Genomic DNA, 1,153,433 nt, shown 5'->3' on the forward strand with positions numbered 1-1,153,433 from the left:
GAGGCTTGGAAGTGTTAAGAAAACTTCTAAAATCTGCGTATTTTTTGTAATTGTTTGTGACACTACACAGAATTCGTTAAAGCACAAGGCACAAGGAATGTCTGACTTCATATTTTATTAAAACAGTAACCAACTCATATTGTTCACTTATTACAAGAACAATTCATTGATACCAACGTGGCCTTACATTAACAGGCACCTATTGCTTTTGTTTACTAAACTCTTTTTCTTTAAATCTCAACACATTCCCTTAAACAAAAGAATACTTTGCTATCTCACAAAACATTTGTAAACATCTTCTTCTACCTGTGGCTTTACAACACTGTGTGGATCATCACCTCTTTAACATTTTCCTTCCATTCTGCCCATTCATTTATTTTCCCTCTCCGTTCTCCGATTCATAGGATTGTGATGTTTTCTTCCACGTCATCATTTACTTAGTCTTACTATCAATTTTCTTCCTGTTGGTTTCCACTGGAAGTTTTTTGGAGGTCTTGTGTCCTCCATCATCTGGGTGTGCCACAGCCAGGCTCTTCGTTTGCTTTTAATTAGCTTTATACAGTATCAGCTCCTTGTATGGTTAACATCCAAGATCTTTTTGAGCTGTCTCATTTACCATCTAAGATGTCATTAGCTTTGTGAGTGTGTGATAACACCTCTGAAAATATATCTATTAAACAAATAAAAGATTTTAGTTTCAATTAAACATAAACTTTTCTTTCAGTCTTTTAAAAGACTCTTTTGGAGATGTTTGTTTAGAATGTCAGAAAGTTGTTCTTGAGTTCGGCAATATTGTACGAGGGTAATCCTGAAAGTAAGGTCTTCTATTTTTTTTTATAAGTACATAGACCTGTTTATTTCTACAATGGTTTACATCAGTTTACAGCTTGAACATTTAGCTATTTTTCGACATAATCACCATTTCTGTCGATGCATTTTTGTAGATGCTGTGGCAGTTTTTGTATGCCCATGTCATACCAGCTCACCGACATGCTGTTTAGAAAGTTATGAACCTCTTCTTTCACTTCATCGTCAAAGCTGAATCGCTTGGACCACAATTAACGCTGACAGGTACTATGAGACTCTGAGAAAGCTCAAACGGGCAATTCAGAACCAGAGAAGAGGAATGTTGAGCACAAGAGCATACACATTCTCCATGACAACACTCGCCCACACATTGCTTGGCAAACCGTTGCTCTCCTGCAACAGTTTCTGTGGAACATAATCACCCACCCACCCTATAGTCCTGACTTGGCACCCAGTGACTACCACCTGTTCCCTAGGTTAAAAGAACATTTGGCCAGAAAGCGATTCAGCTCCGATGACGAGGTGAAAGCAGAGATTCATAGCTTTCTGAACAGCATGGTGGTGAACTGGTATGACACGGGCATACAAAAACTGCCACAGCATCTACAAAAATGCATCGACAGAAATGGTGATTATGTCTAAAAATAGCTAAATGTTCAAGTGGTACACTGATGTAAACCATTGTAGAAAGAAACAGGTCTATGTACTTATAAAAAAAATAGGAGACCTTACTTTTGGGATTACCCTCATATGTTGAATCAGCCATATTTCAATTCATCATTAATAGAATGATAACTTCACATCAATGTGCATGCTTTTTCTTGCAATTTGAAATGATTTTATCGTTTCCATTGCACAATGGTTATCCACACAAAGTGTCATTTCCAAGTTTTTATTCAGCAATTCTTCAGTGCAAGTCTTCAATACCTTCATCTGTTGACAACATTGAGCTGCAGATATGTATGTCTACATCTACATCTACATTTATACTCCGCAAGCCACCCAACGGTGTGTGGCGGAGGGCACTTTACATGCCACTGTCATTACCTCCCTTTACTGTTCCAGTCGCGTATGGTTCGCGGGAAGAACGGCTGTCTGAAAGCCTCCGTGCGCGCTCTAATCTCTCTAATTTTACATTCGTGATCTCCTCGGGAGGTATAAGTAGGGGGAAGCAATATATTCGATACCTCATCCAGAAACGCACCCTCTCAAAACCTGGCGAGCAAGCTACACCGCGATGCAGAGCGCCTCTCTTGCAGAGTCTGCCACTTGAGTTCATTAAACATCACCGTAACGCTATCACGGTTACCAAATAACCCTGTGACGAAACGCGCCGCTCTTCTTTGGATCTTCTCTATCTCCTCCGTCAACCCGATCTGGTACGGATCCCACACTGATGAGCAATACCCAAGTATAGGTCGAACGAGTGTTTTGTAAGCCACCTCCTTTGTTGATGGACTACATTTTCTAAGCACTCTCCCAATGAATCTCAACCTGGTACCCGCCTTACCAACAATTAATTTTATATGATCATTCCACTTCAAATCGTTCCGCACGCATACTCCCAGATATTTTACAGAAGTAACTGCTACCAGTGTTTGTTCCGCTATCATATAATCATACAATAAAGGATCCTTCTTTCTATGTATTCGCAATACATTACATTTGTCTATGTTAAGGGACAGTTGCCACTCCCTGCACCAAGTGCCTATCCGCTGCAGATCTTCCTGCATTTCGCTACAATTTTCTAATGCTGCAACTTCTCTGTATACTACAGCATGGAACTTCCGACACTATCTACTAGGTCATTTATATATATTGTGAAAAGCAATGGTCCCATAACACTCCCCTGTGGCACGCCAGAGGTTACTTTAACGTCTGTAGACATCTCTCCATTGATAACAACATGCTGTGTTCTGTTTGCTAAAAATTCTTCAATCCAGCCACACAGCTGGTCTGATATTCCGTAGGCTCTTACTTTGTTTATCAGGCGACAGTGCGGAACTGTATCGAATGCCTTCCAGAAGTCAAGAAAAATAGCATCTACCTGGGAGCCTGTATCTAATATTTTCTGGGTCTCACTCATGAACAAATAAAGCGAGTTGGGTCTCACACGATCGCTGCTTCCGGAATCCATGTTGATTCCTACATAGTAGATTCTGGGTTTCCAAAAACGACATGATACTCGAGCAAAAAACATGTTCTAAAATTCTACAACAGATCGACGTCAGAGATATAGGTCTATAGTTTTGCGCATCTGCTTGACGACCCTTCTTGAAGACTGGGACTACCTGTGCTCTTTTCCAATCATTTGGAACCCTCCGTTCCTCTAGAGACTTGCGGTACACAGCTGTTAGAAGGGGGGCAAGTTCTTTCGCGTACTCTGTGTAGAATCGAATTGGTATCCCATCAGGTCCAGTGGACTTTCCTCTGTTGAATGATTCCAGTTGCTTTTCTATTCATTGGAGGATTTAGAGAAGGAACTGCAGTGCGGTCTTCCTCTGTGAAACAGCTTTGGAAAAAGGTGTTTAGTATTTCAGCTTTACGCGTGTCATCCTCTGTTTCAATGCCATCATCATCCCGGAGTGTCTCGATATGCTGTTTCGGGCCACTTACTGATTTAACGTAAGACCAGAACTTCCTAGGATTTTCTGTCAAGTCGGTACATAGAATTTTACTTTCGAATTCACTGAGCACTTCATGCATAGCCCTCCTTACGCTCACTTTGACATCGTTTAGCTTCTGTTTGTCTGAGAGGTTTTGGCTGCATTTAAACTTGGAGTGAAGCTCTCTTTGCTTTCACAGTAGTTTCCTAACTTTGTTGTTGTACCACGGTGGGTTTTTCCCATCCCTCACAGTTTTACTCAGCACATACCTGTCTAAAACGCATTTTACGATTGCCTTGAACTTTTTCCATAAACACTCAACATTGTCAGTGTCGGAACAGAAATTTTCATTTTGATCTGTTAGGTAGTCTGAAATCTGCCTTCTATTACTCTTGCTAAACAGATAAACCTTCCTCCCTTTTTTTGTATTCCTATTAACTTCCATATTCAGGGATGCTGCAACGGCCTTATGATCACTGATTCCCTGTTCTGCACTTACAGAGTCGAAAAGTTCGGGTCTGTTTGTTATCAGTAGGTCCAAGATGTTATCTCCACGAGTCAGTTCTCTGTTTAATTGCTCGATGTAATTTTCGGATAGTGCACTCAGTATAATGTCACTCGATGCTCTGTCCCTACCACCCGTCCTAAACATTGAGTGTCCCAGTCTATATCTGGTAAATTGAAATCTCCACCTAAGACTATAACATGCTGAGAAAATTTATGTGAAATGTATTCCAAATTTTCTCTCAGTTGTTCTGCCACTAATGCTGCTGAGTCGGGAGGTCGGTAAAAGGAGCCAATTATTAACCTAGCTCGGTTGTTGAGTGTAACCTCCACCCATAATAATTCACAGGAACTATCCACTTCTACTTCACTACAGGATAAACTACTACTAACAGCGACAAACACTCCACCACCGGTTGCATGCAATCTATCCTTTCTAAACACCGTCTGTACCTTTGTAAAAATTTCGGCAGAATTTATCTCTGGCTTCAGCCGGCTTTCTGTACCTATAATGATTTCAGCTTCGGTGCTTTCTATCAGCGCTTGAAGTTCCGGTACTTTACCAACGCAGCTTCGACAGTTGACAATTAAAATACCGATTGCTGTTTGGTCCCCGCATGTCCTGACTTTGCCCCGCACCCGTTGAGGCTGTTGCTCTTTCTGTACTTGCCCAAGGCCATCTAACCTAAAAAACCGCCCAGCCCACGCCACACAACCCCTGCTACCCGTGTAGCCACTTGTTGCGTGTAGTGGACTCCTGACCTATCCAGCAGAACCCAAAACCCCACCACCCTATGGCGCAAGTCGAGGAATCTGCAGCCCACACGGTTGCAGAACTGTCTCAGCCTCTGATTCAACCCTCCACTCGGCTCTGTACCAAAGGTCCGCAGTCAGTCCTGTCGACGATGCTGCAGATGGTGAGCTCTGCTTTCATCCCGCTAGCGAGACTGGCAGTCTTCACCAAATCAGGTAGCCGCCAGAAGCCAGAGAGGATTTCCTCCGATCCATAGCGACACACATCATTGGTGCCGACATGAGTGACCACCTGCAGATGGGTGCACCCTGTACCCTTCATGGCATCCGGAAGGACCCTTTCCACATCTGGAATGCCTCCCCCCGGTATGCACACAGAGTGCACATTGGTTTTCTTCCCCTCTCTTGCTGCCATTTCCCTAAGGGGCCCCATTACGCACCTGACGTTGGAGCTCCCAACTACCAGTAAGCCCACCCTCTGTGACCGCCCGGATCTTGCAGACTGAGGGGCAACCTCTGGAACAGGACAAGCAGCCATGTCAGGCCGAAGATCAGGATCAGCCTGAGACAGAGCCTGAAACCGGTTCGTCAGACAAACTGGAGAGGCCTTCCGTTCAGCCCTCTGGTGCAACCACTCACCATTTCTTGCAACACCAAGTGACTGGAGCATTATTGTACAGAAATCCACTATATATCCTGCAGTACTTTTCCCGTCTTTCCTGTTCCCTGTAAAATCTGTATCAAGTAAGCCACTGTTTCATGTTCTTATTTTTCTGATGAGTAGAATATTCCATTCCCCATTGTTGAATTCAGGTATCCTAAAGTTCTCTTCAGATGATATGTGTCTGTGTGATTTAGATTACAAATTGATCTGCTTTCCTAGTTCACTTTAAATGTCAGGTTCAATCTGTTTTACATTCTAAATTCAATAAACTGCCTATCACTTCTCAATGTTGAAAGCCTGACTTTCTCCTTGTGGTGAAAATGGAGTTGTTACGGTTTTTGATCTTTCTATTCAGTACCTTTTCATCATTTTCTTAGCATATTTTTGTTGGTGAATATAGATAACTGCTATTATTCTTTTGATTCAAGTCCAAGACTTCCTGGATGGTAAATATCCCCCTGACCCATGGTTATGGACAACTTTTCCATAATTCTGTCCATTTCCTAAACCTCACTGGTCCTTTGCCTTCATCCCTCTTCCTTGCCCATCAACTCTTCTGCCAGAAGAAGGAGCCACTGCATATTTCCTTAACTTTTGTATGTGTTTGCTCCTGCCAGCTCTTGTGAGTAGATTTTTGTCCATCCAACTGTACTATATTTTGAAAAATTGTTTTTTTTTCCATTGACATACATTGTTGGTTCTCCATCAATTGTCAAAATTTTTCTTCAATTTTTGCTGGAAATTTTTTTCTTTGACAGATGTCTTCTCCAAATAGAATACCATCATCAACGTATACAGTAAGATATATTTTCTGCTCGGTATCTGGTCTGTAAACACATTGGTCAGATTTCAGTTGGATGAGGTTTTCATTCTTAAGAAATTCACACAGTTTTTTATTCCACTGCAAAGGAGCTTGTTTTTTAATCCTAACAGTGCCTTTTTGAGATGCCTCTGGAACTTCCATAAAAAACTTGTTCTTTCAGATCACCATTAAGAAAGGCTGCTTTGACATCAAATGTTGTGATTATCAAATCTTCTTGTGCAGCAAGCGTAAATAGGAATTTCAGGCTATTAATTCATACAATAGAAAAAAAGTATCTTTAAAATCCAGTTTTCCTTTATCCTCTTGACATCCTTTGGCAACTAGGCTAGCTTTTGTACTTTCCACTGTCTTTTTTTCTTCAAAATCAATTTTCCTATAGTTATTTCTCTTCCATGAGCAGTTCTTTTATTTACCATAGATCACATTTCATTGTTCTTCAATAATGCTTTCTCTTTATTTGTGCCTTAATCCACCTTTCATTGTCTTCGTCTTCAATGCATTCCTTGTACATGAGCTTGACTAAATATCGCATCACTTTGGCAAATTTATATGATGTCTTGATTTCTGATATGTTTTTTGACTTCCTGGAATTTATCTACCTTCTTCTTGTGGATTTTCTGTTCTTCTTTCTCCTCCTCCTCCTTCCAAATCTTCTCATCTTTCTTCTTCTTCTTCTTCAAATATTTAGTTTTCTACAGTTATATTTATTCCTTATTCTTTGGTCTTCATATTAATGAATAAACTCACCATCTCATGCTTCAGGAAATTTACAAATCTTAGGATTCCATATGACATGGCCACTGTCCAGGTATTGTGCAAGAACACCTCTGTCACCTCTTACCATTAGTTTTTGAAATACTCAACTTTTTTGTGAACACCACAGATCCTAAGATCCTTCTTCTGTACCACATGTGAACTGGAGTCACACCGACAGCTGTACTAGGAATTTTGTTCACGAGACAAATTGCTGTCAAGACTGTAGAGACTCACCTTTTGTTTCCAACTTTTGAATCAAACAACATGGTCCTTAATTTGTTCATGATAGTAAGATGTATTCTTTTTACCAAGAAGACTCATTAATTGTGTAGTCAATTACTATACCTCTATTTTTATACCATACCTTAAAGTCAGTCCTTCTGTGCAGTTCTCCTATGTCACATATTATTTTTTGTTTTTAGGTTGAAGTGAGCTCCACTTTCATTTAAATTTTCCTTGGAGTGGTAATCTGTTTCATTTTTGTGCATGGTAAAATTTCAAGAAAAGTGTACACTCATGAAGACTTTAAAAATATTCTTCATTGAGATAAGATAGTGAACTTATCTTACCACATATATTAGTGTTTTAATCTCAAGGGGTCTATTGCTCTGTGCTGTACAGTGTTGAATGATATTTGAATAAATTCTAGTGTCAGATTCCACCCATTGGCTTTGACCGATGAAATCATTGCTACTCCAAAGATGCTACAGAGAGGAAATATTTGATAATAATGATGCTTATTCAGGAACAAACAAATGTAGCACAGAATATATATATATAATATATATATATACACACAACAGTTCTCTGCATTGTAAACTCATGACATTACAGAATCATGATTAGTCTTATTAACAAATATTGAATCTAATAGGAATACCACAGGAAACTACTTACCTATGAATTACATCACAAAGAATATAATAAAGACAAATAGACAGAAAAAAAGGAAACATACATACATGTAATATATCACAGTTTACATGAGTAAGTAAAAAAACTACAGACAACCTTCAACATACACTACAACACTCAGCATTGCAAACTCATGAGATTACAGAAACCTGATATTTCTAATTAATAAATACTGAATCTAATGGGACTACTGCAGAAAGCGGGAGTTTTGGGTGGGGACAAACCAAAATGTAACACAACTGCAAAGTCAAACAAATAGTAACATACACAAAATGCAAAAATGACAGTACAGAAAATAGCAAAATTAATTGAACGTGAAATTGACAAGTATAACTCACCTATGAAGCTCAATTCTAGTTGATTATTCCAAGGTTTGTTATTTTTTGTATTTTTGCCATAGGTGTGTATCATGCTTTCTTTTTGAATTTTGTTTCTTGGTACCATTTTATTATGAAAACATCATTAATTCTTCAAATGTTATAAACCCTTTTTTGTGTAAATTTTGTAGTGTGTAATGGAACAAGTATTTTGCTCACAGAATTGCTTCTTCAGGAATTATTGTCAATGGTATTGGTTCAATGAGATTATTTTCTGTATTAGTTTGCTTGTAATATACAAGAACGTCTCTCAAATATAATCTTGAAACTCCACTGCATAAGGAGTCTTCAACATCATCTTCTTGTGTTGTCAAAGGACCAAGAAAATTGCTGTTGTCCATGTCCAAACATTACAATATTTTTTCATTCTGTCACATTAGAAGATTTTCACCCACAATGCCACAAAACACTATTTCCTGCTTCAGCATCAAATGCTGAAAAGCTACTACAACCACATCTATCCCTTCAAACTATTGTTGAATTCACCAGAATCTTTTGTCGCAAAGTAGCTGTGTCCTCCTCCACAGGTAATTCTACTAATGTAAACACTGGACCAGTGGCATGAGATTTTGGTTTCAGCAACTGATGTCAACTACGAAGTTGGTAAACACATGCAAATAACATGTAGTGTTAACTTTCTCTACAAAAAGGTAATGTCACTCAGAGAACTTCAAAGCTGATTTTCTCGATAATTTTTGAGAGACACATGGAACTGCTTTCACTGGTTGATGTTTGAGTTCTGAACTCCAAATACCATAAATATTTAAAAAATTACAGAAATCCAAGTGCCCTGTGGTCACCTAGTAAGACACTGACTTTTCGCACAAAAAAATTCAAAAAATGAAGGTTCCTCAGTGAGCAAAGGAGCCCCATGTTAGAAATTGCTATTACAGAGAAACTGACCTGAAAAGAGAATTGAATGGAGAATGAAATGATAGTAATGAAAATGAAATGGAGGCAGAGAGACATGCAGCCCTGTGAGTGAATGGTAAATAGATAAGAAATTTCTTTGCTATATTGCATGAGACAAAGAAAGATAATATGACAACATAACTGAAGATGGGTTAGATGACATTAAAAAGCCTGCACAATCAGAATGAATTGTATTGCTGAAGAAAGCAATGAAAGGAAAAGTTTAGAGGATACCTTTAGCCAGCGGTGGATGTCAAATGGCTGATGATGATAATTAATTAACACACAAATTACCATTTCCAGCCTTTAGTGCCCATATAAACCCAGTGCTTATCTTTGGTGTGACCAAAGTCTTTCTGAACATCCAGTGGGTTCATCATATAATGTTACATTATGGTGCATGTTTTCTGTCAGTAGATGACGGCATAGGATGGATGGTGCAAACAAACTAGTCTTATGACATACAAAAAGTCACAAGTGTGCTTTATGATCTGACCTACATCTGAGGGTATAAATTTTGGGTTTTAAGTGGACCCATTGGAAGAAAGTGTGTGTAAATTGAGGTTATATCAGAAGAAATACATAATATTTATATTACGTCCAGATGTCTGGTTTATGAGATGAAGTGATACTATATTGGCTGAATGGTAACATCCTTTTATTTCTCTATATCTTTTAAAACACAATCACACAAACATTTCACAATGCTGTATGTGGTTTCAACCAGTCATTGGTCATCTTCAGACTACAGGCATTTCCTACATGTGGCTTCTGTTGTATTGTTAACAATGTATCAAAACTGGTTACATCACTTTGAAATTATCATGGGACTGTGTACAAAAAAATATAAAAAACAAATTGACACTAGTCAGTCACTGATCCACCAAGAAAGAATGTCAATTTTTTTCCAAAATGAAAGCAGTGTTCTGATGAAGGCCTCTATTTTTGGATATTTAAGATAAAATGACTCAAAAATTAATATTATAGAGGGAAACATTCCACATGGGAGATACACACAAAATTCTAGCTTTCGCAACAAACGGTTGCTTCGTCAGGAAAGAGGGAAGGAGAGGGAAAGATGAAAGGAAGTGGGTTTTAAGGGAGAGGGTAAGGAGTCATTCCAATCCCGGGAGCGGAAAGACTTACCTTAGGGGGGAAAAAGGACGGGTATACACTCGCACACACACACATATCCATCCGCATATACACAGACACAAGCAGACATTTGTAAAGGCAAAGAGTTTGGGCAGAGATGTCAGTCGAGGCGGAAGTACAGAGGCAAAGGTGATGTTGAAAGACAGGTGAGGTACGAGCGGCGGCAAATAGAAATTGGAGATTAGCGGAGATTGAGGCCTGGCGGATAGCGAGAAGAGAGGATATGCTGAAGGGCAAGTTCCCATCTCCGGAATTCGGATAGGTTGGTGTTGGTGGGAAGTATCCAGATAACCCGGACGGTGTAACACTGTGCCAAGATGTGCTGGCCGTGCACCAAGGCATGTTTAGCCACAGGGTGATCCTCATTACCAACAAACACTGTCTGCCTGTGTCCATTCATGCGAATGGACAGTTTGTTGCCAGTCATTCCCACATACGAGGCTTCACAGTGTAGGCAGGACAGTTGGTAAATCACGTGGGTGCTTTCACACGTGGCTCTGCCTCTGATCGTGTACACCTTCCGGGTTACAGGACTGGAGTAGGTGGTGGTGGGAGGGTGCATGGGCAGGTTTTACACCGGGGGCGGTTACAAGGGTAGGAGCCAGAGGGTAGGGAAGGTGGTTTGGGGATTTCATAGGGATGAACTAAGAGGTTACGAAGGTTAGGTGGACGGCGGAAAGACACTCTAGGTGGAGTGGGGAGGATTTCATGAAGGATGGATCTCATTTCAGGGCAGGATTTGAGGAAGTCGTATCCCTGCTGGAGAGCCACATTCAGAATCTGATCCAGTACCGGAAAGTATCCTGTCACAAGTGGGGCACTTTTGGGGTTCTTCTGTGGAAGGTTCTGGGTTTGAGGAGATGAGGAAGTGGCTCTGGTTATTTGCTTCTGTACCAGGTCGGGAGGGTAGTTACGGGATGCGAAAGCTGTTTTCAGGTTGTTGGTGTAATGGTTCAAGGGTTCCGGACTGGAGCAGATTCGTTTGCCACGAAGACCTAGGCTGTAGGGAAGGGACCGTTTGATGTGGAATGGGTGGCAGCTGTCATAATGGAGGTACTGTTGCTTGTTGGTGGGTTTGATGTGGACGGACGTGTGAAGCTGGCCATTGGACAGGTGGAGATCAACGTCAAGGAAAGTGGCATGGGATTTAGAGTAGGACCAGGTGAATCTGATGGAACCATAGGAGTTGAGGTTGGAGAGGAAGTTCTGGAGTTCTTCTTCACTGTGAGTCCAGATCATGAAAATGTCATCAATAAATCTGTACCAAACTTTGGGTTGGCAGGCCTGGGTAACCAAGAAGGCTTCCTCTAAGCGACCCATGAATAGGTTGGCGTACGAGGGGGCCATCCTGGTACCCATGGCTGTTCCCTTTAATTGTTGGTATATATATATATATATATATATATATATATATATATATATATATATATATATATATATATATATATATATATATATATATCAAATGTGGGTTTTAAGAGAGAGGGTGAGGAGTCATTCCAATCCCGGGAGCAGAAAGACTTACATTAGGGGGAAAAAAGGACAGGTATACACTCGCTTACACACACATATCCATCCGCACATCTACGTTAACCTCTTGGTTCATCCCTATGAAATCCCCAAACCACCTTCCCTACCCTCTGGCTCCTACCCTTGTAACCGGCCCCGGTGTAAAACCTGTCCCATGCACCCTCCCACCACCACCTACTCCAATCCTGTAACCCGGAAGGTGTACACGATCAAAGGCAGAGCCACGTGTGGAAGCACCCACGTGATTTACCAACTGACATGCCATACTGTGAAGCCTTCTATGTGGGAATGACCGGCAACAAACTGTCCATTCGCATGAACGGACCCAGGCAGACAGTGTTTGTTGGTAATGAGGATCACCCTGTGGCTAAACATGCCTTGGTGCATGGCCAGCACATCTTGGCACAATGTTACACCGTCCGGGTTATCTGGATACTTCCCACTGGCACCAACCTATTACAACTCTGGAGATGGGAACTTGCCCTTCAATATATTCTCTCTTCTCGTTACCCACCAGGCTTCAACCTCCGCTAATTTCAAGTTGCCGCCCCTCGTACCTCAACTGTCATTCAGCAACATCTTTGCCTCTGTACTTCCATCTCAACTGACATCTCTGCCCAACATCTTTGCATTTACATATGTCTGCCTGTGTCTGTAGATGTGCGGATGGATATGTGTGTGTGTGCGCAAGTGTATACCTGTCCTTTTTTCCCCCTAAGGTAAGTCTTTCCGCTCCCAGGATTGGAATGAGTCCTTACCCTCTCCCTTAAAACCCACATCCTTTCGTCTTTCCCTCTCCTTCCCTCTTTCCTGATGAAGCAACCTTGGGTTGCGAAAGCTTGAAATTTGTGTGTGTTTTTTATTGTGTATATCAACATACCAATGCTTTCTCGTTTGGTAAGTTACAGCATATTTGTTTTTTATATATAAAAATTAATATTAGATAGAAGTGGTACCGATGAAACTGAGATTAACTTTGTCATGAAACAAAACCTCACATCTACAAGTTTTTGATCCTACTATCAGTTACTAACCTGCTGGACAAAGAGCTTATAATTATACTACTGATTCAGATGATTTCTGGTATTTTTTTTCTATTGAACAAGAAACAGATTGTATAAACTCTGAATCTACAATCATTTTGTAAACCATGTCAGTCTTATCTACTAAGAGATGGCCCAAACTGTGACAGGCTATTCAGTATTTGTCACTGTACTGAAGTAAAATCTTAAGAACACAGAAATCAAGTAACATCTGTTTGTAGCAGTTACTTATTCCCTTCAAAGTATGTTCTTCACGCAAGCAATTCAAGTGGTACTGGTGGTGGTGGTGGGGGGGGGGGGGAGGAGGGAAATAGTGAGGAAGAAAAGTATCTACACTAATAAGTAGCCGCAGAGTTCTGCACGATTTTGAAATACATTTTGGTAAAACGTATGAATCAAGGGTTGTGCGATTCTAAGATTGACAGAAACAATACCAGGCCACAAAATACAGAAAATTACATTTGGAAATTGGTTGTTCTCACATATTCTCTAACACTCTCTTAATGGATTTTGAACCTGTTCTTCCTTTTCAGTTAGACCCTTTAGGATGCGCTCTGAATTTGGATGAAGGTCTCGACGGGAAACAAGCAACCAGTGATGTGAAAGTTGATGAAGGTAACAATGTAGCCTTTGTTTTACTGTTTGACAATAAGACAGAACACTTCACATCCACTTCTGCTGGTGTTGTACCCTCTGGCAATTTGAGAAGCTGGTCAGTGGAGGAGAAACAATACATAGACAAACAAACTATACAGAATAAATATGAGGACTAAATGGCATTACCTGAAAATACATTCCACCTCACAAACTTATGTAAAATCAATGCTTGGCTCCCAATAAGTGACCTAAACAGCAGAAAGAGTAGCATAACTTTAGATGGAAATAGCCAATGCAGTCTTCAGACCAGGAAACTCATCAAGAGAAAATGTAGTTGTTAGTCTAATGAACCAGGTGATGTATTCTATGTCTAATAACGTGTACTATTCACTCAGCATAAGTCAGTGTTGTAATGTTTGGCTATCTTTGACAATGGCTTTTGCATAGTAACAATAAATAGTGGAGAAAGAAATGTTATCAATAATGTGCTCAAAATGTAATGCTGCATCAGGTTTAAACGACATAAAGAAATGTTAGAATGGAGTTTTCCACAGTAACGTTCTTGGATAAAACTTTGAACAGATTTCTAGTCACACCAGATTTGTATGTAAACTTAAGCTTCCAATGACTTCTTCTGTTATCATCGTCCGTACTTATCTATAGACCACATGGGACTTTACTTAGTTGGCTGAATTATGTCATGCAGACATCACAGAACTTCCACGTATCATTAGAGATTGCTGACATCTGTGATGGGGGAACATTAGTATCAATTGTATTGGTGGATACCTCTGCTTATTTCCCTGTAATCTTTCTGTGCCAAGTGACACTTTTCATGCACCATTGGGGGTATAGCCCCTGTCCTTATTGTTGCAGACCAAGATCTCAATGGCTTCTTTGATAACAGAATCCCACCAAGCAGATGTAGTTGTTGTTGTAGTCTACAGTCCAAGGACTAGTTTGATGTAGTTCTCCATGATACTTTTTCCTGTGAAAGTTTCTTCATCTCTGAATAACTACTGCAACTTACATCCTTCTGAATATGCTTTGTTCTATCAGTGGATGGAACACCACTTTAGGTCTGGTGGGAAATATCTCGGATAGGATGTCCCTCATTTCAGGGCATTGTGATATGTTATCAAAGCCCTGATGAAGGTTGTGGTTCAGTTGTTCCAGTCTGGAGTGGTACTGGGTGACGAAAAAGATATTTTTTTGTGGCTTGGTCTTAGGGGTGGTTGGAGAATTGGAGGTGTGAGGGGAAATGGCATGGCAGATCTGTTTACGGACTAGGTCTGGGGGATAGTAGCTGTATGTGACTGTCTTTGTGAGAGCCACAGCATACTGAGCAAGGGAGTTATGTCACTGCAGACATGCTGACCCCAGGTGGCCAGGCTGTATGTGAAGGATTTTTTGGTGTGCAAGGGATGACAGCTGTCGAAATGCAGGTACTGTTGGTGGTTGGTGGGTTTAATGTGGACGCAGGTGTGGATGCAGCCGTCAGGGAGGAGGAAGTTAACATCTAGGAAGGTGGCAGACAAGGTTGAGAAGGACCACATGAAGTAAATGGGACAGAAGTTATTGAGGTCGTGAAGCAGTGGAGATAGGGTGCCTTGGCCCTTGTGTCCAGATCATGAAAATATCCTGAATGAGCCTCAACCAGACCAGGGATTTGGCATTTTGGAAGGCTAGGAAGGTCTCTCCTAGATGGCCCATAAACAGGTTGGTATAGGAGGATGCCATGCAGGTGGGCATGGCTGTGCCACAAATTTGTTTCTATACCTTCCCTTCAAAGTAGAAGTAATTGTGGCTTATGATAAAGTTAGTAAGGTGAATGAGGAATCAGGTAATGGGTTTGGAGTGTGAGGGACATTCGGAAAGGTAGTGCTCAATGGCAGTAAGACTTTGGGCATTTGGGATGTTGGTGTATAGGGAGGTGACATCAACAGTGATGAATAGGGATCTAGGAGGTAAAGGAGTGGGGATGGTGGAGAGTTGGAGAAGGTAGTGGTTGGTGTCTTTGATGTGGGAGGCTAGATTATCGGAAATTGATTCAAGGTGTTGGTCAATGAGGGCTGAAATTCACTCGGAGGGAGTGTAATAACCAGCCACAATGGAACATCCAAGCTTGTTGGATTTGTGGAGGATGTAGAAAGTGTGTGTGTGTGAGGAGTCATACAGGTGAGGAGGGAAATGGATTCAGGGGAGGTTACAAATAACAGTGATTACCTGGCAGAAGGCATCTGCCGATTATCAGAATCCTCCAGCTATGAATTCTGCCCATGAGATCCCATCCCAGAAGTCTAACAAATCTCCTATACCTACTTAAAGCCTTAGGCCTTCCCAGAATCTCTGCCCTGAAGACACCATCATTTCCATCAGCAACTCTCCACCATCCCCACCCCTTTACCTCCTGGATCCCTACTTGTCACTCATGATGCCACCTTCCTATACAACCAACATCCCTCAAGCCCATGATCTTACTACTACCGAACACTACCTTTCCCAATGTCCATTAGACGTTTCCCAACGTCCTTCAGACACCAAACTCGCTACCTCATTCCTCATACATCTTACTAACTTTATCCCAATCCACAATTACTTTTCATTTGAAGGGAAGGTATATAAACAAATCTGCGGCACAGCCGTGGGCGTCCGCATGGCACCCTCCTTTGCCAATCTTTTTATAGGCCATCTAGAGGAGGCCTTCCTAGCCTCCTTAAACACCAAAGCCCTAGTCTGCTTCAGGTTCATTCATGATACCTTCATGACCTGGACTCAGGGCCAAGACACCCTACCTTTGCTCCTTCACAGCCACACCACCTTCTATCCCACTTCACATGGTCCTCCTCAACACAGCATGTCACCTTCCTAGATGTTGATCTCCTCCTCTCTGATGGCTCCATCCGCACCTGTGTCCACATTAAACCCATCAACCATACCTGCATTTCGCCAGCTGCCATTCCTTTCACACCAAAAAATCCCTCCCGTACAAGAAGGCCACCTGGTGGCAGTGTACCGGCTGTGACAAGAACTCTTTTTCTCTGTGTACTGAGGGTCTCACCAAGGCCTTCACAGACAGGCACTATCCCCCAGATCTAGCCTGCAAAACAGATCTCCCATGCCATTTCCCCTCATACTCCCAATCCTCTCACCACCTCAAGAAGAAGCCAAAAAAAGTGTCCCATACATCACCCAGTACCACCCTGAACTGGAACAACTGAACCACGTCCTTTGTCAGGGCTTTGACTCCCTATCATCATGCCCTGAAATGAGGGACATACTGCCAGAAATACTTCCCATCCCTCCTAAAGTGGTGTTCCATCACCCACCCAACCCCCACAATATCCTAGTCCATCCCTCTGCCACTCCCAATCCCAACTCAAGACTTGCACAATTCACCCAGTCAGCAATTCCTATTCCAGGTGTGTCACAGATTTATCCTACCTCATCAGGGGCTGGGCCACCTGTGAAAGCAGCCACATTATTTACCAACTCTGCTGCAGTCATTTCACAGCTTTTTATGTTGGTTTGACCATCAGCTAGTTGAGCACAAGGGTGAATGGCCACCCCCAAACTTTGGCCAAGAGCCAAGAAGCAGACTATCCTGTGGCACAACATGCAGCTAAACATAACATGCTTAATTTCATAGCTGCTCCACCACCAGAGCCACCTGAATCCTCCCCTCCACCACCAGCTTTTCTGAAGTGAATAGATGTGAGTTATTCTTACAATACATTCTCTGCTCCCATAATTATCCCGGCCTTAACCTATGGTGACATACTGTTCCCACGCCTCTGAAGTTTCCATAGTTTGATTTTGCCAGACCTAGCCTTAATTCCTGACAATGTAATCTGGAACACAGCATTGCATGGCAGTAGATCCAGACAGGGGAAAAACTGAAAAAGAAGAGAATCGAAGTAGTTGACATTTAATGTTACACAAGTAGGCTGAGAATTAATTGGAGCAATAAGGTAAGAAATTAGGATCAGCATGGAAAGAAATGTGAAAAGCATTAAGCAGAAGAATGCACAGAATGATAGGATGTATTAAGACATCAGGGAATAACTGTAGGGAAGGACAGACAGTGGAATGTATTCAACAAATAATTGAGGACACTGTGTGTAAGTGTTGCTCTGAGAAGAGGAGGGGGAGGAGAGGAGGAAGACAAGCAAAACAAACAATCATCCAGTCTCTTTGGACTGAGAGAGATTCACCATGGATGTGCTGTAGTGTTAATAACCCAGTCACCTTCATTCTACTGATGCATGACTCACCTTCTCTAGATCTGTACTTTAGAGTACAATGGAAGAGTAGTGAAAAAGTGAGTATAGCTTTCTCATACTGACACACACACACACACACACACACACACACACACACACACACATGCACATGTGCCAGTTGCACAGAATGAATTCTTGCTTCACAACAATATAAGAATTCTAACACAAAGAGAAGCTCCAACGAAATTGAAGTTGTTCCACTGAGTATTGAATACCAAAATTAGATAAAGCTGATATGGTATTCTTCCTTTTGTTATTCATTATCTTCTTCACCTCAATTCAAAGGCTTTTGTCTCACCAAAAGCAAAAATAAAAACTAGTCAGGTATCGCTCCCTGACAGTCTTCTTTTTCTTTTTTTCCATCACAGAGCCAGCTATCATCACATAATACTATTATTTCCAACAGCTATTATTTTCACAATTCTGCTATTTACTTCTATAACAATGATACTTGATTCGCATTATTAAAGGAAGTGGCACAGTGATTCAAGTGCTAGAATTATACTTATGTTTTCTATGATTCCCTTAAACTGACTATTGTAAATGCTGGGATGGACCTTTGAGAAGGATGTGTACGAATTTGTTCTCCATCCTTATCCTAGCCAAGCTTGTGCAGCACTTCTAATGACTTCATCACTGATGAGATGTTAAATCCTAAACTTTTTTCCTTTGGATCTTGTTGATCTGTTCAGAATATAATTTTAGGGCAAACACTGTTTTTGTGATTTTTTTTTTTGCTACTGCGATTGTTTCAGAATTTGCTTGTTCAGGTAACTGTAATCTTTGTTTAATTTACAGTTAACGGAAAAAAGTATCTTAAAAACATACACCTTCTGTATAATGATAGTAACATTTATATACAAAAATATTTTACATATTACAAAACAATTTATATGAATACAAAATAATTCACAGCACATAAATAGTACACCACTCTACTAAACATAAAAGTCAAAACATTGGTAGGATGAGCAACAACAAAATGTACAGCATCATTTTGTAAGAATGTGTAAAGTTTAAAAATTGTATGTCGTTTGGGAAAATTATGCCTATAATAAAATATGGCAAAGGATTCACCTTGGTTATGGTCTTCAACATTGAAGACACTACAATGTCAACATCTTCCAAAAGATATGGATTTATGTTTCTCTTGGTGTTTTGTCCTTTGTAGGTCTTTAGTGAGGTAACTATTGTATTAAACATTTCAAAACACACTCCTCATTCACACAGAATTACTTATATAAATTCATATTTTGTTACAGCAGATATTGTATTGACAGGTCTGTGAAATCAACTCTTCTTTTGACACTGACATGTACTAACTCATTTACATTTTAATACAAACAGGAAGAGTTGTTTTATACACATACAAAAAGATTGCCTGCTTCAGTGGTGCAGTAGCTAGTGTCACTGCCTACTAAAATCAAGATCTCCGTTTCAATTCTTAGAGATCCCATCAGATTCTTCTGAAAATGAGTAGTTTAGGAGAGGGTCTATGCATTTGCTTCAGGCTCATAATAAAGCAGCAGTGTCACTTGCCTTGAAACCCACTGAATTAGTAACAAGCCAATGGGTCTGCACAGGGCCGTGAGTCACATGACATTTCTTTATTACAAAAATAAAAAGCAGTATCTGCATATAAAATTTTTCAGATGTAGTTTTGGTATTTCAATGTAATCAGCAAGATGAATGGAAATTTATATACAATGTAAGTCTGTTATAAGAACTCAAAATATATACAATGTGTTTCAATTCTTAACATTACATCACTATACACACAACACACACACGGAACATTAACTTCTGATCAAAAAATACATATAGATCAGTGAATCATTGGAAGTGAATCACCTCTCTCTCTCTCTCTCTCACACACACACACACACACACACACACACACACACCACACACATTCTTCCTGACACTCACTCACTGAGATGCTCATCAAATGCTGATTTTTGCCCAGTCTTTTCATAATAATGCATAGTCAGATAGTCAGTTTGGTTTATGCGATATGTAAAAGCTATTAATACATCTTGAAACCTCATACTTGGCCCTATATGTGCAACCATTTTTCACTTGCTCTTAGAGAACATCTCACTTGATTCAAGTAAAATCCCCTGATTATGCATTCAATACTGCGAAAAACAACATGCAAAATGTACTCTCATATACATAATACTTATTTATAAGTGTGATTAAAGCTTTATTTGTAACAAAATTGGGTGTTCAGTAAAGCAGAATGACAATATATGTCACTGATATGTTGTTGATATGGCACAGAAATGATGTTGCCTAGTGAACATATAATGGATAGAGTTTTGCACAATGTAAACAGCAGCTTCCATAGTTATGTGAAATGAAGATAATTTCAACAATGTACTTTAAAGTTATTTGTCAGTATTTTTTTGAACTGATTTGTCGAATGCTGTCCTCCATGGAACACTCTAAATAAATTCAAAACACAGAATATTACCTTATAATTTCAATGGAACAGTGAGTTGGTACACATATTTTCACTTCTTGTCTTTCAGTTTCGACAGTGACTTATCCCCTCCTAAGGGACAAGAATTACTGATAATACGGACAGTCAAGGCTGATCAATAGGAAACAAACAGAAATAATTTTATCTCCTCTTTCTGAGCTACTATCAGAAATTGGAAGAGAACATGCTGATGCCATACATACAACACATATGGTGCTGCTTATAATTACTGCATGAAAATGAGAGCATCATGACCGGTGGCAAGAGTGCTGAGATGTATTCGGTATACCAAAAGTAGTTAAAGCTAATATTCAACATTTGTTCACTGTGCCAGTTAAGACAGAGTATTATTTTAGGACATATGCTTTTGGTTTTGGAAAGTGAATTTCAGTTAAAAATGTTCACAGCTTATAGCTTTTCTCTGCTTTCAGCTGCTAACAGATGAGAATCCTTGGTGTATTCATCATTATGGAGTAACCCTGTTTTCTCTTCACTTGCAGCAGTGCCTGGTTCTATACCAGTGCTGCTGTACATTGAGTCATATACCGGATTTGCAAAATTGCCAGTCTGTAAAAAAAGAGACAAAATTTGAAAAAAAGAAAATTTACATAAGATGAATGGTTTTGCAAATTTACACTAGATAATAATTAAATGAGAGTAGGAATACACACACACACACACACACACACACACACACACACACACACACTCTACCCCTGCCGAGAGAGAGAGAGAGAGAGAGAGAGAGAGAGGTGGTGGTGGCTTGATTAGGGGTCAATTTCACAAGATGCAACTCCCACTATGGCTCATAGAAACATATGTGGAACAATCAAACACTTCTAGCTTTTTCAGCCACAAATCTGCTCTCTGGGAAGAAAGGAGGAAAAGAGTTAGGGTGGAGTAGGAAATAAGAGTAGAGGGTCACTCTCTCATAAACTGTATTAAGAGAGATGTAAGTTTATTTTATCAGCTTTGGTGGAAAAAAAATGAAGAACACATTACTTTTATCTCTGATAGCAGTGTCAAGCTTTAAATACCTACAGCTATAAGTGGAACACTAATAAAAGAGCAAAAGAACTACAAAAGAAAGGTTTACAAATGAAGAATGGAAAATTATAATGAAGTCTGCTAAGGAAATAAACAGCTTATTTTTATCAATACAGCTTTGGACAAGTTATATTTTATATACATGAATAATTATAAATGAGATGTTGTTTCAATAAAAATGCAACAGAGCCAAAGGTTTTTCACAAAACTGACATGGCAAGAAATCTGTTGAATCTACAGTATAACCAGCTTTCATGTTCCCAGAATTAATGTTTTCCTGCTGCTTATGACATTTATTATCATTCTTGCCAAATTTCCTATGCCCACAATGTTAATTTGCAACAAATTTTGCGTCAACATATTTATAATTTTCCCACAATTTACGCATTATGAAAAAGTGTTTGTGGAGACAAAATTATGCTGGCATGATGTTAGACATCCAATAGTGTTTATAAAGATTACATGGTTAAGCTTCTTTACACCAGAGTGCTATACTCAGCGAATATTAAATGGTAAACGTGTAACAGTTGGAACAATTTGTGCCGTATCTCCTGCCGCTGCCAAGCTCTATTTGGCACCAAGGCTGATGGAAGTAACTAGATTCGTTTGAATAAAGATATTATGACCAATCACTACCATTTCCAAACTGTCTTTACTGTGCAAACACATTTTTGTAATGGTTGTGATAACCATGACACCTTTATTGAATCATATTTAGCGTGTTTCAGCTTTTGGCCACTTGCAGTGCTAGCTGACACCGTCATTCACTTTTGCATTGCTCAAATGTTTGTACTTTATAGTATAAACACAATGCCGGTTAAGTAATGTTTTCATGCTGACCAAAATGTGTTTCGAGAATTTGTTGTCAAGTACAGTATTTATGTATGATTTTTTTTTCTTTTTTTTTGTGATTTTACATAGACAAGGTGGGCGATAGTTTGTGAGTGTGTGGTTTTCTACATAACTGAGGAGGCACAGTACCTGATAACCTAAAAAAGAAGACTACAGGAGAGAAGCAGAACAACACATGCAAATACAATACAAAACACTTATCTACAATATTTGCACTTGATAATAAGAAAAAATTCTCGAAATGCGCCATGCAAAGCATGAAAAACTACATAAATAGAGCAGTATTTCATTATTTAAATGACAAAAGACAGCTACAGGCTTTCAAAAACATTGATTATAATGTATGAAACTGAGTCAAACATTCCTACTTTCCAGACAATTATCAATTCTAGTTACATCAGCGGTAGATAATAAACCTTTATTAGGTAATAAATAAGTCCCTGACAAGTCTTTTGATGCATGTTATGTATGTATATCACACATAAAGTGCAAAAATGCAAGGGGGTATCCTATATATAACTTCTACAGCTTAAAACATTATTTCCCACATTTTACATTTTCTCCCATTTTACACCATTTTTTTGAAGCCCCTTGAAAAGTGTAAAGACGGGATTTCAGTGTGTTAATCATACTGAAAGAAATGCTTGTGTCACAGAAACTGACAATGGCCAAGAGAGTGGTGTGCTAACTACATGGCCCTCTATATTTGCATCTGGTGACTCCATGTGATGCAGATGTCACAATGATCAATTGGCTCCTTTAGGCCTTCCAAGGCCTCAGTTTAGTTTAATTTAGAAAGAGCTGCAAAAGGGTCCAAGAATCCATACATATTGTAAAAATGTACATACATAAGTCTGTGTTTTCCACATCTCCTCCTAAATCACTGGACCGATTTTCAACCAAATTTGGTACACATATCACTTATTGTCCTGAAAGAATTGCTGTGGGGTAACAACCATCTTCCTATCAAATGGGTGGTGGTGATTAAGCAGTGTAGCCCACAACACACTTCATTCATCCATCCAATATTGCAGAATGAGAGCACATATTAACTTCCAACAAAATTTATACATAATTTCACACCTTTACTAAAATTTTTCTTGCTAACAACCACCCACTCCCCCCCCCCCCAAAAAAAAAAAAAAAAAAAAAAGGATGAAAGAAAAAAAGTTTATCACACGCTCCTTTTTCCTGTTCATGCAGTAAAACTGCTGCATGAAGCATGACACTTTTACTTATTATGTCTTTACTACTAACTTTATTTGCCACACACTTTGCAGACAGTATCCACATACATGACTGAATTTATCTACAAAAATATGTCAATGTACAACATATAGTTCAGTTGATATGACATCATAAACATTGAGCTATGTGAAAATCAAACCACAGGGCAAAATTCAATAGAGATACAAGTGAAATTTGTGTACAAATATGTGAAATATATTTGACTTTGTGTACACTGTCAAGGGCATGGATAAAAAGCTCATCCTGAACCCCTGTAACAGTTTCAACCACATTTGGTACATATATTTGTTATGATCTGTAAAGAAATACTGTGGGGGTAAGAACCACCAGCTTCTTATTGTGGTGGGGTGGTAACTTGGAGAGACAAGGGTGGGGGGAGGATGTGATAAGAGAGAGAGAGAGAGAGAGAGAGAGAGAGAGAGAGAGTGGGGACAAAGAGAGGTGGGGGGAGGAGATGGACAGAGAAAGGAAAGAGGAGGAGACAAACAGAGAGAGGAGGCAGGAGAAGCTAAACAGTGAGAGAAGAGAGGAGGAGATGCAAAGAGAGAGAGGGCAGGAGGAGATGGACAGAGAAAGTCGGAGAGGAAGAGATGGAGAGAGAGAGGGGGAAGGAGTAGATGGACTGTAGGAAGATTGGAATACATATATATGCCAGGTACTCAGCTAGTATGTATATAAAATTCAGACATTTTGGACTAAGGAAAGGGGGAAATTGCTACAACTGATGTGGGAGCAATGTTGTAAAATATGTGGTGGAAAGCAATGGTGGAACACAAAAAGGTTGAAGGAAAGTCAGGAAAAAACACCATAAATAAAATACCTTTAAAGGAACTGAATAATGCTTAAGACAAGTTGAAGAAGAATCAGCGTAGATAACACCAAATCCTGGAATATGAAGCTCCGATTTAAAAGACATTTCTTTGTTTCAGTGACGTGTTTTGGAGGAACATGTAGAATTATAGTAGACAGGAATTTTGGCCTGTTTGTACCATGCTGTCACTCATAAAAATATGAATGAGAAATTGTGCTATTAACAAGCATATACATCTTCTGATTCTAATTATAAAATGTTAAAATAAGGACTGATAATTATTGATCTCTCATATAGCAGCACCATAGCTTGCAAGACAGGGGGGTGAACCAGATCCAGATCGAAGTGATGTGGTAGATTAATGAATGTTGGCCCGGTACACCAGCCAGCCTGAGAGTGGTTTCTAGGCAGTTTTCCACATTCACAGAGGTCTCCAATCCTCACCTCAGAAAATAGGATGTATAAACAATTAAAATACAATAACAGAGAGAGGGAAAGAGAGAACGCAGTTTCCATCGCTTAGGTTAACTGACAGTTCTGGCGACAAGGAGAGCTCCCAGCCACAACATAAAATAAAATAAATTTGCCAAATAATGAAAACAGCAGATCACCTATGACAGGATAAATCCTAGGAAATGAAGAGTACAGGCAATAGTTAACATCAAGCTTGAAAAGCAGCAAAATGGCTTCTGAAAATTCATGTTGAATATTGATAAGGCCTATACAACAACAAATAATAGATAAATAACAAGGATATAGCTTAAAAGTAGTGCATTAAGTACATCAATTCTTGATTTTGAAGCTACAGAGGCAGTAGGTGCTAACCACATATGTATGTGAATCATGTTTATTTACATTCCTCCTACTGTTTGGCCAACACACCTTCATCAAATTATAAAACCAACTAATATAGATTACAATAGTATGGACACACTTAAAAATGGAAGACCACATATTTGTCAATGCTAACTCCTGAGAATTCATCAGAGTGAATTTGAAAATTTTGGCAAATGAGAAATTGGTATAACAATGAACCAAAACATAAAAATTGCCTAATTATGGTATGGTTACAGTGGTGAAGAAAGGTAGACTAAGAATGTTTGAAGCCAAGGTATGGGACAGTTGGACAGGGTAGAAAAGAAAAATGGAAGAGAGGAGGAAAAATGGAGAGAGGAGATTGGAAAGATTGTACAAATTTGGGACTAATAGATTTTCAAACCAAAGGCTTCAGAGGGCCATAAAATGTATGAGGGACATTTTTTGATGGACATTTCAAAAGTCAGTTTTGTGATTGTCTCTGTAGGAGAAGATGGTAAACTAGGTATCATGAACAAATGCCATATTAATCCACATCCATTGCTGGTTCAACAAAATGAGAGGTGCCAGTGAAGGAGGACTGGCACATGTGCAGAGTGCCGAAGAAGAAGAGTACCAGGAGACTGGCATGCCCAAGGCTATTCAATTACATGTCACAATGGCAGACGACATGGGCTAACAATGACATTTTGAAAAAACAGGACTTCTGCTGGATTTTCGCGTTGTTCTCACACGATATTTTGATGGCATAACTCACTGTCTTCTTCAGGTGCTACCTGTGAATGGCACTTACGCAGATCGAGTCCAGTATTCATGCCTGTGAAGTGCTGGGCATAAATACAGGACTCGATCCACCCAAGGACCATTCACGGGTAGCATCTGAAGAAGACAGCAAGCTATGCCATCAAAATGTCATGCGAGAACAATGCGAACATCCAGCAGAAGTCTCGTTTTTTAAAAATGTCAACAGATCGCCGGGAAAGCCTGAAGAATTACATGTACTAACAATATGATAACCAATGGTAGTGCATGCTGTTATCCAGTATGAATGGGCTAGAGTGGAACTAGTGTGACCACCATCCATAAATGACTACAAACTGTGCATGGTGAAGAGGTCATGTCTCGCCAAATGGTTGGTCGCTGTTGTTGCACATTCAGAGAAGAAAGGAAGCTGTTGAGGATGAAGACTGAAGTTGGCGTCCCTCCACATCCATAAATGAAAACAACACCACTACAATACAGGACACTGCTTTAGAGGACCAGCACAGAATAGTGTCAGATGTGGTATCCACACTGCATATTGGCCATGCTCAGGCCCATCGCATGCTCCATGGTAAGGTGAGTCCTGAGAAACCTGACCCTGGATTACAACAGTGCAAGAATTAGAATCAGCATCAAACATTTGATGCAGTATGTATGAGAGGAAAATGAGTTCCTTTTCAGAATCATCACAAGTGATGAGACATGGGTGCACCACTATTCCCAGAATCCAGGGCCGCCTCAATAATGTGGAAGTATCCCATTTCATCAGTGAGGGAAAAATTCTAAGTGTCGGCCTTTGCAGGAAATGTTATGGTCGCAATGTTCAGGGATGTGGAAGGTGTGATTTTCCTTGATTTCCTCCAGCAAGGAACCATCGATAAGGCACCCTACTATGACAATCACACCAATCTTAGGTCCGCCATTTGAAGAAAGAGACAAGGGCTCTTGAGTGAAGGTGTTGTGCTCTTCGACATCAACACAAAACCACACACTGCAAGGCTCACACAAGATCAGATTTATCGCTTTGGATGGCAGAGTTTGGGTCACCTGGCCTACAGCCCCAATCATGGCCCATTGGACTTTCACTTGTTCCCTGCATTGAAAGCTGCGCTATTGGGACTTCACTTCCACACCAATGCAGAGGTAGAGCAAGCTGTGTAACAATTCTTTGCATTGCAGAGCACTAAAGTTTTACCAGAGTGGTTTCTTCAAACTGATTGCATGCTGTTACAAATGTCTTAATGTCAGTGGTGAATATATCAAAAAATAGTGCAAGGTGTATAGCTCATGATGCCATTGTGTATTTGTTTTTGGCAATAAAGCTTCCATGTGAAAAATGATGACAAAACTTACTTTTGGAATATTCTTTGCACTTGGAGGAAAAGTATCTATTGACCTATTCAGTTAATAGGAACTGTTTATTTATTTATTATGGGTTGGTGTGGGGGATGTCCTTGCGGAAAGAGTCACAAAGTATTTTTAAACTGTGTTGTGTTGAGCAGTATGTTCCCAACTTAGTTGACTATGGTTGCTAGTCAGCAGAGTTTGCAATTTTGATTCATACTATTGGCACCTATTTGGTGACTGAGTTCCACAGAATACTGCATTATAACAACAGCAGAGTTCATAGGTGATATGGCTGTTTTCACAGATGACTCCATTTGTGGTCCAGTATAAATTACCTAAAACAGGTAGAAGGTAGAGGAAGGTTGATACTTGGTGTAGTTCCTACACCTGAGCTGCATACAGGATTATCATCCGTGGGATATCAAGTAAGAGAAGCACAATAATACACAGATTATGTGAATGGCAGAATAAAATTTTGATATCCTGTATCTTGAAAACTATAGTCTGAATTTGAAGTTAGCAAGCAGTATCATTAGCTTTATTATGAGACTGCCACACACACAGCACTTCACTTTGAAGGTGTGTAGCAGTTTTTCCTTGTAATTACTGTGATATACTTCTTTTTCTCTTAAATAATTTATAATGGTAAAACTGCTTACCTTATCTGCATCAAGTGTAAAACTCCTATCCAGAACATCTCCTTCATCTTCAGCATCTTCACGCAAGTACATAGGATTACTTATTTCCACATTCTCCTGCATCCTAGTGTGCATGAATGGCTTTCCGCTATGAGTAACAGAAATCATAATCATTATTTGTATGCTTCATTATTTGTTAAAGATGAGATTACTTAAAAGAATATGTTAATTTCAATGCTGCTAAAATTAGACAATGAATATTTATCATTTATCATAGGACATCAGTGAGCAGTCTGTCCATTCTATTTTGCCATATCCATGCAAATGTGGAGAGGAGAAGTATCTAATTATTACTAAGAGTTACAAATCATGGCCTCACATGCAGTAAAAACACTGCCAGTTGTCAGCAACTGGGAACCTAACACAAACAATGTAAAATAAGACAATAACAGGAGGTAAATTAACTAGTGAGTAAATTAAAATGTATGCAGTGGGAAATACCAACCTAACAGCAGTAACACAGGTGACAAAACCCTCATAAATCAAAACACAATTACAAGAAATATGGCAGGGGAATGCTTAATGGTATAGTTTTCTCTTGATACATCCACAGGTGTCACTGAATGCGGTTATGGAGGGGCATGTGGCCAGCATACCACTCTTCCGGCTGTATGTCAGTTTACAAGACTGGAACTGCTTCATCTCAATCAAGTAGCTTCTCAATGAGATTTCCACTCTGCAGCAGTGTGTGTGATGATATGAAACTTCCTGGCAGATTAAAACTGTGTGCCCGACCGAGACTCGAACTCGGGGCCTTTGCCTTTCGTGGGCAAGTGCTCTATCAACTGAGCTACCCAAGCACGATTCACGCCCCGTCCTCACAGCTTTACTTCTGCCAGTACCTCGTCTCCTACCTCCCAAACTTCACAGAAGCTCTTCTGCAAATCCTGCAGAACTAGCACTCCTGGAAGAAAGGATATTGCGGAGACATGGCTTAGCCACAGTGTGGAGGATGTTTCCAGAATGAGATGAGTTCTGCAGGATTCGCAGAAGAGCTTCTGTGAAGTTTGGGAGGTAGTAGACATGGTACTGGCAGAAGTAAAAGTAGCTTCTCAGTTTACCTCACAAGGGCTGAGTGCACCCAACTTCCTAACAGTACTTAGCAGATGGAATAGTCACCCACCCAAGTGCTAGCCCAGCCCAACAATGCTTAACTTTGGTGATCTGATTGGAACCGATGTTACCACTGTGGCAAGGCCATTGGTTTTTGCAGTAATGTAGTCATATATATTAATGACACAGTGTGGTCCCAATTTAAAAGATTTTCATAGTCTGCAGTACATCCTGTTCTGTTCATAAATCACTGATTATCTTCACAAGAAGCTTAGGCCTACTGTTTCATACGTTACAGCTTTTTTACATAATCATTTTATTTGCCAATATTAAATTATATTTTTTTGTGGCTTTTATCAATGGTAGCTATGAAACAGTACACTATCTATATGAGTTGGGAAGTTCACAATTGTTGAATATTTCTGTTATCAAATTCTGAAGAGATTATCTACACAATGGTGCAATGCTGGACTGATTATTATATTGCTGCTGTACTCCCTTTTGTCTCTAATGATCTCATTGTTAACAACATGTTCAATATTAACCTTCATTCTTTTTACTATTTCCTTCTTTTGGCTCCTTACATTTCTTGCTTGTAGCATTACCAAAGCAATGACATAACTTTTGTTGGTTACAACAAAATTAAGTTCCCATTAATATAAACAAACTTTTGAAGGCTAAAGCACCTTTAGTTTCCAATTGAGTAGTACAAGCAACCACAATTGTGATTCTTACTGGAAACCATATTTCAGCAAGTGTCTTGCCTACATATGTATGAATGAAATTTATTCCCGATCCTCAAAAAATATTTATGAAATATATATTCAGCAGTTCTTTCTCTGGTTATTGGTGATCAAGCTTCAAGCTTTCTATCAGCAAGAGAAGTTTGTTGCAAGAAAGTAATCTGGACTTTGCTTCAGCTAAAGCTTTGCTCTTTTTCCATCAACAGATTCTGTAGCCACTGGGGTACAATCCACCACCAATAAGCAATAGATTGACATTGTTACAATTCATGTAAGTAAAATATCACAAAAGCAATCAAACCAATGTTGGATATTCTACAGTGCCTACAAAATCATCAGAGGGTTTATTTATAAAATAGTTTTTTGTAGCTCTATTTTGGCTTAAAAAGACTTGAAAATAAATTGTGGGATCCTTTTGTGATCCTTGGAACACTCCTTTCCAACCAACCACACTGTTGCTTCTCCACAGTGGACACACAATATTGATTTTTCATTGGATTTTACAAGCATATTATTTACTCTAGCTAATTTACACTTGTTTTTAGTGATATCTTTAAAGAGAATGGTGATCTCGATATTTTTGTTGGTAATAAATAGCTTCAATTATCTACTGTTGAACTTGATGTCAAAATTTTACTGTTTTACAAAACAAGTTTTTCTTAGAAAGGCAGAAAAAATGTATGTAAATAGTTCCTACATTTCAAATTTTTACAGGCTCTAAAGCCTCTCTCCATACATATCTATTGACATCTAATTCAGCTGAGGCCTTGTGCTGTGGCCGACTGGATTGCCTTGAGATGAAATATCTAAAACGCCTCAGAAATTAACCATAATACCTTCTGGCGTCATTACAGAAAACTACTCTTCAGTTATGAATGACTGAGGGAGATGGTCTGACACTTTTTACTGTCTTTTAATTTTTATATATTTTTATTAAATTGGGCTTTTAATTTTTACATAAGGTTATTTCTTCTCCTTGATCATTTATCAACTTCTGTAGAAGTTTATTTCAGTTTCTCTCATGTAGCTAACATTTTGGTAAAGTCTAACGCCATACTGATAACGGGACCATCACAGGTCAAGCAACAGTTCAGTTGAAAACTGAAAAATTATTTGAAACCTAAAACAAAGGGGACTGATTTGAACCTTGCACCTCCTAGATAAGAGTAGAATATATCTATGCCACTGTGACATCTTCATTTGTGATAAGGCAGAGCATGCAACTTGATGTTTCATTTGTTTGTAAATTAAGCAGTATCATTTCAATAGTGGAATAATTTAATTAAAGCTATGATGTTTTAACAGCTGAACCGCATCTTTATATTAAAGAATTCACTGTTTAGGATAACTGGGCTTTCTAGATACTATTCTTTGCAAACACCTGATATTTCACTGTTTTACAACAACACAGTTCAACTAAAATTACAAATTAATTTCTGTTTCATTTTTGGGTGAACATTTTAATTCAACACTTACAGTCCTATATTCTCCAAGAGAAGAAGCTTGTACAGCTGTCACAATGAGACATATAATCCTAACTTAAATGTTATAGGGACTGTGAACAAAGTAAATGGTGCGAATTTATAAATTATTGACAGCTAAACTAGACTACTCAGCTAGCTTTGATGTTACAAATAAGAATTTGTACAAAATGTATCGGAAATGCAGCATTGAAATGTATAATATTTTCCTTTGTTTCATGCAAATGATGGGCTGCAAAGTTTTGAACATAATAGTTTCATTTCCAAATACAACAAATTTTTTTATGCCAAGGTACAATATGTTATGACAGGAAATTTGAAGCCCAAAAGTCTAAAGCAATTAAAATAAATAATAAAATTCTCTACATGAAAGAGTAGTAATTGCAGCATCTCTTGAACATTAAAGTGAAGCAGATTCTAAATTAGTAATTTTTTTTAAAAAAATACTTTATTACTAATATACATTATAATATCTTTTGGACAAAACCTCTTAAAATGCCAAAAGCTCTACAGCACAGAAATCTTCACTTACCCACGTCGTCCTCGGAAAACAAAAAATGCAGCTGCGGCAGCAATTAATACCAACAGTGTCACTACAACAATCACAATCACAATAATAACAGGCTGCCTACTGTCCTCTGCCTTGCCTGCTGTGGCTGTACCTAAGCTGACTGGCGTCTCACAACGTGCACCTCCAAATTCTGGTGGGCACCTGCAAAATATTAATTGTTCTGGATATAAATGCTGTACAATAATATATTAGCAGCAAACATGTACTTTTAAAAGGTGAAAGAGAACTAAATTTGTCACTATCAAAATGCAATCCTAAAAAATGGAGTGCTGAGGTTACTACAAATATGTAAGGTATCCATCTAGCATATTTCCATGTGTCTACTCTTTGAATGAGTGAAACTTCCTGGCAGATTAAAACTGTGTGCCCGACCGAGACTCAAACTCGGGACCTTTGCCTTTCGCGGGCAAGTGCTCTACCATCTGAGCTACCGAAGCACGACTCACGCCCGGTACTCACAGCTTTACTTCTGCCAGTATCTCGCCTCCTACCTTCCAAACTTTACAGAAGTTCTCCTGCGAACCTTGCAGAACTAGCACTCCTGAAAGAAAGGATATAGCGGAGACATGGCTTAGCCACAGCCTGGGGGATGTTTCCAGAATGAGATTTTCACTCTGCAGCGGAGTGTGCGCTGATATGAAACTTCCTGGCAGATTAAAACTGTGTGCCCGACCGAGACTCGAACTCGGGACCTTTGCCTTTTGCGGGCAGAGATACTGGCAGAAGTAAAGCTGTGAGTACCGGGTGTGAGTCGTGCTTCGGTAGCTCAGATGGTAGAGCACTTGCCCGCGAAAGGCAAAGGTCCCGAGTTCGAGTCTCGGTCGGGCACACAGTTTTAATCTGCCAGGAAGTTTCATATCAGCGTACACTCTGCTGCAGAGTGAAAATCTCATTCTGGAAACATCCCCCAGGCTGTGGCTAAGCCATGTCTCCGCTATATCCTTTCTTTCAGGAGTGCTAGTTCTGCAAGGTTCGCAGGAGACTTCTGTAAAGTTTGGAAGGTAGGAGGTGAGATACTGGCAGAAGTTAAGCTGTGAGTACCAGGCGTGAGTTGTGCTTCGGTAGCTCAGATGGTAGAGCACTTGCCCGCGAAAGGCAAAGGTCCCGAGTTCTAGTCTCGGTCGGGCACACAGTTTTAATCTGCCAGGAAGTTTCATATCAGCGCACACTCCGCTGCAGAGTGAAAATCTCATTCTGGAAACATCCCCCAGGCTGTGGCTAAGCCATGTCTCCACTATATCCTTTCTTTCTGGAGTGCTAGTTCTGCAAGGTTCGCAGGAGAACTTCTGTAAAGTTTGGAAGGTAGGAGGAGAGATACTGGCAGAAGTTAAGCTGTGAGTACCGGGCGTGAGTCGTGCTTCGGTAGCCCGCGAAAGGCAAAGGTCCTGAGTTCGAGTCTTGGTCGGGCACACAGTTTTAATCTGCCAGGAAGTTTCATATCAGTGCACACTCTGCTGCAGAGTGAAAATCTCATTCTTTGAATGAGTGTTTAACACAGGATGTGTGATTTACGACAGTTGCTAGTACGGGTAGTGCTTGAAGCTTGCACTGAGACAGGTTAATTAATATGGATTTATTAGATGCAGTAAGAATAGTGAACCTGCTACACAACTCAAAACAGAAATGATGAGGCAAAAAATGCTTGCATGCTTGTGTGTGATAGGCCATCCAGCTTCATGCCAACTGTCACAGCAAAAATAATTTGCTGCACCTAACAACAGTTTAAAATCAGAGATGGAATAACAATAATACAAAATAGATAGTTTCTTACTCACCACACACAGTAGACATTGTGTGGCAGACAGGCAGTGTGTGTGTGTTTTATTCACTTGAAGGGGAACTGTGTCTGATACTTTATAATATCGAACAGTCTTCTTTTGATATGTCTGTCTGCCACTCAATGCCTCCTCTACGTGGTGACTAGCAATCTGCCCTATTTCACATTGTTGTAATCTACAAATAATTCCAATAACAACCAACAAGAATAGATTAGCACTAGTTGTAATTTGCTGCTAGTATTCTTCACAGAACGAACCTGCAACGGGAGCTTCTGCCCGTTAATATGCACACTGGAGAAGAAAACTGGTCTCCCCCAGGAAACACCATGCCAATACAGTGTCATACAGCCTCCTATGCTTAATAAGGCCTGAATTCGGTGAAGAAGGGAGACTAAGGCCAAACACTGATGATGAGATCCTATTAAGACAGCAAATCGCAGGGATTTAGATTGCTACATTTCACCTGCTGTTCCAAATAGTCCCTCATATTGTCTAGGGGATTAAGTTCAGGTAATCCAGTGGACAATTTGAGCTGTGATAAGCTGCTCAAGTTTTCGTTAGACCAGGAACGTAGTAGTGTGCAGTCCTTTGAACACATCTGATGTCACATTGGAAGACAGTGCAACCCTCAATTTCCCTATTTATATAAGTGTTATCCAGAAAGTAACAGACATTTTGGTCTGTCATGGTGGTGGGCAGAGCTATGTCCACAATCGCGGCACCATAAAGTTCCTCCACTCAGTACGCATCCAGCGGTGGTAGTGTGTGGTCTGTGGCTCTGCTACTTTGCTTTGTGTGACATGTTAAAATCTGCGCTGCAACAGAAAACCCCACCACTTGTGAGGTGCATTCTGTGATTAGGTTTTTGTTGGCAAAAACTCCAAATCAATTGAAATTTATCATGACCTTTTGTCATGATAAATGTTCGGTGTGTGTACAGATGTGGAATAATGAGTGAGAGCCAAGTGAGACAATGGTGCATTGGTTTTAAACATTGCTGTACCAATGTTCTTGATGACTGCAGTGGTAGGTCTGACTTTGAGACTGACAAACTGGTGATGAAAATCAATGACAAAATTCATGAAAATCATCCTTTCATGATTATGGGGCTTTTGCAATATTTACCCCAAATTTCACATAGTTTGATGCATGAAACTGAGGTTACTTGGTTACCACAAATTTTGTGCTAGGTGGGTTCCCTAAATCCTAGAGGAAGACCACAGAAAATGGAGACTGGCTGCAGCACTGACCTTCCTCACAGATTACAAGAAAAATGGCAATGAAGTTATCAATTGTATCATAACTGGGGATGAGACTTGGGTGAATCATGTCAATTGTCAAACAAACAGGCAATCGACAGAATGAGGGCACACAAATTCTCCCAAGAAACCAAAGAAGTGATTGCAAACACTGTCAGCAGAAAGATCATGGCTGCCATGTTTTGGGACTTTTAGGCAGTGATTCTGGTTGATTTCCTGGAATGTGGCACAACAATTAACTCAGAGGGGTACTGTCAGCCACTGACAACATTAACATGGGCGACACAAAATAAGCATTGATGAAAACTTAGCACAAAAGTTTTGTTTTTTCGTGACAACACACGTCCATACACTGCCAACTGTATCCCAAGAGCTCATATGGGGTTTTGGATGGGAAGTGTTTGATCGTCCACCATACAGCCTGGATTTGACACAGTGCAACTATCATATCTTCTCAGCAATGAAGACATGGATTGCTACACAACACTTTGACACTTAAGCCTAACTGCAAGCCAGTATAAACCAGTGGTTGCAGTCGCATGTGGCAGATTTCTACAGATTGAAAAACTAGTGCCATGGTATGATATTGAATGGCTCCTATTTGAATGACATTTATGTATAAAAATAGCTGAGAGTTTACCTTTAGAAAGTATATAACAACATTTGGTTTTTCCATACCATTATTTTTTATTTCAAAACATTCATTACTTTCTGGATAGCTCTCGCAGTTCAATGATCAGATGTGGGCATGGAATTTTATTCATTCTTGTATCAGAAGCATACATATTATACACAATTATGATGATTACTTTTGCCAGTTCCAATGCATTTCTGTTCCTTGATAAAGTTCATCTTCTGTGCAGGAGGCTGGGAACAAACATCACTTAAGCATACGATAAACAGTCTGGTCTTCTCCACAGTCACACTGAATATCATCTTGATCAGTGTTGATCCATCTTGCCAAATTAACCTTTGATCCACCAACTCCAGATCTGATGCATATTCAAGGACTTCCAACTGTCCATACAGGAAGTTACTGCTAATGGGTGCTATGGATTGGTCATTCGTGTATTGGATGGTTAACAGAGAGGGCAGACTTCATTGCAAAATGGACCTAACCATGTTGCCTAACATACAAATGTCTCTCTTTATTTCAAGAATATTGAAGTTACTCAAATTCAAGTGGAAAATGTATTCCACTTTTGCACCAAACTTTGGCACTGCTGTATTGCTCCTGTAAATTAATCTTTAAGATAATGACTGTCCACAGTAGTATTTCCCAGCTTACGCCTTGTTCACTGAAGAGGCCACATTCACTAGGGATGGCACATTCAGTCATCACAATGAGCATTTGTGGGCACCAGAAAATCTGCACTGTGTGCAGCACCACACAGCACATTGCTTCGCAGTTAATGTGTGGGCAGTTTTGGTTGTCAACTGCTTAGTCAGACCATAGCTTTTACCATCCCACTTGGCCGCCATGAACAATCAGATGTTTCTGGCACAGCATATGGTTCCAGCATGATGACGTGTCTGCTTATTTTGGACTGGCTGTTCGTAGGCATTGACTGTTTGGGCATGGTGGCTCATAAACTCACCAGACTTAACGAGCCTAGAGTTCTTTCCGTAGGGTCCCATGAAGCCTCTAATGTATCGCAATCCTGTGGAGTCTGAAATGGATCCCATCACAAGAATCATCTATGCAGCTCCTACAATAAAAGAAAATTCCAGAATGTTCGAGCATGTCCAGCAGTCAGTGCTCTGTCAGTGTCACATACATGTGGTGTCTGATGGTGCAAACGTCGAGCATCTGTTGTATCACTCTAGCTGTATATTTATGTCATGACGGGGTCCAAAAAATATTTCAAATGAATAATTCCTTTCTGATCTCCAACCTCTGCTACCACTTAGCTACATCTGCATCTACATCTAGAGCTAGATCTATACTCTGCAAACCATGGTGCGGTGCATGGCAGAGGGTACATCCCATTATACCACTTATTAGGGTTTTTTTCCTGTTCCATTCACATGTGCAGGAAGAATGATTGTTTGAATGCTTTTGTGCGTGCACTAATTATTCTAATCATCCTCACACTCCATATGTTGTTAACAGACTTACTAAGGATAGTTTACGTCCATCTTGAAGGGTCTTCCACTTCAGTTTCTTCAATTTTTCTGTGACACTCTGCATGGGATCAGACAAACCTGAGGCCATTAATGCTGCCCTTCTCTGTATACATTTAGTATCCCCTTTTAGTCATATTTGGTATGGGTCCTACACACTTGAGCAACATTCTAGAACTGGCCAGACAAGTGATTTGTAAGCAATCTCCTTTGTAGACTGACGGCAGTTCTCCAGCATTCTACCAATAAACTGAAGTCTACAACCGGCTTTATCCACAACTGAACCTATGTGATCATTTCTTTTCATATCCCTACAAAGTGTTACACACAGGTATTTGTATGGGTTGGCTGATTCCAACAGTGACTCACTGATATTATGGTCATGGGATACTACTTTTTTCATTTTGTAAAGTGCACAATTTTAGATTTCTGAATGTTTGAAGCAAGTTGCCAATCTTCGCACCACTTTGAAATCTTATCAAGATCTGATTCGAGATATATGCAGCTTCTTTCATACACTACTGGACCATACATGGAGCTTCAAAGTGACCAGTGTGCTCTTTCACAGGACTGACTAATATCCATTCCACATATCTGAGTGCTTTCCTTTGTAAAGGGATTTATGGAACAAAAAATGTGCAAATGAAAAGATGACATAAGTAATAACCTACATACTACTTAAAACAATTTGATATTTATTTAACAATATTATGAAAAGAAAAGTTCCCGTTCACCATATAGTGGAGATGCTGAGTTGCAGATAGGGACAACAAAAAGACAGTCACAAATAAATCTTTCGGCCAGTAAGGCCTTCACCAAAAATAGATGACAGGCACACCACAGTGACTACAGTTGCCTGAGACTGTAGTCATGCGTTTGCGAGTTGCATTTGCATTTGCATTTGCATGAGCATGTGTGTGTGTGTGTGTGTGTGTGTGTGTGTGTGTGTGTGTGTGTGTGTCCTTACTAGTCGAAAGCTTTATTTGTGACAGTCTTTTTGTTGTGCCTATCTGCGACTCAGCATCTCTGCTACATGATGAGTGGCAACTTTCCTTTTCAAATATTGTTACATTCCATCCTGGATTTTACATTGTTTGATATTTATATATACATTTGTAAAGCCAAGTAACATATTTCTTTGTACTCACAAACACGCATGCTGAACGCTGCCTGCCTGAAGATTGCAGGTACCACCATTTAAGCAAAGTCCACGACACGCAGTTGTTATTTTGATTTCACACCGTAGACCTGTCCATCCAAGTGGACAGATGCATGTTACAGGATGTGATACCTCTTCCTTTTGACAAGTGCCACCATTATGGCAAAATTCACTGCAGGGATCAACTTCACGACAGTCTGCCCCTCTGTAGCCTTCGCGACACCTGAAATGCAGTGTTGGTTTATGCAGCAGGAAACCACAAATGACGACTGCTAGTATAGCTAAAGATACTATAACTTTTTACAGCAGCTGTTTTCTGTCTGGGTTCTTTTATATGTGCACTTCAGCCTATGCAACTACAAATGGTATATATCAGAGTAGTGAAAGTTTATTGAAACCAAACTGTACAAATTTTGTTTCTAACAGCTGCTGCTCTTTGTTAATGTATACCTTGACCTGTTTCACATCCTTAAAGATGGGATCTACAGAACATTATGGAAGAATATTAGGTGTGTGTGTGTGTGTGTGTGTGTGTGTGTGTGTGTGTGTGTGTGTGAGCGCGCACACGCACTCTCTGAACCCTACATGACAAGAAAGCCCTTGCAAATACTTGTACACTGTAACAGACATACCTTTTTATTTCCCTGTCATGGCTTCTATTTATCTTTTTAAACTTTCTAACCTACCTGCCCAATTAAGGGCAGTATAGTGGGAATTAGTCACATTTGGTGGTAGGAGGAACAGGAGTTCTGGTAAGGTGCATACAGGGGTTATCAATGCAAAGTCCAATAGGGGTAATGCAGGAGTGGGTTTTATAATGAATAAGAAAAAAGGAATGCAGGCAAGCTACTAAGATCAGCACAGCGAAAACATAACTGCATCCAAGACAGACATGAAGTCCACATCTACAACAGAAGTATAAGTTAATATGCCAGCTAGCTCCACAGATGATGAAGAGAATGAAGAAATGTATGTTGAGATAAAAGAAATTATTCACATAGTTAAGGGAGATGCAAATTTAATTCTGTTGGGGGGGGGGGGGGGGGGCAGAAATTCAATAGCTGGAATAGGAAGAGAAGGAAAAATTGTAGATGACTATGGATTGGGGGAAAGGAATGCCTGGTAGAATTTTGCACAGAACATAATTTAATCATAGCTCCTACTTGGTTTAAGTATCATGAAAGAAGGCTGCATATATGGAAGAGACTTAGAAACACTGGAATGTTGCAGATTGATTACTTAATCACAAGACAGAGATTTTGGAATCACATTTTAAATTTTAAGGCTTTTCCTGGGGCAGATTTGAACTCTGACCACAATTAATTGGTTGTGAACTGTAGATTAAAGCTAAAGAAATTGCAAAAAGTTACGACATTAAGGAGATGGGACTTTGATAGGTTGAAAGAACCAGAGGTTGTTGAGAGTTTCAGAGAGAGTATTAGCCAATGACTGACTAGAAAAGAGAAAAGGAATACAGTTTAAGATGAATGAGTAGCTTTTACAGATGAAATAGGGAACGCAGCAGAGGAACAAATAGGTAAAAAGACATGGCCTAACAGAAATCCTTGGATAACACAGCAGATATTGAAACAAATTGACAAAAGGAGAAAATGTAAAAATATTGCAAATAAAGTAATCAAAAGGGAATACAAATGTCTAAAAAAATGAGATGACAGGAAGAACAAAAAAGCTAAGCAGGAATGGCTAGAGAACAAATACAAGGATTTAGAAACATATTTCACTAGGGGAAAGATAGATACCACCTAGAGGAAAATTAAAGAGGGCCTTGGAGAAAAGAGAAGCAGATGTATGAATATCAAGAGCTCAGATGAAAAGCCAGTCCTGAGCAGAGAAATGACAGCTGAAAGTGGAAGGAGTATGTACAGGGTCTATAATTATACAAATGCAAGAGGATGTGAATGGAGATGAGATGGAAGATATGTTGCCGTGAGAAGAACTTGACATAGCACTGAAAGACCTATGTCAAAGCAAGGCACCGGGAGCAGTCGACATGCTGTCAAAACTACTGATAGCCATGGGAGAGCCAGCCATGACAAAACTCTTACATCTGGTGTGCAAGATGTATGACACTTCAAAAAGAATTTAAAAAGTCCAATTCCTAAGAACGCAGTAGCTGACAGATGTGAAAATTACTGAACTCTCAGTTTAATAAGCCACAGACACAAAATACTAACATGAATTCCTTGTAGAAGAATGAAAAAAGTGATTGAAGCCGACCTCAGTCAAGATTAGCTTGGATTCCAGAGAAATGTAGCAATACAACAGGCAATACTGACACTACAATTTATTTTAGAAGATAAGTTATTTGAACAGCAAAGATTTGTTTATAATGTTTGTAGGCTTAGAGAAAGCTCTAAACAATGCTGACTGGAACATTCTCTTCGGAATTCTGAATGTTGAAGGGGTAAAATACAGGGAGCGAAAGGTTATTTACAACTTGTGCTAAAACCAGGCAGCAGTTATAAGAGTAGAGGGGTATGAAAGGGAAGCAGTGATTGAGAATGGAATGAGACAGAATTGTAGCTTATCCCTAATATCACTCACAATACTGGAATGTAGCTGAATTAAATCACGTGATATTGAGGGAATTAGATAAGGAAACAAGACACTTAAAGTAGTATATCAGTTTTGTTATTTGGGCAGCAAAATACTGATGATGGCAGCAGAAGGGAGGATATAAAATGTAGACTGGCAATGGCACGAGAAAGGTTTCGGAAGAAGAGAAATTTTTTAACATTGAATAAAGACTCAAGTGTTAGCAAGTCTTTTCTGAAGGTATTTGTCTGGAGTGTAGCCATGTATGGAAGTGAAACATGGACAATACACAGTTCAGACAAGAGGAAAATAGAAACTTTTGAAATGTAGTGCTTCAGAAGAATGCCAGAGATTGGATGGGTAGAGCACATAATTAATGGGGAAGTACTGAATAGAAATGAGGTGGTAAGAAATTTGTGGCACACTTGAGTGAAAGAAGGGATCTTCTGTGGCCACCCACTTCATACATTGTAGTGCCTACTGTATCAACATCCCACTTCACATCCAATCAACGCGGGATGCCTGCATCGCAGGGCATACTTTCACCAGGAAAACCTATGTAGGCTGTGTTGTCACATAAATATTTACTGGCAGACACAACACAAAACAACACCACGTCTCCACCAAACCAATGGCCACCAGGGACCACTAACCATTTGCAGAGCCCGCAGAACACCTTCATCAGAGGTCACAGCTAGCCCAGGAACTACTTTGACACACCATGCACGTGATCGCAAATAGATTCGGCAGATACATCCACCAAACAGGCTTTACAGGGCAGCACACTGATAGCAAAGGAAGTCTACAGAGCTGCCCCCCCCCCCCCCCCCCCGCCCGGCAGCCCCGGCCAGACACCTCTTCTAGGTGGCCAATCTCTTGCAGATGGACTTAGTATAGTCGACAAACCTCTTGACATTGTAGAATTGTTTCATTGTGATCTCTCCCTGTCCTGTGAAGAGACAGACCTTTTCTATTATTATTATTATTATTATTATTATTATTATTATTATTTTCTTTTCTTCGGGATCAGTTGCTAGGACACATTTTGAGACATCAAGGGATGACCAATTTAGTAACCAAGAGATGAATACAGTAAAAAAATTCAGAAGGATGTAGGTTGCAGTAGTTACTCGGAGATGAAGATACTTGTACAGGATGGAGTTGATGGAGGGATGCATTAAACCAGTTTTCAGATTGAAAACCACAACAGCAACAACATGACTTCTATGCATAAAAATGGTAAATACGTTGGTCACTACTGTTGCATATTTTACTCAGGAATCCTTTCGCTCTGTATTTTTATTTTTCTATCTCTCTTTTCTTATCACTGCTCTGAAGAGTCAAATCTATCTACCTCATATTGATTCATGCTATTTTTCTCTTTCTCTTTCTTTCAATCTTTTATGGGTCTTTCTTTCTTTAAAAGCGTGTATGAAAATTTACATCATCCACTCTTTTGACATTATTCAGTTCCACCTTAAACCAACTGAGTTCTTTACAACTTGGAATCGGAGCGATTTGCCTCCAGCAGCCCCCCTCCGCCTAACCATTTTTCCAACCTACCTAACTAATCCTTCTTTCATCTCTGAAGCTGTTCTGAAAGCTGGGAGTATTATTTTCTACTTGTAGATTGTATTTTATTGGTCCTGTTGTCTACATAGCAAATGGCTCTGAGCACTATGGGACTCAACATCTTAGGTCATAAGTCCCCTAGAACTTAGAACTACTTAAACCTAACTAACCTAAGGACATCACACACACCCATGCCCGAGGCAGGATTCGAACCTGCGACCGTAGCAGTCCCGCGGTTCCGGACTGCAGCGCCAGAACCGCTAGACCACCGCGGCCGGCGTGTCTACATAGCAGATTATGTGTAAGACATTGGACAAGTCAAGTTATAAATATACAGGCTGAAAGTAATTTCAAGGCATACATATTTAAGCTTACAATAATACACTTTACACGTAAGTATTTATATAACACATTTCATAAATTTAAATATTCTTCAATGGAGTAAAAGCAGTAATGCTGTAAATATGACTTTAGAGATTTTCCAAATGTATTGACCTCAGTGATAGCTTTTATGTTTTCAGGAAGTTTGTTATAAAGCTTAACTCCCATGTGAAAAGTACCTTTTTGGCACAGTGCTGTGCTGATTTGAGTCATATGTAAGTTTCTGTTTTGTCTGGTAAAGTGCTCATGTATATCATAGTTTTTATGTAGTCTCTGGTCCTTGCCTATTACATTTAATTTAAAGAACAAAAGGGTTTCCATAATGTATACACACGGTAATGGGGGAATACCAGATTTCTTAAACAGGGGTTTATTATATTGCTTTCATCAGCAATATTATGAATTGTACCATCTGAAGGTGAGTAAAAGGCAGCCTCTCTATCTCTCTCTCTCTTTCACTGTCTATTTTACTTTCCTCTCTCGCTATATTGACACTATTAAGAACCATTGAATCCATTACTATCCATGGATATCATTTTTTTAGCTCTTTAGATAAAATCTGCTACTGTATTTCTTGGTCTCACTGGCACAGCAGCAACATTTTTAAAGAGTTTTGTTCCCATTATTAATACAGACTATCACATTCATAAATGAGGAATTTGAGAAGATAATTATTGACCTAAGACTTTGCAGAGGAGTCTTCCTTTATTGTTAAATTTTCTTTCCTACTCTAAATACCATTATGTCATGCAGTTTATGCCATCAGTTAATCTCTCAAAGACAGGAATGGCTCAATATGCATATAAGATTTAGCAAGTCTTGTTACTGCTCTTCAGTGTCTTGGGTATGCTATTGTAATTATCTCTTGCATCAGTCAAACTTTTCAAACCAGGTTTAGTTCAGTAGTATTTACATCTGAGACAGGCACCTCCAACCCCCCCCCCCCCTCCTCTCACCACACTCCTACCAACTTTTAAATGATATCAAGACACTGCAAACATCTATGAGTGTGGAAAAAGTATATTTCTAAGGAGGTAACACTGTATTGGTATTGTTACTTGTTACTTCAGTGAAGGAAATTAGTCAGTTGTGTCACTTATTGATTTGTGTTATGACTAGCTGTATTGTGATGATGCAAAATGTCAGTTATTTTCTGGGAAAGCAGAGAGACTCCAAAACCAGCAACAAGTTCTAGACTCTGCTCATTAAATGGTTGACGTCCTGGACAAACATTGTAGGCATTCCAGTTGCAGACAGCACATTGTGCATACCAGATACCATCATTTAAGAACATTAAGTAAGCAGTGGATATAGGAAAAAACAATGATGTAATTTAAAAGTACTAATTAACTGAACAAATATTTATCAGCAATAGAGCAAATATTTCACACTCAGGAAATAAATTGTGCTGCTGGCTAACAAGGGATATGCCATAGTTATACTTAATGTTGCAATTATACCACAGTGGCATTTCTGTTTGAGAAAAATATGTACAGATGTCTAAAACATGATCCTAATCTGTCATACAGTAAGAGGCATTGAAGTTTTTGAAAAACTCTGGCCTATCTGGCAATTTTGTGAAGAAACTTACAGCCTGAACTCCTAGACCTCCCAAGCTGCAAGGCTTGCTTCAATCTATAAAAAGGAGTTCCATTATGGTCAGCATCAATTTGATTTCTCTTTCTGCTAAACTCCTTTTTGAAGGAACTTCTAGGCAGACTACTTCCCTCCTCAGACTATAAAGTTGTTTTCACCAGACTTTGATGATCACCTACTTTTTACAAGGTGGAATATTTAATGAAATGACTAATGATATGGTCACTGCTTCTACAGTTTCTCCAACTCTTGCTAACTCCTTCATATAGTGACAAACTGCCTATTGGCTTCTGTCTCGGGTTCTTCGGCCGACGTTCATCTAATGATTTTTCTGACGTTTCGCCAGCACGAGTGGCTGGCATTGTCAAAGCTTCACCCTCCATTGCCGGTGGTGAACTGGAGCCGAGCTCGCGGGCGCAGGCTATATGTACCTGGCGCGCCAACGTTCGAGGGCTTCTCCGCGGTCATTTCCGGTGCGGTTTTCCTCTTGCTACCTGCGACGGTCGTTCGCTGCAGTACGAAGCCAGGATCCGTTGACCTTAAGGCTTTCCTCTTTCTTGTTCAAACTGTTCGCGTGTTTTTGTATTTCTACAGCTTCTCTGAACAAGCGCGTGTGATAGTGCTTCTCTACAGCCAGAACTTCCGTGTTGGCGAATTTAATTACATGGTCGGTCTCATTCAGTGCGTGCTCTGCCACGGCCGATTTCTCCACCTGCCCCAACCTGCAATGTCGCTTATGCTCTTTGATCCTGGTGTTAATGGATCGTCCAGTCATTCCAACATAAACTTTTCCGCATGTGCATGGTATGCGGTATATTCCCGACATTGCAAGTGGGTCTCTTTTCTCCTTCGCCGATCTAAGACACTCTTTGATCTTCCTTGTCGGTTTGAAAATCGTCTTTACGCCATGTTTGCGCAATATACGGCCGATTCTGTCCGTCACTCTGGGAATGTATGGCAGAAAGGCCGTACCCGACAATTCTTTTTCCGGTTCCTTACTTCGCCGAGGGTTGGGCTCTGTTACACTTCTAATATAATTTGTGGAGTAACCATTGCTCCTCAGGACAGTTTCCAGGTGTTGCATTTCTCGTTTGAGGTGTTGCGGCTCACATATTCGTCCTGCTCTCGTTACGAGCGTACTAATCATGCCTCTTTTCTGGCTCGGGTGGTGGTTTGACAGTTTGTGCACAAACCCGAGCCAGAAAAGAGGCATGATTAGTACGCTCGTAACGAGAGCAGGACGAATATGTGAGCCGCAACACCTCAAACGAGAAATGCAACACCTGGAAACTGTCCTGAGGAGCAATGGTTACTCCACAAATTATATTAGAAGTGTAACAGAGCCCAACCCTCGGCGAAGTAAGGAACCGGAAAAAGAATTGTCGGGTACGGCCTTTCTGCCATACATTCCCAGAGTGACGGACAGAATCGGCCGTATATTGCGCAAACATGGCGTAAAGACGATTTTCAAACCGACAAGGAAGATCAAAGAGTGTCTTAGATCGGCGAAGGAGAAAAGAGACCCACTTGCAATGTCGGGAATATACCGCATACCATGCACATGCGGAAAAGTTTATGTTGGAATGACTGGACGATCCATTAACACCAGGATCAAAGAGCATAAGCGACATTGCAGGTTGGGGCAGGTGGAGAAATCGGCCGTGGCAGAGCACGCACTGAATGAGACCGACCATGTAATTAAATTCGCCGACACGGAAGTTCTGGCTGTAGAGAAGCACTATCACACGCGCTTGTTCAGAGAAGCTGTAGAAATACAAAAACACGCGAACAGTTTGAACAAGAAAGAGGAAAGCCTTAAGGTCAACGGATCCTGGCTTCGTACTGCAGCGAACGACCGTCGCAGGTAGCAAGAGGAAAACCGCACCGGAAATGACCGCGGAGAAGCCCTCGGACGTTGGCGCGCCAGGTACATATAGCCTGCGCCCGCGAGCTCGGCTCCAGTTCACCACCGGCAATGGAGGGTGAAGCTTTGACAATGCCAGCCACTCGTGCTGGCGAAACGTCAGAAAAATCATTAGATGAACGTCGGCCGAAGAACCCGAGACAGAAGCCAATAGGCAGTTTGTCAACAAGTGGCCACGAAAGCCTCAACAATCCTTCATATAGTATCGTAAGGAGCATACCTTAAATCTGGCTCCATTTAGCCCATAACCATTCTATTGTTATGACAATGATACATTTATGAACTGGCCACATAATGTCAAAGATCTTCACCAGTTTTTTGATAACATGAATAATATGCACTTTAACATCCAGTTCAGTGTTGAGATGGACATAAAAGGAAATCTGCCATTTTTAGATGCATTAATGGGCACATGACTCAGTTACTCAGTAAACCATTGGCCAACAACACTGACATATATCTCACTAAGCAGAGCTTCCACCATCCAGTCTAGAATAACGTGTTTTCAAATAAGTTCAAACATAGAGCTACAGCTCCTTGGGTTCTGAGGTAAAACATATCTTTTCAGTGTGAATATAACTATATTGCTCAACAATTTGTGTAATTGTCAAATGCTGCAAAGAACACAAACTGTGCATTAAAAAATACAGATTTAATTTAGCAAAATCAGCTACTGTTGAACACTGCCTCACAATCATGTAATTATGTTTGGTGAATCAAGTTACTCTCATATATCAATCTATTGGGACTGTTGCCAAAGGGACCATAGAGATCAGAAAATGCTACAATGCTTTAAACTTGGACAATGGCCAGGATCTCAGAGGAGGTTGAGGAAATAAAGGAAAGGAAGATCAGGGTGTAAGGTTCATTGACAATTAGGTCATTAGAGATGGGGCATAAGCTCAGGATGTTTCAAGAATTGAAAAGGGAAACTGCGGTGCCCTTTCAGAGGAACCATCCTGGCATTTTCTAGGAGTAATGTATGGAAATTGTGGAAAAACCTAAATCTGGATGGCTGGATAGTTGAGAAACTAAAGAGACATGCATGGGAAAACAGGTTGTTACAATGCCACTGTGGTAAAAATTATGACAGTCAGCTGCCCTGATGAAGACAATGGAGGTTACTGGCAAAAGCCCAAGCTTTTAGTCTGATTTGACGAGCAAGAAGATTGAGAAGATTTTATACAATGTTGATGACAGGAGAAACTATGCTCGCAAACCATATTTGTTTAAAATTAAAGATTTAAACTCTTCATTTTTTTAGTATTGCATATCATGGAGGGCAAGACAAACTGGCACATGACGCAAATGCTCGCACACAACTAACAGTCAGATGACACCCACAGACAGCCCATAGATAAAACTTTAGTTTTAACTGAGAAAACATTATTTAACACAGCTATTCCTTCTTAACATCAAGCTGAAATTTTCCAGTCACCTTATTACATTTCTGGTATTTCTATAGGGGTCCATTAGCGTCTGTTTTGCTTCTGTTGCTTACAGGTGAACAGTAGTAGGAAGATAGCTCTCACAGCGTATGTTGGCTAACATTTCTTCATTCATTTGTTAGCGTATACTAAGAAGCTTCAGTAAGAGTAAAATGTATCAAAATATTAAAAAAGAAAGTGTTAAAACAGACATTCATACACAGTGCCTCAGAGAAAGATGTTATGACAAAAAAACATGTTGCCAATATATAATTTACCAAAAGTGGTATAAGACTGGGTTGCAAAATGAAGAACCTTAAAGTAAATTGCATTGCTTTTGCAGATGATATGGCCCTGTTTGCTGAAAAAATGGAAGAAGCACCGGGAGCAAATCCTTGAACTAAAGAAACAAGCAGCTAAAATTGGCCTTCACATCTCCTCTGAAAAAACTAAGATATTGACAAACATCAAGCACTCATGTAAATACCTCAAAGTTCAAGAACAGAAGATTGAAATATTAAAAGAATTCAAATATCTCGGAGAATGGATTACTTGGAATGCTGGGGAAAGCAAAGCAATGGAATCCAGAAAAAATAAACTTGAATTGGCCTTCCAACTAACAAAAAATACATACAACAAAAAATCCCTTTCATGGGGGTCCAAAATTACACATTACAAGACAGTGATTAAGCCAGAAGCACCGTATGCAGCAGAAACACTTAACATGAATTTCAAAGGCCAAATGGAGAAACTTGAGGTAAAGGAAAGAAAAATTTTAAGAAAAATCATTGGGCCAAAATTTCAAGACAATAAGATTATATACATCAAAAATGAAACACTCTACAAGAAAATTGAAAAACTTTCAGATTCTATGCGAAAAAGGAGAATAAATTTTTATGGTCATCTTCTCAGAATGAATTCCAACAGATTAACTAAACAAATCTTTGACTTCTTCCGTAACCGAAAAACGAAGCCCAACTGGTTTAAAGAAACTGAGAAAGACCTAGTGGAATTAAATATTTCAGAAAATTCACTTATTGATCGAACTGCTAAATTAATTACTAAAGATGAAAACATAAGGTTCCAAGACAAATCCACACAAAAGTCCAAATCCTTCATCTCGGAAGAAGAGAGGAGAAGAAGATCAGAAAGAATGAAGAAATACTGGGCCCTAAGAAAGGAACAACGCACAAAGAAATGATTGATCCAGCGTACCCCAAAGAGGGTGAAACGAAAGAAGAAGATATAATTTACCACGGAATGGCATCATGCATATTCAAGATATAAATGACAACAATACGAAATAATGTACGTCCAACATAAATTGCTACTCAGAAGACTAAAAATGTATAGATGAAAGAAAAAGAAACTTGTGTTTTCAAAAAGTACATTTGTAGTCTAAAAACATTCTTACTCTACAAATAATGTACAAGGGGTGATCAAAACCTAGAGTTACATGGCTGATATACCTGGAGATTCATCTGTTACAGGGACATTAGTAATGTGCAGAAATTCTGATGCATGAGGTTGGCATTTGTGCGGAGTTTCTTCAGCCACCCACCACCTACAGTGCTAGTTGTAGGTAAACATATATGGCAGCCAATTTGGAAAACTGGTCTCGCAATGAAATCTACATCCACATATATATTCTGCAAACTGCTATGAAGTGTATGGCAGAGGATACATCCTGTTGTTGTACCAGTTATTAGGGTTCTCCCCGTTCCATTCAAGTAGAGAGTTGCAGGAGTGTTTAAATGTCTCTGGTCATGCTGTAATTAATCTAATCCTGTCCTCATGATTCTTATGGAATAGGTATGTAGGGGGCTGTAGAAAATTCCTAGAGTCATCATTTAAAACCAAATCTTGAAAGTTTATAAATAGTCTTGCTCGAAATAGTTTCCGTCATCTTCAAGAGTCTGCCAGTTCAGTTTCCCTGCTCAGTTATTCAATTTCTGTGGGTGAAATATGTAACAGCAATGGAAATTCTCTGGCAGCTGGTAGAGGATTACAAAGAGACTAATGTCTTGTAAGCATGTTGCAGAATGACATCTTGAAGATTTTGGCCAGTAGAGAAAATGTCATCAACAAGGATCGCAGTTGTCAATCCAGCATGGCATCAACAGATGTGAATACAGCTCACAGGAGTAGCTGATTGAGGGTGCCAGATGGATCACATTATGGGGTATGATGCTAGAATTTTGTCTGGAAGCATACGTGTCATTGTTCACAATCTTCTGCAGTATTGGAAAGTTCATTCCTGACAGGTTCCAAGAAGACTATCCAACCAACATAAGCAGAAGTACAAGGGGGCAAGTCTGCAAATTTCCAACAGTTCTGCACAGAAGGGCACAGTTTTTCGAACTGCATTGTCACAACTGACAAAACATGGATTTACCACTACATTCCCAGCAGTAAGCAGTTGTCAGTAGAGTGAAAACACCCCTTCTCTCAAATGACAAAGAAGTGTAAGGTGATGCCACCTGCCAGGAAGATGATGGTCTCAACATTTTGTCAAACTCATGGAGTTTTTGGAAAGAGGAAAGACAGTGACCAATATTGCAAAACCTTGACACAATTTCATGAAGCAGTCAGGAGAAAATGGATAGGATTTTTCAAGATGACATCATCTTCCTTCATGTCAATAGATGGCCTCATACAGCCAAGGAGACCACCATACTGTTGAAGCAGCTTCGCTGGGACATCATTGACCACCTTCCCTGCAGCTTGCATCTCGCCCCAAGTGTCTTTCATTTTTGTCCTTACTTGAACAAGCAACTAGGGGGCCAGCATTTTGTTTCAAATGAGGATGGCTGAACACATAAGGACAGGATTTTTACCAGGAGGATATATTCACAACTTATCCCATGAATAAACAAGTGCCTAAACCAACATGGAGATAGTGTTGAAAAAGAAATCATTGTGTGTACTATCAGTTGGCTTTATTGGTTGTATGAAATTAAAAATACACATTTTGCTGCAGGCTTTGTAACTTTAGTTTCTAATCACCCCTCATAGTAACAAAATCCACAGTGTGTGTTTCCATGCTCATATGCGGACTTGCAGTTCCAGATAGTTTGAAAAAGTCCTTCAATTGACATGACAGTTACAAGCCATTCACAATCAGATGGGTCCCTGCGCAAATTGCTTCTGATAAGTAATAAATAGTTTTAGTTTATTAAATTCACTACTTTATAACTCCTTTCAATGTGAACATGCACATGATGACTGGAAATTGTTGCTTGAACAAAGTTCTTGTTTAATTACACTATCAGTGTTCAGTCACCAGAATGTCATAGCTATCAAGGTTTAGGAGCATTCACTGAGGACATTTTAAGATGAAACAACTACAAAAATCTGATTTGCTGGAAAGGTATATGTTGACATTCACAGGAAGAACACTAAAAAAGTATTATTCATTCAAAGGTGACTTAATGAGAAAAATCAGAAAAGATGTACATTTTATCATGGGGTTGTTTAGTCACTGCAAGAGAATAACAAAAATGCTCCATAAACTTCAGTGGCAGATGTCAGAGTAAAAAAACAAATGTAGTGTCATTGAAAGGGTCACTATAAGCAGCCATTTTAAGAGGAGTTAGAAAAATAATACTGCCTGTAATACATCTTTAATAATGATAATGCCAGTGAAATAAAAGAAATTACGGGTTGTACAGAAGAGTATTAACGGCCACTATTCCTGTCAATTATCTGTAAATTGAACAGATAGGGACGAAAAAAAGACTAGTACACCATGTTCTGACTATCACAAGTCATACACTGTGTTTTAGAGTACAAGTGTAAATACAGAGACTGGGGAAAAAATAAAATAAAACAGGTGGGCTCACATTCTATGACTTGATTGCTTAATGCAATGCCACGAGAGCTACTGCAATTTCTTTTGAGTAAGCAATGTTCAAAGCTTAATGCTTCTGAGAAATGCAAGTGACCAAAATTGCAGATTTGCTGGAGTCTTTTAGTTACACATTTGGCTATGCCATAAATTCAATAAAAGCTTTACCTCTATCATGCAGTGCAAAGTCCAGGAAGGAATAACAACAGTGTGGGAAAGGATAGACTGCTACTCACCTCACAGAGGAGGCATTGAGCTGCAGACAGTGTACTGACTGCTTCCCACTTCCCACTTCTCCTTATTGATGACAACAAACAGCCAATTCTGCAAGGCTATTTGATTTCACGCACACAGCCACTCTTCGGCATGATAAAATTAGTTGCACGAAAACTCACGTGAAAGTATTCATAGCAATAGGTGGTTAACAACAGCGAAGAATAATAATCATTCATTACAAAGGCAACAAAAATTCTTTCAAGTTGTTAATGTGTGTGACAATATTTGCAAGCTGTGTGCCCAACACTATTAATCACAGTGCGTAATAAGCACTATGCTTTTCCTGGCATAAACTTTCATGCTACGGAAGAAGCCAACATTACAACACATCTATGTAACTAAACAAATTTATAGGGAACATATGCTGACCTTTGTCTGAAAATACTACTTTATGTTTTCAGATGGTTCAGTAATCCATTAGTTTATCACACAGGTTTGTTCAGAGATTATTTTACAAGATCAGAGCATTATGTATTCTCATCACAGCAACTATTTCAATTAATAGTCTGTCTGTCAAAAAATGATCGGTCTAACTTTCTCTCTCAAATAACACAAACTCTCCAGCTTTATTTATTGGGTGGAGCTTGTAATATTTGAAGTTAAGCTGTTCTGGTGTAATAGCAGCTGATGGCCACTAACCAACGATGCTTTAATGGCAGAGCTTTGCAAAGCTAGAAAAATTCTTATTATTCGATTCAATATCACAGGAGGGAAATGAAGGTAAAGGAAACCATGAAAGCTTGAAATTAACAGTTGTATTATTTGAACACATTCCATAATACATATAGCTTCAACAAGATGATAATTCCATCACTTAGTCAGATATGCTAGTACAGCGATGATCTCTGTCTTTCTCGAGAGCAGCAGCCGAATCAGAATGAACAAAAGTTAACACATAAAAGAGAAGGTTTCGCTGACATTACTTTTGATGTTCTGTGATACTACTATCACTTTAACACACCCTTTTTCAGCACAACAATTTACACTGCATTTTATTCAATATTTATCAAATTACCAGGGGACAATACGACAGGTACAATGAAAAAGAGCACTAGAAATTTTTACCTTTAAGACTACGCCCTTCATCACAAGAAGAAAATACACACACATTCACACAAGTCACACACATCACCTTAGTACCCATAGAAGGCTGTGTCCATGTGGGTGTCACTTGTGTGAATGTGTGTGTGTGTGTGTGTGTGTGTGTGTGTGTGTGTGTTTTCTATTTCTGGCACTGTTTTTCATAGTGTCTGTCCATGAAGCAATAGCTCCTCTAGGTGGTGAATAGCAACCTATTATTTCCATGTTGTTATTACCTCTATCAAGATCATATGTAACTACTCTGCACATGTCTGATAATTATTTATTATCTAATTTAATAGAGGGAAACATTCCACGTGGGAAAAATATATCTAAAAACAAAGATGATGTGACTTACCAAACGAAAGTGCTGGCACGTCGATAGACACACAAACAAACACAAACATACACACAAAATTCAAGCTTTCGCAACAAACTGTTGCCTCATCAGGAAAGAGGGAAGGAGAGGGAAAGACGAAAGGATGTGGGTTTTAAGGGAGAGGGTAAGGAGTCATTCCAATCCCGGGAGCGGAAAGACTTACCTTAGGGGGAAAAAAGGACAGGTATACACTCGCACACACACACATATCCATCCACACATTACAGACACAAGCAGACATATTTAAAGTTTGGGCAGAGATCTCTATCGACGTGCCAGCGCTTTTGTTTGGTAAGTCACATCATCTTTGTTTTTAGATATAATTATTTATTATCTGAAGATATAATCGAAAGCTCTAAAATGAAACTCATTATGTACTGTGAACTGTAAAATAAGTGTAAAATACAAACCGACAGACAGTGCGATCATTCACAACAGAACATGTTCCACCATTGGCACATGTACTGGAAGTACACTGTGATACTGTGTTGAATTCACATTCTGGGGGGCATACACAGTTTTCTTCACCAGGTGAGCAATTGCAGTCGCATACAGCTTTTTCACATCGCCGCCCTGTGTACCCTGGCTTGCATTCACAGACACTTTCCTTTGCATAAGCACGGCATACCCCTGGAAAATAAATAAATAAATAAATAAAATAAAATTTGATATTACACACCATTCACAGAGTGGGCTCTTAATATTACAAATATTATAAAATTAATGACACTGACATTTTCCTCCAAGTTATTTTCTCCATTAGATATAATGGATGTACGTCTATAAGTTACAATATTACTTGCTTAAGACATTTTTCAGTTAAATTTACGCAAAGGAGGCAGATTTATAGGGAATTTAATTCTTACATTTTTGTTCTGTTTCAAAGGACTGGGAACATCCTTTATATTACATGCACTATTTTGATGTATAAAATATTTTACAGTGACTTTGTTTTATCTAAAATAGGGTAATTTTCAAGTGGTTCAATATCACAGGAATTCAGTTTCAAAATATTGGAGAAAGTGTCTTAAGTGCTTTTGAAAATAGCTCACACTGCAGCAAAAGTATCAGAGACACTTTCTCACTGTAGTGATGGTAAACATTTGTTTCTTAGTTTGATCATGTTAGTATAATATTTACAGCGTACAGTGCAGCAATCATAAATATTTTAGGCTTGGGATTTCAATTTCCTTCATTGCCTGTTTGACAAATTTTGAACAAGTCCTTCTGATTGCTATTTTAACTTTTACTTTTTAAGTATCGCTATGGAAAAATACAGCTATATAGTCTGAACAGTGGCTGAACCATACTAATAGATCTGTTCAATAATGAAAATGAAAAATGGAGACTAACACATACAAAACTGTAGAGGAGTTGCTTCAAACTAGTTGTTGTTCGATTTCATTTGGTAGAAAAGTGGAAAGAAATTTAAAAAAGACAAAACACTGGGAAGTGAGGAGAAAGGGACATGTGTGATGAAAATAAATAACGGAAAGAATTTCATAAGGAATTATCACAGACAAGGCAGAAGCTGATGGTAATGGAAAAGAAACTAAACTTTAATGAAACTAAACTTTAATGTTTGGCTGACTTAATATTACAAGCTGTTAAAGAAAATGAGAAATTAATATTACATTTGCAAGTCAAGTGTATATTTACATCTCCTGCAAATTTCTGTGGGGGTCTACAGACAGCATAGTTTCTACTGTGACTGCTAGGTGTCAGCAGCAACCAACATAGGGGTGAAAATTTGTAATTACTGAAAATGTTTGTTGTTGTTACTTCATAGACATTAACTAGCATATGTGGGCACTATACTGCACTATGAATGTTGAATTTCATAATGATCTTGTGTTTTATGTGTTTGCTTGTCATGTAAATTGGACATGAAAGTAATTTAAATAAAAATATCAAAAGCTTACTTATGTATTTGAATATAACTATTATTTTTCAATTTATTTTCTTCAATAAATATTATTGAACTGATATTTCATCTCTGTGTCTAGTTTTAACACTACAAATACCAATATTGGTGTGTTTACAGAAGGATGTACAAAAAGAATAACAATATTTTGGAAATCCAACTACAGATTTGTACAAAAAAGTTACAACTTCTGAAAAAACACAGAATTTATAAAGGTGATGGCATATACCTACAAGACCAGCACTAAAAGTGTTAAGTCTGGATGGATGGCAAATGCCATGAACATGTTGGAAAGCATGTTTCTATACTCAAAATCAGAAGAAGTGTTGTCACAGAAAGTGAGGTGGGACAGGGATTTTAACAATGCAAATGATGAAGTGCTGTCCCTATAAACTGTGCATCCAATGAAATTTGTTTTAACTGAGACATCAGTCTTGATTTTGCCAATAAATAAAGGTAGTAAAATTTGAATCTTTTGACAGATGATGTGCAAACTGCGGCTGGTTGTTTCCCTTTATAATAAGGAAACTATAAGAGTTTTGCAGATTACTTATGATGTGGATATTTTGTTTACATTCTATTCCATCAAAATCTTAATTATAATTAATTGCTATGGGCAGTCTGCCTGCACACAACTAAACTTATAAACAATTGTAGCACATTTGTCTCAAAGGGCACACCAGCACACTTCTGCTGACCAAAAGCAACTCCATCCTAAACCTAAGGTTCACTGAACAGTAGTATTGTAAGAATATGTGTTCACCACAGCTCTCTCCCATCTGTTAAAGCAGTTCTTTGAAACCCGGCCCACCAATTATGTGGCAAGCAGATCATTAACTATTGTTGTGAGGGACAACAAAATTTGTTCCAGTCCTCCAGCCAAAGGAAATTCCTTGTCAATATCAATGATAATCCTTGAATCTCGCGGAGGCTGTCAGAAAAGCTGATGACTGCTACACAGGAGAATAACACAATTGCAGATTTAATACCTTGTTGCTGGGCATTGTCTTGTGTATAACAGAAGCTACCTGGCTAATACATCTTGCCAGCTGATTTATGTGGACCCCAGTCACAATACCTCCAGTTACAGATTTTTAGGACGGGAACAGGGTCCCAAACAAACAGCTGGCTATCAACATCTACCTGCTCCTAATTTCTTCTCTCTCTCCACTTCTCAGCTTTATTCCACACCTTCACTTCCACACATTTTCTAATTACTTGATAACGGTCGTGCTGAGGTAGGTACTTTTGTTCCTGTCAGAGGACTGAAGTTAAGTACTGTCAACAGTGGCCAGTACTTGGGTGGGTGGCTGTCAGGGTGTGCTGCATGCTTTGAGAAATTTGTGGTAGGCCACGCAAAACAAGTCCCTCCATTGTAACATCTGCTTCCACTGGTACCATGATTTCCTACCACTTGTTATCTCTCATCTTCTGTATTAAGATAGCCTATATTTCAGTATCAATGCCCTGGAATTCTCAACTGCTCAAAAAAACATTTTGGACTATCCTCAAGATTACTATAGCCTTTTTCTTTATTTTTAATCATAAACTTATAAATATTCTTTCGACCACAGGAAACTGCTATGTACAGCCACTTGTGTAATGGAGATAACACACTGTCCAGGGACATTAAGATGACGACCTGCCGAAAGCCTGAATAACCACCTTTTGCAGCATGGGCATGCAGGAACAGAGTCAATGATGTTCTGGAACATACTGTGGAGCCATGCTGATTCCAGTGCTGTGGCCAGCTGTGCAATGTTTCTCGGCTGAGGATCCATGGCACAAACAGCCCTATTGAGGTAGTATCACAGATTCTCAACTGGGTTTAAATAAGGGGCATTTGGTGGTTTTGGAAGTATGGTAAACTCATCCTGGTGCTCTTTGAACCATGCATATTCACTGTGAGCTGTGTGACATGTTGCACTGTCCTACTGGTAGATGCCATTCGCCCATGTACATATCCATGCCATCATTCATGCCTTTCATCCATGGCCCGTGATGCGCTAGCATTGCCTCAGCATTGGTTTCAGATAGTACCATTTTACCACGCACAGTATATTTTAACCACAGTGGCACGCAGACGATTTTTAACTTAGACATTTCAGAAATGTCTCCACCCTAGGCCCTACACCAATGATCATCCCCTTTTGGATGTCAGATAAGTCACTCTATTTACAATCACTCTGTTTCTACATTACAACAATGGCTACACTGTTTTCTGCATCCTCACCACTTGCTTTATATGTCCTCTGTGGTCGTTGCAAGTTGATGTTGAACATAGGTGGTGGTCACACTAATGTGACTGGACTGTATAGTAAACATGATTTCTCAGTGCAGTGACCGCCTGCTTAGTTGAGTGGTAACATACTTACCTACCATGCAGCAGGCCCAGGTTTGATTCCCAGTCAGGTTGGAGATTTTCTCCACTCGCAGGCTGGGTGTTGTGCTAGCATCATCCTCACTGACATGCAAGTTGCCCAATGTGGTGTCATCTGCAGTAAGACTTGCAACTCCCCCGGAAGGGGCCTCCTGGCCATCAATGTTATACGATCATTTCATTTTTTTCTCAGTGTGATTTGGCAGAGGATACTGCCTGAATGGTGAAGGGATGCTCCACCTTGTGTACATTGTTCTGTCTGCTAGCCAGCCGCGTAGGGTTCTTTCAAACTTAGTGTGAGCACACATTGTCATGTTACAGCAAGAAGGGTTGTGAGCATGGAAAGTTGGCTGCTGAATTGGAAAATACCACAGCAATGTCGTTTCAACATTCAGTCACTACTGTGAGAGGCAAAACTCACTAGACCTGCTTCACAGTGGTTACCTGCAGTCAGCAGCTTCCTCTGATGACTGGTACTACTAGAGATCAGAAATAAGCTCTGTATACTCACTTTAAACTCACTAGTGGGTCTTTCGATGTTATCTCTGAACTCGCTGTCACCTTAAGCGAATGTCTAAAAGCTATATTGACATAGATGCACTTTTAAGTCCATGATGACAGAACAAGAAAACAGAGCGTAAGTATGTAGTGTATTCTCTAAAAGGTGATTAATAATTAAATTAAATTTACACTCATGTTCAAAAAGATACACAAATTAATGATAAGCTATGCATCTCACTACTAGCCCATAAACATAAGTTGCCATGACCAAAACAACACACAAACTGTGTACTTATTAGTCATGGGACATAACAGTGATTTTGCTCTGTGTCCTTTTTCATTTCTTGGAGTACATGTTTCCTCATGGTGGAGGTGGAATAAACAAGAATACTACCATTTTGTTTGCAATAGATAAACTTTTTTAGTTTTTTGACTGAAGTGTGGATGATAGCTCTGAACTTTTTGCAGACATCACTGCTCCTCTTATGGAGCAAACCTACAATTGTATACACTGCTTCACTTAATCTTTGTCTTACATAATTCACAGGCTCACAAAAAATAGTTTCTTTGGAGGCCATCTGATGCTGACAATTGATTTTTACTCTGTAAGTGGTTTTTGTACTAAGCACTTTTGTACAAAGTCACAACTAGCCTCACATTGCTGCCTGCTTTAGTTAGAGCGAACAAGATGATGAGAAGAATGCAACCATAGCACTACCATTCTCAGACTCATCAGACATGTATATTGTAGTGGGAAGGAAGCAAGCCAATATAGTACTGATATAAATGGCACCTCCATTTCTAATGTACGCGATGCTCTACATTAGACTCATACTTGCTCTGTTTCTGATCTCTAGCATCTACAAATTATGGCTTCTAGGAATCCTGATTGCAACAGAACTGCATGCTGCCTTTTGGATGGAGGTAACTGGGAGAGCCGTGTTGACAAGATGATGTAACAGTCTTCGCACGATCAACATGGCCTCTAGACATCCATTATGAACAATAGTACGATCTCTCCATTCCCCTCCTCTTACCCAAAGATGTACGAAGAAAACAGGTACGAATATACTTTCACTAAACCTGTCTCTGAGGTGTCATGATCTCTTCACCCATAAGTGCAGGTTTATATGATGCATGGTGATCATCATAGAAGTGGGTAGGGCAGCAAGGAGCCAGTTTACAACTCAACCAAGTGGTTTCATGAGTTTAGCAGGGAGGTAGGTCACTCATACTTTGGGCAGTATAAATTACAAATGTTAAGTGCAATATTTGTAACATCAGCTTGACTGAGCTTGCTTTGAACAAGCTAAAACTTGCCATGTATCATCACTGGAATCCTCCTCACATACTATACAACCTAAGGAGGATTGCCATTAAAGAGTGCAAAAGGCTTGCGCAGCAACACCTTAAGCATCTCATGGTCAGTTTAACAGGGTGTTCCAAATAGAATATATGTATTCTGAATGCATATATTTATTAAACAATATAAGGAAAAGGATAGATTGCTACTCACAATAAAGATGACATGCTATGTTGCAGAAAGCACAACAAAAGGACTTCAAGATTTAGCTTTTGGGCAAAGCCTTCTTCAGCAAAGAAAACACACACACATTCATTTGCAGATGCAAGCACACCTCATGCACACATAACTGCCATATCCAGCAGCTAGGACCAGTCCGAGCTGCCAGAGATGGCAGTCCTGCATGTGAGGTGTGCTTGCTTGTGTGAATGAATGTGTGTGTTTTCTTTGAAAGTTAAATCATGGTAGTGTTTTCACTGTGTCTGTCTGCAACACATCATCCTTAGGGTGAGTAGCAGTCTGTCCTTTTCCTTACATTGTTGATATTCCAACCTGGAGCTTCCATTGTTGTATTTATTAAAGTGTACAACATACAATTATGAAACTTGGAACACATATTTACGAATCTCCAAGTTTAGACTATAGATGTTCAATATGTCCTCCACCAGTGACATGAACAATATCACATTGATACTCAAATTCCTTCCATACTCGGGTAAGCATGTCCATCAGCATGACCATTATCACTGATGTTATGACAGTACAGATTCAACTTTTCTACGTGCTTTGGTAATGTTGGTGCATAAACATTGTCCTTAATTAAACCCCACAGGAAAAAGTCACAGGACACCAAATCTGGTTAGCGTGGAGACCAGCTGAGAAGTACTAAGTAACCAACTCAATAGCTAGGTAGAGTTTCATTCAGATATTTACACACTTGGCAACTCAAGTGAGGGGGTGCCCTGTGTAGTTGAAAAATAAAGTTATTCTCATTCAGCCTTGGAAACAACCAGTTTTATAATACATTATGAAAAGGATAGTTGTTACTCATCATGTAGCACAGATGCTGAGTCACACATAGGTACAACAAAAAGACTATCAGAAAATGAGCTTTCGGCCAACAAGGCCTTTGTCAGAGATACGCTCACGTAAATGTAACTCGCATACACATGACCACAATCTCTGGCTGCATAGGCTTACATTCCATCCTCAATTTTCCACTGTTGAGTTAGTAACATAGGGTTAAATCACACTGACGTTGTGTGAATCTTGTACATGATCAATGTGTGCATGTGAGTTCTGTAGTCCCCAAATTTGACCACTATGTTTCTTTACTTTCCCACTAAGGTGGAAAGTCACTTCATCACTGAACACAATGCATTGTGTGGAAGTGTTATCATTGTCAATAGCATTCTGAAGCTTGTCAGAAAATGCCACACGTTTGTGTCCATCATCGTGATGTAGAGCTGATAACAGCTGCAACTTGAATGGCTTCATAACCAACTGACATTTCCAAGCAAGCCAATTGATTTTGTAGGAATAAGCTGGCAAGAGTTCGAATTCAAGTGGCATTTTCATCAGAAGTATGAGGGCAGCCAGCACACTTTCCTTTACATATACATCCTGTGTCTACAAGCTGTCAATACCATCTGTGAATGTTCCATCAATTCGGAGGATCAGTTTGGTACCTCAACCTGAAACATCTGTGCATTGTCATCTTGGAATTACATTTTGCAAACTTGAGAACACAAGATGATTTCTGCTCCAGAGTAGCCATTTTGCAACATGAGACCACAGTCAAGCAAGCAGAAGACAACTGAGATCTAGTGATGATACATATAAACTAGACAATGTATTAGTTCCTGCAGACATGGCAATCGATATGTTTGACAGCATTATACTTCGTAATACACTCTGTATTTTATAAAGGAAACGGTGGAGCAATAGGAATTGAATGATACCCAGCAAATTTTGATTTCACTTATGTGCACTTACAAACAGACAGTCTCAATTTTTGTGATTTTTTTTTTTTTTGGCTTTAATAAACAGGTATCACTTCTGAGTTCATATTTGCATGTTGTCTATCTGTGATTACTCCAATCTCTTTTCCCATATTTTATATGTCATTTATTTCTGACACATGTGTTGTGTTTGTTTGTACTTTATCTAATTACTTTAATTTCAGCTGTGTAATTATTAATCTTCTACTTCAGCAAGTGTAAAATCATAATTATGACTGTACTTACCTCCATTCAGACAGACACCTTCACAATTAGGGATTTCACATCTTCTGCCAATACGACTTGGTGGACATACACAGCGAGGTTCACTTTTGTTGATAATACATATACCCTGAAAATAAATTGAAAAATTTATTGATAGAAATTTTGTCAGTATTGTGGATGGGGGCAAAATCACGTTTTTCTAATCTCAGAGTTAATAGGTTTGAACTGAAATGTTTGCTAATTAGATTATATTTTTAATTTTTTGTACGGGCTTATTATTCAAAATTCATATTCTGACAAAGGCACTGAAGATCTGTGGATGAACGAAAAAGGAAAAGGGAGAAAAAGGGGACTGTGCTTAGGTGAAAACTTGTTCTTCCAACAGGAGACTAGGCTGAAACATTTATTTGGATATGGATGGACCAGAGAAGAAATGTTGGGTACCAGTAGACATACAGTTACATCACAATTAGGTTCTTACCTGAAGCCCATTTAGAAAGACTCTGATTTTTCAACATCGGATAAGGAGGAAGCACATTTATGGCAGCTTGACACTCCATGCCCATGAAAACTGCAGCTTCTGTATGTACCTCTGCCTTGCAGTGTTGCAACAGCAAAGGCCCTTTTCATACCTGTGTCTGAGTGATATGTTCTTCCTTTTTAACCATGCTTGAACTATTATGTTCCACTTTTTTGTATCTATCATCAACTGTGTCTTAAATGTGCCGTCATTTTTTTATGTTGATCATTCTCATTACCACAGCTTTTGTGTAACTACAGCATATATGCACTTGAAGGCTTCTGTTCCTCCACAGTGATGACACATTCTTCACATAATGAAATTTTGTGAATATTGTGAAAAAGACAGATTGCTACTCACCATATGAAGGAGCTACTCAGTCACAGATAGCCACAATGAAATGCCTGCTATACATTAAAGCTTTTGGCCAAAAGGCCTTCTTCTAAAGTAGAAAACACAAAAACACAATCACACAAGCACAACTCACACAAACAAATATGGTCACTGGCTGCTGATTCCAAAGACAGTGACTCTGTGTGTGAGTTGTGCTTGTGTGAATGTGTATGTATTTTTTACTTTAGAAGAAGGCCTTTTGGCCAAAAGCTCAAATGTACAGCAGTCTGTTGTGCCTGTCTGCAACTCTTAAGTCTCCTCTACATGGTGAGTAGCAATCTACCCTTTTCATAATATTCTCACTATTTCAACCTGGATTTTTCATTGTTTGACAATTCTAAATTTGTAAACAAAATCTTGATTAAAATGCCTTATTTTTCAAATTGTTGAAGTAATTACCCCATTATAGCAGTGAGCACTGCTTGTTATATTTTCTCTGCTACTGACAAATGGACTCTTACAAAGCTCCAAAATAGTACAACAGAAAATTCTGCCAGTTACAATTAGTTTTTGTTTCCTGTAGTATGTGTTGCTCTTTACCTATGCTGTTTTCTTTATGCTACTTCCACATAATCCACAGATTTCTACTTTTATGCTCAACTAATACCATTGACTTTTCCAACAAAAGAATATACATGTCTGAATAAACACTATATGTATTTATATTTTTTATTTTCTGCCTTACATGTTCACAAAATCCAGTACAAGCAGACATCTCACAGCGTGTTCCATTGTATCCTGGTGGGCATATGCAGTGTGGGGCACCACCTTCCAATGAGCAGACACCAGTGTTCATGCACCTCAAGTTTTCACAGTGTTGACAGTTTGTACCTGTTTAATAACAAATAAAAGGCGTGGGAAATGACTGCCACTCACACAAGAACATCAGAAAACAATACAGTAGTGATAAAAAATTAAAAAATAAACAACATAGAAGCAGAGCACTTATGTACCACTTGCTGAAACAGAAAATAGGATACAAGAAATATTTAATACAGGGAGGTGCTGGTGGCAATAAAAAGTCTTTCCATAACACTTGATCAACAGAGATATAAGGTGCAGGGAAGGACAACTGACATTTAAAAAAGTCCTGTCCTATATTTTGCCCCTCTTCATCATCCAGAGTTTGGAGACACAATCCTTCACTCCAAGAAATTACATATTCTTTTTCTTTGCCATTCTATTTTCTCTACTGCTGACTAACAGGCTCTTTAAAAGTTACAAATACTATAGAAAGGAAGAAGAAGAAGAAAAAGAAGACAGGTGTTTACTTACCAACAAATGATGTGGATGCCAGATAGATAATGAGCTTTTGAACTTTCATACTTTATGTGCGGACAACCAGGTGCTTACCTCTATGATTTATGCATCACTTGATGCACCTTCCCCCCAATCTCTCTCTCTCTCTCTCTCTCTCTCTCTCTCTCTCTCTCTCTCTCTCTCTCTCTCTCTATCTCTGTGTGTGTGTGGGTGGGTGGGGGTGGGGTGGGGGATGTGCACTCATGTGTGGCTGTGGGTGTGCAATGTATCTGTGCACATGCCACAAAAGGAAAGAGAATGAAACTTTAAATCTAGCAGATATCTGGTCCAAATGTTGTTGTATAGCCATGTGGTATTCACATTTCATGTTTAGGAGAGTTATTTCTTGTCCTCTTTTGTTGTTGGCAAAAATTAAACTGTTGACCACGTTCTATAGTTTGTTGACCTATATGCCCTGTTCCATTTGCTCTTGTATGGTGACAGTTAATAGACACTAGATTCTTCTCAAATAGTGACAATAGAGCCCTCTGGAAATGTCATCAACAAAAGAAGTGTATATTAAAATATATTTCTTTTTAACATATCACAATTATGTATATTTGAGCATCGTTAACAGAAATGTGGTGGAGGGGTGGTCTCCATTTCATACACAATAAATTTCATAATATTATAAGTACTGTATTTTACGGACTATAAGATGCACCTTAATTTTTAGGCCTATCAGGACATATGACATGTAGGTTCAGGAGACACATGTCAATATCTAGACTGTAACTAACTTCTTATAATATTTAGGTTATTATGGTGTTTTTACTATGCTTGTTGACAAGTTATATTTTCACATTATTTAACTTCCATTTTACATATCCATTTTCATAATAGATGAAATCATACTAATTATTTTATTTTCATTGCTCTGATGAAGTTTGAGGACAAACTGTTTCTGAACATTTATGTTTTTTAATTGTTGCTAATGATACTTATTGCTACAGTTTGACTAATTCTGCTGTATCTTGATGTCGGATACTACGTAGATACCACTAGATACTGACCTTGGCACCAAAACTACTCGTGGTTATAAATAAAGAGACAAGGGCAGACGGTGCTGACTTTTTATTCAAAATTTAACAATTATTTATAAAATTGTTAAGGCTTTCGTGGCCACTTGTTGACAAACTGCCTATTGGCTTCTGTCTCGGGTTCTTCGGCCGACGTTCATCTAATGATTTTTCTGACGTTTCGCCAGCACGAGTGGCTGGCATTGTCAAAGCTTCATCCTCCATTGCCGGTGGTGAACTGGCGAGCTCGGTTCCAGTTCACCAGCCACTCGTGCTGGCGAAACGTCAGAAAAATCATTAGATGAACGTCAGCCGAAGAACCCGAGACAGAAGCCAATAGGCAGTTTGTCAATTATTTATAACCTTGAAAAGTATTTATTAATGACCTGTAATAACAAAAAACAGTTTTACAATAGGGTTGGTGGAAATAAGCAACTAAATAATGTTTTTTCAGAGAGACACAGCGATGCAAGCTCCTCCTACATGGCAGTAGTGTTTTTTTCAAAAATCTTTTCCAAGTTTGCAGTAAACAGCTATGGGAAAATAAAGGAGTCACTCAAATTTCAATTTTTGACTGGTTTATGAATCAATTTTGTCTAAACACAAAATCAGTAACTCTCATATAAAATGTAACTCCTCTTAACTAAAGCTTTTTATAAACTCTGATATATTGTGTGTGATCCTACTTTCTGTTATACTCAGATATGAAATAAGCTGGGTCTCTGTTCTGTTGAAGATCTATATCTTTTCTCCAAAACAGCCAATGAATATTTTGGTAAACATCATGAATTCTACAAACAAATGACTACACCTTCTGATTCCAGCATAGAATGTTAGAGGCTTAGTGTTCTTCCCAGATACACTAAAACTAACATAAAAAAGATTTTAACGTAATGTTGAAAAGTGTATTTTTGCTTATTGTTCCTTATTTCATAGGGTCAATGAAAATTACTTAAGCCATTGGTTTAGCCAACAAACAGTATGAACGAGCACTGAGTGATAACCACTATAGTCAAATTCAAATTACAAAGTAAATATTACTGAACCTATAGATTAAAATTCATGCTGTTACCAGTTCTGTTACTGGAAAGAAAATGAGACAGAGAAGAAGCACTGCTGACCTGCATATCCTTTGGGGCATCGGCACCCAACAAATCCCGTGATGCTCCATTGGCAAGTCCCGTTGTTCAGACAGTGTCCATCACAAGCATTAGCTGGTGTTTCACAACGGTCACCAGTCCACTGAGGTGGGCAGTTGCACTGAAAGTAGAGAATAATATAAAATAACATGAGGCATACTTTTTTTACTCAAATAAACACACATTACAATCCAGAATGAGATTTTCACTCTTCGGCGGAGTGTGCGCTGATATGAAACTTCCTGACAGATTAAAACTGTGTGCTGGACCGAGACTCGAACTCAGGACCTTTGCCTTTCGCGAGCAAGTGGTGTACCAACTGAGCTACCCAAGCACGTCTCACGACCCACTCTCACAAGCAGAATTGAAGCTGTGAGAGCAGGTCGTGAGTCGTGTTTGGGGGTAGCTCAGTAGCTCAGTTGGTAAGGCAATGCTTCTATGTCCAGTCACAGAACAGCTTTATATATATAAAAACAAAGATGCTGTGACTTACCAAACGAGAAAGCGCTGGTAGATAGACACAATAAAAAACACACAAACACACACACAAATTTCAAGCTTTCGCAACCCATGGTTGCTTCATCAGGAAAGAGGGAAGGAGAGGAAAAGACGAAAGGATGTGGGTTTTAAGGGAGAGGGTAAGGAGTCATTCCAATCCCAGGAGCGGAAAGACTTACCTTAGGGGGAAAAAGGGACAGGTACACACTCACACACACACACACACACACACACACATAGCCATCCGCACATATACAGACACAAGCAGACATATGTAAAGGCAAAGAGTTTGGGCAGAGATGTCAGTCAAAGCGGAAGTACAGAGGCAAAGATGTTGTTGAGTGACAAGTGATGTACGAGGGGCGGCAACTTGAAATTAGCGGAGGTTGAGGTCTGGTGGGTAATAGGAAGAGAGGATATATTGAAGGGCAAGTTCCCATCTCCGGAGTTCTGATAGGTTGGTGTCAGTGGGAAGTATCCAGATAATCCGGATGGTGTGACACTGTGCCAAGATGTGCTGGCCGTGCACCAAGACATGTTTAGCTACAGAGTGATCCTCATTACCAACAAACACTGTCTGCCAGAGTCCGTTCATGCGAATGGACAGTTTGTTGCCAGTCATTCCCACATACGAGGCTTCACAGTGTAGGCAGGACAGTTGGTAAATCACGTGGGTGCTTTCACACGTGGCTCTGCCTCTGATCGTGTACACCTTCCGGGTTACAGGACTGGAGTAGGTGGTGGTGGGAGGGTGCATGGGACAGGTTTTACACCGGGGGCAGTTATAAGGGTAGGAGCCAGAGGGTAGGGAATGTGGTTTGGGGATTTCATAGGGATGAACCAAGAGGTTACGAAGGTTAGGTGGACGGCGGAAAGACATTCTTGGTGGAGTGGGGAGGATTTCATGAAGGATGGATCTCATTTCAGGGCAGGATTTAAGGAAGTTGTATCCCTGCTGGAGAGCCACATTCAGAGTCTGATCCAGTCCTGGAAAGTGTCCTGTCACAAGTGGGGCACTTTTGGTGTTCTTCTGTGGGAGGTTCTGGGTTTGAGGGAATGAGGAAGTGGCTCTGGATATTTGCTTCTGTACCAGGTTGGGAGGGTAGTTGTGGGATGCGAAAGCTGTTTTCAGGTTGTTGGTGGAATGGTTCAGGGATTCAGGACTGGAGCAGATTCGTTTGCCATGAAGACCTAGGCTGTAGGGAAGGGACTGTTTGATGTGGAATGGGTGGCAGCTGTCATAATGGAGGTACTGTTGCTTGTTGGTGGGTTTGATGTGGATGGATGTGTGAAGCTGGCCATTGGACAGATGGAGGTCAATGTCGAGGAAAGTGGCATGGGATTTGGTGTAGGACCAGGTGAATCTGATGGAACCAAAGGAGTTGAGGTTGGAGAGGAAATTTTGGAGTTCTTCTTCACTGTGAGTCCAGATCATAAAGATGTCATCAATAAATCTGTACTAAACTTTGGGTTGACAGGCCTGGGTAACCCAGAAGGCTTCCTCTAAGCGACCCATAAATAGGTTGGCGTATGAGGGGGCCATCCTCGTGCCCATGGCTGTTCCCTTTAATTGAAGGCCAGACATGCCAACAATTAACCGACTCTGACATTCTCTTATGCAGTCACAGCACCTGAGCAATGAAGAAGGGCCAAACAGAGCTAGTGAAGATTAATAAGTTTAAGACACTCCTAGACACTGCTGAGGAGTGAGGCATATGGTAACCTCCTCTCTCTATGGCCTTTGTGAATGAACTGATATGGTGTGTATGTATCTGCCCAATATAACCCAATATTTCTCCCTGTGTCAGCACTTAAAGGCATCATAGTATTAGCAGTTCCTTTGATTAAATAGAAGGTCATAGGAATTAAGTGTGCAGCTTCGCAGATGACAATGAACACACAGGATGCTGTGGGTAGAAGCCAGACATCTATAAAACATATTGTTCTTAGAGAAACTGGCAAATTCAGTGGAGACTTTGGTGATCTTTCACCTACCAGGGTTATGCATTTGGTTTATGTGCAATATGATATTGTATTCTGGCCTGCAAACATTATGATATAATCGCGACTGTGTAACCTGTATAATGATGCTACAATCTTGGTCATTGATATCTAATTGCTGGTATATGTTCCATCTTGATGAAATATCACATTGCATTTTATGATTATTTTGCATAGTGTGTGCACATTTATGTATGCCTTATGTACGTTGCATGACGGTGAAGCCAATGTGATGTCATTTTGATTACGTACATTTCGTCTTTGGTATGACAAACAATCAATCTTTATCTTATGGACATCAAGGAGCTCCTCATTGGTTTAGCAGTATTGATGTCCATCACTTTACTAATTTTATAGCAGATAAGGTCATTAAAATAACAAAGTCAGTGATTTGATCAGAAGAGGGAAGGGAGTAAGATTATGAGTTTAACATCCTGTTGTCAGAGGGGGGGGGGGGGGGGGGGAAGGGAATGGGGGAGCATTAGACACAGGGCTTGATCAGCAAAGAAAGTTTGCTGTGTTCTTTTAATTATAGTGCATATCCTATTAAAATCTATGTTTACTACAGGGTACAACATGTATGGCACAGTTCTCTCAGTAAACAGTTCATGAAAAGTTAGCAGCAAAGTTAATAAGTAGTAATAGCAAAGCCATGACAAGTGTTCTCTTGCCTTTGGTTGTGGTGTCGATGACAAGAGATCAAAATAGCACATGCCCTTGTTGTGGCAGTACTGTGAGCATCGATAATGCTGGCAATGATCTCCATCATACTGTGGAGGACATACACATTTTGGACCATCAATACCTATCTCGCATCTTCCCTTGTGACAGTTCAGATCACAAGCCTTGTTCCTTGTTCCATTTGATTTGCAGACAGTCTGAAACACAGAGCAAATGTTTGCACAATGTCACTATAACAGATGCAAGTATAATTATTAAACAATAAAGCAAAATTTATCCAAAAATGAGGAACGGTAACCAATCACTTTCAGATGATAAATGAACTGCATTCAAACTTTTGTAACGGCAAAGAAAATTTCAGTTTCTCTACAGCAAACCAAATCCTTGCTTTATAGTTTAAATATCTCTCTCTCTCTCTCTCTCTCTCTCTCTCTCTCTCTCTCTCTCTGTGTGTGTGTGTGTGTGTGTGTGTGTGTGTGTGTGTGTATGCGTGTGTGCATAAGAAAAAAAAAAAAAACTGGAAAAAGAGGAGCAGCTTGCTAGAGAACTTTCCTATGCTGTTATCACTGTATAAGTGACACACATCAATTAACTGCAAGTGGGTGGCTGCTTTTCCTCATTTTTATCTATCATTCCATCCTGGAACATCCATTACTCTAATTTAAAACTTTCTATTATTTCAGTAATACTAAGGACAAATTTTCTTGTTTTTTGCATTTCACTCATTCTCTGATTACCATTGATTATCACAACTTGGTAAATTTTTTATTAAATTTAGATACATAGAAAAATAATGATGTGATATGGAGATCCAGAATGTTGTGGGCTACTGACCAAGCTTATGCTGCCATCAATGAGTTCAAACTGGTACCTGCATATGATCAATGATGTAGTTTACAGATGAAAAATTGGCTAAAGCCTTCTTCAGAAAACATAACTCACACACACACACACACACACACACACACACACACACACACACACATTCAACAGCCCAAAACCGAACGCAAAAGCCACATTGGACAGCAATCTGTAATGGTACAGTGAGGGGGAGGAATAGCAGGATATGGTTGGGGAGAGAGAAGAGTGCTGTCTGGTGAAATTTTCAGGGACACATGGAGGCACGAGAAGACTGACAGATGCAGCATCAGAAGGTTGTATGGCAGAGTGTAGGGAGGAAGGTGGGGTGAGGGCCTCTCCATTCTTCCCCAGGTCCCTATCTTAGAACACCAACCTTTCATCAGAAGAAATGACAGCCATACAGAACCTCAAGACAAATCCTGACCTAATCATGCTACCTGTAAACAAAGTTTCCAACACTATCATGAATTGCAGAGACTATCAGGCAGAAGGCCTCTGTGAATTATTTGTCTACTCCACCTATAAACTCTGCCAGACTAATCTACCAGAAGCACAATTGAAAGTGCTGGGTGAGTTTGACAGGACTGGAACATGAAATTCTGGGTGTGTGGCATGGGCAGGTCTTGCACCTGGGTCTTCCACAGCGATATGATCCCTGTTGGCAAGGGGCTGGGATTGAGAGTGGCATAGCGATGGACTAGGATGTCGTGGAGGTTGGGTGGGTGATGGAACACCACTTTAGCAGGGGTGGGAAGGATCTTGGATAAGATTTCCCTCATTTCAGGGCAAGATGAGAGATAATCAAAGCCCAGGCAAAGGATACGGTTTAGCTGTTTCATTACAGGATGGTACTGGGTGATGAAGTGAGCATCCCTTTTAGCTGGTTTTAGGGATGGTGGGATGATAGGGTGTGTGTGGTGAAATGGCACTGGAGACCTGTTTGCAGACTACGTATGGGGGGATAGTGCCTGTCTGTGAAAGCTTTGGTCAGAGCCTCAGCATACTGGGAAAGGGAGTTCTTGTCACTGCTGATACACTGTCTGAAGGTGACACTCCCCAGGAGGGATTTTTTGGTGTAGAAGGGATGACAGCTGTTGAAATGCAGCTACTGATGGTGGTTGGTCAGTTTACCATGCACACAGGTGTGGATGGGGTCATGAGAGAGGAGGAGGTCAGTGTGTAGGAAGGTGGTCCACTGAGTTGAGGACGACGAACTGAAGCAGATGGGAGAGAAGGTGTTGAGGTTGTGAAAGAATGAGGGCTGGTTATCTTCACCGTAAGTCCAGATCATGACATTACCATCAATGAAACTGAACCACTACAGAGGTTTGGAGTTTTTGGAGGCTAGGAAGGTTTCTTCTAGAAGACCCATAAACAGATTGGATTAGGTGGGTGTCACTTGGGTGCCCACTGCTGTGCGCAGATTTATTTGTACACCTTCCCTTCAAAGGAGAAGTAGTTTTGGGTTAGGATAACGTTAGTAAGGTATATGGGGAATAAGGTAAGTTAGTAAGGTGTATGAGGAATAAAGTAAGTTAGTAAGGTGTTAAGGAATAAGGTAAGTTAGTAAGTTGTTAAGGAATAAGGTAAGTTACTAAGGTGTATGAGGAAAAGGTTAGTGGGTTTGCAGTCTGAAGGACATTGGGAACATTAAGTGTTCAACAGTTGCAAGTCCATGGGCATGAGAGATGTTGGTATATAGGGAAATGGCATAGGCAGTGACGAGCAGGGATTCAGAAGGTAAAGGGGTAGGGATGGCAGAGAGTCTGTGAAGGAAGTGGTTGGCATCTTTGGCATGGGAGGCTAGATTTCGGGTAATTGGTTGAAGATGTCGGTCAAAGAGGATCGAAATTCTTTCTCTGGGGGCAAAGTCACCAGCTACAATGGTCTGTCCAGGATTGTTGGGTTTGTGGATTTTGGGGAGCATGTAGAAGATAGGTGTGTGGGGTGTCATCCCAGCCCCTTGCCAACAAGGATCATATGCCTGTGGAAGACCCAGTTGCAAGGCCTGCCCAATCCACCCACACAGCCCTTCCTGTTCCAGTCCTGTCACAGGCTTGTCCTATTCCACCAGAGGCTGGGCCACATATGAAAGCAGCCATGTCATACACCAGCTTTGCTGCAATCATTGTTCAGCTTTTTACATTGTTATGACTACCAGCTAGCTGTCCACAATAATGAATGGCCACTGCCAAACTGTGACTAAGAGCATGGCAGACCACCCCATGTCACAACATTGCAGGTGAACAAAGCGTAGCGTATTTAAATGGCTGCTTCACTTTCTGCAGCATTCAGATCCTCCCATACACCACCAGCTTATGTGAACCGCGAAAATGGGAGTTACCCTTACGACACATCCTCCGCTCCCGAAATTATCCCGGCCTCAACCTACAAAAAACTTACTGCTGCCGCACCATCCGACCAACAGTTTCTGCCCTATCAGCTCTATCTTCACATCCCCTCACCCTCATTGTGTGCTGGCCTCTTCCAACACAGAGCTCCCCCCCTCCCCTGCCACACAGCCCCCCAACGCTGCACCTGTCAGTCTTTTCATGCCTCCACCTAGTCACTGCACACTCTGTCAGACAGCACAATCCATACTCCATTAATTCTTCCCCCACCCTACCCACTACAGATTGCTGCTCAACATGACAGCTGCATTTCAATCCAAACTGATGAACTGATGGAGATGGCGGCCATGTGGGTGCGAGGTGTGCTTGCTTGTGTCAATGTGTTTTCTTTTTTGAAGAAGGCTTTGGCTGAGAGCTAGATGTGTAACAATCTTTTCATTGTGTCTCTCTGCAACTCAACATGTCATCTGTATGATGAGTAGCATTCTTCATATTGTTGATATTTCAACCTGGAGCTTCCATTGTTATAGAAGTTTTCATAGCACATCTATATTTCTGACTGGCTCAGATATTTTACACAATTATATAAATGAGCTGGCAAGCCACATTCCAAATCATAAGAGCAAGATGCCAGCGTGTATTGTTGACTAACAAATTAATACACTGTGACACAAGAAAAATGTTAAGAATAAATGAAAGTTAAATTTGCAGCCAGTTCAGGCAAAAACAAGTTCATCTGGTATCTTTTACAAAGCTTTGTTTATGGCATCAGAAAATTATAACATTCTACATGAACTAATGTGGACTGTCACGTATTTTCTGAAAAATGCATACACACTGCTGGCTGCCAGAATAGTGTATATTGCAGAAGTATTTTACAGCAGTAAGGTGTAGTATAATAACTGCTATCAGTCACAATAGAAGGTGATTTTATTTAATGCATGACTGTTACAAAAATATCTTGACTTTTTACATGTTAACTGTTGTATTGGAACTTATGCTGGTTTACCTATGTTGGTATGGTTTTATTTTTTTCTGTCTATTTTTATCCACTCATTCATCTAAGTAGTATACAGCAAAGATTAAAACTTAGTATGCCCGCAGCAGTCAAGCCTGTGGAGTTAACATGGAAAGATGAAGAATATTACTTTTCTTATGTTTGTAAAAACTCCTATTGGATGTTTTATCAGTCTTGTACCATCTGCCTTTTCCCTGCCATGATAGAGAGAGGACATAGATTTCTGCTTAGTTCACTAACAATGTGGAATATATTAATTCTTGTTGTTCTAGTTCCTTATTTCACCTAATCTATCTACATGCATTGTCAGTACCTGTAATACTTCGGAGAAGCAAGAAATTTAAACAGAGCAAGCTGGACACCACAAAATCGTTTTAAACAAAGAAGAGGAAGTAAATGAACTGTCATCTAATAATCGAATATATATGTTTCAGACTTTTCATGCATACAAAAAATCATAATCCTGACAGTCTGGAGTGTGTGTCACTGTGTGTAAATTAGCTGAGACAAACACTCCTGAGCAAACTCACTATTGTTGCACCTCTTGTGCAGTGCCAACAAGTTCCCATCATAATTATTATTCTTAAAATTATTAATTAATCAGTAGACTATATTAGTCACCACTGTAATTATTGGTTACAATGGTGACTAGGTACAATGTTAATTGACACTGCAATTCATATTCACCATCGAACTTTGCTGTGTTTAATTCATCTCACTTCAAGGCCTCAAGGCCTTCTAGTTTAGTAAAAACTGTGGAACCCCATTCAGATTCAGACATGTCTGGTCAAAATTTAAGCACAACACCTAAACTGAAACAACTTTGATCTAAACATGCATCTAACAAAAATATTTTATCTTCTATACTGTGACATTTGACACATTACCTCTTTTCTTCATCCAAGCCTCTTAGTAACAACAAGAAACATGTATCCTGAAGCAACAGTAGTAAAACTGTTTGCAGACATAGCTGCTTGAATACTGGTTTGCGTGTTATTGTTCAGTGCAGTAACACACACACACACACACACACACACACACACACACTCTCTCTAAATACATCTGAGCAGCAGATTTTTCCACATATTAAGTTCAGCTACAACAATAATTGTTTCACTTACATAGCCACTTGTATCATTTACAGTAGTTTTTGTGAATCCATCAGGACAAAGGCATGACGGCTGAGGCTCCATAGTTGTTTGATTCATTCCAATCACACAAAGTGCACTTTTATGGCAAACGAATTGGAAGGCACAAATGTCAGAAACTGAAACAAATTAATTATATGTAAGTTTCAAATACTGACACTGAATGAAGAATTTCAGTTTAGCAACAAATTTCTTCCATTCATAAGAACAGAAGTAAAGGTGGCACGCATTGACACACTTACTGTTGTGATCCTGTTTGATCTTGTGGGCAATTATTATGTCAGTAATTCTAAACATGCTCTGCACCATAAATGTTGGGTCCCCATGGCCAAACTTATTCAGACGAACCACACTGAATGGACGGTACATGCTGACATACAGCGTGTCCTCGAACACATCCACTTTATATGGTTTCATTTCTGAAATACAATCAATAAGAATAGAACTGTAAACAATTAATAAGATCAAATTAATAGTTAGACTAAATTAAAATAGAAAAATTATTCAATTTGGTACACTGATAATGGTTCATCAGCTGTTTCAGCAGAGACTCCTAGCTGGGAGTCAATGCAAACATGTTGTAGAAAATGCTAAGGTGTGAAAGTAAACATGAGTGCTCTAAAAATGAAAGTCACAACAGAGCCACAAAGTATCGATGAAACAATAATAAAATAACAAGGAACAACAGAAGAGATCCATGTTTTCAGTGAACAAGGTACACACACTAACACAAGACAAGAAAATCTTAACAACTGAAGCTGTGTACTGTATTGATCACTACACTGCTTTGTACTTCACAGTCCACTCACATTAATAATGCCACTGCCTATGTTCAATGTTAACATGCAATAATCGCTCACAGATGGCAGGTGGCAGTACTGGCAGTGGAGGGTATATAAAGCCTGTCAGGGAGAGAGGGGGGGGGGGGGTGGAATACAATGAGGGATTTATCTGATTGCAAAAGGGTTAAGGGTGGATGCATTTCCAAACCAGCTAATTTTATAAAGTATTTGCATGCGGCAATAGTTTATACTGTGCATGGCAACTGTGGGGCAACTGTGATGCTCACAGGCCATAGATGACAGGGATGAATGATGGCAGCCAAGATGTGTACAGGTAAATAGACATGCAACTGTTGAGCAACTGACTGAACAGATGAACTGAGGGGCTACCAACAGTGTCTCTTCAGTGACTGTTCAGCTCGTGTATATGGGCCTTAGGAGCAGATGCCTGATCATGAACACTTGCTGATTGCTGTTCATTGGCTACGAAGACTGGAATTTGCACACCAGTACCACTGGAATTTGCACACCAGTACCAAAGCTGGATGTCCATTGAGTGGCGACACATGACCATTTCAAATGAATCACATTTCACGCTCCATCAAACTGGAAGCGAACACCTTGCAATGATTACTGGAAGGGTCCAGGCCAAAGTACAGAGCGTTGTCGTCTGGGGAATGTTTTCATGGCATTCCTTGGGTGATCTTGTCATTCTGGAAGGCACAATGGATCAATACAAATACACTTCTATCCTTGGGGACCATGTCCACCCCTACATGCAATTTGCTTTTTCTTTTTCCTCATCACAATGCCATTTACCATAAGAACAAGAAAATGTGTCACACTTCTCACAGTGTATGTGCATGGTTTGAAGAGCTACAGTATGAGTTTAATGTACTCCTCAGATTTAAATTTCATCAAGAACCTGTGTGATCACCTCGATTGGGCTGTCTGTGCCATAGAACTTCAACCGAGAAACCTAGTGCAGTTGACCATGGCACTGGAATCGCCAAGGCTCCAAATCTCTATCGGTCCCTTCCAGAACCTCACTGACACTCTTCCAGCATGTCCACACTGCAAAAGGTGGTTATTCAGGCTTCTGACAAGTGATTACATTAATATGACTGGACTGTGTATTTATGCTCATGTCGGCTACATATAACACCATGTTTCCATAAAGTCTCTCTGCAGCAGCAAGCCTCACATGCCCCAACTTGTGGGGTGCATAAGGTTGGCAGCACATTCATGACTCATCTGGTCATGTGCCATGGGCCTGCAGTGGTAGAGTGGGTGTAGTATTGTTGCATGTGCATTGTGGCTATTAGTTATGTTATTGTTTAGTTCTTGTGTGATCTGAGTGTAGTGAGAATGGTTAGTATTGCAGAGGGGGCATTTTCAGTGGAAGAGGTTTTACGTGCAGCAAGAAACTTTATGAAGCATTTGAGGTGGCAATTTAGTTTGGGTTTTCTTGTTTCAAAGTGTCCACATTGTGGCAATGTATATTATTTGATTTGCAAATGAGTGACACCAGGGTCAGTTCATGATGCAACATGAACTGGTAGGCCCACAATTTTAAGAGAATAGAAACCTGATGACATTTCAGATGTCATGTTGCAGGGTCCAACAAAATCAGCGAGGAGATTATCTCTAGAAGCTAAAGTCTCTTGTACGAGAGCACATAAGGCAGAAACCAAACTGGGGATGTATGCATACAAAATTACTGCTGTGCAACAATTACATTTTATGGCCCATGCAAAACAAATAGCATACTGTGAATGGTTTCAGCAATTTGTTAACTGACATGGAGTTGGTGTTTCAGATTGAACCTTTTTCACAGATAAACTTGGTTTCACCTATCTGGCTGCATTCATTCCTAAAATTCACGAATTTGGTCTTCAGAAAATCCACATGCATTAAGAGAAAAGCCATTGCACACAGAGAAAATTAGAGTGTTGGTTGCCATAATGCAAGCATGAACTATAGGGCTGATCTTTTTTGATACTACCATCACTTCTGATGTGTATTGTTCCCAGATAATTAATCCATTTATTGCCTTGATAAATGAAAATGATATGAGTCATTCATTTTTCCAACAAGACAACATTAGTGCTCATGTGACTCACAAGCCCCCATGTCTTTTAGATGAAATCTTTGGAGACAGAGTAACTACAAAAGGTCTTTCACCCTGGCACTCACCTGATCCATCTACACCTACTGCTTTAGCATGCGGCTACGACATTTATGTATCAAAATAATCCAAAGTCACTAGATGAACTGAAGACAGTGATAATTTATTGTCTACATTTGATTACAAGTGAAATATGGGTAAATGTGTTCAGAAATAAATGTAAATGTGTTGAACTATGCCTTCAGGAAAGAGGAAAACATTTCCAGCACCTAATGTTATTTTGATGAGTACAGAGTATTTAATTACAATTAATATAATTAATTAATTTCATTGTTTTAATTGCAATACATTGAATCTCATCACCCGTCATAATTGTAGCTACCAGCAGTGAATCCTGGCCCCTAGCTTACGCTGCAACACGAGTGCACTGCCAATCTTCTGCAGCCCACAGGGCGAAACATGTGGAGCTCACTGCAAGAGACTTTGTGGATGCACTGTAAACTAGCAGATATGTGGCTATTCTGTAATAGGTGGGAGTGGGAAGAGGGAGAAGCTGCTGCCTTTCCAATTATATTACACAACTGCTGTTTAGCATCTACTGACAGCTTAATATTCACCTGATCACACTGGTAGTTTTCAAAGAAACGTTATTTATTTCTGTAATAACAGAGACTTGTTTACAATACAATACTACTTGTCACGTGTCTTTACAATAAATGCTCCCAAAAGGCTAACGTAGCTTCTCAGTTCTTGAATTTAAATACTCAAAAAATTTTGTGATATGCTACACACAGTATTCTTACTGCTCACCTCTCAAAAACCAATATTTTAATCAAGCAATGGAAAATCCAGGATGGAATGTAACAATATCAGAGAAGCAAAGTTGCTACTCACCATATAGCGGAGATGCTAAGTAGCGATAGGCACAACAAAAAGATTCACACAATTAAGGCTTTTGGCCATTAAGGGCTTTGTCAGCAGTACACACACACACACACACACACACACACACACACACTAACGCAAACACAACTTGCACACATGCCTGCAGTCTCAGAGAGCTGAAACCACACTGCGAGCAGCAGCACCAGTCCATGATAGGAGTGGCAACTGGGTGGGGGTAAGGAGGAGGCTGGGACGGGGATGGGGAGGGATAGTATGGTGGGAGTGGCGGACAGTGAAGTGTTGCAGTTTAGATAAAGGGCAGAAGAGAAGGTGCAGAGGGGGTAAGTAGTGGAAAGGAGAGAAATAAAATGAAATCAAAAGACTACGTGTGGCGATGAAATGACGGCTGTGTAGTGCTGGAATGGGAACAGGGAGGGGTCTGGATGGGTGAGGACAGTGACTAATGAAGGTTGAGGCCAGGAGGGTTACGGGAATGTAGGATGTATTGCAGGGAAAGTTCCCATCTACGCAATTTAGAAAAGCTGGTGTTGGTGGGAAGGATCCATATGGCACAGGCTGTGAAGCAGTCATTGAGATGAGGGATATCATGTTTGGCAGCGTGTTCAGCAACAGGGTGGTCCACTTGTTTTTTGGCCACAGTTTGGCGGTGGCCGGTCATGTGGACAGACAGCTTGTTGATTGTCATGTCTACATAGATGCAGCACAGTGGTTGCAGGTCAGCTTGTAAATCACGATTGGTTTCACAGGTAACCCTGCCTTTAATGGGATAGGTGATGTTAGCGACCGGACTGGAGTAGGTGGTGGTATGAGGATGTATGGGACAGGTCTTGCAGCTAGGTCTATTACAGGGGTATGAGCCATGAGGTAAGGGATTGGGAGCAGGGGTTGTGTAAGGATAGACGAGAATATTGTGTAGGTTCAGTGGACGGCGGAATACCACGGTGGGAGGGGTGGTAAGGATAGTGGGCAGGACATTTCTCATTTCAGGGAACGATGAGAGGTAATCGAAACCCTTGCGGAGAATGTAATTCAGTTGCTCCAGTCCTGGATGGTACTGAGTGACAAGGGGAATGCTCCTCTGTGGCCGGAATGTGGGACTTTGGGAGGTGGTGGGAAACTGGAAAGATAAGGCACGGAAGATTTGTTTTTGTACAGGGATGGAAGGATAATTATTGTCAGTGAAGGCTTCAGTGAGACCCATGGTATATATATTTTGAGAGGGACTGCTCATCACTGCAGATGTGACGACCACAGGTGGCTAGGCTGTACGGAAGGGACTTCTTGGTATGGAATGGGTGGCAGCTGTTGAAGTGGAGGTGTTGCTGGTGGTTAGTAGGTTTGATGTGGATGGAGGTACTGATTTAGCCATCTCTGAGGTGAAGGTCAACATCTAGGAAGGTGGCTTGTTAGGTTGAGTACGAACAGGTGAAGCAAATGGGGGAGAAGTTGTTGAGGTTCTGGAGGAATGTGAATAAGGTGTCCACATCTTCAATCCAGATAGCAAAGAGGTCATCAACGAATCTGAATCAGGTGAGGGGTTTAGGATTCTGGGTTTTTAGGAATGATTTCTCAAGATGGCCCATGAACAGGTTAGCATAGGATGGTGCCATGTGGGTGCCCATAGCTGTACTGCAGATTTTTTGTAGCTAATGTCTACAAAGGAGAAGTAATTGTGGGTGAGGATATAGTTGGTCATGGAAACTAGGAAGGAGGTTGTTGGTTTGGAATCCATAGGGCATCTGGAAAGCTAGTGTTTGATAGCAGTAAGGCTATGGGCATTAGGAATGTCAGTGTACAGGGAGGTGGCATCAATAGTGATGAGCAGGGCACCGTGTGGTACATGGACAGGAACTGTGGAGAGTTGATTGAGGAAATGGTTGATATCTTTTATATAGGAGGATAGGTTCCGGGTAATAGGTTGAAGGTGTTGGTCTATGAGAGCAGAGATTCTCTCAGTGGGGGCACAGTAACCGGCCACAATGGGGCTTCCTGGGTGGTTGGGTTTATGGACTTTAGGAAGCATGTAGAAGGTGGGAGAGCAGGGAGCTGTAGGGGTAAATAGAGAGATGGACTCTGGGGAAAGGATCTGGGATGGGCCTAAGGATTTGAGTAGTGACTGGAGATCCTGCTGGATTACTGGAATGGGATCACTGTGGCATGGTTAGTAGGTGGAAGTATCTGACAGCTGGCGGAGCCCATCCACCAGGTAATCTTTGTGGAGTGGTGGAGCCTTTGTCCGCAAATAGGATTATAAGGTCAGGATCAGTTTTTAGATGGTGGATTGCAGTTCTTTCTGTGGATGTAAGGTTAGTTTGCATGTTGAGGGATTTGGGGAATGATGTTGAGGCAAGGTTCGAGGTTAAGAAATTCTGGAAAGTTAACAGAGGGTGGTTTGGAGGCAGTGGGGATGTTTCATGGTTGGATGGAAGAGTGAAATGAGTTAGGCAAGGTTCAATATTGGTCTTTGGTTGAATCTGATTGGTCAGGTTGGTGGCGAAAAAGGGTTTCCACTGGAGGGACTGGGAGAAGGAGAGGTGGAGCCTCTGTCTGCAGGTAGGATTATAAAGCTGGGATCAGTTTTTAGATGGTGGACTGTGATTCTTTCTGTGGATGAAAGGTTAGTTGGCATGTTGAGGGATTTGTGGAATGATGGTCAGGCAGGGTTTGAGGTTAAGAAATTCTGGAAAGTTAACAGGGGGTGGTTTGGGGGCAGTGGGGAATGGTCACAGTTGGAAGGAGGAATGAACTGAGTTAGGCAAGTTTCAGTATTGGTCTTTGGCTGAGTCTGATTGGTAGGGCTGGTTGCGAAAAAACGTTTCCACTGTACGGACCGGTAGAAGGTGAGAAAGTCTTCAACAAGTCCTGCATGGTTGAATTTGGGAGTGGGGCAAAAGGTGAGGCCTTTGGAAAGGACTGTTGCTTCTGTGGGACTAAGGCTTCTGGAGGATAGGTCCACAACTGTGTTGCGAGTGTGTTTAGGTTCTGGGTTCTGTGTGGTGGTGGGGGGGAGTTTTGGAGGGTGGGGTAAGTGTAGTAGGTCTGCAAGACAGAGTTTGTCAGCTATGATGGGGCGAGGGGGAGGTTTGGAGGTTGTTGTAGAAGTGGTAGACAGTGGTACTCTGAAGTGGGAGTAGGAAGTGAGTAGGATGGAGAGGTTTTTGAGGTGGTGTTAAGGATTGGCGGAATCTGAACACGTGGAGATCATTGTGGAAAGAGGGGTGGCAACCAGAGATGGGTAATTTGATGGTAAGTCCATTAGGGGGGATTTCATGAGCCAAGCAAACAATGCAGGAACAGTATGTGTGACTGGGATCTGGCTGGGGATAAGGAAATTTTTCTGTATTGACGCACATGGAAGGAGCAAGGATCCATGGTGGTGCACAAAATGCGAAAAATTACGTAAGAAAGTAGAATTACGTCCGAAAAATTATGCTAAAATACATCCAAATATGTGTGAAAAGTCATGCCCTGAAATGAGAAATGTCCTGACCACTATCCTTCCCACCCCTCCTACCATGCTATTCCGCCATCCATGGAACCTACACAATATACTTGTCCATCCTTACACAACCCCTGCTCCCAATCCCTTACCTCATGGCTCATACCCCTGTAATAGACCTAGATGCAAGACCTGTCCCATACATCCTCCTACCACCACCTACTCCAGTCCGGTCACTAAAATCACCTATCCCATCAAAGGCAGGGCTACCTGTGAAACCAGTCACGTGATTTACAAGCTAACCTGTAACCACTGTGCTGCATTCTATGTAGGCATGACAACCGACAAGCTGTCTCTCAGCATGAACGGCCACCGCCAAACTGTGGCCAAAAAACAAGTGGACCACCCTGTTGCTGAACACGCTGCCAAACATGATATCCCTCATCTCAATGACTGCTTCACAGCCTGTGCCATATGGATCCTTCCCACCAACACCAGCTTTTCTGAATTGCGTAGATGGGAACTTTCCCTGCAATACATCCTACATTCCCGTAACCCTCCTGGCCTCAACCTTCATTAGTCACTGTCCTCACCCATCCAGACCCCTCCCTGTTCCCATTCCAGCACTACACAGCCGTCATTTCATCACCACACGTAGTCTTTTGATTTCATTTTATTTCTTTTTATTTCTCTCCTTTCCGCTACTTACCCCCTCTGCACCTTCTCTTCTGCCCTTTATCTAAACTGCAACACTTCACTGTCCACCACTCCCACCATACTATCCCTCCCCCTCCTAGCCTCCTCCTTACCCCCACCCAGTTGCCACTCCCATCATGCACTGGTGCTGCTGCTCGCAGTGTGGTTTCAGCTCTCTGAGACTGCAGGCATGTGTGCAAGTTGTGTTTGCGTTAGTGTGTGTGTGTGTGTGTGTGTGTGTGTGTGTGTGTGTGTGTGTGTGTGTACTGCTGACAAAGGCCTTAATGGCCGAAAACTATAATTGTGTGAATCTTTTTGCTGTGCCTATCGTGACTCAGCATCTCCAAAATCAATATTTTATTTATTTTAAATTTACGGCTCTGGAAGACAGTTCCATGTGACGATGGGGAGTGAAAATATTCCAAATAAGCCAGAATCTTGTCTTTAGGCCAACACAATGTGAAATACTTTTAAAAGCAAACTATGGGGGGCAGAGCTTCTTGATAAGTTTTCTATCTTTTGATTCAATTTTGATTTGCTATGCAATTCTACCCCAAGGAAATTTTACACACAATGTTTCATTCATGTACAAGCTGCTGCTAGTTAATGAAGCCCTGGTCTGAAAAGAAGATGATGAATCAGACAGAAGACGACTGCTAAGGAATATATGCTATAAATAATAAACAAACATACTGAAAAGAATATTAGAGATGCATTAGTTATTGGACTACAGAAAGGCAAAGTTCAGGAAAAGATAACATAAATGAAAAGTAAAGAAAAGGAAAACTCAGAACTATGGTACACAAATGCTGTAGAGTACAAAAGGAGAACCAACACAAGTGAAAACGATAAAAATGGAACACTGTAATTGAAGAGATATAACCAAACTAATACAACAAAAATACTGGATGCATAATTGTATACCTGTGTAATGAGTTGTGATGTATTAAAACACTACATAGTGACAGATGCATCCAGGTCCTTGTTATTTTAATGTACAGGACACTGAAAGCTGCATGAGAATAATGCTAATATAAAAACTTAATACAGTACTTGAACAAAAATGGAGAAGTACATGAGATACTCTATCTCTCTTGATGGTTTATGTTCTTCCCAAGACGTATGAATGAGATGGTAGGGAAGTAGATATGACAAACTTTCTTGGAAGCCACAAAACTGAATCTCAAAATATGGAACGCCTCACTGTAATAATTACCGTACATGTCACAAAAGAATACCTGAGGGAAATATATGGACAATTCGTCGATCGTGGCCATACAGATCAACACTTTCTACAGTAAGAGCTTTTGGGTCACTCCAGTAGAGGCGACGAGCTGGATAATCAATTGCTAATCCAGCTGGCCATTGCCCAGATGCATCAATAAGAGTGTGGCGGTTTGTTCCATCCATTGCAGCAACTTCTATTCGAGCCTTTTTTCCACAGTCGGACCAGAACATAAGTCTAAAAAATAAGAAACAAAATAAGAATAAGCAATAAAAATATCTTCAAAGTACCACAGCACCTCTACATGGGAAATACATACCCAGATTGTGGATCAACAACAATATCATGTGGCTGGTCCAGATCTGTACTGATGAGTGTTGTTCGCTCAAGACCATCAAGTTTTGAAACCATAACAGTGTCAGCTCCTGCATCTACCCAGTATAATCGTTTTGTAACCCAGTCAATTGCAAGACCTTTTGGATCTTGCAAATTCTCAAGCTGTACAAATATTTAAGAAATTTTTTTATAATTATCTCATAAACAAATTTTCAATAACTATACATAAGCTATACTAAATAAAAAAATTCTCATAATTTTCTCGTCAACAAAATCAGGGAGGAACAGAAAACAGTCATAAAAGCAATTTGTTGTGACTCACAAGACAACATTGTGAGGTTTTAGCTGAAGAACCTGTAGACTTTTGTGTTACAGTACTTGTTCATTCGTACACTGTTTTCTACACATTCAATCAGCAAAGGAAACGTTCAGATACATGGAATGATGGCCAGAAGAAGTTTCCACAATGTACTGTTGACTGTACTACAAATTAACTGTAATTTATTTGTTACAGTCAGTTCATGTTTAAAACTGCTATAAATGTGAATCTAGGAGAAAAAAAGTATTTGTTATTTTAGTATTGAGAATCAATATTTCTCTGTGGCAGATTTTTATTATTATGGAAAAATTTTGTAAGGGATGAAGATCAGCAAAATAGATCTCAGCAATATTTGTACTTATCAATTTTACACAATATTTTTATTGCTCACTATTTTAGGATAAACACTTTATTTACTTTGTCTCCATCATTCAGAAAATAATTCAATACAGCTACTGAAAACATGTTGTTTGCAGATAACAAATGGACATATATTTTTAGGTGTGTAACGCATCATATTTAGCTTCTTGACCAGATCATCAAGGAGCTGATTTTGTTGTCTCTTGTAGTCTATCTGTAAATCAATATTTTTTCACTTAGGATGTCAGTTGTCTAATTGCATCTATTACTGGTACTTATGATCATTTTATTTGTTGAGGCTGCCTAATATGAGATGTGTGAGAAAGAGATTTTAACTGTTTACTGTGAATATTTAAGCTAATACCATCACCCAAACATTACAATTTTCAAACTATTCTTTTTGTTTTTTGGATGAAGAATTCTGAGGAACATGTCAATGCACTACTTGGAAAATCACTCAGGGGAAAAGACACTGACACATGGATGTGTAACTGATGCAGTACCACGCACTCAGTCACATTATTCACAGATTTAGAGAAAATTCATTTAGTGCCTTCTACCAAAACCGAAGACATCTTAACAGTAAAAATGATGATATTCTCATATCCATATGGGAAAATGAAAGTACATGGTGAGTCAAAGCATCCTTCATAATTTAAAGTTCAAATGGGGGAAAAAACTATATTAAAATGGATGATATACATCGAAGCACAAAGAAACTGGCAAAGGCATGCATGCTCAAATACAGAGATATGTAAACAGGCAGAATACAGTGCTGCGGCAGGCAATGCCTATATAAGATATCAAGTGTCTGGCGCAGTTGTTAGATTGGTTACTGCTGCTAAAATGGCAGGTTATCAAGATTTAAGTGAGTCTGAATGTAGTGTTATAGTAGGCGTATGACTGAAGGGATTTGGCATCTCCGAGGTAGTGATGAAGTGAGGATTTTACCGTATGACCATTCCGCAAGTGTACCTCGAATATTACGAATCTGGTAAAACATCAAATATCCTGCAAGAACGGGACTAACGATGACTGAAGAGAATCGTTCAATGTGACCGAAGTGCAACCCTTCCACAAATTGCTGCAGATTTTAATGCTGGGCCATCAACAAGTGTGAGCGTGCAATCCATTCAATGAAACATCATTGATAAGGGCTTTTGGAGCCAAAGGCCCACTTGTGTACCGTTGACGACTGCACAACACAAAGCTTTATGCCTTGCCTGGGCCCTTCAACACCGACATTGGACTGTTGATGACTGGAAACATGTTACCTGGTCAGACAAGTCTCATCTAAAATTTTATCAAGCAGATGAACATGTACAGGTATGGAGACAACACCATGAATCCATGGACACTCCACATCAGCAGGAGGCTGTTGAAGTTGGTGGGCACTCTGTAATGGTGTGAGACATCTGCAATTTGAGTGACATGGGGCCCCTGATATGTCTAGATATGACTCTGACAGGTGATACATACGTAAGCATCCTGTCTGATCACCTGCACCCATTCATGTACATTGCACATTCTGACGGACTTGGGCAATTCCAGCAGGACAATGTGACACCCCACACATCCAGAATTGCTACAGAGTGGCTCCAGGAACACTCTTCTGAGTTTAAACACTTCCACTGGCTACCAAACTCCCCAGACATGAACATTATTGAGCATATTTGGGATGCCTTGAAGCGTGTTGTTCAGAAGAGATCTCCACCCCCTCATACTCTTATGAATTTATGGACAGCCCTGCATATAATTTTTGCCTTAAATCACAGTTTAAACATAGGGGTCCCAGAGACCCCACCTCATGGCATACGCAACAGAAATGTCAACAAGTTAACATAGCAATAGGCTGACATCACGATATCAGAACAACAGCAGCAAAGATTGAATAGGACATTTAACACACATAACTGACATTCAGGTAGTGCAAATTACAATCTGTAATGAATTCCAACCATACTGTGGATGGGTAAGGAAAGAGCTCGCACTGAGGAATCATTTACGGTAAAAGGTTAATCTGTTGTTGCTGCTGAGCAAAATTTTTGGAGTCCTTCCAGATTCACTCTCATCATGTAGTTCCAGATCAGAAAACCATTAGCTTGTGTTTATCACGCTTTAGTGCAACTGGGATGCATTAATCAACAAAATGTCTGATATTTGAGTGCACGGAAACCTCATGAACTTCATGAAAAACCACTACATAATGATTGTGTTACTGTATGGTAAGCATTTGGAAGAGCCAGGATAATTGGTCCTTTCTTTTTTGAGTACTTTTTTTGTACAAAGACTCAATGTGCTGCAGATTGACCAAGTCTGTTTCAGCAGGGCAGAGCTACCATTCACACGACTCAGATTTCTCTCCAAATGCTCACATAGATGTTTCCTGGACACTTAATTTTTCACGTGGCAACATCCTCTTCTGGCTAGCACAATCACCAGGCCTTACCCCCTGCAATTTTTTCTCTGGGGTCCGCCCCCAGTAGCTGAGTGGTCAGCGCGACGGAACGTCAATCCTAAGGGCCCGGGTTCGATTCCCGTCTGAGTCAGAGATTTTCTCCTCTCAGGGACTGGGTGTTGTGTTGTCCTAATCATCAACATTTCATCCCCATCGACGCGCAAATCGCTGAAGTGGCGTCAAATCAAAAGACTTGCACCTGGCGAACGGTCTACCCAATGGGAGGCCCGAGTCACACGACATTTATTTATTTTTTTTTTTTCTATGGGGATCAGGTGTCCAAACACTATCCGAGATCTGTGCCAGCCCAAAGAAATGCAATACATGAAGAAAATTGGTCTTATTCCTCAAGAAATGCTCATTAGAGTGGTACAGAATTTCTGATGTCACATTGATAGTGGAGGACACCTCTTGAGTGACACATTGTTTAATAAATGAAGAATTCCCACCACATACACTGAAGAGCCATAGAAACTGGTACACCTGCCTAATATGGATTAAGAGAAAGTTTTGATCTGTTGGAAGTTTATCCCATTTCTGTCAAATTGTTCGTGTTGCACTCTGGTGCCAGATTTTAACTTGTCACACAAAATATATACAGTGTAGCTCTGCAATAGAAAAGAAGAACTCCACCTCTAGGTATTTTAGTTTTTCATGTTTTAGCTAAACTAGGTTCATCCAGTCAGTCAGTTTGTGAGTTCTTGTATGCGAAAGCTTCTGTCTTTTTATCCCATAAAAGGTGTAGTGAGAAATAAAATCATGCATCAGTGGGTTTTATGGATACTATATGAACCAGACTTAATGCTTCTGCTAATTAGCTGTGACAGTAACCCAGTATCAGAACCATTAGACAGTGTCATGCATGGGGTATGGCCAACTGAGAAGCAATGCATCAGTTGTATGAATGTGTGAATGACACTTATCTTCCAAGTGAATCTCTAAGATTCACATCAACACATTCCACAGCACACTACATTGAGGGATCATTATACAGTTTACAGAGTGACATTATGTCCTCACTGTTATCCATTTCATAAAGACTGATCCCTGGCTTCAGGCTCCTATTCTGGCTACATCACACGTTGTTGTACCTTGTGGGCTCGTGACAATGTCTACTATATGTGAATATTACACACAGATTGAAAAGGGGGTAACATACACAGAAATATTCAAGAGAAAGCGTCCAATTTCAGGCATTTTTGGCAAGTGTCAACTTTGAAGAGTCACAGATGCCAGATTGTAATTACATGAACAATTTTCTTTGCACGAGTTTGAAGTTACGACTATTCTCTATTTACAGGCAGATTTTCATTATTTTCTAATTAGTTGTTTCATTGCAAATTAAAGAAGCTGCAATGAGCTTACCTATATAGCTCTTATGGAATAGAAAACAGTGATGTAAAGTTTGAACTTTTGTTGGGCACATCATACATCATTACTAACAAATAGTACCGATGTTTGTTAGTTACGAGAGTGTAAAGCAGTTGCATAAGTAGTTGCAGTCTATATGAGGCTATGCTAGAACACATTTGTCACACCAATATCTTGCCACTGTAATACATAATAAGTGCCTATTCCATCTGCAAAGAGCGACTTTGTTTTCATGTTCCAATACAACAATGTCATCACAGCTAGCAGCTGTGTGTGTGTGTGTGTGTGTGTGTGTGTGTGTGTGTGTGTGTGTGTGTGTGTGTAGTGCAAGAATCTGGCTTTTCAGAAGCAATAAAACTGAAAATTGTGCATAAGCACTAGATATACATACAACTATGAATAAATGAATGGTGAAATTTGTTGCATATTTGTAATAATAAATGAAAATTCTATCTATTGTATGCACTGATAAACTCGAGTAAAGGGTTGTTGCATGAAAAACAGGAATTCCTGCACTTCATTTCTCCACTTTTCCATAATGCCCACTGCCACTGAAAACTGTCTTTCCACATAGGTTTTCCTCCTTAAGGTCTTGATTGAAATCTGATTATTGTACCTGTCCTAATACTGAGGTAACAAACAGTTGTCTTTACTGAGTGTAACTCACAACTGTTAGTGCCATGTTCCTTTTCAGACCCATGATAAGCAAGTGCCCTGATAAGTATGGAGCTCTCTCTATTCAGATCTGGACTTTCAATTGTTTGAAATGTCAAATTTTTTTAAACTATAATGGTAAATGCTATGTTTTGACAAGTATTTATTGTTACTAGCATACAAAATATAGCCACATAAACTACATGGTGAATCTGACACCAATATCACAGCATTTGTATTGTAGAGCATGACCTTTGATGCAGAACTGTTTATTACCAGTGTAAACTCACTGTACATGTATTCATCTTTACTGGCAACTCTATTGATCCTCAAGCTGGCATAAAGGAGTGAAGCATGCAGACAGCATATATAGATGTAACTTGATGTATCCATTAAGTAACAGGGCAAATGTGGCCTCAAGGATATAAATCACATGGCACACAAATGGGCTGAAAAGCAGCACAGAATCTGGCCATGGTATTGTAGAACTACAGGGAGTAGTTAGTAGAATGGACCTTAATTTGACGTACGATTTCAGAAAAACAGAACCCTGGCAGACAAAGTGATTATGCATTGCAAATTATTATGAGATAGAGGATTTACAAGCAAGAAATGATTAGAAGAGAACAATCAACTAAACATACAAGATTAAAATTCCTGATTACTGCTAATAAGCAGTTGTTGGTAACTGACAGATAAGAGATGAGGACTCACTTAAAAGAAAGAGCAGCAACTAAATGCCTATCTTTCATTTACATTTGCACAAATACTTACTAGTGTTCGTATATGATCTTCTCTTCGTGTTCTCCTGTGACCTGTAGTAGTAGAATCACTACTGCCAGCAGGTGGGGATGGGAGAAGTAAAGGCATGCTTTGTATATGATGGTGTTGATAATCAGACCAGAAAATTGTGCTCTCATGGCCCTCCCATAGAATAGCCACTGATTCAAGCTTGTAAGCATTTAATGTGCCACCATTAGCCTGCTTGACAGTCAAACTATTGCTCCATTCTTCACTTGGTTTATATGCATTTAGAAGACGTAGCTCAGCATCGTTAGCTACAATTAATGTGGGTGGTCCTCCTGTCAAAAACAAGAAAAAGACATTTTTGAACCAAACATATAACAATAATGATGTTACAATGTTTGAAATTTCAAGTACAATGCACAAAGTTCCATATACACATATGCAAATATTTTAACATGTTGTTCTACAACTAAAACTAAAGCAAAAAGTTCATATAAACATAGGTCTGCAAATGTTTAGTTACGGAGTTACAGTTAATAAATGATTCTGCCTGAAATCTAGCAACTTAGCTAATATGAAGCAATTGCAAAACTGTACGAGGTTAAACTAAAACACGATTTCCATTTATTTTGTTGTTATTGATCTGGTGAATATAATAAAACATGTCCCAGACATTTATCTGCAGTAGTTTCCCAGAACATCCAGAGAAGCAAAGAATTTCGTAAAATTCTCAATTTATTAACTGTTGTTGTTGTATTTGTAGTCTTCAGTACTGAGACTGGTTTGACGCAGCTCTCCATTCTACTCTATCCCATGCAAACTTCTTCATCTCCAAGTAAGTACTACAACCTACATCCTTCTGAATCTGCTTAGAGTATTCTCTCTGTGATTTTTACCATCCATGCTGCCCACCAGTACTAAACTGGTGATAGCTTGTTGGCTCAGAACATGTCCTACCAACTACTTGGCCCATTTTTTGATTCCAGGCAATTGCACTAAATTTTCAACAGAAGTTGTAGAGAATTTAAGTTTGGAAAAATGATGGTAATAATGTTAACTTAAACTGTATGAACGTGTCAAAAAATGTCTCCATCGAGTTGTACATGTATGAACAGATTTTGTTGCTCATTCAGTTTTACAGGGTTGTTCTTAATTTTGTCTGTTGCTTTCATAATGCTAGCAAGTGATACCTCACTTGTATTGACTTTGTCCTCATAAACTATGTCTTTCATCCATCCCCATATACAAAAATCCATTGGTGTTAAATCGATCGATCTGTGCGGCCACAGATGTATAGCACCATGACTAATCCATTTCTGGAGAAAATGTTCATTTAAATGTGTAGTAATGGCATTGGTGGAATGTGGAGGTGCGCCGTCATGTTGAAAATACATTTGCAATCGCGTAGCAAGTGGAACATCTTCGAGCAAGCAGGGCAGTTCTTCTTGAAGGAATTGTAAGTACGTCTTGCCAGTTAGATGTCCTGGGAAAATGAATAGTCCAATAAAGTGTGTGTTGAATATACCACACCACACATTTACACTAAATCACAGCTGTAAATTGTGTTGTACTATTGCATGTGGGTTTGCTTCAGACCATACGTGCTTGTTATGTAAATTGTTTATACCATCTCAAGTAAACTGTGCCACATCAGTAAATAAAATGTATTTGTGTAACTGCCGATTAGTATTTAACCAGTTGCACAACTCCAAGCAAAGGGGAGGATCTCCCAGATGTAAATGATGTACTTTTTGTTTATAGTAAGGATACAGATTATTGTACTTCAGTGTACGCCATGCCTTAGATTGTGTAATGCCTAATCGTTGAGATATATGTCGTGTGCTGGTACCCAGGCTACGTGGAACAGCGTCCAAAACATCCTCATCATCATCTTCATGTATCAAATGCTCGTACTGATTATGAATACAAGGTAGAGGACCTGTCTCCCATAAGATTCGAAATACTCCACTAATGGTCGTACATTTAGAATCCTCCAAGATGGGTAACGTAAGTGATATTCATTAACTGCAGCTGTAGCATCACCACCACATTTGCCATAAAAAAACACCATATCGGCATATTCCTCTGCCATAAATTTGAAAGGCTACCTATTTCATAAATAATCCACAAACTAAAACAGTTACTATGTGGTTTCACTTAAATACACTGTTGTTATTATGTTCTTTCACTAAACAATACAGAAAACTAGCTCACTTGGAGATTAGGAAATGACTGAAACACTTCACTAATGGTTGCCAACAATGACATAAATGTTTCTACATTTTTAATAGAAAGTAAACAAAATTCCTTGTATAATAATCTTTGCTTCTCTAGATGTTCTGCCAATACATGCCTGGGACATGTTTTATTAGATTCCTGGGACATGCTTTATTAGATTCATCAGACGAATAACAACAAAATAAATGAAAATCGTGCTTTACTTTAACCTCGTACAGTTTTGTAATGGCTTCATATTAGCAAAGTTCTTAAATTTCAGGCAAAATCTTTTATTAGCCATAACTCCGCAACTAAACATTTGTGGACCTATGTTTATATGCACTTTTTTCTTTAGTTTTACTTGTAGAATAACATATTAAAATACTTGCATATCTTCATGAATCACCCTGTATTTTTGCAACAATTAAGCCACCATAATTGATGAAAGATATGACTACAATGTGCATTTACTGGCATCTATAATAAAATATGAATACATCTGTGCTTACCCAAAATCACAGAGGTAGTGCTGCAAATAAAAAAGTTGGTTCTCAAATATGTCAATCTATGCTCAATGGTACAAACTTGATCTCTCCACAATGATAACCATCCTGTGCAGCTTCAAAGTATGCAACAATTATCTGATTGGAAATAATGAACCACTGTTTCCTTAGTAAAGGATTCTCTCCACGTGAAGAATGTGCTAAACAATGAGACAGTTTCTTAACAGAAAGGACCTTACAATCTCAAATGATGATGTTGTCCAGCTCCTTGGTAAAACGTGGAAAAGTTACCTTGACAATGAGTTTCAACCTTTTTAGAGAGAGTGTGCGAGTTACTAGCTGCCTTTTCAACCAGTGGAGCATCTTCCACATACTTACTTTTCTTAAAACTATATAGACGAAACACCCAATTAATCAGCTGTTACTGGTACTCAAGAAAAAATGTTATCCTATTGCAAATCAAACAGAAGATAACAATATAAATACCTTCTGCTAAGCAGGTTCGGTTCTTCTCTAATGGGTTTCCAGTGGCCATTGTGTAGCCAGCAGCACAATGGCAGCTGTAATTTCCTGATTTCTTCTCAACACACATTTGCGAACAGGTGCCAAATGTACATGGTGGCTCATCACACCCTCTTTCATCAGAATTATCACCACAATCATTCATACCATCACAACGAAGCACATTGCTTATACAAAATCCATTGTCACAAGCAAACTGCTGTTCCTTACAAATACCAAAAAATTTACCTGAAAAGTTTCAGAACAAATTTTTTAGAATCAGATAGGATTAATTAATTAGAATACAAGTTGATCTGGGAATTTTGTAAGCAATATAATGTCCAATTAATTTTAAAAAATAATAAAAAATATTGATTAGATATTAAAGACCATCTGTACATGCAAAGAAACACTGCATATTTCTGTTCAAGCATTGGAAAATCCAGAATGGAATAACAATATGAATTAGGGCAGACTTCTACTCATGACATAGAGGAAGTGTTGAGCAGCAGACAGACATATACAGAAGGAGACTGTTGGAGGTTAGCTTTCAAACAAAGTTCTTCATCAGATGAAGAAGAAACATCTGCACACATTCATGCACAGACAGCTTACACACCCAACTCACACACATATGACCACTGTCACTGCTTGAGGGGTCACAGGTCACAACAACCAGACACAATGGTGGCCATGTGTGTGTGTGTGTGTGTGTGTGTGAGAGAGAGAGAGAGAGAGAGAGAGAGAGAGAGAGAGAGAGAGAGAGAGAGAGCTATGTATTTATAAATGAGTGAATATGTGTTTCTTCTTTATCTGATGAAGGACTTTGTCAAAAGCAAACCTCCAGCAGTCCACTTTTAAATGTGTCTGTCGGCTGCACTCAACACCTTCTCTATGTGGTGAGTAGCAATCTATCTTAATTCATGTTAATATCTGTGATCTTGTAATATGTTTCATTACTAAATTCATTTATTGATCTCATGTAAATTGTACTGCAAGAAGATACTACAAACATCTGTATAGCTGCCAGCAGTACCTTTCTTTGCAGCATCAATAAATACAAAAACACAAATATTTTTTACAATGTTAGTTGTGGATTATGGACCTGGTATGTGATGGCAGTCCGCTGATAAGTGCTTGATATGTGCATCATTGCAGACTCTCATGTTTTTGTCTAGGAAGTTCCGTGTTGCTATATAACACTTTGTTAACTATTAGCAGTTACTGTTATTTCTAATTCCAGTCCCTGTGGTTCACAGCATCTTGGAAAATGTGAAGAGTCTATAAATTGTTCCTCAGTTACTATTTTATATAAGAATAAATATTAGCCATCTTTTGTAACTTTTGCAACAAAATCTAATTGAACATTCAGTTGTACACGACGGATAATATTTGGTCCTTACCTATGTGATAAACATAAAACTTGTGGTTCTGTGTGTTCTTTAAACTAATTTACTTGAAAATCAAAGATCAGAAAATTGCATAAGCTTTTGTTCTTTCACACACACACACACACACACACACACACACACACACAGAGCCCCATATGTTCAACCTCAAATTCTCCTGTGTATCCTTCCCAAAGAACTTGGCATTTATTACTACTTGACTCTCAGCAATCTTTCCATAAAGACCAACACCTTTTGAATTCTATTGATTCATAATCCTCGTGAGCCTGGTCCTGCATCATCTCACCCCTGCCTGGGAATAACACTATCCACGAAAGAACCCATCTCTCTCATTCTCAGCCACGTCAGTTTAGGCTTGAATATGTGAGGATTATGGCTAAGATTTTTTAATTCTTATGGTAGCATACTGAAAATGGATGCAGCATAATACTGCACCCCTTTCTTCACAAGAGTCACAGAGGTGTGATCCAATGCAGATTTGATTTCTGCTACACATTAATTACTAGGTGAAAAACTACTAATTCGTAGGAATAAGCTCATACTGTCATTCTGTCAACAACATTTTTATTTTTTAAAGGTCAACGTCAGAATTATCCGACTCCTGAAAAGGGGTCACATATTACTTGAACTGCCCTTTCCTAGACAGGATTACCCTCTGTGAATGGGAAGAGTTACCCCAAAATATAATGCCTCATTTCATAAGTCAATGAAAAGCAGTATAAATTCTACTAAATTCTGTTTGTACTTTCACTTATTGCTGACACTATTCTAGCAGCAGATACAGCAACAGTCAGTTTTTGAATAAGCCCCTGGACATGGGCTTTCCCTGACCGCTTAACTTATAAATGAACTGCTGGAAATTTGGATTGTTCAGATCAATCAATCATAAACTCATTCTATTAGTTGAACTGTGTGTTAGAAACTGTAGAAACTGAAACTTACAATGATTTAGCATCAATTTATTTTCTACAAGTTATGAACTAATGTCCTGAACTGCACTGTTTGATACATTGCACTCAGTATCCTTCACTAACAAGTAGTATTATCAACAAACAGAAATATTTTAGAATCGCCCGTCACATTCGACAGCATAGCATTCTTACATAGTAGAAACAGTAGTGGTTCCAGCACTGACCCTTAAGGCAACCTCCACTTAACCGTGCCCCAATCGGACACTATCTCATAGCCATTCTCATTACTGTGGTGAATGACCTTTCACCATCTGTTCTTAAAGAGTGAGAAAAACCAACTGTGAGATACTCCTATCATTCCATAATGCTAATAGACAGTCATAAAAGGAAAAGTGATAACACTGCCTAGCTTTTGAAACTAATAGTACCTTTCTCAGGGAGGAGAGAGCTTTAAGTTGAGGAGGCTGAAAAGGAAGGGTAGGTTCTTCTTATCACGGTGTCTACGTGACCTGCCTTTCCTTTTCAACCTTCCCCAAACTATGCCTCTCTCTTACCCATGAAAGGAACTAAAAGTTCCAAAAGTTAGGAAGTGTATCACTCTTACCTTTTTTATGTGTCTATCAGCAGTACTACACATTTTGCTTTCTGAAAGTAAGTGCTAGCCATCAATTCTATCTTACAATTTGTTAGTTTTATCAATAAACCATTCTTTATTCAACTTAAGTTTACAGTGTCTGCATTTTTTCTTTTAATTATAACCAAGTTCTGTACAAATCTCTAAGTGATCATTCAATTTTTTAAAGAGCAGTAAGGATCACAATGGAGTGGAAGCATTAACATGTTTTTATAACAACACAGTATACTAAGTAAAATAAAAATAATAATTTCCTAAAGGATATGCAAATGTTCAGTTTTTGCGAGAGTATGATTTGTCAGCTAAAGTTAAAATTTTAATTTCATTTACTTTATTAAATTAGAGGCTTTTGTAACCACTTGATGACATATTGCCTTTTGGCTTCTGTCTTGGGTTTTTCAGCCAACATTAATTTTACAATTTTCTGGACTTCACGCTTTGTATAACCAAGGTGGGGTACAGATTCATTGACAATACCTTCATCATTGTGCAGCCATGGTGAGGAACTACTCAGTGACTTCCTAAGACACCTGAACAGTCTGCATGTCAACATAAAATTTGCTACGGAGGTAGAAAAGGTGTGTGTCTCGAAAACTGACACACATAGACCAATATCTGCACAAACTGTCGAATTATCAACCGAGCTAGGAAAGAGAAATGATTAACACACTCTTAATATGTACAAGATGAATAAGTGTGCTGCAGAACCTCAAAGTGAGGCACAGCACCTGGAAAGTGTTCTGAGGAGCAATGGGTACGCCACCAGTTGCATAATAAATGCACAGAATGGGCTGTATATGGTGCAAATATTGTTTAAAGATTATTTACAAACCAACCAGTAAGATCAAAAAGTTTCTCAGACTGGCAAAAAATGAAAGAAACCCACTTGCAGTGTAGGAAATATGAATACCCTGCGGAAAAGTCAATGCAGATGGGACGGATGGAGAAATCGGTCATCGTGGAGCATGCGCCATGTGAGACGAAACAAGAAGTAAGATTCACTGACAAGGAACCTCTTGGTGTCGTGAATAGCTAAAATTCCCACTTGTTCAGGAAAGCCAATGAAATCCACAAACTTGACAAGAAAGAGGAAAGTGTCAGATAAATGGACCCTGAATTCCCACCATGCCGTGAACGACCATTGCAGGTAGCAATGGGGAAACCATATCAGCAATGACCAGTGAAAAGCACTCAGGCCTTGGCGTGACAGGTACGTTTAACCTCTGACCGTGGGCTCAATTCCAGTGTGCCACGAGCAATGGAGGGTGAAGCTTTGACAGCACCAGCCACTCATGCTAGAGAAACCCAGAAAATTCATCGAGCAAACATCAGCCAAAGAACCAGAGACAGGAGCCAACACACAATATGTTCCTTCACCTTCTTAACTTATACCAAACAACTTAGGAGACTTTATTTCCATTTCCTAATGCTATGTTGTACAAATTATGAAATGTGAGGAATGATACCACAAGCTGCTGTATTTTCCTGTCATACCTATTATTTTCCCTTAAAAGTTGTCTGCATTTAACAAAATTCAACATTTTATTTGGAGGTGACATCAGCAGAAAGCAGCTCTGTATATTCATGGTGTGTTTAATAAACTAAACACCAGATCATAACATGTAAGCTATTATTGCAGGGAAATAGTTCATTCAAGTTACTGCTTATGGGTAGCATTACAGATAAAAATGAGTGATTTCTCACTTACATATTTCAATATCTTCATCAGAATTGTCACCACAATTATCATGACCATCACAAACACTTGTTGCAGGAATGCAGACATGATTTTTGCACCTGATAAGTAACAGAGATAACCACATTAATAAAACTTGCATTGCTACAGTTATGCAATTTAATAAAGGTGGACTGAGCATTTTAATTGGTTATAATGTTGATTATGTACATTTTAAATGATACAACTTGAGTAGGTTATTGTGACTATTTCTTTCTTACAACTGCACGTAATAGCCCACTACACAAAAAAAAAAAAAAAAAAAAAAAAAAAAAAAAAAAAAAAAAAAAAAAAAGACAGTTTACATCAGTGGAATCATTTAATATAACAGGTATGTGCTCTTAACAATTTGTACATGTAATATGCGGCTAAATACACCAGCTACTTCTCTGCCTGACATACTGACCTGTGTCTTCCTGGAGGGCATGGAACATTTGCACAAAGGGTCTTGGATTCATCAGAACTATCACCACAGTCATCGTCACCATCACAACGCCACCTCAGGTTAATGCACTGTTTATTGTGGCAGGTGAACTGCCATGGTGGACAGGTGTCACTACAATTCATTTCATCTGATGCATCACTACAGTCAGCATCACCATCACATTTCCATTCACTAACAAGCAAAGAATACAATTACATATTAATATGATAGTCCACAAAGAGTAATAAAGCACTGAAGACAACAGCTGACTTACTTTTACTAAGGTTTTACAACATAAATTATGAGATTTATGGTTCAAAAACATCCTTCATGTAATACAAATAATGGAAGGAGTAAAAGTAACCACTCATCATATAACTGAGACACTGAGCAGTCCACAAGCACATAAACAAGATTGGAAACAATGGTGAGATTTTGGACAATGTCCTCCTTCAGAACTAACTTACACAAAACACACACACACACACACACACACACACACACACACACACACACACACGCACGCACGCACACAAAACCAAAGTGGCAGCCTTGCAGATTCCTTTCTAATTACATCTGTGTTCAAGTTTCCATACTTTTACTATTCTGATCTATATATGTGTTAGAAAGAAATATGTTATGATGCAGAATGAGTTAGAAGACTGCAAAGAACGACATCTCTGGCTCAAGTCTTCCTGCTGATGATTAAAGATTTATCTTTTCATACAGAACTGTTTCTATTCCACATATAATTTCTACATTTGTACATACTTGGTTGTAATTACATTTTTAAGTATTCCTTTATTTATAGAAAGTTTAATTTGCACTATTTCATCTTGCTTTATTATATAAAATATTTTTTATAAGGGAATTTAGAAGGCTATATGATAACCTGAGCAGAAACAATACTACAATTTTTATGAAAAAATTATGTTGAATGGAGTGAATGGTAAAAACAAACAAATACATTACACAACTATTACACCTGTTCATAATGGTTCACCACAGAAGTACCAACAGAGAGTAAAAACGAAGACAAGATATAATCTCATCTCTCTTACTGTAAATGGGAGAGTTATTCCTCCTTCGTTTCATTCTATGACTTCCTGAACAGATGCAGTGCCACATTCAAAAGCTTTACAGTATTATTTTTTTCTTGTCAGGTTTCAAAAACAAAATGAAAAATTTTCATTTCCCATCATCAATTAACTGGAATAGTGTAGATAGTCAATAATTTTCACCACTGTTCTAATCTCAAATTTACTGTCCTACAGAAAGGGCACAAGCAGATGGTGAACCACATGTAGCAGAAATATTAAAACAATGCCGTCATTCTGAAGCTTTTAAGGAATTCTTTGGTACAGAGCATGTATGCAGACAAGTTATAACAAATGTATGGGAAAAAAGTGAATTTCAGGGTGGGTACTCAAACTTATGGGGAAAAAATCCTTGAGAAATACAGGCATGAGGAGACAGATGGTGTCAAGAAGCTCCTGATAAATTAATGGCGAGCAGGGGTTGGTGGGTGGGGGCAGCATACTACAATAATGACTTTTCTTTCCTCTCAGCTGAGCTTTGCACCAGCCATATGTAGTTATTTAACCACAGTTTTCAAAATCAATAATTTATGTGGAATAATATTCAAATAATTAACACATTTTGAGATATTAAGTATTTTAAAATTTGTAATTTATGAAATTCAATAAAATTCAATTACAATACTTGGTTAAAAACACAGAAGTCCCTGGGATTTTGTGAAACTGTGGATTTCACTGAGATTTCCCTGATTTTTCCAGGTAAAATGCAATTCCCAGAATTCCTGGTTTTCCAGGAGAATTGTCACCCTGCATTTACAATTATTACAATACCACAACAAAATAGGATAAAAGCACATCTTAAATTTGAAGGACCTGCAGAAGAAGGTACCATATACTGTGAGACTGTTGATGGAATATGTATTCAAATCACAAAAAGATGTGATTTTTGTGCTAAGAGATACTAAGAAGAAGAGAAGAATGGTGAATTTTTTGAACCACTCTTCTGTTACTAACAAGCTGTTGAAAGCATCTGTAGGTAATAATTTGTGGATGTTACTATACCATACTTAAATTGTTTTTCCCACTGTCATTTCCCTATTCTCCTCCTCTCACCTTCCCATCAGATTTTAGTAACTTTTAACTATTTAAGTACAACTTTCTCTATGGCTGAGCTTCATGTTTAACTATTTAAATCAACTGTTATTTTGCTTACATGTAGATGCAGTAGTGAGGATTTGCACACTGGAATTCAACACTACTGCAAGTGTTATTGCAGTCAACTTCATCACTATGGTCTTCACAGTGGAACTCCCCATCACATCGCTGACTGCCACGTATGCATCGGCCATTGTGACATTGAAATTCTGATTCACTGCAGTTTCGTGGTTTGCAGTCCCTCTCATCAGAATTGTCTCCACAGTCATTATCGTAGTCACAGCGCCATCGTCCAGGAATACAACTGCAAAGAAAAAAATAATTTGTATCAATAGAAGTGGACTATTTTTAAAAATGTGTTCTTCACAAAAACAGTATTGGATTTAAGTCATAGGGAAATATTATTCAGTCCCCCACCCCCCAACTCCCCCTCCTACCACACTGACAATACTGCTAAATAACGTCAATAATTATAACTTCGTGCTGGAATTCAGTTTGCATTGAGTCCAGACATGTTACAATTGCTATATTCAAGGCCCTCAGGCAACAAATGCATGAAAAAATCTAAACCAAAAACTTCACATGAAGCCTTAACGATGCGAAGTACAGTAATGTACTGAATTCAAACTAACATTTGATAACAGACTTCAGTACACAAAATAAGCTGGAGATTGAAAAGAATTTTCCAGATATCTGTAGTTATTAATGAAATATTTATTTTTTCTTCAGAGAAAATGATAAAGATTATACCTATTTAAATGATCAAAATCCGCTGTAGAACGTGTAGTCTGATACACTACATTGCGAAATTTGTTTGCTATGAAGATATCATGACCATCCAAATCCAATGGATCTCGTGTGGCATCCTACACTGCGAGATCCAGCAAGTGGTTACAAAAAGGTGTGTAAACAACGGCACATACTCGTAATCAGGAAAATTATGACATGCTCTTCCACTTGAATTCAGCAACTGTCTATGAGTAGCCATGCATGGAACTGCCAGAACATCTGTTGAAGTCATGTCTCTTAAGAGATAAAGATCTCCCATGCACATGGAACACTAATAACTGAAACTGATAAAAAGTAGCGGTCTGAAGTCACAGGAAGGAGCAATGACAAGCTGTAGTGTTTCGTGAATTTCCGCATAAATTCTAGAACCACTCAGCCTTCTACCATCTCGAACACATGATATTTTACAGGTGAGTGTGGGATGACAGAATCCTACATACTGCGCGTCACTTGTTTGTGTGTGCATGTTTGAAATTCAGTCGTGAGAGGAATCTAGACGTGGCAGTTGAACGGCAATGACAAGTATATGTCGGGTAATCCATGGAAGTTTTAGTGAAAGTGCACAGAAGAACCATGGAGCTTCTATGTTATTCTTATTTTATAAGTAGAAAGAGTCTTAAGAGATTCCTGTGAGCACTCCAAACACCTAAACCCACCACTAATGAGATCTAGACAACAGTTAAAAAAGAGAAATTTTCCACAATGCTGTGAACACAAATGAAGTTGTCATTAGTGACACTAGACCATGGACAAGGTTTGTGAGCTTTATTTTCAAGAGTTTCATGATCACAGCAATATTTTTTTGCTTATTTTTTTGCTCGTTCAAACTCTCAGGTGATTGAGATATTAGCACACATAAACCTTGCCTGCAATCTAACCAGAAACTCATAAGGCTTGACACCTTCTTTCATGAGAAAACAAATTATACTGTTTTGAACAACAGAGGATTTGTGATCTGCTTTTAGTACTGTACAATATGATGTCAATTTGGATGATAAATCTTTTGGATGATACTGCTGTCTGATGTTTACAACTGATGAGTGAACAGATACTACAGCAAGTTATGAGTGCTGAGGCCTTCTATATAGTGTCACCATTTCTAGCATACCACTCTACCACTGGAATGAATGGAATAAAAGTCCACTTTAAACTGGAATGACCATCTAACGTGGACCACATGACAGTGACAACTGGAAGTTTTACAGATATAATCAAATAGGAATGGGAGATGACAAGAGAGGTTAGTTCTTAAATAAATGTATGTGACATTATGAATCGTATCAATTCCTAGCTTTCGCTCATGTCCGCCAATAATGCATATATGTTTCCTGCCTAGGGGGCTTTAGGTTCACATGCAAAAGAATTGTGTACCAATATAAAACAGAATGAAACTCGTTACACAGACAGGACACCATAGCATACAAAGCACTGTAATATCATATGTTCAGTTTAATGTGAAGATTTAGAGAGGTAATTATGGAATAATCCTCCTGCTGATCTAGTTACTTAAAGTTGGATGATGGCTTAAGTTACCATATCATCTGGTCAAGAACATGTTTGCTGGTTGATACTTTATAGATTTTTCAGAATAAGGTAACAAATAACCACATTCAATGCATTAAAACAATACTAATCTTGCATAAGGACAGACATTATCCTTCTGAAATATGGGTTTCAGGAACGAGTCTAGGAAGAGGAAAATAGAGTTGAAAAAATTCTGAATTTGCCACTGTGTTATAGCTGAAGGCAATACTTTAACTTGCAGTGATATATACGCAATGACACCATGCATTCTGAAGACACTTTGTAATGAGAATTTGGTTCTCATGCAACACTGGACATTTATATGCTTGGATTTCTCAGTAATGTGTACGCAGAGGATTCGGTTTGTCTACCAAGCACACAGCATCATTCTGCTTGGTAAGTTGCTAAACACTCAAGACTGAACTGCCAACAAACCTGATTCTGTGCTGGTATTAATGGGAAACGATGTATATGGTGAGTGAAGAACATCTTTTGTAGTTGATGGTACTGTTACAATGATTCTGTCAACATACAATTTTGCACTGATGTTACGCCATGGTCAGGAAGGGAGGATATCAATGACCTGCTATTAGTACAGAGATGATTTTATAGGCACCTTTCAGATTTTGATACTGCTGATTTTCTTCATATTCTCTAGCATGCACTGGTACTACAGAGTAGCCAGGACTGTCCAAGAGGTAACTAATTTACTTAAGTGATCACCTTGCATCACTGTATTGAACTAGCATTTTCTTTCAAACTTTCATGGCTATTATAAACTACATAAAATACTTGACCAAAGTGGGCTGACATGTCTTCACCCAGTTACATGACTAAATACCCATCTGCCATGGCAACTATAAATCATCTAGTACATGTTGAACAACACGACTGAAATGTTTAACTCTCATCATGCATAAATGATATGCTCCCTCTTATTTGCAGGGGTACATCCTGCAGTAATATGAAAGATTGTCCTGAATAAAATCTTTGTAAACAGCACCTGTAAAGTGATGTTGGAAGAACACGTGGACCAAAAAACTGCTGCTGGTGACTAGCTCAAATTCTGTCAGAAGTGCAAGTGCATTCTCTTGTTGTTTCTTGCTAGAAAAACATAATTATACATAAAAAGCACTATATTGTGTACATTCTAATGGATCAATTTATTCAGTTAATCAGTTTTCAGCTTATGAGGCCATTATCATGCTTTAACTCACTACTGTCAAAGAAGTTACAATGATTGTAAACTACCTTGGAAAATATGTTACTCATCTAGACCAAGGCACAAACACGCAGTAAATGTCATCTTTGAGAGTGCAGCTGTATAAAAGGTAAAAGTTGAATAATAAAAGAAGCAAACCAGGGTAAGATACCTAAAGTAAAAAACAGTGTCTATATAACACCATTAAATCAGAAATCCCAGTAAAATAAAATTACTATCTGACAAGACTTGTTGAAGAGGGATTACGTACGGAAAGTGATACACAATCTGTTACACAAAGAGATATGAAGAAATTCCTTGACCTAATTTTTCTGTTGTTGTTGTGGTCTTCAGTCCAGAGACTGGTTTGATGCAGCTCTCCATGCTACACTATCCTGTGCAAGCTTCTTCATCTCCCAGTACTTACTGCAACCTAGATCCTTCTGAGTCTGTTTAGTGTAATCACCTCTTGGTCTCCCTCTACAATTTTTACCCTCAAAGCTGCCCTCCAATACTAAACTGGTGATCCCTTGATGCCTCAGAATACGTCCTACCAAGCGATCCCTTGTTCTAGTCAAGTTGTGCCACAAATTTCTCTTCTCCCCAGTTCCATTCAATACCTCCTCGTTAGTTATGTGATCTACCCATCTAATCTTCAGCATTCTTCTGTAGCACCACATTTCGAAAGCTTCTATTCTCTTCTTGTCTAAACTATTTTTCGTCCACGTTTCACTTCCATACTCCATGCAAATACTTTCAGAAACGACTTCCTGACACTTAAATCTATACTCGATGTTAACAAATTTCTCTTCTTCAGAAACCCTTTCCTTGCCATTGCCAGTCTACATTTTATATCCTCTCTACTTCGGCCATCATCAGTTATTTTGCTCCCCAAATAGCAAAACTCATTTACTACTTTAAGCATTTCATTTCCTAATCTAATTCCCTCAGCATCATCTGATTTAATTTGACTATATTCCATTATCCTCATTTGCTTTTGTTGATGTTCACCTTATATCCTCCTTTCAAGACGCTGTCCATTCCATTCAGCTGCTCTTCCAGATCCTTTGCTGTCTCTGACAGAATTACAATGTCATCGGCGAACCTCAAAGTTTTTATTTCTTCTCCATGGATTTTAATTCCTACTCTGAATTTTTCTTTTGTTTCCTTTACTGCTTGCTCAATATACAGATTGAATAACATTGGGGATAGGCTGCAACCCTGTCTCACTCCTTTCCCTAACACTGCTTCCCTTTCATGCCCCTCGACTCTTTCCAACATTTCTACAGAATCCTAACCGATCTTCCCCGAGGTCGGCTTCTACCAGTTTTTCCATTCGTCTGTAAATAATTCGTTAATTTTTCTAGTAGAACAAGAAAGAAACGATAGATGGAAAGATTATTCAAGTAGCAAATGAATTACTGTCATTAACTGCCAGTGGGTATTGATTTAAATCAATGGGGAAAGTTGAAAATTTGTGCTGGACTGAGATTTCAAACTGGGTCTCCTGCTTACAAGGCAGATACACTGATCACTACACCATTCGGACACCGTAGCCATCTGGCCATTGCAACTGCATGGACTACCCTAGCGAGCCTCCCGTCAGACTCAAATTCTCAGTCTATCCACATACTACTGATGTAGTGCCCCTTGTCCTGATCCTCATTACTCATGGCGTTTCACTGATTTTCATAAGAGTTTGAGTGTGGAAATCAAACAACATGCAATTCCCGGCCATTGCAGTACATTAGAACAAAAATAACCAGATCTTAATGTGTTAACTTATATTATCAACGCAATTCTATAATTGAAGTGATCACTTGATCCTACATACTATGTGGTGTCAGTTCTTTCAGACATGTCCAAAAGAACAGACATCATATATATGGAAATATTATTGGTCAACAGATCATCCAATAGCTACCCAAAATTTTCACATATTATGAATTGCAATGGGTTTGAACAGATCTGGAAATTTTGAATAAATCTGGAGATTCTGACATTCTTCAAAGTTCAACCTGCATTGGATTATTTCCTCAGTAAATTCGGGATACTTTACAAACCAAAACAACAGTTGTCTTTGGACATAGGGATGATTCCTTGGAGAGGATGCCTGAGGTTTTGAACATACAACCCAACAAAGATTATGATTTATGAGTTAGTTGTTACTATAGCGTGCAAGAGGGAACAGACTATATCTGCAATATGGAGATTTATACCAATGAAGGGTAGAAATAGGAAGAATCTGTTTTCATACAGTTATTGGCCCTTATCTTGGTATGTCGCACCATATCTATCATGATAATTATTACAGCTGTTCCTCTACTGCAGAGTTACTACTGCAAAACAAACCCAAAATTTTGTGGTACTATCAGGGTGAACAAAGGTTTATCACAAACTCTGAAAGCCAAAGCATCAAAGTGACACACTTTTCTGTAGAAAAGGTGACATCCTTCTCCTCATATGGAAAGACAAGCAGGAGGTCAGAATTATATCAACAATTCATGATACTTCTGTCCCAAATACAGAAAATAAAAAGGGAAAAACTAAAGGGAACAATGAAATGGACAAAAAAATAATAACCTATGAACTTTTCAATCTGTTTAGAATTTACAAGTCCTTGAAACCAGAGAAAAAAGAGTATATGTAGTTTCTCCTTTTGGAGGCAATATATGGGATAACTGATGATGATAATGAAGGCTCTCTGGACCCAGAGAGAGATATGCCCAGCCCACCAGCCCATCCCCTAGTGCAACAGGGAGAGCACAACTTAAAGATCCAGCTGGAAGGCTGTCAGGTGACATGATGCACCATGAACCAGTGTCCATTTCAAACAACGGAAAAAAGAAATTTCCTATCAGTGCCTGTACAATTTCTGCTGCCTGTCGGGAAAGAAGTGAAACGAGATATATTTGCAAATTTTGTATGGTTCTGCTTCACAGAGAGAAATGTTTTACACAATACCATACATTAAAAAAGTACAAGCAAATTTTGTTTGTATATAGGCTCTAAGCCAAATACATTATAGGAAACAATAGTAGCTGCAAAGGATAAGGTCTTCTCAACAAATCAAACCAAAAGATTCAGTGATAATATCTGCAGACTGTCTCTGTGCCTCGATGCATTGCTATATGTATAGCAACTATACTAAATTTTATAACAAAGGAACAGGTCAACAAACAGACACTGCAGAAACAGATGTATTTTTGTGCATGTGATAAAAAGCATGTATTGTTATGACCACTAATGTGATGGATTGTGACAATTATTTTTACATGCGGTTTACAATTACATCATGATTACAGTTTATAAGATGTGTTACTCTTATGCATGCATTAAAAATTATTGTTTCATAATGTGGATATGTTCAAACACTGAAAGTTTAAAGTACAAATGATGCAAAGTTGATGAAATATAAATTTGTTTATGGTTGCAAGCAAAAACAAAACAGTTATAGTTAAGATGGCATAAGTCAATCCCTGAAAGCTGCAGAGGACTGAGCATGCCAGCTGCCTTAACCAATAAAGTAATATTTGGAAACCACATCTGCGGCAACTGGTCAAGTGTTGTCACAGCTCTGTAGATGACTACTACTTTTGCCAGCAGCCATTAGTGCTTGCAACTATGCTGCAATCTGTCAGGTATGTTCTTATGCCATTTCTACTCAGCCAAAAAAATACCATTTTGTATAGTCAAATGACTGTACCGAAAAGAGACAGATGACCTGCAAGACGGTTACATCGTGCAGACTGCATTGAAATCAAACAACGTGCAATTCCCCGCCACTGCAGTACATTAGAACAAAAATAACCAGTTCTTAATGTGTTAACTTATATTATCAATGCAATTCTATAACATTCAATTATTGGTTGCAAACTGCAACTGCTGGATTTTACCTTGAAAGTGATCAATAATTTCAAAAAAATTAGGAACTTTTCCATTTGGATGAAAGGAATCTGCTAAATGTACTTTAGTACATTTTGTACTTAAATGGTGCCACGATACTTACGTCCCACTTGTGCATTTAAAGTAAGTTGGGTCACAGCTTCTTGAGAAATGTGTCAAACATGATTCTGGTTCATCTTCTCCTGAAGAGCAGTCCGTATCTCCATCACAGCGCCACGTATTTGGTATGCAGCGTCCTGAATTGCACCTGTGCAAAGTAGGTTCTATGTTTTATTAACTCGGAAATCATAACAACATTTATAGATAATAGGTTTGTTGTCATTAAACAATTTATGTCACCTGAAATGGTTGCTAGGACATACTCTATCCTTGCAATTAACTTTTTCGTCTGAGTTGTCACCACAGTCATCATCTCCATCACAGACCCAGACTGATGGGATGCATTTTAAATTGCTGCAGAGAAACTGAAAAGTAATTTTGTATTACAGAAATATTTTCATATGAAACAGATATTGAATGTTGCAAACTTCCTGTATCAGCAACACTACTGATTAATTATGAACATAGTTTCAACATGATTTGATGTACTCTTCAGCAAGCAGTTTGAGCCAACTGAGTTATGATTACCTGGTTATGTGGACATGTTTTTGGGGGGCAGTTCTGTTCATCTTCACCAGCTAGACAATCAGGATAGTCATCACATTTTCTTGTGAGTGGAATGCAGTGATCGCTGACAGTTTCATTGCCTTTACATTTGAACTGGGTGCTTAAGCATGTGTACTGGAAGAAAACAAATCTCACAGTCACAGTAAGTGAAAACAACTTTAGTTTATAATTAACATAGTTCCCCTTTTAAATTAACTAACTTTTAAAAGGTATAGAGCAAAAAACAATAAAATGAGATCAATACCAAATAAATACAAAGTATATATATTACTGAAATACACTTCACAAATTTAGACACATGAAAAAACTAAAAATGAAATGAATTAATAAGTGAGGAGATTTTCATAAATCAAATGGAAGTGAGGCTTAAATTCCACACCTCTGTGATCAACTCCCCCCCCCCTCCTCCTCCTCTGTTTCTCTCTCACTGACTGACACACACACACACACACACACACACACACATTCTGCATTAAAACGCAGAGCAACATAAGTTTTTAAACTGGCCGTTATTCAGCCTGTTTCACTTTACATTATGCCTGAAATAGTTTGCAGTTCTATTTGTTACTCCAGGCTTTAACGTTCAACAAAAACAGATTTTTACATGTAACAGAAAATGACTATTTTGTAAGGTGTAAATACATCCGTAAGTAGTTCATGAAGGGAAATAGATGTCAACAAGTTTTGTAACTTACATTATTGCAATCTTTTTCATCTGAGCTGTCACCACAGTCATCTTCACCATTGCACAAATATGATGGATGAATACAGCGAGAATTGGCACACTGGTACTGCCCTGGACGACATGAAAACTTTGGGCAGCCTTTGGGTTCATCAGAGCTGTCACCACAGTCATCCTGCAAAGAAGAAATTTTAGAGAACCACAGTTTCAGATAGCTTTATCTTAAAATACAGTATTAACATAAAGAATATGAAAATTTCTGAATTTTTCTGTGACATAAAATGCAGTTTCTTTATACCACTTTTGTGTAACATCCTTACACACCATAATATTGTGTGCTGGTAAGTGCACTCCTCCAATCAAATATGTTTACCTTATGTCACTGATACATTTGTAACTGTTGGCTGAGCCTCCTAATTTGTAAGTCTGTATGTTTCTCTCCTTGCCTAATAAGCCTTACATGAAATGTGTTGGGACTTGCAAGCCAGCATACTGTGTATTACTCTATATGCCTATGTTAAATTAATATACATTAGTACACATATAGAATTACAAGACTGTGATATACTGTAAAGAGTTGCAGAATTGTAACAAATTAGAAACTGCATGAGCCATACTGATTCCTGTTTGTCTGTGCCTTCGATGAAAATGTAGTTATATGTTTATGGCTGAAACCAGTCATATGAAATTATTAATGCAAATATTCTTATAGTTTGTAAGGGCATAGCTCTATGGATTTCGGATTTTTGCCCTCATCCAGCACCTTATTTGCTACAGTCTAACAGCACAAAATAAAATAAAACCTTTCCTATCCTTAACAATATTATGAAAAGGATGAAGAGCCTTTGTGGTGAGCAGTACTATTCTTTTCATAATATTGTTGGTACCCCAATGTGGACTTTCCACTGTTTGATCTTCCGTAACAATACTTAAAGTAGTAATCTGTTTGCTATTGCTGGTGCCTCTTCTTTGTTTAACAACTGCAGGGTAAATTCATCTCATGTTGCATATTCAGTATCACAAAAATGAAGTCACATTTTGCAGCAATGTCTGTAAAAGACATCAGAAAAAGCATCTGTCACCACAAATCATGCGGTAGCAGTATCTGGTGTTGTAGCAATGGATCGTTTTTCATCTTGTGATGCGATGTGATAGCATGACACAAACTCTTTTGTATAACATCCATCACTTTTGCAGACTTAAGTATTACAACTTGTTTTTTGCAAACATGTCTTGTTTTACATATATCCACACTTTCCACACAGCACTGTTTTATATTTTGCCCCAAAGACACACACTTTCCTAAACTATGGTTATCAAAGATGTGATATCTGACAGTGTGAGTTAGGTCTTTTTTGGCGTTCTCCTAGAAACACCCATTTATGATCAATAGAAAAATGTATTTAACAATATTTGAAGTCAGGGTTTTTTTACTGATGTAGATTTTTGTTTACACAGAAAGGTCCTTAAAATTGCTGAAGAAATGACTGCTGCAGAAACTGACTGTTTCATTTACTGTTTTCCCTTTACAAGAATTATTAGGTACATATATTGCAAGTTCCTCTATCAGATCTAATTTCTTCCCCCTTTATAATAATGTGAAGTGGCTGGAGGTCATTTATCAAAAGTAGGTGGCTTATGTTTTGGATGTAGGTAGTTACTGAAAATTTGTGTGCTTTATCGTGTCTGAAGCAGTCAACATGATCTAAGAAGACACCACCATTAAAATATGACTTCAGTCTCATTATCCTGAATTTGCAGCATCAGTTGAATGCATCCAGATTCTGTGAAACAAACAACAGACATAAGCAACAACAAATAGACAGCTAAAATTAGGACTGATTTCATTTAATTTTATATTGTGGCATGTAGATTTGCTGTGTTAGATTTAAGCAAGTAAGCCAAAAAACCAAGGTGCATATAGCTACAAACAAATTTCAAATTCAGGCAAAGAAATTTTTTTACAAAATCGGAAATACACAACTCTATTTTAGTTCTCTTACCAAGAAGAAATCCTTAGCAGTACTGGGGATCACTCAGTCATTCAGACAATGATTCTCCACATAACAGGTATGCTGAGTTCTTAGTTATGGCTGAAATTGTTATTTTCTTTTTCTAATAGATTTTGAGGTGTGTAGGGGTAACTATTACACTAATTTTACGAATTACTAAAGTGACTATGTGATGACATGGTTTTCCGTAGAGACAAAAGCCACACATACTCAAATATTTAACACACCTGTGTGTCACATCGCCACCAAAATGGAATACACTTGTATGTTGTAGCACATACAAACTGAGCTGATGTGCAATTGGCAATGCAACTATATCCATCCTCTGCAAGGACAAAATGCTCAGGGCAAGAACAGCGACGACCTCCATTTGGCGTCAATAAACAAAGGGTGCTGCATCCACCATTGTCTTCACATGGATTATGTTCTACTGCAATATTTCAAAATAAAATTAATAATATTTATCTGAAGGCAACATCTATAGATTATCTAACATACACAATTTTATACATGAACTAATCAAAACTTTAAACTAAAATTTTAATATGTTTGTAGATAATAATTCATTTCTTTGGATCCTTTTAGTTTTCTATATCCTTTATTTTCTGACCTGTCTATTTTTCATCGACCTCCACCTCTACCACATACAATGCACTTAACTTTTTCCTCTTATTAACTTTTGCACCATGTTTTGTCAGTAATCCCTGTCTTGCTTATTATCCTACCTTCCACACCTAAGCTCTCAGGTTTCCACGTCTTATCTGGCACAGTTCCCAATAATTAGTCTTTCCTTCTCATCCAGTACAGTAAGTCTCCCCCCCCCCCCCCCCCCCTCCGACCCGACATTGTGGGTGACTTTTCTGAACCCTCCCCATTTCCTAAACCTTGTAAGTCCTTTTACTTCGTCAGTCTTCCTGCCCCTTCAACCCTTCTGCCAGAAAAAGGAGCCACTGGCTTCAAAAGCTTGCACATTAACTTAACCTTTTATTTTCCGCTGTTGCTGTTTGATAAGTAGATATTTTTTGTTTATTGAATTACACCATATGTTCAAAAATTGATTATATTCATTGATATACATGCCTACCATGCAATTCACACATAAGTGCCAGGATTAGGGTTCCTCGAACCACTTTCAGAATATTTCTCTATCGTTCCACTCTCTAACTCTGCACTGGAAAACTGAACACTTAAATCTTTCTGTACGAGCTCTGATTTCTATTATTTTATTATGATGATCATTTCTCCAAGTGTATATTTTGGGTGCAATAACAGATTTTTGCATTCAGTCAATAAAGCTGGTGACTGAAACACTGTGAAAAGATCTTGCTGCAATGAAAAATGCCTCTGTTTTAATGATTACCAGCACAGTTCGCTTGTTGTATCCACGACACTTTTTTCCCTATTTTGCAATAACACAAAACAAGCTGGCCTCCTTTGAACTTTTCTTATGTCCTCCATCAATCCTGTCTGCTAAGGATCGCATACTACACAGCAACAGTCTAGAAGAGGATGGAGGAGAGTAGTGTAGGCAGTCTCTTAAATAGAACTATTGCAACTTCTACGTATTCTGCCAATTAAATGCAGTCTTAGGTTTGTCCTTCACACAACATTACCTATATGATCTCTCCAAGTTGTTTGTAATTGTAATTCATAAGTATTTAGTTGAATTGAGAGCCTGTAAATTTGTGTGATTTATCATGTAACAGGAATTTACAAGATTTCTTTTCGAACTCATGTGGATGATCTCACACTTTTCCTTATTCAGAGACAATTGCCACTATTCGCAGCCAGCAAGTATCATTTTGCAATTGGTTTTGATGTTCTGTTGACTTTACTAGAGGATAAATGACAGCATCAACTGCAGACGGTCTAAGAGAGCTTCTCAGATTGTCCCCCAAATCGTATACAGATAAGGAACAGCTGAGGACCTACAACACTTCATTTGGAATTGCCAGATATCACTTGTGTTTTACTCAATGATTTTCCATTGACTACTGTGTACCACGACCTTTCTGACAGGAAATCACAATTTCCTGTCAGAAAGGTCACAGTATGCAGCAGTCAATGGAAAATCATTGCGTCTCTTGTGAGGAATAATGTCAAAAGCCGTCTGGAAATTTAGATATATGGAATCAATTTGAGATCCCATGCTGATAGCACTTATTACTTTGTGTGAAGAAAGAGCTACTCGTGTTTCACAAAAGCGATATTTTCTGAATCTGTGCTGACACTGTGTCGACAGACCACTACCTTCGAGTTGGTTCTTTATGTTGGAACACAGTACATGTTCCAAAAACCAACTGCAAATCAGTATCAGTGATATGGGTCTGTAATTCATTGAATTACTCCTATTTCCTTGTGTGCTGGTGTGACCTACATAACTTTTCAGTCTTTTGGTGTGAATCTTTCACTGAGTGAGCAACTGTCTATGATCACTATGTATACCATCTGGACTGAAATACTTGCTTCTATTAAGTGATTTAAGTTGCTTTGCTACAGCAAGGTACCATTTCTAAATTACTGATGTTGGCAGCTGTTCTAGATTTGAATTCTGCAATATTTACTGCATCTTCTTTTGTTAAGGAATTCCAGAGAACTGTGTTTAACAAATCTACTTTAGTGGCACTATCATCAGTAATATTACCTTTGGTATTGCGCAGTGAAGGTATTGATTGTGTCTTACCACTGGTGTTCTTTACAAGCAAGCAGAATCTCTTTGGATTTTTTGTGAGATTTCATGACAGAGTTTTATTGTGGAAGTTACTAAAAGCATATTGCAATCCTATTGAGATAGCTAGCTTCAACCTGGTTCCTAACTGAGAATTCATTAAACTTCTGATTGCTTCATGACAGGATATATTCTTCATACCTTCTTGCCCTTGTTCTGTTCTTGTACTCATATTATGAGGGATCATTTGGTTACTGTCCAGTGACATAGATATTGGGTTACAGTCTTTCATATTGAATCTGTTGAGAATCTGCTCTAGATAGTGTGTCAAGCCTATGGACAACCTTCTTTGCAGTTCCTATTAACTGGGATACCCAAACAGTTAGTAGCTTCACCATTATCTTTGTATTAGAATTTTTCTCTTGGTCTGTTTTTGAAGATATCTTTCTCTTGTGGATTGTTACTGAATATTAGTATGTCATCCACATAAACAGGTACTATTAAAATATTTGAAATCTAGGTTTTTGCAATCCTACAGTAGAGAGAGAGTACTGTCCAGCAGTGGCCACCGTGCTTCAATCCGTATAATGTCTCTTTAAGTCAATTAACACCAGTGATATGAACATTTATTTGTGTGGCTTTTACAAGCACCTACAAAATATAAAAACCTACAAAATGGAAAACTGTTTTTCAGTGTAAAATGCTTTGCAACAGAGGCATTTTGGCATTACAAAAGTTTTACATGGTGGAACACGCATCTTTAGGTAAAATGACCATAAAAGCTAAATATATTTAGGGTCTTGTGAACAAAGACAAAAGAGAACCAAATAGTTCCTGCAAAGAAACTCTACAAAATGATACAAAATAAAACATTTACATGAACTGAAATGCATAAGAGACTAAAGATGGTCACAATTAATGGGAAGGATATTGGTAAACTGAAGTTTATCTTTGAGGGAGCCTAACAACAAACTATTTGAATTGCTTGTTCTAGATAAAGCTGCATGTTGGATGTTTAATGGCAAATTTTACAAACGGGCGATAATCAGATGGCAGAAAATTAGGACTCTGATGAAATAACAGATCTTTTTGTCATTTTCTTTTTTGTTTTTGCTTCAGTCTCCTATAAGAAGCTTTTACACAGTGTCTATTCTGAATACAAATAAAAAATACCAACAAAGTTGTAATGTTTTTCATTCAGTTCAAATACACAACAGCATCTTATATTTTTTCACAATTCAATTAATTTTCAGGTTAACTTTTATAGTTAATAAGGAAAGTAAAACAATTTTACTTACAAGGTTGCTGTCTGAATGGATGAAAAACATGAATGTCCATTGGTCGATGTATTAGTGTTTTTAATGTCTTTGTATCATTTCCAAAATATTTATGAGCACGTTCAACTGACTTTGTTTCCCAGTCTGTCCAATATAAGTAATCTTCAAATACAGTAATAGCAAATATATGATGTGGAAGGTTCTTGGAATTACTGTCTGAAAAAGAAATTAAGGTACATGACAAAAAATGACTAATATTTTGTGAGGAGACAAGATTATTTTTATTCCACAACAAAACAAATGGCACTAAAAGATTTATCTCATGCTTTTTGTACATACGTAATTTTAATAGTGTATACGCTTTAGAATTATAGGTGTTATTGGTGTATTAGTTCCTTTAAACTTCTCGTTTAAAATTTTGTATCTTATAATAGTCATCTTAACAGCTAACTATCACTGTTTTCTACATCTACATCTACATGGATACTCTGCAAATCACATTTAAGTGCCTGACATAGGGCTCATCGAACCACTTTCACAATTCTCTATTATTCCAATCTTGAATAGCGTGCAGAAACAATGAACACCTATATCTTTCCGTACGAGCTCTGATTTCCATTATTTTATCGTGGTGATCATTCCTCCCTATGTAGGTCGGTGTCAACAAAATATTTTCGCATTCGGAGGAGAAAGTTGGTGATTGGAGTTTTGTGAGAAGATTCTGTCGCAACGAAAAACGCCTTTCTTTTAATGATGTCCAGCCCAAATCCTGTATCATTTCTGTGACACTTTCTCCCATATTTCACAATAATACAAAATGTGCTGCCTTTCTTTGAACTTTTTCGATGTACTCCGTCAGTCCTATCTGGTAAGGATCCCACACCGCGCACCAGTATTCTAAAAGAGGACGGACAAGCGTAGTGTAGGCCGTCTCCTTAGTAGGTCTGTTACATTTTCTAAGTGCCCTGCCAATAAAACACAGTCTTTGGTTAGCCTTTCCCACAACATTTTCTATGTGTTAATTCCAATTTAAGTTGTTCGTAATTGTAATACCTAGGTATTTAGTTGAATTTACGGCTTTTAGATTAGACTGATCTATTGTGTAACGTTTCAGATATAATTATTATATAGCATTAGTTGTATTTCATAGATCCCACAGAGTGTTGTCTCTTGGATGTGGAAAGAAGTCAAGGATGTGCATTTAATGTAACTACAGTATAGTGAAATGACATGACATTACATATGAGGATAAGAAAGAGGTATTCCGATTTTTACTGGTTAAAAATACATTTTTTTCCTGGGTGAAAATGAACTTTTTCTGGGTAAACGTACACAATAATCTGCACGAAAAGTAAATTTTTCCCTTAGGACTGTAAAACACATCAAGCCTTTGGATGGTAAAGGTTTTATACACTGGTGCAGGACTTCCCAGCAAAGAACAACACATTTTGGAAAGATCTCTAATGTACGGAAACACGTACATTGCATTTTTTGGTATTATGTAAGTATAAATATGAATTCACAAAATACAGCATTATAGTTTCCTACCACAGAACACAAAAATATAAGAAATGTGATACCCATGGTACGATGCAAAAACAGAGCTGTAAACTTTGAAATCAGGAAAATATGGTGTGATTATATGTATTATAACTTTGAGAAGTATGACTACTAGACAATATTTTTCACTGAAATTTGCTAAGCTTTCACATATAATACTGGTCATCAAAAATTTTTTGCTGCTTTTTCCGAATGTGTGGTTAGGCAGGATCCTAAGTGCACAGCTAGCTTAAATTGTAGAAGCTCAATATTTTGACAGGCTCGTTTGTAAATTTCACTGTTGCGCAATGAACATTTTGTGGGTTATCTTGTTGAATACATGTTGTTTGTCGAGCACTTTCCCACAGAAAAACTGAACACATGTGAAATTGCTCAAGAACTTACCTTGCACTTTTTCTTGAAGGACAATTATACTTTTGCCACCATTATTATGTGATCTGTAATATATGACAGAACTAAAATAGATATGAGAAACTAACCTTGAAGATTGAACTTATTTAGTATGTGTTACCCTCTACGATATATCAAACACAAATGTGCCAGTAAAATTTTAAATAACAGCATACATGGCAGTTCTTCTGGGTGCAACATTTTTCTAAGTGGTTGCCTTCAAAATGTTTTGAATGATTTGAGAAATTTGTCACACATTCTCACATGTAACATAATTAGTCTTGTGCAAAATAAAATTTACTTTGAAAGTAACACTTCTCAGTCCTTATTCACAATATTTTATTACCATGACCTGCTAGAAATGTAAACAGTTGTGATGTCATTGAAAACAGCTTGTTGTTACAAAGTGTTGCACAGCCTTCATCTTAAAGCCCTAGACATATTTTGGTGTTGGTAAACGCTTGTATGGGCACTGTGTTTTGTTGTTGTAAACAGTGCATTTTCTCTGCAACCTAAGTTTTTGATGTTATCCTCTCGTTTATGTTTTCCTGCTGCAGTATTATTCTGTGGAAGTGGGCTTAAGTCAAATTATTTGTTGGAGCCAGTCACAGTCACAGAAATTTGACTGAAAATGAAAATAATGAAAAATTCCTGGAATCCTAAGAAATTCCCAGAATTCTAAAAAAACTCCTAGATATTTCCTGGATTTCCCAGTTGTCCCAGGGAGTATACACCCTGATTAATGTATTATAGTGCAGATTTAAGTGTCAGGAAATCGTTTCTGAAAGTATTTGTATGGAATGTAGCCATGTATGGAAGTGAAACATGGACGATAAATAGTTTGGACAAGAAGAGAATAGAAGCTTTCGAAATGTGGTGCTACAGAAGAATGCTGAAGATTAGATGGGTAGATTACATAACTAAAGAGGAGGTATTGAATAGAATTGGGGAGAAGAGGAGTTTGTGGCACAACTTGACCAGAAGAAGGGATCGCTTGGTAGGATATGTTCTGAGGCATCAAGGGATCACCAATTTAGTATTGGAGGGCAGCGTGGAGGGTAAAAATCGTAGAGGGAGACCAAGAGATAAATACATTAAGCAGATTCAGAAGGATGTAGGCTGCAGTAGGTACTGGGAGATGAAGAAGCTTGCACAGGATAGAGTAGCATGGAGAGCTGCATCAAACCAGTCTCAGGACTGAAGACCACAACAACAACAGTGCTAATTCTAATTACACATCAACATGAAACATTAAATTAGAGTTTCTGTGACGATACTCTTCAATGAAGTAGAAGAAGTTGCCCAATAGAAAGTTCTTTAATTAAGTTTCGAACTCCGCTACATTATCCACATGACATTGGTAGGATGTTGAATACATGTGTACCAATGTATCTGGCTCCTTTTTAAACTAATGTTAAACTCTTGGGTTCTTTATGGACATTGTTTATTGTCCTTGCTATGTTCAGGCTTTTTACTTTTTGAAGACAAGAATATTGGTTAAGACAAAGGACATTAATGAATATACGTATTGTAAAATAGTTATCAAAATACCCAGTTTTTTTTAAAAGGTCTCTGCAGAATGTTCCTGCATTAACATGAGACATAACTCTTATAACATGCTTCTGAATTCTCAGAATACTATCTCTGTAATTTAAATTTCCCCATAAAATCATTCTGTACCTCAGTAGCGAATGGAATTATGTAGGTTAAAACAATTTCTTCATTTTTAAATCGCCTGTAGAAGTAATGATTTGTACTATAAACATAGCTGAACTAAGGCACTTCATTAATTCTTGGCAGTGGGTTTTGCAATATTGTGTTTGTGATCTATATGTACCATAAAATGAGGTGAATCCGATCAAAAATGGCAGTTTTTTTAAATGTTGTCCATTTACTGTTGTGATATTAGAATAAAAATTCAGTAGGCCTATGTTAATTTCAAAACATTGATAATGATATATTCATGTATTATGTTATTTTTATTTTATAATTGCAGTTATAATTTTAAGTTAATTTTTGATAGGTTCCACCTCCTCAGTTGGCGTGGATACGATCACCATTGTATTTTGCATGCAGGAACGGAATCAGACCTCCAGTGGAGTGAGTCCAATCACTATTTTCATTTTTAAAAAGTATATTGCTGTATTTGTAACAAAATTTTACAATTTCTAGACTTAATAAATTTTTACAAGCACATTAAACTTGAGATTTTTGCTATAAAAACACTTGCATTCACGAAATTTGGCAAACAAATATTAATTTTTAGTTATTCAATGTCATAACCAATGTGAAAATTATTTAGTCAATGTCATAATCATCCATCCCTTCAAAAATAAATTTTCAATAATTTGGGCTCTTTCAACCTCAGTTGCATTGTCAATTTCTGGAAAGACAAAATAAACATTACCATCAAGAACTTTCATTCTCATAAATGTCATTTCATAGGTGTCATTAGAGATGCTTTCAATTTTACCAATAAAAAACTTGAACCTCTTTTTCATAGGAAATTTTACTATGGTGAAATCATTTTCTTTAAATTCGTGCCAATCTTTATCCTTCTCCTTGTCCATTTCTTCATTTCCTTTGACTCGTGCTGTTCTAGATCACGGTTAGATGTTCCAGATAGGGACTTCCTGCTTGCAGCCCCATCACCATCGTTTTCACTGAAGTCGCTGATAACAATTCCTTTTCCTGGAGTTAAGGCTAAATGCTTTGCTTGGTGTGGCCTTCCGTTTGTTTCATTAGAGCAAACCTGTTTCAACTTCATTCCGAAGGCTGCCGCCCAAGAAACTTCTGATGAGCTGGTGCCATGTGCATTGTTATCGATTGCTTTTGGAATCTATGAAATGACTTTATCAGAACAGAAAGGAAAAATTCCTGCTTTTCTGAACACAAATATTACATTTGATTTAGATGTGATAGCTATATTTTCAAAGATTTTTTTCAACAGCCTAGGAAATTCGGATTTTGGCATAACTCCTCTATTTTTATCACTCCTGTATCCTTCCTTTTCCAATCATCTAGCACATTTCTTCAAGCAAGTTTTAAAGGTCTAAAAAAGGTTACATGAAGTGGCTGACACAAATGAGTAGAATTAGGTACCAGAAGCACACACTTAATGTCCTGTTCCTGGCACAGTTTAATCACATTATATGACAGATGACTCGAGAGATTGTCACCTATAATCACTTTAGGTCCTTCTAATTGCTACGCATAAGGCAAGACAAACCATGATTCAAACATTGTTAGGTCAAACCAACCACTGTGATTCCTATTATAAACTGCACCAGTTATGCCCCCTTTGGTCCAAGTATCGTAGAGATCAAATGTTGGTGTTGGGACAGCAACCAAGCACAAATTTACTTTCAGTGCTTTTATTATATATATATATATATATATATATATATATATATATATATATATATAGAAAGATGATGAGACTTACCAAACAAAAGCGCTGGCAGGTCGATAGACACACAAACAAACACAAATATACACACAAAATTCAAGCTTTCGCAACAAACTGTTGCCTCATCAGGAAAGAGAAAGGAGAGGGAAAGACGAAAGGATGTGGGTTTTAAGGGAGAAGGTAAGGAGTCATTCCAATCCCGGGAGCGGAAAGACTTACCTTAGGGGGAAAAAAGGACGGTTACACACTCGCACACTCACACACACACATATCCATCCACACATATACAGACACAAGCAGACATATTCGAAGACAAAGAGTTTGGGCAGAGAAGTCAGTGGAGGCGGAAGTGCAGAGGCAAAGATGTTGTTGAAAGACAGGTGAGGTATGAGCGGCGGCAACTTGAAATTAGCGGAGGTTGAGGCCTGGCGGATAATGAGAAGAGAGGGTATACTGAAGGGCAAGTTCCCATCTCCGGAGTTCTGACAGGTTGGTGTTAGTGGGAAGTATCCAGGTAACCCGGACGGTGTAACACTGTGCAAGATGTGCTGGCCTTGCACCAAGGCATGTTTAGCCACAGGGTGATCCTCATTACCAAGGCAAATGTCTGCTTGTGTCTGTGTATGTGCGGATGGATATGTGTGTGTGTGCGAGTGTATACCTGTCCTTTTTTTACCCTAAGGTAAGTCTTTCCGCTCCCGGGATTGGAATGACTCCTTACCCTCTCCCTTAAAACCCACATCCTTTCGTCTTTCCCTCTCCTTCCCTCTTTCCTGATGAAGCAACCGTTGGTTGCGAAAGCTAGAATTTTGTGTTTGTTTGTGTGTCTATCAACCTGCCAGCGCTTTCGTTTGGTAAGTCACATCATCTTTGTTTATATATATATATATATATATATATATATATATATATATATATATATATATATATATATATATATATATATATATATATATATATATAAAGATGATGTGACTTACCATACGAAAGCGCTGGCAGGTCGATAGACACACAAACAAACACAATCATACACACAAAATTCTAGCTTTCGCAACCAACGGTTGCTTCGTCAGGAAAGTGGGAAGGAGAGGGAAAGACGAAAGGATGTGGGTTTTTTAAGGGAGAGGGTAAGGATGACCTTGCAGACAATATTAATAGTAAAGTCAGTCTTTTTGCAGATGATGCAGTTATCTATAACAAAGTATTGTCTGAAAGAAGCTGCATATTCAATCAGATATTGATAACATTTCAACGGGATGCAGAGATTGGCAACTAGCTCTAAATGTTCAAAAATGTTAAAGTTAGCACTTCACGGAATGAAAAAAATGTAGAATTCTATGACTACAATATCAGTGAGCCACTGCTGGAATCAGTCAACTCCTACAAATACCTGGGTGTAGCACTTTGTAGGGATATGAAATGGCATGATCACATAGGTTCAGTTGTGGGTAAAGCAGGTGGTAGACTTCGGTTTATTGCTCGAATACTGGAGAAGTGTGCTCAGTCTACAAAGGAGTTTGCTTACAAATCAGTTGTGCGACCCATCCTAGAATGTTGTTCAAGAATGTGGGACCTGTACCGGATAGGACTGATAGGAGACATTGAATGTATACAGAGAAGGACAGTACGAATGGTCACAGGTTTGTTTGATCCATAGGAGAGTGTCACAGAGATACTGAAGGAACTGAACTGGAAGACACTTGAAGAAAGACGTGAGCTATTCCAAGAAAGTTTATTAACAAAGTTTCAAGAACCGGCTTTAAATGATTGCTTTAGGAAAATACTACAACCCCTTACATATCGCTCACATAGGGATCGTGAGGATAAGATTAGAATAATTACTGCATCCACAGAGACATTCAAACAATCATTCTTCCCATGCTCCATATGTGAATGGAACAGGAAGAAACCCTTATAACTGGCACAATGGGGTGTACCCTCTGCCATGCACTTCATAGTGGTTTGCAGACTACTTGTGTAGATGTAGACTTCTTGCAAATTGTATGAGGGGAGCTAGATTATATGAAACATAGCTCTAGAATAGGTATGCTCTAAAATTTTAAACTTAAACCTCCACTTAATATTGCCTCATTCTGCGTGGGAGTCGATAATGCACTAAGAAGCTTCATAAATAGCCCAAAATTAGCAGATTGACCCCCGTGTAATGTGATTATTATTATTAACTTTGCATGAAAATGCTGAACACTGCAAAATCTATGAGTATCAATGTACTGTATTCACATTTATATCCCTTCCTAATGTAAGTGAGAACACCTCCTTTCTCCAAGCCTCACCTGCAGTAAACGGATGCTAAATCACATCCATCCATAATTAGTATTCCTGTGTCTACTGCTGATTTATTTTTAGAAACACATATTGTAGCTGCATGATTCATAAGCTGCAGTTCATCTACATGAGTGTCAGTGCCCCCTTTAAACATACTGCTATCAACCCACCAATTTCACTTGCCCACTCCTGCTCAAATGTAAGCCATGGCTTGTAAATATCCACCTGTTCATTGCATCAATAGAAATTAAACTTATGTTTGATCTGGCAGCTGACAGTTGATAATTCCATGTTTACATGACTCACAGTGCTGTTAAAATGGAGCCGATTGTAACCTCTCAAAAAACAGGCACAATGTGTACATTTTTATAGCTTATTTATGAAGCTATCCTCACCAGGTCACTCTTGATAGTGTAACCACAGTCCCTGTCAATATTGTTTCTGCTCCAGCCACTGCAAAAACATGACTGTCATTTCCAAAATGTTTGTACAAAGGATCTGTACCCTCTATTACAGGACTTGACTTGAAGGAATTTGTGACCTGTTACTTATTTCCTAGTTCTAGCTTCGTGGGTAAATCAGATGGCAGACTTTGGTTTAGTGGTAGAATACTGGTGAAAAGCAATCAGTCTACAAAAGAGATTGCCTACAAATCACTTATGCAACACATCTCAGAATATTGCTGAAGAGTGTGAAACCATGTACCAAATAGGACTAGCAAGGGACATTGAATGTTTCCAGAGAAGGGCAGTACAAATGGTCACAGGTTTGTTTGAGCTGCAGGAGAGTGTCACAGAGATGTTGAAAGAACTGAATGAGCAGACTCTTGAAGAAAGATGTAAACTATACTGAGAAAGCATATTTATAAAGTTTCAAGAGCCCGCTTTAACACTTTGGTGACGAGTGGCATAGGAACTATGTTGCATGGATTATACACACAACATGTGATTTGTTGTACATTGGCTGCTTCTCAACTCTGTAAATGTACTCCAACATTTATACTACTTCTGTTGCCTGTATAAAGATACTCCATGACACTTCTATTACACACACACAAACAAACACACATGCGCACAAAGAGAGAGAGAGAGAGAGAGAGAGAGAGAGAGAGAGAGAGAGATTCAGATGACATCGTTTTTCACATCTACTGGCATAAAAGGAATACATACACTATCGGGTGTTACTTGTTTTGTGGAGTTCACATTCCCCTTCGTTGCCATATGCCATACAAGGGGTTACACAAAGTGCAAATGACAATTGTTGTTTTCTACACACCTTACATTTATTTTCAAGATGGGCTTACAATATTTTATTGAAAAATAGGAAAGGGCTAGCTAAAGATCTAACTGCTCAGAAGCTGGATAAAAATGAACTTTCATTCTGCAGATGAGACTATTTGCTGTTTGTGAAATGGGAAGATTCTAAGAGTGTATTTCTTCTGAGGACAAAACACAAAATGATTGCATCCAATGTCAATCTCAGAACAAGATTAGAAATGACAAGAGAGAATGAAACCTACTTGTACTTTGGATTATAATAAAAACAAAGCTGATGAGGGCCACATTTACCCGCTAATGGGCTACTATCGGTCTGAGAGGAAGCAAAGATAGTGGTGGAAGAAAACTTTTTTTCACATTTTCATGATGTTGATTGCAAATACATATGTTTTATATAAAAAGTCCAAGCCTACTAGCAAACATTTTGTTGAATTTGTCACTGAATTGGCAGTGGCTCTGATGAACAAATACACTTGGTTGAATGAGTTTGCACTCAATATAGTTCTTCTGTAAACTGAATCTGAAAAAAAATTCTTAAATTTTTTCAGCTACAGAAATATCAAAATGCCCTCTGAGGAGAAATAACGTTTGTGTAGAACGAACCAAGGCAAACTTGGGAAAATGACAAGAAAAGATACCAGGCACTATTGTGAAGAATGTGACATACGACTTTGTTTTACAAATTAAGACGAAATTTTTCACACTAAAGCAAATATTTAACTATGTAATTTTCAGTAAGAAATTACAATTTTCCAACAGTATTGTTTATAGTACCAACCCATTTTTATTCTACATTCATTTAGCAAATGAAACATAAACAAGTTTTTGTTGCTGCAAAAATAACACATTTTCATTTCTATGTAAAAACATGGCCACTGACATATTTCTGTGTTTCTTCTCCACATGCAAAGGAAAAAGACCACTCTTCCAAATGGAAAAAAACTGACTTAAATCCTGTGCAGTAGAACTTACAACACAAAATTCAGAAAAACTACGAAAAACCACAGTCTCCGCCATATGAGCTACAACCTAGCTGCCCAACTCTCAAAGTGTTAAATGATGACTCTATGAATATACTCACTACATATCACAGGTTGTATACGTGGACACGGAAAACAAAAACTCCTGGATTTTTCCTGGATTTCTCGGTTAAAAAAATACACTTTCTCCTGAGTGAAAATACACTTTTTCCTTGTTAAGTGCAGTGGCGGATACATATGGGGGCGTGCATCCCTCCCTTGTGAGGCTGCCCACATTGCCCCCACTGCTCATGTGCAACTCAACTGGATATGTGTATAAGCCCGCCAACAACTACTCAAACGAACCAAATGAAACCATTGTGACGTAACGCCCACTGGAAGCAGTTTCTTGTTATGAAGTACTGCATTGTCTTTGTCCTACAGCTTTTGACACATTTTGCTGTTGGCAGACGCTTGTGTGTGACGTGTGTTTTGTTACTGTAAATGGCACATTTCCTTTGCAACTTAGGTTCTATTTTGTTTTCCTCGTTTATGTTTTATTGCTGCAGTAGCAGGCTAAAGTAAAATTATTTGTTAGAGTATCAGTTCTTACCAGTCAAAACTACAAAAATTTAACTGAAAACTAAAATAACAAAAAGTTCCCCAAATTGTAAAAAATTCCCATGTTTTTCCCAGTTTTCTCCCAGATGAAAAGATTCCCGGGTTTTTCCAAGGATTTTCCAGTTGTATATGAGCATATACACCCTGTATCAGTTCCATACGGATTGTGAGGACAAGGTTAGATTAATTACAGCACACACAGAGGCATTTAAACAATCATTCTTCCCATGCTCCATGTGTGAATGGAAAGGAAAACACCCTAATAACTGGTAAAATGGAGCATAACCACTTCGCAGTGGTTTGCAGAGTACATATGTATATGTAGGTGTAACAACTGATGTACACCTCTTCCACAGCTATTACCTAACAGAAGGAATTTCCTCCTGTTCCCCAGTTTTTCTGAAAGCACTGGTTTCCCACTGAAAGTCGGCTGTGAATTAGCTACACTTCATCTACAGGGGACTCTTCCTTAGTTATGGATAGAGTGGGCCTACATTACTTTTTTTTGCCAGTGACAAAGCTGTCTGGTAATGTTCTCTTCCTGTGGTCCCTGTTCCCTGCTACCACTTCCCATTACCCTTCACCATCCTTAACCTTCCCAATTCTTTTCTAGCACTGTTAAGTTCTGCCTTAAGAGCTTTAATTTTTCCTTCTTGTCCAGCTGTTTTTCTGTCTTGTACATGGACTCTCCAATACCTGGCAAATGTCACTTATGTCACCCCTTCCCAGACCACTACATTCTCCCAATGAAGCCATCTATCACCACAGCTGCACTGTAACCCAGAAGTAACTTTTCTATGGAAACTAAGGCACTTCACAGTCAAGTCTGTTTACAGACAGAACTGAACCTGGGCCATCTAAAAAAAATAAACCATTAAACACTATGGTTATAAACATAAGCAATTTAGTATCTTACATGTACAGCTACCCAGTCACAAGATAAATAAAATGTGGGATATGGAAATTGATGGGTCTCTGAGCAGTGTAAAATTAGGCCTATTGATGTGTATACTACAGATGAAATTTAAAAGATATTTTAAAAAATACACCCCAGAGGAAGAAATCTTTGATCACTCAACTAAAAAGGATGCTTATGTATGTATAGAAAGCCAAATCTCTTTACATATTACACTTATTAAAAATCCATTTTTAGTGCAGATAAAATCACAGTGCAGACAGTCAAAGGTATCAAATTTCACATAATCATTATTGCTACAACTAAAAAGAAAAGATATGAATGACAGATGAACAAGTTTTTCACAAAAGTGTTTTCTAAGACACAGAAACTTACTGCGACTTATAATAACTCTTCTTTTGTTTCCATTCAGATCTGATACTGCTATATAATCTTCTCTAGCATCAGCCCAGAATAATTCATCTGTTTCAAAGGAGATTGTTATAGCATTTGGCCATCCAAGAGAATCATTTATTAAAACACGTGGAGATGAGCCATCCATTCCTGCCTTCCCAATGTGTCTTTGGTCGCCCCAGTCAGTCCAATACATATATCTGGGAAAAGAAATTAACTCATTGAGACTGCAGAACATCAGCACAAAAAATCTTTTTACATCATCTTGAACATAATGGAGCACCTTTTTACTCCATCCTCATCATCAGGTACAAATGCATTTGATATTTACTAAATATCACTGTTTTCAAAATGTATGTTTCTACATTTTGTATGGTTACAGATTGTGGATAACAATAGTAAGTCATGTTGAGGACAAAAATAGTTTTTGTATTTATAAATTATAGATAAAATCCTTAATAGCAATCTGAAGTCCATGTTGAAGACGAAAATAGTTTTAAAAACAATGGAAAGTCCAAGTAGGAATATCAACAGTAATATGAAAAGGGCAGATTGATATTCACCATAAAAATGACATGTTGAGTTAAAACAGGCACAATGAAAAGACTGCTACACATTCAGCTTTTGGCCAGAGCTTTCTTCAAAAAAGAAAACATACACACATTCACACAAGCAAGGACACCTCACACACACATGATTGCTACCTCTAGCTGTGTAGTAGCCACCAGACAGATCGCGGGAGGCGCACATTGGCACGGCGCGTCACGGGCGGTAGTTGCCGCAAGTAGAGTCCCGTCCACCAGAGGGCACGCGAGAATTCGGACGCGACCTCTGCCGGCGTAACAACAAGAACAATAACAACTCCAGCAGCACGGGCCGTGCCCATTCAGTCAACATCGGGCATGCCTAGGACACAGTCCCGGTCTACACTAAGTGAAGTGCGACGTAAACGTGAACAGTGTTATTACACAATTGGCGACGAGTAGGGTCGTTCTTTCGCGTGTTGCGTCGTTGTTCCGGTTTCGCAGTTTCTCCACGGCATGGAGGATTTGGTGCGAGTTTTAGTTGCGCAGCAGACGGAACTCATGGCCACCATGAAACAAGTGCTTCCGGCGTTGCTCTCCAAGACGTCTGCTCCGGCGCAGTTCCCTCCTCCCTTTCCCCCGTATGACGAGACGGCGGAGGATTGGGACGCATATGAACATCGCCTTCGGCAGCATTTCCAGGCGTTTCATGTTGCCGATGCGGAGGTATGTCGTGCTCTCTTCTTGTCTTGGATTTCTCCCTCACTGCATCAAGTTTTGCGGCAGCTAGCGCCGTTGCAGGAACCCTCGGCCTTGTCTTTTGACGCATTGTGTTCGTTGCTGTCTTCATATTATTGCCGCCGCACGCATGTTGTGGCGGCTAGGGTCGAGTTCTATCAATGCAAGAAACAGCCCCATCAGTCTTACCGGGCGTGGGCCGCAACCCTGCACGGTCTTAGTCGCAAGTGTCATTTTGTCACGGAGCAGTCGCGAGAGTCGTATGCCCACGTTATGGTACGCGACGTCATTGTTCGTTCGGCCCCTGATAGGGAGGTCCGGCAACGGCCCCTGCAGTTAGAAGACCCTTCCCTCGAGGAAGTTCTGTCCATCGCTCAATCGTATGAAGTCTCTCACGTGGCAGGTCAACAGCTGGAAGCGTGGTGCGACGTTGCGGAGGTTCAGGGTGGCGCGGCCGCGTCCACTGTGTCCGGGGTGGACGACATGCAAGCGGTACAATCCGGCCGTTACGGCCGCTCCCGCACGGCGTGTAAACAGAATTCCGGCCGCCGGCCCCTGTTGCCGTCCTGTGCGTCGTGCTATATACATCACGATCGGTCAGAGTGCCCCCAGCGTTGGGCCGTTTGTCGCAAATGTAATAAGAAAGGTCACATTGCTAAAGTTTGCCGCTCAGCCTCCAAAGCATCGAAGGAAGCAAATACAGCGGACATGGACGTGGACATTCAGGAAGTTTCATCGGGCCAGGCTCCCGACGCATCGGCCCACAAACTCTTTATCGAGGTGTCGGTTTGGTCGCGACGGTTACAACTGCAAGTCGATACGGGCGCGGCAGTTTCGTTGTTGAATGCACAAACTTATTCCGACCTTGGATCGCCCCCGTTGGAGCCAGTTTACGCGGGTACGCGTCTACGCGGGTATGGTAAACAGTTCATTCCCCTACTGGGTCAATTCACTACCGACGTGACTTACAAATCAGTCACTCGGCCTATTACTTTTATTGTTGTCAGTGATGCGAGCTCCGCTAACCTTTTTGGCCTGGATGTCTTTCAAGCTTTTGGTTTTTCTATTGCTGACACCATACAGTTGGTCTCCGAAGACGTTCCCTATCACTCATTGGAATCTTTGATCTCAGACTTTCCAGATATTTTTGAGGAGGGCCTGGGGCGTGTTTCCGATTTTGAAGCTCACTTAATGTTGAAGGCGTCGGCTCGCCCGCGTTTTCTGCACATGAGACAGATCCCCTTGGCTCTCCGACCTCAGGTAAAGGAAGAGCTAGACCGGCTGACAGCCCTAGGGGTCGTTCTTCCCGTTTCTTCTAGTGAGTGGGCTTCGCCCCTCGTTATTGTCAAGAAGCCCTCGGGAAACTTACGTCTTTGTGGCGATTTCAAGGCCACCATTAATTCCCAATTGGTGGTGGACACCTATCCTTTGCCTCGTGCTGATGAATTGTTCTCCGCCGTGGCGGGAGGCCAATATTTTTCGAAAATCGATCTGTCGGAGGCTTATCATCAGATACCACTTGATGAGGACTCCAAACGGCTGGCGGTCGTCAACACCCCGTTTGGCCTTTACCAATACCAGCGGTTGGCTTTTGGAATATCCAGTGCCCCGGCGATATTCCAGCGTTATCTTGAGCATGTCACGTCGACAATCCCTCGTTGTATTAATTACCTGGATGACATAATTGTCACAGGCCGCAGCACAAAGGAACACTTGCAAAACCTTCGCACCCTCTTTCTCAAATTCAGGTGTGTGGGCTTGCGTTGCAACCTGCATAAGTCAACCTTCTTCCAACCGTCCATTGAGTATGTGGGCTACACCATATCTCGGCATGGCATCCAGCCACTAGGAAGTTTGGTCCAAGGTATCGTCAACCTTCCTCGGCCCACTTCGCTGAAAGAGTTACAAGCTTTTTTAGGCAAGATAGCCTATTACCACCGGTTCATTCCCAGGGCTTCCTCTATAGCCCACCCCCTGTACGGCCTTCTGCACAAGGGTGTTTCTTTTGATTGGTCGCCTGCATGCGAGCGAGCGTTCACCGCGTTGAAGGGCCTCCTCACTTCAGCCCCTTGTTTGGCTACTTTTGATCCCCGTAAGCCGTTGGTCCTGGCTACAGATGCTTCGCAGTATGGGGTGGGGGTGGTCCTGGCCCATCGCAACGCAGACGGTTCCGAGCAACCACTGGCGTTTGCGTCTAAAACGCTTAGTCCCACGCAGGCCCATTACTCCCAGGTGGAAAAAGAGGCTTTGGCCATTGTCTACGCTGTTACCAAGTTTCACCCTTTCTTGTATGGCATGAAGTTTCAGTTAATCACTGACCATAAGTCGTTAATATCGTTATTTGGCCCCGCCTCTCAGATTCCGGATAGGGCGGCCCACAGACTACAGCGCTGGGCCTTGTTCCTCTCTAAGTACCATTATGACATTCATTTTCGCCCTACAGGACAGCATGCCAACGCCGACGCTCTTTCCCGTCTTCCAGTGGGCCCGGATCCTACGTTTGATCGAGTGGAGATTATGTGTTTTCATTTGGATGTGGCATCCCGCCAAGCAGTTGATGGCTTTCCGATCACTAGTTCTAGAGTCGCCAGAGAAACGGCGGCTGACCCAGTTCTCCGGCAAGTAGTTCGCCTCATTCAGCAGGGGTGGTCATCCCGCCCTCCGGGCCGGGCCTCGGACCCTCTTCGTAATTATTTTTTTCTACGAGACCGCCTCTCGGTCTTGGAAGGAGTTCTCCTTCTGGCTACCGATGATACAGCTCCTCGAGTTGTTGTTCCTGCAGGTTTACGAAGGGAGGTCCTCACGTTATTACATGCGGGGCACTGGGGTGTTTCTCGTACTAAAACCTTGGCTCGCAGACATGTGTACTGGCCCGGTATTGACAGAGAAATTGAGCACTTGGTGGCCGCCTGTTCCCAGTGTGCGAGCCAACAAGCATCTCCCAGGGCAGTGTTCTCTTCATGGCCGCCGGCAACCCAAGCATGGGAACGTGTTCACATCGATTTTGCGGGCCCGTTTCTCAATGGCTTTTGGCTCATTGTCATTGATGCTTATTCCCGATTCCCATATGTGGTTCGCTGCTCCTAAACCACTTCAGAAGTTGCAATCCAGGCACTAGCAAAAATCTTTTCTGTGGAAGGTCTGCCAATCACCCTGGTCTCAGACAATGGACCGCAGTTTATTTTGCAGACCTTCCAGGATTTTTGTAGGCGCTCCGGTATTCGGCACGTTTGCTCTCCCCCCTTCCATCCACAATCGAATGGGGAAGCCGAGCGCATGGTGCGCACATTTAAGACGCAGATGAAAAAGTATGTGCACGAATTTCCTGCAGAGGAAGCCTTGACGTTTTTCTTGACGGCATACCGGACCACACCAATGGGCGACCGCAGCCCCGCAGAGCTCCTCCATGGGCGTCAACCTCGGACTCTGCTGCACCTCCTCCGGCCTGGTCCTCGCCAGTCTTCACAAAACGGAGTACCTGGTTTTCCACTGGGTATGTCAGTCTGGGCCCGTGGGTTTGGTCGCAATCCACGTTGGATACCGGCGGTGGTCCTGCGCCGAAATGGCCGCCGGCTCTATACCTTGCAGGCGGGGGATCGGGTGGTACGTCGTCACCAAAATCAGCTACGTCCACGTTCGGGCACCCACCCTCCGACCTCTCGGACACCGGCTTCCCCATTGCCGGCACCTGTATTGGTTTCACAGGGGACGTTACCTCCTCTCCCCGCTGTGACTCTGCCGCACTGCGATGGTTCTCAGCCTTGGCAGCCTCCAGCAGCTCCAGCACCGGCATCGCCGTCGTTCGAGATGCCCCAGCGAGAGCCGGTCCCCCTAGCAGGCTCGGTTTCTCAGGGGGCTAGTTCACCTGTGGTCGTCCCTTCCCCTTCGTCCCCGCCACTGGGTCTTGCCCCTCCTGAGGTGGAACAGGATCCGGAGTTCGACAGCTTGTCACCCATTCTGTCCCGAGCTCCGGTTGTGGGACGACGGGGGCCTCTTCGTGTGGGTCACTTCCAGCCGTATTCGAAGGTTCCAGCTCGAGGGTTGGCAGATCCCCTCGACTCCGGCCATCCAATGGATGTGGAGGTCATCGCTCCTGCCCGACGCTCCACCTTCCGATGCAGTGGATCACAGTGGCTTCACCCCCCGAAGGAGGAGGAGTGTAGTAGCCACCAGACAGATCGCGGGAGGCGCACATTGGCACGGCGCGTCACGGGCGGTAGTTGCCGCAAGTAGAGTCCCGTCCACCAGAGGGCACGCGAGAATTCGGACGCGACCTCTGCCGGCGTAACAACAAGAACAACAACAACTCCAGCAGCACGGGCCGTGCCCATTCAGTCAACATCGGGCATGCCTAGGACACAGTCCCGGTCTACGCTAAGTGAAGTGCGACGTAAACGTGAACAGTGTTATTACAAGCTGCTCTGGCCAAATTCCTATTGTATATTAATGACTTGGCACACAACATTAATAGTGACCTTAGCCTTTTTGCAGATGATGCAGTTGTCTATAATAAGGTACCAACTTAAAAGATGCATAAATATCCATTCAGATCCTGGTATGATTTCATAGTGGACCAAAAATTGGTAACTTCCTTTAAATGCACAGAAGTGTAAAATTTTGTGCTTCACAAAAAACAGGAAAGCAGTATCCTATGGACTATAACATCACTGAGTCAGAGGTAGAATAGGTCAACTCAAACAAATTCTTGTGTGTAACAATTTGTACAGGTGTTAAATATAATGACCACAGAGGCACATCTGCAGGGTAAGCATGTAGCAGATTTCAGTTAATTGACATGATACGGGGAGAATACAAAAAGTAAATTGCTTACAAAACACTTCTGCATCCCATAATAGAATACTGCTCTTATGCATGGGATCCACATCAAATAGGAATAGCAGGGAGTACTGAACGTATATAAAGAAGTGCAGCAAAAATGGTCACAGATTTGTTTGACTCCGAGAGAGCATCAAGCAAATGTTGAAAGACCTGAACTGACTGACTCTTGGAGAGAGACACCAGTTATCCCACATGTAAACCTACTATAAAAGTTTCACAAACCTGTTTTGAGTGAAGAATCTACAGATGTTCTTCAACCCATGAAGAGAAGATTAGACTAATTACAATATATCCAAAGGCATTTAAGAAGACATTCTTCCCATGCTCCATATGCAACCGAAATGGGAAGAAATCTTAACAAGTAGTACCATGCTAAGCACCCTCTACCATGTTGTTCACAGTTATTTGCAGAGTATTTATGTAAAAGTAGAAAGCTGCAAAAAATTAATTTCTCTCATCTGTAAGGCCAGTGCCTGTTATCAGGTTCCAAAAATTCTGCTATTTCACAGCACACTTTATAGCTAAAATCACCAGTTTTTAGGACAAACAAACTTGAGGCAGTGAAGTTCACTGTGCATCAGATGAGCTGTCAGGTCCGACAGTGCTATAGGTAGTCAATGTTGGGTGGTTGTACGAGACAGCCACTGAATGAGATCCTACAAAAGTAGTGCCAGATGGTACATTTACAAGTGATCTGATAATGCTCCTCACCACACCAAATCTTCCTGACAAAAAATGACCATTTGTAAACATGTTAACTCTATAGGGGAATAAACATAGCATCTTACAAATTGTGACATGTATCTGGGCCAATTTATGTAAGGATTTTTGGATCTAAATGCTACAGCATTTGACATGCCTTGCAGTTTTTCTTAATTGAGTATTAGTGGTTAACCACTTGCCCTTGTATTCAATACTGGTCCCAAACGGAAATTTTATGGGGAACTGATCTTTCATTATTATTGTGTATTGATTATGCTCATGAAAGACATAAACAATTAGAAATAATGTTAATACTTGTGTGCAGGGTTGCCAACACTTGCAAATACAGTATTTGAAGTACCAACTGAATGAATACCACATTCAAAGATGCCATATAGCTATACCAATATTTTACTTATCAACACCGGGAAATGTTTACGGATGAATCAGTTATTGAAAATCAGCGGAATTAATAGTGTTTACATATGGACATCATAGCACAAGTACTTCTTATTTGTTAAATTTTTACTATGACATCTGTATGTAAACATTTAATTCTGCATATTTTCACATCAGATATTTGACAATAAGTTTATCCCAGATGATGTTCAGGTGTTGACAAAATAAAATATTGATGCACATGTACTGTGTCTGTCAGTATTACGTAAGTCAAGAAATGTTCGTTCACTCCAAGGGGTTGAGTACAGAAAATGCTTAAGTATTTGTAGCCACACACTCCCCTGGTTAACACGTATTTGTGTTTTTATGTGTGTATAGTTATTTCCTAAATGCACTGAAAACAGAATGTAAATTACATTAAAAAACATTATTATTCAATTATGTACAAATGAATGGGATGAGGCAAAAGATTTGGCACCATGTATTATTACACTTCAACTAATCAGAAAATTGTATTACAACCCCTTTACGTGGTAATTCCATTCTTTTTCATCACTGTTATTTCCACTACAAACTGTGATTTATCATATATATGATATATGCTTATAAATCATTTGGTTCAGTCAATGCAGATAAAAAAAGTAATCAAAGTTGATCCTTAATAAAGCACACTGGATAAATCTAGAGTAATAAAGTCCTCTGTGTACAGAAACAGTTACATAACACAAAGTCACATCCTGGCAATATAATTAATTCAATGGTCATAAATTCTTCCTCTTAAAGTATTATTTTGGTACCAGAACATCCCATAATATTATTTTTTTGTCTTTCAAAGGAAATTAGATATAATTTTGCCTATTAATTTATTGTAGATCTTCTTACCTAAACAAGGTGATTCAGAATTCCTATTACACTGTTATAGGTATTGTACATGCGACTCAGAACAGCAATACTTCGTAATAAACCCACGTACAGAAATGCATCTTTGAAAGATAAATGACTCTGAATGATCAAAGTAAATATACATGACAGAGATCAGTGTCTCATGACAGGTGATGTGCTGTGTGACATCATGACACATCATCAGAGAACAACACAATGAATTGAAGTGCTTATACATCAGCTGCCATTGAATGATAGAGAAAGACAGAGCAGTACAGAATGGCAGAGTACACGTTCTCCAAGTATACCAATATGTTGCTCATCTATGGTGAAAATGGACGAAATGGTCAACTAGCACAACGCCTGCATCATGAACGATATCCATGTTGTGCCCATCAATCACATGCTATTTTTGTAAGATTGGAACAATGGCTTTGGGAAACCAGCACTTCAAGACTAATAGGGCTTAATGAGGTCATCCTCAGATGTGCTGCACTGTTGACATGGAAGAGGGAAGTCCTTCAACCGGTCAACCAGAATCCATCAATGTGTATCTACTACATCACAGATTTCATGGAGGTATCCCAACGCATCATCTGGCAAGTTCTCCATGAATGGCAACTTCAGCCATACCACCTCCAGAGACTGCAGCAAAGAGCCCATGTAATTTTGTGTCACATGCCAATTAATTTTCATGGTTTCCTCCACGCTGTGTCAACATTTGAGACTTTCCTTGGATCGTTATTTTCATAGGTGAAGTGTATTTTGCAAACAAATATTTCCTCAACCATCATAACAGCCACATTTGTGATGAGGAAAACCCTAAGGACACACATCCCTACAGATTTCTACATCGTTTCTGTATTAATGTGTCTGCTGGTATACCCATGATCATCTGATTGACCCATGTATTCTACTGCACCACCTAATGGGTCAAAGCTACTTGCCCTTCCTGCAAGACATCCTTGTGCAGTATTTGGAGGATGTGCCAGTGCTTATCCATCACACAATGTGGTTCCAGCATGATGGTGTGCTAGCCCACTTCTGATGCAATGTCTACCAGTGCCTTCACCAAACATTCAGACACAGTTGGATAGGTCATGGAGGGCCGATTCATAGGCCACCACAAGCACCCAATTTAACACCTCATGACTCTTTTCTGCAGGCCTACATGAAGAGTATTCTTCACTAGACTCCTGTCAAGTCACAGTATGATCTCTTTGCACATGTTTAATGGTTGCAGTGGAGGTCTTTCAGGACACTCCAGGACTTTTGGGCCATGTATATGTGACTACTGTTCACAAGTATGATTTGTGCAATGAAACTCATGTTCACCACTTTTGAGCATATGCTGTAGTTCACACAGGTACGAGTTGGTCAATGCATGTGCTGTGTTTCATTTCATGTTTTTTTAAAGTTGTTTATCTTCCCAACTACACATTTTTGGACATGAGTTTATTACCAAATATTGCTGTCCTGTGTTCCCTCTACAACACCTATAACTGCATAGTACAAATTCTGAATCGCCTTGTATAAAGTGAAGTCTGAGCATGTAACTTAAAATAGGGAAGCATAAAATTTTTGTTGTTTTTTGTACTGCAATTACAATGAAAATTATTCTCCTCAAGCAATTCCAGGTTCCTGAGTAAAAAGATTATGATTTCAAAGTTGTGTAGTGAGTGGTCAGCTAAAAGATATAGATTTTTATTAAATAATGGACAACAGAAATCTTCCAAACAGTGAAAAGAATAAAAGTAACTAGTCATCATCATATAGTTGAGGATTAAACAGACGCATAAACATACTTGAACTTGTACCTATGATTCCAGACAATAACCTTTTTCAGAACAAACAAACCCATGCAACACCCCCCCCCCCCCCCCCATACACACATATCCACATAGACCTTGAACTGAAGGCTGGGGTGAGGTGTTGCAGCAGTTGGAGGGGATGAAAAGAACAAAGAGAGGAGAGGAAGGGGGCTGCAAAAGGACAGAAGACAGAGTGTTATGTAAAGCGAGGGGAAGTAAAGAAACAGGATGGGATGGGGTGCCTGAAAACTTACCTCTTTCTGCAAGCAGGGAAAGTCATGTAGCATGGCTTTTCTTATTTAAAAAATAATTGGTTTTGGCATTTTAGTGAATAATTTTGTAAGCTCTGATATTCCTGAACTTAAGAAAAATTAATACACATCTTGCCCTATTAGCTTTTCATATTATTTCCAGCCTGAATATGTTCCTTAAATATGAGGGACAGTCAATAAGTAATGCAATACATTTTTTTCTGAAAGTAGGTTGGTTTTATTCAGTATTCCAATACATCATACCCACTCTTTTGGCTACAACATCCAATTTTTCAACAGAATCTCTACTGAATGTGACAGAACTTCACGAAGCTGTAGGGGCTGAAGTGGGAATATTCCATGATGTCCCACAACAAATTACACATTTTTTTCAACTGAAATTACCTGGGAAAAATAATTTGTGGCATTACTTATTGAATGACCCTTGTATTATGAGCTGAACTTTTGTTTTGGAGTTTTTTGGTTCAATGTAGGTTAGCATATAACAACAAGAAGAAATTAAAAAAAGAGAGGGAGGAGGGGGGGGGGAGGGAGGGAGAGAGAGAGAGAGAGAGAGAGAGAGAGAGAGAGAGAGATAACTGCTTACCCATTCCTCGGATCAAGAGCAATAGCTCTAGGTTCTTGTAGACCACTGTTTATTAAGACTTTACGATATCGCCCATCAAGTCGTGATACTTCAATTGTGTCAAAACCTTTGTCACACCAATATAAATTATGTGCAACCCAGTCAACAGCCAGACCATCAGCATTTCTGAGTGTTGCTGAATGTAAAACCTGAAAGAAGCACAGCAATGTGCAAGAAACATTGAGCTTAGTTAACACTGTGTACATAAAAAACTGACAAAGTAAGGAAAGTGCAAGAAAACATGAAGATTTGGAAGAATTATTTTCATTTGTGGTAATTTATTTTTAATCTGTGGATTTTCCCAATCAATTTTAAAATAAACTATTAAAACCCACATGGAACATAAGAAATATAAAACTGAACTGTAATAAGCAAGGATCTTACAGACCACTAGTGTTGGTACAATTATTCATAGACTAAAAATTTCAAGCAGATCATCTTGCTAGTTTTTAAATCTTAATTACTTTTCTCTTTGTTTAAATGTTCTGTACTGAAGAAAACTGCATCACAGATTCAAAAGAATTCTCAAGACCTCAGACCAGAAACAGTTGAAACCCAAGGACCAGCCTTCACTGGAATTCCTGGCTGTGGCACATTTAAGGTTACAGTTTCCTAGAAAATATCTGGGGTAACTATGTGTTTATTACATAAGGCTACATGACAGGCTTCTGACCTATGCAGGTGAAAAATTCATTATACAAAACTATCAAAGACCACAAGAGCTTTTGGTGACGTGTAAAAGAAAATGTTTGTCAACTGCTAACAGAAACAGCCTGCACTGAAGCCAGTGATAGAAAGATGAGAGATGAAATTACAAATTCTGCTTAACAGAATGCTTTCAGTAATGGAGACTGTGCTACAGTTTCTCTGTTACATGGCCTCTGATGTGAAACTGTAGAACTATCTTTCCACAGAATTATAAAAAATGGAATTGGAAGATAAAAGTATGAAAACTGGATGAGCTGGATTGTCAAATTTTATTTGGGCTATGCTCTAGAGCCATCCCCACATCCTGTTTGCAACAGGTTACTCCAGTAGAAAAGACTGTAATAAACTAAAGAGACAACATTTAATTACATATTTGCATTACTGTTAGCCACAGCCCATAGAAACTGTGCACATCCCTAGTATTCCTTTGTAGTATTGCAATTTCCTCAAACAGGAATGCAGTAAAAGCATCATTCAAATACAAATATTTACATTATAATTACCTCATGAGTGGCGTTTCCTCCAGGACACAATCGCTTTAGACTGGACCCAAGTGGTGTAACATCACTCCAATATATACACTGTGTAGACCACTCAAAATCAAGAGCAACTGCATTTGTCATGTTGTGAACCAGTAGTGATGCGTGTCCAACAAGGTCCATTTCCCGTATGTAATAGCGGTTTGAGAATATCAGTTTTGGCTCAAAAGCTGTGCAATATTAAAATCATTGTTATAAATCGAGAATGTTACTATAACAGTACAATGGTCATTAATTTCAATGTAACTGATGCGTGAAATATACCGATATACCACTAATAGCCACCAACCAACATACACCCTTCCATTTTTCACCTATGTTACACTCTAAGCAATGATTTAATTATAGATACTACAGCTGCAATTCACAGCCATCACAAACTGTCTCTGTCTTAAGAGAATGCCTGGACATAGGCAGGGAGGGTCAGGAGAGTGGTGGGAGAAGGCGATACACTATCTGGATGGGGAAGGAGTTGTGTGGGCAGAAGAGAGAATGGAAAAGGTAAGGTGAGGCAATGGGAAACAGGATAGTGGAGGTGTAGGCAAGAGGCATTGCAAGAGCACAGAATAGGCTGTAGAGACAAGTCCCACCTGCATAGTTCAGAGAAACCTGGTCTACCTTCCAGCACAAGTTGATTGTTGATACTATCACTATAGATGGTTTGACTTTGTTGATAGAGCCACAACTTCACCTCTGTGTGCACCACTTTACCACTCTCAAACTGAAGCCCTTGGATGTGTTCAAATGGAAATCAGATGTGGCCAAGTCAGGACTGTATGGAGGATGATCAACAACAGTGAATGCAAGGTATCAGATTGTTGCAGATGTCATAGTGCTAGTGTGTGCTCTGCCAGCATCATACATCATGCTGATGGAGAGGGTGCTCCATGTGTGGATGAACTCTTCAATTATAAACTCGGCAACAGCATGCTGTTTCTCATACACCAACATAGTTACTTTACCCCCCCCCCCATGTTACATGCTACCATTCGGAGCCTTCTTGTGGCAGAGGGTTGCAGCTTGGTTCAGAGAAGCTGAAAAGTCAACCAAGTAAAAAGCATTACTTTTCAGCTCACTCACAACATATATCATTTGTCATATGAAGTAACAGGTTGCTTTTGACTACAAAAATACCACAAAGGAAACCTGTATCACTGATAGCCTTCATCCCTCATGCACAATGAAACAATATACTCCGCACATCAACAGAAAGCAGTCAGCTATGTGTGATCTAAAAATATCTACATAGCTAAAATCAAATAGTTTATTTCTTCATTTAGTAGAGTGAAGAATACGTGCAGTACACTAGGTATTGTGGAGGTTTAGCTACAAGGAAGCACTGAAAACTGATGTACAGTGAAAGTGACATATAACTTTTGAATGGGTTACCAACATGGAACCATAAGCTATTCAAGGAAAAGCCATCTTCACATGTCTGCAGATTTGTAACAACCATTAATTCACAGACAAGCCTCACAGTCAGACACTAATTTTTACACCTACAATAATGTTCATCCGCACAAGATAAATGACACAAGGAGGCACTGAAGAAAGCACTTCATAAATATTCTGTACAGTGTGAGGCAACCCACATGGGTAACCTTGGCCTACGTATAAGATTAAACGCAGGCTACTTAGTTCAGTTAGATGCAGTAGACAAAAATGATGTAGTACACAACTTACAACTTGGCATGTGGCAAGCACATCTGCAGCATTCAATCAGTTAATCACTTCCATTTCCACACTGACTGGACACTAAATAGAACAAAAACAGTGTGGTGTGTACGTGTGCCACTCATAGTTTCTAAGCCTCAAATATTATCATCCGTTAAAAGTAAAATTTAACTTATATTTTGGCCTGTCTGTGATGTAATGGTCTAAGTAAAAACAAGACCATAAAAGTGACTAATTGAATATGAATCTTTGAAGTCCAAAACTAGTCCTGTAGCATCTTTAAACAAAGATTTACTCAAATTTGTGAATGGATACTGTTACTAAAGTTAAATCTTTTATATATTGTATACAGCAACATTTCTCAGCATACCACAAGCTACAACATGATGTGTATTGATGCACTGCTCTTTTTAACTTTATTGGCCACTAACTTTTCCGTTCCACTCCAACCCATTACTTTCAACTGATAACTTTAAAAACAAATTGACTTCCAGTATCAAATGGATGACAATTCGTATTACCACCAATTTTGTTTTAAAGTCAGGAAGAAACAATTCACTTACACTGATCAGCCAGAACATTATGACCACCAACCTAACAATAGTATGTCCACCTTCAGCACGGGTAATAGCAGCGACACATTATGGCATGGAAGCAAAGAGGCCTTGGTAGGTCACTGGAGGGAGTTGGCACCACATCTGCACACACAAGTCACCTAATTCCCGTAAATTCAGAGACGGGGTGATGAGCTCTGACGTCACGTTCAATCACATCACTTGTATTCTGACTAGCATTAAAGTTTGAGGTTAGTTCTGCCACAGTTTGCGACCTGTTCTATTTTACCAGACTGTCCAGCTTACAACATATGAAATATGTAATGAGGGATGGCCGCCCAGCTCCACAACATCTGGACATGCTAAATTTTTAATCAATAAATTTACTTAATAACAAAATTTTAAGTGCTATTATATAAATGAGGATTTTAGCACCCAAGGTACCCTCCGCCACACACCGTCAGGTGGCTTGAGGAGTATGGATGTAGATGTAGATGTAGACGTGGTTTCATCTTGGTTTGCCATGTGTTGAGGACACTCACCACAGCACTCCTTGAACACCCAACAGGTTGTGCAGTTTCTGAAATGCTTACACTGAGCCTTTGGGCCATCACAATCTGCACTTGGTCAAACTTAGATAGACGGAGTTCGTTCCCCATTCTGCACATGCACAGCACACTCACTAATATTACATGCTCCACGTGCTTGTCTGACAAACAGTCATTCCTCACTAGATTATGCTACCATTGCCTGGACGAGTTTATACAGATAGTGAGTAAGTGGTCATAATGTCCTGGATGGTAAGTGTACTGGGTAACAACCTACAACTTTCGTCTTGTATATATTTCTTCACTTTGTTCCTTGACAGCAGACAATAAAAAATTAAATTTTTAATCAATAATTTTACTTAATAACAAAATGTTAAGTGCTATTATATAAATGAGGATTTTAGCACTGAAAATTCATGACAGATAAAAGTATGGAAGAGCACTGTACTGTAAATGCATACATCTGAGTTCCAGTTCAGCACAGAACATTAAAGTGTCATTAAACTGTTAGCATTTTTAAACTTATAGTTGTTTTGAATCATGGTTTTTGTTAGCCTTAAATGTAAGTTACTTACTAGTATTGGCTTTGCAAGAGTGTTTATCACTGCGTAATATGTAACCATCAGCACAGGAACAGATATACGAGCCCATTGTGTTACGGCATATCTGACTACAAGGACGATCTGCACATTCATCAACATCTGCACAGAGGTGCCAATCTTTTTGATTTACTCTGAAGCCTGGGCGACAAGTACATGCATAGCCAACTTTAAGATCAACACAATCATGCATGCAAACTTTAGAATTGGCACACTCATTGATATCTGTAAAAGAATAAAAGAAAAATCTTCATTAATGACACCACATCCATTCTCATTTTATGGTACTAAAAGAAATAAGCTTACTTCTACATCTAAGAAACCCATTTTTATACATAACTGTGTCACAAGTAGGACGATGAATACCTGTTGTCATATTGTTATTGTTAAATATCATATTCCATGCACAAAAGATTGAGAGGAAAAACTAGATACAATCTTCATTTAGAGCCTTCACAATCTTACATAACTAAGTTTATTGGGTCATGGAATGATAACAAGAATATAAGTACACAGAGAGTAATCATGACTGGAATGCATTCGACAACTGAGTTTGTTTTGTGCTCTATTTACAACAGGGAAAGATCAGAAAGCTGAACATAAGGAATATAAATGAACATCCACCAATATTCTGGGGGCCAGGGAAGATGTATAACACTAAGAATACAAGAGCCAGTCCATTTGAAAACAAATTTTAAATTCCAGTTCCTTTTCTCTCCCTGTAACTTTGCTGATGGTAGCAAAGAAAACACATGTACATTGTCATCACAAGGCTTCCTTAGAAATCTTTCTTTCATATTATTAAAATTACAAGTAATGTTCATACTTGTAAAACCTTTAAACTTCTACCAATGTTTGTTGTGTTTGACATGGTGGCATGAACAGTGGTGTTTCTTTTATAAGCTATTAGCGAAAAGACATAAAATTAGTAGAGACAGAATCAGAAATGAAATCTACAAAAACAATACATGGAGAATTTTGTTTTAGTACAATTGGTCATTACTGCCAATTACTTTCTTTGGGTTAATAATGTAATACACATCACAAAACAGATTAAGTGAATCAAACAAGGAATTTAGCTGTAATTTTCTGAACTTACTGCACATCTCTTCATCACTATAATCTCCACAGTTGTCCTGGCCGTCACACAGCAAGGATTCATTCACACAGATGCCATTTGTACATGAGAATAATCCATGATCCTTACATGATATTTCTGTTTCATTTGCTGTAAGAAAAAAAAATTGTGATAACTGGATGAAAATTACACAACTTAAGTCAGAGGAGAAAAACAAAAGACTATTTAAACAGTTGAATATCTTACAGCATGCCTTTTCTGTCTCGTCTGAATTATCTCCACAGTCATCTGCACCATTGCAGGCCCACGTTGAAAGAATACAGTTACCATTGTCACAGCGAAACTCATTATTCAAGCAAGTTTTTAAACAGTGCTCATGTTCGTCACTGCCATCTCCACAGTCATCATCACCATCACAGTAAAAAATCTGTACAAAAGAGGACCAATAATATAAATTAACAGAATCTTAACTTAATAGCAGAAAAATAAATGCACAAAAATCTTGTTTATCTGAACCAGGTGGGATGGGATGTCATCCAGATTATCAAAAACCCAGATAATCTAGATATATTCTACTAAATCTAATGATTCTAATATGTACTAGAACATACAAACCTTTTATTTTGACATTAATAAGAAAAACTTTTTGGCACTTATATATACTTTAGTCTAAATAGTGTATGTTTCTTTTGTTTCAAAAATGGGTGGCATTTGAGGGCAGCATTATTGTGTAGATACCTCACTAACACCAGTTCAGCAGGAGTTGTTTCTGGCTGACATTCTACATAAACCATTAGGTTTTCCAGCTGAGCCATTGCCTCTGCATGCTCTCTTTTCTCACTGAACCAAACAAATAATGCTCCATCCAATGTTTCATTGTTGCTTTCTTCATTATACCGTGGTTCTGCAAATAGTCTTCAGTCACAGTTTAAAAACAGAAGTGTTCAATTTCTTTTCGGTTCTTCTTCCTGTCTGACACAGCTGCTGCCCCTACACCATATGCTGCAGCTGTGTTTTTCAGCATTTCTACCTTGTCTATTGCATTTAGTATTTCCAACTTTTTGGTCATCGAAGAAACCACTTTCTTTCACTTCGAAACTATTTCACACATGCATACTCAAAACACAAGAACACAAGAACACAAGTAGTACTGCAGTAGCCACCAGAAAGATCGCGGGAGGCGCACATAAGCACGGCGCGACACGGACAGTAGTTGCCGCAAGTAGAGTCCCGTCCACCAGAGGGCACGCGAGAATTCGGACGCGACCTCTGCCGGCGTAACAACAACAACAACAACAACTCAGGCAGCACGGGCCATGCCCAGTCAGTTAACATCGAGCATGCCTAGGGCACAGTCCCGGTCTGCGCCAAGTGAAGTGCGACGTAAACGTGAACAGTGTTACTATACAATTGGCGACGAGTAGGGTCGTTCTTTCGCGTGTTGCGTTGTTGTTCCGGTTTCGCAGCTTCTCCACGGCATGGAGGATTTAGTGCGGGTTTTGGTTGAGCAGCAGACGGAGCTCATCGCCACCATGATACAAGTGCTTCCGGCGTTGCTCTCCACGCAGTCTGCTCCAGCGCCGTTCCCTCCTCCCTTTCCCCCGTATGACGAGACGGCGGAGGATTGGGACGCATATAACATTGCCTTCGGCAGCATTTCCAGGCGTTTCATGTTGCCGATGCGGAGGTATGTCGTGCTCTCTTCTTGTCTTGGATATCTCCCACGCTGTATTAAGTTTTGCGGCAGCTAGTGCCGTTGCAGGAACCCTCGTCCTTGTCTTTTGATGCACTGTGTTCATTGCTGTCTTCATATTATCGCCGCCGCACGCATGTTGTGGTGGCTAGGGTCGAGTTCTATCAATGCAAGAAACAGCCCCATCAGTCTTACCGGGCGTGGGCCACTACCCTGCACGGTCTTAGTCGCAAGTGTCATTTTGTCACGGAGCAGTCGCGAGAGTCGTATGCCCACGTTATGGTACGCGACGTCATTGTTCGTTCGGCCCCTGATAGGGAGGTCCGGCAACGGGCCCTGCAGTTAGAAGACCCTTCCCTCGAGGAAGACCTGTCCATTGCTCAATTGTATGAAGTCTCTCACGCCGCAGGTCAACAGCTGGAAGCGTGGTACAACGTCGCGGCGGTTCAGGGCGGTGCGGCCGCGTCCACTGCGTCTGGGGTGGACGACGTGCGAGCCGTACAATCCGGCCGTTACGGCCGCTCCCGCACGGGGCGTAAACAGAATTCCGGCCGCCGGCCCCTGTTGCCGTCCTGTGCGTCGTGCTATATACATCATGATCGGTCAGAGTGCCCCCAGCGTTGGGCCGTTTGTCGCAAATGTAATAAAAAAGGTCACATTGCTAAAGTTAGCCGCTCAGCCTCAAACGAATCGAAGGAAGCAGGTACAGAGGACATGGACGTTGACATTGAGGAAGTTTCATCGGGCCAGGCTCCCGACGCATCGGCACGCAATCTCTTTATCGAGGTGTCGGTTCTGTCGCGCCGGTTACAACTGCAAGTAGATACGGGCGCGGCAGTTTCGTTGTTGAATGCACAAACTTATTCCGACCTTGGATCGCCCCCGTTGGCGCCAGTTTACCGGCGTCTACGCGGTTATGGTAAACAGTTCATTCCCCTACTGGGTCAATTCACTACCGACGTGACTTACTCGGCCTATTACTTTTATTGTTGTCAGTGACGTGAGCTCTGCTAACCTTTTTGGCCTGGATGCCTTTCAAGCTTTCGGTTTTTCTATCACAGACACCATACAGTTGGTCTCCGTAGACGTTCCCTATCACTCATTGGAATCTTTGATCTCAGACTTCCCAGATATCTTTGAGGAGGGCCTGGGGCGTGTTTCAGATTTTGAAGCTCACTTAACGTTGAAGGCGTCGGCTCGCCCGTGTTTTCTACGCGCAAGGCAGATCCCCTTGGCTCTCTGCCCTCAGGTAAAGGAAGAGCTAGACCGGCTGACAGCCCTAGGGGTCGTTCTTCGCATTTCTTCTAGTGAGTGGGCTTCGCCCCTCGTTATTGTAAGGAAGCCCTTGGGAAAATTACGTCTTTGTGGCGATTTCAAGGCCACCATTAATTCCCAATTGGTGGTGGACACCTATCCTTTGCCTCGTGCTGATGAATTGTTCTTCGCCGTGGCGGGAGGCCAATATTTTTCGAAAATCGATCTTTCGGAGGCTTATCATCAGATACCGTTTGATGAGGACTCCAAACGGCTGGCGGTCGTCAACACCCCGTTTGGCCTTTACCAATATCAGCGGATGGCCTTCGGAATATCCAGTGCCCCGGCGATATTCCAGCGTTATCTTGAGCATGTCACGTCGACAATCCCTCATTGTATTAATTACCTAGATAACATAATTGTCACAGGCCACAGCACGAAGGAACACTTGCACAACCTTCGCACCCTCTTTCTCAAATTCTGGTCTGTGGGCTTGCGTTGCAACCTGCATAAGCCAAACTTCTTCCAACCGTCCATTGAGTATGTGGGCTACACCATCTCTCAGCATGGCATCCAGCCACTAGGAAGTTGGGTCCAAGGTATCGTCGACCTTCCTCGGCCCGCTTTGCTGAAAGAGTTACAAGCTTTTTTAGGCAAGATAGCCTATTACCACTGGTTCATTCCCAGGGCTTCCACCATAGCCCACCCCTTGTACTGCCTTCTGCGCAAGGGTGTTCCTTTTGATTGGTCACCTGCATGCGAGCGAGCGTTCAACTCGTTGAAGGGCCTCCTCACGTCAGCGCCTTGTTTGGCTACTTTTGACCCCCGTAAGCCGTTGGTCCTGGCTACAGATGCTTCGCAGTATGGGGTGGGAGCGGTCCTGGCCCATCGCAATGCAGATGGTTCTGAGCAACCACTGGCGTTTGCGTCTAAAACTCTTAGTCCCGCGCAGGCCCATTACTCCCAGGTGGAAAAAGAGGCTTTGGCCATTGTCTACGCTGTTACCAAGTTTCACCCTTTCTTGTATGGCATGAAGTTTCAGTTAATCACTGACCATAAGTCGTTAATATCGTTATTTGGCCCCACCTCTAAGATTCCGGATAGGACGGCCCACAGACGACAGCGCTGGGTCTTGTTCCTCTCTAAGTACCATTATGACATTCATTTTTGCCCTACCGGACAGCATGCCAATGCCAACGCTCTTTCCCATCTTCAGGTGGGCCCGGATCCTAAGTTCGATCGAGAAGAGATTATGTGTTTTCATTTGGATGTGGCATCCCACCAAGTGGTTGATGGCTTCCCGATCACTAGTTCTAGAGTCGCCAGGGAAACGGCAGCTGACCCGGTTCACCGGCAAGTAGTTCACCTCATTCAGCAGGGGTGGTCATCCCGCCCTCCCGGCCAGGCCTCAGACCCTCTTCGTAATTATTTTATTCTACGAGACCGCCTCTCGGTCTTGGAAGGAGTTCTCCTTCTGGCTACTGATGATACAGCTCCTCACGTGGTTGTTCCTGCCAGTTTACGAAGGGAGGTCCTCACGTTATTACATGCGGGGCACTGGGGTGTTTCCCGTACTAAAACCTTGGCTCGCAAACACATGTGTACTGGCCTGGTATTGACAGAGAAATTAAGCACTTGGTGGCCGCCTGTTCCCAGTGTGCGAGCCAACAGGCATCTCCCAGGGCAGCGTTCTCTTCCTGGCCGCCGGCAACCCAAGCATGGGAACGTGTTCACATCGATTTTGCGGGCCCGTTTCTCAATGGCTTTTGGCTCATTGTCATTGATGCTTATTCCCGATTCCCATATGTGGTTCGCTGCTCCTCAACCACTTCAGAAGTTGCAATCCAGGCACTAGCAAAAATCTTTTCTGAGGAAGGTCTGCCAATCACCCTGGTCTCGGACAATGGACCGCAGTTTATTTCGCAGACCTTCCAGGATTTTTGTAGGCGCTTCGGTATTCGGCACGTTTGCTCTCCCCCCTTCCATCCACAATCGAATGGGGAAGCCGAGCGCATGGTGCGCACATTTAAGATGCAGATGAAAAAGTATGTGCACAAATTTCCTGCGGAGGAGGCATTGACGTTTTTCCTGACGGCATACCGCACCACACCAATGGGCGAACGCAGCCCCGCAGAGCTCCTCCATGGGTGCCAACCTAGGACTCTGCTGCACCTCCTCCGGCCTTGTCCTTGCCAGTCTTCATAAAACGGAGTACCTGGCTTTCCACTGGGTATGTCAGTCTGGGCATGTGGGTTTGGTCGCAATCCATGTTGGATACCGGCGGTGGTCCTGCGCCGAAATGGCCGCCGGCTCTATACCAGGCAGGCAGGGGACCGGGTGGTACGTCGTCACCAAAATCAGCTACGTCCACATTTGGGCACCCACCCTCCGACCTCTCAGACACTGGCTTCCCCATTGCTGGCACCCGTGTTGGTTTCTAAGGGATCTTCCCCGCCACTGGATCTTGCCCCTCCCGAGGTGGCACAGGATCCGGAGTTCGACAGCTTGTCGCCCGTTCTGTCCCGGGCTCCGGTGGTGGGACGACGGGGGCCTCTTCGTGTGGGTCACTTCCAGTCGTATTCGAAGGTTCCGGCTCGAGGATTGGCAGATCCCCTCGACTCCGGCCTTCCAATGGATGTGGAGGTCATCGCTCCTGCCCGATGCTCCACCTTCCGATGCAGTGGATCACAGTGGCTTCACCCCCCGAAGGAGGAGGAGTGCAGTAGCCACCAGAAAGATCGCGGGAGGCGCACATCAGCACGGCGCGTCACGGACGGTAGTTGCCGCAAGTAGAGTCCCGTCCACCAGAGGGCACGCGAGAATTCGGACGCGACCTCTGCCGGTGTAACAACAAGAACAACAACAACTCCAGCAGCACGGGCCGTGCCCATTCAGTCAACATCGAGCATGCCTAGGGCACAGTCCCGGTCTACGCCAAGTGAAGTGCGATGTAAACGTGAACAGTGTTACTACAAGTACAGTTTCTTAACTCTGTAAGGACGAGATCTACACCGACCATAACAATGGCAGCTGGAAATGGGGGATTGGCAATCCTTATGCTGCTTGTGGTGCCAAAATAACAACTGTATACATACTGTACCACACCAACTGCATACTGCACCTTTTCTGGTTAAAAAACAGGAAAGGAAAGAAAAAAAATTGGATGAATCAGAAAAACTTATTAATGAAGGGCCAGGTGAATGAGGCTCATGTGTAGTGCTAATTTCAAAATAAAAGTTTGCTGAATTATAGTAAACTAACGAAGTGTCAAAAAACAGGCAAATATTGCATATTGCAGTCCCACAGACAACAAAGTAGACTGTAAAATAGCAAGAGTTTAGAACTATGGTATCCTAGGCAGTGAGACAAGGATATGGAGAAAAAGGTTGTTAACACTTAACAAATTGAAAAACCTGGACAAGAGAAAGATGTCCATTTCTCCCCACTCTGTGATGAATCTGGCATCTACACCATAATGACACTTACCTACTTTGAGATTCTTCTTGTCAACCACATATATTTGGTAACATCCTTGTGTGGCACTCCATACTCCTCAAATAGCCACAAAGACATTGCTTTATGACATTGTTGTCATACTTCAGCGCAGCTCTTTAACACTAAAGACTATAGCCAAATGATTGATAAGATTTACTCCATTGAAAAGGGCAACCAGAATAAATGTTGCCATATGAAAGTTGCCTACTAATTTCTCAACATTTCCTGCTGTTTGTCTCTTTTTAAATTTCTCACCTCCTCTGCTATAATATTATCATGCAAATGTAAAATTCTGAGAATACTACAAACAAAAGTGTGAGAGAAACCATTTGTCTCTCCATGTAGTGGAATCTGTAAGGACGAGATGGGTGAGTAAACAACAGCTTCAGAACTTGGGTTCTTCATCTCACCTTGATGGCAGATAGAAAATTCTGTTTTAATTATTCTTTGTTTCCCATCTTTATATCTTTTTTTTTTTAATTTTATGATCTGTTACCTTTTCTTGTTTCAAACTTCTGCTGTCAACTTTTGATCCTCTCTCCTGTACTGACTCTGTTGCCTCTTGTTCCTATTTGCCTTTCTCTCCTAACTTCACACTCTATTACCTATCCCCTCTAATACATCTCTTTTTCCAAATTCTCAGGTTTTTGAGCATTCAACTCTCTCTCTCCTCTCTACCTAGTGCCACAAACTGCAGCTGACAACCATGCGATATTAAAATAAAATCTCCAACTATTTTATTTGTTTGTAGTAATACCATTTAATGTTGGGCAGTAATAAGAAAAAAGTCAAGTTTCATTTCGTAAAAATATATATGTGTATATATAGTTTAATTGACCTTCTTCTAAACAGTTGTGTACTGACTTCTGGAGATGAAGCGTATACACTTGGCAGTGCTTGATGGGCACTGCATTAATTTATTGTCACATTTGCATCAATAATTAATTTAGTAACTGGAGAATAATCATCATATTTTTATTTTGTCAATGATAAGTAATATAAAACAAATAATGCTATAAATATTTGATATCTTCCATATGATTTTATATAATTCAGCTAACACAGTAGTTATTCTTCTTATTTTTGTTTTAAGCATTAGGTCTCCAGTATTAGTGTCCTTGATGCATTAAACTTACCATGGATATACATTGCTGATTAAGACACTGGAACTCCTGTGATAAACAGGGTGCCTGTAAGCAACCCTGCTCTATGCTTTCATCAGACTGGTCCTTACAATCATCTTCATGATCACATACCCAAGCAAGAGGAATGCAACGTCCAGTTGAATTACATTTATGATCTGTCTCTGGACATTTCCTGTGCCCTGTGTAAACATTATAAATTCATTTGTTAGTGCAGTGTACATAATGCATTTGCAAATGATGACCCAAATTGAAGGCGTGTAATAACATATAAGATATTAAAAACATGCTTGAAACTTTAAGGCACAGGTTGTCAAAAAACTGTATAGTCAGCACACATTTCATGCCTGGGTACTGTTGATACTAAAAATTATCTTTCATCAGAAACAAAAATAGCCTTAAGGATACTGCTTGGTACTACAGAATGCAGATTCTGAAGCTCAAACTGTGCAACATACTGGCTGTGGTCTGCACTGTAACTGACTTTTAAGTCAAATTTTGGATACCAAGTCATCACTGTAGGTTACAATTACTGTAAACTCCTAAACGGTGATAGGTACCTTTCACAAGCTAGTCTGAAAACTGTTTTTTATGTTATATGTCTTAATATTACTCCAAAAATTACTAAGACAACATCAGTGGGCAATTATGTGTGTGCTCTAACAAAGCAAGCCAACAGGTAATGCTAGTAGTGGCATATCTAAACCAACCCAGATGGACAGACTACATCAGAGGGACCACATGTCCAATATCTTGTGGCAGTCAGGACTTTGCAGTGTGATCAGGCCAGTTTCCAAAAGGGTGAAAACTTTCAGATCAGAGAGAATCAAGTGAAAGCCCTACTATTGGGTTTACCATGAACATCTGATATGCAGTCATGTGGCAGTTTTCCTACTGGAAATCCTCAGAAAGCCTTGGACAGTAGGACTGATTATGAGAAGTTTAACAGCCCTTTTAAACTATTACAGATTTTTTGAACAGATTTCATTCTCTTTCTGGTCTTAATTATATCTCCAACTGCAGTCTGTCCCCTTATACATCTGTTTGCTTTATGCCTTTCCTACTAATTTCCAAAATGCATCTCTCTATTGCCCACTGAACAAGCCTCTCATACTGAGTGGTTTTAGCATAAAAAATCCATGTTTCAATGCCAAAATTAAAAACTAGTAATACACATAGATTGTAAACTCCCCTTTTCAGATACATAAGAAGCTTAGTTTGGAAACCTCTATCTACTTTACTGTCTGACCACACTAGAAATATATTTTAGGTGAATCTAGAGGCAATCTTCAACAGGGGTTTATGATAGTGGCACATGTGTACAAAATTAAATATATTTACAAAAAAGATAATACTTATGGCATTTACAGAAGTGAGTTAGTTGTTATTAAAGAAAATGAAAATATTGAGAAATTGTTTTATGGTTATGTTAAGATTTCAATAACACATTAAATGATGACTTCAGCAAATAGGTCCCTAAATTTCAGTGTTTCTATGGGACAATGGAAATAGAAGCAAGAGATAGGAAACAATGCATTAATTCTAAAGAATAATGGCTGTGGGACCACTGTGTGTGACTGTAAATGTTGAATACTGACGAATTAAAAAGCTAATAAAATAGAGATAATAGAAGGAGATAAAAAATACATATGCCTAAGAAAGTTAAACAATACTAGCAATTTTAAATATAACTGACAGAATAGTAAAATACAGAAACAAATGAAAGAAACATGCCGCAAGAATAAATGAAGTCAGAATACCAAAGTCAATGCTGAACAACAGGCTGAAACAAGGAGAAAGTAAAGATGGACAACCTAATAAATAGGAAGCTGAAAAATTTACATTTGCAATAAATGCAAATATAGACGCAAATTCTTCCTCAAAATGCATATTTATGTAATAATTTCTGTTTCACAGACTACTGTATCCATATGAACAATTTTATCAGAGATTGCTGCAATAATTTTTTTTTAATATGAGGTTACTGGTTTTGGTCTATTTTAGACCATCTTCTGACTTTGCACAATTATGGTAGGTGGTCACTGTGAATGGAGCAGGTGCTACACCTCCACCAATACTATCTGCTAACTGTTAGCATTTGTGGAGGCATGGTGCCTGCTCCGTTCACAGCCACCGTCTGCCATCACGGTGCAAGGTCTGAAGATGGTCTGAAACAGCCCAAAGCCAGTAACCTCATATTAAAAAAAAGTTTACTGTAATTGTGACTGTTCATATTCACTTTTAAGTAATAAATTAACCACTGTACTACAGAGAGACATATTCTCAAATATTGCTGAGATACCGTATTTATTCGAATCTAAGCCGCACTCGAATCTAAGCCGCACCTGAAAAATGAGACTCGAAATTAAAGGAAAAAAAATTTCCAGAATCTAAGCCGCACCTGAAATTTTAGACTCGAAATTCAAGGGGAGAGAAAAGTTTTAGGCCGCACCTCCAAATCGAAACAAAGCTGGTCCATTGTAATATGAGACCCAATTTAGGTCGAATGAATGATGATACAACTACAGTAGTTTGGTTCTAGTCGTAAGCTTAGCAGTTAAGCTTTACCAGGTAGCCACTGCTATGTGTCAGGCCCTCCATCTGTATTTATATGGGTACCCTTCCTTTTTCACGTGCTTCATCTAGTTTGAATTGATTGCTTATTTTTCTTTGATCTGATAAGTGCCGTTCTCTTTGTTATAGGTGTTAACGTCATTCTAAGCTGAAAATGCATTACTGTACTGTGTCATGCATTGTTTGTCGCATTCTGATAGTGAGTGTTTCAGACTGTCGCCACTCGCGGCATGGCTTGCTTTTGTGCGAGCTACCGTGCTTACAATAAAAAAAAAAGTTGAATTGCCTCATTAGCGAAACAATGGCAAGAAACTGCTATTTGTTGTTACTTACACTGCTGCCTTCTTTGATAATGATTAACAAGGACCAAATAATAGACTGCGTACGACAGAAGATGTTCTGAACGAGAGCTTAGCGAAAATTTTTCTCCGTTTGAAAATTTTTGCAGACGCCTCTTTAGTACATTACATTCTGCACAGAAATTAGAGTCATCATAGATTTAAAAATCTAGTCAATTGTCGTGCTTCATTTCTGACTGTATCACTATTAGGCATAAGACTAATACGAATATAAACATGACATGATATGTATATTCTTCCGCGTTTGCTGTTGTCTCTAGTTTCGTAGTTTATTAGGTAAACAGAATTTAAATGACCTAGCAGCAAACACAAAAGAATACATGGCAAAATGTTTATATTCCTATTATTCTTATGGTGAAGAGAATACTGCATGTGATTCACAATTCATAAAAGTTCCTATTAGCAACCATCTCTTCTCAGAGGTAGGAAAAATTTTATTTTATTTTATTTTTTTTTTTAAATGACGCAGAGGTTTTGGCACCAGTATTTATCTTTGTGCCTGCAAAGCATGCCTGTGTTGCCCTACATATAATCGACGGCAGAAGTTAGTTGTGGTCGCACCTACCAACATTTTTCAGAATTTCCGCTTACTTAGCACTCAATTCTAAGCCGCAGGCAGTTTTTTGGATTACAAAAACCGGAAAAAAAGTGCGGCTTAGATTCGAGTAAATACGGTACATTTTGATTTCTGGTACTGTGCAACGACTGGTGAAGCTCAACTTGGAAAGAGAATGTGCATAAGAATGCATTTACAAAATAAAGAGTGTACCTGTGCATGAATGCAACAATGTATCAAAGTGCTTGTACATTATGCTTTGGTACCACGTCAAACAGCAGCTGAATGGTCTCTATGAGATACATACTGCATATGACAGTGTAGGACTCAGCTGGAAGTCCTAGCATCTTAGAACAAAGAAATGCATACATTTGAGTACTAGCTAAACATGGTACTATGTGAAATCGTGGATACTATAACATAGTGCAGGTTGTTCTGAACTACGGTTGCATGAGATACTGTAGATGTCAGGCCTGATCTACATCATTTATGACACTGCCAATTTCTGCAAGCAACTGTGTAGTAGCCACTAACAAATGCTTTGTGCACTCCACCTTGCTTTACATTATGCATAGCTTGTTGTATTCGTTTCTTATTTTGAAATGAGGGTGTGTATATATCATGCTTATTTTGCCAAAATTTCTTGCTTATTACGCCACCAAAGGTAGATTCGAATTTTTCCCAATGTTAATGATAATGTCACCAAAAATGCATTCTTTTTCACCAAAAATATGTGTTAAATTTTCAGGTGCTACAAAAAAGGCCAGGAATGGTTTAACCCCAGTTGCTACTGCTATACATATTTTCCACAGTTCATCTTGTCAATATCCATATTTTAAAACATGAACTTTTATTAAAAAAGACCTCTCTTAGACTCAGTTAGGAAAGATAACTCTGTCCTAATGAGGTTTCTAAGGACTGATAACTTTTTGTTCAAATGGTCATTTAATAAAAATCAACAAACTTACACACAGGGCAAACAAATACCTCCTACAATGAATAATCTGTTAAAAATAAATAATTGAGTAAACACCATTTGTATATGAAAATGAATGCAAAATACTGCAGCTAATAGTACATCATATTTTCAATGATGGTAATATAGTGTATATGTCAATGTCCGAAAACTGTACACTTGTGTGGACTGTGTGTAAATTAATGAGAAAGCAAGGAACTAATCTATAAAGGGGTGTGCTAGAGAATCAGATGTATACTCCAGAAAAACAACTGTGTTAATACCTAGTCACTATTTGCGAAACAGATTATACTTGCAAAATGAAATATCTCATTTGTCAACATTGAACAAACTAGACAGCCTCTTAATACGATGAATTCATCAGGCACTGAAAACTTGAGAATATTGGATCCTCTGTCTCTATTCATGAACAATATCATCATATAAAATCTTAAGCAATGACAATGTCATTCATTTTATATTTTCCAAATTTAAAAAGAAATGATAAATATCAAAGTTTAATGTAGGCTGCTCTCTTTTATTTAGTATGTCAAGGGGAGGCACCTTTAAAATGTCTTATGGTCTTTTCTTCTCACAAATGTTTTCCTTCTGACAAAGATCATATTTTTAGATAAAAAAATTTATGTAATGCAGGGATTAAAAATATTTTCTGAGAATGTTCTTCAATATGTGTCAGATATAGCTTTTCGACTTTAGTCACAAATTAGTTAAATAAAAGAACAAATAACAGCTTACTATGAAAGTCTTTATTGTTCACTGTATGCCCACTTGTGAAATACTCATTTCTTCTTTTGTCTTCTGAGGTTTACTAAAATATGTTTGAAAGTAAGAAGGTTACGGAAATGATCTAGAAATAGAAAATGCACAACTATTATAGTATTTGTTTCCATAAAATTATAGACTTACGGCAAAGTTCAGATTCATCTGAATTGTCCAGGCAGTCTGGCAAACCATCACATTCCCATGAAGATGGGATACATTCGGAGTTGTTGCATCGAAACTGATGTGAAGGGCAGATTTGCTGTGCTGCAATAAAAAAATATCAGAATTACGATTCATCCCGATAATGATAATAAAAGTAGGTCTCACATTACCAGAACACTTTTACTCACAATTAAGCACATTAAATTAAATTATTTTCTGGATTCATATTGAAGAACCAGTTTTGGGAGGTAACTGAAAAGTAAAACACCAGAAACTTGATTCTGTTCTACTTTCAGCAATACTGAAATACTTTTTGGTCTTTCTTAGAAATATTTAATTCTTTTGATGAGTACATGCTACTGAGTATGATAGTTAGATGGTATTTCAAAACCATTTTCTAAAGCTACTTGTTTATAAGAAACCTAAGATTGTCTCATAATATTCTCCACAGAGCATGAAGTGCCATTTTGGTTCCATATATAGCAGTTTGCTTGGTTATTAGTTGTACCTGCAGCAGCCTATCAACATCTTAATTTTAAAACTAAATTATCCACAAGATCACGAAAAACTTTTGATTCTTTTTTTAAATCCACAGTTACTCATATTTTCCTGTTCTTAACCTCAGTTTTCATTGCTAACAGCAAGGACAAAATTGTAACTTGATAATGGGGTAGGTGGTTTGATTGGAGATATCCTGTTACGGATTCTTGGTAATTTGTTTAGTTAGTGTAGTCTAGAGTTTGGAAGTAAATACCTTAGGAAATCAGGGCAATTATTGTGCTTAATACTTTCCTGACATTTCCACTTCATAATAATATCTCTATCAGTGGCCCCAAATACTGTGAAATCAGTCTAAATGATGTATCAGAAATTGTAAGCTTATACAATCATTACCCATTTAAACTCATTCAGTTCTTTATTGAACTCTAACAAGAAATAGGTTGATGTGTTAACACACTATGTCTACACTTATATAGGCCTACTCTAGGTTCGAAACTTGACATAACACAGAATCGATTCAGGGAGTGTCAGATGCTTTTCACATACAGAGTGCACGTGTAATGGCCATGATGGTCTAGCAGGTGGAGTGTTTGACATCAGCCCCTGAGGTCCCACCTAGGAGAAGGGATTTTTTTCTCATTTCAGTCCCTCTGGCATAGCCCCAGGTCCATTCAGCCTGCTATCAAACTGAGTATAGGAGATCCTTTCCAGAGGTAAAACACATACAGGATGATGACTGACTTGCCACATTCCCCCTAGTAGAGTCGCAGGAAACACAAAGACTATGCTCTATGTGCAGTCAGGTCAGAAGTCAATTCACAGGTTGAGTACCACAGACTTTACCTTACCTTTTTAGTGTATTTGCCTTACCTTTTTAGTGTAAGTATGATTTGACAGTCTACAGCAAGAATTATGCTGTTAAAGGAATTCATGTAATAGGTACACAGATGTTTGATGGTAGAACACGGGGAGCGTGCTAGGGATAAGTCCCTGCAGACGCACTATCCTCTGTGCCCGCGGTGGCTCAGATGGATAGAGCATCTGCCATGTAAGCAGGAGATCCCAGGTTCGAGTCCCGGTCGGGGCACACATTTTCAACATGTCCCCAATGAAGTACATCAACACCTGTTTGCAGCTATGGTGTCCATTTAATAATCATTATCATTTCAGAACTATAACAGTTCATTTTTATCTTTTGTAACTAAATAAGATATTTTGGTCTCTTTGTATGATTTCTTTGTAAATGCAGCTCACTGATAGTATGAGATTCAGTTGGCTACTTGTATAGTCAACATCAACATCATGAAGAATATCTGCATGGCCCATGCCATAAAGGTTATTTGTATAGCCCATGTCATAGGACAGACAACAAAACAGAAAATATCAGCAACCATGAAACTGATCCAGCTAAGAATCAAATTTCAAACAGTTATTTTCTATTGTCAAGTAGTTTCTGATACCACCATTTTACTGTCACAAATTGCAAAAACATTTACATTGAAAGAGAATAATAAAGACCGATTATTTATATATATTTTATGAAATTTGAGTCATCAAGTGAGCAGAAAAGACTAAAAAGTCAATGCTGATTTATCCATTATTCTTGTGGTTGACCTGCTTTGGCTGCGGATTGTTGCTGGAAATACCACAACCAGCCAACTGGTCACTATAGTTCTACAAGTATTTTAAAAAGTTCTTTTTTGTCACTGGAAAGAAATAATATCATAACTTGGAAGAAACACTCCGAAGTGTAAATCGAAATGCATATTTCTTTCATGGAATGAAATGAGTACAAACAACCATTCATTATACTGTGGAAGTGTTGAGAAATATATACATACACTAAGAAGAAGCTAAGGAATGAGTGTGTGTGTGTGTGTGCGCGCGCTCGCGTGTGCGCATGAGTGTGAAAGACGTATGCGGATGAGTGAGTGTATGCTCGAGCTTCTTGTTGTTGTAGCTACTCACTGCACAGTGTCACCATTATATCACAGGTGGTTGGTTGTCTTTACTCATTGCATTAGTTGGTGTCCATCGAGACACTTCAATTGTATTTTTTATGCATAGAAAGAAACAGGCACAATTTACTTCTTAAATAAAAAGAAGTGACTAAAAACAGACTGATACTCTTACTTCCTCTTGTATCATATCAGTGATGTGTGATCCACTTGTCACCCATGATTTCATCTGCAACAACTATGATTACCAGCCATTAACAGAATAGGGTCTCTGATTTCATACTTTATCCCACTGAGGTTCCTCAGACAAATGGAAAGTAGGTAAATTCCAGAATCAATACTTACCACAGTTCCTCTCATCTGAACTTAAATTATCTTCACCAACATCATCACAGTCATTAGCATTATCACAGCGCCACTGCAGACTGATACATTTTCCATTTTGGCATCGGAACTGATCATCTCTGCATGCGGAGGTTGTCACTAGAATGTATAAAAAATCTCACATTCTTCTTTGCACAGATGTTTAAAATTTCACTACAAGATAAATCCCCCAATTTTTATCACTCAGATTGTCTGTTTCTCTATTTTTGTTTGAGGATGAGGTCTTTTTGTGATGAACATACTGAATAAAAAGTACTAAGTTAACTTCCCACAGCACGTTAACTAAGAAACTTTTATTCATTACTTTTGTTGGCTTGAATTTGAATACTATGCAACATCTACAGTACCAAATTAAGTAAGTATTTGTATGTGACTTCATCTTGCCCCTTTCAAATTTATGCTTTCCAGTTCATTTTTATAAATATGAATGCTGGGAGATATCTTACAGGTAACTTTGAAGATGACATTGCATTATGAGAAACCAAACAGATTGAATAATATAGGTCATTGCTCTAACATCAACCAGTTATTAATAAATTTTTGAGGGAGACAGTGTCAATTTTCTATTTCTACAAAGTGCTTGCTTATTGTTCAACAAAATGTCATTTTACAGGCTGGGATGGGGAAGGGGATTGGAAGATTGGACACAGAAGATGATTCCATTTAAAACACAAGGAGAGTGATAACAGCAGCTTGGGTGGTAGGGTGGAGGAGAGTAATGAAATGTGGGAACTGAGATACATAATATAGCCTGTACGACAAAAGCGTGAAATACATAGGATGCAAAGAATAAGGACTGCAGAAAAATGGATTGAGGAATAAAAAGACATTAAATCTAGCTTGTATTTCAGAAGCTGAATCTCCAAATACTGCCAGCACAAACACATTTAAAAAAGAATCAAAACAGCTGTTAGCTTTCAGAACAATATATAGGGTATAAAAACTGTATGTTTTAATTTTATAAAATTTATGGGAGATAAAAAGAAACATATTTTTATTGGACAAAATGTCACAGAAGTGTCATTTCCCCACTAGTAGGTTTTTACACTACCGATTTCATGGACTGTTCAAACTGCCATGTGATGAATATTGTTTTAGAGATGTTGCTGATGTCCTATGCATTTCTTTTTGTATGGGGAAATGAAACGTTTTCTGTATGAGACACTGGTAAAAACTCCAGATGAGCTGACTGCCCATTTGGCTGAAGCTGCAGCCATCGTTCATGACACATCTGGTTGTTTTGAGTGTGTTAGACAATCATTAGCATGCAGATGCTAGATGTGCATTAATATAAATTGACAATATTTTCAACAACATCTCTAAAAAACTATCCATCACATGGCAGTTTGAACATCATCTCTGAACATTACTAGTGTCACAACCTCCATGTACCCTAATGGGTACCGGTGTTCCTGTGACATTTCTGTCACATAAAAAATGTTTCTTTTTATCTCCTCTAAACATTCTTAAAATTTTGTACACATGATTTTTTATATACTGTATATCTTCTACTGGGAAGTAAGAGGAATGGCTTGTGGGAGGTTCCTTCTCACAATAAATGAATCATACTTAACTTGCATTTTGAGTGCCCCACACTTGTTAACTAAGGGACGTTATACAGATAACAAGCACTAGTGGTTCACCAATGTATTTTTTCTGCCAAATAGCTTCCTTATTAAAACTGTTGGTAGGAAAATGTAGTCACCACATTCATAATTTCATGGATTTTATTCAGAGACTTAGCAACGCCAGGCTAAATAGTATGGATGGTCTCGTTAGTTTTGACATTGGTATCATTACATACCAAAGTACCTTTAAAGGACTCTACACCCCCCCCCCCCCCCCCCCCCCCGCCAACATTTTGATAAGAACATCACGGCCTTATTGGAACATGTGCTTTTGTCATCTATTTTCAGTTTAATGGTGAATTTTATGAGCAGATTGATGGAAGTTGCTATAGAAAGCCCCCTCTCCCCTCTGGTAGCTAATTTATTCCATGGAAGACTTTGAAGACATGACACTGGACACAGCATGTTTTAAACCAACAGTCTTCTGGAGGTATGTGGATGACACATTTGTAATATGGCCACATGGGATGCATGAATTACATCAATTTCTTGAGCATTTGAATTCTATCCATGCTAGTATCAAATTTACTATGGAAATAGAAAAAGAATGGCTGCCTCTCCTTTTTGGATGGCCGGCCGAAGTGGCCGTGCGGTTAAAGGCGCTGCAGTCTGGAACCGCAAGACCGCTACGGTCGCAGGTTCGAATCCTGCCTCGGGCATGGATGTTTGTGATGTCCTTAGGTTAGTTGAGTCCCATAGTGCTCAGAGCCATTTTTTTCTTTTTGGATGTTGTCATTCACCTTAAAGTTGATGGTACATTAGGACATGCTGTATATCATAAACTAACATGTACAGTCTATAGCTACATGCCTTTAGCTGCCATCACCCTGCTCAGACCACAGGTGTCCTCAAAACCTTAGAGCATAGGGCGCACTGTATATCCGATAAAGATAATTTGCAAGAAGAGCTCACATACCTCAAGAGCATTTTTAAAATGAATGGATTTTCTCTGCAACAAATTTGTTGAGCATTCAATGTAAAACCTAGAATGCAGGTATATGATGGAGAAGAAGATAGTAATTCCTTCAGATCAAGGGTGTTTTTGCCCTATGTGGCTGCTCTTTCCTCAAAGATAGGCCGTATTCTCGAGAAACACTGTGTTAATGTGATCTTCTGGCTCCCATGAAGATTGCAGCTTTACTTGGCTCTATAAAGGATGATTTATTGCTTCATAAAGTGGGTGTATATCAGATTTCTTGCGGAAATTGTGAGAAATCATACATAGGCCAAACAACATGCACCGTTCATGAGATATGTGTGGAACATTGAAGACACACGCTTATCACAGACAGAGAAGTCAGATGTGGCTGAACATTGTACTGATACTGATAATGTAGTTCAATGAACTACAGTGATGTGACGATTCTAACATCCACCTCTTCCTTTTGGGATTCTGTCTTTAAGGAAGCTATAGAGATTAGGTTAGCTAATAATTTAATAAATAGAGATAATGGTTTTAATTTGGACACAGTGTGGAATCCAGCTCTTGGGGTAATTAAACTGCAGAGAAGTCATCATGGTATCACCACCACTCAACATAAATCGATGAACGAATCGAATGTCTGTATGCCTTTGCTACAGGTGGTGTGTGTCTAAGTGTATCTCTTTGCTGCTGACCAGTGACTGTGACCTGCATGCGCAATACCGTCGTGGTGGAGGATATAAGGTTGCACTTGGCACCTTGTCATCAGTTTTGCGACTCACTCTGGGGATGGCCAGACAATATGCATCTGAAATATCAGTGGAAGAAATTTTATTTGAGTGGCTGCATGCCCAAAATTTAATGGACTATTCATTATGCCATGAGAAGTTGAAAATGCAGATCAAGTGTGGTTTGGTAGCTCAGTGAGAAAGTGACAGATGACTAACTCAAAGTCTAGAGTTCAGTTCCTAATCTGTCGTAAGAGATTTTCCTGTCATTCATGACTGTGTTGCAGCAATTATCACTTTGCAATACGCTCAGAGGCATACAGACAAGCTGCCTACAAAATTCTGTTGTTGTGTGCCAAAATACTGCTGGCACAATACTCTACAACAGTGTGTGTCTGCCACAGTGGTGGGCTGGATTTTCACATCCCGTGGCACAACACTGTGCTTCTGTGGTCACATCTGTGACCTAGGATGCACTCCAGTCACAACATAGCTGGACACAATTGTGCCCTTAGCAGCACTTGTATTCATACTACAACTGGTACCTGGACTTCCACCTACAGTAAACACTGTAACAGTCTCCATGTCACCCAATGGCCAAATTTAGGCACTTCAGCTTCACTTGACAGTGTAATCAGCCTAGCTAGTGGACAACAAGACATTGCCAGATCTGATGGGTTCTGGGTCTTTAGCCAGTGTCACTGAGGGTAGACCTGCCCTAGGGTCTCTTTGTCAGGCACTCCAAGTGACTCCAAGACTCCTGGGTTTGGCACAGGGCATCTTCATGCCAGGCTTGCTATGCGCTGCCACTGCAGGGTAAGCCCACAGGCCACCAGAGGTGCCTACCTCATGTGAATACAGCCAACACGCTGACCTGGGCCTTCTGCTGAGGCAGCACCACTGTCACAGTGTGAATGTGTCACAAACCTGGGAGTCATGCACAGGTAGCAACTATTGCCTGGATTACTACACATGCCCCTGAAACGCCGTCATCAATCTCTGTATGGAAGTCTTGCACGATAAAGTGTGTTATTACTAATTGACCTCTCCTGATTCTGCACTCAATGCAACTCACCACACTACTCACACCATTCTGAGGTAGAATAGACCATTCTGAGGCAGTGTATGGCAATCCCTCCAGCTGTTATTGCCAGTAGATGAATCTTGCTTGTGCTGTTTCCTCTTTATTCAAGCAGCTCCTCATGTGGACTCACAAGGTTCAAGCAGAGAGCATTCCGGGACTCTAAACCGGTCCTTCTGCACTGAAGGTAGCAATGCTAACCATCTGATAATGAAGTGCTGCTGTCAATATAAACAATACTAATCTACAAAACATCAGTCATGAATAAAACTGTGTGCCCGACCGAGACTCGAACTCGGGACCTTTGCCTTTCATGGGCAAGTGCTTTACCATCTGAGCAGGAGGTTCGCAGGAGAGCTTCTGTAAAGTTTGGAAGGTAGGAGATGAGATACTGGCAGAAGTAAAGCTGTGAGTACCGGGCGTGAGTCGTGCTTCGGTAGCTCAGATGGTAGAGCACTTGCCCGCGAAAGGCAAAGGTCCCGAGTTCGAGTCTCGGTTGGGCACACAGTTTTAATCTGCCAGGAAGTTTCGTATCAGCGCACACTCTGCTGCAGAGTGAAGATCTCATTCTGGATCAGTCATGAAATTTAATGCTTACAGCCAGACAGTTGACTTCTTGCATTAATATTCCAATTACATAACCTCAGACTTCAAGAAGAATATAATAATTCCAATCCCAAAGGAAGCAGGTGTTGACAGATGTGAAAATTACCAAACTATCAGCTTAATAAGTCACAGTTACAAAATACTAACGTGAATTCTTTACAGATGAATCGAAAAACTGGTAGAAGCCGACCTCGGGGAAGATCAGTTTTGATTCCGTAGAAATGCTAGAACACATGTGGCAAAACTGACCCTACGACTTATCTTAAAAGAAAGATTAAAGAAAGGCAAACCTACATTTCCAGCATTTGTAGACTTAGAGAAAGCTTTTGACAATGTTGACTGGAATACTCTCTTTCAAATTCTAAAGGTGGCAGGAGTAAAATACAGGGAGCGAAAGGCTATTTACAATTTGTACAGAAACCAGATGGCAGTTATAAGGGTAGAGGGACATGAAAGGGTAGCAGTGGTTGGGAAGGGAGTGAGACAGGGTTGTAGCCTCTCCTCCGATGTTATTCAATCTGTATATAGAGCAAGCAGTAAAGGAAACAAAAGAAAATTTCGGAGTAGGTATTAAAGTCCATGGAGAAGAAATAAAAATTTTGAGGTTCACCGATGACATTCTAATTCTGAAACAGCAAAAGACTTGGAAGAGCAGTTGAACGGAATGGACATTGTCTTGAAAGGAGGATATAAGATGAACATCAACAAAAGCAAAACGAGGATAATGGAATGTGGTCAAGTTAAGTCGGGTGATGCTGAGGGAATTAGATTAGGGAATGAGACACTTAAAGTATTAAAGGAGTTTTGCTATTTGGGGAGCAAAATAACTGATGATGGTTGAAGTTGTTGTTGTTGTGGTCTTCAGTCCTGAGACTGGTTTGATGCAGCTCTCCATGCTACTCTATCCTGTGCAAGCTTCTTCATCTCCCAGTACCTACTGCAACCTACATCCTTCTGAATCTGCTTAGTGTATGCATCTCTTGGTCTCCCCCTACGATTTTTACCCTCCACGCTGCCCTCCAATACTAAATTGGTGATCCCTTGATGCCTCAGAACATGTCCTACCAACCGATCCCTTCTTCTGGTCAAGTTGTGCCACAAACTCCTCTTCTCCCCAATCCTATTCAGTACCTCCTCATTAGTTATGTGATCTACCCATCTAATCTTCAGCATTCTTCTGTAGCACCACATTTCGAAAGCTTCTATTCTCTTCTTGTCCAAACTATTTATCGTCCATGTTTCACTTCCATACATGGCTACACTCCATACAAATACTTTCAGAAAAGACTTCCTGACACTTAAATCTATACTCGATGTTAACAAATTTCTCTTCTTCAGAAACGCTTTCCTTGCCATTGCCAGTCTACATTTTATATCCTCTCTACTTCGACCATCATCAGTTATTTTGCTCCCCAAATAGCAAAACTCCTTTACTACTTTAAGTGTCTCATTTCCTAATCTAATACCCTCAACATCACCCGACTTAATTCGACTACATTCCATTATCCTCGTTTTGCTTTTGTTGATGTTCATCTTATATCCTCCCTTCAAGACACCATCCATTCCGTTCAACTGCCCTTCCAAGTCCTTTGCTGTCTCTGACAGAATTACAATGTCATCGGCGAACCTCAAAGTTTTTATTTCTTCTCCATGGATTTTAATACCTACTCCGAATTTTTCTTTTGTTTCCTTTACTGCTTGCTCAATATACAGATTGAATAACATCGGGGAGAGGCTACAACCCTGTCTTACTCCCTTCCCAACCGCTGCTTCCCTTTCATGTCCCTCGACTCTTATAACTGCCATCTGGTTTCTGTACAAATTGTAAATAGCCTTTCGCTCCCTGTATTTTACCCCTGCCACCTTTAGAATTTGAAAAAGAGCATTCCAGTCAACATTGTCAAAAGCTTTCTCTAAGTCTACAAATGCTAGAAATGTAGGTTTGCCTTTCCTTAATCTTTCTTCTAAGATAAGTCGTAAGGTCAGTATTGCCTCACGTGTTCCAACATTTCTACGGAATCCAAACTGATCTTCCCCGAGGTCGGCTTCTACTAGTTTTTCCATTCGTCTGTAAAGAATTCGTGTTAGTATTTTGCAGCTGTGGCTTATTAAACTGATTGTTCTGTAATTCTCACATCTGTCAACACCTGCTTTCTTTGGGATTGGAATTATTATATTCTTCTTGAAGTCTGTGGGTATTTCACCTGTTTCATACATCTTGCTCACCAGATGGTAGAGTTTTGTCAGGACTGGCTCTCCCAAGGCCGTCAGTAGTTCCAATGGAATGTTGTCTACTCCGGGGGCCTTGTTTCGACTCAGGTCTTTCAGTGCTCTGTCAAACTCTTCACGCAGTATCGCATCTCCCATTTCATCTTCATCTACATCCTCTTCCATTTCCATAATATTGTCCTCAAGTACATCGCCCTTGTATAGACCCTCTATATACTCCTTCCACCTTTCTGCTTTCCCTTCTTTGCTTAGAACTGGGTTTCCATCTGAGCTCATGATGTTCATACAAGTGGTTCTCTTATCTCCAAAGGTCTCTTTAATTTTCCTGTAGGCAGTATCTATCTTACCCCTAGTGAGATAAGCCTCTACATCCTCACATTTGTCCTCTAGCCATCCCTGCTTAGCCATTTTGCACTTCCTGTCGATTTCATTTTTGAGACGTTTGTATTCCTTTTTGCCTGCTTCATTTAATGCATTTTTATATTTTCTCCTTTCATCAATTAAATTCAATATTTCTTCTGTTACCCAAGGATTTCTACTAGCCCTCGTCTTTTTACCTACTTGATCCTCTGCTGCCTTCACTACTTCATCCCTCAAAGCTACCCATTCTTCTTCTACTATATTTCTTTCCCCCATTCCTGTCAATTGTTCCCTTATGCTCTCCCTGAAACTTTGTACAACCTCTGGTTCTTTCAGTTTATCCAGGTCCCATCTCCTTAAATTCCCACCTTTTTGCAGTTTCTTCAGTTTTAATCTACAGGTCATAACCAATAGATTGTGGTCAGAGTCCACATCTGCCCCTGGAAATGTCTTACAATTTAAAACCTGGTTCCTAAATCTCTGTCTTACCATTATATAATCTATCTGATACCTTTTAGTATCTCCAGGGTTCTTCCACGTATACAACCTTCTATCATGATTCTTAAACCAAGTGTTAGCTATGATTAAGTTGTGCTCTGTGCAAAATTCTACCAGGCGGCTTCCTCTTTCATTTCTTAGCCCCAATCCATATTCACCTACTACGTTTCCTTCTCTCCCTTTTCCTATTATCGAATTCCAGTCACCCATGACTATTAAATTTTCGTCTCCCTTCACTATCTGAATAATTTCTTTTATTTCATCATACATTTCTTCAATTTCTTCGTCATCTGCAGAGCTAGTTGGCATATAAACTTGTACTACTGTAGTAGGTGTGGGCTTCGTATCTATCTTGGCCACAATAATGCGTTCACTAAGCTGTTTGTAGTAGCTTACCCGCATTCCTATTTTCCTATTCATTATTAAACCTACTCCTGCATTACCCCTATTTGACTTTGTGTTTATAACCCTGTAGTCACCTGACCAGAAGTCTTGTTCCTCCTGCCACCGAACTTCACTAATTCCCACTATATCTAACTTTAACCTATCCATTTCCCTTTTCAAATTTTCTAACCTACCTGCCCGATTAAGGGACCTGACATTCCACGCTCCGATCCGTAGAACGCCAGTTTTCTTTCTCCTGATAACGACATTCTCTTGAGTAGTCCCCGCCCGGAGATCCGAATGGGGGACTATTTTACCTCCGGAATATTTTACCCAAGAGGATGCCATCATCATTTAATCATACAGTAAAGCTGCATGCCCTCGGGAAAAATTACGGCCGTAGTTTCCCCTTGCTTTCAGCCGTTCGCAGTACCAGCACAGCAAGGCCGTTTTGGTTATTGTTACAAGGCCAGATCAGTCAATCATCCAGACTGTTGCCCTTGCAACTACTGAAAAGGCTGCTGCCCCTCTTCAGGAACCACACGTTTGTCTGGCCTCTCAACAGATACCCCTCCGTTGTGGTTGTACCTACGGTACGGCTATCTGTATCGCTGAGGCACGCAAGCCTCCCCACCAACGGCAAGGTCCATGGTTCATGGGGGTTAAGGATGGTTGAAGTAGAGAGGATATAAAATGTAGACTGGCAATGGCAAGGAAAGCGTTTCTGAAGAAGAGAAATTTGTTAACATCGAATATAGATTTAAGTGTGAGGAAGTCGTTTCTGAAAGTATTTGTATGGAGTGTAGCCATGTATGGAAGTGAAACATGGATGATAAATAGTTTGGACAAGAAGAGAATAGAAGCTTTCGAAATGTTTAGATAGGTAGGTCATATAACTAATGAGGAGATATTGAATAGAATTGGGGAGAAGAGGAGTTTGTGGCACAACTTGACTAGAAGAAGGGATCGGTTGGTAGGACATGTTCTGAGGCATCAAGGGATCACCAATTTAGCATTGGAGGGCAGCATGGAGGGTAAAAATCGTAGAGGGAGACCAAGAGATGAATACACTAAGCAGATTCAGAAGGATGTAGGTTGCAGTAGGTACTGGGACATGAAGAAGCTTGCACAGGATAGAGTAGCAACAACAAACAACATACTTTGTAACCACCTTCTGAGTAGAAGACTGTTACTGTATCCCAGGCATTGTAAGTGACTACACCCAATAAAAAAAATTTAATTGTAACAGTTATCTTAAAAACAGTGAGATGATAATGAGAATTAAGCATACTAAAAGTGCAAGATTTTGTTACTAAGACCATAGCACCACAAAATAATCTATATCTCTGATACACCACTTAAATAGGTGAGTGGTGGGACAATGCACAGCAGCAAGGAGTAATGTATGGCAAGATGCTTCAGTCAATAGCATCATTCTGCAGTGTCTGTCTGTAGTGCGCGCTTTGGGTCTTGTATAACATTTAGTGTTGATTTTCACGTATGTTCAAGTGGGTGAGAGCACTCAGCCACTTTAGTGTTCATTATGGGGGTCATAAGGCAAACACAATAAGTATTACATTAAGAAGTGGCAGCGAGAGTTTTCTAAGCATATAATTTTTTCTAGAGAGAGAGAGAGAGAGAGAGAGAGAAGCACAGACAGTGGTCTCACCCCACCATTGTCAGTTAACAGAGTAAGAAATGACTGGAGCATGAGAAAGAGAAAAAGTGTATACTGAAGCTGCTACAGGGTATTCTGTACTCCTCTCTATGTAGAATGCATAATGCAGAGGCGTCTTTACTTGCACACCACCATAAAAGACGACTGTGTCAAAATCCTATATTTCTGGGACTTAATTATTAAGGAACGTGAGAAAATAGGCCTGTTGGTCAATGTAAATCATTGTTATTGTGATATCTGCCTTGATAAATCTGTGTACCTGACCCTGAACATAATTCACTATCACAGAAAAAACTGTAGTGTAGTTACACAGATCAACAATATGGCGTTATTTATGGTGGTGGACACATATGTTTCTAAGGGCTGCAGCCTATGTCATAGAAAGTCACACTTTTAAAATATTTGGGTCTAAGGATTAATTTCTATGAGTTTCTCATATCTGTGAGATATATGCTATCTCACTTAATGAGAGCATAAACTTCCAATGTGTGGATACAGCAGCAGTCCCCGCATCATTCAGTACATGACTGCAAGAAATGCATGATACAGAGTATACAACAGAGAAAGTAAGACCAATAAACAGGGAAAATTTAGGAGAGAACTGCTACAGAGTCAATAATTATGATAATATGTGAAACACAAGGATTTTTGCACAAAACAGCCGCACTTACCTTCTGGACAGTTTGCTTCATCACTAGAATCCCAGCAGTCATTTTCACCATCACATATCCATTTTGGATGAATACATGCAGTTGTTGTATTGCAAGGAATTGTAGGAGCTATAACACCTAATCCACTGCAGTCACGTGGAGCTGAAACAAATTTGTACACACTATCAGTTTTCTTGTACAGATGCTGAAATGACAACTACAAGAATAACAAATCATGTAATAGTATCTATATCTTAATTAAACAATGTAATATCCAGGATGGAATGTAACAATATTATGAGAAGATGCTGAGTCGCAAATAGGCACAGCAAAAAGACACTCTCAATTAGAGTGTTCAGACATTACAGCCTTCGACAACAATTGGCACACACACACACACACACACACACACACACACACTCAAGCAAACGCACCTCACACACACGATTGCAGCCTCAGGAAACTGAAACCACACTGCAAGCAGCAGCAGCAGTGTATGATGGGTTTGGCAACTGGGTGGGGGTACGGAGGAGGCTGGGGCAGGGAGGGGGAGGGATAGTATGGTGGGGGTAGTGGACAGTGAACTGCTGCAGGTTAGACCAAGAACAGGGGAGTGGCAGGGAGGAGGGTGAGGTGGGGGGAAGTAGCGAAAGAGAAGATAAGTAAAAAGACTGGGTGTGATTGTGGAATGACGGCTATGCAGTGCTGGAATGGGAACAGGGAAGGGGCTGGATGGGTGAGGACAGTGACTAACGAAGGTTGAGGTCAGGAGGGTTATTGCAGGGAAAGTTTCCACCTGCGCAATTCAGAAAAGCTGGTGTTGGTGGGAAGGATCCATATGTCACAGGCTGTGAAGCAGTCACTGAAATGAAGGATACCATGTTTTCAGTGTGTTCAACAACAAAGGTGGTCCACTTGTTTCTAAGCCACAGTTTATCAGTGGCCATTAGTGCGGACATACAGCTTGTTGGTTGATATGTCTACATAGAATGCAGCACAGTGGTTGCACCTTAGCTTGTAGATCACACAGGTAGCCCTGCCTTTGATGGGATAGGTGATGTTAGTGACCAGACTGGAGTACATGGTGGTGGGAGGATGTATGCAACAGGTCTTGCATCTATGTCTCTTATAGGGGTATGAGCCATGTGGTAAGGGATTGGGAGCAGGAGTTGTATAAGGATGGACGAGTATATTGTGTAGGTTCGGCGGGCAGAGGAATACCACTCTGGAATGGGTGGGAAGGATAGTGGGCAGGACATTTCTCATTTCAGGGCGCGAGGAGAGGTAATTGAAACCCTGGCGGAGAATGTAATTCAGTTGCTCCAGTCCTGGTTGGTATTGAGGTACGAGGGGAATGATCCTCTGTGGCCGGATAGTGGGTCTTTTGGAGGTGGTGGGAGACTGGAAAGATAAGGCACAGGAGATTTGTTTTTGTACAAGGTCTGGGGGATAATTACGATCAGTGAAGGCTTTAGTGAGACCCTCGGTATATTTTGAGAGCGACTGCTCATCACTGCACATGCGACTACCATGGGTGGTTAGGCTATATCGAAGGGACTCTTTGGTATGGAATGGGTGGCAGCTGTCGAAGTGGAGGTATTGCTGGCAGTTAGTAGGTTTGATATGTATGGAGGTACTGATGTAGCCATCTTTGACGTGGAGGTCAATATCTAAGAAGGTGGCTTGTTGGGTTGAGTACGACCAGGTGAAGCAAATGGGGAAGAAATTGTTGAGGGTCTGGAGGAATGTGGTTAGGGTGTCCTCACCTTCGATCCAGATAGTAAAGATATCATCAGTGAATCTGAACCAGGTGAGGGGTTTAGGATTCCGGGTTTTTAGGAAGGATTCCTCTAGATGGCCCATGAATAGGTTGTCTTAGTATGTTGCCATGCAGGTGCCCATAGCCGTAACCTGGATTTGTTTGTAGATAATTCCTTCAAATGAGAAGTAATTTTGAGTAAGGATATAGTTGGTCATGGCACTAGGAAGTAAGTTGTTGGGTTGGAATCCATCGGGCATCGGGAAAAATAGTGTTCAACAGCGGTAGGTCCATGGACATTAGGAATGTAAGTGTGCTTGGAGATAGCATCAATAGTGATGAGCAGGGCACCATGTGGTTAAGGCACAGGAACTGTAGAGAGTCGATTGAGGAAATGGTTGGTATCTTTTATATAGGAACTTCCAGGTAACAGGCTGAAGGTGTTGCTCTAGAAGAGCAGAGCAGCGGCACAGTAATCGGCCACAGCGGCTTGTTCTGGGTGGTTAGGTTTATGGACTTTAGGAAGCATGTAGCAGGCAGGAGTGTGGGGAGTGATAGGGGTGACTAGAGAGATGGACTTAGGGGAGAGGTCCTAGGATGGGCCTAAGGATTTGATTAGTGGTTGGAGATCCTGCTGGATTACTGGAATGGGGTCACTGTGGCAAGGTTTGTAGGTGGAAGTATCTGACAGCTGGCAGAACCCTTCCATCAGGTAATCCTTGTGGAGAGGTGGAGCCTTTGTCTGCAGGTAGGATTATAAAGCTGGGATCAGTTTTTAGATGGAGGACTGTGATTCTTTCTGTGGATGAAAGGTTAGTTGGCATGTTGAGGGATTTGTGGAATGATGGTCAGGCAGGGTTTGAGGTTAAGAAATTCTGGAAAGTTAACAGGGGGTGGTTTGGGGGCAGTGGGGAAAGGTCACAGTTGGAAGGAGGAATGAACTGAGTTAGGCAAGTTTCAGTATTGGTCTTTGGCTGAGTCTGATTGGTAGGGCTGGTTGCGAAAAAACGTTTCCACTGTACGGACTGGTAGAAGGTGAGAAAGTCTTCAACAAGTCCTGCATGACTGAATTTGGGAGTGGGGCAAAAGGTGAGGCCTTTGGTAAGGACCGACATTTCTGTGGTGCTGTGGTTTTTGGAGGAAAAGTTCATAACTGTGTTGCAAGTCTATTTAGCTTCTGCATTCTGTATGTGGTGGGAGGGAGTTTTGGAGGTTGGGGTTATTAGTAGATCTACAAAACAGGGTTTGTCAGCTATGAGGGGATGTGGGGGAGGTTTGGAGGTTGTTGTAGAGGTGGTGGACAGTGGTACTCCAAGGCAGGAGTAGGAAGTGAGCAGGATGGAGAGTTTTTTGAGGTGGCATTGTACATATTGCTCAAGTTCCTGCAGGGCAAGAGTTTCAATCTGTGTGTGGATGGATATGTGTGTGTGCGAGTGTATACCCGTCCTTTTTTTCCCCTAAGGTAAGTCTTTCCGCTCCCGGGATTGGAATGACTCCTCACCCTCTCCCTTAAAACCCACATCCTTTCGTCTTTCCCTCTCCTTCCCTCTTTCCTGATGAGGCAACAGTTTGTTACGAAAGCTTGAATTTTGTGTGTATGTTTGTGTGTCTGTCGACCTGCCAGCACTTTCATTTGGTAAGTCACATCATCTTTGTTTTTAGATATATTTTTCCTACGTGGAATGTTTCCCTCTATTATAACCATATATATATATATATATATATATATATATATATATATATATATATATAAAAAGAAAGATGATGAGACTTACCAAACAAAAGCGCTGGCAGGTCGATAGACACACAAACAAACACAAATATACACACAAAATTCAAGCTTTCGCAACAAACTGTTGCCTCATCAGGAAAGAGGGAAGGAGAGGGAAAGACGAAAGGATGTGGGTTTTAAGGGAGAGGGTAAGGAGTCATTCCAATCCCGGGAGCGGAAAGACTTACCTTAGGGGGAAAAAAGGACAGATATACACTCGCACACACACACACATATCCATCCACACATACAGACACAAGCAGACATATTTAAAGACAAAGAGTTGTCAGCTATGAGGGGATGTGGGGGAGGTTTGGAGGTTGTTGTAGAGGTGGTGGACAGTGGTACTCCAAGGCAGGAGTAGGAAGTGAGCAGGATGGAGAGTTTTTTGAGGTGGCATTGTACATATTGCTCAAGTTCCTGCAGGGCAAGAGTTTCAATCTGTCCACCACCTCTCTTGAAACTCTTTGTCTTTAAATATGTCTGCTTGTGTCTGTATGTGTGGATGGATATGTGTGTGTGTGTGTGCGAGTGTATACCTGTCCTTTTTTCCCCCTAAGGTAAGTCTTTCCGCTCCCGGGATTGGAATGACTCCTTACCCTCTCCCTTAAAACCACATCCTTTCGTCTTTCCCTCTCCTTCCCTCTTTCCTGATGAGGCAACAGTTTGTTGCGAAAGCTTGAATTTTGTGTGTATATTTGTGTTTGTTTGTGTGTCTATCGACCTGCCAGCGCTTTTGTTTGGTAAGTCTCATCATCTTTCTTTTTAGATATATTTTTTCCACGTGGAATGTTTCCCTCTGTTATATTCATATCATTAATTTGAACCCAACAATGACGTTTGTTATTGTCACTGTTACATTTCGAAGTCTTTTCTGTCGTCTTATTTCCTCCTTCTGTTTTTGCCAGTAGTTTCCCTTTGTATTCACCTTCTGCTTTTTACTGTAATCCACTATACAATTTTATCCCGCCGATATATACTCAACAATACGTAATAATACGTAACCCACTTCCAAACCATAACCAAAAAAATTTTTTCTTCCGCTACTGCTATAAAATCCACCGTTTCTAGTTCACAAAGAGTTCCTTTCAGCTATTAAACAACCTTTTCGGCTAGTTTTAATAACTTTTGCTTTATTTCGATTTCCGTTTTTTCACATCACCGATCATTTTTAGCCGCTTCCCACAGGTAGAAACTCTTTGTCTTTAAATATGTCTGCTTGTGTCTGTATGTGTGGATGGATATGTGTGTGTGTGTGCGCGAGTGTATACCTGTCCTTTTTTCCCCCTAAGGTAAGTCTTTCCGCTCCTGGGATTGGAATGACTCCTTGCCCTCTCCCTTAAAACCCACATCCTTTCGTCTTTCCCTCTCCTTCCCTCTTTCCTGATGAGGCAACAGTTTGTTGCGAAAGCTTGAATTTTGTGTGTATATTTGTGTTTGTTTGTGTGTCTATCGACCTGCCAGCGCTTTTGTTTGGTAAGTCTCATCATCTTTCTTTTTAGATATATTTTTTCCACGTGGAATGTTTCCCTCTGTTATATATATATATATATATATATATATATATATATATATATATATATATATATATATATATTGGTTATTCTTTACTTCGATACATGTGACTTCTCACCAATTTTGGTGAGTTTTTGCCTTCTGCTATCGTCAACTCTTGCTTGGTTCATGGAATCACCCCTAAAGGACTTAGCCATCACTGGCATTACCCATCTCTGGCTGCAGCCCCTCTTTCCACAATGACCTCCACCTGTACAATTATGCCAATCCTTAGCCCTCACCTACATAGTTCTGCAAAACCATATCATCCAAGCCCAAACCTCCTTGCAGTACCTTTTCTCCATCCGCAAAATTCTCCTGCTATGCAATCCTAAATTCCTGGAACCTATAACACAGATTGAAACTCTTGCCCTGCAGGAACTTGAGCAATATGTACAATGCCACCTCAAAAAACTCTCCATCCTGCTCACTTCCTACTCCTGCCTTGGAGTACCACTGTCCACCACCTCTACAACAACCTCCAAACCTCCCCCACATCCCCTCATAGCTGACAAACCCTGTTTTGTAGATCTACTAATAACCCCAACCTCCAAAACTCCCTCCCACCATCATACAGAATGCAGAAGCTAAATAGACTTGCAACACGGTCATGAACTTTTCCTCCAGAAACCACAGCACCACAGAAATGTCGGTCCTTACCAAAGGCCTCACCTTTTGCCCCACTCCCAAATTCAGTCATGCAGGACTTGTTGAAAACTTTCTCACCTTCTACCAGTCCGTACAGTGGAAACGTTTTTTCGCCACCAGCCCTACCAATCAGACTCAGCCAAAGACCAATACTGAAACTTGCCTAACTCAGTTCATCCCTCCTTCCAACTGTGACCATTCCCCACTGCCCCCAAACCACCCCCTGTTAACTTTCCAGAATTTCTTAACCTCAAACCCTGCCTGACCATCATTCCACAAATCCCTCAACATGCCAACTAACCTTTCATCCACAGAAAGAATCACAGTCCACCATCTAAAAATTGATCCCAGCCTTATAATCCTACCTGCAGACAAAGGCTCCACCTCTCCACAAGGATTACCTGATGGAAGGGTTCCGCCAGCTGTCAGATACTTCCACCTACAAACCTTGCCACAGTGACCCCATTCCAGTAATCCAGCAGGATCTCCAGCCACTACTCAAATCCTTAGGCCCATCCTAGGACCTCTCCCCTAAGTCCATCTCTCTAGTCACCCCTATCACTCCCCACATTCCTGCCTGCTAAATGCTTCCTAAAGTCCATAAACCTAACCACCCAGGACACCCCACTGTGGCCAGTTACTGTGCCACTGCTGAGAGAATCTCCGCTCTTGTAGAACAACAAATTCAGCCTATTACCTAGAACCTACCGTCCAATATAAAAGATAGCAACCAGTTCCTCCATCAAATCTCCACAGTTCATGTGCCTTAACAACATGGTGCCCTGCTCATCACTATTGAGCTATCTCCTCGCACACTAACATTCCTAATGCCCATGGCATTACCACTATTGAACACTACCTTTCCCAACACCCGATTGATTACAAATCAACAACTTACTTCCTAGTGCCATGACCATCTATTATATCCTCACCCACAATTACTTCTCATTTGAAGGAATTATCTACAAACAAATCTGGGTTAGAGCTATGGGCACCTGCACGGCACCATCCTAAGCCAACCTATTCATGGGCCATTTAGAGGAATCCATCCTAAAAACCCAGAATCTTAAACCCTTCACCTGGTTCAGATTCACTGATGACATCTTTGCTATCTGGATCGAAGGTGAGGACACCCTATCCTCATTCGTCCAGAACCTCAACAACTTGTCCCCCATTCATTTCACCTGGTCTCACTCAACCCAACAAGCTACCTTCTTAGATGTTGATCTCCACCTCGAAGATGGCTACATTAGAACCTCCATACATATCAAACCTACTAACCGCCAGCAATACTTACACTTCGACAAATGCCACCAGTTCTGTACCAAGAAGTCCGTTCCATTCAGCCTAGCCACCCATGGTAGTCGCAAGTGGAGGGAGAAGCATTCGCTCTCAAAATATACCGAGGGTCTCACTGCAGCCTTAACTGATCGTAATTATCCTCCCAACCTTGTACAAAAACAAATCTCCTGTGCCTTTTCTTTTCAGTTTCCCACCACCTCCCACAGACCAACCATCCGGCCACAGAGGATCATTCCTCTCGTACATCAGTACAACCTAGGACTGGAGCAACTGAATTACATTCTCCACCAGGGTTTCAATTACCTCTCGTCATGCCCTGAATCTGCTCCCAATCCCTTGCCACATGGCTCATACCAATGTAATAGATCTAGATGCAATATACTCATTCATCCTCACACTAAATCTGCTCCCAATCCCTTGCCACATAGCTCATACCCCTGTAATAGATCCAGATGCAAGATCTGTTGCATACATTCTCCCACTATCACCTACTCCAGTCTGGTCACTAACATCACCTATCCCAACAAAGGCAGGGCTACCTGTGAAAACACTCATGTGGTCTACAAGCTAAGGTGCAACCACTGTGCTGCATTCTATGAAAGCATGACAACCAACAAGCTGTTTGTCCACATGAATAGCCACCGATAAACTATGGCCTAGAAATAATTGGATCACCCTGTTGCTGAATACAATGAAAACATGATATCCTTCATTTCAGTGACTGCTTCATAGCCTGTGCCATATGGATCCTTCCCACCAACACCAGCTTTTCTGAATTGGGCAGGTGGGAGGTTTCCCTGGTATAACCCTCCTGGCCCCAACCTTCGTTAGTCACTGTCCTCACCCATCCTCGCCTTCCCTGTTCCCATTACAGCACTGTACAGCCGTCATTCCACCATCACACCCAGTCTTTTTACTTCTCTCCTTTTCGCTACTCCCCCCTCCCCCCACCCCAAATCCCTCTGGGCCAATCCCCTTGCCTTCGTCTAACCTGCAGCAGTTCACTGTCCGCCACCCCCACCACACTATCCTTCCCCCTCCCTATCTGAGCCTCCACCTTACCCCCACCCAGTCGTCAATCCCATCATGCACTGGTGCTGCTGCCTGCAGTGTGGTTTCAGTTTCCTGAGACTGCACTCGTGTGTGTGAGTTGTGTTTGCATGAGTGTGTGTGTGTGTGTGTGTGATGTGTATCGTTGATGAAGGCCTTAATGGCCAAATTGTGAGAGTCTTTTTGTTGTGCCTATCTGCAACTTAGCATCTCCACTATATGGTGAGTAGCAACTTCCCTTCTCATAATATTATCTATATCTTAATTAACATAAAATCTTCATTTGATGAAAAATAGGTTGTGAAGTACAGATAAATGTGCTTTATATTCCACAGGTTCACTTAGAATATTAATATTTCAAAAAATGTAAAATCCCATCCCACATAGAAATAACACTTATGATATAAGACTAGAGTTTAATTTCCTAGTGGCAACAAGGTCATTAGATCATCATCATCATCACCATCCCACATCATTCCATCTTATTTGGTGGGTCAGCAAAGAAGGCTTCTCCGCCAGTTATGGTCCTCAAACTTCTCTCCTCCTTCAGTGCTATTCCTGATATGTCCTCTGTTCGATGTCAGATTTCACCATATTCTTTTTTTTTTTCTTTCGTTCTTCTTCTTCGCCTTCTTTTTCTTGTGCCTTTGTCTCATATCAGCACATGTTCAGCATAGTTATTACTGAATTTGGCATTATTAGTTGAAGAGGTGGTCAGATGCCTTTCCTGCCATCACCCTATTACCCTCTGGCATAGAACACACATATCTCAACTGTCTGTGTGTAGTGCTATTCATGTAAAAGCAAGTGAAAGTTTTCTAAATGTTTGTGAATCATATAACTGGGACAGGACTTTAGTACCATCTGAATATTCACCTAATGAAAGTGGGAAACCGGCTAAGAACTACATCCAGGCTGGCCAACTCACTGTCCCCCATTGTTAATCTACCTGGCAGATTCAATCTGGAGCTGGCGTACCTCCTTGTCCCAAAAGTGGTGCTCTAACATGCAAAATTACCTGGGCACGTTACTCTTGGGCCTTTATCTATTCCACATTACTACTGGTAGCTTGTTAGCATCTATGTGTCACATGTCAGTAGAAAATGCTGGACAAAATATGTAGGTCAGTTGATGGACCGCATTTTACATGCGCACGCGCTCGTGCACACGCACAAGCACACAGACAGACACACACACTAGCCTCTGAACTCCTTTGGCATTATTGCGGAGCCACTGAGTCATCTGTCAAACTACCTGCCTCACTCTATCCCACTATCGTCTCCTTGCCTTCTGCACCCTCCCTACCCCATTTCCACCTCCATCAGTCCACACAACCACTTCCAGTAATTGATAAGCAATAAGCTGTCATGCTGCAGCCACAGAAGTGTACACTTAAGCCCATCTCACACAGAGCAAGGTTCGCCGCAAGTTTGCTAGACGGCGTGCATGCCTGCCGGCTTGCAGGCAAAGGAGCCAGCTATCTTCCATGCCGAAGCTCTCCCACGGTGCAAGATCGTCAGCTAGTTGTGTTGTGATCGGCTGCATGTTGTATCCAACGAAGATGGCTGCTTCAGGTACAGATGTTCAGAGCAATCTGGCGTTTTTAGCTGTTTTGGTGCTAAACGATGCAGAAATGCATGCTAATGAGAGAAGAAGAAAGAAAGAATGGACGAAAAACTGGATTAAGGGGCTCCGGAACGCCCTATACTTGCAATGTTAAAATAACGCTTATAAATTACATCTTTCCTCACAAAGTATTTGAGGCAGGAAGTTGAACTTCTTACAGATTATTTATTGGAATATGGGCTACAACTTAACACAGGGATTTCACAAAATTTTAGTTCAGTTATTAAAGATGATTTTTTTTTCAATTGTAATGAAAATTCACAACATTTTTTTGCAATTTTTTATTTATATATTCAAAAATATACAGTTTTTTGGAAAAAGGCTGTGTTAAGTTATGCAGAAGGTACTGTGTAACATTTACTGAAAGTTTGAAACAAATATGTTTGGAAGATCCTTAGAAAACATGTAATTAGTATGAGAAAATAAAAGTTTTGGGAATCGGGCGACAAAGATTGGATTAACTTTTTAGTGCATTCCAGGTCCATAGGATGGATTATCTTCATCCTCTGCAAACTCCTCCTCCAGCTTCCTCTTGTTCCTCCTCCTGTTTACTCTTGCTTGTATTTCTAGACTCTTTACAGCCCTGTCTGCAGCCCGAAGGCGTTCCTTGTCTAAAGCAAGCATCGCTCGTACCATGTTAGAACCTATCTTCATTCCCATATTTCTAAATACCTTCGGCTTTCCAACATTTCTCCTTTTCTTAAAAGCCTTCAGAGGATTTCTAATAACTTTACTTTTACTCATTATTATACTTCAACAAAACAGAGACTCAAGAAACAGAATTAATTACAAATATTTTCGAGATAACGACAGAGTATATAAACATGAAACAATCGACAATCACACCAGCGATATATATTGAACCATCACAGGTTAGCCACAACACACAATTTATCTCACATCACTAAAATGTACCTGATGAACACGGACGTTAATAATGACACCATTTGACAGCAGTTTAACAGCGCCACATTGGGTCACGCCCATGTAGAACACATTTCAAAAAAAATTTAAAAATAGTTGTAGCCTTCAGAATTGAATAAATTATATATCTATTAAAAGGTAATAGTCTGCAGATTCAGAAAACGCAAAAAAGTAAAAATTGAACTTTTCATGATTTTGAGCCTTTCCGGAGCCCCTTAAGAGGAGAAACGCTGGAAAAGATGTGCTCTCCATGCTTCATAAAGAGTTGAGGTTAATTCGCATAACACCTACTTTTGTTTGAAAAGTATCACCATTTCATTACTGTTTGATTTTATAAATATACCAATAATGACTGTTATATACGACTTTATTTTATAGGATAGAAGATCGTAAATCCTTTGCAAATTTTATACAAATGGATGTATTGGTATTTGCAAAACGAGTGCCTCTGCAAGCAAGTGTTTATTATAATAGTTTGCGCTTTTCACGACGTACAGACACTGTTCTTCCCTATAAGTACATATCAGTGCTTCAATCGCTTCCTTGGACCACTGCAGTGCCATTATTTAATAATTATAAGAACTTCCTACCGCACCTCACAACAGCAGAAAAGCGACTATCAACAAAGGCTTCCCGCCCAAGCTTTCCGCGTCTGACGTCACAAACGAAATGCCTCATGATCGGCCACGCAGGTAGCACGCAGGGAACCTTGCAAGAAAAATAGCACCGGACCTATCCTGGAAATCTTGCAAGGTTCCCAGCAAGGTAGCCCGCTAGCAGACGACGGAACCCGCACGGTAGCCACCGCGCGAGCCAGCAAGGAAACTTACAGCGAATCTTGCTCCGTGTGAAACGGGCTTTAGGTGTCTGTGTGTGGAAATCTGTGTACTTTTTACTAGAAAAAGAGCAAAAGCTCAGAAGCTAATGTGAATACCATTTTCTGTTACATGTTTGTATATCCCACACACATCAGTCCACTATAGGTGAGTGATTGCCTTTCCCTTGTATACGGTATAGTTGAATTTGCCATTTAAAATAGTAAATATAGATATTTCAGTATAATGAAAAAGGACAGTTGCTGCTCAGCAAATAGTGGAGATGCTGAGTCGCAAAAAGGCACACCAAAAAGACTGTCACACAATTAGCTTTCAGCCAACAAGGCCTTTGTCAAAATTAGACAACATATACACACACACACACAGACTCAAGCAAACACAACTCACATGCACATGACCACAGTCTCCGGCAGCTGGAGCCAGAGACTGGTCATGTGCGTGTGAGTTGTGCTTGCGTGAGTGTGTGTATGTTGTCTAATTTTGACAAAGGCCTTGTAAGCTGAAAGCTAATTGTGTGACAGTCTTTTTGTTGTGCCTTTCTACAACCCAGCATCTCTGCTGTATGGCGAGTAGCAACTATCCTTATAATTATATTGTTACATTCCATCCTGGATTTTCCATTGTTGGAAATACAGATGTTATGATTTTTTGTGTAGTATGATGAATGATATGTTTGCAGTAGATGGTGTTTACCTTAAGATGGTGAACTGCACTGCTGTAACTGGTCAGAAAGATACGAAGCCTAATACACATAGCTAAATGTATTATGTATTTGTATACCTCCAGGGATATCCTATCAATCATCCCACACAACATTCACATTTACCCACTATCTAAATGATACTGCAACATCCTGGATGTAACATAAATGATAATTTGAAACAAAAAAGTCCATTTAAACATCTATCGACTCCAAATAGTTCCCCAGATAAACCATTGTAAATATTTATTTGAATTATAAATGGTTCCGTTTTCTTATATTTTTTGGTTTCATTACTATTATTTAGGGCACCAACTCAGTAGCGGACATACTACAGTTTGTTGACTTAATGTGGACAATTGTGTGTATATTCATTTCCACCTCCCATATTTATTTGAAATTAAAGATCTATTCTTCTGAAACTAAGGAGTTAGGAAGATAGGAGATGCAATTAAGGAACAGAATGTAAATACTAGAATACGTCAAATGCTAACTCAAAAGTTTCTGACTGAATTAGTCTTCTCCATACACTGTGTCTCCTTTAGTATTTCTATGTTTCTCTGACAAGAGAAAACGTAAATATTGTTTTTATTTTACAAGAAACAACATTCTGTTTGCAGATACGGTGACTGACTTATTGCAAAGTATTATTTTTTTTATTTTTGACTCAATAACTTTTTAATTATCACTCATAACTTGTTTTGGCTTTCAAAGGCCATCTTCAGATGCTATGGGCAGCATTTGATGAAAACTGTTCATGCATTATAACACATAAGCACTTGTTCATCAAACACTGCCTGTAGTGTCTGAAGATGGGTTTTGAACGCCAAAGCTGGTTACAATTGTGCCATAAAAAAGTGAAAGAGTCAAAAATACAAAAATAAAGCCTTATAAATTTTTGCCTGTACTTAATTGTACAATAAAATTACATTAAAATAGAAAGGTTAATCTTCCACAAACAATGACTGAAAGACTTACGACAACCAATCTCATCACTGACATCTGGACAATCCGGATCGTGGTCACATCGGAAGTCACCAAGAATGCAATGACCTGAGTTACATCGGAAATAATGATCACCAGAGCAAAGGCAATTTACTTCATCACTTGCATCACCACAGTCATCCTTATTGTTGCACGTCTGGTTACGGAAGATGCACCTATTATTTCCACATTGGAAATAATCTTCGGGACAAGTGCGAAACTCTGTTGAAAGTTTAAAAAATTGGTTTTTGTTAGGTTATTATAATTATATTTGCTTTTATTGATACCATTATGTAATTGCTTTGCATTAAGCTAAAATAATTGGTAAAAGAACTACTAACCATTAGTGGCAGATTGAAACTGTGTCTAAGGAAAAAATCAAGCTGAATATCTGTTCTGGTCTGCCAGTGTTATTAAGCAGAGAGTTATCTGAGCACCTTCATGGCCTATAACATACATTCAGTCTCCATAAATTTCTCATCACTTATGTTATCACTTCAGAGCATAGGCCTTTACTTATTGAGAAACTGAAGCTGTGTCCATGGCTATGAAGTGCAGCACTTATTCATAATGGCTGGGCTGTTGACAGCAGTACACAGTTTAAACCTGCTGCTAATGGTTGATTTCAGTATTCACTTTATTCTTGACTGAAAGGCACATCATTCATATCAGAGAATATTTATTGTAAGCACAGAACAACAGAATAATCACAAAGTCCTTATATTATTCCCAAAAATTTGAAACATATCAACTGTTTGCATGGAAAAGGGTCACAAGAAATGTATGCAAAGTGAAGAAAAATTAAAAGTATACTACATTGTGAGTTTTTTACTTACCACACACGGCTGAGTCCTCATCAGATCCATCTTCACAATGAGGAACTTCATCACAAGTTAAATGAAATGGTATGCAGCCTCCAGAAGCACAACTAAACATGTTAGTGTTACATTCAGATTCTGTTACTAAGCAGCTGGCATTGTCAGCCTGCAGTTTCCGGCCAGAAAAACAACTGCATATGACAGACCCTGCCTCATTTAGATCACATTTGTCTTCACAACCACCATTCCTATTGCGGCAGGCATTAGATGTACCTGTTAAAATCACATATAGTTGTACTAAAACTGTATTCCTCACACATAAAATAAATCAGAGAAATATTGTATCTATAAGCTATACTGTATTTCCCTGAGCAGAAGGCAACCCTGAATTTAAGATGGCCTCTTTTTTACATATTTCGACTAATAAAATTTACAAACTGTTTTATTGACATAAGCCAGTGGCCTTGCCACAGTGGTAACAGCAGTTCCCATCAGATCACTGATGTTAAAGTGCTGTTGGACTTGGCTAGCACTTGGATGGGTGACTGTCCAGTGTACCAAACACTGTAGGGAAATGAGGTGCACTCAGTCCTTGTGAGGACAATTGAAGAACTACTTGACTGGGAAGTATTGGCTCCAGTCACGAAAACTGACAAGAGCCGGGAGAGCGGTGTGCCCCTCAATATCTGCATTCAGTGATGTTTGTAGGGTGAGGATGACAGCAGTCGGTCAGTACCATTGGGCCTTTAAGGCAACTGGACGTAATTTAGATTTAGTTTTATTGACATGAAGTATCTGCCTAACAAGTTAACATTATACCTAACCTAAACATATGCCATTTATTAGTTGTCTACATTTTGATAACAGAAAGAGAAAAAAAATGATGAAAAGAGATGGTTTACATTACTTTTTATCTTCACTACCTTTTCTGCTTACTATGCCTGTCATCTGTGGTATCACTATTATTAATCATCACCATTGTCATAATAGCAGAGTTATGAAATTTATATCTCTGTGGTCACAAATATTTGGCTTTTTGTTTAATATAATTACAATTTCTGAGGTAGCAGTGGAAACTGAGAACACAGTTTCTTTTTCTGAATACATAGCAGATTTTAGTTCTGTGCTGACATGAGAATGTTACAATGTCTCTCACTTACAAGCATATCATCTGCTCGCTACTCTCTTATTGGCTGTGTAGAACCGGTAGTTGACGCACCCCCTTTCTTTCCTGTCATACCTCACCTTGAGCGTTGCCAACATTGCTGGAAGAAACATGTAAGTGCACTCCTGGTCCCTATCCACGCTTCTACAATCTCCTGCAGAAATATATGCTATTGTTGAGCATGTGTCCAATTCAAACTACAAATGAATTCATGCAAACTGCAGTTTAAACATAGTAGATGTTCACAAAAAGCCAAAGTATGTGGTATATATTCCCATGGTTGGCAGCATGATGACATTTTTTGTCTACTCACCACTCCCTTCCCTGCTCTCATCTTCATTCTTCACTAAGCTAGTGTCACTGTTCTCCCTTCGACCCTCCCATAGTGTTGTGCTTGAACAACTGTGAAGTATGAACTGCAATATCTTCTAGGATGCATATCATATGTAACACCAGAAACTAAGACATAAATAAAAGATTGCTGTCATGATTTAATCCTATTCTCGAACTTTAGTGATGTCTGTTAGCACTATTTTCATGATAGGTCTTACTGCCATAATTTACTCTCATGACAACAATTAGTTACTTTAGTATGATTTATTTTGTTTATTAGACATTTAATTCTGGATTAAATTTGATTTCTTATGTCATCTGAATGTCACCATCTTGTTCTAAAGTTGATAAAAATTTTGTTATTGTTTTTACCCAGTATTTTAATAGCGGTTCATAAACAGAAAGCAAATTTCTCTTTTGCCATGGTCTCTCCTAACCAAATAAAATATTGATGTGGGTTCAGAATCAAGTAATGCTTTTTGAAGGTCATTATCTCCTTTGAATGTTACTCTTACATAAAAAAATAGCATAAATGTTTGTGTCCGGTATCAATACATGTATGAGAACTTTATTACAAACCTGTTCAACTACAACATGAGCTTGTAAGATGATGGAATTTCATGCTATTTCCTCTTGTGTGAACAACTAAATTGTCAGATTGTAAGGAGAGAAACATTGCTGTAGTGTCTAGCTCACAGTTACTCACATATCCCCTAGACTATTACTGCATAAGTCAAATGTCACGTGACTGTTCAAGCAAAGTCAACACTGTGTGTAGTGCTTAGGCACAACAGGAAATTTGGAGTTTGTTCAAATGTATCTTTTTTCCAGCCCTACCTTTCTCAATTCTTCAAAATAAATCTACATGTGACTTGAATATCCAAAGATTTATGTAAGATGAACCCTACAGTAACCAAACAATCAATGCAAAAATGTTGGCCTCAGTAGCAATAGTTTGATCTTTGAATATGACAATCCTGTATTTTTAGAATGAAAAATTTGGGAAAGAAGCTCTTCTTGTAATTGGGTAAATACAGTAAGTCTTGAAAGTAAAAATTTAAGATCATTAAACTCTATTATAATGACTTTAGTGCTCAAATGTCTGCACAGAATACAAATTTTAAATATCTTTGCTGCACTTTACTTATCAGCTACACCAAGACAATGAAGATATGAAAATATCATCAAGTGCAGGGTATGGCACTGCAGAAGCAAGAGACAAATTTTGGGAAGCAATGGCTGTTCCCACTTTGTGATACGACATCATCACAACCTCAGTAGTGAAGCATTAAAGGTTGTATGGTTGGGGAATAACTATATCTTTAACACAATAAAATCAACTGACAATATTTTCTGCAGTTATATATTTCATGTAATTTTTACGGGTGTATTAACTGTGAATCTGAGGTAGTTTCTTAGAAATCACGAAAATTGTGAGTTCCAAGATGTAAATGGATGTGTACCCAATCTTAAGTTCTGTTTGGAAAGTACATTCTGATTTATTGGTAAGAGAACAAACTGCCAAATGCTGCAAACATGGAAATAATATTTATCCATGAATCTTTGCAATGCCTTCAATTGTAGTTCAAATATAAATGATTGGTAGTGGGTTTACTTCAAGATTATTCTCTAGTTTCTGCTCGCAACACATAATTTTAATTCATGGGGAATGTTGACAAAGTACAATTACACCATTACTTGTACATACAGGAGTTTTTTATGCTATTGTGCAATTATTTAATTCACACAATATGACAATAATTCACTTCACAGTGAGCAGTTGATTTTATATGCAATTTAGTTCTACACTTATAGCTGGGCCAGGGCAGTTGCTAATATTATCATTCATGTTAGTTCCAAGTTATACATGCATTTAGGGATAAGCCACCACTTAATTTGTTTTCAAAAGGTATCTCCAGGCAACATTTTAACATAATTTGGTAGCAAATTATGAAAATCAGCTCCTTTGATGTAAGGACTTTCAGCTGTTAACTTCAACCTTCTATTACCATATGTAAAACTGTATTATGCCTTGCATCATTACTCTGAATTTGCATTTTTCTGTTTCTGGCATTAGTGCCTTCTTTCACTAACAGAACGGTTTCAAACAATAGATAGCATAAAGTGCGAAAATATTAAATCCAGTAAATAGGTTTTGAGAAGATGTTCCTGGTTTCACTTTTACTTCATTCCTCAAGCCTCTCATTTACAGTAAGAAAACCCTTTTCATATTTGTTTTGCAGGTCCTGCCCCATGCTACAATTCCATAAGACCAGAAAAGACGTACATGGTTTGTCTATAAAGTAATATCACCAATTGTATTCCGACACTCCTGCTGTTTTGTCTATCCACCAGGACATGTTGGCAGGGTCTGCTAACTTCCCAATGCAACCAAGTTTCCTTCAAGCTCCTTCAGAATAAAGACATGTTCCTGCATGATCCTCCGTTTGGTGGTCTGGTTCCAGCTGTGATGCAATGTTCACTTGAACAGCGTGTAATGGATCTGGGAGATGTGTTATTTTCTACCGGATTTGTCAATACCAAATTTAATGAGGGAGGTTGTAAATGTTTTCTTATATTTTTGTCAGAATATTTTTTGTGAATTGTAATTTGCCTTATTTTATGCTAATTTGCTTATATGTTCAAGAGTGACAGCATATTGATTAATATTAGTAGATGTGATGAGTAATATCAAAGAGACTGGTTACAAGTGGAAGCTTGTGTGCTGTGTGAAATGTCTTTGATGCTGGAGTCGTCTTTGACCGTAGTCAGTCGGCAGTGAACACTCGGTGTGTGACGGTGGAACAATGTACAGGTCCCTGTTATAATAATTTGCATGTGACCAGAAAAAATGAGTTATTCTATCTACTTTTTTATATAAACATCAAGAAGGAAGCATATTTGGAAAAATGGTATTTGAAGCACCAAAAATGAGGCAAACGCATTGAACCAGACATTTCCGCAGCCGACAAAACAGCATTATGGAATCATACTTTCACTAGACGACTGAAGCCAACACAGAAAAGTCAAATATCATCTTATAAACATCCACGGAAAAGTGAGTACTGTCACGAAATCTGCTAAATTGCAGTATATAAAAATAGTGAACATATTTCAAGTGGTACACAATCAAATTTTTCGTGAAACTTTGGAACTCTATGGCCAAAACATTTCCAGTGATTGAGCAGGCATTTGGGAATAAATGTCTGTCACAATAGCTGGAACAAGACATTTTGGAAGGCCAAGATGGGTCGACAATGAGATTCATTCCAGATGTCCTTCAAAGCTGAAAGGTGACAGTGAGACTCATGTGTTCAAAATTTTGAACACAGACGATAGAAGGAGTGTATCGTCTGATATTTAAGACTTTGGATATACCCAAGACCACCTTCCACGAGACTGTAGCTGAAGAACTGCAGATGACGAAAGCGTGTACAAAACTTGACCCAAAAATTCTGACTACAGACCACAAGAACACTGGGTCAGCATTTGTGAAGAACTTCTGGAATTGTACAGAAATGATGCTCCTGTTTTGGACAATGTTTTACTCAACACCAGTTTTGAGTTTTTACATGACCCTGAAATAGAGAGACAGCCCCAAATGGCACAGATCACAGTCACCACACCATGAGAATGCTTATATGAACAGATCTAAAGTGAAGGTAATACTCATTGACTTTTTTGCTGCTAGTGGTATAATCCACCACTAGTTTGTACCACCTACACAGACTGTCAATATTGCCTTTTATGTGAAAGTGATAAAAAAAGGGCACTTGCATCAGACCACACATCACTGATTCTTCGAAGTTCCACAAAGACAATGTGCCTAAACCATGTCAGCTTGTTCTATATTTTTACATGTTTGCTTACTGGCGTGATCCATCTCTGTCTAGTCACAGGCTGGTGCTTTGGTCACCTGTTAGTTGACTCTTTGGTTGTAGTTTCTTGGGGCACATTGCTGACCACATGGGCAGGCAGTCGGTCGCCGTCACTGAGTTAGAGACAAGAGGTACATGTGACATATGGTGAGCTGTTCATGGAGCTTACGGATGCATGGTTGTCTAAGTGGCCGGGGGTTAGTAGAGTTGTGTCAGACGGCAGTACTTGGGCCTACTGTCAATGCAGTCAGTTTACCCTGGATTCAGAAGGCATAGTTGCTGATGTGGGTGTTGGGGTGCTTTTCATTTTCTGGTGCTGTCTGTTCTGCTCTTTGGGGGTAAGGTTACTTGATTGACATATGTGCTCCCATGTTGAAGGTACTCCCGCTACACTGGATTGCCTGTGGTTCTCTATCACTCTGTCTCAAGCATTAAATTTACCTTTTGTGCCTCTGTTTGAAATTATCTGACTGCCATAATTGATGTGTTTTAAAATTTCTTTTAATTGCAACTAGTTCAATGTCGGCTTATCTTGTCATTTGGGCCTGAAATCAATTGTGTCATGTTCTAGGCCACCACATGTATTAGTGACCACTGAGGTAAACATTGAGTGTTATTTGTATTGGAAGGTGTTGTTTCCCTGCCTGAGGTAATGACTATAAAACTGCCTATGGCCTTGGTGAGCAAACACTAGCAGTCCAGTGAATCTTGGCTCATTTGGGTAGTTAAGTTCCATAGCTCTGGCGAGATTTTCCCCCTTAAAAAATTAATATTTATTGTTCTAAATACAATTACTATTGTAGTAGTTTGAGTGTTAGCCCTCAAGATCTACCTGTTGCCTTTTAAGTTACTAAGTTTATGTGTTTGGGTAGCCCTGTGATTTCTTGGGTATTAGATTAACTTGTTGTAATATTTTATGTAAGATTAACTGGTTACTCCTCTTAGTAATTTTTATCATAATATTCTTCTTGCAATACATAAGGTTTGGTTGGAGCTTTGAGCCACCCTTGCACTGAGTTTCTTGATTGTTTTGAGTATTTTTATAAGTTCTATGATTATTATGCATGAAATTATGTGTCTGCTTGTTTGCTCTTGGTTATCTGAGCTGTTTGTTGCATTTGGAGGTGCTGCCCTGGCATGTTATCAGTCACCCACCAGTTCAGTGGGCATATCCTGTCCACATTGGCTATGTACGTGCATGTTGGCAGTGCGCTGCTTCCCATCTCACTGTAGCCTCTGAGATGTTGTAGCCTCCAAGCTTGCTGCGGCATCCCTCATATGTTGACATTCTATCTCGTAGCAATCGGCTGTTAACATGAAGGGTCCGTTATTCTAAACTGTCTTACTCAAGAGCTGGCCAGCCGTATCTGCCCCTTCCATGTTTTACCTGTTTGAAGTCTGGTTTTAATGTAATAGTTTTAATATTAGTGTAATGCTCAATTTTTTACATGGTATTTCATTATTTTCCATAGCAGTATCTCAATTAAGTCCAAGGAGCTTCTCTGATTATCAAATATTGGATATTTGCCTTGCAAATGGTTCATGTGCTTGTTGCATAAAATAATAGTAACTAACGAGCCTCAGCTTGTCATTTACTAGACTTGCATAATTTTATGTTACTACACTTCCTGTAATGATGATGAAAATGATGATGATGATTGGTTGCCTGGCCGCAGCCCACTGGAAGACTGACTAGCCGTTCTACGAATGCAACAGCAGCGACTTATGAACTGAATTGTTTCACTTGTTTTAGGAGTTGTATATACTGAAGAGACTTCTTATTTAACTATAGCCAAGTGCTTGCGACATACCATTGTAAATTCCCAAAGTTATCATTCATCTTACTGTAATAAAAATTCATTAATACAATTTGCTTGAATTGTTGTCAAGCAATCCTAGAAAGTAGGTTTCCTAGGCACCCCATATTAGATGAGTGGACAGAACAGAACATATACTATTATATAAAGACAAGTTACTGTTTGTCTTTGTCACCAAAAATCTTGAAAGTTATTGATTGATTAATATCAAATTTTTATATGAGACATACTGCAGGCTATGTATTTTTGTAAATGAGTATGTTGCATTTATGGCTTATCAGTTAATGCTTATACTACTACTACTACTACTACTACTACTATTACTACGGAATTTGAAACTTTGTAATCCTACCCATTCACAGATTAAAAATATGCCAAATACCGCTGTTGAAATTACTATGCTCACAGATCCAGCAGCTTGAGAGGACTCTCTCATACCCTGGCAATGATCCCAACCAATTTGCCCATCCATTTGAAGCAACTTCAATTTCCTATCAAGGTTTTGTTTGCAATAACAATAAACAAGGCTCAGAGCCGCAGATGGGCAGAGAGAGGGGGCAGGAGGTGACGCACAAACAGAAAGGGGGGCAGGGAAAGATGGACAAAGAGAGAGGGAGGAGGAGATGGACACAGAGGGGGCAGAGGGGGGAGAGGAATTATGAAGTATATCCAATTCCCTTAGATACTTATAACTTGCAATGCATTGCAGGATTTATTGTATACTGAATTTACTCGAATCTAAGCCACACTCGAATCTAAGCCGCACTCGAATCTAAGCCCCACCTGAAAAATAAGACTCAAAATCAAGGAAAAAAGAGTTTCCCAAATCAGTTGCCATGCTTCATTGCTGACTGTATCACTATTCAGCATAAGAATAATAGGAATATAAACACGACATGATATTTATATTTCTCCGCATTTGCTGTTGTCTCATTCTAGTTTCGTAGTTTATTAGGCAGACAGGATTTAAATGAGATAGCAGCAAACACGAAAGAATACATGGCACAATGTTTACATTCTTCTACCTTTTCTTTTAATTTATTTACTGACGCAAAGGTTTTGGCGCCAGAATTTATCTTTGTGCCTAAAAAGCATGCCTGTGTAGTGCTACATATATTCGACAGCAAAAGTTAGTTGTGGCGGCACCTACCAACATTTTTCAGAACTTCCACTTACTTTGCACTCGATTCTAAGCTGCAGGCGGTTTTTTGGATTACAAAAACTGGAAAAAAAGTGCGGCTCAGAGTCGAGCAAATATATCCAAGTTGTTACTCTCGAAGTGAGCTCTTGCCTTATCAAGAAAGTTTTGAACCCCTTCAGTAAGGCTGACCTCACTGCCTACACAGAAGACACTAGATGTGTCATCAGCATACAGTGATTAGATGCTTATTACCTACAGAACTTGACAAAACGTGTACATAACATATGAATAGTACTGGATCTAATATTTATCTTTGTCACAAAAGAATTGCCTTTTTATAGCAGAACCTGTAAGAAAGAATATTACTATGTTAAAAATATCTATTTACAAACTAGATTCATGTTCTGCCATCTATTTTGGAAAAAAATTGAGGTTAATGACAGATACAGTTATATCATTCATAATTATGACATTTCCAAAAGTCATCAGTTGATAATTCTGCCATGAGGCCAATGTTGCTGTTCAATTTAACTACTTTTACTGAATTACTGTATGATACAAGCAAGTGTAATTATACTTGTTGAACTGAAAACTCACAGTCATTTGTATCATTTGCAACTGCAATAATGCCCATTGGCCGAGGTACATCTCTCCTTAGCCATACTACATCATCTCCAGTGTATTTGTTAGCTCTAATGACAGCATGCAATACCCAGTCCGTCCAGAATATGTAATCCCCATACACAGCTATATCAAATGTGTGTTGAGGCTTTACCCTGCTTAAAACCTGTGAACAAACAATTCTGCTACACAAAAACATAGTATCAAATTGCATGAATGCAATGCAAGAAAAGACAAAATTATAAGTGGCATTCAAAAAGAAACAAGCCGGAGGCATAATTACATAAACCAGTACCTCAGTGTTAGAAGTATTGACCCTGGCTGTTGAGACACTGTCCCACTGTGACACAAGGTGGTGAATGGCTATATCATAAAATTCCCAGGGCTGCGATGTTAACCAGTTCTGCACCTGCAGCTGGACGTTGTCATCCAAGGTGAATCGTATGCCCCTCAGAGACTTTTTAAGGGGACCAAAAATGGCGTAATCACAAGGAGGGTGGCCGAGAACCTACCATTTGAATTTCTGCAGGAGTGCCGCGACTATGTTGGCTGTACGAGACTTTGCATTGTCATGGAGCAGAATCACCTCAAGTGTGAGATTGCCTGGTCGGTTTGTTTTGATTGCTTGGCGAAGAGTGGTCCAGATTTGCGAGTAATGCTGGGCATTCACTGTTGTCCCGTGCTGCAGGAAGTGAATCAGAAGGGGCCCATCTTGGTCAAAGAAGAGTGTCAGCATAAGGACAAACGATTCACCTCAGATGACAACATCCAGCTGGACGTGGGGAACTGGTTAACATCACAGCCCTGGAAATTTTGACAGCTGTTCACTGCCTTGTGTCATAGTGGGACACGTGTCTCAACAGCCAGGGTCAATACTTCTAACATACAGGTACTGGTTTCTGTAATTATGCCTCTGGCTCACTTCTTTTTGAATGCCCCTTACACTTCTGAAATTATTACAGTACATAGTTCTTGTTCTTGGATATCTCTTCCACATAAAATTGTTACAAAGAACATGTTTAATGAACATAGGTAATTTATCTACCAGCACTTTTAAAGAATTATTAATTATTAAACAAACCTCATTTCAAAATACTGCTTCCTATTTCATGCTCCTTTGGGATGAAGTGACACTCTTAATATACTATGTAATACCTTACAAGGCAGCACTGTAAATTAGACTATTACTGTAGGTATTTCTACGTACAAAACATAACATCAGACTCTCATTTTGCTCTACAGAATGAAGTTGCTCTTTACCACTCTGTTCGTGCCATCATAGTTTGCTCTTTCAATCTTGTCAAATCGTGCATCACTCCAGTACAGCTTCTGTGCCTTGTGGTCCAAGGCAAGAGCATTGGGCATCCGAATGTCTTTTGTAATGATTGATTCAAGACCTTGTCCATTTACAAAAGCCCTTTGTATCGATGGATTGTGCGAATTCCAGTTTGTCCAGTATATACGTCTGCAAAGAAGTGATGGCAGTCAGCACACAAAGAGAAGACTGACTTCATGGATTATTATTATTGCTATTATGAAGAGTACACAAATGCTACTTCAAAATTTCTATAAAATAAATTTAGAAAACCACCGACAGTAAATACTTACGCTTCACAGCTGTCTACATCAATACCTCTAGGTTTATCTGTCTGCTCTAATTTAATTACTGTTTTGATAACATTGTTTGTTAGATTGATCTTGCTAATAGTTGGATCATTGTTACAAGTCCAGTACAGCATGTTGTCAAATGCCTCATATGCCAGGCCTTCAACTAACCCCTGACCTGAAGAAAAATTAAAGTGAAACACTGAATTCGAGAATGAATACAGGGAAATAAAATAAAAAAAATAATAAATAAAAAATACATTGCAACATCTATAATTCAAGAAAAAACACTCTTGGAAAACTGTGAGGCAAAGATATTGACATATACTACAAAGAACCCTTCACTTTGCAGTAAAATGTGTACTATGTCTCTTGACATTAAAACTAACTTTTTGTGTCTGTGTTTGCTTTTAAATAAATGTGTTTTGGAAAAGGAATCTGCCTTGAACAACACAGTTTTCTTCTTTTTCGACCCAGACATGTTTGAGTGAACAGCGTAGATTGTTCAAATAATGACAATATCATGAAAAGGACACATAGCTAATGAAAAGGACACATAGCTACTCACCGTATAGTGGAGATGTTGAGTTGCACACAGGCACAATAAAAGACTAAACAAGTAAGCTTTCAGACAAAAGGCCTTCTTCCGAAATAGACAACACACATACACATTCATGCAAACACAGCTCTCAAACACATGATCACTGTCTCTATTTGATTTTGCATACGTTGTTCAGCTACATGATCAACAGTATGTATGATTGAGGTACATAATTTGGTAATACAACATGAATAAAGTAACCACTCTCCCAAACCTATAGTATTATTATGCAACATTTTACTTGTTATTTGACAGATAACAAAGAGAAGCCACTGAAATTTCACTGAAACATGTATAGGTGAAGAAATTAAAAAGATGTTTGCTAAAGACAGAATGCTTTTCCAAACCATATTTATGTGTAATATTTAGAAACTTCCTGACAGAATGAAACTTTGTCCCAGCCGAGAACTAAAATCCAGCTGCTTCTTACAGACTGAGCTATCTATGCATAACTCACAACAGCCCCTCACAGCCTCATTCCTGCCAGTACCTCTTTCCTACTTCATAGAAGCCCAGTCACATAACCTGCTGAACCAGCATTGCCTGTGAATGGTTGGGTTCTGGTTTGCAGTTCAGATCAGACACACAGACTTAATCCATTAGGAATTTTCATATTGTAATATTAATTAATCTGGTAGATCATAGAGTTATCTCTGACCATCTTATCTTTCTCAGTGTTACTTTTATCTTCTATCAGAATATAAATAAAGTGTGGTGGGTAAACAGAGGACGTTCAAAAAAGCAGATAAAAATTTGCTTGATGCCTTCCTGTAAGACAATCTCCAATCCTTCCAAGCTAACATTGTAACTGTAGACCAGATGTGGCTTGAATTGAAAGAATGAGTATTGACCGCAGTTGGGTGATTTATAGTAAATAAGTTGACAAACGATGGAGCTGATCCCCCATGGTACACAAAACAGGATACAACAGTGTTGCAGAAACAATGAAAAAAGCGTGCCAAATTTAAACAAATGCAGAACCCCAAGACTGGCAATCTTGTACAGAAGCTTGAAATTTAGCTCAGACTTCAATCTGAGATGCTTATGATAGTTTCCATGATGAAACGGTGTCTCAAAACCTGGGAGAAAATCCTAAGAGATGCTGGTTGTATGTAATGTATGCTAGTGGAAAGACATAATCAGTGCCTGTCCGGGGCAATAGCAATGGAAATACTATTGATGACAGTGCTGCTAAAGCAGAGGTACTAACACAGCATTCCAAAATTTCTTCAGCAGATGGGATGAAGTTAATATTCCAGATTTGAATCAAGAACAGCTACCAACATGAGTAATTTACAAGATGATATCCTCGGCATACTGAAGTGACTTAGATCACTTAATAAATGCAAGTCTTCAAGTCCACATTGTATATCTATTAGGTTCCTTCCAGAGTATACTGATGTAATAGCTTCATACTTAAGAATCATATACAACTGCTTGCTCGATGAAACATCTGTACCCAAAGTCTGGAAAGTTGCACATGTTACTCCAATATTCCAGAAAGGCTATAGGAGTAATCCCCTAAATTACAGGTCCATATCATTAATACTAAATTACTGGCCCATATCATTAACATCAACATGCAGCAGGATTTTGGAACATATATTGTGTTCAAACATTATAAATTACCCTGTCTATTGACACAAAATCAACAAAGATTTCAAAAACATCATTCTTGTGAAACACAACTAGCTCTTTTCTCATATGAAGTTTTGAGTACTATCGACAAGGGATTTCAAACTGATTGCATATTTCTAGATTTCCAGAAGGCTTTTGACACCATACCTCACAAGCAGCCTGTGTGCTTATGGAATATCATCTTATTACGTGACTGGATCCATGATCTCCTGTCAGAGAGGTCACAATTCGTAGTAACTGACGGAAAGTCTTCAACTAAAACAGAAGTGATTTCTGGCATTCCCCAAGGTAGTGTTATATGCCCTCTGCTGTTCCTTATCAATATAAGAGACAATCTGAGCAGCTGTCTTAGGTTATTTGCAGATACTGCTGTCATTTATCGTCTAATAAAGTCATTAGAAGATCAAAACCAATTGCAAAAAATTTACATAAGATACCTGTATAGTGTGAATATTGGCAACTGACTCTCAATAATGAAAAGTGTGAGGTCATCCTCATAAGTGGATTCCAAGGAATCCATTACACTTTAGTTACACAATACCTAGGAATTCCAATTGCATAGAACTTAAATAGGAAAGAATACACATAAAATGTTGTGGGGAAAGTAAAGCAAAGATTGCATTTTATTGGCAGAACACTTAGCAGATGCAACAGATTTACTAAAGAGACTGCCTACACTATGCGTACCTGTCATCTTTTGGAATACTGCTGTGCAGTGTGGGATCTTTTCCAGATAGGATTGATGGAGAACATCAAGAAAGTTCACAGAAGGGTAGCAAGCTTTGAATTATTGAGAAAAAGGAGAACAAGTGTCACAGACGTGATACAGTATTTCGGGTGGAAATCATTAAAACAAAGGTGTTTCTCATTGTGGTGTCATTTTTTCACGAAATTTCAATCATTACTTTTCTCCTTTGAATGCGAAAATATTTTGCTGAGGCTGATCTGCTTATGGAGAAACAATAACAGTAAAAAAATAAGGGAAATTGGAGCTTGCACAGAAAGAATATAGTTGTTCATTTTTTCTCATGTGTTGTTCAAGAGTGGGACAATAGAGAATTAGTGTGAACCCTCTCACGGCACTTAAGTGTGATTTGCAGAGTAGCCATGTAGATTTAGACGTAATGTAGATTTATTATCTTTGTGCCATAATCAAAGACACTTTGTAAAATAATAATAGAAATTTCTGGATGGAGCAATATGTAAAATAAGGAAAAATCAGTCACTTACTTATTATGAATCGATCAGTGGAGCACAGTAATACATAACAGAAAAGAGCATTCATGCTAGTTTTTGAGCACTAGCTCTTTTCCAGCAATAGTACACACCTTCACACACACAACCTCACAGGTGCTGTGTCTGTGTGGTTGTGTGTGTGGATGTGTGTACTACTGCTGGAAAAGATCTAGTGCTTGAAAGCTAGTGTGAGTGCTGTTTTCTATTATATGTTACTGTGCTCCACACAGTGGTTGCCTTTTATTTTATTTTACACTTTGTAAAATGATACTCTTGTGCTGCTCATATGCTTACTCCTTTACAGCTCCTTATATTCTACGCAAAAATATGCTTAATATGGCATTTATCATACTTACTGCTTACAATGACTGTATGATTCGTTCCATTGAAGTAAACTGAATTAATGCTCCCTTTATGAATATCAGAGTAAAATATCTTCTTTCTATTGTAATCAAAAGATAATCCTATAGCATTGTGCATATAATCTTGTGACTGAATGCTTGGAAATGGAGCATTCAAGTTGCTTTCATCAAACATATGAATACTGTCAATTCGTACAACACGTGAGTACACCAAAAAGCTGTCATAATCTGAAAAGCAAAATACTTATTAGTATGACGGAAACAAATAAGAAAAATCAGGTGTATGGTACATATCTTCACTTTAGTCCACTGGTATACATTTAACAGGAGAAACGACCGCAGAATAAAACTTTTTCACACAGAATGCAAGGATTTCAAATACATGTTTCTTGGAAGTAAGCAAACACACAAGTCAGTACAATTTCCATTTCAACTGTTACATGTTAAAAATTGATACAGGAGGGGGGGAAAAAAAAATTAATGAGGAAAGGTAATCACCCATGCGTAACATTCACAACATAAGGGTTATATTTAATGGTATTATTTTCTGCTACTATGAAGTATTATTTATGGTGAAAATGAAGAAAGCTCTTCTTTATAATGAAATGCCAACTCTGGTAAATGACTGTGCTGAAACGTTTCTTACTGTGGAAAAAATGACATACTGTTCATGGTGATTAAACGATAGACTGATTACATTCTTTTATATCTTTTGTGACATAATCACAATGCTGCAAATGGTTTCAAACAGCCAGTGATGATATTCAGACTGAAGATGACCACTGGCTGACTGAAACCAATAACGGCATTCTCTCATAAAAAAATATAAAAAATACAAGAACATGAGTCTACTGAATACAAGATGTTGTTAAACTGTTAAGTTTTAGACAAAGTAATTCTTCAAAACTAACACACACACACACACACACACACACACACACACACACACACACACACACACACCACAGTGTCCTGGGACTGCGCTTCAAATTACATGAGTAGCAATAATGACTGAAGTGGGGTGGGATGACATGAGGAATGGCAGTGAAAGAGGTTAGGAAAGAATGTGCCAGGGTAGAATATGTGCCAGGGTGGAATGTGGATGTGTTTGGAAGGAATGTGAAAGGTACTGACACAGGGAGATAAGGGGACCTTGTAGTCAGGTACACGTAATACACTGAAGAGCCAAAGAAGCTGGTACACCTGCCTAATATTGTGTAGGGCCCCTGGGAGCATGCAGAAATGCCGCAACACAGTATGGCGTGTACTCAAGTAATGTCTGGAAAAGTGCTGTAGGGAATTGACACCGTGAATCCTGCAGGACTGTCCATAAATCCGTAACGGTACGAGGTGTGTGTGTGTGTGTGTGTGTGTGTGTTTGTTTGTTTGAGGTTTACGGGCTCTAAACAGCATGGTCATCAGCGCCCAAACGCATAAAAACAGGAATAGATGCAGTGAAGGGACTAAGACCGACAGCAAACAAGGAGAACGGCTAAAAGACACAGACCTGACGCAGTTCCACATCCTCACAGACAGAAGCAAAACAAGAGGAGAAGAAACGCCCTAAAAAAGGAAAGGAAACACAAGGAAAAGAGAACAGAAACCAAAGGGAAACTAGGAGGTAATCGTGACTGGCAGACCTCTTACCTAAAACCTGGGTGAGCCAGTCACCCAGCACCACATTAAAACCCTCTCCCTAAAATCCGAGGCAACAAATTGGACAGGACACAAAACCGTAAGACCTTAACCACAGTTGTTGCGTCGTCTTGCAAAATAGAGGGCAAATCCGGTGGCAAAGAAACCACCGACCTCTGGTCAGAGAATAAAAGACAGTCAAGTAAAATGTGACGGATAGTAATCTGGATGCCACAAGCACTGCAGATTGAGGGGTCCTCCCGCCAGAGTAAAAAACCATGTGTTAAGGGACTGTGCCCGATGCGGAGGCGAGTGAGGAGAACCTCATCCCGCCTGCATGACTGGTAGGACGTACACCATGGCCGCGTGGTGGCCTTGACCAGACACAGCTTATTGTCACTGACTGCCAGCCACTCCTCTTCCCATTGACGCATAACACGAAAACGCAGGAGGGAGGTAACAGCATGGAGGGGGACGGCACATTCAACAACGTGAGGGAGGGAACATGCATCTTTGGCAGCCACATCCGCCAGTTCGTTTCCCTTATACCCACGTGCTCCGGCACCCAGCAGAAAGAAACCTCCTTCCCCTGCCGTTGCAGGTAGAGTAGGGCATCATGGATGTTCTGGACGACCGTATGACCGTATCCGCTGGGTACAAGTGTTGCATGGTCTGAAGGGCACTCAGGGAGTCAGAACAGATGAGAAACTTAAGACTGGGAACACATCTCATCTGCTCCAATGCCCGCAAGATCGCAAACAATTCGGCATCAAGGATGGTAAACACCGCAGGAAGTCTTAACTTGACGACTGGATCAGGGAAAACAACAGCACAACCAACAGAGTCCCCCTGTTTAGAGCCATCCGTAAATACTGGTACATGGTCGGGATGCTGGTGTAAAATATCGGAAAATAAGGAGGTAAAAACAAATGCAGGAGTGCAGCTCCTCCGGTACTCCGACAAGTCCAAAAGGATGCTGGGCTTCTGGAGCAACCAGGGAGGCAGGCGGGTAAAACCTTGTTGTTGGGGGGCCACACACTCCACACCAAGGGACTCAAGCAAATGCTTGGCAAGAATCACAAATGGTCTCGTTGCCCTGGGATGACTGGAAAAAGAGACGTTCCATAGGCGGTAGAGCAACAGTAGGGTACGCAGGGGAGGTAGGACAGGCAAGGAATTGACACAACCAGTGCACCATGAGGAGTTTCCACCGGATGGCGAGCGGCGGTTCTCCTGCCTCAGCACACAGGCTGGGGATGGGACTGGTACGGAAGGCACCAGTGGTCAGCCTGATACCCTCATGGTGTACTGCGTCAAGGATCTTCAGATACGAAGGCCTTGCTGACCCATACACGGTGCAACCATAGTCAAGACGCGATCGGACGAAAGCCCTATAAAACTGCAGCAGACGTGCCCGATCTGCTCCCCAGGACCGATGGCTCAGACACTTCAAAATATTCAGTGCCTTCAGGGCCCACACCTTGAGGTCTTTAAGGTGAGGCAACCACGACAACTTGGAATCAAAAGTGAGGCCCAGGAACCTCACAGTGTCTCTAAAAGGAAGAACGGTGACCCTTAGACGCAATTCAGGGGAGGTAAAAAGACGTCGAGAACGATTAAAATGAACATACACACATTTGTCTGCAGAAAAGGTAAAACCCGTCTTCGCAGTCCATGCCTCTAAGCGCTTTATCGTAAGCTGCAACTGCCGACTAGCAGTGACAAGACTGGAGGAAGAACAGAAAACAGCAAAATCGTCCACAAACAAACAGCACTGGGTGCAGGACTCCGGATAGTGGACGTGATACTGTTAATGGTGACGGCAAAGAGGCTGACACTTAAAATGCTTCCCTGAGGAACACCATTCTCCTGCACGTACAAATCAGAAATCACATTACCAACCCGATATCGAAAGAGGCGGTGGGAAAGAAAGGACCGAATGAAGATGGGGAGACAGCCACAAAAGCCCCACTCATGGAGTTGATTGAGGATAAGGCGGCGCCAAGTAGTGTCATACGCCTTATTAATGTCAAAGAATACACTAGACAATGCTGGTTACGTAGGAAGGCCTGCTGGATGGCCGCCTCAAGCAGGGTCAAGTTGTCTATAGTGGAACGACATCTTCGAAAGCCACACTGAGAGGGGCTAAGGAGCTGCCTGGTCTCGAGCAGCCAAACCAGGCGACGGTTGACCATGCGTTCCAACGTCTTCCCAACACAGCTTGTCAATGCAATACTTCGATAACTACTGGGATGCATTCGGTCCTTCCCCGGTTTGAGGAGGGGAATCAAAATCGCCTCCCTCCACGAGTCAGGGTACGTGCCGGATAACCATATCTTATTAAAACAATTCAGGAGAACTTTCTTGGATGGCAGCAACAAGTGCTTCAGCATGCTGTACCGGATTTGATCATGACCAGGTGCAGTATCATGAGCCACAGACAGCGCCGAATCCAGTTCCCACATTGTGAAGGGGCAGTTGTAGGGTTCAGAATTTGGAGACCGGAAGTCCAAGTGGCCCCTCTCGATGGCAGTGTGGTAGCGGCAGAAATCTGGATCACAGTTAATAGTGGCGGTAGATTCCTCAAAATGCATGGCCAGTGTCTGGGCAATGTCTCTTGGCACCGTGAGGAGACATCCTTGATGCAGCAATGCCGTGACAGGTAGTTGGCCGAGTTTCCCGGAAATCCTCCTGATGGCTTCCCATACTTTCGTAGAACTAGTGGAGCGGGATATGGAGTTCAAGAACGATTGCCATAACCGTCGTTTGCTCTCTTTAATCACTCGCCGCACTTTGGCCCTTGCCACCCGAAAGGCCGCAAGATTGTCAGCTGAGGGACGGCACTTAAAGCGGCGCAGAGCTGCACGGCGGGCTCGGATGGCTGAGCAGCACTCAGTGGTCCACCAAGGGACAGGACGCCTCTTGGGATGACCGGATGACTGTGGGATTGACAATTCAGCAGCATGGTAGATCACGGCTGTAACATGGTCTACCAATTTGTGGATGCTGGCACGGTGTTCCAAAACAGCCAGTTGACTGAAAAGTGTCCAGTCAGCTCTGCAGAGGTGCCACCGGGGCAGCACTGGTAATGCCACAGCCTCATCCAGGAGGCGAATCCAAAGGGGGAAGTGGTCACTAGAATGGAGGTCAGCAGCAACTTCCCACAGAGCAGAATCCGCGAGTGCTGGAGAGCAAAAGGAAAGGTCAATAGCCGATGACGACCCAGAAGCAGTACAGAAATGAGTGGGAGCACCAGAGTTGAGGATGCACAGCTCTTCAGACATCATGAGGCCTTCCAGAATGCGACCCCTGGGGCAAGTAGTCGGAGAGCCCCATAAGACATTATGAGCATTGAAGTCCCCCAGAAGAAGAAATGGGCGGGGGAGTTGGCTAATAAGGTCTGTGAGAGCCGCAGAGTCTATCGCATCCTGAGGTGGTAAGTAAAATGAACAGACTGTGAGCCTCCGACCCACAAGAAGGTCAACTGCAACTGCTTGCAAGTCTGTAACGAGAGGGAGCTCAGATGAGGGGTGCATGTCACGGGCAAAAATCGCAACACCACCCTCTGCCCTTCCCCCCGTCAGATCATCCTTTCGATATACAGTATAGCCCCGTAAAGAAGGAGCATCAGTGGCCCGAAAATGTGTCTCTTGGAGACATAAGCACAAAGGGCACTCTCGTACAAGGAGTTTTAATTCGGCCACATGCGTCCTGAACCCATTCAGGTTCCACTGTAATATGGGAGCCAGTGATCACGATGGCTGAACTTTCACCCTGCCTCTGTGCTTTGGAGGAGAGCCCGTACTGGCCGGAGATTTATTCCTGGGGCGAGAAGATCGCCCCCGGTCGACATCAATGCCCATCAGCTCCGATGACGACCCACGGGAGATGTCAGACAGTACGATGGCCTCGTCATCGGACCGACCCTGACTAGTGTCCTCAGGTGGCAAAACCTTCACCTTTGGCATCTTTGCCTTGGGGGGCTTAGAAAGCAGAGCCTTTTCAACAGTGGGAGCTTTACTCGCCTGGGCAGAAGGCGCCATATGGGGAGAGGCAGGAAGTACCCCAATGTCAGCAACCACGGCCTTGTCCGACGTTGTGGGGAGAGCCACAGGTTGCAAAACAACCGCAGCAGCACAAGTGCACTGGCAAACGCAGGTATTAGTGCTAACACTAGCAACCTCCGTTTGCGTAACAACAGTGGCCATTTGTACCCGTTTTTTCAGAGCGGAAGCGAAAGATGTTTTAAACACAGGAGGCTGCATGGCCTTAAATAGCTTCTTGGCCTCACCATAGGGGATGCGCTTCGATGTTTTAATCTCCTGTATCTTCCGTTCTTCGAGATAGATGGGGCAGACCCGGCTCCAGACAGGGTGACTCCCAGAGCAATGCACGCACTTCACAGGCGATAAACAATCGGCTCCTTCATGGGCAGGCTGAGCAGGCTGACCACATTTACCACAAGTGGCTATCCCATTGCACCCCAATGTAGTATGCCCAAAGCGCTGACATTTGAAACACCGCATTGGGTTGGGGAAATATGGCTGTACTGGCAAACGTAAGAACTCCGCTTTAACATGCTCTGGGAGTCTCGGGCAACTGAACGTGAGAATAATCGAGTCGGATTTGACTAGGTCCCCATCGACTCGCTTCATAGTATGCTGCACGTCAACAATACCGTCATCAGCCCACTCAGATTTCAACTCGTCTGTGGGGATATCCACCAAGTGCCTACATGTCACAACACCTGTACTATAGTTCAGAGTGGAGAGGAGCTTGGTCTCGATAGCGTACTCTCCGAGACAGGTTGCTTTCCGAAGAGAAGCGACTTGACGGGAACTAGAAGTCTCAACTAACAGAGTACCATTGCGCAGTCGCTTAACAGATTTCAGTGTACCTGCAATTCCCTCAAGACCCTTGTGGATGTAAAAGGGAGAAACCCTCTCAAAGCTACCCTCCTTCCGTTTAATAATCAAAAACACATTCTGATTATCAGCATGTGCTCTGTTACAACAGTCTGATAAATCTCTAGCAACACCAGGAGCTGGAGGACTCGCAGCACGGAGTCACTTTTTCGATGGGGTGTGTTATCCTACCAGTGGCCCACCCAACCCACTGGTAGGGAGAAATGTAGAGGTCAAAGGGTCCATTGCGGTCCCACGAGCAGCTAGGGAAATAAAGGTCCACTCAGACAGAGCCCCGCGTGCCTGAGTAAGCCTTATACAACTGGGGTGCGGCAGGTGCCCCAGAGGTTGCCCGCTTGCGACTGTTCCACCCCAACAGCCATGCATCTTATAGGCGTGCAGCACACCGTAAGATTGTGGGGTTTTTATAGAGATTTACCTTCCTCGCAATCCAGGTGGTCAAGCCAAGATTACCATTCCCCGCAGCACACAACATTCCACCGCCGCACCATACAGTGGTTGCTGAAGCATGTCTGGGGGTTACGGTGACAGGAGACTGGCGGCGCTGACCAGTCCCCAGCTCAGGACCCTGGGGTCGCCAAGCCCATACTCAGCAAATGAATGCTGAGCCCCTGGGGGCCCGTAACAGTACGAGCGGTTGGAGATCTCTTCTGAACAGCGTGTTGCAATGCATCCGAAATATGTTCAATAACGTTCATGTCTGAGGAGTTTGGTGGAGAGCATAAATGTTTAAACTGAGAAGAGCATTCCTGGAACCACTCTGTAGCAATTCTGGACGTATGGAGTGTCATATTGTCCTGCTGGAATTGCCCAAGTCTGTTGGAATGCACAATGGCCATGAATGGATGTAGGTGATCAGACAGGATGCTTTGGTACGTGTCAGCTCTCAGCGTCGTATTGGGAGTCCCATGTCACTCCAACTGCACATGCCCCACACATTACAGAGCCTCCACCAACTTGAACAGTCCCCTGCTGACATGCAGGGTCCATGGACTCATGAGGTTGTTTCCACACCCCTACACTTACATCTGCTTGATTCAATTTGAAATGAGACTTGTCCTACTAGGCAACATGTTTCCAGTCATCAACAGTCCAATGTCAGTGTTGGCGGCCCCAGGTGAGGCATAAAGCTTTTGTGTTGTGCAGTCATCAAGGGTACACGAGTGGGCCTTCAGCTCCAAAAGCCCATATCAATGATGTTTTGTTGAATGATTCACACATTGGCAATTGTTGATGGCCCAGCATTGAAATCTGCAGCAATTTGTGGAAGGTTGCACTTCTGTCGCACTGAACAATTTTTGTCAGTTGTTGTCGGTCCCGTTCTTGCAGGACCTTTTTCTGGTCGCAGCGATGTTGGAGATTTGATGTTTTGCACGATTCCTGATATCCACGTTACACTCATGAAATGGTGTACAGGTAAATCCTCACTTCATCACTACCTCAGAGATGCTGTGACCCATAGCTCATGTGCCAACTATAACACCATGTTCAAATTCACTTAAATCTTGATAACCTGGCATTGTAGCAGCAGTAACTGATCTAACAACTGTGCCAGGCATTTGTTTCTTATATAGGTGTTGCTGACCGCAGCGCCATATTCTACCGTTTACATCTCTCTGCATTTGAATAGGCATGCTTAAATCAGTTTCTTTGGCACTTCAGTCAATGTCAAATTTTATGATTACTCTGATGTATAATTTTAACCAGTCACTGAAATTTGAATGAAGCATGTATTTTACTGCTGGGAAACAATATTTGTTTGTTTGTTGTAAACTGTTTTCTTCCTGGTGATGTGTGACTCTAATAGCCTAACAGTTGTCTTATGCATTTCAGTGAATATACAACTGCACCTTGCAATAGAACTAGTTATGGAGTAGTTAATGAATGCTTTGACACCACTAAAAGTTTAGTAGATTGTATGTTACCTGATCCACAATATGTAATGGATAAAAGTTAGAAAGTATGGTTTTTCTTAATTTCTATCAGCAAATTAAAATGTATGGTTCACTTATATACTGAATAAACATCATTAACACTATTCCAGATCATTTAACTGTAATTAACATTAAGTTATAATTAGTTAAAAAAACCTGATGTTGTGAATTAGCTTACTGTCGTAAATTTCAGAAAATTTATAATTTCATTTTTAAGATTGCATTATTACATTCCCGTAGAAATGTTAGGAGAAATATCTATGTTGTAATTAAACCAACAATTAATTAGAAAAATTCATAAATTTCAATTTACCTACAGACTTTTTTGAATATTTATCAGTCATCTGATGTATTTAACATGACTTGGGCACTTATATGTATTAAGTCAATAATGAAAAACCAATTAGATCAGTTGTAATTAACTTTTTCATCAACAATGCTCGAACATTCTGATGTAAACGCTATTGATTTTCAGTCATTTTGATACTATGAAATTATCATACAGAACTTTAACATAAAATTCTGTTTTTGCATTTCTTACTGTACCTCAGTAGTTGTTAGGAATAAAATCCGACATGAAATAAGATGTAACTAATGATTTTACAATAGCTAATGTAAGTTTTTGTAACATGAGAAAAAAATCTCCTCACACAAAGGTCAAAAGAACAATAATTATAAATGTACCTAGAATGAATGATCACTTATTGTCTTTAAAACTGTAGTAACAGTTTGTTGTAAATCATCAACTTTGCATTGTAAAATCAGTAAATATAATTATTTATAAGCCAAAGAACAAACACTGTTAAGACATGGTAGGTAATGAGCAGTGCAAAGCACTTGCAGTCTGTCACAGTTTGGCTGAGGTAATAATGCAAAGCCTGTAACAGTTGCTGTTTTGTCAGTCATGTTGGTAGAAGACAGTTTATGTGTGAACATCTTTGTAAATGCTCATGGAAAATACATCTGTGGTTAAAAGGATACATCAGTGTGTTAGAAAATATTATTTCAATATCTAAGGCAAATCTACAATATACATCCCCTAATGGACTTTACTGGTAGAGGAGATACAACAGTTCAAAGCTAAGTATTGCACTGCAAAAAACTACATCACTCTCATCCTACAATGAAGCTTTCGTAATGAGAAGTATTTTAAGGGGAAACTGCAGTTAAGCAACATTAAAACCTCCATGAAAATTTTGATAATAATTTTAAATAAAAATATCTTTCAAACTTTTTATTATTCATAAGAACCACTTCATTCAAAACACATCAAAGGACATTAGAAGATCCATTCTTTTGTGATTCTGTATTACATGGTTTTAATAAATAATGCAAATGACTAATGTTTTTGGTTTTATTCTACATGCTTGATGATCTGCTGTCTGTGTGTCTTTGGAGTGAAAAGTAACTCAATCCTTCTATATGGGACAGTTTTGGAGCTGAGTGGGTGATCTCTTAGAGTGTATTTTCTTTCTCATGATTGTTAATTCTGAGGAAGATGCACGAGTAGTTTCAAGAATTTGAAACTAATATTTCAGGTTAATTCAGCAAGTCTTGCCCCCCCCCCCCCCCCCCGCCCCCTCCACAACCAAAATGGGGGGGGGGGGGGGAATACTATACCTCTTGGATTTGTCACTCTGTTATATTGTGTAAGTATCACAATATTTCATTGAAGCAATTGTTTGACATCTCCAGATGTTGCAGCAATTACTGCTGCAAAACACAAGTAGAGATATTCACATGGTGACATCTAAATCTGACAGAGCCTGAACAGGAATTATGCATGCACGAAAAATTTCTTACACTTTGATGGAAATACTGCTCATTGTGGCCTCTGTCAGGAGCAGAAAATAAGCCTATCTACATGTGCACCATGGGCAGAGATTGTGCTGACGTACAATGAAGTGCTTATATGCACAGCAGACAATCAAATCAATATGGACACAGGATTTCAATTGGAATGCAATGCTAGCTGCTCTTAAATTCAAATGGGGAAACATGAATCTCCACTTACAGGTCTGACACAGTGCATTACATGGTTTTTATTAAGCTTTTAACTACGGAAACTTCGGCAGCACAGTCACTGCCGACAGCACATGCACAGAAGGCCTCTCTTTTCCTCCCCGCAAGGAGGCACTATGAGCACTATTTTTGTCCAACTATGAAAGCTTTTCAGTCTCTATGTGATTCTTGCTTCTGGCCTCAATAATTTGGATGCTGCCATACCAATATTCCTGCTCATACCTTGCAGGAGTAGCTATCACAGGCACCTTACGATCTCTTAACAGTTTGTTTGATGAAATATTATGAGACTTACACAATGTTACCTGGTGTCAAATGCAACAAGAGTATACATAGATCCTCTGAGAAAACCTGAAAAGTTAAATGTGAAAACTATTTCTCTATGTTTGCTTCATATTCACACAATATGGTTCCTCCAGCAATACTATGGTCAAAAATGAGGTATTTCAAAATGCCAGTCAATGCTAAAACAGAATGGTGGCTTGTGTAGTCATACTTAAGTAAAATAGTTTGCAGCAAAACACAAAGATAGTTTGATAACAAAGCACTTACAAATCTAATGCTCATAATATTCACTACATTACAATAGCCAACAAGAAAAAGTGCAAAAAACAAACACAATGGGCAGATAGGATTTTTCTATCCTATACGTCGTCTTCAGTACTACAATAACATAAAATCAATAAACTAGCAGTGATCACTGCATGCTGGAGAATTAGATATGGAACTTACATTCTTTGGTATAGACAAGTTTACTTGATTTTGAACACGTTGTCACTGTAACTACAGGAAATAGTAGGATTATCACAGTAACCAATTAATATACTGTGATTAAAATTCTGTAAAACAGAGTCGATCACAACAGATGTTTATTTTGGTTGGCAACTGGTTTCAGTCTATCATTTACATCATCTTCAGACTGTAAGCACCATGACCCAGCTACTATCATGGTGCTAACATCCTGAAGATGGTCTAAATCACAGATTAAAACTGGTTGCCAACCAAAATAAACATCTGTTGTGATTGAGACTATTTTAATGAATTTTAATATTTCACACTGATCGCTATTCATTCTCTGTGAAAGAATGTTTTCTAAAATTTTAATATACCTTCACAAGTTTTCCCATCTGCAGAAACTTTACCATGTGCACATGCACAAACTGGATGTGTACCATTAAACAAACAAAGTTCTGCACATCCTCCATTATTTTCAGCACATGGATTTGTTCCCTGCTGCTTATATTTTGAAAAAACTTCAATATCCTTTAGTGAATCACCAAGCCCACGCATGAGCACTGTGTAATCTGAAAGATTTGATACTTGTGCTGATTTGACACTACCACCTTCATGTGTTCTGGAAAGAAAAGAATTTCATTAGATAATGTCCAAATAAATAAGATAATATATTTAATATTGAGGATTTCCTTAGTATAATTAAAGCACAATATTGCCAAATAATTAACACAGAAGGGAAAGAAGTTCACACCAAAAAAACCCACATCCTTTCATCTTTCCCTCTCCTTCCCTCTTTCCTGATGAGGCAACAGTTTGTTGCGAAAGCTTGAATTTCGTGTGTATGTTTGTGTGTCTATCGACCTGCCAGCACTTTCGTTCGGTAAGTCACATCATCTGTGTTTTTTATATATTTAAAAACAAAGATGATGTGACTTACCATACAAAAGCGCTGCAGGTCGATAGAAACACAAACAAACACATTCATACACACAAAATTCTAGCTTTTGCAACCAATGGTTGCTTCGTCAGGAAAGAGGGAAGGAGAGGGAAAGACGAAAGGATCTAGGTTTTAAGGGGGAGGGTAAGGAGTCATTCCAATCCCGGGAGTGGAAAGACTTACCTTAGGGGGAAAAAAGGACAGGTATACACTCGCACACACACACATATCCATCCGCACACACACAGACACAAGCAGACATTTGTAAAGGCAAAGAGTTTGGGCAGAGATGTCAGTCGAGGCGGAAGTAAACAGGCAAAGATGTTGTTGAAAGACAGGTGAGGTATGAGCGGCGGCAACTTGAAATTAGCGGAGATTGAGGCCTGGCGGATAATGAGAAGAGAGGATATACTGAAGGGCAAGTTCCTACCTCCGGAGTTCTGACGGGTTGGTGTTAGTGGGAAGTATCCAGATAACCGGGATGGTGTAACACTGTGCCAAGATGTGCTGGCCGTGCACCAAGGCATGTTTAGCCACAGGGTGATCCTCATTACCAACAAACACTGTCTGCCTGTGTCCATTCATGCGAATGGACAGTTTGTTGCTGGTCATTCCCACACAGAAAGCTTCACAGTGTAGGCAGGTCAGTTGGTAAATCACGTGGGTGCTTTCACACGTGGCTCTGCCTTTGATCGTGTACACCTTCCGGGTTACAGGACTGGAGTAGGTGGTGGTGGGAGGTGCATTGGACAGGTTTTACACCGGGGGTGGTTACAAGGGTAGGAGCCAGAGGGTAAGGAAGGTGGTTTGGGGATTTCATAGGGATGAACTAAGAGGTTACGAAGGTTAGGTGGACGGCGGAAAGACACTCTTGGTGGAGTGGGAAGGATTTCATGAAGGATGGATCTCATTTCAGGGCAGGATTTGAGGAAGTCGTATCCCTGCTGGAGAGCCACATTCAGAGTCTGATCCAGTCCCGGAAAGTATCCTGTCACAAGTGGGGCACTTTTGTGGTTCTTCTGTGGGAGGTTCTGGGTTTGATGGGATGAGGAAGTGGCTCTGGTTATTTGCTTCTGTACCAGGTCGGGAGGGTAGTTGCGGGATGTGAAGGCTGTTTTCAGGTTGTTGGTGTAATGGTTCAGGGATTCCGGACTGGAGCAGATTCGTTTGCCACGAAGACCTAGGCTGTAGGGAAGGGACCGTTTGATGTGGAATGGGTGGCAGCTGTCATAATGGAGGTACTGTTGCTTGTTGGTGCGTTTGATGTGGATGGACGTGTGAAGGTGGCCATTGGACAGATGGAGGTCAACGTCAAGGAAAGTGGCATGGGATTTGGAGTAGGACCAGGTGAATCTGATAGAACCAAAGGAGTTGAGGTTGGAGAGGAAATTCTGGAGTTCTTCTTCACTGTGAGTCCAGATCATGAAGATGTCATCAATAAATCTGTACCAAACTTTGGGTTGGCAGGCCTGGGTAACCAAGAAGGCTTCCTCTAAGTGACCCATGGATAGGCTGGCATACGAGGGGACCATCCTGGTACCCATGGCTGTTTCCTTTAATTGTTGGTTTGTCTGGCCTTCAAAAGTGAAGAAGTTGTGGGTCAGGATGAAGCTGGCTAAGGTAATGAGGAAAGAGGTTTTAGGTAGGGTGGCAGGTGATTGGTATGAAAGGACGTGCTCCATCGCAGCGAGGCCCTGGACGTGCGGAATATTTGTGTATAAGGAAGTGGCATCAATGGTTACAAGGATGGTTTCCGGGGGTAATAGATTGGGTAAGGATTCCAGGCGTTCAAGAAAGTGGTTGGTGTCTTTGATGAAGGATGGGAGACTGCATGTAATGGGTTGAAGGCGTTGATCTTCGTAGGCAGAGATACGTTCTGTGGGGGCTTGGTAACCAGCTACAATGAGGCGGCCGGGATGATTGGGTTTGTGAATTTTAGGAAGAAGGTAGAAGGTAGGGGTGCCGCTATAAAATCCACAGTTTCTAGTTCACAAACAGTTCCTTTCACCTATTAAACAACCATTTCGGCGAGTTCTAATAACTTTCGCTTTATTTCCATTTCCGTTTTTTCACACATCATTGATCATTTTTAGCCACTTCCCACAGGTTTTAACGTCATTATTTCTTCGTCAGACAATTGTTATCCTCATTCTCACTGCTTGTGTCTGTATATGTGTGGATGGATATGTGTGTGTGCGCGTGAGTGTATACCTGTCCTTTTTTCCCCCTAAGGTAAGTCTTTCCGCTCCCGGGATTGGAAGTGTCTGTATATGTGTGGATGGATATGTGTGTGTGTGTGAGTGTATACCTGTCCTTTTTTCCCCCTAAGGTAAGTCTTTCCGCTCCTGGGATTGGAATGACTCCTTACCCTCTCCCTTAAAACCCACATCCTTTCGTCTTTCCCTCTCCTTCCCCTCTTTCCTGATGAGGCAACAGTTTGTTGCGAAAGCTTGAATTTTGTGTGTATGTTTGTGTTTGTTTCTGTGTCTATCAACCTGCCAGCGGTTTCGTTCGGTAAGTCACATTCCCACGTGGAATGTTTCCCTCTATTATATTGATATCAGTAATTTGAACCCAACAATTACGTTTGTTATTGTCACTGTTGCATTTCGAAATCTTTTCTGTTGTCTTATTTTCTCTTTCTGTTTTTGCCAGTAGTTTCACTTTGTATTCACCGTCTCCTTTTTACTGTAAACTGCTATACAATTTTATCCCGCCTATATATACTTAATAATACATAACCCACTTCCAAACCATAACCAAAAAAATTTTTTTACCGCTTTCAACACTACCGCCGCTATAAAATCCACCACTTCTAGTTCACAAACAGTTCCTTTCACCTTTTAAACAACCATTTCGACTAGTTCTAATAACTTTCGCTTTATTTCCATTTCTGTTTTTCCCACATCACTGATAATTTTTATCCGCTTCCCACAGGTTTTAACGTCACTATTTCTTCGTCAGACAATTGTTAGCCTCATTTTCATAATCTGCCACCACAAAACCACTCCTTTTAATATAATACACACAGTTTTTTCGAAATTTTCCCGAATTTCTCCGTCCTTTAACGTGTTTTGGCGGCAACACAACCACCTAACCTTTGCGCACATCGTTGTCTACCAACCCAAGTCCAACATAGCCCAGCTGTAACCAACACCTTCTCATTTTTTTTCACACCAGATCTCCAGTTACTTTCCAGTCCACCTTCATCTCTCCCCATATATTTTTATTTTTATTTTCATTTTCATTTCAGCCTCATGTTACACTTTCCACCTTCTAATACCATGTCACCCTCACAACACCCCCACAACGACCCCATTAAGTTTTATTTACATTCCCTCCGCAAACATGCCTTCACCCTAGCCAGATTACGCTCGCATATTTTATTTTCTCAGCTTGTCTGACATTTGGCATAGCCCCCAAAGGCCTCACACTTAAAGTTCCCATCTCTGGCTGCAACCCTTCTTTCCATCAGTCCCTATACCAGTTCCAAACTGAACAATCCATTGCCCTCACCCACCTAATCCTTCACCTACACATCAACTCAGCCAATGAACACACCCGTCAACTCCTATCCTTAATAAAAGTCCTTAATCTTTCCTTTCCCACATCCACACCGGCTGTTCAGAGCATCCGCCTACAGGCCAACCGTAAATTATAACAGCATGCCACCCTCCACCTCAAAAAACTATCCAATCTCCTGGTTTCCCACCTCTGGAAAGGCAACTCACTCACCCTTCACAACCTTTCCAGCAAACCTCAACCTCCTCTCATTGCACACCAACCCAGTCTCTCCCATCTACTCAATCTCCCACTTCCAGCTCCACTCCCTCCAAAACCTCAAAATTCCAATCAACACAACCTGGAACCACAACACCCTAATTCAGTAGTTAACCTTTCCTCCAAACCTCTCTCTCAATCCGAAACCTCTGTCCTATCCAAAGGCCTCACCTTCAGCCCCACTCCCAGATTCAACCAAACAGCCCTCGTCAAAGATTTACTGTCCTACACTCGCACTCTCTGCTGGAAATACCACTTTGCCACGAAGAAAAATGATCCTAATCCTACTCCTAATGGTCCAACTACCCAAGACACCATCCAAATTGAACCCTGCCTGGAACAGTTCCGTCCTCCGTCGCAGCGGGACCCACCTCCTCTTCCTCAAAATCACCCTCTCCAAACCTTCCAGGAATTTCTGACTTCCAGCCTTGCATCTCAATCCTTCTTAAAAAACCTTAATCCTACTCCCAACATCACCACTGCTGAAGCCCAGGCTATCCATGATCTGAAGGCTGACCGATCCATCGTCATTCTTCCGGCGGACAAGGGTTCCACGACCGTGGTACTTGATCGTCGGGAGTATGTGGCTGAGGGAGTGCATCAGCTTTCAGACAACATCACATACAAAGTTTGCCAAGGTAACCCCATTCCCGATGTCTAGGTGGAGCTTCAAGGAATCCTCAGAACCTTAGGCCCCCTGCAAAACCTTTCACCTGACTCCATCAACCTCCTGACCCCACAAACACCCCGCACCCCTACCTTCTACCTTCTTCCTAAAATCCACAAACCCAATCATCCCAGCCGCCCCATTGTAGCTGGTTACCAAGCCCCCACAGAACGTATCTCTGCCTACGTAGATCAACACCTTCAACCCATTACATGCAGTCTCCCATCCTTCATCAAAGACACCAACCACTTTCTCGAACGCCTGGAATCCTTACCCAATCTGTTACCCCCGGAAACCATCCTTGTAACCATTGACTTCCTTATACACAAATATTCCGCACGTCCAGGGCCTCGCTGCGATGGAGCACTTCCTTTCACGCCGATCACCTGCCACCCTACCTAAAACCTCTTTCCTCCTCACCTTAGCCAGCTTCATCCTGACCCACAACTTCTTCACTTTTGAAGGCCAGACATACCAACAATTAAAGGGAACAGCCATGGGTACCAGGATGGCCCCCTCATACGCCAACCTATTCATGGGTCACTTAGAGGAAGCCTTCTTGGTTACCCAGGCCTGCCAACCCAAAGTTTGGTACAGATTTATTGATGACATCTTCATGATCTGGATTCACAGTGAAGAAGAACTCCAGAATTTCCTCTCCAACCTCAACTCCTTTGGTTCCATCAGATTCACCTGGTCCTACTCCAAATCCCATGCCACTTTCCTTGACGTTGACCTCCACCTGTCCAATGGCCAGCTTCACACGTCCGTCCACATCAAACCCACCAACAAGCAACAGTACCTCCATTATGACAGCTGCCACCCATTCCACATCAAACGGTCCCTTCCCTACAGCCTAGGTCTTCGTGGCAAACGAATCTGCTCCAGTCCGGAATCCCTGAACCATTACACCAACAACCTGACAACAGCTTTCGCATCTCGCAACTACCCTCCCGACCTGGTACAGAAGCAAATAACCAGAGCCACTTCCTCATCCCCTCGAACCCAGAATCCCCCACAGAAGAACCACAAAAGTGCCCCACTTGTGACAAGATACTTTCCGGGACTGGACCAGACTCTGAATGTGGCTCTCCAGCAGGGATACGACTTCCTCAAATCCTGCCCTGAAATGAGATCCATCCTTCATTAAATCCTCCCCACTCCACCAAGAGTGTCTTTCCGCCGTCCACCTAACCTTCGTAACCTGTTAGTTAATCCATATGAAATCCCCAAACCACCTTCCCTACCCTCTGGCTCCTATCCTTGTAACTGCCCCCGGTGTAAAACCTGTCCCACGCACCCTCCCACCACCACCTACTCCAGTCCTGTAACTCGGAGGGTGTACACGATCAAAGGCAGAGCCACATGTGAAAGCACCCACGTGATTTACCAACTGACCTGCCTACACTGTGATGCATTCTATGTGGGAATGACCAGCAACAAACTGTCCATTCGCATGAATGGACACAGGCAGACAGTGTTTGTTGGTAATGAGGATCACCCTGTGGCTAAACATGCCTTGGTGCACAGCCAGCACATCTTGGCACAGTGTTACACCGTCCGGGTTATCTGGATACTTCCCACCAACACCAACCTATCCGAACTCCGGAGATGGGAACTTGCTCTTCAATATATCCTCTCTTCCCGTTACCCACCAGGCCTCAATCTCCGCTAATTTCAAGTTGCCGCCACTCATACCTCACCTGTCATTCGACATCATCTTTGCCTCTTCACTTAAAAAGATGTCTGCTTGTGGATGGATGGATGGATATGTGTGTGTGTGCGAGTGTATACCTGTCCTTTTTTCCCCCTAAGGTAAGTCTTTCCGCTCCTGGGATTTGAATGACTCCTTACCCTCTCCCTTAAAACCCACATCCTTTCGTCTTTCCCTCTCCTTCCCCTCTTTCCTGATGAGGCAACAGTTTGTTGCGAAAGCTTGAATTTTGTGTGTATGTTTGTGTTTGTGTTTGTTTGTGTGTCTATCGACCTGCCAGCGCTTTCGTTCGGTAAGTCACATTATCTTCATATATATATATATATATATATATATATATATATATATATATATATATATATATATATATATATATATATAAATTTGCAAAACACAATCTAAACAAAATACTGAGTCTTTGAGAGTGATATAAATATTGTTGTTGTCGATCTTCACGTAAATTAGTGATACAAAGCTAATACTAAACATTTCTTTCCATTACAAATAAAATTTAAGTGGGAATGTTAGTATCTTCTTCATATGCTAGCACAGCATGACATAATTTCATACATGAAGTTTAATTCTTCAGTGGACATGGTAGTGTTGTGTTGTATGGGATAAAAATATCATAACAAGTGCATATTTCTTCTTGTTCCAGCAGATATATTTTTAGGCTTAGTTTCACACACAATAAATGATAACAAATTATTATATAAGTTTGTCTTGTGGCTACATGTTAACATTTTATAAAAACTGATTATCCTTGTTTGACAAGTGTGGACCTTGCAACAGGTTAATTAAACTTGGAGCTTTTTTCCAAGCATTCTAAATTGTGGTTCCCTTGGCAAGTTTTCAGTGGGAAAGATAATGGTACGCTTAAATAGTACATTTGTGGCTCCAGGCGAAATTACAATATGTTAAATTTGAATTACATCTCTCAAAGCAACAAGAGCTGAGAAAAAGTTAAGAAGCAAAAGGTGAATGGGAGATAATAAGTTATTAGCATATCTGAACTTTAGTTTACCAACAGATTTTGTTTGTCATGAGTGCTGGAGAAGGATGAGCATCATATATATGTTGAGAATATAGGATGCAGCAACCAACAGCACAAATTGTAAAAATAAACTGGTAGAGAAGCAGCATAGGCAAAGAAGAGTTTTGCTGCCAGTCAGAATTCATGGTGGTGGCAGCAGGCTCAGTGTACCAGTTTGTAAAACTTAACACTGGTATCAGACAGGTATTGTCACTTGTGATATATGTGTATGTATTTTAGAAAAGAGGACAATATGCTGGTAGTTGTGGAAGCTCTAAAAAGTATTATGGCTTTTGGGGTCAGGTGAAATATCTCTTTTTCATTAAATTCAGTTGGTTTTATTTATTTATTTATTGTTCCATGGGACCAAATTAAGGAGAAGTCTCCATGGTCATGGAACGAGTCAATACATTAAATTATAACACGATATTAGAAACAGATAAAATGAAATATAAAAAAAACATATTCAGGTGACAAGTCGTAAGTTTAAATAAAGAAAATCAGCAATGTAACACTGGAATTTGCTTAATTTGTTAGCTCTTCCAGGAGCTCCTCGACAGAATAGGAGTGAGCCATGAGGAAACTTTTCAGTTTAGACTTAAAAGAGTTTGGACTACTGCTAAGATTTTTGAGTTCTTGTGGTAGCTTATTGAAAATGGATGCAGCAGAATACTGCACTCCTTTCTGCACAAGAGTCAAGGAAGTGCATTCCACATGCAGATTGCTTTTCTGCCTAGTATTAACTGAGTGAAAGCTGCTAACTCTTAGGAATAGGCTAATATTGCTAACAACAAACGACATTAAAGAAAATATATACTGTGAGGGCAATGTTAGAATTCCCAGACTATTGAATAGGGGTCGACAAGAGGTTCTCGAACTTACACCATATATAGCTCGAACAGCCCGTTTTTGAGCCAAAAATACCCTTTTTGAATCAGAAGAATTACCCCAAAAAATAATACCATACGACATAAGCGTACGAAAATATGCGAAGTAGACTACTTTTCGTGTTGAAGTGTCACTTATTTCAGATACTGTTCTAATGGTAAATAAAACAGCATTTAGTTTCTGAACAAGATCCTGGACATGGGCTTTCCACAACAGCTTACTATCTATCCGAACGCCTAGGAACTTGAACTGTTCTGTCTCGCTTATAATATGACCATTCTGTCTGATCAAAATATCGGTTGTTGTTGAATTGTGAGTTAGAAACTGTAAAAACTGAGTCTTACTGTGATTTAGCATCAAATTATTTTCTACAAGCCACGAACGTATTTCATGAACTACATTATTTGATACTGTTTCAATATTACACACAAGATCCTTCACTATCAAGCTGGTGTCATCAGCAAACAGAAATATTTTTGAATCACCTGTAATACTATAAGGCATATCATTTATATAAATAAGAAACAGCAGTGGCCCCAGCACCGACCCTTGGGGAACGCCCCACTTAACAGTGCCCCATTGGGACTGAACATCACTATCACTCTCAATATTGCAGAGAATTACCTTCTGCTTTCTGTTCTTAAAGTAAGAGGCGAACCAATTGTAAACTATTCTCCTTACTCCATAATGGTCCAACTTCTGCAGTAATATTTTGTGGTCAACACAGTCAAAAGCCTTCATTAAATCAAAGAAAACACCTAGCGCTCGCAACCTTTTATTTAATCCATCGAAAACCTCACAGAGAAAAGAGAATATAGCATTTTCAGTTGTTAAACCATTTCTAAAACCAAACTGAACATGTGACAGCAAATTATGTGAATTTAAATACTCCAGTAACCTTGTATATACAACCTTCTCCATAACTTTAGCAAACGCCGATGGCATAGAAATAGGTCTAAAATTGTCAACATTATCAATGTCTCCCTTTTTATAAAGTGGCTTCACTACCGAGTACTTTAATCGGTCAGGAAACTGACCATTCCTAAAGGAAAAGTTACAGATATGGCTAAGTACTGGGCTAACATACATAGAACAATACTTCAGTATTCTGCTAGATACCCCGTCATATCCATGAGAGTTCTTGGTCTCTAGTGATTTAATTATTAACTCCATCTCCCTCTTGTCAGTATCATGGAGGAGCATTTCAGGTAACAGTCTCGGAACACTTTTTTCTAAGAGCGCTATATGATTCCCTGTTGGGACTAGGTTTCTATTTAGTTCACCTGCTATATTCAGAAAGTGATTATTAAATACTGTACATATATGCGACTTATCAGTAACATGGACATTCCGACTACGCACTGATTCTATATCCTCTACCTGTCTCTGCAGACCAGCCACTTCCTTTATGACTGACCATATGGTTTTAATTTTATCCTGAGACTTAGCTATTCTATCTGCATACCACATACTTTTTGCCTTCCTAATAACATTTTTAAGCACCTTACAATACTGTTTGTAATGGGCTGCTGCATTTAGATTTTGACTGTTTCTAACATTTTGATATAATTGCCACTTTGTTCTACAAGATATTCTTATCCCTCTAGTCAGCCACCCAGGCTGCCTGTTTGTGCTAGTACCCTGTTTTGAACGTTCTAACGGAAAGCAACTTTCAAAGAGAATGAGAAAAGTCTTGAGAAAAGCATTATATTTATCATCTACTGTATCAGCGCTATAAACATCTTGCCACTCTTGTTCCTTGATGAGGTTTACAAAGGTCTCTACAGCAACTGGATCAACTTTCCTAAACAGCTGATGACTATATTTAACACCTGATGCAGCACAAAAATCTTTTAGAGTTAAAATTTGTGCATCATGATCTGAAAGGCCATTCACCTTTTTGCTAACAGAATGCCCTTCTAGTAATGAGGAATGAACAAAAATGTTGTCTATGGTTGTTCTACTGTTCCCTTGCACTCTCGTTGGAAATAATACGGTTTGCATAAGATTATATGAATTAAGGAGGTCTACCAGCATCCTCTTCCTTGCACAATCACTTATACAATTAATATTGAAGTCACCACATATAACTAACTTTTTGTATTTCCTATAAAGTGAACCAAGAACCTCCTCTAGCTTTAGCAAAAATGTTGTGAAATCGGAGTCTGGGGATCTATAAATAACAACAGTTAGAAGTTTAGCAGCGTTAAATTTAACCACACCTGCACAACATTCAAACACCTTTTCAGTGCAGTACTTTGAAACATCAATTGACTCAAATGGGATGCCGTTTTTCACATACATGGCTACTCCCCCACACCGCAAAGAGCTCCTCGAAAAGCTGCCAGCCAACCTGTATCCTGGTTAATTCAGTATTGCAGAAAATTAAACTGACAGACTGCAAATAAAACCTAGCAAGTTTTAAATCTCTATGGAGTGAGTCTGTCAAGGTTTCAATGCTTTTGCTATTCAGTGAGTGGTCTTCTTTACTCCTAAAACATTTACATTATGGAATATTTTTGGGAAAGAGATGAGGAAAGTACCCATAGAAAATATCACTCTTCCCATTAAAGAGAAAGCAAACATTACAGAAGACAGTTTATGTGCAAAGATATTTACAAAGGATACGTTCTAAAAGCAGATGAGAAAACTGATGCTGGTGATTCTGAACATACAACAAAACAATCTATGAAGAAATAACGCACAGAAAACTTGGTGAAATAAAAGTTTCAGAAGGTGAAATTGTAAACACTGATGACAGGCTCATTTAAAAACAGAAAAAAACTACGGTTAGCTTGTGTAGCTGTTAGTTACTTCCTCAGGGAGGAAAGATGAAAAGGTCAGAGAAGGTTAAAAAGTATTGATGGGTCATTCAAATCCAAAGTTGAGATACAACAGGTGAACCTGGAGATCTGACAGACCTGCTCCTCCTTTCCTAATTTCCTCAACCTATCACTCTTTCCTCTGTCAGAAAGGAACAAACCATCCAAAAGCCAAGGATAGATTCCAGGCTTTAGGAATCAGAGACCCTTTGGCTGCACTGAGACTGCTACAACCACAACTGTTCCTGTATTTACAGGGTGTACACGCAGACAAGGAGAAAAAATTCCCGGATTTGTCCCACGTTTGTTCCAGGTTAAAAATACGCTTTCTCCCGGGTGAAAACAAACTTTTTCACTGTTTACTGAAAGTATATTTTCTCTCGGAACTGTATAACTTATCAGTCCTTTGAATGGTTATGGTTTTCTACACGGGTGTAGAATTTCCTGGCCCTTTAGAAAACTAAACACAGGGAAAAGAACATGTTTTGGAAAGATTTTTGATGTGCAGCAACATGTATGCTGCATATTTTTGTATTACAAAAGTATACATTTGAATTCCACCAAACATTGCATGTTACTTTCTGAAGCACTGAAATCGAGATTGCGACGCATATTTGTAAGTGAGTCATAGCTCATGTCACTTGATCTTGCCAGCTGATGACAGCGGGTATTCAGAGCTTAGGACACGTGATGTAGTCAGCAAATAGCAACATCACTGTTGATAGCTTTCACATATAATATTGGTCTGTAAGATTAATACACTGCAAGAGAAGATAAGCTTTCACATATAATGTTGTCTTTCATTTGCGTATTACAATTTAAGATATATGACACAAATGTGCCAGTAAAATTTTTAATAACGGCATAAATGTCTGATCTTCTGGGCTCAAAATTCATCTAAATGGCTCGTTATCAAAGAGTTGATTCTTTAATGAGAGTCAAACACTCTGTGATTTAAGAAATTCATCGTACATTCTCGCACATAGTTCAACTTGCGTAAAAGGAAATTTACTTTAATGGTAACGCTTTTCAAACCACTATTCAGAATATTTTCCCGCAACCTGTTACAAATAGGTTCATTTCTGCAGTTGCCAGAGACCGCCAGATGACAGGCATCACCACACTTGAGCAGCCATTTTGTAATTACAGAACATAATTCACAAAGTACCAATATCAAATGCTTATTTGGCCTACTACAAGCAAAAAGATTTACATTAGGAAATAGTTTCACACTTCATTCATACACTCCAGTTTCTCAAGCATGAGGTCGATAAGTAGTAGTACAAAATTTTTATACAAACTTGGAGTCGTCATATTGTTCCTTAATTTGTGTGATGTCCCCATTTCTTCTCTACCTCGTTCTAACAAAGAGTCTTGTTATCACTAATTCTGTAACTATTCCTCCCAATGTCAAAGCTTATTCACGGGTTAACTTCACTAACTCTGCCAGAATCACCGGTTTACTTACCCGTGATTATTCTCTAGCTAGGCATTGTTACATATCCATACAACGCGTTTTCTGCCCTTCTTCCAGAATAGAACTTAAAGCGGCTGCTAGCCGGGGACTGTACAACTGGCCCTGACTAGTATTTTCTGTCAAAATTTCATTTTCTTGGATACTCTGAGAACGTAATACGTAATCTTTCTTACCTGTTATTCATTTATTTGCACTCCTGTAGTCTTGAATCTATGGATTTCGCTAGTAATTATAACAAAGCTCATCATTCGCAAACCCAATCAGCCACACAATCAGACAGTGGTTGGCATTAATCAGTTTGGCCTTACTCCGCTCAGCTCATACAGACCAGTCCCCTTTTGTCTGTAGGAAAGTTTGTTTCTACATGCAACGAGGATTCCCCTGACAGAGACATCTTGTACACTATGCACGCATTCACAAATCAGCTTACGATTCTTTCAGAAGTCAACTTTGTTCAAAAACGTGACAGGGATGCATTTCAAAGTCAAATGAATAATTGATATACTAACATACGCTGGATGCTAGGCGCTTTGTGAAACAAGGTTTTTTCCCTCAAGAAAATGAAACTGCCCCCCCACTCCTAGATGTGGGCCTGCTGCGCATGCATGAATCTGGCAGCTTGGGCGTGGGCACTCCAGTAAGATTTTTCCCGGTAGAATCTAACTGCTTGCTGTGACTGCTTACACAGCCAACAGTCACATTTCTGTAGCCAGAAGCAGGAGAAGGCACTACTCAACTGCGCATGCACATGATCCCACTCGTAACTGCTAAAACAAATCTAATGTAAACAGTTGTGACGGCATGCTCATTGGAGGCAATTTGTTGTTACAAAGCATTGCACAGTCTTCCTAAGGCCTTTGACAAATTTTACTGTTGGCAGGTGCTTGTATGAGCACTGTGTTTTGTTGCTGTATATGGCGCATTTCCTTTGCAATTTAAGTTTTATTTTCGTTTTTTCTCTCGTTCACTTTTTATTGCTGCAGTATTATTAAAATGAAAACAATGAAAAATTCCCGGGTTTTTTCCCAGTTTTCTCCCAGTTGAAAAAATTCCCGGGTTTTTCCCAGATCTCCCAGTTGTCCCGGGTCGTATACACCCTGATTTAGCACCGTTTGAGTACCCTGTCAAACTCTTTGGGTGCTGGTACGCAATTGTACAGATCAGTTGCACTCCCAGCCACTTCTGCAATTCTGGTGCACAAAGTTTGGCTAAACAGACACCAACATGGACATTAGAAATCCAACTACTTTACCACTTGTTGTTTTGAGACAGTAAATTTAAGAAGTTTAGGACCCAAAGATAGGCCAGCAGATTTGGTAGAAAAATTAAAAAGGTCAAATGGAATTTAGTACAGTTATAAGAAGTGTGGCAAAAAATGCAGAGCAAACGTAATTAATCTTCCTACCACACGGCGGCGTCAGATTTGACATATCTCATTTGTTTTCATTCAACTGTAAACAGTGCTAGTGTGCAGTAGTGTGTGTTATGTATGTAAACCAAATGAACTTGATTTATAAGGGAAAAAAAAAAACAGATTTTTAGTCAAGTGTCATATATGATACAGCCTTGTGACATTTGTCCTATTCCACCTTGTGGCAGGAAGATTAAAATAAAGACAAATGTTTTGCTAGGAAGGAACAGAACATGGAGAAAATTCAGGTTTAGAATTTACTGTAAAAATAAAAAAAATACATAAATAAATAAGTAAGTAAGAAAAATTATTGCAAGTATTGAGTAAAACTTGAACAGAATAGCAGGACTCATTTCAAACATAAACAAAAGATATTCCACAGAAATATTCTAGCCTATGGCCCAATGTTCTATCATTCTGATGACGATTCAGGAGACCTCTGTGAAGAGTTATAAAAGCTGAGAAAAGACAACAAATCCCACTACAAAATCTGCTGGCTTGGTAAATTGTCACTTACCCATTCATTCATGTAAAAAGATGATAGATTGTTAACACATGAGCTATAAATAAGAGGCCAAATATTTAGTTTTAACCTTCATCATGAAACGAGGAGAAACAAAGAAGAGATGGAAGAATATTAAGATTTAATATCTTTTTGATAATGAGGTCACTGATATGGTGCAGCAAAGAAGAAGAAACAAGAAACATCATTTGCAATGTTCTCTTTCTGCATCTGATCTTTGGATATGAGTAAGTTTTCCCTTGCCCTCCAAATTATTCTTCACTTTTCTTTGCTCTTCATCTTTTGACATAAAACTTAAATGAGTTTCATCTTATTTTCATTTCTGGTGAAGCTGATGGTTCTTAATTTTTTTTTCTTTTTTTTCCCCTCTCTGATTTGCAGTTTCAATTTTGATTCTCTTACTTGTCTCATGACAAACTGGAAGTTGCATCATTTAAAGGAAAATTACCAGAGCCCCGTCAACAGGACTATGTTTCCCCACTATTACATACAGATTCAAGGCAAGTTTGATGAACATATTGCTTGTGGTAACGTGAAACCTCACTTTCAAAAATAATTTCAGAAGTTCTTTGTGGCCTAGTGTAGTAAGTTATTATCTACAGGAAAGACTGGCTGAGTGGTGGGGGGAAGCTTCTACTAAAAACAGAGAGCAAATTCACAACAAAAAGGAAAATTTACTTGTTCCTCAATTTAGATGGCAGCTTGCACCAACAGATAAACATTTTGCAGCTTGATCAAATAAAAACTCTCAAAAATTATCCGATTATTTTTGTTTCCCCATGTTGCATTTAAAAGATTTATATCTTCTAGTTTAGGTGGAGATCTTCCTTTTCTTAGAAGTCATGATGCACTACAATATGTAAGTGTGAAACTTTTACTTCTGTATGAGAACCACAGTTGTTACAGTCAGCAGAAAACAACTATAATTTTGTAATATTATAAACATACAAAACTTTAGTTCTGAAACAAATACTAACAAAGAGATAGAGGGGCTGGCCAGAACTTACCTCAGCTCAGTATATGCCTCCATCTTTGCTACCCTCCCTGTTTACCTTTCCCTGTTGCTTCATAACCTGGGTTGTGAGTAACTGAATCCACTTTCCCTTCTTCCTCTTTTTCCCCCTCTCTCCTCCCTGACGAAGGAACAAAGTTCCGAAAGCTAGGAACGTAAATTTTCTGTTCTGTTTTGTGTATCTATCGGCTGTACAGAGCTGAGGTAAGTACTGGCCAGCCCCTCTATCTCATTGTTAGTATTTGTTTCACATCTTTATATGAGATTTTCCATTGATCATTTAAAACTTTGGTTCTAGTCTACTCAAGTTTTTCAAAAACTGTCACTTTAATTCTTGCTGTATAGTAATCAATAGTTGCCCTTCAACATAATGATATGTTTACTCAGACAAACCTTGTATATTTCATGACTTAACAATATCTCCAACTGAGAATGAAGGTATGTTCCAGAAATACATAACTGGGGATAAATAATACTGAAGTGAGTAATGAAAGTTCTTTTATGACCCAACACCAGTGAGAAAACTACTTTTTTCTTTGAATATCCCTTAAATTAATTATACTTACATATCAATCCAATAAACTGTGTTGTTGTAAACACTAATGGCAAAAGGATTATCCAATGAGTGCTCCAGCAGAACTTCTTTTTCACTTCCATCATAGTTCATTCTTTGAATGACATTTGTTATAGACTCACACCAGTACAATTTCTTTGCCTAGAATGATCAAACAGATGAAGAGTCAAATTTCAAAAACCCTTCGCATGTACTAAGTAACTAAAATCAATAAATGGTATACAGTTCACAGGCTGAAATAAGTCATTGGTACTGTGAGTGACTGAAAGAAAAAATTGATAAATGCCTCAATTTTATGAGAATAAATACAAGATTACAAGTGAAAGAACCAGAAGACTGAGGTATTGCAAGTTTACATCTATGTAAGATAAATGTTGGAAGGCTATGAGGCAAATATATCCCTTATGCTCTTCTATTCAGAATCAGTTATCAAGTTCAGTCCAGGACCCTGGAGGAACCATCACATCAGTCCTTGAGTCTCTATTTTCAAATCATATTCTACTTACCAGCTTCATTGCTAGGAACAAGAGGAGCATGGCTGACAAAGCCACAAATTACAAAATATTGTTGAAACTCTATCTCCCAGAACCCCCCAAAATCTTGTCATTAGCCAAAGGAAATATATTAGCAACAGAAAATAGAAAGACGGTTATGTGCATATACTGGAAGAACCAATAGCCAGGATTTCAATTCTCTTCAACTAACAATGAGCTGTTAGTAATCAATAGACCAAATGTGAATGTTAAACTCTAAGCAAATCATATGGGACAAACAGAAAAGGAAGGGCCCATGAAAAAAGCATGGGCAAGTGAAATGAGTCAGTGACAGGGGATGAGGGCAGTGTTCTGCTTTGCTGTGTTGTGAGACAGAGCAATGAGAGTATTCAGCACAAATGGAAATGGAACAATAACAACCACCATTCAAACTAATATTATGCTCCCCTGCGTAGAAGAAATTGCTTACTATCCCTTCCTCCAAAAACAGTAGTTATGCTGTAATGTTAATATAACTATTGGGTTTTAAGTAAATTCAGATTCAGATTGTTTATTAGCCTTCACCACATGTAATGGAATGGGCTTCATATCAATGGCATGATCCTATGTCATCCTATATTAACCAGTTGCACAGAATTCCAAAAATCAATTTCTACACTACTAGCATCCAAGAATTCTCTAAAACTGTAGAATGGATTGTTTATTAACCAGTTATATAATTTACTTTTTAAAGTTTTGACTGCAGAGTGTGACAATTTATTAAAAATCTTCAAACAGTTCACTTCGTGAGGATTGCCTGCTTGAATGTCAATACTCCTTTTGTTTCTAATGTCATGACAGTGTATGTTCTCTTTGGTGTCAAACTCTGCTTTGTTGTTTTTAACATATATCAATGATGAATGGCTATAAAGATTTATCACTGTCATAATTTTGATATCAGTGAATATACGGACTGACTGATGTTACGCATTTTTCACAGCATCTTTTTCTGAATCACTAGTACATCATGGACAGAACTGAGTGACCCCATAACAACAGCCTATAAAGCAGAAAAAGTAAAAAATAAGCTGTCCTAAGAAATTTATTTCTCACTGGATCAGATAGTTTTCATACGAAATAGGACATCCTTAGTACCTTTCTGCAGACAGGATTAACAATGGGTTTCACAGTTTAGTTTGTAATCAATATGTGTTCCAAGCAGTTTTACAGTTTTTGCTTCTATGTCTTTAGCTAGTCCCACCTGCAGGTGTTGAGTTTTCTCTGGATTCCACAGTAGTTTATTTGATGAAAACCAGTTTAGTGTTAAGAAGAGAGTGTCCTGTGATTTCTGGTGTGCCCTAAACATATCTCAATCTGTGGTGATTAAAGTTGTGTTGTATTCACAACAGATAACTAATTGAAGTGAAACATAATGTGGCAAATTGTTGATTGCAATAATGAACCAGAATGGTCCAAGGTCCAATGATGTAGCCCTGAGGCACACAAAATGTGACTTTCTTCAGGAAAGAATGCCTAATATGAGTTGACACAAATTGCCTGTGGCAACTCCTATAGTCTCCGCTTGTATCAGGAGATGACGAACTGTGCAGACCAGAAACCAGACCCCAACACCCTCAACGATCACTTACACCAGAGGGATAGTTTAGATGTCTACACTTTCCAGATGCCACACATAATGAACAATTGCTAGAGAAGTCTCTTGTTCCGATCTAATGAGGCAACACCTCTTGAACTTGCTCTTGGCAACTTGGCCACACGACGACATGTAGCTCACGTGTTGTCTGCCACACTTCACCAGGGAATGCACAAACAGCAGAATTATTACCCCATGTTTAGGGTCAGTGTTTTTTTTCTGGTTCATTTAACAAGAGGAGAGCTACCACGTTTTTCCACGCCGACTTTCCGAGCTGCATTCCCTTGAGGTTCTTCTATTGACTATGGGTGTACAAAGCCTGATGCCAGAAGCCTGGTTCTTCCTTCCAAAATACTGCGAGCAGTGTGGTGTAAATATTTCAGTGAATGCAGTATGTGCCAGGAGTACCAGGTGGGTTTATTATCATTCCATCCTCTGCCATTTTGGTACCGCTTTTGCTCCCAAGTGCGCCACTGAAGCAGGTTTTCCCACGCCTCCATACAACGCCAAACAAAGGCTGTAAGCCATTCATGGTCCACCTGTCCAGAGACTCCGCCCTGGGTGAGGGGGCTCCTTTATTAAGATATATTAACTTGCTAAATTTTACTGTAGCTGTCAGCTTTCAGGAATACTATCTCAGAACCAGTTCAAATGGCTCTTAAAGTATGCCCCATTATTCATTGTCATAATTCTTAATTAGTGCGCCACTTACCTACGTATGCCCCTTAGGAGTATAGAAGAGAACCTAAATTGTTCCTTCATTGGTGACCCCTCTAAACCAAAGTGCCAAGTCTCTTTACCAAAACATGTTGGTTTTTCTTTTTTATTATTCTGACAGCACTACCCATATGGTTGCAAACTCAATTCCCGTTAGCTCAGCCAGATGCATCCCGCTTGCAGCCTCACTCCCCCCTTGCCTTCTCCACTCCTCCCACACCCCTCCACACATGCCATATCACTGCATGCATCACTGCTACCCTCCTGCACCCCTCCACCATGCCCTTCCTTTGAGCACAACTCACCTCTCCTGCATCCCTTCCCACACCCCTCTGCATGCGATATCCCCCCACTCATACCACCATGCCCCTCTATGCCCCAGCCACAACTGACAGCTGCACACCCAAAAAAGCCACAGTGTTATCGTGTGGCTTACTGAACTCTGTTTCCCATAACAACATGTGGTGAAGATTGTATTGTTTGGTCCACACCATGCACGTCCCGCCTACCTTCTTCTCTGCAATATTGCTTGCCAGCACCACCCTGCTCACCGCAACATGCTGGCCGCACTGTTAAATCGCAATGTTGCTGCCACAGATTTCCAAACCTACAGCAGTCACACCAAACGGACCTGTAACCAGCAGCTTCCCATTACCCCTCCTGCCCCAGACCTATGAGCACTTTGGAGGTGTTGGACCTCTGCACGCAACTGTCAGCACTACAGAATTGCTTGATTCAGCTGACCAATGGGGCAGTAGGCCCAGCACAAGCCGACTGTTCAGACCACTCCCCACTGTTACACTGCTACCCACTTGCTCCCCTTCAATGTGAGACTCACACCTGTGGCGCGCTTCCATTGAGGCAGTTTTCACAGGTTACTGTATAACGAGTGATGTAACAAAACTTGGGATGGTTGTCAGCCACCTCAACCCATTCGCTGCCACCCAAGTGTGGGGCGTTATTTCACATCCGCATCTCTATGGCAGCTACACTAAACTAAAATAACACATCATACCTAGCTTTGTGATTCAGGAGCTGCAATGAGCGCATAATTTGTTATCATTAAAGCAGTGCAATGAAATGCGCCTGTCCCTGTTGCTGGATCACATCTGAACACTCACCAAACCACACACCCTCCATGAAAGCCCGCTCCTAAACTGCTGACTCATGTCCCTTCCCACCCCCATATATTCTGTCCTGGCCTCCCAAGCCCATTTATCGTAAGGTGTCACAATGGTCTTGTCCAATAATCTGTACGAAACCCTGAACTCCTTACCCGCTAGGGCTGCAGCACACAATGCTGCCTAACCCTGTGGCTCTGGCCGGGTATTCACCCAGCCATCCCAACCCACTCCAAGCCGCCACATGCATGATGTTACTCACGTCACCTGTGCGCTAACAAGTCTCCACCCAGCATGCAGGGCCCCAACCTCTACCACATTCTGATCCACCTGAGCTCCAAAATGGCTGCACTTATCGCTAGTGTTGCCCACCTACACCTCACACACCCACCACCAGGCGCTGACTGCCCTACACACGCGATAACAGCTCAGGCGAAAATAGCCACCCTCACTTGCGCGGTCCTAACCCCCCCCTGATGATCACAACCACTGTGAACTAGGCATAGCTGGCTGGTACCACCAAAGGTTTGGTGAGAATGTCACCAACTGCAGACTTCTGTGCTTCTGGTCCCCAAATCCTGGCAGTCACTGGCAGTAGGCATGCCTGGTTGCTGTACCACTTCACAGCACCTATTCGTATGGGATGTGAATCCAATAACTCGGCCATCCCTACTTATGTCGTATATACCCTCTCATTTGATCTACGTTTCTAGCTTGAATTACCATGGACCTTCATGGTTGCAGACATTACCAACCCCATTTTGGGCACCAACTTCCTCGGTCATAACAGCCTACAGGCCGATGAAGCAAAGCGCTGTTCAATTGATGGCACCTCCGGTAGGATCGTCCAATGCAGCTCCCAGCCGACCACATGTTTTGCTGTTAAACAGCAGGCAGTTTCAGGCCCATATGCCCAGCTCCTTGCAGAATTCCCCCTTCTCACCCAGCCCCCCCCCCCCCCCCCCCCAGAATGTTCAGTATGACACTATGCATCACATTGCCACTACACGTGCTATCCCCTCCCCCCTTACAAGCGCAACATCGCACAAAAGGAGTTCCAAGAGCTGCTTGCCAGTGGCGTACTTCACCCTTCTGAAAGCCCTGGGCTTCAGCTCATCACCTCGCCCCCGAGAAGGATGGTTCCCGATGACCTTACAGCAACTACCGTAAACTCACACCCACATAATCCCTGACCACTATTCTGCCCCACACCTCCACACCTAAGATTGCCATCTCAGGAGCTACTACCTTCAGTAAGATAGACTGCACTAAATCCCACACATAAATTCCAGTTGCTCTGCTTTCACCTACTTAGATAATATATTCATCTACTCCAGCGACCCCACTGAACACCACCTACACATCACAAAATTTTTTCCCACCTACAGAAAGCTGGAGTGATCCTCAATATGGCATAACGCATTTCTGGATCAAGCAAGGTCAAATTCCTCAGACATTTAGTCTCTGCTGTCGGCTCCTGCCCCCTTCCCAAGACAGTACGGGCAGTAGCAGAGTTTCCACACACTACTATCTTCAAAGGCCACTGGCATTTCATTGGCATGGTCACCTTTTTCTGTTGCAATCTTAAGGATGCCTCTGCCACCCAAAAGCCCTTACCACAGAACTCCTTGGTATTAATAACGAAGGCAACAAGTTGGTCCCTTGGATTCAGGGCATGATTGAGAGCTTCAAAAAAACAAAACGGGACCTCACCAATGCAGCCCTTTTGCCCCACCCTCACCCTAATGCCCCCCTTGCAATAGTGGTGGACATGGGCCATAAGGCTCTCGGGGCCATCTTACAACAATAAGTGGACAACATCTGAATGTCCGGCAACCACTCTCCTTCTTTTCATTGAAACGCACTGATGCACAATGCTGCTTGGGCGCATATGACCATGAGCTGCCCCAATCCATGAAGCAGTCTGCTGTTTCCAATCTTCAGCTGAGGGAAGCTCTTTATGATCTTCAGAGACCACCAACTCATGGCCTCTGGTTTTTGCACATTGACAGTTTACACTCAAGGAGTATATTGCACAATTCACTACTAAAATCCAGCATGTTGCCAGCATCGATAAAATTCTGGCAGAGTGCTTAGTTGCTCCTGTGCCATCAACCAACCCTTAGACTACAATGCCCTGGCCGTTGCTCAAGAGGGAGAAACAGACCTAGCCCATGCCCTTCAGAATGCAGACTCTGGCCTCAACCTCCAGCTAAGATCTGTACCTGACTTCAACCGTAAGATCTGGTGTGATGTTCTCGTGGATCCTTCACAACTTGACAGTTGCAAAGATGGCTCCCACCCTTTCCTCTCTTCTGCCTTCTAAAACCGGCATTTGACCACGTCCACAGCCTCGCACACCTAGACATCCGCGCTTCCACCACTCTCATGAACAACGCTTCGTCTGGCCGGGCATCCAACATGACTGCAGCAACTGGGCACAGTCCTGTGTTCTGTGCCAGCATGCCAAGGTCGGACGGCGTGTTCACTCGCCTGTGGCCGCCTTTCCCCCACACAACACCGGTTCCCATGTGTTCACCTTGACATTTTCAGTCCACTACCCACCTCCAATGGATATAAGGCCAACACCGTCCCCTCCACTGTACCCAATGTGCCACCAGCTGATGATACTCCCGACACCACGTCCAACATGCCATCAGCTGAAACTGCCTCTGATCCATCACCAAATGACTATGTGACTGACCCACATTTCAGTGCCTTGGACCCTGATATTGCCATCACACTCCCCTTTTCACAGCCTCCAGCCAAGCAGACAGTGCCCCACCCCACAGGCACCCACCACCACCACCACCAACAGAGTATTGCCACCACTGTATTAGCACCTGCACCATGGAAGCAGTGATGCTATTTCATATGCTCCCAATGCTGTGCACAGGAGCTGCCCATGTTCCTCCTCTCACTGGAAAGCACTGGAAAGCACAGCACAAGCACAGCAGCAACAACCTGTGAATGCCACCCAGCAAGCATCCTATCAGCTTCAAATGCCCCGCTGTGCAGTTGGCACCGGTGTCTTCCTCTCAAAAGGGGGAACTGTGTGCTGAGTCCCTTCATTGCCTCCACTTGTAGCAGCACATGATATGCTGTGCAGACTGGAAACGCAGCCCCCAACACCCTCAATGGTCACTTTCGCCAGAGGGAGAGCTTGGATGGCCACACTTTCCAGATCCACGTATGCCAAACTGTGGCTTGAGGCATCTCTTGTGCCACTCTGATGAGGCAACACCTCTTGGCCATGCTCTTGGGAACTCACCCATGCAACGACACATGGCTTGCATCGTAGTCTGTTGCACTTCGCGATGGTATGTGTGTACAGCAGAATTCCTACCCTGTGCTCAGTGTCAGTGTTCTGTCATGGTTCATTTAATGAGAGGTTGGATGGTGTGGAGAGGGGACCAAACAGCGAGGTCGTCGGACTCATTGGATTAGGGAAGAATATGGAAGAAAGTCAGCTGCGCCCTTTCAAAGGAATCATCCTGGCATTTGCCTGAAACGATTTAGGGAAGTCACAGAAAATCTAAATCAGGATGGTTGGATGCGGGTTTGAACCATCATCCTCCTGAATGTGAGTCAAATGTTTTTACAGGAGGAGTGCTAGCACATTTTTCCACATCGCCTTCCCAAGCTGGGTCCCCTTGAGGTGGTTCTATTGACTACGGGTATACAAAGCATACAAAGCCTGATGATAGACACCTGTTTCATCATCAGCACTTGGAATATTGTATGCAGTGTGGCGTAAATAGTGCACTGTGTGCCAGGAGTACCAGGTGGTTTATTATGATTCCATCCCCGGCCATTTTAGCACCCTCTTTGCCGCCAAGCATGCCACTGAAGCAGGTTTTCCAGTGCCACCAGATGACACTGAACAAAGGCTGTAAGCCATTCATAGTACACCCTGTCCAGAGACTCCACCCTGGGTGAGGGTTCCTTGATTAAGAGATATTAACTCATTAAATTTTACTGTAGTTGTTAAGCCTTTGGGAATAATATCTTAGAACCAGCTCACATGGCTCTTCCACCATACCCCATTATTTATTATCTTCCATAATTAGCACACTGCTCAAGAATGTATGCCCCTTAGTGGTGTAGAAGGGAACCTAAATCATTCCTTCAGCCTCCATGTTATTTAGGAAACAATTAATTATTTCTAATGTTGTATTACTTACTCCATAATACTGTAGTTTGGCTAGTAAGAGGTCAAAGAGGATACAGTTAAATGCCACACTAAAACTGCATAGCTCAAGAGAGACCACATGTTTATTTACAAATGCAGTTAATGTGTGGATGATGGCCGGCCGGAGTGGCCGAGTGGTTCTAGGCGCTACAGTCTGGAACCGTGCAACGACTACAGTCGCAGGTTCGAATCCTGCCTCGGGCATGGATGTGTGTGATGTCCTTAGGTTAGTTAGGTTTAAGTAGTCCTAAGTTCTAGGGGACTAGAAGTTAAGTCCCATAGTGCTCAGAGCCATTTGAACCAATGTGTGGATGTCGTCTGTCTCCCTTCTTGTGAAGGAGAATAAGTAGAGGGTCTCAGTTTGGAGAAATTGTCTTCTTTCGTAATCATTCTATGGAAAATTTTGGTAGTTCCTTTTATATAGTACTAAAGGGAAGGTACCTTGAGATGATGGTGTTTCAAAAGAAATTATGGGAGTGGAGAGAGAGGGGGCTGTAATATCAAAGGAACTAGCAAAAATTTTCACAGAATGTTTGCAAAAGAAGACAATTTCCCTGAACCAGAAGTCTTTAATTATTCTTCTTCACAAGAAGGGAGACAGATAAGACATGAAAAGCAATAGACTTACCAGCCTCCTCCCTGTTATGTACAAGATATACGTAAAGGCCATCAACAATAGTACAAAATACACATTAGATTTCAATTAGGGAAGGAACAAGCTGGCTTTAGAAGTGAATTTAACACAATGAACCCTTTGCAAATCATGAATGAAATTAGAAAATGGAGCAATGAATGTGAATTACTACTTTGTATGGGATTCATGTATTTCAAGACAGAATTTTGGCCCTGTTTTAACAAAATCCATAAAACTCACATTGATAAAAAGGAATACAAGGAAATGGAACATACATGAACCACCTCTGTTTTTATGTTGTGTACTGTTTGCCTCTGGTTCAGATAAACTTCAACAATGAATCGAAGAAATGAATAGAGCAAGTCTGAAAGTCAATTACAATAAGACTAAAATAATGTATAATCAATATATTGAAAAGAAATTAACAATGTCATATAACTGGCTGACAAGTTAGTGCATTTTGCACAGCTGAATACAATAATTTGATGGACAACGTAAGAAATCAATACAGGAATAAAACAGACCTTTCAGTGCTTTTGGTAAAATAACTGAGGTTTTCATAACTAGGCTTCCATTGTGTCTGAATGTAAAGTTTAAAAACGTATAAATTACTGGTTTTGGTTTGTAACAGTGTGGCAAGAAATCTGAATGTGAAAACCAGTGAGTAATGAGGTGTGTGTTGCAACTGCTAGGAGAAACAGGAAAACAAGCAAAATACATCTGGGAATAGCCTGTAAGGAAAGACATTAGGTTTTTAATATAAATGAAAACGAATGGGCAGGATTTGCACTCAGGTAAATGTATGATAAAAGCACCAAAGCAGTTCTCTGCTAGATTCCAAGAAATAAGAAAAGACTGAAACAACAACATAGTAGAAGGTGGGTGGATGACATCAGAAAATATGCAAGAGTGACAGGCTGTAATACTTGTAAAAGTCTAGAGGTGGCCCTTATCCAACAGTGGATGTCAAACTGCTGCAGCTGTTCATTGTTCATGATTTCTATTCAATAAACATCCTTAAAGATTATTCAGAGAAATCTAAGTGATATAAAGGGTATTGAAAAATAAGTATTTCATATTATTAGAGGAGATAGTACTGAACAAAATCAGACAAAAAAGTCCTATACACACATCTGGAAACAAATGCGCCTTTTTGTTTTATGATAGCCATCTCTCTGTTGACACTACAAAATGTGTTCATTGAGGTTATCACTCATTCTTGCCTATCTTTTACTGCTCCTCCTCAAGGAACCAAGAACTTGTGCAAAAACACCTGGCTGCCCATGGATTTGGTTACATGCATGGAACACATGCTCTGATAATGTGTACATTTTGTTGATGGTTGTGGAATATATAAAAGTCTTGAAATGTCCCCACAGCTTGAAATCTTACAGGATTATGGTCAGATGAATAGTGAGACCAGAACATTGCTCATTAAATGTTTTTTTTTTTTTTTTTTTTTTTTTTTTTTTTTTTTTTTTTTTCTTCCAGTATTCAAAACTGGGGTGCACATAAGATTCAATGGTGCATTAGATTGAGTACAAACTTGAATCTATTGTTCATCAGCAACATTATTGAAATTTAGGTGTTGTTCCTTACATCACAATGCATTGTTGTGATTTTCAACTTTGTTACATTACCACTGGCTTATACTGCATAGTGTGCTTATATAAGGTGTCACAAAATCAAAGGCAAGCAGAGAACATTGCATGATGCTACTTTCAAATGTAAAGTAATTCTTTATATAAAAAATGCTAACAGGAGGGTGGGACAAGAGTTCAATGTAGCTAAGGGTAACGTCCACTTATGGGAGATACGGAAATTGATATAATTTGCAACTGCTGCTACTAGAAAAAAATTCACTGGCCCTCACAAAGGAATACATCCCGATGTTGAAGTAAAAGTTTCGAAATTTGTCTATGAAAGGAGGAAGAATGGGAAACCTATGACCAGCGACACCATAAGAAACAAAGCAAAAGAGGTGGCTGTAGTTCTTAATATACCAAGGTAAGAGTTTAAGGCTAGACACGGATGGGTTGATCACTTTATGAAATGGGCAGGCTTATTTCTACGATGCTGTACAGACAGTATGCCAAAAGCTTCCACAGGGTTTTGAGAAAACACTGGAAAGAGAAGATTTTTTTCGATGGACCAAATAGGCAATGTCGATAAGCTGCCAATTTGATTTGATATTCTACATAATTACATGACTGATGTGAAGGAGACATAACAAGTTGCTGTCAAAATATCAGGGAGTGAAAACACTGCTTAACTGTAATGCTGGCAGTCACAGCAGATGCTGCAAACTTTCCAATTTCTTAATCTTCAAGCAGAAAATAAGCCTCAAGACCTCCAAAAACTGCTCCCTGATGATGCCATTTTTCGAAATCCAAGGAGGGTATGGATGACTGAAACTTTAATGATTGACTTGCTCTGAAACATATGGGAACTCCATCCTCGTAGGCTTTCCAAATTACCACCAATGCTTTATCTTTATGCATTTCATGGACATCTCCCTGACAATGTAAAAAACAAGATCCACAGCCTACCCAATGATCTTGTTATTATTTCTGGAGGAATGACTTCTGTGTTAGAATCCCCAGGCATTAGTACAAATAAACCTTTTAAAGGTTATGGTCAGGAACAGTGCAACAAATGGCTTTGCAAACCAAACCATGAACTGACACCGACATGAAAAATTAAGCATGCTGCACCCCACATTCTTGCATAATGAGTTTCAGCTGCCTGGAAAAGCATAAAAGCACCAATGGTCATAAAATCATTCAAGAAATGTTGTATTTTAAATTCCCTAGATGGCAGTGTAGATGGTGTACTCTGGAATAACACCGAGGATGATGCGGAAAGAGGAAATGAATCTGTTTCTGATGCAGACTCCTCAGAGGACATTAGTAATGGTGACATTTTGAATAAAAATGTGTAATGCCTGAAAATTACAGCAGGTTTGTTTGCATGCCATGTAGGTAACCAAGTTGGGCATTGTTTTATGACTTTGTCACTTAACAATAGGTCACCAAAAATTGTTGTTGTTTTGACTGTTGTGTAAAATAAATGTAGCATACCAGTGATGTGCCAACAAGCTCTTTATTAATGATTTTAATTTCTAAAATTGGGGTGCATAATACATTTGATTGTGCATCAGATTTGTGTAAATACATTAGTAACTGCCATATGAGGTGTAGAGAATGAGGTGGTACCCCCACTGTGGACAAACCACATCAGTTGTCTTTCTGCAAGGATAGTGTTCCACCAATAGTGTGAGCAATCTGTCACACAGAAATTGGTTACAACCAGCACATGTTAATTTGTTTGGTAAACTGTGTGGCCTTATGAATCTTTCGCCTACAATTCCTGCATACACATTTAAAATAAATCGAACCTGATGCTTTGTACTTATGATTGCTTGAGGGATCTGAATTGCCCATACATGATTTGACATGAATAAAATGTCTGCCCTTACAGAACTGACCAACCACAAGAATGTGGTTTGCATCTTCAGCAACTCAAATTCTTTACAGACTTGCTTCACGAATTTCTTCTACTTAATGCAACACTTACTCCATCATATGTGACTTGCAAACTGTGCAAAGGCTATCATGATCCCTTGTGCTTTTGTGAATAAGCAGGTGTCTGCAAGTCACTCGAATATGCCAAAAATTCCTTCAGATGGAATGTGATATAGTGGATGCTGTTAGGGATGTATGGAATGTGACTATTAATCAATGCCATTAGCTAAACCACAGCAGAATACCATGCCTGTCATTTCCCACATGAAATAATAGGACTCCATTTCACAGTTTACTTTGTTCACCCTCCACAGAAACACTAATCTTGTTCTGAGGGCAGCACATCTCGTAACAATAGATATGGAATGCCTGAAGTATGAGACATTTGTTAAGAGCTATGATAACACAATAACAGTTACAGAACTAAACACAGAGAGAAACACACACAATAAGAAATGTGTGATTAACACCAACAGGAAGACAGCCCACACCATTCAGTATTGTCAAATCTTGACTAAAGCACATTAGCTCCGAGTTCAACAACTATTTGTTTTCACACATATGTTTACACGACTTTTTATGCCAGGTTTGACCAGTAGTATCTCTTGTAAGAATATTGGACATTTCTCTTAAATTTGCTTTATAAGCTAAAGACATAATCCTCCAAATATTTTAAAATAGCAGGTTGTAATTATCTTATTATAGACCCTTTGAATACATGACAGAGCTTATGAACGAAAGAAGTAACTACATTATAATAAGTTGATTAACTGTTGGCCTATGAGGTTTGCATGTTTCTCAGATATTATGTAGAATAATTAACAAGATAGTATGAAGAGGATATTGCTATTTGAAAAGATGCCTCTTCAGACAGCTCCTCAAAGAAGCCTTCATAAGTGGACAACTTACTGATCTGAGGACCTAAAAATCACCTACTTCTTATTTTATTTATTCTTGGTAATGTAGTGATTTGACTCCTTCTTCAAAAAGCTAATAACTGTTAGTCTTATTGTAGCAACTGTTAGCAACTACTTACAGAAGAACTATTCCAATTCATAAACCAAAATACATAACAGAACACATTAACACACCTGATAATCAATAGCAATATCGTTGACATGGATGGTAGTGTCATTTAAGAGAATTGTTCGATCAGAACCATCAAGTCTGGAACGTTCCAATCTTGGTTCTTTGCCTATATCACTCCAGAAAAGGAATCCTGCAACTGGGTCAACAGCAATGGCTGCTGGCCTTGACAGATTTCCATTTATCAAAACATAGCGACATGAGCCATTTAGTCGGGCCACTTCAATTATATTGAATTTTGGATCAGTCCAGTAAAGGTTTTTGCCAATCCAGTCAACTGCCAAACCTAAAACCAAAGGGAATAACTTGTATTACCAGTAAAAGAGAGGGCAATCACCAAGAGCAAATGTCTTAAAAGAGACAATGAAACACAGTGTTATCTGAAAATACATATAAAAGAGAGAGAGAGAGAACAGGAGTGTCATGATAGAGTGTGGATTTACAGATTGTGGTAGCTAAACATTGTCAAGAAGCAATTGCAAAAACAAAAAGTTGTGAAAAAATTGTTTAACAACAATTGTTCCAAAACAGTACACTTTCATGTAGCTATTCTCCATTTTTAAAATTACTATTCATAAGAGAAACACCCAATTATAAAAAATAAGGCAGAACAAAATTATTTGAGTGAAAACTTTCTATATTCCAAGAATTTTTACTACTGAATAATTTATTCTTAGCCTGTTTCTGAATGATTTAAGATTATTTAATACAATGCACATGATTAAACATAAAGCCTTGAGCCTTCCAAGAGCATTTTGCATTTTAGGATACTGAAAAAAAAGCTGGAGAAGAAAAAGTGCAGGAAAGTACCAGAACAATAAACTCTAAACAGGTGTGGAGTGTCACAAAAACATGTGATGAATGCCTCAACAAAATTCTAAAAACTTGAATGTTTAGGTAGGTTCTGTTATGAAGAACAGATAGAAATTCCTCCTGATGCCACTTGATAAGTGCTCACTGTTTCAATAAACTTGCTAAGTGTTCAATACACAACTTTAGAAAAGTAAGTAGCAAAACTAAGTCACCTTAGCTTAAGACTTATCAGGCCTTTTAGCTTCAGTGAGTGCCTTCATTGGGATGACAGTACCTGATTGTCTGTGTCTATCTTGACTGTCATTATAACTCTATAGAGAGTATAATAATGACAGTTCCCAATAGCAACTAAATGATTTCAAACTGAGTATGGTCTTACCTTTGGTTATGATGCTTTGGGAAAACTTTACTGATCTCCATTGTGAGTCATCCATCTACTTATCAGGAGATTATCTTGCATTAAAAATATTCTGTTTCTTGAATAGCTTTGGTGTCATGAATAATCAATAGCCTTCATATATGTTTCAAACTCAACTGACTTAAAACACCAATGAACTATCTAGATCACCAAATATGTGCTGGCTATTGTATTGCTTCAGTCCAATATTCTCAACCTTTGCTCTCACTTCTTTACAAATAGGATGAAACTTACACTGACCAATCTGCACCAAATTTACACACACACACACACACTCACTCAGATACAGAGGATGCAAAAACTAGGTTTCAAACCAGAGATTCTCTCACCTGCCATGTAGTTTCTTCTTTTGTAGATGAGAAAGCCTTAGGTTCTAAAACCTGGTATCGGCATTGCCTTTTTGTAAGTGTAATTTTTTATGCTACTTAATGAAACCTATGATTTTCCGACTTTATTTAAATGGCTTGATACTACAATAACAACGAAAACATTTACAAATACTGTGCAACTGTGCACACTTTTCTTCCGCAGCACCTCCACTCCAGTCCGACTGAATTATTCTCTCTCTCTCTCTCTCTCTTTATTCTTCTCCATAATTATCTTTCACCCATTTGTACAACATTTAACAGGGCATGAGCCTTTATATCCAATTGTCTATAAATCCATGACTCTTTTCTCTTAGTATCTGCAGATCAAAATTCTTATTACTGCTGGTTTGAAATCTATGAAGTTTAAGGGGCTGCAATGAATCCACAACAGTGCTGCACCAAGTTCTCTTTTTGTAAATAGTAAACTCAAGCTTACAGAAGCTAAATTATTAGTATAGCATTACACTTTTTGCTCAGAAAATTTTTACCATAGTCACTATTTCAGTGCACAAAATACTGACTACAATACATCTTCAGTTAGGAAAGAAATACTATTTAAATCTATAAATAAAAATTCTTTTCTGAAGAACTGTTATTTAATGAACTCGTATATGGCATCTTTCAGAAAAGCAGAAACAAATCCACACAACTAATAGTTTTATAAAGTGAATCATAAAATTAGATAAAGTTGTAAATGCTGATTAAAACAGCTTACCTGATATCCAGTCAATAGGAATATTCTCAATAGATTCAAAGTGTTCCACAACTTCTTCTCTGCCTGTGCCATCACGACGGATTCTTGTAACTGTTCCATGGTCACTGTCAGCCCAGTACAGGTAATCTTCAGCTGTGAAAATTGAAAAATTATTAACTGTAAACAAACGCCCTCAAAAATGTTTTGTTACAAAATGTCTTCAGATACTAATCATGGAATAGTACTGAACAATATGGATAGCATTTTATTGTTACTTCATCACTGGTTTCAGTTTTTACATCATCATGAGACACTTTAACCACTTAGGAGCAACAATGTCACAATAAGTGGGCCAAAGGCACCAGTCAACACTATGTACATTTTAAGCAATTGTCCATTATGTATTTTAAACTGTCACATGAGTACAGAACCAAAAGGCTGTTTGCTGAAATAGTTTTCTGGTAGACATAAAGGAAATGTGGTCACTGGGAATACTTAACCGGTCATCTCAGTTAGATAAAAAGATGAACAAGATGGTGGAAGAAATCAAATTATTATTTGAGTGGTTGGAGGAAGTAAAAATTGAAACAAAATAGAGGAATGACCACAGTTTGAAGTAAAGACCCTAATAAAATTCCCTGTGCAGTACTAATAGCATCATTAAATTTTGAACATATCTACACTGAAGAGCCAAAGAAACTGGAAGATTTGCCTAATATCTTGTAGGGCCACTATGAGCATGCAGAAGTGCCGCAACAAGATGTGGCATGGACTCGACTAATGTCTGAAGTAGTACTACAAGGGGGTGGAGATCTCTTCTGAATAGCATGTTGCAAGGCATCTCACATGGATTGATGAGGCAACATGTTTCCAGTCATCAACAGTTCAATGTCAGTGTTGACGAGCCCAGGTGAGACGTAAAGTTTTGTGTCGTACAGTCATCAAGGGTACACAAGTGGGCCTTTGGCTCCAAAAGCCCATATCGATGATTTTTCGTTGAATGGTTCACACGCTGATGCTTGTTGATGGCCCAGCATGGAAATCTGCAGCAATCTGCAGAAGGATTGCACTTCTGTCATGTTGAATGATTCTCTTCAGTTGTCGTTGGTCCCGTTCTTGCAGGATCTTTTTCCGGCCACAATGTGTCGGAGATTTGATGTTTTACTGGATTCCTGATATTCACAGTAAACTCATGAAATGATCATATAGGAAAATCCCCACTTCATCACTAACTCCAAGATGCTGTGGTCCATCACTTGTGTGCCAACTGTAACACCACATTCAAACTCACTTTAATCTTTGTTGTTGTTCTCGTCTTCAGTCTAGAGACTGGTTTGATGCAGCTCTCCATGTTACTCTATCCTTTGCAAGGTTCTTCATCTCCCAGTACCTACTGCAACCTACATACTTCTGTATCTGTTTAGTGTATTCATCTCTTGGTATCCCTCTGTGATTTTTACCCTCCACGCTGCCCTCCAATGCTAAATTGGTGATCCCTTGATGCCTCAGAATATGCCCTACCAACCGATCCCTTCTTCTAGTCAAGTTGTGCCACAAATTCCTCTTCTCTCCAATTCTATTCATTACCTCTGCATTAGTTATGTGATCTACCCATCTAATCTTCAGCATTCTTCTGTAGCACCACATTTCGAAAGCTTCTATTCTCTTCTTGTCTAAATTATTTATCGTCCATGTTTCACTTCCATACATGGCTACACTCCATGCAAATACTTTCAGAAACAACTTCCTGACACTTAAATCTATACTCGATGTTAACAAATTTCTCTTCTTCAGAAACCCTTTCCTTGCCATTGCCAATCTACTTTTTTATATCCTCTCTACTTCGATCATCAGTTATTTTGCTCCCCAAATAGCAATACTCATTTACTACTTTAAGCGTCTCATCCTGCAATTGTAGCAGCAGTAACTGATCTAACAACTGTGCCAGACACTTGTTGACTTATAAAGGGTTTGCCAACCACAGTGCCACATTCTGCCTGTTTTCGTATCTCTGTATTTGAATATGCATGCCTATATCAGTTTCTTTGGTGCTTCAGAGTAAATCTCAAAAGAAATTACGTGAAATAATACAGGATCTATTCTGCCTTTTGCAACTGTAATAAAAACTTAATTGGACCAGATATGTTTTGCTGTTTGAAAGCATCTTCAGTGGTCTATTTTGTGGCTCCTACTGACCACTGAAGACGCATTAATTAAAACGAAATGTTTCTGGTCCAAATAAGGCTTTATTAAAATTTCAAAAGACCAGATAATGCCAATATTACTTTAAAACTGTGACTGTGGAAGAGAGGCCTTGAAAACAAAAGAAATTATAAAGTAGACAGGTATGGCTGTTACAACTTGACTATTTTTAAACTAAGAAAATAATAACATAGACAGTATGCCAGTGGATCACAACTCAAAAAGATATACTTCATATTTGCTTCTACATCTATGTCTACATATACATCTATCAATGTGTGTGTGAGTTGCGTTTGCATGAGTGTGTATGTGTGTGTTTGTCATCTAATTTTGACGAAGGCCTTACTGGCCGAAAGTTATACTTGTGGCAGTCTTTTTGTTGTGCCCATCTGTGACTCAGTATCTTCGCTATATGGTGAGTGGCAACTTTCCTTTTCACAAATATTGTTGCATATACATCTAAATACATACTCCACAAACCACTATATTGTGTGTGGCAAAGGGTATCCTGTATCAGTCCTAGTTTTGTCCTTTCCTGTTCCACTCGCAGGCATAGCAAGGGGCAAGTCTGTACGCCTCCGTATGAGCCCTAATTTCTTGTATCTTACCTTTGTGGCCTTTATGCAAAATGTATGTTAGCAGGAGCAGGACCATTATGCAGTAAGCTTCAAATGCTGGTCCTCTCAATTTTCCCAACAGTGTTCCTTGAAAAGAATGTCGTCTTCCATCCAGGGTGAGTTCCTAAGCATCTCCGTAGCACTTGCATGTTGTTCGAACCTACCAGTAACAACTCTAGCAGGCTGCCTCTGAACTGCTTCGATGTCTCCCTTTAATCTGACATAGTGTGGATCCCAAACACTTAAGCTGTACTCAAGAATAGGTCATACTAGTGTCCTATATGCAGCCTCCTTTACAGATGAACCACACTTTCCTAAAATTCTGCCAATAAACCCAAGCCGACAATTCATCTTCTGAATCACAATCTTCACATGCTATTCCATTTCGCTTTGCAGTGTTATGTCCAGATATTTGTATGACATGATTACATCAGGCAGGACACTACTAATGCTGTATCCAAATATATGGATTTGTTTTTCCTATACATCTGCATTCATTACATTTTTCTACATTTAGAGCTGGCTGCCATTCATCATACCAACCAGAAATTTTGTCTCCACAGCACCATCAGCAAACAACCACAGATTCCTGCCCACCCTGTCTGCCAGATAATTTATGCATATAAAAAATATAGCAATATTCTATCACGCTCCCCTGGGGCACTCCTGATGATACGCTTCTCTCTGATGAACACTTGCCATTGAGGACAACATACTGGGTCCTATTACTTAAGAAGTTTGCAGCCTCTCGCACATCTGTGTATCTATTCTGTATGGTCATATCTTCATTAACAGTCTGCACTGGGATACCATGTCAAATGCTTTTTGGAAATTTAGAAGTATGGAATCTGCCTATGCCCTTCATCCACAGTTCACTCTATATCATGTGAGAAAAGGGCAAGCTTGAGTTTCACACAAGCAATGCTTTCAAAAAACAATGCTCATTCATGGACATAAGTTTTTCAGTCTCTGAGATATTTATTATGATCAAACTCTAAATATGTTCTAGAATTCTGCAGCAAATTTTTGACAGAGTCTCAAACGAATTATGAAAAATACACAGGACATTTAAGAAGCTTCTCATACACATGTCCATACCTACACATATTGTATTCAAGTAGAACTATCACTATACTTACAGAAATATAGTACAAGAGCACATCAGATGCAAACTAACATGTTTTTACTAATGTCAATGTAATATGTTATCAGTCTCTCATAATGAGATGGAAAAATTTGCAATCTTATTCATGTGCTATGAAACTACAGAATCTGCCTCACTAGCTTATCTTAACATATTTATTAAGGGAAAAGTCAACCACTCCCTACATTAGATTGAATATGGAAGGCCAATTTATATTGTCTTTCATCTTTATTTTTCAACGCATCTCATTAACAATAGTACATGGATGGTGTGCTAGATGTTGGCTATTCTGTCTAGCATTCTATCAAAGACTTGCACATAAAGTGAAACTCTTTTTGTAGAATTTCTTCAGCTGTGGATGTAAGTACCCACAATTTCAGCATGCACTACAGTTTAGGACAACTGTAATAACAGAAGTAATTGAAACATAACAGAAAAGACCAAGAACTGCATTACATCTACCGGTAACTTGCAAAAGGTATAATCTACAAAAATGAAAGCCAAATGAAACATTCAGTATCTGCATTTTGCAATGTACTATCTAACTTTCTTTGGTCACCAGTTCAAACCCTGAAACCAGCAATTATTTACTGTTTAGAATTTATCATTTCTAGAAGATTCCTGAAATGTCTCACATTTGTAATGTTTATATTTTCTGGAATATCTTATGTTTGTATAAATAACAAGATTCTGAATATTCGGTGTTTGTATAAATAACTGCACTCTCTGCCCGTGAAGTCAGTTCGGTTTTGGCTGTACGTTGGTGTCAGCAATAAATGTGCTTTCAGTTCTAAGTGTCATACTTCATTCACAACGTTGTCTTTGAATTTGGATCTGATCATGGTTTTGACAAGACACTGGTGGCTCCATTTAGGGAATGTAGGGGCAGTTGCCTACATAGACAGCAGCCAGAATACAAGCAGTACATTGTTCCTAAGATCCATTTATTCAGGAGACAGATGGATACCAAAACAACAAGTCAGTTGTGCACCAGGCATGCATCCGTTTCTCTGGAGACACTGGTCAGGGGCCAACAAAATGGCTGAAAGGAATCAACTGAGTTGCTAAATACAACAAGTGGGATGACTTGATGTGTTTGGCAAATGTGTACATTTACTTCAATGGCACAGCCAAACAGTGGTTCAATAGCTCAATTATTGGGACAAATCACAGGGCAAACTTACGTAAACATTTGGCAACAATTGGCTGCAAGTCCACTTAGCAGAATAACAATTGAAGAACAGAGCCTACCTTAATAACATGACAAAAGCTGATAAAATCACACAATGATTAAAGAAGTCAAAGAAGACATGTTCCAAGCTCTTCTCATCCAGAATGCCACAATAACAGAATAATTAGTCAAATGGTGCTACAAAGTCATGAAAAAGCAACAAAAAGAGTAAGATGAAAGAGGTATGGCTGACTCATGAATGTGGTCAATATAGCTGACATTCATGCTCTCACCTCTCTCATAAGTCACAAAGTAAGACAAGAGTACACAAGAGAAAGCAGCCTCGAAAGTGAAACTGATACATCAGGAGACAACAGAGAACACCGAAGAAGATGTGAATCAACCTCTACCACGAATCTGTGCCACAAGCTGAATGTGCCTGGAAGAATGGACTCTGTCAACTTGGACTTACGCTGTGAATGTGAAACAACAACCCAGCTTCTGGCCAATGCAAGTACAACCAAATTCTGTGCAAAGTAGAATGCCCAACAGAAGAAAAGGCATTTGGAGGACAAAGAATAACCTGCCAATGTGTTTTCACTGTAGATGCCCTGGACACACTGAATGCTACTGCAGAGAAAGTTCTATTCATGTCAGTCAGCCACAGTTGATTATAATTTAACTCTGGGACAAGCTCATTGCCACACCCTGGACAAACTCGCTCCCCAATGCTCCGCAGCAATTTCCCGTTGCCCTACAGAGGTACCAGCCACTTGCTTGGACCCAGACTTCAGGAAAACTACGTGAGGCGACCACCTATGGAGGTGAGGTCATCACAGATGCAAATCCTCCATGGATGACAGTCACAAAGAAGTCAGGATATCTCACTGACACCATCATCGATGGCCAACATGACAGGGTGCTAGTCGGCTCAAGGGCTTCTGTTTCTGTAATGTTGGGTGCTTATCATCCAACTAAAGAAGCGTAAGTTATGTAATACAAAGGTGATGGAGCTGAAAGTCGCAAATGGAAAATATGTCTAGCCAACAGGAACATGTACTGCTAGAGCAACTATCAATGACAGAACACAGCGGTTCAAATTTTCTAACTTATTGAATTTGTAGTTATAATGTAGTTCTTAGATGGGACTTCTTGTATACATCGAAAGCATCATAGACTGTGGAAGATCAGAACTCCAGACTTATAAACTACTTCAATGAGCACACATAATAGTGATTGTTCTGGGCAGCTGTTAGCTGTTGCACACATTGTTATCATGCCATCATCAGCGAGAAGAGTTTCAGTGATCAACTGAGGTGTTTGGTTCAACTGTGAAGCTTCTGTCAATTTCAGAAAGCTACTCAGGCTTACAAAGAAATTCTGTATACCAATAATGATCATAAGCATTGTACATGGTCAAGTAGAACTTTTGATCACTTAGTGTCATGAGCAGCCACAACTCATCCCTTAAGGTATGATCATAGGGACAGCTGAACCATTCAAGAAAGCGCAGCTAAGTGTTACTGATGGAGACTCATATTCCGCTGCCACTATGGACAACACAGAGCAGAAAGCTACTATTAAACTGCCACTAGGATTTAGCTTGATCGAGGAACACCATCAGTGAATTATAGCCATTCCATGTCAATTTTGGATGCTTTCTGATCCAGAGTGGGGAAAAGTCAGATGAAATAGCCCATGGTAAAACACCATATCAATACTGGGGATCATCCATCAATCAACCAGCATTCATATAGTTTTGCCAACTAAATGATGGATAATCCGGAAGGAAGTGGCAAGATGCTGCATGATGATGTCACTGACCCTTTAGAGAGTTCTTGGTCCTTCCTTACAGTCCTTATAATGAAGAAGGACTGCCTTTATAACTCCTGACAGCCTTTATGAACTCAAAGTTATGTCGTTTTCACTGTCACCTTTGAATGTATTAGTACAGCCTGCTTCAACACCTTAAATGTACGATATGTCATTGCTATCTGGAAGACATTCTTTTGAACACATTTGAAGAATATCTCAGCCTTGCAACAACCATGTTGAAGTGTGTTGAGACTGCAGGCCTCCACCCAAATCTGAGAAGTGCCTTTCATCACCCATGAAATAAAGACCCAATGGCATCTAGTGAATGGTGACTCAGTCTGTCCCAATCCAAAGAAAATAAGAGCAGTCACAGACTTTCTGATTCCTCAGCACATTCATGATGTGAGACATTTTCTTGGAAAGTGCTCATACCACCAACAACTCATAAATGATTTCTGTATCAAGGCACATCCTTTGCAAGAACTACAGTGGGGTAACACCAAATTTTCCTGGAACAATGTGTAACAAAGATCTTTACTTGTCCTTAAGGTGATGCTATCATCATCTTCAGTCCCAGCACTGTATCACGAGAATGCTGAGGCAGGACCTCACACTGACACTAGAGGATATGGGATAGGTGCAGTTAAGTGCATATTCAGGAGGGTGTTGAAACGATGACAGTTCATGCTTTCAGGGAACTCTCTAAGCCCAAGAAGAACTATTTCACAAGCAAGAAAGAGTGCCTCGCAGTGGTTTGGCCAATTAACAAGTTCTGACTGTACTTATTTGGCAAACCATTCACTGTTTAGAGGGACCACCTTTCTTTATGGTGGCTAACTAGCATGAAGGATCCGTTGAGATGACTGGCACAGATCCGTTGTGTCGACTGGCAAGTCGGGCACTGAGGCTTAAGCAGTACGATGTCACAGTGGTATACAAAAGTGAATGCTAGCACAATGATACCAATGGACTTTCAAAGAATCCTTTGGCAGAACACAGGAGCGTGGATGAAATCTCGGTCATTACTGCATAAAAAGACATCCTTCTTGAAGAGAGGGAGTACTGAAAACTAGAGGAGGACGAGGAACCAACCAAAGGAAAATTTCAATTATTTAATGGAGCAGCATATAAGAGGAACTATGATCCTATGGGGAAGAAATGGTTGCTCATCCCAGTCCATCTACAACCAGCTATTCTGGACTATTTCCACAACACTCTAACATCTGGTCACCTGGGATTTATGGAGACTCTAGACAGAATCAGACGCATGTATTACAGACCAGATCTGTACCAGTCACTTATGACACTATGTGAGCCATTTTAAGGAATGTAAATGATGGAAGCAAGAGCCAAAGTTATCTCTGGGGCATCTGATACCAATTCTGCCTACAGCAACACCATTCAACTGAACTGTATTCGACCTCTTGGAGAGGTTACTGAAGAGGGCAAATAACAATCAATAGATAATAGTGTGGACCCACTACCTCACCTGCTATGCTGTCGCCAAAGCTGTGCTGACCGCTGAGGCTCCAGAAACTGTAGAAGACCATCATTTTGACACATGGAGCATCCTGCATGATGAGCTCTGATCCCAGAAAAACTTCGAAGTCAGAACTAGTATCAGAGGTAATTTCACATTGTTACATCACCCATAGGATGACAACTACCTACCATTTGCAAATAAATGGCCTCACAGGATACTTCAATAAGACTTTGGCAGGTATTCTATCGATGAACATTGATGTTGAACAGAAAGACTGGGGTAAAATATTGCCTCCTGTGACATTCACTCACAGCAGAGTGGAGCAAGACAATATGGGCTTCACACTGTTTTTTCTGCTTCTTGGTCACAAGACTGAAATGACAATGGGTACTTTGTTCACATTTTGACTGGGCAGTACTGGGGATGACTAAGTGAAATATCTTGTCACCAGGATCAAAGAAACAAGGTAGCTAGCTCATATATGGATCTTTATCATCAAGGAGGAAAACTGTTGTTGTTGTTGTTGTTGTTGTTGTGGTCTTCAGTCCTGAGACTGGTTTGATGCAGCTCTCCATGCTACCCTATCCTGTGCAAGTTTCTTCATCTCCCAGTACTTACTGCAACCTACATCCTTCTGAATCTATTTAGTGTATTCATCTCTTGGTCTCCCTCTACTATTTTTACCCTCCATGCTCCCCTCCAATGCTAAATTTGTGATCCCTTGATGCCTCAGAACATGTCCTACAAACCGGTCCCTTCTTTTTGCCAAGTTGTGCCACAAACTCCTCTTCTCCCCAATTCTATTCAATACTTCATCATTAGTTATGTGATCTACCCATCTAATCTTCAGCATTCTTCTGTAGCACCACATTTCGAAAGCTTCTATTCTCTTCTTGTCCAAAATATTTATCGTCCATGTTTCACTTCCATACATGGCTACACTCCATACAAATACTTTCAGAAATGCGTTCCTGACACTTAAATCTATACTCAATGTTAACAAATTTCTCTTGTTCAGAAACGCTTTCCTTGCCATTGCCAGTCTACATTTTATATCTTCTCTACTTCGACCATCATCAGTTATTTTGCTCCCCGAATAGCAAAACTCCTTTAATACTTTAAGTGACTCATTTCCTAATCTAATTCTCTCAGCATCACCCGACTTAATTCGACTACATTCCATTATCCTCATTTTGCTTTTGTTGATGTTCATCTTATATCCTCCTTTCAAGACACTGTCCATTCCGTTCAACTGCTCTTCCAAGTCCTTTGCTGTCTCTGATAGAATTACAATGTCATCGGTGAACCTCAAAGTTTTTATTTCTTCTCCATGGATTTTAATACCTACTCTGAATTTTTCTTTTGTTTCCTTTACTGCTTGCTCTATATACAGATTGAATAACATTGGGGAGAGGCTACAACCCTGTCTCACTCCCTTCCCAACCACTGCTTCTCTTTCATGCCCCTCGACTCTTTATAACTGCCATCTGGTTTCTGCAGAAATTGTAAATAGTCTTTCGCTCCCTGTATTTTACCCCTGCCACCTTTAGAATTTGAAAGAGAGTATTCCAGACAACATTGTCAAAAGCTTTCCCTAAGTCTACAAATGCTAGAAACGTAGATTTGCCTTTCCTTAATCTTTCTTTTAAGATAAGCCGTAAGGTCAGTATTGCCTCACGTGTTCCAATATTTCTACGGAATCCAAACTGATCTTCCCCGAGGTCCGCTTCTACCACTTTTTCCATTCATCTGTAAAGAATTCGTGTTGGTATTTTGCAGCTGTGACTTATTAAACTGATAGTTCGGTAATTTTCACATCTGTCAACACCTGCTTTCTTTGGGATTGGAATTATTATATTCTTCTTGAAGTCTGAGGGTATTTTGCCTGTCTCATACATTTTGCTCACCAGATGGTAGAGTTTTGTCAGGACTGGCTCTCCCAAGGCCGTCAGTAGTTCTAATGGAATGTTGTCTACTCCCAGAGCCTTGTTTCGACTAAGGTCTTTCAGAGCTCTGTCAAACTCTTCACGCAGTGTCATATCTCCCATTTCATCTTCATCTACATCCTCTTCCACTTCCATAATATTATCCTCAAGTACATCACCCTTGTATAGACCCTCTATATACTCCTTCCACCTTTCTGCTTTCCCTTCTTTGCTTAGAACTGGGTTTCCATCTGAGCTCTTGATATTCATACAAGTGGTTCTCTTTTCTCCAAAGGTCTCTTTAATTTTCCTGTAGGCAGTATCTATCTTACCCCTAGTGAGATAAGCCTCTACATCCTTACATTTGTCCTCTAGCCATCCCTGCTTAGCAATTTTGCACTTCTTGTCGATCTCATTTTTGAGATGTTTGTATTCCTTTTTGCCTGCTACATTTACTGCATCTTTATATTTTCTCCTTTCATCAATTAAATTCAATATTTCTTCTGTTACCCAAGGATTTCTACTAGCCCTCGTCTTTTTATCTACTTGATCCTCTGCTTCCTTTACTACTTCATCCCTCAGAGCTACCCATTCTTCTTCTACTGTACTTCTTTCCCCAATTCCTGTCAATTGTTCCCTTATGCTCTCCCTGAAACTCTTTACAACCTCTGGTTTAGTCAGTTTATCCAGGTCCCATCTCCTTAAATTCCCACCTTTTTGCAGTTTCTTCAGTTTTAATCAACAGTTCATAACCAATAGATTGTGGTCAGATTCCACACCTGCCCATGGAAATGTCTTACAATTTAAAACCTGGTTCCTAAATCTCTGTCTTACCATTATATAATCTATCTGATACCTTCTAGTATCTCCAGGATTCTTCCATGTATACAACCTTCTTTCATGATTCTTGAACCAAGTGTTAGCTATGTTTAAGTTATGCTCTATGCAAAACTCTACCAGGCGGCTTCCTCTTTCATTTCTTAGCCCCCCCCCCATGAACCACAGATCTTGCCGTTGGTGGGGAGGCTTGCATGCCTCAGCGATACAGATGGCCGTACAACAGGTGCAACCACAAGAGAGGGGTATCTGTTGAGAGGCCAGACAAACATGTGGTTCCTGACGAGGGGCAGCAGCCTTTTCAGTAGTTGCAGGGCCAACAGTCTGGATGATTGACTGATATGGCCTTGTAACACTAACCAAAACGGCCTTGCTGTGCTGGTACTGCGAACGGCTGAAAGCAAGGGGAAACTACAGCTGTAATTTTTTCCGAGGACATGCAGCTTTACTGTATGGTTAAATGATGATGGCGTCCTCTTGGGTAAAATATTCCGGATGTAAAATAGTCTCCCATTCGGATCTCTGGGCGGGGACTACTCAAGAGGACGTCATTATCATGAAAAAGAAAACTGGCGTTCTACGGATCGGAGCATGGAATGTCAGATCCCTTAATTGGGCAGGTAGGTTAGAAAATTTAAAAAGGGAAATGGATAGGTTAAAGTTAGATATAGTGGGAATTAGTGAAGTTCGGTGGCAGGAGGAACAAGACTTTTGGTCAGGTGAATTCAGGGTTATAAATACAAAATAAAATAGGGGTAATGCAGTAGTAGGTTTAATAATGAATAATAATAGGAGTGCAGGTAAGATACTACAAACAGCATAGTGAACGCATTATTGTGGCCAAGATAGACACGAAGCCCATGCCTACTACAGAAGTACACGTTTATATGCCAACCAGCTCTGCAGATGATGAAGAAATTGATGAAATGTATGATGAGATAAAAGAAATTATTCAGGTAGTGAAGGGAGACGAAAATTTAATAGTCATGGGTGACTGGAATTCGAGAGTAGGAAAAGGGAGAGAAGGAAACATAGTAGGTGAATATGGATTGGAGGAAAACTATTGGTGCTATAAGCTATAATGCCAAGTAACAGTTGGGAGGCAGGGTATGGATTTTTGCCTATGCAGAAAGCAGGATTATCAGAAAAGATTTTGGGCTATTATTGAATCCTTTGGTAATTGTCAGCTATCACATATAAAGCTGAGCATTATGAGCTTTCATAAAGATGACAAAAGAGCAAAATGTTGTCCACGTCCTCCATATGAAGCCCTACTATAGTCCAAAGATGCAGATCGATGATGGGAGGTTCAAGGAAACTGAAGACCCACTCAGTTATCACGAAGCTTCAACGGGGAGGTTACATTCAACATTCACCACACTGAAGAGAATGTAACAACATGACTAGAACACATGGATAGACCAGCACTGTCACACAGAGAACCACTGCCAAGATGTAGATCCAGAGTGTTGTAGTCAGCTCCAATGAGAACTCCTGAAACACCTAGTTGCTGTTTCTTCAGGAGAGGGAGCAAATCCACGAGCTGTGGTGTGTACAGTGGGCTTACAGGATAGCAGTGCTGGCTGGTATGCTGTGAATCACCAGTTCAAACCGTACCACCATCAATTATTTGTTATTTAGAATTTATCATTTCTGGAAACTTCTTTAAATGTCTTACATTTGTTATGTTTGTATATTCCATAATATACAATGTTTGTGTAAATAACAGCAGTCAGGAATATTTGGTGTTTGCATAAATAGCTGCATTCTCCATCCAGTTCTGTTCTGGCTGTATGTTGTGTCAGTAAGAAACATGCTATTAGTTCCAACAGTTGTGCTTCACTGGACCCTGCCTTCGGATTTGGACTTGATCGGGATTTCGAGATGACAATATTCTGTTTCATTTTCCATTAATAGAAAAGTAAAAGTATTAGGCATTGTTACCATACCAATCACTTGGTTGCAAATGCAATAAGTTTTATCGCTCAGTCACCAACTAACTGATCTGGTGACAATGCCAATATTTTCCTATAGCTCGGAAAATGTATGTTTTCAGTCATGAGTTCTCATTCATTATTACTACTCCAAGTACAAGGCCTCAAAGCGTGTAATGGGAAGAAGAAATAAGTATTAAAGTAGTGAAGTTTGATGATGCTTATAAGCTTTCTAAGCCGACACGTCAATGTTCCATGTTCTGGCTCTGGCTCTACTTGGGCCAGTTGGGCCCACTGATCACTGTGTCATCCACTGCCAACAGCATTATTGGATGTAGTTTGAACGGACATGTGATCAGCATACCAGTCCCCCATCATTGTTGGTTTCTTGTCCTTGGAACCTCTACTAATTGGTCAAGTAGATCCTCAGTTATCATCACAAAGCTGAATACCAGTCCTCTGACAAAGAAAAAATCCCTGGCAGTACCAGTAATTGAACCTGGCTGCCAAGTGCATGGCAGACAGCCACACTAACTACTTAGCTATGGAGGTGGACAACCATATTAAATACCCAAGACATATCGACATACTTACCGCATATATTGTTCTCAATGTGAGACTCATTCCTAATAAATGCATTACATGTGGCACATTCATACAAATGAAATGCTGTTATCATCTACAGCAATAGTAGAATGGTCAGGATATCTGACTGCGATGCAAAGAACATGGGTTCAGTTCCTTACGTTACATATGATTTTTCCTTTGTGGGAACACTGGAACAGTTTACAATCAGACTCAAAGACAATGGTACAGCAGATTGTTTACAGTACATGGTCTGCAAGATCTGTTTGAAGAGATGTAAATTAAGTGTGTGAAGAAGGAAGGAACAGTAGTAATGAAATTGAGAGGAAAAACCAGGCAACATAGCCCCGAACTTCACTGAGAAAGAACTGAAAGTGTAGAAAGCTTCAGTCATGTTGAAACTACTGTATCAAACCAGGGAAATGGTGAGTTAGAAATCCAAAACAGAGGGTCAAAAACTTGCATGTTCTTTTACCAAGTGGGAAATCTAGTTGAGATAAAGCAGTTCCCATAAAAATGCAAACAAACAAACAATGCTCAAATCATAGCTTCTGCCAATCATGACATAAGGCTTAGAGACCTGCATGTTACCATGAAGAGACATCAACAAACAATAAAACTAAACCCCGTCCAAACAGGCCTTGGAAGGCCCAATGGTACTGACCTACTGTCATGTCATTCCCAGCCGACAGGCTTCACTGGATACAGGGGAGGGAAGGGGAGGGGGGGGGGGCATGTGGTCAACACACTGCTCTCAGCTTCTGTGACTGGAACCTACTTCTCAATAAAGTAGCTGCTCATTTGGCTTCACAAGGGCTGAGCAGCAAACTATAAGCATGCAAAATTAAATTGAACAATCTGCTATGCAAAAGTGAGATGAAACTGAATTAGAAATGAGTGAATTAAGAGTGACATGCAAGTGACTAGCACAATGGAGGAAAGATTATACATTACACAGCTGAAATGGTTTGGATATGTGCAAAAGATGCAAGAGACTAGAACCTCTATACATTACTTGGACATTCCAGAAAAAGATATCGAGACCAAATAATTGAACACCTTTTCCATGAAGGAGCAACACTGCAAGATGTAAAAAGAGAGGAAGTTTACAGAAACAGATGGAGGCAAATTGTCCACAATACAGCAGAGCCTCCCCCCCCCCCCCCCCCCCCCCCCCACAATTCAGTACTCGATAACTTGGCAGTCCACATAATTCGACCATCTGCTCACAGGGTAGAAAAACCTTTTGTCTTGCATCACACTTCCATTCCTCCACTACATGACTGGCACTGGCACATGCTCAGTATGTCTGGAAGAAGGATATGACAAGTGTGTTAAGTGAATTTGCACAGAAACATTGAAAGAAAGGAAAAGTATGAAGGAAAGCAAATTTCATGAGGTAAATGAAGCATTTTACATTTAGTTTTGCCAAACATGAGAGAAGGGAATGCCAATTAGTGGGTCAATCTTGCAAGAGAAGACCTTGAAATTTTATGAATAGTTAAAAAAAAAACATGATGATCCTGAATTTGTCACAAGGACTGGCTGGCTTGATCATCCAACAATATAGTGTCTGTGGGGGGAAAAGTATCTGGTGACACCAAGGGTATGTCTCAGTTTAAGGAGAAGTTTCAGAAAATTATTGAAACTGAAGGTTTGAACAAAGAGCAATTGTACAACTGTGATGAAACAGGGTTGAATTATAAACTGTTACCAGCTACAAGTCTTCCTTTTAAGGAAGAATTGTAGTCCCTGGTTTTACGAGGAGCAAGGAGAGGGTTACAATCCTAGCATGTAGTAACGCAACAGGTGACCACAAACTAAAACTTAGTCTCATTGGAAAATCAAACAACTCATATGCTTTTAAGCATATTGAAGTGAATAAACTTTCAGTTTGGCACCAAAACCAATCAAATGCCTGGATGAGTGGTGCACTTTTCAAAGAATGGTTTCATAAAGTATTTGTCCAATTGCTTGAGCAATTTTTAACATCTAAAAATCTGCCAAGGAAGGCTATTCTGATTTTGGGCAATGTGTCTTCACACCCAGACACTGAGCAATATTTCTACCACCCAATGTCACAGTGCTATGCCAACCCATAGACCAAGAAGTTTGGGTTAGTCTCAAGAGAAGATATAGGCACAAGCCATTATCCTCCTCCTCTCTTTCTGCAAATGATGATTGCCAAGGTCCTATCCAGAAATTAAAGAAAATTGACCTATTGGATGTTGTTGGATAGGAAGCAGACTCCTGGAATGAATTAGAGTGTCACTATAACTGGTTTGTTTCTGAAGAAAACTTCCTGATCACGAGGGGCATGAGTCCATTGAACATCATGATGAAGAAAATGTGAACTTAATCAACCTCATGAACAAAGTTCCTGGATGTGAAGAGGGCAATGAAACTGAAGTTGAAGAGTGGTTCCAGAATGATACCGAACAAGACATTATGTTCTATGCAGAAATTATTGGGGCTGTTAAAGTTCATGAAGAAATTCACAAAAGTGATGAAGACACTGATGTTGAGTACTCCACCGTACAAGACCCTAAAATATCACATAGTGTAAATCTGCCTTTCAGTATTTTGAACAAGAATGTGCATTAGTAACTGACTTACTGTTCCTTCATTGCCTTCATGATGAAGCACCAAGACACAGAGTGCAATGTGGAAAACAACAAGACATTACAACTTTTTAAAAGTTGGATTTTTTATTTTCATTAGAGAAAACTTCATGCCTTTGTAAAGTAATTTTCTGAACTCAGTCTTATCAGGTAAATTACCATATTCATTAACTTTTATTAGTAAAGTCTCTGTGCCCTCATAAAGTAACATTCCTTCACTTTAAGGGTAAACTGAAATATTTGTAAGTTACATTTATATACAGTTCAAGTATCAGGTATTTTCTTAAGTTTATTCGGACAATTTGAGTTTTGACTAATAGCATTCTGCATAAACTGTTGTATTCCCAGGCAACAAATAAAAGTTTTTTATGATGAAAAATATTATTTATTCTTTTTTTAACAGCTTTCCTGATAACCCAGCATTTTCACAAATTTGGCCCCCTTCCGTCCACCTTAGGCCTGCCTGACTTGCTTGAGATACCCAGATGATGATGATGATTATGATGATAATGAAGGAAGGACAAGGTCTGTCTTCTATAGATTACTTGGGATAGTTATTTGTGCCAGTGTTTGTGTGTTTGTAAATCATAGCCAGCAATATGATGAATGACAGACACAATGATGTCCAACACCATTGCCTAAATTGTTAATTTATTACAATGGCCAAGAATACATGCTAAAATGACATAAAATCTTGAGTAACTCAAGCATATGGAAAATACAGATCAGTCACAGGTTTTATTTTAATAACACATTCATTTTAATACTGAGTAAAATGACAGCAGCATTTACCTTAGATTATGCAGACTGTAATCACCAACTTCTACCTGTGTGTGCCACAGCTACTAATGTAAGCCCTTCCTTTAGAATACTGTGTTTTGTGTGTGTGTGTGTGTGTGTGTGTGTGTGTGTGTACAACACACAAATTTCATTGCCAGGTAGCCACTCTGTTACCACTAGACAGTATGCCTACTTTGAATGGAAAGTCCGCTTTTCTACCACAATCTATCAGATGACAATTCCAGCCATAATACAATATGACACACAAATTCATCATTGTTATCTTTATTATCAACACAATCTCTAGCAAATTAAAATCCACTGGTAATAAAAGCCTCCTCTCAACTTTTTTGTGCATTACTGTCTGTAGAGATATATATTGTTGATTCTTCAGCATGTTTCCTAACACCACCTACCTAAATTCCATTATGTCACTGTCTCAACCTACACTTATCTCTTGGAATCTACGAAGGGGAATTTTTGGTCCATCAATCATCCATGAAGTTAAATGTATGTCTTGTTTCCCCTGGGCAGCTGGTGAAAATTTTGCTGAAACAGTCTAAAGCTTTCTCAAACCTATGTGCCCTAGATGACAGAATTATACTCATTGCTCCTCTCTATAATTTTATTCACAACTTGCAAATGGCCCACTGCACTAGATCCACTTCTAACACCAGTCTGTTACTTTGCCTAATTAAAATTTAACGTTTTTATACTCAATTGGTGACAACTTCTGTAAGATCTTTTACATCACAGAGATGAAACTTACAGGTCTACAGTTTTGTCTTGTGTGGTATTGTACAATGATTTCATTGCCAACCAAAGCTGGCAACACATTTTTATACTACAGACATCAGTAATGCCTCATTTGCAATCTGTGATGATGAATGGAAGGTGCTCCTGAAAACACACACACTCTCTCTCAGCACTGCTGCATCATCACATGGAGGTTGACACAGAGCCGAGCATGGACTCGCTCTGACCAGTTCGTGACCACTGCTGAAGCAGTCGACATCCTCTAGTCATGACACCAGTGCTATTCAAGTCTCAGATGGAACTGTACCTTTGTAAATGTTGAACTTTTACTTCAAGAGAGGAGTTTGTAACAGTGCGTATTAATTGACCCTTTACTGTTCAAAGACAGATGTAAACATTTGACACACCCCTACAGCAAGGGATTGTATAAACTCCTCTCCCAGAGCAACCAAACAACCCACAGTTATGACTGGATGATTGTAGTTTTGTCGGGTCATAACATCTTGTCTGTCTGTGTTCTAGTAAAGGGCACATTTACAGTTTCATCCCAGTTTTAAATAGTCTTCATTCACAAAAAATCAGTAAAACCTTTTGCAACTCAGTTTAGTACAAATTTTCCTCAAACTTTAAACATTTCTTTAGAAATACCATTATCTCCAGGTGCCTTTCCTTTCTTCATACCTAGAATAGCTTGTATAAACATAATCAGGCATTAATTCTGGAATCTCAATATTTTCATTATTATCCATGTTTCTGACTCATCTCTTGAGCAAGACAAACCCTTAAAAAATCTTGGAATTCTTGTACAACTTCTTTTATGTAGCTGTTCCAAGTGACGAAATGAAGTGCCTGCCCAACATAAGATTCTTTTTCCCTTCCCTTAACCTTCATTGTTTTCAACTGTTTCTCTAACCAAACCTTCACTACAAATAATCTGAAATGAAAGTGACAAATCACTAAAAAAGTCGAGGTGTTGAGTAGTTAATAGGCACAAACATACGATTGAAAACTTCGCTAGCATTAGGACAAATCCTTAATAGATTTAAGAATGTCCACCCCCCCCCCCCCACCACCACACACACACACACACACACACACACACCTTAAAAACACATTGGGCCTGATGAATAAACAATTATTTACATTTTTCCAGAACTTACAACACCATAACAAAATGTCATGTCAATTGTACCTTCTCGACTGGAATACTCTCTTTAAAATTCTGAAGGTGGCAGGGGCAAAATACAGAGAGTGAAAGGCTATTTACAATTTGTACAGAAAGCAGATGGCAGTTATAAGAGTACAGGGGCATGAAAGTAAGCAGAAGGAAATGAGACAGGGTTGTAGCCCATCCCTGATGTTATTCAGTCTGTGCATTGAGCAACCAGTAAACAATAAAAAAGAAAATTTTGGAGTAGGAATTAAAATCCGTGGAGAAGAAATAAAAACTTTGAGGTTTGCCGAGGATAGCTTAATTCTGTCAGAGACAGCAAAGGACCTGGTAGACCAGTTGAACGGAATGGACAGTGTCTTGAAAGGAGGATGTAAGACGAACATCAACAAAAACAAAACAAGGATAATGGAATGTAGTCGAATGAAATCAGTTGATGCTGAGGGAGTTAGTAGATGACAGTTGCTATTTGGGGAGCAAAATAACTGATGATGGTCGAAGTAGAGAGGATATAGACTGGCCATAGCAAGAAAAGCGTTTCTGAAGAGGAGAAATTTGTTGATATCGAGTATAGATTTAGGTGTCATGAAGTCTTTTATGAAAGTATATGTGTGGAGTGTAGCACTGACAATAAATAGTTTAGACAAGAAGAGAATAGAAGCTTTCAAAATGTGGTGCTACAGAAGAATGCTGAAGATTAGATGGTTAGATCATGTAACTAATGAGGAGATACTGAACAGAATTGGGGAGGAGAGGAAATCATGGCACAACCTCACTAAAAGAAGGGTCTGGTTGGTAGAACACATTCTGACGCATGAAGGGACCACCAATTAAGTACTGGAGGGAATAGTGGAGGGTAAAAATCATAGAGGTAGACCAAGAGATGAATGCACTATGCAGATCCATGAGGATGTAGGTTGAAACAGTTACTCAAAGATGAAGAAGCTTGCACAGAATAGAGTAGGATGGAGAGCTGCATCAAACCAGTCTCTGGACTAAAGACCACAACAACAACAACAATAACAACAACCTCCTCACACCCTCTCTAAGGCAGCTGCAAATAGTATCGTCTAATTCAGCACACTTTCATCATGTTCCTATTATTACTTGCTTTAATCTTTTGCTTTCTCTACATCTACAGGGTGTACATAAAGTCCAGGAACACTTTCAATTACTTATTGCACAAGAACCAAACATAGTACAAATACCACTGTGTGTCATTTTGACGTGAAACCCTGCAAGTTTTTTTCATGTATACCACCACAGCGTAGTTTGGTAATTTGCTGATAGACAGCGCTAGTTGCAAACATGGCAAGTTCAGGTTCGGAGTGAGCTTTCTGTGTGCTGGAGTTCGACAAAAACAAGTGTGCTACAGCTGTTCAACGGACGTTTAGAACCAAGTGCAGTACGAAGCCATCAACAAGGAAGGCCATTTACCACTGGCTCAACAAATTCATTATGACGGACTGCTTTTGCCCGGCAAAGCGAAGTGGATGTCCCAGTGTGAGTGAAGTGAATGTAGAGCGCGTATGAGAGACATTCATAAGAGTCACTCATGGTTCGCATATCGAATGTTTGTAAAATAACTTTAAGAGTTTCTCGTCAACATGCAATATGTATGACATCTGTACAATGTTCTTGTGCAATAAATAACTGAAAGTGATCCCGGGCTTTATGTACACCCTGTACATCTAAACTCTGCACATCACCATGACATGCATGGCAGAGCATACATCCCATTTCACCAGTTATTAGGGTTTCTTCCTGTTCCATTCACTTAGGAAGTGTGGATGAATGATTGTTTGAATGCCTGTGTGTGTGCAGTAATTATTCTAATCTTATTTTCACAATCCCTAAGCGAGCGATACATAGGGGATTGTAGTATATTCATAGGGTAACCATTTCAAGATAGTTCTTGAAACTTTGTTAACAGACTTTCTCAGAATAGTTTATATCTATCTTCAAGAGTCTTCCAGTTCAGTTCCTTCAGTATCTCTATGACTCTCTCCCACATACTAAACAAACCTATGACCTCTTGTGCTGCCCTTCTCTGCATATTTTTAATACTTCCTGTTAGTCCTATCTGGTATGGATTCCACACCCTTGAGCAATATTCCAGGATGGGTCACACGAGTGATTTGTAAGCTATCTCCTTTGTAGACTGATTGCATTTTTCCAGCATTCTACCAATAAACCAAAGTCTGCCTTCTGTTTTACCCACAACTGAGCCAATATGATGATTCCATTTCATATCCCTGCAGAGTGTTACACCCAGGTATTTGTATGAGTTGGCCGATTCCAATAATGACTCGTTGATATTATGGTCATAGGATATATTTCTGAACACTTAAAGCAAGTTGCCAATCTTTGCATCACTTTGAAGTCTTCTCAAGGTCAGACTGAATATTTATGCAGCTTCTTTCAGATAGTACTTAATTACAGGTAACTGCATCAGGTGCAAAATGCCTGATGTTACTATTAACGCTGTCTGCAAGGTCATTAATATGCAACATGAACAGCAAGGGTCCTAACACACTTCCCCTGGGTTGCCTCATCCAACCTGAGTTTCCCTCTTCTTTTGCATTTTTCATCAACATCTTGTGCTTGTTACATATGTACCACTGTTAAATAACTGCCTCATTCTTTTATTTCCATATAATCTACATTTTTAATATCCTGACTTTGTGGCTTTTAATCTGATACACCTCCCTATTTTTTGACAAATTCTATGAATCGAAATTTCTGACTTATTGCCTGATGAATCTGTTTCTTTCTAGCTCTCTATCTATTTTTACTCTAACAAGCCTACTGCCACCTGCAATTCAAAAATGGTTTAAGACTGTCACCTCCTATGCAATTACTTTATTATTTGATGAAATTTAGTCAGTTTCATATTTAGATCCATTTGATCCTAAAATTATTTTACTTTGATGAATAAACATAGATACAATTTTACATACACTGGCTGTTCATTTTAACTGAAGTTATTGAAATATCTTGAAAACTACACATCGGATCATAAAAAGTTAGAATTCCAATTTGTTTGTCTTGGAGGGGGACATTCAATGATGCCACACTCAACCCCCAGCCCACCCAATACATGGGTGGCTGGGTGTATCTTTGAAATCATCAATGGGAAGCCCCCTTTTTTTTATATCAAATTATGATTCTATGGCAAAATCTGCATATGTTTTGTCTGAAGCATTTTCTTTTTCATTTCACCACAGATGGTGCTGTAATTGGAGGAACAGAAATAGATACACAATCGTAAGTTATAAAATGCTACTCAAAGACCCTTGAATATCCAATGGCACTTCAGATCCCACCGCCATGTTGCGATGATAGGACAGCCCAGTATTTCATAACTTCTAAAAATTGGAAACCCCATTCGCAATGTTCTGTTCCTCCAACATATTGGACAGAGGACACTTGGTGCGTCACTGTGGCCATGTAGCGAACTATGACGTATCATAACTGGCAGTACACTGAGACTGGAGCTCACATGTTGTGCACAAGTAAAACTGATTGCGGCTCTAAATGTTATGATATGTGCACAGTGTTTATTGCCTGCACATCTACCTATCATATGGAGAACAGTTGTGCAAGTGAATGATGAATATTGCAACCAAAAAAGACAATGCTGAAATGATCCTGATTTATGGAGAATGTAGGAGAAATGTTGAGGCTGCTGTTGCCTTGTATGCCAAGTGTCTTCCACAGGAAGTTTGCTCTCATTTGTTCTTTTACAAGGCTGTGAACACCTTTAAGTCAGATGGCAGCAAATAGAACAGCAAAAGGAAATGAAGCAAACATGTACAAGAGAAGCCAGTGAAATAGCCGTACTAGCAGCAGTGCACCGCAACCCACGGATAAGCGCCTGTCAATGCAATTATACCGTGACTCCAGTACGTCTGTAGGTACAGTGAAGAGCCAAAGAAACTGGTACACCTGCCTAATACCGTGTAGGTCCTCTGCAAGCGTGCAGAAGTGCCACAAAATGATTTTGCAAAGACTCGACTTGTGTCTGAAGTAATGTTGGAGGGAACTGACACCATGAATCCTGCAGGGCTGTCCATAAATCCATAAGAGTACGAGGGGTTGAAGATCTCTTCTGAACAGCATGCTACATGGCATCCCAGATATGCTCAATAATGTTCATATCTGGGGAGTTTGGTGGCCTGCGGAAGTGTTTAAACTCAAGAGTACTATTGGAGCCATTCTGTAGCAACTCTGGACATGTGGGGTGTTGCATTGTCCTTCTGGAATTGCCCAAGTCCTGCTGACATGCAGGGTCCATGGATTCACAAGGTTGTCTCCATATCCGTACATGTCCATCCGCTCGATACAATTTGAAACAAGACTCTTCTGACCAGGCAACATGTTTCCAGTTGTCAACAGTCCAGTGTCAGTGTTGATGGGCCCAGGCTTTGTGTTGTGCATTCATCAAGGGTACGTGAGTGGGTCTTTGGCTCCAAAAGCCCTCATCGAAGATGTTTCATTGAATGGCTCACACACTGACACTTGTTGATGGCCCAGCATTGAAGTCTGCAGCAATTTGTGGAAGGGTTGCACTTCTGTCATGTTGAATGAATCTCTCCAGTCGTCATTGGTCCCATTCTTGCAGCATCTTTTTCTGGCTGCAGCAATTTATCAGATTTGATGTTCTACCGGATTCCTGATATTCACAGTTCACTCGTGACATGGTCGTACAGGAAAATCCCTACCTCATCGCTACCTCAGAGCTGCTGTGTCCCATCCCTCATGCACCAACTGTAATAAATCATGTTCAAACTCAGTTAAATCTTTATATCCTGCCATTGTAGGAGCAGTAACCAATCTAACAACTGTGCCAGACACTTGTCTTATATATGGGTTGCCGACCACAGTACCGTATTCTGCCTGTTTACATATCTCTGAATTTGAATACGCATGATTTTACTAGTTCCTTTGATGCTTCAGTATAGTATTGCCACAATATTGCATCACCTTAAGTATCATCCATACCAAGTGCCACTGCATCAAGAACTTCATGGCACTGATTTCCATAAGCCGGTGGTGTTTTATGAATGGGCATATCAACAAATACAAATAACCCCCATGTTCTTTGCCAAGGACCTATTACTGATGAGTCTACAGTCACAAACCATGGTAGCATTAACTGGCACATTATGCATTACTGGAGTGCAGACAATCCCACTGGTTAAGGTAAGTTCGCCTTTAAAATCCTTTTTTGGTTAACATATGGGGTGGCATCACGAGGAACAAACTCGCTGGTCCATATTTTATTGACGGCACACTGAATTGATGCAAATACAGAACAGTTTTGGATCAGGAACTACTAGCACTACTGCATGATGTTGCCCTTGACATCTGATAACATATGTGGTTTCAGCATGACGACTGCACAGCACATTACACAGTTGAAACACAGTAGATATTAGTCTGTGTTTACACTGGCTGGTGGATTGGCAAAGCTGGCCCTGTTACTTGGCCCACTAGGTTGCTGTATTTGGCATCACAAGATTTCTTTCTGTGGGGATATTTAAAAGATAAGGTGTGCCAGCAAGTGCCAACATACGGTGATGACATGGTTGACTGCATCAGAAACTCCAGTGTTGACATTCCAACATATATGCTTCTGCCCTGTGCATGGTCATTTGAAAAGCAGACCACTAAGTGTTTTGAAGTTGGCAGTATTACGTTTGCACACTTACTCTAACTGGAAAAGTAGAGCAGCATTCGCCTCAAGCCACAGCCACAAGCCTGTATGTCGAGTAGTCCCCTGTTCAATATGTCAGAGGAATACCACATTGCAAATTGAGTTTCCCATTAGAAGTTATGAAATACTGGCCTATCCTATCCTCACAGCATGGAGGTGGAGTCTCAAGTGTCATTGGATGTTCAAATGCCATTGAGTAGCACATCATAAATTATGATTGTGTACCCATTTCTATTCCTCTGATTACAACACCATCTGTGGCAAAACAAACATTGTGAATTTTTCCACGAAATTATAACCTGCAACAAAAAATGGGGGTTCCCATTGAAGATTTCAATGTTGCCTCACCACTAATGCATAGGGTAGTGGGGAGGGGGGGAGGGGGGTTCGAGTGTGGTATCATTCAACGTTGCCCTCCAAAACAAACAAACTGGAATTACAACTTTTTTTATCCAATGTGTAGTTGCCGAGATATTTCATTGTCTTCAGTTACAGTGAACATCCTGTATATCTTCAGGTTTACAACTGTTTAGAAGACCAACCTGCATAGAAGTCAATGCTTGTTGCAATTGAAACTCGAGAAATTGGTCCCAGTATATCAGTTGTGTTGTCCTCAGAAAGGAGCATCCCTTTGATTTCTGATGTCATTGAGTAGAACAGAAATTCTTCAATGCCTGGAACATAATATAACCAACATAAACAAATAAGTAAGAATTTCACAATTTCTCTATATAGGGTACTAAAGACGAAAATCTGTTAAAATTATTTACCTCAAAATTTTCTGTTTAATTAAAGGATGTAAAGAGCAACCACTAATAATAGAACTTGATAGTAATACCACGATTTGGAGGAACAGCAGATACATAACTACTATCTGTCCATGATGTACAAATCTGTTTTTCCCTGTTACAATTTTTAGTATATTGTATACAAACAGCAGTACAGGAAAGAAGCCTGATATTCCTTGAAAGGACATGAAACATTGACTAAATGCTGCACCAAGACTAGCTAACCGGAGAAGAAATATTAGAAATGTGTCTAGGTTCAAGACTTAGTCTGCCACATTGTTTCAAGTTGTTATAAACATTTGAAACATAATATGCTCTTAGATGTTTAAAAATGTGTAACACACTACATGGCAGGAACATAATTCAACAAGGTGCTGGGTTATAAAAATATTTCACTGTAAACCTTGACATATCTCCTGTACAATGAATCAAACAATTTGAAAATTGTATGTAACGGGATGAATAAATCACTTTGTACATTTTATTTCATTGCAGTAATATTACTGAGTCAAGTGCGAGTATCTACTATTTCTTCCTCACTATGGTCTTAGCATCACAGTATTTTGGCAGAGGATCTTTAGAGGTTGGAGGAAACTAGTGGAAATTTAAAGCTTTATTATTCAGTCTGTGGAATGTGTCAAGCCAGATCAATTAATAAGAACACTGTCTGTGAAAGTATGCATCCAGGACTAAATCCAATTCTGGTAGGCAATTTTAACTAGTAACAAATATTCAACACAGTACATAAACTGCTAAAATCTGCAGATTCAGTTTCAGCAAAAGCACTGAACTGTGGCTAATACAAACTCTCTGTTTTATTTCTTTTCACATAGCATGGCAGGAAAGCCACTGTGGAGTGCCAAATATACCTGGGTTCATGAGTATTGCCCTGCTGGCTCATTTTAGAAGAAGGAAGAGTAGGGTTTAACATGCTGTTTGCAATGATGTGGAGATGGAGCACAAACTCAGAATGATGAAGGAAATTAACTGTGTCATTTTCAAAGGTGTTCAGATTTGTACATCATGGACAGATAGTAGTTATATATCTGCTGTTCCTCCAAATTGTGGTATTACTATCAACAAGGGTCTCCATAATGCTCATAAACTACTGCTAAACCTTCTGTGGTGGTAATTTCCTATGGGACCAAACTGCTGAGGTCATGAGTCTAAATCTTTTGTCCTAAGGCATCAGTGAACAACAGTATTAAAGGGTCATATGATCAGCACATGCTGGGCAGACCACTATTTTAAACATAAGGTTCTGAGCAAGAAGAGAGAGGGAGAGGGGAGGGTAGAAGGGGCAGAGAGAGAGAGAGAGAGAGAGAGAGAGAGAGAGAGAGGGCAGGGAGGCAGACAGAACCAATAATTTTTCAGCATTAGCTAATTTAAAAAAATAATAAAGTCTAAGACTAATTGTTGTAACACATTATATGGTGTGGTTTCCAATCAGTTTGTTAATCATAATTGATACATGAAGCAGAATGCAGTCATGCTCTAGTTCAGACACCCTAACATTTTTATTGAGTTATTTAGCATTTGAAATAATAACATTTCATTTTTTCTCCTCTCATGTAGACTAAACCACTGACAAAAATATGTCAGTTTCATAAGTTGAAATTACTACACTAAAAAAAGGAGAAAATGTCTTGTTTAATGATCTGAAAACTTTGAATTTATTTTACAAGAAGTGGAGACTCTGACCAAATCTAATGTGCATTTCACTTGAGTGACAGAACAGCAACACAACAGCACTATGTGAACTTTTGTCAGGAAAAGATAGAGCACACTCTTAAGTCTAAATACTTTGCCATAAAGCTGGATTGGTCACTGATCTGTATAAAGATTTTAAGAAACACCAAGCAGAAACTGAATAAAAAGAATGTTTTGAATAAATTAGCTAGTGCTTCATGGGGAGCTGATGCACCTGTTCTCTAGGCCAGTCCTCCTTGTGCTCTAACATCAATGTACCCAATGATAAGATTGATTTCCACCTTAATGAACACATGATAGCCATTATAGTAACACTGAAGTTAACTCTTATACCATGGCTGCATAACAGGAGTGACATTGTCAGTAATAAAGGTAGCTACAAATACTTACATCTAAAACTTATAGTTATGACACACCATATAGTGGAGATACTGAGTCACAGATAGGCACAACAAAAAGGCTATGAAACAAAGCTTTCAGCCAAACAGGCCTTCATCAGAATTACACAAAACACGCGCACACACACACACACACACACACACACACACACACACACACACACACACATTCTGATGATTTGTTTGGCTGAAAGCTTTGTCTGACAGCCTTTCGTTCTGCCTATACAACTAAGCATATCTGTTATATGGTGAGTAGCAACTATTCTTTTCAAAATATTTTCATTATTCCATCCCGAATTTTCCATTGTTTGCTTATAGTTATAAAATACATATCAGTAATATTACAAACCAACACACTCTTCAGGCCGTTCTGAATGAGCAGTGTACCCAGTAGCACACTTGCAAGCTCGCTCTGTTTCTGACACTGGTAGGCAAAGATGAGCACAACCACCTTTATTATCAGAGCATGGATTTTTGCCGACTTGTTCATTTGGGTCATAGATCCGCAGAGATAAGACATTGGCTGTAATAATGAAAGAAAAATGTTACAAAAAAGTGGGGTGAAACCTTTGTCTTACATGTGAAACTAATACAATAACAAAATAAATCAAGTTGAGTCCCATTTCCACCTATATATGAGTGTTCATGTGACCTTAAGAATAATATTATCATGTTTCAGCTCCTGTTGATGAACCCTCCTCCCCATATTAATGCCTCAACTACTCAAATACGTACTTAGCAGTCTCTTTGTGCATTTCATTGTTTCTATTCCACCAGTATTTTCCTGTTTTGTACTGACGTATAGAATTTTGTATCATTATTCATGCTAGAATATACTATTGAATTTGTAGTTTCTGTCATATGAACTACTACTTGCAAGGTGCAGGAAAAACACTTACACGAACAAATGACTAACAAACGTCATGATTACATCCATCTTAAGAAATGGCACATTAGGAACAAGTGGGACTATTAAGGGACTAAGTAGGATAGTTACTTGGTCCTACTTGCAAAGGAGACACACCACGGCAAGATAAGAAAATGAATGCCCAACAACAGAAAAGACTAGAAAATGCAAAAAATTACAAATAGAATTAATGACAGTTGGCAAGTCAAGAGATGAAGAAATTAAGTACTTCGACATAAATGGAAAACAATCAGAACAAAATTATGATGTAAAGCAAACAGAAATAGAATTCAATAAAATACGGGGAAAATTCATGAGAATAGCTAAAATCATGTAATATACTATTCCAAATAAATTATTTTTGGAAAAAATATTCAAGTCTAACAAGCAGGAGAATAATATTTCAAATTTAAAAGGCTAATGGTGATTAATGAACTGCAAACAGCCACTGTTACCTGTTAATTTGTCACCATGAAAAACAAGCAGGATTTTTTCCCCATTTCATAGATATTTGCCTATATGAGAAAACTGAAATTACCTATAATTTGAAATATTACTGTATCTCATTGCTACCTATCAGAACCCCTCTGAGAGCATTAAAGATAAACACCAGTCCTAATTGTCCAACTGTAAAGTGACCCGTTTCCAAATTACATACAAAAATAACCACTATTTCATTATACATATAATTCAAAAACGATGCTTTGCTGATTTACATTGTTCTTATGTGAGAAACATAATATAAATGTGAAATTAATACTGTAACTAATCGAAAGAAATGTAGCACATGGTCAGGATGTACCAGTAAACCTATCATTATATAATTACTACAGCAATTTAAATAGAACATATAAATAAAGCACATTAATTGAATCTCCAATATATGTTAGCACTAAAACTCAGGCACTAGTTGATTTGTTATAAACAAATTTAGAAATGTAATTGTTACCTGTAACATAATTGGTCAGAAAATGTTATATTAACTCGTAACTAAGCTGAAAATAGCTTCACCTTGTTCAGCACTGAGATTGTAAATTTTTAGCAATGTGTAGCTCATATTCGGTTTAACTTTTAATTGTGATTTTACATAAAATTGTAAATTTCATTGTAGGTAATTGTTGACAAAAGTATAAATAGAGGTCACGCAGACAGCTTGGGGCACTCGTTTTTTGGCTAGGGTTCCGAGCAAATGTATTGTAGGCTCACTCGTTTGCTGATTGTTGTGAACTCTTGTGTCGTTTGATGTCAACTTTTGGTACATGTGATGTAACCTGTACAGTTCACCAGGCTCAGACACCAGAGTCCTGGAAATATATTGGTATTAAAACTGCACTGTACTTTGGAATTTATTTGGGAGTCTTCCACAATCCTTTTCATAGGCTGCGCAGCGACGAGACATGAATCCAGGAATTTTTCAAAACCCCCAGAACTAAACAACTCTCAATGTTGGTAGAATTGACGTGAAAACAACAGCGCATCGACTGGGCATTTCACTCAAAACATTTGCAATGCGGAGGTGGGAAAATATAAACATCTCAAATTCAAAGCAATTACTGTGACCTTACATTTCCTTACTTAAAGATAGATTCAACTGAATTGGTGTTCTTATAGTGAATAAGAAAAACAATAATACGGAAAGGACAGACTGCTACTCACCACAGAGGAGGCACTAACAGAAAGGCACAATGCAAAAGTATGCTAGAAATATTTAAGCTTACAAACAAACCCCTTCCTAAGTAGAAAACTCAAATACATTCACACAAGCATAAGTCACACACACATGGCCAGTGTCTATGGACAATAATGGCTGGAGACAGTGGCCATTTTGAGTTATGCTTCTGTGAATGTGTGTCTCTTGTCTATTTCTGAAGAAGAACTTCCCCTGAAAGCTTAAATATTTATAATATTCTTTTTCATTGTGCATGTCCATGACTCAATACCCCCTCTGTGTAGTGAGAAGTAATCTATCCTTTCCATATTATTGTTATTACATTTTGGAATTTCCATTGTTTGAATAAGCAAAACATATAGAACTGCTTAATTTTAGGGATCACAACAATAAACAGAGATTAACAGTTAACTGAGAGTAATAGAATAAAAGCCACTGAAAAATGAAAAGAACTTTTATTTTTAAGCTATGTCTGTATTGTACAACTTAAGAAAACTGGAGACTTAAATTTCTTCTAGTTATTTAGTTAACCCCAGCAAAGACAGTGATTCTGAGGCAAAAAGACAGTGAATGATGACAGAGAACAGAAGAAACTTCAAAAAATCAACTAATTCTAAAATCTTTGTTGACAGAAGTGAATGACTAGACACGGAAATTTATGAAGCTTAATATAGTCCTAAAACATGAAATTATTCCATCATAAATATGGTTTTACCTACATCTTGGACCCCTTTACTTATATACCACTTTTTCAGATTAACAACAAAAATAATCAGTTTTTGACAATGTAATGTAATTAGAAAGATAAAAAATCTACTTACCAGGACAACACACATATAAAAAAGGTATTATGTATGCAAGCTTTCGGAGCCAGTGGCTCCTTCCTCTGGCAGAAGAGTTGAAGGGGAAGGCAGAGGGGTTGAAGGAAAACAACTGGAGAGGTTTAGGACAAGGGGTAGAGTTCGGTAAAGTCACCCAGAACCTCAGGTCAGGGGATACATACTGGACGGGACGAGAAGGAAAGACTAATTGTTGAGGACTGCACCAAATGAGATTTGGAAACCTGAGAGCTTGAAGGTGGAAGACTAGATAATATGCAAGACAGAGATTACCGCTAAAACAATGGGCATGAGTTAATAAGAGTGAAAAGCTCAATGCATAGTATGCATTAGAGGTGTGGTGGGAAGGGGCGATGAGGGAGGCAGAGTTCCGAGAAACTGGTGCCTGGGGGAATAATAAAAATGCCACACGTGGTGAAACAGGCAACAAGGTCCTGACTATCATGTTGTAGACATGCTCTGCAACAGGATTTTGTGTGTTGCCAGTGTACACCCTCTGCCTATGGCCATTCAGCTTAACTGATAACTTGGTGATAGTCACGCTGACGTAAAAGTCTGAACAATGTTTATATAACAGTTGATGCACGACATGTGTCGTTTCACAGGTGGTTCTTCCTTTGATAATCTATGTTTTGCCAGTTACAGGGCTGGTATAGGTGGTGGTAGGAGAGAGTACAGAGTAAGTCTTGAAGTGGGAATGGTCACAGGGGTAGGAACCAAAGGGTAGGGAAATGGGTGCAAAAGGAGCACAGGGTCTGACAAGGATATTGGAGAGATTAGGAGGATGATGAAACATTATTCTGATTTTAGGAATCTTGAATACTTGAGTGTATTAATCAGCTACTTCAACAAGGCTGTTACTTCCTAAAATCATGCCCTGAAATGAGGTTCATTACGTCTGCAATTTTGCCCACCACCTCTAGAACAGCTTTTGTCACCCTCCCAATCTCCGCAACATCCTTGTTAGATCCTATGCTCCTTCTGTACCCATCTCCCCACCCTATTGGCTACTATCCATGTGACCACCCTGCTGTAAGATTTGCCCTATGCACCCTCTTACCACCACCTATACCAGCCCTGTCACTGGCAAACATATACTGTCAAAGGGAGAGCCACCTGTGAAACAAAACGTTATATACCAGCTGCCATGTAAACACTGTTCAGCCTTTTATATCGGTATGACTACCCTCAAGTTATCAGCTAGGAAGAATGGGCAGAGGCAGAGGGTTTATATCAACAACACATGAAATCCTCTACAAGATGAAATCCTCTACAAGATGACTGACATGACTTCGGTGCTGGTTTCACCACATGCGCCATCTGGATTCTTCCATCAGGCAGCAGTTTCTTGGAGCTCCGCGGATGGGACTAGCACTACAACATGTCCTTGGTTCTCGCAACCCACCTGGCCTTAATTTACATTAATTTCTCCTGCCTCGAAATTTATTCACAGTAACTACTCCTTTCTTCACTCTGTTTTAGTTTTCTAGACCTTTCATTTTCTGAGCTGTCTATAGTTCATCAACCTCCCCCACCCCACCCTCCACCATTATTACATACAACACACTTAGCTTTTCACTCTTATTAACTCATGCACAATATTTTAACAGTAATCTCTGTCTTTTATATTACCCTGTCTTCCATCTTTAGGTCCTCAGGTTTTCAAATCTCATCTGATGCAATCCTTAACAATCAGTCTTTCCTTCTTGTCCCATTCGGGTATGTCTCCCTTGACTTCTGAGTGACTTTTCTGAAATCTACCCCTTTTCCTAAACCTCTCCAGTTCTTTTCCTTCACCTCTCTTCCTTCACATTCAACCCTACTGTCAAAGGAATGAACCACTGGCTCTGAAAGCTTGCATACTTAACAGATTAAGTACTTAATCTGTACAGCACATCACTCTTAACTTATCTGACTGTTAGCAGTGTCCTATCATATACAGACTTTATAAGCACGTATCACAGTGTCATAACTTTAATAGTTTTAAAATTTGCACTTTAATTTTAAGATCTTACTGTACAAGATGTAATCAGAAAATTTGTGATTAAAAGTCTAAGAAGTGAAGATCATCAATGATCTTAAAATGATGGTGAAACATAGCATAAACCAAGATACTGATTTCCTTAACTTTGGAATTAATCTTCTCATTCTAGATGGAATCAAAGTGATAAGCTGCTTGAAAGCTGTGAAGGACCTTCAACTGTATAATCTTTGCAGTTCATGACCATAGTGAAGGAGATTTGGAAAAAAATGATATCAGCTTTGTTTTCAAGGTCCTAAATGGTTATTCATTCCATAACTATTGTGTGTTTCACTGAGAAGGGATCTTAGGAAGGAAGGTGGAATCAGTTTGGAGGTGAGGAATTCCTGGAAGATTATCAGCATATGGCTGGAGCAAGAATCACATTTGGAATGGATTGGAACTCTAGGACACAAGATTTTATCCATGCTTTCACTTGACTGCAGTCTATAGGCTGGGTGATAAAGAAATGCTTTCATTGAAGAATATGAGTGCCGTAAAGCAATTCCTTTATGACTCCCTCATAAGCGAACCTGTGTTTTAAGCAAAAGGCAAGGACTCTTGAGATAACTGAGACTTCTGAATGGATCAGGCTTTTCAGAAGATGACCATGTTGAAAGTCTGAGAGGGTATTCGGGAGCAGTGTATTTTCTGGGGGTGAAAGAGGTTTCTAGAGATGTGGGAGATGGAGAAGGTGAACAACACAGGTCTGACGGCTGCAACTGGTTGACACAGGGATTGTTTGGTACTGACATATGTAGCTGAGATATCTGTTGGGAATGTTGTTTCAGCTGCAGGTGTGTGTGTGTGTGTGTGTGTGTGTGTGTGTGTGTGTGTGTGTGTGTGTTTGTAGTTAAAATACAAAATGTGAGGTAGCTCAGAAGCTAGTAATGTCTCTACAGTGTTCTGTTTCTGTGCAGCATGCATCAATCATTTACAATTACTAGTATGTAGTTGTCCTTCTTTATTTTTGCTTATTGTTTCCATTTTGGAAATGTAATAATAATGTACCACAGAAACTTATGTTTCAATTATGTATTTCCTTTGCTACATCACTTGACTGTTCATTTTTCCTGCATGCTATTTGAGAGTGGAATGGCAGAGAAATACACTGAAAGAGGTATGATAAACCCTCTGCCAGGCAATTAAGTGTGAGTCATGTAGATGTAGATGTGAAGCATTGGAGAGAAGGTTTAAAGATATGAATAAGTTTACAGGACTGAAGATAAGGTATCAGGACAATTACAAGATCCAAATTATTTTATAAAGAAAGTGTCACTGATAAACAAATGTAAACTCACCAGTATTACTACGCAATATAACATCATCCAAGCCAGTTGTCTTATTTGCTATATGGATTGCTGCATCGTCTTGATTTGCGTAGTAGATGAGACCATGGTAGATTACAAGAGCTGACTTCTGTCCCGGTTGTAGCTGAATGGTTTCCACAGATTCAGTCTTAAAATTGTAATACTGAACAGAATGTGTCATAATATTGACCCAGTACAGTCTCCAGTCTGCCAAATCCATTGCAAGACCTAGTGAAATAAAGTTTGGCTGTAATTTACAATTTCTGTTGCTTTCTGAACATATTAAATCTCAGAATAACAATAATAATAATTATAATACACACTTACTCATACAATAACCTCTTTCCATGACAATATTCATTCCACTCAACTGATTTTCCAAATCTTTGCAGTCTCTGACAGAATCACAGTGTCATCTGCAAACCTTGCAGTTTTTATTTCTTCCCACTGAACTTCAGTTCCCTTCCCAAATTTCTCTTTGGTTTTCTTTACTGCTTTCTCAATGTAGAGATTGAATAACATGGGGGAAAAGCTACAACTCTGTCACACTCACTTCTCAACTACAGTCACTCTTTGACTCTTATGACTGCAGTATAATTTCTATAAAAGTTGTAGAGAAGCGTCCCTCACAGTACATTATCCCTGAACTTTCCCTCACAGAACTTTCAAAATTTCAAAGAGTGTACTCCAGTCAACATTGTGAAACACTTTCTCTAAATCCACAAATACTGTGATGATTTTTTTAAAATCCATCTTCTTTTCTGAAAGTATCTGTCTGGAGTGTAGCCTTGTATGGAAGTGAAATTGGAAGATAAATGGTACAGACAACAAGAGAACAGAAACTTCTGAAACGTGGTTCTACAAAAGAATGCTGAAGATTAGAGAGTAGAGGTACTGAATCAAACTGGTGAGAAAAGAAATTTATGCCACAATTCAACAAGAAGGAGGGATTGATGGATAGGATACCCACTGATGCATGAAGAAATCATCAATGTCATATGGAGGGAAGTGTGGGGAGTAAAAACTGATGAGGGAGACCAGAATTTGACTTGAGTAAGCAGATTCAAGTGAATATAGGTTAAAATAGCAATCAATATTGCTCACAAGGATTTATTAAATTTAATCACACATCCAAACGGTAATCAGTTTCAATTTTATCAAAAATCATCTTCAGACCATGTCTCACCAGATGGCGAGCACTTACCAGTGGTGTCCCGCAACTCTTATCAATGCTCCAACTGTCATCTCGGTTCACTGCCTGATGAGACATGGTCTGAAGGTGAGTTTTGGTAAAATCAAAACTGATTACCATTTGGATGTGTGATTATTAATTTTAATACATCCTTGTGATCAGGACCGATTAGTGTTTTAACTGTCTATAGATCACTGATTTTTCCAGTACTATTTTCAGAAGTTATGAACAGAGGTTGCAACAGCTATGCAGAGATGATGAGGCTCACACAGGATCTCACCACGGAGAAACTTTCACTGAGTGCCCAGAAACCACACTTAGCTTTTGAGTTGTGGACCACTAAAACAAAAACTCATTTCCTTGGTTGAGAATGCACACATCATACCATCATTAAAGTCTCACTAGTAACTTCCCACGCATTTATTATTACTATTTTGTAGATGCCCATGAGAAACAATTTATAATATACAAATATGTCCAGAATTAGAATGAGAATTCTATATCCATTCACATGTGGGGGAATGGACAGTTATGCCAAAACTGCAGTTAGTAGAATACCCGAACATATAAAGTTAATGTTAATTTCTTGGCACGAGTGTTTCATGCCTGTGTTTGTGACTTTATGATTATATATATTATTTACGGATAAAAGGTTTCATGCTGTAAGTTACTGAATTGAGTTAGACACTCAATTAAAAGATCTTTATTGGAAGGTAATTGTAGTTCTCAGTAAAGAAAATAGTGAAAAGACCAGTTTCATAAACAAGTTGATGGTGTTGTCTGAAAAATGTGTCACCACAAGGAAGCATATTAACCCCTGCTCTTTATAGCATATATGCTAATGAGCAACAACTTCCAGACTGTGCCAGAATTATGAAAAAGCTCTGGCACTTGCAACTCAGGCTAAGTTCTTTGAAGACATGGAAGTTTACTTAACAGATACTTCAAAGAAGATAAGTATTTATTATAATAGTAATCAAGTTTGCCCAAGCCTGTGTTCATCTTAAATACAGATAGGCACATCATAAACTCAGTGTCTCATGGCTAAGAGTACAAATAGAAGATACACCACACCCAAAATATTTAGGTCTCACAATTGATTGCATCTTGATATACAGCAGGACTGCCATAACACAAAGGTGGAAGAGGAATTATCCTTAGGAATATAGTTGGTAATACATGGGGAAATCATCCACTAACAACATTATAATAACATAACAACATTATAAGTCTGCTACTCCATGGCAGAATACATATTCCCTGTCTGGTGCAAGTCTGCCCATGTCAAAGAGATCACCAAAGCACTGAGTGAGATGTGCAGGTTTATTACCTGATGTTTGCAGCCTACACCACTTGTCAAGGTATATCAACTGGTAGGTATTGCTCCTCCAGATATCCACTGTGAGGTTTCCATCACTCAAATCTGGCCACCAAGTCTAGCCACCCATTACATGATTATGTATCAACTGCCCAGAGATTAAGGTCCATGAAAGTCTTACGTAAACCACAATCATATTAGAAATGATTCCATCTAAAGCAAGAACAGAAATAGGGAATGTATCAGCTGTAAAAGATCCTCTTTGGCCTCAAACCACTGAAAATCAAGAGAAGTGGACTACTGCTTGTTGTGTGCTGTCAGTTATCTACGATCTGGAATCTGAAGGTCCAAATGTAATTTGCAAAAATTGGTCTCTCCAGTGACAACTATCAGCCATGACTACAGAGAAGTGCAAACATTGCCCACTTGCTCTGTCCTGCACCAAGCACTAATGCAGATTTACTTCTGATCTGTCCAAACTTTTTGCAGGATACCTTACTTTAAGTCATCCATGGTGAAACTTGCAAGCTCCTAAACCTGGACATGCTTACTTTATGTAGTTTGTAGTTTTTCCCTTTGTATTTATACTTCTGATACGACTTTTTTTTTAAAAAAAAAAGAAAGGAGAAGGAAGAAACCACACAAACTTTTACACAATTTTTTTCCTCTTCATACTGATTTCCAGAATACGCAAACAATCTCTGTTCTCCCACGTACATCTGGTAGCTACAATTCCCTATAGGCACAGAAAAGCATAAGCTGTTTATTTTCCTTCACCAATTGAGATATCAATACACCAGCCATGAACTACTACTCTTATGATATCTTGAAATTAGATGCTCTTGTTTCAACAAACTGAAAAAATATGTTAAATCCTCACTGACCTCTTTCATAGCAGACTGACTGTCACAAAAGTCTTTCAACAATATCATCATATGCCAAGCACATTCACTGAACATCTTCACAAGGTCAGCATGTTAATTACTGGATCTGGCAATATGGATGGCAGAGGGTAGCCAGATTCACTTCCTGTCAAAGTACCTTTCCCTCCTCGGACAAAATTTGGGTACCCCAACTGTCTGCATGTAGTGTTATCCAAAATGACAGTGTGTGAACATTTTCTAAATGCTGGTGAATTGTGTAACTGAAAGACACACTGATATCAGCTCAGTATTCACTGAGTTGGATGTGGGAAACCGTCTTAAAAAATGGTATTCAGGCTGGATGGTACACTGGTCCTTGTCATTAATCTGATGGGCTGATTCATTCAATCTGGGGCCAGTGTCACTCCCTGAATTCTGGAAGCAACATATTAATGCGGGTAGCTACTTGGTGGGTTAATTGGATTATATATATGCAAAATTTTCAGTTAATAAGAAAAAGTAAGAACTGACTGACAGAACACTGAAGGAAGGTGAAAAGACACACTCGAAAAAAGAGAAAAAATGACATGACAGAAGAAAATAACTACCTTTTTTTAGCAATGATGGCATCAGAATTTCATTTATCTGTATAAATTAACCAAGGGGGGAAAAAAACACTGAAACTTGCTACATCTTTTTTCTTTAATGGATGGTTTATTTTTTTGCAATTAAATTAAGGCTGGCACCTCAAGATGGTTAGGTACGAGGAAAAATAAAGTATTTGTGCAACAAAAAATGTGACTGGCTCTCACATTTATTCTCATTGGTCATTTCTATGAATTAAGCATACACATATATTCTCCCATGTCACCCAGTGTGTAGTATCATTAATAGTTTGTAATTTCATTTATTTTTCATTTCTTTTCAAAAGTGTTTTCTATGAAAGAAATACAGACTGCATGCCATTTCATACATGTCAACAGTTACAGATGTTGATGAGGTACATGAAGATTTGCAGAGAGAATTAATATTATTGTATGAACTAAATGTCTTATTTACTTAACTGAATTAGTATCCTTTACAATGATTAACTAAAGACTAAGAGCACAAATAATGAACAAAGAGTAAATATGTCCATAGGCCTATCTCTGAAAACTAGAAACTTTATCCTTAAGCACAATGAAACTAAATGCAAACATGCAAAACTTTTTAAATAGAAATAATTATTAACTTACTTTGAGGTGACACAAGCAGTGGATTTTCCCGTTGGGTAACAATCATTTTCCTTTCACTGCCGTCCATACGGCTGCTTTCAATTACGTACTGACTATCTTGCATGTGACTCCAATACAAACCACCTCGTAAAGGATCCACAGCAAGAGAACGTATTTGAAAGACATCATCTGGTCCAACCACAGCAGAAATATATTCTCCTTCAAGGTTGCATACTAGTATGTAGTTATAGACAGCACCCCATGAACTCACAAACATATTTCCAGAAATCCAGTCAATGGCTAAACCTGTTGGCTGTTCAATACCTTGGAAGAATTCAGAGTTGTGAATTATTTATTTGATACTTATCTAAGTTACAATATAGTCTAGAAATGGAAACTCAAAAATTTCCAGTAAGATTTTGTTACATATAAATCCCAAAAATAAGAAGACATTTTTTCAATTAAAAATGAAGACACAATGAATAGTGTCAATACTTAAACCAACCTAAAATCCACCCACATTGAAACAATGAGAGGCTAATGTGCACAAACTAGGAAAATATATTTATATTAATGTATTTTTCTCTTAACGAACCAAAGAACAAAGCCAAAGTGCTTCATTTATTCTTGTGCTGATAGCTAGTAAGTAGGTACTTGTACTTAATGTTTTTTAACTACCACATATTCATTGATACTGTCATTTATTCCTTAAAATGTCATTTATTTCCTCCAATGATTTTATATACTCATTTACTCTTCATCTTACTTGTGCTTAAATTTTTTACATATATGAGACACTATATACCAAGGAAGTTATAAAGAGATTTTCTGTTAATATGTTCACAACAGACATAAATCCTTCTAAGAAAGTAAATGAGTCAAAATTAGGATAGAAAGCAAGCTAGATAATATAGCAAACACAACTTTACAAAGGATTATGAGAAACATGAAAGTAAGAATAGTGTCAATACTTAAACCAACCTAAAATCCACCCACATTGAAACAATGAGAGGCTAATGTGCACAAACTAGGAAAATATATTTATATTAATGTATTTTTCTCTTAACGAACCAAAGAACAAAGCCAAAGTGCTTCATTTATTCTTGTGCTGATAGCTAGTAAGTAGGTACAATAACACAGCATCCTTTGAACAATATCCACAGAAATCTGCTTGTGGGCCCAATTCATGAATTTTTACTTACAAAACTAAGACCAGTAGTTCAGTATTATTTAGTCAGTTCTTAGCTATCTATGATTAACTTTTAACCCTGACAGGTGAAACTAAAAATAAAGTGAAAAGATGAAAGTAAGAAATTGGTGCTGTTATTTCAAGCCCCATATGCAAACAACATTGTAGTAATCATAATTTATTGGCGGGAAATAAGTGAACAAAAACTGCAATGAAAATAATACTTTGAGCTTGCAATTTATATTACAACAAGAAGAAAATACAAAACTATGCAGTGTTGGTCTGAACAATAACACAGCATCCTTTGAACAATATCCACAGAAATCTGCTTGTGGGCCCAATTCATGAATTTTTACTTACAAAACTAAGACCAGTAGTTCAGTATTATTTAGTCAGTTCTTAGCTATCTATGATTAACTTTTAACCCTGACAGGTGAAACTAAAAATAAAGTGAAAAGAAGAAAAAGATTATGTTTATGATGGATGATGTTGATAATGACATTAAATGAAGTTGGACAATGACAGTAAAGAAAGTACATGTGATTTTGATGAGACATACAAGCATCTGGAAACAAAATCCTCATGTGGTGAACAACATACATTCTATAACTATGACAGTAAAGTGAGAAGTCATTACGTAGGTCCTTAATTACAGATGGAAACTGTTTGCAATATTGCAAAACTCTGAGTGATGAATCACTTGTGCTTGTCAATCACTCTCATCAAAGTTAAAAGTGAAATATTCGGAGAGTGGGTTGTGTGAAAAGGTTCAAAATTAACCTGTGAAGTTCACTGTTATGTTTGACAAATGTCACACACTGGCATGGGGGATAAGTAAACCACAGACCCCCTGTCACCTTTTTTTTTTTTAAAAAAAAAAACATTATTTAGTGGATTATAGAGCTATAGGAGTGTTAAATTAAATGATCCTGTACATTATGGTTCTGGAGGCCCCATTTGGAGTTGTTCAACTGTCTGCTGCAAGTCTCTTTAGTGACACCACTTCAGCAATATTCATGTCAATAAAGAGGATATGAAATGGGGGTTGGGCTGTTTGGGGTAAGAGACCAAACAGCGAGGTCATCGGTCTCATCAGATTAGGGAAGGACAGGGAAGGAAGTCGGCCGTGCCCTTTCAAAGGGGAACCATCCCGGCATTTGCCTGGAGCGATTTAAGTAAATCACGGAAAACCTAAATCAGGATGGCTGGACACGGAATTGAACCGTCATCCTCCCGAATGTGAGTCCAGTGTGCTGGATATGAAATGATTAGGACAATGCAAACACCCTGTCTCCAAGCAAAGAACATGTTTGACCCAGCTGGGAACCAAACTTGGGACCCTGAGATCTAGAAGCAACAATGCTAACCACTAGATCATGAGCTCCGGAGTCTTGAGGCTATCATAACCGCATATAGCCCACAATATGTGCATGCTATCATTTATTTCAGCAAAGGTCTATTCACCTCAAAGAATACCAGCAACACAATTCTCCAAATTGTGAAGTGTATTATCTTTGGCTATTTTTGTTTATTTGTGAGATTCTTGTAAGTGAATGGTAATAATTACAGTGACATGGTACAAACAATGAACACCAAAGCTGTGATGGAAGAGAAGAAAATTATGAAACTGTTAACATGAATGTTCCTAACAGCAAGACAGAGCTCAGATTGCAACAGAACAGCTTTAATATAGTTGGGGCATGGAGGGGGTGGGGATGGTGGAAGAGAGGGAGGGAGGGAGGGAGGGAGGGAGGGAGGGGGGGAGGGAGGGAGAGAGAGAGAGAGAGAGAGAGAGAGAGAGAGAGAGAGAAATAATAGACTGTCATGAGTCACATTAAAGTTGGCATTGTATACCGCCTTGCAAATGTTGGTGTTTGTTTCATCAGGGAGATACCTTGAAAAATATATCCATGTAAATGCATAGTATCTTGTTAAAATCATATGGTAGGCTCAACAGCTCATGCTAGTTTCACAGACCAATTGTACTGAAGTTAGCATGATCTGCTGCTTCTACCTCTTGGTTTGGATACACTGTAATTATGTGATTATTTTTCCAGTTGTTTCTCTGATAAAAAGTGATGCACATTATGACAACTTGGATGTGATTGGTGCAAGTGCAAGATTCTTGATGATAGCACAGTTTTGAACAGTGGTTGAATAACAAATCATCTGATCAGCTTAAACATGTTGTTTTCAACAAGGTGTCAGAATATCGGTCAGACTTTGAATAATAAAATGTAATTACTACAAAAACATAATTTAGAAAAAACCAACTTCAGCAAGAAGAAAAGCAGGAAACTTTACTCATTCATTATTTATAAAATATCAGTTTACCAATATCTCACAATGTGCAACAGACTGTTTATAGGAGAGCATCCAATTACGTGGTTACTTCAAATTAAAAAATAATTCTCTTTCTGCAGAATAGCTGTAAAAAAGTAATATGCATGTTTCATTACACCATACATAAGCCATTCAACTCTAATGCATCCTACACTTGCTGAAAAGTATACTTTGAAGAATGCACATAGTGGATAGGAAATATTGGATTGTTCCAGCAATGATTAATTGGCTTCAATTCAGATCATTAAAGAGGTAGAGAAGTACTGAAAATGTCTTGTTGTGTCCTTCCAACTACTTATAGGCATGTCTAGCCATTTGGAACATCAATACAACAGTGTAAAGTTCTGGGTACAAATAAAATTAACATGTTGAGTGGTTGATATGCACACAAATGACATTTACATTCTTACGAAGTTTTAAAACAATGCCCCAAAACACACACACATTTCATCCCTCCCCCAATCTGCTAACTCCAAGGGAGGACACATCTGAAGATTAATGACAATTGTTTATTTATACGGCTTATGGCTACTCTGTGTCCCAAAAGTAAGGTGAGTGGTGACCTTCAGTCCTTCATCCATTTGAGATATCATATTATCTTGCTGGAAGATGCCTCCTGTATTGGGAAAACCATCAGTATGTATGGCTGTATGTTACTAGCAAGGTTAATTTAAACCCAAAACAACTGTGTGTGGTGCCATGAATCCGTTCACTGGATCATGGCAGCAATAACAGAGTTTTTTCATAGCAATGACTCCAAATGTTGTTCTCTGGTACCTCTCATATGTAAAATAACATATAGCTGTTTCAAGGAAAAGAAAAGAGCACTCTTAAAATGAAGTTACCTTTTATTAAACAAAGATGTGATATTATTTTCACACAGCTAAACACACTGAAGGCTTTACTATTGCTAAATCTTTATTAGGGTATGCAATGTCGATTCAGTTCCTCTGAGGACCTACAGTCTGAAGTGCAGGCTGTGCTGTCGTTTTGAGAACATTTTTGGTAACCCAGTGGTTTATTCTGATTGTGTCTCTAGTTGGTTCATTTGTCTCACAGTGGCTCATGCTTACTTCTCACAATAATTAACTGTGATGCTTACAATTACAACATTGGTTATTTAAAAAACATTACTCTTGAATAAATAAATATTTTATAATAGCAGTTCACAAATTATATTGGATTAGAAACATGGCCACATTTCATCAAGAAGCCATTAAAATCCCATTTTGCAACAATTATAAATCATCCCTTTTATTTGCAAGGAAACAGGCAAAGTTTTTACTCAATATAGCTTACCTTTGTCTATGATCCTCTCTGTTTCTCCACCAACTAAACCACTTCGCTTCAGTTCATTGACTTGAATATCTGTCCAGTAAATCTTGCGTAATTTAATGCTGTAATCTAGTTGTGAAGGTGACAGGACCTGTGGTAAGCTGATTGTCGGTATTGTATGATAGTACGGCATGCCAAGATCCACTCCACGGATCTCGCTAGTGCGGGAGAATAGTAGCACCTGCTCATTGACTGCAACACACAGAAAGGGGACGCCACACACACAAACATAACGCCGAAAAGATTAGTTATATGCTTCAGAATAAATCCACAGATTAAGAAGCAAAATAACAACATATCAGAGAAGCACACTTCAGAAAAAATTCTAGGTTGTACGGATTGATGCTGATGGAATAACATGTGGTCTAACAATAACAAAAGATAAACCTTTTTTTGTAAATGGTGTTGCAAGTGAAAAGTTTACTTATTGATTCTATTCAAATAAAAACAAAGTTCTGCATCAAAGTCCTTCCTGAAGTCAAGAAATATGATATGGACTTGGCTAGTACTACTGATGGCCTTCTGCATCAACAAAAAATGAGAAAGGATTGTCTCATGACTGTTCTTTACTCTTTATTTACACTTTGTTATTGTATGAGTCATCTCCCTGATAAATTTAAGCACCATTGAAAGTAAAATAATTTGGACAAACATTTGTCAATGGAGAATGAAATAGACACCACTGCAAAGATAGTCCAGCAGCACTGCAGACCTACTCCAACATACAAAATCCACAGAATAACTTTAAGCTGTAACTAAACAGTTTTTTGTCATTTCTTGCCCCTAGATGTGCTAATCCAGCATGGTGTGTAAGAGAGCTTTTGTGAAAGCTGGAAGCACATGACAGAGTTATTAGCTTTGGTATAAGTTTTACGGTGCAGACAGATAACTCAGTTGCTATTGAGTGTTGCTTATGGGAAGCAAGTGTCCAGGTATGAGTCCTGCGCCATTACAGAATCTTATGTAAAATTTCAGGTACTAGCCGATTTTAAAAAAAATTTGTGGTGTAAAAGGTTCAAGTACCAGATGTCTAGAATGGATGTTAAGCTATAGACAGCTTTGATAATGAGAATTCAAGATCTTAAGTAGCATAATTAAAACCTTTACTGACATGCTAAATTAAAAAGTGGTATTATTATTCATGTAAATGTGCATGCATTTAAATTTTCTTGTTATGAGATTCAGTGATGTACTGCAACTTACCAATGCAAGTTCGATTATCTTCACTGAGCCGCATGACATGAGGACAGTCACATTTGTATGTCCCAAACTGGTTCAACAGACATAAATGTGAGCAGTTTCCATTGTTATCTCCACAGGGGTTGACTACATCTGAAATTAATTATAGGTATTTGGACTATTTAGGGTGAACATACTATATGAAAAGAAATAATTCAAAAATTTAATGCTTTATGACCAAATTAAAAAAAAATACAACCAAAAAATGAATTTACCTCTTGGCTGTCTGCTGGGATGCATTATCTGTATGTCAAATGGCTGAGTCAACGTCCTTTGTATGACACTTATATCAGACCCATTCCATTTATTGCCTCGAATAACAGCATTTGTCCTCCAGTCTGTCCAGTAAACATAATTTTCATACAGTGCAATAGCAAATGGATGTGACAGTGTTTCATGGCCTCGTATAACTTCATGATGTTGTAAACCATCATAAGTGGTAGTGTGGATTGAATCTGACCTGCACATTGTTCAAGTCCATTGATGGTACCCATACTTTTATAGGAAAAATAATCAGTGCAACTGCCAAACCAAACATTAGCTACATGATTATCAGAAAGTAGGCTGCACACAGATTTATCTGATGGGAGTGAATTAAGAGGATGGAGAAAAACTCACCTAGCATCAATCCAGTAGATTCTACGAAGCACATAGTCGAGTGTAAGACCATTTGGCCAAGCTCCATCTGTAAGCTGATCGACACGAACAACAACCTTGCGATACTGACCACTCATACTACAACGCTCAATTCGGGGAGAGTTGACATCCCAATCTGTCCAGAACAACAGTCTGTGAAAATCCATAAATGTTAAGGGTAATATCTTACCTATAAATGCACAGTGAATTCACTCCTTAAATATATTTAAAAGGCATGACTCTTTCTTAATCAAAGTTTTGTTAAAAGTCTACCAGCTGAATAAGATTCTAAAATGTATGTACCCATCTCTTGGATCCAGAGCAATGGCCCTTGGCGATTCCAGATCACTAGCTATCAATGTACGTCGGAAACTGCCATTTAAACGAGCCACTTCAATCTGATCCAGGTTACTTTCTACCCAGTACAGATTTTCTCCAATCCAATCCACTGCCAAGCCTTCTGCTGTTGAAAGACCAGTCTGGACCACAACTTCAAAGTTACTGAGAGCTGCAAAAGTACAACAAATTAAACTAAAAATTTAATTAAATAAAAGCTCTTATAAGTTATGGTATGGGTAATTAGTTAATTATCTATGACTGATGCCAATTCCTTTTTGTGGTGTGGTGGTAGAAGAGAAAGTTCCTTCCGATAATGGGTTTGACAAGTTGACACACTAACCCTTTGATGCACGATGGGGGCCTTTAAAGCCTGGGAGTGAATTAATCACCCATTTAATTATATTAAAATTACATATAATTGGACCATATTTTATGTAATCCTTAAAAATATGTTTACGATTAAGAAAGACAATAAAGTTGTATTTAATGTTGCAAGGATTTTATGAAATCAGTGTTTTCTTAATGCTATGTGCATAAAGCATGAAGGGGGCCTTTCAGGCCTGATGTAACCTAATGCTTTAGCGAGCGCTTTATGAATGTTGGTACCTAGGATATTTTTATACTGGCAATTGTTGCACGGATCAGAATCCAGTGACAACAATAATGAACTTACTACTTATTGTAGAAGTTGACCTCAGATATGAAAGAAGACGCTCTCATAGCTGAAGTAAGTACTTGTGTTTGTTATTCGCTCTGTTTTCCTTCCTTTTCTCTTCCTCTGACGAAGTAACTATTTAGACTCTCTTTCTAATCAAGAAACATTCATTTCTTACAGTATGGAATCATCCAGTACATCTCAAAAGAGAGAACATACTTCTGCTGTAAATGCAGATGATCCAAATGCTTCAATGATTATTTCTGAATGGTTGGATGAATGTGAATCTAGTATTCCTTCAAAAGATGGAACTGATCTCGCATATACATCTTTCTCAGGCATTCAGAATCTGAAGAAAGTGGTAACCACTATTCTGATGTAGATGAAGTAGGCTTACCAATGAAAGTCTGGCCTGATAACAGACGGCTGCCAGCAAATTCAAATAATGTAGCAAGTACACAATAGCCTGCAGACTTTTTTATTGGGTGCAATGGGACTTTGGAGAGCAAAACACCACCTCCTTCTAGCAGAACACTTAGACATAATATAATGAAAATTTCTCCAGGTCCTGTCAAGTGAAGTCACTACAAATACCAAGAGATGCTTGTAGTTACTTCATCACAAATAATATTGTGGATGAAATAGTTCACTGCACAAATCTGGAAGGACGATGCTCAGCAGCCACAAAAGGTCAAACATGGTGTAACGTCACAGACAAGGAAATGAATGTATTTTTTGGAATTTGCCTACTAGCTGGCAGTTAGAAAAGCTGGGATGTTCCTATAAGGGAATTATTTCACAACTCTTCTGGCAACCCTGTTTATATGGCAACTTTTTCTATAAACAGGTTTGAAGAAATAAGGTTCGACGATGGACATACTTGACAAGCTAGGTGCCTAGATGGTAATATGGCAGCTTTTCGCAATGTGTGGGAACTATTCATAAGCAACTGCAGGCAAAGGTTTCATCCAAGAGAGAGCTGCACAATAGATGAACAGCTAATGTCTTTCAGAGGGTGTTGTAGATATTCTGGCTCTGCGACTCTTTGACATCATATGCTATAGATGGGTTAGTGTACTCAGGAAAAACTCCAGATTGCCCTCGTGAAGCTAATGTTGCAGCTCATGTGATAAAGACTCTGGCAAAGACGCTCAGAGGAACCTCAAACAACATCACGATGGACAACTACTTCACCAGTGATTCCATGCTTCAAGATTTATTGAAGGATAAAATTACAGCAGTCAGCACTCTTCACCATAACAAACAATGAATTCCACCTAAAATGAAACCATGTAAGAGGTTTTATCTTCAACATTTGGATTCAGAGATGATTTGACTATTGTGAGCTAGGCACCAAAGAAGACTAAGAGTGTGGTGCTACTAAGTTCCATCACAACGCCACAGTTGATGAGACTCGTAAGCGAAGAAACCACAAATGATTCTATTTTATAACAAAACAAAATCAAGTGTAGATTCTTTTGATCAAAATATACATACATACACTTGCAAAAGACAGACAAGGAGATGGTTGTTTGTAATTCAGGCTAATGTAATGCATACAGCAGATATAAATGCTTTCCATTCATTCACGAAACAACATCGTGAGTATAACAATGGAAAATCACATAAAAGGAAGCTTTTCTTGAAAGACTTGGCCCTACAACTTATTAATCCACATATGCAGTCCAGAGCCAAAACTCTAAATTTGCAAAGAAATGTCATATGAGCATTGGCTAGATGTGGGATCAAAAGGTACCAGGAAATGGATATCAATAACCAAAGAAAAACGCCTGGAAGAAGATGCTTTTGTGCCCACATGAACCGCAAAGGAAAATTGCTCACTACTGTTCAAAATGTTCTAACAATGTATGCAATGAACATAGTGTGCTCCTTTGTGAAGATCGTTTCCAGTGATGTCAAAATTTAGTGACAGGCAGCCTAATCTGTATTTGTGTAATATGCTGTGTATCTCAATTTTCGTGTGCCCATGTTACATGCAACTTAGCCATTTTCTTTCTTTCCATTTTGTATCTGGATGCTTTATGCATACTGATTTGCAATGTACCTCTCCAATGTACAATTCATAGTTTATTTGAATATCAATAAAAGTTATTGTATACAATAATAATACAATTAGTATTCATTAAATTAAAACTTATTCCATTGAAATTATTGTCCACACTTTTTCTTTAATATTTTTCTAATCAAACTAGCTACAGACATGTTTTGTAATAGTAAGATTTCATAATAAATAATGTAATGGAGCTGAGAAATAATCATATTTATGGAAATCTCAATGGGACTTCTGAGGCCTCCATCATGCATTAACGTCAGTCCAAACACTCTTGCATCCAAGGGTTAAGTACAAATGTACACAATGAGATTATTATATAAAGTATGAAAGAAAATTTCAATCGAGAAATTGCTGATCAGTAATTACTTTCTCGATTAAAAATATTTATTACTGCTGACAGGCACATGTAAAAGCAAAAGTGATGGCATTATCCTACATTTCAGACTATTAGCTTCTCTTTGGGAAGAAGGGAGAGATAGATCAGGAAGGGTTAAAAAGGATGGAGGGGTCACTCAAACACCATGATAAGAGGGACTTACCACTATTGACAAATAGCTATACAGATTTACTTACAGCCACCAATAAGTGTCCCTCTGTAAATTTTGTCATCAATTACATCAGTCCAGAATATAGTACTCGTATTATCTTTATAAAAGAAATCTAATGCTATTGTGTTCTTCAAACTCATTATGAGAGCTTTTACATTGAAGGTGTTAAGGTCAACACTTCGTAATTCATGACGATTACTGAAGATTACATATGGAATAGCTGGATCTGCAACAATAATTAAAATGAGAAAACATAAACAGGATGACAAACAACACCTTTAGGCCCTAGTTACCATAAATGCACATAGTTGCTAATAAATCATTAAACAAATTTAAGCTTTTAACTAAATACAAAGTGCAATGGAAAAGTAAAGCAAACAAGAGTTACAAAGAAAATACCTTTATTGGCCTCCAATGTAAGCACTATTAGCTACAACACACTTTTGTCATTGGTTGTAAAGATGTTGGAAACTGTCAGCAAACACTTCTTGTGGAATTGCTAGAAACACCATGGTCACATGCAAAATCTGCTAACCATAACCCTTTCAAGGCGAGTTTAAGCCTGTGAAAAAAAGAAAAGACTGCTGGTCCAAATATGGGGAATAAAGAGGGTGTTGAAGAACAACCACCATGTAACTGGCAAGAAAAATGAGCATGCAGATTCTGCGGATATCCAACAAAGCAAAACAACAGTGCTTTGAGCAATTCCACAAGAAGAGTTTGCTGATGGTTTCCAACAGCTTACAACCAATTTCAGAAGGGTGTGGTAGATAATGGTGATTACTCTGAAGGTCAGTAAAGAAATATTTTTGTAGCTCTTCTTTCTTTTATTTTCTGAGACCATTCACTGAAGTTTACACATGCATCTTGTACTTATTATTTTCTGCATGCTCAATGCTCAGAACATGTTACTGTTTTACTATCAAGAGGTCTATGTCTCTCTTAGGATCAATATCCAACTCTATTGAAAACATGTAACCTCTTACAATTCACAAATCTTGCAGGTACTGTCTCAGCTACCAAAAGTTCATAAGCTGTGTGTAATTTCTCAATGGATTTTAAACATTTTGATGAGAATCTATTATCTCCTCCTCCCCCTCTCTCTGTTTATCTCCTCTTGCCCCCCCCCCCCCCCCCCTCCCCTTCTCTCTTTCCACAGTCAAGCCTGTCTACTCACATGCCACCTGGAATGCATTCCAAAATTCGGGTGCACTCCAAGGGAGTGTTATTGGACAATTACTTTTTACAATATATATAAATGATTTAGTCGATAAAGTCAGGCGGTCCATGAGACTTTTCGTAGATGATGCTGTTGTATATAAAGACAAAATGCTACAAAATTGTAGCCTAATGCAGGAAGACCTACAAAGTATCAGCACTTAGTGCACGGAGTGGCAACTGACTCAACATAAACAAATGTAAAGTACTATGCATACAAAGAAAGGAAACGTAGTTCATCAACAAAGGAGATTGCTTAGAAAATCCTCATTCAACCAATAACTGATTATTGCTCGGCAGCCTGTGAGCTGTACCAGACAGGATTGATAGAGGAAATAGGGAAGACTCAAAGAAGAGTAGTGCATTTCTTTACAGGTTCATTTAATTTGCACACACGTGCCAGCCAACTCCAGTGGTAGATGCTGCTAGAAAGGCATTCTGTATTATGGTATTCTTTACTGTTAAAGGCTTTCTGCATCAAGGCATACTCTACTGTTAAAGTTTCAAGAGCATACATTCCTAGAAGAGTCAATCAATTTATTGGTCCCTCCTACATATATCCCGTGGAAAGATCATGGAGACAAAATTAAAGGTATTCAAGCCCACGCAGCATCTTACCAGCAATCGTCATATCCAATGACTGGGATAGCAAATGGGGGAAATGGCACTGGTGCACAATGTGCACTCTGCCACACACCTTAAGATATAGATGTACCCGCACCACCTGCCAGTCCTACAAGGCAGCTGAGATCAGGCAGTGGCAGCCTATTTCACACCCACTTTCACCCCTACCAACAGACTGACACAAAAGAAGTTAATATTGTACTGCCATCCAGTCCTGAGTTATGTTTAAAATTTCAGGTTTCTAGCTCATCTGGAAAATTTATACAGAACTAACAGAGAAGAAACTGACCTAACGAAAAGGTATTAAAATAAGAAAAATTGTACTTATTGTAATTGATGATTGGGGCATGAGATTTTAGAACAAATAATTCTTTTATTTAAATATTTAGTGAGAAAAGGAAAATGAAGAAGTTACAATAAGGATGAAGATATGGAATTTGTATTAAAAAATTACTAAAAACAGTTAACAAAGCCAATGTTCTTCTCATATCTACAAGAATTTTGGAGGGATATTATAAGTGGAAATGAGATGAAATAAAATATTAAAATCAAGTGACATTTAGAAAGTGCCAAGAAGAAGAATGGAAAACAAATGAGTCAATGATAGAAGGTAGTTAATAAAGAGGTAATTAACAACATAAGGATCTAATGAGATATGTGAGGGCAAGAAGAAAGTACTAAATGGAAAGCATTGGCAACTTGCATAACTGAAAGAGTGGTCATCCTGAAAAAGTATGATGTGGCATACAGGATTTGTAGCTTATTTATCACGAAAGAGCCAAGATAAATATTCACCGCACGTATGTAGCAGTTGGTGTAAATGAAACAGATGTGACCATAACAAAGAACTGATGGCCAGGAGAGAAAGTAATAGTTGAAAATTACAGAATGAGAATGCACTGGGTCCATTAGCGAGATAGTTGCAGTATTTAAACAGCTAACAGTGAGACAGTAAAGACATTTCTCTCAGGCCGTCCCTAGTTACAAAAATCCCTTCAGATGCAATACTCTGGAACTATTAACCTTTATGAAGATCAAAGTGTAAAGTTAACTTTGTGAATTATGATAAATAATGCATGCATCTTAATATCAAAGAAATTGTAGAAGAGAGGTTACTCATTAAGGGAAAACTTTGTACCATGTATAAAATTCCTTAGCAGTATTAGAACATTTACACTAGAAAAATACTTTATGAACCCACGTTGAAGGTAATTGAAATACGAGTTCCTACCTTACAAAATGCCATTTTTTTCGTTCAAGGCCTTTCCTAGAAGTTAATGATGGCAATGCTATTAGTAACATAAAAAAGAAAAGAATATTAGTGGTTAACATCCTTTCATCAAGATCACTGGAGACAGAACACACGTGCTCCGATTATGGAAATGCCCTTTCAAAGGCACCATCCCACTATTTGACTTAAGTGATTTGGGAAATTATGGATAACCTTTGATAGGAATTTGAAGCTTTGACCTCACAAATGCGGGTCCAATGTGCTAACCACTGTGCCACCTCACTTTGTCAGCAACATAAGGATGACCTACTGCCTTTCCACACTGTAAAAGAGTGGTAACACAAATGATGTTTCACTACCATGTAGCTCTCCCTTCAGTCACATGGGACATGAATCTAGTTTCTAATTGGGTGAAATTTGGGAAAAGGTGGAAGGGGGGAGCAGCTATTGCATATATATTTGGGCCAAAATCTCTCTGAAGAATGATGACAGAACGTATGATGTCAATCCCTTTGGAGAATCTACACCAGATCCTATTGTAATAACTGTTCTAGCACATGTAGGTGGAGAAGATTATCTTGTCTAAATTTCAAGAGGAAAGAGGAATTCACACAGCTGCTAATATATCTACACCACACAAAAACTATTAGTAAATGAACAAGAAGTTAGGACCCAAGAGTCTGGGAATAAGGACAAAATAGTTTTTGAATTAAATGAGAAAGACATTTTTCTTATTAGTAAGAATGATGTGAGAGGGAAATTGCTGATTCCTGAAGTAGCTATTCAGTAAGGAAATATCAAATGAAGAATCCATTTCATGTTCAACGGTCCAATTGTTATTAACAGAAAAAAAGGAGGGCAGGGAGTGCAACAGGGATTCTCTTTTACACATCTCTTATTTTTGTATTAGTGTCAATATATTATGTGTACACGTAAACAATCCCTACCCATTGATGGTTGACTTTATATTATTTAAAATAGAAAAAAATGAATTAAGAAATTTCTGTAGTTCACTTTGACATACATTTCATGTCATAAATATCCTAGAAAAATCTCAATTTTAAGACCTCGATCTTCTATCTTCAGCGCACATAATAACAGCCCATGTGTATCATATTTTGGACCAGCTGTGCCATATTTAAGAACTCCGACCATAAAAATGTTTTTATTTTTTCTAGTACACATTTGTAACTTTAAAGACTTAAATACAACATCATTTTAAAGTGGCTTACATTGTCTAACATATACAATTTTTTCCTAACAGTTATTCTTTTTCTTTCAAAAATACAGACAATTTTTGTGATTTTGTATCATATTTAGGTTGCCATACTCTACACTTACAGTTACTTTTCAATATACTCATCACAATGACAGGCATTTGTCTTACCTGTGGAGTGGCTTTCCAATACCTTCTTTATAAAATGTTGCTGACAATTAATTGAAATGAGTAACCTAAATGTTCTGTAGTAATAGAATATGAAAAATATTTTGAAACTTCTGGAAATTCCATATACAAGGCACTTACAGTGAACCTACAGTTTTCACTAAACACTTCATCAACTCAATGAAGAAGGTCCCTTGTAGTCACAGACTTGTGTCCTGGGTCCCTTCATCACGCAAGTCAGTTTGGCCATCTTTAACTTTTCAACACCATCCATGCACAAAATCATCATCACTCAATGTTTTCTCCGTGCACTCAGCTCATTCTCTGAGGAATTTCTGCTGCACTATTCCTTTCTGTTTGCATGAAATGAATAATGCTTCAAAATTCACACTTGTTGGGAGAAATGTTGATGTGATTGTAGCTCAGCACAGACTGATGTCTTGAACTCGGCTGTGACAGAGTGCGTGGTGCGGGAGATGCTCAGTTGCATGCTCCACATGCCAAACACCTGTTGTTTATCAGGCATTTATGCTGTTCAGTTGTATATAATGTACAAGGAGAAAATGGCTATCAATGAACATAATATCTTGTACCCCAATCAATCAGGATCGTAACTGAGTGAGCGAGCAGGTAACTGCCACGTTATCAGTGCCATTAACTTTTGAATTATTAAATGTCTCACACTGTGGTCATTGGATATCTAGCACTTTCTGTCATATGTGTATCTACAAAGATTTATTTAATGTGTTATGATTCATAGACACCACACTATGTCTTCTGGAAATTGCTGAGTTCACTAACAGTAAATTCTTCAAAAAATAATGCCTTATGCAAAAAATATTTCTCTTTTCATCTCTCTAAGAAAACTGTTGCAAGAACTACATAGCCGCATGATCTCAAGCATCTTGTCACAGTCCGCGCAGCTCCCCCTGTCAGATGTTCGAATCCTACCTCGGGCATGGGTGTGTGTGTCATCTTTAGCACAAGTTAGTTTAAGTTGGAGTAAGTAGTGTGTAAGCTTACAGACTGATGACCTCAGCAGTTTGTTTCCATAAGACCTTACCACAAATTTCCAAAAACTACATAAAACCAAATGCAGATTGTTTCTAGATAATAGAAGAATCATCTGTATGAGGAAACGTTTCCATTCTGGTACAGAGGGGAAGAAATCTTTGGTTTGCAAGTAATATAACTGAAATTATAAAGATGTGTAATTTGCCTACGTAACTCTTTATCTTTAAGAACAATATGCATGATGCTTAAATTTCATAAAAGTGTAACTCACAACCTCATCCTCATGTATTTGTTCTAAAGCATTTTGAAACTTACCTGTACTTTTGCACGTGAATCCATCAGAATGCAAAACATACCCTGGTTCGCAGGAACATTTATGTCTGGAACCATGCTGCTCACAACGCTGAGAACATGTTCCCCACATATCACAAGGATGCCATGGGGAACATGTAGAACCATCAGTTTGTAGATACATTCCTGCAGGACAGGAGCAAACTCTGCCCTCTGGTGCATTATGGCAAGTATGTGTACAGACATGCTGAATATCACACATACGATCATCTGAAAATATATACAGAAATCGCTCAAGGAGAGAAACTACACCCAGAAAATATGGGATTGGAAAATATAATTGTAAAAAAAAAAAAAAATAATAATAATAATAATAATAATAACCACAACAATGAACATAAAATGAATCATAAACAAAGACAGAGCCTGTGGTTAGCCTAAAACTGGATTAATGAATGTAACTGTACAATAATTTTTGCACCTGAAGATGAGCTCATGAATGTTGAAATTAAACAAATTGTTCACTATATTCAAATATGTTATATTGTCCATGGTAAAATATTTTCAATTAATTTTGTGCCGTACAATTTAATACTATTTTAATGTTGTAATTCATATAATCAAAGTGAATTCATAAATTTGAGAAGCATTAACTCCAATTTTAAAGTAATTTCACTGAATCTGTAATTTCCTTTTTATGCCATGCCACATATTTCTGAATTTTCCATCACCCAATCCAGCCACAAATGTATCATTAACACTGGAAAAAAAATATCAGAAAGAAAACAACAAGTGAAGTGACATTACAAACAGCAAATGTTTTGTTTGTGATTTTGGTGAATCAGTTTGTCTCATTAGCACTGCAACATTAGTAATGCAAATTTGTTAGAAATTTTTTCAAAAAACACCTTTGTCTTATATGACAGTAATTGCTGTACACTAGAATGGTTTCAGGGTCTTAGTCTCACCATCTGTTGTGTCTGAAAGTTGGTGTTCTTTTCAACCACAGTTTGGAATGCTATTATGATGGTCCACCGGTTACAGAAGTTTGCCTGCTAGTTGTTTGGGCATGAACATGACAACCTACTAGTGCTACGTAGGCTACTTTTTAAATTATTTCTTCTGCTCTTTAGTTTCTAAATTTTAGTTTTTTTTAATTTTTTAATTGTTCAATGGAGGAGGTCACAACTATCGTTTTACAAAATCAAACAATGGAAACTCCAGTCAGGAATAACAACAATGCAGGAGAGAAAGATTGCTACTTACTGTAAAGATACACAATAATTTGCAGACAGACACAATTAAAAGACACTATCATAAAGCTTTCAGCCATAGCCTTCAAACCATTCATACATACAAGCAAGCAGACCTCATGCACACATCATCACATGGGATGCAAGCAGCAAGCTGGGGGAAATGGGGAAGGGGAAGGGATAGCTGTGTATGGGCAGGGAGAGAGGCGAACACTGTCTGGTAGAGTGTGCATGAACTAGAATACCAACAGGTGCAGTGTCAGGAGGTTGTGGGGCAGGGAACAAAAAGGGTGAAAAAGGAGAAGAGCACGGAACGATGGTCAGGTGCACATTGAAAGAATTTCAGCCCTCATTGACCAATGCATCCAACCAATTGCCTGTAATCTAGCCTCCTAAGCTGAAGACACCAACCACTTCCTTCACCAACTCTCCACCATCCCCACCTCTTTACCTCCTGAATCCCTAGACCTCACAGCTGATGCCACCTCCCTGTACACCAAGATCCATCTTGTGCCCATGGACTTACTGCTACTGAACACTACCTTCCCCAACATCCTTCACACTCCAAATCCACTACATCACTCCTTATACACCTTACTAACTTTCTCCCAACTCACAATTACTTCTCCTTTGAAAGGAAGGTATACAAATAAATCTGAAGCACAGCCATGGGCACCTGCATGGCACCCATCTCTAGAGGACACCTTCCCAACCTCCCAAAATGCCAAACCCCTCGTCTGGTTCAGGTTCGTTGATGATATCTTGATGATCTGGACTCAGGCCCAAGACATCCTATCTTCATTCCTTCACAACCTAAACACCTTCTCTCCCATTCAACCCATCATGCCACCTTCCTAGACATTGACTTCTGTTTCTCTCATGACTCCATCCACATCAAATCCAGCAAGCACCAACAGTACCTGCACTTTGACAGCTGTCATCCCTTTCACACCAAAAAATCCCTCCTATACAGCTTGGCCAGCCAGGGATGTTGTATCTGCAGTGACAAGAATTCCCTTGTTCAGTATGCTGAGGCTCTCACCAAGGCCTTCAAAGACAGGCAGTACCCCCAGTCTAGCCCACAAAAAATGTTATGTTCCCTTTCCCCTCATACCTCCAATCCATCCACCATCCCCAAACCAACCACAAAGGAGTGCCCCTTTCATCACCCAGTCCCACCCCACACTGGTACAACTGCACCACATCCTTCACCAGAGCTTTGATTATCTCTCATCATGCCCTGAAATGAGAGACAGCCTACCCAAGGTGCTTCCCACCCCTCCTAAAGTGGTGTTCCAGCATACACCCAACCCCCTGTCATCCCAGTCCATCCCTACACCACTCCCAATCTCAATCCCTTGGCACAAGGATCATGTCCCTGTGGGAAACCCAGGTGCAAGACCAGCTCAATCTATCCACCCAGCACTTCCTATTAAAGTCCTGTTACAAACAGGTTTACCTTACCCAACAGGGGACGGGCCGTCTGTGAAAGCGGCCACATCATTTAGCAGCTCTGCTGCAATCATTGTACAGATTTTTATATTGGTATGACAACCCCCAGGTGTCCACCAGAACAAATGGCCACTGTCAAACAGTGGCCAAGAGTACAGTAGACCAACCTGCAGCAGAATATGCAGCTGAACACAACACGCTTGATTTCAATGGTGCTTCACTATCTGAGCCATCTGGATCCTTCCCTCCACCACCAGCTTTTCTGAACAGCCAAGATAAGAATTAGCCTTACAACACATTCTCTGCTCACGTAATTATCCCAGCCTCAACCTACGGTAACATAGTGTCTCCACACCCCCCAACCAACAGTTTCCACCCCATCTGTACTATCATCTCCTCCCATTTTCGTCTCCCATCCTCTCTGTTTGTTGCCCAATGCCACTGCACCTGCCCATCTTTCTCGAATCCTTTTTTCCTCACTTCCACGATCTCCTGACACCGCACCAGTTGGCATTCTAGTTCCTGCACACTCTGCCAGACAGTGTTCACCTCTCCCCTCACCCATACAGTACTATCCCCCTTCCCCTTCCCTGCCTCCTCTAGACTGGTACTTGCATCCCACATGATACTTGCATTCTGGCCTGAGCTGCCAGATTGGCGGTCATGTGTGCATGAGGTGTGCTTGCTTGTGTGTATGAATGGTGTGAATTTCTCTTTTGTTGATGATGACTGTGGCTGAAAGCTATATGTATCTTTTAATTGTGCCTGTCTGCAACTTAACTAACATTTTACTTTAGATCTCAGATACACCTGATGAAAGGGCTAAGAGCTCAAAATGGCCATGACCATGTTGCAGAACAGTTTTGTATGTCTCACAAATAAAAATGTGTGACCTTTTTATTACTTACATACATATACAATCATTCAGATCTAAGTATTTATCATGTATCTTTACAAATTGACAAAGTGTTTTTGCATAAAATTCTGATGTCTGAGATTTCCATCAGTCTGTGACAGCATCTTTAAGTCCTTCATCAGAGTCAAAGTACTGGAGGCCAACTTCATCATGTACATATAAAGAGGGAAATCATTGGTCATAAGGAGAAATTTCTCATTTGAACTGATACAACAATTCTTGTGTTTGCGGGACAGAGAGTGGCAGAATATTTTCATGCAAAAACATGACACTAGTAGTCAAGAGACCACGTTATTTCAATAATTGATCCATTTTGTTGTGTCATTTAAGTTCTCAGTTGTTAATGTTTCATAGAAGGCTGCAGAATTGATTTTTCTCCCACATTCTGTAAAATCTACAAACAAGAGTGGTTTAGCATTGGAAAAAAAGCAGTTGCATTAACCTTTCTGGCTGAAAAAATATGGCATAGTCTTCTTGGTTTGTTGAGCAAGCTGGTATGACCCACATCACTGACTGCTGCTTTGTCTTCACTCTATCATAGGAAATTCTTGTCTCACAACTAGTCATGATTCTGTTCAATAGGACTTCTCCTTCCACATTTTAAAGCAGTGCAGGAAAGCCCAGAGAAGGAACTGTCTGTTAACTTTTATGGCTATCGAGGCAGTGGCAAAGACAGGCTGTGCATTGAGTGGGAAAAAAAAGGAGAAAAGGAGAAGAAGAAAATGCAAGAGGAAATGTATGCCACTCAATCAACTGAACAGTATCCAGTGAAACCTATTTTAAAAGAGCAGCTGAACTTCAAGTTCCACGGTCAACAATAGATGATCACATGAAAAAAAATTGGAAATGAATGTACACTCCTGGAAATGGAAAAAAGAACAAATTGACACCGGTGTGTCAGACCCACCATACTTGCTCCGGACACTGCGAGAGGGCTGTACAAGCAATGATCACAAGCACGGCACAGCGGACACACCAGGAACCGCGGTGTTGGCCGTCGAATGGCGCTAGCTGCGCAGCATTTGTGCACCGCCGCCGTCAGTGTCAGCCAGTTTGCCGTGGCATACGGAGCTCCATCACAGTCTTTAACACTGGTAGCATGCCGCGACAGCGTGGACGTGAACCGTATGTGCAGTTGACGGACTTTGAGCGAGGGCGTATAGTGGGCATGCGGGAGGCCGGGTGGACGTACCGCCGAATTGCTCAACACGTGGGGCATGAGGTCTCCACAGTACATCGATGTTGTCGCCAGTGGTCGGCGGAAGGTGCACGTGCCCATCGACCTGGGACCGGACCGCAGCGACGCACGGATGCACGCCAAGACCGTAGGATCCTATGCAGTGCCGTAGGGGACCGCACCGCCACTTCCCAGCAAATTAGGGACACTGTTGCTCCTGGGGTATCGGCGAGGACCATTCGCAACTGTCTCCATGAAGCTGGGCTACGGTCCCGCCCACCGTTAGGCCGTCTTCCGCTCACGCCCCAACATCGTGCAGCCCGCCTCCAGTGGTGTCGCGACAGGCGTGAATGGAGGGACGAATGGAGACGTGTCGTCTTCAGCGATGAGAGTCGCTTCTGCCTTGGTGCCAATGATGGTTGTATGCGTGTTTGGCGCCGTGCAGGTGAGCGCCACAATCAGGACTGCATACGACCGAGGCACACAGGGCCAACACCCGGCATCATGGTGTGGGGAGCGATCTCCTACACTGGCCGTACACCACTGGTGATCGTCGAGGGGACACTGAATAGTGCACGGTACATCCAAACCGTCATCGAACCCATCGTTCTACCATTCCTAGACCGGCAAGGGAACTTGCTGTTCCAACAGGACAATGCACGTCCGCATGTATCCCGTGCCACCCAACGTGCTCTAGAAGGTGTAAGTCAACTACCCTGGCCAGCAAGATCCCCGGATCTGTCCCCCATTGAGCATGTTTGGGACTGGATGAAGCGTCGTCTCACGCGGTCTGCACGTCCAGCACGAACGCTGGTCCAACTGAGGCACCAGGTGGAAATGGCATGGCAAGCCATTCCACAGGACTACATCCAGCATCTCTACGATCGTCTCCATGGGAGAATAGCAGCCTGCATTGCTGCGAAAGGTGGATATACACTGTACTAGTGCCGACATTGTGCATGCTCTGCTGCCTGTGTCTATGTGCCTGTGGTTCTGTCAGTGTGATCATGTGATGTATCTGACCCCAGGAATGTGTCAATAAAGTTTCCCCTTCCTGGGACAATGAATTCACGGTGTTCTTATTTCAATTTCCAGGGGTGTATTTAGACCAATGTTTGGGAATGAATTATCAGACAACATCAAGTGGTAAGTTGCTCTGCTCGATTGGCACAATTTCCAAATGCCACATCTCACACTGTAAATTTATGATGAATGTATGATATATTGCAGTTGACACAGGAAGAATATGATGTTATGTTCTACAGAAAATCACCATTATGTATAAAAATTAGAAAAGACCCCCCTCCCCTTATATTATAATATGAATCATTGCAATACTGGTTGGGACCATATTTTTTTGAAGGGTGTGTGAAAGGGAAATCTTTATTTGGACTTGTTACAAATGTGGTTAACACCTCAGCTTGCAGACAAAGAAATCATGGATCATGTGTGGCTACAGCAAGACAGAGCTGCAACACACTTTGCTATTTAGATGCACGAGACCCTAGAACACTTTTGAGGGCACTGGACTGTGCATGGTTCAGCAACATCTCCTTCACCACTGAAACGGTCAGCATGAAGCCCAGACCTTGCCATGCCAGACAACTCATTATGGGGAAGTCTCATGTTGCTCAACATCAGTGAAGAATTTTGCAAAACTCTTGAGGAAACCTCTTGAAGCAAAACTCAGCAAGATGTTAGGTGGACATGGAGATCTCTGAGTAAGACACAGTGGTGCACAAACAGATCCACTGGATATATAGTTCTTACATACAAGTACTACAACATGCAATACAATGTTTTGAGCCAGTGATATGGGGACTTGTCAGACACACTTTAGGATGACAGGAAAAATGTAAATTAAATACACAGAGAATTCAAGATAGCAGATGTCACAACAAAATTCATCAGTTATGAAAGACAAATAAAAAGCACCGGGATAGCAAACAACAGCTATGCACAATCTCTTCTCTACCGTGAACAAGTGTGAAACATGCTCACAACAAGGAAAGAATTTGCTACACCCTTGCAGTAAAATGACTGTATATGATTTTATATAATCCATTATGGATGTATATGTCTCAATGGAAAGTGTCATCTGGACTCTGCCTCTTGGTTCAATAAGACACTGAACCCTGATCTTACTCCAGGTTAATGCTTTTATTCATATTCAAAGCATTCATGGAACAGAAAGGATATTTTATTCCTATTCTGATTCTTCTTCTCCATTTTGTGAATTACTATTTTGCTTTTTATTATTCATAGATAAATTGTTGGTCTAGTAACTACAGTAAACAGTAGTAAGGCATTAATAAGTGCAATGAATGTCCATGTCTTCACCATACTTGTGAAGGATTCAAGTGAGTTCCTGCAGGGTTCAACATTTCATACAAATATGATGTGCCAAAAGAAAGAAACTGCGATCCTGTGTTGAATTTCTAACTAATCCCAAGTGCAAATAACATTTTGAATTTCACAATATATTCTAAGTCTCCTTACAGTTGGCAAATATTCTAAGTCTCCTTACAGTTGGCAAATAGAACTGGTTTACAGGTAAGAGGAGAAGAGGGCACACAGTCTACATTAAAACTATGCTTCCCAGAGCTCAAATCATCAACTTTATTGATGACTGTTACTTTAGGAGATACATACAGCAAAATCTGCCTCCTTAGTAATTGTGTTCCAGTGAATACAGAACTTCTACATAGACGTTGTTGACACTGAATAACTGTTAGTAGAAGGTTACACCCAAAGAAAAATTCAAAGAAGAAAACATGAAGTTGTTTTCAGAATAAAATTTTGATACATACATTTTAAATGCTAATACATACCACAACGCATGCCTTCATCTGACCCGTCTTGGCATTGTGTTTTCCCATCACAGAGCAACTCAACCGGAAGACATATAGTATTGTTATCACACACTCTATTAGGATGTTCACACTCATAGGGTGATCCATACAAACTTGATACAGTAGTAGTAGCTGGAGCCATGGACACATTTCCTGAAATATTTTAAATTTTGATATGTACATTTTTTTGAGAAATGTTTGTTTATTGTAAAGAAAAGGAAAAAGGGTTTTAGCTTTGAAAAACAAAACATCTTCTATACAAGTGAGGATACCAAAAGATGAATGAAAGAGGTAAGCACAAGGCAGTACAATGCTGAATAAGACACAGTAACATAAATACAATGTACACATTACAAAGCAGAATACACATTCTATTTTTTTCCTTCTCCTGTCTCTTACTACTATCTTACATACATTTAGTTAGATAAAAGTGTTAATAAATATTCAGTTACAGCATTTACACATAGTTAACTTCATAAACTAAAGCATTGGCAGAATCTGGCTAGGTGCTTTACCCTGTTAATTTATTGGTTTATACATACATTAGGTGCCAAAATTAAACATAATCCCCCAAATTATGAAAGCTATTAAATATGCTATAATTGCACATCATGAAAATGTCATCAAAGTTTGTATTTTCCTCCATATCTTCCAGGTACACTCAAACAAAGTTTTTATTTACAAATTATCAGTGGAAATGCACGGAGATGTTGGCTGAGAATAACATTTAGAGTGTATTATATCCTATATCTTTGCACGCAGATGATGAATGAATTCCATATTTTGGGGAGTTAACATAAGGTACAACACTAATCTAAATACACATGATCATGATTGGATGAATGTCTTGTTATTTAACCAAAACTGGTGGTTTTTAATAAAATGGCAGAGCTATTGTGCCAATCAAGATTTTTTTCTATACTTAAAAGCTGTAAATCTTTGTTCCCTTAAAATAAAATAAAATGTTATATTAACAAAATTCCTAAACACCACAGTTAATATAAGCTCTTTGCATGGTGACTGTGATCAATCCTCTACAATAGGTATATTGTAAAAATCAATATGGAAAATAAACAGTGGTGAAAATCAGAAAATACTGTTATCACCAAAATATGAAGATTGCCTCAACAAATGCGGTTTTTAAAAGACACAACAGACAAATAAATGCAAGGAAATGTGCTTTTAGCAATATCCAGATTCATACATTTATGCCAGTAAGCACTGCTCTGTGTTCTGCATACTCTTCATCTCTCAAGCACTTTATATCAGTACCTTTGCAAGTATGCCTTTGCTAAACTAGAGTTTGGCTAACACATCATGTTCCTTTAAAACTGTGTGTTTCTTGGTATCATTTCTGAGGCCCTTGCTCTAGAAGTATCTTTCTCTAGATCCAACTGTTCCATGTACCACTTTTCACACAGGAAAACTTCTGTCTCTACCCAAAATTCTATGACTATGTGCCTCTCACATTCCACTGGTTGGTTTCAACTTCAGAATGCATTAAAGCTTCCAGTAATGGCTACATGTCACTTCAAAACTGTATGAAGTCTCTTGGCCACCCACTTTCATTTCTTACAAATTTGTCTCGACTAACTCCAAGTACCTCGTGTATTTCTAAGCTGATTAAGTTTTGCAACAACAATCCTCTCACTGCTGTTGCCCCTAAATTTTAAATCTATACATTTTTAAACTGCTTATTGACAGCAAAAGAAAAACTGTAATTCTTTCAAGACCTCAGAGCTGAAATCATGGAGTGTTTTACTCCAAATAAGTTAAGTACTCTTACTTTTTACCTTCTTTTGAAGATATAGCAACCTAAGTATATTCATCAACCTAGAGCTGTGAATTGTGCTTTATTAGTCTCATAACATACACTTGCAAATCATGTAATTATGGTACAGGAGACACATCAAAAATACAAACTAGAACCTAATACTATTTTTTAAAACTATATTTAGTCTATGTAGCAGTATCTATATTTTCTTATTTTCCAGCATAGGTAAATATCTTTCTTGATAATGGACAATTTTTTTTAACCACAATATAATGCTAATTTGCAGTTGGATTCTGCTCAAATTATCAGTTCATCTTCCATGAACTCTTCTAATGAGTAACAACATTTGTGTATAAGAATTTCATGTAACTTCTTCTTTAGTATCCCTAGTTCCATGTTTAGAATGTTTTTGCCTTTAAGTTTATTGTAGACTTTCATGCCCATATATTGTGGGGACTGAGCATATAATCTCAATCTATGGGCAGGAAGCATAAAATTATCTTTATTTCTTGTACTGTATGGATGATCAAATTGGTTTCTAATGAACAATTCCGGTTTGTTGTGTAAAAATATGATTAGTTCGTATATGTATAGGGAGTGGACAGTCAAAATTTTTCGTTTCTGTAATAATGGACGGCATGATTCTATTTGCTGTGCAGTGCACATATTTCTGGTAATTTTCTTCTGGAGCTTCAGTACACGGGATATATTATTGGACCTCCCCCAAGAAAATAATGCCATATCGTATCACTGATTCAAAGTAACTCAGATATGCTACCTTGCGAGTGGACATATTAGTAGCTCTTGATAATATATGCATGGCATATGTAAAGCTACCCAGTTTGCTGCACAGGTACACAATATGTGTGTTCCAGTTTAAATTCTTATTGAGGTGTAGACCTAGAAATTTGGCAGAGTGCACTTCTGTTATTTCTTCACTTTTATGATTTATACTATTTTCTTGGTCTCTTGACTGTTTGGTTCTGAATTCAATCAAGTTTGTTTCTGATATGTTAAGCTTCAGACCATTTAACTGGAACCATGACTCTAGCCTGTCTAGTGTACCAGTGACTCTATCAGGAATCGTTTCTGTTTCTTCGCTTTCTATCAAGACAGACGTGTCATCAGCAAACAGAACGGATGGTGATTTTATGTTTAATGGTAAGTCGCTGGCATACAATAGAAAGAGAATTGAACCGAGGATCGAACCTTGCGGGACACCCTGTGTTATTGTTTTCCAGTCTGAATGGTAGTTTACACCATTTGAAGAGATGATTGTTCTTTGTTTTCTATTAGATAAGTAAGAAGTAAGCCATTGAAGTACTGCACCCTTAATCCCATATTTTTCTAGTTTGTGGATCAGCAAGGAATGATTTACGAAATCAAAAGCCTTTGTCAGGTCACAGAAAATTCCGGCTACTTAACTTTTTTGTCTAGAGCTGTGCTAATTTTTTCTATGAAATTATTTATGGCATCTGTTGAATTTTTCCCTTGCTGGAAGCCAAACTGATTGCCTTGAAAGAATCAAATGAATATTGCTGATAAATGTTTGAACCATTTTCATTAGCTACTGAAATCTATATCCATGCCTCCTCCCCTTTTCCTCATCCCCACACTTTATCTTACGCCAACATTGCATACTTAGTAGCTGCAACTGAACATTTGCTCAGAATGAACACTTCCTGAAAGTATTACAATGCCTTATCTCCTTCTTCCCTTTTTAACTACAAACAATAAGTAATTCACCTTTTAGAGATTGGCAAACAGATTGCTCACATTGGCAAACAGATTGCTCACATTTACATTGCAACCTCTTCATGAATTTTGTAGACAGGATATTTCTGGAATTTGGGGATCAACAGTCCTTTGTGTTTATGGTACAATGATGATAAATTCAGCATTTGGACTTGTTCTAAATCTGAGTTTCTAATTTTTCTGGAACATCTTAATTCAATTTCACATGTAAGGTTCCTCAGTCTCACACTACATTTCCAGTTAATGACCCTCATCTTGTCACATCCTACCTTCTGTACATGATAAACCTATCAATAAACAACAGTATTACCATTCTGACAACTGCCATGTTTTGCATGTTAACAGAACAGGTCAGCAGGAGAATTTGCTAACTCTCAATTCCAGAAGGATTAGTCTCGTCACATTAACTGCTGTGTTTTTGATTGGTAATAAGTATTATCATTTGAGCTGATAGAAATAACTGCCTACTACATAAACAGTTTTATTTTACTGCAGTTATGTTCTTGTCTTTGGATTTAACCAACATACAAGGTACATTAAGTCAAAATGACACTCTTGTGGGTTGGCACTGTCTTCTGTTGACTGCTTCAGTTCGCTGCTCCTGTATATACAGCCAAGACATAAGTGGTAAACATATCTGTATTAATTGTAATTTTCTATACAATTATAGTCAGCTCAACAAAGGCTTTCCTTCTTGAATCACCCTACTAGCTTGCTTCTTACAAAACAACAAGTGAATGTATTTCACATTACACAATTCTATACTTGTTTGGAACTGAAAAGCACTGCCACTATGTAAAAATTGGTCAAGTTATGTGCTACACACAATGACTCCCAGTATTAATAAGACGTTCCAAGAAGAGTAACTTCCAATAGTCCCAAATCTATTTCGTTGAAATATGTTCACAACTTTTTTGTCTATGCTCCTCCATTCAATTTCCTTGATACATTATTACTACCCCTGCTTCTAAACTTGTTTTGAATGTTCTCTTACAATTGTCTTCTTCAAGTATGGGATGGTGAGAGACGCTTCATCAAAGGGAAGGATACTTTTGAGCTGATTCACAACAGATACCAGCTGTAGATGCAGTCAAAGCTCAACTTTTAATGTCTTCAAAGCTGCAAGTAAGGCTGAAAAGATATAATAAGACTGACCAAGGATAATAAACAAAATACACTGTGCTGCAGTGTGGCTGTGACCCTGATGTGCCCTTCATTATGCCTGTGATATAATTTCTTGCATCCGATAATCTAAATCCAGAATTACACAGATGAGAAGCTACTTAAGAAGAGTGTTTGGTTCTTGGCATTAAACTAGTCTCTCTTTTGCTGTCAGTTGACACCTCACTCCTACCACAAGATGCAATTTGTCAGTCAATTCAAGTTCTGGAGAATAAATGGATGTGCCACATTGATGAAAGATATAATATTATGTGACTGAAGTGACAACTCTCCTTAATAAAGTAGCATACAACTGTGATTCTTATTACTTTTTTTCCAGATAGTAGACAAATTTCATGCCAAGTAAATTGTGGGAAAAGAAATTAGTGTTAGACTGTTCCATGAATCTTCACTACATTCAATGTCAAAGAATCTAGTGTATAAAAGGTATAGCACAATGTACCACAGGAGGCTTCATCTGAAGAATCGGAGCAGTCTTCATGACCATCACATACAAAGGTGCTCCTTATACACAATCCGTCATTACATTGGAACTCATGAGCACCACACAAAGGCCTGATGTCTGTTGGATGAACAGGACTGGTGACTGTTGTATTACATCCCTGCTCGTCACTACCATCAGAACAGTCTTGATGTCCATCACAATGAGCTGAACTTGGAAGACACCGATCATCTCTTCTGCAGTATATCTATAAATTCAAGTCTTCATTGAAATAGTAATCATATATTAAAGATTTAGTACAATTACTGTATAACACTGTACACAAATAATTATTAAAAATGAATAACAGTGGAGTCAACTACCAATTTGAGCAAACACACAGTGACAGACATTTTACTCATATTACTGTATAATTTGTGTTATTTTAAACACTACATAAATATTAATAACAGTAAACTCATGACAGGTATAGTTAACACATTGTGACAATTTGCTTATTCATATTATTGTATCATTTGTGTAATTTTAAACTGTCTTTGAAATGGAAATATAAAATCTCTTGTGCAGAGCTGGTACATGATAGCATGATTGGTGTAAATGAAATGGGACACAAGAGTGTGTCTGTGTGTGTGTTGGGGGGGGGGGGGGGGAGGGGGGGATAAGGAAGAGGATGACAACATGATAAGAAACAGCATTTGGCATGACTTGTTGTCCAGGAACACTTCACTATGAATCAGGTACTGGTGCAGAAAGGTAATGATGGTGCTTACAAATGTATTTTTAATTAACACTGGTGGGATGTACATCAAATGGATCTCATCTCATTGAAATGAGATCCATCCTTCATGAAATCCTCCCCACTCCGCCAAGAGTGTCTTTCCGCCGTCCACCTAACCTTCGTAACCTGTTAGTTCATCCCTATGAAATCCCCAAACCACCTTCCCTACCCTCTGGCTCCTATCCTTGTAACCGCCCCCGGTGCAAAACCTGTCCCATGCACCCTCCCACCACCACCTACTCCAGTCCTGTAACCCGGAAGGTGTACACGATCAAAGGCAGAGCCACGTGTGAAAGCACCCACGTGATTTACCAACTGACCTGCCTACACTGTGATGCATTCTATGTGGGAATGACCAGCAACAAACTGTCCATTCGCATGAATGGACACAGGCAGACAGTGTTTGTTGGTAATGAGGATCACCCTGTGGCTAAACATGCCTTGGTGCACAGCCAGCACATCTTGGCACAGTGTTACACCGTCCGGGTTATCTGGATACTTCCCACCAACACCAACCTATCCGAACTCCGGAGATGGGAACTTGCCCTTCATTATATCCTCTCTTCTCGTTATCCGCCAGGCCTCAATCTCCGCTAATTTCAAGTTGCCGCCACTCATACCTCACCTGTCTCTCAACAACTTCTTTGCCTCTACTCTTCCACCTCGACTGACATCTCTGCCCAAACTCTTTGTCTTTAAATATGTCTGCTTGTGTCTGTATGTGTGGATGGATATGTGTGTGTGTGCGAGTGTATACCTGTCCTTTTTTCCCCCTAAGGTAAGTCTTTCCGCTCCCGGGATTGGAATGACTCCTTACCCTCTCCCTTAAAACCCACATCCTTTTGTCTTTCCCTCTCCTTCCCTCTTTCCTAATGAGGCAACAGTTTGTTGCGAAAGCTTGAATTTTGTGTGTATATTTGTGTTTGTTTGTGTGTCTATCGACCTGCCAGCGCTTTTGTTTGGTAAGTCTCATCATCTTTCTTTTTAGATATATTTTTTCCACGTGGAATGTTTCCCTCTGTTATATATATATATATATATATATATATATATATATATATATATATATATATATATATATTCAGTAATGAAATTAGTCATAAATAATCCATCACTATTTGAGAAGAACAGTGACGTCAATATCTACAATACTGGAGGTAAAAACAACTTTTATTAGTCGTTATTAAAGCTGGCAGTGGTTCAGAAAGGATTTAAATACGCAGCAACAAAAATCTTTGATCATCTGCCCAATAATATAAAATGTCTGACAGGCAGCAAAGCATATTTTAAATCTAACCTAAAAATCATTTCTCCTGGACAACTCCTTCTATACCATGGATTAATTTCTGTTTAAAAACTGGTAGCACATTGGGGGAAAAGACCTTTGTTTTTAAGCATAGTTGCGCGAGCAAGGTGGAAAATATAGTGTGGTCATTAATGTTAACACTAATCATGAGAAAATATCCTGTAAACTCACTTGTTGCACATCATTTTAGTAAAAGAACTGTTCAAATGTTCTATGGAACATATAATTGACTGACTGACTGACTGACTGACTACAGCATTCATCTGGTGAAGGACTTAGTCCAATAGCTTAATAATATCCAGCAGCCTGTCTACCACTCAGTGCTTCTTCTGTGAGGTGAGTAGCAATCTATCCTAATTCATGTTCTCAAACAATGGAAAATCCAGGAAGGAATGTATCAATATTATGAGAAGGAAAGTCGCTACTCCCATATAGCGGAGATACTATGTCGCACCAGTTGCCTGAGACTGCAGTCGTGTGTGTGTGTGTGTGTGTGTGTGTGTGTGTGTGTGTGTGTGTGTGTGTGTGTCTATTGTTGATGAAGGCATTAATCGCCGAAAGCTTTAATTGTGAGTGTCTTTCTGTTGTGCCTATCTGCGACTCAGCATCTCCGCTGTATGGTGAGTAGCAACTTTACATCTCATAACACTGGTAATTCATGTTCTAGTGATCATTAACCCTTCAACTGTTTTTGACATAAAATTATGTTGAGCTAGCTGATGATATATGTATCTCTGTTTCAACATAATATTACACCCTGGCACATAGCCTTGTATTTTGTTTGTTTTGACATAGTAATTCAATTGGTAGATAAAAAATTCTACTGACAAAGTAGTAGCAGGAAAAAATATATATAAAGGTTGTGGAAATGTGCAAGCTTTCAGAACCAGTGGCTTCTTCTTCTGGCAAAAGGGTTGAAGGAAAATGAAGGAAAGGGGGAGAGTTACAGAAAAGTCACCCAGAAACCTGGATCTGGGGAGAATTACAGGATGAGTTGGAAGGACTGATTGTCCCCTGACCTGCCTACTGGGTGACTTTTCCATAATTCTCTCCGTTTCTTAAACCCCGTCAGTCCCTTTCCTTCATCCCTCTTTCTTTCCCTTCAATCATTCTGCCAGAACAAGAGGCCACTGGCTCCAAAAGCTTGCTCGTTTCCTTAATCACAGGAGAATTAAAGAGTCCTTTGGAGAAAAGCGACGCAGTTATATAAACAGCTAGAGCTCAGATGGATAGCTAGTACTAAACAAAGAAGGGGTTGCTGAAAGATGGAATGAATATACAGAGGGGCTCTGCAAGATGAAGTAAACTTGAAAGCAATATTATACACCAGAAATAGAAAGTAGCTGAAGATGAGAGGAGAAATATGACTCTGCAAGAAGAATTTGATAGAGTACTGAAAGATCTAAGCTGGAACAAGGCCCATGGAGCAGATGCCATTCTCTTAGAACATTTGATATCCATGGAAGAGCGTGCCATGACAAAACTCTTCCATCTGGTGTGCAAGATATAGAGACACAGGAGAACTATCCTTAGGCTTGAAAAAGTAAGTAAAAATTTCAATTCCAAAGAAAGCACATGCTGAGAGGTGTGAATATTACTGAGCTATAAGTTCAATAAAACTTGGCTGAAAAGTACTCACACACACCAATTATTTACATAAGAATGGAGAAAATGGTATAAGTCGAACTTGGGGATGATCAGCTTTGGTTCTGAAGAAATGGTGGAACATGTAAGGTAATGCTGACCTTACAATCTATCTTAGAAGAAAGGTTAAAGAAAGGCAAACTTACATTTATAGTTTTTATATATTTTAAGAAAGCTTTTGACAATGTCAATTGGAATGCACTCTTTGAAACTCTAAGGGTAGCTGGGATAAAATACAGGGAGCAAAAGGTTAATACAACTTGTACAGAAACAAGACAGCAGCTATGACAGTCGAAAGGTATGAAAGGGAAGCAGAGGTTGAGAAGGGAGTGAGACAGGATTGTAGCCTATCCCCAATGTTATTCAATCTGCACACTGATCAAGCAGTAAAGAAAGCAAAATAAAAATTTGGAGAAGAAACTCAAGTTCAGGGAGAAGAAATAAAAACTTTGATGATGACTGTCAGAGACAGCAAAGTAATTGGCAGTGCACCTGAATGGAATGGACAGTGTCTTGAAAGGAGGATACACGATGAACATTGTCAAAAGTAAAACAAGAGTAATGGTATGTAGTCAAATTAAATCAGGAGATGCTGAGAGAATTTCACTAGGAAAGTAGTGGACAAGTTTTGCCACTAGGGCACTAAAATAACTGTTGATGGCCAAAATAGAGGATGTAAAATGTACACTGGTAATGACAAGAAAAGCAATTCTGAGAAAAGAAATTTAACACTAAATGTAAATTTTAGGGTTAGAAATTCTTGTCTGAAGGTATGCGTGTGTTGTGTAGGCTTGTAAAGAATTGAAACACAGATGACAAGCAGTTAAGACAAGAAGAGAATAGAAGCTTTTGAAATGTGGTGCTACAGAAGAATGCTGAAGATTAGATGGGTAGATTGCATAATTAATGTGAAGAAACTGAATGGAATGGGGAACAAAAGAAATCTGTCAATAAGAAACTAAAAGAAGGAACTGGTTGATAGGACACATTCTGTAGCCTCAAGCAATTGTCAATTTAGTACTGGAGGGAAGTTTGGGGAATGAAAATTGCAGAGGGAGTCCAAGAGACAAGAACAGTAAGCAGGTTCACATGGATGTGAGCTGTAGTAGTTATCCGGAGATAAAGGGGCTTGCACAGGATACAATAGCAAGGACAGCTGCATCAAATCAGTCTTTGGACTAAAGACCACAACAACAACAATTCATCACATGACCCATTTATGAGAGGTGCTGCATTCTGCCCATCATCAAAACTATTTCAGCGTTCACTCCACCTCCTTCAGTAGGTAGGTTTATAATGTACTTATTTAGAATATGGTGACTTAGTAGCTGGTAGGTGTGTGTGTGTGTTTGTGTGTGTGTGTGTGTGTGTGTGTGTGTGTGTGTGTAAAAAGCTATGGGCTATGAGCTTTGGATGATTCTGAATGTGTTATTTTGTGGCCACAAGCATGTATTGATGAAGAATATACTGAAACATCCAGCAAAAGAAATGAAGCTTGCAGTGGAAGCATGATAAGTAATTCACAGGACAATGAGTTTGACAACTAACCTGACTGTCTACTTTGTGTGAGCATGTACAAAGCTTGAAGTGAATGTGTTTTGATGACATTTGTGCAGTACCAATAAAGTATTCATTTATTGGAGTTTCAGGACTGGAAATTGCAATATACAATTCATAGGATTATTGAAAACTAATTCTGAAATACCAGCTAGGTAAGGGAGACAGATCTGGAAAGTGAGACTCCTTGTCAAATGTTGATGATCTTCTCTGTCTAATTGAAAGACATTTTCTGGTATATGTGCCAGCTACAAAGAAAAAGGTGAATGCAATGGGAACGTGCACTGTTAGTGCATTAGAAATATTAGAAGACAACGAATTCACCAATGTAAAGAGAGTAAGTAAGTTTTTTGTGATTATAGTGGTCTGAAACATCTTTTGTGTAAGTTACAAAATTTCATGTCTGTAAATCAAATATAAGTTCAGTTATCCTACAACCACCTTGCCCATATTGTTCAAGCCCTAAGAATGGAACACTGGGAAATGCAAATGTCTCTCGAACAGAAACAATGAAGACATTAAAAATTGATAAAATATTTGTGAAAAAAGCTAATCAAGCGTAGCAAATGTCGTGTACACTATAGATCCAAACATCACCTCAGCCTTACTAATTACCATAGGAGATATTTATTCCATTCCTGGATTAGGATATTCATATTTGACACATTTAGATTTGAGAGTGGCTCCACTGCCTGGATTGCAAGAAGGTCTCATTGTTGCTCTACCACTTAGGAAGACACGTTCAGATGCTGTTTGGGCAATAACATTAAATACTGACAATTGTGAGAACTACTGTTCCACGTAATCATATCTCACTGTACGGAAATTTTGCTACATGGAGACCGCTAGTTCTATAGCCTAAGACCTCCATGGTGGATTATGTCTAGCATTCTTAGATAAGGTCCTGCTGATCTGTAGATCATGCAGCTGCCGTCTATCCATGATCAATTAGGGCTTCAAAATCTTTAGAGCCCTAAAGTTCTTCTTTTAAGAACTTTTAGGTGTATTAGCCAGTTAAATTTCTCATCAAATATATGAGCGAAAATAATGTTTTCAAATCTCAATGTCATTGCATTAAAAACATGTTAACACACGAAGACAGATTAATATACATACATACAGACAGACAGACACACACACACACACACACACACACACACACACACACACACAATTTTCTCAGGGGAGAATGGACAGCTTGCAGCTTCCTCCCAAATCTCCAGTCTCTTCTGTGTCATTTGTATTTAGTGGGCATTATCATCAATCTCTAGATTGGGGCCTCAACAGAAGATTTTAGAATCATCAATAAACAGAAAACAACCAACTAGGCTCCTTACTGTTTATACTATATTGTCTGTTCCTATTCCAAAAATTGTGACATTTAAGAATCCCCCCCCCCCCCACCTTATTACGAACTCATCATTTGAAGTAGCATTGACTACAAATAATTTCAATACAACTGGGATACAACTACAAGATCCTAATCGCGTTCCTGTCGTAGGACGTTATATTGCCATGTTGTATAACAGGTTTTATTAAAATCAAGAATATGCCTAGTAACTGTTTCCTGCGTACAAAGTCCTCTTGTTTCGCAGACTTTAGTAAGGTAAGTTTGTCAAGTGTTGAGTGATGTATGTTGAGCCCAGACTGGACTTGACATAGTAGCTTTCTGTATTTAAGGGCCCACACAAAGCAGCAGATATCTTGTGCTCGAAAGTTTTCCTCATGCATCTGCTGAGAGACATATTTTTATAGCTAATCAGTTTTTTGCAGTTAGCTTTTGGGTTCAAGAGAGAAACAATAGCTGCCTCTCTCCATGAGTTGGAATTCACCTTCAATCCGAATTCAGTTAGAAAAAGTGAAGAGATGTTCTTTTGAACTATTCCTTAAATCCTTTAATATTCATACATCACTCCACCTAACCCTGCTGGTGTACTGTAGTTCACCGACAATGCGTGTTCTAATGTCCACATAGTGAAAGGGCAATTGTACTTTAACAAATTCAATGAACTCGACTGGGTTTCGATAGTAAAGGTATATAAAATCAAGGCTCATATTTGATGAAAGTCTGTGTACATGATTGGTGGTTTCATAGCCTTAAACATGATAGCATTTGTAGAGGGTGTAGTTCACCAATTAATGGTATTCCTTTGAGTACGATTTATTCAACAAGAAGCAGGAGTACCCATATACACATTACACTGTCAATGTATACCAACAAAGGAACAGTGTGTGAAAAGTGAAGTCACAGAGAAGCTCTATACAATATTTAACTTTAATGCATACAGATATTCAGAGGTGTTTGACTGCTTGATAACAATCATACATAATCAAAACAACGTATCTTCCAGCAACCATTTTAAAATGGACAGTAATAAATTTTTTCCCTCATCTTATTCCAGGTTTACTTCCTAGGTATATAATCATCCGTGATACTGCTTCACACACAATAAGCAGAACAATAAACCAATTTTCTCTAGTTTGTTGCAAAGTAAAATACAGGACTAGCATGCAAGCAATCATGTAAATTATGAGCCAGATCTAATAAAAGCGGAATATCTGACACAAGTTAAGGGGTGGCAATATACTCCTGTGCATTCCACGAATGACATTTAGAAGGAAAGATTTGTTACTCTCCATTGGCCATCATATCAGTCATAGTCAAACTGGGCAAAGTGATTTGGAATCTCATTAAAAATAAAGACATATAATCAAAATGTGTCAAGCATTGCACTTTTGGAGATGAGAAAAATTATGGTTGATACTTTAGTTGATATGACATTAAAAAACAAAGAAAGCAAGTCACACTTGGAAAATTTTGGCAAGAGAATGCTTTGATGAATGAAGAACCTGAAACTACAGTAATATCAGTCTGCACACTTTCAAATAAATGGTTGTCATTAGTGTCAACAGAATTTCAATGGCAGATGAAAGTTCCATGGACAAAGGAAACAAAGACTGTTATATCATTATGGAACATTCACAGTAGTAGTGATGCTAGAGAAATGCAGTGAGAGGGTAATGAAAGATAAACGAATGTCTCATTTCTAGTACTGTTGTTACAGCAAAATGGTTATTTACATCAGTGAGTGTCTAGGAATATATTCTGTATGAGACAACTTCACATTTAAGGGAATGGTAGTGTGAATAGTTGCCTTCTGAATCTATTGTTCCGATTCGAAAGAGTAGCAGTCAAATCCCTGTCCAGTCATCAAAATTTTAGTTCTTTGTTGCTTCCCTAAGTAGATTTTTAAAAAAGTTAGTATAGTTTCTTGAGCTCTGTCTAATAACTTTAAGAGATGCATTCAAGTTATAACACCTCCGATTTTTTTTCTCAGAAACTGATTACACAAAAAATTCGAAATTTGTGTCAGTTCTCAACATAATCTCCCTGCAGCTGTACAAATTTTTCACAATGTTGATGCCATGATTCCAGGGCCACTGTGAACGCTTCCCTAGGAGTCTGGTTTGACCACTGGCTTAGCAATACTGGCATGGTTAGTAAATGTGTAACCAAAGAGTGTGTTTTTCATCATTGAAAACAGCCAGAAGTTGCTATGAGCTAGGTCAGGTGAGTAGGGAGCATGAAGAAACTACGGCATCTTGTTCGCCTGATAGGCTGGTACATTGTCTTGGTGAAAAAGCACACGTGCAGCCTTTCCCAGCCATTTTTCACTCAATGCTGGATGGAACTTGCTCTTCAAAACATCTTGGTAGGATGCATCTGTCACTGTAGTGCCCTTTAGAGCACAATGAATAAGGATTATGCCACTGCTGTCCCAGAACAAAGCCTCCATCATTTTTTCAGCACTGTCACTTACCCACAATTTTTTGGTAACATAAGTGTGCGTGCTTACACCGAGCTGACTGGCTCGGTTTTCAGGATTTGAAAACAGCATCCATGTCTAATTAATTGTCACAATTGATGAAAAGGAAGTCCCATTCATGCCATCATCATGCATCAACATTACCAGGCAACATGCCACGCATGCAGCCTTGGGGCATTCGTGACACCCACTTGGAAGACACTTTTGGAACTTTCAGGTATTCATGCAGAACCCATAGAAATGTCAGTTTCAGAGGCAGTGTGTTCCATGCTCATTTAGCAATCTTCCAAAACAACTTTCTCAACTAGCTCAAACACGTCATGAGACTGGCTGGTGTGAGGCCAAAACTGTCTCAGTTTGTGTCATATGATGATTGGTCTTCTTTGAACTGCTGCACCTATTAATGTACATTAGAGACATCCGTGGCACCATCACCACATGTCTTACTCAACTGGTAATGATTTTCAATCAGTGTCACACCACACTAATGAAGAAAATGAATGATTACACACTCTTATTGTAATGAAATCATTGCCACTTTAAGTATCAAAAACACTTCTCATTCTAGCTGCAGCCACTAGACTTCTGTATGCTATAAAGTGCTGAAATTTCTGTCATGCTTTCAAAGCAAGTGCATGCATATTTTAAAACAAATCACATGTTTCTATCTGTTCCCTGTCCTGAGGCAAAAAAAATAAGATGCATTATGGCTTGAATGCATCTCTTGTTGATGACATGCAAAATCCTAATCTTCATTTCCGTCTTTCTTGAGTGTAAACAGAATGATGCTGCCACTCTGGCTGAAGCACATTTCATAACAATTCTTAACTTGTAACAAAGAGAACTTCCATTCCACACAAAGCAGTTAATAAAACTGAAGTAAAGTGAGAAACTAGTGTGTACCTGATCACCAGCTTGGCACTTGGCACTGCAGTCTGCTTCGTCACTACCATCATCACAATCATCAGATGAATCGCATCTCAGTTCAAGTGAAATGCACCTTTTGTTCTTGCATGTAAACTCTGTTATACTGCATTTTGGGTAAACTGTAAACAATTCAAGTGTCAATCTATACAATATAAAGAGTACAGGAAATTTCTTAATGTGTATTGGTACATAATCTTTCATTTTATTTTTACAAACATCAGAGATGATTAAAAATAATACTAGCCTTGAGAACATCTGATTTATGAACTTCTTTGCATGAGTGCTTAAAATGGCTGCCAGGTTGGAACTATTTGGAAGAAATTGGGGAAGAAATGGGTTTACCATAAACACTTCTATACACACTAATGTTTGTGAAAATCACAACATTAATGATACAGTTGAATGAAATTAACTTTATAGTTCTTGACAACACACAACTGATTAGAATTTCAAAACTGTAACTGCTCTCTGACAATGAGAATTCAGTATGGTGTGAAGTTCCCAAATACTGCAATTATGAACCTCTAAACCACTTACATGCTGACAACATCCAGTTGTATCTAATGGCCAGTCACGCAAATATTTCCGCTGCTGGTATGAGTGACACCATTTGTTCAGTCTCACGATGGTCACAAACCCTGAGTCTTCAACTAAACGCTAAGAAGTCATATGTCATCCTCATACTACACTGAAAGTTGACTAGCAGGCAGTTTCACGAAATAGTTCCTCCAGCATACCTTGATGGTGTCCATCCAACTACCCACTGAAAAACAGTAACGGATATTGGAATAATCTTGGATGAGGATCTAAATTGAAGAGAAGGAACTGACACAGCATGCCTCTTGCCTACACACAAACCAAACTATTTAGAAAAATATTTGCACCTCATATAAAACAAAATATATTCCAGTCTTTAGTCCTGCCAAATCTTTACTACTGTGGTGTAGTGAGACATGCCCAACTAGTGAAAACTCCAAGATGACTTGAGCCAGTTAGGAATGAAGATACGTTTACAACACTTGAGTCTTTGATCACATCAATCCTTCCTATGCTCAGGCTGGATGTGACTGGGCAGGGGACATATTTTTCACATGCTCAAGTTTCTTTATCACTGTTTTTTAGTTATATGTGTCCTCAGTATACCTCCTCCAATATCAAATACCTACCTTCATTCCACAATTACAAAACCAGATCAAGTTGGCAATTGGGCTGCACCTATGCATAACACTAAATCCATGCCCTTCTCCATTTCAGCCATGTGATTCTTAATCCCACTACCCAGTAACATGTGTCTCACACAAAACCATTCTACATTCAACAAGAGATTGAAGCTTTATCTGTCATCACTGGCATAGCTTCCCTCTCGGCATACCCCATCTGTTTCCCGTCTGTCCAACAGTGAAGCCATATCTCTGTCACATTGTTAACACTATCCATGGCTTTCTCTTCCCAATCTATTTCTGTTTCCTTCCTTCCATCTCATCTGCTAAGCTCACCATATTATTCCTCCAACTTCTTTTACAAATTTGATTCCATTTGAACTACTGCCACATATATCTGTTGGATTTCATTACTCACATAAGGCAAGAAAGTAATAACAAAATTGCTTAACACAACATACTTCTGAAATTTCACATACTCATTGCTCTTATCTATAATCACCTACTGCTTATGCATATTATAATGATAACTCAATAAGAATATCTGGTTTGATGTAAGAGAGGGTGTGAAGGACCTCACCTTGCTAAATACATAAATAAATAAATAAAAAAAGACTTGGATACATTCCAGGGGAAACCTCCTTCCACATTGTTGCTGGAGAACAAACAGAAACAAGTTCCCAACCAACTATATCCCAGACATGTTCCGTGGATGACATGACAGCTTGGCATGCAGGCCTGGAGTCAGCATGACTGGTTTGGCATTCATAGGCTAATTTCAGTCTGATGTATTTGTAATTTCTTTATAATCAGAACTGACAAATTGCCTTGTGTGCTACCTGCCCACTCCACTGCAGTGACATCAAACTGTCAATCCACAGGGGCCCACACCCACACTGGTGTTCCCGTGCCTTGCAGTTATTGTGTACAAAACATCTGTGTTCATGCCTACGTCATAAGATGTTCTTAATCTCAAGTTATGGACACAATAATTGATCCAGTGTCCATTCACTGTTGTGTACAACCTACGCATGCTTTCACAGTTGCAATTAATTTTATGGTTTTTCATTAATCCAGTTTGTTGTAACTCTGATGTTTCCAGTCACACAGCGGAGGACATAGGTGATTCTCCTCTCTGGAATATAGCCTCTTCTCACTGGTGTGCTGATTTACATGTCCTTCCTGTTAGTGTTCATAATGGGCATTCTTCCTGATGTTGCAATTTTCACAAACATTAGTGTGTTTCAAACAATTGCGTATGTTTTACTGGACTCTTTTTTTTTTTTTTTTTCAAAACACGAAAGTGAGACTAAGACTAATTAAAAAAATATAATAATTAATTTTTGCAGTGTGTCACTGGTGGAACATCAGCTGTAAAAGCTTCAATGATCACACAATAACACAGAGAGTGTCTAAAATGAAACAGATCAGTTTATGAAAAACAGCTGCTTTAAAAAATACATTCGGTAACTTGTTTGGGACATTCATAAATCTGTAACATATAAGGTGAAAACTGAAGCAGATTGGGTGATGAAGCACATGTTAATCCCCTGAACAGAAATATTAGCTTGTAGATGTCGATATTTGTGAAAAATAATTTTAGCTGAAAATGGGACACACTGTCTCCCTTGCTTCTGAAATATGAAAGAATATTGAGTGAAAAAAAGGAGTGAAAATGGAAGTAAATTAGCATATAAATCAGAATACTGGATTATTCAAGAAAATGACCTTATTTAACAACCTTTGAGTTTTTTGTAGATCTCTCATTGTGGCATTTTTCTGTGATTCTATGTGAAAGATATGATTCTGTTCGCCCATCACTCACTGACCTGGAATACCTTAAATATGGGGCAACAAAACAGCAACTAACATAATATTTGAGAATATCCTGCAATGTATTTGGGAGTAACTCTCATATTTTATTCATCCTTGCCATGTTATTAACTGCTGTGTTGTGATCGCAATGTGGCTGATTAGATAACCATAATGGTCATGTCATGGCAATTTGAGGTTACACAGAGGGTATTCACAGTCATTCTTTCTACACAACATCTGTGAATGTAACTGTGGAGGCTTTTGATAGAGGCAAATGATATAATCTGCATATGATTTTAATTTCAGACCTCATACATTTCCAGATAGCTAACATTAAATTACTACCAAATAGTAATCTAAATACTCCAATGTAAGCAGAAACATCTTACTGAAAGAAAGCATATGAAACTCCACCTAGCAGAATATTTCGACAATTTCCAGTAGCACTTGAGCACTGCATGTTCTTTGTAAATATTTATATGTGCAGCTCATTAACTGTAATAACACAGAAGAACTCCCTCAATCATCCAAAGTGGGTGCTAGTAGCCCAGTTTTCTTGTGTAGACTAAAATAAAAACTATCATTATGATCATCAATATCATGTTCTATGCAGACTTCCAACGACCAAACAAAAAGTAATTGGGTTTCCAGGAATGCAGAAAGTGTGTACTAAAAATACTCTAATAAAAACGTAAAAGAGGGATTTGAAGAACAGCAGCAATGATTCCATCTTATGTTGTATCTATTACACTTTACAAATAAAGTGAAGATTTTATGCAATGTATACCACATCCTACAAAGAAACATACAGGGTGCATCACCTAAGACTTGCACCATAAATATTATTCAAATAAAAACTGCTATTGTTGTGCAGTTTTTGCATAATGGATTGGTACTCAGGGGCTCTTACTCTTAGCCAATCAACAGGATGTAATAATACTTAGAAAGTGTACATTTTGCCCAAACATACACTTTTTAAATGAAAAAATGCCTATTGACATTGATGGACTGAAAGTACGTTTTCTAGCATCTGTGGAAGATGGTCTACTAGAAGGCTGCAATACTTGTGCTTGTTCAGTGTTCTGTCTATGAAAAACACGACTATGAGCTGAAGGTTCACTATTCCAACACGACATGTCTAGGCTCCATGGACATTGATGTTCCATCTTATGAACAGAGATTGTCAGCAGACCAATAGTGCATTGGTAAACCCCATCGTCCACTCACAACCTACAACTTGTTGGACTGTCACACACTAACTGACTAGCAAGTCACAATGCTGACTAGGAACACAGAAGCACATTGTAAGCAATCATAACATCATACCTAGGAACCATGCTGGCTGAATGGCACGAATAAGTGTCAACCTAGGTCAACCTAGTAACTATGCAGGCTGAATGGCACAAACGAGTGTCAATTTGGAAACTTTGCAAAGTATGATATCTCATAAATGAATTGCCCTAGAATCATGCAACAATCACCACTGACATTCTAATTTACCCTACTTTTAGTTTGTTAATGTCAACAGGCTTTGCTCCATTTTCAAAAAAGTGTATGTTTGCACAAAATATACACTTTCTAGTATTATTACAATCTATTTGTTAGCTATCAGCATGAGCCCCTGACTACCAATTCATTCTGCAAAAACCACACATCAATACCACATTCCATTTCTGCAATATTTGTGGTGCAAGGTTTAGGTGATCTACCCTGTACATCTTCCTTAGAAAAACTTTATTTCATAATCAAAACTGTATTTAATTGCTACACAGCTATGTTTGTTGAAATTCACAGATACAGAAATAAGTTAATTTAAATATACTTTCTGTTTATATTTGTCATTTTATGTGGCTGATGCCATTAAAGTGGAAGAAACCTCTTTCTTCTTTAATAAGTAATAGTAAGAAAAGTAATTATAATTAATTTCATTAAAGAATATACAATAAAGAATAACACTTTCAATTTTCTTTGAAAGAGCACTTAAGTTATTTAATACCTAATTATTTTAGATCTGTTAGCTGGTGGGGTGAAAAATGCTTATTTTTGTGTTCACAGTGTTTAAGTATATTCATAAATATTACAATATTATGTTTAACATAGACTTAATTTAAAAATAAAGAAGTAAATGAAACAGAAAAGCTTCTATTTACCAATCTGCAACTGGCACAAACAAAAGATAACAAATCTTATCTTTTGAACAATAGGTTTCTTACATCTAGAAAAAGAAAATAACAAATTAAAGGGACAATTCAGTGGTTAGAGAGGATAGTCATACAAAGTTATATGATAAAAGAAAGACAACAGGACACAATAGTGTGAAAATCAACAACTTTTCACAATAGAAGAATTTTGAAAATTTGGGGGGTTCGGAACAACCATAAGGCTAGTCAGAGAACATGGGAATGTTTGGTGAACATGAAATATACATGCAACAAATATTGCCACCTAGAAAAAAAATTAAAAAATCAGGAAAGAACAAATTACAGACAGTGATAATTTTGGATACTATTATTGTAGGGAGTGAGAACAAGCTCAGTCTGGTGGAGGGGAACAAAATCAACCATGTCCTTTGAAAGGAACCACTGTGGAACTTTCTTAAATCAGGATGGTTGGACAGGATTTTGAAACACCGTCATCCTGAATATGATCTGTCACTGGAAAGAAGGATTTGAAGAATACTTGGTCATTGCCATTTTCAGAGAATTCAACTGAGCAGGATATTAAGTATTCTCACTTCTGAGGCAGACACTTCATGACCTCACACCATTGCTGATAAGTTAATGGTTATTATGAAAACATAGAAAGCTGAACAGTGGCTCCATATCAGCTCATGCATGACATAAGTCATCTTATGGGTGTACCCTCTTTTGATAAATGATGCCTTAAACAGTGATGTGGGAAGGAAACTGGTTGAGAAAACGTGTAGTATCTGAGTAGGATGCTACAAAGGTTGACTGGGGCAACAAAAAGCTGTGTCGAGTTGGGGAGGATAACAGTTAGTAGAGTGCATATGATTTCAGATAATTATTCTTTCATCTGTTGCTTGCATCAGTTGTTAATTATGCTCTTTCTTTGCCATGGTTTGTTCTGAGTTCCTAATATTATCGTTACAGAATACACAAACAGTCCTTCTTTATCCAAAACATTGTCCTCTTTCACCTGATGAAGGAACCATCAATACCAAAAGTGCTTTTATTTCACCTTGTGTTCTACTTGATATAAAGAACCTTTTTCCTCTAACAGTTTAATTTTCATTATTGTATTCTCTATTATGCAAAAGTGAAAAATATGAAACAAAGTTTGACAAACCACAGTGTTCATCAGAGTCATCTCCCGGCCCACAGTCATGAGCATGATCACAGAACCAGGCAGCTGGAATACAGCGACGAGACACTTTACAGGTGAACTGAGTAATGCTGCAAGTTTTATTTTTACAGCGTTCTGGGTCTTCATCTGTGGCATCTGCACAGTCTCTGTCACCGTCACATACCCAGTGGTTCGTGATGCATCGGTTCCCATCACATCTAAACTGATCCTCACGGCATGGCGTATTCTCTGTCAACATGATATTACAACTAGATAATAATTAATGTAATTTTATTAGATACATGCTATGTTAACTGCTTTCTCACCAACTGTGCACAAACACCAATGTGTTACATTATCTCTGACTCGACAATATTTAGCACCAATTAAATAAAGATTTAATCACTGTAAATCACAGTTCTTTATGAAGGAAAATGTTAATTAGATACAAATGAAAATAAATACCCTGCAGCTATGCTGAGAATTGAATAATCAGAAACTCAGTCACAGGAAGAAGGTAATACTTCCCACACTTATCTAATACCATAACCCTTTTTGTTTAATTTTTTTAATATGGTTCTTTTTTCATGGCTACAAGCACACCATAACATGATGAATAACATATTGTAATGAAGCTCCATGATCAGGCCCCAAGAGGGCCACACAATGTTACTGGCTGCAGTTCCAACAACTGCCTATGGTATTCTGGTCAAGTATTCTGGATGGATATGAGGTTAATATACTGCTCTCACAGCTGTTAGTATCAGGTTGTGTAACTTGAACTATTACTTTCTTTCATGTGCATCCTAAGTTGTTATGGTGAGACTGAGTGGCTCTCGTTGCAAGTGTCCCACCAATGAAAAATCCTTAGAATAGTGAAGACTGAACTAAATTCTTTGATGTAACTATCACATATGTTAAGCACTCAGCTGTGGAGGTGGTCTATACCCTGAAGTACTTCCTCAAATGCATGAAATTTGCAAATGTATCAGTGGAGAACTTTGTGGCATACTGGTGAACTACCAGTTTTCCATTTTAATTCTGTATAATATTTTATCATTATGCTCTGCAACACATTTTTTTCATTGGACAACCATGAGCTCAGTTTTATAGTAGTAAATTGTTTGCACATTACTTCACTCTTGTCAAATATAATCTAACATTTATGCCCTTTAATCTAAAATTTGGACTCCACATTTCTTAAGCTACAGATATCAGATATCATGTCTACTGATGACTATCGGCAACAAGAAACTGTTTGCTTAAAAAGTTTTGCTCCCACATTTGCATTGTGTTGATAATTAGCACCAGTTAGTTCACTCATTTAAATACTGAATCACAACTGAGAGCCTGTAGAGACATGGAATGAGATAGATTCAAATTTACAAGAGAATAGGTATCAGAGCTACCATGTCAACAATTACCTAGCATTAATCTATGGAACACTATTTGTTCTTTTAGAACAATTTTGAGCGAAAATAATATAACATGCAGAATAGCTTCTATTGAGAGTATAAATACTGCTTTCACAGTTATATTGAATATCTGCTGTATATTATAACTCTTCTTGTTTAATGAATACATGAGTGCATTAATAATCCTCTAAGGGCAATAGTTATTAAAGTTCTATATTAATGGAGTTCTATCAGCAATGACAGTTGTCACCAACATAGTTTTTCAATATGCAAAACTGTATAATAAAATAAATTGTAGGGGGATGTTTTTAATTTTGTTTTGAATTTGCATGGGTTCTCTCTTTCTAGCTAATGCATGCTGTAATCTTGCAGCAGAACATGGAACTTCACAATAAATGCTAAATAAGAACTCAAAATTTTCATAAATGTTAGTTGTGTATCTTACATAATGGTAACGTGAATCACATTTATCTGGAGTGGGTTTTTATAACTGGCCAACATACCATTGGATGATAACTGTCTTGGAAACTGAGTACAAGAATGTAATAACCTTCAAAGTGATTCTGCAGTTACTGTTCACTTTTGCATGTACTTGACTGATACTACAGAGTGTCCCACATAGAACTGGTACACCTCACATAGTGGTTTATCATCTCTAGTCGAATTGCTTGTCAAGGAGCAACACCGTCTCAAAAGTTGGCTCCATCAAGGAATGTAAAGAAATGTTTAAAGCGGTGTATGCTGGTAGGAAACCCCCAATGATCAGCACTAACCAAGATCTGAACAAGAAATAGAGGGCTGTATGATCCATTCAGAGTGTGCAGAGGAATAGGTGACTGACAGCAAGGACCCCTGAAACTAAAGACATAATTCGTATGGACATTACGAGAAGCCGCAGCAAGTCAATAAGAAGGTTATCGCAGCAGGTTGTTTTATCTCGTGCATAATGTACTAAAACTTATGAAATTAAAACACTGTCATGTGGGTATGGTGCAAGAGTTGAAATCTAAGGATCAGGAAAAAAAAAAGAGTTCATTATTGTAATTGGCAGTTAATATCACCAACCGCCAGCAGTAAATCGGACCCTTTGCTCTACTTCATGTGAGTTGAGGCCTAGTTTCATTAGTTAGGTTATGTATACTCTGAGGATTGCAGATATTGGCCATAGGAGAACCCACATGTTCTGTATGAAGAACCTCTCCACTCAGAAAAGATACATTATTTGTCATGTGCATTGTTGGCCCCATATTTTTCAATTACACCTTTAACAGTGTCAGATATCTAGAGATCTTTGACTCTTTCTATTCACAATTAACAGATGCAGAGAAGTTGTATGCAGTATTCCAACAATATGGAGCAACTGCTCACACATTCTACCAAAGTATAGCCCACATCACCAACATGTTCCCTGAAGACAGACTTGTCAGTAGAGGCCTCTACCCCCCACCCCCAACTACCCTGGACTTAATATTGTGTGATTTTTATTTATGGGGTACACTAAAAAGCAAAGTATATCCTGATAACCCTTGCAAAACAGAAGATCTTAAAGAGAACGTAATAACATCACACCTGCTGAATTACAGCATGCTGCTGATAACATCATCAAAGTCAGCGATGCCAGGGTGCCCATGGCCACCACCTCCAATATCTCTTATAAAGAGGTAACTACATGTTTTTTAACACTATTATTATCTGTTCTTTTTCAGTTAGTTCATTGTTACTTGACTCTTGTGCATTAGGTGTACTGGTTTTATGTGGGACAAGCTGTAGCTGTGATACTTCAGAGGGTAACTTCCAAGAAAAATTATGAATGAAAATAATCTACATAAATAAGCATTTTTACCTGGAAGTCAACATAATTAGTGAGATTCATAGGTGCAATATCTTTCAAGTGTTACTATATTGTATTTGCAGCTACTTTTCACTGCAATCAGATACTAATGCAAATTTGAGCAACGCTTCATTTTGTCAGATTTTATTAGGATCAACAGAGAAATGGTATTGCGTGTCCTATATCACTAAAAAATGTTAAGAATTCACATTTCATACAGCTGGTTCATTTATAAGCTAGTTCACATTCTGATTTTCAGTAATTGCTTACTACTACTACTACTACTAATACTACTACTACAATTACTGCCACTGCTACTATAAAGAAGACCAATGAAAGCAATTTGCCTATAGAAATTATAATGGTGTCAAACCTTGACATAAAAATGCCATCTTCGATAGTATCACAATGGATATTATATATAAAATTAATTTCAAACAATAGCTGCAGCTGTATTTCTTTTGGTGAAAGGGGAAATCAAATCAAAGACAACCTTACATTTAAAGAAGATATACTGCAGCAACAATGCGGAAAAAAGTGCTGCTGTCACTGAGTGAAGCAGTTTTTTGTTTTTAGAGAATGGTCTCTATATCCTTTAAAATCAATGATTCTTACATTTTTGGAAAAAAAGTTGATGCAATTATTCAAACTGATTGAGAATAATTACCAAATTAATTGATGGTGAGCTGGACATAATCAGTTAAGAACATTAAAAAAATGTGTCAACTGCACCTCTCGGATGTTAACTGATGACCTCTTAAATAAAGAATGTTCATCTGCTTCAAAAATATTTGTGAAGTTGATTATTTTCTTGTGTCTAGATCACTCGTCTTGTGGTTAAGAAAATCATGAAGTGCCATTCCTCATGTATTCATAGAAAAAAAGTTCAAGACAGTTACACCTGATGTGGCAGTACAATGGAAACATAGACTTCTGAGCATGTAACGGAAGTTCCCCTACCACTGTCACCCAAGTGTCACTATATCCCTATAGAAGCAGAGGCTCCATGAAAATTGGGCCTCCACACTTGTTACATCATGTGTTTTCCTTCTGATTTACTCCTCTATACTCTGGAAAACACTCAGTGTGAAGAAATATTTAGGCCAGTTTGGGTTGGCAACTGAAGTGGAGTACAGCGATGAAACACAGAAGGCTGTTCCAGCTGACTTGCATGCCCACAGGCCATGCCTGACAGAGGGCATGCTGTCGGGTCTCAAGGGTGTCCATTCCCCATGCAGCAGCTTTGGAACAGCCTGATACACAGGCTCTTAATAACAAGATAGCACCACGTCACAGGTTTTTGAGCAAAAGAACTATTAGAAGTTTTTTCTTTGTAGTACAAACATTAAGAAATAAAGTAATACAAAGTAAACTTTACCAAAAAAATAAAAGTGAAAGCAGGCTTTTGTGGCACATATTGCTGATGAAATCTTCTCAGGCTTCCAACCAGGTGGCTGTGTTCAAATTCTCTCACGTTTTGATAAGTGACATTCTCATCATCTTCTGGCGAAGTGAAGATGATGAAAATGATACTCATCAAAACACAGCCACCTGGATGGAAGCACAAGATGATTTCATCAGCAAGAAAATAAAAGTTTCATTTTATAAAGGAAAGATTCTTAATACAAAATGTGGCAAAATTAGCTAACACATTTCAAAGCTAAATAAAATAAAAAACAAAGTATATAGTAAAATATATTTAAGATGATGTGACTTACCATATGAAAGCGCTGGCGACCTGCCAGCGCTTTCGTATGGTAAGTCACATCATGTTTATAAATATATTTTTCCCGCGTGGAATGTTTCCCTATTATATTCAAAGTATATAGTAAGTTTTATTTCATGATAACATGTGTTAACTGAGTGCTATTGTTGGATACATGGATTTAATGAATGATGGAATGGTTCATAACACACTGGAGTAGTACAAGTTTACATTCAATCAGCTATGTGTACCCCTATTGCTGCACACTGATCATGCATAGTGCCTTAGGACAAATGTCAACTTTTAAGATAAAAACAAGCATACATGAGAACAATGTGTGACTCAAGGATTCTTCATCAAGCAAGATGAGGAATGTTGTCTTCAACTTGTTTTTGTGCATGACTGTTAACATCTAGTAAACAATCTACTCACTGCATCCAGAACCAAGACCAATAGTCTCATCAGAACCATCTTGACAATCTGCATCTCCATCACAAACATATCGCTGGTCAATGCAGAGGGCCTTGTTTGTGGGTGTAGCACAGCGAAATTGACCAGGTAAACAGGGAGACATTGAAGAGCTGTTGGCAGAGACCTGCCCACTTCCAATTTTAAGATGGTCATCATGTGATGAGCAAGTGTGGCCATCTGGGAGACTCAGACATAATTCAGGACAAAGATCATGATTCCTGGAGCATTCATTGTCCCCTGTAAAATGTAATGCACATTACCACACTAAAGAACATTCACATCTTAGCTAAATGTTGCTCAATATTTACATTTTTTCTTCAGGCGAAAGATCTCTCCTTGGTGAGTTCAATGGTATAAGTTACAAATTTCTTAAATATAATACATTTCTTTTGAGACTTCTAGTATGGCTTTGAACTACCATCAAGCTTAAGGTGAATTAATATACAATTGTTACTTTTTCCTCTGCAGAAAATCTCAAGTACTATTCAGTGGATGATGTTTATTTTGATTATTACAAGTTTTTCCACAGAAGTTGCACTACCAAATCTGACACTTACACAACACTCATCTATAAAATTTCAGAAGGCATTTTTATTTAATCTGAATTTATAAACTTGGTTGAAACAAAACAATATCTTAAGTATGAGTTAACTTAATGCACACCAAATATTTACCAAATAACTGTAAACTAAATATGACTGCCACTGTCTAACATTTCGTCATCAACCTGTCGGACTGGTATGTGAGCACATTCTCGTAATAATTTCATTGGTAATGGAAGAAAAGGATACAAAGAAAACCCTTGGCCAGTTGTACAAATATTAAAAGTATGCAGTCCAGTTATTGGTAATTTTCATCCAATTAGTACCTGCTAAAGGTTCCATAGAACATTACCAAAGATATGATTGCAGATCTCAGAAAATGAGCCATTGTAGGTTTTCATGACTGGTGTTTATATTTCATTGGTGACATATAGCTTTTGGGATTTAGATCATGGACTTAGGTTTAGTTTTGTGGCTTAAGTTATTGCCTTCAGATATAGGATACATCAGCACAGATTACAGTGACCTGAACTCTATACCCATTATTGAAACTTTCAAGCCGACTTGTTGACATATTGCCTGTTGGCTTCTGTCTTGAGTTCTTTGGGTGACATTTGTTTAATGATTTTCCTGATGTTTTGCCAGCAAAAGTGATTGGCACAGGTTCACCCATTATATCTGTAGCAGACTGGAAACGAGCTCTTGGCAAAGCATTACATTTACTGATGCATAAACATATGAAGTCTTTTTCCTGGTTATTACCACTGCGGTTCTCCCCTTGCTATCTGCAGTGGTCATTTGCTGCAGCATGAGACACCAAGATTTGTTTAGCTTGAGGCTTTCTTCTTCCTTGTTGAATTTATTGTCATGTTTGTGGATTTCTATGACTTCCCTGAACAAACCAGTGTGGTGGCTCTTCTCCACAATGAGAACCTCTGACTTGGTGAATTTTATTATGTGGTTGGTCTCACAAAGCATGCTCTCTGCCAAGTCCGATTTCTCCTCCTGCCCAAACTACAATATACCATTTGTATTTGATGATCTTGGTATTGATGAATCATCCATTCAGCCTAACATACAGTTTACCAAATTTACATATTATGTGGCATATTCCCGACAATGCAAATGGGCCCTTTTGACATTTGCTGATCTGAGACACACTTTGATCTTCTTGGCTGGTTTGTAAACAGTCTTTATGCTGTGTTTGTGCAATTCATGGCCAACTCTGTCTGTCACCTTGGGATGTATATGGCAGAAAGCCTGTATCTAATGTTTCTCCTTCTGACATGCCACTTTGCTAAATGTTAGGTATTGTGACACTTCTTATGCAGCAGTTGGAGTACCCACTACTCCTCAGAGTGCATTCCAGGTGTTGCACCTCACATTCGAAGTACTGTGGTTCACGTGTTTGTGTTGCATGTGTTGTGAGCATATTAATCATTCTCCTTTTCAGACTCAGTTGTCAGTTTTCGACAAATGTGTCCCAGGTTCTCACCAATCCTTGCAACTACCAAAGGGCATCTGTTGGTTCTTTTTTATCTCCATAGTATATTTTAGTTGGCATGAAACTGTTCAGACATAATAGGAAGTCACTGAGCTGTTCCTCACCATGGCTCCAGTATACGTGTTCCAGACCTTAGGTATCCAGCACCTGTCTTTCAAAATGTTCCATAGAGAAACTGGTAACCACTGGATTAAGTGGGCTACCCATGTGCAGCTGAAGCAGAGGTGCCAAGTGTTTTGCCAGTTTATACATTACTGAGGTAGGGGCACTTACAATTTGTCTCAATGGTATAAGATCGTCACAGATTTTTCACAACCCTTACAGCTAAAGTAGTATGGCTTATGTGTTGTGCAGGTTTATCTGTATATTCACCAACAAAGAAGATACCTTGATTAAACGATTTGTATTCCAAGTGATCCAATGCACTAAATCCAAGCTAAGCTTTCAGTACATTATCAGATCTAATAGAGCAAGTATCACAGTCTCCATCCTTCAGATTTTATTACAATGGTCACATTTTCCTTGTTGACAGAGAGTATCAATATATGCTTTTGTCTAAGTTAAGGCTCTTGGTAGCTTTTAACTCTTCTTTTTTCAAGTTGCAAGATGGTAGCTTTGCTCTATGTAGTATCCCACCACTTTCAGTGCATATTTCCTCAGTTTTTTCACAACGCAGGGTCAAGATGACCCCTTTGGTGTTAGCAATGACATCCTCTCCAATTAAAAGTTCTAGGGATGACAGTGACATTCCTTCCTTTTTGGACAGAGATTCCTTTGAGGTCGCTTGCATTGTGTGTGAAATGTCAGGAATCAACTTGTCAATCTGCTTACTGCATCTTTCATATTTTTTTCTGTCTCTCGATGCAGCAGTCAAGTTTATCCTGCATGCTCCTGCGAGTGATGCTGTTGATCTTATCCCAATCATCTTGATGCATGCTGCCATGGAATTGATAGAAAATGCCCAAAAGTTGTCCATCAGTTCTTGCCAAGTCTCACTGTGTTGCCTAACTTGCAAAGGCCACAGCAATACAATGTAATTTGATTATCTTAAAGTCCACCAAGTCTAATCAAATTGTATCTTGGAGTATTTTCAGTGAACAAATAAATTGTTTATTTCAGATCAAAGGCCACAACATATCTAATTTGAGTCATTGTGTTTTCTTGTTGAATTTGCTCTCACATAAGTGAATAAACTGGAGGGTTTAAATTAGATAACCTCTTGGCTTCGTGTTAAATAAAGCAAGTAATGCTAAAGCACCTACTGAATTAGTTACAGAACAATATTTGGCTCAACCTGACTAAGACAGCATTCAGATGAGGCCCTGGTGTAGTGGCAATTATATAGTTACTAATAAAAATGTTTGTGTTCTTGCTATTTTTACCTGTAAAGTATTTGAACTTTGTTAGCTGCAATTAATGTCATAAAATTCAAGTATCTATTAGAATATCATCTGAAGACATCCTCTGCAATAGGAAATCAAACTAAATGGTGATGATACACATTTTCGTTACATACCTGTACACTTTTCGTATAACTGTGTAAAATTCTCTCCCTTTTCTTCCTATTAAAATTTCATTAACAGTAAAAATTCTTTGAATGAGGTAGTAAATTTAAATGGTGAGTACAGTGTTTGCTTCGTACTATCTTAAGAGTGATACTTCGGTATCAATTAGCAATATCTACAGACAACAATGAAGTAAACTTGTAATTCACATGTATTGGATAGCATATTATAAGAGAGAATAAGACTGCACAGCTACCTGGAAACTTTGAAAAGAAAAAACTGGGGAGCCTAAGTAAAGAAAGGAACTTACAGAAAATGGATAAATGAGAGTAGTACCTGTACGATTATACACATACACGCATACTGAATCAGACTTAACTACAGTGCACATCACATTGAAAGGTGCCTCTGTGCAGAGAAGGAGAGCAACAGGGAAAGAAGGAGAGGAGACGAAGTTTGCTTAGGCACAGCGGCTGAGAGGGGCCACATATGTTGCCAACCTTTACAAAGTGCTGATGCACGAAAGTAATTGCATTGCCACTGTAGTGTGGCCACACCACAATATGAAGGAGATCATTTATTTATTACTGTTTAGTGCTGTTCATGGTAAGGCATTAAGATGAAGACTAGCCTAATTGGCTGCCAGTAATTAGTAGAGGGGGATGTGAAGAACAGTTCAAAAATGAGACACACACTATATCACTATTTTGTTTAATTTTGAGGACTGTATGAAAATGGCTTTAATGAAACAAGAAACTACACAGGTAGCTGAAACTACTTGGAGACTGTGTTGCCTGTCTTGTTAGTTTCATTTCCTGACAGGATTGAGTATTGTAACTTTAATTATTAAAGCTACTCTGAAACAGTCTGATACATTATCAGATTTCATTTTCCCTTTTTCATTACATTATATTAAGCTCTGGTATGAAACCATTATGACAGATCTCTGCCACACCATCCAAAGAGTAATTGCATTAAAATGAATAAATGAAAAAAAAGGAAAAAAAAGAAAAGAAATTAAAATGGTGGGAACACTCACCACCTTGTGCATTCTTAGAGTACACCTTAACTTCAAATAATGTTGTTCCTTCATCAATTAACAGTTCTGAAGTTCCATTCCCTATGTGCAGTTGGTGTATAGTGCCCCTCTGAAATTCAGACCAATAAAGTGCACCATCATGATACACTAACCCATATGGGCGGTCTAAGTCAGGATCAGTTTTCTTGTTGAGCACAACCTATTGAAAAGAAAAGAAGAGGGAAAAAATCAGATGCTGATAAAAGAAGAAAATGAGATGCAATAGAAGCACAGCAGTTACTTACTTCTGTGGTGGTAGTATCTAATGTTATACTTTCTATAGAGTTCAGGTAAGCATCACACCAGTAGAGCACACGGTTCTGAAAATCAATTGTCAGTCCACTGGCCCATTTGATTCCACTACCTACAAAAATTTCTCTGTTTGATCCATCCATCCACGCACGTTCAATCTGTCCTTCCTTGCTCCAAAAACTGTCCCATTCACTCCAGTACATGTATCTGCAATAAAACAAGACATACTTGAAACATATAAATTAAGACAAATTTGAGAGAGATGCAAGGCAGAGATAAGTGGGGAAGGGTGGGGCTGATAAAGATTTAAAAACATAATTACCCATTAACAGGATCTAGTGCAATTGACCTTGCAAAGAAAACATTTTCGACAATTAGTTTCCTCTGTTTGGGATTTTCAAGCTGTGCAACACTGATGGAACTAAGCCCAGCATCAGTCCAATAAAGGTTTCGTCCTAGCCAATCAACAGCTATACCCAAACAATTGCCAATAGCTTGGTCTATGAAGACAGACCTTCCAGTACCATCAATTTTCTGGCGTTCAATAACATTCCTGTACACAAAAAAGGACAAAAATCATTTCTTTTTTGAGTTTTGAAAAGCAAATACTGAATAAATTTAGTGTGATAAGTTACATTTGCTAAGCTGCTTTACCTGTGACTGTCAGAAAAATAAATGTAGCCTGTGGCCGCATCATAATCTAGGGCGACTACCCGAAGGACATTAGTAACTGGTACCATAACTTGGTAATCAGGATTTTTTGTCATTGGCATTCCTTTGATAACTGATGGAGATTCTTTGCTATAAATCAGGAACTCTGGTAATCTTGCCTCTGATGAAATTAGAAAGCAGGTTTAAAACTAATTAAAGGGAGTTTATTGATGCAAAAGGAAATAACCATTGACACTACATAATGTTAAGCATACCAACACATTTGGTCCCATCCTGGAGTTTAAAACCAGGCTGACAAAGGCACTGAGCAATTCCTTCACTTTTACTTTCATTTTTCCATGCAGTAATGCATATTTGGTCACAGTTTCCATTATTGTTTTGACATGGATGCTGCACTGAAATACAAAACACATAAAACAATAAAATGCAAAGAAGCTTTTGCAGAGGCTTTGCACACAGTACTGAGCAATGGTATATTAAAGTTCTAGACTATTTGTCTATATTTATCTCATAATTTATTTCACCATTCAAAGCAAGTCTCAGTTTCCATACCAGATGGTAGCACTTGCCCAAATAAGTTATGAGGTTGACCACTATTTACACCATAAACTACATTACTGACTTGAATAACAGACAGAGAACAGAAATATAAGATTAGATTAAGGCATCTGAGGAACAATTCTCCTCTTGCATTTGCTTCATCCAAATGTGGATATTAAAATGTGCTGGAAACTGTAAAAAGGAATAAGACTTCCCAAATCCTTTGGAGAACAGAGATAAAAAATTTTTGCAGATGTCAGAACCATCAGAAATGGAAGCAGAAGGGAGGGGAAAAAAAAGCTCTGCTTCTAAAATTCTCCTTTATTACTTGTTACAAGCACAACCACGCAATTTCCGCCTGCATGGTCATTCTTAAAATCTTCATCAGAATGAATGTGCAAGCAAAACATAGGCAATATTAAACAGCACATAGGCCATCCACATGTGAAAGCACCACAGCCAAAATCAACCCAGTCCAAATCTTTATGCCACCATACAGGTTGAAGCACATTTCTACATCTACATCTACATAATACTCTGCAAGCCACCATACATTGCGTGACGGAGGGTACCCAGAAACCACTACCAGTCATTTCTTTTCCCGTTCTGCTCGCAAATAGAGGGAGGGAAAAACGAATGCCTATTTGCCTCCGCCTCCATATGAGCCCTAATTTCTCTTATTTTATCTTTGTGGACTTTCCAAAAAATGTAAGCTGGTTGTAGAAGAATCATCCTGCAGCCAGCTTCAAATGCTGGTTCTCTCAATTTTCTCAATAGAGTTCATCACAAAGAACATCACCTTGCCTCCAGGGATTCCCATTTGAGTTCCTGAAGCATCTCCGTAATACTTGCATATTGTTTGAACCTGTTGGTAACAAATCTAGCATCCCGCCTCTGAGCAGCTTTGATGTCTTCCCTTAATCTGACCTGGTGGGGATCCCAAACACTCTAGCAATACTCAAGAATGAGTCTCACTAGTATCCTACGTGTGGTCACCTTTACAGATAAACCACACTTTACAAAAATTCTTCCAATAAACTGAATGAAGTCAATCATTTGCCTTACCTTCTACAGTCCTTACATGCTCATCCCATTTCATATCACTCCACAACTTTACACTTAGATATTTAATCGAAGTGACTGTGTCAAGCAGTAGTACACTGCTAACGCTGTATTCGAACATTATGAGTTTATTTTTCCCATTCATTTGCATTTAACATAGTGTGCCATAATCAAACCAGTATACAGTAACTTATGGGAGAGAAACACATTCAAAACATAACACTTAACTGCTGTTCTGCTGTATCATCAACCACACTTTATGAAGCCTATGTAGAATCTTCATGCTATTAGTAAAGATTTGCACTTTATACATCAGGGTTACCACAAGTGAAATTCCCTGATATTTCCCTTCCTATTAACATGAAAAATTACATTTCTTCAGGGACTTCAGCTAGTTTGAAATATTCTGTATGACCTATTTAAGCTCTGTGACATCATCATCATCATTAAAAAAACTCAGTCATTGTAAATGCTTTCAAATATCACACCCCAATTTTTCTTAACAGCAAATTCGTAATTTGTTGTTTGTTTGTCATTAACATTCTGCAAAACTCTCTGTTCACTCTTGCATTTCCTTTATGTTGTTGCTTTTAGTTCCTTCAGCCAAACAATTAGTACTTTTACATGTAGTCTCAATGTACACACATGTGGCAAGGTATGAGTGGTTGACAGTTATGTTTTGAAGTGGAAAAAATTATCTTGCAAAAGCTGCTGCAAAAACATGTTTACACATGGCACACTACATGAACACAATGGGTCCAATGTGATAACGTATGCTTTTAGACTGGGTTGGCAGTAACTGTGATGGTAACACATGTAAATGGGTTACAGTTTATCAAATATAATTAACATTTTGCTTGTATATTGATTCTGATAAAGATTATTGTAAATGGTCCTGTAGACTGAAACTGGCCAGCTGTGTTCATGTTGAGGACAAAGTAAAATATTAGCAGCTGCTCAGTCATGAATTAAATAATATACAATTTAACAAATTATAATAACTACAAATTTCAAACAGGAAAAATAATAACATCATTAGAAGAAATGTGCAAGGTGGGATTGGGGCTCACTGGCTTTGCAGTTTATCTTGTATATCCAGGAATAATGAAACAAATTAAAGATCAAGAAAGAAATGAAGTGCAAAGGGGGCTGATAACAATGAATAAGTAAAAGATTCATAAAAATGTCATTAGAAGGAATAGATGAAGTACTTGGAAAATTATGTTAATTAAAGAAAAAAAGAGAGACAAAACTGATTAACAGAACCCAGAATGATAATGGAGGTTTGCTACACATCGTATTCAATAGGTGTGCTGACATTCGAGAGCAGGTATTGTGACACAGTGAAGAGCAGTGGAAGGGAAAAATTGTACAACTGAAAAGACTGTAATTCTTCATACAAAATATTGCATTGTGCATTGTGATATGTTGATAATAACAATGTGCCAATTAATCAGTGAGTGCTGCATCAAATGACCGGATTTCATTACGTACAGTCATTAAGTTACTTTTTAGCACCTGACATTGATGTAAGGGATATTGTACGTCGTTTTCACAAAAATGTTACCAATAAAGATGTATGAGCAAACTTTCTACTTTTATTTTGTTGAAATGGGTTTGTTTAACACATATATAAAAATGGAGAGAGGGTGGTTGCAATACCATGCACAAGGAAGACAGAATTTAATATTTAGTATGCAAAAAATAAAAGAATGAATCTTTTTTAAAAAGGATCTATAACATTATTAACCAGCAGAGCTATAAAAATAGTGGCACAAATAAGAGAATTTCCTGACTTACACTGTGGCACATAGCAGCAGAACAAATGCTTTGGCCACCATATCAATGGGTTCTTTTTAACTGTGGCACTAAATATAAGGACTACAAAATAAAATTCAGTGGAACACTGCATTAACTTGGGCAAATACTGCAAGCTCCACTGACAGATACCTGCTTCAAAGACACTGATAGCAAAGTGATTACCCCTATTGCTGAAAATTTACAAAGGTAAATACAGCAACATATTAAAATACTGTACGTACTTTCAAAACTAATCAGTCAGTGACCTAAGATACCACTCCTAAAAGACAAATATGCAGTAGCTGTGTAATTACAATAATGGAGATAATTAACTATGAACTTTCTTTCTGCTGATCCTCATTTTCTCAATAACTTCTTACAAAGTAATTTATGACAGAACAGAGACCCATTTGTACTGTAAGGATCTTTTGGTTTGACTTCTTTAAATGCTTCATTCCAGAAAAAGTACATTTTGATCTCACAATAAAGTTTGGCTGTATTGAACAAAACAAAAAAAAACAAAAAATTATCCTGTAGCTTGTATAAAATGGAAAAGTCAACTCATAAAATTAAGAACTCACAGTTAATTTAAAAACATTTACTCAACGGAGATTTCCGTTTTGTACATGTATGTAATTTTAACAAGTCTTTAAACTGAATTTTCTATTTTATAAAATTACCCTGCTGAAATTTTCTGTGATCTTCTCAAAAGCTTTCAGTGCACAGATCACAAAATTTTAGTTGCAAGAATTTAATATATGATGTCAATGGCACACCATGTGTAGGGGCAGAATTTTATATACCTAATAGGAAACAGGATAAGGGATTAGTACCGGTAACCCATTCTAAAGTTTCTCATAATGTTTTGTTAAGACTAAAAGAAAAAAATTAAACAGTTAATAAAGGTTCATGCTTATTTCTGTGCCAGACAGATTAGTGATACTACAGCAGATTTAAGCTCGCAAGGAAAAATGTCTTTCATTGACTAAAAACAGGCCAGATTATAAACACTTTTTGGCATTCTAGCAATTTTTGTACATTCTAAAAAAGATGTATGTTAGAAACACGTACGTTAGAAACTTAATGTCCGACAGTTCTGTGTGCAGTGCAGCTACATGTGATTGCTTATTGTTAATTCCTATGATTACTGCCACTGTTAATAAGTTTTTCATTCAAAATCATGGATAGTGATTTCAATGGCTAATCACTTCTGCGACAAATTTGATGGTCTGGAAGCATATGTTGCACTAATATGAAGTATACTTACCAGATGGCTGTCGCTGTCGATGGTAAACATGAATAGTAAATGGTCTTCCAATATCTGAAAATGTCATTTCAGTCTCATGGGTAAATTTGTTTACACGTATTATGCTATAATTTCGCCAACTTGTAACAAAAAGGGAATTTTCAAAAACGGTCAGCCCATAAGCATTTTGTATCTGTGGAATAGGTAAGATACCAAAATTAAGTACGTCATCAGCAACAAATCATTGTAAAAGTCAGAAAACACTATAATTACTGTCTGTAAACATGAACATTACCGGTGGGCCCCTTTTAACAATAACTCGGTTTGATCCATCATAATTAATTCTCTCTACGACGTCCAAATAAGTGTCTACCCAATAGACTTGCTGTGTTGGATAATCCACTGTGACTCCATAAGGGTACACAATCTTGTGAGTCACTAATTTTGTACGTTCTGATCCATCTAGCAAGCTACGTTCTAATGCTGCTGGTGAACCTCCCCATATTGTGAAGAACATATAGCTGAAAATTAAAAAAAAAATGTTAACAAGTAGTTTGTGGTGATTCACTATTATTATGATTAGACACAGCATTCCCTGCCTAGTTCTGTCATCTGGAAGAGCTATGTTAATTCTGATGTGACAAGAAAATTGTTCAGGCAGAGGTTGTTTGGTTTCAAAAGATTGCTCTGCTTGCATTACTAAAAATCACATGAATGACATATTCTCAAAAACACAATGGTCATTAGCATTTTTGTAAAATGGGACTATGGTATTTGTGCACTACATTAGCAGATCTGTATGAGGCAAACTCAATGATATAACTTATTTGCATACTTGACAAGAAATCATGAAGTAAAAATACATTGAACATCAGGATTTTTCCGCTGGTGTTGCAACAGATTGAATGCCGCATCATGCACACACTTAATGCAACTCTTCACAGTATGTCACACCACCAATGAAAGTGATGCATGATATTAAAAACTCTCAACAGACAGTTATATTAATCATTTATTTTTACTACCCTTACTGCATGGATATATATTATGAAATATTGTAGAATCTAACACCAGGGTGTTTGTTCCACATTCATCTCATTTAGATCAGAGCTACAAGTACTGGAGCAGAGATAGTCCCAGACCGAATGTCTCTCTCTCTCTCTCTCTCTCAGACAGACAGACACACACACACACACACACACACACACACACACACATTTTGCCCCCATCCACAACTTGCAGCTCACATTTCTGCTCCTGTCCCAAAACGATACTCTTGATCACTAAGAAGTCTAAATTTTGGAGTCTATTTAACTTCTACTTCTCACTACTAGTGTAAACACTGTGCCCCTCTTTACAGGATTTTTATAAAAAGCATTGAGACTGAGATTGTGAATCAAAATTTATTGTAGATATCGCTACAACCACTTAGTACTCTTCAATGTGTGATCCTTGAGAGTCAGCACCCCATTGCATGCAAGATTTCCATGCTTCAAATGCTGTCCTGAACACTGAGTCTGGGATGGGCTTCAAAGACCTCACTGTGGCAGCTTGGACCTCCTCCAGGGTCCCATGATGGTGTCCTTTGAAGGAAGTTTTGAGTTTGGGGAACAAAATAAAGTCTGGCGAGGCCACATTGGGACTGTAGCGGGGCTGGGGAATCGTTGGAATACCTTTCTTGGCATAGCTGTCCATCGTGAAGCAGGTATGACTCGGTGCGTTGTCATAATGCAGCTTTCAATCATCGGCAATGGCTGGCATCCTGTGATGGACCTTGGCTTCCAGTCTATTGAGCACTTCACAATAAAAAGCACAACTGACAGTTTGGCCTTGGGGCTCAAGATGAACCATGTCCCTGATGTCAAAAAACACAATCAACGTGGCTTTCACCTAAGATTTGCTCATGCAAGCCTTTTTTGGACATGGGGATGCTGCAGTGTGCCTTTCAGCACTCATGCATTTTGTCCCTGGGTCATACTGAAGAACCCAGGCTTTGTCTCTGATGATAATATTATCTAAAAATTCCAGATCAACTTCAAGGATCTGGAGATTCTCTAGGCAGGCATCCACACGTGCTTGCTTTTAAACATCTGACAAAATCTTCTTGGTGCAGATCTTCCTCATCGACAATTCTTTGGTGATGATGTTGTGCACTGTCATTTTATCAAGTCTGAGGCCATGTGCTATCATCCTGGCACTCATTCAACAATCAGTGTTCGATAAAATGCGCAAACAGTTGATGTTTTCATCAGTTTTGCTGGTTGGTGGGTGTCTGGAGCGTTCCTCATCCTCAACACTGTCCCGGCCCTCTTTAAAGCTCTTCACCCACCTGAAAACCTGGGCCTTTGACAGCCAACCATCGCCATAGGCTTGCCGACACATATCCAATGTTTCTGTACCCGATTTTCCTAGTTCCACAAAAAACTTGATGGCATAATGTTGCTCTATCTTTTGCTGCATCTTGTGCCACAACCGGCAACTTTGCAATGTGTTTACTCAATGCATGATGCTGCTGAGACAAGAGCCCACAGGCGACTGGCACGCCATGCGTTTTCGGCCAGACACCCCCACCACCAATCCCCTCAGGTGAGTATGGGCAGCAAAGTACAGTCACGTTAGCAAAAAATCAGTCTCATTACTTTTTATACAAACCCTGTACTTCAAGTTATGCTTAACTGTCGTGGGATCATAACAAATGAAGTGTGAGTTCCAAATTTTTGTATCTTAGGCAGTTCCACATTCTTTTAGCTCTACATGATCATAAAAGTTCAAATGTCTGATGAATACACAAACTCATTTCATACTTACATTTTAACACTTTATGCCAAAAAATGTATTTGAAAGCTCCAGACTTTTAACTGCTGTTCAGATTTTCCAGTAAATCATAACCCCAATGTGTTAAATGTCAAAATTGTTTGCAGATCGTTTCTATGGTCAATAATGCACAAATAATGGTGTAATCATACATAATTAAATGCCACAGAACATCCAATCAAGCTGGTTCTATTTCATTAAGATGATGACATTTACATTGTATCAGTCAAGTTGTATCAGTCAATACTGAGCTTGCAACTACATCGAGTGGTTACACCCATATATATTGATATGGCTAGAAGTCCAAGAATAATTTATTTTGTCATATTATCACAAGATCATGCAAGTTATGTTACAATATCATCTTTGTCATGTACAGGCAGCACCTTGAAACATTAATCACAGATTTTGTATGGCATATTATAAAGTGGGTTAACATACCCTTTTGTGGGGTCAACTGCTATCCCTTTTGGCTTGCTCAGACTACTGTCAATGATAACAGTGCAAATCTTAAGCATCGATGTGCATAAAAATATTATTTCACGAGAATCATCAACAAAGTACCAATTTCCAGAGACCCAGTCAAGTGCAAGGTGTGTTGTTGCTGAAAATAAATAAAAATGTTTACAAGAGACAGTCCTGCATTTATTTACTATGGTTCACTTTAAGCATTGACAAGAAACAAATTGTGAAATCAAATCAGCCAGCAATAAAAGCTTTGAAGTTCTAGGAAACACCAAATTCAAAGTTAAGAAAATACTGCATCTGCTGTGTGACAAGGTTTATTAGAATCATGCACATGTCTGAAAATTACTCCACACTGAAAAATTTCCTTATGACATTTTAATTTACCAATTGATGGGAGGAAAAAAAAATTTCAGCAATATACTTAAAGTTTGGGTTTTTCTGGACAGGCAATGGGTTAATTTATAACGTTGCATGATTAAATTCAGTTGATATCCAGTTATTAAATACAGCTTCCTGTTGTGTAAAAAGAGAGACAGGGAGGTCAGAATTATCAAGAATTAAATTTTAATTTTTGAACAGATTTGCCACAACCGTTAAATTTCTCCTGATGGTGAAATACAAGTATTTTTGACAATGTCTGCTAGAATTTCAAAGTTTTCTTCCTCGCACCAACGGCTGCACTTCATAAATTGAACTATCAACAATGTTCATATTTTATATGAGGGGCGTTCAATAAGTAATGCAACACATTCTTTCCTTCGCCGATTTTGGTTGAAAAAACGCAGAATTTGCTGTCAGACAACACAGAATATTCCTGCTTCAGCCCCTATAGTTTCATGAAATTCTGACAGGTGATGGCCTATATGTAGCCTTCACAAAGGCGACTGTAACAGAGGTGTGTTCCAAGCAGAGGGCTGTCACCGAGTTTCTTTTGCTGGAAAATCAGAGCATTGCAGATATTCATAGGCACATGCAGAATGCCTACGGAGCCTCGGCAGTAGACAAAAACACAGTGAATCATTGGGTGAGGCATTTGTTGTCTTCGCAACAATGTCGTGCAAACCTGTCTGGCCTCCCACGTGCTGACTGGCCACACACAGCTGAGACTCTTGCAATGTTGAAACATCTGAACACTCTCATTCAAGATGACTGGCAGATCAAAAACACCTCGTTGCATAACTGAACATCTCCGTTGGCAGTACTGACACAACCAACCACCAGTGGGGGGTCTGTGCCCGCTGATTTCCTTGCCACTAACGGAAGACCGGTTTGGCCGAATGAAGGATACACCCCTTGGAAAACAGTACAGGGATGATGGGGAGGTTATCGACAAGAGCAAGATGTTGACGCTGACATCGACCAGCAGAGTGGTAGCATGTGGGCATACAGGCCCTCTGAATAAAGTCGTGTAAGGCCATTGCATTGAACAGAGATCATGTTGGAATAAGGTTTTAAGCTGAAAGAGTGGGGGCAATATGGTATACTGGAATCCTGGATAAAACCAAACTGCTTTCAGAAAAAAATTGTTGCATTACTTATTGGATGCCCCTCGCAGTTGTGAACAGAACAGTATTATGTTGCACACAGAAATAGAGGTCCACACTTTTATTTATTTCATTTTACAAAGAAAAGATTGATATTATACACTGATGAATAATTACATTAGAGACTTAAACACAAGATCCTGCAGCCCTGATAATGGCACATTGCACTGTGGCATGGACTTGGTGAGACACTAAAGGATTTTAATCAATCATCTCTCACCCATTACCTAAAATCACAGACACTGGTTGCAGCTCAGTCCTAGACACACCTATCATTCAAAAACTGGGCTCATTTCATATGAGAACAATATATGGACGTCTCATGACATGTACCTTGACAGTTGCTGCCTTCTGTTGTAAATTTCTAGAATTATTTTGAGAGAAACGTTAGCAAATGTAACAGTTGCTGTTGCAAACGGCTGAGCCAGTATTATTGGAGTGATGTAATTTCATGTGTGTACTCATTACATTTTGCAGTTTACTGTAATTCTGCAACAAATATGTCATGTTTGTTGAGTGAACAAGAAATTTTCAAAGTTCGAGAGGAAGAAATGTCTCAATAACTCATCTCGCTCTTTTTTTTTTTTTTTTTTATGGATAATGACACTTTCTTTCAAAATTATTTTAAAATTTGTAATCTATCAAAGAACTAAAATGAATATGAAAAATAAATCTTGAAGCTTGGTCTTTTTTAGTATGTATTACTCCTGGAGATATATCAATTACATATGTGCCAGTAATGCTTTAAATAACAGCATAAATGAATGAGGTCAAGTGATCTGGGGGCCACACAAGCATAAATATGTTTGCAGAGCAATCCTCCACCATTCTGACACTGTTGGAAGTGAGGAAGTGGTGTATTTTCTTTGCATATTATTGAATTGTGAGTCCTATCATTCACTGGCGAAGGGTAATGGGAAGTATATCATCCTATTGTAAACAACCTCTAGATAAGAATACCTTCACCATCTACCTAAATGGAACCTTGTTGGCAAGTGATATGTACTGCCTCATGTTGTTGTTGACATTCTCAAGCCCTAGCTCCATTGAATACCAACACACATCATGACTTACCAGAATAGCTCAACATTTTGCAGTGTTTCAAGTGCTCAATGTGAAAAAAAAATCCTGTAAACAATTCCTTAGGCTGTTGTCAAGCCATTTCTCCACAACATCCTTTCTTCCAGGTGTGCTAGTTCCACAAGGTATGCACGGCATCACCTCAGTGAAATTTGGAAGATAGAAGAGAGATACTAGTGGACGTAAAGCTGTGAGGGTAAGTTGTGAGTCATGGTTGGATAGCTCAGTTGGTAGAGCACTTGACCGTGAAAGGCAAATATTCCAGGTTTGACTTCCAGTTCGTAACATAGTTTTAAGCTGCCAGGAAGTTTAACTCAATGTTAATACTCCTAGCTCTTCCTGACTGCTGTGCCCTGGAAAGTGCATTGAGCTGTGATACACATTCACTAGTATCATCATTCATCACTTGTTGAGCAGGGAACTAATGAGTAATTTACTGCATTGCTGTCCTTCTATCTGCTCTTACAGTCCACAATAGATAATGTGAGCTCTCTCTCATCAATATTTTGTTACACAAGGCATTTGATTCGGAGACAGCAGTGAAGAAATCGAAAGAGAAATGATTACCGGAAGGAAAGTCAAAATAACCTTTGGTAAAATAAAAAGGAAGGGTGGTAACATTAAGAGTGCAATGGAAATTCCACTGTTAAATGCAGAGGAGAAAGTGGATAGGTCGAAAGAGTACATTGGAGGCCTCCATGCTGAGGAAGATTTGCCTGATGTGATAGAAGAAGAAACAGGAGTCGATTTAGAAGAGATAGGGGATCCAGTATTTGAATCAGAATTTAAGAGAGCTTTGGAGGATTTATGATCAACTAAAATCATTGGGGAGGTGGCAACAAAATCACTGTTTATGTTGGAGTGTAGAATATATGAGTCTGGCAACATTCCAGCTGACTTTTGGAAAAATATCATCCAAACATTTCCAAAGACTGGAAGAGCCGACAAGTTTGTGAATTACCATGCAATCAGCTTAACAGCTCATGCAGCCAAGTTGCTGACAAGAATAATATACAGAAGAATGGAAAAGAAAACTGAGAATGTGTTAGATGATGATCATTTTGGCTCTAGGAAAACGTAAAGGCACCAGAGAGGCAATTCGGACTTTGCAGTTGGTAATGGAAGCAAGACTAATGAAAAATTAATACAAGTTCATCAGATTTGTCGACCTGGAAAAAGCATTCGACAATGTAAAATGGTGCAAGATGTTCGAAATTCTCAGAAAAATAGGGATAAGCTATAGGGAGAGATGGCTAGTATACAATATGTACAAGAGCCAAGAGGGACTAATACGAGTAGACGACCAAAAACAAAGTGCATGAATTAAAAAGGGTGTAAGACAGGGATATAGTCTTCCACCCCTACTGTTTAGTCTGTACATCAAAGAAGCAATGATGGAAATAAAAGAAAGGTTCAGGAGTGGAATTAATACTCAAGGCAAAATGATATCAATGATATGATTTGCTGATGACATTGCTATCCTAAATGAAAGGAAGTAGAATTACATGATCTGCTGAATGGAATGAACAGTCTAATGACTACAGAACATGGATTGAGAGTAAATCGAAGAAAGAGGAAAGTAATGAGAAGTAGCAGAAATGAGAACAGTGAGAAACTTAACATAGGGACTGATGGTCACAAAGTAGATGAAGTTTAGGAATTCTACTACCTAGGGAACAAAATAACCAATGACGGACGGAGCAAGGACATCAAAAGCAGACTAGCTACGGCAAAAAAGGAATTCCTGGCAAAGAGAAGTCTGCTAGTACTAAACATAGGCCTTAATTTGAGGAAGAAATTTGTGAGAATGTACGTTTGGAGCACAGCATTGTATGGTAGTGAAACATGGACTGTGGGAAAACTGGAACAGCAGAGAATTGAAGCCCTTGAGATGTGGTGCTACAGGTGACTGTTGAAAATTAGGTGGACTGATAAGGTAAGGAATGAGGAGGTTCTGCACAGAATCAGAGAGGAAAGGAATGTATGGGAAACACTGACAAGGAGAAGGGATTGAATGACAGGACATCTGTTAAGACATCAGGGAATGACTTCCATGCTGTTAGAGGGAGTTGTAGAGGGCAAAAACTGTATAGGAAGACAGAGACTGGAATACAGTCAGCAAATAATTGAGGACATAGGTTTTAAGTGCTACTCTGAGATGAATGGGTTGGTAAACGAGAGGAATTTGTGCCACACCAAAATAAAACATGTCAGGATAGTAATGACTTTAAAAAAAAGGGGGCGAGGGAGGAAAGGTAATGATCGATAGTGCTATGGTCATGGGCATTTGGGATGTAAAGGGAGGTGGCATTAATAGTGATGAGCAGTGCACCATTTGGTAAAGGAACAGGAACTGTGGAGAGTCGGTGGATGAAATGGTTGATATCTTTTATATAGGATGGTAGGTTGGATGTAATAGGCTTAAGGTAAGATTCTCTCAGTGGGGGCACAGTAAGCAGCCACAATGGGGCATCCTGGATGGTAGGGTTTACAGATTTTAAGAACCGTGTAGAAGGTAAGAGTGTGGAGAGTGGTAGGGATGAGGAGAGAGATGTGCTCTGGGGAAAGGTTCTGAGATGGATCCAAGGATTTGAGAAGAGACTGGACATCCTGTTGGATTTCTATAGTGGGGTCACTGTGGGCAGGGTTTGTAGGTGGATGAATCAAAGCTAGTGGACTCCTTCTACCAAGTAATCCTTGTCGTTCAAAACAAAAGTAGTGGAACATTTGAGTCTCTGCTCTCGTAGATTACCCGCAACCTACCCTCCTATTTAAAAGATGCCAGCCTCCACTGACTCTCCACAGTTCCTGTTCCTTTAACAATGTGCACTGCTCATCACTGCTCATGCCACCTCCCTTTACACTAATATTCCTAATGCCCATGGTCTTACCACTATTTAACACTACCTTCCCAATGTCCAACGGATTCCAAACCTACTATATCCTTCCTAGTCACCATAACCAACTATATACTCATCCACAATTACTTCTCCTTTGGGGCATTCCCTACAAACACATCTAGGGTATGGCTATTGGGATAGACATGGCACCATCCTATGCCAACCTATTCATAGGCTATCTAGAGGAATCCTACCTAAATGCCCAGAATCCCAACCCCCCCCCCCCCCCCCCCCGAACCACCACCTGGTACAGATTCACTGATGACATCCTTGTGATCTGGATCAAGGGCGAGGACACTCTATACTCATTCCTCCAGAACCTCAACACCTTCTCCCCAATTCACTTCAACCCAACACGCCGCCTTCCTTGATGTTGACCTCCACCTCAAACATGACTACATCAGTACCCCTATCCAAATCAAACCTACCAACCACCAGCAATACCTCCACTTCAACAGCTACCACCCATTTCATAGCAAGAAGTCCCTTTGATACAGCCTAGCCACCCATGGTTGTCACATGTGCAGTGACAAGTGGTCCCTCTTGAAATATACTGAGGCTCCCACAGAGGCCTTCACAGACCGTATTACCTTCCCAACCTTGTACAAAAACAAGATTCCTTATCTCTCCAGTCACTTGCCACTTCCCAAAGTCCCACCATTCTGCCACAGAGAAACATTCCCCTTATGACTCATAACCACCCAAGACTGGAGCAACTGACTCACATTCTATCCCAGAGTTTTGACTACTTCTCGTCGTGCTCTAAAATGAGGAATGTCCTACCCACTATCTCTTCCACCCCAGACCCACCCACAATGGTATTCTGCCGTCCACCAAACCTACACAATATCTTCATCCACCCCTACACAACCCCTGCTCCCAACCCCTTGCCTCATGGCCATATCTCTGTAATAGACCTAGATGCAAGACCTGTCTCATACATCTTCCCTCGACCACCTATTCCAGTCTGGTCACAAGCATCACCTGTCCCATCAAACACAGGGAAACTTGTGAAACCAGTCATGTTATCTACAAGCTAAGCTACAACCACTGTGCTGCATTCTACGTATACATGGCAACCAACAAGCTGTCTGTCTGCCTGAATGGCCACCAACAAACTGTGGCCAAGAAACAGCTGGACCACTCCGTTCCTGAGCACACCGCACAACACAATGTTCTTCATTTTAATGATTGCTTCACCGCCTGTGCCATCTGGACCCTTCCCACCAACACAAACTCTACTGAACTGTGCAGGTGGTAACTCTCCCTGCAATATATCTTATGTTCCCGTAACCCTCCTGGCCTCAGCCTTCTTTAATCACTATCATTATTCATCTAGCACCTTCCCTGTTCCCATTCCAGCACTACACAGCCCTCTATTCCACCAATGCACCCAGTCATTTTACTTCTCTCCTTTTCCACAAGCACCCCCCCCCCTCCCCCCACCTTCCGTCTAACTTCCCGACTGCACCTAGCTGCCCTATCCTCTCTCTACCTTGTGCCTCTATGCTGCCACAAGCAGCACTTTACTATCCACCAACAATAACCTGCTATTCCTCTCCCTCCCCACCCCAGCCTCCTCCTTAACCCCACCATCCAGTTGTTCTCCCATAATGCACTGCTGCCCACAGTAGCCCGAGACTGTGATCATGTGTGTGACTTTGCATGAGTGTATGTTGTCTTTTTCTGAGGAAGGCCTTGTTGGCCAAAACTCACTTTCTGACAGTCTTTGTTGTGCCTATCTGTGACTCAGCACCTTCGCTATATGGTAAGCAGCAACTATTCTTTTCATAATATTGTAACTTTTAAATGTTCACGCCACCCGCTTGCTCAGGGGTTTTAGCGTGTTACTCATTACACTTCCCCCAACCACTGTAGAAAACTTGTCCTGCACATATTTTTCCACTAATTTTCCTTTGTTGACTAGACTACTTCCCTCATTATTTATGATGACATGATATCATACAAACTATATCTGTCCATGGCTGAAACACACATGCTCTTAACATGCATGAAACAAATTATACCAAATGCTCCAACATCCATTAGATTTGAAAACTTTGGTTGGCAAACCTAGATGATTTCTTAGCACTGTCACATTTGTGAGACACTTTTGTTTTGACTCATGAGACAAGATTAAAGCAGTTAGTACTTTAATAATAATAACAAATGCTCTGTAGCAATCTAGCTGCATTCAAAAATATTCCAAGGTCCAGACTCTAGATTAGAAATGTACACTGTCATAGTCAATGTACCACTTCCAACTACTTCTCTGGAACTTGTGCATAAATTTTCAAAAATACCAAACAGGGTAACACTTCAAAACAATATAGGTTAATGATTGCATTAAAATCAAAGCCTCTGAAGTTCCTGCAAAAAGAAATACAAGTTGTTTAAGGCAATTAAACTTCATCCAGTACACTATTTCTGTCAACAGTCTCTTCGGATAGTTAACAGTTCCCAGTGTAATCAGTGCAAGGCACCTGTTGAACAATTAGCTTCATGCACACACTTAGCTGCCACACTCTACTATAAAAACAGAAAAAAAATTGATAAGCATGCACACTGGAAACAGTTTTGTGAGTTCCTGTGAGCTTTTTTTTACTGTAAGTGTAGTGGACTGACAAGGCAGCCAGTCCACAGAGACGGGTAGCCGAAAGGGCACACGTACACACACGCCGACTGGCGTTAAGTCTGGAACAGGATACGTGATGAATGTGATAAAGAAAAGAACGTAGCTACTAGAACACTTAACTTTTATATTTTCCTTTGGTATACAGCATTCTGGATGATACAAGTGAGACTCTATCTTGAGGTACATGCAACGTTACAAATGATTAATGGCGCCTTGCTAGGTCGTAGCCATTAACTTAGCTGAAGGCTATTCTAACTGTCTCTCGGCAAATGAGAGAAAGGCTTCGTCAGTGTAGTCGCTAGCAAAGTCATCGTACAGCTGGGGCGAGTGCTAGTCCGTCTCGAGACCTGCCTTGTGGTGGCGCTCGGTCTGCGATCCTGACAGTGGCGACACGCGGGTCCGAAATGTACTAATGGACCGCGGCCGATTTAAGCTACCACCTTGCAAGTGTGGTGTCTGGCGGTGACACCACAGTAAGAATACTGTCAATGGCGAGTAACTTCTGATATGGTCAACATGTAACACTATCAAATATCATCTCTGCACCAGAGGAGCCAATACTCACCTCCTACACCAATAAGGGCAGCCTGGTGAGTCCCACATTGAAAATGTTCCAAACAACTCTTAAAACTTAAAAAAAAAAAAACATTGAGGTTGTTCTGCCAACCACCCCCGAGAAGCATCCAGATTGCCTAAACTTATGTATATGTTCTCTCCTGTCACTGCTTGATTAGTAGGTTTCTCATCTATCCAGTTGTATTATATTTTCATGATAGCTCTGCAATTCAAACTTAAGTGGTTAGCAGTGTTCATAGAACCACTTTCAAACTATTTCTCTATCATTCTATTTTCAAAAAGCACATGGGGAAATGAATACCTTAATATTTCCACACAAGCTCCAATTTACGTTATTTTATCATGTTGGTCATTTCCCTCAATGCACGTTGGAGTCAAGCATATATTTTGCATTTGGAAGACAAACTTACTGATTGTTATTTATAAAAAGATCTCACCCCAATGAAAATTGCCTTTGATTTGCTGATTGTCACTTCAACTAGCTTACTGTATCCACGACAGTCTCTTCCCTACTTTGTAATAACATGGCATGAAAAGAGCAATCTTACTTGGAACTTTTTAGATGACCTCCATCAATTCTGTCTGGTAAGGATCGCATATCAAATAGCAGTACTTCACAAATGAATTGACTACTGTAGTGTAGTTATCCTCCTTAATAGATTTGTTGTGTCTTCCAAAACACAGTCTTTAGTTCACCTTCCCTACAGACTTTTCAGTGTGATGCTTCCAATTTAAGTTGTTCATAACTGTAATCCCTAAGTATTTAGTTGAATTAATAATAACCTCTAAATTTTTGTGATTTATCATGCAACTAAAATTTAACGGATTTTTTTTTTTTTTAGTATTTATGTGGAGGACCTCACTTTTTATGTATAACTTAGTCTTAGCTAAACATGTAACATCACCAGAAAGTTTGTAACGCTTAAATGAGCTTAGGAAACTCAGAACATAACATTCAGCTTGTCCTATTAATCTCTCTTACAGCCCACTTTATGTGGATTTGGGAGGTGAACCCATCAGCTACTGGCTACAAACAAAAGAGAGTAAACCCAACCTATTGTCCCTTGTATGTCTCACAGAAATTCATCCACATGCCAGCTTTTGTAATATTGACAGTGAATATCACTTTCCAAAGCTGACCATCTATCAAGTTGGACTCAAAGGAATGCAAAATCACTATCTTAATTACAAAATACAGACCAGATAATTGCTCTTTCAACCACTTGTTTCTACATGTTCAGAAATGAAATGTGACAACATGACAAAAAACTGTTTCATGTTTTTGTGCACAAATAGAGCACTTCCTATTCTATGCAACAGGTATCATAAATTAAACCACTCACTAATGTATGTCTTTTGTGTATAACTAACTAATGTAAAGTCTTACCTGTGATAAAAATGTTTTCTTTGTAATACAGGAACATATTTACAAATGAAAAAAATATGCCTGTTTCATCATCAAAGTTTGCACCAAATTTAAAAGTTGAGGCTCCACAAACTTTACTATACTAAACTGGAATGAAAGACATAAAGAAGAATCCAGGCAACATACAAAATGTCTACGGAAGTTATATTGCACCTACTTCCACCAAAAACCTAACTCATTGAAGTGCTATTTGGTGGTAGTAATTATTTCACAAAAGAATACAAAAAATTTTTTGGTTTTATGATGATCAACCTGTAAGAAGAAATGAGAATAAATTTAACACAGTACAGTTGCTAAGTGCTAATTTGACCTCTTTGTCTTCATGGAGGAAGTTAGGGTTTATACAATAAAGTTAAATTGTTAAACAAGTGTTACTCACAGTCAAAAGTGTATGTTGAAGGTGACTCCACAGTCCACCAGTTTTCCAGATTGTCCACACTGGCACAGCGAGGCTCAGAGTGAGGACCATTACGATATATGTAGCAGATGGTACGATTGCGATGATTGAAGTCCAAAGCCAATGTATGCTGATCAAGTTTTGTACCATTCTCATACACAGTACCATTTAGATGGATATGATAGATACTGTAGATGCTGCTAAAAATCAAAGATGGTGGCTCGTCCTCTGGAACTGTTTATGGCCAAATTTAATAAAAAACTAACAAAAACTTCAACTTAATGATATGCAAAACAAATTGGAACTTCTTTCCCACTATAGTGCAAGTAAAGGTATGAGGAAAGGTACCCACTCACTGAATACAAAAAGCAAAGTGCTGAGAAGGAGACTAGCACTTCAACATCTAATTTGTGTTCATCAGTCCATACGCTCTCACTCTCTCTCTCTCTCTCTCTCTCTCTCTCTCTCTCTCTCGCTCTCTTTTTCTCTCTGTTCTGGCCCCGTTCTCTCTCCCCCTTGATGCAGTAGCTCTCAAGCTGTGAGGAGTTGATTCAGGTGGAATCAGTGGACATGTGTGACCGAGCAGTAAGTGATGGTGAGATGGTAAGAAATGGTGAAGAAAGCCACAGTCATGGGCAGTCACAGGCTGTATGCAAAACAGAGGGAACAGCCAGGAGGAGCTAAGGGAGAGGGAAAAATAATAAATAAAAACTGAGTGTAGATGATTTAGAAACAGAAAAAGAATCCAAGGATTGAGAGACATGTGCACACAGACTACAAAATCTAACAGATATGAGATATGGGTATGACTCAGTGGTTCAGTAGATAAGTGCCTCACAAGAAATCCTTAAGCCTGTGATTTGATCCCCAACAGGTCCCTGTACTTTTTATGTCACTTACCACTTCTTTCAATTTTGGCAATGATTTGTTAATGTGGAAATGCTACACTACACTTTGCTTTGGAGTTCATGTTCATGTTAAACTGTAGATCCACCCTATAACTAGCTGGGTAAGTTAATTCCAATGTCAAAGGAGGGGTAGGGCATACCACCTCCAGTAGGATCACATGTAGTATAGCACGGTGGTGTTCAAACCAACTTTCAGATTGATGACAGCTTTGCCTCTAAAGGTAAAGCTTTGCCTCTAAAGGTAAAGCTGTCATCAATCTGAAGGTTGGTTTGAACACCACAGTTCAGACTGATGATAGCTTTACCTTTAGAGGCATAGAGATATATGAAGCTATATAAAAAGAATACCTAAGAACAAAGAAGTGTTATTGTATGACAGTGTTTTGATCTTCAGGAAGTTTCAAATCAGCACACACTCTGCTGCAGAGTGTATTCTGGAAATAATGCCCCAGGTGGTGGCAATGCCAACTTTTGCAATGTCCTTTTTTTTCAGGACTACTTAGTCTGAAAGGTGTGCAGAGGCACTTCTCTGAAGTCTGAGAGATAGAAGAGAGCTACTGGCAGAAGTAAAGCTGTGAGGAAGGGTTGTACATCGAACCTGGGGAGCTCAGTTGGTAGAGCTCTTCACCATGTAAGGCAAAGGATCCAGGTTCTGACAAGGATCAGGTACACAGTTTTACCTGCCAGGAAGTTTATATCAGTGTGAATTCCACTGTACAGTAAAAAGTCATTCTAGCTATTCAGCATTTGTGGGAATCATACTCAGAAAATCTAGGACATTTCACACAAGGAAAAAATGGTCATCATTTACAATATGCTAATCGGAGAACACTTAAGAGGCTAAGAATTAGCATTTTTAGGTGTATGAGCAACATGGTGCACTGAGGTCACATTGACAGTAAAAAATGCAAGTGTTGTGTGTGTGTGTGTGTGTGTGTGTGTGAGAGAGAGAGAGAGAGAGAGAGAGAGAGAGAGAGAGAGAGGTATTTGGTTTATGTGCCCATTTGTCAGTCAAAACTGCTCCATACAGTAATAATTATTTTCTTCAGAGTATTGTTTACATTCAACACTTCACCAGCATTTTAAGAAACTTTAATAATGTATATTATTTGGGCCATAGATTTTATAATAATTCTAAGAGTGACAGAATCCATAAAAGCACAAATAAGACTATTAGAGTTTTACAATCAGGGATATTCCCTTCTACTGGCAATGGAAACAAACAAAACAGTGAACTATGTAAAATATTTTAAAAATGATATTATTTTTTGAATCAGACTTAGTGGTGCCCCCGTACTGTTTCATTTCCTGCTTCCTATAAATTTTCCTCTGACTTGTTTATCAACCTGTCTGTTGTCACATATCTGTAGTCAGGCTAGTCAGTGCTCTTTAATTAAATGACTGCTACCACGCAGTGTACGGTGGCTTGCAGAGGATACAAACAATGGTATTAAAGTAGGGATGGATTTTAAAAGTTTTTTATGGCACACCTGCACTTTGCGTCTCTTTTCACTTAACTTTCTGTGTAGCAAATCTTTTCACTTGTAATTTCTATCACGTGGAGTTTTCTTTTCTTTCCTTTCCTTTTTTTTTCTGTGTGTACCTCATCAAATCTTGAATCTGTAGTTTTCATCTTCAAAAGATCACACAATCTTAAAAACGGTCATGTCAGGAACCCTTTGAAGAAATTACATTTTCCTCAACATACTGCTCACTTATTTAAACCCTCCAAAAATAGAAAGTGTCAAGTTCCCTTCATAAAATAATATAACAGTACATTCGTATACCATTTTTTATCACGTTTCCTGCAGTTTGCATCACTAACTGTATCATATAGTAGTTTCTGAGTAATTAGGAATCTGTTCTCTTTCTTGTTATCAATCATGGGCCATAGATCAAGCATGAACACAATGAAATTTTCTTGTTAAAAATGTGGTAATACTGATGCCCACATCTACAACATTTCTCCAACATTTAAGCAACAGTTTCCATTTATTATACATGTGAATTCTCCTGGCATGTTGATTGTCAGTGCAGAAAGCTGTCTAACTCTCCCCTTTAAGCTAATCAGAATTCTACCCTCTGTGAACCATTTTAATTATTTTCTGAGTGCATTCAACTTATGGAAGAGGTTTATTACATTTAAAAATAATGTATGAATCAGAACATAGGAAACTGTAGTCTGTTTTCAAAATTTGAGTTTGGATTTGTAGCACATTTGTAGTGTGCTTACTGCAGCAGGTGTATGTTATTCAAAGCCTGGTTTACTAGGGCCAGTTGGAAGCAAAAACAAGGAAGTGAGCATTTGCAGACAGTTCACCAGCGTTCACTATCATTCACTTGTATCTCTGAACAAGCATTTACACAAGAAGGAAGAAAATGAACATAGTCTTATATCAATGTGTTACAGTTTCTTGGCACTATAATCAGCACACAGGATATAACACCATTTAGTAAGAGCAATGAAGCAAAATGTTGATTTTTAGAGAGGATTATTTTGCATGGTGAGTGCATTGTTTCTGACAATAACACTGAAATATAGCTCCAGCTTTCCTTGGCATTACTCCAAAATTATGAACATGTGACAGTTGGTACTTTCCACTGGCTTCTCATTATAACTGAGGAGGAAATATAAAAGCAGAAAACTAATTACTGACAACAAAGAGAATCTGATGAAAGTCTACCATTTACAATCTCGTTATTAACAACTGGAGATGCTTCCATTAGTAATTTTTTACATTCCAATAGCTGCTATATCTCAGATAGTTCCTAATGTCTGCAGTGACATATCTGAAGCACTTCAAACATTTTAATAAAGTACATCAGAACAATTGCTTTTTGCAGGATGGAAAGCATTTTGAAGGAAGAGAGTCGGCGAGGTTCTGGAATGCACCTTCAGTGATGGGGAGTGATGGCAACTCCAGTGCCATAGCCAGCTGCACTACGTTTCTTGGCTGAGAGCCCATCATTCATACAGCCCGATAGAGGTGGCCCCACAGATCCTTGATTGTGTTTAAATTTGGTGAGTAATGGTAAACTCATCCTGCTGCTCTTCAAGCCATGGAAGTGCACCACAAGTTGTGTGACACGTTGCATAGTCCTGATCGTAGATGACATCATGCCGAGGAAACAAACTGCATGTAGGGGTGGACATGGTCTCCAAGCGTAGATGCATACTTGCGTAGATTTATTGTCCCTTACAGAATGACGATGTCACCCAGGGAATGCCACAAAAACATACCCCAGTCCATAACACTCCTTGCTCTGGGCTGGACCCTTCCAATGATTGTTGCAGGACATCTGCTTTCAGGTGTTTCATGTTGCAATGGCCATTTGTCTGATGGAGCATAAAGCATGACTCATCCTGAAAGGCAACCTGTCACCACTCAGTGGCAGTCCCTCGTTTGTTACTGATGAACAGCAGTCAGCAAGGGTGCATGAATCTGGCACTTGCTGTGGAGGTGCATATGCAGCAACATTCACCAAATGGTCATTGAGAAGACACTGTAGGTGGTCCATTGGTTCATACAGGCAGTCAGTTGCTCACTCACCCATACACGTCACTGAAGTCACTGTTCACTGCTGTCATCTGTGGCCCATGGTGCACCACAGTTACCTCAGCACAGGTTTTGATAGCACAATTTTGCGATGCACAATATACTTTAGCCACCGCAACACACGAACAGTATACAGACTTAGCCATTCAGAAATGCTTCCATCCTTGGCCTAAAAGCCAATGATCATGTACTTTTGGACATCAGATAAATTGCTCTGGTTCTGTATTATAATGACTGCACTGTTTTTTGCATAAACCCAATATGCTGTAAACACGCTCCAGTGCTAGTGCTGCCACTTGCCATCTGTGAGTGGTTATTGCACATTGAATTTGAACACAAGCAGTGACTACATTAATGTGACTGGACCATGCACATGGATGTCAATAAAATCTGCTGTATATGAGGGCTCATTTGTAACAGTTAGTCGCACCTTCCAGTTCTGTTCGGAATGAGACATCTGTCATAGCACTGTACCAACTTCCCAATACCCTCATCACAGAAGGTAGCCACCTGTGCTTTCTGACAATATTCTATGCTGATCTGCAGCTTGTTGCCTGTGCCGAAATATTGTCTTCCTAGCCAACAGTTCATGTGAGTGGAGATGAAAATCAGAGGGAGCCAACTCCGCACTGTATGGTGGGTATTAAACACTTCCCACTGATAATGCTGCAACAGCATCCTCAATGCTTTGATGGGAGACTATTTTTCTAGGAGTCTTTACGTGCTCATGGGCACTCAGAATGGAGAAAAGCGATGTGACGTGATCGACGGGCATCCTAGGGACACAGCACAACATATTTACACAAAGCTTCATCTGATTTTCACTGTGGTTTCCATTTCATGATTGATCAGACACTTTCTTTATAGCCCTCATAACTTGATAACATGGCGGATAGGGTGATCCCAGGTGACTTTTATACCAGGGAAACCATTTTTATTCATCATCAAAAATCTTTAATGTAACAGTGATACAGCTATGTAATTATAACTTCTATGAAAGTAAGCAATGAGAATGAGCCAGCCTTTCATGTGTTTTTAATTTTAGTTGTCATAATTAGACATACTTACACTTGTTTCCTTTCAAGGAAATTTATTGTGCTTTTCCTCTTTAATTTAAAGAGACACAAAGCCTGTGCTTATTCACTCCATTCCTGCATAATGCAAGATTCTAATGAATTTATCATCTTTCTCACATCCCCAGATTAACTTCTGAGTGTTTTGGCAATTTTTTTGGATTCCAGAAGCACCAATGAGATCCGTATACTTCTATCAGCAACATTATATTTTCTTTACAGCACTCCATGACTCAAGCAACTCTTGTCAACAACATAAGTAGGCAAGAAAGAAGAAGAAAGCTTTCTGTACTGGTAGCACTGAAGCGGAGGGGGTGCAAACTTCCTTTGAAGGTATGTTAAAAGTTAGAATGACAGGAAATGAATGAACACTATCAAATGCAAACCAGACACTACCGAATGCAAACTGTTCATGCTCACCTACAGATTACACCAGAGAGAACTGTCATCCACTGATGCTTCTTCACTTGTGTTTGGTCCAGTGGAAACCAGGCTTAAGGTGTTGTTTATGAAGAACACACTTCATAAATGCCACAGAAACAAAATATTACACTACTGTGACCAACAAACATGGAGACATGAGTGATGATAGATATTTGATGCAATATATTGACATGACTGAATGAAGAGTTTACTATGGTTTACTTATTATGCCTGTTACTGCTCCTGATACAACATAGATCTCTTAGATTGGATAAATTTGGAAGCATGAGGATATATTGTATGTGCTTAAATCTCTCTGCAAGAAATAGGACTTTCTGTCGCATTTACCATTCACTGCTTCACAATGAGTTCCTTTTTCCCTGTAGCCTTCCACACAAGAGCAGGAGTATGAACCAACAGCATTACTGCAAAGCTGATCACAAGAGCCTTCAATCTGACATTCATCAGCATCTGTGAACAAATGTAACAAAACCAGTGCATACAACAAAAGGCATTTAATAATATACATTACGCAATGCTTCCAAAATATTGCCATTTCTGCCTTAAACAGTAGTTTTTGCTATGTGTTAGATCATGCTGTATCTAATTTTCAGTCTTCTAAAAGGAACAACTGTAAACATTCAGTGAACACAAGACAGAGAAACTATTTCTAAGTGTGGAGGGCTGCCTGTAACTTCCCTCAGTCAAAACATGACTACATGCTGGTCATTCACAGAAGTGGATTTTTAAATAATAAAAATAAAAAAATAAATAAACAAAAAAAAATAATCCAGGTTACAACAAAATTTGATAAATGTAATCCAGCCACAAACATACAAACAAATAATACAACTGGACAGGAAAAAAAAATTCTACTCGCTCTGCAGTGGCAGGAGAAAAGCCATGCAAAAATGAAGGAAATGTGCAAGGTTTTGGAACCAGTGGCTCCTGTTTCTGGTAGAAAGTTTGAACGGGAAGAAAGAGGGACGAAGGAATAAGGATGAAGGAAAATGACTGGCATGGTTGAGGAAAAGGCGAGAGTTATGGGAAGGCCACCTAAAATTCCGGGTCAGAGCAACTTTTCCATAACTCTCCACATTCCTAAACCACACCAAGTCCTTTCCCTTCATCTCTCTTTCTTCCCTTTCAACCCTTCCAGCAGAAGAAGGCACCACTGGCTCCACAGCTTTCACACTTCCTTCACTTTTATACCAGTTTTTTCCTGCTGCCACTTGGTGAACAGATATTTTTCGATCCAATTATATTGTTTTCAAAAATTTATGAATTTCTTTGATATACTATTTACTCAGAAATTAATCTATGGAGGAGAAGAATTTGTCAAATAGGAATGGTTTCAATTATTTTTTTTTTTTTTTAACCATCATTGTCTAACAGAGCTTTTAATTCACGAGGGAGGTGATCAAATATCTTTATGTCTGCATACTTTGCTACTCTCCATGCAAGATTAAGGTTAAATTGTGAATAGTTGAGGCTATTTCTGTTACCAGTGTTATATTTATGAACACTCCAGTGGAAGACACTGCAGGAGAGACGCTCAGTAGCTCGGTACGGGCTTTTGTTGAAGTTTCGAGAACATACCTTCACCGAGGAGTCAAGCAGTATATTGCTCCCTCCTACGTATATCTCGCGAAGAGACCATGAGGATAAAATCAGAGAGATTAGAGCCCACACAGAGGCATACCGACAATCCTTCTTTCCACGAACAATACGAGACTGGAATAGAAGGGAGAACCAATAGAGGTACTCAATGTACCCTGCGCCACACACTGTCAGGTGGCTTGCGGAGTATGGATGTAGATGTAGAACACTGCTATTGCTTTCAAGTAGTGCCTGATTCTCCACAGCAAACTTCATAATAGAGTAAATATATTGAGAGGCTGCTACTGATATGCCTCTTTTCTTAAATAGTTGCCTACATAAAGTTCAAAATTAAACACTAGATAATTTTTTTGATGCTTTCATCACCAAAATCAACAATTAAACCTGCTGCTTACAATTAACGAAGCACTTTGATCCAGCTATGTTTGTAGTAAGCATGATTACTGCTATAAGCAATTTAAAAACTAAGAAAGTACTTTATTAGCTGCCTATCTCCATTCATTACTGAATTATGGAATCATTTTTTGGGGAAATTCAAGTCACAAGGATAATATTTTCAGACTACAGATGCGTGTTTCAATTACATCTGGCATTAATTCAAGAACATGCTGCGAAGACCTCTTAAAAAAACTGGCCATTCTGACAACTACTTCACAATATATATTTTCATTAATGCCCTTTGTCATAAACAACATTTCTCTCTTCACAAAAAAGTGAAAAACATGAATATAATACTAGGGCATGAATACAACACTAGGACCAAAAACAACCTCTACAAAGACCTCAAGGGGTTAACATTAGTACAGAAAGGAGTCACATACATTGGTACATGAGAGTTCAACAACCTATTAGAGCACATTAAATATCATATAGATAATGTAGTCAGGGTTTCCACGAGTTTCCCCAAGTGAAATTCCCTGATATTTCCCCAATTTCCAGACAAATTTTGAGATCCGAAGGGTAAGTTAAGATATAAGTTGACAATCTGTCTTTGTGGATATGGTACAAGAAACAATACTGCAAATGAGGAAATATGTATTAAAAAGAAAGAAAGAAACACACACTTGCGAGCAGAAGGCGTTTCCTGATGCAAGCAAAAATCTTAAGTACTAACATCAACATTTTTTGTAATGAACTGTTTTTAGATGGAGAAAGCAAGCCAAATGGTATATGTATTTCATTAAGACAACTTATGTTATTTTATTTCAATAAAATGAAACACATCTGGTGACAAAAACACCCATTCCTTTGGAGTCACAAAACAGGTTTAAAATACCTTCACTGCTTTCACAAATAACCTCAGAAAAAAAGTAGACTTCTTGAAAGAAGTGTATAAGGCGAGAAGAATTGTGTAAACCAACACTGTAGGTGACGCCAATAGAATGTTGGTTCCACTTTGTTCGTTATTGTTGGTTATTACCCACTGTGTTATGTCTATTATTTTACAGGTAATGTGTGATTTTTCTTTCGAGAAATATATGAGTATATAGTATACAAACTGCCAGCGAGTGACAATTTTCTTCTTCTTATCATCCGTACTTTCTAAAATATAAACTTCTTTTGAAGTGCCAAAATGTACTAGAACAAATAAAATGAATATAAAATGCCACACTGTACAACGCACTTGCAGTGAGACAGTCGTAATTCCTGAAATCCATCGCCCATGGCCTCTGGCCTGCTGAAGAGCACCGCAGTCCTCGGTCCATGGACAAACCATGAAAATCCGCTGCATTACGCCACACACAAACAGACCCAGCCTGCGGGCAGATCAGGGAGACTAGACCCGACGGGCAGGGCCTGTACATAGAATCAGATCCAAACAAACCATTCCTCACACCTCCCTGCCTCTCAGCGGCAGCTGCTAGGCTAGCAGCAAGAAGTGGTGGCAGCATTGACTGCAAGCTGAGGGGAATGGTAGGAATGGGAGAAGCAGTAGAAATGAGTGAATAGGGGAGCAGTGTACCTACTCAGCTGCACCCAACCAGCAACGATTCATGACACCTCATTAAACAAACTATTTCATCTACTGAGACAAAAAAGTGATTTTTTTCAGTGTTTTTTTTTTCAAATTTCCCTAATTTCCCTGATGTGTTTGAAATTCCCTGATTTCCAGAACCTGTGGCAACCCTGGTAGTAGAGTTTAGGACTGCGAAACTCCTAGTACTCCACTGAAGACTAATCTTCTCAAGAACTCTTAAATTTAATGTTTCAGGTTAATTTATAATTAGAATTGGCAATTTAATACATTAATGTAATGTCATTTCACTGTATTGCACTTAAATTAAATGTACATCCTTGCCTTTTTTCCACATCCCAGAGATCACTCTTCATGGAATCCATGGAACACCATTAATGTAGGAATGTAAAAGAGCAAGAGTTGCTGAACTGTAGCATTCAAGATCTATAGCATGTGATTTTCAGTACTTGTGCTGATTACTAAGCACACCCAGGAATTTTAAACAATCAGTTTTACATATTTTCTTTCCCTGATACAGTACTGTTACCATTTTAATAAAATTTAATGAACAGTTTTTTTCTTTTTTTCCCTAATTTGAGTGACAGGCTACTTACCAAGAATCAATCAATACCGATAATACTTTTGAATATTTCATTTAATGCCTATTCAATAGCTACAGCTTTGTTGCGCTTGATTATGATATTTACCTATCAGCAAACTACACATTTCTGCTTCAGTATCAAATGGAGGGTCTTTTATATATAGCAACAAAAGGAGAGGACACAGTATTGAAAGATGTGGAATACCAGTATTACTTTGCTCCCACTAAGGAGAAGATTCATTGTGAGAGCTGCATTAGCTTTCTAACATGACCCTTTACTTCCAATCAGTTAAATATGAGTTAACCATTTACTCATTGTATCTCAAAAGCTTCCTCAAAAGAATGTTGTGTTTTGGACAGTCGTATAATTGCCTTACACAGATCAAAAAACATCCTGGTAGGTGAAATCTTGTCACTCAGATATTTTAATATGCAATCTGAGAAACAGTAGATGGCATGTTCAGTAGAGAGCCCCCTTTGAAATCCAAACTGTAGCTGACTTGGGTATCTTACATATGCAGATGGTCTCAATGATTCTTAAGTACAGCACATTTGAAAAAGAAGTTAATGGTGAAATGAGTCAATAGCTTAAATTCCTCATAGTGATATATGAGAAGGAGTGGTCTGTACATACTTCTAAGAAATTTTTTACAGACAAGATTGTGGTCCAAACCATTTTTTATTGACACAATGCACTATGTATTTAAAATGAGAAAGTTCCAAGATGAGCTTCACTCACGAAGTAAATGTAAAAATTGGCATAAATGTGCACTTTTACTATATATTGTGGATTTTAACAACCGACAAGTGTCACAAGAATGCTACATATGTAGACATGCCAACATCCACAAAGTGCATTTTTTAGCTGTGTATGTATTTACTTGTGACAAATCTGTTTGTAATTTTATTTTTGACAAACCTTTGTGGAATTTGCAATATACTCTCCACTAAAATGTTAACATGGCATGAGTAATGAACTCACTATGGAACTTGACATACAACCAAAAAAGTTTTTAAACATCTGAAACGGAGTAAGGTGGCGCAGTGGTTAGCACACTGGACTCGCTTTCAGGAGGACAATGGTTCAACATTGGCCATCCTGATTAGGTTCTCCACGATTTCCCTAAATCACTTCAGGCAAATACCGGGATGGTTTCTTTGCAAGGGCACGGCCGACTTCCTTCCCCATCCTTCCCTAGTACGATGGGACCGATGACCTTGCTATTTGGTCCTCTCCCCCAAATCCACCAACCAAACATCTGAAGATGACTATCTTAGCTGTCTAAACAGGTCAATAAAAAAAAACAGAGTTGAATGTGGATAGAGGCTATAAAAAAATTGTTTAGAATCAATAGTTATTAAGATCTGTCCCACTAACTTTCTTAAAGAACACCTCAGTCTGCCTGGAAAGATGTCTTATGAAAGTGATGCACTAAATATGAGTACAGTAGCTATATCAGATGAACATGTTTTACACATTTTGCTTGAGATGTTATCAACTGCATGACAGTTTTCACCATTAAGAAGTTAAATATTCTCCTGGTTTCACTAGAAGTGATTGAATGCTTGTGGTACTGATTGTCACATAAAGACTGCAATGCTTCTTCTTTGAGATGGCTGTACTGAATTTCTTGGTTACATTTTGAAAATTATTATTAAAGACATTTTTTGCTGTGTGTTTGATGTCAAGGACCATTTGGTTATTATCTTCAACTAGTAGATCATCTTGTTCACGGTTAAGACTTTTCTGTTTCCCTTCTCCATATAGTTTTGATTTTATTTTCAGAATTACAAATCTCTAACATGCAAGCTTTTTGATTTTCTTGTAAATCTTCTCAATAACCAACAATGCCTTCTGTATAATACAAAGACAGTTGCACACCTGTGCTTATCACTGATCATTAGATAAAGTTCTCTCTTTCTGCTACATGATACTTCATCTTTTGTTACCACAATTTCTTTGATATATCAGTGATGCCATATTTCTCAGTTTTAATCAAGAAACAGCTGATAAAGGTGGAAAGAAATCTGATTAGAAATTTACGACCACTGCTTAGTATAGTTCAATCCACCTGACACAGACTATCAAATGGATAGATTTTTTCTCTGCTATAATGTGAACAGGATCCCATTTTGTACAATGAAGTATCATAAAATTTCCTACACAAGATAAGTTTAAGAAGACAACACAACAAATGAAGTAAACTTACCTACACAGTTTGTGCCAACAGGCTTCTCTCCTTCTCGACAATAACATATAACGCCACTAGGACTATGTCGACAAGCATGTGAGCACATCATACTGGAACAGCTCACACCATCAGCTGGAAATGTACAATAGAAATACAATCTCTCACAACTAACAGCAACACTAAGAACAATGAACAGGTTTTCTTTGTGCAAGAAGTGAGAGCTTTGCTGTTATTTAAATTACAACAATGTGCAGCAACCACTGCCAGAAAAAATATTTTTCCCTATTCTACTTCAGTTATATTTAAAGAAATATAATAAATACATAGCACAAAGAAACAACTGGTGTGCACTGTTATGATACCTCTGCTTATATTTTGATTCAGTGAGGGAAGGACACAAAATGAATCGATAAGGGATTGGACAAAGTAGTAAGAAATAAACTCATTTTTCTCTATCATGTTTAGAGGGGCATAAAAATAACAAATAAGGCCTGCAGGGAATTTCAGGAACCCTTAGGTTACATGTGAAACTGTCGGTATTTACTGGTGTGTTAGATAATAGGAATTTAAATGGTGAAAAAATAAAGTCTATCAAAGTACAAAATTAAAACACTATCTTCTTCTGCTACATATACTGGAAGTAGATTACAAACGCTAAGGTGAAAAGGTAGTTCAGTACAATGTCAGCAGACATCCATCACCAGCCCAACACTATAATGTTGGGCTGGTGCCTGCAACACACTTCACAGTGGTTTGTAGAATATGTAGGTATGGAAGCTGCAAAGAATGACCACATAATTCATGCCACATAATGTATGAAAATAATGCAAAAGTTTGACTACCTGAAATCTTCTTATAATGTAAATCTAGTGTTTTCGTGCTGCATTGTTTTTCTTGGTAGAATAATTTGAATATTTTTATGCAAAAGGAAGTGTCAGTTCAAACAATGTAATTAGTGTTAATAATAATAAAAATGGCAACAGCAGTAATAATAATAATAATAATAATAATAACAAAGTTCTGAATGGCCACAAATTAGCTTTACTTACGGTAAACATAATCTGGTTTGCAGAAGTCTCCTTCGTCTTTTCCATCTGGACACTCAGACGTGGAATTGCAAAGTGCTGACACTGGAAGGCATTCCACTGTGTCAGGACATCTAAATTCGTTCCAGAGGCATTTGTAATTCACATGACCTGTAAAATTTAACTAGTTATCAAAAGTGTCCATGAACCAACATTAATATTCTGAAGAGTGTACATTCGATGTGGATTTCATCACTTACACCTTTCAAGGTCTTCATCCGAAGCGTCATCCTCTGGACTTCCACAGTCAATCTCGCCATCACATAGCCATGCTAAAGGGATGCACAGCTTGGATTTTGTGCACTGGAATGACTGCGGCCTACAGGTTTTTTGTTCTGAAAAGAATATGTTAAAATTGTTAATACATACATGCATATTCAATTTACATTCATTGTATGGGGTCAGTCTGGAGGGGTGGAGTGGGGGGGAGGGGGGGGGGGGAATTTGCATCTTACTTCTTTCCTGGGAAACTGTATTCACATCTACTCAAAACATTTTTCTTCAAGGTGAATGCACTACTGGAACTTCTCAAACAGCCTAGTGAAGACTCTGCAATGTGCTTTCTTTGTGAAAGTTCAGAGGAAAACACAACTGCTTCCAATGCTTATAGATGACTAATTGCACTTTGAAAGGAGCAAGAAATCACAATGCCATGCAAGGACACCCAAATAATAGTTTGTAAGGGGAGGGCAGGAAGGTGCTAGTCCTGGGGTAGGGAGTATTTTTAATATTTTGGAAGACAAATGGTGACTTCCAAGTACTCATAAAAAAGTTCAATTTCTAACTCTGTTAAAAACTGCCTAATACCAACTCTTAAATCATTTTCTCAAAAGAAAAACACCTTATTACACTATATGTTTTTCCTTTCCCTGAGAGCTAGGAGGCTGTGGTTCTTCCTTGCCCCTGGGTACAGGTGACCCTGAGGCAGTCCTCAAGAAATTCTTGTGTTTTGGCAATCCTACAAGTAGGCACACGATTATTTTTGTCAGCACCATCTGAGTTATTCCAAAGAGGTTCAAAAGACATAAAAAAACTTAAATACACAGTTCTGAAGTTCCACAGTAATCACTGTACTTAAGTTTTTAATATTTATATTCCTCCAAGTACTGACAGAATATTCCACAAACATTACAAAAAGACAATCTTTAGCCCATCATTCTACAGATACCATTTCCAAGTTTGGCTGTGCTTACGTATCCACTTCCAGCAAAAAAAAGTACAGTGCTTAAAACATTCACCTGAAGTGATTCCTGAAAACCACGTGTAATTTACATACAGATGCTGTACATGGATCTGAACCTTATTCCTCCGAAATATAAAACCAGTGTCTTACAAGCTTTCTGAGAATTTAACTTGACTTGGGTCACACTGGTACAACTACATCTTTGATGCATTGGTGAACATTAATTTGGATACGTGAGGAAAAATGTTGAATATGGAATCCAGTGAGGTTTGGTACTAGGTATACTCCTATTCTTGACACGCCAGAGAGAGCCAGGTGAATAGCGAAACAGGATCATAACTAGTTCACAGCAAGCAGTTTAATCTTAATCTTACAAAAACTAATTTTATGCATGCAAAACTAAAACGACTTACAGGGACAAAATGTAGTGGTCAATGTGCAGACACAAAATGACAACTCATGGGTGAAGTTCCAAGCAATCCAGATGGATATCAAACCAAAAAGCCTGTTTTTGTCTGATTTCCGCTTAGAAAATGGTGTTATTGTGTTGTCCAGCAGACGGGGTTCATAGCATACTTTCACTGGCTGCTGCTTGAAAGCATAATCTTCTGGGAGAATGCAGCTGAAGTCAAGAAAATATTTGATCTCCAGAAGCATGCACTAAGAATATTATGAAAAAATTAAAACCAAACACCTGGAAGAAGCCTTTTCAAGGACCCTGAGATCCCTACACTGACATGCTAATATTGAATCACAACACTCAAACAGTGGATATTGAATCTGACTAGGTCAAGGAAAATGAAATAAGCACGGTAATCCCCACCTTAAAAAACAAACACTCAGTTGCATGGGATGGTATGTTAAGTGCTGTAGTTCAAAAATACATAAAACAAATAGTTAAACCACTAACTTACCTCTTAAACTGTAGTATTTTAGACAACATTTATCCTAGTAGTTTAAAATGAAGCAAAGCATAATTTTAGGAAAGATTGTTGCACAACAACTGCAGTTTCTGAATTTCTCCATAGTCCTAGATGAAGGAATGAAGACAATGGACATATTCTTAGATCGTTCCAAAATCTTAATCTTCTCATTAAGAAACTGAAGGCAAACAACATCAAAGACTCATCTATGCATTTACTGTCTACGTACTTAACAAACTACAAGTAGTCTACTAAACTTTCATGCAGAACAGATAATGAGGTTATGTATTCCCAGTCTTCTAGAGATACAGTAAACCACGGAGGGGGGGTGGGGGGGTGGGGGGTGGGGAGTGCCACAGGAGTCAATCCTAGGTCCCTTCCTCTTCTTAGCTTATGACAATGTCATGACACAATCTGTCAACTCACATATAGCACGCTACATTCACGACACCTCCATCTTATTTTATGAGAAAGACTTTGAGGCATTACAGTCACTTGCAATGAAAGGTGTAACTGAAGCAACCGTATATCTTCTACATCAAGGACTACACGCTAACATCAGTAAATCCCAGCTAACAACATTTCAAACAACTGGCTCTTATCAGGCTGAAATCAGCAGTATACATTGTGTTGAATCATAGAAACAGATAACATTAAATTTTTTGGTGTCCACCTGGACAAAAACTGTCACTGGGTAAACCACATTAACTCTGTATGTGAGAAAATCAGCAGTAGCTTGTACATTATAAGCCAACTGACAAAAATGGTTCCAAGTCAAACTTTAAAAATAGTCTACTATGGAACAATTTACCCATTTCTTAATTATGGAATTGAACTGTGGGGCTGTGTGGCAGACCTGTACCTGAATAGAATATTAGTACAACAGAAGACAGTTACTATGTTAATGCATAGACTGAGATACACTCAATCCTGTAATGAAACCTTTGGTCAACATAAATCATTAACAATTTATTATTTATGCTGCTATAAACTTATTACATTTGTTGGGAATAGTAAAAATAAAGAAAATAAATGTAGTGGTACACACAGTTATGATACTACAAGTAAGGGTAAGTACTTCAGGCAGAGGACAAAATTAAAAATAACTGACAACAGCCTTTATATTAATGGGTAGATATGTTTCAATAAGCTGCGACATACTCTAAAAACTTGTGAAGCAAAGCTATTCCACAAGGAGTTAAAAGCTTTCCTTGTAAATAGGTGTTTGTATTCACTCAGTTAGCTCTAAGTTACATGTTCCCTGTTAAACACATAGTATACTTACAATACTAAGATAAATATATGTACAAGTACTACATGTAAGGACCGAGCGAGGTGGCGCAGTGGTTAGCACACTGAACTTGCTTTCGGGAGGACAATGGTTCAATCTTGCATCCGGCCATCCTGATTTAGGTTTTCCGTGATTGCTTGAAATCACTTCAGGCAAATGCCGGGATGGTTACTATGGAAGGGCACGGCTGACTTCCTTCCCTAATCCAATGAGATTGATGACCTTGCTGTTTTGTTTCTTCCACCAAATCAACCCCAACCAACTATCAGTTTAATAAGTCACAGCTGCGAAATACTAACACGAATTCTTTACAGACGAATGGAAAAACTGGTAGAAGCTGATCTCAGGGAAGATCAGTTTGGATTCTGTAGAAATGTTGGAACACGTGAGGCAATACTGACCCTACGACTTACCTTAGAAGAAAGATTAAGGAAAGGCAAACATACGTTTCTAGCATTTGTAGACTTAGAGAAAGCTTTTGACAATGTTGACTGGAATACTCTCTTTCAAATTCTGAAGGTGGCAGGGAGCAAAAGGCTATTTACAATTTGTACAGAAACCAGATGGCAGTTATAAGAGTTAAGGGACATGAAAGGGAAGCAGTGGTTGGGAAGGGATTGAGACAGGGTTGTAGCCTTTCCCCAATGCTATTCTATCTGTATATTGAGCAAGCAGTAAAGCAAACAAAAGAAAAGTTCGGAGTAGGTATTAAAATTCATGGAGAAGAAATAAAAACTTTGAGGTTCGCCGATGACATTGTAATTCTGTCAGAGACAGCAAAGGACTTGGAAGAGCAGTTGAACGGAATGGACAGTGTCTTGAAAGGAGGGCATAAAATGAACATCAACAAAAGCAAAACGAGGATAATGGAATGTAGTCGAATTAAATCGGGTAATGCTGAGGGAATTAGATTAGGAAATGAGTCACTTAAAGTATTACAGGAGTTTTGCTATTTGGGGAGCAAAATAACTGATGATGGTCGAAGTAGAGAGGATATAAAATGTGGACTGGCAATGGCAAGGAAATCGTTTCTGAAGAAGAGAAATTTGTTAACATTGAGTTGGTAGGGCATGTTCTGAGGTATCAAGGGATCACCAATTTGGTACTGGAGGTCAGCGTGGAGGGTAAAAATCGTAGAGGGAGACCAAGAGATGAATACACTAAGCAGATTCAGAAGGATGTAGGCTGCAGCAGGTACTGGGAGATGAAGAAGCTTGCACAGGATAGAGTAGCATGGAGAGCTGCATCAAACCAGTCTCAGGACTGAAGACCACAACAATAACAACAGTAAGAATATTAACAGGAATCCAAAATACATTTCACAAAACATTCACCTATTAAAATCACTACAATAGCAGAGATTACAAGTGTGCAAGGCCACACTTTGGCACGGAATGGAAATGTCAAACTAAACCCAACAATAATGCACCTCCTACACTGGAGAAGAAATTCTGTATGCATTTTCTCTATCATAATTCATATACTGAAAAAAAAAAAAAACAAACACATAATAACAATCACACAAATAAATTTTGCCACTAATTTCATTCAGTAAATTTACAATACTGTAAAAGCAGTGACTTTAATAATAATTAAGAGATCCTTAGTGGCAACAGCACATTAAAATAAGCGGACTATTACAATCCAATAGTTACCTTCAATTCCATTCCCAACATACCTAAAACTTAAAAGCAATGTTACTTATGCTTAACTTAGTAAAATATTAATGTCAGAATCAAATAAGTGGCATAACACAAATAACCACAACCAGCGTTACTGACATTTTGCAGTCAGTATGTCTGCACATCATAGGCTGCTTGTAAGTGCTTCAATGAACTTCATGTTGACATTGTTCCCAGTTTGTTCATTCAGTGTACAAACTGCATCAGTATACTCACAAAAGGTTGGTCACAAACATTTCCACAACTTGGGTTGTTGACTCAGTAACATGATACCACACAGAAGCAATCACATAAATGAAGGCTTTGCAATTCACAGATTTGAAAAGTGTTACTACACCATATTCCTCTTGTTATTCGACATGCTTACTCAGCAGTTTGTCTCTTAATCTGTTCCTGAGCTCCTTGGTTCACTGGCTGCAATAATGCCATTTATTAGGAATATAACCTATTGTCCATTAATGAACTTTAGCTTTCTGGCTATCACCAGTATTATTATTTGAACTCTTACTTTATTATGAGTAGATGTGTGATATATCTTCGGTGTGATGTACACTATATGAAACAATGTTGTGTCTACATATGTTCTCATATCATATTTTTACTCCTCCCTTATTATGTTGTACGCTACATTGAATGGATTAATAAGGATACAATGCAATACCGGTACAGTACGTTGGGTAACAGATATTTCACTTTGGCGCCATCAGCCATTGTTACTCCATCATATGGCAAACTTTCTTTTAGAAGTTCTTTTACACTTGTCACAAGGACCAGTTTAAAAAAAGTAAACAGTCTATCCACACATTATTTTGCGAGTTGTAAGACACTAACAAGGAGGGGCGATTCAATTGGTTTTAAAGCACTTTGATTTTTTGTTTTCCCTATTAAAAAAGGAGGGATTTTGTAATTTCCCAGATAGTTAATAGCGAATCAGTGTTGATAATCTATTCTTATTACATACTTTTGCAGGATTATAATTTGGAACTTCGTGTCTTATTGGGTGGCGTCTGATAATAAAGGCTTCGTTCGTGGGCGTTTTAAACTTGTCTAAGGAAATGGATAGGAAATGAACATTTCGATTTCTTTTTCCAGCAGCTACTGTCTCGCCTGAAAGGCTTTCACTATAGTAGTCAGTGACAATTAATAAACCGAAAATCACTCTCAATGTTTTCACAAAACCAGACGAAAAGGATATCATTTAGGGAATCATTCTATGCTTTTTCGGTTGCCCTGCGGCTTTCTAAAGTTTTCTGACACAACTTTGAAACAAAAGTCTTCAATTTTTTTCGGTTATTCTTCCAGTCTGACACGATCAAAGTTCCCGAGACCAAATACAACATCACTGTTTCCTATAAATCTCCTTGACTCGTACTACGCAGTGCATGTAACTTTTCGCCCATGGGCAGTACCACCTTATTTCCCTCGGATGTTATTTTACATCTGCAACAAATGGAGACAATACTGTATTTTCCCACTGAACATTAAACTCGTCTTTCTCTCGGATGACATTTTACATTTGCAACAAACGGAGGCAATATAGTATTTTACCACTAAACTTTAACTCGTTAGCTGACACTGTGTTATCATCCATGTATGGCAATTGGCTGCCTCTAAATTTAATGATTATCGTCTACTTATTGATGCCTTTTGTTACTCCTAGAGTATCTAATTAATACAGTGTAGATACAGAACAAAAATAAATAAATAAATAAAACGATCTGGATAAATAGGAGAGCCTTACTAATGAGGCTAGATAAGCGAGATTCCCCATGTTTTTACTGACAGCTACTTTTTTGTAAGCCTGAATCTTTTGAATGGTCAACCTGAGTCAGCAATAGAAGATTGGTGTTACCACAATATTTCCCAAAGTTACTTACGGAAGAGGTTATAATATGATACACAGGATGAAGGGAAATTCGCGCACTCGGGCTTCGCAGCGCAACCCTCACATGCCAGTGATAAAAAAATGTCTCTCACAAAATTTCGTCCGGCGAGTGCATCCGGCAGAAAAAGGACGTCAAAGAGTGGCAATCTGGCAACACTGTAACCACATGTATGATAGCTACCTCTGTCAGCATATAGTCTTTGTGCTGTACAGTTGGTGCAATAAATAGCGTGTTGGTTAGCATGCAGCAAGTCGATGGTTCGATTCCGGGTTGAGGCCTATGTTTTTTGTTTGGTAAAAGTAGTGCAGGTGGTACGGTATCTGGCATCTTAACCGTCAACAGTGATCGCAGCGGGTCCTCTAGAAAACGTTTGCACTTACATACTACAATCGTGGATATGGGAGATTGGTCAGCTTTGAAAGAAGCCCTTTTCATGTCATCGAATTTCACAAGTACCTCATCCACTAGATGCAAAGCCTGTTTTCTTTGTATCCTCCTCCAGTGGTCCCAGAGATTAGTAGTAACTATTTTCTTGCCTCATTCAGGTCCATACATTTCGTTAGGGCCTTACGTTACCAATAGGACTACCAATGTGCTTTGCGAATAATGTCCAAACTCGGTTACTATTTGTATGTGTTATCACCATGGTCCCAAGCCTTTCAACACTGAGTCTGGTAACCGCATGCTGTTTAGTACGTATTTCAATGCGTTATTATTATTCTAACGGTGGGATTATGGAAACATCACGTCTGTTACCGTTAGGGACACAGAATGTACGTCGAAACAGATAGGCGATGTCGGCATGAATCGTGCAGAACAATATCTGTCAGAGGAGTAATGCGCATTACATGGACCATGCGCATCTTTAGCACCTCGAAATTGATATTTTTCGTAGTTATTCTGTCCTATGACAGGTCATTTGCTTCAACAGTCTATTTCTTATTTGTATAACCACGTATTTGTTACGTTCAGAGTAAAAAAATTTTGTAAATTTAGGATACATTTGACGTTAGAAACAGCGTATATTACAGTATGAAATGTCAGAATGATATTAGCTAATAAAAAAAAGCGCCCAAACCCAGGATCGAATCCACGACCTCCTGCATGCGAACCCAAAACTTTATCCTCTGCACCAGCTGTGCAGCACAACTGAAGTATCCTGACAAAGCTAGTTACCGTACATGTGGTTAGAGTGTTGCCATATTGCCACTCTTTAATTTTGCGAGAGACACTTTTTTTTCTTTCATGTGAGGAGATGCGCTGCGAAGCCCGAGTGCGCGAATTTCGCTTCACCCTGAATAACGTCCCTTTAATTTAGCCACATATGAGTGCATATCGCTTAGTCAATAAACTATTGTTATAATAAACCAGTAAACAGCGTAAAGTGTCTGATCAAAAGTATAAGAAAACCCCACGCAGTGCGGAGTTGACCGCTAGGTTTCACGAGAAGTGGCCAGTATGAAATGGGGTAAAGATTACTGTGATGTTAATAAAGAAGTGGTACCAACTGAATGGATAGGTCAGGAAAGCTGAGTGGCTTCGAACGTGGGTAGTCATTGGATGTCACTAAAGTAACAAATCCATTAGGGAAATGTCAACCTTTCTGCAGTGCCCAAGTCGACTGTTGTGACTGTGAAATGGAAACGCGGAAGACTGTGAATTGCAAACGCCAGGTAGACCTTATGACTGACCGGCAGAGATCGCCAAGCATTGTGGAAGGTGCTTGTAACAGTCGCATGAGAGCAGCGGAAGGAATCATTCATGCGTTCCAAAGTGCTACCAGCTGTCCAGTTAGCACAATGATTGTGCGTAGGAAGTTAAAAAATGACGTACAATGGTCGAACAGTTACTCGTAAACCACACATTTCTGTAATCCGGGGATTCCCAAACTTTTCCTGAGACGGAAATCGTGGTACTCTGATGGAACACCTCTTTTTTTTTTAAGTTCACTATAACTTTAAAAAACGAGAAAAACTTGTTTCTTTCAGTGATTACTTCAATTTTAAACCACAACTAGTAATACTGAAATCAAAATAAATTTTTAAAAATGTTTAAAAAATTAGAGAATATGTCAAAAAAGAAACGGCATTATTGCTTTTTGTGGAGCACTTACTCACTTCCCGCAGAACGCCCTGTTGTAGTCAGAGCTGAGTGACGCTTGAGGTGTCGTAAAGAGCGATGCGACAGGACAGTGGATGACTGGAAACTAATGATCTGGAGTAATGGAAGGGTTTGGGTTTGACGAATGCCAGTGGAACGTTATCTACCACCACATGTAGTGCCTACAGCGAAGTACGGAGGAGGTGGTATTACACTACGGGAGTGTCTTTCGTGGTTAGAATGTGGTCCCTTACTTGCGCTCAAGAAAACACAAAATATCCAAGAAAATGGATATGAACATTTTACGGCACTGTGTACTGCGTACAGTACATGAACAGCTCAGAGACGATGACTGACTGTAAACGATGATGTATCAGCATAACAATGGACCCTGTTATGTAGCAGCATCCGTGGGGCAATGATATGTAACATTCCTGAAATGGTCTGGCCTGCCCAGAGTGCTGACCTGAATCCAATGGAACACCTTCGTGGTGAGTTAGAAGGTCGACTTCGCTCCAGACCGCATCGTAAAACATTGCTACTCTCTCTGGTTTCGGCTCTTAAGGAAGAATGGTCTAACATTCTTCCGCAGACTTTTAGATACCTTAGTGAAAGACTCCAGGGCAGATTTCAAGCCGTTATACACGCGAAGGGTGACGCACCCCATACGAAAGTCCACTAACAGGTGTTCGGATACTTTTGATCGGACAGCGTATGTATTACCGGCACAGCGAACTGGTTACCTGGCCAGTGGGACAGCAACGTCGTTTTTACGCCTGAGAAGCAGGGTGGGGAGATAATGGTAGCATACAGAGAAAGTTTTTGACAATGTTGACTGGAATACTCTCTTTCAAATTCTGAAGGTGGCAGGGGTAAAATACAGGGAGCGAAAGGCTATTTACAATTTGTACAGAAACCAGATGTCAGTTATAAGAGTCGAGGGACATGAAAGGGAAGCAGTGGTTGGGAAGGGAGTGAGACAGGGTTGTAGTCTCTCCCCGATGTTATTCAATCTGTATATTGGGCAAGCAGTGAAGGAAACAAAAGAAAAGTTCGGAGTAGGTATTAAAATCCATGGAGAAGAAATAAAACTTTGAGGTTCGCCGATGACATTGTAATTCTGTCAGAGACAGCAAAGGACTTGGAAGAGCAGTTGAATGGAATGGATAGTGTCTTGAAAGGGGGGTATAAGATGAACATCAACAAGAAGCAAAATGAGAATAATGGAATGTAGTCGAATTAAGTCGGGTGATGCTGAGGGAATTAGATTAGGAAATGAGACACTTAAATTAGTAAAGGAATTTTGCTATTTTGGGAGCAAAATAACTGATGTTGGTCTAAGTAGAGAGGATATAAAATGTAGACTGGCAATGGCAAGGAAATCGTTTCTGAAGAAGAGAAATTTGTTAACATCGAGTGTAGATTTAAGTGTCAGGTAGTCGTTTCTGGAAGTATTTGTATGGAGCGTAGCCATGTATGGAAGTGAAACATGGACGATAACTAGTTTGGACAAGAAGAGAATAGAAGCTTTCGAAATGTGGTGCTACAGAAGAATGCTGAAGATTAGATGGGTAGATCACATAACTAATGAGGAAGTATTGAATAGGATTGGGTAGAAGAGAAGTTTGTGGCACAACTTGACCAGAAGAAGGGATCGGTTGGTAGGACATGTGTTGAGGTATCAAGGGATCACCAATTTATTATTGGAGGTCAGCGTGAAGGGTAAAAATCGTAGAGGGAGACCAAGAGATGAATACACTAAGCAGATTCAGAAGGATGTAGGCTGCAATAGGTACTGGGAGATGAAGAAGCTTACACAGGATAGAGTAGCATGGAGAGCTGCATCAAACTAGTCTCAGGACTGAAGACCACAACAACAACAACATACCAGTACTTTCTGAGAGAAGCGCTGTTACACAGTATGCATCTGTATGCGCCACTGAGTGAGGTGTTCATTTAGAACCAGAACAAAAACAGAATGTACACTATATCTCACCTCGATTACTAACGAAGCTTCACTGTCAGTATCCGCAAAGCTACGACGGGCGTTTAGTGACTAATGCAACACTTTTTTTTCTGAAAGCAGACAGTTTTTATTCAGAATTCCATTACGCCATATTTTCGCCACTCTTTTGGCAGCAAAATTCTATTTATCAACATAATCTCCTTTCAATGCGACGGCCTTACGAGCCCTTACTGGGAGGGCCAATATGCCCGCATGATACCACTCTGCTGGTCGAGTCAACGTTTTGCAACAACAGCCTCTCAATCACACATGTACTGCTTCCCGCAGAGCGCATCCTTCATTGGGCCAAACATATGGAAGTCGAAAGACGCGAGATCCGGGCTGTATGATGGATAAGGAAGAACAATCAAATTAATTTTGTGAGCTCCTCTCCCGTGCACGCACTTGTGTGGAGCCTTTTGTTGTCGTGGAGGAAAAATTCGTTTGCTTTTTTGCGGCGAAGAACACGCTGAAGAGATGGGGAGAACGGGCTTGTTTGCGCGACCTTGTTGCGATGATGGCAGATGCCTCGCCCATCGACTCACCGTGCTTTTGTTCGCTGTCAGGTCTCTGAAGACATTCTGCAAGCGACTATCATTACTGCAATGTTCTTGTTTTCCGCCAATGAAACTCAATGACAGCTCTCTGCTTGGAACGCACTCGGTTAGAGACGCAATTTTGAAGGCTACATATGAGGGGGTTAAAGCCAAAATGGTGTAAGTCATGTTTCATGCATTTTGAGAAACAGAAGGTTTTGTGAGAAGCATTATAACAAATTCCACAAGAAATCAATACCACTTTTTTGTGTTTTACATCACAGGAAGGTGTCATTGTTTCAATGTGTTCATAATTGAAAACGGTTTAATACAAAATTATGTGTCTTTTGAAGGGCCCAAGTGACTTACACCATTTTGCCTTTAACCAATCTTGTATTTGCAGTAAATTTAAATAAGACCAAAAGGTATTTTTAATGACAAATGATATATTTCAGAAATAACTAAGAGCAGTACAACAAAATATCCTTTCTTAGCTATGACAATGTTCAGTCACGTTCAGTATCAACAACATCCAGCGGGCCTGCATCATCTATTGTTGCTTCAGCTGTTGTAAGTCCCTGGAAGTAAGCATGGTTGATGGGTGGAATGTATGGTAGAAGATCTAGCATGTCCCTTTTCTTTTCCTTGGTTACAGGTCTTGGTCCATGGTATAGGTTTTCCATAGCAATACGTCCAAGTGAAACTGGCCTTCCTGGTTTGGCTGGCTTTAGACATAAAGCGGAGAATGGAAAAACCTCATTAAGAGTCTCCTTGTAATAGAGCATAAAAGGTTCGTTCTTCAGTAAACGAATCCACTGCATATTAAGCCATGACACTGGTTTTTTAGCGACATTTTGTTTTCTCCTTGTAATAGCTTGTTCAAGGTTCTTCGTAGACTTGAAGTCTTCACGTGACATTTGCGTAACAATAAAAGCTTTCTTTCTTCTTGATTTTACGATTATGGAGCACCAATCAGCAGGAACATAAACTGTGTTACCTCTTGCATAGGATTCTATAGATCTAAAATCTGAATCATTAGGGAGATAGGAGTGGCCACTAACCATAAATTTATTGTTCATAATGTCGATGTTAACACTGGTATGAAGCAATTTCATGAGACACAATGAAAATTTCAAAGTCCTATTTTGCCCCGAACAAGTGTCACTATACATGACAACATGTTTTGAAGCTGATGCTCTTGTAGTAACATGTTTTGTAACACAAGAACCTATTTCTTGTGACCCATGTGAGGCCATTGTCTCATCCCATGTGTACATAAAGCCAATATCAGTTGACAGCTCATGACAGCCAAGATTGTATAAGTACATGTTTCTTTTATAATAGGCCACAGAAGTGGTCAGTTTGGGGAATGGTAGAGCTTTCTGCAAGTCAAAAGTGAAGGCATAATACAATTTATCTTTCTGTGACTTTTCTTTATCTAATTTCATGGATGTTCTAGCAGCCTCCGCCTTTCGAAGATGAAGTTCGTCTTGTACTTCCACGTTCTTTCTTTCTATTGCATCTTCTAAAGTGGACATCTGTATTTTGTACTTGTCACACTTCACACAGGTACCTTTACGTGGAACATGAAAGTGGAAGTTGAATTCATGACTGAAACATCTGCGATAAATGGGCTCTTTAACAGGTAAGATTTTTTTCTCTTTGCAGTATTCTCTGTATAAGTTATACATAAGACGTACATTAAGGTCAGGGGATAAATATTTTCTGTTTGGATTTTGAGTTGTTGTATAATGAGACTAGTATGAGGGGAATGATGAAATACGCTTCCGGACAATATCCATTCTTTCATCAGAGATTTTGTTCACGGGTATCCCACTTCCTTGTTTGTCCGATCCTGGTTGCTCTCCCATTTTCAACTTTTGTACAGCTCTGGTCATCCACCCATCTGATATTTGGAATGTTTGAAGGAAATATTTGTTGCATACTTTAACACTATTTCCATCAACTTGAATATAAAATTGATTGCTGGTTGGCTTTGCCAATCTTGACCCATCTCTAGGACGCCTGTGTTGAGGACTTATTTGCTTAATTAACCCACATAAAAAAGCATTCTGACAGGAAAAAGAACCTAAATTCCAAAATGTTTCGAATGAACTTCTGCGTGCCACTTCTGATATCTTATCTATACATTTTAATCTGCAGTTACAATTTATGTTTGAGCATGTCTTTTCAGGAACCTTTCTCCCTTCCTTAGTTTCATATGCCTGACCCAAATTTCTGTTTTTCTTTCTTTCCTGCTTCGTACTCCCCCTTTTTTGCCTCTTTCTACTTCGATTTGGTAATTCATGTTGTGCTATTTCCACTTCTTCCTCTGCAACCAAACAAACAAGCATAATTATTTTCCGAATGTTATGCTACGACATTTTGAGGTTGTGTATCAAGACTGTTATTATTTTTACGAATTGTTTTGCAGAAATTATGCTACATCGTTTAGCTCGCGCACCACGTTTGCTATTATTTTCAGTGAAATTACGTTTATAGGCTAGTCATTGTTAAACTTCAAAGACATGATAATGTGTTACTAACGTAATTGGCCAAATGATAGACTATGTGAGTTAAACTTACCTGAAGATCCAAACATTTCATTCTCTGAAGGATCATAATCATCACTAGATCCTGTATTTTGCAATATACTGGGTTCACTACCTGTGTCTTCATCAAATTGAGGATCCATCTTCACCAAAACACGTAAACAACACAGTACGAAAGTACACCTTAGAAGCACTTAGAGGAATAATGGCGTAAGTCAGACTTGCACCGCAATGCCTGTAAACAAAGCGGCCGTTTCATTCACAAGTGAAACTGCTAACGCCATCTATGGGGGTAAGAACAAAACTGTGAATTACACCATTCTTCCATTTAACAGATCTATATTTCAAAATTGTATTGCAGCACTTAAGTCAATAATTTTGAAAACGTGACTTACACCACTTCGGCTTTAACCCCGTCATATTGCGTCGCCACCTATGAAACTACAGAGGCTGAATCGGGAATATTCCAAGACGTCCCACAATACATTCCACAGTTTTCAACCGAAACTGGCCGAGAAAAAAATGTATTGTATTTTTCACAGCCGTGTCTGTTTATTCGTCATCTGCTGTTTGAGTAGTGGATAATAATCCTGACTCTTTGTTAGAATCTATGCCGAACACGACACACCGCTTGGGGTGCCAAGTCGAGAGGGGCGCTACAACTGTATAATCTTTACACAGGATGTATCACACGGAGTAGCAGCCGCTTGAGGGTGCGAGGCGTGCTGAAGTACAAGATTTCTATACAATGCGTATCATAAACTGACATGGGTAAAAGCGAACGAGGCACAAGCTTTGGGGAGGGGAGGGGTGGGGGGGGTGGGGGGGGATGGCGCCAAACGGTAAGTCGCTTGTGTGGAAAAATAGTCTCGAACCAGACCTGAATTTTGCTATACAGGGTGGTCCATTAATCGTGGCCGGGCCAAATATCTCACGAAATAAGCGTCAAACGAAAAAACTACAAAGAACGAAACTTGTCTAGCTTGAAGGGGGAAACCAGATGGCGCTATGGTTGGCCCGCTAGATGGCGCTGCCATAGGTCAAACGGATATCAACTACATTTTTTTAAAAAATAGGAACCCCCATTTTTTATTACACATTCGTGTAGTACGTAAAGAAATATGAATGTTTTAGTTGGACCACTTTTTTCGCTTTGTGATAGATGGCGCTGTAATACTCACAAACATATGGCTCACAATTTTAGACGAACAGTTGGTAACAGGTAGGTTTTTTAAATTAAAATACAGAACGTAGGTACGTTTGAACATTTTATTTCGGTTGTTCCAATATGTGATACATGTACCTTTGTGAACTTATCATTTCTGAGAACGCATGCTGTTACAACGTTATTACCTGTAGATACCACATTAATGCAATAAATGCTCAAAATGATGTCCGTCAACCTCAATGCATTTGGCAATACGAGTAACGACATTCCTCTCAACAGCGAGTAGTTCGCCTTCCGTAATGTTCGCACATGCATTGACAATGCGCTGACGCATGTTGTGAGGCGTTGTCGGTGGATCATGATAGCAAATATCCTTCAACTTTCCCCACAGAAAGAAATCCGGGGACGTCGGATTTGGTGAACGTGCGGGCCATGGTATGGTGCTTCGACGACCGATCCACCTGTCATGAAATATGCTATTCAATACCGCTTCAACCGCACGCGAACTATGTGCCGGACATCCATCATGTTGGAAGCATATGCTATTCTGTCATGCAGAGAAACATCTTGTAGTAACATCGGTAGAACATTACGTAGGAAATCAACATACATTGCACCATTTAGATTGCCATCTATAAAATGGGGGCCAATTGTCCTTCCTCCCATAATGCCGCACCATACATTAACCCGCCAAGGTCCCTGATGTTTCACCTGTCGCAGCCATCGTGGATTTTCCGTTGCCCAATAGTGCATATTATGCCGGTTTACGTTACCGCTGTTGGTGAATGACGCTTGCCGCTAAATAGAACGCGTGCAAAAAATCTTGTCATCGTCCCGTAATTTCTCTTGTGCCCAGTGGCAGAACTGTACACGACGTTCAAAGTCGTCACCGTGCAATTCCTGGTGCAGAGAAATATGGTACGGGTGCAATCGATGTTATGTTGATGTAGCATTCTCAACACCGACGTTTTTGGGATTCCCGATTCTCGCGCAATTTGTCTGCTACTGATGTGCGGAATAGCCGCGACAGCAGCTAAAACACCTACTTGGGCATCATCATTTGTTGCAGGTCCTGTTCGACGTATCACATGTGGCTGAACACTTCCTGTTTCCTTAAATAACGTAACTATCCGGCGAACAGTCCGGATGATGATACCGAGCAGCACACATAGCACACGACCGATGGGTATTTTGATCACAATAGCCATACATCAACACGATATCGACCTTTTCCGCAATTGGTAAACGGTCCATTTTAACACGGGTAATGTATCACGAAGCAAATACCGTCCGCACTGGTGGAATGTTACGTGATACCACGTACTTATACGTTTGTGACTATTACAGTGCCATTGCATGACTTGTATTCAAGGTCATCCATTTCACCTCCCACCCTTAGGCCTGCCCATATACCTAATAATTTGCCGGCCGGAGTGGCCGAGCGGTTAAAGGCGCTACAGTCTAGAATCGCACGACCACTACGGTCGCAGGTTCGAATCCTGCCTCGGGCATGGATGTGTGTGATGTCCTTAGGTTAGTTAGGTTTAAGTAGTTCTAAGTTCTAGGGGACTTATGACCACAGCAGTTGAGTCCCATAGTGCTCAGAGCCATTTGAACCATACCTAATAATGGCTTCCAGTGTCAGATTACACTTGAACTTAAGAGGGGGTATAATGTTACACCTGAAGCTGTTGCACGATGTGTACTCAAGGTCACCTCCCACCCGTCCCACAGGCTTGCCCACTCTCATGCATCTATAGGTTTCATAGTGAGAGGGTCCATCAGTTACAACTTGTGGTCATATCTCGTGTTACTACATGGCAAAGTAACCAGTGCTAGCTATATTGAAAATGTTTTGATCCCTGTGCCCCTACCTTTTCTTCGACAGGAAGATGATGTGCGTTTTCAGTAGGACAATGCACATCCATGTACAGCAGCTGCGTCGAAACGTGCTTTTCATCGTGTATGACAACTGCCCCGGCTAATAAGATCGCCAAATCTCTTGTCAGTTAATAATGTATAGGACATGATGAAGCGGGAACTTAGGAGTATTCTCCTGAGCCTGCACAAAACATTGTCGAATTGCAACAAAAGGTAAAAGGTCCTGGAACAATCTATCACATGATGCCATCCACCACATTTACAATCGTCTGCGTGCTAGAATGCATGCCTGCAGTGCTACCAGAGGAGGACTGGGCGGGGGCTGCACTGTGTATTGATGCGACTGTTTAGGCAGTCTCTACTGTGACATATGTTTCATTTGGTCTTAATTTATTGCTTTATATTAGTAGAATGAAGAACTATTTGACGCACCACTTGAATAAAATTGGCCTGGTTCTTGAGGGTGTTCCATTTATTTCTGGCAGTGTATATAAAAGTATGCATGATGAAACATTTAACGTGGAAGTATTGTAGCAAAGGCAGATGACCTTCATTCGACCAACACCTGAGTCCTGTTCCTCAGTTTTGGGAATAGAGGAGATCTAAAAATTACAATTTTAGAATTTTAAGACCTCCGAGATAAATTTCTGTGCATGCCGATGCCTGTACTGTATACAGTCTCCAGATATACACTACTGGCCATTAAAATTGCTACACCAAGAAGAAATGCAGGTGATAACAGGTATTCATTGGACAAATATATTATACTAGAACTGACATGTGATTACATTTTCACGCAATTTGGGTGCATAGATCCTGAGAAATCAGAACAACTACCTCTGGCCGTAATAACGGCCTTGATAAGCCAGGGCATTGAGTCAAACAGAGCTTGGATGGCGTGTACAGGTACAGCTGCTGCCCATGCAGCTTCAACACGATACCACAGTTCATCAAGAGTAGTGACTGGCGTATTGTGACGAGCCAATAGTTCGGCCACCATTGACCAGACGTTTTCAATTGGTGAGAGATCTGGAGAATGTGCTGGCCAGGGCAGCAGTCGAACATTTTCTGTATCCAGAAAGGGCCGTACAGGACCTGTAACATGCGGTCGTGCATTATCCTGCTGAAATGTAGGGTTTCGTAGGGATCGAATGAAGGGTACAGCCACGGGTCGTAACACATCTGAAATGTAACGTCCAGTGTTCAAAGTGCCGTCAATGCGAACAAGAGGTGACCGAAACGTGTAACCAATGGCACCCCATACCATCACGTCCGGTGATATGCGAGTATGGCGATGACGAATACACACTTCCAATGTGCGTTCACTGCGATGTCGCCAAACACGGATACAACCATCATGATGCTGTAAACAGAACCTGGATTCATCCGAAAAAATGACGTTTTGCCATTCGTGCACCCAGGTTCGTCGTTGAGTACACCATCGCAGGTGCTCCTGTCTGTGATGAAGCGTCAAGGGTAACAGCAGCCATGGTCTCCGAGCTGCAATCCGTACCATGTCGGATTGAAGGAAGACAATGAAGAAATTCAGGGGCGGGCTGCTAGATTTGTTATCGGTAGGATCGAACAACACGTAAGTGTTATGGAGATGCTTCGGGAACTCAGCATGGTCTCCATGCTGCTGCAAACGTCGTCGAACTGTTCGTGCAGATGGTTGTTGTCTTGCAAACGGCCCCATCTGTTGACTCAGGGATCGAGACGTGGCTGCACGATCTGTTACAGCCATGCGGTTAAGATGCTCGTCATCTCGACTGCTAGTGATACGAGGCCGTTGGTATCCAGCACGGCGTTCCGTATTACCCTCCTGAACCCACCGATTCCATATTCTGCTAACATCATTGGATCTCGACCAACGCGAGCAACAATGTCGCGATACGATAAACCACAATCGCGATAGGCTACAATCCGACCTTTATCAATGTCGGAAACGTGATGGTACGCATTTCTCCTCCTTGCACGAGGCATCACAACAACGTTTCACCAGGCAACGCCGGTCAACTGCTGTTTGTGAGGTGTCGCCACCGGCGCCAACCTAGTGTGAATGCACTGAAAAGCTTATCATTTGCATATCGCAGCATCTTCATCCTGTTGGTTAAATTTCGTGTCTGTAGCACATCATCTTCGTGGTGTAGCAATTTTAATGGCCAGTAGTGTATTAATGTGACCACCTGTCAAAAGCCCCAGAACCACCTTTTGCAGTTTGAGCCACTGAAAGACATGCAGGAAGAAAGTCAATGAGGTTATGGAATGTACTGCCAGGAATGTGGAGCCATGCCACTTCCAGTACTACGGCCAGCTGCGCTAGGTTTCTTGGTTGAGGATCCAATAATGTGAGCCGGCCAACTGAGGCGATCCCACAGATTCTCGAATGGGTTTAAATACAGGAAGTATGCTGGCCAGGAGAATCTCATCCTGGTGCTCTTCGAAGCACACACGTAAATGCCATTGTGCTGAGGAGGAACAAACTGCATGTAGGTGTGGGAATGGTGCCCAAGGACAGATGCATACTTGTCTTGATTCATTGTGCCTTCCTGAATGACGAGACTACCAAGAAAACAATTCCCAGACCATAAGGTGCCTTCTTCCAGCCTGGATACTTCTGACGATTGCTGGCCTCTGTGGCCGAGTGGTTCTAGGCGCTTCAGTCCGGAACCGCGCTGCTGCTACGGTTGCAGGTTCGAATCCTGCCTCGCGCATGGATGTGAGTGGTGTCCTTAGGTTAGTTAGGTTTAAGTAGTTCTAAGTTCTAGGTGACTGATGACGTCAGATGTTAAGTCCCATACTGCTCAGAGCCATTTGAACCATTTTTTGTTTTCTGACGATTGTTACAGGGTGTTTGCTTTTACTTGTCTCACACCGTACCGGCCAACGGCTATTTGTCTGATGGAGCATTACACTAATCTGAAATGCGCAGCTGTCGCGACTCAGTGGACATCCAGTTGTGACACTGGCGTGTAAATTCCTGCCTTCTTCGCTGACGAACAAGTCAACACGGGTACATGAAACAGGCTGCTGCTGTAGAGGCCCATACATAGCAACGTTCACTGAACGGTCGTTTAGGAGCCACTGTTGGTAGATGCTTGGTTCACGCGGGCAGTCAGTTGCTCTACAGTTGCACGTCTATTCGCCTGTACAAATGTCTGCAGTCGTCGTTCATCCCTGTCCGTGATGCACCACAGCTGACTCAACGCCGGTTTTGGATAGCGCCATTTTGCGGTGCACGGTATAATTTAACCACAACAGTTTATAACATTAGCCGTTCCAGAAATGCTTCCACCCTTGTCCCAAATGCCAATGATCATAGCGCCATTTTGCGGTGCACGGTATAATTTAACCACAACAGTTTATAACATTAGCCGTTCCAGAAATGCTTCCACCCGTGTCCCAAATGCCAATGATCATAGCGCCATTTTGCGGTGCACGGTATAATTTAACCACAACAGTTTATAACATTAGCCGTTCCAGAAATGCTTCCACCCTTGTCCCAAATGCCAATGATCATAGCGCCATTTTGCGTTGCACGGTATAATTTAACCACAACAGTTTATAACATTAGCCGTGCCAGAAATGCTTCCACCCTTGTCCCAAATGCCAACGATCACACCATTGAACGTCTGAAAATTCGCTTCGTTTTCGCCTTTCACAATGATTACACTCGACATAAAAGTTTTCTGGGTATGGTACCGCGGCATAATACTGCTGCTAGAGAAAAACCAACGTTTCGGGTAGCAGACCTTTAGACCCAGAAGAAGTCCGCCGCAACCGTGGCCGAAACGTTGGTTTTTCTCCAACAGCAGTAGTTTTATACATTATGACGCGGTACCATACCTAGAAAACTTTTATGTCGACTGACTGGACGCAGAAGCCTACGCAATTATAATGGTTACGCTGTTTTTAGCATCCCCCAGAGCTGTTTTATATAGTCTCCACTGACAGTGCTGTCACCTGCCACCTATGAATGTGTCGTTGACGTCGAACATTGGCGTGGTCACATTAGCGTGCCTGCACCGTGTATGACAGTTGCAGATCTGAGCTCTGCGGTTTCCTCGCTACTGGCAAGTCGTTAAAAGTAGACAGAACTTACGGCACTCTGGCGGCTCGTCGGACCCGTCAGCGCAGTCCGGATAGTCGTCGCAGTGCCACCTGCCCGGGATGCACGCGCCGTACTCGCACTGGAACATACCCGGCGCGCAGCTCTTCGGCGATGCTGCAACAAAGAAGAGGTGGCGGCTCAGAACGTGATGCACCGGCTGTCGAAGGGCTGGAAGACAACGGGACCTGCTACCAACGATAACATCGCTGATGAGGTAGAGAATGTACGCAATGCTTAGAGAAAGCCATATGAAAACATAAATGTATATACAGGGTGTCCCAGCTATCTTGTCTACCCAAAATATCTCTGGAACAGTAACAGCTATTGGAAAACGACTTTCACAGGTATCAATGTAGGGCTGGGGCCCATGAATGTACATATTTGGAAACATTCTACAAAGAAAGCATATGTGTTTTTTTAACACAAACTTATGTTTTTTTAAATGGACCTCCTATATTTTTTCTTCAGCAATCCATAGCATGACAAAGCACATACACAATGGCGTTGATTGCATCGCAATATTCCCATTACATCCCGAGACGCGAAGTTGACGCTTGAAACACCCGACATGCGCTGCTAGCGCACGTCCTGAGGCTCAGGCGTGAACCCCATGCTGCCCGTAATCGCGATGTGATTGACATGTGTAATCACACCTCCATACTTTTCAAGAGGTCCGAAACGAGTAATATGGTCGGCTGCCGTCAACTCTCATAAGCACGTAATGGTTTCCCTCTTGCACGTTTTACGTATCTACGTACACAATATGAACCAGTACCGATCGGTGTACACCCGTCAGGTTGTCTTATTTATCCTGAACACCCAAAATAAGGTTTATCTAATGCGTTATATTACCCATTGTGCCTGTCGCGCAGGGCCTGGCTCTACCTAGTCAAGTGTCCAACGTAGTTCCCACTACTGCCACAGTTACCACTTCGCATTGTTTATCATTTGCGACCCATGCAAACTCCTGTACTCCACCACCCTCCGAGCATCCCATTTGCTGTTGCTTCGGCGTGCAGTACACCGCTTGCCAGTGTAGTCGTGCATCAGAGTAATCTAGTGACGGCACGGAGGTAGTACACATTGTGAATAAGCGTTGTGTTGTGGAACTTATACTGTACAGTGTAATGTACACACATGAAGATATGGTAGAAATGCTGCTGATCTATGGAGAATGTACGTTGACGGGAAATACGTTATGAGATTGTTTGTTTGTTGATAGTACTGTTATCGAACATTATGATTATTAAGTTAATATGTCTGTTTTCTACCCTACTCTACATACCTGTACTGTACCCTGTTGTAGGTGGACGAAATGCTGTTCAGGCAGAACGACTGTACAGAAGACGATTCCCTGACAAGCCATCGCCTTCGCGCCGGATGTTTGGTCGTCTCACATCTCGTCTACGTGAAACGGGAAGCTTAAATCCAAGACCTCGACATCGTCCTAGAACACGCACAGATGAACGTGCTGATGTTGCTGTGCTCGCTACCATAGCTGTGAATCCTCAAATCAGCACAAGTCAAATTGAACGTGAAGTTGGTGTGTCGAGATCAAGTGCACAGCGTATTCTTAAACGTCATAAATTTCATCCTTACCATGTTAATTTACACCAGGATCTTCATGGAAATGACTTCCGCAATAGGGTAACATTTTGTCGGTGGGTCCGTCAGGTCGAGCATCAACGTCCGTGGAAAGTTAATGTTTGGTGTGGGAATATTGGAGATACCATTATCGGACCTTTCTTTATAAATGGCATCCAAAATGGCAGACAATACTCCAGATTTATACGACACAATCTTCCTGTTCTCTAGGATAGGAGAATGGTCATGTGGTATCAGTATGACGGATGCCCTGCACATAACGCCTTACGAGCACGACGACTTCTGAACCGTAAGTTCCCTAGTAGGTGGATTGGACGAGGTGGCCCAGTTAGTGGCCTGCCCGATCTCCGGACCTTACACCGCTGGATTATTTTCTTTGGGGAGCAGTGAAGAATGCTGTTTACCAACATGAACCAACAACACCAGAGGACATGAAGCAACGCATTATTGATGCTTGTACAGCCCTCAAAGAGGAAACTGTAGCACGAAGTAGGGCATCCTTCATCCGCAGAGTGACCCTATGTATGCAAGCCAATGGGCATCACTTTGAGCATGAGATGTGAACGCCATGTTTAGTATGTAGTGCTGGTATCACAGTGGAAGTTTCTACAAAGGGCCATTTTACCCAGTGATGTTAAGGAACAGTTGTTTGCAACAATTTGTCATTTAAAGCATTAGATAAACATAACATTGATAATTATGTGATAATAAAACTAATTGGTTAAAATGTTAACATTCATCTTCTATGCCCTACCTGAACTTCCCAAATCAAAACATTTTTACCTAAACAACGGTAAAACTTTTAGTCCACTTGCTCGTTTCACTAAAACCATCAACATGAATTTTACTATTACGAGTGAATGATTAACTGTCACTTGCGCTAGATCTACAGTAAAGTAAAGTTTTAACGTTGAACGGCATTACCTTTTTAGTAACGGATTAACGATAAGCGAAGTTAACTTTGTGACTAACGTTGCGGTACACAGCTATGTTACAGAACCGCATCACCCCTAGCCTATGGGATAAATAGCTGCTGGAATGTACGACGTTAATGCAGGATGGCAGCAGACCGTATTATTCGTTTCGGACCTCTTGATAAGTATGGAAGTGTGATTACGCATGTCAATCACATCGCGATTACGGGCAGCATGGGGTTCACGCCTGAGCCTCAGGACGTGCGCTAGCAGCGCATGTCGGGTGTTTCAAGCGTCAACTTCGCGTCTCAATATCTCGGAATGTAATGGGAATATTGCGATGCTATCAACACCATTGTGTATGTGCTTTGTCATGCTACGGATTGCTGAAGAAAAAATATAGGAGGTCCATTTAAAAAAACATAAGTTTGTGTTAAAAATCACATATGCTTTCGTTTTAGAATGTTTCCAAATATGTACATTCATGGGCCCCAGCCCTACATTGATACCGGTGAAAGTCGTTTTCCAATAGCTGTTATTGTTCCAGAGATATTTTCGGTGGACAAGATAGCTGGGACACCCTGTATATATGCAGACTGAGATGAAGAATGAAAATTTGTACCGAGGTCGGGATTCGAACTAGCCGGGATGCGCCAACCACTACGACACGCTGCCATAGTGGCCTTGTACAACGCCGGCCGGAGTGGCCGTGCGGCTCTGGGTGCTACAGTCTGGAACAGAGCGACCGCTACGGTCGCAGGTTCGAATCCTGCCTCGGGCATGGATGTGTGTGGTGTCCTTAGGTTCGCTAGGCTTAATTAGTTCTAAGTTCTAGGCGACTGATGACCTCAGAAGTTAAGTTGCATAGTGCTCAGAGCCATTTGAACCATTTTGAACCTTGTACAACTGCACGGACTGGTCCAGCACGCCTCCCTTCTCAGTCCAAATTCCCATTCACGCCTCAGCGCAGTTCATATTCCCACTAATGAGCAGGAGACCCGGGTTCGAATCGCAGACACGGTACAAATTTTCATTCGTTGCTTCAGTCGAAATATACACATCATAGAAGTTTGAAACTTGAAAACGTCTCCGGAACCATAAAGTCTCACTCGAAAACATAAATACGAGGTGTGGCTAGAAAAAAAACGGACTAGTACTGGTGAAACAATAAAGCGAATGCAATAAGGCTGAAAGTCGCGTGGCCTGTCACGGGACTCTCGCTCCGCCTACTGCTCGAGTTGCATCTGCCTCCTGCACTCAGTCTGCCCGTGGCGTCTGTTTTAAGTAGTTGACGTTTTGTCTGTGCGTCGGAAAATGTTGAGTGTACAGGAAGAACAGCGTGTTAACATCAAATTTTGTTTCAAACTAGGAAAATCTGCAAGTGAAACGTTTGTAATGTTACAACAAGTGTACGGCGATGATTGTTTATCGCGGACACAAGTGTTTGAGTGGTTTAAACGATTTAAAGATGGCCGCGAAGACACCAGTGATGACACTCGCACTGGCAGACCATTGTCAGCAAAAACTGATGCAAACATTGAAAAAATCGGTAAACTTGTTCGACAAGATCGCCGTTTAACAATCAGAGCAGTGTCTGAGTTAACAGGAGTTGACAAGGAAAGTGTCGAACAAGTTTACCGATTTTTTCAATGTTTGCATCAGTTTTTGCTGACAATGGTCTGCCAGTGCGAGTGTCATCACTGGTGTCTTCGCGGCCATCTTTAAATCGTTTAAACCACTCAAACACTTGTGTTCGCGATAAACAATCATCGCCGTACACTTGTTGTAACATTACAAACGTTTCACTTGCAGATTTTCCTAGTTTGAAACAAAATTTGATGTTAACACGTTGTACTTTCTGTACACTCAACATTTTCCGACGCACAGACAAAACGTCAACTACTTAAAACAGACGCCACGGGCAGACTGAGTGCAGGAGGCAGATGAAACTCGAGCAGTAGGCGGAGCGAGAGTCACGTGACAGGCCATGCGACTTTCAGCCTTATTGCATTCATTTTATTGTTTCACCAGTACTAGTCCGGTTTTTTTCTAGCCACACCTCGTATGATAAGAAAAACTAATAGGCATACAGCAAAATTCTAATTTGTAATTCCCAATGTTGGTAAATTGGAGCGAAATTCAGAAGACCTGCACAGGATCAACACTTGGTGTAGGGATTGGCAGTTAACCCTCAATATAAACAAACTTAACATGCTGCGCATAAATAAACACAGAATTATGTTAACTGATTCTTCCGCCAGTTGTTGGTAGAACGATGCTGTGGTAAAAAATTGAACAGTAAAGAATAATAATACATAAAAAGCGCGATATAATTAGTTTCTCCACGTCTGCATGATGCTATTGACGTCACAACAGTTTTTCAGTTTGACTGGTCGAATCTGATATATCTTTGGTTTGCGGGGCACTCAACTGCGCGGTCATCAGCGCCAGTACAAAGTCCCAATTTTTACACAGTCCAGTTTGTACATAATCCAATCTAATCACTGTCACGAACAATGATGAAGGTGATGAAATGACGAGGACAACACAAACACCCAATCCCCGGGCAGAGAAAATCCCCAATCTGAGCGGGAATCGAACCCAGGACCCCGTGATCCAGAGGTAGCAACGCTAGCCACTAGACCACGAGCTGCGGACCGTCGAATTTGACGTCGCTTCACTACAGCATAACTTTCAGATATGCTTGATAATGGCCTAATATAAAAGTCGAAACCAGTCGTGTGAACCTAATCAAGTTCTAAAAAAAGCAACTGGAGCGGCGTTCTATTAATAAGCAGTATATTATCTATGGCGAAGAGTTCTCAGGCTTCCAGCCGGGTGGCGGTGTCTTCAAACTGCGACGTTTCGGCGAGTGACATACTTCGCCAGAAGATGATGAGTATGTCACTCGTCGAAACGTCGCAGCTTGAAGACACCGCCACCCGGCTGGAAGCCCGAGAACTCTTCGCCAGCTGTATACGCCGGGAAAGCATACATTCACAGTATATTATATATGTTTTACAGGATAAATTTTTTCAAGTTGGCCAGTTTTCAGCTTACGAGGCCATCATAAGACTATAACTGACTATCGTCGTCAAAGAAGTTACAATATTTGTATACAACTTAGGCAAAGATATTACTGATCTAGGCTGAGGCACAAACATCCAGTAAATGTCATCCTTGACGATCTTGTGGTAAAAAATTGAACAGTAAAGAAATATAAAGAAGCAAACAGGAAAAACATTAACAGTTGCAGTACAGTAGACTACTGAGACGAAAAGCAAAGGCAACACAACATGTTTGGTTTAACAAACAGTGTCTGCAACTATTAATGTTTTTCCTCTTTGATCTTTTGTAATTTTTTTTTACCCTTTAAATTACATTACCACTGCTCTGTAATGGATGACATTTACCGGAAGTCTGTGCCTCAGTCTAGATCAGGAACGTCTTTTCCAATGTTGTATACAGACTTCGTAACTTCTTTGGTGACAATAGTCTTGCAAGCCGAAAACCTGTTAACTTGAATAAATTAATCCTGTAAGAGAAATCTCACATCTCGAAACATCCACGCATTCATAAGGCCAAAAACAAATTGTATTCCTAAATAACACGCAAAAATTGGCCTAAAATTTAATACTTTTCTGTTAAAAGTACATTCTGTCCCAATGGTTTCATTTTGATAATACTTAGAAAAGCACTAGTAAAACTTAAATTTACTTTGCATTGGCTTTTGTTATACTTAATTTCATTGTCAATGGTTTCATATGACCGCTACAAAAAAAGCGCATGTTAGGATCTCCGACAATCACGTAGCATAATCTCCACGCCGACTGTTGCTTTGAACGCTATAAGTGACAGCTACAATGTACTACATTGTAGAAGTACCTAGTTGCAGCGCTAAAAGTGTCTGTTTTGCAATAGTATCTTTGGTTACACGCGAAAGGCTGTGGTGCTTCAAAAAACAAATTAATAAAATGTTCGTTTCAGGCAGAAACAACTGATCTCGAAGCGCTATACGAAATAAAATCTGGTCTTCCGGACGATTCGGCGGTGCGTATCTCGCCACTGAGGCGTTCGTCAATCCTATTCTCGAGTACATCTGTTATGGTATGTCACTTTTCTGGATCTGTACATTTGTTTGATTTTCTGTTATCGTGTAAGACGATTCTGGCTTAGGATCACGTTCTTGCCGCCGTGACGATCATTGTGTACATTTCCGGCCATCGACTTCCTGTCGACATTAGTTTACACCATCTAAAAAAAAAAGATAGCAGTTTCCTGGGTCACAGTATGTTTTTCCTAGATACTAAGCCATAAGTGTACTAAGATTGGTTGATATGTCGAAGGTTATACTGTCCCACCTTCCTTTGGTATTTTCAATATAGTTTATTCCGTTTATAATATATTGCGTCTGTTCAGAATGGAAGGCAAAAAGTGCAGAAGAAAGTACTGAAACATACATCGTCTGTCCTAACTAGTATTCGCACTTGTTTTCATACAGAGAGGGATCTCGTGACTCTTATTATGTGTGGGCATTGGTTGCGTTCCTGCTTTTCGACCACTGCGAGGTGTGCATCAAGCATGACTGACATGAGAAAGAAGAACTAACTTTTCTAGGAAAATATACAATCTCTGTATGAGCCTACGCTGTTGGAAAAGAGAGAACACTCACTGTAGTGTTAAGAAAAATTCCGACGTCTCGTTAACTGCTGAAGCTACTTTACGCGCAGGGCGGACACGCGGGTAGCATATACGTCAGGCTACAACAGGAAGCAGTATTCAGTTTATTCACCATTGACCGCTTACAGCGGAATAGGTCTGAACATTAAATATACAATTAACAATAACTTTACAGTAAAGTTTTTACAATTTAATTCCTTTTCTTTTAGGAATATTCTTATATACTAATGTCAATGATTATTTCAAAATATTCTGTTATCTTATAAAATGGGTGTTTGAGTAACCAGTCACAAACCTTACGTTTGAAAATATTACTGGTCAGTGACCGAGCAGATGCTGGAAGTTTGTTGAAGAGTTTTAAACTCATTATTTTGTGTGAGTTTGCAGTCTTTGTGAGTCTGTCTCTTGGTATATCGAAGTCCAGTTTGCCTCTGGTGTTGTGGGGATGTATGTTCTCTCTCGTCTCGAACTCATTTAAGTTGCTTTTGACATAAAGCAGTGCTGTGCAGATGTATAGTTTCACAATAGTTAATATCATGTGCTTGATAAAGAGGGGGCGGCCGTGTTCCTTGGGCTTAACTTTGCTCATTATTCTGATTAATTTTTTGAATTTTCAGAATTTCACTGACAAAGCAAGAATGTCCCCATAACAATATGCCGCCAGCATTTCGTCTATCGAAACTGCGTCATGCCAGCAGCGTGCTGCAGTATTTATTTATGGGATATTTCACACTCTGGAACACATCTAATATTACGCGAAACTTATTCGTGTTTTGACCTCGTAAGAGGTGTATTCAAAATGAGAAATAAAAGATGTTTCGAAAAGAACATACATACTACAAAGTATTATGTTGTCAAAACTATCGATCGGTGCGCCACAGCTCGGTTACTGGAGGAACAAATACACTGTATGGTTTATATTCATTGCCGCTACATGTCGGTTTTCTGTTTGACTGGTTCCCGTCACAAGACGTCAAATGGCTACTCTGAAGCAGAAATCATTTTGTGTTCTCGAGTTTGGAAAGTGTAATTCTGAGACTACAGTGCAAAGACGTTTAGGGTTGAGGTACCAAACCGACTCTCCGAATGGACAGAACATTCGCAGACGACGTAGACAGTTTGTAGACACAGGATGTGCAAGTAAAGAAAAGAGGCCTGGCCGCCTTCCTGTTTCCGACGAAAATGTCACGCACGAATTCAAAGCACTTTGCAACGCAGTCCTACAAAATCTGCTCATCACTACAAAATCAGCTCGTCGTGCCATTCGTGAGATAGAACCACCTACAACAACAATTTGGCGTGTTTATAGACGTCGGTTGGCTATGAAACCGTACAAGTTACAGCAGCTATAGGCTCTACGTTATGACGACAAACACAAACGTGCGACATTTTCTGACAAGCTTCAGAATACTACTGACAATGATAACACTATTACACCGAGCGAGGTGGCGCAGTGCTTAGCACACTGGACTCGCATTCGGAAGGACGACGGTTCAATCCCGCGTCCGGCCATCCTGATTTAGGTTTTCCGTGATTTCCCTAAATCGCTCCAGGCAAATGCCGGGATGGTTCCTTTGAAAGGGCACGGCCGACTTCCTTCCCTAACCCTATGAGACCGATAACCTCGCTGTTTGGTCTCTTCCCCCGAACAACCAACCAACCAACCACTATTACACAACGCATCGTGTTCAGTGACGAAACGACTTTCCACCTTAGTGGGAAAGTGAACAAAGACAATGTTAGAATTTGGGGCTTACAGAACCCACATGCAAGCAATGAACATGTACGAGAGTCACCAAAGTCCATGTGTTTTGTGCGATATCCCACTCATATATTAACGTCCCATTCTTCTTTGACGGAAACAGTGTTCACGCTCAGCATTATTTTGCTATGTTGCAAAACTCTTTATTTCCGAGCCTGAACGACGACAGCTTCTTTTTTCAACAAGACGGGGCATCCTCAACTGTTGTTGACAAATTCGTAAATATCTTAATCAAACTCCACCGAGCATTTTTATTGGTCGTCAAACAGATGGCAACTTAACATTTCGAAGCTAGCCTCCACGGTCACCGGATTTGACGCCCTGCGACTTCTTCCAGTGGGTTTTTTATTAATGACAACGTTTATGTACTAACACTACTACAGAATCCAGAAGAGTTGAAGAATCTGATCCATACTGCCATAACATCAGTGACGATGGACATGCTTACCCGAGTACGGGAGGAATTCGAGTACCGTTATATTGTTTATATTGGTGATGGGGGACATATTGAACATCTAAATCCAAACTTGAGAGATAGGTTAACATGTGTCCCAAGTGTCATAGTTGTACGTCTTACAGTTTGACAATCATATACAATCAAAATTCGTATATTCTTATTTAAACACCCTGTAACATCTTGTGTTCAGGAAGTATGGAATGTTGAATTCCTTACGTTTATTCCAGCAACGTAAACAATGGCGACTCTGCATTTACAGATGTAAGTAATTTACTTCTTTGAGAAACACGACTGTAATCAAGTAAATATTAAGCTGTTTAACATAACTGAGGGAGCAGCATCTTATTGTTCTTGACGTAGTAGCTTCGTCGTAATGTAATGGACGAATTTCAGTTGATTTTGACTTTGTTCTTCACAAGTTTACACTCCGCCTCTGTGGCTAAAAATAGCACCAATTATGAAAGGTTATTATTTTTTCTCCCTTTCTCAGTGGATGGGGATTTTCAAAAAATTCCCTCTCTCTATAATCGCAGGCAACGGCCTTGCCGCAGTGAATACATCGGTTCCCGTGAGATCACCGAAGTTAAGCGCTGTTGGGCGTGGCCGGCACTTGGATGGGTGACCATCCAGCCGCCATGCGCTGTTGCCATTTTTCGGGGTGCACTCAGCCTCGTGATGCCACTTGAGGAGCTACTCGACCGAACAGTAGCGGCTCCGGTCAAAGAAAATCATCATGGCGGCCGGGAGAGCGGTGTGCTGACCACACGCCCCTCCTATCCGTATCCTCTACTGAGGATGACACGGCTGTCGGATGGTCCCGATGGGCCACTTGTGGCCTGACGACGGAGTGCTTTCTCTAATCGCAACCGAAGACGGCACTATGTTGACCTCTTCGCCAGGCACACTACTGCTTGCATTGTATGTAATTAGCAAGCTGTTTTCCGGAAAAAAGCGAATCTCGCTAGGGGCCAGGAAACAAAAACAAACATATGTTAATTCGTGAAAACATTCCTGCCAACATAAAAATAACAAAAGCAATTTTCTTGGAACTCGCCGGATAGCTGAGCGCAGTAACGCGTAGGTTCCGGGACAAGGGGAGGCAAGCCCGTCCCTGATTTAACGACGAGGCCTGGTCAGTGGACAAGTGTGGATATGGTTTCTAGGCAGTTTCCCACATCCCGTTACGTGAATACCGGGATGCTACTCGCAGCCCGCCTCCGGTACACGCTACGCAAACATTCTGGAAACATTCTCTCTCTCACACGTAGGATATACTTTAGATGTAGATGGATGAGGTACACAGATTCCGTCCCGGGGGGTGAATAAGAGACTGATGACCTCAGATGTCTCCTGGAAGCTACAGCAACTATATCCTTAGAGATTACAAGACATGGCGGATAGTTATAATCTGCACAGACTAGGCTTATTGCTTCAGCGAAACACAGCCATGGTAGGTAGATAAAGTTTCGCATTCTAGCGTTAGTGTCAAAAAATGTGTGAAATCTTATGGGACTTAACTGCTAAGGTCATCAGTCCCTAAGCTTACACACTACTTAACCTAAATTATCCTAAGGACAAACACACACACCCATGCCCGAGGGAGGACTCGAACCTCCGCCGGGATCACCCGCACAGTCCATCACTGCAGCGCCTCAGACCGCTCGGCTAATCCCGCGCGGCCCTTAGGGCCAATTTGGTCCCATCGACCGCCGCATCATCTTCTGCCAATGGCATCATTGGATGCTGTATGGACATGTGTTGTCAAGACTATGTTACGATTCATTTGTTTACACGGCGTCTCATTTGCTGCTTCCTACCAACAGCATGAATGCACATAGAACCAACCTATAGAAATACATTCACTAAGTATATAGTGACTTTTGCGTCACCCTGTATAATTAAAAATATTATAATCTACTCTGTGCTGGAATTCATACCACTTGCTGCGATAAGCCGAATCAATTGGTCGAAGTACCCACACGGCAAACCTAACAACCCGCTCTGGAGTGCGTAAACAGAGCGACTCATCTTGCGCCTGGCGCTTATGCTGCACTCTTAGCCGTTCTGCTCGCCAGGTTGGAAGCAGCAGTTAAAAAGGAGTAGAGCCAAGGAAGCACAGCTGAAGCAATATGGCAGGGGGTCGTAAGATTAGGGTCTCACGCTCCGTCGAGGACGATGTCATTAGATGCAGAGGGCTAGCTCGGATTGTGGGAAGGATCAGGAGGGAAATCAGCCGTAACCCATTAGTGTTGCGTTTATTTGTTACACTGAAAAGACTTTCTAATTTCAGTATAATAAATGGTAGGGCTGAGCAGTAACGAGAGTAAACCGTTCATTTAGGTGTTCGGTTACAAATATTTTATTGAAAGCAACGAATTAAACACGAGTACAGATTAAAAATAAAATACAAGTATAACAAATTGCTTGATATGGTGAGCAGCAAAAAACTCAACACACACTTGTCCATTACATTGTCTGCGCTGGGTAAGTCCCTTCGGTGGGGTCGCATATTTCCTCACGTACATCTGCACAACTTCTCCTTGAACACTAAAAGGAACGATTTATTTCCATTTTGAAGGTAGAGTATGCGGACACTGTGTACAATGACATCCAATTAACCAACTGAAAAGAGCCCATCCAGTACCATTACCTGTCACGATTCACACTTTGATCTGGTCGATCAGTTCTATCCATATACTTTTCGTATTCTGGACGAAGAAATTCAACATGTTTCCTTACTTGGTTCATGTCACTTGTATTTGAAGCTGTAACTTTTACATAGAAATATACCCTTTTTTGTGGCAGAGTGAGTAAGACCCTTTTATCTTTCTGTATTTCCTTCTTCTTTGAAAGGGGGAAATTTTGAGGGGTACAATTTTCTCTCATAGTCCCATTGCCTCCGAAACATTCTTTTCTAAGAAAAGTCGTAACAATAGGCATAACAGAATATGCATAAAAATTAGTAAAGTGCTCTCATTAGTGTTTGGCGTTACGTTTAAGCGACGCTAAAAAATCAGCATGTGTCCGTGTAATAAAAATGATACTGCACAAAATGTAAGTGACATGAGATTGTTGGTTTGTTAAGGAACTGTGTAAGTAGGCTGTTTAGGTTTCTTTATTGGTAACGCCACGTAGCGCTCTGTATGAAAATCACTGGCTGTGTTGTGTGCAGTCTGTGGCTGGTTTGCATTGTTGTTGGCTATTGTACTGTTGGGCAGCTGGATGTTAACAGCGCTTAGCGTTGGGCAGTTGGAGGTGAGCCGCCAGCAGTGGTGGATGTGGGGAGAGAGATGGCGGAGTTTTGAGAGCGGATGATCTGGACGTGTGTCCATCAGAGACAGTAAATTTGTAAGACTGGATGTCATGAACTGATTATTATGACTTTTGGACACTATTAAGGTAAATACATTGTTCTTTATCAAAATCTTTCATTTGCTAACTATGCCTATCAGTAGTTAGTGACTTCGGTAGTTTGAATCTTTTATTTAGCTGGCAGTATTGGCGCTCGCTGTATTGCAGTAGTTCGAGTAATGTAGATTTTTGTGAGGTAAGTGATTCATGAAAGGTATAGGTTATTGTTAGTCAGGGCCAGTCTTTTGTAGGGAGTATTAAAAGTCAGATTGCGTTGCGCTAAAAATATTGTGTTTCAGTTTAGTGTTGATCAGAATAAGTAAAGAGAGTAATGTCTGAGTACGTTCATTTCTGCTCAGCTGTTTGAAAATCAAATAATGTAAGAGGTTTATCAGCACAGTAATTCATTAATTTTTCTAAGGGGACGTTTCCGTAACAACAGGCGTAACAGAATATGCATAAAAATTAGTAAAGTGCTCTTATTAGTGTTTGGCGTTACGTTTAAATGACGCTAAAAAATCAGCATGTGTCCGTGTAATAAAAATGATACTGCAATAAATGTAAGTGACATGAGATTGTTGGTTTGTTAAGGAACTGTTTACAATTTTTGAACCTTAATGAAAAATTATGTAACTAGTTATACCGACTCTAAATGAGTAGTTCCTAGTCGGTAGGTAATTACACCCAGAGAGGTAATATGAAATTTTCTGAAGGGTAAAAACTTACGCTCACGAAACTAAATTATTTTCAAAAGCTGTTTACTATTATGGCTATTTCGTAAGACTATAATACTGATTACATAAGTAACTAATGATCACATTTTTCTAAAATATTGGCATTCACGCGCGCGTGGTGGAGGTTAGAAACTAATTTACGAATAACATATTCCTTGTTTCTGACATAATTCAACCAATACACATACATTTTATACTTTGTACTGTGCCTCTCTGGCAACAAAATTGAGACACAAATGAGTCGATAACTCATGAAAATGACTTCGTGTTGTAGGCAGTACCGACAATGGATCAGAAATTGGTTCACTACTCTCTTTGCAACAAATAAACGAACTAATTGGCAGCACACCACAACAGTACTTATGTAATGGCTACTACATTATTGTAGGACATACACATTACAGTTATTGTAATTGGTGGCAGTAGTCGGACACAAAGCGTTGGCAGCCCGAAAGTCTTCCAATTTCTGTCAGTGCAGAAGTAAGCGGTCCAGCAATCAAGTGATTTACAGACAGTACGTGCAGTGGACACATTTCAACTTGGTTTGTTTCAATAGGGGTACAGGGTGTGGGTGAAGGAACTGTCTCTAAGGAGTGAATTGGCTCAGGAGAAGCAGGTTTTGTAAGAAGTGCCTGCTCACAACGTGAAAAGATAGCTTTCTTTTCTGAGAAGGAGTTGTAGGTAGCACTTGGCGATATAATGAGGATTACTTCATCATTCTATAAGAGGATGTTGTTAGAAATGCAGGGTGTTTGTAAATGAATATCGGGGTTTTAACCCTTTATAACATTTATTAAATTAAACTTTCAGTTATAAATGATATGTCAAATGAAAGAGCAACTCAAACAGTTTTACCAAGAACCTTATAAATGTTCAATGTGAGCACCATTTGTCACACGGCATGCATCAAGTCTATACCCGAGTTCTTCCAGAACGTTGATAATTGTGTCTTCAGTGATTGTAGCAACAGCTGCTTCAATCCTGTTTCTTAATTCAGGGAGGTCTGCTGGTAGCGGAGGCACGTAAACACGATCCTTGATGAAGCCCAAAGAAAAAAATCTGTTTGAGTTGCTCTTTCATTTGACATATGATTGGTTGAACTTCACTGTACCCAAGTGCTGGATAGGCCGCAAGGGGCCTAATGACAGGGCTTGCTTTGCATGGCCTCCACGTTCACCCGACCTAACGCCATGCGAGTTTTTTCAAAAATGGCTCTGAGCACTATGGGACTTAACATCTCAGGTCATCAGTCCTCTAGAACTTAGAACTACTTAAACCTAACTAACCGAAGGACATCACACACATCCATGCCCGAGGCAGGATTCGAACCTGCGACCGTAGCAGTCGCGCGGCTACGGACTGAGCGCCTAGAACCGCTAGACTACCGCGGCCGGCTCGAGTTTTTTTTTTTTCTTTTTTCTTTGGAGCTTCATCAAGGATCGTGTGTACGTGCCTCCGCTACCAGCAGACCTCCCTGAATTAAGAACTCGGATTGAAGCAGCTGTTGCTACAATCACTGAAGACACACTTATCAACGTTTGGGAAGAACTCGGCTATACTGATGTGCGCCGTGTGACAAATGATCGTCACATTGAACATTTATAAGGTTCTTAGTAAAACTGTATGAATTGCTCTTTCATTTGACATATCATTTACAACTGTAAGTTCAATATAATAAATATTATAAAGCGTTAAAATCCCGATATTCATTTATAAACACCTGTATATAGTTCTAATTGAATCATTAGTTCGTGGTTTAATAAAACACCTGTGTTGTTGTGGTCTTCAGTCCAGAGACTGGTTTGATGCAGCTCTCCATGCTACTCTATCCTGAGCAAGCTTCTTCATCTCCCAGGACCTACTGCAACCTACATCCTTCTGAATCTGTTTAGTATATTCATCTCTTGGTCTCCCTCTACGATTTTTACCCTCCACGCTGCCCTCCAATACTAAACTGGTGATCCCTTGATGCCTCAGAACATGTCCTGCCAACCGATCCCTTCTTCTAGTCAAGTTGTGCCACAAACTCCTCTTCTCCCTAATTCTATTCAATACCACCTCATCAGTTATGTGATCTACCCATCATCATTCTTCTGTAGCATCACATTTCGAAAGCTTCTATTCTCTTCTTGTCTAAACTATTTATCGTCCACGTTTCACTTCCATACATGGCTACACTCCTACAAATACTAAATACCATTTATTTTTCGTAATTGTAAAAATGCAATCGTTGAAAGAAAATTCTTTGCCATTCTGAAGTGTAATCCTCAAATGGTTCAAATGGCTCTGAGCACTATGCTACTTAACTTCTCAGGTCATCAGTCGGCTAGAATTTAGAACTAATTAAACCTAACTAACCTCTTGACATCACACACACCCATGCCCGAGGCAGGATTCGAGCCTGCGACCGTAGCGGTCGCTCGGTTCCAGACTGTAGCGCCTAGAACCGCACGGCCACTCCGGCCGGCGAAGTGTAATCCTCGCTAGTGTTGACTATAGTGGGGGATCCGTGGACTGTATTAGAAAATATCTCATTACACTTCCGATCCATTGTGTAATGAGATTCCGACTGTAGAAATAATGTTTAAATTCAATTGGCAGTTGTTGCCAGTAATGTACTATTTTTCACAACTACAAGACAGAAATTGAAACACCCCCGATTAAATTCCTTTACTGGATTTTGTGTAATTTATCGAAGCCGCCAAACAGTTAATTATCATGATTATATGACCGTGTGCTTAATGGATGAAAGGCTATCGGTTCTTCTGCTATGGTTTCGGGGGTATTTCAACCGAGTGCGGCTAGTTTGCAACTGAATAGTGGAATGATTGAAAGTTTGTCTATCATTAAGGACCACAAAGGTTGCGATGTACAAACTGATATATTTTCTACTAACACACAAATTCTGAGGCAGTTGCTACCTTCGCCTTGCACGTCTAATTACGGTTATATCTTTTTATTGATTGCTGATTTCCAGTACTTCGTCACACGCAATGCTGATGGTTAACATTCACAACAATCCTCACTGCAATCCATGGTTGTTGCTGGCCGACGCGGTTGACGCGAAACACGTAATGCGGCACTTGTCACTTTCTGTTTCATATCACTCGCGAATCGATATTAGTGAGGGTCCACCCCACGACGATCAGGGGGACGCGCGCACCCGTCATACTCCGGTGAATTTACGCGACCACCATTCTTGCCCGTCTCTCCAACACAACTGCTCACACGACACTCTCTAGTACTACTGCTTACTCGACACTCGTCTCACTGCCTTCTGCAGCGCTCGACAATCGACTCCAGTCTACTATCGACCTGGGCGTCGGATACTAGCATCTATGTTCGTGGGATCACGGATCCCTTACAAAATGAAAGAATACATGTTCAGTAATTGGTTAAACGAGCATAAGAAGATTACAGAAGTTCATCGTTGCCTACATACACAAATAATAATAATAATAATAATAATAATAATAATAATAATAATCACTAAAAGCCTAGTCCTGTCACGTGTACCGTTAACGTAAAGCTGGTTACTAATGAGTGAAAGGAACCACCCCGGCATTTGCCATAAGCGATTTATGGAACCACGAAAAACACACATCTCGTTGTACAGACGCATCGAACAACAAAAGAGTCGGAAGTTTAACCTCTCCTCGTAGCCGTGGTACAAAGGAGGAGGTGGGTTTTTAAGCTTAGGGGGAGCCTCGAAGGGGCTGTTACGGCACTTGACACTTCTCGGCGCGGCCAATCGTGACGACTCCAGAGAGAGCTGCTCAGGCGCTCTCATCGGCGTCAAGTGGGCAGCCTCCAGTTTCGTAACAAGAGCCAGCCAGCGCTCAGCAGCAAGGGCCTGCAGATACCACAAGTAGCGCCTCATTCGCCGCTCCGCCTGCGCTAACGACGCACTGCCTCACACGTAATTACGCTCATACAAATTATTCTCACCATTTTATTTAAACTTCTTTGCGATTTTTAAATATACGCGGGCTGCGTGAGATTTTTAACAGTAACAATGCACCTACAAGTAACATATTAACTACTACCACCGTACAATTTAAATTACACTGCTGGCCATTAAAATTGCTACACTACGAAGATGACGTGCTAAAGACGCGAAATTTAACCGACAGGAAGAAGATGCTGTGATATGCAAATTATTAGCTTTTCAGAGCATTCACACAAGGTTCGCAACGGTGGCGACAGCTACGACGTGCTGACATGAGGAAAGTTTCCAACCGATTTCTCATACACAAACAGCAGTTGACCGGCGTTGCCTGGTGAAACGTTGTTGTGATGCCTCGTGTACGGAGGAGAAATGCCTTGCATGACTTTTGCGACTTGGATAAAGGGTCAGATTGTAGCCTATCGCGATTGCGGTTTAACGTATCGCGACATTGCTGCTCGCGTTGGTCGAGATCCAATGTCTGTTAGCAGAATATGGAATCGGTGGGTTCAGGAGGGTAATACGGAACGGCGTGCTGGATCCCAACGGCATCGTATCACTAGCAGTCGAGATGACAGGCATCCTATCCACGGGGCTGTAACGGATCGTGCAGCCACGTCTCGATCCCTGAGCCAACAGATGGGGCCGTTTGCAAGGCAACAACCATCTGCACGAAGAGTTCGACGACGTTTGCAGCAGCATGGACTATCCACTCGGAGACCATGGTTGCGGTTATCCTTGACGCTGCATCACAGACAGGAGCGCCTGCGATGGTGTACTCAACGCAAACCTGGGTGCACGAATGGCAAAACGTCATTTTTTCGGATGAATCCAGGTTCTGTTTACAGCATCATGATGGTCGCATCCGTGTTTGGCGATATCGCGGTGAACGTTGGCCAGCACATTCTCCAGATCTCTCACCAATTGAAAACGTCTGGTCAATGGTGGCCGAGCAACTGGCTCGTCACAATACGCCAGTCACTACTCTCGGTGAACTGTGGTATTGTGTTGAAGCTGCATGGGTAGCTGTACCCGTACACGCCATCCAAGCTCTGTTTGACTCAATGCCCAGGCGTATCAAGGCCGTTATTATGACCAGATGTGGTTGTTCTGGGTACTGATTTCTCAGGATCTATTCACCCAAATTGCGTGAAAATGTAATCACATGTCAGTTCTAGTATAATATATTTGTCCAATGAATACCCGTTTATCATCTGCATTTGTTCTTGGTGTAGCAATTTTAATGGCCAGTAGTGTAAATGGAGAGAACGGGCTGGAAGTAAGCTGCGACTCAGTCGCCGGTAAACCAGGTTATTAGCTGTAACCAGCAGCGGTGGGTGTGGACCGCCGTGTGACGCCTCGTCACCAGCAGAGATGCAGCGCGTCGCACTCTACTGCCTGCGCTAATGAACGGCGCTGCTAATTAATCCGGCGCCCTCTGTGAGAGACGGCACCCGCACCGCTGACCTCCACTCGTCGGTACGCCGCATCCTACTTGGATTCCCCACACAAAGTAGTTACTCGATCCATACCACTATAGCCCGCGTCACGTCGGATGGCGCTTCCGCGCATAGAGGCGGAGCGGTGGGGAAAAGTGGAGGGCACGATGTCTGCGCATGCGTGACGGCTGACAGCGGAAAACGAAGCCCACGGTGCCGAACTGTCTTGCTGCACACAACAATGAGGTTCATTTGCCTAAGATACGAGGGTCACTCGAAAAGAAATGCACATTATTTTTTTTTAAAAATACAGTTTTTATTCTGCATGTGTGAAAGTTTTACAGCGTGTACATAGATCCTTCCCGCTTGTTTTCAAACTTAGTTCAACCTGTTCCCGTGAGTGGCGCCGTCACAGCATGTCTTCAAGATGGCTGCTACGCTTAACCTTCGTCAGAAGCAACATGCTGTCATAGAATTCCTGTGCTGTGAAAACGATATAGTGGGAAACATCCACGAGAGGTTGAAAAAGGTGTATGGAGATGCTGTTGTCGATCGCAGTGCAGTTAGTCGGTGGGCAAGCAGGTTACGTGATGAAAGCGGGCAAGGCAGTATTGAGGATTGTCCTCGCAGCGGCAGACCTCGTACTGCACACACTCCAGACAATGTGCAGAGAGTTAACGAATTGGTGACTGCTGACAGAAGCATTACAGTGAACGAATTGTCACGCTATGTTAGGATAGGGGAAGGAAGTGTTTGCAGAATACTGAAAGTGTTAGCGTTAAAAAAGGTTTGTGCCAGGTGGGTTCCCAGGATGTTGACAGTGGCTCACAAAGAAACAAGAAAAACGGTATGCAGCGAACTTTTGGTACAGTACGAGAATGGTAGAGATGAATTTCTTGGAAGAATTGTGACAGGTGATTTAACATGGTTCCATCATTTTTCACTAGAGAAGGAGAGACAGTCAATGGAGTGGCATCATGCAAATTCACCCAAGAAAAAAAATTCAAAACCACACCTTCTGCTGGAAAAGTTATGACTATGGTGTTTTACGATTCCGAAGGACTCTTGCTTGTGGACATCGTGCCAAGTGGAATCACCATAAATTCTGATGCATATGTGACGACACTGAAGAAACTTCAAGCTCGACTGAGTCGTGTTCGACCACATCGGCAATAGCAGGATGTTTTCCTGTTGCACGACAATGCACGGCCCATGTCAGTCAAAATACCATGGAAGCGATCATAAAACTCGTATGGACAACACTGAAACACCCGCCTTACAGTCCTGACCTGGCTCCATGTGACTATCATCTCTTTGGGAAACTGAAAGACTCTCTTCGTGGAACAAGGTTTGAAGATGATGACTCCCTTGTGCACGCTGCCAAACAGTGGCTCCAACAGGCTGGTCCAGAATTTTACCGTGCGGGTATACAGGCACTGGTTCCAAGATGGCGTATGGCAGTTAAGAGGAATGGAAATTATGTGGAGGAATGAAAATATTGTTCCTAAAGGATGTATCTACAAATTGCAAAACTTTCAAACATACGAGGTGTGGCTAGAAAGAAACCGGACTAGTACTGGTGAAACAATAAAACGAATGCAATAAGGCTGAAAGTCGCGTGGCCTGTCACGTGACTCTCGCTCCGCCTACTGCTCGAGTTTCATCTGCCTCCTGCACTCAGTCTGCCTGTGGCGTCTGTTTTAAGTAGTTGACGTTTTGTCTGTGCGTCGGAAAATGTTGAGTGTACAGAAAGAACAGCGTGTTAACATCAAATTTTGTTCAAACTAGGAAAATCTGCAAGTGAAACGTTTGTAATGTTACAACAAGTGTACAGCGATGATTGTTTATCGCGAACACAAGTGTTTGAGTGGTTTAAACGATTTAAAGATGGCCGCGAAGACACCAGTGATGACACTCGCACTGGCAGACCATTGTCAGCAAAAACTGATGCGACAATCTGCTCTGATTGTTAAACGGCGATCTTGTCGAACAAGTTTACCGATTTTTTCAATGTTTGCATCAGTTTTTGCTGACAATGGTCTGCCAGTGCGAGTGTCATCACTGGTGTCTTCGCGGCCATCTTTAAATCGTTTAAACCACTCAAACACTTGTGTTCGCGATAAACAATCATAGCCGTACACTTGTTGTAACATTACAAACGTTTCACTTGCAGATTTTCCTAGTTTGAACAAAATTTGATGTTAACACGCTGTTCTTTCTGTACACTCAACATTTTCCGACGCACAGACAAAACGTCAACTACTTAAAACAGACGCCACAGGCAGACTGAGTGCAGGAGGCAGATGAAACTCGAGCAGTAGGCGGAGCGAGAGTCACGTGACAGGCCACGCGACTTTCAGCCTTATTGCATTCGTTTTATTGTTTCACCAGTACTAGTCCGGTTTTTTTTCTAGCCACACCTCGTATAGAATAAAAGATGGATTTTTTAAAAAATAGTGTGCATTTCTTTTGGAGTGACCATCGTACATCGTATTATACGTTCCAATCTATAAGGGGAATAATAAATTTTAAAACCGATTACGATCAATCGACATGAAGGAAATCTTATTTCACGTCTTGACGACGTTGCTCCACTACTCCACAGCGTTAGTCCGTGTGACGTCGGAAGGAGAGAACAGCTAACACAGCTCTGTGAAGATGTCAAGCACAATTTTCCTCAAAAGAACAGTTGTCTAACGGCAAGCTTATTGAAACTGCTTGCACTAAGTGTCATTTATTGTGACTGGGACTGTATTATCAGTAAAAAAGAAATACACAATACAAAATTAGGTTTAAACACAAACCGAAATCATTATATATTTGCATGCCAACTGCTTCTATTCCGAGATGTTTTTAAAAATATTTACAATGCACGTATGACGGAGTGTTTGACTGCAGTTAAGTGTAATCACTGTGTGTAAAAAAATAAATATTGGTAGAAAAGACTACTGCAAAAGACTATCGTAAAAATGGTCAGTATGTTGTCATATTTTTCGCTGTCAACGAGCATGACGAGTATAAATTAACTCGTTCGACATTACAGTGAGAGATCGCGTATATAAGCCACTGAACAAGCAAACAATTAACCATCTTCTGCGAGTAGTTTGCAAGAATGCTGAACGATAACGTTGAAAACTATCGGCATCTCTTAGACCAGGAATCCTCAAAACGATGAAACATTGTTACTTTACTTTGTTCCAAAGTCCATACCGTAATATCACAGTCACTGCTTTCTCAGTCTGTGTCTGAACCATCTAATTGTAAATTTACCATGATAGGTTCAAGGCTTATATCCATCTTCACCTCGCTATAAATATCTCCTTCCAGAAGCTTTTCATCGCGCCTCTCAGACTGTGCTCACGCTGAAGGGGGCATGTTCCGTGTTGCTTCTTGCACAAGCAATTCAGATTCTGTTAACTTGATTTTTTTTTTCACGTAGTCTTTAACCTTTGTCCAAATCAATTCCATGAGATTAAACTGACAATGATATGTGGATAAACGCAAAACTGTGTCACCACATTTACGTGCAAGAAAGTTAAAGGCTCTGAGCACTATGCGACTTAACTTCTGTCATCAGTCGCCTAGAACTTAGAACTAATTAAACCTAACTAACCTAAGGACATCACACACATCCATGCCCGAGGCAGGATTCGAACCTGCGACCGTTGCGGCCGCTCGGCTCCAGACTGCAGCGCCTAGAACCGCGCGGCCACCCCGGCCGGCAAAGTTAAAGTATGTACGTTCTGTTGCGTGACTTGTATAAACTAACGATCTCCTGGAGTTCGCCACGAGTCTGGTTTATACTGTGAGGAATATTTTTATTTTTAAACCGGAGCACAACATCCGATTTCCTGGTGTTCGTACTCCATGATTTATTTGTAACAGCTGATTGATAACTGTTGTTGTGTTGTTGTGGTCTTCAGTCCTGAGACTGGTTTGATGCAGCTCTCCATGCTACTCTATCCTGTGCTAGTTTCTTCATTTCCCAGTGATAACCAGCATGGTAAATTACAATGATCGACTTCGAAGCAAAGTATTGTTCAGTGGACGAATACTTGCTACTGACAGCGTTCAGTTCAAATGGTTCTGAGCACTATGGGACTTAACATCTTAGGTCATCAGTCCCCTAGAACTTAGAACTAGTTAAACCTAACTAACCTAACGACATCACACACATCCATGCCCGAGGCAGGATTCGAACCTGCGACCGTAGCAGTCGCGCGGTTCCGGACTGCGCGCCTAGAACCGCGAGACCACCGCGGCCGGCGTTCAGTTCCGAATGCTAGTCATTGCTATTTTTCTTAGATCTAAATACAAGTTTACTCTCAGGAATGAAACCAGAAAAAGAGCCACTGTACAGTAATAATCCGAGAAGCTATTCCTATCGGAACTTTAAAACAGCTAGAAGAATCCAGTTATTTTCCAGCTGGTAATCCCGGAATGATTCTAATTCATCCATGTTTGATAAACGTAATACGCTGCTGAAATGCCTCCTTCTTTTGTACCATACATTTTTATAAGGGATGTGGTTTGTTCTGTACCTACGTCACTTCTTTCAACTAAATACTCTCTTTTGAATACATCGTGGGAGCAGACAGTGATCAATGTTATTACTAATAGTTACTATTAAAATCAGTCTTGATCACAAATTTATTTATTCTGGTAACCGGTTTCGACCACGCCTCCGGTCATCTTCAGACCAAAATGCTGTAAGAGCGGGAGCCTCATTCTGGCGGTAAATCAGATGACGTTCACCGGGCATTCGGCATACACACACCCTGCCGTCGGATCGCCACATTGTGCACCGTAATTCGTCACTCCACACAACATTTCTCTACTGTTCAATCGTCCAATGTTTACGCTTCTTACAACAAGCGACGCGTCATTTGGCATTTGCCGGCGTGATGTGTGGCTTATGAGCAGCCGCTCGACAATGAAATCCAAGTTTTCTCACCTCCCCCCTAACTGTCATAGTACTTGCAGTGGATCCTGATGCAGTTTGGAATTCCTGTGTGATGGTCTGGACAGACGTCTGCCTATTACACATTACGACCGTCTTCTACTGTCGGCGGTCTCTGTTAGTCAACAGACGAGGTCGGTTTGTACGCTTTTGTGCTATACGTGTCCCTTCACGTTTCTCCTTCACTATCACATCGGAAACAATGGACCTAGGAATGTTTAGGAGTGTGGAAACCTCGCGTACAGACGTATGACACAAGTGACACCCAATCACCTGACCGCGTTCTAAGCCCGTGAGTTCCGCGGAGCGCCCCATTCTGCTCTCTCGCAATGTCTAATGACTACTGAGGTCGCTGATATGGAGTACCTTGCAGTAGGTGGCAGCACAATGCACCTAATATGAAAAACGTATGTTTTGAAAAACGTATGTTTTGATGATATAGTGTACCTTCCAGAACCTCACTGACACTCTTCTTGCACTTCTCGCAGCGGTCCGCACCGCAAAAGTTTGTTATTCAGGCTTTTGATAGGCGATGAATTAATGTGATTGGGCAGTGTATGTGTCAACAAAGTATCGGGTATTTTGGCTGACTGTTGTTTCATTCAGACACCCGATCGGTTTAATGCTTGAGTTTCTCTTTGTACCGTACCTTGTACAAGGTGTACAACTTTGCTTCCGCCGCTTTTTCCCCAAAATTTGAGGCTTTAATGAAACAAATTGGTTACACATATATCATTCAAAGTATTTTCCATTGCTGGCCACTACTTTCTACCATCTTTCGGGGAGTGTACGAATCCCACATTGAAAAAATTCTTCATCTTTTGAAGCAATTCACGAATTGATCCAATTAGTGACTTCTTAATGAGATCGGAAGTGTTGGTCAGCCAGACCATGCGCCATTGATCTAAAGAGGTGTTAGTCAGAGGGAGCAATGTCTGGAGAATACGGCGGGTGGGGTAGGACTTCCCATATTAACGTTTCCAAGTATGTTTTGACCTCTTTTGCAACGTGGGGTCGAGCGTTGTCGTGCTGAAAAATCACTTTATCCTGCTTCTCGCTGTATTGCAGCCGTTTGTCTTTTAATGCTCTGCTCAAACACATTAATTGCATTCGATAACGAGCGCCTGTGATTGTTTCACTTGGTTTTAACACCTCACAGTACATGATGACGAGCTAGTCCCACCAAATGCAGAGCATGATCTTGGAGCCGTGAATATTTGGTTGGGCCGTCGACATGGAAGCATGGCCGGAATATCCCCATGGTTTTTTGCTTTTAGCGTTATCGTAATGAACCCATTTTTCGTCCGCGGTCACAATCCAATTCAGAAATCCCTTCCGTTTTTGCCTCTGAAGCAAATGTTCACAAACACACAAATGCCGTTCACCATCTATTTGGTTTCAGCTCATACGGCAGCCAAGTTCCTTCTTTCTGATCCATTCCCATAGCCTTGAGATGTTTTAAAAAGGCTTTCTGTGCCACTCCCACTAATCGTGACAATTCTTCTTGAGTTTGACGCGAGTCTTCACTCAGCAATGTCTCCAATTCTGCATCTTCTAAAACATTCTCCCTTCCACCACTATGCTGATCTACGACGTTAAAATCACCGTTCTTGAAGCGTTGAAACCACTCACGACATGTTCTTACACTAATAGCGTCTTTACCACTCGTACTTGAGAGCATTCGATGAGACTCAGATGCTGTTTTCTTCATACTGGAACAAAACAGTAACACCTCCCGCAAATGACGAGAATTAGGCTCGTAAACTGACATTTTCAATCAAGAACAACTCAGGGGGGGGGGGGGGGGAGGCAAATGGCCTGCGCAGATCGGCGAATATTTCGTCGTTCTGCGCATGACGTCAGCATAGGAGCACGTTGTGTCGAGGCGCCAAAAGAGCTGTTTTACCGGTGTTGTTGTTTTGCTTTAGTTTGTGGTGTTGTTGCGGTGATTTGTAAAAGTGTTGCGTTAAAATGCCTGGGTGTGCTGTAACCGGGTGTCTCACGTAGAGCCGAAAGACAAAAGGCACCGATATAATTTATCATTCGTTCCCAAAAGACGTTAAAGTGCAGAAGGCCTGGATTATGAAGTGCCACCGAAAAGATCGTTTCAATGTTGCGAAGTCAACTGTTTGTTCATTGCATTTCACATCCGATGATTATCTACGTGACTTGCGAGCAGAACTGCTCAATCTACCGCCGAAGAAAACACTTAAACCAGACGCAGTGCCGAGTGTGAATATACCAGGAAGTGTTCCCAGTGTTAGTGGAAATTCAGGCCCTGATGACACAGTTTCTCCGAATAGGGCAGACAGGTTGCAGGCAAGAAAGAAATGAAAACTGCAATTGAGCACCTGGTTAGTGTGTCTCCGAAAAAAAGAAAAATAGACCAGTCAACAGCGACAGATGACTGTGACACTGATAGTAAACAGATCAGCGAACTCTGTAAACGCATAGAAGAATTAGAATACAGGAATCGCAGACTGACAGCTATGTGTGCAAATCTCAGGTGTAGTGAGAAGCGTTTGAAACTCAAAGTGAAAGCTTGTGGTGAGAAAATAAAATATCAACAAAGGTGTCAAAAGAAGCAAGTGCAGGAGAAAGTGACTCAAATATTAGGCAAATTGTTTTCAAAAACACAGATAAACTGCTTGTTGAGTGGAAAGAAACGAGCAAAATGGCAAAGGGAAGATATTTGTAAAGTGGTTACACTTCGTGCTGTGTCTAGGAAGTGTTATTTGTTTTTAAGAAATCAGGTCGGTTTCCCACTTCCAGGACTGTCAACACTTAAGAGATGGACGTCACGCTCTTTCAGATGCTTTCCAGGTGTGCTGACAGACGTTTTGCAACTAATGAAAGCCCACTCATCTGTATTGACAAAAACTGAACGTGTGTGTGTGCTATCATTCGACGAAATGAATGTAGACACCAATATTATTTATGATCCTGTTGAAGATCGTGTTGTAGGGCCACACAGTAACGTGCTATTTGTTATGGTACGTGGTCTGTTTTCTGGGTGGAAGCAACCCATTTACTATGATTTTGACACACAAATAACAGCTGATCGGTTAAACAGTATTGTCTGCTCTGTACAAGATGTTGGTTACGATGTTGTTGCGGTAGTGTGCGACCTTGGAACAAAAAATCGATCTGTGTGGAAAGATTTTAATGTGACAGAAACAAATTCCTGCTTTTCCAATCCGCAGTATGAAAATAAACGAATCTGGGTGTTTTCAGATGTTCCGCATTTGTTTAAATTAATGAGGAACCACTTTCTGGATGACGGACTAAAGCTTCCAAGTGGGAAAATTGTTAATAAATCTATTGTAGAAAGACTGCTCGCATTAGATAGGAGTGAAATAAAGTTGTGTCCTAAACTGTCACAGCTTCATCTCAGTGTCAAGGGGAGAGAGCGTCAAAGGGTTTATTTGGCAATGCAACTTTTTTCGAGTACCACAGCTAAAGCCCTAAAGTACCTAATGCCTGAAGAAGAGGAAGCAGCAAATTTTTTTCAGTTAGCAAACGACGCATTTGACATTCTGAATGCTCGGAGGTACGATAAGAATGTGTTATCATGTGGTTATGGGATACATAAGGATGTTCAAGAAAGAATATTGAGAGAACTGTATACGTGTGCCGAAAAAATGCGCGTAGGCAATGCAAAAAGGCATTATGACAACTGTTCGGTCATTATTTGGACTGTTTTCAGATCTTCAGCCACTACAAATAACATATATTTTAACTGCAAGATTGAACCAGGATGCACTGGAAAATTTTTTCTCACAGATCAGAGGAATTGGTCATTTCCATTTGAACCTTTCTCCAACAGAAGTAAAATATCGATTACAGCTATTGCTGCTGGGACAGAATGCTCATGACATTCCTCTGTCAAGTGACACATCAGTAGAGGCAGATGAGTATGACGGATTTTTGACGTCACATCTGTTCACAGGAATTTTGCCTGACATGAGCGAAGCACTGCAAATGATAGATGGTGAAAAAGAGCTACGAGATATTGACTTTCCTGTTCAACCTGCACCAGAAGAATCTACTGTCAAAGAGGGATGTGACTGTTCTGCAGAAGGATTCCGTTACCTGGCTGGCTACATTGCATATCGTGCAAAGAACTGTGACAAGACACTGGGAACGCCGTCTGCTGATATTTTAAGTCCTCCAACAAATGAAAATTATGGTTGGATTGAATTTCTATCTTGCGGTGGGCTTACAGTTCCAACAGATGAGTGGCTACATAAGGTGTCTCAGTTTGAACTAATTTTTAATGAATTTAATGGATTGGATAGCATTTCCAAGGAAAAAAATATAGTGAAAACAATATGCACTGCTGTCCAAACTAAATATCCGGAATTTTCGTCACACGTTATAAAACTGTATGTCAAAACACGACTTTCATTCGTATGCGGTTCCTCAATACGAAGCATAAAATGCAGAAAGCAGCAGCAGCACAGAAGCGGAAATCAAGACAGTGGCACTCTTCTTCTGGTCCCTTTGATCCCCCAAACCAACCAACCAACTCTTCTTCTACTGCAAACATCTAAACAGGTAAATCAACTGTTTTAAATAACTTCCTGAGAACTTGTTGGTGTTATAAGTAGTTGCTTGTCCTTAGTAAGAGTCGCTTGCTGCGCTAGCCACTGCCTCGCTTTGCTCCTACAGTGACGTCACTGCGCCAGCCAATCACAGTCGATTTAACTTCGGGCCCAACCTCCCTTTTAAATAACCCTGGAACAACTATGATGCAGGCACAAATCGACTAATGTTTGAATGAGGTTATGTTGACCGAGGTCCAAGCTAACTGCCTGCCGTCTGCGATCTGTTTCTTTCGACCGCTATTTAACGTTGTCACCACCTATCGGCAAACGGCGGAAGCAAAGTTGTACACCTTGTATAATATTCGTAAGAAATTTGCTTTGTTCTTAAGTAAATTTTTAGTGGCACACGAATAGCAAACTGTGCGACGAAATGCGTTAATAAAAATGGGAAGTCCAAGACTATCACAGTGCTTCCGTTTTCTTAACGAACCGACGAGTCCTAAATACTCAAGTGATAAATAGCGTAAATTCTCTTTCTGTGGCACATTTCGAACGTGATCTACGTATTCTGAAGGAGAATGGGGTGTTACAGACTTACGGATCGAGTGTCGCGAACAGTTCTTCTCATCCGTGGCCGGTCGTTGTGGCCGAGCGTTTCTAGGCGTTTCAGTCCGGAACCGCGCTGCTGCTACGGTAGCAGGTTCGAATCCTGCCTCGGGCATGGATGTGTGTGATGTCTTTAGGTTAGTTAGGTTTAAGTAGTTCTAAGTTTAGGGGACTGATGACCTCAGACGTTAAGTCCCATAGTGCTTGGAGCCATTTGAACCATTTCTCATCCGTGAGGTACCAATTTTGGCAACCGCCAATTACGTCCGCAGCGCCGTCTGTTTACAAACCTCTCCGGCACGGGTAGGCCTCCACACCCACTGAGATGGCGCCTTTCTCATTACGGCGTTCTTGCGGTGACGGTGTTTTGCTGCCGCTTGCGCGCTGTCATTTTCCGGCGACAAGGAAAATACATTACAGGGGAATTTCAGCTTCCCACGGCCGTCAGGCAGAAATAATGGATGCTGGTTGGCGGCTGGGGCGACACGAGGCTCGCAGGGCGGCGTGAAATATGTAGGGGCGTCTGTTCTCTCTTTTTTTTGTGGGGGGTCCGGTTGTCCGTGGGCGACCCTCACCGACGGTACGATTTATGTGGAGAGCCGCGTCACACCGCCCGTTCGCCAATTAAGCTTCGCGCCACAGGATGAAAACGGGGCGCAAATTTACGCCCCGTCCTGGATGTTTGTAGCTGCGACGCACGGGTCCATGGCTTTGGCAGTTCAATCAAAGAAACTATGGTTCTCAATCAATATTGTCCCTCTAAGAAACAACGGAGAGGATTGATTTGGCGCTTAACACAAACGTCTCAAAAATGAGATCGACAGGAAGTGCAATATGGCTAAGCAGCGATGGCTAGAGGACAAATGTAAGAATGTAAAGGCATATATCACTAGGGGTAAGATAGATACTGCCTACAGGAAAATTAAAGAGACCTTTGGAGAAAAGAGAACCACTTGTATGAATATCAAGAGCTCAGATGTATACCCAGTACTAAGCAAAGAAGGGAAATCAGAAAGGTGGAAGTCTATACAAGGGAGATGTACTTGAGGACAATATTATGGAAATGGAAGAGGATGTAGATGAAGATGAAGTAGCAGAAAAGATACTGCGTGAAGAGTTTGACAGAGCACTGAAAGACCTAAGTCGAAGCAAGGCCCCAGGAGAAGACAACATTCTATTAGAACTACTGACAGCCTTGGGAGAGCCAGGCCTAACAAAACTCTACCATCTACTGAGCAAGATGTATGAGACAGGCGAAATACCCTCAGATTTCAAGAAGAATATAATAATTCCAATCCCAAAGAAAGCAGGTGTTGACAGATGTGAAAATTACCGAACTATCAGTTTAATAAGTCACAGCTGCAAAATAATAACGCGAATTCTTTACAGACGAATGGAAAAACTGATAGAAGCCGACCTCAGGGAAGATCAGTTTGGATACCGTAGAAATGTTGGAACACGTGAGGCAATATTGACCCTACGACTTATCTTAGAAGAAAGATTAAGGAAAGGCAAACCTACGTTTCTAGAATTTGTAGAATTACAGAAAGCTTTTGACAATGTTGGCTGGAATACTCTCTTTGAAATTCTGAAGGTGGCAGGGGTAAAATACATGGAGCGAAAGGCTATTTCGAATTTTTACCGCCGGCCGCTGGTGGCCGAGCGGTTCTGGCGCTACAGTCTGCGACCGCTACGGTCGCAGGTTCGAATCCTGCCTCGGGCATGGATGAGTGTGTTGTCCTTAGGTTAGTTAGGTTTAAGTAGTTCTAAGTTCTAGGGCACTTATGACCTCAGCAGTTGAGTCCCATAGTGCTCAGAGCCATTTGAACCATTTTTTTTTTTTTTTAATTTTTACAGACACCAGAGTCGACGGTCATGAAAGGGAAGCAGTAGTTGGGAAGGGAGTGAGACAGGGTTGCAGCCTATCCCCGATGTTATTCAATCTGTATATTGAGTAAGCAGTAAAGGAAGCATAAGAAAAATTTGGACTAGGCATTAAAATCCATGGAGAAGAAATAAAAACCTTGTGGTTCGCCGATGACATTGTAATTCTGTCAGAGACAGCAAAGGACCTGGAAGAGCAGTTGCACGGAGTGGACAGTGTCTTGAAAGGAGGATATAAGATGAACATCAACAAAAGCAAAACGAGGATAATGGAATGAAGCAGAATTAAATCGGGTGATGCTGAGGGTATTAGATTAGGAAATGAGACGCTTAAAGGTAGTAGGTGAATTTTGCTATTTGGGGAGCAAAATAACTGATGATGGTCGAAGTAGAGAGGGTATAAAATGTAGACTGGAAATTCAAGGAAAGCGTTTCTGAAGAAGAGAAATTTGTTAACATCGAGTATAGATTTAAGTGTCAGGAAGTCGTTCTGAAAGTATTTGTATGGAGTGTAGCCATGTATGGAAGTGAAACATGGACGATAAATATTTTGGACAAGAAGAGAATAGAAGCTTTCGAAATGTGAAAATTAGATGTGTAGATCACATAACTAATGAGGAGGTACTGAATAGAATTGGGGAGAAGAGAAATTTGTGGCATAACTTGACTAGAAGAAGGGATCTGGTTGGTAGGACATGTTCTGAGGCATCAAGGGACCACCAAATTAGTACTGCAGGGCAGCGTGAGGGTAAAAATCGTAGAGGGAGACCAAGAGATGAATACAGTAAGCAGATTGAGAAGGATGAAGGTTGCAGTAGGTACTGGGAGATGAGGGAGCTTGCACAGGATAGATTAGCATGGAGAGCTGCATCAAACCAGTCTCAGGACTGAAGACCACAACAGCAACAACGACGTAGGTTAGTCCGTTACTTCGTTAGTTGTGAATTACAGACATGTAATAACTATGATACATCTGCTCTGTCCGCCATTTAAAAAATAATAAAAAAAGAATGATAAAGAAAGAAAAAGCTAACACATAACTGCTTACAGATCTATTCAACATCTAGGCGTAACACTGGAAAGTGATATGAAATGTAACAAGCACGTTAGGTTTGTTGATGCGGAGGGGAGTGGTCGACTTTGGTTTACTGGGAGGATTCTAGAAAGTACTAGACTGAGTTGACAAAAGCCATGGGATAGCGACATGTACATATACAGATGGCGGTAGTATAGTGTACACAAGGTATAAAAGGTCAGCGCATTGGCGGAACTGTCATTTGTACTCAGCTGATACTTGTGAAAAGGTTTCCGACGTGATTATGGCCAATATCGGGAATTAACAGGCTTTAAACGCGGAGTGATAGTTGTAGATAGACGCGTGGGACAGTCTATTTCGGAAATCGTTGGGGAATTCGATTGTCCGAGACTCACAATATCAAGAGAGTGCCGAGAATGCCAAATTTCAGACATTACCTGTCACCACGGGCAACGCAGTGACCAACGGCCTTCACTTAACGACCGAGGGCAGTGCAGTTTGCGTAGACATGTCTGCTTGAGATAACTGCAGGAGTCAATGTGGGATGTATCCTTTAGGACAGTGAGGCTAAATTTGGCGTTAATGGGTTATGGCAGCAGACGACCGACGCGAGTGCGCCGGCCGCTGTGACCGAGCGATTCTAGGCGCTTCAGTCTGGAATCGCGCGGCTGCTACGGTCGCAGGTTCGAATCCTACCGCGGGCATGGATATGTGTGATGTCCTTGGGTCAGTTAAGTTTACGTAGTTATAAGTCTAGGGGACTGATGACCTCTGATGTTAAGTCCCATAGTGCCATAGTTAGAGGTCTGCGCGCATAAGAAGAGTGCAATGTGCATCCGCACCGCATCCGCAAGGTCCTAATCCGCAACCGCATCCGCAGCCGCAGCAATTAATCCGCATCCGCAAGTTCCTTATCCGCATCCGCATATACACTCCTGGAAATTGAAATAAGAACACCGTGAATTCATTGTCCCAGGAAGTGGAAACTTTATTGACACATTCCTGGGGTCAGATACATCACATGATCACACTGACAGAACCACAGGCACATAGACACAGGCAACAGAGCATGCACAATGTCGGCACTAGTACAGTGTATATCCACCTTTCGCAGCAATGCAGGCTGCTATTCTCCCATGGAGACGATCGTAGAGATGCTGGATGTAGTCCTGTGGAACGGCTTGCCATGCCATTTCCACCTGGCGCCTCAGTTGGACCAGCGTTCGTGCTGGACGTGCAGACCGCGTGAGACGACGCTTCATCCAGTCCCAAACATGCTCAATGGGGGACAGATCCGGAGATCTTGCTGGCCAGGGTAGTTGACTTACACCTTCTAGAGCACGTTGGGTGGCACGGGATACATGCGGACGTGCATTGTCCTGTTGGAACAGCAAGTTCCCTTGCCGGTCTAGGAATGGTAGAACGATGGGTTCGATGACGGTTTGGATGTACCGTGCACTATTCAGTGTCCCCTCGACGATCACCAGTGGTGTACGGCCAGTGTAGGAGATCGCTCCCCACACCATGATGCCGGGTGTTGGCCCTGTGTGCCTCGGTCGTATGCAGTCCTGATTGTGGCGCTCACCTGCACGGCGCCAAACACGCATACGACCATCATTGGCACCAAGACAGAAGCGACTCTCATCGCTGAAGACGACACGTCTCCATTCGTCCCTCCATTCATGCCTGTCGCGACACCACTGGAGGCGGGCTGCACGATGTTGGGGCGTGAGCGGAAGACGGCCTAACGGTGTGCGGGACCGTAGCCCAGCTTCATGGAGACGGTTGCGAATGGTCCTCGCCGATACCCCAGGAGCAACAGTGTCCCTAATTTGCTGGGAAGTGGCGGTGCGGTCCCCTACGGCACTGCGTAGGATCCTACGGTCTTGGCGTGCATCCGTGCGCCGCTGCGGTCCGGTCCCAGGTCGACGGGCACGTGCACCTTCCGCCGACCACTGGCGACAACATCGATGTACTGTGGAGACCTCACGCCCCACGTGTTGAGCAATTCGGCGGTACGTCCACCCGGCCTCCCGCATGCCCACTATACGCCCTCGCTCAAAGTCCGTCAACTGCACATACGGTTCACGTCCACGCTGTCGCGGCATGCTACCAGTGTTAAAGACTGCGATGGAGCTCCGTATGCCACGGCAAACTGGATGACACTGACGGCGGCGGTGCACAAATGCTGCGCAGCTAGCGCCATTCGACGGCCAACGCCGCGGTTCCTGGTGTGTCCGCTGTGCCGTGCGTGTGATCATTGCTTGTACAGCCCTCTCGCAGTGTCCGGAGCAAGTATGGTGTGTCTGACACACCGGTGTCAATGTGTTCTTTTTTCCATTTCCAGGAGTGTATTTAAGTTTTGAATGAGTAATTAATAGTAATAGACAGTAGTACTTAGAATTATGGTATGTAATGACATAGTTATTGCTAGGGTGCCATTTCTGCAACAACCTAACTACTTTTGACTTCTTAAATCACAGGAATTGCTCTATACCTACTCCAAAGCAGACCGTTCCAAACAGGAAGGCATTGGCGCTTCGGAGCACACACAGTAGCGGCTCGGATCTCGTGAGATTGGAAACGCTATTTAAAAAACTAAAATTCAATGTAATAGTATTAAATGATGAAAGTAAAGTGTATAGAAACAATTATATTTCGCTGCTCTTATACCAAGGCAGCTGAAAATGACGATGGTTTTAAGCTGTTACTAGCACATTGCGTCATTTATCGATAGTTTTTTTGTACTCACTGCTTGGATGTGTCAAATTTTGAAGCCATTCATGTCAGCTGATGATTATATTATAGCTTACGCGTTCAGTCCTCGTCATTTCCAGGTGAAAATATCTACAGTATTAGGCCTACACTGCAAAACGCTGGGGCACCTGTGAAAAAGTTAAACTGCCAGCAATAATTGACGTTGTCTGGAAGAAATAACTCCTCTTCCGAAGAGTGACAACAAAATCAGTGGTTATAGAAATTAGGAGTCCATTTAGCTTTAGCTAAAAATACGATTGAAATCTCGAACCTCACCTGTTGGTTGATTTATCGAATTAAGACCTAGCGATAAATGAAATATCTGTTTCATTCTCAACCAAACAAAGTTTTTCACACTTTAAAACATCCTAAACATAGGTCTAAATTACTAAGACAAAATTTGCAGTAGATTTTGCAGTTAATACTTTCAATGTTAAAAAATAATTTTTTTCAGAGTTTAATGGAACTGCAAACGATTTCAAGATGTCTATATAAAAACCACTGTCCCATAACTTCAAATGTTAGGCCTGTTCCCTGTTAAGCAATACCGAGTTACAGTTAAAATGTTCAATTTTGTTACGAATTTCAGCCCTTATCTTTACTAATTGTCTGGTAAATTAAAAGACACATTATTATTTTGGATGATTTGAATATTTTGTAAGTTTTCAATGTGATCAGAATAATCTTTCACGTGCTATCGCAGTCACAGCTTGTTGGTAGACGTGAGCCGTAGTTTGAAGTTCCGCTTGTAATTAATTACAAGATCCGCCGTGCCACAAAGAGCGACAATGCTCGGCGGCTGCAGATGTTACTGTGGTGAACGCTAAAATTTAGGTAGGCACTTACGAGATCATCATTACCTAGTTTAATAATATTGACGTGCTAGCTGTTGAAAGCTCTTGTTGCGAAGAGTAAAAACTTAAAATTGAGCTCTTTAATATGAACATTACAACAAAACAAATTGCTTGTTAAATATTTCCTTCTTTTACCTAATGCTACTTAAATGTTCTTGTTGGGAATAGTAAAAATACTAACAATATGTCGAGGAAATTCTTTACTATAAATATTACACTAAAAACTCACTGGCTTCAGATTAAATATTTTCACCTTCTGCTTGCTTCTGATTCAAATTCTGTAAAAGAAAGAATCAGATGAAAAAAAATTGTAACTAATTCAGATAAGCCCAAAAAATACAGTGAAGTAAGAAAAGCTGTACAAATACCTTTTTACTTTGGAAGATTACTATGCAGGAACATGATGTCATCAATCGTCTGTGGCTTCAAAGACGTGCGTCGGTCCTGCATTATTTGTCCCGCAGTAGAGAAGTTTCTCTCAGATGGCGCGCTGGACGCTGGAATGCAGTGCCCGAAGTATGCGAGTTTGGAAAGACGCGGATAGACGTTTTCACGTCCATGCCACCAAGCTATCAGGTCGATGCCTTCCGAAAATTGTACTTTATCATTCGTATATCTGAGAATTTCATCTGATGCAAATTCAAGATCACTCATCGATTCATCTTCTGAGGAATCTTCAAATTCATTAAAAAGTACGTCAGACTTCTGTTTTTTTTTTTTTGCAGGAATTCCACATATTGTTTCCTCCTTATCTTTTAACTGTGGACAATTTCTCGCAACATAATTTTTCGCTTCCTTTAAAACTTCATCTTTTTCGGCACTGCTAAGAAATTTTAGTTTTTTATATTTTGGATTCAAAAACGTTGCAAGTTTATGAGTTACTGTTATGCCCCATTTGCTGATTAAAATAGATTTGGCTATACTCTTTAAATCTATCAGAAATGGGCTGTCGCCATCATTTTTTTTCAAGGAAGGAGAGAAGTTTTAACTTCCACAACACACATAAATAAAGCGTAGGGGTTTTGGAGGCTTCGAGGTCACAAGAAGCTATTTTAAATGGTGTCAGAAAGGTTATTATATCTTCCAACATCCTCTTGTCTATAGAATAAATCAAATTATCTTGATTTTTCTCTGACAAAATTGACAGAACTTCAAACCATTGTGAATTAATAGACTCAAACATATCCAATTTACTGTTCCATCGTGTGTCTATATCTCCTTTCAGTGACTTCTGAAGGCGATTCTGAAGACCAGATCTTTTAAAGAAAGTTGTGATAGCTCGACAGGAATTTATTAGTCGCTGCACGTCACTCTTCTCATCATTCGCGTCTCCTCGAGTCGTGTGCTCTAGCACAGTATTAAGAATGTGTGCTGAGCACGAGAGCCTCTTGTATTGGCGAAGTGCTGCCACAATATTTGGACCTCTATCCGTAACGAACACGATGTTATTCACAGCACTGAATAAATCGAACGACCGTAGTATCTTAATTAATTCAAGTTTAATGTTTTCTCCTGTTTTTTTAATCTCACTTTCAAAATTTCTGGTGCACAACACTCGATCCTCAAGTTTCACTTCTTCATAATTAACATAATGTGCAGTCACTCCCATATAGTTTATTTTACGGTACGAATCAGTCCATAAATCGACAGTTAGTGCTCCACCTATATCTCTGAATATATTCTTCACTTCTGCGGATACAGTTTCACGCAGACGATCAGCCGTTTCCTTCAAATTTCTGGATATGGTGGTTGGATGAGGTAGCTGTTCCTTAGCACTCACTGCACCGTACTTGGCCCCCACATCAATAAGAAACTGTGCCGTCTCGAGAAACCCAGATCCACACGCAACTTCGAATGGTAAAATGTCTCTGCTGACAAGATTGATAAGCTTTTCTGTCGCGGCTGTCTTCAAATTTGGCGGAACTTCAGGAACTTTCACGTCTCTCTTGGTATTTAAATAAGTAATTATGCTACGTTGTCCAGCCTCACACGAATGTCTTAGCAAATTTGAAGTTCCACTTTTGTGTCCAGTGTAGGAATATACTTTTTTACATGCAAAACAAGCCACTATATGAAACTTCCTGGCAGATTAAAACTGTGTGCCCGACCGAGACTCGAACTCGGGACCTTTGCCTTTCGCGGGCAAGTGCTCTACCAACTGAGCTACCGAAGCACGACTCACGGCCGGTACTCACAGCTTTACTTCTGCCAGTACCTCGTCTCCTACCTTCCAAACTTTACAGAAGCTCTCCTGCGAACCTTGCAGAACTAGCACTCCGCCATATCCTTTCTTTCAGGAGTGCTAGTTCTGCAAGGTTCGCAGGAGAGCTTCTGTAAAGTTTGGAAGGTAGGAGACGAGGTACTGGCAGAAGTAAAGCTGTGAGTACCGGCCGTGAGTCGTGCTTCGGTAGCTCAGATGATAGAGCACTTGCCCGCGAAAGGCAAAGGTCCCGAGTTCGAGTCTCGGTCGGGCACACAGTTTTAATCTGCCAGGAAGTTTCATATCAGCGCACACTCCGCTGCAGAGTGAAAATCTCATTCTGAAGCCACTATATCTTTTATCTTTTCGTTGCCATCAAATACGTATCCGAATTTTTTTCCAAATTGGCGATTTCAATTTGTTTTCCTTCACTAATGTAAAATCACCTTTTTTCACCTTACACTAAATTGTATCCATCGATAGGGTGTTCATATGAAGAAAGAACTCTCACTGATATTTGCTACAATGCACGTTGTCACTCGGTCACTACAAAGCGCTAACTGAAGGCAGCGGAAAATTGCAACAGGCACCTGTGTGGTAGACAGTGGGCAGGTTTGCCACCCAGAGAGCACTTCACAGGCCACACAAAAGACACGGTCGCGGAAACGGATTAGGCGCAGGTCTCTTGGGTACAGCTACGTCGGTCGCAGCCAGGGGCTGAGGACAACGGACATCCGCTCTACCCGGGCCCTGCAAGACTCCAAGAATGTCAACAGACTTGAAGTTTTCAACTAACATTGCAACATACGTACTGGGCAGATGCCTTGCTCATTATCCGTAGATGACCCGCGGATATCCGCGCCGGTCGCGATTTTATCCGCCAAGTAACAAATACCGCGGATATCCACGGATATATCCGCGGATATCCGCATCCGCGCAGACCTCTAGCCATAGTGAACCATTTGACGCGAGTGCCTTCGCTAACAGCACGACATCGCCTCCAGCACCTCTCCTGGGCCCGTAACCATTTCGGTTGGATCCTAGACGACTGAAAAGGCGTGACTGGTGAGATGAGTGAGTCCCCATTTCAACTGATGGTAGGGTTGAAGTGTGACGCAGACATCACGAAGCCATGGACCCAAGTTATCAACAAGACACTGTCGGTCCATAATGGTGTGGGCCGTGTTTATGTGGAATGGTCTTGATGCTCTGGTCCAAGTGAACCAATCACTGACTGGAAATAGTTATATTTGGCTACTTTGGAGACCATTTGCTGCCATTCATGGACTTCATGTTCCCAGACAACGATGAAATTTTTCGGATGACAAAGCACCATGTCAGTGGACCACAATTGTTCACAATTTGTTTAAGAACGTACTGGACAATTCCAGCGAATGGTCTGGTCACCCAGAAAGTGCAACATGGATCCCATCGAACATTTGTGCGTCGTAATCGGGAGGTCAGTTTGTGCACAATCCTGCACCGGCAACCCTTTCGCAACTATGGATGTCTATAGAGCCAGCATGGCTCAATATTTCTGCAGGGGACTTCCAACGACTTGTTTATTCCACGCCACGTTGAGTTGCTTCACTACGTCGGCCCGAATCGATGTTAGGAGGTATCCCATTGCTTTTGTCACATCAGTGTATTAAGGAGCCCGCTACAGAACACTTGCGCGACCAATCCTTGAGTACTGCTCGCGTGTTTGTGTTCCCCATCATTTTGGGTTAAAGGAAGATACTGAAGTCCCTCTGAGTCGTAATGTGAGATTTGTTACCAGTAGGATCGATTAATACGATAGTATTGCGGAAATGCTCCACGAACTCAAATGTGAATCCCTGGAGGGAAGAAGACGTTCTTTCCACTATTGAAAAGTACCGAGAACTGGAATTTGCGACAGACTGCAGAACGATACTACCGCCATCAATATACACATCACGTAAGTACCGCAAAGAAAAAGTAAGAGAGAAACTGCGGTTCATAGGGAAGCGCATAGACAGTCTTTTTTCTCTTGATCCATCTGCGAGTGGAACAGGAAAGGGAATGTCAACAGTGGTACAGTGTACCCTCCGCCTGTCACTGTGGCTTGCGGAGTATGGGCATAGATGTAGATTAAAATGTGTGAAAACATCAAATGTCAAATTTTCTCCTAAATCTGGAACATGGCCCAGCTAGAGTCAAACATTTACGATTCTTTGATGTTATTTTGACACTTTTTTTAATATATCGATTTCTTGTCTGTATGCCGGCTGGGGTGGCCGAGCGGTTCTAGACGCTTCAGTCTGGTACCGCGCGACCGCTACGGTCGCAGGTTCGAATCCTGCCTCGGGCATGAATGTGTGTGATGTCCTTAGGTTAGTTAGGTTTAAGTAGTTCTAAGTTCTAGGAGACTGATGACCTCAGATGTTAAGTCCCATAGTGCTCAGAGCCATTTGAACCTTGTCTGTTTGTTCGGTACAAATTTTGAAGTTGATTTTAAATTAACTTCCCGACTCTTGAAACTTTCAACGCGACTCAGAATTCGATGACAATGCAGTATTAACCCGCTTTCGTGTCTGGTATGTGGCGGATGGTAGTTTGGTGCCACTGCTATTTTCTTCTTTTGCTTTTGCACTTGCAAATGTTTAGTGGTAAGAACGGTTCCTGGAAACACACGTGTGAGCTCGATTCTAATTTTTATCTACGAGATGTTTTCGTGAGATAAACGTAGGAGGTTCAAATGGCTCTAAGCACTATGGGACTTAACATCTGAGGTCATCAATCTCCTAGAACTTAGAACTACTTAAGCCTAACTAACCTAAGGACATTACACACATCCATGCCCTAGGCACAATTCGAACCTGCGACCGTAGCAGCAACGTGGTTCCGGAGTGAAGCGCCTAGAACCGCTCGGCCACGGCGACCGGCTAATCGTAGGAGGAAGCAATGTATTGGTTGGCTCAGATGAAGAGAATCTGAAATAATATTCAAATTTGCCACATTTTTCGTTGTCATCTCATCAAAATGTTTAAAACTGATTGAAAAATTGACACATACAACACTAAAAAGCAGAAAGTAAATATTTAAATATAATACTTTTTACGTTTCTGAAGCGGACTAAAAAGTATAAAGTAATTTATCCTAGAGCCAAACAGATTCCTAACCTCATATAGATAATCTTGAAAATTTGTAGTTGTTAATTTCTAAGAGCTATGAAAATACAGTTTAAAACGAAAAAACGTGGGATTCTTGCAATACATAATTGACCATGAATAGTTCACTTTATTACTGTTATCTATTGCATGCACAAGTATTTTCATGGCTATGAAAAATTCACAAGCAGAAATTTTCAGGGTTATCTGCATGGGGTTAAAAATCTGTGTAGGGTTGGCTAGACGAAATTATTTTTTACTTTTTAATCCGTTTTAAAAACGTGTTATGTTATTAAGTTTTTTATTTAATAATTTTTACGGTTTAATTTATGTTCTGCAGTACCTAAATCATTGTTCAGTAAACAAAGGAGTGTTGATAAGAGCTGAATATCGATAATTACCGAAACAATTGCAATGCCGAGTAGCCCATTAGATAGCCGCTGACTGCGAGGTATTGATTGTGGGCAGTATGTGATTAAAATCGTTTCGATTTGTCGAGTATATCAAAACAAGGAAGATTTCTTCGATTTATCGAGGTGTTTTCGGAACACAGTACAACCAGATCGCCGGCCACGGTGGCCATGCGGTTCTAGGCGCTGTAGTCCGGAACCGCGCGACTGCTACGGTCGCAGGTTAGAATCCTGCCTCAGGCATGATTATGTGTGATGTCCTTAGGTTGGTTAGGTTTAAGTAGTTCTAAGTCTAGGGGACTGATGACTTTAGTCGTTAAGTCCCATAGTGCTTGGAGCTATTTGAACAACCAGATCGTTTTATCGAGTAATTCTATTTATCGAGTCTGCTAGAGTCGACTGTGCGTGTAATAACTCAAACACATCTCCTAAAATGTTTTGAATTCGCGCCTGGGACGAACCACAGCGGCTGAAAGTGAAATGAAGATGTGTGCAGGCCGCATCCGAAACCGGCCGCGGTACAGTAGTGTAGTGGGTGGCTGCAGCGGCAGCGGCGGCGCGCTACAGCTCCGCTCATGCATAATGCAGCAGCCGGCGCCAGGCGACGTCCGAGCCATCAAGATGGCTGCAAGTTGCCGCCCCTAGGCCGAGTTAAGAGGCCGCCTCTACACGCCCCCTGGTGATGCGGCCGCAGAGTTTCGCCAACTTCGCACCGCTGGGGCGAGGGCAGAGGCAGCAGCGAACCGCGCGCCCTAACCCTGCAGAGCCATCACTCTAGTTCTACACAGGTCCACCACGTTGGTTCTTTCAATAATCGTTTTTTTTCCCTTTATTGAGTTTCGATTCCCCCCGAAGAGGGCGGGCTGGCAGCAGCTTACAAGGGAACCTCCCCATCACCCCCCCCCCCCCCCCCTCAGATTTAGTTATAAGTTGGCACAGTGGATAGGCCTTGAAAAACTGAACACAGATCAATCGAGAAAACAGGAAGAAGTTGTGTGGAACTATGAAAAAAATAAGCAAAATATACGAACTGTGTAGTCCATGCGCAAGATAGGCAATATCAAGGAAAGTGTAAGCTCAGACGCGCCGTGGTCCCGTGGTTAGCGTGAGCAGCTGCGGAACGAGAGGTCTTTGGTTCAAGTCTTCTCTCGAGTGAAAAGTCCAATTTTTTTTTATTTTCAGACAATTATTATCTGTCCGTCCGTCCGTCCGATGCGAACACTTTTTTGGGAGTGATTATCACGTCCACAAGAAAACCTAAATCGGGCAAGGTAGAACAATCTTTTTACCCATTCGCCTAGTGTACAAGTTAGGTGGGTCGACAAATATTCCTGTCATGTGACGCACATGCCGTCACCAGTGTCGTATAGAATATATCAGACGTGTTTTCCTGTGGATGAATCGGTTGACCTATGACCTTGCCATCAAATGTTTTCGGTTCCCATTGGAGAGGCACGTCCTTTCGTCTACTAATCGCACGGTTTTGCGGTGCGGTCGCAAAACACAGACACTAAACTTATTACAGTGAACAGAGAAGTCAATGAACGAACGGACAGATCATAACTTTGGGAAAATAAAGAAAATAATATTTTCACTCGAGGGAAGACTTGAACCAAGGACCTCTCGTTCCGCAGCTGCTCACGCTAAACCTGGGACCACGACGCGACTGAATTCATACTTCTTGATGTTGCTTATCTTGCGCATGGACTACTCAGTTTGTATATTTTGCTTATTTTTTTCATAGTTCCACACAACTTCTTCCTGTTTTCTCGATTGATCTGTGTTCAGTTTTTCAAGGCCTATCCACTGTGCCAACTTATAACTAAATCTGAGGGGGTTGTTAGTACGCCGCTCTGCAGCCTACAGATTTTTAAAACAGAAGAAGAAGATAATAAACAATAAAAGCAGGCGATAAAAAAGTGACTTAAATTGTAAAATGGCGGAAAATTGTGGAAGTTAAAACACAAAATAAAACAAAGGGTTGGCGATGCTAATAAAATACACAGGAAGCAGACAGGGAAAATAGTAGACAGACAATTAAAAAAACACGGCGACAGTCTGGTTTCTGTTAGCAAGAGATATAAAAATCACACCCAGCAACAGTGTGATTGCTGTTCGCAACACTTCGGAAAAGATGCACAACACTTAACACTCATTTAAAACACTGCACTAAAAAGTTGGCACGAAGATGACATACGACAGCCAAGGGCAGATAGGGGGGACCTGGACAGATGAGGGAAAAAAATGTGGGAAAGGAGAGGAAAACCGAAGTGGGGGGAGGAGCCGATGGAGGGAGAGGACTCATAGGGGGGGGGGGCAGGTCAGATGCGAGAGGGAGTGGGAAAAGGCAGAGGAGGGGAATGCGAAAGGACTCAGGGGAGAGAAGGGAGGCAGAGAGAGGGTAGGTGAGGAAAAAAACAGGATGGAAGGGGGGAGAGGGACCCTGGGAAAAGGACAGAGGAAGGGAGGGGGAGGTGAGGATCAGAGTTGATAGGAGGGATAAATGGAGGGAGAAAGGGCATCATTCAGGAGGGGGAGTTGACAGAAGCCACCTTGGGAAAGGAGATGAAGGGTGTAGAGGTGGAGGGTAGGGGGGACACAACAGTAAATGTGTGGCAGAGGGTGGGGGTTGGAGAGGAGAAGAGCAACCATGGGATGAGGGGGATCAAGGCGGCGGGGGTTATAGAGGATGCAGATATGTTCGAAGAAAAGGAGCAGATGGGAGAAAGGAATCAGGTCATAGAGGATCCGCGTGGGGGACGGGAGGTGTATATGCAGGGCGAGGCGGAGTGCATGGCGCTCGACGATCTGAAGGGACTTATAGAATTTGGGGGGGGGGGGAGCAGGCAGGACTGGCATATCAGAGGATGCGACGGATTAAGGATTTGTAGATGTGGAGGATGGTAGAAGGGTTCAAACCCCTTGCCCGGCCAGAGAGGCTTTGGATTGGATAGAGCGGAGATGAAGGATCCAGGTAAGGTGACGGTCAATGGTGAGGCCAAGGTAGGTGATGGTGGGGGGAGAGGCGGACAAGACAGTTGCAGATGGAAAGGGAGAAATCAAGGAGCCGGAAGGAGCGAGTGGTACGACCTATGATGATTGCCTGGGTTTTGGAAGGATTGATTTTCAGGAGCCACTGGTTACACCATGCGGCAAAAAGGTCAAGGTGATTCTGGAGAAAACGTTGTCAATAATCGTCTTCCAGTTAGGGTTGCAAATCTCTTACGAAGAAAATAAAGGATCGAGATTGAAGCCTACAAAATAAAATTTCATATAGTGTTTTCTACAAATAACAGCAGTAATATATTTAAAATAGCCACACACGTTCTATTTTAGATTATTGCTAATAAACGCTCTTGTCACATTAATGTGCGGCCTGCATACATCCTCATCCTGATGTCAGCGTGCAATAACCGCTCACAGACGGTAGATGGCAGCACTAGCAGTGGAGGATAGATATGGCTTGTCGAGGTAAACAGTGCAATCGTTGTCTTAATGCGGAAACGGAGCTCTTTATCTGACGTCCAAAGGGGAATAATCACTGGATTTCGGAACAAGGAGGGAAGCATTTCGGAAACGGTCAAGTTCATAAACTCTTCTTGTGCCGCCGTGGTTAAAATAAACCGTGCATGGCAAAATGGCGCTATCCAAAACAGCCTCCGACGCAACTGTCGTGCACCATGGGTCATAGATGACAGGGGGTGAATGACAGTTGCAGAAATGTGTACGGGTGGAAAGATGTTCAACTGTTGAGCAACACGACATGTGTAGTCTAAACTCATTGTAAACTTGCGTGTCTCAAAGGAGTGAAGTAACGATGGTGTGAAATGAACATAGGGACAAATAAAAAGTCAGCACTATAAAATAGTACAAAAACTGAGAAAAAACCTCAGCAAAATATTCCAGGACGCTGTATCATGAGATCTAAAACATAAAGCAAATAATTACTAACGTAGACGTAAGCTATACTTCTATAAAAGATGCGGTCAAGATTTCAGTTCGCCGGCTGCGCCTTGGTACAACTGGCAAAGCGGTTAGCTTCGCTGCGCGTTGCGCGTTTCCCTCACTGCTAGGCCATGGTGTATATGCGCTTGGAGGCGGGAGAGGGAGAAACTGCCAACTCGAAGCATTTAAACAGAGCGCAGACGCACTGCGAATGACTTCGTCGTGTATTTCAAATTTATCAACAACACAGATCACAAACAAACAAAAAAAACTTCAGTATTATTTTATTATTTTTAGCGCGATACAATTTCACAGATTTTCGCGCTCAGGTTGACACGTAATTGACTTCTTCATTTTCATAATCAAGAACACGACTTTTACACTGATATTTCGATGGAATTATTGTAGCACTTTTGCCACCTCATTATGGAGACGTGAAAACTATTTGAGGACAGCAATGTAGACGTCCTGGACAACTTAAACGCAAAAGGATCTGTCACTGAAACGGGAATTACCTTACAGCTCAATCACTTGTATCTGCACGTGCACAGAGACGGTTCCAATTGAAATGGCAAACGGTCTCGAAAACAGATGAAAGACTGACTACGTCCTCAAAACGTTTAGAAAACTATCCGTGTAATACTTTCAATTACAACAAATTCATCAAACTTCGTTTTCTCTTTAACGCTAGTTAATTTTGGGAATTGAATTGTGTATGTCAGACTGTGTTCCTTGAATAGCGGGAATTTCTTTTCAAATGTAGCCACATCAAATCAGAAAGTAGTTTTTCTCACCTTGGAATGTCTTACTGTGTGGTCAGTCTTTTGTTAAATCCATTTAAAATGCGAGGTTTGCAATATACTCTAGTTCTTCTAATTTTCGTTTTTGCCCTCTTTTTTCCTTCGTAAATTCATCAATAGCGAGTTTTAAATCTAAAACTCGTTCCACGCATGTTCCTTGAATTAGCCAACGTACTTTGCACTAATATATATAGTCTCCAAACTCTTCGGTCAGTTCCATCGCAAGCTGTTGCAAAACACTGTGAAATAACGCGCGCGACTTAAGAAAATTTACTATTTATAGCACCAGTTTCTTCTCGTGGTGCATGCCTGCAAATTTAGCACAAAATGCTTCTTGATGGCTGACCAATGTACGAGGCGTGTTTTTTAAGTAAGTACCGTTTAGAAATTAAAAAAAAACATGCTTAGATATTTCAATAATTTTATTTTTACATGAAAGCCTGTACCTTAATGTACTTTTCTACATAATTTCCGTCAATATTGAGGCATTTGTCATAACGTTGTACCAGTTTTTGAATACCCTTCTCACAGAAGTCTGCCGCCTGACTTGTTAACCACTCGTCTCGAAGACGCTGACCGCCCAGGTGTTTCTTCAAGGAACAGATGGTAGTCTCTGGGCGCAAGATCGGGACTGTACGGAGGATGATCTAGTGTTTCCCATCGAAAAGATGTGATGAGATATTTGGTCTGATTCGCCACATGCGGACGGGCATTTTCTCGGAGCAAAACGATGCCCTTGCTCAACTTCCATGGACTGTTGCTTTGATTCTGGTGTGACGTAGGCCACCCATGTTTCATCACCCGTAACAATTTGGCTTAAGAAATAATCACCGGCGTTGTATTACCGCTCAAGGAAAGTCAGTGCACTGTCTAAACGTTTGGTTTACGCACATCCGTCAACATTTTCGGTACCCAACGTGCCCACAATTTTCGGTAATTCAAGTACTCAGTCACAATGCCATACAAAACACTACGAGAAACATTAGAAAAGTCATCCCGCAAGGAGGAAATGGTAAAGCATCTGTTTACTCTCACCTCCTGCACCAAACTTTCATTAACGGCCGAAGGACGCCCACTGCGTTGTTCATTATGCATATTTGTGCGGCCATCTTTAAATGCTCTCACCCATTTTCTTACCATTTCATCACTCATGATGTTTTCTCCGTAAACTGCACAGATCTCACGATGAATATCGATCGCTTTTAGGCCTTTAGCAGTAAGAAACCTTATAACAGCCCGTACTTCACACTCGGCGGGACTCACGATTATCGGAGGCATCTTAAACACTTAGTACACAACGTAAACAAGAATCAGACTGTAATGGCGTCAGTGCGTAGATTAAGGTTCAGGCTTTCATGTAAAAATAAAATTATTGAGATATCTTAGCAGGTCTTTTTTAATTTCAAAACGGTACTTACTTAAAAAACCCGCCTCGTATCTCGTTTGTCGATTGTTGTAATTTTTTTGCTCTTTACTGTCCGCTAAAACTTTATATTCTTTCTGCATGGTATTGCAATATCGTTCCATAGCAAATTTGCAGTACCCGTCACTTATCAACGGCATAACAGATACTGAGAATTCTCGTCCCTCTCTTGCGTCATTCCCATTCGTTTTAAAAGGCTTGTGATGATAGATTGCACAACTGCCTCTTTTTGTGCAAACAGCCACTGGACCTGAGAACGTCCTCCAAATAGCGAATGGTAAACAGCACTGGCACCACGATTCTGCGGAACTGGAGAGAATTGCGCCTCCGAAAACGTTACGCCGTTATACTGTGTAAATGAAATGTCGTGCTCTATCTAGTACTTCCAGGATGGAACGAGCAAAACAGAGACAGGCAACGATTTTGGCCTGCACGTGGTCCGTACAACTTGCCCGCGTGAAGTCCGGCACTCCATGGCTGGCCCTGTTTTATAACGTCATAAAAAAATTGTACCATCATTTACCGGGTGATCAAAAAGTCAGAATAATTTTTAATACTGAATAAATCACGGAATAATGTAGATAGAGAGGTACAAATTGACACACATGCTTGGAATGACATGGAGTTTTATTAGAATCGAAAAAAGACAAAAGTTCAAAAAATGTACACAGATGCGCTTCATCTGATCAGAATAGCAATAATTAGCATAACAAAGTAAGACAAAGCAAAGATCATGTTCTTTACAGGAAATGCTCAATATGTTCACCACCATTCCTCAACAATAGCCGTAGTCGAGGAATAATGTTGTGAACAGCACTGTAAAGCATGTCCGGAGTTATGGTGAGGCATTGGCGTCGGATGTTGTCTTTCAGCATCCATAGAGATGTCGGTCGATCAAGATACACTTACGACTTCAGGTAACCCCAAAACCAATAATCGCACGGACTGAGGTCTGGGGACCTGGGAGGCCAAGCATGACGGAACTGGCGGCTGGACACACGATCATCACCAGAGATCTTTCATGCGTCTAGCAATATGGGGTGGTTCTAATAAAACGCCATGTAATTCCAAGCATGTGTGTCAATTTTTACCTCTATATCTACATTATTCCGTGGTTTAAGTTTTCAAATTTATACTGACTTTTTGATCACCCGGTATATTTCTGGAACTCTTGAAAATACAATACTCGGAACATGACTGGTCGTACGTAAATAATGAACTAATGAAATCAGCGTGCAGCAGAAACTGGATAAACGCGTACTGCGTCATACCCAAACTTACAAAAAAGGCTACGATGCTGGTTAACGTCCTCGAATAGCTAAACAATATTTGCTTAGTACATCATTTATTTTGCCGGCCGAAGTGGCCGTGCGGTTAAAGGCGCTGCAGTCTGGAACCGCGAGACCGCTACGGTCGCAGGTTCGAATCCTGCCTCGGGCATGGATGTTTGTGATGTCCTTAGGTTAGTTAGGTTTAACTAGTTCTAAGTTCTAGGGGACTACTGACCTCAGCAGTTGAGTCCCATAGTGCTCAGAGCCATTTGAACCATTTGAACCATCATTTATTTTGCTTCTAGATAAAGAGGTATCGGTCAAGACTAAATGGGACACACTGTATCCGTGGATGTTGTTACGAGCGCACGTTGGACTGCATCACATACTGTACAAGGAGGGGCAGGGTCTGTGCGGCGTGCATCCACAATTGTTACGCCTGCTACGAACACAGGGAGCTCGCCCGCGTCAGCTCCTCCCAGCTGGTAGTCATCCAAGCGCGAGACCTGCCTAGCGTTCACAGAGCAGCTTCGCCGGCGCATTCCGCTCCGAGATTCAGATGTCAGCGAAGCAGCGACAACGACGCATTATCTGTTCACGCAGTTTGCTCCTGGCCGCTGCGCATCACGCAGTTTGCTTGCCGTGAACCTTCTGCCTCCGTCTGACACAGCGCAAAAGCACAAACTTCGAGCCAGTGAATAACAAAAATGGCGGTAGCGTCTCTTATCTCGTAAATCGCCGGTCTGAGTTCCGCCCTGGCGACAGGTGAAGGCTCAAAATGGCTCTGAGCACTATGGGACTTAACATCTATGGTCATCAGTCCCCTAGAAAGAACTACTTAAACCTAACTAACCTAAGGACATCACACAACACCCAGCCATCACGAGGCAGACAAAATCCCTGACCCCGCCGGGAATCGAACCCGACAGGTGAAGTGTCGCTTGCAGTTACACTACTGCCTATTAAAATTGCTACACCAAGAACAAATGCAGATGATAAACGGGTATTCATTGGACAAATATATTATACTAGAATTGACATGTGATTACATTTTCACGCAATTTGGGTGCATAGATCCTGAGAAATCAGTACCCGGAAGAACCACCTCTGGCCGTAATAACGGCCTTGATACGCCTGGGCCTTGAGTCAGACAGAGCATGGATGGCGTGTGCAGGTACAGCTGCCCACGCAGCTTCAGCACGATACCACAGTTCATTGAGAGTAGTGACTGGCGTATTGTGACGAGCCAATAGCTCGGCCACCATTGACCAGACGTTTTCAATTGGTGAGAGATCTGGAGAATGTGCTGGCCAGGGCAGCAGTCGAACGTTTTCTGTATCCAGAAAAACCCGTACAGGACCTGTGACATGCGGTTGTGCATTATCCTGCTGAAATGTAGGGTTTCGTAGGGACCGAATGAAGGGTAGAGCCACGGGTCGTAACACATCTGAAATGTAACGTCAACTGTTCAAAGTGCCGTCAATGCGAACAAGAGGTGACCGACACGTGTAACCAATGGCACCCCATACCATTACGCCAAGTGATACGCCAGTACGGCGATGACGAATACACGCTTCCAATGTGCGTTCACCGCGATGTCGCCAAACACGGATGCAACCATGCTGTAAACAGAACTTGGATTTGTCCGTAAAAGACTTTTTGCCATTCGTGCACCCAGGTTCGTCGACGAGTACACCTTCGCAGGCGCTCCTGTCTGTGATGCAACGTCAAGGGTAACCGCAGCCATGGTCTCCGAGCTGATAGTCCATGCTGCTGTTCGTACTGATGGTTGTTGTCTTGCAAACGTCCCCATCTGTTGACTCGGGGATCGAGACGTGGCTCCACGATCCGTTACAGCCATGCGGATAAGATGCCTATCATATCGACTGTTAGTGATACGAGGATCCAGCACGGCGTTCCGTATTACCCTTCTGAACCCACCGATTCCATATTCTGCTAACAGACATTGGATCTCGACCAACGCGAGCAGCAATGTCGCGATACGATAAACCGCAATCGCGATAGGCTACAATCCAACCTTTATCAATGTCGGAAACGTGATGGTACGCATTTCTCCTCCTTACACGGGGCATCACAACAAAGTTTCACCAGGCAACACCGGTCAACTGCTGTTTGTGTATGAGAAATCGGTTGGATACTTTCCCATGTCAGCACGTTGTAGGTGTCGCCACCGGCGCAAACCTTGTGTGAATGCTCTGAAAAGCTAATCATTTGCATATAACAGCATCTTCTTCCTGTCGTTTAAATTTCGCGTCTGTAGCACGTCATCTTCGTGGTGTAGCAATTTTAATGGCCAGTAGTGTAGTAATGAGATGAGAAATGATTGCAGTTGTGTGAGCATTATATAGCGACAAGTCATTGACAGATGTAGGAGTACCATCAGACGAGCCTCAGGGAAGTGTGTAAGGACCTTTGTTGTTCATCCGTACTACTATATAAAGACAAGGCATAGTTTAATGTTGTTACCAAAAATCTCGAGAAGTTCTTGACCGATTTACTTCAAATTTTCACAATGCTCCTTACTAAACGTTCGGACGGACAGAGGCCACATATTTCATAAAAATATATTGTGTATAAAAAAATATATATAATATTTAAGGCGCGCGCGGGTTGAGGCGCCTTGTCAGGGATTGCGCGGCCTCTCCCGCCGGTGGTTAGAGTCCTCCTCGGGCATAGATATGTGTGTCTTGCTGTTAGTTTAAGTAGTGTGTAAGTCTAGGGACCGATGACCACAGCAGTTTGGTCTCCTGGGATTTCGCACACATTTGAACATTTTGAACAATATTTAAGGATGAAATGATCTTAGCAAAAATCTTGAAAAGTTCTTGATCGTTCTACTTACACATAATTTTAAAGAAAATTTGCATCGCAAAAATGTGCTGTTTCGTTTCATTCCACTGAAACAGAAAGTTGTCTCTTCGGCTTATCGGCTTTTGTTACGAAAATACTACGGAGTCTAAACCATCTGAAACTTTGTAATCCTACCAGTTTGTAGATTAAAACCACGCGAAATACTGTCAAAAAATGGCTCTGAGCACTACGGGACTTAACTTCTGAGGTCATCAGTCCCCTAGAACTTAGAACTACTTAAACCTAACTAACCTAAGGACATCACACGCACCCATGCCCGAGGCAGTATTCGAACCTGCGACCGTAGCGGCCGCGCGGTTCCAGACTGTAGTGCGTAGAACCGCTCGGCCACTCCGGCCGGCGCGATATACCGTCGATGAAGCTAATGTCCTCATGGATCCAGTAGCCAGAGAGGCCTCTCTCATACCCAGTATATGAATAATCATAGCTGATTCACCCATTCATTTAACAGACTTCAGTCTCCTATCAATGTTTGGTCCGCAACACCGATAAACAGGACTCAGACTCGGAAAAAGGCGATGGAGGGAGAGGAGGTGGACCGAGATGTGGACGGAAATGAACATAGAGGGAAGGAGGAGATAGACATAACGAAAGGATTGGGGGGTGGGGTGGTGGGACGAGAGAGAGAGGGAGGGGGAGGCGATGCACAGAGAATGGAGAGAGGAGGAGGAGGAGGAGGAGGAGTAGGAGGAGGAGGACAGATAGAGGGGGAAGAGGTGATGTGATGGATGAAGAGAGGGGAAGAGGTGGAGATTACAACGTACAGCCAATTCCTGCACATATTTAGCAGATGCCAAACATTGCCGGTTAACTAGAACTATATAGTAACGACGTGGCTCACAATGGTAACAGTAACCTGTAAGCACTTGTGCTATCAGACCGACATAATTATTTCCATTGGCAGCTTGTCAACGAGTTTTATAGCTGTGAATTTCATCCTTTTATAGGCAGAGTTAAAAAGACGTTGTCTCGCATCTTGTTTTGGTTGTAGGGCACCACTACCCCGAGGAAGTTTCGTCAGGTGGGGAAACAAAAGGCGAAATCTAATGCAAAACGAGAGCTAGCCGTCTGAAGATAAACATGTCGGTTTGAAACCGGTAACGGAGCTGTTTAAATAAATAAATACCATTGTAAAAAGTGGCTGGTTGCTGTAATCTTCCGTGTAAGAGTGAACTTATAATTGCGTCAAAAATGGCTGCCTTCACAGGACCCGAGGTTTGAAGAATCGAAGTCGGCGACAACAGTTCATCGTAATTTCCGTACCGAATACGCTAAAGATCCTCCTAGTAGGCCTACAGTTTATGAGTGGCATAAATGTTTTGTAGAAACAAGGTGCTCGGTAAGACATGGGAAAACATCAGGTCGTCCAAGCACATCTGACGACATCGTTTAGCGAGTGAGACAACGTTTCTTCAACAGTCCTACCAAATCGACCCAGCGTGCATCTCGCGAACTGCAAATCCCACATACGACTGTTTAGGTTTGATTTGGAAAATAGTTTGCATTTGAAACCGTACAGACTGACGATCGTACAAGCAATAAAAGACACAGGTAAAATTGCTCGCAAGAACTTCTTGGAGGATATGTTAAATCGATTACGTGAGGATGAACGTTTCTGGGACTAACTCATCATTTCTGACGAGTCGACCTTTCACTTAAGTGACAAGGTTAACACACAGAACTTTAGGATTTGGGGCAGTGAAAATCCACATCAAGCATTGCAACATGTTCGTGATAGCATTAATCTGAACGTTTTTTGTGCATTGAGCAAGAACAAAGTGTACGGTCCCTTTTTTTCCGTGAGAGAACCATCAACGGAATAGTGTTACAACAATTTTTGATACCACAGATAGACGAGGATGACCAAGAACGAGATGTTTACTTCATGTAAGATGGTGCACCACCTCACTATCTGACTGACGTCCGGAATTTTCTTAGTGACCGCTTTCCAGAACAATGAATCGGCCGTGATGCGCCGATTACGTGGTCCCCACGTTCCCCATACCTGACACCACTCGATGTTTTTATGGGGCCTCATCAAGTATATGGTGTTTGTACCTCCTGTGCCGGCTTCTCTACTTGAACTAAGAGCAAGAATTTATGCAGCCACTGAGCAAGTTACACCTGCAGTGCTACAGCAAGTTTTGAAAGAAATTGACTTCCTATGGGATGTGTGCAGGATAACCAACGGAAGCCACATACAACCTTTTTAATTTAAAGTAAAAGAATTGATGTCTTTCCCAACAAAATAACACTAAACCCCGCTCCATATCTTCTTTCGATAAATTTATATCAATTTTTGAAGTTGTTAAGTCCTTTTTGAAACACCCAGTAATGTATTTGTCAATATCTCCGTCACTCTCAAACTACAAAAGACTGTAGTCTGTGAGACTGTGGTTAATACACTCCTGGAAATGGAAAAAAGAACACATTGACACCGGTGTGTCAGACACACCATACTTGCTCCGGACACTGCGAGAGGGCTGTACAAGCAATGATCACACGCACGGCACAGCGGACACACCAGGAACCGCGGTGTTGGCCGTCGAATGGCGCTAGCTGCGCAGCATTTGTGCACCGCCGCCGTCAGTGTCAGCCAGTTTGCCGTGGCATACGGAGCTCCATCGCAGTCTTTAACACCGGTAGCATGCCGCGACAGCGTGGACGTGAACCGTATGTGCAGTTGACGGACTTTGAGCGAGGGCGTATAGTGGGCATGCGGGAGGCCGGGTGGACGTACCGCCGAATTGCTCAACACGTGGGGCGTGAGGTCTCCACAGTACATCGATGTTGTCGCCAGTGGTCGGCGGAAGGTGCACGTGCCCGTCGACCTGGGACCGGACCGCAGCGACGCACGGATGCACGCCAAGACCGTAGGATCCTACGCAGTGCCGTAGGGGACCGCACCGCCACTTCCCAGCAAATTAGGGACACTGTTGCTCCTGGGGTATCGGCGAGGACCATTCGCAACCGTCTCCATGAAGCTGGGCTACGCTCCCGCACACCGTTAGGCCGTCTTCCGCTCACGCCCCAACATCGTGCAGCCCGCCTCCAGTGGTGTCGCGACAGGCGTGAATGGAGGGACGAATGGAGACGTGTCGTCTTCAGCGATGAGAGTCGCTTCTGCCTTGGTGCCAATGATGGTCGTATGCGTGTTTGGCGCCGTGCAGGTGAGCGCCACAATCAGGACTGCATACGACCGAGGCACACAGGGCCAACACCCGGCATCATGGTGTGGGGAGCGATCTCCTACACTGGCCGTACACCACTGGTGATCGTCGAGGGGACACTGAATAGTGCGCGGTACATCCAAACCGTCATCGAACCCATCGTTCTACCATTCCTAGACCGGCAAGGGAACTTGCTGTTCCAACAGGACAATGCACGTCCGCATGTATCCCGTGCCACCCAACGTGCTCTAGAAGGTGTAAGTCAACTACCCTGGCCAGCAAGGTCTCCGGATCTGTCCCCCATTGAGCATGTTTGGGACTGGATGAAGCGTCGTCTCACGCGGTCTGCACGTCCAGCACGAACGCTGGTCCAACTGAGGCGCCAGGTGGAAATGGCATGGCAAGCCGTTCCACAGGACTACATCCAGCATCTCTACGATCGTCTCCATGGGAGAATAGCAGCCTGCATTGCTGCGAAAGGTGGATATACACTGTACTAGTGCCGACATTGTGCATGCTCTGTTGCCTGTGTCTATGTGCCTGTGGTTCTGTCAGTGTGATCATGTGATGTATCTGACCCCAGGAATATGTCAATAAAGTTTCCCCTTCCTGGGACAATAAATTCACGGTGTTCTTATTTCAATTTCCAGGAGTGTATATTGCATAAACATTTGGACATGGGAAAGCTACCCGTAAGATGGGTTCCGCAGTTATTCATGCCTGGCCAAAAACGGAATCGTGTGAAGTGTTGCAAGGATGGTTTGCAGCTGTTCAGGAAGAATCCGCAGGACTTTAAGCATCGTTTCGGCACCGTGGATGAAACATGGATACATAAAAAAAAATGGTTCAAATGGCTCTGAACACTATGCGACTTAACTTCTGAGGTCATCAATCGCCTAGAACTTAGAATCAATTAAACCTAACTAACCTAAGGACATCACACATATCCATGCCCGAGGCAGGATTCGAACCTGCGACTGGAGCGGTCGCTTGGTTCCAGACTGTAGCGCCTAGAACCGCACGGCCACACCGGCCGGCATGGATACATCACTATACTCCTGAGACCAAACAACAATTTAAACAATGCGTTACCAAGAGAGAATTTGCGCCATAAAAGGCGAAGACCACTCCTTCGGCCGGAAAAGTTATGGCGTCTGTCTTTTGGGATTCGCAAGGGATAATCCTCATCGACTATCTGGAAAAAGGATAAAACTATTACAGCTGAATATTATTCATCGTTATTGGAGCGTTTGAAAACCGAGCTGTAAGAAAAATACCGGCGATTGGGCCGCAATAAAGTCTTTTCCATCACGACAATGCACCAGCACACACCTCAGCAGTTGTGGTCACAAAATTAACGGAAATAGGATTCAAACTCGTTTCACATCCTCCCTATTCTCCAGACTTGGCTCCCTTGGACTACTATTTGTTCCCCAATTTGAAGAAATGGCTGGCGGAATAAAGATTTTATTCAAATGAGGATTAACAAATTAGAATAGCGTTGGACGAAGTGTTTAAGTCTAAAAGGAGACAATGTCGAAAAATAAGAAAGGTTTACCCCAAACACGTAAGTAGTTTTTATTTTTGCACGGACTTTTCAAACGCCCCTCGTATGTAGTTCTCTCCCAGCTCGGGATTTTGAAGATCTACCGTACCAATTGGACAGAATTTGGTAGCCTATCCCTCAGGAGGGCCAGAAGTGCAGCATCGTGTTATTGACTTCCTCAATTTGTGAAGCTCTTTCTCTTGAATAGATCACCAAATTTTCCTGAAATTGTAATCATTTGTTTGTCTCTGCATGTACGTCACATCTGATTCGCGGCCCATTCGTTTCGGTTATATCCAAAAGGCTCGTGCGCCGTGTATGGATAAAGGCACCGCAAAGAGTCAATATATCTGAAGCTTGAGAGCATTCGTTGCTCGATTTAACTCATCAGGTTTCTTTCGCTTGAATATATCAGCGTCTGAGAAGTGCAGTAGCACAGGAAAGCGATCCCGGCAAACGGAATTGTATGTAAATGCCCAGTGAGGAAGGGTATCGTCAAAGCTGGTGGAGCAATAAAGATCCGAGCTGAACAATGGTCCATCCTTGCGGTTCACTGGGAATGAAGCACCCCGCAAACCTCCGTTCTGTCGACGGAGGAGCGGAGCCTCGCTATAAAGAACAGTTCACGCAGAACGCCAAATATTTGGCGCAGTGCCAGGGAGGCCAGCACGTGTAGCCCGAGTCATCACAGGAACTCTACCAATGCAGCTTGGTGGTGTCATGTTAGTCTTGCTTCAACATATACCGGGTGTTCCAAAAAGGTCTGTCTGACTTTACGAGACTATATATTATACATGAATAAAGGTAGGAAGTTGGGGTAAATTTTTAACTTATGCATCGAAGCTAACAGCTTACCTTTGAGCCAGTTGTTAAGTTGCCGGTTCTACATCTACACATATACTCCGCTAGCCACCAAGCAGTATGTGGCGGAGGGCACAATTCGCGCCAAAGTCATATTCCCCCCCCCCCCCCCCCCCCCCTATACGAGGGAAAAACGACTGTCTGAACGCCTCAGTACGAGCTCTTATTTCCCTTATCTTTGAATGATGATCATTGAACGATTTGAAAGTTGGTGGTAATAATATATGCTCTACATCCTCGGTGAAGATTGGATTTCGTAATCTAGTGAGCAGCCCCTTCTCTTTAGCGCGTCGTCTATCTGCAAGTGTGTCCCACTTCAAACTTTCTATGAGATTTGTAACACTCTCGCGATGGCTAAATGTACCAGTCACGAATCTTGCCGCTCTTCTTTGGACCTCAATTTCTTGAATCAGGCCCAACTGGTAAGGGTCCCATACAGACTCTGAGACTGGACGAACTAACGTATTGTAAGCTATTTCCTTTGTTGGAGGACTGCATCGCTTCAGGATTCTACCAATAAACCGCAATCTAGAGTTCGCCTTACCCGTTACTTGGGTAATTTGATCATTCCATTTGAGATCATTTCGAATAGTCACACCCAGATACTTGACTGATGTTACGGCTTCCAAAGACTGATAATTTATTTTGTACTCTACATTAATGGGGATTTTAGCCTTGTTATACGCAGTAAATTACACTTACTAATATTGAGAGATAACTGCCAGTCATTACACCACCAAATCGATGTCAGTGAAATTGGCCGGTAATTATGTGCATCCGATTTTCTACCCTTTTTATAGATTGCTATGACCTGGGCCTTCTTCCAGTCCCGTGGAACTTTCCGCCGGTCCAGTGATCTCTGATAGATGACGGATAAGAATGGTGCTATATTTGTAGCATAGGTAACATAAAATCTTACGGGTATACCGTCTGGGCCAGATGCCTTTCTGGCGTCTAAGGATCTTAACTGTTTCACAATCCCAGATACACTAAACACTATGTCAGCCATTCTTTCGTTTGTTCGATAATTGAAAGGGGGAATGGTGCTGTAGTCCTGTATCGTAAACGAATTTTTGAAAGCTAGGTTTAGAATTTCGGCCTGTTGTTTATCATCATCAGTTACATTACCCGGACTGTTGGCAAGAGAAGGTATTGAATTATTTGTAGCGTTCATAGATTTTACGTACGACCAAAATGTTTTGGGGTTATTTTTAGGATCTTCAGATAAAACATTGCTTTCAAATTCGTTGAAAGAGTGGTGATAAGATCTCCCTTTCGCTCGCTCGTTAAATCGCACATTACCCAATGTGCGATAGTACAGCGACAAAATGAGTTTTTCGTTCTGCATTTTAATACGTGCAACTGAATTACAACAGTGCGGTGCGGTTTTTTCCGTCGAGAGTAGGCACTGCACATACAGCTCAAAAGCATGTGACGGTCAGTTTCAAGACATTGAAGTCAAAGAGATGATCCCGTCTAGGTATTTTCGCCACCCAGAGCAAGTCTTTTAAATTTGACGCCACTTCGGCGAACTGACTCGTCGAATTTTCATTCTCTTTAAAGATTAAACGGCATTCGAAGCGCCGCGCGGAGTAGCCGCGCGTTCTGGGGCGCCTTGTCACGGTCTGGGCGGCTCCCCCCGTCAGAGGTTCGAGTCCTCTCTCAGGCATGGGTGTGCGTGTTGTCCTTAGCGTAAGGTAGTTTAAGTTACATTAAGTAGTGCGTAAGCTTAGGGGATGATGACCTCAGCAGTTTGGTCACTAAGACCTTACCACAAATTTCCACATTCGAAGCTATATTGGTTCTTTGCTCGTTTCTTTTTACGTCTGAACTGCAACTGCTCACATCTTTGCAAGTTATTTGGACCATCTGGCTGGACAATGCCGGCCAAGTTTAATGCGCCGGTAAAGCTCTTGTCCCGATTTTATCGCTCAGTCCATGTGGGTGTAACACAGCATAAATGCGTATCCTTAGGATCGTACTTGACCGTACTGGACACAGCTTAGCTTCCGTTCCACGTAAAACGAAATCCAATGAGATTCAAGCAAATGCGGATGAATACATGACGTAATGTTTACATCAGGTTTATTCTTGCCGAGCGGTCTAAGGCGCTGCAGTCATGGACTGTGCGGCTGGTCCCGGCGGAGGTTCGAGTCCTCCCTCGGGCACGGGTGTGTTCGATTGTCTTTAAAATAATTTAGGTGAAGTAGTGTGTAAGCTTAGGGACTGATGACCTTAGCAGTTAAGTCCCATAAGATTTCAAACACATTTGAACATTTTTTGTTTATTCTTATGATGAACAGAGTATAGCAGTACGCCGTGGACGTGTGTGTTGTGTCCTGTGTGGGATCGCGGTTGTTATGGGCCGGTGCTTGGCACTGCCGGATGGAACGGAAGTCTACGGTCGCAGGTTCGAATCCTGCCTCGGGCATGGATGTGTGTGATGTCCTTAGGTTAGTTAGGTTTAAGTAGTTCTAAGTTCTAGGGGGCTGATGACCACAGAAGTTAAGTCCATAGTGCTCAGAGCCATTTGAATCATTTTTGGAACGGAAGTAGGCAGTCTGCGTGTCTGCAGTCAGCGTGTGCTATCTCAGCACCGAATGAAGGCAACTCTCGGGTGCAGCTTGTGGAACAAGCTATTGCCGATAGTGAGTGGAACGCGGCCAGCTTTGGATGGGCCTCAAAGTGAGCTAAGGACTATTCATTAATTTTAAAGGGAACGGTGCGCCAAATGATTTAGGTGCTATTTAACAATATTCAAATTTGATAGTTGTTGCTGTTATTCCATTTTGTGAATTAACTTTGGGTAGTGAACTGTCGTGTCAGTAGTTGGCTATTGCCGACGACTTATTCGTAATTGCTAAGCTATCCGGTGCAACTGTTGATCAAAGCTCTGGTAATGCATAAGGTGCTTCTGGCGATTACATTGAGCATTGTGCATAATTCTGGGCTCCTTTTCATGTTGTTGTTGTTGTGGTCTTCAGTCCTGAGACTGGTTTGATGCAGCTCTCCATGCTACTCTATCCTGTGCAAGCTTCTTCATCTCCCAGTACCTACTGCAACCTACATCCTTCTGAATCTGCTTAGTGTATTGATCTCTTGGTCTCCCTCTACGATTTTTACCCTCCACGCTGCCCTCCAATGCTAAATTTGTGATCCCTTGATGCCTCAAAACATGTCCTACCAACCGAACCCTTCTTCTAGTCAAGTTGTGCCACAAACTTCTCCTCTCCCCAATCCTATTCAATACCTCCTCATTAGTTACGTGATCTACCCACCTTATCTTCAGCATTCTTCTGTAGCACCACATTTCGAAAGCTTCTATTCTCTTCTTGTCCAAACTGGTTATCGTCCATGTTTCACTTCCATACATGGCTACACTCCATACAAATACTTTCAGAAACGACTTCCTGATACTTAAATCTATACTCGATGTTAACAAATTTCTCTTCTTCAGAAACGATTTCCTTGCCATTGCCAGTCTACATTTTATATCCTCTCTACTTCGACCATCATCAGTTATTTTACTCCCTAAATAGCAAAACTTCTTTACTACTTTAAGTTTCTCATTTCCTAATCTAATCCCCTCAGCATCACCCGATTTAATTTGACTACATTCCATTATCCTCGTTTTGCTTTTGTTGATGTTCATCTTATATCCTCCTTTCAAGACACTGTCCATTCCGTTCAACTGCTCTTCCAAGTCCTTTGCTGTCTCTGACAGAATTACAATGTCATCGGCGAACCTCAAAGTTTTTACTTCTTCTCCATGAATTTTAATACCCACTCCGAATTTTTCTTTTGTTTCCTTTACTGCTTGCTCAATATACAAATTGAATAACATCGGGGAGAGGCTACAACCCTGTCTCACTCCTTTCCCAACCCATGCTTCCCTTTCATGCCCCTCGACTCTTATAACTGCTATCTGGTTTCTGTACAAATTGTAAATAGCCTTTCGCTCCCTGTATTTTACCCCTGCCACCTTCAGAATTTGGAAGAGAGTATTCCAGTTAACGTTATCAAAAGCTTTCTCTAAGTCTACAGATGCTAGAAACGTACGTTTGCCTTTTCTTAATCTTTCTTCTTTTAATTAATTAATTAATTAATTAATTAATTAACATTCTTGGTAACTTAAACTCATGGTTTGATATTAAATGAAGTAAGCATCAGTTAATTATGCAAAGCGCTGATGGTTTTGAGTATTAAAAGATTATATGCTCATTCCAGGTTTCCCTGCGTTGTAAGTGATTAACAGCTTTTATGTTGCAGGAGCTATTCCTATGTGCTAAAGTTTCTACTACTAAGTAGATGTAAGGCCTAATTGGCTGCCAGAGGTGGCATGTATAAGTGATGTGAGCAGGGAGCTCAATCTAGGGTTAATGCTGTCATGTACACGGCCTCATTTTGGATACGAAGCGCCATACTTCCAGTTACGGTCTTAGTGGTCAGCATGGCTTTGAACTTTCATCCTTTTTTTTGTTTCGATTCATTGCAATGCTTTACTTAAATTTTGAAATCATTAATATCGAAGTCATCGTCATCAGTATCGAGGCGAAATTATCTATACTTACTTGTATTAGTAACATCGACATCGGAACGTCGCTAACGGTGAGTGTGTAATCTGTATTGATTGTTGCAGAGGAGCTGCTCGGTCTTCTGAGTAAGTCGTCATTTCCTAGTCGGACTAGCGTTCGCAGTGCTTTTTTTTGTAACAATTTTTTTTTATTCCACAAGAACAGTAATAAAAATGGCTAGCTTACAATGAAATGACATAAATAAGGTGAAAGAAAATTGAAGTCATAAATAACAGCTTTCAAAGAATGAAGAATGATATTCAGTGTTTAGCAGTAGCACACATTTAGCACCTTCACTGTCACCTTCAACTGCCCCAGATCGAATCCGCCCGGCGGATTAACGACGAGGGCAGGTGAGCCGGCCAGCCTGGATGTGGTTTTTAGGCGGTTTTCCACATCCCACTAGGTGAATACAGTGCTGGTCCCCACGTCCTGCCTCAGCTACACGGCTCGTAGACATCTGCAGCCTGAGGTTCCTCATCATCATCATCATTTCCCAGACCCAAATTAATCATTTAGTAAATCCTCGATGTGTGTTCCTTCCAGGTTAAATTACGTTGACAGAAGAACAGTCCCGAACAACGACATCGCATAGCCCTTCACCGCCTTGTTATTTTTTTCAGTTCCAGTCTTCTAAACGCATCCTTAGGGAGTTCAACATCTTCCTTTATAACAGACACCAGATGTTTGCCGTCATATTCTTGTATCTGCTGTACTACTGATTTATTTTTCATGTGTGGCTTGCACGTGAGGTTAGGGTCGGGAACGTGACACAATCCATCCCCTCTCCACGAGGAATCCAGTTCCTAACCTATACCCATTCTGTTGAACACAATTCGGAGCATGTTACCATATTTCTTTTTATGATTCTGATACTTGTTTTCTCGAATTAATTTTCCATGTACATCTTGTATTCAAAACCCGCCAGGTTAGCCGAGCGCGCTAACGCGCTGCTTCCTGGACTCGGGTAGGCACGCCGGCCCCAGATCGAATCCGCCTGGCGGATTAACGTCGAGGGCCGGTGAGCCGGCCAGCCTGGATGTGGTTTTTAGGCGGTTTTCCACATCTCCCTAGGTGAATACGGTGCTGGTCCCCACGTCCTGCCTCAGCTACACGGCTCGCAGACATCTGAACACTTTCGCATTATTCCATGGATTACACTCGTCGCAGACAGTTGGGGTACACTAATTCCTTCCCGGGGGGTGGGTGGGGGGGGGGGGGGGTACGGGGTGGCGGCAGGAAGGGCATCCGGCCACCCATTCAACTAACATTGCCACATCCGATTAACCATGGCGACCCTGCGTATCCGCGGGAAAAACGGCACGGCGAAAGAAAGAATACATCTTGTATTCAATATGTTCATCGCTCCCAATATTGTTAATAATGTAACTTGTTTATTTGCCCATTAACTGCGTTATTTTTTGCCTGAGGGTAGTAACTTTCTTCTGGTCTGAAGAAACGGTTGGTCGGTATTTTGTTTGCTGAAGTTCTTGTTATTTGAGCAATTTTCTCCCTGGTCCACCTCTAGCTGATAATCCGATCTCCACATGTGTAACGATGAGGCACACTATCAACGAGGTTGCATTTGCTGCAGAGGTTAGTTTTACTTAAACTGATGACAAAGAGACGCTCATTAGTGTTGATGATGTTATTGACTACGTTGTACCACGCTGTTCTCACGTCAGACGAAAGAGCATCACTACTGATGTTTTACCAGACCACATTCAATGCTATTCCAGCATATTTAGTTTCTATGTTATTCTTCCTTTCATGTTTCCGTCTTTCAGCTAAAATCGCCTTTTCTGTAACGTTTTTGGAGTTCAAAAGCTTTTTACTGAGATAGCTTCTTAGTTCAAGATAATACTCCCTAATATGTTTTAGTTTCAAACTTATTTTTTGTATATTTATCGCCGGCTCTACACTTTCTGGCCTTACAACGTTGTATGGTATTGTGTCGCAGCAGAACGACAGTGGGCGTCTGTGTGAGGGCTGTTCGCGTCAGCGGCAGAGGCACAGGTGAAGAGCCGCGGGAAGCCGCGCGCTAATGAACTGCGGCTGCGTTGCCGCCGGGGGTTCCCCCACGCGAGAGCCACACCACACCACAGCGGGTCCAGCCACCTGCCGCACAGCAGGCGTACCAACCGCGCCGCGCGGCTTCTGTTTTACGTTAACGGCAGAGGCGAACACGGGCCTTACATTACGGAGCTAAATTAGGCATCCCGTAAACAACCTACCACCGGGCGCCAGCGCTGCACGGGCAAACCCAAAGCTCTGTTCTTTATCGCAGTTTTCCTTCCAAATATTTTAATATATTTGTAAATATATGCAGAAAGCCGTATACAATTTTACTGCTCCCTTATTTTTCCCCCTTTCTCAACATGCCTTTATTTCCAAAGTCTTTTTCATTGTCATAAACAACTTACAACTTTAGTTCATAGCAAGTGTTCAAAATTGTGAGAGCCAGTCTCATTGTATGCATTACAGTACAGTCCACCGACACAACTGAACTCTGGGTTTAACCCTGCTGTTCTGTTCACTTTTACTTGACATATATACTGTTCGGGTCAATATGACCCGACATATCAAAATGCTTTAGAAACATAAATTTTGGTACAGTTTTAGCTATCGACATTGTTGTTCTATTCCAGTACCTTGTTAGTAATAATAATAATAATAATAATAATAATAATAATGGTAATAATAATAATAATAACAATGCATACAACTTTATTGAGGGATATTTTTCATTTAAATATGCACATAAATTTGAAACAACAGACAGTTTCCATTACAGGCATTCAACTTAGAAAGCACTACAGTTTTTCCATACTTCTATTCTTATTGTTGACAGTTTAGACGTAAGTATTGACATTTTCTAACAACAGACAGTTGTCATTACAGATATTCATCTTAGAGCACACTACAGTACAGAACACACTACAGTTTTTTTATTACATTCCAACATAGAAAGCACTACAACTTTAGAATCCTCTCTTCTTACTGATTGTAGTTTAGGCACAAGTATTCACATAAATTTGAAACAACAGAATTTTCAATACAATCATCTTATAAAATACTACAGTTCTTTTCTTACTGCTTGCACTGTGGACACAAGTAGGTTACATGTTTCTTGCAAATATGTTTACTACATTTTCCACACACCATGTTTGTTTTATTGTCATTACTTGATGGACAGAACTTACAGCGTGCACGTTTTGTAGATTTTCTTGTTGTTACCGATTCTGACACACCACCCACATCATTCGGGTTTTGGATGCTTGTGACCATTCTCAAAGAATCTTCTGTTCTTGGGAAATGCGTTCTTGATGCAATATGTTCTTTTATCAGTGACTTTCCAAGTTCCTCCAAGAATATTCTCCTTCTAGTCAATTTGCTTGCATTCCAATTAGGGTCAACCGAAATCCACAAAACGTATGCATTATAAGCAGAAACATCAAGAATATTGTAGAAAACTATCATTGGCCACCTATTACTTTTTCGTTTGCATGTATATGTACCTAATAACTGATCAAGCGTGTCTACAGCACCTTTGGTTGAATTATAGTCCAAAATCATTTTTGGCTTCTTATCAGCCCTGTCACTGATTTCCGCATCATGGTGGAGAGTGCTCATAAGTACAACATTCTTGTGTCTCTTAGGAATATAATTAACCACAGTAGTGTCATTTGTGAAGTAAAATGAAGAGCTGTGTACCTCCTTGTTGGTCATTTTGTGTGGAAGCTCCGGCTTATTTTTCCGTATAGTTCCCAACATAGTCAATTTCCTTTTCAGAAGCAGCTGCCCCAAATTGTACGACGTAAAAAAGTTGTCACACGTGATATTCTGACCACGTAACTCAGAAGTGAGATCAGATACCACCCTCATTCCCTGATTTCTTTCTGGTGCCGCTCCACTCACCTTTCCTGTATAAATTTGGGCTTTCAGTACGTATGAAGTTTTGCTGTCACACATGGTCCATATTTTGATCCCATATTTTGCCGGTTTACTTGGGATATACTGCTTGAATGGACAGCGACCTCTAAATGCTACTAACTGCTCGTCAACAGTAACATTTTCTCCTGGATTATACAGTTTAGGAAGGACCTCTACCCACTTCTCCCAAATACTACGAATTGCGGCAAGTTTGTCAGTACGTCGTCTTTCCTCTCTAGTAGATTTCTTGTCAAATCGCAGGACACGTGATATCTTACAGAATGTTTCATGAGACATGGTTGCTCGAAATATGTTTCGCCCAGTATCTTTATCCCACAAACTTTTTGTAGACTCCCCATGAGATCGATATACACCCGCTAGGAGTAAGAGTCCTAAGTATGCATGGAAAACAGAACCATCAATATCTGTCCACTGTTCACCATAAACTCGCTGCCCTTCAATATTTGTCATCTCTATTATTTCATTTTGAAGCGCTGTGTGAAATACTGCTTCAAATGAACATTTTACATCAGATATTCTGCTGACTGCATACCTGGTAACTCCTGGGGTACTCTTGATGATGTTCGAAGCTGGTAGGCGACCATGTTGTGCTGGTGGATGCAACTGCCATTCTATATTCCCATTTTTAGAAAGAAAAGTCTCTACACTATTTTGTATGGGCTGTGGACTGTCGTAACTGTCATCGGAACACTCGCTTTCAGATGCATTGCTGATGTGATCTTCAAACTCAGAAAGTGATCCTTCATCTGGTGAGGCATTTACTATTTCTTCCAACTCACGATCATTCAATGGTCTCATCGCCATGGTGTCACAAGTCAAACTGGGCAGAAACAAAGCATTCCAATTATTGAGAACTGCCAATTATTATTTCCTGGGGAAAGCAACAAACAAGCCCATTGTTGTGAACGCATGGAGCTTTAGGTGATTGTTGAGAGTAAGTTGGAATGATGCAGTCACTATTCCCACACAACACAACAAAAATAATTTTCGCCATTTCCAGATTTTAGAAATAAATACGAGTTACACTAAACATATTTGTGTCGGGTCATTATGACCCGAACATTACATATGCAACTATTACAGTTGAAGCCCAAACTTCTTAAACTTTTTTAAAACCTTTTAAAACACATGCTGCTCATCCATTTTCAGACAAAGTCACAAAGTTTCATAAATATATATTGGTATTTACATAATGTAAAATAACGTTCATATTCGTTTCGGGTCATATAGACCCGAACAGAACAGCAGGGTTAAAATAATTGGCCCCATTCCTTGCGTATGTTCTGATGTGCCAAAAAGTTGCGCAACGAATACACAACGTATACTACTCTTCGATATGTGCATTTACAGAAGCCGACGTAAGTATTCGAACATGAAAATGTTTACTAGTTCTATCTTTTCTTTAGTTATGCCAAGAAAGTAGATATAAACACAACTGGTAAAAAATACAGTTGAGTCTTCTACCAAGCACACAGTCTCAAGAAAAACTGAAAAATATTCCCACGACCAGAAACGATGAAAATAATTTGTTTACATCTGGACATAAGTATTCGAACAGACAACGGCTACTAATTGGTTATCAACCTCTTTCTATGAATTACTGCCGTCAGTCTTTTGGCCATTGACTGTACATGTTTTGTGTGACTACAGAGTCCTTACTCCTCCACACTGTTTGGAGATCTTCTTTCAGATAGCCCTTACTTCTGACGTGGTGTTGCCTAACACATTCTTCGAGTTCATTCCAGATGTTTTCTACAGGATTTAAATCTGGTGATCAGGGCAGTGTTTTCAAAGTGCGAGGAGAACTGCATACGATCCAAAGTTTCACAATTTCAATAGTATGCTTTCGATCACTGACCTGCCGCAGGAAATAATTATCGTTTCGCAATACCTGACTTTCTGCATTACTCTTAAGATTGTTTCCAAGAATCTCTTGTTTGCTGTCCGCTCGCTTAGCTGGGTGGTAATGTGCTCGCCTCCCGTGCAAGCGGGCCGGGGTTCGGATCCCGGCCGGGATGGAGGTTTTCTCCGTTAGGGGACTCGGTGTTGTGTTGTCCTCATCATCATTTCATCCTCATCACCAGCGCGAAGTCGCCCAGTGTGGCGTCGAATGAAATAAGACTCGCACTTGGCGGCCTCCGGGCAACGATGCCATACGCTCATTTCATTTTTTTCTTGTTTGCAAACTTGTCCATGATCCCATTTGTGAGCACCACTTCCCCAACGCCTGATCAAGCCGGACAGCCCCATACCACCACACTGTTGCCTCCATGTTTCACTACAGCTATCATATTCTTAGATTCTCCTCAATATTTGGTAGCTTCCACATTGTAACTCGTCTGTCACCACTATATAAGGAGGATTTGCTCTCGTTCGTCAAGAGAACGTGACCCCCAGAACTCTGTCGGTTTCACCATTTACTGCTTTGCAAATTCTACTAAAACTTGTTCAGCTGTTCTTGTGTGAACCTCAGTGTCAGAATATTGTTCAAAGCTTCCTCTGATCTCTTGTCTCAGATACCATCACTCCTGATTTCTGCTTCACAACTTTTCATTTGCCTCCTGCCTCTAACAGTAAGTTAAAAAGAAGCTGCTCATCTCGGCTTATTGTCAACAGAATTAGTCTATCTGAGGCACTGAATGATGAGCATCGCAGTTTTGCTTCTGTTGACTGCACTGGCAATTTTAGAGATGGATTTGTGGTGTTTGTACAGATTAATTACAGCATTTCTCAATTCGACTGCTGCCTCCATCCCTTAGGCCTCATTTTACTTGTGAACGCTTACGAGTACACCACATCTGTGAGCGACTGTTGCAACTTGTGAGACACAGTAAGAACACAACGGCTGTGTGACGGATACGTAAACCATACATGGAGTCATGTGTCTCTCTACTCATTTGTGTATGTTCGAAAGCTTGTGTCGTCCTATAAGTGGGACCGCAGGATAAATACAGTACAGATAGTGTAATAAGTACGTGAATTATGGTATTTTCAATATACTTTCTGAAACACACAATGATATAGTTTAGAAATTCAACACTACTACATAAATACTATTGTTGTTGTGATCTTCAGTCAGAAGACTGGTTTTGTGCAGCTCTCCATGGTAATCCAGCCTGTACAAGGCACTTCGTTTGCGAATAACTACTGCAACTTACATCCTTCTGAATCTCGTTACTGTATTCGTATCTTGGTCTCCCTCTACGATTTTTACCTTCCCCCGCTACATTTCCCTCCAGGGCTAAAACGGTGATGCTGCTGTAAGTTAGCAAACAAAAATGGTTCAAATGGCTCTGAGCACTATGGGACTTAACATCTATCGTCATGTCCCCTGGAACTTAGCACTACTTCAACCTAACTAACCTAAGGACATCACACAACACCCAGTCATCACGAGGCAGAGAAAATCCCTGACCCCGCCGGGTAACCTGGGCGCGGGAAGCGAGAACGCTACAGCACGACCACGAACTGCGGACAGTTAGCAAACAGTCAAGATCGGTAGACCTACCCACTCCGCAAAGCGCCAGATGGTCATCAAGAATGGGAACTGTGGTGTGAGTACAGGGAGTTACAAAAGTATTCGTCTAACTGTACATGTTTGAAAAAAGTAAATCTGCGGCACGTGAAAGAAGGTAATACAAAATGTGGAGAGTACCTCAGCAAATAATTTTTTGTTGAAAAGCAAGGAACGATATACATGCATAACCATCAAAAGTTAACAGTAAAGGAAATTTCATACAAAAGCTACTTCATAATGAATTCGTCCATCATCTGAATATCCTCTGAATTCGCGCCCAGGGTCGAAACTTGAATGCTGATTCACGGCACACTAGAACATCAATCGTCCGCCACAACATTCTGCCACCTGTTGTTGTTTTGAGGGTGCAGGGACAGTGCAATTTGCAACTTGGGCCGTAAGGATAGTGAGACCAACCTAACTGAAAGAAAATTTATCCTACGCTTGCATATTTTTGGGGCATAAATCTTCTGACTGGTTTGATGCGGCCCGCCACGAATTCCTCTCTTGTGCTAACCTCTTCATCTCAGAGTAGCACTTGCAACCTACCTCCTCAATTATTTGCTGGATGTATTCCAATCTCTGTCGTCGTCTGCAGTTTTTACCGTCCACAGCTGCTTCTAGTACCGTGGAAGTTATTCTGTGATGTCTTACCAGATGTGCTACCAACCTGCCCTTTCTTGTCAGTGTTTTCCACACATTCCATTCCCTGCTAATTGTGACCAGAACCTCCCCCAGAATACCCTCATTGCATACTTTATCAGTCCACTTAATTTTCAACATTCTTCTGTAGTATCACATCTCAAATGCTTCGAATCTCTTCTGTTTCTGTTTTCCCACAGTACGTGTTTCACTACCATTCAATGCTGTGCTCCAAACCTACATTCTCAGAAATTTCTTCCTCAAATTAAGGAATATGTTTGATAAGCAGACTTCTCTTGGCCGGAAATGCCCTTCTTGCCAGTGCTAGTCCGCATTTGATGTTCTCCTTGCTGCGTCCGTCATTGGTTATTTTGTTGCCTAGGTAGTATTCTTAATTTGATCTAAAAAATAATTGAAAAGCCACGATCGCTTCAGTCGTTTATTAGATGACCGGTTTCAGCACTCTGAAGGTGCCATCATCAGATCTGTGAAGGTATAACATAACAGGTTTGAGGGATGGCTTACATGAGTTAACTATATACTCGTACATTACAATTATTACGGAACCACATACCTGAAACGTGGATTAACGTTTATAAAACCATATGGACATCATAACATATGAGGCAGACCATCTGATAAAATCATTGTCACAACCAATAAAAATAATAAAAAACTGCTCTCATGGTCGTTCTTTCCATAAAATATAAAACTGAAGTCACCAGATAAAACTACCACTGTTCGCCTAACACCGGTCGGCATCATCACTGCCGATGGTCTGCCTCATATGCCATGATGTCCATATGTTTTATAAATGTTAATCCACGTTTCAGGTATGTGGTTCTGTAATAATTGTAATGTATATAGTTAACTCATGTAAGCCCTCCCTCAAACCTGTTATGTTATACCTTCACAGATCTGATGATGGCACTTTCAGAGTGCTAATAAAAGATTGAAGCTATCGTGGTTTTTCAATTATTTTAAAAACAGAGTGATCGCCCCACGACACACCATGTGTTCACTGTTAATTTGGTCTACTTGGTAATCCCCATTTATGATAAGTTTTTCGCTGTTCCCATTTTTGCTACTTCTCATTATTTTCGTCTTTCTTCGATTAACTCTCCTATTCTGTACTCGTTAGATGGTTCATTCCATTCAGCAGATCATGTAATTCTTCTTCACTTTCACTCAAGATAGTAATGTCACCAGCGAATTCTATTACTGATGTCCTTTCCCCTTCAATTTTAATTCCACTCATGAACCTTTGTTTTATTTCCATCATTGCTTCTTCGATGTAGAGACTGAAGAGTAGGGGCGAAAGACCGCATCCCTTTCTTACACCCTTTTTAATCCGAGAACTTCGTTCTTGGTCGTCCACTCTTATTATTCCCTCTTGGTTGTTGTACATATTGTATATTACCCGTCTCTCCCTATAGCTTATCCCCATTTTTCTCAGAATTTCGAACATCTTGCACCATTTTACACTGTCTAACGCTTTTTCCAGGTCCACAAATCCTATAAACGTATCTTGACTTTTCTTTAGTCTTGCTTGCGTTATCAACCGCAACGTTGGAATCGCCTGTCTGGTACCTTTCCCTTTCATAAAGCCAAACTCATCACCATCTAACACATCCTCAATTTTCTTTTCCATTCATCTGTATATTATTCTTGTCAGCAACTTGGATGCATGACCTGTTAAGGTGACTGTACGACAATACTCGGACTTGTCGGCTCTTGCCATCTTCAGAACTGAGCAGAAGATATTTCTCCGAAAGTTAGATGTTATATCGCCAAACTCATGCGTTCTAAACACCAATTCTTAAATACTGGATAATTACAGTCTGTAAAATTTGCGAGCCGTGTGTTACGCTGCCTGAAGATATATACACATGTCTATAACTGTAATACTTACCTAGTTGTGTTACATCTTTAATGTAAGGTTATACGAGGTGTGGCTAGAAAAAAACCGGACTAGTACTGGTGAAACAATAAAACGAATGCAATAAGGCTGAAAGTCGCGTGGCCTGTCACGTGACTCTCGCTCCACCTACTGCTCGAGTTTCATCTGCCTCCTGCACTCAGTCTGCCCGTGGCGTCTGTTTTAAGTAGTTGACGTTTTGTCTGTGCGTCGGAAAATGTTGAGTGTACAGAAAGAACAGCGTGTTAACATCAAATTTTGTTTCAAACTAGGAAAATCTGCAAGTGAAACGTTTGTAATGTTACAACAAGTGTACGGCGATGATTGTTTATCGCGAACACAAGTGTTTGAGTGCTTTAAACGATTTAAAGATGGCCGCGAAGACGCCAGTGATGACACTCGCACTGGCAGACCATTGTCAGCAAAAACTGATGCAAACATTGAAAAAATCGGTAAACTTGTTCGACAAGATCGCCGTTTAACAATCAGAGCAGTGTCTGAGTTGACAGGAGTTGACAAGGAAAGTGTTAGGCAGATTCTTCATGAAAGTTTCAACATGAACAAAGTGTGTTCAAAAATGGTTCCAAAGTGTCTCACAATTGAACAGAAGGAACGCCGAAGAATGATTTGTTCTGACATCCTGGAAACTCCTGTTAACTCAGACACTGCTCCGATTGTTAAACGGCGATCTTGTCGAACAAGTTTACCGATTTTTTCAATGTTTGCATCAGTTTTTGCTGACAATGGTCTGCCAGTGCGAGTGTCATCACTGGTGTCTTCGCGGCCATCTTTAAATCGTTTAAACCACTCAAACACTTGTGTTCGCGATAAACAATCATCGCCGTACACTTGTTGTAACATTACAAACGTTTCACTTGCAGATTTTCCTAGTTTGAAACAAAATTTGATGTTAACACGCTGTTCTTTCTGTACACTCAACATTTTCCGACGCACAGACAAAACGTCAACTACTTAAAACAGACGCCACGGGCAGACTGAGTGCAGGAGGCAGATGAAACTCGAGCAGTAGGTGGAGCGAGAGTCACGTGACAGGCCACGCGACTTTCAGCCTTATTGCATTCGTTTTATTGTTTCACCAGTACTAGTCCGGTTTTTTTCTAGCCACACCTCGTATATCTTGATGAGTGGATTCTAAGAAAGCATTTTAAAATTTTAAATTCGATAAATAATTATACGAAATATTGAAAATCAAATTTTCGTTCCCCTTAGTAGCGGTTTGATAGGCAACTGCAGCTGGGAATGAGCATTGTTTTAGTTGTTTCAGTAACAAACAGGGTGTCCTAGAACCGTTGGAAGAAACTTCGAGGAGTTGACGTCTTGAGGAATAAATCGAGGATAGAAACCCGTGTCTGGAAACGTCATCCAACCATGGTACCGAGCGTCAGTGGGGAAGATGGAGCTTCTGCTGTGTAGATAGGTTTTGCCTACTATGAATGCGATGCTCTGTTGCCTTGCTGGATAACAATTTCCGACACGGGTTTCAATCTGCAGTTTATTTTCCTCTGGAACTCTCTAAAGTCTACAATGTTTTTCGCTATGCAGGAGAAAAATAAACTGTATCTGGAAACCTGTGCTGCAAACCGTCATCCACCAAGGCAACAGAGCATCGTTCGCATTCATACGAGACCAGGGCTGTCTCTGCGGCAGCCAGCTCAGTCTTCTCCACTGCCGTTCGTGAGAATCAGTCGCGATCACTGAATGAAAAACAACATTGCGAGACGTTCCCGCCGCGCGGGATCAGCCGAGCGGTCGAGGCCCTGCAGTCATGGACTGTGCGGCTGATCCCGGCGGAGGTTCGAGTCCTCCCTCGGGCATGGGTGTGTGTGTGTTTGTCCTTAGGATAATATACGTTAAGTAGTGTGTAAGCTTAGGGACTGATGGCCTTAGCAGTTAAGTCCCATATTTTTTTTGAGACATTCCGCCTACGATGCGTCGGCGTACAAAGCCATTACCGAAGGGGTGGCCGTGTTTCAGGCGCCGGCGCTTATAACTTCGACGCTCTGTAACGTCATTGGATGACTGTTCTCCTTTTCTCCCTCAAGACGCCCTCTACAATTCCTCGAAGTTTGTAGCGACATTTCTGGAACACGCTTGTAACGGAACTGAAATGATGGTGGGCTGACAGTAATTTGGAGCCCGCGCGTCGGAAACGGGCGCGCTGGTGTGAGACTGCCAGGGAGTGCACCCTGATGCCATCTATTGGCGAAACTGGGAATTAGCGCTACCTGTCAGACAATGCACTAAGCTCTCTGAGTCAAATGTATTCTTCTTCTTGGTAATTATAAGTTATTACTATATAATTTAATGTTGTAAAGCGCTAGTAGTAAATCATTATGACTGGTATGAACTCCAGGGTAATAAATATAAATATTCTTAAATACTAAATGATTTCGGTAAAAAGGTGGTAGGGGAACGCCCCCACTCTTGGTGATACGAGCGTAGCTAGGGGTAGCTGGAGAGACAGGGACTGAACAATGGAATGGCCTGGGGAGTGTTGACGTGATCGGACATGCGTAACTGTGCTCACGCAAAAGTGATTGTGCAACAGCGAAGAGGCGAATATCGTCGCCGTTTGTGGAGTAAAACGCAACGAATGGTTGTCGAAGCCGCCTCTATGCCACTGGGGCTGATTGTAAGAGTTCCTGCGCCCAGATTTTATGGCGGACGTGCAGTAGCTAATACGAGTGCTACAGCTCGTAGTTCCAGCCGCCATTAAGGGCATGAGGCGTGAAGAGCTGCGTTAGCCACATGCATCTCACCACCAGCACCGACACGTCTACCCAAGGCAAGACTGCTTGCAATTGTTAAGTCGAACTTTGTATACATGTAAAAGGAGAATACCAGTTTTCTTTTATGCAAGTGCAGAGGACAGAATATAGTAATGAGTAAAACTACGACGCATGTTGTTCATTGTAAAGTGTAGTAACCTCAAACATAGTATAGTGAAATCAGACTGAGGCCACCATCGCCTCTTTCATTTACAATTCTTTTGGTTGTAGAATACTTTAGCGTATAAGAATGTTGAAAAGAGCAATGGTCACACCAGAATGAGTCGCCTATTTATAGTTACTTAAATTTTTCTGAGTAACCTTTCAAGTAAAGTCACTTAACTAATTCTATATCAATTGTCCAAAGAGTAATATCCAAAATCATTAAATAAGTTGAAGGATAGAATTTTGTTAACCCAAGTTGCATAAATTGTCTTGGTAGTAATTACCAAGCCAACTCACTTAAATTGAGAGAGTATTTGCTTTGTAGAATCACCTAGAATGATCAGAAATAGTAATATTCAGAATTAAGTTTAAATTCAACTCAAGCCGTTTCACTTTGAAACGAGCCAAAAATTGATTTATTCTTTTGCTCCTTCAGAGCTGGCGACCGTAGTTATAAGTATTTTCAGGAGGATTCGACGGTAAGTCTGCTGCTCTCGTCGTGCTGATAGGATTATCCACTGCCGCTAGCAGTGGTGATTGGATACATAAGCTCACTACCAAGTTAAGTGGGTCAGGTAGGCAGTGTTACCGTGTGAACTGTAGGGCACTGTAGGCCGTGGATCGAACCCGTTCAATCATCACAGCTCTTTGGGAAATAGTCCGGTTAGGAGTGTACTAATTATTAGGTAAATACTGGCGAGTAACGGTCAAAAATGTATACGCAAGTGAATTTAGCAAGGTCCACGTAGCGCCTAGTTAATGTGGTGGAATGGCGAGGGTAGGAGTGGAGTAAAAGTGAGCTGAGCTTGTGGCAGCTGTGCTGTATTCAAATATTAACAACGTGAATTCAATACTACCTCTTACCATTAGGACTGAGCTATTTACGGTTAAAATACGTAGCAGTAAGCGCAAAGGCGTGACAGCTACAAGTCCGTATTGGTTTTATACATACGGAATTAGGAAGCGGTTCATTCCGTCAGTGGAGGGGGTTAAAACAACCGAGTCAGTTGAGAACATACCCCATTTACTGATGGAAAGATTCGGCGGTTCGGTCGCACGCTGTACGTCGTTGACGATGACAGCTGATAAGCGACGGACCTTGAGATCTGCATCAATCCAACATTCGGCGTCACACTCGAAACAACAATAAAAAGTTACTTCATTTTTAAGGTAAAACAAACAAGAAATTGGTGTCATGTTCTACCTTAAACAGTGAACTCTACGAGCGCCACATTCGCAGCGATAAAGACTGCATTGGCTACAAAATATTGGCATGCGAATTTCCTAAACACGCCGCATAATAATAAAGTTGTGTAGCATGTGGTGAAACGGACACCTCATGCTGGTTTTCTTCCACGCCCAACCGGAAGTCATACACTGTCCAGTCACATGTCAGTAGCCTGATCAGCACCTTCTGCAGTGCGGACGGCTGCAGGAAGTGAGTCAGTGAGGTTCAGGAAGGTACAGACACCGATGTGGAGCCAGCTCTGCCGCGGCCAGCTCTGTTGAGGATCCATGGTCAATACAGCCCAACCGAGGTGGTCCCATTGATTCTCGATTGAGTTTAAATCCGGGCAGGTTGGTGGGCAGAGGAGTAGGGTAAACTCATCCTGGCGCCCTTCCTACCACGCACGTTCATTGCGAGCTGTCTGCCACGTTTCACTGTTCTGCTGGTAGATGCTATCGTGCCGAGGAAAAACAAACTGCAGATACGGAAAGACTTGGTCCCCAAGGATAGATGCAAACATGTGTTAATCGAGTTTAACTTCCGGAATGACGAGATCATACAGGGAATGGCACGAAAACATTCCCCCAAACCTCCTCCGGCCTGGATCCTACCGACAATAGTTGCAGAGTGTTCGCGTTTCAAGGTGTACATGCCAATAGCAGTCTGTCCGATGGAGCATAAAATGTGATTCGTCTTAAAAGGCCACCTGCGCCACTCACTGGGCCGGCCAGTATGGCCGAGCGGTGCTAGGCGCTTCAGTCTGGAACCGCGCGACCGCTACGGTCGCAGGTTCGAATCCTGCTTCGGGCATGGATGTGTGTGATGTCCTTAGGTTAGTTAGGTTTAAGTAGTTCTAAGTTCTAGGGAACTAATGACCTCAGAAGTTAAGTCCAATAGTGCTCAGAGCCATTTGAACCATTTGAACCGAACTAGTGTCAACCGAAACACGACTTACACGAAACGGCTCCAAAAACGGCTAATCCAAAGATTAATATTGTTCTGCACGGAAATAATTCGAGGGTGTGAGCGTTCTGATCTGTAATTGGTGGGGAGAGGTGAATAAAGGGAAGTGTGGGGGATAAACGATGAAGGAGTAGACCAAGGCTTTGCCTCAGTAAGCAGCTGCAAACATACAGTAAAGCCCTGGCTAACCAAACTCGGGCCTGGCCGGGGTGGCCGAGCGGTTCTAGGCGCCTCAGTCTGGAACCGCGCCACCGCTACGGTCGCAGGTTCGAATCCTGCTTCGGGCATGGATGTGTGTGATGTCCTTAGGTTAGTTAGGTTTAAGTAGTTCTAAGTTCTAGGGGACTGATGACCTCAGATGTTAAGTCCCATAGTGCTCAGAGCCATTTGAACCATTTTGAACCACTCAGTGGACGTCCAGATGCAGTATGGGCGTGCAAACCTTCGTCACCGATGAACAGCAGTCAGCTTGGGTGCATGAACCAAGCGCCTTCTGCGGAGGTCCATACGCAGCACCGTTCGCTGAACGGTCGTTGAGGAGAGACTGTAGGTAGCCCCTTGGTTCATCTGTGAGATCAGTTCCCTCGTAGACATCTTCGTAGCCGTCGTTCAACCCTGTCACTTATGGCCGACCGAGCGAGGTGGCGCAGTGGTTAACACACTGGACTCGCATTCTGGAGGACGACGGTTCAATCCCGCGTCCGGCCATCCTGATTTAGGTTTCCCGTGCTTTCCCTAAACCGTTCCGGGCAAATGCCGGGGTGGTTCCTTTAGGGCACGGTCGACTTTCTTCACCTTCCTTCCCTAATCCGATGAGACCGATGACCTCGCAGTTTGGTCTCTTCCCCAAAACAACGCAACCCAACCCAACTTATGGCCCAGTAGTGCACCACAGTTGGCTGGACGCCGGTTTTCAATAGCGCCATTTTGCCATACAATGTATACCATAACCATGGTGGCGCGCGGAAAACTAAAAACGTAGCCCTTTGGGAAATGCTTCTTCTCTTTGGACGGAGAGCAATAGTTATGGACGTCAGATAATCGCTCCGTTTCCGCGTCACAACTGCACTGTTGTCTGCGTCGTCCTCCCCCCCCCCCCCCCCCCCCCACACCGTACGCTCCGCTGCTAGTGCTGCTGTCTGTGAGTGGTTATTGCGTGTTGACTTCGAACATAGGCTGTGGTTACATTAATGTGACTGGACCGTGAGCAAATCGTCCCTTCGGATGCTAGGGACACGTCTGTTCTTACAGTGTTTTCTTTTAGCAGCAAGAGATAATAGTACACTACTGGCCATTAAAATTGCTACACCACTAAGATGACGTGCTACACACGCGAAATTTAACCGAAAGGAAGAAGATGCTGTGATATGCAAATTATTAGCTTTTCAGAGCATTCACGGTGGCGATACCTACAACGTGCTAACACGAGGAAAGTTTCCAACCGGTTTCTCATACACAAACAGCGGCTGACCGGCATTGCCTGCTGAAACGTTGTTGTGATGCCTCGTGTAAGGAGGAGAAATGCGTACCATCACGTTTCCGAGTTTGATAAAGGTCTTATTGTTGCTTATCGCGATTGCGGTTTATCGTATCGCGACATTGCTGCTCGCGTTGGTCGAGATCCAATGACTGATAGCAGAATAAGGAATGGAACGCCGTGCTGGACCCCAACGGCCTCGTATCACTAGCAGTCGAGGTGACAGGCATCTTTTCCGCGTGGCTGTAGCGAATCGTGCAACCACGTCTCGATCCTTGAGTCAACAGATGGGACGTTTGCAAGACAGCACCCATCTGCACGAACAGTTCGACGACGTTTGCAGCGGCATGGACTATCAGCTCGGAGACCGTGGCTGCGGTTACCCTTGACGCTGCATCACAATCAGGAGCGCCTGCGATGAACTCAACGACGAACCTGGGTGCACGAATGGCAAAACGTCATTTTTTCGGATGAATCCAGGTTCTGTTTACAGCATCATGATGGTCGCATCCGTGTTTGGCGACATCGCGGTGAACGCACATTGGAAGCGTTATTCGGCGTGATGGTATGGAGTGCCAATGTTTACACGTCTCGGTCACCTCTTGTTCGCATTGACGCCACTTTGTGAACAGTGGACGTTACATTTCAGATGTGTTACGACCCGTGGCTCTACCCTTCATTCGATCCCTACGAAACCCTACATTTCAGCAGGATAATGAACGACCACATGTCGCAGGTCCTGTACGGGCCTTTCTGGATACAGAAAATGTTCGACTGCTGCCCTGGCCAGCACATTCTCCGAATCTCTCACCAACTTAAAACGTCTGGTCAATGGTGGCCGAGCAACTGGATCGTCACAATACGCCAGTCACTACTCTCGATGAACTGTGGTATCGTGTTGAAGCTGCATGGGTAGCTGTACCTGTACACGCCATCCAAACTCTGTTTTACTCAATGCCCAGGCGTATCAAGGCCGTTATTGCGGCCAGAGGTGGTTGTTCTGGGTACTTGTTTCTCAGGATCTATGCTCCCAAATTGCGTGAAAATGTTATCACATGTCAGTTCTAGTATATCATATTTGTGCATTTCTTCATCGTGTACCAATTTTAATGGCCAGTAGTGTAGAATATCAGACTCCCACTTCCAATCAATTTATACTTACTGAGTTGTGCACTGCACACGCATTACAAAAGTCTCGTGTCTCCAACGAGAAACTACGGTGGCCACTGCAGCTCTTCGGCGCGCAGTAGCCGGTGGCAGAAAGTCCGGAAAAAGAACGTAGCCCTTGCTTGGTGGGGATTCGAGCAACAGGATAACTAGGTAGAACCAGATGAATCCAGCCGAAGCCGCAGTTCTCTATGAGTGACGCATCATTAAGCAGAGTGTCTCTCTCTCTCTCTCTCTCTCTTTCTCTCTGTGTGTGTGTGTGCATTAAGAGAAAGCATAGCACTGAAGCTGTGCGTGCGGTCGCGCTGACACGCACATAAGCAGGAAAAATATCTCTGATTAAAGAATGAGAGATCTGTCGCTTTTCCAATCCAATAAATGAGAATCGGATCCATACTTCAGTTACAAGGCACAGCGATCTGCCTAGCTATCAGTAGCATTCAGTTTGTGTCTTCTACCACGTTTTTATCGGGTCGCTTTCTTCTCTCTGCTTTCTTCGGCTCAAATTTTGCAGTTAATTTTAAACTACCTTACAGATGACTTAGAGACTTGATAATTTCAGCACAGCTCACAACTGGATGACAATGTAATATTAACTCGCTTCCTTTCCTGGTGCATGGTGGAGGGTACTTTATATACCACTGTAATTTCCCGATGAGTTAGAGACTTAAAACTTTTAACACGGCTCGGAACTGGGTGACAATACAATTTTAACACGCTTTCATTTCTGGCGTGCGGCGGAGGGCACTTCGTGTACCACAGCTGTTTACCCCTTTACCTAGCCGGCCGGTGTGGCCGAGCGGTTCTAGGCCCTTTAGTCTGGACCGCGCGACCGTTACGGTCGCAGGTTCGAATCCTGCCTCGGGCATGGGCGTGTGTGATGTCCGTAGATTAGTTAGGTTTAAGTAGTTCTAAGTTCTAGGGGACTGATGACCTCAGACGTTAAGTCCCATAGTGCTCAGAGCCATTTGAACCGTTTGAACCCCCTTCTCTTATTCCACTTGCCAATGTTTCGTGCTAAAAAAACGGTTGCTTGTAAGTCCCCGTGTGAGCTTTATTGTTCCTAATTTTTACCTTTGTGAAAAAGCCGTAGGAGGAAGAAATGTCTTGGTTGACTCAGGTGAGTAGAGCAACGGAAGTTAACCTGAAATTTTCCACATGTCTCTGTTGCAATCTCATCAAAATGTTTGAAATCGATTGAAAATGTTGAAACACACACAATACTAAAAACCAGGAGATAATTAATTAAAACACGTTTTAAAAACGGACTGAAATGTATAAAAAATTTTTTTCTAGCTCCTACAGATTCCTACTGAAATGCTTGTGTATTCTCAATAGTTATGAAAATACTTGTAGAATTTAAAACGAAAAACGTGGAGCGCATGCAGTACCTAACTGATGCATGAAAAGTTCACCTCCTTGCTGTTATCTGATGAATGTGACACATGTTTTTCGTTTTAAATTCCAGAAGCATTTTCACAACTATTAAAAATTCACAAGCACAAATTTTCAGGACCTTATGCAGGAGGTTATGTTTCTATGTGGGGCTAGGAGAAATTGTTTTATACTTTTCAGTCCGTATTAAAAACGTGTTACGTTAAAAAGTTCTTTATTTCAATAATTACGACTACTGAGCGGCCCTGAAATAAATAATCACGCTAAACACAGGGATCAAAATAGGAATGACTATTTTGACGTTTTTCTAGTATTATCGCAAATTTGCAAACACGAAAAGGATGATAGAAAGCAGATTTGTAGCGAATTGAAAATAAGAATAATACACACTGTAAACGCGAACTCTACTGACAACGTTCCGGATGTTGTTCGTGGATATTTTCTGAGTATTTTGGTGCAAAGGACCCGTAGCCTCCAGCGGCTCGTTACAGAGAAATAATGTAAGCGTGATTTATTCGATTCGTTACCCCAGAATTTGATCTGGTCTTGTAACATCAATCAAAACGGTCTTGCTGTGCTGGTACTACGAATGGCTGAAAGCAAGGGGACCCTACAGCCGTAATTTTTCCCGCGGGCATGCCGATCTACTGTATCGTTAAATAATGGTAGGACCCTCTTGAGTAAAATATTTCGGAGGTAAAATAGTGTGGTGTCACCGCCAGACACCACACTTGCTAGGTGGTAGCTTAAATCGGCCGCGGTCCATTAGTACATGTCGGACCCGCGTGTCGCCACTGTCAGGATCGCAGACCGAGCGCCACCACACGGCAGGTCTCGAGAGACTGACTAGCACTTGGCCCAGTTGTACGACGACTTTGCAAGCGACTACACCGACGAAGCCTTTCTCTCATTTTGCCGAGAGACAGTTAGAATAGCCTTCAGCTAAGTCCATGGCTACGACCTAGCAAGGCGCCATTAACCATTTCAAGATAGAGTCTCACTTGTATCATCAAGAATGCTGTATACAAATGATGGAATAAAGTTAAGTATTCTAGCAGCTACGTACTTTTCTTTATAGCATTCATTACGTCTCCTGTTTCAGACCTAAACTAGCCTGCGTGAGTTGACGCGTGCCCTTTCGGCTTCCTCGCCTTGTGTCTCGACTGTCTTGTCTAGACACAACAAATAGTCCCCATTCGTATCTCCGAACGGGGCTACCCATCATCATAGAACACTCGTCATGTTTCATTCTTGGGACGTAAACTCGGCCAGAAGTCGGAAACAGTGTAATATAAGACTCATCCGACTAAAAGACGTTCTTTACTTGCTCCACAGTCCAGGTTTTACGACTCCCGACCACGTTTTCCTGTTACGGGTATCACCGATGATGGTTTCGCAACCCCAACTCGCCCTTAAATCCCCAGATTCGTGTTGTTTTAGTGCTGACAGGGTTCGCCAGTGCGACAACCAGTTCTGCAGTGACTTTTGCAGTCGTGATCCTCTTATTTTTCGTCAAAAATCTTCTATAATGACCGTCTGTGGTGATCGCCTAACACACACGTTCGGCCGCGTTGTGACTTAGCAGATAAATCTTCGTTTTGGTGCCTCTTGAAATACCAGACACTTCTACCTTGGTTGCGGAAGCACCCATCAAACGAGCTCCGACAATTTTCCAACGTTCACTTAGCTCCGACGTAATGCACTTAGAACTACACAGAACATTGTTGCGACCACGATTGGCGGCTGCGACGTACTCAAGGCACTGCACGTATTCAGTTCGTGGTCATACACAATTTGCAAGCCTAGGATTTATGATCAAACATGCATTTCTCGCGCTGTTCCCATATTTTTGTAAAAACCCCAGTATATCAATAATACAAGGGCAGATACCTAGCGGCCATACAACCCAGCACCTCTCCTCGACATCGATTCAACAGATGAAGCTAAGTAATCAGGCATGCGACGTCCAGCTTTCGTACAATTCCGTGACACAATGTTACCCTGCAAATTTACATCGAATAAAAATTCTAGACACTGGAAGTTGTGACGGGGATCAAACTGACGAGGCTGATTCGAATCATATAGTATTGGCAAACAAGAAGAACAAGGAAGCACAAGAAGTACTGTACAGGAAACTGGTTGGTTGCAAGTGGCTTTCCTCTGCCTTTTAACTTCTTACTCTACATATTCGTGTAAGTCGCTATATTTTGATAGCGCAATATTGAAAAAAGGCTCATATTGTTGTTGTTGTGGTCTTCAGTCCTGAGACTGGTTTGATGCAGCTCTCGATGCTACTCTATCCTGTGCAAGCTTCTTCATCTCCCAGTACCTACTGCAGCCTACATCCTTTTGAATCTGCTTCGTGTATTCATCTCTTGGTCTCCTTCTACGATTTTTGCCCTCCACACTGCCCTCCAGTACTAAATTGGTGATCCCTTGATGCCTCAGAATATGTCCTACCAACCGATCCCTTCTTCTAGTCAAGTTGTGCCACAAACTCCTCCCCAATTCTATTCAATACCTCCTCATTAGTTATGTGATCTACCCATCTAATCTTCAGCATTCTTCTGTAGCACCACAGATTTAAACTTTTTACTATACGTCCTCTTCATGGCAATTGGCATTGAAGCAACCACATAGTGAGCGCGCGTACAGCGAAGAAGACTCAAAACTATCTTGCACAAGATACTCCGTAAATTTGTAGATTTGTATGTTGTGTAATCATGGCCGTAACTGAAGTTCTACAGTATTGTACACAATGTGTGCTTATTCTGTCAGTTTACTTTAACTCAAACGTTGCTATTAAGTTGTCGATGTTGCATAAACCAAAATAAATAAAGGATTAAAAAAATGTTCATTTTAGATGGGGTGCCACAATTGCTGGAGACTGTGTCCCCTATTCTCTGTGATACGATGTGGTTTTTAGTACCACGCATTTTTTTTTTTTTTTTTTTTTTTTTGCACGTGCATGAGGTGTGCAATACAATCGAGACTTCCAACAATAGTTTTACGTTGTTTTTCCTTTCTTAGTCATCACCTTACGTCGTTCGTTCCACTCGTTAGACGATCTGCACCCGAAGGTCACGACACACTTAATTACTTTCGTGCTACTTGTTTCGTGCGCGCATAATCCTGTTATACGCCCGGACGGTTGGAAATAAGCCAACGTCCGAATAACATGACTTGCCATTACGACGAACAAATCCCTGGCCACGCTGCGGCCACGGCCACGAACAGAAGGCGAGGCCCTGGGGAAATCTCCAGAAAGCACACTCGCTGGGGGCAGACGTGGCGAAAGATTCTGCGGCGCAAAGTAAATGCTTTCAAAGGATTGAAGACAAAAAAAGATAAGCTTCTGCAGTAGAGAGTCGTACCTCTTGTTATGATACTCCTTACCCAATGCTACGGTTAATAAACCATTTCTGCAGTCGCCCGTGTTTTTTTAGGAGGAGGAGGAAATTGCAGAGTTTGATATTAAACAGCCATGTAAAAGCCATGGATCACTAGAGGGATTCAAGTATCTTGTGAAAGGGAAAGGAAAATGTATCTGTTGGCAAGAAAAAGTAAAGATCCTGCAGAAGTTACGCACTGCAAATACTACTCAAAATTACTAAGAAAATTTATTAAAAAGTCAAGAAACATGCTCACTCATTATGTCAGACAGATCACTAATCCCGACGGCAGAATAAATACTATAAGGAATGTAGTGAAACGAGAGACAGAACAACAACCCACACAACAGTATAACATCACTGCTGAACTAAGTGGAAGGGCTATGTGGTGTGCGTACTGTAAAACCTTCGGCACACAGACCATCAGATTATTTGACTTGTCGCTCTAACGAAGTAGGCGAGGGTCAGCAATATGTTTCGTGGTCTTATCGTGGCGTGTTTATCTTCTGCCGTTAGGTCAGGCGATAGAAATGCCACTTGCAAGCTTAGAGTAGCAGATTGACGGGGACCAACTTTAAACAGAACTTGATTAATTTTCACACACATTTATTAAAATAATAAAAATCATAGATATTACGTAACTGATTCTGGATGCTGTTTACAAGTGACAATCTGAAGTTCCTTTAGTCTTGGTACGTTAATCTTATTCTCACATATCTCTGATACTTGACAAAGTGTCTATACATTTCTCTTCATGGCTATGTAGAGGAATATGATAATCTTATTAGGCGCAGACTGAAACTTGACTACAGACTAATGCAGACTGACTAATCGGAGGTCTGTACACTCGTTATAATACCTCGCGCGTTCATGTACCACTGCGCGAGTGTGATCCGCGAGGAGAAAAGGTTCTACGTTAGCAGCAATCTCATTGGCCGCGTTACATATTAATACGCGGACCGGCGGAAGCAGAATTTGGTCCGTCTCTAAGACAGCGCCATCTCGTAGTGCGGAGACGGACGATCGCTGTGCCTGCGCTGTTCTGCTTAGCAGGGCGCGCTCTAGTGGGAAAGTTGTGTACGCGCTGACTACGCGGAACTATGTACACAACAGGCTATAAATAGTCTAAGGTAGCAGGTATATTTAATAATTATTTCTTAATGTAGGGGCAAACTGTTCAAGAAAACAATCACAGCAGAGTTTTGAAAAAGCAACACTCATAAAAATCGATAATATGAATCTATCATCAGCTTCTCCTTCTGAAGTTAAGAAAACTGTGTATTCTTTAGAAAATAAAAGTTCATCTAGATCTTCCTCCAACCCCACCACTCCATCCACACCTCCCCCTATCTCCTCCACCGCTCCGATAATCCCCTCCCAGTTGCGCGTGGCGGAGTTGCCATTGGCCACCACCGCCAGATCCCCGTTCGGCTCCAACCTCTCCTTCCCGACCCCACCGAACACCTGATCCTTAGTCTCTTCTTCCCCGGCCTTACCATTACCTGTGCCACCATCTATGTCCGCCCCAACGCCCCTCTTCCTTTCGACTTCCTCTCCCACATCGACCGTACCTTCTCCTCCTATGAGATTGCCGCCGACCTCAACATCCATAGTCGCTCCGCTGCCCAGTTACGGCGGTGGCATCGGTTCCTCTCCTCCCTTCAAGGCGACCTCATCCCCATCCCCCAGCCCACCCGTCCCGAATCCAATTCCACTCCCGACGTTATTCTCTCCTCCCCCAACCTCCTTGGTCGCATTACGGTGGATGTCCTGGAGCCTATTGGTAGCGACCATCTCCCTGTCCTCCTCACCGTTTCAGACGGTCGTCGCCCCCGCCCCGACCCTCGTCATGACCCTCCCCCTAAGTACTTCCATGACTATTCCCGTGCCAACTGGAATGCCTACCGGGATACCCTCTCCACTCAGGTCGATAGCCACCCTCTCGCCTACCGCCGTCCCGATGATGTCTCCCATGCCGCCTCCTTTCTCCAGCAGACCTTGTCTGAGGCCGTGGAGGCCCACGTCCCTACTGTTGCCATCCACCCCCACCGTCCTACCTTGCCACCACAGGCCGTCCTCCTCCTCCGTGAATCCCGTCGTCTCTACCGTGCCTTCCTCCGCACGCGTGACCCGGACACCCTACGACGCCACCGGCAACTACAGCGACACATTCGAAATTTGCTCGCGGCTAAGAAACGCCGGGACTGGCGACAGACATGCACCCGTTTAAATGCTACCCTCCCTATAAACTCGTCCAAGTTCTGGACCGCCTTCCGTCGCCTAACCGGAACTAAACCCTCCCCCTACTATCCTCTTCTCCACGATGATCACCCCTTCCCTGACGCCCTTAGTAAGGCCAATCACTTTGCCTCCTACCTGTCCGATGTGTTTTCCATCCCTGATGATCCCCAGTTCGATTACTCCCTCTTCCCAGATATCCGCGATCGAACTGACACCTCTGTCCCTCCCCTCGCTCCTGGTTTCCAGTACTTGGACAACATTCCACACACGGAACTTAATGCCCCCATCACTACACAGGATCTCATCACTACACTCCGCACCAAACGCAACACCGCTCCTGGTCACGATCGTGTCACCTACCGTCACCTTCGTGAAGCTCCTGTCTCTTTTCTCTCCACCCTGGCCAGGCTCTACAATGTAGTCCTGTCCACCGGTTACTACCCCGACCTGTGGAAAACCTCCCGTATCCTCATGTTCCTCAAACCTGGCAAACCGCCGTCCGCAGTCTCCTCCTACCGTCCCATCAGCCTTACCTCGGTCTTCAGCAAGGTCCTGGAATCTATCCTCACCCGCCGCATCCACCAGCATCTTCGCCAGCACCGCCTCCTCCCCGTTACCCAGTGTGGCTTTCGGCCGTCCTTCTCTTCCGACGATCTCCTCCTTCACCTCACTCATCTCCTTTCCGAACAGCTCAATTCCCGTCGCTCCGCAATCTTCCTCTCTCTTGACCTCGAACGCGCATATGACCGCGTATGGCATTCCGGTCTCCTCTTCAAGCTCCAAACCTTCGCCCTTCCCATTAACTACGTTCGTCTGATCGGTTCCTTTCTCTCCCGCCGTCCTTCCCATGTCACCATCCATAACACCGATTCCTACACCTTTTTCCCCTCCGCTGGTGTGCCCCAAGGCTCCGTCCTCTCCCCCCTTCTGTACTTGTTGTACACGGCGGACATGCCGCCGCCGCCACCCCCCGTCCACCTTCTCCAGTTTGCCGATGACACCGCCTTCCTTGCCCTTGCCCCCACCCTGCAACGCTCCCAACACCTTCTCCAATCCCATCTTGACCGGTTCACCGCTTGGTGCAACCAGTGGTTGCTCAAGGTCAATCCTTCCAAAACCCAGGCGATCATTGTAGGCAAAACCACCCCTTCCTTCCGCCTCCTTGATTTCTATCTCACCGTTTATGGCCGTCCCATCGCTCTCACCCCCACCCTTAAGTACCTTGGCGTCACCCTCGACCGTCGCCTCTCCTGGACTCCCCATCTCCAGACAATCCAAGCCAAGGCACGTTCCCGCCTCCGTCTCCTCAAGCTCCTTTCCGGCCGTACGTGGGGTCTGGACCCCTCCACCATCCTCCACACCTATAAGTCCCTCATCCGCCCTATCCTCTGCTACGCCCATCCAGCCTGGATCTCCGCCCCCCCTTCCTTTTATAAATCCCTCCAAATCCTTGAACGCCATGCTCTCCGCCTTGCCTATCGCATCCGTCTCCCCTCCCCCACGCGGATCCTGTATGATCTTATCCCCCTCCCGTAAACTCGATCCTCCTCACCCGCTCGTCTCCCCGATCCTCTCCCACCCCCGCCCGCTGCCGCGCCTGTACTCCCATGTCCCACCCGGTCTCCATCTCTCCACCCTCCTTACCCTCTCCCAAGGTGGCTTCCGCCAGCTCCCCCTCCCTGATGATGTCCTCGTCCCCTCCATCTACCCCTCCTATCAACTTTGACCCTGCCCCTCCCCCCTCACTCCTGGTGTCCTTTCCCTTAGGCACCCTCCCTCCTTTTTCTTCCCTTCCCTGCTCTTTCCTTTTCCCCCGTCCCCTCCCTCCACCCCTCTTCTTCCGGGCTTCCCCTCCCCCTTCCTCTCTCCCCCCCTCTTTCCCTTGCCCGTGGCGTCCCTGCTCTCCCCTCTCGCTTTCCCACTCCCCCTCCTCCTCCTCCTCCTCCCCCTCCTCCTCCTCTCTTGGCAGGTCCCCGGACTCGCACACGCATCGTGAACTTTCGCGCGCCGGAGATCGCCGCCCTCGGTTTAGTGTTTGTGCCGTCGTGTCTGTGCATCAGTGTTTTTCGCCGTCCACGCTCCTTCGTTCACGTGCATCGTCTACCTCGTCAGTGTTTGTGCCCAGTGCCGCCGTTTTTTTTCTTGTTGTTTCGTCGAGTGTGAACGGCTTCATGTTTTTTAACTATTGTATCTCCTGTTTTTTAAACCGCCATTCTGTTACTTGTCTGTCTCCCTTTCTTTTTTATTGTACTGCCTATGGCTGAAGAGCGGAGTACACTGTTCCGCTGCCAGCCCACCTTTGTATGGGGTGTTCAAATTACAATAAAGAAAAAAAAAAAAAAAACATCTAGATCTGACTGAAAAGTGACATTTTAAACCCCTCTATATGAAAGGTGATAGGAGAGATTCCAATAACTACTCAGCTAATTCACTACTAACATCGTTTTCCAAAATTTTTGACGTGTTGGTTTCTAGAATTGTATCCCACCCCAGCAACAACAGCATCATCACTAAATCACAATTCGGATTTCAGAAGTGTTTCTCTACTGAGAATGCTATTGACACGTTCATTTATCATATTTTACAAGCATCAATTAACAAAACAGCACCAGCTGGGATTTTCTGCGAGGTATCTAAGGCATTTAACTATGTGAATCGCAATTATCTTATAGATATACTGAGGTTTTATAGAACTGATGGTATAGCCAACCAATGGATAATGTCACATCTAACCAATATAATGCAGAAAGTTATACTTTGTAATTCAACCTACGTAATCAGGAGAGGTTCTTCTGACTGTGGAACAGTCACGTATGCGGTTCCCCAAGATTCAGTCTTCACTATTTTCCCTCACATATGTAAACGATCTTACGTCTAATATGCAACAAGCAGAATTAGTTCTTTTGTGGATTACACTAGTAATCAATCCACGCATGCGTACAACAGCAGAACAAATGCTAAACAATTTTCTCAGAAGTATCATTGACTGGTTTTCTGTGAATGATCTCACTCTCACTTTTAAAAGGACACCATATATTCAGTTCTACACATCTGGAGGTACTACACTTGGTGAGGAAATATTAAAAACAGAGGAAAGTGAAACAGTTTTAGATCTTCATTTTGATGACAATTTAAATTAGAAAAAGCACATTTCGGAAATCGTAATAGAACTTATTTAAGCCATAATTGTACTTGTACTTAGTCATTGCAAATCTTGGGAAGAGACAAAGTTAGCGTTTCATGCATATTTTCATTCAGCCATTTGATATGGAATAATGTTCTGGGGTAATTCATCTTCAAGGGAAAGTCTCCATCCCTCAAATAAGAGCTGTAAGAATAATATGTAGTGCTCACACACGATGATTTTGTAGACATCTGTTAAAGGAGTTGGGCATTCTGATAACTGTTTCACTATACTGTACATTCTTTAGAAAATAAAAGCTCATCTGGATCTGACTGAACAGTGACATTGTTAAACCCATCTACACTCCTGGAAATTGAAATAAGAACACCGTGAATTCATTGTCCCAGGAAGGGGAAACTTTATTGACACATTCCTGGGGTCAGATACATCACATGATCACACTGACAGAACCACAGGCACATAGACACAGGCAACAGAGCATGCACAATGTCGGCACTAGTACAGTGTATATCCACCTTTCGCAGCAATGCAGGCTGCTATTCTCCCATGGAGACGATCGTAGAGATGCTGGATGTAGTCCTGTGGAACGGCTTGCCATGCCATTTCCACCTGGCGCCTCAGTTGGACCAGCGTTCGTGCTGGACGTGCAGACCGCGTGAGACGACGCTTCATCCAGTCCCAAACATGCTCAATGGGGGACAGATCCGGAGATCTTGCTGGCCAGGGTAGTTGACTTACACCTTCTAGAGCACGTTGGGTGGCACGGGATACATGCGGACGTGCATTGTCCTGTTGGAACAGCAAGTTCCCTTGCCGGTCTAGGAATGGTAGAACGATGGGTTCGATGACGGTTTGGATGTACCGTGCACTATTCAGTGTCCCCTCGACGATCACCAGTGGTGTACGGCCAGTGTAGGAGATCGCTCCCCACACCATGATGCCGGGTGTTGGCCCTGTGTGCCTCGGTCGTATGCAGTCCTGATTGTGGCGCTCACCTGCACGGCGCCAAACACGCATACGACCATCATTGGCACCAAGGCAGAAGCGACTCTCATCGCTGAAGACGACACGTCTCCATTCGTCCCTCCATTCACGCCTGTCGCGACACCACTGGAGGCGGGCTGCACGATGTTGGGGCGGGAGCGGAAGACGGCCTAACGGTGTGCGGGACCGTAGCCCAGCTTCATGGAGACGGTTGCGAATGGTCCTCGCCGATACCCCAGGAGCAACAGTGTCCCTAATTTGCTGGGAAGTGGCGGTGCGGTCCCCTACGGCACTGCGTAGGATCCTACGGTCTTGGCGTGCATCCGTGCGTCGCTGCGGTCCGGTCCCAGGTCGACGGGCACGTGCACCTTCCGCCGACCACTGGCGACAACATCGATGTACTGTGGAGACCTCACGCCCCACGTGTTGAGCAATTCGGCGGTACGTCCACCCGGCCTCCCGCATGCCCACTATACGCCCTCGCTCAAAGTCCGTCAACTGCACATACGGTTCACGTCCACGCTGTCGCGGCATGCTACCAGTGTTAAAGACTGCGATGGAGCTCCGTATGCCACGGCAAACTGGCTGACACTGACGGCGGCGGTGCACAAATGCTGCGCAGCTAGCGCCATTCGACGGCCAACACCGCGGTTCCTGGTGTGTCCGCTGTGCCGTGCGTGTGATCATTGCTTGTACAGCCCTCTCGCAGTGTCCGGAGCAAGTATGGTGGGTCTGACACATCGGTGTCAATGTGTTCTTTTTTCCATTTCCAGGAGTGTATATGAAAGGTGATAGGAGAGATGCCAATAACTACTCACCACTCATGAAGATTATTGTAAATAATAGAGTCCAGTTCAAAATGAACAATTATGTATGTAATTCCAATACTAGAAGGAAAAAGGACATTCATCACTCCACATTGTTGACTTTAACACAAAAAAGGTGCACAGTGCTACATCTAAAATTTTTGATCACTTACCCAGTGATAGAAAATGTCTGACCAGCAGCAAAGTAAAAGAAAACAAAGTGAAAAGTTTCTGCTTTTATTCTCTAGAATAATTTCTGTTGCTGTAATGTGTAAACTGTTGTGGGTAGAAATAAAAAAAAATGGTTCAAATGGCTCTGAGCACTATGGGACTTAAATTCTGAGGTCATCAGTCCCCTAGAACTTAGAACTACTTAAACCTAACTAACCTAAGGACATCACACACATCCATGCTCGAGGCTGGATTCGAACCTGCGACCGTAGCGGTCGCGCGGTTCCAGACTGTAGCGCCTAGAACAGCTCAGCCACTCAGGCCGGCTGGGTAGGAATACTAACACACAAATATATATTAACAAACATTTGTAAATGGTCCGCATTTAATCAAATTTACGAATTTATTTACGATGCATGTATAAAATGATTCGTTCGACATCATTACGATTTAGCGTGTAAATGATGCATTGAACATGAAACTAATTCACTCACAGTAGTTTAGGTTAACTTAAATTCCAATGAATAAAATATGCGTACGTATTTAGTGTGACGATAACTGCTTCATTTTTAATTAATACTTAATGACAGTATGTCATCTGCAATGATTTGAGCGGCAGTCATAAAGAATACATATGAAAATGTGAACGTAAGTTAGCATTATACTATTCTGACCTGCGTAGGTGTTGTCAATAGAATTTTGGTGGGCAATAAATTATAACCTAATCTGTCATGTAATCACGTTCTTTGGTAGTTTGAGGAAGAAATTAAGAAAAAGTGCTTTGCATCAAGACAGACCCATAATCCCAGTTTATTCTACAGTTGTTGGCGAAGCTTTCAGCTCCAATCCGTAAGCGGACTGTAGCCTCGATAAAATATGTATAACCAACGACTCGTTTTTTAACTGCAGGTGATCGGCCGTTCGATCTTCCCTTAATTGTAGCTTGCGATAGGGATTCCCCTGGAGAACTGTGAAACAGGCGATACCTAAATAACGATAAATCTTTCACATCGCCAGCCATTAAGTGTTTCCAAGTGACCAGTGGTGTTTCTTGCGCCTTTGCGAGGCTCCGCTACACACTCCTCGCTGGGTATTTACATGTCATTTGCTTCATAATCACCACTTACCGTATGTGACACGTAAACGAGCTGTATCTACACAAAATAAGAACGTAATGGAAGATAAATTTCCGAGTTATTCTGCAAATGATCTTCGCCGATGTAAAAGACGGACATACCGAGTGGTTGTAATTCACTGACAGTGTGCCGAGTGATGCAGTGCGGGCTGTATACATTGCAGGCCGCTAAAACATCGTAGATATGTTCAGTAATTGGTGCTCTCAAGGAGTATGCCCGAAAAAATACTAGTTCCACTTTCTGCCACCAAGTGAATATAAGGCGCTGTAAGCAGTCAGAATATGAAATTTTGCCTGGTTCGACGCCAGTATGGCGTTTATCGCTTGGCGACACGTGTTGATTTCTTTTGTGAAGCGACGGTAGGTGCAAAGGATTAAGAAGGTCGAAGTTTCCCGCAAGAAACGCAACAGCTACTGAGAAGGAAGACCGTCTTATCAGAATAGCAGCAATAGCATCGCTGCATTGCGGGAATATCGAAGATAGGAACAGCCTATGTCAATAAATGGGCTAAAGAATATGATCTAGAAATCTGAAGAAAATGGTGAATTAGGCGGTGGAGCAGCGAGAGGGAAGGGCCATTCCAATGGCATTTGTTGATGAAGTTGCTGTAGCTAAGGTCGACCATGCAGAATATGCCTCAAATTCTGCAGATATCTCCCCCATGGTCAACAGCTCAGAAGATTTTGGAGCACATTTTACACCGGTCTCCCTACAAGATTCAGAATGTGCACCAAACGAAGTCCCAAGATAAGCTTCAATCCTATGACTCTGCCTTACGTTTCACACGTGGAAATGGATGACATGTGGCTGGGAAATATTCTTTGAATGGACGATAAACATTTTACTCTGCATGGTGCTGTGAATGCAGAGAACTGTCACGTAGGGGCTCTAATCCACATGTTGTGGAGGACCACCCACTGCACTCACAAGGGGAGGCCGCCAATTGTGAAATTCAGATTCGATTCATACTGCGCGTAATAAAAGCTCATGGCCAGAGGTGTAATGTGGCAAAGCACCAAGATGCACTTCTCAGCCGTTGTCGAGAAAATCGACAGTTAAAAGGAACCGTTGCAGTGAAATAATCCCTACGATTAATAATTTTCTGCAGCGTCGTGGCGCAGCGGTAAGCGCTCGGGTTCGTAATCCGAAGGTCGCCGAATCGAATCTCGCGCTATGCAATTATTTTTTATTATTAGTTTTTTGTAATTCATATATATATATATATATATATATATATATATATATATATAAACTATTAATGAATGTCTTATGCATGTTGGTGAAGGCGGATCGCTCACCAATTGTACCGACTCCATTTTTCCGTTTTTTAAACAGGGTGTACCAAAGCTCTCCCGTCCGCACTGATTTTCGACGATGTTATAAGTTGCGCTAGGGACCGCATCTACTTTCTTTCGAAGTTAGCAGGCAACTACGCTGTTATGCGGCGGCTCGTTTCGGCCCATTCAACATCTGTCCTTCAAGTGTAACGAGCGAGTAACGGAGTTTGTATTTCATACCTGCCACAGCAAATTTGTGTTCGTGGGGTCTCTATTCTAATTCGAACGTTTGACTTACGCTATACGTATTCGTTTCGGAATATCGTTTCTACGTCTTCCGTTAACTATATGTGGTTAACATTATGAAGACAATTAATAACATTTGTGAAATACAACTTTGTTTGCGGAAAACATAATGATGTTCGAAGTCGCCAGTTTATATATATATATATATATATATATATATATATATATATATATATATATATATATATTTGAATTACAAAAAACAAATACTAAAAAAAAAGGTTGCACGGCGCGAGATTCTATTTGGCGACCTTCGGATTACGAACCCGAACGCTTACCGCTGCGCCACGACGCTGTAGAAAATTATTAATCGTAGAGAGTATTTCACCGCAACGGTTTCTTTTAACCGTCGATTTTCTCGACAACGGCTGAGAAGTTCATCTTGGTGCTTTGCCACATTACACCTCTGGCCATGAGCTTTTATTATGCGCAGTATGAATCGAATCTGAATTTCACAATTGGCGGCCTCCCCTTGTCAGATTAGGTGACTGTGCGGTGTTATTTCACAAGACCCTTTATTCCCGGTTCATATTTTCGAGGAGATTACACCGCACGAGCCTGTTGGGTATACAGTGCTATCTGAAAGTTGTAAGGACTTCCTTATGCAACATACGACCCCAGGATTGCAAGAACGCATCTGAGTTCACACCAATATTTTCATGCAGGATGGGGTAACAACACATGTAGCTTTCTAGCTGAAAGACTTTCTTCGAGAAAACCTCGGTAACGGACCGCGTAATCTCTAGGCAATTTCAAGATACGAGGATGAGTCAAATGAAAAACCTTAAATTTGTAATAACAAATCTAAATTTCGCGCCGTTATCTTGCAAGTTGGTAAGCGTGCTACAAACAGCGTGGAGAATGGCCTGTAGGTGGCAGCATAGTGCAGATGCACACATACCGTCGCAGTATCAGTATAAAGATGGCCGCCACACTAGCGACTTGCACCAGGGTAGAACAGCGTTCTCTTATTCGGTTTTTGCATAGTGAAGGTGTGAAACCTAATGAAATTCATCGACGAATGAAGGTTCAGTACGGTGATGCATGTTTGTCACAGCAGCAAGTCTACGAATGGAGTAGGAAATTCGCAAATGGCGTGACTTCAGTGGAAGATGCTCCTCGCCCAGGTCAGGCACAACGAGTTGTGACTCCACAGAACATTGCAGCAGTTGAAGCCATAGTGAAGGAAAACCGCCGAGTGACACTGAACGACATTGCAGCATGTTTACAGATTAGTCATGGGTCAGCACACCACATTGTGCATGATGTGCTCCAGATTCACAAAGTGTCTGCAAGATGGGTGCCACGGCAGCTGACTCCTTAAATGAGAGAACGACGTGTTGATGATTGTGAAGAACTCCTTCGGCGCTTTGAACGAGAAGGTGATGGCTTGCTTGCAAGAATCGTTACTGGGGACGAAATCTGGGTTCACTTTCACCAACCGGAAACGAAGAGAGCGAGCAATGAATGCCGCCATTCCTCATCACAAAAACCAAAGAAGTTTCGAACAGAACCATTAGCAGGGAAGGTTATGCTGACTCTCTTTTTGGACGAAAAAGGCGTCATTTTGGAGCATTACATGGCTAGAGGGACCACTGTCACCAGTGCATCATACACAGATCTCCTGAAAAATCATCTGCGGCCTGCAATCAAATCAAAGCGACGTGGATTGCTGTCAGCAGGTGTCCTTTTGCAACATGACAATGCAAGGCCCCACACTGCCCGTACAACAGTTGCAACAATCACAGACCTGCATTTTGAGTGTCTTCCTCATTCACCATACTCAGCAGACCTTGCCCCAAGTGATTTCCAAATGTTTGGACCACTCAAAGACGCAATGGGAGGAAAGAAGTTCCGTTCTGATGGAGAGGTACGCCACGCAGTGCGTGAGTGGTTGCGCGGACTACCAAAAGAATTTTTTTCTAAAGGAATTTATGCACTTTGTAAGCGCTGGAGGACTTGCATTGAGCGTGGGGGAGAATATGTTGAAAAGTGATACAGCTTTGTACCACTTCTGCACAATAAATAATATTTAAAAAAATATTTAAGGTTTTCATTTGACTCACCCTCGTATATGGCCTTCCAGATCTCCCAACTTAATTTCATATGGCTTCTGCTTGTGGAGATAACTGAAATGTCTTATCAGGAATGTATCCGGACTCTTCCTGATCTGAAGGATAGCATACGATCACGTATTGCTCTGATTACACTGGCTGTGATGCAAGCAACTGTCGACCATGTCGTGCTACGGATGCAGCATGTTGCTGAATCGGGAGACCATACTGAACACAAGTTGTAGCTTGTGACCATATCCTAATAAACGTGCCTGATCCATCGTTATCATGTCCTCCATTGTTCCTCCCCTTATCCTGTACCCACACCACATTCTGACTACTTACTGCGCCATATTTTCATCTGGTGGCAGGAAGTGGAACTATTACTTTTTTTTCAGCACACACCACGATCGTACCGATTACTGGACACATCTACGACCTTTCAGCGTCTAGTGACGTATACAGCCGTATTGCAGCACTCGGAACACCGTCAGTTTAGTTGCAACCACTCAGTATAAGGGAGTTATTTTCAGGTGTCGTGTCTGTTCCACGATTACGTATATCTGAACAACATTCCGGGTACTCTGGAGGTTAGCCTGTGTCGAGCTCTCTAGTCGACCCCTTCCAGACGGTGTAAACCCGACGGTGTTTTCTCTTTATATCACACACCAATTTATGTCCAATTTTGTTTTCTTCCATTTAACAATGGTTCAAATGGCTCTGAGCGCTATGGGACTTAACATCTGTGGTCATCAGTCCCCTAGAACGTAGAACTACTTAAACCTAACTAACCTAAGGACACCACACACATCCATGCCCGAGGCAGGATTCGAACCTGCGACCGTAGCAGTCGCGCGGTTCCGGACTGAGCGCCTAGAACCGCTAGACCACCGCGGCCGGCTCCATTTAACAGCTACCATGTTCTGGTAATAACGCTAAACAAACCTGCGACTATTGTCGTTGTTGTTCGTCTTCTTCTATTCGTCAGCTCTTACCCCATTGCAGTTACGGGCTGCACTGCACAGGGAAATTGCTAAACTGTTATCTGTGTGTGGTGGTATTTTAACAGTTTGTGTATCGTATGTTCTGAGGTGGAAAGTGGAGGCCAGAGTAGAATTTGGCTAAAAGAACATGGGAAACCGTCTAAAAACTAAATTCAGGATGGCCGGTGCACCAGCTAGGGTCGTTAGTCCGACGCGTGAATTCGATTCCTGTCAGGTGGCTGTCCTTCCTGTCACGTTAGCTAGTGCATTACGCGTCCCGCTTCGCGATCAAGTTACTAATGCATTATATTTAAGTAAAAACGTCATTACACACTTATATTTTTCCATTAGACACAGTCACAGAACGTGATCCATTCTTCGCCTGTTTCGGCTATACATTTTCCATTTTCAGAATCCTTATGTCACAAGGTGGCGTATGGAAGGAGAACACCCAGAACATCGTTTGTGGCTCCGAGCCATCTGCTAGCAACTTTTCAAACTATTTCGAAACTTTTGTATAGCTTCTATAAAGAGTTACGCTCTACCAAAACTACGGTTTGGTAGTTTTGGTAGAGTACATAAATGACATAGTAAATGGCAGGATCACCACCAGTACTGGTATCACTCGTAAGGAAAGAAAAGTAAATAAATGTGAGAGAAACTGGGAGCTGACGAATCCACCTTGTTTTTGTTTGTTTGGTTCTTTGTTTTGCACATAATTAGAATCACACATCATTTAGTGTCAGTCCACTGTGTATTTTATACCCTTAGAGAATATTAATTACAGTTTGTACGTAATAAAAATTAGCTGATGCCGTAACTTCTGCTCCTTTATGTAATCAAAGCAATTACTTTTGATGCGAGTACCGTTTACGTAGACAAACATACCATATTGTTGATACTTTGCCGGCCGGAGTGACCGAGCGGTTCTAGGCGCTATAGTCTGGAACCGTGCGACCGCTACGGTCCCAGGTTCGAATCCTGCCTCGGGCATGGATGTGTGTGAAGTCCATTGGTTAGTTAGGTTTAAGTAGTTCTAAGTTCTAGGGGACTTATGACCACAGAAGTTGAGTCTCATGGTGCTCAGAGCTATTTTGTTACTTTGTACTCAACAGCACGTTATTCACAAGAGTTTCCTGTTATTACCGCTAAATGTGAAAGTTGTTTATGAATAACAGAAACGTGTTTTATATACGTCCGACGCAGAACTGAAGCGATTTTTGATATATTTTTGTTCTGAGGTTTTTTATTTTACTTTTTTTTTTTTTTTTTAGGAAAATGCGTTTTCTGGAGCCATATGATAAATCAACAATTTTCGAATAAAACGTGAATTAAACACTGAAAATATCAATTTCACCATAAACACTTCACATTTAAATAACACATGAGGATAACTATATAGAACAAGTGCGTTCCGTAGGTTATGCGGCCCTTTATACCGTATATCCTCACTCAGTTTCCAGACGATTCAACGTTTCAGGTTTCTGTGAGACACTGTTCGCATACGTTAGGAAAGCGATCACTATGACGAATGCCCGATAGATATGTAACATACATAACGTACAGCTAACACAGGTACGACCTTAATTGACCAAAACTTCTAGGAAACCCACCGTAATTTACGCTAACCTGTGATAGTCAAATGGTTCAAATGGCTCTGAGCACTATGGGACTTAACATCTGTGGTCATCAGTCCCCGAGAACTTAGAACTACTTAAACCTAACTAACCTAAGGACATCACACACATCCATGCCCGAGGCAGGATTCGAACCTGCCACCGTAGCAGACGCGCGGTTCCGGACTGAGCGCCTAGAACCGCTAGACCACCGCGGCCGGCCCTGTGATAGTACATGGTGATTTTACAACTCTATTTTGGTTTGAAATTGCTACAGCTTTCCCAGTTCATTTAGTTTTGAAATCACGGACTGCTTCGCCGGAGACCCTGTATGTACTGTGCCCATATTTCCTGAATTTATTAAAGCCAAATGGTCGCCGTTTGCTGGTTTATGCTCTTACTCGAAGGCAGGCTGGGGAACTGAAGTTAGCACAACAGAGTAAAAACTGTCCGCCCCCCTCCCTCCACTACACACACACACGCACACGCACACGTGCGTGCGATGTACAGTGGCAACTGTCACTACGACAACTGGAATTCGCCCTGCCGTCCTGTGTGCATTCCAGGGAGTCAGGCAAAGACGGACAAAAAAAGAGAAGCGGGGCGGAGTGTAAACGCGACGGGCGATGAGTTCTTTTTCCCTTTTCTTTTTTGTGGCGCGGCCCCGGTATCCGAGCTCGGGCCAAAGGTTGGCGGGTGAACTGGCGGGCTAGCGCGTCTGCCCAGGCCAATTAAAAGCGGATATTAAAACCCGCCTCTCCGCCATACATATTTTACTACGTCCAAAATTGCGCAGAGGCGATAGCACTCGGCCGAAAAGAGATAACACCACTCCAAAGGAAGCGCAGAGGTGCCGACGTCGGTAATGAGACGTGCCACATCTCTCTCAACACGACTCCAGCGTAGACGATTGCTGTACTAGGAAACATACTAATGCTGGCGGTGTACGAAACCGCGTGCAGTGCTTGCAGGCAGCTTCGACAAGCAAATAAACCTTTGTTTTGGGACTGGTTGGCTTATTTCTCAACTTCTTCAGATTTACACAATTGCTGTTTCGCGACCATGTGTAAAGTTTTGAAATACACGTTTTTACATTGTGTTTACTTCAATTTGCTCCACGCGATGATTCCGTGATGTGCCGAGTGCCGTGATCGACTAGAGAAGGCGACGCGAGGAATCGGTTTCCAGTGAGGGAGGGTGATGACCCTCAAGGCAGCAACCTGGTTTCGCTAGGACGCGAATAGCCCGCTACTGCGCAACTCGAACCCCCGCTACGCCCGGCCAACCTGCGTGGCGGCCCCTTCTGGCTGCGTCCGAAGGGAAGCCACAGCGGCGCTGGGCTCAAGTCGCCCGCACCCACTCTTACGATACCTCGACTCGCTCTGGCCCGTGGCCGCGTGGGAGTACTCCGCATTCTCACTTTTCTCCTCTATCTTTATGAAGACGAAAGGCATTTAAACTTCAGGGTGAAGAAATAAAAAACGCTAAGGTTTCCCAGTGACATTGTAATCCTGCAAGACACAGCTAAGGACCAGGAAGACTAGATGAACAGAATGGACAGCGCCCTGACAAGACACTTTTAGGCCAAGCGGTAGTCTGAGATACTTGCCGAACGACACACAGAGAGCGAAATCTGAACACGTCTAACGCTTCTATCCACCCATTCGTCGACCAGTTTGCTGTAGCACAGGGAGATAGCAAAAGAAAAGCCGAAGTTTCAAATTTCGCATTTAAGAAATCGTTCACGTAGAAGAATCGTACAAACCTACCGTCGTTTGTCCATCGCGAGACATTGCATACGGAAGGCATAGCAATAACCATTCCTGGCGTAGCGAACCAATTGGTAGCATTGAAAACAAATAAGTCGGCACCACCGGATGGAATCCAAATAGCCGGCCGGGGTGGCCGAGCGGTTCTAGGCGCTACAGTCCGGAACCGCGCGACCGCTACGGTCGCAGGTTCGAATCCTGCCTTGGGCATGGATGTGTGTGATGTCCTTAGGTTAGTTACGTTTAAGTAGTTCTAAGTTCTACGGGACTGATGACCTTAGAAGCTAAGTCCCATAGTGCTCAGAGCCATTTCAACCATTTGAATCCAAATTTGGTTTTACAAAGAGTACTCTACAGCACTTGTTTCTTCTTTAGCTTGCATTTATCGCGGATCTCTCGCCCAGGGCAAAAGCCTCAGGCGACTGCAAAAAAGCGCATATGACGCGCTTATCGGTATATAAGAAGGATAAAAGAATGGACCCGCAAAATTACAGACCAATTTCCTTAACATCCATTTGCTGCAGAATTATTGAACATATTCTCAGTTCGAATATAATAAATATCCTTGAGACCGAAATGATTCTGTCCAGAGTCAGTACGGTTTCAGAAAGCATCGCTCGTGCGAAACTCAGCTTGCCCTTGTCTCACATGATATCCTGCGAACTATGGGTGAAGGACAACAGGCAGGCTCCATATTCCGAGATTTCCGAAAAGGTGCCCCCATTGCAGACTGTTAACGAAGGTACGAGCATAAGCAGTAGGTTCCCACATACGAGGGTAATCCCAATAGTAAGGTCTCCTATTATTTTATAAGTAGATAGACCTGTTTATTTCTACAATTGTTTACATCAGTTTACAGCTTGAACATTTACCTCTTTTTCGACATAATCACCATTTCTGTTGATGCATTTTTGTAAACGCTGTGGCAGTTTTTGTATGCCCATGTCATACCAGTTCACCACCATGCTGTTCAGAAAGCTATGAATCTCTTCTTTAATCGGAGCTGAATCACTTTCCGGCCAAATGTTCTTTTAACCTAGGGAACAGGTGATAGTCACTGGGTGCCAAGTCAGGACTATAGGGTGAGTGGGTGATTATGTTCCACTGAAACTTCTGCAGGTGGGCAACGGTTTGCTGAGCCATGTGTGGGAGAGCGTTATCATGGAGATTGTTTTCGCCCTTGCTCAACATTCCTCTTCTCCGGGTTCTGAATTGCCCGTTTGAGTTTTTTCAGAGTCTCACAGTACCTGTCAGCGTTAATTGTGGTCCCAGCGACTCAGCTCCGACGACTAGGTGAAAGAAGAGGTCCATAACTTTCTGAACAGCGTGGCGGCAAGCTGGTATGACATGGGCATACAAAAACTGCCACAGCGTCTACAAAAATGCATCGACAGAAATGGTGATTACGTCGAAAAATAGCTAAATGTTCAACCTGTAAACTGACGTAAATCATTGTGGAAATAAACAGGTATATGTACTTATAAAAAAATAGGAGACCTTACTGTTGGGATTAGACCTTGTATGTGAGTGGCTCGAAGACTTGTTAAGTGGCAGAATCCACAAAGTTGTCCTAGACAGTGAGTGTTCATCAGAGACAGGGGTCTCGTGAAGAGTGCCTCAGGGAACTGTGGTAGGGGTATGGGCAGATGCCGACGTTCAGTGACTGTAGGATGATTCGAGATAACTTTTACAAAATTTCTAGTCGGTATGATGAATGGCAGTTTGCTCTAAATGTACAAAAATGTAATTTAATGCAAATAAGTAGGAAAAAGAAACCTATAATGTTCGAGTACAACATTAGCAGGGTGTTGCTTGACATACATCTACTCTTAATGTTGCAAAATCATATGAAATGGAACGCTCATGTAACGACTGTAGTATGGAAGGCGACTTCGGTTTATTGGGATAACTTTAGAAAAGTGCAGCTCATCTATAAAACAGACTACGTATATGACACTAGAGCGACCCATTCTTGAGTACTGCTAGAGCTGTTGGGATCCGCACCGGGTCAGATTAAAGGAAGACGTCGAAGCAGTTCAGAGGCGGGCTGCGGGATTTGTTACCGAAAAAGGCGACATTCTTCTTGAGGAACACCATCGAGAAAATTTAGAGAACCGGAATTTGAAGGACCGGTGACCGTAGCAGTCTGGTCCCTTTAATCCCACACACAACCAACCCGGAATTTGAAGCTGACTGCACAACGATTTACTGTCGATAACATAAATCTTGCGTAAGGTCCGCAAAGATAGGTGAAATTAGAAGTCGTACGGGGGCAAATAGACAATAGTTTTTCCCTCGCTCTGTCTGCGAGTGGAACAGGAAAGGAAATGACTAGTGGTGTTACAGGGTACCCTCCGACACGTACCGTGCGGTGGTTTGCGTATTGTGCACGTAGATACCAATACTGGGTGTATATAAAGTCGGGAAACACTTTCAAGAACAAAACATTGTACAGATGTCATACATATTGAATTTTGAAGATAAACTCTTAAAGTTTTTTTTACAAACATTCGTTGTGTGAACCACCGATTTCTCTGGACTGCTTGTGTATGTCTCTCGTAAGTGCTCCACATTCACTTCAATCACACTAGTACGTCTGCTTCTCTTTCCCGGGCACAAGCAACGCGTCGTAACGAATTTGTTGTGCAAGTAGTAAATGGCCTTCCTTTTTGGTGGCTTCTTACCGTACTTGATTCTAAACATCCGTTGAACAGCTGTAGAACACTTGTTTTTGTCAAACTCTAACGCACAGAAAGCTCGCTCCGCACCTGAACTCGCCATGTTTGCTACTAGCGCTGACTATCGGCAAATTACGAAACTACGCTGTGGCGGTATCCATGGAAAAAAAAAAAAAAAAAAAAAACTTTCAGGGTTTCTCTTCAAATGATGTATGTATGATACCTGTACAATGTTTGGTTCTTGTGCAATAAATAATTGAAAGTTTTCCTGAACTTTATTTACACACTGTATAAGATGAATATCAACCAAAGTAAAACAAGGGTAACGCAATGTAGCCGAATTATATTAAGTATTGCTGAAGGAACTCGATTAGGAAATGAGTCACTGAAAGTAGTCCAAATTGCTCTTTGGGCAGCAAAATAACTTAAAAATGGCAGAAGTAGTGATAATATAAAATGAACGTTGGTAATAGCTAGAAAAGCGTATCTGACAAACAAAAATTTATTAGCGTCGAATACAAAAAGACTTAGGATGTCTTTTCTGAATGTATTCTCTGGAGAGGAGCCTGGTGCGAAAGCGAAACGTGGATGATTAACAGTTCAGAGAATGCAAGTTTTTCCAATGTGGGGATACAGAAGAATGCTGAAGACTAGATGGGCACATTGGATGACTAGCTGAATTGAAGAGTTCCTAACAAAAAGAACTCAGCATGTCATTCTGAACCGATAGCAGTCTTCAGATATAAGAGTAACTCCTGGAAGAATCTTCAGCAAATGTAGTCCATCCTCCAAGGGAAACCCTTATAAAACACTCGTTAGACCAATACTTGAATAATGCTCGTCAGTCTGAGATCCGTGCCAGATAGGACTCACAGAGGAAATAAAGAAGTTCCAAAAATGATCAGCACGTTTCGTTGCAGGTTCATTTAGCAAGCGCGAAATTGTTACGGAAATGCTCAGCCAACTACGGAGGCAGACGCTGCAAAAGAGGCATTCTGCATTACGTTATGATCTACTGTGAACGTTCCGTGAGCATATATTCACAGAAGATTCAACCAGTACATTGCTCCCTCTTTCGTACATCTCTCTCGAAAAGACCATGAAGATAAAACTAGAGATATTATACGCCAAAGGAAGTCTACATCTACATCTACATGGTTACTCTGTAGTTCACACTTAAGCGCTTGGCAAAGGGTTCATCGAACCATTTTCGTACTACTTCACTACCATTCCGCTCTCGAATGGCGCGTGGGAAAAAGGAACACCTCAATCTTTCCGTTCGAGCTCTGATTTCTCTAATTATGATGATCCTTTCTCTCTGCGTAGGTGGACGTCAACAAAATATTTTCGCATTCGGAAGAGAAAGTTGGTGATTGAAATTTCGTAAATAGATCTCGCCGCAAAGAAAACCACCTTTGTTTCAGTGACTGCCACCCCAACTCGCGTATCATATCAGTGACACTCTCACCCCTACTGCGCGACAACACGAAACGAGCTGCCCTTCTTTGCACTTTTTCGATGTCCTCCGTCAATCCTACCTGTTAAGGATCCCAGTCCGCGCAGCAATATTCCAGCAGAGGACGGACAAGTGTAATGTAGGCTGTCTCTTTAGTGGGTTTGTTGCATCTTCTAAGTGTTCTGCCAACAAAGCGCAGTCTTCGTTTCGCCTTCCCCGCAATATTATCTAAGTGGTCATTCCAATTTAAGTTGCTCGTAATTGTAATTCCTAGGTGTTAAGTCGAATTGACAGCCCTTAGATTTGTGCGATTTATCGTATACCCAAAATTTATCGGATTTCTGTTAGTAGCCATGTGGATGACCTCGCACTTTTGTTTACTGCCAGTTGCCACTTTTCGCACCATACAGAAATTCTCTCTAGATCATTTTGTAATTGGAATTGATTGTCTGATGAATTTACTAGACGGTAAATTACAGCGTCATCTGCAAAGTCTTACCAATCTTCGTCCGAAGTATACACAACAGGAAAAGGGATAAGTGATACTGGTACACAAGGTACCTTCCGCCACACATCCTAAGGTAGATGTATGTGTAATGGAGGTACTGAATCGAACTGGAGAGAAAATAAATGTATGGTACATCTTGAGTGTGTGTAGGGGGGGAGTGGGTAAAAGTTAAAGAGGAAGCTCAACCCTTGAGTGCAGCAACCACATTCATATAGATGCAGCATGCAGTAATTATGCAGAGATGGTGAGGGCTGCACGGGATAGTGTAACGTGGAAAGGTGCATTAAGTCAGTCTTCGGACGGAAGATCACAACAACAAGAGAAAGGAATGTCTTACGGTATTGTTCTCTGGGACATGTTCCTTATGGGTGTGGTGTTCATTTGCGTACATTGGCACACCTGTTCGTGAAGTACGAGTACTGCCTCTTGTTGAATACAACGGTGACAGCTCTGGAATATGTCACAAAATTCAACAGGGGGGGATTGAAGCCTCGTAGAGATTTGAGTAGAAACATGGTGTAAAAAAGATCTGAGGATGGTCATTACGGACTTAAACTGGTCATAGTTTAAAGAATTGATGTTGTGATCAAAGACTGGAACAAAAAACATGTGACTAGAAACTATCGCTAAAAACTGAACTCCGTCCGAACAGGCCTTGGAAGGCCCAACGGTACCGACCGGCCGCCGTGTCATCCTCAGTCCACAGGCGTCACTGCATGCGGATATGGAGGGGCATGTGGTCAGCACACAGCTCTCCTGTCAGTTTACGAGACTGGAGCCGCTAGTTCTCAATCAAGTAGCTCCTCAGTTTTTCTTTACAAGGGCTGAGTGCACCCCGCTTGCCGACCGGATGGTCACCCATCCAAGTGCTAGTCAAGCCCGACAGCGCTTAACTTCGGTGATCTGGCGGCAACGGGTGGCACAGTTACGGCAAGGACGTTGGGAGAAACTATCGCATGAATTGCAACTAGATATGAGTAGAGACTAGATCCTGAGGAGCAACGTTTTGTCCGGTGACAAAATCTTGCCGGGTGATCAGTGGAGCAGCGTCGTCGTCTTGTCGCAACGTTTCGAACCCATGATCTTCAGGCGAAATTTTGGGACGCTGTCTTCTGCGTATCTCCACAGCCTCTGCACAGCAACCTCTTCTCTGTCTCCGAAAGATGGTGCCGCGCCAGTAGTGGGGGAAGGAAGGGCGGCCGTTGATGCCTGAAGATGATGGCTACGAAACTCACTGAAACGTTGCGACAAGACGATGACACCACAAGGCTGATCACCCGAGAAGAGTTTTCACTGGATACGCCGAGAAAGTCTGCAATTACATATAAATTTTGTCCTGACATTGTTTATCAAATGTTTGTATGGCGTACACTACAATCAATACCAAGCTACATTAACAAAGAACAGCATAACCTTGCAAGGCATGTTTTATAACTAAGTGCTGTTTCTAAACATAGCCGTGTTTAAATTTTTTGCTGTTATTTGGAGTGCCGTATTTTATCGAAATACGCGTATTGGCTCTGAGCACTATGGTTCAAATGGCTCTAAGCACTATGGGACTCAACTGCTGTGGTCATAAGTCCCCTAGAACTTAGAACTACTTAAACTTAACTAACCTAAGGACATCACACACATCCATGCCCGAGGCAGGATTCGAACCTGCGACCGTAGCAGTCGCACGGTTCCGGACTGCGCGCCTAGAACCGCGAGACCACCGCGGCCGGCAATACGCGTATTGGTTCGTTTCCTTTGCGCTATAGACCGAAAGGGGTCAAAATTCATCGATATATTAGAGAATTAGTGTCACCAATAGAGAGATTGCGGAAAAAGTAATTCACAGATTCCAGAAAGCAGACGCTTTATGATTTCGTCTTTATATAATGAGCTTCCTCCAGGTTCAAGAAGTGTTCCTCAAAATCTTGACAGAATGCTCTAACTACTGGAAGGTGAGCTTACGCTTGGCTACTGAAATCAGGTGTCACGATTGTGTGAGAATGGATTCAGAAGTTGTTCGTTCATTATACTAAGCACCTTTATATTGGTAGAAATTATATTGAAAAGTACACTACTGGCCATTAAAATTGCTACACCACGAAGACATGCTACAGACGCGAAATTTAACCGACAGGAAGAAGATGATGTGGTATGCAAATGATTAGCTTTTCAGAGCATTCGCACAAGGTTGGTGCCGGTGGCGACACCAACAACGTGCTGACATGAGGAAAGTTTCCAACCGATTTCTCATACACAAACAGCAATTGAACGGCGTTGCCTGGTGAAACGTTGCTGTGATGCCTGGTGTAAGGAGGAGAAATGCGTACCATCACGATTCTGACTTTGATAAAGGTCGGATTGTAGCCTATCGCGATTACGGTTTATCGTATCGCGACACTGCTGCTCGCGTTGGTCGAGATCCAATGACTGTTAGCAGAATATGGAATCGGTGGGTTCAGGAGGGTAATACGGAACGCCGTGCTGGATCCCAACGGCCTCGTATCACTAGCAGTCGAGATGACAGGCATCTTATCCGCATGGCTGTAACGGATCGTGCAGTCACGTCTCGATCCCTGAGTCAACAGATGGGGACGCTTGCAAGACAACAACCATCTGCAGCAACAGTTCGACGACGTTTGCAGCAGCATGGACTATCAGCTCGGAGACCATGGCTACGGTTATCCTTGACGCTGCATCACAGACAGGAGTGCCTGCGATGGGTACTCAAAGACGAACCTGGGTGCACAAATGGCAAAACCTCATTACGGCCAGAGGTGGTTGTTCTGGGTACTGATTTATCAAGCTCTATGCACCCAAATTGCGTGAAAATGTAATCATATGTCAGATGTAGTATAATATATTTGTCCAATGAATACCCCCTGCATTTCTTCTTGGTGTAGCAATTTTAATGGTCAGCAGTTATAGATTAGGAAATGAGACACTTAGAGTAGTAAAGGAGTTTTGCTATTTGGGGAGCAAAATAACTGATGATGGTCGAAGTAGAGAGGATATAAAATGTTGACTGGCAGTGGCAAGGAAAGCGTTTCTGAAGAAGAAAAGTTTGTTAACATCGTGTATAGATTTAAATGTTAGGAAGTCGTTTATGAAAGTGTTTGTATGGAGTGTAGCCATGTATGGAAGTGAGACATGGACGATAAATAGTTTGGACAAGAAGAGAATAGAAGCTTTCGAAATGTGGTGCTACAGAAGAATGCTGAAGATATAATGGGTATATCACATAACTATTGAGGAGGTATTGAATAGAATTGGGGAGGAGTTTGTGGCACAACTTGACTAGAAGAAGGGATCGGTTGGTAGGACATATTCTGAGGCATCAAGGGATCACCAATTTAGTGACAAACTGCCTATTGGCTTCTGTCTCGGGTTCTTCGGCCGACGTTCATCTAATGATTTTTCCGACGTTTCGTCAGCACGAGTGGCTGGCATTGTCAAAGCTTCACCCTCCATTTCCGGCAATGGAGGGTGAAGCTTTGACAATGCCAGCCACTCGTGCTGGCGAAACGTCAGAAAAATCATTAGATGAACGTCGGCCGAAGAACCCGAGACAGAAGCCAATAGGCAGTTTGTCAACAAGTGGCCACGAAAGCCTCAACAATTTTGCACCAATTTAGTACTGGAGGGCAGTGTGGAGGGTAAAAATCGTAGAGGGAGACCAAGAGATGAATACACGAAGCAGATTCAAAAGGATGTAGGCTGCAGTAGGTACTGGTAGATGAAGAAGCTTGCACAGGATAGAGTAGCATGGAGAGCTGCATCAAACCAGTCTCAGTACTGAAGACCACAACAACAACAACATAACAATGTTTAAGAAATGCAGCTCTATTTGTTTCATATAAAAGCGGGTCTTGTTTATTAAACACATCTTGCAAGAAAGTTAAATTATTATAGTTTCTTTTTTTTTACTAGCTTGAGGAAATATCACAGAGCTAAAAACTATGACCTGGCAGGCGTGTGGCTCCCAGGCCAGAGCAGTACTCGAATCGAGTGTCGCCTGAATATGTATTCAAAATCGTAGCTACTGCAGCATCAGACTGGGTGTGCTATTACACGAAACTAGTCTGTTACAGGAGATAAGCATTCAGCGAATAAATTACGTAACATTGTTAATGCTTCTGAATAGGCACTTGCACTTTTCTGCATCTACATTAATGGTAGATTCTGACTGAGACCGATGAATAAATGGATTTTTAACATAATTTGCGTCCATGAAGTATTCAGATTATGCTTGCAAAAGAATATTTTGATTGTGAAAGTACTTTAGACGTTATAGCGTGTTGAACGGAACCGTGCGCCGTCTGAGATGAGCAGCTATAGACGCTCGATGAATTAGTTCAAGGAAAGATGCGAAAATTATACCAGTTTCTGTCCAATGCAGATTTGCTTGAAAGATGCACTGGCGCCAGTACGTAAAATGACAAAGAGAGCTTCACTGAGCGAATTGAAAATTGGCACGGAAACATCTTCATTGTGGGGGAAAAACTGTTGAAATAGCCTTCGTGAGAGCTCTTTTTGTATGTAGAACGTTAGTAAAATGTGTTTTATTTAAAAAGCTTTAAGAGTTTTCAGGTAAAAAATCAGAATGCATTACTTTTGAGCACGCCCTCGTAAGTATGTTCCCCTAGAGCACACCCTATGTTCCTTTGTTTCTATCGAACATTCGCCGTCCTGTGCCAGTAAGCAACCGATTCTTTAAAGAATCGAGCTGACGTGTACAAAACAAACGTCCGATTACACTGCCAATAACTTAATGTCCTAGAGCTCTGCCTTTAAGCATGTAAGCGAGAAAAAGATTTGAAATTATACTTAAAGTTTGCTGGCAAAGCGCTCTCATTACGAAATACTGGATGGATATACACAGGATAAACTGCGCTCCATTTTAAGTCAAGATATGTTTCACTGTTTATCACGCCATATATCTTGAACTGTGAGTCGTAGAATGGTCTAATTTTGCAGGTACGTTCAGTGATAGGTGTAGATACTGTCTGCAAAACGTGTTGCGAATAGAGTTAGCAATAAAGAAGTAATAAATCAAAAAGTCACGACTGATGCTGAAGTTTTACTGCATGAACGGTGAAAATATGGCGAGCGATAAACTTTTCTCCTTTCATATTATGTGCAGGGTGTCTACGACAAAAAGTTTCGTAAAGGTTTGAAATTATGTGCAGACTTTGTCGGAAGTTGCTAAGTGCTCTCATCCTCAAATACTGGATGAATCAAGTGCGGGTATTTCCGCGCCGTCAGTTAACGCTGCCTCAAGTCAGTCTCCAACTCTATACTTGTCTTATTGTGTTTTAACATGAGATTATACCTCTTAATTGCTAGATTATAACAGAAACCGATATTTTTAAATTCAGTTGATAATAACGCGAAATATAGAAAATCAAATTTTTGTTGCCCGTAAACCGCCACTGATACCAGGTTCCGGGATAGCATTTTAGTAATATACACTACTGGCCATTAAAACTGCTACACCAAGAAGAAATGCAGATGATAAGCGGGTATTCATTCGACAAATGTATTATACTAGAACTGACAAGTGATAACATTTTCGGCCTTGATACGCTTGGGCATTTAGTCCAACAGAGCTTGGATGAGTCAAACAGAGCTTGGATGGCGTGTACAGGTACAGCCGCCCATGCAGCTTCAACACGATACCACAGTTCATCAAGAGTAGTGACTGGCGTATTGTGACGAGCCAGTTGATCGGCCACCATTGACCAGAGGTTTTCAATTGGTGAGAGATCTCAAGAATGTGCTGGCCAGGGCAGCAGTCGAACATTTCCTGTATCCAGACACGCCCGTACAGGACCTGCAACATGCGGTCGTGCATTATCATGCTGAAATGTAGGGTTTCGCAGGGATCGAATGAAGGGTAGAGCCACGGGTCGTAACACATCTGACATGTAACGTCCACTGTTCAAAGTGCCGTCAATGCGAACAAGAGGTGACCGAGACGTGTAACCAATGGCACCCCATACCATCACGCCGGGTGATACGCCAGTATGGCGATGACGAATACACGCTTCCAATGTGCGTTCACCGCGATGTCGCCAAACACGGATACGACCATGATGCTGGATTCATCCCAAAAATGACGTTTTACCATTTGTGCACCCAGGTTAGTCGTTGAGTACACCATCGCAGGCGCTCCTGTCTGTGATACAGCGTCAAGGGTAACCGCAGCCATGGTCTCCGAGCTGGTAGTCCATGCTGCTGCAAACGTCGTCCAACTGTTCGTGCAGATGGTTGTTGACTTCCAAACGTCCCCATTTGTTGACCCAGGGATTGAGACGTGGCTGCACGATCCGTTACAGCCATGCGAATAAGATGCCTGTCATCTCGACTGCTAGTGACACGAGGCCGTTGGGATCCAGCACGGCGTTCCGTATTAACCTTCCTGAACCCATCGATTCCATATTCTGCTAACAGTCATTGGATATCGACCAACGCGAGCAGCAATGTCGCGATACGATAAACCGTAATCGCGATAGGCTACAATCTGACCTTTATCAAAGTAGGAAACGTGATGGTACGCATTTCTCCTCCTTACACGAGGCATCACAACAACGTTTCGCCAGGCAACGCCGGTGAGCTGCTGTTTGTATATGAGAAATCGGTTGGAAACGTTCCTCATGTCAGCACGTTGTAGGTGTCGCGACCGGCGCAAACCTTGTGTGAATGCTCAGAAAAGCTAATCATTTGCATATCACAGCATCTTCTTCCTGTCAGTTAAATTTCGCGTCTGTAGCACGTCAACTTCGTGGTGTAGCAATTTTAATGGCCAGTAGTGTAGATTCCTCTAGCCCATTACATTCGCCAAAACATTCTGTATAATCTGCAACTATTGTTTGGAATAAGTAAAGGAAGCTGTGTTTCACGCGAATGCTTTTTTTCTGAATCCGTGTTGATTCTTTTTCAGAGAGGCTTGTTTCCTCTAGGAACGTCATAATGTTTGAGCTCGAAACATATTCTAGGATTCTGCAGTAGTGTCTTTTTAGTTGGTAGTTTGCTTGAAAATGCAGGTATTCTGCAGAATCTTAAAAAAAGCGTATAACCAGAGAAAAAAAGAGGCATGTTCTTGTCACAGCCGTTGACTGAAAATCACTAGCAACGTTGCAGTGCTTCTGCAACTCGCCTCAGGACCCTAAAATACGAACACGATCAGTATAAAAAGTGAGAGCAGAAAGAAGACGCTGTAAAACGCTTGTTAATCTTCTTCAGAATTAGTAATGCTATGAATTATCGTTCAGGAAGCGCTGCAGAATGTCGTATTCGAGCTTCGTTGCGCGGCGATCTCGGTGTACCACTTACAGCTGAATAAGTAGCATTTCACGCCATCAATTTGCACACTTTAGTGACATATGACAAGAGTCTCACAAAAACTAATGACAAGCAGTAAACAAGTGTGACGGAGTTTCACTGGCACCCAGGGTCAGACATTCTCCAGGCAGCTCACAAGGACCCGTGCAGCAAAAAAAAAAAAAAAAAAAAACTCTCGACACGACACGTAACGAAACGGTTAGCGAAGTTGGTAGTCGGGGTGGGCGTGCAGCGACCAGCCACGGTCCACAGTAGATGCGTACTGTGTGGTGAACAACATGACACCAATATTTACTTCATTTGCACGCTAATATTTATAGCTTTTACGAGTAACTTTTTTTTAGGTCGGTTAGTATCTCCAAGTATGCACGGCACAAGTAAGCCATTCTAGGCGCTCAGTCCGGAACTTCGCGACTACTACGGTCGCAGGTTCGAATCCTGCCTCGGGCATGGATGTGTGTGATGTCCTTAGGTTAGTTAGGTTTAAGTAGTTCTAGGTTCTAGGGGACTGATGACCACAGATGTTAACTCCCATAGTGCTCAGAGCCAGTTTTGAACAAGTAAGCCATTAATTTCTATTTTCCCACTGCGCAGCATATAAAGTGTGGACACAAAACGGTTAGTCTACACTGACAGGCGTAGTTGTGGTTACGCAGAAAACATCAAGTAGTTAATTATGTAGTATGTTTGCGGCAAGGCTTTTAGTTCCCGTACAACCTGTATAGTCACAGCGTTTGAGATTGGCCTTTTTACAGTTGTTGACTTACTGTCACAAACTCACGCGAGTCGAGAAAACTGAACTTACACGTAAACAGCCATACTCACCTGAAACAAACGAAAAAACAGTAACATTAGAATCACTACAGATGTGGCTAAAACGAGTATTTGGTAAAACATATAAGGAGATACAACTAACCGTTACTCGATGTATTTATTCTTAATGTTACTTATATTCATTCTAAATTTGTTCTAGAGTAAATTAGTTTGTGAATATAAGGAAAAGTAGGGAAATAATCACTGACAAAGGATTCATAGTGTCGTCGGTGGAACGATGTGTTGTCTCAGACTAGGAGTCGCATGCACTTTTCTCGTACGTAACGTGTCACTCCCCCCCCCCCCCCCTCCCCCCCGCCCCCCTCTCTTCATTAACATATTTTACAACAAAATACTACGCAATAAAACAAAGCCTCATATTAATCATCGTAGGCAGTATGCAGTCGGAGAAGTAGAACAATAAATGATAATATAATTTTTCTGTCAAGTAATACTACTGATACGGTATAACTTCTTCACAACCAAAGTGGTTTGTGGAATAAAACTGAAACAAAGTTGCAGAAATGATGCAAATTTCAATAATCAATCTGGGGCATTTACAGGATTTTGACCGAGTCATTTTTTGTGTTTCTAATTTACTGTACTTATCTTGTCTAAGGTCGGTGCGCAGCATTCTAGCATTGTTTCATCGCACTTAGTGACAGATTGTTACATTATATTGAACGAAGACAACGGTTATTTAGATCAGTTTAGGCAGTTTAGATTTGTTTGGTAAAGCTTCGATGTGCTGTAACGCATTTGGTTTATGGTATACATAAAAAAATCATGTAAGTACACTGTATACGGGAGTGATCGTTTCGGACTCTGATTTCACGCGAGTAAACTGCCTGCGAATTTTTGACTGTATCCCAATAAATATAGAGCCGGACATCGCTTGATTTTTAGCTTACCGTTGCATCTCATACTGAACAATTTTAGTTGTTATCGTGGACGAAGGTTGCTCACGTGGAAGAGACCTGGGACGCCGAAGGAATTCAGAAATGGAAAGACAGAGGCTTATAAACCAGATTTTAAACTGCAAAACATTTCCATGGACAGGTGTGGGCTCTGACAATTTATTTGCTATGAACTGCAAGTTAGAATTTAATAAATTAGAGAAAGGTAGGTAATTAAGAAAATGGGATCCGGATAAATTGAAAGACCTAGAAGTGGATAAGATTTTCACAGGAAGCAATACGTAACGATTGACTGAAACAGGGGAAACGAATACAACAGAAAACGACTGGGTAGCTTTCAGAGATGAACTAGAGAGTATCTAATAGGCAAAAAGACATGGCCCAGTAGAAACCCATACAATACAAAAACGCAGCAAATGAAGCAGGCGAAATGGAATACAGACGTCAAGAAGATGAGATTGACAGCAAGTCCTGAATAACTAAACAGGAATGGCTAGAGGAGAAATACAAGGTTGCAGGAATATGTATAACCAGGGGAAAGGTAGATGTCACCTATACGAAAATTAAAGGGATATCTGACGAAAAGAGGAGCACATGTATGAATATTAAGAGCTCAGGTGGGAAGCCAGTACGAAGCAAAGACTGAAAGGCTGAAAGGAGGAAGTATTACATAAAGGGGTCTGCATCAGGAAAAGAAACTTCATGACAGTATTATAGCAAGAGAGGTAAAGTAAGACAAGATGGGAGATATGATACTGCGAAAAGTATTTGACAGTGCACTAAAAGACGTAAGTCGAAACAAGTCACGTGGAGAAAAGGACATTTCTTCAGAATTACTGACATCCTTTGGAGAACGAATCGATAAAACTAGTCTATCTCGTATACAAGGCAGGCGAAATGCCATATGACTTCAAGAAGAATTTCTTTTTCAAAGTAGGCAGATACAGAAAGATGTCAATATCACCGAAATATCAGTTTAGTAAGTCATGACTGCAAAATACTGTTACGAATTATTTACAGAATAAACTGGAGAAACTGATAGAAACCGACCTCGAGGCAGATCAATTTCGGTTACGGAGAAATGTAGGAGCACACGAGGCAAAACTGATTCTACAATTTCCCTTAGAAGATACTGTAGGTTAAGGGAAAGCCAACCAACGATGAAAGCATTCGTAAATTTATAATTTATCTTGAGTATGTCGACTGAAATACACTTCTTGAACGGGTAGCAGGGATTAATTAATGAGCGTATGGCATTGGTGGCCGGGAGACCCCTCGCGGGGCGGTTCGGCCGCCGCTCCACAAGTTCTTTAACGCCACTACGGCGACTTGCGAGTGAATGAGGATGAAATGATGAAACACAACACCCAGCCATCTCGAGGCAGAGAAAATCACTGACCCCGCCAGGAATCGCACCCGGGACCTCGTGCGTGGGAAGCGAGAACGCTACCGCAAGACCACGAGCCGTGGACGGTAGCAGGGATAAAATACAAGGAGCGAAAAGTTATCTACAACTTGTACACACGCCAGGATTTATGGGAGTCAAAGGCATGAAAGAGAAGCAGTAGCTGAGAAAGGAATGAGACACGGTTGCACATTATCGCTGATGTTATTGAATCTCTGCACTGAGCAATCTCTCAAGGAACCCAAGTGAAAATTTGGAACTGGAGTTAACGTTCAGGAGAAGAAAAACGTTTGCCGACGGCATCGTAATTCTGCATGAGACTGTAAAAAACTTGGAAGAGCAATTGAAGAAAATCGATAGTGTCTTGAAAAGAATTTGTAAAATGAACAAAAATAAAAGTAAAACAAGAGAAAACTAATTAGGAAGTGATATATTGGAAGTAGCAGATGGGTTTTATTATTTAGGCTGCGAAATATTTGATGGTGGGTGAAGTAGAGGAGACGTAAAATGCAGGCTGGCTGTAGCAAGGAAAACATTCCTGAGATAAGAGGAATTTCAGCTGCTGAGAATTCTTCCGGGTTATATGGCCGTGGTCCATGGAACTCTTCTATCCCTGACGTTTCGTCCAAGGCTACTTTGCACATCTTCGAAGGTGCTCCTGGTTGTGCTGAGTCTTCCAAGCGAACCCCAGTGGCACCGTCAATCGTGCAAGTCGATGCTGTGGCGTGAGCGGAAGACGGGCTAGAGGTGTGCGTGACTGTAGTCGGACTGCTAATAACCGGGTGGCAACAGTTCGGGTTGACACATCTGGGCTCGCAAGCCCTCTTATCTGTGTGTGGTAGCTGTACGTCCTGCCACTGCTGCCCGTACAATACGACGATCCTGGCGGGTGTCTGTGCTGCGTGGACGTCCAGAACCTCATCTAAAGCCGTCGGCACACGGACCGTGCTATCGAACGTCAACGTTGAGCGTGCTAAGTTCAACGTACTGCTGAACGCTCACGTCAGAAACGATGCGACTTGTGCATACGGTACGTGGGCCCCAAGGTGGTACACACGGTCGCAACGCACTCCGGCGGCAGTTGCGGGAAGTTTCTAGTTCGTAAATCACACTGTTTATTAAACGGGCGCGCGTAAAATTCCCACGTTAGCTCTATTAAAACGCACATTTCCGCCATTGTCCACGAAAAGGAAAGTACCATGTCCAATCAACAAGGACACAGGGTTATAAAAGTTCCATTACAAACAGTGCGGTACAAATTTGGAATACTACTCCGCATAAGATAAACATTATTTCATCACTGCCACATTTTAGTAAAACTCTAAGGTCAGTCTTACTTGATCGCTGTTCCTGCCTAGTTGCAGAATCTTTGCAACATGTGAATTACGAAGCGTAAAAGAAAAAGGAGCAAAATATCTTTATACAAATAGCGCAAGCTGTCCTGTAGATTAAGCCAATCGAACAAAGTCACCCCTCAACAAGAGGTGAACTTATATTTACATAACATCAAATATTATAGTATATACTTATATTAAACTAATAATAAAGTATCAGAACCTAATAAAAACGCCAATGTTAGGAAAAAAATTGACAATGTCGAGACGCGAACCACCGCCATAACCAACATATAATTATCGCAAAGTGACGCTGCTCACTACGCTAAACCAACATCAGACCCCTAACAGCTACTGATATTATGTTACCCTTGCTGGAAACCTTAATCGTAGATATGTTACCAATTGAAATTTAATTATAACACATTGTACCAAGAACAATGCGTTTTGGGTGGATCTTCAGTGTGTGGCGACCTTCAAATAGCCCACTCTCATAATACGCAAGTTACAATAACTTTTGCCACGAATATGATGTTTCTCATTATTTTATTGGAACGAATCACACAATTAACAACGGGTTTTCCAGTGATTCTCAATTTGATGGTGCTCAGAAACGACATATACACTCCTGGAAATTGAAATAAGAACACCGTGAATTCATTGTCCCAGGAAGGGGAAACTTTATTGACACATTCCTGGGGTCAGATACATCACATGATCACACTGACAGAACCACAGGCACATAGACACAGGCAACAGAGCATGCACAATGTCGGCACTAGTACAGTGTATATCCACCTTTCGCAGCAATGCAGGCTGCTATTCTCCCATGGAGACGATCGTAGAGATGCTCGATGTAGTCCTGTGGAACGGCTTGCCATGCCATTTCCACCTGGCGCCTCAGTTGGACCAGCGTTCGTGCTGGACGTGCAGACCGCGTGAGACGACGCTTCATCCAGTCCCAAACATGCTCAATGGGGGACAGATCCGGAGATCTTGCTGGCCAGGGTAGTTGACTTACAACTTCTAGAGCACGTTGGGTGGCACGGGATACATGCGGACGTGCATTGTCCTGTTGGAACAGCAAGTTCCCTTGCCGGTCTAGGAATGGTAGAACGATGGGTTCGATGACGGTTTGGATGTACCGTGCACTATTCAGTGTCCCCTCGACGATCACCAGTGGTGTACGGCCAGTGTAGGAGATCGCTCCCCACATCATGATGCCGGGTGTTGGCCCTGTGTGCCTCGGTCGTATGCAGTCCTGATTGTGGCGCTCACCTGCACGGCGCCAAACACGCATACGACCATCATTGGCACCAAGGCAGAAGCGACTCTCATCGCTGAAGACGACACGTCTCCATTCGCCCCTCCATTCACGCCTGTCGCGACACCACTGGAGGCGGGCTGCACGATGTTGGGGCGTGAGCGGAAGACGGCCTAACGGTGTGCGGGACCGTAGCCCAGCTTCATGGAGACGGTTGCGAATGGTCCTCGCCGATACCCCAGGAGCAACAGTGTCCCTAATTTGCTGGGAAGTGGCGGTGCGGTCCCCTACGGCACTGCGTAGGATCCTACGGTCTTGGCGTGCATCCGTGCGTCGCTGCGGTCCGGTCCCAGGTCGACGGGCACGTGCACCCTCCGCCGACCACTGGCGACAACATCGATGTACTGTGGAGACCTCACGCCCCACGTGTTGAGCAATTGGGCGGTACGTCCACCCGGCCTCCCGCATGCCCACTATACGCCCTCGCTCAAAGTCCGTCAACTGCACATACGGTTCACGTCCACGCTGTCGCGGCATGCTACCAGTGTTAAAGACTGCGATGGAGCTCCGTATGCCACGGCAAACTGGCTGACACTGACGGCGGCGGTGCACAAATGCTGCGCAGCTAGCGCCATTCGACGGCCAACACCGCGGTTCCTGGTGTGTCCGCTGTGCCGTGCGTGTGATCATTGCTTGTACAGCCCTCTCGCAGTGTCCGGAGCAAGTATGGTGGGTCTGACACACCGGTGTCAATGTGTTCTTTTTTCCATTTCCAGGAGTGTATATACGTGTAGGCTTGAAATGAATGCCAATATGGCGCCTCACAACTTTGTGCTGAAGGGAGATGGCGCGCATGTGACGTAGATGGCGTTGTGCCATCTCATTGGTCAACGCTCAGACGCACGCTCAGAATATCTGACATGCCAGATATTGCTCTGCGCGTTCGGAAAGACTCCCGAACGTGCTATTCCACGCTATGACGTCAGAAACTCGGCACGCTCAACGCTCAAAGTTCACGTGACCACTGATGCCACAACCGTTGCACTACTCTCGCAGCACGTCCAACTTGTGCGGCAATTCTCCGGAAGGTCCATCACGACACTCTAAATGCTGCAGTTTGACCCCTTCCAGTCACTGTTGGTTCTAGGAAACACGAATGCGCCTCCGTAGCTTAGAATTGCTTGCTTTACACGTGTGCACTACTTTGGATGTGAGCATGCCCTGTTAAAGCGTAGACATAGAGGTGTTCTGGTAGGTATGCCAATACGCTATCTGTCGGTGGACGTTGAAACCATAATCAGTAGTAGATCGACTATCCCCCAGGTAGCATGTGCCATCATCGGATCAAAATCGACATCGTCTTCCCAGACGGACTAATTTTTTTTTTCCGACAGTGTGTGAGACATAAATGGCCGCATCTTTTGATTGCATTGACTTAAAAGCTTACAATTTTTACAGCGCAAAGCACTCTGTCATTAGGGCACAAGTGGCCCATCGGGACCATCCCACCGCCGTGTCATCCTCATTGAGGATGCGGATAGGAGGGGCGTGTGAGCAGCACACCGCTCTCCCGGTCGTTGCGATGGTTTTCTTTGACCGGACCCGCTTCTATTCGGTCGAGTAGCTCCTCAGGTGGAATCACGAGGCTGAGTGCACCCCTTACACTGCAAAGGAATCATAAATAGTAACATGTGACACAAATTTGATGCGCCGAACTGTTCCATAGAAAAAGGATCTTAACAGACAGATGGATAAGAAAATGACAAATATTTTTTGCGTGTTATATAATCAGAAATTAGCAAGTTTCGGATTTTTTTCTTTACTTGTTCTGTGATGAGTAAGTTTTCGAGTTTCAAAATATGTAGCATGAATGACCGTTTCTTTTGAATGAGTTGACAGAAGCTTAAAATTTTTACACCTCCAAGCTACCATTGTGTTGTATTTTATGCTAACTGGGCGCCTAGAAACGACGGAGAGGCTCCGTCCCCGCCGAGCTGCAGTGGCCCACAACCCCACGACGACTACCGCAGTCCACTTCACCCCTCCGCCGCCCCACACCGAACCACTCCTTCAGGGTTATTGTTCGGTTCGGCCTCCGGTGGACCCCCCAGGGAACGTCTCACACCAGACGAGTGTAACCCCTATATTTGCGTGGTAGAGTAATGGTGGCGTGCGCGTACGTGGAGAACTTGTTTTGCGCATCAATTGCCGACATAGAGCAGCTGAGGCGGAATAAGAGGAACCAGCCCGCATTCGCCGAGGCACATAGAAAACCGCCTAAAATCAATCACAGTTTGGCCGGCTCACCGGACCTCGACACAAGTCCGCCGTGCGGATTCGTGCCGGGGACCAGGCGCTCCTTCCCAATCCGGAAAGCTGTGCGCTAAACCGCACGGCTAAATGGGCCGGCCGGCTACCATAGCCCTCAATATGGCACATAAATTTGAACTTTATACGTTTCCACGTTACTGAGAAAAAATGTTCTTAACAGTCGGACAGACAGACAGACGGACAACAAAGTGATCATATAACGATTCCGTTTTTACAGGCTGACACACGGAACCCTAAAAATCGACACTCCTAGCAATAACAAAGATTTTACTAGCGGTACGATTTTTATGTATTGTCAGTCAGCTTAAGTAATACATGCAGACTACGGGGTAGCTTTTCCGACAACGGTCATACGGAGAAAGCAGACGTCGGCGGCCCCCCGCGTAGTCGCGCAGACAGACAGGGAGTCAGTGACCGAGGCAGGAAGTTGGCGCCCCCCCCCCCCCCCCCCCCCCCCAATCAAGTGATGGCTGCTCATTCAATGCTAATGCTGCGCTGCAAGACGGCCACGTAGGTCACGCATCTCCCTGCAGCAAGTGCCACCAGGGGTCGCAACACAGCGAGACACACCCACAGTTGCACACTGATTTCGGTGCTTGGCAAAAGCTTCCGGAACGTGCCTACACGGCCATTTCAACACAAGCAATGTTATATTACAATTTGTTTTGAGAGCTCATGGTAGACGTTATTTTAACCCGTACCCTTGTACGAAGTTATATAGGATTAACAGAGGATTGATTTGACATAAGACAAGACGGAAATGCAACACAGGATACACAGTGGTAGTGTACTATGAAATTCCCACTGGAACAACAATTAGAAATGATAAATCGCCGTTGGTACACATTTGGGATATTCACAATTCAATCCATACTAATGTCTATACGACTAAATTAACAATAAAATGTTCTTGCATGTCCCGTGAGAATTGTTTCAAAAGCTGCGGGTAAAGAATTAAATATTTGTGCAGATCTACAAGTACCATCTTGGCACAAAAGGAGAACAGTTTGCAAAGACCATTTTCTGTATTACAGACACACGCACGGACACATCACTATTCAGACACATACACTATGTGATCAAAACTATCCGGACACCTGGCTGAAAATGACTTACAAGTTCGTGGCGCCCTCCATCGGTAATGCTGGAATTCAATATGGTGTAGGCCCACCCTTAGCCTTCATGACAGCTTCCACTCTCGCAGGCGTATGTTTAGTCAGGTGCTGGAAGGTTTCTTGGGGAATGGCAGTCCCTTCTTCACGGAGTGCTGCACTGAGGAGAGGTATCGCTGTCGGCCGGTCAGGCCCGGCAACAAATCGGCGTTCCAAAACATCCCAAAAGTGTTCTGTAGTATTCAGGTGAGGACTCTTTGCACCCCAGTCCATGACAGGGATGTTATTGTCGTGTAACCACTAAGCCACAGGCCGTGCACTATGAACAGGTACTCGATCGTACTGAAAGATGCAATCGCCATTCCCGAACTGCTCTTCAACACTGAGAAGCATGAAGGTGCTTAAAACATCAATGTAGACCTGTAAGACATATACTGTGATAGTGCCACGCAAAATAAAGGGGTGCAAGTCCTCTCCATGAAAAACAACCACACCATAACACGACCGCCTCCGAATTTTATTGTTGGCACTACACACGCTGGCAGATAACGTTCACCGGGCATTCGCCATACCTACACCCTGCAATCGGATTGCCACATTGTGTATCGTGACTCGTCACTCCAGCCGCTCGACCATGAAATCCAAGTTTTCTCATCTCCCGCTTAACTGCCATAGTACTTACGGTGGGTCCTGATGCAGTTTGGAATTCCTGTGTGATGGTCTGGATAGATGTCTGCCTATTACACATTGAGAACCTCTTCAACTGTCGGCGGTCTCTGATAGTCAACAGTCGTGGTCGAACTGTACACTTTTGTGCTGTACGTGTCCCTTCAAGTTTCCACTTCACTATCACATCGGAAACAGTGGACCTAGGGATGTTTGGGAGTGTGGAAATCTCGCGTACAGACGTATGACACAAGTGACACCAAATCACCTGATCACTTTAGAAGACCGTGTTCTCTGCGGAGCGCTCCATTCTGCTCTCTCACGATGTCTAATGACTACTGAGGTCGCTGATATGGAGTAACTGGCAGTGGGTGGCGGCACAGTGCACCTAATATGAAAAACGTGTTTTTCGGGGTGTCCGGATACTTTTGTTTATACATTGTACATATAGGAGGCACATAGTGACATACACTTAGAGACAGAGCGTTTCATTTTCTGCATAATAGCACGTGGTGATATAGTGATTGAGCTTTTGGTCTTCTCTTGACATTCTAAGTACCAAGTCCAGTAGATCATCAGCGCAGAGAACTGTATCTTGAGGTTGGCATTGCTGACGAACTCTCAAAAAAAAAAAAAAAAAAAAAAAAAAAAAAAAAGTGTGTGAAATCTTATGGGACTTAACTGCTGAGGTCATCAGTCCCTAAGCTTACACACTACTTAACCTAAATTATCCTAAGGACAAACACACATACCCATGCCCGAGGGAGGACTCGAACCTCCGCCGGGACCAGTCGCACAGTCCATGACTGCAGCGCCGAAGACCGCTCGGCTAATCCCGCGCGGCGACGAACTCTTACAGAACTTTCACGTTGCTATATAGTTGAACGCTAACAAGGTTTGGAGGCTGCTTGGGAACTGAGGACAAAGAGCCTGAAGATTAGCTCTAAGAAAATTTATGTGAAACGTGTTCAGGGGATATTTAGAAATATTTGGTTTGGATCTTCTTCCTCTCAGCAGGGGTGGCGCTTCGGTTGAGCCGATGTAGGTATTTGTTGAATTTCCAGTGACTAAATTTCAGCCGTGCTGTAACTGTCGTGAAGCTCCTTCCTGTCTGTGCCTTATTATACTATGGTAATCTTGGAATCGTGGGATTATTTAGTGGGTAGTGACTACCTTTGATTTTAGATGTCTGCGACCATTTATGTTACTAGTCCGAGGACAACTGCTTCCTGAGCAAGGATATCGTATCTTTGAGGGGAAGTTTATCACATTTAATAGCACCACGCAGAGATGCCTGCTTTGCTAGGGCATCAACTTGTTCATTTCTAGATAATCGAGAGTGGTCTTTCATCCATACCATCACGATGTTGCGACAGTTTTTCTGCATCCAAAACACAACGTGATAATTGCTGCAACCTGGGGGGTTGCTAGAACTATTATGATGGCTACTAATCAGTTGTGGAGCTGATATACGTACTATCGGAGACGATGACTATTGTGTGTTCTGTGGTCATCTGTGCGAATGGTACACTTCCAAAATGGCAATCATCTCGGCTGTAGTAATAGTGGAGTGTGGCTCCGGCTTGTATAGGCGTCGTTGTTTGCTTAGGGGTACCCAATAAGCCCTACCAGCATCTTCGCTAGACTTGGACCTATCTGCATACACGACGCACAGACAGCATTTCAGTTGTTGTTGCGTTAGTTGTGTCCTGGCTCTGACATATTAAACTGGTCCTCCCAGAAATCTTGTGCCAACGACGTGTCAACGGGTTACAGACCTGCGATGGTATTCATAAAGATTTAATCATCACCTCAAAAATAAACGTTACATAATAAATTTCTTATTGATTCGCAGGTACACGAGTACAGTCCTGGTACACACTGAAATCTCCACCCCACAGTACCACAGCAGCACGCCAGTAGAGAAGCTAGAAGGAAAAGGAGGGGGGGGGGGGGGGGGGAGGGGGGGGCTATGGCGACACAGAAAGGGCACACAGCCATCTTCTACACTAACACCGCCGACACTGCCAACGCCATGATGATACAGGATAAACACAAAGAAGAAGAAATATGAATCAAACTCTCAATCTTTCCAATAATACCTTATTCCTCCTCCCAACCATTTCATTGTTTGTCCTTAATCACTGCTGTATGTTCTTTCTGTCGGTCCCTCTCTCATTTCTTCCCTAGCCTCGACTGCTGACACGCCCACAGTGTACATACACCACCAGTAAATTAGCTCTATTGATCAGCTCTTCACATACTAGTATTAATTGTGTTTGTTTAGTGCTTTCTCTCTTTCTAAATGTTATACCACACAGTAAATATAAGACCTAACGTATCACATCTTGTATAGGACAGACTTATGGCCCTCAAATTTCACAGTAAATGAAGCTAAGGCTGACCTCTGAACGAATGCTGGTTTTAACGGTGCGTTGAATGGTCTGCTGGATGTGATATTTCTTAGCCTGCCTCTTTGAAGTGCCTCACCCAGTAACTTATAGACATTTTTCACACCGAAAAGCTATTGCCAGATGTAAAGAACGTGACCTCTGTAGACTTGTATGACCTCTGTAGACTCATAAGGAGCATCCACGAAGGTGTCAGGCAGCAATAAATGCTCACGGGGGGCACTCATGTTGTTGAAGCTCACAAAGTCCAATGGAAAGCACCTGGGACGTTGGGATGAATGATTGTTTTCACTTTGTTTTCGACACCTGTCGGGCATTTCAGTTGTTTTTATGTAAATGATTGAGGATATGATGATGTTTTGTTACATACTTAATATGTCAATGATGTGGTAGAATTTGGTAACATATCCAGTCCTCAATTACCGCTCAATGGAGTATGACAGACTCCCAGAGTCATGTTTACCTAATTCTTTAGAGCAGTATCTACCACATATCGCTGGAAGCCGTAGTTTTCTAATTATACAAGAAAAACGTAAAAAAGTGACCTTTAAATGCATTTTTCTTGAATGGAAAACTATGGCCACTGGCAAAATTTAACTACATTAAATTTCCTACAAAAAGATTCTCTTTATTTTTCTGTAGGTCTAATAGTTTGCTCGTAGCGAGCGAGGGATTATGAAAATCTCTCGGGTGGTTTTCGAAGGCACTGCGGTTTGCATAAAACTCATAGGTTTTACCCTGTATGTGGATAGTTGGGTTTATGAGGAGTTATAGGTAGCTCTCGCGATTCACTGAGAATTGCTTCATTACTCTGTCAAGAAGGTTGCTAGAAAGAAGCAATACGAATGCTCTCATTGACTCTTTCTTTCCTGGTTTAATAAAACACTTACAAAAAATAAATGTCATTTACCTTTCTCCATTTCAAAAATAAAAAGGATCGAAAGAAAATTATTTTTCATTCTAGAGTTTAGTCAAGCACTAATGTTGATTATAGTGCAGGGAGGGGTCGGGGAGAGGGGGTTACTAACAAGGGAACCTCCCCATCGCACCCCCCTCAGATTTAGTTATAAGTTGGCACAGTGGATAGGCCTTGAAAAACTGAACACAGATCAATCGAGAAAACAGGAAGAAGTTGTGTGGAACTATGAAAATAATAAGCAAAATATACAAAATGAGTAGTCCATGCGCAAGATATGTAATATCAAGGATAATCTGAGGTCAGGAGCGCCGTGGTCGCGTGGTTAGCGTGAGCAGCTGCGGAGCAAGAGGTCCTTGGTTCAAGTCTTCCCTCGAGTGAAAAGTTTACTTTTTTTATTTTCGCAAAGTTATGATCTGTCCGTTCGTTCATTGACGTCTCTGTTCACTGTAATAAGTTTAGTGTCTCTGTTTTGCGACCGCACCGCAAAACCGTGTGATTAGTAGACGAAAGGACGTGCCTCTCCAATGGGAACCGAAAACATATTGCCCACGAAATACATCTCACGTATTTAATGCACTCTCGTCGAAAGTAGCGAACAGTCAACTGCCAGCCAGGGAGCCTCGTTAGCAGGAATACTCTCTCTTCCGTGCGCTGTAGTCGTCTGACGTCGCGTGTTTCGATGTTTGTTTAGGTGTAGCGTCCCCATACTACGGCGCAGTTACCTCGCATCGGACGGACGGACAGATAATAATTGTCTGAAAATAAAAAATTAAAATTTTTCACTCGAAGGAAGACTTGAACCAAGGACCTCTCGTGCCGCAGCTGCTCACGCTAACCACGGGACCACGGCGCTCCTGAGCTCAGATCATCCTAGTTGTTACTTATGTTGCACCTGAACTACTTACTTTGTATATTTTGCTTATTATTTTCATAGTTCCACACAACTTCTTCCTGTTTTCTCGATTGATCTGTGTTCAGTTTTTCAAGGCCTATCCACTGTGCCAACTTATAACTAAATCTGAGGGGAGTGCGATGGGGAGGTTCCCTTGTAAGTAGTACCTGATTGCACTCAGAGGTAATGGCCTCAGAAAGGCTGGGAACCACCGCTGTAAAAGAAGACGATGGCCCAAGCGAGCTGCTACCCCGAGTTTCGCAATTCTACCAGCAAGGACGCAGCCTGGCGTACACTGTGGACAGTCTGTAACGATCGTAACACATGCGCAGAATGCATGCATAGTGCAGATAAACTGAGCGAAGAGCGAAGTCTTCGTCAGTCTTAGATGCCTCAGCTGAGGACGAATGACAATATCGTGCAGTGAACGACGGCCGGCTGCAGGCTCGAAATGTCTTTCGATATTCCGTTCGCCGGGGGAAAAAATTTAAAATTCGCATTGAAGTCAGCTTTACAGAATGCATAGTGTCGTGAAAAGAAGTTAAAAGATGAACACCAACCAAAAATAAAATGAGGTTAATGAAATGTAATCGAACTAAATCAGGCGATACTGAGGGAATTAGGTTAGGAAATGAGACACTAAAAGTAGCAGACGTAAAGATAATACAAAATGTAGACTGGCAATAGGAAGGAAACGCTTCTGAAAATGAAAAAAATAAAATTTAACATAGGACATAACAAAGTGTAACAAAATACTCTCTATAAGTCCTCGATAGCACTGTAGTCTTACACGGAAGTGTAGGGTGGACGATAAAAAGTTCAGACAGGAAGAGAACTTAAACTTTTGAAGTGTGATACAATACAAGACTAGGGGGGGTAGATCGGATAACTAATGAAGAGGTCCACAACTGAATTGGAGGAAAAAAAGAAATCTGTGGAACAACGGGAGTAAAAGAAGGGTTTGGTTGGTAGGACACAGCCTGGGTCTTAAAGGGATCGCCAATGAAGGGAAATGTGGGGGATAAACGTTGAAGGAGTAGACCAAGGCTTTGCTTCAGTAAGCAGCTGCAAACGGATTTGGGTTTCATTAATTATACATACAGTAAAGCTCTGGCTAACCGAACTCGGGGCCGGCCGGGGTGGCCGAGCCGTTCTAGGCGCTTCAGTCTGCAACCGCGCGACCGCTACGGTCGCAGGTTCGAATCCTGCCTCAGGCATGGATGTGTGTGATGTCCTTAGGTTAGCTAGGTTCGAGAAGTTCTAGAGGACTGTTGACCTCTGATGTTGTCCTATAGTGCTCAGAGCCATTTGAACCATTTGAACCGAACTCGGGTCAACCGAAACACGACTTACATGAAACGGATCCAAAAACTGCTACTCTAAAAATTAATATTGTTCTGCACGGAAATAATTCGAGGGTGTGAGCGTTGAGATGTAACTAGTGGGGAGAGGTAGGCGCCCGAACATGAGTTGCTTCCCCAGCCACCAACTCACGAGTCTAGATACAACTATTCTGTCAACAATAGTGCATCCAAGTGGTCGTTTAATTCCATTGCGTGTGTAATTTTTGTGCTATGGCGATTAAGCGCAAGTGTGTTGCGGTTATTTTCGCTGAGAAATCAGTTGCTGTCAAAGAAGTTGATGGAGATTATGCGTGAGGAGGGAGGCATCCTAGGTTAGTCCGTGCAGTTGTGCAAATCCACTGTGTCAGGGTGACGTAGTGGTTAGTGCACCTGCTACTGAGCGGGAGCCCCGTGTTCGAATCCCGGCCTTGGTACAAATTCTCATTCGTCGCTTCATTCTGTATAAATGCTTCACAGATGTTCGAGACTTGTAAAGATCTCCGGAACCATACAGTTTCACTGATTAAAGCACCTATGCCTGGGTTTCAGGCACCATCTCCCGTTTCATTCGATGCTGAGACGATATTCCTTTACAGCTTGAGAGCTTAGAACTACTTAAACCTAACTAACCTATGGACTGCACACACATCCATGCCCGAGGCAGGATTCGAACCTGTGACCGTAGCAGCAGCCCGGTTCCGGACTGAAGCGCCTAGAACCGCTCGGCCACAGCGGCCAGCCGGCTGACACATGGAGAGACATTGGCATCTGCAGCAACTCAACCGAAAATTCATCTTTTTGGGATCAAACAGACAGCCTTTGCAACTTGCATTGAGATGTTGCGTTGCACATGCTTGGTTGAATACAAGCTTCAGAAATGACAACTGTCATCTGTTAGGTCGCTAGAAAACACTGGAACACCGATATACACTTTATTTGTTCTGTGAGGTCACCCGATACTAATGCATAACACCGCCAGTTAAGACTGGACTTTAATTGCTACTTACATTTAAAGCGAAGATTTCAAAATGTGAAATAAGACCACAGGTACAACATATATCAAAACAGATGTTCCCCTAATTCTTCTGAACAGTGTACACGCATGTACAAATTACAAAGTATGATTATGTAAGTGAACTGTGTGGGGAAGATAAAAGTGTTGAAATGTGTGTGAAATCTTATGGGACTTAACTGCTAAGGTCATCAGTCCCTAAGCTTACACACTCCTTAACCTAAATTATCCTAAGGACAAACACACACACCCATGCCCGTGGGAGGACTCGAACCTCCGCCGGGACCAACCGCACAGTCCATGACTGTAGCGCCTAGACCGCTCGGCTAATCCCGCGCGGCTGTGTGAGGAAGAGGTTTGTACTCCCGTATCTACAGGAAACAGCTAAGTCTTGTAGCAAAATAGCAACAACTGGAGAATAATGTTGAGCCTAGAAGTCGTAAGGCGTGGCAAGGCAAAGTCACTGTGCAGCCAGCGAGCCAACCAGGTGCCAGCATGTCGGGTGTCCACGTATAGCGATAACGTTATAAGCTATTAACACAGAGTGGCCCACGGACATTGTAGAGTACAAGTGATAGGCGTAGCTCCAAGTGTACTCAATACACATATCGATAATAATACTGAGGCTAGCACCTCCTGGCTAGACAGAGGCTGGACGAGAGGGATAGAGAGAGAGGGTGTTTGGTAGGAACACGGATGCATCACGAAAAGCCAAAGGCCGGCTAAGGACACAGTGTGTCACCATATAGGGAGAGACGCCTCTTTCCCTCCACTCAGCATCGGGGAAACTATTGAAAAGCAGTGCAGAATTAGAGGCGATGAGGTGGCGAGAGGTCTTGGGAGTCACGTCGTGTCAAGGACGGTCGGGGACGAAGGCGACGAGGAAAGCCAAATACAACTCGGACGCTGCGAGTAGTGGAAGGAGTCAGACAATGAGAGAGTAAAGGGAAACAGAGAAATAGGTGAGTAGTCAGGAAGGGCAAGGCAGAAGCTGCAGTAGCATCAGCGCAGTTAATGAAACCATGGCTGGGGACATCTATGTGTCGTATAACGGGCGCGGGCTCAGCTAATACCGACAGTCTCATTTCAAAGCAGACGGAAGGGTGCTAGCCAGTCACTATCTCTGTACTAAGACTTGGCCTCCTCGTTGCTACAACTCTTTCAAGGCAAGTAGAGCAAGAGTTGGTTTTGTAAACAAATTCAGAAGTTGCAAAGCACTTCAAGCTGAGGTTATTTGAAGTCACTTTGCAATCCTTACCTTTTATAATAAGGTAATTATACCCAGGTCAAGACTACCTCTCACACAAGCCAACCAGCTAATTCCCTTCTCACGAACCCTGTCGCCCAATCTCAGGCAATACTCACGGAAGGAATGCGGCAGTACATTTGTTTCTCAGCCTGTAACCTCCGACACTTCGTGTCACGCGTAGAGTTGCACTCTACAAAAACTATGGTTCGGTAGGTTTAGTGAAGTACCGTACATAAATGACGTAGTAAATGGATTTCCGGTAGCATTTTTGGTTGGTAGGGAAAGAAACAATGAATGTGCGGGAAGAAAGTGGGAGCCGACATATTTTTTTTGTCTGTTTCTTTGTTTTTCACATAATTACAACTGCACATCGTAGCTTATATCGTTACAAAATGTAAATTGCATTTTATAAGTAGTAAAAATTAGTTGGTCGCGTAACTACTTCTATGTAACCAAAGGTGTACTTCTGATGCAAGTACATTTTATATTCTCAAACGTAAAAAAATCTTTATAATTATGGTTGTGATTTTGTACTAAATGGAATGTTCATCAAAGGCAAGAGTTTCCTGTTATTATTGATAAGTGCGAAAGTTGTTTACGAACAACAGAAGCACGTTTAATATAAGCTCTACGAAGTCTTGAAGTCATATTTGATACGTTTTTGTTTTGCGCTTTTTTAAAACTTTACCTTTTTTTAGGAAATTGCGTTTTCTAGCTCTATATGATAAATATTTCTTTTTCTTTTATTTTTACTGCAATATCACTCTGTTCCACGTTACATAACAATTTTAGAATAAAACCTGAATTAAACATTGACATTTTCAATTTTGCTGTAAATTCAGTTTATTTTTAAATAACAGACAGGAGAATAACTATGCAGAACAAAAATATTCTGTAGGTTACGCGACCCATTATATGTCCTCACTCAGTTTCTAGACGTTTCACCGAATCTGGTAAGACACTGATCGGGCGCGCAAGCAAAGGGAGCGAAATGAGGTAACGACTGATGGGTACGCAACACAAGTAATGGGCAAGAAATGCGGTTACGATCTTAACTGACCGAGGCTATTAGGAAAACTGCTGTAGTCTAGGCTTACTTATGATAGTCTACCATACCCTACGATAATTTTACAACTGTAATCACGCGTTAATGCTAGTATTTGAAAAAAATCTAACTGCTCGTAACTTACGTAAGCAGTATTATTACATTCCTATGAAAGAGTGCTAATAGTAATGACCTTTTAAAAGATTTTAGTTTTGTGACTGTTTTGACCCCTCATGAACTTGCATTTTATGCGTCAGGTGGTATTTAACCCCATATTAGGAACCACTGGTTTAGATTAAATCGTGAAAACGATGGGGCTCCTCAAATTTTCAATCTGCTTACCCGCTATCTTGCTTTTCTTGTTATTGGCAGTCTGAATCTTTCACATTCACCTGGTAATCAAAGTGACTCCTCACATGACAACTGCAACAGTTGGTAGGAGGAGGGAGACAACTCCATTTCTGTAGCTGTAATGATAAAACTATAAAAAAAGGGACATCCGGTAATTAAAGCAATATTTTTTCCTGAAAGCAGGTTGGTTTTATTTAGGATTCCTATAAACTATATTATTACGCACTCTTTTGTCCACAAAGCTCTGTATTTTTCAACAGTCGAGGGCCGTTTGAAAAGTCCGTGCAAAGTCCGAGAGATGGCACCACGGGCGAGTATCAAGGTCATGTGTAGTTAGTAACATCTTTGGAAAGAAGGCACACCAAGTTTCAGCCATATTGGTCTATTTCTTTGTGTTTGGCATTCGTGTAAATGAAGGAAGTCGAGTAATTGTCAAAAAATGAACGAAAAATAATTTCGTTTGATGATTAAACATTACTTTGTGAAAGGCAAAACGCGTCAGGGGACTACAGAGAAGATTGATAAACATTACGGTGACTCTGTACCTTCGATTAGAACAGTTTATAAGTGGTTTCAAAATTTTCGGATTGGCCATATGGGCACAAGTGATGCTGAACGTTCTGGACGCCGTGTGGAGGTCATGACTCCAGAAATCATTGATAAAATCCATGATATGGTGATGGATGACAGAAGAGTTAAGGTGTGTGAGATTGCTAGTGCTGTGGGATCTTGAATGAATGGGTACATAATATTTTGCATAAACATTCGGACATGAGAAAGCTATCCGCAAGATGGGTTTCGCGACTGCTCACACTTGACCGAAAACGGAATCGTGTGAAGTGTTGCAAGGATGGTTTGCAGCTGTTCAGGAAGAATCCGCAGGACTTTAAGCGTCGTTTCGGCACCGTGGGTGAAACGTGGATACATCACTATACTCCTGAGACCAAACAACAATTTAAACAATGGTTTACCAAGAGAGAATCTGTACCAAAAAAGGCGAAGACTATTCCTTCAGCTGGAGAGGTTATGGCGACTGTCTTTTGGGATTCGCAAGGGATAATCCTCATCGACTATCTGGAAAAAGGATAAAACTATTACACGTGAATATTATTAATCGTTACTGGAGGATTTGAAAACCGATTGGGCCGCGAAAAAGTCCTTTTCCATCACGACAATGCACCAGCACACACATGAGCAGTTGTTGTCGCAAAATTAATGGAAATAGTATTCCAACTCGTTTCACATCCCCCCTATTCTCCAGACTTGCCTCCCTCGGACTGCTATTTGTTCCCCAATCTGAAGAAATGGCTGGTTATTCAAACGAAGAGGTGATTGCAGCAACTTACAGCTATATTGCAGACTTGGACAATTCCGATTATTCAGAAGGGATCAACAAATTAGAACAGCGTTGGACGAAGTGTATAAGCCTAAAAGGAGACTATGTCAAAAAATAAAAAAGATCTACTCCAAACACGTAAGTAGTTTTTATTTTTCACGGACTTTTCAAACGCCCCTCGTAATCCCCGTTCAACCCAAGGGCCTTCCGCCACCTTAGTAGGAGGGTCTGTATGGCCGCATGGTACCACTCTAGCCGTCGACGTCGGAGCCAGCGTCTTTCTGCATCAATTACCTCCCCGTCATCCACGCTCTGCCTCCCGGATAGTGCATCATTCACTGGGCGAAACAGACGGTAGTCGGAAGGTGCGAGATCCGGGCTGTAGGGTAAAAATCGTTCAAATGGCTGAGCACTATGGGACTTAACATCTGAGGGCGCGGTCGCGCGGCTCCAGACTGTAGCGCCTAGAATCGCTCGGCCACCCAGGCCGGCTGGCTGTAGGGTAATCTACGCCATTGAGTACCCCAATGATGGACGAATGTGACAGCACTACCAACAGAGACGTCCAGTTCTGCAGCGAGATGTTCGATTCTGATCCGTCGACCACTTCGAGTGAGAGTGTCCGCACGTTCCAGCATTGCAGGAGCCACAGCGGTGTGCGGCCGGCCGGTAAGCGGGAGATTGGACAGGTGGTTTGCACAACATTGTTGCGTTGATGACAAAAGCCTCGCCGGACGACTCACCGCGCTTTTGTTCATTGGCAGATTTCCGTAGATATTCTGCAAGCGTCTATGAAAATCTGAAAAGCTCTGGTTTTCCGCCAAAAGAAACTCAGTGACACCTCTATATTTGGAGCGCCGCTACATATGCCGTTTTGAGGGTTACGTATAGCGCCGTCACGTATAGGAACTTCATGAAACTATAGGGGCTGAAACGGGAATATTCCACGATGTTCTACAACAAATCCTGCATTTTTAACCGAAATTCGCCGAGAAAATGTGTTGCATTACTTGTGGAACGCCGCTAGTAACTGAGTGCGTCGGCCGCAGTCGTATACTTACGACACTCGAGACAATGGCCCGACTGGGAGAAACCAAGAGCCTCGATGTTCTCTTTACCTGCTCCGGACTGTATTAAACATTGAGTGGCGGCCTCTTACGGGACTCGGATAGCCGGCTGGGTCGGAGGCGTAGGCGTCCCTGCGGTGCAACAAAGAAACAAGTCCTGCGCCGCATGCCGTCTGTTGCTCTGCACAATGCAAGACGCGCCGTATTACGGCCGCTGTGAGCTCGGGCCGTTCCTCTTCTCGTACGTTAAGAAGAACAGCGGCTCCGGAGAAGCGGAAGACGCTGGGCATAATGAATACATACATGCGGAACGAGAGGCCGTGCATTGGAATTAATCAAAGAATACGCTCGTGTGATATTCACGGTAATGGCGGCGCTTGTTCCGGCAGCTGCTGGCAAAGCGGCGGCGGACTCATGGGTGAGCCTTTAGGAGCAGAGGTTCTTTTCTTCAGCTTGGGACGCGTACCGAGTAGGATTAACAGAAGAGACAGACAAGGCTAACGAAGAGCGGAACGTTTCGTCACTGGGTTGTTTAGTAAGCGCGAGAGAGTCACAATGATAATCAAACTTCACTTGCAGTCATTACGAGGCGTAGTCTATCAGTGTTGAAATTCTGAGGGCGTACCTTCGAAGAGCAGTTTGGGAACATATTACTTACAAGTAAAAACGTCTTCTGTGTCCATCACTTATTTATTTTTGTCACTATGGGTGTCTATAGTTAGCACCATCATCATCTTGTGGGGAATTGTACAGTTAAGTAGCTGGTGTTTGTGAAGAGTACAGACAACTTTCCACAGCAGCAGATCAAGTGCAATGTAGGTAATGTTGCGTCTTTTGCTAGTGATAAAATCGTGGTTTTAGTAAAGGCACTGTTAAGTTAGAAAAAAAACATGAATTTGTGAGAGTAAATAGTACTTATAAGGGAAGTAGTCGAAAAAAGATTCCATACTGCTACTTGTTGCATGCGCTCTTCAATGTACATTATGTTTACACTGTCACTGGTTTTACACACGTTGCCTACGTCCGATACAAACACACTTTAACAATTAAGACAAAAAATGATGCACCACGAAGGAACTATCGTAATGGGACTGAAATCAACAGATTTTCTGTACATGTACAGACAAACAAATGATTAGAATATTAGGAAAATTGAATGATTTGCTCCAGGGAAAGAGCTTCAGAAATTGAGCAAGTCAATAACGCGTTGGTTCGCCTCTAGCCCTTATGCAAGGAGTTATTCGGCTTGGCAGTGGTTGATAAGAGTTGTTGGATGTCCTCCAGAGGGCATTCGTGCCAAATTGTGTCCAATTGCCGCTTTAGATCATCAAAATTCCAAGATGGTTGGAGGGCTCTGCCCATAATACTCCAAACGTTCTCACTTTGGGGAAACATTCGGCGATCTCGCTGGCCAACGTAGGGTTTGGTAAATGTTAAGACAAGCAGTAGAAACTCTCGGTACGTGCGGGCAGGCATTATCTCGCTGAAAATGTAAGCACAGTGAAATCTGGTTTCGCAGGACAGAGCGGATCAGGTTGTGGTAAGGGGCCAAGGTCAATTACTGTTATACAAGAACACACGATTTTATTGCTCAAACCAATGCACAGTTTTCTCTTTAAAACAACAAACATCAATTCACGGCTGAGGGCCCAAGTAACTTCTCCAGAATAAGTTTAAATGATTCCTTTTAAAACACCAGGATTAGAGTAATGGCTGAACGCCCTACTTAAGCAAAACTGCGATATCTTCTCGGCTAAAGGCCGAAATAATATTTCAAATCAGCTAAGGAAATTCTTTGAAAGCCAAGCATTTACAAGTATCGGCTATAGGCCACATTAAGGAAAAGTCAAATTAATCCTTCTGCTGAAGGACAAATAAAAAAATTATTTTTAAATAATAAAGAGACGTTTTAAAGATAAGCTTTTACACAGTGCAACAGAAAAACATCCTGAGAAAACTTGAAGTATCTTGTCGGCTGAAGGCCCAAACAATTACTCAAGAATAATTAAAAACAATCTTAAGATAAACATTTACAGAACACGGCTGAAGGCCATTTCAAGAATTCAAGATAATTAAAGAGAAGCTTTACAAACAAAGATTTACATATTAAAGCCACAGATTCTGAAACGAACGCGGCTGAAGGCCTAAATACAGAGTAACAAGAATTTTAAAACAAACACGGCTGAAGGCCTAATCTTAAAATAGTTGTCATGAAGTTCGGCTGAAGGCTATGTCCTAAACATAAAAAAGACAATATTAATACACTGCTGAAGGCATGGCACAGTACCTGCGACCAAATAAAATGATAATCACAAACAACAAATAGTGGTGCTCAGAAGGGCTCCAAGGGTTGGCCTGGTGAGGAAACTAACCACAGTTTAGGTGAGACAGACAGCCAAGCTTAACACTAAACAATCGGGTTGCAGCATGACGGGTGACGAACCAACCAATCACCTAATCAATTCCCTTCCACCAGACCAACAGCACGACAACCAACGGTATCAACACGGCGAAGAAAACACACTACTGCAAAACTACACTCCTGGAAATTGAAATAAGAACACCGTGAATTCATTGTCCCAGGAAGGGGAAACTTTATTGACACATTCCTGGGGTCAGATACATCACATGATCACACTGACAGAACCACAGGCACATAGACACAGGCAACAGAGCATGCACAATGTCTGCACTATTACAGTGTATATCCACCTTTCGCAGCAATGCAGGCTGCTATTCTCCCATGGAGACGATCGTAGAGATGCTGGATGTAGTCCTGTGGAACGGCTTGCCATGCCATTTCCACCTGGCGCCTCAGTTGGACCAGCGTTCGTGCTGGACGTGCAGACCGCGTGAGACGACGCTTCATCCAGTCCCAAACATGCTCAATGGGGGACAGACCCGGAGATCTTGCTGGCCAGGGTAGTTGACTTACACCTTCTAGAGCACGTTGGGTGGCACGGGATACATGCGGACGTGCATTGTCCTGTTGGAACAGCAAGTTCCCTTGCCGGTCTAGGAATGGTAGAACGATGGGTTCGATGACGGTTTGGATGTACCGTGCACTATTCAGTGTCCCCTCGACGATCACCAGTGGTGTACGGCGAGTGTAGGAGATCGCTCCCCACACCACGATGCCGGGTGTTGGCCCTGTGTGCCTCGGTCGTATGCAGTCCTGATTGTGGCGCTCACCTGCACGGCGCCAAACACGCATACGACCATCATTGGCACCAAGGCAGAAGCGACTCTCATCGCTGAAGACGACACGTCTCAATTCGTCCCTCCATTCACGCCTGTCGCGACACCACTGGAGGCGGGCTGCACGATGTTGGGGTGTGAGCGGAAGACGGCCTAACGGTGTGCGGGACCGTAGCCCAGCTTCATGGAGACGGTTGCGAATGGTCCTCGCCGATACCCCAGGAGCAACAGTGTCCCTAATTTGCTGGGAAGTGGCGGTGCGGTCCCCTACGGCACTGCGTAGGATCCTACGGTCTTGGCGTGCATCCGTGCGTCGCTGCGGTCCGGTCCCAGGTCGACGGGCACGTGCACCTTCCGCCGACCACTGGCGACAACATCGATGTACTGTGGAGACCTCACGCCCCACGTGTTGAGCAATTCGGCGGTACGTCCACCCGGCCTCCCGCATGCCCACTATACACCCTCGCTCAAAGTCCGTCAACTGCACATACGGTTCACGTCCACGCTGTCGCGGCATGCTACCAGTGTTAAAGACTGCGATGGAGCTCCGTATGCCACGGCAAACTGGCTGACACTGACGGCGGCGGTGCACAAATGCTGCGCAGCTAGCGCCATTCGACGGCCAACACCGCGGTTCCTGGTGTGTCCGCTGTGCCGTGCGTGTGATCATTGCTTGTACAGCCCTCTCGAAGTGTCCGGAGCAAGTATGGTGGGTCTGACACACCGGTGTCAATGTGTTCTTTTTTCCATTTCCAGGAGTGTACGTAAACGACCAGGGCAGGTAACCGGAATGTTAACGGCCACAAGGCAGAAGATACTTCCCTAATAAATTATAATCGTTTGGAAGGTTAAAGATCATACATGGAGACAGCTGCAAAATTTTGCTGAATCCAACACACCATCACGTTGGTGCTTGTGGGGACAGCCCAGGATGCAACAACCAGCAATCAACAAAGAGATGTCACAACGGTTGAGCTTTCATGACAGGTTCATTCATTACTCAACTCCAGTATGCAGGTATCGTGGACGATGAACTTAGCAGTTCTCGCGGCTAGTGCCACACAACTCCGACAGCGCTTGCACTCCACCAGCGGCCCCGGCCTGAACACACGACGCAGTCTTCCTCGCAGCTCCGCCGCAACCAACCAACTGCCACACACACACACACACACACACACACACACACACACACACACACACACACACGACACGGAAATATAACTGCCACACCAAAGAAGTTACGGCAGTACTAGTATCGATAATCGCTGTTGCTGCCACTGACGGAGGCGAGTGAGCAACTCGTTCAGATAGTAACGGAGGGATGAATAAGACGCCACTTGTGATGACAAAATGCCCAAAAGGTAAAAGGGCATTAGCGCGAGCTGACCACAGCTCACCCAGGATGACTTGCCTTGAAGAGCAACAAAACGGGTTGTAGAATATCGTTGACGTACCGCTGTGCTATAAAGCTGCGGCGGATGACAACCAAATAGGTTCTGCTCTGAAAAGAAATACCAACCCAGGCCGTCGCTCCCTGCTGTGGGCCACATGGTGGGCGACAATCACGTTGGTAATCCAATGCTACCCGGAGCATCTCCAGACACATCTTCGGTCTTGGAATATCATTTACTGTAGTAGAATTACGAACTCAGCTCCGAAGATCAACGAAGATGGGTCTGGAGATGCCCCAAACAGCGGTGGGACCAATGTGACCGTCGGCCACCATACTGCCCCAAAATAAAGATTGGTCCCCCCCAGGGGGTCCACAACTCTTTTGTGGATACGTACGTAGCGAGCACGGGACCCCGAGCTAATGTGGCCCTCCTTCCTTTCCGGGCTGCATACCTTCCCTTTCCGCATCCTTCCCTATCCCCCATCTTCGCCCCCCCTCCCCTCACCTCTGGCTCTTTCCTTCCCCTTCTCCCCCTCTGGGAGTATGGTTTGTGCCTACGTCCGGAGACGGACGCTCGTAAATTTAACGCATTCTTCGCCTTCTCTGCTTGTATGTCTTTATTCTTCCTTCGTCCTTCTCTTTTCCTTACCTCTTCTCTTTACCCTTTTCTCCGCTGCGGCGTTTGAGACCTCTCCTCTTTCCTTTCCCTTTCTTTGTTTTTCCCTTTCCCTTTCTCTTTCTTCCTCCCTGTGCGTGTCTGAAGGCCGACCCACGCATTTTCGTGCGTAGCCGGTGACGGGGTAACGCGTAATTCCCCACCCCGGGTAGACAGGTAGGACACGTACGTACCCCCTGGTAACGGCCAGGCCCAGGGAGGGGTGATTACCCGAGCTGATACCTTCCGAAAGTGCCGATTCGTCCCTCCGTCCGTTTGTCGGGAGGTGTGACCTGAGGTGTGAACAATCACCTAAGGTGGGAGTGCCCTCAGAGAGGGCCCCCACAAGGGAGGAGCGCGCCATTGGAGACGCCGGTAATCTTGTGGGATTCTTCCGCAATGGTTTCCTCATCTTCCACTATGTCTGCTCATAAGCGTAAGTTCACTGAGTCTCAGCCACAGACAGTTCTTCCATCGTTGCTACAGTTCCTTGTTGTTTCTCGGTCTGACGAAAGTCACGACTTCTCCACAGTCAACACTTTCATTATTCAGAAAGGTGTCGACGCAATTGCAGGTCCTGTAAAGTCTTGTTCCGGATTACGGAATGGCACCTTGTTAGAAACAGTCAGTGCCCTCCAGGTACAAAAATTGCTGCGTACTTCACTGCTCCACACCTTCCCTGTCCGGGTTGAAGCGCACCGCACTTTAAATTCCTCACGTGGAGTCGTTTATACACGCTCCCTCGACGGATTGTCTGACGAGGAAATTCAGCACTACCTGTCTGACCAGGGCGTAACGGCTGTTCATAGAGTTATGAAACGGGTTGACACGAACATCATTCCAACCTGCACTGTCTTTTTGACATTTGACAAAGTTCAACTCCCATCGAAAATCAAAGCAGGCTATGAGATAATTTCCGTTCGCCCTTACGTCCCAAACCCTACGCGTTGCTATCGGTGTCAGCGGTTCAATCACACCATCCAGTCCTGTTCCAATCCGGCCAAATGTGTTACGTGTGGCAAGGATGCCCATGAGGGTGCTTGTCCACCTCCATCCCCTCATTGCATCAACTGTGTGGGTTACCACGCTGCTTCCTCTAGAGATTGCCCCATTTTTAAAGACGAAAAGCTCATTCAGGAAATCGGAGTGAAGGAAAAGGTGTCGACCTTTGCTGCTCGAAAATTATTCGCCAGTCGACAGCCCACCGTGCCTCAGACAGGAAAATACAGCACTGTCCTTGCTTCTCCTCGGCCAACAAAGGAGGCGGCCACGCAGACTTGCGACCTCACCTTTAGTGCCACGGTCGTCAGATCGGCCAGCGCAAAGATCGCCCGTTCAACCTCACCACTTTCGCCTGCCCACTCTATGGCTCACCCTTCATCGGGTTCTGCTAAATCTCGAGCCCAAAAGTCAGACACCAAGACTTCAAAAAAAGAGCATACTCGTGAAGATTTTTTACGTACCCCAACTTCACAATCATCGGTTCCTCCTTCATCTAAACATCATGTTTCCAAGAAGGCTACTAAGAAACCCAGTTCATCTCCTCCTCCGCCAAGGCGTGTCTCATCTACAGCACCACCTGGCGGAAATCGCCCTCGGCCGTCTTCTGTGTCGCCGAGGCGCACTGCTGGCGGCCGATCAACCGGCCGATCGCTGGAGGCAGGAGCTGCTCCTGAACAACCTATGGATCAGGATCTTCTGCCCTCGGCTGAATGCCATTCCATGCTGTCGGTCGCAAGCTCTGAGCAGTCTTTGAGTTGACGGCAACCTTGGTCACATTCCTCCATTTTCTGTTCACTCTATGTCCATTATCCACTGGAATATCCGCGGCATTCGAGCCAATCGGGATGAATTGTCGATCCTCTTACGATCCTACTCGCCGGTCATCTTCTGTCTTCAGGAAACAAAGCTGCATCCCCATGACCGCTTTGTTCTCCCCCATTTTCAGTCCGATTTGATCTACCCTCTGTTGAAGGCACTCCAGCCCATGGAGGACTCATGATTCTTCTCCATGATACTCTCCATTATCACCCAATCCCCTTAAACACTTCCTTCCAAGCTGTCGCTGTCCGTCTTTCCCTTTCTGGATATACCTTTTCTCTTTGTACTGTATACATTCCATCGTCCACACAAATGGCACGAGCTGATCTCCTTCATCTTCTTGGTCAGCTTCCACCTCCCTATTTGCTGGTTGGGGACTTCAATGCCCACCACCCGCTTTGGGGATCTCTACATCCTTGTCCACTTGGCTCACTATTGCTAGACGTCTTCCACCAATCGGATCTAGTTTGCCTCAACACTGGGGTCCCTACATTTTTGTCTGCCTCCACGACAAATTTCTCTCATTTGGACCTTTCGGTCGGTACTGTTCCGCTAGCTCGGCGCTTCGAATGGTTCGCCCTTTATGATATACACTCGAGTGACCACTTTCCATGTGTCCTTAGGCTGCAGCCTCAACTGCCATATATGCGCCCGCGACGCTGGAAGTTTGCCCAAGCCGATTGGACACTTTTTTCGTCTCTAGCGACATTCGATGACCGTCACTTTCCTAGCGTCGACGATGAGGTCACACATATTACAGACGTTATTCTTACAGCTTCGGAACGTTCAATACCACCCACCTCCGAATTGCCCCGGCGCCACCCAGTTCCTTGGTGGAACGAGGCATGCTGTGACGCAATACGTGAGCGGCGACGTGCTCTTCCTGTTTTCCGCCACCTGTATCCGCTATAAGCAGTTCCGTGCGCGATGCCGTCGCGTCATCCGCGATAGCAAGAAGGCAAGCTGGAAATTCTTTATTAGCTCATTTAACACCTTCACTCCCTCCTCGGAAGTTTGGAGTCGGATTCGACGGTTATCAGACGCGCCTAGTTTCTCCCCAGTCTCTGGGCTCACTGTCGCGCATGATACATTAGTGGACCCCGTCGCAATTTCTAACTCATTGGGTCAACACTTTGCTGGGATTTCGAGCTCTTCAAATTACCCGCCAGCGTTTCTCCCGAAGAAACGTGCAGCAGAAGTGCAACCTCTTGCTTTCTTCTCTCAAAATCGCGAAAGCTATAATACTGTTTTCTCCATGCGGGAACTCCAACATGGACTCTCTTCTTCTCGCTCCTCCGCCCCAGGACCGGATGGTATCCACGTCCAAATGTTGCTCCATTTATCAACCCATAGTCTGCGTTACCTCCTTCGCCTTTATAATCGAATTTGGACCGACAGTACTTTTCCCAGACGATGGCGGGAAGCTATCGTCGTTCCTGTTCCGAAACCTGGAAAGGACAAACATCTCCCCTCTAGCTATTGCCCCATTTCTCTCACGAGTAGTGTCTGTAAGGTTTTGGAGCGTATGGTGAATTGCCGTTTAGCTTGGTGGCTGGAGTCCCGCAGTCTTTTAACACCTGCCCAATGCGGATTCCGAAAGCATCGTTCTGCAGTTGACCATCTTGTTGCTCTCTCCACTTATATCATGAACAATTTTCTCCGGAAACGCCAAACAGTAGCAATATTTTTTGATCTGGAGAGAACATACGATACCTGTTGGAGGACAGGTATCCTCCGCGCACTGTTCTCTTGGGGCTTTCGAGGTCGGCTGCCCCTTTTCCTCCGCGAATTTATGGCAGAGCGCACATGTAGAGTGCGGGTGAACACTACTCTCTCCCGTACTTTCTCCCAAGAAAACGGGGTACCCCAGGGCTCCGTGCTGAGTGTTGTACTGTTTGCCATTGCCATAAATCCAATTATGGATTGTCTCCTTCCTGATGTCTCGGGCTCCCTCTTTGTGGACGATTTTGCGATTTACTACAGCTCTCAACCGACCAGCCTTCTGGAACGACGTCTTCAAGGATGTCTCGATCGCCTCCACTCTTGGAGCATCGAAACCGGTTTCCGTTTTTCTCCCAGCAAGACCGTTTGTGTTCATTTTTGGCGACGTAAGGAGTTTCTTCCACCCTCCTTACATCTAGGACCTGTCAACCTTCCGTTTTCGGACGTCGCTAAATTCTTGGGTCTTATGTTTGACAGAAAACTGTGCTGGTCCTCCCACGTTTCCTATCTTTCGGCTCGCTGTCTGCGAACCCTCAACACCCTCCGTCTCCTGAATGGTACCTCCTGGGGAGCGGACCGAGTGGTCCTTCTCCGCCTCTATCGCGCCTTAGTGCGCTCGAAATTGGACTATGGAAGCATAGTTTACTCCTCTGCTCGGCCGTCTATTCTTCGTCGTCTCGACTCTATCCACCACAGTGGATTACGTTTAGTGTCTGGAGCTTTTTACACCAGCCCTATGGAAAGCCTTTATGCTGAGACTGCTGAACCTCCGCTGTCCAATCGGCGAGCAGTCCTTCTGAGTCGTTACGCTAGCCATCTGTCTTCCATGCCTGCTAATCCAGCCCATTACATTTTTTTCGACGCCTCCTTTGATGTAGGGTATGCAGGCCGCCCCTCCTCCCTACTACCACCGGGAGTCCGCTTCCGTCAACTGCTTCATTCTCTTTCCTTCCGCTTTCCTAAAACCTTCTTGACAACTTGGGGTACAGCACCGCCTTGGCTCCGCCCCCGGATCTGCCTGCTCCGTGACCTTTGTCAATTTCCCAAGGATGGTACCCCTTCACTTGTTTATCGTCGGGCATTTGCTGCTCTATGTGCACAAATGAAGGACGCCACATTTATTTACACTGATGGCTCGAAAACATCGTTAGGTGTAGGGAGTGCCTATATTGTTGGCGACACCCCAAATCAATTTCGGCTTCCCGACCAGTGTTCGGTTTATACTGCGGAGCTTTACGCTGTTCTCCAGGCTGTCCACTACATCCGCCGCCATCAGCGGATACAATATGTTATCTGTTCCGATTCTCTCAGCTCTCTCCTCAGTCTCCAAGCTCTTTACCCTGTCCACCCTCTGGTCCACCGGATTCAGGACTGTCTGCGCTTGCTCCACCTGGGGGGTGTCTCGGTGGCGTTCCTCTGGCTCCCGGGGCACGTTGGTATCTGTGGAAATGAAGCGGCCGATATAGCGGCCAAGGCTGCAGTCTCTTCTTCGGCCAGCTATTCAATCGATTCCCTTCGCCGATCTACGGAGCGTTTTATGTCGTCGTGTTGTTCTTTTATGGCACGCACACTGGTCAACACTTCCCCATAATAAATTGCGGGACGTGAAAGCTCTTCCTTGTGCTTGGACCTCTTCCTCCCGAACGCGTCGTCGGGAGGAGGTAATTTTAACTAGACTCCGGATAGGGCACTGTCTTTTTAGTCATCGACATCTTTTAAGCGGCGATCCTCCCCCACTCTGTCCCCACTGCTCTCAGTTGTGGACGGTAAGACACCTTTTAATTGAGTGCCCGTATTTTACTCCGTTACGCGCCCGTCTACAGCTGTCGCCTGATATATCGTCAATTTTAGCAGATGACACGTGCTCGGCCGATCGCGTTCTCGAGTCTATCAGTGCCAGTGAAATGACGTCAGTCATTTGAAGCTTTTTTAGGGACAACCAACCCCTTTCTGTAGTGGATTTTTAAGCCTTCCTTCTGCTTTTAGTTTCTCCAATTTTTTGAGTTTTGTTCCCATTGCTGCTGTTTCCATTTTCGGTTTTTACTGTTTCCTAAGTCACGGACCGGGCGCTAATGACCATAGCAGTTTTGCGCCCTAAAACCACAAAAAAAAAAGAAAGATTGGTGATGTGGGTTGCCATTTCTTTTCATAGCAGGACCCTTTTGAGTGTCATCCGCGCACCCTTTTTCTCTTAAGGGGTATTTTTTATAAATGATCGGTGAAACTTGGTGGTAGTCAACGGAAGGCAGGATTCGGTTACGATTGTGGGCGGGGTTGTAATAGTTACTATTGGTTGCCTTTTACAATTACAAACAATTTATTTTAAACCAGTAATTCCAGACTCAACAATAAATAAAAAATATCTCACGTTATTAAAGAAGGAATAAACAACAGCGTAAATAGTAGTGTTTTCAGTGAGTTATAATTTAGCAAATCACCTTTAAATACAGATGCAGCAGATAATGTTTTAAAAGCAAGCCACAGTGTTCTTGGCAGAAGGCCCTACACGCCAGGAATGGCAATAAATTAAGAATTGTTTAAAACTCTCTGCAACCTACAAATTACAGGTATTGAAATATTAAAGGCAAGTCGCCACAAACACAGCAGACGGCATCAGACGCCAGGAATGGCAGTAAATAAGGTTTTAAGGCCTACTGCTAAAATATATCAAATTAGAATTTTAAGGCAAATGACCACAATCACGACTGAAGGCCTTACACGCCAGGAACGGCAATAACATAAAAAAATTTTGAAACCTGCTGTAAAACAGCAAATATAATTGCAAAAGTTCATTAAAAAAATAAGCAACTGATCCAGACGATGCTCCAGGAATCGACCTCTAAGAAGGTCCGGCAACAAACACTTTCGGGAGCGATGAGATAGGAATTCAAGAGTTGCATTCACTTCACAAAATGGTAACTCAGACTAGCGGCAGTCTAACGAATGACTACTGATAATCTTGCTGAAGCTACCTGATGTCCGATAAACCATATGCAACGATGGAACAATACGCCACAGCCTGAACCGGCGGTCTGCACTACGTCCCCAGAATACTGTGTTTAGATCGCCCGGAACGAGAAAGGAACCACTACCACCAGAGTAGAAAGCACTCCACTCGCTGCTCTTCGCTTCGGCGACACTACGAGCAGCAACACGAACCCAAGGCACTGGAGAATCGCGAGATATCACAGTGGTGGAGGTTTCTCTACTTGGATTGAAATGCAGTCATCTTAGGGCTGGCTGGATCCGGTTTACGACGAGGTCGTGCACCCTCGTGACCACAGCCCTTCCATCCAGCAGTCCATGCGTGCCGCCAGCGGTCCCGGCGTGGTCTGGCACTGCGCGGACCTGGCTGCTGAGTCCCCATCCGAACTGACCCACTCACAGCACCCAGAAAAACAACGACGTCGCCCCAAAGATGAGGTAACAGTTACTACATATCGATAACCGCCGCTGCTGTCACTAGCGGACAGGCAACGCTAGCGCAACCGAGTGGCGCCAGTCAACACGAGAAGAAGACAAACAACCCGCAACCATGCCAACTAAACTATACCGTCTGGCCTCCAACAGAGGGCGGAAACCTACAAACAGCACCAACGCGAGCTGCAGCACGGCTAAATCGGCTACCCGAAAAATCAGTTATTCAAACGACGTCCGTCCCCAATTGTTTCGGACAATTGCTGTACGCGCGCGAAGTGTGCACAGCGTATCACTTGCTAACGGAGATCAGCCTCCGAGACGTGCTGCAGCTAATAGCAGCAACCATTGTGTCCGTGCACGTGATCACACGTGATTCAATTGGCTATGTGGTTGGTTGCCCAAGCGGAAAACATTTGTCTGCTTTACACGGTGGCGGATGTAAGCAATTCTGATACCAATGGACTAGTGTTTTAATAGCATGACGAGCCGGATTCGTGTGCTCATTGCAAGTCATACACGCTGACACAGAACAAACATCTCTGGGTAAGCGAGTAAATAAAGAAAACGCAGCGCCAACAGTTATGATGAAGGTGCGTTGCGTCACGGTTCACACAGAACAACGTTAGTTAAATTTGACAACCAAAATGAGGGAACAATGACGTACTCTGAAACATGAACACCTGAGCAAACTACGAAAATGCAAACCTGGAGGAGAAACTGTCTACAAGACAGTGCATTAACGTTGAGTCGTGCGGTAATAAAAGACAAATGACTGGTTGCTAAAGTTGCCTGTACATAACAAAGGTACTAAATGCGGAACCAAGAGTCTGGCAACTTTTTCGCAATCCAGCGGAGATACGCGTGCTAACATTCGAGAAAAACTAACCCCTCGATGATGGGGTAGCGAAGTGGTACCAGGATGCGCCAAGGATTCTAAAGACTTGTCGCGAAACTTCGTGCGCTTCACGCTTCATCAGAAAGCCATTTGGGTTGTTTGAGAACTTTGGAGATTAGATTGTATCTACTACATCTGCCGCATCTCCTGTTACTGTAGTCTGTTCTCTTCTGTGCCATGCACTTGGTCTCTGTCTACACAACTGGGATAAACGTTCCAAGCTTACTGTGTAAGCCGCTGTTACGCTACATAACTTTTCTTAGTTAACCGAAATTGAAAGCTGTCACTTGGCTTTAAATCCGGAATCCTCTGTATATGGAGAATCATACCATGTACTTCTTTGGAGTTTATAATGATAGTATCCCGTCCGTAGAAAGTTTCCTAGCCTAAATCAGCCGGTTCCTGTAAGTCAGACGGTATTTGTAGTCGTACCTCTGGTGTACGCCTTTCAAGTACGTAAGCAGCATAACAAGGTGCCACCGAGAGGTCAAATCTCGATCTGTGATAGCTAAGGAACCTTTAAATAGAAAGGGAATTTATTGTGCGGAAAGCTACATAAAGAGCTCAGGAAAGACAAGCCTGGTGAGTGGCAAACACGTACACTGAGAAGAGAGGACGAAAGGAGGTTGGACATATTTGAGAAGTGAGTGTGGAAGAGGATGGAAAGGATTAGTTTGGTACAGAGAGAAACTAATGAAGACGTTCGGGAAAGAATAGGGGAGAGAAGACAAAGGGCAACCGTGTGAAGACCTGCCTTCTGGCAGATACCATAATAATTATCTCACCGCAGACACATTTAATATCTTCGATACTGCATATTTTTGCGTTGCAAAGTGAGACGCACTGAAACTAATTGCCAGCCATTTTTTTTTAAATCCATTGCGTTCTAATTTTAAGTTTTTCAGATGGGTCTCATATCATTCCTGATGAAAGCCAGGATAGTTCCTCCCAATAGACCATGGACGACACACACCTTTCCCTGCCCCGCGAGATTTGCAAAACGAAATAAAATTCTCTACTGCAAGTTTCTTACTATCATTATCAATAGTAAATCATTCTGGCGTTTCATCGTTACTTATGTCAAGCGGTGACACGTAACTCCTTTGAAACAATTAGGACTGAGATGATAAAACTTGCTGCAAGTAAGTATCGTCGAAATTACACAGTTTAGATGAGTTGTGTAAAACAGATACTGAACTACTTATTCAATGTCTTGGTGATCTTGACAAGCACATGATCGGAAGAATTAACGTGAATGTGCAATTTGACTTGAAATAACAGGCACACATTTATACATTTATAAGACATTTTACTACTCAGACCGACACAAGTGGTCCTTCGCAAATAACAGCTCAGTAGTGAACAACTCCCCACTCATATACTTATATACACTTTCGTACAATGACACCGTTGTTGATTTTACAGTTGTCAGTAAATACAATTGAAAAGTGTTTCATTAAGTCAATTTGACATACGTAAAGAATCAGTATAAACGCTATTCTTTCCATCGTACATACAGATTAGCCAGAAAACAATGATAACATTTAAATTTACATGAGATACGCGGAATAAACAATGACACAACAGCAAAATTAAGTACTGTGTTCCTATCATGTTTTCGACATACATTTTAACAGAGCTTTCAGATAACTTTAGTATTTTACACAGACTGTATCTTCTGACGATTTGTTTACATGAGCCGGCCGCTGTGACCGAGCGGTTCAAGGCGCTTCAGTCCGCGACCGACACACCATACGTTCCAGCAGCTTACAAAGAACGTTGGTGAGCCTGATGGGCCGATAGCTATCCACATCAAGCGGGTTTTTACAGGGTTTGAACACCGGAATGATGATGCTCTCCCGCCATTGCGATGGAAAGAACCCATCGTACCAGATCCGGTTGAAGATGGCGAGGACACTGAGGAGCCGGCCGCGGTGGCCGTGCGGTTCTAGGAGCTTCAGTCCGGAACCGCGTGACTGCTACGGTCGCAGGTACGAATCCTGCCTCGGGCATGGATGTGTGTGATGTGCTTAGGTTAGTTAGGTTTAAGTGGTTCTAAGTTCTAGGGGACTGATGACCTAAGGTGTTAAGTCCCATAGTGCTCAGAACCATTTTTTTTTTACCCTGACAAGGGAACCTCCCCATCGCACCCCCCTCAGATTTAGTTATAAGTTGGCACAATGGATAGGCCTTGAAAAACTGAACACAGATCAATCGAGAAAACAGCAAGAAGTTGTGTGGAACTATTAAAAAAATAAGCAAAATATACAAACTGAGTATTCGATGCGCAACATAAGCAACATCACAGGTATTTGTTAGCCCAGGAGAGCCGTGGTCCCGTGGCTAGCGTGAGCGGTTGCAGAACGTGAGGTCCTTGGTTCAATTCTACCCTCGAGTGAAGAGTTTAATTTTTAATTTTCAGACAATTATCAAAGTTCAGGCACTCACACATAATTTCGCTCTCCAAAACTCCAGGACATGTTCAGATTTGCTTGGACATACGCAGGATTTGACGGTCTACGTACGGAAAAATTTGAAAACGTTAAAAACATATGTTTTGACAGAACACAGGGAAAACTGTGCGACTGTGAAACTGTTGCATTCATTTGTTGCAGTTTATGTGACAAACTCTTATGTTTTCATCACCTTTTGGGAGTGATTATCACATCCACAAGAAAACCTAAATCGGGCAAGGTAGAATAATCTTTTTACCCATTCGCCAAGTGTACAAGTTAGGTGGGTCGACAACATATTCCTGTCATGTGATGCACATGCCGTCACCAGTGTCGTATAGAATATATCAGACGTGTTTTCCTGTGGAGGAATCAGTTGACCTATGACCCTGCGATCAAATGTTTTCGGTTCCCATTGGAAAGGCACGACCTTTCGTCTACTAATCGCACGGTTTTGCGGTGCGGTCGCAAAACAGACACTAAACTTATTACAGTGAACAGAGACGTCAATGAACGAACGGACAGATCATAACTTTGCGAAAATAAAGAAAGAAAATTTTTTCACTGAAGGGAAGACTTGAACCACGAACCTCTCCTACCGCACTTGCTCACGCTACCCACGGGACCACGGCGCTTTTGAGCTCAGACTTCCCTGTGATGTTGCATATCTTGCAGATGGACTACTCAGTTTGTATATTTTGCTTATTTTTTTCATAGTTCCACACAACTCCTTCCTGTTTTCTCGAGTGATCTGTGTTCCGTTTTTCAAGGCCTATCCACTGTGCCAACTTATAACTAAATCTGAGGGGGGTGCGATGGGGAGGTTCCCTTGTGAGGAGCCCCCCTCTGTAACTGGGGCGTTATAGGATTCACTGTGGCGCGTAGTGAATGAGAGGACTTTCCCTTCCAGCCGCCGTTTGAGAGTGCAAAAAGGCTGGGGGTTAATTCTCCTACGTAGGGGCTCGAGCAAAGCGCTCAGCAAAGTGCTCGGCAATCGCGTTTGCTTCGGTAGATAACACTAAAAAATGGTTCAAATGGCTCTGAGCTCTATGGGACTTAACATCTTAGGTCATCAGTCCCCTAGAACTTAGAACTACTTAAACCTAACTTACCTAAGGACATCACATACATCCATGCCCGAGGCAGGATTCGAACCTGGGACCGTAGCAGTCCCGCGGTTCCGGACTGCAGCGCCTAGAACCGCACGGTCACCGCGGCCGGGCGGTAGATAACACTCCATTTATGTTAACACCGGGAACACCTGTTGGGGTCTGGTACCAGGAAACACATTTGATCTTTGCCCAGACTTGGGAAGGTGACACATGGCATCTAATGGTCGAGATGTATGTTTCCCAACATTCCTGCTTCCGCGTTTGATAAGTTGACAAACGCGGGCACGGAGCCGTTTAAAGGCTATGAGGTGCTCCAGGGAAGGGTGCCGTTTATGTCGCTGTAGAGCTCGCCGACGCTCCTTAATTACTTCAGCGACTTCCGGCGACCACCACTAACGCCGGGGCACCCCAAAGAGCGAGGGATTGCGTTTTCTGCAGCAGAAACAGTTGTTGTAGTCACCTGCTCAACCTTACATCGATGTTACCGTGTGGGGGAGACTCAACGGTGACAGCAGAGGTGAAAGTTTCCCAGTCCGCCTTGTTTAAAGCCCATCTGGGCGAATGGTTGCGGGGTCGAATCCCGGTCAGACCATGGGTATTTCCGTCTGCCCTTTGACCGAGCATACATCTCTCAACGATGTGGAGATCCTCCAGAAAATACATGTGGTTCGGATTCCACGTTAAACTGTAGGCCTCTTTTCTCCTGTTGGATACCTGGGATATATTATCATAATTACTTATAATCCTTTTTTATGATGTTCCGAAAATATTTTGACGTACAACATGACACTGTAAGTGACACAGACATAATTATAATAATAATCATACTTGGTGTCTAGACACCTATAGCGGGCCGTATCTACAACAGAACAATCAGTATTAATTAGCACTCTGTCTGCGATCTACAGATTTTCAAACAGTTTTTGATTAGATATCAACAAAATCTAAACTAAAATCTCTAGAGAAGCACGGCACTGTTTTAAACTGTGCGAGTAAGCGGAAGAATATGAGCGCCAACAATACAGCTTTCGTTAGGCTTCATCAGGCCAGTGAGAAATCTGGAACTGAAAGAGGAGTCAGTACAACAGGAAGTTTCCAGATCCTTGAACTCAGGAGAAGCAATACATGTTACTGGTACTAACGATCACCGTCGATTTTCTGATGCCGCTGTACAGCTTGCCTCTAGTCTAGTCTACACATGGTGTATCGTCATTAATGGTCAAACCCCACACCAGTGAATGCAAACGATAGTACAAGCAACAAGGTTCCACTAAAATGGGTCCACAAAATAGCCGTTTGCGACATAATTGCGAAGATCTGGATATGAGCTGCGACTTATTTCACTATGAAACTTTCCACACACTAATTAATACACTACTGGCCATTAAAATTGCTACACCAAGAAGAAATGCAGATGATAAACGGGTATGCATTGGAAAAATATATTATACTAGAAATTACATGTGATTACATTTTCACGCAATTTGGGTGCATAGATCCTGAGAAATCAGTACCCAGAACAACCACCTCTGGCCGTAATAACGGCCTTCATACGCCTGGGCACTGAGTCAAACAGAGCTTGGATGGCGTGCCCATGCAGCTTCAACACGATACCACAGTTCATCAAGAGTAGTGACTGGCGTATTGTGACGAGCCAGTTGCTCGGCCACCATTGACCAGAGGTGAGAGATCTGGAGAATGTGCTGGCCACGGCAGCAGTCGAACATTTTCTGTATCCAGAAAGGCCCGTACAGGACCTGCAACATGCGGTCATGCATTATCCTGCTGAAATGTAGGTGACCGATACGTGTAACCAATGCCACCCCATACCGTCACGCCATGTAATACGTCAGTGTGGCGATGGCGAATACACGCTTCCAATGTGCGTTCACCGCGATGTCGCCAAACACGGATGCGACCATCACGATGTTGTAAGCAGAACCTGGATTCATCCGAAAAAATGATCTTTTGTCATTCGTGCACCCAGGTTAGTCGTTAAGTACACCACCGCAGGCGGTCCTGTCTGTGATCCCCATGTGTTGACTCAGGGATCGAGACGTGGATGCACGATCCGTTACGGCCATGCGGATAAGATGCTTGTCATCTCGACCGCTAGTGATACGAGGCCGTTGGGATCCAGCACGGCGTTCCGTATTACCCTCCTGAACCCACCGATTCCATATTCTGCGAACAACCATTGGATCTCGACCCACGCGAGCAGCAATGTCGCGATACGATAAACCGCAATCGCGATAGGCTACAATCCGACCTTTATCAAAGTCGGAAACGTGATGGTACGCATTTCTCCTCCTTACACGAGGCATCACAACAACGTTTCACCTGGCAACGCCGGTCAACTGCTGTTTGTGTGTGAGAAATCGGTTGGAAACTTTCCTCATGTCGACACGTTGTAGGTGTCGCCACCGGCGCCAACCTTGTGTGAATGCTCTGAAAAGCTAATCATTTGCGTATCATATCATCTTCTTCCTGTCGGTTAAATTTCGCGTCTGTAGCACGTCATCTTCGTGGTGTAGCAATTTTAATGGCCAGTAGTGTATAACTCTATTTGCCCCAGCCAATTGGGCTCAGAAATTTCATTTAGGTGTCACTTTCGATGCTAACAAAAACGCTTTCTTAACTGTATGCCAAGAACGAGCAGAGGAGCAACAGCCAAGTCAATCGTTGGTTCATGAAAGGGGATAGTATGAACCACTGTGTCTGTTCTAGCTAAGTGTCTTCATTCGGTGTTTCAGTTCAACTCAGTAGCTAGTCGACTGGCTGTTGACGGCCTTCGGGTGACGAAGAGAGGGATGTAGGAGCGGGATGTCGGTGAAGGGGGGGGGGGGGGGAGAAGAAGGACGCGCCTAATGTCCTCCGGCTTGGAGAAGGGATTAGGGCCAGCAGGGTTTCAGCTGCTAACAGCTGTCAGTGCGCCCACACGTGTCGGCACAGTTGCTAGTACTGTCTCTCCCTAAAGACTGACTCACTCTAAGCCAGCAGTCAACTGATGACTGCATGGTTACTCGAGCAGTTCAGTCAAATAGTTTAGCGGATCCGATCCAGTAAATTGCATAAGCCCGTATTACTCTGCAAAATAACATCGTCGAAGATTTTTCATAAAACATTAGCCAGGTAGACTGGGGTACTTTTGCGATGAGATTTCTCAGTGATCAGGAACATCGATGAAGTCTCAGACTGCAGTTAAACGCTCTTCATTTTATTACACAAACGATAATTAAACATGCGAACTGCTTTCCCCTCAGCTTCATCAACGGCTGAAAGTTTAAATAAGGCCAAAGATTCCTGACAGTGTAACACGGACGGTAGTAGCCGATGAAGCAGTCTCACCCACATCAACTCACCTCTGGCGCCACTAAACAAGTGTGCAAACCAACTGATTGCTGAAGTGTGTTAGTAGTCTGTCTTCGTTCCGCGCTCTCTTTTCAGTATTCTTTTTCTTGTGGATCGAAATCATAGTCGTTGGGACAATGATACGACGATCAAGACTGCAACTGCTTATGTACAAAGGAAGTGTTTGTGGATAGTGGAGCCGGCCGCGGTGGTCTAGCGGTTCTGGCGCTGCAGTCCGGAACCGCGGGACTGCTACGGTCGCAGGTTCGAATCCTGCCTCGGGCATGTGTGTGTGTGATGTCCTTAGGTTAGTTAGGTTTAAGTAGTTCTAAGTTCTACGGGACTTAGGACCTAAGATGTTGAGTCCCATAGTGCTCAGAGCCATTTGGATAGTGAAATGTTCCTTGCTTAAAAATAAAGCAGCCAAGGCAACAGCAGTTGCTACGTTAAGAAAGACATCACGAATAACAGGAAAGGAATTTATCGAAGTTAAATGCATCAGGTTAGGAAAACACATCATTTTACCTCCCTAGAAGGAAGAGTTCTGTCATGTTCCTTGAAACTGAACCAACCAGCACGAAGGTACGGCGCTACCTGCAGTTTGGTGCAGTTGTTATGACTTCTCTTGGGTAAACATCGATATGCTGGATTTTGCCTTGTACTTTTTCCAATAGAAAACTGAATGAATTTTCTGACATCTCAGAGGGGAAAAATATTATTCCGAGGTCTTCAGCTCCTGGTTCTCTAGTAAGTCAATTAGATGCTCCATTCAGATTTCTTCAGGCAACCCATTCTCATGCTCATCTTCACTGTAAAGTTGTCAGCCCCCGGTAGATGAGTGGTCAGCGTGACACAATGTCAATCCTAAGGGCCCGGGTTCGATTCCCGTCTGGGTCGGACGTTTTCTCCGCTCAGGGACTGTGTGTTGTGTTGTCCTAATCATCATCACTTCATCCCCATCGACGCGCAGGTCGCCGAAGTGGCGTCAACTCGAAAGACCTGCACCAGGCGAACGGTCTACCCGACGGGAGGCCCTAGCCACACGACATTTCATTTCACTGTAAAGTTTAAAGATGGTTAGAAGTTAAACGAATTGTAATACTGTTCTACAACGAGCCACCGGATACCACGAGCTCCTCGTACTAGAATACTCATGAAATATCCATGAATGACCTCCGAAACGTTGTGAACTTCGGGTCGGCCGATATAATACCACTGGTTTCGCCACCGTATTGTGTATCACCATAGCGAGTGCAACGCTCAGTCCAACTGACGGTTAAGACCTGAGATATAACCATTATCATCAGGTCCAAGAATCGGCTGCACGGCTTCTACCGCCGACATTTCAACTCTGATGTGTGCGTGGTCGGGCCTGATGGGTGGGTATTGCACTGGTGAGCCACAGTTTATACTCAACGGTCACATTGCGCCTTAACACACACCTGCAACTGCACAAGCTATACACCCCCTTTTTTGTTCGTTTCAGTGTTTGAAAGACCGCCTATCTAACTTTACGCGGATCAAAAAATGGCCCTAAGCGCTATGGGACTTAACAGCTGAGGTCATCAGTCCCCTAAACTTAGAACTACTTAAGCCTAGGCCGGCCGATGTGGCCTAGCGGTTCTAGGCGCTTAAGCCTGGAACCGCACGACTGCTACGATCGCAGGCTCGAATCCTGCCTCGGGCATGGATGTGTGTGATGTCAAAATGTTCAAATGTGTGTGAAATCTTATGGGACTTAAGTGCTAAGGTCATCAGTCCCTAAGCTTACACAGTACTTAACCTAAATTATCCTAAGGACAAACACACACCCATGCCCGAGGGAAGACTCGAACCTCCGCCGGAACCAGCTGCACAGCCCACGACTGCAGCGCCTCAGACCGCTCGGCTAATCCTACCGTGTAATGTCCTTAGGTTAGTTAGGTTTAAGTAGTTCTAAGTTATAGAGGACTGATGACCTCAGATGTTGAGTCCCATAGTGCTTAGAGCTATTTGAACCATTTGAACTTAAACCTAACTAACCTAAGGACATCACATACGTCCATGCCCGAGGCAGGTTTCGAACCTCCGACCGTAGCAGCCGCGTGGTTCCGGACTGAAGCGCCTAGAACCGCTCGGCCACTACGCCCGGTTTTACGCGGATCCATTGTTTGACACATCCTTTTTCGTGGACTTTTGTAAGTTTTGGAATGAGGGCTGTAGGGTCTTAAAATACACTACTGGCCATTAAAATTGCTACACCACGAAGATGGCGTGCTACGGACGCGAAATTTAACCAACAGGAAGAATATGCTTTGATATACAAATGATTAGCTTTCCAGAGCTTTCATACAAGGTTGGCGCCGGTGGCGACACCTACAACGTGCTGACATGGGGAAAGTTTCCAACCGATTTCTCATACATAAACAGCCGTTCACCGGCGTTGCCTGGTGAAACGTTGTTGTGATGCCTCGTCTAAGGAGGAGAAATGCGTACCATCACGTTTCCGACTTTGATAAAGGTCGGATTATAGCCTATCGCGATTGCGGTTTATCGTATCGCGACACTGCTGCTCGCGTTGGTCGAGATCCAATGACTGTTAGCACAATATGGAATCGGTGGGTTCAGGAGGGTAATACGGAACGCCGTGCTGGATCCCAACGGCTTCGTATCACTAGCAGTCGAGATGACAGGCATCTTATCCGCATGGCTGTAACGGATCGTGCAGCCACGTCTCGATCCCTGGGTCAATAGATGGGGACGTTTGCAAGACAACAACAATCTGCACGAACAGTTGGACGACGTTTGCAGCAGCATGGACTATCAGCTCGGAGACCATGGCTGCGGTTACCCTTGACGCTGCATCACAGACAGGAGCGCCTGCGATGGTGTACTCAACGACGAACCGGACTGCACGAATGGAAAAACGTCATTTTTCTGATGAATCCAGGTTCTGTTTACAGCCTCATGATGATCGTATCAGTGTTTGGCGACATCGCGGTGAACGCACATTCGAAGCGTGTATTCGTCATCGCCATACTGGCGTATCACCCGGTGTGATGGTATGGGGTGCCATTGGTTACACGTCTCGGTCACATCTTGTTCGCATTGGCGGCACTTGGAACAGTGGACGTTACATTTCAGATGTGTTACGACCCGTGGCTCTACCCTTCATTCGATCCCTGCGAAACCCTACATTTCAGCAGGATAATACACGAGCGCATGTTGCAGGTCCTATTCGGACCTTTCTGTATACAGGAAATGATCGACTGCTGCCCTGGCCAGCACATTCTCCAGATCTCTCACAATTGAAAACGTCTGGTCAATGGTGGCCGAGCAACTGGCTCGTCACAATACGCCATTCGCTACTCTTGATAAACTGTGGTATCGTGTTGAAGCTGCATGTGCAGCTGTACCTGTACACGCCATACAAGCTCTGTTTGACTCACTGCCCAGGCGTATCAAGGCCGTTATAACGGCCATATGCGGTTGTTCTGGGTACTGATTTCTCAGGATCTATGCACCCAAATTGCGTGAAAATATAATCATTCATATATAATATTGTAGAATTCTTGGACCACGACCTCACATCCCGGAAAGTATATCAACAGCTATATTTTGATTATATTTACGGTGGTCCCGCTCCTTTAATTTGGATACCTAGGTCTCTTTATGAAGGTCCTGCTCTGTGGGAGGCTTTCCAGCAGGCCTACGAATTGAAAGGGTCTCCTGTTTCATGCTACGTGCCAGAGATGCACTATTTTAACCTAATTTAACCACTGTCATTCGACTTTTATGTACATAGGTTTTTTCTTAAGAGTTGTAGTATTAGTTCTGTTTAGTTGTTTAGATGCGACAATTTGGACAGGCGTCCTTTATTTATAGCTTTGCAGATGCATTTGAAGATGGGACACAGGCCCCGGAACCGGATTGTGCTTTCCTTTTTAGTAATTGAAACATTAAACAACAATAACAGATCTTATTACTGATGATAAATAACCCGCCAGGGTAGCCGAGAGCGCTAACGCGCTGCTTCCTGGACTCGGGTAGGCGCGCCGGCCCCGAATCGAATCCACCCGGCGGATAAACGACGACGGCCGGTGTGCCGGCCAGCCTGGATGTGGTGTTTAGGCGGTTTTCCACGTTCTACTAGGTCAATACCGGGCTGGGCCCCACGTCCCGCCTCAGTAACTCGACTCGCAGACATCTGAAACACATTCCCACTCTTTCAAGATTTACACAGCTGGGGTACATTGCTTCCGTCCCGGAGGGTATGCGGTGGCGGCAGGAAGGGCATCCGGCCATCCCTTAAAATTAACCATGCCAATTCCGTACATAACCCTGCTGAACCTGCGCACGATGCGGGATACAGGCAGTAGCAAAAGAAAGAAAGTAAGAATCACTGATGATAAATATGAACAGACGTGGGTGTCCTGTCAAGGGATCATGTGTTGAATTTAAAAACAACTGATATGAGTAGGTATCGATACTTTCGGGGTACTCACATGATTAGGTATCGATACTTTCATGATGTTGGAACATCTCTGAGGCAGTCTCGATCTTTGCACATCTTTGCATCACTTGTCAAAGCAGACGAGATGCATCGGCAGATTCAGTATATCCCATGTATGAAGTGTTTTCTCCGTCTCTCTCTCTCTCTCTCTCACTCTCACTCTCACTCCCACACACACACACACACACACACACACACACACACACACATGGACCGTTCTATTAGCGACAACGCGGCGCACCTGATGCAGAATTCGCCGTGCGGGCGGCAGCGGTGATAAGGGACGAAATCCCGTCAGAACGCCGCCTCGCGCAGCGCGCGGCAGACTGCCAGCAGTTTAGCTCCGCCCACGGGCGGCAGGAATTCGGCTTATCTCTGCGACCTCGTTACCCCGGGCTCCCCGCGCTCCCTAATAACAAACGCCGCTGTTTGGCCCTCCCTACCCGGCTACTCGGCCTCTCGTCCGTGTCGCCGACACAGGCAACACTACATGTACACCGCTCTCCATGAAAATTGCACTCCAAGTAAGAAAGTAAATAACATATTTCTGTTTCTTGGCAGAATTCATGATTAAATTTTTGGGATGCAAAATTTACACTACTGGGCATTAAAATTGCTACACCAAGAAGAAATGCAGATGATAAACGGGTATGCATTGGAAAAATATATTATACTAGAAATTACATGTGACTACATTTTCACGCAATTTGGGTGCATAGATCCTGAGAAATCAGTACCCTGAACAACCACCTCTGGCCGTAATAACGGCCTTCATACGCCTGGACATTGAGTCAAACAGAGCTTGGATGGCGTGCCCATGCAGCTTCAACACGATACCACAGTTCATCAAGAGTAGTGACTGGCGTATTGTGACGAACCAGTTTCTCGGCCACCATTGACCAGAGGTTTTCAATTGGTGAGAGATCTGGAGAATGTGCTGGCCAGGGCAGCAGTCGAACATTTTCTGTATCCAGAAAGGCCCGTACAGGACCTGCAACATGCGGTCGTGCATTATCCTGCAGAAATGTAGGGTTTCGCAGGGATCGAATGGAGGGTAGAGCCACGGGTCGTAACACATCTGAAATGTAACGTCCACTGTTCAATGTGCCGCCAATGCGAACAAGAGGTGACCGAGACGTGTAACCAATGACACCCCATACCATCACGCCAGGTGATACGCCAGCATGGCGATGACGAATACACGCTTCCAATGTGCGTTCACCGCGATGTCGCCAAACACGGATGCGACCATCATGATGCTGTAAACAGAACCTGGATTCATTCGAGCTGATAGTCCATGCTGCTGCAAACGTCGTCGAACTGTCGTGCAAATTGTTATCTTGCAAACGTCCCCATCTGTTGAGTCAGGGATCGAGACGTGGCTGCACGATCCGTTATAGCCATGCGGATGTTTGTCATCTCGACTGCTAGTGATACGAGGCCGTCGGGATCCAGCACGGCGTTCCGCATTACCCTCCTGAACTCACCGATTCCATACTTTGCTAACAGTCATTGGATCTCGACCAAGGCGAGCAGCAATGTCGCGATACGATAAACCGCAATCGCTATAGGCTGCAATCCGACCTTTATCAAAATCGGAAACGTGATGGTAGGCATTTCTCTTCCTTACACGAGGCACCACAACACCGTTTCAACAGGCAACCCGGCAACGCCGGTCAACTGCTGTTGTGTATGAGAAATCGGTTGGAAACTTTCCTCATGTTAGCACGTTGTCGGTGTCGCTACCGGCGTCAACCTTCTGTGAATGCTCTGAAAAGCTACTCATTTGCATATCAGAATCTTCCGCCTGTCGGTTAAATTTCGCGTCTGTGGCACGTCATCTTCGTGGTGTAGCAATTTTAATGGCCAGTAGTGTATTACACAAAACCGGTAAGCCTGGCAGCAAAAATTGGACAAACCGGGCTGGGAATCGATAACTGTGAGCCTGAATGACAGATACGGTTACATCACTGGATGCTGCATTCGCCAGTCGTGGTGGCGACGCACCCGATCTCTCGGCAACTGATGGCCAGCTGTTTTCACTACGTGACAGATCCGGAGAACGTGCTGGCCGGTGCAACATGCGGATGCCCTCTGTATTGAGGTCGGTCAGAACAGCACGGGTAACATGCGGTCTTGTGTTATCTTGTTGAAATGCAGTGTTGCGGAGAACTCTAAGACAGGGCACAGCTACCGGCCCTAACACATCATAAATGTAACGGCTATTGTCCAAATTATGGTTCATGCGAAACAGGGGTGATAGTGTGGGCGTCCAATGGCACCCCACACCAGTACAGCAGGCATTGGGCGGTCTACAGCTGCACTCACGTGAACTGCCCGACACAGGTTTCATGGAACCACTTTCACATTATTTCTCTACCTTTCCACTCTCGAACAGCGTGCGTGAGAAACGAACACTTAAATCTCACTGTGCGAGCTCTGATTTATTTTATTGCAGTCATCATTTGTCCCTACGTAGTTGAGTGTCAATTACATTTTTTCGCATTCGGAAAACGAAGCTGGAGGCTGAAACCTCATGAGAACGCCTCGCCGCAACGAAAAACCCCTTCGTTGTAACGACCGCCACCCCACTTCGCGTATTATATCCGTGACACTCTCTCCCCTATTTCGAAACAGTACAAAAGCAGATTTGAAGTTTTTTGATGACCTACGTCAATCCTGTGATTGCGTAGGCTTTCCCGGCGTAATAAGTCCTGAAAGTCTCTTCGGGTTTGCTGCCGGATTCTAAAATCAACTTGACTCGATATTTCGGCGATCCAACTGTTCGCCATCTTCAGGAAAACGCTGCTTATGCTGATGAGTCCCGCTGAGAACTGACGCCAGGTTGCAAATCGACGTCCTATATAGGCCACCGTTCAGTACACGTCACATGCGCCGCCCATCACAATTTCTGCCTTCCAAAACAGGGAGGTGGCGCCGCCCTTAGTGAAACACTGCTGGCAACGATATATCGCAATCAAGGCAGCACCGAAGAACGTTCAGTTTTGATGCGAGATAATACAGGATTCCACGTCTTGCTAAGAGGAAACCCATTGTCTCTGTTGATTAAATTATGTTAACCTAATTTCAATCGCCTCTTTATACACACTGTTCCAAAAACCGGAAATGTTGGCAACCACAACAGTTTCCTCAAATTTCATTTTGTGTCCCTCCTTTAGGCAGTGTTCTGCTACCGCCGATTTTTCCGGCTGTTGTAGCCTCGTATGTCGGCGATGTTCCACACAACTGTCTTGCACTGTGCGAGTAGAACGGCCAACGTTAGCTTTCCCACATTGACATGGAATTTTGTACACCCCGGATTTCCTAAGCCCTAAATCATCCTTCACAGAGCCGAGCAGAGCCCTAATCTTAGGTGGACGGAAAACACTGGACGAATTTTAAGGAATTTTAACATTAAAAGTGTTTTCCGTCCACCTTCTAAGATTAGGGCTCTGCTCGGCTCTGTGAAGGATGATTTGGGGCTTAGGAAACCCGGGGTGTACAAAATTCCATGTCAATGTGGGAAAGCTAACGTTGGCCGTTCTACTCGCACAGTGCAAGACAGGTGTGTGGAACATCGCCGACATACGAGGCTACAACAGCCGGAAAAATCGGCGGTAGCAGAACACTGCCTAAAGGAGGGACACAAAATGAAATTTGAGGAAACTGTTGTCGTTGCCAATATTTCCGGTTTTTGGAACTGTGTATAAAGAGGTGATTGAAATTAGGTTGGCTGATAATTTAATCAACAGAGACAATGGGTTTCCTCTTAGCAAAACGTGGAATCCTGTATTATCTCGCATCAAAACTGAACGTTCTTCGGTGCTGCCTTGATTGCGATATATCGTTGCCAGCAGTGTTTCACTAAGGGCGGCGCCACCTCCCTGTTTTGGAAGGCAGAAATTGTGATGGGCGGCGCATGCGCCGTGTACTGAACGGTGGCCTATATAGGACGTCGATTTGCAACCTGGCGTCAGTTCTCAGCGGGACTCATCAGCATAAGCAGCATTCTCCTGAAGATGGCGAACAGTTGGATCGCCGAAACATCGAGTCAAGTTGATTTTAGGATCCGGCAGCAAACCCGAAGAGACTTTCAAGACTCCGTCAATCCTATCTGGTGACGAGTCCACAGCGCGCAGCAATACTCCAGAAGAGGACGGAAAAGTGTAGTGCAGGCAGACTTATTACGTTTCCTAACTCATCTGCCAATGAAACGTATTCTTTGGTCGCCTACCTCAGAACGTTATCTATGTGACCGTATCAATTTAAGATGTTCGTCACTATTATCCCTAGGGATATAATTGAATTAATAGCTTTCAGATTTGTGTAATTATCACTGTAACTGATTTTCTATTTCCAAGAGTCAAAACGGCGGTAAGGGACACCATTTTTAAACACAAGAGGTTCAAAAAGCTGTGACGAGGGTCTTGGAGGATATTACAAGAGATGAGTTCCAGAAATGTTACTATCAGTGGCAGAAGCGCTGGAAAAAGTGTGTGCAATCAGAAGGGAACTACTTTGAAGGAGACAACACTAAACTTGACTAAAACGGTCAGCAATTTTTTTTTTAAAAAAAAGGTCTCATTACTTTATTGTCGCACCTCGTACTCCTGCTCCACACTGGCGTAAAAAATACTCTGCAACAGAGTATGTTAGACACATGCATTCTTTTTTCTATTTACAGTGCACTCCATTATAAACAGTGACCATAAGTCTTCATATTTACATTTATGCCGGTCAAGTATTTTACATTTCAACTTCTCTCTATCACAATTGTCTGTATTCATTATCGCAGTGGTTCTTTTGCCTTTCGTTTGTCGAAACCGATTTAGGCAGAAGTTCTGCATACCGGGCACTATGTAATTTCTCACACAACATATGTAAATTTAACTGGAACCGTAGAGATTAGTTCTGAGCTAATTAATTTGTCGCCTCATCGCGAGAGCTACACTGGTTATTTTCGAGAACACGCTACTGGAGAGGTCTTCTGCTTAGGCATTAGGGCAGCTGTTAATCTCCCGCCAAAAAAAGAAATAAATGAAGCAGATTAGTCTCGCGTGCAGTGCTGATTCAAATGCAAAAAGTAAATTAAATTGCAGCTGTTGTTTTAAAGAGATTAGTTCAGAGCGTGTTGACCGTTAATTAATTAGCATCCACCTGGCACAAAACGGAGCTCCGTTTAATAGGATTACTTCGAATACACGGAAACGCAGAAAGAGTTGACGGCTAAGTGCGGAAATTCTACGAGAGTTTACGACATAAAATTTAAGTAACGATGAAAATAGTATAATGACTGGTATGGTGCATCATCATCATCATCAACGACAAGTTGGCCGGCCAGTGTGCCCGATCGGTTCTAGGCGCTTCAGTCTGGAACCGCGCGACTGCTACGGTCGCAGGTTCGAATCCTACCTGGGCATCGATGTGTGTGATGTCCTTAGGTTAGTTAGATTTAAGTAGTTCTAAGTTCTAGGAGACTGATGATCTCAGAAGTTATGTCCCATAGTGCTCAGAGCCATTTTGAACCTTATCCCTGGGAATATAGCAAACATGTTCGTTGGTCTTTCTATAATTGGTAGTCAAATGAAAACGCGATAGTTGGGAAAAGTAAGTAAACACTTTATTATTTCAAAAGTAATAGCCATTTTCGTTAATACATTTATCCTACTGTAAGACACGCTGACCAACGCGTTTATGGTTCAAATGGCTCTGAGTAGTATGGGACTTGATATCTGAGGTCATCAGTCCCCTAGAACTTAGATCTACTTAAACCTAACCAACCTAAGGACATCACACACATCCATGCCCGAGCTAGGATTCGAACCTGCGACCGTAGCAGCAGCACGGTTCCGGACTGAAGCGCCTAGAACGCGTTTATGTAGAGATGTTTGCAGTTGCCTACGCAGCCATGATTGTGTCCTGGCGTACACCTCTTCGGCGAATAAGCAAATCCAGGCCACGAGTGTCTTTCTTCGGGGCTCGAAAAATGTGAAAATGGCCTATGGAGAGATGGGGACTGTACGAAGGATGTGTAAAGGCATCCCAGCGAAATTTCCGCAGCTTAGTCGAAACAAAATGCCAAAAAGATGCCGCCACCCTCCTCCACATGGTGCGATGCTGCAGAAATTTCGCTGAGAAGACGTTACACATCCTAGATATGGTTCCGATCTCTCCCCATGCGATTTCCATATTTTCGGAGCCCTGAGGAAGGACATTCGTCGCCGTCGATTTGCGTCGTGCGAACGGCTGCACGCTTGGATGTGATCACTGTTCACGATGGCAAACATTTTTCCATGATGGCACCGACCGTCTTGTTTCACAGTTGGTTGGTTGGCTTTTGGGGGAAGAGACCAAACAGCGAGGTCATCGGTCTCATCGGATTAGGGAAGGAAGTCGGCCGTGCCCTTTCAGAGGAACCATCCCGGCATTTGCCTGGAGCGATTTAGGGAAATCACGGAAAACCTAAATCAGGATGGCCGGACGCGGGATTGAACCGTCGTCCTCCCGAATGCGAGTCCAGTGTGCTAACCACTGCGCCACCTCGCTCGGTTTGTTTCACAGTGGAATGGAATAAATGTACGATCTATTACCAGATATGGCGATTACTTTTGAAATAAAAAAGTTTACTTTTTCCATCTATCTCGTTTTCTCTTGACTGCGCCTAATACCGTATGTTCGCCTTGCTGTAAGTCCCGCACAGTTGTTTCACTTTCATTAGTCACAATCATGTCATTCGCTCTAATTTGTTCCTTGGTCCGTCTGTTTGTTTCCCCGTCTCTCCTGCTACTACCCAGCATGTACAATGATCAGCCGAAACATTATGACCACTACCCATCGCTACGTTGGATGCCGCCTTGTGGCGTTTCGGGCATGTGGCGCGGTAACTCAAGTATGTAAGCGGAGAAAACACGGACGGGGGATCACGCTAGCGAAGACATGGGCTGCAAAACGGGAAATCCATTGAGACAAGCTACTTTGCAACAGGAAGATTATTATTAGGCGCGGCCTGTGAACGAGTGTCCCGAAAACGGCGAAGCCAGTCGGATGTCTTCGTGTTGATGCGGGAAGAGGCAGGACAGTCAAACTACCATAAGGCGCGAATTGGTTGGACGTCCACTACTCTTCACAGAACGTGGGGTTTGGACACTTGTCTGCTCTGTAAAGTTGGACAGATGGTGATCTGTGGCATCTCTACCGAAAGAACACAACGCTGGTGCACGCACAAGTGTTTCGGAGCACGACGTTCATCGTACATTGTTGAACATGGAGCTCCGCAGCAGACCAACCCTACGTGTTCAAATGGTTCAAATGGCTCTGAGCACTATGGGACTTAAGATCTGAGGTCATCAGTTCCCTAGACTTAGAATTACTTAAACTTTACTAACCAACGGACATCACACACATCCATGTCCGAGGCAGGATTCGAACCTGCGACCGCAGCAGTCGCGCGGTTCCGGACTGTAAGAGTGTAAAACAAATGTTAAATCATTGCTGGTCAGTGAATCTTTTAATCATCATCATCATCATCATCATCTAAGACTGATTATGCCTTTCAGCGTTCAGTCTGGAGCATAGCCCCCTTATAAAATTCCTCCATGATCCCCTATTCAGTGCTAGCATTGGTGCCTCTTCTGATGTTAAACCTGTTACTTCAAAATCATTCTTAACCGAATCCAGGTACATTCTCCTTGGTCTGCCCCGACTCCTCCTACCCTCTACTGCTGAACCCATGAGTCTCTTGGGTAACCATGCTTCTCCCATGCGTGCAACATGTCTCCACCATCTAATCCTGTTCGCCCTGACTGCTACATCTATAGAGTTCAAAAAATGGTTCAAATGGCTCTGAGCACTATGGGACTCAACTGCTGTGGTCATCAGTCCCCTAGAACTTAGAACTACTTAAACCTAACTAACCTAAGGACATCACACACATCCATGCCCGAGGCAGGATTCGAACCTGCAACCGTAGCGGTCACGCGGTTCCAGACTGTATCGCCTAGAACCGCACGACCACTCCGGCCGGCTATAGAGTTCATTCCCAGTTTTTCTTTGATTTCCTCATTGTGGACACCCTCCTGCCATTGTTCCCATCTACTAGTACCTGCAATCATCCTAGCTACTTTCATATCCGTAACCTCAACCTTGTTGGTAAGGTAACCTGAATCCACCCAGCTTTCGCTCCCATACAACGAAGTTGGTCGAAAGATTGAACGGTGCACAGATAGCTTAGTCTTGGTACTGACTTCCTTCTTGTAGAAGAGAGTAGATCGTAGCTGAGCGCTCACTGCATTAGATTTGCTATACCTCGCTTCCAGTTCTTTCACTATTTTGCCATCCTGTAAGAATATGCATCCTAAGTACTTGAAACCGTCCACCTGTTCTAACTTTGTTCCTCCTATTTGGCACTCAATCCGTTTATATTTCTTTCCCACTGACATTACTTTCGTTTTGGAGATGCTAATCTTCATACCATAGTCGTTACATTTCTGATCTAGCTCTTTTAAGTAAGTATTAAAATGACGAAGGTTCGATCCTATAGCCTGACAAAGGGCTTCCATTCCAGAAACATACATGTGCCAGAGACCGCAAACTTGGCGGCATGTGTTTTGAAGAACAGTCGAATAATAAATTTTAAACTCGTTATGCAGAGGGCGATAACAGATTGTTGTTGTATACTCATGTAGTCGTGTCTAACTTACGATGCAAGCAAAATATAAGGATCTTGATCGTAGTAAGTAATTATGGGAAGGTCTATTAATTACGTGAGCTCAAAAGGGGGGGACAAGGGGTCTCATTTAAAGGAGGTGGCAATGAAAATCTCATGTTAACTTTTTAATTCACCGAACACAATTTATTTCAACGGACAATATTAAACAGCCCACCAGTTTTTGTGGCCCCTCTGAACTGAACTGAATGTTTTACACCTGGGCGTCCCCGGGATTCCCCGATTTCAGACAAGGGCCGCACAAATACCAGATTTCATTCGCGGAGATCCCTAGCGCACCGGTCGAAATCACTGCGGGTCAGTCAGTGAGTTCGTCGTGAAATTCTGTAAAGCATACAAAGCCGATGTTATTGTGTTGTATCAAAACTTTTAGAGTGCGTATGTTTAGCGGCATGCCGACATGTCGAAACAAACGCGCCAGCATGAAGTCAATCTTTGTGGAAGGAAGTTATGTTGAAGTTCACAGACTAGAATTCTCTAGAGATTGAAAAGCACCGTAATCATACTGTTCAAAGGAAGTTACAAACAATGTTGTCGTTCATCTGCGAAGTAAGTGAAGGTTCAATGACATTTAACGTACATAATAATAAATACAAGCTTCGTCAAAACGGTCATACTACGTTACGACACATGGTTTCTTAGCAATGCGAACAATTTTCCTAGCAGTCTTCGTAGTTGGCGTCGAAACTTAAGTCTCCAGTATACCTCTGAGCAACTAGAGATACTAACTTTCTTGTTATCGTATCTCGTATACATCCAGAGTTCTGAAGAGAACTGGCACAGTATCGATTCATATGCAATATCTTCGCAAATATAGTTGGTATGGAAGGAAACCTTTCATTACCTTATACTGCTTTCCCGACTTTTGGTGGATTATTTTGGCGACCTCGTCATGACTTCAAATACTGAGAGGGTACCAGGACATTACATCTAAATACGGGGTGTTCAAAATGTCTCTCCGCAGTGCCGTATGATTGTTAGTCGCGCGTGCCGTATGATTAGACGAATTGAATTGTGTATTCAACAACAGGAGTTACAAAAAAATGGTTCAAATGGCTCTGAGCGCTATGGACTTAACATCTCAGGCCATCAGTCCCCTAGAACATAGAACTACTTAAACCTAACTAACCTAAGGACATCACACATCCATGCCCGAGGCAGGATTCGAACCTGCGACCGTAGCGGTCGCGCGGTTCCAGACTGGAGCGCCTAGAACCACTCGGCCACAGGGGGGACACTTTCAACATTTAATGTGAAAATTTGTAAGTAAAAATGAATATTCAATAAATTAATAACTTGTATTTCATCTGAGTTTCACTTCGGTATATTCACTACGGCATACTACGCCAGCTAACAATCATACGGCACTGCGGAGAGACTTTTTGAACACCCCGTATAATGTGTAATATGATCTCCTTTCGATCCCCGCACTTTGCCCGGGCTTTGGGAATATTTCGGATGTTTCTGCCAGACTGAGTGGTGTTTAAATAAAATGCCTGTTGACACTATCGCTTTATGGACTGATCAGCTTGTGATTTAAAAGTATTGCTTCAAAGTTGCTTTTCGTGCAGTTGAACAGTTAGCCTCCTGCGTCGTTTCTCGCGTGGAATAGTCGGCATGAATGAAACACTAAATAAAGAATCAGTTCGTGTCAGTGGAAAATACTGACACTAAATATCTGATCCACGTAATCCGTACACTTGTGTAGACAACCTACGAAAACAGATGTCTTTGTGGAAGTTAAGCTAAAGTGTGTGTCAGCGTGATCTATAAAGTTTATGGAGAGTGGGTGAGTATAGTTAGCATACATATAATCCAAAGATGATATGGCACGAAACAGCAGCATAATCGATGTACGCAGTATTCGTTAGTTGTTATTGGTTCAGAGCAGCAGGAAAGTATGTCTTTGTTTCCGCTATTGGAACAGGGTACTTAGGGAGCTGCACGTATAAAAGAAATTCACCAGGTGTGATACAGTATGAAAATCTATACAGTCACATGTAAAACAGGAGCAAATCCATTTACTTACTGGAATCTGTGCCTTCCGAATCTGCAAAAGAGAAGAGCAATTATTATTAACACATCGGTTGCAAATGGGCTTAAATATTACACTGAACAATTAAAAAAATATATTTAGTTAACCTACATGTTTTGCTAGATACATAGGGTATGTATCTATCAAAACATGCAGTGCATGTTAGAAGCCTGTTCTGTGACTAAGCTGAAGTGCTCACAAGGGGAGGCCGCCAATTGTGAAATTCAGATTCGATTCATACTGCGCATAATAAAAGCTCATGGCCAGAAGTGTAATGTGGCAAAGCACCAAGATGCACTTCTCAGCCGTTGTCGAGAAAATCGACAGTTAAAAGAAACCGTTGCGGTGAAATACTCTCTACGATTAGTAATTTTCCTCAGCGTCGTGGCGCAGCGGTAAGCGCTCGGGTTTGTAATCCGAAGGTCGCCGGATCGAATCTCGCACCATTCAACTTTTTTTTTAGTATTTGTTTTTTGTAATTCAATATATATATATATATATATATATATATATATATATATATATATATATATATATATATATGGCGGAAATCAGTGCGGACGGGAGAGCTTTGGTACACCCTGTTAAAAAAACGGAAAAATGGAGGCGGTACAATTGGAGAGTGATCCGCCTTCACCAACATACATAAGCAATTCATTAATAGTTTATATATATATATATAATTTGAATTACAAAAAACTAATAATAAAAAAATTGCATGGCGCGAGATTCGATCCGGCGACCTTCGGATTACGAACCTGAGCGCTTACCGCTGCGCCACGACGCTGTGGAAAATTATTAATCGTAGAGAGTATTTCACCGCAACGGTTTCTTTTAACTGTCGATTTTCTCGACAACGGCTGAGAAGTGCATCTTGGTGCTTTGCCACATTGCACCTCTGGCCATGAGCTTTTATTATGCGCAGTATGAATCGAATCTGAATTTCGCAATTGGCGGCCTCCCCTTGTCAGTGACACAAATTTACGTGTGCAACGACAGACATGTGGTGGAAATGCATTCAGTGACAATTCTGAAGCGCTCAATTATGCAAGTTTATGTATGCAATGATGTGAATGCGGCGAAAACTACAAACGTTGTCTGCTGAACGAAAATTATGAAAACAAGTACTCCAAACCGACATTTCACGTGAGTCACATCCCAGTGCAAATCTGTAACTCAAGCATCTTTTTGGCGTTCTTATAATTATGTATTTATATTTTAGGATATCTAATCAGTAAAAACTGCAGCACGTGTTGTAATGAAAGCATGAAAGCCGTCTGACGATGAATCTTAATGATTCGAAACCGGTAACGGTACCCTTTGAATAAAGGAACTTAAAATAAATTTGTGGCTGGTTGCTGTCTCAACACCGTCAACACTCTACAGTTTCAAAGAAAAGCGTTCCAAAACAAATTTACTAAATTTCAGCTCCGTTTTATTTAGATTTATTTCTCTCAAATATTGGTCGATTTTTGCACATCACCTGCCACTGTTGCTGCAGAAAGTCGTTCATTTTCCGCAAGCAGTGTTGCCAGTTCAATCCTGAAAAGTTAACTTCTAATAATGGAAGTTTTAAAAAAGGAAAAACGAACTTGGTGAAATTCTGTCAGAGACGTGGCCTAAGAAGAAGCCAAAAGTATGAATAAATAATTATTACACTACTTTTCTGCACTCATTATTTCAAACTAAACGAATGTTTTAAGCGAAACAATAACTGTCGCATCAAGACGTTAAAAAGCCTTTTTATCCTGATAGTGGTGAAAGACGTGAACACATCAACGATCGGAGGACGCTACAATTTGAAGAACTCCATTACGGAAAGATGGTAAAACCCGTATCGAGTGAGTAAATTAATCTTGAGTCCGGACAATAGCTGAGGATCATGAATTGTATCCCAGACATTGTCGACGTTATAAGGTAGCTCCACCACTTCCTTGTTATGAAACAAAGCAGTTTACCAAAGCACGTCTCGCAGGTATTGATCATTAAAGACTTCGTAGCGCTTGAAATATTAATTTCCAACTATTCGTTCTTTATCTCAGGCTCACTATAGGATCCTGTACTGTATGCATAATTTTAACAGTACTGATTTGAGACAGCTTATGTATGACATAAGCGTTGTTGTCGAAATAAACCGTGGTCGCCGGCCGAGGTGGCCTAGCGGTTCTAGGCGCTACAGTCTGGAACCGCGCGACCGCTACGGTCGCAGGTTCGAATCCTGCCTCGGGCTTGGATGAGTGTGATGTCCTTAGGTTAGTGAGGTTTAAGTAATCCTAAGTTCTAGGAGACTGGTGACCTAAGAAGTTAAGTCTCATAGTGCTCAGAGCCATATGAACCATCAAAACCGTGGTCGCCTACGCCAAACAAGACTTCGTTGATCGTCAGTTTAACTATAGTGTAATCAAGCAACCGCACAGCACGGTCAGAGATTGGTGTCGGGCACAGTACACCTAAACAAGATCTTTATACTTTAGTATAAAATATTTCGTTGCTCCGCAAGGGCAAATGGTGAAACTGCACACTAAATCATTCAAGGAATTCGCTGTGTTTTACCACCAGTTGCTGCGTTAAATGTTTCTCACTCAGTTCTTGTTACAAAGCTTCGCTGGACAGTCACTTCCTCTATAGCCCGTCACGCTCACGTGGTCCCTATCATAAGGGCTGTGAAAATGCGTAAAGTTGCTTAATACTCGGCAAACATAAGCGCGGAGAAACCGTTAAAAAGAATCGAAAAAAAGGAAAAAATAAACCGCTAGTGACAAAGCTGATTTCAGATATCCGCCCAATACTTCCGCAAAATATGGCCCATCTAAGCGCAGTTATATGCTACATGGCACGCTTTATTTTCCGCCGGGAGGAGACTGCAATGAGATGAAAACAAACACATGATTTCGTACCGCAACGTTTTCCATCGTGTTAAACTTACGACGAACACAGTATATTTATGGTACCGTCATTGGTACGGCCATTCCACACTGAGAGATTCAAGTTCATTACATATTGCATACTCGTGTATACACTACTGGGCATTAAAATTGCTACACCACGAAGATGACGTGCTACAGACGCGAAATTTAACCGACAGGAAGAAGATGCTGTGATATGCAAATTATAAGCTTTTCAGAGCATTCACACAAGGTTGGCGCCGGTGACGACACCTACAAAGTGCTGACATGAGGAAAGTTTCCAACCGATTTCTCATATACAAACAGCAGTTGACCAGCGTTTCTTGGTGAAACGTTGTTGTGATACCTCGTGTAAGGAGGAGGAATGCGTACCATCACGTTTCCGACTTAGATAAAGGTCGGATTGTGGCCTATCGAGATTACGGTTTATCGTATCGCGACATTGCTGCTCGCGTTGGTCGAGATCCAATGACTGTTAGCAGAATATGGAATCGGTGGGTTCAGGAGGGTAATACGGAACGCCGTGCTGGATCCCAACGGTCTCTTATCACTAGCAGTCGAGATGACAGGCATCTTATCAGCATGGCTGTAACGGATCGTGCAGCCACGTCTCGATCCCTCAGTCAACAGATAGGGACGTTTGCAAGACAACAACCGTATGCACGAACAGTTCGACGACGTTTGCAGCAGCATGGACTATCAGTTCGGAGCCCATGGCTGCGATTACCCTTGACGCTGGATCACAGGCAGGAGCGCCTGCGATGGTATACTCAACTGCGAACCTGGGTGCACGAATGGCAAAACGTTATTTTTTCGGATGAATCCAGGTTCTGTTTACAGCATCATGATGGTCGCATCCGTGTTTGGCGACATCGCGGTGAACGCACATTGCAAGCGTCTATTCGTCATCGCCATACTGGCGTATCACCCAGCGTGATTGTATGGGGTGCCATTGGTTACACGTCTCGGTCACCTCTTGTTCGCATTGACGGCACTTTGAACAGTGGACGTCGCATTTCAGATGTGTTACGACCCGTGGCTCTACCCTTAATTGGATCACTGCGAAACCCTACATTTCAGAAGGAAAATGCACGACCGCATGTTGCAGGTCCTGTACGGGCCTTTCTGGATACAGAAAATGTTCGACTGCTGCCCAGGCCAGCACATTCTCCAGATCTCTCACCAACTGGAAACGTCTGGTCAATCGTGGCCGAGCAACTGGCTCGTCACAATACGCCAGTCACTACTCTTGATGAACTGTGGTATTGTGTTGAAGCTGCATGGGCAGCTCTATCTGTACACGCCATCCAAGCTCTGTTTGACTCAATGCCCAGGCATATCAAGGCCGTTATTACGGCCAGATGTGGTTGTTCTGGGTACTGATTTCTCAGGATCTATGCTCCCAAATTGCGTGAAAATGTAATCACATGTCAGTTGTAGTATAATATATTTGTCCTATGAATACCCGTTTATCATCTGCATTTGTTCTTGGTGTAGCAATTTTAATGGCCAGTAGTGTAGATTTAAGAAATCTCTCTACAGTGGCGCGAGTGCGGCAGGCGGCTTCCGGAGACGCAGGTGTTTGACGTCTCTCTGTTGGCGGCGATTCGTGGCGAGAGCCGATGGACGTGCAGCGCTTTGCGGCGGTACTGCACCGTGCCGGTTAGGAGAAGGCCGGACGAACGCCTAGCTTTACGATCACGCTTTCAGAGGAAACAGTATCGAACGATGCTCTTGGCTATGTCAAACACGTTGTCGCCCCGCGGTAAAGTCAATACTGTTCTGATAAACATGCAGGTCCGTGAGGGCGAGAGGCTGCCTGTGTGTGTGTGTGTGTGTGTGTGTGTGTGTGTGTGTGTGTGTGTGTGAGAGGGAGAGAGAGAGAGAGAGAGAGAGAGAGAGAGACGCGATAAACGGTGACGGACCGAAGCACTTTCAGTGTTTATCGGAACCCGGAACGAACCGTTTTCTACAGTTACTTGGTCGCAGAAACACTTTGACGAGGAGAACACGGCAAGTGTCACAACGCGATTTCCCAGAAACTCTGTGCAACAGGGCTAAAAAAATAAGCGAACACATGTCTCGGCTTATCCGTTGATACTCTATAGTTTCTGAAATGTTTTTGACGTACTTTCCAAGTACTTTTGTGCTTTTTACCGCGTGATATCATCAGACGAAATGGTGCCTATGTGGTTATTCCTCGCCTTCTGAATCTTGCGCCGCGTGTTCTAAGCCTGACTGCTACTTTTATTTTTGATTTTCATTTATACACAGTGATTGAAAAGCAACTCTACAAATTTCGTGTGTGTAGTGTATGCATCGAAATAGCGGAAAAATGTTAAATAAAGTTTCGTCTTAAATTTCTTTAAAAAATGGTTCAAATGGCTCTGAGCACTATGGGACTTAACTTCTGAGGTCATCAGTCCCCTAGAACTTAGAACTACTTAAACCTAACTAACCTAAGGACATCACACACATCCATGCCCGAGGCAGGATTCGCACTTGCGACCGTAGCGGTCGCGCGGTGCCAGACTGAAGCGCCTAGAACCGCTCGGCGATAAATTACTTAATTTCATAGTTATGCGGCAGAGTAGGGATCACAAGTGCGACACAAACAACACAAAATTAATTCTGCTCAGAAAGCAGCGACACTGAGGATCCGGAAATTCAACACAGCTACGTACCGTCCAGTTACCCCAGAACATGTTTAAAATGTCGATGTCGGCGACGACAGTGACGTGCTAGACATCTTACGCACTCGGAACGTTGCAGGCTCCGTTTATCTTATTCTGTACAGTTGCACAGCCATTTCCATTTGCTGCTCTAGTTCTGCTACATTCTCAATTGCAACACTATACACGAGCTCTTTGACACTGCTCCAAAGGTCGACATCCAGGGGTTAAGATCCAGAGATGTGACGGTCCAAGCAACTGATCCCCACGACCTATTCACTTACCGGGATAAGCAACAAGGAAAAACCGTCTTGCTTCCCGACTGTGGGAGCACAGTCGTGCATAAACCATAAGTTGGTTCGTATAACGAGTGGGACGTCACGAAGCAGACCATCCAATTCATGTTCAAAAAACTGTCGATACACTGTGCCAGTCACGAGCTGTGGAATAACATGCGGTCCGAGTAACTGATAGTCCACGATACCATACCAAATGTTCACTGAAAACGATGTTGATATTACACTCCTGGAAATTGAAATAAGAACACCGTGAATTCATTGTCCCAGGAAGGGGAAACTTTATTGACACATTCCTGGGGTCAGATACATCACATGATCACACTGACAGAACCACAGGCACATAGACACAGGCAACAGAGCATGCACAATGTCGGCACTAGTATAGTGTATATCCACCTTTCGCAGCAATGCAGGCTGCTATTCTCCCATGGAGACGATCGTAAAGATGCTGGATGTAGTCCTGTGGAACGTGCACCTTCCGCCGACCACTGGCGACAACATCGATGTACTGTGGAGACCTCACGCCCCACGTGTTGAGCAATTCGGCGGTACGTCCACCCGGCCTCCCGCATGCCCACTATACGCCCTCGCTCAAAGTCCGTCAACTGCACATACGGTTCACGTCCACGCTGCCGCGGCATGCTACCTGATGTGTTGGTGAATGTGCCAACACCTTGTAGATAGAGGAGGCCGAAATGCACGCTATCTAACGCAGACGGGCGTGAATTCTGGAACAGGATAAGTAGTGAATTCTAATAAGAAAAGTACATAGCTTCTGCACTACTTAACTTTTTATCCATCCTTTGTATACATCGTTCTTGATGAGACATCTGGAGATTGTGGCGATACAAGTGCGACTCTTTACATACAAGCTATCTAAGGCTAATGGCGCCTTGCTAGGTCGTAGACTTGAACTTAGCTGAAGGCTATTCTGTCTCTCGGCAAATGAGAGCAAAGGCTTCGTCCGTATAGAAGCTAGCAAAGTCGTCGTACAACTGGGGCGAGTTCTCGTACGTCTCTCGAGACCTGCCGTGTGGTGGCGCTCGGTCTGCGATCACACAGTGGCGACACGCTGGTCCGACATGTACTAATGGACCGCGGCCGATTTAAGCTACCACCTAGCAAGTGTGGTGTCTGGCAGTGACACCACACTGTGTTAAAGACTGCGATGGAGCTCCGTATGCCACGGCAAACTGGCTGACACTGACGGCGGCGGTGCACAAATGCTGCGCAGCTAGCGCCATTCGACGGCCAACACCGCGGTTCCTGGTGTGTCCGCTGTGCCGTGCGTGTGATCATTGCTTGTACAGCCCTCTCGCAGTGTCCGGAGCAAGTATGGTGGGTCTGACACACCGGTGTCAATGTGTTCTTTTTTCCATTTCCAGGAGTGTACAAACAATCCTGTTGGCAGAACATCCGCAACTGAGCATTATAGCAGGGAGTTCTGCCTGTTCTGCGCTCATAGGCAGCACACCGCGCCTGGTACACGCGGCGCTCGGGGACCACAGCACAGCTACGACACCTGAAGATGGGCTTATAACAGTCCGAAACCGGTCGTGTGAAAATAAATCCGCTTATTCACCGTTTGAGTACGCCATCGTACAGTACACAACAACTGCAATCTGCGAACTACCGACAGAATGAATGTACCTTGTGCGTCTCGTGCCGCTGCACTACAACAGAGCCTTTAAGTGCACCAGACCACATCGAAGTCAAGTAAATAAAGGCACTCTGTGCCAGAATCAAACGAGCAGTGTAGAGGGGACCACAAAGTAACATCAGTCGATATGCAAGCGAACACGACACGCCATGATGCAATGGCTACCACAAATGACATTTGAAGGGCTTATTTCATTACCTCCACTTTTCTGCCTATAATGCTTCTGAAATTATGAGCCAAACAATCAGAAATAAAGGTTCATCTCTAGCAAGAAGCCATATACTTGAATATTTCTGGTATCTCAACTGCAGCTTTTTCAGCACTCATTTAACTTTAGGACTCTGTATCTCAATATGAACAAAAATTGACTTGTACCACTATTGAAATAAGCCCTTCATTTAAGCACCATAACTCGGAGATAAAGGAGTTTCTGTCAAAGCTTTATTTAAAAGTTTACCTTTATTTTGATGTATACATTACAGCTATGAAGTGAGTACAGTTGCTTCTGAGTGACCCTGTATACCCATGTCTGTAGAAGATTACTACACGAATAATTTCCAGTGTATGTTGATGTAATATTGTCCTTATTCGTCTCCTAACAGTACGTGAGATGAATGAATTAAAAAAAAAAGAAAAAAAATGAAAAAACATTTGCACCTGTTTTCAGTAAAATTCTTGTAGTGTATCTTGATTCATAATCAATTGCGAGCACCAGTTTTCGGAAAAGTGATACGTTATGCAGGGTTTACCGCGTACTTGCTGCTAACGCGCGACATCTTCACGAAACTTAACGATGGTTCTTTTGCGAGTGAGATTCGTAAGAATAAATTTCACTGTGGCAAACATGCCTACGCGCGATAGTAGCGATGTTCGAAATACCTGTTTTTCGAACGTTTCTACGATAGGTATCATCCAAGGCAGTGCATCAAATCTTCCTGGAGAATAAAGATATGATTAAATAGAAAAATTAATATAGAAATTGTAATGAGAATGCCGGCCGAGGTGGCCGTGCGGTTCTAGGCGCTACAGTCTGGAACCGCGTGACCGCTACGGTCGCAGGTTCGAATCCTGCCTCGGGCATGGATGTGTGTGATGTCCTTAGGTTAGTTAGGTTTAAGTAGTTCTACGTTCTAGGGGACTGATGACCTCAGATGTTAAGTCCCATAGTGCTCAGAGCCATTTGAACCATTTTTTTTGTAATGAGAATGAAATAACAGTATGATAATTTAGAAAGATAGTAATCTCTCAACATACCATATGCACATATGAAATAAATGTGAGACATCAGTGTGAAATACAGTGCTAATTTTACGATTAATATAATGTCCCTGTATTCCCTAGTTTGATAAGAAACATTCGTGTAGTAACGTTCTACTGATATGGGTAGATAAATGAAAACAATAAAAATAAAATAAATAAAAACCATAATCAGGCTTCGAACACGAAGCGCAAAAATAATAAGCTGCGACCCTAATCACTGCGCCACTATTTCGTCTGTGGATATCACCAGATAAAAGACACCTATACTACCTGGAAACTAACTCTAAAACTTTGTCCGTATCTACGGTTAAGCCGAGACACGTTTTCGCTCATTTCGACCCTTGCCCCACTGAGCGAAGTTCCTGGGAAATCGGGTGATGGCATTTGTTGTGTTCTAATTAGATTAGGTCATATGCAATTTTCGTTCCAATTCATCCATGGTGAGAAGATCCCCTGGCATGTGGAACATGTCAGAAAACAAAAGTACGCAATAAATATTTACAGAGTAAGAACAGATATACTAACGTACAGATCTCAAATGAAACTGCTCATGTGCATGTGGAATCGGTCAAAAACCTTGTCACCAAATATCAAATGTTCAGTACACTTAGCTGCATACTGTTACGATGACGATGAACGAGTCGCCACCAATGTTAACTGGTGGCCAACGCTAAATAGAAACACATAAATCACAGCCGGTTTGTCAGTAACTCCGATAAGGTGCTGGCTGCATGGTCTGGATCTGCAACGACTGAAATACCTAGAAGTCGTTGGTAAAAAATAATATACAGGGTGAGCACAAAGTCATGCCCTGATTATAATAATTTTTTACACTATAAGCGTTTGACATAGTAATTTACATTTGATGCCGTTACATATGTTGGTGGTTTTTTTTTTTAAAGAACACCAACGTGTGCTCCCTTGGTAGATCTGAGAATGTCGAGGCGGTATTCCAGTTCCCGCCTGGTGTTTCGTAACATGTGTTCTGTCACAGTACCCACAGCAGCTTGTATCCTAGCCTTCAGTTCATCGACGTCAGTAACTGGTGTGACGAAGACTCTGTCCCTGATATAGGCCCAGAAAAAAAAGTAAAGGGGCGTAATGTCTGGAGAGCGGGATGGCCAGGGTGTTGGACCGTTCTTTCCAAACCACCGATCCGGAAATGTTAAATCCAGGAAATCACGCACTATCAATGCCCAGTGGTGGGGTGCTCCACCTTGCTGGAAAATTATACATGGTTGATATTCTAACTGTGGGGCTTTGATAGTGCGTGATTTCCTGGATGAAACATTTCCGGATCGGTGGACTGGAAGTAACGGTCCAACATCCTGGCCACCCCACTCTCCAGACATTACGCCCCTATCTTTTTTTCTGGGGCTGTATCAAGGACAGAGTCTTTGTCACACCAGTTGCTACGTCGACGAACTGAAGGCTAAATTACAAGCTATTGTGCGTACTGTGACAGAACGCACGTTACGAAACACCTGGCGGGAACTGGAATACCGCCTCGACATTCTCCGATCTACCAAGGGAGCACACGTTGAGGTTTACTAACATAAGTGTTCTAAAAAAAGAAAAAAACTAATTACATTAACCTATGCAACGGCAACAAATGTAAATTACTATGTCAGGCGAAATTCCCTCAGACTTCAAGAAGAATATAATAATTCCAATCCCAAAGAAAGGAGGTGTTGACAGATGTGAAAATTACCGAACTATCAGTTTAATAAGTCACAGCTGCAAAATACTAACGCGAATTCTTTACAGACAAATCGAAAAACTGGTAGAAGCCGACCTCGGGGAAGATCAGTTTGGATTCCGTAGAAATGTTGGAACACGTGAGGCAATACTGACCCTACGGCTTATCTTAGAAAATAGATTAAGGAATGGCAAACCTACGTTTCTGGCATTTGTAGAATTAGAGAAAGCTTTCGACAATGTTGACTGGAATACTCTTTCAAATTCTGAAGGCGGCAGGGGTTAAATACAGGGAGCGAAAGGCTATTTACAATTTGTTCAGAAACCAGATGGCAGTTATAAGAGTTGAGGGGCACCAAAGGGAAGCAGTGGTTGGGAAGGGAGTGAGACAGGGTTGTAGCTTATCCCCGATGTTATTCAATCTGTATATTGAGCAAGCGGTAAAGGAAACAAAAGAAAATTTTGGAGTAGGTATTAAAATTCATGGAGAAGAAATAAAAACTTTGAGGTTCGCCGTTGACATTGTAATTCTGTCTGAGACAGCAAAGGACTTGGAAGAGCAGTTGAACGGAATGGACAGTGTCTTGAAAGGAGGGTATAAGATGAACAACAAAAGCAAAACGAGAATAATGGAACGTAGTCGAACTAAGTCGGGTGATGCTGCGGGAATTAGATTAGGAAATGAGACACTTAAAGTAGTAAAGGAGTTTTGCTATTTGGGGAGCAAAATAACTGATGTTGGTCGAAGTAGAGAGGATATAAAATGTGGACTGGCAATGGCAAGGAAAGCGTTTCTAAAGAAGAGAACTTTGTTAACATCGAGTATAGACTTAAATGTCAGGAAGTCGTTTCTGAAAGTATTTGTATGGAGTGTAGCCATGTATGGAAGTGAAACGTGGAAGATAAATAGCTTAGACAAGAAGAGAATAGAAGCTTTCGAAATGTGGTGCTACAGAAGAATGCTGAAGATTAGATTGGTATATCGCATAACTAATGAGGAGGTATTGAATAGAATTGGGGAGGAGTTTGTGGCACAACTAGAAGAAGGGATCGGTTGGTAGCACATGTTCTGAGGCATCAAGGGATCACGAATTTAGTACTGGAGGGCAGCATGGAGGGTAAAAACAGTAGAGGGAGACCAAGAGATGAATACACTAAGCAGATTCAGAAGGATGTAGGTTGCAGTAGGTACTGGGAGATGAAGAGGCTTGCACAGGATAGAGTAGCACGGAGAGCTGCATCAAACCAGTCTCAGGACTGAAGACCACGACAACATATGTCAAACATTTATTATGTAATAAATTATTATAATCAGGGCAAGACTTTGTGCTCACCCTGTATATTGTACTCAACTGGTTGTACAGGATTCTTCTTGGCTGCATACATATGATTATAAACAGATAGCTATTGAGGCCTCGCTTAAGCGCCTTGTTAGAGGTTGCTTCCTATCAGCTGAAGGCTATGCTACTTTACTACTGGACGTCCCGAGCAAGAGTGGACGAGAGCTCGCTAGAAACTTGACACAAGTCGCGGAGCGGCGCTAGCGGCGCTGGTCGAGACTCGCGGGTCCAACGATACTAATACGGACCGCGGTCGATAACTGCAATCCCTAACAAGTGTGGTATCGAACGTTGATACCAAACGTACGATAATTCTTAGACTATTGTAGCCACGCATCATTAAATAAAAATAAAATAAAAATACTTTACAGCACTTATTTACAATGATTGCATTACTAAACGAAGTTAGTACAGAAGTCAGAGTGTGCGTAATTTTCATATTATGTGATGGTATTAATAAATACATACATCAATCGGTTCTGCTAAGAAATTCATCAATGGAGTAGAAGGAGTTGGTCACCAATAAATTCTTTACACTCCTCTCAAACTGAACTCCATCATCGGTTAAACTTTTTGTGGCTGCTGACATGTTAATGAAAAAGTGTCCTGCTGAAGACTGGACACCTTTCTGAAGTAAATTAAGTGACTGTCGGAATGCAGCATTCTCCGTACAAAATTGTTAAGGCTTTCGTGGCCATTTGTTGACAAACTGCCTATTGGCTTCTGTCTCGGGTTCTTCGGCCGACGTTCATCTAATGATTTTACTGACGTTTCGCCAGTACAAGTGGCCGGCATTGTCAAAGCTTCACCCTCCATTGCCCGTGGTGAACCGTACACCTCAGATAGTTCACGTATGGTCTCACATCTTTGGCGACTTGAAGAAAGACAAGCGTGGACGTCGGTTTCAGTCGGACGAGAAAGTGCAAGAGTGGGGGCGGTTGTGGATCCGTCAGCGGCCCACCGTGCTCTACGAAACAGGAATTGATCATCTCGTCTCACAATAGGATACATGTCTTAACGCCGATGGTGATTACTTCTGACTGGAACCATTCCATGGTCCCGTTGTGGCAGGTGTTCGTGTTTCATTTGACTGCCACTCTTATTTCGCCTGTCGCCTATATCTTGCATAGCAAGTGGAAGAGCTCAAGTATGGTGGGCAAACGCTGTGGAAAACAATTCACAAAATAATACTGAAAATCTGGCAAGACGAGAGCATGCCAAAGCAGTGGAAAACAGCTATAATGTGCCCATACATAAAAAAGGAGATAAATTAAACTGCCAGAACTATCGAGGAATCTCCCTACTAAATACTGCACATAAAGTTTTCTCCAAGATTGTAACCAGCAGGCTTACTCCATGTGTGGAAGAGAGAGTTGGAGACTATCAGAGTGGCTTTAGAAGAAATAGGTCAACAACTGACCAGATATTCACATTGCGCATACTACTTGAAAAATGTTACGAACATCAAATTAACATACACCAGCTTTATATCGACTTTAAACAAGCCTATGATAGCATCTCAAGAGTGGCATTGAAGAATGTAATAAGCCTATGATAGCATCTCAAGAGTAGCATTGAAGAATGTAATGGAAAAGGCTGGAATACCTAAGAAGCAGATTGTTAAACGGCGATCTTGTAGAACAAGTTTACCGATTTTTTCAATGTTTGCATCAGTTTTTGCTGACAATGGTCTGCCAGTGCGAGTGTCATCACTGGTGTCTTCGCGGCCATCTTTAAATCGTTTAAACCACTCAAACACTTGTGTTCGCGATAAACAATCATCGCCGTACACTTGTTGTAACATTACAAACGTTTCACTTGCAGATTTTCCTAGTTTGAAACAAAATTTGATGTTAACACGCTGTTCTTTCTGTATACTCAACAGTTTCCGACGCACAGACAAAACGTCAACTACTTAAAACAGACGCCACGGGCAGACTGAGTGCAGGAGGCAGATGAAACTCGAGCAGTAGGCGGAGCGAGAGTCACGTGACAGGCCACGCGACTTTCAGCCTTATTGCATTCGTTTTATTGTTTCACCAGTACTAGTCCGGTTTTTTTCTAGCCACACCTCGTATGATGCCGAAACGTGGACCACGACTGTAAATGAGGAAAGAATCCTTAGCATATGGGAGAGAAAGGTGCTACGTAAAATATATGGCCCAGTTTATGAGCAAGAAGGTTGGCGCATTTGTACGAATGCGGAACAACAACACCTTTTTGAAGAACCTGACATTGTTACTACCATTAAAATAAGAAGACTGCGGTGGGCAGGGCACGAGGTCAGAATGGAAGAAGACAGAGCACGTAAGAGGATTTTTGATGGCAAGGCTGGAGGCAGACGGCGGAGGGGACGCCCCAGAAAGAGATGGGTGGATGGAGTTGAAGAAGACATGAAAAAGCTGGGTGTCAGAGGATGGAGACGGGAAGCCGTGGATCAGGTAGAATGGCAGGATATTGTGATGCAGGCCAAGGCCCTTCAAGGGCTGTAGAGCCGAGGAGTAAGTAAGTAAGTGGAAGAGCTTTGGTTTGATATATTCTCTCAAAGTCTTAATAATGCCGAGAGACTGTCGCCTACTCCAGGTGTCTTCTTTCAAGTTGTGTGTCAATTATGTCTCTAGCGAAGAAAGACAGGACACGTCGTACTGGAGCTTTACGTATTAAGCTGGCCACGAGGTAAACGGGGACCCGCCAACAGTAATACATAACGTGTAATAGGAAGCGGTTCCTTTAGGCTCTCGTGTTTCTTCCTCCCCGCTGTGGCTGGGGAAGGGCCGTGGTCCCTGTCTTATCCCGGAATGCGCGCCTTTGATGTGGGGGGCGGGCGTCTACCTGCGGCTTTGTTGGCGCACGGTGTGCCGCTCGCAGCCTCTCGGAAGCCAGTCAGCCCTAATAATCACCTTCAAAGGGCCTCCGGCCGCCCTTCAACACGTCGCACTACTTCCCAGCAAGTGATAAAAGGAGCTTCGCCTCTGACTCAGAAAGGTCGCAACTTCCGATTGAAATTGCGCCTCCGGCTCCGGCAGTTTTCAGCAGGAGACTTTATCGGAGGTTAAAGTTGAAAGTTTGAACTTCGAAGTTCACGTATGAAAGCGTCAAACAGTAGCAACAACGCAATTAAAAGTGCGTTCAGACCTGTGCGCCTAGTCTCCGTACGCCCGTGTTTGCGTCTTTCTCGACACGTATGCATGCGCGTCTTCATTCGCACCTAGACAGAACCACGCACGCACTTCCAGGGATCAAGATGTCCGATTTGCCAGTAGGGACTTTCGTCGCAGTCTGTATATTATGAGACAAAGACGAAATCACAGGAAGAAGATAAAGTACTGGGATAATTAATATCTTTTGCGCAATGCATGTATTGTCATGGCTGTAAATATTTAATAAAAGGGTCAAATGTTACTGATAATCGAAGTATCATGGACGCTATAAAGAGAATAGAATCTTTATTAAGGGGAGATTCCGGGGTCTTAAAATGGTGAAGTATAGAATTATTTTTTTCATACAAGGATTGTTTTTATTAAATTAGGGTTTTAACTATCTGTATTACACATACAGTTGTGTATGAAAGTCCACCTCCTTAGCCGAATGGTCAGTGCGTCTGACTGCCAGGCAGAGGGTCCAGGTTCGATTACCGCCCGGGGACTGGATGTTGTACTGTCCTCATCTTAATTTCATCATCATCAACACGCAACGCGCTCAACGTGGGGACAACTGAAAAGACTTGCAACTCGACGGCTGAAATTTTCCGGGTTGGGACTCCCTGCCGTCAATGCTATGCGATCTCATTTCATTTCATGTGTATGAAAAAAGTTTTTTACCTCATAGCACATTAAAAATGGCGGCTGCAACCTCGTGTCACATCCTGGGTTGCGCACTGCGTTCAGACTTGTGGCTACTTCTGAAACCCACAATAATAGAAAATACCTAAAACTGGAATGAATTTCGGTAGGTATGGGGGTAGGTAGAGAGAGCGGGGGATCAGGAAGGGATTCTGAAAAACACCTCAAAAATGGCAACTATTTGAAAAATATGCCATGATTTTCTAATTTCAAATGTTTAAAACAAATATTTGAAATTCAAATACAAAAAAAGTCTCTCGCTAAGACCCCCTAAATCTTTCATTTAAAAGCTTCGAGCGCTGAAAAATATTGTTTCGAGAATATCGCGTTTGAAGTTTGGAGTAAGAAGAAAAAAGACATTTCAAAATTTACGGTTAATCTGCGATCCCAGGACCATAGAGGCATCCTTTCTCTTCCTCAAACACGCTCTGGTTCTGAATTTGGAGCCCTCTCGACTCTTTTAAACTGAGACATTCTTTACCCCTTGCTCCGCAGTAGCAACACGTTTCCTGTCAGATAATTGCTGTTCGTCTCTCCGACGATTCCTGATATGTTCATGGCCTTCAGAATAGATGGATACCTTTATTTGAATACACCTGCAGCTATAAATGCTGCTCTTTCAACAGTTTTCACCCCGCTATGAAGATGTTGTCGGCACCAGTTCCCAAATGCACACGTAGAAACTCTTGCAGTCATTTTACGTATTGACGCTGGTGCACTTTTTAAGCAGATCTTCCTTGGACAGAAATTAGTAAACTGGTCGAATCTTTTCTTGGATTAAGTCCCCGTATTTCGGTCGAAGCACGGTTCCATTCAACACACTGTAACTTCTAAAATACTTTCATAATCAAAATATTCCTTCGCAGGCATAATTTGTGTACTTGTGGGATGTAAATTATGTAAAAAAAATAATTTTTTTCATCGGTCTCGACTAGAACCTCCCCTCAAGTGGTAAGGCACAGGCATGAGAGACAGGCGGCATACGGCCAGCCGGAAGTAGGGCAAGCGAGCGCAACTCCTAGCACACCCCAAGCGAAAGTAGTACGCTCTTCACTCTTGGTCAATACCGGGGTGACAACACGCTATAAGCAATAGAAGCAGCCACAGACAGCTGGCCGAGGCAAAATCAAGGTGTTACTGGCACAGGTGGGACGTTTCTACTCTGTTTAAGGACTTTTGAGGAACTTAGAGAAACATTTTGGTCAATAAAAGAGCCTCCATTGGAAGCAGGAGAAAGCAACACTGCCAGAGAAACTCTTCCAAGACCATGAAAAAGCAGTATATAAACGGCAGTCGAAGATAGTCTTTTCAGCAACAAATGAGCTAAGTACTGAGAGAATTAGCGAATGAGTCGCACAGTCGGAGCCGCAGTCATCACCAGGGAGCACCTGAGTCATCGCTGAAGTGAGAGTTAGATGATGCTGCACCAAACCACTGAGTTTCCAATAAGTAACCAGCCACACATCTTAGACTGAGTTTTCTAACCGTCAGAGTAGAGCAAGCTTTGTACGGCTTGTCTCTAGATGTAGAAAAGAGCAATAATGTTGATGGTGTTGGGACAGCAACTAGCCACAAATTTATTCTAAGTTCCTTTATTCAGAAGGTACCATTACCGGTTTCGAATCATTACGATTCATCATCAGACGGCTTTCATGCTTTCATTACAACATGTGCTGCGTCTTTTACTGACTAGTTATCCTAAAATATAAATAATACATAACTATAAGCACCCCAAAAAGACGGTTGAGTTGCACACATAAACTTGCATAATTGGGCGCTTCAGATTTTTCACTGAATGTGACGTGCTTTTAATTATTTATTATTTATATTTTAGGATAACTAATCAGTAAAAAACGCAGCACATGTTGTAATGAAAGCATGAAAGCCGTCTGATGATGAATCGTAATGATTCGAAATCGGTAACGGTACCTTTTGAATAAAGAAACTTAAAATAAATTTGTGGTGTGGCTGGTTGCTGTCCCAACACCATCAACATTTGTCTTCAAATAACAGCCACGGTCTCCAACCATGTCATCATATGACAAAATCGCAAAGAGTAATAATGTTTTTGTGTGTCAGAATATACAGAGGAACAAGCGGTTCCTTACGCTTGTCTCCTGGTGTGTAGTTATATGAGTCACAACGAGGAATAGCTGGTAATTTTCCGTGTGCAGGAAGGAACTAGCGCTATCTTGCATTCGTTTCTTATCTTGGTTCGAGCTTTTGATGGTATCATCAGAATGAGTCGTTAGCAAAGCGCTCGTCTCTGATAGTAAAAAGTAATAGGGGAAGGTGGGATAAAGTGGCCAGGGCGGCAAAAGCGGCAGTTGCATATTTCTTGCCCTGAATAGTGGTGCTGCCTAAGGACTAGTTCTACAGTTCACCATCTCTGTTGTCAGTGAGTTTGACAAAGGAAGTTGTTCCGTTATATTTTTCTGATTTTCAGTCATGTGACAATGTAATGTAAGCAAGTTAGACCAGTCCTGTTACCTTACTTATATTTAGAGTAATACTTTTTTACCATATCAATGTTTCGACAAAGTCTTTTGGACTAAAAATGTCGCTCCTTGTTGTTAGTTTCTGTTTCGTAGTTTCATCTGTGAATAGGGGGACACTGCAGGAGCCTCCACGAAGATTGCGTTCATCACTCGAACAACAAGCAATCGGGCGTCCCCTGGAAACGACCTAGTCGGCCAATCCTGCAAACACCGGAGCACCAAAACCAAAGATGACAAAACAACTCTCCGAAGAGACTCAAAAAAGGCCTTTATCAAGACCATCACTAGTGACAACTTCCTGCAATATTGAAGGCTTATCTGTAAATAAAGAAATTTTATTATCTGACATGTGCAAACGAAACAACTGTGATGTTTTAGTGTTACAAGAAACACACAGAGCACCAACCAGCCATAGACCAAAAATACAGGGCATGAAATTATTTTTCGAGAGACCACACGAAAGGTACGGAAGTGCTATATTTGTGAAACCGAACTTAGACGTATGCTCCTGTGCTCTGACCTGCGAAAAAAAATATAGAAATTTTAACTATTGAGCTACCTTCATGTACTGTAACATCCGTGTACAAACCACCCAGTGCGAGGTTCAAATTTACGGAGCCTGGAAATTTCCATTCAAAAAACATTAAAGTTGTACTAGGAGATTTTAATTGTCACGGTCTCGCATGGGGTTATAAAGAGACAAATGACGATGGCGAAATGCTGGAGACCTGGGCAGACCAGGCTAAACTGAAATTGATACATGACCCAAAGTTGCCTGCATCATTTAACAGCGGAAGATGGAAACGAGGATATAATCCAGATAACATCTTTGTCTCCGAAAAGGTATCCCTGCAAACTGTAAAGCAAATCGAGGACCCAATTCCAAGATCGCAACACAGAGCAATAACTTGCTGCATTACTGCAGTAATCAAATCAGATGTAATGCCCTTTAAGAGACGCTTCAATTTCAAAAAAGCTCATTGGGAACTTTTTACAGAGGACCTTGATAAGGAGATCTTGGAAATTAAACCAGAGATACAATCATATGAAACTTTTATAGACCTCGTCAAGAAAATCTCTCGACGGCGCATACCTAGAGCGTGCCGCACTCAGTATATTGCTGGACTCAAAGGTAGCAGCAAGGAAGCTCTGAAAAAGTGTGAAGAACTTTACAATAAGGACCCCTTCTCAGAGGAAACGGTCCAGGCAGGTGAGGTACTGATGTCTGGTATCTCCGAAGCGAGAAAGGGAAAGTGGTGCAACCTCCTACAAGAGACGGACATGAAGCACAGCAGTAGGAAGGCATGGAAACTGGTCAAAAGTCTCAACAACGACCCAGCAGAACCACAACCAAATTACAGTGAAGTTACACCCGATCAGATAGCTCACCAACTACTCATGAACGGAAAAACTAAAAGGAAGATCAGGAATGGCAAAATTAAAAGAAAATTGAACGAGGAGATTATCTTCCTAGCTCGCCCGTTCTTCATTCAGGAGCTACAAGATGCCATCAATGATTTGAAAAACAATAAGGCCGCTGGCCTCGACGATCTGAGATCTGAGCAAATTAAACATTTTGGACCGGGAGTACAAGCATGGATCCTAGAGCTAATGAATAACTGTATTACAACAATGCAAATTCCTAAACTGTGGAGGAAAGCTCGGGTTATTGCGTTACTAAAACCAGGGAAAGACCCAGCTGAAGCTAAAAATTTCCGGCCTGTATCACTGCTTTGTCATTTATTTAAAGTGCTGGAGCGAATGGTCCTCAAACGCATAGCTGATTATGTGGACAAATCCCTCATTAACGAACAAGCTGGATTCCGACCAGGAAAATAATGCTGCGGCCAAATTCTTAATCTCATACAGTACATCGAAGACGGCTATCAGAGAGGAGAAGTAACTGGGATCGCATTCCTGGATCTCAGTGCTGCATATGACACAGTTAACCATAAGTTGCTTACCCAGAAAGTGTATAATGTCACTAAGGACTACACCCTTCCTATGTTCGTGCAATGTCTGCTACAAAACAGACGCTACTATGTAACCTTACAATCTAAAAACAGCCGTTGGAGGACACAGAAAAATGGACTTGCACAGGGTAGTGTCTTGGCTCCAATATTATTTAACATCTATACCAATGATCTTCCCATCAGCCGCCAGACACGAATGTTCATATATGCTGATGATGCAGCAGTGGCCACACAGGATAAAACCTTTGAACAAGTGGAGGAGAATCTCACAGGAGCCTTAACAGAACTTGCTACCTATTACGACGGTAATAATCTCAAACCAAACCCTAGTAAATCTCAAGTATCCGCCTTCCATCTTAGGAACAAACAAGCCAAACGGAAACTCCGAGTCATGTGGCAAGGGGAAGAGCTGAAACATACAAACAGCCCAAAATACCTGGGAGTAACATTGGACAGAGCACTTACTTTTAAGCAGCACTGTCACAACACTAAAAAAAAGGTCTGTGCCAGCAACAACATACTGCGGAAGCTAACAGGTTCATCGTGGGGAGCTCAACCACATGTTTTGCGCACCACGGGTCTGGTGCTGAGCATCTCAGCAGCGGAATATGCGGCGCCAGTTTGGAGGAACTCTGCTCACACTAAGCAAGTTGACGTCGCCGTAAACGAAACTGTACGTATTACCACAGGATGCCTCAAACCAACTCCCACAGACATCATTTACCCCATCATAGGCATAGCACCACCCACTATCCGCAGACAAGTAGCCGCCGAGATCGAAAGATCAAAACAAAAGAATGATCCTCGACACCCGATGCATATGCACCGAAAACAACGTGTCCGGCTGAAATCCCGCAGGAGTTGCATTGAAACTACTGAAGAGCTCGCCACCAAGCCCGCCGCAAGGCGGCTATCTCTTTGGGAAGAAATGGTGCCACACTCCACAATGGAACTACTTGAGGAGGGATCTGCAGGATTTCAACTACCTTTTACAACTTGGAGGTCATTAAACCGGTTGCGCACTGGAGTAACTGGGTGCAAATCAAACCTATTTAAATGGGGTTACAGTGATGGCGACAGGTGTGAATGCGGAGCAATACAGGACTTGGACCACCTACTGATCTGCCCAGATATGTCTATGACATGCACTAAAGATGATATTTTGAAAGTCAATGACAAAGCAATCTACGATGCTAATTTCTGGGAAGGGAAGATATAATTGGTGCATCCGGACACGGAAGAAGAAGAAATCTGTGAATACACCGGCATGGTGCCCGATCGGGAAAAGTGGCAAAGTTGTTTACCCTGGTAAGGGTTAATTACTTCCATACATAACGCATAATACTTGTAGGTCAGATTTACTTCCAATCCCTTTTATATGAAAAGCTATCGCCTGTCATTCTATCGCCTGAATTCATGTATAATATTTTAAACCGTCTCCGTTCTGTTACATGCGGCCTAATACAAAAATACAACAGAAAACGATCTGGTCAAGGCGCTTGGTATTGTTTCACATACCAGGACATCAAGTATGTCCAAAAATCAGAACAACAAACATGGGATCCTACTGCGATGCAACTGACCACACTACACTCCTAGGTAGGGAAAAGTGGCCATTTCATAACCTTTCGATATAGCTTCTGTATATTATTTTCGTTTTCACCTTCAAATGTTTAGTGCAATACCTTGTAATACGTACATTCAAAAAGCATAGGGGTAAGTTTCAGTTGATAATCATAGTTTGGTGAAAATTCAATTTACCCCACACTCCCCTATTCCGGAACTTGGGGTTGCTAGAGTGGAAGAGTGTAATTACTGTTGGGTAAAAAGCCACTTTAAGACATCTCTCTGAGTGGTAAGGGCGAATTATTGAAAAATAAAATATTCCTAAATTGTATTTGGAAGTGTTTGCAGCTTTATTCACTTAGTACCATCTTCTCCTTCCCGCTCCCACATCGCTTCTGCTTAAGGTCTTTGGAGACGTTCTCATCTCACTCCATTAAAAGGAAATTATCATATCTCAGCCCACAGTGTCACCCTCTTGGCTGCGACACGCCGGCCACATCTCCATACCTGGCTGGTGGGACAGAACAGAGAAAAAGATAGCAAAGAGAAATGTGTTTAGTTACCGTACTCGCGATTTCGAAGTAACCATTAAACCCAGAGTCTTAAAAAAATCGAACACCCGTTTATAAAACAACTTCAAATGAGCCTACTTTACAAATGAGTTAATGTGTTAAATAATTGACTTTAAGCATGTAGGAGAGAAACATTTTAGGAAACGTTTGAAATTATGCTTATGGTTTTTTGGAAGTCGCTAAGTGCTCTCATTCTCAAGTACTGGATGAAAACTGTCTGGGTGTCTGAAAAACGTCTTTATGCTGCCTCGAGACAAACATACATTTTCTGACTGTAATAACATCTTATTGCGTTAAACTTTTACCATTCGATTATACCTTTTAATGAGTGTATTGACAGCAGTTTAAAACTTTTAATACGGACAATAATTACGCGAAATATTGGAAATCGAATTTATGTTAGCCTGGAATACCTTAAGTAGCCACCTTCAACTGGTACCCGGTTCCCGGTAGCGGTTTAGAACTTATCAGTTTTCTGTTCCTCACCCTTCGGCCAGTATCGTCTTGTAAGTGTAGATCTGCCAGTTCCTTTATATATATAGTCCTGTGACTGGGATCCCTCTTGGGGCCAAGTATTTTCTTTAATATTTTTCTTTCGAAGACGCCGTTTCTGTTCGTCTGCCCTTCTTAACGTAAGTGTCACAGACTTGTATAGAGTTACGGGCAGAATTACGTTCTGCTATAGCTTGGTTTTAAAACTTCTCGAAACGACTCTACTAAACAGCATCCTTGCCTTAACCTCAATTTTCATTCTAGTCTGTTCGCTAAAGGTGATTTCAAATATTTAAATGTGCCTACTCTTTTAAAAGTGAATTCATCAACTGGCAATGGGGTACAGCATTCACTTTCATTTTTTTTGTGTGTTCCCTGTCTATCTTATCTCAAATTATATTAAAAATATTGAAAATAATGCGTCTCCTAGTCGAAGTCCAGTCCTGACTTCAAAATGCTCTGACATTCCTGTACTGAACTTTACTCCGCAATAGGTTACCTGCAAACCCTGATGAAGAAGAAATACAGGGTGATTCAAAAAGAATACCACAACTTTAAAAATGTGTATTTAATTAAAGAAACATAATATAACCTTCTGTTATACATCATTACAAAGAGTATTTAAAAAGGTTTTTTTCACTCAAAAACAAGTTCAGAGATGCTCAATATGGCCCCCTCCAGACACACGAGCAATATCAACCCGATACTCCAACTCGTTCCACACTCTCTGTAGCATATCAGGCGTAACAGTTTGGATAGCTGCTGTTATTTCTCGTTTCAAATCATCAATGGTGGCTGGGAGAGGTGGCCGAAACACCATATCCTTAACATACCCCCATAAGAAAAAATCGCAGGGGGTAAGATCAGGGCTTCTTGGAGGCCAGTGATGAAGTGCTCTGTCACGGGCTGCCTGGCGGCCGATCCATCGCCTCGGGTAGTTGACGTTCAGGTAGTTACGGACAGATAAGGTTTCATAACTAACCTTTTTCGTAGGACTCTCCATACAGTTGATTGTGGAATTTGCAGCTCTCTGCTAGCTCTGCGAGTCGATTTTCCTGGGCTGCGAACAAATGCTTGCTGGATGCGTGCTACATTTTCATCACTCGTTCTCGGCCGTCCAGAACTTTTCCCTTTGCACAAACACCCATTCTCTGTAAACTGTTTATACCAACGTTTAATACACCACCTATCAGGAGGTTTAACACCATACTTCGTTCGAAATGCACGCTGAACAACTGTCGTCGATTCACTTCTGCCGTACTCAATAACACAAAAAGCTTTCTGTTGAGCGGTCGCCATCTTAGCATCAACTGACGCTGACGCCTAGTCAACAGCGCCTCAAGCGAACAAATGTACAACTAAATGAAACTTTATAGCTCCCTTAATTCGCCGACAGATAGTGCTTAGCTCTGCCTTTTGTCGTTGCAGAGTTTTAAATTCCTAAAGTTGTGGTATTCTTTTTGAATCACCCTGTACAAAACAGGAAAAGGGATAAGTGATACCGGTACACAAGGTACCTTCCGCCACACATCCTAAGGTAGATGTATGTGTAGTGGAGGTACTGAATCGAACTGGAGAGAAAATAAATGTATGGTACATCTTGAGTGTGTGTAGAGGGGGGGGGGGGGGAGTGGGTAAAAGTTAAAGAGGAAGCTCAACCCTTGAATGCAGCAACCACATTCATATAGATGCAGCATGCAGTAATTATGCAGAGATGGTGAGTGCTGCACGGGATAGTGTAACGTGGAAAGATGCATTAAGTCAAGTCTTCGGATGGAAGACCACAACAACAAGAGAAAGGAATGTCTTACGGTATTGTTCTCTGGGACATGTTCCTTATAGGTGTGGTATTCTTCATTTGCGTACATTGGCACATCTGTTCGTGAAGTACGAGTACTGCCTCTTGTTGAATAGAACGGTGACAGTTCTGGAATATGTCACGTAATTCAACAGGGGGGGATTGAAGCCTCGTGGAGATTTGAGTAGAAACATGGTGTAAAAAAGATCTGAGGATGGTCATTACGGACTGAAACTGGTCATAGTTTAAAGAATTGATAATGTGATCAAAGACTGGAACAAAAAACATTTGAGTAGAAACTATCGCTAAAAACTGAACTCCGTCCGAACAGGCCTTGGAAGGCCCAACGGTACCGACCGGCCGCCGTGTCATCCTCAGTCCACAGGCGTCACTGCATGCGGATACGGAGGGGCATGTGGTCAGCACACAGCTCTCCTGTCAGTTTACGAGACTGGAGCCGCTAGTTCTCAGTCAAGTAGCTCCTCAAGCGAACAAATGTACAACTAAATGAAACTTTATAGCTCCCTTAATTCGCCGACAGATAGTGCTTAGCTCTGCCTTTTGTCGTTGCAGAGTTTTAAATTCCTAAAGTTGTTCTATTCTTTTTGAATCACCCTGTATAGTACATACAGGGACACTACATCAATGGCGGCAGAAGGATGTAGGCTGCAGCAGGTACTGGGAGATGAAGAAGCTTGCACAGGATAGCGTGGAGAGCTGCATCAAACCAGTCTCTGGACTGAAGACCACAACAACAAACAACATCGCCGTTTATCGTTTCCCATATCTTTTACAAGGTCCAGTCCCATTAATGTGACCACCGTCTATTTTCAGCGTCAACGTGCAGTAACCCCACCGGACAGCAAGTAGCGGCACTAGCATTGGAGGGTATATGACTCGTGTCGGGGATACGCGGAAAAAAAACAGTGCAATCGCTGTCGCAATGCAGAAACGGAGCGTTTTATCTGGCGTCCGAAAGGGCATCATCATTGGCTTTCGGGCCAAGGGTGGATGCATTTCCGAAACGGCAAAGTTTGTAAACTGTTCGCTTGCTATCGTGGTTAAAGTACACCGCGCGTGGAAAAATGTAACTCTCCAAGAAACGGGCGCCGAGGCAACTGTATTGGACCACGGGCCACAGATGACGACTGCTGAGATGTGTACGAGCGGATAGACGAGCAACTGTTTAGAAAGTATGTAATTCTGCAGGCTTTATACCGCTAATAAGAATGACGACGAACCGCCTTCTCACTCCGTCAGGTTACCTTTCGTTTCTGGGGTCACTGACCGCATAAGCAGAATTTTAAGGAAAAGATGGTATGCAGACATCTTTGTTTAGTCAAAACAAAATAAAAGACTTTTTCCGACAGAAAACGGATGCACCTGATTACCTGCACAATGCAGGCGTCTATCAAGTGTCATATGTCTGCGGCAAAGTGTATATAGGCGAAACAGGAAGCTCTGTTAAAGAACGCATTAAGGAACACGAACGGCACATGCGGCTAAATCAAAGTGCAAAATCGGCAGTAGCGGAACATCACGAGAACTGTAGCTCTGATATCGATGTTAATAACGTACGTGTACTGGCTAAAGAAACAAACATTTATAGAAGAAAGGTCCAAGAAGCGGTTGAAATTTCTAAGAATTCATCTAATTTCAATAGAAAGGACGGCTATAGATTTCCGGCATCGTGGCTCCCCGCCATCAAGGAAGTAAATACGCGGCCGCGGTGTGTGAGCAGCATAAACAACGCGCTGCAAGTCACCTCGGCGGACAATAATATTTTGAGTAAACATTCCCCCTCTCTTGCTCTGTCCGTTTCGAATCTAGCCACTGATGACGACCAACCAATAGCGGTAGCAGGCATTTGAACCAATAACCCTTCTCCAGCATAAGTGTGGAACAGTGCCTTTCTATCCAATGACGATGACCGCCAATGGTATCCACAGGATATGAGCTACCAACGCCCCTTCTTCTGTATTAGCCTATGACTATGGCCCACCAATGGTAGCCACATGAATTTTAACCAATACTATCACTTCTCCAGCATGAACGCCAGAAAATTCCCCCTTTATAAGTGGACGCGACACTCGTCTCTGACAGTGTTCTAGCAGTAGTGGACACCAAAAGATCCTGAGGAAGCAGGAGGGGTCGAAACGTCTAACATTTTAGAAGAAACATGACGCGGCCTAATTACACAGAAGATTTTAACTTCACTGTTTAGAAAGTGACCACTCAGGTGAATCAAGGAGCTACCAACAGTGCAGTACAACTGTTCATCAAACGTCGCTGTGTACTGAATGTTTGCTTTCAGACGTTTCACGCCATACATGCCAACGGCCATCTGTCCGATGAAGAAAAAACATGGTTCGCTTCAAAAGGTCTCCTGTCACCATTCAGTGGACGCCCAGTTGCATTAGTGGTGTGCAAATTCCAGCCTTCGTCGCTGATCAACAGCAGTCAGCACGGCTGAGTGAAGTAAGCGCCTGCTGCAGAGGTAGATTCGCAGCAAAGTTTGCTGAACGCTCATTGATGAGGCAGTGCTGTTACCCCTTGGTTCACCTGGGCGGTCAGTTGTTCAACAGTTGCACCTCTGTTCGCTCGTACACATCTCTGCAGCCGCCGTTCACCCCTGTAATCCATGGCTCACAGTGAGCCACAGTTGCCTGGCGTCCGTATTGGATAGCGCCAGTTCGCCAAACACAGCGGCACTCAAACAATTTACAAACTTAGCCTTTTCGGAAATGCTTCCACCCTTGGTCCGCAAGCCAACGATCTCGCCATTTTGGAGGTCAGTTGAATCGCTTCATTTCCGAAATACAGGGTGACAATAAAATCCCTTTACAACATCAAAATTATATTACACAGTTATTGAAATATTTTAAGGGGGGTAGGACGCCAAACGGGCCGACTTGGAGCAGGAGAGGCACGACGGGACATTTTAATTTCCATTGTCTATACTTCTACAAATAAGTTCAAAAAAATGGTTCAAATGGCTCTGAGCACTATGGGACTCAACTGCTGTGGTTATCAGTCCCCTAGAACTTAGAACTACTTAAACCTAACTAACCTAAGGACATCACACACATCCATGCCCGAGGCAGGATTCGAACCTGCGACCGTAGCAGTCCCACGGTTCCGGGCTGCGCGCCTAGAACCGCGAGACCACCGCGGCCGGCTACAAATAAGTTCCTAAAACTTTATCAGCATGACCAAGAAGGATTCAGGATTCACACTCATAGCAGTGGAAGTTCAAAAACATAACAAAGTAAATTTTTTACTTGTGAAATTTCATCATTTTTTCACTTAATTTTGGCTGCATTTGTTGCTATAGGTACACGTTTCTTCAAAAGTAAGACAGATGCTGCGATGAATTTCGCACAGCAAACAAACCATACTTACAGGTGTATGAAACTCTAGAATTTTCCAAATATATTAAAAACTGTGGTAAAAATTTAGGTAATAAACTATAAAATTGGAGTTTTTTCTAAATATGAAGTATAAAATGTAACAGCTCATTCATTTTTTCATAAATTAAATAAGTTCTAGAGTTTCATACACCTGTAAGTGTGGTTCGTATGCTGTGGAAAATTCATCGAAGAATCTCTCTTACTTATGAAGAAAAGTGTACCTATAGCAACAAATGCTGCCAATAGTAGGCAAAAAATGATGAAATTTCACGTGTAAAAAAAATTATTTTGTTATGTTTTTGAACTTCCACTGCTATGAGTGTGAATCCTGAATCCTTCCTGCTCATGCTAACAAAGTTTTGTGAATTTATTTCTAAAATTATAGACACTGGAAATTGAAAAGTCTTGTGGTGGCTCTCCTGCTCCAACTCAGCACGTTTGACCTCCTACCACCCTTAGCAAAGTTTATTTTATTGTAATAACTGTTTACTAAATTTTTATACATACTAGAATTTTGGCTTTCAGGTACTCTGTTGGTGGAAGGAACCGAACCTCTATACAAAGGCAACTCATAAAGAGAAGGCACAATGTGTGTCCTGGTTTTTTTGAGGCAAAATCGGATGTTCAGACTCAACAAAAGTTCAGAACGAAGTATGGAAGAGATCCACCATCGCATCCTTCAATACTTGCATGGCACAAAACATTTAAGGAGACAGGGACGGTGTTGCACGAATGGAGGAGCGGGCGACCAAGAACATCCGAGGAAAACATCGATCACGTTTTAAAAGTCTTCACTCGTTCACCTACGAAGTCCATCCGCACTGCTGCCAGACAGTTGCAACTACCACGTTCAGCTGTGCATAAGGTCCTCCACAAGATCTTACGGTTGTACACTTACAAAGTGCAACTATTACAGACACTTGAGCCAAATGACAAACCAAAACGGACAGGCTTTGCACTCAACATGCTGGAACGCCTTTCGGAGGATGAAGCATTCCTCAAGCGAGTTTGTTTCAGTGACGAGACAACTTTTCATGTTTCTGGGACGTTAAACAGAAACAAGGTGTGAATCTGGGGATCTGAACACCCCCTGTGACTAGGGAGCTTCACCGGGATAGTCGAAAAGTGAATGAGTGGTGCGGAATCATGTGCAACCGAATAATTGGTCCATCTTTCTTCAACGTGTCAACAATTACTGCAGATGTTTACCTCGACCTTCTGACCGAATATGTAGCACCACAATTGACTGACTTCCAACCAACTATCATCTTCCAGCAAAGGTGCTCCACCACATTGGGGACTGCATGTTCGTCGGTTCCTCAATGAAACATTTCCAGGCAGATGGATTGGGAGGGATGGGCCAATTCCTTGGCCACCGCGTTCGCCAGATATCACTCCCTTAGACTTTTTTTTATGGAGGTATGTTAAAAATATCGTGTATCAAACACAGATACGGGACACTGCAGACCTGAAGCAAAGGATTCGTAATGTCATTGCCACCACTGATGACGCTATGCTACAGCGAACATGGCAAGAAATCGAGTACCGTCTTGATGTGCTTCGTGCAACTAAAGGCGCCCATATAGAGGTCTATTAAACACTGTAAAAAAATCTTTTATAAACACTAATTACAATAAAAGAAATGTTGTTAAAATATTTCAACAACTGCCATTGTAATAAAATTTTGAAGTTGTAAAGGGACTTTATGGACACCCTGTACTACAACGGATGTACTATTTTTCCGCGTCCCCAGACATGCTGTACATATCCTTCACTGCTAGTGCTGCCACCTGCTGCCTGTTAGTGGTTATTGCATCTTGACGTCGAACATAGGCAGTGGTCACATTAATGTGCCTGGAACTTGTATTTAAGTAAGAAGCAAAGTGTTGGAGAATTTTGCCACTGTTGGCAGCATTTTTTTTATATGTTCTTTAATCTTGCTGCGTACGCAGCCATACACGGTACACAGGGATGCCAACAGCCCAGCACACCCCTCACCAGGCACGAAGCAGTTCCGATCTGTCGCCACAGAGATCCCACTCATAAACAGGAACCTCTTTATGGTTCGACCACAATACCTGCAAAGACTCCGCTCCATCCGCCAACTGTTTTATGTCAGCTGTCACAGTGGGGCGCTGAAACCAGGAGCTACTTTCTGCATCCACCAATCGAGTCTACAGATGCACATCCTTCCGCCATTCGCGGATAAATGCGGACACGCAGCCACACTCGGCTTCTGTCGCGGTTCGTCGCCAGCACCAGTTCATGTCTGCAATTAAATCGCCAGACGACGCCTATCAACAGCTGATGCCTTTACAGCCAACTGCTATAAGCGGGTGATCGTCGGGCAGTACACGTTAAGTGTCGAAGTGTTAATCAGCTGGGAGCTTGAGCTAAATAGCTGCTGGTTACAACAGTCTACACTGAACTTCTATACATTAGATAGATCTGCTTCACTGTGTTAGGTTATATTAATGTGTAGGACTGCATCTACAAAGCTACGCATCATACATGGCTCAAAGCTGAGTATTTCATTGTAAATAGTAACAATAATCGCTATTTATTATCGCATTATAATAAATACCGCCTTGTGACACTTTCAGTTGCTCCCGGGTAAAGCAGCCTCAGTACAGCGACGATTTTTCTGTGGTAGGGGGTTCCCTGCCTTGTATATTAGGCACGAGACCTGTCCTGGTAAATAAAATCTCACTTGTGTTTCTAACACGCCATCCTGTTTGCATAAATGCACACAATGGCCGGCCGCTGAGGCTGAGCGGTTCTAGGCGCTTCAGTCTGGAACCGCGATACCGCTACGATCGCAGGTTCGAATCCTGCCTCGGGCATGGATGTGTGTGATGTCCTTAGGTTAGTTAGGTTTAAGTAGTTCTAAGTCTAGGGGACTGATGACCTCAGATGTTAAGTCCCATAGTGCTTAGAGCCATTTGAACCATTTGCACACAATGACTTTAAGGAATGTAAACAAGGCAGAAAACATCTGTAGACACTGATGATTATGTTTACATTTATTTTTCTGTTCATCTGTGCAATCAAAGACCTCTAGAAGTCTTTGAGACTTCTTCCAAAATAGTGTTTTGCCTTTGCCACTGTTGGCAACATTATTATTTTATATGTTATTTGCACTTAGTAGATTCTAGACGCCATCTTTGCTCACTTCAGTGTTTACAAAGCGCATGTGGTGATGTATGTGATGTAAAACGACAGAAAAACGAACCTGTGCCCAGCGGAGGTGTTTTTACTTTTGCATCTATACTTCAATTCATTTTTTCAAGGAGGTCCACAAAACTGCGAGCCATTTTCTAAGATAGTGTTTTGTTTCGACATCTTCCTCAATACGGAGCCGTAAGTTAAATCAAAGTTGTAGTGGACTGACAAGGCAGCCAGTCCACAGAGACGGGTAGCCGAAAGGGCACACGTACACACACGCCGACTGGCGCGAAGTCTGGAACAGGATTCGTAATGAATGTGATAAAGAAAAGAACGTAGCTACTAGAACACTTAACTTTTATATCGTCCTTTGGTATACAGCAATCTTGATGAGACAAGTGAGACTATCTTGAGATACATGCAATGGTACAAATGGCGCCTTGCTAGGTCGTAGCCATTAACTTAGCTGAAGGCTATTCTAACTGTCTCTCGGCAAATGAGAGAAAGGCTTCGTACGTGTAGTCGCTAGCAATGTCGTCCGTACAACTGGGGCGAGTGCTCGTACGTCTCTCTAGACCTGCCGTGTGGTGGCGCTCGGTCTGCGATCACACAGTAGCGACACGCGGGTCCGACATGTACTAATGGACCGCGGCCGATTTAAAGCTACCACCTAGCAAGTGTGGTGTCTAGCGGTGACACCACAAAAGTCGTAAACGCAATACTTACAAATTGTATTAATTGACATAAATCCACCTCATTATGGAGGTTGAAACCTCTGAAACGCGTAGAGCAAATAAATTAGCTACTACTGAAGATGGATATGCTAATGAACGTATTAATGTCGAAAAGTGTTCTGGCAAAAAAAAAGTTGAGATCTTTGCTTGAAATGAGTGTTACCTTCCTGAACGATTTTTGCCCTGTAAACAAAAACATCCTATGTGAAGCAGATATTTGAGGCTGTAACTGACATAAGGAATATTATGAAGTGTATAGTGCCACAACGGTCTGTTTGGAATATGTGTGTTTTTTACAATGCAACACGTTGTGCATCGTCCCGATATGGCGTAAGAAGCAAATCAACACGAAATGCCGTTCACCGGAACACGTGTCAGTGTATATTAACTATTTCACTTTATATCTTACCAAACTGTTTTTCCTACATCACAACTCTCACGCGCGGTTCACACTGAGACGATAGGATACGCGATACGATGCAGAAGTAGTCTTCATCGGAGGAGTGCAGAAGAACGTAAAGGGAGCGACTTAACTGGTTCACACTGGGACGACACCGGTACTCGGCTCTATCGTATCTCCCGGTGCAACACCGAGCGCCGGTCGCTGCACGCAGCTCGTTTCGTACGATAGGTACGGAATGAAATTTCAAATCATTCCATTTGCATTAAAAAATGTTTTACGAAGAGGAAGCAAAGTTACATGCGTCTCTGTAGTTATTTGCTCACTAAAGCTTTTACTTTCCGCGTAAAAAAATAAAAATTCCTGTTATGAAATTCGCACGTGTTCGCCGTTACGCAGTGTTTTTCATTCAATATTGAGGCAATTATTCGGTTAAAAAAAGAAAGCAAAACGCCCGCTCATGACAGTTTGACAATGAAGTGGCTTGCTTTTTGTTATTGCCACTAGCTGTTGTGATACTTCAAAGTACAACACCGGGCATATTTTGAAAAGTATGAGTGAAAAATGTAGTTCTGGCCTTCTCACTTTTGGTGCATTTTACGGTATATATTGCTGCGTAAGAAATGTACTAGGTCTACAACTTTGCTTCCACCGTTTTTTCTCGAAGTTCGGGGCTTTATTGTGAAAAACTTACAAAAAAAAATGATTCATAGTATTGTCCATCGCTGGCCACTACATTCTTCCATCTTTCAGATACCATACGAATCCCGTGGCGGAAGAACTGAGGGTCTTTTGCGGGGATCCATGAATCGATTCAATTTTTCACTTATTCATATGATCGGAAGTACTGGTCAGCCAGACTGTATGCCCCTGATCGAAAAAGGTGGTAGGCAGAGAGAGCAACGTATGGAGAATACGGCGGGAGGGATAGGACTTCTCATTTCAACGATTCCATGTACATTTTGGGGGGTTTTGTGACATGGGGTCGAGCACTGACCTGCTGCAAAATTACCTTTACATGTCTATAGCTGTATTGTGGCCGTTTGTGTTTCAGTGCTGGGCTCGAACGCATCAATTGCTTTCGATAATGATGTCCCGTGACTGTCTTCGTCTGTTTGAGTAGCTACGAAAACGTTCTGTCTTCCAGCGCCATGCCGGTCTTCGACATCAAAATCACCGTTCTTTAGCCATTGAAAACATTCTATGCACGTTCTTCCACTAAGAGTTCCCTCACCATTGGTCTTGCCAAGCATTTTAAGAGCCACAGCCGCAGATTTCTTCATGTTAAAGCAGAAAATTTAAACTCCCAGCAAATGCCGAGAAATGAGTACGTAATTTGACGTACCTAATCGAGAATAACCCAAACACAAATCGACTAATATTTTTATGGCGTTATGTTTACAGATGCCTAAGCTTATTGTATTACACCTATGACCAACCACCTGAACCCCACTTGCCACTACTGCCGTCTATTGCAAAACGGCGGACGCCAAGTTGTAGACCTAATAGCTAACACGTGTCAATTGTTTTTAACGCTAGAAGGAAGGCCGCACCACTTTCCAGCCTCGAGTAAACACGTGTTACGTGTTGCCGTTTGGCCGCGACGACATGCGACACGCCACACTCGACGCCATCCGGGAGCGTCGAGGTGTGTGGAGCTGCCTCGTGTTGCTGACGATGCAAGCCGGAGTCGCTCGCACGTGTTCTTTCAAGCTGGAAAGGCGTCTTGACCTGTGCACTTCTTTCTGTGCTGCGTATAGTCACCATGTCGTCCACACAAGAGGACTGTCCGAAGATGATACGTTTCGCCCAGCTTGTTGAAAAAAGCCCTTGTCTGTGGGATTACACTACGAAATCGTATTCGAGCACAGATGTGACTAGCTCGGCGCACAGAATGATAGCAACGGAAATGAAACAAACAGGTAATAATTTACTGTTTAAAATGTACCATCCTTTTTAACTCATTGCTGTTCCTTTATTCAGATAACAAACCTACCGCTTTGGTCAGTGATGGTAAAATGTTAATCGTATTCTAAAAATTACTTCATTCGAAACTGAAATGGAGGAGCCCCTATATAAGGCTCTGGAAATATTAATTGCAGGTATATAAACTGAGCAAGCTTCAGTTTCAGTACATTCAAGCATACAGCTTCGAACAAGAATTATCTACAGCTACTTGGACGAACAGATGAGGCTACAGTTCCAAGTTATCACTTTGGCTGCCATGACGGCGTATAAATTACAATAAACTTTTATAGTATAACCCAACAGAAAACGACTCACAGGAGGTACTGCCTACACCGGACAATCGTGAATTATTTAAATGGTTTTACTTTTTTTGCTCTTTTATTCCAGTGGAAGAACCTCGTCAGTGTAAGAACAAAAAGATGCAATGTAATGGAGAAATACAGAAACTCACTTCCGTATTTTTTTTTAAATGTATTTTAACTCGGTAGTACGATATCACATAAGTGAGACTGGACTGCTGCCTTTTGTTTGTCATAACGTAGGTTGCATCGGGTATCGTATCGTCGCAGTAGCAAGGCGAGTGTCGACCCTACCTGTATACAAGCTTCGCGTAATGCGGTCTTTATTACATTGAACTGTATGGAATATCGTATCGCCTAAGTGTGAACAGCGCCACAAAATGGCGCTAAAACGCAAATATTGTTGTGCAGTACAGGAGCTGACGGCATGCTGCTGACGAAAACTTTAGTGTAATTGGAATAATTAGCCATATGAATATAGGCCTGAAGCCCCGCAACAAGTCATGACAAAAATGAAGCTTTTAAAAGCATTTGTTGCTGATTGCCTATTTCATCAACGATAAAAACATTTCAACTTAAATTTATCATGTTATCTGGACGTTATTTGAGGGTGCGACTGTACTGTAAGATTGTTATGAAATAATATACACTGCAACAGTCACTTGTTATTAACATTCTATTAACACGGCACCTTTCGGCATCATGCTGCCAATGTCAGGCGGATTTATAGTCAGTTTTGCATTGTAATTAATATAAAGTGAGGATAGTTTCCTGTGTCGTGTGTGTCACTGAGGTTATGTGTCGTAAAAGACGTCTGTTCAGAAAAATAAATATGTTATAGTACGTACATTATGTGATACGTGTGATTAGTTATTTTGTTAGTGCATTTGCTTCCAGTTTTATTGTTAATTTCGTCGTCTGAGACGCAGAGCTCAATAAGTACTTCACAAGTAAACACTTTCACAATCATTGTTAATGGTAAATATTTGGGTAGTAGTTGTTAAAGACTTTTTTTTACCATTGTTAGTGCAATAGGTATAATAAATCAGCAGTGGCCACTAACATAAGAAACACCGGCCACACATTCCATAATATTGTGCATGATCTTCATACATTACATAAAATGGGCAGGGAACACCAAACGGACTTCCACGATGAATTTGAAATATTCATTCATGGCATAGTGTATGGAGGCATGCTGCTAAATGATAAACTTCTGTAAAAACTTCTTCGATGTTGAATGCCTATTTAATAAAGAAAATGTCCTTACCCACTATTCACCTGATATTTGCAATTATGTAAATACACCTAGATATACCGGCGGGAGTGGCAGAGCGGTTCTAGGCGCTACAGTCTGGAACCGCGCGACCGCTACGGTCGCAGGTTCGAATCCTGCCTCGGGCGTGGATGTCTGTGATGTCCTTAGGTTAGCTACGTTTAAGTAGTTCTCAGTTCTAGGTGACTGATGACCTCAGAAGTTAAGTCCCATAGTGCTCTGAGCCATTTGAAGCATTTGAACACCTAGATATAAAAGTTTCACCATCATTCTACTCCACTGTTGTAGCAATAGAAACTAATCTTAGCAAAAGACTCTCTGCATTGATGTACTACAAACGATTGTCAAAGTGTTAAGTTGTGATGTACTTGTTACTGTGCTCTGTGTGCCAGATAACGAAATTACCAAGAACAATGGAAGTAAATAAATGGCTCTGAGCAATATGGGACTGGACATCACACACATCCATGCCCGAGGCAGGATTCGAACGTGCGACCGTAGCGGTCGCGCGGTTCCGGACTGAAGCGCCTAGAACCGCTCGGCCACATCGCCCAGCTGGAAGTAAATAGACTAAGAAAGTGCCAAATCATGATTACCACATAATGACACACTATAACGTACGTATTTATTTCCCTGAATGGGCGTCTTTTTCGACATGTAACCTGTCACACACAGCACTGGAAACTACCTCACTTCATATTAACGACAATGTAAAAGTAAGTATAAATGCACCTGGTTATGGAAGCATGCATGTCGTTGTTGTTGTTGTGGTCTTCAGTCCTGAGACTGGTTTGATGCAGCTCTCCATGCTACTCTATCCTGTGCAAGCTTCTTCATCTCCCAGTACCTACTGCAACCTACATCCTTCTGAATCTGCTTAGTGTATTCATCTCTTGGTCTCCCTCTACGATTTTTACCCTCCACGCTGCCCTCCAATGCTAAATTTGTGATCCCTTGATGCCTCAGGACATGTCCTACCAACCGATCCCTTCTTCTAGTCAAGTTGTGCCACAAACTTCTCTTCTCCCCAATCCTATTCAGTACCTCCTCATTAGTTACGTGATCTACCCACCTTATCTTCAGCATTCTTCTGTAGCACCACATTTCGAAGGCTTCTATTCTCTTCTTGTCCAAACTAGTTATCGTCCATGTTTCACTTCCATACATGGCTACACTCCATACAAATACTTTCAGAAACGACTTCCTGACACTTAAATCTATATTCGATGTTAACAAATTTCTCTTCTTCAGAAACGATTTCCTTGCCATTGCCAGTCTACATTTTATATCCTCTCTACTTCGACCATCATCAGTTATTTTGCTCCCCAAATAGCAAAACTCCTTTACTACTTTAAGTGTCTCATTTCCTAATCTAATTCCCTCAGCATCACCAGATTTAATTTGACTACATTCCATTATCCTCGTTTTGCTTTTGTTGATGTTCATCTTATATCCTCCTTTCAAGACACTGTCCATTCCGTTCAACTGCTCTTCCAAGTCCATTGCTGTCTCTGATAGAATTACAATGTCATCGGCAAACCTCAAAGTTTTTACTTCTTCTCCATGAATTTTAATACCTACTCCGAATTTTTCTTTTGTTTCCTTTACTGCTTGCTCAATATACAGATTGAATAACATCGTCGTACTAATTAAATATTAGTAAGAAGTGACTGTTGCTGTATATATTATTTCATAAAAATAAAAATGTTCAAATCTGTGTGAATTTTCCTAAGGGACCAAACTGCTGAGGTCATCGGTCCCTAGACTTACACACTACTTAAACTAACTTAACGCTAAAGGACAACACTCACACCTATGCCCGAGGGAGGACTCGAACCTCCGGCGGGAGAGGCGGCACGATTAGCAACATGGCGCCTCTAACCGCGCGGCATAAAAATAAAACTATTAGTTGCTGATATAATAAGTGGCACCGAATTCCCGTAATACAAATGGTACTAATTTCATTAGTTCACGATCACAGTTCTCGACAGGGCATTGCGTTGAGAAGCCGTTGGTCGCGGAGCTCGGTATGTTCCACGTTGGCGTACCTCTCTGAAAGGGCCGATAGATACCGGGAGGAGGGCGAGGGCAGCAGGTTTGATTCGGCGTTGCCAGTGCGGCCCCGACCCACACAAAGGAGGCACCCGAGACCGCAGCACACCTGCGTTCCCAAGACGCGGGCTGAGTCGCCCAAAGCTGCCTGCCCATCCGAACACTCCGGCGGGAGGGGGGGGGGGGGGGGGCAACACAGCGTCGCTGCCGTAACTAACACACAATCGCGCGTAGTTTACTATATGAGGTAGAGATGCAGATGCAGGCGAGTATCTTCAGGTTTTACGAGGTGTGGCTAGAGAAAAACCGGACTAGTACTGGTGAAACATTAAACCAATGCAATAAGGCTGAAAGTCGCGTGGCCTGTCACGGGACTCTCGCTCCGCCTACTGCTCGAGTTTCATCTGCCTCCTGCACTCAGTCTGCCCGTGGCGTCTGTTTTAAGTAGTTGACGTTTCGTCTGTGCGTCGGAAAATGTTGAGTGTACAGAAAGAACAGCGTGTTAACATCATAGGAAAATCTGCAAGTGAAACGTTTGTAACGTTACAACAAGTGTACGGCGATGATTGTTTATCGCGAACACAAGTGTTTGAGTGGTTTAAACGATTTAAAGATGGCGGCGAAGACACCAGTGATGCCACTCGCACTGGCAGACCATTGTCATCAAAAACTGATGCAAACATTGAAAAAATCGGTAAACTTGTTCGACAAGATCGCCGTTTAACAATCAGAGCAGTGTCTGAGTTAACAGGAGTTGACAAGGAAAGTGTTAGGCAGATTCTTCATGAAAGTTTCAACATGAACAAAGTGTGTTCAAAAATGGTTCCAAAGTGTCTCACAATTGAACAGAAGGAACGCCGAAGAATGATTTGTTCTGACATCCTGGAAAACATTGAAAGTGATCCCACCTTCTTACAAAATGTTATTACTTGCGATGAATCGTGGTTTTTTACTTACGATCCCGAAACTAAACGCCAATCGATGCATTGGAAGCCGGCCGCGGTGGCCTTGCGGTTCTGGCGCTGCAGTCCGGAACCGCGGGACTGCTACGGTCGCAGGTTCGAATCCTGCCTCGGGCATGGGTGTGTGTGATGTCCTTAGGTTCGTTAGGTTTAAGTAGTTCTAAGTTCTAGGGGACTTATGACCTAAGATGTTGAGTCCCATAGTGCTCAGAGCCATTTGATGCATTGGAAAACTCCTGGTTCTCCACGACAAAAAAAAGCACGAATGTCAAAATCGAAATTCAAGGCAATGATGACTGTTTTTTTTTTTTGACATCAAAGGGATTGTGCACATTGATTGGGTACCAGAGGGACAAACAGTGAATCAGCATTACTACATTAGCGTCCTGGCTACCCTACGTGAGCGAGTACGGAGAAAACGGAACGATTTGTGGAGAAAAAAGTCATGGATCCTTCACCAAGACAATGCCCCAGCTCACAGTGCGTTGTCAGTGAAGACGTTTTTGGCAAAACACAACATTCCCATCTTAGATCATCCACCCTACTCACCTGATTTGGCCCCCTGTGACTTTTTTCTTTTCCCTAAAGTCAAGTCAGCTTTGAAACGAACTAGATTTGAGACTGTTGAAGCAGTAAAAGAAAAAGCGACGGAAGTAATGTATGGACTTACCGAAAATGATCTGCAGCATTGTTATGAACAGTGGAAAATTCGTATGGAGCGGTGTAAAGACCGAGGAGGAGAGTACATTGAAGGAGATAACATGAAATTGTAAATAATTGTAAATAAATGTTTTTTCCAGCATCAGTCCGGTTTTTTTCTAGCCACACCTCGTATATTAGCTAGCAAAAGCGTTGAAGTGCAGAAAACATTAAAATATTTTCATGTGCAAATATGAAGTTTAAGGACGCTTAAAACTCAGATGTTAAAATGCCGATTACACACATTTCCTGCAGTACTAAAGCGGTCCCTAGACTAATATTGGGAAATAGTAGTGTTCAGTATATTTGCGGTTGGCTCCAGACAGGGAAGCCGTATTGGCTCAAATTGTGAGTGAAATCACAGACGTGCAAACACGACGGAAACGGACGGCGACTGTTATTTGACTCTTGGGCTGGCTTTGTGCTCGTGTAACGAAAAGAGGGAGCATAGACGGATGCAGGGGTAGTACTGACGCATGAAGATAGTGACTAAAAGATAAGTGAGCCAAATGATCATCGGAATTTTCTGAGTTTGGACGCTCGCTCATTTGATGTAATTTTGCTGACGGCCAGGGTCGTGAGCATAGCACCTAGCTTCGTCACCTGTGATGATTTTTGAAAGAAATTTTGGCTCGTTTCGGGAGTCGTCTTTCGAAGCACAGCATGCTTCCAAGCGAGCTTGTCTTTGTTCAGCAGCCTGCAGTTGCGGCACGAGTTTTGTAGCCACAGTTTTCATTCCGAAATGTTCTTTCACAATTCGATGCACTGAACTCCAGGTCACTCCCGATTGCTCTGCAATTTCTTCAGTGGTCCGTCGTCGATCTTCGCAAATAACTGCGTCCAACATTTTCAAGTGTTCGGGTCGTCGAAGGACGACCGGAAATAGGTTTGTCATCAGATGACGTTTCACCTGTTTTGAAGCGGGAAAACCACTCAGACACGTGAGGTTTCACCATAGCGTCGGCCTTGTACGCTCTTTTTAACATTTCAAGAGTTTCTATTCCACTCTCTGCGAGTAAAAATGAGAATTTCACCGCCGCACGCTGCACACGAAACTTGCCTTTGCAAAAACGGCAATCACACAAAAAGTTGTCATCATAAACTCTGCCGAAACTGAAACTTACTGGCAGCTTGAAACTGTGTGCAGGACCGAGACTCGAACTCGAAGCTGTGAGGGCAGGTCGTGAGCCGTGCATGGGTAGCTCAGTTGGTGGAGCACTTGCCCGCGAAAGGCATTGGTCCCGAGTTCGAGTCTCGGTCCGGCACACAGTTTTAATCTACAAGAAGTATCATATCGGCACACACTCCGCTGCAGAGAGAAAATTCCTTTATGCCGAAATTAGTCGTAGCCTTCCTCAGTGGCGGTGTTCGGCTTACTGACGCTGCAATGCTCGCTCTACGCGATACTGGCGGCCAAATGCCGTTCACCAAAAAATTGATTCAGCTTCTTTCGTATACCCCCTCGTATTTCAGTTGCATTAATAAATTTTTTGACCTTGCAAATAGGGCAGATATCAAAGAACCACAGTTTTGCGTACAGTAGCTCTTTAGCGTCAACCTCCCTTTTCGATACACTGTTAATCTTTTCAGATCTTTTCTATAATATGTCCGCAGTAAATTTAATTTCTTTACTAATTGAAACTTCAGTGCGTTGGGGTATATTTTCACACATCTCAAATGGTTCGAATGGCTCTGAGCACTATAGGACTTAACTTCTGAGTTCATCAGTCCCCTAGAACTTAGAACTACTTAATCCTAACCAACCTAAGGACATCACACACATCCATGCCCGAGGCAGGATTCGAACCTGCGATCGTAGTGGTCGCGCGGTTCCAGACTGCAGCGCCTAGAACCACTTGGCCACTCGGGCCGGCATTCCAACATCTCGACAACTGAAAGTATTGTTCTGTTTTCTTTAGGCGTTTACTATACTCATTTCATGTAAGACACAATTATGCTGGCAAAACCTTATACACTTCCAATAATTCTAAAATGAACTTGCGTTCCGCTGAGTTCGAAGCCGCCGGGCAAAATACAGAGTTTAGCATACGAGACTGTGCTGACAAACATATATGGCCTACAGCACAATATTAGCCAGACAATATACAGTCGAAGCAGTTTGCACAGCAAAAATCTAGTTTCAGTATATGTATCAATCTTATCTATAGAAGGTCAGTAATATTGCACACAGTCTAAGGGCCGCTTTACACGCGATGGCTGAAAAAGCAATACTGTCGAATCGCTAGTTCGAATATCAGTGAATCAAATTTTTCGATTAAATCGAACTAGTTTTCCGGTATATTGAAAGAACCTCCATAAATCGAAGAAGCCCTGCGCGTTTTAGTAAACTAGTAAAACCTAAACGATCATGACACACTGCTTCGCAAACACTCTTTATATCTCGAAGTGAGCTGCTGTCTAACACTCGGTAATTCGAACTGTTTGGTCAGTTGTTTCGGTATCTGTTTCGTCACTCAGCTCTTCGCGACAATCTTTTTTTGCTTACTCAACAATGCATAGTATACTACAGTACACAGATAACTTGAATGTCCGCCTCCATAGCGTAGCGCTGCCGGCACGGTAGCTCAGCGTGTTCGGTCAGACGGCTGCGCGCTCTCTGTAATAAAAAAGACTGAGTCAAGGAATCAACGATCAACTTGAACGGATGTCTTGTGACGTCCGCCAAGACCGAACGCAACGAACTATATCGAAAAAAGAAAAGAAAAATAAAGCGGTAGCGTTACCGCCTACCACGCAAGGGGGCCCGGGTTCGATTCCCGGCACGGGACTAGGTGTTGTGTATCCTTCATTATTTTCATCATCACTGACACGCAAGTAGCGTGTAGTTGGCTTGCAATACGGCGGCCGAACCCCGAAGGGGATATCCCGGCCAATAAATGCCATACGATATTTTCCCATTTTATCAGTTGAAAAACAAAGAAGTGGAAGTGTTTGCATCTCTTAGGAAAGAAGTAGGTTCTTGAAGTAGGTGGATTAAAAAATGACAGCCATATCTTGGTATTCTGCGAGGTGGCATAGCTGGCGAGGATTATGTTACTATTTTGGCTGGTCAAGTCCATCCCACGGTACACAATTTGTTGCCCAATGATAACGCTGGGATCTAAAACGACATGCCCCAGTTCACAAAACTTGCATCGTCCAGGACTGGTTTTGTGAGCACGAGGATGAATTGTCGCATCTACCTTGGTCATCAGAGTAGCTAGATCTCAAAATTTGTGAGGCTGTGTGGTCTACTTTGGAGGGAAGGGTGCGTGGTCGGTATCGACCTCCATCATCGTTACCAGAAGTTGCCACTATTTTGCACAAAGAATGTTGTAAGATTCCCTTGAGAACTATACAGGACCTGTATTTATCCACTGAGAGATGACTGGAAGCTGTTTTGAATGCAAACAGTTTACATTAACGCATTTGACATGGTAGTGTGTTGTATTTGTTGTGAAACTTCCTGGCAGATTAAAATTGTGTGCCAGACAGAGACTCGAACTCGCGACCTTTGCCTTCCGCGGATAATCGCTCTTTTCGGCCCTTGTAAGTTATTGTAATTAATGTAAATAAGTAATTAAATAAGTAAATTTCACGTTGCATCTTCGCTCCTGAAACTCACACATTACTACGACCGCCACGAACCTTGAACCATCTTGCACCGCAATAACAATGGCTAGGAATTCTGAAGATTTATCATCAAAATGAAACCAAATGGTTACCCGGTAGGTTGTGATGAACAGCTACCAACGACATATGAATAATGTCTTTTTTTTTAAAAAAAAAAGCACATATATTTTTTTGAACAGATTTCGTAAATGTAGATGTTAGCCTTTCGTCGCCACACATGTGAAGTGCGGTCAGACACAATGTAAGTAGGCTGCTTAGGTTTTTATGTTGGTAACGCCATATAGCGCTCTATATGAAAATCACTGACTGTGCTGTGTGAAGGCTGTGGCTGGTTTGCATTGTTAGAATTTTCTGTTGTAGTGTTGGGCAGTTGGCTGTTAACAGGGCGTAGCGTTGCGCAGTTGGAGGTGAGCCGCCAACAGTGGTGGATGTGGGGAGAGAGATGGCGGAGTTTTGAGAGCGGATGATCTGGACGTGTGTCCATCAGAGACAGTAAATTTGTAAGACTGGATGTCACGAGCTGGTATATATATTATGACTTTTGAACACTATTAAGGTAAATACATTGTTTGTTCTTTATCAAAATCTTTCATTTGCTAACTATGCCTATCAGTAGTTAGTGACTTCAGTAGTTAGAATCTTTTATTTTAGCTGGCAGTATTGGCGCTCGCTGTATTGCAGTAGTTCGAGTAATGAAGATTTTTCTGAGGTAAGTGATTCACGAAAGGTATAGGTTATTGTTAGTCAGGGCCATTCTTTTGTAGGAATTATTGAAAGTCAGATTGGGTTGCGCTAAAAATATTGTGTGTCAGTTTAGTGATGATCAGAATAAGTAAAGAGAGAAATGTCTGACTACGTTCAGTTTTGCTCAGCTGTTTGAAAATCAAATAACGTAGGGGGTTTATCAGCACAAACATTCATAAATTTTTCTAAGGGGATGTTTCAACAAATAACGCCGAGTGAAGTGATCGACGCAATTAAGGAGAACTCGAGAGGCTGCCGACACTCCCATTCATGGATCTGCCCATGATACATCCTTAAGTCACAGCTATTCTGGATCAGCCGAGAAGATACTGCCGCGACTTTGTTCAGTCCTTTTTTTCATTTTCCCATCTCCTTAGCGTATCGGCTGCTCTATTAACACATTAAAGTTTCTCCGCTCGAAAGCTTTATCTTCGTTGTGTGACCCTTTGACCCAGACTAGGCCGCGTTGCGCACAAAAGCGACAGAACAGAACAAAATAAAGTCTTTCTTTTCCTTTTCTGGAGTCGAATTCATTCGGAAGAGCAGTAAGCTAACAGTACAAACATAATTATTCGTAATCATATGGTGCAGTACATGATGCTGATTAAGTTAACTGAAAATGTTCTTGACTTGACTGGTCAGTATTTATCAAATGATTTGTTTTGTTCCGCTAGCAAGAGACCTTATTTATTTCTTAATTTAATACGTTGCTACTGATTTCGAGCCTATTCAGCCATCTTCGGGCTATATTATGGTAATGTACGAGAAAAGAATAACTACTGAAACAACATAAAATTAACTGTTTGATAATTTACAAACTATGTCTAAGAACCGCGCTAATTGTACATATAGCACTTTTGTGGATTCTTCCGTCGCTCCTTGGTAAAAGAATTTCATATTTGAGGTTGAAAAACAAAATGCGTTTCATACAACTTGCATAGTTTAATTATGAGTGATTTTATTATGTAATGTGTTTGAAATTATTCGTTTTATAAATTACTAGATAATGCTGTAAATAAATATGTGAGGTGTATAAAACGAGTGTTGCACATTCGATATGACATTTATCACCTAATGTGATAACCAAAGACTCTATTGTGTTGTAAGTCTTTGTTACTGATATTTGGTTTCCTAAACACTAGAGTCGTTTGTGAAATCTACTTAGTTGTCTTCTGACAATGACAAAACAAGCTGCTAGAACAAAAACTCAAGTCTGTTTGTTTCCGATCTTAAGGGTCCTACACACGAACCACTTCATCGGCCGACCGACCGACCGACCAATTTCGTGGCAGTCTTAGCGCTGCATGACCCATTTGCGTTCAGCGCTTCTTTCGCCGCCTGTTCCTATCGCAAGTTGGCAATTGTTTATCTTGCGGTTACTGAGGTTATGTTCTACGAGATGGCGCTCATTATTAAATAAGCGATTTGCCTTGGCTGTTTTGGTGCCAACAAGGGCACAAGAAAGCTAAGAGAAAGCAGTGGGCAAACAAATGGCTAATGCACCTACGCTCTGTTACTTATGGAAGTGGGGGGGGGGGGGGGGGGGGGAGGATATCCGTAATTATTTAAGAATGGATGAAACATGCTCTCGGAGCTGCTGATGGCCATCAAACGTTATTTGGCGAAATAGAATACAATCATCAGAGCAGCTGTAAACGGCGAGGAGAGGCTGTTAGCTACATTACAGTTTATAGCCAAAGGCAGGAGTTACAAGGTCTTCAAATACGGTGCACTTTTTTCCCAAGAAGAAAATGATTCCTGAAACATGCGATACGTTTTGACGTAAAGCAAACAAATGAAACAAATTAAGTTGATGTAAAGTTCATGAATTTTTATGAATGTAGTACAGAAACTGCAAGTTAAGAAACTAATTTCAAATTAAAAGAAGAAATACAACAAACGATGGTGGCGCACATCGTGTAATAAATACAGCAACAGATGCATAAGAAAGGTTGTACGTAGCAACTCTTCATAGCAGAAGGTGTGGAGGCTGGATTTTGTTGACAATTGTAACAAAGAGGTAACTATATTTTATGAACACAAGACCGTCAATTGTCTTTCAAATGGTTCAAATGGCTCTGAGCACTATGGGACTCAACTGCTGTGGTCATAAGTCCCCTAGAACTTAGAACTACTTAAACCTAACTAACCTTAGGACAGCACACAACACCCAGCCATCACGAGGCAGAGAAAATCCCTGACCCCGCCGGGAATCGAACCCGGGAACCCGGGCGTGGGAAGCGAGAACACTACCGCACGACCACGAGATGCAGGCTCAATTGTCTTTATTTCGATCTATAGGTTTTATTTCTATATGTATCGGAAACGAAATCTAAAATCTAGGGTCTGTATTTCACTTTTTAGATTTCATTTTCGATAGGTAACGGAAGTAAAACCTAAATATGTATAGCTGAAGGACTTTCTTCCATAAAAGTATATATGTCGTACTGCATCTGTGTGCCACATGAAACCACAAGGATACGTTACAACTGAGACAAATGAGCCGGCCGGTGTGGCCGTGCGGTTCTAGGCGCTTCAGTCTGGAACCGCGTGACCGCTACGGTCGCAGGTTCGAATCCTGCCTCGGGCATGGATGTGTGTGATGTCCTTAGGTTAGTTAGGTTTAAGTAGTTCTAAGTGACTGATGACCTCAGAAGTTAAGTCGCATAGTGCTCAGAGCCATTTTGAGACAAGTGATTCATTTCTTGCATCTCTCTTGCTATACTCCTCGCACGACGTGTCCCACAAACGCCTAGTCTTTAAACTTATCCAGAAACTGTCATCAAAAGTATTTGCAACCTCGCAACCTATGTTAGCCATATTTGAACAACGTTTAGTCCCACGCAAACGAATCAGAACACGAACTTTCGTTACGCGGTAGGCACGACAGCGCTACATCGGGCACAGTTTGTTGGGCAAAGTTGGGCCCGGCTGTCGGGTAGCCATATCCAATCGACCACCCGACAGATAAGAAAAATCTGTCTGCCGGTCGGTCTGTCGGCCAACAATCCCACACAAATACAACTTGCCGGTCTGTAGGCTGATAAATTGGTACTTAATTATGGCTCTTTAAGCGTAGCTAAAAAATCTGACATACAGAGAGAATATTAATAATTCGTGTAAAATATTGATGCCAAAATGACCAGCATGCCTCCAACGAAGACATTTCTAAGATCAAAAAGATGTGGCTCAGCCTGGGAACAACAACCACCTAACAGTTTACGTCACTTTCTCGACTAGATACTATGTAACTTATTCAAATGGCCTGATGCTGACATGGTAATAAGCCTTAACTGGTAATGATACAAATTTTACTTGCCTGCATAGCCGCGAGTGTTAGCATGCCGCTCCCAGGATTCGGGAGGCACGCCGACTGTGGATCAAGTTCAAATGGTTCAAATGGCTCTGAGCACTATGGGAGTTAACTTCTGAGGTCATCAGTCCCCTAGAACTTAGAACGACTTAAACCTAACTAACCTAAGGACATCACACACATACATACCCGAGGCAGGATTCGAACCTGCGACCGTAGTGGTCGCGCGGTTCCAGACTGTAGCGCCTAGAACCGCTCGGCCACCTCGGCCAGCGTGGATCAAGTCCGTCTGGCAGATTAACAACGAGGGCCTGTGTGGGCAGGCACGGAAGTAGGTTTTAGGCGGTTTCCCAAAATCGTTCGAGTGAATACCGGGCTGATACCCACGTTCCACATCAGTTAGACGATTCGTAGACATTAGAAATCTTTCGCACAATTTCACATGGATAAAACTACACGCTGACAGTTGGAGAACACGAATTCCTTCCAAGGGGGGATGGGGGGGAAGGGGGGAGGGGTGGAGTGGAGGGGTCAGAAAGGGCCACAGGCCACCCTTAACATTAACAATGCTAATCCGATAATAACCATGCCTACCCCGTGTGGGTGCGGGATAAAAGCAAAAGAAGATAATGATACTGCTTTTGGGACCTGAGGCTGAAATACGCAGGGTGTAAACGATAATTGTTTACAACGAACCACAGTGTGTAGAGGAGGTCTAGACGAACACTCTGATGCAGGACACTTACGGTCTGCCTAATAGGAAACCACCATAAACTGGCCGACAGAAAACCACCTAAGCAACAGCGCATGCGCGGGATGCAAGATTTTCGATATTCTGTCGCTATTTGCGCATTAACTACAGGCCATAGACAATAAATGAGAAGAACCTTTTTTTGTAGGAAATGTAGTGTAATTTTGCTCTGGGATACGTTTCCGCTAGACGCCGCGGATTTAGAGTTATTCAAGAAAACTGTACAAAAGTGGCCTTCAAACGCACCCCAGCCCTACATTCACTCCCCACTGGTCAGAATTTTAGTACGTTGTTTATGGCACTCTCGTCCACCACTCAACAAAATATTGCGAGTAGACGAATTATATCCCATATGGACCCTTTTTGGTCTTCAGTTTTTAGACTAATGTTCACTGACTTACTCGTGCACCTACAAACTGTAAAATTGACGTCTGTGTAAATTTTATCTAACAGCGTCAAAGTAACATTAAATTAATGAACAGCTGCTCCAGTTTCTTTTTTTTTTCAGAACTTTATTAAGTTCACATGACAAGTTTCGGACTTTATGTTAGGCCAATATCAACTGTGTCTGAAAGTGACGCTGTTGATGTTGCTTGTCTACATCATAACTTCCAGGTATACTTGATAATGGCCTGTTGTAAAGGCCGAACTTAACTGCAGCCACTTTTCACTAAGCGAACTACAGTTGTGGACTCAGCGTCAACCAGACGTAAGGAACTAGTTTTGTTTGTCCTTCTTACTGTGCTTGTAGCAACTAAGTTGATATCGAATTTTAAGTGTGATTAGTTTATGCATAACGTTTATAAAAGTCATTTTTCTTTCAATAAGGGGAACTTTAAATCAATAACGTTAACGAGGTAGTCGAGTATGCCAGTGGTGTAATGGCCCAGTCAATGAGGGCCAAGAGAGGTATAATATGGGAAACAATATTGTATGTGTAATACAAAATCTTTCTACAGCGGGCCGGCCAGGGTGGCCGAGCAGTTCTAGGCGCTACAGCCTGGAACCGCGCGACCGCTACGGTTACAGGTTCGAATCCTGCCTCGGGCATGGATGTGTGTGATGTCCTTAGGTTAGTTAGGTTTAAGTAGTTCTAAAAAGTTCTAGGGGACTGATGACCTTAGAAGTTAAGTCCCATAGTGCTCAGAGCCTTTGAACCATTTTTTCTACAGCGGTAGGAGCGGGTGGCTTAAATAACATACTGGACTAAAAATCCTGACCTGTGGTTGGAGGGGGTAAGTGTTGGGTTGGGGATGGAGGTGCGTTTAAAGGCCTCTTCTTAAATAACATGGAAACTGCTGCCTCTATCAGAAACGCTTTTTATCTCTCTAGGGCCAAATGATTGCACGCAAGGGCTGAATGTCGAATATCTCGCGCACGCGCATGCGCTGTAGCTTGCGTGGTTTTTGTAGTCGAATTTGTGGTAGTTTTCCGACTTGATGGACGATAAGTGTTTTATTTGCCCGGCTCCTCAACTGAGTAGTCAACGCGTCTGACTGCCATGCAGCAGGCCCGAGTTCGATTACCAGATGGATCAGACACTATCTCCACTCAGAGACTGGGAGTTGTGTTGTCATCATTTCATTATTATCGATACGCAAGTCGCCCAATATGGCACACACTGAAAAGGCATCTCGGCGGCCGAACTTCCCAAGATGGGGAATCTCGGTCATCAATGCCATACGATCATCATCATCATCATCATCATCATCATCATCATCATCATCATCATCATCAGTGTGTTACATCAAATTGTTTGTCTGGAATTCTTATACACCTGTGTGATGAATAATAAACAATTTTCGTTTGCATCCAAATAATTAAAAAAACCTCACGGGCGATCACTGTCCCTAAAGCCGTCGGCACACGGACCGTGCATCCGAAAGTTGAGCGTTGAGGGTGCCGAGTTTCTGATGTCATAGCGTGGAACAGAACGTTTCGGGAGTCTTTCCGAACGTGCACAGCAATATCTAGCATGTCAGATGTTCTGAGCGTGCGTCTGAGCGTTGACCAATCAGATGGCACAACGCCACCTACGTCACACGCGCGCCATCTCCCTTCAGCACAGAGCTGCGAGGCGGCATATTGGCATTCAGTTCAAGCCTACACGTATATATGCCGTTTCTGAGCCCCAGAAAATTGAGAATCACTCGAAAACCCCCTTGATTAACTGTGTGATTCGTTGCAATAAAATAATGAGAAACGTCATATTCGTGGCAAAAGAATTATTGTAACTTGCGTATTACGAGAGTATGTCATTTGAAGGTAGCGACACACTGAGGATCCACAAAAAAAAAAAAAAAAATCCATTGTTTTTGGTACAATTTGTTATAAATAAATTTCTGGTAGTAACATGGCTACGATTAAAGCATTTAGCATATCAGAATTGTCCATAGATGAATTGATGTCACTTTAGCGTAGTGAGTAGAGTCAACGATCCCTGACCAAATTGGTGGTAGGACGATGGCTCGTGTCTCGCGAAGCTTAAAGATGTTTGTTCCTAACATTTGCGTATTTAATAGGTTTTGATGCTTTATTATTAGTTTAATGTAAGTATATACTACATATTTGATGTTACGTAAATATAAGTTCACCTTCTTTTGAGGACTGAGTTTGTTCGATTGGCTTAACCTACAGGACAGCTTGCACTGCTTGTATAAAGATAGTTTGTTCCTTTTGAGTTTCGTAATTCGCGTCTTTTAAAGATTCTGCTAATGGGTAGGGACAGAGATCAAGTAAGAATGGCCTAAGGGTTTTACCAAAATGTGGGTAAGACAAAATAACGTTTATATTATGTGGAGAACTATTTCAAATTTGATTGATTGTACATGGTACTTTCCTTTTTGTCTTAAAACATGTACAACGATGTTGAAGTTTTTGTGTATATTACATATAGAACAACGTGACTAGGATATGGACAATAGAGGAAACGTGCGTTTTAGTAGAGCTAACGTGGGAATTTCACGCGCTCCCGTTCAATAAACAAAGTGATATACGAATAGAAACATCCCACAACTGCCGCTGGAGTGCGTCACGATCGCGTATACCATGTTGGGACCCACGCACCGTATGCACAAATCGCATCGTTCCTGAGCGTTCAGCAGCACGTTCAACTCGGCACGCTCAACGTTGACGTTCGACAGCACGGTCCGTGTGACGACGGCTTAAGGCAGTATGTCTAAGAATGTGTAATTTAAACGAGACTCATAGTTGTTTTCTACGTGATCAGTTTCTGGAAAAATGAGATTCGTGGGCTACTTTCGAAAGTAAGACGCCGCGGGCGCAACGCTTTTCGCAGCAAATGGAAGTAATCTTTCTGCTGCGCAATGGCGGCTATCCGGCCTGCAGAGCCGTGGAGCCCGGCGTCAGGGGAAATGAAAAACGCAGGGGCCAGCGCGGCGTGCGGGCGCTATGTCCGCCATTTGTCGGCGGCCAGGGGTGCCCCTGCGCCTGGGGTGGCACCCTCCCCTAACGGCGACCTAGCCTCTCCCCACGGCTTCACCCCCTGCGTGACAAAACTTTCCATCGTCTCTCGACAACAGGCTTTTCACAAAGCGTTCGCCTCCCTGTATCAATCTGCTACTGTAGAGGAAACGCCCGTAAGATTCTTCTAAATATCATTCATGAACGCCTGAGAGCCTACTTAAAAAAATATCACCAAAGCAAGCTGGGTTTGTACCTAAGAAAGGAACGCGAGAGAAAATTCTCAACGTCACTCAGCTAATTGAGAAATGCGGAGAATTCAGTACCCTCTTAGTTCTTTGATTATATAAGGGACGATCAAAAAAATTCCGTTTGAGGGCTTTGCTTCAGCTACTATGCAATGTAGTGCGTCTCTGATGCGGGTGTACACGACATACACGAGGTGTGACAATAAAGTAATGATACTGATTTTCTTTGCAAGATGTGGCAACCCTGCAGGCATGCATAGACACAATATCTTTGACCTGGGTTTATAAGCTGCTTCTAGTCCAAGCAGCACATCGATGCAATTGCTGTCATGAATTGTGCTGCAATAAGTTAACACATGTTTGTGTCTCTCGTCACGGAAATGGAACCGCATAGTATTGCGCAAAGGTATGCCAATTCTTTTTGCTTTTATTGGATGAAAACGCGACGACAACTTACGGTAAGCTTCAGAAGGCTTTTGGAGAGGAGGTTATGTCAAGACCTCAAGTTTTCCGTTGGCATAAAATGTTTAGTGAAGGCAGAACGAATGTTGAAGATGAAGACTGCAAAGGACGACCATCAACCTCACAGACAGCTGTCAACTTGGCCAGGGTGCGTGAACTCGTACGATCTGATCGAAGGTTATCCGTGAAAATGATTGCAGAAGAACTGAACATCAATCGAGAAACGGTTCGTCTAATAATAACTGAAGATTTTGGTATGAGAAAGATTTGTGCAAAGATGGTCCCCAAAAATCTCACACCACAACAGCGAGAAACACGGAAAAATGTGGCAGCCGATCTGTTAGAGCAAACGGAAATCAATCCAGAATTGTTGAGCCGTGTTACCCCTGGTGATGAAAGTTGGTTTTTTCCGTACGATCCAGAGACAAAATGCCAAAGTTCGCAATGGTACTCAAAGGGATCACCCAAACCAGAAAAAGCTCGCACGTCAAAGTCAAAAGTGAAATGCATGCTTGTGTGCTTCTTTGATTCCAAGGGAATTGTTCATAAAGAGATGATGCCTCCTGGACAAACAGTTAACCAATATTACTACAAAGAAATTTTAGAAAGACTTCGTAAAAGAGTTCTTCGTGCCCGTGCCAACATTGCTGATAATTGGATTCTGCATCACGATAATGCGCCATCCCATACTGCTCTGTCAGTACAACAATTTTTTACCTCAAAAGTAATTTCAGTACTACCACAGCCACCTTATTCACCAGATATCGATCCGTGCGGCTTTTTTCTATTTCCAGAGTCAAAACGGCGGTCAAGGGACACCATTTTCAAACAACACAAGATGTCCAAAAAGCTGTGACGAGGGTCTTGGAGGATATTACTGAAGATGAGTTCCAGAAATGTTACCATCAGTGGCGGAAGCGCCAGAAAAAGTGTGCGCAATCAGAAGGGAACTACTTTGAAGGAGACAACACTAAACTTGACTAAAACGGTAATCAACATTTTTTTTTCACATCAGTCTCATTATTTTATTGACGCACCTCGTAGGAAACGATTTAGTGTGGCTCTCGTGTCTTACCGGCGTGCGTGTGGTAAATGCGGAAACTTGACCTGAGGATGCATTTGGTAATAACGTCGCCAAACACGATCAACAAGCGTTCATTCTTTTCTCGGCTGCCGAAGAACAAACATCGGTAGACAAATGGTTCAAATGGCTCTGAGCACTATAGGCCTTAACATCTGAGGTCATCAGTTCGCTAGAACTCAGAACTACTTAAACCTAATTAACCTAACGACATCACACACATCCATGAGCGAGGCAGGATTCGAACTTGCTACCGTAGCAGCAGCGCGGTTTCGGACTGAAGCTCCTAGAACCGCTCGGCCACAGCGGCCGGCTACCAGTAGACATCCGTCGGAGAAAGAACAACCTCTATGTGGCAGCACGTCTGTCAAAAACCACCTCTGTGGAAAATTGCGACAAGGGCGCTGCTGCTGCGTGATAACGCAAGTTTCCATATCGCAAATGTAATGCACAAGTTACGCCAACTGAAGTGGGAGACACGCGAGCACCCGCCCTGCAGTCCTTGAAGGGACGACGACTTCTGTCGGACGAGGATATGCACCAGGCGGTTATGGACTTCTTCACACGAAGTCTTACCAAACGGATATCTTTAACCTGGCAGGTCCGCTTGATCGGCATATCGATTTTGGACCGTGCGCCCTTCGAACGGATACTTTTTGATCGCTTGTATAGCAAGGTTTTCGACAGTGTTCTATGGAAAGAACTGTGGAGCGTGGTAGTACAAATGGGTATTTCTGATGACCTCATTACACTTATCAGAAAGCTCTACTCTCATAGCAAGGCAGTAATCAGACTTGATAATTTCAAGTTCTTTTGAACCATGTAAAGGAACTATATAGGGGCGCACTCTATCATCAGTTTTTTGTAACATGTGTGGAGTATATTTTATGAGAAAAAGTCTTCATTGCTGGACTGGTGCGATCCGAATTGGAGGAGGAAGAATCAGTAATTTAGCCGGCCGCGGTGGTCTCGCGGTTCTAGTCGCGCAGTCCGGAACCGTGCGACTGCTACGGTCGCAGGTTCGAATCCTGCCTCGGGCATGGATGTGTGTGATGTCCTTAAGTTAGTTAGGTTTAAGTAGTTCTAAGTTCTAGGGGACTGATGACCACAGCAGTTGAGTCCCATAGTGCTCAGAGCCATTTGAACCATTTTTTTTTAGGAATCAGTAATTTAAAATTCGCTGGTGATTTCATAACCACACAGAACCACAAGTGGAAAAACGAACTACTGAACAGAGAAAGTGGGAAATTTGGGTTTATAGTAAATAAGGGAAAGACTACGATGCTGATAATTGAAAGAGGAAAGAGGTGAGCCACTACTAGCTACTAATATACTATGAGAATATGAAGAACTGATCTCTTTGTCTACCTGGGCTCAGGTTCAGAAAGGCGGTTCGAACAATTGTGGCGTTTGCAGGAGTGACACTTGCACGGTGCCTGGATTGTAGCCAAGGTAACCCTTATTTTCACAGGTACAGGCACACTAAGAAGTCTAGCAGTTCAGCACAGCTGCTCGTGCAAGCTGCACACAACACCAGTTAGCAACCATGTATCGCTTCAATGTGGCTCATTAACGCGTCTCGTGGCCAATTTATTTATAAGACTGTTATATGAGGGGCGTTTGAGAAGTCCGTGCTAAGTCCGAGAGATTGCACCAGCCGGCCGGTTCGAATCCTGCCTCGGGCATGGATGTGTGTGATGTCCTTAGGTTAGTTAGGTTTAAGTAGTTCTAATTTCTAGTGGGACTGATGACCACAGATGTTAAGTCCCATAGTGCTCAGAGCCATTTGAACCATTTAGATGGCACCACCGGTACATATCGAGGTCATGTTTTGTTAGTAGCACCTTTGGAAAGAACGCACACCAAGTTTCAGCCATCTTGGTCTATTTCTTTGTGTTTGGCATTCGTGTGAATCAAGGAAGTCGAGTGATTGTCAAAAAATTGACGAAAAAAATTTCGTTTGGTGATTAAACATTACTTTGTGAAAGGCAAAACGCCTCATGAGACTAAGGAGAAGCGTGACAAACGTTACGGTGACTCTGCACCTTCGATTAGAACAGTTTGTAAGTGGTTTAAAAATTTTCGGAGTGGTCATATGGGCACAAGTGATGATGAATGTTCTGGACGCCCTGTGGGGGTTACGACTCCAGAAATCATTGATAAAATCCATGATATGGTGATGGATGACAGAAGAGTTAAGGTACGTGAGATTGCTAGTGCTGTGGGCGTCTCGAATGAACGAGTACATAATGTTTTGCATAAACATTTGGACCTGAGAAAGCTATCCGCAAGATGGGTTCCGCGATTGCTCACGCTTGACCAAAAACGGAATCGTGTGAAGTGTTGCAAGGATAGTTTGCAGCTGCTCAGGAAGAATCCGCAGGACTTTAAGCGTCGTTTCGGCACCGTGAGTGAAACATGGATACATCACTATACTCCTGAGACCAAACAACAATTTAAACAATGGGTTACGAAGAAAGAATCGGCACCAAAAAAGGCGAAGACCATTCCTTCGGCCGGAAAGGTTATGGCGACTGTCTTTCGGGATTCGCAAGGGATAATCCTCATCTACTACTTAGAACATGGTAAAACTATTACACGTGAATATTATTTATCGTTTCTGGACCGTTTGAAAACCGAGCTGCAAGAAAAACGCCGGCGATTGGACCGCAAAAAAGTCCTTTTCCATCACGACAATGCACCAGCACACACCTCAGCAGTTGTGGTCGCAAAATTAATGGAAATAGGATTCTAACTCGTTTCACACACCCCTGTTTTCCAGACTTCGCTCCCTTGGACTACTACTTGTTCCCCAATTTGAAGAAATGGCTGGCGGGACAAAGATTTTTTTCGAAAGAGGTGGTGATTGTAGCAACTAATAGCCAGTTTGCAGACTTGGACAATTCCTGTTATTCGGAAGGGATCAACAAATTAGAACAGCGTGGGACGAAGTGTGTAAGTCTAAAAGGAGACTATATCGAAAAATAAAAAAGGTTTACCCCAAACACGTAAGTAGTTTTTATTTTTGCACGGACTTTTTAAATGCCCCTCGTATTAATGAGAACTTAAAGATTCAACAGAATGAGGACTAACAATCAAATTGAATATCTCTTTTAATATTTTGATGTTGGCCAGGGCAGCTAAGTAGGAAACATGGTATTTCTTATGACCGTTGCAGCCTTATGTTGACTGCCCTTTTAGGACGAAATTTAAATTCACAGACATATATTTCGTTATTATTTTATTTAAACGTTAAATATAAAAACGCAGAATGTCAATGAATATTACTTGTCCTTTGCACTAAAGTATCACACGATACCAATTCTCGATTAATGCTCAGTCGAAGACAAGCTCTTAAGTTGAAGTCTGCTAGTAAGCTTCTGTGGGTGGATTTGGTTCTCTTCGTTGCGAAAAAAAGCAGCATGTACATGTAAACCTCAACATCGATTTAATGGCAGCTGCAGACGTGTAAGTCGTCAAAATGTAGACTGAGTAAACAGAAGTCTCCGAGATTAATTTTGCTGTGAGACTAATTACGCAAACAACCCACAGTAGGTGAATAAGTTCTTGACTGTAGCTGAGTTTCCCCACTGTCAACATTGCTTGGAAATCAGTGATACTGTGTAACCCTTTGGAAGCTGAAATGCAGTGTGTTAGCTTGAGCTAACTGCATATTCATTCTTGAGTGTTCCTCCTGAAAACTAAAGTGTATTTTCATAGCGGAAATATTGGGAAAATTATTGAGACGTTGATTTCTCTGCTCCCTTATGATGATAACTCTCTTCAGCGACATCGCTTAAAAAAAATTTTTTTTTCCTTTTTTACTTTTCCACGTCGAGTTCTCGCTGTTCATCTTCCAAGTGACCATAATCTTTTGCATGGAATCTATTGTGAAGTTGTTGTAAGCTGAATTTTTTCGTTGTGTTCAAAGTTTTGAAGCAGATTAATAGAACACTAAACGTATCAAGATACCATCAGACACAATAAACTTATAGACTAGGTATTCTGCACTGATACGTTGACGTTGATGTGTCTGGCCGCTTTGAAGTTCTAACTCGGCCATCATGTTACTTTTCATACCTTTCAAAACAGCTACTCTCCGTTTTAGGGGGAGACGCAACCCTAAAACTTTAGTTAAAAAAATTATGGCTATTTCACATCTTTAGAGTGTTTACTCTCAGATCCCAAAACGATTTGGCGGATCCGAATTACAAGTACTTCTAAGGAATGTTTGAAATATGGATTGCGTAAGGCGATGTGGCACAACGAAAGATGCCACAGATAATTTTTGGTTTCTGTCATCTCAAAAAGAACCATCATTACTCCGAATCTGCATAAACTCAAACTGGGAAAATCAAGTTGCAAGATTTCCAAGAAAACTGAAGCGAAACAATTGGCAGCCAGTCGCTGCAAATAAATTGTTTTGTCTGCTGACTGTGTAAAAATAAATTAGGGAATGCACTGAAATCCTGTTCAGTACAATCAACAAGCTCCAAGAAAACAGCCATTGGCTTGCAATCTGATATCAACTACCACTGCATCTCTTCAAGATGACTGAAAGTAGATTTTTATCTAGAAAATTCAAGAAAAAGGTTATCCTGATATTGAAATTACAAGAAGCAGCGTCATATAAACAGGAAGGGAAAGCGTTTGGAAGCCGGTGAATTTTAATGGGTATGTTTCTTGTAGTAACATTCATTTTTTGATAAAATGTTAAACTTTCCCATAAGATTGTTTTTCTAAGCACAGTGCCAACTTTTTTATCATAAATATTAACCAGTATGAGTTTCTTGCAAGAAGTAGTCTTGAAGTGTTTGCATAAATCTATCCATTAATATGATCTAAAATGTAATTCGTTTATTTTATTATCGCATTAAAGAAAATTTACGGTTTAAATTGTAAAGAAACGCTGAAAACAAATTATTAATATTTCTCATAAAATGAATATACGGAGCCCTTGAACTATGTCTTGTGAATGTACCTACAAAATGTGGTACGTGAAAATTATGGTGTGAGTACAAAAAGTTGGTTTTCGAGAATACTATTAAAATCATATTAAAAATCCAAAACTCGAAAAACAGTGACGTTATGGTTTTCAAAACTTGTGTATTTTTGAAATTTAGTTGCTATCCGCAAAAGTAGAATATAGTTAATTTTTTGGGTGGAGTCTCCCCTTAAGCACTGCGCCTGTATGGTCATTCCTATGAAGGCAGAACATTGTTTGTACTTCCGTCCATTTCACAGAGGGCGCCCACACAACCAAGGCGGCGGACGAGCTTGAGCGCTCTTGCTGTCCTAGTCGCATCCTCAACAGTTTTTACAGATGTTGAAAAGTTGCAAAACTGTGTCCAGTCACCTATTTATGATAATTTATTTTGTCTTTACCAGTTTCATGCTGGTTTGCACGTCTTCTAATGGATGTATAAAGTATGGATTTTATCGCATGTCATTTGCCTGCGTTTCCGCTGCAAAGATTTTGTATTCGGTGTCCGCCACACAATTCTGGTTCCAAAAACCCCTCAAGTAAATGCTGCGAATATTTCCTACAAAGGCTTGGCCTTTGAGATAATCTTGTTGTCTTCATTAGGGGATATTTGACAAATTGTAAGTGACATTTAGTCGACTTTGTGTCGTTTCCAGGGAACACCACGAAGAGGTAGTCTCTTTTTGCCACTCATTAATTTTACTTACAATATTTACGTGACTGCCAATGATTGCATTAAACTACATTTCAAAATTTACAAATTTTTCAATGAATCTGACATTTTCTTCGTCATTGTAACTGCCATGCATAGGCCACACAACTCAAAAATAGTTCTAAGTTTACCTCAGTACGGATTTTCTCTAAAGCCTTTGAAACCGTATCGTCAGTCTTCATTACTGACTCTTTTTTTTTTCCTTCTCTCTCTTCCCACCAAACATTAAAATCAGTCGGTCAAACTTGTAGCCATGATATCTTCTCGAAGATTTTTCACTAACGAGAAAACATCTGGATGAAATTTTGATATTAATGTGTTTATTCTTCGGTTCCATCCTTCAAGGACGTTATTAGTGCGATGGCGCCTTCCACTGCAGTTTCACATCTCTCTTACCATATGTTCTTTATCGAGCCATTGTTCCAAGAAAGTCATAAAAGTCCTGAACGTTTCGGTTTTCAGGTATGCTGTCTTGAATACACAGCCAACCATCGTCTCACCATTTCCAGCGAACATGTGCTAGAACAGGACACATTCTTATCTGACAGCGTATTTCCTCGTTTTCCTTCTAGGCTGAAACGAGGCCGCAACACTGAACTTGTTTCCACAAACATGATTGCAACTAGTAATCTCTGTTCCAGGAAACAAACTATTAGCTGCTTGGGCAATGACAATTTCGAAGCTCTCATTGAAGATACAAGGTTCCATCCAGACACGTTAGTTTTCACAGGTTTAAAAATGCTCATAGGTTTTTCGTTTTTTATTTGGCAAAACTCGAAATATGTTTGTTTCCTCTAAAGAACTATTAGTCAAATTGGTTCAAACGGCTCTGAGCACTATGGGACTTAACTGCTGAGGTCATCAGTCCCCTACAACTTAGAAATACTTAAACCTAACTAACCTAAGGACATCACACACATCCATACCCGAGGCAGGATTCGAACCTGCGACCGTAGCGGTCGCGCAGTTCCAGACTGAGGCGCTTAGAAACGCTCGGCCACACTGGCTGGCAACTATTAGTCGGCGAGGAGTACAATCAACTATCCAAATTACTTGCTCGTAACTCTTCCATCCAGAAAGAATGTTTCACAGTTTGATAAACACGCTTTTCATTTTTCGCTGGCAAACACCAGTATTCTGTCACACGGTCCCCTGTTATCATCTGCAAGCAAAGAATTGCTACCATCATTCATCGGTAAATTATTCTCGGACGTATATTCCTCCAGAATCGGTGAGTTGGCTGGTTGATTTGGGGGAGGGGACCACGCAACGAGCCGGCCGCGGTGGTCTAGTGGTTCTAGGCGCTCATTCCGGAACCGCCTGACTGCTACGGTCGCAGGTTCGAATCCTGCCTCGGGCGTGGATGTGTGTGATGTCCTTAGGTTAGTTAGGTTTTAGTAGTTCTAAGTTCTAGGGGACTGATGACCACAGATGTTAAGTCCCATAGTGCTCAGAGCCATTTGAACCATTTTTGAACCACGCAACGAGGTCATCGGTCCCATCGGATTAGGGAAGGAAGTAGGCAGTGCCGTTTCAAAGGACCCATCCCGGCATTTGCTCCAAAACGATTTCGAGAAATCATGGAAAACCTAAATGATAACTGCCGGACGCGGGTTGGAACCGTTGTCCTCCCGAATGCGGGTCCAGTACGCTAAACACTGCGCCACCCCGTTCGGTGGATCGGTGGGATCTTGTATAGATCATATATACTTTCGCCTAATGCAATGTAACGATTATTTCGCCCTTCTGTGTGACAGTAACGATGTTACTAAGTCGTAACTTCAATTGAAGAACTGCCCTACTTCTTCAACGTAAACTGATGGAACTGTAGTGCCTGTTTCTTTTGCCCCTTTCTTTGCGCTGACAAAATGTTTACGCACTTCATTTGCTGCTTCTCTGGAATACAAACGTGGCTACCTTCCTTCAGTACTATCTTATTTTTTGTGGATAGTTTCCCTTTCAGTCGCAGGTTCGAATCCTGCCTCGGGCATGGATGTGTGTGATGTCCTTAGGATAGTTACGTTTAAGTAGTTCTAAGTTCTAGGGGACTGATGACCTCAGAAGTTAAGTCCCATAGTGCTCAGAGCCAAGTTTCTCTTTGCGTTTATTCTTTCTACAGTTTACACAATGCCGTTATGTCACTTCTTGTTTGTTTGTACAGTCCGCTATGTACTGACGACCGTTGTAAATCGTAAACGCTTCCCTTTGGTGGTCTCGGTTATCTCTGAACTAAATCACAGAACATTACTTGCCAGTCAGAGGTCAACTGAAGTACTGAACTCTGGAAGAAAGCCACGTACACTACGAACACATGGAACTCTGTCACAACATGGGCTTTGGCCTTCTCCAGAATACGTCATAGGTGCATCCTGCAGTATCCTGGACTCCGTGCAAATGTCAACACATTCCATCTCCCTACAACCGTCATTCTGTGCAAGTGTCACAAACTCTTCAAAAAGAGTGTGACCCTTTACAGCGTAGAACTGCTCTGGATGGGGGCGCAGCATCGAAACTGACAGTAATTTGGAAAGACCGAACCCTAACCAGACTTACTAAATTTAGAGTGCCGAAACGCGTGGTGTTTCCGCTTTTCCCATATGGGGCTGAAAATACTGAAGGAAGAATTGATGCCATTGAAATGTGGGCATATAGGCGGTTGCTGAGAATATTATGGATCAACAACCGAACCAACAAATCAATTTTTAAGAACTCACAGTGAAGAAGAGTTGTCCAGTAACTTCTTAATAGTCGACATTCCGTGTTCTTAAGTATCTCACTCCGTCCACCGACACCAGCTTATGGCCTGAAGATGGTCTAAATTATAGACCGAAATCGACTGCCAACCATAACACATTAAGTTTTTATATGTCTATCCTTGTGGTTGATGGCCTGCGGGACTTCAGCCATTCACTTGCGTAATAAAATGAAACACCTACAGTCGTCGTTTTGATGTTAGTTGATCATACTGCAACCATCTTTAGGTCTTAGTTGACGATGAGGGCGTGGACTCCAATCGTAAACACGATTCCATCAGAGGCCTACATCTATGAACTGGCTACGGTAGAATACTGTAAAAGCGATGATGTGTCTGGAATCATCTACTACCAACTTAGCACTGTGGCGACTACACCCGTTACGAAATACATGAAATACACTCCTGGAAATTGAAATAAGAACACCGTGAATTCATTGTCCCAGGAAGGGGAAACTTTATTGACACATTCCTGGGGTCAGATACATCACATGATCACACTGACAGAACCACAGGCACATAGACACAGGCAACAGAGCATGCACAATGTCGGCACTAGTACAGTGTATATCCACCTTTCGCAGCAATACAGGCTGCTATTCTCCCATGGAGACGATCGTAGAGATGCTGGATGTAGTCCTGTGGAACGGCTTGCCATGCCATTTCCACCTGGCGCCTCAGTTGGACCAGCGTTCGTGCTGGACGTGCAGACCGCGTGAGACGACGCTTCATCCAGTCCCAAACATGCTCAATGGGGGACAGATCCGGAGATCTTGCTGGCCAGGGTAGTTGACTTACACCTTCTAGAGCACGTTGGGTGGCACGGGATACATGCGGACGTGCATTGTCCTGTTGGAACAGCAAGTTCCCTTGCCGGTCTAGGAATGGTAGAACGATGGGTTCGATGACGGTTTGGATGTACCGTGCACTATTCAGTGTCCCCTCGACGATCACCAGTGGTGTACGGCCAGTGTAGGAGATCGCTCCCCACACCATGATGCCGGGTGTTGGCCCTGTGTACCTCGGTCGTATGCAGTCCTGATTGTGGCGCTCACCTGCACGGCGCCAAACACGCATACGACCATCATTGGCACCAAGGCAGAAGCGACTCTCATCGCTGAAGACGACACGTCTCCATTCGTCCCTCCATTCACGCCTGTCGCGACACCACTGTAGGCGGGCTGCACGATGTTGGGGCGTGAGCGGAAGACGGCCTAACGGTGTGCGGGACCGTAGCCCAGCTTCATGGAGACGGTTGCGAATGGTCCTCGCCGATACCCCAGGAGCAACAGTGTCCCTAATTTGCTGGGACGTGGCGGTGCGGTCCCCTACGGCACTGCGTAGGATCCTACGGTCTTGGCGTGCATCCGTGCGTCGCTGCGGTCCGGTCCCAGGTCGACGGGCACGTGCACCTTCCGCCGACCACTGGCGACAACATCGATGTACTGTGGAGACGTCACGCCCCACGTGTTGAGCAATTCGGCGGTACGTCCACCCGGCCTCCCGCATGCCCACTATACGCCCTCGCTCAAAGTCCGTCAACTGCACATACGGTTCACGTCCACGCTGTCGCGGCATGCTACCAGTGTTAAAGACTGCGATGGAGCTCCGTATGCCACGGCAAACTGGCTGACACTGACGGTGGCGGTGCACAAATGCTGCGCAGCTAGCGCCATTCGACGGCCAACACCGCGGTTCCTGGTGTGTCCGCTGTGCCGTGCGTGTGATCATTGCTTGTACAGCCCTCTCGCAGTGTCCGGAGCAAGTATGGTGGGTCTGACACACCGGTGTCAATGTGTTCTTTTTTCCATTTCCAGGAGTGTATATTCGCAGTTGCGAAATGGACAACCATCAGCTGTATAACAGAACGAGGACAATGAAAATTTTTGCCGGACCGGGGCTCGAACGCGGAATTCCTCCTTATCGCGAGCGATCGTATTATCCTTAGGCCCTCACGATCACAACGAGACTTCCATTTGCCGTTAACCATGTGTCTACAACCAGTACTCGTTCATCCATTATGTGTATTCCTGTACATAGGAAACCATTTTACCTGAAAGTCGCTTGCCAGGTGTCCGCGGATAAATACGATATTGCAGTACCTGTGTTATTCCGAATTACGATGATAGGAACATTGCGTTGTTCTTCTTAACAACACAGACATTGTAGTGTCATGTTTATACGCAGACACCGGGCAAGCGACTTTCAAGTAAAATGTCATTCCTGTGCGGGAATGTACATAATGGAAATGAGAGGACAGGCTGTAGACACATTGTTGACAACATGTGAAAGTTTGGGTCTGGCGTTGAGTGCTCAGATAATCTGATGCTAGCGGCACGGTAGGTCAGCGTGTTCGGTCTGAGGGCTAACTGTTCTCTGTAATAAAAAGAACTGAGAAAACTTATTAACGATGAACATGGACAGGGGTCATGGGACATCCGCCTGAAACAAATGCAACAAACAGTAACGAAAAAAAAAAGAAACGAGCTAAGGCGACCGCTCGCGATAAGAGGGAAATCCGGGATTGAGTCCCGGTGCGGCACAAATTTTCTTGTCGTCATTCCATTATACAGCTGATGGTTATCGGTATTCTCAACTGCAAATACATTTCATGTAGATCAGAATCAAGCGTATTGCCTTTGTAGTACTAATATTTTGTACTTACTGTAAGTGGCGAAGAAACATGCGCAAGCCGCGAATACTCACCTGAAACAATAAGAAAAATTACTTATAGTAACAACTTTGCTACTTAGTGACTGCGTCTTGCATGCAAGATTCGGCTTAGTGACTAGGTTATGCATTCAAAATTAGTGTACGCGTATTTTCCTACTATTCCAGAGACCTGGGCGATATCGACATCGTTTGGTACACGTACTGGCAGGTGAGACTCAGCATAAACAAATGTAACGTATTACTGCATTAACAGGCAAGAGCACCCATTATTGTATAACTATACGATTGCCGAACAACCACTCGAAGCGGTCACGTTCATAAAATATTTGGAAGTACGCGTACAGAGTGATTTAAAGTGGAACAACCACATAAAAGGAATCGCAGGTACGACAGATGACAGACTGAGATTCAGTGGAAGAATAAACAGGAAGTGTAAAGGAGATAGCTTACAAAAGCCTATTTCGAGCAATACTGGGTAAACTATCCGACTGCTGCACACAGTGCAATGTTACGCAACAGACATGGGGACCGGAATATTTTATGAGCGTACACGTGGATCTCATGTACCCTCTTCCTCTCGGCGTTTATTTTTTGTACCTCCAACCACCAACTAACGTCTAATCATGTAACTGTTCAATGTGTACAGGTTTGGGGCGCGTGCACACAATAAGAACCACAGATAGCCGGTAAAAATCCAAATATATTCTAGCAGGAAAACACGATTATGTGGGCTGGAATGTTGATAACTGGCTTGGTCACACAATAGATGTAAATTATAATTAATACTCTAACATGTGAACTAGCTGTAGTACACTGCAACCTACTGTACTCCTGGTTAACCATCCTGTCCGACTGATAGTATTGCGCATACACAAAATCACTGTTGAGATACTTTTGATAGTCGACACAGTATGGCAATTAACGTTAGTTCATCCTAACGAAGCTACCAATGATTTTTACGACAGCACATGCAACCGTTTCGCGGTGCGGCTGGCTGTTGAACTTTTGACACGATATGAAACGAAAGTATCTCCACTCGTAACTTAACCGCTCGTCTGTTTCTCTCTATCTGAGTGAATCTTCCTAAAACTGTCTAACAAAACTTTTCAAAAATGAATACCAAACAAACTAATTCTTAACTTAAACTGATGTTCTGTGCAAAACTCTGAGTGAACTGAATTATACAAAGACTTAATATGATTTGTTCAACAATGTCTGCAAATTGTAGCTAACTGTTTCTATAAAAAATGCAATGCAGCCCTGAATGTAACCTGACGAAAGAAATGCGCTACTGAACATAAAGAAATTTCTGGCCCTAAACTATATTTTCACTTACCTCATGTCTTGACAAACAGTTTTGCAGATTTCTCGAAAGCAGCGCAAGCATACAACAGCAAGGTAACACTTAAAACTATGACGGATAATTCCGCACCACAAAGTACAATGCGTGTACGTGCATAAACTGAAGGAGGGTGGGAATTTAAACTGATGAGAAATGACCTCTGACAAAATTCGAATAAAACTTTATATTCAAAAGTAAAGCTTCAAATATCAACTGAGTATGCACGACATTAACATGACTTTAAGTGATAACTTTAGCAACGGAATGACCGATGACCTCAGCAGTTTGGTCCCTTAGGAATTCACACGCATTTTAGCAAGGAGAATCTCATCTTCCTATCAGAATATTGCATACTGCAACAATCCTACTATCTGAGCTCCGTTACTACGTCAGTTACAAAAGCAATGCCTCGCGCTTGCCTGCTTGTCTCAGTCTCTCAACAATCAAGAAAAACTCACAAATTAGCTACTTAGGTTCTCACCCCACAACTGCAACAAAATATTCATGCTCGAATTCCATCAGTCTCACATCGCACTTATACATAAAATTTTCTGACCACTGTTCGAAATATGACTGCTACTCAACACAGCTCAACTTAGAGTGTGCCTAACTGTGTTAGCGATCTAAGGCAGAAGTAGTGTCGCAAAGCAAAGGTATTGTAGCAGTGTCATGAGATATGCATATCGATATTTACGTAAGAAACACAATTTGCAGAGTCCCCAAAATATGCATACCTGACAGTTCGAAGGATTACGTGTATCTTAGCATTATAGTCACACTAAATTAGGATCAACTCCACGTTTGTTGGTTCCATAACAGTCGTAACATGGGTGGTTGTTACCTCCATGACACGACATACTTATGCGCAAATTACTCTTTTCGAAAAAATCACATGTACTGATACTGTTGAAACTGTTATATAACACAACTGTGGCGGAGCGGACATCGATATTAAAGTATATTTACAAGTGGAATACATTTCGCCAGATTGGTATCTATACCAGTAGGATTGATAGAGGAAACAGGGAATATCTCAAGATGAGCAACTCGTTTCGTGACAGTTTCATTTAGTGAGGGCGAAAGCGTCCCGGACATCCTTACCAAACTCCGATGACAGACAGTGGCTGTGGGTCCGAGGGGAAGGGGGAGGGTGAGGGGGGGAGGGTAGTCATGGCCCACAAAAAAGCAAAACCACAGAGGTAAACAAATTATTATGGTTGTACCAAAACATTTTACACATTGATGTGTAAATCTTCGCTTTACGTGTCACTAGCGGGTAACATAGCTCGATGAAGCTTAGGACCATACACAGAAAGAAAAGCGACAGTGTAGTACAGAAAGTAACTGAAAGAAATATGCAAGAAGACGAAAACGAATACCGCTTTTATTCAAAGATAATAATTACGCTGAGCGCGCGGGATTAGCCGAGCGGTCTCAGGCGCTGCAGTCATGGACTGTGCGGCTGGTCCCGGCGGAGGTTCGAGTCCTCCCTCGGGCATGGGTGTGTGTGTTTGTCCTTAGGATAATTTAGGTTAAGTAGTGTGTAAGTTAGGGACTGATGACCCTAGCAGTTATGTCCCATAATATTTCACACGCACACATAATTACGCTGAACTCACCGCTATTGAAGATAGTTCTCTGGACATCACAAAAGGTGAGACATGGTTCTTGATAGGGTCACTACGGACGGCAATGCTTGCTCTGCAACGTGTTCCCATGCTGGCCAAAGGTTTGGCAAGGTGTTCTTGAGGCGAGGCGTTCCATTCCTTCACAAGTGCGATTGACAACTGCGGGGTGGTCGTTTGTATATATGGACGTGCTACAGTAACTCTCTCCAATGCATCCCAGACGTACGCGATTTAAGTGGGCGAGGCGGAACGGACAGACCAGTCCATTCGCCGAATATCCTATCGCTCCAACAGCTTCCCCACCTGCGCTGATCCATGCTGTCGCGCACTGTCAACCATAAAAATGAAGTCAGAGTTGAGTGCACTCGTGAGAAAACGCACATGGGGAACACAGACAGCCCGCATCTCGTGGTCTTGCGGTAGCGTTCTCGCTTCCCACGCCCGGGTTCGATTCCCGGCGGGGTCAGGGATTTTCTCTGCCTCGTGATGGCTGGGTGTTGTGTGCTGTCCTTAGGTTAGTTAGGTTTAAGTAGTTCTAAGTTCTAGGGGACTTATGACCACAGCAGTTGAGTCCCATAGTGCTCAGAGCCATTTGGAACACAGACAGTGTCACAAACGTTGACTGCTGAGTGTACCGTGTTCAAAGATTTGAAGGTCGGTACGTCCATGTAACATTATGCCTCACCACACAATGTTATCTGGACCACCGAAACAGCCGTGTTCGGTAATGCTGGACGTACTTTCATATGGCGAAAGGTGGGAACGCGTACTGCATCCAGGAACTTTGTAGAACACGATCGTTTTAATGGTCCAGATGTTATTGTGTGCCGGCCGTGGTGGCCGAGCGGTTCTAGGCGCTACAGTTTGCAACCGCGCGACCGCTACGGTCGCAGGTTCGAATCCTGCATCGGGCATGGATGTATGTGATGTTCTTAGGTTAGTTAGGTTTAAGTAGTTCTAAGTTCTAGGGGACTGATGACCTCAGAAGTTAAGTCCCATAGTGCTCAGAGCCATTTTTGTTATTGTGTGTGGCGGCATAACGTTGCATGGGCTTACTGACCTTGACCACGGCACACTCACACGTCAACGACGTTGTGACACTGTGTGCCTTTCCCATGTGCGTCTTCTCAGGGGTTCGTTCGATCCTGAGTTCATTTTCATGAACGATAATGCGCGACCGGGATTCAGAGAGCATGCAGAAGGCTACTGACGCTGATAACAACAAGCAAACGATCTGGCAAAGTGCCTTATAACTGTTCGGTGTTCCTCAACTTACTTTAAGGAGAAGAGTGCAAGGCAAGATTAAGCAAACTGTAAGAGCTAATAAAGCAAACGTTTCCAACAGGGCTAGAAGTTGAGCTATTACAGTACATTAAAGACCTTGAAACCAGGCTATGTGTACTTGTATTTAATGATGTACGGAAACTGACATTTGAGTTAGCCAAGAGAAATCAAACTGGCAATCGATTCAGCAAGCAGACTAGATGGCAGGTAAATACTTATTTAATTTAATCAAACAAAAATAAACATTTAATATCCTACCAATAATTCGATAAAGCGCAGTTCTGTTATGTTTAAAGGTGACGTTTGCAAATAGAAGTGAATACCTTGTAATCTCCCCACGGAAAATTACCCTCTACCACGCAATAATTAATAATGGTCAATCAAATCATCCACAATTATTCACTTTTGAAAAGTATCAGATCGGATTTTCTAGTAATATATGCGCCGACAGCTCGTTGACGCCAAGGTATTTTTCTAGTACGTTTATTCTTTGTAATAACAGAGATACAGAGATGTATTCTCCATGGTTATTATAGAGGGGGAAGGGAGAAGGGAACAGCTTCGGAAGTATCGGTTGGAAGATTGTCGGATTGCTAAAAGAGACATATTTACTCTTCTCCTCGCTAAAACGAGCTATTAACGTTTGTGCCACTAGCGTGATAGGTAAAGAGAAAGACAAAACTGTAAAAGCAAATTACATAAAACTTGGAATCAACAGAAAACGGAGCATGTAATGGAGATGGACTGAATATACAATTTTCCTCAGAAATAAGGTTTGTGACCATTTTATTCTAGAGTGAATGACGAATGAGTTCTCTGTCTGAATCATTGATGATTGTCTTGGCCCTGTAATTAGTGGGGAAGTTTCAGCTGTGACGAAGAGAGCCTGCAATATCCGAGTTTTTACAAATCGTCCAGAAAGGCTTCGTCCACATCTGAAATTCTAGATCTGTCGTGAACTGAACGAATTGTTCAAACGATCGATTTTCCCAACTGAATGCAGCGCTTAATAATAATAACAAATGTAAAGATCTTTTCCAGCAAGCCAGCCGCTGAATATTAAGACAAAGGGCTCCACCAGAGATTCTACTAGGCTGATTTCACGTAAATAATATATTTAAACTGTACACAGATAAAGGACAGAGAAAGAGAGAGAGAGAGAGAGCGAATGAAATTCGAGAAAATACTCAGAATCCTCCATTAGCATAATTGTTTGTCTGTCTTATCACGGATCAGCCTAAACATAAAATACGAAGCCCTAACTTTATTGTACCGATTTATGTGTGAGAGTGAAGGAGTAACAAAGGCGACAGATACACCTCTGTACAGACAAAACATTACACCAAGTTAGCGGCAAGCTGCATTCATACACTTTCATCATTTACAGTAGTAGAGAATTCATTATAACCTGTAGAAGAGTGCCCAACGGCACTCATGACATGACACTGTGTAAGCTTTCTAATAATACATTGTAATAATTATATGAGGTGCAATATACTTTTCTTTCACGAATCGCTGTGTGGTTAATAGTTTTTAATGTTAACTTACAAAAAAATAAACCTTATAATTCAAAACATGTACCCACAGTAGGGTTTTTCCCTTGTGGTATATGATTTTAGGAACATTTCCACATGTACGTGCATATTTAGGATTGAGTAACATGTACACTGTTTTGTTGTTGTGATTTTTGTTTGTTTCTAATCAGTTTTAGTCTTATTGCACCATCTTCAGGAAACGACTGACTAGCAGCTGAGAGGGACCCAAGTTCTTAAGTAACCAAACATTACAAGCAAACTCTCCACTCGCATGGAGTGATGTGCATCAGACTTGTTTCTTAACGTTGAAATTACACTTTACACAATGGATACTGTTAAGCATAATCAATAGCTACACAGGGAAAAAAGCTAAGCCTGTTACAATCATTTGAGGTAGACAGATTTCTAGATCAAAATTCGCAGCTGGTTCTAAGTGACCAATTACAGCTGAGCGCATCTCCACTTTTAAGCCTCATATGATGCAATCCACCAGCCACATACCCACAAACCGCCACAACGACACACACTGCAACACAAAATTAAGACACAACAGAATTTCCTATTCCTTACTTTGCTTATCCTACAAACTTCAGTAATTTAATACTGTGTATTTTTAACCATGTACTGTGTTTAATACTGCCCTTTTCAAAAAAATTGTAATCTACAATGTAAAACACGTTTGTCGCACACCATAAGTTACTAGTGCTCAGACAGTTCTCAGCCAATGTCACGACCTCACAAACTATGGCGTCGTAATCAGATAACCTGTAATACTGCACAATTGTGCATTTTAATTATTTTGTCCAATACTGACCATTGTCTAAGTTTAGTTCACAATGTTAAACATGTTCGTTGCACAACATAAATGACGAGTGCTCATAAAAATGGTTCAAATGGCTCTGAGCACTATGGGACTCAACTGCTGAGGTCATTAGTCCCCTAGAACTTAGAACTACTTAAACCTAACTAACCTAAGGACATCACAAACATCCATGCCCGAGGCAGGATTCGAACCTGCGACCGTAGCGGTCTTGCGGTTCCAGACTTCAACGCCTTTAACCGCACGGCCACTTCGGCCGGCGACGAGTGCTCAATTCAACAGTTTCTCAGCCAATGTCAGGACCGTACAAACTTCACCTTTATAACCATTTAATCTGTAATACTGTGTGTTGTGTGCTGTCCTTAGGTTAGTTAGGTTTAAGTAGTTCTAAGTTCTAGGGGACTGATGATCATAGATGTTAAGTCCCATAGTGCTCAGAGCCATTTTTTCTTTTTTTTGTAATACTGTGTACTTTAATTATTTATTATGCCTAACAGTGTCCATTGTGTAAAGTGTAATTTCGACGTTGAAAAACTAGTCTGGTGCAAAACAGTCTATGCATGTGGATTGTATCCTTTGTAAGTAGGCTGTTTAGATTTTTATGTTGGTAACGCCACGTAGCGCTCTGTATGAAAATCACTGACTGTGCTGTGTGCAGTCTGTGGCTGGTTTGCATTGTTGGAATATTTGCTATTGTAGTGTTGGGCAGTCGGATATGAACAGCGCGTAGCGTTGCGCAGTTCGTGAGCCGCCAGCAGTGGTGGATGTGGGAAGAGATATGGCAGAATTTTGAGAGCGGACGATCTGGACATGTGTCCATCAAAAAAATGGGTCAAATGGCTCTGAGCACTATGGGACTCAACTGCTGAGGTCATTAGTCCCCTAGAACTTAGAACTAGTTAAACCTAACTAACCTAAGGACATCACAAACATCCATGCCCGAGGCAGGATTCGAACCTGCGACCGTAGCGGTCTTGCGGTTCCAGACTGCAGCGCCTTTAACCGCACGGCCACTTCGGCCGGCTGTGTCCATCAGAAAGAGTAAATTTGTAAGACTGGATGTCACGAACTGATGTATATATATTATAACATTTGAACACTATTAAGGTAAATACATTGTTTGTTCTCCATCAAAATCTTTCATTTGCTAAGTATGCCTATCAGTAGTTAGTGCCTTCAGTAGTTAGAATCTTTTATTTAGCTGGCAGTATTGGCGCTCGCTGTATTGCAGTAGTTCGAGTAACGAAGATTTTTGTGAGGTAAGTGATTCATGAAAGGTATAGGTTATTGTTAGTCAGGGCCAGTTCTTTTGTAGGGATTATTGAAACTCAGATTGCCCTGCGCTAAAAAAATATTGTGTGTCAGTTTAGTGATGATGAGAATAAGTAAAGAGAGAAATGTCTGAGTACGTTCAGTTTTGCTCAGCTGTTTGAAAATCAAATAACGTAGAGGTTTTTCTAGCATTGTCATTTATAAAATGTTTCTAAGGGGATGTTTCACCTTGTTTATTATGTTTGGTTACCTAATAACTACTCTCCCTTTCAGACGTTAGTCAGTTGTTTCGTGAAGACGACGCAATAAGCCGAAAAATAGTTTGAAATAAGCAAAAATCAGTAGAACAAAAACAGTCTACTTGTTATTCAACCTTAAAAGTGAAATTGTTCTACCAAGGAGTAACGGAAGAATCCATAAATAACATCACGTGTATAATTATGTGAATCAAATGGTTCAAATGGCTCTGAGCACTATGGGACTTAACATCTGAGGTCATCAGTCCCCTAGAACTTAGAACTACTTAAACCTAGCTAACCTAAGGACATCACACACATCCATGCCCGAGGCAGGATTCGAACCTGCGACCGTAGTATGTGAATCCTGCGAAGAATTACTCACAGCTATACTTCAATAGAAAACCGCAGCGCAACACAGCGTAACAATCACACACAACGATTTGTCTGCGTGTGCGCTGTCTGTACAGGTAAGTCTGCCAATTTCCCAGCGAGTACAGGGCCCTCAAATGTAACGACGGAGCCCATGCAAAATGGCATGGTCGCTGACCTGGCTGTCGCGCCCGCGCTATGCGAGGCGGCGCCTCTTTTTCTCTCTCTCTCTCTCTCTCTCTCTCTCTCTCTCTCTCTCCCTCCCTCCCTCTCCCTCCCCCCGCCCACCCACAAGTCGGGCTATGAATGGCAGCGCCAGACGGCCGCCTCCTAAGCGGGTCGCCCTTTCAGAGGGTCACGCCGCTCCTCGTCGCCAGATAAGAAACGTCAGCCATGAACCGTGCACGTACTCTGCTTAATGGCGCGCTCACAATTCTGCTTAGTGCGATGACGCGGCTCCGCAGTCATTAATACAACGTTTTTTTTTAAATACAAGTTCCACTGCTCTACTTTATTACGAAGGAAGAGCAGAAAGTAGCGCACAATAATTTTATTACCAAAAAAATTTAGAACCTAACAAAACAACACAATCACAAATGAACTTACATCTTTTACCTACTTTTCTACACAGTCACCAACGTTCTCAACAAATTTCTCTACTCGCGGTAATAGTTTCAATATGCACTGATCGAAAAAGTCCGTTTTGTTGGAATATAGCCATATGCGGATTGATGATTTCACTTCCGCATCTGTCGCAATGTTGGCCGGCGGCCAGTAATTTCTTACAAGGGAACCTCCCCATCGCACCCCCCTCAGTTTTAGTTATAAGTTGGCACAGTGGATACGCCTTGAAAAACTGAACACAGATCAGTCGAGAAAACAGGAAGAAGTTGTGTGAAACTATGAAAAAAATAAGCAAAATATACAAACTGAGTAGTCCATGCGCAAGATAGGCAACATCAAGGAGAGTGTGGGTCAGTAGCGCCGTGGTCCCGTGGTTAGCGTGAGCAGCTGCGGAATGAGAAGTCCTTGGTTCAAATCTTCCCTGAAGTGAAAAGTTTAATTTTTTATTTTCAGACAATTATCAAAGTTCAGGTACTCACACATAATCAACTTCGCTCTCCAAAATTCCAGGACATGTTCAGATTTGCTTGAACATATGCAGGATTTGACAGTCTACACACGGAAAAATTTGAAAACGTTAAAAACATATGCTTTGACAGAGCACAGGGAAAACTGTGCGACTGTGAAACTGTTGCAGTCATTTGTTGCCGTTTATGTGACAAACTCTTATGTTTTCATCACTTTTTTGGGAGTGATTATGACATACACAAGAAAACCTAAATCGGGCAAGGTAGAAGAATCTTTTCACCCATTCGCCAAGTGTACAAGTTAGGTGGGTCGACAACATATTCCAGTCATGTGACGCACATGCCGTCACCAGTGTCGTATAGAGTATACCAGACGTGTTTTCCTGTGGAGGAATCGGTTGACCTATGACCTTGCGACCAAATGTTTTCGGTTCCCATTGGAGAGGCACGTCCTTTCGTCCACTAATCCCACGGTTTTGCGGTGCGGTCGCAAAACACGGACACTAAACTTATTACAGTGAACAGAGACGTCAATGAACGAACGGACCGATCATTACTTTGCGAAAATAAAGAAAGTAAAAATTTTCACTCGAGGGAAGGCGTGAACCAAGGACCTTTCGTTCCGCATCTGCTCACGCTAACCACGGGACCACGGCGCTACTGAGCCCACACTATCCTTGATGTTGCTTATCTTGCGCATGGACTACTTAGTTTGTATATTTTGCTTTTTTTTTCACAGTTCCACACAACTTCTTCCAGTTTTCTCGATTGACCTGTGTTCAGTTTTTCAAGGACTATCCACTGTGCCAACTTATAAGTAAATCTGAGGGGGGTGCGATGGGGAGGTTCCCTTGTTAGTGGGACCAAACAGATGAAGTCCGATGGTGCAAGGACAGAACTGTATGATGGATGCTGGAGCACCTCCCACCCAAATTTGCCGATTTTCACACAACAACAACAATGGAAAACTGTACTGAAATGCAGAAGGTCTGCAACGAATTGACGCATGGTGCAGGGAATGGCAATTGAATCTCAATGTAGACAAATGTAATGTGTTGCGAATCCATAGAAAGGAAGATCCCTTATCATTTAGCTACAATATAGCAGGTCAGCAACTGGAAGCATTTAATACCATAAATTATCTGGGAGTAGGCATTAGGAGTGATTTCAAATGGAATGACCATGTAAAATTAATCGTCGGAAAAACAGATGCCAGACTGTGATTCATTGGAAGAACCTAAGGAAATGCAGTCCGAAAACAAAGGAAGTGGGTTACAGTACAATGTTCGCCCACTGCTTGAATACTGCTCACCGGTGTAGGATCCGTAGCAGATAGGGTTGATAGAAGAGATAGAGAATATCCAACGGAGAGCAGCGCGCTTCGTTACAGGAGCATTTAGTAATTGCGAAAGCGTTACGGAGATGATAAACTCCAGTGGAAGACTCTGTAAGAGAGACGCTCAGTAGCGCGGTACGGGCTTTTGTTGAAGTTTCGAGAATACCCTCCTACGTATATCTCGCTAAGAGACCATGAGGATAAAATCAGAGAGATGAAAGCCCACACAGAGGCATACCGACAATCTTTCTTTCCACGAACAATACGAGACTGGAATAGAAGGGAGAACCGATAGAGGTACTCATGGTACCCTCCGCCACACACCGTCAGGTGGCTTGCGGAGTATGGATGTAGATGCAGAATAGGAGCAACAACATGAGGACAATCATTCTCATCACGAAGCTTGACACCGTCAGCATTAATGTTGTGGCGTTTGCCACAAAGGGAGCGATGCAACTTAATCGAACTTTTAAAGTAGGCTGCAGTATTCACACTGATCCCATGTTCAGCAAAGTCCACCAATAACACGCCATGCATATCCCACAACACTGTCACAAGTACCTTCCTAGCAGACTGAGTCACTTTGAATGTTTTTCGCAACTGACCAGCATGTTTCCAATCCATAGAGGCCTGCTTGGTTTCAGGCGTGTAGTCGTACGCCCACGACTCATCACCAGTGACGATTCCTTCCACCCATTTGAGGCGTAACGTGTTACGTGAGCCAAGTTTGCCATTATTTGCTGGCCATTTCGGTTGTCTGTCACATTCTTAGACACCCAGCGAGCACTAACTTCCCAACTTCCAACGTGTCACAACAATATCGTACACCACACCATCGGAAAATTTGAACTGTTGCGATACTGTTCGCAGCTGCAGACGCCGGTCGTTCAAAATTGCTGCCTCAATGGCTCCAACATTCTGCTGGGTTGTTATCGGCTGTCCGGAGCGTGGCGAATCACTGTCGCCGGCCGCTGGTGGCCGAGCGGTTCTGGCGCTACAGTCTGGAACCGCGCGACCGCTACGGTCGCAGGTTTGAATCCTGCCTCGGGCATGGATGTGTGTGTTGTCCTTATTTAGGTTTAAGTAGTTCTAAGTTCTAGGGGACTTATGACCTCAGCAGTTGAGTCCTATAGTGCTCAGAGCCATTTTTTTGAATCACGGTCCTCTTGGCAGAATGCGTACCATCTGGAGACATTTCTACGGTCGATACAGTCGTCCCAATACATGCCACGCATGTCCCTGCTAATTTCATTTGGTTTATGCCTTTTGGACCGCAAAATCGAACTACACTTCACTACTCTACACAAGTAGACGACAGTGACATGAGTGCCATTTCAGTTTTGCAGTTCAGGCTTCTCTCGCTAGAGCTGCACATGAAAACAAAATACCCTATGTAGAGCACACTTCAAACTATATTGTCGTGAAATTTCAGCATTCCAGTACCAGGGGAGAAAAAATTGTTACTTTCCGATCCTCTCTCGTGCTTTTATTTACAGGCTGTATCACTATTCCTATTGCAAGCTTCTATGGGTTATACAGGATGCCACAGGAGGAATGATAAGTATTGAGGGATGTGACAGGTGCGCTCATCTGAAAAAAAAAAAAACCTTGAACTGTGGGGAAATGCCCTATTCCGAATCGTTTTTGAGATAGAACATATTTAATTTATATTTGTTTCTGAGCTAGTTGCGGGCACGTGTGTGTCGTCCGCCCAACCCCTTTGACGCTTTATTCTAGCCCACCCTATCTCGTTGCATTCAGCCTCTTTGCTCGGGGATATCTTACTGTCATTAAACGAGATCGTTGAATGCGCAGTTGTTCGTGGTGTGCTGTGAGTGAACCAGTTCCAGCGATTTAGAGTTTATCACAGAAGCACCCATTAATGTGTTTGTACACGCGTTGGCTAGCATGCATACATCTATGCGAAAGAAGAATATGCAGATACGGTGTATGCAACAACTTGGTACCCAAAATTCTAAAATACAAATAAGGGAAAATCGAGAGATTTTTTCACATCAAATATTTAGGCGAAGCCGTATAGGGAACTGGCTTTGTACAGTATTGTTACGAAATTCGTTGTGACAAATTGGAAACAACCTTCAGACTTACAAGAGACATCTATAACAAAATATGCGTCTCAAAATACACCAGACGTGGTTACTATAACACATTTATTAAACCAGAGGGTCTTTATTGGGGTGAGGCACTCGTTTTATACAGAAAGAGAGAGAATAAAAAAACCAAAAGAGAGAACAAAAGTAATCCGGAAATGATTTATACTGCAAGCACTGTCGAGGCATCATGTACCAATCTATTTCATGTGCCTCGAAGATAGTGATCGAAGAGCGCGATGAAATTAATAAAACGTTTATGGTCCAGGCAAATCAGTTATGTAAGTGAAACTATAATCAATGCATCTCATGTTGCATTCACGCCGTATATTTACAATCAATGTTTCATATATTTTTAGAATGGAAAGCCCAGTCATCAAGGCGAATTATCGACGCCACCAGACTGGCGATAACAAAAATCCAATACTTATATCACTGAGGAAGAAACTGTAACCAGCCACACTTTATTTTCACCGTGACTAGTTTCGTGCCTAGAGTCGTTATCAGACAGCAGCGAGATTTCCAGTACTAATCACATATTTCTGTCTTGAGGAAAGTCTTTGCTATACACTTTTATAAGTCGAGCCCATGGTTCAGCATGTCGCATACCAATCAAGCAGACTTCTGTTGTGTGACGCTTGTAGCAAAACTTTGCGTTATCAACTGGATTTAGGTCTGGTGCAGTAGGAAGCCAATGGAGAAGAGGAAGCTCATTCTGTTCTGAAAACCACTCTCGCACCATCCCTGATATGTGTATAGGAGACTGGTCCTGCTGGAAACAGATTACTCCCTCAGGATATAGTTGCCACCATGATGAGGCCATAATATTTTTCACAATATGAGTATACTGGGTAGCATCAAGTCGACCATCTATCTTGTGAGGCATTACAAGTCCACGGGAACATAACCAGCCGCAAAGTGACACAAATATAGGACTACTGCAAGATGACTCATCGATGTACGGATACCTTGGTGCCTGTATGCTTGTACTGGACTATCATTCGTCGAAAACAATACCGATTCTCCTAAAAATATCACGTTCCGCCATTCACTATTGGCATTGTACTTCTCTGGGAAATTATCTGCAGATCACTGAAATGTGTTTCATATAATACAACGGAGGGCTTCAGAGAGAAAAAAATTGCTGAAACGGAAGAATGTGTCTATTATGGCAAAAAAATAATCTCATGGATTCGAACAAGGGACACTATTCTCGTTCATATTAAGCCTGTACGTTGTATATTCAGCTGCATTGACTATTTAAGAACAAATATGTATTTAGTAACAGGCACAGAATCTATTGATAATACCAGTATATTCTAGTTGCAGAAAAGATTTTTGTGCCTCCTGGAACAGCTCTGCAATACTGACAAGATCAGTTTCCGGTAATTTTCGAAACAATATTTTCTCGTCAGAATATGGCCAAGGTAAACAGAAAAATACGGCATGTTGCATTTGTTTCACGTCAGTACTGGACCGGATTTTAGCTCTGGCTATCCCCGCCGGGCAAATTTTGTGCCGTCAAATGTACACTGAGTAACTGAGATTGTAGAAATGCAGCGTACACTGGAGCTCCCGTGCGTCCCTCTTTTACCTGGTCCAGTTAAAGGCCTGTTGAAGGAACACAGCGAAGAGCGCGCGCACTGCTTGTAGGATCAGCTCCGGCGACGGAACGCGCCAGCGTAGAACTCAGATACACCAGTTCTTGTAGGCCAATAACAAAGGGCATGTGCAATATCTGTGCATAAGGACAACCGCGTGGAGCTGTAGTTGAGCACCACACAAAAAGTAGGAAACGAGTTTCGTAATGCAATTAAGTCTGCAGAATTTTCACCGTGATATCCGTGGAAACCTGGCAGCAAAGTAAACTGAGCTACGCCGGTTAAAGTATAGTTTATACCTGGGACCATATGTAATTTACTACTGTTTACCGTGATACTTGAATGATTTTTTGGGAAAATACATAGGCAATGAAGCCATCTTGTTCACGTTTTAACCAGAAATCAGTGCGAAGGACAAGGAGGAGGCTACTAATGACTATGTCACAACGTTACATGTTTTTCCTACTCCTCCGGTTGATGAAGCGTGGAGGATAACTGTTTTAATGTCTCCCAATACTGTATTTTCCTGAATCCTACGTGAGTAATGTGTTAGGGAGAAGTAGATAATGCCAACATTCTTCAATGAAGACATATTCCTGAAATATGCAAATTCAGGCTGATAAACTGGCGGCGTTAGAAAACTAAGTTCAATTTCTGTGAAAACGAAACGTAAATAATAATAATAATAATAATAATAATAATAAGTTATATTAATTGTTACAACATGCATAATACCTTAGCAGTACATAACAGTTATTATTACTATTATTATTATTATTATTATCATAATACTTCAAGTACTTAGATGGCCAACGGCCTTGCCGCAGTGGCAACACCGGTTCCCGTCAGATCACCGAAGTTAAGCGCTGTCGGCCTGGGCTAGCACTTGGATGGGTGACCATCCGGTCTGCCGAGCGCTGTTGGAACGCGGGGTGCACTCAGCCCTTGTGAGGCAAATTGAGGAGCTAGTTGACTGAGAAGTAGCGGCTCCGGTCTCGTAAACTGACATACGACCGTGAGAGCGGTGTGCTGACCACATGCCCCTCCATATCCGCATCCAGTGACACCTATGGGCTGAGGATGAAAAGGCGGCCGGTCAGTACCGATGGGTCTTCTTGGCCTGTTCGGGAGGAGTTTAGCTTTTTAGGTACCTAGATGAGGTCCTTGAACTTACTTTGGGAGAAAAATACCATAAGGATTTCGCGTACAGGAACTCAAGAGGTCCCATGGGAGAAGTCAAGACATCTGCAACTAAAAATGTCTGTACACACATACAGAAATAAGGTACTGCAACACAGTTGTCAGACCAGAAGCCCTGCACTCCTGCGAAACTCTCACACTTCGGAAAAACTACGACATGGAAAACATCATGAAGACAGAAATAGAAAATGATGATGACGATGATCAGCCCAAGCGGGGTGGATGGCGAGAGACGAAAGTCTGACAAAACAAGGCAAAAACTATCCCACCTCGCGGCAGATACATGAAAAAGAACAAAGTTTTGTGGACGCGTCCAGAGGACTACGAATGTAGTGGTGTGGACATGTTCGGAATGTGGATCTCACGGGGAGCGTGCAAGGGATAAGTCCCTGCAGACACACTATCCTCTGTGCCCACGGTGGCTCAGATGGATAGAGCGTCTGCCATGTAAGCAGGAGATCCCGGGTTCGAGTCCCGGTCGGGGCACACATTTTCAACATGTCCCCAATGAAGTACATCAACGCCTGTTTGCAGCCAGGGTGTCCATTTAATTATCATTTCAAAGACATTTATGTTTAAATTTTTAACATGTTTGGGAGGACGAAAAACTATACCCTGGGCTCGACAAGTCAAAAAAAGATTTAGAAACGGGACAGATAAATTTCTCAGAAGTTCTAGACAGGAACTCGTACAAATGGGAAGCGCACCCAGAGAACGAAACAGCGAAGAAAACCGGAACTAAATGGACTAAGGAGAGAGATTTCACGAGGTAAAAATGAGAACTCTATGGAAAGTCGGAAAAATGAAACGTAAAGTGTTGCGTGATCCCATTCCAATCGCACATAACAGTAATAATGATGTAGTAATGGTAATAATAAGACTAGTAATTAATGTTTGGTATTCAAGTAATTGTGCTGAGTTACTCATTACGTTCTTGTCGGACGTGAGTAGTGAACTCTAACAGAAATGTGGAGAAGCTGGCCGGCCGGGGTGGCCGAGCGGTTCTAGGCGCTACAGTCTCGAACCGCGCAACTGCGACGGTCGCAGGTTCGAATCCTGCCTCGGGCATGGATGTGTGTGATGTCCTTAGGTTAGTTAGGTTTAAGTAGTTCTAAGTTCTAGGGGACTGATGACCTCAGACGTTAAGTCCCATAGTGCTCAGAGCCATTTCAACCATTTTTTGGAGAAGCTGACTCGTCGGGGAAACAGCGAGATATAACAGGATAAGATCAAGAGATGAAGTTGAGTGAATAAAGAAGCGATAGTCAGGCGTGAATAAAATGTAGATAGTGTCGACAGAGATACTGGTACAAAACTGGACACAATGAAAACAGCTAGGATACGCCGATAGAGAGGTTTCCGAAGTTGCACCTATCAGTTTTTATGAGTCACCAAGTTCAAAATGGTTGAAATGGCTATAAGGACTATGGAACTTAACATCTGAGGCAGGGCTGGAAACAGCGACCGTAGCGGTCGTGCGGTTCCAGACTGAAGAGCCTAGAACCGGAGAGTCTACAACTGGAGAACAGCATTGTATGGAATTGAATCATGGGCAACGGAAGACTGGAAAGCGTGTGCGATGTTGTGTTACGGAAGGTTTTGTTGGTGTGACACTGAACGTCTGTTTTCTAAGTTTCGATGTAATGATGGCAGTAGCCGACACAGCGTTATAAATAAAGTAGAGAGAGAGAGAGAGAGAGAGAGAGAGAGAGAGAGAGAGAGAGAGAACTTGTTAGAGGTTTTGTAGGGCGAAAACCCGACTGCAACAAAAATACATATCCGAGAACTTCCGCAGTTCCTGTAGCATGCATTAGTATGAAATATTTCTACGAAGCGGACGTATGTCAAGAACAGATAGGGCAGTGATTAATCTGCAAAACTATCAATAGTGGTCTTCTAATACTTAGCCGCAACCCTTCCGATGAGCATATTTTCTTTCGTAGGCCTTCTGAACGTCTGGAACAAGTATCCTCAATTACCCTGACACGAAACTTTGACGCCTCCGAAACACCCAGATTATGTGGCACTGAAAGGCAAATCTCCTGATATCGTCGCCGGGTATTGATTACTATTTCTCACTTTAAGCTCTCTGGTTTCTGCTGCCTGTTAGTGAATCACCTTCAGGGCCGACGTCTACGTAAAATCCTGTTTACATCTTGGGTGGCGCGTGAGAAAGCGGAAGAGTGACTCTCTTAACAAACACAAAGTACGCTGCCAACGACATAACATCGAGAGTGGAAGGTTGAAAATATTTATACTGCTCCTGTTTACTACCGTTTCTCCACTCTTGTGCCTGTCTAGTGTGGCACTAATGTACTGCTGACGGGCTAAATAATTTGATCCTGTCTTATGGAAAACAGCGTCTCCCGTGTACTTTTTAAAATTTTGTATAACAAACACTCGGAGGCCGTACACTCCCGATCGGTATGCCAAGCAGGCCATAAGCATTCAGGCAATCGTCTCACCGACGCGAGAAGTTGATCCTCGTTTGATAAAACAGGTCCAGCTGCGTGAAGAACTTCATAATTGCCTGCTGCGCATCCTAGACCGACAAGAATCGTCGACCTCTGAAGGCCTTTTTTAAGAGAAAGAAGGCGTGATAATCGCTTAGTGAGAGATCTGGACTATAGGGCGGATTCTCTAGTGTCTCCCACTTGAGTTAGCGTAACTTGGGCGTTACGACTATTGCGATATAAGGTCATACGTTATAATAAAGTAGCAGAATCCTTTGTCGCAGTTTTCAACAGACATGCTGGTCAATACACATTCTTCATTCTCCGATGGATGTCTACCGATGTCCTTCGGCGGCCAAGAAAAGTGTGGTGTCACCGCCAGACACCACACTTGCTAGGTGGTAGCCTTTAAATCGGCCGCGGTCCGTTAGTATACGTCGGACCCGCGTGTCGCCACTATCAGTGATTGCAGACCGAGCGCCGCCACACGGCAGGTCTAGTCTAGAGAGACTCCCTAGCACTCGCCTCAGTTGTACAGCCGACTTTGCTAGCGATGGTTCACTGACTACATACGCTCTCATTTGCAGAGACGACAGTTTAGCATAGCCTTCAGCTACGTCATTTGCTACGACCTAGCAAGGCGCCGTATTCTTCACGAATGTATTCTGAACTGATAATATTGTGAATCATGTACCGTCAAGAGCGACGTTCATCATTAATGGATTAAAGTTAAGTATCAAACTAGCTACATCCGCTTTCTGAATTCTAATTCCTTGTCATGTTCCAGACCTCACGTCAGTATAGTTCTTCCCTCCTCACGCCAGCCTGCGTGAGCTAAAACGCGTGCCTTTCGGCCTCCTCTAGTAACACGGTGTTGGCTCTTCTGCCAACACAACAAAAAGAATAACAGCACGTTTGCCCTGATTGAACGCATTTAGTAATAACGTCGCCATAGTTCATGTTCAAATGGCTCTAAGCACTATGGGACTTAACATCTGAGGTCATCAGTCCCCTAGACTTAGAACTACTTAAACCTAACTAACCTAAGGCCGGCCGGAGTGGCCGAGCGATTCTAGGCGCTACAGTCTGGAACCGCTCGACCGCTACGGTCGCAGGTTCGAATCCTGCCTCGGGCATGGATGTGTGTGATGTCCTTAGGTTAGTTAGATGTAAGTAGTTCTAAGTTCTAGTGGACTGATGACCACAGCAGTTAAGTCGCATAGTGCTCAGAGCCATTTGAACCATAACTAACCTAAGGACATCACACACATCCATGCCCGAGGCAGGATTCGAACCTGCGACCATAGTCGCAGCGCGGTTCCGGACTGAAGCGCCTAGCCGCGCGGGATTAGCCGAGCGGTCTAGGGTGCTGAAGTCATGGACTGTGCGGCTGGTCCCGGCGGAGGTTCGAGTCCTCCCTCGGGCACGGGTGTGTATGTTTGTCCTTAGGATAATTTAGGTAAAGTAAAGCTTAGGGACTGATGACCTTAGCAGTCAAGTCCCATAAGATTTCACACACATTTGAACATTTGAACTGAAGCGCCTAGAACCGCTCGGTCATAGCAGCCGGCATAGTTCAGGCTCCCGCATTTACCGACGCACGTCGAAAGACACGAATGACTTTGCCCACATGTCGGTTGTTATATACCCGCATCTGAGTAGGGCTACGTTATATATAAGCTGCAGCAATGCCCTCAAACAGAAAATGTTTGGTCGCTGCTTATGTTAAAATAAAATCCGTTGGAGGATGAACGTCTCTATCATGTACAGACTGCAACAGCCAGATACAGTACTAACGTCAACCACAGTATACGCTCTGGTCAATTGCTGTATGTGTTGGGGTCACCCTTAATAATAATTTCAGCGATGGTTTCATAAGGATCCTCCAATGCGTTTAACTAACCGTCTACTGAATGAGAAATTCGTGCGCACTGGATCTGTAGCCAATTACTGTATGAGGTTTCAGTTTAATGTTAGAGTGTGTGCACAGCTGTATCAGCAAATGCTACTGACACAGAATTAAGTGCTAGATGCGAGAACCATTTCCTCGAACTTCCCTCGAAAGCCGCCCCTTACGCGTCTAGTTCGGCTTAAGCCGTTACGCCACCTGCCGGAGTCCGGACAACCGGTCGGAGTGTGTGAGGTGATCAGAGCCTCCCTTCACCGGTACTGATTCTCGCAGAGCGCCAGATACACCGCCTGCGTAATAGGCAAAAAACAGTATGTATGTACAACAGTAGTAACAAACCTCGGTACATCCAACTTTCGGCAGATCATGGGATGACAGCTGTTACTGAATAGCGTTCTCCAAAGCGGTGTTACCACTCATGTGGTACAACCCTATTTTCAAATTCTTTTGTTCCAGACTATAGAAAGCCATCCGACTTACTTTGGAATAGGAAAGGGAGGTAGCAGCTTAGATGGAAGTGTTTGGGTCACTTTCCGCGATGGTTTCATAAGGAGCCTCCAATGCGTTTAATTAACCGTCTACTGAATGAGAAATTCGTGCGCACTGGGTCTGTAGCCAATGACTGTAAAGGTAACAGTGGACGTCCAAGGAGTATTCGAATGAAAGATAACATCAAGTATTTTCAGGGCACAATTATTAGGAGCCCAGGTAGCTCAAGTAAGTCATTAGAATTGGAAACGGGAATCGGGCGGACAAGTGTTTAACAATTCTCCACCTCGATCTGGAATGAAGCCTTACCACATTTAACTGACACAGGACATATCTGATGCTGATAAAATTGCTAGTGCACGTACTGTAGAACTGTTACTAGAAATGACTTACATAGATTCTAATGTTGTTTCTTCATATCGGATGAAGCCACATTTCATACCACCGGCACCACGAATAAGCACGTTAACGTTTAGTGCGATGTTTCGAAGAATGGAGTCCTTGTCCATATTTTTTTATGGTCAGTTGTAACAGGACGTGCTTACCCAGATGTATTGTAGAATTTTGTTGTTTATATTCTTCCCATAACGTAGGGTTACTTCCAGCAAGATGGTGCACCATAACATTACTCCTTAAAGATTCGACATTACTCGGATGCAACATTTTGTAGACACTGGTTTAGAAGAGGTGGACTTTTGGTGTGGTCACCACTGTCGCCCGATTGGACTCCACGTGTTTTCTGGATGTGGAGAATGGTGAAAGAACGCGTGTATGCTACAAGATCTACTCACATTAATGATCTTAAGGAACGCATAACGTAAGATGTCCACTCTGTACTGCCGCGTGGTCTGAGGCACATTGCCACGGTTCGCGTGGTTCCCCCCCCCCCCCCCCACCACCACCCCCCTCGGAGGTTAGAGTCCTCCCTCGGGCATGGGTTGCGTCTTGTCCTTAGCGTGAATTAGTATAACTTTGATTAAGTAGTCTCTAAGCCTAGGGACCGATGACCTCAGCAGTTTGGTCCCACAGGAACTTACCACAAAATTCCAAATTTTTCCAATATGTACCTTCTAAATTGTGTGAACGAGCTGTGCACATACCCGGAGAACCAAGCAATACGTCAAAGAAACGTACTAGCTTTATTTAGACTTGGGTACACAGTGTGTGTTTTTTACACGAAAACAAACATAAAATAAGTGGTAACATGTTTTTGAACAACGCTGTTCTTTACGTAGTCAGGATGACACTTATAGCGGTATTTCTCTTTCTTAGGTCTTCAATCATTAGGCTGGTTAGCAGCAGCCCTTCATGCATTCCCGTCTTCGGCCTTCCTTTTGAGAGTGGTACAGATGGTGCAGCTGGTATCCTCCATAATCTGGTTGCTACATTTTGGACTCTGCCTGCCTCTCGTGTTCTCCGCTCTACCGTCCTTTCACTGATAATTTTGATGACACAGTCATGTCACGGCCCATATCCCCCTTCTATGTTGGGTGAGCACTGCTCAGGCAATCTTTTAACATTCTGCAGTAGCGCCACATCTCGAAGGTTATTATTGTCTGTTTTTATGCTTATCCAGGTACCTATGTTTCAGCTCCGTACAAAAGCACACTCCACACAAACATCTTTGAGATCTTTCCTGAGATGTCTGTCTATGCATGCTTTCTCTTCTAGTTAAATGTAGCCCCTGCTTGGTAGATTTGGCTTGCAGTACCCTTCTTTGATCTTCCATCGGATGTAATTTTCCTCGTTAGGAAGACGAAGGATTCGATAGTCTCGAGTCTCTCGTTGTGAAGAGAGCATTGCGCAAGTGTTTTGTCTACTCAACACTAAAATTTTTGTTTTAGCTTTATTTATTTTAATATTGTCAGGTGAGCTGTAGGTAGCTTCCATCTCAGACAGGATCGCTTCTAATTGTAGCGTACCTTCTATCACATAACTTAATCATCACCGAACCTCAACATCTCTATTTTCTTACCATGGACTTTAATTCCTCCATAGCTCCTCGTTTCTCTATGAACTCATCTATTGCTCTCTGAATGTCTCCTCGGCACTACTCTTTCGTCCTCATACTTTATGGGACCAATGACCTCAGCAGTTTGCTCCCGTAGGAACTTATCACCAATTTCGAAAAAAATTTGCTCATACTTAATACCACTCTCTCTTATCATCTGAAAACGCTGTCAGCAGTCTACCCTGTCAGTTTTCTTTTCTACGTCGACAACGACAAAATATATATCCTGAGCCTTCTTCAGCCTCTCATCAAGCTGTTGATATAGGTCTTATTTTAATTGGAACGGATTTCGGTGTTACATTACATGATCTTCAGTCCCCACCCCTGGATACAATGAACATGTATAGGAGCTGGTCAAAAATATGGAAATACTGAGAAATGCATGGCTGAACATAAAAGCAGCTGCTAGCATAGCTTGCAGGTTGTTTATCTGGCCACGAACGGCATCTGTACAATGTCCTCAATATCTTTTAATTGTCAGTCGTAGTCAGAACACTGTTCTGTGTAACGAAGTGCATTATGTCGGAGATAAGTTATTTCGAACAATGGGAAATTGTTGGTGCTTGTTTGGTGTGTGCTTCCGTAACCGAGGTAGTCAAAGTGTTTTGTGAGCAAGGAGCACTGTACCAAAAATTTATACCGCATACAGGGAAAGCGGAAAAACATCGTCCGCTAAGTCAGAACGCGGGCGAAAGCATGTGTTGAGTGATGCTAGCAGATGTTCATGGAAGAGGATTTTGACGAAAAATACGAGGAGAACAGCTACAAAAGTTCCTGCAGAACTGAATGTCGCACTCGCGAACGCAGTCCCCAGCGTAACGCACGGAGAGAGCTCCATAAGCTGTGGATTGCAGGGAGAGTTGGAATTCCAAAATCATTCATCAGTGATGCAAATGCCCATAACAGGAAAACGTGGTGCTGGAGCCATGAAACCTGGACTATGGAGCAGTGGAAAAAAGTAATTTGGGAGGATGAGTCTTGTTTCACATCGTTTCCAAATTCTGGCCGAGTTTACGTCCCAAAAGTGAAACATGGCGGGGGTTCGGTGATTTGGGCAGCCATATTTTGGTATCCCATAAGTCCCAAAGTTACTTTGCAAGGTCACATTACTGCTCGTCATTATGTGACCAATTTGGCTAATCAGTTTCATCCAGTGGTGCAATGTTTATTCCCAGTAGTGATGCCGTGTTCCAAGACGACTGGGCCCCTTGCTTCGTCCAGGACTGGTTTTGTGAACATGACGGTGAATTTCCGGATTTCCCCTGGTCACCACTATCACAAGATCTCAATATTATTGAGGCTTTGTGGCCTACCTTGGAGAGAAGGATGTTTGATCGCTGTCCACCTCCATCAAACTCACCTGAGCCTCACTTGAACTTGCTATTATTTTTCAGGAAAAATGGTATAATATTTGAAAAGCATAAAGGACCATTCCGAGACGAATGGAAGCTGTTCTGAATGCTAATGGTTTTTCTACATAGAAGAAGAAATCCATTGCTGTGCAACTTCACACACACTGAAGAGCCAAAGAAACTGGTACACCTGCCTAATATCATGTAGTGGCTCCGCGAGCACGCAGAAGTGGCCTGGACTCGACTAATGTCTGAAGTAGTGGTGGAGGGAATTGACACTATGAGTCCTACAGGGCTGTCCATAAATCCATAAGAGTACGAGATGGTGGAGATTTCCTCCGAACAACACATTGCTAGGCATCCCAGATATGCTCAATAGTGTTAATGTCTGGAGAGTTTAATGATCAGCAGAAGTGATTTAAACTCAGAAGAGTATCTCTGGAATTATTCTGTAGCAGTTCTGGACGTGTAGAGTGTCACATTGTCCTGCTGTAATTGCCCAAGACCGTCGCAATGCACAATGGACACGAATGGATGCAGGTGACCATACAGGATGCTTACGTACGTGTCACCTGTCAGAGTCGTATCTAGACGTATCAGGGGTCCCATATCACTCCAGCTGCATACGCCCCACACCATTATAGAGCCCCCATCAGCTTGAACAATCCCCTGCTGACATACAGGGTCCATATACCCGTACAAGTCCATCTGCTCGGTACAATTTGAAACGAGACTCGTCCGACTGGGCTACACGTTTTCAGTCTTCAACAGTCCATGTCGGTGTTGACGGGCCAAGGCGAGACGTAAAGCTCTGTGTTGTGCAGTCATCAAGGGTACACGAATGGGCCTTCGGCTCCGAAAGCCCATATCGGTGATGTTTCGTCGAATGATTCGCACGCTGACACTTGTTGATGGCCCAGTACTGAAATCTGCAGCAACTTGCGGATGGGTTGCATTTCTGTCACGTTGAACGATTCTCTTCAGTCGTCGTTGGTACCGTTGTTGCAGGATCTTTTTCTGGTCGCAGAGATGTCGGATATTTCATGTTTTACCGGCTTCCTGATATTCAAGGTACACTCGTGAAATGGTCGTGTGGGAAAATCCCCAATTTATCGCTACCTCGGAGATACTATATCCCATCACTCGTGCGCCTACTATAACACCATGTTCAAACTCACTTAAATCTTGATATGGTGCCGTTGTAGCAGCAGTAACTGATCTGACAACTGCGTCGACACTTGCTGTCTCAAACAGGCGTCGCAGACTGCGGCGCCGTATTCTGCCTACTTACAGCGCTCTCTCTGTATTTGAATACGCATGCCTATAACAGTTTCTTTGGCGCTCCAGTATATATATATATCGTTTATATGGCGCCAGAGCGTTACATAAATTTTCACAAATTCCAACGGCAGGACCACAAGAGAGGCGTTGTGCACCACAGATTGCTTTACTATTGAAATTCCGAGAGAGTACGTTCCGGGAAGAATCGGATAACATATTACTTTCTCTCATATACGTCTTGCGAAATGACCACAAAAGGGAAAATCCGCCGCGCGGTTTTAGGCGCCATGACACGGATTGTGCGGCCCCTCCCACCGGAGGTTCGAGTCCTTCCTCGGGCATGGGTGTGTGTGTGTGTTGTTCTTAGCATAAGTTAGTTTAAGTAGTGTGTAAGTCTAGAGACCGATGACCTCAGCAGTTTGGTCCCTTAGGAATTCACACACATTTGAACATTTGAGAAAATTCGAGAAATTATAGTTAATGCATTGTTCCCACCCGCCATTCGCGAATGGAACACGGAAGAGGGGGATAAGATAGTGATACCAAAAGTACACTCCGCGCACACACCTTCAGATGGCTTGCGAAATATAGAATCAGATATGTCGCAGGCTATCCCTCTAGTGCAATATCACCCACATCTTTTCGTGCGAGCTGTATTGTCTCATTTTATTACAATGGTCATTTCTCCTTATGTAAGTATAAGTCAATAAAATATTTTCACATTCGAAGAGGAAGCCGGTGATTGAAATATCATGAAAATATCTCGTCGCAATAGGAAAACGCCTTTTTTGAATTACTGCCACTCTGAAAAAAATTTGTAAATTTGTGGTACGATCTTATGGGACCAAACTGCTTAGGTCATCGGTCCCTAAGCTTACACACTACTTCATATAACTTAAGCTAATTTGACGGACTTTTTCCTATTAATTTCCATAGGTTTCACTGTTTACCATCAGTTGTCACTTTTCACAACATAGAGTTATCTTAGCTAACTATTTTGATCCTCTGATGACTCTGCTGGACGGTAAACGATAGCATTATGAACATACATTCTAAGAGGGCTGCTCAGATTGCACCCTAAATCGTTTATGGATATGCATAACAGCATAGGCCTCAAATACTTCCTTGTGCAACCTCAGAAATCACTGCTTTTTCACTACATGACACCCCGTCATTACTATGGACTGTGACCGAGCGGCAGAAAAGCACCAGTCCATTCGCGAAATTGAGACGATACTCCACAGACACGAAATTTGATTAGACGTCGCTTACGAAGAACAGTGTCAAAATGCTTCTGGAAATTTAGATATATGGAATCAACTTGAGATCCCTTGACAGTAGCACTCATTCCTCCACGTAAATAAATAATCATTTGCATTTTAAAATGACGATATTTTTTGAATTCGTTAAATAGGAACCAATTTTTATTACGCGAAAATGTTTGTCAGGATGATTACTGAGCCTTAACCGAAAGTGTCTGCCATGCCACGTTCGAAACAACTTTTACTGCGCGCAAATTTGGGAAGAACAATGGGCCTTCCTCCTAAAGCAACCGATTAAGGTATAGTTCGAGCGCTTATGGTCCAGCTTTGATTTACGAAAAGAGGGGAGACTTAAGCAGAATTATATCTCAAGACTTAGGCTGCGATTACAGCGGCAGCACCATCGGTGGATCCCGCCGACGTCCAACATCGGCCGATGTTTTCGTATCCAGTACGCCACTACGTCCGTGGGCACAGTTCAGCCGACTTCATAGCCTGAAAGTGTAGGCTTTGGAGGGCAGTCGGTGACATCAAATCAATTTGTTTTCTTCGATCAAACTGGCCGACGTTCTCACACGTGGATTATGCAATGTGAGAAATTGATTAGTTTTGTCCGAGGAAGCAGTATGTGGCATTCTGAGGATAAATTTCATAATCGGGAATCTATGGACTGAAATTTCAGCTTTATCGGTAACTAGAAATAGCCAAAATCCGTATCGGAAATTTTAGGCGTAAATTATAACCTAAAAAAAAAAAAAAAAAAAAAAAAAAAAAAAAAAAAAAAAAAAGCTGCATATCATGTGCTTAAAGTCATCGCAGTGGATCCGGTTTAGGTTGTGGTAGGTGGGAAATAACTGTTTACAAATTATTATTAGTTCTGATGTATTTATGCCATAGGGTGGTAATTCTGTTATATGAAGCGGTTTGCAAATGTGGTGCATGTTTTTCCACTTTTTAGTACTTTTTGTGTTAGGTGTATCGTATTCTAAAATTTATGTTTGCCTTTCACATCTATAGCGAATGACAGTCATTGAAGGTTAACTTCCTTCTGTTTTTTTGGTTGAATTTATTAGATGTTGTGCAGAGTGCTTATAATTTTGCTTTCTAATGTCAGCAGAATCATCTCGTTTATCTCATGTATTCCTAAAGCCTCTCCGGTTAGTCCACTAACTAAGGAAACCTTGTTTCTACTCATATCCCCGCTGAGTACCTAAACATCGGGCGACATAGGCGATGTGGATGAATATTGTAATTCCACGGTTTAAATTATATAAGGTTATCATTACACTTTTAATGATGATCTGTTTATGTATAGCATTGTCTGCCAATCCACTACGATGTAAAATTCGAAACGTAACTACGGACATTCAGATGCACAGAGTTCACCAGAAAAGACATCCTGCCTGAAGAATCTCATCTTAAAATTTTTCCTCTATATTTAGCACATTCGCGAGCCTAACTGTTGTTTCCCAACGTATGTCATAACTGTTTTATCCTACAAAATTATCAAAGGTATATACATTAATTATACCTAAAATTCCTTCTGATTTGGATTATATAATAATGTAAATAAAAATGAAATCTGTAGTAATCTTTATGGTAGCGTGGTGTACACATGCAACGTGAAGTGACTTGCAACACTGATGGATACCACGTTGTAAAAAATCCAAAGCATAAGGTATGTTATACATAATTTCATAGGTTACGTAAGTTATGGAGTGGTAATATCAGTGTTTTCCTATCAATTGTTATTCTTTCCTCTTGCAGATCCGATAATGACAGTACAGTCGTGCTCGAAACCGATCATTCAATAAAATGCTTTTTAGTGACTTGTTAAGTTTTCTTAAGTTATCAAACTAAGAAAAGAACGTGCAGCACCTTCCACTTTCTTTTTGAGACAGATAGACGAGGGCTGTTCAATAAAAATTATAATAATTTTTATGGTAATAATGTCTCGCGCTAAAATTTAATCTTATGATATTCTGGTAGCTTAATGGGCAACAAACACGCCGTAGTAGTTTCATTGTTCTGGTTCCCGCCTGAGAGAGGCAGGCAAGGTCAGACTTGTTCAGCAACGCCTCCCGCTGCAATTGTGGTAACACGCGAGGAACAATACGCGGCTTTGAAATTCTGCTTTCGCCTCAACAAGTCTTCAGCTGAGTCCTATACAATGTTACAAGGTGTCTATGGAGAGTCGGTTCTTCCCTATAGTACAGCCCGAAGGTGGTTTAATATGTTTAAAGACGGGAGACAATCAATTTTAAAAGAAGATTGACCCGGTGCTCCAGTTACTGCTCTACGGAAGAAAACATCAACACTGCTTCTGTCATTGTGAGACAGGATTGACGATTTACTTTAAGATCACTTTCTGAAATACTGAACCATTTCATTTGTTTGTGCGCGAGGGGTTCCACAGCTGCTGATTCCCGAAAAAAAAAAAGGGACATTCGTGTGCAGATGTGCATGCAGTTAAAGTTGATGTTAGAGGAAGATCCGAAGTTTCTTTCAAATGTAATCACTGCTGACGAAACTTTGTTACATCATTTCGATCCTGAGAGCAAACAGCAAAGCTCTGTGTGGAAATCTCCTTCATCACCAACCCCTCAAAAAGCAAAACTGGATCTTATGCTGGCAAAGTTATGGTCATTTCATTCTTTGGTATTCATGGAATGGTTTCTCAGCATGTTGTACCGGCACACACATCAGTAACTGGACAATACTACAGGGATGTCCTGAAAATATATCAAGTCCAAAAAAAATAAATAAATAAATAAAATAAAATAAAATAAAATAAAAAATGGCTCTGAGCACTATGGTTCTTAACTTCTGAGGTCATCAGTCCCCTAGAACTCTAACCTAAGGACATCACACACATCCATGCCCGAGGCAGGATTCAATCCTGCGACCGTAGCGCTGTCGCGGTTCCAGACTGTAGGCCTAGAACCGATCGGCCACTCAGGCCGGTGCGAGTCCACATCAGGCGCAAAAGACATTTCCGTAAAGCAGGCTGGATGCTTCAACACGATAATGCGCGGCCGCATATTGCCAACGTTGTTGCTGAATATCTTGCAAAAATCAACGTGAAGTGCATCCTTCACCATCCCTATAATCCGGAATGACCCCATGTGACTTTTTTTTATTCCCTGACATGAAGAAAAGCCTTCTTGGGAGGCATTATCAATCATCAGAAGTAGTGATGAAGGCTGCGGATGAGATTATGAAGGACCTTTAAAACATGGTTTCCGGTGTGTATTTTAAGACTGGCAGAAACGCTGGGACAAATGCATTGCATTCGTGGGAGACTAGTTTGAGAAGGAGCATCAAAATTATGAGGAAGAGTAAAGGTATGTTAAAAAAAATTTTTTTATTGAACAGCCCTGGTAGCTCATTCACATGCATTCAGCATCTTTTTAATAGCAAAATCCGCAATGCAGCACTCACCTCCAAGCACAGACGCGTCATGAAATCCGTCATGCCCACGGTTACTAGAACAGATTATAATAAACTAACCCACCTCCTTGATTCCGCTAAAAACTGGCGGAGTAGTAGCTCGAACGCACTGTGACAAAGATGTCGGCCGGTCATATCAGATGACATCAAGTGACGGCGTCTGACGTTCGTTGCCAGTGCTACTACGAACGTAGCCTAAGGCTTGATGCTCACGAGCGATCTATTATCACGAGCTCGCAGCGTAATTTTCCCGCGCGCTTCAGCAGTGCACGTAAAACAATGGAGCCACGCACACTATGGCTGTGACTCAGCGAAAGAATTGTGCTCGCCAATCAGCGCCGCATCGCAGCGATATCGCCGATGACCGCGGAGCAGCAGTCGTCGTTGGTGAATGTAGTGTACACAGGTTCGCAGCTCCAGCAACAGCTGCTGTCAGTCGCCTTGGATGCACGTGAAACTGTTTACGGAAGAGGTGAAGAAATACCCTGCAATAAGGTTGGTTGGTTGGTTTTGAGGAAGGAGACCAGACAGCGTGGTCATCGGTCTCATCGGATTAGGGGAGGATGGGGAAGGAAGTCGGCCGTGCCCTTTTAGAGGAACCATCCCGGCATTTGCCTGGAGTGATTTAGGGAAATCACGGAAAACCTAAATCAGGATGGCCGGACGCGGGATTGAACCGTCGTCCTCCCGAATGCGAGTCCAGTGTCTAACCACTGCGCCACCTCGCTCGGTTCCCGCAATAAGGGATATATCTCATAAGGAGTAATCATGATAGGATTTAGAACAGAGCCACATCGTTTCAGGTGTGAGAAAAGTTTTGTGAAGGCTCTGCGAAACCCGATCATGAGAGAATGATATAGGTATCACTGATAAATTCTGTCAGTGTTAAAGAATTTCATGTTTGTGTTCTAGTGGTGACGTTTTTGCTCGAATGTGGCCACTCAAAACTGGAAATTGCTTGCTGGCGACAGCCCTTTCAGCTAAATGAACAACTCTTCAATTTAAAGCAAATTCTGTTCAAAACTTCAAATAATCCATGATATTGTGCTATTGCTGCCACAAAGTACATAACTGTACATATTTATATAATCAAATTCTTTCGCATCCGGCAACAAACTGGTTAATTTTTGAGTACGACTGTTACAGACCAGATTTACACACGTTTTGCGATTGAAACGTCCCCTTTGAAAAATTAAACAAGACTGAGCTTAAACTGACACACAATATTTTTTTAGCGCAACGCAATCTGACTTTCAGTAATCCCTACAAGAGAATGGCCCTGACTAAATTAACCTATACGTTTCACAAATCACTTACCTCACAAAAATCTTCGTTACTCGAACTACTGCAATACAGCGAGCGCCACTACTGCCAGCTAAACAAAAGATTCAAACTACGGAAGGCACCAACTACTGATAGGCATAGTTAGCAAATGAAAGATTTTAATAGAGAACAAATAATGTATTTACCTTAATAGTGTTGAAAAATCATAATATACATAGCAGTTCATGACATCCAGTCTTACAAATTTCAAAACTCCGCCCTCTCTCTCCCCACATCCACCACTGCTGGCGGCTCACCTCCAACTGCGCTACGTTACGCGCTGTTAACAGCCAACTGCCCAACACTACAATGGCAGACAACAATGCAAACTAGCCACAGATTGCACACAGCACAGCTAGTGATTTTCATACAGGGCGCTGCGTGGCGTTACCAATAAGAAAACAAACAGCCTACTTACACGATAATACTTTGCCAGCACTGTCTGTAAAATAATCTGCGAAAACATTACTTCTACTGTTAAGCGAACTTCCTCCTCGAGTTGACGGGAATTCGTTGTCCAGATTACATAGCGTGTGTAGTTAGGATGTGTTCCACGTTACAATCATCTCTGGAAATGCAGTAGTTGTGAAGGAGACAGCAACATTTGGTAATGCTAACGGTAAAGTTCAACTTCACATTGACAAATCTGAAAGATTCTCCATTTATTGGTTAGAATTCTAAATGCGCACTACAAATGTCTTGGAGCACGATTTATACGGTAGTTACAGATCCTTTTCCTGTAGGAGAGGAAAATTCCGGTGTACAGACACATGGAAAAATTAGGCAGATTAGGATTAGGCGGTAGTGAAAGCCTGACCGCATAGCCCTCGCTTTTGAAGGATGATTGCAGTTTTACTGCTAATTCTTCAAACTATTGTACTCTCATTCGAAAATAAATAATTTACTTTCATCTTCTCTCAAATCTATAGGAAGCGAAACGAAAGCTCCTTTCACCAGCTGTGAACTAACCAGCGCCTGAGCTGCGTTTCTTAATAATCGAAACGAGGAAACACTGCTTGCTTTCTTCTGCCTGTGTCCACAGTGGTTGGCTTCCAATCCAGTACTCCTCCGTGGTTATCATGCGTCGCCGCCGTGTATGCGCCTGAACGACTTCTGATGCCGCGCTCTCGCTGCGGGCACGCGCGGCTGTTACTCGCCCGCGTGCATCGCGCCTAAAGCCTAGTTTACACGACGACATTGGGTTGCGCCACTTGCTGCGTGGAATGAGTTGCACGCAGATGGTTTCATACTTGACTGTAGACATGGTGAAACCAGTATACACTTCAGCTTCGTCGTTTTGTGGGTTCCTGAGTGGTGTCTGAAATGAAAGTTTTGGCAGCTGCACGTCGCACGAGTTGTGATGGAGTCAAAGCATGTTGCTTGGAACCGCTGCATAAGGGGAAAAAAAACGCGTTTCGATTCCTGATTGGATGAAGAAAAGACGCCAGCTCGGTTGCTCAGCATTCCTGCTGAAATAATTTATAATGGAAGACCCAAGAAGTTCTTTTAATTACCTAAGAATGTCACCAGAACTGTTCACGTTTCTTCTAAATAGAGTTAATTATGCGATATGGAATAAAGATAATGTAATGCATGAACCACTGCCGCCAGAACTAAAATTACATATCGCATTGCGTGCATTACAATCGAGAACACTTGGCATGCTATAAGATGCGGTTTTAGTTGCTGATGTTGCTGTTTCATAGTTTCAAATAGATAAATATTGAATAAAGAATGCAGCTTCTTGATTTCTGTAGCCTTCCCTCCTGTCAACAATATCCCTTAAAAAGGTCGGCCAACTCGAACAATGGGTTCAAAAATTCAAATGGCTCCGAGCACTATGGCACTTAACTTCTGAGGTCATCAGTCCCCTAGAACTTAGAACTACTTAAACCTAACAAACCTAAGGACATCACACACATCCATGCCCGAGGCAGGATTCGAACCTGCGACCGTAGCGGTCGCACGGTTCCAGACTGCTGCGCCTAGAACCGCTCGGCCACCTCGGCCGGCTCGAACAATGGGATTTTAGTCTTGTAGACGAGAGAATTTCCATATCTTGAATTTGCTTATATTTTTCTTAACTGAGTTGTATATGTGCTCCTAATTCAATAAATTTTGCCTCTGTGTTCTGATCGCACGTGATGGTCTCAGGGGCAGCAATATGTTGCTTATTTTTGTAATCAGCATCACTGAAATCCCACAAAACACCTATGCAAAGCATAGACTTCCAAAAAGCGGACATTATTCTCCGTTCCCCACTTCATGTTTCAGTTCGTCTACAGTCTGCGAACACACATAGCCTCAAAACTCATGCAACTAGTTCAAATGGCTCTGAACACTGACTTAACTTCTAAGGTCATCAGTCCTCTAGAACTTAGAACGACTTAAACGTAACTAACCTAAGGACATCACACACATCCATGCCCGAGGAAGGATTCGAACCTGCGACCGTAGCGGTCGTGCGGTTCCAGACTGTAGCGTCTAGAACCGCTCGGCCATCCCGGTCAGCCTGAAACTAGTTTCGCCAAAGTTGGAACACACCGAAAATGTTTAGTTTCACCGATGATTTGCGCAAGCGCGCGGAGCGCATGCGCAATGGCCAGTAGCGCAGTTGCCTGCAACATAGTGTCGTCGTGAAAACTAGGCGTAAGAGTTGCGACAATTCTCTAAAACACGACGGATAGCGTACGTTACTTCATCCACAGCGACAGGAGCTAATGTTGGAAGATATGTTGGCAGTTCTGTGAAAAGGGAGGTGAACGCTTTACAGAAAAGGAAGCAGGCCGGAGCTGAGAGGCATTTCGACGCGGCGAAACAGCTGTCTATCCGGTGGTCTGCCGCTGCGCACAGAATTCCAGTCCCCGCAGGATGGATGACCTCAGCTCCGCCTGCGGGCGGCTGAAACCCACGCAGTATGCCAATGGCTTTTGCGGCCTACACGGCACGAGCTTTTCTGCTGCCCGCAACACGCGTCAATTAGATAAACACCGTCTACTGGCCTGCTGGCACTGCAGTAACAAGCGCCAAACAGCCCTCACTTCATCGGCTCCACAGCTCAATGCAATTGAGCCAGTGCTTTCTGCACACTCGCAGAAGGGTTTTGCTGTTGAGGCAGTCCTCCTGGGCCTACTGCGACGCTTTGTACAAGGTGACGCAATGAAAGTGGGCTATTTTTGTTGAAGACGAGTAAGCACTTGGCCTACATCTGCATCTACATGGATACTCCGCAAATCACATTTAAGTGCCTGGCAGAGGGTTCATCGAACCACGTTCACAATTTTCTATTATTTCAATCTCGTATAGCGCGCGGAAAGAATGAATACCTATGTCTTTCCGTACGAGCTCTGATTTCCCTTACTCTATCTTGGTGATCGTTCCTCCCTATGTAAGTCGGTGTCAACAAAATATTTTCGCACTCGGAGGAGAAATTGATAATTGGAATTTCGTGAGAAGATTCCGTCACATCGAAAAACGCCTCTCTTTTAATGATGTCCAGCCCAAATCCTGTATCATTTCTGTGACACTCTCTCCCATATTTCACGATAATACAAAACGTGCTACCTTTCTTTGAACTTTTTCGCTGAACTCTGTCAGTGCTATCTGGTAAGGAACCCACACCGCGCAGCAGTATTCTAAAAGAGGACGGACAAGAGTAGTGTAGGCAGACTCCTTAGTAGGTCTGTTGCATTTTCTGTGTCATGCCAATAAAACGCAGTCTTTGGTTGGCCTTCCCCACAACATTTTCTATGTGTTCCTTCCAATTTAAGTTGTTCGTAATTGTAATACCTATGTATTTAGTTGAATTTACGGCTTTTAGATTAGACTGATTTATCGTGTAACCGAAGTATAACGGATTCCTTTTAGCAGTCATGTGGATGATCTCACACTTTTCGTTATTTAGGGTCAACTGCCACTTTTCGCACCATTCAGATATCTTTTCTAAATCGTTTTGCAGTTTGCTTTGATCTTCTGATGACTTTATTAGTCGATAAACGACAGCGTCATCTGCAACCAACCGAAGACGGCTGCTCAGATTGTCTCCCAAATCGTTTATATACATAAGGAACAGCAAAGGGCCTCTAACACTACATTGGGGAACGCCAGAAGTCACTTCTGTTTTCCTCGATGACTTTCCGTCAATTAGTACGAACTGTGGCCTCTCTGACAGGAAATCACAGATCCAGTCACATAACTGAGACGATATTCCATAAGCACTCAATTTCACTACGAGCCGCTTGTGTGGTACTGTGTCAACTTACAACGGGACCCTACGAATTTCCCTTCACCAATTTGGTTCGTATCGGCAGGATGTGGAGGCAGGACTCGGGCTTCGACATATGTAACCAGGAAGACTCAACTCTCAACTGTTCTCGAGAAGATCGGTTTGAAAATTTTGGCGTGCTTATATACATTAAGTGATAAAAATAATGGGACAACGATATGCACATACAAGGATGGCAGTGCTATCGCGTACACAAGGTACGATTATAAAAGGACAGCGCATTGGCGGAGCTGTCATTTGTTCTCACGTGATTCATTTGAAAAAATCACCGACGTGATTATAGCCGCACGTCGGGAATTAACAGGCTTCGAACGCGATATGGTAGTTGGAGCTAGACGCATGGGGCATTACATTTCGGAATTCAGCATTCCGAGATACACTGTGTCAAGAGTGTGCTGAGAATAACAACTTTCAGCCACTACCTCTCACCACGGACAACGCAGTGGCCGACGGCCTTCACTTAACGACCGAGAGCAGCACCGTTTCCGTACAGTTGTCAGTGCTAACAGACAAGCAACATTTCGTGGCATCGGCGTCGGACGTGCGACGAACGTATCCATTGGGACAGCGCGTCGAAATTTGGCGATAACAGGCTACAGCAGCAGACGGCCGACGCGAGTGCCTTTGCTAACAGCACGATATCGCCTGCAGAGCCTCTTCTGGCCTTGCGGCAACATTGTTTGGTCCATAGACATTTAGAAAACTGTGACCCGGGCAGATGCGTCCCGATTTCAGTCGGTAAGAGCTGGACCCAAGTTGTCAAGAAGCCACTGTGCAAGCTACTGGTGGTTCCAGAATGGTATGGGACATGTTTACATGGGATGGTCTGGGTCCTTTGGTTCAACTGAACCGGTCATTGACTGGAAATGGTTAAGTTCGGTTACTTGGAGACCATCTGCAGCGATGTCATGTCACTGGGCCACAATTGTTCGTGAATGGTTTGAAGAATATTCTGGGTAATTTGAGGAATGATTTGTTCACCCAGATCGCCCGACATGAATCCCTGGGGATAATCGAGAAGTCAGTTCGTGTACAACGTCCTGCGCCGACAACACTTTCGCAATTATGAGCGGCTATAAAAGCAGAATGGCTCAACATTTCTGCAGGGGACCTTCAACGACTTGTTGAGTCCATGCCACATCGAGTTCCTGCTCTAGGACGGGCAAAAGGAGACCCTACACCATATCAGGAGGCATCCCACGACATTTGACACCCCAGTGTGCTCTATATGGTCGCAAGTGTGCAAGCAGTTCCAGCCGAGTGAGTAAGCGCGTAGTTTCAAAGAGTGAGGTTTCTGGGCCGAATATTGCTGCTGGTACATTTTTCATTCCCACGTAATTCCATCAACATACTCACTGTGACTGTAGTACAAATTATCAATATTTAACGACTCATTTATTACTTACACAATATTTATCCTGAAAAAAGAGACAAAACATTTTTTCGTGAGAATATTGGAACTCAATAGGGGTACATGACAACTTTCATTTACATTATTGTCCGTATATAAGTGACAAGTATAATGAGTAACCTGTAGAGCACTGCTTGAATGGGGCTGGTCCCGGCGGAGGTTCGAGTCCTCCCTCGGGCATGGGTGTGTGTGTTTGTCCTTAGGATAATTTAGGTTAAGTAGTGTGTAAGCTTAGGGACTGATGACCTTAGCAGTCAAGTCCCATAAGATTTCACACACATTTGAACATTTTTTTGAACTGCTTGAATCAGGATGATACTGATAATACACATGAAAAACAATTAGTGAGAGGTACAGCACGCGTGAAGAACGCCGAATTTCTCAATGTGTCTATTGCAAAACAAACATAGTTCACATTCATAAAAGGTTCTTCATCATCACACAAATGGCTCTGAGCACTATGGGACTCAACATCTTAGGTCATAGGTCCCCTAGAACTTAGAACTACTTAAACCTAACTAACCTAAGGACATCACACACACCCATGCCCGAGGCAGGATTCGAACCTGCGACCGTAGCAGTCCCGCGGTTCCGGACTGCAGCGCCAGAACCGCTAGACCACCGCGGATCATCACACAATTTAGCGGTGTGCCACGCATATCGAAGCATATTGGTGCAGACGACTGATGGTATACGTGTGATTTAATTTTTATGCAGTCTTCTCTAGAATCTACCTCTCTATGCTTTCCGATGATGTACGCGCAATTCTATAGTCGTTTTAAAAGGTTCCTCGCCTGCATCTAAATATAAACGTCGAAGGCTGCACCGGCGGAATAGATTTGGGAGGGATTATTTTAATACTGCAAGTTGTCAGAGTAACGTGGGAATGAAGGAAACCCGCGCTTGCGGAACTAACTCCTTTCTCGCTCGGCTATGAACTCCTTGAATGCTACAGACCGTTCAAAGTATAAAAGCAGGCCTAAAGTTTTCAAGCTCGATTTTCTCCAAAATTATTGACAGTTGCGTCTTCCTGTTTACATATGTTGAAGTCTTAGTTGAACACTACACACCCTGCCAATATGGATAAAATAACAAAACTTGAAGTCATCCACATGAGTGCTAAAAGGAATACGTAAAACTTCGGTTACACGATAAATCAGTCAAATCTAAAGGCCATAAATTCAACTAAATGCCTAGGAACGACAGTTACGAAAAACTTAAATTGAAAGGAACACACAGAAAATGTTGTGGGGAAGGCAAACCGAAGACTGCGTTTTACTGGCAGGACACTTCGAAACTGTAACAGATCTACCAAAAGAGACTGCCTACACTACACTTGTCCGTCCTCTTTTAGAATACTGCTGCGTGGTGTGGGATCCTTACCAGATAGGACTGACGGAGTACATGGAAAAAGTTGAGCAGTACGAAATAGGGAAGAGAGTGTCACTGAAATGATACAGGATTTGGGGTGGTCATCATTGAAACAAATGCGTTTTTCGTTGCGGCGGAATCTTCTCACGAAATTTCAGACACCAACTGTCTCAAATGGGTTCAAATGGCTTTGAGCACTATGGGACTTAACTTCTGAGGTCATCGGTCCCCTAGAACTTAGAACTACTTAAACCTAATGACATCACACACATCCATGCCCGATGCAGGATTCGAACCTGCGACCGTAGCGGTCGCACGGTTCCAGACTGAAGCGCCTAGAACCGCTCGGCCACTCCGGCCGGCCCAACTGTCTCCTCCGAATGCGAAAATATTTTGTTGACGCCGACGATCACCATAATAAAATAAGGGAAATCAGAGCACGCACGCTATGCGAGATTGAAATAATAGAGAACCCTCTGCCAGGCACTTAAATGTGATTTGCAGAGTATCCATGTAGATGTAAAGTTCGTACGGTCTCCTTGTTAGTCCTTTAAATCTTTCAGCTTTCTGTGGCTCAAAGTGTCCACTTACCTGATATTTCCTACATCATCTATATCAATCTTATCCGCAATAATAACAAAACCTCTTGCAGTACTATGTTTGTCATGTTGTTGGCGCCTACTTCGATAGATATGTTCCGTTTTTGTCCATCAAGTTTTTATTTCTAGCTATGCCGCTATCAAAGCTAGCAGACACTTAGATATGAGAGAAATTTTCTGAATATAAATCCCTTGTTTCAATTTTGTAATAAAATGTAAAAGAAGCTTTCAACACTGCTACCCTTAACTGCAAGTGTATACCTCAGACGTTAAGAGTGTGTTTATATTGCGAACATCAAATTTTACCGCTGTGATATGTTATATATCGTCTATCAAAAGACTGGCGTAGAAACGACGTCCGCAGAGTAACTACGCTGGCAGCTTAAACCAAGAAATGTAAACAAAAGATGTACATTCCACCAGCCAGTTGTGAGCAGGCAGTGTTGAGTAGTGCAAGGACTCAATGGAGAAACGAAGTGAGCGTCTCGAAATCAAGTATTCCAATTCATTCTCCAGACCATTGGGACGATTTTAGGGAGTATAGAGGTGGGGAAGTAATATTACCATGCTCAAACTTGGTTTTGTATCCCACCTTCTCTGTTAGCTTAATCTGTAATTTCCAAATATATTATTTGTCCCCGTTCAGGTACCAGCGGGTTCAGAGCTTAACAGCATTGTTAATACTATGCCCTGCGAATGAAACAATTCAAATGGTTCAAATGGCTCTGAGCACTTTAGGACTGAGGTCATCAGTCCCCTAGAACTTAGAACTACGTAAACCTAACTAACCTAAAGACATCACACGCATCCATGCCCGAGACAGGATTCGAACCAGCGACTGTAGCGGTCGCGCAGTTCCAGGCTGAAGCGCCTGGAACCGCTCGGCCACTGCGGCCGCCAGTGAAACAATTCCAGCAGCCCATCTGCCTCGGTTTATTGACTTATTCCAGAACGAAGTAGATTACGAACGACGAGAAAACGTGCAATTTGTCGGCTTCGCCGAATAATGTGTTGGTCTCTCACGTGAAAAATTCAGTCTGTAGAAGCCCCGAGTTGGCAGCGGACGCCGGTGCCCGTTCGTTTCTCGCACGGGCTAGCCGCTAACGGCTTTGCAATTTTCTGCCTCGGAATCCAAAAATCCCCGCTCCATGAAACTCGAGGAGAAAAAGAGCGCTTAACGGCTGGGTGCTGCTGGGAGCGGAAATTTCAAGCCGAGACGCGGAGGTCTCGAGAGAAATCGATCGTGGACTTTTCTCATTAAACAGTCCTATTATTGTCCTCGCTGGCCACTCCATCCTCTGCAGACTGCGACTTCTCGTGCTTGCTTCTGACGGGCATTGCCGAACGAGAACAAGGCAGTATTCGCTTCTAAGCCGGCCCTTATAGTCACCGGATTTACTTAATCTGAACGTCACACTCTGTTTCCTGCTAAACTCAAATTTATGTGCACTTTATTACTTTTTAAGATAATCCAACTGTTGAAAGCTCTCTAACAGGTTTGAAATCAAGTACGCCACTGAGTTTAAACGCTTCGAACTGAAAATTAATGCCGTTATTGTGGGATTATTTAAGGTGTGCTGCTTTAACAAAAAATCTTTGTCTCTGCGTAACTCTGAATTCGCAGCAGGATGAAGGAGCTCTTCACATGCCATTACAAGAGTTTATTCGTGCCCGTTACACATCATATTGATGTTCGTTATGACCATAATGACGGACATGAATTACAAATCAAATGGCTCTGAGCACTATGGGACTTAACATCTATGGTCATCAGTCTCCTAGAACTTAGAACTACTTAAACCTAACTAACCTAAGGACATCACACAACACCCAGTCATCACGAGGCAGAGAAAGAATTACAAATCGAATTAAAGTTTAATGATTTAATATCCATTATGTAATGAACATCTGAAACTTAGGTAGCTATTTGACTGGCGCTTGATAACATTATACACTGCCGGGAAAAAAAATTAGTACACCTGGAAAGACGACGTCGATTTTGATCAGATGGCGACCTATGCCACCTGGGGGATAGTAAACTACTGGTCATTAAAATTGGTACACCACGAAGATGACGTGCTACAGACGCGAAATTTAACCGACAGGAAGAACATGCTGTGATATGCAAATGATTAGCTTTTCAAAGCATTCACACAAAGTTGGCGCCGGTGGCGACACCTACAACGTGCTGACATGAGGAAAGTCTCCAACCGATTTCTGCTACGCAAACAGCAGTTGACCGGCGTTGCCTGTGAAACTTCACAGAAGCTCTCCTGCGAAACTTGCAGAACTCCTGGAAGAAAGGATATGGCTTAGCCACAGCCATGTCTCCGCAATATCCTTTCTTCCAGAAGTGCTACTTCTGCAAGGTTCGCAGGAGACCTTCTGTGAAGTTTGGAAAGTAGGAGACGAGGTACTGGCGGAAGTAAAGCTGTGAGGACGGGGCGTGAGTCGTGGTTGGGTGGCTCAGAAGGTAGAGCACTTGCCCGCGAAAGGCAAAGGCCCCGAGTTCGAGTCTCGGTCCGCCACACAGTTTTAATCTGCCAGGAAGTTTCATATCAGCGCATACTCCGCTGCAGAGTGAAAATCTCATTCTCGTCATATCAGGTCATGCTGACAGTTTTCTTTGACTCTGAGGGATTAGTTCATCATGAAGTCGTGCCACCAGCTTGCACAATGCCGCGTTGACAACTTGGGTCCATGGTTTCGTGTGGTCTGCACCATACTCGAAGCCTATCATCAGCTCTTACCAACTGCAGTCGGGACTAATCTGACTAACAAGGGGAGGCCGCCAATTGTGAAATTCAGATTCGATTCATACTGCGCATAATAAAAGCTCATGGCCAGAGGTGTAATGTGGCAAAGCACCAAGATGCACTTCTCAGCCGTTGTCGAGAAAATCGACAGTTAAAAGAAACCGTTGCGGTGAAATACTCTCTACGATTAATGGTTTTCTACAGCGTCGTGGCGCAGCGGTAAGCGCTCGGGTTCGTAATCCGAAGGTCGCCGGATCGAATCTCGCGCCATGCAATTTTTTTTATTATTAGTTTTTTGTAATTCAAATATATATATATAAGCTATTAATGAATTGCTTATGCATGTTGGTGAAGGCGGATGGCTCTCCAATTGTACCGCCTCCATTTTTCCGTTTGTTTAACAGGGTGTACCAAAGCTCTCCCGTCCGCACTGATTTTCGACGATGTTATAAGTTGCGCTAGGGACCGCATCTACCTTCTTTCGACGTTAGCAGGCAACTACGCTAGTTATGCGGCGGCTCGTTTCGTCCCATTCAACGTCTGTTCTTCAAGTGTAACGAGCGAGTAACGGAGTTTATATTTCATACCTGCCACAGCAAATTTGTGTTCGTGGGGTCTCTATTCTAATTCGAACGTTTGACTTACGCTATAGGTATTCGTTTCGGAATATCGTTTCTACGTCTTCCGTTAACTATACGTGGTTAACATTATGAAGACAATTAATAACATTTGTGAAATACAACTTTGTGTACGGAAAACATAACGATGTTCGAAGTCGCCAGTTTTTCCACGACAAACGACTTTCAACAACTTATTATATGCATAATTGTTGCAGCTGATTGCCGGGAATTTGTAATTCAAATATATATATACATTTGAATTACAAAAAACAAATATTAAAAAAAAGGTTGCATGACGCGAGATTCGATACGGCGACCTTCGGATTACGAACCCGAGCGCTTACCGCTGCGCCACGACGCTGTAGAAAGTTATTAATCATAGAGAGTATTTTACCGCAACGGTTTCTTTTAACTGTAGATTTTCTCGACAACGGCTGAGAAGTGCATCTTGGTGCTTTGCCACATTACACCTCTGGCCATGAGATTTTATTATGCGCAGTATGAATCGAATCTGAATTTCACAATTGGCGGCCTCCCCTTGTAAGCCACGCACTGCCGTTGGCCATCTGCTATCACGGTCCATTAACGCCAAATCTCGCCGCACTGACCTAGCGGATACGTTCGCCATCCGTCCCAAATTGATTTCTGTGGTTACTTCATTCAGTATGCTTGTGTGCTAGCACGCAAACGCCGCTGCTGTCGGTCGTTAGGTGAAGGCTGTCGGCCACTGCTTTGTCTATGTTAAGAGGTAATGCCTGAAATCCGGTGTACTCGGCACACTCTCTACGCTGTGGATGTCGGAATACTGAATTCCATAACGATTTCCGAAACGGAATGTCCCATGCGCCTAGCTCCTACTACTATCCCGCGCTCAAAGTCTATTATTCACGTCGTGCGGCCATAATCTCGTCGGAAACCTTGTCGCATGAATCACCTGATCACAAATGACAGCTCCGCCGATGCATTGACCTTTCGTGCCTTGTGTGTGCGATTCTACTGCTATCTGTATATGTACATATCGGTAGCCCATCACTTCCGTCACCTCAGTGTACGTATTAGCGGTGGGCAGGATTGCGTATCTGTTGGAAATCACAATGATTGAGAAGTCACAGATATCACAATAACAACTTTACAGAATCTAACTGCAATTTCAGTCACAATTCAACGCCGTGTGCCATCTGTTGGCCGAATTTCGTACTGCTTTATGTAAACCTGGTGTCATACTATGGAATAAGTTGCGATTACAGTGACAAGTCGCGACTGAAAGTCGCAAGTAGCAACTAAAAAGCGCAATTAACAGTGCCATCTGTAGGCCAAAATTCGTACTACGCTCTATCACTGTGACACGCTATGCAGTCCAACTGCGATTTCTGTGACAAATCACAACTAGAAGCCGCAAGTAGTAACTAAAAAGCGCAGTTAACATTCTTTGCCTAGTGCCATCTGTTGATCGACGTTCGTACTTAGTTATAAGAAGCTTGTGCCTCACGAGATCGAGGTACTGTGTTTGCATGTGATATGACGACGTGCACATTCACCACCATTTATGGTTGGCCAAACACAGCTGTGAATGTATTATATCAATAAGGAGCAACATTGTCTTTTTCTCCTGAAAATATCATTTACAGCCAATTAACCTAAAAAATGTGTTTGATTCTGCTTCCAATATGACAGCTGTGGTTAATACTCCACATGCCTACAGGACTTTGCAATGTTAACACAGCAGAACTCAGACATCTGTATAAGTGTAGTGAAATGAAAACAATATTATTGAGTCATATGAACGCCTCATTTTTGTTCCGACACAGTTCAAGACTCTGGAGAAAAATTTTACACCTGGTGTTCTACATGAACACAAGAACTTTTTGCCTACACTACAATCACCTACACAAGTAAGCTTTTCCTGTGTTACATTCAAGTACTGCACTTAAACTATTCCTGAAATAACTGGAAGATCCTACTTCCCACTTTCATATCAACAGTTTCAAAACGCATTACGGGGAAAGGGGTGCGGGGCATGTCGCTCTCCAACAAGTCTTTACCAATAATTAAATGGCGGAAAATTTGCGGGTATAGGACGGCTTAAAATCGGGAAAATGAGATTTTCATTATTCACTCACTGTATTTAACATTCATTTATCATTCCTTTAAAATCGCATAATAACTTCCATTAAACACAGTTCAATCACTCATTCTGCACACTTATGTCATAATTATGGCACTTTTAAACTGCAAATTCTCTAACAGTTGTCTTGAATCTTCACGATTCTCTCTCTCAAGAGCCTTGATGTGGATAGATACGTACAGCAACAAATAATCAGAGTCGGAACTGCATCTGCAAAATCACAAAGATTATTAAACATTTTTGCTGTCACTAATTACAAGCAATGTAACTGGCAGAGTAGTGTAGCTAATATTTCCAGTAATGAACGCCACTCAATGGGGGATGTTTCACATTTGCAAGAACGACCTCACTAAAGAATTAGGTTCATCGGAACTCTTTAAGAAACTAATCTCTCGTCTGACGAAAACAGACAAAAGATGCAGTGGCGATTTCTCCAGATCTGTTGACAACGATATTTTGAATTATCGCTGTACTGGGTGACTGAAATGCAGCTCAGGTACCTGTGAACAAAACAATACGTTAGAATTCGTTTTCTAAACATGAACTATTTCGGTACTGCATGGCTTCTTACATATTAATTACACTATTGATATTTTCAAAATTGTTTCTTTAATACAAAATTAAAGCCGACGAAGGAACAAATGTAAAACATACTTACTAATGACACTTCTGTTGAGATGCAATTTTCTGTGTGGACAAGTGTAAGTTTTTCGTGCGATGATAAATCGCAAGAGTCGCAGAAGTCGCAGGAGTCGTAGAAGTAGCAGACATCGCATAAATAGCAGTGGTAGATGGCGGAGGGATACAAGACCTGGATTTGTTAACCGCGATTCTTAACTGCTACAAATCACAGTTAAGAATAACAGATACTGAAAAGTAGCATTCACAGAAATCACCGCTATCGGAAAATCGCAGTTTAGCCCATCACTAGTACGTATAGTACTCGGCAAGTGCCGGGAGGAGGGAGCAGACAGTCAGTCGCTCGCCTAATCTCGGAGTGGCAGCACGGACTAGCGTGATGCACAAAGGCGCGCGCGCGCCCGCGGCCAGAGGGAGATGAGTCACGCGCGTGCATTACGGCTGATGCTTGATATCCGCAGTCGGCCATCCAGCTGCAGATTGAGCCCCGGCGGCCGGCGTGCGCTGGCCAAGAGGGAAGTGCCCACTTTATCGCATTGTCAGCAATCTGCGCGGGGGGAGCGCCTTCCCCAACCCTGCCATTGGGCTGGAGAGCAATCGCACTCGCAGCGCAGACGCGCTCCCACGAGCGCTGCCGCTGCCTTTGTTCTCTCTTCACGGCCGCCGTCGTCTCCCCCGTGCCGCTCCTGCTGCTGATAGGGTCAGTCGGTGAGGGACCAGCAGCAAAATCATTAAAATTAGAAGGAAGGTCAGCATTCGCCGTATTTTTGATGATTTATTAACAGCAAAATCGATTTTCGTTCACATAATGATCATCTTCAGTGCTGGAAGTTAAACATTTCATTTTTTTTCCTTTATTGAATTTCAATTCCCCCCGAAGGGGGCGGGCTGGCAGCAGCTTAGTATGTCACTCTTCAGCCTACAGACTCTGTTTAAAAAAGGTGAAGATAATACATAATAAAAAACAGGCGATAAAATCGAAGACTTAAAGGGTAACATGGCGAAAAAATCGTGGAACTTAAAACATAGAACAAAGGGATGATGATGCTAATAAAATACATATGAAGCAGACAGGTAAAATAATACAGACAATTAAAAAACACAGCGACAGTCTCGTTTCTGTTCGCAAAAGACATAAAATTCACACCCAGCGAAGGCACGGTTTCTGTTCGCAACACGGGAAAAGACGAAACAACACTGAACAGTCACTGGAACACTGCTCTAAAATATGACATACCACAGCTGAGAGCAGGTGGGGGGAAACTGGACAGATGATGGGAAAATAAAAAAGGGGGGAAGGTGAGGAAAAGCGAAGGGGGAGGGGGGAAAGGAGCCAATGGAGGATGAGGACCCATAAGAGGGGTAGGGGGTGCTGGGCAGGTGTGACAAGGAGTGGGGAAGGCAGAGGACGGGAATACAAAAGGACTCGGGGGGGGGGGGGGTGGGAGAGCAGGGAGGTAGGGAGAGGTTAGGTGGGGAGAAACACAGGATGGAAGGAGGGAAGAGGGAGGAAAGGAGGGGGGGGGGTGAGGATCAGAGTTGATAGGAGGGATAAATGGAGGGAGAGACGGCATCATCTGGGATGGGGAGTTGATGGAAGCCACCTTGGGAAAGGAGATGAAGGGTGTAGAGATGGAGGGTAGGGGCGATACAACAGTGAAGGCGTGGCAGGGGGCGGGGACGGGAGAGGAGAGGAGCAACCAGGGGGTGAGGGGGATCAAGGCGGCGGGAGATATGGGACAGATTAAGGATTTGTAGGTGTGCAGGATGGTAGAGGGGTTCAACCCCCATGTCCGGCCAGAGAGGAGTTTGAGGAGTCGGAGGCAGTTGTGGGCTTTGGATTGGATGGAGCGGAGATGAGGGATCCAGGTGAGGTGACGGTCAATGGTGAGGCCAAGGTAGGTGAGGGTGGGGGTGAGGGTGAGGTGGACAGGACGGGTGCAGACAGTAATGGAGCAATCCAGGAGCCGGAAGAACCGAGTGGTATGACCTACGATGATTGCCTGGGTCTTGGAAGGATTGATTTTCATGAGCCACTTGTTACACCATGCGGCAAAAAGGTCAAGGTGATTCTGGAGAAGGCGTTGGGACTGTTGGAGGGTAGGAGCGAGGGTGAGGAATGCGGTGTCATCGGCATATTGCAAGAGGTGTACTGGAAGGGGGGGGGGGGGAGTGGGGCCATATCTGTCGTGTGCAGGAGGTAGAGAGGGGAGAGGACAGAGCCCTGGGGCAACACATTTCACACAGCGATCAGTGAATAAGAAACAAAAGACCACAAATGCACCTGAGTATAAACCAACTGTTGCTAAGAACATACCTTTAGCATACAAATTAAAGCTCGTAGGCACTGGTGTCTTAGTTACTGGCAGTAACAGAAGCTATGAAACGATCACCATAACTGAAACCGCTGTTTACATTCACGTATACAGCAGACCTCATTGTGACAGGGGCTTCGAACGCCCTCTATGTGACATGTCACGTGAAGACTTAACATTACTTTATTTGGCAAGAGATTACCAAAAAATACCAAATGTGCACTTTCAAATCATTAATTAAATATTTCAAATTTAAAATTGTACATTAAAAACGCATAGCGAAAAGAAAGGGAGAAATGCACATCTTGCCAACATACACTGGAGTGTTATTTTCAAAACAATTTAAAAAAGAAACCTGCAAGAATAAAAATCAACAGGTAAATTATAAGGTGTCAGATAATAGGACTACCCTCTTCTGAGTGCTCTCCCTTCGTCGTTCCCCCCCCCCCCCCCCCCGCCATTCGTTTTTTCCTCACCTCCCCCCTTTTTCTTGCCCCTCCTCTGTCCAGTTCCCCCCTCCCATCCGCCCTTGCCTGTGGAGTGTCATCTTCGTGCCGACCTTATAGTGCAGTGTTCCTAGTGATTGTTAAGTGTTGTCCGTTTTTTCCGAAGTGTTGCGAACGGAAATCATGCTGTCGCACGGTGTGATTTTTTTATATCTCTTGCGAACAGAATCCAGACTGTCGCCGTGTTTTTTTTTAATTGTCTGTCTACTTTTTCCCTGTCTGCTTGCTGTGTATTTTATTATCATTGCCCATATTAGTTTTATGTTTTAACTTTCCACAATTTTCCGCCGTTTTACATTTTACGTCACCGTTTTATCGTTTGTTTTTATTGTTTATCTTCTTATGTTTTAAAAATTCATAGGTTGAAGAGCGGCGTACTAAGCTGCTGCAAGCCCCAAAGGGGAATCGAAAGCCAATAAAGGAAAAAATAATAATAGGACTAGTAAAAAAAATTAAAATGACATCAAATATAACAGAATTTGTTATAACACAGTAACCGCCATCTGGCGTGGGAAGTCAGAGGTGCAAAGTTCTTAATTTACATAAAATATTACGTGGAAACCAAGAAGTCAAATACATAAATAGTGGTGATTGTACAATTATGCCACGATTTAACAGGTCAAAATGTCATGAAACGCAATATCCTTTACAAAAAAAAAAAAAATTTAGGATGCAGACTAACCATTTTTTATCTTATTTAACGACACGATGATACATCTCATTCGTCCCGTTTGGACATGTTAACACATTATAATTATGAAAAGCAGAATGATATAAAAGCACATTGTGGATGCAGAGATCGTTTAGCGCACTCAATGCTGACCTTCCTTCTGATTTTATTTATCATATGGTCGTTGTGCACACACAGCACTCTATGGAGACACCAATCAACAAAATCTCTGGTCAGTGTGTGCGTTTAAACAAATTGAAACTTCCTGGTAGTTTAAAACTCTGTGCCGGAGCGGGACCCGAATCTGGGAATCCTGTCCTTCGAGGGCAATTGCTCTACCGAATGATTTAGCCGAACACGGCTCAAGGTCCACCCTCAATGCTTTTCTTCATGGAAGTTCTCTTGCACACCTTGCGGGACTAGCATTACTGGAAGAAAGGGACTGAGCTGTTGTTGCTTAGCTCGTCGGTAGAGCACTTGTCCGAAGAAAGGCTATGCTTGGAAGTTTCATATGAGAACACACTCCACTGCAAAACGAAAATTCATTCTTTTCATTAAAAATCAAACTCCTCCAGCTGTACTTAGGATTTTATATTTATTTGGCTACTAGTATCGACATTGCGTCAACGCCATCTTCAGGCCCGTACACTTTGGCGAAATCAATTGTGTGTGATTGAGTACTAGAAGTCCGCGGTGAGTCCAATATGTGCTTTGTGGAGCACGTATTGGTCTCGTCGCGGACTTCTGGTACCCAGCCACACACAATTGATTTCGTCAAAGTGTACGGGCCTGAAGATGGCGTTGATGCAACGTCGAAACTAGTAGCCAAATAAATATAAAATCTTAAGTACAGCTGGAGGCGTCTCATTTTTAATAAAAATTATACCAGCATTGTCCCATAATCATCCACCTTAAATATGGATGTACGAAGAGAAAATTCATTCTGGTTGTAACGAGTTGTTGCCGGGAAAATGAGACCGTAATGGCTTTCTTACTACCTTTAAAAAGATACAGCGTGTCCAGCGAAGGGTTCACTGATTGAAAATCAAATATCTCGAAAACTAAGATCGACAATCGATTGCAATGAAAGATATGTTTATTGTGGAAGCTGTAAGAATTTTATACTTTAGTTATACAAAAGTTTCGAAATAGTTCGAAAAGTTGTTTAGGTGACGCTTACACTGTAGGGTTCGTGCAGGATCAGCACGTATAATTAAACTTTGCAACCACAGCATAGTCTTTTCGAAGCGTCCACCAGCCGCTGTACGAAAGTGGCGCAAACAACAATTAAATTTGCCGTCACATTCGGTCGTGTCTCCACGGAAATGGATTCGTATGCCACACAGGTCACTGATTCAAGCTCGTTAAGCGTACGGGATGTTTCCGGTAGGCAATGTCTTCCAAGGTTCCCCACAAAAAGCAGGCACAATGAGTCAGATCGGGCGAGTATGGAGGCCAATCCATCCCTGCGCCAGCGAATTTATTATAATCCAGTGTAATGGCTCTACTCCCAAAGTATTAATCAAGAAAGTAAAACCCATGTTTGGTGCGATGTGGACCGACCCCATCTTTCCCAGTGCCTGATCGATTCTCTGCAAATTCGTTCTGCACTGCAGAACGAGATATTCACCAGTTTCAGAATGGGACATTAGTAACATACCTGTTCCTGGCCACGCCCGTCTGTCTGCGATAAACTGTTCCAAAATTGCAACGTAACGTTAAAAAGTGATCGTTTCTCGCTCGAAAAAAGATCCAGAGGATTCGGTGGTTTCGCTTACACAAATGGGGATTTTTCGAACCCGAAAATCGCCAGTTTTGTTTATTCACGACCCCATTCAGTTGGGAGCGTGCTTCTTATGTGAACCAGATACAGACTACATCAAATCCTTGATTATCAATCACTGCGACACAGTGAACTCTGTCGCATTGTTCGTACAGATATGGCTTGGTGGTTTTAGATTTTGAATGGGAATATGTATAGGCTCTGTCTCAGTATATTGTGAGTGCTGGAACGCTTCAAACCAATCTCTGCTGCAGTGTGATTTATTTCCATTTTTCTGAATAAATCCGTGGCGACATTTTCGCAAATGCCTACAACTTGCATGACGTCAAAATCGGCCGCTAGATCATCAGCCACGCTGCCTGTCCGATGTAATTTGGTGAAGACCTTGCGAGTGGTTTCCGCATCGGGTCCTTTGGGAACATTAAATCGTGTTCGAAAACAGCGGCTTATCGCCGTATTCCAGTACCAGAAAAAGACGTTGCTCAATGGAGTACACGATTTCAACCTCTTTCTTCGGTATGCGAACCTCCGCCCACGTTTCAACGGTGGAACTGGTTGCTATGAGCTGCGGCTCACTGTTCATGTTGTTGTTGTTGTTGTTGTTGTTGTTGTGGTCTTCAGTCCTGAGACTGGTTTGATGCAGCTCTCCATGCTACTCTATCCTGTGCCAGCTTCTTCATCTCCCAGTACCTACTGCAACCTACATCCTTCTGAATCTGCTTAGTGTATTCATCTCTTGGTCTCCCTCTACGATTTTTACCCTCCACGCTGCCCTCCAATACTAAATTGGTGATCCCTTGATGCCTCAGAACATGTCCTACCAACCGATCCCTTCTTCTGGTCAAATTGTGCCACAAACTTCTCTTCTCCCCAATTCTATTCAGTACCTCCTCATTAGTTATGTGATCTACCCATCTAATCTTCAGCATTCTTCTGTAGCACCACGTTTCGAAAGCTTCTATTCTCTTCTTGTCCAAACTATTTATCATCCATGTTTCACTTCCATACATGGCTACACTCCATACAAATACTTTCAGAAACGACTTCCTGACACTTAAATCAATACTCAATGTTAACAAATTTCTCTTCTTCAGAAACGCTTTCCTTGCCATTGCCATATGCATTACGTATTGTGATTACAAGCGCCATCTGCCATCTGCTAGCAGCTTTTCGGACTATTTGGAAAGTTGTGTACAGCTTCTGTATAAAATTGTACTGTTTGTTCTACTCGTCTATAGATAGCCTATTAGTTTTAGAGTTGAAATCGGGGACTCTTTGCTGGACACACTGCATTGCGAGTATTAGGTGCAAGCTTCATCCAACAGGTGTTACTACGTTAGGTGGTGTGGGTCTTGGACGTCGCCACACTAGTACAGGACATCTGCTTCATTGGGAGAAGAATACGCCCCACTTCTGCAAGTAAGTCTTGCATTGCTGAACGAGGTGCTTACCAGACTCAGAATGGGATATTTGTAACATATCAGATCCTGGCCACGCCTGTCGGGTACTGGTGGTCGCTATAGTGAACGCAAGTCACGGACTGTTCCCCAGCCTGGAGGAAATAGGTCGGCCTGTGCATATCCAGCTCAAGGTACATACATAGTTTCTAAGTTTAATACTTCACTTCTTGTGTTCAACGTTTGCCGGCCGCGGTGGTCTCGCGGTTCTAGGCGCGCAGTCCGGAACCGTGGGACTGCTACGGTCGCAGGTTCGAATCCTGCCTCGGGCATGGATGTGTGTGATGTCCTTAGGTTGGTTAGGTTTATGTAGTTCTAAGTTCTAGGGGACTGATAACCACAGCAGTTGAGTCCCATAGTGCTCAGAGCCATTTGAACCATTTTTTTTGTTCAACGTTTAACGTAAGTAATCATTTTGAGGTTAAAGGTCTTCTGTCCGTTTTTTGTTACAAATAGATCTGTTTTTGGAGAGTTTCCACCCCGAGGAAACCATAATGTTTATTTCCACGTATTAGTTAATGGCAGGTGTAACCATAATACGCCAGGTCGTAAATTTTCGCCGCAAATAACTGTCCTGCAGTAAATTCTGTATGGCTGCAGATGACAAACTGTGAAACAAAACAACTGCATTAAATTATAGGAAATCTAGAGCACGTGGTAACAAGGTATATATACAAAATTTTGTCCGTTCTTCAAATATGTAAATACTATATTTAAAACTAAAATGTATATGTGTGCAAGCAGTAAAAAGCATTTTTACTGTTTTGTAGAAGACAATAAAAAAGCCACAGAAGATGCTAAAATTTCAGTGGAATATTTCTGAGAAATAAAAAAAAAATATTTTTCTCAAGGCGGACCCTCTCCAAAAACAAATATTTAACTTAAGGTTATAACTCTTAATGAGTAGATTATGACAGCATTTTAAATGTTTAAATTAGACCAGTATTTATACGAAATACTAAAAATTAAATTTTTCTTGTCCCTGGAAGCCTTTAGACAGGTAAATTGCAACCGTTTATCAATACCAGTGGAAAAACGCTCCGGTCGGAGCACAAACAAAGCGAATATCTTCTTCTTCGAACTTTAAAAGACTGATAGAAACGTGCGGAACGGAACCATTTGCCTCAATCCTCACCTAAAATTTTGGCATGTGAACTTATTGGCGTTTTTTAAAGACAAAACATTCTAAATACTTTCACTCAGTACCTCTCCGTAGTTATGCCTTCGTTCTCAGCAACTTCCTCTCACTGCCAGTGTCTATATATCTCTCTCCTGCTGCCTCCTTTTTCTCCCATTGATTCACAGTATATTCCAATGTCACTATCGCCTCCTGTCTCTTTTTACCACTGCTACTGTCTCCACCACACCTCAGCAGCACAAAAATTCTAAGCGGTCCAATTTATTATTGCTCCTCTGCCAGCGTGTTTAAAGTTTCGGTCCAAAATGCGCCCTCGCCTTCGACTCATCGTCTCTTTCTCACTGCCAATGTCTACATGTTTCTCTCCCGCTGTCCTGCGTGTTAAACATCGCCGGTCTGGGAGAGTCCAGACCCCCCCAGCTTGTGTATGCTCTTCACTCATCTGTATTTTTCATTTCCAGTGCCTCCTCTCCTATGCTCCCACTACTACTATCTCCGCCCATCTCTAGATTCCTTTTATTGCCATTGTCTCTCACTGACCACGTTTGCCTCTTCTTTGTTTGGCTCTCACTGGTATATTCATTCATATTTCTTTCTCTTTCACTGCCACTTTTCTCTCCCACCATCAGCCTCCTTTCTCTGCCAATGTCACTGCCTCTAAGCTATTCTCTTTCAGCACAAGAAAGCCTAAATACGTTCGCATATACATTACGTTGACAAAAAATCGTTTCATTTACATTTTTACTCAATATTTTACTCTTCGACCACAATTAATCGAAAACGCCCAGCTTATGATTTGCATCCTGAAAGAGTAAAAATTATATTAGAAATATTTTACCGATTTTGCAGTCTCTCGAGTTGTACACAATTTTTGGCGATCATTTTGAGTTCTTTTCAGTCAAGTTAAGACTTTTTAGCCCATTTTTTGTCACTGCACTACCACTTTGGGCATGTATGTGTAGTCGTGAAGTGCCCATTACAATGAAACAACCCGTCAAAGTTCTTTGGTGAAAAAAAAATGCTGACTAAAAACAATTTGGCGACCTCAGAATCCTTGTTATGAGTTCACTACGTCAGTTAACACTGTATTTACGCCCCAGACCGGATATTACGTTCATATTTTATGTGCGTAAGTACGGTAACTTTGAAGCTCTGGATCTCGGTAACCGATAATGATATTTACAAAACTTTCGAAGTTGCCCGAGATATCATATTACAAGCATTGTAAAAATTTCGATTTTCCACGAATACAAATTATAGAAGTGGCCATCTCCACATCTGGTAGTTTTCGTATCCAAAAGTCATGGTCTTTCGAGGTTTTCTTGGGAACTTCCCCTGAACAAATGGTGCTTCTATAAGCCCGCAAAGCTCCACTGAAAAGCACATCTAATGCATAAGAACCAACAGATTTGCCCAATTTTCCTGGGTTGGAGGAAATGCGTAATATTTAAATACTGACACTGTGCTATAGAATATCGACAGTAGGACCGTTCTTCCGATAGGCAGACAGGTCGACACGGCAAGGGCTACCCAAAATACCTGAACTCTCATCTCTGTGATCAATAAAACCCGAGCTATGACCCCGTGAAAAATCGTACTTTCCCGCGCGGCATTCTTGGCCGACTGAAGTTCCTAAATTTTGCTCCAGAGGCTAACTGGCCGAAAGGTCACCATCTCCTGGAATGGGTTTGGGAGCTCGGAGAAATCGGAATCAGCTGGAGGTAGTATGGTTGTCGTACTGAAGTTTTAAAAGTGTTGCGTGAAGTCGGGAACGAATAATCCTCGGTGGTCAGTGCAGTGTTTACCGATTTTTCTCAGAACTGGCAGATCGAAATCACCAACTGCTTAGTTTTTCCTGTTACACTAGTCAGCAATGCAAACTCTACAAGGCCATCGTCAAACTGGGGATTTCCCAGCCACAAGTGTCACGAACCCTACCCGACAGCTAAAAGAGCTATGTACACATCGCAAGATATTTCAACAGACGGACATTCATCTTTAAATTCCAAGACGTGACGACACGGACTCTCATTTTTAAATTCCACGACGTGAAGACACCGAGCCATACCAACCGCAATACTTCATTGACTCCACAAGTGCACACGAAATAGCTGATCGCAGAAAAAGAAACCGCCTGCGGTCATTTTATAATTGGTTATATGTGTACAATGTTAATCACTCGTGCGATTAATCGTGTGTCTCTGTGTGTTGTGGCCTTCAGTTCGAAGACTGGTTTGATGCAGCTCTCCATGCTACTCTATCATGTGCAAGCCTGTTAATCTCCGAATACCTGCTGCAACCTACATCCTTCTGAATCGCTTACTGTATTCATCTCTTGGTCTCTTTTTACAATTTTTACGCCCTTACTTCCTCCAATACTAAATAGGTGATATCTTGTTCTCTCAGATTGTGTCCTATTAACCTTCTGGTCAAATTATGCCAAAATTCTATTATTCCCAATTCTATTTAGTACCGCCCCATTAGTTACGCGTTCTACCCATCAAATCTTCAGCACTCTTCTGCAGCAACACATTTCAAAAGATTTTATTCTCTTTTGTCCAAACTGTTTATCATCCATGTTTCACTTCCATATATGGCTACACTGCAGAAAAAAACCTACAGAAAAGACTTGCTAACACTTAACTCTATATTCGATTTTAACAAATTCCTCTTACTGGGAAAGGCATTTATTGCCATAACCAGTTAACATTTTACATCCTCCACTTCGGCTGTCATCAGCTATTTTGCTGCTCACATAACACAAATCATCTAGTACTTTTAGTGTCGAATTTCCGCGGTACCATTAGTGTTGATTGCACTACCTTTCATTATCTTTGTTTTGCTTTTATTGATATTCATCTTTTATCCTCCTTCTCTGTTCAATTGCTCTTCCAAGTGCTTTACTGTCTTTGACAGAATTACAATGTCATCGGCACACCTCAAACTTTGTTTCTTCTCGCTGAACATTAATTCCTACTCCAAATTTTTCTTTCGTTTCTTTTACTGCTCGCTCAATGTACAGACTGAAAAACGTTAGGGACAGCTACAGCCATGTCTCACTCCCTTCTCAATCGCTGCTTCCCTTTCATGCCCCTCGAATCTTGTAAATGCCATCTGGTTTCTGTACAGGTTGTAAATACTCTTTCGCTCCATGTATTTTACCCTGCCACCTTCAGATTTCAAAGAGAGTACCGGTATCCCAATCAACACTGTCAAAAGCTTTCCACGATTAATTATGTATTTCCAATGATGAACCCCAAAACTTACTCTAGTGGAAAATGACTGTCAGTTATTAACATCACCATAAGAATAAGAAATTTTGGAGCGATAACATGTAATTAATGAATAATGAGATATATCTAAAATTCACTCTTAACACAACAAATGAGTGTATAATTGCAATTGTAAATATATTAAATAATAATGCGACTGGCCACCAGCTGGGCAGCTGGAGGCCAAATAAATACAAAAAGTGTATGTTGACATACGCACATCATTATCACCAACATCATCCCCCCCTCCTCCTCCTCCTCCTCCTCCTCCTCCTCCTCCTCCTCATCATCATCATCATCATCATCATCATCAAATCGAGGATTCCATGAGGCTATGAACGGTTGCGTTCTTGAAGTTCTGTTCGTCTTACCGGTTATCCTTTTCGCAAGTTTCTAATTTAGCGGACACGGGCCATAGCGAAGTTCCTGACTGGAATCCCTCTCCAAGACTGGGGAACGTCGTTTGTCGGCCGACCGAACACAATACACAAGAACAATCGAACGTGGAGAGATGTGGCGTGCCCTGTATGTAGATACAAAGGCACCTGCCACGACCGCCCACACAATGGCGACCTCGGATGCGGTCTGATTTAATACGTTCCGCGGCCGACTAGCAACACATACAAACAGCCTAGGCAACCTAGTCCCCCCGCCATAAAGTAAGCATTAGCGGCAACTAACATAGCTCTCTACGGGTATTCAATTTTATTACTGCAAGGGCACTGTGAATTAAGGGTGTAGCTTATTCTCCCATTTTAACTCCAATACATCAAAAAGGTTCCTTGTCGACGTTTTCGATATGTTGAAGTCGAGGTACACTCAAGATAAGAAAGCATCTCTTACAAGTGATTACAGTTTCAACCTCAAGAAAATTGCCTGAAGACGCTTTTGGGAATATGCGAATAAGGAGAAGAAATCGTCTCCTCCCATTCAACAAGGATTTATTAAACTCACTTTTTGGACTTTTCAGAGACGTGAAAAACGCCGGGCAATCTACATCTTGGCTGCCAGACTGAATCAAGATTGTCTTGAAAATTTCTTTTCTTGAATTCGTGGTCTTGGTGCTTTTTATAATAACCCCATACCCTTCGAGGGTAAAAACAGAATTCACGTACTAATACAAACTATCAGTACGATAAATATACTTTTGTCCCTTGGCGCTTTCAATGCAGACGACACAGATCAAAATTCTACTAAAAGAAACGGAAGGCGTTTTCGAGAATTTTATTTCTAGTGAATTGTGGAATAAGTAGCTGACATGTCACGACATGATACTTCAGATGAAGATTATTTGCCTCCAGATTGCGATCTTAGTGATTCAGCAAGCTCCAATGAAGACGTTACTAACGATGCCTTAAAATACTTGGCAGGCTACATCACATTCACGAGCAAAAACATCGATAGTTCATTAGGAAGTACAACAGTTGCGCTAGGATTCTCCTTTGAGGATCCATGGCGCGAACACCGCGTTCTATGTACTCCCACAGATTCTCAACTGGGTGTAAATGCGGCGAGTTTGGTGGTCAGCGGAGTACGGTAAACTCGTGCTGGTGCTCTTCGAACCACGCATGCACACTACGAACTACACTCATGCTCATAAATTAAGGATAATGCTGATACATGGTGAAACAGCGCACTGGTGGGCAGTTTGCGGGTTTAAATCGCCTCGGGGTATGACCATTGCGGTGCATTTGACCTGCGGTCGTCGCACGGTGGCGCTGGCAGCAATGCACATACGCAGAGGTGTGTTGGTGCAAGTCAGAGTACGGTGCAGTGTACTAAGGCGACTGGAGGCTGGTCCAACACAACAGGTCTTAGCGCGGGCCCTCCGTGTGCCACAAAGTGTGATCTCAAGATTATGGCAACGATTCCAGCAGATACGAAACGTGTCCAGGCGCTACAGTACGGGACGGCCACAGTGAAAACACCACAAGAAGACCGATATCTTACTATCAGTGCCCGCAGACGGCCACGGAGTACTGAAGGTAGCCTTGCTCGGGACCTCACTGTAGCCACTGGAACAGTTGTCTCCAGACACACAGTCAACAGACGACTGAACAGACACGATTTATTCGCCTGGAGACCTGCAAGCTGCAGTGCACTGACCCCTGGTCACAGGAGAGCCAGTCCGGAACCGCGAGACTGCTACGGTCGCAGGTTCGAATCCTGCCTCGGGAATGGATGTGTGTGATGTCCTTAGGTTAGTTAGGTTTAAGTAGTTCTAAGTTCTAGGGGACTGATGACCACAGATGTTAAGTCCCATAGTGCTCAGAGCCATTTGAACCATTTGAACAGGAGAGCCCGTAAAGCCTGGTGTCAAGAACACAGTACATGGTTATTGGAACAATGGTCCCAGGTTATGTTCACGGACGAGTCCAGGTATAGTCTGAACAGTGATTCTCGCAGGGTTTTCAACTAGCGTGAACTAGGAACCAGATACCAAGCACTTAATGTCCTTGAAAGGGACCTGTATGGAGTCGTGGTTTGATGGTGTGGGGTGGGATTATGGTTGGTGCACGTACATCCTGCATGTCTTTGACAGTTCAGATGTATCGGGACGTCATTTTGCACCAGTATTTCCGCCTTTTCAAGGGTGCAGAGGGTCCTACCCTCCTCCTGATGGATGATAACGCACGGCCCCACCGAGCTGCCATCGTGGAGGAGTACCTTGAAACAGAAGATATCAGGCGAATGGAGTGCCTGCCTGTTCTCCAGACCTAAACTCCATCGAGCACGTCTGGGACGCTCTCGGTCGACGTACCGCTGCACGTCTTCAAACCCCTACGACACTTCAGGACCTCCGACAAGCAGTGGTGCAAGAATGGGAGGATATACCACAACAGCTGCTCGACCATCTGATACAGAGTATGCCAACCCGTTGTGCTGCCTGTGTAGGTGTGCATGGTGATCATATCCCATAATGATTTCGGGGGACATGCGCAGGAAACAGTGGCATTTTGTAGCACATGTGTTTCGGTACGGTTTTCTCAACTTATCACCAATACCGTGGACTTACAGATCTGTGTCGTGTGCGTTCCCTATATGCCTATGCTATTAGCTCCAGGTTTGTGTAGTGCCACGTTGTGTGGCAATTATTCTTAATTTACGAGACGTGTTTTTTTTTAAGTAAGCACCGTTTTGAAATTTAAAAAAGACGTGCTAAGATATCTGAAGAATTTTATTTTTACATGAAAGCCAGTGCCTTAATGTACGCACTGACGCCATTACAGTCTGATTATTCCTTGTTTACGTTGTGCACTGAGTGTTTAACATGCCTCCGATAATCGTGACTCCTGCCGACTGTGAAGTACGGGCTGTTATAAGATTTCTTAGTGCTAAAGGCCTAAAAGCGATCGATATTCATCGTGAGATCTGTACAGTTTACGGAGAAAACATTATGAGTGATGGAATGGTAAGAAAGTGGGTGAGAGCATTTAAAGATGGCCGCACGAATGTGCATGATGAACAACGGAGTGGGCGTCCTTCGGTCGTTAATGAAAGTTTGGTGGAGGAAGTGGACGATAAGGTGAAAGAAAACAGACGCTTTACGATTTTCTCTTTGCGGGATGACTTTCCTAATGTTTCTCGTAGTGTTTTGTATGGCATTGTGACCGAGCACTTGAATTACCGAAAATTGTGCGCACGTTGGGTACCGAAAATGTCGACGGATGTGCACAAAACCAAACGTTTAGACAGTGCATTGACTTTCCTTGAGCGGTACCGCAAAGACGGTGATGATTTCTTAAGCCAAATTGTTACGGGCGATGAAACATGGGTGGCCTACTTCACATCAGAATCAAAGCAACTGTCCATGGAAGTTGAGCAAGGGCATCGTTTTGCTGCGAGACAATGCCCGTCCGCATGTGGCGAATCAGACCAAAGATCTCATCACATCTTTTCGACTGGAAACTCTTGATCATCCTCCGTACAACCCGGATCTTGCGCCCAGTGACTACCATCTATCCCTGCACTTGAAGAAACACCTGGGCGGTCAGCGTCTTCAAGACGATGACGAAGTCAAAACAGTGGCGATGCAGTGGTTAACAAGTCAGGCGGCAGACTTCTGTGAGGAGGGTATTCAAAAACTGGTACAACGCTATGACAAGTGCATCAATATTGAGGGAAATTATGTAGAAAAGCAGATTAAAGTACAGGCTTTCATGTAAAAATAAAATTATTGAGATATCGTAGCACGTCTTTTTTTAATTCCAAAGCGGTACTTACATAAAAAACACGCCTCGTATGTGCATGAGTGTATGTGACACGTTGCGTTATCCTGCATGTAGATGTCATCGCGCCCAAGATAAATAAACTGCATGTAGGGGTGGACTTGGTCTCCAAGGATAGAGGCATAATCGTGTTGATCCTTTGTGCCTTCCAGAATGATGATATTACCCAAGAAATGTCACGAAAACTTTTGTGTTAGCAGAAGAGCCAACACCGTCTTACGATTGGAGGCCGAAATGCACGCGTTTTAGCTCACGCAGGCTGGCGTGAGGAGGGAAGAACTATACTGACGTGAGGTCTGGAACATGACAAGGAATGAGAATTCAGAAAGCGGACGTAATTAGTTTGATACTTAACTTTAACCCATTAATGATGAACGTCGCTCTTGGCGGTACATGATTCACAATATTATCTGTTCAGAATACATTCTTGAAGTAATTATAGTAACTGAATATGGCGCCTTGCTAGGTAGTAGCAAATGACGTAGCTGAAGGCTATGCTAAACTGTCGTCTCTGCAAATGAGGGCGTATGTAGGCAGTGAACCAGCGCTAGGAAAGTCGGCTGTACAACTGTGGCGAGTGCTAGGGAGTCTCTCCAGACCTGCCGTGTGGCGGCGCTCACCAACTATGGCCACTCGGTGGACGTCCAAACGCGGTACTGGCGTACAAATTCCATTCTTCGCTGGCGATGAACAGCAGTCGGCATGGATGCATGAACCAGGCACCTGCTGCAGAGGTTCATACGGAGCTACGTGCTGAACGATCGTTGATGAAACACTGTTGGTAGCCCATCAGTTCATCTGGGTAGTCAGTTGCTCAGGAGTTGCTGGTCTATTTTCCCGCACACATCTCCGCATCCATGGCCCGTGGTGCACTACAGCTGTCTCTGTGCCGGTTTCGGATAGCATCATTTCGCCATGCACGGTATACGTTAACAAAGGCGGCAAGGGAACCGTTCACAGACTTAGGGGTTTCAGAATGCTTTCTCCGTTGGCCCGAAAGCCAGTGATGATGCCATTCTCGACGTCAGATAAATCTCTCCAATTCCGCATTAAAAACAACAACTCCATTTAATTTTACCCATATTTTGCAGCTTAAAACGTGACTGTATTCAAAACATTGGAGGTATGAATTAAACAACACCTTCAGTCACAACTTTTTCGTGTTTTATTAACTAAACGACTCATTTCGCACCCTGTGGGTCCATCGTCAATTATACTTAGTCTTAATACACGTTATATTTCTTCTCTTGAATGAGGTGAAATGCATATTCTTGTCACGAAAAGATTTAATGTTAGGTTATGAATTTCGTAAGTCGAACGCGGAAAATATCTGCAAAATAGTGGAAAATGAATAGTGTAAAGTTGAACCGCGAGACCACTACGGTCGCAGGTTCGAATCCTGCCTCGGGCATGGATGTGTGTGATGTTCTTAGGTTAGTTAGGTTTAAGTAGGTCTAAGTCTAGGGCACTGATGACCTCAGATGTTAAGTCCCATAGTATTTAGAGCCATTTGAACCATTTTTGACAATATCCAGTGTCTTATTTTACCCCTGTAACACTCCCTTGGGTGCGCCCGATGGCGACTAGTTCATGTGAACGTTTCTCTCCGTTAAGAATGACGTGCTGTGCTCTGCCTGCTGGCACTTCATCAATCCGCTCACAAAGCTGGTCTGATATTTCATTCATTCGTACTTTGTCAATTAATATTCATCATTTTGATTTGCAGCTTCCTGTGTTGGCCGCGTTTGCAGTTAAAACACCCAACAATTTTAACTGCAAACGCGGCCAACACAGGAAGCTGCAAATCAAAATGATGAATATTAATTGACAAAGTACGAATGAATGAAATATCAGACCAGCTTTGTGAGCGGATTGATGAAGTGCCAGCAGGCAGAGCACAGCACGTCATTCTTAACGGAGAGAAACGTTCACATGAACTAGTCGCCATCGGGCGCACCCAAGGGAGTGTTACAGGGGTAAAATAAGACACTGGATATTGTCAAAAATGGTTCAAATGGCTCTAAATACTATGGGACTTAACATCTGAGGTCATCAGTCCCCTAGACTTAGACCTACTTAAACCTAACTAACCTAAGAACATCACACACATCCATGCCCGAGGCAGGATTCGAACCTGCGACCGTAGCAGCAGCGCGGTTCCCGACTGAAGGGTCTAGAACCGCTCGGCCACAACGGCCGGCCACTGGATATTGTCGGATGCTCCATTAGGCTGTTCGCGTATGATGTTGTTGCATACAGACTAGTCGCAAAACGAAAAAATAGATACGTAAATTTTACGCATAAATATGCAGAAAGTCCCTTTACTGACTGTTGAACAATCGCTGGAAGAAATCTCATCCATTAAATATCTTTAAGTATATGTGTGGAGCAACTTCAAGTGGAACGACCTCACAAAACTATCGTAGAAAACGGAGATACCAGAGCGACATTCACGGGAAGAATCCTCAGGAATTTTAGTCCACCCACGAAGTAGCTTGCAAAACCCTCGTTCGGCCGATCATTAAATATTGCTCGTCAGCTAGGGATATGCACCAGTTAGGACCGATAGAGAAAGGGCAGCACGTTTCGTAACAGGTTAGTTTGGTAAGCGGAAAAGCGTCACGGAGGTGCTCGGCCAACTCTAGACGTTCCTAGAAAAGACAATTAGCATATCACTTGTTTCTCCTGTATACAGGGTGGTCCACTGATCGTGACCGGGCCAAATATCTCTCGAAATAAGCGTCAAACGGAAAAACTACAAAGAACGAAGCTTGTCTAGCTTGAAGGGGGAACCCAGATGGCGCTACGGTTGGACCCCTATATGGCGCTGCCATAGGTCAAACGAATATCAACTGCGTTTGTTAAATAGGAACCCCCATTTTTTTATTACATATTCGTGTAGTACGTGCAGAAATATGAATGTTTTAGTTGGACCACTTTTTTCGCTTTGTGATAGATGGCGCTGTAATAGTCACAAACATATGGCTTACAATTTTAGACGAACAGTTGGTAACAGGTAGGTTTTTTAAATTAAAGTACAGAACGCAGGTATGTTTGAACATTTTATATCAGTTGTTCCAGTGTGATACATGTACCTTTGTGAACTTATCATTTCTGAGAACGCGTGCTGTTACAGCGTGATCACCTGTAAATACCACATTAATGCAATAAATGCTCAAAATGATGTCCGTCAACCTCAATGCATTTGGCAATACACGTAACGACATTCCTGTCAACAGCGAGTAGTTCGCCTTCCGTCATGTTCGCACATGCATTGACAATGCGCTGAGGCATGTTGTCAGGCGTTGTCGGTGGATCACGATAGCAAATATCCAACTTTCCCCACAGAAAGAAATCCGGGGTCGTCAGATCCGGTGAACGTGCGGGCCATGGTATGGTGCTTCGACGACCAATCCACCTGTCATGAAATATGCTATTCAATATCGCTTCAACCGCACGCGAGCTACGTGCCGGACATCCATCGTGTTGAAAGTACATCGACATTCTATCATGCAGTGAAACATCTTGTAGTAACCTCGGTAGAACATCCCGTAGGAAATCAGTATACATTGCACCATTTAGATTGTCATCGATAAAATGGCGGCCAATTATCCTTCCTACCATGATTCCGCACCATACATTAACCTGCAAACGTCGCTGATGTTCCACTTGTCGCAGCCATCGTGGATTTTCCGTTGCCCAATAGTGCATGTTATGCCGGTTTACGTTACCGCTGTTGGTGAATGACGATTCGTCGCTAAATAGAACGCATGCAAAAAATCTGTCATCGTCCCGTAATTTCTCTTGTGCCCAGTGGCAGAACTGTAAACGACGTTCAAAGTCGTCGCCATGCAATTCCTGGTGCATAGAAATATGGTACGGGTGCAACACGACGTTTTTGAGATTCCCGATTCTCGCGCAGTTTGTCTGCTGCTGATGTGCGGATTAGCCGCGACAGCAGCTAAAACACCTATTTGGGCATCATCATCTGTTGCAGGTCGTGGTTGACGTTTCACGTGTGGCTGAACACTTCCTGTTTCCTTAAATAACGTAACTATCCGGCGAACGGTCCGCACACTTGGATGATGTCGTCCAGGATACCGAACAGCATACATAGCACACGCCCGTTGGGCATTTTGATCACAATAGCCATACATTAACACGATATCGACCTTTTCCGCAATTGGTAAACGGTCCATTTTAGCACGGGTAGTGTATCACGAAGCAAATACCGTCTACACTGGCAGAATGTTACGTGATACCACGTACTTATATGTTTATGACTATTACAGCGCCATCTATCACAAAGCGAAAAAAGTGGTCCAACTAAAACATTCATATTTATTTACGTACTACACGAAAATGTAATAAAAAATGGGTGTTCCTATTTTAAAAAACGCAGTTGATATCCGTTTGACCTATGGCAGCGCCATCTAGCGGGCCAACCATAGCGCCATCTGGTTTCCCCCTTCAAGCTAGACGAGTTTCATTCTTTGTAGTTTTTTCGTTTGTTGTTTATTTCGTGAGATATTTGGCCCGGCCACTATCAGAGGACCATCCTGTATATCTCACGAAAAGACCATGAAAGTAAAATTAGAAATATTCGAGCTCTCACGAAGACTTACCAACAATGGTTCTTCACTCGCACCAACCAAGGTACGGGAAAAGCTGTAGGTGGGGAGGGGGGTGGGGGGGGTGGGGAGGGAGCGACCATACGCTCTGCCGCAAACCATATGGTCTCTTGCATAGTATGGCTGTAGATGTACGTTGCTTTGCACTGGAATTTGTTCTACGTCAGAAATTGCATGTGGAGCTCACAAACACGTAAGGTTGCACGTGTATAATACAGTCGTCTACTGCAGAAATAACGTCTTCTGGATACAAAGCTAGCGGAACAGTACATGCAGTACTACAAGTAACAGCAGCAGTGAATGCGGGCACCTGTAAAACAGGCTAAACAGGTCATAGGGGCGGAAGCCATGCAGTGACGTCTAATGCGTTAACAGTTGAAGCGGTTGGCAAAGAATGGATTTCTGTGGCACGGACTTCTGCACAGAGATGGAGATACACGCAAATGTGTTTACCCGTCGAGCAATCAGACATAGTGTGTGGAAGGTCAGGAGATCATACACAACTCTCAAAAGTATTTTCTCCACTTGCTATCATCAGGCTTCAAGGCAACCCTTTTCAGTCGACAGCTGGCAAGTTTAGCACACTCAATAAGTACCATGTTTGTGCTGCAATAGATTGCTTCACAGTACCCAATATGCTCAAAACCAATACACGAGTCCCTTTTGAGGGTCATTTATTGCAACACAGTTATTCATTTTGCCAATGTTCTGTTAGAAACGAAAACAAAAAATGACGTGGTTTGCACTGAAGCATCAAAAAACATTATTTACCATGTTTTCGTCGAAAAACCTTTGAAATTATGATACAGTCGTACAAAGAAATAGGCATAATGTACAAATGTGCAAGTACAGTATTTTATTTGCTAAAAACCTTTGAAATTAGGAAGCTGTCGTACAAAGAAATATGCATACTGTGCAAATGTACAGTATGCAAATCGAGAAACACAATCCCAGCCAGTTTCTGTACGCTCGGCGCAGCTGCTTCGCATGTACACTACGCGACTTCGTGAATGTCTCTATGGCAACGCCTGTTCATAGCTCTATAGACGGCTATCGTTTTCGCCTACATCTACATGGATACTCTGCAAATCACATTTAAGTGCCTGGCAGAGGGTTCATCGAACCACCTTCACAAATCTCCATTATTCCAATCTCGTATAGTGCGCGAAAAGAATGAACACCTATATCTTTCTGTACGAGCTCTGATTTCCCTTACTCTTGGTGATCGTTCCTCCCTATGTAGGTGGGTGTCAAAAAAATATTTTCGCACTCGGAGGAGAAAGTTGATAATTGGAATTGCGTGAGAAGATTCCGTCGCAATGAAAAACGCCTTTCTTTTAATGATGTCCAGCCCAAATCCTGTATCATTTCTGTGACACTCACTCCCATATTTCGCGATAATACAAAACGTGCTGCCTTTCTTTGAACTTTTTCGACGTATTCCGTCAGTCCTGTCTGGTAAGTCCAGTATTCTAAAAAGAGGACGGACAAGCGTAGTGTAGGGAGACTCCTTAGTAGGTCTGTTACATTTTCGAAATGTCCTGCAGATGTTTGCGCTTCGCAGATGAAAGCTGTCAAAAGTGGTGCAAGATATGATGAATTTCTGTAAGTTGACTCGGCTGCAGGAGTGCCTCAGTAGCGAGGACTAAATTTACTAGGACTTCAAATGTCTGATGCGACATTTTTTTCACTCATCTCACTATTTATGACGTCATATTTGGCTGGCCGGTGTGGCCGAGAGGTTCTAGGCGCTACAGTCTGGTACTGCGAGACCGCTACGGTCGCAGGTTCGAATCCTGCCTCAGGCATGGATGTGTGTGATGTCCTTAGGTTAGTTAGGTATAAGTTGTTCTAAGTTCTGGGGGACTGATGACCTGAGCAGTGAAGTCCCATAGTGCTCAGAGCCATTTGAACCATTTTGACGTCATATTTCCTGATCTATGTTGGCACAATGATATACATTTGTAGGTGCTTTTAGCGGCATAGGTGAATACTGCCTGCGAAATTTATTGCAAATACAGTTGATGCGTTCACCTATCTTCAATTAGCGTTATACGTATTCGAGTCTTCAGTCAGTACATAGTTTTACAACAACGATAGTAGATTGGATACTGCAGCTGGTGTACGCAAAATAACAATTTTGTTTGCTACTACACTTCGCGAGTTGTATATTTACTATATATTGCTTTTTAGGTGTACTTACTTTCTACTCTGTTTGTCATTATTGCGATTTTCGCCTTTATGGTTGCGGCACAAACACATTTTTATTTCAGTTTTTCACAAAAAGAGCCCGGCATTCGCTATGTTGCCGATACATCTTTGTTTGCATCCGTAAAATGCATCTGTGTTCAAAAATATCTGCCTGCAGCTTCTGCTGTGGTCAAACTTATATTTTGCTTACAGATTCTGTGTAAATAAAAACAAAATGTGCTGAGTACCCGATAGAGTTATTAAATATGAGCGTTAGTGACTGTTTAGTTAGATTACATGGAATATTATCAAATAAAAATAATATATGTAGTACATTTTCTATAGATGAATGTACAGCTGTTGTTCTGTCTTTGTTGTTTATAAATCACATGCCAACTGTGAGAGAAAATGTAATATTAATTCTTCTATATAAAATGTACTGTATTATTTTTATTTTATAGTATTCCATATAAGCTAATTAAACAGTCACTAATGCGCTAATTAAGTACCCATAAAGAGAACTCTGCATCTTCATAATTAAGTTTGTCCTTTTAGCAAAATATAATCTTTGACCACAGATGTATTTTTCGGATGTAAACAAGGATGTTAGTCGGCAATATGGCGAATGATGGGCTATTTTTGTACAAAACAGTAGTAGGCCTAATGGAATTCTGTGTGCCACACCCATAAAGGCAAAAATCGGAATAACAGTAAGCAGAGTAGGAAATAAGTACACCTAATATATTGTAAATATACAACTCGCGAAGTTTAGTAGCTAACACAATCGTCATTTTGCACAAGCCAAAGGCAGCATCCAATCTGTCGATGTTGTCGCTATTACGGAATGAAGACTCAAATATATATTACGGTAACTAAGGATGGATGCAAGCACGTAACGCGTCTCAGCTTAAATAAAAATACGAGGTTCTTTTTTTTAAGTAAGTAACGTTTTGAAATTTAAAAAAGACGTGCTAAGATATCTCAATAATTTATGTTTACATGAAAGCCTGTACCTTAATCTACTTTTCTACATGTTTGAATACCCTCATAGAAGTCTGCCGCCTGACTTGTTAACCACTGTTTTGACTTCGTCATCGTCTTGAAGACGCTGGCCGCCCAGGTGTTCAAGTGCAGGAACAGATGGTAGTCACTGGGCGCAAGATCGGGGCTGTACGGAAAAATGATCAGGAGTTTTCCATCCAAAAGATGTGATGAGATCTTTGGTCTGATTCCTCCCATACGGACGGGCATTGTCTTGCAGCAAAACGATGCCCTTGCTCAACTTCCATGGACAGTTGCTTTGACTCTAGTGTGACGTAGGCCACCCATGTTTCATCGTTCGTAACAATTTGGCTTAAGAAATCATCATCGTCGTTGTTGTACCGCTCAAGGAAAGTCAATGCACTGTGTAAACGTTTGGTTTTGTGCACATCCGCCAACATTTTCGGTATCCAACGTGCGCACAATTTTCGGTAATTCAAGTGCTCGGTCACAATGCCATACAAAACACTACGAGAAACATTAGGAAAGTCATCCCGCAAGGAGGAAATCGTAAAGCGTCTGTTTTCTCTCACCTTATTGTCCACTTCCTGCACCAAACTTTCATTAACGACCGAAGGACGCCCACTCCGTTGTTCATCATTCACATTTGTGCGGCCATCTTTAAATGCTCTCACCCACTTTCTTACCATTCCATCACTCATAATGTTTTCTCCGTAAACTGCACAGATCTCACGACGAATATCGATCGCTTTTAGGCCTTTAGCACTAAGAAATCTTATAACAGCCCGTACTTCACAGTCGGCGGGACTCAGGATTATCGGAGGCATCTTAAACACTCAGTACACAACGTAAACAAGGAAGAGTCAGACCGTAATAGCGTCAGTGCGTCAAATTAACGTACAGGCTTTCATGTAATAATAAAATTATTGAAATATCTTAGCACGTCTTTTTTTAATTTCAAAACGGTACTTAAAAACGCGCCTCGTACATAGCAAAGAGGCTGGTCACTGTATTTATTAAAATAATTCTACCACTATATACTGATACGCCGAGTATCCCCTTTTGCTCTTTCGCAGAATCTGTAAGGTACCCTTCGCTTATCCTAGTACACGACGAAATCGTGGGGAGGCGGCAGGAATGCAGGCGTCGTCGTTCCCAAGGCAACAGGTAGGGGCGGGCGGCAGTGTTTGCGCGAGCTATCAGCAGCAGCGGCAGGAGGCGACGCGCCCTGGCGCGCGTTATCTGGAGCATCTCATCCGGCGGTGCGCAGCGAGCCAGCGAGTGCGACTGCACCGCGTTTTAGGAGCCGAGGTCCTGGGCCTGGCCAGCCCGGCTGCTGCGTTGCCACCCCGCAGCCAGCAGCTGCAGCCCACCTACCCTGTGCGGTGCTGTGCTCTGCCCTCCTGCTACACTGCCGTAGCGGGTCGGCTTGCCTGGGTACCTGTTGCCGCTTTCTGCCCTGGCCTGCGCGCGCTCACACACACACACACACACACACACACACACACACACACAGCCTTTGTTCCACACGACAGGCTCCCAACACGTCCAACTACAGTCACACAGCTTACCGTGTCGTTACAACCACACACACACACACACACACACACACACACACACACACACACACGGAGAGAGAGAGAGAGAGAGAGAGAGAGAGAGAGAAGATTTCTGTTACTGCAATTGAACCCACAGGCGTTTCGTTTCGTTTTATTGTTATATAGGCGGCCGGAGTGGTCGTGGGGTTCTAGGCGTTACAGTCTGGAACCGCGGGACCGCTACGGTCGCAGGTTCGAATCCTGTGAAATACGACGCAGTACGGAGACCTGCCTGTAAACAATGGCAAAGCCGTCGGCACACTGACAGAGCATTCGAACGAGAACGTCCATCGTGCCGAGTTTCTGACGCCCAGTGTAGAAAAGGCACGGCGGGGAATCCGAAAGCGCAAAAAAATGGCTCTGAGCACTATGGGACTTAACAGCTGAGGTCATCAGTCCCCTAGAACTTAGAACTACTTAAACCTAACTAACGTAAGGACATCACATACATCCATGCCCGAGGCAGGATTCGAACCTGCGACCGTAGCAGTCGCGCAGTTCCAGACTGTAGCGCCTAAAACCGCTCGGCCACTCCGGCCGCCTCCGAAAGCGCATTGCAATACGTAGCATGTCAGATTTTCTGATCGCGCGTTTGAACGCAGAGATATGAGGTGGAAGAACGCCACCTACGCACAGACACCGTATTGGATTTCAATTGAAGCCCATATGTAGTGGATTTTATATGAATATATGTCTTTGCAAAGCACCAGCAATTTGAGGATTTCTCGAAAACACACCGTTTTTGCTCTATTTGTTCTAATAAAATGACGGGAAACGTCGCACTGGTGATAAAAGAAGTACTGTAATTTCAGTATTATGAAAGGACGCCGTTTCAAGGCAACGGCACATCCAGGATGCATCAAAAACGCATTGCCCTTATACAATTTGTTATAACGAAATGTCAGTGTATAATATATCTATGATCAGATTTTCAGGAAATGGTGAGCTGCCAAATTAGGCCATACATTATTTATGGTTGCTGTAACGTAATAACTAGAGATGCAGAATTGGAAGGTCAAGGTGTCCTATGTTACTGGTTCGCATCCTACTACATCCAATTCTTTTTTTACTTATCTTCCAGTTTTCTAATAGAGTCCCATACTTTTTTTTTGTTAATGTAATACGACCATTAAGTGCGCTTTCTCTGAGCACCGAGTTAATTCGATTCGCTTTTTCTACAAGACAGCTTGCAGCACTTGCAATAAGATATTTTTCACTTTCTTGATTCAAGTATTGTATTTCACATGTACAGATCCTGCTACTGAATAGGAACAGTGATCAACCAGGAACGACCTTAGAGTTTTACTAAAAAATGAAAACGGCGAGATAATTTTTACCTTATGTGGGGAACTACTGTAAATTTGTATTGCATTATTTGTAATGAAACTTTTATAAGCCGATATCCTTATTGATTGCAGATGGTTCTTTCCTTTTTGCCGTATAACATTTTCATGGATTCTGCAGGTGTTATTGATACAAGCTGCAGAGAGAACAAGATGACTACAATATGGACGAAAGACGAAATGTGCGTATTAATAAAGCCGACGCAGGAATTTTACGCCTGTCCATTTCAGAAACAAACAGTGTGATTAGCGAGCAAGATACAGTCGACAACTGCCGCTGGAACGCGCTGAGATCGCGTGTATCACGTTGAAGCACGCGCGCAGTAGGGACGAATCGCTTCGCCTCATTGTCAGCAACAAGTTAAACTCGGCACGCTCGGCGAACACTGACTTTCGAATGTACGGTGCCTGTGCCAAAGGCTTGGGACATTCGATGAAAAACATGGTTATTGCGTGTAACAGTGTGTTTTATACAAATTAGCTGATGGCTCCACTGTAAGCCGAGAAACATCAGCTCCAAATGTTCAAATGTGTGTGAAGTACTGTTGTTGTTGTTGTGGTCTTCAGTCCTGAGACTGGTTTGATGCAGCTCTCCATGCTACTCTATCCTGTGCAAGCTTCTTCATCTCCCAGTACCTACTGCAACCTACATCCTTCTGAATCTGCTTAGTGTATTCATCTCTTGGTCCCCCTCTACGATTTTTACCCTCCACGCCGCCCTCCAATGCTAAATTTGTGATCCCTTGATGCCTCCGAACATGTCCTACCAACCGATCCCTTCTTCTAGTCAAGTTGTGCCACAAACTTCTCTTCTCCCCAAACCTAATCAATACCTCCTCATTAGTTTCGTGATCTACCCACCTTATCTTCAGCATTCTCCTGTAGCACCACATTTCGAAATCTTCTATTCTCTTCTTGTCCAAACTAGTTATCGTCCATGTTTCACTTCCATACATGGCTACACTCCATACAAATACTTTCAGAAACGACTTCCTGACACTTAAATCTATACTCGATGTTAACAAATTTCTCTTCTTCAGAAACGATTTCCTTGCCATTGCCAGTCTACATTTTATATCCTCTCTACTTCGACCATCATCAGTTATTTTACTCCCTAAATAGCAAAACTCCTTTACTACTTTAAGTGTCTCATTTCCTAATCTAATTCCCTCAGCATCACCCGATTTAATTTGACTACATTCCATTATCCTTGTTTTGCTTTTGTTGATGTTCATCTTATATCCTCCTTTCAAGACACTGTTCATTCCGTTCAACTGCTTTTCCAAGTTCTTTGCTGTCTCTGACAGAATTACAATGTCATCGGCGAACCTCAAAGTTTTTACTTCTTCTCCATGAATTTTAATACCTACTCCAAATTTTTCTTTTGTTTCCTTTACTGCTTGCTCAATATACAGATTGAATAACATCGGGGACAGGCTACAACCCTGTCTCACTCGTTTCCCACCCACTGCTTCCCTTTCATGCCCCTCGACTCTTATAACTGCCATCTGGTTTCTGTACAAATTGTAAATAGCCTTTCACTCCCTGTATTTTACCCCTGCCACCTTCAGAATTTGAAAGAGAGTATTCCAGTTAACATTGTCAAAAGCTTTCTCTAAGTCTACAAATGCTAGAAACGTAGGTTTGCCTTTTCTTAATCTTTCTTCTAAGACAAGTCGTAAGGTTAGTATTGCCTCACGTGTTCCAACATTTCTACGGAATCCAAACTGATCTTCCCCGAGGTACGCTTCTACCAGTTTTTCCATTCGTCTGTAAAGAATTCGCGTTAGTATTTTGCAGCTGTGACTTATTAAACTGATAGTTCGGTAATTTTCACATCTGTCAACACCTGCTTTCTTTGGGATTGGAATTATTATATTCTTCTTGAAGTCTGAGGGTATTTCGCCTGTCTCATACATCTTGCTCACCAGATGGTAGAGTTTTGTCAGGACTGGCTCTCCCAAGGCCATCAGTAGTTCTAATGGAATGTTGTCTATTCCCGGGGCCTTGTTTCGACTCAGGTCTTTCAGTGCTCTGTCAAACTATTCACGCAGTATCTTATCTCCCGTTTCGTCTTCATCTACATCCTCTTCCATTTCCATAATATTGTCCTCAAGTACATCGCCCTTGTATAGACCCTCTATATACTCCTTCCACCTTTCTGCCTTTCCTTCTTTGCTTAGAACTGGGTTTCCATCTGAGCTCTTGATATTCATACAAGTGGTTCTCTTCTCTCCAAAGGTCTCTTTAATTTCCCTGTAGGCAGTATCTATCTTACCCCTAGTGAGACAAGCCTCTACATCCTTACATTTGTCCTCTAGCCATCCCTGCTTAGCCATTTTGCACTTCCTGTCGCTCTCATTTTTGAGACGTTTGTATTCCTTTTTGCCTGCTTCATTTACTGCATTTTTATATTTTCTCCTTTCATCAATTAAATTCAATATTTCTTCTGTTACCCAAGGATTTCTATTAGCCCTTGTCTTTTTACCTACTTGATCGTCTGCTGCCTTCACTACTTCATCCCTCAGAGCTACCCATTCTTCTTCTACTGTATTTCTTTCCCCCATTCCTGTCAATTTTTCCCTTATGCTCTCCCTCAAACTCTCTACAACCTCTGGTTCTTTCGGTTTATCCAGGTCCCATCTCCTTAAATTCCCACCTTTTTGCAGTTTCTTCAGTTTCAATCTGCAGTTCATAACCAATAGATTGTGGTCAGAATCCACATCTGCCCCTGGAAATGTCTTACAATTTAAAACCGGGTTCCTAAATCTCTGTCTTACCATTATATAATCTATCTGATACCTTTTAGTATCTCCAGGATTCTTCCAGGTATACAACCTTCTTTTATGATTCTTGAACCAAGTGTTAGCTATGGTTAAGTTATGCTCTGGGCAAAATTCTACAACGCGGCTTCCTCTTTCATTTCTTCCCCCCCAATCCATATTCACCTACTATGTTTCCTTCTCTCCCTTTTCCTACTGACGAATTCCAGTCACCCATGACTATTAAATTTTCGTCTCCCTTCACTACCTGAATAATTTCTTTTATCTCATCATACATTTAATCAATTTCTTAATGATCTGCAGAGGTAGTTGGCATATAAACTTGTACTACTGTAGTAGGCATGGGCTTTGTGTCTATCTTGGCAACAATAATGCGTTCACTATGCTGTTTGTAGTAGCTTACCCGCACTCCTATTTTTTTATTCATTATTAAACCTACTCCTGCATTACCCCTATTTGATTTTGTATTTATAACCCTGTAATCACCTGACCAAAAGTCTTGTTCCTCCTGCCACCGAACTTCACTAATTCCCACTACATCTAACTTTAACCTATCCATTTCCCTTTTTAAATTTTCTAACCTACCTGCCCGATTAAGGGATCTGACATTTCACGCTCCGATCCGTAGAACGCCAGTTTTCTTTCTCCTGATAACGACGTCCTCTTGAGTAGTCCCCGCCCGGAGATCCGAATGGGGGATTATTTTACCTCCGGAATATTTTACCCAAGAGGACGCCATCATCATTTAATCATACAGTAAAGCTGCATGCCCTCGGGAAAAATTACGGCTGTAGTTTCCCCTTGCTTTCAGCCTTCGCAGTACCAGCACAGCAAGGCCGTTTTGGTTAATGTTACAAGGCCAGATCAGTCAATCATCCAGACTGTTGCCCCTGCAACTACTGAAAAGGCTGCTGCCCCTCTTCAGGAACCACACGTTTGTCTGGCCTCTCAACAGATACCCCTCCTTTGTGGATGCACCTACGGTACGGCAATGTGTATCGCTGAGGCATGCAAGCCTCACCACCAACGGCAAGGTCCATGGTTCATGGGGGGTGTGAAGTCCTAAGAGACAAAATTGCTCATCCCGAGGGAGGACTCTAACCTCCGGCGGGAGGAGCCGCGCAATTCGTGACATGCCGCATCTAACCGCGCGGCCACTCCGGGCAGTGCAACAGCTCTGCCTCTAATTTTTGATGCCCACAAATGGCAACTTTATCATGTAAACAGTGGAAGTGTCAGACATATGGCTGCCAGCAGCAGTACCGCTTGCAGTGTTCGTGCCAGAACATATTTTTCAGGGAGGATTACTACAAATCCGAAGACGATGAAGGTAGCTACGAAACGACGAGGGAGGATGTGGACGAGGGTCTCATGAAGACCTTTACTGAAGAGTGGAAACGGTGTTTTGACGGCGTCATTAGCCAGGATGAAACATGGTTGTTTTTGTCCGAACCTGAGAGCAAAACACAATCCATGGAGTGGCGTCATCCGGGTTCCCCTCGGAAGAACAAACCAAGATTTTCACGAACAGCAGGCCGAAAGGTGATGGCCTCCTTCTTCTGCGATCAGTGTGGTGTCATTTTCATTGGCTTTTTGGAATCTGGCTCCACAATTAACCGGGACCGTTACTGTTTGTCATTGGACAAGTTGCGACGTGTCATCAAGACCCACAGACCACAGGTTCAGTGTCAGCTCATCACACTACACCATGACAATGCCAAAAACCATGCAGCCCTTATGATTCAGGAAAAAAATCAGGAAAATGGGTTGGAAAATTGTTCCTCATCCTCCCTACAGCACGGACTTGGCTCCGTCTGATTTTTACCTGTTTCTTCGTCAGAAGGCCCGCCTGCGCGATAAAACATTTGATAGTGAGAAAGATCTTATGTCCTGTGTCAAGCGATGGTGTAAAAGTCAATCCCCAGAATTTTACCAATGTGCATTTACATCATGGAAAGAACGTTAGACCAGATGCGTCGCAGCTGATAGAGGCTACATTGAGCAGGCTCAATGTGTAGCTAAATGTTCCAGGTACGTTCACAAAAATTTCATTCTTCTCTTGCAAAAAATAGAAAAATTAGATACACCTCTGCAAAACTTTTTGAACACCCTTTGTAGTTAAGTGACTGACACTGCAAGATCACAGGTTCATGTAAGCACGAGATAAGCCATTGCAACTGTGAAATGCTAGAACATTAGTAAGCATCAAACCAATCTGTAAACTAGTGATTAAAAATAAAAATTAAAGAAAACTTTCTGCACTACTCCTCTCAAGTGACGTCACAGAGGCCACCGAGCTTAACGTGCCCATCCCACAGACAGGCAGGCCTTCATGTGTTGTCACACATGCGTTTAGTGAAAAGAGTGTCCAAATTCAGTCCAGTACACTGGCGCAAAATCGGGCGATCAGAAACTTCACGCCATCACCTATTCTTCTCTTGTCGTCAGATATTGGAGGTGAAAATTTCTTCTAGCACCAAGATTCGCGTTGTATGTTAATGACCTGACGAACAGTATTAATAATAACCTCTGACTTTTTGTATTTATCTGTAAAAAAAGTAAAACTTGAAAAGAGCTGCACAAATATTCAGTCTGACGTCGATAGAATTCAATGTGGTGCAAAGAGTGGCAACTTGCCTCAAATTTGAACCTGTGAGGTAAAAAGACAAAATCTGTATCCTCATAAAAATACCTGAGGGTAAGAATTTGCGGGGATATGAAACGGAATGTTCACAGGTGTAGGGCGCAAATCAATTGGCAGTTGGATATGCTTGCGTATCGAAAATTTATTCTCATTTCCAGGAACATTTGTTTACATAAATATTTTTGATGATGAAACTTACTGGCAGATTAAAACTGTGTACCGGACCGAGACACGAACTGGGGACCTTTGCCTTTCGCAGGCAAGTGCTCTACCACTGAGCTACCCAAGCACGACTCACGCCCGGTACTCACAGCTTTAATTCCGCCAGTACCTCGCCTCCTACCTTCCAAACTTCACAGAAGCTCTCCTGCGAACCTTGCAGAACTAGCACTCCTGGAAGAAAGGATATTGCGGAGACATGGCTTAGCCACAGCCTGGGGGATGTTTCTAGAATGAATTTTTGATGATGTTTGCGTGTGTGATATTCTCTGTCTCTTGCGCTCTAGTTATCTTTTTGGAATTATAACCCTCAAAAGAGAATTACAGCTCAAGAGAGGCAGAAAATCACACATGCAAACATCACAAAAAAATATTTATGGAAGCAAATTCTCTTGAAAATAAGACATTCCCGAAACCGATTGTGAAAAGCAAGAAAAACTACGTAACAGGCGCAGTTTTTCACTATTTAAATAAAAAAGTTTCAAGACCTAGTATGTAATGAGGAATCTAGGAGTATAGTACAGCAATCTTCGTATCGCTCCCATTGGAATCTCGAAGACTAGACTAGTTACAACTCGCAAAGAGCCTACCACTTTTCCTGTGCTCCATACGTTTTTGGCACGGTAAGAAACAATACGTCCTCTGTCTCTTACTTCGTAGTTCAAAAAAATGGTTCAAATGGCTCTGAGCACTATGGGACTCAACTGCTGAGGTCATTAGTCCCCTAGAACTTAGAACTAGTTAAACCTAACTAACCTAAGGACATCACAAACATCCATGCCCGAGGCAGGATCCGAACCTGCGACCGTAGCGGTCCTGCGGTTCCAGACTGCAGCGCCTTTAACCGCACGGCCACTTCGGCCGGCTTTACTTCGTAGTTGTTTGCTAAGTATGGACACAGCTGCGTATTCGAAACGGCCGCACTTGCTTGCCTTAAAAACTCCGCTGCGGAAGTAAGTAGTTTCATGTTAACGAACGGATCCCATTTTGCGTGCCGGCCGGTGTGGCCGTGCGGTTAAAACCGCTTCAGTCTGGAACCGCGTGACCGCTACGGTCGCAGGTTCGAATCCTGCCTCGGACATGGATGTGTGTGATGTCCTTAGGTTAGTTAGGTTTAATTAGTTCTAAGTTCTAGGCGACTGATGACCTCAGAAGTTAAGTCGCATAGTGCTCAGAGCCATTTTTTTTAACCATTTTGCGTGGTTGGGATTCTACGAAAGTCATTGCAGACGCATAATGTTGGAAATCCTGTCTCGACTGGGCAACCAGAGCGCTTCACACGCCTGCTATCGACGGGATGCACTCAACCCTTCAGGAGGAAGGGAAAAAATAGGTTTGGTGGTAAGAGATAGGATCCGTAACGCCTAATGCACGATACCGTGTCAGCTTGCTCGCTGTGGTTAGCAGCGTAATAAGCGAGGGCACAGCGCAACAAAGTACAAAATTACATCCGCATTTAGCCATGATCTGAGGACAGCCCGCCGCTCCCACACGCCGCGTTGTACAGCTATTTAGTAGGCAGCGCTGCAACACGCCATCTCTCCATGAGACAGCAGTATCTTCCTAACAGGGCTCTCGGGCGCTAACGGGGTCCTTAATAGGACTGTTGCATATCGTACGTACCCGTTACGGAGTAACGACTATCCCACGAGCCTGGAAGTATCGTTTCGTTAAGCCGTCGCCACGCGGAACGTGCTCTCGAACGTGGTCCGATCCAACGCACTGCTGAATCCTCAGCGACGAAGTGACTTTTGTATATGGTTCATGTGGTGTCACCGCCAGACACCACACTTGCTAGGTGGTAGCCTTTAAATCGGCCGCGGTCCGTTAGTATACGTCGGACCCGCGTGTCGCCACTGTCAGTGATAGCAGACCGAGCGCCACAACACGGCAGGTCTAGAGAGACGTCCTGGCACTCGCCCCAGTTGTACAGCCGACGTTCATAGCAATGGTTCACTGGCAAATACGCTCTCATTTGCCGAGACGATAGTTCGCACAGCCTTCAGCTACATTTGCTACGACCTAGCAAGGCGCCGTATTCAATTGATATTGAGATTCTATTAATGTATCATCAAGAGCGATGTTCTACAAATGTGGATTCAAGTTAAGTATTCCAGAAGCTACGTACTTTTCTTTATAGCATTCATTACCTCACGCCAGCCTGCGTGAGTTTAAGCGCGTGCCTTTCGGCTTCCTCTCATTGTGTCTAGGCTGTCTTGTCTAGACACAACAGTGCATGTGCCTCAAAGTGGTATATGTGTTCGAGAGGGGCTGGGTTCGATTTCCGGCCGAGTCGGACATTTTCTCCGCCTCTCGGGGACGTGTTTCCCTCACGTTCGTATCATCATAATTGATACTTTGCTATTGAGATGGCTGTAGGGGCACGTCCTGGTAAAAACCGTAGTATGAGGTGTGGCTAGAAAAAAACCGGACTAGTACTGGTGAAACAATAAAACGAATGCAATAAGGCTGAAAGTCGCGTGGCCTGTCACGTGACTCTCGCTCCGCCTACTGCTCGAGTTTCATCTTCCTCCTGCACTCAGTCTGCCCGTGGCGTCTGTTTTAAGTAGTTGACGTTTTGTCTGTACGTCGGAAAATGTTGAGTGTACAGAAAGAACAGCGTGTTAACATCAAATTTTGTTTCAAACTAGGAAAATCTGCAAGTGAAACGTTTGTAATGTTACAACAAGTGTACGGCGATGATTGTTTACCGCGAACACAAGTGTTTGAGTGGTTTAAACGATTTAAAGATGGCCGCGAAGACACCAGTGATGACACTCGCACTGGCAGACCATTGTCAGCAAAAACTGATGCAAACATTGAAAAAATCGGTAAACTTGTTCGACAAGATCGCCGTTTAACAATCAGAGCAGTGTCTGAGTTAACAGGAGTTGACAAGGAAAGTGTCGAACAAGTTTACCGATTTTTTCAATGTTTGCATCAGTTTTTGCTGACAATGGTCTGCCAGTGCGAGTGTCATCACTGGTGTCTTCGCGGCCATCTTTAAATCGTTTAAACCACTCAAACACTTGTGTTCGCGATAAACAATCATCGCCGTACACTTGTTGTAACATTACAAACGTTTCACTTGCAGATTTTCCTAGTTTGAAACAAAATTTGATGTTAACACTCTGTTCTTTCTGTATACTCAACATTTTCCGACGCACAGACAAAACGTCAACTACTTAAAACAGACGCCACGGGCAGACTGAGTGCAGGAGGCAGATGAAACTCGAGCAGTAGGCGGAGCGAGAGTCACGTGACAGGCCACGCGACTTTCAGCCTTATTGCATTCGTTTTATTGTTTCACCAGTACTAGTCCGGTTTTTTTCCAGCCACACCTCGTATACGCGCTCCAGCGGCAATTATTATTAGCTGTATCTGGGTCGCAGATCGTATACGAAATGGACGGGAGTAAAATTCTTACGTTGTTCTGTCTGTAGTAAAGATAAATAAACTTCAATATTCACAAACATCTTATAAGGCAAAAAGAAAAGTACCATGTCCAATCAATAAGGGCTCAATAAATGGTTCAAGTGGCTCTAAGCACTATGAGACTTAACAACTGATGTTATCAGTCCCCTAGACTTAGAACTACTTGAACCTAACTAACCTAAGGACATCAAACACATCCATGCGCGAGGCAGGATTCGAAACTGCGACCGTAACAGCAGCGCGATTCCGGACTGAAGCGCCTAGAACCGCTCGGTCACAGCGGCCGGCTCAATAAGGGTGTCTGTTTTTAAAAGATCGATTGCAAACAGTGCGAAACAAATTTACAATAGTTCTCCACATAAACTCCGTCCGAACAGGCCTTAGAAGGTCCAACGGTACCTACCGGCCGCTGTGTCATCCTCAGACCACAGGAATCACTGAATGTGGATGTGGAGGGGGATGTGGTCAGCACACCGCTCTCACGGCCGTATGTCAGTTTCCGAGACCGGAGCAGCTACTTCTCAATTAAGTAGTTTCAAGTTGCCTCAAAAATGGTACAAATGGCTCTGAGCACTATGGGACTGAACATCTGAGGTCATCAGTCCCCTAGAACGTAGAACTACTTAAACCTAACTAACCTAAGGACATCACACACATCCATGCTCGAGGCAAGATTCGAACCTGCGACCGTAGCGGTCGCGCCATTCCAGACTGTAGCGCCTAGAACCGCTCGGTCACTCCGGCTGGCTCACTTTGCCTCACAGGGGCTGAGTGCACCCCGCTTGCCAACAGCGCTCGGCAGACCGGTCACCCATCCAAGCACTAGCCCAGTCTGAAAGCGCTTAACTTCGGTTATCTGACGGGAACCGGTGTTACCATTACGGCAAGGCCGTTGGCTCTCCACATGAGGTAAAAATTATTTCAACATTCTTTTTTTTTTTAAGTAAAAGCCCTAAGATCATTCTTACTTTATCACTGTTCCTGTTCGGTAGCAGAATCTTCACATGTGAAATACAAAACTTGAAACAAGAAAGTGCAAAATATCTTACAGCACGTAGTGCAAGCTGTCTTGTAGATAACGCCAATCGAACAAACTCACTTCTCAGAAAGAGCGTCCTTACATTTACATAACATTTCATATTATACACTCCTGGAAATGGAAAAAAGAACACATTGACACCGGTGTGTCAGACCCACCATACTTGCTCCGGACACTGCGAGAGGGCTGTACAAGCAATGGTCACACGCACGGCACAGCGGACACACCAGGAACCGCGGTGTTGGCCGTCGAATGGCGCTAGCTGCGCAGCATTTGTGCACCGCCGCCGTCAGTGTCAGCCAGTTTGCCGTGGCATACGGAGCTCCATCGCAGTCTTTAACACTGGTAGCATGCCGCGACAGCGTGGACGTGAACCGTATGTGCAGTTGACGGACTTTGGGCGAGGGCGTATAGTGGGCATGCGGGAGGCCGGGTGGACGTACCGCCGAATTGCTCAACACGTGGGGCGTGAGGTCTCCACAGTACATCGATGTTGTCGCCAGTGGTCGGCGGAAGGTGCACGTGCCCGTCGACCTGGCACCGGACCGCAGCGACGCACGGATGCACGCCAAGACCGTAGGATCCTACGCAGTGCCGTAGGGGACCGCACCGCCACTTCCCAGCAAATTAGGGACACTGTTGCTCCTGGGGTATCGGCGAGGACCATTCGCAACCGTCTCCATGAAGCTGAGCTACGGTCCCGCACACCGTTAGGCCGTCTTCCGCTCACGCCCCAACATCGTGCAGCCCGCCTCCAGTGGTGTCGCGACAGGCGTGAATGGAGGGACGAATGGAGACGTGTCGTCTTCAGCGATGAGAGTCGCTTCTGCCTTGGTGCCAATGATGGTCGTATGCGTGTTTGGCGCCGTGCAGGTGAGCGCCACAATCAGGACTGCATACGACCGAGGCACACAGGGCCAACACCCGGCATCATGGTGTGGGGAGCGATCTCCTACACTGGCCGTACACCACTGGTGATCGTCGAGGGGACACTGAATAGTGCACGGTACATCCAAACCGTCATCGAACCCATCGTTCTACCATTCCTAGACCGGCAAGGGAACTTGCTGTTCCAACAGGACAATGCACGTCCGCATGTATCCCGTGCCACCCAACGTGCTCTAGAAGGTGTAAGTCAACTACCCTGGCCAGCAAGATCTCCGGATCTGTCCCCCATTGAGCATGTTTGGGACTGGATGAAGCGTCGTCTCACGCGGTCTGCACGTCCAGCACGAACGCTGGTCCAACTGAGGCGCCAGGTGGAAATGGCATGGCAAGCCGTTCCACAGGACTACATCCAGCATCTCTACGATCGTCTCCATGGGAGAATAGCAACCTGCATTGCTGCGAAAGGTGGATATACACTGTACTAGTGCCGACATTGTGCATGCTCTGTTGCCTGTGTCTATGTGCCTGTGGTTCTGTCAGTGTGATCATGTGATGTATCTGACCCCAGGAATGTGTCAATAAAGTTTCCCCTTCCTGCGACAATGAATTCACGGTGTTCTTATTTCAATTTCCAGGAGTGTAGAATACGAGATGCGTGAGAAAAGTAAGAAAACTGACAACACTGTGAGCCATCTGGCAACGCTGTGTTGTTCTAATTGTGTGGACCGGTGTGTTCATCCCTTCCAGATGCTCAGCCCGAGTTGCAGTTCCATACAACCATTTGAACGTGATTTTTGAGAGCGCCATCAATAAAGTTATGTTTTTGTTGTGTGTTACGAAAATGGAACAATGGAATTCAAAGCAACGTTATGCTGTCAAGTTTTGCATTGAACTTGAGGAAACCACGAGTGTGATCTTTGAAAGGTTGAAACAGGCCTATTGGGAACACTAGTTATCAAGACCATACGTTTTTCGCTGGCACAAATCGTTTCTGGAAGGCTGAGAACACGTTAAAGCTCGAAAGGGAAATAAAAGATCAAAGCAATGCCTATTTGCTTTTTCGACAGTAGGGATACCGTACATAAAAAATTTGTTCTTCCAGGATAAACTGTCAACCAAACGTTTTACAAAGATGTCCTTGAAAGGCTCAGGAAAAGGAGAATCGAGTGAGATCGAACATCACGGACAAGTAGATTTTGTCTCACGGCCACTTCCACCACGGTATTTTTGGGCTCGAAAGGTATTCCTCTTGTTTCACAGCTCCCCTGAGTCCCTGTGGCTTTTTTCTGTTCCGAAACTGAAAACTGTATTAAAAAGACGTGATTTGGGACTCTGGAGAACATCCAAAAGAATGTGAACGACATGTTAAACGCCCTATCAGTTGCAGCCTTTCAGTGCTGCTATCAAGGCTGGGAACAATGACAGCCGGTGTATAGCTACCGAAGGGAACTACGTGGAAGGGAAAAATAGTTTTAAAAAATCTTTTGGTAGATAAAAAAAGTCAATCACTAGTTTTCTCAGATCCCCTGTATACTTCTGTTACACTAATAAGAAAATATGAGAAAACGCGAACGCCAGTAAAAAAAAAAAAAAAAAGTTTGGATCCAGTGAGACGCAAACCAGCTACGCATAAGCTGTTACACGGGAATTATGCGTTTCTGTTCATTAAGCTACACCGATCATGAATGATTTACGACCATACTTTGCACATTACCGTTTCCTGAAAGCTTTAATCGGAGACGTGTTATTAACTGACATTTAACTTTATCATATTGTACCAAGAACAATGCGTCTTTTGATGGATCCTCAGTGTACCTCCGCCTAGCAACGATACACTTTCATAATACGCATTTTTGTCCCCAAATGTGTCGTTTCCCGTTATTTTATTACGACAAATCGTAGTGTGAATGCAAGAGAGATGTACAGAAATGTTTCCATTTGTTATGAATTAGGTCAAACAAGTGAGAAAGGTTTAATATTGATTTTATTATTAACCATTGCTTATCCAATTTGTTCAGTATGAACACCGGAGACGTCGACGAGGTAACGTACAGCACCAGATTTGCACTTGGTGGACAAAATTGGAACTAATTTTTTCGAGCGTAAATCGATTCCACATTAAAGCACTAGCATATCTACAAAGTTCCGCTGCCATAAGATAATTAGAGCCCACAGCGGACCTCCGTGAGTTGCACCACTTTAATTACAACCACCAGGTACAAGTAAGGCGCTATGACGTCAGAAGATCGACACAGCTCAAAGCTCAACGCTCGAATGCACGGCTTGTGCGCAGACGGTTTTACCGCCTGAATCGTTTCGTTACTTGCATGTTTTCTTCGCGATTCTCGGGACACTTCGCTGTAGCAACTGCCTGTATGCACCTGAACACCATTATGCACTCCCCGAACAATTGCCACTACATCAACTTCATTACATACCATGTGCTGGGGACCTGCAGTTACCATTAACTTTGATCCACCAGTTGACTAAGTTTCTCCCCGAAGAGCTAATTTCTAGGTAGACTTTTTATTGGAAAGACTGGTAGTTCACATTTGTTAGACGAGGCTGCGACCATTCGAACTCCTCTGCTTTTGTAAACGTTCAGCGTCCTCCATTAAGCCACCGTAATACAATGAGGAATGAAGCTGCAGAGGCGGAGAGCGAGGTGCGTTGGAGGAGAAAGAGAGAGAGAGAGAGAGGAGGGAGGGAGAGGGGCAGAGAGAGGATGGGTATTACCGACACAGTGGCGCGACGCGCGTACCCGCGGCCCATTCAACCTCCGGGGCGGCGCGTTGCCATGGCAACCTAGCGTACGCCGCCGCTGCCGTGCCGCGCTCGCAGGATCGCATCGATCCGCCACCGGGAGCCCGATGTGCACACAGGGCGCCGCGTTCGCCGCGACAATCTCCTGATGCTGATGGCACCTTGCTAGAAGATCGGATCGCCTTTGTGACAGCATTCCTACGTACATTGACAGTGAACTGCCAGGAAACAATGAGGGTTTCAAAACCATCGTGCATTTCGGACGCACAGAAACACGTATTTGGGAAGACCGTGACAGGAAGTCCCCAAGAATCTGTTGAAATCCGAAGCGATCAGCTACATACCTCATTTGTATGTCCATTGTCCGTAGTATCTTTACAATCGAGGGGACCGGTGGAAGAAAGTGTTGACTCGCAGTTTGAAAAGATTAGTTTCATCACATATCTATTGTGTTTTCGAATGCACGACGTACTGGTGACAAGTAGTTCTTGTACCGTTAGAAAACACTATCTACTACAATATCTGATCCAAAGTACCCTGGCACCCTTGACCAATAGACGCCACGACTAGTGAACCTGACAGTATGAAAGGAAGCAGATGAGTATTTTGCTGTTCGTACAGTGTAAGTAACAGCAGAATGGGTCGGTAAGAAGAGCTTCGAACGTGGGCTAGTCATTGGACGTGAGCTAGATAACAAATACATCAGGGACATTTCAACCATTCTAAAATCCCCCGAGTCGAATGTTGGTGATGTGATTTTGAAGTGGAAACGCGAACGAACAACCACAGCAAAACGAAAACAAAGCAGACTTCATATACTGATGCACAGAGGCTGTCGAGCGTTGCGAGAGTGTTTGTAAAATGTCGTATGAAATCAAAGGAAGGAATAACCCGTGAGTTCCAAAGTGCTCCCAGAACTCCAACTAGCACGATGTCCGTACGCATGGAGTTACAAAGAATCGGGTACAATGGTCGGGCAGCTCCCCATAAGCCAGACACTTCTGTAATCTATTTAAGCGACGCTTGTGGTGGTGTAAACAGAGACGCCACTGGACAGTGTATGACTGGAAACGAGTGATTTGGATTCATGGATCAAGCTATAGCCTCTGCCATACCGATGGAAGCGTTTGGGTTTGCCGAATGGCTGGAGAACGTTACCTGCCATCATGTGGTGTTGTTGTTGTGGTCTTCAGTCCTGAGACAGGTTTAATGCAGCTCTCTATGCTACTATATCCTGTGCATGGTTCTTCATCTCCCAGTACCTACTGCAGCCTACATCCTTCTGAATCTTAGTGTATTCATCTCTTGCTCTCCCTCTACGATTTTTACCTTCCACGCCGGCCTTGGTGGTCTAGCGGTTCTAGGCGCTCAGTCCGGAACCGCGCGAGTGCTACGGTCGCAGGTTCGAATCCTGCCTCGGGCATGGATGTGTGTGATGTCCTTAGGTTAGTTAGGTTTAAGTAGTTCTAAGTTATAGGGGACTGATGACCACAGATGTTAAGTCCCATAGTGCTCAGAGCCATTTGAACCATTTTTACCCTCCACGCTGCCCTCCAGTACTAAATTGGTGATCCCTTGATGCCTCAGAACATGTCCTACCAACCGATCCCTTCTTCTAGTCAAGTTGTGCCACAAACTCCTCCCCAATTCTATTCAATACCTCCTCATTAGTTATGTGATCTACCCATCTAATCTTCAGCATTCTTCTGTAGCACCACATTTCGAAAGCTTCTATTCTCTTCTTGTCTAAACTATTTATCGTCCATGTTTCACCTCCATACATGGCTACACGCCATACAAATACGTTCAGAAATGACTTCCTGACACTTAAATCTATACTCGATGTTAACAAATTTCTCTACTTCAGAAACGATTTCCTTGCCATTGCCAGTCTACATTTTATGTCCTCTCTACTTCGACCATCATCAGTTATTTTGCTCCCTAAATAGCAAAACTCATTTACTACTTTCAGTGTCTCATTTCCTAATCTAATTCCCTCAGCATCACCCGACTTAATTCGACTACATTCCATTATCCTCGTTTTGCTTTTGTTGATGTTCATCTTATACCCTCCTTTCAAGACAATGTCCATTCCGTTCAACTGCTCTTCCAAGTCCTTTGCTGTCTCTGACAGAATTACAATGTCATCGGCGAACCTCAAAGTTTTTATTTCTTCTCCATGGATTTTAATACCTACTCCAAATTTTTCTTTTGTTTCCTTTACTGCTTGCTCAATATACAGATTGAATAGCATCGGCGAGAGGCTACAACCCTGTCTCACTCCCTTCCCAACCACTGCTTCCCTTTCATGTCCCTCGACTCTTATAACTGCCATCTGGTTTTTGTACAAATTGTAAGTAGCCTTTCGCTCCCTGTATTTTACTCCTGCCACCTTCAGAATTTGAAAGAGAGTGTTCCAGTCAACATTGTCAAAAGCTTTCTCTAAGTCTAGAAATGCTAGAAACGTAAAGGAACCTTTGTGAGGCAATGGTTTGTGGACAGTAACGTTCCTGAAAAAGACTGACCTAACCAGGGCCCTGATCTCAACCCAATGGAATACCTTTGGGATCAATTAGAGCGACGACCACTTCAGACGCCAGCGTCCAACATCACTATTTGCTCTGGTTTCAGCTTTTGAGAAAGAACGGGCTGCAATTCCTCCACGAACATTCAGGTACCTCAATGAACGTGTCTCCGCGAGAGTTCAAGACACCATAAAGACGAAGAATATACACTTTCATATTAATGCCCAGTAACAGGTATCCCGATACTTTTGATATTGCTCTGTCTTATTGCATTTTTCTTCTTGTCTTTGAATTTAACCCAACTTGAATTTAGTGAAACTTTTAACACGCTATAACTGCTGTTGTGAGTTAGCAGTTCCTTTCGTCGACCCTTTCTACCCCCTTACTAAAAGTATTGTTTATGGCCTAATTTAGCATTGGCTTGCACCATTACACATTTCTTGACATTACACCACTAGTGGCGAAATATTTTGTTGTGTTTTGGGTCAAGGAGTGTCTTGTGCTGCAAGCCAACGCGAAACTTGACAAAAACCGTCAGTGCCAAGCGTAGAAATACCTTAAATGTGCAAGTAGACAACCCTTCTAGATGAAAGCATAAATCAGACAAAAGCGCTACCAGTGTCAGTGTTTTAAATCAATAAAACAAATTCGCAGTTTTTAGTAGTTGCAAAGACAGATCTGGAGTATCTTACGTAATTGCTACATACATCAGATGTTCTTGATGGTAAAAAACGACAAAAGGGGGAAGGAAGATTTTAATGTAACGTAGATCGACGACTAGGTCATTAGAGACAGGGTGGTAGGAAGGAAATCTGTCGCTTGCTTATTTAAGGCCACCAGTCTTATGAGATTTAAGACATAATAACGGAAAAGATAAAACTGGATCGCCAGGCAATGATCCGAATCCCCACCCCCGAATTCCACTCAACTGTCCAACCGTCATACCACTACTCCACAATGCGCTCTATTCTTATGGAAAGACGATTCCAGCCGCCGTCGCCTATTTGGTTATCACTCTGGAAAAATACCTGGTCTGTCAGAGATAAGTTGGCATGTTCTCGTTGCGAACACGAAGTGAACTTCAAAAAACTTAAACTAAAGAAAACATATGGTCTGATATGCCGTCCGGCAGTCTGATATGCCGTTCGGCATAAGTGTTTACCAGTAGACCTAAGGTAGCTTGCCTGACTTCAGGAGTAAAACGCTAATTAGATCTGAGTGCTTATGGGTCCTTCTTTGTAAAAACTGGCGCTCTGCCAGCTTTTCTTACCAGATCTGGGGGATCCCTCCCCCTATTCCGTAGGAGGGGATATTTCTGACATTTACATTAACAAACTGCAATTTCGGTAACAACAACGTTTAGCTGAAAGCCAAACGCTACTGCCCTTCATATTATGGGAGCAGCATCAGTGTTTTACATCATTCGGCCCCAACCCGAGGCCGCTCGTGAGTGGGGACCGCTGTCCTAACAGTCTTACTCATTTCTCATTTCAGTCTATTCTGTGTAAATCAACTGACGTTCTTGTTCCCCGGAGCAAGTATGAAGCTTGCTGCCTCTACTAAGACGTGCCTGTCTGTTGCGACCCTCTAAGGTGACGCCTACAACAGCGTCTAGACGGTGGACGGAGTTATTAATTAATTCTTTGAAAAAAAATGGGTGGTTTTGGAAATCAGCCTTATGCAAACACAATTAGTTTTTTTTTATATTTACCCAGAAATGTTTCGACACCAATGTGTCATCTTCTGTGGGTCAAGATTTGTTACTGTAAAGTACAATATCACATTTGTAATAATTTAAATGCTGTAGGCCTAAGAAACACAATATTTGCAATTTGCTTAGTTTTGTTTGGACATTCACCTTAAAATTACATCGCTAGCTGAACTGTGTTATTATACATCGATTTTAGTGCTCGTTTTCGTCAATTTTTTGGCAGCATGTCATCTGCAAACTAACCATGAAGAAAAATTATTACGTATTTGTGGAAAGCTGTTTCGAGGGTAGAGGTTATGTACGTTTCTGTACTTACAATTTCCGTCCTGTTTCGTGTCCCTGGTTGGTGTCTCAATCAGCTGCTGTTTAGTGCATTGCTTTCACTCAGTTTATCACAAATTTCCGCTCACTATTTCACCTCACATGCACTTACACAAAATGTGGCGAAATGTGATCTGCGTAGACACCTCTGATAACACACTGAATGAGAGGTGTCATGTTATTGTCGATGTTCACTTGTTCATCGTTGGTCTTGTGTTTGTTATGGCGCTTATTTTGAATGTGTGTGTGTGTGTGTGTGTGTGTGTGTGTGTGTGTGTGTGTGTGAGAGAGAGAGAGAGAGAGAGAGAGAGAGAGAGGTGGGTTGAGAACCCAGAAAACAGAATTTATGTTTTTTGTGGGGAGTCATTTTTGTAAAGTTCATTGAGTGTTCCAAACAGTGTTTTGTTGCACAGTGTTGTATTTTCATTCAGGACTCTCTTTCCCTGTATTTTTGCTTTTTGTATGTGGTAGTTCTCTTCTATTGTGAGATTTTGATAGAGACTATTGCTTTCTCTGATGATCTTCAGATCAGTCTCCATGTTTTTTGAGTGGTGGTTTTCTTGCAATAGATGCTCACTTCTTAGGGCTCTGAGGTGTTCGGAGAACTTCGTTTTGAAATTTCCGCATGTTTGGCATATGTAGACCGACTGGCATGACTGCAGGTTAACTGATATTGTTGTGTCGATTCCCTAAGGTCTCGACACAATGAGTGGCTAGGTGCACGCGAAACTAACGCAGACGGGCGTAAATTCTGAAACAGGAGACTGGGTGAAAAACTATAAAGAAAAGAAGAGAGATTTTAATATACTTAACTTTAATGTAGTCTTGTTCTTGTTGAAATACATCTCTTGCATAGTAGTAAGCAATTAGCAATGATACACATGGCGCCTTGCTAGGTAGTAGCGATGGACTAGCTGAAGGCTATTTAATCTGTCTCTCGGCAAATGAGAGGAATACTTGGTAGGTCTAGTCGCAAGCTATGTCGTCCGTACAACTGGGGCGAGGTCATGTCCGTGTCTTGTGACCTGCCATGTGGTGGCGCTAGGATTGCGAGTACACAGTGGCGACACGCGGGTCCGACATGTACTACAGGACCGCGGCCGATTTAAGTTACCACCTAGCAAGTGTGGTGTCTAGCGGTGACACCACATTCCTCCCCCGCAAATCGGCGAACGGTCGTGAGATAAGGCTTCCGCCCGCCGTGGGGAGGACCCCATGTTGACGTATGCGATGAGGTGGGGAGCCTAACAACAGGCGAGGCTGTGCCACCCGCACCCGGCCATTCGGTCCGAGGGGAGCTAGGAAACGCCTGCAAACCTAGTCCAGGGTGCACGTCAACATGAGGTGTTTGCGCACGGAATGATATAAGAGGAGCCGCGGTGTCGACCTCCATGTGGTCGGAGCACCCGACGGGCGAAGACGACATCTGGTCCGGAGCGGGCAAGAGGTCCATGGCGGAGGACGGCTGGTCACGGGAAGCAAGCGGCGGCGCGTGACCCAGGGAGGCGCGAGGCGGCTGCAGCGAAGCGTCCGCTGCTGGCGGCGCCGGCGGCGGCTGCGGCGGCGCGACGCCATGAGGCAAAATGGAAGGCATCGTCGGTAACACCTGGGGATGAGGCGAGCCAGTAGATGGGTCCCCAGGGCGCTGACCTGACGGCTCCGTCGCTGAAAGCAGACGGGGAGCGGCAGAACCCAGGCGACGACAGAGGCGCAGCTGATTGAGATGCCGACGCACCTCACCAGAGGCCCCCAAAACCAAATACATCGCGCGGCCGAGGCAGCGAAGAATGCGCCCTGCGAGCCAACGCTGTGAACCGCGATAGTTGCGATAATAGACAACGTCGCCAGGAGCAAAAGCAGGAGTCTGCCGCTGCACAGGAACCTGATGTGGCGGATGCAGCAAAGACATCAGAGTTCGATGAGTGCGACCATGGAGCAACTCAGCCGGCGAGCGACCATCGCGGGGCTGAGAGCGATATGAGGACAAAAAGAGCAACAAAGCGTCCTCCCGAGAATGCGACTCTTTCAACTTCAACATCTGTGACTTGAAAGTCCGGACCAATCGTTCAGCGGCACCGTTTGACTGAGGCGAAAACGGCGCGGATGTCAGATGTTGAATACCATTGGCCTTGCAGAACGACTGAAATTCTGCGGACATGAATTGTGGGCCATTGTCGGAAACAATAGGCTGCGGAAGACCTTCAAGGCAAAAGATAGCAGACAAGGCTTGGATTGTGGCAGAAGACGTCGTGGAAGACATCCGGACAACAAAAGGAAAATTACTGAAAGCATCGACCACAACCAACCATCGAGCATTCCAGAATGGACCAGCAAAATCGATGTGCAAGCGTTGCCAAGGGGAAGTGGCTTTCGGCCATGCAAAGAATTTCCGCGGCGGTGCGGATTGTTGTTCGGCACACGCCACGCAAGAGGAGCACATATTCGCAATCGAAGCATCGATTCCGAACCAAGTACAGTGCTGTCGAGCAAGTTGTTTCGTTCGCACTATACCCCAATGTCCTTGGTGAAGAAGCCGTAAGACAGAGGACTGTAACGAACGTGGGACTACGACTCGGGATTGATCATTATCGGAACGCAACAACAAAACACCACGTCGGACAAAAAGTCTCTCCTTGTGAGCAAAAAAACGGCGAACCAAAGGATCCTCGATCCGTGACTTTGACAAGGGCCATTGCGTAGCAACAAAACGCAAAACAGTAGCAAGGACAGGGTCAGCAGCTGTGGCAGTAGCTACACGACGAAAATCAATCGGAAACGATGCGACCACGTCATCGGCTTCCGAATCAATGAACATGCAAGCAAGTTCGGAAGAATCGAATGCTTTATCCTCAGCAACAGGCAAACGGGACAACGCATCAGCGTTTCCGTGCTTAGCAGTGGACCGATACAAGATATCGTAGCGGTACTGCGAGAGAAAAAGTGACCAGCGAATGAATTTCTGCGCTGTACGTGGAGGTACAGGCTTGTTCGGATGGAAAAGCGACGTCAACGGTTTGTGGTCCGTGATGATGGTAAAGTGACGACCATACAAGAAATCGTGAAACTTTGTTACACCAAACACAAGAGCCAAAGCTTCCTTCTCTATTTGTGAATAATTTCTTTGCGCAGATGAGAGCAATTTGGACGCAAAGGCAATAGGGCGATCATGCGAGCCATCCTTGTGCGCAAGCACAGCACCGATCCCGAAATCCGAGGCATCTACCATCAACAAAAGGGGTTTTCGGGGATCGAAGGGCGTAAGGCAAGTATTTGAAAGTAACGCCGATTTCAACTGGCGAAAGGCGCGTTCGCATTCCGTTGTCCAGACGAACGGAACACCTTTACGGCGTAAGCGATGAAGCGGAGCTGAATTGGAAGAAGCATTGCGCACAAACTTTGAATAATAATTTACCTTACCCAGCACACTCTGTAGCTGTTTTAAGTTCTGCGGTGACGGCAAGTCCTGAATGGCACGAAGGTGCTCTGGACTCGGATGTATACCTTGGGCGTTAAGGACATGGCCCAGGTACGGTAAGTCCCGAGCAAAGAACACACATTTGTCCTTCCTCAAGCGAAGACCACTTTGTCGCAATACCTGAAATAATGTTCGGAGATTCTGCAAATGTTCGGCTTCTGTCTTGCCTGAGAGCACAATATCGTCCAGATAGTTCGCAGCCGTAGGGACCGACGCACAAATAGTTTGTAAATATTGCTGAAATAAAGCAGGGGCGGATGCACACCCGAATGGCAGTCTTTTGAAGCGATACAAGCCAAGATGCGTGTTAACCACTAAGACGCGCTGGGATTCTTCGTCCACAGGTATCTGCAAGTACGCATCTGCTAGGTCCAATTTTGAAAAATATTTTCCCGGGCACAGTTTGTCAAAAAGATCTTCCGGGCGGGGCAAAGGAAAAGTAGCCGTCACTAGTTGGGGATTCACAGTTGCCTTGAAGTCCACGCAAAGTCTCAATTTTCCGGAAGGTTTTGGCAAAATGACTAAGGGTGAGGCCCAGAGAGAAGCCTGCACACGTTCAATTACACCTTGAGATTCTAAATCGTGCAATGTTCTTGCGACCTCATCACGCAATGCGTGGGGAACATTGCGCGCTCTGAAAAATTTTGGTTGCGCGTTGTCTTTCAGTTCCAAATGCGCTTCATAGTTCTTAGCGCAACCAAGGCCCGGTGCAAAAATGTCTGCAAATTCTTCACAAAGACTAGAAACACTGGCGGAAGGCACAGTCTGATTCACTGATAGGACCTGATTTACAATAGACATATTAAACAATTGAAACAAATCTAAACCAAACAAGTTCACTGCACTAGAGGAACGAAGAACATAAAATGACACAAGTTTTGTCTGTCCCTTGTATGTGGCAAGAAGGCTGCACTGTCCTAACACAGGTATATGCTGTCCTGAGTAACTAGTTAACTTAACATTTGCGGCACGCAATGGCGGGGCGCCCAGTTGTTTGTACGTGTCGTGATTGAGCAATGAAACAGCAGCTCCGGTATCGAGCTGGAATGGGATCACTTTTCCTGCAAAGTCTAAGTCCACAAAAAGTTTAGTGTCGTGTTGACGACAAGAGGGACTGTCTCGTGCAATGTGAACTGAGACAGGTACAGAAGCACTTGCGACTTTACGGGATTTCCGGCGACGTCGACGCACACTTTGGGTGGGACGAACACAGTCACTGTTAGCTAAAGTGTCACTGGACGGGTGGGAATGAACTACATGAATGTCCATGGGCGAAGGTCCACGAGCCCGATTGTCCTGGGTTCGATTCCGGCGCGAAGCAAAGGGCCTGGAATTTGCGTGATTGTCTGATCTAAGCTTTTTCTGGCAAACACTTTGTACATGTCCTTTCTTGTGACAGTAAAAGCAAATAGCTTGGCGTGACGGGCAATTGTCACGCGAATGTCTAGTCGCACACCGCGGGCAAGATTTCACTGCATTTGCTTGCTTACGCGGCGCACGTGGTTGCAAGCTAGGCGGCCGCAGCGAAGTCGGGCGCGAGGGCCGCTTAGCGTCCCGTGCAGCGGGCCGGGCGGGCCGATTAATGTGACACACTGCTGGCGAAGTTTCAAATGATTCCTGAGCAAAGTCAAGTGTGTCTTGCCTGTCCAATATGTCTATCACTTGTTGCAGGGAGGGATTAACTAGTTTCAAAATCTGTTCCCTTATGCGAACATCAGAAACGTTCTGTGCAATTGCATCACGCACCATAGTATCTGAATATGGGAGGCCACATTCACAGGCAAACGCGCAGTCTCTAGTAAGGCCTTGCAAAGTTGCTACCCACTCCCTATTAGTCTGACCGGCCGTACGTTTTGTACGAAAAAACGTATACCGTTTTGCAACAACATTAACTGTTTCTTTGAAATAGGCATCTAAAGCCGACAAAATTTCCTCGTAGGACAGAGTTGCTACGTCGCGTCGGGGAAACAATTTCACTATCACCCGGTAGGTAGACACACCGACACAAGAAAGCAAAAACGGCTGCCGCTCTTTACCTTGAATTCCATAAGCAGTGAGGTGGAAGTTGAACTGATCGGCCCACTCAGTCCAGCTCTCGTTATGGGCCTCAAAGGGCCTAAATGGCGGTGCGACAGCGGTGTGTGGCTGCGGTAGCGATGAAACGGCTGCCGCCGCATCGGTTTGCAGCGCACGTTGACCCTGGACGAGCTGTCCAAGGGCTTCCAATAACGCCTGCGTCTGCTGATTCTGCAAGCGAAAAAATTCGGACAGTACATCTGGAGAATGCGGCGAAGCCATGACACAAGCAAATTAGAGCAAGTATAACACAAAGACTGCAACGTTGGCGCGGCATCCCATCCTCGTCGCCAAAATATTGTTGTGTCGATTCCCTAAGGTCTCGACACAATGAGTGGCTAGGTGCACGCGAAACTAACGCAGACGGGCGTAAATTCTGAAACAGGAGACTGGGTGAAAAACTATAAAGAAAAGAAGAGAGATTTTAATATACTTAACTTTAATGTAGTCTTGTTCTTGTTGAAATACATCTCTTGCATAGTAGTAAGCAATTAGCAATGATACACATGGCGCCTTGCTAGGTAGTAGCGATGGACTAGCTGAAGGCTATTTAATCTGTCTCTCGGCAAATGAGAGGAATACTTGGTAGGTCTAGTCGCAAGCTATGTCGTCCGTACAACTGGGGCGAGGTCATGTCCGTGTCTTGTGACCTGCCATGTGGTGGCGCTAGGATTGCGAGTACACAGTGGCGACACGCGGGTCCGACATGTACTACAGGACCGCGGCCGATTTAAGTTACCACCTAGCAAGTGTGGTGTCTAGCGGTGACACCACAGATATATTCCAGATTTGGAGAATTTGTCTGCAGAGGTGTTCTTAGGTCCCCTGAGACAGTTGCACAGACCTTCTGTAATTCGCAGGGTTCTAGCGGTGCTATTTACCTCCGGTAACCTAAACGTTAAAACATCTAGCTGCTCTCTGTATTATGTCTCCGATTTCCCATCGAATATCCCTCGCTGGCTTCCAACAGTCTTAAGCTTAACAACGTAGAAGCCAATATACGAGTATGACGTATTTTGTGGAGATTTACTCTTGAGTCATGGTTCTTCGATAGATCTACGCAGTGCTGCTTAAATGACAATGTCCGATTGAGGGTGACAGATAGCTGCGAAAGCACTTCTGGGAAACTTCGACCCCGTCAAGTAACATGGCTAACTTCCTGTCTAGCTGTTTATTATGGAAACGAAACGCTGTGACCTCTGTTTTACTTGTGTTTGTTTGGAGCATCTCTGTTCTTACATATTAATACCAGGTAATCTGCATACTCTTTGATGTTAGAAGTTGCCCTATCGTGGACATACAACCTAAACAGAATGGGAGGAAAATAGCTCCTTGAGGCAGACCATTGTTCAGAGTTCGCCAGTTGCTAGCTTTTCTACTCATAAGAACTAGAAGACATCAGAATATTTAATACATGACCAATCTGTATGTTAAATAGCATCTTCATGTTATAAACAAACATATATTTCAGTGACCATTTTGAAAAAAAAAAGAAAAGCTAAGATCTTCCCAGCACTCATTACATATTTTCACATATGGCGAAGAATTTGCTGAACTCCATCTGTCGTTGAACTCGATTCGCTTGTTGAAGAGCATGTTCGCGCTTTGAATTCTAGTATGCGTAACTACAGGATTATGTGATGCAAATGAAGAACAACAGAATTCTGCCTAACGACCATTATCAGATGCAAATCTGCCGGGAAAATTACTTTCACTGCACGGTTTTCGTGCAGCGAGCGGGGCTTCTACATATTAATGACGCCGTAAGTATTGATCATGACTAATACTCCGCGCTGACTCCTGAGCGAAAAACGATCGGTAAACATGATTTATTGAAAGGCTGGTGTCAGCTCCAGGAAGCCACCGACAGACTGACCGTGAAATACGGCCGGCGCTTTAACTCAAAGCGGTAATGAATTCCAAACAAATCTTTTAAGGTACGAAAGTTGATTATGCGAGATATAGAAAATTGTTGACACGTCAAACTAAATCCCTAAAAGGGATATTAAATATTTTTATTTCTATTGGACGAAACTACAGAACACGTCTAAAATCGTTGCAGTTTGACCGTACATTGGGCATCTTCAGACTCCATACGTCGTAGATGGCATATGGCGAACAAAGTGTCGACTTTGTCATATTCACCCTTGTTAGAGACGCTTTATTTGCCATATAACACCTATGACAATGGATTCTGAAGATGACCAATGTATAGCGGAAACAGGTAACAATTGTAAAAGCCTTAAAGAGTGACCGTCATTGAACTATATTAAAAAATGGCAAATTAGTTACAAACTACGGTGTGTACACACTTTACTCAACATGTAAACGTCACTACAGGTATTAGGATGTTCGACGTGCCTGCCATCATTGGCGATGATATGGCGCAGACGAATAGCGAAATTGTGCATGACCCGCTGAAGTGTCGGAACACCGATGATCTCCTTAACGGCTGTTTTCAGTTCAGCAATGGTTTTGGGATTATTGCTGTACACCTTGTCTTTAATATAGCCCCAAAAAAGTAGTCACGTGTGTTCAGATCCAGAGAATATGGCGGTAAATCGAGGCCTATGCCAGTGGCCTCTGGATACCCGAGAGCCAGAATGCAGTTCCCAAAGTACTCCTCCAGGACATCACTCTCCTGCTTCAATGGGATCGAGCTCCACCCTCCATGAACACGTCTTCTCGAAATCAGGATCACTTTGGACAATGGGATGAAATCATCTTCCAAAACCTTCGTGTACCGTTCGGTAGTTACCGTGCCATCAATGAATATCGCACCAATTATCCCGTGACTGGGCATTGCACACCTCACGGTCACCCACTGAAGCTGAAGAGACTTCTCGATCATGAAATGGAGGTTCTCAGTTCCTCAAATGCGCCATTTTTGCTTATTGACGAACCCATCCAAATTAAAGTAGGCTTCGTCGCTAAACCATACCATGCATGCACATACTATTTCCCATCATGCCCCACGGCCAACCGTGCAGTTTGACGGTCCTAACGCAAACCGTTCAGAAGTTACGTTGATTTGATTTCATATAATTCATTAACTGTCACCTTGTACGTGATTTCGCCTAAAATAAATAAAAGAAATGTAATGTACCTCAACAGCTAGCTTCTAGGACAGTGTGTGGCTTTTTTTTCAAAAAGGTATTACTAGCCGTGACGAATAATAATAATTACCCAACGTAAGTACGAGGTCAATTTAGACCTGGGCTGCTTTGTATTTCTAGGACATTTTCAGTTGTTACACCGATCGTTTCGGGAGTTTAAATATGATATTAAAAGGGAAGGTAAGAGTAAGTGGGTTAGAATTTGGTGTCTGGTAGACGATGAAATCATTAAAGGGGCAGCGTAAGCACTGATAAGGTTGGATAAAGATACTGGTAATGCCCGTTTTAGTAGGAACCATCCAAGCATTCACCTTAAGTGATTTAAGGAGACAGAAGAAGACCCAAATCTGGATATTCACTAAAAACTTTTGAACTGACAGTCCATGTTCGAAATGTAAAACTTCCAACTTCTCCTATAGTTTCGTCTCCGGCTGCGGGGGACATCCTTACAGGTGAAGCGGCGAACTGCAATCAGAACTCGAGCGCTGAATATATAGGTCGTATAGAGGGCACCACTGTCCATCAGGTGACTCTTGCTACGAGACTATTTCTGGTAGTGCGAACATTCTCGATTGAAGGTAATCAATCGTCATTCTGTTGGTGCAAAGTCGATATCGATATTCTGACACCTTATCTTCTCTTTTGAAATTATTATGGTGTTTAGAAACCCAATATCTTCTCTATATATGCACGTATGGTAGTGCGATGTTTTTGATGTGATGTTCGTCTCACTGACTTTTAATTCATGATTACCCTTTTGATACACGTGTTCCACTACGGCTAATTTATCTGTATGTCTCAGATGGCAATTCCTCGTACGTTCAGTTAAACAGGTGTTAGAAATTCGTTTCGTGGTACCAATATAAGAAGCGTGTTTTTCAAGTAAGTACCGTTTTGAAATTAAAAAAAAAAGACGTTCTAAGATACCTCAATAATTTTATTTTTACATGACAACCTGTACCTTAATCTACTTTTCTACATAATTTCCGTCAATATTGAGGCACTTGTCATAACGTTGTACCAGTTTTTGAATACCCTCCTCATAGAAATCTTCCGCCTGACTTGTTAACCACTGCATCACCACTGTTTTGACTTCGTCATCGTCTCGAAGACGCTGACCGCCCAGGTGTTTCTTCAAGTGCAGGAACAGATGGTAGTCACTGGGCGCAAGATCGGAGCTGTACGGAGGATGATCTAGAGTTTCCTATCGAAAAGATGTGATGAGATCTTTGGTCTGATTCGCCACATGCGGACAAGCATTGTCTTGCAGCAAAACGATGCCCTTGCTCAACTTCCATGGACTGTTGTTTTGATTCTGGTGTGACGTAGGCCACCCATGTTTCATCGCCCGTACCAATTTGATTTAAGAAATCATCACCGTCTTTGTAGTACCGCTCAAGGAAAGTCAGTGCACTGTCTAAACGTTTGGTTTTGTGCACATCCGTCAACATTTTCGGTACCCAACGTGCGCACAATTTTCGGTAATTCAAGTGCTCGGTCACAGTGCCATACAGAATACTACGAGTAACATTAGGAAAGTCATCCCGCAATCGTGAGGTGTCTGTTTTCTCTCACCTTATTGTCCACTTCCTGCACCAAACTTTCATTAACGACCGAAGGACGCCCACTCCGTTGTTCATCATGCACATTTGTGCGGCCATATTTAAATACTCTCACCCACTTTCTTACCGTTCCATCACTCATAATGTTTTCTCCGTAAACTGTACAAATCTCACGAAGGAAATCGATCACTTTTAGGTCTTTAGCACTAAGAAACCTTATAACAGCCCGTACTTCACAGTCGGCGGGACTCACGATTATCGGAGACATGTTAAACACTCAGTACACAACGTTAACAAGGAACAATCAGACTGTAATGGCGTCAGTGCGTACATTAAGGCACTGGCTTTCATGTAAAAATAATATTATTGAGACATCTTAGCACGTCTTTTTTTAAATTTCAAAACGGTACTTACTTAAAAAACACGCCTCGTATATTAGTCCACAAGTACGAGGAACTTTACACGGTCCAGTCACATTAACACGACCACCGCCTATGTTCGACGCCAATACGCAGTAACCACTCACACTTCAGGTGGCAGCACTAGCAGTGGAGGGTATATATTGCGTGACTGGGGAACGCGGACAGCAGTGCAGTCGCTGTCGTAATGTGGAAATGGAGCGATTTATCTGACGTCCAAAAAGGCGTGATCAATGGCTTTCGGTCCAAGGGTGGAAGCATTTCCGAAATGACTGAATTTGTAAATTTTCACGTGCCGCCGTGGTTAAAGTTTACTTTGCATGGCAAAATGACGTTATCCAAAACCGACGCAAGGGCAACTATGGTGCACCACGGGCCGTAGACGAGTGGAGTCAACGACGACTGTGGAGATGCGTACGAGCGAACAGACGTGCAACTGTTGAGCAACTGACCGCACAGATGGAAAAAGGGACTGCCAGCGGTGTCTCATCAACGGTCCTTCAGCGAACGCTGCTACGTATGGGCCCCCGCAGCAGGCTCACTATGACTGCTGTTTGTCGGCGACAAAAGATGGAATTTGCACGCCGAGACCACAGCTACACTTCACTGGGTGGCGATAGGTGGCCTTTTCAGATGAATCACGCATCTTCTGTGTACGGCGTGAAACGTCTGAAAGCAAACGCCCTGGAACAGTCTCGAGAGGGTCCACGCCAGAAGAGGAAGCGTTGTGGACTGGGAAATGTTTTCCTGGCATTTCCTGGGTTATCTCGTCATTCTAGAAGGCACGATGGATCAACAAAAGTAAGCATCTATCCTTGCAGGCCATGCCCACCCCTACATGCAGTCTGTATTCCCTCGGCACGAAGGCATTTACCAGCAGGACAATGCAACGTGTCACGTAGCTCGCAGTGTACGGTCGTGGATCTAAAACCACCAGAATGAGTCTAACGTATTCCCTGACCACGAAACGCCCCGGATTTAAACCCACTCGAGAATATGTGGGACCCTCTCGATCGCGCTATGACTCGTCAGCCGAGAAACATAGCGCATCTGGCCACGGCACTGAAGTCAGCATGGCTCCACAATGCCGTCGGTAGCTTCCAGAACCTCACAGACATTCTTTCTGAACGTCTCGCAGCGGTCCGCGCTACAGAAGGTGATTATTCAGGCTCTTGACAGGTGGTCGCATTAATGTGACTGGACCGTGAATAAAGGCTATATTTTTGACATCAGATCATGCTCCAAGCCTGGACATTTCACGAAACTTTGAGAATGTACCTAGTAGTGGTCTTGAAAGCCAATTGTGTTTAAAGTAATAGAGCCCTGCTGCGACACATATTGGTGCTGTTTGTAGGTTCTGCCCTTTGTTGGAGGCCAGACGGTATCATTTAGTTGGCATGGTTGCGGTTGTTTGACTTCTTCTTATGTTGACTGGCGCCACTCGCTCCCGCAAGCGTTGATGTCCGCTCGTGGCAGCAGCGGCGTTATCGATATGTAGTAACTGTTGCCCTATCTTTGGGGCGACGTCGATGGGTCGTGTGAGTGTGCCAGTTCGGTTGGGGACTCAGGAGGAGGAGCCAGGTCCGCGCAGTGTGGCAACACGCCGGGACCGCTGGCGGCATGCAGGGACTGCCGGATGGAAGGGCTGTGGTCACGAGGGTGCACGACCTTGTCGTAAACCGGATCCAGCAAGCTTTAAGATTAGTGCATTTCATTCCACGTAGAGAAACCTCCACCAATATAAGATCTCGTGATTCTCCAGTGACTTGGGTTCGTGTTGCTGCTCCTAGTGTCACCGAGGCGAAGAGCAGCGAGTGGAGTGCTTGAGGAAGGCGGATCTGATTAGCTTTCCTCGACTTCTTATTACTATTTACTGTGTTAAAATTGTTACAATTTGTTAAGTTCAACCAGTGGTAATTTTTCTTGCTTGGTGGCCGCTAACACCCCAGTTACCTGCCCTGGGGGGCCAGTTGGTGATTCTTCTACTCGAGTGGTAGTGATTCCTTTCTCGTTTCAGGCATTCTAATCGCAGTATTCTGGGGACGTAGTGCAGACCGCCGGTTCCGACTTTGGCGTATTGTTACATCGTTGCATTTGGTTTATCGGACCTCAGGTAGCTTCAGCAAGATTATCATTAGTCATTCGTTAGACTGCCACTAGTCTGAGTTACCATCTTGTGGAGTGAATGCAACTCTTGGCTGCCTATCTCATCGCTCGCGAAAGTGTTTGCTGTCGGAACTTCTCAGAGGTCTACTCCTGGTGCACCATCTGGATCAGTTGCTTGTTTTTTAATTAACTTTAGCTGTTGTTCAAAAATGGTTCAAATGGCTCTGAGGACTATGGGACATAACTTCTGAGGTCATCAGTCCCCTAGAACTTAGAACTACTTAAACCTAACTAACCTAAGGACATCACACACATCCATGCCCGAAGCAGGATTCGAACCTGCGACCGTAGCGCCTAGAACCGCTAGGCCACACCGGCCGGCTTTAGCTATTGTATTTAGTGTTTTACAGGTTTCAAATTTTTTTTTATATTATTGCCGTTCCTGGCGTGTAAGGCCTTCAGCCGTGATTGTGGTCATTTGCTTTAAAGTTCTAATTTGGTATTGGTATTTTAGCAGTAAGCCTTAAAACTTACTGATGCCGTCTGCTGTGGCGACTTGCCTTTAATATTTAAGTACTCGTAATTTGTAAATTGCAGCGAGTTTTAAGCAATTCTTAATTTATTGCCATTCCCGGCGGGTAAGGCCTTCTGCTCAGATCACTTTTAAAACATTATCTGCTGTATCTGTGTTCAATGGTGATTTGCTAAATTGTAAATCACTGAAAACACTATTATTTACACTTGTTTATTTCTTCATTAATAACGTGTGGCATTGTTTTATTTATTGTTGAGTCTGGAATTACTGGTTTAAAATAAATTGTGTGTAACTGTAAAAGGCAACCAATAGTTACTGATTACGGCCCCGTGCCCAATCGTAATCGAATCCTGCCTTCCCTTGACCACCTGGTCACAGTAAAATTGCTGAGGAACGTATAAAGCTTTTAGTCCCCCTTCTGGCTTCTTCTACAGCGTAATGCAGATCTGTGTGAAATGCATATAAGCCTACGCCAAGGCCGCTTATTCCGCACGAATCTTCTCTGACCCTAAGGACTTTAAACTTGCTGAATAAATTGTCACGTATTTCGCAATTCCGTGTCGAAGCACGCTGGTTTATGTTCGTGTAAAACGTAACTGAATTTTCGCTGCCTTGCAGGTCGAGAAAAATGTGAGGTGCATGCGGTAGGTTCAGATACAGCACTGTGCGGGCTGAAAGAGCACCGCCTTATCTGTATGCAAGGTCTCTCTAAGGCTGCAGGTACGCAAACAGTGTGTTCATCGCGGAATGGGACGTGCGTGAAGACAACAGTCGAGACTGGTGCAGGAAACTTCTTATTGAAGCGCGCACTTGCTGTGTGGAGAAAACAACACGCTACCCTTGTGTTTGTAATGGAGAACTGCGTGAAATGTCTGTCGGCTGATGTGAAACAGTTTACTTCCTTCCTTCCAACGTCTACATCTATACTCCGCAAACCACCTTATGATGTCTGGCAGAGATACATTATTTATCACCACCACTTCCCCCCCCCCCCCCCAACTGCCCTCTCCACCCTTTACTGTTCCGATTGCGAATGATCTGTGGGAAGAACGAAAGTTACTAAGCCGCCCACAGTTAGTTAATTAGTTACATGTTCCATAGCTCATTTGAACAATTATTTTATCGAAATGATGTGGAGTCACTTCACAGGATATGTATACATTGATGAGTCCTGTTCAATAGCTTTTTTTTTGTCCGTCTTTCGAACGAAATATATAATTGATTCTGTGTATCAGGGTCTGACAGTTCTTTGGTTGGTTGGTTCTGCTGCAAATCAGTTTGCACTTGTTCGTGGTTCACAGCAGATGGCGAAGCACGACGTGCACCTAGATCAGTATTGTAAACAGCATTTTAGCATGAAGATTTATGATTTTTTTTTAATTTGCCTTTAAAATTATATAACACGTAAAGGGGTTTCATCCAATAAAAAGCAGTGACAAGTGACGTCCCAACTTGAAATCATCATCATCAGCAGCATCATCATCATCATCAATCACCACCACCACCACCACCACCACTACCACTATACATTTAACATTCACCTCCACATGAAGGCATCATCATGAAGCAACCAGTACAACGTCAGAAATAAAACGAAGGTGCCTCACGTATGTATCAAGAACACGAACTTCATCGTAGTTCCTCCTGTTCAGAACTCTATAAGCTTTCTGTAGAACTTCTGCGGGCACTTTTGGCGACAAGTAATCTGTTTTGCTCGGTCTTCTTTAAATTCTCAATTTCCCATTAATTTTGATCGATAGAAAACTGAAAAGCAGTCAGAGTATTTCCCGTTGCAGTCGGAGTAGTGTTGCCAACTCAAAATTATCAAAAGTTGGACGGTACTTCACAAGAAACCTGACAGCTTATTTTAGAATATATCAATAAATTGTATTCATTTTACTCTGTGCTGTAATAAACATGCTCTAGTCTCAATAAGAGCAGAAAATAATACATTAAAAATCTGCTATAATGTTAAACAATAGTATTTGTGTGTTACAGATACAGTACAATCACCCTGAAGTAAGTTTCAGTATTTTTCAGTGGTGTATCCTTTGAAAGTGTATTTTTCAATAGAATGTATTGCTGAAAGAAGAGCTACATTATTGTCTTGAAGCTTACAGCTATAAAATTCCTCACAAGGTATATCCCTGAAATTGTACTTGACCAGTAAAATTCCTTCGACTGAATCTATCAACGAACGATTCCTCTCTATTGCCCACTCAGCAATTAGGAGAGAAAACACACGTTCATTAGATGCATTGCTACCAGGAATCGCAAAGGAAAAACTGGCAAGTTTTCAAAATTTCAGAAAATGTTTTATTATTTTGACGCTTTTTAAACAACGAACACTACTGTTGGTCTAGCATAGAGTTTTCGTCCAGCATAGCAGATTTGACACAAATCTTTATATTGCAGAACTGATCAAACAATTTCGAGTAATCTATTTTCACATCTTTGGTTAGCAAGTACTGAATACTTGGAAGAATGTCCTCAAAGCAAAGGTTGCTTAAGTCTTTGAGTTTAAGCCGTTTGAAGAATTTGAATCCTTCAATTGCCTGCATCCATTTTTCTGTGTGTTCAGTGCAAGTTTCATAGAAACCAGATATGTTTTCCACGTATACCTGGCACTAATTTTCAAGCCAACCTACGAAAAGGAACTCCTATTATACTTACGTTTGACTGTTGTTTGAGAGGAGAATACACATTTTTCCTCCCCTACGAGCAAGAGCAGATATGTCAACATTTGCATTGTCACCAACAAAAGGAATGCATTGAGAATTATTAAGGTTATGCAAATTATCCGTAATACAATTATACAATTGGCAGTACTTTCTGGAAGGTTCGTTTGGACAACTTTGTCAGTCAAGTACCTTCGCTCGAATACTACTGGTTTCGTAATGAAAATACTGAATTACAATTGGCAACATTTTCAATGTAGCATGATTACTTGCATCTATCCCCAGCCCAAAACATGGAACTCTGTCATTCAAAGTTTTCGCATAAATATCTACAGTGTGACGTGCAATGACGTTATTTATAATGGCTTATGTTTCAATTCTTCCACAAGATAAATTTTGTGCAACCTCAGATTTTAGATGCAGTTTTTATTTAATTTGCTTGTGCAATCCATAGATTTGTACGAATGATGGTGGGAAAACCCTGTGGTATGCCAATGTGGCTTCTACGTTTCTAACTACAGGCGCATGTCTTTTACCCACAGAGTCGAGTTTCGAGCTATACGTGGAGCTGATTTGTACCTTCTTTCTTTTGTGTTATTCTGTGCAAAGATGTCTTTCCAAGTCCATAGCACTCTTATATCCCATATTAACGGATCAAACGGTGCGCGCTTAGCTTCACTTCCGTTTCGTCCAAATACAAAATACTGATATTTTGTTTTGATCTTCCGGCGTAACTTCAAGTGGCTGCACGTCGGCCTGAAACGATACAGCAGAGACGGCTGTGAGACGGCGTCAGCTAATAGAACGCTATGACTATATCACGACAGGAGCGGCACCTATACGAAGAAAATATAAAAGCCGCTCCAAATAGCCTCAGTCGCCCTAGAAGAGCCGCACTGGAAGACGAGCTGTGATCCAAACGATTTAGTCGTGACTTGTGATATACAGGGTGAGTCGCCTAATGTTACCGCTGGTTATATTTCGTAAACCACATCAAATACAGACGAAACGATTCCACAGACCGAACGTGAGGAGAGGGGCTAGTGTAATTGGTTAATACAAACCATACAGAAATGCACGGAAGTATGTTTTTTAACACAAACCTACGTTTTTTTAAATGGAACCCCGTTAGTTTTGTTAGCACATCTGAACATATAAACAAATACGTAATCAGTGCCGTTTGTTGCATTGTAAAATGTTAATTACATCCGGAGATATTGTAACCTAAAGTTGACGCTTGAAACCTCCGACGTTCAGTTTCGTGTTGTAACAAACACGGGCCACGGTCGGCGAGCAGCATCTGCAGGGACATGTTTACGATGACGACCGTGTTTACGAGTGTTTTACGAGTGTGGCTGTAGTGCACTGTTGTGGTTTGGTCTAGCTGTCGCAGTGTCCGCATGTAGCGCTTGCTGCTATTGTTATTCTGCATTCGTCTCCTCACGCAGACCCACTGTAGTACACCGTGTTACCAGACGTCTGTGATAGTGTAGTGTTGTAGGAACTGTGACCATGGTGTATTCGAACTCTGAAAAGGTGGAGATGATACTCATCTATGGCGAGTGTCGACGAAATGCAGCTGAAGCCCGCAGGGTGTATGCAGAACGGTACCCGGACAGAGAGCATCCAACATGCCGCACATTGCAAAACATCTACCGCCAACTGTATGCAACAGGTATGGTCGTAGCACGCAAACGGGTCCGTAACAGGCCCGTCACAGGAGAAGCGGGTGCAGTTGGTGTGTTAGCTGCTGTTGCCATGAACCCACACATGAGTACACGGGACAATGCGAGAGCCGGTGGACTGAGTCAAAGTAGTGTCATGCGCATACTGCATCGTCACCGCTTTCACCCGTTTCATGTGTCGCTACATCAGCAATTACATGGTGATGACTTTAATCATCGAGTGCAATTCTGTCAATGGGCATTAACAGAGAATGCGTTGCAGTTCTACCTGTTTACCGATGAAGCGGGTTTCACAAACCACGGGGCAGTGAATCTACGGAACATGCATTACTGGTCCGTGGACAATCCCCGCTGGCTCAGACAGGTAGAGCGACAGCGACCGTGGACTGTAAATGTATGGTGCGGAATCATTGGCGACCACCTCATTGGTCCTCACTTCATTGCAGGGGCACAAACAGCTGCAACATACATCGCGTTTCTACAGAATGATCTGCTAACGTTGCTCGAAAATGTCCCACTGGAAACGCGTCGACGTATGTGGTATCAGCATAATGGTGCACCTGCACATTCCGCAATTTACACTAGGCTGACCCTTGACAGGATGTTCGACGTGCATTTCAGAGGACGTGGAGGACGCACAAATTGGCCAACCCGTTCTCCTGATCTTACACCTCTGGACTTCTTTCTGTGGGGTACGTTAAAGGAGAATGTGTACCGTGATGTGCCTACAACCCCAGAGGATATGAAACAACGTATTGTGGCAGCCTGCGGCGACATTACACCAGATGTACTGCGGCTTGTACGACATTCATTACGCCAAAGATCGCAATTATGTGCAGAATTGATGGCCACCACATTGAATATCTATTGGCCTGACATGTAGGGACACACTCTATTCCAGTCCGTAATTGAAAACGGAAACCACGCGTGTACGTGTACCTCACCCCTCATGGTAATGTACATGTGCGTCAGTGAAAAAGACCAATAAAAAGGTGTTCGCATGTGGACGTAATGTGCTGTTCCAGTCTCTTCTGTATCTAAGGTCCATCACCGTTCCCTTTGGATTCCTACGTAATTCGGTGCTCTCCGATACACACGATCGAACAGCGGAGGAGTGGTACTCAAGCGTCAACGTTAGGTTACAATATCTCCGGATGTAATTAACATTTTACAATGCAACAAACGGCACTGATTACGTATTTGTTTATATGTTCAGATGTGCTAACAAAACTAACCGGGTTCCATTTAAAAAAAAACGTACGTTTGTGTTAAAAAACATACTTCCGTGCATTTTTGCATGGTTTGTATTAAACAGTTACACTAGCCCCTCTCCTCACGTTCGGTCTGTGGAATCGATTCGTCAGTATTTGATGTGGTTTACGAAACATATCTAGCGGTAATGTTAGGTGACTCACCCTGTATATTAATTGCGTGCACGGAAATTGTATATATCGAAGGACATTGATTATTTGCACGTCGCCAATTGCTTGCGACACCTCTTTGTAAAAAGGCAAAGTTAAGTTTTGTCAATTAATTTTCTTTAATAAAGTCCGCTATCCGAGAAAACAGCTATTTAGGCACCCTACATTAGAGGAGTGGACAGGACACCACATTTGATTTGTCTGAAAACGGATCACTTCAAATCAGATATTAACTAGACAGAGGGTGGGAATATCAAAACTGAGACAAACTACTGTATCTCGAATCGAGAAATCATATAGGTCGATTGAAAATATCGAGACAGTGCGACACAAACTGCAATATCTCGAATCGAGTTATTGTGTCCGACGGCTACGAATGCGACGTTTCTCACAACTACACGACTCGTAGCGAACCTCGTGACAAAATATATAGCCAATCGTGTGCAACTTATAATTCAGTGCAATTACGCTACACTGAAATTCGTCAGACAATGAAATGTGACTTCGTTACCAAAAACAGACATTTACTAAAAAAACAAAAATTCGAGCCCGTAATAAAAAAATAATAATAAAAAAAAACCATCGAGATGCCGGACAAGTCCGGAAAAAGCCGGACGGTTGGTAAACCTGAATTGGAGAGGCTTGGCCGTGTGGAGGATTTTTTATACAGACTGACGACAGTGACTGCTGAATGCGGCTGTTCCACGTGGGAGTGTAACAGGTTCTGCCTGCTTCTGGACGACGCGACGGTGGCGCTCCTCTCGGCGCCCGTTGTAACCATGCTTGGGCAGCTGTGGCAGCGAGCATGCGGGATAGGTGCCGACTTTGTGGTACTCACCTGCAACAATAAAGAGAAAACGTTATCGTCACCAGATGTAATAAAGGAAAACCAAGCGCTGATGCAAGCAATGCAACTAGCATCATTTGGGAATTCAGGCTTTCTTAGTGAATTTCATTGATGACAACACGACTGCTCAACTCGGCTGACAATAACCCGAAAAGATTTCATACAGGAAACGCCTAGAAAGCCGGCCGCTGCCTCGGGCATGGATGTGTGTGATGTCCTTAGGTTAGTTAGGTTTAAGTAGTTCTAAGTCTAGGGGACTGATGAGCTTAGATGTTAAGTTCCATAGTGCTCAGAGCCATTTGAACCATTTGAGTGATGGAAGACTGTAGGCTTCCGTTCTAGTCTCTGTCGTTGAACTGTTACAGCTGTGACGTTGCTATTATGTTACTTGTGACAGGCGGCTGCCCATACGTATATATAGCCTTGTTCCATTAAGTGCAGCGGCCAGATGTCGGCTTCCGGTTGGCGTCTACCGGACGTCACGAAGACGGTCGTGCGGAAATACTGCAAGAGCACGATTTACCTTCAAAAATAGACCGAACGAAGGCAGATTCAGGGTTATGGAAATCGCACATTTAGAGAACGCTTTTGACAACACTGGCTGGGACACAGTGTCTGCGACTCTTTAAGTTATCAGGGATAGGATACAAGGAGCGAAAGGTTATCTACAGCTTGTACAGAAAGCAGACTGCAGTTATGAGAGCCAGTTAACAAGAAAAGGGAGCTGGACGGCATCGTAGCATATTTCTCATGTTATTCATGGAAGGCTACGGTTCTGCAAGCAGTGAAGGAAACTAAGCAGACATTTGGAAATGGAGACCAAATAGAAGCTGTCGAGGTTTGCTGATAATATTGTAACTGAGACAGCGAAGAGTTGGAAGAGCAATTGAACGGAGTGGTTAGTGTCTTGAAAAGAGATTGTAAGATGAACAGTAAAATTAAGACAAGGGCAATGGAGCCAGCCGAATTAAGAAACAAGACGCTATAGTAGACAATTTTTCTGCTTAGAGAGCAAAATGAATATTGGCCGAAATAGAGAGGATACAGAGTGGAGACTGGGAACAGAAAGAAAAGCTTTCCCGTAAAAGAGAAACATCTTAACACCTAACATATATTCAAGTGTTTTCTGAGAGTATTTACTGGAGTGTAATCATTTACGGAAGTGAAACGTGGACGATAAGCAATACAGACAAAAAGAGTACAGGGGCTCTTGAAATGTGGTGAGACAGAAGAATGCTGAAGATCAACGGGTAGGGCGACAGGAAGGGCATTCGTCCACTCTGTACCACTAACCCTGCCAAGTCGACATTAACGTGCCGACTCCATGAAGATGCAGGATGAAGAAAAAAAATGGCTAAAATGTAAGAATTAGCAAGCCCAATATTTTGTAATTTCACTGCATCCTATTTTTTTTAAAACTTTCTGTTCTTTAAATAATGTACTTCCTTAGTTATAAACAGGGATTTATAGGAACTAAAGTTTAATATATGCCAATAAACCTTCGATGTAGACTTAGAGAAAGCTTTTGACAATGTTGATTGGAATACTCTCTTTCAAATTCTGAAGGTGGCAGGGGTAAAATACAGGGAGCGAAAGGCTATTTACAATTTGTACAGAAACCAGATGGCAGTTATAAGAGTCTAGGGGCATGAAAGGGAAGCAGTGATTGGGAAGGGAGTGAGACAGGGTTGTAGTCTCTCCCCGATGTTATTCAATCTGTATATTGAACAAGCAGTAAAGGAAACAAAAGAAAAATTCGGAGTAGGTATTAAAATCCATGGAGAAGAAATAAAAACTTTGAGGTTCGCCGATGACATTGTAATTCTGTCAGAGACAGCAAAGAACTTGGAAGAGCAGTTGAATGGAATGGACAGTGTCTTGAAAGGAGGATCTAAGATAAACATCAACAAAAGCAAAACGAGGATAATGGGATGTAGTAGAATTAAGTCGGGTGAGGCTGAGGGAATTAGATTAGGAAATGAGACAAAGTAATAAATGAGTTTTGCTATTTGGGGAGCAAAATAACTGATGATGGTCGAAGTAGAGAGGATATAAAATGTAGACTGGCAATGGCAAGGAAAGCGTTTCTGAAGAAGAGAAATTTGTTAACATCGAGTATAGATGTGTCAGGTAGTCGTTTCTGAAAGTATTTGTATGGAGTGTAGCCATGTATGGAAGTGAAACATGGACGATAACTAGTTTGGACAAGAAGAGAATAGAAGCTTTCGAAATGTGGTGCTACAGAAGAATGCTGAAGATTAGACGTGTAGATCATATAACTAATGAGGAGGTATTGAATAGGATTGGGGAGAAGAGAAGTTTGTGGCACAACTTGACTAGAAGAAGGGATCGGTTGGTAGGACATGTTCTGAGGCATCAAGGGATCACCAATTTAGTATTGGTGGGAAGCGTAGAGGGTAAAAATCGTAGGAGACCAAGAGATGAATACACTAAACAGATTCAGAGGGATGTAGGTTGTAATAGGTACTGGGAGATGAAGAAGCTTGCACAGGATACAGTAGCATGGAGAGCTGCATCAAACCAGTCTCAGGACTGAAGACCACCACAAAAACAAACCTTTGATTTTTAAACCGAACTCCCATGTGTAAAACAGCAAGAAAAAGATTAGATATGTTATGAAATTACACTAAGTTTGTTGTAAATCGCTAAGTACTCTCATTACAAAACATTGGATGTATATAATCTGGGAAATTTGCGCTTCAATTTGAGCGGGAGCAAACTGGTCACGCATCTTAATGTTTATGACGTCATGCCTCCTGAAGAATGTGTTTTAGAATGATATAGTTTTGCAGGTACATTCACTGATATACCGGGTGATCAAAAAGTCAGTATAAATTTGAAAACTTAATAAACCACGGAATAATGTAGACAGAGAGGTAAAAATTGACACACATGCTTGGAATGACATTGGGTTTTATTAGAAAAGAAAAAAGAAAAAAGAAAAAAGAGAAACGATGTATTGCTAGACGCGAGAAAGATCTCTTGTGCGCGTCGTTTGGTGATGATCGTGTGTTCAGCCGCCACTTTCGTCATGCTTGGCCTCCCAGGTCCCCAGACCTCAGTCCGTGCGATTATTGGCTTTGGGGGTTACCTGAAGTCGCAAGTGTATCGTGATCGACCGACATCTCTAGGGATGCTGAAAGACAACATTTGACGCCAATGCCTCACCATAACTCCGAACATGCTTTACAGTGCTGTTCACAACATTATTCCTCGACTACAGCTGTTGTTGAGGAATGATGGTGGACATATTGAGCATTTCCTGTAAAGAACATCATCTTTGCTTTGTCTTACTTTGTTATGCTAATTATTGCTATTCTGATCAGATGAAGCGCCATCTGTCGGACATTTTTTGAACTTTTGTATTTTTTTGGTTCTAATAAAACCCCATGTCATTCCAAGCATGTGTGTCAATTTGTACCTCTCTATCTACATTATTCGGTGATTTACTCAGTTTTCAAATATATACTCACTTTTTGATCACCCGGTATGTGGACACTGCCTGGAAACTGTCCCCCGAATAAAGTCGATACTAAAGAAGTAATAAATTAAAACGTCACGCCTCATGCTGAAGTTTTACTCCATGAACAGCGAAAATGTAGTAAGCTATAAACTTTTTTCCTTTCATCTATTTGTGGGGGTATCAGCGACGAAGAGTTTCGTGAACGTTGGAAGTTGTGTGTATAGTTTGTTGGAAGTTGCCAAGTGCTCTCATTCTCACACTGTTTCTAGCTTTGATTGTGTTAAACATTTACCGTAAAATTATACCTCTTAACGATTGGATAATGTCAGCACTTTAAAATTTTAAATTCGGTCAATAATCACGCGAAATACTGAAAATCAAGTTTTTGTTGGCCCTGCAAGCTGTTAGGTAACCCGCAGCTGGTACTGGATTCTGGTATAGCGATTTAGTAATATAGAGTGCATACGAACCGAGAGAGGAGACACCGTGGTTGATACACAGGACGCGTATCCACGAGCACGGCGGTTCAAATCCCGGGATGGTTCCTTCGATAGGCTCGCATTCTACCTTACCAGCCTCGTCGTTGGCTTGATGTTAAACCATATCTTAATCCATTCCAGTAGAAAGGCCAGCGGACGCTGCGGCCATGACGAGTAATCATCGCGCTTCGAGGGGGAAGGCGCTACAGTATACACTGTATGGCCTGCAGACTTTTTTTTTTTTTTTACTTGATCGAATTTTTATGTTGTTCACAAATTGCAACATCTTCCAAGCTGTAATTAAGGCCATATAAACATGGTCTTTTCCGAAAGTACTTCTGACCGAAAAGCGATTCTGGTAACTGAAGCCCGCATCTCGTGGTCGTGCGGTAGCGTTCTCGCTTCCCACGCCCGGGTTCCCGGGTTCGATTCCCGGCGGTGTCTGGGATTTTCTCTGCCTCGTGATGGCTGGGTGTTGTGTGCTGTCCTTAGGTTAGTTAGGTTTAAGTAGTTCTAAGTTCTAGGGGACTTATGACCACAGCAGTTGAGTACCATAGTGCTCAGAGCCATTTGAACCATTTGGTAACTGAAGTGCAAATGTTTTTGTTAAACATGCCTTTTGCGTTCTTGTGGAGGTATTTCCATAGCAGCTTCCACCCCCTGACAAAATATTTCTTTATACCAATTTTCATAAAGTTAGTTTAAAATTTTTTTTAATGTAATGAAATATTTTAATGTAATGAAAAATTTTCATCCCCTATCGCACTCCCTCAGTGGTTGAATTTCCAGAAACACTGAAACACGAACTTTTTTAAATTTCTGACCGAGAAGTCAAATACCAGTTGTCACAGATCCTTTAGTAGTTCTTTTGTAATTATTTACCTTTAAAAAACCTACACCCACTATTTTATCCCCTTTGTGGTTGAATACCCAAAAACGGTGAAACACGTATTATTTATTTTTTGACTGAGATACCAACTACCAGATTTCGTAGTTCTAGCTCCAAAATTCCCTTAATATCGAGATTCTTTCAAAAAGCCTTTCATCCCCTATTTAACCTCCTCTGGGGTGAAATTTCGGACAATCCCTTCTTAAACGATGCCTACAGTATAAGATCTACACCCCTTCCAAACTTCAAGTTTCTATCCTTAGCGATTGATTAGTCAGTGAATCAGTCTGATGTTATTTCACTCCCTTAGGGGTTGCATTTTAAAACACAGTGAAGCACGTATTTTTTCATCTCTAACCGAGAAGCAAAACACTAATTTTCAAAGATTTAGCTTTAAAAATGCTTTCGCAATGACATATTTTAAAAAACTTTGACCCACTATTTCACCTCCACAGGCTTAAGTTTCCAAAAATACTGAAACACGCATTTCTGTAGTTCTGGCCAAGAAACCAAATACAAATTTTCGCAGGTCTACCTTCAAAATTGCCCTAACAGGAACATTTTTCAAGAAAACCATTCACCCCTATTTCACCCATTTAGGGCTGGAATTTCTAAAAATCTCTTCTTAAACGATGCCTACAGTGTAAGATCCACACCTTGTGTGTGTGTGTGTGTGTGTGTGTGTGTGTGTGTGTGTGTGTGTGTGAGTGTGTGTGTGTGTGTGAATCGAAGTTGATGGAGGAAGAGCATGGCGCACACTTGGGGACACATGGCTCACGGTCGACTATTGGAAGGAATTTTGTACAGCGTCTGTCAGTCTAAGGGCTCGTGCAAAACCGACCCTCCCAGGAAACTTCTGTTGTTCCTGTGGGAGGACGTGCCTACGACACCAGAGCTCTGGAAACGAACGACGAAAAAAGGCCAACGGTTATCGAGATGGAACAAGAGGTCACACGTAGACGAACATTGCACAGACGAGACGTGTCGTGCACCCTCTCCATGACGGATGAGTCCGGGTCCGTGCGGCACTGAGGTCATTAGCGCCGCAGCAAACCACGTTGCATTATGCAGGCAGCCTCTCCGTGTGTAGCCAAACCCTGACGCAATTGTTCCTCTGTTTTCACCTACGCTCACCGCACTGTGCTAAATCGTTTTGAGTAGCCAGCTAAAACAATATGTTGCGTGTTGCTATCACCAACCAGCTTAAACCTCTGAAATAGATCCGAGGTCGAAGTACTATTGTCCGCAATGTAAGCAGTATGGAACCGATACCCACTGATCCGGAGCAGTTCTATGTCGATTAATTTGCTTGTGTACTCTTTCAGATGAATCCGAAATCAGGTACTGCACTGTAAGGCGTACCCAGGGTCAGATAGAGACTCAAATCACAATTTGATAGTCATGAAGAGTAGACTAAGTTAAGAGAATCGTCCGGAAGAGTCAGTGTGAAAGGAAGTGGTACGCTGCAGTACTGATGAATAATGAGACGCGTTTGAATTTTGCTAAGGATGGCGATAGTGTGACAAGGAATGCCACAATAGAGTTCAGTTTAAGAGGAGGTGGCATCTAAAAAGTCACACATGTTGGACAGACCAATATAGGCAGAAGGAAGGCGGAAGAAATACCTCAACGGATGAAAGAAAGAAGTTCAAAAACGTCCACGGAAGGACAGGAATACAGCAATATAAGTCACTTAGGAATGAAATAAACAAAAAGAGCATGGAAGTCAAGGCGAAATGGGTGCAAAAGAAGTGTGAAGAAACCGTAAAGGAAATGATCGTCGTTTGGACCCACTCAGCATATAGAAAAGTCAAAGGAACCTTCGGTAAAATTAAAAACAAGGGCGGCAACATTAATATAAGACTGTAACGGAAATGGTACTGTTAAACGCAGAGGAGGAACCGGATTGGTGGAAAGAGAACATTGACGGCCTCTACGAGGCGGACGACTTGATAACGTGACAGGAGCAGGAAATGGAGTCGATATAGAAGACATAAGGAATCCAGTATTAGTGGCAGAATTTAAAAGAGCTATGGAAGATCTGAGTTAAAAAAGAGGATAGATAATATTCCCCCTGAATTTCTAAAATCACTGGGAGAAGTGGCAACCGAACGACTATTCACGTAGAATCTACGAGACTGGTGACATACCATCAGACTTTCGGAAAGATACCATCCACGCAGTTTCGAAGAGAGGGAGATAAGTTGGAAAACAATCCCAAAATTAGGTTAATCGTTTATGCATCCAAGCTACTGACATGTATATATACAGAAGAATGGAAAAGAAAATTGAGGATGTGTTAGATGACGATCAGTCTGGCGTTAGGAAAGATGAAGGTACCGGAGAGGCAGCTCTCGCGTTGCTTTTCATGATGGGAGCAAGGTTCAAATGGCTCTGAGCACAATGGGACTTAACTTCTGAGGTCATCAGTCCCCTAGAACTTAGAACTACTTAAACCTAACTAACCTAAGGACATCACACACATCATGCCCGAGGTAGGATTCGAACCTGCGACCGTAGCGGTCACGCGGTTCCAGACTGTAGCGCCTAGAACCGCCTGGCCATCCCGGCCGGTAATGGAAGCAAGGCTGAAGAAATATCAAGACACGCTCGTTGACCTAGCAACAGCGTTCGGCAGTGTCAAGTGGCACAAGATGTTTGAAACTCTGAGAAAAATAGGAATAAGCCCTAGAGAACGACGAGTAATATACAATACGCACGAAAACCAAGAGGGGACAATAAGACAGGAAGACCAAGAACAAAATGCTCGGATTAAAAAAGAGTATAAGACCAAGATGGAGTCCTTCGCCCCTATTGTTCAATCTATACTCCGTGACGGAAATAACAAAAAAGTTCAAGAATGGGATTAAAATTCGCTGATGACATACCTGTCCTCAAGAACAGAATGAACAAACTAAATCGAAGAAAGACGAAAGCATTGAGAAGTAGCAGAAATGCGAACAGCTAGAAACTTGACACCAGAATTGGGGATCACGAAGTTAAAGGAATTCTGCTACCTAGGCAGCAAAATAACCCACGATATACATAGCAAGGAGGACATAAAAAGCAGGGTAGCGTAAGCAAAGAGGGCATTCCTGGCCAAGAGAAATCTACCAGTATCGGATATAGACCTTAATTCGGGGAAGAAATTTGTGAGGATGTACGCTTGGAGCACAGCATTGTGTGGTAGTGAGACACGGACTGTGGCAAAACCCGGAACGGAAAAGAATCTAAGCATTTGAAATGCGGTGCTACAACAGAATACTGAAAAGTAGGTGGACTGATAACGTAAGAAATGAAGAGGTTCTCCGGAGAACTGGTGGGGAAACGAATATATTGAAAACTCTGACAAAAAGGAGGGACATGACAATAGGATATATGTTAAGGCATCAGGAAATACACTCCTGGAAATGGAAAAAAGAACACATTGACACCGGTGTGTCAGACCCACCATACTTGCTCCGGACACTGCGAGAGGGCTGTACAAGCAATGATCACACGCACGGCACAGCGGACACACCAGGAACCGCGGTGTTGGCCGTCGAATGGCGCTAGCTGCGCAGCATTTGTGCACCACCGCCGTCAGTGTCAGCCAGTTTGCCGTGGCATACAGAGCTCCATCGCAGTCTTTAACACTGGTAGCATGCCGCGACAGCGTGGACGTGAACCGTTATGTGCAGTTGACGGACTTTGAGCGAGGGCGTATAGTGGGCATGCGGGAGGCCGGGTGGACGTACCGCCGAATTGCTCAACACGTGGGGCGTGAGGTCTCCACAGTACATCGATGTTGTCGCCAGTGGTCGGCGGAAGGTGCACGTGCCCGTCGACCTGGGACCGGACCGCAGCGACGCACGGATGCACGCCAAGACCGTAGGATCCTACGCAGTGCCGTAGGGGACCGCACCGCCACTTCCCAGCAAATTAGGGACACTGTTGCTCCTGGGGTATCGGCGAGGACCATTCGCAACCGTCTCCATGAAGCTGGGCTACGGTCCCGCACACCGTTAGGCCGTCTTCCGCTCACGCCCCAACATCGTGCAGCCCGCCTCCAGTGGTGTCGCGACAGGCGTGAATGGAGGGACGAATGGAGACGTGTCGTCTTCAGCGATGAGAGTCGCTTCTGCCTTGGCGCCAATGATGGTCGTATGCGTGTTTGGCGCCGTGCAGGTGAGCGCCACAATCAGGACTGCATACGACCGAGGCACACAGGGCCAACACCCGGCATCATGGTGTGGGGAGCGATCTCCTACACTGGCCGTACACCACTGGTGATCGTCGAGGGGACACTGAATAGTGCACGGTACATCCAAACCGTCATCGAACCCATCGTTCTACCATTCCTAGACCGGCAAGGGAACTTGCTGTTCCAACAGGACAATGCACGTCCGCATGTATCCCGTGCCACCCAACGTGCTCTAGAAGATGTAAGTCAACTACCCTGGCCAGCAAGATCTCCGCATCTGTCCCCCATTGAGCATGTTTGGGACTGGATGAAGCGTCGTCTCACGCGGTCTGCACGTCCAGCACGAACGCTGGTCCTACTGAGGCGGCAGGTGGAAATGGCATGGCAAGCCGTTCCACAGGACTACATCCAGCATCTCTACGATCATGTCCATGGGAGAATAGCAGCCTGCATTGCTGCGAAAGGTGGATATACACTGTACTAGTGCCGACATTGTGCATGCTCTGTTGCCTGTGTCTATGTGCCTGTGGTTCTGTCAGTGTGATCATGTGATGTATCTGACCCCAGGAATGTGTCAATAAAGTTTCCCCTTCCTGGGACAATGAATTCACGGTGTTCTTATTTCAATTTCCAGGAGTGTAACTACTTGGTAGTAGAGGGAAGTGCAGAGGGTAAAAAGTGTAGAGGAGGACACAGATTGGAATGCATCCAGCAAATAATTGAAGACATAGGGTGCAAGTGCTAATCTGAGAGGGACAGATTTGGCGAAGGAGACAAATTTATGCCGGCCGCGGTGGTCTAACGGTTCTAGGCGCTCAGTCCGGAACCACGCGACTGCTACGGTCGCAGATTCGAATCCTGCCTCGGGCATGGATGTGTGTGATGTCCTTAGGTTAGTTAGGTTTAAGTAGTTCTAAGTTCTAGGGGACTGATGACCACAGATGTTAAGTCCCATAGTGCTCAGAGCCATTTGAACCATTTGACAAATTTATGGCGCAAAAAAGGAAGCGCAGAGCTGGATAAATCTTGCGACTGTGTTTCGTTCATCAATTTCATACAACGATATAGGCACAGTCGGAGCCATGAATTACTAACTGGTCTCACACTGAGACCGACAGAGGGTACTGTCACAAGGTGATCGTGGGAACTTTGTAGTCAAAAGTGAACGATGACTACGTCAGTACGTGACGTACCAGTGACAAAAATTTCTGCCGCTCTCACGCACCGAGTGTTATCGCACTATCGTGCGTTAGTGACTTATTTTAGTGCTACTATGCAACTGGAGTAACTGCGGGAACGTGCAGCCTACGTTTTTAACCTCCATCGGAAGAAGTGGTAAGATGCGGGCCGCAGGTGCGAGCCCGGCAGACGCCTGCCGCAGCGCGTCACGGCAGATGCACGGATGTCCCATTGTGCTAGCGTTCACCCCATCCCCCCACCCCCCGCACTGCTCTGTACTGGGGAGCAAAAGAGCCACAGGCGATCAATAGGGCCTCACGACGCCTTCCCAAATGAGACACGCCGCGGACGTCCATCTGTCCTCGCTCGACAAGTGCGTTCGTTTTGTCCCGGCAATTCGGCATTCCTCACGTCCCTCCACGTTTCCTCCTGTCCAATGGCCACCACAGTGACGAACAGAAACCTCTTTTCAACCATCCCACAGGACCCTTACCTCGTCCTCACGCTGAGTAGCAACGTGGTGTAGTGGTTACGATACTAAACTGTTGCATGGAGGGTCGTGAATTCAAAATTCACCTAGAAGGGGGCAAGTCTCTAGAGGAACGGAAGGTTCCAAATGATTGGAAAAGAGCACAGGTAGTTCCAGTTTTCAAGAAGGGTCGTCGGCTGGCCGGTGTGGCCAAGCGCTTAAAGGCGCTACAGTCTGGAACCGCGTGACCGCTACGGTCGCAGGTTCGAATCCTGCCTCGGGCATGGATGTGTGTGATGTCCTTAGGTTAGTTAGGTTTAAGTAGTTCTACGTTCTAGGGGACTGATGACCTTAGAAGTTAAGTCCCATAGTACTCAGAGCCATTTGAACCATTTTTTTTTGAAGGGTCGTCGAGCAGGTGCGCAAAACTATAGGCCTACATCTCTGACATTGATCTGTTGTAGAATTTTAGAGCATGTTTTTTGCTCGCGTATCATGTCATTTCTGGAAACCCAGAATCTACTCTGTAGGAATCAACATGGATTCCGGAAACAGCGATCGTGTGAGACCCAACTCGCTTTATTTGTTCATGAGACCCAGAAAATATTAGATACAGGCTCCCAAGTAGATGTCATTTTCCTTGACTTCCGGAAGGCGTTCGATACAATTCCGCACTGTCGCCTGATAAATAAAGCAAGAGCCTACGGAATATCAGACCAGCTGTGTGGCTGGATTGAAGCGTTTTTAGCAAACAGAATACAGCATGTTGTTCTCAATGGCGGAACGTCTACAGAGGTTAAAGTGTTATGGGACCATTGCTTTTCACAATATATATAAATGACCTAGTAGGTAGTGTCGGAAGTTCCATGCGGATTTTCGCGAATGATGCTGTAGTATACAGAGAAGTTGCTGCATTAGAAAATTGCAGTGAAATGCAGGAAGGTCTGCAGCGGATAGGCACTTGGTGCAGGGAGTGGCAACTGACCCTTAACATATACAAATGTAATGTATTGCGAATACATAGAAAGAAGGGTCCTTTATTGTATGATTATATGATAGCAGAACAAACTGGTAGCAGTTACTTCTGTAAAATATCTGGGAGTATGCGTACTGAACGATTTGAAGTGGAATGATCATATCAAATTAATTTTTGGTAACGCCGGTGCCAGGTTGAGATTAATTGGGAGAGTCCTTAGAAAATGTAGTCCATCAGCAAAGGAGGTGGCTTACAAAACACTCGTTCGACCTATACATGAGTATTGCTCATCACTGTGGGACCCGTACTAGGTCGGGTTGACAGAGGAGAAAGAGAAGATCCAAAGAAGAGCGGCGCGTTTCGTCACAGGGTTATTTGGTAAGCGTGATAGCGTTACGGAGATGTTTAGCAAACTCAAGTGGCAGACTCTGCAAGAGAGGCACTCTGCATCGCGGTGTAGCTTGCTGTCCAGGTTTCGAGAGGGTGCGTTTCTGGATGAGGTATCGAGTATATTGCTTCCTGCTACTTATACCTCACGAGGAGATCACTAATATAAAATTAGAGTGATTCGAGCGCGCACGGAGGCTTTCAGACAGTCGTTCTTCCCGCGAACCATACGCGACTGGAACGGGAAAGGGAGGTAATGACAGTGGCACGTAAAGTGCCCTCCGCCACACACCGTTGGGTGGCTTCCAGAGTATAAATGTAGATGTAGATGAACGAATTTCTCGTGGTGAAGCCTTGCGTGGGTGGTCCAAGTTCAGAGATGACCTGCTACATCAAATGGAATGTGCTCCTTAAAAGTGATTTGCGACGCGAACGCTCTCCAACGACGGTTGTCGTCTCTATGTGCCGCACGAGACACAGTTTGTTTACAAAAAACAAAATAAAAACAAAAAATGGCCAGGTGTGAGTAGGAATCGCGCTCTGACGGTTCCGTAGAAGCTAAATTATGAAAGTAGACAGTTCATCCATCCCAAAACTTCAGAATCTAGATTGTTTTTGCGTGTTATCCACATAGATACTGGCAAGACGTCGGTTCCGGGAATTCCAAGACTTTCGAGAATGTTTTAATTTAAAGTCTGAAGTCAGATAAGAAATGATAAAAAATATTTTTTTTTCGTACGATACAATTACAAATTAACAATTTTCTGGAATTTTCCTTTCTTGGATTGAGAAACCACGCTTCTTTCAAATTTCATTATGGCGAGTGAACAGGAAGTACCCTATAGGTTGTTGGGTTTGGGTTGTTGTGGGAGAGGAGACCAGACAGCGAGGTCATCGGTCTCATCAGATTAGGGAAGGACGGGGATTTGCCTGGAGCGATTTAGGGAAATCACGGAAAACCTAAATCAGGATGGACGGATGCGGGATTGAACCGTCGTCCTATAGGTTGTTTGCGAGTATCAAAATATGACAAACAGCCGTATCTTTTAATTGCTTCAATCTTTTACACCGCCAAGGGATCGTTGACTTTAGTGTGACATGAAATTAAATTTGGTACGTCTGCCCGTTACTGAGAAAAAGGTTTTTTAACAATCAAACAGGGGGACGGACAACAATAAAGTGATCCTATAGGGGTTCCGTTTTTACCGACTCACGTACAGAACGCCAAAGATAAACACACCAAAAATAGCTACGATGGTTCTGTTAGCGATCGTCGAAGACGAACGGAGAAAGTCTGTGAGAGCTCTTATTCAAGCAAGCAGATTCGAAAGTTTTCGCACAAGAAGCTGATAGAGGAATCGAAGTACAACTACGGGCTAGGGACTTACGTCTTGCAAGTAATCGTGAATCACTGAAAGTTTTGGAATTTTAGCAACTACAAGGTCAATCACGCACGCGCGCAGCAGATACAGAGTACTGTTTAATCCACAATATTGTACTTCACATATGACGTTCAAAATGGTGACCATCACATTCAGTACAGGCGTGACATCTTCGTAGAAAATTCTGGCATATTCTATCAAATACACCAGGCACGGCGCGAACCTCATCAGACGCTTCAAATACCCAGGCGATATGTGTTTCACAAGCTGTGACATTGTCGTGAAAAAACAGTGACCCGTGTAAGTAATACGTTTCCTTTAATTTACGCCTATGGTCACAAACTTTTTGTTAACAGACTACCGGTTTCGATCTTTAATGACCATCATCAGATCTGCAGCAAAAATGGAAAAAAACATAAATACACTCGCAAACTGTCTACAGCTTAAGAACAATACACAGACCATAAGGAAAAGTAGTACTAACAAAATGTACATTTGTGCGCTTTAAATATGAAGAGGCATACCTGTTTCATAAAAACAAAGTCCTACTAATGTACAGCAGCCATAGTGGCATCGTCAAATGTTAAATGCGGAATCAGCACCAGCATCGTCAAATACATATAAATAACATCACATGCACGAGTCATGTTGTCAGTAGCACTACTGTTGAAAACAAGCTGCCGTACAGTAGCCACAAGATGTTTGTGACCATAGACGTAAATTAAGGAAACTTATCGATATGTGTTTTTTCGTCGGGAACTGGTGTCACGTACACATGGCTTTTGAAATACTCGCATCAGAAAAAAATCAAGAGGCTTCAAATCAGGAGAGTGAGAGTTGCGCCCCCACCCCTTTCCGATCCAATGCCTGGCATATGGGGCACGAGTAGAACAAGTACTTCTACAGAAACGTGTGCATCCACATCTGACGATGCGTGTTATGCACATCCTCTAAACATTTCTGGAAGAACTCGTTCGATGGAGACCTTGTATCTCACTCCATTCAAAGGCAATGGCAGAAGGTGTCCTATCACGTGATAGCCGATAATACCGGCCCTTACAGTCACTGCAGGCCGCTATTGGTGGTGATATGCGAATGAGACATGAAGACCGTTACAGCACCAAGATGTGGCTGTTACGGCAATTAAAGAACCCATCTCTGATGAACTGTGCCTGATCTGTGAACAACACGTTGCTTAGGAAACAAAATTCGTTCTCACAACGCTCAGCAATCCATTCACAAGCGAACTATTTGTGTCAGAAATCATCCATACCCAAACAGTGACGGTTGTGACGGCAGGGGAACAACCAAGTTAGTATTCATGCACGCAACACACTACTTTGGAATATACCCGTTCTATCGACGATGACATGCGTGCTTGTTGACGGCTGTACCTCCTCTTCCGTACCGAATGTTTGAGTACTCCGTAAGCGGCCCGCATGGTGCACTGTACGTAAGGCACCTGTCTCCCAGAGTCCCCGGTGATCGGTTTGAAACGTTCGAGGCTGTGGTTCACGTCTGCTCGGATACTAAGCGCGGTACATCCATTGAACTTCGTGTGCACTCCCAACGGCTCTGCCGTACATGAAATGCAAGCCTCTTAGTTCTGCAAACCTGTAACCGTTCCATTTCGCGAACATTGCAGTTATCTTCGGTAATGCCACTATCAGTCAACAGAGATATTGCAATTCACAACAACCTACTTGTCTCACAGCTCACAAATGAAAAGTACATATACGTACACAGCAACTGATATGCAGGATCTTGACAGCATGACAACAAACGGATGCGCTTGCATGACAAGCAGGTGCACGCACTTACATAGAAATGGTAAATTATCTTTGCTGAACTTAGGTGCATGTGCACAGATTGTCCTTGTAGTTCTGGCATTCTAAAGCTTTCATTCGCTCAGGATTACTTCCAAGGCCTTAAGGTCCTATTCGAAAGTTGTTGTATTTTAACTCTTCTACTAGCTGCTGGAAAAACTCGTAGAAGCGACCTTGGGGAAGATCTATCGCGAGGCAATACTGGCCCTACCAGTTATCTTAGAAGATTGATTAAGGAAAGGCAAACCTACATTTCTAGCATTTGTAGTGTTTTGTACATAGTTCCGCCTAGTCAACGCGTACACTTCCCACTAGAGCGCGCCCCGCTAAGCACAACAGGCGCAGCGCTCGTCCATCTCCGCACTACGAGATGGCGCTGCCTTAGAGACGGACCAAATTCTGCTTCCACCGATCCGCGTATTACTATGTAACGCAGCCAATGAGATTGCTGCTAACGTAGAACCTTTTCTCCTCGCGGATCACACTCGCGCAGTAATACATGAACGCGCGAGGTATTATAACAAGTGTACGGACCTCCGATTAGTCAGTCTGCATTAGTCTGTAGTCAAGTTTCAGTCTGCGCCTAATAAGATTATCATATTCCTGTACATAGCCATGAAGATAAATGTATAGACACTTTGTCAAGTATCAGAGATATGTGAGAATAAGATTAACGTACCGAGACCAAAGGAACTTCAGATTGTCAATTGTAAACAGCATCCAGAATCAAGTTACGTAATGTCTATGCTTTTTATTATTTTAATAAATGTGTGTGAAAATTAATCAAGTTCTGTTTAAAGTTGGTCACCGTCAATCTGCTACTCTAAGCGTGCAAGTGCCTTTTCTATCGTCTGACCTAAAGGCAGAAGATAAACACGCCACGAGACATATTGCTGACACTCGACTACTACGTTAGAGCGACAAGTCAAATAATGTGATGGTGTGTGTACCGAAGGTCTTACAGTACGCACACCACATGTAGACTTCGAGAAAGCTTTTGACAACGTTGACTGGAATACTCCCTTTCAAATTCGGAAGCTGGCAGGGAGCGAAAGGCTATTTACAATTTGTACAAAAACCAGGTGGTAGTTACAAGAGTTGAAGGGCATGAAAGGGTTGGTTCAAATGGCTCTGAGCACTATGGGACTTAACATCCAAGGTCATCAGTCCCCTAGAACTAAGGACTACTTAAACATAACTAACCGAAGGACATCACACACATCCATGCCCGAGGCAGGATTCGAACCTGCGACCGTAGCGGTCACGCAGTTCCAGACTGAAGCACCTAGAACCGCACGTCCACACCGGCCGGCGCATGAAAGGGAAGTAACGGTTGGGAAGGGAGTGAGACTGGGTTGTAGCCTCTTCCCGATGTTATTCAATCTGTATATTGAACAAGCAATAAAGGAAACAAAAGAAAAATTTGGGGTAGGAATTAAAATCCATGGAGAAGAAACAAAAACTTTGAGGTTTGCCAATACATTGTAATTCTGTCAGAGACAGCGAAGTACCTGGAAGAGCAGCTGAACGGAATGGGCAGTGTCTTGAAAGGAGGATATAAGATGAACATTAACAGGCACCAAACGAGGATAATGGAATGTAGTCGATTTAAATCAGGTGATTCTGAGGGAATTAGATTAGGAGACGAGACACTTAAAGCAGTAGATGAGTTTTGCAATTTGAGGAGTAAAAGAACTGACGATGGTCGAAGTGGAGAGGATACAAAATGTAGACTGCCTATGGCAAGGAAAGCGTTTCTGATGAAGAGAAATTTAACACTGAGTATAGGTTTAAGTATCAGGAAGTCTCTTCTGAAAGTTTTTGTATGGACTGTAGCCATGAATGGAAGTGAAACATGGACGATAAATAGTTCCGACAAGAGGAGAATAGAAGCTTTTGAAAAGTGGCGCTACAGAAGAATGCTGAAGGTTAGATGGGTAGATCACGTAACTAATGAGGAGATACTGAAGAGAATTGAGGAGAACAGGAATTTGTGGCACAACCTGACTGAAAGAAGGGATCGGTTGGTAGGACACGTTCTGAGGCATGGGATCACCAATGTAGTATTGCAGGGAAGCGTGGAGGGTAAAAATCCTAGAGGGAGACCAAGAGATGAATACACTAAACAGATTCATATGTATTTTGCAATAGTTACTTGAAGGTGAAGCAGCTTGCACAGGATAGAGTAGGACGGAGAGCTGCATCAAACCAGTCTCTGGACTTAAGAACACAACAACAACTAGCTGCTTCAGTTTCTGCACAGCCTTTTAATTCACCCTATACGTATTATGTTTACGGCAAGTTGAAGTTCTGCGTTCTGGCCCTAGATGGCCCAATCGGGCCTGACCAACCATCATGTCATCGTCTGCCAATGGCGTCATCGGATGCCGTATGAAGGGACGTGTAGACGGAACACTGCTCTACCTGCCGTTGTCGGGTTTCTTGATCTTGATACCGCTATTACTCGGCCGAGTAGCTCATCGGTCGGTCTCACGAGGCTAAAGGCACCTCCTTCCAATCGTCCCACCGAGGAAAAGTCCATGGCAGTACTCCGAATCGAATCCCGGACTTCCGCACTGCAATCAGCCTTGCTGACCACTCAGCTACTGAGTCAGACATGCTAGAACATACTTCTCTGAAATTCGTAACAGAGCCCCAGGATGTTTTAGAAAACGAGGAGATGATTAAAAACAATTGCAGAACGCTGAAATCGAACATCTTTTTGCTCACAGTCCACAACTTTGCCCATTGTACTACAATTTAAAAGTTTTAACTAAGTCTATGATGTTGGTCTTACGATTTTCTGACTGTGTTAACTAACGATATGTCATTAGCTGGCATGTATCATAAAAATGGCTGTATGTGTTTGTGAATGTGTGTGTGTGTGTGTGTGCGTGTGTTTTCCACGTCTCCTCCTAAACTACTGGAACGATTTCAACCAAACCACTTGGTACACACATCCCTTCCTGCCAGGCGGGGGGGGGGGGGGGTGTAACCACCACCTACCTATCACAGTTCTGCAGATATTACGTCGTAAACAATGAGATGTATGAAAACTGCCACATCATGCATGATGTTTTAATGTGTTTATTCTTCACTACTAAGGCACTCGTAGAGTCGATTCAGTGAAATCCCCGACATGTGGCAGCGCTTTTGACAGCTTTCGAATGCGAAGCGCAAACGGCTTCAAGGAAAAAGCAATAGCCGTCTATAGAACTATGAAGAGGCGTTGTCATAGAGACGTTCACAAAATAGCGTTACAGACACGCTAAGCAGATGTGCTCAGCTACTTGAACATGTAACTAGAAATATTGTTTATTGTTAAATAAAGATTACAAAGAATTTGTATTCCGCATTCATAATCTAGGTACTGTACTTACACATTTGTACACTATGCACATTTCTTTGTACGACTGTCTCATAATTATTTGAAAGGTGATGATTAATTGAAAGCCTCAGCTGCCGACAGGTGTTGCTGACATACCTTTATGGGGACAGCTGAAAATGTGTGCCCCGACCGGGATTCGAACCTAGGATCTCCTGCTTGCATGGCAGACGCTCTATCCCTCTGAGCCACCGAGGACACAGATGAATAGCGCAAATGCAGAGACTTATCCTTTGCACGCTTCCCGGAGACCCACATTCCCAACTGTCCACAATCTACATACGTGAAGTTCCTAATAGATACTTTGCCCATCCACTCGTTACTCGCGCCCACTTAAGTTGACGATTCCCGTAAGAGTTCGAGCAACCCGTGCGCACTCGCACAGACGAAGGTCAATGGCCGGTTAGGCACTTAACTATATAATATGAAGATAGTAACTGTTCTCGAAAGAACAGATACCATTGATGACCATGCAGCTTCTCTAGAATAAATGATAATTAATTGAAACCCTCAGCTGCCGACAGGTGTTGTTGACATACCTTGCTGGGGACAGCTGAAAATGTGTGCCCCGACCGGGACTGGAACTCGGGATCTCCTGGTTACATGGCAGACGCTCTATCCATCCACTCTTGATTAACAAACCTATCCATAGTAATGTGTATATAGTTCTAACGCTGCCGGAGAAACAAATGCCGCGCGGGGTAAGCTGAGCGGTCTAGGGCACTGTAGTTATGGACTGTGCGGCTGGTCCCGGCGGAGGTTCGAGTGCTCCCTCGGGCATGGGTGTGTGTGTTTGTCCTTAGGATAATTTAGCTTAAGTAGTGTGTAAGCTTAGGGACTGATGACCTTAGCAGTTAAATCCCATAAGATTTCACACACATTTGAACATTTTTGGAGAAACAAATCAAAGACAGAAGAGGGTAGCACTGAATGTATGCTTCACGGCAAAGAGTAAAGTGGTGATTACTCCTGTCAAGAGCAGGTACCGTGAGTGAATGGAACAGTTTGTTTTCCAAAAAGAAAAGCAACGCAGACAGTCGACATTTGCTCTGTTGTGCAGGTATTATCAATGAAACACAGGTATCAAATGGGGGTTAGAAATCAAAACTAAATGCAATAGTCCTGTACCGAGCCCTGGAGAGCGAGGGCCGAATTGATCATCGGCGTCATCGATGATGCACGTAGCTGGCTGATTTAGTGCCAACTAACGCGGTCCTTTCAGCGCACAACAGGAGTCCGCGGGGGATTGTGCCGACTGCCTAAACTCGTTACCCTCGGCAAGTCGCTACTGGGTGCTGTACGGAATCATAGGCCAGTCTATACTTACGAGTGAAAGCGCATATGATGTTACGCGAATGCTACCGATGGAAGCCGAAGCTTTCACTCACAAGTGTGTTTTGAAGCGGGGGAAACGTCTACAGCTGTGCACTTTACAGCTCCCAAAAGGCTGAATGTGGGAACTTGGTGCAACAACAAGCGAGTGTTTCAATTGAACTAGAGCCGTCTCTTTTTGACATCCGAAGAAAAGATTATCATAATAGGAACAAACCTAATACAGCACTAAACGAAATACTATGTAGGTTGAAAACGTGTAGGCCGCAGGCAACAGTGGAAGAAGTTAAAAAAATATATCTCTAGGTTCAAAAATGACTTCAAATGGCTCTGAGTACTATGGGACTTAACTTCTGAGGTCATCAGTCCCCTAGAACGTAGAACTACTTAAACCTAACTAACCTAAGGACATCACACATATCCATGCCCGAGGCAGGATTCGAACCTGCGACCGTAGCAGTCGCGCGGTTCCGGACTGAAGCGTCTAGAACGGCATGGTCACCGCGGCCGGCTCTCTAGGTTCACGGTGCTGCAGGGATAGACGTTTTACTGACATCTCGAAGAGAAATGGTGCTGAGAGTGAGGATGTTTTAGTACGAAAAGTATACTTTTTTGACAGACTTCGATTCACTAGCGGCATGCAATGTTAGACTTGTCCATGACATCTCGAAAACATACTGGCTTTCTTATCACAGGACTGATGACCATAGCTGTTAAGTCCCATAGTGCTCAGAGCCATTTGCTCTTATCACAGTTTTATGGTTCGTAATTTCCGTTGTTGTTGACGTTGCGGCTGCTGCTGTTGGCAGCTCGGCGTGCGAGTCTAGTTTGTTCAAGTTTCTTCATCTTCATTTCCGCAACCAATATTTATTTGAACGTGCTTACTGTATTCAAGCCTTGGGCGCCTTGTACAATTTTTGCCCCCACCCCTCCAAATTTTTTCCATTACCAAATTAAAAATTCCTTGAAGCCTCAGGATGTGTCTTGTCAACCGAAGTTTGATCAAGTTCTGCACAATTCGATTCAGAACCTCCTTCGCTCTACCCGTCAAATCTTCAGCAGATATGAAACTTCTTGGCAGATTAAACTTGTGTGCTGGACCGAGACTTCGGTAGAGCAGTTGCCCGCGGAGAACAAAGGTCCCGAGTGGGAGTCTCGGTCCGGCACACAGTTTTAATCTGCCAGGAAGTTCCATACCAGCGTACATTCTGTAATCTTCCGCATTTTGCTGTACCACCACATTTCAAGAGCTTCTATTTATTACCTTTTTGATATTGTTGTTGTGGTCTTCAGTCCAAAGACTGGTTTGATGCCGCTCTCTATGCTACTCAAATGGTTCAAATGGCTCTAAGCACTATGGGACTTAACATCTGAGGCCATCAGTCGCCTAGACCTAGAACTAATTAAAGGTAACTAACCTAAGGACATCACGCACAACCATGCCCGCAGCAGAATTCGAACCTGCGACTGTAGCAGCAGCGCGGTTCGCGACTGAAGCGCCTATAACCACTCGGCCACATCGCCCGGCTCTCCATGCTACTCTATCCTGTGCAAGCCTCTTCATCTCGGAATAACAACTGCGTCCTACGTTCCTATGAATCTGCTTACTGTAGCCGTCCCTTGGTCTTCCTCGATGATTTTTACCCCCCCCCCCCCCACCCCACCCCCCCGCTTCCTTCCAGTACTAAATTGGTGATGCCTTGCTGTCTTAAAATGGCTCCTATCAACCAATCCCTTCTTCTAGTCATCGGGTTGTGCCCTATGCTCACGTATAGACAGTGTGCACGCGGATGATCACGTGACTCTATCGCTGCGCCATCTGTAAAGGCTTAGCGTCCGCACAGGAGTGATTAATTTTTTGTCCGGTGAGCTTACCTTGGTCATCCTCAATTTCTAAACGACTGTTCATCCTATGGAAGAAGCTATTTTCGAAGAAATTTCAAGAATTCGCTCTCTTCCCATCTGCTCGTCCCCTTTTTCACCCACCGTGACGATTTTCTTCTTTCCGTGTTGTTAACTGCCGCAGCGTATAATAAAGCGGCCACAAAGAAAGCAAGAATTGCTATGTTCTTTTTAGCACTCGACGCTCGGTGCGTGCACGACTGACGTGCGCTCCTTGGCTCGTCTAACCATACAATTCTTCAGTTCGATTTCGCGTGCGCGTGGCTGCACTCTTTAGGGAACGTGTAAATGAGCACTGGCACGCGCTGTGCACCCACCAGTAGTCGCTTTAACCAGAAAGTCGCTCGTGCGACACGGGTCTACTGCCTACGAGCCACTCGGCCGTGGGTGCAGCAACGGCTGGGCTGGAAGACTCACGAAGACCCCGCGAGCTGCGGCTGCCAAGAATGCGTGTCCTCCCAGCAGCTGGCGCTGCACGAGATCGCCGCTGGCGGTGCAGCGGAGCGTCAGAAGCGGGAGGCAGCCAGACTGCGGTGGTCTTGCTGAGAGGGCAGCAAAATGGAGCTTGAAATCAACGCCAGCAAATCGCAGATGCTGTCTGTCTGCAGGAGACGCTGCCTTAACCCTTTCGTGAGCCGTGGGAAACATGCTTCCCACTACAACGAACTCGCTCCTAGTCCCGTGGGATTCACAGTTCCCACCTCTGTACGGTGCTACCACCTAGTGAACAGTATAGGGTACTACTTCCAATCGGAAGTTCCCGCCGTTTTTGCTGTACCTTCGCGCAGAGGCATTGTATAGCAGAGTGTTGCTCTGTAGAGGAGCCTTTCAGTGCTGTTTGCGTGACGTTCTGTGATTTTTTCGTCAAAGCTATAGTATAAGGTAAATACTTTTGATTTACCCAAATTTATGAAGGAAAACGTAAAATTGGAACGAGGAGAATTCCAGTTTGAAACAAAAGGAGCCATTTCTGCAGTAAAATGGATGGATAACCGTCCAGTCACTTTCCTGTTCTCAATTCATGACCCATGAGAAACAGGCACAGTGAAAATGAAAAACAAGGATGGTACTAGTACAGAAATTTCTTGTCCTGAAGTTGTGGCAGAATACAACAAAATAATGGGTGGTGTCGATAAGTTTGATCAATTACGAGATAGGTATGCTATTGGTAGACGTTCTGTAAAATAGTGGCACAGAATATTTTATTTCCTGGTGGACGTTGCTGCAGTGAACAGTTTTATCCTGTGGAAAATAAGTAAAAGAGAAAGTGGACAGCATGATCATCTCACATACAGAATCCATCTAGCCAGACAATTGATCGCTGGCTTCTCATCCCAAAAAAGGCGTGGACAAAAACCTGTATTTCTGGCAAAAAGGTGTAAAGTACCTGAAGATTTTCGTCATGTGGCTGTAGGGGAGCATCGACCCGTTTTAGGAGAAACCTACTGGACGTGCCGTCATTGTAGTACCAAAGCTGCGGAAAAGAGCACTCGCTGTGTTTGTACATACTGCCAAATACCACTTTGCATAATGTTTCAGAAAATATCATGGTAAGTAATTGTGAACAATCATTGTAACAAGAGAAGTAAATTTATCAAATAAATACGACATATAATGAAAAAGTTGTTTTTGTCATTTAACTCCAAGGAAGGGCAGTGGGAAGAATACTTCTCACCTTGTTGTGTGACCTCACTTTCACAGTTGGAGCAAATTTGATATTCTGTGTGATAAATATACCTATATGTTAACTACTATCTGCTCTCCATTCATTAAAAAAAACTGCTCAATAATTTTGCTCGCGAAAGGGTTAAATTCACATCTGGGTCATAGCAGTGCCTTGGGGTGACACTCTAAAGTGCCTTAGTGCGAAGTTGCACCTTCGCCTGATCTGCAAGCACCCAGACACACCAGGATGATGGCAACAACGTGGCTAACAGAGATAAAAAACGGGGCAAGTCCATTGTTGAGGTTTGCATACTATAGAAACCAATGAGCCGCTGTTACCCTGCTGCCATAATGGCTTCTCTGCTTCCCACTGTAGTTCCGCGGGTATGTCGAGAACGATGGTGCTGTGATTGCTTCCTAATCGACTGGTGCGACAGGGCTGCATCACCAGCGGCGAGTGTCGTGTAACACCTCAGGTTCTGTTGCTGCCATAGACACAGTCCAGCCACATTAATGTGACTACCGCCTAAGTTTGAAGACAACGTTCAATAATCACTCACCGACGGCATGTGACAGCACTAGCAGTCGAGAGGATATAAAGCGTGTCAGGGGGATGCAGAAAACAGTGCACTCGTTGTCGTAATGCTAAAAAGGAGGGATTTATCTGACATCCAAAATGGAATGACTCTGGGCAAAGGGTGGAAGAGCTTCCAAAACAGCTAAGTTTGTGAAATGTTCGCGTTTCGTTGTTGTTAAAGAACATCTACATCGTACATTTATACTCCGCAAGCCACCCAACGGTGTTGTGGCGGAGGGCACTTTACGTGCCACTGTCATTACCTCGCATTCCTGTTCCAGTCGCGTGTGGTTCGCGGGAAGAACGACTGCCGGAAAGCCTCCGTGCGTGCTCGAATCTCTCTAATTTTACATTCGTGATCTCCACGGGATATATAAGTAGGGGGAAGCAATATATTCGATACCTCATGCAGAAACGAACCCTCTCGAAACCTGGATAGTAAGCTACACCGCGATGCAGAGCGCCTGTCTTGCAGAGTCTGCCACTTGAGTTTGCTAAACATCTCCGTAACGCTGTCACGCTTACCAAATAACCCTGTGACGAAACGCGCCGCTCTTGTTTGGATCTTCTCTATCTCCTCTGCCAACCCGACCTGGTACGGATCCCACACTGATGAGCAATACTCAAGTATAGGTCGAACGAGTGTTCTGTAAGCCACCTCCTTTGTTGATGGACTACATTTTCTACGGACTCTCCCAATGAATCTCAACCTGGCACCTGCCTTACCAACAATTAATTTTATATGATCATTCCAGTTCAAATCGTTCCGTACGCATACTCCCAGATATTTTACAGAAGTAACTGCTACCAGTGTTTGTTCCGGTATCATAATCATACAATAAAGGATCCTTCTTTCTACGTATTCGCAATACATTACATTACATTTGTCTATGTTAAGGGTCAGTTGCCACTCCCAGCACCAAGTGCTTATCCGCTGCAGATCTTCCTGCATTTCACTGCAATTTTCTAATGCTGCACCTTATCTGTATACTACAGCATCATCCGCGAAAAGCCGCATGGAACTTCCAAAACCGTGCATGACAAAATGGCGCTACCCAGAACCGGTGCTGAGGTATCTACATCACATTCCACATGTCACCTTACGGTGTGTGGTGGAGGGTACTTTCGGTCCCACTATCTGATCCCTCCAACACTACCGAGCGAGGTGACGGAGCGGGTAGAACAGTGGACTCGCATTCGGGAGGACGACGGTTCAATCCCGCGTCTGGACATCCTGTTTTATGTTTTCCGTGATTTCCCTAAATCGCTCCAGGCAAATGCCGGGATGGTTCGTTTGAAAGCGTACGGCCGACTTCCTTCCCTGTCCTTCACTAATCCGAAGAGACCGATGACGTCGCTGTTTGGTCTCTTCCCCCAAACAATGCAAAGCAACCTTCCAACACTGTTCCACTAGCGAATATTGCATGGGAAGAATGATTGTCAGTGAACATCTGCATTGGCTCTTATTTCTCGAATTTTCTCCCCGTTGTCAATATGAGAGAGTTAAGTGGCGAGAAGTAATATGCTGTCTGACTCCTCCTGAAAAGTGCTGTCCCGAAATTTCAATAGTGAATCTCTCCGTGATGCACAACGTCTCTCCTGTAAAGCCTGACAGTGGAGTTTGTTTAGCATCTCCGTTACGCTCTCACGCGAGCTTACCGATCCCATGACGAAACGCACCGCTCTTCGTTGGATCTTCTCTATCAGTCCTATTTAATAGGGATCACGGATAGGACAATACTCAAGAATCGGGCGAACAATCGGCTTATAAGCCACTTCTTTCGTAAATGAGTGACATTTACTTAAGATCTGAGTCTGGTGTCTGCATTTCTCACTATCCGTTTTATGTGGTCAGTCCACTCAAGGTCGCTCTGGATAGTTACGCCTAGATGTTTTACGGCTGACGCTGTCTCCAGCTGTCTGTCATCAATAGTGTAGCTGTACAGTAGTGGGTTTCTTTTCCTATGTATGCGCAATATGTTACATTTATTTACGATCAGCGTCAACTGCCAGTGTCTGCACCATTCATCAATTCTCTGCAGGTCGTTCTGCAAATTCTTACTATCTTCTGGAGTCGCTACTTTGCTATAGACAACTGCATCATCTGCGAGTAGCCTCAAAGAGCTTCCGACGCTTTCTACTAGATCATATCAACAACAACGGTCCTATGACACTTCCCTGTGGTACTCCGGATATTTGCATCCGTCGATTTAGTTCCGTTAAGAGCGAGGTGTTGAGTTTTATCTGCAAGGAAGTTTTGAATCCCATCGCAGGTCTGCTTCGATACTCCGTAAGCTGTTTTTTTTCCATTAAACGAGAATACGGGACGATGTCAAATGCCTTACTGAAATCAAAGAACACGGCATCAAGCTGAGCGCCGTTGTCCTCTGCGCTGTGGATCTCATGGAGGACTGTCCTGCACCATGGGCCATAGATGAGAGAAGTGAACGACTTCTGCGGAGATGTGTGAGCGCGAATGGATGTGCAACTGTTGAGCAACTGACTGTCAAATGAACCATGCGGCTACCAACAGTGTCTACTCAAAGATAGTTCAGCGAAATGGACCTCTGTAGCACGCGCCTCGTTGATGTACCCATGCTAACCGCTGTTCATTGGCAACAAAGGCTAGAATTTGCACGCCAGTATCACAACTGGACATCCACTGAGACGCGTCAGGCGGCCTTTTCAGGTGAACCACATTTTATACTCCATCGGACAGAAATTAGTCACCCTGCAACAATTGTAGGAAGGGTTCAGGCCAGACGAGGGAGTGTTATGGTCTGGGGAATATTTTTGTGGCATTCCCTGGATGATCCCGTCGTTCTGGAAGACACAAGGGATCAACGCAAGTACAGCATGCGTCTATCCTATGGGCATGTCCACCCCTACATGGAGTTTGTTTTTCCTCGGCATGTTGGCATCTACCAGCAAGATTACGCAACGTGTCACACAGTTTGCAGTGCTCATGCGTGGTTCGAAGAGCAGCGGAATGAGTTTACCGTACTCTCCTGGCCGCAAAAGTGCCCGGATTTCACTCAATCGAGAATCTGTGGGACCATCTCGATCGGACGGTGTGTGCCATGGATGCTCAACCGAGAAAACTGGCATGAAAAGGCTCTGGATTCAGCATGGCTCCACATCCTCTTCAATCTTCCAGAACCTCATCGACTCTCCTCCAGATCTTGTAGCCGTCTGCGCTACAAAGGGTGGTTATTCAGGCTTTTCACAGGTGCTGATACACTACTGGCCATTAAAATTGCTACACCACGAAGATGACGTGCTACAGACGCGAAATTTAACCGTCAGGAAGAAGGTGCTGTGATATGCAAATGATTAGCTTTTCAGAGCATTCCCACAAGATTAGTGCCGGTGGCGACACCTACAACATGCTGACATGAGGAACGTTTCCAACCGATTTCTCATACACAAACAGCAGTTGACTGGCTTTGCCTGGTGAAACGTTGTTGTGATGCCTCGTGTAAGGAGCAGAAATGCGTACCATCATGTTTCCGACTTTGACAAAGGTCGGATTGTAAAAAAAAAAAAAAAAAAAAAAATGGTTCAAATGGCTCTGAGCACTATGGGACTTAACATCTATGGGCATCAGTCCCCTAGAACTTAGAACTACTTAAATCTAACTAACCTAAGGACATCACACAACACCCAGTCATCACGAGGCAGAGAAAAGTCGGATTGTAACCTATCGCGATTGCCGTTTAACGTATCGCGACACTGCTGCTCGCGTTGGTCGAGATCCAATGACTGTTAGCAGAATATGGAATCGGTGGGTTCAGGAGGGTAATACGGAATGCCGTGCTGGATCCCAACGGCCTCGTATCACTAGCCGTCGACATGACAGGCGTCTTATCCGCATGGCTGTAACGGATCGTGCAGCCACGTCTCGATCCCTCAGTCAACAGGTGGGGACGTTTGTAAGACAACAACCATCTGCAAGTACAGTTCGACAACGTTTGCAGCAGCAAGGACAATCAGCTCGGAGACCATGGCTGCAGTTACCCTTGACGCTGCATCACAGACAGGAGCGCCTGCGATGGTGTACTCAGCGACGAACCTGAGTGCACGAATGTCAAAACATTTTTTTTCGGATGAATCGAGGTTCTGTTTACAGCATCATGATGGTCGCATCCGTGTTTGGCGACATCGCGGAAAACGCACATTGGAAGCGTGTATTCGTCATCGCCATACTGGCGTATCACCCGGCGTGATGGTATGGGGTGCCATTGGTTACACGTCTCGGTCACCTCTGGTTCGCATTGACGGCCCTTTGAACAGTGGACGTTACATTTCAGAAACGACCTGTGGCTCTACCCTTCATTCCATCCCTACGAAACCCTACATTTCAACAGGATAATGCACGACCGCATGTTGCAGGTCCTGTACGGTCCTTTCTGGACACAGAAAATGTTCGACTGCTGCCCTGGCCAGCGGATTCTCCAGATCTCTCACCAATTGAAAACGTGTGATCAACGGTGGCCGAGCAACTGGCTCGTCACAATACGCCAGTCACTACTCTTGATGAACTGTGGTATCGTGTTGAAGCTGCATGGGCAGCTGTACCTGTACACGCTATCCAAGCTATGTTTGACTCAATGTCCAGGCGTGTTTGTTCTGGGTACTGATTTCTCGGGATGTATGCACGCAAATTGCGTGAAAATGTAATCACATGTCAGTTCTAGTATAATATATCTGTCCAATCTGCATTTGTTCTTGGTGTAGCAATTTTAATGGCCAGTTGTGTATTAATGTGAGTGGGCAGTTTCTTTGTTAAGAAGCGTTGGTGTGGTGCAGAGTGAAATGCATCAACTTATGGAAGTAACCATCGAGAATGCGGTTTGTTAAACTGTTGGAGTGCCTGTAATAACATTTTTGAAATCGTCTTATAATCGGTCTTTCATGGCAACGGATAGCAAGCTACTGGGAGGCGAACATCATGCGTCCTTGTGCCCAATATAACATCGTATGTTGAGCGCCACGCTCCGCGGCGAGTAGCAGACGGGACATACCCGCAGCTGAGCGCAGTGCAGCGTCGCTGTGACGCACCGTTTGCTGCGAGCGAGCCGGCGAAATAGGAGACTGGACACTCACTGCAGATATGGCGCCGCGCACGGCACGCTTCTCGTCTGCGTAAGCGCGCGCGCATCTACGCGGAGACTGCCGACTGCTTTAGCCAACTTATTCTGGGCGAAGAGGACGTGTGGCGGCAGAGCCGTTGCCGAAACAGTTGACCTTCGCTCCGTGAACTGCGTGTGCTACTGCTCGACCCTCCCAGGTGGGGACCGCCAGTGAGCTCCAGACGAAACTGAGGGAGGTTACTCCGCGAAGTCAAGCCTTGACGCATGGCTTTGGCGAACCAGAAAGTCTTTGCCCCGCCCCCTCCACCTTTTTTTGCTGAATTACGGTTTTAAGTGCGAAATCAACAACGTCCATTCCCATCGGTGTACCTTTATTGGTACAGCTAGGCCGTATCTGCCGGTAGCTGCTGTCAGCTGTTGAAGACGTCGGTTGTGCTTCACTTGCTCAAGGTCCTACGAGCAACGAAATGTGATTCGTTTTCTATAGGCCGAAAGCCCATTGAAATCCACAGGGAAATGTAGCCTACGTATGGCGAGAAGTGTCTCGCTTGGAGGAGTCATGTGATTGTGATGATGGTGGTGGTGGTGGTGGTGGTGGTGGTGGTGGTGGTGGTGATGGTGATGGCGTTGGTGTTGTGAGTTCGCAAAAGGCTGTGAAGACTTGTATGACAATGAGCGCTGTAGTATAAGCGTTGGTCGCTGACTGGCGACAACATATCCCGCTTTGATGTAATGATGAACGGAGATCGGTGTGTACACCTCAAGGACATTTCCCGGGAACTTGGCATTTGTTATGGGAGTGTCTACGGTGTCGTTCAGGGGTCGTTCGGGTTCCGAAGGTTTCGTGTCAGTGGGTGCCTAAGCAGTTGCATGACATGAAACTTCCTGACGGATTAAAACTGTGTGCCGGACCGAGACTCGAACTCGGGAACTTTCCGTTTCGCGGGCAAGTGCTCTACCAATTGAGCTACCCAAGCACGACTCACGACCCGTCCTCACAGCTTCAATTCCGCCTCCTACCTTCCAAACTTCGCAGAAGCTCTCCTGCAACCTTGCAGAACTAGCACTCCTGGAAGAAAGGATATTGCGGAGACATGGCTTAGCTACAGCCTAGGGGATGTTTCCGGAATGAAATTTTCACTCTGCAGCGGAGTGTGCGCTGATATGAAACTTCCTGGTGGATTAAAACTGTGTGCCGGACCGATGCTCGATGTCGGGACCTTTGCCTTTCGCGGGCAAGTGCTCTACCAACTGAGCTTCTGCGAAGTTTGGAAGGTAGGAGGCGATGTACTGGCGGAATTGAAGCTGTGACGACGGGTCGTGAGTCGTGCTTGGGTAGCTCAGTTGGTAGAGCACTTGCCCGCGAAACGCAAAGGTCCCGAGTTCGAGTCTCGGTCCGGCTGGCTCTGAGCACTATGGGACTTAACTTCTGAGGTCATCAGTCCCCTAGAACTTAGAACTAATTAAACCTAACTAACCTAAGGACATCACACACATCCATGCCCGAGGCAGGATTCGAACCCGCGACCGTAGCGGTCGCTCGGTTCCAGACTGTAGCGCCCAGAACCGCACGGCCACTCCGGCCGGCTAGTCTCGGTCCGGCACACAGTTTTAATCCGCTAGGAAGTTTCATTCTGGAGTTATATGACATGGTCGAAAGCAAGCGAACGATTGCTTCACTGAATTATCTGCAATGGTTACAGTTTCTTGTAGCGCATTGTTGCTGGCGATGGAACGTGGATAATTCGTTTCACGCCGAAATCGAAGCATCAGAGTAAGATGTGGCAACATTCGGCTTCGCCTATGCAGGGGGGGGGGGGGGGGGAAGAGAGAGATCCGTTCAGTTCCAGCTGTTAGGAAAGTGATGTTAACGGCCTTGTGGGATTGTCGCGGACCGCTTCTGGATTTCATGCCACTAGGTGCAACCACCAGTGCCGGCAACTATTCTTCCACACTGTCGCTTCTGCACCAGAAAGAAGCACCGAGGAATTATCGAGGAGGACAATGTTGTTATTGTCGACGGCAATGTATATATAGGGTGCCCTCCTAAGAGTTGTCAGGCGCATTTTCTCTGGTGTTTCGGCCGATATTTGCAATTCTATATTTACAATTTTTAGCTAGAGTCATCCTGATCAGATACTGCTAATCACGTTGTTCATGCGACGCCCAGACTCAACGGAAGGCGTCCGTTTGTTTCCTGTTACAAACAAAATAATTTTTAAAGATGAATTTTACCTGCCCTTTCGATAGAGCGGTCCCAAATTAAAGGATAATTTAGGTTAAGTAGTGGGTAAGCTTAGGGACTGATGACCTTAGCAGTTATGTCCCATAAGATTTCACACACATTTTTTTTTTTTTTTTTTTTTTTAATGCATGGGCGTAGCAGTCAGCGCTGGCCAGGGCTGTTTGACGCTGCTAGAGTACTGGTTATTCTTTGTGTTGTACTGTTACAGTTAATACATATAGATAAAACGAATATCGCATTAGACAAGTTTGGGACCTCTCTATCGAATGAGCATGTAAAATTCCGTTTTAAAAATCATTTTGGTCGTAGCGGGAAAGAAACTGACGCTTTCCGTCGTGACTGGGCATCGCACGAAAGACGTGATGAGCAGTATTTGCATGGAGTGACTCCAGCTAAACACTGCAGAAACTGAACTGCAAATATCTGCTGAAACGCCAGAGAAAATACGCTTGACGTCTCTTAGGAGGGACAGCCATTTCTCTGCTGTTTCCACTGTTTCCGGAAGTCTTCTGAAACCTTTCCGTTCGAAGAGCCACTGACTCTCGAATGTGCCTGTGAATCCCAGTGAGCCGTGCGCTGCTCCCGTCTCGTTTCTTATTCGATTTACTGGCGTCACTAAGTTGCTGGCTTGCCTGCCTGTGAGTGGCAGCAGCAGCGCTTATCGATAAGAGCACTGTTGTACTATCTTTGGACCGACCGCTAGTATTTCCGGGTGGTCGTGTGTCGGGAGTTCAGTCGGGATGGAGCAGCAGTGAGGTCCGGACAGCCAAGACTTGCCCGACCGTTTCCGGCACACATGACTTCAGTGGGGACGACCTTGGTTGGTCGTTCGGTCGGTCGGTCGTCTCATCGGACGACGTGTATTTGGTCGCCGACCGCTTCCTGATTCTGTGTGTGTGTCGACTTGTGATTGCTCCTAGTTGTTCCACAGTGACTGGTTTTAGTATTGTTAGAGTTGTTTGTGGAAGTGTTTCGCGGAATCGTGTGTAGCTTGTGTGGTTTTGACTGAGCAGTTATTTTAATGCTGCCTGCGTGCTGGAATGAGTCAGTCGGTTGGGACGGAGCAGCGAGCAAGTCTCCGCGACGCGATGCCAGGCCGGGACGGTTGGTGGCGTGCAAGCGATGTCGGATCGTGAGGCGCTAGCTGCGAGAGCGACAAAGTTCGTTGCCCACCGAACCTGGACGCTGAAGTTGAGTGATCAGTTAACCTGTTATGAAACCTCAGCTATTGTGACATCTCTTCATTCATTTGCAGGTTGTTGTTCCCTGGGCCGTTCGGCCTAGCAGCAATGTACGATGTGTTGGAGTTGGCGAAATTTTGCAGCCGTCTTCCTATATTGTGATTAATTATTAAATTGACTGTTACTTGCCAGTGAAGTGCACCAGCGGTATTTTCTGCCCTGTGGCCGTTAACGCCCCAGTTACCTGCCCTGGTCGTTAGTGTAGTTTTCCGGCAGTGTGCTTTTCCTCGTCATGTTGAAGCTGTATGGCACAGCGTGTAGTTAGACAGCCTTTTAAGTTGTTTGGTTCATATTTTGCTTACAAGGGGAGGCCGCCAATTGTGAAATTCAGATTCGATTCATACTGCGCATAATAAAAGCTCATGGCCAGAGGTTTAATGTGGCAAAGCACCAAGATGCACTTCTCAGCCGTTGTCGAGAAAATCGACAGTTAAAAGAAACCGTTGCGGTGAAATACTCTCTACGATTAATAGATTTCTACAGCGTCGTGGCGCAGCGGTAAGCGCTCGGGTTCGTAATCCGAAGGTCGCCTGATCGAATCTCGTGCCATGCAATTTTTTTTATTATTAGTTTTTTTGTAATATATATATATATATATATATATATATATATATATATATATAAACTATTAATGAATTGCTTAATTGCTTATGCATGTTGGTGAAGGCGGATCGCTCTCCAATTGTACCGCCTCCATTTTTCCGTTTTTTTAACAGGGTGTACCAAAGCTCTCCCGTCCGCACTGATTTTCGACGATGTTATAAGTTGCGCTAGGGACCGCATCTAACTTCTTTCGAAGTTTGCAGGCAACTACGCTGTTATGCGGCGGCTCGTTTCGGCCCATTCAACATCTGTCCTTCAAGTGTAACGAGCGAGTAACGGAGTTTATATTTCATACCTGCCACAGCGAATTTGTGTTCGTGGGGTCTCTATTCTAACTCGAAAGTTTGACTTACGCTATACGTATTCGTTTCGGAATATCGTTTCTACGTCTTCCGTTAACTATATGTGGTTAACATTATGAAGAGCCGGCCGCGGTGGTCTCGCGGTTCTAGGCGCTCAGTCCGGAACCGTGCGACTGCTACGGTCGCAGGTTCGAATCCTGCCTCGGGCATGGATGTGTGTGATGTCCTTAGGTTAGTTAGGTTTAAGTAGTTCTAAGTTCTAGGGGACTGATGACCACAGCAGTTGAGTCCCATAGTGCTCAGAGCCATTTTGAACATTATGAAGACAATTAATAACATTTGTGAAATACAACTTTGTTTGCGGAAACATAATGATGTTCGAAGTCGCCAGTTTTTCCACGACAAACGACTTTCAACAACTTGTTATATGCATAATTGTTGCAACTGATTGCCGGGAATTATATATATATATATATATATATATATATATATATATATATATATATATATATATATATACAACGGTTTCTTTTAACTGTCGATTTTCTCGACAACGGCTGAGAAGTGCATCTTGGTGCTTTGCCACATTACACCTCTGGCCATGAGCTTTTATTATGCGCAGTATGAATCGAATCTGAATTTCACAATTGGCGGCCTCCCCTTGTTAGAGTGGTTATTGTTCCCTTGACTGTTTTCAGACGCCAATTTCTGAAGACGTAGTGCTGTTCGTTTCCTCGTCCTCGGCCGATATTTTCCGTCATTGGGGCGATGGTCAGACTGAATGGAATTGGTTAAAATGCTGTTCGGTCCTTGGACCATCCTAGTTTGGGATGCCATCCGATTATTTAACGTCAACTCTTGGCTGCCTGTGTCACCTCACCTTACGTTTGAGCTACCTTCTCAGACCGACCCTTGGAACAATTCCGAGCACCATTTAATCTGTTGGTTTTGGATTGTGATTTTCATTTTAGTTTCAGATATTGTGCGAGGCCTTCTGCCGTGTATTAATTCCTTTTTAAATTTTACATAAAGACCTTGAGCCGTGTTAAATTAAAATTTTGATGATTGATTTTATTTTAAAAAAGAAAAAAAATTTCCTTAAAATTGGTTCTATCTGAAATTGTTTGTAAACCAGGCCGTAAGCCATTAGTTGTTCGATGTGTTATGTGTGGCCTTCAGCCGAGGATTTGTATGGACCCCTTTTAATAAGGCCTTCAGCCGTGTGTATTCTTTCAAGGAAAATTTTTTATAAGAAGAAAGGGGTTTATTTTAAATCGTTTTTCTGACTTGTTGTTCAGGCCTTCAGCCGTTGTTTCAAATTTGTTTTTGGCCTTCAGCCGTGCAATAAGTTAATATATGTTTTTTTTAGAAAGAAAAAAATTACCTTCTATTTTTAATTGCTTTTGATTTCTAAGTCAGGCCTTCACCCGTTCTTGTTTTTGGTGTGGTTTTGGGCCTTCAGCCCAGAAAGCATCTCAAGTTGCTTAACTACGCCTTCAGCTGTATTGTTTAGTTGTGATCTTTTAAAGCAATGTGTGAATAAGTGGTTCTTAGAAAAATACAGCTGTGTGTTTGATTGTGCAACTCACAGTAACTGTTTACGGCCCCATCCACAATCATAACCTTATCCAGTGCGCTCTCTGAGTTCCTACCAACCAGGTTTCACCCAGGTGATTCACGTATGCTCTGGAGAGGACGAGTAATCGCGTGGGCGTTTAATAGGAAGGAGATGGATAACAAGATGTTCACGTGATGTTAGCTTATGTTATTGGCTGTTGGTCTGCATCTCGCTCCAGGCCACCAGTCCACGATAATTTACTATACAATGGCGACTCCGGATATCGAAGAACATGTGTTGCTGCTTGCTTTCCCATTGCGTGCACTTAAAAAAGGGTCATTGACTTCTTGACAAGTATCGCCGGTAGCTTCCTGATCGTATCGAGCTCACGAAACATTAACGCTCGAAGATTCACGAAAATAAAACTCCTGGAAGGCATTAACAGCACGTTTCATGACCGCAGCGGCATCAGAGGGAAAGTTCAATTCACAGAATACTGCGTCCTCCGTAGCATCGTCCACTCGGAACTTTTTACTGTCGATGTGAGCTGCATGAATCAGTCAGCAACACACAATTGCCTCTTCTCTGGAAGTGGCAGAACTCGAAATAATTTGTTTCATTTGACAACAAATTAGTGTTTTTGTTAGCTTCTAACTTGCTTCCAACACGAGTTCTCGAAGTTCAGTTTTATACGATGCAAGAGCGAGGTCACGCTAATTGGCCAGTTTATACGCCACATGTAACTCAGTGATAACACTTTGACCCATTCGGTTCTGCATCTTCTCTACAACGTTCTTTCTAAAAGACGCATGCAGGCTCTCTTTAACATTGTGGTTTACCAGTCTATGCTACACCTGCGCAGTGCGCAGATATTAAGGAAAGAAACTTGTCGCACTGTGTAAACTTTTTTACTTTGGCGATATCCTTTTCCGGATATCTGTCAGTGCTACACGTCTTGACCTTTTGGTTACTCGATTGTGAGACTGTCAAGCAATACTATATAGTTACGTCAGACTCACGGCTTCCCTGACACAAAACTATGTATCTGGACAGTTTAGTTGACAGGTCAGTGCCACACACTATGCAAGGAATATTTTAGGCTACCCTGCTCCCACTTCTTCTTATCCCCTACTCTAAATTCTGACATTACGTTGTTTGGATGATTAATTCAGCTCCAAAGTACCATCAAGTTATTACTCTAACTTGTGACATTTATTAAACATCGGAATAGTGACATATTATCAACGGCATGTCAACACAAGAAACAATAATTAGAAATAGGAAGATAGTGACAGATCTCGAAAGAACAGATTCCATTGATGACCGTGTAGCTTCTCTAGAATAAATGATAATTAATTGAAACCCTCAGCTGCTGACAGGTGTTGTTGATATACCTCGACCGGGACCCGAACCCGGAATCTCCTGCTTACATGGCAGACGCTCTATCCATCTGAGCCACCGAGGACACAGATGAATAGCGCGACTGCAGGAACTTATCCCTTGCACGCTTCCCGTGAGACTCACGTATGTAGATTGTGGACAGTTGGGGACGTCTCACGGGAAGCGTGCAAGGGATAAGTCCCTGCAGTCGCGCTATTCATGTGTGTCCGCGGTGGCACACATGGATAGAGCGTCTGCCTTGTAAGCAGAGATCCCGGGTTCCAGTCCCGATCGGGGCACACATTTTCAGCTGTCCCCATCGAGGTATGTCAACAACACCTGTCAGCAGCTGAGGGTTTCAATTAGTTATCATTTAATAATAGAAATATTAACTGTCATTCAGCTGCCGTGTGAACGTTCAGTGATTGTAGTTGTAGTCTTCAGTCCGAAGAGTGGTTTCATGCAGCTCTCACGCTAGTGTATCCTGTACAGTTCTCTTCGTCTCTGTATAGCTACTGCAAGTAATATCCATTTGAACCTGCTTACGATAATAAAGTCTTGGTCTACGTTCCCTCCGCCACCCCCCATTCCTTCCCCACCCACCTCCACACAATCCCCTCCATTATAAAATTAACGAATTTTTAATGCCTTATGATGTGTCGTATAATCCAATCCGTTCTTTTAGCTACGTTTTGCCATAAATTAATTTTTGCTTCAGTTCGATTCAGTACCTGTTCATTAGTTATTCGATCTACTCATCTAATGTTCAACATTTTTCTGTAGGACCACCATTCTCTTCACACAGACTGACAACAGTCTGCATGTGAAATCCAAGGTTTTAACTATTACTGGCAGTACATTGGAGATACTCCAGGTTACAAACACTTAAAAAAAAATTCGAAGTAAATATATTTCTCTTTATTCGAAAACTTTTCTCGCTATTGCCAGGCTGCATTCTTAGTTGGTTTCCTTTGCTTCTAGCTCTGTGTATAGAGTGAATAAAAATGGTTCAAATGGCTCTGAGCACTATGGGACTTAACATCTGAGATCATCAGTCCCCTAGAACTTAGAACTACTTAAACCTAACTAAACTTAGGACATCACACACATCCATGCCCGAGGCAGGATTCGAACCTGCGACCGTAGCGGTGAGCGATTCCAGACTGAAGCGCCTAGAACCGCTCGGCCACTTCGGCCGGCACGGAGTGAATAACATGCAGAATAGATTACAATAATTTCTCACTCCCTTGTCATGTACTGCCTCTCCTTGCAGAATTGCATTCTGGTCTGTATGTAAGTTGTATAGTACGTTTTACCTCCCTGTATTTTATCCCTAATAACATCAGAATTTGAAAGAGTGTATTTCACTCAATATTGCCAAAGGCTTTTTCTATATACACAAATGCCTTTCTTCAACCTATCTTGTAGGGTACTTGGTAGGATGAATACTGCCTCTTACTTTCCTCAACTTCCATAACTGGGCTTCGACTAAAAGTTCCATTCTCCTATAAATAATTCTTCACCCAGGCGAAAGGCTGCTAGAAACATGCATCACACCACAGTCATAGGCCTGTGAGTCAGTGTTATGCCATGGAGGACATCGTCTGAGCTTCAATAGGACGTCAAAGGCACCACGACAGAGGTACATACGTGAAAACTACTGCAGTCCACCTGCATCCCTTCATGCTTGATGTCTTCCCCAACAGCGATGGCATTTTCCAGCAGGATAATTCTGTGTCTCACAATGCCAGATCGAGATACAGTGATATAAATTCATAGACTTCCACGGCCAGTATACTTTTGAATATAAAAAAAGTGGATATTAGGCCGCATCGTTATAAAACACTAAAGCAGGCCTGGCCAATATTTGCGCTCCCAGAACGCTCCGCGAACCCAAGAACAACTACTCAGCGCTCCGGAATCATCCACCACTGCGCTATTCAGAACAGGTGTGTGGATGGGACAGCTAAACAGCAAAGTATGCACATGCGGGAAACTTAGGGAGACTTGTAACACAGTGCAACTAATTCTAAGAGGTGACAATAGCACCAAACTTTTATAAGAAATACAGACGTACCAGTACGTTAGACAGTACTAACATGGTGAGCAAATCTACAAAAAGCTTTACATATAGGCATTTAACATTAAGTTGTGATGTTTACACATTTATAAGAATTTCAATTTTTGAATATACAGGGTGACTCACCTAACGTTACCGCTGGATATATTTCGTAAACCACATCAAATACTGACGAACCGATTCCACAGACCGAACGTGAGGAGAGGGGCTAGAGTGATTGTTTAATACAAACCATACAAAAATGAACGGAAGTATGTTTTTTAACACAAACCTACGTTTTTTTAAATCGAACCACGTTAGTTTTGTTAGCACATCTGAACATATAAACAAATACGTAATCAGTGCCGTTTGTTGCACTGTAAAATGTTAATTACATCCGGAGATATTGTAACCTAAAGTTGACGCTTAAAACCTCCGACGTTCAGTTTCGTGTTGTAACAAACACGGGCCACGGTCGGCGAGCAGCATCTGCAGGGACATGTTTACGATGACGACCGTGTTTACGAGTGTTTTACGAGTGTGGCTGTAGTGCACTGTTGTGGTTTGGTCTAGCTGTCGCAGTGTCCGCATGTAGCGCTTGCTGCTATTGTTATTCTGCATTCGTCTCCTCACGCAGACCAACTGTAGTACACCGTGTTACCAGACGTCTGTGATAGTGTAGTGTTGTAGGAACTGTGACCATGGTGTATTCGAACTCTGAAAAGGCGGAGATGATACTCATCTATGGCGAGTGTCGACGAAATGCAGCTGAAGCCTGCAGGGTGTATGCAGAACGGTACCCGGACAGAGAACATCCAACGTGCCGCACATTGCAAAACATCTACCGCCAACTGTATGCAACAGGTATGGTCGTAGCACGCAAACGGGTCCGTAACAGCCCCGTCACAGGAGAAGCGGGTGCAGTTGGTGTGTTAGCTGCTGTTGCCATGAACCCACACATGAGTACACGGGACATTGCGAGAACCGGTGGACTGAGTCAAAGTAGTGTCATGCGCAAACTGCATCGTCACCGCTTTCACCCGTTTCATGTGTCGCTACATCAGCAATTACATGGTGATGACTTTAATAATCGAGTGCAATTCTGTCAATGGGCATTAACAGAGAATGCGTTGCAGCTCTACCTGTTTACCGATGAAGCGGGTTTCACAAACCACGGGGCAGTGAATCTACGGAACATGCATTACTGGTCCGTGGACAATCCTCGCTGGCTCAGACAGGTAGAGCGACAGCGACCGTGGACTGTAAATGTATGGTGTGGAATCATTGGCGACCACCTCATTGGTCCTCACTTCATTGCAGGGGCCCAAACAGCTGCAACATGCATCGTGTTTCTACAGAATGATCTGCCAACGTTGCTCGAAAATATCCCACTGGAAACGCGTCGACGTATGTGGTATCAGCATGATGGTGCACCTGCACATTCCGCAATTAACACTAGGCTGACCCTTGACAGGATGTTCGACGGGCGTTTCATAGGACGTGGAGGACGCATAAATTGGCCAACCCGTTCTCCTGATCTTACACCTCTGGACTTCTTTCTGTGGGGTACGTTAAAGGAGGATGTGTACCGTGATGTGCCTACAACCCCAGAGGATATGAAACAACGTATTGTGGCAGCCTGCGGCGACATTACACCAGATGTACTGCCAAAGACTGCAATTGTGTGCAGCAATTGATGGCAACCACATTGAACATCTATTGGCCTGACATGTCGTGACACTCTATTCCACTCCGTAATTGAAAACGGAAACCACGTGTGTACGTGTACCTCACCCTCATGGTAATGTACATGTGCGTCAGTGAAAAAGACCAATAAAAAGGTGTTAGCATGTGGACGTAATGTGCTGTTCCAGTCTCTTCTGTACCTAAGGTCCATCACCGTTCCCTTTGGATCCCTACGTAATTCGGTGCTCTCCGATACACACGATCGAACAGCTGAGGAGTGGTACTCAAGCGTCAACTTTAGGTTACAATATCTCCGGATGTAATTAACATTTTACAATGCAACAAACGGCACTGATTACATATTTGTTTATATGTTCAGATGTGCTATCAAAACTAACGGTGTTCCATTTAAAAAAACGTAGGTTTGTGTTAAAAAACATACTTCCGTGCATTTCTGTATGGTTTGTATTAACCAATTACACTAGCCCTCTCCTCACGTTCGGTCTGTGGAATCGATTCGTCAGTATTTGATGTGGTTTACGAAATATATCTAGCGGTAATGTTAGGTGACTCACCCTGTATAATACATCTGCTCCTATGGTTCGTGATGCAAACACATGTGCAGGTTAAAGTCTGTTAAACTTTAACGTTAGTGGGAATTCGTCAGTTTCATAAAAGGAAAAGGAGACATTCGCGTACATGTTTTGAAACAGACACTGAAATAACTTTAGGGGTTGCCTGTGCAGTTGACGATATTGCTCTTCGGGTAACATTTTATAGAATACCTGTAACTGGATGCAAACAGGTCGTTGAGCTGAGTACGTAAATCAGCTTAAGATGAAACTCATGAGGTACATCAGCAACCAAAAGTGAGAACGATCGGACAAATAAATCGAAATCTGTCTCATTCGTGTAATGTCTTGGAACTTCGTTAAGAATTCACAATGAAATGTTTCGTTTACTAACACGTAGTTAGTCATGAATGGTCCACAAATTACTGCCTTGAACTACGAGAAATATTCCACGTCATTAATCTGACGCTGATTTTTCCACAGAATTACTTTTTGTTTGACATCTACCTCATCCACCCTATCTGTTAACAAATGATTCTCCTCTTAATGAGGCAACGGCCTTGCCGCAGTGGATACACCGGTTTCCGTGAGATCACCGAAGTTGAGCGCTGTCGGGCGTGGTCGGCACTTGGATGGGTGACCATCCAGGCCGCCATGCGCTGTTGCCATTTTTCGGGGTGCACTCAGCTTCGTGGTCCCAATTGAGGAGCTACTCGACCGAATAGTAGCGGCCTCGGTCAAGAAAACCATCTTACGACCGAGAGAGCGGTGTGCTGACCCCACGCACCTCCTATCCGCACCCTCCAACGAGGATGACACGGCGGTCGAATGGTCCCGGTAAGCCACTCGTGGCCTGAAGACGGAGTGCTCCTCTTATTCCAGTGACGTCGGGCTGCAGCCTTCATTTCCGTCTTCCTCGTCACCCCTCAGGCCCGTTCGCGGCTGCACGCGCAGCGCTAGGCAGGACCGCGGCCGGAGCGCTTACGCTCGAGGACCGCTGTTTGGCCAGGCCTATAGTAAAGCAACTACACTGCCGGCGTTTCGACCGACTTTGCAGCGATACCCTTCAAGTCGGTTCTTGTATACTGCTGTCTTGGCCACAGAATTTGCCTGATCTGAACCCGATGGAACACATACGTGACGATGTTGGGAGTTACCTCTGTGCCGGCAAATTTAGGTAAATTGCGTAGGCTAACATACCTCCCCATCACGCAAAATCGTTACATGTTGCATTCCAGATTGGACCAACAGTTTATTTACAAAGTGGTCATAAAACTTCCTTTGCAGATTAAAACTGTGTGCCGGACCGAGACTCGAACTCGGGACGTTTGACTTTCGCGGGCGAGTGCTCTACCAACTGAGCTACCCAAGCACGACTCACGGCCCGTCCTCACAGCTTTACTTCTGCCAGTACCTCATCTCCTACCTTCCAAACTATACAGAAGCTCGCCTGCGAACCCTGCAGAACATGGCTCTGGCTCTGAGCACTATGCGACTTAACTTCTGAGGTCATCAGTCGCCTAGAACTTAGAACTAATTAAACCTAACTAACCTAAGGACATAACACACATCCATGCCCGAGGCAGGATTCGAACCTGCGACCGTAGCGGTCACGCGGTTCCAGACTGAAGCGCCTTTAACCGCACGGCCACACCGGCCGGCTGCAGAACATGCACTCCTGAAAGAAAGGCTTAGCCACAGCCTGGGGGCGATGTTTCCAGAATGAGATTTTCACTCTGCAGCGGAGTGTGCGCTGATATGAAACTTCCTGGCAGTGCTAGTTCTGCAAGGTTCGCAGGAGAGCTTACGTAAATTTTAGATGGTAGGAGACGAGGTACTGGCAGAAGTAAAGCTGTGAGGACGGGCCTTGAGTCGTGCTTGGGTAGCTCAGTTGGTAGAGCACTTGCCCGCGAAAAGGCAAAGTTCCCGAGTTCGAGTCTCGGTCCGGCACACATGTTTTAATCTGCCAGGAAGTTTCATATCAGCGCACACTCCGCTGCAAAGTGAAAATCTCATTCATAGTGTTGCGGCTCAAGTGTGTATTTTAAGTGCGTCCATCTTCGTACACAAAATGTGTGGTTTGTGCGCCAATAATAGCCAAAAACTGCCTCTGTAGAGCGCTGCGATCGCAAATTACGTGCTGATCAGCTCGTCCCGTCTGACATATTAGCTCGTTCCCGTACGTGCATCGACCACGCTGGAAAGTACGCTTGCGTCCTTCACGGTAAGAAACGCGTCCTGCATGACGATGGCTTAAGCCACATCGATCGGAGATTCGTTATCGGCGGAGCGACCGATTGCGCAGGAGCGTTACCCACTTCGTAACTAGTAACCGCGTAGCAATTGTGCTGCCACGGAAGCATAACTGCCGCCTGAGATCATCTTGGCGGTCAGACAAGAGGCCTATAGCGCAGATGGCTCAGTAGTCAGTACAGATGCAGTGAGCGCGTCGCGCGCGGCTGGACGCCGGCAGCATTCTGCGAGTCTGCAAGCGCACCGGGCCGCATCACAATGCCGGCGCGGCCTTTGTGTGCTGGGGCGACGCTGGGCGAAGAGACTCTGCCCGGCCGCGACACCCAAGACTCCGTTCGCTGCAACCAAGGACGCGCCTCCTCGGTGGCCACGCGCAATGGCAGATCACCAAGGGTATACACCACAGTATGGCAGATGTTACGAGCGACAGTAGCGCTCCTAGTGGCCTGACAGTGAACTCTGAATGCGAAAATCGTATCTGCGAAATAAGTGATTTCGATAGTAATATTTTTACACTACTGGCCATTAAAATTGCTACACCACGAAGATGACGTGCTACAGACGCGAAATTTAACCGACAGGAAGAAGACGCTCTGATCAATGCAAATGATTAGCATTTCAGAGCATTCTCACAAGGTTGGCGCCGGTGGCGACACCTACAACGTGCTGACATGAGGAAAGTTTCCAACCGATTTCTCATACACAAACAGCAGTTGACCGGCGTGCCTGGTGAAAAGTTGTTGTCATGTCTCGTTTAAGGACGAGAAATGCGTATCATCACGTTTCCAACTTTGATAAAGGTCGGATTGTAGCCTATCGCGATTGCGGTTTATCGTATCGCGACATTGCTGCTCGCGTTTGTCGAGATCCAATGACTGTTAGCAGAATATGGAATCGGTGGGTTCAGGAGAGTAATAAGGAACGCCGTGCTGGATCCCAACGACCTGGTATCACTAGCAGTCGAGATGACAGGCAGTTTATCCGCATGGTTGTAACGGATCGTGCAGCCACGTCTCGATCCCTGAGTCAACAGATGGGGACGTTCGCAAGACAAGAACCATCTGCACGAAGAGTTCGACGACGTTTGCAGCAGCATGGAGTGTCAGCTCGGAGACCATGGCTGCGGTTACCCTTGACGCTGCATCGCAGACAGGAGCGCCTGCGATGGTGTACTCAACGACGAACCTGGGTGCACGAATGGGAAAACGTCATTTTTTCGCATGAATCCAGGTTTTGTTTACAGCATCATGATGGTCGCATCCCTGTTTGGCGAGATCGCGGTGAACGCACAATGGAAGCGTGTATTCGTAATTGCCATACTGGCGTATCACCCGGCGTGATGGTATGAGGTGCCATTGGTTACACGTCTCGGTCACTTCTTGTTCGCCTTGACGGCACTTTGAACAGTGGACGTTACATTTCAGATGTGTTACGACACGTGGCTCTACCCTTCATAATCCATGCGGAACCCTACATTTCAGCAGGATAATGCACGACCGCATGTTGCAGGTCCAGTACGGGCCTTTCTGGATACAGAAAATGTTCGACTGCTGCCCTGGCCAGCACATTCTCCAGATCTCTCACCAAATGAAAACGTGTGGTCAATGGTGGCCGAGCAACTGGCTCGTCACAATACGCCAGTCACTACTCTTGATGAACTGTGGTATCGTGTTGAAGCTGCATGGGCAGCTGTACCTGTACACGCCATCCAAGCTCTGTTTGACTCAATGCCCAGGCGTATGAAGGCCATTATTACGGACAGAGGTGGTTTTTCTGGGTACTGATTTCTCAGCATGTATGCACCCAAATTGCGTGAAAATGTAATCACATGTCAGTTCTAGTATAATATATTTGTCCAATGAATACCCGTTTATCATCTGTATTTGTTCTTGGTGTAGCAATTTTAATGGCCAGTAGTGTGTATATTTTAGTAATGGGCCTGATAGTCAGGTGGCAAAGTGTGTAAAGTGTGCGCTGAATGCTGTGACCGCTAGATGGGCAGTCTGTTGGGTTTGCCGGTGAGGGGGGCAGTGGTGGGGATCACTCAGAGCGCTATAGGGGACACGCCGAGCGCTGGAGGGGAAGCGCCTTTCTAAACTGAAGTGTACGCATTTTTGTACATATTAAGTGGGGCACCACCACGTCCACACTTGCATGGTGATCATTAGAAATATTTACTGTCACCGCTGCTTTCGTTAGTATGTAAAAAGATTTCCGCTCAAAATGCAGCGATTTATTTTCACCTGGCTTGTTAACCATTTGTAACTTTCAGAGAAGCGTCGTGAGTGGCGAATTTTGAGTCAAACCTGCACATTTCTCTGGTTGCCATGTCAAAATTTGAATCTTTTGCCAAAACACAGTCTCGCCTCACTAACATGTTGTGCAGTCACAATTTCGAGAGAATTCTGAAACAGTGGTTTATTAAGTGCATTAGCCCGCCCGGTTAGCCGAGCAGTTTAACGCATGGCTTTCCAGAGTGGGAAGGGGCGCCTCGTCCCCGGCACGAATCCGCCCGGCGGAATTGTGTCGAATTCCGGTGAGCCGGCCAGTCTGTGGATGGTTTTTAGGCGGTTTTCCATCTGCCTTGGCGAATGCGGGCTGGTTCCCCTTATTCCACTCAGCTACACTATATCGGCGATTGCTGCGCAAACAAGTTCTCCACGTACGCGTACACCACCATTACTCTACCACACAAACATAGGGGTTACACCTGTCTGGTCTGTGACATTCCCTGAGGGGGGGGGGGGGGGGGGGTGTCCACCAGGGGCCGAACCGCACAATAACCCTGGGTTCGGTGTGGAGCGGCGGAGGGTTGATGTGGACTGCGGTAGTAGTCGTGGGGTTGTGGACCACTGCGGCTGCGGAGGGGTCGGAACCTCTCCATCGTTTCTAGGTCCCCAGTTAACATGCAACATACATACAAGTGTATTAAGTGAGGAACTGAGGAAAAGTAAAGTCAGTAGCTTATGAAAAAGCACATCCTTGGTGTAATACCTTCACATATGTTGTTCCAAAACCCATAGCATTTCTCGCTTCACCAGATGGCCCTTAAAATTTACATTCTTCACCGAAAGAGTCTGTAGTTATTGGAATAGCATGGCACATAACGAAGTTTTACCTAATAACGATGGTAAAATACTCTCCTCTTTGCATGCTATCATTTGCCAAAATCTCATTTCGATATCCGAAACCCTTTATTAAATATGAGGAATGTTGTGGATATTTCACCGTGGCTTTATCGCTGGCGTGGCGCGATCGCGAATGTGTGTGCTACATCAGTTCAAAGTCTAAAGAAAAATTCAATATGTTAGCTAAATTTCATAAGCAACAACATATTACGTAATATGCAAACTCAAAATCACAGCGACCTCTTATTTTTCATTGCACACGTTTCCGAAATTCGCGCAGTGTCTTACTTTCACATAAATATCACAATAAGTTTGACCATTGACGAAATGATACGCACATTATCATAAACCTGACATATAAAGCTATAAGTAAAAAATAAATGAATCTTTTTTACCGAATAGTTTCTGTAAAATCGTTTGAGAAAGATTGCAGGGTGCGCGCCTCTATTCTGTCATCGCTGATCAGCCTACCCATCTGAACAAACGAATGAACTCGCCCAGCGCGCCGGCCCGTGTGACCGAGCGGTTCTAGGCGCTTCAGTCCAGAACCGCGCTGCTGCTACGGTCGCAGGTGCGAATCCTGCCGCGGGCGTGGATGTGTGTGATGTCCTTAGGTTAGTTAGGTTTAAGTAGTTCTAAGTTCTAGGGGACTGATGACCTCAGATGTTAAGTCCCATAGTGCTCAGAGCCATTTGAACCATTTTGATTCACTAGTGGCATGCAATGTTAGACTTGTCCATAACATCTAGAAAACATACTGGCTTTCTTATCACAGTTTTATGGTTCGTAATTTCTGTTGTTTTTGTTGATGTTGTGGCTGCTGCTGCTGCCGTCGTCTTCAGTCAGAAGTGTTTAGAGCCATTTGAACCATTTCTCGCCCAGCGCATTCAACGAAAACTGGTCACTGTGCATCGCCCACCGTATCCTGCGCAAGCTATAAATTGAATCGTTTTTGTTACCTTGCCAAGTGATATTCCAGAAAGCTCAATAAAAAGCTAAAACTAACTTCTCGTAGCTGGGGTTCACGCTCAGGTAAATTATATAAATGACATCGCGATCACCTTTTGACTGTAAAATTATTTGCTTGTAAAACCCAATATTGAAATTACATCCGCGACGCCATTATCAAGTGGAAATAATTCCGCTTTAGCACATGTCAAAAACTAAATATCATTTGACATGACATGACACGACACAGAAGCAGGTTTCATCACATTGTTTTTCTGATTACTACGTCATATTTATTGCACTCTGTGAATTGCGCTGTAAATGTGTGACTAATATTTCGCTTAATTTTTGCTCGCAGCTATAATATTGGGCTGGGATAAATCATTCCATATTTGTATTTGTTTCGTATAAAACTGAAGCTCGTTTCGTAGTATGGTATTCTAACTCTTGTCTGTTTGTTACTGCTTACGAACCCGTGTGTGAACTGCTCGATTTAAATGCGTTCAAAGTATATTGCTTGTACTCTACGTTATTTTTCTTAGCATTTGTTTTTCGTACTTTCTTGCATTTAATGGAGGTCCCCGGAATTCTCGTTGCAGAGGATGATTCCAGTACAGTGATTTCTGCCAAAATATATTGTTTGCAGTACCTGTTAATAGTCTGTGAACACATTTGCGTAATTCATGTTGCATTTTTAGAATTTTCAAGGAGAAATGTTCTAGTCACTAAGACTACAAAGCTTATTCATCTACACCTACACTAGGCGTTTCAGCCCGGAGCCGCGCTGCTGCTACGGTCGAAGGTTCGAATTCTGCCTCGGCCATGAATGTGTGTGACGTCCTTAGGTTAGTTAGGTTTAAGTAGTTCTAAGTCGAGGGGACTGATGACCTCAGATGTTAAGTCCCATAGTGTTTAGAGCCATTTGAAGCATTTTTGAGCAAACCATCGTGAAATGCACGGCATTCAGTAGCAACAAGCAACACCATTTAAACCAGAATTACATTCTCAATCCATGACAGGACGTAATGAACTTCAATACAGCTTCTGTTTCATGTGAAAGAAAAACAAATATGGAATCAGTTATTATTGGTTCCTCTGTCTAAGCTTACTGTAATTAATTAAACAGAAGTTTACGTTGGACGATTTTCGTTTATATTTACACAGCATCTAATTTTGTCTTTCTGGAAATATGAACACATTTGTTTTTACATTTCGGTTGTTATAGATTAAAACCAGAATTTCTTTATAAAGTTGACGTGCAGTTTACGTACGGTATTCCTGCCCCTTGTTCGCACATTCTGCAAACCACTGCTTCTTACTTCTTTATAGAGGAGGTTGAGACAGAAAGAAGCTTCGTTGTACATATACGCTTAGTAGTTTTTTGCCTTTTTGCACTTTCTTTTACGCTTTGTTGGTGTTATTTGCACTTCACCTCACTTTAGAAACATAACTGAAGTCACATGTGTTCGCACTACTCAGCACAGTATTACAGTTTTTACATTTGTTCATTTGTTTCTCGTGTAGGTTTTGGGCGTTGCCAATCTGTGATTTTTTAAAAAATATAATTCGTGTGTGTGTGTGTGTGTGAGAGAGAGAGAGAGAGAGAGAGAGAGAGAGAGAGATAGAGAGAGAGAGAGAGCAGAAAGGCAAAAAAACTGTCATGTACAACGAAATCTCCGATATAAAAGTAGGAAAAAGCAGTGGTTTGCAGAATATGTGAACAAGAGACACAAACACCGGAAATAAACTGCACACTAAGTTTATAAAGAAATACTGTTTTTAATCTAGAACAATCAAAATCAAAAACACATGTATTCGTATTTCCAAAATGACCACAGAAGGAGTCTTTGTAAATAAAAGCGAAAAGCGTCTGGTGGAAAATTCTCTTTAATGAATTGCACTATGCTTAAGACGGAGAAATCAATAGTAATTGACTTTAACGGCTGCTACGGAAAATGGCCACGCAAACAAAGTATGGAATTATTTAATCAGCCCGATATTACAGATGCGACCAGAACTCGAGCGGAATACGAGCAACATTTTCACAATGGAATTTAAAGAGGGCAGTGCACACACAATGAGTACCCAACTTCTGTTTCAAATGAAACCAAAGCTGTATGGAAGACTTCAATCGTACAATAAGAAACTGAGATGATGGACTGATAAACACGCAGCGCTCCAAGTGGCCTGCCTGCGAACCAGGGTCGTCTTACCGGACGTCCGTAAATGAGTGTCACCCCTATGTATATTCTGTTTATTTAACACGAAAGCTCTGTACTTCCCCGCGTTTGTTATTGTCTTACTGGAACCACCTTACAGCGCAGCGTCTCGTGTGATTCATTATTAAAGCGGCCTCTAGACGGTCAATATTTTCTATTGTGAAATAACACTGGACGAGTGTGGGTTAGTTTGGAAGACTGCATGATAATATTGAACAGATCAAAAACTTTACGAGATAAACATACCAAAACAAGTCTAATAATCTGTTTAGTGTTGATTTTTAACTATTTTTCCCCACCTATGTTTTATTACAGAACTCTAAGGAGTTCCACAAATTTTCACAACCCATACGCACGAAAAAACCACACTACCGTAGGACAGAGAAAGGGACTGTTCAATGACTTAAATATTTAACTCGGTGACTGCCCAAAACGATGAAGACTTTCAATGCTTTTGAATGCCAAATTGTCTTAGATACGTTGGAATAAGAACAAATTAACTGATACGTAAGTAAGGCCTGTTTCCAGTGGCACTTCGTTCGACGACCAATCGCGGAGCGTAAAGACCGGGCGATTGTTTACACGAGGGAGAACTTACGATGAGGAAAGTATGGATTTCAAAGACGCAGGAAATAACCTAGCTAATTTCAACGGTAAAACAAAGCAATTTATTCAGTGTATTTCATCAACAGGGGCAGAACCGTTACTACTAGTTAATTCTCACAAAAAGTAAAAACAGCAACCAGTCGCTGTTAATACTGCTATTTATTTTGAATAAATAGTGCCGTTATCAGTTCCGGACCTAAATGTTGATCTAATCATGATTGTAATTACGCTTACTTACGCTGAACAAGAGATTTTGGTTGATTTTAGTTGTGGCGAAAATTCTTTGGAGCGGTGATGTTCGAAATATGGCTACTTTAGTTAAATTGAACTAACACTGCACTGAAGCAAAATATTTAAAGAAGTTTCAAAAGATAAGAAATTAAGTCTGGTTTGTGCTACTTACATCGAACGTACTGTGTTATTTTATGGCACTGTTGATTGTTTTTGAAAAGATTAATAAATCGCGTAGTAATAACTTTTCAGAATTTTGGAGATCCAACCAATGCAGAGCACCACCCACCCAAACCCAAATATTTTTTTTTGCAAAGATGGTAATTTACAAACAGTGTCAGTGCTTTTTAGTTCATCGTTAAACAACTCACCGCACAACCAATAACAGCCAACATGTAGTTTTCAGGTTAAGCTGAATTAAACTATAAATGTGAACAGTCGTCTGTTCGAAAATAATAACGACGTTATTTGCTCTTAAGGACGAGATATCCGCTTCCTACTCTTGTGCTGGAATAAATTTACAAATGGTTCAAATGGCTCTGAGCACTATGGGACTTAACTTCTGAGGTCATCAGTCCCCTCTACTTAAACCTAACTAACCTAAAGACATCACACACATCCATGCCCGAGGCAGGATTCGAACCTGCGACCCTGCGGTCGCGCGGTTCCAGACTGTAGCGCCTAGAACCGCTCTGCCACCCCGGCCGGCCGAATAAATTTACATTTCAAGTATTTAGTGGTACGCGGGATGAGAGAGATTCCTGGTCATCCGAAATGTTTTACCACTTAAACAAAATTTTATTTTTTCGGATGTTCTCATGTTTCACATTGAACAACACACTAGCTCATAGAAACTTCTCTGCATTGTCTGGCCGCCTCCAAAATATCTGCGTTGCTGAAAACTCCTACCTCTGAAAGACATTTGCACAGCCCACACATACAGTCCGTCGAGCTCGTGGAAAGATTCTCAGGTGGCACGGAGCTTGGACGCGGAAGAAGAGGGCGGGATTGTGTAGAGGCGCTGCACGAGCCGCTCTTGGCGTGGGTTGGACGCGAGCCAAATGGAGTACCAACAGCCTCATAAATCGATCAGCCTCGTGGATTCTCGCCGTTTAACACTGTCAGCGCCACTTGGTACCCGCCGTAGCCCAGGCGACGAGTTCGATCGAACATTTAGTCTCATCATGCTACCCTACAAAGATACTGCTTATCATCTATGCATCTGCCTATCTGTCTGTCTATAACGCTGCGTAAGCCACATGGAGGACAGTAGATAGTATTAGCATTATCTGTTTTCTTTTCTATTCCATTCGCATATTGAACAACTAAAAATGACTGTCAAAATGTCGTTGTAGGCGCCCTAATCTTTCTTTTCTTTGTCTACTAATCCATTTAACAGATACACAGGGTTTAGACGAAAATACGGAAGCAGCGTGTTACATGGATGCTTGAATATAAATGCAGTTGTTAGCCGCTGTTGTACGAGGGTGAGTCAAATGAAAACCTTAAAAAAATTTTAAAATATTATTTATTGTGCAGAAGTGGTACAAAGCTGTATCACTTTTCAACATAATCTCCCCCACGCTCAATGCAAGTCCTCCACCGCTTACAAAGTGCATAAACTGCTTTAGAAAAAAATTCTTTTGGTAGTTCGCGCAACCACTCATGCAGCGCGTGACGTACCTCTTCATCAGAACGGAACTTCTTTCCGCCCATTGCGTCTTTGAGTGGTCCAAACATATGGAAATTACTTGGGGGCAAGGTTTGGTCAGTATGGTGGATGAGGAAGACACTCAAAATGCAGGTCTGTGATTGTTGCAACTGTTGTACGGGCAGTGTGGGGCTTTGCATTGTCATGCTGCAAAAGAACACCTGTTGACAGCAATCCATGTCGCTTTGATTTGGTTGCAGGCCGCAGATGATTTTTTTAGGAAATCTGTGTATGATGCACTGGTGACAGTGGTCCCTCTAGGCATGTAATGCTCCAAAATGACGCCTTTTTTGTCCCAAAACTGAGTCAGCATAACCTTCCGTGGTGATGGTTCTGTTCGAAACTTCTTTGGTTTTGGTGATGAGGAATGGCGCCATTCCTTGCTCGCTCTCTTAGTTTCCGGTTGGTGGAAGTGAAACAAGGTTTCGTCCCCAGTAACGATTCTTGCCAGGGAGCCACCACCTTCTCGTTCAAAGCGCCGAAAACGTTCTTCACAAGCATCAACACGTCGTTCTCTCATTTCAGGTGTCAGCTGCCGTGGCACCCATCTTGCAGACACTTTGTGAAACTGGAGCACATCATGCACAATGTGGTGTGCTGACCCATGACTAATCTGTAAACATGATGCAATGTCATTCAGTGTCACTCGGCGGTTTTCCTTCACTATGGCTTCAGCTGCTGCAATGTTCTGTGGAGTCACAACTCGTGCCTGACCCGGACAAGGAGTTCAAAATGGTTCAAATGGCTCTGAGCACTATGGGACTCAACTGCTGTGGTCATCAGTCCCCTAGAACATAGAACTACTTAAACCTATCTAACCTAAGGACATCACACACAGCCATGCCGGAGGCAGGATTCGAACCTGCGACCGTAGCAGTCGCACGGGACAAGGAGTATCTTCCACCGAAGTCACTCCATTCGTAGACGTGCTGCTGTGACAAACATGCATCATCGTACTGAACCTTCATTTGTCGATGAATTTCAATAGGTTTCACACATTCACTACGCAAAAACCGAATAACAGAACACTGTTCTTCCCTGGTACATGTCACAAGTAGGGCGGCCGTCTTTATACTGATAATGCGACGGTATGTGTGCATCTGCACTATGCTGCCACCTACAGGCCATTATGCAGGCTGTTTGTAGCACGCTTACCAACTTACAGGATAACGCCGCGAAATTTCGATTTGTTATTACAAATTTAAGGTTTTCATTTGACTCACCCTCGTATTTGACCGCGAGCGGCACCTATGCAATGCCGGAAATACGTTGGCATTGTCATTCGTGGTCTTCCGCTAAGTAACAGAGCGGTCGAAAGTGTGTGTTGCGAAACTGTGACGGATTGTCATTGAAGAGCTCCGAAAGTCACAGAAGAAATGAATGTCGCACTCGCGAACACTGTCAACACCAAAACTGAACGAAAAGAGCCCCGTGAGCCGGAAATTGCAGGGCGTGCTGGAATTTCACAATCACTTACCAGTGATGAAAATGCTCGTGACAGGAAAAAGTAGAACCGAGAAGCCATAAAACCTGTACTTTATGGAGAATTCGAAGAATGTCATTTGGTCTGAGGATTCTTGTTCTGCACTGTTTCCAACTTCTGGCCGAGTTTACTCCCACGAGTGAAACATGCTGGGGGTTCAGTGATGATTTGGGCAACCATATTGTGTTATCCGCTGGACCCCATGGTTACTCTGCATGGTCCCAGGTCTGCCAACGATTGTGTGACCATTTTCGCTGATCAGGTCCTTCGCATGGTACAATGTCTGTTCCCCAGTGGTGATGATGGACCACAAGACGACAGGGCTCCCGTTCACACAGCTCGCATCGTCCAGCACTGGTTTTGTGAGCACGACGATGAATCGCCACACCGCACCTGGCCGCCAGAGTCACCAGATCTCAGTGCTATTGATGCGTTGTGGTTTACTTTAGAGCAGAGGTTCCTAACAAAGTTTTCTCGAGGACCTCCTCATCGAGCATGATTGGTACCTTGTCATATCACAGTATCATGTACGTAAAAAAGCCAAATTAAGAGTCTTTTACACGTTTTCTGTTTTTGGTACTTAGAAAAAACATTGGCATATTCATTATTGAAAAAATATTGAGCTTAAAACTTTTTCAGTTTACCCATCGTTGTTATTGTTAAATTTTTGATTACTGCCCAAAATCTTTGTCTTCAAATCTGGGTGTTTCGTATAACAAACTCCTTAAAAAAATAAAATTTGAGTATGAACTGAAAATGACAGGAAAAAATTAAAACTGAGTGTATTGGTCTTTCAAGTGTACTACACCTGAGTTTGCAGGGAGTAGACATGTGTGAAAAATAAGAAAACACTAATTTCATACAAGGTATTATTTATTTGAAAAAACACAGTTAAAACAGAGTACTCCATCAGTATACACTTAGTTTTAATTTTCAGTTCTTAATGAGATGAGTTCAATCTGAACCTTTTGAGTCCATTATTTCTGAACTATTAGGTTCCAAACTTGAAACTTTCACTCTGAAATCCGACCGCATGTCGAGCCGATTCCTATATTTGTTTTGCATGAAATACATGGAAGAAAATGCTTGCTCACAGTGATATGTGGTTGCAAATGGAAGGATCTTTTTCATTGCTTTATCTCCAAGTTTCTTGTAGTCCTTGCGTGCTGTTGCCTAGAAGTCTGTAATTTTATCACCGATGAAAATGTTTATCATCGTACCACAGCTGGACTGATCCACAAGTTGATCTTGCTCTTCTTCAGTGAGGCCTTGGATTTTGTCTGTTTCTTCACAGCTGAAGGGATTCCGAATCCATCTGTCGCCAGGGTTAGGTTCAGGGAAATACTCTCTAAAAGTGGTGGCTAGGCTGTGTAGATGCTCGGCTACATTGATCTTGATCTGGTTAGGCAATCTCTCCTCAGATGACTCCAAGAATTGTTTTAAAGTAGAAAAGTTAGTTAGTGACTCGTGTTCTATCCTTGATGCCCTGATCTGACACTTCTTGACCGTAGCACTAATCTTATCCTGAACTTCCTAAATGTCTACATTTTTTCCTTGTAAACTCAAGTTTAACACATTCAAGTGTTCAAACACATCAGTTAAGTGCGCATCTGAGTAAAGCCAAGAGAAGTTAGTGAGAAAATCCGCGTACTTTGTGTCAAGAAGGAAGACACGAACCTCGTCTTTAAGTTCAAAAAAATCTTGACAAGATCCTACCTCGAGAGAGCCATCTTACTTCCGTATGAATAAGAAGTTGCTGATGCTCACTGCCGATCTCTCTACACTCTAGGAAGAAGCTAGACGTCGAAGTTAGCGTTCGCTAAAGCTCTGTTCATGCAGGAAGCGGCCAAAACAAAAAAATCTGTTATCATACGAAATATATTTAATATATTTTTTATTCTAATATCATCTTGCGGACCCCTCTGGCATAGCTCGCGGACCCCTGGGGGTCCGCAGACCACATGCTTTAGAGAGAAGAGTGCATGATCGCTACACACTTCCATCATCATTAGGATCTACTTGAACGTGTCACTACTTTGCAGGAAGAATTGTGTAATATTCTCTTGAAAGCCACACAGGAACTACATTTACCCATTTCGAGACGACTGGAAGCTATTTTGAATGTCAACGGTTTTCCTACACGATATTAGGCATCGTAATGTGTTTTCGCCCGTTCCCTGTACATTAGTAGCATCGTAATAATCGTAAAGTCAGTCCATAAATGTAGGTTCCCTGGATTCAGGAAACTGGATTTCACGAGAACTACGGTGTTTTCTCTTCCCAGGATTCCAAGTTACACTTACTGAGCATTTCTCTTACACTCTCGTATGGGCTCTGCCGAATTGTAATGACCCTTGCAGAGCATCTCTGAATTCGTTAGGTGTCTGCAGTCATTCCTACTTGATAAGGACGCCAAATGCAGAAACAGTATTCAAGAATGTGTCGCACTGGCGACCGTTGACTATTCGCCGTGTTCACATAATGTCTTGACTTAATTCGCTTCCTTTTTCTAAAGCTTCAAATGAAAGTGGTCAATGGCCCTTCTTTCGTCGCTTACAGGAGAACTCGATATCTGCGATAAAATCATGACATGATCCCATAAAGTTGAAACTGTAATCTTACATTTCGTGTAGTTTTAACGATATTAATAAAGCAAATTGTACACTTGTGTCCAAAATGTGTGTTCAAACACGAATATAACGTAATTGACACTAATTTTATTATTTAAAAGAAACCTTAATTATTTTTGATATTCTTCATTTATTTCACAAGTTAATTATTCAATATTAGTTCCATCCGAAATCAATGACACTACAATTGTTAGTTATAAACTTTCAAAATAACTTGAAAAAAAAAAAACAACAGATCAGTAACTAGTTCGTTGTGTACAAGACTTTCTTTGTGATATACGTATAATCTTTGGTTCAAATGGCTCTGAGCACTATGGGACTTAACATATGAGGTCATCAGTCCCCTAGACTTAGAACTACTTAAACAGAACTACTTAAACCTAACTAACCTAAGGACATCACACACATCCATGCCCGAGGCAGGATTCGAACCTGCGACCGTAGCAGTCGCGCGGTTCCAGACTGAAGCGCCTAGAACCGCTCGGTCACAGCGGCCGGCGTATAATCTTTGTTCTTCTTCGTTAGTAATTGGAGCTCGTATGTTGGTGGGAGTGACACGTAGGGGCTGCGCATACTAGGATACTGCACGTTTGCAATTTCAAGATTTAATAGCTGGAAGTTAATTCAAATGAATTTGTATGATGAAAATTGCGAGTGTAATTACGCACTGTTGTATTGTTTTATTTACGTAATTTCTTGTTGAAGAGGATGTACAATTTCGATTTGTGGAACCATTGTGACTGACTATAATGAAACAGTTCTAAATTTGAAGATAGTGTGGAATCATGAGAACTACTATATGTGAAATGAAGGCAATAAAAGCCGGCCGCGGTGATCTATCGGTTCTAGGCGCTCAGTCCGGAACCGCGCGACTGCTACGGTGGCAGGTTCGAATCCTGCCTCGGGCATGGATGTGTGTGATGTCCTTAGGTTAGTTAGGTTTAAGTAGTTCTAAGTTCTAGGGGACTGATGACCACAGATGTTAAGTCCCATAGTGCTCAGAGCCATTTGAACCACTTTTTGAAGGCAATAAATCACATATGAACGCATTTTAACCACACGGTGACGTCGTCTGAAGATCAGATCATGGATCACACTACATTCTTCGGCGAACCATTTTTTCGACAAGAAACAGATGGGTAATACAGTTTATATTGTGCGACCTTCTTTCTCAAACATTTTGGCTCCACGACACTAGCGTTGCCACATGCACTCGATGCAAACAACAATTAAAAATATTTTTAAAGTTGGTTCATTTCTTTTACACATTAATAGAGAGGAGGGTGCTACGGCAAGGTACAGTCTTTGGTCAGGCTAATGTTAGTATTACCGGTATTAAAATGTGTGTGTTTACATTGTTGCACTAGTTTATTCATTAATGCTCAGTAAATTTTGAACATTCATATGGTAATTAGGGCTTTGAAGCGATTTTGACTATTTTTCGGCCGTGACTGTCTCAAGATATATGTAAAGGTTTTTTTTTTTTAAATTACGTCTACCAATCACAAACTTTGTCAACTATTGTATTACTTATTTATTTAGCGACATGTTTCGAGGGTTATATCTCATCTTCAGGCTAAATGTCCGCCCCGATAGCTGAGTGGTCAGCGTGACGGATTGCCGTCCTACGGGCCCGGTTTCGATTCCCGGCTGGGTTGGGGATTTTCCCCGCTCAGAGACTGAGTGTTGTGCTGTCTTCATCATCATTTCATCCCCATCCGGCGCGCAGGTCGCCCAATGTGGCGTCGAATGGTGTAAGTAAGACCTGCACCAAGGCGGCCGGACCTGCCCCGAAACGGGCCTCCCGGCCAATGACGCCAAACGCTCATTTCAATTTTTTTTCAGGCTAAGTGGCATTACAAAAACAACTTTACAATAAGGTCATGCTGATGTTACATAGCCCTTTGCAAATGCTGTGGTCATCCAGTAGAAGAGGAGAAAACTTAGCAAGAGACGATGTCACTTTGGAAGCTGGACTGATGTTTGCACGAAAATGTTTTGTAACGGCCACTCACTTTGTTCTTCTGGAGTGTCAGTCTCGTTGTGATGCGTTGCGGTGTTTCCATTTTCGTGGCTCTCTTGGTCACTGTTCACAAATTGTCACTAACATAACAGTAACTTTGGCCAAACTGAAAGAAATTTTAAACCCCGCTTTAAAAACCACATTGACTGTTTCAGACTTGGTAAACCAAATAAATCAGCTATAGCGAAACATATAAATGAAACAGGAGACAGTGTTACAATAGACAACGATCTCAAAGTCCTACATAATTTAGAAAAGAGCAGGAAAATGGACATCCTGGAAGAAATGGAAATATAAATCCATGGCCACATGGGGAATAACCAGATCCTGAATGAAATCAAAGACTTCAAAAATTCACATTTCCTTTTTCAGTTTCACTACAGTACTCCTAGAATAAAAGATACATAACATGACAGTCGTTTGACTCTATCCCCCGCAATAGCTTAGAAATATGTAAAATAAATAGTTTATATCACGATGTGTTCAATAATATTGTAACAGATGCTCAATTTGTGAAGTATTTCGTCAACTTTCATCTGTAATACGATAACAAGACGTGCAGAAGACATGTAAACATCTGACGTCACATAGATCAACAAATCGATAGTCAAATCGTAACCAGCTGCATCTCGACCGCCACCTTGTCCACTGCATTACAGCTGTTTGTGATCGTGTTTCGAAGTTACTGCTATGTTAGTGACAATTTGTGAACAGTTACCAAGAGAGCCATGGAAATGGAAACACGGCAACGCATCACAACGAGACTGACACGCCAGAAGATCAAAGTGAGTGACCGTTACAAAACATTTTCGTGCAAACATCAGTCCAGTTTCCAAAGTCCTCTTACTAAGTTTTCTTCCACAAGATGACCACAGCATTTACGAAAAGACTATGTGACATCATGTATTAGCCTGAAGATGAGGTATAAACCTCGGAACATGTCGGTAAATAAATAAGTAATACAATAGATGGATGATGGTTCAGATGGCTCTGAGCACTATGGGACTTAACTTCTGAGGTCATCAGTCCCCTAGAACTTAGAACTACTTAAACCTAACTAACCTAAGGACATCACACACATCCATGTCCGAGGCAGGATTCGAACCTGCGACCTTAGCGGTCGCGCGGCTCCAGACTGTAGCGCCTAGAACCGCAAGTAATACAATAGTTGACAAGTTTGTGAATGGTAGCGGTAATTTAAAAAAACCTTTACATAGTTAGGATTTTACTGCATTTGTATTCAAGATTCCAGTGCTTCTATTACAGGTGAGGTAAGTCTCAGTTTTACATCATACTCGGTATACGTTTTCGTCATATTTTCTATTCTGATGAACGCTAATATAAAAAACGGTAATATTATATCTTCGATTTCGTATGTTTCCCTTTGCTGCAAGGTTGTTACTTGCTGTCGATTTCCATTTGGAACGAGAGTGAGGGGGCAACAAATATTTCCAGTGTTTATCAAGCAACGACAAAAGACAAAAGTTGAAGATACCCGCCTGCTCCTGATAGCCAAAGTCTATAGATGTTCTACACTATCAAAGTCAATTTCCGCTTAGGTATCACAGTGTTGTGCACATGTCTCAGACAACAAACCGGGATTCCCTTTCTCAATGATTTTCATATCTTGCTGACCAACTCTATATAGATAATATGAAATAAAGAGGAAATTAGTCTTACACTGGAAATTAATTGAAAACTCAGTGCTTTATAAGACGTGGTTTAGCCATCGGTGGTGAGTTGCATCGTGCCTCTTTACAACCTGAGAACTGACTCACCCATACTGTTAAGAGAGGAGCTACAGAAGGAAACCTGTACACCTGCAGGGTTTCGACGTTTTAGGTTTGAGTCACTGTTCGCCATACAGTTTTAACCTGGTACGAAATTTCACTTTGCACTACTGTATGCGCTGTTATGAAAGATTATTCCAGGGGAGCAACAGCTGAACTTGGAAGAGGAACCAAGGTGCACATGGGATGTGTGAAGGTCGTGTTTAAGAGTAGAGGGGCGAATGTTCAACATACTGACACGTAGGATTTTGTTAACAGAACATCCACAACTGGGCTGAATGGTGGGATTGGAAATATCCGCTTCAGCTGCGACTGTTTTATGGATGTTATTTTTCCACCAAGCTTATTTATATTTGCACTCATACGGCATTAGTACTATTAATTCATAGCCAATTTAGCGTCATTAGTATTTTTTGTACTATCAATCCCTTTATTATGGCACTATGGTTTTACTACCTTTTATAATCTTTTATATTTTCACCCTCATTTCAATCCTAATCTTTAGTTTTAGCTATTTGTGAACGCACTGGCTAGTCAGCTGTCGCAATTCTTCATTTCCCTCTCCCGCCACATGATGGCTCCTCTCTCCGGGTTCTCAGACTGGTTTACGGCATGCTACCACCCCGCGCCACCGTACCAAACCTTCACGTCCCCCTATCCCGCAGAGGGCAGTCCAGTGTCTACGGCGTGCGACTATGTGAGTTTCTCGGTCTATTGTCCGGTTTTAGTGCTTTAAACTGTTGCTCGGTTTTTCACTCTGGTACTTAGACGTTGCCATACAACTGATTTCTTTTTCCGCATTCCCTCTTTTTTAAACTGGCTAACCCGATCGCTCATTTTCGGTTATGTTTGTAAGTGAATTACCATCGGTACTTATTTTTTCGCAATTCCATGTATACTACTCGGACTTTTACCATATTTTCTCCCTTGTTCAAATGGCTCTGAGTACTATGGAACTTAACTTCTGAGGTCATCAGTCCCCTAGAACTTAGAACTACTTAAACCTAACTATCCTAAGGACATAACACACATCCATGCCCGAGGCAGGATTCGAACCTGCCACCGTAGCGGCCGCGCGGCTCCAGACTGTAGCACGTAGAACCGCTCGGCCACCCCGGTCTGCTTCTCCCTTGTTTCAGTAAATCTGTACACCTGAAGATGGAAATATAATTTTCCCGAAACCGGTCGTGTTTATAACAAAACAGAGCCACAATTGAAGCGAATATTTTCCACCTCACAATAGTGACACAGGTGTCGTCCGTCTGTGGTCTGCAACGAAGTGGTACAGAAAATTCAGGAGTGAAACTGAAAACGTTTTAAGTCCCAAATCTGCTATTGGTCTGGAGAATGAAAAAGCAATGTACCTCTGATTGAGAGTAACTGATATGTGTCCAAAAATGTGAGAAACTATTCTGATACTACAAAATTATGCTGCTCACTGCATCATCGCAAAAAATGAGAAATTAGAAAATATATGTTTTATTAAGAACGTTCTAAATGCTATACCCGGAAACTGACTGGTTCTAAGTTTTTTTACAAGTTGATATTTGCACAAATAGCGCCGTTTCCACTTCCGAGCCGACAGGATTACCTACAGAGACTCTTCACGTTTATATTAGATTAATTATTATTTACATTAGTTGTCGGCTGTTTTTGTCCAAAAACAAGAATGCCGCTGTGCATTAGAGAGAGGTTTGCACCGAAATGCTGAAATAGTGCGTCCTCTGGAGCAGTCGGACAAAGTATCACTTCCCCTCAAATACGATGGGCATCCGTGCAAAGTCCGAGAAATGGCACCACCGGCGCGTATTGAGGTCATGTTTAGTTAGTAGCATCTTTGGAAAGAACGCACACCAAGTTTCAGCCATATTGGTCTATTTCTTTGTGTTTGGCATTCGTGTGAATCAAGGAAGTCGAGTGATTGTCAAAAAATGGACGAAAAAGAATTTCGTGTGGTGATTAAACATTACTTAATGAGAAGCAAAACGCCTCAGAAGACTAAAGAGAAGCTTGATAAACGTTACGGTGGTTCTGCACCTTCGATTAGAGCAGTTTATAAGTGGTTTCAAAAGTTTCGGAGTGGTCATATGAGCACAAGTGATGCTGAACGTTCTGGACGCCCTGTGGAGGTTACAACTCTAGAAATCATTAATAAAATCCATTTTATAGTGATGGATGACAGAAGAGTTAAGGTGCGTGAGATTGCTAGTGCTGTGAGCATCTCGAATGAACGGGTACATAATATATTGCATAAACATTTGGACATGAGAAAGCAATCCGCAAGATGGGTTCCGCAATTGCTCACGCTCGACCAAATACGGAATCGTGTGAAGTGTTGCAAGGGTGGTTTGCAGCTGTTCAGGGAGAATCAGCAGGACTTCAAGCGTCGTTTCGTCGCGGTAGATGGAACATGGATACATTACTATACTCTGAGACCAAACAATAATCTAATCTAAACAATGGGTTACCAAGGGAGGATCTGCAGCGAAAAGGGCGAAGACCATTCCTTCGGCCGGAAAGGTTAAGGCGACTGTCTTTTGGGATTCGCAAGGGATGATCCTCATCGACTATCTCGAAAAGGGTAAAACTATTACGGGTGAATATTATTCATCGTTATTGGATCGTTTGAAAACTGAGCTGCATGAAAAACGCCGGCGATTGGACCGCAAAAAAGTCCTTTTCCATCACGACAATGCACCAGCACGCACCTTAGGAATTGTGGTCGCAAAATTAGTGGAAACAGGATTCCAACTCGTTTCAGGATTCCAACTCGTTTCACATCCCCCCTATTCTCCAGACTTGGTTCCCTCGGACTACTAGTTATTCCCCAATTTGAAGAAATGACTGGTGGGACAAAGATTATATTCAAACGAGGAGGTGATTGCAGCAACTAATAGTTATTTTGCAGACTTGGATAATTCCTACTGTTCGGAAGGGATCAACAAATTAGAACAGCGTTGGTCGAAGTGTATAAGTCTAAAAGGAGACTATGTCGAAAAATAAAAAAGGTTTACCCCAAACATGTAAGTAGTTTTTATTTTTGCACGGACTTTTCAAACGCCCCTCGTGTGTCTTGCGAAATCACCTCAACGTGAACTTCCGAGCTAATACAGAAGTTGACTGGCAGTCATTTCTCTCACGCGTCATTCGCGAATGGAGCAGTGAACAGGGGATAAGTAGTCATCAGAGGTACTCTTCACCACAAATACGGATTACTGATGCAGGCGTAGACATAATGAAATACAGGGGATGGAAGAAAACGGAAACACCAAGATCGCAAAAAATTTACCACGCCTAATACGGCGTAGGAAAACCGTTGGCAATCAAAACAGCTTCTTATCGACTCGAGATGGATAAACACAGGTCCTACACGGTTTTCAAGGGAATATTATGGCATTCTTCCTGCAAAATAGTCGCAACGTCGGGTACCGATGGTCGAGGTGGAAAGTGATCACACACCCTTCTCTGCAAAGTAGACCACAGAGGCTTAATAATATTGGGGTTTTATTAGTGTTGTATCCGGGGATGCTGCGGCAGTTCATCCTCGTGCGCATAACAGCAGTCTTGGACGACGAGAGTTATGTGAACAGGTGCCCTGTCAACTTGGAACGCAGTATCACCATTGGGAAACGAATAATGTACCACGGGATGCACCTGACCAGCGAAAATGATGGCATAATCCTTGGGAGTAATGCGATCTAACACAGTAGCCCAGGGGCCGATGGAATACCACCGGTATGGCTGCCAAAATCATCACGAAATGTCCGCCAAGTTTCTTGGAACGTAAACTCGGTCAGTAGTTGGAAAATGTTTGAAACAAGACTCACCCGAACAAACGACATTCCTCCATTGCCCCTTAGCTCAGTTTTTATGGATTCGGAACCACGGACAATTACATCACTGATTTGTGGTTTTGGAATTCGAGCTCGCCCTGCAATTCACTGCTTATGGAGCTCGTTAGCGTTCTTTGGAGCTGACATCCAGTTCTGCAGTGACTTTTGCAGTTGTCATACTGGTCATTCTGTTTTTTTTTTTTTTTTTTTTTTTCGTCACAAGCCTCTTCAATGACTGTCCGTCACGATAACTCAACACACGATCTCGTCCGCGTTGTGTATCTTTTCGTTATCTCTGTATGCTGTATAAATTTTCGAAAAAGGCGCCTCTTCAAACAGGATCAGCTCGGCTCCCTTGGTTATGGATGCACTCACCATACAAGCACCAACAACTTGTCGAATTCACTTCGTTCCGGCATAATGCACTCACAAGTACATCCGACCGAGACAGCTCAATGATTAGCACACTGTACTAGTATTCGGTAGAACGACGGTTCAAATCCGCGTCTGGCCATCCAGATCTGGGTTTTCCGTGATTTCCGGAAACTGCTTAAGGCAAATAGTGGGATGGTTCCTTTGACAGGGCACGGCCGATTTCCTGCTCCGTCCTTCCCTAATTCGAGCTTGTACTCCGTCTCTAATGACCTCGTTGCCAACGGAACGTTAGATATGAATCTCCTCTTCACAAGCACACACAACACAGTTGTGACCACGATCGACACTTGCAACTTATTTAGGGCATTGCACAGGTGGTCAAATACAACTCGCCACACGTACAGGCTTGCCTAGCATCTGTATTGATGTTCAAGCACGCATATCTCGTGGTGTTTCCCTATTTTTTATCAAATCCCTGTATGTGTGAAATACCTAGTAAATATGTGTGAGATGTGTAACATTTGTATTAGCAGGTGGAGCAACGGGCAAAACGCTACTGTCTAATGAATCTGCTTTCGCCATTGCAATATTTAATTTATAATCCAAGTAGTTTACTTTCCGGATGATTCTCGCATGTTCTTACGCCTGCTGCGCCACGCTGACTTTTCCCTTTCTTCGCAAATGCGAGGACCGGTTTCCCAGTCACGGAGTCACTAGAAGACAACGAGCAGAAGACAAACAGCGTCATTCTCTGGACTGCTGCCATGGCACGCCAGCGGAGCAGCAGAGGTTCTATCCGCGTGTCACTCTCGTGATTGAGCCTCGTTGAGCCAATTGACAAAGAGAGCTCGGCGGCCACCCGAAATGATACAAGCTGTGTGTGTGCTGCCGAGGCGGGCAGCTCCGAACACGTTCAGACGACACTATACGCGCAAGCAACACAACTCGTTTATGGCTTTTGTATTACGAAGGGCGTTCAATACTTAATGCAACACTTTTTTTTGGGCAATTTCGGTTGAAAAAATGCAGAATGTGTTGTGGGAAATTGTGGAAACTCCCGCTTCAGTTCCTATTGTTTCGTGACATTGAGATAGGTGGCGGCGCTCTACTAGGGGCGTTTGAAAAGTCCGTGCAAAGTCCCGAGAGATGGCACCACCGGCGCGTATCATGTTTAGTTAGTAGCATCTTTGGAAAGAACGCACACCAAGTTTCAGCCATATTGGTCTATTTCTTTGTGTTTGGCATTCGTGTGAATCAAGGATTCGAGCAGTGATCTCTATACAACCTGAATGTAAAAGTCTGGTCCCTGAGTACAGAACTTCAGCGTGTCCGCAGATTCATGTGCTTTGCGTCGTCTGCCATGTTGTAGTTTGGCAAACAAATTTCCATCGTCCTTTCTTGTTTTGAACTTTGTCAACATGTGATGTAATAGGCTGACGTGGGAGCGGAATCAAAAAGTATTTTCTTTTCGCGTTTAATGACATTTTCTAGCAGCCATGTTTTGATTTGGCACGATCAGACAGCTGAAATTAAACATCCAGATAGTATAGAGATCAATGGATTCGAGTGACTGTCAAAAAAAGAATTTCGTGTGGTCATTAAACATTACTTTACGAAAGGCAAAACGCCTCAGGAGACTAAAGAGAAGCTTGATAAACATAACGGTGACTGTACCTTCGCTTAGAAATTTATAAGTGGTTTCAAAATATTCGGTGTTTCCATATGGGCACAAGTGATGCTGAACGTCCTGGGCGCCCTGTAGAGGTTACTACTCCAGAAATCATTGATAAAAACCATGATATGATGATGGATGACAGAAGAGTTAAGGTGCGTAAGATTGCTAGTGCTGTGGGAATCTCGAATGAACGGGTACATAATATTTTGCATAAACATTTGGACATGAGAAAGCTATTCGCGATTGCTCGCGCTTGACCAAAAACGGAGTCGTGTGAAGTGTTGCAAGGATGGTTTGCAGCTGTTCAGGAAGAATCCGCAGGACTTGTGGATGAAACATGGATACATAACTGTACTCCTGAGACCAAACAACAATCTAAACAATGGGTTACCAAGGGAGAATCTGCCCCAAAAAAGGCGAACATCATTGTTTCGGCCGGAAAGGTTATGGCGACTGTCTTTTGGGATTCGCAAGGGATAAGCCTCATCTACTACCTAGAACAGGGTAAAACTACTACAGGTTCATATTATTCATCATTATTAGACCGTTTGAAAACCGAGCTGCAAGAAAAACGCCGGCGATTGGACCGCGTAAAAGTCCTTTTCCATCACGACAATGCACCAGCACACATCTCAGCAGTTGTGGTCGCAAAATTATTAGAAATAGGATTCCAACTCGTTTCGCACCCGCCCCCCTATTCTGCAGACTTGGCACCCTCGGACTACTATTTGTTCCCCAATTTGAAGAAATGGCTGGCGAGACAAAGATATTACTCAATTGAGGAGGTAATTGCAGCAACTAACAGCTATTTTGCACACTTGGACAATTCCTATTATTCGGAAGCGATCAACAAATTAGAACAGCGTTGGACGAAGTGTGTAACGAGACTATGCCGAAAAATAAAAAAAGGTTTATCCCAAACACTAAGTAGCTTCTATTTTTGCACGGACTTTTCAAACGCCCCTCGTATGTGGGCTTAAAAATGTCGTTTGTAACGGATGTGCGTTCCAAGCAGAGAGAGCGCTGTCATGCGTATCTTTTGTCGGAAAACCCAAGCATTGCAGGTACTCGTAAGCGCTTGAAGTTAACAGAAGCACGGCGAGTTACTGGTCGAGGCGTCTGTCGTCATAGAAACAAGGTCGCGCAAACCAGCCCGATTTCCCGCGTGTAATTTATTGTAATTTAATAACACCTTAAACCAAAATGGCACATAGCCTAACCTTTACAACAACGAATTTCAAAATCCAATTCTTTAACGGCTTAAGGCCTCCAAACATGAAGTCTTAAAAATCAACAAGATAAATTTCAAGTGACTGAAGACATGCAGTTAAAATTGCATACACCGGGTGATCAAAAAGTCAGTATAAATTTGAAAACTGAATAAATCACGGAATAATGTAGATAGAGAGGTACAAATTGATACACATGCTTGGAATGACATGGGGTTTTATTAGAGCCCATAGTGCTCAAACCCATTTGAACCATTTTGTTTGCTAGGTGACGTTGCTGGACTGCATCAAAAGCTTTCTGGAACATAAACCTGAGTTCCGACCTCTACTAACGCCGGTATCTCGTGGACAAGTTGGTAGACAAATGATATAAAATCGTTGTCACTAGTCAATATAGTTGACAGCTACTTTTATTTTTTTTAAAAAAATTAAGCTCCACAAACATCCTCAGAATCTGTCAGATAACAAATATAAGAAATGAATAGTAGTTTTCCTGCAATTGACAGACATATAGGATAAGACGGATACGTACCATACCAAATTCAAAATCTCGATACACCGTATTTTGTCAGTTCTCACAAAAAATGGTTCAAATGGCTCTGAGCACTATGGGACTAAACTACTGAGGTCATCAGTCCCCTAGAACTTAGAACTACTTAAACCTAACTAACCTAAGGACATTCACACACATCCATGCCCGAGGCAGGATTCGAACCTGCGACCGTAGCGGTCTCGCGGTTCCTGGCTGTAGCGCCTAGAACCGCACGGCCACTCCGAGTTCTCACATGCACTTCTATCTTGCACTAATGCTGCTCACCAAGGCAGCCTACCTTATCTAAAAATCTGTGGCCGTTAGGTGGCATTAAATGCAAAAACAGATTTGTCACGTTCAAATTCAAAATACTGTCCACAGATATTTTCCAGTATTAAGCACATACTCATTTGTAAAGATAATTTATAAAAGTAAAAAAAAAATATTGACAAATATGTTGATAAAAGCAATTGGCATATGTCTTAAAACACACAAGGTAGGGCTTAACGGGGCTTGTCCCTCTACTGTAAAGCAGGTGTAAGTTACCGAGCAACCACTTTTTCCTTTTTGCAAACTGAGGACATAAAACAGGATGACTTTATTATTAAAATTCGTTGCAAGGATAAAGAAATTGGAGCTTTAGACTCCTCTATCGTCGCTATGTCACAGCTAATGTGTTTACTTGTGGTGTTGACGCTGCAAACGCGGCCATATCCGCCGCGGTCCGCGGCCGACACGTACACGATGGCACGTACCGCCCTCGACTCAGCCCACCCCACTCGCTTGTAGAAATACAGCGTGTGTCAAAAAGAATGGCCTGATTACAATACTCCATATTTATTGATGAAAACATACTACAACATGGGATAAACTGCAAAATATTCAGAAACTCTGTGCTTCTACAAATGCTCTGTGTGTCCACTAGCAGGAGCACAAACACCATCTCGGCATAGCTACACTACTCGCCATTAAAATTGCTACACCAAGAAGAAATGCAGATGATGAACGGGTATTCATTGGACAAATACATTATACTAGAACTGACAAGTGATTACATTTTCACGCAATTTGGGTGCATACATCCTGAGAAATCAGTACCCAGAACAACCATTTCTGGTCTTAATAACGGCCTTGATACACCTGGGCATTGAGTCAAACAGAGCTTGGATGGCGTGTACAGGTACAGCTGCCCATGCAGCTTCAACACGATACCACAGTTCATCAAGAGTAGTGATTGGCGTATTGTGACGAGCCAGTTGCTCGGCCACTATTGACCAGACGTTTTCAATTGGTGAGAGATATGGAGAATGTGCTGGCCAGGGCAGCACTCGAACAATTTCTGTATCCAAAAAGGCCCGTACAGGACCTGCAACATGCGGTCGTTCATTATCCCGCTGAAATGTAGGGTTTCGGCGGAATCGAAGGAAGGGTAGAGCCACGGGTCGTCACACATCTGAAATGTAACGTCCACTGTTCAAAGTGCCGTCAATGCGACCAAGAAGTGACCGAGAGTGTAACCAATGGCACCCCATACCATCACGCCGGGTGATACGCCAGTATGGCGACGATGAATACACGCTTCCAATGTGCGTTCACCGCGATGTCGCTAAACACGCATGCGACCATCATGATGCTGTCAACAGAACCTGGATTCATCCAAAAAAATGACGTTTTCCTAGTCGTGCACCCAGGTTCGTCGTTGAGTACACCATCGCAGGCACTCCTGTTTGTGATGCAGCGTCAAGTGTACCCGCAGTCATGGTCTTCGAGCTGATAGTCCATGTTGCTACAAACGTCGTCGAACTGTTCGTGCACATGGTTGTTGTCTTGCAAACGTCCCCATCTGTTGACTCGGGGATCGAGACGTGGCTGCACGATCCGTTACAGCCATGCGGATAAGATGCCTGTCATCTCGACTGCTAGTGATACGAGGCCGTTGGGATCCAGTACGCATTTCTCCTCCTTACACGAGGCATCACAACAACGTTTCACCAGGCAATGCCGGTCAACTGCTGTTTGTGTATGAGAAATCGGTTGGAAACTTTCCTCATGTCAGCACGTTGTAGGTGTCGCCACCGGCGCCAACCTTGTGTGAATGCTCTGAAAAGCTAATCATCTGCATATCACAGCATCTTCTTCTTGTCGGTTAAATTTCGCGTCTGTAGCACGTCATCTTCTTGGTGTAGCAATTTTAATGGCCAGTAGTGTAAATTCGTCAGTATCTGCTTTTACATATGTTATGACGGATGTTATTCTGTTCTTCACTTCTATGTCACGAGGTAAAAGAGAGAACAACACACTTTCCTTCACATATTTCCAGAAGAAAACGACCTATCTTCAACTGCATCAGAATTGGTTCGTCCGATGACTTCATTTTCCAACAGCATGGAGCGCCACCACCCTGGAACAACAACGTACGTCAGTTTCTCAATGACACTCTGCCTCACTGCTGGACAGAGCGCACGGGACCCCGAGACAAGCCCTGCTGAACTCTTGGCCTCCGAGATCGCCAGACGTGACTCCATGCGTTTTTTTATGGGGATGTGTGAATGAAAGTTTGCTTATCTCCCCTTTACCTCGCAAGTGGAGAACAGAGTAACAGCCGCCATAACGTTTGTAAAGTTTATATCGAAATTAGCATTCGTGTAGATGTTGTTTGTGCTGGTGCTAGTGCACGTATAGAGCATTTGTAACAGCTTAGCTAGAACTTTACGATTTTGTAAGTGTTTTGCAATTAATCCCTTGTCTGTAGTTTTTTTATCAATAAATATGCAGTTTTAATATCAGGTCATTCTTTTTGAAACATCCTGTACGACTTATCTTTTGTCATCTGACAGGTTCTGAGGAAGACAGTGGCCGAAACGCGTTAAGGTGTACAGATAAAAAAAAAACTAAAATAAAAATAGGGATCAGGACGTACAATTATATTGAAGAGCGATGTCATTTTCATACGAATAGGCATTCTTAAATTCTCGAACACTTTGCACATCTTTTCTAGATACGTTTCATATATTCTCATCACGTTTTCGCGTGTTTGACAAGATATACAAATGTAAGAAGACACAAAAGCAACATATTTTTGGCGAAATAGGGAAGCGGCCAGTACCTACGAAACTGGAAATTTACAACGAAACACGTCGAGGTGCTGGGGGAATCATTATTTACATACAAGGAACATATCTTCTGACCGAAAAGCTATAGCGTTGTTTTTCTTACGGACCCCACAGAAGAACGACGGATTGCACCGTTCTGTCGCCAGGTCGTGCTGTGTGTCTGCAGATCGCAAGTGTGTCGTCACATCGCAGATTGCAGCGATCTAACGCAGAACGCTTGGAATTCCCGCGTAAGTCCCTCATTGAAATTACGAAAATCACTAGGGCCATTATTGATAACATCTGCGCAGACACATGAAGACTGAAAAACCATTGTGTAAATACTTACAGCCAAACTAAGAGACTAATGAATGAAAAAAGGCATTGCATTAGCACGCTGGAAAGAAGTACACAACCCATTTCACGCTAATGGAACGTGACTTACAGTTCCCAAGAGAAGCGTTTCCAAATACGTTCAATAAGTATGAGCATTTGTTGTTAATTGTATTTATTTATTTTTCAAATATTAGTGGACATTCGGAGAACAACTGCCAGCGATGTTAAACATAACGGTTCGTTTTGCGCAGCAGGATGTTGCCGGCGCAGAGCGTTCGTAATACTGGATGAAGTTGTTTGGTAAATAGTTCATGGTTTACGGGGTCGAAACGAGCGACCTATTGCAAGCGATATCGTTGGTGATGCCACCAGCGACCCGTCACTTTTTTTTTGGGACCCTTTATTCTTTCTTTGAAACAACCGTGGCGTATACTGAAATTACACTTCCAGTCACAAAAATAGCTTTAATTATAATTGTGTATCTCATCATGTACTTACTTTTTATCTTGAGGGTCTGATATGTCATCGTGCATGATTAATGATGTTTTGACTATAGCCGAAATTTTTACACACATTCATTTGATAGACTATTCGCAAATGTGACTGATTCTGTACCTCATTACTCCGCTCTGGCGTAGGAAGTAAGATCTCGCTTTTGACTCGCGCAGCATTTCACGAGATTTGACGTTCAGATCGTAGTCTCTAAAATGAAAGCCCGAAATAGCGGTTCTCCACACTTTCTCCTCACTGCGCTAATTGGTCTCGGCTACATGAATGTGTATCCCACGACGCGGTTTCTTTTTCTGTGGCTTCAATGAAAGGTTACGCAGACAGACGCCGAGTGGCAAAACAACATATTTCCGTGTCCTGTAGTCAGTCATTGCAGTAGAATGATGGGGCAGTTTCATGGGCAAGACATGATTTATGTGTGTGAATGCAGACGGTAAATCCGCGGATATGTTGAAGAACAGCTCTCGTATTTACTGCTTGGCGAGGACGTCGAGATTCAGCGATGTTTGACGAGTGTCACACCGGTTATCTTTCCGCGAAATGTGTCTAAGAATTTCAACAATGCTCAAAACCCGAGCGTTTTCCATCGTCGGGAGGTGCTTAGTTTTTGTTTCATCCCAGTTTTTGTACAGGCATCGTTCTTTCTATAACTACTTTCCCGTCGATAAGAAAGAAATCATCTAGAGAGTGAAATGCTCCTGCCCATATATATCAGCATGGATTTCCCAAGAAGCGCTAGTGTGAAACACAGCTCGCGTTTTGCACACACGATATCCCGCGAATCACGGATGCAGTCCGACAAGCATATCATAACGAAATTACTAAACGGGTAAACAGATGCACGGTTTCTGTTGCAGTTGCCTATGTAACGAATTCTATGGGCAAAAATACTTATATTTTCAGTATTTCAAATAATTACTTACCGAATTTGAAAATTTACCATGCGACCGCAGTTCTACCCTCTAAAAGATATAACCTTCCGTTAAAGGTTTAACACTGTAAGTAGAGTGTCACAGATAGAAACCGTGTATGTCTGGAGGCATCGCAGCTCACTATTATCGAAACTGTGTTAGTCTAGTATTCGAACAAACTTTAAGCACTAAGCGCCGCGCGGTTGTCCATAGCGTAAGTTAGTTTAAGTTAGATTGAATAGTGTGTAGGCTTAGGGACCGATGACCTCAGCAGTTTGGTCCCATAAGAGCTTACCACAAATTTCCAGCATTAAGTACGATAGCGTCCACATATACCTCTGAATGTATTGTTGACCAGACATGACGTCATAAAGATTGGGCTGTGTGACAACGTAGCTCTTCTTAGCACGAAGCCGTTTTACACAAGGTAATTTGATTGTTTAAAGAACTGCACGCGACTGTGTGTGTGTGTGTGTGGGGGGGGGGGCAATATCAATTAACCAAAGCATCAAAAAGATTAAGGCAGTACCAATTAATGGCAAAATATGACATTACTGCACCGTAATGTGACCAGAGGTCCTATACACTGCAGAATGCCTTGCTATGAATAAAAAAGGTCTGATCTAGAATTTAATAATGAGAGAAAGAGGCCGGCCGCGGTGGTCTAGCGGTTCTGGCGCTGCAGTCCGGAACCGCGGGACTGCTACGGTCGCAGGTTCGAATCCTGCCTCGGGCATGGGTGTGTGTGATGTCCTTAGGTTAGTTAGGTTTAAGTAGTTCTAAGTTCTAGGGACTTATGACCTAAGATGTTGAGTCCCATAGTGCTCAGAGCCATTTTTTTTTGAGAGAAAGAGATATTGATCAAAGAAAATTGTGAATTCAGGAGATAACGCCATCATGGACTCCATGATGGTGATGAAGTCCCATACTCCTTGAAAGAGCGTATGGGAACGATGCGGGAGACCCGCACCGCCGTACTAGGCAAGGTCCTTGGAGGTGGCTTGCCATTGCCTTCCTCCGACCGTAATGGGGATGAATGATGATGATGAAGACGACACAACACCCAGTCATCTCGAGGCAGGTGAAAATCCCTGACTCCGCCGGGAATCGAACCCGGGACCACGAGCTGAGGACCTGGACTCCATACCCACGTAGAATAAACCACAGACAACATTCGAAGGAGTCCCTAAAGTTTGAGCGATCGGATGTATCATTACGTTATTAACAAAAAAATCAATGACGGGTGGTTCACCGAGGCAGAAAAAGGCCTACAAGACGCGGCGCTAACATTGGAGGATATCCATAGACTCATTCCACTCAAGAATAGACACCAAGAGCATCTCGGTTTCCAAGGAAAGTCAAAACTTACAACAGTTAGGACGTGGACTGAAGCGTGGAAAAGACTACGGGAACAACGAGCAACAGTTAAAGCCCAGGAGCAAGAAAAACGAAAAGTGCAGTTGAAATAGCGTGGTCCGGGGACGGCCAACACGAAAAGAAGAAGAAGAAAGACATAAACAGCATTAATACCTCAATGGATAAAAGAAAGCCAGCAAATTTTGCGCAATATCACCTGACAACAAACATGTTTCGATGTCCTGACGGTTTTTGGGGAACTATTAGTGTCCACTCGTCATAAACAGGTTCCCCCTTGACACGCGCTGTAAGGAGAGTGAGTAATCCTGTGTACTATAGAACATAAGAAGATTTTGAGGACCAATTTATTAAAAGGCTCCTTATTAAGAAACAAATAACGATTGAGTGTCGTGTAGTATTCATTGAAAAGTGCCACGGAAGTATTAATAACGCGACAGCGTACAGCGTTCCCTTTACAAATGCGCCGCTGTGGTCGTAAGCGATCAATGGCAGTAGTTATCGATGCATTCCTGTCAAGTGCTGTCACGGCAACAACCATTAATATAGTTGCCGATAATAACGGTAGCGGCCGGATTTATTTTCGAGCGTGGCGAAACGTGATGTTTGTCGCGGCGGAATGAGGCAAATGTCAGACCGCGAGTTACGTCAGATTGCAAAATGGAGCGAGATTTCTTGCGTGTCTCTGGTGACCGGTCGGCGCTGCGGTGAATCGGAGTGGACTGCTAGCGGCAAGAAGCCTGACGGATGGTCGACAGAGCTAGGAACTGCCGTCCTGACTTGTTTTATGGCGAACTTGGCCCGTTGTGTCGCACATCCGTGGTCTGTTACCATAACACGCTGTTCCGTTCCGGATTCGTGTCGTAACCGATGTGGCGGCGCGACGTTCTCGCGGGCGTTCAGGAGATCTGCAGCTAAAACATGGGGCATAGTATCGTGTCAAAATGCAGACATTAGAAAACGTTAGAGGCTCAGTCAAAACGAATTATTTGTGGCGTACATTGAGAAAAACTCAGAACGTTGTTGTCGTGCGCTGTTTAATCCGAAGACTGGTTTGATGCAGTTCTCCAAGCTAATCTATCTTGTGCAAGCCTCTTCATCTTTGCGCAGCTACTGCAACCGACATACATTTGAACGTGCATGCTATGTTGGAGCCCTGGGTTTCCTTTACAACCCCCCCCCTCCTCTCCCCCCCCCCCCCCAGACACACATTTCCTTCCACTACCAAATTAAGAATCCTTGGTGCCTCTGGATGTGCAGTCGTGGACTGTGCGGCTGGTCCCAGCGGAGGTTCGAGTCCTCCCTCGAGCATGGGTGTGTGTGTTTGTCCTTAGGATAATTTAGGTTAAGTAGTGTGTAAGTTTAGGGACTGATGAGCTTAGCAGTTAAGTCCCATAAGATTTCATACACATTTGAACATTTTGCCTTTGGATGTGTCCTGTCAACGCATCTCATCTTTTAGTCGTACTGCGCCATAAATTTCTTTTCTCCCCAATTCGATTCAGTACCTCTTCATTAATTATTCGATCTAATCCTCAGCATTCTTTTAAACCACTAAATTTCAGAAGTTTCTGTTCTCTTCTTGTCTGAACTGCTTATTGCCCACGTTTTACTTGCGTACGAGAGTACACTCCAGATAAATAACTTCTGTATGAAAGGTTCTAAAAATGCATAAGTGCTGCCATAATGTGTGTACATTGGCCACATTGCTTGTGTGAGTGACAATGTGCGAGATACAGTAATATTTGCAAAAGACAGCCCAGTGCTGCGTGCGTGCTGTGTACATGGTCCCCAAGGTTAGATGCATATTTATTTTCATTCACTGTGCCTTTAAGAATGCCACGAAAATATTCCCCAGACCATAACACTATCTACTCCAGCCAGCCCCTTCCGATGGTTGTTGCAGGGTGTTTGCCGTAAAGGGACCACACCGTGGTTCAGGTCGAAAAAAATCGATTTTCGATTTTCATCATATTTCGATAGATTAAGTACTCTGAAATGGATATTGTTGAAAAAAATTATTTCGAGCATTTACAGAGCATTTTCCTACCACGTGTGTTTATGTGCCACACCCACTTTTCTTTCACCCACTTTTCTGCATATATTTTAGGTCTTCATATTCCCTAGATTGCACGTTAGGGATTTTTTTTACTCCTGAGTGTGTTGGCTATCCTTGGAATGCAACGGTCGGTATTATTTTGTTTCTGCTGTTTGTAAACAACACGCTTTCCAACACGTTTTGTTCAAGTGTGATTGCGAGTAGCTGCAATAGAAAACTTGGAGGCAAATAGGAGAAATAAAGAAAATTTGGAGGCAATGAAGAGAAATGTTTGGGCTATAGTCTTCCTTAAGTCCTCTACTGATGATGGATTGTGTCCATCAGGAGAAAATTCGTGGTGCAAATACAATAGGGCTCAGGCAACTGGAGAATGTTATTCTCGCCAGGATTCTCTTCCTGCTGCTGTTATTACAGCAATTAAACCTATTTTTAGAGACTTGGCTCATCCTTACCTTCTAAGGAAATGTCTGCTTGGGCAGACACAGAACCCAAATGAATGTTTCAACAGCATAATTTGGAACCGCCTTCCTAAAACTGTATTTCTAGGCATGCCTACAATGAAACTAGGAGTTGGGTCGTTTCGGGGAGAAGACCAGACAGCGAGGTCATCGGTCTCATCGGATTAGGGAAGGACCGGGAAGGAAGTCGGCCGTGCCCTTTCAAAGGAACCATCTCGGCATTTGCCTGGAGCGATTTAGAGAAATCACCGGAAACCTAAATCAGGATGGCCGGACGCAGAAACTAGGAGTTCATGATGCTCTTATTACATTCAGTTGTGGTAATATTGGAAAGTGTTGGGTACTGAAAAAGCTGGGAATTACTCCTCGTGAAAATATGATCACTGGGCTGCAACATTGCGATAAAATGAGGACAGCCGATGCAGACAGGTCTGCATCTAATATGGCCAAGAAAGCAAGACAAACATCCAGGAAGGTGAAAAAGAAGCTGGAAGACCTGCTAGAGGCCAACGAAGGGCCATCATATGCAGCAGGACAGTTTTAATTAACTATAAGTAACAAATTTCCAAAGTTTTTTTCTTTAAAGTCAATTTACCGCAAACTAAAATTTTCAGTACATATGCCGCATTATAACAGAAATATAATAGATAAATGAATGAAATTTTTAGAGACTCGGCATAACATAAAAAAGCCACCTCTGGTACTACATTCATTAATATTCCCCCATTAGGAAGTTCACAAAAAATATTTTTTGCAGAAAAAAACAGTATTTTGTTAACAAATTTAAAAAAGTATTTCTTAAAAACTATAAAAAGGATAAAGTAGATTTTAGTGCAGTTGACTCTATTGGCATTATGTAACATACAGTAAAAATATTGGGTTAGATAGGCAGAGTGTGGTCCCCTTAAGGGGAGCCGGAGGTGCCTATGCTGCCCATGTTAAAATCACTAAGTTTGAGGAACATTTATGAATAAACTACCAAATAGAAAAATTTGAATTTTTTTTACATATAGAGTGGTTTAGTATTGCAGTTATGACAGAGGGATTTTGGAGTATCTTTTCTAGTTTCCTTCCAATTATTTTTTGTATTAATGACCCAAATTTTTTTTACAAATAATTGCTTTATAATTAAACTGAAATGAAACTACTGAACATATTGCCAAATGGCTGTGTTACGATGTAAGTTTGACCACTAGGAGTGCTGTATAAAAATTTCATCTCTCTAGCTTGAGTGGATTTTGAGAAAATGTTCCTTATATTCAAAAAATTCTAATTTACGGGAAATGGCTATCATCCTGCACTATAGGATGGATTATCAGGGTCTTCTTCTTCATCCTCCGAAAGCTTCCTCTTCTGTCTTCTTTTCTGGCCTGTTGTTCCATCATACTTCATATGCCTTTCTCTTCTTTCTGCTCCTCTTATCCTTTCTCTGTCAATATTTCTTAGTGCTCGTACAGTGTTCACCCCAGCTGTAAATCCTAATGCCTTCAGAACTTCACACTTCACACTGTTCCCTTGGTTGTAGGTTGCTATTGCACCATAAATGCCAAAGTGCAGTGTTTTTATGCTTACAAACACCCTTTTAGGAATCACTTTCCAAATCAAATTATTTACGCTCTCATTAGGATTCTGCGTCTTTCCGTGTAGACATTTGTGTAACAATTCTGGCTGTGCTAAGTCATGAAAAATTGGTTTTATTGTTCCCTCCTGATTCTTGTACATACTGCATATTACCCGCTTTACACAAGAAGTATAATACTACCAACAACAGGCGCAACACTGAACTTATTCGAAACGGTAAACAGCAGAGAGACGATGTTCCGGGCTCTTATTCCTTGTAGTATCGCACTTGGTATTAGTGTTAATTTTATTTTCCCTGCCTTCTTCCTCTTCTTATATACGCGGTTACTAAAACGTGGCATCGTAACCAGAACAAAAGTGTACGACAATATTAAATGGAGCAAGATGTTCGAAATTCTGAGGAAAATAGGAGTAAGCTGTAAGGAAATACGGGTAATATTTGTCACAGAAAACAATGTACCCAACCCTTGCACACTCGCTGCATGCGTAACATACGGCGCTGTATGCGTAACAGGCCGAGAAAATCCCAAGCAGTTCGCCAGGAAGTCAGGAGAGGGTGTTAGATGCCGCCCATTTCCTCTGCAGGCGTGGGGGAAAATGGTAATAACTCCACTTCTAGGGCGAGTAGAACAATAATTAAAAGTTTACATTAAAGAGGAATGTTCCAATTAATTTTCGGCAGCAAAAAAAAAAAAAAAATCGTAATTTCTTGGATATGACCACCTCCGGCTCCCCTTAAGACGTTTCACGCCGAACACGCCATCGGCCATCTGTCCGCCTAAAACGCGATTCATCTGAAAGGCCAACTGTCGCCACTCAGTGGACGTACAGTTGCGGCACTGGCGTGCAAATTCCAGCCTTCATCGCCGACGAACAGCAGTCAGCAGGGGTGCATGAATAAGGCACCTGCTGCGAACGCCCATATGTAGTAGCGTTCGCTGAATGGTCGTTGAGGAGACACCGTTGGTAGCCCCTTGGTTCATCTGGACGGTCAGTTGCTCAACAGTTGCAAGTCCCGTATACATCTCCGCAGCCGTCGTTCACCATTGTCGTATACGCCCCGTGGTACATCACAGTTGCCTCGGTGTCAGTTCCATAAGTGCCATTTTGCTACGCACGGTACACTTTCTACATCTACATCGACATTTATACTCCGCAAGCCACCCAGCGGCGTGTTCCAATCGCGTATGGTTCGCGGGAAGAACGACTGCCGGAAAGCCTCCGTGCGCGCTCGAATCTCTCTAATTTTACATTCGTGATCTCCTCGGGAGGTAAATGTAGGGGGAAGCAATATATTCGATACCTCATCCGGAAACGCACCCTCTCGAAACCTGGATAGTAAGCTACACCACGATGCAGAGTGCCTCTCTTGCAGAGTCTGCCACTTGAGTTTGCTAAACATCTCCGTAACGCTATCACGGTTACCAAATAACCCTGTGACGAAACGCGCCGCTCTTCTTTGGATCTTCTCTATCTCCTCCGTCAACCCGATCTGGTACGGGTCCCACACTGATGAGCAATACTCAAGTATAGGTCGAACGAGTGTTTTGTAAGCCACCTCCTTTGTTAATAGACTACATTTTCTACGGACTCTCCCAATGAATCTCAACCTGGTACCCGCCTTACCAACAATTAATTTTATATGATTATTCCACATCAAATCGTTCCGTAGGCATACTCCCTGATATTTTACAGAAGTAACTACTACCAGTGTTTGTTCTGCTATCATATCATCATACAAGAAACGATCCTCTTTCTATGTGTTCGCAATACATTACATTTTTGTATGTTAACGGTCAGTTGCCACTCCCTGCACCAAGTGCCTATCCGCGGCAGATCTTCCTGCATTTCGCTGCAATTTTCTAATGCTGCAACTCCTCTGTATATTACAGCATCATCCGCGAAAAGCCGCATGGAACTTCACACACTATCTTACTAGGTCGTTTATATATATTGTGAAAAGCAATGGTCCCATAACACTCCCCCTGTGGCACGCCAGAGGTTACTTTAACCTCTGTAGACGTTCCTCCATTGAGAACAACATGCTGTATTCTGTTTGCTAAAAACTCTTCAATCCAGCCACACAGCTGGTCTGATATTCCGTAGGCTCTTGCTTTATTTATCAGGCGACAGTGCGGAACTGTACCGAACGCCTTCCGGAAGTCAAGGAAAATGGCATCTACCTGGGAGCCTGTATCTAATATTTTCTGGGTCTCATGAACAAATAAAGCGAGTTGGGTCTCACACGATCGCTGTTTCCGGAATCCATGTTGATTCCTACAGAGTAGATTCTGGGTTTCCAGAAATGACATGATACGCGAGCAAAAAACATGTTCTAAAATTCTACAACAGATCAATGTCAGAGATGTAGGTAGGCCTATAGTTTTGCTCACCTGCTCGACGACCCTTTTTGAAAACTGGAACTACCTGTGCTTTTTTTCCAATCATTTGAAAACTTCTGTTCCTCTAGGGACTTGCGGTACAGGGCTGTTAGAAGGGGGCAAGTTCTTTCGCGTACTCTGTGTAGAATCGAACTGGTATTCCGTCATGTCCTGTGGACTTTCCTCTGATGAGTGATTTCAGTTCCTTTTCTATTTCTTGGACACTTATTTCGATGTCAGCCACAGTGGCACACGAACAGTTTACAGACTTAACCGTTTTGGAAATGCTTCCGTCCTTGGCCAGAGAACCACTGATAGTGACCTACTGGATGTAAAATAAACCGCTCCGTTTTCGCATTACGTAAACATCGCCCCCCACGCTTCATTCACCGTCCACTGTTAGTACTGCCACCTGTCGTCTGTGAGTAGTTACTGCACGTGGCCGTCGAACATAGGTGGTGGTTACATTAATGTGACTGGACCGTGTATGCCTCAAATGCTCGATGAATTTAGTGAGAACTATTACGCGGCAAGTTGCGCGCACCAGACGAAGACAACGTATTCGAGCACTGACAACCTGCCTCTGTAGAGGAGCCTGATGTCACACAAAAACCGGACAAAAACTGGTCACCCTCCCAGAACACACCATGCTAAAATCGTTTAGGATCGCCTCTAGCTTCAATAACTGCCTCAATTCCACGGTGACGATGATCCAAAAATTTCTCCAGGTATGCTGCATCCAGTTGAAGCCAATCACTCGTGGTCAGATCCTGAAGAGCTGCCACTCCACGGGGAAGTTGAACACTTCGTTAACCGGTTGTTCAAAATGGTCACAGACATTTTCTGTGTTTCTCAACTGGAGACAAAATCTTTAAACGGGTACTCGACCATGTTTCGCACTTTATTCTTAAATGCACTTCTTGAGTACATATGCTATACATTTCGAAATTACCGGTTCTGGTTACTGTAATCATCACATATGTACCAACAGAACACGTACCGGGCGATCAAAAAGTCGTATAAATTTGAAAACTGAATAAATCACGGAATAATGTAGATAGAGAGGTACAAATTGACACACCTGCTTGGGAATGACATTGGGTTTTATTAGAACAAAAAAAGGTTCAAAAAATGTCAGACAGATGGCGCTTCAGCTGATCAGAATAGCAATAATTAGCATAACAAAGTAAGACAAAGCAAAGATGATGTTCTTTACAGGAAATGCTCAATACGTCCACCATCATTCCTCAACAATAGCTGTAGTCGAGGAATAATGTTGTGAACAGCACTGTAAAGCATGTCCGGAGTTATGGTGAGGCATTGGCGTCAGATGTTGTCTTTCAGCATCGCTAGAGATGTCGGTCGATCACGACACACTTGCGACTTCAGGTAACCCCAAGGCCAATAATCGCACGGACTGAGGTCTGGGGACCTGGGAGGCCCAGCATGACGAAACTGGCGGCTGAGCACACGATCATCACCAAACGACACGCGCAAGACATCTTTCACGCGTCAAGCAATATAGGGTGTTTTTTTATGGCTCTAATAAAACCCCATGTCATTCCAAGCATGTGTGTCAATTTTTACCTCTCTATCTACATTATTCCGTGGTTTATTAAGTTTTCAAATTTATACTGACTTTTTGATCACCCGGTATTTTTGTCGCATTAGTGTTTTTCCTACTGGTGTTGTTTTGCTGCTGACAGGGTTCGCGAGTGTGACACTGTTGTGCATTGACTTTTGCAGCTGTTGTCCCCTTTCGTCACAATACTCTTGGATGACCGATCGTCACGACTACTCAACACAACACTTTCGTCCGTGATGTGACTTAGCGGATAATGTTTTTCCGCTCTCGATGTACGCAGTATAAATCTTCGATATTGTGCCTCTTAGAACACCAAACACTTGGTCTAACGTTGGTTACCGAAGTAGCCGCCATACGAGCGCCAACAATTTGCCCTCGTTCGAATTCATTAAGCTCTGACATAATAGACTCAGAACTACACAGAACACTGTTCACTTGCTACGTATTGAGGACACTGCACAGATGGCAATCGTCGTCCAATACAACGGCGCAACCTCCAGGCTTTGCTTGTATCTGCATTGAGCCTGCATATTTCGCAGTTTTTCTATATTTTTGTCCAACACCTGTAGATACGTAAATAGCCACCATATGTGTGTGTGTGTAAATAAGATGTCAGCTGCACGGCTGTTAGCCTTGTCCAGACTGTTCAGATTTACCGGCACATCTGCGTTCCACGAAAAAAATAACAAACTCCGAGGCAAGGGCAACAGGAGAAGCAAGCTGGGCGATACGTGAGAGCCCGACGGGCACAGAAAGTGAATTGCTTGCCTTGGAACGCGCCAAGATTGCTCGCATTACGAGCACGTGTAACACGTCGCTAGCGGGAGCAATGGCCTGTGTCTCTGTCTCAGTGTGCTCTTCCTCCTCCCCCCCCCCCCATCTCTCTCTCTCTCTCTCTCTCTCTCTCTCTCTCTCTCTCTCACACACACACACGCACGCACACACACACACACACACACACACACACACACACACACACACACACAAAATACCGCAGTGAGCGTTTTAATGAAGCTACAGTGCTTCGACAAGGTGTTAGTATTTGGGACGTCCTTCACAGTGACATACTCCCAGTACATCAAGATATTCATGACTTCCTGAATCGTCGACCTCGGTCCACAAGCGCATCTCTCGTGACACACACACACACACACACACACACACACACACACACACACAGCACAGAACCAAGCGCGACATGCTGGTTTTGTTTGTGCTCCGTAAACATAAGCAGATAGATTGAATGAGTTAAACGCTATTAAACAAATAGAAGTAAACAACGCATATGATGTCAGTGTGGTGAATCGCCTTATCCACAGGGGGAAGGGGACACTAAAAGTAGAACTAGCTATGGACAACAAATTCATTACCGTGCCATATATTGGCAAAACCACAAAATAATTGCCGAATATACACACGACGCACCACGATGGAATTATCCAAATGAGACTGGAATCAGTAAGTGTAATGTACACGTACAGACAAATAAATGATTACAGTTTCAGAAAAACTGGTTGATATATTCAACACAAAGAGATTCACAAACTAGGCAAGTGAATAACCCTGGCCCTTATGCAAGCTGTTATTCGATTTGGCATTGCTTAGTTGTATGTGCTCCTGAGGGATATCGTGCCAAATTCTGTCCAACTGGCGAGTTAAATCATGAAAATACCGAGCTGAGGGCTCTGTCCATAATGCTCCAAATGTTTTCAGTTGGGGAGAGATCTAATGACCTTGCGGGCCAAGACAGGTTTTGGCAAGCACGAAGAAAAGCAGTAGAAACTCTCGCCATGTGCAGGCGGGCATTATCTTGCTGAAATGTAAGACAGGATGGCTTACCGTGAAGGGCAACACAACGTGGTACAGAATATCTTCGACGTACTGCTGTGCTGTTAGGATGCCGTGTACCACAGCCAAAGGGGTCCTACTATGAAAATAAATGGCACACCAGACCACCACTTCTGATTGTCGGACCGTGTGACCGGCGTTAGGTTTATATCCCAACGTGTACGGAGGGTATCAGGCACCTCTTTGCTGGCCATCGGGGCTTAGTTCGAAGCAAGACTTATCACTGAAGATAATTCTACACCAGTCAATGAGATTCCAGGCTGAAGACGTCTCTGGAGAAGCTCCGGACAACTCTGACCCGCTTGGGATTTTGACGATCTAACGCGCCAACTGGACAGAGTTCGATATAACATCTCTCAGGAGGACACCAGCAGTTCTATCAATCAGTGCCAAGATGAATAACTGTTTATATCGGGGCCAGAGATGGCCCAATGCGTTACTAACTTGCTCAATTTGTGAAGCTCTTTCTCTTGAATAAATCAGCCAATTTTCTGAAACTGTAATTATTTCTTCGTCTGTAGATATGTAGATCACATCTAACGATTTCCATCCCATTCGGATAATTCCTTCGTGGTGTGTTGTTTGTTTTGTAGAGTGAATTTAAACCGTGAAACGTCTAGATGATATTCCGAGCGAAAACCTTAGATGGGGCATGACGTTGGGAACGGGAAAGTAAATAGAACAAGAATACAGCGATCCTCGTGTGACGCCGACGTATTAGGACAAACATAAAGAACATTTTGGACAAGTTATGAAGAGCACAGAGGTTTCAGATGAATAAATACCGGTAAATCTATGATAGCCAAACGCGTATACAATACAGGCCACCTTAGAAAAGGCACTGAAGAGGATTTGGAGGTGGTGCACGTGAAAAACATGCAGGAATTGCACTGGAATCTGTATTGTAGTGGAGGTATGAGCACAACAACTCGTAGAAACTAATAGAGAGAGAGAGAGAGAGAGAGAGAGAGAGAGAGAGAGAGAGAGAATATCTTCCACTTAGTACAAAGATATGTCAACTGTAATATTCCCCGGTTGTGAATTTTCGAAGCAAAATAACTTTCTAAATTACGTTCTCTGTGATTGCAGATGCAAAAGAAAGAAAAACAGCTGTAATCCCAAATATGAGAAACCAGAAATTCGAATTAGTGAATACTTTCTTAAAAACTCATACATACATACTGAAGAGCCAAAGAAACTGGTACACCGGCCTAATATCGTGTAAGTCCCCGTGAGCATGTGGCATGGACTCGACTAATGTCTGCAGTAGCGCTGCAGGGAACTGACACCATGAATCCAGCAGGGCTGTCCATAAATCCGTAACAGTACGAGGACACCAGCCTAATATCGTGTAAGTCCCCGTGAGCATGTGGCATGGACTCGACTAATGTCTGCAGTAGCGCTGCAGGGAACTGACACCATGAATCCAGCAGGGCTGTCCATAAATCCGTAACAGTACGAGGACACCAGCCTAATATCGTGTAAGTCCCCGTGAGCATGTGGCATGGACTCGACTAATGTCTGCAGTAGCGCTGCAGGGAACTGACACCATGAATCCAGCAGGGCTGTCCATAAATCCGTAACAGTACGAGGACACCAGCCTAATATCGTGTAAGTCCCCGTGAGCATGTGGCATGGACTCGACTAATGTCTGCAGTAGCGCTGCAGGGAACTGACACCATGAATCCAGCAGGGCTGTCCATAAATCCGTAACAGTACGAGGACACCAGCCTAATATCGTGTAAGTCCCCGTGAGCATGTGGCATGGACTCGACTAATGTCTGCAGTAGCGCTGCAGGGAACTGACACCATGAATCCAGCAGGGCTGTCCATAAATCCGTAACAGTACGAGGACACCAGCCTAATATCGTGTAAGTCCCCGTGAGCATGTGGCATGGACTCGACTAATGTCTGCAGTAGCGCTGCAGGGAACTGACACCATGAATCCAGCAGGGCTGTCCATAAATCCGTAACAGTACGAGGACACCAGCCTAATATCGTGTAAGTCCCCGTGAGCATGTGGCATGGACTCGACTAATGTCTGAAGTAGTGCTGCAGGGAACTGACACCATGAATCCAGCAGGGCTGTCCATAAATCCGTAACAGTACGAGGACACCAGCCTAATATCGTGTAAGTCCCCGTGAGCATGTGGCATGGACTCGACTAATGTCTGCAGTAGCGCTGCAGGGAACTGACACCATGAATCCAGCAGGGCTGTCCATAAATCCGTAACAGTACGAGGACACCAGCCTAATATCGTGTAAGTCCCCGTGAGCATGTGGCATGGACTCGACTAATGTCTGCAGTAGCGCTGCAGGGAACTGACACCATGAATCCAGCAGGGCTGTCCATAAATCCGTAACAGTACGAGGACACCAGCCTAATATCGTGTAAGTCCCCGTGAGCATGTGGCATGGACTCGACTAATGTCTGCAGTAGCGCTGCAGGGAACTGACACCATGAATCCAGCAGGGCTGTCCATAAATCCGTAACAGTACGAGGACACCAGCCTAATATCGTGTAAGTCCCCGTGAGCATGTGGCATGGACTCGACTAATGTCTGCAGTAGCGCTGCAGGGAACTGACACCATGAATCCAGCAGGGCTGTCCATAAATCCGTAACAGTACGAGGACACCAGCCTAATATCGTGTAAGTCCCCGTGAGCATGTGGCATGGACTCGACTAATGTCTGCAGTAGCGCTGCAGGGAACTGACACCATGAATCCAGCAGGGCTGTCCATAAATCCGTAACAGTACGAGGACACCAGCCTAATATCGTGTAAGTCCCCGTGAGCATGTGGCATGGACTCGACTAATGTCTGCAGTAGCGCTGCAGGGAACTGACACCATGAATCCAGCAGGGCTGTCCATAAATCCGTAACAGTACGAGGACACCAGCCTAATATCGTGTAAGTCCCCGTGAGCATGTGGCATGGACTCGACTAATGTCTGCAGTAGCGCTGCAGGGAACTGACACCATGAATCCAGCAGGGCTGTCCATAAATCCGTAACAGTACGAGGACACCAGCCTAATATCGTGTAAGTCCCCGTGAGCATGTGGCATGGACTCGACTAATGTCTGCAGTAGCGCTGCAGGGAACTGACACCATGAATCCAGCAGGGCTGTCCATAAATCCGTAACAGTACGAGGACACCAGCCTAATATCGTGTAAGTCCCCGTGAGCATGTGGCATGGACTCGACTAATGTCTGCAGTAGCGCTGCAGGGAACTGACACCATGAATCCAGCAGGGCTGTCCATAAATCCGTAACAGTACGAGGACACCAGCCTAATATCGTGTAAGTCCCCGTGAGCATGTGGCATGGACTCGACTAATGTCTGCAGTAGCGCTGCAGGGAACTGACACCATGAATCCAGCAGGGCTGTCCATAAATCCGTAACAGTACGAGGACACCAGCCTAATATCGTGTAAGTCCCCGTGAGCATGTGGCATGGACTCGACTAATGTCTGCAGTAGCGCTGCAGGGAACTGACACCATGAATCCAGCAGGGCTGTCCATAAAGCCGTAACAGTACGAGGGGGTGGAGATCTCTTCTGAACGGCAAGTTGCAAAGCGCTCCAGATATGAAACTCAGAAGAGTGTTCCTGGAGCCACTCTGTAGCAATTCTGGACATGTGGGGTGTCACAGTGTCCTGCTGGAATTGCCCAAGTCCGTTGGAATGCACACTGTACATGAATGGATACAGGTGATCAGGCAAGATGCTTACGTACGTACAATTTGAAACGAGACTCGGCCGACCAGGCAACATTTTCCGGTCACGAACAGTCCAATGTCTGTGTTGACGGGCCCAGGCGAGATGTAAAGCTTGTGTCGTGCAGTCATCGAGGGTAAACGAGTGGGCTTCGGCTCCGAAAGCCCATATCGATGACGTTTCGTTCAATGGTTCGCACGCTGACACTTGTTGATGGCGCAGCATTGAAATCTGCAGCAATTTGCGGAAGGATTGCTCTTCTCGTCACGTTGAACGATTATCTTCAGTCGTCGTTGGTCTCGTTCTTACAGGATCTTCTCCGGTAGCAGCGATATCGGAGATTTGATGTTTTACAGGATTCGTGATATTCACGGTGCACTCGTGAAATGGTTGTACGGGAAAATCCCCACTTCATCGCTACCTCGGAGATGCTGTGTCCCATCGTTCGTGCGCTGACTATAACACCACATTCACACTCACATTCTGATAACCTGCTATTGCCGCAGCAGTAACCGATCTACCAACTGCGCCAGACATTTGTTATCTTATACAGGTGTTGGCGGTCTAACAACTGTGCCAGACACTTGTTGTCTTATATAGGCGTTGCCGACCGCAGCGCCGTATTCTGCCTGTTCACATATCTCTGTATTTGAATACGCATGCCCATACCAGATTCTTTTGCACTTTAGTGTATATGTTCACAGTAAAGGGTATTATTTTTGCTGTTTAATAGAAAATAATGAAGAAATCACGGATGTTGCTGCATCTTCAGCGAAACATATCTAGGTAAAAAGAAGAATTAAATTGTGTTACAGATTAATTTGTGAGCAAATACAGGTACAAGGGCATCAACCTCAAGGCGGCTGTTCATAGCTTTATCGTTTAGTATTTGCCGGTAAGCAACGCACGGAACGGCGGATCATTATTATCAGTGCGTGCTGTAGAGACTGTCATGTTTTTTATGCTGTTAAATTAATTTTTCCGGGACATTTTATTTTAAGCCCCTAATAGCGGCGGCTCACGCTAGCCAAACTGCACAAAAACTGACCGCAGTTTATTATCTTTACTCAAAGGGAACGGGAGCTGTCACAGCTGGTGAAGAATTAAGTCTTACTCTAACTGATTCTAAGACTACTTTCAAATTGGGATTATTTTTTTCTTCGATTTGTTGCTGAAGTTTATCTGCACTGCAGGCAAACAACGCATAGTCATTAGCAAAATATGGTCATTTACACGTGATCCATTAATACTGTATTTATTCCTTGTACGTTTTCTTGATATGCAATTCTAGTTATTCTGAGAATATTTTTGCTGATACTGAATTGTTCTCCTGACTCCTGTTTGAGATCTGAGTTTTTCACTATGCTGATGACTTTTAACCCGTTCTTCGTCAACAAAAGTCCGGAGGTTGTTCAGGGATATTTGTTGACTATTTTGGTGTAACAGACCGGTGGTCTCCGATGGCTCGTTACAGAGTAATTGCATTTCGCCTGACTTCGTACACCGTCATTTATATTTGTATGTGTATTGTACTGCAAGTATGCACACAAGAAAGCAAACGTCGACGGCGTGTGCTGTGTGTCTTGTGTGCAACAAACCCTTTCTGTTCACTCACGGCACTTGTCATGACTGTAATAACGTCAACTTTATTTTTCGTCCTCTAACTTGCAATCATTGCTGCTCGGTTTTTTCTCTGGCAGTGTTATTCGTAAGTTAACACTGATGCACAGCAGTATCGACAGGTTTAATAAAAGTAAAGTCATATAGCACTAGTTAGGTAGGTGATTCCGAAGAGCAGTTCAGTTGCCTGATTGGAAAGATTTTTTTCCCTGCTCCTCGCACACACTGGCACCTTTCCCTCGCGAAGAGTCAAAGTTGTGTGAATCCGAAAGTGTAGGTTAGTGTAATCGGTGTGTGTAGTGTAGTCTCACACTTGTGTTAAGATTATGATGAAAGAAGAGAAGGCCCGCATCTCGTGGTCGTGCGGTAGCGTTCTCGCTTCCCACGCCCGGGTTCCCGGATTCGATTCCCGGCGGGGTCAGGGATTTTCTCTGCCTCGTGATGGCTGGGTGTTGTGTGCTGTCCTTAGGTTAGTTAGGTTTAAGTAGTTCTAAGTTCTAGGGGACTGATGACCATAGATGTTAAGTCTCATAGTGCTCAGAGCCATTTGAACCAAAGAAGAGAGGGGATGAAACCCGCTGCCGGTATATAGCCTACTTCTTTAAAATAGCCCCAAGAGGACCGCCTAGCTTAAAATCCCATCCAATCACCCTGGACGGATCACCCTGAAGATGGGTATAGGTTTAAGGAGACTAAACATCTAAGGTCATCAGCCTCCTACAGGTTACTCGACTGTTTTCTGGAAATTGTCTTAAATGATTAATTATGTCATGTTACGCTCCTAACATGCTTTTTTTCCTCTTGATTTTCAGTATGCTGTTATAAAAACGGAAATGAAATTCAAATAATTTGAAAGTCCGCTAAAACGCTCCACTAGGGTCACGTGAAGCCTGTGACGTCACTGGCTAGCCCGCTGCTCCTACTGGCACACAGCTCATTCACAGTGATGTCTTGTTTTGGAATTTACGTTTCCTTAAATCGGTTACAAATGGTGTGTAGTACCATACTGTACAAATACATCTATAAAAACTGCTGATAAGTTGCTTTTGAGTGTTACAGAGACTGATGAGATGATAAAATGTGGTTGCATTGTCTGACAAATTGCCACCACGTCGACATACAAGATAACGAATTTAATTAAAAATGTGCTGCACTGTGAAGCTGACATTAATTTACCTCCGATATATGCTTTACCACTGTTACAAGGAGGGACAGCGTCATTCAACGAAATTAAACTCTTAATGAAAATTGTTGTTTTATCAAAATCTACCTAAATTATTTGGTAGCTTAGTTGTCCGGCACGGTATCTCGGAGTGTTCGGTCAGAGAGGCGCTGGCCCTCTGTAATTAAAAAAAATGAGTAAAGGAATCAACAATGAACTTGAACGGATGTCCTGTGACATCCGCCAAGACCAAACGTACCGTACAATATCGTACAGAATGAAAAGAAAAAGTTGTTACAGCGGTAACTCGTTGAATGTTATTCGAAGATGTTCATAGATCGCTGGTTCGAATCCAGTCCGAAAGAATATTATTGTGTTTTCTTTGCTGTTTACATGCGCTTACATTTGCAATCGCTGTTGAAAACACGTCGCGTTCAAAAAGACATTTGCTAATTAATATGACCACGCACTTTTTACATTATTAGAAACAATGTTCTTTTTATTTTCGTACTGCTCATCTAGGATACTTTTGAAGTTTCAGCATCTTACAAAAAGATGAAATATGTCAGCTTCGGACACTGACGTTAGTTTACACTCACAAACATCACAGCCCTTACGTTATGTAATCTGCGAGTTGTACATGCTTTAAATCTCTCTGTATAATGGTTCAAATGGCTCTCAGCACTATTGGACTTAACATCTGAGGTCATCAGTCCCCTAGAACTTAGAACTACTTATACCTAACTAACCTAAGGACATCACACACATCCATGCCCCAGACAGGATTCCAACCTGCGACCGTAGCGGTCGCGTGGTTCCAGACTGAAGCGCCTAGAACCGCTCGGCCACACCGGTCGGCCTCTCTGTATAGAAAACCTCATCGTCATACACCTAGTTGTACCACGTTAAGTATGGGGATATCTTCACTACTAGCAATGCTTTTCAAAAAAGTGAATTGTTTGTTCGCAGAGTAATTGTATTTGTCTTCTGTTGTACATTTATCAGACTAAGATTAATGTGAAGCTATATATAAAATGTCCCACCATCGAAAGAATTACTATAATCAGTTCTTGCTGATGCTATTCTCGTATTTTGTGTAAAACTTTCAAAAACGCGTGACCCCATTACTTACAGTCGACTGCGCTATTAGTTGCACCAGCGAGCTCCTGCTGGGCACAGTGTCTCTGCTAAGTGTCTTTTATAGAGGAAACACCTCTAAGGTTTGTCAAGAATAATTTTATTGTACTGATAGTCGACAGTTGGTTATAATATACGGACCCATTTTTAAACGTTCCACAATCCCTTGGTTTTGAGCGAGTTTAATTATGTTGGCAGGGAGCAGAGAAAAGAATGTCCGTCATTGTACATATCGTCGCTCTCAACGGATGGAGCCTAAACGCATCAACTTTCGCTAGGTTTCCGCCATCACCACAAAATTCCTTTCTATTGATAATTAAAAGTTGTGATTGGTTTTCCAGCACTAAACAGCTAAAAAATTTGCAGAAAAAGTGCGTAAAAACCTCGTCATTTCGGCTAACACTCCTGTAATACAAGTATAGCTTCTTCTTTACTCCTACTCTGTGACGTCACCAAAGGATCAGCCAATATCTGTTTTCGGTCACGTGACCAAAACGTGAACTTTAATGATAGCCATACGTTATGAGAATATTCAGAGTAAATGTTATTTAAATGTAATAATCAATCGGAATAATAACAATCCGAACGACATTTTTAACATAGGAAAATACCCTATTCATTCCCGAGGTCGAAATATGCATAACCTATCCGTCTGCGTCTTTAATATTGCGTGTGAAGTGGGATAACGATTTCCAAACTTTTGCATAGTGTGTATCGGAGGTGGAGCATGCGTACCAGCCCAGTATTCACCTAGTGGGATGTGAGAAACGGCATAAAAACCATTTTCAAGCTAGTTGGCTCACCAGCCCTCATCATTAATCTGTGAGGTTCGACCCACCTCAGGTTCGTCCCAAATGACCTGGAAGCGGCCCCTTAAAGTGCTCCGTTATCCGGATGAGTACGGAACACCATCAACAGTAACACGTGCCCTCCCTTCACGAGACACTGCGGCGAGGTTTGGAATGTAGTCCAGGGCACTGATGCAAAGACTAGCGATCAGGGACTTAACACCACTACATATCACCCCCCCCCCCCCCCCCCGTCTGCCGTAAAGGCAACGGTAAAGCAGCTAACAGCACATGGTGTAATCAGGCAGCTATCCACCCACGTACTGGCCGCGCCCGACGTTGTTTAACTTCGGTGATCTGACGAGAATCCTTGTATTTAATTAGGTAAGCCGTTCGCTGGTAGGCTCGTGCATGAAGAGTAGGCCGATATGCATCTCGTGTATGCATTTACTACATGCACTACTGGCCATTAAAATTGCTACACCACGAAGATCACGTGTTACAGACGCGAAATTTAACCGACAGGAAGGATATGCTGTGATATGTTAATGATTAGCTTTTCAGAGCATTCTCACAAGGTTGGCGCCGGTGGCGACACCTACAACGTGCTGACATGAGGAAAGTTTCCAACCGATTTCTCATACACAAACAGCAGTTGACCGGCGTCGCCTGGCGAAACGTTGTTGTGATGCCTCGTGTAAGGAGGAGAAATGCCTACCATTGCGTTTCCGACTTTGATAAAGCCTATCGCGATTGCGGTTTATCGTATCGCGACATTGCTGCTCGCGTTGGTCGCGATCCAATGAGAGTTAGCAGAATATGGAATCGGTGGCTTCAGGAGGGTAAAACGGAACGCCGTGCTGGATCCCAACGGCCTCGTATCACTAGCAGTCGAGATGACAGACATCTTATCCGCATGGCTGCAACGGATCGTGCAGCCACGTCTCGATCCCTGAGTCAACAGATGGGGACGTTTGCAAGACAACAACCATCTGCACGAACAGTTCGACGACGTTTGCAGCAGCATGGACTGTCAGCTCGGAGACAATGGCTGCGGTTACTCTTGACGCTGAATCACAGACAGGAGCACCTGCGATGGTGTACTCGACGACGAACCTGGGTGCACGAATGGCAAAACTTCATGTTTTCGGATGAATCCAGGTTCTGTTTACAGCATCATGATGGTCGCATCCCTGTTTGGCGAGATCGCGGTGAACGCACAATGGAAGCGTGTATTCGTAATTGCCATACTGGCGTATCACCCGGCGTGATGGTATGAGGTGCCATTGGTTACACGTCTCGGTCACTTCTTGTTCGCATTGACGGCACTTTGAACAGTGGACGTTACATTTCAGATGTGTTACGACACGTGGCTCTACCCTTCATAATCCATGCGAAACCCTACATTTCAGCAGGATAATGCCATACCGAAATGGCTCTGAGCACTATGGGACTTAACAGCTGAGGTCATCAGTCCCCTAGAACTTAGAACTACTTAAACCTAACTAACCTAAGGACAGCACACACATCCATGCCCGAGGCAGGATTCGAACCTGCGACCGTAGCCGTCGCTTGGTTCCAGACTGAAGCGCCTAGAACCGCTCGGCCACTCCGGCCGGCAATGCACGACCGCATGTTGCAGGTCCTGTACGGGCCTTTCTGGATACAGAAAACGTTCGACTGCTGCCCCGGCCAGCACATTCTCCAGATCTGTTACCAACTGAAAACGTCTGGTCAATGGTGGCCGAGCAACTGTCTCGTCACAATACGCCAGTCACTACTCTTGATGAACTGTGGTATCGTGTTGAAGCAGCATGGGCAGCTGTACCTGTACACGCCATCCAAGCTGTGTTTGATTCAATGCCCAGGCGTATCAAGGCCGTTATTACGGCCAGAGTTGGTTGTTCTGGGTACTGATTTCTCAGGATCTATGCACCCAAATTGCGTGAAAATGTAATCACATGTCAGTTCTAGTATAATATATTTGTCCAATGAATACTCGTTTATCATCTGCATTTCTTTTTGGTGTAGCTATTTTAATGGCCAGTAGTGTACAATGAAGTAACAGCATAAGTCGCAATCCTGAGCTGTTCCTGCTGCGTTTCCAACCACATAACGGTACTTTCCTGAGGGTTACTGCACTACTCTCTTTAGAGTTCTATGTTTTGTTGGTTGGATATTACAAGCTTTTCACTGATGAGAAGGTATTTTCGCAGAAACAGACGTAATTTGGGTGATAAAGTAGTATAAGTTAGTATCACATTATTAAGTGAAGATTCACTAGAGACCACGAGTTCCATATACCAAAGAGTCACAAAATTTTCCTAAACAATCTCCGAAATTTTGTCGTTGGAGTTCGGGTGCACCCTGTACGTTCATTAGTATAAACACGACGCAAGTTACACAAGTCACCGCATGCTACAAGCACTGCACAACAACCTTAGTGCGTTGTCAAAAGACTCTGCACGTTCCGGGTTTCCTGCAGAGACAACTTTGCTGCGGTGCGGATAACAGGTGCTTAAGAGGTTAGGAGTGAAACGGCGCTGCAATTGAAAACGTACGCCGGCCGTTCTGACCGAGCGGTTCTAGGCGATTCAGTCCGGAACGGCGCTGCTGCTACGGTCGCAGGATCGAATCATGCCTCGGGCATGGATGTGTGTGATGTCCTTAGGTTAGTTAGGTTTAAGTAGTTCTAAGTCCAGGGGACTGATGACCTCAGATGTTAAGTCCCGTAGTGCTCAGAGCCATTTGAAAACATACACCAAAGTTGAAGTCTGTGGGATACTATGATTCTTGTGGGCAAAACGCCTAAATTGCGCACGGATTCGCCACGAAATTCTGGCGGTATGACGATTAAATGCGCTGTCGCTTCCAGCCATCGTGAAACGGTGCCAACAGTTTCGGCAAGGCCGCAAAGACGGAGGTCGCGGCGATTGGATTTTCCAGATCTTGCTCCATGCGATTTACATCTTTTCGGCAAGCTGAAGGAACGTCGGTGGGGAAGAGACTCTTCAACGATGAGAACGATCACACTACGATGCTACACATTATTATGATCTGTCATAATAATCTGTAAGCAACGGCCTTGCCGCAGTGGATACACCGGTTCCCGTGAGATCACCGAAGTTAAGTGCTGTCGGGTGTGGTCGGCACTCGGATGGGTGACCATCCAGGCCGCCATGCGCTGCTGCCATTTTTCGCGGTCCACTCAGCCTCGTGATGCCATTTGAGGGGCTACTCGACCGAATAGTAGCGGCTTCGGTCAAGAATACTATCGTAACGACCGGGAGAGCGGTGTGCTGACCCCATGGCCCTCCTATCCGCATCCTCCTCGGAGGATGAGACGGCGGTCGGAGGGTCCCGATGAGCTACTTGTGGCCTGTAGACGGAGTGCTCATAATAATCTGTAACTTACTTTCTGGAGTCGCCTCATAGATCCATTGTTGTAAGTATTGCCACTTACTTTATGATCCAGTCACATTAACGTGAACACTGCCTATATTCGACGTCATTGTGCAATAACCATTCACAGACGGCTGGTGGCAGCACTAGCATTGGAGGGTATATAACGCGTGTAGGGGCACACAAAAAAACAGTGCCGTCCAAAGGGGCATGATCGTTGGATTTCGGGCCAAGGGTGGAAGCATTTCCGAAATAGCTAAGTATGTAAACTGTTAACATGCCACCGTAATTAAAGTATTCCTTGCATGGTAAACTGTCCAAAACCGACGCTGAGGAAACTGTGGTGCACCACGAGTCTTAGATGACAGGGATGAACGACGACTACAGAGATGCGAACAGATGTGCAACTGTTGAGCAACTGACCACCCAGATTAGCCAAAGGACTACCAACAGTGTGTCCTCAACGATCATTCAGCGGACGTTAGTGCACATAGGCCTGCCCAGCAGATGCTTGGTTCGTGCACCCATGCTGACTGCCGTTCATTGGCGGTTGCACGTCATTACTGCAACTGGAAGGCCACTGAATGGCGACAGGTGGCCTTTTCAGATGAAACGTGTTTTATGCTCCAACGGACAGATGGCCGTTGGCGTGCATGGCGTGAAACGTCTGAAAGTAAACACCCTGCAACAATCGTCTGAACGTTATGGTCTTGGGAACGTTTTCCCTGGATGATCTTGTCATTTTGGAAGGAACAGTGGATCAAGACAAGTATGCATCTATCCTTGGGAACCACACCCATCTCTACATGCTGTCTGTTTACGCTCGACACGATGGCATCTACTAGCAGGACAACGAACTGTGTCACAGAGCTCCCAGTGTGCGGGCATGTTTCGAAGAACACCAGGGTGAGTTATCGTATTCCCCTGGCCGCCGACATTCTCGGGATTTAAATACCATCGAGAATCTGTGGGACCACCTCGACCCGCCGTTTGCATCGTGGATTCTCAACCGAGAAACCTAGTGCAGAGGCCAAGGCAATGGATCACATCCCTGTCGGTACCTTCTAGAACATGACTCTGTTCCTACACGTCTCGCGGCGTTTCGTCTTGGGGGAGGGTAATCCTAAAAGTAAGGTCTCCTATTTTTTATAAGTACATAGACCTGTTTACCCGTCACGGTAGCCGAGAGCGCTAATGCGCTGCTTCCTGGACTCGGGTAGGCGCGCCGGCCTCGGATCGAATCCGCCAGGCGGATTAACGACGACGGCCGGTGTGCCGGCCAGCCTGGATGTGGTTTTTAGGCGGTTTTCCACATCCCACTAGGTGAATCCCGGGCTGGTCCCCAAGTTCCTCCTCAGTTTCACGACTCACAGACATTTGAAAACGTTCGCACTATTTCATGACTTACACTAGACGCAGACAGCTGGGGTACAATACTTCCTTCCTGGGGGCTTCGTGGTGGCCTCAGGAAGGGCATCCGTCCACCCTCTGCCATTTAACACTGCCAAATACGTAATAACATGGCCGACCCCGCGCTGGAGCGAGACAAAGGCTCCGAGAAAGAAAGACAGACCTGTTTATTTCTACGATGGTTTACATCAGTTTATAGCTTGAACATTTAGCTGTCGATGCATTTTTGTAGACCCTGTGGCAGTTTTTGTATGCCCATGTCATACCAGCTCGCCGCCATGCTATTCTGAAAGTTACGAACCTCTTCTTTCACCTCGTCGTGGGAGCTGAATCGCTGGGACCACAATTAACGCTGACAGGTACTGTGAGACTGTGAAAAAACTCAAACGGGCAATTCAGAACCGGATAAGAGGAATGTTGGGCAAGGCCGTACATATTCTCCATGACAACGCTCGCCCACACATCGCTCGGCAAACCGTTGCTCTTCTGCAACAGTTTCAGTGGCACATAATCACCCACCCACCCTATAGTCCTGACTTGGCGCCCAGTGACTATCACCTGTTCCCTAGGTTAAAGGAACAATTGGCCGGAAAGCGAGTCAGCTCCGACGACGAGGTGAAAGAAGTTCATAACTTTCTGAACAGCATGGGGGCGAGCTGGTATGACGTGGGCATACAAAAACTGCCACAGCGTCTACGAAAATGCATCGAGAGAAATGGTGATTATGTCGAAAAAGAAGTAAATGTTCAAGCTGTAAACTGATGTAAACCATTGTAGAAATAAACAGATCTATGTACTTATAGAATGGTTCAAATGGCTCTGAGCACTATGGGACTTAACATCTGAGGTCATCAGTCCCCTAGAACTTAGAACTACTTAAACCTAACTAACCTAAGGACATCACACACATCCATGCCCGAGGCAGGATTCGAACCTGCTACCGTAGCGGTCGCGCGGCTCCAGACTGTAGCGCCTAGAACCGCTCGGCCACTCAGGCCGGCTATGTACTTACAAAAAATAGACCTTACTTTTGGGATTACCCTCGAAGTACGTGGTTATTCGGGTTTTTGACAGTTGGATACATTAATGTGTCTCGACAAAGCAGAAGTTTCCTGCACTGAAACGGAATCGCACTGTGTGGTATTGCGTCGCCTTCACGAGAGTGTATAGTCCCAAACAATACTAATTATATGGAAGGCTTAATTAATTAAAAATAATTAACTGTGTTTTCGTGGGCTTAAGATACTCTAACCTTGACGCTTTCTTCAAGGTTAGTGCGACAGGTAGAAGTAGATGGTCACTGATACAACAGACACACAAAAATCAGCCACGCGCAAGGCTCGTCCTTCAGTGAAAAAGGAGAAAGAAGGGGAGGGGGAGGGAGGCGGGGGGGAGGGAGGAAGAGAGAGAGAGAGAGAGAGAGAGAGAGAGAGAGAGAGAGAGAGAGAGAGAGAGAGGGGGGGGGGGCAGAGAGCGGACGTGAGTCACGCGTTTGCCGGACATCTCCTCACATGAGCCGGCAGGGCAGCGGAGGCGTCGTAAAAACTGTGGAAGACGCTGGAACCGGTTGGGAGCAGGTTCCAGTACAAAGCAGACCGAACAAGGACGCCCGTGTGTTGGCCTCTACTCAGGACGCACTGAAGCTGCGCCCCACTGTCCCAGCGAAGAAGAGCGGGATGTGAATGACATTTGTAACGTCTGAGAGGTCTATTCACAAGCACCATTGTAGCCTCCCGTTCGGTTTTGCACTGTCGCTTATCGCGGTGAATAAGTTCGTACGGACTATTGCAAGGGCCGCTTTCCTTTCAGACCCTTAAAGTAAACGATCCGCCTCAATAAATCTGACAATAAGCTACGAAAGGAAGTGTTATGAAGTGACGAGTAATATGCTGAATGTAATAGTAGAGATAATCATTCTGCGCATTTTTCATTTTTTAAAATATTCTCTCTCATATACAGAATGGTATGTATTGGAACCCTGTTTTGGTTCGTTTATACCACGTGAAATAACGTACAGGAGAGATTGGCAGTCTGGAAACTGACGGTGGAGACATACAAGGAGAACTAGCGTTACGTTAGTTCTGCTTCTGAACATCAGATCGTTCCAATATTTCCGCCCAGGTCGAAATATTAACGAAGTCGCGGTCAGTCAAACGATAATAAACGCATACGTAATTAAAATGCTACAGGGAGACACAAGGTATGGCTACAGGAAAACAAGTCCAAATGGATGTAGGTAGCAGCAGTTATTCGGAGATGAAGTTGGTAATGTCAAGCGTTGCATCGAACTAGGCTTTGTTTTTCACTTTTCATTACCTTAAAAGAAAATCCAATAGTGAGTAAACTGCATTGTAGTATGTGTGTCGTTAGACATCAGACTGATAGACGAGAAACCTTTTCACTTACAAAGCTTACAAAACGGCTAATCTGGTATAAAAAAGACAAAACTACATTTTTACCGTATGTGGGAAGTGTGTGTGCTACGAAGGCAAGAATTATTAGCGTTGGACCTGTCGGCGTGGAATAGCGGTGTATTTTGATTATCCTTCACACTTCGACCCGTTACAAACTAAAGGCCGGCCGTTGTGACCGAGCGGTTCTAGGCGCTTCTGTCTGGAACCGCGCTGCTGCTACGGTCGCTGGTTCGAATCATGTCTCGGGCATGGATGTGTGTGATGTCCTTAGTTAGGTTTAAGTAGTTCTAAGTCTAGGGGACTTATGATCCTATATGTTACGTCCCATAGTGCTTAGAGCCATTTGAACCATTTGAACAAACTAAACTATTTCTTCACGCCTCAGGATGTATCCCTTCAATCGGTCCCTTTTTATAGCCAAGTTGCGCCATAAATTCCCTTTTATCCTCAGTTATATTCAGTACATCATCTGTTAATCGATGTACCCTTCCATTCTTCAGCATGCTTCTGTAGCAGAATATTTCAAAAGCTCCTATTCTGTTCTTGTCTGATACGCTTATCGTCCAAATTTCACTTCCGTACAGGGCAATATTCCAGAAAAATGCTTCCAGCAAAGGTTTCCTAAGGCTGAAATTTATCATATATTACACGTTTCTTTTTCGAAAACCTAAAACTCTTACATCAAAACATGGAAATAAATAAATGCAGTACTATAGAACTATAGCAGTCCTAATTCTGCTGTGCGGTTCTGAAAGACTAGGCACCCGCAAAGCTAGTAAGAACAAAAATGTGGCGAGTAGAATAGTCAGAACGTGTAGTCTCTCAGATCACACATCAATTAATGACACACGGAAATAACTAAATATAGAGCCACTGCTAACGCAGAATACAGCCATTTCATTTGTTGCCACTTCTGTTACAACTTTAATCCTTATCACGAATATTCTTTAAGTGTACAACTGAACCTAAATTGAGTGAACGCCCTGTTTTTCAACCATGTGGAAGACCATCTAAAGAGAAATATCGATGAAAACATGTAACTTATCGATACCTGACTACCAGCAGTCGTCCAGATGAACTCGTACTAGCTGCTAGTCGATCCAGGTATAAAATTTTAACAATCCATGTTTAGCTTTGTAATGGGATCTCATTCCGGATAAAGTGTAGCTTGGTACACATTCTACGCGGAATTACTCGTAGCTGGAAATGTCTAATCATAGGCCTGAACACTATTGTGAGTCCCGAGTTTAATGAACTGTGGACTCACAATAGAGTGGACTACAAAAAGGAAGGAAGATTATGGTCTAACGTTCCATGGACGTTAACAGAAGGAGCATAAGTTCAGACTGGGGGGGAAAAAATACACATTATCCTTTTCGAGGGAACCATCCTTTCATTTGCCTTAAGCGAATAGGAAAACTATGGGAAACCTCAGTATGGATGGTTAGACGGAGATTCGAACCATGGTCCACACAAATGCGAGTCCAATACGCCAACCTCTGAGTCACCTTATCGGAGCGAGGACTAAAGTTCAAATCCAACATGCCATCCGGTTTCAGGTTTTCCCATAAATTTCAAAAACCACTCCGAGGGGGAGAGTGAATCAGTTCCTGTAAATAGGTATGGATCGATTTTCTTCCCGACTTCGTCCAGTTAGATTTGGCGTCATGTGCTGCGGTATTATTTATTTTACAAACCGGTTTTCGGCTGTTGCGCCATGATCAGGTACAAAGGTACGTATGTGGCACAGTGAAATTTTGTCGGATCAAAGATTTTGAATTGCTATTGTATAGAGTATCTCCATTTCCAGAGACGAAAAATGTTAACGTTACGTCTAGGAATAAAACAGGAGGAATTATTTCAATGTAATAATGCCTCTTGTTTTATTCCTACATCTAACGTTAACATTTTTCACTTTTGGAATTGGAATACTCTGTAGGTACACTAGTTTAAAATATTTTATTCGACAATATTTCACTGCACCAGATACTAATCTTTGCACCTGATTATGGCGTAACAGTCGAAAATCGATTTGTGAAATAAATAATAAATATTGTTGAATATTACACCAGTGTTGTGTGTGTTTTCATTCATAGTGTATAAAATATTCTACCAAGAAACACGGAACAGTCAATCAACGCAACTGTATTTGTTTAATTTATGAAATCTGTAATATAATATGTGGTACGAACGATACAGTATGACTACAATGAATAAGTGCGTTTCGAGGGACAAATACTAATAAAACTTAATTAAACAAATCTGCGTTCATAATCGCTTTACTTAACAACCTTGCCGGCAGGTGTGGCCGAGCAGTTCTAGACGCTTCAGTCTGGAACCGCGCGACCGCTATGCTCGCAGGTTCGAATCCTGCCTCGGGCATGGATGTGTGTGATGTCCTTAGGTTAGTTAGGTTTAAGTAGTTCTAAGTTCTAGGGGACTGATGACCTCACATGTTAAGTCCCATAGTGCTCAGAGCCATTTGAACCATAACAACCTTGGAATACTGAGGTTTAATTTTAACTTCACTATGGCAAGCGTAGGCTGCCAAGACGCAAAACTCAGATTGCCAACGAACCGTTGGCAATTAAAGATGGAAGGAATCGCGGACAGATGGAAGCAAAAAAAGTCGCGATAGTTGTTCCTCTTGGTCTGTTGGGTTTGTGAAGCTACAGTTTGACTGCAGCTCGACACTGAAATACTATGTGGATGACATAGGAACAGAGACTGTCCATGTTCTTATCAGCACCTTGAACGGACTTTTAGTATCGCCCAGATTTGAGAAACACAAGATAACTTCTGTAGTACATCCGCTGATAAAGGGTTCAGTATTTTTCCCTTCTTTACCTTCTAATTTATATCATGGCGAGTATACAGTTGAGTTTTTTTGTGGCACAAATGAACTAGTTTTTCTTTTTACATTTATTCATCCACTACTTTTTAATATCTACGCCATCACTATCAAGTGGCAAAAGTGGAAGACGCTATAATAGCATATCAGTAATGCATAAACACAAGATTCAGCAGCATGCAGCATCCCTTTCATCTTCCAAGACGACAAACTACGTGGTGGTCACTTGGTGGAGTTGCAAAATTCCTTTACACCCATCACCGGTTACAATTTATAATTTATGTAACTATCCACTTCATAACGATGATGTAAGCATTGAAGCTCATAATGAACTAATTAATTGTTGTCCAATGCATAAGATTCAGCCTCCATTCACAGTCCTTGCTTCAAATGGCTCTGAGCACTATGGGGCGCAACATCTGAGGTCATCAGTCCCCTAGAACTTAGAACTACTTAAACCTAACTAGCCTAAGGACATCACACACATCCATGCGCGAGGCAGGATTCGAACCTGCGACCGTAGCGGTCGCGCGGTTCCAGACTGTAGCGCCTAGAACCGCTCGTCCACACCGGCCGGCTTCACAGTCCTTCAAATGCAGTTAACTACGTCTGAATCTATTAGAAAACAGTATCACTGCAGTCATCTCTGTGTATCGGTGTGTACTACTGGAAATTCTCACTGAATGGTTCGTCTTCGTCAATCAGTATTTAAATAGTAAATTTAAAGAGTGCACCATATTGGTGATGCCAGTCTGAAACCGACGAAGCATAATGAATCCGTTCGCGACTAAATGACTGCCATCAGTTCACTAAATATAAATGCGATTATTTCAATTCAATGTTGAAAAGGAAGTTAAAACAACGCGCAAAGATCAGGGAATGAACGCTGGCGAAGCCAAAGCCAAGCCATGCAGATTTAGACACCGTAAGGGCTAACAAAGCAACAATATGAACAATCATAGTTCGCTCCCAGACACCTTCGTGACGTTCCAGTCTTTTCAAACGTGAGAAACGGATTTGTACGGAAAACGCAGCACATTAGAAGGTGAAAGTGCATCACCCAACGGTTACGGCTACTGACCCACTGTCCCGCTAAACAGCTACTTCATTTTTATCCTCTCGACACCGCTATTCATATCGCCCCACAACGAAGCACCTTCTCCTGCTTTCACTGTTTCGTGCCAACTAAATGCTTTATGCAGATTTGAGAAGAAGTGCAAGTGTGGAAACTATGCAGAAACGATTTTCACGTGAAATATTATAAGCCACTTCCTTGGTACGCTTCGAGGCACAGATTAAAACAAAATGCTGCGAACTTTCGTATTGCGGCGCAAAATATGAGCGTATGCATCGTAACCAGAATACACAAACGGCTCTTTGACTGCACCACATTACCGAATTATTTAATACAAATAGAAAAAAGTTCCACTATGCTCTGATGGCTTCGAATTTAAATCCAAATTACGCCTGTTTATTGTGACGTTTTTAAATACTTTTGTATTTACATTGCATTCTTGATCACTTATTGGGCGTGAAACAGTACTTGTCCACCCACGAGTCTCTTGCTCCGTTCATAATGACCTCGATGTCGACAGACAATGAACTCTGAACTTACTGTACTAGTGCGCCATCTCTGATGACCTCGCTGTCACCACACTTTAATTCCATAACAAAAGTTATAATATTTCGTTTCAAAAACTTGAAGAACGAAGACTCTGCTGTAAGCGAATATGCGTCCTAAACGTTCATTGCCGATGCAGGATTTTCTAAGTGACACCAGTCGTACTTCACAGATCTCGTGAGAACCATAAAACGTTTACTGAATCTGAAAAATATATATGAAATGTTTTGCTTGGCATATATTTGGTACTAATATTCGTCCACAAATTATTTCCTTTGTAAACAAAGCTCTTTTTTTTTTTTTTCTCCTTGAAACCAGTATACAGTTTCGAGGTCTCGAAAAGTGTGCGATAAATCTTCTTAAATGTGAATCTGAACGATTGGGGCCTAGCTCTGAAACGTCCATTCTATAGCACACACATTCCGATTTCAGGTTCAAACACTGCGGAACAAACGTCAGACGAACGGCTCTTCTCAGGTGCTACAATACAAAACAAAGCAGCATCTTACCGTCACGATGCCTTTCTCGCGGATTTATAGTACTGAAAGTAGTGAAGTATGGTTCAAGAGCCAACTGCAACTGTACCCTTCCTAAGAGACCTCAGCAACTAATTCACAACTTATTTCCTTACTGATCACCACAGGCAACAGTTAAATCTATAAGCCTGTGATGTCGCAGCTCGACATATTCTATACGAAGAGCAATGAAAGTGGGAGAGAACACAACATATCATCACACGTTAATTAATACTCGCAGTTTTGCTGTATCGGTCACGGCTGTAGGTACCATTCTCGCAGAAACAACCAGCCCTTCAATTCCAAACAAATCATGCAATTACTTAAAAAAAAGCTAGTTTCGTACCGGTGTATGGATGAGACGAAGTACAAGCTATAGCAAATTTCACAAAATTTGAAACACAACAGTTGAAACTCTCGTGAATTAAACACGTTCATCTGAATTCGGCTATACTTACAATCGTCATAATGTTGCTGCCATCCACGATGTTGGTCGAAGCAAGCCATCAGCACAAGTAAAGCACCCACACAAAGTACGTGATGCCTCATTTTCGTTTTCTTTCGTACCAGAAAACGAACAGCAGTATTTTATTATTTCCAATTCCTGCTCTACCACTATGATAAACCGGGCATTGTTCGGTTACGAAAGCGAAACAATCTACACTCTCCTCTCTACGACCGTCCGCGACGCCGTCCGCGGAGCGACTGAAAGGCTCCGGACGCGACTAGCGTCCAGCGATATTACGTAGAGCGCCAGAGATGTTAAGCGCAGCACCGATGACACAACGCGCCGCTGCAGCGCACTTAGCGCTCATTTTCAAAGATGGTGTTTTACTGAACAGGCTGTCTTTCGTAGCAGATAAATTGTTTATGATTATATTTACAAATTCGAGTCAGATGGTAATAATAATACATCATATGTGATCGGTATATGTTTGAGGTTCTTGCAGTGCTCAACATATTCTGGAAATAAATTCCTTTTTAAAGGGTTTTCAGCACCTAAATGAATCAGGCATCAGAAAAACAATAGGCACATCGCGACTGAATATGATTTACACCATTATTAAATGTCTCGAAGCTATAGTCGTGATACACTCGCAGACTAAAATCTCACTCCGCGAGCAGATGTTAGGGAGATGTACTAGGATACGAACAGCCTCGAGCCAAAAATTATTTCCTTAAGCACAATGGTGCTTTGGGTCAGTCTCCAGGGGCAGACTTCGTGAGGTTATTTACATGCTAATTTTATATGTTTCTATAAATATGAAATATGTAGAGCGGCTGAAATATTACTACCGCAGTTAAGTACACAACATCCTCATGTTCAATACTCACCTGTACATGACGCAGTATAGAGGGTGAATCACTTAATACCTGCACCGCAAATATTTCAGACGTGGAAGGCGCTATCGAAATGCGGTTTTCACATAATTGAATTGTAGGTAAGGATACGTATTTGCAGTCAATACCCAGACTTTGGGAAGTTTCTGAAAGCACAGTTAACAGTCACAAATATTTAAATGGAACAGGGTCTATTGACAGTAAAAACCTAAGAGTAGCGTAAATGAGAATGTCAGTGGTATATGTCGGGGGAAGCTTGTGGAAGTAGTTTACGAATTAACGTGTTATGAACACTGCAGACACCGACAGCTGTTTATTCCATCGTATTTCTTAGATGCTAGGCGAAGGCGAGGACGTTATGTGTTTTTACGATGTAAGTAGGCTGTTTATGTTTTCTTACTGGCAACGTTACGTAGCGCTCTGTATGAAAATCACTGGCTGTGCTGTGTGCAGTCTGTGGCTATTTTGCATTGTTGTCTGCCATTGTAGTGTTGGGCAGCTGGATGTGAACAGCGCGTAGCGTTGCGCAGTTGGAGGTGAGCCGCCAGCAGTGGTGGATGTGGGGAGAGAGATGGCGGAGTTTTGAAATTTGTAATACTGGATATCATGAACTGCTATGTATATTATGATTTTTCAACACTATTAAGGTAAATACATTGTTTGTTCTCTATCAAAATCTTTCATTTGCTAACTATGCCTATCAGTAGTTAGTGCCTTCCGTAGTTTGAATCTTTTATTTAGCTGGCAGCAGTGGCGCTCGCTGTATTGCAGTAGTTCGAGTAACCAAGATTTTTGTGAGGTAAGCGATTTGTGAAACGCATAGGTTAATGTTAGTCAGGGCCATTTTTTTGTAGGGATTTTTGAGTCAGATTGCGTTGCGCTAAAATATTGTGTGTCAGTTTAAGCACAGTTGTGTATAATTGTTCAAAGGGGACGTTTTATATGTCGACCCTTAGCCGAGGATACCTCACTGGAATCTTCTGATTTTTTTCTTGTAGTTTGTGTAATTAGCGTAGCCTATTGTTTATTGCTAGCGCGTAATTGTAGAGAGAATTTTCTTTGTAATTGTAGTTTTTCATTGTTGTACAGTAAAACAGTTGTAGCATGCATGGAGATTTGCACCAAGTATTTCGCAGTTGCGCTTGCAATTAACTACATATTATTTTCAGTGCTATGTTAATGTGTTCTCTTATTTTTGCTCTTCAAATTGTGTTTTTCTGTGTTATCGTGTGAAATATTGTGACAATAATGGCGTGTGAAAAACGTAACACTAGGCTTCAAAGTAAACAGAAATAATAGTGACGACGAGCGTAGCTTATCAGCACCACTGTGTAATGAATTAACAGATATTCGAAGTAGTAATTTGGTAATTGTGCACAGGGAAATGGAGCGGGCGGCAAATAATGGTGTAGACAGTGAAACAGGTAGTGAACAGGGAAGCATTATCGATCGATCGGTCGGCAACAGCTCGCCTCAGGAATCCGAAATGACAGGACACAGTTTCGCAAATACTGTAGATTCAGGTTTTGGGTCCTCACCGTTTTCTCAAATAAGTCAAGACACATTTTCTGCTTGTCAAAATGTGAATGTTGCCGGTGCAAATTCACTGCCGAAAAGCACTGAGGAACATGTTTCAGACACCAGTGCACTGTTATTACAGTTAATGCAACAAATGGGACAAAGGCTTGAAAAGTTAGACACAATGGAACAACACCAGAGACAAACACAGCAACAGTTAGACACAATGGAACAAAATCTTCAAAAGTTAGACACAATGGAACAAAATCTTCAAAAGTTAGATACAGTGGAACAAAATCTTAAAAAGTTAGACACAATGGAACAAAATCTTAAAAAGTTAGACACAATGGAACAAAATCTTCAAAAGTTAGACACCACGCTTGAACAAACACGTGAAGATTTAACAACTGAGTTACATAACATCGAATCGAAATGTCAAAAAGTCTGTAATGACGTAAAAACACAAATTTGTGAGCATTTTCTACCTATTTTTTCGCGGCATGAAAATGCATTAGAGAATCACGAAGCAGCCATAAAAGAACTGCAAATTATTGTTCATGAAAATCATGAGACCTTGCAAGCTAAAATTGACTCAGTTGCATCTACCGATTCGGTTACGCAACTTGCAAAAACTCAGGAAAACTTAAAGGACACAGTAGAAAGACACATGGAGGAAATTAGTTCATTATCAGAGAAAGTAGTTGAACTTTCGGATCAGCTAAATAATTTATCTACGAAGGTAGATGATAATCTGAATGACACAAAACCGGTAGTCTTTAATGACACAGAAGAGTGCGAACAAATTAGGAAATTCAAACAAAATTAGAATCAAATTAATACGCAACACCAAAGAGAAATCCGGGAAGTACAAGATCAGCTGACACAAGTAATACAAAAATTACATATTTCAGAGGACACTCGCGCTCCAACACGGGAAGAGGGACTTAGAAATACGGAACAACCACAAAATAATAACACAGGACACTTCGGAAATTATAAAAGAAATTGGCAAGGCACACCGAATTTTGAGATGGAACCGCCGAAACGACGTAACAATGACCGACATGTGACTCGCCGACATGATGATTTTGACTATAAGCTGTTCATTACTACACGTAAATTCAAAACATTTAAGAATTCTGGCAACGACATTCATCCACAAGCATGGCTCCATCAATTCTCTCATTGTTTTCCTCCCAACTGGTCATTAGAGCACAGATTAGAATTTATGTATGGCTACTTAGAGAATGAACCAGCTGTAAGAATGCGATCGGTCGTTCACGATTGTCACAGTGAAGGAGAATTTTACCATGCCTTCCTCTCAGCATATTGGTCTCAGGCTACACAAGACCAAGTAAAACATAGCATCATAATGATGAAACATTTCGAACAATCTGAATTTTCCAGTCTTGTGAAATATTTTGAAGACATGTTGCACAAGAATCAGTACCTGTCAAACCCATACAGCCCCTCAGAACTCATCCGCATTTGCTTAATCAAATTACCTGAACATTTACGACATATTATTTTGGCAGGACGTTGTAAAGACGACATTGAAGCTTTTCAGGGACTCTTACAAGAATTAGAAATTGACACAGACAATCGCGGGATGCGAAAACAGGAAAACAATCACTACAGGTTACATCCGTCGCAATTCCACGATGAAAGAAATAATAACTGGACACGACAAGGCTATTCTCACAACACAAATCGTGACCAAAACAGACACCATCCGTATGACAACCGTTGGCAGAATAATAGTTACAGAGAAAGATCGCTTTTCTATAGTAATGAAAGTGACAGAGACAACCATAGAATCAGACAATATGGGAACCAAAATAATTATTATCAAGGGAGACAGAATAACTTCAGACGCAACGGTCGACCACGCAGTTACGATTCCGGGAGAAATTCTCCACCACATGATCGACAAACAAGAAACTATATAAACTACCGACAAAACGACAGACCTGAGTTCCATCAGAACTGGCGAGCTTCAAACAGGGCAGGGCCTTCTCGTCAAGGTGAATTTGTAGAAGTTAGGTCTCCTAATCCCAAAACGACGCGCGCCAACAAAGAGACAGACAATGACTCGCACCGCAGGCAGCCGCGTGCGCCGGCTGGCTCAGAGAAAAATAACATAGGCGCTAACCTTGAGAAAAATTCCAGTATTCTTTACCTATGTATACCGCATGATAATTGCGTTCAAGTTGAAACTCTTGAGTACTATGAAGAGTAAAGGATTACACCACATTTCACATGTAAAACCGTTTCTTGAATGATAATCTGCTTTTTAACTTTGTCTTTGCCATAAAACTTCTCACTTCACGCTACTAGTACAATTTGTCACACTGAGAAACTGTTAACATGCAACAATGTTTTGAAGTTAACTATCCACCCTAGAACCTAGGGAACATTTTTAAACAGAAATTACGAATGCATTGTTATAGTGAACAGACGACACAGTGTTGTATTTGTACATTCTTGCTTGTTAGTTGCACGATTACGTAACGACTATCAGGCTTACATACTTAGAACATTTACCAGTACTGCTAATGAGATTTTAATGCAACATTTTGGTTTACTTGAAAATACAATCTGGATTTAAAGTACTTTCAGTGAGATACCAGATGACATAGTGGTTAGTTTATGTGACAGCTACACGATTTTATCACGACGCTACTAATGAGTGACAATTTACAATGTTGCTTTTTCAGTGTTTCTGTTTTATATCTGCACAGTTTTCTGAATTATTCTGGAAAGTAAAACATGTTTTAGTAGTAACTTTTGTGGTATAGCTACGATGAGACAGCCTTTTCCGTAGCACAACAATACGTTACAGCACAGTACTTTCTTCATTACGGCAATAAGCGTAATAACTACGATATCTATACGCAAAGCATTTCACTTTTGTGTATCATGAGGTAAGTACATTGACTTCTGCAGAACTTAGCTTTCGGAGGACAATAACTACGGCACTTCCACAGAGATTATGTTGCAACAAGATGCACATTTAGCGCTACAGGACACGTATTTGAGTGATTAATTTTGCATTTAAATCATTTATTTTTAAAGATATTTGAAGTACAATGATACAAAGGTTTTCTGTGATACATTTCATTCCACTGTTGTAATCTGTAACACCTGAGGGTATAATTACATTAATCCTCAGGGGGGTACACGTTTACTTTGTGTACCATGTGTTTGGCAAGCACAAGGAGCCATAGCTAATATGGTATTTGATTATACAACTTTACACATCGGTACCATATTTCTCTAACACACAAATTACACAGCTATCTGATAATTTTTTTTACTACATCAGTGACCCATGTTTACGCAATTACACAGTTGGGTAACTTCACACTTATGAAATTGTATTTTGTCTGTACTTTGCGAACTGTTCATATTTTTTCGGGACCATTGTGATACTATGAGAGCTTTGAAAGATATATTTGATATGGGATCATGATTTTTATAGTACGTTTGAGATAGATGACACTATTTAAATGAGCAGAGAATTTTTTTAGGCTTTGAAATTATTGCAGAAAGCTACGACGTTTTTGAGATTTGACTGAGGTGTTATGATGTTATTATTACGACGACGATGTGTATTATGCTGCTGAGGTATGTTTATGGTCAATAAGCTGATGCTATATGAGGAATTTGATTATGCTACGTATCTGTTATGATGAAATATTGAAGAAGTGTCGACGAATAAGGTAAGGCGTAATGAATAGTTGTTAGGGACTCTGACTTGTGAAAAAGGATGTTGGAAACCAAGAATCGTACTTTAAGAGTTATGAAATGTGTGTATATGCGTAATGTATCACAATGCCGGCAAAAAGTTTTTGGACACTGTTATATTTATAGGATTTTGTTTCTACACATTCGTAATGCAAATTCTCGACCTCTGAAATTTTTTTTATATGAGACTATCACTGTAGCGCAAACTGCTGTCGTAAATATTTCGGTAAGGAAGCTAAGTGACCCAGGTGGCGCCCAGGTGTGCCAGTCGCCTGGAGAAAAAGCCATTAGTGTGTGCCTTTCAGAGGCACAGGTGGAGAAAAAAAGGAGGCCATTACCCTTGCTATTGACATTCCTTTGTAGAAAGCATCGCAAATACGACACGCTCATTACTTGGAAAGATACATACATCTGCACACCTGATTATGACAAGCGTCTTTCTACGAGAGTTGAGAGAATTTCTACTAACTTATGCAATGTCACATGACTATTGAATGATATTTTTATGCTTTGGTTTGCATAATTGCTTATTTCATTTGATATGTGGTTTCCAGCTATGTTGCAGCATTGGTTTTATAAAATAAAATTAAATGCATTTGCTAATGTGAACACTTTCTGTCAACAGATCTATTAAATAATTATTTTATAACCCACATTCTTCGAAAAAGGAGCTCTTGGAATGGAAAGAACAATAAGAAGGGACTAATAACAGTAACTGCATATATAATTTTCTTTTCAAGTACTTGGTAATTTCTTTTGTAGAAATAGTTGTGATGCACCACTTTAATTACATAGACATTAAGATGTGATTATACATTTCCTTTACCTGCATTGTTGTCTTTAGTGTACTATTTTTTCTGCTTGAGCTTTGTCATGCTTAGGTATAAGTTATAGCATTTACTGCTGCTGTTTGCCAGGCATAGTGCTACTAAATTTCACTTTGTATTACTCCGTTAAGCCAGTTTTACTACGGATTTATTTTTCTTGTTTGCTGCACATTGCCTTATATTAGTTGTAATATTGCATTTGCTTTGCTAATTTATGCTGCTTGCTTTGCCATTGCTATTTTTTTATCATTGCTGTTTGTGTTAATTGTTTTGTGCTGCTGCATTGCCTCGTTCCTTAGTTTAGCATCTGAGCTCAGTAGATTTAAGTTAGCTTAAGATGGGGTAGGCTATATAAGAGAATGAGTTGTGATGAATTGGAAGAAATGCATTGAGAAGCTATAAGAAAATGGTTTGGCCAAAACAGTATTTTGAAAGAGGATATGAACCAAAAAAATAGGGTTTAGGGACAAAAGGTTTGGGTAGGATTTTCTTGGAAATAAATGATGAAGTAAGATAATGGAAAACAAATAATGAGGTAAGAAATATGTGAACATATATATACAGAAAGCATGCTTGAATAGGATTTTTTTGGTGGAAACAAATGTGGAAATAAGACGAAAGATCTATGGAATGAAGTTTTGGGTTGGACTGCAGTACCAAATGTTACACTGAAAACAAACCCTGTCCTCTCCTTTTGTGTTATCCCACTATGTGTTTGTGTACCCTTGTGTATTTGTTTTCTTCCTGTCTCTGTGTAGTTTCATAGAATTTTTTCTTCTTCTAAGACTAAGCTACATTCACTATGATGAGGAATACTGTTATCCTCAAATATAATTGGCATTAATAATATGTTATTTACCTTGTAAATATGCTTAGACATTATTTATTCTGTTTTGTTTTAATGCTTATGTGTAAAGTTGATGTTTCAAAAGTTATTCTGATCTTTATGTATGTACTTATGTCATTATTTTTGTAACACTGATGTATATGTTTATTTCTATTCTTTTGTAAAGCCTGTGTTACTTCAAATTAAGTATCATTTCACTGCACACGTTTCTGTTGGTCATAGTATATGGACAATATGTGAGAAGGAGGGACTGTTAGTGTTTGCACGTGTGTTAATAATTCAGCAAGGGACTGGATAACAGCATTGCTGGTTCTAAGGACAATTCCAAAAACTTTGCGAGTGCACAAGTGGTGGTTATGGACTTGCTATATTATCCGCAAGACTCTTCAATGGTGATTGTGCACCTGCACAGTCACAACAGATGGCTGCTGGCCATTTCTACAAGGACTACAGTGGGTCTGCTCTGTAATGACCTACCTACCAATACTCTTCAAAATTTCGACTGACTCTGCTGTGGGTTTGCTCTGTTGTGGACCAATACCTGTCTGCATGTCAAGAGTCAGCACTGTCTTTCCGTTGGAAGGACAACACCACTACTTCAAGACTGCATGGAAATCCACTACTTCCGTGTGCATTTTCTTCTACTGCTCAGACTTTGAGAAAAACACTGCTATTTTACTGTGATGAACGATCAGGACTGTCTTTATGGACTGTGAGAAAATTTTAGCTTTTGACCAACATTGTATCAATAAGTGTGTGCCTTTGATTTCTTTGTTATTGTAATTATGAAAAATTTTATCAAATCATTATTGGCCACTGCCCAAAACAATTTGTAAAATTTTTTGTGGGGAGCATGGGGGCTATGTAAGTAGGCTGTTTATGTTTTCTTATTGGCAACGTTACGTAGCGCTGTGTATGAAAATCACTGGCTGTGCTGTGTGCAGTCTGTGGCTATTTTGCATTGTTGTCTGCCATTGTAGTGTTGGGCAGCTGGATGTGAACAGCGCGTAGCGTTGCGCAGTTGGAGATGAGCCGCCAGCAGTGGTGGATGTGGGGAGAGAGATGGCGGAGTTTTGAAATTTGTAATACTGGATATCATGAACTGCTATGTATATTATGATTTTTCAACACTATTAAGGTAAATACATTGTTTGTTCTCTATCAAAATCTTTCATTTGCTAACTATGCCTATCAGTAGTTAGTGCCTTCCGTAGTTTGAATCTTTTATTTAGCTGGCAGCAGTGGCGCTCGCTGTATTGCAGTAGTTCGAGTAACCAAGATTTTTGTGAGGTAAGCAATTTGTGAAACGCATAGGTTAATGTTAGTCAGGGCCATTTTTTTGTAGGGATTTTTGAAAGTCAGATTGCGTTGCGCTAAAAATATTGTGTGTCAGTTTAAGCACAGTCGTATATAATTGTTCAAAAGGGGACGTTTCAACGAGTACGTTGTGTTGTATGTACACTGCGATTGCTTTGCGATGGTCCTGTCAGTTATTGCGTCATAATGGACGCAGTAGGACGTGCTTGGAAGATGGTATTTTCCAAAGCGGAAGAAGCGGACAGGTTCATGGTTTATGGTGAATGAAGGAAGAATTCCGTTCGTATGTGTAACGTGCGCACCGAAAGATATCCCAATAGACGTCAACCATTGCTACAGTCATTTGTGATCCTCTACAAACAATGACGTGCAAGTGGTGGTGTAACGCCTAACATACGTAACAGAACGAAACGATTGACTGGACGGGAGAGTGAAATTAGTGTTCTGATTGCTGTAGCAGTAGATCCGCAAAGTAGTTCCCTTGCGATGGCACTTTGAAGCGACATGCGTCAGGCAAGTGTATTACGTGTTCTTCATCGTCGTAAGTTCCATCCCTATCACATCTCTCTCCATAAAGTGGTGTCTGGAAACGATTTTGCGAATCCTGTGAACTTCTGTGTATGGACTTTAAGGCATGATACTCTGGACGTGTCGTGTATCTTGGTTACGGATGAAACAACATTTACTAACCATGACCAAGTAAATCTCAGGAACATGCACTACTGGTCTGTTGAATATCCCCATAGGCTTCGTCAGGTGGCTAATCAGCCTCCATGGTGTTTAAATGTGTGGTGTGGAATACTGCAAGATTACCTCATAGGTCTGTTGTTTGTAGAGGCAACACTGATTTCGTACATGTATCTCAACCTCCTAACGGACCATCTTCCACATATGTTAGACGTTTCCCTTTATACTTCGAGGAACCTGTGGTATCAATATGAAGGCTATCCGGACCGTAGAGCCCAAATTACATCTGCGTATCTTCAGGGATTCTTTCCATATTGATGGATTGAACGAAGAAGACTTGCACGTTAGCAGGCCTGTTCCTCAGATCTGACACGCTATTAGATTTCGTTCTTGGGGGGCGGGTGGGAGGGGGGGGGAGAGGAGCTGAAAGACGGTGTCTACAAAGACTTACAACGGCATCAGATGATATGAAACGACGTATTACTGCTGCCTGCACTGCAGTTTCCGCTTAAATGTTAGAACTTGTACAGAAATAGTTGCATGTCGGACTGCAATCTTTTATTGACTCTGGTCGTGGTCATTTTGAGCTCAGGCTTTGAGGGAACATTGATTCTTTACGTGTGACTCCACAGAGGTACTATATTCACCTGTGATTGCCTTTCGTCTGTCCTAGGCAAAGTACCATTTAACGACACGACACTTCCGGACACGTATTAACATCCCTGTAGAACAGCACATACACACCCATGTCTGATACATTCGTTTCCGCTACCACATGGAACAAACAGCTATCGGTGATTACAATATCTCGTAAACTACTTGAAATAGGCTCCTCCAACATGACAATGTAATCCTCTGTACTTTGATTGTGGTACTGTCAATAAATTCCATTCCATTGAAATATCTGTACCATTTATAAATAAATACACACTCGAAACTGATATCGCTCTGTGTATGCTGCCAACCATTCCAATCTGTGAAATCAACACTTCATTGGCGCCTTCTATACCCGAAATATTTTCAGTGCCAATTTTGGGAGATTCACCCTGTATGTTGCACAATACGATTAGTGTACTATACTTTGTTCATTCTAAGTTTCACACGGTCGTAAACATTGCACTATGTTTTGTCACGTTTGTTGTTACCTCACTGGAGTCTCCTTCTCGCGGAACGTAAATCACAACCATCGATTACAGCCGCGCACTATTACTGTAGCATGTGTGGGCTAAAGACTCGCAACTCAAACGCAGCGTTTGGATTTGTTGTCTGACACAGCGACGGGCAAATTTTTAAAAATATCGATACTTTCTGTACACAAATTTATGAAGCATATCGGTACTTACGGAAATTGTCGATATTGCAGACTAAAATATCAGTATTTTGATATATCGTTCGATATTTTTAAGATTTACAGGATTTAAAAAATTGATCAAAGCCACAGAAATGATTACCAAACATTTAAAAATTGACAAATATTTTATTATTTCCGACATTAATCAATGAAGACAAACAATGTACTATAAAATCACTTATTACAGAAACTAATTAAGGAAACCAGTAACCATCAGGAACAGACATCAATAGAACTCTTAGTTTAATATGTTCACTCTGTCAATCTGCTTCTCTTATTTGACGCAACTAAATTTGTTAAGGAGGCTATTCTTTCGGATTAAACAGAAGAGTCTTGGCATATTAAGTATTTCTGAGCGTCTTCTGTCAAATGAAGTGTGAAATGACGAGTATCAATCCAGATGTGGATGTTCTAGATTGTTGGTGAATGGTCTCGCCGTATCGTCAATAGACGGAATGCGCCAACTACACTGAGTTGTGCTGTTGTTGGGAATATTTTTCGTGCTAGACATGCCTGACGTGCGACGAGTCAGCGGAAGAGAAATGGGCGACACAAAAGAAGTCTCGTGAGTGAAACACTTCTGATATGTGTTCTGAGCGTAAAATGGTGTACTTACCATAATTATTTCAGACAACAGAGTCATTTTTCATTAAATACCAGTGCAGTAATGTGAGAGATTTTTGTGTCGAGTCCACCTTTTGTTGATACAGGCATTCACGGGCTAAGGAGAGCGCACATTCTGCCTCACAGTTTGGAGAAGAGAGTGGTAATTTCCAGCATTCTCGTACAGTGCAGTTTCCAAGCGGGTGCGTTTTGCGCCTCGTACCTGTTCATTTGCAACGTAGAGTAGAAGTGACACACACAATTAACAAGCTCTCATGAATATGCAGTATAGATATATTTACGTTCAAATCTGGTTCTCATTTTAAGCTCTGAACAGGAAATTAAATTAAGTCCATTGTAAGGCATTTACTTTGAGATTGCAAAGATCACTAGTAGCTGGAATGAGCAAGAAATCTGTTGATGAGAACTATAGTGCCTATAAGTCAAGCAAAGAGAGACAATAAAAAATATCGTTTTCGATATTTATTTATTTAATATACGAGTAGATGATTCAGCACATAGGTAATTCAAATAATGACGGCACATATCGATACTACTAAGGAAAAATATCGATATTCCTATATATCGATGTTTCTTGCCCATCCATAGTATGACATTTATTTATACAGATGATGGCAACCCTGTTCCATAAAACTACTGTGTAGTTAACATAGATGTTGCGTTACTGCAACGGCTCAGCAGTCCAAATTCACATTGACTGAGAAAGTTAACTGCACGCACTGATATAATCTTCTTGTTTTCGGATGTTTAAGAACACAAAACCGCTGCAGTCTGCAGACGTCGTCTTTGTAGATTCAAAGTGCGCTATCTTGTTTGGAAACAGTAGTGGTTCACGCAAGAAGATTATTTTAATTTAAACATCTGCGAATGCAGTAAATATAATACTGCGAAGAAATCAACAGAAAGAGATGAAATTTAAATGCCAGTGGCGGTGAAAGGTAACAACCTATGAAACGGGAGACTTAAAATCAGATTTACATAACAAATATAATACTGCTTTTGAAACCACGAGCAGGCAGATGTAACTGTCACGTTTACACGCAAAAATGAACGTTGAAGATTAACATGTCGTCGACGACTAGGTGATTAGAGACGGATTACAAGCTCGAATTGGACGAATAAAAGAAAGGAAATCGGTCGTGCCTCTTTCAAAGGACCCACGATGTCGTTTATTTACCTTAATCCAATGAAGGCTACCACGGAAAATTTAAATCGGAATGGACGCATGGATATCGTCCAGAATTTCAGACCGTTGTCGGTAAAAGGACGAACAAGTAGTATAGAAATACCAAGACTGCTTCAAAACACAGAACAGCATCAACACTGTAAAAAGAAATAAGATTATGGAAAGCGTTAGATGGATGAGGATAAGCTAAGTAATTTCAGATATTAGAATATCGCTACAAATTTACTAACAAATTCGCTGTGTGAGACAAAAGGAATCATCGCGGCAATTGCCTGGAGCGATTTACGAAAATCTCTGGAAACTAAATCTAGATGGCCGGACGGGGATAATGAAATGCAGTGTGCGATTTGCAGGGGGGGATTGGGGGGGGGGATTCCCCCCCCCCCTCTGCATCAGACCATCCCCTCCTCTGGCTTTAGTTTATGCATCCCAACCTGGGATGTTTATTTGCCATGCACTGGAGTAAAACTCATATAATTTAAATTTGTGGAGCCGAACACTGAAAGTTTGTAATACAGTCTTACTATTAATACTATTAATATCTTTACTTATTAATTTTGAAAAAGTGTTATGTAGTAGTTAAGCATTTCAAAACATTTAGAACTAAAGCACCATTCTCATGTTGTCATTGATGCTTTCGTCTAATGTGCGTCATCCGTTTACTTGCGAGCTTGCGAGGGAAGTAGTGTGGCAGTCATACCGCAGCAGTCGTACCGCAGAGTTGGGTGATCCGGGGGCTGAAATTCCCACCCCGGGTCGTGACACAGGGTTGTGACCGGCCCGGTGCCTGTGCGAACATTTACCGTTAGGCCACCTTTTGGCAACGGTATGACGCGGACTAACGCGCCTGGGACGAAAGCACATATTACTAAATAACGCACCATCGTGTGCTTCTAGTTCCTAGGATACTATTTCGTGGACCTTCTTTAAATACTCTTCTCTTCCACCATCGTTTTCTTTTCCTTTGGTTTTCATTTCCGTTGTTAGCTGCATGTGCAAGTACCAAGTAGGCCGCCGCTGCGATACTTTATCATCATTTATACTGCAAGACCGACACACGTGTGGCACAAATTCTGTTGCTTTGGTATAAATTAACCTGCCGCATGCAACATACGCCGCAAGATGTTGCCTTTTGTAGCATGCTACAAGGCGACGCACTCCACATTTCCGTAGCATGCCACAATGTTGCAAGACGTCGCCCCAGCGTAAACGAGGCTTTAGAGCCAGGTTTGTATTGTATGGTGGATGTGATGTGTTGCGTACGAAACTAAAACCTGCAATCAGATCCAAACGTCGTGGAAAACTGTGAAGAGGTGTCATACTGCAGCAAGATAACGCTCGGCTCAAATGGTTCTGAGCACTATGGGATTCAACATCTTAGGTCATAAGTCCCCTAGAACTTAGAACTACTTAAACCTAACTAACCTAAGGACATCACACACACCCATGCCCGAGGCAGGATTCGAACCTGCGACCGTAGCAGTCCCGTGGTTCCGGACTGCAGCGCCAGAACCGCTAGACCACCGCGGCCGGCAGATAACTCTCGCCCACATTCTACCAAACGGACAGCCGCCGCAAAAAGAAGTTGAGATTCGAGGTGCTGGAACATCCACCATACAGTACAGACCTGGCTCCAAGTGATTTTCACATGTTTGGACCCTTAACGGAAGATTTGAAAGTGATGAAGACGTCATTGCTGCGGTGCAAAATTGGTTACAGATGCAACCGAAAAACGTATTTTCTGATGAAATAAAAAAAAAAAAACAGCTCGTAAAACGTCGGGAAAACTACATTAAGTCGAGGGAGGTTACGTAGAAAAATAACGCATGTTTCAGTTTTCTATCATCAGAATGAGTACAGCTTTTCACAAATGTGTCTTTACTTTTTTAATTCCCGTCGTATACCTGTATGTAGATGATTTTGTAAATAAGCTTTACCTATAATGATCTTTTAAAGATATAACATGGGATGGCTTTTCTGATAGTGCATACGCGTGCATAGTGAGTTTCGGCATTAACATCTATTTATAAATAACTGTTTAACCATGGGTAACGCCACGGTCCAAGCTAGTAACATATGTAATTATACTAACCCCCTAAGACATCCCCCCCCCCCCCCACTGGTAAAAGCACAAATCGCACCCTGATGAAATGCGAGTCCAGTGTGCCACTTTACTCGACGTGACGCCAGCAGTAATCTCGCTGTGTGTCCGCAAAACATTGCACTATCCCTGGTCTGTATGCATGCACTGATTCGCTTGAGCAGGGTCTCAGTAAGCCGTTGTATCCTCTTCTGTGCCAAGATGGGCCACAACTGTTGCAACTGATCCCTGACATCATGTGTACTGATTGTGGGACGGGCTTGACGTGCGAGCTGTCCCAACGCGTTCTGTCCGGGTATGTTGCTGACCACTCGAGTGCCTCAACATCGCACAGACTGAGCACAGCCAAACGTGCCGTGTGTGGACTGGCATTGTCGTGTTGAACAATGTCACCACGATACTGTCACATGAGGACGCAGGATGACCGCGACGTACCATTGTGCCATAACACCAGGACAAAAACGAAGATTTGACTTCAATGTTGGATCGACAATGTGGGCATTAGAGGTGGAGCACAAGCTTGGAAAGATGGGAAGGAAATTAGCCATGCCCTTTTCAAGGGAACCATCGCGGCATTTGCCTAGAGCAGGGCCGGCCAAACGCTGCACAGTGTGCAGACGTGCGGAAGTGCTGCACATGTGCTCACGTGTGCGAGAGCGAGCGACAGCGACATCTGTTATTAGACATGTGTCCTAAATGAACGGCGGCGGCTCCACTTCCCTGTTTATGTGGTACAAGTAAGAGCGCAACATACCCAGTCTCGTTTACCCCTGGTAACCGTAACCTTAACCTTAACAGAGAAGTACTGAGAAATGGCACGTACTGTGAAAAAGCAAAGGACGGGAGGTCTATGTTCTCAGTCGTTTAAAAATGACTGGGAACTGCAATTCTTTTTTGTAGCCGCTGGTGAAAACTCAAAGTGTTTGCTATGCCGCCGAATAATAGGCGACCAGCGTAAGTTTTCAATTGAAAGGCACTACAATACATATCACAAAGACGAGTGTAGTGTACTCGAGAGTGAAGAACGGCAAGCAAAATTAAATGTCCTTAAGAAAATGGATGCGACACATCAACTCGATTATCATTTCTCATGACCAGTGATAAACGTGTCTGGATTTATTCCTTTCATAATTAAAAATTGTTGTTTACTAACTGTGCGTTATTGCCTCATTCTGCTCCATGTTACATTATTATCAGGAAAGTTGGTCATTAAACTTACATTTAGGGTTTTTTTTTTATTTTTAATGTGTGAAGGGCTACGCTCAGCTGAAGTCGATAAAACGTAACATTCATCTAATTGTCGGTTATTATGCAGATTTTAGACGGAACTGATGAAAGATATAGCAATAATGGTATTAAAATAACAGGTGATCATCGAGAGGTCTGCGGTTATCATTCTGTTCAGAGGTCAGCGAGACAGAAATTATGTGGGTGTAACTGAGGGCACCGAGAATTAGTTATAGGAAACCTTGCATTAGTTTAATGTTATTAGAAATCATGAATAAGGTTCGTTGAAAGTCGCTAAGTGCTCTCTTTCTTAAATACTAGATCAAAAACATTACGCATATTTACGTGCCGTCAGTCAGGCTGCCTTAATAAAAACCCACGGTTGTTAACTGTATTACTTGTCTTACTGGCTTAAATTGTTAACATAAAAATACACTTCGCAATGAGTAGACTGTGATAGTATTTTAAATGTTTAATACGCGAAATACCTTCCCCTGGTTGGCTTGCAAGCTGTGGGAAGAGCACTAGAATGCGCCGGTACAGAGTATCCCAGTAAATGGATAAAGCGACATCTGTATGTAGAAACATGCACTACAGGAACGCTGACGGCTGCGGCGTGCACACTGTGACCCGGAAATTGCACATGTGCAGGAGCACCGCACGCGTGCTGAATTTCTGGCCGGCCCTGGCCTAGAGTGATTTACGAAAATCTCGAGAAACCTAAATCTAGATGGCCGGACGGGGATAACGAACCGCCTTCCTCACGATTGCGAGTCCAGTGTGCCACTTCACTCGATATGACGCCAGTGGTAATCTCGCTGTGTGTCCGCAAAACATTGGAAGCAGTTGACTTTCCCCCAGGTCGCAGAAAGATTCGCCGACGATGGTCATACAGGGTAGTGGAGTGACACGGTTAATCGATGAACACGGTACGATGCCATTTATCAGCAGTCCATGCTTCCTGGTCATGGCATCACAACAAGGGCAGTCGTTTATGTTGCGGTGTTAGCGGCAGCCTAGCCATGGAGCAGTCATTCCCTAGTCCGCTTGCTATTAGTCTCCAGCCAATGGTGGAGAATGTTGCAGGGAATCAGTTACTTGTCCCTGTACGGCAGAAGAAGATGTGAAGGGTTACAATACGCTTTGTGCACAGTATGGCGATTCTCCCTTGTGGTGATCGGACGTGGTCAACTAACTGCCTGCTTCATTTATCTATGCAGTCCAACATTGCGCCAGTGTCTCATTAGAATACACCAAAAATCCCGGATATTACAAGATTCAGCCAGCCACCCAAATGGAGATACATGAACTCGGTCAGTTACTGATAACGCAGTCTCATACGATTGCGCAGCATCTCCATATTCTTCACAGTGATCACTCAACAGCTGACGTTGTTGATGCCGTTAATAAACGTCACCAGGCGGGTAGCTACACCAGACTCAATCAAATCACACATACTATGGTGGCCATTCCACCTGTAACAGAGAACTGCATTGAAATAGGTGCATACAATGATATTTGTAAATTTTAACGTATTATCCAACAGCATAAGCGATATACCGATTACAAAGATGTACGTGTGGAAGAACGCTGCGAGGCAGCTATCTCTGAGGCAGAGTATGTGCAATGAAGATCTTACGTTAGGTAGGCCGTCGTTCCTCGGGAGTAGCAGGGGTAGCGCGCCAGTGGCCGGCAGTGTCTGTTGCGATGCTCCGGAGTGGGCAGTCGCTTAATATTAAATATTCAGTGTAATAATTTCAGTGTTGTGTATTAATGATTTGTGGAAGAAATAAGATGTGAAGTAAAATTAATTAAGAAAATACTACAAATATTTTCTGAAATTTTGACGAAGAATCTTTCTACATATTGTTACGTCGATCTAAAATAACGTAATTAGTATTCTTACATTCATGCGCTTTTGCTGTAGAACGAATTTGATTGAGACCAGCTTTGTAGGAAACCCCAAGTTGTTTATTAGATTTTTTTGTAAAGATCATTTGTTTGTGCAAATGTAATTTTTATGATATGGCTTAACAATTGCATGTCAGTTTCACAATATAGCTAGATTTTCAGGTAAGATAACAGTCATTCTCCTCGATCATGTTCCGTCTCCCACTTCCAAGTCGTTTTTATCACAAATTCTAAATGTATCTCAGTCAAATATCTTGCATTTTGGCTTTTACAACTGCAGTTAGTTTAAAACTGAAAGAAATGAGCCCTTGGTCACAATTTTTAGTCTTATTAACCAGGTGTCAACATTTCTAAGAGTGCTTTCATCAGAATTTAAACGTTTAAAGTGGCCTGTAATATAATTATATAATTATGGGAAAAGAAATTCTTTTATATAAAAGTGTGAGTATTGACTAACAATACAAGACACAGTACTTACATGTCACGTATAAAATAAATAACAGGCCAGAAGGGCTTTAGTCACAAGTTTTTTTAAAAAGAATGCATGAAGGTGAGCCACTATGGGCTGCTCGTACCTGTGCAGCCACATGTTGCAATGGACTGAGGCGCCCACGTTAACAAGTGCGGGCAGGTGAACATGACATTGCAGCGAGAGTGCCATCTAGTAGCCGCAGGTACAACATCAAGTGTAAACAGACGAAAATTATAATGAATATTATTCAGTACATAATGTAAAAGGCAATATTTTGTTTAACAGCGACCGATAAAGTAACATATTGTCTACATCAGAGCTTAGAAGTACAGTTTGAAGCATAAAGGAAAAACATATTTCTCGAAATGATAGCCTCATTCTCAATAAGGAGCTGCAGTTGCGTAATAAAAATTTCTTCACCAGTATAAATCCGTTATTTGACACTTAATTTCGGGTCTCCTCGTGCAGTTTACCGAAATATTTTACTCCATCTAAGTCAACTCATAATTTTTCATTTATTAAATGGTTTATTGGGTGTATTTTTTGTTATATCGCTTTTTTACAGGCTGTGTGAACCCTTTTTGTAGGTTCTATAATCACGTCTTTATGCTGTACTGTACTTCTAAGCTCTTGATGTAGACAATACATACATGCCAATTCCAGCATAAAACGTGATTCACATAAGTTCTCCTGTCACCACTCGGTGGATGTCCGCTGTATTGGCATGTAAATTCCAGCCTTTGCCGCCAGTGTGAGTGAAATCTTTTGGGACTTAACTGCTAAGGTCATCAGTCCCTAAACTTACACACTACTTAACCTAAATTATCCTAAGGACAAACACACACACCCATGCCCGAGAGAGGACTCGAAGCTCCGCCGGGACCAGCCGCACAGTCCGTGACTGCAGCGCCTGAGACCGCTCGGCTAATCCCGCGCTTGCCGCCAATGAGCAGCAGTCAACATGGGTGCATGAACCAGACGCTCGCTGCGGAGGCCCATACTCTGAACAGCCGTTGAGGAGACACTGTTTGTAGCTGCCTTGTTCATTTGCGTGATCAGCTACTCAACAGCTGCACGTCTATTCGTCCACGCAAATATTTGCATACGTCATTCACCACTGTGATTACGAGGGTTGAATGAAAAGTAATGCCTCCACCTTCGTTAACAGGGTTTGGATGGGAATATTTTAATAAATCAAACGCAGAAATAATCCTTAGAATGTGATCTTTAATTACCAATATTCACTTTTCCACATAATCACCAGCCAATTGGATACATTTCTGACAACGATGAACAAGTTTTCTGAAGCCGTCACGGAAGAAGTCGACACACTGTTTCCGCAACCCCAGTCTCACAGTTCTCTCAGCGTCTTCATCAGAAACATAATGATGTCCCCCAGATTGTCTTTCGTTATCGAGAACAGATGGAAGTCAGACGGTGCTAAATGTGGACTGTATGGAGGATGCCATACGGTGGTGAGATTCAGTCTCTGAAGTTCTGCTGTGTTGGCACGTGAAGTGTGTGATTTGGCATTGTCATGCTTCAGGGAAACATTTCCCTTTTCGTTTTGGACCCTTGTTAGCCGTCATTTCATAGTTCACAGCGTTGCGGTGTAACACTCTAAATTTATTGTTGTTCCACGATCAAGGAAATCAACATGGATTGACCAACTGCGTCCCAGAACACTGTTGCCATGATTTTTCCAGCTGAGGGCTGCCTCTTGAATTTCTTTTTCTGGAGAAAGTCTTTGTGTCGATATTCAATAGACTGACGTTTCGTCTCAGGGTCGTAATGGTGTACCCATGGTTCGTCTCCTGTCACAATTGAATGGAGAAAGATGACACCTTCTGCTGTCAAGAATTGAATGACTGCACGTTGGCTAAATCGCATCGACCGAGCGTCTGCGCAGGGTTCCATAGCAACACAGCCGTTCAATGCTAAGGCTTCCCGCCAACTGGAGCTCTGGAGAAGACGCTACGGAACAAGCCAGTACCTACAGCATACCAATGCTGCCAACTGTTGAAGAGTTGCGAAGGTGGAGGCATTACTTTTCAGTCAGATTAGATTAGATTAGATTAGATTAATACTAGTTCCATGGATCATGAATACGATATTTCGTAATGATGTGGAACGAGTCGAATTTTCCAATACATGACATAATTAGGTTAATTTAACAACATACTTAAGTTAATATAACAACTTTATTTTTTGTGTTTTTTGTTTTTCTTTATTTTTCATTTTTATTTTTTTAATATTTTTTCTTTTTTTTCTTAATTTATATCTAAAAATTCCTCTATGGAGTAGAAGGAGTTGTCATTCAGAAATTCTTTTAATTTCTTCTTAAATACTTGTTGGTTATCTATCAGACTTTTGATACTATTTGGTAAGTGACCAAAGACTTTAGTGCCAGTATAATTCACCCCTTTCTGTGCCAAAGTTAGATTTAATCTTGAATAGTGAAGATCATCCTTTCTCCTAGTATTGTAGTTATGCACACTGCTATTACTTTTGAATTGGGTTTGGTTGTTAATAACAAATTTCATAAGAGAGTATATATACTGAGAAGCTACTGTGAATATCCCTAGATCCTTAAATAAATGTCTGCAGGATGATCTTGGGTGGACTCCAGCTATTATTCTGATTACACGCTTTTGTGCAATAAATACTTTATTCCTCAGTGATGAATTACCCCAAAATATGATGCCATATGAAAGCAATGAGTGAAAATAGGCGTAGTAAGCTAATTTACTAAGATGTTTATCACCAAAATTTGCAATGACCCTCGTATGACTCTTGGTGCATCACTGTTGCCTCAGTGCCAGTTTTGGATAGCCTCATTTTGCTATGCATGTTATACTTTAACCACAGCAGCACAAGAATAATTAAAAACTTAGCTGTTTCGGAAAGCCAGTTCATGCCGATTTGGACAGCAGATAAATTGTTAGATTTCCTCATTACTAAAACGACTGCACTGTATTTCCGCGTCTCCCGACACACTTTATACGAGGGCTATCCACAAAGTACATTACGTTTTCGTTTGTGTCCGTTAGGGGCGGGGCTAGCGCAGCCATCTTGGTGTCATGGCATTCCGCCGCTCAGTCGGCATCCTGCCGTGCTAGTGAGAGGTTCGTGCTGTACTCCATTGAGTTACTGTGACAGTTTGAAATGTCAGCGTTAATTGAAAATGCCGCGAAGTGTGAAGTGCATGCTGTAATAAGGTTTCTGACTGCAAAAACTGTAAACCGATAGAAATCTATCGGCAGCTCTGTGAAGTGTATGGGGACAACATAATCACTGAAGGTGGAGTGCGTCAATGGGTCATAAAATTTAAAAATGGCCGAACTAACGTTCACGACGAAGAGCGAAGTGGAAGACCCAGCATAGTGACTGTCGAACTTGTCGAAAAAGTCGATGCCGCGGTCCGTGAAAACCGTAATTTCACAATAACGGAACTCTCTATGAGTTTTCCACAAATTTCACGAAGTTTGTTGCACGAAATCATTACCGAAAAGCTTGGTTACCACAAGTTTTGCGCAAGATGGATACAAAAAATCTTGACAGAGATTCACAAAAATCAGCGAATGGCTGCAGCGTTAACGTTTTTTAACGCTTACGAGAAAGATGGCGACTCATTACTCGATCGCATCGTTACTGGTGACGAAACATGGGTTAAGCATGTGAACTGCGAGACAAAATTGCAGTCAATGCAGTGCGGGCACACAAATTCCCCCCAAAAACCCAAGAAATGCATGCAGACATGTCGGCAAGGAAGGTGATGGCGACTGTCTTTTGGGACAGAAAAGGTGTGATTTTTGTGGATTTCCTGGAAAGAGGCACTACAATAAACTCTCAAAGGTATTGCCAAACTCTGCACAACCTCAGAAGAGCAATACAAAACAAGCGCAGGTAAAGTTGGGCTCAAAGATCTTGCTGATTCACGACAACGCCCGGGCCCACACGGCAAATGCCACTCGTGAAGTTCTCGAATCTTTTATGTGGGAGTTGTTTCCTCATCCACCGTACAGTCCCGACCTGGCACCGAGCGACTGCCACATATTCCCAGCAATGAAGAAGTGGTTGGCTATGCAGCGTTTTGATGACGACGCACAGCTTCAAGAAGAGGTAACCACGTGGTTGAAGGCGCAGGCGGCCAAATTTTACGACGAAGGAATTTCCAAGCTCGTCCATCGCTACGATAAGTGCCTTAATTTAAATGGCAACTATGTAGAAAAGTAGTATTTAAGTGTGGCTTTCATCTGTATATAATAAAAAAATTCCAATACTTTATTTATTTTTAATTCCAAAACGTAATGTACTTTGTGGATAGCCTTCGTATATATCCACTGCTAGTGCTTCCACTTGTTCTCTGTGAGTGTTGTTGCACGTCGATGTCAAACATAAGCAGTGGTCACGTTAGTGTGACTGGACCGTGCATGACACAACATATAGAGTATTTTACAATGGTGACTGAAGGTGCAAACATCATCTCAGACACACAAGGATTTTACGATGGGTTTGGTCTAGTGGTGTTTAAAAATGTTGCGTTCATCGCATTCCCCGACGCCAGGCAAGTGTTAACGAGTTATTCCACGATCATCACCCAAGCCATTTAGCTCAGAGCGCTGTGCTAAAACTCGAAAAATCGTTGTGGCTGACACGATTTTACCATGGGGAAAATGCGGTATGATGACGGAGTGCCGTATGGGGATATAGCGTCATCGCTCCAGACTTGTGATCATGAAAACGGCATAGTTTACATCATAGCTCGTGGGAAGAAGTCTTGGTTTAAAGACATTTATATAAAAGAGCATCTATTCAGAATCTTGAAACAAACAGATATCTTGCACTCAGGTAGCTGCAGAAGATCTTTGGACGACGTGAGCTTATGAAGCCTTCAGAAAATGTCAACTACTATTGAATTATTTTATCAATAAATAATTCTTCTTTTCTTAGCTTTGTAGTTATTCACTTCATATTTTCTACATCCTCACTTGGATGCTTGAGGTAAGAGTTTAACATTCGTTCTCTGCACTCCTCATGAAGAATAGGAAAGATAATTTTGCAGACTTCGCCTATAGCAGCAGTACTTGACTGCTTCTTGCATTCAAAAGTCCTTATGTGCCACTTTGTATATGGTAAAATGCCAATCGCCCAATATGTAAACTGACGAACACACAGCAACTGGAAAAAGAATTCTTTTCCTGGCGTCCATTTCTGTTGCGCCAGCAGGCCTGAGAACATGTAGTGCAGCTGTATCTGGTGCAGCCTTGGCCGAGGTTGCACTGCAGATTGTGATTTTCAATCTGTGTACATGTCGATACTTGTGGAAATGTACGACATCATTGTTTCACCAGAATCAGCGACATGTATACAATAAACAATACAGTGTGAGTCACCTAACATTACCACTGGATATATTTCCTAAACCACATCAAATACTGACGAATCGATGCCAAAGACCGAACGTGAGGAGAGGGGCTAGTGTAATTGGTTAATACAAACCGTAAAAAAATGCACGGAAGTATGTTTTTTAATACAAACCTACGTTTTTTAAAATGGAACCCCGTTAGTTTTGTTAGCACATCTGAACATATAAACAAATACGTAATCAGTGCCGTTTGTTGCATTTTAAAATGTTAATTGCATCCGGAGATATTGTAACCTAAAGTTGACGCTTGAGTACCACTCCTCCGCTGTTCGATCGTGTGTATCGGAGAGCACCGAATTACGTAGGGATCCAAAGGGAACGGTGATGGACCTTAGGTACAGAAGAGACTGGATCAGCACATTACGTCCACATGCTAACACCTTTTTATTGGTCTTTTTCACTGACGCACATGTACATTACCATGAGGGGTGAGGTACACGTACACACGTGGTTTCCGTTTTCAGTTACGGAGTGGAATAGTGTGTGTCCCGACATGTCAGGCCAATAGATGTTCAATGTGGTGGCCATCATTTGCTGCACACAATTGCAATCTCTGGCGTAATGAATGTCGTACACGCCGCAGTACATCTGGTGTAATGTCGCCGCAGGCTGCCACAATACGTTGTTTCATATCCTCTGGGGTTGTATGCACATCACGGTACACATTCTCCTTTAACGTACCCCACAGAAAGAAGTCCAGAGGTGTAAGATCAGGAGAACGGGCTGGCCAATTTATGCGTCCTCCACGTCCGAAACGCCCGTGGCCCATGTTTGTTACAACACGCAACCGAACGTTGGAGGTTTCAAGCGTCAACTTTAGGTTACAATATCTCCGGATGTAATTAACATTTTACAATGCAACAAACGGCACTGATTATGTATTTGTTTATATGTTCAGATGTGCTAACAAAACTAACGTGGTTCCATTTAAAAGAACGAAGGTTTGTGTTAAAAAACATATTTCCGTGCATTTTTTTACGGTTTCTTCGCAGAAACTTAGCGAAAACACTTTCTGGCGGGCTACCAGCGAGGCGTGGGAATGACTTGTGTTCCCAGGCAGCCTTGGCGCGCAGATTCCCGCGTTTTCTGCCGTATAGTAACTGTGATTGGCTTGCTCAGGTCATAGCTCCGTGAAATTGGCGCCAAGAATCTCCATTGGTGGAATGGTAGTGCTCCGGCAATAGAATGGAATTTTCCGCCGGTTTTCGAGTTGCTGATTGGAACGGTTAACCACGGCCACTGTCGTGGGGGCAGGAATGTTCTGTATTCGGTTTGTATGGGTGCTCTTGTGGGTAGTCGGCTCTCGCCTTTCGGTCGGAGTAGGTTACAAGACTGAGCTCTCGCTGCTCTGGACAGCCTGTCTTCCGTTGGCTGTCTAATATACTTTTATTTAATTGTAACTGTTTGACGAAGTTGCTGAAGTTTCGACTTCAACGTAACTTCCCGAGTACAGTTGGCAATTGAGCGTTCTGCGTGCAAGCGGCCTATGTTGTCTATCTTGAGCAATTTTGGTTAAAGTTGACTGGATTGGAGTTACAGTGTGACTTCGCTTGTTAAAATCAATCACTGTACCGCCAGTGATTGTGTGGCGAACCTTCTTCGTCTCCCTCAGAGGCGCATTTGTATTGCTAGGAAGTCTTTAGTCTGGAATAACCAGACCAGGATAATTAGTTTTGGGCTATACTCGCGACATTATCATCACCACGACGGGACGTCGAAGCAACCAGCCATCGCCTCCGGTACGTCAGATCGTGTTCTTGCAGTTAAGAAAGTTTGGTAATGTATGTCCGCAGCACCGGCAGATAGGGATTTTCCTAGGTGATAATCAGAGCTAAGCAGAGCGCGCCTGTTCGTCTTTTTCTAACTTTGTTCTGTCTTGGGCGTTAATTGTCTGAATTCTCACTACTGTAGCAGCAATTAATGTTGGGTTGGCTGTGTGTCTCTCTTAAGACTTGAGTTGCAAGGAATTGGCTCCACATACCACTTCGTCATAAATGTCACAATCTAGTTTAGGGACAACTTCACCTTCACAGCACTGATTTGAGTATCCAATTTGAGCCAATGTGATGTATTGTAAATGTTTCATGTGTTTTTGTTTATTATTTTGAGTTATAATAAATCATATTGTTATTTTGGACAGAACTTTCATTCTGTTAATCGGTAGAGCAACCCTATCATTTCTCACTACGTTAATGAAACCTTCCTTTATTTAACTTATTTATCAAATGAAATTATTGCAGGTGCCAAACTCTTTTCTACTCCACTTGCAGGGTTGATTACAGTCAGTTCGCGTATCTTTTTAATCCATGTGCAACAGCAAAAGTTGGAGTTAGAATAGGAGGGACTTAGAGCATCATTTACATATGTAGATTCTAGAAGAATTTAGTGTTAAATACACTGCTAGCCCCAGCACCTCGCATAAAATGGCGACCCTTTGCCTCGGATCTTTCCTGTGAATCGCTGATAAGCAAGCAGTATTATTAGTAGGGATACTCAGAATTTTTTTTGCTTAATTTTTTAATGATTAGTACCCAAGTTCTTTTTCTTGCAATTCCGAGATTAGTTTTTATTAGCGGCGCATGATTTCAGTTTTTGTTTTCAGTGTATATATTTTTTGTTTGTTCATTGTTTTTTGTGTTTCTTTGATGTGGTGTCCGTACCACATCACACTTTGTCGGGTTTGTGTGCAGTTTCTGTACCACAACAAATCGTGCTTGTAGTTACAGCGTTGGAACGGCGTTGTTGAAATTTTATGTCTATGTGGAAAAATATTGGGAGTAGATGATTTTTATTGTGAATTTTAGATAAATTTGTTTTTTTCATGAATGATCACGAGAAGTAAGGCACGACTATTAGCGAGCGAAACTAAAACAAAAGAGAATAGCATAATGGATAAGAGGCAGGTTACTGTCGAGGATAGGTTCGGAGATGAGTTGGACAGATTTTTAGCAGCACCGGACGACAGGGTCATTGATGATGAAGGTGATTTGGACGCGTTCTTAGAGCAACGTCGCGACCATGTTAGTGAGGTAGAGGATGAAACAGAGACGGCCACACAGGTCGAGACGGCAGCAGAAGTTTATAATCAAACGAACGAGTGCAGACAGAGGCCAGCTCGGTCACGTCAGAGCTCTAGCGCCCAGGTGTATAGAGTTACATCACCCATTTGTGACGAGGATCAAAATGATGACATTAACCCAATACTGAGCTTCCTACGATCAATGAAAGAAGAAGCTGACGAACAGCGTAAGAAGGAGAAGGAAGAAGATGAGAAACAGCGTAAGAAGGAGAAAGAAGAAGCTGATAAACAACGTAAGAAGGAGAAGGAAGAAGCTGACGAACAGCGTAAGAAGAAGGAAGAAGATGAGAAACAGCGTAAGAAGGACACAGAGGCAATAATTTCGCATATAGGGAAAATTCGTGGGGAATTACTAACAATAAAGAAAGTACGTGGAGAAGCAAAACAAATGTCATTGGTAGCACAAAAAGTAGCAGGCCTAGCCAAAACGGCAGCAACAGGGGCAATGAAAACCGCAAAAGTAACTTCTCAACTCGCAGGTCGCTTGCGACGTGCGACACAAGCCCACTCAAAATCCCTAGCGTTCTTAAAAACCCAAGGTAATATCGCGGTTACGAACATCACGACACGAATGAAAGAAGTAGAGAGTCGAATAGCAAATCTAGAGCGAAACGGGTACACGAGCACTGCGCATTCGGATACCAATGATGGAGTACACAGAACTGTGTCTCCGAGGAAAAGCTCGCCGTGCTCTAGCCCAGTGACAGAGTACGCAACTAACAGTGCATACGCAGAAACAGCGAGTAATAGCTCCAATAATTGCAGCCCACTTAGAAGAGAGAATGCTGAATGCCACTCCCACTATGATACAGAGGTAGCACATCACAGTTATCAGCAAGATAGATCAGGACACTCAGCAGACGTGCAAGTATCGGAAACGAGTGACAACACTAGTGCGAGGATCAGACAGGATTTTGATCACAATCACTTCCTGTCGATACTAAAATTCCAGAAATTCAAAGATAATGGAGGGTCGATGCATCCAAAGAGCTGGGTGATGCAATTTACAAATTCATTACCGTCGTCATGGCCAACCCAGGCCAAATTAGAATTCATGTGTGGACACATCGAAGGCCAAGCCGCGGAAAAGATGCGGGGTGTGGCAGCGACGTGTCGGACTTATGAGGAATTTGTTGTTGCATTCCTGCGGACCTACTGGTCAAAGGAAACGCAAGACAGGATAAAAGTGGAAATAATATTTTGTCCTGAACTGGAAGTGTCCGGGCATAGGAGCGCAACCAAATTTTTTGATGATTTACTCAAGAAGAATCAGTTTTTAGATAGTCCATATAGCAACGGAGAAATCATTAAATTTTGTTTTTCCAAATTGCCAGTTAGGTATCAACAGACACTTGTCGGGAAGTGTGGATCTGACAGAGAAGCATTCAAGAGTCTATTGCGCGAACTCGAAGTAGTCTTTGATAAACAAGACGCAAAGGACAGGAAGAAGGCGCAAAATACAAATACCACTGGCCAGCAAGGGAAGACAACAGATCGCATAAACGCACTGGTCAGTTAGGAAACCAGGGTTACGGAAATCAAGGTAACGCTCTTCAAGGTTTTGAAAACCAGAGACACGGAAACCAGAACGTCAGGGAACAGGATCATGCTAGACAAGGAAGCGGGGACAGGAGGAATAACGAACGGCAAAGCGACCGTAATTGGAGAGAGCGAAATCAAGGACAACAGGAGAACCAGGAGACTGAAATTAGACCTGCAAATCCTAATGCACGTCAGAGGAGGGGGAGTCTAAGAAGGGATTGACGCTAGTCCATAGGACTCCACCACATCTCTCACAGAAAGAAGTTCATGGTATAATAGTAGTTTAAGTAATGTACATAGTAGAACAGGCAAATATATGAACCGTTCTTCGGGGAACAATAATCGTTGCATTAATAGATTAAGATTGTTAAAGTATTAACACGCTGCGTTGGCTTGTAAGAGAATTAACTGCTGCTAGTCTTTTTCTTTTTTGTATATGTTCGCGACTTCCAGTGTCGATGGAGTAGGAGGCACTACCATTCCATGAGCAAAGTTTTTGTCCTTTCCTGTCTGGTGTCCATGTTGAGGGATAATGATGAGTGAGATGTCGCACAAACGGGCGCATACAAGAACGTGCTCCTAGAAGCGTTCTGGGATGTCGTGATGCGCTCCATAGTGGCCACAACCAGTTCGTGAGACGTTCATACCAATGCTTGCAGGCACACGTCAGTGCACTGCAAGATTGTGGTATATTGCGTGATTTCGAGGATGAACATGGGCACTATAGTTTTTACAGTGATGCGCCAGCATCGTTGTCTTGCAAGTCGGGGTGAACATGTGAGCGTTTGTCTCCAATGGTGCCCTAGACGGTAGAAATGCGGGCATAAAGCCTACCATGCCAATGTTCTGGTTGGGGACTTAGTGTGCTGCCCGTGACTGTCACAGAAGAATAACCAAGGAATTGTACTTGGAGATTCGTGACATACTGTGTAGCTGGAGTGCGGTGGGCGACTGAATCCTCAACAGGAACCAGTCCTGGCTTGGTCATATTACATTGCCTCTGGAAAGGTGCGCTTTCATTGCTAAAACTGCATCACATACAAAATTAAGTTCGACTATAAATTTATTGTCTTGTATAGCCATGGCTAACCCAGTCTCCGGAGTTTCAGTGAGGCATAATGAAAACTCGGAGGTCATGTCGTACGGCGCGCACATCACTGTCGTCAATAGCGGCGAGCAGCGAGACATCTCAACGTAACAGGAATTATGTAACACTATTGTATAAGGTAAACAAAATAAATAAATAAATAAATAAAAATAGAAAAAAAGGAGAGTACTATATACTAGGATAAGTTAAACTTTAGGATTTAACAATAGCTAGATCCTTAATATTGTGGGGGTTTTCTACCATAAGTGTTTGGCGCGCGCCTGTTGGGATGCTATTTTTCAGGTCACCAAACCACAGACCCCAAGTGGAGGGACGATGGGCGAGCGAATGTAGAATAGTTGCATGTTCTTTATAACTCAGTAAAACTTCCACCTGCGTAATCACCTATTTTATTCAAAAGACATAGAATGTAGATCGTTGGCAGTTGGTAGTTAACTCTTGAGCATGTCTACTGTCGCGCTATATAAGTAATAGTAATATAAGTGCGGGCCCGCACATTTAAGTGTTCATTCAGTATAGCGTCACACACCATGTACAGTAGTGAGATCGGTCTCTACACAAATATCAAGATAGATTATTTCCATGTCTAGATTAAATACACCAAGATTTTGTTATAATGATAGCCGTAGATTGAAAACTATAAAATTAAAATAAGAGTGTCTGAAATGACAGACCATCAATGTATCGTTATGTGAATTTATTATAACATAGAAGGTCATGGGAAAAAGTTAGGCATAAGATTTTTGTCAGAACTGTGCAGATGACGGGAATCGTAGCAATGCAGAGGCCAGGCGGAGCAAAAACAAGAGGTCATCGGCTATCTGCAAGAGGGGGGCGTCAGCGCGCCACCTGACGAGAAGGGTGCAGGGGCATCCAGTCCTACATGCTGTCAGTCACCTGGCCGTATACCTGAGGGATTAGGTGGCAGACAGCCATCGCCGGGCCACAAGCGAAAGTGTGGCTGGCCGTTGACACTGACACACGACCAGCACGCAACAGCCAGCTAGCTCTCCGGACGCGGCAGCCGTTTGGAGGGATTCCCTGCGGCAGACCACGTTGTCGCGAGTACACGAAGATCACATAAGGTGTTGGAACCTGCGCCTCATGTGCCTCAGGACAGAAAGGGACGCTATATAATCACCTATTTGAGTGTTTACAACTCACTAGCATTGGCCGATCTGCATACACAAATCAGTATCGTGCCACAAACTCTAACAAATGAATTGTCTCATTTTTAACTTCTCCTCTCACTTAGAGAGCAGTTGTAGGAATCGTCGCTCCTAGTTCGATCCTGTATGGATCACCTCACACACTTGCGGAGTCACTCCACGTGCCATCATCACTCGTCGAACTGCAATATTGGGAAACTTAAAGTACTGTCCAGGGAGAGAAGAGACCTGGACTAGTGATGCATTCCAACTAGTTGTCCTCAGAGACATTTAATCGACATGAGCCTATGTCTTCCTACCATACTGCCGTGATCATATGTGTGGGTCTTGCTGCAATCTCAACAGCGTACTGCAGATGCTCCAGCACACCCTATTGCTGTTGCAACAACATAGCAACAACACCCGATGTTTAGCCCTATGTGATGTCAGTACTGTGGCCCAATCCCAAAAGCCCCCCTCCGATGCTCAAGACATGGAACCACATGCATCAATGCATATGACTCAACATACCAAACCCCTCAGAGAAACCAACGAATTTGTGAAGTGCTTCGAATATTTCCAGCAATGTGATTTAGTGCCTCATTCTCAGCACAGTCGTGAACATTGTGCAATGTGCAAACACAACTTTTTTGTAATGTATGTTATACCTTGTATGTGTTTGTGTTTTACACTGTAATTCTTATGTAAGTGATAGGGTAGGGCGCACAAATTACAAATTTCTGTATTGTTCTCCACACCATGTTTTTTTGTTTGTATTTTGTATTTATTGTTGTGTGTATGCAAACAGTGTGCCTGAAGTCCCCATAAACTGAAGCAGATACCACCACTGTCATTGTGAATGGACAATCAGTTCAGGGAACATTTTGTAAAGGTTATTCTTGCTGCAGGGAGACAGAATGAATCGGAGGTTGTAATTAGATTCTGAAAGCTCACAAAGAGATTGTTAACTTAAATAGTGTCATGTGTGAGTGAGTTCAGGTTAGTTTAATGATTCAAATTGTTGTAACATCTTGGGCATTTAATTGCGGAGCACTCCAACTCTGATTGTAAAGAATAAATTGCTCCATATTTGGCTCACATGCCCGGGCCATATTTAGAGAGTGAATGTCTGTGTGAATCGGTGTTTGGAAGGGGCTCCCTGCGTATGGATGTGTGATGTGAGTGTTAGACTTCCATATTAAGAAGGTGAAGTTGGCACATCATAAATAATCCTCCCTCTATGAGCTGCATTTTTCAGTTGCAGTGATTTTTTTTATAGAGTGCGGCATGTGGAGTCAGTTTGTAAGATTGTTCTTGGGCGATTGACTCACTACCTTGATCCTAAGTGAGCCAACCGCTCACCAATTACAATCTAAAATGGCGTAGGGGCTATGAGAGGTGGCATGAGCCCCCTCTCATATTTCTATCTTACGATTTTCCTCTCTAATTGCATGTGGTGAAAAGTTGCTATTCCTTCACACGCGGACTTCCCACGCGTCTCTCGTCACCCAGGTGGTCCGGTGACAGGCGGGCACTACTGATCTTGAAAGGGTAAGCCAACGGGTGTGAGGGAGTCGAGTGAATGCTTTCCAGACGCCGACATTGTCAAAAGACACGCCCACAGGGGCCTGAAGTAGCGGCTGGGCTAGAGGTTCCGTTACTTCGCAGAAACTTAGCGAAAACACGTTCTGGCGGGCTACCAGCGAGGCGTGGGAATGACTTGTGTTCCCAAGCAGCCTTGGCGCGCAAATTCCCGCGTTTTCTGCCGTATAGTAACTGATTGGCTTGCTCAGGGCATAGCTCCGTGACGTAGCAAAATCGGCGCAGAAATTGGCGCCAAGAATCTCCATTTGTGGAATGGTAGTGCTCCGGCAATAGAATGGAATTTTCCGCCGGTTTTCGAGTTGCTGATTGGAACGGTTAACCACGGCCACTGTCGTGGGGGCAGGAATGTTCTGTGTTCGGTTTGTACGGGTGCTCTTGTGGGTAGTCGGATCTCGCCTTTCGGTCGGAGTAGGTTACAAGACTGAGCTCTTGCTGCTCTGGAGAGACTGTCTTTCGTTGGCTGTCTAATATACTTTTATTTAATTGTAACTGTTTGACGAAGTTGCTGAAGTTTCGACTTCAACGTAACTTCCCGAGTACAGTTGGCAATTGAGCGTTCTGCGTGCAAGCGGCCTACGTTGTCTATCTTGAGCAGTTTTGGCTAAAGTTGACTGTATCGGAGTTACAGTGTGACTTCGCTTGTTAAAATCAATCACTGTACCGTCAGTGATTGTGTGGCGAGCCTTCTTCGTCTCCCTCAGAGGCGCATTTGTATTGCTAGGAAGTCTTTAGTCTGGAATAACCAGACCAGGATAATTAGTTTTGGGCTATACTCGCGACATTATCATCACCACGACGGGACGTCGAAGCAACCAGCCATCGCCTCCGGTACGCCAGATCGTGTTCTTGCAGTTAAGAAGGCAGTTTGGTAATGTATGTCCGCAGCACCGGCAGATAGGGATTTTCCTAGGTGATAATCAGAGCTAAGCAGAGCGCGCCTGTTCGTCTTTTTCTAACTTTGTTCTGTCTTGGGCGTTAATTGTCTGAATTCTCACTACTGTAGCAGCAATTAATGTTGGGTTGGATGTGTGTCTCTCTTAAGACTTGAGTTGCAAGGAATTGGCTCCACATACCACTTCGTCATAAATGTCACAATCTAGTTTAGGGACAACTTCACCTTCACAGCATTGATTTGAGTATCCAATTTGAGCCAATGTGATGTATTGTAAATGTTTCATGTGTTTTTGTTTATTATTTTGAGTTATAATAAATCATATTGTTATTTTGGACAGAACTTTCATTCTGTTAATCGGTAGAGCAACCCTATCATTTCTCACTACGTTAATGAAACCTTCCTTCATTTAACTTATTTATCAAATGAAATTATTGCAGGTGCCAAACTCTTTTCTACTCCACTTGCAGGGTTGATTACAGTCAGTTCGCGTATCTTTTTAATCCATGTGCAACAGCAAAAGTCGGAGTTAGAATAGGGGGGGGGGGGCTTAGAGCAATATTTACATATGTAGATTCTAGAAGAATTTAGTGTTAAATACACTGCTAGCCCCAGCACCTCGCAAGTGTTGAAACCTGTTCAATAAGAAAAAAAAAAGTGTGACCGAGGTCTCATTTGTTTCATTTCCAATTAATAAATGGTCACTGAATCAAGCAGAGACTTGGGAACCATCACCCACAGCCTGACCCTTAACCTCGTACCGTACATCGTTCCCAAGTGTCAATGCCGATACTGCTACATCCGTGTCACTGAGCTCTTCCCAGGTTGAAGGCTGCTTATGAAAGACAAAATGCGACTTATCCGCCGCGCGCATTCCCCTAAGAACCATAGACACGCATTCTTTTTCAGGCAAATCAATCAACAAGGCCACAGAGGCCGTCTGAACTCCAGCCACATACTGATGTAACTGCCCCTTATCGCACTGCACTTCCCAAATGTAACGACACTCAAGCTGTTTTCGAACTCCGGTTTCAACCTCTGCCTAGTCACGAGCTCCGTCAGTTGCTGTAAGGAGAACCCTTCTGCCATGGCACGCGAGAGGAGGTTCTGCAACTCACCTCTAGTCAGCGGGTACAACAGTGACAAAACAGTGGTGCAGAACGCGAAAGGCAGCCGCGTGTTGTTCAAGGCGAATCAACAACCACAATAATACCTCGATCTGTTCAAGTCGCTCCACAACAAATTCAGTAATATCTCGGAAGAAATACACCAGAGGATTAGGTAACTTGGCAAATATTACGTCTAAGTTGACAGAGGATGTAACAGTACCACCCCCGGCAGGCTCTCGCCCTCTCCCTGACACAGCAAGTCCCGCTCTTCAATCCAACTCTAAACATGTAAGCTTAAACTGTAACGCGCTAATCAAAGCTCCCAATTCAACAGTTATTTTTTTATGATGATCTTCCAAGGCTAACATTGTAAGGTGTCAGGCAAATCCAACATCTTCCATGAAAACCCTGACATGATAGCAAATCCGAGAGTATATCACTTAGTTCCGAATAAATCCTGACATTAAATTAACCAAAGTAATACGATCAACGAGTGAGCAAATGGAATACCACAGACTAACACAAGAACGCCTAAATGCATGTCATACCTTCCCACCGTGAAACAGACGCAGTTCCGAGGGGAGAAACGAGAACAGAAGCCGAGAGCAGAACCATGTTAAGCTAGAAGGCCCTACCATAAGGGACGGACACCCATATAGCCAGCCGACCGCCAAGACCACCCCACAGCCCACGTTAAAAGATAGAGCCCTCCAGAAGAACAGTATAGATAACACTAAAAGGGCCACATCAGCTGCAAGTTTTAGCGTGAGACTATAAGCGTCTCTGTTACGTTGCAAACGTTAAAAACATTGCCCCACCATGAAAAGTATAACGTTTCTCATTGGATAGACAGAATTTTTGTAGGCGGAGCTTAAGGTTAACATTGAGACCCTGATTGGTCAGTTGAAAAGACAGCCAGATAGCTTTTCTTAAACCAACTTTGGTAAATTGTAGTAAAGAGAAGTTATAGAGAGTTGCTTCCGAGACGGCGAGGTGTGTGGAGATGCGCCGCCCGCCGCCCCCTGACGCTGCCTAACCAACGACAAGGTAATGAACGCACGTGATGTGAGCGCATAAGGCTTCACTCAGAACTGCATAAGTCTCATCTGTTACATTCCCCTTTTACGTAATACTAGTGTCGATTGTCAATTAAACTTCGTGGTATTCACATTTTGCTACGAGAAGTTAAAATCTGAAACGCGATGATTTTTCTGTTATATTATTATTGAGAAGCCACATCATCCACTGTAATTTATGACAAGTTAAGTAAGTAATTAAAGATAATTGAGGGTCACTGTAGACCATTATTGATAGTTTTCTCTTTTATGAAACTTAATTTAAACCTAGATTATAGATGTGATATGGCATAGGTCATCCTTCGATCCATTGTAGAACTTGGAAACCCATTCAGGGAATATTCGTTCACATTTTTGTTGAACGCAGTTGACTTTTATCACCCTGTATTAAAATATTTCCTTTTATCAATAGTGCAATTTATAAACAATGTTTTGTGAGTAGAATAAAATTTCCAATGGTAAACTTAACTGCTTTTTCCACGTTATTTTACCACCTAACTAAAAATAGGAAAGCCTTGAACCCCTTCCATTAAATTTAATCAGTATTAAGATTCCTTTACAGGGAGTGCAATGGAGCTGACGCTGAAATCATGAAGTATTTTTTTATATCATCGCTAGTCTCACTGAACTCTTCTGAACTCTACATGTCATGTGTGGTCTGGCGTCTCCTTACCAGCAACAGGTCCCAGGTGCAAACTAGTCAATTCCCTAAAAAACACGCTCAGAGCGTCGTTGTGCGAAAGTGGTAGGGAGACATTACTTAGAACAAACAGACACCATGCAGAATGTTAGAACATGCCCAAATTCGCTATCCGATTAGTTAAATGCATTAACTGCGCCCGCACCCTATTCAGCTGACTGTCACTAGGTTGGGTTCCTTCCAAAACACGGCCTCTAACAGCCTTAAACAACAATTCAATGCCCGCACCTGTCTCACCCACCACTGCTGGCGTGACGTCAACCGGATGAAGAACGACAGCGCGCAAACGAGACACTAAATCCGGAACACTGCCCTCAACAGGCTGGCGCCTTATTGCCAACTCGTAAACTAGATGGTCCTTCCTGAGCAGGCCGATCCCTGGACACTGTCTGACCGCCATTAGAATACACCTGAAACTATCAACCACCAAAACAATACGGTACCGCAGAACGGAAACAAGGTTGAAACTGACAGTAACTGGAATGGCAAGTGTAGTGTCGGCAGACTTGCCAACACTACGCACACTAATTGAAAGAGGCGGCCAAGATGCACGCGCTAACTCACGAAGGATGGAGTGAGGTCTGAAACAGGAGACTTAATGAATGCTATAAAGAAAAGTACGTAGCTTCTGGACTACTTAACTTTTAATCCGTCCTTGTATACATCGTTCTTGATGAGACATCTGGAGATTGTGGCGATACAAATGAGACTCGTATGATACATGGACTGATACAATTGGCGCCTTGCTAAGTCGTAGCCATTAACTTAGCTGAAGGCTATTCTAACTGTCTCTCGGCAAATGAGAGCAAAGGCTTCGTCAGTGTAGTCGCTAGCAAAGTCGTCGTACAACTGGGGCGAGTTCTCGTACGTCTCTCGAGACCTGCCTTGTGGTGGCGCTCGGTCTGCGATCACACAGTGGCGACACGCGGGTCCGACATGTACTAATGGACCGCGGCCGATTTAAGCTACCACCTAGCAAGTGTGGTGTCTGGCAGTGACACCACAGCAAGCACAGACGTAACCACACTCTGCTAGCAGTGAAATGCCTGGGCTAGCAGGTCAGAGCGGATTAGGTAGTGAAAAGTGAAATGCCTGGGCTAGCAGGTCAGAGCGGATTAGGTTGTGAAAAGGGCCAAACTGAGTCCCTGGCAGTTGCACTCAACATACAAACTTTATTTATCAACACAAAGTATTACAACAAGGATGAAAAACACTCAAAACTTTAATCGACCTCCTTTGATTAACTTTAGATCGGCTGAAGGCTACATTCAAAATCCAAGACACAAGGCTTAAGCAAAATTGAAATAAAAGGTTCTTCTGGAGGTTTCACCCAAGAATTTTTTCTAAATCTTCAATCTAATCGGCTGAAGGCCTTAGCAATTTAATTTTAATGGAACTAGGCTGCAGGTCGCATATTAAGCAATAAGAGGAGTTTCAATCAAAAGGCAGAAGGGCTTATCTTAAAACATTTCATGCAAATTGGGCTGAGGGCCCCATTCAAAAGCATAACAATCTCATGCCTTAATGGCAAGAAAAGAAGATTAATTTAAGAGAAATTAAAACTCGGCTGAAGGCCGCTCACTAACAAATAATTTAACGGCTTAAGCCTTAGATAGAATTTCAATTTTAAAGGGCAGAAGGCCATATTTTAAAGTATCCCATATAAAATAAAGAATAACAATCTCATGTCTTAAGGGCAAGACCAGGACATTAATTTAAGAGACATTAATACTCGGCTGAAGGCCACATATCAACAAAATGTGTTTCAATTTAAAAGGCAGAAGGCCTTACCTTAAAACCTCTCCAGTAAAATTCGGCTGAAGGCCCCATATAAAAATATAACAATCTCATGCCTCAAGGGCGAGAAAAGAACATTAATTTAAGAGATATTTATACTCGGCTGAAAGCCACACATCGACCAAATAACTAAAATCGAAACAGGGAAATAACTACATAACACACAAGGAACGGCGCTCCGAAGTTTCCAAGAGCCGGCTTGGGATTGTAACACTAACGCCCATTTAGGTGAGACAGAAAGCCTGTCCAACGAATTCTTAATCTGGAGGCAACCCAACCGACAGACAGCTGACAGACCAATCAACCAAATCCACACAACCAGCAAAACTACTACAAGATTTCAATACACGACACACAGAATATTGGCACCCGTTCAACAACACCTCAGCTGTCGAACTACACGCCGCACTGGACAGCAGCAACATGACGAGGAAAACACAAAAAATGGTTCAAATGGCTCTGAGGACTATGGGACTTAACATCTATGGTCATCAGTCCCCTAGAACTTAGAACTACTTAAACTTAACTAACCTAAGGACATTACACAACACCCAGCCATCACGAGGCAGAGAAAATCCCTGACCCCGCCGGGAATCGAACCCGGGAACCCGGGCGTGGGAAGCGAGAACGCTACCGCACGACCATGAGCTGCGGACGAGGAAAATACACTGCCTAAAATTACGTCAGCGACCAGGGCAGTTAACAGGAACGTCAACGGCCACAAGGCAGAAGATACCGTTGGTGAACTTCAATAACAGGGAATAAATTAAGTTAAATTTCACAGGAAGACGGATAGAATCTTAGCCGACTTAAATATACACACGTTGTTGCTCGCGGGAATGTCCCAAAAGCGACAACCAGGATCAAACGAAGAAATGTAAACAGTTGAGGCTCGATAGTAGGTTAAGTGAGGACTCAACTTTCATGTCCAAGATGGGTGGGCGTCGAACTTTGTAGCACTCGCAAGCAGCACCTCACACTCCAACCGCGCACGCACGCACGCACGCCGATGGGGGCTTGCTTGCTGCTCCACGCCAACCGACCGACTGGACTGCTGGTCCGTCCGCGACTGCTGCTCCGTCACGACTGCACTGCTGGTGCGTCTCCCACTCACAGACTACCCGACACACGACGACCCGGAAATACTATCGGTCGCTCCAGAGATGGTACAACAGTGCGCTTATCGATACGCGCTGCTGCTGCCACTCACGGGCAAGTAAGGCAGAAACATAGTGACGCCAGAAAATGGAATAAGAAAACGAAGCGGCACTACCGTAATAGAAGATGACAAACAATTAATGGGATGAACACAAGCCATGCACGGCTCAATCAGACTGTCTGTAAAACAGGAAAACACCCATTAAGAACAGGTGCATGGTCCTGTCTTCTAGAATTCTGTGAATCTTGTACAATTATATGAATAAATGAACTGAAATATATACTAGAACTCACGTAAAAGTAACTAGATGTAAAACCCATCCGTCATAAACTCACACAGAAGTATAAGTGGACTGTTTGAAAGAAAGGGAACATTACAAAATGCCACGTCGTATATAAAGGAGAAGGAAACAATTCTCAGAAAAGACCGCGTATTACCTTAATCAAGTCAGATAACTTTCCCATAGCAGCAGAGCATAGGACCATGCTTTCAGAAGCGCAAATGCGGTCAGCTGTGCACGGCACAATAGGTTCGCTTAGCGCTCACATAGTTATGAGTACGACGCACTAGGAAAAACACATAGCACCTGTCTGGCAAAAGATAAACAAGTGATGCACAGAATCGACAGTAAGAAGCGTTACCTTAATTAGTACTTAACAAACAAGTAGATTAAAATGCACATACTAGTATGGTAATCATAAGAAATAAAAGCAATAAGAAAAGCAACAAAATTAACTAATACCAAATATACATTAAGCTGCTGGCATATGAATCAAAATAATAAAGTGATGGTAGTCTAGTACACCATAAGAACAGAGTAACGTGCAATAAATTGGCTAAAGTTTAAAATCTATGTCCAGCACATGCATTTGATAACCAACAAATGCAAATATCAAAGCACTAGAAATGAAGAAATATAAATGTACGAATATAAAAACCACAAAAATCACCTATAATGAAATAAAGACCTTAAAAATTCCATGGCAATTCTCCCCCTTATCTTCTCAATACATCAAAAGGGTAATGTTAGATATAATCCTGTCGTATGCTACAACCTAAAACAAAAAATAATTTCTATCATTGGACCAACATTGTATAAAGCGGTAACATTGAGTCGTAATAATCTTGATTTTTACTAATCAGTCGATCGTTCAGCAAATTATTCTTATCAACATGCAGGTGCTTAACAGTTTTCAACTCCTCGAACAGATTCAGCTTTTCTTAGCAAAGTATAGAACTCTCAAGTTTCCGGAGACTAATGCCAACTTGACTTAAGATGATAGGCGTTCATGAGATATGTGCGGAATGCTCTCTAACCTGGCCTTTACGCGGCAAATGTTCTCTAAACCTAGTCTTGAATATTCTGCCAATCTGGCCTATATAAGACATTATTTTCGAAATTACTGCAGTCTAATTTATACACATCAGATACTGTATATGGCTCTGAGCACTATGGGACTCAACTGCTGTGGTTATCAGTCCCCTAGAACTTAGAACTACTTAAACCTAACTAACCTAAGGACATCACACACATCCATGCCCGAGGCAGGATTCGAACCTGCGACCGTAGCAGTCCCACGGTTCCGGACTGCGCGCCTAGAACCGCGAGACCACCGCGGCCGGCAGATACTGTATACTTGTGACTGTGGGGGCGTTCATAATGAATATAACTATGCTGAATTTTATACCCAGTAGTGAATAAAAGAAGCATAGTCTGTTTTTTTTAAAGAGCTTAACTAGATCATGGGAGACGGGCACTTGAATGGGATCCTTACAAATTTGTACACACATCAAAAAAAGTTTTGCATCACCTCGGTTCCGAGAGTTCCAGAACCTCTACAGAAAATTGGAATAGAGAGCAACATAAACATCATTTCCGCCCTTTTATTGCTCATGAAAACTACACATTGCATGATGTACCACCATACAGCGAGACCTTATGAGGTGGTGGTCTAGACTGCTGTACACCTCGCTACCTCTAATACCCAGTAGCACGTCCTCTTGCATTGATGAATGGCTGTGTTCGTCGTGGCATACTATCCACAAGTTCATCAAGGCACTGTTTGTCCAGATTGTCCCACTCGTCAACGGCGATTCGGCGTAGATCCCTCAGAGTGGTTGGTGGGTCACGTCGTCCGTAAACAGCCGTTTTCAATCCATCCCAGGCATGTTCGATAGGATTAATGTCTAGAGAACATGCTGGCCACTCTAGTCGAACGATGTGGTTATCCTGAAGGAAGTCATTCACAAGATGTGCACGATGGGGGTGCGAATTGTCGTCCATGAAGACGAATACCTCGCCAATATGGTGCCGATAAGATTGCACTATCGGTCGGAGGATGGTATTCACGTATCGTACAGCCGTTACGACGCCTTCCATGACCACCAGCGGCGTACGTCGGCCCCACACAATGCCACCTCAAAACAGCAGGGAACCACCTTGCTGCACTCGCTGGACAGTGTGTGTAAGGCGTTCAACCTGACCGGGTTGCCTCCAGACACGTCTCTGACGCTTGTCTAGTTGAAGGCATATGCGACACTCATCGGTGAAGAGAACATGATGCCAATCCTGAGCGGTCCATTCGGCATGTTGTTGGGCCCATCTGAGCCGCGTTGCATGGAGTCGTGTTTGCAAAGATGGACCTCGCCATGGACGTCGGGAGTGAAGTTGCGCATCATGCAGCCTATTGCGCACCGTTTGAGTTGTAACACTATGTCCTGTAGCTCCACGAAAAGCATTATTAAATATGGTGGCATTGCTGTCAGGGTTCCACCGAGCCATAATCCGTAGGTAGCGGTCATCCACTGCAGTAGTAGCCCTTGGGCGGCCTGAGCGAGGCATATCATCGATAGTTCCTGTCTCTCTGTATCTCCTCCATGTCCGAACAACATCGCTTCTTGTAGCTGCACGAAAAGCATTATTCAATATGGTGGCATTGCTGTCAGGGTTCCACCGAGCCATAATCCGTAGGTAGCGGTCATCCACTGCAGTAGTAGCCTTTGGGCGGCCTGAGCGAGGCATATCATCGATAGTTCCTGTCTCTCTGTATCTCCTCCATGTCCGAACAACATCGCTTTGATTCACTCCGAGGCTCCAGTACACTTCCCTTGTTGAGAGCCCTTCCTGGCACAAAGTAAAAATGCGGACGCGACGAACCGTGGTATTGACCGTCTAGGCATGGTTGAACTACAGACAACACGATCCGTGTACCTCCTTCCTGGTGGAATGACTGGAACTGATCAGCTGCCGGACCCCTCCGTCTAACAGGCGCTGCTCATGCATGGTTGTTTAGATCGATGGGCGGGTTTAGTGATATCTCTGAACATTCAAACGGCCTGTGCCTGTGATACGATGTCCACGGTCAACATCTATCTTCAGGAGTTCTGGGAACCGGGGTGATGCAAAACTTTTTTGATTTTTGTGTTTAGGAAGTAGTAAGATGGGAAGATCTTTACGCTGAATCGCTGATGTTTTCTCTTTCGGCACTTTATCAATGTTTCAGGATTGTAAGGATTGTTAGAGCAATACGTTTCAAATTCCCTAAAACATTTGTGGCATTATTCGTAGCCGGTTGAACACAGAGCACCCACTAGCCGTCGGCAGCGCCCCCTCCATGTCTCAGACGAGCCACCGGCAAACAAGGCGATTGCACACTGGCATTCTTTTCTGCCCTGCCTCCTATTTCCCTGAGGGGTCCAACACCCACCTCACGTTGGAGGTGTCAATGACTGGCATACCCACCCTCTGCACTTGTTCGGATTGGGCAGGAAAACTGCCGCTGGCGCGATTGGAGAAGCAACCCCTTGCGGGCTCAGAAGTGTTATCAGGACTGGGTAGCAGCTGTTACCTGTTGCTAAGGCGTAAAGAACCAGCCGTGCTGCCGGTTCCCTCTTTGCCTTCCGCCCAGTGACACGCGAGCCCACCACTGTCCGCCACTCACTACCGAGTGAAGATGGACCGCTCAGATGTTGTGTCTCTGAAGACGCAGCGACTACCAGGTCACCAGGAGATTCCAACAGCACCAAACGGGTTGCAGGCCTCGTCAATGGCGTCACGATGGCGCCGCAGCTTTGAGCAGTAGCTAGGGACCGAGCGAGGCGGCGCAGTGGTTAGCACACTGGACTCGCATTCGGAAGGACGACGGTTCAATCCCGTCTCCGGCCATCCTGATTTAGGTTTTCCGTGATTTCCCTAAATCGCTACAGGCAAATGCCGGGATGGTTCCTTTGAAAGGGCACGGCCGATTTCCTTCCCCATCCTTCCCTCACCCGAGCTTGCGCTCCGTCTCTAATGACCTCGTTGTCGACGGGACGTTAAACACTAATCTCCTCCTCCTCCTCCAGTAGCTAGGGGCCTGTCGCCCGTGGCCAACTCAGCTTCCAGCTGTATGCAGGCAGCAGCCAATTCTCCTTGAGTCCACTCACAACAATCACTGTCCCTACCCATGTCGTACTGAATAAGGAAAGCGAATGAGATCTCAATAAATACAAACAAAGAAAACGATGTATACAAACTGTGTACTATACTACAAAGTAAGCTCATTCAACACAAACGATCGGAAAATACGCTAACTCACGTAACAAAAATAAATAGTTACTTAGATTAGAATCCATATGATCATGTTATGTGCAGTGATCATTTAATGTAGACAATGGAGAAATGAACTGCCGTGTTTCTTGACTTCCGCAAGGCGTTCGATACAGTTCCCCACAGTCGTTTAATGAACAAAGTAAGAGCATGTGGACTATCAGAACAATTGTGTGATTGGATTGAAGAGTTCCTAGATAACAGAACGCAGCATGTCATTCTCAATGGAGAAAAGTCTTCCGAAGTAAGAGTGATTTCAGGTGTGCCGCACGGGAGTGTCGTAGGACCGTTGCTATTTACAATATACGTAAATGACCTTGTGGATGACATCGTAAGTTCACTGAAGCTTTTTGCGGATGATGCTGTGGTATATCGAGAGGTTGTAACAACGGAAAATTGTACTGAAATGCAGGAGGATCTGCAGCGAATTCACGCATGGTGCAGGGAATGGCAATTGAATCTCAATGTAGACAAGTATGACGTGCTCCGAATACATAGAAAGAAAGATCCCTTATCATTTAGCTACAATATAGCAGATCAGCAACTGGAAGCAGTTAATTCCATAAATTATCTGGGAGTACGCATTAGGAGTGATTTAAAATGGAATGATCATATAAAGTTGATCGTCGGTAAAGCAGATGCCAGACTGAGATTCATTGGAAGAATCCTAAGGAAATGCAATCCGAAAACAAAGGAAGTAGGTTACAGTACACTTGTTCGCCCAGTGCTTGAATACTGCTCAGCAGTGTGTGATCCGTACCAGATAGGGTTGATAGAAGAGATAGAGAAGATCCAACGGAGAGCAGGGCGCTTCGTTACAGGATCATTTACTAATCGCGAAAGTGTTACGGAGATGACAGATAAACTCCAGTGGAAGACTCTGCAGGAGAGACGCTCAGTAGCTCGGTACGGGCTTTTGTTGAAGTTTCGAGAACATACATTCACCGAAGAGTCAAGCAGTATATTGCTCCCTCCTATGTATATCTCGCGAAGACACCATGAGGGTAAAATCAGAGAGATTAGAGCCCACACAGAGGCATACCGACAATACTTATTTCCACGAACAATACGAGACTGGAATAAAATGGAGAACCATTAGAGGTACTCATGGTACCCTCCGCCACACACCGTCAGGTGGCTTGCGGAGTATGGATGTAGATGTAGATGCACATAGCGAAATCCTTCCTTTTATTGTACTATTTCCATGCCTTTATTTATTTGTTCACTTTTAACGTGCCGCCGGCTACCTTCATATCCTTCGACATTATAATGCTGCTTTATTCCACATGTTTACCCTATAAGCCCAGAGATGACACTAATTTATTCTTTCGATGTGTATGACTTTAGTTTATTCCCAGAGAGGACACACTACATTTTATAGTACTATTTCCATTCCTTTATGATTTAATTATTTTGATACGTTATTTTTAATATTGTACTTTTTCCTGTTGCATGGAACTGTAAATGGATATTCTACCATTTGTTTGTAATCCAAAACTACAATATATACTATCCCGTATTTATTGGTTTTAAGAGTGCTATAGTTGCGGCTCCAAATGTGTGAATTATTTTCAGTAGTTTAAAAGGTACTTGTGGTTTTATTGTTCAGCACATTACAATTTTTTTACATTTTTCTAAAAATTGTGTTACTTCCCCGTTACTTAATTGTTCATCAGTGCCTGAATAGTGGGCACCACACAACTCTGACGTGACATATTCTTCCTGTTCAACGATGTTAGTAACGGCTCCAGTTCATGTTAGACTCCTGTAAATGTTCTAAATAAAGCAATATTGTTTACAACCTAAGGACTAATGTCACCATACCGAGCGAGGTGGCGCAGTGGTTAGACACTGGACTCGCATTGGGGAGGACGACGGTTCAATCCCGCGTCCGGCCATCCAGATTTAGGTTTTCCGTGATTTCCCTAAATCACTCCAGGTAAATGCCGGGATGGTTCCTCTGAAAGGGCACGGCCGACTTCCTTCCCCATCCTTCCCTAATCCGATGAGACCGATGACCACGCTGTCTGGTCTCCTTCCCCAAACCAACCAACTAATGTCACCTGTTGTTATATGGCATGTAACTGTGTGGTGCGTAAGTCTGCACTTGCGGTTCTTTGTTAACTATCTCATATTTGTTCCCGTTTCTCTTGTTTTGTAATTTTTAGCACCAGAGGTGGCTACGTAATAGCTGAAATCTAGATCTGTCGCGATCGATTAGTGCTCTTTTCTCCATTGCTAAAAATAAATAGCACTACTAGAAACAGCTAAATAATCAGCTACTATTCTCTTCCACCCAGAAGTAAGTTAGGATACCAGTAAGTTAAACGATGTATGCAAACTGTGTACTACAGATAAGCTGCTCCTGATTTTCTCTCCCCTAGGAGGCTGGTGCTCTTATACTTGAGAGCGTACTCCTGTCCGCAAACCAACACGGTTTTAGAAAGCACCACTCGGGCGAAACACAGCTTGCCCTTTTCTCACATGATATACTGCTTTTCTCACGTGTTATATTGCGAACTGGGATGAAGGGAAGAATAACGAATATATCAGCAGTATTCAGAATTATAGATCTTATGATGTGTTTGATTATGCCAGGTTGTTTAATGCAACATTCATAATGTTACTTGAATTGGCTGCATAGTAAGTTTATCAGGTTTGAGTCCATGGAGAAGAAGTTGTGCCTAGCGACTGTATTTACTTCAAGTAGTAAAAGGAACAGCAGTAAGTCGCAAATAACGTTTATCGCATATCCAAATTTCGGGCACCTCGTGATTATCTTCATGGCAGAAAATGTAAGTTAAGACACTGAAATCAGTACATGTATGCGCGTAGTCACAACTTGACTGGTCATGTCAAAGGCTGAGTTCGCACATGGCTGAACCTTTGATATGAATATTCCCGTTCGGACTGTGTGCTTACGTAAGTGATTTTAACGTTTTAACTTACATTTACTACACCGAAGATGGCCACGCTGTGACCGAAATTGCAACTGAACTCTGGCTCGTGCACTACCTATTTTTCACGTGCCTCATCTGCAAATGGGGTTGGTAGTAAACGGTTGCATTTGCGCCCCTATTATTGAGTCAGATATTGGCTGGCTTTTGAACAGCAGTGAATTGAACTATACACGTTCAGATTGAAACTTATTTATTCAAAAGAAACACTTTAACGTTGTGGCCATGCTTTTTTAAGTTCACAAATAATAATCGGTGCAATTCGTACACAGTTTTTCTCACACCCACACACTTTCACTTTGTTCCTTCGCATAACTGACGTCCATGCTTGCACTCGCGGCACTTTGCCGCTCCCAACTAGCCACCACCACGGACAACGACAAAAGACCGCGTCTTCCCGCTCATATCCACAGTCCTGAGTCGGGTCACATGACACCACACTACACAAAATAATCCCTAAACATGGCCACAATTCGTTTACAGCATTTTATAATATTTAAATACTTACATGTAAATACATTATATAATTTTACACATTTATCACCACACTTTTATAATTCGTTGCAATTAATAGAAACCCAAAACACTTGGCAACGGAAATACAACGCCCATCAAAACACGAAACAAGTATTTTCCTGTCTATTTTGCCCAGCATATTATCTCTGTTGCTGTGCTTTAAATTTAAATTATGAACTACTTGAAAGAGCTCCATATTATCCCCTGTTACCTTACAAAATGACGATATGCAATAAACAATATTTGCGACTGATAGCGGTACCCATTACTTAGTACCGTCCGGCAAGCACCATACGGTGGCTTGCGGAGTATGTACGTGGATGCGGGTGTAGATTTAGAACCACGTAACTGCGAAGAAACTCCTTATGATCGTGGTACAGTGCCCAACGCCTTTTGGAAATCTAGGAAATCGGAAACTATCTGTTCTCCTGGTTCCAGTGTCTGCAAGATGTCGTGTATGAATAAAACAAATCTGTGTTTCAGCCGAGTGTTTTTCTCCTAAGATGTCGCTCTGATTCTTTTTAGAAAATGGGTGTGTGCAGACAAGGGCTTTCTGTGGTGTACGCGGCCGGATCTCAGAGGCGAGGGAACAGCAACGCGTGTGTGACTCGGACGCCCTTCCACGCGAGTGCGCACGCACGCACACGCACACACACACACACACACACACACACACACACACACACACACACACACACTGCCCTCGGGGCTGGGAGGCTGCGAGCGTTCAGTCGGCTGTTCTGTTTGTTTGGACGCGCCTCTGTGGAGCGGTGCGATCGAAGCTCTCGGTTGCTCAACTCTCTGGCCCGGACAGCACTGCTCGGGAGCAAATACGGGTGCGCTACACACAGAGGCTGTGGCCGGTCTCTGCTCTGCTCTTAAGCCGCCCAGATGGACCAGCGTTTCGAGTTTCTGGGAGCGCCTATGCAGCCGAGAACTGACCGAGCCGCCGCTCCACCGAGGACGTACCGGGGAACACAGGCCGCCGAACTGCGCTTGTGGTGAAACTATTGGCGCCAACGTACATTTTATGTACAGAACACGAAAACAAGGGCTGGCACGGAGGCATATAGGCGGCCATTTCTTCTTCGCTGTACTTGCGAGTGTAGCGGGAAAGGAAATGATTAGCAGTGGTGGTACAAGGTACCCTCCGCCACGTACCAAATGGTGGCATGCAGTGTATACGTGTGGATGCATCTGTACGTATAGAGTAAAAAAATAAAAAATAAAAATAAAAATCTTCTTTTGTCGTGGTATAGTATCCAACTGGAGAATACAGACCGCTGACTGGCACTTGTAGCCAGCCGCTGTGGCCGAGCGCTTCAGTCTGGAACCACGCGACCGCTACGATCGCAGGTTCGAATCCTGCCTCGGGCATGGATGTGTGTGATGTCCTTAGGTTAGTTAGGTTTAAGTAGTTCTAAGTTCTAGGGGACTGATTTCCCATAATAATAATAATAATAATAATTTTATTGTCATTCAGCCATTACAGCAATAGACAACGTCATATACATACTAAAATACAATTAATAGTTTGAAAGAAACAACAGGTTTCTTGTTAACATTATAGTATTATATTACAGTTGATAAATTCTCTTATGTCATAGAATGGGTGGAGGACTAGCCAGTCATGAATTGTTTGTTTGAATAATTGTTCAGGTAATTCTTGAACAGATTGAGGAAGTTTATTAAATAATTTGTACCCCATGATTTCGTAGCTGTTGAGTGACTTTGACAACCTGTGGTAAGGAATATAGAGGCACCTATTCCTTCTTGTATTGTGGCTGTGTACATTTTCTCTGGTTGTTGTTTCTGGTAATTTCTTCTTCATATAAATTAGAACATAGTATATGTACAAGTTTATAACAGTCATGATTTTCTGTTCACAGAACAATGGTTTACAGTGTGCCTTATATGCAGAACCAGTAATTATCCTAATAGCTTTTTTTTGCAGTATTAATATGTCATGTACACAGCTAGAGTTCCCCCACAAAATAATTCCATATGTTATTATACTCTGAAAGAATGAAAAATAGGATGTTCTAACATATTTTTCAGGAACACAATCCATAAGTTGCCTTAACAGGTAAATAACTCTAGACAATTTACCACTAATATATTGTACATGTTGACCCCAAGATAATTTATCATCAATGTATACCCCCAAAAATTTGACATAACTTGGATCATCTGACAGAAGCTTGTCTCTAAGACTACAGACCATCTGCTGTGTTTTGTTTTCATTCAGCAGGAATCCATTTGCCTTGAACCAATAGAATGCTTGGTCAATTGTCTTTGCTGCACAAGTTTTAAGGCTATTGAAATCCTCACTAGCATGAAGAAATGTTGTATCATCTGCATACAACACAGTGGTGGACTTGATAAATGACGGCAGATCATTTATCATTATCAGGAACAAAAAGGGGCCCAGCACAGATCCCTGCGGAACACCTACCTTGACTTGCTCTATACTCGACATTTCTCTCCCTACACAAACAACTTGCTTACGATTCTGAAGATATGATTTTATTAATTTAAGGCTGTTATGTCTAATGCCATAGAATTCCAGTTTTTCTAGGAGTGGCTTATGCTTTACACAGTCAAAAGCTTTGCTTGGATCACAAAATGTGAGTTGAGCATAGCCCTTATCCTCAAACACTTGATGTAAGTATTTGACTACAAAGTCTATAGCATCCACAGTAGACAACTTTTTCCTAAAACCATACTGAGATTCACTAATTATTCCTAATTTGTCAAAATAGACAGATAGCTGTTGGTAAATTACACATTCCAGTATTTTAGAAAAAGCTGGGACTATGGAGATTGGTCTGTAACTGCAAGGTGAGTCCATATCTATCTTTTTATATATTGGAATTACCCTAGCCACTTTGAGTTCTTCGGGAAAATATCCTTCAGATATGCATTTATTTATACAGAATGTTAAGGGGTACACAATATAGTCTATTACTTTCTTTAGTAAATTACAGGATATGTCGTATATATCTACACTGTCTGAAGATTTCATCCGTTTTACAATGCTTAGGACATGACTAGGTGAGACCTCGGAGAACATAAACGAACCTGTGTCTGTTGGTGTTCTGCAAACATTTTTAGAAAGTAACTCTGATGAATTGATATCAGGTTTGATTATAGTATTTCCTACATTTTCAACAGATTTAATAAAGAAATCATTGAATTTTTGGGGACTTATATTAATTTTTTTGCTTCTTACATCTTTAGCAACACCATTTATTAATTTCCATGCAGCTTTGCACTTATTTGTGGAATTATCAATGGTATTGAAATTATGTGCTTTTTTGGCTTCCACGATGGCTTTTTTTACTCATTCCTGCATTTTATATAGGCTAATCTGGCATGTTCTGTTTTCTGATTGCTACATATATTGTGCAACACCATAACTTGGTTTTTCATACTTGATAATTGTTTAGTGAACCATGAATTTTGTCTGTTTGTAGCCCTGTTTGTAAAGCCTTTGTCAGTTAATTTGCATTTCTTTATGGGGATATTGTCATTAAATTGTGTCAGAAATGTTTTAAAAAATCTCTCAAATAATAGTTTCCCTGACAAATCAGCACTAAGACTATAACTTGTGTCACGATGACATTGGTTGAACCAGTCTCTCTCAGCAAGGGACTTACAGAGCTGAACAATTTTGTCATCTGTGACAGGCCTGGTGATTATAACTTTTGGGACAGGCTTAGGAATATTACTATTATCAATACAGAACCTACTTGTATAGTTTAGAGATACAGAGTCATGATCTGAAAATGGATAAAAAGAAAAATTTTCTTTTGTCGTGGTATAGTATCCAACTGGAGAATACAGACCGCTGACTGGCACTTGTAGCCAGCCGCTGTGGCCGAGCGCTTCAGTCTCGAACCACGCGACCGCTACGATCGCAGGTTCGAATCCTGCCTCGGGCATGGATGTGTGTGATGTCCTTAGGTTAGTTAGGTTTAGTTAGGTTTAAGTAGTTCTAAGTTCTAGGGGACTGATTACCTCAGATGTTAAGTCCCATAGTGCTCAGAGCCATTTGAACCATTTGGCGCTTGTAATCAAACAGGACAATGCCTCACTCTCAGGTTTAGTTCACAATCCGGTACAACAGGTTTAGTATACAATCTGATACACATACACTGAGGTGACAAAATTAATGTGACACCTCTAAATATCTGGTGGGATCTCCTTTTGCCCAGCTTAGTGCAGCTACTCGACGTGGCATGGACTCAACAATTCATTAGAGGCTCCCTGAGGAAACAGTAAGCATGCTACCTCTATAGCCGTCCATAATTGCGAAAGTGTGGCCATTGCAGGATTCAGTGCACAAACTGACCACTCGATTATGTCTACAAATGTTCTATGGGATTCATATCGTGTAATCGGAATGGCCAAATCATTCACTCGGATTCCCTAGGAAGTTCTCCAAACCAATCGCAAACGGCCTATTTGCTTCTGTCTCGGGTTCTTCGGCCGACGTACATCTAATGATTTTACTGACGTTTCGCCAGTACGAGTGGATGGCACTGTCAAAGCTTCACCCTCCATTGCATGTGGTGAACTCAATGGAGGGTGAAGCTTTGACAATGCCAGCCATTCGTGCTGGCGAAACGTCAGTAAAATCGTTAGATTAACGTCGGCTTAAGAACCCGAGACAGAAGCCAATAGGCAGTTTGATAACAAGTGACCACCAAAGCCTTAACAATTTTGTACATTCGCAAACGACTATAGCCCAGTGACATTGCTATCTATAAAAATTCCATCGCTGAATCGCTGCAAATGGTCTCCAAGTAGCCGAACATGACCATTTCTAGTGAATGACTGGTTCAGTTGGAGCACAGGACCCAGTCGATCCCATGTAAACACAGCCCACATCTTTAGGGAACCACCACCAGTTTGCACAGTGTCTTGTTGACGGCCTGAGACCATGGTTTCGCGCGGTCTGCACCACATTCGAACGCTCCCACCAGTCCTTACCAACTGAAATCGGGACTTATTTGACCAGGTCACGACTTTCCAGTCGTCTAGAGTCCAACCGATGTGGTCACGAGCCCGGAAGAGGCACTGCAGGCGATGTCGTGCTGTTAGCAAAGGCACTCTCGTCGATCGTCTGTTGCCATAGCTTATAACGCCAAATTTTGACGCACTGTTCTGACGGACACGTTCGTCGTATACGTCATACTTTGATTTTTGCGCTTTTTTAAGCAGTGTTGCTTGTCTATCAACACTGACAACATAATGCAAATGCCCTTATTCTCGGTCAGTAAGTGAAGACCGTGGGCAACCACGTTTTCCGGGGTTAGCGTATATTCTCTGTACCCTCTTGACACTGTGGATCTCGATTTACTGAATTCCCCAACGATTTTTCAAATGGAGTGTCCCATTTGTCCAAAGTCTGTTAACTCCCGTCGTGTTGTCACAACCTTTTCTCATGAATCACCTCAGTACAAATGAGAGCTCCGCCAATGGACAGCCCTTTTATACCTTGGGTACGGGACACTAGCGCTATCTGTATATGTGCACACAGCTATTGAGTGTCTTCTCTCACCTCAATGTACAGGGTGATCCAAAAAGAATACCACAACTTTAAAAATGTGTATTTAATGAAAGAAACAGAATATAACCTTCTGTTATACATCATTACAAAGAGTATTTAAAAAGGTTTTTTTTTCACTCAAAAACAAGTTCAGAGATGTTCAATATGGCCCCCTCCAGACACTCGAGCAATATCAACCCGATACTCCAACTCGTTCCACACTCTCTGTAGCATATCAGGCGTAACAGTTTGGAAAGCTGCTGTTATTTCTCGTTTCAAATCATCAATGGTGGCTGGGAGAGGTGGCCGAAACACCATATCCTTAACATACCCCCATAAGAAAAAATCGCAGGGGGTAAGATCAGGGCTTCTTGGAGGCCAGTGATGAAGTGCTCTGTCACGGGCTGCCTGGCGGCCGATCCATCGCCTCGGGTAGTTGACGTTCAGGTAGTTACGGACAGATAAGTGCCAATGTGGTGGCGCTTGTAATGGTCCGCCTAAGTCGTTGATATCTTGCTAATTGCTGTAAACGCACTATTTCACTCCCATTTACGGAGCTTGTTAGCACTTGATGTTAGGTTGGCGCCATTACAATGTATTGTATTGTAGTAATCGCTGCTGCTTGCTGGATCGCTGCTGTTTCTCGTTGCTGATGCTGGCTCTAAATCTGGTTGTCTAGGGTAAACACATGAGGTCCCATGTTTTTCATGTGCTTTTGATGATAAAGAACGAGCGAAACCAACACGTATGTAAACATCAAATATTTATTACTTTAGTGGGCATATTAATTCCACTGTCCACCAAAGACCATAACACAACACAAAGTAGTACTTCCTTTACATGTTCTTTGCCTTGTTTTGCCAAACAATAACACAGAAACACACTTCACCAAAGTGACATTCCGACTGCCCTACTGCCTCCGACTGCTCTTTCGACCCTTCTTGCTGCTTGTATTTATAACATTGTCAAAGAACTACTAAAAAGAGATATAGTTTATAAGTCACATGTACATCTGTTATCATAATTTGTGCAGAAAAGTTATTAATTTGCATCGAGTGACATAATTTAACATGTTATTAAAATGACAGACAGATTTGTTGACTTGACAGAATAATTCTTTGTTACAAAAAGGCTGTTTTTTAGAAGTTTGTCCATTGACTTCTCTAATTTGCATAAATAAGTAAGTAACATGAATTATTAAGAATTAAATTGGTTTTCGTCTAAAATAGGATTGATTACGTGAATACTGAGTGAAAACGCTCCTAGTGAACAAATAGGTTTCACTGGGTGATTTTTATTTAAGGAGATCCAAAATACTTAAGTTGGCTACTATTTTTCGTACTTCATATTAATTATTTAAGATAAACTTAGTGTTTTTCATGATGACATTTGCTGTATCAGTGATCAAGTGATATAAACTTTTGTGTGGGTCAGTTATTCAGTATAATTTAATGGGTTGACTGTTTATGGAGACATGTTGTGCAATCATTGTTAACATACACAATAACTTTTCTATAATCATAAATACTCATTAAACTGGTTGAATTTGGAGGGTATCGCATACTTCGGGAAAGTAAAGCCTTTAATATGTTCCGTTACAATACCCCCCTCGGGTAATATCATTTACAGAATGTTAATGATATTAGCCGACTAGGACAAATGTGTCAATTACTATGCATAATGTGTATGTATACAACAACCGTTACACCGTTTCAAAATGACTTTTTCCTGAAAATATTTTAGTTGTGTTGTTTCAAATGCACTTTGTGTTATGTCAATCAGTATGACAGCATAATAAAAATATTTAGTAATACATGAAAGTAAAAAAAATGTTAATCTTTGCTCCCAGTGAGCCACATGGAAAATGATCAAAAACAGACACAAATGTATCACATGCGATGTTAAGATATATAAAAAATATATGTAAATTATTTCAAAGTCAGTTCTTATTGAGTCTCAGATTAATCAAGATAATAGAAGGAACATAAATATATTACATAGATGGACAGGTCAGATGTCCATAGCAAAATTTTGCAACTGTCTGCTCGTTTTGAGCCACATAAAGGAAATGAAAACAAAGAACATAATTATAAGTATGGACATGATATATAAACACAAACACTAGAGAAGTCACATTTATGAATATAATATGCATTTAAAAAAAAGAAAATATTTAAAAAACTTGTCTCCCATTGAGACACATAGTCAAGATAGTACAAGAACATATTAATACCAAAATTGCACACTTAATTTGGTCACAACATAACACAAACATCAAACTTGGTGAACATCTGATTAGCTGTAGAAAATTGTACACTAATCTTACGCCTAAGAAAACAATAGTATCAAAATGATGGGTCTTGCACAACAATTTTTTCATTGTCTTTTATATTTGGTGCAAGTATGTCCCATATTCAACAATACAAAAAGAGAGTAATAAATGTTTATCACCTCTTTGGGTGCATGGTTAAACTTGCTCCTTGCAAGTAAAGAAGATGTCTCCAAATTTAATATTCAATAGTGACAATAAAAATATAAAAACGATCTCTCAGAGATCTGGAACTTTTCCAGGGTCTGTAGGATGAGTGGTAAGTGCTATTTGACACACCCAGTAAAAATCTTTGCTGATAAAACGCTTTAAGGAAACTGGGGAAGTAATTGTATTCAAACAGGGAAATGTGCTTAATCATATTTATATGGTTTTAATTCAGTGATGTTTCTTAATCCAAATAACCTTCTTGATCTGGGAAAGATAAGTCTATACGCATTAGGATGTGAGCTTTCTTTTATTTCAAATGGACCAATGTCATTGTTTACTTTAACATATGGACAACCTAGCTCAACATCTTTGTCTATTTTAGTATTTTCAAACAATAGATCATTTTCAATTTCTTTAGTTCCTAAGTCTAATGTCTCTTTCCTACATTTAGCCACATCCCTCTCTGTTTGCAAAGCATTGACATTTAAACATAAACCTTTGTTTTCATCTGTTCCTCTTAACACTGTGTTGCCACTCAACAAATTATTGTTTTCACCCCATTTTTTATAAAGTCCACTACGGATTCTTATCCACCATATAGGATACAAGGTTGCACTTACCTTTGCTAATTCTTTCCAAAAGGCATCTTTGTTTATACAGTTTCCATAGTTGTTCCACAAAACTTCTAAAAACTTTTCCCCTTTTTCTTGAAAACACACATTTACATTCCATCCCTTTATATTTTCTTTAATATTATTCTTATTACCATTCTCATAGATTAGTGTTTCATAGTTCCCAATAGGCACTAGCTTGTCCTCAGATACACATTCCCTAGTCTGCATTTCACTTAAATTAACCTCATTATTACCCATGTTTGTCACATCACTTACCTTTACCACATAATCACTTTTCAATTCTGCAAATACTTTTATTTCTTCCTTCACACTCTCATCAATAACATCACTTGATTTAGGATCATTATTTAAATGTCCCTCTATTACTTCTTCCTCCTCCTCAACAACAACCCCATCTTCAGTTTCCCCCCTATGTATCTGAATCTCAGCAATTGAGTCTTTGGCTCCATTAAACACTTCGTCATCCCCCTTCATATCAAATAAACCCCCCAAAATAGATTCTACTTGTGGTGTGTCTGACTTGTTATTTACACCAGTATCTTTTTCAGCCCAACTATGGAACTCTGCAATACCTTCAACTTCTGCACTTTCACTAACTACCTGTGCTTGAACACAGTTTTTATTAACTGTATCACTTTTACTCATAGTATCCCAAAACCTTTTATTAAATTCTAATTTATTCATTCTAACAACTTCAGTATTTTCATGGTAATTACTCTTTACATTGTATCCTCTCCTTTTCCAGTTTCGGTTATGTGTTGTCCTGTCATAATATTGTCTAGCCCCAAAACTACGGACATATAGTGGGACTGTCCACCGTTTCCCGGCTGGTTTCCTCGGTCTGTCCGTTTGTAGCTGTCGTTTTGTTCACTAGTTTCAACAAACCCCCTTCTCTCTTGTTCTCTTCCCCAATACCTATTTCTATCATTCCTGTTATCTCTCCTCCATCCTCCCTCCTGTGTATTGTTTCTGAAATCATTTTCATATCTCCTATCTCCCCTATTTGGAGCATTATTTCCAGAATTTTCAAAGTCTCTCCTCCCATAATAATCTCTATTTACATTCCTGTTCCACCCCCCATACTGGTTGTTGCCAGAGCCAAAACTTTGGTTATTTTCTCTTTCCAAGGCCCTATCTAATCTATCTGCAAATTTCAGGAACTCTTCCATTGAATCGTCTGGTCCATGGACCAATTCCCACTGCAGTCTCTCTGGTAATCTTCTTTTTAAAACATCAATTTGTGTCATAATATCAACAGAATTATTCAAGTGAGCAAGTTTTTTCAATTGATCTCTGCAAAATTTTTGCATTCCCCCTACTTTCCCTCTATACACTGGTCCATTTAGAAATTCTGACTTTAATCTGGCTTGTATGGATTGTGACGAAAATTTGCAAATAAATTTAGCTTCAAACTCTTCAAAAGTATTCCAAGAATCATTATTCTCATTTGCCCAGGATAGGGCCTCCCCTTCTAGAAACCGTTTTACTAACTTAATTTTTAGGTTATCTGACATTCCTACAACAAACATATCCTTACATTGGTGAATAAAGTCAATAGGGTGCAGATTTTCACCAGGAAAGCATTTCACTTGGATGTGTCCATACACTGTATTTTGATTGTAAATCGTTTGTTTGGACATCAATGCGTCCTCCAATTGTGTATATTTAGTGTGTATATTTTCTACTTTTGTATCTACATTAGTGGTGTACAGGTTGTATTCCTGTTTAAGGTTTTCTGATGTTTCGTCTATTCTCTGATCTAATCTTTTAGCTTCAGTATCTACTCTGTTGTAAATGACAGCAATGCTGTCTGTGTTCGCTTGTATGTTTTCATTTAAACTTTCAACTTTAACTTGAAATTCTTTTCTGAAGTGTATCAACTGTTCGCTAGTGTTCTTACTGAGGGTAGTTTTAATTTCCTCACACTTCTCATTGAGATGAGTACTTAATAGATCAAAATCCAAACTTAACTTATCCAGTCTATCTGTGTTTTCTTCACTTGATTGTTTAAAATCCAAACTTAACTTATTCAGTCTATCTGTGTTTTCTTCAAGTTTCAAACTTACTTGTTCACTTGATTGTTTAAGTTGCGAGCTTATTTGAGTTGCAAACTCTGCTAGCCACTCTGTTAAGTTTAATTGTTCACCACCCCCTGGTTCAATTTTTACATTTCCTACGATCTCATCCCTCTCAGGTAGAGACATGTTAACAATTAATTATTTTAAATGACAACAACAACAAAATACCTTGCTTTATGTCTATGCTATGATGTTGTGGTCGGTGTTCTTGTTGGCTTTCTTCACTTATATTCGGTTTTATTGAAGCTGAAGTCTTGATTGATGAAATCCATTGACATAATCCAGACGTTAATCTTCCGAGTGGTGTGATGATAGTTTTTCGTAGTCGCACAAACACACTTTATTTATTTATTTATTTCTGACATATTTTCACTGTTGCCACAATGCACAAAAAAAATTTTTTTTTTTGGAGTGCCAAGCACTTACGAAATTTATCGCTGCACTACTATCATCGATGCACTTAAACATCCCGGACGAGCCCCCACTTTTGTAATGGTCCGCCTAAGTCGTTGATATCTTGCTAATTGCTGTAAACGCACTATTTCACTCCCATTTACGGAGCTTGTTAGCACTTGATGTTAGGTTGGCGCCATTACAATGTATTGTATTGTAGTAATCGCTGCTGCTTGCTGGATCGCTGCTGTGTCTCGTTGCTGATGCTGGCTCTAAATCTGGTTGTCTAGGGTAAACACATGAGGTCCCGTGTTTTTCATGTGCTTTTGATGATAAAGAACGAGCGAAACCAACACGTATGTAAACATCAAATATTTATTACTTTAGTGGGCATATTAATTCCACTGTCCACCAAAGACCATAACACAACACAAAGTAGTACTTCCTTTACATGTTCTTTGCCTTGTTTTGCCAAACAATAACACAGAAACACACTTCACCAAAGTGACATTCCGACTGCCCTACTGCCTCCGACTGCTCTTTCGACCCTTCTTGCTGCTTGTATTTATAACATTGTCAAAGAACTACTAAAAAGAGATATAGTTTATAAGTCACATGTACATCTGTTATCATAATTTGTGCAGAAAAGTTATTAATTTGCATCGAGTGACATAATTTAACATGTTATTAAAATGACAGACAGATTTGTTGACTTGACAGAATAATTCTTTGTTACAAAAAGGCTGTTTTTTTAGAAGTTTGTCCATTGACTTCTCTAATTTGCATAAATAAGTAAGTAACATGAATTATTAAGAATTAAATTGGTTTTCGTCTAAAATAGGATTGATTACGTGAATACTGAGTGAAAACGCTCCTAGTGAACAAATAGGTTTCACTGGGTGATTTTTATTTAAGGAGATCCAAAATACTTAAGTTGGCCACTATTTTTCGTACTTCATATTAATTATTTAAGATAAACTTAGTGTTTTTCATGATGACATTTGCTGTATCAGTGATCAAGTGATATAAACTTTTGTGTGGGTCAGTTATTCAGTATAATTTAATGGGTTGACTGTTTATGGAGACATGTTGTGCAATCATTGTTAACATACACAATAACTTTTCTATAATCATAAATACTCATTAAACTGGTTGAATTTGGAGGGTATCGCATACTTCGGGAAAGTAAAGCCTTTAATATGTTCCGTTACACGCTCCATCCTGCTGAAATATGAATTGTTGTGCTTCTTGTTCGAGCTGAGGGAACAGCCAATTCTCTAACATCTCCAGATACTGTAGTCCAGTTACAGTAGCACCTTCGAAGAAAAAGGGACCAAAAACTTTATTGGCTGAAATGGCACAGAAAACGTTCACCTTAGGCGAGTCACGTTCATACTGAGTTGTTTCCTGCGGATTCTCAGTGCCCCATATACAGACATTGTGACGGTTGACTTTCCCGTTAGTGTGGAAAGTTGCTTCATCACTAAACACAATCTTTGAAACGAAAGATTCATCTGTTTCCATTTGAGCAAGGATAAAATCACAGAAATCGATTCTTTTAATCTTATCAGCTACAGACAGTGCTTGAACCAATTTCAGACGATAAGGTTTCATAACTAACCTTTTTCGTAGGACTCTCCATACAATTGATTGTGGAATTTGCAGCTCTCTGCTAGCTCTGCGAGTCGATTTTCCTGGGCTGCGAACAAATGCTTGCTGGATGCGTGCTACATTTTCATCACTCGTTCTCGGCCGTCCAGAACTTTTCCCTTTGCACAGACACCCATTCTCTGTAAACTGTTTATACTAACGTTTAATACACCACCTATCAGGAGGTTTAACACCATACTTCGTTCGAAATGCACGCTGAACAACTGTCGTCGATTCACTTCTGCCGTACTCAATAACACAAAAAGCTTTCTGTTGAGCGGTCGCCATCTTAGCATCAACTGACGCTGACGCCTAGTCAACAGCGCCTCAAGCGAACAAATGTACAACTATATGAAACTTTATAGCTCCCTTAATTCGCCGACAGATAGTGCTTAGCTCTGCCTTTTGTCGTTGCAGAGTTTTAAATTCCTAAAGTTGTGGTATTCTTTTTGAATCACCCTGTATATCACACTTAGGATGCGCACAGTCAAAATCTCATTGTTTGTTATTAGAACGTCAGCGTGTCATTTATATTAAGTATACGCACACTGAGGAGCCGAAACATAACCATTTCCCACAGCGAGAATGAATGCTGCGTGGCGGCGTTGCGGGCACGTGACGTGGAAGCCGCCCTTTCACGGGACGTGAAAACGCACGTGGACGAGGAGCTGGCGGCGCCACAGCGTGGAATCCACGGTCCTCTAGACTGCGGCGCGTGAAATAAAGAATGTGGCATGCTAGATTTTTGCCTCGTCGAGAAGAACGTGCCAATGAGATGCGACATCGTTGCCAAGCACAAGCAGGAGATAGCAACCACCATATTCCATGGGGTTAAACATCGTATTTGGTGTCTTTTTTTCTGGTACAGTACGTGGAATGAATATAAGATGTTTCACAGCATCAGCAGAAGTGAGGATTTCTCGAAAACGCGACATTTTAGCTACGATTTCTTATAATAACGTGATAGATCATCAGTGTGCCGTAGTAATGAAACAGTACGGTTTCGTAGCACAGAAGTTACAACACTAAAAACATCAGCTACACGAAATCGTTAGCTACCGATATGTACGAGGGTCGTTCAATAAGTAATGCCCCAAATGTTTTTTTCTCAGAACGTATTTATTGTTAAGAGTCAGAATTTGGTGACAATATACATCATGTCTTGTCGATGTCTTATTTTTCTACGTAGTCTCGATCACGTTCTATGGCCGTACGCTAACGTTGTGGAAGAGCATGTATTCCCTGCTGGTAAAAGCTCTTGTCCTGTAGGCATAGCATGTTTTCACTGCATGACTGACACTCTCGTCATCTTCAAAGTGTGTCCTAGAGGATCTTTAAGCGGCCCAGAGTGATGGAAGTCTGAGGGTGCCAGGTCTGGACTGTAGGGTGAACGAAACAATAACGTCCAACCCAATTTGACTATGTGTTTCCGCGTTCTCAGACTGCATTTCCTGAGGCTGTAACTTTCTTTACCCATTGCTCAACTGTACTGCTATCAACTGCGGCGTCACCATACACTGCACACAAACGTTTATGGATGTTCACCACGCTGATTGTAACGTGATTCGTATGTAGAGGCCATTTTGACGCTGTACTACGGCTCTGGCACATGCCAGAACGGTTCGAAACTTCACCGGCGCACAGAACAGGCATCAAATGTGAAGCATCAACAAGGATATATGTCTATTAATGGCTTTTTTTTAATGTGGGGCATTATTCATTGTACGACCCTCGTACATATCGGTACCTAACGGTTTCGTGTAGCTGATGTTTTTAGTGTTGTAACTTCTGTGCTATGAAAGTCTACCGTTTCACTCCTACAGCATTGATCATCTATCAAAAGCGCTTCTTTTTGGTACAGTTTGCAATATTATATGTCGGATAATCACATTTGTAGATATAGTTTTTACACAGTCTATACCTTTCAGTGGGAGCTGACTGCTGTATCGAAACTGCAGCGCACTTGATAACGTCGTGAGCTCTCCATTTATGAAGAAATGAGTAACATATTCATCACCAAAACCTTGTAGTATTTTGTTTTTTAAAAGATTCTGAGTCCTTTTTCATTTAATAGAAATATTACCTGCAGTAGCCGATATTATTCATTGTAGATTATGTATTTGCTGCAATTCTTGTTGCAAAGGTTAACGACTGCAATGTTTCCGTGTAGGTCAAAAATCTTGAAGTGAGCGCCAGTCTACGTCTGAAGGTAAACACAAGTTACACAATGGAAGTTTTACTATTACGAAACTTTCTGTAAAATATACACGTACCCATCTCTGGCTTTATGGACTGGCTCATGTTTGTAGCCTGCCGGTAAATATTTTTTGTTTAATGATTCTGGGCAACACTGGAAAAAATCTCCTCTTCCACTGGAATTTCTACGAAATGAATCTCGATCCTGAAATCTGTGAGATGAAGCACGTTATTTTACAGTGGTTGGTATTGAGTACAACATATGCAGAATATGAAGCTTACGCATGCAGAAACTGACCTGTCCTTGCATTCAGTTTAAACCGAAAAGAGGATGAAAACTCAGTTGAGTAAACGAATAACTTCTACTATTTAGTATGTACTTCAGTACAGCAGTGTGCAGTGTTCCTCCGTCACCAATTTGCTGTTCAAGCCATCGATACGTCTATAATCTTCTTCGCTATTTTCTCAGCTCTTGTCCGACAGTCGCTAACAGAGTTAACGCAGCCACACTACTGGCCATTAAAATTGCTACACCAAGAAGAAGTGCAGAAGATAAATGGGTATTCATTGGACAAAATATTATACTAGAACTGACATGAGATTACATTTTCACGCAATTTGGGTGCATAGATCCTGAGAAATCAGTAACCAGAACAACCACCTCTGGCCGTAATAACGGCCTTGATACGCCTGGGCATTGAGTCAAACAGAGCTTGGATGGCGTGTACAGGTGCAGCTGCCCATGCAGCTTCAACACGATGCCACAGTTCATCAAGAGTAGTGACTAGCGTAATGTGACGAGCCAGCTGTTCGGCCAACTTGACCAGACATTAACATTTGCTGCATCCAGAAAGGCCCATACAGGACCTGCAAAATGTGGTCGTGCATTATCCTGCTGAAATGTAGGGTTTCCCAGGGATCGAATGAAGGGTAGAGCCACGGATCGAAACACATCTGAAATGTAACGTCCACTGTTAAATGTGCCGTCAATGCGAACAAGCGGTGACCGAGACGTGTAACCAATGGCACCCTATACCATCACGCCAGGTGATACGCCAGTATGGCGATGACGAATACACGCTTCCAACGTGCGTTCACCGCGATGTCGCCAAACACGGATGTGACCATCATGATGCTGTAAACAGAACCTGGATTCATCCGAAAAAATGACGTTTTGCCATTTGTGCGCCCAGGTTCGTCGTTGAGTACACCATCGCAGGCGCTCCTGTCTGTGATGCAGCGTCTAGGGTAACCGCAGCCATGGTCTCCGAGCTGATAGTCCATGCTTCTGCAAACGTCGTCGAACTGTTCGTGCAGATGGTTGTTGTCTTGCAAACGTCCCCACCTGTTACAGCCGTTACAGCCATGCGGATAAGATGCCTGTCATATCGACTGCTAGTGATACGAGGCCGTTGGGATCCAGCACGGCGTTCCGTATTACCCTCCTGAACCCACCGATTCCATATTCTGCTAACAGTCATTGAATCTCGACCAACGCGAGCAGCAATATCGCGATACGATAAACCGCCACCGCGATAGGCTACAATCCGACCTTTATGAAAGTCGGAAACGTGACGGTACGCATTTCTCCTCCTTACACGAGGAATGACAACAACGTTTCACCAGGCAACGCCGGTCAACTGCTGTTTGTGTATGAGAAATTGGTTGGAAACTTTCGTCATGTCAGCACGTTGTAGGTGTCACTACCGGCGCCAACCTTGTGTGAATCCTCTGAAAAGCTAATCATTTGCATATCACAGCATTTTCTTCCTGTCGGTTAAATTTCGCGTTTGTAGTACGTCATCTTCGTTGTGGTGTCACCGCTAGACACCACACTTGCTAGGTGGTAACTTAAATCGGCCGCGGTCCTGTAGTACATGTCGGACCCGCGTGTCGCCACTGTGTGACCGCAAACCTAGCGCCACCACATGGCAGGTCTCGAGAGACTGAGGAGACCTCGCCCCAGTTGTACGGACAACATAGCTAGCGATTGGACGTGCTAAGCCTTGCTCTCATTTGCCGAGAGATAGACAGTAGAATAGCCCTCTGCTAAGTTAAATGGCGACCACCTAGCAAGGCGCCATTTGGATCAGTGCCTATAGCTTACTAATATTCAAGAGAGATGTATTCCAAGGACTAATTAAAAGTTAAGTAACACGCATCTACGTACTTTTCTTCTTATTCATTGATAAGTTCTCATGTTCCAGACTTCACACGCCCGTCTGCGTTAGCCTTGCGTGCCCTATCGGCTACAGCATTGTGTCTAGGCTGTATGGTCTAGACACAACATTCGTGGCGTAGCAATTTTAATGGCTAGTAGTGTAGATTCAGAGCGTCCATTTTCGTAAGGAAACTGTGTTTTGCGAGCCAAATAAAACCGACAACAGCCACTGGAGAGCGCTGAGAGCGCAAATCAAGTTACCCCGCTCGTCCCGTATGGGGAAAGAATTGTCTTTCGTGAGGTCGGATGCCCCGTCTACGTCCACGCCATTAGCTGCCTGATCCCATGCCAGGACGGCTCGAGAAAGGTACGCAATCGGGGCAGGGAATCATTCTAGCGACGATACGGGCCGCAAATGGGAGAAGTTTCATTAGGTAAGCCGTTTCTTTCTATTCCGTTCCGAGAACTTTTCAAACTACCCTCGCATGTGCGATGATTCATGTACTGGGACCTTAATCGGATGGTAGGTTGCATTTCATACCTATCATTCTTCGGTTAAAGCTCGATGGGCTCGGCCTGATACGGACGGAGGCTGCATAGGGGTGTAACATCTCCCCAGCTAATGGACTCCAATAAAAGAGAGGTGTACGTAGGGACCTCAGAAAGTAAGTATCACTTGTCGTACCACACTAAGACCATTGTGCGACAAGAACGGCACATTGTGAGGAGAAAGAACAGGTTCCACGTTTTCTGAAGACACAGTTCTGCTAAGATACGGATAACAGCTGCCTCACATTGTACGATTGGAATGGGCCCTTAAGTGGAAACGTACTCCGAAGGGCCGGCCGTGGTGGCCAAGCGGTTAAAGGCGCTACAGTCTGGAACCGCGCGACCGCTACGGTCGCAGGTTCGAATCCTGCCTCGGGCATGGATGTGTGTGATGTCCTTAGGTTAGTTAGGTTTAAGTAGTTCTAAGTTCTAGGGGATTGATGACCTTAGAAGTTAAGTCCCATACTGGTCAGAGCCATTTGAACCATTTCGTACTCCGAAGGTGAAATACGTGAGGCAGTACGATTATTGTAAGCAAAACTTCTAAATTGCACACAGACTCGCCGTGAAATTCTTGGCTATATGGAGAAAATACAGCGAAGCGTCCAGCCTTAGTGTAACGGTGCCAACACCTTGACCAGGGTCACATAGACGTGGCTGACGCTGTTCGGCAAGTCCACATCTTGCACTATGGGACTTTAATCTTTCGACAAGCTGAAAGAACATCTGGGGGAAAGAGATTTTCCAGCTATGAGGAGGTTCACACAGCGAGTCTGGAATGGCTTCGTGACCAAGCAGTGGATTTCTATCGTCGATGAACTGAGCGATTGGTAGAATGTTACGGCGGTTGTTTACACAGGTTGTGCCTATGTTGAAAAGTAGTGTTACATATGTGTCACTTAGCAGCATTCATCGAAAGTTATTTGGCCTGCCATAATACACACACACACACACACACACACACACACACACACACACACAGATAAAGTGACGTCACCGTTAGTGGAATATTGCTCTGGTATCAAAAAAATGGTTCAAATGCCTCTGATTACTATGGGACTTAACTTCTGAGGTCATCAGTCCCCTAGGACTTAGAACTACTTAAACCTAACTAACCTAAGGACATCCATGCCCGAAGCAGGATTCGAACCTGCGACCTTAACGGTCGCGCTGTTCCAGACTGTAGCGCCTAGAACCGCTCGGCCACCCCCGCCGGCACTGGTATCACAGGTACACTTGTGAACACGTGGTTCCGGGGCCCTCGCGGAATACGAGCCTCGCAACGTACTTCTGACGTCACTCTAGTCACCTTGTCTGCCATACTTCGCGAACGCTTGGTTTCGTGGAGGACCCACGGGAATTCAATGTCAATGAAAAAATACCCTGTAAAGGTGTTAATTTTGTCGTGTGCTTTCGAGAACTAGTATGCATTTAAACGCGCAGTTAAGAATTATTAAGCTCGCCTGAAATAATTATTCGCTCCAGCTGGAGATGACTACTGGCACTCATAAGACATGCAGTTGCACGTGCTGTGACGTACACGCCGTGGCCTGTCTTTCTTGTAGGCCTCGACCTGGTTTTCGGTGACGTCACTGCAGTAACACCGCTTGCTGCCATGCCATAAAACATTCAACTCGATTGTACCTAGTGATTGCACTAGCCGTTCTCCACTTAACAGCACTATTCGATTGCTCCCTGGTGGTCGCATTTCGAAACACAGGCATTCCGTCCCTGCTTTCGTAGAACATCTGCTGTTACAGTTCATTCGATTTCAGTAATTTTTCATTTTGTTACTGAAAGAAAGTCGAAAGATTGGTCTCGCTGTTTCTGGAACTATATGAAGAGCAACCATGGGTTGTGGAAAAACGACATTTTGTCTATGGAGTGCGTGATTGATTCTCTTGTAACAATTTTTTGTTTATTTATAAACACAATCACATGTTTAAGACACAGTACTAACCGTTTTCGGCCATAAAATGACCATCTTCAGATGCTAAAACAATACAAAAGAAAATTTATATTAAAACCTAAAAAATAAGTGCAATATTTAGCCACGCTTATTAGTATTCTAACTGAATATATGCGAAATACATATAGTTCATACCTAAAGGCGGCATACACTGAACGCAGGTTCATGCGTTGTCAAACCAGATATAAAATGTAAAACACCGGTCTTATATAGATATAAAATTTTTTTGGATTGTGTTCACATTCTTTGTGCTAGATGCGCCCGTCCTCTATAAGACAGTCACAATTTTTCAGAAGCCTAAAATTTACAAAGTTCCTATTAATATTTAGGTCAAATGTACACCGAGCGGTTCTAGGCGCTACAGTCTGGACCCGCGCGACCGCTACGGTCGCAAGTTCGAATCCTGCCTCGGGAATGGATGTGTGTGATGTCCTTAGGTTAGTTAGGTTTAAGTAGTTCTAAGTTCTAGGGGACTGATGACCTCAGAAGTTAAGTCCCATAGTGCTCAGAGCCATTTGAACCATTTTTTTTTTTTTCAAATGAACATAAAATTTAAGACTGCAGAACAGATCGTTAAATCAGTAAAATAACATTTCAGAGCAAGGAGACAATGGGTTGTTGTATTCACCAAATGCATTTCGCTTCAAATATGTGTGATGGGAAGGAAACCCCGTACCACCGAAAGTACGAGCGGTATTCAATAAGTAATGCAATAAATTTTTTTCTCGGTCAGTTTCGGTTGCAAAAATGCGGACTTAGTTGTGGAACATTGTCGAATATTCACACCTTGTTACGAAGTTTTGACAGGTGGCGGCTCTACAGTTAGCCATCAAAATGGCGTCTTTAACGGAGATAGATAGAATAGAATTGGGGGAAGAGAAGTTTGTGGCACAACTTGACTAGAAGAAGGGATCGGTTGGTAGGACAAGTTCTGAGGCATCAAGGGATCACCAATTTAGTACTGGAGGGCAGCATGGAGGGTAAAAATCGTAGAGGGAGACCAAGAGATTACACTGAGCATATTCAGAAGGATGTAGGTTGCAGTAGGTACTGGGAGATGAAGAGGCTTGCACAGGATAGAGTAGCATGGAGAGCTGCATCAAACCAGTCTCAGGACTGAAGACCACAACAACAACAACATCGGAGATGTATTCCAAGTAGAGAACGCCGGCCGCGGTGGTCTCGCGGTTCTAGGCGCGCAGTCCGGAACCGTGGGACTGCTACGGTCGCAGGTTCGAATCCTGCCTCGGGCATGGATGTGTGTGATGTCCTTAGGTTAGTTAGGTTTAAGTAGTTCTAAGTTCTAGGGGACTGATAACCACAGCAGTTGAGTGCCATAGTGCTCAGAGCCATTTTTGAACCAAGTAGAGAACTGTCATTTGTTTCTTTTGACGGAAAACCAATGCATCGCAGATGTTCATATGTGCTTGCAGAATGCCTACGCAGACCTGGCAGTGAACAAAAGCACGTTGAGTCGTTGAGCGAGGCGTCTGTCATCATCGCAACAAGGTCGCGCAAAACTGTCCTATCTCCCACGTGCCAACCTGCCTAACCCAGCTGTGACTCCTGCAATGTCGGAACGTGCGAATGCTCTCATTCGAAGCGATCGACGGATGACAATCACCTCGCAGCACAACTGAACGTCTCTGTTGGTAGTGCTGACACACTCTTCGACCAGTTGGTGTAGTCAGAGGTGTGTCCCTGCTGGGTTCCTCGACACCTAACAGGAGGCCATAAAGAGCAACGAAGGACCATCTGTGCGGAATTGGCCCAATGAAGGATGCACTCCGCAGGAGCAGTACGTGGATGAGGGGGAGGTCATTGATACAGCTAGATGTTGGCTCCGACGTCGACCAGTAAAGTGGTACCATGCAGCATACATACCCTCCCAGTAAGGTGGAGTGAGGCCATCGCATTGAACGGAGAGTTTGTCAAGAAATAGGGCTTCGAAGCACGTAAATGAAACCAACCTGTCCGGCCGCTGTGACCGAGCGGTTCTAGGCGCTTCAGTCCGGAACCGCGCTGCTGCTACAATCGCAGGTTATAATCCTGCCTCGGGCATGGATGTGTGTGATGTCCTAAGTTTAGTTAGGTTTAAGTAGTTCTAAGTCTAGGGGACTGATGACCTCAGATGTTATGTCCCATAGAGCTTAGAGACATCTGAACCATCTGAAAAACCAACCTGCTTTCAAGCAAAATGTGTTGCTTACTTACTGAACGCCCCTTGTAGTTGCTGTTCTGAGGTGTCTTGTTTGCACGCAGCGACAATACAGCCTCAAACAGAGCCAAATAGCTTTAACCAACAGCAAAATATGTGGCAACACAAATTAACAACTGAAAGTTTACCATCTTACCTCCTTGCATAGGGACGCCAGATGAAAGTTGATGCCGTCAAGCCCTGAATCAAAATTGCGCAACGGATAACTGGGGAGGGGAGCTTGAGAGCGCTACCTAGAGAGCGTGCCCTCTCTGTACGATACGAGGCAAGGGGCTGGAGGGCTGACACGCTGATGTGTGGGTCCCTGCATCCTATAGCTTTTACTTTAAATAGATTCCTTTAACTTGACTTCTTTGTGATTTTTAAGGTATGTTAAAGATTGATGACAGTTGATTTCCTATTTATTTTAAACATTATCACTCGACTTTACAGCGATAGCAGCAACTGTTTCAGTTTACAGATATTACAATTTTACAACTTATAGCTCGGGTATATTATATACTAATCTGCACGCACATTTCTACGGGTAAGACGGAATTACGTTGGCCAAATGTATACCACTAAAGTCTCCCAATATTTTACATAGGACATTCACTATGTGAGGAGGATAACGGACAAACTGGGGTCCAGATATTTTAACACAGGGGGTCAAATTTCCGGAATTAAACGAGCACATTCATTACCTTACACGATCCGAAGCTGGAAATAAAAGAATTAGTACAAATATTCAAATACCTCTCTTCCATGCGTGAACATTGAGACAGACGCACTGAGGGCACGTCTGCTCACTTACCCGTCTTCTGTAACACTCCTAGAATATGGCGGGCACCCGGAGGCCTTCCTGGGCCCCGGTGGAGGGGATGGTCGAACCACTTGGCCGTGACCAACCTCTCCACCCCAAATCTTGTGACACTGGAAAGTCTTTGACTTTTACCTGCCTGTGCTGTCTCTCTGATCCCCTAGCCAGGAGTAACGTTGGCACTACTATACTACAGAACTACTTCCCAACAAAGATTTGGCCACGCTTTACGGAAAGGTGTGAGGAGGATTAGGTAAGTTCATGTGCAGATTCACATCCACGCACAAGAAATGCATAATACACGACACATATAAATACGTATTATGAAGCCTGACACATTTCTTTCCACCCGTCCACATGGGTTCTGTTGCACCCGCGGCCGGCCGCGTCGTGTAATAAAATTGGCTGCGGAGCCGCCTCTGTTTCTATTTCCCGGTGCGAGCGAGCAGTGAAACCTGCTGCTTATAGAGCGGAAACTACTGTACCGTTTCACAATTTCCAATGATTTATTGATGTCAGTTTAATGAGTCATGGTTGCAGATTTCCAACACGAATTCCTTGCAGAAGAATGAAAAACTGGTAGAAGACAAGCTCGGGGAAGATCACTTTGGATCTCGAAGAAATGTAGGAACACACGAAGCAATACTGACCCTACGACTTTCTTAGAAGATAAGGAAAGACAAACCTACGTTTATAACATTAATAGACTTAGGGAAAGCTTTTGAGAATGTTGAATGGAATGCTCTCCTTGAAATTCGGAAGGTAATAGGGGTAAAAAGCGGGGAGCGAAAGGCTATTTACAACTTGTACAGAAACCAGATGGCAGTTATAAGGGTCAGGGGTATGAAAGGCAAGCAATGTTTGACAAGGGAGTGAGATAGGGTTGTAGCCTATCCCTGATGTTATTCAGTCTGTACTTTGATCATGCAGTAAAAGAAACCAAAGCAAAATTTGGAGAAGGAATTAAAGTTCAGGGAAAAAAATAAAAACTTGGAGGTTTGTGAGTGATACTGTAATTCTGTAAAAGACAGCTAAGGACTTGGAAGAGCTGTTGAACAGAATAGACAGTGTCTTGAAAGGAGGATGTAGGAGGAACATCTAGAAAATCAAAACAGGGAGATTGGAATATAGTCTAATTAAATCAGGTGATGCTGAGGGAATTAGATTAGGAAACGAGACACTCAAAGTAGTAGATGAGTTTTGTTATTTGGGCAGCAGAATCACTGGTGATGGTCGAAGTAGAGAGGATATAAATTGTAGACTGGCAATGGCAAGAAAAATTATTTCTGAAGAAGAGAAATTTGTTAACATCGAATATAGATTTAAGTCTTAGGAATTCCTTTGTGATTTAAGTCTTAGGAATTCCCTTGTGAAAGAATTTGTCTGGAGTGTAGCCATGTATAGAAGTGAAATATGGACGATAAACAGTTTAGACAGGAAGAAAAAAGAAGCTTTTGATATGTGTTTCTACAGAAGCATGATGAAGATTAGATGGCTAGATTACGTAGCCAATGAGCAGGTACTGAACAGAACTGGCGAGAAAAGAAATATGAGGCATAGCCTGACAGTTTAAAAGGAAGCGAACAGAAGCTTTTGAAATGTGTTTCTACAAAAGAATGATGAAAATTATATACAAAATTGTTAAGGCTTTCGTGGCCACTTGTTGACAAACTGCCTATTGGCTTCTGTCTCGGGTTCTTCGGCCGACGTTCATCGAATGATTTTTCTGACGTTTCGCCAGCACGAGTGGCTGGCATTGTCAAAGCCCTCGGACGTTGGCGCGCCAGGTACATATAGTCTGCGGCTGCGAGCTCGCCTCCAGTTCACCACCGGCAATGGAGGGTGAAGCTTTGACAATGCCAGCCACTCGTGCTGGCGAAACGTCAGAAAAATCATTAGATGAACGTCGGCCGAAGAACCCGAGACAGAAGCCAATAGGCAGTTTGAAAATTATATAGCTAGATTACATAGATAATGAGGAGGTACTGAACAGAACTGGCGAGAAAAGAAATTTGAGGCACAACCTGACTAGAAGAAGGGATCGGTTGATAGGACAGGTGCTAAGACGCAAGTTTGGTGGGTAAAAATCGTAGAGGGAGACCGAGAGATGAATACAGTAAGCAGATTCAGAAAAATATAAGTTGCAGCAGTTATTCGGGGCGAAGAGGCTTGCACAGGATAGAGTAGCATGGAGAGCTGTACCATCCGCCGGCCGCGGTGGTCTCGCGGTTCTAGGCGCGCAGTCCGGAACCGTGCGACTGCTACGGTCGCAGGTTCGAATCCTGCCTCGGACATGGATGTGTGTGATGTCCTTAGGTTAGTTAGGTTTAAGTAGTTCTAGGGGACTGATGACCACAGCAGTTGAGTCCCATAGTGCTCAGAGCCATTTGAACCATTTTTGTACCATCCGGCCTTCGGACGGAAGCACTTAAATGGAGCGGGAAGATTGTCCGTGGTAGTGTAGTTCACTGACCACTTGCATTAATATGTTATTAAGCTCTGTTATAGTCCAAAATCCAGTGGATCCAGGGACTTATATCATTCGTGCAATGTCTGATTTGGCTATTCTTGCCGGCGACTGCAGATGAATAATGACACTCTCGCTGAGTTCTTGTCCTGAGGCACAGTTTGATTAACTGCTTAGTGGACTGTTTGTGTGCTTACATTCAAGTTCGGTGGCTGAATGTCGACTTGGGGAGTTATTTGTGTCATAAAGGCGAGTGCGTAACATAGTGCATGTCGTGTGGGCCCTCTCTAGGAGTCTAACCTAAACTATGCCGCGCATAGTCGCAGGCAGCTCGGCAATCTCTCCATGTAGATTTTTTGCCGTGTCTTCTGGAGGACACAGCATGCTTACCGAATCAAAATTCGGGTCGTTTAAAGATCTTTTTACACAGATCAAGCACTACTAGGAACTGTGAGTAGTAATCGTAAAACAGCCCCCGTATGTGACGTCACAGTTGCAAAACTAAAACCTGGAGGTACTCGAAATGCCTACATTAACAATTACGGTGAAACGCTACGACAGCAGAAAAGAGTGTTTCGTCTGTAGGCACCACCTGTTCGTTGGTTTGCCACAGTAGAAAACATTTTCAAGTATTATTTCTTTTATAAGTGTGTTCGTAGCCGACATTTTATACCGGCATGAATTCCATTTTTGGATCCAACATTTGCGTTGCCTGTTTCTTGTACTGAAATCTTGCCTCAACTCTAATGCCATAACCTGAGTTGTAACGTTAATACCCACTCGAATATGGTTTGAGAGTAAACTGAAAAACGACGAAAGTAATGAGGAGTATAAATGAGAACAGCGAGAAACTTAACGCCGGGGAATTGGCGATCGCGAAGTCAAGGAATTCTGCTACCTAGGCAGCAAATGACCAGTCATGAAAGAAGTAAGGAGGACACAGAAATCAGACTAGCACTGGCAAAAAGAGCGTTCCTTGCCAAGAGAAGTCTATTAGTACCAAAAAAAAGGTGCTAATTTGCGGAAGACATTTCTGAGATTGTACGTTTGGAGCACAGCGTTGTAGGGTAGTGAATCGTGGACAGTGGGAAAACCGGAACAGAAGAGAATCTAAGTGTTTGAGATGTGGTGCTGCAGAAGAATGTTGAAAATTAAATGGAGTGATAAGATAAGGAACGAGAATGGTTCAAATGGCTCTGAGCACTATGGGACTTAACATCTGAGCTCATCAGTCCCCTAGAACTTAGAACTACTTAAACCTAATTAACCTAAGAACATCACACACATCCATGCCCGATGCAGGATTCGAACCTGCGACCGTAGCAGTCGCGTGGTTCGGGACTGAAGCGCCTAGAACCGCTCGGCCACCGCGGCCGGCTAAGGAACGAGGAGATCCGCCACAGAATCGCTGAGGAAATTATATGTTGAAAACACTGACAAGGAGGGGCAGGATGATAGGACATTAGTTACGACATGAGGGAATAACTTCCTTGGTATTAGAGGGAGCTGTAGAGGGTAGAGAAAGAAAGAGATTTCACTACATCCAGCTAATAAATGAGGACGTATGTTGCAATCGGCGCTTCAGTATGCCACGAGCTGTGGTGTCACTTTAGTTGCGTGTCCGAGCCTGGCTTTAGGAACGCCGTCACAGCAAAGCAAGTCTGTCCCAGTCATGTTTCCTACGAAGCCTAATCTATAACTGGAATAGCTATGGAATCTTAGAGGCCCCAGTAACACCGAGGCTATCTGTGAACAACAAACGAATGTGGGCTGTTAACTGCAAAGAGTTGTTGGTATTTTCAGGATACTATTAGTTGAAACTTCCTGGCAGATTAAAACTGTGTGCCGGACCGAGACTCAAACTCGGGACCTTTGCCGGCAAGTGCTCTACCAACTGAACTTCCCAAGCACGACTCACGTCCCGTCCTCACAGCTTTAATTCGGTCAGTACCTCGACTCCCACCTTCCAAACTTCACAGAAGCTCTCCTGCGACACTGGACTCGCATTCGGGAGGACGACGGTTCAATCCCGAGTCCGGCCATCCTGATTTAGGTTTTCCGTGATTTCCCTAAATCGCTCCAGGCAAATGCCGGGATGGTACCTTTCAAAGGGCACGGTCGACTTCCTTCCCCGTCCTTCCCTAATCCGATGAGACCGATGACCTCGCTGTCTGGTCTCCTTCCCCAAAACCAACCAACCAACCTCTCCTGCGAACCTTGCAGAACTAGCACTTCTGGAAGAAAGGATATTGCGGAGACATGGCTTAGCCACAGCCTGGCGGCTGTTTCTAGAATTTGATATCTTCAGTTTTTATTGAGTCACAAGCTTAATGGGAAACTAAAGTTTTCTATATACGAATTTTTCCTCTCAAACTAGGTTGTGCTTTCGCTTAATTGTCACCATTGCTGTTATCGTACAAGAACTGGCTGGTGCGTTATGAAGAAATACTAGATAGTGGATATTGGGTCTGCGATTCTGTTTGCAAATCAAAAAGGATTTTATGGACGCACATTTCGGCTAGATTTCAATATTCTTTTGTTTTCTTGCGTCGACGCAAGCTATTTATGAAACAAAGCGGCTCGTACGGCTTCGACACACAAATCGCCCCAGAAACAATCCTCTTCTTCAACACATGTTCATCAGAAGAACGAACGAGGGCTTTCTATTTTTTATGGTTTGCTTTTGTTGTTTCTGTGATATTATTTGTGAGTGACTGTAGGCAGTTAATGTTTTTTACTCCGTCTTGCTAATACACGGACTTAACTAGGCAGAAAAATGAAATACACGGTAATACTGTTCAAATACTTTGTGCTTCTCGTTGGACAACGAAGCCAAAGTGTTAACGCAAAGGCAAATTCGAATACGTGCGAAAAACTGAATCTTTTGACAATGACACGTAGTAAAACAAAGAACCAAACGGAGAGATCCGCAGACAGGGCTATTTGCCGCTGCACCTGTCTCCCCGTCTAGGATGGGTAGATTTCTGCACCTGCGCGCTGTGGGCCGCGCGGAACAACCAGTCAGGCGTGACTTAGCACCGGCGCGTGCGCCACCTTGCCTCTTCGTGCTACGGCCGCATGCGCCAAGTGCGCAATAACAGTTGCACAGGAGTGGACGCACTTCAGAGTAGGCTCCACAGCCTATTGGAAGTAAACATCCTCTGTGTAGCGAAGTGGCTTGAATTACTTAACAAAGGCAAGGCCTCCGGTCCAGACTGTACACCACTTTCCTTTCAGTAGCTCCTTGCTTAGCAGTCATGTACAACCACTCGCTCGTCCAAAGATCCATACTCAGAGATTGGAAAGCTGCACAAGTCACATCAGTATCCAAGATGGGAAATACAAGTACACTACTGGCCATTAAAATTTCTACACCACGGAGATGACGTGCTACAGACGCGAAATTTAACCGACAGAAAGAAGATGCTGTGATATGCAAATGATTAGCTTTTCAGAGCATTCACACAAGGTTGGCGCCGGTGGCGACACCTACAACGTGCTGACATACACAAACAGCAGTTGACCGGCGTTGCCTGTTGAAACGTTATTGTGAGGCCTCGTGTAAGGAGGAGAAATGCGAACCATCACGTTTCCGACTTTGATAAAGGTCGGATTGTAGCCTATCGCGATTACGGTTTATCGTATCGCAGCATTGCTGCTCGCGCTGATCGAGATCCAATGACTGTTAGCAGAATGTGGAATCGGTTGATTCAGGAGGGTAATACGGAACGCCGTGCTGGATTCCAACGGCCTCGTATCACTAGCAGTCGAGATGACAGGCATCTTATCCGCATGGCTGTAACGGATCGTGCAGCCACGTCTCGATCCCTGAGTCAACAGATGGGTACGTTTATAAGACAACAACCATCTGCACGAGCAGTTCGACGACGTTTGCAGCAGCATGGACTATCAGCTCGGAGACCATGGCTGCGGTTACCCTTGACGCTGCATCACATACAGGAGCGCCTGGGATGGTGTACTCGACGACGAACCTGGGTGTACGAATGCCAAAACGCTATTTTTTTGGATGAATCCAGGTTCTGTTTACAGCATCATGATGGTCACATCCGTGTTTAGCGACATCGCGGTGAACGCACACTGAAAGCGTGTATTCGTCATCGCCATACTGGCGTATCACCCGGCGTGATGGTATAGGGTGCCATTGGTTACACGTCTCGGTCACCTCTTGTTCGCATTGACGGCACTTTGAACAGTGGACGTTACATTTCAGATGTGTTACGACCCGTGGTTCTACCCTTCATTCGATCCCTGCGAAACCCTACATTTCAGCAGGATAATGCACGACCGCATATTGCAGGTCGTGTACGGGCCTTTCTGGATACAGAAAATGTTCGACTGCTGCCCTGGCCAGCACATTCTCCAGATCTCTCACCAATTGAAAACGTCTGCTCGATGGTGGCCGAGCAACTGGCTCGTCACAATACGCCAGTAACTACTCTTGATGAACTGTGGTATCGTGTTGAAGCTGCATGGGCAGCTGTACCTATACAGACCATCCAAGCTCTTTTTGACTCAATGCCCAGGCGTATCAAGGCCGTTATTACGGCCAGAGGTGGTTGTTCTGGGTACTGATTTCTCAGTATCCATGCAGCCAAACTGCGTGAAAATGTAATCACTTGTCAGTTCTAGTATAGTATATTTGTCCAATGAATACCAGTTTATCATCTGCATTTCTTCTTTTTGTAGCAATTTTGATGGTCAGAAGTGTAATTCGCTGAATTACAGACCTATATAAGTAACGTCGATTTGCAGCAGAGTTTTAGAATGTACATTGTGTCCGAACATTATGAATTACCTCGAAGATAATGAATTATTGACAAATATCCAACACGGATTCGGAGAATATGGTTGTTGTGAAACTCCACTAGCTCCTTATTTTCACGAGTTAATGGGTGCTAACGTCAGGGGATGTCACATTGATTCCATATTTTTAGATTTCCAGAAGGCGTTTGACACCGTTCGTCACAAGTGACTTGTAATCGAATTGCGTGCACATGGAATATCTTCTCAGCTGTTCGAGTGGATTCATTACTTCCTTTCAGGAAGATCATAATTCGTAGTAACTGACGGAAAGTCTTCCAGTAAAACTGACGTCCCCCCCCCCCCAAAAAAAGCGTTATACATCTACATATACGTGATTACTCTGCTATTCACAACAAAATGCCTGGCAGAGGGTTCAATGAACCACCGTCAAGGTGTCTCTCTACCGTTCCACTCTCGAACGGCACGCGGGAAAAACTAGCACTTAAATTTTTCTGTGCGAGCCCTGATTTCTCTTATCTTATCGTGATGATTACTTCTCCCTTTGTAGGTGGCTGCCAACAGATTTTTTTCGCAATCGGAGGAGAAAACTGGTGACTGAAATTTCATGAGAAGATCCCGTCGCAACGGAAAACGCCTTTGTGTTAATGATTGCCGTTCCAGTTCACGTATCATGTCTGTGACACTATCTCCCCCATTTCGCGATAATACAAAACGATAGTGCAAAACGAGCCCTCTGCTGTTCCTGATGTAAATAAACGATGTAGCAGCCGTCTTAGATTGTTTGCAGATGATGCTGTCATTTACCGTCTTGTAAAGTCATCAGGTAACCAAAGCCAATTGCAAAATGGTTTAGACAAGATATCTTATTGAGCGAAAACTGGCATTCGGTCTAAATAATGAAAACTGTGAAGTAAATTTCGGTTACACGAAAAATCACACAAATTTAAAGACAGTAAATTCAACTAAATACTTAGCGATTACAATTACGAGTAAACTAATTTGGAACGATCACATATATAATGTTGTGGGGAAAGTGGATCAAAGACTGCGGTTTAATGACAAACACTTACAAAATGAAGCATGTCTACGAAAGTGAGCCGGCCGGAGTGGTCGAGCGGTTCTGGGCGCTTCAGTCTGGAACTGCGCGACCGCTACGGTCGCAGGTTCGGATCCTGCTTCGGGCAGGGATGTGTGTGGTGTCCTTAGGTTAGTTAGGTTTAAGTAGTTCTAAGTTCTAGGGGACTTATGACCTCAGCAGTTAAATCCCATAGTGCTCAGAGCCATTTGAACCATTTTTTTGCTCAGAGCCATTTGAACCATTTTTACGAAAGTGACGGCTCACACTACACTTGTCCGCCCTCTTCTCGTGTATAGCTGCGCGGTGTAGGGGGCGCATTACGATTGACGGAGGAGATCTAAAAAGTGCAAAGAAGAGCAGTTCATTTTGCATTATCGCGAAATAGGGGAGAGAGCACCACAGACATGATACGCACATTGGAATGGTAATCATTATAACAACGCCGTTTTTCGTTGCTGCAGGATCTTCTCAAGAAATTTCATTCAGTCACTTTCCCCTCAGAATGTGAAAATACTTAGTTGGCTCCCTCCTTCAAGTGAGAAATGATCATCATACTAAAATAAGAAAAATCGGGGCTCGTACGGACAGATTTAAGTGCTAATTTTCCCCGTGCCGTGTTCGAGAATAAAACGGTACAGAAATAGGTAGAAGATGGTTCAATAAACGCTCTGACAGGCACTTAACTGTGAATGGTAAAGTAATCTTATAGATGTAGATGTAGGTTCTACAGCCCCTCAGATGGTGACTCTTTACTGTTAATTCGTCACTGGCATTCACACCGCCAGTCCGGGTTAGATGCTACTTTGCGTGAGATCGGACCTGCCGTATGCCAGAACACGAGATGTAAATAGTCCATATTCCATCGAATGTCACGTGGCACACAGAACGTTCTCTGAAAAGTCACAGTCTTATGTCATGCACCACGTCTGTCAAGCGCAGCCTCTGCGTTTGACAACATTGTCTTGTTTTCCGAGTCGGCTAACTCAAAGCGGCGCTTCTGTTTATGATAGTATCTGAAATACAGCTCACCCAGAGTTCGCTCTGGAACACTCCGCGGCTCCCCGCAGCACTCTGGACGCCGCCGTAAGGAGGACGTTATCTCTGCTTACACAGAAGATAAATCATAGTCAGCACTTGTAGCTGGTCCTTCCTGAGTCATCCTTGTATTTTAGAGATGCGAATAACGTTGCGCATACGTGACAGTAAGGCACTGGAAGCGTCGGCGCACAGCGAAACTGTAGTCCTATAAATCACTTGTGCAGCTCCCCTCAGAATATTTCTCAAGTATGTGGGATTTGGATTCATACCAGATAGGACTACCAGAGGATGTTAAACGTGTACAAAGGAGGATTGCATGAATGGATACAGGTTTGGTTGGTTGGTTGGTTTGAGGGAAGGAGACCAGACAGTGAGGTCATCAGTCTCATCGGATTAGGGAAGGACGGGGAAGGAAGTCGGCCGTGCCCTTTGAAAGGAACCATCCCGGCATTTGCCTGGAGTGATTTAGGGAAATCACGGAAAACCTAAATCAGGATGGCCGGACGCGGGATTGAACCGTCATCCTCCCGAATGCGAGTCCAGTGTCTAACCACTGCGCCACCTCGCTCGGTGGATACAGGTTTGACTCACGGCAGAGCGTCATGGATATACTGAAACATATGGATCGAAATGTCATGCTACGACTGCAGCTTTGCGCTGTGAATTTGTTCGTAGATTCTGTCTGTAGCTCACTAACTGCATCACCTTTGAATATCTACTCTGTAGTATTATCCGACTCACACTGATTGATCATCAGTTCCGCCAGCTGCGTCTATTTGTGTCACAGGCTGTGATCTCGTGAACAGCGCGCAGGGATGACGGCGACAAAACATGCACTTTTCGCGTGGTCGCCAGAGATGTGAAACACTCTTTTGAACAATTCCTCTCCTTACTGAATTTTTATAAACAAATATCAGCCCAGGTCTTTTCCCCTCGTCCCCTACAAACTATCGCATGGGCGCTCTTGTTAGCTGCGTCCGAAGGTTAAATAATAATAAAAAAAAATTTAAAAAATATCTCGCTGTCCACGCGTATCTGCCATCATAAAAGCCTCGAGCGCGAACCACTTGCGGCGCAGCAAATCGCGCGACATCGGAACAAACATCAAATTTTGAGATGGTGGGAAAAGGTGACTGAACTCGCATCGCTCGCAACTCACTCGTTTACTTCACGGAAATGATTTTTAAGCGACCATGTAGCGAATTAAAAAATAATTTCACGACTGTTTGCGATGTACTTAGCACCGGGAAGATTATACGAGGGCTATTCGGAAAGTAAGGTCCGATAGGTTGCGAAATGGAAACCACGGTAAAAATCAAAAATGTTTTATTTGCAACAGTTAGATACACCTTGCAGCTACTTATCTCCATAGTCGCCGATCCGACTTAGACGTGTATCGTAGCGTTGTACCAACTTTCCAATACCCTCGCTATAGAAGGCAGCCGCCAGTGCTTTCCGCCAATTCTCTACGCTGGCCTACGGCTCGTTGTCTTGTGCCAAAATCTTGTCTTCATAGCCAGCGGTTCGTGTGAGCAGAGATGAAACTCAGAGGGAGACAATTACGGGCTGTATTGTGGATAATCAAACATTTCCAACTGAAAACGATGCAGGATCATTTTCATTGCCCCTGCAGAATGCGGCTGAGAATTGTCTTGAAGAAGAAACAGCACGACAGTTATGTAATGTTAGCTGCATAGCTTCAGGGGAAATTTCTCACCAGGCCCTCGTACTTGGCGGGGGTCGTTACTGTTCTAGGTATCTTTATCTGCTCCCTGTGTGCTCAGAACTAAAAAGAACGACGTAATGCGATCGACGGGCATACTAGAGAGACTGCGCAACACAGCTGTGCAGATCTTCATCGGATTTTCACTGTGGTTTCCATTTCGCGACCGATCGGACCTTACTTTCCGAATAGCCCTCGTAATTGTCTCGATGTGTGTGGAGAGTCAAGAATCTACAGCACAGGGAGAGTCAAGAATCTCTGTAAACAACGTTCCGAGACGTATTGTTCTCTGAGCAGCGAGTTGGGGTTTTGTGACACCAGATATTAAGCGTGAGTGACAGAGGCGTGCAAAGGTCATTATTTTGACAGGGTTGGTGGGAGGGAAAGCGACACTTCATGGGCGGTGAAATGGATTCTTTCTTTGGCTCAGTGAGTGAAGTGTGGTTCCACTATCAGTCATTTACTGACACATAAGAGCCTTCAAACAGAGTAATACATGCGTTTTAGCTCGCTCGATTCCTCGGAGCAGCAGTGCGGCGCAGAATCGTGGCGTGCAGGTTTCAGTGACCGCTGATGCGGCGACGGCTCGTGCTGCAGCGGGGCGCCAGGCTGTGTATTTTTCCATTCAGTACCGTACCTTCTGCGGGGGCGGCACGGTCTTATTCTTGTGAATTCGCTCGTTGCGTTATGAACAAGCGGCTATGGTGTGGTGCGGAATCGAACCAGTGGCCTTCAGGTTCTTCTGGCGAAGTTCATTAAACTCTAGGTTCACAAGTGACCCATTCGGTGAGGCTGCGAGTTGCCGGGGCTAGAAGTGTATTTAACACTAGATTCTTCTAGAATCTTCATATGGAAATGATGCTCTAAGTCCCCCCCCCCCCTTTTCCTAACTCCGACTTTGGCTGTTGCACATGGATTAAGAAGAAAGGCGAACTGACTGTAATCGACCCTGCAAGTGGAGTAGAAAAGAGTATGGCACCAGCAATAATGTAATTTGACAGAAATTAAATTGATAAAGGAAAGTTTTATTAACGTAGTGAGAAATGAAAGGGTTGCTGTACCAATCTAAAGAATGAAAGTTCTGTCCAAAACAACAACTTGATTCATTATGACTAAACTCAAAATAATAAACAAAACACATGAAACTTTTACAACACGTCAAATTGGATACTCAAATAAATGGTGTGAAGGTGAATTTGTCCATAAACTAGCTTGTGACATTTATGACCAAGTGGTATGGGGAGCCAATTCCTTGCAACTTAGATCTTAAGAGAAACACCCAACCAACCCAACATTAATTGCTGCTACAGTAGTGAGAACTCAGACAATGAACACCCAAGACAGGACCACGATAGAAAAGACGGGAACAGGCGCGCTCTGCTGAGCTCTGATTATCACATAGCAAAGTTCCCTAATCTGCCGGTGCTGCGGACATACATTACCAAGCTGTCTTCTTAACTGCAAGGACACGATCTGACGTACCGGAGGCGATGGCTGGTTGCTTCGACGTGGTGATGATAATGTCGCGAGTATAGCCCGAAACAAATTATCCTGGTCTGGTTGTCCCAGTCTGAAGACTTTCTAGCAATTCAGATGCGCCTCTGAGAGAGAGGAAGAAGGCTCGCCACACAATCACTGACGGTACAGTGATTGATTTTAACAAGCGAAGTCGCACAGTAACTCCGATACAGTCAACTTTAGCCAAAACTGCTCAAGACGGACAACATAGGCCGCTTGTATGCAGAACGCTCAATTGCCAACTGTACTCGGAAAGTTACGTTGAAGTCGAAACTTCAGCAACTTCGTCAAACAGGTACAATTAAACGAAAGTATATTAGACAGCTAACGGAAGGCAGGTTGTCCAGAGCAGCGAGAGCTCAGTCTTGTAACCTCCCCCGACCAAAAGGCGATACTCGACTTTACCAAGAGCACCAGTACAAGCCGAACACAGAACATTACCGCCCCCACCACAGTGGCCGTGGTTAAACGTGTAAATCAGAAACTCGAAAACCGGTGGAAAATTCCACTCTATTGCCGAAACACTACTATTCCACCAATGGAGATACTTGGCGCCCATTTCTGCGCCGATTTTGGCTACGTCATGGAGCTATCCCCTGATCAAGCCAATCACTGTTATGATTTTGCAGAAAACGTGGGAATTTGCCCGCCAAGACTGCCTGGGAACACAAGTCATTCCCACTAAGTTTCTGCGAAGTAACAGAATCTCTAACCCTGGCCGCTCCTTCAGGCCCCTGTGGGCGTGTCGTCCCCGCTCTTATGACAATGTCGGCGGTCGGCGTCTGGACAGCATCCACTCGACTCCCTCACACCTGTCGGCAAAACCTTTTCAAGATCAGCAGAACCTGCCTGTCACCGGACCACTCGGGTGACGACAGACGCTGCGTGGGATGTTCGCTTGTGAGGGAATAGCAACTTTTCACCGCATGCAATTAGAGAGGAAAATATGCATATCTTTTGAGCTCTGAATACTACCCTTGTAATGACCATACTCGGCTATACTTCCCCAAATCGAAGTCACTGTGTGCATCGTAAAGGCATGCCACCTCTCAAGGCAGCAGTCTCCCCATCCTCACCAGCCACCTTGGTAGGTGCCATGCGAGCTTCTTTCTGGCAACATCTCGGATGGCATCTTCTGCGTTGACCTATTGGCATGGTACTGACATCTTCTGTCGAGCAGCGTAGCAGCTAAGTCGTTGCAGAGAAGCATGACGTCTCGTGAGTAACAGGCCCACATGAGGACCGCCTCTGGAAAATGCTACCTTCTTAAGGCTGTAAAATCCCATCCAATAGTAGATGGGGACGGGGTGTTGGTGATTGGGGTGTGCTATCGTGGTTAGGACACGATTAAGTAAGGTAATGGGGCGTGCCTTTTTTCTAAGAACAAACTTAAGGAAAATTTAGAGAATTTATTTCTAGATGGGGAGGATGGGGTATCCGAAATACCCTCTCCCCCCCTTCCCACCTTCCCCTCTCCTGAATACGAATCGAATACTTAGCCACTGAATTACTTGCTTTGGTAAATATAGCACTGTAACAAGTCTCTTAACTGTAAACTGAAAAGTAATTGTTCCTAGGGCATTCGGCTGAATGCTGTGTAAATAACATGATCTGCTGGGCACCTGATTCGCGTTTACAGATGTTCCATGCCAGATAATTTGCTTGTTTCTATGTTTTAAGCCATTAGTATATTTTTACGTTCTTTTTATTGTTCTAATTTCAAGCTCAGAAATGGTACTGCTTTGTAGCAAAGACCAATGACGATGGCTGTTTTAGCTTCAGTTCTCTTCCTCTTTCTCTCTATCAGATATTATTGGGAATTTTGTTTTTCTTAGAGGAACATCAATACCAGGTACTTCTTGAAATTTCACGCGTTAGCAGTTTATGTGAGTTGGCGCAAAAACGAATTCCGTGATAGCAGAGTCGTTACGAAGTTGGGCAAAAACTCGCGATTGCTATCGACCTACAGACGATTTGCTTTTTCTGAGTATATAAAAGCATTCCTCTGTGATTTTGTTATTCGGAGATGCAGATACGTACCACAGACAACATAGTCTTACCTAAACTTTCTTCGTACCACATGGGACCCTCGTTGTAGGCTAAATATATCTGCTTTATGTGTCAATGTTCTGTGTTTCGTTGTGGAATATGAGACGTGAGCGTGGTTGTTATTCTGCTTTTGCAATAGTCACTACAATCTTAAATAAGTGGCAACATGCTGTAATTATTAATCATAAATACGTGTAAAACATTTCAAAGAATAACCCTCCCCAGGTAACACCACTTACAACATTTTGCCTTCGTTATTATTGGAAGAGTGGGGAATAGTGCTGTAGCAAAAGGATGGTGTATCTAGGAACACAAGCTGTTTTTTGGTTAGTAGTTCGGTCTAGTGACTGAATTTAGGTTCAAATGAAGGAGTGTGCAATAGAGCCACCATAAGCAGTTCCCACGAGTTTCTACAGCTTTGATTGTTGTTAGACCTGATGTTGTGTTTTTTACAACATTTGTAGATGTTTAACATTCTACACATTTAAATGCTATATAATACAGAGGGGTCCAAAAAATGTTTCCACTGTTTAAAAGTCCATAACTGACAAACTAATTGACGGAGTTGTCTCGTCTTTGGTAGTCTAATAGTTTGTAGTTCCGGCAATCGCCACGCAAGCGTTGTATTGCGTTGTTTTGTTTTGTCAGCTGACTGTCGCCAGATAGTCAGTGTTTTGTTCTTAGTTGCACCTAGTTACTCGAGTAAACATGGCTGGCGCAAGGCTTACATTCGATGAAAGGAAGTCAGTTTTGAAGTGGTATTTTAAATACGAAAACATTAATGAGGTTCAACGGCAATGGCGAAATGAGTATCTTACAGAGCCACCGACACGTTTAACGATTCGTCGCATTCGAGACAAATTTGAAGCCGAAGACTGTGTTAAAGATATACACAAACAACGATCTGGATGTCCTGAAACAGTAACAAGTCCAGCTAACTCCCGTCGTGTGTTACAACAATTCACTCGCTCACCACAGAAGTCTGTGAGACAGTGTGCCCGTGAAATTGGAGTGAGTCGCTCAAGTGTTCGGCGAATTTTGAAGACAGCTAAACGGAAGTGCTACATCCCACGGTTGCTACACGTAATGAACGAGGACGACCCAGATCTCAGAATGGAGTACTGCGAGTGGTTTACTAACATGGTGGGCAACGATGAAGAGTTTGCAGAGATGATTGTGTGGTCCGATGAGGCACAGTTCAAACACAATGGTACAGTAAATCGCCACAATTGCATCTACTGGGCCGCCGAAAATCCGAACGTCCATGTAGACAAAGCCGTGAATTTGCTAGGAGTAAATGTGTGGTGTGGCTTGTCTTACTGGGGCTTGATTGGGCCATTCTTCTTTGACGGCACAGTTACCGGTGAGGTGTATCTTTAGAAGCTTCAGACATCCATTTTACCTGCCATCCTAGACTTGTATGGAGACGGAAGAGTTTACTTTCAACAAGATGGTGCCCCATCCCACTACCAAAATCGTGTTAGGGCGTATCTCGACGAAAATCTACCAGGAAGATGGATAGGCCGTAGAGGTGCTGTGGAGTATTCACCACGTTCCCCAGACCTAACTCCTCTGGACTTTTACCTGTGGGGAACACTAAAGGACGTCGTTTATCGACAAAAGCCGTGCACATTGGATGAATTTCGAGAATCCATCGTACATTCATGTAGAAATATCCAACTGAACACGTTGCAGTCAGTAGTTCGTGCTGCAGTTCGGCGGCATCGTTTGTGTGTGAATGTTAATGGTGACCATTTCGAACACCTACAGTGATATCTTTAAGTTCGACTTTAAGCTACACTTTCAGCAATAATGAGACAACTCCGTCAATTAGTTTGCAATTTATGGACTTTTAAACAGTAGATACATTTTTTTGGACCCCTCTGTGTATTACAGCCATTTGGAGTATATTCTTAATTCGTCACGTACACAATTTTATCGTAAGGAAAATGCTATATATTTTTAGAACTATTTACGTAATGTGTGGACACTTAAGCCACACTTCGTCGGTTGTACATCATCTTGTACCCTGAACCAGGAAAGCCTTCCACCTTGCTACATGTGATACTTGCAAATGAACTGAGTTTCTTTAACGACTTAACAATTTTACCTGTCTTGAAGATAGAAATTTGTGTTAGTTTCCAATAGCTTATTTTTCAAGATGTATTTAACTTGTAACTGGTTTTTAATAACACTCCAGCTTAATTTCATTTCACTCACGAAATATTGGAATGTATTTGCGCAGGGGCGGCCAAGAATATGGGCCATGACGCGGGTGTCGTAACGCTCAACCACACTGCACATTTCCCCGACCGCCACGCCACCCTGTCTGAGTGCGAGGACAGTAAACTGCGAATGTGCCACATTTAGGTGGTAGCGCAGTCGCACTGCATGTGACTTGGTTTTATATTTCACACTTGTCAACAACATAGATCAGAAACAAAGCAAATTTTGAGTATTATTTGATTCTGTGGCGCACTGAAGATATTATATTATTTTTATCTAGTACAGATTGTTGGCATATGGACAGACGTAGAAAGTTTCAGCGATATTTGCACTCGGATTGCCACGCAGTCGTGGCTTATTTAGTTCCGTAATCAAAAAAAGTTCTTTTTAACTAACTTGTCGATCAAAATATTTTAGCACTCAGTATGGAGATACGGAAATCTACCTGAAGAAAGCAACATAGACGTCCTTGAAAGTGTTAACGTAAAAGGATTTGTCGCTACAACAGAAACTATCTTTCAGGTCAATCAGTTATCCCTGCACATGCACAGGGGCGCTTTCAACTGAAACGGCAAACGGTCTCGAAAACATCCGAAAATTGGCGAGTCCTGAAAACGTTTAGTAAACTCTCCTTGTAATTCTTTCAAGGCCACAATGAATTTATCAAACCTCGCGTTTCCTTTAAAGCTACTGACCTTAGGGAATTGGACTGCCTTTGTGAGAATGTGTGCCTTCTACAGTGCGATCTTCTTTTTAAATACATCCCCATAAAATCAGAAAGAAATTGCCTTGCAATGTCTTACTGTGGGCAGTAAATGCGAAGTATGCAATCCATTCCAGATGTTCTAATTTTCGTTCCTGCGCTCCTTTATCCCTCATAAATTCAACACGAGCAAGATTTAAATCGTTCCAGGCATACCGCAGTTTGAAGTAATATACACTGATAAGCCAAAACATTATGACCACTGCCCACATTAATGTATCAGCGACCTAACCTATAAGGGGCGCTATCGGGCACCATCACCGCATACAAAAATCAGCGGACCATTATTTACGCGAATTACTTGACTTGTGCATAGACATCTAACGCCACATAACTCCACAAAACTACCAATGAACTGTCGGATCACTGATATGCAGAATCAGTGATGTATATCGTTCCAAAGATAGACAAACTAGCTATTAATCAGGTGGTCATAATGTTTTGGCTCATCAATGTATAAAGTCTCCATACTTTTAATTTATTTTCATTGAAAACTATTGTAACTGAAAATGGAATAATGGGCGCGACTTCAGAAATTTTACTACTCATAGCACCAATATCTTCAAGTGCTCCTTTCTTTCTCTTATGCCATAGTCTCGCAGCGATCGCAGGGTCTGCGTGGTTAAAACGGATTTGGCAGTGTTAGTGTTAGGAATGGCCGGATGCCCTTTCTGCCGCCACCCCATACCCCCCCCTCCCCCCCCCCCCCCCCCAGGACGGAATCAGTGTACCCGAAATGTCTGCGTCTAGTGTAAATCGTGAAATAGTGCGGATGTGTTTCAAACGTCTGCGACGCGTGTAACTGAGGCGTAATGTGGGGACCAGCCCCGGTATTCACCTAGCGGGATGTGGAAAACCGCCTAAAAACCACATCCAGGCTGGCCAGCACACCGGCCCTCGTCGTTAATCCGCCGGGCGGATTCGATCCGGGGCCGGCGCGCCTACCCGAGTCCAGGAAGCAGCGCGTGAGCAAGCTCGGCTACCCTGGCGGGTCAATATCTTCAAGTGCCCCATACCTGCAAATTTAGCACGAAGTGCTTCTTGATGTACGGAGCAATGAATCCCGCCTGTTGATCATTGTAAATTTTCGCCCCTTCACTGTAATCTAAAAATTTAAATTCTTTCAACATGGTACTGTAATGCTGTTTAGTAGCAAATATGCAGTACCCGTTACGTGAACTGAGAATTGTCATCCCTCTCTTCTCTCATTCCCATTCATTATAAAGGATTTTGACGACAGATCGCTAGATTGCCTCTTTCTGTGTAAACAGCCACTGCACCTGTGAACGTCCGTCATAGGATGAACAAATAGCGATGGGCAAACAGCAGTGACACCAAGATTCTCCCGAACTGAAGAGAGTTGCGTCCACCGAAAAATGCCCCACCGCAGTACTAAACGAAATGTCGCGTTCTGCCGGGTACTTCCGAGGAAGAGCGAGAAAAGCCGAGACAGCCGATTCTCGAACCACACGCTGCCAGCAAACCCTGCCCGCGTGGGGTTTGGCACGCTGTGGCTGGCCGTTTAGTACAGTAATAATGTAACAGGTAGACCGTGAAATACAGGATTGACAAGATTTTCTCGGCTACAACGATTTTATGTTTCAATAGTATATTTGCCCGTAGATGCGTGACCATGTTGTGCCCTGGAAAATGTTATTGCATTTGGAAAAAATCTTAATACTACTGAGTAATTCTTATAATATCAGAAAAACACTGCAGCACCTAAGAAGTGAATGCCATTATTTAAAAAAAGGAATATGGAAACATATTAAACTTCTATTATAGGGCTGGCTGGAGGCGGAGGTCTGAAAAGTGTACCTAGCTACAGGACTCTCCTCTACTATATCCTACACCCATCTAGTGCAATGTTCACACTGTGATGTATGTGAACAACCTGTGTTTGTTATACCGTTACACAATATTTTATTATCTCAGATCTTAAAAGTACATTTGTATGTTCACTCCAATTTTTTTTCATCCCCATCAATTACAGATGAGCCAAACATGCAAGGTCAAAATTAAACACATGTCAGCGGAGCCTACACTCAGTACTTTGAGACAAGGAACTAATGAAGTGGAATGGGTAGATTGTTATTAAGATAAAAAAATCATACTTTATACCCTGCAGTTTACTGTCGCAGCAACAGTTCAAAGCAACGACTTTGATCCTCCGTGCACGCTTCACAGATGCAGATACAAATTTCCGACTTTCTGTGAAATATTGCTATTACCTGTTGTACGACAACAACGTACCAAACTGTTCCCTCAGTTGCTTTTTGCTTTCATAAATCAACAACTTCGTATCACCCAGTAAGGAAAGAAAAGAATCGACTTTGCAGAGATCGCAAACGATATTCTATTGTTTTTCAAGGTAGCGGCACCAAAAAACATCCAGAAACGCAAACAGCTTATACGCACGTGCCTAACATGCATCTCTCATTGAAGACGTCTGCCTCTCTTAGTCCAATCAACGAAGGAAAAGTTGAGTAAAAACCGTGTAGTTGCAAATTTTTGCACAGGAGAGTGTTCTGAACAACGTACCAAAAAAACTGCAGCGGGGCGAGATGTGTCTGAGCGTCCAGGAGGGGTTGGGTTCATAGGGCACTTTTTTGTGATTTCCTCTATAGCTCGAAAACTGGCTCCAAGAGAAAATGTTTCCTGGTACAAAATTAATCTACATTAAATTTGCTACAAAAAGGTCTTATTAATTTTTTCTCTGTGACTAATAGTTTCCTCGTTCAGTGGATGGGAGAATCGCATATTATTAAAAACGTTGTTATGATAATATAAAATTAACGTTTATCTTTAATGAATCTTTTTGATGGCATACATTTTTAATTGCATAAAATTAATGTTCACTGTTAAATAAAGTGAGTTACAAAAATATGAAATGTTTGTACCACATCTAAGTGTAGTAGAGTGAGCCTCATTAAGGGATAAAATGTGTTCCAGGGGCTTAACACTGTTGAGGGGGGAGATGTATAAGGTAACTCCGCGAGGGCACGTTGATTGCTGGATTGTGTTAATAAAAATTCCACGGACATATTTGTACACTGTGCACTGCGTCACCAGTGATTCATAAATAGCGCTGCACAGGGTCCGTATAACTTTGTGAAACATGCCGCAGATGCCTCTTGTGACGTAGTGGGGAATCACTTATTCGATCTTCAGTCTGCAGACGTATGAAGAAAGGGTGCATGAACACAATACAGCAACCTGCCCCCTCCCCACACTTCTACCCCACATATCTTCCCCCTCCTTCCTGCTATACCCTTGAAACACAATCATCCCTAAATCGTTCTACTGCACTTAGATGTGGTTCACACATTTCATATATTTTTTTAACCCACTTCATTTAAAGATAAACAGTAATTTTACACAGTTAGAGCAACATTTTTAATAATGTGCATTTTTCCATCCCCTGAAAGCGGATACCATTAATCCCAGAGAAAAAAAATGAATAGCGCCTTTTTCTGCAGTTATTTTAAGCCTTAACTCACGTGGTGACATCCCTGTAACATACAGTATATTACGACGTATGGTCTCTAGGATCCCCGTGTTTAATCTGAGTTTTAAGGGGTAAATCACTTGAAAATTTTAAAGTGAGGTACTTAACATTTATTTTCACTATTATTTAAGCGTTGTTTAAACGCTTGTTGAATTTTTTGCACTAAATAAAGTCTGTATTATTTACACAAAATCACATGCTTTTGTGCAGTTTTTTTTAAATAGTACACATAAACTAAATTGTTGGAGAAGTGAATCTTCCATTCTGAAAAATTATAGTATGTTTTTAGGCGTGTTAATTTTCACATAAACTCAAATTCCAAAGTTTAAACATGCGCCTAACAATAGCACACGATTGGTATGAAAAGAGAGTCGGCAAAATTGATAGTCAGTACTGTGACCTACATTTTTTTTACCACCACTAAGAACACATTTAATTTTAACAAACAATTTACTTTGTTGGAGAAACAAGGAGGTCTGTATCATTTCTGCCCTGAAGTTCATCCTCTGAATGATCCTCTTCCTCGTTAGCAGAACTGTGATCACTGGCTATTGCAAAATCGCCATCTTTTTCATCTATTTCTTGAGCTGTATCACTGATATCGTCCTCCATGTATCGACTAACAGTTTCATCAAGCTTAGTAACGTCAAAAATGTCACATTCCTGCAAACATTTTGTACTATACTGAGGAAAATAGGTATGTAGTCCACGAGGGACGGTCTAGGAAACCCCAACATGTGTTAACAACAAACAAATAATGCAATAAAACATTGTATGACTGGCGGGGATAGCGTCTTTGATTGGTAATCGAAACGTCCTTGGTCCCGGGTCTGAACGTCGCCACTTTCTAAATGTTGAACAAAAATCATCAGCACTGGCGACCGAGAACTTAAGGCATATGAAGTCACCCTCATTCAGCCAACGGTCTTGTCAAAGAGGGCGAGGTGCAGATAGATGTTTAGGTCACTCTCTTGCCCTTGGGGTGGGAAACTGACCCTAAAAACGGAAAAGTCAGCAATGATCAACGGCATGAGGATACAGAGGGCAATGGAAACCATTAAAAACATAATATACACTCCTGGAAATTGAAATAAGAACACCGTGAATTCATTGTCCCAGGAAGGGGAAACTTTATTGACACATTCCTGGGGTCAGATACATCACATGATCACACTGACAGAACCACAGGCACATAGACACAGGCAACAGAGCATGCACAATGTCGGCACTAGTACAGTGTATATCCACCTTTCGCAGCAATGCAGGCTGCTATTCTCCCATGGAGACCATCGTAGAGATGCTGGATGTAGTCCTGTGGAACGGCTTGCCATGCCATTTCCACCTGGCGCCTCAGTTGGACCAGCGTTCGTGCCGGACGTGCAGACCGCGTGAGACGACGCTTCATCCAGTCCCAAACATGCTCAATGGGGGACAGATCCGGAGATCTTGCTGGCCAGGGTAGTTGACTTACACCTTCTAGAGCACGTTGGGTGGCACGGGATACATGCGGACGTGCATTGTCCTGTTGGAACAGCAAGTTCCCTTGCCGGTCTAGGAATGGTAGAACGATGGGTTCGATGACGGTTTGGATGTACCGTGCACTATTCAGTGTCCCCTCGACGATCACCAGTGGTGTACGGCCAGTGTAGGAGATCGCTCCCCACACCATGATGCCGGGTGTTGGCCCTGTGTGCCTCGGTCGTATGCAGTCCTGATTGTGGCGCTCACCTGCACGGCGCCAAACACGCATACGACCATCATTGGCACCAAGGCAGAAGCGACTCTCATCGCTGAAGACGACACGTCTCCATTCGTCCCTCCATTCACGCCTGTCGCGACACCACTGGAGGCGGGCTGCACGATGTTGGGGCGTGAGCGGAAGACGGCCTAACGGTGTGCGGGACCGTAGCCCAGCTTCATGGAGACGGTTGCGAATGGTCCTCGCCGATACCCCAGGAGCAACAGTGTCCCTAATTTGCTGGGAAGTGGCGGTGCGGTCCCCTACGGCACTGCGTAGGATCCTACGGTCTTGGCGTGCATCCGTGCGTCGCTGCGGTCCGGTCCCAGGTCGACGGGCACGTGCACCTTCCGCCGACCACTGGCGACAACATCGATGTACTGTGGAGACCTCACGCCCCACGTGTTGAGCAATTCGGCGGTACGTCCACCCGGCCTCCCGCATGCCCACTATACGCCCTCGCTCAAAGTCCGTCAACTGCACATACGGTTCACGTCCACGCTGTCGCGGCATGCTACCATTGTTAAAGACTGCGATGGAGCTCCGTATGCCACGGCAAACTGGCTGACACTGACGGCGGCGGTGCACAAATGCTGCGCAGCTAGCGCCATCATTCGACGGCCAACACCGCGGTTCCTGGTGTGTCCGCTGTGCCGTGCGTGTGATCATTGCTTGTACAGTCCTCTCGCAGTGTCCGGAGCAAGTATGGTGGGTCTGACACACCGGTGTCAATGTGTTCTTTTTTCCATTTCCAGGAGTGTATATCCACAGGACATACGGCCTGTAATCGAAAAGTGTCGTGATGGTTGCACTGACGAAAGTTTTCGGACTAAACCCTCATTTGGTTTTCCGAGAGGGAACTGCCAATAGGGATGTGACCATAAGAATAAAATTGAGTAACCAACCAAAGAATAACGTTACACAAATCGGAGGGGGAGGGGGGATGGAACGTCAGAAGTTTGAACGCAGTAGGAAAGCTAGAAAATCCGAAAACGTAAATGCTGATGCTCAAACTAGACATAGTAGAGGTCAGTGAAGCGAAATGGAAAAAAGACAAGCATTTATGGTCAGACGATTATAGGGTATTATAAGAATCAGCAGAAAACGGTATAACAAAAGTAGGATTCATTATAAATAAGAAGGGAGGCCAGACAGTGAGTTACTGTGAACAGTTTAGCCATAGGATTGTTATCAGATCGACAGAAAACCAACACCGACAGCAATATTTCACGTATACAGGCAGACGTCATAAGCAGAAGACGAAGAGATAGAGAAATTATATGAGGATACTGAGCGGGTAATTCAATATGTAAACTGAGGTGAAACCTAATAGTCGCGCAGATTGGAATGCGTTTATAGGGGAAGTTACGGGAAAATATGGCCGTAGTAGTGGGAACGAATTAGGAGAATGACTAATTCAGTTCTGCAATAACTATTTGGGGGCAGAGATTCCGAAATCATGTACTGGATTGTAAAGCGTATCCAGGAGCAGATATAGACTCAGATCACAGTTTAGTAGTGATTAAGAGTAGGCTGCAGTTTAAGAGACTGGTCAGGAATAAGAAATGCGCAAATAAGTGGGATACGGAAGTACTAAGGAATAAAGAAACACACTTGAAGGTCTCCAAGGGTATACACGCTCTGATGATGCTGAAGAGAATTGGACATCTCTAAACGAGGCAATCACAGAAGTTGGAACGAAAACCATAAGTACAAGGAAGACAACTGCTACGAAACGATGGATACCGGATGAAATACTTCAGTTGATTGACGAAAGAAAGAAGTGCAAAAATGTGCGGGGAAATTCAGGAATAAAGAAATACAAGTGACTTGGGAACTAAATAAATAGGAAGAGCAGAGAAGCCAAGGCAAAATGGCTGCATGAAAATTGTGAAGACTTCGAAAAAGAAATCATTGTAGGAAGGACGGATTCAGCATATAAGAAAGCCAAAACAATCTTCGGTAAAATTGAAAGTAAGGGTGGTAGCATAAGTGTTCAGTGGAGAGGTGGAAAGAGTACATTGAATGACTATGAGGGGAAAGACTTACTGATGACGTGATAGAAGAAGAAACAGGAGTCGACAGGGAAGAGTTAGGGGATCCAGTATTAGAATCAGAATTTAAAATCGCTTTGGAAGACTTAAGATCAAATAAGGCAGAAGACAAATGCTAAGAAACCATGGATAAAAGATGAAATACTTCAGCTAATCGACGAAAGAAAAAAGTAACATTCCACCGGAATTTATAAAATCGTTGGGGGAAATGGCGACAAAACTAATATTAAAGTTGGTGTGTCGAATGTATGAGACAGGCGATATATCATCAGACTGTTGGTAAAACATCATCAACACAGTTCCGGAGATTGTAAGAGCCGACAAATGCGAGAATTATTGCACAGTCAGCTTAACAACTCTTGGATCCAAGTTGTTGACAAGTATAATGTACAGAAGGATGGAAAAGAAAATTGTGGATTTATTAGATGACTATCAGTTTGGTTTCAGGAAAGTTAAAGGCACAAGAGAGGCGATTCTGAAATTGCGGTTGATAATGGAAGCAAGATTAAAGAAAAATCAAGGCACGTTCATGTGATTTGTCGACCTGGAAAAAGCGTTCAAATGGCTCTGAGCACTATGGGACTCAACTGCTGAGGTCATTAGTCCCCTAGAACTTAGAACTAGTTAAACCTAACTAACCTAAGGACATCACAAACATCCATGCCCGAGGCAGGATTCGAACCTGCGACCGTAGCGGTCTCGCGGTTCCAGACTGCAGCGCCTTTAACCGCACGGCCACTTCGGCCGGCTGAAAAAGCGTTCAACCACGTAAAAGAGTACAAGATGTTCGAAATTCTGTGAAAAACAAGAGTAAGCTATAGGGAAAGTCGGATAATATACAGTATATAGAAGAGGGAAAATAAGACTGGAAGACGAGGAACAAAGTTTTCGGACTAAAAAGGGTGTAAAACAGGGTTGAAGTTTTTTGCCCCTAATGTCCAATCTGTATATCGAAGAAGTAATGAGGCAAATAAAAGAAAGTTTTAAGGGTGGGATTAAAATTCAAGGTGAAAGGATATCAATGATAAGATTCGCTGATGACATTGCTATCCTGAGTGTATGTGAAGAAGAACTGCAGTGTGTGTTGAATAGAATGAACGGTCTAATGAGTACAGAATATGAATTGAGAGTAAATCGAAGAAGGACCAAGTTAATGAGAAGTAACTGAAATGAGAACGGCGAGAAATTTAACATTTCAATTAGGGATCACGAAGCATACGAAGTTAAGGAATTTTGCTACCTAGGCAGCAAAATAACCTATAACAGTCGGAGGAAGAAGGACATAAAAAGCAGACTAGCACTGGCGAAAAAAGCTCTCCTATCCTAGAGAACTCTGCTAGTATCAAGCATAGGTCTCAACATGAGAAAGAAATTTCTGAGAATATACTTTTGGAGTACAACTTTGTATGGTAGTGAGATATGGACTGTGGGAAAACCAGAACAGAAGAGAATCGAAGCCTTTGAGATGTGGTGCTACAGAAGAATACTGAAAATTAGGTGGACTGATGAAGGACGATAGGACATCTGCTAAGGCATCAGGAGATAACTTCCATGGTACTAGAGGGTGAAAAATTGTAGAGGAGGATATTGGAATATATTCAAATAATTGACGATGGCGGATGGCAGGCCTCATCAAGCCAGTCAGAAGAAAAGATAGATAGATAGATAGAGAGAGAGAGAGAGAGAGAGAGAGAGATAAGAGGTATAGAAGAATTCCGCCATAATTCATGATGTTGAATGGAGCGAGTTCGAAAATTCTCGCATGATCTGAGACCATACCTCGTAAATTAAGGGTTAATTAAATTTAGTTTTCTACTGGGAAACATTTTAGCTAGAAGACACGTTTTTCCAGCTATTCGAGGAAATCATAAAATGTGATCTCTAAACCACCCCTCCCCAGTTCTCACACTCCACCGATCAGGATTTTCGTCACGTTGACTACATGAGTTTTTGCCCCAATCAATCTTTTTTTTATCTTCATTGACTGGGCTGTGCTTCTTTTATTTCTTCCTCGGGTTTATCAAGTATCTTCATGCAATCGACATTTTAATTATTGGCTTCCACCTCCCCCCCCCCCCCCCCCCCCACCTCTCCAGGATGGAATTTCTGTGCCCCAACAGTCTGCATCTAACGCTATCCCATGCGGAAATGCGCGAGCGTTTTCTAAATGCTTGCGGAGCGTGGGTACCACCCCGGTATTCATCTATTCTGATGTGGGACACCTCATGAAAACCACATACAGGCTGACCGGCACATCGGCCCTCGTCGTTAATCTCTGGGTGGATCCTGTCTGGAGCCAGAACGCCTCCAAGAATCCCAGAAGCGGTTTGCTAACATGTGCGGCTATACTGGCTGATTGTTCAAGACGTCGTAATCATTTCAGACCATTGGTTCCGTCTGTATAATACTGACCTTAGTGGTTTGCGACACCCAGCAAGTGTGGATGTCATTGATATTGTAGACTTATTTTCTGTTTACTTTGGTTCATTGTCTTGCAGTATTTCAGAAAGGAGAATATCTTCCGCCTGGACTTCAGTAAATTTTATTTATATTCCTATGACCCTGTGGATTCCAGAGAGAGGCCATGGGTTGGCTGAAAAAATGTTTATTTTCTAAATCAGGATGGCCGGACGCGGGATTGAACCGTCGTCCTCCCGAATGCGAGTCCAGTGAGAGGCCATGGAAGTGAGTCTACAAGTGCCTGGTACTCCTTTGGAAGCAGCTGACACCAAATCTTTTGCAGATCAACAGCCAATTCTGGTCTGTCCGTGGGTGCTGGGTCCATCGTACCAAGCCTGCGTTCCATGGTATCCCAGATACGCTCAATGGCGTTCAAATATGGGATGACCATCTCAGTTTTTTTGACCTCACCTGCATGTTCCTGGAATCACTATCGGGTGACGTGGGAGCGATATGGCGGCGCGTTATCGTCTTGAAACACCGCTGAACCGTCATGGTGTTATAATGCAAAAAATGCGTTGAGATGGTCCCTTCCAGAACAACTAGGGAGCCCATTCCATAGCAGGAAAATACAGCCCAGGCCATAACAGAGGAACCACAGCCTTGGACCACACCTTGGTAGGCGGGATCCATCGATTCAAATGGTTCAAATGGCTCTGAGCACTATGGGACTTAACATCTGAGGTCATCAGTCCCCTAGGACTTAGAACTACTTAAACCTAACTAACCTAAGGACATCACACACATCCATGCCCGAGGCAGGATTAGAACCTGCGACTGTAGCGGTCGCGCGGTTCCAGACTGAAGGGCCTAGAACCGCTCGGCCACTGCGGCCGGCTCCATCGATTCGTGTGGCCTCCACCGCACACGGTGCCTCCCGTCGGCATGGTGCAGTGGAAATCGTGATTCGTCCCACCATATGACCTTGCACCATTGTTCCAGTGTCCGTCCCTGGTGATTGGCGAGGAATACAATCCGTTGTGCCTGATGACGTTGGGTTAACAGTGGCACCCGTGTGCGGCGCAGGCTCCCACACCCCACGGAAATGTCTCTATGGATTGTCAAGTGGGAGACGTGTCTAGCATGTGCTGTGTTGAATTGAGCCGTGGTTTGTTGCAGTGTTGCTTTTAAGTTACTATTGACGGTCCGTCTCAGATGTCACTGGTCACTGGCACCGAGAGTGGCTGGACGGGAGGTAGTTTTTCTGTTGTGGACTGTGACATCCTCATTCAGCCATTCACAACACACACTGGACACGGTTGGACAAGTGAAGCCGAATTCCTGCACCACAGCCGAAATCGAAGTTCCCATCAATCGGACACCGACCACAGTAACGCGTCCGAAACGCAACGCCATTGCGTGTTACACAAATCTCTTGCACAACCGGCAGGCCGCTGTGGCCGAGCGGTTCTAGGCGCTTCGGTCCGGAACCGCGCTGCTGCTACGTTCGTAGGTTCGAATCCTGCCTCGGGCATGGCTGTGTATGATGTCCTTAGAATAGTTAGGCTTAAGTAGTTCTAAGTCTAGGGGACTGATGATCTCAGATGTTAAGTCCCATAGTGCTCAGAGCCATTTGAACCATTTTCTTGCACAACCACTTCTCACCTATACAACGGCAGCTGGCACAGGGGGTGTGTGCTGCGGATAAACACACCTGCACCGTCTGTGCTCCACTTTCCCATGTCATTTGCTAAGTCAATTTATTTCACAACGGTGAGATTTCCTTCGTTACAATGAGCGCACTCCATTTTATGTCGCTTTGCAGTCTTTACGCACACATCTCGTCTGCTTCGTGCTTGTGTCTTTCCCTGTGCAGCGACTGTTCTAAGGTAACTGGCTGGTCCCGTACCGCAGCGCCGGCCTTCACTCCTGGCCTTGAGGCCTGGGGGACCCTGAACTCTGCTGGTCACTCAACCGCCGCTGGATCAGAAGCGACGGCCCGTTCGGCCGTGTCCAAAGACCAATACTCGCTCTGCGGGCTACTTCTCGATTCCTTGTTGGAGTCACAGCCTTCACAGTTCACAGTGGAGCCACGTCACCGTTGTTGCGCCCTTCCTCGTCATTTCGCCATGGTCACACCGCAATGACACAGAATTTTTATTTCTTGTCACTGGTTACTCACTGGAAACTGCTCTGTGGCGTCAAGATGGGAAATTTTCTGTCACTCTCATGAAACTGATCTTAAGATGATGATGTGAAAGTCGTAATCATATAATGAAGAATAGTAAATTAAACTGAATATACGAGTTATAGCACTGACGTAAAGAAAAACTAAAGATCACCGACAATAGTTGTAAATCAAGTATGACTGTATAAACATACGTACCAAAAGAAATCCACTACTGTACAACTACAGTGTTGATGATAAATTGGTGGAAACAGTATTACAGTAAAATATCCCGGAGTAAATATCCAGAACGGCCTTAACGGGACTAGTTCGTGAATACAGCGGGGAAGCTTCATAAATTTTGCAGTCTCCAAAATACACTACTGGCCATTAAAATTGCTACACCACGAAGGTGACGTGCTACAGACGCGAAATTTAACCGACAGGAAGAAGATGCTGTGATATGCAAATGATTAGCTTTTCAGAGCATTCACACAAGGTTGGCGGCGGTAGCGACACCTACAATGTGCTGACATGGCGAAAGTTTCCAACCAATTTCTCATACACAAACAGCAGTTGACCGGCGTTGCCTGGTGAAACGTCGTTGTGATGCCTCATGTAAGGAGGAGAAATCCGTACCATAACGTTACCGACTTTGATAAAGGTCGGATTGTAGCCTAACGCGATTGCGGTTTATCGTATCGCGACATTGCTGCTCGCGTTGGTCGAGATCCAGTGGCTGTTCGCAGAATATGGAATCGGTGGGTTCAGGAGGGTAATACGGAACGCCGTGCTAGATACCAACGGCCTCGTATCACTAGCAGTCGAGATGACAGGCATCTTATCCGCATGGCTGTAACGGATCGTGCAGCCACGTCTCGATCCCTGAGTCAACAGATGGGGACGTTTGCAAGACAACAACCATCTGCACGAACAGTTCGACGACGTTTGCAGCGGCATGGACTATCAGGTCGGAGACCATGACTGCAGTTACCCTTCATGGTTACCCTTGACGCTGCGTCACAGACAGGATCGCCAGCGATGGTTTACTCAACGACGAACCTGGGTGCACGAATGGCAAAACGTCATTCTTTCGGATGAATCAAGGTTCTGTTTATAGCGTCATGATGGTCGCTTCCGTGTTAGGTGACATCGCGGTGAACGCACATTGGAACCGTGTATTCGTCATCGCCATACTGGTGAATCAGCCGGCTTGATGGTATGGGGAGCCATTGGTTACACGTGTCGGTCACCTCTTGTTCGCATTGACGGCACTTTGAACAGTGGACGTTACATTTAAATGTGTTACGACCCGTGGCTCTACCGTTCATTCGATCCCTGCGAAACTCTACATTTCAGCAGGATAATGCACGACCGGATGTTGCAGGTCGTGTACGGGCCTTTCTGGATACAGAAAATGTTCGACTGCTGCCCTGGCCAGCACATTCTCCAGATCTCTCACCAACTGAAAACGTCTGGTCAATGGTGGCCGAGCAACTGGCTCGTCACAATACGCCAGTCACTCTCTTGATGAACTGTGGTATCGTGTTGAAGCTGCAGGGGCAGCTGTACCTGTACACGCCATCCAAGCTCTGTGTGACTCAATGCCCAGGCGTATGAAGGCCGTTATTACGGCCAGAGGTGGTTGTTCTGGGTACTGGTTTCTCAGGATCTATTCACCCAAACTGCGTGAAAAGGTAATCACATGTCAGTTCTAGTATAATGTATTTGTCCAATGAATACCCGTTTATCATCTGCATTTCTTCTTGGTGTAGCAATTTTAATGGCCAGTAGTGTACCTGCATACTCTGTATATGTGAGTGTTGAACGTTAACAATGGGATGTTTATTTCGTAGATCCTACACACGTAACCTAATACTAGGCTATACCACGCCTCTTTGTTGTGGAGAATTTTTCAGTTTGCTTCCCGGCCGTTGTCTTGTAGTCTCTGTACGGCAATTATAGGGTGTTTCAAAAATGACCGGTATATTTGAAACGGCAATAAAAACTAAACGAGCAGCGATAGAAATACACCGTTTGTTGCAATATGCTTGGGACAACAGTACATTTTCAGGCAGACAAACTTTCGAAATTACAGTAGTTACAATTGTCAACAACAACAGATGGCGCTGCAGTCTGGGAAACTCTATAGTACGATATTTTCCACATATCCACCATGCGTAGCAATAATATGGCGTAGTCTCTGAATGAAATTACCCGAAACCTTTGACAACGTGTCTGGCAGAATGGCTTCACATGCAGATGAGATGTACTGCTTCAGCTGTTCAATTGTTTCTGGATTCTGGCGGTACACCTGGTCTTTCAAGTGTCCCCACAGAAAGAAGTCACAGGGGTTCATGTCTGGCGAATAGGGAGGCCAATCCACGCCGCCTCCTGTATGTTTCGGATAGCCCAAAGCAATCACACGATCATCGAAATATTCATTCAGGAAATTAAAGACGTCGGCCGCGCGATGTGGCCGGGCACCATCTTGCATAAACCACGAGGTGTTCGCAGTGTCGTCTAAGGCAGTTTGTACCGCCACAAATTCACGAAGAATGTCCAGATAGCGTGATGCAGTAATCGTTTCGGATCTGAAAAATGGGCCAATGATTCCTTTGGAAGTCATGGCGGCCCAGACCAGTACTTTTTGAGGATGCAGGGACGATGGGACTGCAACATGGGGCTTTTCGGTTCCCCATATGCGCCAGTTCTGTTTATTGACGAAGCCGTCCAGGTAAAAATAAGCTTTGTCAGTAAACCAAATGCTGCCCACATGCATATCGCCGTCATCAATCCTGTGCACTATATCGTTAGCGAATGTCTCTCGTGCAGCAATGGTAACGGCGCTGAGGGGTTGCCGCATTTGAATTTTGTATGGATAGAGGTGTAAACTCTGGCGCATGAGACGATACGTGGACGTTGGCGTCATTTGGACCGCAGCTGCAACACGGCGAACGGAAACCCGAGGCCGCTGTTGGATCACCTGCTGCACTAGCTGCGCGTTGCCCTCTGTGGTTGCCGTACGTGGTCGCTCTACCTTTCCAGCACGTTCATCCGTCACGTTCCCAGTCTGTTGAAATTTTTGAAACAGATCCTTTATTGTATCGCTTTTCGGTCCTTTGGTTACATTAAACCTCCGTTGAAAACGTCGTCTTGTTGCAACAACACTGTGTTCTAGGCGGTGGAATTCCAACACTAGAAAAATCCTCTGTTCTAAGGAATAAACCATGTTGTCTACAGCACACTTGCACGTTGTGAACAGCACACGCTTACAGCAGAAAGACGACGTACAGAATGGCGCACCCACAGACTGCGTTGTCTTCTATATCTTTCACATCACTTGCAGCGCCATCTGTTGTTGAAAATTGTAACTACTGTAATTTCGAAAGTTTGTCCGCCTGAAAATGTACTGTTGTCCCAAGCATATTGCAACAAACGGTGTATTTCTATCGCTGCTCGTTTAGTTTTTATTGTCGTTTCAAATATACCGGTCATTTTTGAAACACCCTGTATGTTTGTGGACTGAATTTATCCGTACAGATGTTCGACGTCTGCGACGGACGGCGCAGAGCCCCCGAACAAGGCTGGGGGAAGCTCGCCAGCGGCAAAAAACTGTGGGCACGACACAGGCGAGGCTCCTCTTTTTTCCTCTTATTTGCGCCAGCCGCCCCTCACATCGGAGCGGGCTCGCCTTGCCTTGTCCTGTCCTTGCTGCTGCAGCAATTAAAAACAGCGGCATTGAACCCGGCGCTGCCGCTGGCGCACTTGGCGGCGTGTTCAGCTTTTTGTGCGCAGCCGCGGTGAATCGACGCGGACAGCAGCGAAAGAGAGAGAGAGCACAAAACAGCGACCCCCGGACTCCGGCCTCGGAAGCTGCAGCAGGCAAATCACGGATGTTAAGCAACGGGCTTCTACAGGGGCACTCCCGCCCAACACGTGCTCGCTGAAAAAACTCAGAGGACGAGGCACAAACAATTTCTCCCACACTCGGCGTAAAACCTTTGCATTACGTACGACAGTCTTCCCCGTACGTCTTACCGCGTCCACTATTACTTCTTCTGTGTCATTATCGAAATAGGGTTCTACCGTGAGCAAATAAAATTTTCTACTTTAACATCTGTACGTGTTTCGTCGAAGTTTCACCATCGTCAGTCATTTAGTATGATTTTCTGTCGAATAAAAGGTAAACATTTTATGCATACCATACACCGGTACTTATATGGGGTGGGACAGTACGAATGTAGTTTGTGAGCATGCAAGGTGAGAATTTGGGTCTCGCGGGAGGCATGCGCAAGATAGTCCCTGCAGTCTGCTCTCGGTGGCTCAGGTGGATAGAGGGGCTACAATGTAAGCAGGAGATCCCGGGTACGAGTCCTGGTCGAGGCACACATTTTCACCTGTCCCTGTTGATGGTGTATCAACGCCCGTTAGCAGCTGAAGGTATTAATATAATTCTACTTTCGTTATAAGTCTAATTTTATGCATGATGTGAGGTTACAGTTGAACTTCAAGCATACCATCGTAATGCTACAAGGGGCGATCAGAAAGTTTTCTTTCATTGGCTGTACAGTCCAGAAGTGGGACGCCAATCAGGCAATATAGCCATGAACATTGAGTCAATCATCCTATCAACGCACCAGATTGAAGATTCCCATTTGGTAAATGACCGTGTACTGCTGCTTGAAGAAGTCCACAACTGCTGCTGTACATCCTCGTCCAATAGGAACAGTTGAACCTCCAAGGCCTTTTATAATGGACTGAAGGAGTGGCAATCGCATGGCGAGAGATCAGGACTATATGGTGAGTGGTTGAGTGTTCCCACCTGAGATGGTGCAAATTCTGCATGGCGACATTTGCGATTTGTTGACGTGCATTAAAATGAAGCAGCAGAACCCCTTGGCGCAGCGATCCACAACGATGGTTTTCGACAGAATGCTGCCTTGTAGACATTCTTTATTCTCCGATGGATGTTTACTGGTGTTCTTCCTGCGGCAGCCAAGAAAGAAATAACAGCCCGTTGGTCCTTTTCAGGCGCATTTGGTAATAGCATTGCCCTAGTTCACGTTTCCACATTTGCCGTATGCACGTCGGAAAGACAAATGCCACATTAATCCCTTGGCTATATGTCGGTGCTTATAAACCAGAATCGGAGTCGCACTACGTTGCATATATGCTGCAGTAATGCCATATTGAGATCTGAGTGTGTTGACCTTTGCGATGAACAGACCTCCCCCTTCAAGATCATGTGAATAATTAAATGAAAGTGGCGCGGCCCATTCATACACGAAATTTGGGTGCCATAGCTCACATAGGTATAACGAGTCTGCGTAATTAAATAAAAGGTCACAATAAAGTCTTATTTATTACTGAAATGCACAGACTTGACTCCGAACACTGAATCCATAATAGAAGTAGCTATTTAGTGGGCAGAGGTTCAGATAAAGCACCTTGGCACAGGTGTGCAGAATTGATAAGGAAGTTACAATAATGATGTATAATTACATGCGCCAGTGACTGCTGCGTTAGCTAACAGCTTAAAGGGAAGACGCAGAGAAGTACCTATGAGCACCAGTTCCCTTGCCTAGGCGCGTGTTGATTTCAACTAGCCGGTGTAACACACTAACCCGAAACAAATGACTTCGTCTTTGCCTTGTCAAGTCATCCACAAGTTCTGCACATGCTTACCATCGTTCTAAAGCTGAAAAGCTGAGAATGGCTGCAGTGGTGGCTGAAAGTTACAAGCTTGACCCCATCATCTACGATCGGCTCGGAGACAGACTCTCAAAACGACCACCAGCTAAAGCGTTGTTCTGCTGGAAGTGCAGACGAGGATGAAGAGTTCTCCTCCCTGGAGCGCTAGCACCTAGTGTGTAGAACCTCTCCTCAAAAACTTGCCGGTTCTGCTGGCACTGTATTTTCTTTAACCAATCACTGTGGACCTTCCAAGTCCACAACATTGGCATTCTGTGCCATTTTAAAGAAGCTCCCTTGATTAACAAGTACCTCACACTTCACTCTTAGAATGTATCAGGAACCAGAAATTCTCTCCCACTATGTGCTGGTTTCAAGTTTTGGCCAATGATGGAGTATGGACTAGACACTAGCCACAACAATAATTTTGGTGAGATAATTGTGGACTTACTAAAATATTTAGACATCAATTATTGGAGACCTCCTTTGAGTCTAGCAGATTCATTTCGCTCTGTCTCATATTTTCCCACCCCCTTGCACATCCCTGTATGTTTGGAAAGTGTTCTTTTCACTGCTTCTCACTGTGTGATTTTACAACTCGTCTCGTTCGGCCTCCTGCCCCCTGCTGTGGCTGTCACCGATGCACCGAGCTCTGTTCCAGACAGTGCCCATCGCCCGGCGTATACCTTCCTAGGACTCTGCCTTTAGCGAGAAACAGTTTTAAGACTCACTTTTTATTCAGCTCTCGTCGCCGTCGTGTTCTCACAGTCAGCTAGCGTATTCAATTCACAGAAAAGATATACAAAGCTTTCATCACTGTATGGCAATGAAGTGAAGAAGTACTTATTAAAATCACACGTCCGCACTGGTATTTGTTTCAGTCATATGCATACTTTCATGCACCAGTTTTAACATGATATTATTTGGGGACTAACGAGAATAGTGCGTTATTAAAGAAGTTATGAAGCAGTTTTGGAAAAAACAACACATATATCAACAGAAGTTCTGCATCACCCCTTTATTTCGAAATTCGTGACACAGGAAACAGAACATGGCTCAAAGGCAAGCGCATATATTCATTTGCGATGTGTCCAGATCACCAAATCAAAAACACAGACATTTCTGTAACGAGAAAACTATTTCCCATGGGGATTTTACGTAGCACTACTGAGCAAAGTGCTTGGATGAGGCTTGAATTCGTCATGGAATATGATCAATGAGATCATCAAGCCAACCCTAGTCCAAATTGACCCACTCTTCAATGGTGATTCTGCGTAAGTCGCTCACAATACACACATCAAAAAAAGCTTTGCATCACCCCGGTTCCCAGAACTCCTGAAGATAGGCATTGACTGTGGATATTGTATCACAGACACAGTCCCTTTAACTATTTTCAGAGATGTCACTAAACCCGCGCAAAGATGTAAACAACCATGCATGAGCAGCGCCTATTAGACGGAGGGGGGGTCCGAGAGCCGATCAGTTCCAGTCATTCCACCAGGAAGGTGTTGTCTGTAGTTCAACCATGCCTAGACGGTCAATACCGCGGTTCGTTCTCGTCCGCATTGTTACTTCGTGCCTGGAAGGGCTCTCAACAAGGGAAGTGTCCAGGAGTCTCAGAGTGAACCAAAACGAATGTATTCGGACATGGAGGAGATACAGAGAGACAGGAACTGTCAATGGTATGCCTCCCTCAGGCCGCTCAAGGGCCACGCTGGCCGACCACTTTCTAGGACGACAACGCGACGGCAGCGGCCTCTATGTGAAGAGAACGTAAGCGCCTGCCCCGGCTGGCTGCGGCCACTTCTACAGCAGCCTCGAGATTTGGCACTTCAACACCAGCGACCTGGATAGAAGCATCCACTGCATTACTTCACTTGTACTGGAATCGTTACACTGAAGGACATTGATTATATTGCATGTCGCCCTTTGCTTGCTACACATCTATGTATTTTTCAAAGTTAAATATTGTCCCCAGAATGAGATTTTCACTCTGCAGCGGAGTGTGCGCTGATATGAAACTTCCTGGCAGATTAAAACTGTGTGCCCGACCGAGACTCGAACTCGGGACCTTTGCCTTTCGCGGTCAAGTGCTCTACCAACTGAGCTACCGATGCACGACTCACCCCCGGTACTCACAGCTTTACTTCTGCCAGTACCTCGTCTCCTACCTTCCAAACTTTACAGAAGCTCTCCTGCGAACCTTGCAGAACTAGCACTCCTGAAAGAAAGGATATTGCTGAGACATGGCTTAGCCACAGCCTGGGGGATGTTTCCAGAATGAGATTTTCACTCTGCAGCGGAGTGTGCGCTGATATGAAACTTCCTGGCAGATTAAAACTGTGTGCCCGACCGAGACTTCGGTAGCTCAGTTGGTAGAGCACTTGCCCGCGAAAGGCAAAGGTCCCGAGTTCGAATCTCGGTCGGGCACACAGTTTTAATCTGCCAGGAAGTTTCATATCAGCGCACACTCCGCTGCAGAGTGAAAATCTCATTCTGGAAACATCCCCCAGGCTGTGGCTAAGCCATGTCTCAGCAATATCCTTTCTTTCAGGAGTGCTAGTTCTGCAAGGTTCGCAGGAGAGCTTCTGTAAAGTTTGGAAGGTAGGAGACGAGGTACTGGAAGAAGTAAAGCTGTGAGTACCGGGCGTGAGTTGTGCTTCGGTAGCTCAGTTGGTAGAGCACTTGCCCGCGAAAGGCAAAGGTCCCGAGTTCGAGTCTCGGTCGGGCACACAGTTTTAATCTGCCAGGAAGTTTCTTAAATATTGTCATTTATTTTCTGTAATAAAACTCATTAATACGATTTGCTTGAAACGTTATCTAGCGATTCGAGAAGCAGGTTTGCTAGACACCCCATGTTTGACAACTAGGCAGGATGCAACATACATAATGTGCCGAAAGATTTATGTTGACTGCTTCATTAATTTAAAAAAAAAATTTGAAAGTCTCTCATATTATAGGATGATTGAGGAGACTGGCCCCTTAAGAAATTTGATTTTGAAGTACGACACCTTACGTGATGATCAACTCAGTTCCTTGATTTGAATGTAGTTGAAGAGTTGTATGGTATTTTGGAGGATAAGCTGAGCAGTCGATTTTCTGCTCAGAGGACACGTACTGAATTGGCCTGCGTGTAACACCACATCGGCTGCAGTTGTCGGAGGCGCTGTGCACTCGGGACAGTGAGCTTCGTCCTGACTCGGGATAGCTTGCAGCAATTACTGAAGGAAGACAGTTTTTCACAGAAATTGGTTTGCAGTGCGAATCGTCATAACGTGCGTGTGTGAGGCACAGAACATCCATACTACATGGTGAAACCATTCGGGATTCACTTAAAGTAAATGTCTTCCGTGTCATTTTTTCTTGAAAAGTGGGGAGATTTCTTGGATCTGGGTAGGCTGCAGCAAAGACGTATGTTCAGCAAGACAACGGAAACTTCATTTCGCAACAAGACGGCACTCCAGCACACTTTCTTGGAACGTTCGTAATTAGCTCAGTGCTCAGCTGCCACCGCGTTGGACTGGACGTGCTCCTCACCACAACTCTTCTCTGCTTCAGTGGCCCTCACGATCACCCTACTTAATTCCACGTAATTTCTTCTTGTGGGGTTACGTCAAAGATAGAGTGTTCCTGCCTCCACTGGCATTTAATTTGGAAGAGTTGTAGGAAAAGATAAGTAATACGGTTGCTGACATTGACCGTGAAGTTTTGGGACATGTATGGCAAGAGTTTGAACATCATAGTGTCAAACGCTGTGTCACAAATGCTGCCCATATTGAGCATCTGTAACGTAAATTAAAAACTTGGAGAGATGCTCCATGAACTGATATACACTCCTGGAAATGGAAAAAAGAACACATTGACACCGGTGTGTCAGACCCACCATACTTGCTTCGGACACTGCGAGAGGGCTGTACAAGCAATGATCACACGCACGGCACAGCGGACACACGAGGAACCGCGGTGTTGGCCGACGAATGGCGCTAGCTGCGCAGCATTTGTGCACCGCCGCCGTCAGTGTCAGCCAGTTTGCCGTGGCATACGGAGCTCCATCGCAGTCTTTAACACTGGTAGCATGCCGCGACAGCGTGGACGTGAACCGTATGTGCAGTTGACGGACTTTGAGCGAGGGCGTATAGTGGGCATGCGGGAGGCCGGGTGGACGTACCGCCGAATTGCTCAACACGTGGGGCGTGAGGTCTCCACAGTACATCGATGTTGTCGCCAGTGGTCGGCGGAAGGTGCACGTGCCCGTCGACCTGGGACCGGACCGCAGCGACGCACGGATGCACGCCAAGACCGTAGGATCCTACGCAGTGCCGTAGGGGACCGCACCGCCACGTCCCAGCAAATTAGGGACACTGTTGCTCCTGGGGTATCGGCGAGGACCATTCGCAACCGTCTCGATGAAGCTGGGCTACGGTCCCGCACACCGTTAGGCCGTCTTCCGCTCACGCCCCAACATCGTGCAGCCCGCCTCCAGTGGTGTCGCGACAGGCGTGAATGGAGGGACGAATGGAGACGTGTCGTCTTCAGCGATGAGAGTCGCTTTTGCCTTGGTGCCAATGATGGTCGTATGCGTGTTTGGCGCCGTGCAGGTGAGCGCCACAATCAGGACTGCATACGACCGAGGCACACAGGGCCAACACCCGGCATCATGGTGTGGGGAGCGATCTCCTACACTGGCCGTACACCACTGGTGATCGTCGAGGGGACACTGAATAGTGCACGGTACATCCAAACCGTCATCGAACCCATCGTTCTACCATTCCTAGACCGGTAAGGGAACTTGCTGTTCCAACAGGACAATGCACGTCCGCATGTATCCCGTGCCACCCAACGTGCTCTAGAAGGTGTAAGTCAACTACCCTGGCCAGCAAGATCTCCGGATCTGTCCCCCATTGAGCATGTTTGGGACTGGATGAAGCGTCGTCTCACGCGGTCTGCACGTCCGGCACGAACGCTGGTCCAACTGAGGCGCCAGGTGGAAATGGCATGGCAAGCCGTTCCACAGGACTACATCCAGCATCTCTACGATCGTCTCCATGGGAGAATAGCAGCCTGCATTGCTGCGAAAGGTGGATATACACTGTACTAGTGCCGACATTGTGCATGCTCTGTTGCCTGTGTCTATGTGCCTGTGGTTCTGTCAGTGTGATCATGTGATGTATCTGACCCCAGGAATGTGTCAATAAAGTTTCCCCTTCCTGGGACAATGAATTCACGGTGTTCTTATTTCAATTTCCAGGAGTGTATTTCTATGTATTTTAGTATTCTTGCAGTCGTTTTCTGAAAACCCCGAGGTACTTATGAATAACCCTGTATGTACAGGTGTTTGTTGATGTTTGCTCTGAACAGCCCAATTGTTGTGGATTTCCCCATTGTGCGTGTGGAAACTCTGCAGGAAGGAGGTAGTCTGAACAGTGCATAGAAGCAGAACAAGTAAATCTTTTGCTACCTGTATCCACTCCTGTATTGTGCACCATGCAGATCCAAGCGAAAAGCAGTCTAGAAGTTTTATGCAATTTCAGGATGTGTCTTGCTGCACTCAGTGTAATGTGTGAATTTCACAGTCATAGGGGTTTACGCAAAGTTTCACCTTTTTCATACCTCATAATTCTCAAAGCTATGCAGAAATTTGAAATTCGGCTCCGAGATGCCCATAATCTTGGGCTCGACGACCCTCCAAACAGCAAGATGTGGATACTTAAAAAAAAGCCAGAGCCCAGAAGCTCATGGGCGTATAACGTCGATAACTCATGTCACAGTGGCACTAAATTTCACCACAATTCTGACCAACGTCATCGCGGACTTGTCACACGATGGGAAGGTCATCACACCCTCTCATACCACATTTCACGTCTTCTTTTGAGTCTCCGCCATGGGGGTCAGAACGGCGACGCCCAGCGTTTTTTATAAGTGGCAGAGGAAAACATTTCAGACATACCTTAGCTCAAGATCGAAACGAAAAGGCCTCGAGGGGGGGGGGGGGGGCAGCATAAAAGGCGTTACTTTTGCGCTAGAAAACGACAGTTCGTAGTGTGATGAGCAACAGACTGGCATTATGTACAACTTTTAACACTGCTGACACCTGTCCTGTGAACATTTGAATCCTTCTCTTACTATATTGTGGGGCTCCATCCACACTGAACGTGATCGAACCACTTTTGAGTGCAACGTGACCACATTTTTTGCTCTCGAGTATAGGTTGGACCATTGACGAAATCTGACCGTGATCTGAAGCAGCCAAGGTTGCTTATGCATTTGCAGCCCTCCTGTTTCAAGTCTAATATGGCGTGATTATGGGCTGTGCGACGTTGACACATGCATGAATAAAACGACAGAGGGTCCTTCTAAGACTCTCTCGTTAGCAGAAACCTCAGTAGCACCAGTCTACTTTTATTGAGAATTTTAAAAAGGAACTTACAAGATCTTCTCTAAAGCCCTGCAAAATGGAGTCACCAAACAGCTAGACTCCCAACTTGGCGAATACCAGGCTGGTTTCCGTGCAAGTAGGTCCTGCACAGAACAGATTCAAAATCTCAAGACCATCCTCTCATATAGGAGCCAAGGGGGGACAACCCTGGATATCCATTATGGTAGACTTGCAAATGGCATATGACTCAATAGATCTTCAGACCCTCTTCTCTACTCTGAGGGAACTAGGCGGAGATGGGAAGACTACCAGCCTGGTCCAAGCTACCCTGAAGAAAACCACCTCCAAAGTCAATTTCAGGGGTGAAGTCTCCTCAAACTTTCCCATCCAGACAGGAGTCAACAGGGAGATGGCCTCTCTTGCATCCTCTTCAAATATGTTCTAGAGAAAATCGTCGGAGAATGGACCTACACATTGTCACCAGAACCAGAACTGAAGCTTGGTACAAGAAAGACAACCTCAATGTACCCTGTCTAGCATTTGCTGATGATCTCACACTATTGGCCAACAGCATGGAGGAGGCTATTCACCAACAACAGAGCCTCTACAGTATTGTGGCAAAAATCGTCTTGAGGGTCAACATACAGAAGAATGAGTTCATCACCAATATCAAGCAGGCTGCTTATACAATCCCACTAGGAAGCAATACTGTCTGTAAAGTTCCTGCAGTCAGGTACTAGGGAGAATGGATTTCAGCAAGTGAGGGTGGAACCAAGTTAGAGAGGGCCTATCATTCCTGTAAGAACATCTATACATTCAACTACCTGGCCAAGAACGTAAAGCCGAAGCGCTACAACTCGGTAGCAAAACCTTCTTCACTCTATGCCTCTGAATGCCTCATGATAAATCGAAAAGGCTCACTCAGGACACTAGAACTTAAAGAGAGGAAGATCCTGACCAGTAAGAGAGGAAGATGGTACCTATAGAATCAGGCACAATAACGAGCTCTACAAACATCAGGAAGACATAGTCACATGCATGAGGAAAAGGCGACTAATCTCCTATGGGCACATGACCCACCTGAATCACTCCAGGCTCACCAACTGGATCCTCACAGCGACAAGTAGAGGAAACGCGTCCAAATCCAAGTGAATCACCTCTGTTAAATCAGTGTTGTAGGATCTGCAGATCCCATTAAAGACAACAGAGAACCGAACTCAATACCGACAGGCCACCTGCAGGGAGTCTTCCCACTGTCTCTCACAAGCAAGAAGTGTACAGGCACACCAGATCTAAGTGGACGGATGAGAGGAAGCTGGCTCACAGCCAGGAGATGAAGGCATACTGGGCCAAGAAAAAGCAGAAGACCCTAGCTGAGAGTTAAGATGAGCCCCTTGGTCCCTAGTAGGCCGAAATGAATTGAAAATCATCTGTACAGAGGCGACCTGACTAGTAGTCCTCGGCATCTGTGGGCAGACAGCTGGAATCAGAGGGATGACAAGGGGTTGCCTGCTTGCAGGCGGCTAGGACTGCTTTACAGTTTGATATTTTTAAAATTCTTGATGAAGGTGGGCGCATGCCACTGAGGAGTCTGCCGAACAGGGATGTATTAGAGAGACCCTTTGCCGTTTTATTCATGCATGCATCAACATCGCACAACCCGTAACCACGCCACATTAGGACGTGAAACAGAAGGGCTAAAGGACCTAAGCATCCTTTGCTACTGCGGATCACGTTCAAATTTCGTTGATGGTTTTCAAAGATCCCTAGTAGTACAAGGCTGTTCACTATAGAAGAAATTTCGGTATGGTGTACTATACAGGGAGTTACAAAAAGGTACGGCCAAACTTTCAGGAAACATTCCTCACACACAAATAAAGAAAAGATGTTATGTGGACATGTGTCCGGAGACGCTTAATTTCCATGTTAGAGCTCGTTTTAGTTTCGTCAGTATGTACTGTACTTCCTCGATCCACCGCCAGTTGGCCCAATTGAAGGAAGGTAATGTTGACTTCGGTGCTTCTGTTGACATGCGACTCATTGCTCTACAGTACTAGCATCAAGCACATCAGTACGTAGCATCAACAGGTTAGTGTTCATCACGAACGTGGTTTTGCAGTCAGTGCAATGTTTACAACTGCGGAGTTGCAGATGCCCATTTGATATATGGATTAGCACGGGGCAATAGCCGTGGCGCGGTACGTTTGTATCGAGAAAGATTTCCAGAACGAAGGTGTCCCGACAGGAAGACGTTCGAAGCAATTGATCGACGTCTTAGGTAGTAAGGAACATTCCAGCCTATGACTCGCGACTGGGGAAGACCTAGAACGACGAAGACACCTGCAACTGACGAGGCAAATCTTCGTGTAGTTGACGATAACCCTAATGTCAGCGTCAGAGAAGTTGCTGCTGTACAAGGTAACGTTGACCACGTCACTGTATGGAGAGTGCTACGGGAGAACCAGTTGTTTCCGTACCATGTACAGCGTGTGCAGGGACTATCAGCAGCTGATTGGCCTCCACGGGTACACTTCTGCGAATGGTTCATCCAACGAAGTGTCAATCGTCATTTCAGTGCAAATGTTCTCTTTACGGATGAGGCTTCATTCCAACGTGATCAAATTGTAAATTTTCACAATCAACATGTGTGGGCTGACGAGAATCCGCACGCAAATGTGCAATCACGTTATCAACACAGATTTTCTGTGAACGTTTGGGCAGGCATTGTTGGTGATGTCTTGATTGGCCCCATGTTCTTCCACCTACGCTCAGTGGTGCACGTTATCATGATTTGACACGGAATACTCTACCTGTGCTGCTAGTACATGTGCCCTTACAAGTACGACACAGCATGTGGTTCACGCACGATGGAGCTCCTGCGCTTTTTAGTCTAAATGTTCGTACGCTTCTCAACAACAGATTCGGTAACCGATGGATTGGTAGAGGCGGACCAATTCCATGGCCTCCACGCTCTCCTGACCTCAACCCTCTTGACTTTCATTTATGGGGGCATTTGAAAGCTCTTGTCTACGCAACCCCGGTACCAAATGTAGAGACTCTTCGTGCTCCTATTGTGGACGGCTGTGATACAATACGCCATTCTCCAGGGCTGCATCAGCGCATCAGCGATTCCATGCGACGGAGGGTGGATGCATGTATCCTCGCTAACGGAGGACATTTTGAACATTTCCTGTAACAAAGTGTTTGAAGTCACGCTGGTACGTTTTTCCTGTTGCTATGTGTTTCCATTCTATGATTAATGTGATTTGAAGAGAAGTAATAAAATGAGCTCTAACATGGAAAGTAAGCGTCTCCGGACACATGTCCACATAACATATTTTCTTTCTTTGGCCGTACCTTTTTGTAACACCTTGTATAGGGGTGCGATCACATTGGATGTGGATGCAGCCGGCCTGGGTGGCCGAGCGGTTCTAGGCGCTACAGTCTCGGGCATGGGTGTGTGTGATGTCCTTAGGTTAGTTAGGTTTAAGTAGTTCTAAAATCTAGGGGACTAATGACCACAGAAGTTAAGTCCCATAGTGCTCAGAGCCATTTGAACCATTTGATGTGGATGCAGCCTTATGAAATCCTAAGAAAGGGGTTGAAACGTCCACATGTGTTATGAGTGTCAGATGTTGTCAAGAACGTCGTCCTGTCGCTCATCACACTGCCAAGTATCGTCTTCGATCGTGAAATGTCTGGGAATCAAAGGTGCAGGGAAAGGGTTGGTTTCACAGACGCCCCTTACGCCACGCGCTGAGGCCTCCAGCGTCGAATCTGAGCGACGGTGTGTCTCGAATGTTTTCCTCGGCCCCCCGTAAGCAAACCGGTTGATTTCAACGCTAGGCGTACCAGTTCTGACCACCATCACGGAGGCGTCAAATGAAGAGCTGAAATATGGGTGGTGTTGTGTAGAATTTTGATGAAATTTAGTGGCAATGTGACATCATTAACCCATCTCACAAGTCCCATGAACTTAGCTCTGACATTATTTTCGCATATGCCCACACCTTGCTGTTTGAAGCGCCGTCAAACCCGAAGTTGACGTCTAAGGACTCCACCCTTTTGTATCTTTACCGAAGAAGACTGTAGGCACCTTCGAGCCGAATTTCAAATTTCTGTGTCGCAGTGGGAGACAATTACCTGGTTTCGAATAAGTGATCCTTTGATTCTGTTGCGTAGTCTAGAACACTGAACACTACCTTTGACAGATACAGGAGAACGAAATTCATGACAGAAATAAAAAGAGGAACAGAAGTACAAGTGAACTAATAGCTGAATATGATGAACGTGGGTACATGGCCTACCCAAAAGAAGGAAAATAGCTGCAAGAACACTTTAAAGTCATGCATGTCTGTTGACATGCATTTCTGTTGATGTCATAATATCTGAATTCGTTAAGGTAGCATTATACTCTTTATTTTTAATTTTTTGTATTCCCTCTTACTTTTTACCAATATCTCACTTTGTTCCTTGTACTTTGTTTACCGTTGTTCCTATTTGACAGCGTGAAATAGCGCAACTGTAACATTTTTGTAATTAAATGAGTGACAAACGATGGCATAATTATGAAAAGTTGTTAAAAATTTTCATTTCTTAAAGTGCGTTATTATGAGAAAATTTTCTTCCTTTCGATAGCCACACCTTACACACAACAAATTTTTTCACGTTTTCTCTTGAGCAAGCATCCCGCAGTGAGTAAAATGTTTTCATACGACAAAGATATCATCAAGACAACTCATAGAAGACGCACGACTTTCTGCCCTGTCTGTAAGGCTTCGGATGACATCTTCCTCAAGGCCAGGCCTGCAAGTGTAGAGCAGGCTAGAATTGAAATCCTTAAGATCCATTCTGTAATTAAGTGGAACGCTTGCACAATATGGTATAATGATTTTGAATGAATCAGTGCATATATTATAAACTTAATCAATTGCATGATGACCACTTACAGATTAGCTCACACAACAGAAAAGAATATTTAGTTTAATGACAAAAGTAAGTATTTAACACTTTTCATGCCAAAATTTCTAAATAAAAAGTGTCATAGAAAAGAAGGAGAATCCCTTAAGGAGCTTTCAAATTTAGCTTTGCTATCTGTTCATCGTTTAAAATTATTGGTTAAACAATCAAAAGAGCTGGTAACAACATTATTCGTCCCTTTCTGTGCTACTGACTTTTTAATTATGAGCAATAAGGGGCGCTTTTTCTTCTAGTATTATAGTTAAAGATATAATTTCTTTTCATTGTTTACAAAATTATTGTGGAAACTATTTATTGTTGCACTGTAGTTAAAATACCTAACATCTAAAACAGTTGACTCCAAAATAATATTGAATGAGCATCAAATATGTATCTTATAGAAATCTTTTTTATAACAAAGCTTTCTTTCCTAGAAGTGAATTATCTCAGAGCATAATGCAATTTGTCATTATTAAATGAATATGATCTAGTTATAAAAATGATTAATGTGTTGTTATCCAAGACTTTAATGAAATGACGTGCAAAAGGTGCTAATATGCGTTCGTTATACTGCCCACCACGTATCTCTCCCTTGAGGTTATTTCTTCATCTCAGATTAGCACTTTCACCCTACATCCTCAATTATTCGTTGTGTATTCCAATCTCTGTCTTCCCACACAATTTATACCTTCCATGGCTCCCTATAGTATCACACAAGCTATTCCTGATGTCTAAACATGTGTTCTGTCATCCTGTCCCTTCTTCTTGTCAGTTTTCAGTATGTTACTTTCTTTGTGATTCTTGCTCATTCCTTATCAGTTCACACAATTTTCAATATCCTTCTATAGCACTACATCTCCAACCATTCGATTTTCTTCTGTTCTGGTTTTCCCACCGTCCATGTTTCACTACAAGACAGTGCTGTGCTGCAAACATTCATTCTCAGAAGCTTCTTCCTCTGATTGAGGCTGATGTATTGAACTAGCAGACTTCTCTTGGGCAGGAATACCCCCTTTGCTTGTGCTAGCGTGATTTTTATGCCCTCCTCACTTCGTACGTCATGTGTTATTTTCTTCCCAGACAACGGAATTCAATTTCGTTTATTTCGTGGTCACCAATTTTGATGTGACGTTTCTCGCTATTCTCATTTCTGCTACTCCTCATTATTTTCGCCTTTCTACAGTTTACTGTGAGTCCATATTCTGTACTCATTAGTCTGTTGACTCCATTCAACACTTCCTGTAATTCTTCTTCACTTTCACAGAGGGTAGCGACCTAATCAGTGAATCTTATCATTGATATTGTTTTACTATGAATTTTACTCCCATTCTTGAAACTTTCTTTTCTTCTTCGAGGTATAGATTGAACAGTAGGGCCGAAAGATCACATCCCTGCCTTAACGCCTTTTCAATCCGAAAATCTCGTTCTTTCTCTTCCATTCTTACTTTCTCCTTTTGGATTTTATTCTCAGCCTTTCCCTATGGATTACTTCAACTTTTTTCAGGATTTCGAACACCTTACACGACTCTATATTGTCGAACTATTTTTCTGGGTCGACAGACCATATGAGCAAGTTTTGATTTTTCTTCAGCATTGCTTTCATTATCAAGTGCAACGTCAGAATTGTCTCTCTGTGGCCTTCACCTTTCCTAAAGCCATCCTGAACACCATCTAACAGACCCTCACTCTTCTTTTCCATTTTTTTTGTGTGTAGCTCTTACCAACAACTTTGATTCTGAGCCGTTAAGCTGATTGTGAGAAAATCATGAGATAAGTCCTCCTTCCCGTAGAGACCTTTAATGTACTCTTTCCACATAATTGATTTTTCCTCTGCGTTTAAGAGGGAAATTCCCTTAGCACTCTTAATAATAACGCTCTTCTTTTTATTTCAGAGGAAGCAGTTTTGACTTTTCTATATGCTGAGTCAGTCCTTCCGACAATTATTTCTCTTTCGATTCCCACACACGTTTCTTGTAACGATTTCGCTTTGGCTACCCTTCACTTCCCATTTATCTCATTTCCAAGTGACTTACATTTCTGTATTCTTGAGTTTACTTGAATATTTTTATACTTTCTTCTTTCATCTATCAATTGAAGTATTCTTTCTGTTACTCAAGGATTCTTCTGAGTTGTTTTTGAAACTCGGAATGTATTTTTCTTCCTTTCTTTCAACATATACATGAAAACTGCTTTGAAGATTTGGCATTACTGACTAGGTCCTGCCCATATCTGACATTTATCATTAGTGTTCTACACCTGATGTGCTAAACTGGATAAGCTACCTATATTAAATTACGATAGAGACCAGTTTTAGAAAACTATCCAATAATTATTTTGTTGATATCTGTCTAATTGGAATGATATGATACTTCTGTTATCTGCAAAAAGAACAGATTGTGCTTAATGTGTTTTTAATGGAAGTCACATACATTTATGAGAAACAGTAGTACACCTAACACTGCATCTTGCAGAATTTCAGTAATGGTTTTCCTCCAGTTAGAAATAAGCGTATTTCTTTTCTACAGCTGATGAACTAATGACGGAATTACTGGCATTCTTTTTGTTCAGATGTTAGATCTTAGCCAGCTATGCCATTAATTCTATAGAGTATAGTTTCCTTACAAAATGTTCCCACACAAAAAAATGCCTCTCAAAAGAGAAAGTTTATTTACCGAACACATTGTCATCATAAAGATAGAACATCACAATAATTACCCAGAAATTTCAGAAATTAGTACAGGTCAGTGTTGTTATTGTCAAAAGTTGCTACTGGGAGCAACATTTCTTCTTTTCTGCATGTCTTCAAAAGACAGAAAAGCCACGGCACGATTTTACCAGCGTGCCAGAATCAGTTGCATTCACTAAATTTGGTCCAGCCAATAGTATTGTATCGGTCTGGACAGGGTTCTTGACGCATAAGGCTGATCAATCATGAAGACACTGCTCTGGCTCAGTGCCAACTTCGAGGTTGAAAAGGTGCATCTTATACGCAAAAGAAGCGAAGTTACGTTTGCTTTCCCCTGCGTTTTCATGGATTTTGCAACAATTCTCCCCTGTCATATTGGCAATAGCATCCCATCCATGTAGAGTTTGGGTGAGCAGAGACCTTAGGTCCATGTACTTCTGTTCTGGGCATTCTGCTGGGCCGTCGAGGAGCATTGTTTCTAATTACTGTTCGGTCCTGGTTGTCGTACACTAGCTACTTAAGTGGTTGTAAGTATCGCAATTGCAGAGGCAATCCATATTCTACGGGGCATGATACTACTTGCTTACTTTGCGGCGCAAGGTTTGTTGTTCACTTCGCTTAAATTGATGGTTTTTTGTTGTAAGTTGATTCTCGATTGTGTAAGATGCCCAGATAAGCAAATCTTGCTTGCTAGCTCACTACGGTGTTCCACAGCTATTTTTTTCTGGGTTAGCATCGTACAGGAATCCAATTTTAAATAGAAATTTGCTCTCTGTTAATCTCACTGCAATTCATGCTAATCATTACAGCTAATAAAGAATTGTTATCTCAGTCTTCACTCAGATTTCAAGATCCTTCAACTCGTCCTGGTTAAGGGCACCTATAAAAATAAAATATAACTGGTTGAATTTTCAATGTGTTCATGTCTGTGTGTCGGTATTAATATTGCGCAATTTTTTTTTTCTTTTGTCATCAGTCTACTGACTGGTTTGATGCGGCCCGCCACGAATTCCTTTCCTGTGCTAACCTCTTCATCTCAGAGTAGCACTTGCAGCCTACGTCCTCAATTATTTGCTTGACGTATTCCAATCTTCGTCATCCTCTACAGTTTTTGCCCTCTACGGCTCCCTCTAGTACCAAGGAAATCATTCCCTCATATCTTAACAGATGTCCTATCATCCTGTCCCTTCTCCTTATCATTGTTTTCCACATATTCCTTTCCTCTCCGATTCTGCGCAGAACCTCCTCATTCCTGATCAGTCCACCTAATTTTTCTACCTTCGTCTGCGGCAACACGTCTCAAGTGCTTCGATTCTTTTCTGCTCCGGTTTTCCCACAGTCCATGTTTCACTACCATACAATGCTGTACTCCAGACGTACATTCTCAGAAATTTCTTACTAAAATTAAGGCCTATATTTGATATCAGTAGACTTCTCTTGACCAGGAATGCCCTTTTTGCTATTGCTAGTCCTCCTTGCTCCGTCCTTCATTGGTTATTTTACTGCCTAGGTACCAGAATTCCTTCACTTCAACTACTTCGTGACCATCAATCCTGATATTAAGTTTCCCGCTATTCTCATTTCTACTTCTCATTACCTTCGTCTTTCTTCGATTTACTCTGAATCCATACTCCGTACTCATTACACTGTTTATTACGTTCAGAAGATCATGTAATTCTTGCTCACTTTCACTCAGGATAGCAATGTCATCAGCGAATCGTATCATTGATATCCTTTCACCTTGAATTTTAATTCCACTCCTGTACCTCGATGTACAGATTGAACAGTAGGTGCGAAAGGCTACATCCCTGTCTAACACCCTTTCTAATACGATCACTTCGTTCTTGGTCGTCCACTCTTTTTATTCCCTCTTGGCTGTTGTACATATGGTATATGATCCGTCTCTCCCTATAGCTTACCCCTGCTTTTCTCAGTATTTCGAATATCTTACACCATTTTACATTGTCAAACGCTTTTTCCAGGTCGACAAATCCTATGAACGTGTTTTGATTTTTCTTTAGTCTTGCTTCCATTATTAACCGCAACGTCAGAATTGCCTCTCTCGTGCCTTTACCTTTCCTAAACCCAATCTGATCGTCATCTAGTGCATCCTCAATTTTCTTTTCCATTCTTCTGTATATTATTCTTGTAAGCAACTTGGATGCATGAACTGTTAAGCTGACTGTGCGATAATTCTCGCACTTGTCAGCTCTTGCCGTCTTCGAAATTGTGTGGATGATGCTTTTCCGAAAGTCAGATGGTATGTCGCCAGACTCATACATTCTACACACCAACGTGAATAATCGTTTTGTTGCCACTTCCCCCAGTTATTTTATAAATTCTGATGGAGTATGGCCCACTCCAAGGGTAATTTATTTAATACAGTGTCCAATAAAAGAGTGTAGCATTAGCTAGTCTTGTATCAACTCGAATTAGCTGGTCCAGGGATTATTTCGTAAACGCAACGAGCATTGTTTTGCTCGTTTTATATCTGTACGAGTTAATTCTTCCTGATATTCCTTATCAATGCAACGAACATTGTAATCTCTCGTCTTGTGTCAGTATGCCGTACTCTAGAGTGGTGTTGTGTGAAAGCTGCAAACATTGCATACAGCTGAGTTTGCACCACCACACACTCTCAAGTGGCATACAAGGGTTCAGTAATATTACCAATATTGCTTCTGTCACCTTCTTTATAAATAATTTGACAACTGTCCTGGCTCAGTGGTACTTTACTTAGTCAGAACTAATTGTCATTATTATCTGACATGTCTTTAGTATTTTACTGGCGGTAACAGGAACTGTAATTTTTGAGAGAGTTCGTTATGTCCTTAGCTTACGATGCGGAAGTGGGTGAAAATGCCAGATCAGTGAGTATTAAATATACCTGCGATCTGTGGGCTATAATCCACTAGCTTTCCATTCAAATTAACGGGTATATACCTGTATTACTGTATACGGACAATTCTGTTTTTTATTTTGCTACATACTATATGTATATTTCACTCTATTTTTTGAATCATTAATTTAAGCTCTAATAGACATGCTACTAGATTTGTTAATAATTTCTGTTAATAAGTTTGAGTAATTTTTGTAATGTGCAAATATAACACGATATTTACTTGTTCTTGATAACTTATAACTGTCCCCGTTTCTATTTACAAGATACTCCATCCCACTAGCGATCCATGTTTCTTATATGTATTTTTTATGTTATTTCTAATAATTTCCTGCGTATGTATTTTGAGGTTGTCACGAAAACTTACACAATAGATTAAATTTGATACTAGCGTTTTAATCTCTGGAAGCTTCATCACAGAGCGCGTTTGCGAATTATTTTTAACATTTTTTGTCTCTGAGACATTATTAATCCTAGCTTGATGCCATAGTGATATTACGTTACTGGAAAAGAACAGGTTGTTTATTTTATCCTAATCAGCCGTCCATCATAATCTGGAAGTCTATTATCTACATAGAACACATATATTTGCTTGCTTTGATCTTCAGTTACGAAGAGAATATCCAGTGGGGCTCTACTATGTTCATCTAGACAAGCTGGAAGAATAATTACTGGAATCAAATCATATGATCAAAATAATGTTTATAGATAATTACTGTCTAAGAATCCTTAAGAAAATGTATATTGAATTTATCAGAGAGCACAAGATGCTTTCGTTTATAGTCTGTTAGGTAGTATAGCAAAGAACCGAGTTGCCTACCAAACAGCTCGATGTTTCCTAGTGGGCACCTACACGAATTTACAGCTATAAATTTTATTATTAGCTCGGAAACATGTGATTCTGTGCCCTGATCTCTGCGAAAATTTACTCAAAAACCTTTAGAAGTTAAACTGCCATAAGCAATTCGGTGTTATTGTGCAAAGATAACCGCATGTTGGACTAAGGGCAGATATTCGCTCAGAAACTGTACTAGGAACATGTTTTTAATTATGGTCGCATGATTATGTCTGTGCTCTCTCAGAATATGAATCAGCTCTTTTGAAGGCACGAATAATTTATCATTTACGTTTCCTGACATTCATAAGAGACCTGTGGTCTCATTTGCACACAGCCACACACTACTGTTACAGATGTGCTGCTATTCAGAGTTTGCTTGTCAGTTATTTTCCAACCTTTAACTCGAAGTTCTATCACATGTGTTTCTCTTACCCATTAAAGTATTCAGAGACGACTCATTCGAGGATAAAATTGCGTTTGTTATACCAGCAGCAACTGCTAAAATACGATTGGTGACGTCAGCTTGTCTCGTGGTGCTCATTAATCCTAGTGAACTGTGCCACACAGACACGGTCGTCATTGGGTGGAGGAGTCAAGGTACCGCCGGTGCGCAATGAAAATGTGCCGCTGACAATCGCAAGCTGTCTCTCGAATTTTAGGTCAAGAGCGCAACACGCCTCGCGTTTCGCTGTAAGCTAAACAACATTCACGCAGAAGGAAACAGGTCACGCAATCTAACGCTGTGGATTGTGTCATTGGTAGTCTAGCATTTGAGGCGCTTTGAACGGGAAATAATTACCAGAGTACCAGAGGAAAGGCTTTGACCCATCATCAGGACCAGATAAATCTGTTGTGAAACTGGGTACTGTGGCGTTCTGTATCAAGACAAGACATTCAGCGACACACCCACCGTCCACCCAGTGACGTTGGATTAAAGCGATGTTACGGCGTCGATCCTAATGCCAAAGGCATGGCAACAGCGACGTAATGACGAAATCCACAAAATAGTGTACCAGTCTGGAGCACCTACTGAGTGCCTAACTTGAGACGTGTAAGACGCTTATACAGTGCTCGCATCACATTCATGAAATATAATATGCATCATGCCAGGTGCCAGATACAGTAACCTTACAGATGTTTATACCGAATGAATGTCGGTTGAAGGTAGAATAGAGGTATGGTGGTGGCATCCTCCGATGCCAATGCAGAGTATGTAAGCCATGAAAGACGATGACTTCTTCTATATCGTCCTCCCCCCTCCCTTATCTGTACAATGAATTTAGCAGGTATTGGTCCACTAATGTAATTTTAATACTAAATTTTATCTAGTTTCTATTAATTTCTTTTAAATTAATATTTTAGCCTTTATTTTAACACAGTTTACTTTTATATCAGCTTTAATTTTTTCTATAACATATTGTCCTTACAGGTAAGAAATAGAACACCAAAAAATAATTAATGTGGAGTAATGAAATTTCGGGAATATGTTTGTTTAGGTATAATACAAGGTGTGATAGGAAAGTTTAAGAACTGGCTTGTAATTGTACAATGGTGGTAATTGCATGCTACTGTGATGCATCTTCATCAGAATAGTTCCCTTCTGACCCCCACACCGACTCGAACAGTGTTTCCAACTTTTGGAAACATAACTGGAAATTTTTTTCCTGTATTGTGTTAAGGACGCTCTCCGTATTTTCCTGGATGTCTTCAATCGAGTCAAACCGCTTCCCTTTCAGTGAAAATTTCACTTTAGGAAACAGGTAGAAGTCCGCAGGGGCCAAATCAGGGGAATATGGCGGTTGTGGAAGCACAGGAATTTTGAATTTGGTCAAAAATTCAACGATGGAGAAGGCACGATGAGCCGGAGCGTTGTCACGGTGTAGCTCCCAACTCCTGTCTTTCCACAAGGCAGGTCTTTTCTTCCGCACCTTTTTGGCGCAAACGCTCAAGGACACATTTGTAATATTCCTGGTTAATTGTCTGTGCTCCAGGGGTAAATTCATGATGCACACTAACGGTAGAATCGAAAAAAATCGCCAAAATTGTCTTCACCCTCGACCGATTTTGCCGTGCTTTTTTCGGTCGTGGTGAACTTGGAGTCTTCCACTGCGAAGACTGCACTTTGGTTTCAGGATCATATCCATATACCCACGATGACCCTATTTAACAAATCTGGGTCATTTTTAATTCGATTAATCAGTTCTTGGCACTGTTAAAGTCGGTATTGTCTCTGGTCACTTGACAACACTTATGGAATGAATTTTGCGGACACTCGACGCAAGTTCAGATCTTCAGCTAAAACTGACTAAACTGCATATAAACTTAAATTAAGTTCATCAGCCATCTTCCTAACGTAAGTCTACGATCAGAGCGCACTAAGTCGCGAACTTTCACAACATTTTCATTCGTTTTTGAGGTGGGAGGACGGCCGGACCGTGGTCCATCTTCAAATGATTCGCGGCCATTTTTAAATCTGTTGAACCAGACAAAAACATTTGAATGGCTCATACAATTATCTCCAAAAGCTATTTTTTATAGTTCGTAAGTCTCAGAAACTGATTTTCCGGTTTTAAACCAAAATTTCACTCAAACTCGTTTTTACGTCCATTTTCATGCAGACAGAATCCGCAACAAGCCCTAAGAGACGCGCACTCAACCAGGTGCCACAATGAACTGAATAAAGGAAACGCAGTTTCCTGTCAGACGGCGTTCAAGGAGAAGGCAATGACTCACTCCCCACCCTCCGTGTACCTCCCCACCAAACCAGTAAGCAGTAGCAGAGCCATTCTTAAAACTTTCCAATCACACCTCGTATTTAAGTGATTAAATTCGCAGGTTGAAGCGCGAGATAAGCAATTGCAGATGGGAAATAGTGGTACGTTAATAACGGATGTAACCACCAGAATGTTGATTGAAAGCATGCAAACGTGCATGCATTGTGTTGTACAGGTACTGTGGGGTGGTGTCCCATGCCTGTTGCACTTGGTCGGTCAATACAGAGACGGTTAATCCCGGTTGTGGGTATCACTGGAGTTGTTGTCCGATAATGTCACATACGCACTCGACAGAAGACAATCAGGCGATCAAGCAGGCCAAGGCAACCACTCGACAATCGGTAGAGCATACTGGGTTACAAGATTGATATGGGGCAAGAGTTATCCTGCTGGTAAACAGCTCCTGGCTCAGTGCTGTCCTTAAAGTAAACCATTTTTAACAGTTTGTTGTGTCGTTGCGGTGCCAACCAATCTCACATTGCTGCTGCAGATGCGATACGTTGCGCCAGAGTCGTACCCGAAACACGATGGCCTTCCCTCTTGGTTGTGCCATGTGACCGTCAAGAACCCAGTTTTGTTATGACCTTACATTCTCGTGACCACCGATGCCAGCAATCACGTACACTGGCTACATTCCAGCCAAGTCTTTCTGCATTATCACAGATGGAACGTCCAGCTTCTCGTAGCCCTATTATAGGACCTCGTTCAAACTCATTGTGGTGTTGATAACGGAGTCTTTGTCGCGTTAAGGGCATTCTTGAGTAATATCAACTGACTACGACCAATCTCAAATGTAACTAAAGCTCACGACCGTAACAGCGTATATCAAAAGCAAACCTGATTCACATCCTCATAGTGGCGCTACTGGGACCACTCTTATGGGACTGGTGCGAGATTTGAATAGACTTCAAGTTTCCGATGTAGAAACACGCCTACCAGCTTTCGTTGATGTTACACAACTCCTTTTTGTGTGGCTATTTTCTTCCTTCAGTGTATATTGAGTGCTAGGACATACACACCAAACTGTGATATGCAATAACTATCCAACAATGGGGACAGACACAATCTAGCGAGTGTGTCTCTAAACGTATGTAAGGTGGAATTGGAAGTATGTATGGAACGAGAGCTCTGGTTTTACTCACATAATGCAAAAAGTTCTAAAATTCGAGGGTGAGTCCAAGGAAATCATAAATATTTTTTAAAATATTATTTATTGTGCAGAAGCGGTACAAAGCTGTATCACTTTTAAACATAGTCTCCCCCACGCTCAATGCAAGTCCTCCAGCGCTTACAAAGTGCATACATTCCTGTAGAAAAAAGTTCTTTTGGTACTCCGCGCAACCACTCATGCACCGCATGGCGTACCTCTTCATCAGAACGGAACTTCTTTCTTCCCATTGGGTCTTTGAGTGGTCCAAACATATGGAAATCACTTGGGGCAAAGTCTGGTGAGTATGGTGGATGAAGAACACACTCAAAATGCAGGTCTGTGATTGTTACAACTGTTGTACGGGCAGTGTTGCGCCTTGCATTGTCATGTTGCTGAAAGCAATCCACGTCACTTTGATTTGATGGCACGCCGCAGATGGCTTTTAGGAGATCTGTGTATAATGCACTGGTGACAGTGGACCCTCTAGGCATGTAATGCTCCAAAATGACGCCTTTTTCGTCGCAAAAGAGAGTCAGCATAACTTCCCCTGCTGATGGTTCTGTTCGAAACTTCTTTGGTTTTGGCGATGAGGAATGGCGCCATTCCTTGCTCGCTCTCTTCGTATCCGGTTGGTGGAAGGGAACCCAGGTTTCGTCCCCAGTAACGATTCTTGCAAGGAAGCCATCACCTTCTCGTTCAAAGCGCCGAAGAAGTTCTTCACAAACATCAACACGTCGTTCTCTCATTTCAGGAGTGAGCTGCCGTGGCACACATCCTGCAGACACTTCGTGAAACTGGAGCACATCATGCACAATGTCGTGTGCTGATCCATGACTAATCTGTAAACATGCTGCAATGTCATTCAGTGTCACTCGGCAGTTTTCCTTCACTATGGCTTCAACTGCTACAATGTTCTGTGGAGAGAAACAGAAGTTTCATTATACCATAGTGACATACGTGGAAAACTTTACAATATAAGTCGTACTGTGTTTGAGGAGCAACTTCCACTAAAGTCACACCATTTGCGAATTTCCTACTCCATTCGTAGACTTGCTGCTGTGACAAACATGCATCACTGTACTGAACCTTCATTCGTCGATGAATTTCAATAGGTTTCACACCTTCACTACGCAAAAACCGAATAACAGAAAGCTGTTCTTCCCTGGTGCAAGTCGCAAGTGGGGCGGCCATCTATATACTGATACTGCGCCAGTATGTGTGTATCTGCACTATGCTGCCACCTACAGGCCATTCTGCACGCTGTTTGCAGCACGCTTACCAACTTACTGGATAACAGCGCGAAATTTCGATTTGTTATTACAGATTTCATGTGACTCACCCTCATACTTGTAATTATGACGTTATTGCTGTTTACCCTTGAACACTACAGGTTTATGTTTGAAGCCATTGCCACCCTTCGTAGTGATTTCTTTCTTAATCGATTTAATTGTTCCTAAGAATTTTCTGCTTTTTGATGAATAGATTAACTGGATTTTCTAACAATTCCCTAATCAGCCCCAGATACATTTCACTGGATTGGTTTCTTTCTGTTTGTGATACGATATTTTTGCTTCCTTAATTATAACTAGCCTAACGTTTACATAACCATAAACATACAAACACACTGCAGTGTTTTCCCTTCCGGAGGTAGTGTATTTAGATTACAATCGCCGTTACTTTTTAATTCTGAACTGCTGCTTCTTGATTTAATGTTCAGATTAACTGTGTGGTTCTTCTTATCGAGGACGTCTACTCCATTACAATCATACGTGTGCTGTAACTCTTAAAACTCTTATCTGTTTCTAACTTCCTACTAATTAATAAAATGAGATAACACTTCATAAAAATGTGAATTCATACATGGGCAGTGATGTTAGACATGCTCTGTTGAAAATTAATACATGACGGCTTCGATCTGACAGACAGAATAAAACTTCTTTTCTGCTGGAACGTCACTCTTATTCTCATTGAAGGCGCTGGTCCATGGTGTGCTGCGTTTGTCTGAGCCAGGACATGATAGCATGGAGAAAGTTCCCCGGCAGCAGCTACTGCAATACTTAGCAAAAACTGTCACCATCGCTTCATTTTGAAGAGGCACAGCAGTGTCCATCGGTACTAGAGTACATGCACTAATAATGATGAACATCCCAACAGTTTATGGATCTAAAGCAATTAACCAATAATCATCATTCATCGACCAGGTAAACGTTGAGTAAACTCCGCTTTACGAAAGTGATGAGTTACAGCACCAACGCACACACACACACACACACACACACACACACACACACACACATCCACCCACCCACACACCCACACACCCACACACACACACGAGACTGCGCACAAGTTCACAGTTCCCAATAATTCTGAGATCACGTCGTCTACTCCAGTGGCCTTGTATCCAGGTCTTTCAGTGCTCTGTCAAATTCTTCTCACATGTCATATCTCATCTTCATCTACTTCCTCTTCCCTTTCTATAATACTGCTTTCCATTATGCCTCTCTTGTGTAGGTCTTCTACGTACTCCTTCCACCTTTCAGCTTTTTCTTCTTTGCTTAATAAGGGGTTGCTACATGAGCTCCTGATATTCATAAAGTTGTGTCTATTTTCTCCAAAGGTATATTTCCTCTTGAAAATTGCCTGTTGATTTGGCACATTCATTTCTTCCCACTGAATTCTGCTTTTAAACAACAGCTATCTTCACCATCTTCACACATATCCACCATGATCAGCGATACATGCACTGTGAACGATCTCTTTCCATTTTCGCTGTAGCAGTTTCATATCTTTTGGAGACAGTTTGTTTTTCAATCAACAGGAAGATTTTGTGGGTTACAAGATACGAGGCTGGTCGCCATTCTTTTCTGCTCTGATTCGGTATTCGTTTCGATGTTTTTTCGTTGTGAGTTATGATGTGGAGGAAGTCTGTTCTTTTGGAGAGAAGTGGTTCGGTTATTTTTGGCCCACGTTTAGTCCAAGATTAGTAATGGGGCAGCATACTTGCACATGGTAAAATGGAAACTTGTAAGTTGTTCATATCTGACTAAATGGAAGCTGATTATAGTGCGCTATATTTTTTTCACTTCATAGTGCTATGAATTCAAAGTTGTAACCTTCTCCTGAATTATGAAATAGGTTTTGCTTTGTTAAACCATGATCTGGAAACAATGATTTGAATTTTGCTTCTGTTGTTTCAACTTTCAGGAGTAATCTCAGTATCCAAATCCAGCATTAAAATGGAAAACCATTCACCATATCTCTAACAGTTCTCTACCAAGTACCTAATTATGAACACATGGAATACTACTGGTCAAGTTTCTTCTCAGTACTATAGCTAGCATCAAAATCAGGAACTTAGTGAAAGAATACATGACATAAACAAAACTTTAAGTTCAGCAAAATACCACTGCAGAAATGAAATAATTAACAGAATGGTGCAGATTTGTCACCAAAAGTACTACCTCTTTGTTCACAAAAGCGCAAATAGTCTCATGTCTCTGCCTATGTACTCATCACCACGTCAGGTTCTGTTCCACATATGAGACTTTTCAAGTCCCGAGTGTCTTCCTTCTAGCTGAATAACTAAATAAATGAGGTAAATTTCGTATGTTCAAGCGCTTGAACATCCCTTAATAATCTGGAAATGTATTGTCAATAGACTATGTATATCAGTTTTTTCACCATAAAAAGAATGGAAGGGAACTTCTCGCACATCTGCACATCAAGTTACAAAAACTATTTCTTCAAGGAAGATTATACCTCTGAGTATCTCATAACATTATTAATTTCTGTGTCAAATCGATGGAGTTTCAGCCGGCCGGGGTGACAGAGCGGTTCTAGGCGCTTCAGTCTGGAACCGCGCGACCGCTGCGGTCGCTGGTTCGAATCCTGTCTGCCTCGGGCATAGATGTGTGTGTTGTCGTTAGGTTAGTTAGGTTTAAGTAGTTCTAAGTTCTAGGGGACTGATGACCACAGCTGTTAAGTCCCATAGTGCTCAAAGCCATTTTTTTGGTGGAGTTTCACATGTAGCTTTCCTTGTTAACTAGTACTTCACAGAACTGAATAAAGTGGACAACAGTTCAAAAATTTTTCTTAATCAACAACATAAACTACAATTAACCAATATCCTTGTATGAAATAATACATCTCTTACAACAAGAAACATCATTGAAAAATAAAATCACCGCTCGAAAAACTTCTACCTTCAAAGTACAAAATTATTGTTCTAACACACTATAAAATATTTATCACATAAGCAGAAAGAAAATTCACCCAGAATAGAGCATATTTTTACGCCCTAATGATTAGAGGGTAATCTCCTACTTGCTGAAAACTGTACTTTCATGTAAAAGACAAGTTTCCACTGTTATTTAAATATGAGCCAAAATCTTCTTTACACCTGAACATCACAATACGTCACCAGTTCTCCATACTTTATTAGTTCTCAGGGTAATACCAATAAATGATCACAAATAGTATGCACTCTTCTTCTGTATCACACACGAAAGTTAATTGTCCTCCACTGTAATTCACAAGTACAGCATAACTTAACCACACCATATTCATACATCAAAGTATAGATAAGAATGTAATCAATAAATCTTTTGCAAAATATAAATGTAAATGGAAACGTATGTGCTTTAATCACAAGCAGGAATACCGCAAAGCGAAAAATTTAGTCACAAGACTGAAAAGTATTGCAATTAAATTAAAGAACTGTTGTCAAAAAACAATTAATAGGACCCTCATATTCTGTCAGGACGGGTTGACCAAAAATTAAAAATTTTGGATGACACTGATTTGAAAACATTACATTATTAGAAAGATACAGACTCACATCATTGCAGGCGTCGCCAATATTGAAATCAGAAAGGAATCACAGCCTTGTAATGTTTAATAGAAACAGTGGCACACACACACACACACACACGCTTTCATAATACTGCACAACTAAGAAATGGGCTTGCGTTGCTGACATTTGACTATTAGACAGTGAATATTGATTCATCGAGGCAGTGATTGAACAATGTTAGCTGTCTGCTGACAGGGTCAAGCTGTGCAACTGAGGATGTCTCCTCAGTTATGTAATCATTGACTTTAGCTGCAAAGAATAATTAAACTATCTGAATGAACATATAAATTATTAATATCATATGTAAATAACATCGAGATCTTGAAAGGTGGCTGTTTTTTGAAAGAGCCTTCATTTCACCTCCAAGAATTTATTTGCGTTATTTTTTCTATGCAATTATTAATCAGTCAATATGTCGTCACAGAAAGGTGATAACTAGGCATTCATGTGGGTATATTTGGGATCAGGTAACCCTAATGGGAGGACTGGGGTCACCCATAACTGCTTAAGCATTCTTCATGCTTTAATACATAACTTGCCTTTATTAATGTCAAACGAGTTTTAAAAACAGTCAACAGTAAAAATGAGTGAGCAGACTATAGAAAACTGTCGAAGTCCGTGCGGCTCCCTCCGTCGGAGATTCTAGTCCTCCCTCGGGCCTGGTTGTGTTGTCCCTAGCATAAGTTAGTTAAGTTAGATTAAGTAGTGTGTAAGCTCAGGGGCCAATGACCCAAGTAGTTTGGTCCCATAAGACCTTACCACACATTTTCAATTTCCAGTTTTTAAAAAAGAATTAACAGACACTGAATGATTAACTACAGTTAACCAAAATTTCCTGATCAGATCTGAAGCAAATGATTTTTAAACAGCTGTTATTAATTATGAACCTACTGTCATTCAGCAGACAGCAAAATACAGACTTTTTTTAAAGAGAAAAAACAATTAACAGTCACTGAATAAGCAGCTACAGTTATCCAAAATTCACTAATCAATTTAAGCAAATGACTTATAAACAGCGAGCATTAATTATGAACCCACTGCCGTTCAGGGCACACACAAGGTATAGAATTTTAAAACAATTAACAGTCACTGAGTATTCAGCTACTGTTAACCAAAATTCACTGATAAGATTTTAAGCAAATGACTTTTAAACAACTGCTATTAATTACGAATCCACTGTCATTCAGTAAAAATAAAATAGAGAATTTCAAGAACAATTAACTGTCGCTAAATAACCAGCTGTAGTTAGCCAAAATTCACTGATCAGTGTTTAAGCAAATGACTTATAATCAGCTGCTATTAACAGTGAGCCCGTTGCCATTCAGTGCAAACATAAAGTACAGAATTTTAAAAAACAATTATCAGTCACTTAACAGGCAGCTACGGTTAGCCAAAATTCATTGATCAGTTTATAAGCAAATGACTTGTAAGCAGCTGCTATTAGTTGTGAGTAATGGTTGCATAAACCCCATTGGGGGGGGGGGGGGGGAGAAGGGGAAGAGCGAGAGGTAACGACATACACGGAAGTTACTTAACTCGGACAGAAAGGCCGCCATCCTTCCACTCCTTAAGCCTTCAAGAGACGAGATGTCCTTCACTAGCGTCGAACCGGCCAAATAACATCCTAGTCGCTCAGGTTTTTTCCAAAATATCATGACCAATCCCAGAAACTGCTTCACAGGGCAGGCGGTAAGCGACAGTCAAAACTAGGCTCGGTGCCTTGACAGGAACCGATTCGTTCTCTCGTGTACCATCGGGTACTCCAAACCTCTCACGCCCCCAGTCGACTCACACTGCACACCACCCACTCACTCCCCAAAACCTTCCTACTTCGCGGCTTTCGCCCCCATTGGTGACGACACCAGCATACCTGTGAAGTTACCCAGACGAAGTTTATTGACGAGGGACGAAATTGATAGAAGGTCGAGCCCACGCAGCCCAAAGGATTATAACAAAGTATTTTAATACGAGGCTGGTTGTGATTAGTGTACATTGAGCAGCATATATGCATGAGCTGATTTTCTGTCTGGGCTTAACTTCTGTCTGCTTTGAGGCTGGCTGTAAGTTCACTAACAGGCAGTGGCCAGCCACAGAGGCAGAGAGGACAGGTGGATTTCTGGAGCATCGGCCGTGCGGGCGGTAAGTAAGGCTGTACAATATCCTCGCGTCACAAGCGCCAGACCGGCTCCCATTATGGGAGGTGCACCTGTGAAAGTACACTTTGCAGACGGCTGTGTCTTTTGGTAAGAGTATTTGCAGCTTTGTAGTTACGGAAAGTAGAGTGCCGGCCGGAGTGGCCGAGCGGTTCTAGGCGCTACAGTCTGGAGCAGCGCGACTGCTACGGTCGCAGGTTCGAATCCTGCCTCGGGCATGGATGTGTGTGATGTCCTTAGGTTAGTTAGGTTTAAGTAGTTCTAAGTTCTAGGCGACTGATGACCTCAGAAGTCAATTCCCATAGTGCTCAGAGCTATTTGAACCATTTTGAAAGTAGAGTGTTAGTTCACTACCTAAGGAGAGCTTCTTTCCACCAGTTTTGAGTAAAAAAATATGTCGTGTGACTAGGGCCTCCCGTCGGGTAGACCGTTCGATCGGTGCAAGTCTTTCGATTTGACGCCACGTCGGCGACTTGCGCGTCGATGGGGATGAAATGATGATGATGATGATGGTGACGAGGACAACACAATACCCAGTCCCTGAGCGGAGAAAATCTCCGACCCAGCCGGGAGTCGAACCCGGGCCCTTAGGATTGACATTCTATCGCGCTGACCACTCAGCTACCCGGGGCGGACAGTTTTGAGTTGAGGAGACTAGTATTGGTAGAGGGTTTTGTCAGTTCACAGTCGTAGTCAACTTCTGAATTCTATTTATAGTCACATTGCGTTATCCAAAATTTATATCCACGGGTAGTAAGGGGATCATTTCCATTCTTATAACACCTTTGCCATTAACAGTTTGTGACTTCTGTATGTGCAGAACTTATTCCCGCCCATTGCATGTTTGATTAATTGTCAACTTCTGAATTCTATTTATAGTCACATTGCGTTATCCAAAATTTATATCCACGGGTAGTAAGGGGATCATTTCCATTCTTATAACACCTTTGCCATTAACAGTTTGTGACTTCTGTATGTGCAGAACTTATTCCCGCCCATTGCATGTTTGATTAATTGTTTGTGTTCTTCATTCTGATCTTTGGGACAATAAAGTCTTTCGTTAATCAGTAGCTAATGTTTTATTTCAGTAGTATGAAACCTTTGATTCATTATTTCGGATTTGTTTAATATTTTACTTATTGATTATCGCTGCTGGTTAGAGTGCACAGTTCAGTGGCGCAGAAAGTCGGGGGGGGGGGGGGGGTGCAAGGGGGTGTATCAAGCCCTTGGCGCCAGTTGCAGAGGGGTGCCAAACAGTCTCCAAGGCAAACAAAATTTCCCGGAAAACATATTGTTAATGTATATTATATAACTAAATATTTTTCTGGAGAGAGAGGGCAGTAGAGTGTAGTATCTTACCCAGGCGCCGAAGAATGAAGGGGCCCTAATGAAGTATTGCATGCTCCGGGCGCCGATGAGGGGGGGGGGGGGGGCAGTGGCTCAATAAAACGTTCTCCGGTACGCTACGCTATCGGTAGAGTTAATTATTGGGAGGGGCCATCTATAGTTAGCATTATCCTTGCGTAAAGATCTCTGCCGATTTCTGTTCTGAAGGGTGCCAAATGGTAAATTCTGGGACAGGAAGTGGTAATAGGTACGCACAGAGTACAATTACAACACCGCACAGTGTACAAAGAGCAGCTATTGGCAAGATCGTGCCTTGCAGCGTTTATTAAAGAAAAGGTATCGCTCTTGAGTCGGCTAGTCCACTTAAAATTTCTCCTCCCACCAAGGGTTTGAGTAACAAGGAGTGGACATGTCTTTCAGTCAGAAAGATATTTAACAAACAGCACTCGGCGGAACGGCACCCGAAGACCTACCTTATTTGCATCTTACAGCTTTTAGCATCCAAGGAAAAACTGCTTATTACTAATATATTGTGACTGCAATTTAGTACTTGGTATCTGATGCGCCAGAATATTCATGGCTACTGTACAATGTGGTACCATATTATGCATCAATAACAATAATGAGCTATAAATGAAACTAATTCTGAAAGAATTAGGCTGATAACCGATTACATTATTACTGAACACAAATAACTGCTTTACAATCCCACACGAGTACTCAAAACAACAGGTGCAATATTCAAACTCACTTTAGATAATCGGAACATCACGATGCCATCTCACGTTTTTCAACAAACTCAGGAGAGAGTGACAACTTTGAATTTACACCACGATGAAGTGAAAAGAGAAGTACGGGAATCATACAGGTTTCTATTTTACCACGCGCAAGCACGCTGCTAATCGCGGAGTAATCACGGCCAAGTGATGACAAAATAACTAAACTACTTGAACTGGTCTTAACGACCGCAGCTAAATGACATGGCCTCACATAATTTTTTATTAATTTTAGAATCTCCATACCAGTACAGATCATCACCAGGCAAAGGCAGTCTCTTCTGCAAAAGAACGCAGAACAGAACAGCGTCGAACCTAATACTGCGCCACAGCAAAAAATGATTGGGAATACTCTTTCAGACGAGACCAGCCTCGCGGCTTGTAACCCGCGAAAACAGTCGGAAAACAAAGTGATTCCTAAAGATACGAACTGCTGCAATAAACATGCACAGAGGTTGCTATCGTTTTATTGAAGCTGATCACAGTGGATACGGGTGAAGTTTTGCAAAGATAGCTGTTGCGATGTATTAAAAGCAAAATATAGTGGCAAGGAACGAAAGTTTCGAATGAACAGGCAACTTTCACTTTTCCTCTAGGCATCATCTTCAACAGCTTTATATTGTCATGTAGCCATTCCTGCATATACATTTCGTTTTTTCTATAAGTCCCTTTTTTTTAGGAGCTGTTATAATACAACACCTATACATACACACACACACACACACAGACACAGACACACACACACACACGTTTATATTAGTCTTGGGCGGTTTAAAAATCACATAGACTGGAAAGCGCCGTAGTGGAAGCTGGCAGACCACCCCTGTATTCTACATCAACATTTGTACTGCACAAAACACTGAACAATACGTAGCGGACGGTACATGATAACAATACTACTGAATTTCTACTATTTTTATACTCTTGAGAGGACCGTGAAATGTCTAAAACTAAAACAAAGGCCACGTCATTGTGAGCCAAAGGTGCAGTCTGAAACAAAAATATTTTAGAAAACCAGTTTGTAGACTAAGCATCATCATTCAGCTATTTTGATTGTCAAATCAGATTTGAGACAAATAAAAATTCTGAAATAATCACTGCCAGATTTGAGCATATCCGTATGTTGTACTATCCTTAGCGCTATGAACAACACCAAGTAGAATACAAAGCCCGGAAGCGAAATTTCTAAGAAGAACGAGAGGTTTCTCTAGAACAGAACATACAAGAAATGAAGCAATTCGACATAACAGTTGGTGGTGGTTATCCAGGGGGAAATAAACGTGTACCGTTACAGATATATGCAAATGGTGGACAATAAATGACTTCCTAACTTAGCTTTACATCAAAGACATAATGGGAGTAAAAGAAAAACACACTGGAATTGCTAAGAATAGGTGGAATAGATGGAAGGATTTCGTGAAGCCATTAAAGGCTTAAATGAGTAATCCAGGAAGTGAATAAGAAGAAGATGAATTGTAAGCTTACTGTATCGATACACAACTCGTGGGCTGTATATTCCATCGCAAACGCACACACACAACACGTTATTTATATATGCGTACGACTCTTAAGCTATAATATGCTGGGATGCAATTTAGTATTAATTAGTATGTTAGCCGTTATATAAATTGCCACTGACATTACCTGAAACATTATCAGTCCATAAAACATGCTGTCTACATGGGCGCCTAGTACACAATGAGCATAGACCCTAATTACCTCGATTTGCATTAACATCCAGGAAAACTCTGAGGTTAGCTAGACGCCGAGGCCTGTAAGACTTCTGGAAGAACAAAAAATTAGTTTTAAATCCTCAGCAGATTCGGTCCCACTTGTACGCTACGGTTTGTTGCGCGTTCCCTCTCCACTTCTGCTTAAGTGCTTTCCCACATACGGTCAGACCAGGGGAAAATTTCCCATTAGCAGGCGAGTGCTGCACTCTCATCTCTGAACATCAAAGGACGGCTGCCGTCACAGGGACTCTCAAGCCCTTAGCCTGTCGGCTCTGGACAGCCTAATACCAGTGCAGTACTAGGGACCTCGTGCATCTACACTCTACTAAATCTGGAAATCTAGCAAGCCTGCAGTTAGATTTATAATTTTCCTACTTTCTCTGACAGTGCTCACGATAAACGTTAATAGTTGCCTACAGAAAAGAAAAACTCATGGCTAACAAAAATTTAATTTACTGCTTACTTAGTAGCTACTAAAACTTGTGAGCCAAATATTTCTGACCACTGTCCACCGAATGATGTCTGGTAACGTTATTAGCAACGGACGTGGAATGGAATGTATATCACACGTAACAGAGAGGAATGCGGAATCGTCTAGACTTGGCGTCTAGTAAAGATCATATCGGAAACGGCGGAAGAGGATGGCTGTGCACGTGCAGCTGTTTTCAACATCTATGGAAACTAGTTGAAGAACTGTGGACGTGCATACCTCATCTCGCGGTAAATCTAAATATGGATGGCTGGACGGAGATTTGAACCTTGCTACAGCTGATTGTGAGTTCAGAGCGTTAACCTCTCTGAGCTCACGTTCTTGGTCTGCTCTTGTATAGAGTTCAGATACCGTAAATCAGTAAATGTACCGACGTACAATAATGCAATAGTATCATGTAAAACAAGGTGAATATTCAAATAGTTCTATAGGTTTCAGAAAATAACATTCGTGTATAAGCAATGGCATTCTATTCCGAAACGGTGTCCACTCTCCTATTCCAGGGATTTCTGTGCTTATATAATTAGTCTAGTCTTCTATCTCAATTAGATCACTGCTTATGACCTGTACTCAGTCCAGTTTTCTATCCTACTGACTTAAATGCTTATGAAGTATACTCAGCCCAGTCTCCGGTCACAATGACATCACTGCTGATGAGGAGTACTCAGGCCAGTCTCCCATGTCGGTGCTTTCAGTACTTATGAGATATATTCAGTTAGTCTCCTGTCTCAATGACTTCACTGCTGAAGAGCTATACTCTGTCCGCCCTCCTGCCTGAGTGGCTCACTGCTGACGAGATATACTCACTGCAGCCTCCTATTCCTATTGCTTATGAGGTGTACTCAATCCAATCACCTATCCCAGTGTGTTTAGTGCTGACGAGTCCAGTCTTCTACCCCCAATGGCTTCACTGTTGATAGTGTATGCAGTCAAGGCCTGCGAATTAAGGGACAGAGGAAAGTGGGCAGAGACAAATTTTTAAGATGCTGGAAGTCAAAAATAATTCTTTTGTATGCATATTGCAGGTACCTTAGAACACGTGGCGACTGAAAGCCATCTCCTTGGTAAGGATCTGAAAATTCAAATGACAAACAAATCTTACATGGGAAATGCGGCCGATCCGTAGAGAGCTCCTTTCAAACATGACGGAACTGCCTTACGCATCGATTCAGATACAGTCACTGGTCATCAAGTAAAACAGAAGTGATTCCAGCGTTTTCCAAGGGCGTTTTATAGACCGTCTGATGTTCCTAATCTATGTTGTTGTTGTGGTCTTCAGTCCTGAGACTGGTTTGATGCAGCTCTCCATGCTACTCTATCCTGTGCAAGCTTCTTCATCTCCCAGTACCTACTGCTACCTACATCCTTCTGAATCTGCTTAGTGTGTTGATCTCTTGGTCTCCCTCTACGATTTTTACCCTCCACGCTGCCCTCCAATGCTAAATTTGTGATCCCTTGATGCCTCAAAACATGTCCTACCAACCGATCCCTTCTTCTAGTCAAGTTGTGCCACAAACTTCTCTTCTCCCCAATCCTATTCAATACCTCCTCATCAGTTACGTGATCTACCCACCTTATCTTCAGCATTCTTCTGTAGAACCACATTTCGAAAGCTTCTATTCTCTTCTTGTCCAAACTGGTTATCGTCCATGTTTCACTTCCATACATGGCTACACTCCATACAAATACTTTCAGAAACGACTTCCTGACACTTAAATCTATACTCGATGTTAACAAATTTCTCTTCTTCAGAAACGATTTCCTTGCCATTGCCAGTCTACATTTTATATCCTCTCTACTTCGACCATCATCAGTTATTTTGCTCCCCAAATAGCAAAACTCCTTTACTACTTTAAGTGTCTCATTTCCTAATCTAATCCCCTCAGCATCACCCGATTTAATTTGACTACATTCCGTTATCCTCGTTTTGCTTTTGTTGATGTTCATCTTACATCCTCCTTTCAAGACACTGTCCATTCCGTTCAACTGCTCTTCCAAGTCTTTTGCTGTCTCTGACTGAATTACAATGTCATCGGCGAACCTCAAAGTTTTTACTTCTTCTCCATGAATTTTAATACCTACTCCGAATTTTTCTTTTGTTTCTTTTACTGCTTGCTCAATATAGAGATTGAATAACATCGGGGAGAGGCTAAAACCCTGTCTCACTCCTTTCCCAACCACTGCTACCCTTTCATACCCCTCGACTCTTATAACTGCCATCTGGTTTCCGTACAAATTGTAAATAGCCTTTCGCTCCCTGTATTTTACCCCTGCCACCTTCAGAATTTGAAAGAGAGTATTCCAGTTAACGTTGTCAAAAGCTTTCTCTAAGTCTACAAATGCTAGAAACGTAGGTTTGCCTTTTCTTAATCTTTCTTCTAAGATAAGTCGTAAGGTTAGTATTGCCTCACGTGTTCCAACATTTCTACGGAATCCAAACTGATCTTCCCCGAGGTCCGCTTCTGCCAGTTTTTCCATTCGTCTGTAAAGAATTCGCGTTAGTATTTTGCAGCTGTGACTTATTACTGTTCTTAATCTATATAAACAACAATCCGAGCTGCCCCCTTAGACTATGAACAGGTCATGCTGTCTTACCATCAAGTAAAATCGTCAGTAGATCAAAAGTAGTAGATGGAAATGGCTTTCACACGATATCTGTAAAGTACGCAAAGTGGAAGTTGTCTCTGAATAAAGAAAAGTGTGGTGTAATCCACATGAGTATTGAAAAAATCCATTAAATTTCGGTTACACATAAAATCACACAAATTAAAAGGCTGTAGATTCGACTAAAAACCCAGCAATTACATTTACAGACAGCTTCAATTGAAACGATCACATATATAATGATCTGGGGAAGGCAAAGCAAAGACTGCGTTTTATTGGCAGACCGCTTAGAAGATGCAACAGGTCTACTAAAGAGACTGCCTACACTATGCTTATTCGTCCTCTGATAGAGTACTGCTGTGTAGTATTAGATCTTACCAGACAGGACTGACAGAGGACATAGAAAAAGTCCAAAGAAGGGCAGCTCATAGTGTGTTGTACATTTCAATAATAGACCTTCCCTTCTGAATATGAAAAATTATATGTCGCCAATATACATAGAGAGAAATGATGTGGTAATAAAATAAAAGAAATCAGTCCTCATACAGAAAGATTTAAATGTTGGTATATAAATGGTTATCTTTTTTATATAAATGGTTATGTTATGTGTACTGAGCAAATACTTTCTTTAAGATTCATTTATAAAGGTTTCATTGAGGCTCATATTACAAGTCACTGGTGATTGACTGATTTTTAGTTCATTATGTCACTGGTGATTGACTGATTTTTAGTTCATTATACATTTTGTGACTTTTTTGTCTATAAGTTAGACCCAGTAATTTGCAAGATCCAAGTTATTACCTCACTATTCCAGTGTTTGGCTGCATATTTGGAGGTGGTAGTGATTTTCTTCCCCTTTTAGTTTCAGCTAAAATAAGCTATTTTATATATATATATATATATATATATATATATATATATATATATATATATATATATATATATATATTGTATTGTGTAAATTGTATTTGTGTACATTCATATTTTCTGTCTGTATGTTATCCTGATGATGAAGATGACTACATATCTTAATTTATAGGACTATGAAATTAAATGATGTGAATTAGTTATACAGTCTGAATGGAGAAGAAATATGTATCATTTACGAATACTACAAGTGATAAATTAGTATGTAAAGTTTATGTTTAAGTTAACAATTGTTAAAATATTCTCTGTCCTTTTCCATAACTTTATCATTCCATTTATCATTTATGAATAGTACAAGTGATAAATTAGTATATAAAGTTTATATTCATGTTAGCCATTCTTAAAATATTCTCTGTCCCTTTGCATATCTTTATTGTTCCATCTATTTCCTCCCCTCTTTGATTACAGAAGTTATTTTAATGTTTCTTTAACCAAATTACATTTACCAGGGTGTTCTTCACAGATTTCAGAAGTAATTGCAGGTAGATAATCTCCAGACAAATTATCTTACACAATGATTTTTATTTTATGTGCTTTGTTTTCAATCTTCAACTCTACTCCTTAATGAATGAAACATTAAATATCATTTGTAATAAATAAAGTTTTTCGGTTAAATAATGAAAAACAAATAACTTTAAACCAAATACCTAATTTAGCTTATAGTTGTTCTTCCAGATAAATTGAAATATATTAGTCATAGCTGCTACAGCATTATATGTGCTTGTGATTGCTGCCATTTAATAGAAAATATTTTTATTATGAAAAATGTTTCGAATCTAATGATATTCTAAAGCAAGGGCACTATCACATGTTATCACAGTATATTCTAGAGTATAATTTTTAATGAATCCAGTAAACATGTTTTTTCCATAGATTTCCAGTCTCTGATATTCTGGAGGCTGAAATACCATAACGAATCAAGCATAAAATATCATTAGGTATCAATACATTCTTTTAATATTCATAATTCTTCGTAGGAACAATTAGATTCGTCTGTAACATTATATAGAATAGTTAAAATATCATCTTTAACCATCACATTTATCTCTTCATGTAATGGAAAACAAATATCTTTCAACAAAGTACTTAAAATTTAACTCATTGTTGTTATCATAAATGAATTCAATTATATTCATAATAGGTGCTGAAGCATTAGATGAGCTTGCTCCATTTATAAAGAACTAAAATTTATTAGAAGAAATAATTTGTATTACTTTTAATTCTTGAATAATTTTCAGCCACTGGCATCACGTCCTCAGTACACGCTTTTTTTCTTATTAAAAATAAATCTAATAAATGGAGAGCTTAAAAGTAAGCAAATTAAAAGATGGTGGAAAAGAACTATTTCAAACTGAGAAAACAATAAATTATTGACCTTATTAAGAAAAATAAAACCAATGAACATACAAATTATACCATAAAAGCTGAAGAACAACACCTCATCCAATTGACTCAGTTTATGTGTAAAAGTTTAAATTTTGAATGATTATATGAGTTGTAAATAACATATAAAGTATATGGAGATATAGTTGTTGATTATATTAAAAAGAGTATTACATTTACTGAATTTCGATGGAAACATCTAATATCAAGATGTTATAAATTATCTGAAAATCTTATGGGAGAATTCTGAGAAAAAATAGATTTGGAATATGTATCAAAATTTGGTAACTTATCTAAGAAGTTCATAAGAGACTGTAAGGATAAATTAGATTGGAATACGATATTTATCTATGAAAAATTATCTGAATTTTCATGAAGGAATATGTTTCAAAATGCCAAAAATAGATTGGGACATAATAACATTCATAACTGAATTTCAAGAAAAATTTGGTTGGTATGGTTTATCATCTGAAGAAAAACTATCTCAAAATTTTATAAGAGAATTCAAAGACAAATTGATTGGGTTACTATGTAAGTGTTCCAAACATTATCTGAAGATCTTATGAGAGGATCTCAAGAAAAGATCGATTGGGTTGATATATCAACTGAACAAGTATTGTCTGAAGATTTTATAATAGAACGTAATGGTAAGTTAGTTGGGATACTATTCAGGAATATAAAAAGTCATCAATATCATCGATTAAAAAAGATAAGACCTTAAGAAATACTGACTTCTTCATGGCTGCAACAATATTCTTTTGTTTGTTTAATCTATCAAAATTATCAGTTTGTCAAAACAAAATGTAATCATGTCTTTCATACAGACTGTATTGATAAGTGTTTAATAGAACATCCTTCCTGTCCAATGTGTAGAAATGTTATTAAAGGAATATAATTACATTTGCAGATTAAATATTAAATCCTAGGATCTGATGAAGAGTGAATATATCATTCATCAATTCATCTTGTGTTTAATCATCCAAAACATAAAAATAATTATGATAGCAAACAATGTGTAAATTTTCTTTCATTATCTGGTACATGTTTACTGAATTATGATTGTAGCTGAGTCTTAATTTTTTTTTCAAAAGCTGGGTGTGTATCTCTAGTATTATTAAATTGTTTTTGTAGGCTTCATCTTTGTGTTCTAATGACACAATAATTGTATTAATTGTCATCATAAATACTTTTAAAAGAACAAAAGCTGGTCTAAAATTCTGATTGAATGTTTGACAAACAACTTGAGGTAATTATATATCTATTTCTCTGTTTTTGTCTCATAATACTTCTAAAGTACTATCAGTCAACTCAGTTAAATATTCTATATGTTCATATCTAATCCCAATTCAATTTTTTAATTTTATTTAAATTTTCCAAGTGAGTTATAAGATCATGATACATCACGTACTCACCATGTTTATGAATTGATGTAACCCAGTTTTTGGATTCTTGGCCTCTTCTTTTTTCTATCTTAAAATAAATGAGTATAAACTATATTCATTAATAAATATAGATGATTTTTCATTACCTCTTAATATGTCTGCCATGTGTCCTTTATATTTTCCTTATGGGTTAGAGGAGACTGGCAGTCTCCCATTATATTCTTCATTATTCTTGCATCATATTGATCAATATTTTTCAGATTGCTTCTTTTGTGTTTTTATATTCTAAAATTTCAGCTATATCTTTTTCTTTAAAAGAAATATTTTTCATTTCATCAAAAATCAAAAGTTTGCTTCCCATTACATGCAACCATGTTCATGTTTTTGATGAGATCTATGAATGACTCTATTTAACAGAAAAACTTTTTTATTAAAAAACATTTTTTCAATTTAGAAACCTTGTTTATTAATAAATACCGAGTGATCAAAAAGTCAGTATAAATTTGAAAACTTAATAAACCACAGGATAATGTAGATAAAAAAAATTGACACACATGCTTGGAATGACATGGGGTTTTATTAGAACCAAAAAAACCCAAAGTTCACAAAATGTCCGACAGATGGCGCTGGACAGCAAAATGTCAGTGACAGTGCATGACAATCGTGTATAAAGGAGCTGTAATTAGAGAGAGAATCAGATGCGCCAGCAGTCACAGCATGTTGACGTTACCTGAAAGGGCGCTTTTAGTGAAGCTGTATTATCAGAATGGGGAATGTGTTAGTTCAGAGTTACGACCCTATCGCCATAGGAAGGGGATTCACATGGGTAAAGGTCCGTTGACAAATGCAGCTGTGGCGAGAATGATTTCGAACTTCGAAGCCATGGGTTGTTTAGATGATTGACCCTGCAGTGGCCGATCGAGCACAAGGCGTAATGCTGCTGAGACAGTTCAGGAAGAAAAGGAGACTGTAGCGGGTTCATCTGTGCATGGGAAAGTCAGCGCTCGTGCACTCGCATGTACCACCGGCATTCCATACACTACTGTTTCGTTGGCACCTAGGCGTACCCTCCGATGCTATCCATACAAAATCCATCGGCATCGTGATCTGTTACCTGGCGATTGAGTGAAGCGGAGGGCATTTGTGGTGTGGGAGTTTCGAAAGATGGCAGAAGATGACCATTGGTTGAGTAACGTGTCGTGGACTGACAAAGCTCATTTCACGCTCTGAGGGTCTGTCAACGCCCACAACTGCAGAATTCAGACTACCGAAAATCCTAGAACTGTCGTGGAAACTCCATTGCACAACGAGAAATTCACGGTATGGGTTGGATTTACCACATCTACCATTATCGGGCCTTTTTTCTTTGAGGAAATGCACGATTCTGGTTTTGTAACTGCTGCTGTGACGGGTGAGAGGTACGCCAATATGTTACAGAATCGCATCATCCCCAGCCTGGCTGATAAACACTTGCTGGAATATATGATGTTTATGCAGGATGGCGCTCCACCCCATATTGCTAGATGCATGAAAGATCTCTTGCGCGTGTCGTTTGGTGATGATCGTGAGCTCAGCCGCCACTTTCGTCATGCTTGGCCTCCCAGGTCCCAAGAGCTCAGTCCGTGCGATTATTGGCATTGGGGTTACCCCTCGAAGGTGTATCGTGATCGACTGACATCTCTAGGGATGCTTAAAGACAACATCTGACGCCAGTGCCTCATCATAACTCCAGAAATGCTTTACAATGCTGTTCAGAACATTATTCCTCGACTACCGCTATAGCTATTGTTGAGGAATGATGGTGGACATATTGAGCATTTCCTGAACATCATCTTTGCTTTGTCTTACTTTGTTATGCTAATTATTGCTATTCTGATCAGATGAAGCGCCATCTGTTGGACATTTTTTGATATTTTGTATTTTTTTGGTTCTAATAAAACCCCATGTCATTCCAAGCACGTGTGTCAATTTGTACCTCTCTACCTACATTATTCCATGATTTATTCTGTTTTCAAATTTATACTGACTTTTTGATCACCCTTTAAGGTCAGCAAAATATATTTTTTTCGTAATCTACATATTTTTGTGTAGCAGTTAGAGGTTTCTTATTTTCTAAAAGTTCACCAATATCCTTAGCTTTAAGCCAAGAACTATTCTTTTTGTCAGTTATCACAAATGCTTGCTGTCTATTGTGATTAACTTGTCAGTGATAGCTACGATTGACTTCATTTAATAGGAGACCTTTTTTATGAACAGTCTTAGGATTTTCTATTCTAAAATTTCAACTATATCTTTATCTGTAAATCAACGATTAATGTTGTATCAGTAATCACAAGCACTTCTTTATCATTACATAACAAACCTGTTGTTCTTCTGAATAAATTCATATATATTCTCTCTACTGATAGCAACTCCATTTAAAAAAAATAATTTTTATTAGAACCACCAGCTCTTTCAATCACATCTTTTAATAGTTTAGGTTTATATCAATGAAGGTACTATTGTTGTTTGTGAAAACAGCAGATACAGGTGACAGAAGTAAAGCAATAAAATATTTAAATGATTATGATTACTTAGACATTTAGTATGATACAAAACTTAATGAATTGCGTGATGATGCATTAAGAGATACATTAAAGATACTTCAGTTAACACACAATTTTGAGATATCTGGTGAATTGAGTGAAGATACTATCAATTTTATGGATAGACCTAGATGTGTAAAACAGCCAGTCATTAACTAATGTACTAGTATGTATAAATAGGACTAAAAAAAAATATAAAATGACATTATGAAGGGACAAATAAAAAAGTAAGAGAGGCAGCATTTCGTTTAGGGCAAAAATATTATTCTGTTCAGTTTGTTCATGAAGCCAATACTCCTGATGTTTTAATTACAGGTTAAAACAAGTATATATATATATATATGATGTAGCAGGCCAATGTTGTTTGTTGGATCTAAATGGAAAAGGTTATGCACTGGGTCATGCAGTTTTCCCAAATATGATTAATGACCCAGTGGAAATACACTTAGATAAAGACAAGATTTGATACCTGAAAATTGATAGAAATACCACCACATCATCATCATCATTTAAGACTGATTATGCCTTTTAGCGTTCAATCTGGAGCATAATCCCCCTTATAAAATTCTTCCATGATCCCGTATTCAGTGCTAACATTGATGCCTCTTCTGATGTTAAGCCTATTACTTCAAAATCATTCTTAACTGAATCCAGGTACTTTCTCCTTGGTCTACCCCAACTCCTCCTACCCTCTACTTCTGAACCCATGATTCTCTTGGGTAACCTTGCATCTCCCATGCATGTAACATGCCCCCACCATCTAAGCCTGTTCGCCCTGACTGCTACATCTATAGAGTTTATTCCCAGTTTTTCTTTGATTTCTTCATTGTGGACACCCTCCCGCCATTGTTCCCATCTACTAGTGCCTGCAATCACCCTTGCTACTTTCATATCCATAACCTCAACCTTATTGATAAGGTAACCTGAATCCACCCAGCTTTCGCTCCCATACAACAAAGTTGGTCGAAAGATTGAATGGTCCACAGATAACTTAGTCTTGGTACTGACTTCCTTCTTGCAGAAGAGAGTAGATCGTAGCTGAGTGCTCACTGCATGAGCTTTGCTACACCTCGCTTCCAGTTCTTTCACTATGTTGCCATCCTGTGAGAATATGCATCCTAAGTACTTGAAACTGCCCACCTGTTCTAAATTTGTTGCTCCTATTTGGCACTCAATCCATTTATATCTCTTTCCCACTGCCATTACTTTCGTTTTGGAGATGTTAATCTTCATACCATAGTCCTTAAATTTCTGATGTAGCTCTGAAATATTACTTTGCAAACTTTCAATCGAATCTGCTATCACAACTAAGTCATCCGCATATGACACTGCACAGGAACTGCCAGTGGACCCAGCCGACCGCACCACACGGAGACAACGAACCGACTGCCCTCAGAAAGTCGACAACGTCTAATGTAGTCGTCGGAGGAAATAATGCCAACCACACACAACGTGACAAACACTTGCCCGAAGACCTGTACAATACCCAATAGTAACTAAACACCCACGAAGACAAATCGGGAGTCGATGCGCGCGCGCGCGCGCGCGCGCACACACACACACACACACACACACACACACACACACACACAGCTGACTCATGAACGATCAGCGAGCCAAAACGCGTCGCCCGGTGTGACGACCGACTGACGATCCACCAAGACCATGGCTCAGATCAGTGGCCGTGCGGTTCTAGGCGCGCAGTCCGGAACCGCGCGACTGCTCCGGTCGCAGGTTCGAATCCTGCCTCGGGCATGGATGTGTGTGATGTCCTTAGGTTAGTTAGGTTTAATTAGTTCTAAGTTCTAGGCGACTGATGACCTCAGAAGTTAATTCACATTTTTTTTGAGCCCAGCTCAAGTGATGCGTGGCGGCAATGGTTGGGCGAGCCATGTCGACGCAGACCTCACAGCTCCAACCTGACTACACTAGTGCCACATTGCAACTCCCCAACTGGCAGGTCTAGACTGCGCTCTAGACATGTTGCAACTGACTGGCAGACCCAAACTCGCAACCTCAACTCCCTTATGACAGACAACGACCGGGCAGTAATAGCAGTTGAGCAGAGATACTATGAAAGGGTATATGTGGTGTGCGTACTGTAAGACCTTCGGTACACACCATCAGATTATTTGACTTGTCGCTCTAGCGAAGTAGGCGAGTGTCAGCAATATGTCTCGTGGTCTTATCATGGCGTGTTTATCTTCTGCCGTTAGGTCAGACGATATAAATGCCACTTGCACGCTTAGAGTAGCAGATTGACGGTGATCAGCTTTAAACAGAACTTGATTAATTTTCACAAACATTTATTAAAATAATAACAAGCATAAAAATAACTGAACTTGGTTCTGGATGCTATTTACAATTGACAATCTGAAGTTCCTTTGGTCTTGGTACGTTAATCTTATTCTCACATATCTCTGATACTTGACAAAGTGTCTATACATTTATCTTCATGACTATGTACAGGAATATGATAATCTTGTTAGGCGCAGAGTGAAACTTGAGTAGAGACTAATGCAGACTAATGCAGACTGACTAATCGGAGGTCTGTACGCTCGTTATAATACCTCGCGCATTCAGTTATCACTGAGCGAGTGTGATCCGCGACGAGAAAAGGTTTTACATCAGCAGCAATCTCATTGGCTGCGTTACATATTAATACTCGGATTGGCGGAAGCAGAATTTGGTCCGTCTCTATGACAGCGACATCTCGTAGTGCAGAGACAGACGAGCGCTGCGCCTGCGCTGTTGTGCTTAGCAGGGCGCGCTATAGTGGGAAAGTTGTGTACGCGCTGACTACGCGGAACTATGTACACAACAGTATATATTGATACACGCTGCTAGCGCCGCTCATGGTCAGGCAAAGCAGCGACTAAGTGACAGAAGTAATTTACATTAATGTAGTGAGGTGGAAGTACATTAATAACAGTGTGTAAAATACATGATGGTGGGAACACGAACCACACATAGCTCATTATCGAATGCATGAAATAATAAGCTGAAGAAATTGGAAGAATTTATTCTGAAATTGAAGAAATGAGACTATGAACATCAGAAGAAATCTAAAATATGTTCATTATGTGAGTGCCACTTCACAAAAAATAATAAAAAAGTTTGTTGTCATGATCATTTAACAGGAAATTATATAAATCTGTTATGCAATAATAGTAATCTAAAACTAAAAAATTCGAGTTTTGTACCAAATTATTTATATAATTTATATGGATACAATTCTCATTTGTTTCTAAAAGAACATAGATTTTATACACAAGAATTAAGAAAGATGTATAGTCTCGGCAAGATGACAGAGCTGGTCATAAGTTGTGCTCCAAAAATGAACCGCATAGAGATGGAAGTGATGACACTTTCTGCAGGACCTGAGCATCATTTTGCAGGACAATGCTCAAGCACGTACTGTGCAAGTTGTTACTGATTTACTTGACTCATGGGGGTGCTAAGTGCTATACCACCTACTGCACTCCTGTGACTTAACCCCTTGTAAGTTCAACTCGATTTCTAAACTGAAGGAAACAATTCACAGCATTTTTTCAGAACTGCTACAAATTCGTCAGGCTATAGACAACACAAATGGCACTACTAAGAGTATCCTACAACTTCCACATTGCTGGCAATGGGTTATACACAATGCTGGTGACTACTTTGAAGGTCAATAAAACTTTGAAACACATAGCTATTTTGTACGAGCTGTAAATAAATAGTTGCCACTATTAAATTTCCATCCCTCGTATCCACAACAACAGACTGAATATTCTTATGAAGATGTTAAATCGACGATTAATTACATTCATACAAATGACTATCCATCAGATAAAATGTACCATATTCCATAAGTAAGCGAGAGAGTCTTAGGAAAAATAATGGAAGAATTATGTGGTTTGAGTGCAAAAATATATGCTGATAAAGTTGGTGACAAGGAGGAGAAAAAGTCTAAAGGAGTGAATAAATGTGTTGTTAAAAATAGAATAACTTTAGAAGACTATAGAGATTGCTTTTTCAACAACAGAGAGCAGTACAGCATGGTAAATATTATTTAAAGTGAAAAACATGGAATTTACACAGTCTAGGTAAGCAACAGAAGATTAAGTCCTCTTGATGGTGAAAGATATGTTATGGAAAAAGATAAATACATTGTGGGCATTATTCAGCAATATGGTCTTCATATTCATAATCTTCTTTTAAAAGTAAAGACTTTAACTCAGGTTTATTATCTGTCGCTTCTACTATCTATTCAAAAGTACAAATCCTTAAATGTTTTTCGTCGGTTTTCTTTTATATAGAGTAAAAATTAAATATCATGAAAAAATTATTCTAGATAACTGGGGCTCTACTCAAGAAGCTTCGAGTTTGTTAAAAAAATTAGTGGGTAGCAAGCAAATGAAACATATTATATAGTATGTGAGTATTTGAAAGCTTGATATGGAGAGAAAATTTGTTTGGAGGTCAATAGTAAATTTAAAATTATTTTGCCTGATATTATAAATTAATTACTGCTTGGTATTTTCAATATTTTGAAGATAGAGTTTTAACCTGAGGTACAAAAGAATGAAGAAATTTAAAAATAATAATGAATTTCATGATATGGAACTTATAGTTTAAAAATTTTATTTTTCCTATTAATATTTATATCCTTTAAATGAACAACAACCTTCAGTTACAGGAATGTAGGCAGTGTATGGATTTAAAAAATTTGGACACTTTCAGAAAGATAAGTATCGAAAAGATCGTATTGTAATATATGCAAAGAATGTAAAAGTATTACCGTAAGAGATACAAGGATAAAAATTAATCACATGTGAATGTGGTAGAAGTGTAATCAAGTTTACACTCAAACAACATGAAAAATCATTAATTCGTAAGAGTCTTGTGTCGACTAAAAATGCTGAATAATTCAATGAAATAAAATTCATTGAAATCACCTCTGGTTTACCTCCGTTTCCCTTTTTCCTTAAACTCGATTTTCTTGCTAATAGGCGAGCATAAGAATGAAAAAAAGTATAGCTAATTTTATATATGTATAGTAGAATTTTACTGTAGGTTATGGGTAATTTTTCGCAAGTGAAAAAAAGCAAATAAACTCCAATAATTTGTAGGCTTATTTTACGACTTGAGAAAAGTGAGCCAGAACCTACAGGAGATCTCTGCAGAGGACGGGTTTAAGCGTCAGGCGTGGACGGAGCCTGGCGTGGGCAACGGCCGCTTCGTTAGCGAGGGCGGGGCGGCACGGGCGGCGATGCCGGGTCACGCCTTAGGCGGCGCCGGGCCGGCCTCAGCTCGTTATACCGACGCGATAACATCGCCAGCGTTTCCCCGAAATCGCCACGCGCATAATGCTGCGGTCCCTCTTCATTAACGAACAGCCTTTCTATCTCGCTTTGGGAGTGCATGACTTCGCACACTGTCATCTTGAGGACAGCCAGGCAACTGCGAGCACAGGTGTCCCCGAAGGTAACGGTTCTTAACACAAACGATAAATAAAAGACACCGAATCAAGTCATCAAATACAGTACATTGCATTACATTAATACATGGTCCAGTCACATTAGTGTGACCACCGCCAATGTTCTATGTCAACATGCATTAACGACTGATAGGTAGCAGCACCAGCGGTAGAGGTCGTATAAAGTAAAGATGTGCAAAGTCGTTCATCCTTGGGAACTAGTTCACTGGCGATCGCTCTTTTTTGGGAGCCGTTCATTTTTACTCGTTCACCGTTCATTGTCCTTGTTATATGGTTCTTATGAAAAATTGAAAGCCGGCGATTCCAGGCGCTACAGTCTGGAACCGCGCGACCGCTACGGCACGCATGGATGTGTGTGATGTCCTTAGGTTAGTTAGCTTGAGGCAGTTCAAAGTTCTAGGGGACTGATGACCTCAGATGTGAAGTCCCCCTAGATGTCTGCGCGGATGAGGATAGCCGCGTATACGAGGCCTGTTCAGAAAGTAAGCTCAGATTGATTGCCAAATTGAAACCACAGTGAACATCAGAAATGTTTTACTTGTAACAATTAGCTACACCTTTCAGCTACTTCTCTACGTAGTCGCCGTTCTGACTTAGACTTTTGCCATAGCGTTGTACCAACTTTTCAATAGCCTCATCATAGAAGGCAGCCGCCAGTGCTTTCCGCCAATTCTCCACGCTGGCCTACACCTCGTTGTCTGTGTCAAAATGTTGTCTTCAAATACAGCGGTTCATGTGACCAGAGATGAAACTCAGGGGGAGACAATTGCGGACTGTATTGTGGGTAATCTCACATTTCCATTTGAAAACGATGCAGGAGCATCTTCATTGCCCCTGCAGAATGCGGCTGAGAATTGTCTTGAAGAAGAAACAGCACGACAGTTATGTAATGTTAGCTGCATAGCTTCAGGCGTAATTTCTCACCAGGCCCTCGTACTTGGCGGCAGACACTATTTTCTAGACATCTTTACGCACTCACTGCGAGCTCAGAAATGAGAAGAGCGACGTGATGCTAACTGGGGTTATACTAGAGACACTACCCAACACATCTGTGCAAAGCTTTATCGGATTTTCATAGTCGTTTCCATTTCGCGACCGATCGGAGCTTACTTTCTGAACGCCCCTCGTATATCCGCGGATATCCGCGGTATTTCTTACTTGGCGGCAGTGTGCCATTTGCAGGGGGGGATGGGGGGGGATTTCCCCCCCCCCCCCCTCTGCGTCAGACCATCCCCTCCTCTGGTTTTAGTTTATGCATCCCAACCTGGGATGTTTATTTCCCACGCACTGGAGTAAAACTTGACATATAATTTAAATTTGTGGAGCCGAACACTGAAAGTTTACTATTAATATGTTTGCTTATTAATTTAAAAAAAGTGTTATGTAGTAGTTAAGCATTTCAAAACATTTAGAACTAAACGACAAGACGACGCACGCCACATTTCCGTAGCATGCCACAATTTTGCAAGACGTCGCCCCAGCGTAAACGAGGCTTTAGAGCCAGGTCTATATCGTATGGTGGACGTGATGTGTTGCGTACGAAACTAAAACCTGCAATCAGATCCAAACGTCGTGGAAAACTGTGAAGAGGTGTCATCCTGCAGCAAGATAACACTCGCCCACTTTCTGCCAAACGGACAGCCGACGCAATAAAGGAGTTCAGATTCGAGGTGCTGCATCATCCACCATACAGTCCAGACCTGGCTCCAAGCGATTTTCCCATGTTTCGACCCTTAACGGAAGCACTACAGGGAAGAAGATTTGAAAGTGATGAAGACGTCATTGCTGCGGTGCAAAAATTGGTTACAGATGCAACCGATAAACGTATTATCTGATGAAATAAAAAACTAGTAAAACGTCGGTAAAACTGCATTGAAGTCCAGGGAGGTTACGTAGCAAAATAACGCATGTTTCAGTTTTCTATCATCAGAATAAATACAGCTTTCACAAATGTGCCTTTACTTTTTTAATTCCCCTCGTATACCTGTATGTAGATGATTTTGTAAATAAGCTTTACCTATAACGTACTTTTAAACATACAACAAGGGATGGCTTTTCTGATAGTGCATACGCGTGAATACTGAGTTTCGGCCTTAACATCTATTTATAAATAACTGTTTAACCATGGGTAACGCCACGGTCCAAGCTAGTAACATATATAATTATACTAACTCCCTAAGACATCCCCCCCCCCCCCCCCCCACTGGTAAAACCACAAATTGCACACTGCTTGGCGGATAAACTCGCGACCGGCGCGGATATCCGCAGGTCATCTGCGGATAATGAGCAAGGCATCTGCCCAGTACGTATGTTGCAATGTTAGTTGAAAACTTCAAGTCTGTTGACATTCTTGGGATCTTGCAGGGCCCGGGTAGAGCGGATGTCTGTTGTCCTCAGCCTCTGGCTGCGACCGACGTAGCTGTACCCAAGAGACCTGCGCTTAATCCGTTTCCGCGACCGTGTCTTTTGTGTAGCCTGTGAAGTGCTCTCTGGGTGGCAAACCTGCCCACTGTCTACCAGACAGGTGCCCATTGCAATTTTCCGCTGCCTTCAGTTAGCGCTCTGTAGTGACCGAGTGACAATGTGCATCATAGCAAATATCAGTGACAGTTCTTTCTTCAAATGAACACCATATCTATGGATACAATTTCGTGTAAGGTAAAAAAGGTGATTTTACATTAGTGAAGGAAAACAAATTGAAATCGCCAATTTGGAAAAAAATTCGGATACGTATTTGATGGCAACGAAAAGATAAAAGATACAGTGGCTTGTTTTGCGTGTAAAAAAGTATATTCCTACACTGGACACAAAAGTGGAACTTCAAATTTGCTAAAACATTCGTGTGAGGCTGGACAAAGTAGCATAATTACTTATTTAAATACCAAGAGAGACGAAGTTCCTGAAGTTCCTCCAAATTTGAAGACAGCCGCGACAGAAAAACTTATCAATCTCGTCAGCAAAGACATTTTACTATTCGAAGTTGCGTGTGGATCTGGGTTTCTCGAGACGGCACAGTTTCTTATTGATGTGGGGGCCAAGTACGGTGCAGTGAGTGCTAAGGAACTGCTACCTCATCCAATCACCATATCCAGAAATTTGAAGGAAACGGCCGATCGTCTGCGTGAAACTGTCTCCGCAGAAGTGAAGAATATATTCAGAGATATAGGTGGAGCACTAACTGTCGATTTATGGACTGATTCGTACCGTAAAATAAACCATATGGGAGTGACTGCACATTATGTTAATTATGAAGAAGTGAAACTTGAGGATCGAGTGTTGTGCACCAGAAATTTTGAGACTGAGAATAAAAAAACAGGTGAAAACATTAAACTTGAATTAATTAAGATACTGCGGTCGTTCGATTTATTGAGTGGTGTGAATAACATCGTGTTCGTTGCGGACAGAGGTCCAAATATTGTGGCAGCACTTCGCCAATAGAAGAGGCTCTCGCGCTCAGAACACATTCTTAATACTGTGCTGGAGCACACGACTCGAGGAGACGCGAATGATGAGAAGAGTGATGTGCAGCGACTAATAAATTCCTGTCGAGCTATCACAACTTTCTTTAAAAGATCTGGTCTTCAGAATCGCCTTCAGAAGTCATTGAAATGAGATATAGACACACGATGGAAGAATAAATTGGATATGTTTGAGTCTATTAATTCACAATGGCTTGCCTATACTCTTCCAGAAAAATACATGGAAATGTGAAGCAGCCTGTTACAAGTTAATTACGACTTATTCACACACAGCTGATCGTCCTAGACTGAAAAGCCATGAACAGTCACGAGAAAGCGATTGACGCGGCGCCCTACTGCAGACTGTTAACGAAGGTCCGAGTATTCAGTTTCGGTCCCCAGATATGTGAGTGGCTCCAGTTTTTTGTCATCAGAGATAATGGTATCGTTAGGAATTTTCCAGGGAAATCTCATAAGACTGTTTTTATTCTCTGTACATATAAATGATTTGACGAGTAGGGTGAGCAGCAATTGACGGCTGTGTGCTGATGACGGTACGATTGTAACGCCGGAAATGCATATCCTCCTATTTCCATCTATTGCACTGCAAATTTTTTTCCTTATTTTGTTACCTGAAGATTTCTGTCTCTTTGTATATTGTAATTGTTTTACTATTTGTATATATATATGCATTTACTTCGATGTATAATTGGTTTGTTTTGTATTTATACGCTGGGTCTGGCCTAGGGAAAACTATGCTATCGAACGATCACATCGATAGGTCGTGTGGAGAACCAAAGTGTTTAGGATCTTTGGTAGTGTTAACTCTGCCTCGTTGAGCGCGGGCAGAGCAGAGGGAGTCTGGCTGCAGTAGGGCAGTAGAGCAGGTGTGTTGTGTGACGCTCCCGCGAGTTGCCGCGCTTTCGGGGTTTGGCAGCATGTAATTGTGCTCGACTTGCTATGTTAGTTTCTGACATGGTGTCGCGGACGGGAAGCATTAGCTGGCGCACATCAAGAGCCCGTTTCGCCTGGTGACCGTGTCGAGAAGGAGGCGCGCCAACATCCAGCTTTTGCAACAGCGACGGCCGACAATGAGTGACTGTCGCCACCTCCTCGACCGACGGCTTCAAACCTTCAATCAACCAACAAGGAACACTGGAAGCACGTAAAGTTTTAGAACTGTATGGCAGACCTCAGCTTTTAAAACTGTTGCATCACAAAAATACAGCAACTTAGCATGAACCTTTGTTGCTCATTGTCCCAATTGCATTACCAAGCAGGGTCCCTTCCTTTTCCGGAATGAACCCGAGTGTCGTTGAAATTCAAACTCCAGCATTAAAGTAATATCATTCCATTTCACTGCTTTAATTTCAAAGTTCAGTTAAAATATTCATAGCTGGCTACAATATTTAGATTACACAAGCACAAATTAAGAGTGCGAGTTTTGTTACCACATTTTAGCTTACCTGTGACTGCAGCTCAGCTTGGTACGTACTAAATTTTACTATTGTTAATTGTTCAGAATCATTTAATTCAAGTTCAAAGTTAAATCTCTTATTTCTAAATTGCGTAAATTCAAGTAGCTTTTGAGATGATTGTTGAGGTAGCCCAAGACTAACCTTATTTTACTGAATTTCGTAGTGCTTCAGAAACAAATCTCACTATTAATTTCAGTCACTAAATTAACTTTCAATTTTCCGGTTTTATTAATTCTTTTGCTAAATTAAGTCAGAGTGTAGCGAAATTTATTACTTCTGACAAACTCTCAGTTTTCACACAACATGTGTCAACCTTCAGTTGCCACGCTTTTAGTGCTAATTATATGTGCAATAACCTTTCTTTTTCAGTTATTATAGTAGTTGTCCATAGGACTGGCGACCGTAATTTTCCCCAAATCTCAAATATCTAATTACCGCTAGTTAATTGTTAACACAACGGCCGCACATTTACTTTCTTTATTAACTTCACCCCTTTTCAAAATTAATTTCCACCAGTTTCATTTGCATTTTTTCCTTTCATTTAGATGTAATCCTTTCCTCCCTCTTTACCGACAGATTAACTTCGGTGACGATTGCTTTTCCCAAATTTCCATTAGATACACGCGGTTTAATTTTTCACTGTCATTAAGGTCGATAAGTGAGGGGGAGGTTACACGATGTTCGGGAATGAGTCGTCGTTGAGTGATAAAAATCTTCAAATGTGTGTGAAATCTTATGAGACTTTACTGCTAAGGTCATCAGTCCCTAAGCTTACACACTACTTAACCTAAATTGTCCTAAGGACAAACACACACACCCATGGCCGAGGGAGGACTCGAACCTCCGCCGGGACCAGCCGCACAGTGCACGACTGCAGCGCCTGAGACCGCTCGGCTAATGCAGCGCGGCCGTCGTTGAGTGACTGTAGGAATGCACAAGATGACTTGGGCAGAATTTGCAGTTGGTTTGCTTGCTCGAAATGTATCAAAATGCCGATGTATAGGAAAAACAATCCTGTAACGTCCGAATAGAGCATTAGTGCGGTGCAGATTGACACTGTCACATCGAGTTAATGTCTGGGCGTAACGTTGCAAACCGATATGAGCACGAGAAGTTGGTAGTAGGGAAGACGAACACTCGACTTTGTTTTATTGCGAGAATTTTGGGAAAGTGTAGCTCATTGGTAAAGGCACGGCGTGTAGAACGCTAGTTCGAACCATTCTTAAGTACTGTTCGAGTGTTTGTGATACCAACGAGGTCGGATTAAAGAAAGACTATTAAGCTATTCAGAAATTTATTAGAGGTAAGTTCGATCAGCACGTTAGTACTACGGTGATGCTTCGTGGACTCAACTGAGAGTTCCTGGAGGAAAGACGACACTCTCTTCGCAAGGCACTATTGCGGAAATTTGTAGAACCGGACTTTGAGGCCGATTGTACGAGGTGCATTCAAGTTCTAAGGCCTCCGATTTTTTTTCTCCGGACTGGAAAGAGATAGAAACATGCGCATTGTTTTAAAATGAGGCCGTGTTCATTGTCAATACGTCCCAGAGATGGCAGCACCGTATGGCAGATAGAATTTTACCGCCAGCGGCGAGAATGAGAACTGTTTTAAATACTTAAAATTGCGACGTTTTCCTTACTTGAACAGCATGCAATCATTCGTTTTCTGAATTTGCGTGGTGTGAAACCAATTGAAATTCATCGACAGTTGAAGGAGACACGTGGTGATGGAGTTATGGATGTGTCGAAAGTGCGTTCATGGGTGCGACAGTTTAATGAAGGCAGAACATCGTGTGACAACAAACCGAAACAACCTCGGGCTCGCACAAGCCAGTCTGACGACATGATCGAGAAAGTGGAGAGAATTGTTTTGGGGGATCGCCGAATGACTGTTGAACAGATGGCCTCCAGAGCTGGCATTTCTGTGGGTTCTGTGCACACAATCCTGCATGACGACCTGAAAATGCGAAAAGTGTCATCCAGGTGGGTGCCACGAATGCTGACGGACGACCACATGGCTGCCCGTGTGGCATGTTGCCAAGCAATGTTGACGCGCAACGACAGCATGAATGGGACTTTCTTTTCGTCGGTTGTGACAATGGATGAGAAGTGGATGCCATTTTTCAATCCAGAAACAAAGCGCCAGTCAGCTCAATGGAAGCACACAGATTCACCGCCACCAACAAATTTCGGGTAACCGCCAGTGCTGAAAAAATGATGGTGTCCATGTTCTGGGACAGTGAGGGCGTAACCCTTACCCATTGCGTTCCAAAGGGCACTACGGTAACAGGTGCATCCTACGAAAATGTTTTGAAGAACAAATTCCCTCCTGCACTGCAACAAAAACGTCCGGGAAGGGCTGCGCGTGTGCTGTTTCACCAAGACAACGCAGCCGCACATCGAGCTAACGTTACGCAACAGTTTCTTCGTGATAACAACTTTGAAGTGATTCCTCATGCTCCCTACTCAGCTGACCTGGCTCCTAGTGACTTTTGGCTTTTTCCAACAATGAAAGACACTCTCCGTGGCCGCACATTCACCAGCCGAGCTGCTATTGCCTCAGCGATTTTCCAGTGGTCAAAACAGACTCCTAAAGAAGCCTTCGGCGCTGCCATGGAATCATGGCGTCAGCGTTGTGAAAAATGTGTACGTCTGCAGGGCGATTACGTCGAGAAGTAACGCCAGTTTCATCGATTTCGGGTAAGTAGTTAATTAGAAAAAAAATCGGAGGCCTTAGAACTTGAATGCACCTCGTAGAACTACAGCCGCCAACGTACATTTCGCATAAGAACCACGAAGATGAGATACGAGAAATTACGGCCCGTGTGGAGTCTTTTAGGTAGTCGTTTTTGCTTCGCTCAGTTTGGTAATGGAACAGGAAAGGAAATGACTGTTATTGGTACGTGGTACATTCCGCCATACCCCGTACATTGGCTTGCGAAGTATTTATGTAGATGTAGAGATTGAATTGAATAGAATGAAGACCAGGCAGGGAAGGACAAAGTGCCATTACTAAGCCATGGCTACCCTCATAGCACCCGCCGACTGAGATGCACACCGTTGCATTTCTATGAATTCACGGCCGAAATAATCGCGGCTGCATTACAGTTAACACGGAACAGGAGTACCCTGAGTTGTGATGTTCATGTCTAACAACAGTAAGCATGAACAAGAACATATAAATATCCACCAGACCTGCACTACTGAAGACACGAATCAAACTCTTACCAAGAACTGCAAACGACTATGGTCAACCTAAGCAGGTTGAAAGTGAGGACTTTTTCCGTATAGTAAGGCCTGGTTTCACGGTTTATAGGTTGGGGTTCTGGGAGTGCATACAGTATTACTACAACTGGAGGTTAGAATCTTTAATCATTTCTGATAATTTCTTGAGACTAACGTGCAGTTTCCAGAGTACCAGTTTTTACACTACTGGCCATTAAAATTGATACACCAAGAAGAAATGCAGATGATAAACGGGTATTCATTGGACAAATATTTTATACTAGAACTGACATGTGATTACATTTTCAAGCAATTTGGGTGCATAGATCCTGAGAAATCAGTGCCCAGAACAACCACCTCTGGCCATTATAACGGCCTTAATACGCCTAGGCATTGAGTCAAACAGAGCTTGCATGGCGTTTACAGGTACAGCTGTCCATGTAGCTTCAAAACGATAGCACAGTTCATCAACAGTAGCGACTGGCGTATTGTGACGAGCCAGTTGCTCGGCCACCATTGACCAGACGTTTTCAATTGGAGAGAGATCTGGAGAATGTGCTGACCAGGGCAGCAGTCGAACACTTTCTGTATCCAGAATGGACCGTACAGGACCTGCAACATACGGTCGTACGTTATCTTACTGAAATGTAGGGTTTCGCAGGGATCGAATGAAGGGTAGAGCCACGGGTCGTAACATATCTGAAATGTAACATCCACTGTTCAGAGTGCCGTCAATGCGAACAAGAGGTGACCGAGATGTAAGCAATGGCACCCCATACGATCACGCCGGGTGATACGCCAGTATGTCGATGACGAATACACGCTTCCAGTGTGCGTTCACCGCGATGTCGCCAAACACCGATGCGACCATCATGATGCTGTTAACAGAACATGGATTCATCCGAAAAAATGACGTTTTGCCATTCGTGCACCTAGGTTCGTCGCTGAGTACACCAACGCAGGCGCTCCTGTCTGTGATGCAGCGTCAGGGGTAACCGCAGCCATGGTCTCCGAGCTGATAGTCCATGCTGCTGCAAACGTCATCGAACTGTTCGTGCAGATGGTTGTTGTCTTGCAAACGTACCCATCTGTTGACTCAGGGATCGAGACGTGGCTGCACGATCCGTTACAGCTATGCGGATAACATGCCTGTCATCTCGACTGCTAGTGATACGAGGCCGTTGGGATCCAGCACGGCGTTCCGTTTTACCCTCCTGAGCCCACCGATTCCATATTCTGCTAACAGTCATTGGATCTCGACCAACGCGAGCAGCAATGTCGCGATACGATAAACTGCACTTGCGACAGGCTACAATCCGACCTGTATCAAAGTCGGAAACGTGACGGTACGCATTTCTCCTCCTTACACGAGGAATGACAACAACGTTTCACCAGGCAACGCCGGTCAACTACTGTTTATGTATGAGAAATCAGTTGGAAACTTTCCTCATGTCAGCACGTTGTAGGTGTCGTCACTGGCGCCAACCTAGTGTGAATGCTCTGAAAAGCTAATCATTTGCATATCACAGCATCTTCTTCCTGTCGGTTAAATTTCGCGTCTGTAGCACGTCATCTTCGTGGTGTAGCAATTTTAATGGCCAATAGTGTACATAATTCTTCGAAGTGTAAGAAGTTTTCTGCATCTCCAATATGAAATACTACTGCGATTTAATTCGACAATCTAAAAGTGTGTTTTAATATTTTAAATAAAACAATGTCATAGTGAATCACTTATAAGCGTCATTTCGGAGTGTTAAGTATAATTACCATGGTACCTAAGGATTTTGTACTAAAGCTCTGTTCAAAAAATTCTATCTGAGGAACAAGATTTTTGTTTTGTTTGAAATCCGTAGCACGAAAACATGAATGTACGCATATACTGCTATTTTAGGCATAGTCTGAGGGCAACGAACGCTTTCTGCCTGTTTTATAGATTAAAAAACGTGGGTTAATATTGTAACAATTTGTCTTTTTCATGTTCAACACCACCATATCCTTTTCTTGCTGCAGATGTAAAATATGCACAGAGATTATTTTGTGTTTCCAACAGTGCGACGTTCTCTCAGCTCTTGAGGAGCAGGGAGGGGGTAAAGGCCGACCTAGAGACGCGTGCGGGGAGACGGACCACCTAAATCCATCCATCAGCCGGTTGTGCCCGCATATCTCCGATGTCCGCATATCTCCGGACACCCGTACTACGGAGATAGATTGTGAGACGCGCAAAGATGTGTTTTATCCCAACACTTCGATAAATTAGAGGGTGGTGATATGCTACAAACACATTGCCTTCTTCCACATTCAGTGCTGACCAGTGTGGTCTAAATATGGTAAATCAAACAATTTGTATTGATTGTGAACACTACTGGAACTAAAATATTGGACACACCGTATGCTTTATCTAATGAATGAGTTAGGTGTTTGTACGAGGGCGATGTCCAAGATAATTTGTTAGTTTTCATCTGGAATTCTATTTGTTCTAATTTGTAATGGGAAATTACGGCCTCCTAAGAGGAGGGAAGGGTTGGGCCTAAGGAATTTCAAATGCTTCATTTATTGGTTTAATACATAAATATAATTTATGAACCAATCTTCGTTACAAATTACATAAACTTTTTCATAAAATTTGATATAAGGTAAGAAATACATTGTAAGAAACAGAGCAATTACCCCAAGTAACAAGTTACTTTTAAAACAAATTATAAGCATTTATAACACAAATGATTAACAATTTTAACAGGAGCAATAATTTACAACTGATGGATTGCCAATATGCAAATGCCTCTGGATAACGTGAATACACAATACCCAATAATGCACAGCACAACTTTCAAAAATTACTTTCAAATAGTAACAGACATGAGCCATCCTTTAACAAAGCCTTTAAATAGAAGCTTTCGGTTTGATTTAAATAAATAATAACTTATACTACAGTTTTAAATCAACAAAGAATTAAAGTTAAATTCCCCTACCTTAGAAAAAATACTCAAATATACCTTCAAATAAATAATTTACTAGAAATGAACTTAGACCTGACAGAATGACAAGAAGAATGGCTGAGGATACTCTTAAACAGGTTAATCGTCAGAGACCTCGGTGAGCCCTGAAAGCTGACACTCGTGGAGTGCCTAGAAAACCGATGTGTCCAAAACTTGATAACTTGTCCACAATACAGGGTGTTTCAAAAAGGATTTAACAACTTTGAAAATTCATATAAATTAATTCATAGTACCTACAGAGGTGACTGTAGTGCCAATTTGTAGAGAAATACATCACGTTTTGTCTCGCGTAGTTCGCTAATGCCGAATCGCACCGTAGGAGCGCTAGCGGCAGTTACGTTGAAGATGTCTGTCGTCACTGAACCCGAGCATGCTAGCTGTGTGTTTTGGTCTGAAGAATCGAAGTCGGCGACTACTGTTCAGCGTAATTTGCGTTCCAAGTACGCTGAAGATCCTCCTAGAAGGCCTACAGTTTAGGAGTGGCATAAATGTTTCGTAGAAACAGGGCGTTTGGTAAGACATGGGAAATCATCAGGTTGTCCAAGCACATCTGACGATGTCGTTGAGCGAGTGAGACAACGTTTTGTCAACAGTCCTACAAAATCGACCCAGCTTGCATCTCACGGACTGCAAATCGTACACACGACTGTTTGGTGTGTGTTGAGAAACCGTTTGCATTTGAAACCGTACAGATTGACGATCTTACAAGCAATAAGAGATACTGATAAAATTGCTCCCAAGAACTTCTGTGCAGATGTTTTAAATCGATTACATAAGGATGAACATTTCTCGGACAAAATCATCTTTTCTGACGAGTCGACTTTTCACTTAAGTGGCAAGATTAATGCACATAACTGTAGGATTTGGGGCAGTGAAAATCCACATCAAACATTGAAACATGTTCGTGATAGCCTTAAACTGAACGTTTTTTGTGCATTGAATAAGAACAAAGTGTACGGCCCCTTGTTTTCCGTGAGAGAACCATCAATGGGATAGGGTACCTGGATATGTTACAACAGTTTTTGATACTGCAGATGGATGAGTATGACCAAGAACAAAATGTTTACTTCTTGCAAGATGGTACACCACCACACTACTTGGCTGACGTCCGGTATTTTCTCAGTGACCGCTATCCAGGTCAATTGATTGGCCGTGATGCGTCAATTGGATGGCCTCCACTTTCCCCAGACCTGACACCACTCGATTTTTTAAAATGGGGATTCATCAAGGATATCGTGTTTGTAACTCTTGTTCCGGCTTCTCTACGTGAACTTAGAGTTCAAATGGTTCAAATGGCTCTGAGCACTATGGGACTTTACATCTGAGGTCATCAGTCCCCTAGACTTAGAACTACTTAAAACTAACTAACCTAAGGACATCACACACAGCCATGCCGGAGGCAGGATTCGAACCTGCGACCGTAGCAGCAGCGCGGTTCCAGACTGAAGCGCCTAGAACCGCTCGGTCACGGCGGCCGGCTGAACTTAGAGTAAGAATTTTCACCGCCACTGAGCAAGTTATACCCGCAATGCTACAGCGAGTTTGGGAAGAAATTGACTTCCGGTGGGATGTGTGCAGCATAACTAACGGAAGCCACATACAATGTCTTTAGATTAAGATAAAAAAAATAAAAGAACTTGATGTGTTTACCTACAAAATGACACGAAACCCAGTTCTGTATCTTCTTTCAATGAATTAATATCAATTTTTAAAGTTGTAAAGTCCTTACTGAAACACCCTGTATGGGGGAGTGGAATGGTGGCTGGCGCACTGTCTTGGCCAACGTGCAATGCCACGAACGTGTGGCGGCGAGAGAGCAGACGACGCGTCCGTGCTTTGAGCAACAGGACAGCACGCTAACGGGACCAGCTTAGCCGATAGCTTCAGGTTGAACGGGCCTCTTCCAAACGAACCCCGTCACAGATGATCCCCTTAGAGAAATCTCAATGACACCTTCCTGCAATACAGCATAGTTACCTTAATGTATGGTCCACTATAAGCACACTACCGAGTGAACCCATCCCAAATATATATTCTAACATCAGGCACTCCAAGAGATCGAGATTGGTCTCCTTTAAATACAAAGTAATAATCTAATGGCCTTGGAGACTTAAAATAAAATTACTACAAAAACAATGAGTTTTTTCTCACAACGTATTTGGTGGAGGCGTATGAACGCTTCTACAATCAGTTCAGCACCTGATAATTAAGTCAACTGTGTAGAGAAACCTTGGGACACAGGTCTACAGTATATACTGAAACAGACTGGTTACTACGTGAACCACATATCATTCAGCCACTGCAGAAAAATGGTTCAAATGGCTCTGAGCACTATGGGACTTAACTTCTGAGGTTATCAGTCCCCTAGAACTTAGAACTACTTAAACCTAACTAACCTAAGGACATCACACACATCCATGCCCGAGGCAGGATTCGAACCTGCGACCGTAGCGGTCGCGCGTTTCCAGACTGTAGCGCCTAGAACCGCTTGGCCACAGCGGCCGGCTCACTGCAGAAAAAACACAACCTAGAATAGTTTTAATTTTAAGGCTGAAATTTAAGAGAAATAGTATATCGTAATTAATCACCCACTGAACATGCATTAATGAATAAGACTACGTTCGTCGGGTTACATAATTTAGTGGCGACATGGCAAATCAAAGCCAACCCATATATGAAAATTCATCCCACTAAAATAATTGGGCACAGGCCAAAATGTATGTATTAATTCGCGAAACGTGGCTCAGACAGGCACGAGAATTGCAATTTGAAATTCCTTTAAACACCAAACTGCGTTACGAAAATGGCCTGAGGGGAAAAAGATTAAGAATAAAATAAGAGGCACTGCTGCTTAGGTTAGGGCCCTCCTCCTTTCAAGATCATTTGACATCAATTATAGGCCAGTAAAATAATCCAATAAAATAATATAAATTCATACCCATGACATATCAGGGCAATACCTCCGGTATACAACTTTAAAGTTTCACAGCAACAAAATTCAACGGACCTTAATATCAACTCGCTCTCTTATGTACGGGAAAGCCACTGCAATCTATCACCATGGAGACGAGAAAAGCCACGAATCGAACACATTAGAAAAACAAGCCTCTGAAAGCCAGGCACCTCCCTCGTAACCAACTCCACGCTCCTCGAAGATGCTGATCGATGAATACCAGGTTCCTTCAGGCCGCGATGTTGCGAGCTTTTCTCCCCCACTGCACCGACAGACCGGACACTCCCAGGAAACTTGTTTTTGATTCCGCTTTACAGTTCATATTCCTCGACCAAAGACAACCAAACCCAGTTTCGCCACGGACACACCAAAGGGACCACACTCGTTTCAAAGCCCTGTGGTCAAATATGAGAGGCGACTACCGAAGTTTTTTTTGTCAAGTTTTTCTTTTGTGTTAACTGCTGCTTTTAGAATTCTGTTCAACTTTTCGGTACCAGGTCAGGAAGTGAAAATTTCTGATGAAAAATGTACTCCCCCCTGTCACTTTATCAGAAAAAGCTGCAACCTTAACACGCATGGTATAGCCTATTACAGATCCTAAAGAAGTTATGAAACGATGATCTTGTTAAAAAAAAAGCTGTTTACCTTATTCTTCTGAGAGAGCAGTTCATCCACAAGAAATATACAATAATATGAAGATGGACACAATACTATCAAGCTTGGTTAATGTCTGTATAAAGTGTTTGGGTATAAGTTGCTGTCCATGTAAGTGATGTTTTTTTTGGAGGGGGGAGGGGGCTGGGCATTAGTGCTGGCATATTTTCACTCAGCTGTAAATGAATCATCTGGGGCAGGACACTTTAAGTAAATACAGTGTTTTGGCGTCTGTAGTAAATAGTGTCTATTCACCAGAAGTGAGTTGCAAGATTATTGTGTAAAGCAGATAACCACACATTGTACAGAATGCTTTTTAACGCTCTTGGAATTCTTTCTTCCCAGTATCTGTAGTTTTTAATTGTTTCACCTACTGACTAAAAGAAAAACAAGTTTCAGCTGAACTGTGATGTACTTAATACAGGGCAATCAAAATCATTTTCATGTCCGCTTTGCATTCTTACCCAGTGCTCTGAGAGGACTAATGGATTCTGCTGCAAAGGTATGGTATTCAGCAAACTCCCATCTAACATAAAGGAAGAAATTGGGAATTTCTACTAATTCAAAAGAAAACTATACTTAACTTTGCAAGTCTTTTTATTACTTGAAGATCTAGAGTCAATAACTGAAGTTTTGTTGGTTACTTGGTAGGTACGAATGTGTGTTGTAAAGCTATATGTTATATAGTAATGCACTGCAAGCAAGACTCAGTTTTTGAAGATATAAATAACATTTTGTTTGAAAAATTCGAGTGTAATCAAGTTTGTATTAAGCTGCCAGTGGGAGGCAAACAGCAAGTATTTAGTGTATCTGTGGATGGAGCAGCTTTTTTCGAAGTAGTAACTTTCTTTTTTACTTTAATTAACTAGCTCCTGTAGGTATGAATATAACTATGCAGTACAGAGATAGGAACATTAATGTTAATGCAGACTATCTACAATTTGCTTGTTACTGTAGATCTTGACTCATTCCATATCCCTGAGGGTTCTCCATCTACAGCGTAATTTTGTTACAGATTAAGTTTTGTGCTTTGTATTAGAAGTATAATTAATGACCCTCATATGCCCAGAGAAATCCTCTTTTGACCCTACACATTTCACATACGCATGAAAATCTCAATCGTGAACGAGAACTGTTTCAAAATCCTTGCAGAGGTATTTCCATGAGTTAAAAGTTACGATGGATATTGGCCCTTGGATGTAAAACTTGATAAATGACTAAGATTTTTATACGGCCTATTGTTAATATCTAGCTCCATACACCAGTATAATCAACATATTACCCTTCCTATCTTACTATAGTTTCGGTATCTGTACTGGATTAAGCAAAAGTCAGAAAATATATACGCTTATTGTGTTTAAATACCTGAAATCAAGCACATGAATGAATTTCCTTTCTTACAAAAAGTGGTTCAAATGGCTCTAAGCACTATGGGACTTAACATCTGAGGTCATCAGTCCCATAGACTTAGAACTACTTAAACCTAACTAACCTAAGGACATAACACACACCCATGCCCGAGACAGGATTCGAACCTGCGACTGCAGCAGCAGCGCGGTTCCGGACTGAAGCGCCTAGAACCGCTTGGCCACAGCGGCCGGCTCCTTTCTTACAAAAATATACTAAAACATTTCACACATTCTTATGGATTCGTTAGAAAACTAATGTTTCATGCGAAATTGTTATCTTGTCTTCCAATCCTGTGGTTGCGATGAACTACAAGAATTCTCAGTGGAAAAAAAAAAAAAAGTCACTACAGAACAGTGATTCAGTAGCCTGTTAAGAGAACGGTCGATACGATTCAGCTTGACCAGATGTAGAAGCGATAACCATTGCTTTATCAACAATTGCGGAGAAACTAGATTAAATACACTACCGCTTGTGTAACAGTAGTACTACAGTTCGTTGACCTATCAAAATCAATGCTTGATTTCAGCTATAAATGAGAAAAACTCTGTCAGCTCCACTTAAAACAGCGCCAAATGACAGGGACTCGGATTTCTGCCCCGAGTCACGGGATTTGGATGTTGGTTTCAAGCCTTAACACGGCAGAGATAGGGGTACGCGCGGTCTAAGTTTTATATGGTCCATGGTTAGCTTCACCGACGATTGTTAATGTTAAAGCCTATGTGTGGAATGGGCAGCACCGTAAATAATCTATGAGTGGATTGTCATATATGCGTCAATCATCAATCTCAAACTATTTTCTATTCTCCACGGTAATTTTCAATCAACACAATTAGAAAAACCTTCCGTTTGATATTGCAAGTAATCACCAAATGCGTAACAGTTTTTAGCAGTAGATATCAAACACTGTACTGATCATAATCTCGTTTCACGTTATAATCCAATCCACGAACAATGACGGTTGACACAGGTCGAGAGAAGGACGGGCATCGCATTGTCCCGGTTCCAAGCGACGGTTGCTATACACTTGCAACAAATGGAATAAAAATTCACTAAGTAACTCGCTACGATCGTGTATAATGCTTTTATTGGCTACAACGTTCATAACAGAGCGCTCAGATCACTACTAAACTCTCAGTCACTTTCGGTGAATGCGTGACGTAGTTGCGCAGAACAAGCCAAAAATCGACCGCCATCGTTTGTGACTCCAACTACAGTCAATTAAAACAACAATATTAATCTGCTTTTCAAATACAATGTATTTCGTAAGTAACTGAGTTGAGGGCAGAGATCGGCAACAGCCGCGGCCGGATCTTCTGCTCAGCGCTGGTCGTCAGTTAGTGTGCGGCAGTCGTCAGTTTATACGAGGGTTGGAACTTAAATAGTGTCGACTATTTATTCACAACCGATACAAAAGAGTTACATGTTGCCACCTGTTACTGTCCTTCAAAGTAGTCACCAGCGTTGTGTAGAATCCGTTGCCAGCGATATGGAAGGCGTGGTATACCGTTAGCAGAGCCCATTCTGTTGATGGTGCGAATGGAGCGGTCTAAAGTTATGGTGATTCTCGTGTACGACTGTGATGGTGTTATCCTAACGCATTACGTTCCTCCACGGCAGTCCGTCAATGCACAGTATTACTGTTCCTTTCTGGAGCATCACCTGCGACCAGCTTTGCGAAAGAAGCGGCGACACGCTCTGCGCAACCCATCCATTATTTTGCACGACAATGCGCGGGCGCATACAGCGCAAGCTGTGGCTGCTGTGTGCGGTCGATGGGACTGGGAAGTGCTGTACCGTCCACCATACTCCCCGGACTTAAGTCCTTGTGATTTTGATTTGATTCCGAAGAGAAGGAACCACTTCGTGACATTCGATTCAGAACTGTTCCAGAGATTCGACAGGCAGTAGACCGCTCCATTCACACCATCAACAGAAGAGGCTCTGCTAACCGTATACTACGGCTTCCATATCGCTGGCAACGGGTTCTACACAACGCTGGTGAATACTTTGAAGGAAAGTAACAGGTGCAAACATGCAACTCTTGTGTATCGGTTGTGAATAAATTGTTGACACTATTTAAGTTCCAAACCTCGTATCTTCCGGCAGCGAGGAAGATGGTGTGTCGGCGCGCTGCGACACTCTTTCTCAAGACATGAAACAAACAGAAATAAACATTTATGTACAAAAGTTACAACATATTCAAATAAGAAATCAAATTTGGAATCTAATAACTTAATAGCTATTGTACCATTATGTTACCTTCCCACCTACACACACTGGGGCGGTAAGAATCTTGGTGCAACTGCCGCTAATTTCCGCTGCACCACACAATTCCCAGTTTCTGCCAGTTCAGAAGTAAGAGGACTTCTGGCTACCAACGCAATTGTGTCTCACCATTTCCAGTAAATAATAATGTTATTAACAATCATAATAACAATAATAACACTGTGTAGGGCTTACCATTATGTTACCTTCTCACATACACACACTGCGGCGGTAAGAACCCTGGTGCAATTGCCGTTAATTTCCACTGCACCACACTATTCCCAATTTCTGCTAGTTCAGAAGTAACAAGACTTCTAGCTGCCAACGCAATTGTTTCTCATCATTTCCAGTAAATAATAATGTTATTAACAATCATAGTCTGCAGCTCGTGGTCGTGCGGTAGCGTTCTCACTTCCCGCGCCCGGGTTCCCGGGTTCGATTCCCGGCGGGGTCAGGGATTTACTCTGCCTCGTGATGACTGGGTGTTGTGTGATGTCCTTAGGTTGGTTAGGTTTAAGTAGTTCTAAGTTCTAGGGGACTGATGACCATAGATGTTAAGTCCCATAGTGCTCAGAGCCATTTGAACCATTTTTGAACAATCATAATAACAATAATAACACTGTGTACCGCCTACGGCAGTGTAGTAGCCATTGTGCAGCTACTGTTCTGTTGTGCTGTCAATTAGCTCGTATCTGTTGCGAAGTGAAAAACGCAGCAATTTTTGGTGCACTGTGGGAACTTACCAACAACTAGGAGAAGCCATTTTCATGAGATCTTTAGCACATACACTGTGTATATCTCAATTTTACTGTAATAGCTACGTGACACAAAGTATGCACGTAGCGGGTGGACTACGTGAGGAAGGTGTTGTTCATACATTTGTTTCACGAACTGTAACAGAGTGTCGTGCGTTAATGCTAATTTCTGAAAAATGTAATATTTGTATCTTAGTAATCGTAATCAGTATGACAGTGTTATGATATAGTGATAGTAGTAATGAGCTCAAGATGTACAACATCGAGTAAATTGTAATAACGACGGCATCGTCATTACGTGGGCACGGTGTTGGCGTGCGAAGGAAGAGGTCCGTGCTCAAAACTTCCGCATGCTCCACATTTTTTTTTCCACAAAATTACGAACTGTCCGCCCGCCCATTGACGTGTCTGTTCGCTGTTTCAAATTTGTGTCTGTGTCATCGTGTAGTGTTCGTTTGCAACAGCGAGGTGTACGGGAGGGACCCCCAAACGTTCGTAACTCCCATTTGTTCTACACAATTACCACATGGTTCTAAAATGTTCATATGTGTGTGAAATCTTATGGGACTTAACTGCTAAGGTCATCAGTCCCTAAGCTTACACACAACTTAACCTAAAACATCCTAAGGACAAACACACACACCCATGCCCGAGGGAGGACTCGAACCCAGCCGCACAGTTACCACATGGTATGAAACTTGTGTTTCATATTGGAAGTTTCGATTCTTGAATTCCTCTGTTGTAATATAGTTCACAACTGTTTATTTGCTGTTTTAATTTCTGCGAGAGGTCTATGCGGCCTTTCCCTTCTTCCCACTATTCATCACATCTTATTGCGACAGTAATTTATTCTTACCACCTGACCCATATTCTATAACCAGTGTGTACTATGACAATTGTTAAGTCTGCAGAAGGAGAACAGACACGTCAGTGACCGGCCGCACAGTTCATAATTTCGTGAAAAAAAAAAATGGTGCACGAGGGAAATTTGAACACGGATCTCCCGCTTTGCAGTCCAACAGCGTGACGTCTCAAGCACGAGACGCCGTTGTTCTTGCAGCTCGCTCGATGTTGCACAGGCTGAGCTTCGACCGTTCAATTTCTATTCTGCTTCTTTCTTCACAGTTCAGTACTACTTCTTCCTGTTTTCATGCTTGATCTGTTCAGTCTTTGACGGGCTAACTGCGGAGGCATTTTACCACTAATCTGAGGATTGGGGGGGGGGGGGGGGCGATGGAGAGATTACGTAATGAGTATAAGTTTGAAAGTAATAGTATGCTTATGTTTGCAATTATATTCAGGTATTAGACGCATCGCTATGTCTCCCTGGCATTAACTATGTACTTGTCTGATCTCTCCTTGTCTTATTGCCCGTAGACGAGATGCGTCGGATTAGGATTACGTACACACTTATGAGTTTGAAGGCACTGCAAATATATGACATAGGTGTGAAACCAGATGACAAATACAAAAAAAAAACAAAAAAAAAACACTAGAACCGCTCGGCTACTCCGGCCGGCACAAATACTCAACATGTACATTTGTTTCACAATTTCCAAACTGGACACGAGGCCTGCCTGATGGAAGTAAGAATCACAAAAGGGTCAAAGAAAAATTACGCCTTAAAGTTATAGCTCAGGACATTTGAACACATAAACACAGACCAATACATATTACAAAGGCTGGTGCTTGTCGAAGCTCAACCCGGGAATCCAAGAGTCCAAACCATGTGCTCTACTGTAAACGAGTGTTGTTGTGGTCTTCAGTCCTGAGACTGGTTTGATGCAGCTCTCCATGCTACTCTATCCTGAGCAAGCTTCTTCATCTCCCAGTACCTACTGCAACCTACATCCTTCTGAATCTGCTTAGTGCATTGATCTCTTGGTCTCCCTCTACGATTTTTACCCTCCACGCTACCCTCCAATGCTAAATTTGTGATCCCTTGATGCCTCAAAACATGTCCTACCAACCGATCCCTTCTTCTAGTCAAGTTGTGCCACAAACGTCTCTTCTCCCCAATCCTATTCAATACCTACAGCATTCTTCTGTAGCACCACATTTCGAAAGCTTCTATTCTCTTCTTGTCCAAACTGGTTATCGTCCATGTTTCACTTCCATACATGGCTACACTCCATACAAATACTTTCAGAAACGACCTCCCGACACTTAAATCTATACTCGATGTTAACAAATTTCTCTTCTTCAGAAACGATTTCCTTGCCATTGCCAGTCTACATTTTATATCCTCTCTACTTCGACCGTCATCAGTTATTTTACTCCCTAAATAGCAAAACTCCTTTACTACTTTAAGTGTCTCATTTCCTAATCTAATCCCCTCAGCATCACCCGATTTAATTTGACTACATTCCATTATCCTCGTTTTGCTTTTGTTGATGTTCATCTTATATCCTCCTTTCAAGACACTGTCCATTCCGTTCAACTGCTCTTCCAAGTCCTTTGCTGTCTCTGACAGAATTACAATGTCATCGGCGAACCTCAAAGTTTTTACTTCTTCTCCATGAATTTTAATACCTACTCCGAATTTTTCTTTTGTTTCCTTTACTGCTTGCTCAATATACAGATTGAATAACATCGGGGAGAGGCTACAACCCTGTCTCACTCCTTTCCCAACCACTGCTTCCCTTTCATGCCCCGCGACTCTTATAACTGCCATCTGGTTTCTGTACAAATTGTAAATAGCCTTTCGCTCCCTGTATTTTACCCCTGCCACCTTCAGAATTTGAAAGAGAGTATTCCAGTTAACGTTGTCAAAAGCTTTCTCTAAGTATACAAATGCTAGAAACGTAGGTTTGCCTTTTCTTAATCTTTCTTCTAAGATAAGTCGTAAGGTTAGTATTGCCTCACGTGTTCCAACATTTCTACGGAATCCAAACTGATCTTCCCCGAGGTCCGCTTCTACCAGTTTTTCCATTCGTCTGTAAAGAATTCGCGTTAGTATTTTGCAGCTGTGACTTATTAAACTGATAGTTCGGTAATTTTCACATCTGTCAACACCTGCTTTCTTTGGGATTGGAATTATTATATTCTTCTTGAAGTCTGTGGGTATTTCGCCTGTCTCATACATCTTGCTCACCAGATGGTAGAGTTTTGTCGTGACTGGCTCTCCCAAGGCCATCAGTAGTTCTAATGGAATGTTGTCTACTCCCGGGGCCTTGTTTCGACTCAGGTCTTTCAGTGCTCTGTCAAACTCTTCACGCAGTATCTTATCTCCCATTTCATCTTCATCTACATCCTCTTCCATTTCCATAATATTGTCCTCAAGTACATCGCCCTTGTATAAACCCTCTATATACTCCTTCCACCTTTCTGCCTTCCCTTCTTTGCTTAGAACTGGGTTGCCATCTGAGCTCTTGATATTCATACAAGTGGTTCTGTTCTCTCCAAAGGTCTCTTTAATTTTCCTGTAGGCAGTATCTATCTTACCCCTAGTGAGACAAGCCTCTACATCCTTACATTTGTCCTCTAGCCATCCCTGCTTAGCCATTTTGCACTTTCTGTCGATCTCATTTTTGAGACGTTTGTATTCCCCTTTGCCTGCTTCATTTACTGCATTTTTATATTTTCTCCTTTCATCAATTAAATTCAATATTTCTTCTGTTACCCAAGGATTTCTATTAGCCATCGTCGTCTTACCTACTTGATCCTCTGCTGCCTTCACTACTTCATCCCTCAGAGCTACCCATTCTTCTTCTACTGTATTTCTTTCCCGCATTCCTGTCAATTGTTCCCTTATGCTCTCCCTGAAACTCTCTACAACCTCTGGTTCTTTCAGTTTATCCAGGTCCCATCTCCTTAAATTCCCACCTTTTTGCAGTTTCTTCAGTTTCAATCTGCAGTTCATAACCAATAGATTGTGGTCAGAATCCACATCTGCCCCTGGAAATGTCTTACAATTTAAAACCTGGTTCCTAAATCTCTGTCTCACCATTATATAATCTATCTGATACCCATTAGTATCTCCAGGATTCTTCCAGGTATACAACCTTCTTTTATGATTCTTGAACCAAGTGTTAGCTATGATTAAGTTATGCTCTGTGCAAAATTCTACAAGGCGGCTTCCTCTTTCATTTCTTCCCCCCAATCCATATTCACCTACTATGTTTCCTTCTCTCCCTTTTCCTACTGACGAATTCCAGTCACCCATGACTATTAAATTTTCGTCTCCCTTCACTACCTGAATAATTTCTTTTATCTCGTCATACATTTCATCAATTTCTTCATCATCTGCAGAGCTAGTTGGCATATAAACTTGTACTACTGTAGTAGGCATGGGCTTTGTGTCTATCTTGGCCACAATAATGCGTTCACTATGCTGTTTGTAGTAGCTAACCCGCACTCCTATTTTTTTATTCATTATTAAACCTACTCCTGCATTACCCCTATTTGATTTTGTATTTATAACCCTGTAATCACCTGACCAAAAGTCTTGTTCCTCCTGCCACCGAACTTCACTAATTCCCACTATATCTAACTTTAACCTATCCATTTCCCTTTTTAAATTTTCTAACCTACCTGCCCGATTAAGGGATCTGACATTCCACGCTCCGATCCGTAGAATGCCAGTTTTCTTTCTCCTGATAACGACGTCCTCGTGAGTAGTCCCCGCCCGGAGATCCGAATGGGGGACTATTTTACCTCCGGAATATTTTACCCAAGAGGACGCCATCATCATTTAATCATACAGTAAAGCTGCATGTCCTCGGGAAAAATTACGGCTGTAGTTTCCCCTTGCTTTCAGCCGTTCGCAGTACCAGCACAGCAAGGCCGTTTTGGTTAATGTTACAAGGCCAAATCAGTCAATCATCCAGACTGTTGCCCCTGCAACTACTGAAAAGGCTGCTGCCCCTCTTCAGGAACCACATGTTTGTCTGGCCTCTCAACAGATACCTCTCCGTTGTGGTTGCACCTACGGTACGGCCATCTGTATCGCTGAAGCACGTAAGCCTCCCCACCAACGGCAAGGTCCATGGTTCATGGGGGAAGTGTAAACGAGTACAGACAGGAAAAATATGGTCTCTAAAAAAGTGGCGTGTTGCACTTGCATAGATTCGAAATGACTCGCGGCGCCTGAATACTGAAGTCCGTTTGCCCACGGCGTTGCCATTCACATGGATTTCTCCCTCCCACCCTACGTGGACATGACCACACGTCGTTTAAAGGTTTCAAAAATCTTAGGAAATTCCCTTGCAATATAGTGGACTGAAAACTATAAAATGACAGAAATGAATCATATCTCTGTTTGGTCTTTTCGGCACTACATGCCGATACGACCCAGTTGCGGGAACGAAGTGGTCTTCTACCACGCCACGATAACGTAAGCATTAACGACCGGAAGCAACGGATCACAAATGCGAATGATTCTCGCTTCAAGAAACTTAGTGAGCTAGTGGACAAGTTGTCAAAAGCTCAGAGACAGAAATTCATCTAGTTTCAATTTGTGGAAGGATGTGAATTATTTTATTTCTTTATTTAGTTAACCTGTTCTGATTAAATCAGATAAGGGTTTCACACATATCGAACCTTCTTTTACAGCATAGTTACATAGGAAATAGTAATTTTAATACGGCAGATCGTATTAAAATGATCTGAGTGTCTATAGCGACAGTGTCAGTACGTAATACTGACTATCAGCTAGTAATGTTAATACTGGCAGTACTTCTCCTACTACTGCTGCTGCCAGTAAAAGTGATAATGACAATAATAATAAAAATGATAGTTATAGTGGCAGATATAAAAAGACTTTATAGGCGTACAAAATAGATGTGAAAGTTAAGGAGACTGCATCAGATAAGAATACTAGGAAGTGAGGACGATCTGGTTGGAAAGAGGGATGTAAAAGTGTAACGAGTGCGTACACGTCCGATGGTGATCATTATTGTTGCTTTAATAGATACGTCATTAACTGTTTTCTGTAGCTGGAGATGCCATTCACTTCTTTAATTTAATGCGGGAGGTTGATCCAGAATCGTATTCCTGCTAATAAGAAGGACTTCGAGAAAATGGTTTAACGATGAAGTGCGACAGAAAGGATTTTGCTCTAAGAGGAACTGGTGTTTCTGCTACGTTAAGAGCGTTAAGGTGCGGAGAAATACGGGAGAAAGTGTACTTTGATAAGACAGTAGAGAAGACAGAGAATATGGAAATCACCGCGCTTGCCTGCATGCAGCCAAGATAGAGGCGCACGCGATGGTGAAATGTGATCGAGTCGAACATCACAGATATAACGAACTCAAGCGTTCATAATCAGTTCCAGGCACTTTGAGACTTCCTCAGAAAGGTCTTCCAGGATGACTTTTAAACTAAACTAAACTCCGCCCGACCAGCCGCCGCGACGTCCTCCGGCCACAGGCGTCTCTGGATGTGGATATAGAGAGGGGTGGGGTCAGCACACCGCTCTCCCGACCGTATGTCAGTTTACGAGACCGGAGATGCTACTTCTGTGACGTAGCTCCTCAGTTTACCTCACAGGGGCTGAGTGCATCCCGCTTACCAACAGCGCTCGGCAGATCGGTTGGTCACCCATCCAAGTGCTAGCCCAGCCCGACAGCGCTTAACTTCGGTAAGGAACCGATGTTACAGCTGCGGGAAGGCCGCTGGCGCAGGATATGTAGTTCATAACTGAAAGTAGAAATGTACAGGCTGCGTTTTCAGGTGAAGAGGTTAGAGTTTTTTTTATATATTTTTGTTGGGCCTTGAGAGATGCTGATACACTTTTTTACATGGCAGTTAACGTGATCAGTCCAATTCAGATTTTCATCTATTATTACTCCTAGGCTCTTTGCTGAAGGAGAGAAGATATTTGTCCCATTTAGGGTTAAAGATCGAATGACGATGACAAGCAGGAATCGAAAATATTGTCATTTCAAGCTACGAAATCAAACATGTTGTAGAACAATTCTTGCACTGGAATACGAGAATCCTACAAATCGTTGCTTGCACGATGTACTAAACTGATGTATTGTGTACTTAGCTACTAACTCTGTAAGGTAGGCAGACCTGGTTAACTTATAAGCGTTGATCACGAAAGTTGACGACGGGAAATGCCATTATGGCACTGCGTGGGGCGTGATTTGTAGGACGGCATATAAAGGTCTGGAAGACTGTAGTCTGTGTTAACAAATAGAATTATACAACCCATCAGATCCAGTGAAATGGGGTGTACTCAGTTAGAGGAATAGCAAGTAAAGCTCTCATTAATCTAACGGATGGGTTAAACGTCAAAAAGCTTTACTGGGTTTCGAGATTTGAGCTGGTTCAATCAGTTATAAGGGTACTGCAGTTCAGCGTGAACTTTAAACTACGAAGTCACATAGCATTTTCACATACACACATAACTGTCAGAGGTGAGAGGAGCAATAAATGACGAACAAAAATGTAGATCCCAGAGAAGATTAAATCCTTAACCTTCGGATTTGTACTCAGATGCTTACATAACCATCAAATATAGTATGATAATCTATAGAGTCTTCTATATGATAACATCTTGTTTAGTTTGGGAACATTGCTTCATATACAACTACAGCAGTACTCAAGCTGTTTCTTTTTTCAAAGTACGCTTATGTATAGTAGCATTACTTTTTTAATGGCAAAACGATATTATGTGACAAAACGTTCTTTTTCTGCAGACACGATATTAAAAGTCAAAAGAACAGTAAAGTGTAATCCTACGATCTCTAAATACTAATGTATATTAATAATAAGTCGAGCCTGGGAGGCTATCCATGTTCTACGTTATTAAGGTTTTTCTTTATTTTTTTAAAGCTGATGTTTTAGATTCTATTGATTTTTGATTACTCACTTATCTTTTCTCTGTCGGTTTGTAGGAGAAGCAACAAATGGTTCAAATGGCTCTGAGCACTATGGGACTCAACTTCTGCGGTCATTAGTCCCCTAGAACTTAGAACTAGTTAAACCTAACTAACCTAAGGACATCACACACATCCATGCCCTAGGCAGGACTCGAACCTGCGATCGTAGCGGTCTCGCGGTTCCAGACTGCAGCGCCCAGAACCGCACGGCCACTTCGGCCGGCAGGAGAAGCAACATGTAAGTCCTTTGTACTGACTGTTTACGGAATAATAAATGAAAAATTAATTACGTAACTGTGTTTCATTTCTTAGAATCGGTTGATACACCTTACTGAATTGACATTTTCTGAATCAAATGTATTATTACGATTTTCAGAGGTTGTCTTCAAGAGGATGGAGCAGGACTTTTCAACGACCATATGCTTTGAGCATCATTTGTGCTCTTCCGTTACTCATTCTCTTAACCAGGGAAAGAACCTATCTTCATCGATATAGAAGTCCGATTATCTTAATTAGTACATTATTTTATTAAACTTTTACGTTCGAGTGTCACTGGACAATGACGGCAGACAATCCAGATAAGTTGGTCTGGGACGGTAATCATTTTTTTTTCCCTTTTCAGCGGTGGGAATAATTAATGATACGTGTTATATTTTCACATCAGGAATGATTGATTATAAAAGTTATTAATGCCGTTTATAGGACAAAAATGTAATACCATCGCTGTTGGACTGTGCCTTTTGGACAAAAATACGCACGCTAAACTTTGAATCATTCGCATTTTGTAATATCGTTTAGCAAGAGGGTTGCTCCATTGTACAATTTTCTCTATCGAGAAATTACATTTTAGTATGTTCGTGAAGCGGTGCGAGAACTTCCACAATTAACGCAACTTTTTCAAAGCCTTACTTATATACGCTTAACACCAAAGGTCTGCTATTTGGAAGCCGTCTCTACCTTCGGTTTCAGGGAGAGGCGACTTCTGTGATTACAGAGCTAGGGAGCAATGATATAACTTCCGAAAATTATGGTTTTCATGCTGACCTGTAACTAGCTTAGCGTATTCGTCACTGGCTTGCCTGTGTCACTGAAGCTTAGAGCTGCTATTAGCGAGAAGAGCAGCAATCGTGAGGTCTGACTGGTGACCCCGGGATACTCTGCGACAGCCGTGGTCCGCGGCTTGGTCCCTATGCTCGCTGGCGAGTTCACCGACCGACCCACTTGCTGTAAATAGAACACGCTTGCCAGAAACTGGGAGGCCGACACGTGAGGCTCCCAAAACAACGCGAGTCGCCCAGCCACGGATCCAGGCGTTCCCCCCTGCGCTGCCAACTACCAGTACCATCCAACCACACAGTAGCTTTATTTAAAAATTTTACTTCAATTTAATATTAGCACATAATTACATAAACATATACTGTAAGCCGAGACCTAAGCGTTCTACACCTACATATATTTACATTCTCCGCAAACCACCGTACAGCGCGTGACGGAGGGTGCCCTGTACCACTGCTAGTCATTCCCTTTCCTGTACCACTCGCAAACAGAGCGAGGGAAAAAAACAAACTGTCTATATGCCTCCGTATGAGTCCTAATTTATCCTATCTTTGTGATCCTTACACGAAATGTACGTTGGCGGCAGTAGAGTCGTTCTACAGTCAGCTTCAAACGCCAGTTCTCTAAATTTTCTGTCATGTTACTCGAAAAGAAAAAAAAAAGGTCGCCTTTCCTCCATGCATTCCTATTTGAGTTCTCGAAGCATCTCCTTAATACTAGCGTGTTTCTTCGGACGTACAGGTAACAAATCTAACAGCCCGCCTCTGAATTGCTTCGATGTCTTCCTTCAATCCAACCCCCTGCGTATCCCAGACACTCGAGGAGTTCTCAAGAATGGGACGCAATAGCGTCCTAAATGCGGTCACCTTTATACGAGGGTTGGAACTTAGTGGCAACTATTTAATCACAGCCGATACACAAGAGTTACATGTTTGCACCTGTTACTATCCTTCAAAGTAGTCACCAGTGTTGTGTAGAAGCTATTGCCAGCGATGTGGAAGGCGTAGTATACCGTTAGCAGAGCCTGTTCTGTTGATGGCGCGATGGGAGCGGTCTTCTGCCTGTCGAATCTCTGGAACAGTTCTGAAGTGGATGTCACGAAGTGGTTTCTTCATCGCGCTACGGTCTGGAGCCGCGCGATCGCTACGGTCGCAGGTTCGAATCCTGCCTCGGGCATGGATGTGTGTGATTGTTCTTAGGTTAGTTAGGTTTAAGTAGTTCTAGGGGACTGATGACTCAGAAGTTAAGTCCCATAGTGCTCAGAGCCATTTTGGTTCCTTCATCTTCGGAATCAAATCAAAGTCGCAAGGACTATGGTGGATGGTACAGTACTTCCCAGTCCCATCGACCGAACTGGGCACCCACAGCTTGCGCCGTATGCGCCCGCGCATTGTCGTGCAAAATGATGGGTGGGTTGCGCAGAAAGTGTCGCCGCTTCTTTCGCAAAGCAGGTCGCAGTTGATGCTCCAAAAACGAACAGTAATACTGTGAATTGACGGTGGAGGAACATAATACGTTAAGATAACACCATCACAATCGTACACGAGAATCACCATAACTCTCACCATACTGGGGCTCTGGCGCACTTTCGACTTTCGCGGCGACCCATAATGACGCCCTTCGTTGGATTAACGTTTCAGTTTTACCTCGTACGATGTGGCCCGTGTCTCATCCAGTGTTACGATACAGCGTAAGAGAGCCTCTCCTTCGAGCTCATAGCGCTCCAAGTGTGTCTGAACAGCGTCGTAACGCATACATTTCTGCATTTCCGTAAAGTCATGCGGCACGACCTCTGGCACATTCAATCTTGATCCAATTCCGTTGTTCCTGTTTCAAAAACGTAGTGACACCGTTGCGTTAGAACGCTCGCTCACAAGTGAGTGTGTTTCCCTCGATTGTGCGCACGCCGGTGGCGTTTGACGGGTGAGTCCATTTGGTCAGAGGTAAGGTAGGTATGTTGTCAACAACCTGTGCTATCAGCGACAATAGTAGATTCCATTGCATAGTGTCTCCATAGTAGTGTTGCCGCTATTTAAGTTCCAACATATGTAGATAAACTACGCTTTCCTAAAATTGTCTCAATAAACCTTCCCTACTGCAGTCAATTTCATATCGCTTTGTAACGTCACGCCTAGGTATTTAATCGTTTTGATAATGTCAAGCAACACGCTACTCATCTGCATTGCCTTACACTTTTCTACATCTAGAGCTAGCTGCCGTTGGTCATACCACACTTCCCTTGGGCACTCCTGACTAGATCATTATCTCTGATGAACACTCGCCGTCGAGGAAAACTAGTGGGTTCTGTTACTTAACAAGTCTTCGAGCCGCTCCTATATTTCGGAACTTCTTCCGCATGACCGTACCTTCGTTAAGAGTCTGCAGCGAAGTACCGTGTGAAACGCTTTCCGAAATCTAGCAAGTTAGCAACTTGCGATGCTTTCTAAAACCGTGCTGATTTTCATAAGCAGGAAATTTACTATATTCAAACTAATAAGTTCAATAAGTCTGCAGCAAAACGACGCAGTTCTCCCCCCCCCCCCCAAACCCCAAAAAAATGATGATAACGCCCCTCAAGTAGACACTGTTTACCATTTAATTCTAAAGGATATTACCGAGAAAGATTGCGGAGTGGTTTGGACTTCGGAATCGAAGGTAGAAAGAATAGTGTTCAAACGCTCGTCCGTACATCCTGCTTTAAGATTTTCGTTTTTTTCTTGAATCAGCTCTTGCGACAGTTCCTCTAATAAGAACATACACGGTTTCCAGGCCCCTTCTTAACGCTAATGCTTCGTTTCTGCTGACGTTAATAGAGACGGGACATTATTATATTCGAATCTTTCTTTTCCTCCTCAAAAGGTTAACGAAGATGTTTGATGACGTAGTCTTCGTTGGAGGCGAGCAGTCTGTCGTAATTTTTTTTATTTGCTAAGTATTAAAAGGCCAACGGCCTTACCTGCTAGAGTAGCGAGAGCGCTAACGCGCTGCTTCCTGGACTCGGGTAGGCGCGCCGGCCCTGGATCGACGAGGGCCAGTGTGCCGGCCAACCTGGATGTGGTATTTAGGCAGTTTTCCACATCCCACTAGGTGAATACCGGGCTGATCTCCAGGTTTCGCCTCAGTTACGCCTCGCAGACATCTGACACATTCGCACTATTCCATGGATTACACTAGATGCAGACACTTTGGGGTACACTAACTCCTTCCCCGAAGGTACAGGGCGGCGGCAGGAAGGGCATCCGGCCACCCCTTAAAATTAACATGCCACGTCTGATTAATCAGCAGACCCCACAAGTCGGGATTAATGCTTGGAAAGAGAGAGAGAGAGAAGGCCAACGGCCTTGCCGCAGTGGTAACACGGGTTCCCGTCTTATCACAGAAGTTAAGCACTGTCAGGGATGGTTAGCACTTGGATGAGTCACCATCTGGGTCTAACGGGTGCTGTTGGCAAGTGGGGTGCACTCAGCTCTTGTGAAACCAATTGAAGTACTCCATTGAGAAGTAGCGGCGCCGGTCACGGAAACTGACCAAGAGAGCGATGTCCTAAACACATGCCCCTCCGTATTCGCATCCAACGGCGCCTAAGAGCTTTTTTTTTCAAGGCTTGCTCGGACGGTGTTTTTTTTTTTAAGTCATCTAAGTCAACATCGTAATCAAATTTTATTGTGATTACTAGTTTCAACTACACACGAGATATCTTCAGATCATGAAAAACACTCTTGAATGGTTTGATTGTCATAACGGCTCAACATATCTTCGTAAAATTTTGAGTGACAACGTTGATACAGAACGTATAGGTGAAATAATTTGTCATATCGTTCATATCTGATCAATTAGAAGAAAAGTCACAAAACTGAGGCATCGCACAGTGATCAGCCTTAACATTATGACCACAGACCTACTATCGATATAAACCCATCCAGGTGATAGTGATGTCACCTGGCGAGGAGTTACTGCAAGCCAGACACGCTCTCGATGCATGTCGTAACAATCAGCTTGCTGCCGGTGTGTAGAATGGGGAAGGCGGTCAATCTGAGTCTGACCGAGGGCTGACTGTGATGGCCCGGAGGCATTTCGGGAACTGCACAGCTTGTCGGGTGTTAGAGGAGTGTTGTGGTGAGTGTCTTCAACACGTGGCGAAACCAAGGTGAAACCAAACCCAGACGTTGTGGGGTCTGGCGGCCACCTCTCATTACAGATGACGGACGTCGTAGGCTGGGCAGACTGGCAAAACAGGCGGCGAACTGCGGCGGATCCAACATCAGACTTTAATGCTGGGCAGAGTACAAGTGTGTCTCAACTCTACTGACGATGGGTCTTTGCAGCCGACGACCCATGCACGCTCCAATTTTAACACCAAGACATCGACAACGACGATCTAAATGGGCAATGGACGGCAGAGCGTTGCACGGTCTGACGAATTCCTTCTTCATCATGGCGATGGGAGGGTGCGAATTCGTCGCCTTCTGGGGGAACAGTTCTTTGACACCTGTACTGCAGGACGGAGACAACCTGGTGTCGGCTCCATTATGCTCTGAGGAACATTCACATGGACATCCATGGGTCCAGCGGAGCTCATTCAAGGCCCATGACGTCCAGGCAGTACCGTACATTGGTTGGAGACCATGTAAACCCCTTCATGATGATCATATTTCCCGACGGTTGTGCCGTTTTTAATAAGATAATGCGCCATGTCAAATAGACAGGAGTGTGACAGAGTGGTTCGAAGAAAGCAGTGGCGAGTTCCAAATGATGTGCTGGCCCTCTAACTCGCCAGATATGAACCCGATCGAACACATCTGGGATGTGATTGAATGTTGCGTTGGAGCTCATCGCCCCTCTTCCGAGAATTTCAGGATGTTAGATGACTTGTGTGTGCAGAAGTGGTCTAACTTCCTCCAGCGACCTACCAAGGCCTCATTGCTTCACTGCCACGACGTGTCGCCGCTGTTATCCGTGCCAAAAATGAACAAACCGGCTATTAGGTTGGTGGTCGTAATGTTCTGGCTGATCAGCGTATAGTAAATGACACATTTTATTACTGTTCGTGTTGTCTCATAGCAGAGATCATCATGTTATTTATAATGTGGTATATGAAGGTAGTACTGATCGTCAACTGCAGTACTATCTTTTTTTTTTTTTTTTTTTTTTTTTTTTTTTTTTTTTTTTTGAGTCATCAGTTTTCTGACTGGTTTCATGTGATCCACCACGAATTCTTCTCCTGTTCTAACCTCTTCATCTCAGAGTAGCACTTGCAACCTATGGCCTCAATTATTTGCTGGATTTATTCCCATCTCTTTCTTCCTCTTCAGTTTTTCCCCTCTACAGCTCTCCCTGGTACCATGGAAGCCATTCCCTGAAATCTTAACAGATGTCTATCATCATACTGCCCCTTCTCCTTCCCAGCGCTTTCCACATATTTATTTCCTATCCGATTCTGTCCAGAAGCTCCTCATTCCTTACCTTATCCGTCCACCTAATTTTCACCATTCGTCTGTAGCACCATATCTGAAATGCTCCGATTCTCTTCTGTTCCGCTTTCCTCATAGTCCATCTTTCACTACCATACAATGCTGTGCTCCACAGTCTCACAAATTTCTTCCTCAAATTAAGACCTATGTTTAATGCCAGAGACTTCTCTTGGCCAAGAATACCCCTTTTTCCAGTGCTAGTCCGCTTTTAATGTCCTCCTTGCTCCTTCCGTTATTCGTTATTTTGCTGCCTAGGTAGCAGAATTCCTTGACTTCATCTATTTCGGTCACGGTATTATGTTAAGTTTCTCGCTGTTCTCATTTCTGCTATTTCTCATTACTTTCGTCTCTTCGATTTACTCTCAATCCATGTTCTGTACTCATTAGACTGTTCATTCCATTCAGCAGATACCATAATTCTTCTTCACTTTCACTTAGGAAAGCAATGTCATCAGCGAATCGTATCATTGTATCATTTCACCATGAATTATAATTCCACTCCTGAACCTTTCTTTTATTTCCATCTCCGTTTCTTCGATGTACAGATTGAACAGTAGGGGCGAAAGACTACATCCCTGTCTTACACCCTTTATAATATGAGCACGTCCTTCTTGTTCTGCTATTCTTATTATACCCTTAGCTCTTGTAAATACTGTATATTACCCATATCTCCCTATAGCTTACCCCTAGTTTTCTGAGAATTTCGAACATCTTGCACCATTTTACATTTCTTACTTCCATTAACAACCGCAACGTCAGAATTTCCTCTCTGGTGCCTTTACCTTTCCTAAAGCCACACTGATCATCACCAGACACATCCTCAGTTTACTTTTCCATTCTTCTGTATATTAGTCTAGTCAGCAACTTGGATGTATCAGCTTTTAAGCTGATTGTGCGATAATTCTCGTACTTGTCAGCTCTTGATATCTTCGGAATTGTGTATGATATTTTTCCAAAAGTTCGATGGTGTGTCGCCAGACTCATGCATTCTACTCACCAACGCAAATAATCATTTTGTTACCACTTACCTCAATGATTTCAGGAATTCTGATGGAATGTTATCTATTCCTTATGCCTTATTTGATCTTAAGTCCTCTAAAACTCTCTTAAATTCTGATTCTAATACTGGATCCTCTATCTCTTATAAATCGACTCCTGTTCTTTCTTCTATCACATCAGACAAATATTCCTCTTCATAGAGGCCTTTATTGTACTCTTTCCACCTATCCGCTCTCTTCTATGCATTTAACAGGGGAATTCCCGTTGCTCTCTTTATTGTTATCACCCTTGCTTTTAATTTCATCGAAGGTTGTTTTGACATTCCTATATGCTGGGATAGTCCTTCCAACAATCATATATTTGTCAGTTTCTTCAACCATTTCAGGCAGCCTTTCCGCTTAGCTTCCTTGCACTTCCTGTTTATTTAATTCCTCAGCAACTTCTATTTCTGTATTCCTGAATTTCGCTGAACATTTTTTTACTTTCTTCTTTCATCGATCAGTTGAAGTATTTCCTCTGTTACCCGTGGTTTCTTCGCAGTTACTCTCTTTGTACCTATGTTTTTCTTTCCAACATCTGTGATTACCCTTTTTAGAGATGTCCATTTATCTTCAACTGTACTGCCTACAGATATATTCCTTATTGCTGTACCTATAGCCGCAGAAAACTTCAAGTGTGTCTCGTCATCCTTAGTACTTCCGTATCTCACTTCTCTGCGCATTGATTCTTCTAGACTCATGTCTTAAACTTCAACCTACTCTTCCTCACCTCTACGTTGTGATCTGAGTCTATACCTGTTCTCGGGTACGCCTTGCAGTCCAGTATCTGATTTCCGAATCTCTGTCTGACTGTGATGTAATCTAGCTGAAATTTTCCGGTATTAGCCGGCCTTTTCCATGTATAACTTATCCTCCTGTGATTCTATTCTTGTGATTTTATTCGCTATTATTAGCTGAAATTTATTACAGAACTCAATTAGTCTTTCTCCGCTCTCACTCCTTGTCCCAAGACCATATTCTCCTGTAACCGTTTCTTGTACTCCTTCCCAGCAGCTGCATTCCAGTCCCCGATGACTATTAGATTTTCATGTCCCTTTAAGGACTGTATCACCCTTTCAATATCCTCATATACCTTCTCCATTTCTTGATCTTCAGCTTGCGAAGTCGGCATGTATACCTGAACTATCGTTGTCGGTTTGCTGTTGATTCTGATAAGATCAACCCTGTCAGTGAACTGTTCACAGTAACACAGTGTGTGTCCTATGTTACTATTCATAACGAATTCTATTCCCGCTACACAGTTTTCTGCTGCTGTTGATATTACCCTATACTCATCTGACCAGAAATCCGTGTCTTCTTTCAATTTCACTTCACTGGCACCTACTATATCTAAATTGAACCTTTGTATTTCCCTTTCCAGATTTTCTAGCTTCCCTACCATGTTCAAGCTTCTGACAATCGACGGTCCGACTCGTATAACTTTATAGTTTCGTTGGTTATTCAATCTTTTCATCATGGTCACCTCCTTCTTGGCAGTCCCCTTTCGGAGATCCGAATGGGGAACTATTCCGGAATCTTCTTCCAATGGACAGATCATCATGACACTTTTTCAGTTACAAGCCACATGTCCTGTGGATACACGTTACGTGTCTTTAATGCAGTGGTTTTCATTGTTGTCTGCATGCTCTTGCCGTTGACCATTGCTGATTCTTCCTCCTTTATGGGCATATACCACATTATAATAACGTACTAATGATGATCTCTGCTACGAGACAAACAAATACTGATAAAATATGTCAGTTGCTATATAATGCCTCAGTTCTATGACCTTCGTTGTAATTGATTGTATGTGAACAATATGACAAATTATTCCACCTACACATTCTGACGATGTTGTCACACCGACGTTACGTGATGTGTTAAGCCGTTATAGCAATTAAATTATTCAAGACTGTTTTTATGATCTGAACATAGAGAAATTAGTAATCACAATAAAACTGAAATAAATGAGTGTTGTACGGTCAGTATCAGACTACTTAAATTCTATGATGACGGCTGGAGAGAGTGGGGAAGATCAGTTCGCTATGTAGCGAAAATAAACGCTGCCCCAACTGTTTTTATTTAAAAACTTTTATTTCAATTTTTGGTCGATGTTTCCTCAAAAACTATTTCAAAAGAAGTTTAACAACAAAATTTGTTTGGGATCTTGACTTCTAGGGCTTTTAATCCTTAATAAGGAAAAAAGATATTGGAGTGCTTCAAAAGCTGTTAATGAATAACTTAGAAACTTACGGAATTTTCTATCGGTTATGTGAATGGCCTGTCATATAGGAACGGAAGACGTTGAAAGCTAGCTAAACATCGAGAAAGCTTCTGCGAATATCATAGAAACACGGAAACTGACACTGTATACAAACGTCGGAAGAATATCATTCATGAAATCCCGAAGATAACAAAGGAAGATAAAATAGAGAACTTTCCTAGATTGAACTTGCCAACCCATGACGCAAGACGTTAACTAGAATAGTGAGCAAAACAATAAAAAAGAATATTGAGGATTTGTTAGATGAGAATAGTTTTGGCTGCAGAAAACGTAAAGACACCTCTATCATACAATTTGTTTATGCAGAAGTAATGAAAGTGAAAAGCGTCCACTAAATCTTAGCTGACTCGTTTCATATTTGTAAAGTTTAAAACCTTCAGCTTTTCTAAAAAAGACAAGTATAAAAATAATGGAAATAACTGATAACTGTTGGTAGATAGCATCTTCATCGCGCCCACTTTCTGTCGGTTTGAAGTAGCATTAGTTATGGTAACGAGTGATCATCTTTCAAAATCCCACCATTTGGCTATGAGTGTAAGAACACGCACATCCTTGTTCCAGAGTAGGCAGAGAGGTCACTGACCAGAGGGATCGAGTGGCTTTTTTCTTTCAGCAGCAGAGGTTGGAAGAGTCACGTGTTTTGCAATGACCTTTAGGAAATTGACGCTCTTTGAGTGGAGGCCGGGATGTGGGTGGGTGGCGGGGGTGGAGGGAGGAAGCAAAAGAGCAGGGTCTCTCTCTTCTTACCCAGGATGTGAGGTTCGATGGATGCAGGTAACGATTTCATAGCATTTCACTCTTTAAATTTGCTTCATCAGTGTTTTTGCGTTTTTGTCGGTATAAGCAATTATAATTCTCAGAACTTTTCAACAAGTCTTTACAACTGCAACCATGTGCTGCCAGATGGGTTTCCTGAGTGCTTCATACTCGGTACAGTAACTGTTAACTAACGTTTGCACAATATGTCTGGTATTTCATTATCTAGATTTTTGCATCTAACCAAGAGTTTCGTTCTTGTATAACTGCGGTGGCGCTAGTCGGATCTCACGTAATTCAGGTCAGTGAAATCATCTCTGTATGTTCCTTCCTCAATTTAAATTATTTCAATGACGCTTTCTAACTTTCCCAGTGATTTTCATTCGTAAATTTTCACAATAAAATGCCTTTCCTTTCTTATGTGATGGTGTTAGATAACATTTTTAAGTAGCTTATGATACCATATAGGTGCCCCACCATTCCCTGCTTACTTAAACTGATTAAAAAATCAATATAAATTGTTTCTAGAGATTTTTTGTGTGAGATTTTAAATGTAACTGTCATCCTTTTTTCAAACGCGCTACCTGATATGCCACATGTTTTTATTTCATGTGGGTGCAAGCAGCTGCGTTTCAGTCCTTCAGTTAATTTGGGTGCGCTCTTCAGAGGTCGCCCACAGTTAATTACGGTTAGAATTTATATGATATTTGTGGCCTTTTATTTGTGTGGAAATCACGTGAGACAGATTAAGGCTACCTGCCAATCGATTGCCAGTATTGCACTATTAATTTCCTTGCATGTCTCCACTTCCCGGTAGAATGAACAGAACAGTGCACTTCCATGTAGGCGTGTGAATAATAGTCATACAACGAACCTTTTGTCGTCTGTCACCCTTTGTCCCACACATGAACGATTAGAAGCCGCACTGCGTTAAACATGTTGTTTCCTTCTGCAGCGAAGACCGAGTTTGAAATTATAATATTCCTAATGAAATTTAGCGTATCTAAGTTGTACTTGAATAAATTTTGAATTATTGGGACTCACATATTTTCATTAAATTACAGACAGCTTTTCCACCTCCTTTTATTTGAGGAGTAAATTGAATACGTGAAGAGGCGGACCCATTATTCTGTTACGATAGGACATACAAGTGGTGGGGGTGGAGGGTGGGGGGCGGGGGAGTCTACTGATTTGACACAGTTCATGGTGTACCAAGCACGAAATATTACGCGAAGCGAAATGTGGTGTGAGGAAGGCTATGCGAGACGCGTTCAATGAATTCGAAAGTAAAGTTCTATGTACTGACTTGGCAGAAAATACTAAGAAATTTTAGCCTTATGTCAAAGCGGTAGGTGGATCAAAACGAAATGTCCAGACACTCTGTGACCAAAATGGTACTGAAACAGAGGATGACAGACTAAAGGACGAAATACTAAATGTCTTTTTCCAAAGCTGTTTCACAGAGGAAGACTGCACTGTAGTTCCTTCTCTATATTGTCGCACAGATGACAAAATGGTAGATATCGAAATAGACGACAGAGGGATAGAGAAACAATTAAAATCGCTCAAAAGAGGAAAGGCCACTGGACCTGATGGGATACCAGTTCGATTTTACCCAGAGTACGCGAAGGAACTTGCCCCCCTTCTTGCAGCGGTGTACCGTAGGTCTCTAGAAGAGCGTAGCGTTCCAAAGGATTGGAAAAGGGCACAGGTCATCCCCGTTTTCAAGAAGGGACGTCGAACAGATGTGCAGAACTATAGACCTATATCTCAAACGTCGATCAGTTGTAGAATCTTGGAACACGTATTATGGTCGAGTATAATGACTTTCCTGGAGACTAGAAATCTACTCTGTAGGAATCAGCATGGGTTTAGAAAAAGGTCGTGTGAAACCCAGCTCGCGCTATTCGTCCACGAGAGTCAGAGGGCCATAGACTCGGGTTCACAGGTAGATGCCGTGTTTCTTGATTTTCGCAAGGCGTTCGATACAGTTCCCCACAGTCGTTTAATGAACAAAGTAAGAGCATATGGACTATCAGACCAATTGTGTGATTGGATTGAAGATTTCCTAGATAACAGAACGCAGCATTCATTCTCAATGGAGAGAAGTCTTCCGAAGTAAGAGTGATTTCAGGTGTGCCGCACGGGAGTGTCGTAGGACCGTTGCTATTCACAATATACATAAATGACCTTGTGGATGACATCGGAAGTTCACTGAGGCTTTTTGCAGATGATGCTGTGGTGTATCGAGAGGTTGTATCAATGGAAAATTGTACTGAAATGCAGGAGGATCTGCAGCGAATTGACGCATGGTGCAGGGAATGGCAATTGAATCTCAATGTAGACAAGTGTAATGTGCTGCAAATACATAGAAAGATAGATCCCTTATCATTTAGCTACAAAATAGCAGGTCAGCAACTGGAAGCAGTTAATTCCATAAATTATCTGGGAGTACGCATTAGGAGTGATTTAAAATGGAATGATCATATAAAGTTGATCGTTGGTAAAGCAGATGCCAGACTGAGATTCATTGGAAGAATCCTAAGGAAATGCAATCCGAAAACAAAGGAAGAAGGTTACAGTACGCTTGTTCGCCCACTGCTCGAATACTGCTCAGCAGTGTGGGATCCGTACCAGATAGGGTTGATAGAAGAGATAGAGAAGATCCAACGGAGAGCAGCGCGCTTCGTTACAGGAACATTTAGTAATCGCGAAAGCGTTACGGAGATGATAGATAAACTCCAGTGGGAGACTCTGCAGGATAGACGCTCAGTAGATCGGTACGGGCTTTTGTTGAAGTTTCGAGAACATACCTTCACCGAAGAGTCAAGCAGTATATTGCTCCCTCCTACGTATATCTCGCGAAGAGACCATGAGGATAAAATCAGAGAGATTAGAGCCCACACAGAAGCATACCGACAATCCTTCTTACCACGAACAATACGAGACTGGAATAGAAGGAAGAACCGATAGAGATACTCAAGATACCCTCCGCCACACACCGTCAGGTGGCTTGCGGAGTATGGATGTAGATGTAGATCTTGTCGTTCGATTTGAGTGACAAATGTGTTGTAGTATGGTATTTGGCTCAACAGATGTTAGTACTTTCACCTCGGTATAGAGAAAATAAGATGGCTGGAGCACGCTTGACATTCGAGCAACGAAATGTATTGTGAAGTGGTTTTTCGAGTTTGAAAATGCCCTTGAGGTGCAATGTCAGTGGAGGCGGGAGTTTGGAACAGAACTGCGAACTCACCTAACAATTAAACACATCACTGACAAGTTTGAATTGTATGGGACGATTTGTGATATTCGCAAAGGAAGATCAGGAAGATAGAATACAGATACAAGTCCTGCTTCGTCGGCTCTCGTGTTGGAAACGTTTGTCAATTCTCCACAGAAGTTTGCTACACAATGTGCACGTGAAGTGAGGGTTAGCAGTACAGGTGTACGACGAATTCTGAAAATTGCGAAGTGGAAAGTTTACATTCCACGGTTACTGCAGATTTCTTGGATGTCAATTTTCTGGGGCATTGGATTGAACGAAGAGTGCCCATTGAGTTCCCTCCACAGTCGCCACCTATGGACTTTTATTTGTGGGGAACTGTGAAAGATAACGTCTATCGACGTAAGACAAGCACGCTGGAGCAACTTTGCCAGGAGATTACAGCGACATGTGCGGCGATCTCCACTGTAACACTGATTGATGTAGTTGCGGCGACCGCTCCTCATTCTGTTGTATGTATAGCCGCCAACGGTGAACATTTAGAACATTTAAAGTAAGTGTGGTATCAACGTTCGATACCACACTTGTTAGGGTTGCAGAGATCGACCGCGGTCCGAAATAGACATCGCTGGACCCGCGAGTCGCGACTAGCGCCGCACCGCGGCTTGTGACAAGTATCTAGCGAGCTCTCGTCCACTCTTGCTCTGGACGTCAACTAGGAATGCAGCATAGCCTTCAGCTGATAGCAAGGAACCTCTAACATGGTGCTTAGTCTTTCTTTTTTTGGTCATCAGTCTACTGACTGGTTTGATGCGGCCCGCCACGAATTCCTTTCCTATGCTAACCTCTTCATCTCAGAGTAGCACTTGCAACCTACGTCCTCAATTATTTGCTTGACGTATTCCAATCTCTGTCTTCCTCTACAGTTTTTGCCCTCTACAGCTCCCTCTAGTACCATGGAAGTCATTCCCTCATGTCTTAGCAGATGTCCTATCATACTGTCCCTTCTCCTTATCAGTGTTTTCCACATGTTCCTTTCCTCTCCGATTCTGCGTAGAACCTCCTCATTCCTTACCTTATCAGTCCACCTAATTTTCAATATTCGTTTATACACATCTCAAATGCTTCGATTCTCTTCTGTTCCGCTTTTCCCACAGTCCATGTTTCACTACCATACAATGCTGTACTCCAGACGTACATCCTCAGAAATTTCTTCCTCAAATTAAGGCCGGTATTTGATATTAGTAGACTTCTCTTGGCCAGAAATGCCTTTTTTGCCATAGCGAGTCGGCTTTTGATGTCCTCCTTGCTCCGTCCGTCATTGGTTATTTTACTGCCTAGGGAGCAGAATTCCTTAACTTCATTGACTTCGTGACCATCAATCCTGATGTTAAGTTTCTCGCTGTTCTCATTTCTACTACTTCTCAATACCTTCCTCTTCCTACGATTTACTCTCAAACCATACTGTGTACTCATTAGACTGTTCATTCCGTTCAGCAGATCATTTAATTCTTCTTCACTTTCACTCAGGTTAGCAATGTCATCAGCGAGTCGTATCATTGATATCCTTTCACCTTGTATTTTAATTCCACTCCTGAACCTTTATTTTATTTCCATCATTGCTTCCTCGATGTACAGATTCAAGAGTAGGGGCGAAAGGCTACAGCCTTGTCTTACACCCTTCTTAATACGAGCACTTCGCTCTTGATCGTCCACTCTTATTATTCCCTCTAGGTTGTTGTACATATTGTATATGACCCGTCTCTCCCAATAGCTTACCCCTACTTTTATCAGAATCTCGAACAGCTTGCACCATTTTATATTGTCGAACGATTTTTCCAGGTCGACAAATCCTATGAAAGTGTCTTGATTTTTCTTTAGCCTTGCTTTCACTATTAGCCGTAACGTCAGAATTGCCTCTCTCGTCCCTTTTCCTAAAGCCAAACTGATCGTCACCTAGCGCATTCTCAATTTTCTTTTCCATTCTTCTGTATATTATTCTTGTAAGCAGCTTCGATGCATGAGCTGTTAAGCTGATTGTGCGATAATTCTCGCACTTGTCAGCTCTTGCCGTCTTCGGAATTGTGTGGATGATGCTTTTCCGAAAGTCAGATGGTATGTCGCCAGACTCATATATTCTACACACCAACGTGAATAGTCGTTTTGTTGCCACTTCCCCCAATGATTTTAGAAATTCCGATGGAATGTTATCTATCCCTTCTGTCTTATTTGACCGTAAGTCCTCCAAAGCTCTTTTAAATTCCGATTCTAATACTGGATATTCTATCTCTTCTAAATCGACTCCTGTTTCTTCTTCTATCACATCAGACAAATCTTCACCCTCATAGAGGCTTTCAATGTATTCTTTCCACCTATCTGCTCTCTCCTCTGCATTTAACAGTGGAATTCCCGTTGCACTCTTAATGTTACCACCGTTGCTTTTAATGTCACCAAAGGTTGTTTTGACTTTCCTGTATGCTGAGTCTGTCCTTCCGACAATCATATCTTTTTCGAAGTCTTCACATTTTTCCTGCAGCCATTTCGTCTTAGCTTCCTGCACTTCCTATTTATTTCATTCCTCAGCGACTTGTATTTCTGTATTCCTGATTTTCCCGGAACATGTTTGTACTTCCTCGTTTCATCAAGCAACTGAAGTATTTCTTCTGTTACCCATGGTTTCCTCGCAGCTACCTTCTTTGTACCTACGTTTTCCTTCCCAACTTCTGTGATGGCCCTTTTTAGAGATGTTCATTCCTCTTCAACTGTACTTCCTACTGCGCTATTCCTTATTGCTGTATCTATAGCGTTAGAGAACTTCAAACGTATCTTGTCATTCCTTAGTACTTCCGCATTCCACTTCTTTGCGTATTGATTCTTCCTGACTAATGTCTTGAACTTCAGCCTACTCTTCATCACTACTAAATTGTGATCTGAGTCTATATCTGCTGCTGGGTACGCCTTACAATCCAGTATCTGATTTCGGAATCTCTGTCTGACCATGATGTAATCTAATTAAACTTCTCGTATCTCCCGGCCTTTTCCAAGTCTACCTCCTCCTCTTGTGATTCTTGAACAGGGTATTCGCTATTACTAGCTGAAACTTGTTACAGAACTCAATTAGTCTTTCTCCTCTTTCATTCCTTGTCCTAAGCCCATATTCTCCTGTAACCTTTTCTTCTACTCCTTCCCCTACAACTGCATTCCAGTCGCCCATGACTATTAGATTTTCGTCCCCCTTTACATACTGCATTACCCTTTCAATATCCTGATACACTTTCTCTATCTGTTCATCTTCAGATTGCGACGTCGGCATGTATACCTGAACTATCGTTGTCGGTGTTGGTCTGCTGTCGAGATTAGAACAACCTGGTCACTGAACTGTTCACAGTAACACACCCTCTGCCCTACCTTCCTATTCATAACGAATCCTACACCTGTTATACCATTTTCTGCTGCTGTTGATATTACCCGATACTCATCTGACCAGAAATCCTGGTCTTCCTTCCACTTCACTTCACTGACCCTTCTATATCTAGATTGAGCCTTTGCATTTCCCTTTTCAGATTTTCTAGTTTCCCTACCACATTCAAGCTTCTGACATTCCACGCCCCGACTCGTAGAACGTTATCCTTTCGTTGATTATTCAATCTTTTTCTCATGGTAACTTCCCCCTTGGCAGTCCCCTCCCGGAGATCCGAATGGGGGTCTATTCCGGAATCTTTTGCCAATGGAGAGATCATCATGACACTTCTTCAATTACAGGCCACATGTCCTGTGGATACACGTTACGTGTCTTTAATGCAGTGGTTTCCATTGCCTTCTGCATCCTCATGTCGTTGATCATTGCTGATTCTTCCGCCTTTAGGGGCAATTTCCCACCCCTAGGACAAGAGAGTGCCGTGAACCTCTATCCGCTCCTCCGCCCTCTTTGACAAGGCCGTTGGCAGAATGAGGCTGACTTCTTATGCCGGAAGTCTTCGGCCGCAAATGCTGATTATTTATCAAAATTTAGGCAGTGGCGGGGATCGAACTCGGGACCGAAGACGTTTTAATTATAAATCAAAGACGCTACCCCTTTTTTTATTTTTTTTAATCTCATTTTGTTCGTTTCCGTTCGTTGTATCTGCTCTGTGCGGACGTCGAAAGACACCCGTTTCAGTTCGTTGTTGATTCATTAGCTCAGTTTTTTTTATTACAGAGGGCAGCTAGCCCTCTGACCGAACACGCTGAGCTACAGTGCCGGCGCCCCTAGACCACGGTTGATTAGTCAAGTATGGCATAAGTAATGCCTCTCTAGATATCTGTTTGTAATTGTATGTATGCAGCATATAAAGAAGCCTGTAACACAAGGTAAGTACAATATGTATTATTTATTGCCAACGACTACTAATTATTTCAGTCGTTGCAGATACAGTGTATGCAGCCAGCTCCTTACCATCTTCACTGCCAAACCTGCAATATATGTTTCTATTTAGCAATGGCCACCTGTCCATAACAACTCACGACGAGAATCATAACAGTAACCATGTGCTAAACTGAAGGTTGTGCAACATGTGTGATCAGTTATTAAAGGTAAAATAAACACATAAGTAATACTTTTCGTTCCTTAAAGTGTATATACATTTTTATGATGGACTCTGTATAATGTGCGGTGAACGAAACAAGGAGTGCATAAGAAGCTAAAGTAGTGTAGTGCTGTCAAACTTGGCAGTATAAAAAATAAATTTCTGGTAGAAGAAGATCGAAGCGTTTGGGGTAAGGTGTCAAAAAAGAGTGCGAAAATTAAATGGGCTGGTAGGATAAGAAATGAAGATGTTCGCTGATGAATAGTCGAGGAAAAAATTAATTGGAAGAAAAAAGTAACACGTTAAGATTTAACATCCCAGGTGGTCGAGGGCATTAGAGACGGACACAAGCTCTCAATGGGAAAGTATGTGAAAGGAAAATGGCAGGTGCCTTAAACACAGGTACCATCCCAGTATTCATGTTAATCAATTACGGAAATGAGGTAAAATCTAAATCTCGGTGGTAGAGGAGGGATTTAAAACGCTGTGATCAGGAATAGAAGTTCAGTGTCTGAAAACTATACCCCTTTGCTCGGAATAATAAGTAAAAGAAGGAACAGGATTATAGGATACGTGTTAATACACCACACACTAACTTAATTGGTATAGAGGAAGGAACGGAGGACAAAAATTGTGATGGAAAATAGAGGTTGGAATATAAACTATCCCATTAAAAGTATCTGGAGATCTAGAAGTGGACATTAAAATAGGGTGTGTCATCCCTTCGGCTACAGGACGGCTAAAATTGTTCTGGGGGCATTTTGAATGAGGTTTCTTAATGTGTCTGGAGCAGTGGCAGCCAGCCCATTCTTCCTCAAGAGCCGATTACAGAGAAGGTAGTGATGTTGGATGCTAGGATCTGGAGCGAAATCGACGTTGTAACTCATTCACAGGTGTTCCATTCATTTCGAGTCAGGACTCTGGCCCGGCAAGTCGATTTGAGGAATGTTATTGTTCAGAAACTATTGCCTCACAGATGCTGCTTCCTGATAGGTTGGACTGTAATGCTGAACACACGGCTATAAAACGTGTTAACACCCTCCCATACATAGTGTTTTCTTAAATGCAGCAAGGAGACCAAACTAAACACGGAAAACACTACCATATCGTAACAACACCACCTCTGTACTTCCCTGGTGCCACTACACTTGATGACAAGTACTATAGGATTCGCCATAAATACAGAGCCTTTCATCGGATTGCCACAGGGTACAGCGTAATTTCCCAGTGGCGTCGCTCTTACACCACCGCAAGCGTCATTTAATCTTGACTGCTCGCATGTGTGGTGATTCGCCTGCGCTGGCAGGACAAAGCGGATTAGGTTGTGGAAAGGGGCCAAAATATGTTGCTGTCAATTTCACTCAACATACACATTTTATTCATCAACACACAATGATTAACTTTAGATCGGCTGAAGGTCACACTCAAAATCCAAGGCAGAAGGCCTAAGCAAGAAATTGAAATACAAGGTTTTTCTTGAGGTTTCACCCAAGAGTATTTTCGAAATCTTCAATCTAAACAGGCTGAAGGCCTTAGCAATTTAATTGTCATGAAACTTTGCTGGAGGCTGCATATTAGGCAGTAAGAAGAGTTTCAATCAAAAGGCAAAAGGCCTTATCTTAAAACAAATGCATAACAATCTTATGCCTTAAAAGGGACCGATGACCGTAGCAGTCTGGTCCCTTTAATCCCCCAAACCAACCAACCAACCATCTTATGCCTTAAGGGCAAGACAAGAACATTAATTTAAGAGACATTAAAACTCGGCTGAAGACCACACATCAACCAATTAACTAAAACCCAGAGAGGGAAATTACTGTGTAACACACAAAGAACGGCGCTCAGAAGTTTCCAAGGGTCGGCGTGGGATTGAAACACTAATGCCCGTTTAGGTGAGACAGGCAGACTTCTTAATCTGAAGGCGACCCAACCGACAGACAGCCGATCGACCAATGAACAAGATCAGTCCCGCTCCACGCAACCAGCAAAACGACCACAAGATTTCAATACTACGACACAGAATATTGGCGCCCACAACGACCAACAACACCTCAGCTGTCGAACTACACGCTGTGCTGGACAGCAACAACACGCCTAAAATTACGTCAATGATTATGGCAGGTAACCGGAACGTCAATGGGCACAAGCCAGAAGATACCGCTGATCAACTTCAACAAGAGGGAATAAATTAAGTTCACAGGAAGACGGCTGGAATCTTAGCCGACTTGAAAGCACACACGTTGTTGCTCGCGGGAATGTCCCAAAAACGACAAGCAGGATCAGACGAAGAAATGTAAACAGCTGAGGCTCGATAATAGGGTAAGTGAGGATTCAACTCCGATGACCAAGATGGGTGGGCGACGAACTTCGTAGCACTCGCAACCAGCACCAACTGCGCGTGCACGCCGCCAGCGGCTCCGGCCCAACTCTGCGCGACTGGGACTTCCTTGCTGCTCCACGCCAACCGACCGACTGCCCAGGCCCGGATACGGTGAAAGGACCAAATATACGTCGGCCGATGAGACGATCAGCTGAACGGCCAACCAACGGTCGTCCGTCGGACAGTTCATGTGTGTCGCCAGCGGTCGGCGAGCACTGGCTGTCCGCTGCTAACCGGCGCTCCGTCCCCGACTTCACTGCTGCTGCGTCCCCACTGCACTGCTGGTCCGTCTCCAACTTACTGCAAGACACATGACGACCCGGAAATACTATCGGTCACTCCAGAGATGGTACGACAGTGCACTTATCGATACGCGTTGCTGCTGCCGCCACTCACGGCAAGTAAGGCAGGAAGTTAGTGACGCCAGTAAATGGAATAAGAAAACGAGGCGGCAGTACCGTAACAGAAGATGACAAACAATAAATGCCGTGAACATGAGCCGTGCACGGCTTATGTGGCTTAGCAGGAGTTGCTCGATCATTGTACTCCATTCTTTTCAACTCACTAGCGCGGTTGCAGCGCTTCATGTACCACTTTGCAACTCACTAGTGATTCCTTCTGTTAAAATCGCGCGATTTTGTAGAAACACCCTCCGCAATGCTCGATGGTCCCTGTCCTTTAGTACTTGAGGTCTGCGTGGCCACGGTTTAGCTCTGGTTCTTCCTACACGTTTCCACTTTGCAATCACATCAATCGACTTGGGTAGCCTTATAATGGCCGAAATGTCGCTGATAGGTTTCTTACGTGACACCCAATGAGTAGTCCACGTTCGAGGTCAGTGAGCTCTCCTGAATGACCCATTCTGCTGTCACTGCCTCTCTACTGACAACACAATACTCCGCGCCTCCTTTTGTGTTGGGGATTCCGCCTCTCGTCTCATCTAGTAGTCAATTCCGCATTACAAGAGATGTCCGGATAATTTTGATCAGACAGTTTATACAAAAAATAATTTAGAACCCTTGGTTAAGTTCTACTCTGAGGCGAAGAGATTGGCACAGAAGAATAAAACATAGCAAATGGTTCAAAGGGCTCTGAGCACTATGGGACTTAATTTCTGAGGTCATCAGTCCCCTAGAACTTAGAACTACTTAAACCACACTAACCTCAGGACATGACACACACCCATGCCCGAGGCAGGATTCGAACCTGCGACCGTAGCGGTCGCGCGGTTCCAGACTGTAGCGCCTAGAACCGCTCGGCCACCCCGGCCGCCAAAACATAGCAGATCAGTTCAAACCGGTCAGAAGAACTATGACAAAAAAAATTGTCTACAGAACTCTAAGATGATGTCATCTGACGTTGTTTATGTAGGCACTGTGCTTTTGAGTTCTCTTGTGATGTTAAAGTGTGCTTTCGTGAATAACAAATGCTTTTTAACGTAAGGAAACGAAATGTCACTGGCATAAGTTGATGAAAATCCCACTGAAGTTCGAGGAACTTTCGTACTACCGAATGGTATTTGAAAAGCTATTCATGTTTATGTTCCGTTTGCTCAGGCATGGTTCACGGCTCACTATTCAAGTAGCAAATCTTTCATCTCCCACTGCGCTCTGAGACAAAATACTGAGATTGTATCTTTGAAAGCCTCGTTATTTTTCTAGGTTGCCGATATCAAGTCACTGTGTGTGAAGCGGAAAGGTCATCTGTGTAACGCAGCGAAGCTGAGCAAGGTCACGGATCACGTACAATGTCACTCCACGTCAGCAGCTGCTGGCTTACGGCACGGCTCAAAAGAGGCCGGCTCCTGTCTGCTCAGTTTAGAGCCACTTAAACGCGTTGCGATACCACCCATTGTCTTGGTCCAATCGCATCATGTCGTCGATATTTCAAAATGAATGGCCTTGGAACATAACTGTTAACTTGGAGCGTAACGAGCTGTACTTTATTGTGGAGACAAGGACATAAATTATTTGATACGTTATTATCTCTGTTTCTTGATCGAACACTACAAAACGAAAGAAACCAACAGTAACAACCGTTATTTGTGTTTGAACTGGCTAGCGCTCTTCTGTGACCTGGCGCTCAACTCGTAGGTACTGCTCTTCGAATGCTGGTGGCGGAACATTTTCGCTGGCAGTATTTGGCCGGCAAGTGGAGGAGACGCCCTGGCGCAAAGTTCCTGATCAACAGTCTTCGCGCCAGTGTTCTGGATTAAATTCCAAACCTCTCTGCAGTGTCTCATGAAGTGAGAGCATACGCCACCGTCGATAGCGGTTTTTCCGACAGATGGTGCCGTTAAGCTCAGCGGCCTCTTTGGTGCTATTCAAGAGGAGTAGGCCGATTCCCTCCTCCTTCATCCATGACAACACAAAGCCAACACATGCACTGCACACGCAGTCATCACAGTCATCCACATGACAGAGAATACACAGTTGATACTTCATAAGACGAAGGCAATGGCAAACCAGATCCTTTAGGACCTGCCAAGAGCGGTGATGCTGGATTCCTGCATCTTCTCTCTTGCGCTCGTTTCCTGGGTATGGACTTCTCTGACTTTCATTTAGCTTCATTAATCATTATTTAAAGAATCTGAATGAATCTTACGTAGCAAATCACATTTCAAGCAAGAGACTTTGTTTGCATAACAGTTACAACAGAAAAACAGGACTTTTACTTTGTTACGAAGGTTTGCAGTTAACTGTTTGAGTAGCTTTGGAAAATCCTAGCCACAGTCATGGACGTTGTTAAGTTTCTGCTAAGGAAAGGAGAATGTTGCAACAATAGAAATTATAAAAATTATTCTCCTGGAAAAATAGTTATTACTCAATGCTTCTGAGACGACGTAAGAAAAAGCTACTTACTACCTGGGACATGAATGAGGACGGTCACAGGTACAATTCATTCTCCATGTGGAGATGGCCGCGCGGGGTAGCCGCACGGTTTGGGGCGCCTTGTCACGGTCCGCGCGGCTCCCCCTGTCGGAGGTTCGAGTGCTCCCTCGGGCATGGGTGTGTGTGTTGTCCTTAGTCTAAGTTAGATTAAGTAGTGTGTAAGCTCAGGGACCGATGACCTAAGCAGTTTGGTCCCATAAGAACTTACCACAAATTTCCAAATTTTTTTTCCCTGTAGTGATTAAAATTCCAGACAGACATATAGTGAACGGTGGAATGGTCTTCCAGTTTTGCTCTTACAATGAAAAGTACTGAAACAAAAGTTAATTAACAGAAACCCTCAGAACGTACTGTAGAAACATGAGATACAATTTTCGCAGTTTTATGGTGAGGAAAGCTGAGCGTCTTTTAATTTTAATCGAATAGACACGGTTTCGATGTTCCGCCTTTGTGATGGACCGATGCATGAAGTAGTATCTGTAGATTGATTCCTAGTTCCACGAAAAAAACTTCATATGTTTAAAAATGTTGTACACTTGTAATGTTGTTGCTTTAATTTCTTCTGAAAGCGGTGCTGATAGACAATAAAAGCGGGTTAAAAGCTGTGAGCTGTCTGGGGAAGTTAACCTTGCATTACTGAGCAACTGTTTCACCAGGTATCCAGTCTAGCTTACCAAATTCCCAACCAGTCTAACATTAATTATAATCTTTTAATAGTCATACGACAACCGGTGATATATATATATATATATATATATATATATATATATATATATATATATATATATATATATATAAAAGAGAATTTGAATAAAAAGAAATAAATCAGTTTATATTTGGAAATTTATTTTAACATTGATCATTGAAATTTCAGCATATTAAACTTGATTCATAACTAAACTGGTGCCTTATTTAGGATTGTGAAAATGTGAGTTTGTAATCTTACAGAACACATCAAATATAGAGCCAAGACTGGGAGACGGCATACAACACTGCATTCATAAAATAACACACGAAGAACGTTGAAACATATGCAAGAGGAAATTATCCACTACTAACCGATTCAATTTTCACCCAAAGAAGTTACGTTCGTAGCGCAATCCTGTCCGTCATGTAATTACCACACACTGGTATACTAAATTCATACTAACTCTCTGTGAAATCTTTCCGAAAAGAATAGCTGAGGGCTACTTTGATGATTACACCACATGCTTCACGTGGTCAGCTTGGTTTACACAAAGAGTGTAACTCCACAATAATTTTGATAACTAAAATAAATTAGATCGAAAAGCAATTTACAAAAGAAAAACCTCGAACTGGTTACTAACGTCTTACTATTAACCTGATGGGTCAAACAATTGTATAAGCACGTGGTACTGGTCTCACAAAGTACACCCCACGTGGGTTGAACATAAAGAAAAGTTGCTATATTGAAAAATATTGTCAAGACGAGACGTTATAATCCCACGCACATTCGCATTTAAGATTGATGATCTTAGTTAGAGTTACTGATCAACACGTGGTTCCACTTTACTCACAAAGTAGTGACAAAGCAACTACTGGAAGATATTCTGAACTGTACACTCGAATCACACTGCTTTGCAATTTAGGATAACATTAGATATTTTAGAGCTAAACCTGAAATAAAGGTGATTAAATTTTCAGTTAGGCTGAACTTAAGATATCCATTGTCCTTCGGACTTAGCAGACACGCGCTTAGCCGGAGATCTTACCACTTCAGACGCTCGCCGCGGACAGACTGACCTGGGCTCCTACCGAGCGTGCTAACAGATACAAACGGAAGTGACCAGAGAGGCAGCTTCCTATACCAACATGACAAGGGACGAACAGGACCATACTAAGAATAGAAACCTCTCTGCTTTTAGAAAGCGTAGCTACCTGTTCCGACGTTGGTCCTACTGTTCTCTAGCAGACAGGCTTGTCCGCTACCATCAAGCATGCAACTAGAAATACATTTGCTCATTCATCCTCTCACACAGAAGGGAAGGGGAATGATAGTATCTTATCATATACAGTATATAAAAGAAAGCGGATGTAGGTTCCGTATGAGACTGTGTGACATGAATTACATATAAACTGTGTTTTAAAGTGTAGTAGTGTGACAGATCGTTCTTGTTTATGTGTAAAAGTAACACGTTTCACTGCTGTCTCCTCCCAGATAGTCAGAAACACCACAGTAAATTTAGAAGAGGAATTTATGCCGTAAATGACAACAGATTTAAGAAATTAACATGAAAGGAATCCAACAGAGACCTTTCACACTTACCCCTGGAGAAACAAATATTTATTTTAAAAGCTATCCTCAGGCTATGACTAAGCCATTTCTCTGAGATATTTATTTTCCCAGAAGTACTAGTATGGTATGTAGGGGTGCTTCTGTCAAGTTGCGAGGATGTATTGAGAAGGAAAGGTTCAAGCTAAGACTTCCAGTTGCGAAGTGCCGGCCGAGCCACTCGTGAATTTGAGAGTCTGGTAAGTGTCCGCCCCGTGTTGGACCAGCGGTTAACGGGTGGCTCCGTGAACACAGTTGCCTATAAAGGTGCGCGGCCCGGATCGCTGATAATCTGTGAATGAATCTGCTGGCGAAATGATACCAAAGGAGGGCCAAGTAACTGGTTACGCTGTTGGCATAAGCACAAGCAATCTTTTCTCAAGCTATTGAAACGGTTCGCCAAATACAAAATCATTCAGAATCCAGTTAACGTTGTACATTTGTTAACGTAAGATTAAATGATAAGGGCCGAAAGAAAATCACTACAGTGAGGAACGGAATATCATCAGGGATACTGAAAGTCACTGGGGTTCACTTTGGAACGGGACTCATCACGGAAGGCCATTTTACTACAGTCAAGGAGATTCCAGGTCGAAGATGTTTCTGGGGACGTCCCGGACAGTGGTGGGTACCAAACTGACTGTTGCCTGCCATACAGTCCGACAACCAGGAGTGATGGTCTGGGGTACCATTTCTTTTCATAGCAGGACCCATTTGGTTGTCACACGCGGCACTTATGCAGCACAGCGGTTCGTCGACGATATTCTACGCCCCGTTTTGTTGCTCTTCATGGCAGACTAGCCTGGACTTGCATTTCAGCAAGTTAATGTCCGCCGGCAAACGGCGAGAGCTTCTACTGTTTGTCTTCGTGCTTGCCAAAGCTTATCTTGGTCAGATTTCTCCCCAGTTGAGAACTTTTGGAGCATTATGGGCGGGGCCCTCCAACCGATTTTGACGATCTAACTTGCCAACTGAACAGAATTTGGCACGATGTCTCTCAGGAGGACATCCAAGAACTCTATCAGTCAATGCCAAGCCGAATAACTGCTTGCATAAGGACGAGAGGTGGACCAACGTGTTATTGACTTGCTCAATTTGTGAAGCTCTTGAATAAATATCCAGTTTTTCTGAATTGTAATCATTTGTTTGTCTGTACATGTGCATCACGTCTACCGATTTCCGTCTCTTTAGAAAAGGACGTCGTGGCGCTTCGGTTTTTTTTCCCTGAGTGGGCGGGCAGGACACAACGCATTGTCCGGTTGTACGAACTGTAGGAAGACACCCGTGGCGCGCGCCAGAAAGACGCGTTTTGGAACGCCGAATGGCCGCCCGGACAGCAGACCACCTGCTGTTCGAGTTGTCTGTTCTTCAGACGGGTAAACATGCTGTTCCTTCCTCCAGCCAGGGTTCTCCTTAGCTCACCCATAAAACGCTTTATGAAATCATGCTCTGCAGTTACTCAAGAGTGTAAGAAATTGAGAAGTTTAAATGAAATGACGTTGCCATACGATAACGCAACCACTCCCTGATACTCGTGAATTACTTGTTTCGTTACTGCAGTTACCATACGATCACGTAGAAGAAGGTGTAATTAGATGAATGACGAACACTTAACGAAGGTTTATTCAGCACTTGCACATACAAGAGCACGGAGCGAACTGCCTCCGGCCAGAGCACATACGGTGTATATACAGTCACAGAACATCCCAGTACAATGACTCATGACATTTGTGATACTTCTAGAATGTACTGGAACCGAATATAGAAATTAAAACTTTATAGTTCTGGTGAGTTTTGAACTCATGACCTTCCATGCAACAGTCTTCTATCATAACCACTACACCACATTGAGTGTGCTACTTAGCTTCTTCTGTGACAATATTATGAGCATTAAAGGAAAGAGATTAATAACTGGGAATAAGCAGGTAGCCCATAGCTGCCAACTCTCCTACTAATAACATGGTTTTATTGTCTGGAAGTTTTAAAATTGTTGCGTTAGAATAGCTAATACAGTATGTATGCTCATTTTCCAGACATTCGGCCTACCGAAGACAATCTGTCACCATGGAGCAGAGTAGAGCACTGTAACGATCAGCCTGACGCTTTCCTATGATTTGTCTCCATAGCCAAGACATCAAGAATGTACATGTTAAGAGGCAAGATAACGTCTATAATAATGTGATCACTGTAGCTTCCGTATCCAAAGTACTGGCTGTTTAGACTGGAGAAAGAACGATGCGTGTTGCTAGCAGGCGAGGACCACAGTAAAATGGTATCAGCAATGGACATAATAGAAGGCGATGAAAAAGCATGTTTTCATCTGTCTTAGGCAATCGTATTAACTGCAAAAGGCTGTACAAATTTACAACAAAAGAAGGGGAAGCGGAGAACCGCAAGAGAGTAGAGATAGATCTTCGGACATAAAAGTAATGAAATCTGGAATCGCTGGACAGAGCGGATCAGGTTATGGTTGTGCAAAGGAACCAAAATAATTTACTGTCAGCTGGACAAAACACACAAACTTTATTTTCCTAAAAACATTTAATCAAATGTGCCCTTAAAAAGATTCAAAATAATACGTCTGAAAGCCCGAACACAAGTTGTTACAATTGCTTTAAGGAATACACACGGCGGAACGGCTTCCTAAAAAGAAAAAAAAAATGTAAATACTCGGCTGAAGGCCACACAGTTAACATAGAACTACTCCAGGCTTAAGGCCTGGATAATAATAATTTCAGATAGAGAAGAAAATTTTAAAGGATTTTAAACAATTGAATTTTCAAATTTTAATTTGTGGTGGCTGAAGACCTTATCTTTAAATATCTCACATAAAAGCTCGGCTGAAGACCATATACTGAACATAGAGCAACTCAAGGCTTAAGGCCTGAATAACAAAGATTTCCAATAGAGCAAAATCTCCTTTCTTAAAATAAGTTGTAAACAAATCAATGTTAAAACTTCAATTTAAGTCAGCTGAAGGCCTTATTTTAAAATTGAAATAAACTAAATTAATAGACTGCTAAAGGCCTTGCACAGTACTTAAAACTGAAAGAAAATCACAATCTAAAAACAACAGAACAATGATACTCAGAAGTCTTCCAAGGGTCGGCCTGAGGGGTTACGCTAACATAAGTTTAGTTGAGACAGGCAGCCAAGATTAAGACTAAACAATCATATGCCAACCTGAGCCAGGGACGGCTGAAGGACCGACCAACAAAGCTAATCAATCCTCTTCCATCTGACGAATGCCACGACAACGGAAAATATCAGCGAGGACGAAGATACCAGCAGCACTACGTCTTGAAAATTGGCGTCCAAATACAGTCAAGGCACAAAAACCACTCAAAAATATGAACAGCACCAAAGCTGTCAGACTACACACTGTTCTGGTCAGCATCAACACAGCGAGGAGAAACACACTGCCAGCAAACTACACTAACGACCAGGGCAGGCAACTGGAACATTAATGGCCACAAAGCAGAAAATACCGTTGGTGCACTTGACTGATACGTAACAACCAATTCAATAGTTGAACACCATATAGGAAGATGGCTGCAAAATTTGCTGACTCCAATACACCATACGTTGCTGCTTCCTGGAAGGGCCCAGGAAGCAACAACCGACAATGAACGAAGGGATGCCACAGCAGTTGAAGTTAACTGATCACTCAACTTCAGTGTCCAGGTTCAGTGAGCGTCGAACTTGTAGCTCTCGCAGCTAGCCAGCCCCTCACAAATCCGACAGTGCATGCCTACTGCCAGCAGCCCCAGCCTGACCTCGCGCCATGGAGGCTTCCTCGCTGCTCTGTCCCAACCGACCGACTGCCTCACATTCACCACCACACAGAAATATAGCGGTCACACCAGAGATGGTACAGCAGTACTAGTATCGATAATCGCTGCTGCTGCCACTGACGGAGTCACCATCTCGTTATGGTAGTAACTCAGGGAGAAATAAGACGTCACTCTATTGTGACAATATGCCAAAGAACAAATGGCATGAAGGCGAGCTGGCCACGGCTCGAGTAATTTCTGGTGAACCCCCAACGTCGTGTTATAGGACCAATGCAGTACACAATACACATTGCCTGATGAAGAAGCGAAACACTCCTAGACATGGTCGGATGTCAATGTAACTTGGTACATGGGCACACCATTGGGGGATTTGAGGATGGTTAGAGTTGCAGTGCTCTGTGACAGGTAGGACAGCCACTGGGGTGCGTATATGTTTTTCATTTTTAGCGTTAGCAGGCCTCCTGGGGTATATAACGGTCGTGAACAGCGTCAGATGCTGAGTGATTACTGAAAAAGGTACGGCGATACCGCGTACTAGTGTGAAACGGCGATATCAGCATCTAACAGAAATTGAAAGAGGCCTAATTGTGATTCTCCATTTCTCATGTCCGACCACCATGAGCGAGGATCGCCGTATTGTGTACAAAGCACGTGGTAACCTCTTCCCTCTTGCCATCCGCGAACAAATAATAGACTCCCTGTAACATTCTGTGTTACTTGTCGGAGAGTTGCAACAGAGAATTCTGTTCATCATAAGAATAAACATGATGTAAACAAACACAAACGCGATGATTGGTCGGAAGCCGTAGCACACGTACACTGGTGTTGTTATCCTCCTGGAAGTAGCTCCTACTTATGTATGAGATATATTATTACTAAGTTACGTTAAAGGAAACTTGAAGACATTCAAATGTAATATCAACCATCGACGTATTTCTTAATCGTGCTTTAGCTGTGTGGCTTTTGTTCCAAAAATCGTGTACAGTCACAGCCTCTGCGCTGTAGTGCTCCGATTCTCGCGTTGTTAATACGCAGTATGAAAATGACTGACACTGCTTGTCGTTCCGTAGTGAAACACGCACGTTGTTTATTTTTATTTATTTATTTATTGTTCCGTGGGACCACATTTAGGAGAAGTCTCCATGGTCATGGAACGAGTCAATACCTGAAATTATAACACGATTGTAGAAACAGAATGACATGAAATATAAGAAACATATTCAGGCGACAAGTCGTTAGTTTAAATAAAGAAAATCAAGAATGTAACACTGGAATTTGCTTAATTTTTTAGCTCTTCCAGGAGCTCCTCGACAGAATAGAAGGAGTGAGCCATGAGGAAACTCTTCAGTTTAAACTTAAAAGTGTTTGGGCTACTGCTAAGGTTTTTGAGTTCTTGTGGTAGCTTATTGAAAATGGATGCAGCAGAATACTGCACTCCTTTCTGCACAAGAGTCAAGGAAGTGCATTCCACATGCAGATTTGATTTCTGCCTAGTATTAACTGAGTGAAAGCTGCTAACTCTTGGGAATAAGCTAATATTGCTAACAACAAACGACATTAAAGAAAATACATACTGTGAGGGCAATGTCAAAATTCCCAGACTATTGAATAGGGGTCGACAAGAGGTTTTCGAACTTACACCATACATAGCTCGAACAGCCCGTTTTTGAGCCAAAAATACCCTTTTTGAATCAGAAGAATTACCCCAAAAAATAATACCATATGACATAAGCGTATGAAAATATGCGAAGTATACTACTTTTCGTGTTGAAATGTCACTTATTTCAGATACTGTTCTAATGGTAAATAAAGCGGCATTTAGTTTCTGAACAAGATCCTTAAAATGGGCTTTCCACAACAACTTACTATCTATCCATACGCCTAGGAACTTGAACTGTTCCGTCTCGCTTATAACATGCCCATTCTGTCTGATTAAAATGTCAGTTCTTGTTGAATTGTGAGTTAGAAACTGTAAAAACTGAGTCTTGCTGTGATTTAGCATCAAATTATTTTCCACAAGCCACGAACTTATATCATGAACCACATTATTTGATAATGTTTCAATATTACACACAAGATCCTTCACTACCAAGGTGGTGTCATCAGCAAACAGAAATATTTTTGAATCACCTGTAATACTAGAAGGCATATCATTGATATAAATAAGAAACAGTAGTGGCCCCAGCACCGACCCTTGGCGAACGCCCCATTTAACAGGGCCCCATTGGGACTGAACATCACTACCACTCTCAATATTGCGGAGGATTACCTTCTGCTTTCTGTTCTTAAAGTAGGAAGCGAACCAATTGTAAGCTACTCCCCTTGCTCCATAATGTTCCAACTTCTGCAGTAATATTTTGTGGTCAACACAGTCAAAAGCCTTCGTTAAATCAAAGAAAACACCTAACGTTCGCAACCTTTTATTTAATCCGTCCAAAACCTCACAGAGAAAAGAGACTATAGCATTTTCAGTTGTTAAGCCATTTCTAAAACCAAACTGTACATTTGACAGCAAATTATGTGAATTTAAATGCTGCAGTAACCTTGTATATACAACCTTCTCGATAACTTTAGCAAACACCGATGGCATAGAAATAGGTCTATAGTTGTCAACATTATCTCTGTCTCCCTTTTTATAAAGTGGCTTCACTACCGAGTACTTTAATCGGTCAGGAAACCGACCACTCCTAAAGGAAAAGTTACAGATATGGCTAAGTACTGAGCTAACATACGTGGAACAATACTTCAGTATTCTGCTAGATACCCCGTCATATCCATGAGAGTTCTTGGTCTTTAGTGATTTAATTATTAACTCAATCTCCCTCTTGTCAGTATCATGGAGGAGCATTTCAAGTAACAGTCTCGGAACACTTTTTTCTAAGAGCGCTATATGATTCCCTGTTGGCACTAGGTTTCTATTTAGTTCACCTGCTATATTCAGAAAGTGATTATTAAGTACTGTACATATATGCGACTTATCAGTAACACGGGCATCAGTATTGTAACAAGGCCGGTTCTATTCCAAGCCGGTTCTATTCCAAAATACCGTTATCCATGATGGCGGCCGTGACGTCAGAGTCGTTATGAACTGTTTTCATAACACCGTCACCCTTCCAAAGCATCGTTAGTCGAAGGTCGCACGCAATGTATCCGGCACGTGGTGCCTCTCTAATTGTTATTACCGTAGCGGGTTGTGACATAGAGAGAGTCCATTCCAAAGCATCGTTAGTAGACAACAACAAGGTCGCACGCAGTGTATCCGGCAAGTGGTGACTCTCTAGTCGTTAGTACCGGCGCGGGGTTGTGACATAGAGAGAGAAACCCTTTCTGGAACTCGAACCCTGCTCCTCCTGGGTGGAAAGGCCAAGTGCTCCCACCTAACACAATTAAACCACCAGACACACATCGAATTGATAGGAAATTAAAAAATGCCGGAGCCCTTTCTGGGACTCGATCCCTGATGCTCCTGGACGGAATGCTCAAGTGCACCCCCAACACATGAAACCTGTCTAGATGCGGGAGAGGAAGGTTAGGTTAGTGTACTTTATTTATTTTGGTCGAGAAACTGACGCAAAGATCGATCCTAATTGCGTAATTAATCACAAAGATAGGCCCTAATTACACAACTATATGCAAAGCACTACAGAAGGACGGCATAAAATCGCAATACGCCGCGAAAACTGACGATACCATACAACTGGTGTTATCCTGCCAAGAAAAAAATTCGCAGAACCACTCGAAACCAGCGACAGAAACATCGAAACTCTACCCTACACCTACAAGCTGCCAGAGTTGATATTAGCTAACTTTGAGAAGGGTGTATTTCCTGCTTTTCATGTATGCGTGTTTCTACTGCATTACAGAGAAGTTATTATCAGAGTTTTTTTTTTCTTTGTATACGTCTACGGCATTGCATGTTTCGAATTCTTTAAGTTCAAAGGGCTCCATGTACAATTAATCTTAAATAGAGTGATGGTAGAAATGCTGTCTGGACGCTTCCATACGAGGTCTACTTTTTTCGTATTTGATCTTCGTGGTCCTTATGCGCAATTAATGTTAGCTGCAGTAGAGTCGTTTGGTAGTTACCTTGAAATGAGGGTCTCTAAATTTTGTGTTTACAGTTCCTAGGAAAGAACACCGTCCTCCAAGGACTTCTGTTTGAGTTCTGAAAGCAGCTCCATGGCACTTACAGGTAACAAATCTAGAAGCCATTTGCCGAAATTCTTCAACATGACCTGGAACGGATCAATCCCACCAGTGAAGTAAGCATGACGATAGTAATACTTCACCTGAAAGTTACAGGTTTATTATTCCTACTCATCAGCATTAACTTGCATTTTTTCCGCATTTAAGGCTAGCGACCATTCATCACACCAAATGGAAATTTTGTCTAAATCGTCTTGTGTCCTCCTACAATCACTCAGCTTTGATGACTTATCGTAGACCGCTGCATCGTCGGCAGACTACTGACCCGCCAAATCATTTAAGTATAAAGAGAACAGCAGCTATCCAATTGCACTGGGCTGCATGTTGGATATAGCCACTCTCGTATCTCTGAGCCTGATACATATGCTCGTGCCTTCGTTAACGGGCTGCGATGGGAGATCGTGTCATGTACCTTCCAGAAATCTAGAATATGTAATCCACCTGTTACCTTCCTTTATAGTTCTAGATATATCATGTGAAATAAAGGCATGCCGAGTTTTGAACGAATGATGCTTTCTAAAATCAGGCTGATTCATCAACATAAACAGCTTAGCCTCAAGAATCTTTATTATATTCGAACTGAGAATACGTACAAAGATTCGGGAGCAGTCCGAAGTTAGGGATATTGGTCTGTAATTTTGAGGTCTGTTCCTTCATCTTTCTTGTATACTGGAGTGACCAGCGCTTTCTTTCGTTCCTTTATACCATTCGTTTCGATCTTCGTATTGGACGAGAAAGAAAGAGAGAGAGAGAGGCGGGGTGATGGACCAATTCCCTGGAGTACTCCTTCTAAAATCTAACAGGAATGCCATCCGGACCAGATGATTTGTCTGTTTTTCAAATCTTGACGATGCTTCCTTATGTCAGTTATACATCTTCCATACGGGGGTCCGTCCGAAGGTCAAGAGACTGCATGTTTGTACGGTTTTCATGCTTGAACGATGTCTTAAACGTGAAATTTTAAACTTAGGTTTGGCTTTTGATATCTTCAACTGCTGCACCAGACTGGTCAACAAGGAACTGACTGGAATCCTTAGACTCGCTTACCGATTTTACACACGGTCTGAAAGTTCTCGGCTCCCTGCCAAATCTTTTGCTAAGTTGTGACGATGGCAGTTACGTGCTTCACGCATTAATATTTCGGCAGCCGGCTAATGGCTTACGAGACCTCGATTCAGTCTATTAAACGTGCTTCATTCGATTATTCTATTCCCTACAGCTTACAGCCATGAAATATCGATCAAATTATACATCATCTTCGTTTTCCATTAATGTCGATGGTACTTCATTCCTAAATATACGGCTTACAAGTAGTATTGTTTAGTGCTCGTCGCAGTTATGAGTACCGGTAACTACAAGCGAGGTTCATTACAAAAGCAAATCATTACAAAAGCGATACTATCTGACTCGAAATAGCAAGGTATCTATGACAGGGTGTGCTAATACACAGAAAATTCGGTGCATAACTGATTCTTTGTCTATGTGATGCACAAAACTAATTTCATTTTGTTTTGAGGTTATTTATTTATTTATTGATTTTAGGTTCAGAAGCTACCCCCGATAGCCCGCATCGCCATCACTGTCAAGATGGTACTTACTTCCGGAGGAGGGGTATGGAAGAGATGATAATGATGACGATGATGATGATGTAATATTTCTCTGTGAAATAATAAATATCGAGTAAAAGCACTACATATTTTGGAACACAACCTACGAGCAGCTTAGAGGCAGAAGTGATGACACTTTCTGCGGGACCTGACCATCATTTTGCAGAACAATGCTCAAGCACGTAGAGTGCAAACCGTTACTGATTTGTTTGACTGATGGGATTGCTGAGTGATGTACCACCTACTGCGGTCCCCTGACGTAAGTCCTCGTGAGTTCAACTCGATTTCTGACTGAAGGAAACACTTCACAGCAATTGCTTGACGACTGCTGCAACTCATCGATTAACAGACCGCGCCACTCGAACTGTCGACACATGTGACACTGCTAAGAGCATCACTGGCAAGGGTTATACACTATGCTGGAGACTACTTTGAAGGTCAATAAAACTTTGAAAGACATATTTATTTTGTACGAGCTGTAAATAAATAGGGTCCACTGTTAAATGTCCAATCCTCGTATATAAACTCTCTCCTAGTATCCACCATCTTCTACAAGACGAGTCCCTTACAACAGAGTATACCACAGAGGTGCATATGTGGTTGATGCTTTAGAAATACGCAGTGTGTTGCCTCTACAGTTGCTAAATTCATCGTAGCATCCACAGTGAGTAAATGATACACTGTCACTGTTGCGGCCAAAGATGCCAATACAGAGATAGAATGTATTGTACTTAAACTGACAACAGCCTCGATTTTTACATCAGTCTATCGCACACACTTGTTCAATCTATTTCAGTAATGTCCAGCCTCGTACCTATCCATATATCCTCAATTTACACTATAACTTTGATGCCACTGACTGATCTCCATGACAGCAGCAATATCTCCCTCCCTGTAATACTATTACTTGGAGTGCAATAAGACTCTCTTCACCAACTGTTCGGTGTTGTAATCAAGGAAGAAATTAACCGCATATTTACCTTCTCAGAGGAATCGAAAGTATAGGACCACTCATATTACGTTTCGCAGACTCATCCATCATTCAATTTGATTTCGTTTGGCTCCCATACAACTCAGCTGATGACGCCATTCTTACGTGCTCTCCGTCCCACACAGCAACTTGTGTGATGAAGACGCTCGATCTGCTCACCACACAACGAATTCAACCACTGGTGGTGTTAAAGATTAATATGTTTTAGAACAGTTAGTCTAATTCTGAAGACGACGCTAGTTTGACTGATTACGGCATTGGTCTTCCGCTCCTAGTCTGCTTCTGTCTGTAATGGCAGGCTCAATTCAACGTCATGCTTATCTGTTGAACAAAACAAGAGTTAGTTTTACACGTTACAACAAGTAAAAATCAGTGATAGTGGTCAAGGTTCATGGCTGGACTTGAGAGCATCTATCTTTTGTTGTGACCTTCATTATCATCCTTTAAACTGACTGGTGTGGTGATTTAGCGTCTCTGCTTAACTCAAATAGTTAAGCCCAGACTCGGCTAGCGTCGCTAATACGTCTCTACAACACTCCTACGGCCCAAATCATCAATAAGCTCTGTCGATCACGCTATTGCGTGCGATCAGCCACCTGATTTACGTCTATCTATAACGGCTCAAAACTCGTCTTTTCACACAACATCCTCATCGCGCCGATTACGAATTATCCATGTTTGATGCGTCCCTATCGCCTAATTTCGATTGACTGGCCACCGGATAGTCGTTTTGATCACCGGACTCACACTATCAACACAACTGAGATAACAGGTGCGTCTCGAACACTACTGCGTCGGACAGACCACCTCATAATTATCACCCGAAACATCCACAATCGCCATACGCCGATAACGCACCGGGTGGGTCCTGAACACTACCGCGTCGGACGTCATACCAGGCACTCATCTCAAGAAACGCAACACATTCGGTGGGACGCAATATCCACCTACCACATCACAACACGCTCAACACACCCAAATCCATCCACCACAGAGCCAGATTTTATCCTGAAAGCTCTCCGGTCCAATAGCCTTGCCATAAAATTTTGTATAGGAAGTTATCTACATAAGATAACCCCTTCTATAATTAATCTAATACTTCTAAATATTGGTCGTGTCATAGCTGAAACAAATTTTCTATACTAAGCGACCCAGTGGTCCCCATACAACAAAATTTAACATCAAACACATAATATACACACAATCCATGCCAAAATAAGACAAGCACATGAAAATAGGAAAATAAATACACACAACATAAAACAAATAATCACAAAACACAAATAAAACACTGCCTATACTAATACAAATAAACATCGCCAACAAATCACAAAAATCTAATCTAATTATACACTACATTGTTCCCGGCCGCGTTCTTCCGCAGCCGAGTGTGCAGCCCTAGTCATTCTTGTCTGTTTTGCGCAGTTTGCGTACGGCCAGGGTTCGCCGGACGTATTTTGATTATTTGTGTAGGTTCTGGATTGCGGTCTTCACTCGCTCTCCAGTTCTGCAATGGTTGATCCTTTCCATTTTTATTGGTTGGTTTCCAGTTATTATTACCCTGGTTCCACCTACGTTCCTGTGGCGGATAATGTATGTCCTCTATTATCGCGTCACTGTGGATTGTTTCTTCAAGTTGCATGCTTTGTGAGCTGCACCGCGGAACTTACCCGTAAGATGACAATGGTCTCTACGAGGAGTCTCAGCTTTTCTATCTAAGACCAGCCCGCAAATATGACAATTAACAGCCTTTTCATACAAGTCATCATTTTCCTTTGATTTGGTCATGGGAATATTGATGCTGTAGAGCTTGTGAACTTGCCATGAAAGTTTTCCAAGCTCAGTGAGAAGCCAAACCGATGGATCGCCCCCTACATAAGACTGATAGCTATTAAGTTTACAATCATATGCGCATACAACTTGGAACGCACTCGCATAAGGTACATGTTTTTGTGTGAAGGTTGTGTGTGAGGCTAAGGGATTCCCTTCACAACGAGTAATAGGAACCAGCAAGCATCAAAATCGGCGTACACAACAAAAGGACAACGCTGCTGGTGGTGAGAATTTTTAAATTTAATGAAGTTATTTTCCTCAGTGGGCATAACAACACGTACCGGGTCCTTGCATGCACAATCTAATAGATGTGGTGCTAATAACTCTTGAGATGAAAAATAATTCAAACACCTTATACAAATATGTTGTTTATGTTCATTTTTACTTAACTGGGAGGAAATGAGTCGGGACATGTCTTTGATTCAGACGTAGTGGTAATTATCACGTTCGGAGAAGAGCAGCATGTTGCAACTCTCGCTCACATGCAAATTTTGAGAAATGGAGGGGTCTACTACTGTATGCTTGTTCTGCTCATCTGAATTTCTTTTCTTCTCCAGGCCACAAACGTGGACCGATATTGCGGTATTCTGAGCTTAAAACTTAGGTACGTCCTGGATTCTTAAAGGGAACTCTATTCCGTCAAAGTTGTACTGTCTCTTAATATCTTTGACTTTGTAACTGCTGGGATGCTCGGGATGATGTTTGTAATTGTAATTTCTCTCGCAAGCCAGGACTGACCATGCAAAACACGCATTATCATAGTTATTTTGAACATTAATGCACGCCTGCTTTTTCTCAATATCTATAGGGAGTTTAATATAACTGGACCCTCCATTCATTGGATCATAGACATGTATATGGATGTCGAGGTGTGGTATACTGCTGAGCGCTTTAGCGGATCCACGTACTTCCATCTCGGAAAATCGGTCCATAATAGCGCTCAAGGTGGATTCTCGGTACAACTCATCAATCGATGTGCTCCGAGAAATAACACCATTTTCACCCCATATATAAGGCAGAGTAGCCGTCTCCGCGTCACCTTGATGTTTAGGGGGTGACTCAGTTCACTGCATAATACCGCACTGCATTTAATGGCGTTAAATTCCGGATCTTCTAGGAGTTTGAGGAGCTCGGTCTCCAAGACGGGGAGGCACGCCTCCAAAAACCTTACAGGATCGCAATACATCCCGCCTGGATTCTCAATTCTGGTGAAAGAGATTCGCCCCTCAAACGCTATAGCAACTGCTGAGTATTCTAAGGGAGTCATTACGCCGTTATTCTGATCGAATTCGTTATCGATAGAACGGGGGAGAAAACTACCGCTAGCCATAAGGAAATTACTATTATTACTGTTGCTACAACTAGGAGTCCACCCGATAGATGAATGGACTGGTGATGGGTGATCGTAATCATCATCATTTGCGGGGAGAGGTATACGTCTCGGAACGCACACATTGCGTGGGCGGCGACGGCAAGCTGCTGCTTCTAGAGGAGGAGGGGGTGACAGCCGGTTTGAAGGGCCAGGCTGCGGCGACGGCGGACGGGCTGCGCAACCAAACGGATGCGACAGCGCTGGGGTGAGATGGCGCTAACTCTCTCTCTATGTCACAACCCGCTACGGTAATAACAATTAGAGAGGCACCGCATGGTCAGTCCTGGCTTGCGAGAGAAATTACAATTACAAGCATCATCCCGAGCGTCCCAGCAGTTACAAAGTCAAAGATATTAAGAGACAGTACAACTTTGACGGAATAGAGTTCCCTTTAAGAATCCAGGACGTACCTAAGTTTTAAGCTCAGAATACCGCAATATCGGTCCACGTTTGTGGCCTGGAGAAGAAAAGAAATTCAGATGAGCAGAACAAGCATACAGTAGTAGACCCCTCCATTTCTCAAAATTTGCATGTGAGCGAGAGTTGCAACATGCTGCTCTTCTCCGAACGTGATAATTACCACTACGTCTGAATCAAAGACATGTCCCGACTCATTTCCTCCCAGTTAAGTAAAAATGAACATAAACAACATATTTGTATAAGGTGTTTGAATTATTTTTCATCTCAAGAGTTATTAGCACCACATCTATTAGATTGTGCATGCAAGGACCCGGTACGTGTTGTTATGCCCACTGAGGAAAATAACTTCATTAAATTTAAAAATTCTCACCACCAGCAGCGTTGTCCTTTTGTTGTGTACGCCGATTTTGATGCTTGCTGGTTCCTATTACTCGTTGTGAAGGGAATCCCTTAGCCTCACACACAACCTTCACACAAAAACATGTACCTTATGCGAGTGCGTTCCAAGTTGTATGCGCATATGATTGTAAACTTAATAGCTATCAGTCTTATGTAGGGGGCGATCCATCGGTTTGGCTTCTCACTGAGCTTGGAAAACTTTCATGGCAAGTTCACAAGCTCTACAGCATCAATATTCCCATGACCAAATCAAAGGAAAATGATGACTTGTATGAAAAGGCTGTTAATTGTCATATTTGCGGGCTGGTCTTAGATAGAAAAGCTGAGACTCCTCGTAGAGACCATTGTCATCTTACGGGTAAGTTCCGCGGTGCAGCTCACAAAGCATGCAACTTGAAGAAACAATCCACAGTGACGCGATAATAGAGGACATACATTATCCGCCACAGGAACGTAGGTGGAACCAGGGTAATAATAACTGGAAACCAACCAATAAAAATGGAAAGGATCAACCATTGCAGAACTGGAGAGCGAGTGAAGACCGCAATCCAGAACCTACACAAATAATCAAAATACGTCCGGCGAACCCTGGCCGTACGCAAACTGCGCAAAACAGACAAGAATGACTAGGGCTGCACACTCGGCTGCGGAAGAACGCGGCCGGGAACAATGTAGTGTATAATTAGATTAGATTTTTGTGATTTGTTGGCGATGTTTATTTGTATTAGTATAGGCAGTGTTTTATTTGTGTTTTGTGATTATTTGTTTTATGTTGTGTGTATTTATTTTCCTATTTTCATGTGCTTGTCTTATTTTGGCATGGATTGTGTGTATATTATGTGTTTGATGTTAAATTTTGTTGTATGGGGACCACTGGGTCGCTTAGTATAGAAAATTTGTTTCAGCTATGACACGACCAATATTTAGAAGTATTAGATTAATTATAGAAGGGGTTATCTTATGTAGATAACTTCCTATACAAAATTTTATGGCAAGGCTATTGGACCGGAGAGCTTTCAGGATAAAATCTGGCTCTGTGGTGGATGGATTTGGGTGTGTTGAGCGTGTTGTGATGTGGTAGGTGGATATTGCGTCCCACCGAATGTGTTGCGTTTCTTGAGATGAGTGCCTGGTATGACGTCCGACGCGGTAGTGTTCAGGACCCACCCGGTGCGTTATCGGCGTATGGCGATTGTGGATGTTTCGGGTGATAATTATGAGGTGGTCTGTCCGACGCAGTAGTGTTCGAGACGCACCTGTTATCTCAGTTGTGTTGATAGTGTGAGTCCGGTGATCAAAACGACTATCCGGTGGCCAGTCAATCGAAATTAGGCGATAGGGACGCATCAAACATGGATAATTCGTAATCGGCGCGATGAGGATGTTGTGTGAAAAGACGAGTTTTGAGCCGTTATAGATAGACGTAAATCAGGTGGCTGATCGCACGCAATAGCGTGATCGACAGAGCTTATTGATGATTTGGGCCGTAGGAGTGTTGTAGAGACGTATTAGCGACGCTAGCCGAGTCTGGGCTTAACTATTTGAGTTAAGCAGAGACGCTAAATCACCACGCCAGTCAGTTTAAAGGATGATAATGAAGGTCACAACAAAAGATAGATGCTCTCAAGTCCAGCCATGAACCTTGACCACTATCACTGATTTTTACTTGTTGTAACGTGTAAAACTAACTCTTGTTTTGTTCAACAGATAAGCATGACGTTGAATTGAGCCTGCCATTACAGACAGAAGCAGACTAGGAGCGGAAGACCAATGCCGTAATCAGTCAAACTAGCGTCGTCTTCAGAATTAGACTAACTGTTCTAAAACATATTAATCTTTAACACCACCAGTGGTTGAATTCGTTGTGTGGTGAGCAGATCGAGCGTCTTCATCACACAAGTTGCTGTGTGGGACGGAGAGCACGTAAGAATGGCGTCATCAGCTGAGTTGTATGGGAGCCAAACGAAATCAAATTGAATGATGGATGAGTCTGCGAAACGTAATATGAGTGGTCCTATACTTTCGATTCCTCTGAGAAGGTAAATATGCGGTTAATTTCTTCCTTGATTACAACACCGAACAGTTGGTGAAGAGAGTCTTATTGCACTCCAAGTAATAGTATTACAGGGAGGGAGATATTGCTGCTGTCATGGAGATCAGTCAGTGGCATCAAAGTTATAGTGTAAATTGAGGATATATGGATAGGTACGAGGCTGGACATTACTGAAATAGATTGAACAAGTGTGTGCGATAGACTGATGTAAAAATCGAGGCTGTTGTCAGTTTAAGTACAATACATTCTATCTCTGTATTGGCATCTTTGGCCGCAACAGTGACAGTGTATCATTTACTCACTGTGGATGCTACGATGAATTTAGCAACTGTAGAGGCAACACACTGCGTATTTCTAAAGCATCAACCACATATGCACCTCTGTGGTATACTCTGTTGTAAGGGACTCGTCTTGTAGAAGATGGTGGATACTAGGAGAGAGTTTATATACGAGGATTGGACATTTAACAGTGGACCCTATTTATTTACAGCTCGTACAAAATAAATATGTCTTTCAAAGTTTTATTGACCTTCAAAGTAGTCTCCAGCATAGTGTATAACCCTTGCCAGTGATGCTCTTAGCAGTGTCACATGTGTCGACAGTTCGAGTGGCGCGGTCTGTTAATCGATGAGTTGCAGCAGTCGTCAAGCAATTGCTGTGAAGTGTTTCCTTCAGTCAGAAATCGAGTTGAACTCACGAGGACTTACGTCAGGGGACCGCAGTAGGTGGTACATCACTCAGCAATCCCATCAGTCAAACAAATCAGTAACGGTTTGCACTCTACGTGCTTGAGCATTGTTCTGCAAAATGATGGTCAGGTCCCGCAGAAAGTGTCATCACTTCTGCCTCTAAGCTGCTCGTAGGTTGTGTTCCAAAATATGTAGTGCTTTTACTCGATATTTATTATTTCACAGAGAAATATTACATCATCATCATCGTCATCATTATCATCTCTTCCATACCCCTCCTCCGGAAGTAAGTACCATCTTGACAGTGATGGCGATGCGGGCTATCGGGGGTAGCTTCTGAACCTAAAATCAATAAATAAATAAATAACCTCAAAACAAAATGAAATTAGTTTTGTGCATCACATAGACAAAGAATCAGTTATGCACCGAATTTTCTGTGTATTAGCACACCCTGTCATAGATACCTTGCTATTTCGAGTCAGATAGTATCGCTTTTGTAATGATTTGCTTTTGTAATGAACCTCGCTTGTAGTTACCGGTACTCATAACTGCGACGAGCACTAAACAATACTACTTGTAAGCCGTATATTTAGGAATGAAGTACCATCGACATTAATGGAAAACGAAGATGATGTATAATTTGATCGATATTTCATGGCTGTAAGCTGTAGGGAATAGAATAATCGAATGAAGCACGTTTAATAGACTGAATCGAGGTCTCGTAAGCCATTAGCCGGCTGCCGAAATATTAATGCGTGAAGCACGTAACTGCCATCGTCACAACTTAGCAAAAGATTTGGCAGGGAGCCGAGAACTTTCAGACCGTGTGTAAAATCGGTAAGCGAGTCTAAGGATTCCAGTCAGTTCCTTGTTGACCAGTCTGGTGCAGCAGTTGAAGATATCAAAAGCCAAACCTAAGTTTAAAATTTCACGTTTAAGACATCGTTCAAGCATGAAAACCGTACAAACATGCAGTCTCTTGACCTTCGGACGGACCCCCGTATGGAAGATGTATAACTGACATAAGGAAGCATCGTCAAGATTTGAAAAACAGACAAATCATCTGGTCCGGATGGCATTCCTGTTAGATTTTAGAAGGAGTACTCCAGGGAATTGGTCCATCACCCCGCCTCTCTCTCTCTCTCTTTCTTTCTCGTCCAATACGAAGATCGAAACGAATGGTATAAAGGAACGAAAGAAAGCGCTGGTCACTCCAGTATACAAGAAAGATGAAGGAACAGACCTCAAAATTACAGACCAATATCCCTAACTTCGGACTGCTCCCGAATCTTTGTACGTATTCTCAGTTCGAATATAATAAAGATTCTTGAGGCTAAGCTGTTTATGTTGATGAATCAGCCTGATTTTAGAAAGCATCATTCGTTCAAAACTCGGCATGCCTTTATTTCACATGATATATCTAGAACTATAAAGGAAGGTAACAGGTGGATTACATATTCTAGATTTCTGGAAGGTACATGACACGATCTCCCATCGCAGCCCGTTAACGAGGGCACGAGCATATGTATCAGGCTCAGAGATACGAGAGTGGCTATATCCAATATGCAGCCCAGTGCAATTGGATAGCTGCTGTTCTCTTTATACTTAAATGATTTGGCGGGTCAGTAGTCTGCCGACGATGCAGCGGTCTACGATAAGTCATCAAAGCTGAGTGATTGTAGGAGGACACAAGACGATTTAGACAAAATTTCCATTTGGTGTGATGAATGGTCGCTAGCCTTAAATGCGGAAAAAATGCAAGTTAATGCTGATGAGTAGGAATAATAAACCTGTAACTTTCAGGTGAAGTATTACTATCGTCATGCTTACTTCACTGGTGGGATTGATCCGTTCCAGGTCATGTTGAAGAATTTCGGCAAATGGCTTCTAGATTTGTTACCTGTAAGTGCCATGGAGCTGCTTTCAGAACTCAAACAGAAGTCCTTGGAGGACGGTGTTCTTTCCTAGGAACTGTAAACACAAAATTTAGAGACCCTCATTTCAAGGTAACTACCAAACGACTCTACTGCAGCTAACATTAATTGCGCATAAGGACCACGAAGATCAAATACGAAAAAAGTAGACCTCGTATGGAAGCGTCCAGACAGCATTTCTACCATCACTCTATTTAAGATTAATTGTACATGGAGCCCTTTGAACTTAAAGAATTCGAAACATGCAATGCCGTAGACGTATACAAAGAAAAAAAAAAACTCTGATAATAACTTCTCTGTAATGCAGTAGAAACACGCATACATGAAAAGCAGGAAATACACCCTTCTCAAAGTTAGCTAATATCAACTCTGGCAGCTTGTAGGTGTAGGGTAGAGTTTCGATGTTTCTGTCGCTGGTTTCGAGTGGTTCTGCGAATTTTTTTCTTGGCAGGATAACACCAGTTGTATGGTATCGTCAGTTTTCGCGGCGTATTGCGATTTTATGCCGTCCTTCTGTAGTGCTTTGCATATAGTTGTGTAATTAGGGCCTATCTTTGTGATTAATTACGCAATTAGGATCGATCTTTGCGTCAGTTTCTCGACCAAAATAAATAAAGTACACTAACCTAACCTTCCTCTCCCGCATCTAGACAGGTTTCATGTGTTGGGGGTGCACTTGAGCATTCCGTCCAGGAGCATCAGGGATCGAGTCCCAGAAAGGGCTCCGGCATTTTTTAATTTCCTATCAATTCGATGTGTGTCTGGTGGTTTAATTGTGTTAGGTGGGAGCACTTGGCCTTTCCACCCAGGAGGAGCAGGGTTCGAGTTCCAGAAAGGGGTTTGTCTCTCTATGTCACAACCCCGCGCCGGTACTAACGACTAGAGAGTCACCACTTGCCGGATACACTGCGTGCGACCTTGTTGTTGTCTACTAACGATGCTTTGGAACGGACTCTCTCTATGTCACAACCCGCTACGGTAATAACAATTAGAGAGGCACCACGTGCCGGATACATTGCGTGCGACCTTCGACTAACGATGCTTTGGAAGGGTGACGGTGTTATGAAAACAGTTCATAACGACTCTGACGTCACGGCCGCCATCATGGATAACGGTATTTTGGAATAGAACCGGCTTGGAATAGAACCGGCCTTGTTACAATACTGACATCCCCGCTACGCACTGATTCTATATTCTCGACCTGTCTCTGCAGACCAGCCACTTCCTTTACGACTGACCATATGGTTTTAATTTTATCCTGAGACTTAGCTATTCTATCTGCATACCACATACTTTTTGCCTTCCTAATAACTTTTTTAAGCACCTTACAATACTGTTTGTAATGGGCTGCTGCATTTAGATTGTGACTGTTTCTAACGTTTTGATACAATTGCCACTTTGTTCTACAAGATATTCTTATCCCTTTAGTCAGCCACCCTGGCTGCCTGTTTGTGCTAGTACCCTGTTTTGAACGTTCTAACGGAAAGCAACTTTCAAAGAGCACTAGAAAAGTCTTGAGGAAAGCATTATATTTATCGTCTACTGTATCAGCACTGTAAACATCTTGCCACTCTTGTTCCTTGATAAGGTTTACAAAAGTCTGTACAGCAACTGGATCAGCTTTCCTAAAAAGTTGGTAACTATATTTAACATGTGTTGCAGCACAAAAATCTTTTAGACTTAAAATTTGTGCATCATGATCTGAAAGGCCATTCACCTTTTTGCTAACAGAATGCCCTTCTAATAATGACGAATGAACAAAAATATTGTCTATGGTTGTTCTACTGTTCCCTTGCACTCTCGTTGGAAAGAATACGGTTTGCATAAGATTATATGAATTAAGGAGGTCTACCAGCATCCTTTTCCTTGCACAATCACTTATACAATTAATATTGAAGTCACCACATATAACTAACTTTTTGTATTTCCTATAAAGTGAACCAAGAACCTCATCTAGCTTTAGCAAAAATGTTGTGAAATCGGAGTCTGGGGATCTATAAATAACAACAGTAAGAAGTTTAGCTCCACTAAATTTAACCACACCTGCACAACATTCAAACACCTTTTCAGTGCAGTACTTTGAAACATCAATTGACTCAAATGGGATACCGTTTTTCACATACATGGCTACTCCCCCACACCGCAAAGAGCTCCTAGAAAAGCTGCCAGCCAACCTGTATCCTGGTAAAGGAGGCCTCTGAATTATCTCCTTATTTAAGAAGTGTTCAGATATACCAATAATTTCAGAGTCAACATCTATAAGCAGTTCACTAACTTTATCTCTAATACCTTGTATATTTTGATGAAATTACTAATTCCCTCATTAATCGGATACCCAAGCTTTGTAGAAAGTGGTTTCTTTGTTAGAGAGACTTCCCTTAAGCAGGAATACCTATCAGCTGACTTCAATCTAAAAAAGGTACAGCTCTAACACCCACAACTACCGGAATTTTCCCATGAGTGATCCCACCACCCCCACCTATGCTGTCAGCTATAAGTTTTGCCAACCTCCCCTTCCCATACCTGTTGAGGTGTAGGCCATGTCTAGTGAAACTCGTCCTGCCGATAGACTCCACCGACACCACTGAAATGTGACTCATGCCTTCTGTCATCAGCGCACCCCCAAGTCTCATGTTATTACGCCTGACGGCTGTATTAAGATGAGGCCGATCGTGACGCTGAAACAGTTCCACGAAATGCACATTCGTGTTGCCAGTCTGAGTGGCTATCTTTTCCAGGTCACCATCTATGTCATACTCCCCATCCCTATCAATACTATTACCAGCCCCACCCACAATCACTACCTGATCCTCTTTAGTAAAATCCCTACATAACCCCCCTATTTTAAAAGTCACCTGAGCCAATCCTGCATTAGGCTTCACAATGCTGGTGACCTGGTACTCACTCCCCAAAACTTCCTGCAACTGCTGGCCTACACCTCTACCATGAGAACTACCTAACAGCAGAACCTTCTTCTTTCTCTTAGACTTTGCAACTGTCCTAGACACCGTAACTGCTGAGGTCTGCTGCATACTTCCTACATCTACAGCTACTAGAGATTCCTCTCCACTAGACTCTGACAGTTGGTCATATCTATTACAAACACCAATAGTAAAACTATCTGAAAATCTCCTTCTCCTAGCAGATCTCTTGCCAACAGCCAGCTCCCATTCCCCAACCCCCTTCTCCCTCCTCATCCTATGTAGCTCCTCCTGTGCGTTTTTTAACTGCACCTGAAGGGCACAGATCTTACGCTCCTGCTCCTCTATCAACTTACTCTTGCTACATAACCTGCAGTTCCAGGAGAGGATCTCACCAGAATGCCCACTGGCTTCCCCACTGCATTCCCCCCAGTGAAAATACTTCGAACAAGTCTCACACCGCAATCCACTGCTCACGAACCTACGGCAAAGCCCACACTTCTCACTCATGGTAAAATTTTACAATTATTGAAACAAGAAAACAACTTTATCTAAGTTCCGCTACTACAATAAGAAGATGTTAAAAACTGGCTACAATAATCACAAACTTGCTCTACAAGGGAAGTAACTACTATTATTGACAGTATTAATCAACAACAAATGAGAATATAACAAAATACTAACACAGAAAGAAAATGAAACGACTAATGACAGTAACGAAACTGAAAGTAGTTCGCAAAAATTTCTTCTGAAGTTATTTCACGGGAAAACACCAAGAACACCGGTTGAAGACTACTAAAGTTCCTAAATAAACTACTATACACAAACAATTAATTAGTACTTAGCTTTCGATGCGCCGCTACAGCTGCAACTGGTCAGCGCGGAATGTAAACACGGGTAAGAGGTTAAGTTGCTCGATACGAAACACTCACAAATATCAGGCCACAACACAAGAAATGCAGAGGTGAATGAAGAAACCACTAATAAGTCACTTATATAGTAAATATTATCACAAAAACAGTTAAAATATACACTCCTGGAAATGGAAAACAGAACACATTGACATCGGTGTGTCAGACCCACCATACTTGCTCCGGACACTGCGAGAGGGCTGTACAAGCAATGATCACACGCACGGCACAGCGGACACACCAGGACCCGCGGTGTTGGCCGTCGAATGGCGCTAGCTGCGCAGCATTTGTGCACCGCCGCCGTCAGTGTCAGCCAGTTTGCCGTGGCATACGGAGCTCCATCGCAGTCTTTAACACTGGTAGCATGCCGCGACAGCGTGGACGTGAACCGTATGTGCAGCTGACGGACTTTGAGCGAGGGCGTATAGTGGGCATGCGGGAGGCCGGGTGGACGTACCGCCGAATTGCTCAACACGTGGGGCGTGAGGTCTCCACAGTACATCGATGTTGTCGCCAGTGGTAGGCGGAAGGTGCACGTGCCCGCCGACCTGGGACCGGACCGCAGCGACGCACGGATGCACGCCAAGACCGTAGGATCCTACGCAGTGCCGTAGGGGACCGCACCGCCACTTCCCAGCAAATTAGGGACACTGTTGCTCCTGGGGTATCGGCGAGGACCATTCGCAACCGTCTCCATGAAGCTGGGCTACGGTCCCGCACACCGTTAGGCCGTCTTCCGCTCACGCCCCAACATCGTGCAGCCCGCCTCCAGTGGTGTCGCGACAGGCGTGAATGGAGGGACGAATGGAGACGTGTCGTCTTCAGCGATGAGAGTCGCTTCTGCCTTGGTGCCAATGATGGTCGTATGCGTGTTTGGCGCCGTGCAGGTGAGCGCCACAATCAGGACTGCATACGACCGAGGCACACAGGGCCAACACCCGGCATCATGGTGTGGGGAGCGACCTCCTACACTGGCCGTACACCACTGGTGATCGTCGAGGGGACACTGAATAGTGCACGGTACATCCAAACCGTCATCGAACCCATCGTTCTACCATTCCTAGACCGGCAAGGGAACTTGCTGTTCCAACAGGACAATGCACGTCCGCATGTATCCCGTGCCACCCAACGTGCTCTAGAAGGTGTAAGTCAACTACCCTGGCCAGCAAGATCTCCGGATCTGTCCCCCATTGAGCATGTTTGGGACTGGATGAAGCGTCGTCTCACGCGGTCTGCACGTCCAGCACGAACGCTAGTCCAACTGAGGCGCCAGGTGGAAATGGCATGGCAAGCCGTTCCACAGGACTACATCCAGCATCTCTACGATCGTCTCCATGGGAGAATAGCAGCCTGCATTGCTGCGAAAGGTGGATATACACTGTACTAGTGCCGACATTGCGCATGCTCTGTTGCCTGTGTCTATGTGCCTGTGGTTCTGTCAGTGTGATCATGTGATGTATCTGACCCCAGGAATGTGTCAATAAAGTTTCCCCTTCCTGGGACAATGAATTCACGGTGTTCTTATTTCAATTTCCAGGAGTGTATATCTGAAACCTAAAAATAGATGAAAACTTAGAGAGCGATCTCACACGCAGTCACGCGCTTGTCACACCAAAGATGTCACCAGATAAACACGCTGTGAATCTTCTTAATGTTTTTCATAAATTTACAGAGACAATCGCCTTTGAAGTTTTCCAAGGGACTGTATTAGATACAACTATCACATTAACCGAGAATGCATGTATAGCGCAATATGTAGCGCAGTATCTTCGTAAGTTTCTACAGAAGTCATGGTTCGATGATTCACGTGTTGTATGAGTTACTTCTTGTTTTGTTCAATTTCTCGTAATTGTAAAATTCATCATCAGTTTTTTTATGAATAATGCACCTCTTCTTGTTTCTAATTACATGGTGTTTCAAAAATGACCGGTATATTTGAAACGGCAATAAAAACTAAACGAGCAGCGATAGAAATACACCGTTTGTTGCAATATGCTTGGGACAACAGTACATTTTCAGGCAGACAAACTTTCGAAATTACAGTAGTTACAATTTTCAACAACAGATGGCGCTGCGGTCTGGGAAACTCTATAGTACGATATTTTCCACATATCCACCATGCGTAGGAATAATATGGCGTAGTCTCTGAATGAAATTATCCGAAACCTTTGACAACGTGTCTGGCGGAATGGCTTCACATGCAGATGAGATGTACTGCTTCAGCTGTTCAATTGTTTCTGGATTCTGGCGGTACACCTGGTCTTTCAAGTGTCCCCACAGAAAGAAGTCACAGGGGTTCATGTCTGGCGAATAGGGAGGCCAATCCACGCCGCCTCCTGTATGTTTCGGATAGCCCAAAGCAATCACACGATCATCGAAATATTCATTCAGGAAATTAAAGACGTCGGCCGTGCGATGTGGCCAGGCACCATCTTGCATAAACCACGAGGTGTTCGCAGTGTCGTCTAAGGCAGTTTGTACCGCCACAAATTCACGAAGAATGTCCAGATAGCGTGATGCAGTAATCGTTTCGGATCTGAAAAATGGGCCAATGATTCCTTTGGAAGAAATGGCGGCCCAGACCAGTACTTTTTGAGGATGCAGGGACGATGGGACTGCAACATGGGGCTTTTCGGTTCCCCATATGCGCCAGTTCTGTTTATTGACGAAGCCGTCCAGGTAAAAATAAGCTTCGTCAGTAAACCAAATGCTGCCCACATGCATATCGCCGTCATCAATCCTGTGCACTATATCGTTAGCGAATGTCTCTCGTGCAGCAATGGTAGCGGCGCTGAGGGGTTGCCGCGTTTGAATTTTGTATGGATAGAGGTGTAAACTCTGGCGCATGAGACGATACGTGGACGTTGGCGTCATTTGGACCGCAGCTGCAACACGGCGAACGGAAACCCGAGGCCGCTGTTGGATCACCTGCTGCACTAGCTGCGCGTTGCCCTCTGTGGTTGCCGTACGCGGTCGCCCTACCTTTCCAGCACGTTCATCCGTCACGTTCCCAGTCCGTTGAAATTTTTCAAACAGATCCTTTATTGTATCGCTTTTCGGTCCTTTGGTTACATTAAACCTCCGTTGAAAACTTGGTCTTGTTGCAACAACACTGTGTTCTAGGCGGTGGAATTCAAACACCAGGAACATCCTCTGTTCTAAGGAATAAACCATGTTGTCTACAGCACACTTGCACGTTGTGAACAGCACACGCTTACAGCAGAAAGACGACGTACAGAATGGCGCACCCACAGACTGCGTTGTCTTCTACATCTTTCACATCACTTGCAGCGCCATCTGTTGTTGAAAATTGTAACTACTGTAATTTCGAAAGTTTGTCCGCCTGAAAATGTACTTTTGTCCCAAGCATATTGCAACAAACGATGTATTTCTATCGCTGCTCGTTTAGTTTTTATTGCCGTTTCAAATATACCGGTCATTTTGGAAACACGCTGTACATACTGCATGCAAGTCTCCTGATTTCATTTGAAATATAAATTCTTAATTATCGATATTTTATGAAAGACTGTTGATAAAGGTTGCTTAACTTAATAAAACATAACAGTTTACTTTAAGACTAAAATGAAAAACCAAATAATCTTTATTTGGACTGTGTCCATTGTTTTACACCACATTTGCAACTGTACCATTACAAAAAAAAAAAAAAAAAAAAAATGGCTCTCAGCACAATGGAACTTAACATCTGAGGTCATCAGTCCCCTAGAACTTAGAACTACTTAAATCTAACTAACCTAAGGACATCACACAGCCATGCCCGAGGCAGGATTCGAACCTGCGACCGTAGCGGTCGCGCGGTTCCACACTGACGCGCCTAGAATCGCTCGGACACACCGGCCGGATGTACCATTATAATATGAACCCAACATAACTGACCTGGGCCGGCTTCTGTGACCGAGCGGTTCTAGGTACTTCAGTCTTGCGCCGCGCGGCTGCTACGGTCGCAGGTTCGAATCCTGCCTTGGGCAAGGACGTGTGCGATATACGTAGGTTAGGAAGGTTTAAGTAGTTCTAAGTCTAGGGGCTGATGACCTCAGATGTTAAGTCCCATAGTGCTTAGAGCCATTAAGAACTGACCTGGAGCCAAGTTAAGGGATATGGACCGAGAAATAACATGATTATCAAGCTACCAAACGTAATGGAACTAACGCACGTAGGTTTCTTAGAACGGCACAAACAAAAGGAAAAGAGCAAAAGGGGCGCTTGGGCGGCTTCGTGGATTCTGTTGTTGATCGAATCGTTATCAACGTAGCAGATGACAGTTCCAGAACTGAAGGTATTTCTCAGAATCGGATGAGGAAGGAGTTAAGAGATTACCTCCATTGGTTTCAGTATTCAACAGTACGGTGAAATTCCTGCAGTACGCTTTTGCATCACACATAGCTCGCTCCGAAAAATTACCCTGTCTTTAACTTAAGAGTTTTCATCACTCTTCTTTGTAGATAAAATAATATGTACGGTGCGAAGGAGAGCATTTTATGCTTTACGTCTGGTCACCCAAGAAGCGCGCGGTAGTGCTGGATTTTGTCGAATATTATTTCATTATTTTTAAAAATTAAATGGTATTCGAAGCTGTATTGTTTCTTTGCTCTTCTCTTTTTACTTCCGATCTGCAACTGCTCATACCATTGCATATTATTTGGACCACTGGCTGGCCAGTGCTGTCAGAGTTAAATGCGGCGGTAAAGCCGTTGTCTCCCATTATCGCTCGGTCCATGTGCGTGTAACACAGCATAAAACGTGCCATTATGATCGTAAGTGTTGCTTACAGCTTGGATTCCGCTCCACCTGAAACGAAATCCAATGAGATTCAAGCAAACGCGGAAGAATACATGGGGTAATGTTTACATCAGGTTTATTCTTATGATGAACACAGTAAAGTGAATTACGATCTCATGCATAGACAGGCTCCCGTCAACGCCACAACAAAAACGTCTTCACTTGCAGTGACTAGGAAGAACGGACTGCTTATAACAGCGTCGCATCATGCTCAAAGATGACTCGCGCTACTGAGTTATCTGTGACGACCATTGTCGGCAAGTTTGGCAATGACCTGGGAAGAGGTCCCACTCTCCCAATGTTTTGGAGAGGTACACGGGTACTGTTGCTGGCGTCACGATGTGGGGACCCATCTGGTACGACTTAAGCTCACGGCTCGTAGTGACTGAAGGAACTCTGAAGGCCCAGCAGTACGCCACGGCCACCCAGCGGCCTCCTGTGTTACTTCGCCTGAGACAGTCCTAGTATCGTTTTTCAACACAGCAATTAAGGTATTTCTGTGGCGAGAAAGGTCCTCAGATCTGCCCCGGCAGAGCATGTGTTGGACCAGCTCCGACTGCGAGTATCCAGAATATCAAGGACCAATTACAACAGATGCAATAGGAGAAGATACAATGGCTTTATACACCCTTCCAACCGGATTAGTGGATGGTGCAGACCAGAAACATATTTCAAACACAGACACACACAGACACACACGCACACACACACACACACACACACACACACACACACAAGCGCGCGCGCCGTAACGCACCATCATCTGTATGAAACTAATTATGTTAGGCCCATCTTAACATTTCCAGTCGTAAAATTTTGAATTAAATAACTTTCTACATTATATTTTATACGGTTACAGGTGACAGACTTAAAGGAAAGTAAGTACAACGCTAAACATAAAAAACAGGAAAACTACAAAAAAGTGGTTCAAATGGCTCTGAGCACTATGCGACTTCACTTCTGAGGTCATCAGTCGCCTAGAACTTAGAACTAATTAAGCCTAACTAACCTAAGGACATCACACAGATCCATGCCCGAGGCAGGATTCGAACCTGCTCGGTTCCAGACTATAGCGCCTAGAACCGCACGGCCACTCCGGCCGACTGGAAAACTACAGCATATAGTAAATTGGTATATCTGTACAAAACTTCGTCAGTTTTTCAAATTTTTAAATAGTTTTTTAAAAACTCAAATTTATAAGAGTATTTTTCCTGTTTAACAGAAAGAAAATAATAGCCGACATAATGCTGAAACCACGAAAACATGTCCGGGTAATAGAAAAAAAGAAAAAAATTGGTTTGCTCAATACAGACCCTCTCCAATTCCTCTTCTGAGTAATAAATCAAATATCCACCTTATCTACTTCAGTATCCGACCTTATACAAGGGCGGTGGCTACCTACTGGAAACTTTATGAGTTCTGGAGAGGAACTCGAGCAAGGAACGTCGCATTCCGTGGGCAATCAGAGGACTCTGCTAGCACCCAAGCTCCTACCACGTCGTAGCGGAGAAGTGAGGCATCTGTTCCCGAACTGAAAGAATCCATTTGATTTAAAGAACAAAGCCGGCCGAAGTGGCCGTGCGGTTAAAGGCGCTGCAGTCTGGAACCGCAAGACCACTACGGTCGCAGGTTCGAATCCTGCCTCGGGCATGGATGTTTGTGATGTCCTTAGGTTAGTTAGGTTTAACTAGTTCTAAGTTCTAGGGGACTAATGACCTCAGCAGTTGATTCCCATAGTGCTCAGAGCCATTTAAAGAACAAATAAAAGGGTAATCAAAATATCCACGGGTGTACTACCGGCAGTACACCCGTGGATATTTTGATTATCAAATACGCCGGGAGAAACTCAAGAATCACAAATAAAAGGATGTTTACTTCACAATTACTATCGAGTAATCAAGTCTGTCTTAAACGAATGTAGTTTTCAAGTTTCCTGCACTAGGTCTCCATCATAAGACGGGAAGTTATAAATATTCAAGAATGTAGGGGTTCATTTTTTACAAGTAGTAGCGAAAATGCGTCAGGTTGTCGATTCAAAGTAGATGCATGAAACTTACAAAGAAGATGATAGACTACGTCTTTCACTTTCTGTTCCAATTTAAAACTTCCTGGCCCATACTCTGCGTCTATTTTTTGAGTTTATTTTCCAGTCTTTAATTTATTTTCGTGTGGGGTAATGTTATCGTAATTTTTTTCAGCTAGCTTGCAGCTGAACAATTTTAATCTTTAATATAGCCTTAACTAAAACTAAACGGAACTCCTACCGAACAGGCCTTGAAGGCCCAAAGGTACCGACTGGCCGCCGTGTCATCCTCAGCCCACAGGCGTCACTGGTTGCGGATATGGAGGGGCATGTGGTCAGCACACCGCTCTCCCGGCCGTGTGTCAGTTTACGAGACCGGAGCCGCTACTTCTCAATCAAGTAGTTCTTCAGTTTGCCTCACAAGGGCTGAGTGCACCCCGCTTGCCAACGGCGGTCAGCAGACCGGATGGTCACCCAACCAAGTTCTAGCCTAGCCCAACAGCGCTTAACTTCGGTGATCTGACGGGAACCGGTATTACCACTGCGGCAAGGCCGTCGGCATAACCTTAACCAGCCACTTCATTTTTACACTTTTTATTTTCTAACAATAAGGAGAACGTTATTTGTATCTGTTAAGTCATTCTGCATGCAACGTTCTACCAGATGTTTTACATCATTCATTAAGTGCAAACACAGCGTTGAGCATGGGACCGTTGTAGTAGCGGCAATGGGCACTTCAGTAAGTCTATGCCTGCAACCCTGAGAGAAAGTGCACACTCCGCTGCAGTGTGAAAGATTCATTTTGCTGTCTACCCGTTTGAATCTTTTAGGTGGGACAGGTTGAGCAGAGTTTTTGTTGCGAAAACCCTCTCTCCTCAAATAAATGTCCCATACCTCTTGGAATGAGAGCATGGTGTGGCGTGCCATCGGGAATCAGGTCCTCATGTTTTGCCTCTCATGTGAGAGTACTGTTGCGCCATTTTTAACAGGAAGATACACGGCCACGCATGGCCGGTGGTTCTATGAAATGTCTTCCCTAGTAGAACGTATGTGGGGCCAGCTCGGGCCTCAGTTCCGTGCCAGTGCCAGTATGTTGGATATAAGGCAACAATTGCAACCGTTGTTGACTCGCTTGCATCAGAAAATACCATGGCTTTATGAGACCCTTTCAACCGAATCAGTGAATGCATTCAGACCAGAGACAGGTGCAATGTGAAATTGAAAAGTGGGCTCATACTGCCAAGTTTTTCGTAAATTTGGTCTGATGTAATCACTGAAATAACATCACATAGCATGTTAACATGTAAAGTTTGTCTTCATTTCCTCCTCCTCTTCTGTGCGCTTCGTTTTTTTTTTTTTTTTTAATAACAGGAGTGTATTTTGATTATCCACATGTTATGTTGTGCGCATAGTTGTCAAAACTGATAACAACATCCTATGAAATGTCGAAAAACGCCGACGTTTCAAATTCTCCATAGATAAACTGTACATTGGCGAGCTTCATGATATCTCTTGGTATTGATTAGTGTGAAGGCTTTCAGGAGGTAAACTTCCAGAAAGAACTTTCCAATTAATGAATCCGATCGAATTATTCCTGCAAGAAAATGAAAAGTATTTGCCCTAATCGATGATCCACAGTGGTTGTTAGGTATGGCTTTTACTACGGATGTTGGTCTGCGTTTAAAGGCGTTAAATATATCATTACAAGGGAATGGAAACTTATTACTGATACAACGCAGATGTGTTTAGCTTTCATAACGAATTACGGTTTCTCGGAAACACCTTAAGATTTAAAAATTGGCTCATTTGAAGCGTCTGAAGAAAATTAGTGAAACCGTTCCCGGTATTCTAGTGAAAATAGAAGAATATTTATGTAAGTTGTTAGACCTCGCTGAAGAAATAAACAGTATATTTAATGGTTTGAAAACACTTAGGCTTCGTATTCATTCCTGGAACAACCGTTTGATGTTGATGGTGTAGGGGATGGCTGCCACGTTTCACTGCCTATTACAACGGGGTTCAGCAGCTGTAGATTTGGAGCAACAGGAATTGCAAGAGGTCGAAACACTAGAAGGACACAAAGTAAATAGTTGTTCAACTACTGAAGTTTGGAAGAAGGTTTCAGAAGAGAAATGTTCCCCAACAGAAGAGTGTGCCAAGACACCTCAATATAAGGGATCACTTTGTGTGAATCACTGTAGTCAAAAGGCAAGTTCATTAAATCTCCATATCGACTTGTGCTAGCTGATGAAATTGTAAGTGAAATTGTTCATCAGTTATCAGTGACATTTCAATCAACTCAAGGGAATATGAACAATTGGAGAAACATATGGGGTAAGTAGCTTCTTATTTTTTTGTTGTGTAATGAAGCGCTGCTAATGATATTAATTGTAAATGTTTCTGCGTTAATGGTAATTATCAGTCGATAAACAATGCGGATCATGTCGAATCAGTTCCACAAGTTGGAGACATTCAAAGGTAAGGATAATGGCTACCCCTCCCACATATATAGGACCAGGAAGTATACAGTACACAAGGTTTGTAGTAGCAAGCGCCAAATCCCAAGGAGGCAGAGTAAGAATGTTGTGAAAGGCCCAGGCTGTGGAATAGTGTTACGGGCTGCGTAACTCAGGAAGCGTGGGATGACCAGAGACGTTGCGGGCGAAACTGGGCTGGCTAACCTGAGACGTGAGGAGGAGGGCAGGGGGAGGGCTCTGCGGAGGAATGCACACGCACGTCTAGCTGGTCGCTCTTGATCTGTTCCCGGTTTTCGTCGATACTCCACCAACTCAATAACTTGAGAAGGACGCTAGACACTGAAAAAAAAACTTCTAATATCAGTAATAATTTTTGTTAATAATGATGTTCGTTCATCTCTACTGACTTAAAAATGATTACTGTTTTAAACGATTAAGCTCGGAAAAAGCTTTACGTAGCGCATGCCAGAATATAATGGGGAATTTCATATTCGTGAAAATCTCACAAGGTGGCAGACTCTGAGACAGGAAACAGACATGAATATAAAATAAATTATGGTAGCTAATTTTCTCTTGGTAGACTAGACAAGATGGCAACGTGCTGAAGACAGTGGATTCGTTCTCTGGGTTTTCTGCGAGTTTCCTAAATCAACTGTGGTGAATGGCGGAAATGACCGTTGAGGGCTCGGAGCCCCGTGTGGTTCTAGCTGGTTGTCTGCATCTCAGCACCTCCTCGTCAGCGAAACGTTGAATTCACACCTTCTTTCCCTTTAAATTACAAAAAAACAGATCGATAATATTTTGCCGATGTAGGGGAGAGTGTAACTGAGGTTGTTAATCTGAATATAAATATACCATTCTCCTACCTCCAGACATGCCCTATGAATAGCATAGTTTAATGATTTTTGTAGTACTTAACTACATCGAAAGTAAAAGAACTACAATTACAATGCTTGTAGGAAGTATCTTCTAGTGTTTTCTGTGATAATATCTGTTGTTGATGGTACACTGCTCTGATATTTATTGAATAATAATAGAACATGTAAGCACGGGAACTTATTTTTGCTATTTCAGCTTAGTTCACCTATAACTATTTTACAAAAATCGCAAATGAAATGCAAAATATTCTCCTGATCCACACATTCAACATGTGCCCAGCCTCTACTCGTGGTACGCACCATCCAGTCTTCTACAAATGGTTCCAAACACGTAATGCATTTTTCACTCTCTTATACTGACTAATTTTTTACAGTAAATTCAAGTTTTCCTTACCGCATTTAATTTGCTTTCCATGGACCCCCTTTGCGTGTTTATTTTAGTTTGGAACACATGACTTAAGTTTTTCAATTGTCTTTCAGACTTTATTTTTTCCGATTTTAATCTCTTCGGTGGCGATCTTTTTCTTAACTAATTGTTGAAAACGCTTCAGCTGCTTCCCTCGCAGTCATGTTGTTAGACATAAACTTGCTCAAAGCCATTTTTATACACCCTCCATTTCACTTTCCCCTTCCTTTCCTCTCATTTTTTGCCATTTTGATCTGAAAAGAAGTAGGAAGAAGAGAATATAATTTGAAAATTGAAATTATTTCTGGCCTGGCCGAAAGACAATAGAGTGATCGGTACTGCACGACAAACGCTCAGTAGAATTTAGTCATATTGCATAATGTACGTTCTTTTACAGAAATCATCACGAAACATTTATTGTGAGTCATTCCTTATGCAACATAGATAAGCGAAATACAGCAATGACATTAACCACTTACCTCCTAAACGGGTACCAGAGGCCTCAAAATATCTGCCGTGTGCTGATACCGTCAGCATTACCGTGAAGCACTTAGAGCCGATATAATAATGAAGAGCGGAAGGAGATATCCGACTCCAGTGCGCATAAATACACATGTTGCTTCTGCTTACTGTACTCTTCTGCTATTTGGAGGCGGAAAGGGTAATCATGGTAGTGACCAGTACTGTAAGCCAGTTGAAACTGCAAGACTCTTCCCTATAGTAAAACGAGACATTATAGCTGCAGAGACCTTTCAATTTTCAAGCATCCATCATGTATATACCCAGACTGAAGCGATAAATGAAAAATTGTACCAAGGCCGGGATTCGAACCCGTGTCTTCTGGTGACTACGAGGAATACCAAGTGGGCTGAGGCGTGAATGAGGAGGAAGGAGTGCTGGGGTAATCCGTGCAATTGTGTAAAGCCACTGTGCGAGGGGGCGTAGTGGTTAGCGCATCTGTCTAGTGAGCCGAAGACCGTGGTTCGAATCTCGGCCTTGGTACAAAATTTCATTCGTTATTTCATTTTGCATATATACATCTCCTCGATACTGATAAAATTTCCTCGGGCTTCCAGCCACATCCAGTGGTTTAAAATCCACGAGCTTTCGGCCGAGTTCTCCTCAGCCTTTGTCAAGTGGTGACTGTCGAATGATTGTTGCTGGCGTCCTTATATAGCCGCGTTGTCTTCAGTGACGTCACTGGTGCTCGCTCCGCGCCACATATGGTAATGTGTTCATTGTGCGCTTGCCGCACCCGGTTCAACTTTCCGATGGCCGGGTTCCAAGCGGTGCTTAGCTGCAGGTCACGGTCTTTATTCTGGGTGTTGTCAGAAATTTTTAACTCCATCGCTTTTTTTATAACACTGTCCCAAAAACTACTGTCGTGGGCAAATCCAATATGGTGTCCATTTTCTAAAGCATATCCTGCCACCGCTGATTTCTTAGGCGATAACATCTCTCGTGTTCCACACGGCGTTGTTCAATAGTACCTACAGTCTGTCCGATATAGAACTGTCCACAGCCACACGGTATTTCGTATATTCCTAGCGTTCTGAGTCCAACATCGTCTTCACAGGTCTCATTAGCTGTCGAATTTTAGCCGGTGCTCTAAAAGCCGTATCAATTTTGTGCTTTCGTAGAAGCCGGCTAATCTTTCCTGTTATTGAGCCACGGAATGGCAAGAACGCAAGCTTCTTCGTGCACTCCTCGGAGGTCTTCTGTTTATGTTTCTTCGTCAAGATGGCTTGCGAAATCTGGCGGTTGTTGTAGCCGTTTTCTTTGAAGACTTTCCGTAAGTGCCTCAGTTCCTTCGGAAGGCTTTCAGCGCCTGAAACGGCCTCCGCTCGATGCGCCAATGTCCTCAGAACAGAATTTTTCTGCGAAGAGAGGAGATAGCTGGTAGCATGCAGATATTGGTCAGTGTGGGTGGGTTTCGGATAAACACTGTGACTGAGACAACCATTTTCTTTGTGGCGGACGAGGTCGTCTAGAAAAGGCAAGGCACCATCTGTCTCTACTTCCATTGTGAATGTAATGCTATCGTTGTTGATGTGGTTGAAAAATTCTCCCAGCTTTTCACGCCCATGAGGCCAGACAACGAATGTGTCGTCTACGTAGCGCTAAAAGCAACTAGGTTTTGTGGGAGCCGTGTCCAGGGCGATGTTCTCAAAGTACACGCACCACCTGACAATGGACGAGGAGAACTTGGCCGAAAGCTCGTGGATTTTAAACTACTGGACGTGGCCGGAAGCCCGAGAAAATTTTATCAGTATACATCGCCGCGAAACTACGCATTAGTATATCTCCCCCTTAGGTTCACAGTGGTTTTGCTCTTTATCTGTACAGTGGGTTATCAGCATACACGTCACGCTGATGAACCAGACACGAGACTGAACCCCGTCTGGTGGTGTTTCGGTTACGTGGCGCGGTCTAGAAAGTATTTAAGTGCAGCAGAGGCGATTGCGAGCGACGATACAGGCCGCTAATAGGGAAAACCACTGAAGTGAGCGAGTTTGACAAAGAGCAGATTGGCATGGCCTGGCACTTGGAACGAGCATCTCGGAAACAGCGAAGCTAGTCGGGTGTTTCCGTGCTACTGTAGTGAACTTCTGCGGACAGTGGATGAAGGACTGTGAAGCCACGAATAAGTTATTAGGTGTCGTGCGTCAACACCTCATCAAACTGCATGGAGGTCGGAGGTTTGCCTGCTCCGTAAACGATGAGAGGCGGTGATATGTGGCAGGTCTCACGACATGGTACAGGCGTGAGTGTCCTGTAGCACATGGGGCTTGGCAGCAGTGGGGAGGGGACCATCGTGGTTGGAGCGTGTATCAAAGGAAACGTGTCGCCTGGTCGAATGAACCATGTATTTTGTTACATCAGGTCTATGATTCTGTCAGGATACGCCGTCATCCAGGAAAAAAGCGTTCAGCGAATTCCAAAGTAAAATCCTGTCTGCCGACTTGACAGAAAATCCTAAGTGGTTTTGATCATCTTGCTAAATCGGTAAAAAGATCGCCATATGTCCAGACATATGGCGACACCCCCCATGAACCATGGACCTTGCCGTTGGTGGGGAGGCTTGCGTGCCTCAGCGATACAGATGGCCGTACCGTAGGTGCAACCACAACGGAGGGGTATCTGTTGAGAGGCCAGACAAACATGTGGTTCCTGAAGAGGGGCAGCAGCCTTTTCAGTAGTTGCAGGGGCAACAGTCTGGATGATTGACTGATCTGGCCTTGTAACATTAACCAAAACGGCATTGCTGTGCTGGTACTGCGAACGGCTGAAAGCAAGGGGAAACTACAGCCGTAATTTTTCCCGAGGACATGCAGCTCTACTGTATGATTAAATGATGATGGCGTCCTCTTGGGTAAAATATTCCGGAGGTAAAATAGTCCCCCATTCGGATCTCCGGGCGGGGACTACTCAAGAGGACGTCGTTATCAGGAGAAAGAAAACTGGCGTTCTACGGATCGGAGCGTGGAATGTCAGATCACTTAATCGGGCAGGTAGGTTAGAAAATTTGAAAAGGGAAATGGATAGGTTAAAGTTAGATATAGTGGGAATTAGTGAAGTTCGGTGGCAGGAGGAACAAGACTTTTGGTCAGGTGATTACAGGGTTATAAATACAAAATCAAATAGGGGTAATGCAGGAGTAGGTTTAATAATGAATAAAAAAATAGGAGTGCGGGTTAGCTACTACAAACAGCATAGTGAACGCATTATTGTGGCCAAGATAGACACAAAGCCCATGCCTACTACAGTAGTACAAGTTTATATGCCAACTAGCTCTGCAGATGATGAAGAAATAGATGAAATGTATGACGAGGTAAAAGAAATTATTCAGGTAGTGAAGGGAGACGAAAATTTAATAGTCATGGGTGACTGGAATTCGTCAGTAGGAAAAGGGAGAGAAGGAAACATAGTAGGTGAATATGGATTGGGGGGAAGGAATGAAAGAGGAAGCCGCCTTGTAGAATTTTGCACAGAGCATAACTTAATCATAGCTAACACTTGGTTCAAGAATCATGAAAGGAGGCTGTATACGTGGAAGAAGCCTGGAGATACTGACAGGTTTCAGATAGATTATATAATGGTAAGACAGAGATTTAGGAACCAGGTTTTAAATTGTAAGACATTTCCAGGGGCAGATGTGGATTCTGACCACAATCTATTGGTTATGAACTGCAGATTGAAACTGAAGAAACTGCAAAAAGGTGGGAACTTAAGGAGATGGGACCTGGATAAACTGAAAGAACGAGAGGTTGTACAGAGTTTCAGGGAGAGCATAAGGGAACAATTGACAGGAATGGGGGAAAGAAATACAGTAGAAGAAGAATGGCTAGCTCTGAGGGATGAAGTGGTGAAGGCAGCAGACGATCAAGTAGGTAAAAAGACGAGGGCTAATAGAAATCCTTGGGTAACAGAAGAAATATTGAATTTAATTGATGAAAGGAGAAAATATAAAAATGCAGTAAATGAAGCAGGCAAAAAGGAATACAAACGTCTCAAAAATGAAATCGACAGGAAGTGCAAAATGGCTAAGCAGGGATGGCTAGAGGACAAATGTAAGGATGTAGAGGCTTGTCTCACTAGGGGTAAGATAGATACTGCCTACAGGAAAATTAAAGAGACCTTTGGAGAGAAGAGAACCACTTGTATGAATATCAAGAGCTCAGATGGCAACCCAGTTCTAAGCAAAGAAGGTAAGGCAGAAAGGTGGAAGGAGTATATAGAGGGTTTATACAAGGGAGATGTACTTGAGGACAATATTATGGAAATGGAAGAGGATGTAGATGAAGACGAAATGGGAGATAAGATACTGCGTGAAGAGTTTGACAGAGCACTGAAAGACCTGAGTCGAAACAAGGCCCCGGGAATAGACAACATTCCATTAGAACTACTGATGGCCTCGGGAGAGCCAGTCATGACAAAACTCTACCATCTGGTGAGCACGATGTATGAGACAGGCGAAATACCCTCAGACTTCAAGAAGAATATAATAATTCCAATCCCAAAGAAAGATGGTGTTGACAGATGTGAAAATTACCGAACTATCAGTTTAATAAGTCACAGCTGCAAAATACTAACGCGAATTCTTTACAAACGAATGGAAAAACTGGTAGAAGCCGACCTCGGGGAAGATCAGTTTGGATTCCGTAGAAATGTTGGAACACGTGAGGCAATACTGACCTTACGACTTATCTTGGAAGAAAGATTAAGAAAAGGCAAACCTACGTTTCTTTCATTTGTAGACTTAGAGAAAGCTTTTGACAATGTTGACTGGAATACTCTCTTTCAAATTCTGAAGGTGGCAGGGGTAAAATACAGGGAGCGAAAGGCTATTTACAATTTGTACAGAAACCAGATGGCAGTTATAAGAGTCGAGGGGCATGAAAGGGAAGCAGTGGTTGGGAAAGGAGTGAGACAGGGTTGTAGCCTCTCCCCGATGTTATTCAATCTGTATATTGAGCAAGCAGTAAAGGAAACAAAAGAAAAATTCGGAGTAGGTATTAAAATCCATGGAGAAGAAGTAAAAACTTTGAGGTTCGCCGATGACATTGTAATTCTGTCAGAGACAGCAAAGGACTTGGAAGAGCAGTTGAACGGAATGGACAGTGTCTTGAAAGGAGGATATAAGATGAACATCAACAAAAGCAAAACGAGGATAATGGAATGTAGTCAAATTAAGTCGGGTGATGCTGAGGGAATTAGATTAGGAAATGAGACACTTAAAGTAGTAAAGGAGTTTTGCTATTTAGGGAGTAAAATAACCGATGATGGTCGAAGTAGAGAGGATATAAAATGTAGACTGGCAATGGCAAGGAAAGCGTTTCTCAAGAAGAGAAATTTGTTAACATCGAGTATAGATTTAGGTGTCAGGAAGTCGTTTCTGAAAGTATTTGTATGGAGTGTAGCCATGTATGGAAGTGAGACATGGACGATAACTAGTTTGGACAAGAAGAGAATAGAAGCTTTCGAAATGTGGTGCTACAGAAGAATGCTGAAGATAAGGTGGGTAGATCACGTAACTAATGAGGAGGTATTGAATAGGATTGGGGAGAAGAGAAGTTTGTGGCACAACTTGACTAGAAGAAGGGATCGGTTGGTAGGACATGTTTTGAGACATCAAGGGATCACAAATTTAGCATTGGAGGGCAGCGTGGAGGGTAAAAATCGTAGAGGGAGACCAAGAGATCAATACACTAAGCAGATTCAGAAGGATGTAGGTGGCAGTAGGTACTGGGAGATGAAGAAGCTTGCACAGGATAGAGTAGCATGGAGAGCTGCATCAAACCAGTCTCAGGACTGAAGACCACAACAACAACAACATGTCCAGACACTCTGTAATCATAATTGCAGAGAAACGGAGGATCACACAGAAAAGCCCGAAATAATAAACATCTTTTTGAAAAACTATTTCACATAGGAAGATCGCGCTCTAGTTCCTCTTTTAAATCGTGGCATAAACGGCAAGATGACTGATATCGATATAAATGATCATGGAATAGGAAATCAATTGAAATCGCTCAATGGAGATGAAGGCTACCGGACCTGACAGGTTACATGGAGTATGCGGAAATACTTGCTCCTCTTCTAGCAGCAGAGTCTAGGTCTTTGGAGGAGCGAAGTGTAGCTGATGACTGGAAAAAAGCAGAGGTCATTCCTGTTTTCGAGAAGGTTCCTTGAACAGACGCACAAAGCTATCAGGCTTACGTCTCTGACGTCGGTCAGTTGTAGAATTCTGGAACACGTTTTATGATCGCGTATTACGGCATTTCTGGAGGCCGAAAATTTCCTCTGTAGGAGGCAATATGGGTTTCGAAAACGACCTTGTGAAACCCAGCTCGCTCTGCTCGCGACAAACCCAGAAAGCAGTAGATACAGTGGACACGGTGTTTCTTGACTTCTGGAAGGCATTCGATACAGTTCCGCACTGCCGGCTAATGAACAAAATACGAGCGTACGGAATGTCAGATCAGCTGTGTGCTGAAGAGTTTCCAGGAAACAAAATAACGCCTGTCATTCTGAACGGAGAGGAGTCTTTGGGCGTGCTCCATGAGAGTATTACAGGACCACTACTTTTCACGATATATATAAATGACATAGCAGATAATGTCGGGAGATCCGTGAGACTTTTCACAGACAATGCTGTTGCACACAGAGAAGTCTCACCGGTGGAAAACTCTAGCGAAATGCAGGAAGACCATCTCAGGATCGACACTGGGTGCAGGGAGTCGCAGTTGAATCACAACGTAAACAAATGTAGCGTACTGCGAATGTATAGTCAGAAAGGCCCTTTATTGTACTCACATCAAAAACAGTTTTGCTTCACCTCGGTTCCGAGAGTTCCGGAACATGTACAGAAAATTGGAATAGAGATCAACATAAACATCGTTGCCGCCCTTTTTTATTGCTCATGAAAACCACACATTGCCTGTTGTAACGAGTGGCCGAGCGGTTCTAGGCGCTACAGTCTGGAACCGCGCGACCGCTACGGTCGCAGGTTCGAATCCTGCCTCGGGCATGGAGGTGTGTGATGTCCTTACGTTAGTTAGGTTTAAGTAGTTCTAAGTCCTAGGGGACTGATGACATCAGACGTTAAGTCCCATAGTGCTCGGAGCCATGTTGTAACACCATACACCGAGACCTTCAGAGGTGGTGGTCCAGATTGCTGTACACACCGGTACATCTACATCTACATTTGTACTACGAAAGCCACCCAACGGTGTGTGGCAGAGGGCACTTTACGTGCCGCTGTCATTACCTCCCTTTTCTGTTCCAGTCGCGTATGGTTCGCGGGAAGAACGACTGCCGGAAGGCCTCCGTGCGCGCTCGAATCTCTCTAATTTTACATTCGTGATCTCCTCGGGAGGTATAAGTAGGGGGAAGCAATATACTCGATACCTCATCCAGAAACGCACCCTCTCGAAACCTCGACAGCAAGCTACACCGCGATGCAGAGCGCCTCTCTTGCAGAGTTTGCCACTTGAGTTTGCTAAACATCTCCGTAACGCTATCACACTTACCAAATAACCCTGTGACGAAACGCGCCGCTCTTGTTTGGATCTTCTCTATCTCCTCTGTCAACCCGACCTGGTACGGATCCCACACTGATGACCAATACTCATGTATAGGTCGAACGAGTGTTTTGCAAGCCACCTCCTTTGTTGATGGACTACATTTTCTAAGGACTCTCCAAATGAATCTCAACCTGGTACCCGCCTTACCAACAATTAATTTTATATGATCATTCCACTTCAAATCGTTCCGCACGCATTCTCCCAGATATTTTACAGAAGTAACTGCTACCAGTGTTTGTTCCGCTATCATATAATCATGCAATAAAGGATCCTTCTTTCTATGTATTCGCAATACATTACATTTGTCTATGTTAAGGGTCATTTGCCACTCCCAGCACCAAGTGCCTATCCGCTGCAGATCTTCCTGCATTTCGCTACAATTTTCTAAAGCTGCAACTTCTCTGTATACTACAGAATCATCCGCGAAAAGCCGCATGGAACTTCCGACACTATCTACTAGGTCATTTATATATGTTGTGAAAAGCAATGGTCCCATAACAATCCCTTGTGGCACGCCAGAGATTACTTTAACGTCTGTAGACGTCTCTCCATTGAGAACAACATGGTGTGTTCTGTTTGCTAAAAACTCTTCAATCCAGCCACACAGCTGGTCTGATATTCCGTAGGTTCTTACTTTGTTTATCAGGCGACAGTGCGGAACTGTATCGAACGCCTTCCGGAAGTCAAGGAAAGTAGCATCTACCTGGGAGCCTGTATCTAATATTTTCTGGGTCTCACTCATGAACAAATAAAGCGAGTTGGGTCTCACACGATCGCTGTTTCCGGAATCCATGTTGATTCCTACAGAGTAGATTCTGGGTTTCCAGAAACGACATGATACGCGAGCAAAAAACTTGTTCTAAAATTCTACAACAGATCGACGTCAGAGATATAGGACTATAGTTTTACGCATCTGCTCGAGGACCCTTCTTGAAGACTGGGACTACCTGTGCTCTTTTCCAATCATTTGGAACCTTCCGTTCCTCTATAGACTTGCGGTACACGGCTGTTAGAAGAGGGGCAAGCTCTTTCGCGTACTCTGTGTAGAATCGAATTGGTATCCCGTCAGGTCCAGTGGACTTTCCTCTGTTGAGTGATTGCAGTTGCTTTTCTATTCCTTGGACACTTATTTCGAAGTCAGCCATTCTTTCGTTTGTGCGAGGATTTAGAGAAGGAACTGCAGTGCGGTCTTTCTCTGTGAAACAGCTTTGGAAAAAGGTGTTTAGTACTTCAGCTTTACGCGTGTCATCCTCTGTTTCAATGCTATCATCATCCCGGAGTGTCTGGATATGCTGTTTCGAGCCACTTACTGATTTAACGTAAGACCAGAACTTCCTAGGATTTTCTCTCAAGTCGGTACATAGAATTTTACTTTCGATTTCACTGAACGCTTCACGCATAGCCCTCCTTACGCTAACTTTGACATAGTTTAGCTTCTGTTTGTCTGAGAGGTTTTGGCTGCGTTTAAACTTGCAGTGAAGCTCTCTTTGCTTTCGCTGTAGTTTCCTAACTTTGTTGTTGAACCACGTGGGTTTTTCCCGTCCCTCACAGTTTTACTCGGCACGTACCTGTCTAAAACGCATTTTAAGGTTGCCTTGAACTTTTTCCACAAACACTCAACATTGTCAGTGTCGGAACAGAAATTTTCGTTTTGATCTGTTTGGTAGTCTGAAATCTGCCTTCTATTACTCTTGCTAAACAGCTAAACCTTCCTCCCTTCTTTTATATTGCTATTTACTTCCATATTCAGGGATGCTGCAACGGCCTTATGATCACTGATTCCCTGTTCTGCGCTTACGGAGTCGAGAAGTTCGGGTCTGTTTGTTATCAGTAGGTCCAAGATGTTATCTCCAAGAGTCGGTTCTCTGTTTAATTGCTCGAGGTAATTTTCGGATAGTGCACTAAGTACAATGTCACTTGATGCTCTGTGCCTACCGACCGTCCTAAACATCTGAGTGGCGCAATCTATATCTGGTAAATTGAAATCTCCACCTAAAACTATAAAATGCTGGGAAAATTTATGTGAAATGTATTCCAGATTTTCTCTCAGTTGTTCTGCCAAATCAGATAGCCGCCGGAAGCCAGAGAGGGTTTCCTCTGATCCATAGCGACACACGTCATTGGTGCCGACATGAGCGACCACCTGCAGATGGGTGCACCCTGTACCCTTCATGGCAACCGGAAGGACCCTTTCCACATCTGGAATGACTCCGCCCAGTATGCACACGGAGCGCACATTGGTTTTCTTCCCCTCTCTTGCTGCTATATCCCTAAGGGGCCCCATTACGCGCCTGACGTTGGAGCTCCCAACTACCAGTAAGCCCACCCTCTGCGACCGCCCAGATCTTATAGACTGAGGGGCAACCTCTGGAACAGTACAAGCAGCCAAGTCCAGCCGAAAATCAGTATCAGCCGGAGACAGAGCCTGAAACCGGTTCGTCAGACAAACTGGAGAGGCCTTCCGTTCAGCCCTCTGGAATGTCTTTCACCCCCGGCGCCCCCTGCCACACCTTGAGACGACCTCCTACTCTACCACGGGTGAGGGATCAGCCTCAATGTGTGCAGTATCCCGGGCAGCCACAGCCGTAGTCCGATTGGGGGACGCGTGGGACGAGCTGGCTATCCCTGACAAACCCCCATCCGGACCCTCACAGTGATGCCCATTGGCAACAGCCTCAAGCTGTGTGACCGAAGCCAACACTGTCTGAAGCTGGGAGCGAAGGGATGCCAAATCAGCCCGCATCCGAACACAGCAGTTGCAGTCCCTATCCATGCTAAAAACTGTTGTGCAAAGAACGTCTGAACTAATCTACAGAGAGCACAAACAATTCGACACAAAATTTTAACGGTTATTAAAATACAAGATTGCCTAGTAATTGCAGTAATGCTGCTACTTGCGCACTGCTGACACACTGCTCGGCGGCGGAAGGAGACTACGCGATTTTACACTATTCAGGTACTAAAACGCGATGCTACAACTCTCAGATACTGTAATACGCCAGAAATTTATGAATTAAACAATGCAAGTACCCAAAAACACGCAAAGAAATTAAGAACTAAACTATGTAACAAATAAGTGAGCTAAGAATATACGACTTGCTGCTGGAAGCTGCTTATCCAACGGCGGCAGGGAGCTCTAATACCCATTAGCACGTCCTCTTGCATTGATGCATGCCTGTATTGGTCGAGGCATACTATCCACAAGTTCATCAAGGCATTGTAGGTCCAGATTGTCCTACTCCTCAACGGCGATTCGGCGTAGATCCTTCAGAGTGGTTGGTCGGTCACGTCGTCTATAAACAGCCGTTTTCAATCTATCCCAGGCATGTTCGATAGGGTTAATGTCTGGAGAACATGTGTCTGTAGAACATGCTGGCCACTCTAGTCGAGTGATGTCGTTATTCTGAAGGAAGTCATTCACAAGATGTGCACGATGGGGGCGCGAATTGTCTTTCATGAACACGAATGCCTCACCAATATGCGCCGATATGCTTGCACTGTCGGTCGAAGGATGGCATTCACGTATCGTACAGCGGTTACTGCGCCTTCCATGACCACCAGCCCACATAATGCCACCCCAAAAGAGCAAGGAACCTCCACCTTGCTGCACTCGCTGGACAGTGTGTCTAAGCCGTTCAACCTGACCGGGTTGCCTCCAAACACGTCTCCGACGATTGCCTGGTTGAAGGCATATGCGACACTCATCGGTGAAGAGGACGTGATGCGTCCTGAGCGGTCCATTCGGCTTGTTGTTTGGACCATCTGTACGGCTCTGCATGGTGTCGTAGTTGCAAAGATGGATCTCGTCATGGAGGTCGGGAGTGAAGTTACGCATCATGCAGCCTACTGCGCACAGTTTCAGTCATAACATGAGTCCTGTGGCTGCATTATTCGACATTGTGGCGTTGCTGTCAGGGTTTCTCTGAGCCATAACCTGTAAGTAGCGGTCATCCAATGCAGTAATAGCCCTTGGGCGGCCTGAGCGAGGCATGTCATCTACAGTTTCTGTCTCTCTGTATCTCCTCAATGTCCGAACAACATCGCTTTGGTTTGCACCGAGACACCTGGACACTTCCCTTGCTGAGAGCCCTTCCTGGCACAAAATAACAATGCGGGCATGATCGAACCGCGGTATTCACCATCTAGGCATGGTTGAACTACAGCCGTGTACCTCCTTCCTGGTGGAATGACTGAAAGTGATCGGCTGTTGGACGCCCTCCGCCCAATAGGAGCTGCTCATGCTAGGTTGTTTACATCTCTTGGGCTGGTTTAGTGACATATCTGAACAGTCAAAGGGACTGTGTCTGTGGTACAACATCCACTGTCAACATCTATCTTCAGGATTTCTGGGAACTGGAGCGATGCAAAACTTTTTTTGATGTGTGTATGATTACACAATTACAGAACAATCACTGGAAGCAGTTACTTCCATAAAATATCTAGGAGTATGTGGGTGGAGTGATTTGAAATGGAACGACCACATGAAATTAATCAGGCGTAAAGCAAAAACCAAACTGAGTTTCATTGGAAGTATACTCACGAAATGCAGTCCATCAACAAAGGAAGTAGCTTACAAAACGCTTGTTCGAACGATATTTGAGTACTGATAGTCAGTTTTGGATCCGTACCAGGTAGAACTGAGAGAGGAAATAGAGAAGATCCAAAGAAGAGCGGCGCGTTTCGTTACAGGTTCAGTACGAAAGCGTCTCAAAGATGCTCAGCAAACTCCAGTGACAGACACCGCAACAGGGACGTTCTGTAACACGTTATGATTTATCGTCAAAGTTTCAAGATCGTATGTTCCTAGAAGACTCAACAAACATACTGCTTCGTCCTACGTATATCTCCCAAAGGGACCATCTAAATAAAATCTGAGAGAGTCGAGCTCGCACGGAGGCTTGCCGGCAATCGCTCTTTCCGCGAACTATTCGCGGCTGGAGCAGGAAAGGAGGGAAACTACAGTGGTAAACAAAGCACACTCCGTCATACACCGCATGGTGGCTTTCGGAGTATAGATGTAGACTCGTCGGAACATGCACTACGCCACGGATGAAGGCCAAACAAAATCACTAGCTGGAGCCCATATACTATGAATTTCTAATTCTACAGCACAAGCTTCAGAATTAAATTTGTTTTCCTTCTAAATATCAGTGGCAACTCCGTTTTCGACTTACCTTTTCAGAGAGGTTAGTGCTCCCTGAATAATTATACTAGTAAATTCTTCCATGACGTCCGTAATGTGGGCACAACGAAACGAAACAAGAGGGCACAAGGAAGCTTGTTACGTAGACAAGCGGGTCGCAGCCAGTCTGCCATACTGCCACACATGCCAATCTGCCGCATGCACTCCATCAGACTGGGCTACTTCATCTCCAGGCAACAGCGACGCCCCATGCACAAGACAGCAGCTTGTTTGACCTGAAGTACAACAATAACATTAAGCTGCCTCCTATTTCCATGAGCGGGATTTAACAGGAATTTGAATACTGTATTGTATGTTAACCGGAGGCCTAGAAACGACTGAGAGACTCCGTCCTCCCGCAGCTGCAGTGATCCACAACCCCACGACGACTACCGCAGCCGGCCGCGGTGGTCTCGCGGTTCTAGGCGCGCAGTCCGGAACCGTGCGACTGCTACGGTCGCAGGTTCGAATCCTGCCTCGGGCATGGATGTTTGTGATGTCCTTAGGTTAGTTAGGTTTAAGTAGTTCTAAGTTCTAGGGGACTAATGACCACAGCAGTTGAGTCCCATAGTGCTCAGAGCCATTTGAACCATTTGAACGACTACCGCAGTCCACTTCACCCCTCCACCACCCCACACTGAACCACTCTTTCAGGGTTACTGTGCGTTTCGGCTCCCGGTGGACACCCCCCCCCCCCTCCCCGACCCCCCCGGGGGGAACGTCACACACTTGACGAGTGTAACCCCTATGTTTGCGTGGTAGAGTAATGGTGGTGTACGCGTACGTGGAGAACTTGTTTGCGCAGCAATCGCTGACATAGTCTAGCTGAGACGGAATAAGGGGAACCAGCCCGCATTCGCCGAGGCGGATGGAAAACCGCCTAAAACCATCCATAGACTGGCCAGCTCGCCGGACCTCAACGCAAGTCCGCCGGGCGGATTCGTGCCGGGGACCAGGCGCGTTAGACCGCACGGCTAACCGGGCGGACAACTTTAGTACTAGGAACTTTATTACTTTCAATTTTGGCCACAATTTTGGGAACGTTTGTCAGTGGCGTAGCATTCCAATTTCTTCCGCAAGAACTGCACTTTTCAGGGAGTTCTCTCCCCCTAATTAATCACAACCTGGTGCTTCGTCATCTGAGATATTATAGGTGCGTCATATTTTTGTGCAGTAGCTTGCATCTGTTTGCTGATGTCTGCATGTCACTTAGACTAATATTCGTACGAGTACATCAACGGTATACGTTATGAGACAAATATAATAGTGCCTGCAGACATATACATCAATCTCTCGAATATCAGGTTTATACGGTTTGTGGATTATCCGTGCATTATTTTCGCATTTTTTTGAAAAATAAGAAAAACGACGCTTCAGGTATTCTGTGATAAAAAGAAAAAATATTTTCGTTTAGAATATACAATTATGTATATTGAATCTTTTATTTAAATCTGACTTTGCTTATTTCGTATTTGGAATTAAAACAAAGGAAAGTTTTGTGGGTTCTTTTACCTGTGCTTATGAGAGTACTTGTAACGTACTGCACCTTGAAAATGACTAGCTGCAGTCTGCATCTAAGATAACTGCTCTGAACGTATAACTTGCCTATACTTTACAGTGAATGTACGGTTTTATTGTGATAATTGTACATAATGTCCCACTGTTAGTGGAAACAAGGCATCGAATTCGAAGATCAATACACGCCGATAGAACACAGATAATTCCAACCAGATCGCCATTGCACGAGTCTTTGTTAGTGAGTACAAAGAACCGACAAGTCCGAGAATTATCGCTCATGCGTCCAAGTTGCTGACAAGAAAAGTATATATAAGAATGGAAAAGAAAATTGAGCATGTTTTAGATGACGAACAGTTTTGCTTTATGAAACGATAGGCACCAGAGAGGCAATTCTCACGTTGCGATTGATAACAGGAGCAAGATTAAACAGAAATAAAGGTATGTTCATAGGATTTGTCGGCCTGGAAAAAGAGCTCAACAATGTGAAATGGTGCAAGATATTCGAAATTCTGAGGAAAATAGGGGTAAGCTACAGGGAGAGACAGGTAATATGCAATGTGTACAAGAACCAAGAGGGAATTAATAAGAGTGGAAGGCCAAGTACGAAGATCTCGAATTGAAAAGGATGTAAGACGGGGATGTAGTCCCTCGCCCCTACAATGCAATCTACACATCGAAGAAGCAGTGATCGAAATAAAAGAGAGTTTCAGGAGTGGAATTAAAATTCAAGTTGGAAGAATATCAATAATACGATTCGCTGATGACATTGCTATCCTCAGTGAAAGTGAAGAAGAATTCTATGATCTGCTGAATGGAACGAACGGTCTAATGAGTACAGAACGTGGATTGAGAGTAAACCGAAGAAAGAAGAAGACGAATGCCAACTAGCGCTTTCCGCGCTTTTCATTTATTGTAGACGAAAGTAATGAGAAGTAGCAGAAATGAGAACAGCAAGAAATTTAACGTCAGGATTGATGGCCACGAAGCAGATGTAGTTAAGAAATTCTATTACCTAAGCAGTAAAATAACAAATGACGGTCAGTGCAAGCAGGGCGTCAGAATCAGACTTCCACTGGCATTCCTTGCCAAGAGAAGTCTGCTGGTATCAAACAGTAGCCTCAATCTGAGGGAGAAATTTCTGAGAATGTAAGTTTGGCTCACAGCATTGTACGGTAGACAAACATGGACTGTGGGAAAACCGGAACAGAAGAGAATCGAAGAATTTGAGATGTGGTACTACAGACTAATGTTAAAAAATAGGTGGACTGATAAGGTAAGGAATGAGGAGTTTCTGCGCAGACCCGATGAGAAAAGGACTATATGAAAGAGGACAAGAAGAAAGGACGGAATGCTTGGACGTCAGTTAAGACACAGGGAATGACTTCCATGGTACTAGAGGATGCTTAGAGGGTAAAAACTATAGCGGGTAAAAACTATAGAGCAAGACAGAGACTGGAATACATCCAGCAGATTATGGAGGATGTAAGTTGCAAGTGCTACTCTGAGATGAAGAGGTTTGCACAGGAGAGTAATTCGTGTCAGACCACTTCAAACCAGTCAGACTGATGACTATAAGAAAAAAAGGTTGAAATGACAGTGAACCAGTTTCAAACCCATTTATTACCCTTCTGCTTATGTCTGGTATGGAAAAGTTTGGATCTTTTATCATTCAACTAGCGTCATGAGCAAATCACAATTTTTAATGAGTGCTTTAACGTCTCAGTTTGATCTTGTATACAAAATTGTTAAGGCTTTCGTGGCAACTTGTTGACAAACTGCCAATTGGCTTCTGTCTCGGGTTCTTCGGCCGACGTTCATCTAATGATTTTTCTGACGTTTCGCCAGCACCCCAGCCACTCGTGCTGGCGAAACGTCAGAAAAATCATTAGATGAACGTCGGCCGAAGAACCCGAGACAGAAGCCAATCGGCAGTTGATCTTGTATGTTTGCCGAGAACAAGAGTGGGCTATGCACTGAACCTTGCAGAGATTAAATTTTGCGTTTCCTCAAATTGGATTTAGTCTACACTCTATAGCTCATGGTTCAGCGTGGTACCTACAATGCAGGAAAAAAATGCAGCACTCTCAAGGACTGAATTCAGTGGCAACAGAGTATAATATGTGCATACTGAGGATATGTAGTGTTAGTGATTCGTTTGTCACATTCTTCAGGTATCATGTAACGCTCACGACGTCTGTCTGGGAGACCTCTGTTTTGACTTCGGATCAGTAACTGTGCTGAGTTTAGAGATGAACAGTGTTTGTAAGATTCGTACTAGGGTTAACTGTGCTCTGCCAACGAAAACGTACTCTTTTTGGACTACTTCAACCATTCGAATGGAGTCGCAATGTGGGCCCGTGGGAAGCTGGATGGAGATAATAGCGGATTTTTGTGTGTCACTGCTTCAGCAGTGGTCTGTTGATTATCACAGCAGTAGACGCGGTATTGGATATGTATAAAGATTGACGTACTATGCGAGCAGCAGTGGCCGACTGAATATCATCCAGGGACGGAATCCTGGCACATGCTGTACCTACTGTGACACCAAGAACCACTGGGAATCGTCCGCTTGCAATAAGTTTAAGGTCACGTGTGCCTGTGCTCAGGTCCTCATGGTGTCATGAAGGCGTCGACTGGAGGGTCTAATGGCGCTCTGTTGTCTAGAGTGATGAGAGCAGGTGCTGTCTGTATGCGAGTGATGGACGTACATGTGTATGGCGTAGATCTGTTGAGCGGCCTATTCTGGAGTGCATTCGTCCGAGACATAGTCTTCATGGTGGCCAACAGTTACACCTCGCAGTGGCATTTGGTGATTCTCCTGGCTAAAGTAACCAGTGGCCGCTGCATTGTACCGGTTGTTATCCCTGTGCTACTGCCATTTCTCCGATAGGAGGGTGACGTGATTTTTTGGCAGGACAACACACGTCCACATACAGCTGATGCGGGTCAACATGCCCTTCGTGATGCTCAACATCTGCTTTGGCCAGCAAGATAATCAGATCTCTCGCCTATCGAATACGTATGGGAAATGATGAAGTGGGAAATTACTCGCTCTCCAGAGCCTGCAAGATCCATTGCCAAATTGCAACAAAATGTGCAATACGTTATCTATCGCTGGATGCCATTCGCCACCTTTATTATGTTTTGTGCATGTGAGAATACACGCTTTACACGCTTGTGTTGCCCCCACTGTACTGTGTACTGATGCGACTGCATGGCCAAGCTTTACTGTGACATGTGTGTTTCATTTGGCCTGAATTTATCATATTCTACTGCAACGGTAAACTACCTGTTACCTCACTTGTCAATAAAGTGACCTTGTCCTTGAGGGTGTTGCATTTTTTTCCGGCAGTGTATAAATAAAGCAAATCTCTGTATTGTGAAGTGTGAAGTAAAACTTTGTTGGTTGGTTGGTTTGGGGAAAGAGACCAGACAGCGAGGTCATCGGTCTCATCGGATTAGGGAAGGACGGGGAAGGAAGTCGGCCGTGCCCTTTGAAAGGAACCATCCCGGCATTTGCCTGGAGTGATTTAGGGAAATCACGGAAAACCTTAATCATGATGGCCGGACGCGGGATTGAACCGTCGTCCTCCCGAATGCGAGTCCAGTGTCTAACCACTGCGCCACCTCGCTCGGTAGTAAAACTTTACCTCAACACAAAAATATATGGAACTTTGTACGACAAATCCTTGCTGCCATCTGACAGTGGGTCTAGACCGAAAAGTAGTCGTGGTGAAATAAATCATTCATGCAAAAAGTGTGGCTGGTTGCCGTTTATTCTGCAGTGATTTTTCCGAAAATAACTGTGGCGCCCTTACGCTATACTGGTTAAATATGTTCTTAAAAAATCTCCCACCAAAAGTTGCATCGTTTTTCGAAGGAGAGCACTTCGTTGCGTGGCAATGAAGTGCCTGTTATTTAGGAGTCGTTTGCAGTCTGTGTTGTAATGGCTCTCGTATTCTCTTCACCAATGGGGCGATGGTGACTGTAGCAGACGATCGTCTTCAGCAACGTTGCAGACAACGTCCAAGTTAAGGAATTTCATTAGCAGGTGCGCCTGTGCCGGAACTGAACTTAGCCACGGGTGAGTTGTAATTACTTACGGCGGTAACGACAGAGTTGCTGCAAGAGCCACTCTCAGCTGGTGGGAGGCCGACGTTAGTGGCAACTAGAACTTAAGCGAAGTGCTCCTGGGCTGATGGGTCGAATGCCACAGGTAACTCAGCACAATACGGGGTCAAGTCGGGACAGTATTGACGCAAATTCTGTTCTATTCGTTCCGTCTCTCAGTTCATCCACTTTTCATTTTTTATGCAGACTGTCTACATCTGCATATGCTGGATGCACTCTAACTTCGCCGACAAAATTTCGAACATTGTTGAGGGGATTTTCTGAATATTGTCGTATCAGGGATCTGTGGTCTGTGGTGGCATGTTACAGAGTAATTTAGTTTCTTCTCATTTTTTTATCCCACATGAGGTGTGATCTGGGCTAGAGGATGTCACGCTATTGCGATATAATTCTGTTCAACTCGCCGTGCATTTCCGACAACCAATCGAATTATTCCAAATCGATTGCTTCAGACGGAAGCTGCTTTGTTCGGCGCAACGTAAATTATACATAATAAAAGTTGGTTGTTGCACTGAAAACTTCGGCCTTCACGCAGAATTATCTGAATTTATCCGTCCCTTCCGAGATAGATCTTTTTATTTATTCTGGCTGGCTGTAATTAAATTACAGCTACTCACGGAGGTCCAGTGTGGGCTTTAATTATCGAACGGCAACGACACTTTGAAGATATTCCAAGGCGTCGACGCGGAGTAGAATTACTCTGGAAAAAAAAATAGTTTCAAATTTGGCTTCGAGGTGTAAATTTGGCGCTGTACAGCCTCTCATCAACGTCTTCGGTTCTCATACCCAATAAATTGTGTAAGTCGTGGTTAATAGTAATATTAACATTATGCCTTTCCCACTTGTTTGACCTTTTCTGCCCACCTATTCCTAATTCATTACATATGAAAACTTTTCTTTACGTCTTTCCGGCATTCGTGGGGGACGACACCCATTAACTAATGCTCATCTTTATTCTGACACTGTTTTAGTGAAACATATGAAAGCAGTTGATATAAAAAGATACTATAAATTGTTCATTCGTTTTTACAGTTCTATATTTTCCAAAGTATTACGTGAACAAAGATGACAGAGTTTGCCCTCTACCCACCAATTGTCGTTACGAGTGTAGTGCCTTGACAAAATGGTGGCAAAGCTCACCGAGCCGTTTTTATTCCTCTGAGAAGACTGGCGGCTACCTCTTACCTCGATATCTTGCAGTTGTGTTTGTTTCCACAACTGACTGCTGATTCCAAATCCTCATTAAGGCATCGATGTTCGTCGCTATCTAAACAACATCACAAAGAAGATGATGTGACTATGTTCCTTTGGCCAGCCAGATCGTCTGACGTTATTCCGTTTGAATTTTTCCTTTGGGCGTGCATTAAGGACCACATTTACGTAGCCCCACTCCTGAGAACACTGCGGTTGTTCAGAGAACGCACCAACGCTGCTGTGGTGACCACCGGCAGAATGTTGCTACATAAGGTAACTTGAATATCGCTTGGACGTGTGTCTTAGACCAGGGGAACTCATAGAATATTTTAGAGGGCAGAATGTAAATCTAGCGAGTTCACGGTTTTATTCATGTATAAATTTATTTGTACATGTAATACTATGGAAAATTTAGAGCTTTGAAAGCGAATGAATCTGTTACAGATGCCCTATATTTCAATCAAAGCACGAGGCCAAAATACCACGATCCTGATAACAAGATGAAGTTTTACCTAGTATTAATTAGTTACAAATATCGTTAAAGATACATGGATAACTTTCGCGTATTTCGTCTGGACAAAATTCAGTTTGAGTTTCGTAAGCCTCTAATCAAACGGAGTCGTTTCATATACACCACGATATCCTCAAGTTTGATTTTTATTTTGACATTTTTCCAGTAATTTTTATTTTTGTATCTTTTTGGCACTTTCACCCTCTTCCAACCCTGTTCAATCAGTATATTATAAAAACGATTTGCATGTGGCCATAGCTGAAATGTGTGTGGAGTCTGATCAAAAGTTCTTGGAACACTTATTGCAGAAACAAAGTCTGGAACGGTTCAGTAAGAGTCAAAGTTCACATGTGAAAAATGTTTAAGTCTGGCAAAGCTGAATTAAAGACAAACCCTGAAATATTTCAAGTCCATTTGTCAGTCACAATGTTGGGGAAACATCTTCTTCTGGATCTGGGACAAGAGGACAATGTAGTGACAGCTCCAGAGTTAGCTGCTGATTCATGAAATGTATAAGCATTCTGTACCTCTCCCAGGAAATCCGGAGTGAACTCGCTGCTCAGCGTCCATCTGCCGGTCCTCGGCACCAGGATGTAGTCGGTCTTGCTTTCTGTCACGTGGCTGGTGTAGGAAAGAGGTCTGGGAGGTCAGTTACCTCTGCTGGTGCTTCGATACCCATCTGGAGGCCGTGTTTAGCGGGGCAGCCCTCCATTGTCGGCTATAAGAAATCCAACTGACCACGTAACTTGGGTTTCAGGCAAAGCCGATCACAATACTGCATACCTCCCCCTCTCTCTCACGGTGGGGGTGACATCGACATGCGACGTCGCCGGCTCGTGCTGACTGTAGAGGAGGATGGGGATGTGAATTGCTCTTCCATGTTCCGATGTGACCTCTGGCAACACTTCTGGGAGTGCAGAAGACGAGTGAGGCTGACTGGCATGCATATCGTCCAGGCTGGGAAGCTGAGAAGTTCTTATGTTTAGAACAGAAAGAGGGAGGTACACGTGAGGGCTCAGAAATCGGACTTCGATGGAGCCATCCCTGGCTCACATGTTTATAGTGGATGATACCATGTGAAAATTTTATTTTCATCCTAGAGCGTCCCAGAAGTCGGTAAAACAAGGCAAGAAGCCAGTTTTGACACCTTCTAGGGGAAAAAAAACAAGGGTCATATCGAATTGAAGACAGAAAACTTATGACAGGCCGAATGCCGAGAGCAAGATGGGACCAGAAAAGTTTGAAATCTAGATGTAACTGGGACGAAGGCGAGGACATATCCGGTCAGGGAAAGACGTGAAATGGCTGAGCAGGTTGACTGGTCTGACAGGTTGGGCAGGCCTTGAACATACAGGTAATTGCAGCATCCATTCGTCTCAAAGCTACAAACCAGCGAGCCAAGCATGTCGTGAGAACCACAACACAGCGACCAACTTGGACTAAAGACAAAATACGCAGCTCGAGAGTGATTGGGATGATTACCATTGAGTAACTGTCGTCCCTTTGAATTAAGAGGATTCCACTGAATGTGGACAGCCTGGGACAGTGATACTGAAACATCCCGTTAGAAGCAGGGTCGCCATATGAAACGTCCCCTTAGAAAAATTTATGAATTACTGTGGTGATAAACCTCTTACATTATTTGATTTTCAAACAGCTGAACAGAACTGAACGTACTCAGACATTTCGCTCTTTACCTATTCTGATCAACACTAAACTGACACACAATTTTTTTAGCGCAACGCAATCTGACTTTCAATAATCCCTAAAAAAGAATGGCCCTGACTAACATTAACCTATACCTTTCACAAATCACTTACCTCACAAAAATGTTCGTTACTCGAACTATTGCAATACAGCGAGCGCCACTGCTGCCAGCTAAATAAAAGATTCAAACTATTGAAGGCATTAACTACTGATAGGCATAATTAGCAAATGAAAGATTTTGATAGAGAACAAACAATGTATTTACCTTAATAGTGTTCAAAAGTCATTATATATATATATATATATCAGTCCATGATATCCAATATTACAAATTTACTCTTTCTGATGGACACACGTGCAGATCGTCCGCTCTCAAAATTCCGCCATCTGTCTCCCCACATCCACCACTGCTGGCGGCTCACCTCGAACTGCCCAACGCTACGCGCTGTTCACAGCCAGCTGCCTAACACTACAATAGCGACTATTTCAACAATGCCCACCAGTCACAGACTGCACACAGCACAGCCAGTAATTTTCATACAGTGCGCTACGTGGAGTTACCAATAAAAAAAACCTAAACAGCGTAGTTACAATACTAGTACACCAGGACCTCGGGACACTGAAGGCACCGATCGTCCTGAGCCCTAAATGATGAATCAGGGGGGAACCTTCCTCTGTGGTGGCGTCCGTGGTCCAGTGGCCATGAGTGTGCGGTTGGTGTGTGTGGAGTGTGGTCCCCAGTTTGGATGCTAAGCCAGGGACCAAAGACTGAGGTGGAGTTTGGAGGGGAGCAGCCTTGCAGGGCATCTCCGACGTTGTGGGGAACCTTCCAACAGTTCCAGAAGGTGTGTTGCATAAGCCAATGAACGCATAGTAAGGAGAACATAATAGTTTGGTCTGCAGCATTAGAGACTGTTTCAAAATGGAGGTAGCCAAATGCCTGAGACTGGTGACAGAAGCTAGTGGCTGACATAGAGACCGAACGATACACAAGATAATGTCCACCATGTGGCCAGGAAGTGTGTGAAAAGTTTAGTTCCAGAGACAGGGCATCGCCTACAGCTGTGGGCAGTAAAGACGCACGACAGCTACATCACAAGGAAAAGGAAACGCATGCAAAAGCACTGTTGGCGTGGGCTGGAAGCAGATACACAAGCACTGATTCGGAGAAACAATCCCGTCCTCGTCGCAGCTGAAGTGTCCACCACACGTAGTCCAAAAGTAAACGCCCGGGAATCAAATATGAATTAAGAGAACACAAATTTCTTTCTTGGAAATGAGTCCTGAATTCCCAGAAGAGCTCATTTTGTTCATTACTAATGAACAGAATGAACTCTTCTGGAATGAACACAAAAAAGAATATCAGGCAGAAGGCCTGGTAATGGAATAAAAAAAGTCAGAACTACACCTCATGTAGAAAGTGAGTCTCATTAAAAATTCTTGGCACAGTTAGAGCAGAAACAAAAGTTTGGAAGGGAGCAGTAAGAGTCAAAGTTCACAGTGAGAAAAATGTCTAAGTCCAGGAAATCCGAATTAAAAGCAAACCCTGAAATATTACAAGTCTGTCTGGTCAGTCACTACATTGGGGCCATGTCTTCCTCTGGACGGCTAAGTTGCCGGTTCTGGGATGAGCAGGCTGGCTCAGATAGTGGTGACGGCTCCTGAGTGAGCTCCTGACTGAAGAAATAGACAAGCGTTTGACACATGGCCCAGGAAACCCACTCAAAGTGAACTCGCTGCTCAGGACCCATGTGCCGGCCTAAGTACAGCCCTCGGCGCCAAAATACAATCAGTCTTGCTTCCTGTCACGTGGCTGCGTAGAAAAGAGGTGCGAGCGGCCTTTGACCTCCGCTGGCGCGTCGGTCGCCTTTTGATGGTCGTGTGTAATGTGGGAGCTGTTGAGTGTCGGCTGTAAAGGAGCTGGCTGCCCATATAACTTGGAAGTGATGTGGTTTGCAGGCAGTGTAGACGTAAGCCCACAGTAATACATAAGACACGTAATTCTGTCATAGGGCGTGTCTGAAACTATGGTAGTGTCGTCACAAGCCAATAGAATAAGAGCAATCGCACTTGGCACTTGAGCAGTTGCACTGACACTCTTCACGTAGTATCGACCTCTGTAGCTATCAGACGCATTGCCAGCCACGAATGGATCCAAGTTGGTGGTGTTTTGGTTTTGCCTAGAGTGATGGTGGCAAAATTGTCTCACTCAGCAGCAAGGTGTAGTAGTGCATCGACCTTGTGTTATTATTTTTTCCCAGAACAACAGTAACGAAACGTTATTTGAAGTATCTGCACTTTATTTAAAAATTTAAAAAATACCTCAATCAGCAAGTAAGCAGCAGACCTGAAAACATGGACAACAAACAACTAGAAGGTAAGTATAGAGCATGGAGTTGTGGATATCGGAATCTAGATATTAGCAGGGGCTCGAATTAATGTCATTTATAGTAAACTGTAGATAGACCTCTCCGTACTCGCGGCGCTAATTACATTGAGTGAAGCATCCAGAAGGGCAGGAGGAAATAAAATTTGAATTCAGTTTTTTTTCCAATTTCAATTTATAGCACTTGCAATGATTTATATTTTGTATACAGTAATAAATTATGTTAACAGCAACAATTCGTAATATTAATGTAGAAATAAAATAGGATAATGAAATTAAGAATCAATTAAAATTAAAATAAGAGGAATTACCTCGAGTTCCATGTTAATAGCTTGCAGCTTATATTACTCCATATGTTAGTGGCAGCCTTGGAATAACTCGAAGTTTGCTGCCTAACTACAACTATACCTGCTTCTAAACCTATTGTCATTGGCCACACTGGTATAGGCGTGCCTCGGCAGTCCTCGAGTCTACGACTTCTTTTTTTCTTTCTTTCCTTCTTTCCTCCCTTCTTCAAAAAGATATTTCCTATTTATTTACATATATCTGAATTTTAAAGTTTCTCTTATTTAAATTCACATGTACGTATTATCTATAATGGAAGAAACGGTTCTTGTGATCTGTTGACGTTATTTTAATATTCGGAGCGGATCTTATGATTTAGGCAGCCACCTTTTGGATGATCAGTCATATTGTGCAGTCATATTGACTATAGTCCACATGTTTTCGTCACTTACAGTTGTTTGCAGATCTCCGTTAAATTGTTTGCAGATCTCCATCAAATATTCTGCAGTCTCTCTCTACCTGAAAAAAAAAACGGACAACTGAAAAGACCAGCGGAGACTTCCTCTCCACATTCACAGATTGGTGTGTTACTGTATCCCACTCTATTGAATGTTTGGGATATGCACCGTGAGCATCGGGTAGGGGCAATGTCGCGCAGTTTGAGCCTGTTCCTGATTCTTGGAAATATATTGTAAATCCGCCTTGAAGTACTTCTAGTGTCCCAGTCAGACTGCCATTCATCTAACTTCCAGGCTCGTAAACGTCTTTTATCAGTAATATGTGTTCCTGTGAGCGATATGATCATATCGCTCACGCCCCAACCAATAAAGCGCTGCCCTGGAACGTACCACGATATCCATTGGGCATATCCCGAAAATCACCAGTAATACCTCGACAGGTGTAGTGCGAAAGGCACTGCCGAGCCTCAGAAGTACGCAACGCTGAATTCGTCGCAGCATTATATTGTTGCTGCCTAGTCTAAGGCGATGCACCCAGACGCTGGCAGCGGAGCCCACAATACCGCAGAAAATCACTCCATGATATGACCGCACAACACGCAACGGTAATTTTATAGTCAGCAGCACCAGATGTGGCAATTTTATGCATAATTTTAGTCGCTTTCTCAGTAATTTACGTGTTCTAGAAAGTTTCTTTTCCCTTATAGAAGAATGTCTGAATATTTACAAACAGTGCTGGTTTTACAGGGATCGATTTCTGGCAAGAGAAAGTCCTGCCTTCAGAAGACAGCTGTAGTCCGTTTGTTATCCTTGCACCAATGGTGCATCTGAATAAGCACACCATTCGTCTTTTCCTCGAGACTCGTCCTGGAGTCTGCACAACTACAAGAATGTCGTTTGCACATGCAACACCTTCAGTAGCACAGATCTCGTATAATAGGGGCTCAACAGTAAGATTCCAGAACAATGGACCACTTATGGAGCCTTGAGGACAGCTCTTGATAACCTTTTGATTACCTTGCGCTGCTCCGCAATCCACTGGGCGCTGCGTCCGCAGATCTACAAGGCTCTTATACAGACATCTGGGGACACCAAGATCTCGGAGGCATGCAAACATCACAAGCCACCAAAGATTACCGAATGCGCCTGTGACGTCAATCATGATCGCAACTGTGTACTTCGCTGTTGAATTTTATACAATATGAAGAGCTCTGTTAACCATATCAGCTACACACTTCCCTTTTCTGAATCCATACTGACACTGGGTTTGACCCAACAGCTCCCCCTTTGTCTGCAGCCGGTCAAGGAGCAGACACTCCTGAAGTACGGCCAAGACGTTAATAAGAAAATGGGTTTGTTGCCAGGTCTTCATACCTTCCCTCTTGAAGTTCACTGCTCTAGCTGTTTTCCATACCGCCGGAATCCTAATATTTGCAACACCTCGTTTAGTAACGCTGTGAAACATGGCAGTGTCAGTGGACCTACCATCCACACGACCTTAGGGTAAACGCCTCCCGGACCAGGTGCCTTTTCAGATTTGAGCTTGGAAAATGTGATAGCAACTTCTTCCTGAACGTAAGGTATCACCAACATTTGATTATCGTATTTGTTATCCAGTTCACTTCTATGCTGAGCGTATATTTCAATATCTGTGTCATTGTTAACATCAGGATGTAGGGCAGTTACCATGTATTCTGCTGAGTCCCTCCAATGCCGTCATTGAGCCATCCTATTTACGATCTTTGGACATGACGGTACGTTACTTAATTTTTTTCAGTCAGTAGCTTTTATGGTCTTCCCCATAAGCCAAATTTCAGTGGCCTTGGTAGAAACTTCTCTCAGTTTCTTTTAGTTTTCTGAAACAATATTTTGTAGCGCATTTTAATTGCCTTGTATTCATGGAACCTCATAGTGCGCTTTGATTTCCCTTATGCACGTTCATAAGCTGCTCTTCTTGATCTTACCTATCGCCTCAGCGTGGAAAGTTCTAAGCTCCAAGAGACTATAGTCTGACTTCTTACGAATTTCTTAGGGATATAAATGTTCTGTGCTCTTTGCAAGAGTTCAATTTGTAGCTGCTTACCAAAGTCTACAGTTACCGGAAGTGATTCCATTGTAAATGCTGCAACGTAGGTAACTAAGCTATCCTAGTCTGTTTTTCTGACGTCTAACTCAATCACGTATTCCTCTGCTTGTGTCCCTCTATTACTGTCACTGCCCCCTTCGATGACAATTGCATTATTACGGTCAGTGGATGTTAGGGAGCACTTGCCAACTATTAATCTTAGCTGCTGCCATGCGGTTTGCCAAAGTGACGTCTATGTTAGTGGCAACACCTGTTCGTTCCTCGAAAGTACTCGGTGGACCTTCTAGATTTAAAAGAATGAGGGCCGGTTCATGTATTGCGTCCTCTAGTTCCCAACTTCAGTGATACAACAGCTGTAACGCTACAGTAGCGTGGCAAATTTGTGTTTGTAAATTGAAAAATAAATAGCTTAATTAGTGTGTTTGAACACGAATAACTGTATGAAATGCTTTCATATAGCTTACGTGTATAACTTACACCATACCTGTTGATTACCTGTGCACGTGCATGCCTAAAGTTGCGTTATTTTATGACAGGCAGGCAGTGTTCTCCCAGTTGCGTCCCTCCCCAGCATGGCGACCAAGTTTTCTTACTTGGTTTTAGCCGCACCTCGCAGTCCACCGAGCTCGAAGTTAACCTTATCACTGACAATTTATATTGTCCTCTATTGATATCTATAGGGCGGAACTATTGCCTCGGAGATCATTAAAATTTCAAAAAGAGTACCATGGATTCAATTTTATATCCCCGAGTCGTAGCCAGATTTCTCCATACACCGTGTTTAAAGTCATTTGTAAACCTTGATTACACATTTGCAATAATTACTTCTTTTTCCAATTGTAATTTATATTCTTCCTCTATGGCAGTTGTCTTCGCCATTTACTCCATTTTTTGTTTTTTGACTTCAATGTCCTCGATTTCTAGTTTTCATTTTTGTGCAAAAAACTCATTAACTGTACTTAGGGAAGTGATTCCCTTAGTAGGGAATGGCTTAGGTCTGTTCGACACATTGTTTCTCTTCCTTGCGGAATAACATTGTTTGTGGGAACCAGACCCAGTTCGCAAAAAATCTATATTTGAAGATATTGTGTAACAACAATGTCCTAGACTGCGAAAAAACATGTTTCACCTACTTTAATACAACACTTCTGTATAGCACTTGTATCTTCTTTGTTGGAGTCAGTGTTAGGACTTTCCATATAGTTTACACGTAGACAATTAAAACTGTATGCAGACAGAATGTAACTTAGAAGCTTTTCCCGCTCTTGGGAATCTGGCGGACTTACTTGTACACCAGTAAATTTATGGGTATTCTTATTACCTAAGTAGACAAACTGCAGAACGTTGTTAAACACGACACAGCATCTGTTCTGTAAATTATTAACTAGCTGACAGCACATAGATGTGATTGTGTTTGTTAGAGCCTAATACAATTAAATATTGTTGCTCAGGGTAGAGTACACGATCCATTTTGTAGTTGTGGATTGTAGCCACTATTCTGGTAGTGCCATGCTCCTTAGCTAAGGAATACGTAAAAGTTTCTGCTAGCAACGTGTCTGGATACTTTATAAAACCTATATGGTGGTTACCAATAACGTTGTTTACTCCTGGACTTGTGATGTGATTTATAAATTTGTCACACCTCTTTACTCTACAATTTGAGGTTATTCACGTTAGCCGGCCTAACTAACCTAAGGACATCACACACATCCATGTCCGAGGCAGGATTCGAACCTGCGACCGTATCAGCAGCGCGATTCCAGACTGAAGCGCCTTGAACCGTTCGGTCACAAGGGGCCGGCTCTTGTTATTGTCCGCAATCCCATTGCTGCTTCCCTGGAGGTCTCCTTCTATGCAGAAGTTGATATTTAATAGTCGCACATCTCTAATTTATTAAAAAATTCCGACAATATCTTGCGTTATGTCCGAATCTAAAAGGTAATAGTCGTCTACACGTAGCACGTAACTAGGCAGCTCTTCCATTAGAACATCAAGTTTAAACGTCGAGTAGTTCTTCTTTATATGGTATAGCCACAGGATGTTTATATTTCCTCAAAATGGTTTCCAGTGCTTCCTTGGCGATTTTCTCCAGTGTTCCTGTTACTGTCGCACTGTCGTTCTCATGTAGCGAAAAAGTTAGATTCGCTTTGACAATGTCTCACAGTAACTAATTTGGTGAATGTACTATGTAGATAATAGTTAAATGATCCACACATCTCCATTCTTAATATTATAGACCATCACTTCTCTAACTGCTCATGATAGTTCGTATGATCACTGATTTGAACAACCATAATGCTGTCGCAAAACAGTTCTGTAATGGATGTAGGCAATCTACATTCTTCTTGCTAAGGAGCATGCCATTTTCGGCTCCAACCAATTAGACGAAGCATGTCGTTTCCTCCCTATATCCACATCTATACTGCTGCCCTTGAAAGGTATAAGAGTTATATTTTCTGGTACACCTTCTCACAGTTTCTTTCATCATATGACTAATATCAGCTATCTTTGTAACACACTCCTACATAAGTGAGAAGAGTCTGTGAAACGGTCACTGCCAGGAAGGTAATTTTCCGATGTGGTGGTGAATATATGTTTGAAATTCTAAGAAAATAAGCATAAGATATAGGAAGAAGAATTGTAAGAACTGGCAGCTAATGCGATAATCCAGACAGCTGCTCCACCAGAACAGTAGATTTTAGCGTCAGTCGTTTCAGCTTATGTGTTTTGATCGCTGTCTTTAGTTGCTTTCTTGCTGTTTTTACCTAGTATTCTTATTGCCATCACATTGTCATCCCCATGGAGCTGACATGGTTTCTCAGCCTTGAGACAGACATGAACTTGAGAGACTTAACACATAGGCAGTTGATAAAGCCACCAAACAATTTGAAGCTGTTCATCAGTTGCACTCTTCCTTCTACCAAGAAGTTGAAGGCTGCTAGACACTCGCAGGCAGCTGCACTGGCTCATACCCAGCAGCTCCTCATGCGTTTGCTGAAGACACTTTAGAGCAGAACAAGCAGATGTGACGAATCACAGACATGTATGTACACTGAACAAGTGAACCACACACACAAACACATGGTGTCTTTGGCAGGGGAGGGAGGATGGGTGAGACAGCCCCTGGTGAGCGTCACCCTGCCCACTACCACATAATCACACACCCCATCTGTGCACAGCACTCCACTATTCCATCTGCCTAATGCACTGTACCACCCCGTCTGAAAATGCGTCTGGGTACAGTGCTATAATCTACCAGGCAGCTAGAGCGCTGCATCTTCTGCGCAAAACTTCATTCAGGTGCAGCATTATAGTCAACTGGCCAGGTAGTACACTGTATCACTCCATCCAAAACTATGTTCGGATACAGCTTTATATTCTACTGTCTGCTTAATGCCCTGTACCTTCCTTCATGCCACAGACACAGTGTGTGTGTGTGTGTGTGTGTGTGTGTGTGTGTGTGTGTGTGTGTGTGTGTGTGTCTGTGTGTGGTTCACTTGTTCGATATGTATACAGGGTGTTACAAAAAGGTACGGCCAAACTTTCAGGAAACATTCCTCACACACAAAGAAAGAAAATACGTTATGTGAACATGTGTCCAGAAACGCTTACTTTCCATGTTAGAATGGTTCAAATGGCTCTGAGCACTATGGGACTCAACTGCTGTGGTCATCAGTCCCCTAGAACTTAGAACTACTTAAACCTAACTAACCTAAGGACATCACACACATCCATGCCCGAGGCAGGATTCGAACCTGCGACCGTAGCAGTCGCATGGTTCCGGACTGCGCGCCTAGAACCGCGAGACCACCGCGGCAGGCGTCCATGTTAGAGCTCATTTCATTACTCTTCAAATCACATTAATCATGGAATGGAAACACACAGCAACAGAACGTACGAGCGTGACTTCAAACACTTTGTTACATGAAATGTTCAAAATGTTCTCCGTTAGCGAGGATACATGCATCCACCCTCCGTCGCATGGAATCCCTCATGCGCTGATGCAGCCCTGGAGAATGGCGTATTGTATCACAGCCGTCCACAATACGAGCACGAAGAGTCTCTACATTTGGTACCGGGGTTGCGTAGACAAGAACTTTCAAGTGCCCCCACAAATGAAAGTCAAGAGGGTTGAGGTCAGGAGAGCGTGGAGGCCATGGAATTGGTCCGCCTCTACCAATCCATCGGTCACCGAATCTGTTGTTGAGAAGCGCACGAACACTTCGACTGAAATGTGCAGGAGCTCCATCGTGCATGAACCACATGTTGTGTCGTACTTGTAAAGGTACATGTTCTAGCAGCACAGGTAGAGTATCCCGTATGAAATCATGATAACGTGCTCCATTGATCGTAGGTGGAAGAAACTAAAATGAGCTCTAACACGGAAATTAAGCGTTTCCGGACACATGTCCACATAACATCTTTTCTTTATTTGTGTGTGAGGAATGTTTCCTGAAAGTTTGGCCGTACCTTTTTGTAACACCCTGTAGATGTTTGTCATTCATCGTGTCTGCTTGTTCTGTTCTAGCAGTCTTGAACTTCTTGGTATACTCTGCATGGTTGTGAATTTCTTCCTTTATGTTAGAATGCTATTTTTCTCACTGTGATAGCTCTCAAACTAGTCCATGATGGGTGTGGGAATGCACAGCCAGTAACTAATGAATGTGATGGAATTTCGAGAGCATTAGGAGGGGTCTGTGACTTGACAGGGGACATGTCTTACTCGTCAAAACGAGACGGATTCAAATGCTGTATGTCAAAGACAGGAAGTTTCGTCACATATAGTTGGTAGGCGATACTCTGACGAAAGGGGAACTGAGAGATGAGTTCTATAAAACTTCTTGTAAGTGTTGTGGTCTACCATGTTACAGCCTATCACAAACGCCTTATGAAGTGACTGTAATGAGAAAATTACAGGCTAATATGAAGATTTTTATTGAAAGACAATAATCAGCAGAACTTCCGTCTTTTGTTTTCTTGGTAAATAAGAGACAACTTACTTCCAAGACTTTTATGTACATATAAATAAATGGACTGACATCTTATTAGGCATACTAACTTTACATCTACATCTATATGCATACTTTGCAAGACAATGTACGGTGTGTGGTGGAGGGTACCCTGTACCACTACTAGGCATTACCTTTACTATTTCACTCGCAAACAGAGCGAGGGGAAAAAGACTATCTATACGGCTCCATATGAGTGCTAATTGCTTCCATCTTATTTCATGGTTCTTATGTGAAATGTATTTTGCCAGCAGCAGAATCCTTCTGCAGTGAGCCTCAAATGTTAGATCTCTAAATTTCCTTAAGCGTTCGCCGGCCGTTGTGGCCGAGCGGTTCTAGGCAATTCAGTCTGGAACCGCGCGACCGCTACGGTCGCAGGTTCGAATCCTGCCTCGGGCATGGATGTGTGTGATGTCCTTAGGTTAGTTAGGTTTAAGTAGTTCTACGTTCTAGGCGACTGATGACCTCAGAAGTTAAGTCGCATAGTGCTCAGAGCCATTTGAACCATTTGAACCTTAAGCGTTCCTCTAAAAGACACCGCCTTGCCTCAAGGGATTCCCATTTGAGTTGTCAAAGCATCCACCCACTAATTTGGTGAGAGTGAATAAGAATGTTTCTGCAGGACTGCATTCTGAGGGAAACCCCGGACTGTGGTCTCCCACATGTATGGGACAGGGTGGTAAGCAGTCAGGTACTTTGCTATCATCCACTGTGTGAGCCACCCCACATCTCTTGTAATCACATCTGGGAACGTTTCAGTTTGCAGCTGAAAGGAGGGGATGCGTATTGTTCAACATAAATTTACCTCAGCGACAAAAATGATTCAAATGGCTCTGAGCACTATGAGACTTAACTTCTAAGGTCATCAGTCCCCTAGAACTTAGAACTAATTAAACCTAACTAACCTAAGCACATAACACACATCCATGCCCGAGGCAGGATTCGAACCTACGATCGTAGCGGTCGCACGGTTCCAGACTGTAGCGCCTACAACCGCTCGGCCACCCCGGCCGGCCCCCAGCGACATTTAAGCGTCCTGTCCTTCTGAGAAGGATAGGACAGCTTTTTCCAGTCTGGAATTATTAACAGCTCTCAGCCATAGTGAGCAGTGGCTTGGCGGCCAGGAGTGGTAAAGCCCTAACTTGCAGATGGAGGTTCGCAACATGGTGGGGCGGTGGCAGCTGTTTAGATGTGACCTGGTTGGTAGCAGCAGGGGCAGAAATAAAGGCATCATGGAGGTGGGGAAGAGAGTGAAACATTCTGCTGGCCCCATAGACCCACAGGTCTCAGTAAGATTAGTTAGAGAGCAGTATATCAGAATTCTAAGACACTTTCCTCCACCATCATGGCAAGGCAATCGACAGACAGAACGTAATTAGCGTTGGATGTCTTCAACTATCTGACGATAGCAGCCACCCGTTCTGGTATCAAAAGAAGTATCTGACGATAGCAGCCACCCGTTCTGGTATCAAAAGAAGTTATTATCTAGCTAGTGGGAAGTCCGCAGAGACGTCAAAGAAGTGTGTGTAACAGTTACCTGGCAAGTGTAATCCGGCTGCAGGAAAAAATTACTCACCATGCAAAGGGACTCTCATAATCAGTTTAATTAATTAGTCAATTTAATATCAATGACGCGCCGCTAGACGTGTGGAAGTGAGTGTGAGAGTGGCACAATATGATTTGTGAGTTCAAGTGGTAAACAGGCGTTTTTTCTTTGTAGTGAAATCGTTTAACGAAATATCATTCTCCTACCTACACACAAAGAGATGCCTAGTGAAACGAAATCTGCTGCATTACCGAATTTATAAAGTGATACAAAGTATAAATCTGATATTTACAACTCTGTGCTGCTCAACCCCTCTGTGCTACTGTTTGGCTACCTTAAGAGACGTCTTAGGTAACAAGGCATATGGCTGCCTTAAAAGAGTTCCAAAGAGGGGAGGCATCCTGTAACAGAGGTAGAGAATGCTCTTAGCACTTCATCGTGATCCAAAAATGAGTTTAATATTTTAGTCCTCATTTTTTTTAAAGAGTTTAATATTCTAGTCTATAGAAATGTTGACACGTGAGGCAATTCTGACCCTACGACTTATCTTAGAAAATAGATTAAGGAAAGGCAAACCTACGTTTCTTGCATTTGTAGACTTAGAGAAAGCCTTTGACAAGGTTCACTGGAATACTCTCTTTCAAATTCTGAAGGTGGCAGGGGTAAAATACAGGGAGCGAAAGGCTATTTACAATTTGTACAGAAATCAGATGGCAGTTATGAGTCGAGAACATGGAAGGGAAGCAGTGGTTGGGAAGGGAGTGAGACAGTGTTGTAGCCTATCCCCGATGTTATTTAATCTGTATACTGAGCAAGCAGTAAAGGAAACAAAAGAAAAATTCGGAGAAGAAATAAAAACTTTGAGGTTCGCCGATGACATTGTAATTCAGTCAGAGACATCAATGGACCTGGAAGAGCAGCTGAACGGAATGGACAATGTCTTGAAAGGAGGAAATAAGATGAACATCAATAAAAACAGAACGGGGGTAATGGAATGTAGTCGAATTAAATCGGGTGATGTTGAGGGTATTAGATTAGGAAATGAGACGCTTAAAGTAGTAAATGAGTTTTGCTATTTGGGGAGCAAAATAACCGATGATGGTCGAAGTAGAGAGGATATAAAATGTAGACTGGCAATGGCAAGGAAAGCGTTTCTGAAGAAGGGAAATTTGTTAACATCGAGGTTAGATTTAAGTGTCAGGAAGTCGTTTCTGAAAGTATTTGCATAGAGTGTGGCTATGCATGGAAGTGAAACGTGGACGATAAATAGTTTGGACAACAAGAGAATAGAAGCTTTCGAAATGTGGTGCTACAGAAGAATGCTGAAGATTAGATGGGTAGTTCACATAACTAACGAGGAAGTATTTAATAGAATTGGGGAGAAGAGAAATTTGTGGCACACCTTGACTAGAAGAAGGGATCGGTTGGTAGGACATGTTCTGAGGCATCAAGGGATCACCAATTTAGTATTGGAGGGCACCGTGGAGGGTAAAAATCGTAGGACGAGACCAAGAGATGGATACACTAAGCAGATTCAGAAGGATGTAGGTTGCAGTAGGTACTGGGAGATGAAGAAGCTTGCACAGGATAGAGTAGCATGGAGAGCTGCAGCAAACCAGTCTCTGGACTGAAGACCACAACAACAACATTCTAGTCCTGTGATCCAGGACGTAACAGATATTAAGCTCGTAAGAGCAGATTTTTTTATCAGATGAGAGAATACTTAGAGGAAATATGGCCTATACCATACTGTTGTAGAGGATTTTCACACTAAGAATCAACAACTAATGATACTTTAGTTATGAGATAATGGTTGAATGCTCCGATCTCTGGTCTTCAAAAATAACGTGCATAAAAGGGAGGAATCTACATTTCACATTAGAAATTAGAAGTGTATGGACAACAACATTCCTGTGTCAGATTGGGTAAAGTGAATTTTTTAAAACTGGGAGTCTAGGTCAGCGGTGAATTGCAGTTAGAACTCTATTCCCAAGCCATATCTGCTTGTCTCACAGTATGCTGGGAGTTAGCGACCTGGTCCACAGCCAGTGCAGGCATGGTCAAGAGGGCTTGGCCGATGGAAAGCCACAGCTTAGCTGGTTGGCTCTTCAGATACAAGGACTCTGGCCAGTCGTCTCTTCAGGTATATAATACACTCAGCAGGGACATCTGGACTATACTGGAGGCGACTGGCCAGTTTTTTCTCTTGAAGCCATGTTCAGTTATGATAATGAGTAAAACACTTGTAAAAAAAAAAACATAGTACGATATATTTCTCACGTTTCTGTCAGCTAGGATGTAACTTGTGACTTATAAATACATATAAGGGCATTTCATTTCCCAATGCTATTGCTACCTGGTTCCTGTATATACAGCACTGGGACAGTGGGTCGCTGATCACAATGATCCTTTCAAAATCGCCTGATGTAACCAATGGTTCCTCACGATCAAACCCTCCAAAACCTTGGCAATAATTGTAGAACCAGCTGCACCTTCCACCACCATAACTTCTAGCTTACAACCGTCCTATTCAGCTACCTAACACACTAAAATATCTTGGACCAACCCTCGACCAGCAACTAACATGGAAAGCTTACCTACTAACTATCCAACTGAAATCTCACAAAAGACTAAAACTAGTAAAAGGCCAAACTATTCTTTAAACCTACAAAATTCTGATCGGACCCATCCTCTGTTATGCAAATGTGTGGATCTCCACCCCTATAATGGTTCCCTAAGTCCATCCAAATGTTCGCACCATGCACTCCATCTCACTTCCCACATCCATTTACTTTACACACGGGGATCCTATACCATCTCATCGAATTCCCAACCCGCCTCACTCACGTGAACATCTCCACATCTCCTATACCATCCGCAAACTAGAATACAATCACCCAGTCGTTTACCCTCTCATCACGAACCAGGTATGCTCCCATACTTCCGCAAACACAACCCTCTGTCCCTACACCTAACCATGCTCCATATCCAATCACAATGTAGCTTCAGCCAACTCCCTCTTCCTGATATTTATCCCTCCTACCAAATTTAACTCTTTCCCACCTATGTGATTCCACATCAGGGCTCCTCCCTCCTTTCCCTCTCCATCCATACCCATCCCTTTCCTCTTGCAACTGCTGCCCTACCCATATCACACACTATTCCTCCCCCTCTGTCTTTCCTATCACCTGTATTTCGCATTATCCACCTCAGCTCCTACCTCTAACCTCCACAGTTTTTGTTGTCTTACAGGCCTGTATGTTTCCACCCACACACCTCCATCCTAGGGGACATACTCTGTCCTCCGGCAACACCTTTCACCCTAGTGTTGTCCTTCAGTTTTTTTAAAAGTGAAAATGCAATGGTTTGCTGTTTTTATCAGAAGAATTTCGCCTTTCTGTGATGATTTTTTAACTGTATCAATTTCCGTTTTTTAACTGTTTGTCTTTGAGTTTTAATTTACAGTAGGGAAACCCCAAATTTTGTTTACATTTCCCAATGTAAATTTTTTTTTTAATTCACTTTGCTGAAGAGTGGAAAACTCACGCCTACCCATAAGGGACGAGAGGGCGATATAGCAGTGAAGAAAAAATGATGGGTCGCTGTCCTAATATGATTATCCATCCTTATGTCCCTCCCAGAAGCTATTCACTTGTGGACTAGCAGGAGGCTACTCCCCTGTGCTTCAGTGATAGTTTGCTGTCCTATTGTTACTACCCGTCATTTCCACACAGGCTATTGGCTAGACTGGCTGGAGTAACTCTCTAGTGCTAGACTAATAGCGAAAATATCGTCTTTACATCCAGCAGTTATTGACGACACTGGCTAGAGCTACTCTCTAGCGCTCGATATATAGTAACTACCCTCCCCAACACCACGCTTCACAGCCTGAGGCGAAGATTAAAATTTTTTGAATTTCCCACCAATTTCTGAATTTACTTCCAAGAGAAGGAGAGAAGTTAGACGGCACCAGTGTTTGGGTCGGCCATCTTGGATTGTGACATCATAGACTGCATCAGCATTCCAAAGATGACGAAACAAAGAGAGTAGCCTACATAATTCCACACCAGCGATATGGAAATTAGATTTTTATAAATATTGAACATATTGTTATCGTTATTTTTTTGCGAGGTGCCGGGGCTAGCAGTGTATTTGACACTAAATTCTTCTTGAATCTACATATGTAAATGATGCTCTAAGCCCCCCCCCCCTATTCTAACTCCGACTTTTGCTGTTGCACAAGGATAAAAAAAACACGCGAACTGACTCTGCTCAACCCTGCCAGTGGAGTAGAAGAGAGTTTGGCACCTGCAATAATTTAATTTGATAAATAAGTTAAATAAACGAAGGTTTCATTAACATAGTGAGAAATGATCGGTTGCTCTACCGATTAACAGAATGAAAGTTCTGTCCAAAATAACAATATGATTTATTAAGACTAAACACAAAATAATAAAAAAAACACATGAAATATTTATAATACATCAAATTGGCTCAAATTGGAGACTCATACAAACACTGTAAAGGTGAAGTTGTCCCTAAACTAAATCATGAGGTTTAAGACGAAGTGGTATGTGGAGCCAATTCCTTGCCATTCAAATCTCAAGAGAGACACACAGCTAACCCAACAGTAATTGCTGCTACTCAAGACAGAACAAAGTTAGAAAAAGACGAACAGGCGCGCTCTGCTGAGCTCTGACTGACTAGGAAAATCCCTATCTGCCGGTGCTGCGGACATACATTACCAAACTGTCTTCTTGACTGCCAGAACACGATCTGGCGTATCGGCGGCGATGGCTGGTTGCTTCGACGTCCTCGACCGAAAGGCGAGAGCCGACTACCCACAAGAGCACCCGTACAGGCCGAACACAGAACATTCCCGCCCCCACGACAGTGGGCTGTGGTTAAACGTTCCAATCAGCAACTCGAAAACCGGCGGAAAATTCCACTCCATTGCCGGGGCACTACCATTCCACCAATGGAGATTCTTGGCGCCAATTTCTGTGCTGATTTTGCTACGTCACGGAGCTATGCCCTGAGCAAGCCAATCACAGTTACTATTTTGCAGAAAGCGCGGGAATTTTCCCGCCACAACTGCCTGGGTACACAAGTCATTCCCACACCTCGCTGGTAGCCCGCCAGAAAGTGTTTTCGCTAAGATTCTGCGAAGTAACGGAACCTCTAGCCCAGCCGCTACTTCAAACCCCTCCGGGCGTGTCTTTTGACAATGTCGGCGTCTGCAAAGCATTCACTCGACTTCCTCGCACCCGTCGGCTTAACCCTCTCCAGTTCAACAGAGCCCGCCTGTCACCGGACCACCCGGGTGACGAGAGACGCTGCGTGGGAAGTCCGCGTGTGAAGGAATAGCAACTTTCCACCGCATGCAATTAGAGACGAGAATCGTAAGATAGAAATATGAGAGGGGGCACATGCCACCTCTCATTGCCCCTACGCCATTTTTAGATTGTAATTGGTGAGTGGTTGGCTCACTTAGGAGCAAGGTAGTGAGTCAATCGCCCAAGAACAATCTCGCAAACTGACTCCACATGCCGCACTCTATAAAGAAAATCACTGCAACTGAAAAATGCAGCTCATAGAGGGAGGATTATTTATGATGTAGCCAACTTCACCTTCTTAATATGGAACACTAACACTCACATCACACATCCATACCCAGGGAGCCCCTTTCAAACACTGATTCACACAGACATTCACACTCTAAATATGGCCCAGGCCTCTGAGCCAAATATGGAGCAGTTTATTCTTTACAATCAGAGTTGGAGTGCTCCGCAATTAAATGCCCAAGATTTTACAACAATTTGAATCATGAAACTAACCTGAACTCACTCACACATGATACTATTTAAGTTAACAATCTCTTTGTGAGCTTTCAGAATCTAATTACAACCTCCGATTCATTCTGTCTCCCTGCAGCAAGAATAACCTTTACAAACTGTTCCCTGAACTGATGGTCCATTCACAATGACAGTGGTGGTATCTGCTTCAGTTTATGGGGATTTCAGGCACACTGTTTGCATACACACAACAATAAATACAAAATACAAAAAAAACATGGTGTGGAGAACAATACAGTAATTTGTAATAAGAACTACAGTGTAAAACACAAACACATACAAGGTATAACATACATTACAAAAACAACACTAGAGAAAGAAATTTAAGAAAAAAAAACAAGGTTCATGGGGCATTAAGTTGTGCGTGCACATTGCACAAAGTTCACGACTGTGCTGAGAATGAGGCACTAAATCACATTGTTAGAAATATTCGAAGCACTTCACAAATTCGACAGTACTGACATCTCATAGGGCTAAACGTCGGGTGTTGTTGCTACGTTGTTGCAACGGCAATAGGGTAGGAGGACACAGTGATAGGCTCTCCTCACGTCGATTAATTGTCTCTGAGGTCTACTTGTTGGGATACATCACTAGTCTAGGCCTCTTCTCTCGCTGGACAGTACTTTATGTTTCCCAATATTGCAGTTCGACGAGGGATGATGGCACGTGGAGTGACTCCACAAGTGTGTGAGGTCATCCGTACAGGATCGAACTAGGAGCGACGATTGCTAAAACTGCTCTCTGATAGAGAGGAGAAGTTAGAAATGAGACCATACATTTGTTAGTGTGGCATGGTACTACTTTGTGTTGCAGATCGGCCAATGCTAGTGAGTTGTAAAAACCCATTCAGGTGAGTATATAGCGTCCCTTTCTGTCCTGAGGCACATGGGGCGCAGGTTCTGACACGATATGTGATCTTCTTCGTGTACTCACGACAACGTGGTCTGCCGCAGGGAATCCCTCCAAACGGCTGCCGCGTCCAGAGAGCTAGCAGGCTGTCGCATGTGGGTCGCGTGTCAGTGTCAACGGCCAGCCTCACTTTCGCTTGTGGCCCGGCGAGGATCCCGCGTAATCCCTCAGGTATACGGCCCAGTGACTGTCAGCTTGTAGGACCGGATGTTCTCGCGCCCTTCACGTCAGGTAGCGCGCTGACGTTCCCTTCTTGCAGGTAGCCGATGACCTCCGGCTGGCCTCTGCATTGCCACGATCCCCGTCATCTGCACAATTCTTACAAAAATCTTATGCCTAACTTTTCCCCATGACCTTCTATGTTATAAAAAATTTACATCACGATACATTGATGGTCTGTCATTTCAGAAACTCTAATTTTAATTTTATAGTTATTTATCTGTAGCTATCATAACAAAAATCATGGAAATAATTTATCTTGATATTTGTGTAGAGACCGATCTCACTATTGTACATGGTGTGTGACGCTATATTGGATGAAGAACTAAATGTGCGGGCCCGCACTAATATTACTATTAATTATATAGATCGACAGTAGACGTGCTCAAGAATCAACTACCATTAGCCAACGATCTACATTCTATGTCCTTTAATTCAGTTATGTTGTTATGCAGGTCTAAGTTTTACTGTGCTATAAGGAACATGCAACTATGCTACTTTCGCTCGTCCGTCGTCCCTCCATCTCGGGTCTGTGGTTTGGTGGCCTTATACAATACTCTTACATAATTCCTGTTACACTGAGATGTCTTGCTGCTCGCCGCTATTGACGACAGTGATGTGCGCGCCGTACGAAATGGCCTCCGAGTTCTCGCTACGCCTCACTGAAACTCCAGAGACTGGGTTAGCCATGGCTATACATGACAATAAATTTATAGTTGCAACTTCCTTCTCTATGTGATGCAGTATTCGCGATCAAAGCACACCTTTCCAGAGGCAATGTAATATGTCCAAGCCAGGACTGGTTACTGTTGAGGATTCCGTCGCCCACCACACATCAGGTACACAGTATGTCACGAATATCCAAGTATAAGTCCCTGGTTATTCATCTGTGACAGTCACGAGCAGCACGCTAAATCCCCAACCAGCACATTGGCATGGTAGGCTTTATGCCCGCATTTCTCTCGTCTAGGGCACCATTGGAGTCAAACGCTCACAGGTTCACCCCGACTTGCAAGACAACGATGCTGGCGCAGCTCTGCAAAAAAAAACTATACTGCCCATATTCATCCTCGAAATCACGCAATATACCACAATCTTGCAGTGCACTGACGCGTGCCTGCAAGCATTGGTATGAACGTCTCACGAACTGGTTGTGGCCGCTAAGGAGCGTATCACGACTTCTCAGAACGCTTCTAAGAGCACGTTCTTGTATGCGCCCGTTTGTGCGACATCTCGTCACTCACCTTTATCCCTTAACATGGACACCAGATAGGAAAGGACAAAAACATTGCTCATGGAAAGGTAGTGCCTCTTATCGCAACGACAGAGGAGATCCCAAACATAGACAAAAAATTAACAGCAGTAAATTCTTATGCGAGAAAATGCAGCGTGTTAATACTTTAACAATCTTAATCTATTAATGCAACGATTATTGTTCCCCGAAGAAAGATTCATATATTTGCCTATTCTACTATGTACACCACTTAAACTACTATTATTCCACGAACTTCTTTGTGTGAGAGATGTGGTGGAGTCCTATGGACTAGCGCCAATCCCTTGTCAGACTACCCCTCCTCTGACGTGCATTAGGATTTGCGGGTCTAGTTTCAATCTCCTGGTTCTCCTGTTGTCCTTGGTTTCGCTCTCTCCAATTACGATCGCTTTGCCGTTCGTTATTCCTCCTGTCCCAGATTCCTTGTCTAGATTGATCCTGTTCCCCAACGTTCTCGTTTCCGTGTCTCTGGTTTCCATAATCTTGAATTGCGTAACCTTGATTTCCGTAACCCTGATTTCCTAACTGACGACCGCGATTATGCGATCTGTTGTCGTCTGCCCTTGCTGGCCCGTGGTATTTATTATTTTGCGCCTTCTTCCTGTCCTTTGCGTCTTGTTTATCGAAGACTACTTCGAGTTCGCGCAACAGATTCTTGAATGCTTCTATGTCAGATCCACACTTGCCGACAAGTGTCTGTTGATACCTAACAGGCAATTTGGAAAAACAAAATTTGATGATTTCTCCCTTGCTATATGGACTATCTAAAAATTGATTCTTCTTGAGTAAATCATCAAAAAATTTGGTTGCGCTCCTTTGCCCGGACACTTCCAGTTCAGGACAAAATATTATTTCCTCTGTAATCCTGTCTTGCGTTTCCTTTGACCAGTAGATCCCCAGGAACGCATCAACAAATTCCTGATAAGTCTGACACGTCGCTGCCACATCCCGCATCTTTTCCGCGGCTTGGCCTTCGATGTTTCCACACATGAATTCTAATTTTGCCAGGGTTGGCCATGATGACGGTAATGAGTTGGTAAACTGCATCACCCAGCTCTTGGGATGCATCGACCCTCCATTATCTCTGAACTTTTGGAATTTTAGTATCGACAGGAAGTGATTGTGATCAAAATCCTGTCCGATCCTCGCACAGGTGTTGTCACTCGTTTCCGATACTTGCACGTCTGCTGAGTGTCCTGATCTATCTTGCTGATAACTGTGATGTACTACCTCTGTATCAGTGTGGCAGTGGCACTCAGAATTCACTCTCCTAAGTGGGCTACAATTATTGGAGCTATCACTAGGTGTTTCTGCGTGTGCATTGTTAGTTCCGCACTCTGTCACTGGGCTAGAGCACGGCGGGCTTTTCCTCGGAGACACAATTCTGTGCACTCCATCATTGGTATCCGAACGCGCAGTGCTCGTGTGCCCGTTTCGCTCTAGTTTCGCTATCCGACTCTCTACTTCTTTCATTCGTTTCGTGATGTTCGTAACCGCAATATTACCTTGAGTCTTTAAGGCCGCTAGGGATTTTGAGTGGACTTGTGTCGCACGTCGCAAGCACCCTGCGAGTTGAGAAGTTACTCTTGCGATTTTCATTGCCCCTGTTGCTGCAGTTTTGGCTAGGCCTGCTACTTTTTGTGCTACCATTGACATTTGTTTTGCTTCTCCACATTCTTTCTTTATTGTTAATAATTCCCCACGAATTTCCCCTATATGCGAAATTATTGCCTCCGTGTCCTTCTTGCGCTGTTCGTCAGCTTCTTCTTTCTCCTTCTTACGCTGTTCGTCAGCTTCTTCTTTCTCCTTCTTACGCTGTTCTTCAGCTTCTTCTTTCTCCTTCTTACGCTGTTCGTCAGCTTCTTCTTTCATTGATCGTAGGAAGCTCAGTATTGGGTTAATGTCATCATTTTGATCCTCGTCACACATGGGTGATGTAACTCTGGACACCTGGGCGCTAGAGCTCTGACGTGGCCGAGCTGGCCCCTGTCTGCTCTCGTTCGTTTGATTATAAACCTCTACTACCGTCTCGACCTGTGTGCCTGTCTCTGTTTCATCCTCTACCTCACTATCATAATCACGGCGGCGACGTTGCTCTAAGATCGCGTCCAAATCACCTTCCTCATCGATGACCCTGTCGTCCTGTCCTGCTAAAAATGTGCCCATCTCATCTCCGAACCTATCCCCGTCAGTAAACTGCCCCTTATCCATTATGCAATTCTCTTTTGGTTTAACTTCGCTCGATAATAGTCGTGCCTTACTTCTCGTGATCATTCATGAAAAACAATTTTATCTAAGATGCACAATAAAACTAATCTACTCCATATATTCTTCGACATAGACACAAAATTTCAACAACGCCGTTCCACCGCTGTAACTACATGCACAGAAACTGCACACAAACCCGACAAAGTGTGAAGTGTACGGACACCACATCAAAGAAACATATAAAACAATGAACAAACAAACAAATATATACGCTGAAAACAAAAACAGTAAACATGCGCCGCTACTTAAAAACTAATCGCGGAACTACAAGAAAAACAAGTTGGGTATTACTCATTAAAAAAATAGAGAAAAACAATTGAATGTTCCTACTAAGAATCCTGTTGGCTTATCAGTGATTCACAGGAAAGATCCGAGGCTAAGGGTCGCCATATTATGCGAGATGCCAGGGCTAGCAGTGTATTTGACACTAAATTCTTCTTGAATCTACATATGTAAATGATGCTCTAAGCCCCCCCCCCCCCCCCCTATTCTAACTCCGACTTTTGCTGTTGCACAAGGATAAAAAAAACACGCGAACTGACTCTGATCAACCCTGCCAGTGGAGTAGAAGAGAGTTTGGCACCTGCAATAATTTAATTTGATAAATAAGTTAAATAAACGAAGGTTTCATTAACATAGTGAGAAATGATGGGTTGCTCTACCGATTAACAGAATGAAAGTTCTGTCCAAAATAACAATATGATTTATTAAGACTAAACACAAAATAATAAAAAAAACACATGAAATATTTATAATACATCAAATTGGCTCAAATTGGAGACTCATACAAACACTGTAAAGGTGAAGTTGTCCCTAAACTAAATCGTGAGGTTTAAGACGAAGTGGTATGTGGAGCCAATTCCTTGCCATTCAAATCTCAAGAGAGACACACAGCTAACCCAACAGTAATTGCTGCTACTCAAGACAGAACAAAGTTAGAAAAAGACGAACAGGCGCGCTCTGCTGAGCTCTGACTGACTAGGAAAATCCCTATCTGCCGGTGCTGCGGACATACATTACCAAACTGTCTTCTTGACTGCCAGAACACGATCTGGCGTATCGGCGGCGATGGCTGGTTGCTTCGACGTCCTCGACCGAAAGGCGAGAGCCGACTACCCACAAGAGCACCCGTACAGGCCGAACACAGAACATTGCCGCCCCCACGACAGTGGGTTGTGGTTAAACGTTCCAATCAGCAACTCGAAAACCGGCGGAAAATTCCACTCCATTGCCGGGGCACTACCATTCCACCAATGGAGATTCTTGGCGCCAATTTCTGTGCTGATTTTGCTACGTCACGGAGCTATGCCCTGAGCAAGCCAATCACAGTTACTATTTTGCAGAAAGCGCGGGAATTTTCCCGCCACAACTGCCTGGGTACACAAGTCATTCCCACGCCTCGCTGGTAGCCCGCCAGAAAGTGTTTTCGCTAAGATTCTGCGAAGTAACGGAACCTCTAGCCCAGCCGCTACTTCAAACCCCTCCGGGCGTGTCTTTTGACAATGTCGGCGTCTGCAAAGCATTCACTCGACTTCCTCGCACCCGTCGGCTTAACCCTCTCCAGTTCAACAGAGCCCGCCTGTCACCGGACCACCCGGGTGACGAGAGACGCTGTGTGGGAAGTCCGCGTGTGAAGGAATAGCAACTTTCCACCGCATGCAATTAGAGACGAGAATCGTAAGATAGAAATATGAGAGGGGGCACATGCCACCTCTCAATTTTTATACCCTCTGTAATGTAATAACATTTGAATTTATTACGAAAGTATGTACTTATGCAGATTTTGAATTTCCCAACACTTGAATTTCCAGCCATTTTCCCAAGTGGAGGGGGAAGGGTAATTTATTGATCAATTTAATTAATTAGTCAATTAATTTAAGATCAAAAGTGCATTGTTGCCACCTTTACACCAGTGGGCAGTGGGGATAGGTGAGGGAGGGTCCAGCGTCTTGAATAAATAAAAACCGTCCTTGTATCAGCCTTGCCCCACTACTACAAAGTAATGTATCCAAATATCTACAACCTAATGAAGACACTGGCCACAATTCCTGTAACTACAGCCACTTCAGAGAGGTCATTCTCCACGTTAAAGATAATCAAAACATACTTGCGAAATACAGCAGTGCAGGCAAGTTTTGAATTTTATTGTCTGACACTGAGTCACAGAACAATTGTTGGATTATCAGTTAATATACACAGATTCAAAAAATAATGTATGCTGATCTATCATTTGAATTAAGCTCATAATTCTGTTTTATCCTTTCAAAACAGACTAAAGGGATTAGCCCTCTTATCCTTTCATCGTTCAGTATCTACTAGATCACTGGACCAAAAGAAAGAAGAAACTGGAAGTGTCAGTATAGCGAATATATTTATTATTTACTGGTACCTTTGTTTTACTTCTAGTTATTTTAAGTCATGATTTATTTATTCATCTGTAGAACATCGTACTTGATATGTGTGTCGCCAGTACTTCGCACAATGCTTCTTACACACTCTAAGACAAAATAAATAAATAATGAAAAATAAAAGAGAACACTAATAACGAACTATCTGAAATGGATGGAGATTGCTAGATATGACGTACATATACAAACAAACAAATAACTACAATTTTAAAGAAATGGATGATTTATTCAAGAGAAAGAGTTTCAGAAATTGAGCCAGTCACTAACGCGTCAGTCCAATTCTGGTCCTTATGCAAGCAGTTGTTCGGCTTGGTAATTGGTTGGTAGAGTCGTTGGCTGTCCTATTGAGGGATTCGCGCGTTAGATCGTCAAAATCTTTAGATGGTTGGACGGCCCTGCCTGTAATGCTCCAAACGTTCTGAGTTGAGGAGAGCTAGCACGAAGACAAGCAGTAGAAACTCTCGCCATGTGCAGGCAAACTTTATATTACTGAAATAAAAGCCCAGGATGGCTTGCCACGAAGGGAAACAAAATGGGTGTAAAATATCGTCGACGTACTGCTGTGCTATAAGGGCACAGCAGATGACAACCAAAGGGGTCATGTTATGAAATGGGACCCCAGACCATCATTCCTGGTTTTCGAAGAATAACAGGTGAGAGTCTGGTTGGTGTCCCACCACCGTTCAGGGAGTCTCCAGATACGTCATCTGGTTGGAATCTCATTGACTGTAGTACAATTGTCTTCAGTGATGACTCCCACTTCGAACTGAGCCCCAGTAACGAGCATAAACGTGTTTGGAGATGCCCAGGACAGCAGTGGGAACCCAACCTGACTGTCGCTCGCCATATGGCCCATCAGCCACGAGTGACGGTCTGGTGTGCCATTGCACTTCATGGCAGGACGCCTATGGTTGTCATCCACGGTACCCTTACAGTACGTCGACGATATTCTAAGCCCCGTTTTGTTGCCCTTGATGACAAGGCTTGCTGGGGTTTCATTTCAGCTATACAATGCACACCCGCACGTGGCGAGAGTTCCTACTGCTTCTCTTCGTGCTTGCCAAACCCTACCTTGACCAGTAATGTGGCCTAATGTGTCCCCTGTTGAGTACGTTTGGAGCATTGTGTGCTAGGCACTCCATCCAGTTCGGGGTTTTGACGATCTAAGGCGCCAATTGGACAGAATTTGGGACGGTGTCCTACAGGAGGATACCCAAAAACTCTATCAGTCAATGCCAAGTCGAATTACTGCTTGCATAAGAAGTGGACGAAGTCGTTATTGACGTGCTCAATTTGTGAAACTATTTCTCTCGAAGAAATCATCCAATTTTTATGGATCTATAATCATTTGTTTGCCTCTAGATATACACTAGATCTACCGATTTCAGCCCCATTGGGATAATTCCTTCGTGATGCGGCGCCTTTTTTTTTATCTTAGATTGTATTCAGTCCCAAAACTTTCAGAAACATCAATACTCAGGCTGACTAATGATTTGCCTTTTACTGAGGCGAGTGACATATTTTTTAAAGTGTTTTCTTTCCAGATCAACCACGTTGAGAGAGAAAGCGAATTGTATAGCATGGAGCTTATAGCCGCCAAATATTCGCGATTTACGACAACATCAGTACGCGTCGTTATTTTTCTACTGCAGTGCTTTTATCTACATTCGTTAGTACCATCACCGAGCTGTTTTGCACATTCGCCGAACGTTTATGGCGCGTCCTGCGTTACTACTGATACGTGAGGAGGGCTCCGGGGTCCGCCTAGGCGGCGCGGCTTCGAAGCGTGGTCTTTCCTGTCGAGCGATCAGCAAGAAAACTGTCTTTCATTACATCGGCGACCCATGGGTTGCGCGTGCCACGTGTCTCGACCTACCCGACGAGTTTCACTTACCACCAAGTTTTGTCGCTGGCGTATTACCTTGGGCCGGTGTCGGCTCAGTTGGCTTATATGAAATGGAGCTCACGTGAACTAGTTGGGTGTCGAAGGCATTCTGTTATGGACGTCCTATAAACTTCGGCATGGACACGTTTTTTGTACAAATGTTTTCTATTAATTATTGATTACTAGTCGTACGTTCGATGTTAACTTACGTTTCCATTTGAATGTCTGTCATAAATGGTAGCTATCCTTATTGCTAATGTTTTGAGCATTGAGTATTTTGGGTAGTCCTATTTTGACTTTACTGGGTTTCTTAAAACCTTTTGGTGATTATTGTATGAGTTTGATTTCATTTGAAAGTAAGTACCTCGATTTGAAATCGCAATCCGTGTTATGCAATAGTTTTCAAAAGGCAAGTGTAAATGGTGCCACAAGTCTGAGATGTTTAGGGCATTTTAATTGTGGTGTGGCAACTGACTAGTGGGAGGATTAATTCTACCAGATTTCTGTGTAAGTCAATCTGTTCTCTGTCTTCTTTTAATGGCCCTGTTTTGAAGTTACTATAAGCTGTTTATTGTAACTAGAGGGAGGGGAAGGCGGAGGGCGCCTCTTGATTTTATCTGTGAGCTTTTATGTTATTTATCAAAATGTTTCATTAATGTTGTTGTACACTCTCAGCCTGTCATCACCACCCGTAACTATCACTAAAAGGTCGAAATTTTCAGTAGGTGTAACCTGGGTTTCAATTACAAACGTTGAAACAGTTTGACAGTTCAGTTGATGAAACATTCGAACGCTGATCTGATTGAACAACTAGTGCTTGAGCAGACCTGAACCCCTTCCCCAGAAGAAAGAATTGTCTACCTCCCTGTTTTTGCAGTTCTGTCCCTGCACCTTATCGGCAGAGTTCTCTATTTTCATTTTGTTCTTTCCTAACAGCCACGTCACAGATTTCAGTCTTCTCCTCTTCCTTCATCCATTCTGCTTTTGATAGTACTAAGCATGGATTCAAATGTACGAAGCTAATTCTAAATGCCTCTTAGTACAACAACTAATACTACTATTAGTGTCAGCTATTATTATAATCAATATAGTTATTATTATTGTCGGGAAGATTTTGTAATATCCGTAGTACGTGTTACTCCTCGTGACATGTAAATAAACTCTTACTTACTTTTAAGGGCTTATCTCTCTTCAACAGTTGCCCTGTATTCCCATTCAACAGCTTCACATGATCATGGCAGTCTTCCTCATCATTACAATTACTCCCGCTCTCCATGTTAATCTCGGCCATCCACGCTTCCTCCTTCCCGGCGGCGACCATTCCAGAACTGCTTTTGGCCATTGTCCTTGCTCAATTCGCCATTCGTGGCCATACCATTGAGGAGCTATATTCTCAGTTCTTTGCACGACTCGTTGTTCCATATCCATTACCTCCCTAATTTCCTTATTTCTTCTCGGTCCTGTCCTGGATATCCTGGCTGCTCTACTTATTCCAGCCATCTCTACTGCTTACTCTGCTTCTCTGCCGCTTCCCCAGGGTCCATCCTTCTGCATCATATGTTAGTACATTTTCCACTAATGTTTGCAGAAGCTACTTCTTTGTTTCTTTCGATATTTCCCGGCTCCACAGAACCCCATTTAGCATTTTAATTGCCTCTCTTGCCTGCCGGATCCTACGTTCCCCATCTGCTTCACAGCTTTTGGAGGACTGGACAACCGGTCCTCAGCATTTAAACAGCTTTACAGCTTTAATAGTTCCCTGCGGAAATTATTCCTTTCATCTCCTCCCACTGCTACACATTCTGTTTTGCTCATGTGTATTCCAAGCCCGCCTTATTCAAATGCTTCAATTAACTTTTCTGTCATAAATTTGGCGTCCTCTACTTTTTGCTATCAGTACCTCATCATCGGCAAATAAAAAGAGTAGATAACACCAAGCTGGAAAGCAAGTCCCATACCAACACATCAAATGACGATTCCACTGTTCCAATGCATACTGCATACGTATTTTCAACAAGGTCGACAATATACTGCAGCCCTGTCGAAGTCCTTTCGATAACTGGAATGTCTCACTCAACTTCCTCCCTACTTTAACTGCTGAGCACGATTGGTGGTATTTTCCTTGAATTAGGGATGTCTGTTGTGCTTCTACACCTATATACTACATCGTTTCCCCTAGTCCATTGATGAGTACAGAATCACACGCTTTTTCTAAATTCACAAATATTAGGTGTACTTCCTGACCCTTAGAATATGCTTTTTCACTATTCTGTAAGATTAAGAATATGATCGACACAAGATCGTCCAACTGTCAAACCTGCCTGTTCCTCTCGCATCTTTCCCTCTACTTCATTCTCCAACCTGACTTTCAGTACAGTGCTTAAAAGTCTGCCGATAGAAGCCATAACGCTAACTACTCTCTAATTATTTTGGTGCTTCTTTTTTCCTGTTTTGTCGATGGCAGATATGTATAATACACACCACTCTGTTGTATTTCCTCTCGCTCTCCAATCTGAATGAACAATTTACATACAACTCTCGCCATTTGAGATAGACGAGCGGTCTAAGGAGCTGCAGTCATGGACTGAGCGGCTGGTCCCGGCGGAGGTTCGAGTCCTCCCTCGGGCAAGGGTGTGTGTGTTTGTTCTTAGGATAGTTTAGGTTAAGTAGTGTGTAAGCTTAGGGACTGATGACCTTAGCAGTTAAGTCCCATAAGATTTCACACACACACACACACATAACCATTTGAGGGTGCTCATATCTCCACAATTGCGTCACAACTCCTCCCGGTCCACTTACCTTTCCATTTCTTGCCTTTTTCAGCATCTCTTTTACATCTTCCTGTAGTATAAGTTGTATAATACCTAATGTACTGCTTTTGTTGTAGACTTCCGTCACGTGATCTCTCCTTTTTCTACTAGAAGTTCTTAAACGTGCTTTTCCCAGTGTCCAGATAGTGGCTTTATTGTGGATGTGGGATTGCTAGCCATTTTCAACATTATCATGCTACATGCCTCTGCCGATCTCCTATATGCAAGCGAATGCTCTATTTCCCTACATACTCTTTCCCATTCCGCCTCCTTACACTTTCTTATTAATTTCTTAGCCCTCTTTTTACACATTGTACCTACTCCAGTTCTGTTTTCTCCCAGAGCTTAACATAGTTTCTTCTTTCCCTCAACCACCTCCAATGACCGGTCATTCACCTTCAGTTCTCACTCTTTTCTCTCTTTCCCTTCCCAAAGCCTGTCCCGCTGCTTCTTTAATTGACTGTTTCAGGAAACTGTATGGCTCATTGGCACTCCAGTGCTCCTCCACTGCATTCAGTCATCGATTTAATGTTTGCTGATACGAAATTTTCACATTTTATTCTTCTAGGCGATTCATCCGATATTTTGGATCCTCTATAGTTCTACTTCCAACCTCCTCCTCTTTCTTTTGCTGTTCCAACTAGGTCTTGATCGCAAGAGCATTTCTTGAAATAACTGTAAGATGATCGGAGCCACGCTCCATTGCTCTTCTTATCTTTCATCTTGTACCTTAATTACCCGCTGCCTCCGCAGTATTACATAGTCTATAATTGATGTATGCTGGAGCTGGCTGTTTATAATAGTACACAGAAGCACGAAAGTTAATAAAGTTCCTTCCGTTATCGTTTTCTACATACTCTCCCTACGGCCCTAGAATGTCATCATTTAATCTTTTCCCAATTCGTCCATTTAAGTCCCTCAATAATTCACGTCCATGTGGACGTTTATGAGCCGCTTCTTGTACGTCATCGAAGAACTCCCTCTTCTCGTAACGCGCATATTTGTTACGACCATACACACCAATTAATTCCAATTTTATTCCACGAGTTTTTACTATCACGCTGATTGTCCTTCCATTCTCTTCTTTCCGATTAATTATTCCTTGTTTCCGTTTTCTTTTTGTAAGAAATGCTACTCCTGATTTTGCTCTTTCAGGATTTTACACTCCACTCCAAAACAGGTCTCCAGTTACTTCTTGTGCAGATCCTTTCCTTTTCGTTCCTGTCATTACCAGATATCGATTTTCAGTACTTCGATTTCTTTAATTCAATTCTCAGTTTTTACCGCTAACGCCCGTACATTCCATGTTCCACATATTAAGAGACCTTGTTATTAACGGGAGCCTATGTCTTTTGATCAGTCCGGTCTTTTTATTTTTGTTTGGAAAAAGTTGGCAAAAACTGGTGGGATGCCAAATCCCTGCCGAACTCCCAACTTGGAGAACCAATATTTTTCTTCAGACGTTACCTCCCTAGGAAGGCTGCCTTCTGAGAGTCCACCTACCCTATGTTACCACTTAAAGAAAGGAAATGACAGGATTGTAGGTGGGTAGTCCCAAAAGTAATGTGTCCTATGTTTTTATAAGTACAGGACTCTATTTGTGCGGTAATTGGTCACACTGTTATGAAGAGTGCTTCACGCGCTGTGTGTAAACATGCGCACGCCGCGCTGAGGCGCTCAGTCTTGGCTTGGCAGCCGTTGAGAATGGAGCTTCCGTTGGATGTTACCGCCAAGTGCGAATTACGCGCAGTTATTCGGTTTTTGAACGCAAAGGCCACTGCGCCGATTGAAATCCATCGCCAATTGACGGAAGTGTACGGTTAGTCGTGCATTGATGTCAAAAATGTTCTTAAGTGGTGTAGAGAGTTTGCAGCTGGTCGGACCGCAATTCACGACGAACAAAGGAGCGGGAGATAGTCAAATTCTGAGGAGACAGTGTTGAAGGTTGAGCCACTGGGACCACAATTAACTCTCAAAGGTACTGTGAGACTCTGAAAAAAAAAGAAAAACTCAAACGGGCAATTCAGTACCGGACAAGAGGAATGTTGGGCAAGGGCGTACACATTCTCCATGACAACGCTCACCCACACGTAGCTCGGCAAACCGTTGCTCTCCTGCAAGAGTTTCAGTAGAAAATAATCACTCACCTATCCTATAGTCCTGACTTGGCGCCCACTGATTTTCACCTGTTCCCTACGTTAAAATAACATTTGGCAGGAAAGCGATTGTGCTCCGACGACGAGGTGAAAGGAGAGGTTCATGACTTTCTGAACAGCATGACGGCGAGCTGGTGTGACATGGGCATACAAAAACTGCCACAGCGTCTACAAAAATGCATAGACAGAAACGATGATTATGTCGAAGAATAGTTAAATGTTCAAGCTGTAAACTGATGTAAAACATTGTAGAAATAAACAAGTCTATGTACTTATAAAAAAATAGGAGACCTTAATTTTGGGATTACCCTCGTATTACATCTACATGCATCTACATCTACATGACTACTCTGCAATTCACTTTTAAGTGCTTGGCAGGGGGTTCATCGAACCACAATCATACTATCTCTCTACCATTCTACTCCCGAACAGCGCGCGGGAAAAACGAACACCTAAACCTTTCTGTTCGAGCTCTGATTTCTCTTATTTTATTTTGATGATCATTCCTACCTATGTAGGTTGGGCTCAACAAAATATTTTCGCTTTCGGAAGATAAAGTTGGTGACTGAAATTTCGTAAATAGATCTCGCCGCGACGAAAAACGTCTTTGCTTTAATGACTTCCATCCCAACTCGCGTATCATATCTGCCACACTCTCTCCCCTATTACGTGATAATACAAAACGAGCTGCCCTTTTTTGCACCCTTTCGATGTCCTCCATCAATCTCACCTGGTAAGGATCCCACACCGCGCAGCAATATTCTAACAGAGGACGAACGAGTGTAGTGTAAGCTGTCTCTTTAGTGGACTTGTTGCATCTTCTAAGTGTCCTGCCAATGAAACGCAACCTTTGGCTCGCCTTCCCCACAATATTATCTATGTGGTCTTTCAGAAAATGGCTCTGAGCACTATGGGACTTAAATTCTGAGGTCATCAGTCCTCTAGAACTTAGAACTACTTAAACCTAACTAACCTAAGGACATCACACACATCCATGCCCGCGGCAGGATTTGAACCTGCGACCGTAGCGGTCGCGCGGTTCCAGACTGAAGTGCCTAGAACCGCTCGGCCACTACGGCCGGCATGTGGTCTTTCCAACTGAAGTTGTTCGTAATTTTAACACCCAGGTACTTAGTTGAATTGAGAGCCTTGAGAATTGTACTATTTATCGAGTAATCGAATTCCAACGGATTTCTTTTGGAACTCATGTGGATCACCTCACACTTTTCGTTATTTAGCGTCAACTGCCACCTGCCACACCATACAGCAATCTTTTCTAAATCGCTTTGCAACTGATACTGTTCTTCGGATGACCTTACTAGACGGTAAATTACAGCATCATCTGCGAACAACCTAAAAGAACTGCTCAGATTGTCACCCAGATCAATTATATAGATCAGGAACAGCAGAGGCCCCAGGACGCTTCCCTGGGGAACACCTGATATCACTTCAGTTTTAGTCGATGATTTGCCGTCTATTACTACGAACTGCGACCCTCATGACAGGAAATCACGAATCCAGTCGCACAACTGAGACGATACCCCATAGGCCCACAGCTTGATTAGAAGTCGCTTGTGAGGAACGGTGTCAAAAGCTTTCCGGAAATCCAGAAATACGGAATCAACCTGAGATCCCCTGTCGATAGCGGCCATTACTTCGTGCGAATAAAGAAAAGATAAGCAATAAATATGTGGCGGTGTGGCTCAGTAGTTCGCGACGAGTTGAGCCGCCGTGGCGCGGGTGGCCATTCCAGGTGGCCCCGAAATGACGCGGAGCGGTGTCGCGTAACGAAAGAGAACGCGCGACAGAAAGAGGGCGGATTGTGAGCCGGCAGCCGGGCCGCGCAGCGCTGCGACAGACAGCTTTAATTAAGGAGCGAAATAACCGCCGCCGTCGCCGCCGGCTGCCGAGGCTCGTAATGGGTCGTGTCAATGGCAGAGCCGCGCCGGCCGACGCCCGGTACAGCGGCGCCGCGTAGGAGGCGGCCGGCCAGGCCCCCGGAACCGGTTCCCAGCGTCGCCGTACCGGGCAGGTAGCCGCTGCCCGCTGCCCGCTGGCCCTCCCGTGGGAAACGGCTTCCAACCTCACTGCCTGCTCCTCATCTGACCTTCGGCAGACACCCGCCGTGGACTGAGCACTGTCGAAGATTCTGCAGGTATGGCTACTGGAGAACTCCGCAAGCCAAAGTACCGTCATCGGTATCTTGGTGTGGAGTAACTGGTAAATCCCCGATTCTATAAAGAAACGAACTCCAGTGAACGAAATAGCTCCAAACGTCTGGTAACTTGGTAAATGTGTTAAGTATTTCACCTTGAATTACGACACAATGGAATTACAGTCTTTGGCTGCCATTGGGCACTGATTTAATCAATATGGAAGGTCGAAAATTTTTACCAGACCGGAATTCGAAGCCAGATCGCCTGCTTACTAGGCAGATGCGTTGACCACTGCACCATTTGGACACACTGTTCACCGTAACTACACGGAATACCCCAGCACCCTCCCGTCAGACCCGAATTCTCAACTTATCCACACACTACTAATGTAAGACCCTTTGCCCATTATACCCATTACACGCGACATTTCGCCGAGTCCTGTGAGTTTGAGCTTGGTGTGCATCTGCACAGAAGAGGTCATTGCTCGTCTCGCCTTAATTAGATGTATATGTTGTATCTGTTCTGTTCTTTCGGAAATCTCCGAAACAATAGACACCACTTACATGTAATTAAGGCGAGACGAACATTGATCTCTTCAGAAGTTACCGCGCGTTTATCGCTAATTAACTTAACAGCGTTTTTACCATGCCTCCACTAAGTTGGTGTGTTCCGGGTCTGGCAGGTGCCCACCCAATTAGGAACGGAACATGTGCGTACAGCTTTGACTCGGTCGCCTGCCAACTTTTATCATCTTGAGGGGTTTCCAGGATTTCGGATGGCCTTGTTTCTTCCAACCTTTATTTGTAGCAGACTGTGACCCTAATTTTAAAAAGTAAAAAAATAATAAAAAATAAAAGTAAATGTAATTAAAAATTAGAAACAAAATAAAAAATAGATTAAACAATAATTAATTAAAGACAGATGGTTTCTTGTTTCAAGGCACTGACAAATTGTAATTAGTTTGTCACTCGAAAAACCTCTCAAAGAAAGCCTAATTATTTGAAAAAATATATAATAAAAAAAAAGGAAAAAGGCAGGATACCTGGGTTCGTATCCCAGTCTAGCACAAATTTTCAACTTTCCCCATTGATTTAAATCAATGCCCACTGGCAGCCAATGTCTGTAATTCCTTTCTGTCTTAATGTCTTCGGACACATTCGAAACAAGACACCACATATGTTGAGTATGTAAGCGACAGGCAGGTTAAGAAGAGGTTTGGAATTATGATTAAAGTTTGGAAGGTAGGAGACGAGGTACTGTCAGAAGTAAAGCTGTGAGGACGTGGCGTGAGTCGTGCTTGGGTAGCTCTGTGGGTAGAGCACTTGCCCGCGAAAGGTAAAGGTTCCGAGTTCGAGTCTCGGCCCGGCACACAGTTTTAATCTGCCAGGAAGTTTCATGATTAACGTTGTTTGGAAGTCACTAAGTGCTTTCATTATCAACCACAGTATTGCTTGGGATTCGGTGACAGGGTTTGGGAAGAAGGGAAATACTCGTTTGGCCTTACCTGACTGTCGTTGCGGTCTTCAGTCCAGAGACTGGTTTGATGCAGCTCTCCATGCTACTTACGCTGTACCAGCTTCTTCATCTCCAGGTAACTACTGCAGCTTACATCCTTCTGAATCTGCTTAGCGTATTCAGCTCTTGGTCTCCCTCTACGATTTTTACCATCCACGCTTCCCTCCATTACTAAATTGGTGATTCCTTGATGCCTCAGAACGCGTCATACCAATCGATCCCTTCATCTTGTCAAGTTGTGCCACAAATTCCTCTTCTCCACAAATCTATTTTGTACCTCCTCATTAACGACGTGATCTACCCATTTAATCTTCTGTAGCTTCACATATCGAAAGTGTCTATTCTCTTCTTGTCTAAATTATCATCCATGTTTCACTTCCATACATGGCTACACTCCAGAAAAATATCTGCAGAAAAGAATCCCCAACTCTTAACTCTATATTCGATATCAACAAATTTCTCTTCCTCAGACATCCATTCCCTGCCATAGCCAGTCTACATTTTATACCCTCTCTACTCCGACCACCATCAGTTATTTTGCTCAGCAAATAACAAAACTTATTTAGTACTTTAAGCATTTCATTTCCTAATCTAATACCCTCAGTATCACCTGATTTAATTCGATTACATTCCGTTATCCCCTTTTTGCTTTTGTTGATGTTCATCTCATATCCTACTTTCAAGACATTTCTATTCCGTTCAGCTGCTCTTCCAGGTCCATTGCTGTTTCTGACAGAATTACAATATCATCGGCAAACTTCAAAGTTTTTATTTCTTCTCCATCGAAATTAATTCCTGCTCCAATTTTTTTTTTGTTTCCTTTACTGCTTGCTCAATATACAGATTGAATAATATCGGGGATAAGCTACAACCCTGTCTAACTGCCTTTTCAACCATTGCTTCCTTTTCATGCCCCTCGCCTCTTTATAACTGCCATCTGGTTTCTGTACAAATTGCAAATAGCGTTTCGCTTCCTGTATTTTACTCCTGCCACCTTCAGAATCTGAAAGAATGTATTCCAGTCTACATTGTCAAAAGCTTTCTCTAAGTCTACAAATGGTAGAGACGTACGTTTGCCTTTCCTTAACCTGTCTTCCAAGGTAAGCCGTAGGGTCGGTATTGCCTCGCGGGTTCCAACATTTCTACGGAATCCAATCGGATCTTCCCCGAGGTCGGCTTCTACCGGTTTTTCCATTCATCTGTAAAGAATCGTGTTAGTGTTTTGCAGCCATGACTAATTAAACTGGTAGTTCGGTAATTTTCACGCCTGTCAACACCTGCTTTCTTTGGGATTGGAATTATTAAATTCTTCTTGAAGTTTGAGGGTATTTCGCCTGTCTCATATATCTTGCTCACCAGATGGAAGAGTTTTGTCATGCCTGGCTTTTCCAAAGCTACCAGTAGTTCTAATGGAATGTTGTCTACTCCCGGGCCTTGTTTCGACTTAGGTATTTCATTGCTCTGTCAAATTCTTCATGCAGTATGATATGTCACATATCTTCATCTACGTCCTCTTCCATTTTCATAATATAGCCCTCAAGTACAACGCCCTTGTATAGACCTCTATATACTCCTTCCACCCTTTTGCTTTCACTTCTTTGCTTCTGAGCTCTTGATATTCATGCAAGCCGTTCTCTTTTCTCAGACAGTCTCTTTAATTTTCCTGTAGGCAGTATCTGTCTTACCTCTAATGATACATTCTTCTACATCCTTACGTTTGTCCTCTAGCCATCCCTGCTTAGCCAATTTGCACTTCCTGTCAATCTCATTTTTGAGATGTTTGTATTCTTTTTGCCTGCTTCATTTACTGCATTTTTATGTTTTCTACTTTCATCAGTTAAATTCAATATCTCTGCTGTTACCCAAGGATTTCTGCTAGCGCTCTCCTTTTTATGTACTTGACCCTCTGCTTCGTTCACTATTTCATCTCTCAAAGCTACCCATTCTTCTTCTACTGTATTTCTTTTCCCTTTTCTTTTCAATCGTTCCCTAAAACTATCTCAAACTCTCTATAATCTCTGGTTCTTTCAGTTTATCCAGGTCCCATCACCTTAAATTTCTACCTTTTTGCAGGTTCTTCAGCTTCAATCTACAGTGCATAACCAATACATTGTGGTCAGAGTCCACTTCTGCTCCTGGAAATGTCTAACAATTTAAAACCTGGTTCCTAAATCTCTGTCTTACCATTATATAATCTATCTGAAACCTTCCAGTGTCGACAGGCCTCTTCCACGTAAACAACCTTCTTTCATGTTTCTTAAACCAGGTGCTGGCTATGATTAAGTTATGTTCTGTGCAAAATTCTATCAGTTGGCTTACTCTTTCATTGCTTACCCCCAGTCCATATTCACCTACTACTTTTTTTCTTCCTTTCCCTATATTCACATTCCAATCCTACATGACTGCTAAATTTTCGTCTCCCTTAACAATCTGAATAATTTCTTTTATCGCAACATACGTTTCTTCAACCTCTTCATCATATACGGAGCTAGTTGGCATATAAACTTGTACTATTGTGGTAGGCGTGAACTTCGTGTCTATCTTAGCTACAATAATGCGTTCACTATGCTGTTCGTAGTAGCTTATCCGCGATTCTATTTTTTATTTATTATTAAACCCACTCCTGCATTACCCCTATTTAATTTTGTATTTATAACCCTGTATTCACCTGACCAAAAGTCTTGTTCCTCCTGCCACCGAACTTCATTAATTCCCACTATATCTGCTTTAATCTATCCATTTCCCTTTTTAAATTTTCTAACCTACCTGCCTGATTAAGGAATCAGACAGTCTACGCTACGATCCGCAGATCGCCAGTTTTGTTTCTCCTCATGACCATGTCCCCATCCGGAGATCCGAGTGGGGGACTATTTTACCTCTGGAATATTTTACCCAAGAGGACGCCACCATTATTTAACCATACAATAAAGCTGCATGCCATCGTTAAAAATTACGGCTGTCGTTTCCCCTTGCTTTCAGCCGTTCGCAGTACCAGCACAGCAAGGCCGTTTTGGTTATTGTTACAAGGCCAGATCAGTCAATCATCCAGACTGTTGCCTCTGCAACTAGTGAAAAGGCTGCTGCCCCTCTTCAGGATCCACACGTTTGTCTGGCCTCTCAACAGATACCCCTCCGTTGTGGTTGCACCTACGGTACGGCTATCTGTATCTCTGAGGCACGCAAGCCTCCCTACCGACGGCAAGGTCCATGAAATGACAAATACTATGAGTGTTTTAAAACTTCTGACTATTCAGAGAACAGTATGGACTCCTTCCTCTAAGGGAATTATTCCTACGAAAGGCCAAGTATTTACACCGAGACAGTAACTATCTAGCAGTGTTCCGGCTACTTAAAATGAAACTGTCCATAGATAAACTGCTAGGATTTCATCAGCTGCGCTGCAGCTACAGCTGATATCTCTAACTTACCCCTTCCTGGATACTCTCTTCGGCTGCCTCTGCTGATATTACTAACAGCTATCTACTTTGAGCCTCCTGCTTCCGAGTTTCATTCAGTTTTCTCCTACGCGCCTGCCTGTTCCTGACACGGCGAGCTGTCGATGGACCCTCACCACCTCATTGCCTCTAATTGTGCAGTATTCTTCTTAGGTTAAGTGAAGGGAGGGAGGCGTCTGTCGGTAAATCATGTGTCAGGCGTGCTACAGGCTCGTCATGACGTATAAGTGCACCTTCCAAAGACTCTCTCCCTTTATCCCTCTCTTACCCTCGCCCCTTGTCTGCAATTATATCTCTCTTGCCTCTAATGTTATCACAAAAAAAAAAAAATAAAATAAAAAAATAAAAAAATAGAAATAAAAATAAAAAAATAAATTAAAAAAAGGTGCAAATGGCTCTGAGCACTATCGGACTTAAGACTTAACAAAAAAATGGCTCTGAGCACTATGGGACTCAACTGCTGAGGTCATTAGTCCCCTAGAACTTAGAACTAGTTAAACCTAACTAACCTAAGGACATCACAAACATCCATGCCCGAGGCAGGATTCGAACCTGCGACCGTTGCGGTCTTGCGGTTCCAGACTGCAGCGCCTTTAACCGCACGGCCACTGCGGCCGGCCTAAGACTTAACATCTAAGGTCATCAGTTCCCTAGAACTTAGAATTACTTAAACCTAACTAACCTATGGCCATCACACATATGCATGCCCGAGGCAGGATTCGAACCTGCGACCGTAGCAGTCGCGCGGTTCCGGACTGGAGCGCCTAGAACCGCTCGGCCACCGCGGCTGGCTGTTGTCACTACATGCGAACCCTGAGGCCTCTGGTTGTATTTTCTCCGATGCGTTTAAAGCTTGTGTGATTTAATGTAAAATCTCTCCAAGTACTGCCTGTTGTCTCACTTGTATCCCTTCTCTCGTAACTTTCCCTTTGTTATATTTCGAACTCACAAGGCTTGACCGTATCCCGTGGGTACTACAACTGTATGAAAATAATCCAGGTAATTTGCGTTCCATTTCAAGCGAAAGTAAGTTTTTGATACATCTAAGTGTCTTTGACATCATATCCCCTGAACTATATGTCATACAATGATATAAGGTTGCACGTGCATGCTGAGGTATACGTCGATAGTGCCTACAAACTGTTGCAGATAGCGTTGGTTCTAAAGAAATAATCAGTTAAAACGTCACGCCTGATGCTGGAGTCTTACTGCATGAACAGTGAAAATGTAGTAAGCGATAAACTTTTTCCTTTCATCATTTTGTGAGGGGTGTCAGCGAGGGAAAGTTTCATAGATATTTGAAATTATGTGTAATGTTTTTTTCAAGACGCTAAGTGCTCTCATTATCGTTGTCAGTTACTTTGCCAGTGAAGACAAGACACACAGTTTTTATTTGTACTACTAGTCTTGTTGTGTTAAACCTTTACACCTCTTAATCAGTACATTATGACAGCATTTGAATTTCTTTAAAATTCGTTCAATAATTATGCGAAATGGTGGAAAATCAGGTTTATTGTTGGCCCTGTAAGCCTTAGACAGGCAGCCTGCAACAGATATTGGGTTTTGGATTCCGTGTACAGCGATACTCACTTAGCAATATCGGGTATGCCACAAGGAATGGTCAGTATTCAGAGATATGATAGGAACGATCATTCGAAGCACAAAAATCTGGTAAACATGGGCCCTAAATATACAGGGTGGTCCATTGATCGTGACCGGGCCAAATATCTCACGAAATATGCGTCAAACGAAAAAACTACAAAGAACGACTCTTGCCTAGCTTGAAGAAGGAAACCAGATGGCGCTATTGTTGGCCCGGTAGATGGCGCTGCCATAGGTCAAACGGATATCAACTGCGTTTTTTATATTGGAACCCCCATTTTTTATTACATATTCGTGTAGTACGTAAAGAAATATGAATGTTTTAGTTGGACCACTTTTTTCGCATTGCGATAGATGGCGCTGTAATAGTCACAAACTTGTGGCTCACAATTTTAGACGAACAGTTGGTAACAGGTAGGTTTTTTAAATTAAAATACAGAATGTAGGTACGTTTGAACATTTTATTTTGGTTTTTCCAATGTGATACATGTACCTTTGTGAACTTATCATTTCTGAGAACGCATGCTGTTACAGCGTGATTACCTGTAAATACCACATTAATGCAATAAATTCTCAAAATGATGTCTGTCAACTTCAATGCATTTGGCAATACGTATAACGACATTCCTCTCAACAGCGAGTAGTTCGCCTTCCGTAATGTTCGTACATGCATTGACAATGCGCTGACGCATGTCAGGCGATGTCGGTGGATCACGATAGCAAATGTCCTTCAACGTTGCAGGTTCGAATCCTGCCTCGGGCATGGATGTGTGTGATATCCTTAGGTTAGTTAGGTTTAAGTAGTTCCAAGTTCTAGGGGACTGATGACCTCCGCTGTTAAGTCCTATAGTGCTCAGAGCCATTTCAACCATTTGAACAAATCGATAAATCCACATCACAAAGAAAGGGTCCTAAGAACGAGTTACGCGAATATACACTATGTGATCAAAAGTATTCGAAGATCCCCAAAAATATTCGTTTTTCATATTAGGTGTATTGTGCTGCCACTTTACGCCATGTACTCCACGTCAGCGACCTCAGTAGTGATTAGACATCGTGAGAGAGCAGAATGGGGCGCTCCGTGGAACTCACGGACTTCGAACGTGGTCAGGTGATTGGGTGTCACTTGTGTACAGGCCGACAGTTGAAGAGGGTCGTAATGTGTAATAGGCCGACATCTATCCAGACCATCACACAGGAATTCTAACTGCATCAGGATCCACAGCAAGTACTATGACAATTAGGCAGGAGGTGAGAAAACTTGCATTTCATGGTCGAGCGGCTGCTCAAAATAAGCCACACATCACGCCGGTAAATGCCAATCGATGCCTCGCTTGGTGTACGGTGCGTAAACATTGGACGATTGAACAGTGGAAAAACATTGTGTGGAGTGACGAATCACGGTACACAATGTGGCGATCCGATGGCAGGGTGTGGGTATGGCGAATGCCCTGTGAACGTCACCTACCAGCATGTGTAGTGCCAAGAGCGAAACTCGGAGGCGCTGGTGTTATGGTGTGGTCAGGTATCTCATGGAGGGGGCTTGCACCCCTTGTTGTTTTGCGTGAACTATCACAGCACAGGCCTACATTGATGTTTTAAGCACCTTCTTGCTTCCCATTGCTGAAGGGCAATTCGGGATGACGATTGCATCTTTCAACACGATCGAGCACCTGTTCATAATGCACGGCCTGTGGCAGAGTGTTTTCACGACAATAACATCCCTGTAATGGACTGGCCTGCACGGAATCCTTACCTGAATCCTTTAGAACACCTTTGGGATGTTTTGGAACGCCGACTTCGTGCTAGGCTTCACCGACCGGCATCGATACCTCTCCTCAGTGCTGCCCTCCGTGAAGAATGGACTGTCATTCCCCAAGATACCTTCCAGCACCTGATTGAACGTATGCCTGCGAGAGTGGAAGCTGTCATCAATTATAAGGGTAGGCCAGCAACATACTGAATTCCAGCGTTACCGATGGAGGGTGCCACGAACTTGTAAGTCGTTTTCAGCCAGGTGTCCTGTTACTTTTCATCATATATACATATATATATATATATATATATATATATGAGGGCTATGCCGAAAGTTTTTAGCAGAATGCGTGAAAAAAATTTATTTGCAAAAAAAAAAAACGTTTTCAACTTTTCAAAATACTCTCCAATAGCATGTATACATTTTTCCATTCTCTGAAATCACTTAGAAAATGTGTCAGTCCAAGCTTCTTTTGGGATGTCACTTAGCGCACTCTCGTACGCTGCAATGGCCTCTTCATCTGATGAAAACCGCTGCCCTCGAATTTTTTCCTTAGTCTTAGGGAACAGAAAGAAGTCACAGGGGGCCAGGTCAGGTGAATAGGGGGGATGGGGTAACACTCGCACTTTTTCCTTCTCCAGAAAGTCCATTGTTCTGGCAGCCCTGTGTGCAGATGCATTGTCGTTATGCAACAGAAGGTGCCCACTCTTGGACTTTGGATGCTGTGACTTCCATGTGGCTATGACTTCTGGAAGACAATCGTTCACGTACCATTCAGCATTGACTGTACGACGTGTGTCCAAGGTCGCCGAGGTGAGATACCCGATCTTTGTGAAAAAAAGTTGCCACCATCTTTTTTCCAGAGCTCCGACTTCGTCGAACTTTTGTGGGTGGTTCCTACCCTGGAAAGCACCACACAGAAGACTTTCTCTTCCTTTCAGGGTCATAGTGGTAGACCCACGTTTCGGCACCTGTGACGATATTGTAGGTGTCTTAGGACTTCCCTCCATTGAATTTTTCGAGCATGAAACGACACCAGTCCACTCTCGCCTCCTTTTCGCTTTCTGTCAGGGAATGTGGCACCCAACAGGCACATCTCTTAGTAAGGCCTAAGTGACTATGAACGATGGTCTGTGCTGCTGTTGATCCAATATTTAGGGTCCCTTCAATGTCGCAAAATGTAAGATGTGGATCTTCTTTGATCATTTTCCTCACAGCATCAATGTTTTCTGGAGTCACAGCTGTTGCTGGCCGACCGGGACGAGGTTCATCGCCAATTGACTGCCGACTCCTCGAAAACTCGCGAAATCAATTTCCAACTGTGGCCCTAGAAGGGGAAGCTTCACCAAAAACACGCAGCAAAGAAGAATGGCATTCTTCGGCGCTTAAAACCTTTTTATAATCGTAAAAAATCATGGCGCGAAAGTCGCGGGGCGACAGCTCCATCCTGCACCGTCTCTGACTCAGCACTGCCTGTGCTTTCTTACCGCGCTGTGGGGGGATCACCGCTAGCCAGGGGCTGCGCGCGAACGTCCCAAGGTCGAAAAACATGGCTCTTTCGAATGAAAACAACCCCATTGTCCCCCGCCTTACGGTTTACGGGCTCCTAAAAACTTTCGGCATAGCCCTCGTATAAGCCCGAAACAGGGCTACAAAATTTAATACCTTGCAGCATGAGGTGATGCAGTAGGCGAAGGCTCGGCGAAGACTATGAGACCAACAGGTTCGATGTCCTCTTCTGCGTGTGTCACAAGAGCCGTAAGAGACTGGAGCAAAGTAAGGGAGCGTCTAAGTTGCGGCTCCACTAGCCCCTTTCAAAATCTCGCGTAGTATGATGTTCACTCAGGAAAGGGTTCCCTTACAAGTCAACAGCTCTCCGCACACCGGAATCACCAATTATACAGTTTTAAATAATTTGGTCCTGTCAGATTTACTGCTGAGCGTAAGCTTATTAGAACCACATTTCAGGCATTGCAGCCCATTGGTTTTTCCCAGCACCGGGAGTCAAGAAAGATACAGGGACAGCAAAGAAAGACACCAAAAACATCACCTTCTCCTGACTAAGCCCATCTAACGTGCTTATCAGTTCCGAGACACTGGACCGATGGACAGCTCGGTGATCTCATAACCTAATGAATCAGAGTCTCCAAAACAGCGCCGGCCGCGGTGGCCGAGCGGTTCTAGGCGCTTCAGTCCGGAACCGCGCGACTGCTACAGTCGCAGGTTCGAATCCTGCCTCGGGTATGGGTATGTGTGATGTCCTTAGGTTAGTTAGGTTTAAGTAGTTCTAAGTTCTAGGGGACTGATGACCTCAGATGTTAAGTCCCATAGTGCTCAGAGCCATTTCAACCATTTCTCCAAAACAGCAAATTCTCCGTACATTACTGAATCCCCAAATGAGAGTAAATGACTTAAAAATAGAAATGAAATAAATTTTGGTGCCCAAACAACGCACAGGGGGAACGACGTCGGAGAACCGCCGTGTCGGCAGGCGTCGTACCAAATCCTAAAGGCCAACGTGACCAACCCCGGGCCCGACACAGGGCACCACTTCCAGCCAAGCCGAGCCCGACATAATGTCGCAGGCAACACTGCCGCTGACAGCAACCGGCCGGGCCTCTTGCGACGGCATCTCGCCCCCCCCCCCCCCCCGCCCCCACCCGCCCCATTGAATACTGCCGTCTGTGGCAAGGATCCGCTAGTTCACCCCACCCGACCAGCCTAAGCCTCCTCTCCCCCACCGCCGGCACCGCTTCGGTGACTGGCGTGGCATCTGGGAGGAGGTGGTCACGCAGAAGGAGCTCGCCATCATCGACTCATCGACTCCCACCACGTCTTCACACGCCGCGACTGGGACATCCTGTCCCCCATCGCGGCCACTTGGGTGAAGGAAGAGTACCGTTGTGGACGGAAGCAGGAAGACGCCGAGGCCAGGGCAGCCAGGGAAGACACCGCAAAAACGCCAACGTTTCCAACTTCAGTAGCGCAACCACGAGAGGTCATCACGAGACGGTGCGGGACTCTTTGTTGACACCCACCGGCCAGGCACTTAGGCCGTTCGTTTTCCTCTTCTCTTACTGTCTCCTCTGACTATCCTTTCATCTTTCCTCTAATCAAAAAACACAAAAAAATGCAAATGCACACCGCCATGCCATTCCATACCGCCACGACTCCACTCGCCACACCGCCACGAGGATGGCGAAGCGCACCAGCGCTACAACTTCCTGATCACGTCGAGGGTCCACCCTCGCCTGTGCAGCGTCAGCGCTAGTTGTCTGGTGCGCACAGCGGGAGATTTGAAAGAAGCAAGCCGCCACGGCTCAGTTACCTAGCACACAGTCACGAAATTCAACGAGAAAAAAGTCGACTCTACCTTTAAGAAGCTTTTGTCACATTGAAAGTTTCTTTCAAATCACAGCTAAAGATGAATTTTTTTCAGAATTATTGAATCTGGCAAAATAGTACTTTGCATTTCCAGGCCATAATGCCGACTTCGATAGAGTGTTGTGCTTCATAAACGTCCATAAATGTAAAACCGACAGAAACAGATATGTAATTTAAAATTATCTTCTCAAGAGTTCCATAAAATGATTTCTAAGAAAAGTAACGTTCGTAATTAAACAGGTTCGGATGAGAAATTTTAGCACTCGAATACAGATTATTGTTACCGAGCGAGGTGGCGCAGTGGTTAGACACTGGACTCGCATTCGAGGGGACGACGGTTCAATCCCGCGTCCGGCCATCCTGATTTAGGTTTTCCGTGATTTCCCTAAATCGCCCCAGGCAAATGCCGGGATGGTTTCTTCCAAAGGGCACGGCCGACTTCCTTCCTTAATCCTAATCCGATGAGACCGATGACCTCGCTGTCTGGTCTCCTTCCCCAAACCAAAATGGTTCAAATGGCTCTGAGCACTATGGGACTCAACATCTTAGGTCATAAGTCCCCTAGAACTTAGAACTACTTAAACCTAACTAACCTAAGGACATCACACACACCCATGCCCGAGGCAGGATTCGAACCTGCGACCGTAGCAGTCCCGCGGTTCCGGACTGCAGCGCCAGAACCGCTAGACCACCGCGGCCGGCCCCCAAACCAACCAACCAACAGATTATTGTTATTTCTTTATAAGACTAATTGAAATGCCCAAGGATTTTGAATAGTATTGAACAGCTATTCGCTGTTCATCCTAGAAGAATAGATAAATAATTATCTTAGTTAGCGAAGAACTTTTAGTTCATTTTGACATAAGACTATTTTAGGAAGAAGATTGAGCAGTTAAGGAGACAGAGTACTTAGTTGGTATCGTAACTGCCGAGTTATGTGTTTACTGACTGTTTTTTAGTTTAATAACGTTTGAAGTTGATCTCACCAAAAACGCGGGAATTTCGATGCGTATCGCGTTTTTTAGTTTAATAACGTTTGAAGTTGATCTCACCAAAAAGTAAGTGTAATTGATTGTTAGTGAACGACTGAAAATAGTCAAATGTCTCAATTTCTGTCTAAAAGGGCAGTACGGTTCTTAGGTCAAAATGTCCGGCTAAATGGCTCGCCCCGTCGGAGGTTCGAGTCCTCCCTCGGGCATGGGTGTGTGTATTGTCCTTAGCTTAAGTTAGTTCAAATTCAAATGGCTCTGAGCACTATGGGACTTAACTGCTGAGGTCATCAGTCCCCTAGAACTTAGAACTACTTAAACCTAACCAACCTAAAGACTTCACACACATCCATGCCCGAGGCAGGATTCGAACCTGCGACCGCAGCGGTCGCGCGGTTCCAGACTGTAGCGCCTAGAACCGCTCGGCCACCCTGGCCGGTCTTAAGTTAGTTTAAGTTAGATTAAGTAGTGTGTAAGCCCAGAGACCTATGACCTCAGCAGTTTGGTCCCATATGGACTTACCACAAATTTCCAATTTTTTGCGGCTAAATGTAATGCCGAGTCAGGTTTTTAATTTTTTGGTCTTGTCAACACTAGCTACGGTACTGTGACTTTGGAATTCCGATGCGTATAGCGGCTGTTGACATTTACCTGCAGACAAAATAAAAATTGAGTCACTCTATATTTTGGGGTGATAATTAAACCTTTTCGAATATCTCTCGTAAAAACGTAGATAGTCTTGTTCCAATAGAAAAGCTACTCCAATGTATCTACCGAATGAACCAGCGCTGAGCACTTGTATCTAATTGGTATTTGTTAGCTTATGAAAGTTACAACAGACTAAAACATTGTACTGGAATCCTCAAAGTAAAAACCTATGTCCTAGTTTTAAGAATATTAAATAAAACGAAACACCACTGACCGTGCCTTCGTACGAAAAAGTGAAATGCGTAGGGAAATAACCAAATCAGAAAAAGCAAGTTCACGAAGATGGTTTCTTGATCTCATCGTGGAAGTTTTGTTCCGGCTTAGCGACAAGCGCCGGCACGAAGATGAAGAACGCAAGAGCAGAGAAGTCTGTGATACGACGTCAGCCAATAGCACGCTGGATAGGACAGCACCATGACAGGGGCGGCCACTACAAGAAGAGAATATAAGCGCTGCTCCTGCCAGCTTCGACCGGACTGTAGAACACGCGCAATAGCAGACCCAAACTAGAAACCACGCACTAGAAGAGAGGCACTAGAGGGGCCATGAATTGTGATCCGCATGAACTTGTGTGAATTACATGTACGGATATTGTACATAGCGAAGGACATGGATTATTTGCGTGTCGCCATTTGTTTGAGACCCAAAGTTAAGTATTGTCAATCTACTTTATTGTAATAAAAACCATTAATGTGATTTGCTTCAATTGTTGTGTAGCTATCCGAGAAAGCAGCATCCTTTAGGAACCTATAAGAGATGAGTGGGCAGGACCCCACAAGTTTTTTATTTAACACAGTAATCAGCAAATGCTCAGCTGATGAATGAACGATCTCCCAAATATAAGATAACTTTGTCTTGCGACATACACAGACGCACTGTAAGCAAGAGTTTATTGAGTACCGCGAGTGGTCACGTACATGAGTTGAAGAAGTAACGTATGGGCTCCCTCATCTGCTCGAGACGCTCTTTGGTTGCAAGGGGCACGACTGTAACTGGTGTTGCGACATTCGCAGACGCTTCTTAAGCTTACAGCTGCTGCTGGTAAGGCTATCAACGCTTTTTGCGAACCTCCACAGACGCAGCAGATGCGAGCAGCAGCAGCAGTAGAGGGACCTGCGAAACGTGGCGATGGCGTCACCCAGGTTCTTACCGCTACCGACGCATCTCTTCCCAGAAAAGCGACCATTAAAAAGACAGCTGCACGCAAACTTCAAAGTTTCCATTCCCCCACCCCCCGAACTTTAATTCTCTTTCCACGTTTCTCTTTGGTTTTCGTTCTGTGCACTCAGTGCACAGATTGAACAACTTTGGCGATAGGCCACGACAGTGGCGCACTCCATTTTCAGCTGCTGGTTCCAATCCTCGTCTTTCACCCCTTGCAACTTCAATATGGTTTCTGCACGAGTTGTGGGTAACCATTTTCTCCCTGTACTTTATTCCTTTTACGTTTTGAATCTCAAAGGGTGTATTCATCTTGAAATACATCGGTTATTAACGAACTGACACGTTTCATAACCTAATCTTTATCGAGCTCTTCAAAGACATCTGTCGCAGCCACCTTTCATGAGATTATTATTTTTAATCATTAACGTGATTTCATAACACTGAGATGCTGTTCTGCTTTCTGCGTATAATATATGAGCATTGGAACTTTAATAGTGGCAACTATTTATTTACAGCTCGTACAAAATACATACGTGTTCCAAAGTCTTACTGACCTTCAAAGTAGTCACCAGTATTGTCTATAACTCGTGGCCAGCGATGTGGAAGTCGTAGGATACTCTTAGCAGTGCCAGTTGTGTTGACAGTTCGAGCGGCGCGGTCTATTGCCCGACGAATTTGTATCAGTTTTGAAGTGAATGCCGTGAAGCGTTTCCTTCAGTTTAGAAATCGAGTTGAACTCACGACGGCTTAAGTCAGGGGAGTGCAGTAGATGGTATAGCACTTAGCAGCCCCATCAGTCAAACAAATCAGTAAGAGCTTGCACTGTACGTGCTTGAGCATCGTCCTGCAAAATGATGGTCAGGTCCTGCAGAAAGTGTCATCACTTCTATCTCTACGCTGTTCATTTTTGGAACACAACCTACGATCAGTTTAGAGACAGAAGTGATGACACTTTCTGCAGGACCTGACCATCATTTTGCAGGACAATGCTCCACGTTAGTGCAAACTGTTACTGATTTGTTGACTGATGGGGCTGTTAAGTGCTATACCATCTACTGCACTCCCTGACTTAAGCCCTCGTGAATTCAACTTGATTTCTAAACTGAAGGAAATACTTCACGGCATTCGCTTTAGAACTGCTACAAATTCATCAAGCAACAGATTGCGCCGTTCGAATTGTCAACACAAATGGTTCTGCTAAGACTATACTACGACTCCCACATCGCTGGCAAGGTGTCATACATAATGCAGGTGACTACTTTCAAGGTCAGTACAACTTTGAAACACGTATCTATTTTGTACGAGCTGTAAATAAATAGTTGCCACTATTAAAAGTTGCAACCTTCGTGGTCACGCCTGGGAGAACGACTGAGTGGGGAACCAACTTTCTTTTTATTCCTTTTTATTGCATATAAGCATTATACATTACTCATGATCATGATTAGCTCGGTTAAGTACGAGTATGTGCTTAACTGGAAGTCCATAGGCTACCGGACGATCAGTGTAGCTTTCTTGGTTTTCGTTGTAGAAGTGTGGTAACATTCAGTGAGTCCTGGCTTATGACGTGCCAGAGCTGCAGATAACCGTTGTCCGCTTATTTTTAAAAAGCTCCACTTGCGATTGGTCGGGCAGGCCAACGGACAAGCAGTGGAAAATTCCAAGGAGCGTTCTTTGTCAAATTCTGTACGGAGAAATGGCGGGAGACCGAGTAACAGCTTCTGGCATTTTTAACATCCTTCCCATTGGACAGGGCGCCTGACGCAGCGATGTCGTTCCTTTACTACTGCCTTGGCGCCCATGCCTTCCCCAGAAGGCACGAGGCCACAGCGTCGGTAAGTTAAATTGCAGAGTTATTCGTGGGCTGACGTTATGGTGAGTAGTACGTGTTGCTTCCGGATGCACTTGGCTTAAACTTTTCGTTGGGATTGACGAACGGCGATTAAATTCAACTATCGAGGGAGTACATGCCTAAATTTTGCCCTCGCCAGCTTCTTCGATTTTTCAACTTCATTTTTGAAAGGGCGATTTGATTTCATTTATCCAAACCTGTTAGGATCACTTCTTAAGCGAAATAGGTGGTCCCAAGCCAGTTTTGACGCAGCCACCCATGTATCGTAGGAATTATTAGGATTTGGTTTGACTGGTACACTTGTCGTCAAGTAACTTCCTTTCCCACAAATAGCATTTGTTTGAGTTGCAATGCGTTTAGCTGAGCAACTGAGTCCCATCCTTCCGATATCATATAGTTTTTTGCTGATAGAATATAATACCTAGGGACTTTAATAAGCAAGCAATCGCCGAAGGAATCATAATATTAACACGATGTTAGTATTGGAACAAGGCCAGTTCTATTCCATTGCTGGTACCATTCCAAAGTACCGTTATCCATGATGGCGGCCATGGCGTCAGAGACACATCCCCCAGCCTACATATACGCGCTAGGTATGAAATGTTTTCATAACACCGCCACCATTCCAAAGCACAGTTATTCAACAACAACAAGCTCGCACCCAGTGTATCCACCACGTGGTGTGTGTCAAGTTCCTATTGCCGTGGCACGGTGCGAGAGAGAGAGAGAGATAGCTTCATCTCTCTGTCACACCCCCGCGCCTACATACACGCGCTAGGCAGGACCTATATAAATCAGTGCACGGTCCACCTCACTCTCACACTGCTCGTATACTTCGTTCGTCTTCGTAATTAAACGCGCAAAAATGAAGCGTTCACGATCTGCCAGTGGCAACAGCAGCAGCAAACGTGCTTATGTGGACGAAGTTCCCTCGTGGTTCTCGTCTGCTGTCCCGCTCGTCGTCAACTGGCCAGTCACCGCCACAAAGTGTAACTGCACTCACTAAGGATACGATATTTTATACATGATTACTTATTGCCTAAGCCACTTCCTCTTACGTCATCACGTACAATACATTACAATTATATTAGAGAAATACATTTCTTAAACAAAATTTTCAAAACAAAATTATATAAAACAATCATGATGTTCTTTTCCTGTGGATAAAATAAACGTTTATTAATTTAGTCATCCCATCACCACATGGTCTCTAACTACTAATTTCTCTAATTCTACTTTCTACAGTAGACGTCAACATGCTACTACTACATGCCGTGACCTTTTATAGTAAACTCCTTTCCCTGGCGTCGCTGAGTTGCTGCTATTATCTGTGAACAATTAAAAACATTTGTTGCACATTATTGTAGGTTACTGTAACTCCGAATTTCTCCGATACCCCTTTGATGTTGTGCTTCAAATGGTTCAAATGGCTCTGAGCACTATGGGACTCAACTTTTCAGGTCATTAGTCCCCGAGAACTTAGAACTACTTAAACCTAACTAACCTAAAGACATCACACACAGCCATGCCCGAGGCAGGATTCGAACCTGCGACCGTAGCGGTCTCGCGGTTCCAGACTGCAGCGCCTAGAACCGCATGGCCACTTCGGCCGGCGATGTTGTGCTTGTTTGGTTATGGCATTGGTCTTCCGCTCCTAGCCTGCTTCTGTCTGTAACGGTAGGCTCAATTCAACGTCATGCTTATCTGTTGAACAGAACAAGTTAGTTTTGCAAGTTACAGCAAGTAAAAATCAGTGATAGTGGTCAAGGTTCATGGCTGGACTTGAGAGCGTCTATCTTTTGTGGTGACCTTCATTATCTTCCTTTAAACTGACTGGCGTGTTGTTTTAGCGTCTCTGCTTAACTCAAATAGTTAAGCCCAGACTCGACTAGCGTCGCTAATACGTCTCTACAACACTCCTACGGCCCAAATCATCAATAAGCTCTGTCGATCACGCTATTGCGTGCGACGTGCCACCTGATTTACGTCTTTCTATGACCGCTCAAAACTCGCCTTTTCACACAACATCCTCATCGCTCCCATTACGAATTATCCATGTTTGGTGCGTCCCTAATTTCGATTGACTGGCCACCGGATAATCGTTTTGATCACCGTACTCACACTAGCAACACAATTGAGATAACAGGTGCGTCTCGAAATCTACTGCGTCGGAGAGACCACCTCATAATTATCACCCGAAACACCCACAATCGCCATACGCTAATAACGCAACGGGTGGGTCCTGAACACTACCGCGTCGGACATCACACCCTGCACTCGTCTCAAGAAACGCAACACATTCGGTAGGACGCAGTGTCCACCTACCACATCACAACACGCTCAACACACCCCAAATCCATCCACCACAGATCCAGATTTTGTCCTGAAAGTTCTACTGTTCAATAGCCTTGCCATAAAATTTTGTATAGGAAGTTATCTACATAAGATAACCCCTTCTATAATTAATCTAATACTTCTAAATATTGTTTGTGTCATAGCTGAAGCAAATTTTCTATACTAAGCGATCCAGTGGTCCCCATACAACAAAATTTAACATCAGACACATAATATAGACACAATCCATGCCAAAATAAGACAAGCACATGAAAATAGCAAAATAAATACACACAACATAAAACAAATAATCACAAAACACAAATAAAACACTGCCTATTCTAATACAAATAAACATCGCCAACAAATCACAAAAATCTAATCTAATTATACACTGTTTCCGGCCGCGTTCTTCCGCTGCCCAGTGTGCCGCCCTAGTCATTCTTGTCTGTTTTGCGCAGTTTGCGTACGGCCAGCGTTCGCCGAACGTATTTCGATTATTTGTGCTGGTTCTGCTTGCGGTCTTCGCTCGCTCTCCAGTTCTGCACTGGTTGATCCCTTCCATTTTGATTGGCTGGGTTCCAGTTATTGTTACCCTGGTTCCACCTACGTTCCTGTGGCGGAAAATGTTTTGTCTATTATCGCGCCACTGTGGGTTGTTTCCCCTATTGTTACCGTTAC

The 1,153,433-nt window shown here is 42.4% G+C and overlaps 1 protein-coding gene, 1 non-coding gene and 3 pseudogenes across 2 annotated transcripts; 3 read left to right on the forward strand and 2 right to left on the reverse strand.

Annotated features, from left to right (window-relative positions):
- Window positions 1–20,108: 20,108 nt before the first annotated feature.
- On the reverse strand, window positions 20,109–838,799 carry LOC126195380 (low-density lipoprotein receptor-related protein 1). The gene is made up of 76 exons (XM_049933960.1): window positions 838,573–838,799; window positions 559,954–559,974; window positions 390,385–390,507; window positions 369,276–369,410; window positions 369,040–369,186; window positions 368,009–368,122; window positions 361,969–362,091; window positions 355,642–355,893; window positions 345,075–345,237; window positions 342,115–342,340; window positions 341,841–342,012; window positions 337,426–337,566; window positions 337,154–337,331; window positions 336,822–337,052; window positions 336,493–336,706; window positions 336,209–336,407; window positions 331,580–331,855; window positions 326,200–326,445; window positions 319,892–320,034; window positions 309,877–310,123; window positions 304,703–304,876; window positions 297,098–297,343; window positions 291,337–291,537; window positions 287,999–288,203; window positions 287,678–287,848; window positions 287,275–287,519; window positions 287,024–287,152; window positions 285,785–286,012; window positions 280,975–281,277; window positions 276,358–276,594; window positions 269,971–270,144; window positions 267,268–267,399; window positions 241,987–242,118; window positions 239,678–239,958; window positions 226,264–226,412; window positions 209,808–210,052; window positions 198,177–198,410; window positions 194,349–194,523; window positions 194,001–194,205; window positions 192,717–192,906; window positions 183,804–184,058; window positions 182,962–183,189; window positions 169,835–169,975; window positions 159,011–159,148; window positions 156,189–156,308; window positions 150,812–150,999; window positions 143,480–143,660; window positions 143,255–143,383; window positions 142,132–142,380; window positions 138,745–138,950; window positions 137,495–137,682; window positions 126,724–126,941; window positions 114,952–115,146; window positions 111,213–111,415; window positions 108,987–109,148; window positions 108,253–108,405; window positions 107,965–108,089; window positions 107,729–107,872; window positions 100,264–100,509; window positions 97,996–98,205; window positions 97,563–97,651; window positions 92,886–93,149; window positions 89,707–90,014; window positions 83,754–83,932; window positions 83,448–83,671; window positions 74,501–74,677; window positions 74,232–74,377; window positions 68,871–69,077; window positions 65,683–65,821; window positions 62,929–63,074; window positions 61,352–61,457; window positions 53,408–53,627; window positions 37,949–38,182; window positions 31,601–31,780; window positions 27,753–27,879; window positions 20,109–20,777 (listed from the first exon to the last, which is right to left on the reverse strand). Exons 1-76 carry the CDS (start codon window positions 838,661–838,663, stop codon window positions 20,619–20,621), a joined length of 14,082 nt encoding a protein of 4,693 aa, XP_049789917.1. The 5' UTR covers window positions 838,664–838,799; the 3' UTR covers window positions 20,109–20,618.
- Window positions 400,344–400,460, forward strand: LOC126197387 (5S ribosomal RNA; annotated as a pseudogene).
- Window positions 639,713–639,830, forward strand: LOC126195874 (5S ribosomal RNA; annotated as a pseudogene).
- Trnat-ugu (transfer RNA threonine (anticodon UGU)) lies at window positions 640,516–640,590 on the forward strand. Its single transcript has one exon. It is a non-coding gene; the product is annotated as a tRNA-Thr (tRNA).
- Window positions 838,800–1,074,638: 235,839 nt separating the features above from the next.
- On the reverse strand, window positions 1,074,639–1,074,756 carry LOC126196003 (5S ribosomal RNA; annotated as a pseudogene).
- Between the last annotated feature and the right edge of the window lie 78,677 nt (window positions 1,074,757–1,153,433).

The sequence above is a fragment of the Schistocerca nitens genome, chromosome 7, assembly GCF_023898315.1.
Source record: "Schistocerca nitens isolate TAMUIC-IGC-003100 chromosome 7, iqSchNite1.1, whole genome shotgun sequence".
NCBI classification, from domain to species: domain Eukaryota; kingdom Metazoa; phylum Arthropoda; class Insecta; order Orthoptera; family Acrididae; genus Schistocerca; species Schistocerca nitens.

Bases quoted from the DNA above. Each gene is read 5' to 3' on its own strand.
- LOC126195380 (XM_049933960.1), bottom strand. From the start codon at position 838,663: ATGAGGCATCACGTACTTTGTGTGGGTGCTTTACTTGTGCTGATGGCT. The intron at 297,344-304,702 runs GTATGTATTAGC...ATATATTTTCAG, and splicing joins AGATGAAGGCATGCGTTGTG to ATGATCGTATGTGTGATATT. The intron at 115,147-126,723 runs GTAAGTTTCTGT...TTTCTTTTTCAG, and splicing joins AAGAGTTATTATAAGTCGCA to ACAGTAATTCCAAGAACCTT.